General features: G+C 40.7%; 10 protein-coding genes across 18 annotated transcripts; 3 read left to right on the top strand and 7 right to left on the bottom strand.

Moving 5' to 3' along the window:
* Positions 1 to 178,645: 178,645 nt before the first annotated feature.
* frk (fyn-related Src family tyrosine kinase) lies at positions 178,646 to 278,326 on the bottom strand. The gene is made up of 8 exons (XM_060850697.1): positions 277,389 to 278,326; positions 216,686 to 216,807; positions 203,616 to 203,779; positions 200,036 to 200,204; positions 189,889 to 190,047; positions 183,772 to 183,953; positions 180,417 to 180,582; positions 178,646 to 180,011 (listed from the first exon to the last, which is right to left on the bottom strand). Exons 1-8 carry the CDS (start codon positions 277,736 to 277,738, stop codon positions 179,797 to 179,799), a joined length of 1,527 nt encoding a protein of 508 aa, XP_060706680.1. The 5' UTR covers positions 277,739 to 278,326; the 3' UTR covers positions 178,646 to 179,796.
* Positions 278,327 to 303,404: 25,078 nt separating this feature from the next.
* Positions 303,405 to 337,206, bottom strand: LOC132835342 (collagen alpha-1(X) chain-like). The gene is made up of 3 exons (XM_060854791.1): positions 337,188 to 337,206; positions 304,838 to 305,215; positions 303,405 to 304,744 (listed from the first exon to the last, which is right to left on the bottom strand). The coding sequence occupies exons 1-3, from the start codon at positions 337,204 to 337,206 to the stop codon at positions 303,405 to 303,407; spliced, it is 1,737 nt and encodes a 578-aa protein (XP_060710774.1).
* A 12,291-nt stretch (positions 337,207 to 349,497) lies between these two features.
* Positions 349,498 to 896,658, top strand: nt5dc1 (5'-nucleotidase domain containing 1). The gene is made up of 12 exons (XM_060850687.1): positions 349,498 to 349,639; positions 354,379 to 354,470; positions 385,027 to 385,098; positions 389,994 to 390,103; positions 390,444 to 390,523; positions 406,656 to 406,737; positions 745,087 to 745,261; positions 781,348 to 781,445; positions 832,036 to 832,154; positions 846,677 to 846,841; positions 864,345 to 864,513; positions 895,597 to 896,658. The coding sequence occupies exons 1-12, from the start codon at positions 349,523 to 349,525 to the stop codon at positions 895,716 to 895,718; spliced, it is 1,401 nt and encodes a 466-aa protein (XP_060706670.1). The 5' UTR covers positions 349,498 to 349,522; the 3' UTR covers positions 895,719 to 896,658.
* LOC132830129 (uncharacterized) lies at positions 414,424 to 477,221 on the bottom strand. The gene is made up of 12 exons (XM_060847635.1): positions 477,145 to 477,221; positions 473,891 to 474,009; positions 468,851 to 468,922; positions 461,498 to 461,560; positions 461,216 to 461,287; positions 453,529 to 453,606; positions 452,597 to 452,674; positions 452,078 to 452,170; positions 448,356 to 450,179; positions 447,797 to 447,928; positions 421,461 to 421,499; positions 414,424 to 416,198 (listed from the first exon to the last, which is right to left on the bottom strand). The coding sequence occupies exons 1-12, from the start codon at positions 477,219 to 477,221 to the stop codon at positions 414,424 to 414,426; spliced, it is 4,422 nt and encodes a 1,473-aa protein (XP_060703618.1).
* Positions 495,992 to 506,004, bottom strand: LOC132832589 (collagen alpha-1(X) chain-like). The gene is made up of 4 exons (XM_060850679.1): positions 505,934 to 506,004; positions 505,498 to 505,624; positions 498,613 to 498,684; positions 495,992 to 498,327 (listed from the first exon to the last, which is right to left on the bottom strand). The coding sequence occupies exons 2-4, from the start codon at positions 505,607 to 505,609 to the stop codon at positions 496,496 to 496,498; spliced, it is 2,016 nt and encodes a 671-aa protein (XP_060706662.1). The 5' UTR covers positions 505,610 to 505,624; positions 505,934 to 506,004; the 3' UTR covers positions 495,992 to 496,495.
* On the bottom strand, positions 523,540 to 582,181 carry LOC132830121 (uncharacterized). The gene is made up of 6 exons (XM_060847621.1): positions 582,082 to 582,181; positions 575,472 to 575,543; positions 569,097 to 570,925; positions 535,836 to 535,959; positions 532,645 to 532,704; positions 523,540 to 525,452 (listed from the first exon to the last, which is right to left on the bottom strand). Exons 1-6 carry the CDS (start codon positions 582,179 to 582,181, stop codon positions 523,540 to 523,542), a joined length of 4,098 nt encoding a protein of 1,365 aa, XP_060703604.1.
* A 15,249-nt stretch (positions 896,659 to 911,907) lies between the features above and the next one.
* On the bottom strand, positions 911,908 to 1,108,613 carry LOC132832539 (trafficking protein particle complex subunit 3-like). Of its 7 annotated transcripts, none has more exons than XM_060850660.1 (7): positions 1,108,314 to 1,108,613; positions 1,076,640 to 1,076,737; positions 1,067,416 to 1,067,515; positions 1,061,114 to 1,061,296; positions 1,050,465 to 1,050,518; positions 1,027,035 to 1,027,162; positions 911,908 to 911,921 (listed from the first exon to the last, which is right to left on the bottom strand). In XM_060850660.1, exons 1-6 carry the CDS (start codon positions 1,108,353 to 1,108,355, stop codon positions 1,027,106 to 1,027,108), a joined length of 534 nt encoding a protein of 177 aa, XP_060706643.1. In that variant the 5' UTR covers positions 1,108,356 to 1,108,613; the 3' UTR covers positions 911,908 to 911,921; positions 1,027,035 to 1,027,105. The 7 variants fall into 7 exon arrangements, with proteins under 7 accessions (XP_060706643.1, XP_060706627.1, XP_060706635.1 ...); XM_060850644.1 differs by lacking the exon at positions 911,908 to 911,921 and adding an exon at positions 943,705 to 943,734; XM_060850652.1 differs by lacking the exon at positions 911,908 to 911,921 and adding an exon at positions 980,235 to 980,325.
* Positions 938,162 to 1,024,303, top strand: dse (dermatan sulfate epimerase). Of its 3 annotated transcripts, none has more exons than XM_060850590.1 (6): positions 938,162 to 938,325; positions 976,670 to 977,137; positions 996,150 to 996,403; positions 1,015,018 to 1,015,257; positions 1,017,058 to 1,017,265; positions 1,021,856 to 1,024,303. In XM_060850590.1, the coding sequence occupies exons 2-6, from the start codon at positions 976,722 to 976,724 to the stop codon at positions 1,023,606 to 1,023,608; spliced, it is 2,871 nt and encodes a 956-aa protein (XP_060706573.1). In that variant the 5' UTR covers positions 938,162 to 938,325; positions 976,670 to 976,721; the 3' UTR covers positions 1,023,609 to 1,024,303. The 3 variants fall into 3 exon arrangements, with proteins under 3 accessions (XP_060706573.1, XP_060706582.1, XP_060706590.1); XM_060850599.1 differs by lacking the exon at positions 938,162 to 938,325 and adding an exon at positions 974,465 to 974,606; XM_060850607.1 differs by lacking the exon at positions 938,162 to 938,325 and having other exon boundaries at positions 977,047 to 977,133.
* On the top strand, positions 1,039,024 to 1,045,013 carry LOC132832529 (calcium homeostasis modulator protein 6-like). Its single transcript, XM_060850616.1, has 2 exons — positions 1,039,024 to 1,039,857; positions 1,041,953 to 1,045,013. Exons 1-2 carry the CDS (start codon positions 1,039,318 to 1,039,320, stop codon positions 1,042,376 to 1,042,378), a joined length of 966 nt encoding a protein of 321 aa, XP_060706599.1. The 5' UTR covers positions 1,039,024 to 1,039,317; the 3' UTR covers positions 1,042,379 to 1,045,013.
* Positions 1,108,614 to 1,130,016: 21,403 nt separating the features above from the next.
* Positions 1,130,017 to 1,135,187, bottom strand: LOC132805809 (calcium homeostasis modulator protein 4-like). Its single transcript, XM_060821094.1, has 2 exons — positions 1,134,567 to 1,135,187; positions 1,130,017 to 1,133,029 (listed from the first exon to the last, which is right to left on the bottom strand). Exons 1-2 carry the CDS (start codon positions 1,135,113 to 1,135,115, stop codon positions 1,132,634 to 1,132,636), a joined length of 945 nt encoding a protein of 314 aa, XP_060677077.1. The 5' UTR covers positions 1,135,116 to 1,135,187; the 3' UTR covers positions 1,130,017 to 1,132,633.
* Between the last annotated feature and the right edge of the window lie 18,246 nt (positions 1,135,188 to 1,153,433).

The raw sequence follows: 1,153,433 nt of genomic DNA, 5'->3' as shown, positions 1-1,153,433 counted from the left end.
CAAGTGATAGTTACTCCCAAAAATATTCTGGTCAATTTCAGATCAATCTCACAAACACTATTAACAATCTAAATAACAATTGTCTGTTTAGCTGGGTAAATCATTATGGACCACTTCCAAATTAATGATTTAATTCTTTTTTGTTATTTTTCTTTTCCTGTTCTGAAGCAATAGTCGTCTGGTATTCTGTCAAGACAACTCTTCTTCAAGTTTAAGACCAGACAACAGAAAAGGATATCAATAACGTGACATTCACATTTTAGCTTCTACCTGACTTTCAGACAAAAGTGTGCTTTCCATCCGGAAAAGCTGGATAGCAGAGATCAGAGCACCCTGGTCGATTTCTCTGTCTCCTAATCAGTCTAATCATAGTGACTCTGCAATGTGCAAAGTCAGAGACCTGCTAACTCCAATTCAGGGAGGAATTTTATTTTTGTTCATTCATGGAATGTGGGTGACTCTGACTGGGCCAAATTTATTACACATACCTATTTGCCTTTGAGAAAGTGGCGGTGAGCTCCTTCATGAAACATTGCAGTATCTTTGATGCAAACAAATTCAAAATGCTGTTATGAAGGGAATTCCAGGATATTAACCCAGCAACAATGAAGAAATTGAGATAAACTTCTAAGTCAGGACGGTGAGTGGCTTGGAGAGTAACCTGTAGGTGGTGTTGTTCCCTTGTATCTGCTGTCTATGTCCTTCTGGATGGTAATTGTCACGTTTGGATTGTGGTGTGTAAAGGTGAATTTCTGCAGTGCAAATTGTAGATCGAACATTTTGCTGCTATGATGCACCACTGGTGGAGGATGTGGATGTTTGTGGATGTGATGCCAACTAAACAAAATACTTTGCTATCGATAGAGTGAATGTTGTGGGAGCTGCATATGTTCTGGCAAGTGGGGTGTATTCCATTACATTCCCAACTTGTGCCTTGTAGATGATGGACAGGTTTTGGAGAGTCAGGTGGTGAGTTACTCAATGCAGGATTCAAAGCCTCTGACTTCCTAAAGTACCTATAGTATTGACATGATTAAATCAGTTTCTGGTGTCAATGGTAACACGCAAGATGTTGATAGTAGGATTTCAGTAATGGTAAGGCCATTGAATGTCAAGGAGTGATAGTTCAATTCTCTCTTGTTGGAGATGGCAGTTGTCTGGCACAGGTGTGGCACAAATGTTATTTGCCACTTTGCTGACAAAACCTGGATATTGTCAAGGTCTTGCTGCATTTGGATATGGGCTGCTTTGGTCTGAGGAGTAATGGGAGGTTCATTCCCCAGAGAACATCTCCACTTCTGATTTGAAAATGGGTGAAAGGTCATTGATGAAGCAGTTGAGGATGGCTGTTCCAAGGACACTAACCAGAGGAACTCCTGTAGAAACCTCCTGGGGCTAAGATGATTGACTGCCAGTAACCATGACCATTTTCCTTTTTGCTAGGTATGACTCCAACAGGTGGAGAGACTGCCCCAGTACCTAATGACTTTAATTTTGCTAATGTTCCTTAATGCTCCACTTGATCAAATATGGCCTTGAAGTCAAGGCAATGTCATTTTAGCTTCACCATTGGAATACAGCTGTTTTGTCCATGTTTGATATTAGGCTGAATTGAACTCAGAGGGTGAGTGGCTTTGGCAGAGAATAAACTGAGCGTCAGTGAGCAGGTTATTGCTGAACAAGTGCTGTTTGATAGCACTGTTAATGTTGCCAGCTATCAGTTTACTGATGATGAAGACAGTAACTGGTCAGGTTGAATTTGTTCTGGATTCTATGTACAGGTGATATGGAATGCGCAAGTTATTGTACATTGAAATTGCTGAGGATGGCAGAATCTCTGTTGGGTTATGTAAGTTAAATTTATTATCAACAGTTAAACTTTTTTTGCATCAGAACAGTCCGATCAGGATATGACAGCATGGAAATTGCTGAGGCAAATTGCTGATATAAAATGCTGTACCAAAGATCCAATTTCAGTTAGACAATTCAGCTGTGCTGACCAATAGTTTATGAGCACAGGGTATATGCTATGAGCTTGAACTGTATAAAAGAATCTACTTAGAAATATTTTGCATGCCTTTTTGTAATGAAGATCTGAATCTGTAACAAAGTTGTGTTGCCATCAAGGTTGCCTGAATTCACTACTGGACACAGACTCTCAATAAGAAATCATGAGATCTTACAATTTGGCATAGTTGGCGGGATCTCTGAGGGATAAAAGGACTAAGTCCCAGACAACAGATCTACTCCAGCCCCTGAGGCAAGGACTCCTCCTTCTCGGTCGATTGTCTAGATTCAGTCTCTCCTCTACATAATCTCTGAGTGGTGGATGGCACAAAGCCCCATTTTTACAAAGAGCTCTCTTATCAGCAGAAATTACAATTAAGGACCAGCCTGGCTGAAAAGACCTAGGTCTCGAGACCCATAAAGGGCCAATTCAATGACGAACAATAAGACCAAACAGTTGCCCACTACTACTTAAGGTGGGCTGGCCTTACCTGATATATCAGAAGTTAAAATTCTCCAAAACCTAAAAGACTGCATAGAGCAACAATCTGACTTTCCAAAGGTCTTTACCAAGATCAGGCAGACGTATGGCACCTCCACAGGACAGTGGTCCCTGGACAACATGAAAAGTGTCTGGGAGAAAAACGACCCATACGAAGGAGAAAGAATGAGTCAGGTGGTCCTTGGGCCTCATGGGACAAGTCTGATAGTGAGACAAAATCTGGATGCATTGCCAGTATGAGCGAGATTTGCCTATTACTAAGAGTCAACATTGAAGCAGTTTTGTGGAGAATTAAAAAGAATGAAACTTCAGGTAGGAAAATTGAAAGTTAAAAATGAAAAGTTAGACTCGGAGATTAAGGAGTACCAAAAACGACCATGTAAAGATCTGGTAACACAACGAATAGACAAGGGGAAATGAACCAGATCTTAGCAAGTGTACCCTTGATTAAGTCAATTAGCAAGTGAACAGCAGAAAGCACAGAGACACAAAGCACTTTTAGAAATAGATTTGGGATCCTCTGGTGAATCTAGTGAAGAAGGTGTCCCCACACTCGCCCCATTAAAAACAAGACAAACTAAAGTTAAATCTGAAGAAAGGAAGAATAGTGATGGGTTGGTCACAGTCACACACAGATGTGTCAAGAACTTTATTAACAGAAATCAACGGATCCTGAGAAACTTCCTAAATGGTCAAAAGAACTACTGCTCCTTAAAAAAGGAAGGTTGAAAATGTGGGAACAGTCAGAATGTTTACAAGGCATCTACAATCTCCATCCATTGGACAGAGTCCAGACTCTGACTCTGACTGTGATTGTACCTATGGAGAGGGGGATGGCATTGAAAAGGAGGGTACAAGAGGCACTCAGAGACAATGAACAATAGATAGAGGCCGGATGGGAAATGATCAAACATTGTTTACAGGAATTCAATCCTGTAAAGACAGACTGGGGCAAGATCACAGCCTGTCAACAGAAAGGAGCAGAAGTAGTATTGGGATACGATGAGTGTTTTAAAACTGTTTAGTTCGAACACTTGGGAATAGGTAATGAGAGACCCAAGGAAATGGATATGAGTACTGTTGGTTTCCTAAGAGCTGCTTTTGCAGTGGGCCTGAAACCATATTTATCCAAGATGCTGAAAATAACCCTATCGGACTGGGGAGACTGAGAAATCACTGATGCAGATCTGGTAGACCAGTGCAACCAATTGGACAGGGACATGGGAGCTGAAGTTTGGACCATGCAGTCAATCAGAAGGAAATCCAGAGAACCAGACAGACAATTATCAGGAAGTGTCTTGCAGTCCTGGGAACTGCAGAAAAGAACAACATTGGGCCGAGGCGTTCAGGGCAAAACAAGAGGCCAAGGACAGGGACGTCTGGAGGGCAACCCCAGAGAACTGGCTCCTCCTCAGAAGAGACCCCTTTGGAGAGATTTAAACAGCTATCCCCTGCACAACAAGAAGAGTTGATTAATTTGACAAAATACTAGTGAGCCAGCCCTTGCCCTCTCCGACCCTCTCCTTGCACTAATACAACAATGAGGAGATGAAATATTTATATATACCCATGAGGACGGGCAATCTAGATATAGACTGCCTCCTGGACACAGGGCCAGAATTGACCTGTCTGCCTCTATGTTATGGAAATTCTTTACCTTTGGATGGTAAGGTAGGAACAACTCATGGGACTGGGGTGAAGACCTGACCATCAAAAGAACACATCCAGTATCCATAGAACTTGATCCACACGAATTAATTGCATCAGTCTGCATGGGCCTGGTGGAACAAGCTCTGTTCTGATCCAGGTAAATTCTTCACTGCATTTTGAAGACGGCCGGGTGACATTGTCCTTCAGATGCTTGAGGAAAGAGGAATTGAAAGGACACCCAATCTGGGCTAAAAGCAAGATCAGTTGCAGCCTACTCCAGATGGAACCCACATGGTTTACTGGTGTGGCCTGCCCCACCCCCGTGCACCAAACAATACCCCATTAGCCCAGGATCACAGAAATCTTGCCCATCATCTGATACTAGAAGAACAAGGTGTACTGGTGAAAACACACAGCTCCTCCAACAGCCTCTTATGGCCAGTGAGTAAACCTGACCGTGACCTGGCATTTGACGGTCAACTTTAGAAAGGCCAACTGTGGGATTGTATTCAAAAAGGATCAAGATTGGTGAGTGGTAAAAATAACCTCTTATTGAACATCCACAGTGCCATAGTTCAAGGCGTCAATGGAATCCAAAGTACAATTTTACGGTCGCCTCTTTTATTCACAGTTTTTACATGCATTAAATTTTTAGCACTATGATGTCACATAGTTGTATCTATCATACATCTGTCCTGGGGAAACAGGAGATAGTTTAAGCACTTACCAAGTGCTGGTTGTTACTCCTGATGGGATTAGCATGTCTGTCTGGTCTGAACTTGCATAATTAAGATGTGTTAGTTCTTTTGTCATTAAAGTTAGTGATGTTCGAGAAAATACTAAACCTACATGATCTAAGTAAGTGAGAAATTATAATGTACTAAATAAAAGTATAGAGGATTTTAAACTGATCTCCCATAGCTAGGTTGTGAGATATCATTTGCTATTGGCAGTTTTGACAATTATTACACATTCATTCATGCAATTTCACAGAAGTGCTGTTTTGATAGTAAGTTTCTTAAAGGGGGTAGCAACCCTTTTTAATATGAATTTAAAAAGTACATACAAGTGAAAGAAACTTTGATGTTCTGCAACATTTTGGGTGCCAAGAGACAGTTAGTCTTTCTATAGCTTCATGTGAGTTATAGAGACACACAGAGGGGGTAAGCATTGTTCTGAGTAGGTGACAGTATTGACTCTTATTCAGGGGTAGACTTTGATATATAAACAGCTCTAAACACCTGCTTGCAGCATAGGGCCAGTAAGAATTGAAAGGTAAGGGAACAGTAATAGACTGGAAGGGATGTTTATTTTATAGTGTAAGAGGAAAATATACCACAAAAATGCATTTTTTTGAATGAGCGAATGGAAACGCAGTATAGTAAACATACTGTGCTTGTGCATGAGTTAGTAAAGAGTTTTGAATGAATGGAATTGATGTATGGTAACCGTAGAACACTGGTCTGTGAGTTGGTAAAGAGAATCATAATACAATAACTCACACCAACCGATGTATTAATCAGAAAGCTCCTTTAGTCACAGATCCTGCCACCATTTTTAATGCCCTCACACTGGAACATAAATACTTCCGGTGATAGATACAGCCACCAAATCTTTGTCGGCACCCTTGACACCTGAAGGCCAATAATGGTTTGCCTTCACCTTCCAGCAACAACAACACACCCGGACTCAACTGCCACAAGGCTTCCACAGCAGCCTACAGTATTTCACATGACCTTGCAAAACCACTTGCAAGAATTACCTGCCAAATCTTTTATGATCATTCATCATGTGGTGATATTCTAGCAGCCTTCTATACAGAGGAGCAAGACAAACAGGTTCTATGAATCCTGCTGTACCACCTGCACTCCAGAGGACATGAAGCCAACAATAACAAGACTCAAGTGTTGCAGGAAGAGGTTGTGTACCTGTGGCAAAAAATTCCAAAGGGAAAAACAGAACTTAACCAGGATAGAACCACAGCCATTCAGACATCCAAAGAGCCCACTAACGTCCAGGAGCTGAGCTCCTTTTTTGGGGTTGTGGAATTTTAACAGCCACTGGATCGACTCCTACACATGACTAACATGGCCATGGAATGGCATCTTAAGGTAAAATCAAGAGCATCAAAGGAGGTTATCACTCTCACGGAAGAGGAAGAAGAGGCTTTTAGAAATCTGGAAAAAGTATTTTGCTTGGCTCCAACTTTGGGAATTCTCGACATGGAGAGGCCTTTTACCGTTTTTATTAATGAAAATGTTGGATAGCAGGCTGCCATACTGGTGCAAGAACATAGAGATCGTCAGAGACCCATTGGCTACTATTGGCAAGGTTGGATTCAGTAGCCCTGGGACGGGGGAGCTGCTTGAGGGCCATGAAAGCCACATATTGAGCTGTGATGGCCTAGTCCTCAACCCAAAACTGTCAAGTGTCCCCACACTGCACATGCCTTGCCATCGTTGAATAGCGTATTGCAAGTAATAGCAGCCCAGTGGACCTATTAGACATCAGTCTTAGAGGGCCCTGGTCTCCACCTTGTCAGGACTAGCCTGGTGAACCCCCTAACTACGCTCCTAGTGTCCAGAGAACAAGGGGCGAGGATACGGATATGAAAAAGAATTTGACTGCATGGAAATTTTAAGACAAATAGATGAAGTAGCTCCAGCAGCAGACGAACACCTGCAGAACCCAGACCTTGTTCTCCTTACAGACAGGTCCTCTTTAATTGAAAAGGGAACCAGGAAAGTAGGATGGGCAGTCACAGGTTTACATCAAGACATGGCAAAAGTTAGTCTACCCGCCAGAATATCAGCCCAACAGGCCAAGCTGTATGGTCTATCCAAAATATGTAAGATAGCAGGGGGACGAATAGCTAGCATTTACACAGATCCCAGCTATGTGTTCAGATTCACCCGTGACTTCAGTCCACTATGGCAGAGGAGGGGATTCCCTACCACTGCTGGTTCCCCTATCTGTAATGGGAACAACGACCTACTAGAAGCTTTACAATTACCCCAAGAAGTCTCCATCCTGAAATGTAAAACCTATATGAAAGAAAATACTACGGAAGCACAAGGAAATGCCTTAGCTGATCAGGCACTGATGTGCACACTTAGGACCCTGACACAAGACCTAACAGCAATGCAAAGCCAATGCTTCTGAGAGGGAAAATGAACAAGGATTGAGGCAGGAATTCAGCTATGCAAAGATGGCATTTGGAGGCCAAGAGATACTGACAAATCAGTTGCTCCACCGGCACTGAAGCCCTTTTTGGTACAACAGATCCAATCATGAGGGTATTTGGCTCCACAACAAAAAAGGCTGGTGGGATAGGGGTTTTAAAAAACATGCAGACTGGCCAAAAGAATAACCCCAGACCCATCATAACAATGCCTCAACTGAGGTCTCTCCCTCCCATGGGACCATTCCAGAACTTACAGGTAGACTATACATCTCTCCCACCATGTCAAGGATATACGGATGTTCTGATTGTTGTCGATAAATTCTCCAGATGGGTAGAGGCTGTTCCAACTCAATGGGGCACAGCTAAGGTTTTCCATAAGGTGGGGAGTATCAACCAGTATAGACCAGTATAATTCACGAATGTTGTCTGCCAGGGGGGTTATATATTGCTGAATATCAAATGGATTTCCACTACTCCCATCACCTACAATTATCAGGGCACAGTGGAATGAACAAACCAAATTCTGAAACAACAGCTTGCCAAATTACATCAGGAGGGAATACTGGGGCCCAGGCACTATCGGTGGTCCTATGCAGTATCAGGGCGTACTTTTCTGGCAGACCTTTTCTGCACTGCACCTACTATGTCTCAGCCAACATTGGCTTGTGAGCTTTGTGATTCACTCACCAGAGAATCAAAGGGGAGATTGGTAGGGAATACGTAAGCTATTGTACATTAAAGTTGTTGAAAGCTGCAGAATCTCTGTTGGGTTCAGGAAATTAAAGTTAGTTAAACTTTTTGAATGCCAGAACAGTCCAATCAGGACTCGATAGCAAGTAAATTGCTGGAGCAAATTGCTGATATAAAATGCTGCACCATAGTTGGGCAACTTGGTTCAGTTGGGCAATAATATACAAGGAGAATGTGCGTTCTGAGCTTGAGCTGTATAAAAGAAGCTAGTTCGAAACTGTTTGCACGCCTTTTTGAAATGAAGATCTGAAGCTGTAAGAAGTTGTGTTGCAATAAGTGTTGCCTGAATGTATCACCAAACTCAGACTCTCACTCAGAATCATGAGATCTTACAACAGGGTACTCCTGGACAATAGGGCGTCGAGTGGTGCAATGGTAGTGTCCCTACCTCTGAGCCATGAGAGCCATGTTCAAGCCCCACATGGTCTAAAAGTGGGTAATAATATCCCTGAACTAGTTGATGAGAAAAATATCGGTAATACATGACAATTTCTGAATATTGCCACCATAACTGTTTGATAAAAGATAACAAATAGGGATCTTGTGGCACAGTGTAGTGTCCCCATCTCTAACCCAGAAAACATGGGTTCAAGTCCCACTTGCTTCTGAGGTGTGCCATACCACATCTAAACAAATGATTAAAAATATATTTACCAGTACAATTTCCCACATTGTCAGGTAAATGCCTATGCTGTAGCTGTACTGGAACAATTTGGCTAAGGGCACAGCAAGTTCTGGGGTACACGTCCTCAGTATTATTGCTGTAATGTTGTCAGGGCACATTGCTTTTTCAATATCCAGTGTCTTCAGCCATTTCTTGATATCACTTGGAGTGAATTGAATTGGCTGAGGTCTGCTATCTGTGATAACTAGGTATTTCTGGATGATGTCAAGCTGGATCATCCATTTGGCATTCTGGCTGAAGATTGTTGCAAATGCTTCAGCCTTATGTTTGCAGTGCTGTGCTGGGCTCCCCCTATTATTGAGAATGGTGGAAATCCAAATAGTCTACATCTGGCTTTGTCAAACCATACTTTTATATTCTCAAATTTGTCAGACATGATTTCCCTTTTACCAAGCCATGTTGTCTCTGTTTGAGTGTGCTCAGCTTTTAGAAATGTCCTGCTATGTGCTGATTTCTGTGTTTTTCCACCCCAGTCCGTCTTGAACAGGGCATCACATTAACTACCTGGAAATCACTCATATACTTGTTGGCAGACGGCAGGTCTTTGCCATGGAAATGCCAACATTTCATAGACCTATCAACAACTTGCTGCTGGTCTATTTCTCCCTTCGTACACACCTTCTGGCTCCAGCACATCTGTAGTAACCTCCCCCATTGCTTCAAAACACAGCAATGTAAACAGCCCTAACAATGACTGAGAGGCAACTTGGTTTTAAAAATTTGCAACCATCCCTTCTGCAACCTTGACTTATACACCAGTCTTTGTTCATGTTTCAGCCCATGATCAAAAATACAGTAAAATGAAATAATACATCTTTTCAATATAATGCAAAATATTGGTTATATAATCTGCTATTTCCCTGTTACCCATTATTACTTGCGAAGTTGCATCCTCCAACAGTCCCACTCTTACTTCAGCTATTCACTTTCTTTTTATATAAAGCAGAAACTCTTGCTGTTTGGTTTATATTTCTTACCAGTTTGCTCTCTTAATCAATTGTTTTGCCTCTTGATTAACTTTTTACTGCCAATTCTTACAAAAAACTTCCCAATCCTTTCACCATTAGTGTTTGTCATTTTGTATGCCTTTATTTTGATTGCCTTCATACCTCCCACTGACTCCTTCTCTTTGACCAGAATAATTGTTTACTGAAAGTTATGAAAGATCTGCATAAATGTTTGCTATTATTCATATACAGGCCTTCACTATAGTCTATTTCCCGAGTGTGAATTAGACAGATCCTTTTTGTAACTTCGTAATTCTGTAATTTAAATGAAGGGCATTATTTTGAGACGCATTGTTCGACTTCAGCCTGAGTTTGCAAGCCTATAATGTTGTGATTGTTAACCCCTTGTAGATCGTCTAATAATTCTACCACATCACTAGGTCCAAAAGAACTAGTTCCCAGGTATGTTTTTCAACTTACTACTCGATGAAATAATCCCCGATGTTCTCTACAAATCTGTCTTTTTTGCCTATTTATTTTATCCAATCAATACGCTGATTAAAATGAACCAAGACATGGCAGTGACCTTCCTACAGCCCTCCATTATTATCCATTTTTTTACTTTGTCTTTGGGGCTTATGGGCAGCTCCCACCCCTGACTTTATTGCCTTGCTATTGCTTAGTTCCATCCAAACTGATTCCACAAAATGGTCTTTTGCACTTTTATTGATTCAGCACTGCATTGATATCATCCTTTGTTAACAAAACTATCCACTACCTTTTGTTTTTTGCCTCAACTTCCAGAATGTTGAATACCCTTGACCAGATAGTTCCCACTCCTGGTCACTTTGCAACTTACAAGCTTTAACTTTTTATTACTAACTCTGGTTCTAATGACTTCTGAACCTTTCTGTGTATATTCACTAACCCTTCCTCTCACACTTCGATTTTCATTCACCTCTTCATCACACTGCACCTGCTCTCTTGTTTCTTCTTAACTTTTTAAATTTCTGCTCGAATGAACCTTTCCGTTCACCATCACATGCATACATGTACACACGCGCATTTAAGCACACATGCTAATTAGGTTAAAACCCTATCTACAGCTCTAGTAATATGATTTGCCAGACACGGTCCCAGCATAGCTCAAAAGAGGTCCATTCAATAAAATATGTTTCCCTTTCCCCTGTATTGATACCAATACCCCATGAATTCAAAACTGTTCCTCTAATCTTTGAGTCATGTATATCTCTCTCCAAGTTTCTTCACCCTATACCAATCAATGCTGTTGTTCCCCTTTTCAATTTAGCTGCAAGTTGTTCATAATGATTCAGCAGAATCTAATTCCTAGTCCTACCTATATCAGTGGTATCTATGTTGACCACGACAAACTACATTTCAGCCCAAATAAGATGTCCTCAACATTGGCACCAGATAGGCAACAGACCCTTTGGGATTCTCTGTCTTTGTCGCAGAGAACATTATCTATTCTCCTAATTTTACTATCCCCTATTACTGCTACATTTCCTATTTCGCCCTCCACTTGAATGGATCATGTGTCTGTGGTCACTTCGCCCATCCTCACAGCAGTCTGTGCCCTCAAGCACATTGGGAGTACCAACCTTAAACTTATTGGACAAGGGCAATGGCTGAAGCTCCTCTAAAAATAAAGTCTAGATGCTCACACCTGCTTCACTCATAGTCACTCGCTCCTTTCCCTGACCACATACCAAATTTGATGTAATTAATCTAAGAATTAGGATCCCTACAGTGTAGAAACAGGCCCATCAAGTCCACACTGACCCTCTGAAGAGTATCCCACCCAGACCCATTCCTCTACATTTCCCCGAACTATTGCACCTAAGATACACATCCCTGAAAACGATGGGCAATTTAGCATGGCCAATTCATCTAAGCTGCACATCTTTGGATTGTAGAAGGAAACTCACACTGACACAGGGACAACATGTAAACTCCACACAGACAGCCACCCGAGGCTGGAATGGAACCCAGGTCCCTGGCGCTATGAGGTAGCGGTGCTAACCACTGAGCCACCATGTCATCTGAGGGCTGTGATTGTTTTACGAAGCACAGTGCCCCGGTAACTCTGCCCCTTTTTGATATGTCTCTGTCTCTATAACTCAGAGTTCAGTTCATTAATCCTAAGCCAAAGTTACTTGAGCAGCTAATATTTGCTTCAGATGTGGTCACTGTGGATCACAGTAGTGTCAACCACACCCATATACTACAGCTGCAACACATTGCCTGTCCATCTCCATTCTACTTAAGTAATTAATTTTGATTATAAGTTTTTTAAAAGTATGTTTTTGTTAACTAAGCTCTTCAGTTGTAAAAATGTCTCCTGATTTAAACCAGTATTAAAAGAGGGGATATCCTCCAGACACCTGCATATTTCCCTTTGACATTGTACTTCAAATCTGACAAGTCAAAATTGATTGAAGCGATCTCTGATCCCAGCTTTCTCTATTCTTCTTTATGAAGCTGCTTGTTCCCATTCTCTCCTGCTCTTTGTAAAGCTGCTGTCCCAACTCCCCTCTGCTCTTTGTAAAGCTGCTTTCCCAACTCTTCTCTGATCTTTGTAAAGCTGTTGTATTTTCCTGCAGGTTCATATGCTGCTGTTCCCATTGTCATCCTTTCTTTATGATGCTGCTGTCTCTGTGCTCTCCACTCTTGTTGAAACTGCGGTACCCACACCCACTCATGTTATTTCAGATGTTGCTGTTCTCAGTCTCTCCCAGCTCCTAATGAAGCCACTGTCCCCACACTCTCACAGATACTTTCAGAAGTCCCTGTGCAGAACTTCATCTCATAAAACTACATTGTTGTCCAAAGTCAGAGGGAACCTTCTATTTTCTAGTATTGCTGTAGTTTCAAAATAATAACCAATTTCCTAGGCAGGGGATAAGACAGCTCTTCTTTATCAAACAAACCTAGAGGTAGAGATGACATTAACAGAGGTTTTGACAAGGTGTAGTCAGGGTGCAGTGGAAAGAAAAGACTGAACTTGTCAGTGTAATGTCTGTTGTATTTTTCAGGTGTTTTTCATGGTGTCAAGACATGCCGCAGCACATCACTAGCAAAGAGATGTGTACAGTGTAAGCACAGTTGTAACGGGCTGCTAAACAGCAAAAAAATAAGTTACCAAATAATTAGCTTTTTGGCAATGTTTGTCAAGGCAAAAATGTTGACACCATCGCTGGAAATAAATGTCCTGCTCTTCTTCAAATGGTGTCTTTGACCTTTTGTATCCAATTGAGATGGAAAGTAATCATGTGTGTAAATTAACTTTAGCAAGGCTTATTCAACATTACACTGAGGTAATATCCTGGGCTTTTTGCTTAAATCTCTGAAAGGGGACCGGAACTCAAAGCCTTTAACTGAGAGGCAAGCAGTGCTACCACTGAAATACAGATGACACTTGAAATTAAAATAAAGAACAATACAGCACAGGAACAGGCCCTTTGATCCACCAAGCCTGTGTAAATTCCTAATCCTTATATATACCCACCATGTATTGTCTATATGTGGTATTTACTCATCTGTTCACCCCTTGTTCATGTGTCAATCAAAATACACTGTAAACATTGTTAACCAGCTTCCACCACCTCCACTGGCAGTGTGCTTCAGGCACCCACCCAGCCTCTGTGTGATCCTTACACATCTCCCCTAAATTTTCTCCCTCTCACCTTGAACCTGTGCCCACTTGCAACTGACCTTTCTACCCTGAGAAAAAGCCTCTGACCATCCAACCTATCCCTGACTGTCATAGGAATCAGGGTCCCTATCAGGTCACCCCTCAGTCTCTGTCTTTCCAAATAAAATAATCCTACCTCTCTTCAAAATTAAAACCCTCCAGACCAGGCAACATCCTGGTAAGCTTTCTTTACACCCTCTCCGAAGCACCCATGTCCTTCTGGTAGTGTGGTTATCAGAACTGCATGCAATATTCCTATCTAAAGTTTTATACACCTGTAACATAACTTGCCAACTTTTATATTCGATGTCCCGGCTGAAGAGGCAAACGTTCTGTATGCTTCTTGCCCACCTTATCCAACTGTGTTGAGTTGAAGAGTGTGGTGCTGGAAAAGCACGGCAAGTCAGGCAGCATCCAAGGAGCAGAAAATCGACGTTCTGTGCGTAAGCCCTTCATCTGGAATGGGGGGGGGAGTGGGGCGAGAGCATGCAGGGTGGGATGAGGGGGGGAAGGGGGCTGAGAGATAAATAGGTGGGAGTGGGGGCAGGAGAAGGTAGATGGGAAGGCAATAGATAGATGAAAGTGGAGGGTGATAGGTCAGGGGGAGGGTGTAGCAGATAGGTGGGAAGGAAGATGGACAGGTAGGCCAGTTCAAGAGAGCAGTGCTGAGTTGGGGGATTGGATCTGGGATAAGGTGGGGGGAGGGGAGATGAGGACACTGGTGAAATTGATGTTGATGCCATGTGGTTAGAGGGTCCTGAGGTGGAAAATGAAGTGTTCTTCCTCCAGATGTCAAGTGGCTTGGACGTGGCAGTGGAGGAGGCCCAGGACCTGTATGCCCTTGGCAGAGTGGGAGGGGGAGTTGAAGTGGTCGGCCACAGGGTTGTGGGGTCATTTGGTGCGTGTGTCCCAGAGATATTCTCTGAAACGTTCCACAAGTTGGCATCCTGTCTCCCCAATGTAGAGGAGACTGAATCAAGAGCAATGGACACAGTAGACTAGATGTTTGGAAGTGCAGGAAAATCTCTGCCAGATGTGAAAAAATCCTTTGGGGCCTTGAATTGAGGTGAGGGGGAAGGTGTGGGCGCAGATTTTACACAACTTACAGTGGCAAGAGAAGTTGCTGGGAGAGGCAGGTGGTTTGGTGGGGTGTGTGGACCAAATGAGGGAGTTGTGGAGGGAATGGTCTCTGCAGAATGCTGATGGGGTGAGGAGGGAAATATACCTTTGGTGGTGGGGTCTGACTATAGGTTGTGGAAATGGCGGAGGATAATGTGCTGTATCCTGAGGTTAGTGAGGTGGAAGGTGAGGACCAGGGGACTCTATCCTTGTTGCGGTGGAGTGATGGGGTTCAAGGGAGGAGGTGGTGGAAGTGGAGAAGATGTGGTGGAGGGCATTGCTGACCAAGTGGGAGGACAAATTGTGGTTCTTGAAGTCGGAGGCCGTCTCAGATGTCCTGGAATGGAATTACTCCTCCTCAGAACAGATTAGCAGAGGTGAAGGAATTGGGTGTAAGGGATAGTGTTTTTACAAGAGTGGCAGTAGGAGGAGGTGGAGTACTGGTAGCTGTGGGAGTCAGTGGGTTTAAAGTAGATGTCAATGTTGTGTCAGTTGCAGGAGATGGAGACAGAGAGAACCAGGAAGGGGAAGAAAGTGTTGAGAGTGTCCAGGTGAACTTGAGGTCAGGGTGGAAGGTGTTTGTGAATTTGATGAACTGTTCAACCACCTCATGGGAGCATGAAGTGGATACAAATTATATTCAACTATGTTGCCACATTCAGAGATCTGTGGACCTGTACACCCAGACCCACCTGTATGTCCATGCACCTCAGGTTTCTGCCATTTATTGTATAATTCTCACCTGAATTTTATGTTCCAAAATGCGTCAACTCACATTTGTCTGAATTAAACTCCACCTGCCATTGCTCTGCCCAAATCTGCAATCCATATATATCCCACTGTATCTTTATTGAAACTTTCATAATTTGGCTGATCTCATTTCCCAATACCATGCACATGGAGAATCCTGAAATGTAAAAGAACCACAGAACTTGATGACTTCTGTTGTTTAAAGGGAAAAAAGATAGTCCAAGTAATTGCATACCAGTCAGCTTGACCATAAAGATAAGCCAGGGAACTATAAACCGGTGAGCCTAACCTCAGTGGTGGGCAAGTTGTTGGAGGGAATCGTGAGGGACAGGATGTACATGTATTTGGAAAGGCAAGGACTGATTCGGGATAGTCAACATGGCTTTGTGCATGGGAAATCATGTCTCATAAACTTGACTGAGTTTTTGAAGAAGTAATAAAGAGGATTGATGAGGGCAGCAGTAGATGTGATCTATATGGACTTCAGTAAGGCGTTTGACAAGGTTCCCCATGGGAGACTGATTAGCCAGGTTAGATCTCATGGAATACAGGGAGAACTAGTCATTTGGATACAGAACTGGCTCAAAGGTAGATGACAGACATTGGTGGTGGAGGGCTGTTTTTCAGACTGGAGGCCTGTGACCAGTGGAGTGCCACAAGGATCGGTGCTGGGCCCTCTACTTTTTGTTATTTACATAAATGATTTGGATGCAAGCATAAGAGGTACAGTAAGTAAGTTTGCAGATGACACCAAAATTGGAAGTGTAGTGGACAGCGAAGAGGGTTACCTCAGATTACAACAGGATCTGGACCAGATGGGCCAATGGGCTGAGAAGTGGCAGATGAAATTTAATTCAGATAAATGCGAGGTGCTGCATTTTGGGAAAGAACATCTTAGCAGGACTTATACACTTAATGGGAAGGTCCTAGGGAGTGTTGCTGAACAAAGAGACCTTGGAGTGCAGGTTCATAGCTCCTTGAAAGTGGAGTGGCAGGTAGATAGGATAATGAAGAAGGTATTTGGTATGCTTTCCTTTATTGGTCAGAGTACTGAGTACATGAGTTGGGAGGTCATGTTGCAGCTGTACAGGACATTGGTTAGGCCACTGTTGGAATATTGCATGCAATTCTGGTCTCCTTCCTATCGGAAAGATGTTGTGAAATTTGAAAGGGTTCAGAAAAGATTTACAAGGATGTTGCCCAGGGTTGGAGGATTTGAGCTACAGGGAGATACTGAACAGGCTGGGGCTGTTTTCGCTGGAGCATTGGAGGCTGAGGGGTGACCTTATAGAGGTTTACAAAATTATGACGGGCATGGATAGGATAAATAGACAAACTCTTTTCAGGGGAGTCCAGAACTAGAGGGCATAGGTTTAGGGTGAGAGGGAAAAGATATAAAAGAGACCTTGGGGCAACTTTTTCACACAGAGGGTGGTACGTGTATGAAATGAGCTGCCAGAGGAAGTGGTGGAGGCTGGTACAATTGCAAGATTTAAGAGGCATTTGGATGGGTATATGAATAGGAAAGGTTTGGAGGAATATGGGCCAGGTGCTGGCAGGTGGGACTAGATTGGGATGGGATATCTGGTCGGCATGGACAGGTTGGACCGAAGGGTCTGTTTCCATGCTGTACAACTCTATGACTCTATGACTCTATAAGACCATAAGAAATAGAAACAGGAGTAAGCCATTCTACCCTCGAGCCTGCCAATAAATAGCATCATGGCTGATCCAACTTTCCTCACATCCACTATCCTGCATTTTCCCCATTACCCTGATTCCCTTATAGATGAAGAATCTGTCTATCTCAGGCTCAAATATACACCAGGTCTCTGCTCCCATAACTCAGTTTAACAAGGAGCTCCAAAGACTCACAACCCTCTGAGATCTTGTGAGTGGAAATATTATGGGGACAAATTCTGAGAGAGCATATTGATTGTGTGGACAAAAGAAGGGTCTGAAATAGAACAGAAATGCTGAAATCACTCAACAGGTCAGACAGCAGCTATGCAGAGAAATAGAGTTAGCATTTCAGGACATGATGACCTTTCAATTTTAGATATTTAAATGTGGATTCTTGGTGATCCAAAATGGAGGATGGGAAAACATTGTGGCTGTGAGATCTGCTCCTTATTTGAGGTATTTTTGGTGTAGGAGCAGATTTCCTTGAATTCTGGGAGCAGTAATTATTGTTTTATGAGCTATTGCATTGTTTTGGAACTTTGGGGAAGAATGATCAAAACAACGGCTCTTTAAAAAGGAGGAAGAGAGACAAAGACAGAGACCACAGTCAGTGTCTGAGGGAGAAAAAGAACCCTATACTGCTGTCTGACACTGCAGTGAATCTGCACAGCTACTGCCTTCGCTGTTTGAGTTTAAGTATTTCTGGACATCAGAGTGTGCCTAAGAAAAATTAACAAACAGCAAAATTCACAGCTGACTTGGAGGAATCTATGTGGGAGAGCTCACACGACAGGATCAGCTAGGTGCAAGGTTTTTAAGTGTAACCTTGCTGTCTTTCTTTTTAACAAGTGAGTAGATTGAGTTCATTTTGCTTATATGCTTTATTGAGATCTGTCTCTTGATTAAAATTAAAAAACATAAAACATTGGTACCAAGTTAGCCTGGAGTAGTGTTTTTTTTTAGTGGAGTAAGATTGTGCTATTTTTCTGGGCTCTGTAAGTTGTTCAAGTGCAAAGATAGCCTTTGGCGGAGTGATGTGCTCTTCCTGTCCAATGTGGGAGATTAGGGAGAATTTTAAGATGTCCAAAAATGCATAAAGTAGGATAAATCCCCAGGACCGGATCAGGTGTACCCTCGAATTCTGTGGGAAGCTAGGGAAGTGATTGCTGAGCCTCTTGCTGAGATAATGGTATCATCGATAGTCACAGTTGAGGTGCTGGAAGAATAGAGGTTGGGTAATGTTGTGCTACTATTTAAGAAAGGTAGTAAGGAAAAGCCAAGGAACTATAGACCAATGAGCCTAAAATCAGTGGTGGGCAAGTTGTTGGAGGGAATCCTAAGGGACAGGATTTACATGTATTTGGAAAGGTAAGGACTGATTAGGGATAGTCAACATGGCTTTATGTGAGGGAAATCATGTCTCACAAACTTGATTGAGTTTTTAAAGAAGTAATGAAGAGGATTGATTAGGGCAGAGTGGTGGTCATGATCTATATGGACTTCAGTGAGATGTTTGACAAAGATCCTCATGGTAAACTGATTCTCAAGGTTAGATCACATGGTGTACAGGGTGAATTAGCCATTTGGATACATAAGTGGCTCAAAGTTGGAAGACAGAGGATGATAGTGGAGAGTTGCTTTCCAGAATGGAGGCCTGTAGCCAGTGGTGTGCCACAAGGATCTGTGCTGGGTCCACGACTTTTCATCATTTATATAAATGATTTGAATGTGAATGTAGGAGGTATAGTTAGTAAGTTTGCAGATGACACAAAAATTGGAGGTGTAGTGGACAGCGAAAAAGATTACCTCAGAGTACAATGTGATCTTGATCAGATGGATCAATGGGCTGAGGATTGGCAGAAGGAATTTAAATTTGGATAAATATGAGATGCTGCATTTTGGAAAGGCAAATCAGGGCAGGACTTATACACTTAATGGTAAGGTCCTGCAGAGTGTTGCTGAACAAAAAGACCTTGGAGTCCAGGTTCATTGTACCTTGAAAGTAGTGTAGCAGTTGGATAGGATAGTGAAGAAGGTGTTTGGTATGCTTTCCTTTATTGGTCAGAGCATTGAGTATAGGAGTTGGGAGGTCATGTTGCGACTGTACAGGATGTTGCTTAGGCCACTTTTGGAATTCAGTCCCTCCTACTGGAAGGGTGCTGTGAAACTTGAAAGGGTTCAGAAAAAGTTTATAGGATGTTGCCAGGGATGGAGGGTTTGAGCTATAGGTAGAGGCTGAATAGGCTGGGGCTGTTTTCCCTGGAGCGTTGGAAGCTGAGGGGTCACCTTTTAGAGGTTTATAAAATCATAAGGGACATGGATAGGGTAAATATACAAGTCATTTCCCAGGGTGGGGGAGTCCAGAACTAGAGGGCATAAGGTAGGGTGAAAGGGGAAAGATTTAAAAGGGACCTAAGGGGCGATTTTTTCACACAGAGGGTGGTCAAGCACAGGTCAATACTGCAGTGAAATATTTTCACTTATGATTAGATTTGATTAGATTAGATTCCCTACAGTGTGGAAACAAGCCCTTCGGCCCAACAAGTCCACACCGACCCTCCGAAGAGTAACACACCCGGTCCCATTTCCCTCTCACTAATGCACCTAACACAACAGGCAATTTAGCATGGCCAATCCACCTGACCTGCACATCTTTGGACTGTGGGGGGAAACTGGAGTACCCAGAGGAAACCCACGCAGACACGGGGAGAATGTGGAAACTCCACACAGACAGTCGCCCGAGGCCAGAATCGAACCTGGGAGCCTAGTGCTGTAAGCCAAAGAAAAATAAATAAACTGAGTTTTCTCAGCAAATCAACTGCTCAGTATTAGTGAATCAATTCAAATCAATAACCATTGATGATAAGAATATTTTCCATCATTAAGAGCCACAGTTATTTCCAATGAGCTTCTGTATTCCACATATTCAGAGAGCCAGCCATCAGAGCATTACAGATTAGAGCAATGTCTAAGGATCACATGGAATTCCTGACACAACTGACTCCGAGGCACTTGCTGGAGAAATTAAAAAATTTGAAGGGCAATGTATCTGGGGGCCCTCTGAAAAAGTTCTGTCAAGTCAGAGAGTTTGGAGGGTGCTGACTCATTTAGTTAACCAGGAAATGTTAGAGAACTTAAAAGTATTTCTAACTCCAGTGTAGCTGTTCAACTGAACCCTCAATTCACCAGTGAAGTCTAACTACACTCCTATGACCCCTGACACTCCCACATTCCAATCTGACACCTTCCCTGACCCAACTCCTCAGGGTGAACCATCGCCAAACCAAGCTGACCTCGACAAATTCCCAATAATGCAACCCAACTCAGTCCACTCCTGGCAGACCTGGCACGTCCCAACCCAAAACCTCCCCAACCCAATACAACAGCCCACCTGACAATGCTGTCTCCCTTTGCAGGGACGGATACTTGCCACACTCAAAGGCCTATGCCTGTAGGTCTTCACCAGGCACTCATCCACTTAGCTGGTACCCTACCTAACTGGAGCCCTCCTCATTAGTTTCTTGACATTCTATCCACTCATCCAGCTGGCATTGTACCCACCTCACTGATCAGACAGTGTGCTACCCTCAGTACTTGGCATCCTACCCATTCACTGTGATTCCACCATTCCTTTTCCATGCAACTCCATCCTATCCCCTCACTGATATTACAAGCTAACTTTTCTCTGGGCCCAAACATCTTCAGCTTCTTCATCAATGATCTTTCCTCTATCATAGGGTCAGATCTAGGAATGTTCATTGACGTCTGCACAATGTTCAGCATTATTCACAAGCAAACCATGTTCTCTGAAGCCTGCTCGCAGAGTGCTTCAGAGAACATCTCTGGGACCCCCACACGAACCAACCCCATCACTTTGTGACCAAACACTTCAACTCCCCCTCCCAGTCCGCCAAGAGCATGCAGGTCCTGGGCCTCCTCCGTTGCCACACCCTAACCACCTGGAGGAAAAACACATCACCTTTTACCTTGGGACTCTCCAACCCCACGGCATCAATATGGACTTCACCAGTTTCCTCTTTTCCCCACCCTCCACCTTATCCCAGCTCCAATTTTCCAACTTGGCACCACCCTCAGGACCTGTCCAACCTGTCTATCTTCCTTACCACTTATTTGCTCCACCCTCCTCTCAGACCTATCACCTTTACCCCCACTTCCATCTACTTATTGCATTCTCAGCTACCTTCTCTCCAGTCCTACCCCCCTCCCATTTATCCCTCCACCCCATCAGCTCACAAGCCTCATTCCTGATGAAAGGCTCTTGCCCAAAACGTTGATTCTCCTGCTCCTCGGATGCTGCCTGACTTGCTGTACTTTTCCAGCACCATTCTCTCGACTCTGATCTCCAGCATCTGCAGTGCTCACTTGCTCCACTGAAGCAAACCATGTCTGGGTGAGCAAGACCTTAACAATATCAGTACCACACAACTGCCTGGCCAGCTCCAACAAGTGATCCTGATTAACGCTCCTTGACATTCAATGGCATTACCATGGCAGAGTTCCTCACAGTCAATATCCTGAGGGTCATCATTGACCAGGAACTGAACACAATTAGTCACCTGTGTACTGTGGCTAAGAAAACTCAGAGGCTGGAAATCCTGAGTCTTAAAAGCCTGTCCATTATTTACAAGACACAAGTCAGGAGTTTGATGAATATTCCCCAAGTGCCTGTATAAGTTGCAACAACACTCAACATCTTTGACACCCTGCAGTACAATTAACTGGGTTAATTGGCACCCCATTCACAAATATTCAGTCCCTCCACCACCGATGCTCAGTAGCAGCAATGTGTGCTGTTTACAAGATACACTGTAGAACTTCACCAATGCTCCCCAGACAGCACTTCCCAAACCAATGACCACTACTATCTAGAAGGATAAAGACCACCAGGTGTATGGAAACACTTATACCTGTATGTTTGTTTCCAAGCTATTCACCATCCTTCTAGTACAGTGGCTTAGTGGCCAGCACTACTGCCTCACAGCTCCAAGGACCTGGGTTTGATTCCACCTTCAAGCAACTGTGTGGGGTTTGCACATTCTCCTATGACTTCATGGCTTTCTTTCAGGTGCTCCAGTTTCCTCCCACAGTCCAATGACGTGTGGATTAGGTGGATTAGCCATTCTAAATTGCCCATAGTGTCCAGGGATGTACAAGTTAGGCGGATGATCAATAAGTTGGTGTGGACTTGATGGGCTGAGTGGCCTGCTCGCACATTATAGGGTTTCTATTATTCATGAAAATGATTGCTGTTCCTTCAGTGTCACTAGCTCAAACTCCTCCCGAACAGTAAGTGAAAGTACCTACACCAAATCGACTTCAGTAATTCAAGAAAGAGCTAACCACCACCTTCTTAAGAGCAAACATGAATGGCAATAAATGCTGACCCAGCCAGTGATGTTCACATTCTCTGAGCAAATTTTAAAAAGGTAATCATGCACTTTGTGTGAGCAAGCATGCCTACTTCTCACAATCTCAAATCATGCCTCACTGTTTCTTTCCAGAAACTGATCCAAAGGGATACATTACAAATCGAAAAGCATAACTTCCCAATCCAAGGTTAGCACACTGAGAACAGACCTGTTCTTGCCGTTCCCATCTCCGCATCTACATCCAGGGACTCTTTATTCCAGTTTCATTGGAGACAGCTGATCATTGAAATGTGGGTATCCCACATGTTGAACTATGGCCTTCTCCAATCCCACCCCGACAAAAAAAGAAAAATGCTGATTTCAGGGGCTGGACTTGAGATTCCTGACTTCTCCTGGTATTTTTGACACAACAAAGATGTTTTCTGTCAAGGCTGAAGTCCGGACTTTTGTCTCAACTTTGGAAAATCTCTGTCATAGAATCATAGAATGGGCAAATACTAATCATAATGATTCAGAAGATTGAAAGACCTGGGAAAAAAAGGTGAGAAAATGGGCTAAGAAATTAAAAGAGTCAATAAATGTGCAAATAAAGCAGATTTTAATGTAAATTAGGAAGCATTGCTAGACTTCACCAAATGTTTCCTCTATCAGTTGCATTTGGCAAAGTTTCTCCATTCCACTGTTGACCTTCCCGCACTCTTCTCCAACACGGACATGCCAGAATCATATCAGAGGTCCTTCCTGTTGGAAAGAAAATAGCCTCCCTTCTGGTGATTCAATGCAAGTAAAATATTGTTGGTTCAAGATTTGGAGCTGCCGGTGTTGGACTGGGGTGTGCAAAATTAAAAATCGCACAACACCAGGTTATAGTCCAACAGGTTTAATTGGAAGCACTAGCTTTCGGAGCGCCACTCAATCACCTGATGAAGGAGCGTCGCTCCGAAAGCTAGTGTGCTTCCAATTAAACCTGTTGGGCTATAACCTGGTGTTGTGTGATTTTTAACTTCATAGTTGGTTCAAGCAAGAGACGCCTTTGGTTTGTTTGGATAGAGTCAAACTCCACTGTTTGGTTCCTCGATATGCTACTGTACTGAACCGAACTGCATTTGTGACTATTTTTATTTATATATATATATATATATAAAGATATATTTTGAAATTTTAAAAATAAAGAGTACTATTGCAAAGTAAGTCCAGAGAAAGATGAAATGGTTTTTGTTGTGGTTCATCCCAACTAGCTCTGTGAGTCTGTGCTGTATGGTTTGTTTCCCGGAACGTATGCCAAGACAAACATCAACTGCGTCTGGAGGACCGTCAACTCAGTGAAAGACGTTCTTTGATCTGCCAAGAATTTGTTGACCTCAACCTAGTGTTAGAGACTGGCACATTCTAAGGTCCAGGACTATATGTTGAGGGATGCCCCAAAGCTTGGGGCATCTGGCACCAAGGTGAAGTGGGAAAAGACCACTGCCTGAATCGTCCTGCTAACGTTAAATTAGGGTCCATTCAGTTATCAGACCATCCTGGTGCCTCAAATCTACATAAAAATAGTCTTGTTCCAGTCAGATATACCTTTGATTTGTTTGTTGGATAGAGTCAAACTCCAATATTTACTTGTTTTCTTCATATGCTATTGTACAGAACTGAACTGCATTTGTGACTATGGATACACACACACACGCAAACACACACACACACACACACACACACACACACACACACACACACACACACACACACACACACACACACCCACACACACACACCCACACACACATAGATTTTTCTTAGGATTGAAGTATATTTTTGAAAGAAGGAAAAAAGGAAAGAAAATGTCAGATGTAGCCAAGGTTTGCACTCATGTTCAGACCAGCAAACTTGGCAAACATTTACCACTCTTTTCAAATATTTACATTGAACCTGGTTAGAAATCAACATAGAAATGGGAGAGGAAATTAAAATGACAAATTTCAGAAAAGTCAGTGTTGCAGAAAGAATGGAGGTGGTCAACAAAATAATCATACAATCACCATTATTAGGGGGCTACTAATTCAGTGTACCAGATAAGAACAACTGTATGTGATTTGTTGCCTCAAAATGAATGAATGTATATAGCCATGGAACCTTTCCTTAGATACTTTGGCCTTTCTGGGGTACAATTTCACAGTCTGAATTAACATCCTTGATTTACCTCAAGCAAGGATAGTTTAAGCATTTTTTTTTCAAGCATTTCATTACATGCGGATTACGATGGGCCATGTACACTCACACTCTGGGTCATTTGGCCTGTGCCACTGTGCTTCCCATGATACCCTTTCTTGGTAATAATTTTCAATCAAGTGATCAACACAACAATCCCAACTGCAAGTGAGAAAAAAACTGCCCACTTGTCCTAGTCCCAACCGCCATCAGCTACTTCAACAATGGTCTTCCTTAGATCATAAAGACAGGACTGAGATGTTTGCTGATGATTGTACAATGATCAGTACCATTTTCAACTCCTCAGATATTGAAGCAGTCCATGTCCAAATACTCCAAGATCTGGATTATATCCAGGTTTAGGCTGACAAGTGACAAGAAACTTGCTATGGAGGGATTGTCTTATAAGCAAAGGTTAAACAGTTTGGAACTTTACTCACAGGGGTTTAGATGAGTGAGAAGTGATCTCATTGAAACATATAGGGTTCTTAAGGGACCTATCAGGATAAATGGGAGAGTCTAGGACCAGAAGACATAGTCTCAAAATGAAAGAGTATCAGGTTAAGACTGAGATGAGGAGGAATTTCTCCTCTCAGATGGTTGTGAGCCTTTGCAACTCCTTAGCAGTGTCCTTGTGTGTATTTAAGGCTGAGGTAGATAGATTCGTGACCAGTAGGGAAAATTAATGGTTACAGGGAAATGGCAGGCAAGTGGACATGAGGAATATCAAATCAGCCATGATCCTATTGAATGGCGGAGCAGGCTTGTTGCAGCCTACTCTTGTTCCTATTTCTGATTTCTGCCACCACAATTACCAGGCAATGAATATTCTTAATAAGAGAATCTAAACATTTCTTCTTCACATTCTTTAGCAATACAACCACTGATTTCTCAAATATTAACATGCTGGGAGATTCCATTGACCAGAAACTGAACAGGACAGCCATATAAATGCTGAGGCTACTCAGGAAGGTCAGAGACAAGAAATCTTGTGGCAAATAAGTCACCTCCTGGCTCCCAAATCCTGTTTACCACCTACAAGGCACAAGACCCCACTTGGCTGAATGAGTGCAGCTCCAACAATATTCAAGATGCTGTCACGATCCAGGACCCCTTGATTGGCAACACAATCTCAAATGTTCAGGCCCACTACCACCGATATTCAGTTGCAGCAGTGTGTACCATCTACAAGATGCACGTAGAAATTCACAAGCCTCCTTAGACAGCACATTTCAAACCCATGACCATTAACCTCTAGAAATGCAGAAGACATGGGAATATCATTACCTACAAATTCCGCTCCAGGGCACTCAGTTCCTTAATAAAAGTATGTCACCATTTATTCAGTGTTGTTGGGTCAAAATTCTGGAACTCTCCCCTCCTAATGACACTATCAGTGTATCTAAACTAAATGGACAGTAGTGGTTGGATAAGGCAGCTCACAACCACCATCTTGGGGGCAGCTAGAGATGGATAATAAATGCTGGCCCAGCTGACAACATCCACATGTCATGTATGAATTAATAAAAAAAAGGTCAATCCTAGCAATGGCAATATTCAGTTAGTACCCAAATACAAGAAATAAAGAAATCAAAAAATGGAGAAAGCAAGAAAACAAAGTAATAAAAACAGATGAAGACAATAACAAGAACAGCAAAACAAACAAAGGCAAAGCATTATCCCTTTCATAACTCTGGCAATATTGCCTTCCTATCTGATCTGCAGTAGTGAACTCAGGGAAACATTGGTTTACCTAGGGCCACAGGTGAATGGGGAACAGAATGGCAAATTGCCTGGAGCCACATTATAATTACAACAGATAAGGCATTTAAACATATTTTACGTTTGACAGAAAATAAGGATTCATTTCAGAAACAAGAGAATTAAAAATGAAGTAAAGGCCATTGTTTGATGGCAAAATCTTGTAATCGCTATTTTGGTTTGTAATGCAATGATTTTGTCAAGTTTTTAAATAGAATATGTAACAGATTACCAAAATTATATGACTGAGTAATAATTACACATTTACATTATCATTATTAGAAACAATAAAAAGCTCAAAATGATATATTGGGGACAGACATATTAAATGAAGGGAACATAAATTGTTTCAGTATCAGTTAATTGCAACATCAGAGTCACCTTACTAGAATTCTGCACCAAGCTCGTAGTATAGCCAATTACTTCTGAATAAATTAGCAAATACAACTGCCAGATCTATGCAAATGATTTGTCAGCATTCAGCTTTTTAACACTGAATTTGTTAGCAGCTTGCAGTGCAAGTTATTTTCAACACATGGTGAATCTCATCAAGCAGTAGCCACTTACTTTTGAACTGACATTTGTTTACAATATTCTTGCAATCTGCTGCATTAAATGACCTAAAGATTTCCAGATATGCAAACAAAAACTTGGGAACTGAACAATTCTGAATTAAGGTGAAGAGCCTTACTGTCATGGCTCCTCCTTGAACTGAAAACTAGAGCTTGAACTGTGTTATGAGCGCAGCTACTTTGTGATCTGACAGCAATGGAAAGCATGCTTTTGTCGAACAGGACTGACTCTGCCAGGAAAAAGAAGATGAAGTTTCCTTTCAGCGTGCAGTTATCCTGTGAACAGCCTGGCGGACACACTGCAGCAATCAGCTCTCTGATCTCAGTTTACTTTTGCTGTTTATGGTTGATTTAGATCAAGAAAGTGCCTGAAGTCTTTAAGCACATAGGCCCACCATTATTGTTAAGACCAGACTCTATTATCTTTCTTTTCTTCTGCCAAGCACTGTCACTTTAAATTATTGCGGCAAACATCAAATAAAAAATAAATTCGTTGTCAGAAAATGGCTTTCCCCTATTATTTGAGAAATACTGCCTGATGATTCATCTTAACCTGAATTGCATAATCAGAAGCTCTCTTCTGAGGATTGGAAATTGTCAAAGCCCATTTGATCAAGATTATTCACTTATTTTATAGCAGGTCCGATCTATTTAACAACTTGGTACAGGATACAGATGGTTAACACAGGTGCTTAGCATGAAGTGCTTTTTTTAAGCACAACTGCTGCAATATGTGACATATTAATACTGAAATACAATTACTGCCCTTCAAAGCTATACTCTCGTGCTTTTGCCTGAGGAAAGAGGCAGCACGTTAATGTATTACTTGCCAGTTGAATCCAAATAACTGGAATTAGAGATTACTAAAGATAAATAGCCAGTATCGTGTTAATCTTAAAACACAGGTTGTACTATGTGTCATTGAAAATTCCTTGCACATTGATGGAGTTTACAAATTAGATATCTGCTCAAATGGAAGAAATAACCCATGACACTGGCGAGAAAAATTAAATTACAGTCACTAATAGCAGGTCAGGAGAACCTGAGCAGAGCTAATGAAAGTGACCACAAGATAAGCAGACCAAGCTTTGCTGCAATAACTGCCTTCAAGTAACTGTGGCAGACATTCATCTATTCGACAATCAACTCACAAGCGAGACACAAACATGTTTACGGCACAATATAATGAGCAAAGCAGGACTGAATCTATCAGCTCTGGCAGGAAGCTACCCTGATTCCCTGGTGAAAGCCATTAGAAAGATCCAAGACTGTATTGCTGTGTTTCAGCAGAATCATTCCATCATTCAGAGTCCATACTTCTCTATTGCGCTTTGAATGCCTTTTTGAACCCTTTAGTGACCTTTGCCTTCAGAGTGTTTGCATTTTGCAGGTTAGGAGAATAATCTATTGCTTGGCAAACAGAAGCAAGTGACAGCATCTGAAGGGTAAAGCCATCTTCGATGCATTTTTATAAAATATTTCTGTTTGTAGTTGATGCTGGTAACTGTGAAAACTGTCACTTGTCCAGTGATTTGATGCTGACATTCTTGTCAAAACTGCCAATTACTTCAATATTTTGAAGTTCTACACTCACCAGTTTTTTGATCTATTACAACATGTGAAGTACAAATATTCAAGCAGCGATGAGATGTTTAAGACAAAGTATTTTTCACATGGAACCATTTTGAAAGAATAAAAATAAATCAATGAAATTACCTATATGGATTTGGTTTGGTTATCAAGAGCGTGTGAGTTGCACATATTTTATACACAGCAACTGCTGTTAATATTTGTACAATTGTTTTTTTTTGCTGTTTGCAGTCATGGGGACAGACTGGCATAAAATCAATTGATTCATACTCTGCAGCAGATTAACCAGGCAATAGATTTGGTAGTGTGACAGTTTGATTTGATATGTTAACTTTCTATTACATCACTAACATTACCAGTGCTATATTCATTAATGATGTGAGGTTAGTCTATTGACAGCTTAAAGAAAACTCTAAATATAAAGAGGGCTTTGTGTCCCAAAAGTACCTCAAGGATGATTTTTATAAGATATAGATACTTAAGCACCTTCAACACATTTTCTTCTCATAATTTGCAAATTACAGCGGGCAAGAAGTTACCGCCAGCTACCCTCTCGAGGCTTCAAAGAGTTACCTGCTCATCTTCATTTGCATACCACCCCCTTATGCAGACATGGGGTTAATTTCTACATACACAATGATAATATACATGATCCGTCTGTTACCTCTCTGAACACATCAGTTAATTATGCATTGTCCAACTGTTATCAGATATGCATTCTTCGCGCAACCATGATTCCTTTTAGTTACACATATGGCGCTCGAGGAATCTCAAATTTTAAATTCTCATGCTCAAGTTTATGTCACTTAATGAGTGTGCCTCTCTCTGCCTCTGAGACCGCCTCCAATCCTATAATATCCTTTCCCTAACCATATTTCCTCTGGCTCTTTGTGTTATAGTCGCTCCTCGCAAATATACCATAAACTATTCCATCTCCCTCAAAAGCCCTTAAGAGCCTGCTTAGAATCCAAGGCTGAATTTTAAGTGGGGAAAAAAGTGCAGTTTGTTCAGGTGGGTGGATAAAGTGTCAAAAATTGATTTCCCAACCTCACCTTCAACCTATCCATTCCCATCTTTAAATGGAGCTGCAGGTTGGTACACTCTCCCCTTCAATGAATTAAAATTACACATAAGTATTTTTTAACTTTATCAAAAGTTGGAGCCAACAAAAATTAAACATGAATTCACAGGCTAATGATGTTTTAAATGAAAGGATAGATTTCACTTTAAATTGTTGAAATGAAAACTATATATCTTCCACAGAATTACAGAATCACGTAAGTATTATTTCCTGTCTGACAAATATTGCGCGGTGTTCATTCATCCATTGTCATAGCATCTGCTTGATCTCGCCATTACAAGTGGGGACATCACCCACCATTTAGGCGGCAGGTACTCACGTGACTCAGCCAACATTGTCTATCTCATTCGCTGCAGGCAAGGACACCCTGAGGCATGGTACATTGATGAAACCTAGATTGCTGTTAAGTCTTTCATCTTTTAGAATGGATTGCAGGTTTTAGTTCATTAATATGTAAATCCCAGAACTCTTTTAAGTTGCATTCTTGAGTTAACTTAAGGTTTTATAAAAAAAGGTGAGAAGGATTTGGGGTAATCCAAGATGGAGGAAGGGAAACATTTCTGGCTGTAACAGCTGCTCCTTTTTGGAGGTATTTTAGGTGTTGGAGGTGATTTCCTCAAATTCCAGGAGCAGCAATTACTGCTTTATATGCTGTTGAATTGTTTTGGAACTTCGGAGAAAAAGAAAGTTAAAACAACTACACTTTCAAAAGGGAGAAGAACAGACAAAAAAAGTACATGGTGAAGTCAGCGCAGGAGAAAGAGAGAGAGAAAGAAACCCCCATTGCTACCTGACAGAGTTAGCAGTTACTGCCTTTGCCGTTGAATTCATGTATCACTGGACATCGGAGTGCATCTGGGAAAATTTCAAAAAAGTGAAATTCACAACTGATCTTGGAGGAATCTCTTTGGGAGTGGTCACAGCACAGAATCAGATAAGTGGATTTTAAGTGTGGCCTTATATTAAGTCTGCAGTAGTGAGTAGAGTGGGGGTTCTTTCTTGATTATACGTTTTATTGGGCTATGTCTCTTGATTAAACTTAAAATATAAGCCATAAGTATCCATTTAACCTGGAACAATATTTTGTAGAGGAATAAGACAGTGCTGTCTTCTGGGTGTGTAGATTGAAAGAAGCAAAAATGGCCCTTAGAAGAGTGATATGCTCTTCTTGTCGGATGTGGGAGTTTAGGGAAAGTTTACGGGTTACTGTGGATTATATCTGCCATAAATGTCATTGGTTGCGAATCCTATCAGATCGAATGGATTGGTTGGAGAGGTAGTTAGAGGCAATGAGGAATTACAAGAACAAGGGGATGTGATGGATGGCAGTTATAGGAAGGGAGAAAGTCTCAGATACAGTCACATCAATGGATTAACTCCAGGAAAGATAAGACAGGTAGACAGGTAGTGTAGGGGTCTTCTGTGGCTATCCCCATTTCAAACAGCTATGCTGTTTTAGAAAATGTAGGGGGTGATAGATTCTCAGAGGTATGTAGCGCAAACAGCCAAGTTTCTTGAATTGAGATTGGCTCTAATACAATGATGTGTATGTCAAGTTCCAAGCAATCGATTGTGTTAGGGGACTCTCTAGTCCGAGGTACAGACAGACATTTCTGTGGCCAGCAGCGAAAAATCAGAATGGTCTGTTGCTTCCCTGGGTGCCAGGATCAAAGATGCCTCAGACAGGGTGCAGAATGTTCTCAAGGGGGAGAGGGGTCAGTAGGAGGTCATTGTACACATTGGAACCAACAGCATAGGAGGGAAAAGATTGAGATTCTGAAGGGAAATTACAGAAGTTAGGCAGGACTTTAAAAAAGGAGGTCCTCGAGAGTAATAATATCTGGATTACTCTCAGTGCTATGAGCTAGTGAGGGCAGGAATAGAAGGGTAGAGCAGTTGAATGCATGGCTGAGGAGCTGGTGTATGAGAGAAGGATTTTCATTTTTGGATCATTGGAATCTCTTTTGGGGTAGAAGTGACCTGTACAAGAAGGACGGTTTTACCTAAATTGGAAGTGGACTAATATGCTGGCAGGGAGATTTGCCAGAGCTGCTCGGGAGGATTTAAACTAGTAAGGTTGGGGGGGGAGGGTGGGACCCAGGGAGGGTGGGACCCAGGGAGATAGTGAGGAAAGATTTCAATCTGAGAGTGGTACAGTTGAGAACAAAGGCAAGTCAAACAGTCAGGGCAGGCAGGGACAAAGCAGAGAACAAGGTAGGACTGAGAAATTATATTGCATTTATCTCAAAGCAAGAGGCCTAACAGAGAAGGTAGATTAACTCAGGGCATGGCTAGGAACATGAGAGTGAAATATGAACAGATTAGATTCCCTACAGTGTGGGAACAGGCTCTTCGGCCCAACAAGTCCACACCTAACCTTAAAAGAGTAATCCACCCAGACCCATTACCCTCTGACTAATGCACCTAACACTATGGGCAATTTAGCATAGCCAATTCACCTGACCTGCACATCTTTGGATTGTGGGAGGAAACCGGAGCAAGCAGAGGAAACCCACGCAGACACAGGGAGAATGTGCAAACTCCACACAGTCAGTAGCCCAAGGTTGGAATCAAACCTGAGATCCTGATGCTGTGAGGCAGCAGTGCTAACCACTGAGCCATTGTGCCATTTATGATAGCAATTACAGAAATATAGCTCAGGGATGGACAGGACTGGCAGCTTAATGTTCCAGGATACAAATGCTACAGGAAGGACAGAAAGGGAGGCAAGAGAGGAGGGGGAGTAGCGTTTTTGGTAAGGGATAGCATTAAAGCTGTACTGAGGGAGGATATTCCTGGAAATACATCCAGGGAAGTTATTTGAGTGGAACAGAAAAATAAAAAAGGGATCATCACCTTATTGGGATTTTATTATACGCCCCCTAATAATCAGAGGGAAATTGAGAAAAAAATTTGTAAGGAGATATCAGCTACCTGTAAGAATAATAGGGTGGTTATGGTAGGGGATTTTAATTTTCCAAAAAAGACTGGGACTACCATCGTGTTAAGGGTGTAGATGGAGAGGAATTTGTTAAGTGCGTATAAGAATATTTTCTGACTCAGTATGTGGATGTACCTACTAGAGAAGGTGAAAAACTTGACCTACCCTTGGGAAATAAGGCAGGGCAGGTGACTGAGGTGTCAGTGCGGGAGCTTTTGAGGCCGCGACCATAATTCTATTAGATTTAAAATAATGATGGAAAAGGGTAGACCAGATCTAAAAGTTGAAATTCTAAATTGGAGGAAGACCAATTTTTACGGTATTAGGCAAGAACTTTCAAAAGCTAATTGGGGGCAGATGTTCACAGGTAAAGGGACAGCTGGAAAATGGGAAGCCTTCAGAAATGAGATAACAAGAGTCCAGAGAAAGTATATTCCTGTCAGGGTGAAAGGGAAGGCTGGTAGGCAGAGGGAATGCTGGATGACTAAAGAAATTGAGGGCTTGGTTAAGAAAAAGAAGGAAGCATACGTCAGGTATAGACAGGATAGATCAAGTGAATCCTTAGAAGAGTATAAAGAAAGTAGGAGTACACTTAGGAGGGAAATCAGGAGGGCAAAAATGGGATATGAGATAGTTTGGCAAATAGAGTTAAGGAGAATCCAAAGTGTTTTTTACAAATATATTAAGGACAAAAGGGTAACTAAAGAGAGAATAAGGCCCCTCAAAGATCAGCAAGTTGTCCTTTGTGTGGAGCTGCAGGAGCTGGGGCAATACTAAATGAGTATTTTATATCAGTATTTACTGTGGAAAAGGACATGGAAGATATAGACTATAGGGAAATAGATGGTGACATCCTGAAAAATGTCCATATTATAGAGGGGGAAGTACTGGATGTCTTGAAATGCATAAAGGTGGATAAATTCCCAGGACCTGATCAGGTGAACCTAGAAATTTGTGGGAAGCTAGGGAAGTGATTGCTGGCCCTCTTAACTGAGATATTTGTATCATTAATAGTCACAGGTGGGGTGCAGGAAGACTGGAGGTTGGTTAACATGGTGCAACTGTTTAAGAAAGGTGGTAAGGACAAGCCAGGGAACTATAGACAAGTGCACCTGATGTCGGTGGTGGGCAAGTTGTTGGAGGGAGTCCTGAGGGACAGGATGTATGTGTATTAGGAAAGGCAAGGACTGATTAGGGATAGTCAATATGGCTTTATGTGCGCGAAATCATGTCTCACAAACTTGATTGAGTTTATTGAAGAAGTAACAAAGAGGATTGATGAGGGCAGAGCAGTAGATGTGATCGATATGGACTTCAGTCAGGTTTTCGACAAGGTTCCCCTGGGACAGTGGTGAGCAAGGTTAGATCTCATGGAATACAGGGAGAACTCGCCATTTGGATACTGAACCTGCTCAAAGGTAGAAGACAGAGGGCGGTGGTGGAGGGTTGTTTTTCAAACTGGAGGCCTGTGACCAGTGGAGTGCCACAAGGATCGATCTTGGATCCATCACTTTTCATCATTTATGTAAATGCCTTAGATGTGAGTATAAGAGGTATAGTTAGTAAGTTTGCAGATGACACCAAAATTGGAGGTGAGAAAATCTGAGAAATAGCAGATGAAGTTTAATTCAGATAAATGTGAGGGGCTGCATTTTGGGAAAGAAAATCTTAGCAGGACTTATACACTTAATGGTAAGGTCCTAGGAAGCGTTGCTGAACAAAGAGGCCTTGGAGTCCAGGTTCATAGCTTCTTGAAAGTGGAGTTGCAGGAAGATAGGATAGTGAAGAAGGCGTTTGGTATGCTTTCCTTTATTGGTCAGAGTATTGAGTACAGGAGTTGGGAGGTCATGTTGCTGCTGTACAGGACATTAGTTAGGTCACTGTTGGAATATTGCATGCAATTCTGGTCTCCTTCCTATCAGAAAGATGTTGTGAAACTTGAAAGGGTTCAGAAAAGATCTACAAGGATGTTGCCAGGGTTGGAGGAATTGAGCTATAGGGAGAGGTTGAATAGGATAGGGCTGTTTTCCCTGGAGCGCGGAGGCTGAGGGGTGACCTTATAAAGATTTATAAAGTCATGAGAAGCATGGATAGGATGAATAGACAAAGTTTTTCCCTGGTGTGGAAGAGTCCAGACTAGAGGGCATAGGTTTAGGGTGAGAGGGGAAAGATATAAAAGAGACCTAAGAGCCAACTTTTTCACAAAGAGGGTGGTACATGTATGGAATGAGGTGCCAGAGGAAGTGGAGGAGGCTAGTACAATTTCACCATTTAAAACGCATCTGGATGGGTATATGAATAGGAAGGATTTGGAGGGATATGAGCCAGGTGCTGGCTGGTGGGACTAGATTGGGTTGAGATATCTGGTCAGCATGGACAGTTGGGCCGAAGGGTCTGTTTCCATGCTTACATCTCTGTGATTCTATCTCTCTATCTCAGGTCAGACAATGCATTAAAGGCATGAGTGTGTGAGTATGTAAGAGTGTGTCCGAACGTGTGCATGTGTGTATGTGGATGTGTGTAGTGCAGTGGGGTCACATGTAGTGTGACATTATTCCAAGGTCCTTCGACAGCGGATGAATGGAACTGCACAGCAATCACCAGACTGGAATGTTCCCTCTTAATCAGAGAACACTTCAGCGATCAGGGACATTCAGCCTCAGATCTTCGGGTGACCATCCTCCAAGGCGGACTTTGGATTACACAACAATGCAAAGTGGCTGAGCAGAGGCTGATAGACAAATTCGGTACCCATGTGGATGGCCTCATCTGGGACCTTGGGTTCATGTCATACTACAGGTGACCCCACTGCACTACATTCACACACACACACACACACAATCATTTGTCTGTCACTCTGTTTTGTATCTATATCTGTGCACTGATCACTTTCACACTTAGAGCTCACACTTTGTAGTTTTGCTTTATCTACCAGCCATAGTCCTTTTCTTTAACTTTTTTCCTACTGGTACTGAATCCAGGTCAAGAGTTGACAGGTCGCATGGAACAGTTTTTTGATATTCAAGAAGGTTACAATGGATCTATTTCTGATTATAAATTCTGAAAATGACTTTTGATAAATGTTTTAAAATTATTACAGGTTCCACAAAGCTTCTTAAAGAGATAACTTGCTTTTTACCATCCTATTTCTGAGATCAACCATTATTACAATATGATAATTAATTGGCAAATTTTATTGTCATTCCACTTTTGACAATGTAAAAGGCACTGGCTTTACTTTCTGAAAACCTGACAGCTTCTTAAAGATGGATTCATAAGACAAATGACTTCACACCTATCATGATGTAGTTTCCTGCTTGAAGAGTCTCCATGATCTGGATTGTTCTTATTGACCTTTCACATGAGGCCTAAATCTTCAACAACTCAAGACCTACTACCAGGCCCACCTCACACAAGGTGTCTTTGACTGTTTCACTGTCCAGGTGGGAACCACCTACTTGGAATTGTTAGACCCTTACTATATCCCTTCCCTAACCTGAAACTCACCAACCTGACATAAATCCAGACAATGCCTGCTTCTGATTAAAAATCTCCTCGAACTGTTACAACATTCAGCTGCCAACCTCCCCCACCCCCCCTCCCCACCCCCACCCAGTTCCCTTAAACATAGAAATAGGAGCTGAAATAGGCCATTCACACTTTTAAGTCTGCCCCACCATTCAATATGATCATAGCTGATCACCAATCCCAGTGCTCTGCTCTCACTTTCTCCCCATACCTTTTGACCTATTTAGCCCCAAAACTATATTAAAATTCTTCTTGAGCCATTCAATATTTGACCTCATCTCCTTTCTTTGGCAGGGAATCCCACAGGCTCCCCCTTCTTTAGCTGAAGAAATTTCTCCTTATCACAGTCCTAAATGGCCTACCCAGAACCCTTAGTGTGTGACCCCTGGTCCGAGATTTGCCAGCTAATAAAATATCCTTCCTGATAAGTTTCTATGAGATTGAATACCTTGCCAGTGCATCCTTTGAGGATTCACACTCTGTCTCCACTGAGCTGTTGCTGTCAAATAAATATTCAGACTGTGATTCTTTCTTTCCTAAGGTCTCCTGAGTGCTGCTAGAACCTGCATTTAAAGAAAAAAACAGGGAAATAGCTGGTAAAATTGAAGAAAACATTATGCAGAATAAAGTGTGAGTATTTGTTCTCATCTGAGAGGAGCAGAACTCAGTGTTGGTCATTGGGTTGGTGCACTATTGTTGACTCCATATTACTCATGGTTCTCATCAACCTGTATCGATATACAAACTGTTTCATTTTGAACAAAAACAGCATCCAACCAGAGTAAAAAGGAAAAGAAACAGCTTGAATACAAGCTGTCACCACCCAGAAGTCCACAGCAGCAAATAGACTGCAGTTGTGAGAATGACTATCTTCACTTGAACCATCGTGGGCAGGTAAAATATAATGCCATCCAATACTGATGATGCTATCTGGCTGAACAACTCAGTGCAAAAATGGTTAGATTTTTAATTAATAATAAGCAAAAGAATTTTAGTTTGAAAAAGGAAAAGCATAAAAAAATTATTAAAGGCGGTCCTGAAACTGATTTCTTTTATTCATTTGTGAGACATGGGTGTTATTGGCTGGCCAGCATTTATTGTCTGTCCCTTGAGAAGGTGCTGATGAGCTGGGTTCTTGAACCATTGAAATCCATGTGCTGTAGGTAAACCCACAATGCTCTCAGGGAATATATTCCAGGATTCTGACAGGGAAGGAGCAGCAATATATTTCCAGGTCAGGATGGTGAATAGCTTGGAGGGGAACTTGCAGGTGCTGATTTTCCTATATATCTGCTGCCCTTATCCTTCTAGATGGAAGTGGTCATTGGCTTGGAAGATGTCTCAGAATCTTTGGCTAATGTTTGCAGTTAATTTTGTTGTTAGTATACACTGCTGCTCCTGAGGGGAGGGAGTGGATGCGCGCAGATGTGGTGTCAGTCAGGTGGCGCAGAAGCAGCAAGGGTAAGTACAGGTCTTCATTTTTCATATGTCTCTCAATGCTACCTGGTATCTATCCTTTCCAAACTTTCTGTCATGTTGGATGGTATCACGTTTCTTGGGTATTGCTGGAGTTATACTCATCCAGGAAAGTAGGGAGTTTTCCATTACATTCCTGATTTATATATAATTAGTGGACAGGTTTCAGGAAGCCAGGAAGTGAGTTATTTTCAACAGGATCTCTCACCTTTGACCTAGTTATGCAACCTCATGATTTATATGATGAACCCAGTTCAGTTTCTGGTCAATTGAACCCTCTGTTATGATAGTGGGAGATTCAGTGATTCATTGAATATGGTGGTGGTTAGTTTGCCTCTTACTGGCATTTGTATGATGTGAACGTTACTTGCCACTTCTCAGCCCAAGTCTAAATATTGTTCAGATCTTGTTATATTTGAACATGGACTGTTTCAGTTTCTGAAGAGTCACAAATAGTGCTAAACATTATGCAATCAACAGCGAACATCCCTACTTCTGACTTACAATGACAGAAAGGTCATTGAAGTAGTGCTGAAGATGGTTGATCCAAGAACACTACCCTAATGAACTCCTGCAGAGATGACAGAGAAGACTGGCCCCCAACAATCACAGTGATCTTCCAATGACCATGTTTGACTCCAACCCCAGTGGACAGTTTGCACCGATACTCATTGATTACAATTTTTTAAGGCTGCTTGATGTCCACTTGGTTGAATGCAGCCTTGATGACAAGGGACGTCACTCTCACCACACCCCTGGAATTCAGCTCTTTTGTCCATTTTTGAACCAAGGCTGGAATGAGGTCAGAGCTGAGTGGTCTTGGCAGAACCCAAACTGAGCGTCACTGAGCATGTTGTTGCTGAGCAGGTGCTGCTTGATAGCACAGTTGATGATATTTTCCTTCACTGATGTTCAAGAATAGATTGATGAGGAGGTAATTAGTTGGGTTGGATTGTCCTGCTTTTTTGTGTACATTACATACCTGGGCAATTTTCGTTTTTGTTGGGTAGATGCAGTATTGTAGCTGTACTGGAACAACTTAGCTAAGGCAATGGAAAGTTCTGGAGTGCAAGTCTTCTGTACTGTTGCTGGAATGTTGTCACTCCCCATAATCTTTGCAGTATGCATACACTTCAAATGTTTCTTGATATCATGTAGAGTGAATTGAATGGCTAAAGATTGGTATCTGTGTTGCTGAAAATCACTGGAGGAAGCCGAGATGAATCATTCACTTAACACTTCTGGCTGAAGATTACTGTGAGTACTTCAGCCTTTTCTTTCGCACTGATGTGTTGGGCTTTTCCATTATTGAGGATGGTTATATTTGTGCAGCCTCCTCCTTCAGTAAGTTGTTTACTTCTCCACTATGAGTAAAAAATGAGGTCTGCAGAAGCTGGAGATCAGAGCTGCAAATGTGTTGCTGGTCAAAGCACAGCAGGTTAGGCAGCATCTCAGGAATAGAGAATTCGACGTTTCGAGCATAAGCCCTTCATCAGGAATAAGAGAGAGAGCCAAGCAGGCTAAGATAAAAGGTAGGGAGGAGGGACTAGGGGGAGGGGCGATGGAGGTGGGATAGGTGGAAGGAGGTCAAGGTGAGGGTGATAGGCCGGAGTGGGGTGGGGGCGGAGAGGTCAGGAAGAGGATTGCAGGTTAGGAGGGCGGTGCTGAGTTGAGGGAACCGACTGAGACAAGGTGGGGGGAGGGGAAATGAGGAAACTGGAGAAATCTGAATTCATACCTTGTGGTTGGAGGGTTCCCAGGCAGAAGATGAGGCGCTCCTCCTCCAGCCGTCGTGTTGTTGTGTTCTGCCGGTGGAGGAGTCCAAGGACCTGCATGTCCTCGGTGGAGTGGGAGGGAGAGTTAAAGTGTTGAGCCACGGGTGATTGGGTTGGTTGGTTCGGGCGGCCCGGAGGTGTTCTCTGAAGCGTTCCGCAAGTAAGCGGCCTGTCTCACCAATATAGAGGAGGCCACATCGGGTGCAGCGGATGCAATAGATGATGTGTGTGGAGGTACAGGTGAACTTGTGGCGGATATGGAAGGATCCCTTGGGGCCTTGGAGGGAAGTGAGTGTGGAGGTGTGGGCGCAAGTTTTACATTTCCTGCGGTTGCAGGGGAAGGTGCCGGGGGTGGAGGTTGGGTTGGTGGGGGGTGTGGATCTGACGAGGGAGTCACGAAGGGAGTGGTCCTTGCGGAACGCTGATAGGGGAGGGGAGGGAAATATATCCTTGGTGGTGGGGTCCGTTTGGAGGTGGCGGAAATGGCGGCGGATGATACGTTGTATGCGGAGGTTGGTGGGGTGGTAGGTGAGAACCAGTGGGGTTCTGTCTTGGTGGCGGTTGGAGGAGCGGGGCTCAAGGGCGGAGGAGCGGGAAGTGGAGGAGATGCGGTGGAGGGCATCGTCGATCACGTCTGGGGGGAATCTGCGGTCCTTGAAGAAGGAGGCCATCTGGGCGGTGCGGTGTTGGAATTGGTCCTCCTGGGAGCAGATGCGGCGGAGACGAAGGAATTGGGAATATGGGATGGCGTTTTTGCAGGGGGCAGGGTGGGAGGAGGTGTAGTCCAGGTAGCTGTAGGAGTCAGTCGGTTTATAATAGATGTCTGTGTTGAGTCGGTCGCCCGAGATAGAAATGGAAAGGTCTAGGAAGGGGAGGGAGGAGTCTGAGACAGTCCAGGTGAATTTCAGGTCGGGATGGAAGGTGTTAGTAAAGTTGGTGAACTGTTCAACCTCCTCGTGGGAGCACGAGGCAGCGCCGATACAGTCATCGATGTAGCGGAGGAAAAGGTGGGGGGTGGTGCCAGTGTAGTTGCGGAAGATGGACTGTTCCACATATCCTACGAAGAGGCAGGCTATGCTGGGGCCCATGCGGGTGCCCATGGCAACTCCTTTAGTTTGGAGGAAGTGGGAGGATTGAAAAGAGAAGTTATTCAGGGTGAGGACCAGTTCAGTCAGTCGAAGGAGGGTGTCAGTGGAAGGGTACTGGTTGGTGCGGCGGGAAAGGAAGAAGCGGAGGGCTTTGAGTCCTTCGTGATGGGGGATGGAGGTGTACAGGGACTGGATGTCCATAGTGAAAATAAGGCGTTGGGGACCGGGGAAGCGAAAATCCTGGAGGAGGTGGAGGGCATGGGTGGTGTCCCGAACGTAGGTGGGGAGTCCTTGGACTAAAGGGGACAGGACCGTGTCGAGGTATTAGGAGATGAGTTTGGTGGGGCAGGAGCAGGCTGAGACAATGGGTCGGCCGGGGCAGGCAGGTTTGTGGATTTTGGGCAGGAGGTAGAAATGGGCGGTGCGGGATTGTGGGACTATGAGGTTGGAGGCGGTGGATGGGAGATCCCCTGAGGTGATGAGGTCCTGGATGGTCTGGGAGATGATGGTTTGGTGGTGGGAGGTGGGATCGTGGTCAAGGGGGCGATAAGAGGAGGCGTCCGCGAGCTGGCGTTTGGCTTCAGCGGTATACAGGTCTGCGCGAGCCAAACGCCAGCTCGCGGACGCCTCCTCTTATCGCCCCCTTGACCACGACCCCACCTCCCACCACCAAACCATCATCTCCCAGACCATCCAGGACCTCATCACCTCAGGGGATCTCCCATCCACCGCCTCCAACCTCATAGTCCCACAATCCCGCACCGCCCGTTTCTACCTCCTGCCCAAAATCCACAAACCTGCCTGCCCCAGCCGACCCATTGTCTCAGCCTGCTCCTGCCCCACCGAACTCATCTCCCAATACCTCGACACGGTCCTGTCCCCTTTAGTCCAAGGACTCCCCACCTACGTTCGGGACACCACCCATGCCCTCCACCTCCTCCAGGATTTTCGCTTCCCCGGTCCCCAACGCCTTATTTTCACTATGGACATCCAGTCCCTGTACACCTCCATCCCCCATCACGAAGGACTCAAAGCCCTCCGCTTCTTCCTTTCCCGCCGCACCAACCAGTACCCTTCCACTGACACCCTCCTTCGACTGACTGAACTGGTCCTCACCCTGAATAACTTCTCTTTTCAATCCTCCCACTTCCTCCAAACTAAAGGAGTTGCCATGGGCACCCGCATGGGCCCCAGCATAGCCTGCCTCTTCGTAGGATATGTGGAACAGTCCATCTTCCGCAACTACACTGGCACCACCCCCCACCTTTTCCTCCGCTACATCGATGACTGTATCGGCGCTGCCTCGTGCTCCCACGAGGAGGTTGAACAGTTCACCAACTTTACTAACACCTTCCATCCCGACCTGAAATTCACCTGGACTGTCTCAGACTCCTCCCTCCCCTTCCTAGACCTTTCCATTTCTATCTCGGGCGACCGACTCAACACAGACATCTATTATAAACCGACTGACTCCTACAGCTACCTGGACTACACCTCCTCCCACCCTGCCCCCTGCAAAAACGCCATCCCATATTCCCAATTCCTTCGTCTCCGCCGCATCTGCTCCCAGGAGGACCAATTCCAACACCGCACCGCCCAGATGGCCTCCTTCTTCAAGGACCGCAGATTCCCCCCAGACGTGATCGACGATGCCCTCCACCGCATCTCCTCCACTTCCCGCTCCTCCGCCCTTGAGCCCCGCTCCTCCAACCGCCACCAAGACAGAACCCCACTGGTTCTCACCTACCACCCCACCAACCTCCGCATACAACGTATCATCCGCCGCCATTTCCGCCACCTCCAAACGGACCCCACCACCAAGGATATATTTCCCTCCCCTCCCCTATCAGCGTTCCGCAAGGACCACTCCCTTCGTGACTCCCTCGTCAGATCCACACCCCCCACCAACCCAACCTCCACCCCCGGCACCTTCCCCTGCAACCGCAGGAAATGTAAAACTTGCGCCCACACCTCCACACTCACTTCCCTCCAAGGCCCCAAGGGATCCTTCCATATCCGCCACAAGTTCACCTGTACCTCCACACACATCATCTATTGCATCCGCTGCACCCGATGTGGCCTCCTCTATATTGGTGAGACAGGCCGCTTACTTGCGGAACGCTTCAGAGAACACCTCCGGGCCGCCCGAACCAACCAACCCAATCACCCCGTGGCTCAACACTTTAACTCTCCCTCCCACTCCACCGAGGACATGCAGGTCCTTGGACTCCTCCACCGGCAGAACACAACACGACGGCTGGAGGAGAAGCGCCTCATCTTCCGCCTGGGAACCCTCCAACCACAAGGTATGAATTCAGATTTCTCCAGTTTCCTCATTTCCCCTCCCTCCACCTTGTCTCAGTCGGTTCCCTCAACTCAGCACCGCCCTCCTAACCTGCAATCCTCTTCCTGACCTCTCCGCCCCCACCCCACTCCGGCCTATCACCCTCACCTTGACCTCCTTCCACCTATCCCACCTCCATCGCCCCTCCCCCTAGTCCCTCCTCCCTACCTTTTATCTTAGCCTGCTTGGCTCTCTCTCTTATTCCTGATGAAGGGCTTATGCTCGAAACATCGAATTCTCTATTCCTGAGATGCTGCCTAACCTGCTGTGCTTTGACCAGCAACACATTTGCAGCTACTTCTCCACTATCTTTCATGACTAGTTGCTGCAAGATTTCAGAGCTTAGGTCTGATCTGTTAGTTGTGGGATCACTTAGCTCTGTCTATCACTTGCTGCTTATGCTGTTCGGCACACAAGCACTTCTGTTTGGTAGCTTGTGGACATCTCATTTGTAGATATGCCTGGCACTGTTCCTGAATGTCTGCCTGCACTATCCATTGAATTGAATTGATTAAATTATCATACAACAGCAAGGCACAGAAGGCTGTCTGGTGCAGAACAATAAAATAATAGAATTGTGGTAGTAATAGGGGACTCTATAACTAAAGTTATTGAGAGCATCCTCTGCAGTCAAGAATGATAATCCAGAAGGGTCATTTTCAAGTAAGGGCTTTTGCAGAGTGGCTGGAGAGGAATCTGCAATGGGATGGTGCAAATACAGTTGTCATGATTCATGTTGAAAACGCATCACAGAGTAAAGAACAGGGAGGACATCTTGCTGAAGAGTATCAGGAATTCAAGGAAAATAATCTCTGAATTATTGTCCAAGCTATATGCAAATTGCCATAGGAGCACTGACCAGGAGAATTGGCACATGCCTAAAAAGTTGATATGAGACACAGAGTTCCGTTTTATGAGAGGTTATCACTAGCTCTGGAACAAGATGCTGTACAATGGGATGCACTCTTCCTAAATGGGAACAGGACCTATAACCTAGCAGAAATGGTATGTAGGGATGTCAAAAAGACATTGATCTAGTAACAGGCAAGGAGATATTGATATGATAAACAGCCTAAATTCAATAAAACAGGGCAGAAAGGCATAGGAAAGATTCAAGTAAGGAAGAATATTGATGGCAAAAGATTAAATTGAGTTCCAGGACAAGAGTCTAAAGAAAATGGTGAAATTTAAAATGAGAGAAAAGTTCATGATAAATGTCTGCAATAATGCACAACAAAACAGGGGAGTGCGATGCAATTCAGGCATTGATAGGAACCAGACTTGGTAGTGATCATTGGGGCATAGCTACAGAAAAAAAAGGAAATTAAACATTGCAAGGTATAACATTTTTACTAGAGATAGAGAGTGAAAAAGAGGAGGCAGAGTTGCTGTACTTTTAAGAGAGAAAGCAAATAGCGGTAATGTACTAGATGTCATTAAGCTCTCGTTTCAAAGGACCTTTGATAACATGCCTCAGTATAAACAAATGAATATGATCAGAGAATGTACGGTGAAGGGTGAAGTGGGAGAATGGGTTTCTGGCTGACCTCAAGATAGAAAGCAGAGACTGGGAAGGTTTTGATTCACTGTGGCAGAAACTAGGAAGTTGTGGTTCCACAAAGGATCAGTGTTCAGACCACAACTGCCTGTAATTTTAATAATGCAAACTGTGGAATCAAAAATACAATTACTAAATTAGTGATGACGCCAAGTTGAGGGGATATCAATACTGAGGAGGAAATTGCAGAAAATTAAAGGAAGACTTTAATAAACTGCAGAACGCAAATAATTGCCAAGTGGAGTTTGACACAGATATATGTAGGATTGTGCATTTTTGTCAAATGAATGGAGATGTCAGTTGTTACTTGGAAGGTGCAAGTATAACTGGAGGATAGGAACAAAGGGAGCCTCAGAATACAAATATATTCATCACTAAACATTGTGTCGTAGGTTAGCAAGACCATGAAAAAGCAACTAAACACTAGCCTTTACTTATAGAGCAATAGAATTGAAAAATAGAGAAGTTAGGCCAAGCCTAAATTGAACCATAGAACATTGGATGAAGTTCTGATTAACTTATTATTAAAAGAGTCATGGGAAAAAGTACAGAAAGATTTATAAGGATCATTCCAGAGAAGAATGATTATACTTATAAGGAAAGGATTGTAAAGTTGAGTCTCTTTCTGTCTTAAATAGAAAGCAGAGCAAGTGGTCTTATAAACGTCTTCAACCTTATGAAATAGTTCAATAAGGTGGATACAGACAAAATGATTCCTCATGTGGGAAAGAACATAACTAGGGGTCATAAATATAAGATAATCACTCAAAGAATGGTGAATGTCTAACTCAGTGCCACACATTGTAATTGGATTGGCTAGTATGTAAGGGAATGCTAATGAAGTATTTGATGGAGAAGGGAATAGAGAGAGGATTATGATGATAGATTTAGATAAGAAAAAATGGGAGGAAGTGCAAGTGGAGCATAAACATTGACATGGATAGCTATGTTGAATGACTTTGCATTTCTGGGTGCTATCTCCTGTGCAATCCTAAATAATTCACTGCACGACAATATATATTACAAATGTCTTCTTCTTTGCATGGCCACAACACCCCTGCTGTGGACAAGTTACTGTTTTGCTCCTTTCCTTTGGGCATGCAACTTTAACAATTTATAGATGAAATGTTTAACTTTTTTTTAGTCAATTATCAAGTTTTCTCCTCTCCTTCTTGAAACTGAGAAGTTTCAATGATCACTGCAAGCTTAAACCTTACGTTAATTTCTGGGCACTTGAATGTACTTGTTCAGACATCTAGGCACTTGAATATGCTAATAAAGACTGAACAATCTGTTATAGAACCATTCTGGAAATTCCTTTTCCCAGAATGGAGTAGCTCCTCTCAAGACTATCTGACTTACAGACAGCCTGATCAATGGTCTTTAAAGAAGCTTGAGCCTATCCATTAAAAAGTTACAGTTTGTTTACAAGCATGTCGTTTAAAGTGGAGCCAGGAAAAGCAAGAATGCTTCTTCCTATTCAAGCACGATTACAAACTGTTGTCAGACCCTTACTGTTCTTCTCACACCCACCCAGGATCTGGGTTGCATTGCTGGCTTGCTCCCTTATTTGGGACATGAGGTAAACAGTTCACTCGTCTTGTGAAATAATAGTTAGGAGCTGAGATCTAATAACAAGGCTTAACTGTTCCTTTGAAGAGATTGTTTGCTTGAAAGGTATCCAAGTGGCAGCCTGGCACAAATTTATTTCTACTCCAAAGAATCTAATTTTGAGGTCCTCTGTTTTGCATGACAGTATGTTGTACTGCGCTTTGCAGTTACCTGCTGTACCAGCAGGGGAGATTGTTGGTACTTTATAATGATTTAGTACTGGGGAATAAAAATATATTTTACAAGTCTATAATATACATAATAAGTCATGAAAACTACAATGTATGTGTTTTGCTTCCACCTGTAGTTTTACTATTTCATTATACTGATAGTTTGAGATTCATAGCCGTGCACCGAGCTTTTGAAATAATTGTTTTTTTTAGAAATAATCCCGAGGATAAATACTTCGAGATTCTGTAGCTAATTGGGTGATTGCGCACGAGAAATGCCATTAAAATGAACTATGTGTCATTAAGCCGAGTGATTGCTCATGCTTCACCCAATGTGATATTATTCCTGCAACCTTAAGTGTTTTTGCCACTCAATGTCAGTCTGTCCTCCTTCTAAGAGGTCTATTGTGTCACCATGCTTTGGCAAAAATTACATATGACATATCGTTCACAAATTTTCTTAGTTTGTATTGTGCTCCTGTTTAATCGAGGAATATAATAATGTATCGGAGCGTGTGTAATGTTAAATTGTTCATCAAGCTGGATTCGGTACCACCAAACATTCTTAATAGCTGGCATAATATTCTGCTCTTCTGGATTTGTAAAATTGTCTTGCTACTTGTTGCAAAAACTCTCAGAAGCTTTGACAGGCTTCTGTTTATCAGATGCAAATAGTGACAAGTAAAGGCACTGAAATACTTGGTAGATTTTAAAACATCTGTCATCAGCAACTGATAAGTCTTTTGCTCCACTTGATTCCACTTCTTTCTATATTTTTGATTGTACTTCTCTTTCTAAACAGCAGGTCTACACTCCAAAATAGATTTGAATAAAGAAGGCAGCAGCATGGGAGCCACTCCTGAGCGCACAGCCTATATTGCCATCAAATGACAATAATGCAAGGCAAGGAATAGTCAAAGAAGGGACTACTGTCATAATTGGAGTCTCCGTTGTCAAGCACACTAACACAATGCTATGCAGAGTTGCATCTTTGTCCCATGTGATTTGTGCTAGAAGCCAAAATTAATTATCTTAGTAATAGAATAGATGAGCTCATGAACGGTGTGCATCATGGAACTAATAGGCTGTGCATCCCATTTTACAGGTGGCTTGCTCCTGCTGTTGCACTAAGAAAGGTGGGGAGTCGGTGCGTTTAAGTATTTCCAATCAACTTGTTCTCAAATGTTATGACACACCTCTGGCACAGGTGGGATTTGGAACCCAGGCCTCCTGACTCAGAGGTAGGGATGCTACCACTGACCACAAAAGTTGAGAGAGGGCTTCTGTGCTTCGTTGGGCACCGCTCCCTCGTATTCTGCTGGAACTAGGATACCACCAGACATCTAAAATGGCCCCTATTATCTCCATGAGTCTGGAGGCTAATAGTAAAATCCCAATTGCTTCAACACACTGCAATATGGCAGATTATGCATATCTACCAAAAGCAGGGTCATAATTCCATCAGGGCTCTGAGAAAGTGGCCTGATGGTAGATTTGAGATGAGGAACTGGCATGCAGGCCAACAATATTTGTTCAGGACTTTAGTGGAAAATCAAACTAGATCTGATCCTACTCCATATATTCATCGGTCTCGCATCAATTGCCATTTGTGACTTCATCCATCCATTGTGCGAAGGTTTCTGAAAGAGCTGAGGCTCTCATTTTTGGATTATATCTTCTAGTGGTAGATTTTGCTAACTAGCAGAAACAGGTCCACTCTACCTACATTATCTATTTCCTTTAATAGCTTGAAAACATTGTTAATAATCACCCCACATATTTCTATGTTTCATGGAATACAAACTTCATTGGTTTAATCCCTCCTCTTAGCATAATACTTGATATCATTCCAGTAAATCTACGATGTAATTCCTCCAATGTTAAGGTGTGGTTCCTAGGCACCTCAGAATGGAGAGGGTTAAGAAGAGATTTGATGGAAATAATAATTCTCTAAATTAATTCCTGGAATAAGAGGTTGTCGTGGAAGGAGAGATTGAGTTAAAAGGGAATATAGGGTCAGATTTTCATTCTTGTGGCAGGGTGCAGAAGTTGGGAACTTTCCCAGTTTTGTTTGGCAGACTCATGAAATCTGAAGACACAACTTCATTTTTTGAGGGGTGAATGGCAGCTGGGGCTGGACCAGCTGACCCTAGAAAATGTTTGATTGTGGCCAGAAAGCTATAGACAGGTAGAGGCTGTCTGATTTAAAAGTCCTAATTCAGTTGGGCTTAATCGCAATTGAAATACTAAACAGAAAAGCCTTACAGCACTCATCCACCAACCCCCTCATACCCTGGATTTTTCCCAAACCTGATCCATGCCTCCTGTATATTTCTACTCCCTCTCGTTTCCTCATGCCCATCCTCTGATGATCCCATGACTTCTCATAACTCCCAAAACAAGATATACACTTACTCCCAAAGTCCATGACACATTATGCCCTCCATGCCAAGGCATGCCCAAATTACCCCTGAAACTTTACTAATAGCCGACAACCATTAGATTGCTGAAACAGCTTAGCCCCTGCTTTATTGACAGCGCTGGCTGTCTGATGTCTGTACAATTCCATAATTTTTTTACAGAAGGTGGTTTCAGAAGATGGTTTTACAAGGTGCCTTGTGGTTTTGGATACTGAATTGTTAAAGGTTTGGATCATTGACTCTTTTATTGTCATGTTTGTAAAAGGATTTTTTTAATACATTGGAATAATATGAGTAAATCATTTTCTAAAGCTTGTTTATACACACCTATCAGTCTCTATAAGTTTATTTCTTCTACACAGTGGATCCTGGGTGAATGGGCATGAAAGCAGTCAACCCTACCAATGGTAGAATGAGGGCCCACAGAAATGAGAGGGCTTATATAGATCTTAGCACAGAGGGCATCAGGAGGACATTTTGAACTTCCCTTTAAAAAGGTTGCTCAGTGAATGATGGTTCATGACATTTCTGAGGATATGCAAGAGTAGGGAGGTTATACTGGAGCTATACAGAACATAAGTAAAACGGCATCTGGAGCACTGCGTACAGTCCTGGTCACCATACTTACAGAATGATGTAAGAAGATAATGTGTTGGAAGAAGTTCATAGAATGTTTATGGAACTAATACCTGTATTGAGCAGATTGCCTTATGAGGACTAGGCAAATAAGGCCTGTATCCACTGTAGTTTAGAAGAGCCTAAGGTCTTGAGGGAACTTAACTAGTTGGCTGTTGGATGTTGAAGGATATTTCTTCTTGAAAGAAAATCCAAAGCTAGGAGTCAGAGTTCAAAAACAAGAGGTGGGTCATTTAAAACAGAGATGAGGAAACATTTTTTTCTCTCAGACACTTCTGAGTCTTTGGAATTTCCTTCCTCAAATGGCCAGTGGATGCAAAATCTTTAAATATTTTGAAAGTAAAGATAGATATGTGGGGAATGAGAGATTATTCAGGATATGCTAGGATATATCAGCCATGATCTTATTGAATGGCGGAGCAAGCTCAAATTCCTGAGTGGCCTATTCTTGTTCCCTGTTGAGATGTTTCTATGCTGAAAGGTTTTTCCCTTTGCTGAAGAGACCAGAACTCGGGGATGAGGACATAATCTCAGGGTAAGGTGACTCAAATAAGGAGAACTCTTTTCACTCAGAAGGTTGTGAGCCTTTGGCATTCATTACCTCAGAGATGGATGACCAATCAATGAATATACTCAAAGTAAAGATCAATAGATTTTTGAACTTTCTGGGAAAGCAGTGGAGTAATGGTAATGTCACTACAACAGCATTCCAGAATTGGAGATCAATATTAATGGGTGGCATAGTAGCTCAGTCGTTCACATTGCAGCCTTACAGCGCTGCAGTCCTGTCTTTGATTCCAGCCTTGGCAACTCTCTATATGGAGTTTACACATTCTCCCTGTGTCAGTGTGGGTTTCCTCTCAGTGCTCCAGTTTCCTCCCACAGTCCAAAGATGAGCAGGTTAGGTGGATTGACCATGCTGAATAGTCCATAGTGTGTAGGCTAGGTGGATTAGCCATGGGGAGTGCAGAGTTACAAGGATAGGTAGGGTCTGGTTGATATATACTTCAGAGTGTCCATATGGACTTAATGGGCTGAATGGTCTGATTCCACACTAGGGATTCTATGTTTCTGTGCATCATGACAGATACTGAACTTAATATTCAATAAAAATCTGGATTGAAAACAAATGAGTCTAATGGTGACCATTGTCAATTACCATAAAACGTCCCTGCAGAAGAAAATTAGCAACTTAAGAAATGAGCAAGGGAGGGGGCAACTCTATCTAAAAGCCAACAAGCACAATGAGCTGAGTGGCCCCCTTGTGTATAATATAAATTTAAACTTCTAATATTAATCCTCGTGTTTAAATTAATGTCATAGGAGTTTTTAGAGAAAGGTGCTTGAAAACTATAACAGAAAAGGTTTGGGACGTGGAGTGCACACCTTTAAAATAATTCAGTCTCCTTTACAGCTAATAGAAAGAGAGTTAGGTGAGTTCTTTTACAGGGGTAAACCTGACAATATTTGCGGTGCATGGACATTCCAGTTTACCTGGAAATAGACTTAAATCTTCTCTCTCCTGCTTGAAATAAATGCTTAATATTTGCATTAGAATTACAAGGATTGCACCTCAACAATCTGAATGAATTAAAATAGTCCTTGAAGAATGGTAGAAAAAAATCCACTCATTACTTTTCCACTGTTGAGACTTCTTCCAGATAACGATAGAACTCTATCTGTGTGTCTAATAGTTAAATATGGATTCGTTATATTTACTGATGTAGAATTATGGAAACCTATCAGACTTAAAAAGGTATGACACGTTCATATGTATCAAAAGAATGTTTCCAAATAACAATTCTCCCAATTTATAGACAACATAACCTTTGTGTAGTTTTTTAATTTCATGTTGTTAAAACAAAAAGTGTATGTATAATAATGCAGGTTTAATGACAAATATATAAATCGTATGTAATTCATACCTAAAGGTTTATTTTTAAATCGGTTGTTTCATGTTTGTATAACAGAATGAAAAGGAATTGTGCTCAGTCAACACAAATGGTAATATTTAAGCCATTGACAAAACATTGGTTGAATAATAACTAAATGTATTAATTACTGGTTTCTTAATGGATGATAGTTTTCTCCTTCAAATAATTGGAGGTGATATAATTCTGCAGCAGAATGAGTGACCTTCTTATAATAGTCGAAGAACAGTCTTTATGAGCAATATTTTAAAGTTATTGGATGTACTCATTGTCCTGGGGAAAGCCACATTGATTTATAATCCTCAGTACGTTGGCTAATGTGTCAATTTAAGAATGCAGCACGCATTGTAGAGTCTGACTGAGAAAAAAACAGACTGTAAATAGTGCAAAACATTTTTTCAGCAGCTAAAGAAACTCCAGTTTGCCAATCCATACACCAAAATAATGATTATATTGTTTTCATGAATGCATGCATTTAAATTTTCAGTTGAAAATTGATAAGCATTTGCTTGACTAATTAACATAAGTAATTCCTTAATTCTTTGGTTGTTATTCATAACTAAACATATACTTCAATGTACCCAATATAATATTACCTCAATCTACTTAACATTAATGGCACTGTTACATTCAATAATCTACTAATTGTTAAGCTTATAAAGCCTTGTAAATGTGGAGTACTGAAATTAAATAAGAGAATTGTCATTTCATTTTTTGTTCACTTACTTTAATTGTTATTCATGGGATCATTAAAGCTTCATGTTTCTCTTTATGAGTTCTGTATAGAATATGCACATCCAAAAATAAAATTAATTTCGTACTTGAGTTTTTTAACCAAATTAACCTACATAAAGGCTTTGCTTCTTTTCTTCCCAACCTGTTTAAGTAATTCAATATGTTGCACAATGTTTAAAAACTTTCCGTAATTTTAGTTGCATTCTCAACATCTACAACAATGTTATTTAGCAGCTAAGCCATCCGAGGTACAAGTCTAGCAAATTTGGATTAATATAAATGAGTAACTATCAAAGGGGACACCATACATAACAAGCTACTTGAAGCCTGCCAAACCACATCAGTAAACTAGCCTGCAAAATTAACAGGATGACAGCTACTATATATAAAGCCAAATTTGTGTAATTTGAATTCATATTGTGCAGAAAAGGCTCTTCTACCCATCAAGACTGCACTGACATAACTACCACTAAAAGTGTTCTAATCCCAATTTCCTGCACTTGTCCCATGTGCTTGAATGCTATGATATTTGAAGTGCTCATCCAAATAATTTTTAAAGGTTGTAAGGTTTCCAGCCTAACCTGCCTTCCCAGGAAGTGCATTCCAAAATGTTTTCCCAAATCCCTTTTTAATCTTTTGCCTCTCACTATGCTCTCTCATGATTGACCCCTCAGCCAAGGGAAACAGCTGCTCTCTGTTCACCCTGTCCATACCCCTCATTATATTGTACACTCAGTCACGTCACCCCCTTTATCTTCTCCATCCAAAGAAAACAATCTAAGCCTATCTAGTCTCGCCTTTTGTCTCAATTGCCCCATTCCACACAACATCCTGGTAAACCTTCTCTGCACCCCCTCTAGTGCTATCATATCCTTCCTGTAGTAAGTTGACTAGAACTGCACACAGTACTCTAGTTGTGGCTGATCAACTCTCTTTACAACTCCAACATTACCTCCTTGCTCTTATACTCTACGCCATGACTGATGAAACTACGTCAACTCTCCTATTCATGTACTCTGTCAACTTCAGAGATCTGTGAATAAATACCTCGAGATCCCTCTGTTCCTCTGAGCCTCCCAGTGTTCTGCCATTCATTAAATACTCCCTCAACTTGTTTCTTCTTCCAAAGTAGATCACCTCACGTTATCAGGGCTAAATACCATCTGGTCTGTCCTTCCTGTAACCTACAACCATTTTCTTCAGTTTTAACCATTCTACTAATCTTGGTGTCATCTGCAAATTTGCTTAGCATTCCCCCAACTTTTCGTCTATATCATTCATATATGTAACAATAAGGGTCCCAATACTGATCCTTTTGTGGGCGGCACGGTGGCACAGTGGTTAGCACTGCTGCCTCACAGCGCCTGTAGACCCGGGTTCAATTCCCGACTCAGGCGACTGACTGTGTGGAGTTTGCACGTTCTCCCCGTGTCTGCGTGGGTTTCCTCCGGGTGCTCCGATTTCCTCCCACAGTCACAAAGATGTGCGGGTCAGGTGAATTGGCCAAGCTAAATTGCCCGTAGTGTTAGGTAAGGGGTAAATGTAGGGGTATGGGTGGGTTGCGCTTCGGCGGGTCGGTGTGGACTTGTTGGGCCGAAGGGCCTGTTTCCACACTGTAAGTCTAATCTAGTATTAGACACTATCTTCCAGTCACTCAAACAGCCTTCGTCCACTACCCTTTGTGTCCCGTTACTAAGCTAGTTTCTGACCTATCTCACCAAGTTTCCCACAATTCCATGTGCTATGTAAGAGTGAAATTATGCCAAACTATGTGTAATTATTTTAGTAATCTCTGCACCCTTATCCATATTTATTATGTATTGTTGTCTATGTTTTGGACACTTTGACTAATTTATGTAATAAAAATGCTTTACCACAATATCTAATTTAGTAAGTGAGGTGTATATTTTGCCAGAAAATCAACAAATGTCCTCACAGAACTACTGTAGAGTTCTGCCTGTTATTGTGAGTAAAAGGCATTTAATTCTAAAGGTGTGAAGTCATGGTCACCACTTCCACCATTGTCATTGTCATTGGCAATGGCAATCATGCATTAATGAGTATGATTGTACACTTAGGAAATCTGTGTCACTGATCATGGGATCTATAGATCCCTGTGTAGCTAATGATTCTGATCCTTGAGCCGTAACTCCCAATTGGCAGGTATTTCCAGGATGTGGAATTGGTTCTTGATCTTGAAACTACTGGCATTCCTTTCTCTGGTCCCTTTACTTCCTCTTACTGATGGGCATTCTCAAAGAATTGTGTACCTTTGTACAGAGCTTCCTCCAAGTTGTTTTTTTTCTGAATGACAGTCTCCCATTCTGTGACATGTGTTTTTCCTTCAGAGAAGCCTTCAGGAAGTCTTTGAAATGCTTCCTGTCTTCTTGCTGTGCAAGCTGAGTGAAGAAGAAGCTGGTAGTCAGAAGTCAGGCATCGTTCCTGATGAAGGGCTTATGCCTGAAATGTCGACTCTTCTAATTTTTGGAAGCTGCCTGACCTGCTGTGCCACACCTTTTGACTCTGATTCTAAGCACATGGCCAGCCTAGGTGAATTGGTTTCAGGATGATCACAATCTCAATACTGGTGCTGTTAGCTGCTTCAAGGTTACTGATGTTAGTAGGCCTGTCCTCCAAGCTGATGCAGAGAATTAATCTCAAACAGCATTGATGGTACTTTTGAAGTGGCATCTATATGTAGTTTAAGGCACCTCTCCATGTGAATTGTTCCACGTTTATGAAGATTTCTCCATTGATCTCAATGAACAGTTGTACTGGAAATTGACCTAGGACTGATTGATAAAGGATTTGAGTTTTCTTGAGGTTAAGGCTGAGTGTAATTCTTCGGTCCTCTTCAAAGGCATTAAGCAAGTCTTGAGCATTCTCTCCCAAGAAAGTAGAGATGATATTGATATCCACATACAAAATTACCTCAAGCAAGATCAATGTCATTTCCTTCTTGGATTTCAACCAGTTGAGTTTGAAAAGTTTTCTGTCCACCCTACAGATAACGTCCACACCATGTTCTTGACGAGATAAAGAACAATGATAATAAAGATGGAGAAAAGGATGGCGGTGATGATACACCCTTGCTTGACTTCTGTCTGTTGCAGTATTTCTGTTTATTATTGACAGTGATGGCACTTTAATTCTAAACGTGAAGAGCTGTCTTTGTGAGAGAAAGTGAGGACTGCAGGTGCTGGAGACCAGAGTCAAAACATATGGCGCTGGAAAAGCACAGCCAAGGAGCAGGAGAGTCAATGTTTGAAATGATCGAAACAGCGACTCTCCTGTTCCTCAGATGCTGATTGGCTGTGCTCTTCCAGTGCCACACTTTTTGACTGTGTTTGTGAGAGAGAAAGGGAGAGTGAGTAAAACTGATAGAGAGAGAGAGAGAGGGGGGGGGCAAGAAATGATGCAAGAAAGGATATTGAGATCTCAACAGATTTGAAAGAGATATGAGGATACTGCAGGTAAAGAAAGGGTGAAGTGAAATCAGATGAGAGACCAAGAAACAACATATATGACAGGCATTGGGATCAAAACTGGAATAAGAGCGAGAACTTGAGGCAGAAAAAGAGGGAAAAGGAGAAAATATTCTGTTTTTTTGACTGTTGCATCAACTTGCAGAAAACATTAATTGAGTTTTGAACCATGTAATGATTTTTGGTTTGAACCGTCTTTACCTGTAAAACCTTTATCTGATTTTTCTATTATTCACTTGTGGGATACGGGCATTGCAGACTGGGCCAGTATTTATTGGCTATCCCCAGCTGCCCTTGAGAAGATGGTGATGAACTGACTTTTTTACCTGTTGCAATCCATGTGGTATAGTTAGATGGTATTAGGGAAGGAATTCCAGAATATTGACACAGCACTGAAGGAACAGAGATATATTTCCAAGTCAGGACAATGAGTAGCTTGGAGGGGAACTTGCAGGTGATGGTGGTATTCCTATGTGTCTGCTGTTCTTGTCCTTCCAGATGCAAATGGTATTCGTTTGGAAGGTTTTGTCTAAGGATCTTTGGAGAATTTCTGCAGCAACTTGGAGATTGTACACATTGCTGTGGAGGGAGTGGATGCGGTGGAGGGAGTGGATGTGATGGAGGGAGTGGATGTGGTGCTAATCAAATGGGCTGCTTTGTCCTGGAAGGTGTCAAGTTTCTTGAGTGTTGTCGAAACTGCACTCATCCAGGCAAGTGGTAAGTATTCCATGACACTCCTAACTTGTGCCTTGTAGATGGTGGACACCTAAGAGTGACTAATATCTATCGGTCTGTCTGGTTCCAGTAGCACCGATGTACAGAATTTTGACTTTGTGACACACCCCTTGAATGGAGCTTATTCCACTTTTTCCTCCCAGACACTTGATGTTACATGACTACTAACATCAGTATTGCATCATCTTCTACATTACTCTGTCCCTAACATATGCTCTCAGATTATACTACAATCTGCACTTCCGAATTGTTGGAAGTGTCATGGACGCAATTTATGTGCCTCTTTTAGAATCGATAATCAATAATTTTGTAAGAGGCAATTGGAATACTCACTTTGCAAGTGAGAAAACAATCAAATATTTCCTTTTTCTGAGTTTTAAATGGTTTTGTTATCATCACAAATCTGCCCCAGATTTTAAAACATGTTATCTTATTCATTATGTCCCATGTGTTGTCTTCCACAAACAAAGATTAAATATAGCCTAAGGTAGATAGAAATATTACAGCTTATAATAACTCAGTCTGTTTTGTTAACAGGCCTTTATTTTCTCAGGATTCTTCTAGTCAATGTTCCAGGCGGTTTGTTCTCAGGTGAATTTTAAGTTTTGTCCAGGTTAGGAGAAATGCTTCTTCCTCTAGGATCTTTTCAACTATCACTGCTCATTATCCAGGCTGCTTAGATGACTTGCAGTTCTTTCAATGCCTTTCAATTACTTCAAAAGCAGACAACAAAGATACCTGTCATATCATGTGAATTTCACAAGATCAAAGTATTTTCACCTAAAAAGGATGATGCATCTGTTGACTGCATTTATCCTGTGTCGTGAGTGTGGTGCTGGAAAAGCACAGCCGGTCAGGCAACATCCAAGGAGCAGGAGAATCAATGTTTCGGGCAAGCGCCCTTCATCATGAATGAGGCTTGTGGCCGAGGGAGTAGAGAGATAAATGAGGGTGGTGTATACCAGGTGACAAGGTAGCTGAGAGTGCGATAGGTAGATGGAGGTGTGGTAAAGGTAATAGGTAGGAGAGGAGGGTGGAGTGGTTAGGTGGGACGGAAGATGGACAGGTCGGACAAGTCATGAGGGTGGTGCCAAATTGAAAGGTTGGAACTGAGATAAGGTGGGGAGGGGACATGACGAAACTGGTGAAGTCCACATTGATGTGTGGTTGGAAGGTCCCAAGGCGTAAGATGAGGTGTGTTTCCTCCTGGCGTCTGGTGGTTTGGGTGTGGCAACGTAGGAGGCCCAGGACCTGCATGCCCTTGGTGGAGTGGAAGAGGGTGTTAAAAGTGCTTGGCCATGGGGCAGTGGGGTTGATTTGTGCAGGTGTCCCAGAGTTGTTCTCTGAGGCACTCAGCAAGTAGATATCCTGCCTCCCCAATGTAGAGGAGACCATATTGGGAGCAACAGATACAGTAAATGACACGTGGAAGTGCAGGTAAAATTCTAATGGATGTGGAAGGCTCCTCTGGGGCCTTGGTGGAGGTCATGTCATTTCCTGTGTCCATCAGAGTTTTCACACTTCCGCACATGACATTTACTGTATCTGTTGCTCCCAATGCGGTCTCCTCTACACTGGGGAGAGGACACCTACTTGCAGAGCACTTCAGAGACCATTTTGAGGACACCTATCCCAAACAACCCCATCGCCCTGTGGCCGAACACTTCGTCTGCTCCCACTCTGCCAAGGACATTCAGGTCCTGGGCATCCTACATCACCACTCTCTTTCCACCTGACGCCAGGAGGAGGAACGCCTCATTTTCCACCTTGGGACTCTGCAAGCACATGGCATCAATGTGGACTTCACTAGTTTCCTCATTTCCCCTCCCCCAATATTATCCCAGTTCCATCCTTCCAACTCGGCACTGCCTTCATGACCTGTCCATCTTCCTTCCCACTTATCTGCTCCAGCCTCCTCTTTGACCTATCATTATATCCACCTATCACACTTTCAGCTACCTTCCCCCAAATGCCCTCCCTCCATTTATTTCTTTACACCCTCCGCTCACAAGCCTTATTCCTAATGAAGGGCTCTTGTCTGAAATGTCGATTCTCCTGCTCCTCAGATGCTGCCTGACTTGCTGTGCTTTTCCATCACCACATCTCGACTCTGATCTCCAGCTTCTGCAATCCTCACTTTCTCCATTTATCCTGTGATGACACCTTGATTGTTTAAGATAGCCAGTGTGTCTGTTTCTAAATGGCTCATTCAAATTGAAACTTGCCTTTGGAATTAGCTTCAGGAAAGGCATCAGCATACTACTCGTCTAAAATCTATCTTTTATTATCCTCTCAAGACAGGAGAGTGGTTTCAATCCATAACAGAAGTCAGATAAGCCTCAGATGATTATCTTTTGTGGCTTCTGCTCAGTTTTTAAAAAATTATAACATAGAATCATACAGTACAGAAACTGCTCTTCAACACATCAAGTCTGTACTGACAAAAGTATACTACTACCTGCACTCATCCCACTTTACTGCATTAAACATTTGTACAAAGAGCAAACAAAATTTACAGCCCAGGAACAGGCCCTTTGACCCTCCAAGCCTGAGCCGATCCAAATGTACTGTCTAAACCTGTCGGTCAATTGCTAAGCATTTGTATCCCTCTGCTCCCCACATACTCATGCATCTGTCCAGATGCATCTTAAATTAATCTACTGTGCCTGCCTCTACCACCTCTGCTGGCAATGCGTTCCAAATGCCCACCACCCTCTGTGTGAAGTACTTGTCGCACATATCCCCCTTGAACTTTCCACCTCTCACCTTGAAATAATGGCCTGTCGTTATTGAATCCTTCACCCAGGGAAAAAGCGTGTCTCTATCCACCCTGTCTATACCCTTCGTGATTTTGTAAACCTCAATCAGGTCCCCCCCTCAATCTCCTTTTTTCCTAGTGAAAATAAACCTAACCTACCCAACCTCTTCATAACTAGCACCTTCCATACCAGGCAACATCCTCATAAACCTTCTCTGCACCGTCTCCAAAGCGTCCACATCCTTTTAGTAATGTGGCGAACAGAATTGTACACAGTATTTCAAATGCGGCCGAACCACTGGCTTGTACAATTTTAACATGACTTGCCAGCTCTTATGCTCAATACACCGTCCAATGAAGGCAAGCATACTATATGCCTTCTTGATTACTCTATCCACCTGTGCAGGTTACAATGGACCTGCACTCTCAGATCTCTCTGCCCATCAACTTTTCCTAAGGCTTTTTCATTCATTGTATAATTCGCTCTAGAATTAGACTTGCCGAAATGCATCACCTCACATTTGTCTGGATTGAAAGCCATCTGCCACTTTTCCGCTCAACTCTCCAGTCTATCTATATCCTCCTGTATTCTCCTTATGCTCTCTGCTACTCCAACAACCTTTGTGTCACCTGAAAACTTGCTGATGATACCAGCAGTGCCCTCTTCTAGATCATTTATGTATATTATAAACAGCAGTGGCCCCAATACTGACTCCTGTGGAACACCACTGGTCACCTTTCTCCGTTTCGAGAAATTCCCTTCAACTACCACTCTCTGTCTCCTGTTGCTCAACCAGTTCTTTGTCCACCTCGCTAGAACACCCTGCACACCATGTGACTTCATTTTCTTTAAATGTTATGATACTTTAAGTGCTCATCCAATTAATTATAAAGTCAGAGAGTCCTAGACTCCCACAGCACAGAAACAGACCCATTAGTGCAATTCACCCATTCTGACCAAGTTTCCAAACTAAACTAGTCCCATTTGCCTGCATTTGCCCCACATCCCTTTAAACTTTCCTATTCATGCAGCAGTCCAAATGTCTTTTAAATGTTATAACTGTACCTGCATCTACCTCTGGCAGTTCATTCTACACAATGAACCACCCTCTTTTTGGAATGTTTGCCCATCAGATCCTTTTTAAACCTTTCTCCTCATGCCCTAAAAATATGTCCTGTAGTTTTTAAACTTTTTTAAACTTTGCCCAATGTCCCCCCTCAACCACCAGTGTTTTCTGGAACCCCACCATCCTCTGGGTGAATTTTTGTTTTCCTGGAATCCCCTCTAAATATCCTTCTTTTCACTTTAAAATTATGCCTCGCTGTTTTTAATCCTTCAGATCAATAAGGGAAACAGCAAATTTCTACTCATCCTGGCTATGTCCCTCATAATCTTATGTCCCCATATCAGGCCCCCACTCAACCTTCTCTGCTCCAAAGGAAATAAATCGAGCCTATCCAATCTTTCTTTAAGGTTGAAGTGTTCCATTCCAGGCAACACCTTGGTAAATCTCCTTTGCATCTCCTCCACTGCATTCATGTCCTTCCCATAGCATAGCCAGAACTGCAGTGTACTCCAGCTATGGTCTAACCAAAGTTCTCCAACAAGATGTCCCTGTTATTAGAATCGATCCCAAGACTGATAAAGGCAAATATTCCAAATGCTTCCTTCACTACCCTATGAACTTGTCCTGCTACCTTCAGGTATCTGTTCCTCTGAGTTTTCTAGTGTCTTGCCATTCATTGAACACTCCTTTGTCTTGTTTCCTCTTACAAAGTACATCACATCAGTTCAGCAATTCAATTTACTACTGGCCTGCCCAGCTGACCAATCTGTTTATATCTTCCTGTAACCTAACACCTTGCACCTCACTGTCAAACACCTTCCTCCTCACTGTCACTGTCACCTTCCTCATTACATATTGGTTGAAAGTTCAGAATACACTGGAATCTGGCAATAGAGAAGCTTTACACTATGAGATAAAACTTAATGTCAGCCAAATGTTGCACACTTCTGACACACACAAGAAGCTGAGGCAAGAGATGCATCTGGAATTGGGCTTTCTACCTCGATTTAATAATCTAGTCAGGAAGAGAAATAGAGTTCATGTGTTGAGTCAAATATGAATCTCCTTCAGAAAATGGCATCTGAGAAAGAGCAAAGTGAGTTAACAAGCTATCAAGCTAACAACCCAGAGATGCACGCTATCCTGATGCATGAGACTGGTGTCTGACCTGGCACACATGTTTACATGGAAGTTTTCTTGCATTGTCAGTGAGTGCAATATTGACTGCACAGACATGACAAGAAGAATGGCCTCCTTCTCTGCCGTAACCCATTCTGCACTTCTCTTGTCTGAACTTGTTTACCATCTGATTGATTAGATAATGGGAGAATAATGGGAATAATGGGAATAATGAAAAATGTGATTTTTGACATTGAGAGAAAAGAATTAGATTTTCTCTTCTAAGGTATCAACAGGTAGATGAGAATTTCGCTGGTGAGTTGTCAGAACCCTACATGTGCACTTTAACATCTTTTATACTCAATGGCATATGCAAGTTAATATTTTCCCAGGTCCTAGTGAGAAAGCAAACAGTGCTAATGCCCATTTTAAAAGATGGAGTGGTCATGTGGTAGCTGTTGCTCACCAACATATTTTCTGGGCATCTGTATTCACCTGCATCTCCCAACATCTAAAGACACAATGCAGAACAACTGCCATCAGCAAAGTTGGAACCAGCAAAGCACCAGCCTCACCATATCATGATGGCATATATCTGATTAACTTATAACAGTTTGCCGTTTCAGTACTCATTTTACCAAGAGTCTCTGACAAATCTGCCTGCTGTTCTTCTGTCGATGACTTTGCAGAAAGTTATTAATAACCAGAACAATGGGCTCCTCTCCAGCCTGGGGCTGAGCAAGGGCCTGGTTTTGGGCAGTCTGGATTGTCAGCTATCTAGAACATTCCATCTTCTGCCAAACGTAGAGCTGTAGTAATGATGTACACCATCACTATGTATATATACATCAGCGTGCGTTCCAACTGAACTAACATAACCACCAAGGTGAAAGTACCCAAACTGCTAGAGGGTACAGGATGCAAGAACAGAAATTGGAGATATAGCAGTTAACATTGCTGGTCCAGTGACACTCCTTCAGAATGGTTTTGTTTTATTTTAGTGCAAGAGGCAACCTTGTCTGAAGGACCTGTGGCTTCTTCCTCAAATAAGAAGGAGGACTGATATCCTAAGGGGATGCCTGCAGAAGGTGGGAGGGAAGGAGTTGCAGAATGGGGTATACATTTAGTGTGAGTTAAGAAGATGTACACTGTGGTGGGAAATGAAAAGCAGTGCAGTAGAGCAATGTATTTGGTTGCAAGGACATGGAGGTCTCAGCATCACCACATAAGCTGGCATGAGCTCAAGGCTTCTCTCCTCATTTGGGGTGAGGATATGAATTATGATGGCTCTGTTCCCCCTTTTGACCCTTTTAGCCAGGTTATGAGACAGTTTCTTCTGCATTGAGACAAAAGGGAGAGATTGAATAAGAGGGAAGTAGCTAGCCCAGCTGTTCGTGTTGGTGCAGGAAAGGTGTCCTGAGTGAGAGTAGGAAACTCAAGAGTGCATGAAGTAGTAATATTGTTGGGGGGGAAGGCTTAGCTGAGAACCACAGAGAGAATGCTGCATGAATGTTACATGAGTTACAGAGAGTGTGAAGTAGCACAGAGAAGATAGCAACACTTACCCTTCCAGAGCACATAGTATCATTAACCTTCTTGTAGCACTGCAGGTTATTCCTCCACAATGTGAGCACTACACTCATCAGAGTTGCTATCTCCAACCAGACTGACTGGGTTTGGTGCCATAGTCTCCTCTGGCAGTCCCAAAGACAAATGGATGCCTCTCACCTCATCATAGAATCCACCAGGACCTCCAAGCCTTTGCTGATGAAGCAAGATGCCATTTTGCTTCTCTCAGCTATGTCTTTTCCAATTGTATACAACACAGTAAGGGTATTTCCTGACTTGCAGCATTTGGAATGATATGCCCAGCTGGGGTTTGAATATGACAGCCGCAGCTTGACTACTAGAAGGCTCTTGAAACTACTTCACCGCTGCTGACCACAAGATTGCACAATAGCAGTGTTGTGGAGGCTGGATGCATGTTTTTGAGAGATCTTGACAAGATAAATATGGAAAGATTATTTCCCCATTGTGGGAGAGTCTAGGATGAGAGGACCTAATCACAGAATAGAGGGTCACACATTTAAGACAGCGAAGAAAATGATTTGTTTTTTCCCTCAGAGGGTCATGGCTCTATGAAGTGCTTTACCACAGAGAACTGTAAATATTGGGCTGTTAAGTATATTCAAGGTTGAGATAGACATTATTAATCAGTAAGGGAATCGTGGGCTATGGGGAAAGAGCAAGAAAGTGGAGTTAAGCATTATCAGAACAAGTGTGATTTCATTGAAGAGCAGAGCAGATTCAATGAGTGTATGGCCTAATTCTACTGCCCTATCTTATGGAATGTAGATATAATGAAACGAGCAGTGCAGAATAATATGAGAAAAGTTGTCAGGGCACACAGAGGTGGGCGGCACGGTGGCACAGTGGTTAGCACTGCTGCCTCACAGCGCCTGTAGACCCGGGTTCAATTCCCGACTCAGGCGACTGACTGTGTGGAGTTTGCACGTTCTCCCCGTGTCTGCGTGGGTTTCCTCCGGGTGCTCCGGTTTCCTCCCACAGTCACAAAGATGTGCGGGTCAGGTGAATTGGCCAAGCTAAATTGCCCGTAGTGTTAGGTAAGGGGTAAATGTATGGGTGGGTTGCGCTTCGGCGGGTCGGTGTGGACTTGTTGGGCCGAAGGGCCTGTTTCCACACTGTAAGTCTAATCTAATCAGGTAAGGCCTCCATGAAACTCTCCAAAATTGTCACTCAGCAGAAACACAGGAAATGTCAGGCCTAAGATTGTTTATACATTTCCAGAGGAGATCAAGAAGAAATCTTTCTATGAAGGGTATAGTACAGAAGCAAATTGCTCAACCAAACATTTAAACCCTTGTCCTTACGTAAACATTAACTGGAGCTTTGCAATAAAAAAAATTAAACTAGTGCTATTACAATATATATTAATAATAAATGTAACTACTTCATGTCTGCAAATTAAGTGGATATAAACAGCGATAATTGGAATTCTTAGCTTGATGTCAATGCCTTCATTGTATGGGCACTACACAATTATAAGGTAAAAATTACTTAAATGAACAGGTTATGATCTAGCTCTGGAATATACAAACAAATTAATTCAAATATAATGTATTGCAATGTGTCTTTTCTTAATCAATAAGTCACAAATTTATATAAATGATGCAGATTGGATGATCAAATCTTCTATATTCCTTAAAATCCTCTATTAGTTTCTTTGTTCGGGGAATTTACTAACATCTGTCAGAGTGAGCCAATTGGATAACACCAGTTTTTGATTTCTTTAAAACTGTCCTACATAAATAACGAAATAATAATCAGGAGGCTCAAATGTATGACTCTAATGAAGGATTTTAAGGAATATTTTAAGCAAAGAAGCTATCAGTGGGCTGCTGGGCAGGTAACTTTGCTGTTTTAAGAATTTGCCTTAAGCATCTGGGCCCTCCATTTTTGTTTAGCAGCAGGAAGAGCAGGAGGCTGCTGGGAAGGTAAATCAATCCTTTAAGAACTACCTCATGAATAGGTGGAGTGCACACTGAGCAGGAGCTGAAACAGAACTGCTGAGTAAGTGAAGTCATATATTTGGGTGATTCTGTTACCTGAAACACTACTTAGGTAGTGTCTTCCACCCATCCTCCTCCTTGAACCAAAAAAAAGGTTCTGTGCACCAGATTGGGAAGGTAACTAATTTTGTTTTTATTCTTTATTTTTCAATAACCTCTTTGGAAATTTAGAACAGTGGGCATGAAGGTTAGAACAGTTGAATGTTCCTCCTGCAGAATGTGGGAGGAAAGGGTCACCGCTAATGTCCCTGCTGACTTCATCTGCGGGAAGTGCACCCAACCCCAGCTCCTCAAAACCTGTATTACGGAACTAGAGCTGTGGCTGGATGAACTTCAGGTCATTTGGGAGGTGGAGGGGTTATTGAGAGGTGTTACAGGGAGGTATTCACACCTCAGGTACAAGAAGAAGGTAGATGGGTTAACGTCAGGGGCCGGAAAGGGAACCGACAGGCAGTGCAGGGATCCCCTATGGCCATTCCCCTCAATAACAAATATAATATTTTGAATACTGTTGGGGGGTGATGACTTACCAGGGGTAAGCCACGAGGTTAGGGTCTCTGGCACAGCGTCTGTCCCTCTTGCTCAGAAGGGAATTAGGGGTGGGGTGAGGAATAGAGCATTAGTCATTGGGGACTCATTAGTTAGGGGGAGAGATAGGAGGTTCTGTGGGAACAAGACACTCGCGATTGGTGTGTTTCCTCCCAGGTTCCAAGGGTTGCAATGTCTCAGATCGTGTTTTTAGGGATCCTTAAGGGGGAGCAGCCCCAAGTTGTGGTCCACATAGGCACCAATGACAGAGGGAGGAAGAGAGAGATGGGGATTTAAGGCAGGAATTCATGGAGCTAGGGTGGAAATTTAGTATTAAAACAAACAGAGTCATTATCTCTGGTTTGTTACCTGTGCCTCGTGCTAGCGAAGAAGGGCTTATGCCCGAAACGTCGAATCTCCTGTTCCTTGGATGCTGCCTGACCTACTGCGCTTTTCCAGCAACACATTTTCAGCTCTGATCTCCAGCATCTGCAGACCTCACTTTCTCCTCGTGCTAGCAAGGCAAGGAATAGGGAGAGAGAGGAGTTGAACACATGGCTACAGGGATGGGGCAGGAGGGAGGGTTTCGGATATGTGGATAATTGGGGTTCATGTTGGGGTAGGTGGGACCTCTATAAACAGGATGATCTAAACCTGAACCAGAGGGGTACCAGTATCCTGGGGGGGGGGCAGGGGGAAGGGAGGTTGGGGGGGCAGGTTTGGGTGAAGAAGGGTTTAAACTAATTCAGCAGAGGGATGGAAACCTGAATTGTAGTTCGAGGATACAGGAGGTTGAGAGTAGTGAGGTCAGAAGTATGGTTTCAGGGTTGCAAGAGTGTACCAGCAAGTAGGAACGTGGTTTGAAGTGTGTCTACTTCAACACCAAGAGCATCTGGAATAAGATGGGTGCACTTGGAGCAAGGGTTGGTACCTGGGACTTTGATGTTGTGGCCATTTTGGAGACATGGATAGAGCAGGGACAATAATGGTTGTTGCAGATTTCAGGATTTAGATATTTGAGTAAGAACAGAGATGTTAAAGGAAGTGGAGGCATGGAGGTGTTAGTCAAGGACAGAATACAGTGGCAGACACATGAGGACTCATCTCCTGAGGTACTATGGGCTGAGGTTTGAAACAGGAAAGGAGAGGTTACTCTGTTGGAGTTTTCTATTGGCCTCTGAATAGATCCAGGGATGTAGAAGAAAGGGTTGCAAAAATGATTCTGGATAGGAACAAGAGTAACAGGGTAGTTGTTATGGGGACTTTAGTAATTTCAATCAATATTTGAAAAGTTATAATCAGGTACTTTAGGTGTGTCAGTTTTTGTACGACGTGTACAGTATGTAGACAGGTCAACAAGGAGCAAGGCTACACTGGATTTGCTACTGGGTAATGAAGTGATAGATCTGGAGGTAAATGAGCATTTTGGTGATAGTGACCACAATTCATTTATGTTTACTTCAGAGATGGAAAGGGATAGGTATATACCACAGGGCAAGAGTTATAGCTGGGGGAAAGGCAATTATAATGCAATTAGGCAAGATTTAGGATGCATAGGATGGGGCAGGAAACTGCAGGGGATGGGCACAATTAAAATGTGGAGCTTATTCAAGGAACAACTATTGCGTGTCCTTGATAAGTATGTAGCCATCAGACAAGGAGGAAGTGGTCGAGTATGGGAGCCTAAAGTAGTTGAATTTCTTGTCATGAGGGAGAAGGCGGCTTATTTTGGACACTTGAGAGTTACAGATTAGCCAGGAAAGACCTAAAGAGAGAGCTAAGAAGAGCCAGGAGAGGACATGAGAAGTAATTGGCAGCTAGGATCAAGGAAAACCCTAAAGCTTTCTATAGTATCTCAGGAATAAAAGAATGACTAGATTAAGATTAGGGCCAATTAAATATAGTAGTGGGAAGCTGTGCGTGGAGTCCGAGGAGATAGGGGAAGTGCCAAATGAATATTTTTCATCATTATTCACTCAGGAAAAAGACAACATTGTCAAGGAGAATACTAAGATACAGGCTACTAGACTAAATGGGATTGAGGTTTACAAGGAGAAGGTGCTAGCAATTCTGAAAAATGTGAAAATAGATAAGCCCCTGCGTTGGATAGGATTTATCCTAGGATACTTTGCAAAAACAGGGGGAAGATTGCAGAGCCATTGGTTTTGATCTTTATGTTGTCATTGTCTACAGGAATAGTGCCAGGGGACCAGAGAGGGGGTGGAGACAACCCTGGTAATTATAGACCAATGAACCTTACTTCAGTTGTGGGTAAAGTGCTGGAAAAGGTTATTAGAGATATGATTTATAATCATCTAGAAAGGAATAAGTTGATTAGGGAGAGTCAACATGGTTTGTGAAGGGTAGGTCATGCCTCACAAAACCTATTGAGTTCTTTGAGAAAGTGACAAAACAGGTGGTTAACGGTAAAACAGTTGATGTGGTGTATATGGATTTCAGTAAGGCGTTTGTTAAGGTTCTCCATAGTGGGCTATTGCACACAATGCGGAGGCATGGGATTGAGGGTGATTTAGCAGTTTGGATCTGAAATTGGCTCACTGAAAGAACACAGTGATGGTTGATGGGAAATATTCATCCTGGAGTTTTGTTACTAGTGATATACCACAAGGATCTGCTTTCGGGCCACTGCTGTTTTTCATTTCTATAAATGGCCTAGATGGGGGTGTAGAAGGATGGGTTAGTAAATTTGCAGATTACACAAAGGTCAGTGAAATTGTGGATAGTGCCAAAGGATATTGCAGAGGGACATTGATGAGCTGCAGATCTGGGCTGAAGGATGGAAAATGGAGTTTAATGTAAAAAAATGTGAGGTGATTCACTTTGGAAAGAGCAATAGGAAAAAAAAGAGTACTGGGCTAATGATAAGATTCTTGGTAGTGTAGATGAGCAGAGAGATCTCTGTGTCCATGTACATAGATCCCTGAAAGTTGCCACCCAGGTTGATCAGGTTGTTTAGAAGGCATACAGTATGTTACCTTTCATTGCTAGAGGAATTGAGTTTCAAACACATGAGGTCATGTTGCAGTTGTACAAAACTCTGGTGTGGCCGCACTTGGTGTATTGCGTACAGTTCTGGTCACCACATTATAGGAAGGATGTGGAAGCTTTGGAAAGGTTTCAGAGGAGATTTGCTAGGATGTTGCTTGGTAAAGATAAGGAAAGATTGAGGGACTTGAGGCTGCTTTCCTTTGAGAGAAGAAGAATGAGAGGTGACGTATTTGAGACATACAAGATAATCAGACCGTTAGATAGGATGGGCAGTGAGAGCCTTTTTCCTCAGATTGCAATGGCTAGCATGAGGGGACATAGCTTTAAATTGAAGGGTGATAGATATCGGACAGATGTCAGAGATAGTTTCTTTACTCAAAGAGTGGCAGGGGCATGAAATGTACTGCCTGCAACAGTAGTAGAATCACCGACTTTAAGGGCCTTGAAATGGCCATTGGATAAACAGATGGAAGAAAATGGAATAGTGTAGGATTGATAAACTTCACATTGGTTCCAAAGCCTGGTGCAACATTGAGGGCCAAAGGCCCTGTACTGCACTATAATGTTCTATGTTCTATTACCATATTTGCAAATAATATCACAATGGAAGTGGCACAACAAGACAGATTCTTATTGGGGTCTTTACATGATGGTATGACAATTAAAAACTAAGTCATTGATGGAGATCCTTGGGCTACAACTGAATAGATAAGAGTGAACTCATACTGGTCACACCCGGAATACAGGAAGATGGCTTTGTTTTTTGGAGGTCAGTGTCTCAGCTCCAGGACATCTCTGCAGGAGTTCCTCAGGGTACTGTCCTCAACTTAACCATCTTCAGCTACTTTATCAACGATCTTCCCTCCATCACAAGGTCAAAAGGGGGAATGTTCACTGGTAATTGCACAATATTCAGCACCATTCACGACTCCTCACATACTGAAGCAATCCATGCCTAAAGCAACAAAACCTAGACAATGTGCAGAAACAAAAACAGAAGATGAGAGATAAACTCAGCAGGTCATGCAGCATCTGCAAAGAGAAAAATAAAGTTAACGTTTTGAGTCCAATGACCCTTCATCAGAACTGAAAATGACTGGGAAAGGGTGGTATTTATGCTGATGACAGATTGGGGGATGTGAATCACGTATGTGGAGACGGAGTTGAGAGAGAGTTTGAAAGAAAATGACTAGGCAAACAAAGAGATTGCTGATGATAAGCCAGAAGAGATAAGTGCTGGGTGTTGTGCGAGCACAAACTGTAAATGGTTGAAAATGTTCAGAGTATTCGAGAAGATTTGTAACTCAGTGTGGAAAAAATTGTTGACTTGCTCTCTGAGCAGGTATACCTCCGATGAAGCTCTGATATTCTGTCCCGCTTACTTTTTATGGATTTATAAGTGACGAGTGGGACAGAACACCAATGATGTTATCTAGAATGGTGATGAAACGTTAAATGTCGACTCCCCTGCTCCCCGGATGCCGCCTGACCAGCTATGCTTTTCTAGTGCCACACTCTTTGAACAAACTTACCAGCTCAGTGAGCAAATCAATACCCTCAGCTGAAAACATATTGGCTGAGCTGAGTGCAACTCATCCAAAACAGGACCTAGAGCTGGAGGGGTAGGTGACTAACATGGAGGAGGGTGTTCAGGTTCTGAAATTGTCAAGCTCAAGGTTAAGTCCTGAAGACTGTAAGGTACTTAGATGGACAATTGTTTCTCCTATCCAGGGTTAAGCGAACAAATGGCAAGTAACATTTGCACCATATAAAAGCCAGGAAATGACAAGCATCAAAAAGAGACAATCAAACCATTATCCTTTAATATACGATGACATTACCATCACTGAAACTCCACTATCAACATCCTGGGGATTACCATGAACCAAAAACTCAACTGGACCAGCCATATAAATATGCAAGTGCAGGTTGGAGACTAGGAATCAGATACAAAAGCAAATAACCCCCGACTCCCCAAACCTATCCAAAATTTACAAGGAACAAGTCAACAGTGTGATGGCATGCTTCCCACTTACCTGGCAGAGTGCAGCTCTAACACTCCAACAAGTTTGGCACCATCCAGGACAAAGGTTTATTGGCACCACATCCACTCTATCCACACTGATGCTCAGAAATAAGCACTATCTACAGAATGCACTGCAAAATTCACCAAGGCTTCTTAGACAGCACTTTCCCATTACCACTACCAGATGGAAGGACAAGGGCAGCAGACACATTACAACACCACTATCTGCAAGTTTCCCTTCAAGCCACTCACCATCCTGACTTGGAAATATATCGCTATTCCTTCACTGTCACTGGGTCAAACACCTGGAACTTCCTCCCAAAGGCTTTGTGGGTTTACTTGCAACACAGTTCAAGGGGCAACTCACCACCAGCTTCTCAAGGATACATAGGGACAGGTAATAAACGCTAGCTCAGCCAGAGAAGCCCACATTCTAATTTTTTTTTAGATAACATTAGACAAGTACATCAGGTTCCACAGAAGAAACAACAACAACAAAGTTCGCTGAAAAAGCTCAGTGAGTCTAACAGCATCTGTGTAGAGAAATCAAAGTTAACATTTTGCATTCGGTGATCCTTCCTCAGAACAGAAGAAAGGTCTTAGATACAGCAACTATCTTCACACATATCTGATACAACTGCTTTAACTGGAAGCACTAGCTTTCGAAGCACTGCTCCTTCATCAGGCGGTTGTGAGCAGTGCTCCGAAAGCTAGTGCTTCCAATTAAAGCGGTTGGACTATAACCTGGTGCTGTTTATGATTTTTAACTTTGTACATCCCAGTCCAACACCAGCATCTCCAAATCATGACAACTGCTCTCAGTCGTGTTTAGGGAAAAACAACTTCTGAAGGCTATTGTTGTTGTGAAAAACATCAACTTCATTGCAACTGGACAAAAAGCTAATGGCATGGGTGCTTCAAGATACATAAATATATAACTCTAAGTTCCTTGTGGTTTATAGGCAGGCATGCCAGAAATATACAAATTCTCATCCATGTGTTAACAAAGTTCATGGATGGCTTTTTGAGAGAATCTCGGTCAGACACAAAATAACAGATAAAACGGAAGTTAAAAAAAAATAGGTAGGAGAAAAGTTGCCTTCAGGTTTATATGGAACTTTTAGTTTTCATATTTGTCAGCTGATAACAGCTGCCATTTTAAAGTGCTAGCTAAGAATGATTCAAAAAGGCACATGGCCTAAAAAAAAGAGATATCCAATCTTAAAATCATCTGAAAGAAATTACTTTTCCATGCGGAGAAAGAGTGAGGGAGGGAAAGAGAGCAACATCTCAAAACAGCCATTGGCCTTCTATAACATAACCGTGCAGCTAAAAGTGCCATACCTGCAGAACTAGGAGCTAGGAATCTTCTCTCCCTTTCCAAAGATGTTCTGCAATGCAAACTCTGTCTGTATCAGGAAACATCAACTAATCAATTTCAGAAGCCATCACATCTGATGGATCAGACTTCAAATATTTACCACTTCAATTCAGTCAAAAGAAATCAAAGTAATAAGTCCAACAGCTGAAAATGTGTTGCTGGAAAAACGCAGCAGGTCAGGCAGAATCCAAGGAACAGGAAATTTGGAATAAGCCTGAATAAGGGCTTATGCCCGAAATGTCAAATTTCCTGTTCCTTGGATGCTGCCTGACCTGCTGCGCTTTTCCAGCAACACATTTTCAGCTCTGATCTCCAGCATCTGCAGACCTCACTTTCTCCTAATAGGTCCAAAAGTATACTATAGAAACTTAATGCAACTTTCTCTATACAGGTGTTATTGGAAGTGTTTTAAACTTTATATCTATAATTTCTTATTAATTAAATTATCTCTATCTCAAAGGCACCTTATAAGTAACAATTTATGAAAACTAAACATTAACCTGGTTTAATCCAAGTACATGAATGTTCATCTTCTTTAACTTGAATTATTACAATTGAAAAACAAGCACTTTTAATTCAGTTCATTGACCATGCTGGGAAGGTCTCTCACTACCCAGCATTCTGTGCCCATGGGAGGATGTGGCAGTGGCTACGGGCTGGCCACTGAAAACCAACCACTGTTCTCACTTGCTTTGATAAGTCAGCAATTCTTGACAAGTGGAACCTGTTTCCTAGGGACCTCAATTGCAGATAAGGCCCAACAGTGCCCATTTAAGTGCCTGAAATACATTTGATTCTGTTGGGCCTCCCTCAGGGAACCGATGGTTCCTTGCCAATTCTCTGATTGATGGGAAAGACATTAATTGACCCATTAACTGGTAATCTGAGTGTTAATTGCTGTTTTTCTCTTCATTGATGCTGCTAGGTCTGCTGGCCAATTGCAGCTTTTTCTGCTTTTATTTTAGCTTTTGGATGAAGTAATATTATTCAGTTTTCTATGGGTTAAATTGTTTCAGAACTCTGCAAGTGAAAAATGACTGCTGTCCAAAGCACTTGATGAGGTATAGCCATTAAACTATGAAATGGGCTTGTACTTTCAACAGTTTATCTGAAGGAGAAAGTGGCATTTTGCTTTACAACAAATTCTTCTTTATATTGCACAACTTCTTCATAAATTATTTGTGCAAATCAATTTCAAGGTTTCTGTATTATCAAATAATGATTGCTGAGGAACTTAAACATCCATGGTGGTTTATGCATATCCAGAAAGAATGAGAAGGTGGTAACCTCATCACAAATTAAAGATAGAATAATTAACAATAGAAATATAGCTGAGGGAAGACCTTTTAGGGGTCTGAGTCATGTCAGTGATGGCCAGATGTGTGGCAGAATTGGGCCATGCGTCCAGTGAGGCCCATCTTGTCATTGGAAGCGACTTGCTCCATCTCTTGTGCTTCTCGCAAGAGTGTGTTGAGTTATCGTTTGATGGGGATTAATTCTTGCTAACTATCTGACTCACCTTTTTTAATATTCAGCCTCCATCTTCCCAAAGTTGCCAAAAACATTTAACCCAGGAACACAGAGCAGATTCAGCTCATCGCTTCCTCTAACAACCTTCGTTTGGGAAACCAGACACTGACATCTCAGGGCACACTCCATGGGCACCAGCCACTTACACCCGACATTGTGACAGACATTGACTTCCAATATGTATCAGCCCTTAAGAATCCTCATGGCATATCTCTGATTCAATTATTTCAGTACTTCAATGCTGCACCAACAACCTGTCATTGTACTGCTGCTCTAATGAGGGATACACACCCAGCTCATGGATTGGATCAGGCTCTTTGCACTCACTCTGAGCCTACCTGGATGTTCATTGTATTCCTGTCTTGCCTTTTTGCGCTTTAGTCCCTCAGTCAGAGTTACCAGGCTCATATTACTGCTGCTTAGCTGTGCTGTATAGTGCAAACTGAAAGGCAAAGGTTTGTCATAATTTGCCACAGGCTTCAGTCAAGTCTAGGGGAGTGCTTTCGGTCAGTGGGTCTCGGCACAGCAGTAAAGTGTAGACTCCAATACCAGAGTAAGCCCAAGTTGGTATGGTTAGAGTCCAGATTCTCTCCTCATAAGGGATGAGGAGCCGAATGACTTGTAGCCCACAGCAAGTCTTGATTCCTTTCGCGATACTGTGGGGTCCTTTCCTCATGGATTGAGGAAATTACATACAATGGAGGTGGGTGGTACAGCTATTACTTTGGGTGCAAGTGGGGAAGGGGTTAGTAGTACTGGGGGTTGAAGCAGGTGAAGGTGTGTGGCTAAGATGCAGCAGAAAATAGAGAGAGTGGCAAAGAAAGAGGTAGGTATAGCTGCAGAAAGAGAAAGACTGTGAGGTATTGGAGAGAAGATGGTGGCACTTACCCTGGTGGAGTGGAGAAGGTATTGAATTTCTCCCTACAGTGCTGAGTATTTGTCCTGGTACTGCTTTAACCTGGACCAAGACCAGGCTGTGACCTCTGCTGCTGACCAAAGGGAAGGAGGAAGTCCCACTTTGATACCACCTCATTCAACGGAACCTCCACTGCCCTGCCAGGAAAGCCGGTCAGCAACTCCCCCCAGTCTGTCATGTTCGGGGTGAATGTCAGTGGTCAAGCAGGGCAGCTCTGGATGAACAGGGTTAGTCTGAGTGCTGAATGGACTTTTACAGATAGTGCAAATGGAAGGCATACAGCAGCTATGCAGTGACTGGTGAGTTGTTCTCGTAATAGCGCATAATAAGGTGGAACGGAAATCAAATGTGAGGTGTGCCATTGAGGAATGGAAAGTAATTACTGAGGTGAGTTCAGTAAAATATTGCGAGATAAATCGTTAGCCCTTGCAGTGACAAACCCTCCAGAAGGCTCGGCACACCACAATCCGAGCCAAAAGAATATGAGATTTACCCCTTAGATGTTTTATGCATAGTACATTTTTATTAAGATTGGATTAGTGTCTCCATTTCAAATAATAATTTAGTATTGTTTGCTTCTGCTGTTTTTTAGGAATGTAAACATAAACTTGAAGTTGTTTGAAAGAAAAGAGTAGTGGCCATTTCTCTGATATGGGAGGGTCAGAACTGATAGTGAAGATTAAAGTAACCTGCTTGACAAAGGGCATGAGATATTTCAGAAGACAGTGACACATAACACAGGGTACTGCTGCTGGCAGTGATGTAGGGCCTGTCAATTTGCAAGGTTATATCTGCAGGCCAATACACTTGTTGATGTGTAAGCTGGAAAAGGAGAGAGACAGAGAGAGAGAGAGAGAGAGAGAGAGAGAGAGAGAGAGAAAGAGCGAGGATTGTTAAAACTAGCTTAAGGTTAAGGTAAAAGTGATACCAGGAAGTACAGTGCTCCAGGCCAAAACAAATGACTCTGATTTCACAAAAGCAAAATTCTGCAAATGTAGAAAATCCGATATAAAGAAAAGGAACTCCACAGTTCTGCTAGCATCTATGCACAGAGAAACCAAGTTAACATTCTCAAATCAAAGATTCCAAAGACTGGGATTTTATGCTGGGCTGGGAAACTGACCGCTGGCATAAATGGTGAGGTCACCTCCACTTGGTTGCCCTATCCAATAGTCATTTATGGGGCTTTAGGCTATTACTTGACTCACGGTGAGATACCCACTGAGATCTTGGGAACAGAGACCCTGAAAGTCTCACCCATGTAAGGAGCCAGCTGGGATCAAATGATCCCAGCAGCAGCACCAAAAGCCTAGAAAGGAGCTACGGCCACCCTCACTCAATGTGAAATGGTAGTGAAATGGGTCAGCAACTACAGCTTAGGAATGGCATCCTGTGTTCCAAATTACATATGCACTCCCACCAAAAATGTGGTTATTCAGCATCCAGCTGCATAGGTTGACATAGCATTATGACTGGGTCTTTAAATTCTGCCAATGGAAAGATCCAGAAAAAAAAAAGGATGAGAAATTGGTTCATATAATGATGAACTGATGAAAGGCTTATGCCCAAAACGTCGACTTTCCTGCTCCTCAGATGCTGCCTGACCTGCTGTGTTTTTCCAGTGCCACATTTTTCAATTCTGATCTCCAGCATCCGCAGTCCTCACAACAGCAGCTGTAATTATATCATGGGTAACATCTTTGAAACACAGCACACAGATAAGTGATGGTATTGGTGATCAAATGCAGCACAGACACTGGAGGCTTAGACAGGCATGTTTAATCAAATTACATAACAAGAACTGCCATTTGAGGCAATGTGCTGGAAAGACACCATTACAGGAGGGATGGTAAAATCCCAACTTCTAAAGTAAAAAGCAGGGACACTTTTCTTTTGCTGCATACAGTGGGATATAGCATACTGACTGTGTAAAGTATAGCTGGAATTTTCCGTGCCCCTGGAAAGATTTCCCAATTATTTTTATGGCTGTCTGACACTAAGCCATTTACAGGGTGTGTTTCCCAGGGCAAGTTGCACATTAATTGACAACTCAGTCCAAAGATGCAGGCAGACCGTTAGGCAATTTATCCATTTTCCAAAGTTATTGGTATTTTTCTGACCACCCCTCCCCTTCCTCAGTGCAGAAGGAAGAAAATGGGAGACAACATACCAGACAGCGAATGATGCTTCCTCTCACTGGGCCAGTGAATGAGCTATAAATATCAACTGCCTCAGCCAAAAGAAAGACCCCTAGGAGGAAGCTCCTTTTTTCTCCAAACAGGTGGTGGATTTAAAACGTTTTAAATTTTCAGCAGGCTTTTGACAGTGTCCTGAAGTAGGGATAGAGCTTGACCATCTGCCTCAGCAATGTCTAATCATTGTGAAGCCAGTACAAGAGGTCATTTCACTGGGTCTCCCACACTGGGAGCCTTCCCCAATGGGGTGATTGCTGAGTCAGCTGATTAGGAGGCCACCATATACAAGCCAGCATTAATGGGTGTCTTGACAATAAATGCAGGCTTGGGAGCAACATATTTTTTCAACATTACTTTCATAATATCTGAAAGAAAGGTCAGCATGAGGTGTGCCAAAAACCTGAACACCATCCACAAGGCACAGTAATCACACTTATGCAATAAGGATTTATTCACTATTGGAGTATAAATTTGCTTTATGACAAAAATGGAGTTGAGAGATCAAGTGACATTTTCTTTCCTCGCAATAGCCATGGAATTACACAATTCCCAAACTAACCATCAGGCTTGGACAAGTCATTAAAATGTAAATGAACTTTCAAGGCAAATGATTGAGATGTAATTAAAATGCAACAAACCTGTCCTGTGGTTAATAGCTGTCCTTCTTCAAATAACTAAATTAGCTGCATTTCACAATACTGCTTGCAGACCTTTCAAATTCACAATTTAAATGCGGAGAACGAGTGTGAAACATCTATCACAATGGTATGTGAATGAGTGAAATTCAGATCCCATTGTTTTACTGTGCTGAGTTGTCAGAAATCATTTGTGAAGGCAATGGACAAAAATCACCCTGGTCACATGACAGGAGCTAGGTTTCAGACGTTTAATGAGATACATTTTCAGAACAATAAATGAGCTAGATCCAGCCCAGCAAAGGGACAGGACTCTCCTGAAGCAGGCAGAAATTCCCAGTTGGTCTTTTCCTCTATCTCTGAGGAACTGAACCAAGGTTTCACCACAGGGATTCCACCACACCTCATAAGGAGTGGAATAATGGAAAACCACTCCTGCAAAGTAATACATCACAGTGTAGACACAGGCTATTTGGCCCAACATGTCCATACTGACCCTCTGAGGAGTATCCCACACAGACCCTTCCCCTAACCTACACATAGGCAGTCCTCCTAATCTGCACATCTTTGGAGGAAACCCACGCAGACACCGGGAGAATATGCAAACTCCACACAGATAGTTGCCCAAGGCTGGAATTGAACTCAGTCCCTGGCACTGTGAGTTAGTAATGCTAACCACTAAGCTACTGTGGCAGTGTAGTCATCTTCCTAAACCATAAGGTTCTATTCTTTAATATACCTAAAAGGAATTACAGGCCTTCAACATCTCAAGTCTTCACCTCAAGGAAAGTAACAGAGAACTTTCAAATTGTTAAGACCCAAAAATGCGTACGTCCTTGTGTAATCACACTCTGTTTATGTACATATACTTAAATGAAGACACGTATGCACTTAGGAGTTAAATAATCAAACTTTGACTTCTTATTTTGTCATTAAGCTTTCATGTTTACAAAGTTTGTTATGTTCAAGTTTGAAGGATTGTACATAATTGGATTTCTTTTTCTTTTTCAGAAACCAGAGAGAACATTGGAACATTTCTTCCAACAAGACATTTCTAAGGAGTCAGTCACATGTCTTGTGATAGCTGCTTGTTCACTGGAGTCAGATTTCAGTTTCTGTTTTGGGTGTTGTTTGATATAGTTGGAGAGATGTTTCCTGAAAGAATGAAGCTTCAAGCTGAGCTCTCCTCTTTCAGAAAAGAAACATTATTGTCTGTCCAGTGTGCTACTTGGAGCCCAAGTCCATGTGCTTTTGCATGAGTTGTTTGATATTTCCTCAATGACTGTATCTGCAGAGGCCCCCAGAGACAACCAATAAACACAGTGGACATCTTCCTTTATTTGCCAAAACATCAGACCGGCCGCCATCCGAGCATCTCAAACTTTATCACTTCTGTTTGCAATAAGTAAGATTTATCAGCGCAGTATATTTTTCCCCCATAACGAATCTCTGCAAAGAAATCCGTTTTTTTCCCCCATTACTTCTTCAAGAGTGAGTGTATATGGATGTTTGTGATGTATTTTGGGTTATTTAAAGGCATAAATGTCTGTTTTCACATTACATACTGAGCATATTAACTAGTTTTACATCTTCATTGAATAAAAGTCAATAATAAATCAATAATTTTGATTATTAAAGGAAATTGGTTTTTGGACCATTTTATTCTAAGGCTAATATCGAAAAAGTATGCCATTGGCCACAACAGGAACCAACAAAAACAATTACATTTATGTAGTGACACATGGATGACAGTGCACTCCTCCCTTCTTGGTTGCAACATGTATTTTAAAGATTAGATTCCCTACACTGTGGAAACAGGCCCTTCAGCCCAAACCAACCCTACAAAGAGTAACCCACCCAGACTCATTTGCCCCCTGACTAATGCACCTAACACTATGGGCAATTTAGCATGGCCAATTCACCTGACCTGCACAGCTTTTGGACTGTGGGAGGAAACCGGAGCACCCAAAGGAAACCACGCAGATATGGGGAGAACATGCAAACTCTACACAGACAGTCGCCCAAGGCTGGAATCAAACCGAGGTCCCTGGTACTGTGAGGCAGCACTGCTAACCACTGAGCCACCATGCCACCCCAAAGCTTATGAGAAAAGTTGTTACTGATTTATTCTTGACAGCTTCAGAAGTTAAAACATATCTTTTTCATAATAGATCTGTCTTTCCGCCAATCAACAAGTGGATAAAGGGGGATCCACCTTTATCATTTCTTCCCTGTCAGTGCACAAGTTAAGAGTGCAATGGAATATTCTTCACTTGTCTGGAATGGTTCAGCTCCAACAAGATTCAAGAAGCTTAACACCATCAGGACAAAGTAGCCCAACTGATCATCAATCCAAACACCATATTAAACATTTAGTCCCACCATCATTGTCACACAGTGGCAGCAGTGTGTACAACCTTCAGCAATTCACCAAGACTCCTTCACCTGCAGCATTCATCCACAAATTCCACCATTGAAAACAAAGGCAGCAAGCACATGGGATCACCAGTCCTGGGCTGGGATAATTCCTGGGATCATTCTCATGAACCTCCTCTGGACCCGCTCCAGGGCTAATACATCCTTCCTAACGTATGGGATCCAAAATTTCTCACAATACTCTAAATCTAGTCTGACCAGAGCCTTATTAAGCCTCAGAAGTACATCTTGCTTTTATATTGTGGTCCTCTCGAGATGAATGACAACATTGTATTTGCCTTCCTAATTACTGACTCAAACTGCAAGGTTACCTTAGGAGAAACCTGGTCTAAGACTCCCAAGTCCCTTTACACATCAAATTTCTGAAGTCCTTCCTCATTTAGAAAATAGTCCATGCCTCTATTTTTCCTACCAAAGTGTATGACCTCACACTTTCCCATGTTGTATCTCATCTGTCACTGCTTTGCCCACTCTCCTAACCTGTCTAAATCTTTCTGCAGCCACCCCTCCTCCTCAATACTATCTGCCCCTCCACCTATCTTTGTAACATCTGCAAACTTAGTCAAAAATGCTCTCAGTTCCTTCATCCAGATCATTATTGTAAAAAGTAAAAGATTGTGGTCTCAACACTGACCTTTGCGGTCAGTCACCAGCTTCTATCCTGAGAAGGACCCCTTTACGCCTACTCTGTGTCTTCAGCCAGACAGCCAGGCTTCTATCCATGCCAGCACCTTGCTGAAAAGTGTGGCAATAGAAAAGCACAGCAGGTTAGGCAGCATATGAGGAGCAGGAGAGTCAGTGGGTTTGAAGTAAATGTCCATGTTGAATTGCTCGCTGGAGATGGAGATGGAGAGATACAGGAAGGGGAGGGAGGTATCTGAGATGGTCCAGTTGAACCTGAGGTCAGGGTGGAAGGTGTTAGTGAAGTTGATGAACTGTTCAACCTCCACGTGGGGGCATGAGGTGGTGCTGATACAGTCATCAATGTAATGGAGGAAGAGGTGGTTGATGGTGCTGGAGTAACTGCGGAAGATGGACTGTTCCACATATCTGATTAAGAGATAGGCATAGCTGGGGCCCATGCTGGTGCCCATGGCTACGTCTTTGGTCTGAAGGAAGTGGGAGGATTTGAAGGAGACGTTGTTGAGGGTGAGAACCAGTTCTGCCATGCAAATGAGCGTGTCAGTGGAAGGGTACTGTTTGGGTCGGCCGGAGAGGAAGAAACAGAGGGCTTGGAGGCATTCATTAATGCGGATGATGTACAGGGACTGGATGTCCATGGTGAAGATGAGGCATTGGGGGTTGGGGGATGGAAGTCATGGAGGAGGTGGAGGGCGTGGGTGACATCCCGAACATATGTGGGGAGTTCCTGGATCAAGGGGACAGGACCGTGTCAAGATATGAAGACATACGTTCGGTGAGGCAGGAGCAGGCAGAACCTGTGCCCACACCTACACCCACAACTCCTCTCTCACCTCTGTCCAAGGCCCAAAAGGAGTCTTCCACATCTAGCAGAGATTGTCCTGCACCTCCACACACTTCATCTACTGTGTCAGTTGCTCTCAATGTGGTCTTCTCTACATTGGGGAGACAGGACACAAACTTACAGAATGTTTCAGAGAACATCTCTGAAATGCACCCACCAAACAATCCCACTGCCCTGGGGCTGACCACTTCAACTCCCCCTCCCACTCTGCAAAGGACATGCAAGTCCTGGGCCTTCTCCACCACCGAATCCAAGCCACTCAACATCTAGAGGAAGAATGCCCCCATCTTCCACCTTGGGCCCTTCCAACCACATGGCATCAATGTCAACCTCACCATCTTCCTCATCTCTCCTTCTTCCACCTTATCCCAGATCCAACCCTCCAACTCAGCATCGTCCTCTTAAACTTCCTACCTGTCCATACTCCTTCCCACCTATCTGCTCCACCCTCCCCTCCAATCTATCACCAACCCACCCCCCCCCAACTACCTATTGCCTTCCCAGCTACCTCACCTCCACCCCCACCCTCCTATTTATCTCCCAGCCCCCTTCAACACCCTCCCCATCCCCACATTCCTGATGAAGGGCTTATGCCCAAAATGTCAATTCTCCTACTCCTCGGATGCTGCCTGACCTTCTGTGTTTTTCCAGCACCACACTTTTCAACTCTGATCTCCAGCACCTGCAGTACCTTGCCTCTAACGCAATTGGCCCTTACCTTACTCAGCTGTGTGGCACCTTATCAAAGGCCTTCTGGAAGTCCAGATCAATAACATTTATTGGCTCTCCTTGGTTTAAGCTGCTCGTTACCTCTTTAAAGAATAACGAGCATGTTAGACTGAGGTGAGCCAATGGATGCTATCTATCTGAAACTCCAGAAGGCCTTTGATAAGGTGCCACATAAGAGGCTGCTGAGCAAGGTAAGGGCCCATGGTGTTAGAGGCAAGCTACCAGTGTCACAAAGCTGGTCCCTTTTTGTCTAAAAGTTGTTCCTTTTCTCAAGCATACCGTGTCCTTGGCTTTTTCAGAGGGGTCATAATCAGCTCCCGGCTCTGAGGTGACTAGTTTGGTACAGAGATGAAAAGGATTTTGAGAGGTCTTTTGTTTATTTGTAAACCGATGAGACTTCAGGCCAAAGTGGTCATGTTTTAGAAGTGACCTGTATAATGAAAGGGGAGTGGTCAGCTCTCTAGCTGAGCAGTTCAGTCCAGAACTAGTCAGGAGTTCAACTGTGAGCTGTGTGGAAACAGGCTGTGAAACTCTCTTTCTCATTCTGCTCTTCTAACTTCAAACTGTAAGCATTTGTTCCATTTGTATTGTTTAAGGGGGTTTACTTATTGGGACTGTTGTGTATATTTGGAACAGCATAATTAAGTATAGTTTGGATAGACTGAGTTCTGTGGGATTCTTTATTCTGTTCCTTGTGTTTTGTTGTGTAATTTTGTGAATTATTTTCTGTTTGAAAACCTGGTAGTCAACCTAGCTAACTTACTCTGTGTAATTTTCACTGTACACTTACCAAAACCAATTGCAATGTTATGATCTGGGTTACCTGCTTAAGAATGTTTTGAGTGGTCTGGCCTGGTCCATAACACTAGCACGGATAGAAGCTTGGCTGTCTGCCTGAAGACAGAGTGGGGATAAAAGGGGCCTTCACAGGATGGAACCCAGTGACTAGTGGTGTTCCCCAGAGTCAGTGCTGGAGCGACAACTTTTCACGCTGGATCAGTGGCTAGATCTGCTGTCTCACAGCACCAGAGACTTGGGTTAAATTCTGCCCATGGGTGACTGCATGTGTGGGTTTCCACCCACAGTCCAAAGATGTGCAGTTATGTGGATTAGTCATGGTTAATGCAGGGGTATGGGGATAGAGTGGGAGGGCTGGTGTGGACTTAATGGGCTGAATGGCTTCTTTCCACACTGTAAGGATTCTATGATTCTATTAAAATGTTCTGGTAAAGAGGAACAGATTTCAAACATTAACTCTACTTCTCTCTCCTCAAAAGTTGTCTGTCAAAGAAAAGGTTTGGGCTTGTCCATGCTAATCCTACTACCTAATTAATGATCATTTGTGTTGTGACACACAAAGTTAATTTTTCCCAATGCAGAGTTTCATTCCTACAGATTTTAATTTGTATTTGAGATTTAAGAAAAATTTGAATATTTATTTTTATTAACATTTTTTTCGTCTTAGTCCAACTTTCCTGTTCCTCTTTATACATCGTGTACTACTTCTGATTTTTCTTGAATTAAGCATTTTAGATCACACCTGCCTGCACAGACTATGTGCTGTCCATGAACCACTGGAAGATGTACAATCTCTTGCTCTTTTGAATGATCCAGATCACTGAGGAATTGGGGTTGATCCAGGATTTATGGGGGCAACTCAGGCGCTAGCTACAGAGCAAACAAAATACCTTAATTTAAGTCTCAGGGAAAGCCTGCCAAAACATGATCCAAGCAAGCAATTGACAGGTCATCAGCAGGCCTTCCATGTGATCAAGCACTTAGTAGGAAGAACTCTCACCTGAAAAAAATAATTGCTGGCCATTCCAAGGTTTCAAGCCATTTCTGACTTAGTGTCATAGCATGGAAACAAACCCTTCGGTCCAGGCCGACCAGATATCCCAACACATCTAGTCCCATCTACCAGCACCCGGCCCATATCCCTCCAAACCCTTCCTATTCATATCCCCATCCAAATGCCTCTTAAATCTTGCAATTGTACCAGCCCCTACCACATCCTCTGGCAGCTCATTCCATACACGTACCACCCTCTGTGTGAAAGAGTTGCCCTGTAGGTCTCTTTTATATCTTTCCCCCCTCACCCTAAACCTATACCCTCTAGTTCTAGACTCCCTGACCCCAGGGAAAAGACTTTGCCTATTTATCCTATCAATGCCCCTCATAATTTAGTAAACATCTATAAGGCCACCCCTCAGCCTCTGACGCTCCAGGGGAAACAGCCCCAGCCTGTTCAGCCTCTCCCTGTATCTCAGATCCTCCAACCCTGGCAACATCCTTGTAAATCCTTTCTGAACCCTTTCAAGTTTCACAACATCGTTCTGATAGGAAGGAGACCAGAATTGCATGCAATATTCCAACAGTGGCCTAACCAATGTCATGTATAGCTACAACATGACCTCCCAACACCTGTACTCCATACTCTGACCAATAAGAGAAAGCATACCAAAAGCCGCCTTCACTATCCTATCTATCTGCGACTCCACTTTCAAGGAGCTATGAGCCTGCACTCCAAGGTCTCTTTGTTCAGCAACACTCCCTAGGACCTTACCATTTAATGTATAAGTCCTGCTAAGATTTGTTTTCCCAAAATGCAGCACTTCGCATTGATCTGAATTTAACTCCATCTGCCACTTCTCAGCCCATTGGCCCATCTGGTCCAGATCCTGTTGTAATCTGAGGTAACCCTCTTTGCTGTCCACTACACCTCCAATTTTGGTATCATCTGCAAACTTACTAACTGTACCTCTAATGCTCGCATCCAAATCATTTATGTAAATGACAAAATGTAGAGGGCCCAGAACCGATCCTTGTTGCACTCCACTGGTCACAGGCCTCCAGTCTGAAAAACAACCCTCCACCACCACCCTCTGTCTTCTACTTTTGAACCAGTTCTGTATCCAAAAGGCTAGTTCTCCCTGTATTCCATGAGATCTAACCTTGCTAATCAGTCTCCCATGGGGAACCTTGTCAAACGCCTTACTGCAGTCCATATAGATCACATCTGCTGCTCTGCCCTCATCATTCCTCTTTGTTACATCATCAAAAAACTCCATCAAGTTTGTGAGACATGATTTCCCACGCACAAAGCCATGTTGATGATCTCGAATCAGTCCTTGCCTTTCCAAATACATATACATCCTGTCCCTCAGGATTCCCTCCAACAACATGCCCACCACCGAGGTCAGGTTCACTGGTCTATAGTTCCCTGGCTTGTCTTTACCACCCTTCTTAAACAGTGGCACCACGTTAGCCAACCTCCAGTCTTCCGGCACCTCACCTATGATTATCGATGATACAAATATCTCAGCAAGAGGCCCAGCAATCACTTCTCGAGCTTCCCACAGAGTTCTTGGGTATACCTGATCAGGTCCTGGGGATTTATCCACCTTTAACCGTTTCAAGACATCCAGCAATTCCTCCTCTGTAATCTGGACATTTTGCAAGATGTCACCATCTATTTCCCATGGTCTACATCTTCCTTATCCTTTTCCACAGTGAATATTGATGCAAAATATTCATTTAGTATCTCCCCCATTTTCTGCGGATCCACACAATGGCCGCCTTGCTGATCTTTGAGGGGCCCTATTCTCTCCCTAGTTACCCTTTTGTCCTTAATATATTTGTATAAACCCTTTGGGTTTTCCTTAATTCTATTTGCCAAAGCTATCTCATGTCCCCGTTTTGCCCTCCTGATTTCCCTCTTAAGTATACTCCTACTTCCTTTATACTCTTCTAAGGATTCACTCGATCTACCCTGTCTATACCTGACATATGCTTCCTTCTTTTTCTTAACCAAACCCTCACTTTCTTTAGTCATCCAGCATTTCCTATAGTTACCGGCCTTCCCTTTCACCCTGACAGGAATATACTTTCTCTGGATTCTTGTTATCTCATTTCTGAGGGCTTCCCATTTTCCAGCTGTCCCTGTACCTGCGAGCATCTGCCTCCAATCAGCTTTTGAAAGTTCTCGCCTAATACCGTTAAAATTGGCCTTTTTCCAGTTTAGAACTTCAACTTTTAGATCTGGTCTATCCTTTTCCATCACTGTTTTAAAACGAATAGAATTATGGTCACAAGCCCCAAAGTGCTCCCCCACTGACACCTCAGTCACCTGCCTTGTCTTATTTCCCAAGAGGAGGTCAAGTTTTGCACCTTCTCTAGTAGGTCCAGCCACGTACTGAATCAGAAAATTGTCTTGTACACACTTAACAAATTCCTCTCCATCTAAACCTTTTACACTATGGCAGTCCCAGTCCATGTTTGGAAAGTTAAAATCCCCTACCACAACCACCTATTATTCTTACAGATAGCTGAGATCTCCTTACAAGTTTGTTTCTCAATTTCCCTCTGATTATTGGGGGGGTCTATAATACAATCCCAATAAGGTGATCATCCCTTTCTTATTTCTCAGTTCGACCCAAATAACTTCCCTGGATGTATTTCTGGGAATATCCTCCCTTAGCACAGCTGCAATGTTATCCCTTATCAAAAATGCCACTCCCCATCCTCTTTTGCCTCCCTTTCTCTCCTTCCTGTAGCATTTGTATCCTGGAACATAAGCTGCCAGTCCTACCCATCCCTGTGCCATGTTTCTGTAATTGCTATGATATCCCAGTCCGATGTTCCTAACCATGCCCTGAGATCATCTGCCTTCCCTGTTAGGCCACTTGCATTGAAATAAATGCAGTTTAATTTATTTGTTCTACCTTGGCCCTGCCTGCCCTGACTGTTTGACTCACTTCTATTCTCAGCTGTACCTGTCTCAGATCGATCTCTTGCCTCACTATCTCCTTGGTCCCATCCCCCACCTTACTAGTTTAAATCCTCTTGAGCAGCTCTAGCAAATTTCCCTGCCAGTATATTAGTGCCCTTCCAATTTAGGTGCAATACATTCTTCTTGTACAGGTCACTTCTACCCCAAAAGAGATTCCAATGATCCAAAAATGTGAATCCTTCTCCCATATACCAGCTCCTCAGCCATGCATTCATCTGCTCTATCCTCCTATTCCTGCCCTCACTAGCTCGTAGAACTGGGAGTAATCCAGATATTACTACCTTGAGGACCTCCTTTTTAAATTTCTACCTAACTCTCCCAAATCTCCCTTCAGAGTCTCAACCTTTTCCCTTTCAATGTCATTGGTTCCAATGTGGGCAATAACCTTTTGCTGGCCCCTCTCCCCTGTGAGTAAAAAATGAGGTCTGCAGATGCTGGAGATCACAGCTGCAAATGTGTTGCTGGTCAAAGCACAGCAGGTTAGGCAGCATCTCAGGAATAGAGAATTCGACGTTTCGAGCATAAGCCCTTCATCAGGAATAAGAGAGAGAGCCAAGCAGGCTAAGATAAAAGGTAGGGGGAGGGGCGATGGAGGTGGGATAGGTGGAAGGAGGTCAAGGTGAGGGTGATAGGCCGGAGTGGGGTGGGGGCGGAGAGGTCAGGAAGAAGATTGCAGGTTAGGAGGGCGGTGCTGAGTTGAGGGAACCGACTGAGACAAGGTGGGGGGAGGGGAAATGAGGAAACTGGAGAAATCTGAATTCATACCTTGTGGTTGGAGGGTTCCCAGGCGGAAGATGAGGCGCTCCTCCTCCAGCCGTCGTGTTGTTGTGTTCTGCCGGTGGAGGAGTCCAAGGACCTGCATGTCCTCGGTGGAGTGGGAGGGAGAGTTAAAGTGTTGAGCCACGGGGTGATTGGGTTGGTTGGTTTGGGCGGCCCGGAGGTGTTCTCTGAAGCGTTCCGCAAGTAAGCGGCCTGTCTCACCAATATAGAGGAGGCCACGTCGGGTGCAGCGGATGCAATAGATGATGTGTGTGGAGGTACAGGTGAACTTGTGGCGGATATGGAAGGATCCCTTGGGGCCTTGGAGGGAAGTGAGTGTGGAGGTGTGGGCGCAAGTTTTACATTTCCTGCGGTTGCAGGGGAAGGTGCCGGGGGTGGAGGTTGGGTTGGTGGGGGGTGTGGATCTGACGAGGGAGTCACGAAGGGAGTGGTCCTTGTGGAACGCTGATAGGGGAGGGGAGGGAAGAGAACATTCTGCACCCTCTCTGAGATATCCTTGATCCTGGCACCAGGGAAACAACACACCATTCTGCTTTTTCTCTGCTGGCCACAGAAACGTCTGTCTGTACCTCGGACTACAGAATCCCCTAACACAACTGATCTCTTGGAAGCCGACGTACTCCTCGTTGCATGAGAGCCAGTCTCAATACCAGAAACTTGGCTGTTTGTGTTATGTTCCCCTGAGAATCCATCACCCCCTACATTTTCCAAAACAGCATACCTGTTTGAAATGGGTACATCCACAAAAGACTCCTGCTCTAGCTGCCTACCTCTCTTACCTTTCCTGAAGTTAACCCATCTATGTGACTGTATCTGAGACATTCCCCCCTTTCTATAACTGACATCCATCACATACTGTAGCTGCTGCAAATTCCTCATTGCTTCTATTTGTCTCTCCAACCAATCCACTCGATCTGATAAGATTTGCATCCAACAGCACTTATGGCAACTGCCTTTGCTGTTTGACTTCTCCAGTTACAGTATGCCATCCACTGCACACGTATGGCCATCAAGTTTCACACAAACCAGACAGTGACCATCACCAACAGGAAAGGCTTCCACTCTATCAGTGTACGATTAGCCTGTGACCATTAAAGGAACATCTATCATGTGTGAACATGTTACCAATAAAACAGCCATGGCACAAGATCAATAGTCTTATATGCTCGGGCTGTTAGGACCCCTGCGCTTTTTCAGGTACAGAGTCTCTGGACAAGGACTGCTGTTTGAAGACAGAGCCATTTAGACTTGTGCAGAGCCCTCACACTGCAGTGTAAGAGATGGACAATACCTGACACAGACCCATCCAACTGACTGTTGTGCAAGCCATTTGCTCCTGGGAATGATAGACGGTGCTGGTTGTATTAAACATGTGTAAACCAATACATACTCCAAGAGGGAGAAGAGAAAATGAAGAGTGAAGGGGGAAGAGGAAAGAGAGGGGAGGGATGGGAGAGGGGAGAGGGAAGAGGTGGATAAGGAAGGAGGGGTAGTTGTGAAGAGGAGAAGGAGGCTATGAAGAGTGGAGGGATCTGTAAGAAGAGAAGGGGAACTGTAAAGAGAGTAGTGGAGAAAAGGAACTGGGCAGCTGTGAAGAAGAATGATAGTGATGAGGAGGAGAGCAGGAAGAATATCCCATTTGCCCCTTCTGCCCTCCTCTATCAATGCCTACATGGGTAAATGGTAGACAATGTTTCATCTTTTGTGAAAATCTAGAACCAGGGATCATTGTTTAAAATATTAGGATCCCCTGTTAAAAGTAGAGGTGGGCAAAAACCTTTTTACTTCGAAGGTCATGAGTCTTTAAAATTCTCTCTCACTAAAAATAGAGTCTTTGTTGTTAAGGAGGAGGTAGATAGGTTCTTATTCAGCAAGAGATAAAGAGTTATCAGGCGAGGGAGAACTGTGGTGTGTCCACATGTAGCCGGGCATAATGTTCTTGAACGACTGAGCAGGCTTAAGGGACTGAATGCAGAACTCCAGCTTCTGCCTTGGTTCCTGCACTTGTTTCCGAGGTAGAAACAGGCTGCTAATTGACTCTGGAATAACATTGGAATGCATCCCCTTGCTGCCTGAGGCTGAAGGGTTCGAGCGTGCTCTGGGGTTATCCAGCTGGCTCACCTTCCCTGTTAGGCCCCTTGCATTGAAATAAATGCAGTTTAATTTATTAATCCTACCTTGTCCCTGCCTGCCCTGGGGGACAAAAATTAAATTGTCCATAAATCCTCACTCAGGGTTTCTTGAGTAGCAGACAACAGCTGTTTCTCCTCTCTCACACTGCTCTGCCTTTCTTCCCTCTTACCATGCCACTGCAGCAAGGAGCTCATGGAGAGGGTGATGGCACAAAACTCTGTGCATCGCTGACAAACACAAACTCATCTGCTCAATCTGACCCTCCATGAAAGTTGCCAGCCTCTCAATGTAAGAAACCATGTGCTTATGCACCAAGAAAATGGCAGCATTCATGGTCAAGATAGACTCATCCATTCTCTTGCATAGGTGTGCACAGATCTACCAGATCTTCCCCTTCTACTCATGACTAGGATCCAGCAGCTGCCATATTGTTGACAACTCCAAAGGTCCTTTGTCAACCAGCATGGTCCTTGTATCCCACTGTCCTCCAATTTCTCTGGCCTCATCTCTCTTATTAACTCAAGGCTGAGTCAGACTTTTGTCTAACAAATGAGCTTAGAATGATGGGGGTGCAGTAGAATTAAAACTGCAGTAGAATTAAAACCGCAAACAAATCAGCCATGAAAGGAATGAGCAAAGGCCCTGCAGTGCTTCATTGCAGTAAGTTTACTCTCTCTCAAAATACTGACCAGGGAGAAATCTGGGACCAGACAATGATCAAATTAGTAAAAACCAGATTATTCAGTATGAGACCACATGAATAGTCACTCTAGTCTCTCCAGTTGTGTATGACTCATGATTATCGAGACCAGCACGATAGAACACAAACCTTTTGGAGTTGAGAGCTTATTGTTTCTACTTCCTTACCATGACTCGTGTGCAACTCCATCAGTCCTGTGGTGGACACATATACATTGCACCTTACGCTCCCACATTCATTCATTCACTTTATGTCTCACATCCATTTAGCTAACCTGTGGTCTGAAACATTCTAAGCTTTCTCCTCTGCCAGTGTTAGATATGTTAAAGTACAAAGCTTTGGGAGATCTCTACTTGTCTTATCTGACACTTCATTGTTGTGAATTCATTTCTCTCACAAGCAGAACCCTGAACCCGTTTAGTTTCCCCACAGATAGCAGCACAATTCTTATTGATGGTAACTGTCCTTTGGTTCATGCTTCCTCCAGATTTTGGTTCTTTAGGTATGTGATGGGGGTCAGTGACAGATGGCTGTTTCTCACTGATATGCAGCCAGGTATCTAACAAAAATGATCATAGAATAATGAGAATATATTGACTTGATGATGCGTAAGATAACAGAGCACTGACATCTGCAGTCAAATGCTATCTGTACTAGAGACCTGTACCATAGAGATCAGTAGTATATATAAATGCAAACTAATGAAATAGGAGCAGAAATTGGCTAATCAGCCATTTGAGTTTGCTTTGCCATAATGTCATGACTGTTCTGATAATTCCACTATTCTTCCTACCTCCTGATAGTTTTTCAACACCTTGTTTATCAAGAATCTATATAGAAACTGAAAGAGCTAAAGGTGCTGTAAATCAGAAACAAAAACAAAAATTGATGAAAAAGCTCAACAGGTCTGGAGCATCTGTGAAGAGAAATCAAATTTATCATTTTGGGTGGAAACATTAACTTTGATTTCTCTTGACAGACGCTCCAGACCTGCTGAGCTTTCCAGCAACTTGTGTTTTTGTTTAAGACTATATAGCTTTGCCTTAACAATATTCAAACCATGGAATCTTCAAGCATGACAATGTGGGCATTGGTGAGACAGTTAGGAGATTTGAGAAACTCCTCACTGCCAATGTCAAGAACAAAAAATAACAAGAACCAAATGTTGACTGGCAGATGAAATTCTCACCAGTGAGTAGTCAGAGGGCACCAACATCTTTATTATTACATCATCTTACCACATTGATATGCACTTTCCCATTAGATAGAAATTAAACAAACAGTTACTGAAATGAAAGCCCTAATGGTAACTTGGTAAGCCCCCTGACTTGATGGTAATGGTACAGTGGGCAATATGCCAAGCCATGAAGTTGTATAATGTGTTGGAATTTAGCAGCTGCTTATAGATGCACAGCAGCTCATCAATGACAATCTTGTTAAGGCTGTTCGAAGTCTGTCCCATTTAGCACAGTGATAGTACCACACAACATGATGGTGAGTGTTCTCAATGTGAAGACAACACTTCATCCCCTCATGGACAGTGTGGTTGTCACTCTTACCAGTCTTGTCATGGACAGATGTCTCTGTGGCAGTCAGCTTGATGAGGATGAGGTCAAGTATGTTTTGATGTCCTGACCACCTGGCCGAGACCCAGTTGAGTAGTTATGTCCTATAAGACTCAACCAGTTCAGTCTGTAGGCGTGCTGCCACGCACTCTTTGTGGTGGACATTGAAGTGCCCCCACCCAGTGGACATTCTGCACCCTTGCCACCTTCGGTGCTTCCTCCAAATGGTGTTTCACATGGAGAACCACTGATTCATCATCTAAGGGGTGAGCAGTACATGGTAATCAGCAGGGTGTTTCCTTCTCCGTTTGATAGGTTACCTTGAGACTTCATGTTGTCGGAGTCAATGTTGAACACTCCCAGGGAAACTCTGTCCTGACTGTATGTCACTGTGCCACCACCTCTTCTGGGTTTACATGCCTGTGAAACAGGACGTACTCAAGGCTATGATGGCATTGCACTGTTCATACAACTTTTATAATAATTCTGAGCACCTTTGTTATGTTAGATTTTAAGCCTGTGAGCTAACTCTAAGCTAATAGTGTGTAAATAAGAGTTTGCTGGATATCCCAGAGAGTCAGACAACAACCAATCTTAGGTGGTCAGAAACCAAGATGTAGTGCAGAGAAAAGAGAGTACAGTCCAAGCGAGTCTCTCAAAGCTGCAGGATAGAACCTTGAATTCCTATCATGGTAACCACAAGGTCTGGTCATCTAAGAGTTGTTTCAATAAAGACAGATCAAATAACTGCCACTGTCTACCTGACCCACTTGCCATTGACTGAGTGGTCAATCCCTTGTCACCTTGTCTATCATCTCACATTTCCATTTGCAAATCCCAAAGAAATTAAATATGAAGGACTCATACTGGTAAAGGTAATTGGTTTGTTTTCAGCCATGTTCACCACAAATACTGACCTCCTGTGCAAACTCCATCCAGTTTCTTCAATCTGGTCTCTTCATCTGTAACTGAGGTAGAGTGCTTCCTGCCTTCCCGAGAAAGCCTGGAAGAGAGTTTGTAGGAAGGCATGTTAGACTGTGGAGTCAACCATGGTCCTTACCTCTGCTGTGGCAGCAACAGACTTCCTGTCAGCACCTTGGGTGTTGAGTATTGGTGGTCAGGTTGTGAGACCTTCTATGAGGTGACAGTAATGCTTAGCCAAGTGATTCAAACATAGTCAGAACCTCACATAAAGTTGGAAACGATGTAAAAATGACACTGGTACCTGATTTTAAGTCAGGTTTCACTGCCACCAGCACCTCTTTGCTCATGTTTACTTTAGACTGAGGTCCATTCCTCAGGATGGCTTATTACTGACTTCACTACGGCAACGTTTGGCTGGCCTCACCATTATCAAACAGAAGCAGTACGAGCACCAGGACCCGCAGTCTCTCAATCAATTTTAGCTCACTAAGATTGAGCATTTCTACATTAGAAACTCTGAAGCACCAATTAGAATGCCCATGCCTGATGGGAATGAATTGGAGATGATTAACAGCTCTGCAGCCACATATACAGCCAACTTTACACTATTTAATAAGCATGTTCAGACCAGCCATCAACAGTGTCGCACCAAGCAGGCAAGGACTTCATTGAAATTCAAAAGGTGCCTTAACTCTAGGCAAAAGAATAATGTGTTGAAGATCATTCTTTTAAATAGACATTTAGTTTCCCTGCATAATGGATTTAAGGGACATTTTATTGAAATGGCATATCCTCTAGAATTATTATAAAAGCAGTCTGTAGGAACTTAGCAGGAAACAACAATTAACTTGCATGGGACTTCAAATTGCTCCTGCCAGCTCAAAAATGGTTTTAATGCTCTAAGTTTGAATTGACTGCTTTCTCAATGACAGGTAATCACTCTGTATTAGGTTGCATTAGTCCGTCAACATCAAACCTACTCTGTGCAGGCATATATGACAGTGGAGTAGGATGGAGCTGAAGCTTGTGGGAATTCTGACTGTACAATTCATTCACTCAGTTCTGTTTTGTGAATAGATGGTCACCCCAAATTCTAACAACATTTGAAAGCATCATAGAGGTGGAGTGTTATACAAGATGCTAGGTTCTGAAAGGGTTAATGGTGGACAGCACATTAACTCCTCCCAACTTGATGATGTCATGCTGACTTAGGTGGGAATACAATGATGAATCTCAAAACAGATGGACCTTTTCCCGTTCAGTTTCCTTTCAAAATCATTGATTGTTTCCTTTTCCACCATTCTTGTCAGCAGTGAGTTCCGCTTGCAATGCAACCTAATGCAGAGTGATTACCTGTCATTGAGAAAGCAGTCAATTCAAAGTTATAGCATTAAAACCATTTTTGAGCTGGCAGGAGCAATTTGAAGTCCCATGCAAGTTAACTGCTGCTTTCCTATTCATCTCTTGCCCAAAACCACAACATGTCCTACAGTCCTTAGCAATCTGAATGGCTTTGTCTTTTTCTACCCTATCTAAACCTATCATAGTCTTGTACCTGAATCTAGTTCTCCCTTCCTTTCTGTAAAGGAGAGTATTCCAGCTTCTCCAACTCAAACTTCATAGCTAAGATGCCTCATCATTAAAACCTTTCCAGTCAACCTTCCCCTGATCCTCAAAAGAATTTAAATATTTGTGTTTGAAAAATAGATCAAGATTGAAATGATGGAATGTAGGAATGTGAGAATTCCCACAGGCTGGGTCTGCACAAGGAGCAGGCTCACGTTTGTATTTTTTTGGGGGGAATGAAGTAGAGTTTCAAACTGTTATCAATAGTTACCAATCAAACTGTCCAGTCAATAATAATCATAGCCCAATAAAAATGCTCTGACCTTAACTGAGCCAATGGACCTCTTGGAAGAAACCGAATGATTCACTCTGTGATTAGTTAAAGTTCATAAGTCTTTGAACTTTGTCAGACTCCAGTAGATCAGAGATGAACTTGAAGCTCATAAATCGGAACCTGCCTAAATTTGCCCTTGTGACCTTGGGGCATGGATGGAAGAAGCATCCATTTTCCCTTCGATTGGCAAATACCTCTTTGGAGAAAGTGTGTAGTCGTAGATGAACAACTGGCATGCTCTGTGCATTAGTCCTTCAGAATTTCAGAGCCAAGGTCAGTACTCATTTCCATTAGCTATTCCTATGCAGTCCAACAATGTACACTTCATGCTGGCAGATCAAGTCAATTAATATGTATTTGTGTTTTGCCTTCTGTCAAACAAAGTGGTGTTTAATTGGGTAATGATAACAGAATGTAGACTCGTTGATGTTGTTCTGTGGATTAGAGGCTCCAATAGCTGACGAGGCAATCTCTTAATTGCTCTCCATTGCAAGTATTCGCAGTGCTTGGCACAGATCAATGCATCAAGTTCTTCCTGTGAATTTCAAAGACTCTAGGATTGATTTCGCAATGATGCACTTGGGCAGTGATTCCTAATCAAAAATATAGATACAGCCAATGGGGTTAGGTTCTATTCCCGAGTCTCTCCTCTGAGCCCATGAGAACATTTATAAAAACCGAAAGAGCAGAGGATGATGTAAATCAGAAACAAAAACAAAAGTTGCTGGAAAAGCCCAGCAGGTCTGGCAGCATCTGGGAAGAGAAATCAAAGTTAATGTTTCGGGTTCTGAGGAAGGGTTTTTGGAGCTGAAACATTAACTTTGATTTCTCTTCACAGATGCTGCCAGAATGTTTAAAAACACCCTGTATCTGTTCTGTGCATGTGTTCTGGTCCATCAACCTCTTAAAAGTGAAATTTATTGCTAAATTCCAATTTGATGATCATTGTAGCTTTCAACCCATATACTGATACCAGAGACCGATTTTTTTTTTGAAGAGCTCCACTACTTAAAGGTGGTTCGCCTTCGAACCAATTGCCTTGCTCTATTGCTGTGTATTGGTGAACAAATTTTGCTCCTTTTTTCCTCTCCCACCACGTTACTGCTTGTGTTTGAGTTTGCTTTATTTCAGTCTTGAGTTTGTTCCAGAATTCTTGCAGCAGCACTCCAGCTGTTACCAGTTTCACCTTTGCATTGTCAACCACGGCTGTTCCATTGAGCTATTCTAAATTGGAGGAGGGCTTCCCGCAGAGGAAGAAGAAACAGATACACTGGTGCAACATCTGCTTGAACATCCATATATCAGTGGTCCAATCATGTCACAAAAACCAGGCATAACTACAATACCAAGCAACCATGTAGTTAAACAGGAAAGCTAGAAGTGAACAGCAATAAACTGGTGCCTGATTTTTCAAGCAACATTCCATATTTCTCCTCCCTGTTGTCACTAATAGCACACATGTATAATGAACCTTAGGCCCTTTTCAGGAGTGTCACTTGGACATCAATATGCTAAATAGGACATTTTTAGAAAAAGCCTTAGAGATGATCTGGGAAGAAGTGGACTGGTTACAGCTACTTGAACGGAAACTGGGTAGGAGGAACTCAAAGTGAGTTTTTTTGGGCACAGTGCAGACATATCTGCTATACAAAAAGGGTGGCACTGCCAAACCAAAGGTGTCTGGTTTTCCAGACCTTACAGGGGAAGAAAAAGCAGAATAATAGACCTTCTGAAAATCTCAAAAAAGCAATAGATTTAGATTTTTTTTTAAAATTCCCTACAGCGTGGAAACAGGCCCTTCAGCCCAACACTGACCCTCCAAAGAGTAACCCACTTCCCTCTGACTAACGCACCTAACATTATGGACAATTTAGCATGGCCAATTCACCTGACCTGCACATCTTTGGATTGTGGGAGGGAACCAGAGCACCTAGAGGAAACCCATGTAGATACAGGGAGAACATGCAAACTCCACACAGACAGTCACCCGAGGCTGTAATCAAACCCAGGTCCCTGGTGCTGTGAGGCAGCAGTACTAACCACTGAGCCACCATGCCGCCCGTGTTATGCAATAACACTCAATTCCAATTCTCTGGTATCTAGTGAGAGTTGAAAAATAATTCTACATATTTCCTCCTTGTCTTTCCATAAAATATTCCCTCCTAAGGCTTTCCATAGGATACAGTTACACTAGCCTTGGTGATTTACCCACTTTCATGAAAGTCAGCTCTGCAACCGTTTCCCTTCTCATTATAATTATTTTATCTTACATTTCACACACCTCCTCTTTAACTGGAATATCTGCATCATTCCTTTCCTTTGTGAAAACAGAGACAAAATACTCATTAATAACTCTAAGCACACCTCCTGCACCCATGCGCAACCTACCATGTGCATCTTTGAGAAGCCCAGCTCCTTCCTTAGGTCTCTCCTTGCTCATATTGTACTGATATATACTTTATGTTTCCCTTAATTTTGGCAGACAAAACCCTTTCCATATTCTCTTTTTGCTTTCCTAATTTTCTTTTTCACTTCACCACCATACTTTCTATATTTCTGTAAAATTCCTGAAGGGACGGCACTGTGGCTCAGTGGTTAGCACTGCTGCCTCACAGCATAAGGGTCCCAGATTCGATTCCAGCTTTGGGTGACTGTCTGTTTCATGATGGAAACAATGAGCTCCATATCTACACAGAACCTTATCATGTTTTAGATTAGATTACTTACAGTGTGGAAACAGGCCCTTCGGCCCAACAAGACCACGCCAAAGCGCAATCTACCTTTACCCCTTCACCTAACACTACGGGCAATTTAGCATAGCCAATTCACCTAAGCTGCACATTTTTGGACTGTGGGAGGAAACCGGAACGCCCAGAGGCGGGGAGAATGTGCAAACTCCACACTCAGTCGCCTGAGTCGGGAATTGAACCCAGATCTCTGGCGCTGTGAGGCAGCAGTGCTAACCACTGTGCCACCGTGCTGTCCTTATGGCACATTGGAACTGGACTCCTTCATGCTGTTGTAAGCAACCTTTGTGACAGGTCTACCAATGCCTCAATCATCTCTCTGTGCATGCTCGTTATCCTTTTGCTGTACAACTCTGAATGAAGTCCTTCTCAAAACCTGCTGGAAAACGGACCTGCAAGCATGTCCTTGAGGATTTGTTACACATGTAATTCCTTCCCCTGGCTTTGATGTAACCTAATTTTACCTGGGTTTTTTTTCTGTAATAATCCCTGGTTAATCCCTCTGAAGCCCAAACAGTGTCAATATCTGAACTGTTGGCAGTGAAAGTCAAATCGAAAGATCTGCTCTTCTTCTTGATTTTGTGAGACTTCACTGGCTGATCAGCCAGTACATGGATATCTGCAAGTAGAAAAGCAAAGGTAAATGTTCGGGTCCATGATGTTGGTAATAGGGGTAAACAAATGCTACACGATCATACCATTTCAAACAAGGACTTTGTATCAGGTTGCCGGATGAAGGTGATGTGATTCTGCAACGTTGTGTCGGAATGTACCATCATCCTGAATGGTTTAGATGATACTGGCCACAAGTACCTCATTCACCGCCATGATAATTACTCTGTGCATTGGTTAAGAAGACAGAGGTCTTTGCTGCTCCTCCCTGTTGAATGTGAACCTATCACGCAAGAGAGAGGAGTGGAAACTGCAAACCGTGAATCTAAGGCAGGCTACATTGATCAGTGTATGAGGTTGTGTTGGAGCAAATGAATGTTAGACATGAGTCTGATAGTTGGAAGTTGCTGATGGACGAATAATGAAGCATTGCTCATTGAAATGTGTGGTGGGTCAAAGATGGTATTTGGAATGCATTCACTGACCTTCACTATTCATGCGAGATCATTAAACTTCTTATGGCACTGGACATAGTCCTCAGGACCAGATTCTTTGTATTGACCTGCATAGTTGCCAGTTCCCGTTCCCTTTCCCTTTGCAGTACATCTACTGCAGGCATATGCCTTTTTCCTCCTGCATCCTGGCCTAATATCCCCAGCATGGCATCAGAGAACCTAGAAAGTCTGTCTCTGCCCTGTTACACGATTGGTATTCTTCATTCCTTGTGAGAAATCATTCTTTATTTTTGGCTTTTTATTCATTCATGGCTTGTGGTGTGTCACTGGCTGGACCAGCATTTATGGCCCATCCTTAATTGCCCAGAGGGCAGTTAAGATTGAACCACATTGCTTTGGGTCTGGAGTCACACGTAGGCCAGATCAGGTGAAGATGGTAGTTTCCTTCCCTAAAGATGGGTTTTTCCAACAGTTGACAATGGTTTCTTGGTCAACATTAAACTCTTGATACCAGATTTTTGTTGAATTCAAATTCTACTATGTGCCATGGCAGGAATCAAACCTGGGTCACTAGAACAATACTGAGGTCTTTGGGTTAAAGTCCAGTAATAATAGCACTAGGCCATTGCTTCCAAAAAAAAACAGTTCCCAATGTGTGCTGCTGCCAGAATATATACTCAGTTTAAGAAATGTGTTCATGAATCAGAAACATCAGACTTACATCCCATTTTTGCTTGAAATGAATCAAAATTTAAACACTATTTCTAATCATTCCTACTGCACATTGCTAGACTAACTTTTGAAAGGGTAAAGTGCTAACAAGCCATGAATTTGAAATTTCATCCATTCCATTGGATAAGTATAAGTCTGACAGAGTATTCATCTGCCCTAGCTATAGGCTGGAGACTTCATTCTAAACTCCAGGGATAAGATCAGTTGCACAACAGTAGTGACCCGTCTATGTCTGCAAAACAAACCAGTGTAGGATTCCTCAATCCAACCTGATTTACCCTTGTACACCACGTGGCCCTTGGCAATACGCCTGAACTCTCTTCAAGGCTCACTGAACTAAAGGAAATTGTGTTTTTCAATTGAACCTTTGGCTTCCACTGGCACCATTTTGACAAGAGAAGATAATCAATCAACTCCAGGATTAATTATCTTATTCTAAGGTATCAAGGGATTGGAGAAAGTTCAAAAGGACACCTTGGCATGAATTCACCTGAAACCTTACAGGAATACAAAAGGAGGGAATTCCCTGCAAATCCCAGAAACCTGTTCTAAAATATCCCCAAGATAAACATTTATGGACTGAACACCTTTGCCAATCTCCGAAATGAAATTGAAGTCTTTTATCTATGTTAACGCATTCCCAGGAGATCTAGGTTTTCTCTTGTATTCCTTCTTCCCCGTGAAGAGGATGCAAAGTCACACTCTCTCCCAACAAAGTAATTTTGGGGAATGCATTTCTTTCTCACAAAGCAAATCCGGCACAAACCTGTCATATTGCAGAATTGCATTTTAATTATGAGTTGCCGATCTATTTTAAAGTGTACATTTTCTAGATTAAGATAATGCTAGCTTGAACTCTGCCATTAACACATTTTAGGATATTAATTTTAGGATTCTTAAAGATAGCCTCAGGTTGGTAATTATATACCAAATTAATTTGGTTCAGTAAGTACACTTTATTGAAAACTAATACATTTTAAATAGACTTTATAAATCAGTAAATCATTTTCGCTCTTTTGCAAGTGACCTTTACCAGCACAAGGATGTATGATGTAGGCCTTTACAAATGTTGGAAGCTTACAGTCTCTAATCACAGTACACTATTAATTCTAAATGTTACCAACAGTCCACAATGAGCTATGGGAAACTCTATTCACCACAGTAAAGACCCTAGTTACACTCAAAATTAGGATGATATAAAAATTGCGAATAATTCTGCTCAACAAAATTAAGAGCTGAGAATGTACTTATGCATTGGGTTACACTATCGATCTTTTCCATCTAGTAATGAAATACTCATATATTGTACACTCAGCAGCCAGAAAGAGATTGATTATAGCAGAGGGCTATACAATTAGAATGCATAATTGTATATTTCAGAACAGACGAAAATGAAAAAATAGAACAGGGTAGGCCTTTCATACCTATCCTCTGGTTCAATATTATCATGGCTGAATTTTTACATTGACATTGTTGATCCCCATATCCTTTTACTCTCTTAACGCCCAAAGATTTACTGAGCTCAGACAATATCCTCAACAAGAAATACCCATAGCCTTATAGGACAGAACATTGTAAAAATTTGAAAATTTCAAGCTATAGATATTTTTCTTTGTCTCAGTCCTAAATAATTGAAACTTATTATGAGATATTGCCCCGAGTTCTAGACTTCAGACCCAGAAGAAACAATATATAACATTTATCCTGTCAAATCTTCAGGGAGCTTTATGCGTTTCAATATTTCTCATTCTTCTAAACATCAGAGAGTATAGGTCCATCCTTTATCGAGTCAAGGTCTCATTCATGGAATCAATCAAATTAACTTTTGTTGCACTCTATCTAAGGGAATGATCTCTTTCTTAGGAAACAACACTACATTCCAGTACTGGTCTCATCATGGTCCGATATAATATGTTTTCTTAATATCATATTTCAATCTCGTGCAATAATGTTAATGTACCATTTGCCTTTCTAATTGCTATATCTGCAAGATAAATATCAATGACCACGATGATCATCCAAGTGGAGTTTTTTTTAATGCAATCCCAGCCAATAGTCATGCTGGTCAAATCAGACACAAGAAGGAAACCTGACCTAATGTTAAGGACCAAGGGAGTGTTGCTGAAAAAAGAGACCTTGGAGTGCAGGTTCATAGCTCCTTGAAAGTGGAGTCGCAAGTAGATAGGATAGTGAAGACGACATTTGGTATGTTTTCTTTTATTGGTCAGAGTATTGAGTACAAGAGTTGGGAGGTCATGTTGCGGCTGTACAGGACATTGGTCAGGCCACTGTTGAAATATTGCATGCAATTCTGGTCTCCTTCCTATCGGAAAGATGTTGTGAAACTTGAAAGGGTTCAGAAAAGATTGACAAGAATGTTGCCAGGGTTGGAGGATTTGAGCAATAGGGAGAGGCTGAACAGGCTGGGGCTGGTTTCCCTGGATTGTCGGAGGCTGAAGGATGACCTTTATAGAAGTTTTTAAAATCATGAAGGGCTTGGGGTCAGGGAGTCCAGAACTCGAGGGCATAGGTTTAAGGTAAGAGGGAAAAGATGTGGGCCAGGGAGGTGCTGGCAGGTGGGATTAGATTGGGTTGGGATATCTGGTCAGCATGGACAGGTTGGACCGAAGAGTCTGTTTCCATGCTGTACATCTCTATGACTCGATAATTTTAAATTTTGAAATTGTTTACCATGGAGGTTAGTCACTGCAACACATTCACATGAAGTGACTGGCATTTTTAACAATAGAATATTTGTTTGTTATATGACTAGCTAGCAGTGTCAGAGTGTACTGGAAAATTGAAAATATGTGACATTTGGCTGTGAAATGGAGTTGGTTGCTGTTTTGAAAACAATTCAAATTTAACCAATCAATTTAAATTATGCCCCAGGATATTAAAACCTATCGCACTTGAATTTATTATTTTACCAATATCAAACTAATAAGACAATCCAATGTTGGAGTATAAAAAAGGCAGGCACTTTGAAAGTCAGGCAAAGGAACTGCCATTTGAAACACTCTCTATCAAAGGTACCTTTTCATATGAAACATGTGCACAGTATAAAGAAAGAAGACAACCCAGGGAATTCTTCAGCCAGAAGAAGAAAGACACTGGAGACAACAGACACTGTATGGTTTTGAAATTAAATTGATGTAATTTTAGTAAATGTTTTAGTGGGACAGTATATTGTTATAGAATTCGAGACAGATAACAAGCAGTTAAGAGAAGGGGGATATAGAGTTGTAAATAGTTGTTTAATGGTTACTTTTAGAGTTAAAGAATAAATTGAAACGATATTCTGTAAATATTGGATTTTGGGAGTTCTCTGTCACTCATATTTTAATAAATTATAGCCAAGGTAAGCTTTTCTGAGTGTTTGGTTTCATTAGCAGAAGGATACACTGCCATGTCGTAACAGTTAAACAAAAGAAAAACAAGGTGATATGAACAGTTAGGAAGATCTTCACACAGACACCAAATAAAATTTCTTCCTGTTGCCCAACACTATTCCTTTTCCAAGGACTCCATTCCAGTGAAATTTCATTCCACTCTAACTCATTAAGTGTTGACTTTATTTATTTATCCAGTTTCATTTCTTTGAACTGCAATATCAATTCTGTGATTCCTTTCCAACTCCTCTGGAATGAACATTTTGGGAGCCTGCTTTGTGGAACACATACAATTCAGTCCACAAGTTATGACACTGAGTTCCCAATCACCTGTCATTTAATTCCTCTGCTTGTTGCTGTTCTTGGTTTCAGCAGCATTCCACTGAAGATCAACATAACTTTGAGAAACAGCTCTTTGTCTTTTGATTAGGCAACATAGAGCCTTTCACGCAGAACAATTAATTCAATAATTCATACAATTCTGATGTTAACTACTACCTCACTTATTACCATTTCTTTGCTCGTTTTAGTTTTTACTATCTTTATTCTTTCATTTTATTTTCAATATTTGTGCATTATTCGATCATTCACACCTGAACTAGGCATATCTGTTGTTTATTTGCATGGCTCATTACCATTCTGTTTGATCATCAACTCTTTTGACTTGAAACATTAACCCTAATTCTCTCTGATAGTTGCTGATCGACCTGCAGGTTATCTCTGGCATTTTCTGTTTTTAATTTCAGATTTTCTATATCCTTCAAAGAAAAACAATTACATACAGATGCTGAAAATTCAAAATAAAAACAAAGTGCTGGAGAAACCTAGCATCACTATGGTAGCATCTGTGGAGAAAATGAAAAAAAAGTCAATGTGTTGAGTCCGATCTGATTCCTCTCCATTTTGAATTAGTTCTCCTGCGTGCTGGAGGATACAACACTGACAACACAAATGGAAGTTCTTCAGCAACTCTTTTCTTGACAGGTGGAAGTTGTCCAGGCTTCACAGCGATGCATCTATGTGCTGAGGATACAAGACTTTTAGCTAAGTGTCTTGTTTATTCATTTTCCATGCTCATTCTGAGTCAGCCAGAGTGGGTGATTAACTTTCCAAAAGGTATGCTGAGGTCTTCATCAACAGAAATGTTACTTGGCATTATAGAACCAATGTTTGCTGACTATTTCCAGTTGTACATTGTTATATCTGGTCATAGACACGATGCCCTTTCCCATGACTAGAGATTACATGACACTGACAGTGAGGGGTGAACACTGTAAAGGCACGATGAATCCAAAAGAGTTACTCTTCAGTCTGGGCCACAAGGGCAGCATCATCAACTTAGAGATGTTGTCTAACTAGCACAGGTTGCCTTAGCTTTCGGTCTCCATGACTGAGAAGTTTTTTTTTGACATTCTATTCGCTGTAGACAGAGCTTTTAAAAAGAATTCACCCTGCAGCTGTTACATTCAAAAGAAAGGATAAATCATCTATACACATCCATAAACTGACTGGTCACCAATCTCAGCAGGGTTGCCGAGTTTAGCCACATTGTCACATTCAGGCACTATAAACTCTTTTATTTCATCAAATTTTGAATGGTTTAATCTTTTCTCATACTTTGTAATCTGTTAGCATATGTCAACTCCGAATGTGTTTGTGTGTAAGTTCGAACACGAACATTAATTATGAAAAATATTTTCCTTTGTTTTATTCTTTCTTGAGATGTGTGGGCATTGCTGGCTAAGTTTCCATTTATTGCCCTTTGTAAATTGTTCTTGAGAAGGTTTTGGTAGGCTGCCTTTGTGTCCCAGTGCTGTCCATAGCATGTAGGATCACCAGCTAAACAGAAGGGAAATCCAGGATTTCGACTCAGAGACAATGAAGAAAAGGTCCAATCACAATGGTGTAAGATTTGGAGAGGAAATAGCAAGTGGTAGTGTTCCTGTATGTCTGACGCTCTTGCCCTTCTAGGTGGTAGACATCATGGTTTGAATGGTGCTGTCAGAGGACCCTTGATGAGCTTCTGTAATGCACATTGTAGATGATACACAATGCTCCCACTGTTTATTGGTGGTGAAAGGAATGAATGTTGAGGGTGGTGCATGGGGTGCCAATCATTTGAGCTGCTTTGACTTCAATTATGTCAAACATTTGAGCATTGGTGAAGTTGCACTCATCCAAGCAAGTGAAGAATATTCCATAGCACACCTGACATATGCCTGTTAGATGTTGGATGGAATTGAGGGAATCAGGAGGTGAGTTACTTGCTGCTGCTTCTGGTCTGCTCTTATAGCTATACCATTTAAATGCTGATCCAGTTCAGTATATGGTCAATGCAAGTCCTAGTGTGTTGATACTAGATGAATCAGGAATAGTAATGCCATTGAATATCTGGGAACAATGGTTACATTGTCTCCATTACCTAGCATTATTGTGGAGTGAATCATATCTGCCCAAACATGGATATGGACACAGACTGCTCCATCATCTCAGGAGTCACAACTGAAACTGAACCTTGTGCAATCATTGGTGAATATCCCCACTTCTGACCTTATGACGGAGGGAAGGTCATCAATAAAGTGTCTGAAGATGGTTGGCTTTTTGGATACTACTCTGAGGAACTCTTAGAGTTGGTCCTGAGCTTAAACGATTCGGCTTCAATAACCACATCCATCTTCCATTCTGCCAGTTACGACTACAACCAGCAGAGAGTTTTCCCCCAATTCTATTGACTCAAGTTTTTTTATGGTTCCTTGATACCACACTCTGTCAAATGTTGCCTTGATGTCACTCTCACCACACCTCAGCAAAGCTGCTTTTTTCAACTTGTTTGGAACGACACTGTAATGAGATTGAGAGCAGGGTGGCCATAGCAGAACCAAAAGTGAGTGTCAGTGAGCACACAATTCCTGAGCAAGGGCTACCTGATCATACTGACATTATCCCTTTCCATCACATTAGTGATGATCCAGAGAATGCTAATGGTATGATAATTGGTTGTATTCTGCTTTTTTTGGACAGGACATATTTGAGCAGTTTTCCACATTAAAGGTATATAAAACAACGTGCTGGACTAGAACAGCTTGGCTTGGTGCATGGCTAGTTCTGGAACCTAAATTTTCAAGATTATTGCTGAAACATTGTCAGGGCTCATAGAGTCTGCAGCATCCAGTGTCTTTGGCTGTTTCTTGATTTCGCATGAAATGCCCTAATTGGCTGAAAACAGGCATCTGTGATGCTGGGAACCTCCAGAGGAGATAAAGGCAGATCATCCATTCATAATTTCTGACTGTGGATGGATGAAAATACTTCATAAGTGTCTTTTGTACAAATGATAGACACATCATTTTAAAAACAGAGATATTTATGAAGCCTTCTCTTTGTGATTTATTGTTGAATTCACCACCACCATTCATGGCTGGATATAGCTCAAGAAAGCCTATTTCAAAACCCATGAAAATCTGCTTCAGTGTGTCCTTAGCTCTTATAGCACTTAATCAGTCAAAATGCTTACTGAATTGGCAAGTATATCTTGAAATTTAAAGTCTCTTGTAGGCAAACAAGTAATGGATAAAGAGGGGAGCAAGCCAACCCCTTCATCAGGTTATAAGAATACAACATAATTTATATTCATTAACCCATTCTGGAGATAATTTGCTCTTATATTTTAAGTCTTAAATATTTTGATGTGAATTGCCTTCAAAAGTACTAGATTAAAATATTTCACCAACTACTTGCATAATAATATAGCTTAAGCTTACAATTGCCATTAGCTTGAATATATTTCCAGTCAGTGCTACTGGAGTGAAAAGTGCAGAAATAAACTGTAGGATTTCTCTGCAACTTGTGAAAAGGGAAGAAAATGCTTTCAGAGGAGCAACCTGCTGAGCGCAGAATTGGTCTGGTGGCAAAAGGTGCCTGGAAAATATTGTTCATTGTGTAATGAACATAGTGTCAATGATTCCATCTCCCGTGCAATAATGTTCAGAGGTTAGGTATACAATGAATAATTAACAAGCAGGAATGTTTAAAGCAAATTGCATTTAATTCAAAACAATCATGGAGAGTCATTCTTGTTTCCTTTCTATACATAAGTCTACTTTTGAAATTATGCCTTTCCCTTGACAGTTATTTCATGTGCTATGAAAAAAGGCCCTAATATAATTGTAGAAGCAAAACAGTAACAAAGCTATAGTATTGTGATTTGTGTGATCCTAGCAGATTTTAGTGTTCATTTATGTTATAAATAAAATCTGTGATCCTAAATGGCCTGTGCATGTGCTGGTTTGCTGCATGATGCAATGTTCTGTATAATAATTCAAGTGTCAGTTTATCGTTCCAAAGAAACAGGGAGAAAGTACAATACAAATTTTGCAGAAATTTTATTAAGGGATTTCCTAACAGAAGGAAGCTGCCTTTGGGCTCAGCAATCCATATCTGGAGGTTCTGTGTGTATGTGGAAGGTAAGAAGAGTTGATTATCACCCATAAGTAGAAGAGCTCCACATTTTAACCAACATTCTGTGAAAATTGTTTCCTGCATTAAATAACATAGCTTACTTTTTAAGATTACAACTTCTATTCTGAATTCTATCACCAAAGTATGTGTTCCATCGAAAACTATAATCATTTTTCACTTCAGTTAAATCATTTATGAACCTTGTAAACTCAAGAACATGCAGGCCAAGTTTATGCAACCTATTCTCATAAATGAGTCATTTCAATCCTGCTATAATTAAATATATGTACTCCAATTCCAGAACATCTTTTCTAAGATGAATTACCCCTATCCGAGGATATTACTCCATACAGAGACTGACCAATGCTCTGAACCATTTTTTCATTTGACATTCTAACTCCCTTGAGCCAAAAGCCAACTCTTTAATAGCCTATATGATCTATGGTATACTTTGTCCTAGCTTTTAGTGGTTTCTATGCATAAATCTCTTTGTTCTTCCAGAGCTTGTGTTTTCTCACCATTAAAGAATATTCCAAACAATTCCTGTTAGTCCTTCTCTACTGCAACATGCAAGATTTCATGTATCATTTACTTCCTTTTTGTAGCTAACTTCCCATTCCTAACATTACAACTTACCATACATTCGAAATTAATTTCATTTTCAATTGCTTGCTGTTTTTTATCCATATCATTAATACATAAAATGTAAAGTTACCGCCCCAGTACTGAATACTGGACAGCCAATTATCATGCAGTGTGAAGTTAAAAATGTTCCCTTGATGTGTACTTTTTTATCTCCCAACAATTACCAATCGGAACCATAAACCTTTCCCAACCACCAGAACTAACGACACTAAGTGCAGAGCAAATACTGATCAAGAGATTGTTACCATTATTAAAAAGATGCAGACCAGCCCGACTTAGTGGGCACAAAGTACAATGTAACGTCCTTCACCAGGTCTATATGCGTGTAACTACAAATCAGATTTACTCATTGTGAACCTTCTATTACTGGTTGAATTAGAGGAGCAATGGGGATGATAAAGCCAGGATAGGGTTGGGTTAAGTGATGAGCCGCAGAAGGTTCAAAGGTCACACTTGGAAAACAATGGTATTGATCAAAGTGATTTCCTAACTTGCAATTTATCTTCCTGTGAAGAAATTATTTTGTGAGCATCTAGTGTGGTGTATTAAAGGGTAGGAAGACTTGCATGCTGTCTAACAGCAGCATTTAAAACAAAATGGTTGGGGGCTGTTCTCCTTTCACCCCTATAATTTCATTAAAAATGTGACAGAAATTCTGTTTTCAAACGTTGATGGTGATTCTGTTGCACATCAGCTAAATTACGCTGACAGAACAGGGGCAGCTTCTAGGAATTTCCCAGGCGTTGTGCTGATACACTCCATAAACAGTAATAGTTGATCTCAGTTGTTTGTAAGTGCTTAAACTTTTCACAAAATGAAAAATTTAACATGGTGTGAAATGTTCTAGTCAATATCACATGACTGAATGATGACACTAATTTAGTTGATGGAATTGATCAAAAGCAAATTGAATGGCAGGTGGCAGACTGATCATTTTAACAGGAGGCAAAATATTCTCTTTATTCTAATAGAGCTCAATCACCGAGGTGTTTTGTGATGCAATGGTAGTACCACTACCTTTGAGCTAGGAGGCCTGGTCTCAAGTCGCACTTGCTCCATAGGTATGTCATAACTTCTAAACAGTTTGATTTGCAAATACCCACAGCTAAGTCATTATTAATTGTAGCACTAAACTATTTGCTGAATGGATTAATTAAAATTAATTATACTATATCCTGCTCAGTATAGGAGAATTAAATGAGACATGAAATAATGGGCCAGTCTTGATTGCCCATCATTCTGTGCCTTAGTTAGTCCTCTTTGGAAAAACATAATCATATTGAGTGAAGCTTGAGGCAGGTCTTGCAATTCTTAAATAGTTGCCGCATGACCATCATCAAAAACTTTAGTTCTTTTAAAATACAATATTGTTGCTGGGAAGATCAGATCTTCATAGCGTTTCAATTGTACCCACCATCTGTTGCTACTCTACCCATTGAGTGCCATACACACCCTGGGACTTCTGTGGTCCGTGAGACAAGCATTTCTTTCAAGGAGAGGAAAGGTTTAAGCCATTGTTGCTAAGATTGTTGATTATCTGGAGATTTCTCCCCATGCTCTCCCACCTCATAGTCCCTTAACCTCACACAAGCCATGTCAACCTCTTTTCAGGATGAACATCCTTAAAGACTCATTTCATGTTCCTATCCATTTAAATTGATTTCTTCTTATTTCTAACCAATTTATTCTCTTTTAGTCTAATCTATTTCATATGCATCCATGTTTCTTCCAACTCTCTGTCAACATCGCAATCTCCATTTCGTGGCTCTAAACAACTCGTTATCAGCAGGGGTGTCTAATTTATTCAAATCTTCATTTCTCAGCTTGCTGTCATACTAAATAATTCAACAGTCCTGTCCACTCTGTGAAGTTCTCCTTAGAAACATCTGGGGACTCATGCCAAAATCTGGAGAGCTGTGTAACAGACTAGTCAAGTGACAATCTGACATTGTCATAATCATGGAGGAGAAAGTGCAGATGCTGGAGATTAGAGTTGAGAGTGTGGTATTGGAAAAGCACAGCAGTTCAAGCAGCATCCGAGGAGCAGGAGAATTGATGTTTCAGGCATAAGCCATTCATCAGCTCTTCATAGTTATAATTATGAAATCATACTTTACAGTCAATGTCTCAGACACAACCATCTCCATCCCTGGATATGTCCTATTCTAACGGTAGAACATATCCAACAGAGGTCGCAGCACAATGATATACAGTCGGGAGGAATTTGCCCTGGGAGTCCTCAGCATTGACTCCAGATGCCATGAAGTTTCATGGCTTCAGATTAAACATGAGCAAAGAAAACTCCTGCTAATTACCACATACTGTCCTCCATCTACTGATGAAACTCCTTAATGTTGAACTACATTTGGAGGAAGCACTGAGAGTGGCAAGGGCTCAAAATGCACTCTGGATGGGGGCTTTCAATGCCTACCACTGAGAGTTGCAGTACTATTGATCGAGCTGATCATGCCCTAAAGGAATTAGCTGCTCGACTGGGTCTGCAGGTGGTTAGAGAACCAACAAGAGGTGTTAACTGGATTGGACTTCAAACAGATCAAACCACCCAGGACCAGGCAACCAGAGATGCTGTGGACCATCAACAGCAGTGAATGATATTTCAGTACAATCTGCAATCTCATGGCCTAGCATATTTCTCATTCAACCATTACCATCAAGCCAGAGATCAATGCTGGTTCAGTGAACAGTGCAGGAGAGCATGTCAGGAACAGCACCAGGCATACCTAAAGATGAGGTGTCAATCTGATTAAGCTAACATGCACACCAGACAGCATATACAGTAAGTGATAGACTAAGCTAAGCAATCCCACAAGCAATGGATCAGATCTAAGCTCTGCAATCCTGCCACATCCAGTCATGAATGTGCTGTGGTGAACAATGAAACAACTAACTGGAGGAAGAAACTCCACAAGTATCCCCACCCTTAATGAGGGAAGAGCCCAATACAACAGTGCAAAAGAAAAGAAAAGTAGAGTGTTGAGGGAAGGGAGCCAGTGGGAACCCAAATAGGGATTGGTCACCCCTGTCTTCAGCATATGTACTTCCTTTACCTAGTTACTGTTAATTCTGACTTGAAACATTGACTCTGCTTTCTCTCCACAGATGCTGCCGGACCTACAGAGTTTCTCCAGCAATTTCTGCTTCTGTTTTGACCAGTCCATCTTTTGGCGCTCCTTCTGATCATTTGATTTAGCACCTACATTTTGATTACTCCTCTGTGGAACACATTGAGACAATTTCCTCTGTCAAGTGCATTATGTAAATGTAATAGATCTGTCCTGATCCAAGGTATTTTTTCAGCAGCAGCCAAACTAAATTGTTTATATCTTGACATGAAGTTGCCTGGATCTGGCCTCTGGCTAATGAATCCTGACTTCCCTACAAACAAACCCCGTTGTAAATCTGGTACTGTTTGTATTCATTCTTGGGCTGTGAGCGATACTGGCAAGGTCAAATTTATTGCTTATCCCTGGTTATCTTGAGAAGGTTATTTGTTTAGCCATTTTACTTGTACTTCTTCTAATGTGGAAAAATGCCCCAGGAAGACATTCACAAAAACAGAGGCAAACTAGTCTTTAAGCTGACGTTGAATTACAAATGAGTGATGAAAATTCCATTACACACTGAGTAAAAATATGGATGCGTACTTGATCTGTTTCATCTCAAGACTCGGATTGCATTGAAATGTGAGTCATATATTTCACAAGCAACAGGCTGAAACAGAACAGTTACAGGAGACTGAATTTCACTAGAAAACACAACAATAGAGTCAATTTTGTTCTTCCAATTATGTCACAGCTAAGTATCAGTTACTGCAAAGGATTTGTACAAATAATAGTTAGTTACATACTGTAGTGTTAACCCATCCCTCCCCTGTTGATTTAACCTTGAGTATTTTACTGTAGGTGTGATGGATGGGGTAGATAGGTTCCCTTTAGTTTTACATTCAACTGTTTTGAAATCCAGTTGTCCTTCTTTGCAATTTATTGCTCACTTTACAAAGAAAAAGAACGTGTGGAAAATTTGCTTCTTTGTACCCAGATGTCTGCACCCACTTTGTGGTGATAATGCTCTCAAATTCTGTTTGTCTTTAAACACAGCTTCTTCTTATTAACCCTTTATGGAAGACAACCACTGTGAATTCAAGCAAATATAAGGTTAAAAATGCAGTACTAATGCTAGTATTCTCTTCAAATAGTACAGGTTTCCTTTCATTTAGTTAATGACATGTAGAGGAGATGAGAGATAGGAGGAATGTTACAGACAATTCATGGGAAATACTGCCTAACCTTGGAAAACCTCATGAGATCTCTTTCATGCACTCTGAAGCATTTCCTAAGCTGGCTGCTATTACACTGTCTATATCAACAATTCCACTTCATATTTTTTTCATTCATATATGAGTCATGGGGGTCACTGCTAAGGCCAGTGTTTATTGCCCATTGCAAATGGATATGATGAGTATGATTGTCCGCTGGGAAATAATTGGTGGGAAACTAGATAAAACAATCTTCATAATTGTAGTATTATTTTACTTTGGTTGATGAGAGATATCATAACATATCTCCAGGGCTCCTTGAGACTCTTCACAACTTTTCTTTGGATAGTCATTCCCAATAGTGCTTTTGGTTTCTTCAGTTTTTAGCTGGTTAGAACTTTGAGAAGCCAAGAACACAATTGGATATCATTAATCCGAAGAAACTTATTGAAGAGTTTCAAAGTGTGTTGAAATGCCTTCACATTGACTCAAATTCCATGTAGTCTTTAAGAGTATGTAATTGTGATGGTAGCACTCTTGAGGTATAATGGTAGTGTCCATGCTACCAGCCAGCAATTTCATGCTCAAGGCCTCCTAGCCCTGCAGGTGAGCCATATTATGTCTAAACAGGTTGATTCAAATACTTGGTGGGCTCTTATGGCATAGTGCTGATGTCCCTATCTCTTGGTCAGAAGAGCACGTGCTCTAGTGGTCTGTCATAACAGCTTGATTAAAAATGTCTATAATTATGATGACAGGACTCTTGGGACACAATGGTCATATCCTTATCTCTAAATCAGAAGGTTTGGGTTCAGGTCTCACTTATTCAGGAGATGTGTCATAATATCCATAAACAGCTATATTAAAATTAGACTACAATTATGAAGGTCATTTTATCTATTTTCCTATTAATTATTTCCTAAATGGGCAATCATACTTATGAGCAAGTGATTGTCACTGCCTCTGGTAATGAACCTGTTCAACCAAGTGGCCAATGTGAGCTGGTCTGTGGGATTTAACCCATTGTAAACTTAAACTAATGTTGTACATAATCTCACAATGGTTAATAGATACCTACCTCTAAGTAAAATAACAATGATATTTTAACTTCTTCACAGACAATGTCGCCCCAAAAGGTGCCACAAGAACAGAAGAGGAGATAAGGAAACTGGTGGATTCAACATTGATCCTGTGTGGTTGGAGGGTCCCATGGCGGAAGATGAGGCGTTCTTCCTCCAGGCATCAGGTGGCTAGAATTTAGCGATGGAGAATGCCCAGGACTTGCATATGCTTGGCGGAATGGGAGGCAGAGTGTTCAGCCATGGGGCGGTGGGGTTGTTCAGTGCATGCACCCCAGAGATGTTCTGTGAAACATTCCAAAAGTTGGCGTCGTGTCTCCCTAATGTAGAGGAGACCACATCAAGAGCAATGGACATAATAGATGATATGTGTGTAAGTGCAGGAAAATTGCTGTCGGATGTGGTAGGGTCCTTTGGGGCCTTGGATGGAGATGAGGGAGAAGGCATGGGCACAGGTTTTGCACCTCTTGCAGTGACAAGGTAAGGTGCCAGGAGTTGGGGATGAGTTGCTAGGAACCATTCTCTCTGCGACTCCCTTGTTAGGTCCATGTCTCCCAGCAACCTACCTTCCACTGCCGGTACCTTCCCTTGCCAGCACAAGAGGTGTAAAACCTGCACCCACACGTCCCCACTTACCTCAGACCAAGGCCCCAAAGTATCCTTCCACATACAGTAGAGATTTTCTTGCACATCCAAACACCTCATCTCCTGTGTCCATCACTCTCAATGTGGTCTCCTCTACATTTGGGAAACAAGACATCAAATTATGGAACACATGCACTGCCCTGTGGTCGAACACTTCAACACCCCCTCCCATTCCGCAAGTCCTCTGCCTCCTCCACTGCAAAATTCTTGCCACCCGGTGCCGAGAGGAAGAACACCTTGGGACCCTCCAACCACACGGAATCAATGTCGATTTCACCAGTTTCCTCATCTCTCTTTCCCCCACATTATCCTAGATCACACCTTCCAACTCAGGACCACCCTGTTGAACTGTCCTACATGTCTGTCTTCCTTCCGACCTATCCGCTCTCCAACCTATCACCATCACCGCCCACCTGCATCTAGTTATCGTATTCCCAGCAACCATACCCCCCCAGCCCCACCCTCCTCCCATTTATCTCTCAGTCCCCTTGGGCACCTACCCCCCTCACATTCCTAATGCAGAGTTTATGCTTGAAACATCAACTCTCCTGTTCCTCAGATGCTGCCGGACTGGTTGTGCTTTTCCAGCACCACACTTTTTGACAAGTGTTTCGTGGTGCTCAGTTTGTCTGAAATGATGAGCCTAGAGAGTCATCATAAAAGGAGCAGTGCTATGGAATGTGTGAACATTTTTCAGAATTTCTCGAGGCTGTTGACTCTCAAAGACGCATGATGGAAAAGTCCATCTAAGACATAATGGCACCATATCTCTAGTGAATACATAATGGAAGAGGCTAAGAAAATGGCAACCGTCCTAAAGAGTTAGATGCAGTATACCCTATAGATGAAGGAGGTGCATGCCAATATCCACAGTCTAGTCTCATTGTGATGAGTCATCAATGGGCAAGTTGACCCTGAGAATTTTGGACCCATTGTCAGATATTGAACCACTCCATTACACAGAGGTGTGCAGATTGAACTGGTTAAGAGATAACTGCTTGCAGCATATTAGCCTCTAATATCTTCTTGTCCCCTTTGATGATGACACAAGCACTTCATGAAGTCTGATAAAGAAACAACTGCTGCAGACCCATAAGAACATCAGAAATAGGAGCAGGAGAAAAACCTGCTCCACTATTCAATGTCTTCATAATGGATCTTGAACGTCATTCTGCTTTCTTTGACTACACTTCATTTTTCATAATTCCCTAAAAAAATACAATCTCTGCATTTTATTCATAGAACATGGAAAAGTACAGCACAGAACAATGGTGTGCCGAGGATTAATCCTAATCTGAAATAAAATAACCTAAGCTACGCACCCCTCAATTCACTGCTGTCCATGTGCCTGTCCAACAGTCGCTTACATGTCCCTAATAAACCTGCTTACATCACCACAGTTGGCAACGCATTCCATGCATTCACAACTCTCTGCATAAAGAACCTATCTCTGACATCTCCTCTATACCTTTCGCCTAAGATCTTAAAATTATGACCCCTCGTGCTAGTCAATCTTGCCCTGGGGAAAAGTCTCTGGCTATTGATTGTATCCATGCCTCTCATTACCTTGTATACTTCGATCAGGTCACCTCTCTTCCTCCTTCTCTCCAAAGAGAAAAGTCCAAACTTAGTCAATCTCTCATCATAAGACAAGCCCTCCAGTCCAGGCAGCACCCTGGTAAACTTTCTTCGCACCCTCTCCAAAGCCTCCATATCTTTCCTGCAATACGGCAACCAGAACTGGACACAATATTCCAAGTGTGGTCTCACCAGGGACTTGTATAGCTGCAGCAAAACCTCGTGGCTTTTAAACTCAATCCCCCTGTTAATAAAAGCCAAAACACCATATGCTTTCTTAACAACCCAATCCACTTGAGTGGCAACTTTGAGGGATCTATGCATTTGAACACCAAGATCCTGCTATTCCTCCATACTGCCAAGAATCCTGTCTTTAATCCTATATTCATCATTCAAGTTTGACCTTCCAAAATGCATCACTTCATATTTATCCAGGTTGAACTCCATCTGCCATTTCTCAGCCCAGCTCTGCATCCTATCTATGTCACGCAGCAGACTGTAACAGCCCTCAATATTATCAACGACACCTCCAATCTTTGTGTCATCGGCAAATTTACTAATCTATCCCTCAACCTCCTCGTCCAAGTCATTTATAAAACCTACAATAAGCAAAGGCCCAAGGACAGAGCTATGTGGGACACTATTCACTACTGACCTCCAGGCAAAATACTTTCCATCTACAACCACTCTCTGCCTTCTGTCAACCAACCAATTCTGAATCCAAACAGGCAAATCTCCCTGTGTCCCATACTTCCTGACTTTACGAATGAGCCTACCATGGGGGAACCTTATTAAATGCCTTGCTGAAGTCCATATACACCACATCCATTGCTCAAACTTTGTCGATGTGTCTCATCACCTCCTAAGAGTAATCAATGCTAACACCTCCATAAATCTCTGGGGTAGGGAATCGCAAAAAATTCACAAGCTTTGGAATGAATTTTCTTTTTGTTTCATCAGCTCAGTGATCACCATCTTATCCTGAAATTGTGCCTTTTCTTCTCAATTCCCCACCAGGGGAAATAACAGGAATAATTTTCTGGGCGTGCAAGGAGTTTTTAAAAGGATAGCTGGTGGAACTAAATTAGGTATGAGGAAGACATTCAATTGTTTTCAATTGAAATTTAAAGATTTTCTATCAAGTCATCAGATCTTTTAGGCAGTTCAGTTTTCTGTATCAGGAAATTATTTTACATTTATCTTCCTGTACTTGCAGTGAGTGCAAACGTCTTCAGTTACTTGGCTCCTTCATCAACAAGGCATTTTTTTTGTACAAGTGAAGCTTCTTCTGCAAGGCTGAAGAGACGGTAACTGATAAGAGGCTTGACAATGGGCTTGCTTCAGCCATTGTGTTTGCCCTGTTTGCGTTGATGTTTGGCTTTGTGAGGTGTGGCCGGTCTCTGTGAGCCAAGTTTATGTGCGTTGACAAAGGTACAGCAGAGACACTTACAGCCCCATAAAACTCAATTAGTTTATTAATTATTTAAATGAATAACACATGCTTTAAACTACGAGTGATATTTCAGTCACTGTGTTTCACTGTCTTGGGTTCTGTAACAAACGCCAAACATTCTAACCCAAGAGAGTTGGCAGCTGGCCAGGCTTCACCACACCTCCTGGTGTGGAATTCCGCTGGGTCATTCAGGTCAGCTGGGAGCTCGGATTGGAGGAAATCAGCAACTGCCTCAGCCAAATAAGGACAAAAGTCAGGATTGGTCACGTTCATGGAGAATTCAGAATAAGGTATACACTTAGCACGTAAAGCAGCCGAGAAAACCCCTACCCCTAGAACTCCAGACAACGACACAGCAAGAGGTACCTCATGTCAGGAGGTGTGGTGAAAACTTCAAGACGCGTTCCAGACTGGTCAGCTGCCAACTCTCTTGGGTTATAATGTTCAGGCTTTGTTACAGAACCCAAGACAGTGAAAGACAGTGATTGAGATATCTCTAGTAGTTTAAAGCACGTTATTTATTTAAATAATTAATAAATTAATTGAGTTTTATAGGGCTGTAAGTGTCTCTGCTGTACCTTTGTCAATGCATATACTCTTGACTCTCAGAGACTGGCAACAGAGACTGAAATGCAAATGCAAGCAGCAGATATGTGCATTCTCCCAATTGAGATAAAAGGTGTGTTAGTTATTGAGTGCTGCAGCACCTTTACATGTGAGCGCAGGCAGGTGTGTGTGCAGTAATGGCACCGTGATACCAGTGGTGTTACGCTGGTAACTGTAATGAAGTGACAGGCACTGATCACATGAGCCATTAGTTGAAGATGCATATCATCAAACTTCCACATTAACATAAGAACAAGGAGCAAAAGTAAGCAATTCATCCCCTCAAGCCTGCTCTGCCATTTAATATGATCATTGCTGATCTCATCTCAGTCTCAACTCTACTTTCATGCACGCGCTCCACAACACTTTAACCAATTAGCAATTAAATATCGATCTCACATTCAACTTTTTTCAAGGGTCTGTTTCCATGCTGTACATCTCTGTGACTCTACGACACTGCACAGAATCCTGTGCAATGTTAATCCCATAATGCTAATTCACACTTATTGGGACATGAAATATTGAGTAGACAGTGGTACACATCCTGGCAAAACACAGATGATTCATTGTCATGCAGCACAGAAGCCCAATTCTGTTGAACATCTGTAGGAGCTGATCTCGTCTATCAGCTGTCTCCAGGCTGCCAGCATCAGTCAGGATAATCCCTTCGGGTAAAATCTTACCTTCTCTACTGACCAGCCTTCAAAGAGAATCCCCAGGAAAACATCATTAAAAGATGGTGCTATTTTCCACTTAGGCTGTATCATCTCCAGGAGAGGATGTGGCGAAAGAGCAGAAGTTGAGTGATGTTCCTTGGTTAAGAGAGAGAATCCGATCCACCCTCCTCTCTGACGTATCATCTTCACCCCCACCCCCATCCACCTATTGCACTCTCAACTACCTTCCCCACAGCCCCACAACCTCCCATTTATCTCTCTACCCCTAGACTCCCAGCCTCATTCCTGACGAAGGGCTTTTGCCTGAAACATCGATTTTCCTGCTGCCTGAACCTGCTGTGCTTTTCCAGCGCCATTCTAATCTTGACTGTGATGCTGCTTGGAGGATTGGTGTGAACTTGATGGGCTGAATGGCCTGCTTTCACATTAGGGATTCTATGATTTCTATGACTCTGAACTCCAGTATTTACAGTCCTCACTTTCGCCAAAGAGAGAGAGAAAATGGACATCCAGATTCCTTTTTAGTATGATGTCCAGATATGTTGGTGCCAGAAGGCTTCAGATCTTCCTGTCCATAAAATTTGGTGTCTTACCCATAATTAAATATGTAGTGAGCTGAGAAGGTGGGGATCTCCCAAGAAAACCTGATCCATCCCTGCCCATGTCTGCAATTATTCTCAAACAATATAAAATTCTACCCAATGTCTGTTTCTATCCTATCAAGACCTTTCATAATTTCCCCTCCCATGTGATCAACAATGCCCTCCAGCCCACCTGCTCCCACCCACCCTCATGTAAAAAAGTGATCCATTACTCCCAATTCCCCCACCTCCACCTTATCTGCTCCCAGGAGGAGCAATTCCACTCCAGGACATCCAAGATCGCATCCCACTTCTAGGACAGCAGTTTCCCCTTCCACATGATCAACAGTACCCTTTGGCCCTGCTTCTTAATAGGATACATTGTATAGTCCATCTTCCACAGTTATAATGGCACCATCACCCACCTTTTCTTCTGTTACATTGATGACTGAATTGGCATCACCTCATACTCCCACAAGGAGGTTGAACAGTTCATCAACTTCACTAACACCTTCCACCCTGACCTTAAGTTCACCTGGACCATTTTGGACACCTCCCTCCCCTTCCTGGACCTCTCCATCTCCATCTCTGGTGACAGACTCAACACACACATCTATTTCAAAACTAAAGACTCTCACAGTTACCTGGGCTACACCTACTCCTCCACCACTCCCCTTGTAAAAATGCTATCCCTTACTCACAATTCCTCCACCTCCACCGCATCTGCTCCCAGGTGGAGGAATTCCACTCCAGGATATCCCAGATTGTCTCCTATTTCCAGGACAACAATTTCCACTCCCACATGATCAACGATGCCCTCCAGCACATCTCCTCCACTTCTCGCATCTCCACCCTTGAACTCCACCCCTCCAACCATAACAAAGATAGAATCCCCCCCCCCCCCCCCCAGTGCTCACCTTCCATCCCACTAATTTCAGGATACAGAGCTTATTCTTTGCCACCTACAGTCAGAACCCACCACCACAGATATATTTCCTTCCCCACCCCTATCTGCATTCAGCAGAGATCATTCCGTCTGTGACTTCCTCATTAGTTCCATGCCCCCCACCAACTCATCCTCCACTTTCAGCATTTTCCCTTGCCACTGCAAGAGGTGTAAAAGCTACACCCACACCTCCCCCCCTCACATCTGTCCAAGGCCCCAAAAGATCTTTTCACATTCGGCAGATATTTTCCTGCACATCCACCCACCTCATCTAGTGTGTCCATTGCTCTCAATGTGGTCTCCTCTAAATCAGGGATACAGGACACCAATTTGCAGGACATATGCACCTGACTCCAGCTCATCACAGACCGCATTAGGGAATTGGAGCTGGATGAACTTTGGATCATTTGGGAGGTTGAGCGGATGATAGAGAAGAATTATAGGGAGGTAGTCACCCTTAAGGTACAGGATTATGGTATCTGGGTGACCGTCAGGAGAAGGAAAGGGAATAGGCAGACAGTGCAGGGACCCCCCTGTGGCTGTTCCCCTCAATAATATGTATCCTGTTTTGGATACTGTTGGGGGGCTGGTCCTACCAGGGGAAAGCCACAATGGCCAGGTTTCTGGCACTGAGCCTGGCTCTGTGGCTCAGAAGGGAAGGGGGGAGAATAGGAGGGTGATTGTGATAGGAGATTCAATGGTGAGAGAAACAGACAGGAGATTCTGTGGTCACGAGCGAGACTCCAGGATAGTATGTTGCCTCCTGAGTGCCAGGGTCATGGATGTCTTGTACCAAGTCTACAGGATTCTGAAGGGGGAGGGAGAGCAGCTAGAAGGCGTGGTAGACATCGTGGACATAGGTAGGGAAAGGGATGATAACCTGAAAAGAGAATGTTGGGAGTTAGGTTGGAAGCTAGAAGGCAGGATGAGTAGTGTAGTAATCTCAGGCTTGCTGATGGTACCATGTGCTAGTGAGATTAGGAATAGAGAGAGTGCAGATGAACACATCTGCAGAGCTGGTGCAAGAGGGAAGGGTTCGGATGTGTGGATCAGTGGATCAGAACTTCCCCTTCTGGGGAAGTTGAGACCTGTACAAGAAGGATGGGTTGCACCTGAACTGGAGGGCACCAATACCCTGGGCGGGAGTTTTGCTAGAGCTCTTCAGGAGAGTTTAAACTAGATTGGCAGAGGGGTGGGAACTGGAACTACAGATCAGATAATGAAATAGGTAGTGAATAGCCAGATACAGTGTGCAGAGAGTCTGTGAGGAGGGATAGGCGCTTGATAGGGCAAAATTGCAGTCAATGTGATGTGTTGATGTGTGTCTATTTTAATGCAAGAAGTATCAAGAATAAGGGTGATGAACTCAGAGCATGGATCAGTACTTGGAGCTATGATGCTGCGGCCATTATGGAGACTTGGATATCACAGGGGCAGAAACGGTTGTTGAATGTTCCGAGGTTGCGATGTTTCAAAAGGAATGGGGAGAGGGAGGTAAAAGAGGTGGGGGAGTGGCATTGCTCATCAGGGATAGTATCACAGCTGTAGAAAGGGAGATTATCGAGGAAGGTTTGTCTGCAGAGTCAGTATGGGTCGAAGTTAGAAACAGAAAAGGGCAGTACAGTGGCTCAATGGTTAGTATTGCTATATCACAGCACCAGGGGCCCAGGTTCAATTCCAGCCCTGGGCGACTGTCTATGTGAGTTTGCACGGTCTCCCCATGTCTGCATGGGTTTTCTCCAGTGCTCCGGTCTCCTCCTGGATGTTAGGTGAATTGGCCATGCTAAATTGCCCATAGTGTTTCTGGGATGTGTGGGTTAGGTGCATTCGTCAGAGGTAAATATAGAGTAATATGGTGGGGGAATGGGTCTGGGTGTGATACTATTCGAAGGGTCGGTGTGGACTTGTTGGGCCGAAGGGCCTGTTTCCACACTGTAGGGATTCTATGAGCAATCACTTGAGAGGGAGTTTTCCAGAGATCCCTCAATAGCAATAGAGACTTGGAGGAGCAGATTGGAAGGCAGATTTTGGAAAGATGCAGAAGTAACAGGGTTGTTGTCATGAGTGACTTTAACTTCCCTAATATTGATTGGAACCTCCTTAGTTCAAATAGTTTGGATGGAACAGTTTTTGTGAAGTGTGTCCAGGAAGGATTCCTGACTCAATATATAGATAGGCTGACTATAGGGCAGGCCTTATTGGATTTGGTGCTTGGCAATGAACATTCCAGGTGTCAGATCTCTGGGAGAGTATTTTCATGATAGTGATCACAACTCCCCGATCTTTACTATACTCATGGAGAGGGATAGGAGCAGACGGTATGGGAAGGTATTTACTTGGGGAAGGGGGAATTATAATGCAATTAGACAGGAACTGGGGGGCCTAAATTGGGAACAGATGTTCTCAGGGATATACATGACAGAAATGCGGAAATTGTTTAGGAAGCACTTGCTGATAGTGCTGAACAGGGTAAGGAGGTAAAGGAGGGATGGCAGGTTGAAAGAACCTTGGGTGTCAAGGGATGTGGAACATCTAGTCAAGAGGAAGAAAGAAGCTTACTTAAGGTAGAGGAGGCAAGGATCAGACAAAGCTTTCGAGGGTAACAAGGTAGCTAGGAAGGAACTGAAGAATGGACTTGGGAGAATTAGAAAGGGGTATGGAAAAGCTTTAGTGGGTTGGATTAAGGAAAACCCTTAGCCATTCTACACTTATGTGAGGAATAACAGGGTGGCCAGACTGAGGGTTGGGCCGAACAGGGATTGTGGAGAGAATTTGCACCTGGAGTCAGAGGAGGTAAGGGAGGTCCTTAAGGAATACTTTAATTCAGTATTCACTACTGAGAGGGACCTTGACGTTTCTGAGGACAGTGTCAAACAGACTGATATGCTCGAACAGGTTGATGTTGAGAAGGAGGATGTGCTGAAAATTTTGAAAAACAAAAGGATAGATATACCACCTGGGCCAGATGGGATATACCCAAGGTTACTATAGGAAGTGAGGGAAGAGATTGCTGCATCTTTGTTAGTGACCTTTACGTCCTCACTATCCACTGGAGTAGTGCCAGATGATTGGAGAATGGCAAATGTTATTCCCTTATTCAAGAAAGGGAATAGGGATAATCCTGGGAATTACTGACCAGTCAGTCTCATGTCTGTGGTGGGTAAAGTACTGGAGAGGATTCTGAGAGACAGGATTTATGATTACTTGGAAAACTATAGTTTGATTTGAGATAGTCAGCATGGCTTTGTGAGGGGGAGGACATGCCTCACAAATCTTATTGCATTCTTTGAGGATGCAATAAAACATATTGAAGAAGGCAGAGCAGTAGATGTGGAGTGCATGGATTTTAGCAAGGTGTTTGATAATGTTCCCCATGGTAGGCTCATCCAGAAAGCAAGGAGGCATGAGATACAGGGACATTTGGCTGTCTGGATGCAGAATTGGCTGACCCATAGAAGACAGAGGATGGAGGTAGGCAAAAAGTATGCAGCCTGGAGCTTGACGACCAATGGTGTTCCACAGAAATCAGCTCTGGGACCTGTGCTCATTGTAATTTTTATAAATGACTCAGATGAGGAAGTGGAAGTGTAGGTTAGTAAGTTTGCCAATGGCACAACGGTTGGTGGAGTTGTGGATAGAATGGAGGGCTGTTGTGGGTTGCAATGGGACATTGACAGAATGCAGAGCTGGGCTGATAAGTGGTAGATGGAATTCAACTTGGAAAAGTGTGTTCTGTAAGCAGAATATAGGGTTAAAGGCAGGATTCTTGACAGTGTGGAGGAACAGAGGAATCTTGGTGTCCATGTCTATAGCTCCTTCAAAGTTGCTACTCAAGTTGATGTGGTTGCCTAGGCTCCACTTCTGTCTATTAATGGCCCAACCATCACATGATTGTATTTGGCCAGTGATTGCCATCCTGCACAATAATACCATGTGTTTCTGGATCTACCTGCAGGAACTGCATTGTAATGATTAATTCCAGCTCTTGAACTTTAGAGGCTAGTACAATTACAACATTTAAAAGGAACCTGGATGTGTATATGAATAGGAAGGGTTTAGAAGGAAACGAGCCAAATGCTACAAGTGGGACTAGATTAATTTAGACTATCTGGTCGGCATGGATGAGTTGGACCAAAGGGTGTGTTTCCACTCCATACATCTCTTTAACATTATCTGTCAATCTAACCCTGCTACTAAACTTCTCTCTCCCATCAATGTGAATTTGATAAATAATATTTGCTGGTTTCAAAGAAAATTATATTGAGCTGCCTTCTGTAATTGTCATTTCAGATTTGAAAAATTGATTGTTATAATTCAGAAAAATGTAGTTTATCATATTTGAGATTGCGACTTGATGTTAAATTACTTGACCTTACTAGATTCAGCTAGACTGCTCACTCAGTGGGTGTTTCTGTAATTGAATGCTTCTAGTTTTCTTTTAGTTATTGCAATTTTGCTCTGGTACTAAGCTAAAGATGCACTTTAATCAAAAACGTCTATCATGGAAACTGGAAATTATGACCTATGCTTATTATTGAAGCTGGATTAACACAGATGGCCTTAGTCATTAATGAATTTATCAGGGCTTATAATCAATACACATATATGGTTGCTGCAAATGTGTCTTTCTCAAGTGAAGGTTTATACCGTTGAATACTGTATCAGCTGAAGCTAAGAGATGTGAAACCTTGTTCTGGATCTCCCCCAAACCAGAGGAAGCATCATCTTTGCATCCAGCTTGTCTTAGCCTGCCAGAATTGTATTTGTTTTAGTAAGATTGGCTCTCATTCTTGCCATGCATTTGTTCACTCACTCATCTAAATTGTACTGAAGTATCTTTACATTCTCCTCACCATTTACACACATACCTTGTTTTGTGTCACCAGCAAACTTGGCAATATTATATCTGATTCCATATATTATAAACAACTGGTTCCCAAGCACTGATCCTGTAGCACTCAACTTGTCACAATCTTCCACTTTGAAAACCAACCAATCTAATTCTACTCTGTTTCCTGTCTGCTACCTAATGCACAAACCATGCCACCATCAATCCTATATATTTTTAATTTGGACATTAAACTCTTATCAAAATCTTTCTGAAAATCCAAATCCAAATCCAAATATCCATAGCCATGGTTTCCTCTCATCTACACAACTAGTGATGCCCTCAAAAATTCCAGTAGATATGACAAACATGATTTCCCTTCTAGAAATCCATTTTGGCTTTGTAATATGCTGTTGGTATTTTCTAGGTATCCTGATATCATGTCCTTCAATATTAGGCTCCAAAATTTTCTACTACTGTATCATAATTCCTGATTATGTCACTATTTTCTTTTTTAAACTGTGAGGTTAAATTTGCCACTCTCCAATACAACACAGGAACAAGCCCTTCAGACCACCAAACCTGCGCTGATTTCTAATCCTTATTTAGACACATATTGCCCACACATGCTTTCTATCCCTCTCTTCGCCTCCCGTTCATCTATCTATCGAGATGCGCCTTACACATTGCTAACATGCCTGCTCCAACCACCTCCCCGGTATTGTGTTCCAGGCACCCACCACCCTCTGTGTGAAAACCTTTCCTCACACTTTTCCCCTAAACCTTCCACTCTTACCTTGAGCCTGCGCCCTCTTGTGATTGCCCTTTCCACCCATGGCAAAAACCTTTGACACTCCACCCTGTCTATGCCTCTCATACTTTTGTAGACCTCTATCAGCTTCCATCTTTCCAGTGAAAACAATCTGAGTTTATCCAAATTCTCCTCATAACTAAAACCTCCAGAGTAGGCAACATCCTGGTAAACCTTCCCTGCACCCTCTCCAAAGCATCCAATTGACTGGAAATGTGCAGAACCTCCAGAATTTTAAAATATTAGAACCAGTGCAACCAATATTTCCATGGCCACCTCCTTTCATACCCTGGGATGTAAATTATCAGGACCTTGGGATTTCTCCACTTTCAATCTCATTTAATTCTCCAGCATATTTGTTATTTACTTAATACTATTCCCCTTCAATGTCTTTTTCCCAATAGACCCCCATCTCCCTATATTTATGGGAAAAGATTTGTGTCTTCTTCTGTGTTAAACTAAGGAAATTGTTTAATTACTGTTCCAGTTCCTTGTTCTCCATTATCAATTCTCCTGTTTCAAACTGTAATAGCCCTAATTTGTCTTCAGTAAAACTATTCTTTTACATACTCTCACTTCACTATTACATCCTTATGAGTTTATTCTCATACTCTATTTTTCTTTATCAATCCTTTGCCCACCTTTATTGAATCTGAAATTGTTCACTATTCGCAGGTCTTCCGTTTTTCCACCAAATTTATATGTCCCCTCTTTGGATCTAATGCAACCTTAATTTTCATTGTAAACCACGGTTGGGCCACTTTTCCTGTTATGTTCTTTCACCTGAAAGGATTATATAAACACCATAATGCATGTATTCATTTCTTAAATTTTAATTATCATCTATCCTCTGTCATGTCTTTTAATGATCTATCAGTCTAACAATCAATCCTAGCCAAGTCACACCTCATGCTTTCATAGTTTCCTCTGTTTACATTTAGTTTCATTCACGTAAAGTTATTTCTGTAGTTAACAGTGTAAATTAATATGCAGCTTAATAGGGCAAGGAAGAATCATCGTGCTCCTCCCACTTCTAGAATTCAGTTCTGTGCATAAGTCCTCAAGATGAACCTTCTTGCCCCATTGTCAATTTAGGCCTTAACATGGTCAATTAATGATCTGCTCTTGTTTTGTAATTCAAGCAGAAAGCATACCTGATGTGCTCTCTGACTAAGGTAGTCAGTGGATTTCTCTGACTTAGTCTGAAAATACCATCCTGCATCTCTTTCAATAATTTCATAAATTTAGCATCTTCATCATCATCGGCGGTCCCTTGCAGATGAAGATGACTCTCTTCCACTCTTAGGGTGAGTCTGTAGGTGGCAGCCACAGGCTTTGTTACACTTGATGTAAAAGGTGGTCACTGGAAGAGGTGGGTGGAGGGTTGGGGAGAAAGTGTGTTCCTTATGCTGTTTTCGCCTGGCTTCCACCTTTTTTCCCGAACAGCAATTCTCGAGATGCTCGATATCTTCCCAAATGTTTCTCCTGCACTTTGGTCAGTCTTGGGCCAGTGATTCCTAGGTGTCTGTTGGAATGCTGCACTTCACCAGTGAGGCCTTGTGGGTATCACTGAAGCGCTTCGTCTGTCCAGCAGGGGCTTGTCTGCCATTTCAGAGCTGAGAGTAGAGTACCTGCTTGGGGAGTCTCATGTCAGTTATGTGGATGATGTGTCCAGCCCATTGTAGCCAATCAAGGATGCTCAGTGCCTCGATGCTGGGGATGTTGGCCTGTTCAAGGACACTGGTGTTAGTGCACCTTTCTTCCCAGCAGATTCGCAGGCTCTTGCACAAACAGCGTTGGTAGTACTGCTCTATCACCTTGAGGTCACTGCTGTATACAGTCCATTTCTCACAGCAAAATAGGAGGGCAGGAACCACCTCAGCTCTGCAAATCATGAGTTTGATATAGCTCTGATGTTGTTGTTCTCAAGCACCCTTTTGTTCAGGTGGCTGAAAACTGTGCTAGCACACTGGAGGTGCTATTGTACCTCTTCATGAATCGCTGCTTTGGCTGACAGGACATTCCCGAGGTATGGACAGTTGGCAACATTCTCTAAGGCCTCCCTGGATGTTTGCTCCATAATGCAAAGCCAACAATCATTGCAAGATTCACTGATGTGATATAGTTTGTCAAGGAACTTGCTGCCACATTTTCTGAGATCTGTCTGATTTGACCCATATGGGGTTCATTGGATTGCAGGTACGGGATTGTCAATGCACTTGGCCATTGTACTACTTTTCCATAGACTATAATCTTCTGGCAGGAAATCAGCATTAAAATCACCTTATTTCAAATGATTTTTAATTTATCTCCGAGAAGCTGTAGGTGCTTTGTCTATCACAAAGACAGCAATGTTTGTTGACATGTAAGGAAGAACATTTTAGTGTTTTTACAAAAAAACGTAGTAAGTGATGTACTTAAATGATGGAGGCTATGAAGTGAGCTACTCTGAGAGTCCGAAAAAGAGATTGAAATGCACTGGACTGTCAAATAAGAAAATAGCTAAAAGTCAATTTAAAAGCAAGAGCTAAAATGTTTAAGATTTGCTTTATTTATTCATTTCTCGACTTGGAAGAACTGGATTATAACATGAAGTCAATGATTTGATTCTAAATATTACTAAATGTTCAATGAAGCAAGATTTCAATTAAAAATTACAAGCATGTCATGTAATTGAAAGTCAAATTTTATATGCTTTTCCATGTTTCTAAGGCTCCTGGGTCAGGCTTTGCTAATTAAACCATTGCTGACGTCACATGGTCAATTATGTTTTGTCTGAATGATCTGTTGAAGATGACTTTCCGATATCTATTCATGATGCAGGTTATTTTACTCAATACATGGAAAACTTGAAGTAAGTAAGCAAGTTACTAGGTCATTCCAAATTTATTGCCTATGGAGATGATGTTAGCTTGAAGGACATTGATGACAAAGTGACCTTAAAGGAATTCTTTGAATGTACATTATTTTTAAAGTCTGATATTTATCTTTTTTGGATTTGATTCCTGAGATCACAAAGGATGCAAGTTATATTAAAAAATGAGTGAATGACATTATTCCCGTGGAATCAGCAGACTGTGGATGTTCCCATTTCAATTGATTTGGAGTCAGAATTGCAAACCGGTCTGATCACAAAAGGACTGCCTGATGTAGGCTTGCCATCTGTCTGCTCCCACGGCAAATGGCATGCTCAGAACAGCTGCACAAACAGCCCTAAGTGTTTGGAATGTGTGATGCAGATGTAAAGCATTTCACTGATGGACTTACCCCAGGCAGGGCAGATGTTCCTCATCACAATATTTGTTACCTTTTTATTAATGGATGTGATTAATTGCTCTTACATCATCAAGTATTTGAGAAACAGAATGCAAAGCAGCTATGATCACAGTTTGTATGTTGCTACTGGAATCATAGCAAGTATTTGGAGCAATAATTATTTTCCAGGTGAACTTAGAAGTTGAAGACTTAACCACAATAAGGGCAATTGAATAATTTTAGTCACACTTTTTTTAAAGAAAGTTGAAGGAAATAATATGCCTTCAAGGATAAAACATACCGGATGCTCTGGCAAAAGTACTGATCAAGAAATTCAGATTTTTCAGGAATTATTGCCGAACACTTTAGTTCCAGAATATATCAAGTCATAGGTTTTCCACGTGAACAGAAGAGCTGTAAGTAACAGAAGCAGATATTAGAATTTTGGGTCTGGGGAGGCAGGGAAAGGTCACTGAGGGCCATTCACAGCCCATTTAATTTCCCATCCAATGTGACAAATAGAATATTATGAGCAACAGAAACAGCATATTGACCCCTGACCCAAAATTGGTAATAGTAGGTGCCAATATTATGGAGACACTATGCCAAGCACACTAAATTGTCAAATTTTCCCAGGAAACTTCCAAATGATTTAACATACAGCAGCCTTACCATTACAGGAAAGTGATTACACAGACCAGACAAAATCATTAGTGATGTTTATAAGCAGTTATCAATTTGCAACTCTACACATTAAAAGAGTTGTACAAATTCTACATATTCATAACTTTTTCGGTTTGACAGAAGACAATCGACAGACTTTGCCATGGGACGTTGAAGGTAGGGATGCTTGTAAAATCCAGAACATAGCCATACAGCCACCTACCCACGTAGTGCCAAATCTTTGTGAAAATTTACTGTGGTGGGGGACAAGCTAGGTTGGCAGCCTGTATGCTCTTGGGTCTTTTCAGACTGTTAAGAGGCAATTTATGAGCCACTTAATTGCCCCATCCTACCTCAGGAGACCCATGTGTTGTGGAACCTGTCGCTGTGTGGGCTGATGTCAGCATGTAGGGTGGGGAGAATCTTCTCTGCAGGGCCCAGTCCTGATTTATGTAGCCACCCCGAACTCCCCACAACAAAGAGAGATCACACCACACTTCCACCCAGCCCCAGCATCTCCCCCCACTCCATACTGAACTTTCCCATTGCTGGCTTCTGCAATCAATCACTCCATAGCCCTCACCAGGGGCTGGCAGCTTGACTGGAGTGGCAAAGCTCATTTCTTTCCATCATCCAGGGGCAAATTCCATTAGTCAGGTCCTATAGTTCCCAGCAGTGTCCAATACTATCAAGCTGGCACTGTTGGTACCACAGGCTGCCAGGCTTTTGATTGATCAACAGCTCTATGAGGTGGGACTTCCTGTCCCAGAGTTCCTGTCATGGCCAATTGGATGTTAAGTGAAAGTGAAGTAGCGGTTTGTTCCATAGGCACTCTGTAGGCCAGCTTTTTAGCTACCAGGGAACCAGAACACCCTGCAAGATCCAATCTAATGTATTTTCCCCTTTGGCTGTGGACAAATCATTATCAGTGACACAGGATGTTACAGTAGAGTTTTAAGTAATAAGGAAGGTACAAAAGATCAAAGAATAACTTTTCTATCTTATACTCTGTAAAAGTGGTATAGTCAGCTGCAGACTCTTTCAGGACACCCCCAACTGCAAATATACAAGCGAAAGGATTGTAAGATTCCCCCATCACCTCAGTTTGTATTAATCAATAATAGTGTTTGCAGTTTGTCTCTGTAGCGCTGTTATTTTATCAGATATCCAAATTGACTCAATGCCAAGTGAAGATGCACTAGCACAATGTATTCTAAAATTCCACAAGATTGATAGAACTCAAATCAATTATTAAGAGCAAGGTTATTCAATGCAGTGACAAGGAGAGAGAAAATTCTAATATTTTGATGTATGATTTTCCATTGAAAACAGAAAAAGGCAACAATGTAGAAACACCTTTTATTGTAAGAGAGTGTATTTCCACAAGTTGTTTCTCCCAATGCTGTACTGTAATTGTCAGAAAAGACACAGAATCTTCAGAAGAAAAGCTCCAAGCCAGGGTCTCTGCGACACTTACACTGGGGTACAGCAGTCGGGGTAAGTTGCCATATACCCACCAAAACCTGAGATCCTTTCATTACTCAAAATAGTCTTTCAACTCACTTTGTCTGCCACTAAGGCTTCTGTTTATCTTCAACAGATTTAATTTGGAGGAGCATGCACGATACACAGTGAGGAAATTCTCCATGGGAAACTAATCTTATATATATACTGTTGATTTGAAGAAAAAACAGAATATAACCAGACTCAAAAAGGGCCAAAATGACAATTGATTTTGTGACAATTGAGGGCATGTTTCACTGAGCATGGGTGGCTGATCTTGGCTTCAGACATCAACAAGTTAGAAAAGGATGTCTCTCGGTGAACATCAGCAAGTGGTTTACCACAGAAATAATGTCACACAGAGAATTTTGGCATTGGTTTTACATTCAAATGCTCTACCATGCTGTTTAATCCAGTGAGAAACATGACAGCATAACTATTTCAGGACCAGGGAAAGCACCTGCATGACCAAGTTGATGAAATCTCTTCACAATCCTATTAACTCCAAGGAGCAGAGGTACAGGTGAAATCAGGAACCATTCCGATTTATGTAGAACACATATTAAGAATGCTCTAGCAGCCTTTGACAGTATAGATGTCAAGAAACATGTCCAAAATAGAGTGTCATACACCATTGTGACATTCTATGTCAATACTTAGTCCATTCTAATATTTTACTAAAGTATTTACAAGTTCTTATAATTTCAGAAAAGCTTTTAAAGTCAACCTTGGTGCTTAGTGATAAACCTTTGTTTTTCTTTATTAATTTTACAGTTGATAGTATTCTCCCCCGGGTCAGATAAATGTGGGATTGAATTTCATACCACCACTTCAGAATCATGTATGAATGTGAATTCAATACAATGTTGGCTGAGTGCTTTATTATTGGTAATACTTGATGGGGTTGATTAATTACATTTTAGAATCACTGGAATTGTATAAGCAATTGGCTTAACAAAATGTGGAATAGCATATTACACACATCAAAGAAAAGGATTAATGTATGGAATGAAAAGTACAGAATGATCTAACCGTAACCTGACCAGGGGACTACACGCTGGTCAAATATGAGCTAATGCCTGCCCTAGACTTTACAATAATATCTGTTTCAATCTTAGAGAGAGAGAAGAAAATGGGATCAGCAAATATATTTCAGATGGAGAAGGCAGCTCTCAATAAAGTCAAAATAGGGAAGGTGACTAGAGAAAGGATCACCGAAACGGAGACTATTTAAGGATTACGGATGAGACTGCATACAGGCAGTCATTTCTCAAGCACAGCTAACATTCAGCATAGCTAAAGTTTGCATAGCATATTATGTGTATGCGTCATGGTCTCTATTTGCACTCACAAAAATGGCTCAGATTTTGTGGTGAATGGGGAAGCGAAGGTGCTTATTGCTGACCATGAAGTAAGTCTCACACATGAACCTAATGATCTCCCTGTGCAGTGGTAATACAATTGGTCACAGTGTCCTTTACTGGTCAGTCCAAATATGAAGCAACCAATCACATTAAAGGAATTTTGAAAACACAAAACCAAAATGCAAAAACGAAATCACTTCTAATTTTTTAAAAAATCTGCTAATTTATTACTCAACAGCATTACACAATAATAAAATTGTATTTTCAGGGCCAATCATTCAAATTTTCTTTACATTTTATTAATTACATCACAGTTAAAACCACAGTTACATCAGACTGATGACACTATAACATTTAAAGGAATTTCAAACAGTAACATAGGGATGGAAAAGTTGACATTATCAGATATTTTAGTGATTGCTGAGTATGGGATGGGAGGACTAATCTCGATCATCAGTAAAGTATTGGGAGGAGTTATCGACAGAGTCGTCAAGTGACACTAGCAATGAGATAACCTGCTCGCTGACATTCAATTTGGATTCCATGATGGCTATTCATTCCTGACCTCATTGCAGCCTTTCTTCAAACATGAAGATGAGAGCTGAACTCTAGACGTGAGGTGAGAATGATGGCGCATTTAGCTGACTGTAGCATCAAGGAGTCAATGAGAATCAAGGAGAAAAACTCTACAGGTTGGAGTCAGACTTAGCACAAAGGAAAATGATTTTTGACAATCAGTTATCTCAGGGGCATGACTTCACTACAGGAGTTCCTCAAGTATTGACCTAAGCCCAACCATGTTTAGCTGCTGGACCTTTTCTTTATCTTAATGTTAGACATGAGGATGTTCTCTGGAAATTATACAATTTTCAGCATCATTCGTGACTTCTCAGATGCTGAAGAAATCTTCGTCCAAATACACCATCAAAATTGAGCTGACAAGTGTCCAATAACCCTAACCCTAACCCTAACCCTAGCCAGACAAAGACCAACTCTGATGAGAAATAGTCTAGCCATCCCCGTACGAATGTCACTGGCATTACCATTACTGGATCCTCCATTATCAGCATTCTGCTGGTTACCATTGACCAGAAGCTGAATGTAAACAGTCACATAAATATTATACCTGTAATAACATGTCAAAGGCTAGAAATTCTACAGCAAGTATCTCCCCACCTGACTCCACAAAGCCTGTTCACCATTTACAAGACAGCAGTCAAGACTATGATAGAATACTCTCTAATTGCCTGTTGGTGTGTGACTCCAACGAAAATAAATTTGCTCTATGCCATCCAAGTCAAAGCAACTGGATTCATTGACTTTCCATCTAACACCATCAACATTCACTTCCTTTACCATTAATGCAGAGTGGCAGAAGTGTGTACCATCTACAAGATGGTCTGTAATAACGCACAAAAGGTTCCTTCAAAGCCTCTATCAAACCCACAACGTCGATCAGTGAGAACAATAAGAACAGCAGATGCATGGGAATAACAAGATCAGAATGCTGTGTAACTTGCAAGTCACATACTATTTTGACTTGGAATTATATCAAAATTCCTTCACTGAGCATTATATATTGGTTTAGCCAGGGGCACCTGCATTACATGAATGATTTCAAAGCATACCATTCAAAGCGGCTCAGTGGTTACCACTGCTGCCTCACAGCACCAGGGTTCTGATTTGATTCCAGCTCAGGCAACTGTCTGTGGAGATCGCACATTTTCCCCGTGTCTGCATGGGTTTCCTCCGGGTGCCCCAGTTTCCTCCCACAATCCAAAAGGTTAGGTGAAATAGCAATGCTAAATTGCCCATAGCGTTCAGGGATGTGTAAGTTAGATGCATTAGTCAGGGGTAAATATAGGGTAGGGGAATGGGTCTGGTTGGGTTACTCCTCAGAGAGTCGGTATGGACTCGTTGGGCCGAAGGGCCTGTTTCCACACTGTAGGAATTCTAATTTTACTTTTTAGGCTTGTGTTTCCTGAGACATAATCAACTTGTGTTTAGAAGAGCAGAAGAGTCGACATTTCGGGCAAGAGCCCTTCATCAAGAATGAGGCTTGTGAGCCAAGGGGCTGGAGTGATAAATGGGAGAGGGGTGGGGCTGGGGGAAATGTAGCTGAGAGTGCAATAGCTAGACCAATGGTATAGGTCAGAGGGGTGGATGGAATGGATAGGTGGGAAGGAAGATGGACAGATAGGACAGGTCAGGAAGACGGTGTCGATTGGAAGGTTAGAACTGGGATAGGGTGATAGGAGGTAAAATGAAGAAACTGGTGAAATCCACATTTATGCCATGTGGTTGGAGGGTCCTAAAGTGGAAGATGAAGTGTTTTTCTTCCAGGTGTCAGGTGGTGAGGTGTGGCAACGGAGGAGACCCAGGACCTGCATGTCCTTGGTGGAGTGGGAGGGGGAGGTGAAGTGTTCAGCCACGGGGCATTGGGGTTGGTTGATGTGGGTGTCCCGGAGATGTTCTCTGCATCGTTCTGCAAGTAGGCATCCTGCCTCCCCAATGTAAAGGAGACCACATCGGGCGCAACAGATAGAGTATGGAAGTGTGTGGAAGTGCAGGTAAAGCTCCTTTTGGGTCTTGGACAGAGGTGAGGGGGGAGATGAACACTATCCCTTATTCTCAATTTCTCCCCCGCCACTGCAGCTGCTCCCAGGAGGACCAGTTTCACCACAGAACATCCTAGATTGCCTCCCACGTGGTCGATGATGCCCTCCAGCACATCTCATCCACTTCCCGCACCTCCGCCCTCAAACCTCACTCCTCCAACCACAACAAGGACAGACCCCCCCTTACCTTCCACCCCACCAAAATCCTTATACGTTGCATCATCCTCTGCCATTTCCGATACCTATAAATGGACCCCCTTTTGCTTTTGTATGCCAAACTGAGACAAGCCACCTCAGTGGGCTCTACAAAGGGGAAACCAATAGGAATTTTGTCAGATAGGTAGAGGTGAAAGTCTCATTGCTGTTCTCATTAATACAGCAATGCTGGCATTTGAATATGTCTCTACCTCTTGGTAGCAACATTGGGTGTTAAGTATCCTCTGGTAGATTTTAACCAATGGTTAATTCTCCCAAAATCTTCCTCTTTTACCTAAAGTTATGTTAGTCATGGCATTACCATTTGTGAATTCATACGACATTGAAAATGGCTGCTGCATTTGTATTTTTCTCAGGCAGTAGATAATGCCAGCAAGCTGAATTTATTGGCTATTGCTGATTGATTGAACAGATGGCCAGAGGGAGAGCCTCTTCAAACCTTTGCAGTTTTAGTTTTCTTTCATGCACTTACAACTGCATTATACTGGAACTCCATGTCTGTTGCCTGCAAGGTAACCTGAAGTATATCTACAAAATGTGGCATGAAACCATTGTCAATCTTCATTTAGCTTTTCCCCAACTTTGTCATGTCATGAATGATACGCCTCAACAGGAAGACATGAGAGCTGCAGTCAGACTCACTTTGGCCTACTTACCCAATGATGAAATGATGATGAAAACAGTTTTACCATTGTGCTAAAGATTTCTCAAAACTGGTGTAATACTTGTTAATAAGTATCTTTCAAATCACAAATTTAAAACAGTATCCTCACCATCCTCTCAATATAAAATGTGAAAAGCAGGTTTTTATTATTTCAGTAGTTGTGACAAAAAGAGAAAATGAAAATAGTTGGAGAATTTGAAAGCTGAACACAGTTTGATAAATGACATTGACAGCAGAAGGTCATTACAAGTCATAAGTCTGTTGGTATTTCTGATAATTAACTTTTAGTAACTGAGCAACAAAAAGTAATTGTCAGTGTCAGAAAACATAAAATAAGCTTCATCTAGGAAGAGAAGAAATTTAGAAAGAATTTCAACATTTCAAGGTAGGGCAATTGGATGCCTTTGAGACCTTGCATTTTCTAGTTGGAAAAGGTTAAAAGGGGTCTCAGAATACGATAATAACTTGAAGAAGATATTATTAGGTTCAGCATTTCAGGAATTGAAAGCTGTAATAAATGTTGTCCTTGAATGCAGGAGGTCATAATGTTGTAAATGTGCTGATATTGACGACAGCCAGCTTTAAGCATTTGCTGACAGTATTAACACAAGTTAATTGCCTTAATTAGAAAACCAAACTGTTACAATTGTGCAATGACAGCTGGAGTCACAGGCAAAGACATAAAAAGTTAATTCTCCAGTTTATCTGGAGATAGAACTACATTCATTAGGACTGACAGGCAATTGCCAACTTATTTTATCCATCTACATCCTTCCAGCAGGCTGTGATTTTGAGGCAATTCAGTTAGAATCTATCCAGTCCTACCATCCTTCTTTAAACACGCAGTTCAACCTCCAATGACACCTTTGTGGACTGACCACAATTCTATTCTGAGGCTATCGTGGCTCTCCTTCCAGGCAGCAAATAGTGGAAGAGGCCCCAAAAATCTAATGTTCAATTTAGTTTTGTTTCTCTGTGGGCTGAGTAGAGCAGGCTGCTCCTACATTCCAAATAAAAAAATCTTGGGTCAACTTTTCTTCACCCCTCTCCGGCTCTTAATAATCTCCGACTTGTCCAACGTCACTCTATCTATCACATACATGATTACTGGTGACAATTCCTTTATGTCCCTGGTTGTGTTCTTCTGCTGATTCATCCTTCACTTCTACCCTCCAGCCAGCTGGTGCTTCACCATGGCAGGATGGGTGGCTGCAAGTAGCAACAGGAACAGAACTCACAGTGAGCTTCCCATATACATCTTACTGATACCATTGTGTCAATTCACCTGCGATTATGGATGATTTAAGTCAAGGTGCTGTTGCCAATTCGCATAATTCACTCATGGTGCTGCATTCATCCTCCTAACCTGTCAACCTCTTTCCCCATCTGGACTTGGCTTTGAGAAAATTCACTAAAGCTCTAATGGGAGCCTTTCCATGTACTTACCTACTCTTTGTTTCTGTGCAAAATCACTCATTCGACTCATATTGCCTACCACTAGAGCTAGTTTTCAAATGCATTCATATATAAAAATCAAGGCATTTACATTTCTCATTATAAATATCCACCAAATTTCAAATGGGACAGGACTCCAAGACACTCACCTCACTTCTCTTAAATTGTTTATTCTCCGCTCACAGGCTAAGGTATAAAAACAGCACCATAAAAGATAAACCAGAATATGACCATCAGTACTAAAAGCTCAGAGTCCCTGAGAAGAGGAGATATTAGATTCAGTAGATAATTGGATACCAAAGCTTGTAGGAAAGGGGGGACGTTGGAGGTTAACTGACTGACGAAGGTTGCTACAGGCTAGGCAAGATTCATTATATGCTATTTCGATTCATTATGCTTTCTGAAATCACTGCAATGCTCTTAGACTTTACTGCCATTTCTTAAAGTCAAATATCAGTGTGACAGAAAACTGAGTTCTCCTATCCTATCAACACAATCTGATTATTGTCCAGAGGTGTTTACAGCAGCAACTACAATCAACTCAGCTCCATGTCATCATATGACATTGATAAGCATAAACAGATGTTACAATTGCAAAGAAGTAATTAGACAAATAGAAATATTGCACTGAATTTGACCCTTATAGCAAGGTGACTCATGCAGCACGATTGAGAAGGAGGAACTGAGGGCGAGTTGATGATTCCATTTTGTGGGGAAATGGGAGAAATTACTATGTCAAGTAAAGATCCTAGAAACCCAGAGCTCAGTGACACAGTCTTCAGAAAAACAACAGATGATTCCAGGTCTCCAATCCAATATGTTTCCACAGTTAATGATTAAATGATAAGTAAGTGGAAGGAGTCAAATGCCTACTTCTATAACACATTGCAGCTGCTTTTTGATATCCAACAGAATGCACTTGTGTCTGTCACAGCTGAGGGCACTACAGTTACATCAGGATGTCAAGAAAAACTCCAAATGACATTGATAACTCCCAGAGTGACAGTTACCAATGATTCAATGTAAGGAATGAATGTAGATGTCTTTCTGGGATCGCTGGTTTCCTTAAGAAGCCTGCAATGTTTTCACATGTGACAGCCATCTGTTGTGCTTTCTCTGCTCTGACACTTGACTCCTAGCTATCTCTACTTTTTAAACCCTCAAGGTTTGCTACATAGGACTATTGTTGGTCTATGGACTGTGCAAAGTAGCTATCTATCTAAACACTCAATCCAAGAGCCTCCAGTTTAACTTTACCCATGTGTTCATGCTCCTCCTCATCTTCAGAGAATCAGAAAAGGGGTTGATATTGTGAAATCCAGATTTAGAGGACAACATCGCGCATTGTATAACAGCCTGGGCACAGTGATCTTTAAGATTGAATTTTATGGTCTGCTCTTTTCTCAAAATGGAGAAGAATCAACAGCAAAATATAAACACGGAATTAAGACAGTGTGTTGTAGTTCAGCTTACAAAGGGTTGGAAGGCAGAGCAAAAGTAAGGGGAAAATGGAAGCGTGCCATTTGGAGAGAAGCAGATAAGAGTAGGAGAAGAGATTGAGAAGCAGCAATGACAAGGGAACTGTGAAGAAGGGAGGGAAAGGAGAGTGAAAAGGTGGAGGATGTCAGAAGAGGAACGGTAAATACACAAGATGATTCACTGACAATGAGAGGCAGAGACAAAGAAAATCAAGAGGAGGAATTGTGCAGAATGAATAAAGTACAAGGGAAGAGACAGTAGGGTAAGGAAAATCTAGGGGGAGGAGGGATGCTAAATGTTGGTTAGCCATATATTTTCTCTGATCCCCATGGCTATCCAGTTAATCAAATTGCCAAAACGATATGGAAAGGAAATTCAGAGGGTGAATTGATTAGGAATTCTTTCCATATATCTGTATTTGAGGGTGGAGGGAGGGGATGCAAAGTAGTAGGAAGGTTCAGTCAAAAATCACTGCTCAGTCTGGGTAATCCATTGGGTGTTGAGGGTCAATGCCATATGGGGGGGAGGGTATATGCTCTGTAAGCTCAACGGAAGTTGGGGGGGAGGGTGTGAAGGGGATCCACCGAGGGCTGTGTTCCATTCCCACTGTTTGTGGTCAATATGTGATTATGTGCTCTATCCTAGAATTTCTGCTAAAGGCTGGGATGGGTTGGGTGGGTGGGTGGCAGTGGTGGTTGCTTCATGTCAAAGTCTGATCTCAGAATGTCTGGGGATCAATGAGAGTTAAAAGGGAAAACAATTTTGGTTTGGGTGAGTTGGGGAATGAGTGCAGGAGAGGTGATTAGAGCTCAAGACCTTAATATTTTGTTTCAGTTAGTGGATAGAAAGTTAAAAGTTCATTCAAAATCGGACCTTAGAATTTTTCTCATCTTTGGGATGGACCCTTAATATCCACATCTCATGAATAAATTATAAAACATGGGCCAACATTGCAAAGAGTTGTTGGAGCACCATCTAGTGATAGAAGGTGGGAAACATCCAGAGATATCACAAATAACAACAAGCTATACTTAAACAGCACCTTAACAGAATTGAAAATTTTGTGTGAACATTATAATAGAAACTATGCCTCTGAGTCACACCAGAGATATTAGATCACACAGCCAAAAGCATGGCCACAAAAGTAGGTATTAAGGAGTTTCTTAAAAATAAAAGTAATGCGTTTAGGGCCAAAGCAACTGAAGAAGCAGCCATTAATAATGGAACACTTTAAAATCGAGGGATTGTTTTACATGAAGCCAATGTAGGTGAACAAACTCATGGATGATAGGGAAATAGACTTGCTGTGAGTTAAGCCATGGACAAAATAGTCTTTTTTCAGATTACTTGCGGTGTGGAAACTGGCCCTTCGGCCCAACAGGTCTACACCAACCTGCCGAACAGCAGCCCACCCAGACCCATTCCCCTACACCTAACACTACGGACAATTTAGCATGGCCAATTCACCTAACCTGCACATTTTTTTGGACTGTGGGAGGAAACCGGAGCGCCCAGAGGAAACCCGCCCAGAGGCGGGGAGAATGTGCAAACTCCACACAGACAGTGGCCTGAGGCAGGAATTGAACCCGGGTCTCTGGCGTTGTGAAGCAGCAGTGCTAACCACTGTGCCACCATGCTCCCGTTTCAGATAGCCTTGAAGGGTAATGTGGAGGAGACATAGATCTGTGGGGGACATTAGGAATAACCATGTGAGAGCAGGAAGAATAATCATCAAAAATTATTCGCTGACTAGTATTTAGAGTCAAACTATATGGAAGGATGGTGTGGTTAACTATGTAAAAGACTGTAGATATCTCAAGATGGACTAGGAAGAAAGACTTACTTGTTTCACATTCACATACGGTAGAGTAATGACTTTATTAAGAGCTACTCCAACACTGTGCCAGGGCGGCAATCTGATCAAAGGGATTCAACAAGAAGCTCTGGAAAGATGGAATCAAATTTGGAAGCAACAAAATGCAGTCATGTTTCCTTCATTCTAACTTGATTTTCTCTTAAACATTTATTTCATCCAAGTTGTCGGGTCACATGTGGATTCCACAGTGGATGGGAACTGGCTGAGGAAACTATTGGAAGCATAAACATTGGTACAAGTTTGAGATTAGAGTAGTTAAAATAAGAATTAGGATTCCTACTTTGACAATTCTGGTGAGATTATTAAATCATTGAGGTTATTACGGTCAGATAATCTGGGTGAACCTCCTCAAACCTGGCCTCCTCATCCATCAACTTAAATGGCATTTTTCCCAAGGTGAGAACAGGATCCCTCATTCAATCTACTGCCTGGACCAGTGTCTCTAAAGTAGTGCCTGAGAACCCAGGGGATAAATCTACAGTTGTGTCAATCATATCCAGCTTCCTAAGAACTTTCCCTTGTCAGCAATCACAATGTGTTTAAAGAGACTTGGCTGCTTTTAAGGGACATCAGAGATGTCCGAGTTCCCACCTTCCCAAAAAGATAGCACCAGACACACATTCCTGACTATAAGACCAGAAACCCATAAAATCCTTACAGGACTAGACAGGATGAACATGGGAAATATGTTCCCGATAATTGGGGAGACCTGAACCAGGGTTCACCATTTACTGGGGTGGCACAGTGGCTCAGTGGTTAGCACTGCTGCCTCACAGCACCAGAGTTCCAGGTTCGATTCCAGCCTTGGGGGACTGTCTGTGTGGAGTTTGCACATTCTCCCCATGTGTCGGAGTGGATTTCCTCTGGGTGCTTCGGTTTCCTCCCACAGTCCAAAGATGTGCAAGTCAGGTGAATTGGCAATGCTAAATTGCCCATAGTGTTAGGTGCATTAGTCAGAGGGAAATGGGTCTGGGTGGGTTACTGTTTGGGCCGAAGGGCCTGTTTCCACACTGTAAGTAATTTAATCTAATCGAATCTAAGTACACACGGCAGGCAATTAGGACTGAGATGTGGAGCAATTTCTCCACCCAGAGAGTGACGAGCCTTTGGAATTCTCTGCCCTAGAAAGTGGTGGATGTGAAAAGTTCAAGAAGGCATTAGTTATAGTTCTTAAGGCTGAAAGGATCCAAGAATATGGCAAGAAAGCAGGAACAGGATGCTGAGTTGAATGATCAGCCATTATCATATTGAATGATAGAGCAGGATCGCAAATAGTGTAAATAGTTATGAACATGCAATAATCCATAGACTGAAGTTTTCCAGCTCTGAATGACATGAGAATTGATGAGTCAGTTGGGAAAACATGGTGAGAGCAACAAAAACCTGCCTGAGTATCTGTCTCGACTGTCTACTGCTTTGATATGTTCATGGCTACCTGGGCTAGGCCAAGTACAGAGTAATAATGAGCTCCTCTTCCCCTAGACCTATTTCCAAACTGATATTTGTGCCATCATCTAGGCCCTCAATGTTGAAAACAAATGTCTGATTCTGCAACCAAATTGTGAATGGTGAGATGAGAATGTCACGAGTGGGCACTAAGGACTGTTTGTATTCATTAGCCTGATTGAACATGCTCGTAGTAACTGACCATGCCTCATTGATATACTTTTTTTATTCTCCCACACTTGTGCTTCACTAAAATGATGACAATTTCCAACATGAATGTCAGCGCGGGGACCTGGAAATTTGAGCTTGCCGCTTGCTCCTCCAGTCTCCATCATATCTCAGGACACACACGGCAAAATCCAACACCCCAGCTGTCACTCCCTGCTCTGGCCTGGGCACAGAGATTGGTATTGTACAAGTCTCCACACCCGCACAGTTTGGAGCACATTGGCATCTTTCACAACAATGCCACTACCAGCATTCCTTGCAGGAATAGGCCATCTTACACAAAAACCTACCCATTGTCAATTGACATTAAATAGCATTACCATTGCAGGTTCTTGATAAAGAACTGAACTGGACTCGCCACATAAATATAGTGACTACATGACCAGGTGAGAGGTTAGGAATCCTGCAGTGAGTAACTTACCTCCTGATTCTTCAAACCATATCCACCATCAATAAAGTGGACGTCAGGAGTGTGATGGAATATTTTCCACTCCAATGAATGAGTGCAACTCCTACAACATTCCAGAAGTTTGACATCATCCAGGACAAAACGGCCCATTTGATTGGTATCACATCCACAAACACCCAATCCCTCCACTACCAAAGCTCAGTACTAACTATCTGCAGCATCTACAAGTTGCAATACAGAAATTCATAAATACTCCTCAAAAGCACCTTCCAATCCCTTGACCAGATCATCTAGAAGAAAATAGGGAGCAGACCTAGGAACATCACCACCTATGAGTTCATCTCCAAGCTTCCCACTATCCTGTCTTGGAAATATATCACCCTTTCCTTCAGCGTTGATGGGATGGGCAATAAACACTGGCACAGCCAGTGATGCCCACATCTTGGAATGAATATTGAAATACAGACTTCCATCTCAAGGATTGGACGAGGGTGCATCTCAGGGCTCATCATTTGCTCTATTAGGACTCACTCACTTTGAAACTGTTTGGATGCTCATAGCATCTCTATATTACCTTGTCTTTTCATTTTGCTACCTCACTTGGAATCGAAAGCCTCAAAGTACTTCTGTCTTGCCTTGTCTTTATGCACAGACACAAAGTCAACAGCTTACCATGACTGAGACATTAGAGTCATACTTCAGTCCAACTCGTCCATGCCAACCAGATATCCTAACCTAAACTAGTCCCATTACAACAGGATCTGGACCAGATGGGCCAATGGGCTGAGAAGTGGCAGATGGAGTTTAATTCAGATAAATGCGAGGTGCTGTACTTTGGGAAAGCAAATCTTAGCAGGACTTATACACTTAATGGTAAGGTCCTAGGGAGTGTTGCTGAACAAAGAGACCTTGGAGTGCAGGTTCATAGCTCCTTGAAAGTGGAGTCACAGGTAGATAGGATAGTGAAGAAGGTGTTTGGTATGCTTTCCTTTATTGGTCAGAGTATTGAGTACAGGAGTTGGGGAGGTCATGTTGCGGCTGTACAGGACATTGGTTAGGCCACTGTTGGAATATTGCATGCAATTCTGGTCTCCTTCCGATCAGAAAGATGTTGTGAAACTTGAAAAGGTGCAGAAAAGATTTACAAGAATGTTGCCAGGGTTGGAGGATCTGAGCTACAGGGAGAGGCTAAATAGACTGGGGCTGTTTTCCCTGGAACGTCGGAGGCTGAGGGGGTACTTTATAGATGTTTATGGGCGGCACGGTGGCACAGTGGTTAGCACTGCTGCCTCACAGCGCCTGAGACCCGGGTTCAATTCCCGACTCAGGCGACTGACTGTGTGGAGTTTGCACGTTCTCCCCATGTCTGCATGGGTTTCCTCCGGGTGCTCCGGTTTCCTCCCACAGTCCAAAGATGTGCGGGTCAGGTGAATTGGCCATGCTAAATTGCCCGTAGTGTTAGGTAAGGGGTAAATGTAGGGGTATGGGTGGATTTCGCTTCGGCGGGTCGGTGTGGACTTGTTGGGCCGAAGGGCCTGTTTCCACACTGTAAGTCTAATCTAATAAGTCTAATCTAATCTAATCTAATGTTTACAAAATTATGAGGGGCATGGATAGGATAAATAGACAAAGTCTTTTCCCTGGGATCGGGGAATCCAGAACTAGAGGGCATAGGTTTAGGGTGAGAGAGCAAAGATATAAAAGAGATCTAAGGGGCAACTTTTCATACAGAGGGTGGTACGTGTATGGAATGAGCTGCCAGAGGATGTGGTGGAGGCTGGTACAATTGCAAGATTTAAGAGGCATTTGGATGGGTATATGAATAGGAAGGGTTTGGAGGAATATGGGCCAGGTGCTGGCAGGTGGGACTAGATTGGATTGGGATATCTGGTCGGCATGGACGGGATGGACCGAAGGGTCTGTTTCCATGATGTACATCTCTATGACTCTATAACTATATTTGCCAGCACTTGGAACACATCCTTCTCAACCCTTCCTGTTCATATACTCACCCAGATACCTTTTACATGCTGTAATTGTATGTGGCTGCGTTTGAGCGATATCAGGGATGTCCAATTTCCTGTCTTCCCAAGAAGATAGCACCAGGTGCTCATGCATAGTTCTAATAAAACCAGAAACCAGTAATCAGTCAAAGGAGTGTACATGCTGCTTTGAGGTGTGATGCTACATCAATGTTACTTCTGCACAGCGAATCAGCCACTTGGAGCAATCTGAAGAGCCGTATCGTTACAGTGCAGGAAGTGGACCGTGTTAGTCTTGCATGACTGGTGCATTCATTCTGGGAAGTTGTATTAAGTCACTTGGGGACATGCACAATCAGTAAGAGATCTTGTCAGTTATTATTTGGAATTATCTATCTCAGTCAGACCATGGTAGTCATGGGGCCATCTGATTGAAATTCAAGGGATTATCAGGAACCACTGTATGAAAGTTGGGAAAATCAATTCTGGGAATTGAAGGTAGCATATGGGGATGTAAAGGGAGACAACATTCCCCACTCAGGCGACAGACTGTGTGGAGTTTGCACACTCTCCCCGTGTCTGCGTGGGTTTCCTCTGGGTACTCTGGTTTCCTGCCACAGTCCAAAGATGTGCAGGTCAGGTGAATTAGCCATGCTAAATTGCCCATAGTGTTAGGTAAGGGGTAAATGTAGGAGTATGGGTGGGTTGTGCTTCGGCGGGTCAATGTGGTCTTGTTGGGCCGAAGGGCCTGTTACCACACTGTAAATAATCTAATCTAATCTAATTTGTGACCAGAGAAAGTTTAACATATAATGAATGGGAGATTATAGTCAATGGGAAGCATTGACTACTATGAAAGGGAGTCATCAATGGTTTATGTGTTTTCCTGTATGAAAGAGTATGCTAAACTGTCATTTGTGAGATATCTGAAATAATACATAAGAATAATAATACATAAGAATAATAATACAAAAGAATAATACATAATACACAATTATGGCATTTTTCAACCTTGAAACACAACAATTCAAATATAAAATTCATGGCCATTATTCAAGATGATAAACTTGACAATGAACTAATGATTTTATTCTTGCTTACAGAAATGCTTATATTTTGACTTAAGAAGCAATTCTACAGTAACAAGAAAGAGAAGATAGTCAAATTAGGGGTTTTGCCAAGGTTTTTAGATTTCAGAATAAAAAATTGCTCTTCAAAAATGTACTATTAAAATTGCTTGACTGATCTCAGTTCAGAGAGGGAGTGCATCAACATATGAATTTACCAGAAAGGGCAGCATAATTAAGTCTGTCAGCTTTCAGGAAGTCCTTGGCTCAGGTGGCTTAATAAAAAAAAAATTCTGTCCTATTTTGAACCTTTGCTCTAACCACTTATAATGAGCTATTAGATAAAGGGTTCTTTCCAGAATCAGTGTCTTGTTATTAATTTAGCATAAGTTGCCAATATATTCTTCCCATACAGAAAGCAAGGATTAATTTTGCTTATTGTTATGTATTACAATGAAGTATAGATAAAAAAAATTGACTTGACGTTTAAAAATAGTGAAAGCATATTTTGAGAGAAAAGCTTGAATAGATTTTACTAAAAATTGTTGTGTGACAATTTATTAGTGTGCCAACAGAATGCAATGAATTCATCAACCTTGCAGATGTTTTCTCCTTGGAGACTGAAAAATCATTCAACAGGGCTGAATGAATATGTTTGCTTTTTATTTTTATGGAGAATGTATTTCAATCTTTGTACAACTCAGGAACTTACACTGCCCATTTGATGGGCAGAATCTTCCCAAGCCTTGAGTGAAGTATGTGTGTGATGTCCAGTGAGGCTTCACAGTCACATTTTGCAAGACTTCCAGAGATCACCGTGAAATGCTCAGGAGTGAACATTGAGAATTAATGGGAATTATCTTTCATTATTAACCTTTATTAATACCACCACATTTTGCCTCATCAATATGCAGGTTGCTATTCTACCATGTGCCAGACGGAATCCAGGTGCCAAGAATTCCTGACATGTAAGCCAGAGTGGGTGCCTTGAAACTCTTGCAATTCCAGATCATCATCTTGAAGATCAAGGTTATGGGAACACTTCATGGCCAGAAATCACCTACATAAATCATCAATGAACATTGCCATCTGACATATGCAAGCCTCTCTACACCACCATAATATATCTCTGATCTACTTGCTGTACACTTCTGTACTGTTAAGCCACACTTTACAGCCCACTGGCAACTTTCATCGATAAATAAGGATACCATATATGCAGGACTCGGCACCCAACTCATGGATTGGACCAGTCTGCATCTCAGGGCTGCTCACTTACTCTCATAGTGCTCATTCACTTAACCCCACCTGGATGACAATAGCATTCCTGCCTTGTCTTTGCCTTTGTGTTGAAAAAATTCCCTGGACTCGAGCTTTGAGCATTGACAAACTTTATTACATGATATGGGAAGCACACCATTCCTTAGTATGGTCAGGTGACCTCCAAAGCACTCCAGATTCACCCCGGATTTATATAGTCTGAGCTGACAGATGCTCAATCAGAAACAGAACCACAAGCTGGTCAGTAGATGGCCTACATGAACATACACCAGGCAGAGGTCTACTTTCCCAAGACAATACATAATGAGCTATTGTTCTCAGACCTAGAGTCAATGCACACTCCAGATACAACATTCGCCCATTGATAACTTTTGGCTGTGTTGTGCTTTCTACAGATAAGCAGTTCATGAGTTATGTGATAAAAGCAGAATTTATGTGGTTGTTACAGCATGTTCTAACAGGCTAGGGTCACCCAGGGTAAGGGACCAAGCCAGGCAAGAGCAACACCATGACTGAAAAACAGCTTCCACACTTTGCCTTTTGTTTTCTTGCCTGTCAGCCAGAGCTTAAAGACTCACAGGATTGTTGCATTGTCTTGCCACTTAACACAGGTACAAAGCCAGATTGCTTGCAACATTTGCTAGCAATCATCACTAAAGGCGATGCTGTATGGCCCATTATTGCATCAGTCTCAAACGCGATCCATATGACAGCAGGTTATGTGGCAAACACATCGAACATAGAACAGTACAGGACAGTACTAGCCCTTCGGCCCTCAATGTTGGGCCAGCCTTCTATCATACTCTAAGATCAGATTAACATTTGTACCCTTCATTGTACTAACTTCCATGTGCCTATCCAAGAGCCACTTAAATGTCCCTAATGTATCTGACTCTACTACCACTGCTGGCAGTGTATTCCATGCACATGTCATTCTCTGAGTAAAGAACCTACCTTCCTCCAATTACCTTAAAATTATGTCCCCTTGTGATAAACATTTCCACCATGGGAAAAAGTCCCTGCTGACCCACTTGTGCATCAAAAATATGAGGAGTAGAACTTACTTAAAGTTCATAAGGCATACATCAGTCCAGAGCCTTGGGCAGAGTCAGGTGTCCATTCGGGGCAGTTATATCAGGGAGCCTGTACCTGTATATTCTGGGCAGTGGGCCATGCTCACCTGTGGGTCCAGTGTAGAAGCATAGTCAGGGAGCTGTATAGCTATGTCAGGGATCAGATCAATCATCATTCAGAGCAGTTCAGCTCAGTCAGTGGACTACAGACATTCCTGGAGATGCATCCACTAAAATCAAAGGGGGTTCTGTGAGTAGAACATGAATCAGATGAGTTTGGAATGATTGCCTGAGAAAAATCGCTGGGTCTGTGGAGAGAAACCCTCCATGAAACGTGACAATAATGACATTTAGACAAAAATCGTTAAGATTTAGTCCATTAGTGTTTTTTTGTCTAGACAGTTGCTCAATATAACTTCTGCAATCACCTACTGTCACCCATAGCCTTTAGTGATTGTCCTAACACTATGAAAATCTGTAGAAGGAGATCAGATTGCCTTGCTTATTCCCATACATTTACTATGTTGTCAATATCCCATTAAAATTAATTGCAGCCAATCATCAAGCTCAGAATTCAATTACAATCGTGGCTTCATGAATAATTTGAAGCTGAGTTCTACACTTTCGAACTTGTAGTATTCCCCTCTCTCTCCCAAACAGTCACTTTGCCCCTTTACCATCCCCCAGCTGAAGAATGATATCTGCCATGACCATTTATTGCATTACATTTTTCTAGCCAGACTTTTAATATTGAAATCAATTGAGCTTGATAGAGAGCAATTAACTGAGACATAAAACCTATTTCATAGCACAAAACTTATTCAAATTATAGTTTTTACATAGGGAACATTTGAGCAGCAGTAAAATGGCCAAATGAAATTTGGGTCATGTAATATATGACTGCAATAAGAGCAGGAGATGGGTTTACAGTTACAGCTCTGGCAATCAAATCACAGACTTCGATTTTTAAAAAAAATTTGTATTAAAAAGTACCTTTATCAACTTACAATTTGTTGATTTATTGTAAATACTATATTCATATCCAAAAAAAAATCTCATGGAATCATAATCAATGAAACGGGTGTCCAAGTTTTGCTAAAGTTATGACTTAGTCAAATGTGCTTAGTGAGCTCAAACCATTAGTTGAGAGTGTGCTGAACACAGTCTTAATCAATTACTGTTCAAGCCGATCGTTCATTATAATAAGTCCCCATTTATAAGCGATACATTTATAAGTTATTAATTGTCCATAACAACCATTCATGACATAATCTAAAAAAAACAGACCTTGCATTGCGTACTTTGCATTTTTCAATCCTTTCATAGGAAAGGACAATGACTGATAAAACCAACATTTGTGGCCCATCCTTAAGACGATTGTGGTGAGCTGCTTTCTTGAATCAACACAGTCTGTCTGGTGTGGTCTACACAGGATCTCATGCAGATGGCCTTCTAGCCCTTTTTTAACGAAAGGAGGGAACTCTGCATTTCTGAGAGGCAATTCCAATTAGGGTTTCTTTGGAAGTGCAAAGCCAGACTTCCAGTCTGACAGTGTTTTCATTGTGCAGATCTGTCAGGGGCAAGCAAACCACATCCCTTTACACAACAGTTACTGCACTATTCTGGAATTTAAATCTTAAGGCAGCCTGCTGTTAAATGTTAAATACAAATAGTAAGGGTGATGTTAAGATGCTGGGAGAGTAGGGTGCCAGATGGGTAGAGGGAATGGTGCCAGGTAAGTGGAATGATAAGTCTATAGGATTGCAGGATGTCAGTAAACTGGCATTCCAGCTTGGGATGGATCCAGATGGGTCATGGACTGGGTGCCATTGGTATAGGGTTGGGTGTTAGGTAAACCAAGTAGGTATGGGTCAGGTGTGTAAGGTGCCAACTGTGGTGTAGGGTGCTGGGGTGTGATGCCTAATCGGTAAAGGTATGGGGTGCCTGGTAGGAGACTGGGTGCCAGGAAGCAAGGGAAATGTGTGTGAAATAAGCAGAGTGCTGAGGTGTAAGGTAACAAAGGAGCCATGTAAGTGGTAGGTCACGATAGGTGGAAGAAATTAGATCCAACATGAGCTGGTTCCAGTCTGATGACAGATGGTCAGTTTGGGTCAGGCCAGGAGGAAGGAGTGAACAGCCAAGGTGCAGGCTCAGGTTGTGTCCAGTGTGAGGGGATGGAAATATTGGTGGGGTCCAGCAGCGAGCATGGGTGAGGGGTGGGGGCAGGTTCTGGGAGAGTGCAGGCTGTCAGATTAGGGTCTGGGGGATATAAGGACTCTGGGGAAAGTATAGTTGAATTTGTGTGGAACATCCAGTGAATTGTTACTCAGTTGAAAGACTGTGCAGTTGATCCTGAGGGTTCCAGGCACTGGGGAATTGCTGAGCAGAAAACTTCAATTTTCTAGATAATTCCTTCATATACTGCCACAATGGGGATTCCACTGTTTCGCCATGAGTAAATCCTATGCATGCTGAAATTGTGACTGTCTCTCACCATTGCAAAATCCAGGCCAGAATTCCAAGTCAGGATGGCTTGTAACATGCAGAAGAAATTGGAAGTGGTGGTATTTCAGTGCATCTGCAGTTCATGTCCATCAAAGCAGTGAGACTCTCAGCTCACATGCGTTCCCAAGTACAATTGCCACAGCTGTGCATTCAGTTAACCTGATCCCAAAATCTGAAATTCCGTCCCTACATCTCTCTACCTTGTTTCTCTTAATAGGGAATAAAGTTCCTCCTTCTTACACTCAAAAAAAAATTTATAACTTAGCTCCTTCCTTCTAATTTAGTTAAATATATTTTAATTGAAATGTGATCAGGTTTAAGGTTATCAATCAAATGGACATTTTTGTCCTGTTATGTATTCATCCTTTGGAGCCACATCCAAATGTATTCATCCATTCCTGCCTTGTAGCTGAAAATGTGTTGATGGAAAAGCGCAGCAGGTCAGGCAGCATCCAAGGAACAGGAAATTCAACGTTTTGGGCATAAGCCCTTCATCAGGAATCTTCCCAGCATCTGCAGACCTCACTTTCTCCTCGAACATTCCTGCCTTGTGCTTTGTAGACAGGCTTTGGTGAGTCAGGAGGTGAGTTATGCAACACAGAATTGCCAACCTTTGACCTGCTTTTGTAGCCAATGTATTTATATGGTTGGTACAGTTCAATTTCTGGTCAACAATGACTTCCCAGGATGTTAGTAGTGGGCTATTTACTGATAATAATGTGATTAGACATCAAGAGATAGTGGTTTGATTCTCTCTTGTTGGAGATGCTAATTACCTGACACTTGTGTGGCATGAATGTTACTTGCCACATACCAGCCCAAGCCTGTCTGTTGTCCAGATCTTGCTGCATTTGAACATGGACTGTGTCAGTAACAGAGGAGTCACAAATACTGGTGAACCCTGTGCAATCATCAGCAAACATTCCTACTTCTCATTTTTTGATACAGGGGAATTATTTATGAAGTAGCTGAAGTTATTTGGACCTAGGACAGCACCCTGAGGAACTCCTGCTAAATGTCCCATGACTGTACCATATATTATTGTCTTAATGACCTAAACTAAGAAATAAAGACATAATTTCAAAGTTTACCAGTAATTCCAAATGTGAAAATGTGATAAACAATGCAGAGAATAGTAATTGCTTTTGGTCGATATGGACATGGCAGACACAATTCAATGAAATGTATCATTTGTAAGAAAGATGGCAAGAAGGAATATAATTTAAATGGTCCAAATAAATGCATGCAGGAGCTATGGCACTCATGAATGTGCATATACAAACCTGTAAAGGTGCTAGGACAATTTAAAACGATGTTTAAAAAAATACACATGGTATTTTTGGCTTTATAACTGATGATGTAGGACTGGGTTTTATGGAGTCAATAAAATGTGGATCTGGAAAAAGCGCAGCAGGTCAGAGTCAACGTTTTGGGCAGGATCCTTCCTGGGTTTTATGGAGACATTGTGGATCTCAATGTCTGGCTGGAAAATCTGTGCAGCTTTCTCCAACAGGACCCATCAGTACTGTTTGCTGTTCAATAGATGCCTGATAACCCTTTCTTGAAATCAAGAACTCCCCCACCCTAGTGTTACAACACAGCGGCAAACCCTTCTGAAAGTTAAACTAAACACCAGAAAAGCTCACCTCGCCTCATAATTTGTTAAAGTATGAGCAACAAAGAACTCCCAAATTCTATGTCTTAAAGAAAAAATATCAATTTATTCTTAACTCTAAAATGAGCATTAAACAACAACTATTTACAACTCGAAGCCTGCTTTCCAGTTTGTTATCTACCTCTAACTCCATAACAATATACTGATCCAGTAAAAGCCAGCATTAAATTTACTTCAATTAAATTTCAAAACCACACACAACAGTTGTCGTCATAGTGACTGTCTTCCTCTGGCTGTAGATCTCATTGGGTCATCTTCAGTATTTTTCTGCAAAGATGTTTCATATGAAAAAGGCACCTTTCATAGAGAGTGTTTTGCTGGCTGTTACTCAGTTGATGGCAGTTGGTCTCTCTGGCTAACTCTCAAAATGCCTGCTTCTTTATACCCCATATATTGGATCATCTCATTGGTTCAATGTAGGCAAAACTGTATATTCAAAAACGATTGGGTTTTAGTATCCTGGCCCCAGCTATGCCTGCCTCTTCGTAGGCCCCAGCTATGCCTGCCTCTTCGTAGGCCCCAGCTATGCCTGCCTCTTCGTAGGGCCCCAGCTATGCCTGCCTCTTCGTAGGGCCCCAGCTATGCCTGCCTCTTCGTAAGGCTCCAGCTATGCCTGCCTCTTTGTAGGCCCCAGCTATGCCTGCCTCTTCATTGGGCCCCAGCTATGCCTGCCTCTTCATTGGGCCCCAGCTATGCCTGCCTCTTCATTGGGCCCCAGCTATGCCTGCCTATTCGTAGGCCCAGCTATGCCTACCTCTTCATAGGGCCCTAGCTATTCCTGCCTCTTGTAAGGCCCCAGCTATGCCTGCCTCTTTGTAAGGCCCCAACTATGCCTGCCTCTTTGTAAGGACCCAGCTATGCCTGCCTCTTTGTTGGGCCCCAGCTATGCCTGCCTCTTCGTAGGGCCCTAGCTATGCCTGCCTCTTCGTAGTTCCAAACCAAAGGAGTAGCCATGGGCACCCGCATGGGCCCCAGCTAGGCCTGCCTCTTTGTAGGATATGTGGAACAGTCCATCTTCCGCAGCTACACTGGCACCACCCCCCCCCCCCCCCGCCACCCCCTTTTCCTCCACTACATTGACGACGGTATCGATGCTGCTTCGTGCTCCCACGAGGAGGTTGAACAGTTCATCCACTTTACCAACACCTTCCATCCCGACCTCAAATTTACCTGGACCATCTCAGACTCCTCCCTCCCCTTCCTAGACCTCTCCATTTCTATCTCGGGCGACCGAATCAACACTGACATTTACTATATAAACCGACCGACTCCCACAGCTACCTAGACTACACCTCCTCCCACCCTGCCCCCTGTAAAAATGCCATCCCATATTCCCAATTCCTTCGTCTCCACCGCATCTGCTCCCAGGAGGACCAGTTCCAATACCGAACAACCCAGATGGCCTCCTTCTTCAAAGACCGTGAGTTCCCCCCCAGACATGATCGACGATGCTCTACACTGCATCTCCTCCACTTCCCGCTCCTCCGCCCTTGAGCCCCGCCCCTCCAATTGCCACCAGGACAGAACCCCACTGGTCCTCACCTACCACCCACCAACTTCCATGTACATCACATTATCCGTCGTCATTTCTGCCACCTCCAAACGGACCCCACCACCAGGGATATATTTCCCTCCCCTCCCCTATCAGCGTTCCGAAAAGACCACTCCCTCCGTAACTCCCTTGTTAGGTCCACACCCCCCACCAACCCTACCTCCACTCCCGGCACCTTCCCCTGCAAACGCAAGAAATGCAAAACTTGTGCCCACACCTCCCCCCTTACTTCCCTCCAAGGCCCCAAGGGATCCTTCCATATCCGCCACAAGTTCCCCCGCACCTCCACACACATCATTTACTGCATCCGCTGCACCCGATGGTGCCTCCTCTATATTGGGGAGACAGGCCGCCTACTTGCGGAATGTTTCAGAGAACACCTCTGGGACACGCGGACCAACCAACCCAACCACCCCGTGGCTCAACACTTCGACTCCCGCTCCCACTCCACCAAGGACATGCAGGTCCTTGGACTCCTCCATCGCCAGACCATAGCAACACGACTGCTGGAGGAAGAACGCCTCATTTTCCACCTAGGAACCCTCCAACCACAAGGGATGAACTCAGATTTCTCCAGTTTCCTCATTTCCCCTCCCCCCATCTTGTCTCAGTCCCAACCCTCGAATTCAACACCACCTTCCTAACCTGCAATCTTCTTCCTGACCTCTCTGTCCCCACCCCCACTCCGGCCTATCACCCTCACCTTAACCTCCTTCCACCTATCACATTTCCAACGCCCCTCCCCAAGTCCCTCCTCCTTACCTTTTATCTTAGCCTTCTTGGCACACTTTCCTCATTCCTGAAGAAGGGCTCATGCACGAAACGTCGATTCTCCTGCTCCTTAGATGCTGCCTGACCTGCTGCACCTTTCCAGCAACACATTTTCAGCATAATTTAAACTGACTGGTTAAATTCAAATGTTGTCAACATTCCAACCAATACTCAGGTATTTGTGTCACAGCCCAATGTTACATATTTTCAAGTTTCCAGTACACTCAGTGACTGCTGGTCAGTCACATGACAAGTACCTGCAACCTCTCAGTGCGAAATAGCTTTCACTCTCTCTTAAAGGTACACAAGGATGAATGTCCTGCCTTCTGAGAGCAGCCATGTATTTAGTATCTACAACGCACTGCAGAAATTCTCCAAGGCTTCTTAGACAGTACCTTCCAAGTACAGAATCATCACCATCTAGAATGAAAGAGGCAGCACATACAAGGAAATGCCATCAACTCCAAGTTCCCTTCCAAGCCATTTGTCATCCTGACTTGGAAATATATCACCATTCCTTCAGCAATGCTGGGTCCAAATCCTGGATGTCCCTCCCTAACAGCATTGTGGACATGAACTGCAGTGATTCAAGAAGGTAGCTCACCACCACTTTCTTAAGGGCAACTGAGGATGGGTAACAAATGCTGGCCTATTTCACTTGAGGGCTCACTTCAATAAGTGAATTAATACAAAGACAGCTATTGCTTCCAGTCATTGAAGAGCTGGTTACCACATAGATTTTGGTAAAAGAAGCAAAGGAAAATAAGAAGATATTGCTGTACACAAAGGGTTGTTGTGTGCATGCCTGAAACAGATTCAATCATAACATTGAGAAGAGCATTGATTAACTACCTGATTGGGAGAAACTTGCAGGGAAACAGGTGAATGGTGGGAGCCTGGGTGGGTGGGGAGCAGTGTTTACTGGAGTTAAGTAGATATGTCTATGAAGGAACCAATAAAAACATAGTTGGCTATATTGGCTTTTTCTGAGCTGTAGTCTAAGACTACATGTATTTCTTTACACATCTCCATGTCAAAATACATTGTAGGTGGTGCAACCTATTTTCGAGAACTTAACTGCCCCACTTCCAAAAGCTCCTATTGAATTAGAAGCAGCAAAAATATGCAAGGCTGGAGAAAATAATTTTGTAGCAGGAATAAATTTAGATTAGATTAGATTACTTGCAGTATAGAAACAGGCCCTTCGGCCCAACAAATCCACACCAACCCTACGAAGAGCAACCCACATAGACCCACTCCCATACATTTACCCCTTCACCTAACACTACAGGCAATTTAGCATGACCAATTCACCTAACCTGCACATCTTTGGACTGTGGAAGGAAACCGGAGCACCTGGAGGAAACCCATGCAGACACGGGGAGAATGTGCAAACTCCACATAGATAGTTGCCCGTTATGGAATTGAACCTGGGTCTCTGGCGCTGTGAGGCAGCAGTGCTAACCACTGATTACTATCATATTCTGATATTGTTAAGTCCAAGCCCAGTTGTAATGAACACAAATGTGAAAATGTTAAAGTTGCTTTGAGAACAAGTGCTGACAGTTTGAAGATATTCAAGTCGAAGTGTAAAGTTTGCACACAATTTTCGTGATCAATTTCGTGATCATTATTTTATATGTAACTTTCAAAAGAATTAAAGAACAGGTAATCAGTGAAGCAGGAACTTATGTGCACACATATAGAACTTACAGGATAAGGAATGATTTACTTGCAATTGTGGAACTAAAGTCTGAAAGCCTTTAAAGATGTCTCAACTCATTAAAGACACTTCCAGGGTTGAAGTAATAGGGACTTAAAAAGGGGCAGATGAAAATGTCAGGAAACAACACTCAAGGTGGAAACATGTGTCAGCAACCTGAATGTATTTGGCAGCAACTGAAATAAGGATGATATTGTGTATAAGGGAGGCTGCCTTCCTCTCCACTGACTCCACTATTCACATTTTCAAACAGGTTGAGTGAGGGGCTGGACATTTGGTAGGGAGGGAGTTATATGCCTCTTTGCTGTAACCCTGCCCAACTACATGTGTTGGACAGATACACCAGCTAAGTGGCCAGGTGTCTGCCGGTCATTTTAGTCTGAAAGCAGAATTAATTACATAATAATTATTTAAGGTTGAAACTTCTTGTATGGGAGAAAGTCTCCCAACTTAGAAAGCTGCCTTCCAATTATATTATAGTATGTACACCCAGCCAAGCTAGATTTGAGTGATGACTACTGCTAGATTAAAACTGGTGCCTGAAGAAGCCAGACCCAAGGCAATCACAAGCACTATTAAGATGATTTGGGGTGTTGTAAAAGCTAGTCATTACCTGAAATGGTTAAATTATGTCACATGATAAGCTTCATACATCAGATATAAAGGACTATTGCTGCAAGGAATTAGCCATTTGTTAGCTGATGCTAAGTTCTATGTAGCTACTCCATCTCACCTGCAACCAGCGGTTTCACAAGAGACTGTTATGTAAACCAGATGATGCAATAAGTTATTCTATAGTATGTAGTAAACTTGCTCTGTTTATCAAGATTGAGCCTATCGTCCACTAATGCAACATGGGTATCCTTCCTGACTTGGTATCAGTAACTTAGACTATTACCTTTGGATGTACCAAAGGCATCTCAGACGCTCCAATGGACATAATCACATATATACCATTGGGGCTAAATGCTGCTGGTTTGCCCACTTAGCATTGGCTTCCCCTGCTACGCATAAGAAAGCAGTGGAGGCAGTATTAGGCTAAAATTAAAGGGGTCCAAGGCCCAAGCGAAGGCAAGAAATCTCCCCATTCATTGTAAAATGAGAGACAAATTGAAGGTGGAGAGGAAGGCAGTGTATTTTAGAGCCCACTTTGTTGAGTTATTGCTTTGAGAGCTGAGTATGCCAATAACCCAAGTGCCAGGACTGTACCATGTGAACAGTGCTATGATACTTCAAGGGAACAGCATGCTAGAGGAAATTTATGTAAATACATTGCTTTGAAATTGTAAGTTAACAGCTGACTATTTTTTTGTTCAACAAACCCGCCTAACATTTTCCAGTAAACAGCACAGATGTCACTCACCAATCCAGTATGAGACTTAATGAAAACAGCACAAGGAAATGATGCACCCTACTTCAATGAGAGTGCTGTAAAATCCTAGCCCCAAGTTTCAGGACATGGCTGATCTTATCAGTCACCTGGCAGTAAATAACTCTGTCAGCTGACTCAGAGCCTGAGGAAGCAGTTTCCCCTCAGATGCTGCCAAGTAAAGATGACAAGGCCTGAAAATATGAATGCTGCCATGTTGTAAGGTGTGGCTAATTGCAACTAATTGTCAGGTATGCATTTTATTTCAGAGATGATTCTTACTGTGATTGAGGAAGGTAGGAGTGAACATCATAGTTAATCATACAATCACTATTCTAATAATGTAATGAGGTTTACTATCCAAGCTTCCCATCTCCAGCAGCACTATTTGTCTCCTTAAGGTGAGATATTCCTGAGTAATTGACAACTGAGCTACATTAATCTCTCAATAAATCTGAGTTGATTGTCATTTCTTGTAAGCTGCTTTCTACTTTCAAAAACTTGGCATGCAACAAGTTTTTCAGGGAAAGCTATTAGCCTCTTGCACATTCACACCACCTAAATGCCTGGCAATTTCCATCTGCAATAAGAAACTATGTAAACACTGCCACTTGACATTAACTGGTGTTACCATCACTGAATCCTTCACTATCAACATCCTGAGGGTTATCATTGACCAGAAAGTGAACTGGAGCTGTCGCCGCATAAGCAGGTCAGTGGCTAGGATTCCTACAACAACTAATTTATTTCTTGACTCACCAAAGTCTATCTATCATCTTCAAGGCATAAACCAGGAGTGTGATGAAATCACCCCCCCCCCCCCCCCCCCCACCCCGCTCCTCCATTTGCCTTGCAGCAAAGCAAGTCAAAATAAAAATAACTTGTATCACAATGGATACAATATCATGAACAAAGCACCAATGTAAATATTAAAAAACCTGCAGCTTCCTTTTGTTTTATTTATTAATTAAATGTGAGATCCCCCTTGAGTGGTGGCATGCTACCACCTTGAACCACTGCAGTCCATTTCTCGATGTAGGTAAACCCACAGTGCTGTTAGGGTGGCAGGTCTAGAATTTTCACCAAGTAATACTGAAGGAATGGGAATATGTTTCCAATTCAGAGTGGTGAGTGATTTGGAGGTGCACTTCCAAGTGGTAATATTTCCATGCAATAGCTGCCCTTCTCCTTCCAGGTGGTCTTGTGTTTGGAAGGTGCTTCAGTGAATATCTGCAGTGCGCATTGTAGATAGAATGCGTTCCTCTGCGTTGCTGGTGGAGAGTGGAATAAGCAGAGGAATTTCGATTATCCGAAAGACATGGGGCAGGAAATATTTTATTCAGTTAACCAAATTCCAGATATTCAAATGCTGGATAACATAGTTTAGCTAAGCATCAGGAACTTGCAATGTTGCCGGATAATCCAATATTTGGATAATCAAATGACAGATAATTGAGGTTACTCTGTATATGGATGTGATGCCAATCAAGCAGGCTGCTTTGTCCTAGATGGTATCATACTTCTTGAGTGTTGTTAGAGCTGCACTCATCCAGGCAAATGGAGGAGGGGGGGGGGGGGTGGGATTTCATCACACTCCTGGTTTATGCCTTGAAGATGATAGATAGACTTTGGTGAGTCAAGAAATAAATTAGTTGTTGTAGGAATCCTAGCCACTGACCTGCTTATGCGGCGACAGCTCCAGTTCACTTTCTGGTCAATGATAACCCTCAGGATGTTGATAGTGAAGGATTCAGTGATAGTAACACCAGTTAATGTCAAGTGGCAGTGTTTACATAGTTTCTTATTGCAGATGGAAATTGCCAGGCATTTAGGTGGTGTGAATGTTACATGACACTTGTCAGCTCAAGCCTAGCTATTGTCTAGATCTTGCTGTGTTTGGATGTGGACTGCTTCAGTATCTGAGAAATTGTGAATGGTGCTGAACCTTGTGTAGTCATCAGCAAACATCCCCAGTTCTCACTGAATGATCAAGAAAAAGTAATTGATGAAGCAGCTGAAGATGGTTCGGCCTGGGATACTGTTGTGTGGATCACCTGCAGTGATGACCCAGATCTGATGGCTGACAATAATGTACACGGCCACCTTCCTTTGTGTTAGGTATGGCTCCAATTCAGCAGAGGGTTTATCCCCAGTTGCTGCTGAGCCTAGTTCTATAGGGGCACCTCGATACTTCACTCAGTCAAACACAGACATTCTCATTTCCCTCCTGAATTTCAGCTAGCTTGTCTATGTTTGAATGAAAGTTGTATTGAGATTTGGAGCTGAGTGGCCTCTGATGAACCCCAATGAAGTGAACAGGTTATGACTAAACAAGTGCTACTTGATAGTGTTGTGAATCAAGGGTAGCCTGATGAGATAATAATTGACCAAGTTGTTGTCCTGCTTTTTGTATACAAGACACAGCCTGGTGATTTTCAATATTGTCAGGTAAATGCTAGTGTTGTAATTGTACTGGAACAGTTTGGCTAGGGGTGCAACACAGACTAAAATAGCATTACCGAAACATTTGTGGGCTCAAGAGGTTTACAATATTGAATCCCTTCAGTCATTTGTTGGTATCAGTGAAGACTGGCTCCACGTGGCTGGTGACCTCTCGGTAGAGTGGCAGAGATTGATTATCCACTTGGCACTTCTGGTTAAAAATTGTTACTAATGCTTCAGACCTACCTTTTGCACTGATGAGCTGGACACCTCCATTGTTGAGGATAGGGATATTTGTGAAGTCTCCTACTCCAGTGTCCACTAGCATTCATGACTGAACTGCCAGAGGAAACGATGGAGGCTGGTGCAATTACAACATTTAAAAGGCATCTAGATGGATTTCTGAATAGGAAGAGTTTAGCGAAATATGGGCCAAATGCTGGCAAATGGGACTAGATGAATGTAGGATAATCTGGTTGGCACGGACAAGTTGGACCAAAGAGTCTGTTTCTATGCTATACAGATCTATGGCTCTGTATGACTGGATATGACAAGACCACAAATCTCAACATCTCATTTTAAAGTATGCTTGATGTTGCTTTGGCATGCCCTCCTGTAATCTACATTGAACCAGGATTGATCCACTGGCATCATCATAATGCAAGAGTGGGGAATATAATAGGCTATTGGTTGCAGATTTTGTTTGAGTTTGATTCTTCTGCTGATGACCCATAGCATCTCATGGATGGCTAGTCTTGAGTTATCAGATCTGTTTGAAGTATATCCCATTTAGCACGGTGGATGTATTATGCAGCATAAAGATAAAGATGGGACTTTATTTTGTCAAAGACTGGATGGTGGTTACACTTAGCAATCCTGTTGTGACAGATGCAGAAGGTGGATTAGTGAGAATAAGGTCAAGTACATTTTTCCCTCTTCTTGCTTCCCTCACCATTCATCTCCGACCCAGTCTAACAGCTATGACCTTTAGAAATTAGCCAGCTTGACCTGTATAAAAGCTGCTAAGCCACTCTTGTTGATGGACATTAAAGCTCCCCCCATCCCACCAAACAGTGAGTATATTCTACCTGTCATATCTGCTGCTGTGGAATTTGAATCTCTATCTCCTGAGTATTACCTGGCTCTCTGAATAGCTAGTACAGTGAAAACATCATTACACCTCCGCCTCCCCAGTGTTGAATATTTCATGCTAGCTGGTCCAAATTAAAATTGCAATGGTTTTGCATTCTAGTAACACTGAAACTAAGGATGGCTAAAATTACTCAAGTATTTCAACTGTGGTTCACTAAGGAATATAAAATTTAGCCTGATTCCGTGTTTACTTTAACAGTATTACTTTTACTATCTTTGCTATTCTGTGCAATGCCTTAGCATACGGAAGCTGTATTTGTGGAAACTGCCGTCTTTTAGAAAGAACAAGAAAAATTAGCAAAATATAAAGTGACCATATTTAAGAAAGACAGGCAAAGAAACTGAAGGAGAAGCACTTAAGCTTGTTTAGTAGATATCTCCACCCTGTAACTGGGCCTTTATCAATTAATAAGCATTTTGTTTGATCTAACATTCAATTAAATCTGAAGCTGAGGCATTAAAATATCACTTGATAATGTATATTTCTGCTATATTTGATCTGTATGTTTGGCCAAAACTCTAACACTGCAGCAAGTGAAAAGAGGAAGCCATTGACTGATACATTATTTGGGCTAATTAGGGGTCAAATTGTTTCTTGTTGTTGAAAATCAATAATAAGAAGGTATACAAGCAATACTGGAGAAGATTTAGTCCAACATCATTGTGCATTTTTAAACTCAACTGTGGAAATACTCCTTGGGGTTGTGATATAATAACTGCATAGCCAATCCCAATAGAACCAGAACTGCAGGTCGCTTTATTCATATAATAACTTGAGATATGATAGTTTTATGTTACCCTTTTTCATAGCTTGCTAATTAAATGTGTAAAGAACATTGTAATCTTGTCACTTTCTAAACACTGGAGATTTCTGGTTATTGTGATCTGTAGCACCACCTAATGGTACTCGCTGATACAGCAGTATTGCCCTTAGAAGTACACTGAATGAATGTCTCCTTCACTTCCCAGCATACAGACCCAAATTGGAAAATGAGTATCCAAAATTAAGTCAATCATACTGTCCTTTTTACACCTGTTCTCTGGATTTGAAACAATTACGACTAAGAGTGAAAATCTTGGCACATGAATTGTAACAAACATTAAAATTAATTTGTTTAGATTAGATTCCCTACAGTGTGGAAACAGGCCTTCGGTCCAACAGGTCCACACCGACCCTCAAAAGAGTAACCCACCCAGACCATTTCCCTCTGACTAATGCACCTAACACTACGGGCAATTTAGCATGGCCAATTCACCTAACCTGCACATCGTTGGACTGTGGAAGGAAACCGGAGCACCCAGAGGAAACCCACGCAGACACAGGGGGAATGTGCAAACTCCACACAGACAGTCACCCAAGGCTGGAATCGAACCTGGGACCCTGTGAGGTGCTGTGAGGCAGCAGTGCGGACCACTGAGTCACCGTGCCACCCTTGATCCAATCTCAAATCAGATATTAATATATTTGAATTTGCATTGCAAAGCTTTCTTTACCTGACACTAAATTGATACCCTCATTTAGAAATGCAACTGCAGTGCAGGTATTTCATATACCAACTTAACACTTTCAAATAACTCAAGAGTTTCATTCCTTTGGGCAGTTGAGGCAAGATGTTGCAGCATAAAAGAATAGGGCTTATTTTCCATTCAAATTATGCTCTGCCTACTGGATCACTGGATTTGGTAAGGTTGACTTTTCATTTTTGTGATCAATGTTTGAAGCTTCAGGGTTCAGGACTGCATGTTGAGAAAATCCACCTAACTGCTGCTCCTCCGTTACCATCATTATCTTCTCAAGTATCTTTTCATTACAATTCACCTAGCCATATGTCAGCAAGTGTATTCTCTGAAATGTGTAGCTGTGGTGGAGACTGCAAATGTTGATGAGGTGGGCTTAGCAGGATGTGAGTTCCTGTCTTTTCTTGATGCCAGGACTCCCAGATTGTTCTTTCAGGTCTGCAGTCTTAGAAAGAGAACATCTTTTAGAATGCTAGCTGTTAGAGACACTGTCAAGTAGAGGTTTCCTTCTGATATACAACACACATAAGATTGTGTGAGGGCTTGGCATGGAATTGATACAAGTTAGCAGACAATGTTGCATAGTTTATATTGCTGACACGTCTTACTGCTAGATGTCCTAAAGTGCATGTATCCACAGTTTCATACAGGAGACATTGTCACATTTTACAAACTAGAATTCACTGCCAACCTTTGAAGAGAATACCCTGGAATGCCAAATCTGAAGCCACGACATACACTTTCATTTCACCAGTCACAAAACAGAGGAGTCAATACGGTGGGATAATTATCAACTCCCAGAATAAAGTCAAAACACTGCAGATGCTGGAAATCTGAAACAAACACAGAGAATCCAGGAGAAGCTCAGCAAATCTAGGAGTAACTGTGGAGAGAGAAACAGAATTAACTATCATGTCCAATATGATTCTTTATCAATTCTGAAGAAGTGTCATGTCTGACTGGAAGTATTCACTCTGTTTTTCTGTCTAGATGCTGCCAGACTTACTAATTACAACATTTTTCAGGTATTTATCAACTTCCAGAAGCCCAGTTCTTTATTAAGAAATGAGCAAATGCTGTTAAATATTAAAGGAATGGGTGTCACTTCTGTCATATGGAGCATGATACCATTTTCTTGTTGCACTTGTTGAAGTGGTGTGTAAATGGACAGATTGTGTTCCCATCCGTCCCATTCAGAAAGCTGCTTACAGATGCTGTTCTTTGCAATTTATATAAATTAATGCTGTTTAGGAGTCTAAAAGGAGCACTTTTTTCATACAAAAAATGGTAGAAATCTTGAACCTGGATTCTAAATTGAGTTTTTCAGCACTAAGTTTGATGTACTTTTGTTTGCTAAGAGTGAAAAGAGAGGTGGATCTAAGTTACATGGAAATGAGGTATAGGTTTGCCAATTGAATGACAGATCAAGATCAAAGGGTTGAATTATTTACCTCTGTGACTATTTTGTCCTATAAACCATGAGAACATAAGAAATAGGAATAGGAGTAGGCCATTTAATCCTCCTGACACCTGTTACACCATAAGATCATGGCTGATCCAGTATTCCTCACATCCCTCTTTCTGTCTTTTCCCCATAATCCTTGTTTTCCCTACTGATCAAGAAACACTCCACCACAGCTTTAACTTTACGCAAAGACTCTGCTCCCACAGCTCTCTGTAGCAAGTTCCAAAGACTCACAACACTCTGAGAGAAGACATTCCTCCATATCTCATTCTTAAATTAGATTGGATTAGATTAGATTAGATTACTTACAGTGTGGATAAAGGTCCGTCGGTACCACCCCTAAGAAAAAGAACTGGAAGTGACATCACCACGGTAAATGACATCACCACAGAAAATGATGTCACCAACCTAAGGAAACCTGAACTCATAAATAAAAAGCGGGCCATACCACCAGTGCTTCAGTGGAGGCTTGCTGATGATGTTACCTAGTATGGTGACGAAACGTTTGAAAATGAACCTTCCAACTCAGCGAGCAAACTTACATCCAGAACCTCAACCTTAGCCAGAAATCTTCTCAAAACTCGCTATTGTCCCTTTATTCTGAGACTAGTCCTAGACTCTCCCATAAGGAGAAGCACGCTCTCAGCATTTACTCTGTCAAGCCTCTTAAGAACCTTACATATTTCAGTGAGATCACCCCTCATTCTTCTCAACTCCAGTGAGTGGAGTCCCAACCTATTTACTCTTTTCTCATAAGACAATTCTGCAGACTGAAGATCACCCTTGTGAACATTCTCTGAACTACACCAATGAAATTATATATTTCCTTAAAATTAAATAAGGGGACCAAAACTGCACACAGTACTCCAGATGTCATTTCATCAGCACTTTGTAAAGTTCCGCTAAGACTTCCCTGCTCTTATACTCTAATGCTCTTGAAATAAGGGCCAATATTCCTTCCTGATTATGTGCTGCACCATTGTGCTAGGCCTCATCTGTTTAAATTTCTCAGCCATTTTAATAGCTTCAATTTCACATGATTTTCTAGACCCTGCCCACTTTAGCAAACTTCAATTTAAAGGCATGAATTAGGATAACATTTTCAATGGACAAAGTATCCTGAAAGCACCACTCACAACTGTTCCCAAGATCTTCGAAACCGCTGTTTCTGACTTCAAAGCATCTCAAGTGTTTTGCAATCAATTAAGTACTGCTAAAGTGTAGTCTCAGCTGTAATGCTCAGATAACAACTCGTCTGAAGCACAGCACATTATCGTCTAATCGGCATAGATTGAGTCATGCCTCCAACCTTCTGACTCAGAGACAAGGAACAAACTAATCCAAACAAACACAATTGTATTAATGATTGACTGATATAAAATACAGGGTGAGATTAGAATGCTGTACCAGGATCAAACTCTTTCATGGCGTGACAGGGAGGAGGAATCATGATATGTGCTGTGGCATTTACAGATTCCAGCTGATCAGTAAACTCCTGCTAGTAGTAGGATGAAGGTTGTATTAAAGCAGACAGTCAGTTACAAGCTTTGGTTAAATAGAGAATGATGAACAGCCAGAAGTGATTGTTTGGCAGCAGTCTCACTGGTAGAGTTTAGATGACGACACAAACGCCACAGCCAGCCTTCAGTGGGTCATGCCCATCATCAAAAGCCACAGATGAGATTACAGCCTTGAAGTTCTTCAAGTGTATCTATTATTTTTTAAATTACATACTTTGGAACTCACAGCTTCATTTCTACACCCAAATCTTCACAGCAGAGACTGACATCAGCAGCTAATGATTCCAAATTCCATGTAGCAAAAAAAATGATTATGATTGTAATCATTGTAAGGGTCTCAAGAAGTGATGATTCATGGTTGATTACTGTGCAAAATGTGCTCTGTGAGTATTATACAGTAATTTAATAAAATGTATTTCAGGCCATTGAAATTGTTAAATATTTGGTTATCAATGTACATGCCAAATCCCAGGAAGCACATTTTCAGATAGAAATCTGTCAGGTAAAAGCAATTTAAGAGATTTTATACAGTCAGTATCAAATCTAACAAAGCATTTTAAAGTTATTCATCTGAAAAATGCTTGTGTTTGAATGGCAGTCTTAGTTTGCTTAAATTGATCTCCTGCATGACTGAAGTCACAATATTAACTTTGATTTATGAAATAGTACATTCAAATGTGATACCTTTCAGGTGACTTTAAGATTGAATCCTGAGTAATTAAAAGCAATGCAGATTATACTTTCAAATTTAATTTCAATGACATTTACTATTTATAGAGTGAAATGGTATAATTCAACTGCATGAGGGAAGCTGATGACCTAGTGGTATTATCATTAATCTATTAATCCAGAGACCAGGTAATGTCCTGGATTTGAATCCCAACATAGCAGATCCTTGAATTTCAATTCAAAACAAATTTGCAATTAAGAGTCTGATGATAACCATGATACCATTGCAATAAAGCCCATCAGGTTCATTAACGTTCTTTGGGGAAGGAAAGTGCCGTCCTGATCTGGTCTGGACCTACATGTGATACAAGACTCACAGCAATATGGTTGACTCTTAATTGCCCTCAGGGTAATTAGAGATGGGTATTAAATGCTGAACTAGCAATAATGCTTACATCCTGTTAATGAATAAAAACATTAATGGCTAATTATTTTACACCACCTCGAAGAAGGTTTTGGATTCTTCAAATAGACAATGTAAAGTGGAATCAGTTCCTGGTTTGATAAACATCTTGCACTGCCTGCCATGTATATTGTTTCTTAAAACCAGCAGCAATTGAAAATGTTTCTGGTATTGACATGGTTGAGATAGGATGGTACATTGAACCATTTCCAGTAAATGTTTAAGTTGTCTTGGATATGTCTATTGATTTGCCATCATGCTGCATAAAGACATATTGAAGTGAGTCATTCACTCATGTGTTTCACATTAGAGGTGCTGCCCTTCACATCATCTGCCAAGTAGTTCCATTATGGACAGAGTCAAATTTTCAGCGAACTTGCTAAAACAATATTTTTTTAAAATGAGGAGACATTTTCAGCAAAGGAGAAACAGGTCCTATATTGTTCGAAAATAAACACGTTTATTGTTGGCTGACAACTTTGCAGCTTAGACACAATAGTGCTTTCAAGACTGGAGAGCAAAAAAAATGAATAAAATAATTCTAAAATACGTAAATAAGTGTGTTAATGAAGGGGTAAATTGGATACATGTTACAATACAGTTAAAGATGAGTAGTAATAATCAATCATGTTCGCTATTTCCATGGAAATACTTGTTAGCAATCTCAGTAGAGTTGGTGGTCCCGCTCCTCCCATGACTGAAACATCAGGTATGAGTCTTTCAAACTTGGATAGGTGATCCAAGCCATTTTTTTTTGTCATCATATAGCTCAGGAAATGATTTCTATCATCATTCAGGAGGAATTCCTGTCTCTGAAAGCTTATAGCCAAAGGGACCTAGGAGGTGTATGTTTTCAAGAAGGAGTACGAAAGTTCTTCGAGCCAAAGGAGGAAAGGATATGGGGAGAGAGCAGGAAAAGCTTTGTGTTGGAGGATCAGCCCTGATCATCTTGAACGGCAGAGTAGACTCGAAGGGCCAAATGGCTTTTTGGAGCTTCTGTTTTCTGTGTTTCTATGTTAGCCAAGACATTGAATATAAGAAGAAGGAGGCTTTGATGGAGCTGTATATCATTTCATTTAGGCAAAAGCTGTGTGTTGTGCTGTTCATTGCACTATAGAAAGGATGTGATTACACGAGAGAGGGTGCAGAAGAAATTCACCAGGATGTTGCTTGGGCTTAGGTGATTCAGCTATGAAGAGAGTCTAGTTAGACTGGGGTTATTTTTCTCAGAACATGAAGGGTATCGCAGGAAAAGGCTGAGGGGGATATCTGATTGAGATGTGCTAAGTTCTGAGGGACCAAGACAGGTTAGAAGGAGAAACCTTTCACTTAGTGGAGGCATCAAAAGCCATGGGCAGGGATTTAAGATAAATAGGAAGTGGTTTATAGGGGATTTGAGGGATTTTTTTCTCAGAGAATTATGGGTCACTGGTACTTACTACCTAGAAGAGTGATTGAGTTGCAATCCCTGTAGGTGGTTAAGATCTATTTAGATGAATATTTGAAACAACACAACAAACAAGGCTATAAGCCAAATGTTGGATTAAAACAGGTTAACGTTTGATGATCTGCATGGAAATGATGGGGCAAAGGCCATTCCAAATGTTGTAATAGCTCTATGACTCTATAACTCTGACTTGTAGACATTTTTATTGTCATGGTGATTTCTTTTAAAACAACTCGAGCAAGTTAACTTTCAGAATTTTTGCATACATAAAATGAGTTTACAACCCAGTAAGCACAACAATTGTGCATCAAAGGTTTCTGTTAGAAAGTCCTGGAACTTTTTTAAGCTTAAGGGAAATACCCATAGCCTTAAGGGAAACTTTTCCTTTTGTTTTTCAATTTGCGACAGTACTACAGGAGTTCCTGGAAGAAAATGGATCTATAAAACAATGCTCCTAAAAAGGGAGATGATAGTAAAAATATATTGCCTTAGCATAAGGAGTTTAATAATAGTTTCAGATCAGAAATGTTTTAATAAAACCTCTGAAGAGCTTATTTGAAGCTGAGAACTTTTGGATTCAGTATATGAAGGCTTCAGGAAGAGACCATCAGATTTTCTAGACTGGGAGTTAAACCTATTGAGATGTTGGAGATAGGAATTCTTTTCTGCTGTGAGTGGTATACATGGGTGGTTTTGTTGTTTTGAGGATCTGAAAAGGAGTGTTATTGGATTAATGGGATTATGTTTCACCTTTTGTCTTAAAATCTCTAAACTTGGTTCTGAATGAATATTCTATTTTATCTTCATTTCTTTCATGAAATAAATTGTTTTTAGTTTGTTAAAAACAAGCCTACAACATTCTGTGAGCACTCACCTCATTAAAAATAAAACAAATAAACTGTGATCTATCAAGCCAGGTTTCAGCCTGGGAACTGAATTGACCCATAACAACACCAACTGGGATCATAATAATAATAAGCATTTGCATCCATTTTAAGCATAATAGGTCTTTTTTTTGTCCAGAGCAGATTGCAAGTAGAATATTCCTCTCTAAGTCCTTTCTGCTAGCTTTAGCTGGAATGTATACACAATGCAGGGGATTCTGAAACTTCTTGAAATATAATCATCCGGTCTGTCTCAGATATTTTGTGAATTAAGCAGATTTGTCCATTTTTAGGAAACTAAATGTAAACTCAGAAATATAGAACACAGTTTCCTTGGAACTCTCAGCCCAGTTGTGGTCCAATATTTCCTACAACGAGACAAAGGGAGGATTTGCAATGGAGGGAAGAGCAGTTAGTGGCAATGTATGAGCAGGAGATGTGGTGAGATCTCCCAGTGAGGAATAGGAAGCAGAGAGGGTTGGAAGGATGAGTAGTTTTGAGGATGAGTTGGGTGAGAGCTGTTGAATGTACATGATGCATGTTCTGGTGACAATTGTAGACCAGGTGCCTTGATGAGATTTGGAGAGGGGAGCAAAGTTTCCTTTCCACTGGGTTAAGTCTTCAATGTTAAGGCGCGCTGAGGGAGAGGGGGTCAGTCCTGACCTGTAGTGTCTGAAGCCTGTGCATTTGGGCTTTAAGTATGACACCAGAGGTGTGAAAGCTGGAAGGTCCTAGCCGTGATGAGCACTTGTGCTTCTCCTGCTTCATGTTGCAACCTAGATATCGATGCATAATTAACGAGGCAAAGACTGAACCATTACATTTGCACCACAGCAAATCAGGCACCATGGAATCCTACTCAACAGAGAAAATGGGAAACTTCCACCCACAGTATGATACACTCCTTCAAAACTACGGCTGAAGAGACTAGAAGATCACAATATTAACAATGACATTCTATAGCCCAGCAGCTCAGTGAGAGTTACTGTTCTTAATAAGAAGGTTGATGGTTTCAGAAAGCTTTACTGAAAAGAACTGGACTAATGCAGCAATATTGAGAGAACTGATTTCTTCAATTTTTCACTTTAGGTTTGCCTTCAACGCTTTTCAAATGTTGCTAATATTATATGTTTCTCGTGACTACGACACTTCCCACAACAATCCCTTGCCTTATTTTTTCCATCAGACTCTGTTCATAATATTGTTGTGAACAGTGCTTGCCTACTCTTGCTCACTATGAGGAATGTCCCAGGAGACTTGCTGGTTTCTTAACCTGTATCAAAATTCTGCAGGTGGAGCAATTGTTCAAATCTGGAATGAATAGGACATTTTTAGCATGTTGTGGATAGACCACCATACCACAGTCCTTGGGAAGGCTGCAGTCAGACTGTTTACTCTTCTATTTCTTTAATCATGGGAATGGCCATTGATTCAGTGACTGAATGGGGTAAATTCTATTTTTATCACAATATTGATATATTGAGAATTGAATTCCATAATCATAACAAGACAATGCACTTTCTCTGCAAGCAAATAGATAGATTTTAATCACGAAAATTAAATGCAATCCAATGAGTTTTTAATCTGTAGAGTCACATATCACGTATGGGTATAGGCTGAGATTGTCTTAATGTTTGAAGAGCTCCTACCTAAAGCCACAGAGAATCCAACGAATCTTTAAACCCTTTTGTCAGTCCCAAGGCTCAGAGCAGTATTTCTGCTCCTCTCCCTTGTTAAATAGAGTTCAACAAGGAAAACTGCTACCACATATGCCACTGCACATAGTACAATTGTAATGTGCTATCTTTAAACAAAGTGGGTGCCACACAATTCTTGTGCACTACTGGCTTTATCTTAAAGGCAGTTTAAGACTTACGATCAAATAAATTCTTATTTCTAAAGACGTAAAAATGCTTTTCTTAGTTCAGATTTAGTCCTAATCATTCTTGACCTTTGTAATTTGCATGTATTAATATGTTGTCATGATTTTTAGGAACATTTACTCAATTATAGGTGTCTTGGGACATGCTACGAAATGGACAAAAAGAATGGTTCAGCACCTGGAGTACTGCCTGCAGTTCTGGTCTACTTACTTGAGGAAGGCAAGCTGGCTTTGGAGGTGGTGCAGAGGAGGTTCATCAGGTTCATTCAGAGATGAGAGGATTACCCTATGAAGAGAGAATGAGCTGCCTGGGACTCTATTCGCTAGAATTTAGGTAAGAGGGAATCTTATAGAAACATATAAAATTATGAAAAGGATGGATAAGATTGAAAGCAGGCAAGTTGTTTCTGCTGATGGGTGAGACTAGGACCAGGGGGAGTAGATTTAGGACATAGACGAAGATTTTTCCAGAGAATAGCAAATCTATAAAATTCTCTGCCCAAGGAAGCAATACAGGCAGCTTCATTAAATATATTCAAGGATGGGTTTTTGCATAGTAGGGGGATTAAGTGTAATGGGGATAATGCAGGTAGGAGGAGCTGAGGCAAGGGATGGATGAGCCATGATCTTAATGAATAGCAGTGCTGCTCAATGGGCCAAATGGCCTACTCCTGCTTCTATTACAATGAAACTAAGAAAGGAACGTAACAAGACCGAAGACCTAAATAAAAGGAAAATACCATAGATGCTGGCGATTTCAAATAAGAGTAGAATGCTCTGGAGGAATTCAGCATATTTTGACAGCATTGGTGGAGTTGACTGATGACTCCATCGTACAATCCTGTGATTGAGGCTGAGTATAGATACAATGTATCTCATCCTTCAACCTGGGCTACAGATGATAAGCCTCCTCAAAATGGAGTTACGATGCTTAGGTTGATTTGGAGGGGCTGTGCGATACACTCAGAATGTGTTGTGAAACAATCGTATGCTGTGTTACGTACAACTGAAGCAGACAAAGAGGGCATGTGATGGACACTGAACAGCTGGGAGAGCAGCAGCCTTCTGTGGAGGAACATGAGGTCATTGGGCAGAACGAACATCACCTTAACCATAATAGAATGGTGCAGTATCAAGTGTAAAAAGCCAGATAGGGCTGAACTGACACCCACTTCCAATTTCTGAAAAGTTGGATAAAGTCATCATTCACTGTCTGTAAATCTGTTGTTACTCTGATTAGATTGGATTACTTACAGTGTTGAAACAGGCCCTTTGGCCCAACAAGTCCACACCGACCCTCCGAAGACTAACCCACCCAGACCATTCCCCTACATTGATGGGCGATTTAGCATGACCAATTCACCTAACTTGCACATTTTTGGATGGTGGGAGGAAACCGGACAAAACCCATGCAGACACGGGGAGAATGTGCAAACGCCACACAGACGGTTGCCTGAGGCGGGAATTGAACCCGGGTCTCTGGCACTGTGAGGAAGCAGTGCTAACCACTGTGCCACAGTACTTGAAAGGAAATCAAGCCCCATTTATTCCCAGCAATAAACACTGCTTTTTTTGTTTTGTTATTTCTTCATATTCCTTCCCATTGATTGTCACCTTACTGCAGTGGAAGGGCTGGAGTGTTCCGTCAATCTTGAGAGCAATGTCATTAGGTGTTCTCAGCTCTTTACAAGGTTATCCATAATGGTACAGCTGGAAGGGAGAAACCAACAAAGCACAATCCAAAACAAGTCCTCAATGATGATCCAAGCAAACGTTATATCTGCCATATCAATGGCTGCCATGACAGATGAAGGCTGCAGCAGTGGGGAGATCCTCAGTCATTGAGGTTCCTTGTTACTGGGAGTGGATCTATTTCCTGTCAAGTACTCTATATCTGTTGATGTGCAACTGCATTTCCATGACATAAGACGTCCCATGCAAGCTGCCTACCTGGAACTTTTTGAAAAACTTCCTTCACTTTTCCAGTTCATAATAAAAGTTCATTTTTGCATTTTTTGAAGTCTTTCCAATATGTAAAGCTCCTATATTAAAGAATAATAAGATGCAATGCTGCAATGCACAGTAGGAAAAGGGTATCGCTCCTTCAGACAGTTCGAACAGGAGATGGCACTCAGGAAGGGTAGGCTTTGTGGCTTTATTTTTGTGGCTTCAGTTACCATGACAATCAATCATCATGTGATGATGGAAGGAGGTACAATAATCAAAAATATTAGATTCTATTTCCAATGAAGTGTCTCCCAGGCCGACTCTGTGCTCTCAGAAACTTTTGTTAGTATTTTACATGTACTTTGAAGGGCCATTCATGGTTGACAGCCATTGACCTGGTCTACAGCTGGGTTTTAAGGTGCTAACTGGTGCAGACAAATTCGGTGAGCAGCATAGAATTGCATGAGATAACTCAGAAAGAGACCCTCCATGAAATATCCTGAAATTGACACAACCAATTTTGGTTAAAATCAGACTATGAGACCATGAGATACAGAAGAGGCCAAGCAGCTCATTGAATCTACTCCACCATTCGATCATGTGTCTATTAATCCCATTCTCCTGCCTACTTCCTGTTATCCTTGATCCCTTTAGAAATCAAAAACCCATCTATCTCTATCTTAAATGCACTTAATGACTTGGCCTGTAGCAATGCGTTCCATAGATTAACCACCCTCTGGCTGAAGAAATTCTTCATCTCGTTTCTAAAGGAGTCAACCTTCACTCTGAGGCCGTGCCCTGGGTCCTAGTCTCTCCTATTAGTGGAAACATCTTCCCCACATCCACTCTATGCAGGCTTATCAGTATTCTATAAGTTCTCATGAGATTGCCCCTCATCTTTCGAAACTCCATTGTCCTGAACCCCCCACTCCCCATGTTACAAGCCCTTTATCCCCGGCATCATTCTTGTAAACCTCCTCTGAACCACCTCCAAGGCCAGCACGTCTTCCCTTAAGTACAGGACCAAAACCACTCTCAATATTCCAAATGTGGTCTGAACGGAGCCTTATGCAGCCCCACCATCTTGTATTCTAGCCACTTGAAGTGAAATGAAAGTTCAGCCATGTTGTTTTATTTGTGAGGAAAGAAAGACATGAATTACTGAATGAAATGTGTTGGAGTGTGCTGACACAAAGGTTAAAACTTGTTCAAATTCTTGCTATAAAGCGAGATGTGTTGTTAAGGCTTTTCATCTTGCGTTCATCAGCACAAATACAGGAATGTTGAAGGAACACAATATTTTACACTCCAAGGGAAAGAGATACTGATTTGCAAGCTTGTGCAATACACTGTAAGCAGTGATCCTTAACAATGATCTTTTAAAATCCTTTTCTTAAAAAGACACTTTTTATTAATATCGACAAGAAAGAAATTCTACATTGTTTTCCATTTTGTGATATTCATTTCCAGCATACGTGATAATCTACACAGATTTTTTTAAAAAAATAAGCAATCTTCAGCAGCCCTCATTCAAGTACAAAGTTTGTTGGCAAATTGTATGCAGAAATATAAACCAAAAATTATATAAAAACATAGACTTCAATGTAATTTTTACACAAGAAAAGAAGTATTATATAACAGGTTTCTTCAACACAGTGGCCTGAATTTTAAGAAGGAGGTCCCTCAGGTTATTTCTATCAGGGTAAGCTGTTATACAATTGGGATAGTCACAAAGACTAGTTTTCCTGAATATCCTGTGGAATTTAATGGTAGCATTGCTTTAGCTTGTTTTTTTTTCTCTCAGTCTGCCATCCACTGGCCACTTGATCCAAGCATGGAAATGGATTGGAAAAGTGTGAATGACAGGGGGAAGGCCTAGGCCCTTGCAGGGTCAGAAAGTTTTCCAGTGTTTCTCACTAACAGGAGTAGAAGATTTCAACAATCATGAGGGTTTATGGTTGACGGGTAGTTGGTCATCAGGATGAGGAGCAAATGAACAATTGCTGTATCAGGAGGGCAAATGGATAGGCTGGGACAAGCAATCTAACTACTTGCAGATCATAGCCAATGGTGTGAGAAAATTACTGAATAGATTCAGCCCTTCTTGCATTTAAGTTGTTTTGTTTTGTTGTCCAGAAAACCCTAACATCTGTACTTATAAATTGAATACCTGTTAAAATGAAGGCATTAGCCTCATTATCATATTTAAGTGTCAAACATGTTTCCCAAGAGGACCTTGATCACTAAAACCAGATGCACACGTGTGTGTGTGTGTGCGCGCGCCCATGTTTGGTTCCTGTTCCAAATTTTTAACATTTAGATCTCCAAACCAATCTCAACACACCCATTTTTGGGAACCAAAATCCTGACCAGTTGATCCACAGAACAAGTGAAGACAAAAATAATTTGTTATATAGTTGGGCAATGTAAGTAAATCATTAAACTTCAAAATAATTGAACTACAATGTCAGTGTTAATCAAAACAGTCTACATGTATTAAGGATTATTTTTAAAAATGTAGAAATGAAGACTTTATAACTATAATGCCCATATGTTTGTTAGATTTCTTTTTTAAATGGTTGACATTAACACATTTAAATTGCATAGCTCTGAGAAAGGAATTTTAGATAAAGATATTTATCTTGCATACACAGCAGCCATACAGGATAATCTTAGAGCTCTAATTAATTTCAGAACAGATCCTTATAATTTTACATGATTAAATTTTACCATAAGTACCATGTGGTACAAATCATGTACAAAATTACTGTTTGAAAATAAAATCCTATGTGTAATAAAATAATTTTATATTCATAGCACAAATAGCCAATTTACTAATTTTCTTTTTTTTCCCACTAAAGCATTACTGATAATTTTCATACAAAATTCCTGATAATATATCATGAGAAAATAGACTAATGCATAATTCAAGGAACTTTGGGCACATGAGAGTACAGTCTTGTTCAGCTAATTAGAGGCAGGGTAAGTGAAGAATAAGACTGAAGGTCAAGGCCATCAATCATCAAGCAGATCCTTCGTTTGGCAAAACAGTACATGTGGAATCCATTACTGTTATCTTACGGGAAGGAGACTTATTTTTCAGTTAATACTGCAACAACTAAAAATAAACAAAGAATCGTTTACACAGTTCTGTCACATCTACAGATCAATATAAAATTATACCACATTATAACATTACTTTAATTTCAAATTTAAGGGTACTTTAAATTAGATTGAAGTCTTCAAATTCCATCAGTATATTGCTTGTGTGGATGATTTCACTTTGTTATTAGTTACACAAACATTGAAAAATGAAGCTGCCAACAGCCAGAAAATATTTGAAGATACAAATTAAGCAAAAGATAAAATTGATGATGTGGTAAATTTAACTTATAGTTACAAAACTTGTGCATTTAAAATCTTTTTTTTGGCATCAGATAACCAAGCAATTTATATTCAACAAAGGCACTTTGCAAACATTAATCCAAATTTTGCTGGAGTGGGCATCTTAAGGTGTAACCCATTAGTTAAACTTAGAACAGCATATTTAGGCTTTCAACATATTTGCTCACAATTTTGTTGTGACAGCTGATAACATGCTGAATGAGTTGGGTAAAGAAAAACTTGTGAATAAAATGTATTTGGATTTCCAAATGGCATTTATTTAAATGCCACATGAAAGGCGACTCTACAAGATAAGAGCTCATGGTTTTGGCACAATGTATCAGAGAGAGTTTAGTGACAAGCTAACAGAAAATAAGAAGGTAAATAGATCATTTTCAGATTGGCAAATTGTAACTAGTGCTGTTAAGTGATAGGGACTCAACCATGTATGGAGTCATCGAGATATACAGCATGCAAACAGAGCCTTCGGTCCAGCACATCCATGCCGACCAAGGAAGTGTATTGCACCTAAATTTGCTGACAATAACACAGATAGATGGGAAAGGAAATTGTATGGATGACACCAAAGGGATGGACTTAGGTTAAGTCATTGTTGGCAGATTTGACATAATTTGGGAAAAAAAAGGTGAAGTTATCCACAATAGCAGGAAGAAAATGAAAACAAAATACTATTTAAAGGAGGGAAAGTATAGAATGATGTTATAGAGATTTCAGTGACCTCCTACAGGAAACCTATGAAGACACAGAAGAGTGCTTAGAAAGGCAAAAGGTTAGTTGACTTTTATTAAAAGAGAAATGGAGTATAACAGGAGGGGAACCTTGTTGTAACTTTACAAGGCACTTGTGAGACTACACATAATTTGCTGCATACTATTTTGGTCTCCTGACTTCAAGTTAGATAGCAATATCAAAAGCTATTCAGAACAGGTTTACAATGTTGTTTACAGGAATAATGAGATTGTCTTATGAAGAAAGTTGAACAAGTTATGCCACTACCAATTGGATTTTGGAGGAATAAGCATCTTACTGAACAGTGTTAGTCTTTGAGGGGACTTTAAAATATGTTAATTGAATGTTTTCCTTTAAGGAGAATCTGGACTTGGAGACACTGTTTCAGGAGTAGCCCATTTAAGATTGAGATGAGGAAGCATGCTAATGCAGAGGAACTTCGATTATCCAAATGTCGGATTATCTGAAGAAGATTTCAAGGACCTACAAAAATGTTACGTTAAAGAAGTAAGTGTAGTCGGATTACCTGTACTGAAGGAGATGTGAAAACTCTGCAAAAACAAAGAAATACAAGCGGCTCAAGCATCAGCAAATGAACTTTTTTAGGTAACAGTTAGTTACGCAGCCCTGTGCAAAAGTAAGTGTTTTACAGTATTCCTGTCACTTTACTGGGTCATTCATGAAACAAATGGCAGAGAAACAGATGTGTGAGATGGTGGTGGTCTTTCTATCATGGGACTGAGTTTCCGGAAACTGACAAATGTTGTTGTAATCGTAGAAGCTGTTCGGGACCTTGTTTAATGCTATCTTCGCTACCTTCACCACTCCTTGCCAAATGCTAACTATGGCACTGCTGCATTTTTTTAAAGTTTTCTTGTGTTATTCTTGCTTTATTTTGTTCATCATGTAAAAGCTCCGTCCTCTTGCGCTCGATACATTAAAATTATAGATTTAGACAAATTCTCCGGTAAAGCACAATGTTGGATCAGCATGATTTCCCTTATTTAAGGTAAAATCGATTATCCAAATAATCAATTATGTGAACAAAATAATGCCCGCCCATCTCGATTGGATAATTAAGGTTCCTCTATTGAAATTCTCTACTCCAGAGAGATGTATAGGCCGAGTCATTGACAATATTCAAGAAGAAGATTGACAGATACTTGAGCCATGGTGGAAGTAAAGGGCTATGGGAATTTGACAGAAAGTGGAGCTCAGGCCATGATCAGACCAGCTGAATGGTTGAGACATCGGAATAAGCTCTATAGTCTACTCCTGCTCCAATTTCTTATGTCATCATAAATAAAGGGAAGAATGAGAAGGACAGAAAAGTAGAGTGGACAAAGTCAATGTCAAATCAAAGTTATGAAGATCAGGAAAGGGAGGGAAAGCAACATTAATCTTTAAAACACAGACAAAAGAAAGAAAACATGCGACAATTAAATTGAATTTAAAAAAAATCTCCAGCAACAATTTGCAATTTAAATAAGTCAGACTCCATGCTTATTTAATCATCTTCTTCCTGGAAAGAGAATTGTTGGCAATCGTTACCCAATTAATATCATGATAATTGTTATTTAACCTCTTAATTACTGGAGTTAACCTGGTGTTAAAAATGTGGGTTGGCAAATAATGCACAATTCCATGCATTTCATGCAGAGGTTAAAGACGGATGAACTTTCACAAAACCAATGATGCAGTGCAGATAAATTGTCCAGCAACTTATGGTGAGTCCGAATTCACAGTGTCTCTTTTTCACTTTGCATTTCTCTATTATTTTTGTGCATCATTCACCAGTTTTTCTGCAATAGTTCCTTCTTATAATTCAGTAAGAATTTTAACTCTAAATTTGCTGCAAGGTTGGCAATACTGCTTTTTGGTTTTAAATACTTAAATCAGTCTCCAAACATCAAAGTCTTGTGGAAGCGATATCCCCAGTGACTTTGGAAAAGGTAGACAATTAAAATGAATCAATTGCGTGGTCCCTTTCACCTGTTGTATGTCAGATGAAGATTTACCAAACATTTCTGAAGTTAGTCATGAATCCTAAGCCAAAATTTACGAATTGTAATCAGCATGGATTGGAATATCTTTTAATGCACCAAATTCAGTACAAGAGTGTAAAAATGGGAATAATTCAAAATTCAAGTAATTTTCTTTGTCACAATTTACAAAACATATGATTAGTTGCAGTTCGATTTTCAAATATAATTAGGTTATATACATTTCAATATTCTGCAGTTGTACAAAATAAATTTACTCTGTATCTGAACATAAATTTATATACAAGTTGTGAAAGTACCATTAAGACTGTATGTAATGTAGTGTTGAGAGACTGAATTTTGTATAATAATGTAGATTGCTGAGTATATTCAACAATGCTTTGCCCTGAAGGCATACTATAGTCCTTTAATTGTAGATTCTGTGTTCATTGAAAGAGATTCATTCTTTGACCAAATTTCAAAACATATGTTGATTAGAGAGAAATTGGTACAGAAAGGGTGATGTTATGTTTTGTGACAGCCATTTATCTAATTAGAATATTTACAGAAATAATGTGAGAACTTCTATGAGTACTAGGGGGACAGGAAAATCAAAAACTGCCAACTACTACTTGAATACAACTTGGCATAAATGGTGAAACATGTAATACATTATTTGTATAGTGAAATATCACACAAGTATGCATTGTGTTTCCATGCTTCTATATAATCTGAAGTTAACAGAGATAAACTTTAACTTCCTCAGGGATTCAAAAGAGGCAATAGTGGATTGACCACCTGTTATGTATCACACTCCGCTTTCCTCTATATTCCTCTCATTTAGACACGGTAGGCAGAACAGAATTCTGCAGGCAGATTTCATCTCCAGCAATAACTCAACTGGCATCTAATATCTTAAGTTCTCCTTGTGTCTGTCTTCAAAAGGTACTGCCTCACAGCACCTTGGCCAAGTGTCACTTGCTGCTTGCCTTTCCACTTGATTATTGTCTATTCTTGCTCTCATGTTTTGGGGGGCGCTGAATGTTTCTGAATAGCAATGACCTCCTTATTTCTTTAATCCACTGCCAATGGTGCCACATCAGCCATCTCTGATGCATATATTTCATATAGAATAACATATAGAGCAATTGCATAGAATTTGATTTGGCCTTGACACTTGTTTGTGAACTCCTGACTGTACAGCCAAGATAAATTATATTCATATATGTATAGAATGTGTACGCAATAGCCCCGAATTGATTTATAACTGAATGGCTATGCATATGATTGAACCACTTTCACAAATTATAAACATCAAGATGAGAATGTTAAATCAGTTTTGATCAGAACAGATAAAATGTTAAACTTTGTTTTGTACATTAGCTAACAAAAACATTAGCATCTGTATAGGCTGAAAGATCAGTTTCAAAGAAGTCCTCCAGTTTCCACTGCAATGTTTCAAATGTTGGTCTTTCAAAATCTCTGTCTTTCCAGCAATCTAACATGATTTCATACAATGCAGGGGGGCATTCTGAAGGGCATGGCATTCTGTACCCTCTCCCCAGTTCCTGAATAACTTGGTAATTTGACATTCCTAAAGAAAAGAAAAGAAATATTTACCACTTTTAGCAAAAATAAAGTTTAAAATACTATTGTTCCTCAAATTTCAAAAAAGTTACATTTTAAATATTTTACAATCAAGATACAAATAAAATCACTCTCAGAAAAACTCCATAATAACTCAGTCTGTTAGATCAATAAATTCCCAGTCAAACCAGTTCCCAAATGTGTATGCCTCTTATGTTCAGTCTGTTCTCAGCAATATTTTATAGTTTTTATGAAATTCATCATTTGTTTGAATTATAATGATGCACATCTAAATAAGTTATACTTCAGCCTGTAACTTTGACTTTTATTGTCCTTCTTTTCCACAGAGATTAAATAAAAATGCAGTATCAGTATCAGTGATCATAAATGTGCCCAGATGTGATAAACTAACCTGGATAAGGCATCTTTCCAAGAGTGATTATTTCAAACAACAGTATTCCAAAGGACCAAACATCAGATTTGATGCTGAACTTATTGGTATGGATAGCTTCTGGTGCAGTCCACTTTACAGGAAATCTTGCTCCTTCTCTCGCTTCATAAACATTTTCATCTTCTTTCTAATGGAATTAAAGGAGATAAAATTAAAAATTGTTTAAATGATGTAGTTAAAATTACTTCAGTAAAATTGCATACAGTTAAATGGAAACCACTTAAGACAAACAGAACCTCAAATAGAAACATATGATTAAAAACACACAGTATATAAACACTGAACAAGTGGTAACTTTCCAAGTTTTACTTTTGAATGGGTCTCTTTAATTTCCATATTTTGCAAAAGGTAAACCAACAATTGTTTTTCAATCTTGTGAAGGAATGCTTGATAAGATTTACATTCCACGAACTGACGGATGCCTGTTCAAAACTTAAATTACATCACTTACACCAGCCTCAGACTGACAGAGAAGCAAATCAGCCATTAAAACAACTTCTGGATATCACTGCTGTCACAGGTTTAAGCCCAACAAGCATCTCTCAGAGATATTAGCTCTGAAAGAAAGATAATTTCTTTCATTTGCTTTAACTTCACTGTTAGTACAGGGAAATGTACAAGGTGACCATCTTGTTTAAGTAGGAATAAATTTTTTTTTGAAATCTAAGCTATTAATTACATTTGTTTGAATAGTAGTGAAAACAGACGATCAATATCCAACTTCCATCATTTGATTTTAATTGACTAAAAGTGATTTTAAAAAGGATACTACTGACTTTAAATGGTGACCGTGGTTATTAGACAAGCCCAGGGAATTCATGCAGAATGTACAAGGCAAACTGCATCAGAATTATCACTTAAATAAAGAGGCACAAGCTCAATAAGATGTCAGGGAATTTGCATCTCTTATTTTACTCTCACCCACATGGTAGCTGCATATATTGGGAAATAAAAGATTACCTGCAGCGGGTTCAGTCTGAAAAAGACAATAAAGCTATACTTAGAATATACAAATGAACCATTATTCAGTCAATGGCCTTTGTGCAACAAAAGAAAGAATGCAACGTGGATTGATAACAGCAAGGATAGTGAAACTCTTCTCTTCCTCTCTGTCTCACTCTCTCAACTTCCACCTCAATATCAGGTATCAACACTGGCATAATGCAAACTGGAAAAGCCCCTGTTCACTGAGAATTCAAAGTTATCTGAAAGCTTCACAACTTTGAAGGACAGACGACAACAGCAAAACAGTTGTGACTCACGTTTCAATCTTGTAACCCAAGAACTCAAAAAACTTCAAACTACATCTGCCTGTATCTTTCTATCTGTTTCAACAGCCTTCTTTACCCATCGTTTGACTGTTTTGGCTTGTGACCTGTGTATTAGATGTCACATCTTATATTTTCTCAGGGTTGCTAGGTAATAAAACTCCTCTTTTATTTCACTTAAGAAAAACTCAGAAATTGGGTCCCCATCATTTCTGATCTAGTTAACATTATTTTTATTTGGTTTCAATTAAATGAAGTGCTGAGGAATCTCAGCACATCTAGCAACATATCTGGAGGGAGAAACAGAGTTAACATTTTGAGCCATTATGACTCTTCTTCTGAACTGAAAATAGGTGGAAACATTACTGGTTTTATGGCATTGAAAAGGATAAGGAGGAAGTACAGAATTGCAGGTGAGGGAAAGGTTAAGGAAGATTCAAGGTGCCACAGAACAAAAGCCAAAGGAACTGGGTAACATCTATGAAGATAACCCGGAATAGATCCACAATAAGTACTAATAACAGAACAAAATGAACTCTGCCTGAAAGCAAAATTATGAACAGTAAGATATAGACATAGGAAAGGAGGGGAAGAAAAAGGAGGAAAATTTTAAAATGGCAGACAGAGTTCATGCTCTGATGTTGTTGAGCCAATCTTGAGTCCTAAAGGCTATAAAGTGCTTAAGTAAAAAATAATGTGCTGTTCCTCCAGCTTGCATTGGGTTTCTCTGGAGCCCTTTAGCATGTACAGGTCATAAATGTGCGCATGAAAGTACCATGTTAATTTAGTATGTCAAACTACCTGAGATCTCTCCACCATTACTATGCCCTTTGTTCCATGACATCTTGGATCTCCGATCTCTTTTAACCTTTCCCGGAGCAGCACTTTTGTTCCACTTGCCCCCTCCTTTCCTTTAACACTGCACAAAACCCATGACTTTTCCAGCTTTCTTCAGTTTTGAAGACCAGACTCAAAAGTTTTACTCTGTTTCTCTCTCCATGGTTGCAGCCAGAGCTGCTGGGTTTTTCAACACTTTATAAACAAGAACTGTGGATGTTGGCGATCTGAAACACAGATAACCAGAAACTGCTGAAGAAACTCAGCAGGTCTGGTAGCATCAGAGTTCTTCAGCACTGGTTTGTTTTCAGATCTCCAACATGTGCAGTATTTTGCTTATATTTACTTAAGTGTGGTAGCTACTTGCTTAAAACATGAATTTAATATGTATTGTTGGACTGAAGGAGAGGAGATTAAAAATAGTGGAAGGCTTTTCACTTCCTAGACTGATAAGGAAGCGAATCTTTCCAAACCTGATTGTAACAATTTATACTTTTAGGCCAGAGAGACATTACAAAACTGACTCTGGACAATGCTTTAATCTGCTTCAAGCCATTAGTAAACGGCATCACATGTGGGAAAGGAAAGGTAATTAGTCATAGCTTTCAAAGGATCATACACACCTCTCACAGAAGAGAGAGAAACAATTGTTTCTCTATCGTGTGAGTGGCAGCATTCCATTTGCCTGAGTAAGGTGAGAAGATAGGCTTCCATGAATGATCACAGCCTGTACGGGAATTGAATGTGCTCCTTTGACATATCACACTTGGGCAACCAGCCAATGCAGCTAATCAACTCTACTTGGTCAAGTGAACATGCCAAAACAAAGTTTAGGAACTCAGTAATTGCCAGTAAATAAGGATACCAAAATAAATGTCGCATTTACTATTCAGAAGCAAAAGCAGCCAACTAACTAATGTCAAAACTAAATCAAAGCAAAATATTGTAATGATTTTGATTTTAACACAACTTTTAACACAACATTTTATCACTTCACATTTTGCCAAAATGTATATATATAGGTCATGGATATATTGTTATTTCATATTCTTCTAACTAAACTGATCTTTCATCTTGATCACAGCTTTCCTGGTGATAAACATCCCACTATTTTTTATTCAGGAAGCACTTTGGTAACTAAAATTTACAACAGGCTATGTCTCTTCTTTAAGGTAAAATTATACAAATGGAAAACAAATCATTAGTCATACCATAAAAACTCGAGCAAGTCCAAAATCAGCGACTTTACAGATGTTATTTTCTCCAACCAGCACATTCCTTGCAGCTAAATCCCGATGGATATAATTCTGAGCTTCCAGATACGCCATGCCTGAAGCCACCTGTGCTGACATTTCTAGCAGATCATTTATGGTCAAAGTCATCCCCTGGTTTTCTGTTGAAATGAATATGTGTTGCATACGTTAAATTTCAGAAGCTATTTCCATTATCCTAGAGCTTGTAAGCTCTCAAAATAGAACTAATGGACATTAAGCTGAAGCCTAACTGAAGCAGAAATGGCAGCAGTAAACTTCAGTACAAGATTTACTTAACATGAATATCAACCCACAGGCTTTGCTCGAATTCAGAATATTTATTTTGCTAAACCAAAAATGAAAGAAGAGATTTACATTTGGTGTCCAGAATTCTTTACATGTGATAACACATTGAAGTTGTGGTATCCATTTTATGGCACACACATCCCAATCACTTTACAATTTCCAGACTTTTGCACTGTTTTGTTGAGCACCTGGTCATAATAGTTGAAAGCTAATTTAGCATCAGTCATAACTGATGAATAAAATACATTTTTATCATCAATGCCACGTAAATTATCACAGAACAATACAGATGAGCTCGGGACATTTAGCATAACCACATTCTTAATATGTCAGTGTCAGACTGATCAGTTACTGACTAAGTTACTTGGAGACATTTTGGCACCAGCCTATTCAAAACAAATCTCTCCAACTGGGATGGCATCATCATTGCATCTTCTCCCAGCATAACCTGCAGCACAGCAGGGAAACTCTCAGTTCTCTCACATAGGAATAAGGAAGATCATGAGTAATTTGTTTTTGAAATGCAAAATTCTGATGATTATCCATCCCATCACTTAAATTAACCAACTCAGATGCCAAATGCATTTTACTGTTTCAATCCATATGGGTATTTTTTTTCTAAATTGAAGATTTAGTTTATTGGAAAAACAAAGGCGTGCACAACAACAAATTAATTTTACAAATGCATGATGTCAACAAACATTTAAGAATTCATCTTGAAAACTGCACAATGTATGATTACAACATGGATGAAATGGAATACGTAATATCACATTTCCAAAATATAACTGTGTATTTTTTTTTTAAGTCTTTCCCGAAGTTATCAGAAATAAATGCCATTGATTGACCTAAGCGTGACACTTTTGGGGGCATAGTTTGCATTTTGAGTTTCATGGTAATCTAAATATTTTGTCACAACTACATTTAATATTCTCTGTAATGATGAAATTTAGGCACAAGACTGTTTTAAAATGAAGTACGAATATGCAAGTTTTTACAGAGCCCAGGCCTCAGAGTAAACCTTTCCATCCTGACAAATCAGCAGTTGTTGGAGTTATCTTGTGTTTTAGTCAATACTGTGACCAGTAAATTGAGATATTGGTATGTGGCTATCTGTGCATAGAGGGTCCCTAAAGCTACTTGCCCCTTCTCATGGAGGAAGAGACATCAAACCTTTATGTATAATACCATTTATTTACATCTATATATAGTAGCTTGTCAAATATAGCTTTCAAGTGTAATGTTCTTTAGTCATTCTTAGCATATGGTTATCACTATCTGGCTAGTATTTATTGACCATCCTTAATTTCCCTGGTGAAGGTGATGGTGAACTGCCTTCTAGAACTATGCCAGTCCTTGGAATACAGGGAAACCTACAATTAGTAAGGAAGGGAGCTGCATGACTTTGATCCAGTGACAGTGAAAGAATAGTTATTTCCTTTAACATCAGATGGTACTTGGCTAGGGAGAGTAGTTGCAAGTGATAGTATTCCCACAAATCTGCTACCTTTGTCATTCTGGGAAATCAAGGCCATCGGTTCATAAGGAGCTTTTGAGGGAGTCGACGTGAATTTCTGCAGTGCTTCTTAGGGCCAGTTCACACTGCTCTCTTTGTGTGTTGGTGGCAAAGGGAGAGAAAGTTGAAGGAGGTGGATAGGGCTGCTTAGTGCTGCATAGTGACATAGTGACTTCTTGAGTGTGGTTGGAGCTGCACTCATCCAGACAAGTGAAGAGTATTCCATTACATTCCACATTTCTACCTTGTAGATGATGAACAGGCATTAGGAGACTGAACATAAGACATTAGCCTCAAAATTCTCAGCATATGACCTGTTCTTGGTGCCACAGTATTTACATGACTAGTGCATTTAAGCTTCTGGTAATTATAAACTGATAACATTCTGATTCTTCAAACATTATGTTTCACCAACAGTTTATCTTCAATGAATAAGCTTTGAGATGATTTATCTATGCATCTGAAGATTTATGCCTCCTGGAAGTATGGTTTCTGTTCTGACTCTGACAAACTTCAACCAAGGCAACCTGCTAATACTGAAATAGCTGTTCCTGTGGCCAGTTGAAATATTGTTCCAAATTTCAAAATTAGGTTCCTTTTTCAGGACCTTCTCTTTGCATGCTGTTAGCTTATGATATTTTTGAAAGTGTCTTAAGTGGTAACATTGATCATGTTTGGCTTCACACACTTGGCTTCACTGTTTGGATCCACCTCTTGTACAACCTAATATAGTCGATGAGTCAATGAGATCACTTTTCTTTCTTCAAAGTTTTAATGCATAGAGTCCTAACCTGTTTAACTTTTGCTCACAAGACAATGTCTCCAAACTGAGGATCACCCAAGTGAACCTTATCTGAACTGCCTCCAATGAAATAATTTACTTTCTTTCATAAGGGGACCAAGACCATTCACAGTACTGCAAATGTGATCTCACCTTGTAATTACAGTAAGACTACCCCACTCTTTTACGCTAACCCCTTAAAATAAGGGCCAACATAAGCTCTGCAGTCCTGCCACATCTTTGTTATGAATGCTGGTGGACAATTAAACTGCTCACCAGAAGAGGTATCTCCACAAATCTTTCCTTCCTCAATGATGAAGGTGCTCAGCACATTAGTGCAAAGAGTAAAGCTGAAGCATTCGCAACAATCTTCAACCAGAAGTGCTGAGTGGATGTTACATCTTGGCCTCATTCAGATGTTCCCCAAATCACAGATTTCAGCCAATTCAGTTCACTCCTCGTGATATCAATAAAGGCTGAAGATATTGAATACTGCAAAATGTTATTGGCCCTGATAATATTCTGGCAATACTATTGAAGGCGTGTGCTGCACCCCCAGTTAATCTGTTCCAGTACAGCTCGAATACTGGCATCTGCCCGATAATATGGAAAGATGCTAGATATGTGCTGTATACAAAATGTAGAAGAAAGCTGTCCTAGCTTGTCCCCTCAATCTACTCTCAATTATCAGTAAAGTGATGGAAGAGGTTGTCAACAGTACAATCAGGCAGCATTTGCTTCACAACAACTTGCTCACTGATACTCAGTTTGGGATCCGCCAGGACTGCTGTGCTCCTGACAGCACTACAGCCTTGGTTCAGCAATGAACAAAAGAACTGAATTACAGAGACTGACTGACTGCCCTTGACATCAAGGTTACATTTGACTTGAGTGTGGCATCAAGGAGACCTAGCAAAACTGGAGTCGATAGGAATAGAGAAATCTCTCCACTGGTTGAAGAGATACCTGTCACAAAGGAAGATATTGCTGGTTACTGGAGGAGGTCAGCATCATCAAAGCTCTCTCCTCCACTGTAAGGTCAGAATGGGGATGACTGCAGAATCTTCAAGACCATTTGTGACTGCTCAGATAATGAAGTAGTCTATGCCAAACACAGCAAGGACTGGACAACATCCAGACTTGGGATCACAGGTGTCAAGTAACATTTGCGATACACAAATGCCAGAAATAAACATTTCCAACAAGCACAACTTGATATTCAATTACCTTAGCATCACTGATTCCCCTACTATCAACATCCTGGGCTTACCAGAAACTGAACTGAATGAACCAGGTAAATACTGTAGTTAAAGGGCAGGTTAAAGGCTCAAAACCCATCACCTAATTCTCCAAAGCCTATCCAGGAGTTGGTGGATTATGCTCCATTGGGTGAGTACAGATTCAATAACAGTTAAAAAGTTTACTTCCATTAGACAAAGTGGCACTCATTTATAAACATTCACTCTCTCTGTCTCCAACTCAATGGACAATAGCAGCAGTGTTCACCATCTACAAAATGCACTGCAGAAATTTGCTAAAGCTCCTTAGTCAATTCCTTCCAAACCCACCACCACTAGAAGGATGAGGGCAGCAGATACATGGGAATACCATGACGCACAAGTTCCCCTTCATGCTAGCCACCATCCTGTCTTGGAAATATATCATTGTTCCTTCACTGCTGCTGAGTCAAAAACCTGGACCTAACAACATTGTGGGTTCACCTGCACCAAATGGTCTGCAGCAGTTCTAGAAAGGAACTTGACATGACCTTCTCAACACAATAGGAAAAGGCACTAAATGCTTGCTCAGCAGCAAACCCCACATCACCTGAATGAATAAAAAAGGTCCAACATACTGGTCTCTCATATTCAGTAATCTAAAGATAACCCAAAATACTGATTCATATGCACATCTATGCAACATGCCCTGTTCATTTGTCACATTTGTGATTCTCTAACCTATAATGGTTCCTGGCTGAGCAATGCAGGATTCTAAATGTCTCATCCCTGTTTTCAATTCTCTCTATCATGCCTCCCTACGTTTGTAATTGCCTTCAGTCCTCCAAGTTGTCTGCACTCATTTAATTCATTTTGGCCTCTTGAAGATCCCGATTTTAATTCCCCTTTCAATAATGGCCATGCTTTAAGTTGCCAAGTTTGTAAGTTCTTGAATTCCCTCCCTCAACCTCTAAGCCCCTCTATCTCATTATTTTTCTTTATGAGAATAAAGAAAAGGTATCTATATTTGCTTAGGCCTCCACCCTAATACTGCTTTACGTGACTCAGGATCTAACTTGCTTTATATTGTACCTATAAAGCACTTTGGGATATTTTATTATGTTAAAAGTAGTCTTTAATGTTAAGTGTGTGTTTTTCATAGATCTGTGGTGGTTACAGAGGTAGAGAGATTTAAGGCACTAACTGAGTTAAACCTGGAATCTTCAACATTGGCAATACTAATCGTATATTCATTGTATACAGATGTTAGGCATTAACTATGATGGCTAGGTTATCTACCACGTAATCGGTGGACAGCAGCCATTTTGTTTTTGAAACCACTCAACAGTCATCAAGCAATTTGTACTGTGATTTACAGAAACACACACTACTCTAAAATGATATTGCAGTGTGACAGTTCCAGACATCAGTGCTTCCTGAATTGAGTACTAAGTCATCATACAATTTCACTCAGGAAGCAGTAACTTCAAGCACCTAATAACATTAAAAGAAATTGAGAGGAAGAAAACCTGCAATGCTTCAGACATGAATGTAGAAGTCAGATAATTTGTGCATTATGATTATTCAAAATCCTGGTCAATTCCGGACATTACAGTATAGTTGATAGGAGTTAAAACTAAATACTAATTCACATAATTTGCTACTCTTTTTTGGTAACTTTCAGTGTTATACACATGTTTTTAAGAAACTTTCCGAGAATATGCTGTCAATTGATGAGTAGGTACCGAATATTAAATATGTAGGCTGCTTTCATTATAATCATCTTATATCATTACCTATTGATGTTGTCTCAACAATTCAGAGACATCTACAAAGAGAAATAAATTGTAGTTTCCCTGACTATAGGTTTTGCCTTAATGGAAATATTTACATTATATTCATTTTAAAAGCATCAGGAAAGAGGTTTTCAATATCATTTCAACTGACTGCAAAAAAGTTTAAAGTTATTCTTGTCACCAAATAAAGTGATAACACCTCGGGATGTATTAGTGACAATGGAAACAAATTATACAACCTCATTTCTCTTTCAGAACAGCCACCAGGATAGGCTCTCTCTCAGATAAATATCAAGGGAACAGGTGGAAAGTGCTCATTTCCTACAGTTTATTCCCTTTTGGAACTAATTGCACAGTCTCACCCTCTTGATAAATTATTGCTGTATATTGTTGCATTTTATTATAATTCTCTTGGTATGAGCTAAAGCAGAGCTGATTGTGGAAAGTCATTATACTTACTGTGTAAGTAGTCAAGCAAGCTCCCATTTTTCATTAATTCAGTAATAATGTAAATTGGTTCTTCTACAGTGCAGACAGCATACAGCTGGATTAACTTTGGATGTCTCAGCTTCTTCATTATTTGTGCCTCCCTCAGGAAGTCTTCTTTAGCCATCGTACCTAAAGGTGGACATAGAAACCAAATTTAAACATGTATCCTTTCCAATGACATCCATAATAAAAGCTAATGGAGTGGTTATAATTCATCCATTTAATGGGCTATCAGCATTAAATTTATGCAGCCCATGGGTGTCGGTTTAGTTTGGTGCTAGCAAAAGCTTGTGCATTCAAGTCTCATTCCAGAACTCAGCCCCTGAATCCAGACTGGAACTATGTACAGTCCTGAAATAGTGCTCATGCTGCATCAGTGTACAGGGCATAGGCATGCTCGCTCAATACAATGCTTGGTCTCACGAGATAGAGGAAAATGAATTTCTGGTCTAACTAGAATGGTCTCTTGTAGTTAAAATGATACTGTTTATTGAATATTAGCAACTAGTCACAGATTACTTCATTGGTCAGACACTGTTACAGAAATCTGTTACAGAGTAGGTCCAGATGTTAGATCTCGCTTTTGAAATGCTAAGTTGTTCTACCCACAAATTAATAACATCAGCATAATGGGTGGTGCTTCAGGCACTGCCCCTCAGTACTAACCCTTTCAGATGAATATTCAATGGTATACAATTAGATAATTCAGAAGGGTCAGCTGTGGATCAGAAAATATCGAGGCAAACCTATAAAAAAAATTATGGGCTTACACAGTCTATGTTGGCTCCCTGAAAGAATACTTTACCCAGATCCACTCCCAGCCCGCCAATATTTCTTTATTTTACATGCTTATCCAATTCACTTTTGAAGGCTTGATTGCTTCTGGCTTACTCACAGGAAGCCCATTTACAGCTTTAAAAATTCTTTTCTCATAGTGTCATTAGCTCTTCTGTCAATCATTTCAAAGCTGGTCATCAGGTTCTCAAATCATTTGCCAATTGGAACAGCTTCTGTCTATCTACTCCATCTCATTGTCATAGAGTCATACAGAATGGAAACAGTCCTTTCGTCCAACCAGTCCATGCTGGGTATAATCTCAAAACAAACTAGACTGACCTGCCTGCACTTGGCCCACGTTCCTCCAAGTATTTCTAGTCATATATTTATCTAAAAGTCATTTCAATGTTGCAACTGTACCTGCATCCATCACTTCCTCTGGAAGTTCATCCCACACACCAACCACTCTCTGCGCCAAAAAAAATGCCCCCATGCCTTTTTTAAAATCTTTTAAACCTTAAAAATACACCAAGTTTTGAAATCCCTTACCTTAGGGAAAAAAAACGTGTCATTCACCTTAACTATAGCCCTCATCATTTTGTAAATATCTACAAAGTCACCCCTCAAACTCCTCTGCTCCAGTGAAAAAAGTCCCAGCCTATCCAGCCTCATTTTAAAACCTTCCATTGCCAACAACACCTTGTAAATCTTTCTGAACCCTCTTCAGCTGAATAATATCCTTCCTATAATCCTTCCTAAAGCTTCAACTTTTCCAATCTATCCACATAACCAAATTATCTCATTCATCTCTTCTACACCTTTTTCACAATAAAATAAGGCCAGGTGTAAGTTAGCAGGGTGCCTGGTTTCCCAAACAGCTCATGTACAATAAAGCAGTCAATAGTAAATTCACTTCATTCAGTCACTTTTCTTTCTCATCAACAGGGGAACAAACAACTTATTTCATCAATTAGTTTGCATGGTGTTCCACTCCCTTTCTTTCTGGCTATTTCTAACTGTGAAAGCAGGCTTCCTGGAAGTATGCTACCAAGGCCTCAGGTCTATAGATTGCAGTCTTTCGTGGATTTTTTAAAAATTAATTCTGAATCTAAAGAATAAGAGATTGGTTCATCAAATGCATTCGGTGAAGAGATTTCCCTGTTTAACAGGCTACATTTTCCTACTAGAATGCATTCTGATCAGAAACCTAATGCTTGTGCTCAGAATGAATTGATTTGTCCCAAGGGAGTGAAATGTGAATATCTATCGGTCATCTAGGATAATGCAATCATAATGTGATCCATGGTCTTGCTGGTCATTGTGGCTTGGGATGAATCAAGAAGATATAGAGGTGTCACATTCCTACAGTGGGGTGACCAAAATGGATGTGCAAAGCATCAACTATAATCTAACAAAAACAAAGATGATTTGCTATTCATTCTGTTATGATCTCAGCTGTTGTTATTATTGGACAAGTCAGACCTCAGATTGAAATCTGTCTTGACATATCAGATTTTGTTTTGTCTTGGTTTTTACAAAGTGGTCACTCATTGAAACACACATACGCAATGTTGCAGATTTTGCTTTAACAAGAAAACAGAAGCTTATCAACAAGAGAAATTACAATAAAACAAAATAAGCTGAACTATCTTCTTAAAACACAAGTTCAAAGACTTTTAAACAGAGTAAATGTATAATCTAATTAATCTCAAAGCACTTATTTATAAATCAAAAAGAGAAAGAAAACAGCGTTTGTATAATATCCAAAACAAATCCCTGGTAAAGTACTCAAATACACAGCTTGCATTGTACTCTAAACACCACTCATACAGTGTCCATGTGTCTAACATCGTGATATGTTTAACCGTGACTTTAACTCCTAGACTGGAGATGTTTCCTCAACTGTTATATACAGACTCAGGTTATGTAACCTCTTCAGGATTTTAACCCAATATTTTTGGTTTGGGATCATCATTGATTCATTCTGGAAAGTAATCTCATTTCACTATATACTTCCCTTCTTGACAGCACTGGTCTACACAGTCAACTTCATTCACATTATAAGAGGGCCATGATAGCTCTGGAGAGGGTGCAGAGGAGATTTACCAAGATATTGCCTGGGCTGGAATTGGACAAACAGGTGTTGTTTTCCTTAGAGCAGAGGAGACTGAGAGGAGACATGACTGAGATGTATAAAATGATGAGATACATAGATAGGATAAACAGGAAGAAATTTTTCACCTTGATCGAGGGATCAATTATCATGGGGCAGAGATTTAAGATAAGGGACTGAACACAGAGGAGTGTGTCTGGGAAAACGAACAAGCAGTGAAATTCACAACTAACCTTGGAGGAACCTGGTTGGGAGAGGTCATAGCACAGAAACAGATAAATGAATTTTTTAAGTGTTTCCTTACAGTAAATCTGCTGTTGTGAACAGAGTGGATTCTTTCTCGATTATATGTTATACTGAGATATGTCTCTTGATTAAACTTAGAAATATAAGCCATAAATATTAGATTAGATTCCCTACAGTGTGGAAACAGGCCCTTCAGTCCAACAAGTCCACACCGACCCTCCGAAGAATAACCCACCCAGACCGATTCCCCTACATTTACCTGTGACTAATGCATCTAACACTAGAGGCAATTTAACATGGCCAATTCACCTAACCTGCACATCTTTGGATTGTGGGAGGAAGTCAGAGGACCCTGAGAAAACCCACACAGACATGGGGAGAATGTGCAAACTCCACACAGTCGCCTGAGGCGGGAACTGAACCCGGGTCTCTGGCGCTGTGAGGCAGCAGTGCTAACCACTGTGCCACCGTGCCACCTAGTGACACTATTTGCCATGAGCTTCAGAAATTGCTGCTCCTCTCTCTCTCTCTCTCTCTCTCTCTCTCTCTGAATGAAGATTGAGTTTCACCCTGGACCGCAACTTCCTTCCTCTGTGCAAACAACTGAAGACATGCAGAACGAAATCTGAAAGCACATGATACCCCAACTTCTGACAGAGCCATTTGATTCATTGTGACATGAAAATCAGCAGCCATTCAAATCGAGAAGAAATGTTTGCTTTTGTTTGTTTGAGGGATTTTAGACACTGGTGTGGCAGGAAGAATACTGAGACATCCGAGTGAGGGAGATTCAGTGCGTTATCTGTGAGAGGTGCTTCAAACTGTTTACTCAGCTTGGGTGAATCAAACTGACACCACTCACGGTGGGGAGAAATTACATACCCGTTCTGTTTGTAATTTCAAACTCAGAGCAACACAAGGAAAGCTGCCCCAATGGGGAAACCATGGAAATGTGGGGACAGTGGGAAATGATTCCCTTCCACATCGGTGCTGGAAACCCAGAGACGCATTCAGACAAGGGAGAGGCCGTTCGTTTGCTCTGTGTGCAGGCAGACATTCAGTCAGATAGGCCATCTGCAGAAGCACCAGCGGGAGAAAAGCTGTTCACCTGCCCCATGGGCGGGAAGGGACTTGTTCAGTCGTCTGCACTGCTGATCCACAAGAGTGTCCACACCGGGGAGAGGCCATCCACATGCTCAGTGTGCGGGAAGGGGTTCGCTTATTCATCTACACTGCCAATCCACAAATGGGTCTACACGGGGGAGAGGCCATTCACCTCTGTCAATGCGGGAAGGGGTTCATGGACTCTTCTGGCTTGCTGATCCACCAGCGGGTCCACACTGGGGAGGGGTCTTTCACCTGCTCAGTGTGTGGGAAGGGATTCAGTCATGTGGGCAATCTACAGACGCACCAATGAGTCCACGCAGGAGAGAAGCCATAAGCGTTGGAGGCTGAGGGGTGACCTTATAGAGGTTTACAAAATCATGAGGGGCTTGGATAGGATAAATAGACAAAGTCTGTTCCCTGGGGTCGGGGAGTCCAGACCTAGAGGGCATAGATTTAGGGTGAGAGGGGAAAGATATAAAAGAGACCTAAGGGGCAACGTTTTCACGCAGAAGGTGGTACGTGTATGGAATGAGCTGCCAGAGGAAGTGGTGGAGGCTGGTACAATTGCAACATTTAAGAGGCATTTGGATGGGTATATGAATAGGAAGGGTTTGGAGGGATATGGGCCGGGTGCTGGCAGGTGAGACTTGATTGGGTTGGGATATCTGGTTGGCATGGACAGGTTGGACCGAAGGGTCTGTTTCCATGCTGTACATCTCTATGACTATGTCTCGATGACATGCCCCATTTAAAGTGTTAATTTAACCTGGAGCAGTGCTTTGTAGAGAAATAAGACAGTGCTATTTTCTGGGTCTGTAGACTGAAAGAAGCAAAATTGGCCTTTTTAAGAGTGATATGCTGTTCTTGTCAGATATGGGAGTTAGGGAGAGTTTATGGGTTACTGAGGATTATATCTAAAATAAATGCCTTTGTTGCGAATCCTATCAGATCCATTGGATCGGTTGCAGAGACAGTTAGAGGCAATGAGGAATGTACAAGAGCAAGAGAATGTGATGCATGGCAGTTACAGGAAGGGGGAAAGTTGCAGATAGAGTCACATAGACGGGTTAACTCCAGAACAGGCAAGAGAAGTAGGAGGTAGTGCAGGAGTCTTCTGTAGCTATCCCATTTCAAACAGGTTTGCTGTTTTGGAAGGTGTAGAGGATGATGGATTCACAGGGGAACATAGCAGGAACAGCCAAGTTTCTGGTATCAAGACTGGCTCTAATGCAATGAGGGGTATGTCGGGTTCCAAGCGATTGATTGTGTTGGGGGACTCTCCAGCCCAAGTTACAGAAAACATTTCTGTGGCCAGCAGAAAAAAATCAGAATGGTGTTGCTTCCCTGGTGCCCGGATCAAACATGTCTCAGAGAGGGCGCAGAATGTTTTCAAGGGGGGGAGAGGGGCCTGCAGGAGGTCATTGTGTACGTTGGAAACAATGACATAGGAAGGGAAAAGGTTGAGGTTCTGAAGGGGACATACTGAAGGAAGAGATTGATCTGAGACTGTTACAGTTGAGAACAGAAGCAAGTCCATCAGTCAGGGCAGACAGGGACAAAGCAGAGAACAAGGTAGGACTGATAAATTAAACTGCATTTATTTCAATGCAAGGGCCCTAACAGGGAAGGCAGATTAACTCAGAGCATGGTTAGGAACATGGAACTGGGCATTAGAGTCCATCATAGCATTACAGAAATATAGCTCAGGGATGGATAGGACTGGCAGCTTAATGTTCCAGGATACAAATGCTACAGGAAGGACAAAAAGGGAGGCAAGAAAGGAGGGAGAGTGGCATTTTTGATAAGGGATAGCATTACAGCTGTGCTGAGGGAGGATATTCCTGGAAATACATCCTGGGAATTTATTTGGGTGGAACTCAGAAATAAAAAAAGGGTGATCACCTTAGTGGGACTGTATTATAGAACCCCTAATATTCAGAAGGCAATTGAGGTACAAACTTGTAAGGAGATCTCAGTTATCTGTAAGAATAATAGGGTGGTTATGGTAGGGGATTTTAACTTTCCAAACATAGACTGGGACTGCCATAGTGTTAAGGGTTTAGATGGAGAGGAATTTGTTAAGTGTGTACAAGACAATTTTCTGATTCAGTATATGGATGTACCTACTAGAGAAGGTGCAAAACTTGACCTCCTCTTGGGAAATAAGGCAGGGTAGGTGACTGAGGTGTCAGTGGGGGAGCACTTTGGGGCCAGCGATGCTTTAAAACTATTAGTCTTAAAACAGTGATGGAAAAGGATAGACCAGATCTACAAGGTGGAGAAAGGACAGTTTTGACGGTATGAGGCAAGACTTTCAAAAGCTGATTGGGGGCAGATATTTGCAGGTAAAGGGACGGCTTGAAAATGGGAAGCCTTCAGAAATGAGTTAACGAGAATCAAGAGACAGTATATTCCTGTTAGGGTGAAAGGAAAGGCTGGTAGGTATAGGGAATGATGGATGACTAAAGAAATTGATGGTTTGGTTAAGAAAAAGAAGGAAGCATAAGATCAGCAAGGCCGTCTTTGTGTGGAGCCTCAGGAGATGGGCAAGATACAAAACGAGAATTTTGCATCAGTATTTACTGTGGAAAAGGACATAGAAGATATAGAATGGAGGGAAATAGATGGTGACATCTTGAAAAATGTCCATATTACAGAGGAGGAAGTGCTGGATGTCTTGAAAAGCATTACAGTGGATAAATCCCCAGGACCTGATCAGGTGCACCCTAGAACTCTGTGGGAAGCTAGAGAAGTGATTGTTGGGCCTCTTGCTGAGACAGTTGTATCATTGATAGTCTGGAAGGCTGGAGGTTGGCTAACGTGATGCCACTGTTTAAGAAAGGTGGTAAGGAAAAGTCAGGGAACTACAGACCAGTGAGCTTGATGTCGGTGGTTGACAAGTTGTTGGAGGGAATCCTGAGGGAGAGGATGTATATGTATTTAGAAAGGCAAGGACAGATCAGGGATAGTCAACATGGCTTTGTGTGTGGGAAATTATGTCTCACAAAGTTGCCCGAGTTTTTTAAAGAAGTAACAAAGAGGATTGATGAGGGCAGATCAGTACACGTGATCTAGTAATGTGTTCAACAAGGTTTCCCATGGGAGACTGGTTATCAAGGTTAGATCACATGGAATACAGGAAGAACTAGCCATTTGGATACAGAACTGGCTGAAAGGTAGAAGACAGAGGATATTGGTGGAGGGTTGTTTTTCAGACTGGAGGCCTGGACCAGTGGAGTGCCACAAGGATCGGTGCTGGGTCCACTACTTTTCATCATTTATACACATGGTAGAATGTTGAAGAAAATGCAGAGGCATGGAATTGAGGGTGGTTTAGCAGGCAGGCACAGGTGGTGAATTAGTAAGTTTGCAGATGACACTAAAGTTGCTGGAGTAGTGGACAGTCTGGAAAGATGTTACAGGTTGCAGGGGGACTTGGATAAACTACAGAATTGGGCTAAGAGGTGGCAAATGGAGTTTAATGCAACTAAATGTGAGGTAATGCACTTTGGGAAGAATAACAGGAAGACAGAGTACTGGGTCAATGGAAAGATTCTTGGTAGTGTGGATGTGCAGAGGGATCTTGGGATAGAAAGTTGCTACCCAGGTTGATAGTGCTGTTAAGAAGGCATTTGGTGTGTTAGCTTTCATTCGTAGAGGAATTGAGTTCCGGAGCCGCAATATCATGCTGCAACTATACAAAACGCTGGGGCTGCCAGACTTGGAATATTATGTACAGTTCTGGTCGCCATATTTTGGGAAGGATGTGGAAGCATTGAAAAGTGTGCAGAAGAGATTTACCAGGATGATGCCTGGTCTGGAGGGAAGGTCTTATGAGGAAAGACGGAGAGGCATGGGTCTGTTCTCATTGAAAAGAAGAAGGCTAAGAGGGAATTTGATCGAGACATACAAGATGATCAGAGGATTAGATAGGGTGGACAGTGAAAGTCAGTTTCCTAATATGATGACATCAGCGTGTACAAGGGGGCATAACTACAAATTGAGGGGCGATAGATTTAAGACAGATGTCAGAGGCAGGTTCTTTATTCAGAGAGTGGTACGGGCAAGGAATGCCCTGCTTGCCAATGAAGTCAACTCAGCCACATTAGGGAGATTTAAACAATCCTTGGAATAAGCTCTTGGATGATGATGGGTTAGTGTAGGGGGATGAGCTGAGAATAGTTCACAGGTCAGCGCAACATCGAGGGCTGAAGGGTCTGTTCTGTGCTGTATTGCTCTATGTTCTATGTTCTACATATAAATGATTTGGATGTGAGCATAAGAGGTATAGTTAATAAGTTGGCAGATGACAACAAAATTGGAGGTGTCGTGGACAGTGAAGGAGGTTACCTCGGATTACAATGGGACCTTGATCAAATGGGCCAATCGGCTGAGAAGTGGCAGATGGAGTTTAATTCAGATTAATGTGAGGTGTTGTATTTTGAGAAAGCAAATCTTAGCAGGACTTATACAATTAATGGTAATGTCCTCGGAGTGTTGATGAACAAAGAGACCTTGGAGTGCAGATTCATAGCTCCTTGAAAGTAGAGTCACAGGTAGATAGGATAGTGAAGGCGGCATTTGGTATGCTTTCATTTATTGGTCAGTGTTGAGTACAGGAGTTGGGAGATCATGTTGTGGCTGTACAGGGCATTGGTTAGGCCACTATTGGAATATTCCATGCAATTCTGGTCTCCTTCCTATCGGAAAAATGTTGTGAAACTTGAAAGCGTTCAGAAAAGATTTACAAGGATGTTGCCAGGGTTGGAGGATTTGAGCTTTTGGGAGAAGCTGAACAGGCTGGGGCTGTTTTCGTGTTTGGAATGAGCTGCCAGAGGAAGTGGTGGAGGCTGGTACAATTGCAACATTTAAAAGGCATTTGGATGGGTATATGCATAGGAAGGGTTTGGAGGGATATGGGCCGGGTGCTGGCAGGTGGGACTAGATTGGAAAAAAATCTTCACTTATATAAATACATTACTTAGGTTTCCCAATGCAACCTACTGCATATGACTTTTTAAAGATTTCTGGTTGTGGCAGCTTTCTGCTAAGTGGAAATAAACATGGCCTTCACAGCCAGGGAGCCATTCGTTATCAAACAAAATGGCATTGGGGTCTTACCAATGTCAGGATAATCAGATTCAGATTGTAGCAATCAGAATGGGTCACCCATATTAAACTTAGCTCGAGGATGACAATGGACAAGCTTCAGGCAGACATACTGCAAAAAGTACTATTTTTCAATTTTAACCTCACTAATACTCCATTCCTGTAGAAAACAAGGAGACAGATCAAAATTGGGGTTCTTGCTTCTAATCACAAAATGAAGAAATGGGTTTGCTTTCTAAAATAACTTGTGTCGTTGAGTTTTAAGGAGAGAATCTCTTCACCTGTGCATCAAGATTGTTCTGCTTCATTATTGAGTTTAAAATTTGACCAGTTAAGATGTATTTCCTTTTCTGCTCCTGCTTTCAGATGCATTATTTTTCACTGTTCTGAACTAAACTACATAAGTCATCCATCTGCCCATCTTGCCTAACCATCCATTGAAATTTTAGAATCTACAGAATTTTTCATACCCTCCCAATTTATTACCTCACTTTATATATTTACAAGATCTTAAAAGTTTATTAAACCTTTGATTTCTAAGCTTCAAACATTTTATCAGTTAAATTCCAAATGTCTTTTAAAATTCAATCTTCACCAGAAGTCTTCTATTTCTGTTTCCATATCTTTATGTATTCACATTTTTAATCTCTTCTTTACTATTTTCTTATTTATTCTTAATTAGCCCACCTGTTAATTTCAGATAATGAGTAACAATTTTCTGTTTTTTTATTGAAACACTTCCACAAGCCAGGTAAATTATCGTACCTGTTTTCAATGTTTTTATTGCAACTTGAGTTCTGTCATTCCAAACTCCTTGCCATACTTCTCCAAATGTTCCAGCACCTAATTTCTTTATCAGTTTCAGAGAGTCACGTGCAATTTCCCAATGATCCACAGTGTTGTAGGATAATCCAACAGTGACTGGTGTTTCTACCTAATGATTTAAAACAAAGAGCAAATCGTGTCACATGTTTCAATATTGCATACAGAGCCAATAAATAAATATCCACAAGATACAGATACATTTAATTGAAGATTAATATCAAATCTAAGAGAAACATTCATCTTAACTGTGTCATGAAGAATGTAAAAACATCCATCTTCAAACACAACAGTTTACAGTACAGAAGGAAAGGAGACTTGGTTGCTTAGCAAGTTGATTTTGATAGGCTAAGAAATTGCTAGACAGAAAACAAAAGGGAACTGTGTGTTCTCCATACCTACTTGCAATTCAAAATAAGTGGATGATTTGAGCATATTTATTTTGTTTGCAAAGCATTAATTCTTCAAGCAAGAATAAAACAGCCACATTATGAGCCTGATTAGTTATCTTAAACATAGCACAATCAGAATTGTAGATCACATTCTGTCCAATCACAGAAATTAGGTTTGGGGTTTTACAAATGCAGACTGATTTACTATAGTCATAGAATTATACAACACGGAAATAGACTTTGCGGTCCAACTCATCCATGTTGACCAACTATCCTGAATAAATTTAGTCCCATTGCCAGCATTTGACTCATATCCCTCTAAAACCTTCTTATATATGTATCTATCCAGATGCCTTTTAAATGTTATTATTGTACCAGCCTCCACCACTTCCTTGTGTATGGAGTGGTGCAGCCCATTCCATATGTACACCACCTTCTTCGTTAAAAAAAAAGTTGCCCCTTAGGTCCATTTTAAACCTTTCCCCTCTCACCTTAAAACTATGCCTTCTGGTTTTAGACTACCTCAGGGAAAAGACCTTGTCTATTTAGCTTATTCATACCCCTCATGGTTGTCTAAACTTCCATAAGGTCACCCCTCAGCCTCCAACACTCTACGGAAAATAGCCCCAGCTTATTCAGCTTCTCCCTATAACTCAAACCCTCCAACTCCGGCAATATTCTTAGATATTTCTGAAACCTTTCAAGTTTAAAAACATTTTCCACAGTAGGGAGACCAGAGTTGAATGCAGTATTCCAAAAATGGTCTCACCAATGTCCTGTATAGCCGCAACATGACATCCTAACTCCTGTATTCAATGCTCTGACCAGTAAAGACAAGCGTACCAAACACCTTCTTCACTATCCTGTCTACCTGGGACTCCACTTTCAAGGAACTATGAACCTACACCCCAAGATCTCTTCATTCAGCAACACAACCAGGACCTGACCAGTAGCATGTAAGCCCTACCTTGATTTGCTTTTCCAAAATGCAACACCTCACATTTATCTAAATTAAACTCCATCTGAGACTCCTCAGCCCATTGGCCCATCTGGTCAATGTCCCATTGTACTCTTGGATAACTAAGTTTGGTGTTATCTTCAAACTTACTAACCATTCATCCTCTCTTCACATCTAAATCATGTACATATATGACAAAAAGCAATGGACACAGCAGTGATCATTGTGGCACTCCACTGATCATGAACTTCCATCCAAAAAACAATTAATCACCACCACCCTTTGTCTCCTACCTTCAAGCCAATTTTGTATCCAAATAGTTAGTTCTCCCTGGATCCCATCTGATCCAGCCTTGCTAACCAGACTGCCATGCACAACCTTATTGAACAGTTTGAAGTCGTCCATACAGGCAACTTCTACTGCTCTGCCTTCATCAATCTTCATTGTCACTTCTTCAAAAAGCTCAATCAAATTAGTGAGACATGTTGACTATCCCTAATCAATCATTGTCTTTACAAATACATGTAAGTCTGATTCCTCAGAATCCCCTCCAACAACTTACCACCCCTAATGTTAAGGTCATCAGTCTATATTTCCCTGGCTTTTCCTACCACCTTTCTTCAATAATGGCACCACATTAGCCAACCTCCAGTCTTTTGGCATCTCACCTGTGGCTATCCATACAAATATCTTGAAAGGGACTCAATAATCTCTTCCCTAGCTTCCCACAAAAGTTTGAGGTACAACTGATCAGGTTCTTGGGACTTATTTACCTTTCTGCATTTTAAGCCATCCTTCACTTCCTCCTCTGTAATATGGACACTTTTCAAGATATCATTACTAATTTCCCCAAATTCTCTAGCTTCCATATGATTCTCCACTGTAAATACTGATGCAAAACATTTGTTTAGTATCTCACCTACATCCTGTGGTTCTACACATCGATCACCTTAATGATCTTTAAGGTGCCTTATTCTGTCTGTAGTTATACATTTTCCTCATGTTCACTTTTTGCTTTCATGATTTCCGTCTTAAGTATACTCCTACTGCCTTGATACTACTCTTGGGATTCGCTGATCCCAGCTGTCTATACCTGACACATGCCTCTTTCTTTTTATCTCTAATAGAGCCTTAATTTGTTCCTACATCTACCAGTCTCGCCCTTTGCACAAACTGGAACACACTGACTCTAAATTCTCATTATTTCATTTATAAAGGCCTCTTACTTTTCAGCTGTCCCTTTACCTGCGAGTAGCCTCTCCCAATCAACTTTTGTAAATTTGTGCCTAATACCATCAAAATTGGCCTTGCTCCAACTTTAACTTTTAGATCGGGTCAATACTTTTCTATCACAATATTAAAGCTAATACAATTGTGAAGACTAGCCCCACAGTGCTCCTTCACTGACCCTTCAGATACTTGCCCGGCCTTATTTTCCAAGAGAAGGTCACGTTTTGCTCTTTCTCCAGTAGGTACAAAATAAGACAATTTCCTTGCACACACTTAAATTCCTTTCCACATAAGCCCTTAACACTGGCTGTCCCAGTCTATTTCTGGAAACATAAAATGCTGCTGCCATTACAATCCTATTATTCTTGCAGGTATCTGTGATCTCCTTACATATTTATTGGAGGGGGGTTGTGCTCTAGTACAATCCCAAAAAGGTGATCGTTCTTTTCCTACTTCTCAGTTCCATCATATAACTTCACTGGACATCATTTCAAACTTGTCATTACGGTTTTTGTCCTGCAAAGCCAACAAATAGAATACACTCTTTGAGAGAATACTTTGTTTATTAGCAATTTTTGAAAAGTTATGTAGCTCAGGCTGATGGTAAGTAGGTAAGTTAGCTCACTGAGCTGGAAGATTTGTTTTCCGATGTTTCATCACCATACTAGGTAACATCATCAGTAAGAGTCTGTGGCGAAGAGCTGCTGGTATGTCCTGCCTCGTTATTTATAGGGGTTGGTTTCTTAAGATGAGTGATGCCATTTCCACTTCTTTTTTCTTTCAATAGTCTTTACGATACAGAACTGCTGCATTAATTATTGTTTGCAAAAAATAATCTCTTAGTCTTATTTTCTCTGGTTAAACATCTTATTGAGAAACAGACAAGTAAAGGACTCAATAAAGTAAAATAAAGTGTTTTGATAAAATTAAACATTTGCTTCACCTTCCGGCACGGAGTTCTAAGTTGTGTGCACAAGCCATCTTGCTTTCGCAAATAGTGGTTCACAAGCTCTGTCAACGTTTGGAAAGTTGCTCTTTTCGTGATAAAAAATCCTCCTTCATCCAAGCGCCTGATTTTATAATGTTTCACAGTGTCTTCGTCACGAACTGTAAATATGAAACAAATACAGCATTCAAATTTTTTCAAAGCATTAACAATATTAACAGTTAGTGATTGCTTGACAAACAGCCAAGTGTAAGAACTAGCATGAAACCTAAGCCAGAATTCAATTGTTTTTGGTCAGCTTGACTGAATAAAGCCTGACTCAAAGTACGTAACCGTAATGAATCACATGGATCAGTTAAAACAACAACAAGCCAACCAACACAGAAGTTAAATTTAAAAGTTGCAAGAGAGAAGATGATGGATGTGCTTGTGAGACAAATATGTGCTAACAGTTGAACACCCACACTACCCTCACTAAACAAATCCATTTAGGACTTTGTGCTTGACTTTAAATAGAGTAAAACTGGTTCAACAGCATTCTTAAGCTTATAAAATAAGCAGAGCTAATTCAAGGTGAATTTCTATTTGCATTATCGGACACTGAATGCGTGTTTTATGTTCTTTTTGCCTAATGAATGGTTTGTCCCTCACTTGAATGTAATAGCTGAGATGCAACCACACCCACATTAATTCTTAGCATATGTTCTGTATTGATAGTGCAAATTCAGCCAACACTCATACAATTTAAAGGAACTTGCACCTCCTGTAAGGGGTGATGTATTTTTGCTTGTTAGTTATAAATGAGGCACAATGCAAAGATTCAAAGATATTCATACAGTTCTTACAGAGAAGGACCTCCTACCATCCTCACTTCCCAATACCTGGGTTCTTCTTTCTTTCTCTATCTGATGATGCTCTCCCAATATGCACATCTTCGAAATATTATTCATCAGCAAGTGAAGAGCAACTGTGACCCACTTTCTTGCAAACATGAGCTCAAAAATCAGCAGAAATGCACAAGAGTCAGTTAAAGGAAACTACACGGGATGAATTACGGATCACATGTTAGCTGCTGCAAGGGCAGCAGGGAAAGTTGGCCCATGATCAATTCTCCAACAGATGCCACAAACACTTCCAGTTCATCGGCCATGCACCAGCAATTTTCTGCACCATGGCAGATAATGTGAAGGGGTTTGCCTTCAATTGATGTCAGGTCTTTACACGATACAGTCAGTGTGGAAGCACGTCCTCATTTCTACATACAAGACATTGCAATATAGAGATTACGATGATAACTCTACAATTTTTAGTGGAAAGTGAAACTCATGCTATTCAGGTTCTGGATTCTCGTACCTCATACAACTCAATATACTTGAGGGAGCTCATGGAAAAAGACTTGTACATCATCAAGTCATTCTTATGTACAACTTTCACACAAAACAGTGAGGATGTTGAGGTGCCGCCCTCTGTTAGTGCAGTAGCACTACTGGTTAGATACATTCTGTCCAATCTTTGGCTTACTTCACCCAGCAGTCCCTCAACCAAAACTCGGTCCTAGTACTGGAATCGACAATGCGGACTACCCTAACAGAAACCAAGATGCTAAAGTCTATAGCTAGACCACCTCATAAGAAAATTTGCAAAGGCTATGTAACCACGGCTACCTCATTTATATTTTTTGGAGATACAGGCAGGCTTCCAATTCTCACACATTGGATAGCATCTCATGGAGAACAGAGTAGATCAAAGAGCACTTAAGTCAGCTACTAAAGACCTGAAGAAGGGTTACACCCAAAACGTTGACTTGAACACTTCCTGATGCTACCCGGCTTGCTGTATTCTTCCAGTCTCCTGCCTGTCTCTTTTGGATTCCAGCATCTGCAGTTTGTTTGTCTCTAACCCTTAACATGGTTGTGTCCTCTGGTATTAGTACATCTTTGTTACAACTGGAAAGAAAACTGTTTGGCATAGCTATTTTTGAATGGGGTTTATTTAGATAAAATGCATTGGCATAGCTTAAGGAATAAAGTATGACTCCAATCAACAGAGAGTTTGCCCCTGATATCCATTTTTGCTAGGGTTCCTTGGTGCCAAACTCAGTCAAATGTGGCCTTGAACTCATAAGCAGTCTTTCTCACCTCACCTTTGGAGTTCAGCTTTTTGATGATACTTGAATCCAGGGTGTACAACTTGATAAAACCCAAACTGAGCATCGGTGATCAGGTTATTGCTCTTCAAGAGCTGTTTGATAGCACTGCTGATGGCCACTTTCGGTCGAGAGTAGATTAATGGGAGTGGTAATAGGCCACGTCAGATTTTACTGCTTTTAAGACATAACTGGGCGATTTTTCACATTGTTATGTAAATCCCAATAATGTAGCTGTACTGGAACAGCTTGGCTAGACATGTGGCAAGTTCCAAAGCACAAGTATTCTATTCCTGTCTCTCAATTCACATTACTAAGGCAGGTTATTTCATTTACTTTATGCTAGTTAAGTTTGTGACCTCTTGCTGTTTTCAAGTTCACTGCAACATTCATTAATGTTGCCACAGTGACTATATTTCAAAAGGCTTCTGACAGCTCAAGTATATATAACATATTTTGAGATCTTGAAAAGGAACTAAATAATGCAAATTACTTAGCTACATTGTAGCTGTAAATTTTGTGATTTCTTTCTGTTCTGTCTTGTAGCAAGAATACCGACAAAAGATGAAGATTCTGTGCAATGTTCACCAGATGTCAATCCTGAGTTTAACATCTTTTGATAAAACTATCTGCTCTGTTTTATCAGATACATCAGGCAATACTTTGAAAGAATATAAAGGGGCTCAGACTTTTAAGGTTGGTTGTCTATGTTTATAGAGGAGCTGTAGCAAATAAAACCATGGCCAATTGACTATTGTTCTTGTAGTGTGAGATGTTGAACAGAAACAAATAATTCAGACATAAAAAAGTAAGCATTGTTTCATAAGTATGATTAGTATTCAAGTGGCCAAAAAATACTGTGTCCTATACAATGGAAATACATTTCTCCATCATTCATTTCAATTCTCCAAGCTATCATTGTGAGTATTGTTACTTCATCATCTTGTTGTTATCCATTTTCTGACTTACTTTCTCCACATAGTAAAAACATTATATATTACCATATTACTTGTACATTTGAAAAGAATCACAAGATCATCAACAATGTACTAAAATGTGTGGATAATTCATGTCTAATGCATTTGGGAATTGTATACAAGGCAGACAAATATGCACATGGAAAGACATATTTATGGCATTGCCTTTCATGCTACACATAAATGACTCAAGCTTGGTTAATAGGCATATCATTTTCAAGTTTATAGATGATATCAAACTCGGTAGCACTGCAAATAGTGAGTTCAATAGCAGCAGACTTCAGGAGGACATAAACAGAATAAGGATGTGAAATGCACAATGCATAGTAAGTACAATTTAATGCAAATAAGTGTGGTGATGTATATTTGGAGAAACAATCTTGAGAACCAGCATCATGGAGCTAGTTCATGTTGGTGGAATGAAAGGTGATAAATGAATGCAAATTATTTATCAAGATGCCAAACAGATTGTGGTTGCTTTCTATCATGTGTCAAGCATCCACATGAAGGGATAGAGCTTCAATGCAAAGCTCACTACAAAGCTATAATCCTAGTAAGAACTTTCTGCTCTGTTTTATTGGAATCAATAGTGAAATGTCCCAGTGACAAGGATGCATATTCACAAATCCTTGTAAGCGACAGGAATTTTCTGTATAATTCTACTTACCATTTTAGGGATATGTTAATTCCTTGGTGAGACCTTTGGAGCAGAAGTACTAAAATAATGGCAGGGATGAGGAAGTTCATGTCTGTACAGAGACTGAAGAATCTGTGTTTATTCTCCTCAGTCCGATTTATGTTAAGAGAACATCAAATAGAGGAAGAAGAATCCAAAAGAATCAAGGCTTTCCATAAAGGAAGCAAAGGGATTTTTTTTTCTTCTGGTAAATGTGATGGTAACAACAAGGTTACTAATGTAAATTAAAAGGCCTCAGGACTAGAAGATACATGAAGAGGAATTTCTTCACTCAGATTGGTTACAATTTGAACATGTTATCTGAAAGAGAGGTGGAGTCCGACCACGTTGGAAATTTGAAAAACACCGTTTTACAGGATTATGACTAAAAGCTATTTGCATGGCGAAATTGGTCTGCATTTTCAAAAAGCTAGCATAGGTGGGTCAGGCTGAATGTTCCCTTCTATGCTACGACATTTTTCCTTTGCCAATGTTAATGACTCTACTTATAATTTAAACTTCATAAAAATATCCAAATAAGTAAAACGAATGCATGCACATGCTGAAATTTTGAAGAATGCTGAAAACTAGTTTTGAAAGAGAGGGTTAAACACTCACTTTGCTAGGACCATAAAATAATGCACAGCTTTGATATCACACACAAATACAACATTCCATACTAAGTTGTGCAGTCAGTCTCACTAAACATATGCAATGCAATGGAATTTCAGATTCACGTGACTAACAATGAATTTCAGACATTCCATGCAAGCATGAACTATGAGGAAAACATTTGTAGGCAAAGTGGATGGGAGAAAGGAGATCTTGTGGCACAGTAGGTAGGATTTCTACCTCTCAGCCAGAAGCTTTGGGTTTGAGTCCCAATCCTGAAGTTGATGGCCAAGTAATAATGTAGCCAAACAGATTGAATATCAATCTGCAATTCCTTCCAACAAATACCAAACAGTAAGAGTAGGAGAGATTCCTGGTCAATCATGCAATGGAAAGAAAATTAGAGGCTCTTCTATCACTATTCGTGGCTCCTGATTACAATAGTCAATGTCACCACAGCAATTCTGACTCACTGAGGGAGTTGGTTGGTTCATTCAGCTGAATAACTATCATGGATCAGATTAGTGTAAACAGCACAGGGTTTGATACCGGTTCCAGCTGGGAAGACTTCAGATCCTGCTTGCTTGCCTTATCCATGGAAAAGCTGTATGTTGGATCTGCCTTTGGACAGTGAACAGAAGATAAAAATAAAATAATAACAGAAAAGCAGAATGAAAATATCACAGGGTATTTATGACCCAGGATCAAGTAGTCATTATGCCTTTTTAAAATCTGTGCCTAATATCATGTAGCAACTAAACTCAGTCAGTGGGCTACCAAATACAAAGAAATCAAATTCTCTTCTTCATTCATTTGGACAAATAACATGTCAACAAAAATTCAACAGAAATGATAACCCCAAAGAAATAGGTACACAGCAACCACCAGTGTCACTGACTCTAAATCTTGCTTCAGTGACCAGTATGAGCTAGTTGAAAAACATAGATGTCCACCTAACCAGCTGCACAGAAATCCATCCAGTTGTGGGCCTTCTGATCAGATGATCTCATCATGAAATCCTGCTCTGGCCTTCCAAGTATGTTGAATCATTTCAGCACATCAATCAGCAAGCATTAAAAAAAAACAAGACAGCAGAAAGAAGTAGGCACCAGACAGTGTAGAATAAACCCATAAACAAAAGTTCTGATCAAAGCTCTGCTGTCCTGTCAAACCCATTCATGAATGGTAGTGGCAAGAGATGTTATGACATCAATGGACGAGTCAAGACCTGCAAGTATTATCAAAGTGTAAATATTTTACTTAATCACCAAAATGGTCAATATATTTCTGTTTGTTACTTATCTAGAACAAAAGACAGTTTCTCTAGGTTTCTTCAATAAACTCAAAAAATAACAATTCGCTTATTGTTAAGTAACCTCGCAAAAAATCATTTAAGCTCGGAATTAAACTGCATTTCCTTCATCACAAACAAGTACATCATTACACAATAGATAAGACAATCCAACTGTGCAGTGATTAGATGAGCTTTTTTTTAAATGGCAAATGGGAAAATACCTTGGTGGGGCCAAGAGTGCAAAGTCTAAGAATTAAAGATAAAGAAAACGTTTGATGGTCTAGTCAACATTTTCTCTTCAAGACTGCAATGCTGGCAATTATATAAATCGATGGGAAAATAAGATTTTAGTTTGGACAACAGTCAGTTAGAAATCTTGATGTTTGATTTCATAGGTAATTACAATATACAAACAAGGAACAAAAGTGGGCTACCCAGCCCTTCAAATCTGCTCTACAATTCAGTAAGGTCAAGGCTGATCTGATTTTAGCCTCAACTGTACATTCCTGTCGACCCAGAATAACCTTGCATCCCTTTGATAATCAAGAATCTATCTACTTCTGCCATAAAAATACTTCATGATTCTGCACCCATTGCCATTTCAGGAAGGGTATTCCAAAGACTCAATCCTCCAAGAAAAGAAAATTCTCAACTATCTTAAATAGGAAACACTTATTTTTAAACTCTGACCCGGAATTCTAGACTGTCCCACAGGAATAAACATCTCTGCCATATCACCCAGTCAAGTCCCATCAGAATTTATAAGTTTAAGTCATTTCTGACACTTCTAAACTCCAGAGGATATAGATCCAGCGTGACGAGCCTTTTATCATACACAACCCACTCAATATATTTTAATCTAATAAACCTTCTCTGAACCACTTCTAACATAGTAAACATTTTCATTAAGTACAGCGACCAGTAGAGTAAACAGTATTACACAAGTTGTCTCACCAATTATCTGCATAATTGAAATACTGCATTCAATTCTTCTCACAATAAAACATAACATTCTATTACTGCTGCACCAACATACTAACCTTCTGTGATTAATGCACGAGGACACCTGTATCTCTCTCTGCATCCTCTCACCATTTCAATAATATGCTTCATTTTTTATTCTTTGAACCAAAATGGACAATGTCACAATTTCCCACATTGTACTGAATTTTACAGAGCTTTGCACACCTCTCATTAACCATCTATGCTCCTCATGCTCTTTTCTTCCTGTCTTTGTGTCATCAATATTTCGTCCAAGAGAGCTCTATATGCTGAGTGGAAAGTGATTGTGGAAACCCTGTATACCTACACACAAAACTAGACTGAACTATTTAGAACCATCATCAGCCAAAAATGCGAGGTGAGCGATCAACCTCAGCTTCCTTGGGGTGGAGGGGAATGAAGAAAAATGAAAGAGCAATAGGGACAAGGGAGTCTCATGACATTGGTAGGGAAATTATTGGAGAAAATTCTGAAGGACAGAATGAGTGTTCATTTGAAATAGCGCGAGTTAATTAGGGATATTCAGCATTGCTTTGTCAAAAGGAGTTCATACCAAACAAATAAGCTAATTTTTTCAAAAATGTGATCATGCATGTGGATGAGGGAAATTCTGTTGATTTAGTTTAAATGAATTTTAGCAAAATATTTGACAAGATATCACATTGGAGACAGATTAAGAAGGTTAAAGCACATGGAATTCAGCATCTGTGGAGGGAGAAATGTGTATGTTTCACATCCAAAAATGACGCTTATTCATTACGTGTCATAAGTTGATTTACAAAAGCTCCACAACATAAAGATGCACGGAATGAGCCGTCCTCTTTATGATAACTAAACACATTCCTGCGACCTCTTGCAACAATATTGTGGCATTCCAAACAGAAAGGAGAGTGGGTAGGTATTCTGTATACAGAAGGCTGAGTTTTAATTTCTGATTTGGCTAACAAATGCCTTAAAAGCAATTAGGATACTATCATTATTTCGGTATCGTTGTCCCCAGACCTCAGGTTTCCTGTAAAACTAACTGCAATATATTCCAACAATATATTCTCAGGTCTCAATTTTTTTTTTCCCTAACAGTCAAAGAGAGATACAACTTAAAGGTAGGCTCTTCAACCCACCCTGTCTGTGCCACAAAACAGATTCTGAACTAGATTAATCCCATTTACCTAAATTTGGACCATAACCTACTATGCCCTGGCATTTTAGGTGCTCATTCAGAGGTTTTTTTTTTAAAAATGTGGTGGGTGTACCTGCCGTTACCACCCTTTCAGGCAGAAGGTTCCATATTTCTACCACACTCTGGGTGATACAAGTTTTTTCAGATCCCCTCTAAACCATTTTTCTAAACCTTAACCTTATGGCACATCCGCCATGGGGCAAAGATTCTCATATGATCCACCCTATCTTTGCCTGTTATAATCTTGTACATCTTAATCAAATCCCCCTTCAGTCCTCTCTGCTCCAAGGAAAACAAACCCAGCCTATCCAGTCTCTCCACATAACTGAGACTTTCCATCCCAGGTAACAACCCGATGAATCTCTTCTCTCCTTAATTCTACAAGGAGAACATAAATTCCCACTGCTGGAATATTTGAATAAACTATCCCATTTCGTATAACTGAAGGAACAGAACTCAGAATATCAAACTCATTTAGCATACCACTTTGGTTGCAGTGTGCAGAAACTAGAAATGAAAATAAGACTTCAATACTTGGAGGCAAGCAGGGACATGCATGGGGTGGGCGGGGGTTGGGGAGGCTGTTAGTAAGGAGTGTTATCCCCAGATCCCTCTGATGTAGTCCAGGATGGGAAGGTCTAAGATCAGTCTCTCCAACAAGATGTCAACTGGGGCCTTCACACGACCAGTTGACACCACATCTTGTCAACACATCCTTGGGAACCAGAAGTAGGCATGGGGCATGTCACACTGGCCCATCTCCAGAATTACCAAGGGCATTCTAGATTGCAGGCTTGGGGCTGGTGGGAAGGTGTCATGTTTTGCCTGGTGGAGGTAGTCAATCCCTTTCATAGGCTACATGCCTCATTCACCATTTTCCTTGGTTTGCAAAGTAAAATCCTGATGTAAGCCAGTGTCGTACTGTCTGTAGCTATTGCTTCTGATGGTGTTGTGGCAACACCATCAGAACATCCTGGAGCAAGTTACCATCACTTGAGCTTGGAAGTCTGGCAAGGGCAGACATGTAACTGAATGTGGATTTAATCCCATCAAACCTCCTAAAACTAGCCACACTAGGTTTGCCACCAGTTTTCAGCCAGTAGACAGGGTACTCCCCACATATCCTAAACAACGCACAAGCACAGACAATCATTAAAGTCTACGCAAGGCCTCCACTAAGAAATAAACCTGTGTAATTTGACCAATTTTAAAACGATCTGTCAGTGCATACTAGAGGACACATACAAATGAGCAACTGTCAAGCAAAATGAAAGAAATCCTTATCTCCAAGATGAAGAGACAGAGAGACAAAGAAAATCCTGTAGAAATGAAGAGGGCAAGTCTAAAGTCAGGAGGAAGTTTAATGCTGTCGAGATAAACGTAAATGTAGATAATTATGTATTCCAAAGGGCATCTGTTTCAGTGATCGCAAAAGTACAGGGATCAGAAACTACCTAACAGTGACTAGCAAGAGGGGAAGCATGAGGATCTGGACCTGGATCATTTTCAGGAGATGTTATCAGTTCCTTTGGCGTCATAGCTTTGTTTTAGAAGATTAAATAGATTCAAGCAAATATTTTGTGTCCCCCGTGGAAAATGCTGGTTGAATAAAGTGAATATTATTTCCTCATTCTAAGCTAACTTCTTCTGCATTACCACATCACATGTTTATGCAGAAATCTGTTTATACGCTTGTTCTTTACTCCACTGTAATACCAACCTTTGAACTTTATCAGGTATAATTAAAAGAAGAGCAGTGTTAAAAATGAATAAAGTCAGAGTAAACTTAAAGCACATCAAGTTGTTGTGTGATGATCGTGGAGTTAAATATCTTGTTGTGGGCCTACAGTGGGTCTGCCTAAATTATTCAGCACGCTTTCTATGAAAGGTGAAAATTCAGCACACTGGCTATTGGTGGCTCTACAAGGGCTCAAATACAGACAGATTCACAAATATAAATATAAAAATAAATGTAGAAAAGGTTGAACAACTTGAAATTAAGAAGCTGATTTTTGTTCCTGAGTCCAGAAACTATGATGGCATAATGGTCCTTTCGCTGGGCCTATAAGCCAGAGAGCCAGGTAATGCTCTGGGAACCCAAGTTTAACTTGTCAAATGGTGGAATGATAATTCAAACTATAATATGGAATTGTAAGTCTAATGATGGTCAAGTAACCATTGTCAACTGTCCTCAAAATCCATCTGGTTCACTACTGTCCTTCAGGGAAGGAAATCAGCTATCTTTACCTGGTCTGGCCTACATGTTACTCCATAGCCACAGCTTTGTGGTTAAATCTCAATTGCTTTCTGAAATGTCCAATCACTTGTATCAAATGATTTAAAAAGCCTTCGAAAACAATGAAACCTGATGAGTAAGCTTGCACTAACCTAGACACAACAAACATCAATGCTGAACACAATGCTGTCAAACATGCAATGTCCGCAGTACTAATACTTTGGGGTCTAGTGCCAAAATAGATAGAAGTCTCTCTCAGACTAATCAAGCAATAGTCTGACATAGTCATACTCACACAATTGTACCTCACAGACCATGTACCAGACAATGCCATCATCATACTCAAGTATGTCCTGCCCCTCTGCTGAGGTGGTGGCACTGTAATATACAGATCACTTGGAGTCCCCTGAGAGTTATCAACATGAACTTTAGATCCCGTGGCATCAGGTTAAACATGGACACAGAAACCACCTGCAGGTAACCACATATCCCATAAACCTCAGCTGATGAATCAGTACACTTCTGCATTGAATACCATTTGAAGGAAGCACTGAGGCATAAAAGTATAGTATGCATTCTGGGTGGAGTGGACTTCACCAGCAGCTCCCCTAGTGACTGAGCTGGTCAAATCCTAAAGGTCGTTGCTGCCGGACTAGATCTGTGGCAGGTAGTGAGAGAACCAACAAGAGTGAAAAATACACTTGACCTCATACTTGCCTGCCAGAAGTGTATCAATCCATAACACTATCAGCTTGAGTAAACGCCATCATATAGTTCATATGCAAAAGAATCTTTTACATTGAGGATACTTTGCATTGTGTTGTGTGATCCTATCACTGTGCAAAATAGGATAGATTTGATACAGATCTAGTAACTCATAACTTGGCAACCCCCCCCCCCCCCCTCCATTAGGTGACAGGAATCAACCCTTGTTCAATGGAGACTACAAGAGTCCATGGCAGGAGCAGAACTACACATATCTAAAAATGAGCTGTCAACCTGGTGAAGCAACCAAACAGGACTATTTGTGCACCAAAAAGCATAAGCAGCAAGAGATAAACAGGACAAAATGATTTCATAACCAATGATCAGATCTGAGCTCCACAGCCCTGCCACATCTAGTCACATATTATGATGGACAATTCTACAACTCACTGGAAGTGGAAGTTCCACAATTACCTCCATCCTCAGTTATGGGAAAAGCCCAGTATATCAGTGCAAAAGAAAACACTGAAGCATTTAGTACAACCTTCAATCAGAACTGTGAATGAATGATCCATCTTGGCCTCATCTGGTGGTTCCTAGCATTAAAGATGACAATCTTCAACCAATTTGATTCATGACATAACATCATGAAACAACTGAAGGCATAGAACACTGCAAAGGCTATGGGCCCTGACAACATTCCAGCAATCATACTGAAGACTTGTTCTCCAGACTTGCTGTGTCCTCAGCCAAGTTGTTCCAATATAGGTACAACACTGACAAGTCCCTGAACATGTGGAAAATTTCCCAGATACATCCTGTATATAAATAAAAAGGACAAATCCAACCTGGCCCAATTACCACCCATCCTACTACACTCAATCATTAGTAAAGCAATGAAAGAAGGTGAAAGTAACAACCCTTGACATTAAGGCTGCATTTGATCAAAATGACATCAAGGAATCCAAGCAAAGTTAATCAGTGAGAAAGCTCTCTACAGGCACTCCTTAGGGTAATGCTCTCAGCTCAATAATCTTCAGCCATTTGAGTCAGAAGTGAAGATGCTTGCCAATGATTGATCAATGTTCAGCACAATTCGCAACTCCTCAGAAACTGAAGGAGTCCATGTCAAAACCCATCAACTCCTGCAGAATGTCAAGGCTTTGGGCTGACAAGTGGCAAGTAGGGTTCACAATACTCAATTTCCAGACAATTACCATCTCTAACAGGAGAGACAAAATCTAACTATCACCCCTTGACATTTTATTGTATTATCATCACTGAAATCCCCCACTATCAGCATCCTTGGGGTTACCATTGACCAGACATTGAACTGGTCTAGTCACGTAAATATCATTGCTTCAACAACAGGCCAGAGGCTAGGAATCTTACAGTGAGTAGCTCATCTCCTGACTCCCCAAAGCCCATCCAGCATCTAGAAGCCACAGGCCAGGAGGGTGATGAAATACTCCTAACTTGTCTGGATGAGCTCAGCTCCAACAACACTCAAGAAGCTTGACACTATCCAGGAGTAAGCAGCTCACTTGATTGGTGCCAGATCCACAAGCATCCATTCCCTCTTCCACCAATACACAAGAATGATATCATTACCCAATTAATGCTTCCAGAAGATAAGATGCACCTGCGGAGCACAAGCAGCAACCATGACACAATGAGACTGGCCACTGGATTGTAGAACAGCACCATGGTCTGCCAGCAGCTTAACTAAACACAAAAGTACCAACTGAAACATAAAGTGCCTGATCCAGTGCAAGACCATCATTGATCCAAAAACTGAAAATAAAATCTCATTTCTGCCTATACTGAACTCCATAGCCACTCATAAAATTCAGATTCAGCGATTTATAAATTGAGAATCCTATGCTTGCCCTCTGCAATCCATAAGTAAGTTCCTCTAGGAGCTTAGTCTGTCATTAATTGGAGGTGAACTGGCTCCTGGCTTAGCCCATTCACCTCTCCTTTCCACACCTTCCATATACCAGCCTCTATTTGAAAACTCCAGCATATTCAAGAGGCATCAGGAGTCTGGTGTTATGTTCAAAGGATGGCCACTCCTGCTCTCATACTCTTTGGAGTTAGAAAGTCCTGACCTAATTGTCAGAAGACAAGACAGAAAATTCACGAAGACTCTGTTCAAGCTAGAGATACAGGTCAGCATTAAAGTTCTTAGCATCATGGTTTGACAGCAGGAGATTTTATAAATAATGCAGGAATATACCTGAGAGCGAATAGTCGCCCAACTTGCTTTCACTTTCTCGGAGTATAAAGGAGCCGTTTCCATTTCCAGCCATTAACAATTGTTTCTCCGCATCTACACGTTTGATCGCTCCAAAGAAATAGCTGTAATAAAAGAGAAAAACATTTTTAATTTGAGGTGTAGTCTGAAAAAGATATGGAGAAAGGTTAAGTAAGAACAATTTGCTGAAACACTGAAAATTTAGAAACAAGAAGTTGAAGCTTTCAGATATTTTAAATTTTCATTGGACCAAAGTTCTACACACACTGCGGCTGAGAGTCGGTGGTAGAGAAAGTATATGTTTGTGGATATGGTACTTAATGGTAACTCTCATGATGTTGATATTGCGGGATTCAGCAATGCTCATGCCATTGAATGTCAAAGAGCAATAGTTGAATGTTACCTTCTTGGAGAAAGTCATTACTTGACACTGACGCAGCACGAATGTTACTTGCAGCTTAGACCCAAACATGGATATTGTCCAGGTCTTGCTGCATTTCGACATAGACTGCTTCAGTTTGAGGAGTCATGAATTGTGCTGAACATTGTACAATCACCAACAAACATTTACTCTTCTGATTTATGACAGAGGGAAAATCATTGATGAAGCAGCTGAAGATTGTTGAATCTAAGACACTACCTTGGTGAACTCCTCCATAGACATCCTGAAGCTGAGGTGACTGATTTCAAAAACCACAATCATCTTTCTTAGTGCTACGTATGACTCTAACTAGTGGAGAGATTTGCCCAGATTCCCACTGAATACAGGTCTTTGATGCACCTCACTTCTTGAATTCAGTTATTTTGTCCACCATTGAAACAAGACTGTAATGAGGTCAAGAGCTGAGTAGACTTTGTGGAAACCAAACCAAGCATCAGTAAGCAGGGTATTACTAACCAAGTGCTTTTGATGGTAAATACAGGCCAGTTAATTTAATACATATCATTCAAAAAAGAATTTAATATTAGATCTTTTAGAAAAAATAGTTAACTAAGCAGAGTCAACAAAGCTCCATGAAGGGGATATCATGGCTGACAAATTCATTGGAGTTCTTTGAGGGGGTAACAAACAGAATAGATAAAGGGGAACTAGTAGATGTAATACATTTGGATTTCCAAAACCCATTCTGTTGTCATAAACCTCATTTGGTTCACTAATATAGTTTGGGGAAAATAATCTACTTTCCTTACCCAGTCTAGCCTACACACAACACCAAACCCATAGCAATATAGTTGACTCTTAACTGCTCTTTGAAATGGTCTCGCGAGCCACTCATGTCAAAGATAAATAGGAATTGACAAATGCTCGCCTTGCCAATGATAACTACATCATATTAAAAAATTTGACTACTTCCACAAAGCAAGAAGTTAAGGTACTGGAGAAATAAGCAAATGTCAAGTATACAGGATAGTGCAGCTTATCTCATTAAAAGAGGCAACGTTTTGAAACAGATTATTGCATTTCGATGTCACTACAATGAGAACGGGAAAAATGCTCCTGCACAGACTCAATAGAACTAAAGCAGTTGTAATTGCAATCCTTCACCAGTGTTGGCAGTTTACTGCTATTTTCTTCACATTATAGAAAGACTCAACATTCACAACTAAATTTTACAGGTCCTTTGCAAAATTGAAAAAGTTTTCAAACCATCTTATAAGAATTGCTGCTCAATTGATCATATGGACATGACAGCAACAACATTCCCTGTCTGTGAAAACTCAATTAAGGCTACATGCTTTTGAACTGATGCACTGATCAATACAAAACAGATGCACTAAGTAATGGATTGGAAGGAAAGTGTTGATGCTTTTCATTGTTTTCTCTGTTACAATATTGACAGCTTATACAGCAGTTAACCAGCTAATGCAGCCCTGAAGAAGCTCATACAACACACAGAATATGGAATTCCATAACTATCGACCACTGTATTTGCATAAAGATCTTCACATGAAGTTAAACACCAGTATTGAAACATTATCTAAAAAACGTAGTTCAAACTTCATGAGAATAATTGCTTACAATTCTGCTTAGTTGCTATTTTTCCCACCATAACAATTTTACTCAGTTAGAGTGACTAGTGGAGAACTTTACAAATTAAAACACAAATGGATACCACCATATAAAAGAAGGGACTTTGTTTTTTCTTGTCAGGAACAGATCAATGCACAGGCCTATGAGGTAAGTACAGAGGGGCAGCTTGGCCTTTGGTGAATTACAGCATAATGCATAACCACTAAATTAAAATATTATCATATTAACATAATACTGTATTAATACAATTCCAAAATCCTTCATAGGAGCATTATAAAATGAGACTATATTAGCTTCTTTAAACCCCATAAGTCTGACAATGCTTCTCATCATCTAATATCGCTAACTAGCTGAGCAAAGTTTGTTTGGCAACTTTCCTATTTTAAGTGAAACTTCTTGTTTTAGAATGTCATAAAATGCAATCGAAATGCAAGTTAAAATCCTTTATTCTTCATGAGTCTAAGTTTCTCTTAAACACATCTGTGCTGCTCCTTCCCTTGCTCCTTGTGGTATTGAATTCCACATTCTAATTATTCTCTCGGTATCTTTCTTTCCTGAATTTCCCTTGGATTCTTCAGCGGCACGTATATATACGGCTGCTAATTCTTGTCCGCTGCAAGTGGAAGCAACTCTTCAAGAACCTTAAATCTTTACATAATGTGACAGATCTGCCAGATCACTCATAACAGTTCTGATGAAGAGTTAGCGGAATCAAAACATTAACTCTGCTTTCTCCCTACAGATGCTGCCAGACCTGCTGAGTTCCACCAGCAATTTCTGTTTTCTTTCAGATTTTCAACATCTGCAATTCTTTTTTTTAATGTTAATTTGCCAGTCCACACAACAGCCTTCTCTTTTTCTTGAAAAAAAGAGATTCAACCTCTCCGTGTCTCCTGATAGGTAAGCCCACAGTCCCACTCAAATGCCTCTCTCCTTTGTATAAAGTAGGAACTAGACTGTTCAAAGTCCTCAAGTGTTCTCTAATCAAGGTTCAATGCAAGTTTAAAATGAATTCCCTGCTTATTCTATTCCTCTGGAAATGTATTTCTTATGCAATGTTTGCTTTCTTAATGCCTTAATAGCTCATATCACTCGTAATGAATTCTATATTTTGTTATAATCTCAGTTAGTGGTAATACAGGATTAGTCAGATTCCTGAGTGAATGGAGTTAGATGGACCAAATATTTAAACTTCCTTGTTCAGTTAGGATAAGTTTCTTTCCAGAAAATTTCTGCATTCACTCGATGCTATTTCCTCAGTCCATGCGTCTGTCCGAAACCATTAATACAGCTCACTTTCTTGTCCATGGGTTCCTTCAGCGTCACTTCCACAGCCTTCTGTTTCTCAAGCTCTTCTCTTACTAACATTTAAATCACTCCGGATTTGTTTTTTTCTACCCTGACTGCTCTGGGAACTGCAAAATAGCATGAGTTAATCCCTGCCTTTTCTCTCAGAGAAACCTGCAGCCTACCATGACAAGAAACCTGCTGATTCATTGCTCATCCAGAGGATTCTGTCTGTCTAAAGAACAAGTTTCAGTCTCTGCCCTCCTGAGTCATAGATACCTTGTTGCTATTCAACAGCCCATTTTCTTTTCTTCTATTCTTGTTGCTAAGCAGAGAACTAATCACGGCAAGGGTTTTGTACAGGTTCATTTAGATGTATGTGAACAAAATGTCATGCAGCCAGCACAACACACAGACATTAAAAGTGAATAAAAAATTCACTTCTTAATCCCCATGATATTCAAGTCAAACTTAAAAGTTATATGCAGTCTGTTGACTTTAGAATCCAAATTTTATAATCATAATATAGGAAGCCCCCAGGTTACAAACGAGTTCCATTTTTTCTGCTGTTTGTAAGCCAGAACATATATGGGCTGATTAGTCTGCCCGTTCATTAGGACGAAGCATTGAACATAACTTGGACTTTTAAAAATAATTTTTAAAAATGAGAAGCCACAGGTCAGTGCGTAGGTACGGGACATTTGTAACCCTGGGACTTTCTGTATCATGAACTTTCATCACAATCTGCAGGCTGACCCATCACTCTGCTCCTCTCCCAGAGTTTGACACTTAGTCCTGAAGCTTCCCTTCTGCCTGAAGCATACCATGACATGGCAAAACCATTGTAAAGATATGACTGCTCCATTAACAGAGCTCTCTTATTGTGGTGGATAGCAGCTAACGATTGTTGAGCAACAAGAAAAGAATGTCAGAGATGCGAGGAATTACGTTTTCATTGTTACCAGCTGTTCTGATAGCAAATTGTTTGTGCGGGCTTGGACAATACTTAGAGACATAGAGATGTACAGCACGGAAACAAAACTTTCTGTTCAAACCTGTCCATGCCGAGCAGATAACCTAACCTAGTCCCATTTGCCAGCATTTGGCCCATATCCCTCCAAACCCTGCCTGTTCATATACCCATTCAGATACCTTTTAAGTGCTGCAATTGTACCAGCCTCCACCACTTCGTCAGGCAGCTCATTCCATACCACTCTCTGTGTGAAAATGTTGCCCCTCACATCCCTTTTATATCTTGCCACTCTTATCCTAAACCTATGCCCTCCAGTTCTGGACACCCCCACCTCAGGGAAAGACCTTCCTATCCAAGCCTCTCATAATTTTATAAACCTTTATAAGGTCATCTCTCAGCCTCGGACACTCCAGGGAGAACAGCCCTAGCCTAATCAGTCTCCCCCGTAGCTCAAATCCTCCAACCCTGGCATCACCCACGTAAATCTTTTCTGAACTTTTGACAACTTCCTCCCTGTAGGAAGGAGACCAGAATTGCACACAATTCCAAAAGTGGCCTAAGCAATGTCCTGTACAGCCACAACATGACTGCCCAACCCCTATATTCAATGCCCTGACCAATAAAGGAAAGCATACCAAATGCCTTCTTCACTATCCTATCGACCTGTGACTCTATTTTCAGGAACCATGAACCTGCACTCCTGGTCTCTTTGTTCAGAAGCGCTCCCCAGACTTTAACATTAAGTGTATAAGTACTGCACTGATTTGCCTTTCCAACCTTCAGCACCTTGCATTTACCTAAATTAAACTCCATCTGCCACTCCTCAGCCCATTGGCCCATCTGGTCCAGATCCTGTTGTAATCTGAGGTAACCCTCTTTGCTGTCCACTACACCTCCAATTTTGGTGTCACCTGTAAACTTACTAACTATATTTTCTGCGTTCATACCCAAATCATTCATATAAATTACGAAAAGTAGTGGAACAAGCACTGATCCTTGTGGCAGTCCATTGGTCACTGGCCTCCAGTCTGAAAAGCAATCCTCCACCACCACCCTCTGTCTTCTACCTTTGAGCCAGTTCTTTTTCCAAATGACTAATTCTCCCTGTATTCCATGAGATCTAACCTTGCTAACCAGTCTCCCATGGGGAACCTTGTCAAACATCTTACTGGAATCCATATAGACCACGTCTACTGCTCTGCCCTCATCAATCCTCTTTGTTACTTCTTCAAAAAACTCAATCAAGCTTGTGAGACATGATTTCCCACGCACAAAGCCATGCTGTCTATCCCTAATCAGTCCTTGCCTTTCCAAATACATGTACATCCTGTCCCTTAGGATTCTCTCCAACAACTTGCCCACCACTGACTATCTCACATACATTTTAAAATGTGAGCTTTATTCTATTTATCTTTCCTATCATTGCCTGAATCTATAATAATGCTTAATTCAATACCACCAACAATCACTGGAACTTTCCATGGTTGCTCCCACTGACCGAAAACATGTAACCATGTTTGCTATTCATCTCATTTTCTGCTTCTTCAACTCATCTCACATTTAGTGACTTGCACCTTTCTTTATGTAGTTTGCCAGATTTCCCTCTTTTCCACTTTATTTCTGTACTTCTTAGCAAAATGATCTTTGCCCTTATCTTCTAGAGATATCTTTCCCTTAGCGGACATCTCTTTTGAAGTGCTGCAAGTTGCTATATTTGAGACATGTGCTGTTTATATTTATCTATCCCCTAGATTCCATTGGACTGCTCGGTTGACCTCCACCTTTACAGTGTTGATGCTAGAGATGCAACAAAGTTTCTTGATGTAAAATTGCCTTTTCGCTTCCCACATAGCTGATATTTTCAGAGTATCGTTCAATGTTAAGTCACCCCATTACCAGCAACTTACAATTGTAATGTTGGACCATTCAATTGATTATCTGGTTGTTCAGATTCTTTGCAATTTAATTGCATCCATCCAATCAATGCATGCCTCAAATGACTCTCAGTTTGAGCTACTGTTTCCTCCTCTTTACAGTTTCATTTGCTGTCACTACATAAAGGCCCTTTACTGCTTTCATTGCATATTTTTCATCCATCTTTCGTTCTGTGTCAGGCAATTTCTTGAAGGTCTCCCTCAACAAAGTTGAATAATGTGAAGGATTATCACTATGCTTTCTGGGCTACTGTTGGCCCCACGTGAAGATAACCTGCAGCTATTAACATGCATTTCAAACTTCTCCAGCCACACTTCCTATTTCATGCTGGCTTCACCTGTTGAACAAATGGTGTAATTTCCGAGTCTGCAGATATATCTGCACCAATAAATGATTTAATATCTTTATATTTGCCCTCTTTGCCAATCTTATATCTCTGGTTCAAGCAACAATAGTCATTGCCACTGATTCATCTTTAATTGAGATTTAACAAACTTTAATGGAGGTTTCTTCCTGCTGCTACATGTACCACCATGCAGCCGCTGAATAGGTGATTCCTTATGATATATAGAGCATTCCTTTCAGTTCCTCCTAGCAATTGGAATGAGAGAAGTGACAGCGAGGACCAGAGGCCTGACGGGAAAGTACATTTAAAATAGATAAAAGCTTACCTCGTGTATAGGCAGAGTGCAAACTGTGCAGGAGCGGACAAAGCACTGCTGGGTAAGTGAGGATTTGGCCGGTTGCTGTACCCGAAACACTACTCGGGTAGTGTCTCCCACCCGTCCTCCTCCTCTAACCAAACAAAAAGGTTCTCTGCACCGGATTGGTTAAATGACTAGTTTCTTTCTCTTTTTTGAGTTTTTTTTGGAATCTTGTTGGGAATTTAGAATGGTGGGAATGGAGGTTAGAGCAGCTGAATGTTCCTCCTGCAGAATGTGGGAGGTAAGGGTCACCACTCGTGTACCTGCTGACTGCATCTGCAGGAAGTGCAGCTTCAACTCAGCTCATCGAAAACTGCATTAGCGAACTGGAGCTGGAGCTGGATGAGCTTTGGATCATGCGGGGGACGGAGGGGGTTATTGAGAGGAATTACACGTCGTATACAAGAGGAAGGTAGATGGGTATCGTCAAGGAAAAAAAAGGGAACTGGCAGGTAGTGCAGGGATCCCCTGTAGCCGTTCCCCTCAACAACATGTATACCGTTTTGGATACTGGTTTGGTGGGGGGGGGGGGTCTTACCAGGGGTAAGCAACAGGGCACAGGCCTCTGGCACAGAATCTGTCCCTGTTGTTCAGAGGGGAAGGGGGAAGAGGAGCACAGCATTAGTCATTGGTGACTCTACAGTTAGGGGGACAGATAGGAGGTCCTGTGTTGCCTCCCAGGTGCAAGGGTTCATGATGTCTCAAATCATTTTACGGGATCCTTGAGGGGTAGGGGGACCAGCCCCAAATTGTGGTCCGCATAGGCACTGATCACAAAGGTAGGAAGGGAGACATGGGGATTTAAGGCAGAAATTCAGGGAGCCAGGGTGGAAACTTAGAGCTAGAACAAAAAGAGTTGTTATCTCTGATTTGTTGCCATGCCATGTGCTAGTGAGGCGAGAAATAGGGAGAGAGAGGAGTTGATGGTGCAGAGGGAGTGTTTTGGATTCCTGGATAATTGGGGCTTTTGTGGGATAGGTGGGACTTCTACAAACAGGGTGGTCTTCACCTGAACCAGAAGGGTACCAATATCCTGGGGATGAGGGGGGTGGAATTTGATAATGCTCTTTGGGTAGGTTTAAACTAATGCAGCAGGGGGATAGGAACCTAAACTGTAGTTTGAGTATACAGGAGTTTGAGAGTAGTGAGGCCAGAAATATGGTTTCAAGGTCGCAAGAAGGCACCAGCAGGCAAGAAGATAGTTTGAAGTGTGTCTGCTTCAATGCCAGTAGCATCCGGAATAAGGTGGATGAACTTGCAGCATGAGTTGGTACCTGGGATTTTGATGTTGTGGCCATTTCGGAGACATGGGTAGAGCAGGGGCAGGAATTGTTGTTGCACCTTCTGGGGTTTAGATGTTTCAGTAAGAACAGGGAAGGTGGTAAAGAGGGGAAAGATGTGGCACTATTAGTCAAGGACAATATTACGGCTGCAGAAAGGATGTTTGAGGACTTATCTACTGAGGTAGTATGAGCTGAGGTTAGAAACAGGAAAGGAGAGGTTACTCTGTTGGAGAGTTATCTATAGACCTCTGAATAGTTACAGAAATGTAGAAGATAAGATAGTAAAGATGATCCTCAACAGGAGCGAGAGTGACAGGGTAGTTGTTATGAGGGTCTTTAACTTTCCAAATATTGACTCGGAATACTATAGTTCAAGTACTTTAGATGAGTCAGTTTCTGTCCAATTTGTGTAGGAGGATTTCTTGGCATAGTATGTAGACAGGCTACCAAGGGGCGAGGCCACAGTAGATTTGGTACTGGGTAATGAACCAGGCCAGGTGTTAGATTTGGTCATCACAATTTGGTTATGTTTACTTTACTGATGGAAAGGGATAGATATAAACCACAGGGCAAGCGTTATAGCTGGGGGAAAGACCATTACGATGCAATTAGGCTTGGTTTACGATGCATAGGATGGGGAAGGAAACTGCAGGGGCTGGGCAGAATTGAAATGTGGAGCTTATTCAAGGAACAGCTACTGCAGATCCTTGATAAGTATGTACAGGCCAGGCAGGGAAGAAGTTGTCGAGCGAGGGAGCCATGGTTTACTAAGAAAGTTGAATCTCTTGTCAAGAGGAAGAATAAGACTTTTGTTAGGATGAGATATGGTGGCTCAGTTAGGGTGCTTGAGAGTTACAAGTCAGCCAGAAAGGACCTAAAGAGAGAGCTAAGAAGAGCCAGGATGGGACATGAGAAGTCGTTGGCGAATAGGATCAAGGAAAACCCTAAAGCTTTCTATTGGTGATTAGGAATAAAAGAATGACCTGAGTAAGATTAGGGCTGTTCAAGGATAGTAATGGGAAGTTGTGTGTGGAGTTAGGGAGACAGGGGAAATGCTGAATGAATACTTTTCGTCGGTATTCACACTTGAAAAAGACAACGTTGTCGGGGAGAATACTGAGATACAGACTACTAGACTAGATGGAATTGAAGTTCACAAGGAGGAGGTGCTAGCAATTCTGAAAAGTGTAAAAAATAGATGGGTCTCTTGGACTGGATGGGATTTATCCTAGGGTTCTCTGGGAAGACAGGGAGGGTATTTCTGAACCTTTGGCTTTGATCTTTATGTCATCAGTGTCTACAGGAATAGTGTCAAAAGACTGGAGGATAGAAAATGTTAATCTTCTATTCAAGAAGAGGAGTAGAGACATCTCTGGTAATTATAGACCATTGAGCCTTACTTCGGTTGTGGGTAAAATGTTGGAAAGAGTTATAAGAGATAGGATTTATAATCATCTGGAAAGGAACAAGTTGATTAGGGATAATCAACATGGTTTTGTGAAGGGTAAGTTGTGCCTCACAAACCTTAATGAGTTTTTTGAGAAGGTAACCAAACAATTAGATAAGGGTAAAACAGTTGATGTAGCGTATAAGGATTTCAGTAAGGTGCCTGATAAGGTTCCCCACAGTAGGCTATCGCACAAAATATGGAGGCATGGAATTGAGGGTGATTTAGCAGTTTGGATCAGAAATTGGCTAGCTGAAAGAAGACAGAGGGTGATGGTTGATGGGAAATATTCATCCTGGAGTTCAGTTAAGAGCGGTGTACTGCAAGGGTCTCTTTTAGGTCCACTACTGTGTGTCATTTTTATAAATGACCTGGACGAGGGCATAGAAGGATGGGTTAGTAAATTTGCTGATGACATCAAGGTCGGTAGAGTTGTGGATAGTACTGAGGGATGTTGTAGGTTTCAGAGAGACATAGATAAGCTGCAGAGGTGGGCTGAGAGGTGGCAAATGGATTTTAATGCCGAAAAGTGTGAGGTGATTCACTTTGGAAGGAGTAAGAGGAATGTAGAGTACTAGGCTAATGGTAAGATTTTTGGTAGTGTAGATGAGCAGAGAGACTTCGGTGTCCACTTACATAGATCCTTGAAAGTTGCCACCCAAGTTGATAAGGTTGTTAAGAAGGTATAGGGTGTGTTAGCATTTATTGGTACAAGGAGAAAAATAGCCACCAGGATACATGACCATCATCTAGCTACAAAAAGACATGACCCACTATTACTAGTATCCTTACATACAGATAAGGAAGGGCACTACTTTGACTGGGACAACACATCTGACCTTGGACATGCCAAACAGAGACACGCATAAGAATTCCTGGAAGCATGGCATTCCAACCAGAACTCTATCAACAAACACATCAATTTGGATCCTATCTATCACTCACTGAGAAAAAGAACAGGAAATGACATCACCAACACAGGAAATAGCATCACGACAGGGAATGACATCACCAGCCCAAGGGAACTTCAACACATAAATAGAAAGCTGGCCATAACATCAGTATTTTACCAGAAACTCACTGATGATGTTACTTAGCATGGTGATGAAATGTCTGAAAATGAACCGTCCAGCTCAGCAAGCAAACTTACATCCAGAACCTCAACCTGAGCTACAAATCTTCTCCAAACCCACTATCAGAGGAATATTACATGACAAAAATCCTTCACGTGTCAAGTAGCGTCACAGTAATAAAGACATAGCTGCAAATCTACAAAATGTAGAAGCTGAGGCAAAGCTGACATCAAGCAATTTGTAAATCCAAGTCAAAGATGCTGATGGTAGATACAGGAGAAACCATTGATTCCAGAAAGGATAATAACAGTCTCTATTCGTGCTGCAGTAATTCAAGTTCCTGAAGTAACAAGGAGACCACGTCTTGAGACCAGACCTCCAAATCAATGTAATACACAGCAACTTCGATTATCAAACAAAAAGGTACAGCCACTTAACTTGGTTAAATGCCTTCTGCAGCAGTGAGCCGTGCAAATGGAATCCATGAATGGAAGGTTGGCTCCCAAGGTGGCCTGGACTGCACACACCGCCCTCTGGAGCAAGTCTTTCTGCAGTCCCTTTCTGATTTTAATTCAAAATAAAGAAAACTAAAAAGATGTGGCATTGTTACAGGAGAGGAAGTCATTTTAAAATAAATATTTTTCTGTGTTTAATGAGCAATATAGCAATGCTTTGGAATTTATAATTATTTAAACATTCAATTCCAAGGTCGGTTAAATTCAGTGCATCCAAACCCATTATAGTTTAAGTCTTCTCTTCAGCCTTTGCTTGCTTTCTTCCTTCCTCTGAAGAGCAACAATGCCTTGTGCACCATTTTGTTCAGAACATATTCACAATACATTAGCCTTCACATCTAGGCACATGCTTTGTGTCAAGATATACTGCATCATGACTTTGGATTACACAGTATTAAACATTATTCCAAACTGACTTCCACCTTTGCATTTTGTCAGTAGGTCTCATGGTTACAGAGCAACCTCAATTATCCAAATGTTGGATTGTCTGAACAAGATCTCAAGGTCCCGATGCATGGGTAAACTGTCTTACTCCGAACATTCAATTGTCCAAACAAAATATTCCCGCCTGTGTCACACTAGGTCTCAATGTGCAGGGCTCCTCAAACTGCTATGATTTGACTGAAGGATGCTGCCATCTGCAGAATTTTCAGGGATGGTACCAATTGCAAAAGAAAGACAAAACAGGAGCTTTTGACATTGGTATGCATTCTCACAAAATATTCAACTAGCGACAGTGTTCCAGGTCATGAAACATCCATGCCATCTAAAACTGAATAAGAGTAAAATTCTGGTAATATTGCAAGTGCTGCAAAACGTGAAATAAAGAAAGAAAGGAAAATGCTGAAAATCAGACATGAGGGTCATTATTACAAACAGAAAAGGAGATCAGATACTTTTCTGCTTTGGATGAAGAAACAGAACCCAATTGATCCTTTAATTGGTAATTAAATGTAGAAGACAAGATCCAGTGCTATTTCCTACTTCAAAATGGATTTTCCTCCCAGTGTGGAGACTGCTGCCAATGATTGACACTTTCCCTATCCATTTCCCACAGGCCAGACAACAAATTGTCGGCTTCAATAGGAAGAAAAGTGACATGGTGTGTACAACATTCAGCTAATGACCATGAACATCTTGCACTCTGATATGCATGTTTAAAGAACCATCACATTAGCTCAAGAGGGTGCATTTGGCCCCTGCTCCAAAGACAAAACATGTTAAAATTGAATGCAGATGCGGTATTGACTAATAGCCACCTGGTCAGTTTACTTTCCTAAATGTCATTCTTCTACCTACCTTGTTTCTTGAAGCTAGACACTCAAGTGTGATTTTTACTTTCTTCTTGGCACAAGCTGCACTCGTCTGACCGTAGAATAACATGCAGAATAATTCTATTCTGGGAACAGAGGTGAGGTCATACCTTATCCAAAATGATTCATCATCCAACTATCATGAGTTGAAAACATACTGTAGTCATGTAATAGTATTTTCAAAATAATATTAAAATGTTACACACACTCTATAGAAAACTAAAGGCATATGGAGAAACAAGAGAAATGAAGTAAGGGGAAAAGGATCATGGGATTTTGAAGCAGACAAAGGCCATGCAGTCCTTCAAATCTACCCCACCATTCAATAAGATTATGACTGATCTTGGTGACCTCTAAGTTCCAATTTATATGTCTGAACCACATAACTCTCAACTTCCTTGTCCATCAATATTTTATCTAACTCAGTTTTGAACAGATTTAAAGACTCATCCTTCACTACTTTCTGGATAATAACATAGTAACAACCAAATGTGGATGCATTGTAAATCCCTGCTAAAGAACAGTGTGATTCATTTGGTAAACCAATACTTGCTGAAGCATTATCTGCTCAGTAAATCGTGGTACTAATCAAAGTTGATAAATTTCATGATAAGGTTTCAGGTACTAGAGCAAAGACCTTTAAAATGTTAAAGATTAAGAGCAAGGTGTAGCTGGAACCTTTTCACCAGCTATAGAATAACAAAGTAAAATAGCTACATTCAAATCATCCTTCCAGCTTAACACAAATTGCAAGCTTGTTTCAGAAATAAGCAAAAATAAAGAAAATGCCTAAACTGATAAATATGGCAGCATTAAAAGTTTCAGTCACCATTTGCCATTTGTGACTACATTACTAAATGTTTCATACAGGTTGAGAAACACTAAGATAATGGCAAATTTGCATGTGTGCGTGCACGTGTGCTCACTATACCCCCCATTTAAAATAAAGTTCCCTTTGCTTTGACTTCTATAAGTATAAGACAGAAATTGATCACACTAATTTTACCAAGCTCCTTACTGACTCTAATATGATCAGGACCGTGAAAATGAAATTGCCAACTGGCTTCAGAGACTAATGGGAATTGTGCTGCCCATCCCCCACCAAACAGATTGAAGTTACAAACATTCCACAAATATTGGCATCTGAATAATGCAGGAGGAGAAAGTGAGGCCTGCAGATGCTGGAGATCAGAGCTGAAAATGTGTTGCTGGAAAAGCGCAGCAGGTCAGGCAGCATCCAAGGAACAGGAGATTCGACGTTTCGGGCATAATTCCTGAAGAAGGGCTTATGCCCGAAACGTTGAATCTCCTGTTCATCTGAATAATGCACACAGCATCAAAGTCTTTCAGTAGTCTGCAATCCCAAATCAAGAGAAACTGGCTAAAACAGCTGGATGAATTGGAGAAGGAAATGTAGGCACTGTTCACAATGCTGCAGTTAGTTGTATCACTGAGAAGACTGCTAAAAGACTAACAGATCCTACAAAGAGGACTCAGTGAGGAGGCAAGGACAGTTGGATTTCTCAGTGCTGTCAGAACTCAGGCAGGTGTTCTAGAAATTAGTAGGCAGTTAAGTATTGGAATTAGGACTCAGAAGAAACCATGGGGAGCTGAGAAATTGGGAAGGTTATTGACTGTGTTGGGGAAAAGGAATGAGGAGCTCAGAAAAAGCCTGTAAGCATTAATAATGCTTCAGCGCAGCTGGGAGTACGGGGGAAAAACTCCAGGAGTAGGCCTAACTCTATAAAGCAAACTGTCACTAAAAAGATAATGTGCCTGTGAATGAGCATTGATGTTAAAGTTTTAGAGCGTAAAGCTAAAGTTTAGGGAGTGTGAGCCTGGGAAAGGAAAGTGAATAAGAAGAACAGTCCCAGTTGTTGAGGAAGTCCATGATGGAACAGGTCAGGCAAAAGTAAAACATTGTGATCCTTGAGGAAGTTTAATGAGATTTGATGAACCACTTTGTCATTAATGCCTGTGGGAAATTGCTGAGGAATCTGTGAGACCTGACTAGAATACGTTCGCTCTTTGAAGTATGTTGTGTGTTATTTGATCATAGTTCATTACCCAAAATTAACACACATGAATTCTAGACATTAGGAAATAATTTGCTCATGTTTTGCAGATTGTATTACTGTTCAAATAGTTGAAAATTTATTGTTGCTTGTGAAAATTGTGAAATCTTGTGGTTTTGTTCTCTTAGTACCTCCTCTGGATCATTCACTTTACCAACTTTAAAAATAAAGATGACTGATCCTTTGCCAACTTCTAAGATAAATTGGTTAGTCTTGTCCAGGGTCAGAACAGATTAAGACTGAAATTAATTCAAGATCTCAAAGTAACAGAATCTCTGGGCAAGAGTGATCATAACATGATAAAATTTGAGAATATGTAATGAGGGTTTATAAGCACTGTCTTAAGCAAATCAAATTACAATGAAAGCTTAAATTATAGACTGATATAGGAGTGCTGGTCAGATGGACAGAACAGAAAATTGTGAGGTGATGTATTTTGGGAGGTGTACACAATAAATAGTAAACCCACAGAAATACAAAGAATCAGAGGCAACTCGGTATCAATAAGAACACATCCTGAGGGCAATGGACAGATGGATAAGGCAGTTAAGAGCATGTGGGATACTTACCTATTAATTGATACACTGAATACTAGAGCAGGGAAGCTATAAGAGCTGTATGAGATATTAACTAGGTCACAGCTGGAGTACTGTGTGCAGCTCTGGTTGTTTAGACTGCATTGGACAGATACAGAGGACATTCAACAGAACATTCCCTGGCTGCAGCGATTCAGCTATAAAGAAAGATCTGATAGGCTGGAGTTGTTTTCCTGTGAACACAGAAAGCTGAGGAGGATGCTTGACGGAAGTGTGCACAATTATGAGGGGCATGGTTAGGGTAGGTAAGGGGACACTTTGCCTCTTAGAAGAAGGGTCAATATCCAGGGGTCATATATAAAAAGGTAAAGGGCAGGAAGTTTACAATACTTTAAGGAAGAATTTTTTCATTCAGCATGTGATGGGTATCTGGAACCCACTGCCTGAAAACAAGGTAGAGGCAGAAGCTATCACATTTAAGAAGTATTTAGATGGTCATTTGAAGCACCATAGCATACAAGGCTACAGTAAAGTGCTGGAACATGAAACTAGAGTAGACAGGCATTTGATGTCTGGGACAGGCAAAATGGGCTGAAGGAGTTCTTTCTGTGTTGAAAGACTCTATGATTCTATTTTTGCTTGGATGGAAAGTTGATGGATAAGTACTGGAGTCAGGCCTTCTGACCTGGAAACAGTGCAGAATTGGCACATGGACTGCAACGTTTCAAGACAAGCTGTTTAAAAGATCCACATCTGTATTCTGGGATTTTATCCCAGTTACAGTGAAATTAATAAAGCCTCTAGCCTTCACCACAATCCACCACCATCTCTACGATAATTTAGGTGTTTGTCTCTTTAATTATTATGTCACATGTTTCCCAGTAGAGAGATACACATGTTAAGTCTGCACCTCTACAAATAACCAAAACGATTTATACTTCAGATATGCTCATATTATCCAATGTCTTATTCCTAAATATTGTGAGGTAATAATGTAACATTCAGAGCCCCTTCTTGATAAGTAATAGTTAGGTTGCTGGGGCTGCTTTCCCTGGAGCATCGAAGGCTGAGGGGTGATTTATAGAGGTTTATAAATCATGATGGTCATAGAGAGGGTAAATAGATAAGGTCTTTTCCGCAGGGTGGGATAGTCCAGAACTAGAGGGCATAGATTTCAGGTGAGAGGGAAAGATTTAAAAGGAACCTAAGGAGCAACTTTTTCACGTAGAGGGTGGTACGCATATGGAATGAGCTGCCAGAGGAAGTGGTGGAGGCTGGTACAATTATAACATTTAAAAGGCATCTGGATGGGTATATGAATAGAAAGGGTTTGGAGGGATATGGGCTGAGTGCTGGTAAATGGGACTAGATTAATTTAGGATATCTGGTCAGCATGGACGAGTTGGACCAAAAGGTCTATGACTATGACTCTAAGTGCCCTCGTTAACCTATCCAAAGAAAAGTGTTTGTGGAGTAAAACCAGCAAGAGAAAAAATAAATATGGATATATTTAAGACAAAGCTAAGGAAATGCATGCAAGAGAAAAGCATTGAAAGTGATAGGATCAAATGTATTCTTCGGTGTGGTGAGGCTTGTTTGGAACAATAATGTAAGTATAGACGTTTGATATCAACTTACCTGCAGTAATCCTCTGTTAACAGCTTTATATAAAAAGCATAAGCGAATGACTACATTTGACATAATCAAATCTCACCTTGAAGTAATTACCAAGAGAATTCTTCTGGAGAAAAGGAAAATTAATGAAATGGAGCACACAATCCATTTTAATTTGCCCACTTCATATCTTTGTGTCAACATTACTCTTGTAACTAGCTTGGGGTCTGCCCAAGTGAATGAATTTCCAGTCAAAGGGGGCAGGCTTGGCTGGTTGACTGCCATTCTCCACTTTGATCGTTATTTTCTAAATCCAATAATCCACCTCAGTGTGATACGCATTCAGAGAAATGATCTCTTCTGCTTAAACAAAGAGAATTGCTGTCATCCCAATTCAATGGATCCAGAATGGGAAGTTTGGTATTCATTATCTCCATATATGCCAGCATTGAAAACTGTACAAACTAACTTTTTTCTAGTTTTAATACACAACTCTCAAGCAAGAAGCTTTAAAAACAACCATGTTGATATTATATGATTTGAAATATAACGCTTAGGCATACCGCATTTTCAAATTTAAAAATGAATCAAGTAATATTGAAGAGAAACAATGAAAATATTTACCTTGCAAAGCCTGTTGGCTTCTCTACACATGTATATCATTTGAATCATGCATGGGTACTCAATAGATTATGCCTCGACACGCACCCAGCCTCTAGAGAGTAAACCAGAGGGGACTTGGGCACTGAAGCTTATGAATTCCTGAGCTTGGCATCTGAAGCAAATCTAGATTTGCGTCCTTGCTTAAAAAGAAAGGGTCAAAAACAATCCACAAGAATCAGCAGAAGCTACCTGTCTCCAAGCTTGATGCTGTAGACATGGGAATTGAGCTGTGACATGTACCAGGCAACAAGAGTCAGGGAAGGCAAGGTCACTTCAGGCTCTAGGACCATGTTGCCATGGACGATGATCTTGGTCTGAAGCCACTTTGCATTTCCCAGAGCTAGATGTGGAGCCTGCCAAAAAGCACAGCTCTCCAAACCTATTATATGACTTGCTTAGCCTTGAGGGAGGCAGCTGCTGAACCAGCACGATCTCCAACTGGTACATTTACGCGACACAGAATAGCAGCAACATGCTCATAAGTATAAATGGCGTGTTGAATTGCTTGTTAGGTCAATTCTAAAGAGCTCTTACATTTCTGTTACCTATTGAACATAAAAGCCTCAAATCCAAACTGTTGCATTCTCAAATAAATGGGTTCTCTCTTTCTGATGAAGGGATGGGGGAAGATGATGACTCAAATGTTTAAGCAATGTCTTCTCAAACTTAATGTAACTCCAGTATACAATCCAGATGGATTGTGTTGGAATCTGGTGTTGGAAATTCAGAGCCATCCAATCTCCAAGAGGTGGATACAGTAAGGCTAGGGTGCAGCCAATCTGGATGTCCCACTTGGTGCTTGATCAAAGAATATAGTACAAGGAAGAAACAGTGACTTCCTTGTGGAACCTTCTGATCCTATGAAGACCCCCCACTAATTGTGAATTATCTGATTTGTATGTCCAGCTTTCCACAGAGGGGGCAGCACAGCTCTCTAACCAACTCTTCAGCTAGCAGTCCCTGCTCCCCTCAAACCAAAAAATTGCTCAACTTAAAGGTTTACATCTTTATTCAATGTTAGACAGCTGCCAAAGGTCCTAATGTTCAGCGATGAATGGACTTTTAAGAATGTTCAACAATACCTTAAAGAGCAAAAAGCACATTCTCACCTCAATGTGCACCACACTAATCTAGGTTGCATTAAAAGCAGAAATGAGGAACTATGATGGTAATCTATTCAAATGTATCAATTACAGTCAGGGCTATCTAACTGCATTCATAGTAGCTCATAAATAATATTGAGTCATGCATCTGAGTGATCCACACTGATAACAATGACTTCCTTATTCTCTAATTCAAACTAGTTAAACTTTTTTAAATTAATTCATTGGATGTCAGTTTCATTGGCTGGGCCAGCATCTCCTGACCATCTTAACAGTTCTTGAGAGGGTGGTGATAAATTGTCACCATTTGGTGTCGGTACAAGCACAATACTGTGTAAGGGAGAGTTTTAGGGTACTGATCCAGAGACACTGAAGAAATGGTGTATGTTTTCAAATCAGGATGATGAGTGCATACAAAGATTACCTAAAGGTGATGGTGTTCATAAGTATCGGCTATCCTTGTCCTTCTAAATGGTAGTAATTGAGGGTTGGAAGGCACTGCCTCAGGAGCTTTGATGTATTTCTGCAGTTCATCTTGTAGATGATGCACACTGCTGCTATTGTGCATCAGTAGTGAAGGGAGTGAATATTTGTGAAAGTTGTGCCAGTCAAGCAGACTGTTTTATCCTGGATGGTGACAAACTTCTTGATTATCATTTGAGGTGTACTCATCCAGGTAATTGGAGTGCATGTCATCACACTCCTGACTGCTACTTTCAAATTCCAGCCTAATGCAATCGGAACTGCAGATGGCGTGTGTGCACGGGCGTTTGCTAAACTGACCATCCCAGCCATGGAGGTCACAACGTCATAACAACTAAATGTAGGCATTCAGCTAAACCCTTATCCTATGCCCTTCAAACTTATTGGCAATGGAATTAGGTCCCACCCACCAAATTTAAAACCTACCCAATGCAGGGATACTATGTCAATACTGAAGAAACCAGCCCAATGTCACAAAATCTTCCTTAGTCTGGCAAGCATTTCTCTAAATATTTGTTCTTAGAGTAAACAAAAGATGATAGAAAGTCTCAGTGAATGTAGATGGAACAGTCTAAATCTGAGATACAAAAAGATGCCTGAATTACTACATGGCACTTAGATTCCTTCAAGTTTTGTTGTTTATTGTATTCAAGTATGCCCATTAGAAATTGAAGAACTGGAGATTCACTAAAACTTTAATTTTGTTGCAAAGTTCTTTTCAAAATGAGTATACTGTAGGATGGTAGTGGAGAACCAAACTAATAGAAATTAATGGTTAATACTGAAAATTGCTTTATTTATTGATTAACCACTAGTTGAGTTTCTCAAAACTGAATGGTGACTTATAACAGCTATTTCCAGGATTATTAGCCCCACAGATTTCAAAGCCATGAAAATGGAGTAAACTATAGAGAAGTAACAAACCGTAGGTAACCACCAAGGCTGAGTATGAATGACCTCATGTCCTGAACCATTCACAAAACATCCAGACAACCTGTGTATTCAACTGGATGTAGACCAAACCATCACTTGGAATCACATTGGATAATGGATACTGACTAAGAAGGGAATTCCTTCAGCCATAGACCAATCATGTCCAAACCATGGAAGTGGAATCAACTCATGACCATTTGGAGTCACTGGTTGGTTGATATGAGATCACATGATGAGCCAACCAAGCCTCTTAGAAATTTTAAGAAATTCTTTTTCTCCAAGACAGAAAACAAAAGAAGAGACACAAAATAGGAATGACCCTGAGTGGGCATTCCTGTCCCTACTCTCTCTCTCTCTCTCTCTCTACCTCTGTCTTCATCCGACCTGCAGGTTTGAGTGTTGCCTGTTGCTCAACTAAGTACATGCCATGTACAGCATCTACAGGCAACTCCTGAAAACCAAATAAACATCATACATCATACACAACATTTTTAAATCATCCTGAAGTAGAGTTCTGAAACCATCCAAGGCATCAAGCTATCAAATGTGTGTACACAAATGACCTTGTTTAAGACTCCAATTTTAACCCATCATTCTCCTATATAATTTACCTACCCATGCATACGAGTGTATGGATGTCAGAGTATATTTTATTATTTTCTTTAGATTGTGTGTTAAGCAAAACAAGTTCCTTCCTTCTTTTCAGTTTCTTTTACATTTAAACAGTTAACCACACAATATTTCTCAAGTGAACCCTTCTGAACAAAACTGGTGTAGCTCAACAAAGGGAGGTCAAAAGGGTAGCCATTCAACCATTTCTCAACTATTCAAAGTATGACAGAGAAATTCAACTCAAATACAACATAACCACGTTCTATAAAGTGGCAGAAGGAACTGCCCTTGATTTTGACAAACCACAAAACTGAGTTAAATACTTGGAATTAACTTGCTCGAAGACTATGCTTCCAATATTGCTCGATATTGTCCATTCATCAGCTTTATTTGTAAACCTAACAGTCTCATTCACAAAACTGACTGTATGTTAGCTACAAAATATGAAATAGAATATGGCAAATACAATAGACTGTGTGACAACACTACTATCACCATTGCTTACAGCACAATTGAGAACAAAGAATTTAAAGTTAGCATCCATTTAAAGTATTAAATAGAAATTATTACATACAGCCCTGTTCGCTCAAACTTCGCTATGTGGAACTTTGACTTGCGCAGTTTTCTTTACATTAGAAAATATATGTCAATATATTTCAAATAACTGCAATGACTTGCATTCTGGTGTGATTTACAATTGACAAGCTGAAGTTTTAAGATGGTGTATCAAAGCGAATTTGCATTAAATACTTTCTCATTTTGTGCTAGGTAATTAATAACAAAATGTAGTCACTAAGTTTCAACAAAAGATTACATTTAAGTTTTGGAAAAAGCGTAGAAGGCCTGAAGGGACATTAAAATTCACTCCCTGAAAGATCTGAATCCGACAAGCCCTCCATCAATCCAATGATATCCAACATATTTGTTATGCCTTCAAGAAAAGAATTCTGAAACGAGTTCCCTACTTCAAAGTTTGTGAGAAGATTTGTAGCTCGGGTGTTCGTTGTTGTGGTTCTGTTCGCCGAGCTGGGAGTTTTTCTTGCAAATGTTTCATCCCCTTTCTATGTGACATAAAAGCCGGAGGAATCAGCACAGAAGCGCTTCACAGGAGGCTCCCAAGCACTGAAGATGTCACATAGAAAGGGGATGAAACATTTGCAAGAAAAACTCCCAGCTCGGCGAACAGAACCACAACGAGTTCCCTACTTGCTTACATTTACCTTGTGTTTTTCAATCTAACAACAGCATCAAAATTTATTTCATCAGTTAGCAGAAAGGTAATACACTCAAAACAGAAAGGGTAGATGGGAGATTTCACTGAAGGCTTTCAGAAAAAGATAGCTTTTCCAAAGATTTTTGAAATAAAGAACAAGTGAGGAAAAGAAAGAATTATTTAGTTAAAAAAAGTAGAGAATAGTAGCTCAGGTCTCTTGCATCAATCAAAGGATAAAGGGAGACAGAGTCAACAAGAAATTGTTTGGGTGAGGATATAGGATGAAAGAGATCTCAAAGATAAATGGGACAGAGATAGGAAATGAGGAATCAACAGGAGAAGTTTTGAAAACAGAAAATTGCGATTAGACATGAGTTAGGAAGCATGGATTGGGAGCAATTGTTCCATGGTAAAGGCACTATAGACATGTGGAGACTGTTTAAGGAACAGTTGTTGCAAGTGATGAATAAATATGTCCCTCTGAGACAGGCAAGAAGTGGTAAGATAAAGGAACCTTGGATGACGAGAGTGGTGGAGCTTCTCATCAAAAGGAAAAAGGTAGCTTACATAAGGTGGAGGAAGCTAGGGTCAAGCTCAGCTCGAGAGGATTACAGGCAGGCGAGGAAGGAGCTCAAAAATGATCTGAGGAGACCAAGGAGGAGGCACGAGAAAGGCTTGGCAGAACAGATTAGGGAGAACACAAAGGCATTTTACACTTATGTGAGGAATAAGAGAATGGTCAAAGAAAGAGTAGGGCCGATCAGGGATAGCATAGGGAATTTGTGTGTGGAGTCTGAGGAGGTAGGGGAAGCCCTAAATGAGTTTTTTGTTTCTGTCTTTACGAAAGAAATAAACTTTGTAGTGAATGAAACCTTTGAAGAGCAGGTGTGCATGCTGGAATGGATACAGATAGAGGAAGCTGATGTGCTGAAAATTTTGTCAAACACTAAGATTGACAAGTCACCAGGCCCGGACCAGATTTGTCCTCGGCTGCTTTGGGAAACGAGAAATGCAATTGTTTCGCCACTTGCGAAGATCTTTGCATCCTCGCTCTCCACTGGAGTCGTACCTGAGAACTGGAGAGAGGCAAATGTAATTCCTCTCTTCAAGAAAGGAAATAGGGAAATTCCCGGCAATTACAGACCAGTAAGTCTCACATCTGTCGTCTGTAAGGTGTTAGAAAGGATTCTGAGGGATAGGATTTATGACCATCTAGAAGAGCATGGCTTGATTAAATGCAGTCAACATGGCTTTGTGACGGGCAGGTCATGTCTCACAAATCTTATCGAGTTCTTTGAGGATGTGACTAGAAAAGTTGATGAGGGTCGAGCTGTGGATGTGGTGCATATGTACTTCAGCAAGGCATTTGATAAGGTTCCCCATGGTAGGCTCATTCAGAAGGTCAGGAGGAATGGGGTACAAGGGAACTTAGCTGTCTGGATACAGAATTGGCTGGCCAACAGAAGACAGCGAGTGGTAGTAGAAGGAAAATATTCTGCCTGGAAGTCTGTGGTGAGTGGTGTTCCACTGGGGGCTCTGTCCTTGGGCCTCTACTATTTGTAATTTTTATTAATGACTTGGATGATGGGATTGAAGGATGGGTCAGCAAGTTAGCAGACAACACAAAGGTTGGAGGTGTCGTTGACAGTATAGAGGGCTGTTGTAGGCTGCAGCAGGACATTGACAGGATGCAGAGATGGGCTGAGAGGTGGCAGATGGAGTTCAACCTGGATAAATGCGAGGTGATGCAATTCGGAAGGTTGAATTTGAAAGCTGAGTACAGGATTAAGGATAGGATTCTTGACAGTGTGGAGGAACAGAGGGATCTTGGGGTGCAGGTACACAGATCCCTTAAAATGACCACACAAGTGGACAGGGTTGTTAAGAAAGCTTATGATGTTTTGGCTTTCATTAACAGGGGGATTGAGTTTAAGAGTCGTGAGATCTTGTTGCGGCTCTATAAAACTTTGGTTAGACCGCAATTGGAATACTGTGTCCAGTTCTGGTCACCCTATTATAGGAAAGATGTGGATGCTTTGGAGAGGGTTCAGAGGAGGTTTACCAGGATGCTGCCTGGACTGGAGTGCTTATCTTATGAGGAAAGGTTGACTGAGCTCGGACTTTTTTCATTGGAGAAAAGGAGGAGGAGAGGGGACCTAATTGAGGTATACAAGATACTGAGAGGCATAGACAGAGTCGATAGCCAGAGACTATTTCCCAGGGCAGAAATGACTAATACGAGGGGTCATAGTTTTAAGCTGGTTGGAGGAAAGTAAAGAGGGGATGTCAGAGGTGGGTTCTTGCCACAGAGAGTTGAGAGAGCATGGAATGCATTGCCAGCAGCAGTTGTGGAAGCAAGGTCATTGGGGACATTTAAGAGACGACTGGACATGCATATGGTCGCAGATATTTGAGGGTGCATACATGAGGATCAGTGGTCGGCACAACATTGTGGGCTGAAGGGCCTGTTCTGTGCTGTACTGTTCTATGTTCTATGTTCTAAAATTAATATTACAGGTTTTGTAACACCATCATTTCTCCTTTGCCCTTCTTATGCAACAACATTTCAGAAGACTGGCAGCTATGAAACAACTTCACTGAATACTCTGTAAGCTAATATTATCTGGAGAGGAACCATAAGCTGCAGACAAATAACAGCAGGAATTTGAATTCTTTGATATATTCGCCACATTCACTGGAGACCATTATTACTTCTTATTTTAAAAAAAAGAGGAATTTAATCATCTATGATGATTATCAAAATTAAAACTGAATAAGGCCCTTTGAACGCTTCAACTCTCAGTTAATTAACTGTATCAAATCCTTTCTAAAAAGTTCTGGTGAGCAAAGGGACAGTATTGCAGTATGAGCACTGTGCATGCTAATCTCAATGCAAACTCAACAATGAGATTAAGTGCTGAAATGTTATAACTGATTGTGAAAAGCTTATTACAATGTAAATGTTTAATGGAACACAGATAAAAATGGCTGTTCCCATTTAAAGTATGTTAATAAAACTTTCACGACTGCATATAACATGGGACAATTGATTCATTCTCTGTAAAAATGGTCATTTGCACAAATGATTGACAATAAAAAATTGTTAGCATACTTAGTTCTTGTAAGTCATTTAAAATATTTTAATTCAAATTGCTCTTTAAAATATTAACCAAAAAGATCTCAGAATGTTTTGTGGGATTTGTGCTCCACCAGCTGGTTAACAAAATGTGATGGTGCTGGATGGAATAACCAAAAGTGTAGAGGAGGCCATTAGACTGTCATGTGACTGGAAAAACTTGTGGGGTTGGATTTTACAAGCCCTCCTACTGAATAGCTTTTCAGTTGGGGGTGCTGACATGCCAGATATGACAGGCAGCTAGGGCAACCATCTCCACCTTAGTCCCAATAAATTGGCAGCCTGCCTACCATTTTTTGAAAATTATTTAACAGTTAATTGATCGTATTAACAAGCTAACTGACTGAATAATGTACTGACCATACCATTGTACATTTGGCATTGGTGGAAATGTTTCGTGTTTTTTTTAGATAACTGTGGAAAAGATGGGATAAAGAAGGCAGTTGCATCTGTTAGGGCTGCCCTGAATCAGGGCACACAAACCCATGCCCCTACCAAGTTGTTACCCCCCATTCCCCCATACTTCCCAGCTTGCCTTCAAAAATTGCCCTCTTGCTTCCATCCTGGGTTCCACATTCAGCTGAAGCTCAGGACTTATCTGGACCTGGAAGCCATTCTAGGGCCTGCTCAGCAGGGCCCACTACTCAACTGAAGCACTTCTAGGATTTCTACAGCTTTGGTCAATCGGTTTGGCAGCACCTACTGAGTGCAGGACTTTCTCCCACTGAGGACAGAATATCCAACTTTCATCCCCCCCTCAATGCCACCCACAGACTGTTATTTCAGTGAGGAGCCTTGTTCAATGTTGTCATGCTTCCTGCCAACCGACCACATTATTAAATCCTGGGTGGGTGGGTGAAAGAAGAGATTTGTTGACTTTTGAAAGTGCTGAATTGTTTTTGAAGCCATACCAGCACTCAGCAATTTCAGGCCATAAATCAAAGAGCAAACACAAAGAGGAGAGCATGAAATCTCTGACCAAAAGGTCCAAATATAATTCACATTGAATTTTGGGACAAGATTTTCAAATAGCAGAAGCAAGTGGCAAGAAATGTCTCAATACACCTATGTAGAAGAAGATGACACAGATAATGAGTAACAACATCACAGCCCTTCCCTCATGCAGAGCAAAATTTAAGGACATCAAGATTGGAAAAGTAAATGCAATAGTTGAATGTGCTGTGATGGGAGATTTTTGTGCATCTCAGGTAGCAGTTTGATATCTATTCTGAAACGTTTTCACCAATTTAATGATGCCATCTTGTGCAGTAAATAATCTGCCATTTCCTACACAGGGAACATGGCAAGTCCAAAGATATAGCAGTCTGGAATACTTACATGCCCATTGAAACCCCACCATTTTGCTCAGAATTATATAAGGAGTGATAAGATTTCTCAACTTAATGTAAAGTTCATCAGTCTGTAACTGACAAGATTAAGTATTCTTCCATTTTTGAGAGAAAGAGTGTGCATAACTTCTAAAACATTGCAGAAAGTGGGGAAAAAGTCCTTGTTTAGGGAACAGAAGAAGGGAACAAACCAGACATCCACGTATAGACTGCACGGACCAGATACAAGGGGTCAAAAATCAGAATTTGTTTGTTCTCATTTGATGAGAGAGAGAGAGAGTGTGAGATGTGCTTGGGAGGATCTAATAGGATGGAACAAAATGTGCAGCAGAAACCTCATTCTTCTGGAAGTAGGAAAGTGCTGCAGAGAGATAGAGGCAATTCCAAAATCTTCATCATTGCCAGCGTAAACTGGCCCACTCTGTCAAATGCACTCACCAGGTTGAGTCAGGGTAAGAAGATAATCAGTTGATTAAGATCAACCAGGAGAAAATGAGGACTGCAGATGCTGGAGACTAGAGTTGAAAAGTGTGGTGCTGGAAAAGCACAGCAGGCCAGGCAGGAGAATCGATGTTTCGGGCATAAGCCCTTCTTTAGGAAGAATTCCTGAAGAAGGGCTTATACCCAAAACATCGATTCTCCTGCTCCTCAAATGCTGCCTGGCCTGCTGCACTTTTCCAGCACCACAATTTTCAACTAAGAAGATAATCAGACAATTAGTCGCACACTGCCCTAACATGAAAAGAAATTTGTTTATAGTTAGCATACAACTCTGATCACCACACTATCAGATGGATGTGGATACTTTGACAAGAGTACAGAAAACATTTACCTGGTATGAGGAGTTAAGCTGTGAAGAAAGTTTGGATACGTTGAGTTTGTTTTTACTGGACTGCAGGAGGTTGAAGGGGCGACCTGATAATATTTTATAAGATTGTGAATGGCATAGATAGAATAGAAAGTTTGAGGATTTTTTTCTCCAGGGTGGAGGGAACAATTAATAGGGGTTACAGGTTCAAGGTGCTGGTGGGTGAAGTTTCAAAGAGATGTACAAAGCAGGTTTTCCACACAAAGTATGGTGAATGCCTGAGGAGGTGATGGAAGCAGACACAAACATGTTAGAAGCACCTGGACGAATACATAAATAGGAAGAGAAATGAGGAATACAAATCCTATAAGTGAAGACAGTACTGAAGGGCAAAATGTGTCAGCACAGACTTGGAGGGCCGAAGGATCTGTTCCTGTGTTGCATTGTTCTTTATAGTATTGGGTTTATATGAAAGCACTGCAAAACTATTCTATAATGTGCAACATATCATAACAAAAGCAACTAAAGTGATCCACTCTGGTACTTTCAAAGAGATCATTTGGCCAACATACATTAAAAGGTGAATGACATCTGCACAATTCCGCCAAATGTAAGCCCTCCTGACATGTAACTCCATGATGTACTCAGGAACGGCCTTTGAGGTATATGCCCTGGTGACTGGGTAACTGCAGATGGGTCTGGATCTCTGTGACTTGAACAAAATTGCTCTCTCAACGTATTTACTATTACTCCTCCTTTTTCTTCTCAAACAAATGAACAACAAAGAAACAAATTAAACCATAACATAAAAAGTGGCACAAAAACAGCCATTTCTTTTCTAATCCCAAAACCAACACCAACTCTGCCAGGTGCACACCTAACACACTAATTTCAGGCTCATTGATTCATATTACACACACTAACGGTTGTTACTTAGGAGTTTGACTTGTTTATGGGATGCGGGCTAGAACAGCATTTATTACCCATCCTAATTGTGCTGGAGGAGATGGTAGTGAATTACTTTTTGAATCCCTGCAGTCATTGGATGGTGTAGGTGCACCCACAATGCTGCTAAATATGGAATTCCAGGATGTTGACCCAGCAACACTGAAGAATTGTTGCTGCCTTTCCAAATCAGGATGGTGTGTAGCTCAAAGGGGAATGTGCACATTATGGTGTTTCCACATCTCTGCTGCCACTGTCCTTCTCAGTGGTAGGGGTTTTGTGTTAAGATATTTGCTATTTCTGCTGCCTGTTTGCTACTGTTCTATCTTTTGTTACAAATTGCTCTCATCTCTTAATAGCCCACATTTTGTTTCATTTTTTTTATAAATTCCTTCATCCCACTTCCCTCTCTTTTTGACATATTTTCTTGGTCTTTTGCTTCTTTTCAAAGAAGGTGATTGGAGGCATGACAAGGAAAAGTGTGATCAGTAGCTGCTGTATTTAAGGTGCGAGGTTGAGAGAAACTGTGGCTTTCAACTCCTCTTTCTTTCCTTCTCTCACCAACCGCCACATGCATTTGCCATTTTATTCCCATCATACACTAATTGATTTCCAATTATATATCTGCCCTCTTATATTCTAAACTTTTTATTACCTTATTTTTCTAATTTATTCCTTTGGCCTATAATGCTAGACTATCTATTTCCTTACATCTCTTTTTTTTGGTACATAAGAATTCAATCTTAAGTATCTGCATCTAAGTACTTTTTTTACTGAAGATGGTACTGTAATGAAGCGACTCTAAACGTTTCACTGTATTCATTTGAGTACGTGACAATAAAGCTAATTCAGTTCAATTACTATTCATTCTTTCCCATTATTAATGCATCATTTTCTCTGATCTCATTGCTCAAATCATATGTCCTATCCTCCCTTACCTATGCTGTGACCCCCCCCCCATTTAACCTTATGTTCACTCTCTCCTTTATCCCCTCTCTGTTAGAACCCCCTATAGAAATAGATAGCCTACTGAGCAGAGTAATTCTTAAGTAAATTAACTGGAGTGTCAAAGCATAAATGGAATCATAACACACCATGATATACCCCATTCGACCCCATCCCTGGCAATGTTCACCACCTCTCCTTTGTCTCCCTCTCATGACAATAATCGCCAACCCAAATCTCAACAATGCCATCCCACTTCCCTGCGCCCACCCCTTCAGTCCCACCCCTTATTGTGGCTTAAAACTGAACACTAATTAAAAGTTTGATTAGAATCCTGCAACCCCAAAGCCATTTCTTCTACCCATCTTATAATTCTTGAGAATTTGTAAAACTACCATCCCTTGATATTTTAGTCATGTCTAGAAGACTAACGAGGCAACAAGTACAAGGATATGCTGTATATGACTCCGAAAGAGTTAAACCTGAGGCGTGCTATAAACATGATCCAATATTATGATGTCACATGGTTTTATTTGGGCAGACCAGCTTATGACCTTAGAGATGTAAGACCTGACATCCAAGTCTTCCTCATAAAGTTATAGCAGTGAAACCTATAACTAGTGATTGACTTTCGCTGATTTTTTCATTACTTTTATTTTTTATCAATTTTGGTTTGGACCAGTGACCCTTGAACTCTGAGCTGAGAATGATCTCTGGACTGTGCTGAGAAAAAAACAAGCTATTGTTTATTTGTGCAGTCAAGTTAGAAGTTAATTGCAGGTTGGTTCTTGATCAAAAGGTTCTACAGACACTTCAACACTTGGTTATTAACACTAGTAATCCCTGGGAACTGTTTCCAGCAAGACTGGGAGAGACCTTATGGTCAAGCAGATGGCAGGTCATTGAATGGGAACTGAGATCTTGTGGGAAGGTAGTCAGTCTGACAGTCAGAGCCCACAGTTAAACTGGATTTTGGACAGTGTGTTTTTGGACAGTGTCTCCTGGGAAATGTGTTTGGCTGTTGATGCTACAGCATGAAGATTTGAAAGCTCCCTACCGAACCTCCCATTATCAGCTACTGGAAATTCAGAGAACAGAAACCAAGTTATAAGTATTGCTGACTTGCTTAAGTCAGTACAAAAGGTGACCCTAAATCTGTATCTTCAGAAAAGCAACCAAGAAACAATCATCTATGCCTGTGGAACAATGCATTGTGAAAACCACTTAAGTCTGACCAGTTTTATTATTTTATTTATTATTTCTTCAACAGTGTTTATTGTCTGCCTGTCTTTTGTGTGAATGGGGCAGAAAAGAAAAGTTCATTGAGATAAAATCATAGCCATTAATTAGATAACTATTGTTTAAGTTGGCTCTGCTAAAGTTACTGTATTGTTAATAAATTGCAAAGGTTTTTGTTTAAGCTGAAACACCAGCATTGAGAATTGATTATTCTTAGGGTCTGGGATTAGTCATTCAAAAAAGTCTGGTTAAGAATGATTGGGATCAACTTCTAGGTTTTGGAAGGTTTTAATTTTACTGTGTTACAAATGCAGAGGTAGGAAGGCTGATAATAATTTGGCTGGCAGTCTTTTTATCTTAATAGAACATAGAACATAGAAAAATACAGCGCAGTACAGGCCCTTCGGCCCTCAATGTTGCGCCGACCGAATCCTACCTAACCTACACTAGCCCAATAACTTCCAAATGCCTATCCAATGCCCGCTTAAATGACCATAAAGAGGGAGAGTTCACCACTGCTACTGGCAGGGCATTCCATGAACTCACAACCCGCTGTGTAAAGAATCTACCCCTAACATCTGTCCTTTACCTTCCACCCCTTAATTTAAAGCTGTGTCCCCTTGTAACAGCTGACTCCATTAGCGGTAAAAGGTTCTCAGTGTCTACCCTATCTAAACCCCTAATCATCTTGTACACCTCTATCAAATCTCCCCTAAACCTTCTTTTCTCCAATGAGAACAGCCCCAAGTGCCTCAGTCTTTCCTCATACGATTTTCCTACCATACCAGGCAACATCCTGGTAAACCTCCTCTGTACTCGTTCCAATGCCTCCACATCCTTCCTATAGTATGGTGACCAAAACTGCACACAATACTCCAGATGAGGCCGCACCAGAGTCTTCTACAACTGCAACATGACCTCAGGACTCCGGAACTCAATTCCTCTGCCAATAAAGCCCAGTACACCATATGCCTTCCTCACAGCACTATTTACCTGGGTGGCAACTTTCAGAGATCTGTGTACATGGACACCAAGATCCCTCTGCTCATCCACACTACCAAGTAGCCTACCATTAGCCCAGTAATCCATCTTCTCGTTACTCCTACCAAAGTGAATGACTTCACACTTAGCTACATTGAATTCCATTTGCCACCTTTCTGCCCAGCTTTGCAACTTGTCTATATCCCGCTGTAACCTGCCACATCCTTCCTCACTATCCACAACTCCACCGACTTTTGTGTCATCCGCAAACTTACTCACCCAGCTTTCAAGCCCCTCCTCTAGATCATTTATAAAGATAACAAAAAGCAATGGTCCCAAAACAGATCCTTGTGGTACACCGCTAGTAACTGTACTCCAAGATGAACCTATACCATCAACTACTACCCTCTGTCTCCTTCCAGCCAGCCAATTCCTAATCCAAACCTCTAATGCACCCTCAATGCCATACCTCCGTAGTTTTTGCATTAGCCTACCATGGGGTACCTTATCGAACGCCTTACTAAAATCCATATACACAACATCTACTGCTTTACCCTCGTCCACCTCCTTAGTCACCTGCTCAAAGAACTCAATAAGGTTTGTGAGGCACGACCTGCCCTTCACAAAACCATGCTGACTATCCTTGATCACGTTATTCCGATCCAGATGTTCATAAATCTTATCCCTTAATACTAGTTATAAGCATGAAGTAAACTGTTCAGTACAAACCAGCTTCTTCTAACTAGACCAATAAGTGGATTCCTCAACCACACTAGACATAGCAGACCCTGTAGCATCCCTGAGCTTTAAGAGGACGATGACAGCAAGCCTAACATATAGTAAAATGCAGGCTTAATTTAGCTGTACATTCAACAGGAGACTCCATGTTAATTTCCTTTTGACTTAAATTGAAACTCCAAGATGGCCAAATTTGGATATTTGTCTGTCTAACATAACTGATGAGCTGATTCCCAAAAAACTGAAGAATTTAAGTAGTTGTTTCATACGGTTACTGCTGATTTTGGGCCTTAGGTTTCCTGAGCATGAAGTAAGCAGCATAAGATTGTGTAATGATAATGTGTATCATTAGGTTCATAGAATCCCAACAGTGTAGAAACAGACACTTCAGCCCAACAAGTCCACACCGACTCTCCAAAGAGTAATGCACTCAGACCCATCTCCCCCCGTCTAATGCACCTACACATCTTTAAATTGTGGAGGAAACCAGAGCACCCAGAGGAAACCGACACAGACATGGGGAGAATGTGCAAACTCCACACAATCATCTGAAGCTGGTATTGAATCAGGGTCCCTGGCACTGTGAGGTAGCAGTGCTAACCACTGAGCCATCATTGCAATGCATACACAACAGCTCTGGAAAGGAAAGTATCATTAAGATACTGATTAGCAATCTAGCTACAACACACAGTATACATTGTAATGTTATTGATACAGTTAACTGCAAGCATGACTCTCAATATTTTCTTAAAGTCAACAAAGGATTCTGGGTAATCCAAGATGGAGGACAGGAAATATTTCTGGCTATAACAGCTGCTTTTTTGAGGTATTTTAGCTGCTGGAGCTGATTTCCTGGAATTTTAGGTACAGTAATTACTGTTGCATTGTTTTGGAACTGTGGGAAAAAGAGTCAAAACAACAGCAGTTTTAAAAGGGAGAAGCACAGACAAAGGAAGCACATGGTGAGGTCAGTGCAGGAGAGAGAGAAAGGAAGAAACTGACACCACAGTGTACTTGCCTTTATTCCTGATGAAGGGCTTTTGCCCAAAATGTCTATATCGCTGCACTTTGGATGCTGCCTGAACTTCTGTGCTTTTCCAGCATCACTAATCCAGAATCTGGTTTCCAGCATCTGCAGTCATTATTTTTACCACAGTGTACCTGCACAGTTACTGCCTTTGCTGTTTGAATTCATGTATCACTGGACATCAGAATTCGTCTGGGAATATTAACAAACAGTGAAATTCACAACTGATCTTGGAGGAACTGTTTGGGCGAAGTTCACAACACAGAAGCAGATACGTGAATTGTTTTAAGTGTGATCTATAGAAAGTCTGCAGGAGTGAGTAGAGTGGGTTCTTTTTTGATTATATGTTTTTTGAGCTATGTCTCTTGATTAAAATTAAAATATAAGCCACAACTATTAATTTAACCTGGAGCAGTGTTTTGGAGAGGAATAAGACAGGGTTATTTTCTGGGTCTGTAGACTGTGAAGGAGCAAAAATAGCCTTCAGTACAGTGATTTGCACTTCTTGTTAGATGTGGGTGTTTAAAGAGAATTTAAGGATTACTGAGGATTATATCAGCAATAAATGCTGTTGGTTACAAATCTTATTGGATCGAATGGAGAGACAGTTAGAAACAATGAGGAATTTGCAATAACAACAGTATGTGATGGATGGCAGTTATAGGAAGGGGGGGGGGGGGGGGGGAAGTCTCAGATGCAGTCACCTGGATGGGTTCACTCCTTGAAAGGTAAGAGAGGTGGGCAGCTAGTGCAGGAGCCTTCTGTAGCTATCCCCATTTCAAACAAGTATACTGTTTTGGAAAATGTAGTTGGTGATGGATCCTCAGGGGAATGTAGCACAATCAGCCACGTTTCTGGTATGGAGACTGGCTCGAATGCAATGAAGAGTACGTCAGGTTCCAAGCGATCGATTGTGTTAGGGGACTCTCTACTCCAAGGTATAGACAGACGTTTCTGTGACCAGCAGCGAAAAAGCAGAATGGTGTGTTGCTTGTCTGGGGCCAGGATCAAGGGTGTCTCAGAAAGGGTGCAAAATGTTCTCACCAGGGAGAGGGGCCAGCAAGAGGTCATTGTCCACATTGGAACCAACGACATAGGAAGGGAAAAGGTTGAGATTCTGAAGGGAGATGACAGAGAGTTAGGTAAGAATTTAAAAGGAGGTTCTCGAGAGTAGTAATATCTGGATTACTCCCAGTGCTACGAGCTACTGAGGGCAGGAATAGGAGGGTAGAGCAGATTAATGCGTGGCTGAGGAGCTGGCTTATGGGAGAAGGATTCACATTTTTGGACCATTGGAATCTTTTTGGAGGTTGAAGTGACTTGTACAAGAAGGACGGTTTGCACCGAAATTGGAAGGGGAATAATATACTGGCAGGGAAATTTGCTAGAACTGCTTGGGAGGATTTAAACTAGTAAGGTGGGGTGGGACCCACGGAGATGGTGAGGAAAGACATTAATCTGAGACTGGTACAGTTGAGAACAGAAGCGAGTCAAACAGTCAGGGCAGACAGGGACAAGGTAGGATTAATAAATTAAACTGCATTTATTTCAATGTAAGGGGCCTAACAGGGAAGGCAGATGAACTTAGGGCATGGTTAGGAACATGGGACCGGGATATCATAGCAATTACAGAAACATGGCACAGGGATGAGCAGGACTGGCAGCTTAATGTTCCAGGATACAAATGCTATAGGAAGGATAGAAAGGGAGGCAAGAGAGGAGGGGGAGTGGCGTTTTTGAAAAGGGATAGCATTACAGCTGTGCTGAGGGAGGATATTCCCGGAAATACATCTAGGGAAGTTATTGGGTGGAACTGAGAAATAAGAAAGGGATGATCACCTTATTAGGATTGTATTACAGACCCCCGAATAGTCAGAAGGCAATGGAGAAACAAACTTGTAAGGAGATCTTCATTATCTGTAAGAATAATAGGGTGGATATGGTAGGGAATTTTAACTTTCCAAACATAGACTGGGATTGCAATAGTGTTAAGGTTTAGATTCAGAGGAATTTGTTAAGTGTGTACAAGAACATTCTCTGATTCAGTATGTGGATGAACCTACTAGAGAATGTGCAAAACTTGACCTACTCTTGGGAAATAAGGCAGGACAGGTGACTGAGGTGTCAGTGGGGGAGCACTTTGGGGCCAGTGACCATAATTCTATTAGATTTAAAATAGCCATGGAAAAGGATAGACCAGATCTAAAAGTTGAAGTTCTAAATTGGAAAAAGGCCAAATTTGACGGTATTAGGCAAGAACTTTCAAAAGCTGATTGGGGGCTGATGTTCACTGGTAAAGGTTGGATGGAAAATGGGAAGCCTTCAGAAATGAGATAACGAGAGTCCAGAGAAAGTATATTCCTGTCAGGGTGAAAGGAAAGGCTGGTAGGTATAGGGAATGCTGGATAACTAACGAAATTGAGGATTTGGTTAAGAAAAAGAAGGAAGCATATGTCAGGTATAGACAGGGTAGATCGAGTGAATCCTTAGAAGAGTAGAAAGGCAGTAGGAGTATACTTAAGAGGGAAATCAGGAGGGTAAAAAGGAGACATGAGGTAGCTTTGGCAAATAGAATTAAGGAGAATCCAAAGGGTTTTTACAAATACATTAAGGACAAAAGGGTAACTAGAGAGAGAATAGGGCCCCTCAAAGATCAGCAAGGCGGCCTTTGTGTGGAGCTGCAGAAAATGGGAGTGACACTAAACAAGTATTTTGCATCAGTGTTTACTGTGGAAAAGGATATGGAAGATATCGAAAGTCAGGAAATAGATGGTGACACCTTGCAAAACATCCATATTACAGAGGAGGAATTGCTGGATGTCTTGAAACGCATAAAGGTGGATAAATCCCCAGGACCTGATCAGGTGTACCCTCGAACTCTGTGGGAAGCTACAGAAGTGATTGTTGGGCCTCTTGCTGAGATATTTGTATCATCGATAGTCACACGGGAGGTGCCGGAAGACTGGAGGTTGGCTAACATGGTGCCACTCTTTAAGAAGTGTAGTAAGGACTAGGCAGGGAACTATAGACCGGTGAGCCTGACCTCGGTGGTGGGCAAGTTGTTGGAGGGAATCCTGATGGACAGGATATGCATGTATTTGGAAAAGCAAGGACTAATTAGGGATAGTCAACATGGCCTTGTGCATGGGAAATCATGTCTCACAAACTTGATTGAGTTTTTTTGAAGAAGTAACAAAGAGGATTGATGAGGGCAGAGCAGTAGTTGTGATTTATATGGACTTCAGTAAGGCGTTCGACTAGGTTTCCCATGGGAGACTGGTCAGCAAGGTTAGATCTCATGGAATAAAGGGAGAACTAGACATTAGGTTACAGAACTAGCTCAAAGGTAGAAGACAGGGTGGTGGTGGAGGATTGTTTTTCAGACTGGAGGCCTGTAACCAGTGGAGTGCCACAAGGATCAGTGCTGGGTCCTCTACTTTATGTCAGTTACATAAATGATTTGGATGTGAGCATAAGAGATACAGTTAGTAAGTTTAGTTAGTAGTGGACAGCGAAGGTGGTTACCCCAAATTAGAACAGGCTATTGATCAGATGGACTTATGTGCTGAGAAGTGGCAGATGGAGTTTAATTCAGATAACTGTGAGGCGCTGAATTTTGGGAAAGTAAATCTTAGCAGGACTTATACACTTAATGGTAAAGTCCTAGGAAGTGTTGCTGAACAAAGAGACCTTGGAGTGCAGGTTCATAGCTTCTTGAAAGTGGAATCACAGGTAGATCGGATAGTGAAGGCGGCGTTTGGTATGCTTTCCTTTATTGGTCAGAGTACTGAGTACAGGAGTTGGGAAGTCATGTTGTGGCTGCACAGGACATTGGTTAGGCCACTGTTGGAATATTGCTTGCAATTCTGGTCTTAGATTAGATTAGATTAGACTTACAGTGTGGAAACAGGCCCTTCGGCCCAACAAGTCCACACCGACCTGCCGAAGCGAAACCCACCCATACCCCTACATTTACCCCTTACCTAACACTACGGGCAATTTAGCATGGCCAATTCACCTGACCCGCACATCTTTGGACTGTGGGAGGAAACCGGAGCACCCGGAGGAAACCCACGCAGACACGGGGAGAACGTGCAAACTCCACACAGTCGGTCGCCTGAGTCGGGAATTGAACCCGGGTCTCAGGCGCTATGAGGCAGCAGTGCTAACCACTGTGCCACCGTGCTGCCCACTAATTCCTATCGGAATTCCCATCTTCTTCCTATCGGAAAGATGTTGTGAAACTTGAAAGGGTTCAGAAACGATAGACAAGGATGGTGCCAGAGTTGGAGGATTTGAGCTATAGGGAGAGGCTAAACAGGCTGGGGTTGTTTTCCCTGGAGCGTCAGAGAGACTGAGGGGTGATCTTATTGAGGGGACATGGATAGGATAAATAGACAAAGTCTTTTTCCTCAGGTAAGGGAGTCCTGAACGAGAAGGCAGAGGTTTAGGGTGAGAGGGGAAATATATAAGAGAGACCTAAGGGGCAACTTTTTCATACAGAGGGTGGTACGTGTATGGAATGAGCTGCCAGAGGAAGTGGTGGAGGCTGGTACAATTGCAACATTTAAGAGACATTTGGATGGGTATATGAACAGGAAGGGTTTAGAGGGATATGGGCTGGGTGCTGGCAGGTGGGACTAGATTGGGTCGGGATGTCTGGTTGGCGTGGACAGGTTGAACCGAAGGGTCTGTTTCCTTGCTGTACATCTCTATGACTATAATTTAATCTTTCTTGTATAATTTATTCCATATTTGTTACAATGAATTTCCCAGTCACCATCAGCTTGCAGACACATGCTGTAACAATGAATGGGTTTGGTTTATAATATCTATTGTTTGGATAAACATGTTCCTAATTGTTTCACAGGTTTATTGTCTGTACATGTCTGAGTACCAAACTTGGTCCTGTTCAAGATTTGCCATTGTGATGTATGCCAGGTGGTATAAGATGTTGCCCAACTGGCTAACCCAACCCACAAAGCATTGAATTTAGTTGACCATGCAGAGCAATGGAAAATGCTTGATGGACCCTATTTTTTGGGGATCCACCTTGACTCCAGATACAATGGAAACATGGCCCAAAATTTGATAGCAGGCTTGGAGAACACATTCTTGCACTTGAATTTGAGACCTGCAGCCTATAAACATTGGGGAACTGACTATATCCTTGTAATATGCTAGCCATGATGTGAAGCCGTAAACAGGAAAATTATCCTTGTGGCATATGAATCCATTGAGACACTCTTTGACACTAGCCTCAATGCATTATAAGGTTTCAATACTTAGTTCAAAGTGCAGATAATTAAAGCAGAATATAAAAACCACTACTTCCATCTATTTTTGTCGAGAACAAGCTTCCCCACAGCCCTCATGAATTTATGATGCAAATAATTGTTGCAAATAGTTGTTAAATGTTCATCAGTTTGCACTTTATGGTCTTCAGTCCTCATTTGTCAAAAGCATCCGGAACCCAGTCATGGTAATGTATACACTGAGTCAGAGTAACTAACCTTCCTGGGCTACATGACTGTGAAGGTGAGTCAAATTATAATGTAATTTGGGATACAGCCTTAAGTACTCTTGTGTCTAAATCCACATCTGCATCCACAATCTGAAGCTGGATACCTAATAAAATACTTCAAATCTTCTCATTATTAACTCAAAGCTATCTTTAAAGCTAATAAAATTGACTTTTTAATAAGCTGCAGCCAAGCAGAACACCAATTTTCATTAATGAAAAATACACAGCAGGGGAATAAAAAAAAACATCTAAGCATGGTTTGTCCTGGCATAGTGGGAGATGGAGGAAACTGCTGATGACTTTAAATGCTGTCGTGGTGTTTTTAACTTACTGAATTAGAAAAAATATACAGTTGACTACTGTACTTTTGGGAACTCTGCATCACTGCGACTAAAGCATAGCAAGGCACCCTGACTAAGGTGTCATCCAGCCAATAAATGCTGCTGTAATTTACAATGTGACATTGCTGTAAAAGAAGTTACTGGAGATAATGACAGTCATGCAGGAATTTTGCTGATGTCTTTGAGGCTGTCCCCATGATCTATTTAGCATGGGAACAGCCATATGTAGAAGACATTATGAAGCACTTTTGGACCGGTAACTACTTCACATGAGCAGAGAAAGTAACTACAACAGATGCAGTTTGGATCCTATCTATGTCACAACAGCTGAATCAGGAAATCTTTATAAGCATGAATTCTGCTTTGGAACTATCATAAACATGAGTCCACTGTTGGTCATGTTAAGATTATTAGAATCATACAGAGGCTACATGAGAAGACCATTTGGCCTAACATGTTTGTGATGACTCTAAGAGCTGTGCAGCAGTCCCACCTTCTTGTCCTTTAATTGAAGGCCAGCAAATACTTTTCTCTTCATATTATCATCCAATTTCTCTTTGAAAGCCATGACTAAACGTGCTTCCATCAGAATCACAGTGGGACTACGTCAGACTCAAGTCACTTGGAGCTTAAAAAGATTTTACCCTACGCCAATCACATTGGTTCTTTATACTTCTGCCAACAGGAACTATGTCTGGCATTATACTCTATCCAGACCCTTTAGATATTTAAGCACTTGTTCAGTCTCCTCACAGCTGTCTCCTTTGATTAATGTGGATATTGCTAATGAAGTGTAAGGGGATATCACAATTAACAACAGTGGGGGAAGAAGATTAAATGAATGATTCGAAGGAGCTGGTAGGGGGTAGAAAACATCCCCCAACACAATCAGCACATCCAATAGCTCAAAACAATGATTGATAAATAAGCCAGATATTCTAATTAAACTTTTCTCTGAACTGAACAGAAAAGTCATGCAGTGTCATGTAAATATACCATATAAATTTATAATCTTTAATTCAATTTATCTGTTTAGAAATTGAGATATTTGTTAATTGAGCCAGGAAACTGTTTAAAATAGCTGCCGAAGATCAGCAAGTTTGCCAAGTTCCATCAAGATTTATAAAATTAACATCAAAAATAGCATTGGTAAGGTACTGATTCACATTAAGAAAATTGCAAACAAAATCAAAATGGAGTGTAAGTGCACAGGACCAGTGTGATTATGTCCATAAATCACTGAAGATGGCCAGATAGAGCAATTGATTAAGCATTTTTTTTTCTTATTCGTTCATTCAATACAAGGGTCAATAGCTGGTCCAGCATTTACAGATGGATGGTGTGCAGTATATGGCATCTATAACTTCGTAAATAGGGTACATAATCCAAAAATAAGGAAGGTATATTGAACATATATGAAATACTGATTCGACTCAACTAGAGTACTATTCAGTTCACTATTTTTCAAATAGTGGGGAAAATGTAGAAAACCATTATACAAAATAATCGTACAATAACAAAATTGAGGTACGTAGATAGCTTCAAGAAATTGGGAATGTTTTCCTGAGAGAAAAGATGGAAAGGAAATTTGATAGAAGTATTCAGAGTCATGACAGGTCTGCATAAGGTAGCGAGGAAGAAACTGTTCCTGTTGGTGCATTGATTGAGAACCAGAGGGTACAGCTTAAGAATTTTAGAATGAATGTATTGGTGAACTGAGGAAAAACAATGAGTAATTAGAATCTGGAATGCACTGTTGGAATGGCAGGTTTAATTGAGGCAATCAAGGAATTGGATTATTGTCTGAAAAGGAAAAAAAATCCACAAAGCTACAAGGAAATCACTGACTTCCTCCTTCAAAGGGTCAATACAAACACAATGGGCCAATTGGCCAACTCTAAGTTATTACTATCTGAAGATTCCAGCTATATGTAGCAGTCCTTTGGTTTGGTAGTGATGGTCATAAGTTATTTTGTGAAAATGTTACAGTTAAAATAGTCAAGAAGATGATCCCTGCATTGTCCCGGATGGTAGGAAAACTTCCAATCAGTACATTGCTTTAAAGGTTTACACTCACAATTTCTCTGTGATTTAAGCTTATCTGCAACTCTGGTTTTTGAGAAATGAGGATGCAATTTGCAATGAAATCGTATAATGCTACAATTCAAAATTCTAAAATCTGCAGTCTTTTTTTTCATTTTTATTTGGAGTGAAAATAGATTGGCCAATGCAAGGTCATGAACACATGGGATAATCCAAACTTCTGTGTTATCCCTCACTATCCTGGGAGTACAAACACAATGAATAAAATCTTTACACTATTCTTAATGAAATATTCTCCTACCAAATAAAAAACTGACACATGGGGAAAATAAATCATGGAGTAATTTAAGGTTGATTCAACCTTGCATTTGACAGAAATGCCATATCATGGAGCAACCAACAAAATCAATCCAGACCAGGTGCTGAAATGCACTTTGTTAAAATAAACACAGAAGATGTATTTCTGCTCTTCACTTGATCATCTTCACAGTTGATGTAATAACATTCACTAAAATGCACAATTCACACAAGATGGAGTTTCATTAAGTATACTGCCAAGCAACTGAAGTGAATGATGCTGCCAAGATAGATTTAAACAAGAAAACAATTTCCTTGATAGGTTAGTGTAAAGTATTTGAAGGTTCAATTATTTTTAGATTTACAAATATTAAATTATCTAAATTGAGCTTGCAATAATATAACAAAAATAATAGAAACTAGTTTATAGATTGTAATATGATTTGCCATGTAGAAATTTAGTGTGAACTGAACTGCAACATTAAGATTGAAGTGCATTTTACTCATTTCCACTGGGATGTGAATTAACTGATGCGAAGATATTGCTGTAGTATATGAACATAATACAAACTACTGTACTTTGAAATCTAAATCACATTGCTACTCTGTTGGGTTTCTGGCATAGTTTAGGTGGGAGACAACCCAGAATAACCATTCCCAACCTCATGCTCCACCTCGTAAAAGGGGCAGACAGCTGTGAAATGTTCCCATCAGTTGCGGGACACAGTCGCATTTTCACCCAATATGGCACTAACAGAATCACATTGCAAAAACCCTGTGCCCCATTGAGTTTATGCTGCTAAAAAATACACTACCGTTTACACTAGTCCCATTTTCCCATGCTAGACCAATACCCTTGAATGCTAGGATTCTTCAAATGCTCATCCAAGTGCTGTTTAAATGTTGTGGAGGTTACCTGCATTAACTACGTTCTCAGGCAGTAAATTCCAGACATCCATAACCCTCTTGGCAAAACATCTTTCCTCAAATCCCCTCCTAAACCTTCTGTCTTTCACTTTAAAAGTGTGTCCCCTTGTTCTTGATCCACTGACGAAAAGGGACAGCTGCTTTCTATTCATCCTATTCATACGTCTCAGAACCATACACATCTCAATTTGGTCCACTTATGCCCAGTAGGTCCACATAGCTGAACTGCCCTCCCATTAAACCCACAAACTGCAGCTGATTGGCATTGGTGTACATAACCAAAATTGCATCCTGAAGAATTTCAGAACCTGTGTTTCAGGTTCCTGAGTGATCAGCTTTAAATGATATGTTCATCCTTTATAAATCCTCTCCTCCCAGGACGATATCATCCTCCACGCTACACTCTCAGTCAAATACATTAGTGAGTGCCAATTTTGGAAATTCACGTAAGAATTGTGTTCTGTTGTTTTCAGAAATTACAAGTCTGGCTTCCTACGTGATACATAATTTCTCAGACATTCATCCTTATGCATTTAAAAAAATTACTTTTTATACATTTGATTCCAAGATATGGGTGGTGCTGGCCAAAGGTTAATGCCCAACCCTTGAGAAGGTTGTGGTGAGCTGCCATCTTGAACAGCTTCAGTCCTTGGGACTTAGGGCTTACGCACCGTGCTGTTAGGAAGGAAGTTTCTGGATTTTGATCCAGTTGACAGTAAAGTACTGGTGACATATTTCCAACTCAAGATGGTGAGTGACTTGGAGGAGAACTTGCAGCTGGTGGTGTCCTTGTCCTTCTAGGCGTAGAGTTAGCAAGTTTAGAAGGCACTGTCAGAGAAACCATTGTGAGTTTCTGCTGTAGATCTTGAATCGATGGTACATATTATTCTACTGTGCATCTGGGTGAATGTTGAAGCTGGTGAATGGGATACAAATCAAGCAGGTTGTTTTGGCCAACATCATTTCTGCTTGGCAAGCTATTTTAAAATTAACCTGTGACAAGTCTTCAAATTACTGCAAATAGACTAATCAATTATGTCCCACAACATGCTGTCTCAAAATTCTCCAAATTGGCAGTAAATGACAACTTTTTCAAAAACTCTACCATTTCCTCACTCAGCAACAGATACCTTGTTCTGAAATGACAGCTTACTACAATCTAAAAAGGGTTGTGATTATAGCACTGCTCAAGTTCAATTGAAATGTAAAAGGATCATGTCTTTTGATTTTGCTATCCTGAGCAAATACTTAGGTGTCTCATACGCTTATGAGCCCACTCTCATGAAAATGATCATCGTTCCCTATTTCGCACTGGCTTATTTGCACGGGATCAGCAAGTCAGCTGAGATATCAGCAGCAGAAAACATCTCCCACCACTACAAGTATGCATCAAAAGACTCTTGATCAAAGCAATATTTTCCTGGTTGTCCAATGGATCCACAGCCATCTTTAAATATCAGATTACCTAAAGTAACACACTACTTTCTAGAGCACATTTTTAAGCCTATTTCTCTCAGTGTTGAGACCTCTTTTTTGTTTTTTTTTCTCATTTTGTTTTAGAACTATGAGTTGCATTTGAGAACTGAACTTAATAAGTTCCTGAATTGGTTATATGGAAGTCAAAATCACTCATATGAACACTATCACATGTTCTGAAGACAACAGCTTATCTGTAACATGACTTCTTGAAACTCTGACAAAAAGGCATCCCCAAGTCTATTCAAAATGGCAGTGGTCACATGACTATGGCAAGTTAGTCGGCACATTAGTAGATTGCATTTCCAATCCTTTTTGAACAAATCTGCAAAGTTTGCATGCATTATGTATATTTTTGGTTCCCAAGCAATCCCCATACAGAAATGTGCTCACGTTAGCAGTTCATTATTCTCATCAGTTACTGTTTATGCATTGTACACAAAGTTTTTAAGTCATGCCCATCTGTTAATGGTACATATGCACATTACCACTAGTTGATGTTCCTGCCACAGTCAGTGTCATTTCCATTACATTTGTCGTTGCAGTGTCTGTTGTTATGCCATTTGCATTTATGTTGTGTTGCGGATCTGTGGGTCTAACTGCTAATCTGTGGATTGTGCAGGTGATGAGTTCACAACCTCCTGTTCAACTTTACTCAAGTCCCAAGTTGCCACTGGCTCTTGTAGAGATCTCTAAATGATTGTACACCAGCTGGGTCTCCAATGCTCAACTCTGCCAATAACTTGGCATACCTTTAAAATGTTTGAGTAAAAAGTGAGGTCTGCAGATGCTGGAGATCAGAGCTGAAGATGTGTTGCTGATTAAAGCACAGCAGGTTAGGCAGCATCCAAGGAACGGGAAATTCGACGTTTCGGGCCAGAGCCCTTCATCAGGGCTGATGAAGGGCTCTGGCCCGAAACGTCGAATTTCCTGTTCCTTGGATGCTGCCTAACCTGCTGTGCTTTAACCATACCTTTAAAATGGCATTTCACAATCTGCCATTTCACCTTGATTTTGACACTCATGGTTGTTACAACTGTGGTTGCAATCCCTTTTTCACTATGGGAAGAGGGGTAAGGGTGAAATTCTTCATTCAACAGAGAGCTATTGTCGTTCCTACAACGTTGGGATTGCTATACCAGCTGAAGTGAGTTTTCAGGCATTCAACAATCACAACAGTAGACGTTGAAGTCAGCTGGCCCACTCCGACTAGTTACAGTAGTGCCTATGGTGACAAGATCATCAGCTTCATTCATGGGGTCTGTCTGGGATGTTCATGTGCCTTCAGCAGCTCTCTAGCTGGCTTAGCTTGTGAGCCATTACAAACACTGCACGAGCTGATGTTGCCCTTGACTTTGTTGGTCAGATTTGGCAAATTAGGCAATCTTTTGCTATCTTCAAATGTAATTCAGTTTCTTGTTGTCTTGCACAGATGTGTTTTAGTATCTCTCCTCTCAATTCTTATTGGATAACTAATCTGTTTCCTTTGAACAATATGTCATCTTGGGCTATCAATTCATTTCTGTATGTCCAATATAGCCTCATAATAATGGGTGTGTCCTTAATGTTTTCTGTCCATGATCTCATCACTACTCATTGTAATGCTTGGAGAGTTTTACCTTGATGGCCATTTGCATGAACAGACTGATGGTTCTGTTTCACTGTTCACAAACTAAACTAGTCCCATTTGCCTGAACCTGGTCCATATCTCTCCAAGCCTTTCCTATTCATGAACTTATCTAAATGTCTTTTAAATGTTGCAACTGTATCTGCATCCGCCACTTCCTCTGGAGCTCATTCCACATATGAATCACTCTCTTTGTAAAAACATTGCCCCTCGTGTCCTTTATAAAAAAACTTTCTCTCTTCACCTTAAAAATATTACCCCATAGTTCTGAACTCCTCCACCCTAGTAAAAGATCCTTACTATTCACCTTATGTATGCACATTTTATAAACCTCCTGTCTTAAGCTATATCATCTTTTAGTTATTAAATTCACAGTATTCTGCAAGCTGTGTTAATTAATCAATAAATTGATGAATATACTCTCCTTAGGCCACAATATTGAATGCATATTATCCATAAATTACCTTAACTGTATATATACAGCCAATGTAGTTCTGTTTCTGGTTCACTGTAAACCCCAGGGTGTTGATAACAGGTAGTCAGCATCAATAATGCCAGGGGACAATTGTTAGATTCTCTTTGGGTGAAGATGATCAAAATCTGGCACTTGTGTGGCATGAATGTTACTTGTCACATGTCAGTCCAAGGCTGGAAATTGTCCAGGTCTTTCTGTGTTGGACAATGACTGCTTCAGTATCTGAAGAAGACAGGAACAGTGCTATACCTTGTGCCATCATCAGCAAAGATTCCCACTTCTGACCTTATGATAGGAAAGGGCATTGATGAAGCAGATGGTTAGGCTGAGGACACCACCCTGAGGAACTCTTGCAGAGATGTCTTGGATCTGAGATGATTGACATCCCACAACCACAATCATTTTTCTATCTGCCAGATATGACTCCAACCAGTCCTCCCTATTCCCCCCATTCCCCCACCCCCACCCCACCCCATCCCCCAATTCCAATTGACTCCTGATATGCTAGGGTTCCTTCATTCCACATTAGTTCAAATACAACTTTGATGTCAAGGGATGTCAAATTCACCTCATCTGGAGTTCAGCTCTTTTGTCCATGTTTATGCCAAGGAAATAATGTTTTCAGGAGCTAAATGGTCCTATCAGAACCCAAACAGTGCAGCAGGTTTTTCCTAAGCAAGAGCTACTTATCAGACTGCTGATGACACCATTCATCATTTATTGATGATCAAGAGTAGACTGATGGGGCAGTGATTGGCCAAGTTGAATTGGTGTTGCTTTTCATGGACAGATCAAACTCAAACAATGTTTTACATCGCTGCAAGATACCAATATTATAGCTATATAAGAACAGCCTAGATAGGATTCCAACTATTTCTTGACATCATATGTGGTGAATTAAATTGGCTGAAGATTGGTATTTTTGAAGTAAGGGACCTCTAGAGCTCCTTTACACATCATCAACACTCAATCTTAGTTCCACTTCTCGCAACATGCCCTTCAGAAAACCTGGTCAATATTGCAACTTCCTTGAAACTGGCTGCAAAACAGTAGCACATAGTTACTTCCACATGGTAACAATCACATGATTATGATAAATCAAGACTGCATTGGGATAGTTGTATTTCTCTCCCAAACATGGCTATAAGTATCAAAGGGCAGGATTCATCCAGTTTTGTCTATATACACAGTAACAGCCAAAAAGGAGTGCTATTGGAATAATGACCATTTTTGTTTTGTTGCATTGGTTAAGGACAGGTGTTTGTTAGGACAGTTCTTCAAAATAGTGAAATGGTCTTATACATCACGAGAAGGCGCAGATGAGGCTTCTGTTTCAGGTCTCATTTGAAAGGCACCACCTCTAACTGTACAATATTGCACCTCAGTAGCAACTAGTAATGTAGGAGAAACTGTCTGGAATTCAACTTCCACCTAGTGACAAGAGAGATACAAACAGAGCCATGACTGTCACTTATACCAATTTAAATGCCACAACTTTACAACTTAGCAACTGAGTTACAGAGCAAGCTTATATTTTCAGGTAGGATCACAGTTTATAGTAACACAAATTCCATTTTCTTTAGTCAGGGGTTTCAACACTCCACGTACTTTTAATCTTCTCAAACTAATTATATTTTGGTCACTGCAGGTGATAATAGTACTGAAAATGTGTGCTCCAGAACTTGCCACATCCCTAGGCAAGCTGTTCCAGTGCAGCTACAAGACTGGCATGTACCTACCAATGTGGAAAATTGCCCAGATATGATCTTTGGCAAGTAATACTTACGCCACACAAGTGCTAGGTAATGACAATCTCTAACAAGAGAGAATGTAATCGTCATCCCTTGGCATTTAATTGCATTAGTGCTGCTGAAACACCCACCCCACTATCAATATCATATGGCTTACCATTGGCCAGAATGAACTAAATTAGCCATATAAATACTGTGTCTATAAGTACAGTTTATAGACTAGGATCCTGCAGTGCAGAACTCACCTCTTGACTCCAAAGGTCTGCCCACCATCTACAAGGCACAAGTCAGGACTGTGATGGAATACCCTCCAGTTGTCTTGAAGAGTACAGCTCCAACAACATTCAATAAGCTTGACACCACCAACAAAAAAAAACATGTGGCTCACTTGATTGGTACCACATCCACAAATATTCACTCCCTCCAGCACCAACATTCAATCTCAGAGGCATGTATCATATACAAGATCTATTGCCAAATTTCACCAAGGCTCCTTGGTCAGTGCCTCCCAAATGTGTGATCACTACTATCTAAAAAGACAAGGAGAGTAGATACATGGGAACACCATAATCTGCAAGTTCCCTTCCAAGTCACTCATCATCCTGACTGGGAAATATGGTCATTCTTCAGTGTCACAGGGTCAAAGAATGGAACTCCCTCCCATCCATGTAGGTCTACTTACATTGACAGGAGTTTAGCAGTTCAAGAAGGCAGCTCATAACCATCTTCTCAAGAGCAACTAGGGATAGTCAATAAACGTTGGCCCAGCAATGGCACCACAACCCACAAATGAATATAAATAAAGGCTATAATCATGGATCTCAGTGGCACTAATACTGTTTGAGTTTCAACTTATATCGAGTAAGGAGAGAGCCACTCCACATGTGCTCATTTTCTATCAGTGTTCCTGATTATTTTTCAGTAATCTTTGGCTTGTTTCATTTCTGTTCACTGTTTTAATCCCCTACTGAGATTAGCTAACAGATTGATTATCCATCCCACATTCAATAAGCTGACTTGTGAAAACAGCTCCATCTATGAACTGGTAAATGCACTCAGTGGGGGACATAATTACAATTTAGTAACTTCTGATACAAGTTTTACAGTTCAAGATCAAACACTGGTGCCAGTTACTAGTCTAATGAGCTGTGGAAACTCTTATATTTACGCACATACAATACTCTTTACGGGCTCAAGAGATTGAATTTGGCACATTGCTTTTCACATTTCCAACTACTGTACAGTAGAAAGATTGATTTGGACAACTGGCTCTGACTTATTGGACAAAACTTCCAGTAGGAAGTGAAAGGCTGGATCTTTTACTTTCTGTCTTTATTCCAGTGGAAGTGTTACAGTTTCATATTTTGCTTCTTTAAATATTTTTAATCTCTTCCTTAGGAAGTAACCCCTTGAGGCATGCTACAAAAGGAACCAGCACTCAACATTAGCAGTGCAACAGAAAAGTGAGAAACAAAAAAAAATGATGAGTACAAATTCATTAAAAGTACTGTTGCAGTAGTTCTAAATAAGATTCTGGATCTTACAATATAGAATACAATACCCACTGGCTTAAAAGCAACAATTATCAATAGGAACTATTCTGAACATAAAATTGGTTCTTTGCTGTTTTAATTTAAGTTGAATGAAACTTTCTCTGCAATTTATTGCAGATTGCCTTACAAGAATGCTCTAAGCTATTGCCAAATGTACAGAAGAAGCTTCTTAATGGGAACACCCAGTGTTAAGCAACATGTTCTCTTTACTTAAACATAGCTTTCAGCAAACACAGGCCGAATGATTGTTTGCTTTTACAGCCTGCTAATCAAACAGTCTGCACTCTGTTCTCCATAACAGACAAGTTGTGGTCTTCTATTAATTTAACATTACACTACATGGATTGGCAATTCAGAATAAGAAACTTGGGGAAAACACTGTTACATATTTTTAATAAAAGTTTCACCGAACACAAACAGGATGTTTAACTGTGGAAACAAATGTATTACACAGTATATAGTAAATGTGCAGGAACATGCTAAGACAAAAGGATGTAGCTATCACAAATAAATAAAAGATTGATGTGAAGTCAATTAAAATTCTACCATTGTCAAATATATTGAGAATTATAGCTATTATCCATTCTCATTTATAAAATTCCAATCACAGTACATTCGTGCTACGGACAGCTTCATTTCATCATGGTGAAAACATGCCTTTTTCAGAGTTACACATCAATTATAATAAGCAAAGTGACAATGTTTCAAACTTGAGTTAGACATGATGTTTGAAAAACATGGTGGATAATTCTAAATGTGTCAACGTTTTCGTTGAGTTTGCAAAACTGTTTTGCTGAAATATTGCTGAATCCTGAATTGAAACTAATGCCAAATGCATGAAAGTGAAAAGATGATTAAGATGTCAAAATTGTGACAAGATGTATGGTACTTATCATATATTTTATAGGACATGATCAAGATTTGCTAAACTTGGAACTAAAAGGACATGATTAGAATCTGAAGTGGTTGCTTATGTTTTCAGTGTTCCAAACCATTTAAAACTCCTCAAATGCTAAAATAAAAGTTTGGGTTTGCATGCAATAATAATTCAGTTTGGATTAAAAATTATCAAGTAATATTTGTACCACAGATGCGTCATGCAAATCTTATCTCTGACAAGACAGAATCAAACTTGTGATGTTTAACCTCATTGCCTTACTGAAACTCCCACTATCAACATTCCAAAGGTCAACATTGACCAGAAATTTAACTGGCAGGAAGGAGACATCCAAAATGGCTGGGAATTCTGTGGTGAATAATGTACCTCCCAAATTTCCAAAGCCTGTCCACAAGGCATAAGTCAGGAGTGTGACTGAATAGTCTTCACTTGCCCAGGTGAGTGAAGTTCCAATACTCGAGTAGCTCAATAATATTGAAAACAAAGCTGCCTCCTCTACCAATGTTTATCCACCAACTTCAACATCAAGTTCCTCCATTATTGTCACAGAGTGGCAGTAGCACGTAATATCTATAGGATGGACTACAACGACTCATCGAGGCTCTACCACTAAAAAGAAAAGAGCAAGAGATACATACAAATGCCAACACCTGAAAGTTCCCCACCAAACTACACACCATCCTTACCTAGAATTGTGCCACCGTTTCTTCACAGTTGCCAAGTCAGCATCCTAGAGTTCCCTCATAAGTATGTAGGTCTCATGCAACACAGAGGTTACTGCTCACCACCCACATTCTCAAATACAATTAGTGACTGACAATATATATTGTCATTGCTAATAAAATTATATATGAATCAAAACAAAACCTGTTCACTCCACACATCCACCTCACCGTTATTCACACTAGCTTTTCTACCTGAGCTTTCACAATTTATTAGTCCTTACGACTCCCTGACTACACTTTTTGATAGAATAAACCCAATGATGTAGTTTGTTACTTTCCGAGTGTCACTGCCCCATGAAGCAGAGCCATTGTTCCCATCCCACAGCTTTCACCACATGTTTATCTCACAATCTGCTTATCACACCAATTTACTTCAGTAATTATTGTCAGATTACAACTCATGTGGTTCTGTACTTTAGTTTAGTTTCTAGTTCTCTCCAAACAGGACCAAGTCTTCCTTGGGTTCTGAACTCCAATACAGGTCAACATCCTTTGAAACAATTTCAGATGTCCTACATCCTGTCTCCTGGTATACAACATACCAAATCCCTACAAATAACCCATTTTCATTTCCCCTCTCTATATTCCTCATTTTTCTTTTCAAAAACTTCCTGCTCCAATGTGAAGGTCCATACCTGGTTGTCATTCCAACAATCTTTATTCTCATTCTTATATGTGGCAAACAACATGTAGCTGTCAAATTGCATCAGTTCCTATTGGGTTCAACTTACTCTCTATGCTATTGGTCAAACCAAGCCTATTTTGAATCCACACCTCTCCAAGATGTGACTGTGTTCCAGAATATCCACAAATACTCCTTTACGTATTGAAGTATCTTAAATTCAGTTTAATAATTCTAAACTAGGCACGTCTCATGCAAATGTGTTCGTTTTGGACAGACTTGAGACTAAACGTTTCTACAAACTTCACAGGGCCTGTTCTCACAGATCTTAAACTGGATACTTTATACCTACAATTTAAGTTTTGTCATGAATATGTGCCATATCGAAAATGAATCTGTAATTTCACCTGCTGCTTATATATATGTTAAACCATTTAAAAAAATAAAACTTTTTTGAGGACCATGTTCCTCTTTATCTCTGTCTTAAATGGATTAATCCTTAATCTGAGATTTTGCCTGAGGTCCTAGACGCTTTGCCCAAATATTCTGACAAGTCCCCTAAGAACAGGGGAATCATCTGTTTTTCAATCATTTTCTCATTCTTCTAAGCTCCAGTGAGTACACGCCTAACCAACGCAACCTCACCTTCATCCACAAAATCAACAAGTGAACCTTCTCTGGACTACCTGCAATGCCAGTGTATTTCTCTTTAAATAAGGGGACCAAAGCTGTTCACAGTGTTCCAGATGTGGTCTAACTAGTGACTTATATAGATTCAGCAAGACCTCCCTACGTTTATACTCCATTCCCATTGAAATAAAAGTCAACAGTCTATCTACCTTCCCTATTGTTATCTTCTTGTGATTTGTGCATGAGGACCCCCAAAACCCTCAGTTTTCTGCGGTCTTTCCCAATTTAAATAGTATTCAGCTTTTCTATTCTTCCGTAAAAAGTGTATCACATGGGTTTCCTTTGGATGCTCCGGTTTCCTCCCACAATCCAAAGATGTGCAGGTCAGGTGAATTGGCCATGCTAAATTGTCCATACTGTTAGGTGCATTAGTTAGAGAGGGGTGGGGTTACTCTTCGGAGAGTCGGCGTGGACTTGTTGGGCCACACTGTAGGGAATCTAATCAATCCTCACATTTTCCCATGTTATATTCCACTGCCACGTTTTTCCCCCTCTCACTCAACTGGTCTATATCACTGCAGGCTTTTTATGTCAACTTCACTACTTGCCCTTCCAGCCATTTTTGACTCATCTGTAAACTTGTCTACAGTGCATTCACATTAATAAAAATATTAATAAATAATTGTAGCACCAACATTGATCCCTATGGTACTTCACTAGTTACAGGTTCTCATCCCGAAAATGCCCCTTTTTCCCAACTCTTTCTTCTCTCAGTCAGCAAATCCTCTATTCCATGCTAATATATTACCTCTTAACACATGGGCTCTTATTTTATTAAGTAACTGTATGTGTAGAACTTTATTGAATGTCTTTTTGAAGCAGATATTTATATATATTAGTTTGAATTCTTTATCCAGTGCAAGCAGTGAGGAAGACAGTCAAAAATGTCAGAAAGTCAGGAAGGGCGTTAACAAGTTAGTGGATAGGTGACATGCCACATTCAATGTGGAGAAGTGAGGGGCAACTTGTTTGGTACAAGGAACTTGAAGAGATAGGGGTTCTTGTGGTGCAGTGATACAATCCCTACGTGCGCACAAAGAGGCCCAGGATCAAGACCCAACTGCTCCAGAGGTGTGCAATAACATCTGCAAATAGGTTGATTTGAAAATGAAGGGCATTATTCCAAAGGGTATGCATGAGTAGAGAGCAGAACTGGGTTATTTTGTGCATAAATCATTAAAGGCGGCAGGACTCTAGAGCAAGTAGTTAACAAAACATACAGTATGCTTCGTTAATAAGGACATAGAATACAAGAGCAGGAAAGTTATGGTAAACTTCTATAAAAATATCATTCGACCTCCGTTTGAGCACTGTGTAGAGTTCTGAGCAATCGACTTCAGGAATGATGTGAACACACTGGACAGAGTACAAAAGTGGTTTATACAAGTGGTTCCATGAATAAGACATGTCATTTATGAGGAAAGATTAGAAAGGTTAGCATAGTTTCCTTGGAGAGGAGAAAGTCAAGGAGAATTCTGATTACAGTTTTCAAAATCATAAGGGTTCTGGAGAGGGTAGGTGGGGAAACTGTTCTGGCTTATCAGAGGATTGAGCACCAGAGGCAGGTTTAAAGTCTCTTTCAAAAGAAGCAAAAACAGGGTGAGAAAAAAAATTCCCACATAGTGAGGGGTTCGGACCTTGAAGGCATTGCCTTAGCGTGTGATAGAGGCCAGTTCAATTGTTGCATCCAAGACAGCATTAGAGAGTTATTTAAATGGAAACAGAATTACAGGGAAAGTGCAGAAGATTAACCCCAAGATGCGCTGCTCAGAGTTAGTGCAATTATGAAGGGCCAATGGCCTCCTTCTACATCATAACAATTTTGCGATTCTGTGAGGTCAGCCACAGTGGCCCCCAGACCAGGCTGAGCCATGCACATGAAACGTGTGAGATACACAAAGACAGCCTGAGTCAAAACTAACACTTTATTAAAAGGCACTGAAGTTCAGTTAGATGTGAAGAAACTCCTGCTATTGATTTACAGCCTCCTGGAAGTTTCACGTAAGGGGATAAAAGTAAATGACAAATTATCCAGTTTTGAAAACAGAAATGCCATATATACAAATACACAAGTGGGTTATATTTCAGAAAAACAGCTTTTATGCTGAAAGAGAGAAGGTACATGGATTTCGGTCAGCAGGTGCTGAAAGACTCGCTCTTTATTTTTGGTCTTAACAGCTCAAAAGCCAACTTCTGTGAAAAGAAATCAGAAAATCATTCATTCACTGAGAACTCTGTGGTCTCAGGTTCAACTATAACAACTTAAAGACTCCCAAGAACTTTTTAAATAACATATTGTTCACCTCTTTATCATTCTGGACTCTCTACCCTTTTAAACCATTTTACCTATGTTTGATGTCACATTTTATGATTTGTTTTCTCTCTGGGTTAGTAAGCAATAAAATTCCTCTCTATTTCACTCAAGAAAACCTTGTAATTGATGCCTTAATTTTGACCAGTACTAAATTTTAATTGCAAGGTGATGTAGCTGCATATCAAAAAGTATTAAAAGCTTTTGTTCCAAGTGATTGGGAGAGTTGAGCCAATTCAACCCTATTCCTTGGTCATAATGACATAGAGGAGCAAGTGGTCAGCAAGATGTCCAACTTCAGCTATAAGTTATCTAATAGAAGGAAAAATAATGAATCAAAAACATTACACAATAATAAGCCATTATGATACAGATAAAATAACTGGTGCTGGTACATTGTTGATTGATAGTGCGATCATAAAGTGATTTGTCTCACCAGAATATAAATTTGTACACAGAAAATCTCAGAGAGAAACACATAACTGGTATTTTGTTGTCAGTTAGTGCTGCTATAATTGGCAACATCTTCACTGGCTTATACTACATCACGCTTCTAAACAAACAGCATTTGATCCATAATCAAATGTTAACCAAACTGGAAATGAGTTTTTAAATGTAGAAAGGTACTGACTTACTGGGGGAAAAGGTAGAGATGCAACCTTATAGAGCACACAAGTGCATGAAAAATGGTGCAAAATGACTGAATAAGACCAAAGCCAAAATGTTAATTTTCCAACAGCAGGTTGAGATACAGCAATAGAGTCAGCAGAGTGAGATGTATTTGGTCTCAACTGCCCTGTGGCAGACTACACGCGTAATACGTTTGCTTGCCATTAATGCTCATTAAAATGTTTGTAAACACATCTTCCCTTCAAGATAAAATCAGCAGTTCACAAGACTTTCATGGCACATTAATTTAAAATTGGAATGCAACAGTCAGCTTAATGCAGTGTATCTGAAGTCACTTCCCCCTGTTGAAGTCTGTGGCTCAAGGGAGGGTAGCAGCAGCATGACAACTTTGGCTTTGTGACCAGTACATTGTGGAGTCAGGGATATAAATGACTGGAAAAGGAGTCCTAAAGGAGGACAGAGGATGCTGTGCAATGGAGTAGCTTAGAAGTGTGCAGGAGTGGATGATGTAAGGGGCTTTGCATCCTAGGTGTGGTAAGAATAGTCACCAAGGTAAGAAAATGAGGGACACAAGAGCTGGTGTTAATATTGTCCTCATGTGGTCCTGACTGTTCGAGTTGATCTACAGAGTCTCAATTATCCCAATTGAGAGTGATCTCGGACAATGTTCTTTAGATACATAGATGGGAGAGCCAGCTGAACCTGCATGGTTAGCCATGTCTCACAGAGTGGCGAGTACAACACCAGACAATATGAACATTCAATAAAGAGTGAACATAAAACATTATACTCTCTCTTCAATAATAAAGGACTCCCACTAACACTCCTATAACCAACAATAAGGCATGCCAGAGCATTTAGCTCTCCGGCTAAGTTACTTCTATAATTAATGACGATGCAGACCTGAATAAAATAAAACTGATGTAATGGAAAGTAATTTTGAAATCTAAATGTGAAAAATCAGCTGTGCATTCTTTGTGCCCTCATGAGTTTTATTTTAATGACAATGGAATTGCTGCATTATTAGTGGTACACATATCAGCACTGATAAGCTTTGCCAATTATGCAATCACACGTATATCCTGTGCATGCTGCTAGCACCAATTTTATTGGTTGTGTGGGAACCAGCAAAAAGCAAGAGCGCAGAAGTGCAGTCAACATTACATTCCACCATCAGGAATGGAACACCACCATGAAAATTCCATTCACTGTCACCTACACAGTAATAATATTTAAATATTTCTACTTTGAATTGTTATTTGTCTCTATTTCACATTTTTTACATTAAATGGTCCCAAGTTTCCAAAGTATAGAATATCACAAATATACATAATCCTCTTTCTGAGCTCAACAGTCTCAAATAATAATATTGGGCAGTGAAACCACCAAAGGTAGGAGAAAAACAGTTAATGAATGGTCATTATTACTCTGAAAAAAGGTTCAAAACATTATATTTAAAAGGTGCACACTTCACTTGCAGCCTAATACAACTAAAAGTCTTGATGCTGAAAATTTTAAAAGAAATAGTGGGGTTCTATTTCCATCAGATTTTATAAAAGCTGGTGTACTGGAGCGTGAAAAAGATTTTAAAAGCTCTGAAGAAAGAACAATTAGTTTTAATTCAACTGTCACTAAACCATAGACGTTTGTAACAATATGGGGTGAAACTAGCAGAACACAAGTTGATGCAGGCCAGTCAGGGTGGATTTCTCAAAGCTATGATGTGCTTAATTGATCTTATACAATTATTTTGAGAAAGAGCTGATGGTACAATGTGTTGAATTTGATCTATGATTATTTTCATACGCATTTCAAGAGGTCAATGAGGATTATAATAACGACATGTTTTGACAGATGGTTAGAGAGCAAAAAACAAAAATAGTGTTCCACCAGAGTCTACACTGGGTGTGCTGCCTTATCGTTTATATAGTGAAATGTGAAATCCATATAAATAGAGCAAGCTTGACACAAGGTTATTAAAGGGAGCCGCATATGTTGGTAATAAGGACATAAAATGTTCATTAATCTTGATTTTTTGGACAGAGGCACAGAACACTAAAGGAAGAAGTTAATGCTGATTTTATACAAGGATAGCCATTGTTGGGCACTTCAATATAAGAAGGATACAAATGCTATTAAACAGATACACTGTGCAATCACTAAACTGTTAACAAGAATGAGAGATTTCAGTCATGAAGTGAGAATGAGAGTTCAAGACGTCTTTTTGTGAAAACCTTGAAGGCCAAATGAGAAAATGGCTTCCTCTGCCCAAAGCTGTTTTTGAAGTAAAGTTGTGATTTTGTTTTAAAGATAGCTGCTTAAGAACGATCAAAAAATAAGACAACCAACAGAAGTGTAGAATTAGATGGTATGTGTATGTAGAAAGCACAAGTGTCGAATGTTTTGTTCATGTGCTGCAGTGACCAATGATTCACTATTTTCAGATAAATTGGGATATTTTGAAAGTGACCTGATCACGTTTATCTGAAGATGTGTTATGGGTAATCATGGACAAAACATGTTTACAGTTAAGGTGAAAATTCACACATTTTCTTCCTATTAATTGCCATTGCTTCCCCAACAATTAGCATCAGCAGTGAGTGATCAGCACCACATAACATTACAAAGAGGTCATGTGGCACAATGGACATCCCTAGTCTGAGACACAAGCTCAGGTTTCCTTGGGTCTTGGTGGCCGTGGAGGTTGAGCTCATAACAAGGTCAGAAAGTTGAATACAATTTTTTAAATACTTCCAACACATGCCATTGGTGGATGGTAAGAACAAGAGAATCCCAAAACCCTGAGACCTAGGTCCGAGACTGAAATCAGCAAAGATGGGCAATTGCAGCTCCTTCACTATAAGCCTACACACTGCAGCACCCCCTAAGCTTGCAATTCTCAGCACCCTACTGTACTCCTCGTAAGCCCATGACTGTATAGTCAAATTCCGAATGACCACCATCTACAAGTTTGCTAATGACATCACAATGGTAGAACGGATATCAAACAATGATGAGTCTGAATACAGAAAGGAGATAGAGGGCTTGACGTCATGGTGTAATGATAACACCCTCTCTCTCACTGTCAGCAAAACAAAAGAAATGATAATTGACTTCAGGAAGAACGAGGAGAACATTCCCATCCACATCCAAGGAACAGAGACTGACAGGACTGAGATCATTGAGACAATAACCAGCAATCTGTCCTGGACTTCCCATGTAGATGCAACAGTCAAGAAGACACAGCAATGCCTCTTCTTCCTCAGGCAGCTTAGGCACGTTCAGCATAAGGACCTTCACCAACTTTTACAGATGCACCATAGAAAGCAAATTGTCCAGGTGAATAGTAGCCTGGTATGGCAACTACTGTGCCCAGGACCATAAGAAACAACAGAAGATTGTGTGCACAGCTCAGGTCATCACGGAAGCCAAGAGAAAGTGCAAACTGCAGATACTGGAGATCAGAGTCAAAAAGTGTGACGCTGGAAAAGCACAAACAAAAACAGTCAGGCAGCATCCGAAGAGCAGAACACGTCAACATTTTGAGCATAAGCCGATGAAGGATTTATGGTCAAAACGTCGACTCTCTTGACCCTCAGATGCTGCCATCACAGAAGCTACCTTTCCATCCATGGACTCTATTTGCACTTCTTGCTGCCACAGAAAGGCTGCCATCCCTCCCACCCTGGCTCGCTCGTTCACACACACACACACACACACACACACACCACTCTCTAACTTCAATTAATGCTGATCTTATTAATGTTAATCATGCTTCGTGCATCTCCTGTGTAGTATAACCTATCTGCTTCACTATGATCTGTATGTCCTTGCTCCTGCCTGTACTACTCACAAACAAAGCTTTTCACTGTACTTAGGTACATATGACTGCAACAAATCAAATCAAATCAACATCAGTACAGCTATGCTGCCAAAAGAAAATTGGAATTTCTACCACCACTGTCTTCAGCTCCAGACTGCAACACACGTTATAACAGCAGCACTGACCCCAAGTGAAATGTAACTTGCACAGAAGTTCACACTGGGTACTTTTAAAGGTGAAAACAAATGAATCTATACTTCCTATTGCATTTCTTACGGTATATTAGCTTCAGTAAAATAATTGAAATTATGTTACCATTCCTATCAGCAGGGATTGAATTTTGGCGATGCATTCCAAATTGCTACATACTGTCATGGAAATACTTATCAATTGCTCATGAGTCATCAGTTTAAGTAGTGCTTGAAAACAGGTGAACCTCTGTAAACCAAAGCCTTTACCTTCATTAAGGTATATCATATATAAACAGCAATTAAGATGACAAAATGGGACATCAAAATAACCTCATAATAACCACATCTCTCTTTTACCATCACAAAGCAGACATATATCTATATAAACGCAAGTGGAGAGAATAGGAAAAAAACTTTTCCTTTCAAGGTTTTTAGATCATTTAAAATCAGGGATGAACTAGAACTCATTATTTTTTACAATCTATTTGCATAATGCAACAAACAAAAACAGGCAAATTCTAGGCTGTAATTGACTTAAGAACATTGTATGATATATATGGCAACATAAAAGACTTAACCAAATTCTAGATAGCTAACAACTTTATGATTTTATAAATATTTATACTGTGTGAATTAGCTGACAAAATGTGTGGTGCTGGAAAAGCACAGCCAGTCAGGTAGCATTCGAGGAGCAGGACTGTTGACATTTCAAGCTTATGCTGAAAACATTGACTCTCCTGCTACTCAGATGCTGCCTGACTGGCTGGGCTTTTCAAGCACCACACTCTTTGACTCTGGTCTCCAACATCTGCAGTCCTCACGTTCTCCCTGTGTGAATTAGCTCTCAAGTGACAGCCAGAAATGTTTTCCCACACAGTTTTCCAACAGGCAGGTTAATAGTTTAAAATGTATCCTCCCACTTGTTTTTGTTCATTGCTCAAGCTTGCTGTTTTCATTTGCGCACCTTTATAATTATTTTTCCAGTTTCACAACCATTCTCCGGAACCCTTCATAACTTCCTTTTTTATTTTGTGGAGTGTTGAAAGTCAAAGAACCTAACAACAGATCTCTTGATATTGGCGGCATTATCTCCTAATCAAGCAGGCCTGTTAACCCATAGGAGTATGGTAACACTGGTCTTAATACAGCAAAGAAGATGTGCATAAATATTAATGAAATTATGTATTGTTTGATAAGCCTGAGTTCCAGTCACTCCAATAGACTGCAGCATGTTTCTCAATCTACTACTATTTTGTTCATATGAAGCACAATACAATTTAGCACTGAACCATGCAAATACATTTCCTGGAAAGATCAGAACATATGTACCCTGCAACAGTAGTTAAACAGATAATATACCTGTTACGTGTAAGTGACCAAACTGATTTATGACTGTCAACCAACATTTTTGTTTCAAAACTACAATTTCTTCAAATGTAAATCTAAAAGGGACAACACAAAGTAAATTGGATCAGATCAAGTTATCCAAAGGCACTCCTGCAACAATTTCACGAAAGAATTCACAGATGTAAAGAGGAAAGGGGACGATTTCAGCAGTTATTTATTCCAGCACGGGAACTCCGGACAACCTAAGACAACTGTAATAGTTATTTATCAGCATTCAGGGACTTGGCAAGGTCCTGCTCGCTCTCCAGCCATTGCCCACGTCAGCTTGAAGATTCCCAATCATCCGTTTGGCAAGGATCTGCTCATTCCATCCAGCTGCAGAGACCAATAGGTGCGATGTCCTGGTCCGTGCAACTCGGTGCCTATGCTGACGTATCTTTGCCTTAAGTGAATGTAAATATTGTCTACTTACGGTTGCGCCTCTATACTGCAGTCCAGAGCAACGTAATTGCTGGGAATGTAGCCTTGTCTGTTGTCGTCTCGCCACAGTGACCGAGCCAGCCACCAATTGTCCAGTGACTGGTCGGTAACTTCCAGCATTTCTCCCGCTTCGAAGCTCAGGTCCTCGGGTGTGCGAGCCGAGTAGTCGTACAAAGCGACATAGATCTTGCGCTGCAGCACCGGCTCTGGCGGGGGCGGCCGAGGCAGGGTGGGGTCCCTGAGAGACAGCGACCTGTCCGGATCTTTGAGCTTGGCAGGTTTGAAGACACAGGGGCAGATACACCTGAGACATGCACAGTGAGTCCGTATGAAATTCCCCATGTTTGTCCGTCTCCACTCTGCTGTGGATCCGCTCTACTCCGTCTCCGAAAGGGAAGACATTCCTAAAATAAATCAATGAACGAACTCCCTGAACGACTTGGAACAAGACAGGAATTGAATGGAGACCGACTTTTACATATTGTCTTTGCTGCCTCACAGCGCAACCCTTTCTCGACTTGGAGCTTGAACCAGGAAGTATTTGTTTCGGTAAAAAGTGCCAATGATCTGCACTGAAACTTTGCTACAATATCGACACACCTAACACGTATCAGGCAGCTCCGGCCCCGGTGACCATGAACTTTGTTTATTTCCTGGTCCGGTATTTCCCCAGAAAGCGCAGGTTAGCGAGGAAAATATCATTTACAGCGTTAGTCCGGTTAAACCATTCACATTCTGATTTGGGCGTTTCTTTGTCGCACGTTTCCGCTGAGATTGGAGCTGATTGTGGAAAATTCAGGGACCAGGTTTGCAAGGACAGAACATCTGTTTACACACGGGATGTGGTCTGTCCATTCCCTAGTCTCAAAGTAAAACAGGAGAAAAGGAAAACGACTGAGCAAGGTGTCAGTTGCCCGTTTAATACAGCCAGAAAGAAAGAGTTTAGACAAAACATTTCCAAACAAGCAATGAAAGCTTCAAACACCTGCTGCACATCAGGGTAGCTTTTCCCTTTGCGTACATTGAAATAGTTCGGACTCCCAACAGATTGTGATCTGACGAAATATGTTTGTTTGAAAGGATTCAGGGATTTTGGTAAATCCAAACAGATTCTTTAGCCCAAATTCGTAACCTGCGTTCTTGCGTAGGAAAGCTGATTGGCCGAAATTGCAGCAGAACGTGGTACGACTCAAATCCTGAATTCTGACAGTGGTTAAACTCCAGAAATTAGCCCCTCCAAAAGGTATCCTCCTCCTGATAAGATCAATCATACACTCCCTACAGTGTGCGGGCAGGCCATTCGACATACCGACCCTCGGAAGTGCATCCTCCCCAGGGACACACCCCATCCCTGCATTTCCCATGGCTAATCCACCTCGCCTCCACATCCCTGGGTACTATGGGCAATTTTAGCATGACCAATCCAGTCAGTCTGTACATCTTTAGACTGTGAGAGGCACTGACATACAAACTTCACAGGAGTCTGGAATCAAACCCAGGTCCCTGATGTGGCTAACCACTGAGCAGCCTAAACGTGATACTTAAAACGGAACTCTTTATCTTAGCTTTTGGCACTTACCCAACATCTCTTTTAGTGACTCCCTGTCAAATTTTGTCCCTATGACGCGTCTTTGTTTTTTTTATATATGTTGCAGGTTATGTCCAAAGATTCAAACTGTCGTTTTTTGTGAAGTCTATTGCATAGACAATTCCTATCCAATCAATCTGACTAGCATGTGTGAGAATGTATCAGAAAAATAATCGTACAATCCCTACAGTGCAGAAAAATACCATTTGGCCCATTGATTCTGCACCAACTCTGAAATGCATCTCTCCCTAACCCCATATTTACCATGACTAACCCACCAGCCTACAAATCCATCAACTCTACGGGCCAATTCAGCATGGCCAATCCACCTAGCCTGCACATCTCTGGACTGTGAGGTGAAACTAGAGCACCTGGCAGAAACCCACACAGTCGCCCATGGGTGGGGTTATACCCAGGTCCCTCACACCATGATGTAGCAGTGCTGACCACTGTGCTCCCCCTCACTTCAATGTGTTTTTTGAACAAGGCTTATTTTTCAGGAAGTAGACACGTGGCAAGTCCAGAATTTATTGACATTATTGCCCATGAGAAATTGGTGGGCAGTTATTCATAACAAATCAGAACTTCCTGGATGATTTTCTTAAACTGGTGGGAGAAACCTGGGACAGTTTTAAAGTCTTAAACCTATTTTGTTTACCTTGATGATAGTTGCAGCTGATCACCTGGACTCACTTGCAGATGATTTTGCCCTGAAATGAGGAATTGTCTCTGTTTGTGGGCAAACAAGGTCGTCTTTTAAACGTTGAATAAAAAATGTTTAGAAAGTCCTTTTTTTAAAAAAATAATGGCAAGATTGGAAGCAATCTGATTGGTGTGTATTAAGATTTTGCTGAATGAAGAATAGACAAAGATAACCTTCACAGATTGAAAAAATAATGCAATCAGACCCTTCAGACCTGTCAAGATTAAGTTGAAGTATAAGAAGAAAATAATAATGTTAGAACTGTGTAATCTAATGTATTAGCATAAGTAAAATGGACAAATAGTTTTGTTAGGCATGTCATCTCCATATTCATTCATGAAATGCATAAGCTTCTTGTTGAATGATCATTTGCAAACAAGAATGTGTGGAATTTTTTATTGTTGCATTTATTTTACTTCCATGCTCATCGCTAAAATAATGCATAAAACCAATGAAAACATTGAAATTGAGTATCATAGTCGCACCAACAGCACTGTAGTCAGTTCTATCAAACAGAAAAAAACCACTCCAGACACCAGACACAAGGAAACTCACCCAATTGCATGCAATTCCCACAGCTTCATTATAAAGCAAAAGCAACATTTAACTGTATATTAGATAGTGCAAGTTAATAATCTCAACCACCGTTTTCAAAGTCAAAGTATGCCCTGCAGTTGTTGAGTAAAGATGTGAAAGTTATATTCTGATGTCTTATAGCTAACTGGTTCATGCAAAAATTTGAAACTTTGTTTACAAAATTCTACTCAGTTCTAAATCAAATGGTAGTATCTTTGTGTACTGTCATGTAATGCCATGGGCTAGTAAAGCAGAGAACTGGACCAATAATCCAGTGAACCTGGGCAAAATTTCTCCAGGCCATTGGGAGATGGATTGAAAAAATGAGTAGGGCAGGAAAGTCTGAATGTCAATGTGATCTCACTGTCCGCTTTCAGCATGCCAGTATTGAATGCAAGTGGAGATGGTTCTTGGAAATGCAGGGGTAAGTATTGACAATTTTGGAGGTTTGTTAATGTAATTTGGCTTATTCTTTGGACCTTGAATCCTGGAATTCCCAGCAGTGGAGCTGTTCAATACCTACCAAAGTCTCAGGGATATCTCAATAGTAGAAAGAGATCCTTTAATGAAAATTAGAAACTGCAATAAATTAAACTATTTACACTGAAGGCTTCCAGTCATGGCTACTGCTGTTCAAAGCATTTGCACTACCAGAGCCTGCTTTCACTATTTGACAAGCATTTGGGATGGACAGTAGAATCCTGCTGGAAGAAGGCAAAACCCCTAACACAGAGTCTACAAGCAGAGGATTAGCTCTCTTGACATGTCTTGTGCATAGGAGGCTCAGCTTATGCCGGATAACTGACATCAGCAAAGTCAAAGACAAGACCTGCTTCCCAATGGAGCAGGTAAGCACATTTTGCAAATGGCAGACACAATGCCTGCAACTGGATACCACTGTGCACACTCCCTCTGTCTCTGCTTCTCACCAGCTAGTGTTTCTATATATTTATTTATTCAAAGGATGTGGGCATCACTGGCTAGGTTGGCATGTATTTTCTGTATTTAATTAGCCTTGACAAGTTACTGGACGGTTGCCTTCTTTTACCGCTGCAGGTATAGGGGCACCCACTGTGCTGTTAGGAAAGGAGTTTCCAGGATTTTATTCCCACAGTATTGAAGGGACAGCAACATAGTTCCATGTCAGGATGACATGGCATGTGGTGAAATTGTAGGTGGTGTTCCGATGTATCTGCTGCCCTTGTCCTTCTAGGTGGTGAAAGTCATATGCCCTTGTCCTGTGAATGAATAAAAAGAAAAACCATTTTCCTGCCCTATCCCAGAATCCACTGATGATTTTGCTTTGTAGCAATCTATCAGTATTGAACTTACTCAGTGACTAAGTCTCCACAGCCCTCTGAAGTGGAGAATTAAAAGCACATAGGTCACAAGTTTAGAAAGGGATGTCTAAGGAGCCTTGGAGAGTTGTTGCAATGCATGTAGATGGCGCACACAGCTGTCATTGGGTATCAGACTATAGTTTTGTGCAAGAAGAGAAAACCAAGACATGTGAAAATTGATAATGCCTTTGGTGCAGAGGTGTGGCAGGCACCACTTGTGAAGGGTGACAATAAGGCATGAGTGTAAAATGAAAATAGGGTGATAGGGAATGATGTTTATTCAATTGGTATGTGGCGTGCCTGAGAGAGACAGAGGAATGAGTAGAGCTGCAAGTTGTGTTGCCCTAGAGTGTGATGTGCAGGAGGATGCATTGATTCATAACATGAACTTGGCACATCAGCCTTCCTGAGATTCTATATTAATTTAGTACGCTCTCTCCAAGTTGAAGGGATCAACCATTTGCTTTTAACTTCATCACCTGCTTGTCTGCATTCCTGTTTGGTTAAAGAGATGTTTCTTCCTTACATCCTTTGGAGAACTCCCGTCACTGCAGCTTCTCAGAATCTGCAGCATCTCTAAGTTAAGATTCAGGGTGGTGGGGTGGAGGGAATGGCATGATAGGGATGCAAAATGCAAATATTGGTGAACATCCCTTATGCGTGCATGATTTCTTTAATAGAAATTCTTCTTCCAACAGAATAATTTGCTATAATTCAACTGAGAAAGATGCAATGATTATTCTGCCCCAATGTTCCATGGACTGCTATGCAAGGCTAAAGGACTTTATGGCAGGTTTTGTCAGTAGCAGAAAAAAAAACTCTATTATAGTACACAGCTTCAACTAAAAAAATTACAAATTTAGTACGACATAACTTAAACTATATTCCAAAAACCCCAAATCACCTTCACATTCACAATTAAGACAGAAAAGCGACAAGCACCTTAACATTGATACAATGGGTAGAACAAGACTATGATAGGATTAGCAACATTGTGAAAATCAAAGTCTGTATTTCAAGATTATGCTAACTTGTCTCTCATTTCTACCAACATGCTGCTGTATGTAGGGAGATATCATTCTTTGATTCAATAGTTGATTGGGTGAACCTAGACCTTGTTCAAATGCTTTCTTGGTTTTCTGTCTATTTCGGGATAGAGGGAGAGAGAGAGAATGAAAAATGGATGCTTTCAGTTTGCAGATTCTCAATATCTTCTCCTTACTGCCCTGGCACTTAAAGCTTCTAACACTCTGCAGCTCAACCAATCACAGAGGGCTGTCATCAGGCAGAATTTCCTTAACTCAAAAGGCTTTCAGTGCCACTCAGTGTCAAATTCTCCCCCTCATTGCTTCAAAAAGCAACATTGTACTGCAGAGTTTAAAAATGTGCAACATTCAATTTTCAAGTTGCAAAACTCTCCTGATATCTCAGTAATGTAGCAGTTCAATTTCCATTTCAGTTTAGAACCTCACACACGCAAAAAAATGTGGTCTCTCACAGGATACATCATCCTGCCTGTCCAGAGGTCAGGAAACGGTTGGTTTGCTCTGGCAAATAACAGTTACCAGATATGATAATGCCAGCGAAGGGTACCTTCTGGAAGGCAGGTGGATAGATTTTGCCTCATGAGTTCAAGTCCCGCCATGACAATCTGAAAAATGGAAATCAATTTTTTTTTAAAAATATGGAAATCAAAAGCTGAGTTTGGTGGAAATAATTAAGAAGTTGTCACATTGCCAGAAGTCCCATTGATGCACTTAAGTCCTTTAGGAAATAAAACCTATTTTTCCTCAGTCTGCGCTATGTGTGATTCCCTTCCAGACCAACATGAGTGCCCTTAATTATCTTCCAAAGTAGCTGAGCAAAATCACTCAGTTGTATCAAACCTCTCCAGGAATATTTCAATAAGAAGGGCCAACCAAACCTTCAAAGTAACAGATGGTGAATCTTGCCAGAGAGGCCCACATCACTAAATTAATATACAAAATACTGGTTATAAATGCATCTTTCCACCAACCTTCCTCCTTGAAAAGATGATGGACCCAATCTAAGGAATCTGCTCTGATCATTGTCTTCATATAGCAGACTTTTCCTGATGGCTGAGCTGGCCAAAGCTTGAGAGGCAATTTCTGTCACAAGTTCTGGTGTTGTTATTTGTTGCCAAGATACTACAGGTAGATGTCATGGTGATGCATACCAGCCCATAGGAGTTGTCACTATTTTCTTTGTCACCAACTAGTGAGTCCCAGGTGTCTAGAGACCCATGTCTAGAGATTTCATAACACACTTGCAACCATCCCAGAAACAGAGCTTTGGGCTTCCGACTGGTGATCTCACTCATGCTTCCTCACTATTCTCATAGAATCCCTACAGCATGGAAGGAAGCCATTCATCCCATTGAGTCCACACTGACCCTCCAAAGACCATGCCGCCCCAGACCCAACCCCCTACCCCAGTAACCCCACATTACCCACTGTTAACCCCACTGACTTGCATATCCCTGGACACTATGGGTAATTTAGCATAGCCAATCCACCCAGCCTGCACGTCTTTGGACTATGGGAGAAAACTGGAATACCTGAAGGAAACTCATGCAGACATTGGGCAAGCATGCAAACTCCACTCAGACAGTCACCTGAGGGTGGAATTGAACTCAGGTCCTAAGTGCTGTAAGGCAGTAGTGCTAACCACTGTGCCATCATGCCACCCCTAAATAAGCTAATAACGTACAATAAATTTTTCAATACACAGCCATCTTTCATCCTGCAAATGTGCATAAGCCAGTAAAGCTGCCTCTGTTTGATGAATGTTACCATATGTGGAGCTCTAACTTTGAAAGGACTGCTGCATTCGTGACTTTGCCCTACCAGCATATACTAATGATTTCCAGCAGACAGTGAGGATACAATGTGTTGAACTTCTTTACTTGATATTCTCCTCCATACAGGCATGAACTGAAAGCTTCATCGTTTCAAAGCCTACCATGCATCATCATGCCTTGCACAAGTAATGATGCCAATACCAGCACTTTGTACTGTCACTATGATGATTGATACCCTCTGTATGTGTATTCAGGAAGTACCAGTGCTGGTCTTAATGAAACTTGATAGTTGCTGACTGAATCATGAAGCAATACAGTATTTGGTCAAGGCAGAATCTGAAACAAGAACTGGTTTGAGGTGAACGTACATACATAAGGAATATAGATCAGCTATGGTCTTACTGAATGGCATAGCAGGATCAAGAATTACCCCTCCTGCTCAATTCTGTAAGTCAAAACATACACAAACAAACATTTATACAGACAAATACACACACACGTGCACACAAACACATATTGCTATAAGTTAATGTGTTATTTACTTTTCTGTTAATCACCTTAAATTATGTAACCAGGCTTTTATTTCTTTCCTATTAATGAATGTAAACTAGTTGTGGTGATGTTCTATGTGGGGAGTTTCTCTCATAGTTACCATTGAGCTTGCCTGTCTCAGTTGAATATTATGGAAAATTAAGTTGTAGATCTATTATACATTGTAAGCATACAGGCTTCCTTTTGTTTAGGATAAATAAATTAAGATTATTCTTGGGTATTAATCTTGTTGCGCTTCAGAAGTCTGAAGAAACAACAAGAAATCATGAAACTTCTGGGAAGTGTAATAAAGTAAACTTTACAAGGAACAAGCCCTGGAATCATAGTTACTATCCAAAATTAGAGAGTTTTGAGAAGATTTGTAGCTCAGGTTGAGGTTCTGGATGTAAGTTCGCTCACTGAGCTGGAAGGTTTGTTTTCAGACGTTTGCTCACTATACTAGGTAACATCATCACTGAGCCTCCAGTGAAGAGTTGATGGTATGTCCTGCTTTCCATTTATGTGATTTGGATTTCCTTGGAGTTAGTGATGTCATTTCCAGTTCTTTTTCTCAGTGGGTGGTAGATTGGGTCCAAATCGATGTATTTGTTGATAGAGTTCCGGTCGAAGTGCCATTCTTTTAGGAATTCTCATGTGTCTCTCTGTTTGGTTTGTCCTAGGATGGATATGTTGTCTCAGTAAAAGTGGTGTTCTTCCTCATCTATATGTAAGGATACGAGTGAGAGTGGATCATGTCTTTTTGTGATAAGTTAATGTGTCCTGGTGGCTAGTTTTCTGCCTGTTTGTCCAAAGCAATGTTATTACAGTCCTTGCAAAGTATTTTGTAAATGACGTTCCTTTTTCTTGTTGCAAAGGAACTACACCAATGACTAAAACTCTTAAAAGAAGAGTCACACCACCCCATCCACTCCTCCCAAGAGATCCTGAACACAATCAAAGCCACCAAGATAGAAGAAGACAAAATAATAGTCTCCTTTGACGTAACAGCCCTGTTCACATCCATCAACATTAACCCGGCCAAAGAAACACTGACTACACTCTTAGAAAAACCAAAGAAACGTACAACAAACACCATCAACCACATCAGCAAGGACAACATCATCAAGCTAGTGGAACTATGCCTTAACACCCACTTCACCTTCAACAATAAAACCTACAGACAAACTAACAGAACACCCATGGGACCTCCGATATCAGGGTTCTTAGCATAGGCAGTATGCAGAGACTCAAACAAACAACTCTACCAACTATCCAACCCAAACTTTGGGTCGGCGACATGGATGACACCTTTGTAATTACTAAACAGAACAAATTAGATGAAACCTTCAAGACCATCAACAATATTGTTACTGGCATAAAATTCACTAAAGAGGAGGAAAACAACAACAAACTGCCATTCCTAGATGTCTCAGTAGAGCAAACAGCCAAGGGGGAACTTCAAACCAGTGTCTACAGAAAGACAACACATAAGGACGAAATACTGAACTACAGAAGCAATCATCCCAACACCCACAAAAGAAGTTGCACTAGAACATTATTTCAACAAACCATCACACACTGCAGCACAGAGGAATTACGAAGAGCAGAAGAAAATCACTATACCCCGTTTTCAAAAAGAATGGGTAACCAATGAATACAGTCAGCTGATATTTCAGCAATAAACCCAAACAATCAGATAAAACCCACCCAGAAATCGTAGCTACTCTCCCCTACATCAAAAACATCTTGGAAATGACTGCCAGACTATTCAGATTCCTTGACATCATGGTAGCCTACAAACACACCAACACACTAAAACAACACACTAATGAACTTAAAAGACCCTATCCAGACAACAAGCAAAATGCAACTAATTTACAAAATACCTTGCAAGGACTGTAATAAACACTGCATTGGACAAACAGACAGAAAGCTGGCCACTAGGATGCATGAACATCAATCAGGCACAAAAAGACATGACCCACTATCACTAGCATCCTTACATACAGATGAGGAAGGACACCACTTTGACTGGGACAACACATCCATCCTAGGCTAAGCCAAATAGAGACACGCACGAGAATTCTAAGAAGCATGGCTTTCCAATTGGAACTCTATTAGCAAACACATTGATTTTGATCCCATCTACCACCCTCTGAGGAAAAGGACCAGAAATGACATCACCAAATCAAGAAAACTCAAAACACTTAAATAGAAAGCAGGCCATAACACCAGCTCTTCACTGGAGGCTCATTGATGATGTTGCCCAGTTTGGTGACTAAATGTCTCAAAACGAACTTACCAGCTCAGCAAGCAAACTTACATCCACTATCCAGAATGATGAGTCCAGGATATTCTGATGAATGTGTGGGGAATTTTAATCCAGTTCACATATGTATAAAGTTTTTAAAATATTTGAAAATATAATTTGGATATTTGAAATAATTGTGATTAAACTTAAGTTATAGTGCCATAGAGTTGTACAACACAGAAACAGACCCATTGGCCCAACACATCTATGCTGACCAGGCATCCTAAATTAATCTATTCCCATTTGCCAGCATTTGGTCCATATGCTTCTACCCATTGAGATGTCCTTTAAATGTTGTAATTGTACCCTCCTTCACCACCTCCTCTGGCAGCTCATTCCATACACGTACCACCCTCTGCATGAAAACATTGCCCCTCCGGTCCCTTTTAAATCTATCCCATCTCACGTTAAAACTATGCCCTCTAATTATACACTCTCTGTCCCAGGGAAAAGACCTTGGCTATTCATCCTGTCCATGCCCCTCATGATTTTATAAACCTCTATGAGGTCCTCTCTCAGCCATCAAAAATAGTTGGATTAATCTTATGTTAAAAATCTTGCAAAGATTACAGATTTAAGGATTTTGATCCTGATACTGTTAAATTTGAGTCCTGAAAATTGGAAGTGAAAACAAATTATCTGAGTTTGATACAATGATTCAAGTTGCGAAAATTAAGAGGATTTGTTAAAATTTGTCAAACAATCGAAGACACAATTTTGAAAGTATTTGAATTAATCTAAAATTCTGTGGACCTTTTCTAAAACTCAATAAAGCTGTGAAAGCTACAGTTTATTTAATGAAATGTTCAACAGAAGAAGTTTGCTAAAAAAAATTTGAAATAGAGTCTTGGTCATTTTAATTAGGGACTTTTTTTTAAAATGACGCAAGGTGGTCAACCACAGAGAAAAGAAATTACGAATTGCAGATACTGGAAATCAGAAATCAAAACAGAAAATGCTGGGAAAGCTCAACAGGTCTGGCAGCATCAGTGGAGAGGAAGCAGAGTTAATGTCTTGGGTCCAGTGAAAACTGAAGATGTTCTGAAGAAGGGGCACTGAACCCAAAAACATCAACTTTGTTTTCTCTCCACAGAAGCTGTCAGACCTGCTGAGATTTCCCAGCAATTTCTATCAACGAGAGAATGTTTTGTTCTTCCCCTCGGGGAAACAAACAAAGAGTAAGCAACTCTTCCAGCAAGCAGCTTAAGATTTTTTGTCAACTGATTAATTCATTCTTGCCTGAAGCGAAATAAGCCTTTTATCCTTTTCGTTCGCAGGTGTAACAAGATTTTTGGCAACTTCAAGAATTTATAAGGAATCAGAATTAATTAACTAAACTACGCAATTTGGGTTTAAAGAAATTTCATGAAAGCAATAAAAGGCACAGACGCACAGTTTTGATGGTTTCAGTGAATATGGTAATTTTAAAGGTGAAGTTCATTTGAAGAGAAATATATTGGACGTGAACCAAATCTGTCAGCACAACAATTATTATTTGAATAACTGACATTTATTTTTGAGAAAATGAAAAATAAGAACAAATAAAAATTGTGCTGACGCCTGGAACAAGGTGGCAAAGTGTTCCTTGCCACTAATTACTCCACGGCTGAATTTTTTCCAGGACATGCTGCATATAGATTTGGATTGCTTTTGTGCTGGAGGAATTGTGAATGGTGCTGATAAGTTATCAGTGAACTTTCCACTGCTGTCATTATGATGGAGGGAAGGTCATTAATGAAACAGCTAAAGATGGTTGGGCCTAGAATTAGTAATCCTTCCAAGGTGTGTGGCTGGGCAGTCACTTGAAAATTCTGCTCAAGCCAATTGATGCGCCTGCACCATTCCCAGCATTGACATCTGGAGGTCTGCGCATCAGAAAAAATAATTAGAGGAAATATTGCCTTGAATAGAAGTCTGAGAAACTCTAAGCCTATTTTAATTTAGATTACTTACAGTGTGGAAACAGGCCCTTCGGCCCAACAACTCCATACCGACCCGCCGAAGCGCAGCCCACCCTACCCCTACATTTACCCCTTACCGAACACTACGGGCAATTTAGCATGGCCAATTCAGCTGACCTGCACATCTTTGAACTGTGGGAGGAAACCGGAGCACCCGGAGGAAACCCACGCAGACACGGGGAGAACGTGCAAACTCCACACAGTCAGTCGCCTGAGTCGGGAATTGAACCCGGGTCTCAGGCGCTGTGAGGCAGCAGTACTAGCCACCAAAGTTACACTTTAATCAACAATGACTTATTTTCTTGGATATGTTTCTCGTGGATGATACTTAGACATTAAAACCAGAAGTTAAGACTTCTCATTATACCCTGCTGCTACTTTGACGTTTTTGCGAACCCTATTTAACAGGATACAAAAAGCATCCATTTTAAATCATTACCTCCCCAAGGTGTTCAATATATTTAAAGAACTGGAAAATTATCTGAAGAGGAAACATTTAGAGAGCTGCTGGGAATGGCAAGGAACTAGGGTCGGATGAGTTGCTCTTGCTGAGAATTGGCAGAGACACACAGACAAGATGGTCAGCTCCTGCACCAAAACTGTTCCATCATTCTATATGACTTAGGATGTCAAACGTTGTCTTGTATCCTAATTCAAATCCTCCTCCACTCTTCCTCCATGTAACTTGGCTCTCACTTATTTTCCTGCTTTCTACAAAGACATCTCATTCAGAACAGCTCCCTCCTGTACTGTAGTGATGTAGTTGAAAACTAATAAAGTAAGCCTAGGCACACAAAGCAAAGACGTGCTAAAACAAACACATAAATGACTCATTACTGCAGGTAGGATAGAGCAGTTTACTCAATTGCACTGAAATCATGTCAGAAGATCTGTTGATGGATTGGGTACCTGCGATAGATTCTGACATGCGTGATTCGTCAGCAGCCAGTGACATTGTGCTTATGTGCTGACTGTCCAAATTTCTGCTCCAAGTCACAACTAGCTGACATACTCCTCTCTCTCTCTCTATCTCTCTCTCCCATTAAAACCATGTAATCTCCTCTGAAAACTATCGTTCAACTCCTTAGTTCTTCCTACAAGTTCCGTTGTAACCTTTCCTTCTCAAAGCTTCCTTGAGAGTGCTGTCACTTTTATGTTAGTCACATTTCAGCTTCATGTTAAGTGTCTTCATCAATTTTCTCATCTAATTTCCTTTAATGTGACTTTTATCAAGCCCACAGTACTAAAGTCAACTGACCTGAACCTAGAAGTATTAATCTCTGTAACTCTGATGATCATTCTTGTTCTCCTCATCCTTCTGGACATATTTACTGCCTTCAGCAGAGTTTCCGTTGTTCTGCACTCTGAAATGGAATCTGAAACTACACTTTACATTGGATTCCCTTATCTAAATTATTGAAATATATTGTGAATAGCTGGAGAGTAAGCATTGATCCCTGTGGTGACTACTTGTAACCATTATTCACTGTGAAATGGAGTCATTTATTTCTACACACTGTTGCCTGTCTACTAAGCCATTTTCTATCTATGCCAGTATATTACCACCAGGGTCTGTTATACTCAGCTCTCATGTGGCACTCTGGCAAACGTTTTCTGAAAATTAAAATACACCTTAGCCACAGGTTCTCCCTTATTATTCTACTTGTCATGTTCTCAGAAGACTCCAATAGGTGTAGTCAAAACAATTTCTCCATGATAAATCCATTTTGATTTTGTGTAGTCCCATTATTATTTTCGAAGTGTCCTGTTACCACATCCTTTATGATAGACTTCAGCATTTTCCTAACTGCTGAAATTGGGCTAATATTTCTGATATTCCCAGTTTTCTATCTTCCCCTGTTTTCAAATAGTATGGTTACATTTGTCACCCCCCATTGCCAGGACTGTCCCAGAGTCTACTGGATATTAGAAGACAATAACTAACAGATCCCTAATTCCACAATCACATCTTTTAATACTGAGATGTACAGAGGAACCTCAATTAGCTGAATGAGATAGGTGGGCAGGGTTTCATTTGGATAATTGATTATTCTGATAACTGATTCAATGTCTCTTCTCTGGGACTTGGAGTTTTCTAAAGTTCCCTTTTTCCTTGCTCTGCCTGTTTTGCTCCCTCTCTCTGTCTTAGGGTTTGTTTCTGAGCAGACACACACTTGTGTGCAAGGGACCTGTGGCATTGCTGAAGCCTCTCGCTGCCCCTGCTTCATTTCAATGGGATTCACAGAGTGAGCACTTGCTATGTCACCTCCCTGTTCAGAAGACTAGGCAGCAGCACACCACGCTACCCACCCGCACCGCCCCCCCCTGCACATGCCCTCTGGCATATCCCTCCACCCCCGCATGCTCCCTCCTGCATCACCACCTCTGGGCGCCCCCCTCCCGGTGGCAAGCCTCCCCATCCTGCCCCAGAATGGAGACGCAGCCGGACTGGACACCAACAACAAGATTGCTGCTGCCTTTGGAGGGGTGTCTCAAAATAGCTCACACACACAAAAAAAACGTGACCAGTGTTGGTAACACCTCTTTGATGTAATGTTTCTATCCCTGTCTTGAGGTCTTCTTCAGACAATCCAAAATTTGGATAATTGACATTCGGATAATCGTGGTTCCTCTGTATAGATTTTCAGGCCCAGGAAAATTATCAGTTTTTAGTCTCTTTAACTTCTCCAGACAATTTTCTTTAATTAATATTAATTTCCTTCAATCCTTCCTTTCCAAGTGAGCATTGCTTCCCTAGTATTTCTGGAAAGTATTTCTGCCTTCTTCTGTGAATATATGTGTCCAAGTAATGCCTGTCTTTTTGTGGGGTAGTGGAACATTTCCTCTTCCAGTGCTTCTCACCAGACTTTCTCTGGTATATTATTGATATCATCAATGCTGCTTTTTGTTCTTATACAGAAATTGAAACCTCCAACAATTTTGCTGTCAATTTCCATCTTTCCCTCACCTTCACCTGCTCCAACTCTGACTCTTCCCTTCCGTTCCTTGACCGTTCCTCAAGATAGGCTGTCCACCAATATTCATTACAAACTCCCACATTTACAATGACTGCATCTCCTCACACCCTCTGTCCAATAAGAAATTCCATTTTCCCAGATTATATGGCTCAATCGCATCCATACTGGAAGTGGGCCTATGATATGTCCTCGCTTTCCCTCAGCCAAGGATTCTATCTCATGTAGTGTCCAGGACAATGTCTGATCTATTTCCCTGCACTTCTACATAAAAGCCAAAATTTCCAGCTGTCTTCAGTTCTGAAGCAGTGTCATTGGAATCAAAGTATTAACTCTATTTTTCTCTCCACATGCTGAGTTTCTCCAGTAGGTTATTTGTGTGTTTGACATCCCCAGTAGTTTCCTTCTATTTGATTGTTTAAGACACTGTGACTTCTCTTACAAACATATCCACCTTGAAAACATTTTGCTCTTCCCTCTGACAGGATTTAAATTTAGATCTTGCAGAAGGGAAAATTATGCCTTCCAAATTTATTAGGATTCTTTGAGGGAGTGACAAGCAAGATGGATAAAGGAGAAGTGGATCGAATAAATTTGGATTTCCAGAAGGCATTTGATAAAGTACCACATGTTAGTCTACTTTGTGAAATAATATTGAATTGAATTAGCATTATTGTTACATGTACTGTGAGATAGAGGTACAAATATGTGAACAGATTATGGAACGATGCTAGAGGTCATGTTCTGATCAAATAATGGAACAGGCTCAAGTGGCTTAATTAGCTGACTTTTATAGGAGTGGTTAAATTCAGCACTGTTCACCAACAGTCTCAAAAAATATTTTGGTGGAAAGTACATTCACTTTGGTGAGTGGTGATGGGGTCTTATGTGCCTGGAAATGCAACTATTCTCTCAATCCCCCTTCCCATCACCACCATCACCAGCGACTGCGCATTCTGCTTTGTAGGAATTGGAAGTTGATGCACATTGTTAACACTATCAAAACCCAATATTTGTCCAGGTAAAAAAGTTGAAGATGTCAGCTTCCCTCTATGTTATCATAAAGGGTCTACTTCACCATGAGGCTGAGCTCTGTTGATGGGACAGGATGGGAGAGAAATCAAATTGTCAAAACAGCATTTTCTCAAGACAAAGCACCATATTTAGCTCTACTTCACTCTAGTGCAGCAAATCTTTAGCATTTGAGACGTGAAATATTTTCCACGGCAGAAAATTTCCTATTTTGGGTAGCTGTGTATTCCAGCGGGTGAAGCAATCACATTCGCATGTTAGACATTTGCAGCTGACAGAGTGTGAGGGAGTCAGCAGCAACAGTTTGCATATATCCTGTTCCTTTAATTCAGAAAAAAAAACTTATCAGGGTCCAGACAAAAAAAAAAGTTTATGAAGTATCAGAGAGAGAATTGCAGAGATTAAAGCCTGGGTGGCTGAAGGCACAGTTACCATTGTTGAGGCCAAGGGAATAGGGTATAAAGTATTTATGTTTTGAGTTTGTATTTATCTTTCCTGTTGTAGGTGAAATGCTGTATTGCGAAGGGCAAAGTGAGAATATTACAGAGTTCTTGGAGATAAGCTGGCAAAATTCACAGAGATAGTCAATAGCAAGGCTATGAATGAATTAGATTAGATTAGATTAGGTTCCCTACAGTGTGGAAACACGCCCTTCAGCCCAACAAGTCCATACCAACCCTGTGAAGAGTAACTCACCCCCACCCCCCCCCCCCCCCCCCCGACTAATGCACCTAACACTATGGACAATTTAGCTAGACAATTCACCTGACTTGCACATCTTTGGAATGAACATGAGGAAAAAAACGTTAAAATTGAAGCATGTGGGTCTCCTAAGTCAATGATTGCAGGGGTGATTGCTAAGTGGGACTGGATACAGGGCTTGGATACTGGTAGCAGTAATTTGGATGAGCTAAAGTTTTTAGAAGAACCTTTAAGAGAATACTGGAACCACAAAGGCAGCATTGAGGGATTCTTCAGCAAGTGAGTAAAATGGCAGAGGCAACACATGTTGCAAGATGGAATTATGATGGAAAATACATGGAGTTGGAAGCTCAGAACAGGATCATATTGGATGCCAGTGCTGCAAACAAGGGGTTTGGGGATTAAATGGATACCAAAGGTACAGATGGTTTGGCAGGAAATGGATACATTGATTTCCCAGGAGGGGGATTTCATGGCTTATCCAGAACAAATATTGCACAAAAGCCGAGGCAATGGTTGGGTAGAGACAGGCAAAGCTGACTATCATTGACAATTATGTGGACTCTGGTCCTATGAAAATAACGAGTCATTCACTTAAACTAATTGGAATCATTTTATGGTAACCATTGATTGTTAAGTGAGGATTCTGGTTTGTAAGGTAAGTGCAGAGGCAATGATTGTCAGATACTGAAAGATGAAAAAGTTCACTGAAGTAGGGAATAAAGCTTGCCTCAGAGGCCAGAGTCTGCAACTACAAAAATAACTAATGACAATGTTTCCCTGTTTTGTTTCACTTTTCACTGTAGAGAAACAAATACCATTTAAGTGCCCATCACTTCAGTTCTACATGTGGTGTAGGGGAAAAGTGATCGACAAAATGTGACATCTTTTCGCTTTTCCAACACCAAAAACAAAGAAATATTTTGCATTTGAAATGGGAATACTAGAAAATTTTAACAGGATATGGAGCAAATGCAGTTAGCGTGTACTTAGAAAACAGTTGAGGAATGATTAAATTAAATTAAGTAAAGAGTTACTCAATATTGTTTAGGATATTAAAGACATTGTTGAAATCCTGAAAAGACTATTCAATGGACTCCATACCTATCTTAAACACTCCCAAATACTTCAACCCCAGAACCCCAAGACCTTGTCCAACACCCATCTTTCTGCACTCATGATCCTCTGATCCAATGCTCAAGACCTGAACCTCACACCACTTTCCCCCCCCAAAACCCACTCCCCAATATGTGAAACCTTCTTCACTTGCTCCGGACCAGAATCCCGCCCCCCTCCACATTCCCCTGCTCCTTTTCCTGCATTGGACCCAATTCTGGTTCTTCACCACCACCCACCCCATGCTTCAGACCCAATTTACCTTTGACAGGTCCCCCCTTCCCCCGCTTCAGATCTTCCTGCGTCTAAACACACACACAGCCAAAGACTCCATCCATCTCCTGGGACACAGAGCTACAGTATCACTGTCACCACATCTGGCACCCTGGAGCCCAACTGATCCCACTATCCCTCTACTCCCACTACCACATTCTACCCCAGGACCCAATACCCACCCTACTACAATCTTATCAGACCCATAGCTCCACCCATTCAAATGCAGTATCGTTTACCTGACCCCCTTGCTGCTTTACTCCTGGCATCGTACCCACCTGATTAGCAATGCCTCCCAACTTGGCATTCACCCATCTGGTATTCATCCCTCACATCCCCACCTCCTTACCCATTTCACCTTCTATGCATTTGGCATACACTTGGCACTCTTTTTCACCTAGGTAAAAACAATGACTGCAGATGCTGGAAACCAGATTCTGGATCAGTGGTGCTGGAAGAGCACAGCAGTTCAGGCAGCATCCAACGAGCAGCGAAATCAACGTTTCGGGAAAAAGCCCTTCATCAGGACATCCTACCCCTACCAACTTGCCATCCTACCCACCTTAACATAATTGTTATCACTCTACCCCCAACCCATCTGACAATCTACTTACCAAGTACCCTACATCCCCGACCCACCTGGTCCCCGACCCTCACAACTCCCTCACCTTACACTTACCTTATGTACTTACTTTGTGCCAACAACTGACAACGTGGTTGCCTGTGGTTCTGGACTGTTCCATTTCAGAAGATGGCAGCTGACTGCTGCGAAAACAGGAGGGTGGTCTGCCATCTCCCAACAGCCGGCGTGACAAAAAAACTGTCCAAATGAAAGTACAACTCTACAATTCTCAAAGAGCCCTGACAGAATATTCTCTCAGAAACTTGGAGCTCCCTTCCTTTTTTTGAGATTGCCACTCCTGAGAAAATGCTATCCTCCATTTCTGACAAATCAGCTATCAATTAATATTCATTGTAAGTGCACTGAGTCCCACAACTATCACATCGAAACATCCTCCCATCCCTCCCATCTCCCCAGTTCCTATATCCTGGTCAAATCTATTCTGATGACATTAACTTTCACTGCATTGCTTCTCAGATATATCCTTTTTATCCTTAACCAAGGATTTTACTCCCCATTGTGGTTGACACGGACCTAAACTATGTCTGCTATATTTTTGCTTTCACACTCTCGCCTCCTCCCCAAGCACCATAAGATAGTTCCTCCATCATCACACCATCTCTGTGTTCAACAAATCATTGTCCATTAAGTTTAGTATGATGCCACACCAAACACATTTTCCCCTCCCCTTTCAGTATTCCGAAAAGGCCATTCGCTCAGTCATTGCCTTGTCCATTTCTGAGTCAGTGTTAACACCCTATTCCTTTCCCATGTCAAGTACAAGACGCCTGTCCCTTTACTTTTCTCTCCTCATTATCCAAAGCTTGAAACACTCTTCCAGACCCATGGCAATTTACATGCACTTTTTCCAAACTAGTTTATTGATTTTGTTGTTCATAATATGGTTTCCTCAACATTGGGAGACTAAACACTGATTGATTGACCACTCTACTCAACACCAGTGGCCTGTATTTAACTCTCCAGCTTGCTGTCATGCTGACATTTCTGTCTATACCCCTATTGTACCCTTCCACTGAGTTTCAACAATTTCAGAAATTCTGTCACATATTTTGTTTCCTTTTTCTCACTAGTTTCAGTTTCGTTTCATTTTCAGTTAACTATATAGCTACTGTTGTTTTGTCTTCTTGTATGTTGTTTTCCTTATTCCCTTATTCCTGAAGAACTAACCATTCAGTTTTTCCCATCTTCCACCCTATCACAGACCATCTGTTTGAGATTACCCCGTCCCCGACCGAACCCATTACATTTCGAACATCTCCAGTTTGTTGAAAGTCCACATGTGAAATTTTAATTCTGTTTTTCTCTCTCTACATAGATGCTGTCAGAACCTATTGAGTTTCTCCACCATTTTCATAATTTTATTTCTGCCTGGCTTCATTAGCTTGAGATCCATACGGATTTAATTTAATTCGTAATGCTTTCATAAGATGAGGCATTAACTGCAACAAGATATAAATGTTTGGACTGAGAAATGGGCATTTGGATGGAAGAAAAAAAACTGGGGATGCTTAATATCAGAGTCACGGGAGTCAAAACATTAACTCTGTTTCCTCTGCACAGATACAGAATTTCTCTGGCTATTTGTGTTTTTGCTTGTCTCAATAACATTCAGATGCGGAATTGCTCATGTGGAGGTAGTGTTAGAATTTACCTATAAAATTAATACAGTTGGCATTATAGTCTCCATTTTATTTTCTCTCAACAATTCAATCTAAATGCATGATTGGGTTACAGCCCCATCTGGTGGAATGCACAGGGAAGCTCCTTCATTTCAAATTTGTATGCTAAATTATAAAAAGCAGAAGTTACTAATTTCTGCTACTAACACTTACTGTGAACACATACTCTGGATCTATCTCCCATCTCTACAGCCTGTTTTCTGCAACACCTGTGATCTCTAATCTTGCTCACCCTCTTAACCTTCCACTGATCTTCTTTTCTGTTTGACTTGCTTCTCCCCAACATTTTTGACCGTATAAAACCCCTAACATTTCTACCTTTCTTCATTTCCTAGGAAGATTTATATTGAATTTGAAAATTTAACTTTGTTTCTTCCTCCACATCCAGAGCTGCTGAGTCTTCATGCACTTGTTTACATTACACTTTTCCAGCATCTGCAGTGTTGTGTTTTTTTTAAGGTAGGTTTGGACTGAGATAAAATAGAATGAACCAAGCTATTTAATAAAATGTGAAAGATTGCAATGCACAGTACAGCATATAATATCCCATCCATCCCAAAAGAGAGAATTCCATCTTCTGTCACAACTCTGGATTTGGCTTCACTATTTGTTTTCATGCCTGGTCTTGAGAGTTTGACTATGTCAAACTATTTCGCAAAGTATTTACTTGCATTTTCTCAACTTTGAAAAATCCCCATTGATGTCTACCCAAACAATCTGATCTGAAATTTTCAACCGAAACCTTTACATTGAAATAATCTATTTCTTAATCATTTCAGAACTAAATCCTTTCTCCAGGCGAAATATTTTCGCACATCTAATTTCAAGAAGAACTTCGGTGAAATGAGAAAAGCATTTTTCCAAGTTGTCTGGATTTCCCCAAGCAAAAAAAAATCAATTTTTCTCATTCTTACTCAGTTTGGATGGAAGATGGTAAGATATCAACTTTGTATTCTTGTAAGTGACTTGCAGGCTGTGACTGAAATGTAGAATGGACACCCTCACCACCTTCATCCTTCATGTTTATCTGCTGTCCCTGTGTCCTCAATGGTCTTTCAGCCTCTCCTATTACTATTCATTCCCTTTGCATAACTGGTAATGTTTTCCATTTACCTCCTGAGTCCATGGCTTTGTGAATTACCAGGCCTTTAATGGTCAAACTGCCTCCCCGTGTTGAGATCAGAATGATTGTCATTTGCGAACCACCACCCTGGTCCACAAATCCACATCCTTCCCATAGGATATGAGATCTCACTTTTCTATCTTTTATTAACTCATAGCCATACACAGACAAAGGCTATCGGTCCATTGTACTTACACCCATTAATGAAGATCTGATGACAGAAGTCCCATTTACCAATTTTTGGCATGTAACCCAGGAGATTATAGCAAGATGAGTGAATATCTAAATACTGCCCCAATGTTATGAGAGTTTCTGACTTAACTGTGAACCTCCTCAGCCCATGGCTTGCTGAATTAAGTTACGTTTGTGACAAGCATATTTCAGGCAATGACAATCTCCAAGAAGTGACAACCTAACAAATGCACCTTTACATTCAATGGAAGTGGTGGAGTCTGGTACAATTACAACACTTAAGAGGCATCTGGATGGGTATAGGAAGGGTTTAGAGGAAAATGGCCCATTGGTGAATGTGACTAGATTAGGTTAGGATATCTGGTCGGTATGGACATGTTGGACCGAAGGGTCTGTTTCTGTTCTGTACATCTCTATGACTCTATGATTACCATCACTGAATCCCCAACCATCAACATCCTGGAGATAGGTTGGTGAGTCTTGGGGACTCACCATATAAATATTGTGGCTAACAGAGCAAGTCAGAGGCTGGGGATCCTTCAGTTAGTAACTCACCTCGTGTCTGCAATCTGCAAGGCACAAGTCAGGAGTGTGATGGAATGCTCCCCACTTGTCTGATGAGTGTAACTATAGCACCAGACAAGTAGCTTGACACCATTCAGGAAAAAGCAGCCCACTGGATTGGCACCACATCCACAAACACCCACTCCCTCTATAACCAATGCTCAGTAGCAGCAATATGTACTACCCACAAGATGCACTGCAGAAATTCACCAAAAATCATGGAACAATACCTTCCAAACCCACTATTATTTCATAGACTCAGAGGATAGAATCCCTAGGGTGCAGAGGGGGCCATTTGGCCCATTGACTCTACACTGCCCCTCCAATCAGCATCACACCCAGACTCAGACCCCTACCATATCCCCATAACCTCACATTTACCATGGCTGATCCACTCAGCCTGCACATTTTTGAAAATTACAGGACAACGTAGCATGGCCAATCCAACTAAACTGCACATCTTTGGATTGTGGGAGAAAACCCGAGGACTTAGAGGAAACCCACACAGACCCAATTGAATATGCAAACTCCGTGCAGGCAGTTACCCATGGCTGGAACCAAGCCTGGACACCCTGGTGCTATCAGGTGGCAGGGCTAGCCATAGAGCCACCATGCCATCCCAATCTGGAAGAATTAGGGTGGCAGATACATAGAAACGCCACCACGAGTAAGTTTCCTTCCAAACCACTCACCATCTTGACTTGGAAATATGTCGCCACTTTTTCAGTGTCTCAGGATCAAATTCCTGGAATTCCCTCCCTAACAGCAATGTGGAAATGTCAACAGCACATGAACTGCAGTGGTTCAAGAAAGCAGTTCACAGCGACCTTCTCAAGGACAACTACAGATGATTAATAAACTTTTCCTGACCAGTATCTCCCACATTCGTGAGTGAATTTAAAAACCAACCTTTCAATTGTGAGTTCCAGGTTCCCTCTGCCCTCTGGTGAAAAACAATTCACCTCGACTCTCACATTAGCCCTCTATTTCTTACCTTAAAACTAAGTTCAGGGACCCTTCTATTAATAGAAAAACTGCTGTTGTATCCAGCTATTTATGCCTCTTACAATCTTATACACGTCTTTCAGATCTCACCTCGATCTTCACTGCTGCAAAGAAGATAACTCCAGCCTCTCTAGGTTTTCCTCATAGCTCAGACCCTCCAGCCTAGTTCACATCCTGGTAAATCTCTGCTGCACCCTCTCTTGTGTAATCATATCTTTCCCATAATGTAGTGAACAAAATAAGTGAACTGCCTACAATACTCCAATTGTGGCCTAAACATTTTCTTTTCCAGTTCCAGCATACCTTCCTTGACCCTGTATTTTATGTCTTGGCTAATAAAAATATGTATCTCATATACCTTCTTAACCACCCTATCTACTTTCTTTCCCATATGTGTTTATGTGCACACCAAGGCCCCTCTGATCCTCAGTAAATTCTATGATCTGTAGGCATGATATTACCTACCTGGTCTTGCTAAGATGCATCCTGTAATCCAGGGCAGGTATTGCTAAGTGTTTTGTAAATTCTGCAGTGTATAGAGTAAGCTCAAGACTGTTGCTTTCAGAGAATGAACAATATAAAGTTGGACAATTTTTATCATCCAAAATAACGGGGCCGAAAGGGGAAGGATACGTACCCTCTCACCCCCTCCACTTTAAATAAGATCAGCTGTAAGTCAGGAATGTGTGGCCAGTATAAGCACGCAGAATTGATCTTGTTACATCTGGAAAAAGTACCATGAGGGGATGCATGGTGCAAAATGCATGAAGAATGGACCCATTCCACCAACTTGCCAAAATGATTAATATGGTCTGAAGAGTAAGAAAATATTTATCATGACAGTGACACATAATTCAGAGAAAAGCTGGTTTTAAAACAATCAAAGTGTTTCTGATGAGGGGGTAAAAATTAAAGTTCAAGGAATTTTTATTACCATTAAAGGCAATGGTGGGAGAAGGGGGAGCTGCTTAATAAGATGTAACCACAAGGTGGATACAGGTGAAAGGAGAACTGGGGATTCTTTTGAGAAAAAAATAATCTGTTGCTGTAATTGTATGTGTCATAAGCACCAAGGTAGAGTATAAGTCAGCAAAGGATGGCAGGAAAATTGCATTGCAGAACCAAAAGGGAAGGATGTAAAGGAAAGGGAAAGCAAAAAAGTAGAAGATAGCAAGGAAGGAATAAGCCAGAGGAAAGAGACACCCATCATTCGAGATGGGGGAATCGTCACAACCTAGTGTTAGGGAAATGAATCCTGGCATCTGATGTTTGCCCCTTTGGTCACCTACCTTCTGTATCCAAACCAGAGACATCGATAATATGAGGGCACTTCTTGATCCCTATATCCATACATAAGACCCTAAAGTTTGATAACAATAGTTCCAAAAGTTATAATGTGTTATCTGTGATATGCAGTCAAGAAAGTAGGGAACCAAAGTTTAGAAATAAATAGATTAATTTAAAAATTAGTTGTGCAAAGTCAAAAAGGATATTTCTTTCTCAAACTGGGTACAGCCAGAAATTGTGATCCCTTTAGAACTGAATATTTTGAGTGTTTTCTATGTAGAATGAGAGCTCATCTAATTGATGTTATTAGAAATAGGATATTATTCAGCACAGCCTGAAGAGAGGACTCTCTGCCAATAAACAGAACCTGGCTGTGAAATCCATTTTTAATTTGACATTTGAAATGCTTAAAGAGATGTTTTGGTGTTATTTCTCCCTCATACACCTGCCATGACACTTTGCTGCTATTTTCAAAGAGAAGGGCTTTGTGATCCCAGTCACTATTTTGTTCTTGCCCTCCAATTTGCCAATTCTAGGAAATTCAAGATAATTGATTGTTTCCCACGCTGTATAAGTTTCTGACCCCCATTTGTGTGGGGTCCAGAAGGCTACTGGAAGCTCCCATTTTGATGTAAAAAATAACAAGGTAGAATTGAATTGATATAGCCAGAGGTTCGCAGCAAATCTGACTTTGGGAACTATTAAATGATACTTGTGTTGTAATGTTAATTTTCAAAAGAGAAGGGAAGTTGAAAGAAAATCTTCAGATTTTGCTTTGAGTGTAATGTTATTGAGACATTCAGTGGAATTTGTGGGAAAAAAAGAAACCTCTCATAATAGAGCTATAGACATTAAAAACCTGTTCAATATCTGTAATAACAGAGAATGTTATGAATGCAATAAAATGCAAATATATTTCCTTGCATTAGTAGGAGTTCAGGTGTGGAATTTAACTTTTACAGGAATCTTACAACATCCTCTCAGAGTTGACAGTGGTTTTGCTTTTGACAGCTTTCTGATGAGTATCTTAATGCATAAGATTAGATTACTTACAGTGTGGAAACAGGCCCTTCGGCCCAACAAGTCCACACCAACCCACCCATACTCCTACATTTACCCCTTACCTAACACTACGGGCAATTTAGCATGGCCAATTCACCTGACCCACACATCTTTGGACTGTGGGAGGAAACCGGAGCACCCGGAGGAAACCCACACAGACACGGGGAGAACGTGCAAACTCCACACAGTCAGTCACCTGAGTCGGGAATTGAACCCGGTCTCAGGCGCTGTGAGACAGCAGTGCTAACCACTGTGCCACCATGCCGCCCACAAATAGCAAGTAAATGAGTACAGACTGCAGACAGACATTGTTCAAAATCAATGCATTTACTAGTTAGCTCCAGTGAGAAGGCATAAGATAATTAGATATACAAGCTGCTTGTTAAATGGTACTTTAATGATTTATTGATAATGTCTATTCCTGCTTACTTTTAAAGTAAATTTTATTCCATGATCAAAAATCTGTTGTTACTTTTCAAAATGATTTACAGTGAAATATATTTTATCATCAGCTGAGGTTCTCCCTATGACAATGAATTTGTTTGGTGAACCAGAAATCCTGAGAAGGATGATTGCATTTTATCAGAGGAATATAATCCATTAAACTGTTCGAAGGGCAACTGTAAGTATATTTTATCTATTTCCTGTAGCTGTAACACAGCACTGCCTGAGGCTTGATCAATCTTCTTTTCATTGTAGTCATCAAATGTGTATAGAATCGGTTCACCATTTTTATACAATGCAACCTGAACACTTTTGCCTTTGACATGGAGGTGATAGGAGAAATAGTAGATGCCTGGTACCTGACATGTAAAAACTCCTGTTTTTGGATCGTAGACATTGGCTTGATTGTACAGTATTTGGTCAAAAACTATTGGCATTCCTGTTGTAGGATATGGTGTAGAGAGAATGGCTTTAAAACCTTGATCAGGATTTGGCATTGATTGGATTACAGTTTCTCCTGCTGGGCCTGGGGGTCCAAGTGAACCTGGTGGGCCTGGTGGACCAGGGATGCCTGGAGGTCCCCGCAGCTCTGCATCACTGGACGTTTCCATATCTTCTCTCAAAAGGGTCCCAGAGGTGAAAGGGCGGGAACGGCCTGGTGGACCTCGTCTTCCTGGATCTCCTCTCATGCCTTTCTGTCCTGGAGGACCACGAGTCCCATTTGGACCTTGTTCACCTATATTGCCAGCAGGTCCCCTTTCTCCATAATTACCTTGAATCCCCAGTGGCCCTTGGAGACCAGGAATGCCTTGTACACCCATTTCACCAGTTCTACCTGCGGGTCCTCTATCTCCTTGTGGGCCAGGTGGCCCTTCATTTCCTTGTAATCCTGGGATACCTTCTTCTCCTAGAATTCCTGACTTTCCTGGAGCACCTGTTAGTCCTTCATCACCTTGTAATCCAGGAATTCCTGGCTGGCCTATGTAGCCAGGTTCGCCTGGTGGTCCTGGATTCCCGTCTTCACCTGGAGTACCAGGCAGACCTGCTGGTCCAATTGACCCAGATAACCCTGTGGATCCTGCAATACCAGTTTCTCCATCTATTCCTCGAACTCCCTTCTCGCCAGCAAGGCCATCCATACCTCTGGGGCCAGGTTCACCTTTAAGGCCTGGTAAACCTGGTTTTCCAATAGCTGGGTTTCCAGGAATACCTGGCACACCTTCTGGACCCGGAGACCCAATGCTCCCAGGAAGCCCCACAAGCCCTGGTTTGCCGTCTGCTCCTGGCATTGCAATTGATATACCAGGTGGCCCCTCTGCACCTCTTTCACCAGACAGGCCAGTAACTCCAGGTCTACCATGTTCTCCATTTTCACCTTTCTCTCCTGAAATACCATGAATACCGGGAATTCCTGGTAGACCTGCAATTACTTCTCCAAGGGTTCCTGGCTCACCTTGTGGCCCTGGATAACCTTTTGGACCTGTAAGGCCAAGGGGGCCAAATTCAACGTCACCTTTTTCTCCACACTGACCTGGATCTCCTGGTTCTCCAATGATTCCTCGTTCACCATGTGGTCCTGGAGATCCTGGAAGGCCCTGTGGACCTGCCTCACCATCCATGGCTATTGTTCTACTTCCAGGAGGACCAATAGGTCCGGGGGATCCATGGGGTCCTGCTTCTCCTTGAGGTCCTATATCACCGGTTGACCCGCAAATTCCTCTTTCACCCGTTATTCCTGGTGTTCCTGGTATTCCTGGTTGTCCTGCATAAGATAGTCCTGCTATTCCTGGTTGTCCGGGTGGTCCACACATGCCCGGAGGGCCTATTTTTGTAGCACCTTTTGCACCAGGTGGACCTCTTGGTCCTGGTAAACCTGGTGGACCTCTGATACCTGTAAAAAAGAAATAGGCATCAGTTACAGTTTAGCACCATAAAAAAGTGTTCCATGTTTTGTCACTTTATTTTCTTGAACCTTCTTAATTAAGCTTTCACAGTGGTAAATGCATTGGGAATTCAAGACGAATGGTTAGAATGTGGAACTTGCTCCTTTGGGGAGATTTTGAAGATATTTACATTCTTTCATAAAATAGGGGCATCACTAGCAAGGATACTTTTCAGGTCTATGCTAACATAGTGGTTAACCAACATAATTTGAAGGTCTGAGTTGAGTGTGTGGTGCTAGAAAATCACAGCTGATCAGGCAACATCCTGATGAAGGGCTCTTGCCTGAAAGGTCAATTCTCCTGCTCCTCGGATGCTGCCTGACCTGCTGTGCTTTTCCAGAACCACACTCTTGACTCTGATCTCCAGCATCTGCAGTCCTCACTTTCTCCTAAGTTGGAGGTCAGACAGCATCCAAGGATCTCCTCTAAATGCTGACTCAGGGAACGCTTCGTGGAGCATCTGTGTTCTGCAGCACAAATCAACCCGACCTTCCAGTTGTCATCCATTTTAATTACCCCTCCCACTCCCCTGGCAACATGTCCATCCTTGGTCTCCTCCACTGTCAGAGTGAGGCCAAATGGAAACTGATGAAACAACACCTGACGTTTCACTTAGGGAGCTTACAACCCAACGGCCTCAATATTGACTTCAGCAGCTTCAAACTCCCTCTACTCCTAGCCTTATGCCATGCCCAGATCCTCCTAGCCCCTCCTTACTTCCCTGACCTGTCCGAATCTGTCCATCTTCCCACTCACCTATCTGCTCCACCCTTCGCACTGACCGATCACGATAGCCCCCTACTTGCTTCCACCTATCTTCATCCGTCCTATCCTTCCCCCAGCCCCATCCTCTTTCCTCTATTTAATTCTGGCCTCCCCTCCCCTCCCTCCACAGTTCTGACAAATGGCTTTGGCACAAAATGTTGACTGTCCTGCTCCTTGGATGCTGTCTGACCTGCTGTGTTTTTTTCAGCTTCCCCTGTATTAACTCTTGCTTCCAGCATCTGCACTCCTTACTGTCTCCAAATAGAATTTGGACGTCCTTACTAATACTCCAAATTTCAAATCCCATCATGTCAGCTGGGGAATTTAAGATAATTATTTAAATTCAATAGAAAGAACTAGCTTGGAAATGGTAAATAGGCAATGACTCGATTTCTATCTGAAAGGAAATCTGCCTTCCTTATCTGGTCTGATCAAAAGGTGAATCTAATCTTCAGCAGTGCAGTTGAACTTTAATAATTTGTAGTTGTTTCAAAACTCAGGACTACAGCGACTTTAACAGTATTTCACTGGGGGCAAATTGAGGGCTATTTCCAGTGCTTGCAACCCATGAGTGAATAAGGTGAAAAAAGGTTGGTTAAACATCTAAGAGAGAAAGAAATCGAAGATTCTGCTGACTGGGCTGATGGATGAAGTGAAGAGTGAGGAGGATTATGTAAAGAAGAAGGAATTGTCATAAAGAAATTGGTCTGAATGGCCTGATCCTTTACCATAAACTTTACTTCACTCCAAGGTTAGCCATCTAGTCAAGCATTTTACATTTATACAGTGAATATATGGCAATATAATGGCCTATTGGACAACCTCCAAAACCTACTAACGTTTGAGGTATAAATATCCAAAATGGATTTGGGAAAGAGACATCATTTTGGATGGTTGACAGGGTACATTTGATAAGACAAGGATCAGAATTTTATGGTGAGCAAAATCACACTAGTACGCACCATGGAAGAGATGCACTGCAGAAATACACCAAACCTGAGTAGACACCAAGACTGTTACTATCAAGCAGCATAAGGACACGATCACATGCAAGTTCCCCTTGAAGCTACTCACCATCTTGACTTGGAAATATATTTCCTTTTCTTCAGTGTTGCTAGATTCTATTTCTAGGCTTTTGACAATGCCTCACATGGTGAGATTGCTAAAGAAGGTGAAAATCCATGGAAACCACAGTAATAGGGCAAATTAGATCCAACTGCTTGGTGGCAGGAAGCAGAAGGTGATTTTCAAAGATTATTTAAGCCTGTGTACGATGACTTATCACTGATTAAATGTTATATTCCTCGCTATTTGTAGTGAACATTAATGACTTAGACATGAATGTAGGAGGTTTGATCAGTAAATTCCTAAAAGACAAATAAATTTCCTCACTAAATAAAATAATAAGCCATAACCTACAGGACAACATAGAAAGACTAGTCAGGTGGACAGAACTTTGGAATTTAATCCTGAAAAGTGTGAGGAGATGCATTTTGTGAGGGCCAGCAAGGCAAGGGAATGTACAATGAATGGTAGGATCCCTGGAGTTACAAAAGATCAGTGGAACCTTTGTGCGCATGTCCAAAAGTCCTTAAAGCCAGCAGAACAGATAGATAGGGTGGTTAAGAAGGCATAAAAGATACTTTCCTTTGTTAGTTCAGGCATTGAATATAAGATCAAAGAGGTTATAATGGAACTGTGGAAGATGTTAATTTGGACACAACTTGAGTAATATGTGCAGTTCTGGTCACTGTAACAAGAGGGATTTAAATACATTGGAGAAGTGATTCACCAGGATATTGCCTGTGCTGGTGCATTTCAGCTATGAGAGGGACCAAATAGATTGGGGTTATTTGTCTTAGAGCAGAGAAGCTTAGGGGGACTTATTAAGATAGACAAAATTATAAAGGGCATTGACAGGGTACATAGTAAAACTTTTCCTTTTGAAGCAAATATTAATGAATGTTACAAACATTTGTCTAAGTAACAGTTAAAGCATTAACTGGAATTATTGAAGAAACAGTTGAACTTGATGGCTGATCTAAGAAATAGCTCACTTCTCAACTTGCCTTGTGAATGTAGAAAACAATTCTCACGTGAACTCTCTCCTCCACAACACAGCAAGTAGAAACCAGATTACAAATAGATTGAATTGCACAAACCTGGAATATTTAGTTTTACTTCCATATGTATGAATGCAAGACAAAATCCATTGGAAAAAAAGTAATAGGGGTTGGGAAAACAGGACATGTGGGGTAGGGGGCATTGGGGACCATGGTCATACTAGACAAGATTCCTTAATCTATTTTGTTTGTTCTTTCAGGGCTTTTAAATGGCTTGGAACTAAAAGAGCTGAAAATGTGTTGCTGATTAAAGCACAGCAGGTTAGGCAGCATCCAAGGAACAGGAAATTCGACGTTTCGGGCCAGAGCCCATCATCAGGAATGAGGAGAATGTGCCAGGCAGGCTAAGATAAAAGGTAGGGAGGAGGGACTTGGGGGAGGGACGATGGAGATGTGATAGGTGGAAGGAGGTCAAGGTGAGGGTGAGAGGTTGGAGTGGGGTGGGGGCGGAGAGGTCAGAAAGAAGATTGCAGGTTAGGAGGGCGGTGCTGAGTTGAGGGAACCGACTGAGACAAGGTGGGGGGAAGGGAAATGAGGAAACTGGAGAAATCGGAGTTCATTCCTTCTGGTTGGAGGGTTCCCAGGCGGAAGATGAGGCGCTCCTCCTCCAGCCGTCGTGTTGTTAGAATGGACAGCCCGTAGACCCGCTGAAAACTGCTAACAACATGACGGCTGGAGGAGGAGCGCCTCATCTTCCGCCTGGGAACCCTCCAACCAGAAGGAATGAACTCCGATTTCTCCAGTTTCCTCATTTCCCTTCCCCCCACCTTGTCTCAGTCGGTTCCCTCAACTCAGCACCGCCCTCCTAACCTGCAATCTTCTTTCTGACCTCTCCGCCCCCACCCCACTCCAACCTATCACCCTCACCTTGACCTCCTTCCACCTATCACATCTCCATCGTCCCTCCCCCAAGTCCCTCCTCCCTACCTTTTATCTTCGCCTGCCTGGCACATTCTCCTCATTCCTGATGATGGGCTCTGGCCCGAAACGTCGAATTTCCTGTTCCTTGGATGCTGCCTAACCTGCTGTGCTTTAATCAGCAACACATTTTCAGCTCTGATCTCCAGCATCTGCAGACCTCACTTTTTACTTGGAACTAAAAGATCAAGGGAGACATTTTAAAATCAAACACCCAATAAGTAAGGCGTCAGTAATTCATTACAAATAAAAAATAAGAACATAAAAATCTAACTAGATCCGTAAAAGAACAAAAGAAAGGGCTAAACTAGAAAAAGGTAGAAAGATGTTCAAGTAAACAGGGGAACATCAGAACAAAAAGAAATATCAGCTTTGTACCAGCAGATGGTGCTGTTATGTTTTATGACAGAAGCATACAAATTGAAATGGGGGTGGGCAATTTGACTCTTCAAGCCTGGTCTAACTTCAGCTTCACATTCCCACTCCAATCCTGTAATCTTTTGCCCCCTTTCTTTCCAAGAATCTATCTAACCCTTGCTTAAGAATCTTCAAATATTATGATTCTACTGCTTTTGAGAGAGTTTCAAAAACATTATCATTTTTAAAAGAAAAGGACAATTCAACTCATTCCGAAATGGGCAACCTGTGATTTTTAAACAGTAGTCCCGAGTCCAAGGTTCTCCCATAACAGGAAACATCTTCACCTCATCCGCATTGTCAAGACTTCTCAGGATCCTAGCTGTTTCAATGAAGTCACCACTTGCTATTCTAAACTCCAGCAGTTACAAGACTAGCCTGTTCAACCTTTCTCAGAACACAACCCACCTATTCCATGTATTAGTCAATAACTGAACTGTTTCGAGCCCATTTATATCGTCCCACAAATATGGAGATACGTTTCCTACACAGTACTCCAGTTATGTTCTCTACAGTGCCCTGTATGACTGAAATATTACCTCATTACTTTTGTATTCAGTTCTACTTCCAATAAATGTCAACATTACATGAGCTTTCATAATTAATATCTGAAGTTGCATGATTTTTTCGTGATGCACTTTCATGATTTATGCAGTAGGACATTCAGTTTCTTCAGCCTCACAGAGCTTTGCAATCTCTGGGGCAGTATGGTGGCTCAGTTAGCACTGTTACCTCAAAGCACCAGAGACCGAGGTTTAGCTCCGACCTTGGGCAACTATCTGAATGGAGTTTGCACATTCTCCCTGTATCTGCATGGGTTTGCTCTGGTTTTCTCTCACAATCCAAAAGATGTGCAGATCAGGTGAATTGCCCATAGTGTTTGGTGCATTAGTCAGGGATAAATGTAGGGAACTGGGGCTGGGTGGGTTACTCTGTGGAGGGGCAGTGTAGACTTGTGGAGCCAAAGGACCTGTTTCTGTATTGTAGGGAATCTAATCTCTCACCGTTTAATTGTTAATGCTTCATTGTTAATGCTTCCTGCCAAAATGGATAATTTCCCTATATTATACTGCATTTCCCTTGTTTTTCCCACTTATCTAACCTAACTATATCCCTTTGTAGCCACTTGATGTCCTTTTGACAACTTGCTTTCTACCTGTCTTTGTGGATCATCGTATTTAGCAACCATACCTTCATTCATAATATATACATAAATTGTAAAATGCTGAGGTCCCAGCACTGATGCTGTACCACATCAGTTGTTACATCTTGCCATCCAGAAAAAGATGCATATCTGCCTTCTCTCTTGTTGTTGGAGGGAATCCTGAAGGACAGGAGTACATGCATTTGGAAAGACAAGGACTGATTTGGGATAGTCAACATGGCTTTGTGCGTGGGAAAAGATGTCTCACAAACTTGATTGAGTTTTTTGAAGAAGTAACAAAGAGGATTGATGAGGGCAGAGTGGTGGATGTGACCTATATGGACTTCAGTAAGGCATTCGACAAGGTTCCCCATGGGAGACTGGTCAGCAAGGTTGGATCTCATGGAATAAAGGGAGAACTAGCCATTTGGATACAGAACTGGCTCGAAGGTGGAAGACAGAGGGTGGTGGTGGATGGTTGTGACCAGTGGACTGCCACAAGGATTGGTGCTGGGTCCTCTACATTTTGTCATTTACATAAATGATTTAGATGTGAGCATAGCAGGTACAGTTAGTAAGTTTGTAGATGACACCAAAATTGGAGTTGCAGTGGACAGCAAAGAAGGTTACCTCAGATTACAACAGGATCTCGACCAGATGGGCCAATGGACTGAGAAGTGGCAAATGGAGTTTAATTCAGATAAATGCAAGGTGCTACAAATCTTAGCAGGACTTATACACTTAATGGTAAGGTCCTAAGGAGTGTTGCTGAACAAAGAAACCTTGGAGAGCAGGGTTCCTTGAAAGTGGAGTCACAGGTAGATAGGATAGTGAAGAAGGCATTTGGTATGCTTTCTTTTATTGGTCAGAGTATTGAGTATTTGGAAGGTCATGTCGCGGCTGTACAGCACATTGGTTAGGCCACGATTGGAATATTGCGTGCAATTCTGATCTCCTATCGGAAAGTTGTTGTGAAACTTGAAAGGGTTCAGAAAAGATTGACAAGGATGTTGCCAGGGTTGGAGGAGTTGAGCTATAGGGAGAGGCTGAACAGGCTGGGGCTGTTTTCCCTGGAGCGTCGGAGGTTGAGGGGTGACCTTATAGAGGTTTACTATATCATGAGGGCTTTGATAGGATAAATAGACAAAGTCTTTTCCCTGGGGTGGGGGAGTCCAGAACCAGAGGGTGGAGGTTTAGGGTGAGAGGGGAAAGATACAAAAGAGACCTAAGGGGCAATTCTTTCACACGGACAATGGTATGTGTATGGAATGAGCTGCCCGGGGATGTGGTGGAGGCTGGCACAATTGCAACATTTGAAAGGCATTTGGATGGGTATATGAATAGGAAGGGTTTGGAGGGATATGGGCCGGGTGCGGGCAGGTGGGACTAGATTGGGTTGGGATATCTGGTTGGCATGGACAGGTTGGACCGAAGGGTCTGTTTCCATGCTGTACATCTCTATGACTCTACGATTCTATAATCACAGAATTGTTATTGCTCAGAAAGAAGCCATTCAGCCCATTGTGCTTCCACTGGCTTATTCCATGAGCATCACCACTGAGTGCCAGTATCCTGCTTTGTTCCCCATAGCCTTGTACATTATTTTTATCCAAATAATCATCCATTTCCCTTTTGAATGCCTCAGTTGAACATGTTGACTCTACCTGGTTGCTTTCAATTTTTCTAAATGTCCTACGATAATGCGTTTTAATAATAACTTCTAACAAGATAGATGTTAATGTATCTGGTCTGTCATTTTCTGCTTTCTGTCTCCCTTTTTTTTGTATAAAGGAGTTACATTTGTCATCTTCCGATCTAGTGGAACATTCCCCAAATTGTTTTGGACCCTGGAGATTTAGAATTGATGACCTCAGTTGACTGTTGAGCTTTGCATGTTGCAATCTAAATACCAAACCTCAAAGAAATTGAAATTGAAATTATTTTTGCTGATTTCTACAAATTCCTGTCACCCTGCTAAGAATTCGTTCAGTGGTATAGGTTCTATCTATATGCAACCCTAGTATGTTTGTCTGTCCAATAAGGAAATGTCCCTAATCATGGAATCATAGAATCCCTGCAGTGTGGAAACAGGATGGGGTCTATAGTAAATCAACAAAGCTCAATAAATACAGGAAAATAGAACAAAGTTCTGCTCATTCCCTTTTGGGAGCCATTTAACTTTCCACTTTCACTCTATTCATTAACCATGTATAGCCCTGTATACGAACAAGAAAATGTTTTTGACATATGCTAATCAAATTATGGCTGTCCATGCCAGCAGTAAGGGTAATCCCTTCTTTAATAAACTGTATTGCAGGTTTAAATCTTCAATGTGGCTCAGAGAACTGCCGTTACCCATGTGCTATTGCCAAAGGTTAAAATGCCTCCTGTTTTGGTCCTTATCCTGACCCCACTCTTCCACTTAGACTTGTTATGAAGTTGAAGGTATGTACTATACCTTTAAGAGAGAGTAAATGTGTTTTGCACTGAGATCTTACAAGCACCTGCCATTTGACTAACTAGCAGTCCCAGAGTGTTCTGCAAAATTGAAAATATGTAACATTTATGAAATAGATACCTGAGTTGGTTGCTGTTTTGACAACAATTCAAATTTAACCAATCAAGTTAAATTATGCCCCAGGATAGTAAAACCCGATTGAGATTGAACTTATTGTTTTATCAACATCTAACCAATGAGGCGATCCGATGTTAGGGATATTAAAAAAAGGCAGGCAGTTTGAAAGTCAAACAGAGTAACTGGCATCTGAAACACTCACTATCAAATGTCCCTTTTCATATGAAACGTCTTCACAGTAAAAGAAAGAAGATGACCCAGGGAGATCTTCAGCTGAAAGAAGAAAGACACTGGAGATGACAGTCACTGTATGGTTTTGAAATTAAGTTGATGAAATTTTGATAAGTGTTTTATTGCAACAGCATATTGTTATAGAGTTGGAGGCAGATAATAAGCAGTTAAGAGAAAGGGAGGCTTAGAGTTGTGGATAGTTGTTGTTTAATGTTCACTTTTAGAGTTAAATAATAAATTGATGTTACTTTCTCTAAATAGTGGAACTTGGGAGTTCTCTGTAACTCATTTTAATAGGTTAGGAGGTGAGGGGAGCTTTTCTTGGTGTTTGGTTAAATTAACAGAAGAGTTCATCGCTGTGTCATAATACACCACTGAATAAAATAGCAGTAAATCCCCACTAACATAATCACAGTCTGATCAACTGGCTTTAAGAAGGAAGCTATTGGCTTATGTTGGGTATCTCTGCTGAGGTTAAAATTGGAACCTATGGGAAGGCAGCAGGACCTCGAAAGGCAAGTCAAATGGGTGATTTTTATTTTACTGTTTCTCTGCCTGATTTCTGCCAGGTAGCTGGGGTTAAATTCGCCTTTTAAATATTACAATAAAATGTTAGAATTTATACGCAAAGCAAAATTATTCTTCTTCTATTTTGAATCACAAAGAGCAATGCAAGTTTCAGTATTGACTACAAAATATTTTCCAAATTTAAATTGTAAACCATGATTTACACAACAGACGGTTCTACAACAGTCATAGAGTCATAGAATCATACAGCATGGAAACAGACCCTTCAGTCCAAATCATCCATGTCCACCAAGTTTTCTAAATAAAACTTGTCCCATATGCCTGCATTTGGTCTATATCCCTCTAAATGTTCCCTATTCATGTATCTAACTAAATGTCTTTTAAATGTTGTAACTGTACCTGCACCCACCACTTCCTGTGGCAGATCATTCCACGTGTGAACCACCCTCTGTGTGAAAAAGTTGCCCCCGGTCCCTTTTAAGTCTTGGTTGAATAGAATATTTTGTTCTATGTTTGTATCAGGACTTGTTACAAGATATAATTCCCACATATTAACCAATCAACCTTGAGTCTGTAGCATCAGGAAGATTTAAGACCATTTCCTCGCTGGTTCTATCAATCTCTTGTCGGCAGCTATCAAATTGCTTTGCTAGAAATCTCCCTTACAGTAACCATGAGAAGAGATAAATATTTGAAGCAGAAAATTGTTAAAAGAAAAGGATTAAAAACATAAAATTTTGTGTTTTTTTATTTTCTCAGCTTTTTCTGTCAATTTTGCGAAGCAATCAATTTCTTTTTCTGAAGCCACTGAGCCACTAATATGATTTTACAACTGCTTCTTATATCTCACCTAAGTGAACATTTAGCAGTTTTGAAACAAAAACAGGAATTGCTGGGAGAGCTCAGCAGGTCTGGCAGCATCTGTGCAGAGAAATCAGTGTTCATGTTTTGGGTCAAGTGACTCTCCCTCAGAATGGATACTGGTTTCTCTCCACAGATGCCTCTGGACCTGTTGAGCTTTTCCAGCAATTTCTGTTTTTGTTTCTGATTTACAGCAGCCGCAATTCTTTTTCGTTCAGCAATTTTGAGAGTTCTTAAAGTTCCAGCTTGTTATTTGAATCATTACAGCTGCTCCTGATCCTATTTGCTCCTACACTCATAAACAAGCAGAATTACCTGGGCCTAGTTGCTGTTTAGAATACTGTAATTAGTCCAGTTTCTTTCTCTCTCCAACTCAGCATTAAAGCTAACTATTAGATTGTTTTTCCTATACTAGCTAATTAAGAGAACCATACTTAGCACAGGATAGGAAGTAAATGTAGGGTATTGCTTTTCTTCAAGAATTTCCAGTTTACTTTAGAGCCACAGAGTCATAGAGATGTGTAGCACAGAAACAAACCCTTTGGTCCAACTCATCCATGTCGATCAGATATCCCAACCTAATCTAGTCCCACTTGCCCATATCTCTCTAAACCCTTCCTGTTCATATACCCATCCGGATGCCTTTTAAATGTTGCAATTGTACCAGCCTCCACCACATCCTCTGGCAGCTCATTCCATACACGTACCACCCCTCTGCGTGAAAATAATCGCTCCTTAGGTCACTTTTATATATTTCGCCTCTCACCCTAAACCTATGCCCTCTAGTTCTGGACTCCCCCACCCCAGGGAAAAGACTTTGTCTATTTATCCTATCAATGCCCCTCATGATTTTATAAACCTCTATAAAGGTCACCCCTCAGCCTCCAACACTCCAGGGAAAACGGTCTCATCCTATTCAATCTCTATCTATAGCTCAAATCCTCCAACCCTGGCAGCATCCTTGTAAATTTTTTCTGAACTTTTTCAAGTTTCACAACATCCTTCCATTGGAAAGAGACCAGAATTGCCCACAATATTCCAAACGTGGCCTAATTAATGTCCTGTGCAGCCACAACATGACCACCCAAAAGTCATTTTCAAAGGCAAACAATATCCTACTGATATCCTAATATCAAAAGCATTACACCAAGATATAATATCCATGTTACACCAAGGATCCTGGATATTAAATTCACAAGAAGGCTGAATCAATGTACTAGCCAGGGATGAATCAGGATATTCAATTACTCATGAATGCATGTGGAGCAAGCCAAACAAAACAATCCCAGCATCTTTAGTACCACATCATGTTCCATCCATTCTTTCGTTAGAAGTTGGAAAGATTATATCCTTGTGATGGACCACTTCTCCAAATTACCCATTGTTCAACATCCTAGAAACACAATAACCATAACTGTTGCTGACAAGATGACCAGGATTTTCAGTATGTTTTCATATTGGAATGGACAGTAGTTGACAATAGTTCTTTGGTAAACTATTTGAATAGTGACCCATATCACATCATACCAAACTAACCACATTGAAAAGGTTTAGCAGAACATATAGTATACAATATCAAATCAACAACAATCAAGCATTGTGCAACAATCTTTTTTGCATTATGTTGTTGCATTTTTTTTGTAACACCAACGGAGAAGAGAATGCCATTCCCGGCACAGCATATGTTCTCAAAGCAAGTGTGAATAACTTCTCCAGTGGCAATTGTCAAACCAGTTGAGATTCAGGACAAATTTCTTCAAAGGCAGGGGGAAATGAAAGTAATACATTGTAAGTGAGCAGTTAGAGAACTATCAAAACTGCACACTGGGCAGAGAAGTACAAATACATACCTTGAATACCAGCAATGGTTTCTAAAATATGCAACCACTCTAAATTATGCAAAGTCATCATTGATAATGGAGCTTCATTGCAAAGGAAAAAAAGGCCAGTTCAGATTAATATTTGACACATCAATCATGGACAAACAAAAATGAGGAAGAAAGTGTTGACAATGACAGTAAAATAATGTTGAATGACAACAACCAGCAGCAAGATAGTCAAGTTGTCAAACAAGTGCAACAAAGAATACTACCAGGCTGGTAAATGATCACCAGGTCAGGATGAATTGTCAAACCTCCAAAATATTCTACTAAAGTTTGAGTTGCAATTCTGTTCTTAACCTGCTTGTACATTTTGTTAAAATAACAATATGTGATGGTATACAATCATATATATTTGGGAGAAAGTGAGGACTGCAAATGTTGGAGATCAGAGTCAAGAGTGTAATGCTGGAAAAGAATTTCTGATGAAGGGCTTATGCCCAAAACGTTGATTCTCCTGCTCCTCAGGTGCTGCCTGACCTGCTGTGCTTTTCCAGCACCACACTCTTGAATCATGCATGTCTGTTTGAAACGTGTTTTATTTCTCATAAAGAGGGAACAGGAGCATCGTGGTAATGCCGCGAGACTAACTAGTTACTAACTTTGGAATTATTTTGATTTGAGCATTCTACACATATAGACGTGAGGTCAAGTAGCCAGAAAATAAAAGCAATTTTAACAAAGTGACAGATCTCAGTGGAGATCAAGATTGCTTCATGAACTGGAACTCTGAAATGAATGAGTAATCTGAGAACAGACCTCCATTTGTTTGCATTATCTAGCATAATGACTTAATCTCGCATCTTGAATGTACATAATGAAGATTTTCAAGGTTTTTATTTCAGTCAGGATATAATTTCCAAATTTTATGTTAAGGTCTATTTTACGCTCATGTCTGTCAAAGTGTACTTGCATTTAACTAGTATTACGATTACTAGCGTTTAGTTGCATACAGTATTCTTCATATAATTCATTAAGACTGTTGAGAGAATTCTGAACCCCATTGACTGCACCACACAACCTAGATTTCATGACTGTCACACAATCCACCGAGTTCCATTATTTGAAGGCAGAAAGGGATTGGTCCTAGCCATGTGCTCTGAAGCAATGTGCAACGTAAAAGGTTACTGGGAAACACTTTGTCACTTTCTATCAATCAGCATTACAATTATGTACTGTTTCCCATCATCCAACCATTTACCAACCCACATCACAAAGTTACCGACAATTTTGGGCACTTTTATTTCACAATAAGTGTGCAAAAATGCACATAAAATTCATAACATTTCCCTTGGTATCTATGTGTGCTGATGATTATCAGTAACCTGAAACTTCCTGTCACTTACTTAGATTGGAATGCTAGAACATAAAACATCAAACTGTACAGCACAGGAACAAGTCCTTTGGCCCACAATGTTGTGCCAAACATGACGCCAACTTAAACTAATCCCTTCCTCTTGCCCTTGGCACATATCCCTCCATTCCTTGCATATTCATATGTTTATCTAAAAGTCCCTTAAACGCCCCAATTGTATCTGCCCTCATTACCACCTGTGGCAGCATGTTCCAGACTCCTACCACCCTCTGTGTAAAAAACATAACCCTCACATCTCCTTCTCATTTTCTCCCTCTCACCTTAAATGCATGCCATCTAGTTTTAGACATTTAAACTCTGGGAAAAAGATTCTGACCGTCAACATTATCTAAGCATCTCATAATTTTATAGACTTCTATCAAGTCTCCACTCTGTCTCTGCTGCTCCAGAGAAAAATAGTTTTTCTAGCCACTCCTAATAGCTCATACTTTCTAATCCAGGCAGCATCTGGCACCTTGTCTGCACCCTCTCCAAAGCTTCCACATCCTTCCTGTAATGTGGTGACTAGAATTGAATGCAATACTCGTAAGTGTGACCTAATCAATGTCTTATTAGATGCAACATGACACCCTGACTCTTGTACTCAATTATCTGACCAATACATGCAAGCATGCCATTAGCCTTCTTGACCACCCTAGCTACTTGTGTGGCCACTTCCGTGGAGCTATGGGTTTGAACCTCAAAACCCCTTTGTACATCAACGCTGTTTAGGATCCTGCCATTATCTGTATACTTTTCCTTAACATTTGATCTCCCAAGATGCAGCATTTCACAATTACCTGGATTAAACTCCATCTACTATTTCTCCGCTGATATCTGCAACTGATCTATATCCCATTGTATCCTTTGACAACCTACTACGTTATCCACAACTCCACCAATCTTTGCATCATCTGCAAACTTAGTAATCCACCCATCTACATTTTCATTCAAGTCATTTGTATCAGCAGAGTTCCAGGTATAGATCCCCCACTAGTCACGGACCTCAAGCCTGAAAAAGACCCTTCCACCACTACCTGCTGCCTGCTAAAGGCAAGCCAGTTCTGAATCCATATGGCCAAGTCGCTGTGGATCTAATGTATCTTAATCTTCTGGATGAGCCTACCATGATGGACCTTTCCCAAAAGCCTTACTAAAAATCCAAGTGGACAACATGCACTACTCTACTCTTACTGAACACCCTCATCACCTCCTCAAATAATTCAATCAAATTAGTAAGACATACCCTGCCCTGCACAAAGCATAGCTAACTGTCCCTAATTAGGCCATGCTTTTCCAAATGTGAGTAACTCCTACCCCTAAGAATTTGCTTCAGTAGCCTCCCAAACACCAATGTGAGACTTACCAGTCTCTAGTTTCCTGGATTATTCCTGTTTCTCTTCTTGAACAGAGGAACAACATTATCTACTCGCCAATCCTCTGGGACTCTCCAGTGGCTAATCAAGATACAAAGATGCAGGTCAAGACCTCAACAATTTTCTCTCTTTCCTTTTCAAGAATCTGATGTAGACTCACCTTAATGCTCTCAGAATCACTGAATCAAAGAATCCCGACAGTGTGGAAACAGGCTATTCGGCCCTACAAGTCCACATAGATCCTCCAAAGAGTAACCCACCCAGATCCATTCCCCTACGACTCTACATTTATCCCTAACTAATGCACCTAATCTACACATCCCTGAACACTATGGGCAACTTTAGCATGGCCAATTCACCCAACCCTCTTCAAGAGACGCAACTTTTTCCTTGATGTCAAAGCGCCATAGCATATTAGCATGCTCCACACAAATCTCATTATCCTCAACATCCTTCTCCTGGGTGAATATCGATGCTAAGTACTCATTTCGGATCTCATCCACATCCCCTGCCTCCAAGTACAAGTTCCCTCCTTTATCCTTGAGTGGTCCTACCTTCTCCCTTGTTATCCTTTTGTTTAAATGTTGTGTAGAGAATGCCTTAGGATTCTCTTTAACCTTACTTCTCAAGATCATTTCATGGCCCTGCCTAAGTTCTTTCCTGTTTTCTTCATGTTCCTCACAGGCCCTGTCTAATTTTAGCTCCCTAAACCTTACATGTGCTTCTTTTCTCCTTTTAGCTAAATTCATAACCTCCCTCATTATCCAAGGGTCCTTTACCTTGCCTTCCTTGCCCTTCAACCTGACTTGAATATACCAGTCCTGAATTCTCATCAGCAGGTCTTCAAACAGTTCCCAAATGTCTATTGTTAATTTGCCTGATATCAGCTCCTCCCAATTAATATTCTGTAGCTCCTGCATAATGCTGACATAATTTGCCCTCCCTCATATTAATGCCTTCCCACAAGGTCCTGAATTATCCTTATTCTAAGCTATCTTAAAACTTAAGGAGTTGCAATCACTGTTTCCAAAATGCTGTCCCACTGAAAGTTCAGTCACCTGGCCAGGATCATTAGCCAGTCCAAGGTTCAGTATGGCCCTTCCTCTAATTGGACTATCCACATACTGTTCAAGAAACCCTCTTGGATGCACTTAAAATATTCTACTCCATCTGAGCCTCTTGCTCTAAGGGACTCCCAGTCAATATTGGGCAAGTTTTAGATTAGGTTAGATTCCCTACAGTGTGGAAACAGGCCTTTCGGCCCAACCAGTCCACACCGACCCTCCGAAGAGTAACCCGCCCAGATCCATTTCCCTCTGACTAATGCACCTAACACTGTGGACAATTTAGCATGGCCAATTCACCTGACCTGCACATCTTTGGACTGAGGGAGGAAACCGGAGCACCCGGAGGAAACCCACACAGACACAGGAAGAATGTCCAAACTCCACGCAGACAGTCACCCAAGGCTGGAATCGAACCTGGGACTCTGGTGCTGTGAGGTTGCAGTGTTAACCACTGAGCCACCATGCCGCCCCTAAGTTAAAGTCCCCACTATTTACAACTCTGTTTTTGTTGCATCTTTCTATAATCTGCTTGCACATTTGTTCCTCAATATCTTGGTGGCTACTGGGGGCTGTTAGTATAATCCTAACAAAGTGATTGCACCCATCTTATTTTTGAGCTCTACCCATATTGCCCCAGTGGATGAGCCTTCTGATATGTCCTTTCTGAGTGCTGATGCAACTACTCCACCTCTTCTACTTTCCTCTCTATCTGATCTAAAACCCTGAAACGTTGAGCAGTCAGTCTTGTCCCCATCTCAACCAAGTCTCTGTAACAGCCACAACAGCATAGCCCCATGTACTGATCCAGGCTGTAAGCTCATCTGCCTTACTGGTGATACTCGTTACATTGAAATATACACACACCAGCCCATTAGTAACATCTTGTTTGTTTACCTGTCTCTGCCAGTCCTTCCTTTCTGATTTACTGGTCCTAATATGTACCTTTCCCTCAATCTGTCCACTTGCTGATCTACTGCTCTGGTTCTCAGGCCCCTGCCACTTTAGTTTTGCCACACTTAAATTTCTATCAACAGAATTGTAATATATTTATAGGCCACATTTACACTGTAGCTGTCTTTACAACACCAGTCAATCACAAAATCAATTCTATCCTGCTAAATCTATTTAGTACCATTGGCTGAATGCCAATTTGTGTATTGACACTGGAAACAGAATAGCTATACTTCCAAAATTTTTCAAAGATGGAAAATAACAATATGGCTCAAGGGAGCCCCTAAGGAGCTCCAAAACAAAAGTTAACACCCACAGAAGAGTCATATTCCATGTGATGTCATAGCTAAGGAAAGGAAGACACCTCTCCCAAATCATCCACCCCACCCACATTCTCACACACACACAAACACGCAAGGATAATTGTGTACCTCTGCTCCTGGAAATGGATTAGTGTCTGGTTTGTGAACCATATTGTTAGTTTTATTTTACTGCAAAGCAGCAATGTTGGAGGCACCAAAATTGGAGGTGTAGGGGACAGTGAAGAAGATTACCTCAGATTACAACAGTATCTTGACCAGTTGGTCAATGAGCCGAGAAGTGGCAAATGGAGTTTAATTCAGATAAATACGAGGTGCTGCATTTTGGGAAAGCAAATCTCAGCAGGACTTATACACTTAATGGTAAGGTCCTCGGGAGTGTTGCTGAACAAAGAGACCTTGGAGTGCAGGTTCATAGCTCCTTGAAAGTGGAGCTGCAGGTAGATAGGATAATGAAGAAGGGGTTTGGTATGCTTTCTTTTGTTGGTCAGAGTATTGAGTCCAGGAGTTGGGAGGTCATGTTGCAGCTGTACAGGACATTTGTTAGGCCACTGTTGGAACATTGTGTGAAATTCTGGTCTCCTTCCTATGGGAAGGATGTTGTGAAACTTGAAAGGGTTCAGAAAAGATTTACAAGTATATTGCCAGGGTTGGGGGATTTGAGCTATACGGAGAGGCTGAACAGACTGGGGCTGTTTTCCTTGGAGCGTCAGAGGCTGAGGGGTGACCTTATAGAGGTTTGCAAAATTATGAGGAGCATGGATAGGATATATAGACAAAGTCTTTTCTCTGGGGTTGGGGAGTCCAGAACTAAAGGGCGTAGGTTTAGGGTGAGAGGGAAAGATATAAAAGAGATCTAAGGGGCAACGTTTTCATGCAGAAGGTGGTACGTGTATGGAATGAGCTGCCAGAGGAAGTGGTGGAGGCTGGTACAATTGCAACATTTAAAAGGCATTTGGATAGGTATATGAATAGGAAGGGTTTGGAGGGATGTGGGCCAGGTGCTGGCAGGTGGGACTAGATTGGGTTGGGATATCTGGTCGGCATGGACAGGTTGGAGTGAAGGGTCTGTTTCCATGTTGTACATATCTATGACTCTATGACTGTATGACTTTATGCCTATTTCATGGGAAGAGTTGGCAAGCAGATGGAATAGAATAGAGAGACAAAGTGACATTATGTAAAGATAAACCCCAATAAAACTTTCTTATCTCGGCTCCAGAGCAAGGGTTGAGATAGATGGAGAAGACAAACATGATACAAATAAAAACATAAGGAAGCAAAGTGCTGATAGACAGCTTATAGAGATAAGGGGCATTTCACTGTATCGCTGCAGCACAAGGCAATTCTGAGCCTAGGAGTGACAAATATTTGAAAACCGGTGATGGCGAGCGGCAGGATGTGAAGAGAACAGAGATGGTCGTTGGATTTCAAGCACATGTTTTACAGGATTGCTCTCCAGTGGAATCTCTAGTGTCTGTACTGACTGAAAATAATTTCAATTATACCTAAAAGGCAATTGTTTAAATATCCCAGAGTGCAGAACATTTTCCTTAAGATTTGTGAAGCATATTCTAGAGGGATGTGATCTTTTTAACTTTTGGTATGTAATTCTTAAGTACTTTAAGTTCGTTATTTTCTTTCCTGTTATACCTTCCCTTTCAGCACCTTCAGAGTTTGTTATGATCTGAATTTTATCTTAGACTGTCTCATTTACCCTCTAACCTCTAAATATTGCTCTTTCTTTGTCAGAATTTTACAGTCTCGGTCTCTTGTGTAATTGTAATGTGCCTGTATCATAAACTTTAAAGTTGGATTATTATTGCAAGGCCAAGTGTTGCCTATTATTCATGGAATCCCATCTTTTCATAATAACTATACTCCTTCCGCTAAACAGGTAGCAGAAATTGAGACTGACATTGTAGAATGCTATTTTTGATTATCAGTTTGTACTTAATTAACAGTAATTGTCCTTCAATGACGTATTCTCATTGCTGTTCAATTTACCTTCTCACTTTCAAGGATTCAATTTATGTAAAAAAAATTACTTGTTCCCAGAATAAATACACCTCAGAAAAGTAATCTTTATTTTGATTTTTGCAGCATTATTTATATATAATTGGCAGTACTTTCAATTTGGAGAGTTATCACGAACATACAGTTGGATGATATTATGAACAGGTTACAAGAGCTGTCCTTGCCAGTGACACCCACATACCATGAACATAGAACATAAGAACTTGGAGCAGGAGTAGGCCATCCGGCCTTTCGAGCCTGCTCCGCCATTCAATAAGATCATGGCGGATCTTTTCGTGCACTCAGATCCACTTTCACGGTATCCCTTAATTCCTTTATTGTTCAAAAAAATCTGCCTTAGCTTTAAAAGTGTCAACTACTTCACTGGGCAAGAAATTCTATAGATTAACAAGCCTCTGGGTGAAGACGTTCCTTCTCAATTCAGTCCTAAATCTGCTCCCTCTTGAGGCAATGCCCTCTTGTCCTAGCTTCACCTGCTAATGGAAACATGCTCTCTACTTCAATCTTATCTATTCCCTTTATAATTTTATATGTTTCTATAAGATCTTCCCTCATTCTTCTGAATTCCAATGAATATAATCCATCTACTCCGTCTCTTCTCGTAAGCCAAACCCCTCAACTCCAAAATCAATCTAGTGAACCTCCTCTTCACCCCCCCACCTCATTTCTCAAGTAAGGAGACCAAAACTGCACACACTACTCCAGGTATGGCCTCACCAACACCCTATACAGCTGCAACATAACCTCCCTGCTTTTAAACTCAATCCCTTTAGCAATGAAGGACAAAATTCCATTTGTCTTCCTAATTGCTTGCTGTACCTGCAGACCAACCTACTGTGATTCATGCACAAGGGACACCCAGGTCCCTCGGCATGGCAGCATGCTGTAACTTGTTTTTTTACCCTTCAAGTGACAATCCTTTTTACTGTTACTCCTCCCAAAATGGATGACTTCACATATATTAACATTGTATTCCATCTGCCAGACCTTTGACCACTCACTCAACATATCAATGTTCTTCTGCAAAGTTTCACAGTTCACTGCACACTTTGCTCTGCAACTCATCTTAGTGTTATCTACAAACTTAGACACCCTACACGTGGTCCCCAACTCCAAATCATCTATATAAATTGTAAATAATTGCGGTTCCCAACTCTGATCCCCGAGGCACATGACTAGTAACTGATTGCCAGCTTGAGTGGCATTCATTTACCCCCACTCTTTGCTTCCTGTTAGTTAACCAATCCTCTATCCATGCTAATACTCTACCCCTAATGCCATGCATTCTTATCTTATGCAGCAGCCTCTAGTGCAGTATCTGTTGGAAGGCCCTTTGGAAATCTAGGTACACAACACTCACTGGGTCCCCGTTTTCCACCTTGGTTGTAATGTCTTCAGAGAATTCCAAAAGATTTGTGAAGCATGACCTGTCCTTCATGAACTCATGCTGTGTCTGCCCAACGGGACAATTTCTATTGAGATGACCTATTATTTCTTCCTTGATAATAGAGCCAAGCATCTTCCCCACTATAGAGGTTAAACTAACCAGTCTATAATTCCCCACCTTTTGTCTACCTCCCTTTATAAACAATGGTGTCACATTTGTGTTTTCCAATCTGCCCAAGAGTCCAGCAAATTTTGGAAAATTACCACAAGCGCACTAACTATTTCTCCCGCCATCTCTTTTAGTAACCTAGGATGCATTCCATCAGTGCCAGGAGACTTAGCTATCCTTAGTTCCATTAGCTTGCCCAACACTAGCTCTTCTGTAATAATAAATGTTCCAGATCCTCACTTACCTTTGTCTCCTTGTGAATTACTGGCATGTTATTAGTGTCCTCCACTGTGAGGACTGATACAAAATACCTGTACAATGCCTCAGCCATTTCATTATATCTCATAACTAAATGCCTCTTCTCATCCTCTAAAGGATCAATATTTACTTTAGCCGCTCCTTTTCATTTTATATGCTATCTGTCTTTGTATTCTATGCTAGTTTTTTTCTCATGTTCTATCTTACTTTTCTTTATAGCTCTTTTTATGACTTTCTGTTGACCTTTAAAGTTTTCCCAATCTTCTAGTTTCATGCTGTTTTTGGCCACTTTGTATGCCTTCTCTATCAATTTGATAACTTCCTTTATTTTGTTAGTCACCCTTGGTTCATTACCCCTTTTCTTATAGTCCTTCCTTTTCACTGGAATATACTTTTGCTGAACACTTTGAAAAATTGCATTGAAAGTCCTCCAATGCTCATCAACTGTCTCACCATAAAATCTTTGTTTCCAGTCTACAATCTTTATTTCCAGTCTACTGAATAAAAATATTTTTAAAAAAGTAAAAATATATTAATTTGAAACTATAGCATACCGCAATAATATGTTCCAGCGATGATGTTCACAGAAAGCAGCAGTAAAAGGGGGCTGATTTCTCCTCGGACCATGTTTACAAGATCACCTCCTTAAAGAATCAATGGACATGGTTACAATGCACTTAAGAATACTTTCAGTACAAATAAGAACCGGTCAAATACTCCAATTTTTACAGAAGGTTAATGTTGAATGAATATAAAATGATCCCTGGTACAGCCATACCTGTGCCAGAATGAAACAAACTACTTCACACTGCAGACAGAGAACGATACTGCTCGTGCAGCAGAAATATTGTGGCTCTTGGAGTGGCAGGTTAATGTATTTAAGTGCAGTGTATTCAGCAAGTAATTTTCAAAGTAAATCACAAAGCATCTTCATCATGTAATTATGAATGTGATGAATGTGCTGCTTTATGGACAAGTCAGGTCAAGTGAGTACACATTGTGCAAACTCCCGAAGCTGTCTTCATTATAAACATGTCTGGTTGCACCCTGTCGCAGGCAATCTCATGTGTTAAAGTATTGCTCAAGAACATAAAAACTAGGAGCAGCAGTAGGCATTTTAGCCCTCAGGTCTGCTCCATGGTTTAATATGATCATGGCTGATCTCATTTTGGCATCAGCTCTGCTTTCCTGTCTTTCCTCCATAGCCCTTCAACCCATAACAAATTAAAATTCTGTCTATCTCCTCTTTAATTCTATTCAGTGTCCGAGCATCCACCACAATCGAGGGTTGTGACTTCCATAGATTCACAAATGTTTGAGAGAAGCCGTTTCTCCTTATCTCTGTTTTAAACATGCAACCCCTTATCCTAAAACTATTGGCAGCCAGGTTAAGTGTCTGTTTCAGATGGGAGCCCACATTCTGAGGAGTTGAGGAACATTTGATCTTTACTTGGTGTAGTAGAAGAATCGGGTGTTACTATCATCAAATGAGAGGTAAAGAAGCAATTTCACTAAAGGGAGTAGCTGGAATGTATATTTTCCAGATCAGATTTGCGGAAGAATTCTTAATGAATGTATCCACTAGTTGGTAGCTCCCTTTGCTCTGATCTTCCAGAAGCCATTTCATTTACATACGGTTCCTCGCTGTTAGAGGTTGGTCACCATCATTCCAGTTACTCAGAAGTCCTGAATTAGAACTAAAATTAGCTTTATTGTCACGTACTTTTGATTGCATGCAGTGAAAAGTTTGCAATGTTGTCACTTATGGTGGCATCTTAGGTACAAAATACCTAGGTACAGCTGCTTAAGTATTTGGTATAAAATTTTAAGAATAATAAATAAAAGTCCAGCATATGAATAAAAAGGAAAAATAAAACAACAATTGAATTACAATCCTTTTCACTCAAGTTTGTGCCAGCATTTCGCTTCCAGACTGCACCAAGCCACGTCTCTTAGACCATAGTAGGCTTCAAAACTCGAGGCCTTACTTCCAGTCCCCATGGAAACCTCCAGTTTGGGACTCGACTCCCAGCAATGGCCTCTCGTTTGCGACCTGCCTCTCCTGTGCTGGCAGGACTCATCTCTGGGTCTCGTGTCCCCGCACCGGCCTCCTGTATGGGGCTCACCTCCTCTGCCGCACTCTGGTCCCAGACTCACCTCCGGACTCATCTCCCACACCAGCCTGATCTGGGACTTACCTCCAGGACTCACTTGTGACAGCCTGTGGTCCAATAGTCACTTCTTCTATTCTGCTCTAAATAAGTTTAAAGTTAGAAGTTTGAAAAGCAGAAAAGAAAAAGAATAGGTGGAGCAGAGGTGCTCTGGTTGGAGTGTCCTAGTCTGTCACCATCATGGACTGGAATGAGTCCTGCCCTGTTTAAGCTCAGTGGTTACCTGCCAGATGTTGTTATGTCAATAGTCATGAAGGGTTGCGAGTGAATTTGTGTCAGTTTTTTTTTCGATCATCTTGCTCCACATGTTCTCAATTGTAATTTGCCAATTGTCAATCAAGATCAATGTTTACATAATCTTGGCAGAGTCTGCAACCATGTTAGTGAAAACGAACAACTTTTTTTGATGATTAATCCTATGTACAAGACAGATTTCAGCAGAATATCTCTCGAAGTTTCCACAGTCAGGTTCCATTTCCATATGATGTGACACCATCTGATAGAATTGATGGTGCAGTCAAACAGTTAGCATATAGCTGTTAATCCCATAAAAAGAATCTTCCGAGTCTTTCACTCTATCTCGGAAGCTATTCACATTATAATCCCATTTCTGCACCCTCTCACTCTCCTAAGTATTTTGCCAAAGTCATCACTCCGCGTGTAGTTTTGACTCATTCTGAGAAAGAAAGAGAGATATGCATTCCATTAATCTCTTTGTGGGAAGCAAACACATTGGCAGGCTGGGATATGAGATTCTCACAGCAATTGGTACCTGAGCTATCACACTTGTGACAACGAAAATAAAATCAGTGAAAACTGATCAAAAAAGACTGATTCAAAGAACAAACCAAAAAATATAACAAAACTAAAACAAAATTCTAATTTTCTTCTTCTTTGCTTTTCCTTCTTACTGCACTCTGGGGAAAGATTAAAGTTTCAGCTGAAAAAGAAGTATTTTCAGTTCAGTATAAAGGAACTGAGATGCTGAACCTCATTTGATTGCTGAGAAAATCTGGAGGCAATGCAGCTGCAGAAAATAATCAGGAAAACTAATGTTCTAATTATCAAGAGAGGAATTGAAACTAAAATAGGGAGGCTGTGCTTCAGTTGTATAAGGTACTGGTGAGACTACAACTGGAGTACTGTGTACAGCATCAGTCAGCTTATTGAAGAAATGATGTAAATGACGCCATTCAGAAAGTTTACAAGATTAATACCTGGAATGAGTGCGTTTTTTTACTGAGGAAGTGCTGAACAGCAAGACTTATATCTGTTTGATTTCTATAAGTAAAAGTCAACTTGATTGAAACATGTAAGATCCTGAGGGGTCTTCACATATTAGATGTGGGGAGGATGTTTTCTCTTAAGGGAGAATTGAAAACTAAATGAAACTGTTAAAAAAATCAGGAGTAACCTATTCAAAACAGGGATAAGGTAAAATAGGAAGTGAAAGCAGAATCCTTGAGCACTTAGCAGAGGTAGATAGATGCTTGCTGCCAAAGCAGGTGAAAAATTATAGGGTTGGATGCAGGATTCAGTTACAATCAGTTCAGCCATGATCTGACTCCCTCTCATTGTTCATATGACTGTGCGTTTGTACCTGACATATAACATAAGTCCTGTCCATCGGGATAGAGAGGACTGTTCCTGAGAGGGTTTATCTAATATCCTATGTGTGGACTAGTAACTAACCACTTCTCTGTTACCAATCAGTATGGGGTGTTACAATAACAGTAGTGTGTATGTATTCTTTAGTTAAGCCTGATCATCTCCACAGGACTGTCAGATACCTCTGAACATTTACTGTTTACCATGATTGACCTTATCTTCTATCAGAGACTTTGTGTAGGCATCCTTCCCCACATGCAATCAATGACTTAAACTAATACCATGAGAAAAGCTCAGGGAGTGGCGAATTTACCCAAAATGCCCCAGTTGGTTCCAGTTAACACGACCACAACACCAAACATACAGAACAGATTTTGTTTTATTAGTTATTCAGGGGATGTGTATTCATTGACTTAGTCAAGATGTATTGCTCATCCTCGATGTCGTGAAGAAGATATGGAAAGTTGCCACCTTGAAATGTTGCAGTCTATTTGGAGTTGGTACAAAATGCAGTCAAGGAAGGAATTCCAGATTTTTGATCCAGTAATGCTGAAGAAATTGCAATTAATTCAAAGTCAGATAGTGAGTGGCTTGAAAGGGAAATTACAAATGGTGGTGTTTTCATGTACCTGCTACCTTTGTCCTTTTATAAGCTTGTGGTTGGAAGGAGCCTTGGTGAATTTTTGCAGTGCATCTTGTAGATGGTATACACTTTTGATTGTAAATATTGATGGTGCACAGAGTGAATGTTTGAAGTTGTGGGGTCAAGCAAGCTGGCTATTTTTTCCTGGAGCCTACGGTGCAATAAACAGAGACTTTTTAAAACCTTTTTCAACAGGAGGGTGATTCCCTCTCAAGAGACAATAAAAACGTTACAGTTATTTACAGTTGAATTAAAGATCTTAGGAAGATTCAGAAAATCTGCTTCTACCAAATCATTTGCATCAGTTTTCTCCCACTCTTACCTGAAACAAGTATCTAATGTCTAGAATATCCGTTTGTGGCTAGTCATGTTCACCATTGGTGGGTTTAGATTCCTGATGAAGGGCTTTTGACCGAAACATCGATTTTCCTGTTCCTCGGATGCTGCCTGACCTACAGTGCTTTTCCAGCACCATTCTAATCTAAACCCTCAATGTTCATTATTGGTGCTTTTTCTTCCACTTATTTCTGTTTTAAATAGGAGATCCCTTATTTTGACACAGTGATTTTTAGTTCTGGATTATTCTATAGGAGGAAATATCAATGCTGAATGCACCGTCAAGACTGTTCAATAAATCTTGATTTTCAACATTTGTAATTTCGTGAGCACTAACAGACTTTACTGCTCAATTGCTCCTAATTGGTCTCTCTCCTGGAACTGGATGATGTTCTGCAGTACTGGTTGGCAAGACCTGCGACAGGGGAGTTCGTCAGGCCCCATTAACTGAGGTCTGGCATTCTTGGGGCCCCACTCTTCTCTGATCAGAGGTCAAGGCCAGGACCAGCACGTCAGCCTGTAATTTCTGTCCCTGTTGGCCAGATCAAGCTTCTGCCAGTGGAATCCTTTATCAGCATGGACCACATCCTCTTTCTTCTTGCCCTTTCAGCTGATGAAATTCAAGTGCCTTTTCAATTCCCGGCTGTTTAATTGCCTGTAATCTACACTCATGTACCATTTATTGTTCAGTAACTTGCTACATTAACTGTTGTCACTTTTCATTTATCTTGCATGAGCTGATTGCTCTGTGGACTCCAAGACTTGCCACCTTGCTGAAGCTCTTTCCTGAGCTTTTCAATCTGGCCAATTGATCCCGGTGCTGTGTTCTATGCATACCTTACCTGCCTGTTGGTGATGTGTTCTTCTAAAGTGTCGCCATTTTTATTTCTTACTGCGTTTCTTACTTTCAATGAGGTATCTTGAGTCTGACTGCTGCCAGCCTGCAGTCAGTCAGGTAAGTGAACATTAGCAGGCTTTATTAAATGTAACACATCATAGAATAAAAGATACAATAAAGATACAGTTAACACTTTACTCCACAGATGCAAGTACATATTGTGATTGAGACTGGGAAAAACTTGGAACGGAATGAAAAATCACACTACATTCAACTTGGAGTGTGTTGCTGGAGTTTGGGAATATTCCTTAGGAATGTTGAATCAGAATGCTGGGTTTGGTGTTCAGACTAATATTTGCCAAGGAACTGGGCAAACCCTTGAAATCTTTGCCTGAACTTTACAATGATGATCTGTCTGAAGTTTATTGCCAAGTCTGTATTTAGGAGTGAATGCTGCCTAAATTTGGTTACAAAACTCTTCCATCAGACAATTTGGACTGTATTCACCTTTACCTGACTAACACCCAATTAAAAGACTCACTTGTGGCTGAGTGAATGAATTCATTTTTTCTTGTGTAATCATTAAGAGAGTCAGACAGTCTTTAGTTGACAATTGTTTATTAATATTAAAATTGTGATTAATAAAAAAGAAACACTGAGTGTACAACTAGTCATTAGACAGTATGAAGTAACAAAATGAGTATCAAGTTATAAATAATTTAGTAGGTTTCACAGTAATTCACCATCTGCACCATGACGATTTTGAGATTCTGTGATTGACCAGATCATCTCTTTTCATGTTAGTCATCTCAAACAGCCTTGTTAGTCACATAATTAGTCCTCAGGATACCGTTGACTACAGAACCCAGCATGGTAAGGTGGTAAATCACTCCCTAACATCTTAGACCTTCGGTACAAGAAATGTTTTCTGGTATCAAAGAAAGTGTTACATAGAAACAAATTGACAAGTGTAGGCTATTCAAGCCTGTCTAGTCATTCAATTATATCATGGCAAATTTGCACTTGATTTCCAATTGCCTTTGATCCTCTTTCCCTGGTTTTTGTTTTAACCTATTTTTCATTACCAAGATGTTATTATACACCTCTGGAGCAGATGGGACTTGAACCCAGGCCTCCCTGGTCCAGGGCAGGGACACCACCTTGCACCACAAGACTGATTTCCATCTTGAAAACTTCAGTTAATCCAGTTTCCATTTTTTTTAGGAAATAGAGTTTCAGATTTCTACTGATTATTGTAGGAAATAAAATCCTAATTACTGTCTTGGAAAGCTGATTTCTAATTCCATGATTGTATCCTTTTTTACTGAACTCTCTCATCATAGGTAATTGCTTCTGTACATCTACTTTACTAAAAGAAACCCTATATTTATTTAAATTTGGGAATTAGATCATTCTTCAAACATCCAAACTCAAGCTAAGTTTACACAACACCTACCACATTGACACTTAAAGGTTTGGTACCATTCTAGTTATTCTGTACAGTGACCTTTCCAAGGTCAATACCTTTCTCCTTCGATTTAGTCCCCAAGCTAACTACAAAACAGTACTTCACACAGGGTATCACCAAAGCTCTGGACAGAAGAAGCTTAATTCCTCTCCTTTGTGCTCCTTCCCCTTGATAAGAAAGCAAATGTTCTATTAGTTTTCACCTGTGCTCTAGCCTTTGTTATTTGGATATTTGGGACACACTAATCTTTTTGATCCTACCTACATCGTTCCCAGTTTGACAGTTACACTCCTAGTCAACTAGCTCTGGCCCCTGGGCACATACCTTACATACATTCTATTTAGCTACTGATTCCATTTTGAGGAGAGCCTCAAGCTAAATTTCAGAGTAATGTGCTTACAGTGTGCAGCCTAGAGACACAATTTATTTTCTTCAGAATATTTCACCAGAGTATAGTGCACAGTTTTGCTCCCCTTATTTAAAAAAGGAGGGTGTTTATTAGATTGATGCCTGGAATGAGCAGTTTGTCTTCTGAGGACAGCATGGGTAAACAGGGCTTGTTTCCACAGAGTAAATATAATTCTGAACGGTCTTGCCAAGGAAGATGTGGAAATGATGCTTCCTCTTCTGGATGAATCCAGAAGTAAGTTCCACAGTTTTAAAATTAAGGGTAATCTTTTCAGGACTGTGATGAAGAGTTTTTTTTTCCCTTAGAGAGAGTTGGGTACCTTTGGAATTCTTTGTCTATTAAAATAGTGGAAACCGTTTATTGAATATTTTTATGGCAGAGTGAGATAGATTCTTGGTAGGCAGAAGAATCAAAGATTATTAGAGATTTAGATGGCAGTAAGGAATTCAAACCACAAACACATCATCCACAATTTTATTGAATGTTGGAGCCGGCTTGCAAGGCCAAATCATTTACTAATATAGACAGCAAGGTAAACAGCTCTTAAAAGTTCATAGGATTTTGAGAATGAAAAGACCTGAGTCCAATTGTTTAGATGTTGTCCTGTTTCTTTAGCAGTGGTGACATTTAAGGTTTTGAGCGCTCAGGAAGCTGTGAGTTTTTTTCAGTCTCCGGCTTCCAGTATGTTTGCAATTATCAACATACATCGTTTCCTCTCCCTGTTTTTCCCAAAATATTACTGTAGATTTACACTTCCTTTGTTGATTTGGTGTCTGTGTCTTTACTTCATTTCCAGGCAGGTTATTGTAGGCAACCTTTCCCTCAATCATGTGAATCTGAGTAAAACAAGGGATTTAAATTCAGTCCCTCTTAATTAAAATGCTAATTGCAATGCAGCTGGTTTTGTATGTGACATGTTGGTTGCCTGGGCAACTACGTGATGACAGCAGCTACTCTAGGTCAGCAGTGACCTTTTTACTTTCATTTTTATCCCATGAAAATCTCAGGTATTCAAGTCAAATGACGGAAATGGAAAACTGACACCTGTAGTCCATTTCATTGACTGGTTCCTGGACAAGGATTCCCAATTCATTTGATTCTGGCCAGGATATCCCCGGATGGTTACACTTGCAGGTGAGGAGAAAGAAACTGGTTCCACTTCTTTATTCAACCCCCTCCTACTGTCAGCTAGGAGTTGGTTAGCTCAGCTGGCTGAACAGGTGGTTTGCAATGCAGTGTGGTACCAAGAGAGTGGGTTTACTTCCACATCGGCTGAGGTTACCATGAAGGATTCTCCTTCTCAACTTCTCTCCTCGCCTGAGATGTGGTGACCCTCTGTTTAAACCATCTAATGAGAGAGCTGACTTATGGTCTGGTAAGACTATGGCGCCTTTATCTTCTACCCTCAGATGATGGAACAGAACGTATACCCACGATTAGAAATGAGGAGTGAGGACTCCCAAATAGCTCAAAGAAAAGATCCGCAAATCAATCCTTGGCTTGTAAATGAGGAGTAGATGCTGAAATATTCTAGCCATTAAATTGCATGGTTTGATATCACTGACCCCAGCAGCTGAGCAATAGGTCTGGATCTTCTACAAGTTGGCCAAAGAGTGTTGATTTAATCCTTTCTGATAGTGATTTTGTTGACTTGTGACCTACTTCAAGCAATCAGTAAAAGAGAGAGACTATTTATTTTGTCTGTAAGCACAGTTGTGTCGAGTGGATGTTCCTTATCTATGACCTTCCTGATAAAGGGCTTATGTCCGAAACATTGATACTCCTGCTCCTCGGATGCTGCCTGACCTGCTGTGCTTTTCCAGTACCCCACACTCAACTTGGTAGCACCCACCACACCTTACAGTTAGAACACTACACTTAACACAGATAGACTCTGGGTTGATGCCAGCTTTTCAACCTCTTCTTTTGGTTAATCCTAGGAGGGAAAAACATGAACATGCCTTAAATCCAGAACTACTTCTTTTTATATCAAACCTTGCTCACAGCTGGTATATAACTTAGAGGAGATAGTTTCTGTTTGGGTGGTTATTGGCCTTATTTACCTTTCAACCGCTGGAAATTACAGTTCTGTTTTTGCAATGCATCTCTTTCTTTTAAGTGTCCCTGTCAGATATTTCTATCCACCCATCAATTGCAACGTTTCACAGCCTTTCTCAGGACACATCATAATCTACACCGGAGTGTTCCAGACAGTCTCTGAATGACATTCTCAGATTTTATATTCCTAGTGATCTTTGTCCTTCGTTCCAATATTTTAACCAAAAACTTCTAAGTCACTTGAGTTCAAAATGTTTGTAACTAACAGCAATAATCTATTGTTGTGATGATTGTAACTTCATTAGAACTGAATAAAAAAGAAGTCATTTATTATCACTTGTATCTTTTACGAAAAAAGTGAAAAGTATTTAAGTCACCATACACAGTGCCTATGTTAATAACAAAAGGTAATAAGAAAAAAACAAAAATAATTAAGACAAAGTCCATCTCAGTTCAGTTCATGGCTCCTGGGTTTGGGTTGCTGGAATTTCAGGTTGCAAGGCTCCACTGAAGTTGCCCCAGGGAACAATCTCATCGCCAAAGCCAGCCAACAATGACACCAACCTGACTAATGAAATCCTGGGCTGTACAATCACAGGACGAGGCCACAAGGAACTGCCATTGCCATCCCACATGCCCGACACATTCCTCCTCTAACTCGCTGATGCCGCAGCCAATACTGGGTCCCTGTGCTCGCCTCCTTGATGCTGCTGCCAGAGTCCCAACCCAGGCTTACCAGCCGCTGCAATGCTTTGGACTCTGATGAAGCCACCTTCCTACCGCCTTCCGTCAAAACATTTATTGGCCATCACTAATTGTCCTTGAGTATGTGGTAGTGAGCTGCCTTCTTAAATTGCTGCAGTCCACCTGTTATGGCTTGACTTACAATGTTATTTGTGAGGGAATTTCAGGTTTTTGACTCAGTGAAAGTGAAGGAACAGCAATATACTTCCAAGTCAGGATGGGATCTTGAAGGTGCTGGTGCTCCCATGCATTTGCTGCCCTTGTCCTTCTATATGGAAGCAGTCATGGTTTTAGAAGGTGCTCTCTGAGGATCTTTCATGAATTTCTGCAGCACATCTTTGTGACAGCACACACTGCTGCTACTGAATGTCGGTGGTGGAGCTTGTAGGTGTAGCGTCAATCAAGCGGGCTGCTTAGTCCTGGATGGTGTCAAGCTTCTTGGGTATTCTTTGAGCTGCATTCATCCAGGCAAGTGGGGAATATCCCATCACACTCCTGACTTGTGCCTTGTAGGTGGTGGACAGGCTTTGTGGAGTCAGAAGGTGAGTTCCTTGTAATATTCGTAGCCTCCAACCTGCTCTTAAGAGTGGCACTGTGGCTCAGTGGTTAGCACTGCTGCCTCACAGTACCAGGGACCCGGGTTCAATTCCAGCCTTGGGTGACTGTGTGTTGCGTTTGCACATTCTCCCATTTCTGCGTGGATTTCCTCCCACAGTCCAAAAACCTGCAGGGTAGGTGAATTGGCCATACTAAGTTGCCCATAATGTTAGGTGCATTAGTCAGAGGGAAATGGGTCTGGGTGGGTTACTCTTCAGAGATTGGTGTGAACTTGTTGGGCCAAAGGGCCTGTTCCCACACTGTAGGGAATTTAATCTAATCTTGTAGCCACTGTATTTATGTGGTGAGTCCAGTTGAATTTCTGGTCAATGGATGTTGATGGTAGGGTATTTGGCGATGGTAACATAATTGAATGTCAAGGAGCGGTGGTTAGGTTATCTCTTATTGGTGATGGTCATTTCCTGGCATTTGTGTGGCATGAATGTTATTTGCCACTTGTCAGCACAGGCCTACATATTGTCCAGATCTTGTTGTATTTGAACATGGACTGTTTCAGTGTCTGAGGAGTTGTGGATAGTACTGAACATTGTGCAATCATTGGCGAATATCCCCACTTCTGACCTTACGATGGAAGGAAGATCATTGATGAAGCAACTAAAGATGGTTGGACCTAGGACAGTACCCCGAGGAACTCCTGCAGAGGTGTCCCGTGGCTGGGATGACTTACCTTCAACAACCAAGACCATCTTCCTACGTGCCAGGAATGACTCTAATCAGCAGAGAGTTTGCCGCATGATACCCCTTGTTTTCAGTTTTGCAAGGCATCCTTGATGCCACACTCAGTCAAATGCAGCGTTGATGTCAAAGGCTGTCACTCTCACCTCAACTTTACTAGGATGTTGCCTGGTGTAGAGGGAAGGTCTTACGAGGAAAGGCTGAGGGACTTGAGGCTGTTTTCGTTAGACAGGAGAAGGTTGAGAGATGACTTAATTGAGACCTATAAGATAATCAGAGGGTTAGATAGGTTGGACAGTGAGAGCCTTTTTCCTCAGATGGCAATGGCTAGCACGAGGGAACATAGCTTTAAATTGAGCGATGATAGATATAAGATAGATGTCAAAGGTAGTTTCTTTACTCAGAGCAGTAGAGGCGTGGAACACACTGCCTGCAACAGTAGTAGACTTGCCATCTTTAAGGGCATTTAAATAGTCATTGGATAGGCATATGGATGAGAATGGAATGGTGTGGGTTAGATGGGCCTCAGATTAGTTCCACAGGTCGGTGCAACATCAAAGGCCACAGGGCCTGTACTGTGCTGCAATATTCCATGTTCTAACTCTGGAATTCAGCTCTTTTGTCCATGTTTGAACCAAGCCTGTAATGAGGTCAGGAACTTAATGGCCCTAGTGAACCCAAACTGGGTGTTATTGAGCATGTAATTGCGAAGTAGGTGCTGCTTGACAGCATTGTTGATGACACTTTCCATCAACTATTGATGATTGACGGTAGACTGATGGGACAGTAATTGACTGGGTTGGATTTGTCCTGCTTTTTATGTGCAGGGTTCACCTGGGAAATTTTCTACATTGTCAGGTAGATGCCAGTGTTTTAACGACTGGAACAGCGTGGCTGGGGGAGGGGCAAGCTCTGGAGCACAAGCCTTCAACACAATGTTGGCAGGGCCCATAGCTTTTCAGTATCTAGTGCCTGCAACACTGGGGGAGGGATCTGAAAACCTCAGACTTGGGAATGGCACATGGACAACTACAGAGACCCTGATGATTTGAAGAATTGTCAGGAGCTTTATGTAAAACATAAATATGAGCAAGTACCAGTGGACTGAATGGCCTGCTTCTCTGTTTTAAATTTGATGTAATACAAATGGTCCAGGGATCCAGGAGGTAGTGCTGGAGGAGGCAATGTTGAGGCAGCTGCCCCAATGCCTAGGTATAATGACGCCTTTCCAAGATGACCAGTCCTAGCTCCCACTTCCACAAATCATTATTCCAGGTTTTGAGACCTCATCCCTAATATATCAAGGCCCACCCCAAACTGCTAAGGCTCCTTTCCCCAGTACCATGTGCCTTCCCTCAGGTTGCCAGGCTCTCTGTAGTTGTCCATGTGCCATCCCTAGGTGCTGCGTTGCTCAGATCCCATGGTGACTGCCAAGTGTCCAGACAATGCTCTGAGGTGATCAGACCACTCTATAAGTTGTTTAGGCCCCTTCCTCAGATATACAGGCCCTGCTCTGAGGTAGCTCCCTCACTCTTATGCCAGAGAGAAGACCCGAAGATATCCAGACTGCTGCTCAATAGGTCCAGGCCCCTGGCCAAACTATCCACTCAGGGTCTTGACTTTGTCCCAATGTAGACCTGTACTCCAGGTCATCAGGCTCTTCCCAATATCTGGCCTCTCCCCCATTTGAACAAACTCCTCATTAGTGTCATTTCCAAGTTACCAACATTCCCATGTTAAGGATCAAAGCCAGCTCCTAAGGCCTGTCCCTAAGAGGCCCAGTTCCTGCCTTTGTGGAAGGAACAATGTGCAGACCTCTGCTTAAGATATTCAGACCCCAACCCTAGTTGCTCAGGCCACTCCATCAGGTGTTCAGGTTCCATCCCAAGTGGCAACACCCCTCCCCAGGTTTTCATTCCCCTCCCAAACAGGACTGACCTCTTATTCATGCCTTGGCCCTTCCATTAGTATTGTAGCCGTACTTCAAGATGGGAAGGTCCCAACCTCAGGGAACTAGGAATTATCCCATGTACCAAAGGCACATGCCCAGTCAACAAGGGCACATCCCAATGTGACCCCCTTTGCCAAATGTCCAGATCCCACTTCTGGGTGTCAAGGCCACACACACTATGTGCATCAAAGTCATGTCCTAGTTGTGCAGATCAAGTGATACTCAAGGTGATAGGTCCTTGCAGAAAATGTTGAGGCTCTGGCCCCAGGGGAGAAGATCACTCCATCAAGTATCAAGATCTCACACCCAAAGTTTGTGGACCCACCCTAGATGTCAATCCCCACTCTTCCATGTGTCTATGGTCTTCACCTGGTGCCCATGACCATTACTGAGGAACTCAGGTACTTTCTCCAGGTCATATAGTCATAGAGATGTACAGCATGGAAACAGACCCTTCGGTCCAACCAGTCCATGCCGACTAGATATCCCAACCCAATCTAGTCCCACCTGCCAGCACCCCGGCCCATATCCCTCCAAATCCTTCCTATTCATATACCCATCCAAATGCCTCTTAAATGTTGCAATTGTACCAGCCTCCACCACTTCCTCTGGCAGCTCATTCCATACACGTACCACCCTCTGTGTGAAAAAGTTGCCCTTTAGGTCTCTTTTATATCTTTCCCCTCTCACCCTAAACCTAAGCCCTCTAGTTCTGGACTCCCTGGCCCCAGGGAAAAGACTTTGTCTATTTATTATATCCATGCTCCTCATAATTTGCGATAGGAAGGAGACCAGAATTGCACACAATATTCCAACAGTGGCCTAACCAACATCCTGTATAGCCGCAACATGATGTCCCAACTCCTGTACTCAATTCTCTGACCAATAAAAGAAAACATACCAAACGCCTTCTTCACTATCCGATCTACCTGCGACTCCACTGTCAAGGAGCTATGAACCTGCACTCCAAGGTCTCTTTGTTCAGCAACACTCTCTAGGACCTGACCATTTGCCTGCGACATTTAGCTAGGTGCCAAGACCTCTTTAATGAGGTGACCAGGCCTTCAACCTTGTAACCAAACCAATATTTTTATTGCAAAAATATTCTTCATTCGCAAAAATGTGTCTTTATGTACATCCAAACAGTTCCGTTCAGTCTTTGTAGAGGAAAAAACAACCAAACATATTGGAATTTGACATTCCTCAGAGCTTCCCTGCAGTTGTAAACAAAGGCAATTTCAAAACAATCAAGATTCTGTTTACATTCATTTTGGGGCAACAATATGTCTGACAACTGAACAGACCCTCTTTATACTTTAGCAGAAAGATCTTAGACTGTGGTTTTTCCCCACTGTGCCTTGGTGGCAGCTGCCCCAAGCTTTACTGCGTCCCTCAGCATATAGTCCTGGACCTTGGCATGTGCCAATCTGCAACACTTAGTCAAGCTTAACTCTTTGCACTGGAACTGAAAATGTGTTGCTGGAAAAGCGCACCAGGCCAGGCAGCATCCAAGGAGTAGGAGAATCGACGTTTCGGGTATGAGCCCTTCTTCAGGAATGAGGAGAGTGTGCCAAGCAGGCTAAGATAAAAGACAGGGAGGAGGGACTTGGGGGAGGGGTATTGGAAATGCGATAGGTGAAAGGAGGTTAAGGTGAGGGTGATAGGCTGGAGTGGGGGTGGGGGCGGAGAGGTCAGAAAGAAGGTTGCAGGTTAGGAAGGTGGTGCTGAGTTCGAGGGTTGGGACTGAGACAAAGTGGGGGGAGGGGAAATGAGGAAACTGGAGAAATCTGAGTTCATCCCTTGTGGTTGGAGGGTTCCTAGACGGAAGATGAGGCGCTCTTCCTCCAGCCATCATGTTGCTATGGTCTGGCAATGGAGGAGTCCAAGGACCTGCATGTCCTTGGTGAAGTGGGAGGGGGAGTTGAAGTGTTGAGCCACGGGGTGGTTGGGTTGGTTGGTCCGGGTGTCCCAGAGGTGTTCTCTGAAACGTACCGCAAGTAGGCGGCCTGTCTCCCCAATATAGAGGAGGCCACATCGGGTGCAGCGGATGCAGTAAATGATGTGTGTGGAGGTGCAGGTGAATTTGTGGCAGATATGGAAGGATCTCTTGGGGCCTTGGAGGGAAGTAAAGGGTCTTTACACTGGCAGACCAACAAGTTTCAGGCAGACCAAAGCACAGCTTCTTTTACTGGGTTAATGATCTTCAAGTCAATATTTGTCTTCATGTGAATATCAGGGAACATCCTGTAAAGCACAGAGTTCTGTAGCATGGAACTGTTGGGGTGAACCTTGACAAAACCTACTGCATCTCTCTCTGAACCTTTCTTGGAAAAGCACATTCCAGAAGGAGAAGTGTGACAGTCTCTTCTCCCTGCAGCTACTTTAAGGACAGTGTGCAGTGGTACAGAAAATCCGTATACTTGAAGGATCTCACAAGTGGTGCCCTTCTCACCACTAGCTAAGCAACGTCTTAGAACAAAGAACAAATAAAATTACAGCATAGGAGCAGGCCTTTTGGCCCTCCAAGCCTGCGCAGATCCAGATCTTCTATCTAAACTATTTTCTAAGGATCTATATTCTTTGTTCAAGAAGGGGAGTAGGGATAACCATTGTAACTATAGGCTGGTGAGTCTCACTTCTGTTGTGGGCAAAGTCTTACAGAGAATTGTAAGGGATAGGATTTATGAACATCTGGATAGGAATAATGTGATCAAGGATAGTCAGCATGGTTTTGTGAAGGGCAGGTCGTGCCTCACAAACCTTATTGAATTCTTTGAGAAGGTGACTAAGGAGGTGGACGAGGGTAAAGCGGTAGATATGATGTCTATGGATTTTAGTAAGGCCAGTTCCCCATGGTAGGCTACTGCAAAAAATATGAAGGTATGGCATTGAGGGTGAGTTGGAGGTTTGGATTAGGAATTGGCTGGCTGGAAGAAGACAGAGGGTAGTAATTGATGGTAAAGGTTCATCTTGGAGTGCAGTTACTAGCGGTGTTCTGCAAGGATCTGTTTTGGGACCATTGCTGTTTGTCATTTTTATAAATGACCTGGAGGAGGGGCTAGAAGGTTGGGTGAGCAAGTTTGCGGATGATATGAAAGTCGGTGGAGTTGTTAACAGTGAGGAAGGATGTGGCAGGTTACAGCGGGATATAGATAAGCTGCAGAGCTGGGCAGAAAGGTGGCAAATGGAGTTCAATGTAGGTAAGTGTGAAGTGATTCACTTTGGTAAGAGTAACAAGAAGATGGGGTACTGGGCTAATGGTCGGATACTTGGTAGTGTGGATGAGCAGAGGGATCTTGGTGTCCATGTACACAGATCTTTGAAAGTTGCCACCCAGGTAAATAGTGCTGTGAAGAAGGCATATGGCGTACTGGCTTTTATTGGTAGAGGAATTGAGTTCCGGAGTCCTGAGGTCATGTTGCAGTTGTATAAGACTCTGGTGCGGCCGCATCTGGAGTATTGTGTGCAGTTTTGGTCGCCATCCTATAGGAAGGATGTGGAGGCACTGGAACAGGTGCAGAGGAGGTTTACCAGGATGTTGCCTGGTATGGTAGGAAGATCGTATGAGGAAAGGCTGAGGCACTTGGGGCTGTTTTCATTGGAGAAAAGAAGGTTTAGGGGTGACTTGATAGAGGTGTACAAGATGATTAGGGGTTTAGATAGGGTTGACCGTGAGAACCTTTTTCCACGTATGGAGTCAGCTATTACGAGGGGGCATAGCTTTAAATTAAGGGCAGGTAGGTATAGGACAGATGTTAGGGGTAGATTCTTTACTCAGCGAGTCGTGAGTTCATGAAATGCCCTGCCAGTAGCAGTGGTGGACTCTCCCTTTTTATGGGCATTTAAACGGGCATTGGATAGACATATGGAGGATAGTGGGCTAGTGTGGGTTAGGTGGGCTTGGATCGGCGCAACATCGAGGGCCAAAGGGCCTGCACTGCGCTGTATTTTTCTATGTTCTATATCCCTCTGCTCCCTGTCCATTCATATATCTATCTAGATACATCTTAAATTACGCTATTGTGTCCGTCTCTACCACCTTCACTGGCAACGCATTCCAGGCACCCACCATTCCCTGTGTAAAGAACTTTCCACAAATATCTCCCTTAAACTTTTCCCCTCTCACCTGGAACTCGTGACCCCTAGTAATTGACTCTCCCACTCTGGGAGAAAGTTTCTTGCTATCCACCCTGACTATATCTCTCATGATTTTGTAGCCCTCAATCAGGTCCTCCCTAAACCTCCATCTCTCTAATGAAAATAATCCTAATCTACTCAACCTTTCTTCATAGCTAGTGCCCTCCATACCAGTCAACATCCTGGTGAACTTCCTCTGCACCCTCTCCAAAACATCCACATCCTTCTGGTAATGGGGTGACCAGAACTGTACGCAGTATTCTAAATGTGGCCGAATCAACGTCCTAAACAACTGTAACATGACCTGCCAACTCTTGTACTCAATACCTCTTCCGATGAAGGAAAACATGCTGTATGCCTTTTTGACCACTCTATCGACCTGCGTTGACACCTTCAGGGAACAATGGACCTAAACACCAGGATCTCTCTGTAAATAATTCCCCCCAGGGCTTTTCCATTTACCGTATAGTTCACAGAATTGGATCTTCCAAAAAACATTCACCTCACATTTGCCCGGATTGAACTCCATCTGCCATTTCTCTGCTCAACTCTCCAATCTATCTATATTCTGCTGCATTCACTGACAGTCCCCTTTACTATCTGCTACTCCACCAAGCTTAGTATCATTTGTAAACTTGGTAATCAGATGTCCAAACCTTCCTCCAGATCATTTACGTATATCACAAACAACAGTGATCCCAACAGGGATCCTTGTGGAACACCACTGGTCAAAGTGCTCCATTTTGAAAAACACCTTTTACTACTCTCTGTCTCCTGCTAACATCTATCCATCTAGCTAGTATACCCTGGACCCAAAGCGACAACACTTTCTCCAGCAGCCGAGTAAGGGGAACCTTATTAAATGCCTTACTGAAATCCATGTATGTAACATCTACAACCCTTTCCTCATCAATCAACTTTGTAATTTCCTTGAAGAATTCTATTAATTTGGTAAGACATGACCTTCTGTACACAAAACCATGTTGCCTATGACTGATAATTCCATGTCGTTCCAAATGTAAACAGATCCTGTCCCTCGGTATTTTCTTCAGCAGCTTCCCTACCACTGATGTCAGGCTCACTGGTCTATAATTACCTGGGTATCCCTGCTACCCTTCTTGAACAAGGGGACATTAGAAATTCTTCAGTCCTCCAGCACCTCGCGCATGTTCAAGGATGCTGCAAAGATATCTGCTAAGGCCCCAGCTATTTCCTCTCTCACTTCCCTCAGTAACCTGGGATAGATCCCATCCAGACCTGGGGACTTGTCTACCTTAATGCTTTTTAGAATACCCAACATTTCCTCCCTCCTTTTGCCGACTTGACCTACAGTAATCAAATATCTCTTCTTAACCTCAAAACCTGTCATGTCCTTCTCCTCAGTGAATACTGATGCAAAGCACTCCCATTTTCTCTGACTCCACGCATAAATTTCCTTCTTTGTCCTTGAGTGGGCCAACCCTTTCTTCAATTACCCTCTTGCTCCTTATATATGAATAAAAGGCTTTGGGATTTTTTTGACTGTTTGCTTAAGATATTTCATGGCCCTTTTTAGCCCTCTTAATTCCTTATTTCAGATTGGTCTTACTTTCCCGATGTTCTTCCAAAGCTTTGTCTGTTTTCAGTCACCTGAACCTTATATATACTTCCTTTTTCATCTCACCTGTCATTTATGGTTCCCTCATCTTGCCATTTCTATCACTCATTTTCACAGGGACATGCCTGTCCTGCACTCTAATCAATCTCTCTTTAAAGGCCTCGCACATATCAAATGTGGATTTACTTTCAAGCAGCTGCTTCCAATCCACATTCTCCAGCTCCTGCCAAATTTTGCTTGGTCGTTGTTGGAAAGTTTTGGTGATAAGCATTCTGCCGAATCATTTTGACAGACTGCTCAGGGAACTACCCAACACGATCCATCCTCTCCTCCTCCTGCAGGGTCTCAAGGATGCAAATGCTAACCTCTTACTCATGGTCAAAAGTATGTTCCTTTTCAAATTTTTCCATGAGGAACAGGTGATACGGACAGACCAACTATTTTGAACGTTCCATGGCAATGAGAACAAGATTATTCTTCATAACACTGGGGACACGTAGAACCTCAGTACCCAGTAACATTCGGTGTTTGTATACCAAAGGTCACCACACAGTTTGATGCAGCTGCACAGAAAGGTGACCATCAGGATGAGGGCCACAGTTCTGAGGAAGGGTTGCTGGACCTGAAATGTTAACTCTGCATTCTCTCCACAGATTCTGCTGGATCTGCTAAGCTTTTCCAGCAATTTTTGTTTAGGATAACAATGGTGTTGGTACATTTTCCCGCCATTATCCAGAACTTTATACATGGTGTCCCTGCAGACATGGTCCATCTGACACCTCCAGAATGAAGTGCAAGATGATTTGGGTGACTGCAATGGCGCTGGGGAATTGGGCCAGACCTGCACCACATGCAACCACATACAGAATATTTCACATCTGATCATTAGGTTTTTACCCACAATGGAGAGGGAGCTGTGCTCTCAAAAGCCCAGTTTCTGCCTCACCTTGGCGATACACTCCTCTCAAGGTTTTCCACATGTCCTGACTCACTGAATCATATTCCCAACAGCTAGTCTGTCCTGTCAGTGAAGGAGATAAAGGATTGGTTGGCCTAGTTCCCAAAGAACATGGCCTCGCTCTTGCCTCGATTTGTCTTGGCTCCTGAGGCCAGTTCGAACTGGTCGCAGGTTCTCATGGATTTGTGCATTGACAGTGGATCTGATCAGAACATGGCGATCTCAGAACAGGGAGGTTTTGATCTGCAGGCCTCCTCTGCCTAGAATAGTCACCCCTCTCCACCTCCATTGACTCTGGGTTCTCATGTCGAGGCTCAGTTGGTTTATCACTCTCTGGAGCGTCTTCCTTCCTTTTTCTGTAAGTCTTATCTTCCTTCTGATTGTCCCTTTTCCCAGCTGTTTTATTGGAGGATGGTACATTACTGTCCTTTTGGAGCCCACTGCTTATTTGCCACTTCCAGCCATTTGTGCACGTGTGGCTTCCCTCTGTCTTGGGAAGGCCTTGTATAGGTGGCCTGCTTCCCCACACAGGCCGCAGTTCTTTGACTCTTTGCAGTCCTTAGTCGCCCTTACTATTTGCAGTTTCTGCAGAGGGACACTTTGTGGTTTGCAACCATGTGTCCTTATCTCCTGCAGGATCGGCACACTTTAGCCTGTCCCATGTATGTCAGGTAGCCTCAGCACCCTCTCATCACGAAGTTGGATTGTGGGTGGAGGATGTTCTCACTGGTTCCCACTCCCACCTTCAGAGTCACCCTGACCTGACACCTGTTGATCCAGATTCCAAAGAGATCTGCTATATTAGCGCTGCCTCCAAGCTGTATGCACCTTTCGAGAAAGGCCAGAATATCTGCTGCTGGCACATGGGGATTGTGGATATGGATTGCAACAATCTAGCTCTATGCACTGGGAAGATGAACAGTAGCACTGCAGACAGGACAGAAAGGGGTTCTTTCCATCCTTTTTCTTCAAATACATTCAGGAGACATTCACATTGCTTCACACTCAGGCAGATCACATCAAATTATCACTGGTTGGGAAATTCTGCAGACATTAAATATCTGCTGCTTGGAGGCTGCAGCAATCCAGCAGGGTCCACTTCCCAAAGAAGGCATGATCGACCAGCATTCCTTCCCCACCTTCTTCACAGTCTCTCACTTCGGCCTCAAAGCACTAGGGACCTAGATTCAATTCCAGCCTCAGGTGACTGTCTGTGTGGAGTTTGCATATTCTCCCCTTATCTGCATGGGATTCCTCCCGGTGCTCCGGTCTCCACCAATCCAAAGAGGTGCAGGATAGGTGAATTGGCCATGGTAGATTGCCCATAGTGTTCAGGAATGTGTAGGTTAGGTGCGTCAGTCTGGGGTAAATATAAACTAATAGGGTGTCGGAATGGTCTGGGTGGGTAACTCTTCAGATGGTTGGTGTAGTCTTGTTGGACCGAAGGGCCTGTTTCCACACTGTAGGGATGCTATGATCCTGGCGATGAGGCATTCTGCCAAATGGCTTTGACAGTCTGCTCAACCATTTGGCAGAATACCTCATCGCCAGAACTTTCCAACAAGCACCAGGACATGGCTTGGCTGGTGGTGAGAAGGGCTCTGCCTGTGAGATCCTTTATGCATGCCCGGACTCTCAACCGCACCGCACGCTGCCCTTGCAGCGACTGCCGGGGGGGGGGAACGAGACTGTCACACACTTCCTTCTGGAATGTGCTTATGCAGAAGAAGTCTGGAGAGGAATGCAGTGGTTTTGTTGAGGTTCGTCCTGAGCAGCGCCGTGATGCGGGACTCCATTCTCTACGGCCTGTTCCCCGGGCCGCACAGCGAGATGAACATCAACTGTGTCTGGAAGATCATCACCTCGGTGAAGGACGCTCTCTGGACAGTCCGAAACCTGTTGATCTTCCAGCTGAAGGAGTTGACCTCGACTGAGTGTTGCAGACAGGCACATTCCAAGGTCCAGGACTACGTGTTGAGGGATGCGCTGAAGCTTGGGGCAGCTGCCGCCAAGGCGCGGTGGGGAAAGACCACTGTGTAACATCTGCCTGCCTAAAGAAGAACAGGGGGCCCATGCAGTCATTTGGGATCTGCTGACGCCTCAGCTAAAAATGTAATCGTACAGACCTGTAAATAGGAATGATTACTCTGTTTTGATATGCAAAGAAATGGAATGTTTACATATGTATGACATGTCCATTTGTATAACTCATCAAAGTATTTTATAAATAAAGTATATTTTTGAAATAAAAAAAAGGGATGCTATGAGCCTGTGTTCCAGACACCTTGGCCTGGGGCTCAGGTATTTACTATGCCATTGCTCTTGTTGGCTGGACACTGAATCGGTGTTAGGTCAAAGCCAGCAAGTATTCATCAATAGTAATTTATCTCAACCAAAAACCTTCCAAAGTCCAGCTACAACCCAGCAATCTCAAAATCTTCTGATGACTAGCAGCTTACACTTTAACTTAGCCAAAATAGCAAGTAACCAGAAAACTAAGCCAAAAACCACTTGACCTGGGCCCTACCCTCAAGTGCTAAGGTCCTATTCTAGCTGTTCCGATGCAGGTCTCACACTTTAGCCCAAGATATCCAAAACCCCCCAAATTCTAGGTGTCTTCTGGACCTGACTTCTCCAATAGGGCTCAGGCCCCTATGCTTGTCTCCAGCTCTGCCACCAGCCTTCTAGATCCTTCCCCTGGAATGAAGCTCCACTACCTGATACCTGCAACCTGCTATGACCCCAGCCTCTTAGCCCCACTCCTGCCCACGTGTACCAAGGCTCCACCCTTAGTCCTGGCCCCATTCTTTTGGCCTCCTACCCAACACGTGTGGTCCCAGGCCCCACCCCTGTGTTTCAGGTCCTGCCCCATGACTCCAGGCTCCACCCCTCTGTTCCCAGGCCCCACCCCTGTGTCTGCAAGCCACACCCCCGACTCCCAAGGGCTCACTCCCGAGTCCCTAGACTACCACCGTGCCCCAGGCTCTGCCCCCATGTTTATGGCGCCACCCTAAAATCCTATGCCACGACTGCACGCCATGCCAATGAGCCCACCCATGAGGAACAGGGGTCAACCCTGTGCATTAGGCCACGCCCCTGTGTCCCCAGGCCACACCCCCGAGTCCCCACGCTCCACCCCTGTGACTCCACACCCCACCCACTGTGTATTAGGCCCCACCCCGTGTCCTCAGACCCCACCCCTGTGCCCAGAGGCCCCAACACCCATGTCTTTAGGCCCCAACCCCGTGTCCCCAGGCTCCGACCCCCCAGGCCCCACCTCGAGCAGCCAGGCCCCGCCCCGTGTCCCCAAATTCCCGCCCCTGTGTCCCCAGGCCCCGCCCTGTGCCATCAGACCCCGCCCCTTGACCCCAGGCCCCGCCCCATGCCCAAAGGACCCACCCCGTGTCCCCAAATTCCCGCCCCTGTGTCCCCAGGCCCCGCCCCGTGTTCCCAGGCCCGCCCCTTGCCATCAGGCTTCGCCCCTTGACCCCAGGCCCCGCCCCGTGCCCAGAGGCCCCACCTCTTGCCGCCAGGCCCCGTCCCCGTGTCCCCAGGCCCCGCCCCGTGCCGCCAGGCCCCACCCAATGCCCCGCCCCGTGCCCCCAGGCTCCACCCCGTGCCCCTAAGGCCCCGCCCCCATGTTGACGCGGTTCTGCGGCAGAGGCGGACGGTAGCAGTTGGCCGATGTCTTGTCCTTGTCCCGGCGCCATGGCTGAACACTTCTCGCTGTCTGACTGTGATGTTATCGGTTTCGACCTGGATCATACCCTGTGCCGGTACAACGTGAGCGACACCTTCGCGGTGAGTCTGGGGCAGAGCGAGGGCCCTCCCTCTCCCCCCCCCCCCCCCCCCCCCCCCCCAGCTCCCTCGCCCCCAGCCTCCGGGGAGCGACAGGTTGAAGCCCTGGGACCGCCTGGAGCCTGGAAGCAGCGGCAGCGGGCCCGAAGGCCGGCTCATCACCGAGCTCTGCCGCCAACGAGACATTGGGGACAAACCTGTGCCTTCCCCATTCACACACCGCACCCCCCGTCCCCCGTCCCATCTACTCTCTCAACTCCTACTGTCTCACCCCCCACCATGTTGCCTCCCCATTACACCCGACCCCCCCAATTCCCCCCCCCCAGTTTCCCCAACTCCCCATGCACATCACCCCCCATTTCTCCCCAATTCCCACACAAAATTTCCTGCAGCCCCCCATTCCCACCACCGCCCATGGCCCTGTCTGTCCCCTCCAGTTCCCCACCTCCTGTTCTCCCCACCACCCGTAGTCCATTTCCCGCTGTAGTCTGTTCTCCCCCCACCCCCATAGCCCCTTCTCCCCCCACCCCCATAGCCCCTTCTTCCCCCACCCCCATAGCCCGTTCTCCCCCCACCACACATTCTCCCCTCCCCGCAGACCCCTCTCCTCCCCCCCCCCCCGCAGACCCCTCTCCTCCTCCCCTCCCCGCAGACCCCTCTCCTCCCCCCCCGCACTCCGTACTCCTCCCCCCCCCGCGCAGTCTGTTCTCATCCCGTAGTGCGTTCCTCCATTGTAGTGAGTTACCCCGTAGTCAAACGCCTTATTAAAGTCCATGTATATGACATCAACAGCCCTTCTTTCATCTAACGCATTGGTTACTTGCTCAAAGAACTCTATTAAGTTGGTACTGCGTGATCTCCCCCGCACAAACTGTGTTGCCTATCACTGATGAGCACCTCACCTGTATTTAAGAATGCCACAAAGGTGTCTGTCAGGGCCCCAGCTATTTCCTCTCTCGTCTCCCTCAGCAACCTGGGATAGATCCCATCCAGTCCTGGGGATTTGTCCACCTTAATAACCAACACATCTTCCCTCCTTATACTAACGTGATTCAGAATAATCAAACTTCTATCTCTATTCTCAACATTCATCACGTTCCTCTCCTCAGTGAACACTGATGCAAAATAATCATTCAGAATCTCACCCATTCTTTCACGTTTGGCACACAGTCCTCCTTCATTATCTTTTATTGGACCAATCCTTTCTCTAGTTACCTGCTTGCTTCTTATATAAGAATAAAATGCTGTGGGATTTTCCTTAATTCTGCTCGCTAAATCTATTTAATGACCCCTTTTAACCTGCTTGATTCCTTGTTTAAGATATGTCTTACTCTTCCGATATTCCTTCAGGGCCCATTCTGTTCTTAGCTGCCTAGACCTTATGTACGGTTCTCTTTTCCTCTTGGCTAGTCCAATGATTTCTCCTGTCATCCACGGTTCACGAATCATGCCCTTCCTATCCATTGTCTTCAATGGGACATGCCTATCCTGCACTACCGTTAACCTATCTTTGAAAGTCTCCCACATCTCAAATGTAGACTTCCCTTCGAATAGCTCTGTCCAATCCACATTTTCCAGCTCCTGCCTAATTTTGATATAATTGGCCTTGGCCCAGTTTAGTACACTTCCCTTAGGACCACTCTCTTCTTTATCTACGAGTATTCTAAAACTTACGGAATTGTGGTCACTGTTCCCAAAGAAATCCCCCACCGCAACTTCTATCACCTGTCCTGGCTGATTCCTCAGTGCCAGGTCCAATATGGCCCCTTCCCTTGTCGGACTATTGACATACTGCTCTAGTAAACTCTCCTGGACGCTTCGTACAAATTCTGCTACATCCAAACCTCTGACGCTAAGTGTATCCCAGTCAATGCAACTCCACCCCCTCTTTTACTTCCCTTCCTGTCCTGTCTGAAGCGTCTATATCCTGGAACATTTAGTTGCCAGTCATCATGCCCTTCCTTCAACCAAGTCTCTGTGATGGCAATAATGTCATACTCCCAGGCACCAATCCAAGCCATAAGTTCATCTGCCTTAGACACTATACTCCTTGCATTAAAGTAGATTCATTTCAGGCCACCAGTTCTTTTGCACTCATCTGCTCTCTGCCTATTCTTCCCTTTATTAATGCTATCTTCATAATTCTTACAGTCTCCAGTCTCCACCTCGCTGCCTAATTGTTTCCTCTTCTGGTTCCCAGTCCCCTGCCACATTAGTTTAAAACCTCCTCAACAGCAGTAGCAAAAACAAGGGCATTGGTTCTGGTCTGGTTTAGATGTAGACCGTCCCTATTGTGGATATAGAGATGGAAGCTCACCTTGGACATACGGAAAGTTGTGAATGCAGTAGTAAATTAATAATTGACTTAGTGACAGATTTTTTGAAGTTGAATGCTTGTTATCTTTGGAATTGATTGAAGTTCCTTATATTGTTAACAAAAGCAACAAATAAGCCCTGCAATTCTGAAATTTCTGTGCAAATCAATTCGATTTTCGTTGTGTATTTTATAAACTTAAATGTCAGTTCACCATTCGTTGATTGTTATTCAAGTAGTATGATCTTTAGAATCTTTAATATGAAGTTGTATATTGTCTCGACTCTTCAAAAGTAGTGAAATCAAGGAAAATATTGTGGTTGACAATGTATGTGTTGGCTAGCAGAAGCTGGATATAGTTCTGAGGAGCTAAAGGGATCAAAGGCTATAGGGAGAAAGTGTAGAGGTGACTAAGTTGGATGATCAGCTTTGATTATATTGAATGTTGGAGGCTCAAAGGTTAAATGACCTACTCCTGCTCCTGTGTCCTATGTTTTTATGTTACAAATGTCACTGATAGTTTTCAGTGTATGGTACTGCAATAAAGTTGTTTGCTGTCCTGACTTTCCTGAGCGTAATGTACTTTTAATTAGGTGTTGATCAAAATATCATTTAAAATACACATATAGTATGAAGATGTTCACCATTGATACAGAGGATACTCTTGTTTAAATCTATCTGTCTTGCTTGCATCTATCATCATGTCATTGTTGGCCTGAGTTTGAGAGTTGAGTGCCCACTTGTTTAATCTGATGGCCCTCTTCTGCTACAGCAATACCCTGGCACTAATCTTAGAAAATTATCCATTCATGGAGAAGTTTGAACATTCAATATACCACCCTATACTTCAGTACTTTGAGTGAGGTTGCCATTCATTGTCAGTTCAATACATAGGAATACAGTAGGCCATTCAGCCTTTTGAGTGTGTTCTATCATTCAGTGAGATCATGATTTTTCTGTGGCCTACCTCCAGATACCCGCCTATGGCCTCATGCATTGTTAAAAGCTAATTCATTCCCTTGCAGGCTACTTTCATTCAAGCCCCTGATCGGGTAAATGTTATGGTGAAGATGAGCAGATTTATTTTCTGTGACGGGATCACAGAATCCCTCCAGTGTGGAAGCAGGCACTTGGCCATCAAGTCCACACCAACCTTCCAAAGACATGCTACCCAGACCCTACCTACCTACACTAACCCTGTAACCCTGCATTTCCCATGGCTAATCCGTCTATCCTGCACATCCCTGGAGACTATGGGCAATCCACCTAATTTGCACGTCTTTAGACTTTAGGAGGGAACCAGAGCAACAAGAAGACACCCACGCAGACAAGGGGAGAATGTGAAAACTCCACACCCTGGGTCCTTGGTGCTGTGAGGCAGTGGTGCTAACCACTAAGCTGTGGTGCCAGTCCACAGTTGTAAAAGAGAAACTGAAAAAGCTTTTAAAATGTAAAGATACCCAGGTTACATGCTTCTAATAGCTTTGCAGGTTAATGATAAGGAACAATTAATGTTTGACTGAAGAATTTTGACAGAATAATCAGTGGTTACCAAATTTGGGAACATGTGAAGCACTGAATGTGGTGATATTTTATCAGCATTGTACATAAGAGATGTATAGCATGGAAACAAACCCTTCAGTCCAACTCATCCATGCCGACCAGATCTCCTAAATTAATCTAATTCCATCTGTCAGCATTTGGCCTATATTCTTCTAAACACTTTTTATTCATGTACCCATCAAGATGCCCTTTAAATGTTGGAATCCTACCACCTCCCCAGCAGCTCATTTGATACAAGTTCGATCCTCTGTGTGGAAAAGTTGTCCCTTAGGTCCCCTTTAAATCTTTCCCCTATCACCTTAAACCTTTCCCTCTAGTTTTAAGCTCTCCTACCCTGGGGGATAAAAAGCCTTGGCTATTCATCTGTCCATGCTTCTCATGATTTTATAAACCTCTATAAGGTCACCCCTCACTTCTGATGCTCCCTATAGCTCAAGTCCTTTAACCCTGGCAACATCTTGTAAATCTCTTCAGAATCCTTTCAAGTTTCACAACATCTTTCCTATGGCAGGGACACCAGAATTGAATGCAGTATTCCAAAAGTAGCCTAACAAATGTTATTTCCAGCCACAGTGAGACCTCCCAACTCCTATACTCAATGCACTGACCAATAAAGGTTACGCAAAATTCCATGTGTTCTTAATTTACTGAGCTTTTCATATTAATTGTTGAAATCTGATGCACTGGCTACATAAAGCTTGTCAGTACTGTTGTTACAGATAGAAAATAACGTATTTTCATAGAAATTCAAATTAATACTTCCTTTGAAGAACCTCTTGCACTACTCTCCACCTACATTGTGGAGAAAACATATATTGCTTTTAGTTATTGTAAACCAATCTTGTGTTTTGTTTGAATTTTTCAGCTGATATATGATAGCTTCGCTCAATTCTTAGTTGAACAGAGAGGCTATGATCGAGAACTTATGACTTTGACTCCTGACTGTTGGGATTTTTGGTAAGTTCTTTATTTTTCATTTTTCTTGTTGCAAAAAAATGGCAGTTTTTGATCATTGGATTCGAAAAATAATCGGGGCCATTTCAACTTTTCACCCCTCTCCCTTCAGCTTGAAAATCTTTTCTGCCAAAAGTGAGAGCTCGTAACACACTGAGATCTGAGAGGCATCTGGAACTTTCCTGAACAAGAGTCTGATTATTTAACTAATGTAGTAGCATAAAGAGGAGAGTGAAGCGAGCATGAAACTTGAAGGAACAGAAAAAAAATAAAAGCAAGAGAAAAACATTGAGAGATAAAATAGCAAAACAAAACGTAAGAACAATATTAAAAGTTTTAAAATCCTCTCAACAGTTATCTGAAGTGGTTTGGTATAACTGAGTGACCATTTTAGAAAATTGGCCACACATTGTGTTGGGGTCTGAAGTCATATGTAGACCAGACTCAGTATGTCCTTCCCACATGAGCAGTACTGAATGAGGGAGGGAACTCCTGAGCTTTGGCCTCAGCATTAAAGTGCATTGTTGCTAGTGGTAAAGCAGTAGAAAGCAATAGATGTATAAAATAGCAGGATGGGAAAACACTGATATTTGGCTGGATTGAGGAGCTGGTAGACATTACAGGAATAGTGAAGAATTAGTCCATATAGAAGTTTGAAAACATGCATGAGAATTTTAAAGTTGAAGTATTGCCATGCTGTGAGCGAGTGCAGGTCAGGAAAAACAGAAGGATTGGAGTAATACTTGTTCTGAGTTAGGAAGGACATACTGGCACTGGAGCGTGTCCAGCGGAGATTCACACGGATGATCCCTAGAATGGTGGGCCTAACATGCGATGAATGGCTGAGGATCCTAGGATTGTATTCATTAGAGTTTAGAAGGTTGAGGGAAGATCTAATAGATACTTACAAGATAATGCATGGCTTAGAAAGGGTGGACTCTGGGATTTTGTTTCCATCAATTCTTGATCTCGTAAGGAACTAAGGGCTACGGGGAATGTGCAGTAAGTGGAGTTGACATGCTCATCAGCCATGATTAAATGGCGGAGTGGACTCGATGGGCCAAATGGCCTTGCTTCCACTTCTATGTCTTATGATCTTTGGGTGTTATGGTTCTATGTCTTAGGGAGAGCTTTTGCTGAACGCAAAGTTATGGAAACTGGAATATAAGAAGTGAAGTACAAGGCATGAATGACAGTAGAGATGGCACTGGAATTACAGAAAAGCCATGGTGTTTGCAGCATTGTTTGGAAATTAATTTTGGGATCCACAGTGACACTCTATTTATGCATGAGACATAGAAACATTGGCAATAGGTACAAGATTCAGCCATTGGACGTTTTGAGCATGCTTCACCATTCAATATAATCATAGCATTTGGTTCAACTCAATACCTTGTTCCTGCTTTAGGTTGTTGTGGTTTTATAGCAGAGAATTCTACAGGCTCAAAACTTTGGGGTGAATACATTTCTCCTCATTTCAATTAGACTGTGACCCTTGGTTCTACATTCCCCAGTCATCAGGAACATACTTCCTGCATTTACCTTTCTAGTCCTATTAGAAAGTTTCTGTAAAGTCTCTGCTTGTTCTCCTGCAGTGAATAAATTCCTAACTTATCTAGTCTCTCTTAATTTATTAGTCTTGCCATCCCAGAAGTCAGTCTCGTAAACCTTCATTGCATTCCCTCCATAATCAGATTAGGTTATGAGACCTAATGAGACCGTGGGCGGCACAGTGGCACAGTTGTTAGCACTGCTGCCTCACAGCGCCTGAGACCCGGGTTCAATTCCTGACTCAGGCGACAGACTGTGTGGAGTTTGCACGTTCTCCCCGTGTCTGCGTGGGTTTCCTCCGGGTGCTCTGGTTTCCTCCCACATTCCAAAGATGTACGGGTCAGGTGAATTGGCCATGCTAAATTGCCTGTAGTGTTAGGTAAGGGATAAAATGTAGGGGTATGGGTGGGCCGCGTTTCGGCGGGTTGGTGTGGACTTGTTGGGCCGAAGGGCCTGTTTCCACACTAAGTAATCTAATCTAAAAAACTGCACGCAATATACCAGGTTTGGTCTCCTATTCCTGTACTCCTACGTTCCTACTCCTGTACTCGAATCCTGTAACTATGAAAGACAACATACTGTTTGCGTTTTTCACTGCCTGCGTGCTTACTTGCAGCAACTGGCATTCAAGAACATCAAGGTCTCGTTGCGCGTCCCAGTTTCCCAATCTGTCACCATGCAGATAATCTGCCTTTCTATTTCTCCTATCAAAGTGGATAACTTCCTCTTCATCCACATTATACTTCTTCATCTGTCCACTCAACTTATCCAAATCTCACAAATGAAACAAAGAACTGTAGATGCTAGAACTCTGAAACAAAAACAGAAGTCATTAGATTAACTCAGCACGTCAGGCAGCGTCTGTGGCGAAAAAGCAGAGTTAATGTTTCAAGTCTGAAGAAGGATCGCTGGATACTTTGTTTCAGCTGTCTAAATCACTTTTACGCATCTCTATCTCTTAATTGCTCACCCTCCCACCCAGACTTGGAGATATTGTATTTAGTTCGTTCACCTAAATTACTAATAGGTATTGTGAATATCTAGGATCAAAACGTGGATCCCTGTAGTATTCAATGAGCCACTGGCTGTCACTCAGCAAGAGACCAGTTTATTCCTATTCTTTGTTTCCTCTCTGCTAACCAGTCAGTACACTACTCACAATCCTATGTACTTTAATTTTACACACTTAATCACATATGTGGGACTTTACTTAACCCCTTCTAAAGGTCCAAGTAAACCATATTCACTGAGTCCGCCTTATCAACTGTACTAATTACATCCTCAAAAGATTCCACGAGGTGTGTAAAGCATAATTTTTCTTTGGTAAACCCTTGCTGATTCCATTTGATCTTATTACTGATTTTATTGTTCTTTATCTCTGATTTCAATGTTCTTTGCTATTATGTTTTTTATAATTGTCATATTTTCCCCACTACTCATGTCAGGCTAACTGATCTATAGTTCTCTTTTTTCTCTCTACTGTATTTTCTTTGAATAGTGGGGTTATGTTAGCTACCCTCCAATCCATTGAAACTGTTCCAGGGTGTACAGAATCTTGAAATTCACCAATGCATCCACTATCTTTAGGACAAGCATTCTGCAAATTATTGGGCTCTGAGGATTTATTATGACACAGCGGTGAACTCCTCTGTTAATTAAACCAAACATCCAGAAAAGCACACCTCGCCTCGTAACCTGTTAAAATATGAGGGACCAAGAGGTCCCAAATCCCATTATTTAAAGCAAGTAACATCAATTTATTTTTTAACTGAAAAGTGAACATTAAATTCAAACTCGATTGGGTTTTAATATCCTGGGGCATAATTTAAACTGGTTAAATTCGAATTGTTATCAAGACAGCAACCAAACCTTAGGTATCCATTTCACAATCAAATATTACATATTTTGATTTTCCTGTACATTCTGGGACTGCCGTCTCGCCAGATACACAGGTGCTTGTATGCTCTCAGTTCAGAATAGCATGCACTCTCTCCTAAAGGTACAGTACACGCCTTCAGCTTCATAACACCTCCCCCTTAATGAAAAGATGGCTTTTTTGTTTTCTACTTCTTAATCCCATTCCGATGAAATGCATAAGCCATTAATCTAAATTATACTTTTCACATTATTTCTGCACACACGTAACATTGGAATCTGTCTAATTTTATCTAGATGTTCTTTAAAACCACGATAATGCAGCTGCTGTCACATTTTTACGACCTCCAACGTACAATTTGTAAATTTGGCGCCTGTAACTTAAGACTTCAATTAAATAGTCTCATATTTTCGTCTTTAAATCTTTCCAAAAACGTAAGAGAATTGTGGTCCATGTACGCAAACGTCTCTGACACATAAACATTAAAATGTTGTAAGGCCAGTACCAAACTCCATAATTCTTTTTTGATGGTAGTGTATTTTCTCTGGTGGGTGTTGAGTTTCTTTGAAAAGTAGCCAATTGGCAGTTCAATTTCATCACCAACTTCCTGCAACAGTACTCCAACTCGTATATCGCTAGCATCACTTGCAACTTTGAGGGTTTCAAAAAATGTGGGGTAGTTAAAACTGATGCAGTGATTAATACTGCTTTAAGTTCTCAAATGTCTCTTGTCATTGTTCTGTCCATTGAAATTTTGTGTTCTTCTTTCGTAAATCTGTTAGCAGTGCCGTCACACTGCTGAAGTTTGAGACAAACTTCCGATGGAATCCGCTTACTCCCAAAAATTGAAGCACCTCTTTCTTTGAGGATGGTCATGGAAATTCCTCGATGGCCTTCGTCTTCGCGTTCCTTGGGGTCAACCTTCCATGACCGATGTTATGTTCCAAGAACGTGACCGTTTCACAACCAAATGTTACGTTTTTTCAATTTTCCAGTACGCTCTGGGACTGCCATCTAGTCATATACCCAGGTGCTTGTAAGTTCTCAGTTCAGAACAGCATTCACTGTTAAAGGTACAGTACATGCCTTCAACTTCATAACAGATTTATCAACTTTAATCCCATCCATGTCATTCCGCTACAGCACTGATTTCTTTTAGTCCCTCTCTGTGTTCCCCAACATTTTTTGGACATGATTTGTGTCCTCTTTTACAAAGCCAGAATGAAAGTATATACTTAATTAGTCTAGCATCTCTTTGCTCCCCATAATAACCTCCTCTGGTCCTGACTGTAAGTGACTGACTGTTGCCTCACAAATCTGTTTCTCTTCATCCACCTAAAACTTTTGCAATCGATTTGTATGTTCCCTGCAAGCTTACTCCACATTCCCGCAACCCATCAATAACATTTCTTGAAGTTCCAGAGGAGTGGAAAACTGCCAGAATGATACCCCCCTAATTAAAAGAGAGAAGACAAAAACCAGGTAACTAACATGTCGTTAGCTTAATGGATGCCATTGGGAAAATGTTAAAACCTATTATGAAGAAAGTATTAATCAGGCATTTAGAAATAGATGATCAAATGGGTTCAGCTTCGTGAAGGGTAGAATGTGCTGACACATTCATTAGAATTTTTTGAGAAGGTAACAAGCAGAATAGGTAAAGAGAAGCAGTGGATCTAATATATTGAAATCTTTACGAGGCTTTTGATAGGGTACCACACATTTTTAAGATATCCATGTTGTGGGAGGTCATATATTAGCATGGATGGAGGATTGAATAACTAATAGAGTTATTAGTTACAAACACCCGATGAAGGAGAAACGCTCCGAAAGCTAGCGCTTCCAAATGAATCTGTTGGACTGTAACCTGGTGTTGTGTAATTTTTAAGTGTTAGGATAAGGGGGGCATTTTCAAACAGGCAACCTGTAACAAGTGATGTGCCACAGGGGTCAGTGCTGAGCCACAATTATTTGTAATATATTTTAATGACTTGGATAAGTAAGGTAAATTATTGTCACCAAATTTGTGGATGACATGAAAACAGTGACAGCAAATGCTGAAGATGAGACTCTGCAGAGGGATAGACACAATGGGCAAAAACATGGAAAATAGAATATAGAAATAGTGGGAAAAGGCTTTCCTAAAACTATGTACATTATTGAAGCAAAGGTATACTGGCATCAGAAACTGTTCAGAGAAGGTTCTCTAGGTTAATCCTATGTATGGAGGGACTGCCTTATGAGGAGAGGTTGTATTGGTTGGGTCTGGACATATTGAAGTTTAGAAGAATGCAAGGTAACCCTTACTGAATCGTACAAGACAAAGGGGTTGGCAGAATAGGTAGGGAAAGGTGGTTTCTGCTTGTGAGAGTGTTTAGGTCCAGAGGGCATAATCTCTGAATAAGGATTTGCCCATTTAAGACAAATGAGGACAAAGTTTTTCTTTGAGAGAGCTATAATGGCTGAATTGTTAAGTATATGCAAGGCTGAGATGAACAGATGTTTTTAATCAGTAAGGGAATTGAGGTTTGTGGGGAAGAACATGAAAGTGGAGTTGAGGTTTATCAGATCAACCATTATCTCATTGAATGGCAACTTATGATCCTGTGGTTTTACATCCTTCTTTGACAAAAATCCATCTACTTCTGCTGTGAAAAAAAATTCAAACATTGCCCTGCAGGTTTTGGTGTTAATCCTCATTTTAAATTATAAGATGCATATGAACTATAATTGTAGACTGTTAGTTTTGGAAGGCAGCCAATTTGAAATGTCTGGTACTCTTGGTTGATTACAGTGCCCATTGGACAAGTATGTTTTACAAGCTTCGCAAAAAGTTTTAAGTTTATCCTAATAAATTTAAAAGAACAGTACAGAATAAAATTAATGGCTTCAGTTGATTCACAGTTGAATAACTGATCACGACCTCTGGCTGACTGAGTGCATATCTCTTGTTCTTCTCTGCCAATTAATATTTTTCTTTCTACTTTCAGGCATACTGTGTATTTGCTAAGAGTTATAACTTATTATCCTTTGTTAATCACCTGAAGTATTGTCCAAGAGTATCCTAAACTCCTAAGTTGTTGTTGATGTCTGAACAGGTTGAGATTCTGAATGGAGATTACAGAGAGTTAGGCAGGAATTCAAAAAGGAGATCCTTGAGAGTAGTAATATCTGGATTACTCCCAGTGCAATGTGCTAGTGAGGGTAGGAATAGAAGGATAGAGCAGATGAGTGCATGGCTGAGGAGCTGGTGTATGGGAGAAGGATTCACATTTTTGGATCATTGGAATGTCTTTTGGGGTAGAAGTGACCTGTACAAGAAGGACGGATTGCACCTAAATGAGAACGGGACTAATATATTGGCAGAGAGATTTGCTAGAGCTGCTCACGAGGATTTAAGCTAATAAGGTGGGGGGGGGGGGGGGGGGGGGGGGGGTGTGGGAGATAGTGAGGAAAGAGATTAATCTGAGACTGGTACAGTTGAGAACAGAAGTGCGTCAAACAGTCAGGGCAGGCAGGAACAAGGTAGGACTAATAAATTAAACTGCATTTATTTCAATGCAAGGGGCCTAACAGGGAAGGCAGATGAACTCGGCACAGTTAGGAACATGGCAGTGGGATATCACAGCAATTACAGAAGCATGGCTCAGGGATGGACGGGACTGGCAGCTTAATGTTCCAGGATACAAAGGCTACTGGAAAGATAGAAAGTGAGGCAAGCGAGGAGGAGGAGTGGTGTTTTGATAAGGGATAGCATGACAACTGTACTGAGGGAGGATATTCCCTGAAATACATCGAGCGAAGTTATTTGGTTGGAACTGAGAAATAAGAAAGGAATGATCACCTTATTAGGATTGTATTACAGACCCCCGAATAGTCAGAGGAAAATTGAGAAACAAATTTGTAAGGAGATCTCAGCTATCTCTAAGAATAGTAGGGCGGTTAGGTTGGGGGATTTTAAATTTCCAAACATAGACTGAGACTGCCATCGTGTTAAAGGTTTAGATGGAGTGGAATTTGTTAAGTGTGTATAAGAAAATTTTCAGTATCAGTGTGTGGATGTAACTACTAGAGAAGGTGCAAAACTTGACCTACTCTTGGGAAGTAAGGCAGGGCAGGTGACTGGGGTGTCATTGGGGGAGCACTTTGGGGCCAGCGACCATAATTCTATTAGATTTAAAATAGTGATGGAAAAGGATAGACCAGATCTAAAAGTTGAAGTTCTAAATTGGAGAAAGGCCAATTTTTCACAGCATTAGGCAAGAACTTTGAAAAGCTGATTGGGGGCAGATGTTCGCAGGTACAGGGACTGCTGGAAAATGGGAAGCCTTCAGAAATGAGGTAATATGAGAATCTAGAGAAAGTATATTCCCATTAGGGTAAAAGGAAAGGCTAGTAGGTATAGGGAATGCTGGATGACTAAAGAAATTGAGCCTTTTGTTAAGAAAAAGAAGGAAGCATATGTCAGGTATAGACAAAATAGATTGAGTGAATCCTTAGAAGAGTATAAAGGAAGTAGGAGTATACTTAAGAGGGAAATCAGGAGGGCAAAAAGGGGACATGAGGTAGCTTTGGCAAATAGAATTAGGGAGAATCCAAAGGGCTTTTACAAATACATTAAGGACAAAAGGGTAACTAGAGTGAGAATCGGGCCCTCAAAGATTAGCAAGGCAGCCTTTGTGTGGAGCTGCAGAAAATGGGGGAAATATAAATGAGTATTTTGCATCAGTATTTACTGTGGAAAAGGACATGGAAGATGTAGAATGTAGGGAAATAGATGGTAACATCTTGCAAAATATCCACATTACAGAGAAGGAAGTGCTGGATGTCTTGAAACGGGTAAAGGTGAATAAATCCCCAGGACCTGATCAGGTGTACCCTAGGACTCTTTGGGAAGCTAGAGAAGTGATTGTTGGGCCTCTTGCTGAGATATTTGTATCATCGATAGTCACAGGTGAGGTGCCGGAAGACTGGAAGTAGGCTGATGTGCCACTGTTTAAGAAGGGTGGCAAGGACAAGCCAGGGAACTACAGACCAGTGAGCCTGACATTGGTGGTGGGCAAGTTGTTGGAGGAAATCCTGAGGGACAGGATGTACATGTATTTGAAAAGGCATGGACTGATAAGGATAGTTAACATGGCTTTGTGCGTGGGAAATCATGCCTCACAAACTTGATTGATTTTTTTGAAGAAGTAACGAAGAGGATTGATGAGGGCAGCGCGGTAGATGTGACCTATATGGACTTCAGTAAGGCGTTCAACAAGGTTCCCCATAGGAGACTGATTAGCAAGGTTAGATCTCATGGAATACAGGGAGAACTAGCCATTTGGATACAGAACTGGCTCAAAGGTAGAAGACAGAGGGTGGTGGTGGAGGGTTGTTTTCCAGATTGGAGGCCTGTGACCAGTGGAATGCCACAAGGATCTGTTCTGGGTTCACTGCTTTTTGTCATTTATATAAATGATTTGGATGTGAGTGTAAGAGGTATAGTTCATAAGTTTGCAGATGACACCAAAATTGGAAGTGTAGTGGACAGCGAAGAAGGTTACCTCAGATTACAACAGGAACTTGATCAGATGGGCCAATGGACTGAGAAATGGCAGATGGAGTTTAATTCAGATAAATGTGAGGTGCTGCATTTTGGGAAAGCAAATCTTAGCAGGACTCATACACTTGATGGTAAGGTCCTAAGGTACTGAACAAAGAGACCTCTGAGTACAGGTTCATAGCTTCTTGAAAGTGGAGTTGCAGGTAGACAGGATAGTGAAGAAGGCATTTGGTATGCTTTCCTTTATTGGTCAGAGTATTAAGTGCAGGAATTGGGAGGTCATGTTGCGGCAGTACAGGACATTGGTTAGACTACTGTTGGAATATTGGATGCAGTTCACGTCTCCTTCCTATCGGGGAGATGTTGTGAAACTTGAAAGGGTTCTGAAAACATTGACATGGATGTTGCCAGGGTTGGAGGATTTGAGCTACGGAGAGAGGTTGAACAGGCTGGGGCTGTTTTCCCTGGATCGTTGGAGGCTGCGGGGTGACCTTAGAGAGTTTTACAAAATTACGAGGGCATGGATAGGATAAATAGACAAAGTCTTTTCCCTTGGGTTGGGGAGTCCAGAACTAGAGGGCATAGATTTAGGGTGAGAGGGGAAAGATATAAAAAAGACCTAAGGATCAACTTTTTCAGGCAGAGGGTGGGACGTGTATGGAATGAGCTGCCAGAGGAAGTGGAGGAGGCTAGTACAATTGCAACATTTGAGTAAAATATATTACTTCAAAAGACTTAACATTTGTTAGCCAAAGTTTACATTAGCTTGTGTTACAGCTGAGGGTGGAAAATTGCCTGTTGGCATGCTGTGGGGCACATCTTAAAAATGCTTTTCCCAGTTACCAAGGTGGCCAATTAAATACCCTAACTGTATCAGGTTTTGAAGCAGCAAGATCTATTCACCAGGTTTCTTAATGAACACACAAATATAGCAAAGTATGGCATGCACTGGAAATCTGGAATAGAAACGAAGTGTTGAAAGGTCTGTGGAGACAGAAATAGTTAACATTTTGAGTCAATTTGTCGCTTCCTTGGAAAAGAGACTTATTGGATTCAAAACTCTCTTTCTCCACTGATGCTGCCGGCTGAGTTCTGTTTTTATTCTTAAATATAATTATTGTTTTATTATTAAAATACCACTTATACAATAAAGATGCAATACTGGATAAACAGTGGCTAAGCATTGTACAAGTATAAATGCTTATTCCTGTATGTTATAGCATGGAGTGAGAGAGCAGAATCAAATTTGTATTTGCAAAACAGTGAAATTAACCTGTTGAAGTCCCCTTTCCAATGGTTCCTGACCAGATCTTTGAATAATTAATCTCCAGATACTGTTTTTGTGCCTTAAACAGAGGGCGTAACTGTTTATTAAATAGAGAATAACTTTAGCAGAAGAACAATTAAGCAACAATGTAAACTGAGGGCTATGCTTTTAGACTGAACCATTTGTTTTCAGCCCCCATTCATGCAAGATAAACAAACATAGCTCGGGAGTCAGTAAAATAACAAAACTAGCCAGATTACTTGATGTCTTTAACGATACATTGTTTCATAGGCATAAATATAGACTCCTTGGTTGTTTTCCTGGAACATTGATCACGGTCACCTTCTTAGTTCACCCAGACATAGTCTATAATACTTCTCATTCCGCTTTTAACTATTTGGGCTTCCCAAAGTTGATGTAGTAGGTTAGACATGGAATTTTCAAATCTTAATCCTGTCTCAGCAGCAGCCAAGAACCATCTCTTCAGAAAACATATTTCAAATGAGCAACTTCAATTCTGGCTCTATCCTAATAAACTGATCAACTATTCCCGAGGTCTCAGTTACTATTCAATAATTGCTGTCTCCTTGAATATAGCATTTCTTCCAGATTTGGCAGAGTCACTTCCCAGGTCCTGTCCTTATTAACAACCAAATTCTGCTATCTGTTAAACACAGTGCTGTTCTGCGGGTCAGTGTGTTTTTTGGAACCTTGTTAATCAAGTATCAGCTTATAATTTGTCTCCAGGCCTAGCCTCTCAAATAAACAGAGCTTAGAGCTTTTGAAAAGATTTGTAGCTCGGGTTGTGGGAGAGATCATTGATTCGTTCACCGAGCTGACGTGTTTTTCTGCAGACATTTTGTGTCACCTTGCTAGGTGACATTGTCGGTGCACCTCCACTGAAACATTGGTGGTCTGTCTGGCTTGGCATTTGTGTCTCTGTTTTCTGGTACTTCCGGTTCTGCATCTGAGTGGTTTGCATATGGGGTCCAGTTCAACAGTAATATCCCCACTGGAATAAAGTTCACTAAAGAGCAGAACAACAGCAGACTCCCCTTCCTGGATGTATTAGTGGAGTGCATACCTATTGGTGAACTCCAGACCAGTGAGTACAGGAGAAACACCCATACAGATTAGATACTGAACTATAAGAGCAACCACCCCAGGTCCCACAAAAAAAAGCTGCATTAGGCCTCAATTTAAATGAGCAAGGACATTCTGCAGCAATCCAGAACTCCAGAGGCAGAACAGGAGCACTTATTCAAAGGATTTAAACAGAACCAGTACCCCAAGAGCACTAGGCTCTGGTACTTATGCAACAAACCTAAAGAAGAAAACACTACATGACCAGACCATACCGTGCATCAAGGACGTATCAGAAGTGACAACCCGATTATCTGTATTCAGACCCTCGGGAATCATAGTGGCCCACAAACCAGTAAACACCTTTCATCAGCAACTCACAAAAGTTAAAGATCTGATACACACGTCCAACAGGATGAACGTAATCTACAAGGTACCCTGCAGGGATTGTGAAAAACACGACATAGGACAAACAGAAAGACTGTGCAGCTTAGGAGAATTGGCCATTCTAAATTGTCCATAGTGTAAGGTGCATTAGTCAGAGGGAAATGGGTCTGGGTGGGTTACTCTTCGGAGGGTTGGTGTGGACTGGTTGAGCCGTAGGACCTGTTTCCACACTGTAGGGGATCTAATCTAATCTAATCTAAAAACTATTAAGTGTATGAACATCAGCTTGCCACTGCCAAACACAGCCAGTGCTCTCTCATTACAACCCACATAGACAGTGAGGGACACAAATTCAACTGGGACAAAGTAACCGTCCTAGCACTGGCAAAACAGAGACACGACAGAGAATTGCTTGAAGTCTGGTACTCCAACTGGAATTCAATCAATAAACATTGAACTGGACCCCATATACAAACCGCTCCGGTACGGAACTGGAAGTACCAGAAAACGGAGACATGCAAATACCAGGTGGGATAGACCACCAATGCTTTACCATAGGCGCACCGACAATATCGCCTCGCGAGCTGACGAAACATCTGCAGAAAAATACATCAACTTGTTCAACGCATCAACAACCAAAACTGAGATTGTTGAGTCTATATTTTTCCATTTACATGAACTGTGCCAAAGTCTACAAGTCATTTGGAATTCAAAATTCAAAGTTGATTGAAGAATGAAAATAATGAAAAATCAACGTGGGTTCTAACAAACACCTACAAACGCAAATTCTTTGACAAAAGAGAAAAAGATATTTTTCAGAGGGTGACTTTTATAAGAAAATCCTCTTTTGCCAATGGATAATTTTTGAAGGCAAAAAGATAAAGCAAAGATTGTTCTAGAGTCTGTTCTAATGTTCCCACGCTGGTGGTCAAGTCACTGATGCACAGTTGATTCAGAAGTTTTGCTTAAAAAATACGATCTTGTAACTCAACATCAGTGTTTTCTTTTCAGAAATGAGAAAGATTTGCTTTGCAGCCTTTCTTCTAACTCACTCCATTCTTAGCAGGCTTTCCACTGGCTGTAGCAGATAAACTAGGACCTCTCCAAGCCAATCGTTATTCAGAAATGGCCCCTGCAGCCACCGAGAGTAAAGTAATCTAATACTTATGGTCACTTGTTTTGGAGGAAGTTTTGTTTTAAAAAGACCCTGCCAAAATCATAGTGAATTTTCTCAGTGACTTTTTCTTAAGAAACCACTCCAGGTATTTCCTCAAGATTTGAAGTAACCCCATTTTCTACAAGCCTTCAAACCTTAACTCTTCTGAGCAGTGTTAAATATCAAGTGTGCTTGTAATGCTTCTCCCTTGCACAAATGAAGCTATTTTTAAATGAGTTTTATTGTAAAGTATAGACGAGTAAACATGAAAAAAAAACATGCTTTCGCACATTTTCATTCATTCTTTACACATGAGCTATGCAATTGCATCTGGAACCTTATATTGACAATTCAAACATCCTCACAATCTGAACATGTTTGAAAAGGTAAGGTTGCAATAGAAAACATTATCAAAATGTGGCATTTTGATTTTCTCTTTTTTTTTTCCCCACAAAGTTCAGAGAGTTGTTACCTACATATACCAACGTTTTTCTGTTGCCACGATGGATATATGCTATGAAATGTTTAAGAACCAGTCATTCTGGAGTTGTTTCTTCCGGCATTGAGTAGTCCCTTTGTTAATTTAGTTTTCTCGGAAAGTATTGCGTTAGCTTCTCTATACCTGATCGAAGTTTTTGAACAGATCTACACAACTCCAAAATCGCTAGTATTCATTGTTCCCTTGAAGGGCTAAATGAAACTGGTTCATTGATCAAAATATGCTGAGCACACTCCTGATCACAATGCCTTGGCTTTCTTTCGAGCAAATCTGATAATGGAGCAGTGAGTGAAATTCAGTGCTGTATAAACTTGCAATAAAAATGTGCGCAAAAATGTCATAATTTAATTCTTAGGGTGGAAGACTCCATTAATGCTTGTATGTCTGTTCTTGGCAGCCCTACTAAATGGCATATGTAAATTATTAACACTATTTAAAATTTATTTTAGCAAGGTTTATTACTCAATCAGGAGATTATAATTTTACAAATAAAGCTTCCAGCTGTTCCAAGTCGTCCTCCCAAGTGTCAGTCTATACTTGTGCATCAAGGTGGTGGTAGACAGTTGTTGTTCAGCCTGAAGACCCTGAGACCAGTGGTGTACTGCAAGGATTAGTGCTGGGTTGACTGTTCATCATTTATATAAACAATTTGGATGATGATACGGGAGGCAAGTTTAGTAATTTTGTTGAGAATACCAAAATTGGTAGTCCAGTGGACCGTGAAGAAGGCTATCTAAGAGTACAACGAGATTTTGATCAACTGGGTCAATGGGCGAGGAATGACAGATGGAGTTTAATTCAGATAAAAGTGAGATGTTGCATTTTGGTAAGACAAACCAGAACAGGACTTGCACGATGAATGATCATGCCCTGGGGAGTGTTGTTGAACAGTGAGACCTAGGGTGTGCAGCTACATAGTTTCTTGAAAGTGGTTTCACAGGTAGACAGGGTGGTGCAGGCATTTGACATGCTAACCTTCATTAGCCAGGACACTTAATATAGCTGTTGGGACATCATGTTATAGCTGTACAAGATGTTGGTGAGGCCACATTTCAAGTGTGTACAATTTTGGAGGTTGCCCTGCTGTGAGAAAGATATTATTAAACTAGAAAGGATGCAAACATACAAGGATGTTACTGACACTGGAAAGTTTGAGTTTTAAGGAGAGGCTGATAGGCTGGAATTGAATTGAATTGAATTTATTGCCGTGTTTAAAGTCTGGTTGAAGATTTGTAGCTCGGGTGTCCGTTGTTGTGGTTCTGTTCGCCGAGCTGGAAGTTTTTGCTGCAAACGTTTCGTTCCCTGGCTAGGGAACATCATCAGTGCTATTGGAGCCTCCTGTGAAGCGCTGCTTTGATGTTTCTTCCGGTATTTATAGTGGTTTGTTCTTGCCGCTTCCGGGTGTCAGTTTCAGCTGTAGTAGTTTGTATGTGGGGTCCAGGTCGATGTGTCTGTTAATGGAGTTTGTGGATGAATGCCATGCCTCTAGGAATTCCCTGGCTGTTCTCTGTCTGGCTTGTCCTATGATGGTAGTGTTTTCCCAGTCAAATTCATGTTCCTGGTTGTCTGAGTGTATGGCTACTAGGGATAGCTGGTTGTGTCGTTTTGTGGCTAGCTGATGTTCATGGATGCGGATTGTTAGCTGTCTTCCTGTTTGTCCTATATAGTGTTTTGTGCAGTCCTTGCATGGTATTTTGTAAACTACGTTAGTTTGGCTCATGCTGGGTATTGGGTCCTTTGTTCTAGTGAGTTGTTGTCTGAGCGTGGATGTTGGCTTGTGTGCTGTTATGAGTCCTAAGGGTCGCAGTAGTCTGGCTGTCAGTTCTGAGACGCTCCTGACGTATGGTAGGAGGCTTCACACGAGGCTCCAACAGCACTGATGATGTTCCCTAGCCAGGGAACGAAACGTTTGCAGCAAAAACTTCCAGCTCGGCGAGCAGAACCACAACGTGCTGGCTATTGGGTCCTTTGTTCTAGTGAGTTGTTGTCTGAGTGTGGAAGTTGGCTTGTGTGCTGTTATGAGTAACTTCCACACTCAGACAACAACTCACTAGAACAAAGGACCCAATAGCCAGCACGAGCCAAACCAACGTAGTTTACAAAATACCATGCAAGGACTGCACAAAACACTATATAGGACAAACAGGAAGACAGCTAACAATCCGCATCCATGAACAACAGACACATCGACCTGGACCCCACATACAAATCACTGCAGCTGAAACTGACACCCGGAAGCGGCAAGAACAAACCAATATAAATACCGGAAGAAACATCAAAGCAGCGCTTCACACGAGGCTCCAACAGCACTGATGATGTTCCCTAGCCAGGGAACGAAACGTTTGCAGCAAAAACTTATTGCCATGTGTACCGACGCACAGTGAAAAACTTTGTCTTGTGAGCAATACAGGCAGATCACATAGTTAAGTAGCATAGATCAGTAAATAATAGGTAAACAGTGACAAAAACAAAAACACAGGTATAGGTGAATATTAAGAGGTTGTGAGTCTTAACCCCTGGAGCATAAGAGGTTGAGGGGTGAACTTATAAATGTTTATCGAGGAGCACAAATAAGGTGAATTGTCAAAGTCTTCTCAGCAGGGTAGAGGAGTCCTCCTAAACTGGAGGGCATAGATTTAAGGTGAGAGTGGAAATATTTAAAAGGAACCTGAAGGGTATCTTGTTCACTCACAGGGTGGTGCATTTATGGAGTGAGCTGCCAGAGAAAGTGCTACATGTGAATACAATTATATCATTTAAAAATATATTTGCATAGGTACACAGATAGGAAATGTTTAGGAGGGTGTGGGCCAAATGCAGACAAATGGAACTGGTTAAGTTTAGGTGACCTGGTTGGCATGGACGAGTTGGGCCAAAGAGCCTCTTTCTGTGATGTATGACCCTGAAGCCACACGGTCAGGAAAGCTGGCTAACATGTGATTCATTAATCTCTGGAAAGTTACCAGAGTTTTTCAGCCTGATGGCAAGACTCAACATTGGAAAAGACCATATAGTGTCATGAAAGCTGATATCTCTTTAGTCCTAGGTGTCAAAGGATTTGTCAGTGTTGTCTTAACAAATCTATTTCAATTAGAAATCTATGCACTGCCAATCCTATCAATAGAATCTTCCAAACATAGTAATTGGTTAGGAATCTTCCTTTTCTATTTTGTTAATCTTTTAGCAGTTAATGGAACATCTGGTTGAACTCTCAGGCTAAAGTGCTAATTTGACTGGGGATCTTAAGCTGTTTTGGGTTGAATTAGGTGGTTTTCTAACATAGGATTTCACATGGACCCATGCATTAAGGATGCTCTATAGCCTTCTCTTTTGCACTAATGTGTTGGACTCTTCCCTCATTGAGGTTGGAGGTATTTCCGGTCTTCCAATTTTGGCATTGACCCCCAGTTGTTAGTAAGGAGGACTTCGCAGGGTTAACAGGACTTTTTCTGCCATTGTCCATTCCAGTGTCTAGGTCAATGCAGATGGTCCTTCCTCTTTCATTTCTTTCTCGAGACTTGGTCGCAGTTGATACGACTACTGTAAATGGGTTGTCAGGCCTGTTCAGAGGGCAGTTGAGAGTTAACCACATTGCTATAGTTCTGGAGTTGCATGGAGGCCAGACCAGAAAGGCATGAGTGAGGCAACTGATTCTTTTATTTGACAATTGACAGTGGTTTCATGGAGTTCAGTGCATTCTTAATTCCAAATATATTTTATTGAACTCCAATTTATTCATCTGTTCTAGTGGGACGTGAACCTGGGTCCCCAGAACGTTAGCTGAATTTCTGGATTAATAGTCTCATGATAATGCCACTTGGCCTTTACCTTCCCAATATACAAAAACAGAAGCCTGCTAAAACCAGTCATGCCTTTTCTTTCTGAATTGTGATTTGTTCAAGTATATTACAGTCCTCTTCGCTGACTTCTTTATCTATATTGTACTTCTCTATTGTGAATATAGAGGTAAACATTGAAAACCTCACCTATCACCTCCTGTGCCCAATGTTTGCAATTGTTGTGGGTAAATTACCACAGGCTACCTTAATTTGGCTCCTTATTGAGCAGTCTCACAAACAATCAAATAGTGAGACGATTATTTAAATCTTATTGAATGTAGCAACCAAATAAGACTCATTAAGCAAGTTAAGCCTCACCATCCAACTTCACTACTACCTGATGAATGGTGGAATTTAGCTATGATTCCAACTCTCAGAACCCATCTCCGGATGTGCCCAGGGTTCAATCCTTGTGCAGAGTTATTCTTCATAATTTTGCTGCTGAAGAATCATGGTGTTAAATCCTTATACAATTTTTTCTCTTTCAAATTTGTGATGTGACCTAGAATCAAATTCATGCAATACAGAAACAGACCCTTCAGTCCAACCAGTCCATGCCGAACATATTCTTAAACTAAACTAGTCCCGCCTGCCTGCTCCTGGCTCATATCCTTCCGAACCTTTCTGATTCATGCAGTTATCTAAATATCTTTTGAACATTGTAATTGTACTTTCACCTGCCACTCCCCTGGAAGCTAATTGCACACAGGAGCCACCCTCTAAAAAGGTCGTTTTATAACCCTCTTCTCTCATCTTAGACATATGCCCCCTAGTCTTGAAATCCACCATCCAAAGGAAAAATGGATCTACACCCCTCATGATTTTATAAACATCTATAAGGTCGCCTGTCAACCTCCTACCCTCTGGTGAAAAATGTCCTAGTTATCCAGCTGTTCTATATAACTCAAACCTTCCATACCCAGTAACTCTCTGATAAATGTCTTCTGAACTCTCTGCAGTTTCATAATGACCTTTCTAAAACTGGGTAACCAGAACTGGACACAGTATTCCAGACATATTGATGATCCTTTCGATTCTTTCTTCCCCAACTTAGTTTACACTTTTGGTATCCTCAAATCTGCAGCTTCACTTCTTATCAAAAGTAGCTCACTTGGTCCTTCTAATATTTGACATGTTTTGTTTGAAGGCATAACGTTTCCTGCAATTAACCGTTTTACCTCAGAGCATTCCTTCTGCAGGCAGTCTTAATTGTCTATTTGAGGCATGGAATTATCAAGCAGTATTACCTCTTCTCTCCCAGGAAACAAATTGTCATTGTTGTTTCAACTTCTTTTTCCCAGGGATGGTTAATTAGCATTTTGCTTGAAATTTCTTTATCACAGTTTCTCCTTATCTGTTTCATCTCGATAAACAGTTTATTCCAGAAAGAGTTTTTGCTCATCCTTTAAATCTATGAAGTCATTATAGTTCTGAAGTTTACAGTATCATACTTAGGTGCTTATTGGACCAATTCTTTTCCTGGTTATCCACTTGCCCCTAATCTACTTTAAATATGCTTTTGGATTTTCCTTTATTTTACCCTCTTCCCCTGTTTTCATGCCTCTCTCTGTTTTCCTAATTTCTTTCTCAACAAGTTCTATCTGCCACTTGGGCATTTGGTGTTCTGAACCCTTAGTATTTACCACAGTTTTCCCTTTCCTTCACCTTGCATGCCTCGCTACTCAGGGTTTTCTGGAATTTTTGGCTCCAGTCTTTATCCATACACTTTCGCTATTTCCTTTCTGAATGTTTTCCACTGCTTTGTGGATTTTCTTGCAAGTATTTGCTCTTTGTAGTCCACTTTGACCAGATCCTGACTTATACTAAAATCTGCTTTCCCCTAAACCCTTTATTTCTGGTCCATCTTTTTTGTTTTTGTAATTACTCTAAATCACACTGTTACAGTCACTTACCAAAATGCTTGCTCAGCTTTGTTCAGTGAAACTGAACATTTTCTGCATGCTGTCTCTCCTTGTTATATTTTAATAATTCCATGCTCTTGAAGAATTTGAGACTTTGTCTATCCGGGTTAATACTGGGTAACTTTAAATCCCCTACTGTTTTCTACTATATATGCTATTATTTTTACACATCTCTGAAGTTTGCCTCCATGTCTGTCCTTCTGTGCATTAATAGTGCACACTAAACGATGTGATTGCTCCATTTTGTTTTTAAGTTCTAACCATATGGCCAAAATGAGGGCATCGTTTTAAGTTATCGACGCTGCTTATTGCAGGAGTTGACTCCTTGACCAATATTGTGACATCTCTTTTACATGCATTCCTGCCTCTCCTGCAAGTTGTATATGCAAAATATTGAGCTATTAGTCCTACTGTTTCTTCACCCGTGCCTTTATGATAATGATGATGTATCCCTTGCGTTAATCAGCTCCTAAACTCCTCTGTCTTACTCGCAAGACTTTTTGAATTATAGTAAATGCTATCTGATTATGCTGAGTTCCCTTTTATCTTCTTTATATATGGTCTGTTTTCAAGATCGACTGGGCTGCTTTTGTACATTTGCTTGTGCATTACCTACTGCAGTGCCTGCAAACCTTTAGTTTAGCTCCTCCACCAACAGCACCAGCACGCCTCACTGTTCCTTGGAAAGAATGTTAAGGTACAGCCAGAAATGGACTTAGTAATTCAGGATTTGAAAACCAATCCTCCTGCACCAAGTGTTCAGCCACATATTTACCTGCTCTAACTCCCCAGTCCTATACTCACTTGGAGGTGACATTGAGAATAATGACATACTCTGAGATCATGCCTTTCAATTTGCTGTCTAGCTTCCTAAACTCCTGTTACAAGACCATGTCCCCTTTCTAACTATGCTATTGGAACCATGACCACTAGTTGTTTGCCCTACTCCTTCAGAATTGCCTGCAGCCATTCAGTGATACACTTTATCCTAGTCTCTGAATTAACTCAACATTTGGCCACAAAACGCTATTATTGATGTTTCTAGCACGTCCCCACAAGCTGAGCACTCTGATTGTTCTCCTTGGAGGAACCATCACTCTCCATTTATCAGCCAAGAAAATCTATTCTGGAATAAAACGTGCTCTGGAGATTTCCTGACTGCCTTGCTCCTTCCAACTGCTGATCACCTATTCTTTCCTTGATTGCACTTCTTTAACTTGCAGGTTAATTGTCTAAAAACTTGTTTATATACGTAACTGTGTCTTACAAATGCATTCGAGTGCCTTCAGCCAACTCTCAAGCTCCAAAACATGGCATTCAGGTTGATAGATTGATGGCGCTTCCTGCAGCTGTGGTGATGCAAATTGCTAGATGCATCCAAGGTTTCCCGTATTCTGCAAGTCATATAACACGTAGGACTGAGCTCCTCTGCCATATCTTCAGTTTAAAAAAAAACCCTAAATTTCTGCCAAGTAAAAAATTCACTACATTTTCTATCAAAATAAAGAAGCTAGAACTTTAACTTTTTGTTAATGCACATTTAAAGTGGATAACACAGTTCATCCACGGCCTACCGATCAGTTCACTGCTTTGTACTGCTGTCACTTTTACCAGCCGCCTTCAATTTCAGCAAAGGTCTTGTTGGCGGTGAGCTGCTGCTGCTGCAACTGAGCTCAGTCTAGGCCTGGCCTGGCCCCTCAGATGGAGTAGAGCAGAGCAAACCTGTAGTGAATTGAGTTCCATTGCCTCTATTCACCACAGGTTTGTTCTACTCTACTCCGCTGCCACTTCAACTAGCTCCTCTTTCAGTCAGAGTAGACTTTAGACCAGAAAATGTTATCATTTATGTCTGCTTCACTGTGATGGTAACTTCCTCCACAATCCTTGCCTGCTTCACATCGATGCTAAATGCTGCATGTCAACTTATCGCTATGTTGTACATTCTGCTATGTCCAGACAGAATCCTTTAAATTCAGTCAATAATCTTGTTAACTCTATTCCTTCTCTCCTTTAAACACAAAAGTATGGTGTTAAACCTCTGAAACTGTTCCGTCTGAGCTAACTGAATAGTAGGTGATTCAATTTAGGACTTGTCTCATCCTCCTTCTGCATCATCCACACTATCCTTGGATCTTCCACTTCTCATGCTACTGATACATTTGTAATTAGCCTCCTTCCAACAGTGATAATGCTTCAACGTATGGTGAGAGAACTAATTCTTTTCCCGGTGACTTGAGGTGTTCACCAGACAGTATCCTTGAACAATCCCTTTTGACAACCCTATATGGATCACCGAATCATGCTTTCATTGGTTCATCCAGTAAAGGTAGTGGTATGACTATCTCATCCATTGGTTGAAATGTTTGGGACTGGGCGTGCTTGTTGGTTCATTGTTTTATGATTATTTATAGGGCATAATCTTTTGAGCTACTTCCCAGGCTCCTGCTAGCTTTTTCAGAGTACAGTAACTTCATCTAACCTGGATGACTCATCTTTCAGTCCTAAAAACATTCCTTTGATTAGTTTCACAGGTTCCCTTATCTCATTGTCATAAATTAATTCAAAAGGACCTATATAAATACTCATTCGGTGAATCATGTGTGCAAACAAAAGAAACATCATTATTTTGAAGTGATGCCTTTCTAAAGCTTTTTGAATTTGTGGATAGTATGCTGAAAATTTGAGCTTTATTATGTCCAAATAACTGATAACTTCCTGAAAAGTTTGAAACTTGAAATTAGAATCTTGATCAGTTTGGTCCTTCATCACTAATTCATATCGTGAGAAGAACTGGATTTGTTTTTCCAACACTACTGCTGATTGCCTTTCAGGGTAAATGTGGATAGTGTTCAGAAAAAATAAATTAATTAATGGGTATAATCTTATAGCCATTGAGGAGATATGATAATGAGGTCCAAGCTGGGAACTAAAGATTGGAAGGCTTGTTTTCACACGTTTCATCACCATTCTAGGTAACATCATTAGTGAGCCTCTGGTGAAGCTCAGTACGTAAACTTACGTCCATAGGTATAGTCCAGCGAGAAGAAGGATTTAAGGATGGGGATAAACCAACCATGGTTAAGGAAGGAATACTAATAAGGATAGTACCAAATTGTGGGAAACTGAGGTTAAACTAGCAAGTGATATGAAATAAGGACCGCAAGAGTTTCTTGAAATGCACATAAAAGAAGATAGACCAAAATGCATGTAGATCTCAGGGAAATAATAATGGGAATAACAGGAAATGGCAGAAGAATTGAATAAATAATTTGCATCAGTCTTTACAGCAGAACTCACTAGTAGCATTACAAAACTGCCAAATAATCAAGGGGCAAAAGGGTGAAGAAATAATATTATAATACAATATAACATCACTAGAGAGAAAGTACTAGGGAAGCTAATGGGGCTAAAGCCCAATAAGTTCCCTTAGCCCAATGGATTGCATCTTGGGAAATGACTTCGTAAAGGATATGAAGTCGCTGCAGAAAAGGTTTGCAGGATTGATTCTGGATTTGGAGGGATTTTCCGATGAGGAGAACTTGAATAGTTTGGGCCTGTACGCATTGAAATTTAGAAGAAAGAGCAGAGACCTTGTTCAAATGCATTAGATTCTGAGAGGACATGACAAGCTGGATTCTGAGAATTGTCTCTGTCCAGGACCAGAGCATATAATATCAGAGAATCAGATCATCCATGACCTAATTGAATGGGGAACAGACTCAAAAGGACTGATTGGCCCACCTCTTCTGCATCTTGTCATCTTATGGCATCTGGGAATTGAATATTCGTAGCTGAGATAGCAAGGATGTACTGTTGTCATGCTTTTGTTTTTGGGAAAGGTCTCACACAATGCACCAGAATCCCAATAATAGGTTCCTAAAACAAAACTGGTGTGGGAATTCAGGTTGCTGCTTTGATTGCATGTTTCAGTTTTCCCACAATGTGAAGATCTAGACAATAAAAGTGTTAACTTAGCTGTCCTGTGCCCTGCCACAGAAATTTCTTTGGCTATTCTTAATATTGTTGTTGATATTTGGTTTGGACTTGACTATGTAAGTAGGTATTTTTCCTTGGAATAAGACTTCTAATAACTCCTCTTCCTTTTCCTGCATTCATTGCAGTGTTTATCCTTGGCCTCACAGCTGCACTTGGAACTGGAACTTGTTCTGTTGCATTTTTGGTCCTTTTCTCACTGACCTTGTGTATTGTGGCAAAAGGAGTTGGAACTGAACAATAGAGAAGTCTTACTGCAGTTACCCAGATTTGCTGTTGAGATCTCATCTGGAGTATCTTGAGCAGTTTTGGACTCCTTGTTTAAGGAAATATGTCATTTCATTAGAGGCAGTGCAGAGAGGATTCACTGGGATGATCCCTGAAGTTGATGGGTTGTCTTATTAGCAAAGGTTAAATAGATTGGGACTCTGTTCACTGGAGTTGAGAAGAATGGGAGGTGATCTAATTGAAACAAAGGATTCTTAAGGGGCTTGATAGGGAGAGATGAGTTCCAAAGGGCATAGTCTCAGAATAAAGAGAGACCATTTTAAGACTGTTGAAAAATTTGTTCTGTCAGTGTGTGTGTGCGTGTGTGTGAGTGAGAGAGTGTATAGTGCAGTGGGTTCATCTGTAGTGTGACATGAACCCAAGGTCCTGATTGAAGCCATCCCCTCCCCTCCTTGCACCTTCCCCTGCCACTGCAGGAATTGCAAAATCTGTGCCCACATTTACCCCCACACCTCTGTCCAAAGCCGCAAAGGAGCCTTTCACATCCATCAATGTCATTTACTATATCTGTTGCACCCGATGCGGTCTCCTCTACATTGGGGAGACTGGACGTCGACTTGTAGAGCGTAACATCCATGCCAATCAACTCCACCGCACCGTGGTTGAACATTTCAACTCCCCCTCCCACTCTGCCGAGGACATGCAGGTCCTGGGCCGCCTCCATCACCACTCCCTTACCACCTGACGCCTGGAAGAAGATTGCCTCATCTTCTGCCTCGGAACCCTTCAACCCCTTCAATATGGACTTCACCAGTTTCCTCAGTCCCACCCCCCCCAGTACCCCAGTTCCACCCTTCCAGCTCAGCGCCGTCCTCATGACCTGTCCTACCTGCCAATCTTCCTTCCCACCTATCCGTTCCATCCTCCTCTCCAACCTATCACCTTTACCCTTACCGCCACCTTCATCCGCCTATTGCACTCTCAGCTACCTTCTCCCCAGCCCCACCCTGCTCCCGTTTATCTCTCCCACCCCAAGGTTCCCAGCCCCATTCCTGATGAAGGGCTTTTGCCCGGAACGTTGATTTTCCTGCACCTCAGATGCTGTCTGACCTGCTGTAGTCCAGCACTACTCTAAACTCCAGTCCCCACTTTTGTTTACTTGTTATACGCTGCCTGTAACCTGAATGTCTTTATTAATGACGTTTCTTTTAAGGTGAAAGGAAAGCACTGTTGTGACTTGCTGATTGACAGCCAATTAAGTAAATTTCTGATAGAAGTTACATATGTGGCCTCAAAAAGGTCAAACTAAAGCTAGTAAATTAACATAATATAGTTTTTTTGTAGCAAATATTAATGGAATTTATTTTGTGTAATGATGTAGGGGTTCCTGTAATTACTTAGTAAAAGTGGTACTTTTGGTGTTACAAATATTATACTTCACTACAGATGAAAGACCTTAAACTTCTCTGTGCTTCTCAACTCCAGCCTGAAACTGAGTCATACTTGTATCTGCATCATTCCTTGCAAAAAGAAAAGGATGAACTTGAGCTGAGTTCATAGTTTAACAGTCACTGAGAAGGTGTGTACCAGCTTCCAGATTTACAACCTTCTTGATTTTGCAGACAAAGGTTAAGTTTAATATGAGACTATACCTATGTCTGATTAAAGTGTAGCTGATATCTTTACGACAAGCAATAAGGAACCAATCGTAAAGTTTTCTTGAGTGAATAAAAGAGCAGTTATGTTACTCTTGCTAATCCTGAGGAAAATATTAATGACACAGTACAAAGCAAATAGCCTACATGAAGTCATTCGTGCTTTCACAGCAGACACCGATACAAAGTTAAAAGGGATTAACGTCCAATAAAAAAAGAATGTAACAATGTTATATACAGATACAAACAGATCAGAATTCTTTGGGTGGACTTGAGCGATAGATTTTAACCTGAGGTCACGGTTCATTGGTTGATTTCTAGGAGGTTGTCAGTAGCTTTTGAGTTCTTGGTTTTCTGATGCTTCAAAAAGAGAGATCAGAAATACTTTGAATCAAATAACAGAGGAGAACTTTTGATGCTTTCCATTAGGCCTCAGTGACATTTAATTCTTAAGGAAAATCTTAATTTCACTTGAGACTGTGCCTTTAGTCTGATTCAATTTGTATGTTTTGGACCCTTTTTAAATATCACTTCAGTTCAATCTGTTGTAAATTAAATTAATAGTGCATATTTAATGTCACCGTTGTGGTAAGTAATTGATCATTATAATCATAGAAACATCACGTTAAATACAGCTCCATAACAGTCCTGTATTGGTTATAATAATGTAATGTTCCTAATTTAGTGTGAGCAACACAACAAGGAATCAGTGTTTGACATTGAGCAGCTTGTAAGTCAAAGTCTTGATCTTTTTTACTTGTGGTTTCAAAAAGATGTTTACAAGGAAGAATGAAAAGTAAGTTAGGTCATGAAATGTTTTGTCCTAAATATGAAGCAGCAAATAAGAAATTGTTGAATCATTTAGACACATCAGAAAAAGTAAAATAGAAGAAAAACTTGCAAAGAAGTACGTTCCACACCTGCCAACTTGTGAGAAGAAGTGATTGTAATAGTTGAATTACTGCAAAATCCTGCTGAAAATCTGAAACTAAAAAATAAAGGAAATGTTGGAGAACTCAGGAGGTCTGGCAGCATTTGTAGAGAAAAAAAAAGTTGTTAACTTTTTGAGTCCAAAGGCATTTATTCAAGCCAGGTTCATATCAGACTCAATGTCAAGAGTAGTTACAAATCAATGAAGCATTAACTGTAAAACAATAAAGTAGAAAACAAATCTATCAAAATAAAAAAAAGTTTCACCTGATTAACTTAGGCAAAAGGCAATTTTGTATACTCTTGTTTTGTAATGATTGTAGTGGAAAAGTTTTTTCTTAATAGACTAAGTTATAGGGTAAAACTTGAGTCACCCGTCAAGGAGTTTGAGACTCTCACTCAAAATGCAGTTTGTAGATATCATTCTGTATACTCAGCCTGACTTGTCTTCTATTTGCAGATGGGATGGTGAAAGCATTAGATGGCCAATCAACCGTCGGGCCGATTGAGGGTTGATAGGGTTCTTAGTAGGCATTAGGTGTATTGGCTTTCATTAGCAGGGGGATAGAGTTTGAGCTGCAAGGTTAGTCTGCAGTTTTATAGAGCTCTGGTCAGACCACATTTGGAATATGTCTTCAGTTCTGGTCGCCTCATTGTAGGAAAGATGTGGATGCTTTCGAGAGGGTGTAGAGATGATTTACCAGGATGCTGCCTGGACTGGAGGGCATGCCTTATGAAGAAAGGTTGAGGGTTTTCTCTTTGGAGCATGACGGGGAGGGGTGACATAATAGAAATGTACAAGGTGTTGAGAGGCATAGATGAAGTGGATAGCCAGAGACTTTTTCCCATGGCAGGAATGTCTATCATGTCTATCATAATTTTAAGAATATTGGAGTAAGGTTTAGGGGAAATGTCAAAGGTAGCCATTTAGTTGCCACTTAAGTTCCTTATCTCACCCCAGCTACAGTTTTGCTTGTGACATGGGAATGCTCACGCCAGGTAGGTAGCCACCAATTTTCATTGGGTGAGCTAGGGTTAGACAACAGTGTTTACACTTCAGGGCATGTAACCCCTGTCCGCCTGACCTTTGAAATCCAAGTGGCCATTCCTCCTCTCTGGGGCCAAACAGCGAGTCCCACTGACACACTGAACTTGTCTTCTGTCCAGTCTTCATGACCTTCTGTTCAATTTCTTCCTATAGTCACATGAATAACCACTGTTTGAAACTGCTATTGTGAGAATATGCAGTTATGATCAAAGTGACTGACGGCTTTCTTGATCAACTGTTTCCTTAGGTGGAGTGAAAATCTCATCCATAGCCAATTGACACGTCAGTAAATGTTAAGTTATGACAGTATTGGTAGGGAGGCATTCCCTACTGACTCATCAGGTATCAGGAGTTCCAGCCCTGAAAAATCCTGCTGAAATGTGTTTGAAATGAAGGAGAATGAGATTTTCATTGCCAAGGATATCTCTTATTCTGTTCACTATGCTCATAGAGGCATAGGAACATATTTATATTTAATTTGGGGAGGAGGAATTACAATGCTTTCTAAATCAGGGAATTGCACGACAGAAGTGTGGAGGTTGTTTAGGAAGCACTTGCTGATAGTGCTGGACAAGTTTGGCCCACTGAGGCAAGGAAAGGATGATAGGTTGAAAGAGCCTTAGGTGTCAAGGAATGTGGAACATCTAGTCAAGACGAAGAAAGAAGCTTATCTTAGGTTGAGGCGGCAAAGATCAGACAGGCTTTAGATGGTTACAAGGTAACCAGGAATGAACTGAAGAATGGACTGAGGAGAGCTAGAAGGGGGGCATGAAAAAGCTTTCGCAGGTAGAATTAAGGAAAACCCTGAGGCATTCTACACCAATGTGAGGAACAAGATAATGGCCAGACTCTACCTGAGTAGAGTTGAACATGGATAGTGGAGGGAACTTGCGCCTGGACAAAATAGAGGCATTTCTGAATGAATATATTTCTTCAGTATTCACTACTCACGGGGATCTTGACATTCGTGGGCGGCACGGTGGCACAGTGGTTAGCACTGCTGCCTCACAGCGTCTGAGACCCGGGTTCAGTTCCCGACTCAGGCGACTGACTGTGTGGAGTTTGCACGTTCTCCCCGTGTCAGCGTGGGTTTCCTCCGGGTGCTCCGGTTTCCTCCCACAGTCCAAAGATGTGCGGGTCAGGTGAATTGGCCATGCTAAATTGCCCGTAGTGTTAGGTAAGGGGTAAATGTAGGGGTATGGGTGGGTTTCGCTTCGGCGGGTCGGTGTGGACTTGTTGGGCCGAAGGGCCTGTTTCCACACTGTAAGTCTAATCTAATCTAATTTGTGGGGACAGTGTGAAACGGGCTGACATGTTTGAACAGGATAAGGCTCGGTAGGAGGATGTACTGAAAATTTTGAAAACCATAAGGATAGATAAATCCCCATGGCCACACGGGATATATTCTAGGTTGCCATACAAAGCAAAGGAAAAGATTGCTGAGCCTTTGGCAATAATCTTTGCATTCTCACTGTCCACCAGAATAGTGCCAGATGAATGGAGCGTGGCAAATGTTATTCCCTTGTTTAAAAATGGAAATAGGGATAATCCTGGGATACAGACCAGTTAGTCTTATGTCTGTGATGAGCAAAGAATTGGAGAGTATTCTGAGAGACAGGATTTATGATTACTTGGAAAACAGGGAAATCCGGCTGTCTGGATATGGAATTAATTGGCCCATAGCAGACAGAAGGTGGTGATAAATGGAAAGAATTCAACCTAGAGCATATTGACCAGTGGTGTTCCACAGGGATCGGCTCTGCTCTCTGTGATTTATAGAGATGACTTGGATGAGGAAGTGGGAGGGTGGGTTAGTAAGTTTACCGATGACATGAAGTTTGGTGGACTTGTGGATAGTGTGGAACGCAGTTGTAGGTTGCAAAGGGACATTGACAGGATGCAGAACTGGGCTGAGAAGTGCCAGAGGGCGTTCAACCTGGAAACGTGTGAAGTCATTCACTTTGGAAGGTCGAATTTGAATGCAGAATATAAGGTTAAAGGCAGGATTCTTGGCAGTGTGGAGAAACAGAGGGACCTTGAGAGCCATGTTTATTGATCCTTCAAAGTTGCCACTCAAGTTGATAGGGTTCTTAGTAGGCATTAGGTGTATTGGCTTTCATTAGCAGGGGGATAGAGTTTGAGCCGCAAGGTTAGTCTGCAGTTTTATAGAGTTCTGGTCAGACCACATTTGGAATATGTCTTCAGTTCTGGTCACCTCATTATAGGAAAGATGTGGATGCTTTCGAGAGGGTGTAGAGATGATTTACCAGGATGCTGCCTGGACTGGAGGGCATGCCCTATGAAGAAAGGTTGAGGGTTTTCTTATTGGAGCATGACGGGGAGGGGTGACATAATAGAAATGTACAAGGTGTTGAGAGGCATAGATGAAGTGGATGGCCAGAGACTTTTTCCCATGGCAGGAATGTCTATCATGTCTATCATAATTTTAAGAATATTGGAGTAAGGTTTAGGGGAAATGTCAAAGGTAGGTGCTTTATATAGAGTGTGGTTGGTACATGGGATGCAATACCAGTGGTGGTAGTAGAGTCAGGTATGTTAGGGATATTTAAGCTGCCCTTGGATAGACACATGGAAGATAGTAAAATGAAGGGTATGTAGGTTAGTCTGATTTTAGAGTAGGATAAAAGGACGGCACAACATCAAGGGCTGAAGGGCCTGTACTGATCTATGTTCTAAGTTCATAGTTTGGGACATTTAAAACCCTGCCAATACTTTTCCAGGTAGTGAAACAGAGTTAACATTTTTCTAGACAACTGAGGTTGCTGTTCAGTTGAGTATGATGGCCTACCCCTAAAGCTGCTGCACCTCAGTGTGAAGTACTCTCAAAGACTACTGTGGTGTGTGTGTGGGTGTGTATATGTGTGTGTGTACATTCTCAGCTTGGGGTTTGATGGACATCAAGTGCACACACAGATGGGTACAGAGTCTGACAGTTCTCCGTTGATCTTTATTGCACCTTTTCATTGCTCAGTTGCTGACCATGCTGCCAAAATGCCACAGCAGTGGGAAGCAATTGGACTCCCAAAGCATTCTATCACTTTTTCAGCCTGCCTTCCGTTGTCTAAAAACTTAAATGAATGCAGTTCATACCATGATTGCTGGCCAACAAAAAAGAGGGGCCAAGTGCTCAATGAAATTCTTCGGATATCAAGCACTCATGACTGAACAGATGGCAGACTTAATAGATCTTGATGGCGACCCATTGGTTCAGTGGTTAGCACTGCTGCCTCTCAGTGCCAGGGACCCAGGTTTGATTCCACCTTCGGGTGATTGTCAGTGCGGAGTTTGCACGTTCTGCATGGGTCTCTTCCCACAGCCCAAAGATGTGCAGATTAGATGGATTGGACATGCTAAATTGCCCATTGTGTCCAGGGATGATGTAGGCTAGGTGGATTAGCTATGGGAAATACAGGCTTACAGGGATAGGGTAGGGATGCTGTTCGGAAGATTGGTGTGAACTTGATGGGCTGAATGGCTTGCTCAACAGTGTAGCGTTGCTATGAACATCTGAATTTCTCTCTTAACTGTCACTCCAAATGTCTTTTTGTTTTGGCAGTTTCAAAGGCTTGCTTTTGGACTTGGAAGATGGAAACTTACTGAAACTGGGAGAAGATGGGACAGTTCTGAGGTGAGTATTTAAGTTTTTAGATTTGTAATATTATCTCGTCCTCGAAATAGTGAGAGAAGAGCACATCTTCACGGAAATCACAGATGTGCAAAGCTATTGGGTCGTTATTGTGGGGAGATAAGTTTCCGAAATATTGGTAAAGCTAATGTTGGAGTTAAGTGAAAGAAGGGAGAGCAGGATTCCTTGTATAGCACGTTACTTTATTATGTATCAGTGGTTCAGACTGAGTGCATTTGGATCATTTGGCTAACAAAGGTAATAGTGCCATAAAGTTTAGATTAGTAATGGAGAAGATCAATGGATAGTTTAATGTAGAACATTGAAATTAGGAAAGGGCTAACCTCAGTGAGCAGCAGAGATAATATTGGTGCCTAATTTCCCTTTTATGGCCCAGGAATTTGTTTATGCAATGTTAGTATATTAGAACAGTAGAAATTAGTTCGTAATAGTTGTTGTATCGATTTATTCTGTTGAGTTTCCAAAGGCTTTAGATTGTTCTAAATTCCTCCTTCTATGGTTGTATTTTAACTCCAGTATTTAAATTGTTTCACTTAACGTCAAGTAGTTTGACCAGTCACATTGCATCTGGAACAGGCAATTTGCCTTTAAAAATAAGAAAGTTTTAGGGTCTTGGCTACTTCCTTAAAATATTGAGGGGATCTGGTCTGGTCCGTCACAGGGTGTACCTACAGCGCATGGACTGCAGCAGTTCAAGAAGGCAGTTCACCTCCACCTTCTCAAGGACAACTAGCAACAGGCAATAAATGCTGGTCCAACCAACCAAGCCTGCAATTTAATTAATGAATTGAGAATTAAAGAATAGCTTCATGGTTATCATTACTGACACCATCATCAATAGCTTTAAACATCCATTTGGTAGTCCTTTTGTTGTTACCTGACCTGACTGTGACCTCAGAGCCACAGCTATGTGATTGTCTTTGACATGACTTCTTAAAAATGATAGAGCAAGCTATTTGATGAGGGGAGATGTGATTGATGTGTGCCAACTTATAATAGCTCTAGATAAGGTAGATTAAGAAAGCTGTTTTCCATGAGCATTGGAGGCTGAGGGGTGACCTTATAGAGGTTTATAAAATCATGAGGGGCATGGATAGGGTAAACAGTTTCGGACTTGTCCCTGGGGTGGAGGAGGCCCGAACTAGAGGGCATAGGTTTAGGGTGACAGGGGAAAGATACAAAAGAGACCTAAGAGGCAACTTTTCACTTAGAGGGTGCTACATGTATGGAATGAGTTGCCAGAGAAAGGGGTGAAGGCTGATACAATTGCAACATTTAAAAGGCATCTGGATAGGTATATGAATAGGAAGGGTTTGGAGGGATATGGACCGGGTGCTGGCAGGTGGGACTAGATTGGGTTGGGATATCTGATTGACATGGACGAGTTGGACTGAAGGGTCTGTTTCCATGCTGTACGTCACTATGTCTAAAAGCTATTTCCAGTAGCTGGTGGTACAAGACCTAAGGGAACACAGATTGAATGTTTAAGGCCAGGGATTCAAGGAGAAGCAAAAGAAGGAATGTGTTGCGCAGTGAGTAGTAATGATCTGGACCCTGAGGGCTCATCCTGGTGATAGAAGTAGATCTAAATGCATGGTGACCCTCCTCAGCGTGTACATCCGAGGTCTGAGAGAGTTCTGTACAGTTTGAAGGTGGATGACATAGTTGCCTCAGAAGTAACCTAAGTGGTGACTTTGAAAGAGGCTGCTTGTGTTTTCTGTTCCAGCTGGGTGCCTCCTGTCACCAAACTGCATCCTTGAGGAAAGGGCAATTGGAATGTGAGCAACATTGCTCCAACCAACCCTCCCCCACCCCATAGCCATGCATTTGGTCGTCTCATTTCCGTTCTAAATTGACCCACTCTAAATTTAAGGCTGTGCCCATGGATCCTAGTCTCCCCGCTTAACAGAAACAACCTCCCAGCGTCCATCCTTTCTAAGCCATGCATTATCTTGTAAGTTTCTATTAGATCTCCCCTCAACCTTCTAAACTCTAATGAATGCAATCCCAGGATCCTCAACCGTTCATCATATGTTAGGCCTACCATTTCAAGGATCATCGTGTGAATCTCTGCTGGACATGCTCTAGTGCCAGTATGTCTTTCCTGAGGTATGGGGCCAAAATTGGACACAGTATTCTAAATGGGGCCAAACTAGAGCTTTATAAAGTCTCAGAAGCATATCGCTGCTTTTATAATCCAACCCTCTTGAAATAAATAGCAACATTACATTTTCTTTCTTAATCATGGACTCAACCAACAAGGCAACCCCACCCCCTCTGCCCACCTCCCTGTCTTTTCAATAAGTTGCAAATCCTTGGATGTTTAACTGCCGGTCCTGAATCCCCTGCAACCACGCCTCTGTGATGCCTACCATATCATAATCATTCACGATGATTTGTGCCATTAATTTATCTACTCTGTTATGAATGCTATGAGCATTCGACTTCTAACATCTCTCATAATATGTCCTAAGTTATCCTTCCTTTTTGTTTCATTTCTAGTCAGCCTTGAACTTTTAAACCCTGCACACATGCTAACCTGCTGCTTATCTTTCCCTTTCCCTTTCCCCGACTCACAAGTTTAAAGTCCTGGTGACCACCTTATTTATCCTTTTAGCTAGAATACTGGTTGCAGATTTCCCCCCCCCAGTTCAAAAGCTGATGCTAATATCCCATGAAATAGAAACTCTCTTTCCCGCACCAACCTCTTAGCCATGTGTTTACTCCCCTAGTTTTCTTATCCCTATGACAATTAGCACGTGGCTCGGACAGTAATCCAGAGATTATGATCCTCGAGCACCTGTTCTCCAATTTCCTTCCTAGTGCTTGATAATCCCCAAACAGGTCCACCTTCCTAATCTTGCTGTTGTTCGTGCCAACGTGGACTGCAACAACTGGATCTTCTCCCTCCTGCTCCAATATCCTTTCAAGCTGGTCAGAGATGTCCTATGCCCTGGCATTGGGCGGGCAACACACAATGCAAGACTCCTGATCCAGCTCGCAACGGGTACTATCCCTCCCCCTAATTATAGAATCCCCTATAACAACTACTTGTCTTTTTGCTCCCCCCTCTTGAATGGCCTTCTGCATTATGGTGCCCTGGTCAGCTGGCTCATCCTGTCCACAGCCCTTTCCCTTATCCATCCAGGGGGGAGCAAAAATCTCATTCCTGTTGGACAAGGTCAAGGGCTGAGGCTCTTCCACTCCTCAACTCAGAATCCATCTACCTTCCTGATTTACAGTAACACCCGGTTGTCCCTGGTCTCTAACTGAATTTGAATTACATAATCTACCAGATGTGCCAACCTCCTGAAACAAAGCGCCCAGGTAACTCTCCCCTCCCGGATGTGCCACAGTGTTTGAAGCTCAGATTCCAGGTCACCAATTCTGATCCGGAGTTCTTCCAGCAACCAACACTTGTTGCAGGTATGGTCACTGCCATTCATAATGGGATCAGCCAGCTCCCACATCATACACCTACAGCACATCACCTGTCCAGCCATCTCTGCTTATTGAATTAATTTATACACATTTAGAGTTAAATAATTTCTAGTACTTCTCTATAGTTTTATTCAATGAACCAAATAACACTCAACTTCTAATCAATCACACAATACACAAGAAATATCAATTGAAACAGCTTACCTTAGCAACACGTGAGAGTCCTTTTTTGTTTAGAGGAGGAGGGCGGGGGGGAGACTCCGCACGTGTAGCGTCTCTGGATTAAACCGCTGCACAAATATATACCCAGCAGCCCTCTGCTCCTCATGGCATCTCCCTCTGCTGCTCCTTTAAAAACAGTTCTCACGCTCTCCCTTCCTGGCAGCCCTCTTCTCTCTGCCCTCTCTCGTCGCCATTCTGTAAAAATAGAAGCCTAACCCCTGTGGCAAGCCCCTTTTTAAGTGGGAAAACTTACCCTTCCTGGCAGCCTTTGCTTCTCTCTGCCCTCTCTCCTCGCTGCTCTGTAAAAATGGAGGCCCGACTCCTGTGGGAAGTCCCTTTTTAAGTGGGCAAACCTGCCCTTCCCTCAATGCGCAATAACAGCAGGTTCATTGAAGACATTCACCAAGGCTTCTTTGACAGCATCTTCAAAACATTTACCACTGCCTTCTTGGAATACGAGGGCAGCAGATACATGGGATCTCCACCACTGTAAGATCAGTTCCACTGGTCAAATTTGTGGAACTCCTCTCTAACAGCATTGCGGTTCTACCTACAGCAAATGAACTGTACCGGTTCCTGAAGGTAACTTGTCATTTCCTCAATGGCCACTAGAGATGAGCAATACCCATCTCCCATGAATGTATACTAAAGAAAAGTGATGGATTGAGCACATATCCTATTTTACTTGTTCCCATGTGGAAACCTGTCAGCTGCATGTAAAATGCAGTTCGTTGTTTCGGTTTGACTTGCAAATTATGATGTGAATGCTGGCAAATTTTATTTGCTTAATTGAGAATTCCTTTGGTCTTAACTGAATATATTGGTAGTTTTCGAAGTTGATAATTTATTTTTGTGATGAAATGACAAGTTAGAGCTGAAATATGTACATGATATGAGCAGGTACATTTTCAAATGGTGTTAAATTAGAAATCAGGCTTACTGTGAATGTTTGTTTAGTACTAATGAATACAAATAAATAATTTCTTCAGGCCATTTCTGCCACAACTAAATTTTCGTGAAGTGGAAAATGTTAGCATGTTTATTCTATTTAACATCAATAATGTATTGAACTTGACAAATACATGATATGCAACCTGTCTTTTTGGTGTATTGATTTTAATACAAAAATACTCTATAAAGACACGCTCATAGAATTTGTAATAAACTGTGTCAGTGTAATTTAATGAATCACCAACATTTGATATTTCAATTAGGGCTAGTCATGGCACTAGACTTTTGACAGGAGAAGAAATATTGGAAACCTATGGAAAGAAGAGAAAGTGGAAACACTTCAAAACTATCAACGGGACATTTGCACGTTCAGGTATGGATGAAGACAATGGATGAAAACATGAATGTGTCTGACTAAATTGCATTTTAGGATTATTAATGTGTGCATGTCCTTTCAATGCTGAAGTGCTATTTTTACATTAATTATTAATTGGACGAAAACACACTTTGTTAGAGCATACAATTCTGAAATGGTGTTCAGAATGTTGAATTTATTCATCGAATTGTAAAATTTAATTAGAAATAGCACTGTACCATTGTTGTGGAAAATATGAATCTAATTAAGCAAATTCTAACACTAACAATTACCTTTTGTTGTATGAATATAATGCATAGTTTTCCACATTTTAACTGTTTTCTTTCTCCTTTGTCAGGCAAATATCATTTCTATGATAATTATTTTGACCTGCCAGGAGCTTTGCTGTGTGCCCGGGTGGTGGATATTTTAGATCAGGTAAATCAAATATGCTTTCTCACATGGAAAAATCCCTAGGCTGGTGGGATTTCATACGAGAACAGATTGGGGCAAGTGGAATTGTATTCTCTCGAGTTTTGATGAATGATAGGTGATCTCATTGGATTTATAAGATTCTTGTTGGACATGAAAGGGTGGACAGAGGTCTTTCCCCTGTTTGGGAACTCCAGAACCAGGGGACATAATCTTCAGCATAAGATCATTGAAGCTTGAGATTAGGAAGAATTTCTTCATTCAGGGTGGTCAATTGTTGAAATTCTCAATCCCAGAGATCTATGAAAGCTCAATCATTAACCATATTCAAGTTGTCAGCAATGGGTTTCTATAGATTAGGTCCCGTTTCCTTACTGTCATTAATGTGGAAAATGGCATTGAGATGATCAGTCATGATTTGGATTGCCATGATGTGGAGGTGCCGGTATTGGACTGGGATGAACAAAATTAAAAATCACAACGCCAGGTTATAGTCCAACAGGTTTATTTGCAAGTACAAGCTTTCAGAGCTGTGCTTCTTCCTCTGGTAGCTGTGGAGCAGGATCATAAGACACAGAATTTACAGCAAAAGATTATAGTGTCATGCAACTGATAAGATATATTAAACAAACATAGATTGCTATTAAGTCTTTTGTCTTTTAAAATGGATTGCAGGTTTTGGTTCACTCTTATATAAATCCCAGAACTTAATTCCAGTCACACTCTCGAGATAACTTAACGTTTATATATAAAAAACGTGACATCTCTGCTCAGGCACTGCTTTAAAGGTGTGAGGTTAGAGTCTGTTTGTATCCTAAGCTTGAGCCAGACCGGTCCTATTTCCAAAGTAGGATTTTATATAAGGTTATAAAAGGCTTGCATAGATGCCTAGAGATTGTGTGCTTTTTGAACAAAATAAAATGTATCTTCAATTACAATTCTGCAAATACACATTCACTTCATAGTCTTATAGGTGTGTGTGTGTACGTTAGAGAGAGAGAGAGAGGGGCAGAGAGTGTGCGCTCTTGTGAATGTGTGTTTGCTTGAGTGTGTGCGTAAGTGTGACGGAGTATAAGTCTGTGAGAGGGTGTCTGCGCGGGTAAGAGTGTGGAGTGTGGGGTTTGGCGGTTGTTCAAAGGCAAGAAGTGGAGGCATAGGTTAGATATTGGCAAGGTGCTCATCCTCATCGGTAATGTGTTGCAGGCTGCGAAGAACATGGCATAGTTTCTCCACTCCCTGGAAATACTGGACAAGGAAGGGTATCCTATCGGTCGCAATCCGTGTCTGTCTCCTGAGGAGATGATTATGGTTCCTTGCTGAGGCATGTCCAAACTGGCATTCGATGAGTTGGGCATTGTACCTTGTTCTTATGAGGGTGTCCTTCAGTACCTTCAGGTGTCCATCACATTCCTCCTCATCTGAATCGATCCTATGTGTGTGTAGGGCTTGTTCATAGGGGATGCCTGCTTTACTATGTTTAGGATGGAAGCTAGACAAGTGCAGCATTATGAGGTTATCTGTGGGCTAGCGGTAGAGTGAGGTACTGAGGTGCCCATCCTTGATGGAGATGCATCTTCCAAGAATGAGACAGATACCAAAGAGTAGTCCGTGGTAAGTCTGATGGTGTGATGAAACTTGTTCATATCACTGTGTAGTCATTTCAGTGACATCTCAATTTTAGTTGATGTGGACCCATCTGGAGGGCCACTGCCGTGAGCTTGACATTTATGCTGAAATTGTCAGGAAATGTGTAAATGCCACATTCATCAGGTGCACCCAGAAGGTGACCCAAAACGTCACCTGGTCACAGTGCAATGCCATCCATGTCCTCAGCAAACCAGCAGATAAAGGAGGAGCCATCATTATTCAGGATAGAATGGACTGCTGCAAGGAAGTGTACTGACAACTGAACAACCAGGAAACTACCGACTCATCTGACAAAAGAACACACCCGTGAACTAACCAGGTTGACGACTTTTGATCCAGTCCTACAAAGTTCCTTACGCACTCATCTCACATACCTCTTGCGTAGATGACTTCTACTGCCTTCTGCAAATACACAAAGCCAACACACATGGACGTCCTATTGCGTTAGGCAATGGGACCCTGTGTGAGAACCTCTCTGGCTATGTCAAAGGCATTGTACATGGGACCCCCAGCTTCTGTTGCAACACTACAGATTTCTTAAAGAAACTCATCACTCGCGGACCAGTCAAACTGGGAACATTTCTCGTCACAATGGGCATTTCGGCACTCTACACCAGCACACCCCACGATGATGGCAACAGCTTCAGTACTCAATATCAACAACTGCCAATCTCTGAGCACCATCCTACAACTCATCCGCTTCATCCTCAACCACAACGTTTTCACCTTTGACAACCAGTTCTTCATCCAGACACACGGAACAGCAATGAGGTCCAAATTTGCACCCCAATCTGCCAACTTTTTCATGCACAAGTTTGAACAAGACTTGTTTACTGTGCAGGACCTCCAACCAACACTTATACACCAGATATATTGACAACATTTTCATCCTGTGGACCCATGGCGTTGAGTCACTGAAATGACTACATGACTACCCTAAATATATTAAAACTTTTATCCCCTACTGACAAGCACTTTGCATACACAGGATTTGTTCAGATGATGAGGAACGTGACGGACACCTGAAGGTGCTGAAGGACACCCTCAAATGAACAGCTTACAATGCCCAACTTATCTATCTCTAGTTCAGATGTGCCACAGTGAGAAACCGTAATTGTTTCCACAGGGGACAGACACGGGATGCAACAAATAGGGTAGCCTTCGTTGTCCAATACTTTCAGGGAGTAGAGAAATATGCCAGGTTCTTCGCAGCCTGCAACACATGATCAATGAAGATGTGCACCTCACCAAGACCTTCCCTACACCTCCACTTCTCACCTTTAAACAGCCACCAAACCTTAAACAGATCATTGTTCCCAGCTTTCATGCAACCACGGCAAGACGTGTCAGAGTTTGGACACGGATACCACCATGACTCGTGGAGTCACCACACACCATGTATGCAGCAGGTACTCATGACTCGGCCATTGTTGTATGTCTCATACGCTGCAGCCAAGAATGCCCCAAGGTATGGTATATTGGCGAGACCAAGCAAATGCTACGACAATGGATAAATGCACACTGCGCAACAATTGCCAGACAGGGATGTTCCCTCCGCGTTGGGGAACACTTAGCGGTTGGGGGCATTTGGCCTCAGACATTCGGGTAACCATCGTCCAAGGCAGACTTCAGGATATGCAGCACTGCAGAGTGGCCAAGCAGAGGCTGACAGCCAAGATCAGTACCCATGGGAATGGCTGCAACCGGGACCTTGGGTTCATGTGACCCCACTACACTATATGCTCTCTCTTGTGCGCGCGTGCACGCACATTCCTACATAGTCTTACACTCACGCAGACCCTCTCTCATATAAATGCTCTCTCTCAGACACACATGTACACCCCCCCCACACACTCACCCACGCGCACACCAACCCTCTCACAGGCTTATACTCAGTCACGCTCACATGTAAGCACTCACTGTCACATGCACTCGCGTGCACACTCGCATACACACACGCACGCTCTCTCATGCACACATTCTCTCTTCCCCCCCCCCCCCCCCCCCCACAAGCATGCATGTACACACATGTCAATGGGGTTAATTTGCATTTGCAGAGTTGTAATTGCAGGTACACTCTTTTTTTTTGTTCAAAAAGTACACCATCTCCAGGCAGTCAATGCAAGCAGTCAATCCGTATCACATTTCATAATTTCTGACTTTGGGAATAGCACCAGTCTGGCTCAAGATTGGGTTACAGACAGACTCTAACCTCACACCTTTAATGCAGAGCTGAGATGTTACTTGTTTTAAAAATAAAACCTTAAGTTATCTTGAGAATGTGACTGGACAGAATCTGGGATTTACATATTAATGAACAGAAACCTGCAACCTAATCTAAAAGATGAAAGACTTAACAGCAATCTATGGTTGTTCTATATATTGTTTCAGTTGTATGACACTGAGATCTTTTGCTATAAATTCTGTGTCTTATGATCCTGCTCCACAGCTACCTGATGTAGGTGCAGTACCCAAAAGCTAGTACTTCTAAACAAACCTGTTGGACTATAACCTGGTGCTGTGTGATTTTTAACTATGATTTGGATTGGCAAGGCAGACTCAATAGGCTGAGTGGTCTGCTATTTGTGTTTCTGATAGCTTATTTATCACATTGTAATTTTGCTTGCTAAGTAGAATTACTTGCTCCAGCTTGAATCCTCCATTATCCCTGTATGCAATTTTCTTTCAGAAATAGAAACAAGTTTTATTTTGTAATAGATAGAGCTTTATTTGCTGTATAGGTTAGTTCTGTTGTGTTACCGCACTATTTCAATCAGCTGCAAAAGTAATGCTCAGTGGAAAAACTTTGGAGAATTTTTTTTCTCATCAGGAACACTCACTAACGAGTATGATTATTCATCTAAGAAATTTTATGTCACCGTTCATGTGACACGGTGAGTCTTTGCATGGCTGATGAACCTTGATCCACACATCTGAGCCACATTTAACAGGTGTTTGCACGATGTGGTGAAATTAGACCATGGCCTTGAAATTGCTGGCATTCTGTTCTCCAGTTACTTTTCTGTGCTTCCTCTTGCTGACCGATGTTCTTAAAGCTTTATGTTGCTCCGTACAGCAGCTTCCTCCTTATTAGTTTCCTCTGATCGAAGATCTTCCACACAGACATCAGAGGTGCATTTTCTTGAGGGAAACCTTCAGGGAATGCTTGAAATACTTCGCTTGTCCTCCTCTCATTTGAGTGCTTTCCTTTAAAAAGATGAAGATGATTTTTTGTGGCACTCGGAATCCGGGCATCCTAAGCATGTGGCCGGCCAAGTGGACTTCATTTTGGATGATCATGGCCTTCATGCTGGTGCTATTAGCTGCTTCAGAGTTGCTAATGTTAGAGCACCTGACCTCTCAGCTAATGCAGGAAATCCATCTCGAGCAGTGTTAAGGTAACACACATATCCAGTCCAAGTTTCAGAGTCATCTGGAAAAATCAGAAAGATGACTGCCTTATACAGAAGGATCTTGGTGTAAGCACCATGTCACCATTGTTGAAGCCCATCTTTGGGTGTTTGAAGTGGTGCTCGCAGATTCGATTAAATAAGTGATAGCTTCTCAAACAGGGGTAATGTTCCACTTTTGGGAGGAGTCTCCATTATTTTATTGGACAGATGGACTGGAATTTGATCTGGGTCAGTGAGATTAGGGTTTTGAATCTTTTTGAGGTTGAGGCTGAGACCAATTCTTGGTATGCTTCCATAACGAGATTAAGCGAGGCTTGAAGATCATCTACCAGCAGCATAGCATGACATTGTTATCCACATATTGAAGTTCCACAAAGTAGGAAATTGTCAGTTTCCTTCACCATAACAGCAATTGCATTGCAGTTTAGGAGTTCAAAACTTTGAAGAGGTTGATATTTTCTCTGTCTCAAAAAGAGTTCCATTCTTTCTCTGCACCAGTTTGAGGCCAGGACTGTTGGATCTGTATATTGCCTTGATGGCACCAAAAACTCTGGGTGTCATGCTTGTCAGCAAACAATTATCAGTCCTTAGCTTCATTAGTTAAGAGTAATGTTAAGAGTAAAATGCTTTCAATTTTTTTTTCATCAACATTGGGGCAAATTAAAATTTGAAATGTAAGCAGGAGTAGAAAGCAACAAGATGAGCATCAGAAACAAAACTAATTGCTAGAAACATTGAGTAGGTCATGTCTGAAATATTCTGTAAGTGCTGAATCGTTCCAGCATTTTGTATTTATTTTCGATTTTGGAGTCAGGGCAGTCAGTGTTCTGTGCCACTGATTACTGTGACCAAAAAACTAATGCTGATCAAGTCATTTTTAAGAACAATGTGAAAATGATATAATTGAAGTGTGCTTAAGCCTAAAGTCTGAATGAATATTTTGAGTACAAGAACAGGTCAGAAGCTGGGAATTCTGCAGTAAGTAACTCACCACCTGACTCTCTCCAAAGTCTGCCAACGAAAAGGCACATGTTAGGAATGTGATGGGATACTCTCCACTTGCCTGGATGAGTGCAACTCTGATCACATGCAACAAGATTGTCACCATCCAGGACAAACCTTCTTGTTGGGAACCCATTGATGACCTTCAACATTTACAACTTCCATCACTGACACAAAATGGCAATAATATGATCCATTGGCAGGTTTTGCTGCAATAGCCCATAAGTGTTCTTTCCACAACCCCAGACCTTCAGAATCTACCACCTGGAAGGTCAGAGGCAGCAGAAATATGTGAATACAGCCTCCTACAAGTTCCCCAAGCAACGCACCACTTTGATTTGGAAATATTGCCTTCACTTTACAGTTGCTAGGTCAAATTCCTGGAGCTCCATTATGGGTGTACTTACAGTAATATGAAATGCTGCTTTTCAAAAAGACCACTCAAGATCACATTCTGAAAAGCAATTTGGGATGAGCAATAAATGCTGGTCTCTTCAGCAACAACCACATCCCATTAATAATCAAAAGAAAGAAGTTTTCTACGCTTTCACAGCTTAATTTGTCTGAAAGTTAGAAACACCAGGCTATAGTCCAACAAGTCTATTTGGAAGCACTAGCTTTCGGAGTACTGCTCCTTTATCAGGTGATTGTGGAGAGTAAGATTGTAAGACACAGAATTTATTGCAAAAGTTTCCAGTGTGATGTAACTGAAATTATATATTGAAAAATACCTAATTGTTTGTTAAGTCTCTCATCTTTTAGAATGACCATGTTGGTATCAGTTCTTTCATATGTAAATTGCAAAACTTTTTTAAAAGTTACATGCTCAAGTGCACTTTAACAATTGGTGTCATGTTGGTCCAGATAAGGTATTGAAGGTGTTAGCTCCCTGAGAGGCTGTCTGTGTCACAATGATCAGATTGATTCTAATCTAAAAAATGGATTTTCAGAATCTTACATGGATTCTTGCAGTTTTTGAGCAAAATAAAGTATAATTCTACAAGTACAAATTCACCCCACAAACTTATATGTGTGCGTGTTTGTGTGGGAGTAGTTATGAGTGTCGGTGAGAGGGTGTGCATACGTGTGTGAATTTAAAGGGGTTTAAGTCTGTGAGAGGGTGTGCGTGGGTTTGCCACCGCACCTCTGCAAACTCCTCAATCGTATTGTCCACCAACTCTGCAGCAGGCATCACAACCTTGAACCTAAGATGGAGACCATACTCTCAGCCTGCACTCAGGATACAGCGGTACCGTTACAGGACATTGCCAAATAGGCAAGGTGACAAAACTACACCACATACATGCACACCAAGAACAAGAAACTGGAGAAACTTGCCATCACCGCCAGCAGTAGCCAAACCCACCCTGGCACCACAGTGGATAATATTATCACCGCAGGGAAGTCAGTCGTCAACTTATTGGACCACACCCTTCAACCAGAAGAGATTGAGGTCCTGACCAGGGGTCTCAATTTCTGCCCCACCACCAAAATGGACCCCATGGTTCTTGCAGGTAAAGGACAGTGAGGAATTCATCAGACAAATGAGAGTCAGGGAATTCTCTCAAGATTCCAGCAGTGATCCCAATGAGCCCAACAAACGTGAACAGTCATCACAGGGATCTGTAGAAGAGTGACCAAAGAAGGAGTCAACTTAGACCCTACCGGAGGGCTGCTGACCTGAGCTTGACATGTATGCTCAAACCATCAGGAAAAATATAAATGCCAGATTCATCAGTCGTACCGACAAGGTAGAGCAGAACATCACCTGATCACAACGTAACCCCATCCACGCTCTCAAAACCAATCACAACATTGTCATCAAACCAGCAGATAAAGAAGGAGCCATCATCATTTAGAATAGAACAGATTACTGCAAGGAAGTGTACCAACAACTGAGCAACCAGGAACACTACAGGCAACTACCGGCCGATCCGACCAAACAGCTCTCCTGTGAATTAAACCCATTGGATCCAGTCCTGCAGAGTTCCCTACGTGCACTAATCCCATGTACTTCTCGCGTAGGCAACTTCAACTGCCTTCCAAAGATTCACAAAGCCAATACACCAGGATGTCCCATCATGTCAGGCATTGGGACCCTGTGTGAGAATGTCTCTCGCTATGTCGAAGGCATCTTGAAACCCATTTTACAGGGGAACTCAGCTTCTGTTGCGACACTACAGATTTCTTACAGAAGCTCAGCACCCACAGACCAGTCGAACCGGGAACATTCCTCGTCACAATGGACGTTTCAGCACTCTACACCAGCATCCCCCTTAATGGTGGCATTGCTGCAACAGCCTCAGTACTCAACACTAATAACTGCCAATTTCCTACAACTCATCCACTTTATTCTCGATCACAACGTCTTCACCTTTGGCAGCCAGTTCTTCATCCAGACACATGGAACAGCCATGGAGACCAAATTTGCACCCCAATATGCCAACATCTTCATGCACAGGTTCGAACAAGACGACTTCTCTACAGAAGACCTACAGTCAACACTATACACCAGGTACACTGACGACATTTTCTTACTCTGGAAGTGGAGTCACTGAAAAAACTACACAGTGATATCAACAAGTTTCATTCCACCATTAAACTCCCCATGGACTACTCTCTACTATCTGTCTCATTCTTGGACACATCAAGAATGGGCACCTCAGCATCACACTCTACCGCAAACCTCACAATGCTACACTTCTCCAGCTTCCGCCCAAAATATATTAAAACAGCCATCCCCAATAGACAAGTCCTGCGCATACCCAGGATCTGTTCAGATGAGGAGGAACGTTGTAGACACTTGGAAGTACTCAGAGATACCCTCATAAGAACGGGGTACGATGCGCAACGCATCGACCTCCAGTTCCGACGTGCCACAGCGAGGAACTGTAATGACCTGAGACAAACGTGAGTTGCAACCGACAGGGTACCATTCACTGTCCAGTACTTCCCAGTAGCCGAAAAACTGCGCCATGTTCTTCGCAGGCTGCAACACGTTATCAATGAGGAAGAGCACCTCACCAAGACTTGCCCCACATCTCCACTTCTCGCCTTTAAACAGCAGCCAAACCTCAAACAGATCATTGTTCTTGGCAAACTGCCCGGCTTTCAGGACAATACCATACAATCTTGTCATGTAGATGCTGCAAGACGTGTCAGAGAGTCAGCACGGATACGACCATTCTGCATGGGGGCACCTCCCACCATGTACATGGCAGGTACTTTTGTGACTCAGCCAATGTTGTCTATCTCATACGCTGCAAGCAAGGATGCCCTGAGGCATGGTACATTGGCGAGACTAAATAGGGGCTACGGCAACAGATGAATGGACACTGCAGAACAATCAACAGACAGGAGTGTTCCCTCCCATTCGTAGAACACTTCATTGGTCCAGGACGTTCGACCTTGGACCTTCGGGTGACCGTCCTACAAGATGGTCTTCAGGACAGGCAACAATGCAAGTGGCCGAGCAGAGGCTGATAGCCAAGTTTGGTACCCATGAGATGACCTCAACCGGGACCTTGCGTTCATGTCACACTACAGGTGACCACTATTGCACCAGACAGACGGACACAACACACGCGCGCGCACCACACACACCTCTGTCATGCACTCACACATACACTCCCACACACACCCTCTCAGACGTAAACCCCTTTAAACTCTCACACATACTCACACCCTATCACTGACACTCATAAACTCCCCTAAACCCCCGACACACACACACATGCACAATTTTGTGAGGGAATTTGTACTTACAGAATTACATTTAATTTTGCTGAAAAACTTACATGAGTCCATGTAAGATTCTGAAACTCCATTTTTTTATATCTGAATCAGTCTGATCATTGTCATCAGACAGCCTCATAGGGAGCTAACACCTTCAATACCTTATCTAGACCAACATGACACCAATTGTTAAAGTGCACTTGAGAATGTAACTTTTAAAAATGTTTTGTGATTTACATATGAAAGAAGTGATACGAACATGGTCATTCTAAAAGATGAGAGACGTAACAAGCAATTCGGGTCTTTTTCAAGATATAATTTCAATTGCATCTCACTGGGAACTTTTGCTATAAATTCTGTCTTACAATCTTATTCTCCACAATCACCTGATGAAGGAGCAGCACTCTGAAAGCTAGCGCTTCCAAATAAACCTATTGGAGTGGTGGAGACTGGTACAATTGCAACATTTAAGAGGCATTTGGATGGGTATATGAATAGGAAGGGTTTGGAGGAATATAGGCTGGGTGATGGTCGGTGGGGCTAGATTGGGTTGGTATATCTGGTCGGCACGGACAGGTTGGACGAAGGAATTGTTTCCATGCTGTACATCTCTATGACTAGAATCTGGTGTTGTGTGATTTCTAACTTTGTACACCCAAGTCCAAAACCAGCATAATTTGTGTAAGATCATGATTTCTCTGGTCATTTGCCGGTAATGGACTGGGATGGACAAAGTTAAAAATCTTACAACACCAGGTGATAGTCTAACAGGTTTGTTTGGAATCACTAGCTTTGGAGTGTTGCTCCTTTATCAGATAGTTGTGCATAACCACCTGATGAAGAAACAGCTTTAAAAGTTAGTGATTCCAGATAAACTTGTTGGACCATAACCTGGTGTTGTGTAATTTTTAATTTTGATTTGGTTGAGTTGAAATCTAGAATGCTACAGATTGTGTTTTAAACTTAGTTTGCAAATTAGGATCATCATATAAAGAAATTTACAGTAGTGTAACTCCATATTTATGATTTCTATTAATAGGTTACTGTGAATTGTTTTCTTGGAAACGAATACTGAAGAAAACATAAACGAGGATGTGGTTAGGTACATTGTAACCACATTGTGGTGATGAGAATTCCTGTCTTGGGTTTAGTTCTATAAAAAAAAACTCATAGGACTTGTTGATGCTGTTAAATTGAATCAACCCAAATGAATGGCTTATTTTTCTTTCCCAAAAACGCCATCCATTTCTCATCTTGATCGTCTTAGAGTTGAACGATCTTATCAAACTCAGTCTTGAATATGATGGAAAACACCTATAACTGTCCCACATACAAAATTCTAATTGTTCACCTGTTGAGTGAAGAAATGTCTTGCTAGGTCAAAAATTGCCATCCCCTTATCCTGTACCTTGCTAGGTTGAGATTCTTCAGGGGCAAGTAACCTCTCTGCACTCCTGAAAATGCTGATATTTTACTTAAGGCCATTTATTCTTCTAAACTGCAGAGTATAGGTTCGTTCTGCACAGTCTGTTTTAACAAATAATCCTCTCATCTTGGGAATCAATCCAGTGTTTCTTTGTTGTAGCCTTCTTGAAGAAAGTCTATGCTTTCTTAGGTTCAATGACAAAACCTGTGCAAGGTACTCAAGGGATGGACTCAGCAGAGCCCTGAGCAGTTGCTGCATGGATTTGCTACTCTTCCACTCCGTTCCCCCTTGCATTAAAGTGCAATGTACTATTTGTGTTCTTAAATATTCTGTACTTGAATAAGAACTTTGTATCTTGCATAAGAGCAACTAAATTTCTCTGAATGCCGATACTTAATAGTTCCCCACCCTTTTTAAGAAAGTAACAGACTGAATAAACTGTCAATTTCTCACATTACGAGAATGGAGAAGATGGAAGAATAACTTGTCTACATGTCACTACAAACTCTATCTTCCTTGTAACTTATTTATCCATTTATTTTTGTTGTTGGTAAACTGGAATATCTCCATTCCTTAATCTAAGAAATTAATGTAGATTATCAATCACTGTAGTCCACACACTGGTCCTTGCAGTACAAATACAACAAAATGCTCTCAAATATTTGTTGTATGCTATTTGTCTTTTGGTAAACCATGTTAACCGCCTTAGCAAATAATGATTACCTAAGCGATCAGCTATTATATCTTCAGTAATAGATCCCAACATTTTCCTGATGTTTAATGACAGAGTGATTGACCTGTATTCCTGCTTAGAATTTGTTTCCTTTCTTGAAGTGTCATTTGCATTTGCTACCTACTGGAATCTTTTAAAAATGGTGGGAATTTTGGATGAACATACCAATGCTTCCACTATCAGCTACCTCATTAGAACCTTATGATGCAGGCTGTCAAGTCCAGGGAAATATTAGAATTTCAGTCCTGTTAATTTATCAGTTACTGTTTCTTTAGTAATATTAATAACTTCAAATAGCATTAGATCATGGCTTTCTTGTAATTTCTCTTATTTTATTGGACCTTGGACTAGGAAGGCACAGTCAAAGTTTTTTAACATTCTTAGCCATTTCTTTATTTTTTATTGTCAGTCTTGCCTCTTTCTAAGAGATCCATGTTTACTTCATCTCTCTTCTTTTTCGTGTACTTAATTTTTAGATCCTTGAGGTTTGAAGGATAGTTTGGAACTGTTGGATAGCTAGGTGTGATGTTGATTCAGGTCTAGTCGTGTATTTGGGAAGGGGACAAAGAGAATGCAAACTACAAGTTGCTTCCTCTCACTCCCACATTCTGTACTGCAGCACTAAGCTGTGTAAGCTGATGCAACTGTTAGTTATTTAAAATAAGTATTCTTGTGCTGTTGTTGACTATTTGTGATTGCTATTATCAACTTAAATGCAGGTAGTTTTTCTGTAATGCAATGGTTGCATTCTTATGCCAACCCTGCATTATAGAAAAAAATTGCACTGTAGAAATAGCGCTTATGTGTTGCTGATGTAATTGCATTAAAAGTTCATACACAGTCGCTTTACAGTGAATTTGCAATAATGAAACATGTGCTATTGCAGGGCAACCTATAGCTAGAGCTGACTTTTAATCATGAAAACTTTTACTACTGTTCTGGCAACAATGTTACATTTTGAAACCTTTGCCTTCATGACTTTGTTTTAATTTGTTATGTTGTCACTTTCGGAAGAAATTAATTTGAAGAGGCTAACTGCTAGCAATGTTGTATTTTCCTTTTTATTTATTTAGAGCGTAGGGCAGTATGATACTACAATAGAAATGGAACAGCCCTAAAACATTCCTTTGCATTTTATTCTAGGTTAAGGCAATGCCTTGCTCTGTGGTATTAATGCAATAGCCACATTTTTGGCAAATATATTTCAGCATGGCTAAATGTGAGGTTGCTGGAAAAGCACAGCAGGTCAAATGTGAGGTAGCATATTTTATAAGAAAAACAGAGATTGCATATTACATGGAAAGTACTATTTTAGATGTGGTAAATCTGCAAACATGCAAAATAACCTGAGGGTATAATAGCATAAATCACTAAAGTAGCAATACAGATTTGTAACTCTATTAACAACTAAGCAAAGTAGGCATTACAACTTGTTTTAGAGTGGTGAAATCTAAAAACGTTAAGTTCTAATCTTGGTTAAATCAAACCCTGATTACTGTCTACAGTTCTGGTTTATAGAATGAGAAAAAGAGTTAGAGGAAGTGGAGATTATCCAGAAATGTGATGGGTGCGTGCCGACCAAGAGGACACAGCTTAAAAATACGGGTAGACCATTTAGGACAGAGATGAGAAGAAACTTCTTCACCCAGAGAGTGGTGGCTGTGTGGAATGCTCTGCCCCAGAGGGCAGTGGAGGCCCAATATCTGGATTCATTTAAGAAAGAGTTGGATAGAGCTCTTAAGGATAGTGGAATCAAGGCAGGAGATAAGGCAGGAACAGAATACTGATTAAGGATGATCAGCCATGATCATATTGAATGGAGGTGCAGGCTTGAAGGGCAGAATGGCCTATTCCTGCACCTATTGTCTATATACTGATGATGAAAAAAAGATTCTCCTTGTTTTTGAAAAGAGAAGGCTCTGAGTCATTGCATTGAAGTCTTTAAAGTTATGAAGAGAGTGAAGATTTTCACTTATGAGGATAAGCAATGCCAGACATCATTAATTGTCAACAAGAAATCAACTTGCAAATTCCAGTGAAACCCCTTTTACCCAGGTAATGGAGAAAAATAAAATTGGCTACCACAGAGTGGTATAGGTGTATTTAAGTGATGGCTGAAAATGTGTTGCTGGTTAAAGCACAGCAGGTTAGGCAGCATCCAAGGAATAGGAAATTCGACATTTCGGCGGCCAAGTAATTATTTAATGAAAGAAATAGTAGACTTCTGAGTAAGAACAGGATGAAACTTAAATGGAGCTTAATTGCTGGCATAACTGGTTGGCTTGTATAAGCTGTTCCTGTACAGTGTATCCTTTATAATATTTCTCACCATTACGATCAAATGTTTTTAATTCTGTATATCGTTTTGGGAGATTTACTGAATAAGCGTCCAGGTGCAGAAAGCAACATTCCTTTTTTTTTATATTGTGCATGATCTTTAAACCTGTTTTTCTCTTGACATAAGATAATTTAAAGAAATGACTTGTTTCTTGCTTGCAAGAAAACTTTTGAGTAGTTAGGTTGCTAAGATTGCCAGCCAACAGGGTGATTTTCTGCTTATGGGATGTTTTAATTTTTTTTCTCTTACGCTATTGCTTCAGCACGTGTTTGTCACTGTCTAGCACAGAGATGGTTCTGGCCAATGTGCAAACGTTTACAGCTTAAAACAGCCGTCATCATTTAGCTTGAAAGTAACTCTGGATCAGAGGAGTGACTTGTTCCATATTTTATGACCCAAAAGCCAAATCTTGCTCTGGAAGCTGCATTCTATTTCGCCGTGTGCCTCAGGAGAATTAAATAATTTCTAAGTTTTTATCCGATCTTTATCTGATTGAATGTTGGGGTTTAGTTAGCTGGCTGGTTGGTTTGCAATGCAGCATGATGCCAACGGTATGGATTCAATTCTTGTACTGGCTGAGGTTACCATGAAGGAATCTCCTCCTCAATCTCTCCCCTCATTTGAGGTGTCGTGATCCTCGGGTTAAACCACCATCTCTCTCTCTCTCTGTCTCTGTCTCGCTCTGTCTTGCTGTGTCTCACTCTGTCTCGCTCTCTCTAAGACGACTGTTTATTCTGATTTAACTGCTTCCCATGTTTGTTTGTTGCAACAACTAGTTATCTTTCATAAATTAAATACCAAATGTCGGCTTGTGAAATTGAGAACAGTGTATTCTCATCTTTTGATCCTGGTACAAGTTGCAATTTCAGAAAGTGCTTTCTGGACTTCGACTATGTCAGTAATAGTGTAACAAATACTTCAAATAACTTTAAATTTATAATTCGACTGACAATGCCAATGTTGAATTTTCCTCAAGGGGAGTGAGGAGGGCAATGTAGGTAAGGGGACTTTTCAAGAAAACTGCCTTTTGGCCAGAAACTATAAAATAGAGGCAAGCACAAAAGGAAGCAAGGTTCAACACTGTTGTTTTTTACATTCTTCAAGCTGGAGCACCAATTCTGTAGTGCCATGAACCTATATATTCGATATATCCAGAACTAAAAGTTGATGACCTGGCAAAAAGCATTTGTTTTTTCTTGTATTGTGCGCAGAATGCTAATGCTAGCAATCCTTAACTTTTCATGTACCTTGTGCTGAATTTGGCAATAAGGTTGATGGGAACTATCTGGTAAGTCTTTCTCGGGTTGCTCTCTTCTCATTGAAACTATCAGAAATAGACCGGCACAGCAGTTTGCTGCACAATTCAGAAACATGGCCAACAACCTTTGAGACAGTGTCATTATCAGCAGTTTCCCCAAACTGGATTTCATTCCCTTGAAAATATTACTCGAGTAAAAGTTAAGCCATTACTTTGTGCCCAAAAACATGGTCCCAAAAACTCGAATTTTGTACGTTTATGCACGGCCTATTAAATAGGTGAGTCTAAGTTTTGTAGACGTGACGTAAAGAAGTTTGCATGATACAGCAGATTTATTAAACTTAACAGATACATAAAGTCAAGTATTTAATGCATTTAATTGCTGAGTATGACAATTTTTAGCTTCTGGAACAAAAAAAACCTAATTATGTTTCAGTACTGTAATTCTTTTGTCTTCCAGATAATTTATCATATGTAAATATAACCTGCACAATTACATTGATTCTAGCTGCACTTTAAAACAAAATTCTTAAAAAGCAGTTGAACTGATGTGATTTGGGGTGTTTAAACCATTGCTTTCTCACAGAATAGAACTGTGAAGAAATATGAATTCTGGAAGGATGTGATTGCTTCTATAGAATACAATTACAAAGCATCTGCCTTCAAAGGTAAGTCATTATTTTGTGATTCTTAATACAAAGTTTTTTAGAAATTTGTAGGACTCATTATTTTAGATTGCCACATCTTGTTAAGTATTATGGAACTCATGACCCACTGTAAAATTGTCATCTAGTAATTGTAGGTAACATGAAGCTTCATTGTTATGTCTGTTTTGGATTTTCTTCTTTTTAATCTGTATATTAGAATGTTCTTTCAGTTGTGATAATGAACATGCTGTTATGGTATGGATATATCGTTTTATAAGTTATCAAAAAAGTACTAAGAAGTTTCTACTTCTAGATGTTATTTAAGCATGTAACTATGGTTGTTCAAAGGAAGCTGGTTGAAGTCTGCTTTTCCACTCCATTACCAGTATGCAGCTGCTCTGCCAGAGAATCTGTAATTGTGGTCAAATGATTACTGGCAATGTGAAGTTTTGAGGAACTTGATGTGCAATAAATTTATGCTTGTTCTGCATTATATTCAAATTTTCTCCATTTTATTCACATCTGTCTATCATCCACTGTATCTGAATACATCTTGGCTCAGAATTACTTCACTCCTGAACTAAATCACTGGGCATATGCTTCAAAATAGGTGTAAAAAGAAACCTGACTCAATCATCAAACTGTAAACAGTCATTTTTTTGGTGCTAGGTGAAACTTTTAATGCCATTTTTACTTGATATTGCCTCTGTGAGCAGCATGATGCGTTGTTTCTTTGAATGCATTTTTGTGGCATTAATGTCTGTAACGATGAAAATGAGACTCTTCCATGCTTGCATGTTTTTCAACATTTTCATGATATTGTTTGCATTTTAATGTTTATGAAAGATAATCAGTCTTGAGTTGTTAATTTTCATGCTTTAAGGAATATATGGTATGGGATCAGTGCTTGTTTGTATTTATTTTTGGAAGTTGACAGGAAATAGCTATATACGTAGCTATCTATGCAATGGGTGTAACTGTCCCATTACATGCCTTGAAGAAATTCCAACTCGAACTGTTCATATTTGTAATGTAAACACATAGAATTAGTTTTACTTTATTACCTCACTTTTCAATGTAGGTGAGTGCATTATGATAGTACATTCATAATCACTGATCAGCCGTAACAACTTGCCCTGATACTAACCTTTGTTTTAACTGCTCAGACTGGAATGACCAAACATTTTTCAACTGAATTTCTCTTGAATACTTATCAAGTTATGACCAATAAGATTTTTTTCTGCTTTGCCATATATAGAATAAAGTAAAGAATTAGTAAATTAGATCTTTGTTTTCACCCCTCAATCACTAATCCAGTCATATTTTTAATGACAGTGATTGGCTTAATGACAAAGGAAAATTCTAGCAGAGTGAAGTAACTTATTCTCTCTTTTAAATATAACATAAACATGATAATAAAAGATGTTTTAATGATTAAATTACCCTCCTAGTTGTCAACCACATTGCATCTCTCTCTTTTATGTTAAGAAGTTTTCATATACTTGATCAGATCAATTGAAACAATACAAATGCTTTTTGTTGGAAATGCCCCGCAGTAGATATTTTCAGTTGTACTCCATACTAAAGACCCTTTCTATTAATTGTCTCAGTAATCTAAGCTTGGCTGTGTGCATATAATTTCTGGTAATGTAATGTAATGTTGGGTAGGGTCAATCAGGGCATTTGCATTACCATAATTTGCTAACTGAAATTGATGTCAGTGTCATAATTTTCTTCTCTTCTGTAATGTGATCGAGCAAGTTAAACTATAAATAATATACAGTTAATTTGTTAAATGTAATCCTTGGACAAGTGTTTAAACACTGAAGAGGTCAATGTTGCACTTGTTACTGGACAGCAAATTATTTGGTGTGTTTCTCTGAAAATACAAATGTTAAGATGTCTCAGCACTCTGACAATATTAATATAAGGCTAAGTCAGCATTAGTAGTACAAGGTTCTATGCAGTTTAGTTTGTCTTCATGGTCTCTACCAAAATTTAGGTCAGCTCAATCAACCTAAAACAATTATAAATTGCTGCACCTTCCTTAGAAGTTGAAGGTGACAAATAGGAAGTAGGGAAGATAATCCACAGGGATTATCAAATCAAACTGCTGATTTTCTAAATGTCTAGCACATGGTTGCAAGCATCTATACTACACAGTGATTACTTTCACTGGGATATGCAATCTATCTCATATCATTTCTATCTGCTTTGCAATCACATGATGTCTGCTCAAAAAAAGTGGCATATTAGTGAACCGATTCTTTCATGGTAGATATCACTTGGCGATGGGTATGCAATTTAGCTAGATTGGTTACTTGAATAAATAAATGTCTTCAAATAAACATCAACATTTAAAGTAGATTTTGAATTCAAAAAGTTGTAGTGTCAGCATCAGCAAGTTTTTTCAGTAAACTCTGTCATGCATCTCGAAATAAATTATTCTTACTTGGCATTTTCTCTAATTGTAATAGAATAGCATTTTGATCATATGGATTTTTCTGTCATACCTTCAATTTGGGGCCATTTTCACCGTCATAAAAGCTGAATATTTTGTATTCTAATGTATGTTCTTTGTTCAGAGAATCATTCTGTCGAGGTTCTCTAAGCAAAAAGGTGTAAGAAAATATGGCATGAGAGAAGTTAATTTTTCATTTGAATCAACTGTACTGTAGTTCTTATTGGTTCCTGTTGTGTGCATATTCCTGTTTGCTATCAAGCTCATTTGCATAACTTATTGTAGGTCATGTGGCAATCATGCCTGGTAATTTCTTCACTGTTATGAACAGTGCTAAAAATTTGTTTTATTGCTCAGTGAAGTTGAAAGAACGCAATCTTTCATCACTTTAAGATTGTGTGATCATTGTAGCAGTCTTGTTAGTGTCAAATATTTGCTTAAAGTTTTCAGACTTATTTCAAGAGTGGATTTTATGAGACATGCATCAAATTATTAAAGACAGGGGGATGGGTGAGAGCTGGCAGGGAACCTGTGCAAATTTTAAACAATTTGGAGCGGTAGTCAAATGGACAAAATGCATGAGTACTGAATAATATGATGTCTTTTGATAGTGGAGATTGGAGTCACCTTTGAACATGTGTGTTGACTAAGAGGACATAAGAAAAATTGAACCAAAGGTAATATAGTCATGAAAAATAGAAGGAAATGGGTAGTAGTTTTAAGTCCATCCATAATGGTCATAGGCAGGTGAATGAACACTTGCCCTGGGTTCAACATGAAACTGAAATTATCTACAATCTAATTTGCAACAGAGGAGGTTTTGGCAGAAGTGAAAAGCAATGATTTTGCTTTTGCCAGTATTCAACTGGAGGAAATTTTGATTCATTTCTTAAAATATGAGGGCACAAATGTGGCCATGTCAATTAGGAAAATGGACAATTTGATGTGTGTCATTTATGCTTATTGAAAATATCAAGAGATGGTGTCACTGAACAGCAACCTGCAAATGATAGAGAAAGAATTTTTGGGGAACTCTAGAAATATTTGTGTTTGGCAAGAGGTGGAATCATTCCTGAAGGTGAGCAAGCAGTATGAAACTAGATAAGAAGGACGTATGCCTAGTTCCCTGGATATGTCCTTGAGCTAGAATACAGAATGTCTGGTGAATGTGATGAATGTCGTCAATATGATGTACCATGGAAATATCTAGAAGTAAGATGTAACATCAGTATCATTTAAATTAAGAGTGGGCTAAGTTTGTGTAGATGATGAAGCCCTAGTAAGTTGTGTAGCTGGATGGTTGGCTGATCAGTCACACATTTTAGGTATTTAGATCTAACTTTAAGTTGATCTTGCTTAGTCAATAGCTTCACTTTGACCCTACCTTTGCCCATCAGGCTTGGTTTTCACATAATCACAGCTCTCAGTTGTTTTATTTATGTGTAAGTGTAAACTGAATTCTGACACTTGTCATGGAAAATATTTTTATTTCAAAAACAGTCGCAGTAATTTAAATCTAAATAAAATTCATGTGATTAACCTGACATTTTAACTATGCCATTGGAAATATTAGGAATGCTAGATTTGTTTTGGCTAGATCACAGTAGGGAAAATCAAAGACTTATGATCTATTCTACAACCTAGGTCCTAGTAAGTTGGACTGAATCATATTATTACAAAAGATTTGAATGTCTTGAAGAAAATCTCATGGTACCATCCAGGAACCTTTATATGGAATTAATAGCTCAGTAATGGTTTAACCCTTTTAAGGTGACTGGTATCTCTGTGATATTTTAAAATAAAGTGGTTGTCTGGCCCTTTTAATGGATGACTTGCTGGGTCCTGGCATTAGACAATTTGAAGCGGCTGTCCATATTTTGCAATTTACGACCGAGCACGATAAAATAATCTGACTGGATGAAGACTTTTGTGAAGACTTTCTTAATTCCTGGCAGTTACTGAGAGAGATTTATCCACTCCTCCTCTTCTTTCACCACCTCCCTCCCTCCCCTCTTCCCTGAAGGTTTTGAAAAATAATCTTCAGGGCGACAAATCTTCAGATCTTAAATCTTCAGATTTAAACCAAAGGTATGTCTGTCTACAGTACCAGCATCAAAATTAGAATTATCATGTGTAGTAATTGGTAATTTCAGAATAGTGATGCATTCTGACAGAAGTCTTCCATGGAGTTGGACTTTTCTGTTGGCATCTTTGGCCTTCCAGCTACATAATGCAATTATATGATGCAGAATATACTACAAGTGTAATGCAGCTATCGTTTATAAATTGCAAATGCACGATTTTAACTATTCAATTGAAACAGTATGCTTTGTTCTTTTGATTAGCAAGAGATCATTTGTATGAAAGAATTAAAAATCTCGATTTAAAGAATGAAGGTTTTTTTGTGGTAGCTCATGAAGATGATACATTTGCAACATATTTTGTACTGTTGCAATTCCTAGTTTGGTAAGTGAGAGAAATGACTAATATTCATCACCAGTTTTGCTTGAGAAAATATGTATTTTGAAACTGTTGACAGTAGCACAACTTACCTTGTTTCATCTCATCAGCTGAAACCTCACTGATGCCTTTACAAACATTATATGTGATATTTCCAAAGCACACCTGACACATGTCCCATCTTCTACTCTGCATTAATTTCAGGTCATCCAAGCATCTGCTGTCTGTGCTATAACTTGTAAGAAGGTCTATTCCCTCTGTGCTTGGAGGTCTACATTGGCTCGCCGTCAAGCAGTGTTTTATTTTTGAAATTTTAACTCATTTTCAAATCCTGTCATAGCTTTTTACCTCCCTTTAAATCCATTCATCCCAAACCCTCTGAAAATCTGCAGTTCTCATAATAAAACTTATTCTTTTCTTTTAAGCACCTCCAATTTCATTCACTCCCTGATTGGTGGCCATGCCTTGATTGATCTGGATTGATCTAATCTCTCTGCCTGCGTATGTCACTTTCCTTCTTTAAGATACTTTGTTAAACCCACCTCTTTGACCAAGCTTTATTCAATTTTCTCATCTAATATCTTCTTCTTTGGCTTGCAACCAATTTTTTTTTCATATAATGCTCCTGTAAAGCAGTTTGGGAAAGATGTTAACAAAGCTGTTGTAAGGAAAGGGTGTTGGTAACACTGTTAAATGCCAAAAAGTGAAATTTGGTGAGGTCATGTTATCATTATGCAATAATTGGATAAAGAATATCAGCTATAGTTTTCTGACAGTGATTTATCCTAAAGTAAGATTTGCTGTCACAGAAATGTATTTCTATGGTCTGGTAAGTCTATGAATTTATCTTTAATCTTTTTAAATTTGTATTGCAATTTAAAATTATTTTTCAGTATTTAACTTTAGTTATGTGTAATGATCATGTGAGTGAGATGTTAAGAACATTGTTATAAGAATGGCCATATCGTTCAACTCAAAACGCAGGCATGATTTCATGGTTTCATTGTTGCTTTTATGCAACCAGACGAACATGGGCTTTGTGTTCGAAGAAACACTTTTTATGGCGAAACTAAACCAGAAGACCATTTTGAAGTAAAACCACTTTCATTTGAAGCCAGTCTTTTCTATGCCTTTTTCACTTTGTGGCTTATAGTGCATTAAGGAGAAATCATTAGAACCCCTACAATGTGGAAACGGATCCTTCGGCCCAACAAGTCCACACGGACCCTCCAAAGAGTAACCCACTCAGACCCATTCTTCTACTCTATATTTACTCCTGACTAATGCACCTAACTTAGTTATTCCTGAACACTATAGGCAATTTTGCATGGCCAGTTCACCTAACTTGCACATCTTTGGATTGTGGTGCACATCTTTGGATTGTGGGAGGAAGCCAGATCACCTGGAGGAAACCCATACAGACGTGGAGAATGTGCAAACTCCACATAGTCAAGGCTGGGAATTGAACCCAGGTCCCTGGCACTGTGAGGCAGCAGTGCTAACCACTGAGCCACCATGCCACCCGTGGAAAGAGTCTCATTCAAAGAATGTAAGAAGCTTAAGTACATATTATTTTAGAATTAAGTTCTGCATTTTGTGTTGTGTAATTTTGTAAGGCAAGCCTAGGCTTTGCGATTTAATGCAGTGATAAAGTTTGATTTTTATAAATTTTCTTTGTAAAATGCAGGGCAGTGCTGAATTTTCTAAGCGATTTATTTTCTTTTAGTTAAATAACAAATGGCTCCTTCAAATAAAATTGAGAGGCTTTGGAACCCTCCAGAACACCTCTGTGTATCAAATAAACATGATATGATATTAATCACTAGGATGTGATACTACAGATCATATTAAATCTGTGCCACCTAATTTTCAGTAAAGCCACTTCGAACTCAGAGATACCACTGACCATGTAGAGGAGAAGTAACTAGTAAAACTTAATAAGCTGGTAAAAGCAATGTCAGATGCTGGAGATCTGGAACTAAAAACAAAGTTCTTGGTAGTCCAAACTGACTCCTCTTTCTAACCCCAAGGAGTATGTTTCTGTTTTTACTTTAGTTAATAAGCTGGTATTGTTGAGTGAACAGATTGATCCACTGCCTATTGTATGTATCAGTTTTGTGCACTGTGTCTGATAAAGTTAATAAAGATTTGGAGATGCTGTGTCGGATTGGGATGTGCAAAGTTAAAAATCTCACAACACCAGGTTATAGTCCTGCAGGTTTATTTGGGAGCAATGCTCCTTCAGCAGGTGATTGTGGAGTATAAGATTGTAAGACACCTTACAATTTTATACTCTACAACCACCTGATGAAGGGGCAGCTCTCCAAAAGCTAATAGTTCCAAATAATCCTGTTGGACTATAACCTGGTGTTGTGTGCTTTTAAACTTAATAAGTTCTGTGAAACTTGTAAAAACATACTTGCATCTGGAATTGTTTCATAACTAGACACGATCGCAGACCTTTAGATTGGCTTTCTCAACTCACTGTATAATTATAATTAATTTAATTCGAAGAATTAAAATTAAATTCAACAAGCTTCACTATGATAGCCAGAGAATTTTGTTTTTAGTAATTTTATTGTCATGGATAATGGCAGCAGAATAAACATCGTTCTTAAAAACACAATTATATGCAAAAATTCTCATTATTTTGACCGTTTTTAGGTTTGTTGTTTTATTTCGAAATGTCTCTAATCAAGTTCTTTTGTCTTTCAATCACATGGAAGCTACTAAAAAATTTAGTTCCATCATCCATTTTGAATTGCACTTTCTTCAGTTGATATGCATCATGATGGAACAATTAGATATCCTGAGAAGGAAGAACTTTTCTTTTCAGATGAATACAAACCATTGAATTCTTCTGAGGATAACTGAATGTAAACTTTGTCTTTCTTACGTAAGCTTATTATAGCACTTCCTGAGGCCTGATCGATATAATCCTTTTTATAGTCATCGAATGTATACATTACAGCTTCATCATTTTTGTATAATCCAACCCAAACACTTGCTCCCTTAACATGTACATGATAAAAAAATTGATAGATGCCAGGTATTTTGCATGTAAAAATCCCAGTAGATGGATCATAATTATCATTTGAATTAATTAATATTTTGTCAAATACCACTGGTTGGTCTGTCGATGAAAACGAATGAGACAGGATGGCTGTAAATGCTGGTATCTTATGTTTTTCTGATTGTGTAGCCACTTTTCCAGGTGGTCCTGGTGGACCAGGACGTCCTGGAGGACCTGGAGGTCCTTCCTGTCCAGGTGAACCAGGTATATTACCTGATAATTTTCCATAATAATTACCTGGGTTACCTGGAGGACCAGGAGGACCAGGCTCTCCTCTTTCTCCTGGATTTCCAGGAGATCCTTGATCTCCAGTTGGACCTCTTGGACCTTGTGGTCCAGCAGACCCTCTCATTCCTTCTTTTCCAGGGTACCCAGGTGCCCCTGGTGAACCTGGGCTACCTGATTTACCAGGTGCTCCAGGTAGTCCTGGGTCACCTTTTTGACCAGGAAGTCCTTGTGGACCCTCTGAGCCTGGTCTACCTGGAAGTCCTGGAGATCCTGACTTTCCTGGTGCACCACCTGGCCCTGGTTGTCCTTTTGATCCTTGAAACCCTTGTGGTCCTGGTGGCCCTGGATTACCTTTTGACCCTGGTGCACCATTTTGCCCTGGATTCCCTTTTGGACCGTCCTGACCTGGTGGGCCATACGGTCCTCGTGGTCCTTGTGGTCCAGGTTGACCTGGCTGTCCCTTTTTCCCAGTTTCTCCAGGATAACCATTTGAGCCTGCAGGGCCACGCTCTCCTCTTGGTCCTGGATTTCCAGCTTTACCAATGCCTGGCATTCCTGGTTCTCCTGGTGAACCTTTTGGACCTACTGAGCCTTTTGGTCCAGGAGATCCAGGTGACCCTGGTTCTCCTCTAGGTCCAGGAGATCCATTTCTTGATTGTCCAGGTGGACCTGGTGGCCCTTTCTGGCCTTGTGCTCCTGACTTTCCTTGTGAACCTGGGGCACCCCTCTCCCCATTGGAACCTGGTTTACCAGGAGGACCAGGAGGCCCTGTTTTTCCTATTCCTTTTGGTCCAGATGGACCTGATGGCCCTCTTGGTCCTGGTTCACCTTTGTCACCTTTTTCTCCAGGAGCTCCAGATCCCTTTTCTCCCTTTGGGCCTGGTTGACCAGGACTTCCTGACTTGCCTTTGGATCCAGGTGCTCCTGGTGATCCTGGACGACCTGGTGCCCCTTGGGAACCTGGTTTACCAGGAATTGATAATCCAGGTGGGCCAGGAGGTCCTCTTGGTCCTGAACTGCCATTTTCTCCCGGTTTCCCAGGAGCTCCTTTGTCACCTTTCTCTCCGGGAGATCCCTTTGCACCAGGCTTTCCTGATGCTCCTGGAGCACCTGGTTTCCCAGCAGATGACTGTCCTGGTGGTCCTCGTGGCCCAGTACTACCAGGAGCCCCTCTCAGTCCGACTCCTCGTTCTCCTGGTGGGCCTTGTGGGCCTGGTGGACCTGGATAACCTCGTGGCCCGCGTGGCCCTCTTGATACTCCTTATGATAAAAATAAAAATAAATATGGTTTAGAATTTGCTATCTTCATGCTAATTCATTTTAGTTGGCTACTTTCATTTTAACTGGTCATGTGGACACCATGGTTTGTGAAATCTACTATCAAATGCCAGGCACTCTTTTCATGCATAAACTCAGACTTTTAATGAAACAAAAAGCACCTATTCTGCTTAAAAAGTATTCCTTAACTACAAACCCATTGCAGACCTAACATGATACAGATTCTTGTTTTCAGAGTGATTTAAATGTAAATTGCATTTACCTTGCACATAGTCACCTTGTGAGGAGCAAGCAGAATTTTATATGTTTCTATTTAACATAAAGGAATTATTCAGCATAACCTCTTTGCTCTTTACTGTATGTCCCTATTAATAAAGGTCAAGATACTATATGTTTTCTTGACTGTTTTCTATTCTTAACTACCACGGAAATTTCTAATATTTCTTGGGATCTAACTTTATATTATTTCAAAGAATGAATTGAATCCACCCAACATTTTTCAAATAGCAGATTTATTGTTTTTGTGTTTTCTATAAATCTGTTCAGGTTGTGCATTTTATATCACAACCAAAATATATATAGATCACTAATGTTAAATTACTCCCAAGTTTATATAGTGGTGTAAAATATTGGTCTTCAAATTTAATTTTTTTTTCCCCAGATTATTAGCACTTTTTTTAATGTTAGTCACAGTATATTACAAGTTGTTGATGGGTGGGCATTGCAAATTCATCCTATCATGAGCAGTAGTCAGGGTTTTGTGGGTTGATCATTTATCTACCTGTCCAGGCCTCCATAGCGGCTGACATTTCAAGTATTCACTTATCTTCCAGACCTGTCCTCATGTCCATGTCAGAATCAGTGCCACTCCCTGTTTTCTTTTAAAAAGCATATTATCTGCTTTGGTCTGGAATATAATTGCTCCACCTGCAACCTGCTTTTATAGAACATAGAAAAATACAGCGCAGTACAGGCTCTTCGGCCCTCGATGTTGCGCCGACCAAATCCTACCTAACCTACACTAGCCCAATAACTTCCATATGCCTATCCAATGCCTGCTTAAATGACCATAAAGAGGGAGAGTTCACCACTGCTACTGGCAGGGCATTCCATGAACTCACAACCCGCTGCGTAAAGAATCTACCCCTAACATCTGTCCTATACCTACCACCCCTTAATTTAAAGCTGTGTCCCCTAGTAACAGCTGACTCCATTAGCGGTAAAAGGTTCTCAGTGTCTACCCTATCTAAACCCCTAATCATCTTGTACACCTCTATCAAATCTCCCCTAAACCTTCTTTTCTCCAATGAGAACAGGCCCAAGTGCCTCAGCCTTTCCTCATACGATCTTCCTACCATGCTAGGCAACATCCTGGTAAACCTCCTCTGCACTCGTTCCAATGCCTCCACATCCTTCCTATAGTATGGCGACCAAAACTGCACACAATACTCCAGATGAGGCCGCACCAGAGTCTTATACAACTGCAACATGACCTCAGGACTCCGGAACTCAATTCTTCTACCAATAAAACCCAGTACACCATATGCCTTCCTCACAGCACTATTTACCTGGGTGGCATGGATATTTCTTCTACAAATATCCATGTTCACCTTTCCCCTCATCTCCATAACTGAATCTTTCAGAGAAAGATTTTCTTCCATTTACAGCACTGACATGGTTGTAACAAAAGTCATGTAAGGCTGTGGAAGCATTTTCAGGGAGCTATACTTCTTGAAGGAAAATGGATCATGAGGGTATGGGGAGAAAACCCGAACAGGGTACGAAATTGGATAGTCAACCGTGATCATACTGAGTGGTGGACCAGAATCAAAGGACTGAATAGTTTCTCTTCTATTTTCTGTGGTAAATTGTCTCTCATGTCACATTTGTGCATACATTGACGTTGCTCCTCTAAAGCCTATCCTTCATTATGGAAAATCACAGAAGTGTCATGGCATGGAATGAGGCCATTCAGCCCCATTGTGTCAAGACTGGCTCTCCAAATGAGCACCTCGGCATAGTGTTATTCTCTGCAGATTCCCCATATCCTTACGCATTGCTTACATTTATGTAATCATCTTACGTTCGCTTAAATGTCTCAATTGAACCTTCCTCCACACACTTTCAGGCATTGCTTTCCAAATCTGAGCCACTTGTCTGGAAAAGATTATTTTTACCTCACATTTGTTGCTTTTATAAATCACTTTAAGCTATTCTTGGTCCTTTCAGGAGTGGGATTTTTTTTTCCCTTCTCTATTCAGCACCCTCTTGATTTTAAAAACTTTTATTAAATTTCCTCTTAACTACCTTTTCTCCAAGGAGAACAGCCCCAGCCCCTCCATGCAATCCTTATAACTGAGGTTTCACATCCCTGGAACAATTCTTGTAAATCCTCTTCTGCATTTCCATCAGTGTACTCACAGCCTTCCTATGGTGTGGTATCCAGAACTGTATGCAATACTTCACCTCAGGTCTAGCAAGTGTCTTATGCAAATGCAGCATAACCTCTTGGCTCTCTTCCTCTATGTCCCTATTAGTAAAGTTCCAGATATTGAGTGCTTTATTAATTGTGCTGTCTCTGTTATGCCGCCTTCATTGAGTACATTTATAACCATCCTTCTGCTCTTTATAACCATCCTGAACCCTTTTTAGAATTGTACCTCTTACTTAATTGTCTGTACCTGTTCTTTCTGCTGTTACATGTTGCCTCGTAATTCTCTGCATTTAATCTTCATCTGTCACCAATGTGCGCATTCCACCAATTTTTGTAGTTCTATGCTGCCTTTCTCAGTTTATAATGCTTTCAAATTTCTTATCAACTGCAGACCTTGAAATTGTTCCCGGCACACACAACTTGATCCTTAATTTATCAGGAAAATTAAGGTTCTGATATTGACTGATGAGGAACCAAATACGAACTTTCCCTAACCAAAAATATCCATCGACCATTACTTTTTTTCTATTATGCAGTAAATGTTGCCATTGCCGTTTATATACCATGAATTGTAACTGTTTTTGCAAGTTTGTTCTGTGACAATCTAGCAAATGCTATTGAAAGTCCATGTACATCATAGCAGCATTGCCTTCATCAGCCCTTTCTGTTACCTCGTCAGAAATGAACATAATGCCCTCATTAGGGAACCATGTTGGCTCTTCCTATTCAATGTAGTTTCTTCAAATTCTATGCTGAATAATTGTTCCTAATTGTATTTCCACTACTGAAGTTAAATAGACAATCTATAATATTTGGATGCATCCTCGCAAGCATTTTTGAATAAGAATTTCATGTTTGCAATTCTCCAGTCTTTTGGCACCTCCGAGTCTAGGGAGGACTGAAAGCCTATGGCCCAAACTGCTCTGATTTCCACACTCGCTTCCTTCAATATCCTTGAATGCATCTCATCTGATCTTGGTTCCTTATCAACTTTAAGTAGCAATTGTCTATCAAACACTGATTCCTTATCAGTGTTGAATCCTTCTCGTTGCAGAATTTCTTCCTCTGTCACCATGGCCTGGGTAACAGCTACCTCCTTGCTAAAGATAGATGCAAAGTATTAATTGAATACCTAAACGTTTCTCTGCCAAGCTCCTCCTCATTTTACTCTGCTACTGTCTACAGAAGATTTTGAGATTCACCTTTACATTGGCTGCCGATGTCTTATAATTTGTCTTTGCTTCTCTTATTTGCTTTTCACATTCTTCAACCTGGCTAATTATAGTCACAGTACATCCAGCTTGATTTTTATTTTTTGTTCCTGCAGTGTTGCAATTAGTCTCCCAAAGATCTATTACCATTTTCTCTCCCTTTCTAACCTGTAACTTGTCCCTTAGGTTTCATCGTGAAAATAAAGAAAAATTTCTAAGCAATTAACACCCCTCCCACCCTAAACCAGCCCCATGCTACACCTCAACACCACCATCATCTCATGCCCACTTGGACTATCCCCTCCTGCAGGCACATGCACACAGACGTAATACCTATTGTGATAAAATAGCTTGATGCCGATAGACTCCATAACTTACTGCTTAACATCAGAAAGCTCTACATTCTGTATACAAAATACATGGGCTGCAGCAATTGAACTCAAATAGAATAAGTTTGCTTTATGAATGATTTTGAACTGTCAGAACTTACTCCATTTGTAGCTAATATTGTGTTTTTGTTTTGGAATTAAGTATCACAGTCTTATCTGAGAGAATGATATCTGCTACAATATATTAACAGGCTGTAGCTTGCACAGAAGCATTTGTGTCTACATGCAGTTGTGGTATTTGTCCCTTGCTGTTCTCAGTCATTAATCTTGGTGCTGAAATTAAAGCTTAGCAAAAACTTGCTTTTATTTTTCCTGTTGCTCTGCATAGTTTTATTTCAATTTCTGCTGGAAAATAATTTACTGGTCAATATTCTTCATTGAGGCTCATTCTTTAATTTTGCTACTCTGTCAGACATGTTGGATAATTTATCTCATGTCTTCATTTTATTTTTGTTTTTCTAATTTATTTAATTTTTTAAGATTTTCAAGTTTGTTTTAATTCATTTCGTTTTCTTCTTACACTTTGTGCAGTTAGTTAAAAATAATACCTTTTACATCTTTATTTCTGTGTTTTATCTGATTTAATTTCATTATTCATCGTCAAGTATTTCCATTTGCCAATTAGAGCATAAACAAATTCTCTCAATTCTGGACAAAATTGAAGGCTGCTTTTTCTTCTGGTAGAGAAAAATGAAGTTCATAACTCGAGTTATAGAGTGTATAGAAGTACTTGAACTATTTTTACAAGGGTGTGTCACATTCAATAGATAGGGTAATTCCAGCAGAATTCAATGATCACTAACTGCATCTGATATGTATTCAAATCCATCCTTTGATGTTTGACAGTAATTATTCATGTAAGCGAATCAAATGTCCTTTTTCTTTCTGGCTTCAAATTTTTGCTGCTGTTTACCTATTATTTATTTAGCTATGCTACTTAACTCTGTGATCTGCCTGTATTGCTCGCAAGACAAAGCTTTTCACTGTGCCATTCAATTCAGTTTGATTCAATTATTATTAGTTAAGTTGGTTAAGTACACTACAATATGCTGGAGTAATCTGCCATGAATTAATTGAGTTTTTTATTTAGTTGAAACTTTTATGTATTTTTCCATCTCTTCAGTATTCGTAACAAATGAATGAGATTTGTTTTACCTGCAGCAGCATCTTTATTGTTTGTCTGAGGATCCAAGAGTATTTTTCAACTTACCTTCAGAACTGTAGGAATCATCTTCGTCTGAACTACTCCCTGTTTTCGAAAATCATTAACAATATTCAATGAATCTTAAAATATTAATGATTTTAATTTGACATTTAATAAGTTAAAAAAACTTTTGCAACAACATTCATCTGCATCAGATATTCCTTTAAAGAGTACAATTAAAACAGAAAACCAAAGTCACCTACTCTAATTAGTTGCAATACTAGTCTGCACATTAGGTGCACACAGAGCTTTAAGTAATGGCATTATAAGCACTATCAGACTCTGGAAAATAGCATAAAAAGCCAAGTGAATAGATTAGATGTATGTTTAAACAAAATCTCTTTAAATTTTTAGTCAACATTAAATCTTGGCATATTAGATGCAAGTTTTCAAGTAAGTTGCGATCAAAACAACAAATTGCATTTTTTAAAATCAGAGCTTCCCAAAGGGGAATGGGATGGGATGAGATCAGGCCCTAATAGGGTTGCAAGTGAAATTTTGGGGGTGAAGCACTGAGGCAGCAATAGCTGACTCCTCTTTGCCCTGCTGTCATAGATCGTTACCATCCCACCCCCACTTCCCCTGGTCCCCATTGATACTGCTTTATAAAGCTGCTTTATCATGTAAAATGTCGCAAGGTATTTGAAGGCTAAACAGTTGTTTTGTTTATTACTAAGTGCTAAAATGTACAGGAACTAAAATGCCAGCATAGGCCATTCTTATAATGATTTAATTAAATTTTAATCGGTTACACATTTGTTTTGTTTGGAAACCAAATAAGGTGATGCCTTTGGGGGTGAAGGTTTTTGTACACTTTCCTCTTTTGAGATCAGGTGCCTCTTTTAAAGATTATGGTCAGCTGTGGGATTGGCTGGTCAGAGTAAAGTTCCTTTATAAATTTCTTTTTGTCAGTTCTGAAGAACAGTCGGATTCAGCTTAAACGTTATCTCAGTTTCTCTCTCCCACTCCTAACCCAATGATATGTCTGACCTCCAGTTTTTTTTACACAACAACCAAACAAAAACTACTATTTCAAATAATTATATTTTTTCACACCTATTAACATTTGAGTTAAAGTGCCATATTGACCCAAGACTTTTTTAACTAATTGAAAATTAGGTTTGGTTCTTATTCTGTGGCCTAGCTTGGAATCAGTCATAACCTTGTCACCTTTTGCAAATTGTAGCCCACCCTTTTATACCATTTTATTACAGCTAGTTTAAATAGTTTTTTGATTGAAGACAGGAAAACTGACATTACTGAGAAGTCTGAGTTTCTATTCCAAACTGCATTGTTTAATTGTACTACATTTTTATAGGTTTCATTATCACCTCAAAATTTGAAACTTTGTTTTGTGCACCACTTAACATTATAGAAACAAATCCTTTCTAAAAATCCCTGCTTTTTGAATCTCAATACTCATATTTTTCACCCTTGAGGTTGGTAGTCAAATATCTTTCATGATGAATGCTATTTTACATTTTTCAGAAAATATTAAATACTATTCTACATTTGTGATAAATTGCTTCATTTTACATTTACAATAAATACAGCTGTAATACATACGGTATGAATAGTAACTGTAGGCAGTCATTTTTAGGCATTCACCATTCTCTTCCATACAAAGCAAGGGATATTTTCTTATTAATGTGCAACTGAGTAAATCAGCAATACTTAGATTTGAATGTTAAGGAGTTGCATGCATTCAGTGTGCTTTGCTTTTATCTGTACACGTATGTTAGTAGATTGCTTGTGGCATCACTCTTAGAATTAGATTGTGATTACGATTGCGTAGCACTAAGTCTAATAGAAAATACACGCGCTATCTGGTCAATTTTAACTTTAATATTATTATTCATCTAATTTCATAATCAGATAATTTGTCAAATAAATTGTACAAAATATCGTAGCATGTTCAAATAGAAAATGTGTGTAAATGTAACAGTATCTTGTATCTTGCTACTTGTTCAATGTATTAAAACACCTGAAGTGGGAAAACATTTAATGGAGACTTTCACTCGTATTCATAAAAAACTAATACATTTTAATGTTGGAGGTGTGAGATGTGAATTTTTGGATTATTTATGAAACCTAAAACTTGCTTTGCTGAAAAGATATTGCAATCAAAATGCATTATGTCCAGGATTGTGCTGAATAAATGACTTGCATGAGTCTTTACCAGCTGTATCAATTAATTAATCCTGGATTTTAATGGATGTATATTTGGAAAGTGGCCAGTCTAGAGCAGCATGAGAGAAAGATAAGAAGAGGTTTAACCCACACATGTAGATGCAGCATGCATTGAGAATATTGTTAGAAAACTTGAAAAGTGGATGATAAAGTCAGGAAGTGGCAACAGAATTAAATAACGCAACCACAATGTTAGCACCCTAAATCTCTCAGCACCAAGTCTAAGCTTTGTACCCTGAGGTTATGTTCCACCTAATTCACCCATTTGTCTGCTCAAAGTGTTTCCAACTTCCCTACTTTAAGACCTTGGTCTCCCGTTCTCCCTGCATACATTTGCTTTGTGAAAATTACCATATATTGTTAAAGTTCAGTGGGCTCTGTCCATAATTTTCCCACTTAAGAATGGCTGGGAATTAAAAAATAGATATCTACTATCAAACCAAAATGAGTAAAGTGAAGACAGGTTCATTAACCAATGATGTGTGTTTGTATAATGTGTGCACATTTGTATGTGTGTCTGAAAACTGAATCTTTTCTGAAATGTTAATGTGTATGCATTTATACTGTATAATGTAGATATGGAATGCACTGTTATATTTCAATATTTTGCAGACAAATATGCATATATTGTATCACACAACTAAATTTTTGTATGTATAAATGATGCTTGCACAAAATAGTGCATGCACATGTCTGTATGGTAAAAGTCGAAGATATAAGAAAGTGAGAAAAAGTTTAATAAATGGTTGACAGAGCAGCAAGGAAGCAGATGAGAAGTTTTCACAATGAATTGAAGAGGTCAAAGAAACTTGTATAGCAAGGAACACTTTTTGCACTTTTTTGTCTGCACATTTCACCTAAACATTTTAAAGAAGTGCACAGTATATAATAAATGTACACATATGTTTAACTCATTTAAATAAGTTACAGATAAAGCCAGCAACCACATTATAAAATATCGGCATGTCTCATTTTGCAGCATTATCTTACACAGACCAGTAAAGGCTGAGTATATTAAGTTAAACTTACGACCATGACCGCGATGCTGATATGCAGCATTGTATCCCATTCCATGGATCACATTCAGTATAAGCAGTACCAGAAAAATAGTGATTTGATTTGAAACCATGGTTGTTGATCAGATCTGTAAGGAGTGAATAAAGCCATGACAAGCTTCAAATGAAAAAGTAATTTAGCTTAACTGTATTTAGTACTATTTCAAGAACTGAACAGTTGAGTGGAATTATTGAAGTTACTGTGAAATTTAAATATGGATACACAATTTAAGAAAATATTTTTGTACTGCTTTATGTATGACCTTAGTGATAGCTATAAGGTCTTCGATAAGGAATTTAATGTTACTCAGACTAAATTTTGCTTAATACCTTAATGCTGCATGTGTGCTGTTTTGTCAATCTTACCTGTTCACATCCCATGACAGAAATATGAAGTGTACAGGGCACACTGATTTTTTCATTGTTGTATACTGTACAATAAACTGTTATGGTAGTTTACTACAAGCATACACAAAAAGTTAATCTCTGCCTTTTCCCAAGTCAACATTACTGTAAAGTTGAAGATAAAACATACCAGTATATTGAATTCAGAGCCTTGCTTCAGTTCAGAACCCCTCACTGGTTATTCGCTGAAGTTATGCAGAGTTTGATGAAGTACTGTCTTCTAAACTGGTTGTGCGTCATATTTATATCTGTAAAGTTTTAGCTTGGTGTAACTAAAATTTGTAACTCCTCCCTTTCAAAACAAAAGTTTTAATTATACATTTCATATATACATTACATAAAATGCGTCAAAACGTTACGTCAAATTAGTGGGTTGTTTGTGGTGAAAGCTTCCTTGCCATCTTTGGGATTGGTAGCTATCTTGGATGTCTTCAATTCAAATGTGAAACAGATAATTAAAAGAAAAAATGGGAAGCTTTTTTAAAAAATTAATGAAGTCATTCATGTTGACCAACTTGGAGTCCATATTTTTTCATGACTGTTATGAAGTAACAGTTCAGTGTTTAAAAACAGAAAGAATTGCGGATGCTATAAATGAGAAACAAAAGCAGATATTGTTGGAAAAGCTCAACTGGTCTGGTAGCATCTATGAAAAAAATCAGTGTTAATGTTCTGCGTCACCAGACTCAAAGGTTTAAAACACTGATTTTTCAGTACAGTGTTTTTGATAGGTTTTACCAAGACATCATTTTGCTGTTTATCAACTTTTTGAAGTGTCTGCACTTCACTTGGTTGAGCAAGATATTGCTAAAGAAGAGAGTATGTAACCAGCACATTTGCAGACTGTAGTTAACGTCACGTGTTATACATTTTGAGTGAACAAAGTTAATTTACTGAGCCCGTTTTATTGTGTTGCTACTAATTGAGATTTTCTTTTCCTGAAAGATACGTTTGAAAATTCAACACCATATAGTAACAAAACAATACATTGCAGAGGGCAAAAGTTATGAATTTGGGCAAATGGGAACTTGGACACAGATGGAAGTAGTTACTGCTTGTCTTTATTGTCTAGTAGTTTGTGTTAGAGATAAATATATAATTTATCCTACTTGCACCTTAAACTAGTTCAGATATTTATTTTGAAAACTTTAACCTGAATTCATTAAATAGACTGATTAAATAAATGAAACAGTGGCTATTTTCAAATAACATTGTTGCTGGCCTGCTGAAACTGCTTTCGTTTCGAAAGTTTTTGGAGATCTTTGCAATCTCAGGCAAACATCCATGTACACATCTGCTGTTTGTTATCATGAGGAACTTTAGATATGTTTAGATAGATTTCAAAGTGCCGATATTACATGGTATCAAGGAGCATGATGTTTACTTGGACATTTAAATCCAGGAGGCTGTGATACCCCTTTTTGTTTGGGAGGTGGTAAATGTCTGGCTCGTGACTAACAGCAGGCAGATGTGGCAGTGAGCAAGGCAGTTAAAGGGCTACCATACATTCATGGCCATGGTTAGGAAAATTCTATGTTTAAGGTGTTCAATTCCATTGAAACAGATAAAATTGTAAAGCAAAGGGTAATCTTGATACCAATTGGACAAGCAGGAAGTAGGTTCGCTCTGTAAACCAGTATTGAGTCAGGTGTTGATGTGAGTAGTTTATAGTGCACGAACAGTCGTTGTGCTGTTAGGCAGTGCATTAATAGAAAGAGCTTATAGCAAAGCCAACACACTGATTTGCTTTAATTTTTATATGTATAGCCTCTACTTGTTACAAATATGCATATACAAAGCTTATTAACGCCAGGGCAGAACCAGTCAGACAGGACTTAAACCCCAAATGTGTGTTTGTATTTATTTCATATTCATGATGAACTCAAGTGCTGATGTACATTTACCCAAGTTACACTGTCTTATCTGAATGCATTGTACCTGTATGTGATGATATAAAAACTTAAACAGCACTTGACCCATCAAACATTAAGTATACAGAATACTTATAGACACCTGGCAAGTGTTTAAATTAGTGACTGACCAGGTCTCACATCCCTTGTGCAACAAAAGGTTCTTCAGACCTATTCACAGTTGATAGATGCGATGAGGGCGTGGCTTCTGCCAATGATTGTTTGACCACCACTGTTGCATAGCAGCTCTCAAAATCTGACTCCAAAGGCCTACCAATGACCCAGATATCCAGGTCTATCATATAAGATTTTGTTTGTAACTCTTGGCCATTGGTTTGACCACCGTGGACCTGTAAATGGCTTTACATTAAAACACAATAGATTAGAAATACTTTGGTGTGTTAGCATTTGTGGACCAAAAGCTCAAGTTGCCTTTTGGGTCTGTGACCTTCACACATAACATAGTCAAGCTGCAAAGCTGTATATTTTCATTTAATCTTGTTTATTTCAGTTGCAAAAGTAGCATAGAAGTTATTTATTGAATCATGCCATAATTCACGAGATTGAAAAGAAGCAAAGACTTTGGATTAAGTAGTCATAACAATTTGTTCACAAGCCTTGTGAACAATTTTAAACTTAGTAACTGAGAGTGGACAAGCTGCATAAACTGAAACATATGCAAGTTAATTTCAAAAACCAGAGGTAAGATGTTTCTTATCGAAGTAAACATTGAGGACATTTTGAAATAATATTGGGAAGGAAGGGCCTGATTAATCATCAACAGAAGGTGTGTGTGAAGGCTCAAGACGTGAATGGTAGGTGAATGTTATCAAAGGTAGAATCTTTATGTGGCAAAAGAGCTTGTCAATAACCAATCCAAGTTATCTTTTATGAAATTAAGAGACCTTGGGAGACCTCAGTGCAGCAAGTGATGGAGGAAAACTCCGAAGGCTGAATCCATGCTGACATTTTTGGATATTTGGAGAGGTCATAATATATCGAACATAAAGCAGGAGGAAGTAGGAAAACAGAAGGGCTGTTAGTTATAATCGACTAGGAGAAAATGGGGACTGTAGATACTGGAGATTAGAGTTGAAGAGTGTGGTGCTGGAAAAGCACAGCCATTCAGACAGCATCAGAGGAGCAGGAGAGTTGATGTTTCGGACATAAGCCTGTTGGTGCATACTCCACCTAATCTAGACCGATACCTGTTGCTATTGTAGTTGTATGGTTTTGCTTATAACTAAAGTGTAATGCCCCATTTTAATTTATGATTACACTTTATGTGCCCATCTTATTATTTCCAGTTGATCCTGATCTAAAGATTATAACATTTCCGGAACCATTCTTGGTAAGACAACTATGTCCGTTTTTTCTGCTTTGTAGCCTGGTCACTTAGATCCAGTTCTTCTCTGAGAGTGACCATTGACTGCTGCATGATCTAAATGTCCATTTCACATGGCTGCTTGTTTCTATACTGTAAATTTTCATTTTCTACATCTACAATATTGTTTGCTGGTTGCTATTGGCTGTTATCCTTCCAACTGTATTTTTACCTGTCTTCAACTTTTTAAGTATTGTCGTCTCATCAAGTGTTGTTTGTGTGTACACAGAATTGCGTGCTCCCTCTCATATTTTCACACTCCCCTTCATTCTTCAGAAATCAGTCCACCAACCTATCACTTGCTTTAGCTTTCAGCTCCAATTTATGTTAAGCAAATTTTTACGTTGCCTGTGAGGTTACTAACTCGGCTGTTTACAAATTGACTTCTGCATTCATTCCTAAGCCCTGTGCACTGAATGCTTGGGACAGTTGAATACATGCTGTCCCTCAGCAGAGTATTTTGTCTGCATGGCATATCGCAATAACTTCATCCGTTGTTTTTTTTCCTAGGTTTATTTTATTAGGCTGAATCGTATCATGTGTTTTTGTCTCTTCTGGGTCCCCAACCTTTAGCTGATACTTATTACTCTTGGGAGTAGTAGGTTGTGGTAATGTCGCTGGAGTATTAATCCAGAGGCCTGGACAGTTGCTGTGGGGACATGGGTTTAATTCTCCTCATAGTTTAGATTAGATAAATCATGTCTGGAATTAAACATTAATCAATAACGGTAACTCTGAAGCCATCAGTAATTATTAAAATCCATCAAGTGGGCGGCACGGTGACACAGTGGTTAGCACTGCTGCCTCACAGCGCTAGAGACCCGGGTTCAATTCCCGCCTCAGGCGACTGACTGTGTGGAATTTGCCCTTGTTTCTCCCCTTGTCTGCGTGGGTTTCCTCCAGGTGCTCCGGTTTCCTCCCACAGTCCAAAAATGTGTAGGTTAGGTGAATTGGCCATGCTAAATTGCCCATCGTGTTAGGTGAAGGGGTAAATGTAGGGGAATGGGTCTGGGTGGTTTGCGCTTCAGCAGGTCGGTGTGGACTTGTTGGGCCCAAGGGCCTGTTTCCACACTGTGACTAATCTAATCTAACTAATGTGCAAAAGGGAAGGAAATTTGCCATTCACACCTGGTAAAGCCTACATGTGATTCCAGACCTACAGCATTGTGCTTGTCATTTAAACACACACTTCATTGACATTTGCTTTACTTACTCATTGACAGTTAGGTAAAGTCAAGAAATGCTGCCTGTTTTATTTTTCTGTTTTCCTTGTGATCTATGTGCCATGCATTTTCATGACTTCTCAAACTGATGTACAAATCACATGAAAGAATAAAGGAAAAGAAAAAAATCAGTTCCAAGCGTTAGCTTACTAAGAACACAAATAAACCATGAGACAGAATTCAAACTTTAATTGTTTACTTGGATGTCTTTCAACTACAAGTTAAACTATCCACAGCTAATTTACGTTACCTATATATTATTCTCTCAAAACGTAAAATCTTTTCCGTAGAACAGATATGCAGTGTTTGGTCAAAGTCACTTTGATTGCAGCCGCCTTAGTGATTAATTTTGTTACTCTTCCTTTAAGTTGCAGTCAGGTCACTCGAGCACTTCAGGCTTAAAAACTGTTTATGGGAGTGAAGGAGAGGATTGGCAAATTATTGCTTGATCACCTTTGATATTTGGTAGTTTCTGGAATGTTATTTAAACACCTTGCAACACTGCTAATCTCCCACGTGTAGGCTTTAGTTTGCAACTCTTGACCATCAGTTTAGCTTGATCATGCTAACCTTCTTGGTTTGTAAATAAGCACATATGCTGACCATTTGTTCTGCAATACAATCCATTATCCAACAGTATTGTAGAGCATGGTGAATAAATTTCTTATTGAGCAGCAGATTTTATTTCAGTCTTAATAATCAAAGTGGTTAAGTAGTTTGTATTTGAGATGGATCTTGAGAACAATCCGTTACGATAGCAGAGGATATTTTGACAATGTTCTATATAATGGCATAGGGTTGAATTGTAATTTTACAACAAGATATCTTTTGGGAAATAGTGATTATAGTATGACTGAAGTATTAGACTGAAATGAAATTGACTACACAGGTATGAGAGTGAGTTGGCTAAGGTAGAATGGAAAATTACACTGAAAAACCATGGTGGTGGATAATAATGTTTAAATACAGTATTTCATAGTTCTCAATGAATCTACATTATATAAGAAAAGAGATTCACCTGTGGCTAACTACAGAGTTAAAAAAATAGTATGTCAATGAAATAGGAAGCTTAAAATATTTCCAGGAGGAGTGGTGAGTTTAAGGACTAGGAAGTTTTAGGTAGCACCAAAAGATGACCAAAAAGCTGAAGGTCAAAAACAGAACATGAGAGTAAACTGGCCAAATATAAAGTTTCAGAATTTCGGATTTCAAATGTGCAGTAAGTGTGAAGGTAGCAAAGTTAATCTTTAGTCCCTTAGACAAAGACTGGTGAAAGTAAAATGAGAAATAAGTAAAAAGATGGAGATGCTAAACAAAAGCTTGTGTTTGTTTTCAAAGTAGAAGACATCAATAATATCTCAGTGGTGAACCAATTGCCTAATGAGAGTGAACAACTTACAGTTCTCTGTGTTGGTAAAGAAGTAGTAATGGAGAAAATACTGGGAATGAAAGTTGACAAATTTCTTAGACTTTTCTGTCTACACCTGTAGAGTTCTAAAAGAGATGGTTGTAAAAGTAGATGATGTACTGATCTTCATCTTCCAAAACTTCCTTGGTTATGAAAAGCCTCAGTGAATTGGAATATGGCATCATATGGAAATGAGGAACTGCAGACCATTTGTCTTTTATCAGTTATTGGGAGCATGTTGAATTAAGGAAGGGGTGATAATGTGTTTTTCGTCTTTTGTTTATCCACAGGATGTAACCTCACTAGCTGCGTCATCATTTATTATCCATCCTAAACTGTCCTTGAGGAGGTGGTGGTGAGCTGCTTTCTTGAACTGCAGCAGTTCATATAGTATTGCTGCTATCGCAATGCTGTTAACAAGTCTGTTCCAGGATTCTGGCCCTGTAACAGTGAAAAAATGGTGTTGTAGTTCCAATTCAGGGTGGTGTGTGGTTTGGAGAGGATTGTGCATGTCAGAGTAGTCCCGTGGATATGCTACCCTTTGCCTTTAAGGTAGTAGAAATTGTGGGTTTAGAAACTGCTGCCAGAGGAGCATTGGTGAGTTGTTGGAGTGTGTCTTATAGATGCTGTGCACTGCCATGGCTGTGTTGATGCTGGATCAAGTTCCAATCAAATGAGCTGCTTTGACCTGAGTAGTTTCAAGCTGCTTTACTGTTGTTGAAGTTGCACTAATGCAGCCAAATGGGGAGTATTCCAATCTACCCCTGCATAGTACCTTGCAGTTGGACAAATTTTGGGGAGTTGGGGAGTCAGAAAGTGACTTACTTGCAGCTGAATTATTAGCCTCTGAACATTGTGCAATCATCAGTGGATTTTCACACTTTTGACCTTATATTGATGAGAAGTTGCAGATGATTGGACCAAGGACGCTATTCTGAGAAACAACTGCAGAGATACCCTGGGACCAATACCTCCTGTGTTCCTATCCAAACCATGTGTATAAATGATGAAAAGCAGTTGGCCCAGCACCGATCCTTGTGGCACTCCACTGGTTCAGACTGAAAGGCAACCCTCCACACCACTCTCTGCCTTATACGTTTTGAGCCAGTTCTGTATCCAAATGGCTAGTTCTCCCTGTAGTCCATGTGCTCTAACCTTGGTAACCAGTCTATCATGAGGAACATGTCGAATGCCTTACTGAAATCCATATAGATAACGTCCACCGCTCTGCCCTCATCAATCCTCTTTGTTACTACTTCAAAAAATAAAACTGTGCTGACGATCCCTAATCAGTCCTTGCATTTCTAAATACATGTAAATCCTCTCCCTCAGGATTCCTTTCAACAACCACCGATGTCAGGCTCACCAGTCTTTAGTTCCTTGGCTTCTCTCTCTCCCCCCCCCCCCCCCCCCCCACCTAAATAGTGGCACCATGTTAGCCAACCTCCAGTCTTCGGGCACCTCATCCGTGACTCCTGATGTTGCAAATACCTCAGCATGGGGTCCAGCATCGCTTCCCACAGAGCTCTAGGGTATACCTGATCAGGTCCTGGGGATTTTTCCACCTTTATGCGTTTTAAGCTATTCAGCACCACCTTGTCTGTAATATGGACATCTTTAAAGATGTCACATTTATTTCTCCACATTCTATATCCTCCTTGTCCTTTTCTACAGTAAACACTGATGCAAAATACTTGTTTCGGATCTCCCCTATCTCCAACACTCCACACACAGTCTGCCTTGCTGATCTTTGAGGGGTCCTGTTCTCTCCCTAGTTACCCATTTGTCCTTAATGTATTTATAAAATCTCTTTGGATTCACCTTAACCCTATTTGCTAAAGCTATCTCATGTCCCCTTTTTGCCCTCCTGATTTCCCCCTTAACTATACTTCTCCTGCCATTATACTCTTTTGAGGATTCACTTGATCTCTGCTGTCTAAACCTGAAATATGCTTCCTTGTTTTCCTTGATGAAAACCTACATTTCTCTAGTTAACCAGTGCAGATCATTGAGTCTAGGAGTTGGGACGTCATGTTGTGGCTGTACAGGACTTTGATTAGGTCACTTTTGGAATATTGTGTGCAATTCTGGACTCCATCCTATCGGGAGGATGTTGTGAAACTTGAAAGATTTCAGAAAAGATTTACAAGGATATTGCCAGGGTTGGAGGGTTTGAGCTATAGGAAGAGGCTGAATATGTTGGGGTTATTTCCCTGGAGTGTGAAGCTGAGGGATGACCTTAGCGGTTGATAAAATTATGAGGGGCTTGAATAGAATAAATAGAAAAGGTCTGTTCCCTTGGGTGGGGGAGTCCAGAATTAGAGGGCATAGGTTTAGGGTGAAAGGGGAAAGATTTAAAAGGCACCTAAGGGGCAACTTTTTCACACACAGGGTGATTTGTCTATGGAATGAGCTGCTGGAGGAATTGGTGGATTAAGATACTTTCAAGGTGTAACTACCAGAATGGATATTGGGGAGACATTGAATGTTGTACATTTAGATTTTCAACATTATTTTACATGGCCATATGAAAGATTGTTGCACAAGTTATGGTATTGTGGTGTTAATAATTTATTAGCATGTATAGAGATTGTTTAAGGACCAGAAAAGTGGGTAGGAATACCTTTTTTTATGGTTAGAAATGGAATGCCCTTAGGGGTAACACAAGGACAATTAATTTTAAAATATTACGTCAGTATTAAAATGCAAGTATAAAGATGATAACTAGGTGTGAAAATAAACCGTGAAGAGAATGTAGAGGGTGCTTTAGGCAAGTTATGTTTACAGACAAAAAAAGTGGCAGATGGAATACAATGTGGAAAATTGAAAGGTTCATATCTTGAGAAGAATTGAAAAACCCTTCACATGATGAGCAACTATTAAATGTTGATATTCACATGGATTATGTGTGTTTGTACTAAGAAAACTCGGTCAGCATTTTCTTTATTCTTGTATGGAGTATGGGCATTGCTAGGAAGGCTAGTGTTTGTTGCCCGTCCATAGTTGCCCTTGAGCTGATTGGTTTGATTGGCATTTCAGAAGGCAGTTAAGAGTCAGTCACATTGCTGTCGCTCATGAATTATGTGTAGGCAGGCCAGATTAGGATGACAGATTTCCATTCCGAAAGAACATTCGTGAATCAGATTCTTTTTATGAAAGGTAGCCGTGGTACGTGGTTATCATTCGATGAGTATTTTTTGTTATTTCCAGATTTTATCGAACTCAAATTCTATCACAAGCAGTGATGGGATTTGAACACCAGCATGAAACTGGAGGACAATTACAGTAGCATCACTATCTCTCACTGCCTCTCCTACATGCCAAAATAATCTTTACATTGTAAGTAAATATGATCGTTTCATTTGTCGAAGGATTTTGTGAGACTGCTACCAGAGTGCTGCGCAGATTTGGTGTCAGAACCTCTGGAAGGATATAAAGTACATGTTTACGAGAGTTTGCAACTAAGATACACTTAGATTACTTACTAAGGTTGAGATAGTTTTTCTGACCGAAGAATTTGAGTGGAATCATCCTATAGTCTCTGTAGGTTAGAACAATTGTGAAATAATCTAATTGAAGCATTTACTGTTCTGCAATAGCTCGATTGGGCAGGTATGAGATTATGACCTTAATGGACAAGTCTAGAACAAGGATGCATAGCTTTTGGATAAGGGAATGAAGATGAGTAGTTTTCTCACTCAAAAGTTAGAAATCTTTGAAGTTTCCCTAGCCTAGAGTGCTTTGAATGTATGGATGATAAGTACAGGTCAGACTGAAACAGATAGATTTTTTTAAATCAAAAAAAATTGGGAGAGGACAGGATAGGAAAGTAAATTTGAGGCTATCAATTGGCCATGATCTTATTGAATGACACAATTATCTTGAGGGTTCATATGACCCACACTATCTTCTGTTCCTTATTTTCTTATAACAATAAAACACTACCACATAATGCATTTAATACTTGTTGTTTTGGTTAGTGTTGCGCAGTTTGGGGTCTGCGGCATAGAAAAGGATTCTTTGGCTGATTAAGCCTGCAGTGACTGGAAACAGTTACCTAACTATTCTAATACTACTTTCCTTTATGCAGATATTTGCTTCTTGGAGATGTAAATTGCTATTTCTAAGTTATCACGTGCCAAAGCATCAAAGACGTGCTTTTGGGGAACACTTTTTCAAAAAAATGTCTGTGTATGCCAACAAATCTCTTGCAGCATGCTTGTAGTGATTTGGGAGAAATACTAACTTGGAGCATTTAAAATATGACTAGGAATTGTGTGCCAAATGCAAGATTTTTAACATGACAGGATGTGTAATGAGATTATATATAATCTGCATAAATCAAAATGACTATAGTTGGATTGTATTCATGTACCAGAGTAATGAGATGTTATGGCTGTATTGTGCCAGCTTCCGTTTCCCTTGTTTTTCAGTTCTTGGCTTTTGTTTCTTGTAATGCTGCTATTTGTGTTGGATAATAACCCTTTACAATGCATAAAGACATTTTGTTTCATAATTCTTAAGTTTTTTAAATTGCTTAATTGCGCTGGAAGTTTTTTCTGAGTTATGCCAAGGAGAGGGTTGATAATAATGTGTTTTGAAAGTACTCAGTAAGGTACAAAGGAAGAGCTGTGGTATTTACGTGACTATTATATGCCAATTCTGCTTTAGGTATGCAACTGGTGGTAAATTATGCTGCTGCTAAAGTTAAGGTATGAACTGCTTGAGATATCATCATTTCTGTTCCCAAATTGGGGAGAATTAAGCGTATTGTGTGTATTTTAAAGCCAATTATCATACATCATGGAATATAAATTGACCGTGTATAAGCTGAACCCATTTTTCGAGCACCAAAATTCATGTTTAGGCTTATGTTCAGCATGCAAGTCTGAGAATCCCTTTTCTGCTAAGCAACCCTATATTTTCAGTGGGGGTTGATCTTAGTTTTCACTTCAGAAATGCATGTTTAGCTCACATTTATAAGTGACGTGCAGTGTTGTCAGAAAGATGCACGAGTTTCCAAGAGAAGCCTGCGCTGGGCCGACCATGTATATTGAGTGACAAATAACAATCACCTCTCTTGGGGGAAAAAAAACTCTAAGGTAGTTGCAAGCTCGAAGTCGTGAGATTAGTTAACTTCCTAATGAAAAGCTTTTGCCTGAAACATCAATTCTCCTACTTCTCAGATGCTCCCTGACCTGCTCTACTTTTCCAGCACCCCACACTCAATTCTGATCTCCAGCATCTGCAATCCTCACTTTCTCTCAGATTTGTAAACTTGTCAGGCAGGGAGGGAATTCTGTATTGGTGAAAAACTGCTGCAAGTGGGAAGGAATCTGTCATGAAGAGGATGTCTAAGCCAAATGCACCATGGTACTAGTGACCTGCCATTGGTCAGGTCTGAAGAAGCATTCATCAGAATGTCTATTTGAAAATTGTCAGAATTAACTGCATAGAAATGTGCTTAAATAGACCAAATCAAACCCAGAGTCCAGTGACGGTTTCAGAGCAATTTGCAGTTTGTATTGTAAAAATATTTTGATTGAAGACTTAAGATCACCCAAAAGTTAACAAAAGATTTGCCAGATTTGCTAGTTCTAGCTACTTGTTAACAGACAGTGCAAAGACACAAGTCTCCATTATGTCACATCGGCGACATAGATAAAATGGCATGGCTTCCGTTATGCCCAACAATGAACTGTGCAATGGAAACATGTGATGGCAATTTGTTTGAAAAGCATAGGACATGATAAGGTGGGGTTCACAGTGGTACACTCCTGCATGGTTGAAAGAACAAATGCCCATCATAATTTTCCAACACAAAGCAATGTCAAAAATCATGTTTCATGACAATTTTGTCCTTGTCTGTGATAATGATTCTATGAGAATGGAATGAAGTCATGGGTTGACAATTTGTGTAACAGACATCTTTAAAGCCCACATAAATAGTTTCTTATCAATGTGGAATGTGCACATATGCTGTTTGACCAATGAGATCAAGAGCTGCTTGTGAAGAAAAACCACTTACATCATAGTTATGCCAGAGGGTTTACTTTTGGATGTGTCCCGCAGTAAGCTATTCAAGGATTATGTTCATGCTGAAGGAGATAGATGGACAGATGATGTTCTAAATTAATCTTTACAGAGTGAAAATATTCACTTTGCTGCCTTGATGTTTTGTTCTGTCATCAAATTGTTGCATGCTCTTAATGCACAGACTGTTGCCAAACTCTTCAAAAAATTTAAAACCTCATAGTTAGTGGATAGAGAGTGAGATCTGTTCTAGTCTAGCGAGATCCTAATCATACCATGAATTTGATGAACCCTTTATTTTGGATGCCAAAGATGTTAAATTTTAAGCTCTAAGTATTTTGATCATGGTTAAAGATATCCTTGTAGAATAAATTTCGTGCACTGAAGTATGTGGCATTAATTTAATTTGAATTACTGGTTTTATTTTTATTAGCATATTTCAAAATGGTGATGACCTACGTCAAGACCAGCAACCATATAAGCCGACTCCCACTTTTGGAAGAATCTTTCAAGGTTTCAAAAGGTTGTCTCATATCCCATGATTTATAATATTTTAATGTTAACAAAAGCACACCTAACCTGTTGTCTCTTAGCTAACTAACATTAAACACAACAAGGTAGTCAGCAGCCTACACAATTGCATTAAGTATGAACTTGTGAAAATCTTAGGTAACTGATCACTTGGCTCATTTAGGTGTCAGTTTTTGCTTGGTGGTAGCACTCTTGTATTTGAGTCAGATGACTTGAGATTCAAGATCCACTCCAGGGAGTTGATTGTCCAATGCAATACTGAGGATATATACCCTCTAAGGCTGGAATTGATCATATTTTTCAAGATCAGTTTTTGTATTCATTTTTTGTAATTTCTTATTTGTACATGTCTAGCCATGTTGTTCAGTTTTTACTTGCATGTTAGAGTCAGAGATGTACAGCACAGAGACAGACCGTTTGGTACAATCCGTCCATGCCAATCAGATATCCCAATCCAATCCAGTCCCACCTGCCAGCACCTGGCCCATATCCCTCCAAACCCTTCCTATTCATATACCCATCCAGATGCCTTTTAAATGTTATAATCATACTAGCCTGCACCACTTCCTCTGGCGGCTCATTTTATACATGTACCACCTTCTGCATTAAACAGTTGCCCCTTAGGTCCCTTTTATAACTTTCCCCTCTCACCCTAAACCTATGCCCTTTAGTTCTGGACTCCCCGACCCCAGGGAAAAAACTTTTTCTATTTATCCTATCCATGCCTCTCAAGATGTTGTAAACCTCTATAAGGGTCACCCCTCAGCCTCCAACTCCCAAATTGTTTTATGTTGTTATACTTTGAGTTTGTCAACAGTGTGATATTATAAAGAGTGTACAAAAACTCAAGTAAAAATGTGCATGGCAGCATAGTCAATTGACAGGATATTTGGTACAATTCATAGCTGTGAGTCAGCATCACTAGTTACTTTTATTATTTTGGAACTGAAGTGGTCAGTCTTGTAGTCAGATTTGAGCAATATGATATGCATAGGGAAAGAAACAAATTGATTTCTTATTTGCAGTTTTGTTCTCTATGCCTAAGGAAAGGATATGCTTGTCTTAGAGAGTGCAATGAAAGCTCATTAAATTGATTCCTGGGGTGAGCGAATTGCTCTGAGAGAAGATTGACTGGAACACTATCAAGTTTTGAAGAATGAGAGATGATCTCTTTGAAATTTCTGCAAATGCTTCACAGGTAAATGTTGTAAGATTGTTTCCCAGTTTGATTCAACCCTTGCCATTCCGTTTTGCTTATTGACTCTTGTACAGTGTGAGCCACTAGTGAGTGAGATTTGTATATATTGTTGAAAAATTTAACAGCAAAGCCGTTTTTATCCCAAAGTAATGTTTACTGTTGTGTAGTCTTTCAAAACATTACATTTTCAAAAAGTTCAATGGGAGCAGAAGATACCAAGTAATGTGAAAGATATTAAAGAAGGTACACTTGAAGAAGTAAGTATTGAGAAAACTTTTGAAAGCGAGAGAAACAGTGGTAAAGAAAGTGGTTAGGGCAGTGAATTTCAGAGCATTGTTTTTGCTGAAAGCTGTGTAACATGGTAGGAGAGACACATTTACTAGGTAGGAAGCATGTAGTATGCTGTTATGGTTCTGTTCGCTGAGCTGGGAATTTGTGTTGCAGATGTTTCGTCCCCTGTCTAGATGACATCCTCAGAGCGTGGGAGCCTCCTGTGAAGCACTTCTGTGATGTTTCCATGGGCATTTATAGTGGTTTGTCTCTGCCGCTTCTGGTTGTCAGTTCCAGCTGTCCATTGCAACGGTCGGTATATTGGGTCCAGGTCGATGTGCTTATTGATTGAATCTGTGGATGAGTGCTATGTCTCTAGGAATTCCCTGGCTGTTCTCTGTTGGAACAGCTGGAACTGACAATCAGAAGCAACACAAATTCCCAGCTCAGCGAACAGAACCACAATAACGAGCACCTGAGCTATAAATCTTCTCACAAACTTTGAATGTAGGTTGCTTTCTGGGTTCTAGACAATGGAGGATTTAAAGATATGAATGAACTGTTTTGTTTGTAGCAAGAACATGCAGGTGGGTTATTGGAGACCTGTGTGAAGATCATAGGAGAAATAATTCCTGAGGTATCCAAACAGTTATGGTGCCATTTGGTCTCCCTGCCTCCAACCAGCAGACACGGGTTCAAGTCTCACCTGTTTCAGCGAAGTGTCATTGGTATTTTGAACAAGTTGATAAGAAGATCTGAAAAAAAAACCAACGTCTGCCTCACTGAGGTTGAGGTAAGACCAGAAAGGGGCAGTGTTTCAGCTGTGGAAGTAGATTTTGGTGGTGCAATCTGAGAATTAAATATCACAAACTAGGATACTAATTTCTAAGATTATCTTTGCCATCCAGCACAGCTCCGAAATTTAACCAAGGAGAACATTGTGATTTTTTTTGGGGAGGTGGTTGACCAGATTTGAAATTTTTTGAGCAAATATGAAGCTTTTCTGGAAAATTGTATTCTGAAAATGTATTTGCATCTCTTTTGAATTTGTATTCACAACAATTAATGCTTTCTGATTCAGTTATTTCATAATGTTGTTTTGTATGTTCCAAATTCCCATCCTTCCTCCCCTCAAATTCTAAACCTTGACCTTGCTTCAAAATAAAGAAAAATGAATTAAACAGTGTATTTTTTTGTGTGTGTGTCTGGGAGAAAAAGAGCAGATAAAATCCTTTGAGCACATTGCATCATGTTATTTCAATGCTTATTAATTGACCAATTTCAATTTAATGGAATTCAGATCCAAAATTATTTAATTTAAATTTAGAGTTTTTAACACATAGTAATCAACAAGTAGTATACAATTATATTGTGTACTCCTTTCATGCCAGAATTATCCATGAAGACATCATTATGTGAAGGTCAATCCAAAAGCAAAAAACAAGTTCACAGCCACTAGTACAGCAGCTAAACCACGATCATGAACCTACAGTATCAATCAGAGAGAATTGAATCAGTCAAGGCAATTCAGGAAAGTTCAAAGTAAAAACAACTAGTAGATACAGCTAACTGCTATTAAACTCTGATGTAGGGCTTATGCCTGAAACATTGATTCTCCTGCTCCTCGGATGCTGCCTGACCCACTGTGCTTTTCTAGCACTACACTCTCAACTCTGATTTCCAGTATCTGCAGTCCTCACTTTGTCCGTTCTGTAAAATATGTTTTACACTCATGACCTTTGAAAGAGCAACTCAATAATTGAGATATGCATTGAAATTTTCATCATCATCGTGGACATTTCCATCATTAATTTCTCGGCATCCACTCAGGATATGGAATAAAATTAAGGTTTGCTCATGTACACTCTCAAACAAAGGTGCTAGGCTTGGAATATTATTTAACACAAACTCAGGAGCATAAAAGATAACTTTGGTGAAATGTGACAAGCAAAACTGAAAAAAGGGAGAATTGTAAAGCAGCCCAGTCTGATAATATCAAATATCTCAGTGCAAGAACCTATGTAGAGGTATATGTGACGATGCAAGGTTTTACTTACAATCTTGTCGGGATTGCTAGATCTGAATGAATACTGCAGTTAGGACACATCAATTATATTGTTTGTGGGCTTGGACTAAACTTGGTGTAACATAGCTGTTCCACTACTGTTGCTGGTTCCAGCTACAATATTTTCCATATTTATGTTTGTTGAGCTTCCAAGAAGAGCATCTTACAGTTATGTATCATATGTAAGATGATAAAGTGTCAGAATATGTTGTATAAAGAACATCAACAAAGAAATGTTTTCAGTAAGCTGCATGATGAAGAAAGTTAATAGTTAATAAAGGTAACCAAAAGCTTAGTTTTTAAAACGTGAGGGTGGGAATCATAAAGCTCAAGGCTTAGCTTGTTGGAGCAGTGAAAAGTGGTATGAGTTAGTTTTTTTTTAAAAAATTGGGTCATCTTTGAGTCAGGAGCTGAAGATCTGTGGAGACCTATCCTCGAAGGATCAGGACATTTTAAAGACAAGGAGAGAAACAATCTAATCCAACCATGATTGCCAACAGGGACTTAAGTAAGAAGGAAAGATACTGGCTTTGGTCCTTCAGTAGTGATTGAGGAAGAGTCCTGGAGAAATATTAAAGAACCCAATAACAGCGTTTTTCCTAAAGAGAATAAATGAAATTCTTGTGAAATAATTAGTTCCAACATTTAGGATATTTTTGCATATCATCTTGACTTTTCAGGAAGATTGTAATCATGGAGAACGGAATTGCCATTGAAAAATAGTCTGAGTCTTTGTGCATTTCTGACATTAGAATATTTTCAATGTTTGACTTCTGATTACATCGAGGCATCTAGGACAAGAGTTCTTAAAGACAATGAGGCATACTTCTTGAAATGTTTGCTTTAACTCCAAGATCCTCACATAATAATTGGCCGGTAGGTGTTTGAGGTGGCCATGTCGTGTTGTGTCCAGTGACCAGCAAGAGTTTGTTCCAGAAAAATGTGATTTGTGGAAGGAATTGCCTGCTGCTGCCTAATTTGCAGAACTGTAAAATTGATCTTGCCTGGTGCAGGGTGATTTTTGTTCTTTCCAAATTTTCCAGGAGTGCCCCAGAAATTCCAAGGTTCTACTAAAAGTGGAAATTCAACAAACTTGAGAAAATAATTATTCTTCAGGGACAAATGTCAGAAAAATCTGCAATTCTTTAGATTGGATGGAGAAAAGAGTGACAAAACTGATCAGATTGATTTTAGTGTGATGATTGCTTCCAATTTGAGAGGAAAGTTATAAGAAGCCTACAAGGCATTTGAAAAGTACGCAAATTCTTTAGTGATATCGATCAGACAAAGCTACTTTAAAGAATATTCAATTAATGCAAAAAGACAAAAAAAAACAAAAATCTAGAATAAATATCAGGAAATATAGCAATCTATCAAGTAAAGTTAAAACATTTGTATCGTCCTAAGTATACCATGGTATTAAAGGAGTTAGCTGACTGGCTGCCTTGAAAAAAACTCTACTTTTCCTCATCTCCCACCATAATCAAACTCACATCATATTCGTTGCACAATGTCTATTCCATAAAGAAACAACATTTGCCCCATGGTTGGGAGCTTTTCAGATAATACCAGGAAATTCTGAACCAAGTGTAGTTCATACCATGCTTATCAGCTGGAAAAATTTAGAGTATTGGGAAACACTTATTTAAGGGTGAGGAATGATGTGACCCAGTAACTAATATTTTGATATTAGGCACAGACAAAATCTTAAGTTATTAGGCATATATAGAATTATGGAAGGTGGATTAAGCGGTACATGTAGGTCTAGTGTCAGAAAGTGAATCCTTATACTGTAGCTGTGCATGAACGAGAGATTTCCTTGTATAGTGGCAGGAGCTTACCATCTAAGCGACTTATGTTAATTCTAGAAAGTACTTTTTAGAAAGAAAAGAGCTACAAACCCCTGCAGCAGCAATGAAATAAATATTGCTCTTTTTCATATGCAAGTTATAGATGTACCTAATAAGACCACAAATCAGTTGCATGTATACATGTACAAAACCAGTAAAACCAACAATAATAATAAGCAACTCTGGAAAAAGAAAGTGAAAATTTATATAAATGGAACAAGAACTCAGTCAAGATTTGTGAAGAGAAAAGTTAGGGCACTCCCAAACTGTGGGGGGGACTTCTCTTTTCTGTTTGTGAATACTGGCTGAGAAGCTGTGAATTTATAATACCTTCTGTTTTTATATCACATTCAGAATATTCAAAAGAAAATCAAATTGCTAAAGGAGAGATTGATTAGAAAAGGATGATACGGCAACATCATGAGACAGTAGGGATGTAATGGAAAGAACAACCTGATTTTTCCAGAATGATGACGCGGAGGCAACCAATAGACCTGATAATATAATCCATTTTTCAGCAAAAAAACAGCCTATAAGATGAGAAAGATGACATGAAAAACTCAGTCAATAACTGTTAAATATTATGAAAAACCAGTAATAAAAGCAATTACATTCTATATCCGTATGAGATATTCATGATATGCATTCTTTCTTCTTAAACTTAATGTCAAAGGTATTCCTGCCTGGCACAGAAAACTGAATTCCTCTGTTCATGGAGGGCTAATCCCAACCTTATATAACCTTTCTTTGCCTGGCTTATGTCTGGATCCATTTCCAGCCATACAGTTGACTCGTAGTGCATTTGGACTTTCAGGAATTGGCTATGAATGTTGATTAGTGAATGTCACTTGTACCAAAGGAACAAAAAATAATTTTCAAACTAGGTGTCTGTGGTAGGGGAAGACGAGGCTTTGTGTTGGAAAGCTCTTCAGTTTTTGACGCTTTAATCATTTATACCAGGAAACTTGATGCTCTCTTCACCAGTATATTGTGCTTATGATCGATTAAATTTGAAGGACTGCTTCAAATCGGTTGACAGTTCATGCATTTGAGAAGAACAAGGTGTTAGTTGTAAATTGGTATTGTGGTGAGAAAAGTACATCAAATACCAGTGCATGTTTTTATTGCAATGTATTTTACTATTAAATATCTGAAATATCTGGTTGAGATAACTATATATGAAGATCTTATTCATAGTATGTAGGATTCCTCAAATCTTACGTTTGAATCAAATTTTTCTGTTCTGCTTTGAAAAAGGTGCACTTAATATCAAGCTCAGTGTTTATCAACAGCATTCTGTGCCAGATCATTATATTTTGGAGGGCTGTACGCCTAAAACATATTGTCAGAATGTTGGAACAATTATATCTGTAGGAATTTAAAGTCTACCTATTTGATGTAAGAATAAATTACTGCAGATGCTGGAATCTGATTGGAAATTTAAAAAAATGCTTAAGATCACAGCAGGTCAGGCAGCATCCATGGAGAGAAAGCAAGCTAATGTTTCAATTCTGAAAGACTCTTCAGAGCTGAAGTGATGTGAAGGGGGCTGCATTTATGCAATAGTGGGGCAGAGGGAATGGATCGGAGTGCTTGGGGAGAAAGGATGTTGATAATTCAGATTAAGTAATTGGAATTTGAGTATGTAACCTATTTCCTTTTGTGCAATGTTTAAAAACAAACTGGGTATTGGAATTCTTCTGGTTATTCATCTGCATAATACATGTCATGAATGTATAGAATGTAAGGCAGATATGGTTTGTTGCAATGTATTTTTCTGTTTTCATTTTCAGTATATATTTTCTAAATAAAAGGTTATTGATTTGTGTAAATTTTGCATCGAAATTTCAAGTTCGAAACAGATGAATTGGCCAAGCTAAATTGCCCATGGTGTTCAGGGGTGTGTAAGTTAGGTGCAGTAGTCAGGGGAAATGTAGAATTATTATAAGATAAAGGAATGGGTCTGGGTGGGATACTCTTCGGAAGGCCAGTGTGGACTTGTTGGGCCAAATGACCTGCTTCTCCACTCTAGGAATTCTATGAAATAGCTGTTTAGCCCAATCAGTTAATTTTTGTGTTTATTGTCCGCATGGGCTGTAAACTAATCCCATGTTCCAATTTTGCTTCTATAACATGATGGTTTTCTTCTTTCTCAAAAATTGATCTGATTGAACCTTAAATGTTCCCATTGTCACTGTTTCAGTCATTCTGAAATGACTGAAATTTTACTATCGTAGATTTGTGTCTTGAAAAACTATACAAGCAAGATGATCTTTGATTTGTAATGAAATTGCATTAATATGACTGTTGGTTTGGCTGACGAGGTGAATTGATGGAAAAGTTAAATGATTCAAATGGAAAATATGACCTGAGGAGTTTATTGATAGCCGCAATTGTGTCTGACCGCAAAAGGTCTGACCTCTGGGTCAAACCTACAGTTTGTCAGATGGTGTTCCACTCATTTTTATTGTGCTATTAAATTGTCCCACTGAACATTTTCTTCTCAGATTATTCAAATGTAGCTTAAATTTGCTTGTGGGCTTTTGAAGTCAGTGAATTCCTAGGAGCTTGATTATCTAACCTTCCAAGTCTTCACATTGGAAAAAGGCAGTGAATTTCACAGGTTGGTTGCAGACTCTCATATTGAGGTTGCAAATTAACTTCTTAACTACACCATTTTTGCCAAAGTTTGTATTTCAATTTTCTCAGAAATTGTCATTGGGAAAATGTTTGTTACCATCTTTTTATTCAACGGGGCATGTTTTGTTTCAAGTTCGCACAAAGGCCTAATGGTTTCCACAGGGGCAAAAGATTTATTTTAAGTCAGTCATTTAACAATGCCTAATAATCTACTTTATTTCAATCAAAAAAGAGTTGTTTGACTCCATCAGTAATCATATGTTTGCAAAGGGAAATGTGAGTATCGTTTATCAATTGTGCAACAGCATAATGTAGTCTGCTTTTTTCCTTCTGAAATCATCAGCTTGACTTCACAACTTAGAGATAATGTATCTCAGACTGAACCAAAGGTGTAGGGCCTTATAATCCAGCAGCACAGGTGCACAATCCTTTATCCAAAATGCTCAGGACCAGGTGGTTTTCGGAATTCAGAATTTTTCGACTTTCAGAGTAAGTGGCAGTTTGATGGTGAAATTTTAAAAAATCTTTCCGAAGAACAGACTTACTGTGAGTAAAGCGGGCCCTGAAACAAAATTGAAGCCTGCCACGCTACCCCCCCCCAAAAAAAACACACACACACACACACACACACACACACACACACACACACACCTCGCATCTGAGTGACACGTGTTGAGTGGATGTGGACTTGAGTTAATTTTGCATGCCAAACAACCTTGTTAATGAGAAAAACCTTCACAAAAAACCTTCGGACTTCGGAGCATTTCGGATTTTGGGATTTCGGACGAAGGGTTGTCTACCTCTACTTTTATACTGCAGTTTTGTAGTATATAATATTATGTGAAGGTTGAACAAAAGATGAAAAATATGATATATAATGCAGTACTGTATTCTCTTTATGACTGACTCTATGTTGCTGTTATAACATTTTAAATTATGTGGCTTTCAGTCTAGTTATTTGAAATTCTGTTATTTGTTCTGTGTGAAGATCCTTTTTAAATAAGGATAGTGCAGACAGACAGAAGGGAATTTCATGTGACCACACAAGCACAGATTCTCTTATAAGATAGATGCACACGTGATTCTCCCTTACTGGGATACTGAATAATTTTATGCTTGTATATGATAATTGATAAATAGGTTGCATTTGTTGCAAGTTTGCACATTAAAGGTAAAATAAGGACTCCACATAGCAATTTATGAAAATGTTTGAGCCTGTGTGTACTCAAAATAGGTGATGCAGATTTAAGTAACTGCAACTTTGAATTACATGAAGACCATTAATGTGATGAGCAGATTAATGAGAGGAATAGATTAATGAGAGGTATTGTGTTCTCCTTGATCGGTATCTTTCTCAAGATGTGGTTGACTAAGTTTACAAAGTCAACAAGCTATCATTTGGTGAAAACATATTCCAGCAGTTCAAATGCAGAATTGCTGGAGAAGTTCAGCAGGGACTGACAGCATCTGTGGAGGAAATGCAGAGTTAACAGTTCAAATCCAGTGATGATTCTTCAGAACTTTCTGAAGAAGGGTCACTTGATCCAAAATTCAATTCTGCTTTCTCTATAAGTCAGTTAGACCTGCTGAGTTTCTCCATCAGTTTGTTTATTTTTCAGATTTCCAGCATCTGCAGTTCTCAATATATTGTTCTTGTTATATTCCAGCAGTTCAAGACTGTGTAATTGGTATAACATCCAACATGTTCATTCTGGTCTAAAATCAAACATAAACATGCTCAGTTTTATAAAATTAATGCAGGTCATATAGATGCTTGCACAAATAAGACTAACTTTATGATATAAACAAAATTATATGATATAATCATTTACTTATGCACTTTACTATTAATTAAATGGCTTGAAATTTCCAGTATAATCATTAAGAAAAATCAATGTTTTCATTTGATGTTTATTTTGGTTTTGAAGAAAAGGTATATTATAAACAGAACAATGGAATTATTGTATTAATTATTGCTCATGAAATAATGGTGCAACTAAAATATGGAAATCAAACAACATATTCTGAGCCTTTACATTCTAAAACCTCAATTGTTAAATTTAAATAAGAGATATTGAAAACTGGTTTTAGTTGGAAGACCATGAGTACAATTTAAGATTACAGTTGAGGCTGAAGTTACATTGTAACTAGCATTTGCTCAAAATAGTTTTGCATCATACAAGCTCGAAAGTTGTAATGTGAATCTGAGGTTTGTCCTAATTTTGGAGTGAAGTTAGTGAGACTTTTGATTTCCACTATAACTTCAAAATCGCTTTTCACTGATGCTGCAATTGCAATGTAAATGTCATTTCCTGCAGTGAGAAGCATAATTTTCACATTAACATACATTGTGTACAGGAATGCTAACAAAGTGAGTATCCTGAGGCAAAAAGATTATGTGGGAGAATGTTATAAAATGATCCATGATATCATTAGATACTCTTTTTAAAAAAAAATTGCAATGACCAGTTGGCAAGAATACACATAAAAACTGACTTTTTGGGAAGCATATCAGAGGCTATCTGTTCGTTCTGCACAAACACTGAGATTAAATAATCTTGCCTTCAGCAATTATGATTTTTTGATCAACATAGTAATGCTACTTTTCTGTGATTTGTTGCACTGACACTTGTTGGATATTTATGCCATTTTTCATAAATTTCCTTACAATCTCAACTGACTTGGTCAGATTTAAGCTCACAACTCCATCTTTTTAAACTGACATACATCATGATGGTGTTATTAACAATCCAGAAAATGATGAATACATATATTCAGAAGAATACACACCATTAGACTTTTCTGCAGGTAATTGTACATATACTTTGTCATTTTCATCCAAATGTAAGATAGCTGTTCCTGAAGCATGGTCAACATATTGTGGTGTATACTCATCATACGTGTACATTACAGGTTCTTCATTTTTATATAATGCCACCCAAACATTTGTTTCCTTAACATGTACATGATAAAAAAATTGGTAGATACCAGGTATTTCACATGTGAAAATTCCCTTTGATGGATCGTAATTGTTATTTGAATTGGTCAGTATCTTGTCAAACACTATTGGTTGCCCTTTGGGAGGAAATGGCTGAGAGAGAATGGCTGTAAATGCTGGAACAGGACTCACCACGCCACCTGAATCAATGTAACCATTATAACCTGCATATTTTCCTTTTGGTATAATAATTTCTCCTGGTGGGCCTGCTGGACCAGGGGCTCCTGGAATGCCTGGTGGACCAATTGCTCCTTTTGGTCCAGGTGGACCACTTGGCCCCTTTATGACTTTTGCTTGAAATTTACTTGGAGGACCCGGTGGTCCTGGAACTCCTGGATCTCCCTTCACTCCTGGGTGTCCTGGAGAACCTGGAGACCCAGTTAGACCTACTGAACCAGGTAATCCAGGATGTCCTTTCTCGCCAGGTTTACCTGGAGGCCCATGTGGTCCTTGAGGACCTTGAGGACCTGGGTTTCCTGGTTTACCACGTGGCCCAACAGGTCCTTTATCACCTTTTTCTCCAGGTGGACCTTGTGCTCCTTTTTTACCCTCCTCACCTGGCTTTCCTGGAGGCCCAGATTTTCCTTGCTCCCCTTTTGACCCTTGCTCACCCTTTGGGCCAGAAGGCCCTTCTGGACCCTTTAGTCCTGGATGGCCTTTCTCTCCTGGTGCACCAACATTACCTGGTGGACCTTTTGGGCCTTTTGGACCTGGTGACCCTGGTGGTCCTACAGGGCCACGAGGTCCAGGTTCTCCAGCTGATCCTTTCTCTCCTTTACTTCCAGGCTTTCCAGTCAATCCAGGAGAACCTGGGTGTCCTTTGAGTCCTGGAAGACCTGGCTTTCCAACACCTGGCAACCCAGGTGAACCTGGCAAACCTTGCAGACCAGGGTGACCCTTCATTCCCGGAACTCCTCGTGGTCCCTGTATTCCAGGCCTCCCAGTTCCATCTTTACCAGGTGGTCCTGGTGGACCATCTTGGCCTGGTTTACCATGATGTCCAGGAGGCCCTTGTGATCCCTTTTCACCTTTGTCTCCTGGTTCACCTTTGTGACCTGGGGGTCCTTTGTGTCCTTTACCTTCTGGACCAGGTGGTCCTTGCGGACCACGTGGTCCCGGAGCACCTTTATCACCAGGACGTCCTGGAATTCCAACCCCTTTATCTCCTTTTGGTCCGGGTAGACCAGAGTATCCAGGGTCCCCTTTTCTTCCAGGAAATCCAAGTGTTCCTGGAGGACCTGGTGGTCCTTTAGCCCCTGGTTTCCCAATAACAGATAACCCAGCTGGTCCGGGAGGTCCGCTAGGTCCTGGAGGTCCTCTTGGTCCTTGCATCCCCTGAGATCCCTTATCCCCTTTTCGGCCAGGAGATCCTGGCACACCTGGCTTTCCTGGTTCTCCTGGGCCACCTGGTTTTCCAATAGCTGATAGTCCTTGTGGTCCGGGTGGTCCAGGCTTACCAGGATGACCTGGCAGCCCAAACCCTGGCTTTCCTGGGTATCCTGGTGGACCAATTGGTCCTGGTAATCCAGGTGGACCCGGTGGGCCTGGCTCTCCATAATGTTCTTCTGTTAAAAATAAATAAATGTCATTCAGGTTATTGTATTAGAATGCACTTTGTATTCACCATATGTTGTATTCCACCAAGAATTGAATTCTATTGTACCTTTGTACTTGTCTATCTGTGCTATGCAAAGTGGCTTTCTTCTCCTGAGGTAATGTAATGAGGAAAAAAAAAGATTTTCTGTTCCCTTTTTGATATTTAAGGCTGGTGAAATAGTATTTCACATTTAATCATTATAAAGCACAGGGGTATCTGATGACATGATCATGTTAGGATATAAGTAGGTAAAAAACAATGACTGCAGATGCTGGAAACCAGATTCTGGATTAGTGGTGCTGGAAGAGCACAGCAGATCAGGCAGCATCCGAGGAGCAGTAAAATCGACGTTTCGGGCAAAAGCCCTTCATCAGGAATGCAAAGGTATTCCTGATGAAGGACTTTTGTCCGAAACGTCAATTTTACTGCTCCTCGGATGCTGCCTGATCTGCTGTGCTCTTCCAGCACCACTAATCCAGAATTAGGATATAAGTATCCTGACTATATTAAGACATATCTAATTTTGGGAAGGAAAGGATTGAAGACATCTGTCAGTAATTCTGGTGGACGTTAATGGCTCGGGTGGGGAGTGTTTTTTCTGTTTTCACAGTATCGGGGTGCATCTGAGGTGTTTAACTCTCATAAGAGTCAGGAAATGTGGCCAGTCAACTGCTTGGAAGTTGGGGGAACAGGAATTGTGGGTGAGTAGGAGAGGTGAGGTGCCTACATCCCTAGAAAGGAAAACAATGTTCTTCTAGCCTCTTTTGTAAGGGAACAAGTATATATGTTTATGTATATGTGTTTTTTTTTCCATGGATAGCCTAAGTCTTGATGTATGTGTGGAACCCAAGTGGTGGTGTTGGGGGGGGGGGGGGGGGGGGGTCGCGTCATATGACATCGAGCATACCTCTGCTGTTGAAACAGCTGGCCTTTCCACATCTGGGATGAGGGAATCTTAGGGCTTTATTAAGTTATTCTTCAATTGCCTTGTTCAGTTCTGGCGAAAACTGACTTTTACACTCAACCGGAATGAGGCTGTGGTACACTGTATTTCAGTTCTGACACATTTGTGACTTTTCTAGCTGAGCTATGCCAGAATTGAGTTGGGTCTTTTAGCCCCCTTATGATTATTGTGGAGTAGGATTTTATGGGAAAAGAATAGTGGTAAAATCTATTTAATAAGTTAGCTCAGTATTTTAAATTCAGTAAAAATTCCACTATTCAAAGGGATTCAAGTGAAATGAAACTCCTTATTTTAAATCAGTAGACTAATAAGTAAGGTCTCAATCTCAGATCATGCCATTCTGACCACTTTATGACTGATTTGTCTACTCTCTTCCAGCCCTGATTCCATCTGTCTGCCCTTGAAATACTTTTCTTCCCAGACCACTACACCTAGCTGTTTATTGTAATGTTATTGTAAACATTTACACCTATACTCTACAAATAAATTGTTTGACAAAATGTATTTATCTTTTTGTTTAATTTCTTTGCAATCTTTTAATGCTGCTTTGTAATTTTAATTAGACTGTTAGTTTTAACAGTTTGCATTTATTTTAAATTATTAATTGTACTCCTACTTCGATAACTCTGATCTTCTGCAAGTGTTTGCAAGAAGGTGTGGTTCCTGAAAGATTGAACATCTTACTCAAAACACAACTGAAATATAAAGTGGTCAAACATAGATGCTTTTGTCAAAGTGACCAGCAGAGTTCTGATAAGTTTCCAAAATGAAATGAGTGGTCAGACCTGTATTCAAAGTTAATATGTATAGTAAGGGCATTAAAAATAACTTTTCATGTTCATGTAGTCTTGGTAGTGTTTTCAAATTCTGCTGTTCTGCATTTGTAATTTCATATGACTTACCTGAAGAAGAGGAGGAGGAGGAAGAAGAGGAAGAAAAATCAGAGTTATTGTTCTCCACAATGTCTTCTAAATCATGGCCATTATTTTCATCACCTGTTTTAGTAAAAATAAGACACAGCTGTTTTTGCCACGCCACAGTTTGTTATTTACATTGTAAGTATTGCTTTTCATTACCTTTTTTCTGTCTGCATCACAATTTTTATAGAAGGCGGTTATGAGCACAATTTTAAAATCTCAGCCTTTGAATGTTTTTAAGAAGGAATTAGACATTGTTGTCAGGGTTAAAGGGATCAAATGATATGGGGATAAAACAGAATTAGAATGCTGAACTGGATAATCAATTGTGATCATACTGAATGGCGATGTAGGCTTGAAGGACCATAGGTTCTACTCATGTTTTCTCTCATCACCTTAGGTTAGACAATAACAGAAATGGTATGGTAATTAATTATGATCCGCACATTTGTTTCATGCAACATAAGGATAAATTTGCCTCATGCATAAAAATATATGGCTAACTTGTAGAATTGGCATCACTATTCTGTTGATTTTCTTCAGAAGATGATCTCCTTGAATACTGTCCCTTGATCTGTTGGCCTATTTTGAAAATACAATAATACTTTTTAGTTTGATCAATTATTAATACGCATGATAAAAGCAATGATTTTAATTGAAAATAAAATTTACATCGGCAGCTTCTTATCCTATCATAGATTTTACATATAGGGATTCTAAACATATATTTTCACTGTTGTCCATCCATTCTAATAGATTTTAAACTAAAAATTGAATTATTTTCAATAAACATTCCTAAAGTGCAACTCTTCCAAAAATTTGCAGTGAGAGAATTTAAACTCAACACTTCGTTAAACAATATACAGTCTTTAACTTCGCTTTCATTCATTCACCGTTGTTGAACTTGTAATTTGTATGAGCCAGTAAAGAACAACTTTATTCTACAGCAATAAAAGGATTTTTTGCTCACTGCCAGAATTGGAGTGACCATTCTGTTGATTTTCTTCAGAAGATGATCTTCTTGAATATTGGCCCTTCTCCTGTTGGCCTATTTTGAAAATACAATAATACTTTTTAGTTTGATCATTTATTAATACGCATGATAAAAGCAATGATTTTAATTGAAGATAAAATTTACATCGGCAGCTTCTTATCCTATCATAGATTTTACATATAGGGATTTTAAACATATATTTTCACTGTTGTCCATCCATTTTAATAGATTTTAAACTAGAAATTGAATTATTTTCAATAAACATTCCTAAAGTGCAACTCTTCCAAAAATTTGCAATGAGAGAATTTAAACTCAACACTTCGTTAAACAATGTACAGTCTTTAACTTAGCTTTCATTCATTCACTGTTGTTGAACTTGTAATTTGTATGAGCCAGTAAAGAACAACTTTATTCTACAGCAATAAAAGGATTTTTTGCTCACTGCCAGAATTGGAGTGACCATTCTCTTGATTTTCTTCAGAAGATGATCTTCTTGAATATTGGCCCTTCTCCTGTTGACCTGTGAGAAATACACAAAGAACTTAATGTATTGACTTTTTAGTTTTAGTATTTTTAATGCAGACTACTTAATATCAGATTCTTAAATTAAAACATAAATTATCTTTTATCCCCAATTTTATCATGAGTTTTATGATGGAAATTTCAAATATATTTGTAACTGTTGTCTATCTAGTCTAATGAATAGATTAATTCAGACATTGAATTATTTTTCGTAACCCTGGAATGCTAGTCTCCCAACCTGGTGACCAACTCTGATTTTTTCCAGGCTGAGTGGTGTGAGATTGCTTTAATCTCTATAGTGGCAGCAATGGTAGACATTGCTAGAGAAATACAGCAGATCTGGCAGCATCTGTGGAGAGAAAACTGAATTAACAGTAAGTCTGCTTTCACTCCACAGATGCTGCCAGACTTGCTGAGTTTGTTTTTGTTTCCAATTTCCAGCATCTGCAGGTCTTTATTATGATAACGAGGCTAGTTGTTCATATGCCTATTCAGTATTATTACTAATTTCCATAGCAAATACTCATTTACAACTGAGTGGCTGGCCTGCTTGTCCACTTTATTGAAAATTAAAAGCCAGCCATGTAGTGTAATAACTGGATGTACCTGTATGCCAAACTGAAAAAGGATGGTAGTGTCCAGTTTCCAAATCAATAATGACCCATTTCGGTTTTCACAATCTGGATTAACTGAATCTACTTTCACAGCTTGCCATGAGGAGGTCTGAACTCTCAGTATTTAGATTAACGATGCATGGCCCTTGATTCCACATTGCTTATACACAAATTTACCACTTTTACAGAGAAAATGTCTTTGTCCCATTGTTAAATTTGAAGTGTGCCTGTATTAGGAAAGAACAAATAAAATGTCTTGATATTTAATACCTGAATTGGATTGTCCATTCTGTTTATTTTCTTCAGAGGACCTTTGTGAATAATGTCCTTTTGTTTCATGACCTGTTTTTGGAAAGACAACATTAACCTCGATGAATCTTTTTTAAATACACTTTGGCTTAAAGTATATTGCAATCAACACATAAAGCTTGACATATATGCTTTCATAGTAGAAAGTTTTAAAAATTGTTATAAACTGTAAACCCCAACAGCACCTTTAATAGTCAGGTGTATTACATGGAGACAACAAAAGCTTGGGTCTTTATGAATAATATGTTTAAATTATTGAATAGCTTTTAGTTTCTGTGGTTGGAAACAGGTTGGTGTTTCCTGTTAATCAAAGTGATTTACTGATTGTTTTCCTCATTTAGCCTTATTTCCTGCTGACCAAAAACAAAGTATAATTTCTGTTTTGGTTATTTCAGTGATTCATAGGCTATATTTGTCTCTCAGATCTCATCCAGCAATGTCCTTTCCTATTGGTGGCATCGAGTAACCAAACTCTTTTTTGCTCACTCACTTTGCAGTTTTCCCTTTATTTAGAGCTTCAGCATTTTACAAAATCATGGCTGGTTTACATGTGGTTGCAATTCCAGTTTCATGTATGTACCCCATAACCTTGACTTCCCTCTCTATCAAAAATCTATCTAACTCCGCTTAGAATAAATTCAGTAACCAAGCCACTACTGCTTTTTAGGGAGGAGTATTCCATGGGCTAACAACCTTCTTAGAGAAAAAGTTCCTTACTTGTCTCTTGCCAGAGAGGATTTTGGAAAAAGCTGCTTGCTCAATGTAACATAAAGGTAGATTGGAAGTGTTCAAGGGAATTAACTGTTCTTAAACTGTGTCCCCTGATTCTAGTCCCTCTTCAAAGAGGGAATATCCTCTATATCTGCCCTATGAGCTCTCCTCAGGATTGTAAATGATTCAATATATTCACCTCTTGTTCTAAACTCCAAGTGAGTTTAACCCCAGTCTGTTCAAATGTTCTTCGGAAAAGTCCTTCATCTCAAATAAGTTGAATGAACTTTTTCAGAACCATTATGAAAACAATTATATCCTTTTCACAGAAGGAAACCAGAAATGTATGCAATACTCCGGACATGATCTGAAGGCCCTGTACAACTTCCCTATTCCTATATTTAGTTTTCCTTCCAATAGGCGCTGATATTCTAATTTCCTTCTGAATAGTTGCTGTATACCAGGGTACTAATTTTTTGTGATCAGTGTTCTGGAAGTCCCTTTATACTACCAAGTTCAGCCATCTCTCCATTTGAACAGTATTAAGCTTTTCTATTTTTCTTGCCAAAGTGAACAAATTTGTATTTTCAAGCATTATGCCACATTCCGTCTTGACTTCACTGCGATGGGTTTATTGTACAGAAAATTATGCTAGTTAACTACAATCTCTCATATTGCTTAATAGGCTGAACGCAAAACTCTGAAATGATCAACTTATACGTGAATTCTAAGTAAGTGATTGTTCACAAATAGCCATGTATTTAATCTGGGTACTTAAGTACTTTTTTAAGCATGTGCTGACTCTATTCTGTGCTTGTATTATGACAGTTTAGGTGGATAGACATTGCAACAAAAAATAAACACATTTTTTCCTTGGCAGTGTAGAGCATTTCACATTGGATTTTTTTTTTTGCTTGTGTGTTTACACATATCTATTTTTCTGGTCTTTTAAAAGTAACAGGAAATATATCTGAATTTTTAATGTGTGCTGTAGGCTCCACAACTGGAGTTGAAATAAAATGGAATATCACCCCAACACTTCTCTCTTCTTCCTCCACCCCCCCCCCCCCCCCCCACCACCACCACCACCACCCCACCAAAAGCATTGTGTCAAGTGAGCTTGTAATGTTAATGCTTTTGACATCTATATTGAAGCTCTTTTCTGCTGAGGACTGCTGGAAAGAAGCTCAAGTGCAGCATCTGCATGCATAAAAAAGCTGGTGCAACATGGATTTTGAAATATGTTACTTTGAAACTTGGACTATTATGACAAGCATTTCTCAGTAGATATTGGAATGAATTATGAAATTGCTGAGGATACCAAGCTTTCTTCAGTGTTTGAAAAAAAGCTAAAAATGAAATTTGATATCGCATATCAGTCTTTGAAATAAAAACAATTAAGTGCAACTAAATTACGAGTAAATAAGCTGCAATGAATCTTGCTGAATTAGTAAGTCCCATCTGAAACAGAAAAATAACTATTATAGTTTATCCAGGAGGCAAAGCGAGGACAACATTGTACATGGTTCCTATTGCTAGATGCTGACATCTACTGGAAATTGTTGTGCATTACAAGCATAATGATGAGGCTGGAGTTGATGCCTTTTATATGGACATTATATTAAAGTTTTCTGAGAAACAAGAATTCAAGTTTTCCCAATTTCGTGGACTTCTTTGTATCAAGTTGATAAATATGACTGGAACAAATTGTGATTTTTTTTCTCTCACTGTATAGGACTTTTAAATCAACATGGCTGCAGTTTTCCTCTAATTTATCTAAGTGATAACACACAAAGTATACTTCAGTGGGTGTGAGGCCCATTCAGACGTCCTGAGGCTCTGAAAACAATGTCAAGTCAATACAGGTTATTTATTGGGTGCCACAGTTAATTGAAGGAAGATGTCACAAATCTGGACAAGGAAAGAAAGTATTGCTGGCCATCATTACATGATGCCAGAGAGGATTTTGGAAAAGGCTGCTTGCTCGATGTAAGGGTGAAGGTAGATTGGAAGTGTTCAAGCACAAAATGTTTTGATATAAGAACATGAAGAAGGGAGATGTTAAAGGATATTGAGGAAAATATAGTTGGTCATGAGGCATCACTCTGAGAAAAACAGTAAAGATGATAATTTATGGGGAATAAACTGTTGAGTAGAGAAGACTTCCCTTCTCTTCACTTCATATGAAGTTTGATTAATGTCAGATGTATCTCAACAATTTATTTCCTATTAGCCATTCCTTTTGTTGATAGGTTTAAATTTAAGTAAGTTATTTAGTTTATAGGATTAGCTTTGTTTAGTTTCACCATATATACAAAATAGGTTTAAAACATTTTGACCAACGTTGGTAATGTTTAAACATTTAATCCTGATGTCTTAGAGTAAGTAAAACATGTATCAGGAACTAGCAATTAAAATGAAATTGAAAAATACTTTCTGAAATTGCAGGGAAATCCAAGTCATGAAAATAGGGATGTTGCAAACAATTAGTCTATGCATGATTGCTTGTATAAATGAGGATCATAGAAGCAAAGAACATTTTGTTTATGTGCCTATGCACAATTATTCATATTTACATATTGGTCCAAGGCAAAGTTAACTGTTCGTTAAATGACTGGTTAAAGAGAATAGTAAACATTATGGTGTAAGGTTATCTGTATTGTGGCTTGAGTTTTGCTAACCAGTGGAAGCATCTGGGTGGCATGGTTATTTCTCCCCTTTTTTTAAAGTTATTCAACTAAACGTTTTATTATTTTTGCATGTAGAATTATAGAATCATACAAAGCCCTAGCTGGTTCTCTGCAATAAAGTGTACCCAGCCTCACCTGTCTGGCGTTTTTCCACATCCCTGCAATTTCTTTCCCTTCAGGTGCTAAACAACATTCTTTTGAAATACATAATTGAATCTAGTTTGCCAACCCTTGAGGTAGTGCATTCCAATTTCAATTTTAAGGATTGATTTCCTCATGCCACTTCGGTTTGTCTTGCTAAATATCTTAAATCTGTCTTTTGTATCTTGACTGTGCCACAAGTGAGCATTAAGATGACAGTATATCCATAGTTTCTCAGCTCAAATGTGGCATTATGTGCAAGTTGTTTATTGAGTGACCATGGATCTGTTGTTTTCTATCAGCCCTTTTCTTTGATTTTCTACTTCCAGAAATCCAGGAGCTACCATCTGCCGAGCAGTAAGAGAAAGAGCAATGCCACAACACTGATCTGACGCTTGTAGCCATTTGTTCAGATGTCAGCATTGAATACATTTTAGGGGCTAGTGTAGAGTTAGGATCAACACCAGTTGGGTCATTGAGCCTGTGTGAGCTGCTGCCATGCTGGGAGAAAGGATAGATTGTGAGCTGGCTCTATTAAGAGGATCTCAATGAAGTGATGTGCAGGAGAAAAATTAATGAGGATACATACCAAGCTAGTGGATGCATTGATTAACATTCCAGAGAGCCTCCTGTCACCAACAAGGAGTATGGATGAATCGAGCTCCAGCCTGCAGATTGGCTTGGCTGTAACTGGTGTATTGAGGAACTCCAGTCAGATAGATTAATGTAGCTGGGGCTTCTAGACATAAATGTTGCCCGTTGGTGAAGGATTGATTACCAGAGGACACTGATTTAAGGGACATGATAACAGAAGCAATATGAGCAGAAAAAAACATTTTGCTGGCAATTCATTGGGCTCTGAAATTATATGAACCAGATTCAAATGTGACTTTAAAATGAATTAGATCATTACCTGAAGAGGAAATATTTGGAGGTCAAGGCAGGGAAGTGGTACTAGGTTGCTGCTGTTGTAAAGGTGATGGTTTTGAATGGTCACCAGTGCTATAACCAATCTATGATTCTCACCATGGCCTCTACAGAACCAAAGGCACTGCATTGTAGTTCTCACGCTCCCTACCCATTGCAATTTGTATGAACAGACCACAAAATTGTCTACCTTCCTTGTGAAGATATAGCAACGTCTCCTGCCCTATCCAATAACTCAGCATCCACATCTCCAAAATACTGAGCTGTACTTCATGATAATCTGTACTGAAATTGTTATTTAAATTAGCTTTTATACTTGGTCTCTGGACTTTTAAACAGTACTTGTGTTGTACTTTTTTCAGTAGAATTGATTTTTTGCTGAGTCACAAGCAAGTTTGTTGAGCGGACATGCATGGTCTGGGTTTCTGTTAGGTGAACTGATGGCTTCTGGGTTCCAACCCGCTGGCTCAAATGATGCGATAGAGCTGATTTCCTTGAGCTCTGTCTTCAACCTCTCCCCTTGTTGCTGACACTGAGCACACGGCTACTTCTGATTCTGTGCTCTCTCAATTTTATTGATTTGTTTGCATTTTATTATTCCCCAATCCACCAGGCTCTTAATACCCCTGAAAACAATCAGACTGTCAGACTTTGATCTACCCTTCATTAATTTTTGTCCAAGAATTTAGTTGCTGCATCTCTGATAGTTTCCAGTAACTTTTTGACATTGCATGTTAAGTTGGTCATGTGTAATTATCTGGATTGTTTCCCCATCTCTTGTGTAATTTTTCAATCCTATTATTGGCATCAGTTGAAGACATGATTTCTGTATCTAGAAAGCTTTGGTACGTTGAGTAATACATGCGACATTCGCCATGATGTGTAGGTGACCTTCAAGCTCATCTGCTCCAAATAATCCAATCAGTTGCAAACCTTTTAATTTATTCAAATACGCTGGAGATGTTGCTGGCTAAGCAATAATTTATTGCCCAGAGGGCAGTTAAGAGTCAACCGCATTGCTGGGGGTCTGAAGTCATGCGTAAGCCAGGCCAGATCGGTTCTTAGGAAAATTGGCAATGGTTTTGGGTCATTAGTAGAGTCTTAATTTCAGGTTGTTTTTCTATTGAATTCAAATTTCACGTTCTGCCATTATGGGATTTGAGCACAGGTCCCCAGAATATTATCTGGGCCTCTAGATTAAAAGTACAGCAATAATAGGCCATTGCCTCTCTGATAAAGAAGACCTGAAGTGGTCAGGAAGTGCAATGCTAGCCAGTTTTTTTTCTGAACAATTATTGCTTATACCAGCCTAAATCTAAATGTATACATAGACTTCTTTGAGTCAGATATTATTTGGGGAATAAAGGCAAAGACCCAGGTTTGGACCTGAATTTTGGCCCTGCAAATCAAGTGTTAAAATATTTATCTGTCATTATCACTTGCTGATGAAATGCAGGAGAAGGAAAGGAAGTTAATTAACTCTAGCTTTTCGGCTGCTCATTATCAGGCACATTTGGTAACATTTCACTGCAAAGAAATCCACCTGAAGGCCATAAGGAAAAGGAGCAAGAGTAGGCCATTTGGTCCTTCAAACCTGCTCCACTGTTCAATAGGATCATGGCTGATGCGACAGTCATCTTGTCCACTTCCCTGCTCTTTCCTGTAACCCTTGATTCCTCTATTGATCAAGAGTCTATCTCAGATCTAAATATATACAAGGACTCTGCCCCCACAGTTCTCTGTGGCAAGAAATGCTGGGATGAGATAAGGATCAATTTTTTTTAGCCAGAAAGAGGTGAATCTGTCGAACCCATTGCCACAGAAGGAGGAAAGTAACTGAGTGTTTTTAAGACAAACAAAAATAAGTTCTTGATTAGTAAGGGGATCAAGGGTTATCGGGAGAAAGCAGGAGAATGGGATTGAACAAGATTGGCCATAATCGAATGATGGAGCAGACTTAGTGAATTGAATGGACTGCTCCTGCTTCTGTATATTATGGATCTTTAACAATAAAGATGTGACTTAATTATCATTGCTTCTACTGTGCTCCTGTCATTTATGGCAAGAGTGTGACAATATGTTGTGGATTTCTCAAGCTAGATCTTTTAATTTCCTGTCAAACATTGATCATTGGAGTTATTATCAGTGAGTGTAAAAGTGCTTATTTCTTGGATAAATAAACCTGCCATTGAATTTAAGTTTAAATCTTGCATACTTGCAGAATTAGAGTCACCATTTTGCCCGTTGTCATCAATCCTCCAATAATACTTCCCTTTCACTTGATAACCTGTTTTGGGAAATAATAAACATAACTGTAGCTCTAAGGTTTTGTGTTTTATACAAGCACATTAAGCTTTTGATCTCATGATTTTAAGCCATCTTTACAGATTGTGACTTAAATTTCTAAACTTAAGTTACTTAAAATATTGTTATTTGTACAGCTCACGTAACTATAATTAATGTGGATATTGAATTAAACTTATTGAAAAGAACATACTTGCTGAATTAGAGTCACCATTGTTTTCATTGCTTCGTCCATTATTCCCTTTCACTTCATTGCCTGTTTTAGAGAAAGAAAAAGATTGCATATGTTTGAATATTTACTTTTTTTTGTAATATTATAAATTAAAGAAATGCTTTAGAGGGAGTAGTTCTGTCAACTTAAATCTTCATCGGGTCACTTTTTAGAAAACATTTTGAGCACAGTTATACAATAGGAATGCAAGACCACCTAACTTGCAGTATTGCATCAGAGATTAGATTTAATTGGATAAGAAATTATGATCTCAATTCGCATAACCTGTCAATTTGAACATAGTTTAAATTAAGCTAAGAGTGTTGTAGAAATTGAAGTAATTGTAGAAATGTTATTGGGAAAAGAATTAGATGAAAAAAAATCTGGTTTTACTTTCTTCTGAGAGTACAACACATGGCCCTGTGAGACTGCACCTGGAGTTTTGTGTGCAGTTTTGGTCTCCAAATTTGAGGAAGGACATTCTGGCTGTTGAGGGAGTGCAGCGTAGGTTCACGAGGTCAATTCCTGGAATGGCGGGGCTATCATGTGATGAAAAATTGGAGCAACTGGGCTTGTGTACACTTGAGTTCAGATGGATGAGAGGGGATCTGATTGAGACGTATAAGATTATTAAAGGATTGGACACTCTGGAGGCAGGAAGCATGTTTCTGCTGATGGGTGAGTCCAGAACCAGAGGACACAGTTTAAAAATAAGGGAAAGGCCATTTAGAACAGAGTTGAGGAGAAACTTCTTCACCCAGAGAGTGGTGGATATATGGAATGCTCTGCCTCAGAAGGCAGTGGAAGCCATGTCTTTGGATACTTTCAAGAAGAGATGGATAGAGCTCTTAAAGACATTAGTTGGGCAACAGGAGGTGTAATGTGCGTGGATCTGGTCATCGCATCACTGGAAGGATGTGATTGCACTAGAAAGGGTGCAGAAGATAGATAATTAAATAAATAAAGAAATAAGTAATAAAAGTGGGCCATACCACCAGTTCTTCAGCTGGAGGCTCACTAATGTTACCTGGTATGGTGATGAAACGTTGAAACCAAACCTTCCAGCTCACCAGCAAACCTACTTTCAGAACCTTAACCTGAGCTGCAAATCGTCTCAAAACTCACTAGGGTGCAGAAGAGAATATTCACTGTTGTCTGTGTTGATGCACTTCAGAGATTAGATAGGCTGAGGGTATTTTCCTGAGAGCAGAGAAGGCTGACTGAGGACCTGTTTGTAGTGTACAGATAGGATATCCAGGGTCTAGATAGGAAGAACCTTTTCCCCTTAGTGGAGGGTTTCACTAACTAAAGGGCATAGATATAAGGGAAGAGATAGAAAGTTTAGTTGGGATTTAAGGAAAAATATCACCCAGAATGTGCTGAGGATGGATGAATTTATTTGTGATAATTAAGTTAATGGCATAGCCAAAGAATTAGTCTGTTTGAAGAGATGGATGTAATGAAATAAAACTGGTTCAGAAGATCATTATAATGTGCTAAAAAAAGTCTGGATGTAGACCTTCAATACTGGAAACAACCTAAGGAAGTTTCATCTGAGAAAATCAACTCTGCTAGACTTCTCAAATGAACCCGAACATGTGTCAGTGCTCCTCTTTGTTTACAATCAATTGAACCTATTCCAAATATTTAGGGAAATGAAAATCCTCTTTTATCCTTGTCCTTTTGGCTCCAACCAAAAGCGATTGGACGTATTTTCAGTTGAGTTGAACTGGAGCTCGTTGGAAGAACAGAAGAGAGTTGTTTGAGATTATTGAGCAGTTTGTAGACTTAAACGAGGATCCAGAAAACAACTCTCTGTGGCACGGAAGCAAGGGCAATTGACAAAGATTGGTGCAGTACTTTGTGTCAAAGTTCTAGGCAAGTTAAACTTCTGAAAAAGTGAAGGTGTCAAAGGGCGATCAGTAAGGAATCAAGGGTTATGGGGAAAAGGCAGGAAAATGGAATTGAGAGTTATCAGATCAGCCATGATCTCATTGACTGGTGGAGCAGAATCGATGAGCTGAATGGCCCATGCTTCTACTACTTGTGGTAAATTGATCTTGAAGTTGATAAAAGTTTTTGTATGATGTTTTTACAGTCAGCAACAATGTGTATTTGGAAGAAGGTAGCTTTTGCATTGGACCTCAAATAAGGCTTAAAGGCTCCATTGAAAGTTGTTTGGCAACTTAGGTGACATATCAAGTTAAATCAAAATAAGCAGCAAAACATATGGAATGATTATAGGTGTGAGTGCTGAGGGCCGAATAAGATAGTTTCAGTTGTGAAAATGTCTTTACTCCACAATGTTTTGTTTTACAAGCAGTCAGCAACAACTCAAGCCAATCGTGGTGTCGCAGAGCAAAGTTACGTCTCACCAAGACAGCTGACATGTTCGTATCATACAATTGTAGTGCTCTTTAACCACCGGTTATACGATAGTGATTCATTTATTTTACACTTTCCCCAACATCCCAAATTAGGTTGAGTTTTGTTATAGCATCCTGTTGGGAAACCCGAAGTAACGTGCTCAACTTGAGTGACACGTACTGCGAAGCACTTTGGTATACTTTATGTTAAAAATTCATCATCAGTATTAGCTGCTGCTGTCATTTATTGGCAAGACTCATACATCGAGTAAAACAATTTCAGTTAGAAATGTGCAGCTGGCAGAGCTTCCCCAACTAATGCGAAAAAAGTCAATGCTTTTGTAGGTGGAAGGAAATTGGCAAAGAAAAAAAATAATGTCATGTACCTTTAGTAAGAATGAAAGGTTGATTTGTCAAAATAAGATGAAAACAACATTTATGAAGTAGAGTAACTGGATCCAGTTTCAACAAATTAAATTAACAATGCTGGTTTCTTTTTACATAACTGCACTACCTAAACTGTCAGAAAAGATGTGCTTTCTTTACAAATGTTCAGTTCCTGATGTGTTTATAAGTCTTGCAATATTTAATTTTAAAATATGCAATTTAGAGTGCAAATGAATTGTTTGTGCTTTTTAATGTTGATTTTTAAGGTATGCTGAGAGAAGAAACTGTATGTATTTAGGCTGTCTAAAAATGGAATGCTTTTCATACTCAAAGTTACTGTGCAAACAGAACACAAGTTGGGAGGTGATAGTTGTTCTCTATCTGAAAGCCAATATAAATAATATCTGTGGTGTCAATACATGCAACCACTGTCTTTCACTCCTTTTTGGAAATTGTTGGGAGTTTAACACATCACACTACAGCAGCATAAATAGACAATAGGTGCAGGTTTAGGCCATTTGGCCCTTCAAGCCAATACCAGTATTCATTATGATCATGGCTGAACATCCACTATCAGTATCCTGTTCTATCTTATCCCCATAACCCTTGATTCCACTATCTTTAAGAGCTCTATCCATCTCTTCTTGAAAGTATCCAGAGACATGGCTTCCACTACCTTCTGGGGCAGAGCATTCCATATATCCACCACTCTGAGTGAAGAAGTTTCTCCTCAACTCTGTTCTAAATGGCCTACCCCTTATTTTTAAACTGTGTCCTCTGGTTTTGGACTCACCCATCAGTGGAAACACGCCTCCTACCTCCAGTGTCCAATCCGTTAATAATCTTATACATCTCAATCAGATCCCCGCTCATCCTTCTAAAGTCAAATGTACACAAGCCCAGCCGCTCCAATCTTTCAACATATGATAGTCCCGCCATTCCAGGAATTGCCCTCGTGAACCTACACTGCACTCCCTCAATAGCCAGAATGTCCTTCCTCAAATTTGGAGACCAAAACTGCTCACAAAACTCCAGGTGCAGTCTCACCAGGGCCCTGTACAGCTGCAGAAGGACCTCTTTGCTCCTATACTCAATTCCTCTTGTTATACAGGCCAGCATGCTATTAGCTTTCTTCCCTGCCTGCTGTACCTCCATGCTTGCTTTCATTGACTGATGTACAAGAGCACCTAGATCTCGTACTTCCCTTTTTGATCTAAATGGAGCCAAGTTAGATAATCTGCCTTCCTGTTCTTGGCACCAAAGTGAATAACCACACTAAACTGCATCTGTTATGCATCCGTCCACTCACCTAGCCTGTCCAAGTTACCTTGTATTCTCATTATATTCTCGTCACATTTCACACTGCCACCCAGTTTTGTGTCATCAGCAAATTTACTAATATCACTTTTAATGCCTTCATCTATATCATTGATGTATATTGTAAATAGTTGCATTCCTAGCACCGAACCTGGTGATACCCCACTGGTCACTGCCTGCCATTCCGAAACGGACCCTTTTATTACTGCTCTTTGCTTCCTGTCAGCCAGCCACTTTTCAATCCAAGTCAGTATTTTGCCCCCAGTACATTATGCCCTAATTTTGCTCACTAATCTGCTATGTGGGACTTTATCAAAGGCTTTCAGAAAGTCCAGGTACAGTACATCCACTGCCTCTCCCTTGTCCATCCTCATAATTACATCCTCAAAAAAGTGTGAGGATCTCCTCAACCTCTCCCCTTGGCTGAGGTGCGGTGACCCTCACATTAAACCACCCTGAGTTGTCTCTAATGAGAGAGAAGTGTCTAATGTTCTGGTAGGATTGTGGTGAACATGAGGAACTGTTGGAAGATCAACTGTTGAAATATAAAGTTTTTAGGAAGGTGATAGGTGTTGCATGAAATAAAGATCTAAAGGTATATTTCCAGAATGTGTGGTAAAGTCGACTGCAGCCTGTGTTACCTGTAGTAAATTAGACAAAGGACAAACATGCCAGACCATGAAGTTTAGCAGTGTGGAGGATGTTTTGGAAACTCAGTGAAGAGAGCCTATAGAAAAGTGAGCAGGAATTTACGCAACATGGATGTAAGTGGTTAAGCACGATATGAGTTGGTTGGATCTTTGGAGGCAAGTTTTTAAAAAAAGACCATAAATTGTAGGAGCAGAAGTAGACTATTCATTCCATTAACCGTGTGTTGTTTTTCAGTGAGATCATGGCTGATCTGAATGCTCAACTCCATTTTTCTGCATTTTCCCTATAACCCCATGATTAATCTAATGAATCTTGTCTGGACTGCCTCTAATGTGATTGTATCTTTCCTTAGATAAGGGGAACTCTTGACAGTATTCCAGGTACGATCCAACCTGTCCCTTGTTTTAGCAAGGCTTTCTATTTGTGTAATTCATTCCCTTTGAAATAAAGACCAAGATTCGGCCTGCATGATCAATAATCTGCTCAACTTGTATTCTAACTTTTTGTGAATTATACACAAAAATTCCTTTTTGCTGTAATTTTCTGCGGTCTTTACCATTTTAAATAATTTTCAGCTCCCCTGCTCTTCCCATAATGTTGATCAGCACTAATCCTTGTTGCATTCTTCTAGTTACAGGTTGCTGCCCTGTAAATGTCCCCTCATCCAAACACTGTCTACTATTAATTAGCCTACCCTCTAATGTCCTTGAAAAGTTGGGTCTAAGAGTGTCCAAGACATAAATGTGTTTTTCATGGTAGTGAGCACACCACAGAAAAATGATTTTCGCAATTTTTAAAATTACTCCCAGAATGTGGGTGTCTCTGGCTAAGTTAGTACTTATTGCTAATCCCTAATTGCCCAGAAAGGCATTTAAGAATCAACCACATTGCTGAGAGTCTGGAGTCACATGTAGGCTAAACTAGTTAAGAATGGTAATTTCCTTCCCTAAAGGACATTAGTGAGCCAATTGGGCTTTGTCCAACAATCAACAATAGCTTTGTTATCGTTGGACCCTAACTGAATTCGAATTCCATCATCTGCCATGGCAGGATTTGAACTCCGGTCCCCAGAATATTAGGTGAGTTTCTAGATTAATTGCCTAGCATTAAAATTACTAGGACATTGCCTCCCCATAATATGGAGAAGGCCTGAGGATCAAGGAGCACTGCACATTGTTAGTTTCAGTCAGGGGGAGGAGCAGGAAAGGGAAAGGAATCTGCAGTCGAAGCTTTAAGCTTTGAGCAAGAATCAAACAAGATGGATTCAGTCTTTCAGATATGAATCTTCAAGTTCTTACTTGTCCATGGCATAATGTGCAATAAAACTATTGGCAGTACATAAAAGTTCTGGTAATATCGATTGGGACATCATTTTCAAGGTAAAGTCATTTTACTTGCAATTTTTTTTTCTGGCTCCCTGAAAACGGATTCATAAAACAATAACATTTTGAAACCATATCTGCAATGCTATATGCAACAGCAATCTATAAGTAATCCCACTGCCTCTCGGCCTTTAGCTGCTTTCAATATTTATTTAATTTTCCTTTAAAAGAAGCAACGTCTCTGCCTCATCTACATTTTTAGAAGAAAACCAAGATTAAACAACGTTGTGCTTCTCTCAGTGTCTACTAATTTACATGGAATTATATACTCTGGAAGTTTTCCCTTAATTAGGCCAGACTAACTAGTGTAGCAGACATAAAATGGATTCAGTGGCCAGACTGTATGGAAGTTAAAAGGTAAATATAAATTAAACTCTGAAAGTGTATGCATTGAAAACAGAGTCATGATTACAAGAACATAACCCATTAAGACCTTGGTGGGTGCAGGGTGTGCACAAGCCTACCCTATCTTGTACAAGATGCCTATTTTGCACAGATCTGAAAACTTTAACTGAATGACTGAAGTGGATATTTACATGCACTTTGTTATTGATTTTGAGGCCATCAAGTGTATCGTTAGAATTATGATTGACATCCCAAAAGATTGAATTCTTCCAGTACATTTTGAGGAGCAAACAAATTACAGTAACTACTCCTGTCCCATTGTATAGTTAAGGAGAATTGAAAAAAAACCTAGAAATCTGCTTTTCTGTTTGGCAAATACTCAGGAGCATATACCTTTATTTTGCGATCTGTTCATCTTGCTGAGGATTGCTTGGGCTCCTCATTATGAACTTAAGTGATGAGCATAAAAGGCATTTTTACAAAAAGGCATATTTTGACAAATAGACAAACCCAAGAACAGAGATAAATACTGACAATTAGGCCTTTCTAATTGGTCCTTTTTTTTATTTTGATTAGATATGAAAATGATTTTCTGCTTGTATGAACAACAGATATTTGCTTTATGTTTTATCAGGATCTTTGAATCTTAATTTTAAATATGAAAATCTGAATTGGAACGAAGATAGATCTTATAGAGATGAAATATTAGAATTATTACAGGACGTGAAACACGATGTGCACAGTTCATAAATTCTTCACTGTCTAAAATATGAGCAATCAATCACAATGAGATGCGAGTGACATTTTGAATAAATTTGCGTTGTTCACTTAAGTCTGTCTGTTTTAAAGAGCAATACAAAATATTGTCAAAATACTGAGTAGCTTACTTGCAGATTTTGAATTGCTGTTGTGCTCGCTGTCTTCATTGCTCACTGAATGAGGAAAGTTTACTTCGTTACCTATTTTAGGAAGAACAAGATGAATTAATGTCTAAATCTGTATTTTGTTCCTTGTAGAAGTACAGTAATAATCATTAAAAGTGTTGGAAGGAATGCCAACATTCTTTGAGTTTCAATGTTTTCAGCGTAACATTGTGGTAAAACAGATTATGTAAATACGATTATTTGATTCAGTTAAGATACGACAAAAACTGGGTTATAGAGTCATACAGCATAGGAATAATTCTTAATTGAATTTTACAGAAACTTCAGAATCGAGGGTGAAGCACTTAGCAATGTGAATGTGGCTTGTAGCTTGTTGAACAAACATAATAGAAATTTCAGAGCATTTCAGTTACTGTAAACTTAAACTGTAATTTGCATCTCCTGTTCCAAGTGATACAGAACAGACAACAGCTTTATTCTTCCATGATAAGCACCACTGAAAGGAGTTTGAAGGGTAACAGGGCCTCGAATATACTTTGGGTGGGATACTTCAGTGTTCATCATCAAGATTGGCTCAAACACCACTCTGGACAGAGCTGGCTGAACTCTGAAGAGTGTCAGACTGGGCCTTCAGCACTTGCAGCTTGAGATTACAGCTGGCGATGTCCAGATGATGTGCAAAGGAAATGCTACCTTTGCCAATTTTTCAACATTTTCTCTCTGGCTGATTGTCATTGAAATGTGAAAGGTCAGCTTGTCACCTTTGTCAGATTATTACTGCATAAATTACATTGGTTGTGTTGTGTTATGCCTTACAATGATTCTGTGAGGGGAATCTTGAAGACTTGCTCATGACATCATTATTATAGCATTTGATCTGAAGTGTTAAATATCTCATAATGCATCTTATCTTGGATCACATGATGCATGGTGGTACTGAAATCATGCTGCTGCATTCGAACTAATAATTTATGGTAACCCAAACATTCTTCTTGTGAATTTAAAGTTTGAACATAATTATCTGAAATAAATGTCTGTTTGATATTTCTATATCACAATATTCACACTGGTTCATATATTCCATTAGATAATATAAGCATTGGCACAGAAGATAAAAATAACATGTTGAAAATAAACTCGTACCAGGTTGGACTACAAGTGTCACCTTTCATTAACCCCTCCTCCCTCATGTGCTTTGTTCACATGAGAGGTTGTAGTAAAAGTAAGTGATTCAATTTGTCTACCATCTGCAGAGTTACTGAAATGAACCACATAAGTATGCTGTCAATTCTTTGAACAACTTAAATTGCAAAAGTAAGAAAAAACACTTCTGTATCATGAGATTTATGTAAACTTCAAAGATTTTTGGGCAAATTCTTATACATAAGGTTAAAATTCTGCAGGAGATGGGATTCTCGTGATCCTCTATTGTAATTTAAAATATTAATAGAAATCTCAAAAGTGGTGTTAATGCTAATGGCTCTGGGGCAGCAGCTGATAATCAACAGTACAAATTAATGACATCGAAGTATGAACATCGTCTACATGTCTGCACTTGTAATTCTCGTGATCTTGTACCTGTGTAACTATTTGATATGGGTTTCTAATAGTAACTTACATTAATTTTAATTATAATTCAATTTCTGTATAACAAAACAGAAAGTTACATATGGGCTGTCCATTCATCTGCAAATTTTGCCAAATTATGTTGCAATTTCTAGTTCATCTATTTTTTCTATGCCCTAGTATTGTTTTGTAGGGCATTTGAAAAATAACATGATTTCATTTCCAACTGAGAAAATGCAAATGATGTTAGTAGGTTCTTTTCTCCCTCTCCCAGCATTCCCGAGACTACTATAGATTTTAACTATTGCACCATAAAAAGTTGAAGAGATGAACTAATAATAATAGAGTCATAGAGATGTACAGCATGGAAACAGACCCTTCGGTCTAACCTGTCCACACCAACCAGATATCCCAACCCAATTTAGTCCCAACTGCCAGCACCCAGCCCATATCCCTCCAAACCCTTCCTATTTGTATACCCATCGAAATGCCTCTTAAATGTTGCAATTGTACCAGCCTCCACCACATCTTCAGGCAGCTCATTCCATACACGTACCACCCTCTGCGTGAAAAAGTGGCCCCTTAGATCCCTTTTATATCTTTGCCCTCTCACCCTAAATCTATGCCCTCTAGTTCTGGACTCCCCGACCCCAGGGAAAAGACTATGTCTATTTATCCTACTGTGAGGTCTTTGGTGCGTCTAGAGGCTCATAAACATTAAGACAACCATTCTATCTCCTTACCAATAAAATTGAGTGATAGTAGAAAAAATGGATTGAATGATAGGACGAGAGAGTGAATTTGTATCGAATGAGATATCAATTAAGAAAGGGAAAGAAAAGTAATGAATTAGCAGAAAGAGACAGAAAGGAAGGGGACGTTTTGTTTTTAAGTTCGCATGAACCATTTATGATCTAATGAGCATAGTGAGCCCATACAGTTTCTGTTGTTTCCTTTCTAGGCCTCCAAGATTGAAAAACATGTCAGGAATTTGGGCTGTGTATTAGCAACCTTAAATAATTGTATCAGTTCCTTGACACTCATAGTATGGTTCACAGTGAAGCCACTAGCAACTCAGGTGTAGACTAACCTCTTGACAAATTGCTGGCAATACCTAGGTAGGGTTAGTTTATTCAATGTATTGTATGTCCCAGGTTGCTTCACATGAGCATTTAGGGCACCAAGCCTTGCAAGGAGACATTATCATGACCAGATGCTTGGTTAAAGAAGCATGTTTAAAGGAGAATTTTAAGGGAGGAAGATGAGGTAGGAAGTAAAGCATTGTAGGTAGCACTTTACTAATTTAGTGGCCAGGAATTTGAAGGTGCAACCACAAATGATTGAGCGATTAAAGTTTTGGATGGTCAAGATGCCAGAATTGGATGAATGCAAGTAAATTGGAGTGATGTGTAGCTGGAGAAGTTTACAAAGATCAATAAAACTGAAAAGCAAGGATAAGAAGTTTAAAATCAAGACTGTTTGGAAAGGGAAATTGCATGGTTGGGTGAGCATGTCTAGTAATGGTGAATGCCATGAAGTCCGACTTATTTTTCCAGCAAAGACTGGACTAATCGAACAAGCAAAATATTTTAATTGATTTAAAATAAAAATCTATATCCAGTATTCTGGATCCACAGAAGTGAGGTGTAATTTCTATTTGTAAACATTATTTTAGTTTGGAGTTGAATTTGGCTGAAAATGGTTAGCAATTATGGTAAATCCTAAAATCATCATCATCATAAGAAACTGCTGTGAATCTCTAGATCATCTAGAGATCAATTGTAGATCATCAGTGAAGACAGATGTGCACCCTTTAAACCTAAAGCATCATTACTGTAGAATTGAGTATATACTCATTTCTGTTTGCCTTAGAAATACATTTTTGCTGTTTATGGAACTGGCTAGTTTGCCAACATTATATTGGATAATAGCTGGATAGTAAATGTTGCGTTTGGTGATCAAGTATCCTTTCCTGCTTTCACATGCAAGTGTAATGCTTTCATATTGCACCAGCAAAATTAGATTATTTTATAATTGGAAAATTCAGAAACTCCCAGAAATCAATGCCTTGTATTTTATTGTAATACAAGATATTGTAATATCTTTGAGTTGATGAGTGCTACTTTTTGTTCCACTTCAAACATTAAAAAATATCGAAAAGGTCTTCGCTTGACCAGTAGAACACTTTTTTTTAAAAAAGTAAGGCCCATAAGACTGAATGTGAATTGGTGAAAACTTGTGATTTGACATATTTAATTAAGTTGAACCAATTTAAATTGATTTTGGATTTTCACCTTTCATGTAAGTTAAAAGTTGTTTTGTTAACGTTAAGTGCGGAAAACATTAGAATGAAGCTTCAGTTTGCAATTGAAAGTAATGTCGTTATACATGGCTAGACAGTGTTGATTAAAATCTTTCAACTTGAATTTGTACCAGTGAACTATTTGTAAGTTGAATAGTGAGTTAGTTGAGAAATAGAAGAAACTATGCATTATCCAGTGATAGACACAAACATTGCTCTAGATTTACAGGTTGGTGCCCTTTCTTCTGCTTGTATAATTTATTATTTTGCTACTCCTTAGCAGATTTCCTCTTGAGTGGGAAGTGAGCTTGTGATATTACTTTTTGCTGTAATTGCTTAGATAGTTGTTTTCTTAAAGAAAACATTTTTCCTTTGAAGAATATTTTCAAATTTCGGTAGCAGTTGATCAAATTGTGGTAAGCTGTGCATTCCAACCACATCCCATTCAGGCATATGTGAAAGTTACCAAAACAGCAACAAAGCAACATCATTTTGTTGAAATGTTCTTAAAAAAAACTTTTTATGAAGAAATATTGATAATTAGATTGTGTCACATATCTTGCTTTATATATTGAACGCCAGATCTAAATCTGTATCTTCGGTTCAAAGTGCTATTTTGTAGTCATGCAATGCTTTATATTACACATACTCCTTCACCTGTTGGACTTGGATTCAGATCCAGCCTATTCTAAAGTATTGGACTTTGTTTTTGGCTTTTGGAGGCCAATGTGAAAGAGTCAAAGTACTTTTGAGGCATTAAGTTGTCAATCTTGGTCCAGTGATTTATGTGGTCAGTGCAAAATGGTTTTAGTGAGCAGTCCTTGGACGGTGATCAACGATTTCCCACACAAGGAATCTTTCCAGGGATCTTTTAAAGTACTTTCACTATAATGAATGTTGGAGAACTTGATAAATAATGGTTCTTATGCTTTGCACTAGATCTAATTCAGAATGAAGTTTTTAATTCTGTTTTTCACCCTTCATGCTGGAGGAATTGTCTCTTTGAATGAAAACATTTTCAAAACTTGAGTATAAAGTTCAATCACACTTCATTTGGGCGCATGATCACGTAGGACTAAAGTGAATTGTCACCATTATCTGATGGTGGGATTATCTCATGTTGAATAAACTGCAGCCATTTTGAATAAATATTTCAGAACAAAGTATGAACTTACCTCTGTAACTTTTTATATTATAGGCTGGATAGACATATCTGATAAAGTCTGTTCCATAAACCAGGTTCAAAGACAGCAATAGTAGAAGTGCACCAATTCCCTTAGAAACCATGTTGCAACTAAAAATGTAAAAATAACAATTGTATAAGTACCAATGGAAAACAGGATTCAAGGGCTCTGATTTTGATGCAAATCAGGTATCACTTAAAATGTAGCAGCATTGGAGACTATTTTTCATCAGATTTTCATGAACAAACATTGTTATGATGGTGATAGTTTTCTGTTTCAAGGTAGCAGTGATATTTTCACTGAACATCTTTAGCAAGAGGAGAGCATTCCTGATAGTCTCCTTTAAATCTTTGAATGTAAAACTTGCACAAATGGTTAATTCCAAAGTGTGGTGCTCTTAAATTTTAAATGATATTCATGACTGCAGCTGAAAGGTGTCATGTGAGATTAGTTTTAAAACTCGTCGAGATTTTCACATTACATCTGGCTAAGTAACAGTATCAAGCTTGCAAAAGAGGTTTGCAATTCCCGATTCTGACAAGCGTGATCACTTCTAAAGCTACAAAACAGAATACTATTGCTAGCAGAATCAGTGAAAATATACTCAGATATCCTCATTCTTTCATATGCTAACACAATTTTAAATGTAACATACCAGTTTATCTGGTCTTCAGGACTTTGCTTCTGTAAAGGTTCCCAAACAGATTCTCCTCTGAATTGGTGTAGAGTATGGCAGTGGTATATTGTACTTCGTTTCCAGTGATGAATGCAGCTGTATTTATATAGAGGAGATTCTATAGATATCTGAAAGTTCTCTGGCTCCTCCTTTTTAAAATGAAAGCGTTAATTATGCAGTCTGAACTTTTTAAAACATCAAAATGTTATGTCAGGTTAGGGAGTTTCTTGTGGTCAAATTTGCCTAGCCTCCTTTGGGAGTGCCCATTGGCCAAAATGTTTCTAATTCCAGTGTAGAAATTCTGATAAGACTTTTCAAAACTAAACTTAATACTTAGGAAACCTTCATTCATTCAAATCCAAACAGTGTATTAAGTTAAAACAAATGTATTTTTGCTAACTGAATTGATGTGTTTTGAATAATTATGCTGAAACTCCTCTCAGTTGTGCAATAAAGCAGATTAAGAAATACATGTCTTTTTAGCATAATGATCTGAACAGTGTCAGTTGTGCACCATCTTAATAGTTCATTTATTACATGAAATTGCAAGGGGTATTAAAATATTTAACACCTTTAGCTGATCGATTGTACACCTAAATGTAAAATGGCAATGGTTAGTCTGCATTGCTGAAGGGACAATCTGGTGTGAAAGGCTGGGAGTTAAAGATGGTTCCATTACATTGTAGATACACATCTCTGAGATTTCTGAGAATGCTTTCAACCTCTGGGAAAATGTTTCATTCAATACTATGCCTAAATTAATTAGCATAGATAATTTGATTTGGAGTTCAAATTGAAAGATGTTTCCAAATTCTAAATGATTGCAAAGTATCTTTTAAATACCGAAGTGGAATTTGTTTTCATACACTAGTCATTTTTTGAATTGTTTGACAGTCTGTCTTGACATGCATTTTGAAATCAATGATACAAATACATTGTTGAAGGAATCCTTGGGAGAATGTTTATTAATTAAAACTTGATCAGAACTTCATGTGTTACATAACGGGTTTTAGGAATCTAGGTGTGACACTAGTAAAGATAATGTGATAATCTCAGAGGATTACAAGGCTGCCCTTCCATTAGAGCGAGAGAGAGAGACACCCTAAGGGTCACCATGCTGCAGTCCAAAAGTGAGGTTAAAAAGACAAGAACTTTTCAGTAGCCTCAGCTGGTGTAGGAATTGAACCCCTGCTACTGACATCAGTGTGTATCGCAACCCAGTCATCGAGCCAACTTATTCCCCCCCTGCCCTCCCCCCACCCCTGCACTCCCCCCGCCCCTGCACTTTACTGAAGGCCAGAATTTGGGATATCTTTGCAACCTGTACGTTCAAGAATTGGTGTGTCAGCCCAACATCAAGAGTGTGAATTTGTAAAACACTCTTCATGACAAACATTCTTACAAGAAACATTTTTTTTTCTATTTGTCCTAAAAGTTGCATTATAAAATGAATTCCACATAAAACACTTCAACCAGATACATTCTATGCATTGAGTTACTATATACAACCTGTTGCAGTATTTTTTTCCTCCCTAACAAATTAAAGGCAAGTGTATTAAAATGTTTAAATCCAAATGACAGATGAACTGCTTCCATTGCAAATAAAATATAGTCTTTATAAAGATTACACAGTGAATCTTTCTTGGAGCTTAATTTCTGAAGTCTGATGTTCTAGCCTGTGATCCAAACTTGTACATTATTGCAACAACAAAGGCAGTTTAATGTGTTCTTAAAAGTGCTTACCTGAATTATCATTTGAATCACTTTCTCATGAGCATTTTTTAAAACTTTGACGTGACTGCATAAAGGACAGAGATTAATATTTGTTTCTATTAATACTGTTTAGTTATTTTTGTCAGTTTAATGATATCAGAAATCTATGATCCTCTATTTTTCCAACTCCCTACAATTATAGTGATACAGACTTGTGATTGCAATGTTCAGAAATTAAATGATTTTTATTTGAACTCTTGGAATACTAGATGGACAATACTCAGTGGTGCACCAATTTTAAAATAAAACTGAAAATTACATAAGGTAATTGTCTTTGACTGGCATGACACCATTAACTGACCTAACAATGACTGTTGGACGATTACTGCAAGACCTCATGGAATTTACCATTTTAAAGCTAGGCTGTCAGTACGTAATACCTAACTGAATTTTTCAATCAATGGTAATTCACTTCAGATTTATTCACTGTAGTTGAACATACTGTCGTATCTCCCCCATACTTATCTTCGCCAATTGAGTTACAGTTTGTCTGTTTCCAAGATTTGATGTGGTCTTTGCATCAAAACAAACTATAAAGCAGGTTACCAACCTGATTTTAATACAGTGAGATCACGTTAAGCACCCAGTATGCACAACACCATCACCAACCTAAGTCTCCACTGCAGTATACTGGACTTCGATTTCAATCTTACTGATGTTAGTTGAGAATCAACTTTCTGGGCACCATATAATACAGCTTTTATTGTCCCATGCCTTTCAATTTGTAGAATATTTGAAGATCATTTAGAAAAGAATGCAAGTAATTTTGAAATGCTTATATCTTTCACTTACTTACTGGAATGCTTGAAATGTAGTAGCAAGAAATTCATTCCCAGCTCTCCTGAATGGTTTGCATTGCTGGATACTCGGCATGATTTGAGTACGTGAACCATGCCATGAGTCACTAAAGTCTGAAAAGTTGATATCATATTAATTTATGACCTCCCCCCACCACACACACACGCACGCGCATATACACACACACACACCAATTTAAAAATGTTTGTAAATGTTGCATTTTTACAGATTAATATTTTCATACAAATTTTTTTAAAAGGGCATTGTGACACATGGTTGAATACTGAAGAGAGAGCTTTGATAACCTTCTAAACATCATATATAATCAGCAGTTTGTTTATTTGCATGGAGAGGTATTAAGGCTAGCATATAGTGTGTGGAATACACTGTTCTCTTCTGGTTGTGTACAGCATATAAAAACAAAAAGGGCATCATGGGCAGACAGGACAAATACAAATTGCATAATTAGTCGGGTATTGAAGAAGGATACAGTGCAGGCAGGCTTTGGTGAAGTCATGAGATTATGAAGAACGGTCAAGCATTCTTTTTTAATAAGATCAACCAATAAGGGGAGGCAGAGTATGTTTGTTATTCTGCCCTATGGCTCAAAGCTAAGCTTTGCTGATTCAAATAAATGAACTTGCGCACATTTGCTTCTCTGTCTGTTCACATATTTGAACATGAAACAGAGAAAGCTAGCACACAGGTGCAGCAGGTAATCAGGAAGGTTAACGGAATGTTGGTCCTTATTTCAAGAGGGTTGCAGTGTAAAGTCAGGAAGTCTTACTGCATCTAAACAAGGTGCTGGTGAGACCACATCTAGAGAACTATGAGTCCTTTTAGTCCACTATTTAAGGAGAGATAAGATTTCATTGGAGTCAGTTCAGAGTGGTTTTACTAGGATGATTCCTGGTATGAAGGAATTGTGTTATGAGCAAAGGCTAGACAGATTGGGACTCTACTCATCGTAGTTTAGAAGAATGAGAGGTGGTCTCGTTGAAACATAGAGGATTCTTAAGGGGCTTGACAGGGTAAATGCTGATGGGTAGATGTTTCCCCTCACTAGAGTGGAGGGTCAGAGGCATAGTCTCAGAAAAAAGGAGCATTAGTTTCTTCTCTGAGAGTAGAGTGTCTTTGGAGTTCTTTGCCACAGAGAGGGATGAGGTGGGTGAAGGGCGGGGTAAAGAGTCCTTGTATATACTTAAGATTGATCAGTGGAGGAATCAAGGGTGACAGGCAAAAAGCTGGAAAGTGGATGCGAAGAATGTTGGATCAGCCATGATCCTGTTGAATGGCAGAACAGGCTCGAGGGGCTGAATGGTCTACTCTTGTTTCCATTTCTTATAGTCCTGTGTTGTAAAATAAAACAACTTAACAAGTTGTCTGATTTTTTTGTCATACAATTTTTTTCAATTTGCCTTCCAGGAAGTTAAAGTGCACAGTGAAAGGCACTCATGACTGCATCAGATCATAAAGGGGTGTAACAATATTATTCCTTCCCTAGGCGATGCTATCAAATTCAGATATTGGGCAGCACAGGAACAATTCTAAATGTAAGACCCCCAATGAATGAAAGTACCAAACTCACTTCATCTGAAAGCATAGCAAAGGTATTACACAAAGTCAGATTTCTACCGTTGCTGTACTTTGTACTCTCAAGATTTTGGGCAGTTGGGTAAGCTGTAAGGGAAATATATTTCTCCTACTTGTAGATGACCATCCTTTCCACAGTGTTTGTGCAGAATGCTGAATGTGTTCTAATTTTACAATGATTTTCACCTGCCTATTCGATTCTTCCTGAATTATGTAAAAATGTGTCCACTTCAGTTTCGTATTCAGAATGTATTCTCCGCAAAGGCATTTAAATTTTAAGTTTCCTTTTAGTAAGCGTTGTCAGGAAAACAGGTGATCACAAGTGAGGGCCAGGAGTTCAGTTTGTTTTCAGATCTGTTAATTAATTGAAATTGCCCTCTAATCTCTTCCTAAACCCATGTTTGATATTCTCAGTAAAGTGCATGGTGGATGGATTTTTGTTGGCAAATTAAAATGGAGAAAAAGTATATTAGAGGGTGGAGGATAAATTACAGATGAACCAGTTCTATTTGACACAAAATATAGTATTTACAAAGATTATATGTTGTGCTTCATTTGGAATCTCAGTTTGAGTACTCATGACCCACTATTGTGAATGTTAATACAAAAAGAAATTCACTTTTTCACTATTTCACAAATGTATGTTTTATAGTTGGAATAATTATAGCACTGTTGAGGATAACAGTGAAACTTTCATTAACTGCACTGAAATTAACCACACTCTCAATTATCTGCATAATTAAATAGAAAACAGTTTTAGTTCTGTTGCACAATCAAATTGCATAATTTCAGTTCCAAATCCCTCCATGTGTGTTGTGTTCCGACAGATGTCTCATGCTTTATAATGGCTAATGCCTGTATGGTTCTGATATTTAGGGTCAGAAAGCAGTGGGATTTGTGAATTTGGATGCCATTTGTAATTTTTAGGCAATAAGGTTTGGGCCTTTTTAAAATAATCAACATTTTTTTTAACCTGCTCTGTTAGTTCATATTTTCTGCTAGCTTACAGGAGCAGGGGTTTGGGTTCAAAGGTAATAATTTCAAACTCTACACTTTAGCGTAAATATTTGCCACCTGCAGTGCATATCAAATTCTCGTACCCTGGTATTTTTGATATGTATGTCACCTGTAAAACCAAAGTGCAGAGTCAGAAAATTCATGACACAAAGCTTTAGTAGATCAGAAATTCGTATGTGAATTTGGAATGAAAATTTGCAAGACCGAATTAATCATCTTGTCTCTCAACGTTTTGTGCTAGATAACACGCTCTTAATGTTTAAGGGGGAGAAATACAACTTCAACAAAAATTACTGTCACAGGCATAGAATTGTCAATTGTCACTAAACAGTGGCGCGCTAACCTTTGGGTCAGAATGTTGTGATTTCAAGTTTTATTATTGAAGAAACTAAGTGTCAGAGTTACAGTTTAATAGCGATTCCTCATAAAATAGCTCTAATTAAGTGACTCAGTGCCATTACATTGCAAATGGTAGATGAAGCTAGTGTGGTAAGTCCTGTAGTTACAGAAACATGTTATTGTGGAAAAATCTCAAACAGTTCATCCCAAAATTTAACTATTTTTGGAACTTCAAAATTGTGTGGACCTTTTGGTGAGAAGCTGAGATAATGTGTTACACCTTTGATACCCTATTTCTTAAAAATATATTTTCATAAAATTGTTAAAAGCATATAACTGTTTAAATTACACAGTACATAAGGTGAAAAGTACAGATTATTTTAATACACAGTGTGAGAAAAGTCACCACACTTGACAATACAGGTGTTGGTGCTTGCAATTCATGTTAAATATTTTTAGGTGCTGACTGCCTGAGGGCTTGTATTATGACATGGGATAAACCCTCCTGATTAATTTAAAACCAGCAACACAGAAAAGATTGCAGTAATCTGTAAAAATTCAAGTGACCAAGAACTAATTAAAGTAAAAATTAGCAACTTTATTTCTTAAAGTATAACAGAATAATTAACTAACAACTTTACAATTCCTTCCTCTGACATATCTTTTACCTTCCCTTCGATAATATTAGTCCGATTCAGCTCCCAATTAATATTTACAGAAAATTCAAATGTTAAAACCATCCAGCGGTCTTCGTCGTTAGATTGGCTGTCCAGGTCAGCGTTGAGGTTTTTCTCTGTGCAAACTCCTTCTCGAGACAGGTACCTCTCAGAGAATTCTGACTAGCAACCTACATCTGTTTGTCTGGTGGCAGTTCTTCTCGAACTGTTCAATTTTCCCTGGTCTTAGACACCAAAGCATTGGATTGTGTCATTGGCTTTTAAGATTGTTAATATAATCAATTCAAACTTGATTGGAAATTGATATTTTTCGGTGTATAACTTGAACCAATTGGCCTAATTCGAATCTGTTTCGTCCTTTCCAGGCGACCAGCTACCTCAGTAGCTGGAGCACATGTTAAGTTGTATCGTACTGAGAACACTTGGTGCTGTCACTGCTAGCTTTTAATCTCTTAAAAGTATAGTACACCCACATCTTTATAACAGTTGTTACTTCAGTGCTACGGTATACTACGGTCGGTGGGCCTGTGATATCCCAAGCTATAAGAAGACTTTGACATCATTTTTGCTTTCAATACTCTTGAAAATAGCACACCTGTCATTTGCATTAAATGTTTTTGGTTGTAAGTGCTCAAAGGTGTTAAATTGAAGCACTCAAAGGTGTCAATTGACTTCAAATGCAACCAGCAATACATATATTAAGAAAAACATTTCAAAAATAAAGCAAATTTAATAGTAAAGATCTGAATTCACGTTTTTTAAAAATTTGGTGTAAATAACCAAACAATCATCATTGCTACCAAAATACTTAAATTTAGTTATTAAACCCTTCATACACATAGACCAAACCCTCTAGTTTAAAGCAAACCTGAAAATGATTGTGATATTGAAATATAGATCTAGCATTACAGACTTTGCATTACATTTACGTTATGAAAATGAGAATGATGAAAAGATGGTAACTGTTAAGCCAATGATAATCATAAAATCAATGAAAACCATGAAAATGACACTAACCATTAGATACAATGGAAACCGGAGACCCAACAGTTCGTAATTAGCAACTTGCTTCCCATTACTTGACCGCATTCATGCCAGATTCTGAGCGACAGTCTTGTGTTTATGCAGTAGGTGTTAATAGTGTGGTTGATATTAAATGATAAGCTTCCTGCATAGAGAAATTGATTTTGGAATTCTTGCTGCCTGGAACCTGGACATTGGACTGGTAAGAGCAGGTCTGTTCTGAGTGCACAATTTGGATAGCCAGAATATCATTTTAGAGAGCTGTGATATCTCTGGCTACGTCACAGGATACCTTTCAGGACTCCTTTGTGGGGGAGGTGTCAGGTACCCTTTAGATGGTTAACTGGAGGGTAGATTTGTGAAAGTGGTGCATAAGCTCCTTGGAACTGTGATGCCTACATCCTATGAATAATCTTTGAAAAAAAGTTAAGAATGCCAGTGATGCTGAGGGAACAGTGATATATTTCCAAGCGTCAGGATTGAGAGTGACTTGGAAGGAAAAGTGCATTTGTGGTGCTCCTGTGTATCTTGCTCTTCTGGGTAGTTGTCGATTGAAAGATACTGTGTAAGGAGATGTGATAAATTAGTGCACTGCATCTTGTAGTTCATACACGCTGCTGCTTCTGAGTAGCAGTAGTGGAGGAAGGAGATTCTTGTGGATGTGGTCCCCATTAAGCTAGCTGCTTTTTGAGTGTTGTTTGAGTTGCACTCATCCAGGCAAGTGTGGAGAATTCCACCTCATACTCGATTTGTGACTTGGAGATGGTGGATAGACTTTGGACTATCAGGAGTTGAGTTACTTGCTATAAGATTCCTAGCCGCTGACCTGCTCTTGAGGCCACTATATTTGTATGACAAGTCTAGTTCAGTTTCTGGTCAGTTGTTAACTTCTAAGATGTTAACAATGCTTCAGTTCTCTCTTGTTGGAGGCGGTCACTCTGTGGTACAAAAGATACTTGTCAGTCCAAATCTGTGGGCTATCAGTGTCTTGCTGCATTTAGAAGTGGATTGCTTCAGTATCTGCGGAATTGCAAATGATGCTGACTATTGTACAGTTGTCACCCTTATGATGGAAGGAACGTCATTTACAAAGCAGTTCAAGATGGTTGGGCCTTGGAAGCTATTTTTGAGGAGCTTCTTTAGTTTCGTTTACAAGTTAAATTAGTCAGTGTACCATAATTGTTGTACATCAACTGCAATTAAACAGATATAAATGTAATCCCTCACTTGTTTAATCATATCAGAATTATTAAACTGAAGCCTAATGAAACTAATACTTTGCTAAGCATTGACTTCCCGAAAGGGAAGTTGGGGTAAGTGCTGGAGGATCATTTGGATCTGTTCCCAGGACACCTTAGGTGACAAAGTCCCCTTTGGTAGTCTTGGGGATTGTGAAAAGTGTTTAAACTCATTGGAACTTCTAAAGTTCTCAACAAAAAACTGCATAAGAAGTGGTAGGCATTTGAGAGTGTTTAGAAAAGTTTAGAAACTTTTAGGATTTATGTTGCAGAACTGATTTTCTAAATTATAACTTTTGCAAAGGGATACCTATTGGTGAATGGCTCTAGCATAAGGTAATGACTAATTAAGTGAAATGATTCTTTTTGTAACAGATCTGTCGGAGCATCTGGGCAGGGCCTGGGCCATCTCCATCGCTACACCCTTACCACCCGATGCCTGGAGGAAGAATGCCTCCTCTTCCGCCTAGGGACCCTCCAACCCCATGGCATCAATGTGGACTTCACCAGTTTCCTCATTTGCCCTCCCCCCACCTTACCCCAGTTCCGACCTTCCAACTCAGCACCGTCCTCATGACCCATCCCATCTGTCCATCTTCCTTCCCGCTATCCGCTCCACCCTCCCCTCTGACCTATCATCTTTACTCCCACCTCCATCCACCTATTGCACTCTTAGCTCCTTCCCCCCCACCCCCAAGCCCCACCCCTCTTCCATTTATCCCTCCACCCCTGAGGTTCCTAGCCTCACTCCTGATGAAGGACCTTTGCCTAAAACGTCAATTTTCTTGTTCCTCGGATGCTGCCTGATGTGCATCACAGTCTTGGCTAGGACTCTTATTTGCTCTAGTTCAGAAGAATGGGCGAGGACCTCATAGAAACCTGTAAGGTTTTAACAGGATTAGACAGGGTATATGCTGAAAGGATGTTCCTGATCGTGGGGGAGCCCAGAACCAAGGTCACAGTCTAAGGATGCAGGGTAAACATTTAGGAGTGAGTTGAGGAGAAATTTCTTCACCCAGAGAATGGTGAGCCTGGAATTATCTACCTAAAGAAAGCAGCTGAGGCCAAAATATTATTTGATTCAAGAAGAGATTGGAGATAACACTTGGGTCCAAAACAATCAAAGACTATTGGAGAAAAGTGGGAACAGGCAGTTGAATTGGAAAGTCAGTCATCATCATAATGAATAAATCGTCTTCTTCAGACCTTTGGATTTTCTTCATAAGTTAAAGCCATCATTGTCTAGGTTATGATACATGAAACTGTAGTAAAAATGTTTTCCCCTATGCTGTAACTGTTTATCACAACTGAAGATGCCATATTACTTAATAGTTTGTAGTACAGACTCAGCATATGTTACCTTCGAGTAAATTCACCAGTTTTTCAACAGCCTCTCCCTGCCCCACTAGGAAGTATCTTCCATTGTGCTTTTAAAATTCACTTCCTTCAATCCTGAGTATTTGAGTGACTTCCAGCAGATGGACATCCTCTGATGACTCGATCATTAAACAGAGAAGTGATGCTCACAAGCATTGTGCTTGTTGATGTACATACAGGAGCACTCCCTTTCCCATCTTGGCACAACTGTGCTCACTCTGTGTGTCATTGCCCAGTATCCCCTCACGCACCTTCCCCCCCGCCCCCCCCCCCCCACCACCCCCCTCCCAATCTGTCAAATTAACTGAGCCCAAAAAAGGCCATTTGTATTTACTTTGTGTAAGAATTTGAAGGCTGACCATTTGTATTTACCATCCCCCATTCCAGGACAGTCTGCCTCACTTTTAATTAAGAGATAATTTAAAATATAGCCATTTTGTAAACACCATGATTTTCTAAATTTGCAAGAATTTGCTCCTCATTAGGGATTTTCCAATTTGTTCATGTTCATTTAAGTGTTGATGTAATTCTGTGGCAGCTATTTGGACATGTAAGTTTTGTTTAGATTTCATGAATAATAACACAGTGGATTATCCTCAGAAATCCTACTGCATTTGTGCTTGTTCTGACCATCATTCAGTCACAGAACTCTTGCCTCTTGAAAACCTTATTGTCCCAACCTCACCTCCCACAGATGTCCTATCTAAACTAGTTGGTTGCATTGCATTGTCCTTTCAGATTGCTGTTTGGGCTTGCTTTTTTCCCATTTATGGCCAGTATTTATTGGCCTGCCCAAATTGCCCTTGTGAAGAAGGTAGTATTGAGCTGCCTTTCTGAACTTCTAAGCCCATGTGCTGTTTTTAGATCCACAATGCTGTTAGGGTGGGAGTTCCAGAATACCCAGTAAGGCTGAAGAAACCCTTGTGAATAGCTTGGAGTGGAACTGAGGGGTGGTGGAGGTGTATTTGTGTCTCTGGTGCCATCGTACTTGTGGAACGAAGCGGTTTTGGGTTTGGAATGTGCAGCAAAAGGAATATTGGTGACTTTCTGCAGTGCATCTTGTTGATGTTACGCTGTGGTGCTACTGACTGTCAATGAATTTTTTTCTGATGTGCCAATCAAGCTTTATCTTGGGTGACATCAAGCTTCCAGAGTGTTGATGAAGATGCACATATCCAGACGAGAGGTGTGTATTCCATCACACTCCTGGCTTGTGTGTTATACTTGGACAGGCTTTAGGGAGTCAGGAGGTGAGTTACTCACTGCAGGACTCATCGACTCTGACCCTATCTTGTAGCCACTGTATTTATGTAGTTTGTCCAATTCAGTTTCTGGTCGAAGGCAACCCCAAGAATGTTGCTCGTAGGGAAATTCAGTCATGATAATCCTGTTGAATCTCTAGAGATAACGATTAGGTTCTCTCTTGTCAGTGGTGGTCATTGCCTGGCATTTGTGTGACGCAAATGATGCTTGTCACTTGTCAGTCTAAACCTGGATGCTTTTCAGGTCCTCCTGTATTTGGACGTGGACTGTTTTTGTATCAAGAACCATGAGTGGTGTTGAATATTGTGCAATCATCAGCAAACATGCCCATTTCTGACCTTATGAATGGCGGGAAGGTCACAATCATACAGTCACAGTCAAACAGTACAGAAATGGACTCTTCGGTCCAGCCAGACCATGTCAACCAGCCCAGACTAAACTAGTCCCATCTTTCTGCTCCTAGCCCGTATCCCTGCAAACCTTTGTTATTCATGTACTAGTCCAAATGTCTTTTAAATGTTGTAATCGTACACGCATCCACCACTTCCTCAGGAAGTTCATTCCACATATGAACAACCCTCTGTGTAAAACATTTGCCCCTCATGTCTTTTATAAATCTCTCTCTTCTCACCTGAAAAATGTGTCCCCTAGTCTTGAAATTCACCATCCTCGGGAAAAGACAACAATCATCTATGAAACAGCTGAAGATAGCTGAGCTGAGGATTTTACGCTGATGAACCCTTGCAGAGGTCATCTGGAATTGAGATGGCTTATCTTCAACAAACTATGTGCTGGGTATGACTCCCACCTGCATGGTGTTTTCCTTCCCGATTCTCATTGCCTCAAGTTTGGCTAGGTCTCCTTGATACCACACTTGGTCAAATGCAACTTTGATATAAAGTTCATTCACAGTGCAGTACTGAACATGGTCAGAAGCCCAAAATACATGTTCGATGCTTGGACGTTTTTAACAAGTGATTCCAAAATGTGTTTTTACAAGAGCTGATGCAGCCATAGATGCCTATGGATTAAGTGACTGGTTTGAGAAATACCTACACCTATCAATGTGAAGGAAACTTCAAACAAGAGCCCTTTAAAAAGGTGTGCGAGGCAAGTCAAAACAGCCTAAACCGATCTTGAGACTACAAAGATAATGATGCCCTTTTCTTGATTGCATGCCCTTCAGAAAATGCAGAATGTTGTGTTAAAAGCCAGTTTCAGATTGACTGACATGACAACTCAACTGAATACACTTATACATAGCAGCCTGGGATTGAGCGATAGTGTGCTGTGGTAGTCATGGTCAAAGAACTATTCCCTAGTTATCCCTGTGTTGAAGGGAAGTATCTTTCCTAACTCCTATTGCTGCAAATTTGTTAAAAAGAAATAACATGACAGTAAAGGACTCTCTCATTTTCCCTGAATTCTAGAATTTGGGCATCATTAAAAAGCATCAAAAAGATAGAATCTCAACCAATCTGCAAAGCTAAGGATGGTGAAGTCAGCTGTTTTTATCAAGTCATGCCAATGTTACCAGTAACCTTCAGTGCAATGGCCACAGCATTTAATTATTTGTTTCACATGAACAATTCAGAGACTTATCCAATATCTATCTTGTTAAACATTCTTTCTTTGTGACTTGTCACTTATTTCTAACCTATGTGTCTTTGAATTGCATAAGTTTATTTTTTCTCTCATGCAGTAATTAATGAATTATTGAAACTTGAAGGAAACCTGGATAAATTGACTCAGTTAAATCATACGTTCAGTTGGATCCAGGGGAAAGGTATCCATAATAGAAATGATTCTTTTTATTGAGTATAGGAGTTGGGAGGTCAAGTTGCGGTTGTGTAGACATTGGTTTGGCCACTTTTGGAATATTGCATGCAATTCTGATCTCCCTGCTATAGGAAGGATGTTATGAAACTTGAAAGGGTTCAGAAAATATTTGCACCCTGCTATAGGAAGGATGTTATGAAACTTGAAAGGGTTCAGAAAATATTTGCAAGGAAGTTGCCAGTGTTGGAGGGTTTGATCAATAGGGAGAGGCTGAAAAGGCTGGGGCTGTTTTCTCTGGAGCGTCAGAGGCTGAGGGGTGACCTTCTGGAGGTTTATAAATTCATGAGGGGCATTGATAGAATGAATAGGCAAGGTATTTTCCCCAGGATGTGGAGTCCAAGATTAGAGGTTGTAGGTACGATGGGAAAGATTTTAAAGGGACCTAAGGGGCAACCTTTTTGCACACAGGATTGTGCATGGAATGAACTGCCAGAGGAAGTGATGGAGGCTGGTATAATTCAATGTTTCAAAAGGCATTGGAGGTAGGTGAGAACTTTGGTGACAGTGATCACAATTTGTTTATGTTGATTTTAACAATGGAAAGGTATAAGTATATGCCACAGGGCAAGAGTTATAGCTCGGGGAAAGGCAATTATGCTGCACTTAGGCAAGATTAGGATGTATAGGATGTGAAAGGAAACTGCAGGGGATGGGCACAATAGAAGTGTGGAGGTTATTCAAAGATCAGCTACTGCAGATCCTTGATAAGCATGCACCGGTCAGACAGGGAGAAATTTGTTGAGTGCAGGAGCTGTGGTTTACAAAGGAAGTTGAATCTCTGGTCAAGAGGAAGAAGAAAACTTGTGTTAGGATAAAAAATGATGGCTCAGTTAGGGCACTTGAGAGGTACAAGTTAGCCAGAAAGATCGAAAGAGCTAAGAAGAGCCAGGAGTGGACATGGAAAGTCGTTGGTGGATAGGATCAAAGAAAACCTGAGGCTTTCTACGTGCATATCGGGAATAAAAGAATGACTAGAGTAAGAGTAGTGCCAATCAAGCATGGGGGGAAAGTAGTGTGTGGAGTCAGAGGAAATAGAGGAAGAGCTAAATGAAAACTTTGTCTTTTTCTACTGTGAATACTGACGCAATGTGGTCGGGGAGAAACTGAGATCTAGGCTACTAGACTAGATAAGTTTGAGAGTCAAGATTAGAGTGGTGCCGGAAAAGCACAGCAAGTCAGGCAGCATCCGACCTGATGAAGGGCTCCTGCCTGAAATGTCAATTTTCCTGCTCCTTGGATGCTGCCTGACCTGTGCTTTTCCAGCACCACTCTAATCTTAACTCTGACCTCCAGCATCTGCTGTCCTCACTCTCACCCAGATGGGATTGAGGTTCAGAAGGAGAGGTGTTAGCAATTCTGTAAAGTGTAAAAATAGTAAGTTCCCCTGGGCCGGATGGGATTTATTCTAGGGTTCTCTGGGAAGCCACGGAGTAGATTGCCAAGACTTTGGCTTTGATCTTTATGTTGTCATTTTCTACAGGAATAGTGCCAGAAGACTGGAGGATAATAAATGTTGTTCCCTTGTTCAAGAAGGAGAGTAGAGACAACCCTGGAAATTATAGACCTGTGAGCCTTAATTCGGTTGTGGGTATAGTGTTAGAAAGGGTTAGGAGAGATAAGATTTATCATCATCGAGGGTGGAAGAAGTTGATTAGGGATAGTCAGTATGGTTTTGTGAAGGGTAGGGCATGCCTCACAAACCTTAGAGTTCTTTGAGAAGGTGACCAAATAGAAGGTGGATGGGGGTAAAACGGTTGATGTGGTGTATATGGATTTCAGTAAGGCATTTGATAAGGTTCCCCGTGGTAGACTATTACACAAAGAATGGAGGCATGGGATCGAAGGTGATTTAGTGATTTGGATCAGCAATTTGCTAGCTGAAAGAAGACAAAGGGTGGTGTATGATGGAAAATATACATCCTGGAGTTCAGTTACTTGTGGGCTACCACAAGGATTTGTTTTGGATCCACTGTTGTTTGTCATTTTTATGAATGACCTGGATGAAGACATAGAAGGGTGGGTTGGTAAATGTGCAGATGACACCAAGACGGATTGGCCTGAAGAATACAGTTGATGTTTGTTCTCTTTTCTATCTTTCCCCATGTTTCCCCTTTTTTTTCTTATACCTTTCTTTCTCCATAACAATTTTCTTTTTGGAAAGGAGGGAAAAGACCTTGGAATAAGTTGTTCCAAATTTTTTTTAAAAACTGGGTTTTCTGATGGGAAATTTTGTGGATGTTCTTCATTGTCTCTCTCCCTTGATTTTTGTTTGTTCTGTTTCTCTTTTAGTCACAAGTAGGGGTGACATGAAACCAGGGATGGGTGGAGTGTGCATCCTGACTTTGTCTTTTTTCTGTTAATTTAAGGATCATCTCCTTGTTTTTTTTTCTGGCCTATGGCTGGGCACAGTCTGTGTTTGAAGCAGCTGTGAAGGAGGGGATAGGTAGGGTGAGTACCCCCAATGTCTTCCATTCAAGGTTTTAAATTTGGTTTTCTTTGTAGTTTTTTGGTAGTAATAGTTCACAGTTATGATAGAGTTGTTTTTGTATATATAGTTCTTTGACTCTGAGTCTTTATTTACTTATGCTCAGTGCTTTATAAGCAGGGTTCTCCCTCTGAGGGATTCAAGGGTCTCTGAAAGTGGATATGGCTAAGTATCTTATTAAATGGTGCACCTGGAACATTAAGGGAAGTCATTCGCCTGTTAAAAGGAAAAAGTGCTTTCTAGCCTTAAGAGGAAAAGGGTTGATATCGCTTTGTTGTAGGAAACCCATCTTGATGATGGGGAACACCTGAAATTACAACAGTGGGGTTATGACCGGGTATTCTTTTCATCCTTTACTTCTGAAAGTAGGGGAGTGGCAGTACTTATCCAGAAAAATCTTCCATTCACATTATTAGAGCAGGTGAAAGATGAGAAGGAATGGTTTGTGAAAATTAAAGCCCTGATACATGGGGAGGAATATGGCATTTTAAATGTCTACTGTCCTCCGGCACATTCCCTCAAAACTTTGATTAGTGTTTTCTCGAAGTTGAGTGCTTTTGGAACACAGCACATTATTATCGGGGGGGGGGGGGATTTTAATTGTCTTTTGGATCCGACAGTGGTCAGGATGCCTTGTGGGCCCCCAACTATTTCTTCACAGGCCAAGCAGGGAGCTGACTTATGCGAGAAGTTGGGGCTGGTGGATATTTGGAGATGTCCTCACCCTACTGGCAGGGACTTCACCTTTTTTTCAAACCCACATAAATGTCGCACGAGGATTGACCTCTTTCTGGCTCCCTCGGCCCTTCTGGATTTGATTGAGTTGTAAAATTAGGAATATAGCTATCTCTGATCACGCGGCAGTATATTTGGAGGTTAAGGCCAAGAATGAAGGGCTAGGTTTGCGGCACTGGCATTTGGACTCTTTTCTCCATAAGGATTCCAAATTTGTGGAATACTTTTTGAAGGAGTTTCAGGAATTCTTGACTATCAACTCAGGCACGGCTAATAGTCCGTCTCTGCTATGGGAGATTGCTAAGGCCTTTGCTACGGGATTAGCTATTTCCTATTCAGCTCGCTGGTAACGACAGAAGAACAAACAACAGCGTCTACTTGAGATGTGGTTGAAAGCCGATGAGGCAGCACATTTTGTGTGGCCTTCGGTGACTAAGTTGTAGTGGTCACGTCCCTCCGGGCTGCCTTGAATTCAATACTGACACAAAATGCAAAGAAAGAACTTGCTTTTGCTAGACAAAGGCTGTTCGAATATGGGGATAGGCCAGGGAAGTATTTAGCGTAGCTGACTAGGAAAAAGCGTGCTCCCCAATCCATTACTGCAATCAGAGACAGTGTTGGGTCCTTACATACGATGCTAAAAAGATTAGTGAGGCTTTTCAGAGCTTTTACTCTGAATTGTATCAGTCTGAAGGTTGCAAGGACAGGAGGGCTAGACCTTTTATAAGAACTTGGACCCCCCAGGGGTAACCTTGGAACAGGCCTCTCTCCTTAATGTCCCCTTGTCAGTTCAGGAAATACCGGGAAGCAGCTAGGCAACTTCAGAGTGGGAAAGTGCCTGGCCCTGATGATCTCCCGGGTGGGTTTTATAAGGAGTTTATAGGGATTCTGTCAGGGTCGATGTTGGAGATGTACAATCATTCCTATATGCATGAACGCCTACCACCATCTTTGGGAGAAGTTAATATTTCATTAATTCTTAAGAAGGGGAAGGTTCCTGAGGATTGTGCCTCATACATGCCCATCTCTCTATTAAATTCAGATTTTGAGATTCTGTCTAAGATCCTAGCGCTGAGATTGGAAAGAGTGTTGCCCCATATTATTAAAGAGGACCAGACAGGCCTTATATGGGCCGTAGGTCCTCTGATAATATTAGAAGGTTGCCAACATGGTCCAAGTTTGTCAGCAACAATCGATTCAGGGGTTGGTGATTTCCTTAGATACACAGGAAAGCGTTTGACCGGGTGGTATCCTTTTTATGTCTTAGACAGTTCAGGTTGGGTGGTGTCTTTGCTAAGTGGGTGGAGGTTTTATATCACCTCCCTCTGGCCGCGGTCATCTTCAAAGGGGTGAAGTCTGGGAGTTTTACAATTGGTAGAGGTAGTTGGCAAGGCTGCCCCCTCTCACCGTTGTTGTTTACATTGGTGATAAAGCTGCTGGCAGAGGCTATTCGTCAGAACGTCCACATAACTGCTCCAGAAGTGGGATCGAGGGCACATAGGATTACATTGTATGTGGATGATGTCCTTCTGTTTTTATCTAACCTGATGACCTCCGTACCCCATTTGATACAATGTATCAATTCATTTGGGGCAATTTCAGGATATAAAATTAACTTTGCAAAATTGGAGGCTATGCCTTTGGGGAACCTTAAGAATGTTCCAGAAGTTGAAGGTGGCTCTAAGTTCCCTTTTAAGTGGTCACGGTCAGGGTTCCGGTACCAAGGCATTTTTATTACCCCCAAGTTTGAACTGTTGTTTCGGACTAACTTTGCTCATTTGCTCGACAATATTAGGCAAGATCTCCATAAATGGGAGGCTCTTACAATTTCATGGCTGGGCCGAATATCTCTCATGTAGATGAATGTTCTTCCTCATTTGCTTTATCCCATGCGTATGCTCCCTATAATGTTTTCCAGGTCAACGCTGCGGAAGCTTATGGGGTGGTTTGGTTCCTTTGTCTGGCTTCGTGGGTGGCCCCTCATCAAACTTACTTAGTTGCAGTTGCCTCAGTGAGGGGGAGGATTTGATTTCTCAGACATCAGGAGGTATCAGTTGAGTTCCCTGCTGTCCTTTGTCTGTGACTGGGCAGGTAACAATCCAAACTCAATATGGTTGGATATTGAGACCTCCATCGAGGCAAAGTGCCCTCTTCTTATCCATGAACAATAGGTTAATGTGAGGACAGTTATGGACCACTGCCGGAACCCCATTGTCATTAGTTCAGTCAATGCATGATGTGCGATGCGTCAGAATAAGGGTTGTTTTTCCAAGACTTCACCATCTACACCTATAGTTGGCATGCCAGGGTTTCGACCAGGGATGATGGACTCTGGGTTCAAACTATAGGCGGGAGGAGTTTCTAGTTTGGGAGACTTGTTTGAGGAGGAGGTTATGATGTCTTTTGAGCAACTGAATCGCAAATACGGGTTGCTCTGAAGAGATCTTTTCCATTTTTTTCAGGTTAGGGATTTCATCCAGAAGAAGACTACACTTCTCACTAAGCTCTAAAAGCCCGATACAGAGAGGCTGTTGCTTCGTTCCACAAGCACCCTTTCGGTTAGTGCCCTCTATCACCTACTGGCTGGCAGGGCCTGGCAGGATATTAACTGGAGATCTCTTCTGAAACATGGGAGAACATATTGGAGAATACTCGAAAGATCTCAGTCTGTAACAGGACATGCGCTAGCAGTTAAAAGTTCTGCTCAGGGCTTATCTAGCACCAGATCATCTGACGAAGTTTAAACAAGGGGCATCTTCAGTGTGCCCCAAACGTAAAATAAGTGTAGGTACTCTTACCCGTTGCTTCTGGACATGCCACAGGCCCCGTGTTTATTGGAGCGCTGTGGTGGGAGAGATAGGGAGGGTATTGAGCACTGAAGTTAAAGTAGACCTGATTTCTCCTCTCTTAGGTCTACCGAATTTACCATCTTTCGACAGACATGGGGAGAAACTATTTAATATTCTTGCATACTGTACACGGAAGAATATTCTGATGAATTGGGGGTCTGAGAACCCACTGGGCTTGCTGGGATGGCAGAAATTAATTATAGAGCACATTCCCTTAGACGTTTTTACAAACATGGTGCACCACACAACAGACCATTTTTATAAGACATTGCAGCCCTACTTGAGTTATTTGGATATAGATTTGTCAGTTATCTTAACTAGGGCATTTGTTTAACCAGGATGGTTAGATATGTCAAGCCCTGGGCCCTGGAGAGAGTCTCCTGAGTTAATACGGGTGTATACATGTAATGCTCTCGTTCATTTGTTGGGAGCTTTGTGCCGAGCATAGCAGTTCTGTATTTTGTGGGTTTTGTTTGCTTTTTTTTGGTGTTGCTTTGCGCATAGTGTTAGGGTTTGTTTTGTATTATAGGGTACAGTGGTTGTATTCTAACTTGTGTTTTTTTTCTTTTTATTATACTGATATTCGTTATTGATTGTGTTTTTCAATAATTTTATACGTTTGTAAAGTTAAAAAAAATTGCTAATAAATATATTCACAAAAAAAACCTTCAGTTCTGTGTTGAGAAATGGATGCACTTGCAGACATATCATCTTTGGAATTGGTTGCAAAACTGAAACCTTGCCTGCTCCCATTGTTTCGGAGGTGTAACTTGAACGCATATCCTCGGATTTAGAATAACACGTTTGAGAGATTCGTTATTACCTTTAGTTCCCGCCACAAATCCTGTGCCCAGCCATTGACTCAATCTGGCTGTCTCTTGTGACTGGACTTTGATCTTCTGATCACATACCTTCTCTCACATCATTATTACATAAATGTGTTCAATATCTATCTCAGCTCAGATTCCAGAAACCCTAATCTATGAGTTATTTAGGTTTAGATTTGACAATGTCAGCTGTGTTCTGTTCAGCCTTGCACCGTTCACGTGCCTGAAACTTGAGATCATCCAATACTCTGCTTCTCTCATCTGACCCTTTGCAAATTTTGTTTCCCGTGGTTCATAATCTATATTGGCTTCCAAATGTAAACTTTAAAATTTTTATCCTCTTTTCAAATTTTCAGTCTTCACCTTTCCCTATCTGTTGCCTCCAGTCCAACAAACCCTTACTCTCCAGTTTCAGATGTTTCTGGATCTCTGTATTGCTGCATCGTTGGCAGCTAAATCTTTGTTGGTCCAGGCTTTAAACTCTGGAGTTCCCTTCCATACCTCTCTACCTCACTGCTTGGAACTCCTCTGTAAAGTTCCTCCAACGATCCACTTTTATTTTTGGTCAGGATTTGCAGACCCACACTAATACCCCACTTATGCAAGCTGGTGTCAACTGTGCCTAATAACTTTTCTGTAAGGCATCTTCCAAAATGTGTTCTTTGTTTTCAGAGTCCTATCTAAATGTAAGCTGTTGCTTTAATATGAGCACATTAAGAGGCCCAGCTATATTGACAATGCCAGTTTCATTCGTTCCTGCAACAAAGTTGGAGGCAGAGTGTGTTTGTTAGTTATGGTAGTTTTCACTGAAATCCCATTTATCTGTACACAAAGCTGGAGCCGGGTCACAGATTTACCTTTTGATTTCTGCTTTGGTTAAAAGTATTAGTGAGGTTGGAGCAGAGCAATCACTCTTAATAAATTATAGGCAGTCATTTCTGGAATAAAGAAAAATGAATTGATGTGGGTCTATTTGAAGGTCAAAAACCTTGTAATTTTGATGTTATAAATTAAATAGTAAATAATATTTAATGTGAAGCAATATTCTTTTCATGTATTTTACGTCCAATCAATCAGAACTAGTATTGTGAGGTCCCAAGATCCAGTGCAGATATTAAATAGTGTTATTGATCACCCCTTCACCCCATCCCCAAAAAGGTCCTGTCGGCACTGAATTAGATACTTGGCAATAGAGCTATCTTCCTGATCAACGTTAATGTGAGGTCACCTTATGAATTTAACCACGGACACTAGATTTGTAAGAACACTCAGTGTAGACTGAAATTTGTAACAATCACCATTTATTTAACTGCACAGTAACAAAAATACATTTGTGATACTGCATTATTTGAGAAACCCACTATGTCACAGATCAATTTCATATAGAAGTATTTTGTGATTTACGATAATATCATTTGTGTGACTGTAGACATGTTTTTTTGGAGAATACATACATTATCAATGTCACTTAGATTGATTTAGCATTAATAAGGTGCTTTTTACAAATGAAAAGCAAAGTAATGTAATTTACTATTAAAATACAGAGAACAATGGGATTCAACTGATCTTGACACAAGGGATGTTATTAAACTTTGATGAAGTTGAATTTTAAAAAATGCAATTGAACATAACTAAATTTAATTAAATCAGATTAAGATTAGTTGCCAGTACTGAGCACCTGTGAAACTGTAAATGTCAAGTACAAATATATTTTTTTGCACCAATATTTTCTACACAAAGAGGGACAGCCAAATTTTAATTTGATAGTATAACAACAGAGTTTCTTTAAAAATAGAATATCAGGGTAACTTTAAGAAACATCTCATGAGAGGACTAATTACATCTCTGTTGCTTGGGCATATGTCATAAACCCGAAGGACCTTGTTTTGAGTAAATAACATTTTGCAGATGATGACAATACAGCAGTTGACTGGGCAGAACTGTATGTTTCTTAATGTAACAATAACTACCCTTCTATTCAACAGTTGTCCTTTCTTTTAGCTTGCTCCATTAACTAAATTTTGTTAACGTCACTTGGAATAGAACATGGATCATGTAGTCAAGTCCATGTTTCAAGCTGGTGCATATCATGAATGGACAATTAGAAACCCTGAGAATACTGAATACATGAGGTCAGAAGAATATAAGCCATTAGACTCTTCTGTAGGTAACTGTACATAGATTTGGTCATTCTCATGTAGGTATAATGTAACACTACCTGAGACCTGATCAACGTAACCTTCTGTATAGTCATCATATGAGTACATCACAGCCTCATCATTTTTGTATAATCCGACCCAAACATTTGCTCCCTTAACTTGTATTTGATAATTAAATTGATAGATGCCAGATATTTCACATGTGAAAATACCGGTTGATGGATCGTAGTTATTATTTGAATTGGTCAGTATTTTGTCAAATGCTATTGCTTGTCCAGCTGGGTAATACGAATGGGAAAGAATGGCTGTAAAAGCTGGGTATGGACTGAGTAACCCAGCTGAGGGTTCACCTGATTTGATGTAGCCACTATAATCATATTTGCCTGGGGACATGATCATTTCTGCTGGTGGGCCTGGTGGTCCAGGAAGGCCTGGTTGGCCTGGAGGTCCAGGTGGACCTTTCAGCCCTGGTGCACCTGGTGAGCCACTTGCCATTTTCCCATAGAAATTTCCAGGAGGACCTGGTGGACCTGGAGGGCCTGGATCTCCCTTTTCCCCTGAAAACCCTTGAGAACCTGGAGAGCCAGGTGGACCTCTTGGACCAGGTGATCCTGTACTTCCTCTTGATCCGGCCTCACCAGGATAACCTGGTGGTCCTTGAGGACCTGGAGGCCCAGGACTTCCTGATTTACCTGGTCCGCCAGGACCTCCCATGCTACCTTTTGCACCAACTGGTCCTTGTGAACCTGGTCTACCTGGTAGTCCTGGAGCTCCTGATTTACCTGGGGCACCACCAGGGCCTGTTTCACCCTTTGGCCCTGGGTAACCACGGGCGCCAGCAGGGCCTGATTCCCCCTTCTCTCCTGGTGCACCGGTAGCTCCTGGTGGGCCCCTGGCACCTTGTGGTCCGGGCGAACCTACTGGCCCAACAGCTCCACGCTGTCCAGGTGCCCCAGTTGGTCCTGCCTCTCCTTTCTCTCCTGGATAACCAACAGGACCCACAGAACCAGGCTCTCCTTTGAGTCCGGGTATACCGGGTTTTCCGAAACCTGGCAGTCCAGGTGCACCTGGTAAACCTTGTGGCCCAGGATTACCTTTGTTTCCGGGAGCTCCGGGCAACCCGGCTTCACCTGGCGCTCCTGGTTTTCCACGTCCTGGAAGACCAGGATTTCCAGGTGGTCCTTTTGGGCCTGGGGCACCTGCATATCCTGGTGCACCTGGAGGGCCCATTGCACCTTTCTCACCTGGTTGACCCGGACGGCCAGGTGCTCCAGCACTTCCTAATCCGACTGGTCCAGGTGATCCTGGAGGCCCTTGTGGTCCTGTTGCCCCTCTGCCACCGGGACGCCCAGGAAGTCCAACTCCCTTTTCCCCTTTTGCTCCAGGAAGACCCATATGCCCTGGCATTCCTTTTTCTCCAGGTCTACCTGGTGCCCCTGGAGCACCTGGTAGTCCTTGTGGACCTGGTTTACCAACAGCAGCCAGCCCTGCTGGCCCGGGATATCCTGGTGCTCCTGGATTGCCTTTAGATCCGGGCATCCCTTGTGATCCTCTATCGCCTTTTGGTCCTGGAGCTCCTCTTTCACCTGACTTTCCTGGTGCACCTGGCATTCCTGGTTTTCCCATTCCTGGCAATCCTGGAGCTCCTGGCATTCCAGGCTTGCCTGGGGCACCTGGCATTCCAACGCCTGTTTTCCCAGGAGGTCCTGGTGGGCCCCGTGGTCCAGGAGGACCTTGCAGGCCCCGTTCTGCTCCTACATCTACAGTTCAAAAATGAAACATAGTTTAGATTCAGCCTTTTTGAATTGTTTCATTTATTAAAATTTGATGGTATTTGTTGAAGATTTTGAAAATAATCTTACTTTAGAAATTATCATGAAAATTAGGCAATTGCAATGTTATGCAGCAGTGGTAAATTTGAAAACTCCAGCTCAATGATACCATCTCATTAAAAACTTTGAATTTAACTTTCACATTTGTCTTGTTGCTGAAGAGGCTTCAGATGCTCTACCTGTTAATATGTACAAAGTTTGCATGTTGCTCACCTCTGCTTTCATCATTGTCTTCATATCCCTCATCTTCAGAGTTCTGAGAATCATATGCTTTTACATTGTAATCTGTTTTTTCAGAAAGAAAATGATGAATAAATGCAGCAATTTGAAAAGCTTGACTTTTTTTTTAAACAAAGGACCCTGCACGTATCTGGAATCCTTCACACCCTAGGATATCACAAAGTGTTTCACAGTGGACTGAATTACCTTTAAAGAAAATAAGCTATCGTTACTTTGTAGGGGCACGTAGTAACTAATTAGTGTAATGCTAATCAGTGAATCTGTTCTTCTTTGAGTATTAATGTTAGCCATGACAATAGAAAAACTCTGTGCTTATCTTCAAAAGCTGCGATACAATTGTTCATACCTGCCTGATAGGTGTACAGGAGGTTAGTTTGATGTCTCATGAAAGCAGTCCCTCAGTATTATAGTGAAATGTTCGCTTAGGTTTGTATTCAATTTCTATACAGAATTGGATTGACAGTCACCGGGTGAAATATATCCAGCAAAATAATATGTGCAAGCTCAACTCTGTTTTTGTTTGTGAAATAAGTGTTGCATAAACTATAATCAAGTAAGAAAATAAAACCCCCAAAAAGGCTAACAAGACTATTATGATAATTCAGTAGTCGTATGCTATGATTCAGATGACATGATATATGACAAGGAACAGGTGCAGGCCACTGGATTCATTGAGCATACTCTGAAGTTTACAGAGATCATGCCTGATCTGACTGTGGCCTTAACTCCATTTTCCTTCTAGTCTCTCCAATCACTTAACATTGCTGTTAACAAAATTAATCTGTCTAATTCAGCACTGAATAAGGTCTCACACATTGCAAAGATCACATGCTTGATTTATTGTCTGTACAGAATTAGCTAACATTAGTCTGTGTAATGTTGAGTGCGCAAGTTAACTGTTCCTCAGTTAAAAAGAAAAGTAGCCCATGGTTCCTAATTCCAATTGCTCAACTCTGGGGGGAAAAAAAGGTAAAAAAGAACGATGCAGCAAAGATAGCATAATCTCGGCATAAAATTAGAATGTAACATAATATTGTAATTCTTCACATTGTGGACAGAGCATTATGCAGGAGTGATTCTGGTAGCTCATGTTGACCTGTGCCTCTGATGTCATTCATTAATGTATCAGTTATGTAGAAGGTTTATTCTGGAAGCATATTCATTAATTGTTACTTTGGCATTCTTACCAGATGGTAATTTTAAATAATCTTCTAACTTCTAATCTTCACCTCCCTAAGTCTCTAACATAATGACCATAAATGCAAGATAGAAAGAACTCTGATTCACTTGGATCTTTCGAGACCCTCAGTGCCTGAAAATGCTTCAAAACCAATGGTTAGTTTTGAAGTACAATTGCTGCTACTTTGGAAATATGGCAATCAGTTTGCACAAGAGTAAATGACCAATTAAACTGTTTTTGATGGAGCTATTTTGGTTGAGGAATAAATATTGACCTGGACAGCAGAAAGGCTTCCAATGCAAGCATTCAAATAGTGGCTACTAAAAAAATGTAACTCCCACCTGGGAGAGCAGACCCGACCTGAAACCCAATAACTCTGACAGTTCAGAGTGCCCTCAGTGCTTAATTTTCAACTGATTTAGTGACCAGGATTTTGTGGTTTGCGGGCAAGTGGACTTCTCCTGAATGTTCTCCTTGACAGAAACACAAAGGAAAAATAAACCTGTGGGTTCTGCTTTGTTGGATAACTTAAAGGGGGACAGATCACTTTAAGTCTCTTTAATGTTTTCAGACATGTTGGCTTATGTTCAATAAAAACTTCCTATTTAAGTACAAAAGGAATTTATCCAAAATACATTATAAACGGAAGAAGTTGATAGGCTGAAATTTGCTGTAAGTACAGCAGTTGGTTATCAAGTTCTATAGTTGTTTTCAATATATTTGTGTGAAAGTCATTCCAAGGTTTTGGCTGTCACTTAGTTATCAGTATTGTCAGAGTGTAAATAGAGTCATACAGCACAGAAACTGAGCCTTCAGTCCAACTCATCTATGCTGAACAAGAAAATAGACTCTCCATCTGATATTTTAGTCACATTTCCTATTTTCAGCACCTTTTCTGTGGCTGTAACACTATGTTCTATTACCCTGATGTACTTATGTAAGGTATGATTTGTCTGGTTAGCACTCATACAGGACTTCTCAGAGTATCTTGGTGTATGTGACAATAATAAATCAACTTTACCAATTTATATAAATGACTTGGGTAAAGGAACTGAAGATACATAGCAAGAGGATATAGGAGGCTATGAAAGGGTTAAGTTAGGTTAAGTGAGTGGACAAAGATCTTTAACATAATGTGTGACATTGGAAATGTGCAATTGTCTGTTTTGGTAACGATTTTTTTAAAATCAAGATTAAATGATAAGAGATTGCAAAGCTTAAGAGGCAGTGATTTGGGTGTCCTCATTTATGAATTGCAAATGTTTAGTATGCAGGTACAGCAAAAAAATTTTACTGCAAGGGGAATTGATTGCAAACGTAAGCTGGTTTTACTTGAACTTTACAGGGCATTGGTGCGACCATATCGGAGTACTGTGTACAGTATTGGTCTCCTTATCTCAGGAAATATACTAGTGTATGGAAGCAGTTCAGGGAAGGTTCCCAAGACTTAATAGGTAAAAACAATGACTGCAGATGCTGGAAACCAGATTCTGGAATAGAGTGGTGCTGGAAAAGCACAGCAGTTCAGGCAGCATCCGAGGAGCAGTAAAATCGACGTTTCAGATATTCCTGATGAAGGGCTTTTGCCCGAAATGTCGATTTTACTGCTCCTTGGATGCTGCCTGAACAGCTGTGCTTTTCTAGCACCACTCTACTCCAGAATCCCAAGACTTAATATCTGGAATGGACCATGTGTCTTATGAGAAAAGGTTGAACAGGCTCGTGTTTGCTGGAGTTGAGAAGAGTAAGAAGCAACTCGATTGAAATGTACAAGTTCATAGAATGGATGTGCAGAGGATGTAATGAGAAAATGTCCTGTCGTCCATTTAAGATAGAATGAGGAGAAATATTTTCACTCAATGCCTGTAAGTTTTTGGAATGCTCTTACTGAAAAGGCAGTAAATGCAAAATCTTTGAATATTTTAAGGCAGAGGTGAAATGACTCTTGATATACAAGGGGGTAACAAAGATTATTGGGGGGGTAGGTAGGAATGTGGAGTAATTCAGTCAGCCATTATGGACAGGCTTGAGGGACTGAGTGGCCGCTTCCTAATTCATATGTTTCCGTTTAAGGTATAAATCTAAGTTTTTGGTAAAGTAAGTGGTTCATCATCACCTAACTCAGCACAAGGCCTGAACCATTTTCACTTTTGGTCTTTATCAGAACACAGTTGGCAAGTCACTTGTCAGTGTGAGCTGAGGGCTCACAGAACTAGGGCATAGGAAATTCAGTGGCTGTATGTATTAATGAACCAGTGTTGCACTAAAGGGTGATGGTAGGCAGGCTCCATACTGCTTTTGGTGGGCAGGTTGGAAGAAACTAAAAGACCCCAAGGGTCCATGTTGGCATCCTTGCTTTCCTTTAGATTGCGAAATCAAGACCTATATTTGTCTACATGAATATTGCTATCACTGTCATCAACATGGAATTAATGGGCAGAATTTCATGCCCTTCTGGTGGAAAGTTTGAGGGGGGAGGTGTTTATGATGAGGTGTGAATAGATCACTGTGTTCAATTAAATTAGAATGGGAGAGCTTGTAGATGATGCAATTGAGGTTCTTCAGTTGACAATTACTGCCTACGTAATGGCTTTAACTCACCACCACTGGTATTGTACCTGTGATGTGCTTCTGGTTGGGAGCATTACTGGCAGCAACTATCACTTTCACTAATACTCACATACAACGCAGAACCCTTGGTCTCTGGTTAGCCTAATTTCTGGGAAAGCTCTGATGTCCAGTCAAGTAACTGACAGGCTCTTAATTCTGGTGGGGATTCCCCATTCAAGGAAACTCAGGATTTCACAAATTCTTCAGCTGGCAGGCAGGACTCCTGTTGCCAGAATTAAATTCTGACCACAGTCTGTAATTAACTGTGAATAGAACTATAAGTGACCCGAGGAAGACATAGGTTAGGAAATTGGATAGAGAACTGTCAAAGAAGTGTAGAGTGATCTATTTTGAGAAGAACAAGTATATACTGAAGACGGAGAAACTTGAAATATAAAATATTCTTAGGGCATTTGATAGTGGGATGAAAGAGGATATTTACCTCATAGCATAGATGAGAACTGGGGATGCAGCTTAAAAGTAAGGAGTCTCCCATTTAAAATGGTCATAAAGATTTTTATTCTTAGAGCATTTATTTTAACTGTTCATTTTTACAATAATACTTACAAGGGAATGTAGAAGAAGCAAGAAGCTATATGACCCATAACATTTGTGTTATTCCTTTGCATTTAGCAGAGCCACGTAAATATTGATAGGCAACATTTAACTGCACTTGCTTGTATTAAATTATTTTAATCTGGACTAACTTCTGTGAACAGTTTGTTTATTTACACGGGGGTTAATTCCATTTAAGTCTCAAAATTTAGTTTTAAATTCTAGAAATTCAGTTTTATCCTAGTTGCTCTCTAACAATATTAAGTTTAAATTAATCCCTTGAGTATCAGAATACAAACTATGGTTAAAAAAACATGAAAAAACTGCGGGTGCTGTAAATCAGGAACAAAAACCGATTGCTGGAAAAGCTCAGCAGGTCTGGCAGCATCTAAGGAGACAAAACAGATTTAACATTTTGGGCCAAGAGACCCACCCTGAGAACTATGGTACCTTGATTCAAGCGTTCTTTAAAATAGAATAAACGGAGAGGTCATAGCATGCAAACCCATTACAAAGAGAATAAACATATTCAAAAATGTCTTTAGTGATGCCAGAGTAGCTTAAAAACAGTTTACATTGATATCCTTTGTAAGAATATGCTGTGACCAGTTCTCACAAAGCAAGCTATAATAAACAGCAGTGAGAAAAATGGTCAGATGGCCTGTTTTAGTGGTGCTGGTTGACTGATAAATATTGGATAAAGTACAAAGAGACCTTATTGCTCTTCAAATACTGCAAATAAATTATCCATTAATTTCAGAAGGCAGACAGGTGAATGCCATATCTAAAAGTAAGCACTTTTAACCACTCACTAATTGTTCAGCAGTGAAATAAAGCACATTTAAATAATGCACTCAAACTCTAGAGTGAGGCTTCTGACTTATATATGGCAGTAGACATTTTGGTCACATGACTTGTATTGGTGGAAATTCATTTCACATAAAATATAGCTGCATTTGAAGTTATTTAGATATATTAATTGGCCATTGAGGATAAATACATTGTAAACTTAACGCTGTGTGCTTACCCCACAAAAGGAAACTTCACTGAATGTCCACAATTCTTTGCCCTCATTTTAATACTTGCAACTTTATCAGGGCATAAATGAAAACAGGCAACTTCCATGATAGGACTTGACAGAGATTTCTCGAAGGGTTAAAAGCGATCATCCCCAGAAGTGTACTTTCCTTGAAAGGTTTTATTCCTTCAAGTGAATATCTTTATTAGTACTTCCTTTGTGATAGTTCTGCCCTCTACATGTTGCCAAGTCAACAACAGATGCAGGGTTATGCCAACTACCTTTGCAATAAGAAGCATGCTGAGTTTCAAGCTCTAGATGATTGTTTGGAGTAAAAAAAACCATTGTTGATAACTGTGCAGTATTGATAAATGTGATAACTGCAAACCAAGCTTTTAATTAACCTGTACTAGTTGTATAGCCATTTTGATGGGTAAATGTGCATTATTCGTGCTCTTGGAATGTCTACAAGATGGATAGGATTATTTTTTGCACATTTTGTAGACATTTTCCAATTCCTGTATTAACATCTTGTGTACTGCATGTTAACCACTAATTTTCATACAGCTTTTATTATTTTCTTTAAAGGTTTTACCAAAAAAAAGCTTTCAGTATTTTCTTTAAGTGTTCAATGAGCTCAGGTGGTTGGTTTGTGGTGAGGTTCTGTTCCCACACAAAAGGAGGCGGAGGTTACTGTGAAGATCCCTATTTCTCAACCTTGTCCCTCGCCTAAGGCATGGTAACCCTCAGATTAAACCACTGCCAGTCTTGTCCCTTTATTGAGAGATCAGTCTACAGTTCTACATGGCATTTTCAATTTTTTTGTCCTTTAACTGCCTTGACAAGAATTGATCAGTTCCTGTGTATATTTTTAAATAGATACAAACGTAATCTGAAAATTTTCCAAATTAATTAAATGCTTAACTTTCAAAGATGTATTCAAAATTATATTAGATTCAAACGTTTCTCAATACTTCATAATTACTTTTCATGCATTTATAATTTAATACATCTGCTTCACAATATGGTAGTAATATTTTTCTTATGTTCTTTAAGTGCACGCCACATTGAATTTTAATATATTGTAATCAAGATTTAGGCATTGTGCAGGACTGCTTTTAGTGCTACCAGTCAGTACTGTAAAGTTGGCAGCACATTCCCCAACTGCTACTCTGCATTGTTTTAGTTCTTGATGCCTCTATCTGTCATAGGGTGCAAAAAAAACCTGCAGGAAAAATAAACGACCCTCCCTCTACCCTCTGAAACATTAACCAACAACCACATGCACTAGTGTGCACAAGTAAACACGTGCATGCAGACTAAATTTCTTTCTTTCCACATTTGGCAGAGAAACAGCATAATAATTTCAAGGACAAAAATTAAATCTCCTTGTGGGTTGTGGGAGATAACCATTTTCAAAGAGAACCGTTTAAGCTTTCTCAAATTTCATATTTTAGTATCAAGTGCAGAAACAAAGTGAAATCTTTAAATTTACCTCCGTGGCTTTTTACATTTTTCCTTATGTAGGCATATCTATTAAATCCTGTTCCGTGGACCAGAGTGACAGATAGTAATAGCAGAACAGCACAGATTTGTTTGGAATCCATGTTTGATGTTCAAATCTATAAAAGGATCAATAGGAATTATTAGAATATCTTCGTACCAATGTTTCTGTTGAAATTTATAGAGTTATTTGTGAATATTATCAAATTGAGATTATTGTAAAGTTTATATTATTTTTGCACTTTCTGGTAACATTTGAATGTAACAAATCATTTTATAAAGTTTGCAAATGACAGCTAAAACAGTTGACAAAATTTGCTAGAAAATAGTTAAAATACAGTAGATCACACACAGTATGAAAAGAATGAATCCTTATGAATCTTGGAAGCATGTTAAGAAATTGATAATAAATAGAAGCTCAAACCTACCAGCATAATTTGCCTCCACAGTCAATGTAGTACCCAAATGGATTATCCTCTGAATTTGTGGAGTGTCAACTGGAGCAATGATTCCAAAACGATGCATGTTGCTCTATTTATATAGTAGACAGTTCTTGACATATCGCTAAATTTGACAACTCCTCCCTTTTAAAAGTGCAAGTGCTAATTATGGAATATATTTTTTTTAACGTGGAAAAGTTAAATCAGGTTAGTGGATTTCTTGTGGTTTGAGCTGTTTTGCCTTCTTTGGCATAGGTCTCCACCTCATGCAGACAGTTGCAAAACCAAATGTTGAACAGAGCTTCCAAAGCAAATTCTGATTGATTTTTTAAAATCAATGTTTTTCTTCAATGCTACTGTAAACTAAAGTTTCAAAAATATATTTAACTCAAATCACAGATGATGTCATCAAGATATTAAGATTTTCAAACAACACTTTATTTCTTCTGATTTTCTATGTAGGATCTAAAGATTGTTTATTTCCTATCAGTTTAAACATTTATAATGATTTTCAGATAGATTGCTTTATATTGTGAAAATAATTTCAATATAAATAACTGTGAGGTGATGTGTCTGGGTGTGAAGAATTTGGAAATTGTATATTCCATGTTCCTTCAGAAGTGAAGTCAAAATGAGGGCGAGGAGCTATGGGATCAAGAGGTACAGATTCTACAAAGGGTACTTGAAGTAGTTGTGTACTTTAAAAAGACAATAAATAATGCAAATAAGTATCTCTGGTTCATTTCTGGACGGATAGAATTGAAATGCAAGAAAAATGATCTATAACAAATAAAATTATTATCTCTCACAGTTATTAGACAGTTCTGGCCTCATTTATTAAAGAATTATGAAGGCACTGTTGAAGCTGGCAAAAAGATTTATGAGGGTGGTATCAGAACTGAGAAAGTTACCTATCAAAAGGAATTGAAGAGGTTGATCTCTCTTGTTAGAGATTTTTAAGTTTAAGTAATAGGTCAATGCAAAAAATGTTTCAACTTAAAGGAGAGACAAGGAGGAAGAGCCAAAAATATAAGACAACCACCAAGCAATACAACAGGAAATTGGGGGAAACTTCTTTATACAAAGTGGTTAGAATGTGGGACACTCTACCACAGTGTATATTTGAGGCAAATAAGATAGATGCATTTAGTAGAAGCTAGATAAATCCGATTGAGGAGAAAGGAACAGAAAGATATTTGAAAGGGGTTATATGAAGATAGTTGATGGATTTGATGGAAAAAAGTGGATTGATATATAATCACTAAATGTAATTCATGAAACATGCAGGCTGCAAGTATTCCTTATGCTGTATTCTTGGAGGAATTCAATAATGAATTATGAAGCACCCACTTATTGCTTTCTGAAACTACTTTCGTCACAAATTTTGATCAATTATAAACAACGAAAATGTTCCCTTTCCCCAATTAGCTAATACCCATACTTATCTGTTTTGATTAAATGGGCAAAATTTTATAATGCAAGTAGCACCTGAAAAGCCTGAACTCTGAGTTTCAGTAAAACTGTTTGACAACATGATACATCTATAACACTTTATCTACACCTAGACTTGTGCATACCAACAAGCATCAGGCTTTTCTGGATGCAAACCAGAGGGGTAACTCAAATTAATTTTCTCCTTGTCCTCAACTAAGCAGATACCCTTTGCATCATTGATACTCTTACAAATTTAACAGATTTTTGCTAGCAAAGTTTGGTAGGGACTTTTATGGTCCCTTTTTCATATCAATACTGAATAAACTTGTTGGATAATTGGTTTGTACTATAGCTTTACAGCTACGAGAAGCCTTGTGAAAACAGAATTAGTAGTCTTGAAAATCTGTAACTTTTTCACGGAGGGTGGTGCATTTATGGAATGGATTGCCAGAGGAAGTGGTTGGAGGCAGGTACAATTCCAGTATGTAAAAGGCATCTGGATGGGTACATGAATAGGAAAAGTTTAGAAGGATGATGGGCCAAATGTTGGCAAATGGGACGAGATTGGGATGTTTGGTTGTATCTACGAGTTGGCCCGAAGAGGTCTGTTTCTGTGCTGTATGAAACAAAAATTGAAATGTTTTTTCTGATCAGAAATGCAAAGCATTATTTTTGAATTTTTGGCTTGCTTTTTCAGTATAAATATGACATTATTGCAGTTAATAAATTAATGAAAAATAACTCTGAAGGTTCTTTAAACCTTAAATGTGAGCATGTTTTTTACATTTGATGTTTCTTTAGGTTGGTTTTGTAAGAAAGTTACCCACTGCATTAATACTGCAATTATAATTTTTTTCATTTTGTGCAACTTTCATGTTTTCCAATGTGGAAATAAACTTGAAAGAAGTATGAACATGATATATTGGACTGTGCAATTCTGGTTTGGCTGAATGAGTATGAAATGTTTTTGAAGCATGAAATTTGGAGTACGTAAACTTTAATATAGCTAGTAATATCCACACAGACACTGACCAGAAAATTAATTCCTGGATCTTTCTTGCTTGTCATTTATGATATATTTTAATCTTGAAAAAGTGTTTTTTCTTTTTTCTTTCATGGGATGAGGGCATTGCTGACAAGGCCAGCTTTTATTGCCCATCCTTAATTACGCTTGAACTGAGTGTCTCCTAGGACCGCTTCAGAGGGCAGTCCAGAGTCAACCATGTTGCTATAGATCTGGAGTCATCTGAAGGCCAGACTCGGGAAGGATAGTAGATTTCCTTCCAGAGAAGACATTTTAGCTCTTATTGGTATACGGCTGTAATATAATCATTTGTGACAGGATAATATTGCTACTCTTTGTATTGTACTATCATGTTGCATCATCTTTCATTCACTTATTTCAATTCTGACACAAGTGCAGTTATAGTTGAATGTACGTCCTTTGATGTACAGCACTTTGAGATGTATGGTTGTTAAGAAAATCATTACATAAATGCAGGTAATTCCTTCTCTTGCTTTTTATAGGTTGACTAACATTGTACATTTTTGAAAACACCATGTTTCTATTTCAGTACAGGAAGAAGGGTGAAATTGTTTTTGTTGGAAGTACTTCAAGTAGCAACACTAAATCTTAAGAGGGAGGTGTAAGAGAATAACGAGACAAATTGATTGGATTTTCAGTGTTGACTTATGTGATGTGAGCTGCATTTTAGGGAATTAGTGAAGTATTTATCGAAACACAAATGTGATTTAATTTGATGCTAAAATGGTGCCTAAGGGTAATTTTGAGTTGGTAAATATAAAAAAAACTGAATAAAAACAAAGCTAATGTACTTATTCATCAAATAAACATGATGCAGTGTTTGCAAAATTATACTATGCATCTCATTCAGAATGTAATTTCCTCACTCAGTCACAGTTTGCAGATGTAATTTAGTTCAAAACTCGCAAGTTCTTATGGTGTATATCAATATTATTTAATTAAATGTGTAATTGATGGTATCATTCTAGTTCATGTTTTAAATAAAGAAATGTTTGTATTTTTTCTATTAATATTTTGTGGTTGTTTTTATGGTCACTTGATTTCATGACATCTTATGTTCAGAATATTTCAACACCCTACAATTATTGTGTTCCAGACTTTGTGACTGAATATTCCAAGAATGGACATTGCTGTATTTAACTCCTGTAATGTAAGAAGGATAACACTTGGTGGTGCCCTTGTTTAAAATAATTGCTACTTAAAAAATTTTACAGCTAAAACTTCGAGAATGCTTCTAAGAGCATTGTTACTCAGTAGACAGTCTTAAATTAATTCAGCTTTTTAAACTAAAATTGAAGCAGTATTGATTCTGATGTTGAACATTGCAATGTATTTTCTCTCTGATCCAATTCTGTCTCACAGTTGTTGGTGTCTCTCCACTGGATTCACCAATTTAATTCAAGGACTTGGTCCTCAGGAATGGAAACTAGATTCATTAATAGGAGCAGAGTATTTAGCTCCATGAGCCTCTTTCATCACGATCTATTTTGTACCTTTATTCCATGTATTTGCCAATGATCCATTTCCTTCATAATCTGGCCTAAACGGGAAAAAATACATATTTATTAGTCTTCAAAATTTCAATGAATGCAGCATTATTTTGTGGAGGGAATTACAGAACCTCAGGTTAAGATGCACTAGGCATTCAGCCCTGCATGAGTATACCAGCTCTCTCAGCATTTTAGCAGGATCAATTTCCTAGGTGAAAACAAGGACTGCAGATGCTGGAAACCAGAGTCTAGATTAGTGCTTTTGCCCGAAACGTCGTTTTTCCTGCTCCACGGATGCTGCCTGACCTGCTGTGCTTTTCCAGCACCACTCTAATCTAGTACAAATTTCCTGCCTTTACTCTGTAACCTTGTGTTGCTTGTATTTGAAAAATCATCTAATGCCCTCTCACATGCCTCCGTCGAACTTGCCTGCATCGCACTTCCAGAATATGCATTTCCTGCTATATGAAACAACTTTTCTCCCTTGCATTTTGCTTCTTTTGCTAAACCATGTCCTCTGGTTCTTGATCTTTTCATGAGTGGGAAGTTTCTCCCTATCCACTCTGTCCAGACTCCTCACAATTTTCAAAACTTATGTCACATCTCCTCTTAGCCTCCTCAATTCCATGGAAGTAGTTTCAACTGCTCTACCATTTCCTCCTAACTGAATTGCCACGTTTAGATTATATTAGATTACTTACAGTGTGGAAACAGGCCCTTCGGCCCAACAAGTCCACACCGACCCGCCAAAGCGCAACCCACCCATACCCCTACATTTACCCCTTACCTAACACTACGGGCAATTTAGAATGGCCAATTCACCTGATCTGCACATCTTTGGACCGTGGGAGGAAACCAGAGCACCCGGAGGAAACCCACGCAGACACGGGGAGAACGTGCAAACTCCACACAGTCAATCGCCTGAGGCGGGAAATGAACCCGGGTCTCTGGCGCTGTGAGGCAGCAGTGCTAACCACTGTGCCATTGTTGGAACCATCCTTGTAAACAGATGTCCATAATCCTCTTCAGAATCTGCTGCTTTTGTCATGGAGGGAAAGTGGATCTTAAATTTAACTTGCTGGCATTGCTCAATAATTGCCTCAATTTATAATGAGGACACCTTTGGTGAGAAAATTCAGCTTCCTCGAGCACATATCTTTGGTGCTGTTGGTAGCTGCTTTGGTCCAAAATGGCATCCCTGAGAAACATCACATCTCTCCTTGTGTCCATGTTAGATGTAGCTTTTGTAAGAGTATTTGCATGGTCACTACTAACATGCATCAGAGGTATGTAGATTATAAAGTTGTGACACCAGTCAGCATGTGACGCTGTTTTGACATCAGCAGTTGTTTTTTCCACCTGAACATTCTAATCAAAGCGCTCTCTTTGACCATACCCAGCTGAGCATACATTCAACAGCAGGGACGATCTCCTGTTAGCCCTATTTAAACTCATCAAAATCTACTTTAAGGTTAATTGCAAATTGGTACTTGTTATACAGTTTGTGGAAGCTTTTTGGTGGTTTGCATTGCTGACTGGACATCCCTGGATGAATTAAGTCGTACTCACCAGAGAATATTTTAAAACTTGTTTCATCTTGCAGATGAAACGTTATGAAGTACAGCCATCTTCACCATGTGTATGTTGGTCAGCTGAGGAAGAGGAAGAAGAGGAAAAGGCACTGAACCCATCCAGTATCTTTGGCTGACGAAGGGCATATGTCTGAAACGTCGGCTCTCCTGCTTCTCGGATGCTGCCTGACCGGGTGTGCTTTTCCAGCATCACATTCTTTGGCTCTTCGGCTGACTGGCACATCTGATTATGGTGCTGATGAATGCAACTCTATTTCCCTATTACCTGTCAGTCTGACGCTTATCCACTTTCTATTACTGGCTATTTCACTGCTGAAATAAATGCTACATCTCAATATATGTTAGAAATGAAATTTTATTACAGAATCCAAGCAGTATTCGGTTATAGTCCAACAGGTCTGTTCAGAAGCACCAGCTTTTGGAGCATTGCTCCTTCATCAGGTCGTTGTGGAGTATAAGATCATAAGACACAGAATTTACGGCAGAAGTTTACAGTGTGATGTAACTGAAATTATATATTGAAAAAGACCTGAATTGTTAACAAACAATTCTACCTGGCACCTTTTAAATAGATGACAACTCTCCTCTTTTCCAAGACCTACACTGTTGTCTTCAATACAGCATCGTAAGTTCTTGGAGCCACAATTCTGTCATCTTGTGCTTTCTATGTTTTTCTAGTTTCCCCTTTATTGTGACCAGTTTCAGCACCTGCTCCAGCTAAGATTGATTTCTTCTTTAAATGCTACAGGCCAATTTAAAAAAAACGCTAGCTTTAATTGGTGCTAACTGTTCAGAATTTATATGCGGCCTGTATCAAAGCAGCAATGCTGGTTTAATTGTGCCCAGTGATTCCCGTATTTGTTCTCAGCTCTGAGCAGATTTTTCAACGTTTTGTCTGTTTTGGAGATTTGGGACGAGACTGTTTTAGTATCTCTGTAGTAACTTTTAATGATGATTCTAGTTTGTATGTTATGGCAAGTTTATCATCCTATATGCTTGTTAAATGAATGGTGATAATAGTAACAACTGAAGATGAGGAATCCTCAATTTGACTTTTTTTGGATTAACATACATGAATTGTACAGCGGTGTATATTCACATTAATTTTTTTGACTGAATTAATAATTGGACATGAATCAACCCCTATATGTAGTTGCACACGTCTTTACAAAAAACAAGAAAAATTACTAAGGGAAAAAAAATATAAGAAACATTTACAGAGTGTGCTGGATGTGATTTTGTAACAGAATTGTTAGCTATAAGATGGAATTTGCATGTATCCAAGCCTGGTGTTTCTGTTTGGAGATGTTTCCAGTGAGAGATCAACAGAAACTGAAGAAAAACAGAAAAAGCAGATTGATGCTATTTTTGTTTGGGAGTTGTGAGCAGAATTAGTGTTGATCTCCATCATCATTATGGTGGAAGATTAGGGAAGCCCTATGTAAATTCAGGATAGTTGGTCCCACATCCCATCCCAGTTGAATCATTTTGGTTATGTGGACAGTCATGGTTACTAACTTGCTTAGGTCAAGGTCGCGCAGATTCATCTGTTTTTGCTGGTGTTTATTAAGAGACACATGTCAGCAAGGAAACCGGGTGAATTTCCTATTTTATTCATGTTGTTCCACGGTGAACAAGTAGATGGCATCTTCGTTTAACATCCCACCAAAAACCAATACTATGTCAGTACTGTTCTGCAGTGTAGCTTAAACCCATAACCTCTGAGTCAAAGGAGACAATGTGATCACTGATTCTGTTGTTTTCTAGTGCAAATAACTGCCTTTTGAAACCAGTGGAAATAGGTTTGACATTTTAACTTATTTAGAATGTTAGCTATTTGGCATGAAAACTATTACAGCTGAAGTGCCCTGGCAACTTGTACATAAAAATGTTTTTCTTAAGTGTGCTTGCTATATTTTTAACTTTTTATGTTGCCAAATATTTTTAAACCAAATTGTTTAAATTGGTGGTTAGAACATAGGAAAGTTAGGAACATGAACAGCATGTTTGGCCGAAAATGTGCCCCCCTTTAGTTAATCTTGGCCCCATCACCTTGTGTTCCATCCTTTCTTTTATCTTCTCTTTCTGCAGAACCTATTCAGCTGCCTATTTCACCCAGTTTATTATGAGGATTATTTTTTGCCAAGTTGCATGTTGCAAAAAGCCCTGTAACCTTTCTTTGAAATATTTGTACCTGAATTTGCTATTTTCTCCACTTCAGTGACAGAGAATGGAATCTTAGCCTCTAATCAATGTGGGCAATGCCATGTCAGTTGGTGAAGAACAGTGAGAACAAAAAAAAAGAGATAGCAAGGAAAGAATACCCAATTTTCAAACCAAGATTTTAACAGTGAGGTGCAGGTCTTGCCAGTAAGCAGCAGTAAGCCTATTCATCTGTATTAAAACGTTTTTATTTTATTAGGCAGTGGAAAGAAACAAGATACTGCCAATTTCCTGTAATGGAAATCTATGCCGTTACCTGGCAACTCCAGTTTTCCAATCCCTTGGCGCCTCCATCTTGCCCAGCATTCCCCATGATCTTAGGATGGGCATCATGATCAACGCATGCCTACATCCTCCCCCAAGGAGGGTAGCATTGGACATGCAGCAGCCCCACCACATCATCATGGCACATCTCCAGCTCTCATTTATTATAGTTCATCATTTCTGTCCTGCATAATGGAGCATATCAACATCTTCCATTGTAAGGGTGCTGCCAGGACATGTGCACAGAACAGGCAACCCTTTACTGCATTGGAGCCCGACACACACAAGGGCTTTCAGCTTGATTTGATAGCACTTTCTCACTTTGCACTTCCTTGGATGATGTTAGCATTGCTGCCTTGCCTGTCTTTGTTTTATTGCACATTTTTGCATCATTCAAACATTTAGCCCCCAGTATCTGTGTCTTGCCTTACCTCTTAGTGGAGGCACAATGTCAGAAAATATATAATGTTTTCCAGCATTCACCAGACAAGGGGCTTTATGGCACCATGCTACATCAACATTACATCCACAGTATGTGCCAGCAGCTTATGCAGCAAACGCACTTATTGCTTCTATCAAATGGCAATGTCTCCAAGTCTAAGGAAAGTCATTCTTAGTGAAGTCAACAGTGACTGACATGAGTCTGGAGCATTGTCTGAAATGAGCCCAGTGGTTTGGGGGCAATCAAGGTCAGGGATTCAGTAGTGTTACAGTCTTGGGGTTTGGCCTGGTCAGTCCAGAGATTATCAGTAATTCAATCTGGGTATTGCATAGAGATCAGTCAGAAGTTTGGTCAGTCATCACTTGGGGCTGTTGTTGCAAGTTAATCAATGGAGTTGGCCTTGACCAGTCCTAGAGTCCAAAGATATGCAGGTTAGGTGAATTGGCCGTGCTAAATTGTCTGTTGTGTTAGGTGCATAGTCAGGGGTAAGTGTAGGGGAATGGGTCTGGGTGGGTTGCTCTTCGGAGTGTCGGTGTGGATTTGTTGGGCCGAAGGGCCTGTTTCCACACTGTAGGGAATCTAATCTTTAAAAAAAAGTGATCTGTTCACTGAAAGTGGTCTTATCACAGGACGCTGATGTTGAGGGTAAGTTAGGGAAGTTAGTTGTTGGGCTTAGAGGCAGCATGCTGAGAAGCAAATTGAACAATAATTCTGAAGCGGGCAACTCCTTTCTGTATCAGAGTAGAAGGGTTACTGCGGGAAGGGATATAAACAGGCACCACCACCCTGGTTTAAACAGAGGGACTGTGTTTAAAAAGATCGTTGACATGGCTGGGTTGCAGGACAAGAGCTCAGAGACTAATGTGGGGCGATAAAGACTTAAGTGAAAAAATTGCGTGGAAACATGGGGAAGCTCAGAACTAATGGAATAAAGATAAAGTGCAAGGAAGCAGTACATATCTTGCATTCTATCCCTATCCCAATGACCAATACACAGTGGAAGCAAAAGAAAGTCTGCTGGCACTCCTGGAATGGTGGAATATGTTATTGTCTACCTCATGAAATGAGCTATGTTTATGTGCAATGTGAAGTGCTTCAAGGCACTATTTTATTAGTCAGACACAGTTGAAGGTCCCCTTATGACTTAGACTTTGGGCCTCTGTATTTCCCTATCATCCTTGATGCCATGTCTCCGAAATTTGTGAGGCATATTGCCATGCACCTTGGGAAAGCCAGCTATGTTGGCAAAACCTACTACCTGGACTGCGGCACTAACTATGGCACAAGCAAATGAGATAAGGCAATCTGATCTGGCGTAGGTTGAGTCAGTAACAACCTTGATACTTGTGTGGGATTGAGAATCCTTGGAAGCAGTCAGTTGCATGAAATTTAGAGCAACTGCACCTTAGCCACAAGGCAAGGATGGCCACTCACCCGTTCGGTTTGCAAGTCCTCCTCCAACAGTTAACATCATTCTGTGAACCTTGACTTGGATGTCCTCCATGTGTAGCAGCCTTGCACGTCTGGAGAAAGTTACATCAAGGACAATTGACTCTGGGAATCTTGTAGCTCCTCCACATCCTGAGGGGACTCTCTGCTATGACTTCTTTAGCCTGTTCAGCAGCCACTGGAGGTTGCTCGTAGTCCTGGGCTTGCTGACATATTTGTTTTGCCTCAACTCATCTGTGCATGTCACAGTGACACTAACCCACTGGTCATGGTTCCGCTGAGCCTGTATGAAGACTGTCAGAAACAGAACAGGTCTGTCATGAACTGCACATTCAGTATTCACATCATCTTTGAAATGATGGCTTAGCATAGTCCACGCCATAAGGCACTTGGAGGACTACACAAAGGGGAGAGGGGTGCATTGGATATTCTGATGTACGGTCACACAAATCTGGTTAGGAGTGTTTAAGTGCTGTCTGATTCCTGAAATCTGGTGCCCCCCTCCCACTCCCCACTGGCCAGTAGCATCCAAAAAGCCTGCATTGTATATGAGAACATGTAGGAGTCAGTGCGGTCTGCAGATGCTGGAGATAAGAGTTGAGAGTGTGTTGCTGGAAAAGCACAGCAGGTCAGGCAGCATCCAAGGGGCAGGAAAATCGATGTTTCAGGCTGGAGCCCTTCATCAGGAATGAGGATGGGAGCCTCAGGGGTGGAAAGATAAATGCGAGGGGGCTGGGCTGGGGAGAAGGTAGCTGAGTATGCAATAGGTGGATGGAGGTGGGAGTAAAGGTGATGGATCGGAGAGGAGAGTGGAGCGAATAGTTGGAAGATTGACAGGTGGGACAGGTCATGAGGGCAGTACTGACCTTCCAGGAGATGATTGAATAATAATATTATTGTTAGAATATTAATCCAGAAACTTAGTTCATGTTCTGGAGACACTGGTTCGAATCCCCCTTGGCAGACGGTGAAATTTGAATTCACTAAATACCGGGAATTAAAATCAAATGATGACCATGGAACCACTGTCAAATACTGATGTCCTTTTAGGGGAGGAAATCTGCCATCCTGACCTGGTCTGGCCTGTCTGTGACTCCAGGGAGCTACAGCAATGTGGTTGAGTGTGAACTGCCCTCTGAAATGGCCTAATGAGCTCTAAGTTTCAATATCATGGACTGCAGCGGTCAAGGAAGCAGCTCACTACCACATTTTTAAGTGCAACTTGGGACAGAGAGTATATGCTGACCCAGTCAGAAACACACTGCAAAGGCCAGTGATGTGGTCAGTCTTACTTGTGACCACGGTTGGGCACTGACTGTGTTTCATATGCAGGGTACTATGTTTAATCGGTCTTCAGTGTGTACTGTGAGAGTATGAATGCCCCTTAAAGGGTCTTATTTCACTCTCACATGCACCCCACATGATAAATCACTTAACTCCACTCATTCCACAAGTGGATGCAGCCATTTTCCATTTCCATTGAGTATTTGAGATTCAGATGAGGATGAAAAGCAGTAAAGTTTGCATTTGACAGTGTGCTGTTCAGGGTCAGCCTGGTTATCTAGCCTGCTTTCAACAAAACCCCCAAGTTGGTTTGTTCCTTGGCTGTCCCTATCGAAATATTAGGTCTGACATTAATGTGGCGTGGTCTAGTACAGCATCATGTCCACCACTTTGATCAACTATCATAGGATGCCTAGCTTTGTGTTAGAATTGTAGCTTTGCATCAACAGACTGTGAGCTTTCAGGCTTTGGCTGAGGGTGTCAAATGCAAAAAGGAAATGTAAAGCCAAGCTGCTATGAGCACCCAAGTAGCTGTGAAGTGAGTGAGCACTGAGAAAGCAAGTGCAAATCCTTCAGGTGCAACCAGCAGCAATGTACAAGATGGTTGCCTGTCTCTGTGCAAAACTTCCTGGCAGCCTAATGGCAGTGAAAGTAGATGCTGTTCCAAAGTACAGCATTGAAATGGATAACTGTATTCCAAGTGGTTTGGAGGTGTACCACAAGGATGTGGTGAGGTTGGTGCATATCTGATGCCAACCTCTGTGGGTGGAGGGTGCAGGCAGTTGCTGCACAGGGAGGGTGCCCAGAAGTGTTGGGAACTGTGTCCAAGGTGAAGGCAGAGAGGAGCAAGTGGTGAGCTGGAGCCACTAGTTTTCAGCCCAGACCTCCATATTGACAATTGTCGCCATCCTGTTTCTCTCTGCCACAAAAGAGAGGACAGGAAAATATGTATACATGAAACAAGCTTAGGTAGTAAACAGATATAAATGCATGCTAACAGGACTCTTGATATTTCTGAGTGAGAATCACATCTGGCTGTTCAAACCCTTGGTTGCAAAGAGCTTTTTTTTCCCTTATGATATCAAGACTTTCCTAAATGTTCCCGGCTCGTTTGAATAACCATATGCGCAAGAGGTGTTTGCTGTTGGAACAATGTAAGCTGTGGACTTTGGAGCTTGAGCAGTAGCTGGGGGCACCATGCATTCATCAGGCTGAGAGTTTCATGGACAGTGTGGTTCAGCATGTGGTCGCCATGTTGTTTCAGGAAGTGCAGGCAGAGAGGGAATGGGAAGCTGTCAGATGGAAGATGACAATTGGTGCATCCCCCAGCTGCATTATGTTTCAGTGTTAGTGAACAGTGAGAATGATGGTTCGACTGTGGAGAACAGACACAGGCGAGGCAATAACACTATGGGTGATTCAGCTGCTGGCGGAAAAAATGTGGAGGATCGGTGGTGATTGTGGACTTGTGAATGAATGGAGTAGACAGGGGCTTTTGGGGCCAATGGAATGATTCTGAGATGGTATGTTACCTCCCAGGTGGCAGGGTCAAGGATATCACAGAATCCAGGACAATTTTAATGGGCAGGGTGATCAGCCAGAGGTCATGCACCATATTGGGACCAGTACACAGGAAGAAAGAGAAATGAGGTCCTGCAGCAGATTTCAGGGAGTCAGGTTAGAAATTGAGAAGCAGGCCTTCAAAGGTTGTAATCTGTGGATTATTCCAATGTGGCTGGAAAAAGAAATCACAAAAACATGCTATTGGGTGGATACCAAAGAGCTTCAGTCAGGTAACAACGGAGGGTTAAATATCAAATTTCAGAAGTATATGAGAACAATAAAGCAGTATTAATGATTTTACTTAGCAAATTATTATCTGGGGTAGTTATTTTGTGCAAGGTAGGGAGGGAGCATAATTTTTTTAATTGCATCCAGATAACCTTTTCAACTAGCACATAGCCCAACAAGGGAGGGACTATACCGGACCTAATATTCAGAACTGAGCCTTGGTTAATATTTTGGGAATTCTGATTCAAAGCTTATGCAGCATTTCTGATAAAAAGCTTTTGCTCGAAACAGGACTGTCCTGCTCCTCGGATGCTTCCTGACTGGCTTTTCCAGCACTACACTTTTTAAACTCTGTCTAGCATCTGCAGTCCTCACTTTCTCCGAATATGGGAATGTAGGTTTGAATCCAATGATGATGGGATTGTAAAATTTGGCATAAAAAAATCAATGGTGACTGCTGTTAATTGTTGTAAAAACCCATCAGGTTGACTAATGCCCTTTAGGGAAGGAAATGTACCGTCCTTACCTTGATCTGTGGTTGCTTCTTAACTGCATTCTAGGCATTTAGGAATGGGCAATAAATACTGGCCTAGTAATTGACAGTGAAGTCCGATGAACAAATTTTAAAAAGTATTAACTTTTATCTTTTTCTTTGAGAGGTATCACTGTCTGAACAACTGGTCAGATTTGGCTGAGAGAAATATGGTAATAGATTGAGGTCAATCAATGTTTCACATGGAATATAGCACACCAGTTATAGAGAAAACAAATCAAATGACTGACCAATCGTAAGTTACAGTCTAGGTTGGATAAGATGTCTGTATGAACAACCTTTTCTCTTTTGCTACTCCTCCTCTTGGTCACCCATGACTTCTCGATTTCTCTCAACACTTAAGAATGTTGGACCAGAGATTTCCAATAGAGTACTATTCCCGCTGTATGCTGCATTAAGGTCTACTAACATTTTTTTTCTTTATTCTCTTATCTGGGTAAATATTGAGAAGGTCACCTTCTATGATGATGTACTTTATTCAAAATATACTATAAAATTTATGTTCTTTGTCTAAACCTTGGGTTCAGTAGCCCAACTTGAATGATATTTACTTGTTATTAGCTTCTTCTGCCTTCACACATGCCTTCTGGCTTTGATCAATCAGCTTTACCTCATCTTTTCTTTATCCCATCTCAAGCTTCCTCATGATCTTTGTTAGCATCGTAGCAACATTCAAACTCATCGTCAAACAGAGCATACTGATACAGCTTGTACAGCATTAAACGATATTCCAAGGAGCATTGCAAGCACACACATAGAAATGCAGGCACTAACCATAGAGCATGTTCGGATAGGACAAAAATTTGGTTAAAACATTACTTTTATTCTGGCATTTAAAAGAGCAGAGCAGCAAGGATGCACAGGTGTTTAGAGAGGGAGTTCCAGAGCTTAGAGACCAAGCTACAATCAACAGTGACAGCTAGACTCAACAAGAGCTGCAAAGATCATGGAATCAGTGGAAAGGAACATAGCTTTTTGGGCAAAGTAGGGACTTCCAGAAGTTTGATGATTGCACCCATTCCGCTATCGTGTATTATTATTTTGAGGCTGGTTTTTACGTCCTGTTAAAACTAGCTATTCATTGTGTCATTTAATTTAGCTCTCTTACTTATTATCAAATCATTGAACTTTGGTGTTGTTCACTAAAATAACTTCCAATTGCATGAATTAATGACCTCATGAACTTCAATCAGCATCTTAATTAAGCAAAGTTAAATAAAAATCCTAGTGTAGCTTGGTTATACTGTGGTCAGTTGGTTTAAGTACCTGCCCAGTTGCTTCCCCACCAAGCTGAACCTGTCAATGGGCCCATTTTCAGGCTTGGACAGGTGTCACCATCTAAGAATAATGATCTTTTATGATTTTTATTTTGAAAGAAATAAAATTTTGAAGTGTTTCCAGAAAATTAATACTTAAAACATTACTGTTTTCTTTTACCAATTACCGATTTTATAAACGCACACAAATGTATATAGTTTATGTGTGTTTTCTAATTTTTAGTATGTGATGTTGCAATAAATGTTAATAAATATTACTTTGCATGATATATACATTCCCCAAGAGTGATCAGATCTATTCAATTCAGCCCAGTCAAAAAGTTGTATTATTAGAAAATCACAGAAGAGTTACTGCACAGAAAGAGGCCAGTTTGATCCATTTTGCCTGCACCAGCTGGTTGAATGTCATAACTCAGTGCTAAAACTCCTGCTTTTTCTCCATACTCTTATACATTATTTTTATGCAAATAGTTATCCATTGGCCTCTTGAATGCCTCAATTGAACCTGTCTCCTCCACGCATCCAGGCGGTGCATTCCAGACCCTAATTGTTCGCTGTTTGGAAAGGTTTTTCCTCACTTCACCTTTACTGCTTTTGCAGATCAGTTTAGACTTGAGCTCACTTGCCCTTCTTTCTCGAAGCAGAAACTCCCTATCTACTTTTATCCAGCATGCTCATGATATTAAAAATTTTTAAATTATATTAATGGTGTATCATCAGTTTGCTCATTCATATGTATCATATTAGTGGTGTTTTGTTTATTTCAGGGCAAGACATTTTAATTTGAATAGTTTGTTTGAAGAGAGAAACAGAAGATGTGTGTTATAGTGTGTACTTACTTTAGCAGAAAGATGTGTGTCACGCATCTTTTATTGGATAGGGTATGATTCTCCTTCTATGTGGCAATGTTGTCCAAGAGGCGACTTGCTGGCTTGAAAACCTGGGTATCTCTGCTTCAAGGAGTTTTGTGGATTGTAATGTTCAAATCCACAGTTGGACTTGAATCGTTCCGCGCTGTTGAAGACAATTACTTTTAAAATTGGCAAGGCCAAAGATTTTTAATTCCAATATGAAGACACAAGAACATGGTAATATTGTAATATAGGAAGAAAGCATTGATTTTCTTAAATGAGAGAATGTATTTTTTTCCTCCTTTATCTGTCTTGGAGGACATAAAATCATGCTGGTATCCTAAATGTTGGCCCAATTGACCATTTTCCATGAGCTCAAACACTGAATGTTGGCAGTCTGGTTTGTCCCAGAGGCATTATTGCTGAATACAGTTCAGTTCACATTTGATGTCTGTTAGCCAAGTCCAGTATAGTTCCACTTTGTGAGCCTACTTCTGTCAAACATGACCCCTGAAATTCCACTATGCTGTCATTGCAGTTGTGTGGATTAACAGGTTGAACCTCTGTAGATTTTTCAGGTGTGGAAGCTTAATTATAACTGAAACATGTTGAGTTTATCACAGAGAACAGTTTTGTTTATGAGGTTACCATTTGCCAGTTTTATTGTAAAAGAAAATTTGGAAGTTTGTTTCAGATAAATAAATCTGTTTAATTCCAGTTCCACAAAATTATTTGACAGCTCATATTAACAGTTCATGTAGTAGGAGTACAGTTAACATTTTACTGTGTAAAAGTTGCACTTTTTGAAACTATTGATACAATCTTTCTATTCCAAATTTTCTTTCTCCATCTGAAGATGATGATTTATCCAAGATTTAGTCTCGTGGTTGCCAGGAGTCCTCTGATACATCAATCAGTTGATCATTCTTCATCTCTGTGCAGCTTGAGTGTATTACTTTGGCTGTTTTACTAGGTTGACATGGTAACTAAGCACATGGTCTAGGAGTGTTCACTAAACTGCTTTAGATTAGGAGACCTGCTGCACTAAATTCCACTAAACACCAGCACTGCCACCCATCTCATTGCAATGCTCTCCAGTTGCCCTCAATTCTATCCCAGAGGTCAGTAATGATGTTTTCATTGCAAACTGGCTAATGATGATTGCAGAAAGCATAGATCAAATCTTGGACGTTTCAGATCTGTATGATTCAACAACATACAACATAAAGAACATTTCTATAAATTGAAAAATGTTAATCATTAGAAAAAAATATATACATTTACTTTTGAATAAATACACTTAAATACTTTCACTCTGAACATGTGTTATAAACTACATAAGTAAAAATCTATGAATAATAAAGTGGCATATACCAGCGGTAATATTCTGAAATCTAGAAACAAAGGAAAAGAGAATTTTGAAGCATTGGTTTGAAATTTGGAAGACTACAGTCTCTAAAATAGGTGGAAAGCAGTGAGCATGGTTAAAGAATGATCCCATATTTTCAAAATGTACTTCTTGCTTTGACATTTTCGACAACGATGTTGACATAGAAAAGAACATAACTGTGTAACATGAATTGAACAGCATTTTTGCTCATGAACAGATAACCCGTTTCTTCATGAGCTTAAAAGTTATAAAAGTGCAGTATTTATTTCTGATACAGTATGTGTCATCACACCAGTATAGTACTGTATATGCCATATTTATAAGATAAAGATAGATGACTCAAGGACATATGTTAAATGTAGGAAGATAAACATTGGTGGAACAGCTATACTTGTGTGAATTTTAGATCCAAATAATTTCTTAATGAAGGTACATTGTTTATCAATTAAGAAATACCTTCAGCAAACTTAGTTTGATTCATTGAAATAAAGCCCTGCAACCTGTGTAAATCATGAGGGGCTAATTAAAAACCCTGAGAAGGATGACTGTTTCTCATCAGATGAATATAAACCGTTAGCTTCCTCTGAAGGTAATAATATGTAGACTTGGTCATTTTCACGTAGGTGTACTATAGCACTTCCTGAGGCTTGATCCACATATCCTTGAGTGTAATCATCATATGTTTGCAGTATGGATTTTCCGTTTTTATATAATGAAACCCAAACGCTCGCCCCCTTGATTTGTACATGGTAACTAAAGTGATAAAGCCCTGGTACTTCACATGTAAAAACACCAGATGATGGATCATAATTATTATTTGAATTGGTCTCTATAATGTCAAATACTATTGGTTGCCCAACTGGTGGATATGCCCTAGAAAGAATGGCTGTAAAAGCTGGAACAGGGCTCAGTAATCCAGGTGGTGGCTGTCCTGATTTCTCTGGTTGTACATAGATTTCACCAGGTAAACCTGGTGGACCAGGAAGGCCTGGTGGACCAGGAGGACCTGCTGCCCCTATTGGTCCTGGTGCCCCTGCTGGCCCCTTCGTTATTTCTCTGCTAATGAGACCCGGAGGACCTGGTAATCCTGGTTTTCCTGGAGCACCATTTAGTCCAGGAGGCCCTTGCGATCCAGGCAACCCAGGCAAACCTTTATGGCCAGGTATTCCGGCTGGCCCTCGCAACCCGATTGCACCTGGAAAACCTAATGGGCCTTGAGGACCAGGAGGACCAGGATTTCCAGGTTTCCCATGTGGGCCAGTGAGACCAGTGTCACCTTTTTGACCAGCTGGCCCAACTGATCCTGGTAGCCCTGGTGAACCTGATTTCCCAGGAGACCCTGACATTCCTGGAACGCCAGTTGCCCCTCTATCACCCTTTGCTCCAGGATACCCTTGTGCACCCGTATGTCCTTGTGCACCTTTATCTCCTGGAGCGCCAGGAATTCCTTGTAAACCTCTTGGGCCCTGTGCTCCTGGTAGACCGGCTGGTCCCACTAAACCAGGGTCTCCTGGCTTGCCCGTTTGTCCCATCTCACCTTTTTTTCCAGGATACCCAGGATAACCTACGGGGCCAGGTTCTCCTTTCAGCCCTGGCACACCTGGTTTTCCAATGCCTGGCAGTCCTGGTGCCCCAGGCAAACCTTGGACACCAGGGTGACCCTTCAAACCAGGTGGCCCTTGCATTCCTGGTACACCAGTAGCTCCGGGCTTTCCTATTCCAATTGGTCCAGGTGGTCCTGGTAGTCCTTTGTGACCCGGTGCTCCAGTGAAACCTGTTGGGCCAGGTGCTCCCATTTCACCTTTTTTACCTGGGTCACCAGGAAGACCAGGCACACCTGCTGTAGTTAATCCTGCTGGTCCTGGAGTTCCCGGTGCCCCTGGTGGCCCAGGCAGCCCTCTTTCACCTGAAGTCCCTGGAATTCCAATTCCTTTATCCCCCTTTTGACCAGGGATGCCTGGATAACCTGGATGTCCCTTTGCTCCAGGTAATCCTGGTACTCCTGGAGATCCTACTGCCCCTTGTGGGCCAGGTTTACCAATAACAGACAATCCGGCTGGTCCAGGATTTCCTGGAGGGCCTGGACTACCCCTTTGCCCTTGAATCCCTTGAATTCCTTTATCTCCTTTTTGTCCAGGATACCCTATTCTCCCTTCAGGTCCTGGTGCTCCTGGAAGGCCTGGAATTCCCTTTAAAGTTAGTCCTTGTGGTCCTGGTTGTCCTGGACTTCCAGGGGGTCCCATCATCCCAACACCTGGTTTTCCTGGATAGCCAGCTTGCCCTGGGGCTCCAGGGGGTCCTGGAGGTCCCGGTGGTCCAGGCATTCCTGGATCTCCTCTCACTGTGAAAGTAGAAATGTATATCTTAGATTCCAGAAGTACTGGCATGTTTAAGACAAGATGATTTTGATGGGCACATTGCACTGAAGTAAGAATAATCAATGAGCAACAATAATTATGAGAAATTTATATGTGTCAGATGGTCTTGGCCATTGTTGTAAATTAAAAATACTTCCATTCTACTAGCTTGATGAAAAAAAAAGTGGTAGAATCGCCATTTTTAAAAGGGTGTAAATGTAGCGACTTAAGTTATGTTGCAGTGGATTTTTCAACACCTTTTTCTCAAAATCAACTGAGCATAATTATTATGTAATGATTATATCGTGCCCAGATCACAAAAATATTAATAGGTACTTCAGATAAGTAGTCTAAAGCAAAACATAACCTGAACCACATAAAGAGATCTTGACGCAGAGAGGCAAAAGCTTAGTTGAACTTGTGGTTTTAAAGAAGGAAAGTGCGATGGAGGCACAGTGGTTTATGCTGAGAATTCCATACTTTGGATTGACACAGATGAAAGGACAGCTACCAGTCCTGGAGTAAATGAGATTTAGAGAAGTACAGATGTCTGAAAATACAGGACTGATGGAGATTAAGAACATAGGAAGGCCAGTGAAAACAAGGATGAAAATGTTAAATATTCATTGTTGTTTACCCACTCCACAAGGCAGGAGGCAGGTGAGCGATGTTGGCAAGCTGGGGATGGAGGTTTAGGGGTGGCGGTAGCGGATGGGAGCACAGATAATGTAGGCCAGTGAGCAAAGGTCTGATGTTAATGGTGGTGATGAACAGCATATGGTGACAGTTAGGAGATTGAAGGGCTCGAATGTTATTTTTTTTCTCCCCAACATTACATCTGTGTGGGGATACTAGAAGTAAGGCAGTAGATCAGAACGGAACAAGGCAAAACCAGCCCAAAGTGTTGAGGAAATACACTTGCACCTATATTAGGCACAAATGAAGTTTCCACATTTGAGATTGTTGTAAAAATTATTGCTCCAGAAACCAATTCTGAAATCAGATCAGATCATTGAGAGTTTCTGCTAATTGTGGTTACATATGGACCTTCAAAGACGCTGGTAAATTAAGCACTATTTTATCACTAAGACCGAACTGGCACATTTTGAATTATTTTCAACAGAGTCATAGAGATGTACAAGGCATTTTGATATCAATGCTTTTTTGTGACAAAGCTATTTTCAGCTAAATTAAAAATTGTACCCTCTTATACACTTAATTCTGTCAAGACTTTTTAATGCAAACTGAAACAGAAGTCCATTCTGAAATGTTTAGCTGGTTATTACAAGATATTTTAAAATATAATTATATGCAAATTAGTGTAACAGGAAACTTAAATCAACTGCATGTCTCAAAACTAATTATAGTTAGTTTGTAAGTATGTGAGTTTGAGCCTGTCTTGTGTTTGTGGCCAACGTGGACAGCTTTGGCTGAGTACATACAATATGCTTAATCATTTTAGGCTCTGTTTGAAGATTATCATGAAATATGTTAATTTCAAAAATGTACTTACTAATGTTTATATCATGAAATGACTAAATAATATATAATACTCTTAAATTGACAAATCTACATTTGAGTTATGAAAACTATTTGTAAAAGAACAATTTTTTTTGCATTTGTGTTTTTATGGGTTGGTGACTATAGAATGATTTGGTCATTTATAAATTGTGGTAGTTCTTGCACTAGTTATATAATGCATGCTGTTATTTTTGTACAACATTTTTGATGTTAATTGTTTCTGTTGGATATGCAATCCTAATGTTATCAGTTTCATGCAAATCAAATATATTGGCCATACATACTGGTGGAAACAAATTCAATGTTGACAGTATTGTTATGTCCAATTTTGTTAAAGGATTTGGGTAGTATTGTATCGATTCTACCATTGGGAGAGCATAGAATTATAATTATAATAACTTACTGTTTAAGATTAATGGTGTGATTTTCTATAAATTATTTCAATAAATCCATTTTTGCTCATCTTTATTCTCTACTCAAATATAGTTTCTATTAAAAATTAAACTTGATGAGATACTAATCAATGTGAACCCAATACCCTTCTGATCCACTCTTCACATATCTGCATGTTTTTCTGAGATCAACAAAATTTTATTACAGAAGTAAGCATCCAACGATTTAGCATTTGCAGCCTGAAGCTTTGTGGTTTGGAAGGCAACACTATTGTTTAGAAATACATCTACTGGTAAATAGAACACCCTGTTTCTTCAGTTAGTCCTCAGGAAATTTGGTGGGTAAAGCGAGATTCTGGAGGACTCTATTTGTGATAGTTTGTTAGGTCCCAAAGACACGCTGCCCATTGAGGGTAACAGGAGCTGCCAGTCAATGTGAATGTCATAACTACATACCATATTCCTGGAGGCAATGTGGAAACAAAGTTGGGAACTTTTTACAAGGTCAGCCAAAGGAAATGCTTCCAATTTGTTAATTTCATGTATGCAAAGCATCCATAACCATTGCAATTGTATCCTTTTGACATTGTTTTGAAACTGCACTGTGGATGTACATTAAGGGCAAACTTAGTGTCAGCAGTTTTTTTTAAAGTTTTCTTTCACTTGCACTTTTGAATACATTCCAGCCAAAGCAATCCTCCTATCAAAGGTATGACATGACAAGCTATGCTATGACATGACTTGTTCTGGAATAACTGGATAATATCAATGAGACGACATTAAAGCTCATACATACTGTGTCCATTGCTCACTCCCAGGATGAGGTTCCAGACAAATAAATGATATTTAATTTTTGTTTCCACTATTGCATCGCACCCTTTTCGTGTGGTCATGTAGGTGCTGGAGAAACTTTGAGGGTGCAGAAAGTAAGCTATCCTTATAGTCACTTTGTTGGTACACTTGGTTCAATTATGTTACTGGCAACTCCAGAGTTATAATTAATCTTGACATCCTTCCACCTTTGAGAAATGATGGACATGTGGCAAACAATAAATTTAAAAGTGGTGTGTCTTCATTTGGTGCACCTTCGTTGATGGCTGAAGAAACTAATCATTGAGAGACAGACTGGAAAAGACATTGGTAAGGGATGTTCTGGATTCCTGTTTTCAGCATTGGTATTCTGTTGCTAAGCTGCTGCAGCCATTGTTGGTGGTGATAGTTCACTCCAGTCTGCAAAAGGTTGACATGATTTTTTTGCTCTTACTGAATTTTGGGTGTGATATTCAATATTTACAGACTTCATGTCATGCTTGCAGGTGTCCTTGAAGTAGGGCCTTGGTTGCTTTACTGGTAATCTGGCCCCAGCTGCCTCACTACACACAAAGTCCTTGGGTCTGTAATTGTCTTATGTCTTTGGGATGTTTCAAACCCCCTGAAGCTGCCTCTGTTTCATTACTGCCAACACACTCTGGAGTTGTGCCTTAATTCATTCATGATTTTGTTCCACCAGATACTAACCGTGATACACTGTAGACAGAGAAGGTGGAAATTATTGGGCTTCTTGTCTTGGCAACTGTAAGTCACTCATGCCAAACAGTTAGGTGCTGAGAATGCAGGACTTTATAAATCTATAACTTGATCCTCAATGTCAAGTTAAAGTTTACTCCATGTGCATCTTGCAAGTTAGCCAAAGCTATTGTTTCACGATGTATATGTTGAGGGCTACATCAAGGAGCAGATTGTATGTCACTATGACTGAAGGTCCCAGAATTTCATAACCACTTACAATGGGATGTTCTTTATTGTGCATAGGCACTCAATATCCTGTCCCCAGACATGGCTTTTCGAGCACTTATTGTGAGAGAGCACAAGTTCTGCCCATGGGAGAGAGAATTTCATGACTCTTTGTAGATTTTGAGAAGTTGAGATGATGGTTCAATTCAAAGTCATGGAAATATTGTAAAGTTTATTTTTATCATGTGAGACAGTCAATGCCAGGCACTGAAATTACTTGAAAGCAATAAATGTTGGATAAATTCAACAGCTCATGAAAGATCACAGACATGAAGCATTAACCTCTGATTCTCCAACCACTTCTACTGAGTATGATCAGCATTTTATGGTTTTACTTCAGATTTCCAAAAGCTATAGCATTTTGCTTTTGATGTGAATGTTACCTGCTGTAGTCAGTCCTGAGGATGGATGGTAACCTATTGCTGCTTTTTGAGCTGCTTCCGGACTAGAGGAGATGTGATGGAACTGATTTCTGTGGAAATGTCAGCAAACAGCTGAACGCTTGCCCATGGCTGACATAAGATCATTCAAGTAGCTGTAGTTGGTTGAGTTAATGATGTTACCTTAACAGACTCCTGCAGTAAAGTCCCAAAACTGTGCTTCTGATAACACTAGCATATTTCTTCTGGTTGTAAGAGATTCCAGTCAATGGATGATTTTCTTTTCATGAATCGCCATTTGCATCAGTCTTCTTTGGGAACTTAATGTCTTACGTTGCCAACCGCTTTATGTTTGGGACCACATATTCATATGGCTCCTCTGACATTGCTTTTGTTTCCATATCTGGATCAAGGCTCTGGTGATATCTAGTGCCAAGCAGTTCTGGCAGAACCTGAACGGAGTGTCAGTAAGCAAATTACTGGTGAGTCAGCTAGCCATAAGTACACAGCTCAGCAGGATGTTTATTCAATGCTGCAGCACACCACAGAGTGTATGGATTCACCAATACCAGAAGATCGAAGGACAGTCTGAGATTCTCCCACAAATGTTTAAACATTCCTCACCCCCCACCTTGAATTCAGAGGTGACAAATATTGAGAAACATTTCAGTAAATTTAGAGCTGAGGTAAGGTGCAAGAGAAGGTGATGTTCGAGGTGGAAGTGAGTGGTCAGGATGATGGATTATGATGTGGAGTTCGAAACATAGCTCTAGGTCAAACAGGATGCCAAGGTTATTAAACTGTCTGGTTCCGCCTGAGAGTCTGGCCAGCGTGCTATGGAATTTGTAGCAACAGAGACGAGTTTTATAGCAGTGGCTGAACATAGGATGTCTTCAGTAGTCCCAGTGTTCAATTAATGGATATTTCGACCTTTCCACAATTTGATCTCAAATAAATGGTCTTTACAGCTTAAACGTAATGATGTGGTTCAGACAAGTGGTGGGCAGATTATTAAATATGTTGTCCGCATTCACATGGAAGCTGATGACGTCCATTCCTGTGGATACTGCTCTGAAGTTGCATATATATGCATGTAAGTGGGTGGGAATGGAGCCAGTGTGTGGCATCCTTGGGGAATCTTAGGTCAAGTATGGCAGCAAAAGAGATGCTTCTGAAAAAGAGCTTGTTGTATCTGAAACAGATGGAAATGCAATAGCACAAGTGCAATCCTATAGCATTAGAAACAGATGGTAGGCAATAGAGGAAGATAGAACATTTGATTATCTCAACAATCATGTTTTCCTTGAAGGAAACAAGGCTGAGAACAAATCAGATTGAAGTATTCAAAGTTGTGAGAGGTCTGCACAGAGTGATTGAAAGGAAATGCTGCTAATCATGAAATGATCAAAATCAAGAGAGAACAGATTTAAAGTAACTAGTGAGAAAAGCTAAAGTAAGATGAGGAAAATACATTTTGTGCAGAGTATGGTAAGGGCCTGGAAACATATCCATAGAGTGGAGTGGAGGCAATTAAATTGGATGGATATTTGTTTATGGAATGATGCGCAGGTACAGCGGGAGAAGCTAGAAGAATGGCTCTAAGTTAGCTGTTCATTCAGGGGCCGGCATGTTCAATCATGAACTAAAGGGCCGCCATCTCTGCCTGAATAATTCTGTATTCAGTGAAGAGCTGAGGAGGACAGTGTAGAATGACACACCACAGTCACGAAGAATGCCACTGTGATTTTAGTTAGGGCAGACTTCATTTTCAGCTGGTATCCTGAGATGTTCTGAAGGAGTCACAATTTGCAGTTCCAGAGGATACTTCCTTTTAACCCAAGAACCATGTTGGCATTAATCTTTGCAGTGGTACCTTCGAATGCCTTAAAATAAAAAGAATTTGGCAGCCATCTGTGATATGAAAACTGCCTTTCTTCAGACTCCAGTAAATAGGTTGAACATTAAGGGTGGCATTGCTTTCTGATCCACGTTGCTAATAGAGAAAATAAGATCTTGTGGGTTTAATTCATAACTATTATCCTTCGGTCTTTGGGCATCTTGCTCTTTCACAAATTGCAAGGCTCTCTGCTAATGGATGGTTGCCTGCAGGTAAGGTGACATTGGCACTTGAATAAACAGGGTACGAGCCATACACTTTAAAAATTTGTGTGCTATGGATTATCTCTGACGGTTGATTTTGCTGGTGGGTCCTTTGAAGGGTTTGGAGACGTGCTTGTGGAGAAATGTGGCTAAAGTCCTTGTTGCAACATTTGACATAACTCAGTGTCAGCTTTCTGTAATATTGATGGCTTGTGTGAACATTGCTTGCAGCAGTTTTAGTTGGATGCACCACAGATTGTAAATATACACAATTGGGTGCAGACCAGCTTTGGTCCAGCTCAACCTTCCTTGACTCCTTTGCTGATCATTTCTCTTTTTCTTCAAAAAATACAGATATCACAGGTTTCCCAAATACTGTGGTATGATGGCAATTGTTTAGAAAACGTTGTTTACATAACTGACACAAAATGTAAATGACAGGTGGAAAAAACTGTTTAAATAAATAATAAATTTATTTAAGTTGCGGGTTGAACTTCTTGCATCTTTCTTTGCATTGTTTTTACGCAAGTATTTAGTCCTTGGTAATCCCGGATGTTTCTTGAAAGTGGGTGGGTAGACAAACTGGAGCAAAATGAGAAGTGCACATTGGTCCAAACATCAGTCAGAATGGTAATTAAAAATTGCTCCTCAGCCGGAGTGCAAATTAAAAAGTGCAGTAACAGCTTAAAACCATTTACAACATCTTAAGTACTATTATTTCAATCAAGTTTTCAATCCATAAATCCTTAAGTTTTGAGGATGCCTAAATGATGACATAAGGTACATCACAGATATTGAAGTATAGCAAGCATCCCATCGATTTCCTACTGGAATTGTATGTGATGAGCCTATTTGGGTAGAAATCTGTTGTTAAGGAGATCCATTTCTTTTTTCATATCAATTAGTTCTGAATTATGCCTTGAAGTTGGTGATAGCAAAAACTTGGAGTGAGCAGGCATTTCTTCCATTTATCTTGTAATATAGGACAAACACTTAGTCAACTTGCAATGTAACCTATCTGATATCAAAAAAAGCTGATGTTAAATGTATAAATACTTGTCATTTCTTACCTGTGATGCCCTTTGGACTTTCCTCAAGATTCTGATAATGAAGACCTTTCAATTCATAACCTAATTTATTAAAACAGGTTCTGAGTTACAAGAAAAATAACATGACCAAACTAAATTAAATTGCTATGAATATGCAACTAAATTGTAAGTTTTCCGTAGATCAATGCATTTGTGCATATTCCAGATTAGTTAATATTAACAATATTAAAAACTGTCCTCAACCGAGAGTGTGTAGTTAAATCATGACTTTTATTTGTTGACACTTAAAGTGTTGACATTATTTTGGAATCACAGTACTTTTTCCTTTAAGTTTCTTTGAGCTATAATACTTAACATACTCTAGTGAACACACCAGAGAATCTAGAATCTCACAAATAATTGCCTGTGCAATTCTTGGGCTGGTTCCTGGAAGTATACCTGTGTGAGTTTTAATAGAGGGTAAACATCTGAAAAGATGGGTTGAAGAAAAGGGCCCATCCCAGGCTGTGAGATACAGGCAATATTTTGATGTTGGGTCATTTTCTCTCTCTCTTTTTAAAATTAAAATCATGATTGGATCTTTTTTCCCTTTGTTCTTTCATGAGATATTGCCGTCATTGGTCAGGCCAACTATTGCTGCCCATCTATATTTGACTTCGAACTGAGCAATGTAAACTGTGGCCACATTGCTGTGGTTCTGGAATCATATGTAAGCCAGACCAGATAACGATGGCACAGTACCTTCCCTAAAAGACATGAGTAAATCAGGTGAGTTGTTGATGACAGTGGATGAAAGTTTCACAGTCATTCCCACTGAGACTCTTGTTGATATATCAAGTTCTTTTCATCATACTGCTGTAGTGAGATTTGAACCTATGTCCCAAGAATACTTGCCCAGGTTTCTGAATTATTGGCCCCTTGACATTGATGATGTGCCACTGTCTCTCCATTTCAATGCCCACAGTGTAGAAGCATTAATTGAATTTTTGTTTTGTATTTCTGTATGTCCAAGTACGCGTGTCATTAATTTTCCTTTTTTAGCTGGCAAACTTATCTATCCATCTGCTGCTGTCCTGTGATCAACAAGTTTGCCAAAGACCTACTTGTTGCCTGGTTTATCTACTCCATGGGGAAACCTTCTGAACCACCATTGAGAAATGATGGGAATGACATCAGCATAGGATGCTCCACCTGGAACTCCTCTGCTCTGCTTGTTCTTTGCCTTTGTTTTTTTCCTCTTTTTCACAGTCCTGGAGTGGCGCATGGGGAAGTAGTCCTGGAATGGACTGGAGGCTTGGAGCAGTTTGGGACAGTTGTTGGACTGGGGCCTGGTGTGGACAGTTGGACCACGTACTAAACTGCTGCTACTTGAAATTCTTAACCAGGCTGTAATGCCAATCCTTATGTTGTATTATAACTGTGTTATTTAAACTTATTTTTTGGACATTTTTCCTTTTATTTCTCTTTTGTATTCAAGATTGTATCTAAGTGCTTGTGCCTAAGATGGTGCCATTAGAGGCAGCCATAGTTAAAAGCTTTTCACTGTACTTCTGTACTTTGATGTTGGAGAACATGAGACAATGAAGGATATTCTATTCTATTTTATTCTATTCTATTCTAAATCATTCTGTAAGATTTCAATTATATCATTGTGGTCTGAAGGAAATGCAATAACAAAAAATACAGTTTCTTAAACTTTTTGAAGAATTACTTTTTGTATAATCATGTTTGGTTATTTTCCTAGTTTCAACGAAATATAATCAATCTTTTGTTAAGGGGAAGGCATGGATAAGGTCAATCTCTCCAAGGAAGAAATGTCAAGTTCTGCACTCTTACAGGCAACAAGTCCAGTGCTAGCTCTGAAGAGAATATAAATGCCAAAAAGTTCTGTACATGATGGAACACCTATCACTCACAGAAGATCCAGAGACTGCTCAGGTTAGATTTAAGGGGAGGCCTCTCCCAGTGCTGCTGAGAGAGACAGAGACGAGGACTTTGTGTGAAACATTGGACAAGTAGCTGTACAAGATATTTGAATACCATGGAATTCTAACACTGCAGCGATGTTTAAATGTCTTGTGTGAATTGTACTTATTTGAAATTGTCTGAAGAAATGTTATTGAGAACATTGGATTTTTGAACTGAATGCTAAGATTCATTGATACCAGAAGAAATTCTGGGCTAAGTTGGCAAGGAAAGGTTAGCGTAATAAGACAGGTTAAGAGAAAAACAGAACATGGATGATTACATCCATCAATACTCTTGTCCACCCACACTAGTATAACCACCTCCAGGAATACTACTGTGGGTCTTGCACAGCAGGTATCTAAATTATGACAAATGCAGTTTGGTGAGGCTGAGATGTCTACCATATATCTCAACACTTGACAATGAAGAGTTTGGTGTTTCGAATAATAAAATTCTTTGAAGAAGTTTGTCACCTTCTGCATTCTACTCTCCTGTGGATCAGGGGATGTGATGAACTCTACCATTATGGGAGTGCAAATGGTGAGATGGGGCATAGGAACTGCTGACCTCACTGAGGTTGTCAGCCTATCTGCACATTCGTCCTCAACATTTATAAGCAGCTGATTTGCAGCCAGCCTCTCTCGGGCTTCACATCTCAGTATTCACAAGCATGGGAATGCTATAGGTCTCACATGAGGAGCAGCAACCTTTCTTCACCTCTGGTCAGGCCACTGAGGGGAAACTAGTTGGAAAATTAAGAAAAGTCCTTTCAATAAGCATTTTGAGTTGATCACATGGCTGAGAAATAAGTAGAACACATTTATTACATTTGATGTTAAATTATTCAGCTTTATCTTGGGATTATACCACAATACAAGTAATATATCGTCTGTAATGTACTTTGAGATCTCCTGAGTTTAAGAAATGGTCTATATGAATTTCTCTTTTAGAAAGCAAGGAATGCTTTTTGAGAGAACGGGAAATGTAAAGTTGACCGAATGAACATTGCCCTTGTGCACACCCAGAGGGTTGGTTTATTTCAGCATGGAGAGAACTAATTATTACTAATTTGAGATATCTATAAGATAAAAGGTATAAGATAAATATTACTTAGACTAAAAGTAAACCAACAACTTCAGCTGGCACTTTACTACAGATCACGATTGTATAACTTTGTTCATCATGTAATTACTGCAAAGCAGAGCAATCTCAAATAATTGTTTCCAAATGCAATGAAAACTTACCCTGACTTTTTGTATTATATGGTGATTGGTTGTATCCCTTGTACCCTAGTCCATTCACCAGAGAAATAGACATGAACACCAGAAATGCACCGGTTTCCACTAAAGTCATGCTTGTAGGTAGAATCTATAAGAATTTTAATAGATATTTGTTTAGATTTTTTTAACAGAATAATGCAGACCATCTTGACAAAATTGCACATAAGATATTGAAAATGGTTCCTTCTGTCAAACAACCTGTCTGGCAGTGAAGTTGAAAAAAATTGACAAAGTTTGAGTAGGCCCCATTTAACTTGTAGCACTGGACATGCCATGCTTAGTGCCCATGTTTCAGACCAACATCATTAACAAACCAAGACAGAGAGCTGCATAAGGAGAATAATACAAGTTTAATTAGCCAATGCAGACAAAACTAGTTCTAATCTAGCAGCATCCCTTCTTGCCCTTTTGCATGTTAACTTGGTTAAAAATTGAAGTACAACGTACCAACATATCTTGCCTCCTGGACTGTATTTCAGTTTAACATCCCCAATAGATTATCCCCTTGAAATCATGGAAGTTCTGATGTAGTAATGCTTTCAAAAAGATAGATGCTGGTATTTATATATGGGAGACTCCTACTAGACAGCTGTACATTTCAAAACTCCTCCCTTTAAATGGAAGTAATAGCTATGCTGATTTCTTTTAACTTTTCAGAATGTAGTAGATTGTGGTTTTGTTGTGGTTAGTTGTCTCCTTGCAGATTGGTGTTCAACATGACCATGCAGACAGTTTTCAAAACCAAATGTGCGATAATACTTCTAAAACAAATTCCCATCATATTTAGAAGAATTCCTAAGAACATTTTCATTTTGATCAAGTTCAAACCTCTGAAGGATTATAAAGGAACAAATAAATATTTTGGTTTAATACCAATGTCATCAGCATTCTGAGATTTTTTTTATTAGTCTTTTGCTTATCCACATATGTTTTTAAATGCTGAGCAACTTCAGTATATTCATACTCTGATCGAACACTTCAAACTAAATAATCTTCATTCAGATTTGCAATGACATTTTTTTATAAACTGAGAACAACTGAACTTAAATAAATGAATGATTGAAGCAAGTAATAGTAATGGCATAATGTATAGAAAGGTTAGACAGTGTCCCTTAAAGGAAAAGAAAATAATACTCCTCTTGACAAAATTAACTAATCAAAAATGTCCTCATTTGAACCTTTCATAGATGGTCAAGCATTTGCAGAGGTACAGAATGAAGATGAATAGAACATAAATAATGCATCTAATTTAATCTATTTTGGGTTGGCAAAGTTGTATTATTTTGATTGGATGTGATCCATGTTAGTCAGCAGCATAATGAGGTGATGTCTTGTGCACAGCTTTACCTCACAAGAGATTTGGCTGACAGACAGATAACTGATTGTGTACACCCTACAACATAGATGCAAATTCTGTTAAGGTAATTCAAGAAATAGTTGTGGATGCAGCGCTGAGTTGACTTCATCTAGTTTTTAGAGTTGTCACTTATATTTGGAGAAGGTGAGGACTGCAGATGGTGGACATCAGAGTCGAAAAGTGTGGTGCTGGAAAAGGACAGCTGGTCAGGCAGCATCCGAGGAGGAGGAGAGTCGACATTTCGAGCATCAGCCCGTCATCAGGAATGAGTGAATTATATTGTTGTGTTCAGCTTTAAACATGCCCATTTTGTCTGTTGTCTATTATAACAAATATAATTAATTGAGACTAATGCTAGAAAGCAGTTTGTTCCTGCAATTATATTTTAATATTCTTAGAATCATAGAACACCTACAGTATGGAAACAGGCCCTTCGGCTCAATAAGTCCACACCAATCCTCCGAAGAGTAATCCACCCAGACCCATTTCCCTACCCTATTATCCTGTATTTACCCCTGACAGTTACCTTGAACACTATGGGCAATTTAGCATGCTAATCCACCTAACCTGCACATCTTTGGATTGTGGGAGGAAACCGGAACACCCTGAGAGTATGCAAACTCCACACAGACAGTCGTCTAAGGCTGGAATCGAACCCGGGTCTAAGGCGCTGTGAGGCAGCAGTGCTACCACTGGACCATTGTGCTACCCTATTAGAAACAAAAACAGGAATTGATGGAAAAGCTCAGCATCTGGGAAGAGAAATCAGAGTTAACATTTTGGCTCCAGTGACATATTAACTCTGATTTTTCTTAACTGATGCTACCAGACCTGCTGAGTTTTTCCAACAACTTCTGTTTTTGTTTCTGATTTATAGCATCCACAGTTCTTTCAGATTTTCTTTAGTATGTTTTAATATTTTTGTTTCATCCCTAAATACTAATGGTCTCTAATGGCAAAACCATGATAAATGCAAATTGACTACAGTTGATATTATAATTGAAATGTATATATTGTGTCTCACTTAGAGTTTCACAGCTTTCATGAACTCCAACTTTGTCTTCATGTAAAGCAGACCATCATAGTTGTGGTTAATGCATATTCCTTTGCATTCTGTCAGGAAAAATATCTTGTAACATTAAATTACAGAGGAAGATCTCATGAGCCAAGATTACTTTATTGCATTTTTAATTAGTCTATTAAGGGGGCCTAGGACATTACTAAAGTTGTAAAGATAGAGCTAAAACCAGATTAACTATTGAGTTGCAGTACTAATATTGGACAATTAAAGTGTGAAGATTTCTGGAGGTAGGAAAACTAAATGAAGAATTGTTAAGTCCTGAGAAAAACAGAGATCGGCTGAGAAATGTTATGAAAGATCTTAATTTCAATGTAGTGATTATATAAAATTAAGATTTAGAAGGATGAAGAGCAGTAAGAATAACGTTTTGAAGTTTGAGGAAATGACAAATTGACCATATTGGTTTCATGATTTTTAATGAAGTAAATTTGAATTCCATCACAATAGTGAGAGTTGCATATTCTCAAGTACTCTCAACTCCGATGTTCTGTCAATTAAGAAATAACGCTGAAAAGACTTCCTCAATTTATAACATACAGGGCTAGGTTTATTTCAAAGATAAAAGGTGATCGGAGCATAGCTTCATGTGATTTGAAAATATTATCAATAAAACTTTCACAGAATTGTTCTAGTTTTTGGTTAGACAGTCTGGTGCAGCGATATCCAATAGTAAACCTTACCCCTCTGTGATCTTAATCCCTAAGACTTGGTGTCATATGTCAGCTGTATCTTGTTTGGTGGCAGAATGTGTTCCTTTCCTACTCCAGAGATTTAAGCACAAGAACTGAAACTAATGCAATATTGCAGAGTTGGGTATGTAGTCCTTTAGATGTGTCACTAAACCAAGGCCTCAACTGCTCTGTCAGGTTCCGGAGATGCTGGTGTTGCACTAGGGTGTACAAAGTTAAAAATCACAAAATTCCAGGTTATAGTCCAATAGATTGATTTGGAAGCACTATCTTTTGGAGCGCTGCTCCTCCACAACCACCTGATGAAGGAGCAGCGCTCCGAAAGCTAGTGGTACCAAATCAACCTGTTGGACTGTAACCTGGTGTTGAGTGATTTTTAACTTAGCTCTATGATGAGATATATCACTTGGAACTATTTTGAAAAAAATCATAGGGGAGATATCTGCAGTAAATTGGCCAATGTTTATATATCAATAAACATGGACCAAAGTAGTTTATCTCATCATTATCACATTGTGGTTTGTGGAAGCATGCTATGTAACGTTGACTCCCGGTGTACCTAGATTATAACAGTGACAACATTTTCAGAAGTGTTTCATTGGCTGTAAAATACCTTGGTGTGTTTTGCGGTCTTGCATAGTGCTACATAAATGCAAGTCTTCTTCTTTTCGCCAGCGTGATGAAAATATCTTCTCTTTAATGATGCAGAAGTTCAAAGTAAATGGGTTTTGGTTGCTTTCAGCTAGATTTATGTGCATGTGTAGATTTCAAATTACTGATAATTTGGTCCTGAATTAGCAGTATCGCTCAGAGACACCACAAATATGTCTAGTGTAGCAAATGAAATTGCCACATAGATACAGTGGGTGGTGCAGTTTTGAAGGGGTAATGGAAGTTGTTTCACCATGGAGAAAAGTTTCCTTTACATTAACCTTTATCTGCTTGCATTAATCATTTGGACAGTGACTCTTAGTTTCCAACTTCATTTCTGTCAAGCCAGTCTATCCCATGCATTGAGGTGCCATATTAGTCATCATGATGTCCCTTTATTAGGGAAGTTTTAATGCTCGCTGTTTTGGTATTTCCCATCGCTGCTCATAGACACGAGTGGAACAAAATCTACTGTGACCGAGAGTTTGAAATTAGTGATTGCAAAGCCAGATATGAAGAAGGTGAGGTGCATAATAGCTTAAGAAGAGTGTGGAAATGAGTGTACGAGGTTGGGTGAGCAGTAAGTTCACTCATCATAGTGAGATGCTATGGTCACGAAGTCTATGCCTTCCATAACTTATAAATCTCTAATACCATTAACATTGTACACAGCATTCTACCTGTTTTACAGTTGGGGTCTTGTTACTTCATAGAAGCAGAAAAAAATAGCAGCAGGAGTTAGCCATTCAGCCGTTCGAGCCTGCTCTGACTTTCATTATAATCAGTACCCTCGGTACCCTGTTTCCACTTCTCTCCACGCCCATTAATCAGTTTAGCAAGTTCAATTCCCGCCTCAGGTGACTGACTGTGTGGAGTTTGCACACTTGCACATTCTCCCAGTGTCTGCGTGGGTTTCCTCCGGGTGCTCTGGTTTCCTCCCACAGTTCAAAAATGTGCAGCTTAGGTGAATTGACCATGCTAAATTGCCTGTAATGTTAGGTGAAGGGGAAAATATAGGGGAATGGGACTGGGTGGGTTGCGCTTCGGTAGGTCAGTGTGGGCCAAAGGGCCTGTTTCCACACTGTAAGTAAGTAATCTGATCTTTAGCTATAGGAAAACTTAACCAAATCATTACAGCAACTTAACAACGCAACTATTCCAATTCTTGTAACATCCGATAAACACACCCCTTGGAGAAAGGTAAATTTGAACAATATTTTTTACTGGCAGGAGAGATTTCAGAGAGAAAAGTCAGCCAGGGATTATCTGCTGAAGCATGGATCTTTTTTGCACTGCAGCAGCTTCTGTGACTGCTACAACTAAACCAAACTGGAATAATACCTGAACTGGGAGAACTGGCCACTCCCCTGCCAAAGTTAAATTATGGTCTTTCCAGACATTTCAGTACCTCTGGCATTATGACCTCTTGTGAAAAAAAACGAAGAACAAACTATGCTTGTTAAAGTGACAGCATCATCATATCTACCCTTATTCCCATCTGCTTTAATTTTACATGCTAATCTTTTATGGGGATTTTATCAAAAGCCTTTTGAAAGTCCAAGTTAACTCCATCCACTGACTTCACGTATCAGTTTTACTAGTGAGATCTTCAATGGTCTCAGTCAACTTTCAAGCATGATTTACCTTTTGTAAGTCCATGATGACTCTGTCTGATTCTGTCACAGCTTTAAGTGCTCTGTTATTGAATCTTGTGTAATGGACTGTAGCTTTCTCCTCATTATTAATGTCAGGTTAACTTTATAATTCCTGTTTTTTTGTCTACCTTTTTTAAATAGCGGAGTAACATTAGCTACCCTCATATCCATAGAAGTTGTTCCAGAGACTCTGAATGTCGGTTTGCTCGCTGAGCTGGGAGGTCCGTATTCAGATGTTTCATCACCATACCAGGTAAAATCTTCAGTGAGCCTCCAAATGAAGCACTGGTGGTGTTGCCTGCTTTCTATTTATATGTTTGAGTTTCTTAGGGTTGGTGATGTTATTTCCTGTGTGACATCATTTCCTATGGTGCTGTCATTTCATGTTGTTTTTCTCAGGGGGTGGTAAATGGTATCCAAGTCAAAGTGTTTGTTGATAGAGTTCTGGTTGGAATGCCATACTTCTTGGAATTCTCGTGCATGTCTCTGTTTGGCTTGTCCTTGGATTGATGTTGTCCCAGTTGAAGTGGTGTCCTTCCTCATCCTTATGTAAGGATACTAGTGAGAGCGGGTCATGTCTTTTTGTGGCTTGTTGATGTTCCTGTATCGTGTTGGCTAGTTTTCCGCCTGCTTGTCCAATGTAGTGTTTGTTATGTTTCTCGCAAGCTATGTTGTAAATGACATTAGTTTTGCTTGTTGTCTGTATAGGGTTTTCAAGTTCAACAGCTGCTGTTTTAGTGTGTTGGTGGGTTGTGGGCTACCATGATGCCAAGAGGTCTGAGTAGTCTGGCAGTCATTTCAGAGATATCTTTGATGTAGGGAAGAGTGGCTACGATTTCTGGGCATATTTTGTCTGCTTGTTTGGGTTTGTTGCTCAGAAATCAGCGGACTGTGTTCATTGGGTACCCGTTCTTTTCGAACACACTGTATAGGTGATTTTCCTCTGCTCTGTGCTGCGATGTGTCATGGCTCATTGAAATAATGTTCTAATGCAGATTTGTTTGTGGATGTTGGGATGATTGCTTCTGTAGTTCAGTAATTGGTCCTTATGTGTTGTTTTCCTGTAGACACTGGTTTGAAGTTCCCCATTGCCTGTTTGCTCTACTACAACATCTAGGAATGGCAATTTGTTGTTTTCCTCCTCTTTAGTGAATTTTATGCCAGTAAGTGTATTATTGATGGTCTGGAAGGCTTCCTTTAATTTGTTTTGTTTAATGATAACAAAGGTGACATCCACATAGTGAACCCAAAGTTTGGGTTGGATGGTTGGCAGAGCTGTTTGTTTGAGTCTCTACATTACTGCCTCTTCTCAGAACCCTGATATCGGAGGTCCCATTGGTATTCTATTAGTTTGTCTGTAGGTTTTGTTGTTGAAGGTGAAGTAGGTGGTAAGGCATAGTTCCACTAGCTTGATGATATCCTTGCTGATGAGGTTGGTGGTGTTTGGTGTATGTGTCTTTGGTTCTTTTAATAATGTAGTCAGTGTTTCCTTGGCCAGGTTGATGTTGATGAATGTGAACAGGGCTGTTACATCAAAGGAGACCATTATTTCATCCTCTTCTATCTTGGTGTCTATGATCATGGGTAGAGTGGGTGGAGTGGCATGAGTCTCCTACTAAGTGTTTTAGTCTTTGGTGTAGCTCCTTGGCCAATCTGTAAGTTGGTGTTCCTGTAGGTCTGAGGGGTCTCCTGGTTTGTGAAGTTTGGGTAATCCGTAGAAGCGTGGTGTGTTGGATCCATCTAGTTTCAATTTTTGGAAGTTTGGCTTATTTATGTCTCCAGATTTCTGAAGTTTTTGAGGAGGGCCATGATTCGGTTCTCTAGGTGTGGAGTTGTGTCTATTGCCACTTGTTGGTAAGTGTAGATATCCTAGGACAAGCCAAACAGAGACATGCACAAGGTTTCCTAGAAGCATGGCATTCCGACCGGACCTCTATCAACAAACACATTGACTTGGATCCTATTTACCACCCTCTGAGAAAAAGAGCAGGAAATTACATCACCAGCCTGAGGAAACTCAAACATATAAATAAAAAGCAGGCAACACCACCAGTGCTTCATTCAGAGGCTCACTGAAGATTTTACCCAGTATGGTGACAAAACATCTGAAAATGAATCTTCCCTAGCTCAGCGAGCAAACCTACATCCAGAACCTCAATCTGAGCTACAAATCTTCTCAAAACTTGCTGTTCCTGAGTCTACGAGTAAAAAGTGAGGTCTGCAGATGCTGGAGATCAGAGCTGAAAATGTGTTTTGATTAGACTTACAGTGTGGAAACAGGCCCTTCGGCCCAACAAGTCCACACCGACCCGCCGAAGCGCAACCCACCCATACCCCTACATTTACCCCTTACTAACACTACGGGCAATTTAGCATGGCCAATTCACCTGACCCGCACATCTTTGGACTGTGGGAGGAAACCGGAGCACCCGGAGGAAACCCACGCAGACACGGGGAGAACGTGCAAACTCCACACAGTCAGTCGCCTGAGTCGGGAATTGAACCCGGGTCTACAAGCGCTGTGAGGCAGCAGTGCTAACCACTGTGCCACCGTGCCGCCCACAAAACTGTGGGGAATTTAGCATGTCCAATTCACCTGGCCTGCACATCTTTGGATTGTGGGAGGAAACCCACGCAGACACGGGGAGAATGTGCAAACTCCACACAGACTGGCAGGAATCAAACCCAGGACTCTGGTGCTGTGAGGCAGCAGTGCTAACCACTGAGCCGCAGTGCCACCCATAACCACTGAGCCGCAGTGCCACCCATAAACCACCTGTTGCTGGTTAAAGCGCAACAGGTCAGCCAGCATCCAAGGAACAGGAAATTTGACGTTTCGGGCAAAAGCCCTTCATCAGAGTCTATACAACTTTGAAAGATCACTAATACCTTCACCATAATTTGAGGCACTTCCTTAAGTATTTTGGGATGACGATTATCGGTCCCTGTGGATTGATGGGTTTTAATGCCAACAAATTCTACAGTACAATTTCCCTCCTAATACTGATGCCCTTCAGTAGCTCTGTCTCACTAGGCTCTGTATTAGCCAGGATTTTATTGCTTTGGAGGCATTTCAGTAAACAAGTTGGGCCTATACGAATAGGTGTTGAGAGGAATGAGAAAATACCTTAGAGTAACACCCTACTGAAACAAATGAGATCCTCAATGACTTAACTGAATGTAAATAACTTTATTGTCACATGTATTCACATGGGTACATTAAAATGTTTACAAATTGTCACTATTGGTACCGTCTTAGGTACATCGGTACAGATTCTTGAGTACGACTTCTTACGAAGGAAAAATTTAAAAAGGTGCAACATTATAAAAATACCAAAGTTCAAAAGCACAGGAAAGAAGCTGAGGTGTTGTAACCCCCCCCATTGGAGAGTGTAGAAATGGAGCGTACTTTAAAAAAAAAATCAGAAACCACCCCCTTAAGGTGGAAAGGAAAAGCTATTCTTCTCTGAGGGTCCTTGATCTTGACATTACTTGACCAGACAGTAATGGAGTCTGGCTAATTGGTTTTTCATGTAGAAAGGAATAAAAGTTTTGGCATCAGGCAGAATTATGGAATTCAGGCCACAGTCAATCCACCATGATCTTATTGGGTGACAGAGAAGGGTGGCGAGGTGAATGGCTAGCTGCTCTTCCTTTTGCTTTTGAGATGTTCTGAAGTCCCTAAGGCATTTTACGAAAGATACAATCAAACAGAGTATGATATTGAGTGAAATGAATCAATATTATCACAAGCTTGGTTGGCAGGGAATATGGTAAGAAATACTGCAAAACATGGGAGACCGAAAGAGAAATTTACAAAGGGACTTCCAGACTTTGGACTGCTGAGGCAGTTGAAGGCAAGGCCTCCAAAGCTTGATCTGGATCAGGCAGATGATACCACACAATCTCTCAATCAGTGTGAATGGCAGGCAGTTGGACACTGACTTTAAGAGTAAAGTACAAATATTAATTGAAAGAAGAGCATGAAAGTGTTGAAGTGATGCTTTAATTGTAAAGAGCTTTGGTCGGACACCATCTGGAGTAATATGATTAGTTTTGGGTATTTGGGCCTCAAAAAGCACAGCGTAATGATGCTGCTTAAAGGGCTACATTACAGATGAAGGTCTCTGAAATCAGCCTTGTATACCTGAAAGTGGCAACATAGGGATAAGATGGGCATGAAAGCATATACTTGCCTTCAGAGGTCAGGCATTGAATATCAAAGTTAGCAGGATATGTTATAGCTGTGATATGTTGGGAATATTGCATGTAGTTCTGGTTGCCGCATGAACAGAAGCATGTGGATGCTTTGGAGACGGTGCAGAGAAAGTTTACCATGCTGTCCCCTGGTCTACAGGGTTTTAATTATATGGGGAGGTTCACTAAACTCGGATTGTTTGGGATCAAGGGGATGTTCAGAGGCTTTTTCCCAGGGTGGAAAGGTCAACTGCAAGGGGGCACAGGTTCAAGGTGAGAGAGGGGAAGTTTCTCACACAGAGGGCAGTGGGTGTCTGGAACGCATTGCCAGTGAGGTGGTGGAAGCAGGCACATTAGCAACATTTAAGGCTTATCTTGATAGACGTCTGAATGGGAAGTGAACAGAGAGATAGAAACCACACATGGGTAATACGTAGCAGGTCTAAATAAAGATTAGGAATTGGCACAGGTTTGTTGGGCCGAAGGGCCTGTTCCTGTGGTTATTGTGTTATTTTTATACTGTTGTATTGTATTTCCTTGGGTTTTAAGCATTGTGAGATGTTCTAATGTTGTGGTGAATTGTACTGATTAAGGCGATCCTTCAGTCATGGGTAGCCACTGTTTACATTTACGCCTCTGCAACAAAGAGGGCAGTTTAACAAAGTGATCTACTTACCAGAAAAACCCATATTATTCATTAAATGGAAAATGGTATAATGTGCTGCATAAAGCATATGGGTTGACCCAACATATTAGACCTTGATGTTCAAGGGAGCAAACATGATATGGGCTATGTTGTGAAGATGATGTCATAGAAGTTTAAGGCATAACCACACAGACTCCACATAGCTAACAACAGAGAGGACAATAACCATTGTCAGTGGTTCACTTAATGCTCCACAAAAATGTTGGTGCCTGATTTTGGAGGGATTCTTTGAGGCTTCAAAAGTTGCATTGTCAATATCTGCAGTATCCATTTGAACAGCTCACTGGTAGACAGATACAAAGTGGGCAGCAGGGTAAAGAATAGCTAGCTATGGTGGCTAAGAAATAGAGACAGGAGAAGTCCATTCAGCCCCTTGAGCCTCCTCCACCATTCAATATGGTCATGGCTGAATTCTTCCTGCATTTTACACATAACCTTTGATTCCCCTATCAATCAAAAATCTATCCATCTCAATCCTAAAGTTAATTCAAAAAAACAGATAAGCATTGAAAATAGGAGCAGGAGTAGGCCATTCAGCCCATGATGCATGCTTCAACATTCAAAATAGTCATCGGTAATTCTCTAACTCAATGCCACACTCGCACTTTCTCCCCATCTCCCTTGACACCTTTAGCATCTGCAATTATATCTATTTTTTAAGTATATTCAATGACTTGCCCTCTACAGTTTTTTTTAAAGAAAACTCCATATGTTCACTACCATGTGATTGAAGACATTTTACATATTTTCGGTAAAAATTGTTGTCCCAAGACTGTGACTCTTTGTGGACCTCCCCAGCCAACGAAATCATCATTTCTGCATCCAGTCTTTATTGGCTGATCAGACATTTATACGTTTCAGTGAGAGCCCCAGTGAATACAAGACCAATTGACCCAGTCTCTCCTTGTACAACCTAGTATTATTGCTGTATTCCTTCTGTAGAGACTACAGCTTTTCTTAGGTGAGGACATTGAAATGTGGTTTTGAGGTAGAAGATCAGTCACAATAGTGACAAATGGTGGAATGGACTTGATGGGCCAGATGACCTTGTCTTGCTCCTATGTTTCTGTTTCTTGAACTGCACACATAATCCTCCAGGTGTGCTCCTACCCGACCCTTTACAGCTTCAGAAAGACATCCCTGTTCCAATACTCAAACCCCCTTGCAATTAAGGACATTATCCCATTTGCTTGTTTGCATTGACTGGTCAATAGGGAAAGTAAAGTCCTTTGAAATGTGAATATTTCATTAGGGAAGAAAGGATCATTTGGCAAATTTTATTGGGATGCCAAAATTATGGTTAATCTGTTTATTACAATTATAAGTGGTACTTAAATAGTGCCTATTAAAATCAAGTATAGGTTCAAGCGAAGAATGATGACTCAAAGTTCACTAAAGAAAATGATTTATGAGATTTTAAGAATAAGTAAGGTGAAGATGCAAGAATGTGTTAACGTACTGCTGAAGACCTCCATGAATAAGATGAGGAAGGATACTGCAGGGGATGGGCACAATTGAAATGTGAAGCTTATTCAAAGAACAGCTACTGTGTGTCCTTGATAAGTATGTACTGTACCTGTTGGGCAGGAAGGAAGTAGTCAAGCGAGGGAGCCGTGGTTTGCTAAAGAAGTTGACTCTCTTGTCAAGAGGAAAAAGAAGGCCTATGTTAGAATGAGACGTGAAGGCTCAGTTAGGGCGCTTGAGAGTTACAAGTTAGCCGGGAAAGACCTAAAGAGCCAGGAGGGGACATGAGTAGTCATTGTCAGATAGGATCAAGGGAAACCCTGAAGCTTTCTATAGGTCTGTCAGGAATAAAAGAATGACAAGAGCAAGACTGGGCCAATCAAGGACAGTAGTGGGGTAGTTGTGTGTGGATAGGGGAAGCGCTAAATGAATATTTTTCATCACTTGAAAAAAGAAATGTTGTCGAGGCAAATACTGAGATACAGGCTAGACTGGATTGAGGTTCACAAGGAGGAGGTTTTAGCAATTCTGGACTGTGTGAAAACAGATAAGTCCTCTGTGCAGGATGGGATTTAACCTAGGATTCTCTGGGAAGTCAGGGAGGAGATTGCAGAGCCTTTGACTTTGATTTTTATGTTGTCATTGGCTATAGGAATAGTGCCAGGGGACCGGAGGGTAGCAAATGTTGTCCCCTTGTTCAAGAAGGGAAGTAGAGGCAACCCTGGTAATTATAGACCAGTGAGCATAACTTTAGTTGTAGGTAAAGTGTTGGAAAGAATGATAAAACCTAGGATTTATAATGATCTAGAGAGGAATAAGTTGATTAGGGATAGTCAACACAAATTAAGGAAACCTTTGAGAAGGTGACCAAATAGGTGAATGAGGATAAAGTGGTTGATGTGATGCATATGGACTTCAGTAAAGCTTTTGATAAGGTTCCCCATGGTAAGCTATTGCACAACGTATAGAGGCATGGGATTGAGGGTGATTTAGTGGTTTTGACCAGAAATTGGCCATATGAAAGAAGACGGAAGGCGGTTGATGGGAAATGGTCATCCTGAAGTTCAGTTGCTTGTAATGTACCGCAAGAATCTGTTTTGTGTCCATTGTTGTTGGTCATTTTTATAAATGGCCTGGATTATTGCATAGAAGGATGGGTTGGTAAATTTGTAGATGACACTAAGTTCCGTGGAGTTATGGATAGTGTCAAAGGATGTTGCAGGTTACAGAGGGACATTGATAAGCTACAGAGCTGGACTGAGAGCTGGAAAATGGAGTTTAATGTAGAAAAGTGTGAGGTGATTCACTTTGGAAAGAGCAACAGGAATAAAGAGTACTGGGCTAATGGTAAGATTATTGATAGTGTAGATGAGCAGAGAGATCTCGGTATAGTATACACATAGGTCTCTGAAAGCTGCCACCCAGGTTGATAGGGTTGTTAAGAAGGCATTTGGTCTGTTAGCTTTTATTGGTAGAGGGATTGAGTTTCATTCGGCGTGGCAAGGTGACTCAGTGGTTAGCAATGCTGCCTCATAGCGCCAGGGATCTGGGTTCAATTCTAGCCTCTGGCAACTGTCTGTGTAAAGTTTGCACAGTGTTTGTGTGGGTTTCCTTCGAGTGCTCCAGTTTCCCCCCACAATCCAGAGATGTGCAGTTTAGGTGAATTGGTCATGCTAAATTGCCCATAGTGTTCAGGGATGTGTAGGTTAGGTGCTTTAGTCAGGAGTAAATGTAGGACAACTGGGGATGGGAATGGGTCTGGGTGGGTTACTCTTCGAAGTGTCACTGTGGACTTGTTGGGCCGAAGGGCCTGTTTCCACACTGTAAAGATTCTATGAGGTCATGATGCAGCTGTACAAAACTCTGGTGCGACCGCACTTGGAGTATTGCATATAGTTCTGGTGTTGCAAAGGGTTCAGAGGAGATTTACTAGGGTGTTGTCTGGTATGGAGGGAAGGTCTTATGAGGAAAGACTGAGGGACTTGAGGCTGTTTTGTTATAGAGACGGTTGAGAGGTGAATTAATTGAGACATATCAGATAACCAGAGGGTTAGATTGGGTGGACACTGAGAACCTTTTTTCCTTGGATGGAGAGAGCAAGCACGAGGGGACATGGCTTTAAATTGAGGGGTGATAGGTATAAGACAGATATCAGAAATAGTTTCTTTACTCAGTAGTAGGGGCGTGGAATGCCCTGCCTACAACAGTAGTAGACTCGCCAATTTTAAGGGCATTTAAATGGAGATTGGATAAACATATGGATGAAAATGGAATGGTGTAGGTTAGATTGGCTTCAGACTGGTTTCACAGGTCAGCACAACATTGATGGCCGAGGGGCCTTACTGTGCTGCAATGTTCTATGTTCTAATGAGAGGTGAACAGAGGAGGGTTGCAATGCACAGACGTGGACTCTGGAACAAAAACATTTGTAGGGGTGGGGTCAAGAATTCACTATAGGTTCGTGAAGTCAGATAATCTGAATGTACAGGACTTAATTTATGATAGGTTTCTAAAATGATGCTCAGGAGTTCAATGCCAGAAACAAATTCAGGTTAAAGATCTCTTGTGAATCATTCGGGAATTCCATTTTCAATTTACTTGATGCATTTATTGTTTCCCCCTATGGGCTCAGTATGAACGTGGCCTGATTAAGATCTTTGGGTAGAGATCATTTGCATGTTCTGTTTTATTAAGGCAGTTGAATTTCTTACAATGGAAAGTAATGGATATGCTTTGTTGTAGAAGGCAAGATGAAGATAGATGTTTATGAGCAAAAATAAGCAAAAGGTATTCTTTGGGTGTGATTATCAAATGCCCACTGAAAGTATTCAAGCAATATAATGTTGTTTTCCAAACTATATCACTGGAAGAATTCAAAGCCATACGTGTAACAGACAAAAACATTCTAAATATTTATTTAAAAATAGTTAAACTAAATAGAATTAATTTGTACAATTTTGTCTACTTTACCGTGGAAACGCAAATCTATCATGCATTGAAAAAAACTTTTATGAAGAGTGACAAAACGGTTCTGATATTCAAAACTATGAACTGTGTGGCTAGGATAACGAAACTGAACTTGAACTAATGGAAGAAAATTTGGAAGCATCAGTCTTCGCCAGTTCAGAAACACAGAAAAGGAAGCATACGATTTCTTTTTTTATGTGAATTGAATATATTATTATAATGCATGTAAATATAAACTTGATAACTCAAAATCAAGAACACAGGTTTCAAGGAATCTTTCCCAGATTTCAATATCATTAAAAAAGTGCACAATAAGTAAGAGTATTCAGCTAATCAAACAGATTCTTTGAATTATCAGTGTATTGTTTCATCATTTGCAGGCTTCAAGTTCTTAGCAAAGGGTTTACAAAGCCTATCTCAACTTTATAATAAAAGATGGAGAACAGTTTTAATTTCATGCAAATAACTTTTAAAATGTTCTCATTGGCAATCTGTGACCTCAACATTGAAAAACCATCTGACAGCGATAATTTTCTCTATCCGGACAGAAAGCTTAAGAAGAGGAGAAAAGCCATTCAGTCTAAGTGACCACTCCTTCTAATTGATTCATAAATGATCTAGCTCCTTTTATTTTGTTTCATGATGCTTGTAGCCACCAAAGGATATTAGGCCTTTCAAGTGGAACACTTTCTTTTTGCAACTGGTCAAATATTGTATAATTAGATGCAGTATGAGGCTACTTCTGCTTTCTATTTTTTTATTAGCAGATTATCTCGAACTTCATCAGTATGATGATCTTTCCATTTTCCACACTAGGCTAGCTGCGGCTTTTCTGGGTGATATGACCAAATATTTTGGAATGATAGATAGTTTAGTTTTTGGATCTGGATTAAAGTGGTTTAACCTTATTTCACAACGAGCTGTAAGAGTGAGCAGACAAAGTAAAACCTTGCATGCCATCAGTCTGGCCAGTGTTTAACCTACACCTCAAAAAATGCCTCAATGTTAAGCAAGCTGACAGAGACAAAACATAAATAAAATATGCTGCTTACTACAATTAGAATGTTAGAGAAAAATTGAAATGGTAGAAGTAGTAACTGCTTATGATTTCTTCCACTCATAATGACAGTTTTTACAATTATAGCAGTCTTACAAGCTCCCCATTTTAAATTGGCCGTTTTTCAACAAGAATGTTTTCCAGTCACTCAATATGCAACTTGTTTGTGACCACAGGCAAAGCGAGTCATGCTGGCCTGTGTATGGTTTTCTGGCATGTAGTCATGGTGTTTTCATAGTGCATCCATCCTCAATACGCTCACTATTCCACTAAACCATTGGGTAACAAGCTAACTGTTACAGTTTATCCAACATAATTTTGATAGATGGGATGATCTCTCCCTCAGCAACTCTCTGGAGTACTCACTTCATGAGCTGAATACTCTGCATCATTTTTTATACTTATTCTTTTCTTAAAAACGTCTACAATGTTGATCCTTTGTTATTAATTCTCTGGCCAGAGGAAATTGAGTTTTCTTAATCAGAGTGGGCGTTTTTCTGTTGTTGAAATCATCTATTAAACTTTTTTGCGTATTCTTTGCTTCAGTAAAAATATTACTGGGGTTGAATTTTATAGATTCTGCTGACATGTTTGATGGGCTTGTAAAATGCACTTTGAGGTCTATATGTTGCCTTTGAATGCAGTGCAGATCTGTCTTCCATTTCACATTTCAACTTCAACTCTTAGATCTGGTCTATCCTTTCCCATCTCTATTTTAAAACTAATAGAATTATGTTCGCTGGCCCCAAAGTTCTCCCCCACTGACACCTCAGTCACCTACCCTGCCTTATTTCTCAAGAGTAGGTTAAGTTTTGCACCTTCTTTGTCTTTTAAGTTAATAAATATTAATAAAAATGCTAGACCTATGTGCTCTAAATGAATTAAAATTGTACCTATACTTAATAAACAAATAAAGGGTATTAAACTGATTACTGCAGCTGGGTTATGAGATTTATTTACAACTTACTGATATGAGTTTCTTTCTTTCATGCAAGTTCATGGAAACACTTCAAGGGATAATAGTCCAGTTAAAAGGTGTTTAACTGGTATTTGCTACATAGAACAGTTGATCTTCCATAGTTACACCGGCACCACTCCCCACCTCTTCCTCCGCTACATTGATGACTGCATTGGTGCCACCTCGTGCTCCCGCGAGGAGGTTGAGCAATTCATCAACTTCACCAACACATTCCACCCTGACCTTAAATTTACCTGGACCATCTCTGACACCTCCCTCCCCTTCCTGGACCTCTCCATCTCCATCAATGACGACCGATTTGACACTGACATTTTTTACAAACCCACCGACTCCCACAGCTACCTGAATTACACCTTTTCCCACCCTACCTCTTGCAAAAATGCCATCCCGTATTCCCAATTCCTCCGCCTCCGCCATATTTGCTCCCAGGAGGACCAGTTCCACCATAGAACACACCAGATGGCCTTCTTCTTTAGAGACCACAATTTCCCTTCCTACGTGGTTAAAGATGCCCTCCAATGCATCTCGTCCACATCCCGCATCTCCGCCTCAGACCACACCCCTCCAACCGTAACAAGGACAGAATGCCCCTGGTGCTCACCTTCCACCCTACCAACCTTCGCATAAACCAAATCATCCGCCAACATTTCTGCCACCTCAAAAAAGACCCCACCACCAGGGATATATTTCCCTCCACACCCCTTTCCGCCTTCCGCAAAGACCGTTCCCTCCATGAGTACCTGGTCAAGTCCACGCCCCTACAACTCACCCTCCCATCCTGGCACTTTCCTCTGCCACTGCAGGAATTATAAAACCTGTGCCGACACCTCCTCCCTCACCTCTATCCAAGGCCCTAAGGGAGCCTTCCACATCCATCAAAGTTTTACCTGCATATCCACTAATATCGTTTATTGTATCCGTTGCTCCCGATGTGGTCTCCTCTACATTGGGGAGACTAGGCGCCTCCTAACAGTGCGCTTTAGGGAACATCTCCGGGACACCCTCACCAATCAACCACACCGCCCTGTGGCTCAACATTTCAACTCCCCCTCCCACTCTGCCGAGGACATGGAGGTCCTGGGCCTCCTTCACCGCCGCTCCCTCACCACCAGATGCCTGGAGGAAGAACACCTCATCTTCCGCCTTGGAATACTTCAACCCCAGGGCATCAATGTGGACTTCAACAGTTTCCTCATTTCCCCTTCCCCCACCTCACCCCAGTTCCAAACTTCCAGCTCAGCACTGTCCCCATGACTTGTCCGGACTTGTCCTACCTGCCTATCTTCTTTTCCACCTATCCACTCCCCCTCTCCTCCCTGACCTATCACCTTCATCCCCTCCCCCACTCACCCATTGTACTCTATGCTATTTTCTTCCCACCCCCACCCTCCTCTAGCTTATCTCTCCAAGCTTCAGACTCACTGCATTTATTTCTGATGAAGGGCTTTTACCCAAAACGTTGATTTCGCTGCACTTTGGATGCTGCCTGAACTGCTGTGCTCTTCCAGCACCACTAATCCAGAATCTGGTTTCTAGCATCTGCAGTCATTGTTTTTACCAGGTATTTAATCTATTCAGGTCCAGGGAGATGGTTGGTAGGGGCTGATTAATTTTATAATGTTTCATGGAGACTTGATGGGGATAGTATTGTTCTGTATGCTGCACTTATTCAATGGTAAACACTGCTTGTAACAAGGGCTGATAAGGTGTGCAAATACAGTAATGGGTTTGAAAGGGTTGTTTTTTTAATTATGGATACTACAGAACTGTGGATTTATGAATGAATGAATGAAACCGTGTTATAATAAATGACGGATTAGTAAAGGGTTATGAATGATTGAACAGGAACCTGGTATTAATGAATATAGCGAGCTGGTGAGTGAGTTAACAAAGATAGGAGAAAGTGAGGACTGCAGATTCTGGAAATCAGGATCAAAAAGTGTGGCGCTGGAAAAGGCAGCATCCGAGGAGCAGGAGAGTCAATGATTTGAGCACAAGCTTTTCATCAGGAATGTGGGAGGGGGGTGGCAGAGAGATAAACAGGAGGGGGTTGGGGCTGGGGGGAATGTGATAGGTAGATGATGGTGGCAGGTAATGGTGATTGGTTGGAGCGGGAGGGGGGTGGGTGGACTGGTGAGGTGGGAAGGAAGGTGGTCCTTCCCATCTATCTGCTCCACCCTCCTCTCCAACCAATTGCCATCACCCCCCCCCCCCACCTCCCCACCCTCATCTACCTTCCTACCTTTTCCCTAGCCTCATCCCTGTCCCACTTACCCCTCAGCCCCCTTGGGCATCAATCCCTGCCCCCACATTCCTGATGATGTTAGTAAAGATAGCCTATAATGCAATATCTTATAACACAGTATTTCCCACGAGCCGATGGTATCAGAAGTCTCTCATCATATCTTTGGTCTTCATTTAATTTCCTGACAATGAGTAGATTTTTTGGATTCAGTATGAAGAATAAAAATGCAAAGTATAATAGAGAAACTGATTAAGTGTTGAGAAAATAATAGCAGAAATTTATTTTAACTGTGTTGCTTATAATTTTCTAAACTTACAAGATCTGGAAACTGTCCCTTTAAGTTGAACAGTTGCTGTGATTTCTATTTTTTAAAACATTCTTTAACTCCATTTGTTGAAACAGATTCTCATTGCCATTGTTTTGAGCTGAATGAGACTTCAGAACTCAAAAGTGTTTTACTCAATTTTGTGTTGAATTTCTAAACTCTAATCCTTTAAATGGTAAAGCTTGTCTTCTTCCATCCAGAATATTTCCCAACCCAAATATCCTCCTGGAAGCTTTCGTCACTCTCTGATTTGACTATTTCAATGCCCTTCTCTACATTTGACCTTATTGGCAACTCGGTAGACTACATTTATCCCAAAACTATTTCCTCCTTATTCATCAGTACCTCCTACAGCCCCTCCATCATAAGTTCATTGATTGCTGCATAATCCTTCGTCCATCTCTCCCCCCACTCAGCCCAATCAGTTGCCTTTGTCCACACACTGTTTTATCCTCATCAAACCACTTTCCACTCACCTGCTTCCCGTTAAGATTCTGTTTCAAACTCACCTCTTTTGACAATCCGACTTCATTGTCTTTGTCTAGTTATCTTCCATGGTTCCTGATGACTTCCAATGTATCCAAGTATCAAGTAATTTTAGTTCATCTTGTTGACTTTTACGGCTTTTTTGTTCAAGTGTGTTTATTTGTATTGCTCATATTATGGGATTGGCATTTATTTAACAGTTGAGATGGCTATATTGCAATTATAGAACCTATATCATACCCGCCCCAAATATATCAGAGTGATACAAAATGTCCTCAGCAGGTGAACAGGAATATATCTCTGAAACAGATTGGTTAAGACAGAATCATTTAGGGTTTTTAATAAGTCATTGACCTCCCTACTTTGGCCTCTTAAAGCCAGATTGTGTTTAATGCGCATAGTTGTGTTCCCCAGACCTGTTAGATGTTCATTATAGTTCAGATGTTGCACTGAGTCATAAGGGTGAGTTCAAGTCTCTATCTTTATTTCCTGTATTTATTACATACTGTTTGTAACTCCTGGAGAAAGTGCGTGACTGTAGCCATGCTGTTTTAGCTGTAATAGTTCAGGCATAGTATCAGTGATGTCAGTTGGAAAGACAGGAATAAGGTGCGAATGGAGAGAGGCCGCATCCTGCAAGGTAAGGGAAACAAGAAGCTCAAGACAGGAAGACTTAAAGATTCACTTTGTGGAATTCATTGCAGCATCCTAATTTTTCCTAGCGCTCCCAAAGTCTTCAGTAAAATAACATAATTAACTATTTTCATCCTTTTGCTTTGATGATTTTTGGCACGAGATTTCCTTGGGGACACCTGCACTTGTCGTTGAGTGGCAAAAGCAGCTTTTGAATCTCATTAAGACCTATGCCTGTCTCTACCAAGGATTTTATTCCTTAATTGAATCATTGTTAAAATGGTGAAGGCATATATACTGTGTGGAGTAACACCATTGATATTTTAAGCGTACCACAAACCATCTTCTCTTTCAACACAGCAGGTTAAAGCAATCTCTATAATCTGTGCACTAACATGTTCCCATTTTATTGGGATTCCTGCTGTTTGCTTTATTAAGTTGCTTTATTACTTTAGCAATTCAAATACAAGTATTCTAATGGTAATGATATTGTGTTTTTTTTCAATGCTGATGATACATAATACATTCTTATATAGTTGGTTCAAACAAAGGCAAGACTTATAAAATTATAATTAGAGCCTTGGGTAGTATTATCGAACAGAGACACCTCGGAGTTCAGGTACATAATTCTGAAGTTTGCATAACATACAGGGTAATTAAGAAGGCTTTTAGCACACTTTCCTTCATTGCTCAGACCTTTGAGTACAGGAGTTGGGATGTTAAGTGAAGCTGTGCAGGACATTGGTGAGCCCTGGGGTAGTTCTGTTCTGGTCACCCTGTTGCAGGAAAGATATCATTAAGCTGAAGAGGGTTCAGAAGAGATTTATAGGGATATAAGATCAGGAAAGGAGGGTTTGCATTATAAGGAGGCTGGATTGGCTGGGCTGTTTTTTAACTTGAGCGTAGAACTTGGAGAGGTGACCTTACAGAGATTTACAAAAGCTTGTTGGGCATAGGTAAGATGAATGACAGGTGTCTTTTTTCACGACGTTGGGACATTTTTTGAGCTGAGAGTAGAAGGATTGATAAAAAAAAATGTAGGGGCTCAGTTGGTCATGTGTGGAATAAACTTCCAGAGGAAGTGGTGGATGGAGGACAGTTACAGCATTTAAAAGACATTTAAATAAATGCATGAATAAGAAATGTTTGAAGGGAAATGTGCGAAGCGCAGGCAGGAAGGACTAGTTTAATTTGGGATTATGGTCGGCACAGACTGGTTGGACCGAAGGATCTATTTCCATGCTGTATGCCTGAACCCCCTCAAAGGATTCTGGGTAATCCAAGATGGAGGACAGGAAACATTTCTGGCTGTAACAACTACTCCGCGATTTCCTTGAATTCCAGGAGCAGCAATTACTGTTTCATGTGCTGTTGCATTGTTTTGGAGCTTTGGAAAAAAAAGTCAAAACAACAGCAGTTGTAAAAGGGAGAATAACAGACAAAGGAAGCACATGGTGAGGTCATTGCAGGAGAGAGAGAGAACCTGCACAGTTACTGCCTTTGCTGTTTGAATTCATATGTTGGATATTGGAGTGCATCTGGGAAAATGAACAAACCGTGCAGTTCACATCTGATCTTGTAGAAACTGTTTGGATGAAGTTCACAGCACAGAATCCTATAAATTACTCGTTTTAAGTGTGTCCAATAGAAAGGCTGCAGTAGTGAGGAGAGTGGATTCTTTTTTGATTATATGTTTTTGGAGATATGTCTTTTGATTAAGCTTAAAATATAAGCCATAACTATTAATTTAATCTAGGGCAGTGTTTTTAGATTAGATTAGATTAGATTATTTACAGTGTGGAAACGAGCCCTTCGGCCCAACAAGTCCACACCGACCCATTCCCCTCATTTATCCCTTCACCTAACACTACGGGCAATTTAGCATGGCCAATTGACCCATCCTGCACATCTTTTTGACTGTGGGAGGAAACCAGAGCACCCGGAGGAAACCCACGCAGACACTGGGAGAATGTGCAAACTCCACACAGTCACCTGAGGCAGGAATTGAACCCGGCTTTCTGGCGCTCTGAAGCAGCAGTGCTAACCACTGTGCCACCTTGCCGCCCAGGAATAAGATGGTGTTATTTTCTGGGAGTGTAGATTGTGTAGGAGTAAAAATGGTCTTTAATAGAGTGATGTGTAATTCTTGTCAGATGTGGGGGTTTAAAGAGAGTTTCAGGGTTACTGTGGATTATATCTGCCATAAATACTGTTGGCTGCAAATCTTATTGGATCGGTTGGAGAGACCGTTAGAAGCAATGAGGAATTTGCAACAGCAACAGTATGTGATGTATGGCAGTTATAGGAAGGGGGGAAGTCTCAGAGTCACATCGATGGTTTATCTCCAGGCAAGATAAGAGATGTAGGCAGCTAGTGCAGAACTCTTTTGTAGATATACCCATTTCAAACAGGTAAGGGCTATTTTGGAAGATATAGGGGGTGATGGATTCTCAGTGGAACGTAGCACGATCAGCCAAGTTTCTGGTATTGAGAATGGCTCTAATGTAACAAGGGGTACGTCAGGGTCCAAGAGATCAATTGTGTTAGGGGATTCTGTAGTCCGACGTACAGACAGACATTTCTGTGGCCAGCAGCGAAAAAGCAGAATGGTGTGTTGCTTTCCTGGTGCCAGGATCAACGATGTCTCAGAGATTGCAGAATGTTCTCATGGGAGAGAGGGGCCAGCAAGAGGTCCTTGTCCACATTGGAACCAACAACATTGGAAGGGAAAAGATTGCGATTCTGAAGGGAGATTGCAGAGTTAGGCAAAAATTTAAAAAGGAGGTCCTCAAGAGTAGTAATATCTGGATTACTCCCGGTGCTATGAGCTAGTGAGGGCAGAAATTGGAGGATAGAGCAGATGAATGCATGGCTGAGGAGATGGTGTATGGGGGAAGGATTCACATTTCTGGATCAGTGGAATCTCTTTTGGGGGTAGAAGTGACCTGTATAAGAAGGACGGATTGCACCAAAATTGGATGGGGGCTAATATACTGACAGGGAAATTTGTAAGAACTGCTTGGGAGGATTTAAACGAGTAAGGTTGAGGGGGGGGGAGCGGTGGGACTCAGGGAGATGGTGAGGAAAGAGATCGATCTGAGACTGGTACAGTTGAGAACAGAAGCGAGTCAAACAGTCAGGATAAGCAGGGACAAGTTAGGACTAATAAATTAAACTGCATTTTTATTTCAATGCAAGGGGCCTGACAGGAAAGGAAGATGAATTCAGGGCATGGTTAGGAACATGGGACTGGGATGTCATAGCAGCTACAAAAACATGGCTCAGGGATGGGCAGGACTGGCAGCTTAATGTTCCAGGATACAAATGCTACAGGAAGGATAGAAAGGGAGGCAAGAGAGGAGGGGGAGTGGCATTTTTGATAAGAGATAGCATTACAGCTGTGCTGAGGGAAGATATTCCCAGAATAAATCCAGGGAAGTTATTTGGGTGGAACTGAGAAATAAGAAAGGGATGTTCACCTTATTGGGATTGTAGTATAGACCCCCTAATTGTCAGAGGGAAATTGAAAAGCAAACTTGTAAGGAGATCTCAGCTATCTGTAAGAATAATAGGGTGGTTATGGTAGGGGATTTTAACTTTCCAAACATAGACTGGGATTCCATAGTGTTAAGGATTTAAATGGAGAGGAATTTGTTAAGTGTGTACAAGACAATTTTCTGATTCAGTATGTGGATATACCTACTAGAGAAGATGCAAAACTTGACCTACTCTTGGGAAATAAGGCAGGGCAGGTGACTGAGGTATCAGTGGGGGAGCACTTTAAGGCCAGCGACCATAATTCTATTAGATTTAAAATAATGATGGAAAAGGATAGACCAGATCCAAAAGTTGAACTTCTAAATTAGAGAACGGACAATTTTGATGGTATTAGGCAAGAACTTTTGAAAATTGATTGGGGACAGATGTTCGCAGGTAAAGGCATGGCTGGAAAATGGGAAGGCTTCAGAAAGGGAGAACCAGCCATATGGATACAGAACTGGCTCAAAGGTAGAAGACAGAGGATGATGGTGGAGGGTTGTTTTTCAGACTGGAGGCCTGTACCCAGTGAAGTACCACAAGGATTGGTGCTGGGTCCTCTACTTTTTGTCATTTACATAAATGATTTGGATGCGAGCATAAGAGGTACAGTTAGTAAGTTTGCACATGACACCAAAATTGGAGGTGTAGTGGACAGCGAAGAGGGTTACCTCAGATTGCAAGAGGATCTTGACCAGATGGGCCAATGGGCTGAGAAGTGGCAGATGGAGTTTAATTCAGATAAATGCGAGGTGCTGCATTTTGAGAAAGCAAATCTTCGCAGGACATATACACTTAATGGTGAGGTCCTAGGGAGTGTTGCCGAACAAAGAGACCTTGGAGTGCAGGTTCATAGCTCCTTGAAAGTGGAGTCACAGGTGGATAGGATAGTGAAGAAGGCATTTGGTCTGCTTTCTTTTATTGGTCAGAGTATTGAGTACAGGAGTTGGGAGGTAAAGTTGCGGCTGTACAGGTCATTGGTTAGGCCACTGTTGGAATATTGCGTGCAATTCTGGTCTCCCTCCGAGCAGAAAGATGTTGTGAAACCTGAAGAGTTCAGAAAAGATTTACAAGGATGTTGCCAGGGTTGGAGGATTTGAGCTACAGGGAGAGACTGAACAAGCTGGGGCTGTTTTCCCTGGAGCGTTGGAGGCTGAGAGGTGACTTTATTGAGGTTTACAAAATTATGAGGGCATGGATAGGGTAATAGGCAGAGTCTTTTCCCTGTGGTCAGGGAGTCCAGATCTAGAGGGCATAGGTTTAGGGTGAGAGGGGAAAAATATAAAACTGACCTACGGGGCAACTTTTTCACGCAGAGCGTGGTACGTGTATGGAATGAGCTGCCCGAGGAAATGGTGGAGGCTGGTACAATTGCAACATTTAAGAGGCATTTGGATGAGTGTATGAATAGGAAGGGTTTGGAGGGATATGGGCCGGGTGCTGGCAGGTGGGACTAGATTGGGTTGGGATATCTGGTCGGCATGGACAGAAGGGTTTGTTTCAATGCTGTACATCTCTATGACTCGATAGGAGAGAAATGTCTCGGCAAGTTACGGATTTGCAGTCTGTTCAAGTAGATTAGATTAGATTTCCTACAGTATGGAAACAGGCTCTTTGGCCCAACAAGTCCACACCGACCCTCCGAAGAGTCACCCACTCAGACCCATTCCCGACATTTACCCCTGAATAACCGCCCCTAACACTATGGGCGACACTACAGAGCACCCGGAGGAAACCCATGCAGACACAGGGTGAACGTGCAGACTCCAGACAGACAGTAGCCCGAGGTTAGAATCGAACCCAGCTCCCTGGAGCTGAGAGGCAACAGTGCTAACCACTGAGCCACTGTACCTGGGATAGACACCCAGACGTTCCAGAAGTCCTCAGTAATGGGAAAGTACCATCTGAAACCTGGTGGAAGATTACTGTTCCAGTATAGCCTATGGTCTTTCAAGAAAATACAATGAATTTCGGGAGACTAACTTAAAAGTATCACATGAGGATTTAATTTTGTTAAACTTTTATGGTAACAAACTAATATCATCTACAGTTAAGTATTATGTGTAAGACAATATTGCATTAAACTGCAGAAATTGCATCTTCATTAGCATTTTAGCACATTTGGTGACCACATACCAGACTTATATTTGACATAATGTTCTCCTCAAGATTGCAGTCTTTTCATGAAGCAGTTGAAAATTACTCCAGTTTGTAACTAGCTTGTCGCCCGTTTTGCTATGTTGTAATTCCAATGACTGTCGACAGCCCATTCCCTCGGTCTTCTGAGAAATCCTGGACAATCCTGAGGAAGGCTCACTCCAGTGATTTTGTCCCTCTGATCATGACAGAACAAATCCTCCAGCATTGCTTAATTTCCATGAGTTCTGTCTTTTCAGTCAGAAAATAACTTCCTACCTGCAGTCTGTCTGGAAGTTAGCAGGGGAAAAAAAAACAGAACTTTTCTCACTGCTGTCTGCAGCAGCTTCCTTCCAGTCCCTCTGCCTGAGACTCTCTCCCTCCTTCTCTCCCTGTATCCAGAGTTTTGTTTTCAGCAGACTGATGGAAATCTGTCGATCTACACAGGGGAAGAACAGGTGCCTCTCTTTCTGTTCGGGTATGAAATTTGGATCTCACTAAATCAGAGTCTGGGATTCCTGTCTTCATGTTGACCAACACATGGCCTAATTGTGGTTGAATCCAGTGTAATGTAACACCATTCCTCTTTTCAAGGAGATCCTATTTTATCTTTAAACAGACAGCTTAGAGCATAAACCTCTTAAAACACCTCTAATTTCTAGCAAGATGTTGTGAAGAAGTCCTGCACTGCCTCAGGAGATATGTTTCCTGGCAGAGGTAAGGGAAAGATCAATCATGCCTCAATTAAAGGACATCTCCTAGGAATGCCTAAAAGAAGTAATGAAGGGCATTTGAATTGACAGAGGTCCTTGATATGAACCTAACTGAATTATTAATATAACCCCATGAAACATAGTAGGAAAGTTGTATTCTATTAGACATTGAGAGCTAAGTGGGCAATATGTATCCTTGCTATTATTTGTTAGCAAACCGAGAGCATTGTATACAAATTGTATAGAATTAATTAAACTAACTAAACTGTCCTAGAAATATTTAAGCTTGTTATTTTAAATAATAATGTTTTTACTTCATTATATTAATTGCATTACCCTTGTAATGTGAGAAGGGTAGCAGATGGTGGCGCCCTGGATTATTTTAATGAAACTTTTGACTAAAATGTTTGCATTTCTAATGCATGTATTATAGTAAACTGATGTGTATGTTCCAGATAATTTAGTTTTATTGTTTATCTTTGATCATCATTAGATTTAGGATTTGTATTTATTGGACTATTCCTTTTCATGGATGAGAAGTCTTGACAACCAACTGAAAATTGAGTCTCACAATCAGTTAAACATAATTGAATTTGTTGTAATCAATTCCATGTTGCTAAATAAACTTAATATTGGAATTTGCTGCTGTTTGTTGATATTATAAATTCTCTTGCTGAATTCACTTTGATGATATCACAATGTACTATATTCTTGCTTCTACAAGTTTTATGTATTCCTGCAATAGTAAAATTCTTTTGAAAACATCTAAATATGTTTGCTCATTTTACATGATCATCTAATCAGCATGAAATGACACTGCAAGTCAGATAATTTTATATATCAGTAATTTATTAAAAGCGTCTCCTCATCCCAACTAGTTTATTTTCCTGTATATAGTCGTCAGCATTTCAAGTGGGCAGCTTGATATTAATACAATTAGCTGGCTGTGACTAAAGTTAAAAAGAAACAAACAAAGTATGTAGTCTTATATTTTGGCAACTGCATGTATTACTTTTTAAAAGTTACATTCAGAAACCTATGAGCTATGAATAGCTGATTGAACCTGTTTGAAATCTGACTGACTGTAATCAGCAAAGTCTTATCAAGTATTCAGTAATAGCAAGTTTTGAGAAGATCTGTAGCTCATGTTGAGGTTCTGGATGTTGGTTTGCTGGCTGAGCTGGAAGCTTCATTTCCAGACGTTTCGTCACCATACTAGGTAACATGTTCAGTGGGCCTCCAGGCGAAGCACTGCTGATGATTCCTGCTTTCTATTTATCTGTTTGGGTTGGCGATTTGGTCATTTCCTGTGATAGATGGGGTCTCACTCAGTGTGTTAGAACTCTTGGAACTCTATCAACAAACACATCAAGTTAGACCCCATCTACCACCCCCTGAGAAAAAGGAAATGACATCACCAACCCAAAGAAACCCAATCATATAAATAGAAAGCAGTAGCTCCCTTGTAATTGATCCTTATGGTAACTAAGTCAGCTATCAATTGTTAAGCGCAGTGATTTAACTAGTGCGGATGGAATCCATAACATTTATGTATAATAAAAGATTAATTTTTGAAATTTGAACTAACCATTTTTAGGTGCACAAGTAGCATTTCTTTCCTGTATTTACAGAAAGGATTTCTGTGGTGGTGCAAATTACTTCAGTGATCACATGGGTTAAGAAGATTATTACTAAAGCAATCACATGGGTTAAGAAGATTATTAATAAAGAAAACCCAGAGCAAGGTTTGTTTCAAGAGGGACAGATTTGAAAAGCAGGAAGGTTGTGATGAACTTTGTGTTGAATCTTGGTTAGGTCACAGTTGGAAAACTGTAGATATGTCTGGTCGCCAAATTATAAGGTCAGAAACATTGAAGAATGTGGTAAGAAGGTACACAAGAGAGATATAGAAGTGAATGGTTAGCTATCAGAAAAAAACTGAACGAACCAGAGTTTTTTTTTTCTCTCCAGAAAAGGCTAGTAGTGGCCTTGTAAGATCTAACAAAGTTTGAAAAGCAAAACAGGTGCAGGACATATCAGATTGTTAGAAAAGCAAAACTAGACATGATAACTATAACTTGGTAATTTATAAATCTCATAGGATACTCCACTGAAACTTATTTGTCCAAATCCTGGTAAGAATAGGTGACAATGTACCACAATGAATATTTAAAGCAAGTAGCATTGATGTATTTAAAGAGAAACTAGATAAGTACTTGGAGGATATGCTGACTGGAGTGGATCAGGAAGGATGGTGAGAGACTTATGGAGTAGAAGTGCAGATATTGCCCAGTAAGCTTAATGGTCTCTAGCTGTGCTTTAAACTCCTAAAATTCTTTTATAAACATTTCAAATACCTGGCTTCATTCTATAGAAGTGGGCATAACTCATCTTAAAGGTAAAATTGCGCTCTTTATTTCTTGAAGTACCTGCTTGTTCTCTTAGAGTCCTAGAGCTGCACAGCATGGAAATAGCCCTTTCAGTCCAATGTGTCCATGCTGACCAGATATCTTAAATTAATCATAGATTCCCTACAGTGTAGAAACAGGCTACTTGACCCAATAAGTCCACACTGACCCTCCAAAGAGTATCCCCTCCAGACCCATTCCCCTACTCCTATCACTCTACATTTCCCCTGACTAATGCACTTCGCCTACACATCCCAGAACACTATGGGCAATTTAGCATGGCCAATTCACTTAATCTGCGCATCTTTGGACTGTGGGAGGAAACCCACGCAGACACAGGCAGAGTGTACAAGTTCCACACAGAGAGCTGCCTGAGGCTGGAATCAAACCTGGGTGCCTTGTGCTGGGAGGCAGCGGTGCTAACCATTGTGCCACCCCATTTGCCAACAATTGACCCATATCTCTTTAAACCCTTCCTATTCATATACACATCTAAATGTTTTAATTGTAGCAGCCTCCACCACTTCCTCTGCAGCTCATCCCATACACGCAGCACTCACTGTGTGACAAAGTTGCTCATTAGGTCCTTTTTAAATCTTTCCCCTGTCACCTTAAAACTATGCCCTCTAGGCTTGGACCCCCCTACCCTGTGGGAAAGACCTTGGCTATTCACCCTATCCATGGCCCTCATGATATACACTTTTATAAGGTCACCACTTAACCTCTGACCCTCTAGGGAAAACAGCCCCAACCTATTCAGCCTCTCCCTATAACTCAAACCCTCCAACCTTGACTGTTGGTTCATTTATTCCTTTTCATTATCAAAGATTATCTTGGATAATGGAAACTCACATATGAGTGATTAAAATCTAAGAGTTGAAGAAGAACTAGAAACAGAAAGCATTTAGCAATCGGAAAAGAACTTTCCATAACACAGAATGTCAGCAATTATAGATAAGCCTGTTGCTTTCTCTTCTGGTAAGATACCTGACCTCTTCACAGTCAGTGAAAAATGAAGAGTGCATCATGCAAAGAAATGTAGATACCAAGTAATACACCATCATTCTGTGTATATGCAGTATTCCTAGTTGAATCTTTTGAGAATGCTTCCTTGAAAAATGTTGGTTCTGAGACTGCTTTTCCTGAATGAACCACTGTTACATTTAGATAAAGACTGAGAAAGACTTAAGACTGTTGTCTTCAGCCCCCTACCGTGAATGCTATCCCCTTAGCATCTCGCATTGAAATGGTGTGAGTGCAACATAGCTGTTAAACTTGACTCCGAATTGAACTTCCAAACAGGATCATGTCCTCTTGCATGTAAAAGCTGACTTTTTTCAGTGAATTGTCTTGCCAGTGAATGTGATCGACAACCCACTCATCCAAAACCAATGTACCACAGAAGTGACCAGTTGAGGATCTCCTGCCCTCCACTGGCATTTAGTTAATGGTGGAGATGGGTGGGACAGTCTGTTTTTTGGAGAACCAGCTGCCTAGGCCGTGAGTGTCTTCTGGCAGATTGTGGGAGTGAGGGCAGGGAAGAGTGCACCTTCCTCTTTGGGTACTTTTTGTTTCACAAAGTGATTTCCTGATGTCAAAGGCTACCCCCATGGCAAGCAAATTGCCTTATCAATTGCTCTGTGATGTAATTCCTGACCCTAACATGTGGAGATACTGTCAGAGCTATAAGTTCATAAAATTGCCTTTTGCACTGGGGGTGATAATATTTGTTTTATTTTCCTAAGTTTTGAATCTGTTTTTATTTACTTCCTTCTGCTGTCATGGCTTTTGTGTGCATCATTTCATTGTCAGCTGAGCAAACAAACATTTAGGGCCAATTAGTACTGTACTCATCTTACACTGCTGTATGTGCAAGATGTTTGTACTTTATTAGGCTCTTGAATCGTGTTTCAGAGGTGGAGCCATTTTAATATTTGACTCAGTTCATTCTCGTTTGTGGAAATGCCCAACAGCTACCTGCCCTACATTCCTACCTTTGTTTGTGGGCTGTGGGTGTTACTGGCTCAGCCAGCATTTATTGCCCATCTTTAATTGCTCCGAGGGAAGTCAAGAGTCAGTCACATTGCTGTGGCACTGGAGTCACATGTAGACCAAAGCAGGTAAGGATGGTAGATTGTCTTCCCGAAAGGACATTGGTCACATGGCCACCATTTGACCAGCTTTTTTTCAAACTAAATGTTTTAAGTTGTAATCAGAAACCTTGGCAGGTTACCAGGCAACACAAGGTTTCCTAAGATTGATTATCTTAGTTCTTCACCTTTTTTGAAGTCTTTGGCAAGTTCTGACTGAAAGCCAAACACAGTTTTAGCAGGATCAAAAAAAGTGTGGTGCTGGAAAAGCACAGCCGATCAGGCAGCATCCTTGGAGCAGGAATGTCGACATTTCGAGCATAAGCTCTTCACGTTCCTGATGAAGGGCTTATGCTCGAAACGTCGATTCTCCTGCACCTTGGATGCTGTCTAACCAGCTATGCTTTTTTAGCACCACGTTCTTTGGCTCTGATCTCCAGCATCTGCAGTCCTCACTTTCTCCGAGTAGTTTTAGCAGGCATGAGCCCCACTGGGTCCAGAATGTTCAACTGGGCACTGCACTTGCTTGGCTGTAAAGTGCTTTGGGATGTCCTAAAATTACAAAATGAAGTTCTTTCTTGAGGATGCCTCCAGAACTCTATTAATCTACTTAAAACCTTATGCTCAAATAGGCTCAAACTTCTCTCAATCAAAAGGCGAAATGCAGGGAAAATGGGATGAAAAGTCAGCTTCACTCCTGCACCAGTGAAGTGTCAATATGCATCTTCTAATAAACCTTACGAATTTGTGGCTCAGTGTTATTAGCTATTTTCCATAATTTATATTGAATAGAAGTAAGTAACACAGTAGCATCATAAACAATTTTATTAGTGTTTTTATATATAAAATACAAAATTTGAAATAATGAACAGCTTTGTGGCTATAAGTGCAATCCATTGCAACTTCACTTCTCAAGGTGTTCTGACAGGAGAACTTTGTGTTTATACATTACCTTTATAATTTGCTATTCAAATGTGCAACATTGATTTCTATTGCTCCAGTCAATGCAGTAGCATCAATGTTAACAAAAGCACCTTCTTGCCATTTAATTGTAACATAATTAAACAATAGATTTAGAATTTATCACTTTTGTAGCATAACCATCAAATAGATTGTTTTTGAATAGTTCTGTGCAGCTAGAAGAAATCGTTTTTATAATTTCGAATTACTTTGTGCCATTTCAATATACAACACAATGCGAGAAAATAAATTTGTCATTTGCATATTCCAGAAAATTGTCATTTAGTCATTTGGCGTGAGACTTTGTATTTCCTGGCTGCTGCAAACAGTGTCTCCACATTATATTTCTTTGCAAACAATTTTAGGTTTCATTTGAAGGGGCTCTGATGTTTCCCACTGCAATGAATTTAAGTTCTTCAATTAGTGATGTGGTAAGCTAATATTTGATATAGAATTTTAAAACCTTGAAGCAATAAGTTCTAACCACATCATTTGGAATAGGAAGAATTCTCAGTTCCTTTTCTCTAAGTTGAGGTGGGGATTACTGGCATTGAATCCACTTTAAAACTGTAGTACTTAAGTGACAATTACAGTGTACTTCTTATGAACTACTGTTTCACCCAAAACCTATGCCATAAAAGTAAGAGGCAGTAATGGGGCAATTTGATAAACTTTAAGCTGGAGCAAACAGTGAGCAGGGCTTGCACTATGTCTGACTTGATGACTCCAGTGAGAAAGCCACACTTCTTTCATTGTTAGGCCTTGCTGAAATACTTGGTGTGAGCTGCCAGCACTTAGCAGGAGAGTTGTCAGCTCATCGCTTTGGTGGGTTTGGAGAGGATGTGTTGGGGGTTGATTTTGGATGGAATGTGATTGATGTACATCAAAATGTCTGACTAATTAAAAACCCAGAGAATGAAGAATGCATATAATCAGAGGAATATAAACCATTGGATTCCTCTGAAGGTAATTGAACAGAGACCTCGTCATGTTCATATAATTGTATTATAGCACTTCCTGAAGCTTGGTCAACATAACCTTCTGTATAATCATCATATGTGTACATCACAGGTTCATTATTTTTGAACAGTCCAATCCAAACATTTCCTCCTTTTACTTGTATATGGTAAGAAAATTGATAGATGCCTGGTATTTGACAAGTAAATATGCCAGTCGTGGGATCATAATTGTTGTTTTGATTAGCCACTATTTTGTTGAAAGCTATTGGCTGTCTTACAGATGGAAATGACTCTAAAAGAATAGCTGTGAAAGCTGGATATGATCTCATGACATCCGGTGTTACGTAACCATTATAGCCTCCGTATTTCCCAGGATTCACAATTTCTCCTGGCCGTCCTGGTGGACCAGGGAGTCCAGGTGGGCCTGGAGGGCCGGGTGCTCCTGGTGGGCCTGGTGGCCCATACAGATTCTTTTCATTAAGACTAGAAGAAAGACCTGGTGGTCCAGGAGGACCTGGAGGTCCTGGGTCTCCTTTCTCTCCAGGGAATCCGGGTGGACCTGGAAATCCGGGTAGACCTTTTGGACCTGGGGGTCCGGCAGGTCCATTTAATCCAACTTCACCTCGGAAACCTGGTGGCCCTGGACGACCTGGAAGGCCACTGTCCCCAGGCTTCCCAGTTGGCCCGACAGGTCCGATGGCGCCTTTTTGACCAGGTGGGCCCATTGGGCCGACTGCGCCCGGTAAACCAGGTTCTCCTGGAATTCCTGATTTTCCTGGGGCACCCCCAGGGCCTATTGCACCCTTTGGTCCTGGGTACCCTTGCGCTCCAGGTGGACCTGGCATGCCCTTTTGACCTAGTGCACCTGGAAGACCAGGTGCACCTCTCAAACCTTGTGGCCCAGGTGGGCCGATTGATCCAGAAATTCCTGAGCTTCCTGGGCTGCCAGGGTCACCTTTCTCCCCTTTCTCTCCACGATATCCAGCTAGACCTGGGGCACCAGGTTCCCCTTTAAGTCCCTGTGGGCCTGGCCTTCCAAAACCAGGAAGTCCAGCAGCTCCAGGCTGACCAGGTGAACCAGGGGGCCCCTTGGGTCCAGGAGGACCTGGCAACCCTGGTGTGCCATCCGCTCCAGGCTTTCCGATTCCTGATGGCCCAGGTACTCCTGGGGGGCCTCTCTGACCTGGGATTCCTGAATCTCCAGGTGGACCTGCTGTGCCTTTTTCGCCCTTTGCTCCTGGTAAACCAGCAGGACCAGGGACTCCTGGTTTCCCATATCCTGGTTCGCCACGCATTCCTTGTGGTCCTTGTTGCCCTGGAGGACCTCTTGCCCCTGGCTGTCCTGGAATTCCAACTCCTTTTTCTCCTTTTGCACCAAGGGGACCAGGATATCCTCGTTCCCCTTTCGCTCCGGGTGCTCCTGCCGGCCCTGTGGACCCAGCTGGCCCTGGTGGGCCTGGTTTACCAGGATATGAAATTCCAGCTGACCCAGGATACCCTCTAGGTCCTGGCTGTCCTTTTGGCCCTTGCATTCCATGAGGTCCCATGCTACCTTTGGGGCCGGGAGCTCCTCTTTCTCCTGACTTTCCTGGTGCTCCCGGAACACCAGGTTTTCCAATTCCTGGCATCCCCTGGGATCCTGGTCGTCCTGGAAGACCAGGTTGCCCTGGCTGTCCAACTCCTGACTTTCCTGGATATCCTGGTGGGCCTGGAGGGCCACGTGGCCCGGGAGGACCCTGTGGTCCACGGTGCCATCTCACTGTTAACATCAATAAAGAAAGAAGAGATCTCATTTAAATTATAATATGTGGTTAAGTGTTTGAAAGTTCCCTCATTGGAACTGCAAAACTGACATCACAGATATCCTCCTGTTAGTTCATACCTTTTGAAAAATCGTTACTTTGAACAATGCTTTTTGTTTGCAGAGATCTTTAAAAAAATTGAGAAATTGAGCTATACCAGTAAGTGAGTGGTCAGATGTTAGAAACACTTTTGTCAACGAATATTGGGGAAGATGTGGGATTGAATTTGAAAAACTCAATTGCAGTTGTTGGCAAAATGGGATTTCTTCAGAATTGACTTAAGTTTGTGTCTTAAAGTTCACATGAGATGCTTTTTGCAGCTATGCAATTAAGCAAAATTAATTATATAGTAGTGTTTGTTCAAACTACTGAAGTAAACCAAATTTGTGTATTTGTTTTATTTTGCCAATAATGAATGCATCTGTGCTTTTCTTTTGTGGTTGCCAAGATTGCATCAGCCCACAAATTAAATAAATTTATACACCAAGAGAAAAGCCAATATTTTCATTCTCTTTTATGTTCTCGAAGACCATGTTTTATTACCATATATATTGTTTGTAGTTTTATATTGCAAATATTTTGTTTAATGTGCTTTGGTAAATAGTTCCTTCAAGTTACATTGAGTGTACAGTCCAGTTGGTTTAAACCAATCTTTAAGCTCATTGCAAGCCTCCTCCCAACTCTCTTTATCTACCACCTCAATATTATATACTAGTTCTTTATTTATCATGCATTTTCCTCATTTTTCCTTGAATATGCTCTGGTATCTGCCTCAAAGGTCAGAGGGTTTGAAGCATGAGGAGAGGCTGAATAGGCTGGGGCTATTTTCTCTGGAGCATCGGAGGCAGAGAGGTGACCTTATGGGCCAAATAGTGGCAAATGGGGACTAGATTAATTTAGGATGTCTGGTTGGCATGGACAAGTTGGACTAAAGAGTCTGTTTCCATGGTATACGTCTCTCTGACTATATAACCACTCCTTGTGGTCACATATTTCACATTCTTACCACTTTTGGGTAAGAGGTATTTTTCTAGAATTCCTTGTTTCATTTATTAGTTACTGTCTTATATTTATAAGCTCCAACTTTGAACTCTTGCCCATATATGAAAGCTTGGATATTTAGACTACTTTTCCAAAATATTTCATTATTTTCGAGCTAGTATCCCTGTCTCTGAACCCAAAGTTCCATATTCAAGTGCAACTACAGAGCTAGTTGATCTTGAAGATGCATCTTTTTGACAAGAGACAGAAGGTTGATAGTAATTCTTCTAATACATTCCCAATACTTCCCAAAGGAGGAAAAATATGAAGGTACAAATGAAAGTCAAAAGTTCCCTTAAAGAGCTCTATCTGATCATCACTCAGTCTTCTTTTTGCTAGAGACAAGAACCCAGACCTTTAGATTAGATTAGATTATTTACAGTGTGGAAACAGGCCCTTCGGCCCAACAAGTCCACACCGACCCGCCGAAGCGCAACCCACCCATACCCCTACATATACCCCTTACCTAACACTACGGGCAATTTAGCATGGCCAATTCACCTGACCCGCACATCTTTGGACTGTGGGAGGAAACCGGAGCACCCGGAGGAAACCCACGCAGACACGGGGAGAACGTGCAAACTCCACACAGACAGTCGCCTGAGGCGGGAATTGAACCCAGGTCCCTGGCGCTGTGAGGCAGCAGTGCTAACCACTGTGCCACCATTCTTAATAAATATATACCCTAGGTTTTGCTATCAATGTCGCATATATTTTTCCCACTTTCTCCTGTATCTCAATATCTACTTTGTAATAAGGAAATCAAATCTGCATCATACCCAATGTGATCTAACTGTGGCATAAACGAGGTTTAACACAACTTATATGTTTTTCAGTTCTGTTGATATGGAAAATAAGCAAAATATTTTTTTTCTCGTTTTTTTAAACCACATCATGACTTTTAGTGATCTGCGTGTCTGTAACCCTTGTCTTTGTACCTTGTTTAGATTTTACCCATGGGAGGTGTGATCTCCTTATACTTCTGAGAACAATGCCATTGGTTAAAGGGGGACACTTAATTTTAACACTGTGGTATGGAATATTTTGAAAATGGTAACATTGAAGGGTGTGATGAAGTATGAAGCACGAATAGGATAATGTAAGATATGTCAAGACTAGGATAGAGGAATCTGAGAATGTTGTAGCATAAAAGGAGAGGTAGCTGGATCTAAATAATTAAATTGATTTGCCAATATGTTTCATGTATTTTTATCACAGGATTGATGGGTATCATCACACATTAGTTGTCGTCATCAATTGTTGTGTAGTTATTTTATTGTATTTTCATTTGCATACTCCTTATCTTTACAGAATCAAATTACTGCAGATGCTGGATTCTGTTCTGAAAGCAAAAAATGCAGAAGGTCACAGCTGATCAATCAGCATCCAGAGTGAGAAAGCAAGTCTACATGGCTCTTCATTCTGATGAAAACTTGTCTAGACTTGTAACGATAGCTTGCTTTCTCTCGATGGATGCCCCCTTATATCTTTGCTTTGATTTGCTGCTTTGAATTGTCAATAAAGAATTTACAAAAATGTTGTGTTGCTACGTGATATGTGTTGCTGGTCAAAGCACAGCAGGTTAGGCAGCATCTCAGGAATAGAGAATTCGACGTTTCGAGCATAAGCCCTTCATTCCTGATGAAGGGCTTATGCTCGAAACGTCGAATTCTCTATTCCTGAGATGCTGCCTAACCTGCTGTGCTTTGACCAGCAACACATTTGCAGCTGTGATCTCCAGCATCTGCAGACCTCATTTTTTACTCTTTGCTACGTGATATGCAAAATATTATTGGGTACTTACCTATGGTGATTGAATAAATCAAATTTTGTTAATTAATGCAGGCGTTTTAGTGATACCATTAAGTTTGTACCCTGTAGATGAACACATTGATATGGAAACTGAATCTATATTTATTTTTATTAACTGATGTGGTTAATTCTTTCCTTTTCAGAAGCAATGATACAGAGAGTAATTGTTGAAAAAGATTGCAGATTGTAATGACTGGTTTTGGGGCCACTAGGATTGACGCTATTGAGAGGGTGGTTGTGATCATTGGCAGCAGGAGTCATAGCATTTAAGAATATGGTCGTCCAACATGGTTGTTATGGGAATGCTATTTTGAGGTATCAAAATCTGATAGTTGCATGAGGTGGCTTTCAAAGTACGGTTGTACCAAAGGGCTACAAACAGTTCAGAATGCAAAAGTATTGGAGAGTGATCTTGCAGGCTTTGGAAAGGGTTAAAATGAGTTAAGATTTCACTGATTACAAAAGATTGAGGTTTTCATGATAATTAAATGTGAGGATCAATAGAAATTATGTCCTTTTGTTAGGAGTTCATGGGAGGGTGAAGCATGCTCCAAAATGAGAGGCCATATCTTAAAATTATGACTCATGTCTTCAGGGTTGATGATAGAAATTGGAAATCTGGAATTCTAGCCCAATAACCCCAGAGAAAAGTCTCACACTCCTCCAAGAGGAAAGCCATTGAGGTTATGCCAATGGACAGCTCAGCACCTGAAATTGATAGATTAAGGATACAGAATCAAGGAATTAACAAATTGTTTGCACATGATTGGCCTACTCCTGTTCCTATGGAGTAGCAGGAAGGATAGCAAGTTACTGTTTGCAAAAGTTCCATTTGAGGCTGGTCATGGTGAGGAAGATTTTGTTTACATACTTAGCAAATCTAGATATGTTTACTCGACTTTCCTCCTGCTTCCTTCTTGCATTTTCTTAATTCTCTGACATGACTGGACTTCTTTGCAATCAAGAATTGATATAATTTTAATGTTTGTCAGGCCTGACAACTTTTTAGCAGGAGATGTATAGGTCTTAGAATGGGTCAGGTTGTGGTGGGAAGAGATTTCATAACAATAGTTGTTGAACAGTTGTGAATCTAATGCTAGTTGAACTCTGATGGATATCCTCCTGCACAAATGTCACATTCCCAACTGTTTTTGGGATTCTGTTTCAAATTGTTCAAATGCTTTCAGCACTTTTCAAATCATCACTGGCTGGGCAACTGTTGGAGCTGGGACCTGTCATGTGTCATGGATATGATTTCAGAGTAGTTGGAGTATATTTAGTAAAAGGAGAGATGAAAAAGACAGTTACAGGCCAATGGAGTTAAGGATATATTTCCAGCAGGAAAAATTAGCCAAGGTAAAGGAAGAAGAGCTGGCTCTTTGGAAGTCTTAAAGTGGTTTATGGTACCATAAGCATAACCAAGCAACACACATTCTGAAAAACAGGTATGGATAACTCATTGAGAGTTAAGTAAATAGCTCAGTTTAATTATGACAGGCATAATAAAAGTAGAAAATCATGATGGAAAGTTCTTGCCTCTTAAAAAAACATGTGTAGATATACCAGATTTGTTGGCCCCCTACAGTTTATCTCTGATAGTGTAAATTAATGGTTTCTAAAATTCTCTTTGTAAAACGATCCATTTCTCACCTGTTGGAGAAGAGTGAACAGACACTCGATTTTCTTCTGAACTGTCCGAATCTCCATCACTGTGTCGATAACCTGTTTTGGAAAAGTCAAGGAACACTGTGGACCTTTTTGAATCTTTCATTTGTTACTTTGGGTTCATGTACAAGCAGAAAAATAAAATCTGAGAATGGTGGTTGCCACAGAGTTTTTTTGGAGGGGGATTCTGTGCAATAGCTGTCAGATGCGGTTGTTTTCAATCACATTATAAACAAATAGTGCAGTAACGTATGAAAGTAAGTGCTAAATTACCTTGGTTGTACACACAATACATGTAACTTTAAGAGCTCATAATGTGTAAAGTGTAATTAAAAGTTAGGTGTTTGTTCAAGCTTAATTTTAAGTTTTGTTGAAGGATAAAAAGGGAAACAGTTGAAACACAGAATTTGGGAAATAAAATGACAGCTAATATGCTTTTATACAATGTTCACATCTAGGCTTCTCAATGCTGACTGTAGTGTTTACTTTCTTCCTCAAGGTTCCTCCTAAGAAATTTCTTTGAAAACCTTCTCTCATAGAAAATGTTATTATAAGCATATCATTCTTTCAAAAATTAGGTAATGCGTGGAAGGTTTCATTATAATCATTCCTTTGTTATTAAAAACATTTTGATCAAGCTGTACATGAATAAAAAGTAAACAGAAAATTCAAAAAACACCCACCCGTGTTTTTGATGGCTATTCTCAAAACAGGAGACTTGAACCTTTGAGCACGATTATTAAGAAGTACCCAAAATGGGCTGTCATATAGCAACTGGTTTTTGGTATATATGCACTCAGAATCGTTTTAAACAAATTTATACTCATTTGCAAAAGACAGAAACCCAATTTATTTCATAAAACAAGGCAGTGGTTGAACATTCTGTTTTCAAATGTTTTTGGCACCGGCCCTGTAGAAATATTTGTCAGTTGTCTGAAATCCTTTGGTGCTAATGAAGTGATGGTCTAAACATATTTGGAGGCTTTTAAATGTTTTCACCATAACTAAATTCATGCTTTATGTTGAATTTGGTGTAGAAAGTCAAATGTCTTGATTATGGCATTACTACCTTAAGTTAATATTGCACTCGGCTGTCTGCTGAGACTGTGTTCTAACCCACACCCTTCTGACTCAGGCAAGATTACTGTTTGTTAAACCTTACCAGCACAGTATTGCAATGTCTTAAATAATAATGATGATGCAAACAATGATTTCCTATTTCTGTTTGTACATTCTTTGCGCCATTATGTTTGTCAGCAGGATGAGTGAAATGAATGGAATATATTGACCAGTGTTAAAGTGGTTATATCTTCCAGACAGAACGTTCTAACTGTGTTCTACTTCTGAATTTAATTATTTTTGTTCCTGCTGGTACATAAAGCCAATAGAATATTCTTAACTACAGTTTTGCAGCCACACACGAGTTGCACTCGAAAGGAACGTTAAGTGCAGTGTTACATTTTATATTAACAACAAATATTTGCCATAAATCAAAAATAGTTTTAAAGTAGATTTTAAATATTTTGCATTATATTTCAGTGTGTTTATTTTTCTTTATTTGTGCCCATTAATTTAACTTGCAGACATTTGAATATAAAAGCAACTAGGGGCCTGGGTGAAAGCATACAATTTATTATCCAAGTAGGAACTAAGGTTGATGAAAACTTACGAGGTAGTGATTAGTAATGTCATCCAGTTAGAAGATGAAATTTAAATTAGGAAGGTCCTTAAAAGTATGGGTTACTTAAGCTATGACACCATAGTTATGTTTCTTATTTCAAATGCACTATATCTGTTTATTTTGTATAAAATTACAATCAACGGAATTTTCCATTTGTCTCTTCCTGCTTCTTCTGTGGAAGTTTGGTACATATTGGTTTGTAAATTTCTGATTTGTTCAGCTCTAATTTATTGCTGGTTATGACTTTTAAAGCTTTTGAATCCATGAAGTATAAAGTGACATGAACCTTTGGGTTGTGAGCAACTTTGTGTGAAATATTACTATTTAAACCTTCACAATAACCATTATTAGTGTTTAGTGACTATTTAGTGTTGGTGCATTAATATGGAATTTTCTACTACACTTGATATTTTTCTTGCATTGCTTTCTGTTTCTCATTCAGTTTCCTTTGTTGCTTGAAGTGAAAATCTAGATCAGTTGTTTTTTTCACTATCTCCTAGTAAGTGCACAAATGTCTCAGGCAATCTTTTTCCCCTTTTAGGTATCCTACTACTTTTCTGCACTTTATCTGTAATGGCATGAGAGGCATCACAGACTTGCTGTGTAAGAATGCAAGTGAAATTGTTTACTGCTACAGGTTACTGCTGTACTGAACTGGATGCTGCTCTTTACTGTAAATATTACACAGCACAATCAGTTATATAAATAGAGGATACCCAAACAGTAATTATTTTTTTAAAAATTTAGTTGGATTCCTGCATCTGTGATAATCGGAACTGCATACAGTAATCCATCTATAGTTTGCCCTGCTAACTGAAATATATTCTATTATTAAGGATGTTGCAGTGGGGCACTTGGGAAATTTGAAAGCAATAAGTCAGAATCAACAAGTTTTTTTTATGAAGGGAGGTAGTATTTTGTTAATTTTTTGCATTCTTTAAGGAATTAATAAACAGTGTGGAGAAAGTAGAACCTGTTGGTGCTCAACACTTATATTTCTGGAAGGCACTTGACAAGGTGCCAAATCAAAAGTTGATATGCAAAATAAGAGCTTGTGGCATTAGAGGCAACATCTTAGCATGGGTAGAGGACTGATTAGCTAACAGCAAACAGCATTGACATAAAGGTGTAATTTTCGGGTTGGCAAGATATGACGAGCAGAGTACCAGTTAGCTCAATACATATCAATGATTTTGATTAAGGGACTAAGTGTATGGCTGCTCAGTTTGCTAACGACATGACGATAGCAAGATAAGTTGTGAAGAGGACATGATGCAGTAAAAGGAAATAGATAGTATTCGTGAGTAAGGGAGAAAACTGGCGAATAAAGTCTGCATTCAAATGTTAACTTATCCCAATTTGACAGCAAGAAAAGTAGAAACATTATTTAAATGGAGAAAACTTGAAGAATTCAGAAAAACAGATGGATCTGGATGACTTGGTATCTGAACCACTATTTCGGTTCAGCAAATGATTAGTGAGTCATTTATTGCAAGGAGATAGAAAGTAAAAGTTGTGATGTGTTTTTTTTTGCTGTATAGTTTGTTGGAATGGCCACATCAGAAATACTGTGGAAATTTTTAATCTCCTTAATTTTTTTTAAAAGAAAAGGGCTGTAAATCCATTAGAAGTAGTTCAAAGAAAGTTCACTCATCAGGTGTTTGGGACAAGGGAGTTAGCTTGAAAGGCTGGATTGACTGAGTCTGTATTCATGGAGTTTGGAAGAATAAGAGGTGATCTTATCAAAACATACAATGTTCTTAGGGGACTTGACGGAGTGGGTGTGAAGGGATATTTTCCTTATGGGAGAAACGAGACCTAAAGAATGCAATTTGAAAATAAGAGGTCACTCATTTAGGACAGAGATTAGAAAATTCATTTCTTTGAAGATTGAAAGTCTTTGGAATCCTCTGGGGAAGAGAATGATGGAGGCAGAGTCATTGAATATTTTTAAGGAAGAGCTGATTGATTCTTGACTAACAATGGAGTGAACAGGTATTGGGGCAGGCAGGAGAGTGGAAGTGAGGTCACAATCAGATGAGCCATGATTTTATTGAATGGAGCTCGTGTGATGGAGCCAATAACCCATTTACTGCTCCTGATTGATATATTTGTATGTTCATAAAAGTAATAATATGTCATTGTCAACAGCACAGTTCACAACCTCTCACTGTGTATCTTGCTTATATTGTGTGTGCAAAAATTAATTTTGAAACAATTTTAGGTGCATAATTTAATTCTAAGTAGAAATTAACTGCCGAAAGGTTTCAGTTTCAGTGGCAGTGAAATATTCTCATCCTTTGGCATCAGTTCTCTGCAAACAGCTGTTGCTCATTACTAGAATTTTGCCCCTAGTGATCTAGTTTATCTAATAAGAGAAAAGAATGTACATTATCTTTAGTGTATTATCTTTAGTGTTCTCTACAATTAAAAAATATTTCTCCTCACTGAAACCTACAGTGGTTTGTATCTTCAGCTGAATCTTGATGGCATTAAAATAATTTGTAGTTTAACGTTGAACAATATTTCTGATCCTATTTCCTTAAAATATTCGGCTTAATTTGTGCAAAAGGTGGATTGAGCTTTCAATATTTTATTGTCACACATAAAGGTAGACAAGCTCCGCATTATTTTCTCTTCCCAAATTTTTTTGATGTTTTGGTAATTCTTCATAAATTTTGGATAACTCACTGCAGGCAAATCTGAAAACTCCTGACCACTGTGCAGCAGAACCATGATCTCATTAGAGAATTTCAATGATTTAGTGGTCATTAATAGAATATCAGATCATTCGACTTGTTTTTTCTAAATGGATAAATAATTGTATTCCAAATGTCACAGTAAAATGGGAATTCTGTGCTGCAGTTGTACAGAATCATTTGAGGATTAAAATAATTATTTTAGTTTTGAATTTCAAGGATGTGCAGCTTAGATTACAGCATAATATTGTTACATCTAGATTTCAATTCTTAAACTTATTTACAATCATAGGTCACATGAGACAACAATTTTGATCCAACAGTTGCTCAGTGCTTTGCTTACATTGTTTAAAGAGTTATTAAGCTCTTGCTATATTCAATTGTATCCCTTGAACAAATGTAGCTATTAATTAATGTGTTGTAAATACATTTTGAGGTGTTTTCGCAATCTATTTTGATTAAAATTCAATTTTTAAACTGCCTACTTTGCTGTGCACATTATGTTAAAACTTGGTCACTTAGGCAGTAGAACGAGTTTTCCATGGACCATATATCACAACAGCTACTTGCAATCATACTAAATGTTTAACACAATTGAAACAAAGCTTTACAGAAGAGTTAACAAATAAATTTTGACACCAGCCTCAACAGGGAGATCAAGAAAAAAGAATGAACGTGTCAATCAAAAATGTTGATTTTAAAGGCAGTCAAAAAAGAGGTAGAGACGAAGAAAGTCAAGAAAGTAAGGCAAATCCAGAGCACAAGACCAGGGTAGTTGAAGACATGTGCACTGATGAAATGATGAAACTGGTAATGCTCAAGAGACAAGGCTTAAATGAATAGAAATTTGTTTGAGGTTTATAGAACTAGCTGAAGAGATAGAGTGGGGGGAAGCCATGGAGTGATTTGTGAAAAAAAACGGTGAGATTTTAAAATTGAAGTATTGTGCACTGGGTTGCCAGTTAGCTCAGTTGGCTAAATGGCTCGCATATGATTCAGATGATAAGGTTTTGATCCCATTCTGACTGAGGTAGTTTGAGGCTGTATCTTTGCATCTCTCCAAAGTAAAATCTCAGCATAAACCATAATTTGGCAACTCTCAAATATTGAAGACCTTACACAGTTTAACCTTCTCAAATCTGAGCTCTTTTCATAACTATTTTGAATTTTTTTAAAAATCCAAAAACTTTAGAGTATTTATTTTACCTCCCATTTCCACTATAACACTAGTCAGATGATCCCCACTGATAGCCACATACCCTTTTTCTTCCTTTCCATTTCTGGCACTAGCAGTATGGAAGTCACTTTTGCAGGCTTTTACAAATGATTATCACTGTACTTAAAGTTAACAGTGATATAAAAATTTTTTTTTAATGGTTATAATTAATTTGAATCATGTCCTTTTCAGCTTGTGATCCAGCAGACATATCTTGAGCAAAAATGAACAGCATTAAACATATGCTTTTTTCATCACCCATAACTACCATAACATTCACTGGTGGGGACTGTTTTAGAGAAATAACTGGAGATAATCTATGGTTTCTAACATTTAAGTAAGCCGTGATGGTGATAATGCATGTGGAATAAATAATATTCTGAGACTTGGATGAGGAGTGCACATTGATTTATAATGCTTAAGTTGTATTATCCTTAAAATTGTTTTTCTCATAAGAATCCTAATTCCTAATCATAATACCGCATAGTATGAAGTTGTGATAGCCAAATATTTAATTTTGCCGACACTCAGCGATGATTTCAGTTAGCTAACACTAATTATTGATGAAGTCAATGCACCAACATGTTGTGCCAGTTAATGGTTGGCTACAAGTTTGTACAGGAGTGTCTTAGTCTCACCTTGGTTGTCTAAGGAGTTTGTGAAGGATTCCCCTTTGGGAGGGACAGAAAGTTGAAGTGTACATCAACCTGTGCACAATTTTGCATTCCAAAGTGTCTAGAAAAATTAAATGATAGCAGCATAGATTGCCTGCTTTAAGAGAGTGTTTATCATGTGAGTATCTTATGTGGAAAATATTGGATAAACAAGGTGCTGTGGGAGGATTGTGAATATTAAAATTGCTTGTCTGAGATTTAGTTCAGACTAAAATGAAACCAGCAACAAATGTTTGAAGTCCGTAGCGAGCTGCCCCCATCTTTTCTGTCAACTTGTATCACCACATTTGTTGAAACTCACAGGGATCACCCCATGGACACTTACCAGCTGGATGCCGTGCCTGATGATGTCTATAATATCCAAGTCCGTTGGCCAAGGTAACAGACAATAGCAACAGAAGCGCCGCAGTTTCTCTTACAGCCATGTTTTAACTTCAACTCTGTAAAATTGTGACAGAATTTGTTCTGAACAAAGATAGAAATGTCATCTATTATAATTATATAATATTTGGTGGCACGGTAGCTCAGGGGTTAGCACTGCTGCCTCAAAGCACCAGGGATCTGGGTTTGGTTCCAGTCATGTCTGTGTGAAATTTGCACATTCTCCCTCTGTCTGCGTGAGTTTCTTCCGGGTGTTCCGGTTTCCTCCCACAGTCCAAAGATGTGCAGGTTAGGTGAATTGACCAAGCTAAATTGCCCATAGTGTTCGGGGATGTGTAGGTTCGATGCAGTAATCATGGGAAATCTTTTGGTAATAGGGTAGAGGATTGGGTCTGCATGGGATTCTTTTTGGAGGGTCGCTGTGGACTTGTTGGGCCAAATGGCCTGTTTCCACACAGTTGGGATTCTATGATTCTATGATCTACTGTGCCACTGTGATTCAAAGGTTAAAAGTAAAGGCAAAATGTAGACTGTCAGCAACAATAATAAAAAAAATACATTATTAATCTTAAAATCTGGAAGAATAAGCTCATTTAGTTTTTAAATCTGATTTAATTCTTCACACTGTAAAAATAATAAAAGCAGATCAATATTGCTGCAATAGTAAGGATGCTATGATATACAGTTTGTAAAGTACTTCACAAGCAAAATGACAACTAATGTTTGCCGCCTTATTAATCTTAATTCAAATTGAAATTCAAACATACCAACATATTTTATGTCCAGAATCTTCGTTCACTGTATTCTCCCAATAATTTATCCTCTGAAATAGTGGGGTACCTGATGAAGAAGTGTTTTCAAAAACAATACATGTTGCTATTTATATATGAGAAAGCTTACTCATTCTACAGTGAAGTTGATAGCTCCTCCTTTCAAATGCAAGTACCAATTATGCTGTTTCATTTGTCACATTGACAAGTTGTATCAGGTCAGTGGTTTCTTCTGGTTTGAGTTGCCTTTCCTTCTTTGGCTTTGCTCTGCAGTTGCAGGCATTTTCAAATTCAAATGTTGAACAGATTTCTGAATTGGGTTTCAAAGATGATTTGTTTGTGGAATTAGAAATCTGACATAAGCAACAGTGAGCAGTATTCTATATCCATGTTACTTGACTTCATTTTATATAATTGTGGTTCCAAAATCTATAAGCTACATCTACTTCTACACCCGATAATCATATTGGGTGTCAGTTTTCTCAGACTGTAAAATTTGTAAAGTTTGCAGCAGTGACCGTAATTTACAAAGTGGTCTAAAAGAACATGGCGAAGAAACTTTAATGAAATGCTGTGGATGTGTTTGTACTTTTCTTTTTGTTTAAGTGTGTCATAAAGTGTAGGACAATACTGGATGATTTGTGTAAACATTAACATACATATAACATAAAGTTTGCAAAGATTCGCAGATAATTTCCTTCAGTAACATTAAAAATAATGTATGACTGGTGTTAGTAATCCTTATATAACAATGAAATAACACAATTTGGTTACAGTTAGAATAATAAATTTGTTCAGGTAAAAAATAAGTTGAATTTTGCTCTAGGTTTTAATATTGTTACCATTGTTGTCTCATCTATATTGTGGACAAAGTTAAAAATCACACAACACCAGGTTATAGTCCTCAGATCCAACAACCTCAGGACCTTGTCTTGCTTGATTGCTCATGTTGCTGAATTTTTGGATATCTTGAAACTACTAAAGCCTAATATAATAAAGATCCTCAAACAAATTTAGGTTAATCTGAAAGTGGATGATTCTGTCCAATTTTCCTCTAGGCCAGGACCCTACTTTGTATGAAGTGTCAAAATGTAGGTGAAGGAACAGTCCTAAGTGCCTAACTGCTCACTCCAGGCACTTCTGCAGATGTCGTAGGAACTGTGAGGTTGTGATTATGTGTTTCCCTTTGCCCCAGCAGCATGCACTCACCCAAATGTGCCTGGTTAGAAAAACCAAAGGGAAAGCCTGAGGAAAAATTCCCTTGCAAGACAGGGAGCGTGATTCTGCTCCACAGTAGAAATAAAAAGTGAAAGCTCGCTTTTTTGATGAGAGACCTCATCTGAACACGAGAAATGAAGGAAGAAATCTGGAAATAAACTGAGCAGAAGGATAATCAATAATACAGACATTGATCTGAAAACTCGACCAGCACTCCATTTCGAACGTGTCTGATTTATGGAAAATTTCATTTTTAGGCACCCAGCTTTGAGGAACTGTACTTTTACATCAGGTTCTGCAATTTGAACAGAAGAAAGCCACAAGGAAAATTGAACTACTTGACAATTAAAATTTATGATAAACAATAATGTTAAAAGTTACTGCTGACAGAGATAGTTGGTATGTCGATGTCAAAATTCTGGTTCAACCTGAGATAGTGACCAAAAGTATCAGGAAAAGAAGCAAAGAAACAAGATCAAACAATGGAGTATGTTCTGTTATTTAATCTGATGGTAACTTGGACCTTAAGGGACTTCTAATTTAATCTTAAATATCTTCGTTTTAATTTTAAGATTATATATCCATGTTCTGGTTGAACCCACCAGAAGAAGTCGTTATTCTATTTTAGTTAATCATTCTATCATTGTTATCATCATCACCTGCAGTCCTCTAAATATGGGACAATACAAAGCAAGTTTATAAAATCTGTACTGATGGAACCCTTGAAGTCATGTTATAATCCTGGTGAATGTTTGCAATCCTCATTCAAGGCTGGTATACCTGTTCTGAGAGGAAATAATAGAACCTGAATACAACTTTGCACTGGGATTTGTCTAAGGCTGTATATAATTGAAACATGCATTCTGAAATGAGGGTCAGCATTGCATCAATATTTTTGCACTTGTACACTTGATTTCAGTCTTCCCACAATCCCAAATCCTTCTGATCCTCCCCAGCCCTCAATATTACAACTTGAAATGAAAAATATTTCCTTTTGTTTTCCATGGAACAGAAATAGATGACTGTGTTCTTCCCCGCATTGCATACCATCTGTCAGTATTTTCCTAACCTCACTGGCAATGGACCAGACTGTTTGCAAACTCATTATTACATCTGACCTCTGAGATGAGCTTCTGCCCACATATTTGCACCATCACTACAAATGCCTGTATCCTACCCCTGCCCTGACTAACATCACCAGGCACTGCCTCATCTCAACTAATCTCTTGCCAAAACTTTTGTTGAAGCCTTTGCTACCTCCAGGCTTAACTATTCCAATGCACTCATGACTGGACTCCCACATTCTGGCTTCTGTAAACTTAAGGTCAACCGAGACATCTGCTAACTACATCCTGTTATTGCTGATCTTTCATTTCCAAGAGATGGTGGACACTCAGTAAACAGTCTATTCAGGATCTTTCATCTGGTGAGATAGCTGGAGCGATATGAAAGTGGAAGTCAAAACCTTTATTTTAAGGATGTTTACAATTGTGATGCAAAGGCTCTTGAAATTGATTGTCACACCTGAATCAGTAGCTGGTGCAAGGGAAATGGCAGCACCTTCTGTTGGCTGTCATGGAACAACACAGTGAGTCGTGGCTACCTCAGTTTGGCAATAGGTGCCATCACCAATAACAGAAACCACAATGACATACAACAGCTTCACGTATGGTGTTTGTCACAGAGCCAGCCTATTACAACCACACTGCCTTTTTTATTGCATTTGTTCTCTTCATTGAGGCTTGTCAACATGATGTAGATTGCTTTAATTTCTCTGCTTCTCTCACCCACTCTAGTCTGTCTTCCTCTGAATTTGGTACACTCCACTCTCTCAGGTCAGTCATGGGTGGAGTGGTGGTTATCTGGCATGCCAGCCTCTACCTGTGTCTCACTCTTGGTCGTGACACTATCACTGAATGTCAAACTGTAATTTGGATGGTCACTGAACTCATCCCCTCTGGAAATCTCCCTTCATATCGTCGCACTTCAAAGTCCTCCCACTATGCACAGCCAGCTTCTACCTCCTCACAAAAATCCAAACACCAGACTGTCCTGGTTAACCCATCTTGTCAGTCTGTTCCTGCCCATCTGACTTCATTTATCCTTTTTTCCTGATTTTATACTTTTCCCCTTTGTTCAGATGCTTCCCAACTTCATTTGTGATAGTTCTGAAACTTCCGGCACTTTCTCAATTTCCAGCTTTCTGGCCCCGGCTGCCTTCTGTTCATGGATGATGCTGCCTTTTCCACCAGGCTGCCTGTTTCTTCAACTGAAAACTCCCCACCATGATTGACAAAGCCCTTGACCATAACTGAGCCATCTCTCTCACTTCTTCCCTCACTCATTCTTACCTTTTCCAGAGCACGATAGGGCTTCCCTTGCCTTCTCCTCCAGCACGGTGCTACTATTAAAGATACCTTCCCCCTTCCCTCCACCACATTCCGCAGGGATCATTCCTTCCATGGAATTCTAGTCCTCTCTTCCCTCACTCCTAACTCTTCCACATTCCCCCATGGCAGCTTCCCATGCAATCGCAGAAGGTATAACATTCACCTCCTCCCTCCTCATCATCCAACCCCCCAAACACAGCTTCCACATGAAGCAGCATTTCACTTGGTCTTCTAACAACCTATTTTTATTCGTTGCTCACAGTGCAATCTCCTTTATATTGGCAAGATCAAATGTAGACTGGGTGACCACTTTGTGGAACATCTCTGCTATGTCTGTGGTAATGATCCTGACCTTCCAGTAACTTGCCATTAAATAAGCTACCTTGTGCTACCATTAACATTGCCATCCTTTCCCTGCTTTATTGTTCTTATGCAGTCCATCTTCTCGATCTTGTAAACTGCTACCAGTGTTTGTCAGTGGTGTTGAAGTTGGTAGCTGAGTTGTTGGTCAAAGAGGATGCTTTGGCCAGAATGGTGATGAACTTAATGAGAGTTGTTGGAGTTGCACTCATCTAAGCAAGTGAAGAGTATTCAGTCATGTTCCTGACCCATGCCTTGTGTATGGTGGACGGGCTTTGGAAAGTCAGGAGGTGAGATAGTCACCCAATATCCTAACCTCTGACCAGCTCTTGTAGCCACAGTATTAATACAGCTTCTTCAATTCAGTTTCTGGGCAGTAGTAACCTTGGGATGTCAATAGTAGGAGATTCAATCATGATTATGCCATCAAGGGTGTCGTTTAGAGTCTCTCTTGTTGGACATGTTGCACGTATGTGGCTCGGATATTGCTTGGCACTTTTCAGTCCAAGCCTGAATATTATCCAGGTCTTGTTGCATATGGACATAGATTGTTTGAATGTCTGAGGAGTCATGAATGATGTTGACATTGAGCAATTAATCAGCAACTATCCTTACTTCAGACATTAGATGGAGGGAATGTTTTTGATTAAATAGCTGAGGGTGGTTATGTCTTGGACACTCTCCTGAGAAACTCCTGCATTGATGTCTGAGGACAGAGGTGATTAACCTCCAATAGCCATAATTATCTTCCTTTCTGCTACGTATGATCCTCAACCAGTGTAGGGCTTTCACCCAGTTCCCAATGGATGTAGTATTTTTTCTTTGCAAATTTTGAGAAGATTTGTAGCCTCTGGATGAAGCACTGGTGTCATGGCCCGCTTTTTATTTATGTGTTTAGGTTTTCTTGTATTGGTGACATCCACAGGAAATTATGCCATCTCAGGAAATGATGTCACCACCCAGGGAAACCTAAACACATAAATACAAAGCGGGCCATACCACTTATTCTCAAAGCTCACTGATGATGTTACCTAGTATGGTGATGAAAAGTCTGAAAGCGAACCCTTTCAGCTCAGCGAGCCAAGCCTACATCCAGTAGTTTTTTTTCTAGTGCCGCACTTGGTCAAATGCAATCTGTTGTCATGGACATTTGCTTTAAACTCACTTCTGGAATTTAGTACTTTTGTCCAAGTTTGGACTAAGGCAGTAGTGAGATCAGGACTGAGTATCAGTTTTGGAACTCAAATTGAGCTTCAGCAAGAAGCTTATTCTTTTGTAAGTGGGAGGAGACCCCATGAGTTTTGAAGAGGTGTGTAGAGGCAGTCTGCCATTGCTTTGGGAAGGAGGAAAGGGCTGTAAGAATGATGTCAAGGAAAAATGCACTTCAAGCAATGTTGGGATTTGGGTTGAGGTGGAGGCTACTTGGGTGCGGGAGGATGAAGCTACAAATGAGACGATACAATATTAGACCTGTGAAGAAATAAATATTTAGCTAACTGGAAGCCTGAAAATCTTGAAATCACATGGTTATGAATTCAAGATTACATAAGTGCTGAAGTAACTATGGACAACGGATGTATTAGTGCAATTCTAGTGAACTCTAAACTTATTAAGTTATTTCTGAGGCTGGGATTTGCAATGTAGTAATCATTGCAGTTATTGCTTGGTTGAAATTGTTCAATCTTTGAGGCTGTGCAATAGAAGCATATTTACTGTGGCCTCGAAGAAGTTGTGTTTAGGATCATGGTTTTCATGTGTGGAGAAGTATGTGCTAGTTATTTTGAACAAAACTTGTTAGCCAATGTCATATACGAGTATGTGTGGTTTCTAGGAAATTAATGCTTTCCTTCTGTGTTGTGGCTTTAAGATTTATGAAGGATCAATGTTTTTTGGGGATAATGATTTTACTAATTCTTCTTGTGTGTTTATCCAAATGCCCCATGTGTCAGTGCAAATATGGAAGGTACTGTTACTTTATTACTGTACCTAATAAATTAATTAGTGTATATGAACAATTAGACTCTGAAAATCAAAAAGGAACCCTCGAGAAAATCTCAAGTTGAGTGCTTGAAAAAAATTCTTGACCATACTCAAATGTAATCATTCAGCTATCAATGACCAGGCTTTCGTCTTCCAATGCCTTAAGGTGTGGAATTCTCTACTGAACCCTCCCCACCTTCAATTTCATCCTTTAAGGTGCTCCCTAAAACCTCTAACCAACCATTTAGTCACTCACCCTATTAAAAGACATAAGAATCAAAGTAAGCCATTCAGCCCAAAGAATTTGCTCTGCCAAAAATGAAATCACAACTGATTTGATAATACTCAACTACTTTTGGTTTATTTCCCATAACCCTTAGTTCCTGTACTGATTAAAATGTATCTCAGTGATATAGTTAATGACACAACCCTCAGCAGCAAAAGGTTCCACTCTCTGAGAGAAAAATTACCTCATCTACGTTGAAACTACTTGGCCACTTACTCTGAGATTCTGCCCTCTGATCCTAAACTCTACAACAAGGGAAGACAACCTTTCTTCATCTACCCTTTCAACTTCTCTAAGCATCTTACATGTTTGGATAGGGTTGCCTCATTCTTATAAACTCAAATGAGTGCAGGCCGTATCTACTCAAGCCCTCCTCATAAGACAGGCCCTTCAAACTCAGGATCAACCAGTGAATTTTCTCTGCATTGACTCCAGTGCCAATATATCTTTCCTAAGATGGGAAGAGACAACCAATTCACGGTATTCAGCTACAGTCTTGTATAGTTGTCCCTTGTGTTTCTCTTTATATGGCACATTGTCAAATGTAGCTTTAACATGCAGGATGACTTTTAAGTTGTGGGGCTCTGCACAAAATACAGTCCATAGTGTGGAAATGTCCAAGTGTACAGATAGCAAAGACATGGATGAGGATTTCAGCAGCAAAGTAAAAGATTTACTGAGGATAATTCTATGTACAATATAGTCAACAGTGATTGAGCAGATCAACAGCTGCAGAAGATTGATTAATAACTGATCTAAGTCATAAGTTTGCACATTTGAAAATGCAATTATAAATTATATGGCAAGAAACACATGTGAGAATGCGGTGTTGGAATGGAATCAGGACTTGTGGGTGGTGAGGGATGATCATGGAATATTTTAATATGGTTCATCCTTACAGCATGAAGATACAAATGTTCAGTTCTTGTTCTTTGGGAATGGGTGGATATAATATCAAAGAACCTAAGCTAGAATGTTCCGACAGTGCAGGGGCGAACAGTGGATATTTTGATAAAACCCAGGGAATAAATTTCCAGGTTTGGTGTAGGAGTGACAGTGAGAGGAAACATTTGGAATAAATATTTTAGAAGATAGTCTGGCACCTTGTAACCAGTGGGATAAAAGATGTGTAAGAAAGTGAAACGTACCTTAGGAATAGATAGAGAGAGAAAGAGAGAGAGAGAGAGACACCAAGGTATATTTGATGATATGGAACTGGTTGTTGCCATGCTGTCTCAAATGGGACCACTGATGCGAAGTTTAGTCAGATAGTCAGGTATGAATAAGTCAATTCTTGAAAGCAGCATTTTAGACACCTGGAAACTGGGTGGGAACAGATCTTGGTCTAGACTGAAAGGTATACTCAGACATGTGTAATGATATTCTGATAGTTTGTAAAAATATTTGTCAAGTTAATCAAATTAATTTATAGTAGAAACATCCTTAATAAACTTTTTTTTAAATTCTGAGTTTCGGGAAGACTGCAGTTTTTTTAATAAGTCACTGAGACTATGTGGCTTAATCGTTTTGAGCCTCTGCCATTCTTCACATCATCCTCCCACACTGGTGTTAAGGAGAGAATTCCAGGACACTGCCAACTTTGAATTTAATCCTGAATAATGGTAGAAATATTTATCTGTGACATACAGGATAAATAAGTAACATCCAAAAACAGAGCCAAAGACACAATGATGAAGTTTTTTTTAAATATATGAGAAGAAGCATAATGTGACAGGAGGAAACTGGTACCTGAAATAAACCTTAAGATGTTTTCTTATAAAAGAAAAAAAAAGGAGTGGATTTTGGGGTAGCCTGAAGTAGTATCTTGTAACCAATGGGATTTCCTTGGGGATCTTGTAGGGTTGGCTTGCAGTGGAGAACTGGAAGATCTGGCAGCCGTTGTGTTGGAACGGGGTAAGCGCCAATATGGAACAGAGTCCAAGTCTTGCTCACTGGGAAATTCTTAAGACCATACATTTGAGTGCATTCTGCCCAGGATTTACCCACTATTAAAAATAATGGTCAGAAAATCATGAACAGTGCATATCTCATATTCCAGCATGCACTGCCAGCATACACGTCTCTTTACTGAAAGGCAACTGGGAAACTCTAGGGATGGAAAGCTTGTTCTTTCGTGGATGGGGTTGAAGGTTGATCAGAATATTGACTATCTCAATTGGGTTTTCTTAATTTTTGTCTCAAAGAAACTGATTAATGCAGTCAGTGCACTTGGCTCAGGGCCATGTTCATTACTAAAGTGGTTGCCACTCAGTAAAGAGACGAGTATGTTGGCAGTGCATGTTGGAAAATGAGATGTGCACTGTTCATGATTTTCTGACCATTATTTTTAATAATGGGTAGATCCTAGACAGAACACACTCAAATTTTGATCTGTGTTCTCTTAGTCTTCCAACACAGTATGAGTTTGTAATACGATGCTATATATCCTGTACATTGCCATGCCTGAAGTTAATTCCAACATCCAGCAGATTGTTATGCTTATTACATTTCGGTATCTTGAACCATGTCCTTGAATCTGGAAAAGCTGATGTTGCTGGAATTTTCTTTCCTGAAATAGCAGCTAAGGTACATTCTCTTTTGTTGTGTGGGTCTCCTCGGTACATTATCCCTGTGCATCATCTTCCTTAATCGGTTAATAGAAATGATTTGTCAAGTAAAGTTAGACTTTGGCTACATAAAGTGGAGATTAATAGTGAAAATGTTAAGGTGAATGGTGTGGCAATGATTGAGAATGTAAAACAAATTAACTGCCAAAATGTAAACAGAGGATAGAATGAGCTAACATAGCACAGTGAGTTGTCTTTTGAACTTTACTGCAAACTTGAAAAGGTAGTCAAACATCCGTTTGTTGTGCTGCTTGGTAGTGGTTTCTAAAACTGCTGGTTCATAGCATCTGGTATTCTGTTTCCAAGTGTGAAGGTAAATGGTCGCAACATAGTGGGGAGTAATTCTAAGGCACGTTTTCATATAATTGTACTTGGATTAATGTTTTGCCTCACCAGGTAGCTGGAAATCAAACTACAATATTTCTAGAGTTGTTACAAATGTTAAAAATTTTAAAAAGTACACAGAATTGTCTTTTTAGACCCACATTGACTAAGCACTGGTCCAGTTTCTATACTTCGCAAAAATTATGAGTTATGATGGAACGAAATTGTTAATGGTGCAAATGGTGGTTATTTGGCCCATTCTGCTCCCACTGGTTCTGTTATCCAGTGCCAATCTCTTGCCTTTACCCCATACCCACTACACCATTTATATCCAAATAACCATTCAAATGCCCTCTTAAATGGCTCAATTGAACCCACATCTACCACATTCTTTGAGCAGTGAATATCTTACCTTACTGTGTGAAAGCCTTTTCTCACATAGCCCATGCTTCATTCGCACATCTATTTAAATTTATGCCCCTTCGTTATTTTTTCTTCAGCTTCTCCCTATCTACTCTATCCAGCCTGCTTATGATTTTGAAAACCTTGATCAGATCTCTGCTCATTATTCTCTCCGAAGAGAACAGTCTTAACTACTACAATTTATGTTCCTAGCTAAAGTTTCTCATTTATGGAAACATTCTTGTAAATTGCTTGTGCTTTATCTCCAACATATTCACAACTTACCAATAAGGTAGTACACACAACTGTATATGTGCTTGAGGTGCTGTCTAATAAGTGTCTAATGTAATTTCAATGTCTGTTTTCTGCACTTGTACTCTATAAATAAATAAATTCTAGCTACAAATAAACAATATTTACTGGCAAGATAACACTAATTATTAAAACTTGAGTCGCCTTATAAATCTCCCGTTAAATACATGCACACATACTTCTCCAGATATCTTCACTTGCATGCAGAAGGAAGAGATTGGCTATTTCATGCTTATGAAGTCTCTGGCTTACTGGTTTAGAGCAATAACTTACAGCCACTGCTGAGAGAAAAATAAACCAGCGTTTTCAGCATTAAGTTTTGTTTTGTTGCTGCAGGGAAAAGAGACGGCTCCTGACCTTGCAGAAGTCTGATTGCTTTTAACTATTTTGTTGTGCCAAGATGTTAATCTACCTAGGAGCCAATCACATAATTGATGGTTGTCATCAATAGCTGATCACTAGGCCATAGACCAATCAACAACTTGTTTTTCAAGCAGCCTTTTCTAGGTTTTTCAAGCAGCCTTTTCCCATTCCTGTCCACAATCAAGAAAGATAGAAAAATAGAAAAGACAACCGCCTTTACTTATTTTATTTCCAAATGTCTCATAATGATCACTTTGAACATGAATACCACATTATAACTGTATTTTGTCACATTAGTTGACATTCACTTCATCAGATGTAACTGATTAATTATTTTTAGTTCCTTTGAAATTCCCCTAATACATTGTACAATATTTGCTGGGTGAAGGAAGGGGTTAGTTAACCAGTCTCCACATGATTTACTTAGGTGATAAGTTCTGACTCAGCTTGCTTGTAAAAATTTATAATGTTGGCACTTGGAGCCAAGATCTGAAATTTGTCAAATTATCATGCTGTCATTTAGCATTGTCTATAATTCCATACTCTCTATAACCTTGCGAACACTACATATTAGGATCAAGTATTACATTTATGAGGTGACTTTTGGTCTGTGTATAAGTGTTGTAGAGATTGAATTGGTGTCATGCTTTATATATAATGTTTGCTGCAGATATTCTGATCAACATTGTTCTCTCAATCAGTGTGAACAGAAAAACAGGTTTGATGGTCAGTAAACTTAGTACCATTTGCTGCATGTTCCTGCAAGCAAAATACACAAACACAAGTCATAGAATTTCAAATTAATTTACATGTGAACATTTAAAGACTGCTTTGAGACCCAAAATAAGGAGATGCAGTATAAGTACAAACCTTTTTGTCCGTGCAATCACACGTGAGGCTTCCAGATTGCTGCTGATTTGTTGATATTCTGAAATATTACGATTAAAATATTTGAACACAGATTTTTGTAGCAACATTTGGAAAAGAGGTTACTCTCGTTGATGACACTTCACATAAATTCCGATACATGTGGTTCTGGATCTCCAAAGTTATGATCTCTCAACAGTTCTGTTATATTGACTGAGGTAGTTACTTTTTTTTTAACCTTTTTATACCTCTGCTCAACTTTGCAAGTTATGTAATCATTACCAGAAGTCATCCAAGCTACTAGAGCTTCTGCTAATCTTATGACAATATGTACATATCCAAAATTATACATTATTTGAATGCCTCTGCTCCTTTTTAAATATTTGTAGACACTATTGACATACTGGATATTCCAAATTTATTCTTTTTAAATCCTCGATGCATTAAGGTATTAGAATTCTCATACTTAATTGCTGAAAATGTAGTGCTGCAGTAAGGCTGCAATTCCAATTATCAAGTTAAATGTCATTTACTTTTCCTCATTTTATTCACTGGACATTCACAGATTCGGACTGAAGTGAAAATTCAATTTGAATTCTTTTTGGTCAGAATTTACTATTGCTTGCATGTGAGTAACATATATGGCCAGAAAAATATGCCTGAGTCAGATATATATTGAGTGTGAGTAATGAATTAGATTTACATGGTCATTCTGTGCACAAGACCTAAAACTAGTTTAAGTAAGAGCAAATTACTGCAGATGCTGGAATGTCTACTGGGGAAAAAACAAATGCTGGAAATCACAGTGGGTCAGACAGCATCCATGGGAGAGAAAGCAAGCTAATGTGTTGAGTCTAGATGATTCTTCATTCCAGCTCTGATGAAGAGTCCATGGATATACTGTCTGATCCACTGTGATTTCTACCATTTGTTTTATTCCGTACTTTAAGATCTATTGCAACAGGTGAATTGTGATAAATACTAGTTTGACTTATCTCTACTAGTAAGGCCTAGCAATAGTTTCAAGGTTTATTAAGTTAGTAACAAGTAAAACAAGTTTAAAATAAGTAAACCAAGTTTGAATAAAGTTAACTTAAGTGAATTAAAGTTACAGGTTGACAGGGCAGCTTAATCACGTGAAGGCCTTATGCCCAAAACATCAACTCTCGTGCTCCTCAGATACTGTCTGACCTGCTGTGCTTTTCCAGCACCACGCTTTTTGACTGTGACTTTCCAGCATTTGCAGTCCTCCCTTTCTCAACATAGAATGCATGTCCTGTAGGATGTGGCAAGTGTCAGAGACTCCCAGTGATCAAGATGACTAGATATACAGGAAGTTTCAATACTGCAGAAACTTGAACTATGGATTTTGGAGCACAAGCAGTGGGCATGGATAACATGTCAAGAGCATCAGTCACACCACAAGAGAGTGAAGACAGAAAAGGGATATCAGTGTGTGTGTGTGGGCAAGAGGACCAGCCAGTTGCGCACGAGTACCCAGAACACAACATAAGAGCTCGGAGCAGGACTATAGATTAGAGTGGTGTTGGAAAAGCATAGCAGGTCAGGCAGCATCCAAGGAGCAGGAAAATCAACGTTTCGGGCAAAAGCCCTTAAATCAGGAGTGACTCATTCTTGATGAAGAGCTTTTGCCCGAAACATCGATTTCCCTGCTCTTCGGATGATTAGATTAGATTAGATTAGATTACTTACAGTGTAGAAACAGGCCCTTCGGCCCAACAAGTCCACACCGACCCGCCGAAGCGCAACCCACCCATACCCCTACATATACCCCTTACCTAACACTACGGGCAATTTAGCACAGCCAATTCACCTGACCCGCACATCTTTGGACTGTGGGAGGAAACCGGAGCACCCAGAGGAAACCCATGCAGACACAGGGAGAACGTGCAAACTCCACACAGTCAGTCGCCTGAGTCGGGAATTGAACCCAGGTCCCTGGCGCTGTGAGGCAGCAGTGCTAACCACTGTGCCACCGTGCCGCCCTGACCTGCTGTGCTTTCCCAGCGCCACTCTATTCCAGACCCTGATCTCCAGTATCTGCAATCCTCACTTTTGTCTAGGAGCAGGAGTAGGCCACCTGACTCTATAGCCCCTGCCATTCAATCAGATCATGGCTGATCTTTTCATGGCCTCAGCTCCACTTAGGCGCCCTCTCAGTATAACCCTTAATTCCTTTACTGTTCAAAAAGTTATCTATCTTAGTTTTAAAAGCATTCAATGAGGAAACCTCAACTACTTCATTGGGCATGGAATTCTACAGATTTGCAACCCTCTCGGTGAAGAAGTTCCTTCTCAATTCGGTCCTGAATCTGCTCCCCCTAATTTTGAGACTATGTCCTCTCGTCCTAGTTTCACTGCCAGTGGAAACTTCCTCTCTACTTCTATCTTATCTATTCCCTTCATAATTTTATATATTTCTGTAAGACCTTCCCCACTCTGTATCCTAAATTCCAATGACTACAATCCCAGTCTACTCAGTTTTTCGTCATAAGCTAACCCCCTCAACTCCAGAATCAACCCAGTGAACCTCCTCTGTACTCTCTCTTGTGCCGGTACGTCCTTTTTCAAGTAAGGAGACCAAAATTGCCCACAGTACTCCCGGTGTGGTCTCACCAGCATTCTATGCAGCTGCAACATAACCTCCCTGCTTTTAAACTCAATCCCTTTAGCAGGGAAGGGCAGCATTCCATTTGCCTTCCTAATTACCTATTGTACCTGCAAACCAACCTTCTGTGATTTACATACAAATAGACCCAGATATCCAATTTTTAAAAATTGTTTTGGATATTGATGACGGTGTTGGTTCCTTGGAGGACTGCATTTGGATCTAGGTTTGTGGCACCACTTGTGGTTCAGCTGTACAGGCAGGGTGGAAGAAGAGAAGTGACAGACAGATATTTCCATGCTTTAGATGTCACTCCAGGATGATACCTTTATTCCCTTGTGACAGAACCAAAAATTTCTTGAAAAAAACTGCAGGACATTCTTCTGGTGGAGGATGAACAGTCAGATGTCATAGTCCATGTAAGTACAAGTGTCTTAACTGGGAAGGGGGAATATGATTATCAAAACAGATTTCATAGCTAGGAAAGATATTTTTAAAAAGGCCTCTAAATCAGTAATCTTAGGAATACTTCCAGTCCATGTCCTAGTGCATAGAACTAAGGGAATTGAGTGATTGAACATGTGGCTGAGGATTGGAATGAGAGGAAGGACATCAAATTTCTGAGACATTGGGACTGGTTCTGGGATAAATGGGAATTGTACAAGATAGATGAACTGTATCTTCACAGGACCAGGATCCTCAGAGGGAAATTCATTATTTGATACCACAAGGATTTGAACTAGATTTCAGGAGAATGAAAACATGAAAGAGAGCTCAGATTTAAGAAGCAAAACTGGTAAAGGGAAGTGGAATGCAAAAATAGAAAACAGATGAGGCACACGTGAGCATCAAATAGGATCAGAATGGAGAATGATACTAAAAAGCAAAATGAATAGCATTCTGTCTGAATGCATGTAATATTCACAAAAAAAAATCAAGATTTGTGTGCCTAAGTTGAAGTATTGCCATTCCATGATTTAGCATCAGGTTGACTAAGATTGGGAACTGAATACTTATAGAAATTTGGCATTTTTGAGCACTGGGGAGAAAAGAAAATGAGGTTGCCTCACACTCTTAGAAAGGAACACCATCATCACATTAGGAAGAGTGGTTTTGAGCTCCAAGTATCAAGATGACGAATGAGTTTGCATGAGGGTATGAAACAGCAAAGGGAAGAAAACATCATTGAGAATTGTTTATCGACCACCAAACTACTAGTACTGATGATTAACATGTTATAAATCTGACATTTAGAGTTGCATGTACTGTAAGTAATACAGCATCACCTGATGAAGGAACAGCGCTCCGAAAGCTAATGCTTCCACATAAACCTGTTGGACTATAACTTGATGTTGTGATTTTTAAATTTCCGTGCAGTTGCGGTCAACCAAATCAGTGCTATTACTGCGGATAATGAATTTTTGGAGTGTGTACAATATGGATTTCTGATGTAGTATGTTGAGATAACTAAGGATTGGGCTATTATGGACCTGTGAGATGAGAAAGGGCTCATGAATAATCTTGGTGTAAAGGAACTTTTGGGAAATAGTGTCTAGGATAAGATTGAATTTCACATCAGGTTTGAAGGCAACATAGTTCATTCTGAATCAAGAGTCTTAAGACTGAAGAAAGGAAATTATGAAGATATGAGTGGTGAATTGGCTAGGGTGGATTGTGAAAATATACCAAAACAGTGGGTGGTAGAAATGCAATAGCTAGTACTTAAAGAAGTACAATCTTTGAGACTAGGACGTGTGGACACAGCCTTAGAATTAGAGGGGTCAATTCAGAACAGAAATGCGGAGACATTTTCTCAGCCAGAGGGTGGTGGGCCTGTGGAATTCATTGCCACGGAGTGCAGTGGAGGCCGGGACGCTAAATGTCTTCAAGGCCGAGATTGATAGATTCTTGTTGTCTCGAGGAATTAAGGGCTATGGGGAGAACGCTGGTAAGTGGAGTTGAAATGCCCATCAGCCATGATTGAATGGCGGAGTGGACTCGATGGGCCGAATGGCCTTACTTCCACTCCTATGTCTTATGGTCTTATGGTCTTAATCTGACTCAAAATAGGTATACATTTCTCTAAGGTGCATTGACCCAAAGGGAAGGTAAATCAACAAGATAAATCAAAGATTATATTCAATCAAATATAAAAATTGGGATTATAGTAGGCTGTCCATCCATCAAATCCTGAATTCTTTATCTTAACTGCATACTCCTGCTGTCTTCAATAAGCTCTATACCCTGAATTTCCAGAAATCTATGTCATACTTTGTTACATATATTCAGTGACTTCACCTCCACAACCTTCTGTAGTAGAGATTCTGGTTCACCATTCTCTAAGCAAATCTCTCCTCATAATAGGCCAGATGGCCTACAGTGTATCGGAAATTGTGACACCTTATTCTGAGCTTCCTCCACCATCTTAACCAGTTGAAATTCCTATGTCCAGTCTATTTTTTTTAAATTAAATTCCCTCTTATTCTTCCAAAGTGTAGTGAATACAGATGCAGTCAATGCAAGATTTCCTGTTGTGACAAACATGACGTTGCAGAAATCAGTCTGGTGAACCTTCACTGCATTCACTTTCTTAGCAATGTAGCTTTTCTTAGGTCAGAGGATCAAAACTGCTCTCAATATACTAGGTGTATTTTGAAATGGATTATTAGGATGCCAGAAAAAGTGATGAGCCGAGGGATTGCGAGCCATGTGATGCATTACAAACTGTTTTAAGAAAGAGAAAAGAGATATGAATACAAACTAGTGAAGAACAGAAGGGCAGAATGAAAAATGCTGTTTTATGCATCCAAAAATAGGAAGATTAGCTCGGCAAACGTGGGCCAAGTAGAGTCAGGGTCAGGGAAATGGGAAGTGTAATAGGAAACCAGTGAAATAATGAGAAAACAATCTTTGGGTGACCCCAAGTACTCAGCTTACCACCAATTTCTCCAGGGCAGTTAGTGTTGGGCAATAAACATTGAGCTAGCCAATGACGCCCTGTCTATACATGAAAAAAAATCATTAGATTAGATTACTTACAGTGTGGAAACAGGCCCTTCGGCCTGTTGATGGAAGATATAGAAACCATCTCAGAAATACTAGGTGACCAAAGATGTTGTGAAACTGAGCTGCTAAAAGAAACTAGCATCAGTAAAGAACAATATTTGAAATGTTAACTGGTTTGAAATTTGATAAATCCTCTGAATCAGATGAGCATGATCCTAAAGTGTTGAAGGGAGTGGCTAGTGGAGGCATTTGTGATTTTCTTTCATAATCCTATAGATTCTGGAGCAGTTACTGTGGATTGGAAAGTAGCAAATGTCACCATACTTTTAAGAGGAAAGAAAATGGAGAACTACAAAACTGTTAGTTTGATGCCAGTAATCAAGAAATGTTAGAATTTATTGCAAATAAGATATTTGGACATTTAGGAAAGAGTGGTAATAATCAAAATCAACATGGATTTATGAAAGGGAAATTGTGTTGAACAAGTATGACTTCTTTGAGGCTATTTCTTGTAGCATTGGTAAAGGAGTATCAGTGGATGCGGTGTTTTTAGATATTGGAAAAGCTTTTGTTAAAGTCCCACAGAGGAGGTTAAGTAAATAAAATTAGAGTACACGGGTTTGGCAAAACAATGTCAGGTTGGATCGAGGATTGGTTAACAGACAGTAAGCTGACAGTAGGAATAAATGGGTCATTCTGAGAATGGCAAGCTGTTACTGGTGGGGTGCCACAAGAACCAATGCTAAGTCCATAGCTGCTGGCATTCTATAGGAATGATTTCATTTTGGAGAACATTTATATTATTTCCAAATTGGAGGCTCCTACAACAGTGGTGTCCCTTCCTTTGAGCTAGGAGGCCTGGGTTCAAGTCCCACCTGATTCTGAGGTGTGTTGTAACACAATTGAATAGGTTAATTAACAACATCTATTATTAACACTAAACTGGGAATGCAAGTGGTGAAGTGATTGCAAAGGAGGCTTTAAGAGAATATGTACAAGCTAAATAAATGGGCTGGAAGATGAAAAATAATGTGAATAAGAATGACATTATTCACTTAGGTAGAGGAAAAAAAAATGTAGGACATTTCTTAAATGAGGATTCTGGGTAATCCAAGATAGAGGACGGGAAAATTTCTGGCTGTAACAGCTGCTCCTTTTTTGAGGTATTTTAGGCGCTGGAGGTGATTTCCTCGAATTCCAGGAGCAGCAATTACTGTTTTATATGCTGTTGCATTGTTTTGGAACTTTGGGGAAAAAAAAGTCAAAACAACAGCAGTTTTAAAAGGGAGAAGAACAGACAAAGGAAGCACATGGCAGGAGAGAGAGAGAGAGAGAGAACCTGCACAGTTACAGCCTTTGCTGTTTTGAATTCATGTATCATTAGATATCGGAGTGCGTCTGGGAAAATTAACAAACAGTGAAATTCACAACTAATCGTGGAGCAACCTGTTTGGGCGAAGTTCACAGCACAGAATCAGATAAGTTAATCGTTGTTTTTAGTGTGTCCAATAGAAAGGCTGCAGTAGTGAGTAGAGTGGGTTCTTTCTTGATATATGTTTTTGGAGATATGTTTCTTAATTAAACTTAAAATATAACTCATAACTGTTAGTTTAACCGAGGGCAATGTTTTGTAGAGGAATAAAACAGTGTTATTTTCTGAGTCTGTAGATTGTGAGGGAGCAAAAATAGCCTTTAGTACAGTGATATGTACTTCTTGTCAGATGTGGGAGTTTAAAGAGAGTTTAAGGGTTACTGCGGATTATATCTGCCATAAATGCCGTTGACTGCAAATCTTATCAGATCAAATGGATCGGTTGGAGAGACAGTTAGAAGCAATGAGGAATTTGCAACAGCAACAGCATGTGATGGATGGCATTTATAGGAAGGGGGGGAAAAGTCTCAGATACGGTCACATAGATGGGTTAACTCCAGGAAGGGTAAGAGAGGTAGGCAGCTAGTGCAGGAGTCTTTTGTGGATATACCCATTTCAAACAAGTATACTGTTTTGGAAAATGTAAGGGATAATGGATTCTCAGGGGAACGTAGCACAAACAGCCAGGTTTCTGGTATTGAGACTGGCTCTAATGCAACGAGGGGTACGTCGGGGTCCAAGAGATCAATTGTGTTAGGGAATTCTCTAGTCTGAGGTACAGACAGACATTTCTGTGACCAGCAGCAAAAAAGCAGAATGGTGTGTTGTTTCCCTGGTGCCAGGATCAAAGATGTCTCAGGGAGGGTGCAGAATGTTCTCACAGGGGAGAGGGGCCAGCAAGAGGTCATTGTCCACATTGGAACCAACAACATTGGAAGGGAAAAGATTGAGATTCTGAAGGGAGATTACAGAGAGTTAGGCAAAAATTTAAAAAGGAGGTCCTCGAGAGTACTAATATCTGGATAACTCCCGGTGCTTCGAGCTAGTGAAGGCAGGAATAGGAGGATAGAGCAGATGAAAGCATGGCTGAGGAGCTGGTGTATGGAAGAAAGATTCATATTTTTGGATCATTAGAATCTCTTTTGGGGTAAAAGCGACCTGTACAAGAATGATGGATTGCACCTAAATTGGAAGGGGACTAAAATACTGGCAGGGAAACTTGCAAGAGCTGCTCAGGAGGATTTAAACCAGTAAGGTGGCGGTTGGGGGTGGGGGTTGGTGGGGGAAGGGGGTGGTGGGTGTGGACCCAGGGAGATAGTGAGGAAAGAGATCAATGTAAGACTGGTACAGTTGAGAACAGAAGCGAGTCAAACAGTCCAGGCAGACATGGACAAGATGGGCCTAATAAATAAAACTGCATTTTTATTTCAATGCAAGGGACCTAACAGGGAAGGCAGATTAACTCAGGGCATGGTTAGGAACATGGGACTGGGATATCATAGCAATTACAGAGACATGGCTCAGGGATGGGCAGGACTGGCAGCTTAATGTTCCAGAATACAAATGCTCTCGGAAGGATAGAAAGGGAGGCAGGAAAGGAGGGGGAGTGGCGTTTTTGACAAAGGATAACATTACAGCTGTGCTGAGGGAGGATATTCCCAGAAATACATCCAGGGAAGTTATTTGGGTGGAACTGAGAAATAAGAAATGGATGATCACCTTATTGGGATTGTATTATAGACCCCCTAATAGTCATAGGGAAATTGAGAAACAAACTTGTAAGGAGATCTCTACTATCTGTAAGAATAATAGGGTGGTTATGGTAGGGGATTTTAACTTTCTAAGCATAGACTGGGACTGCCATAGTGTTAAAGATTTAGATGGAGAAGAATTTGTTAAGTGCGTAGAAGACAATTTTCTGATTCAATATGTGGATGTAGCTACAAGAGAAGGTGCAAAACTTGACTTTTGGGAAATAAGGCAGGGCAGGTGACTGAGGTGTCAGTGGGGGAGCACTTTAGGGCCAGCAACCATAATTCTATTAGATTTAAAATAGTGATGGAAAAGAATAGACCAGATCTAAAAGTTGAAGTTCTAAATTGGAGAAAGGCCAATTTTGATGGTATTAGGCAAGAGCTTTCAAAAGCTGATTGGGGGCAGATGTTCGCAGGTAAAGGGATGGTTGGAAAATGGGAGGCCTTCAGAAATGAGATAGCAAGAATCCAGAGAAAGTATATTCCTGTCAGGGTGAAAGGAAAGGCTGGTAGGTATAGGGAATGCTGGATGACTAAAGAAATTGAGGGTTTGATTAAGAAAAAGAAGGAAGCATATGTAAGATATAGACAGGATCGAGTGAATCATTAGAAGAGTATAAAGGAAGTAGGAGTATACTTAAGCGGGAAATTGGGAGGATAAAAAGGGGACATAAGATAGCTTTAGCAAATAGAACTAAGGAGAATCCAACGAGTTTTTACAAAAGCATTAAGGACAAAAGGGTAACTATGGAGAGAATAGGGCCCCTCAAAGATCAGCAAGGCGGCTTTGTGAGCCGCAGAAAATGAGGGAGATACTATTTTGCATCAGTATTTACTGTGGAAAAGTATATGGAAGATATAGACTGTAGGGAAATAGATGGTGACATCTTGCAAAATGTCCATATTACAGAGGAGGAATTGCTGGATGTTTTGGAACGGGTAAAGGTGGATAAATCCCCGGGACCTGATCAGGTGTACCCGAGAAATCTGTGGGAAGCTAGAGAAGTGATTGCTGGGCCTCTTGCTGAGATATTTGTATCATCAATAGTCACAGGTAAAGTGCCAGAAGACTGGAGGTTGGCAAACGTGGTGCCACTGTTTAAGAAGGGTGGTAAGGACAAGCCAGGGAACTATAGACCAGTGAGCCTGACCTCGGTGGTGGACAAGTTGTGGGAGGGAATCCTGAGGGACAGGATGTACATGTATTTGGAAAGGCAAGGACTGATTAGGGATAGTCAACATGGCTTTGTGCGTGGGAAATCATGTCTCACAAACTTGATTGAGTTTTTTGAAGAAGTAACAAAGAGGATTGATGAAGGCAGAGTGGTAGATGTGATCTATATGGACTAGGTTCAACAAGCGTTTGACAAGGTTCCCCATGGGAGACTTATTAGCAAGGTTAGATCTCACGGAATACAGGATATCTAGCCATTTGGATGCAGAACTGGCTCCAAAGTAGAAGACAGAGGGTGGTGGTTGTTGAGACAGATCTTCTGTCCCCGTGTTCGTTTGGAGGAGAGAGACACCGGGTCTGATTAAAAGTATAAACAGGTTTAATGAGAGAGAATCGTACACAGTACAGTGAGGTGTCTAGCTCACTGGAGAAGGCGCGTTCTGACTATTTTTTTAATTTGTCTATCCTTTTGTTCTCTCGCATTCCAGAGTTACATCCTTATTTGGTAAAATGCAGAATTTTAGTATGTCATTGGTTCTCACCTGATAACATTCTATTACCTCAGTTTGAGCTACGTGCATTTAGACACGGCTCCAATTTCCTGTTATCTCTCAGCCTCCCTGGGGCCTCTTCAGGCTATGCCATCAGCTTTTCAGTCTGTTCTTAGTGTAACATAATGGCTTACTGTTGTCTAGTGAAGCTAACAAGTTCCAGACTTGCTAATACTACCTTACGTGAGCACTACCTAACAATAAAGTTTCTTACACTACCTAATCTTAATAATGGATCCCAACATGGTGGAGGGTTGTTTTTCAGATTGGAGGCCTGTGACCAGTGGAGTGCCACAAGGATTGATGCTGGGTCCTCTACTTTTTGTAATTTACATAAATGATTTGGATGCGAGCATAAGAGGTACAGTTAGTAAGTTTGCAGATGACACCAAAATTAGTGGTGTAGTGGACAACGAAAAGGGTTACCTCAGATTACAACAGGATCTTGTCCATTGGGCTGAGAAGTGGCAGATGGAGTTTAATTCAGATAAATGCGAGGTGCTGCATTTTGGGAAAGCAAATCTTAGCAGGACTTATACACTTAATGGTAAGGTCCTAGGGGGTGTTGCTGAACAAAGAGATCTTGGTGTGCAGGTTCATAGCTCCTTGAAAGTGGAGTCGCAGATAGATAGGATAATGAAGAAGGCATTTGGTATGCTCTCCTTCAGTGATCAGGATAGGGTAAATAGTCAAAGTCTTTTCCCTGGGGTTGGTGAGTCCAGAACTAGAGGGCATAGGTTTAGGGTGAGAGGGGAAAGATATAAAGGAGACCTAAGGGACAACTTTTTCACACACAGGGTGGTACGGGTATGGAATGAGCTGCCAGAGGAAGTGATGGAGGCTGGTACAATTGCACCATTTAAGAGGCATTTGGATGGGTATATGAATAGGATGGTTTGGAGGGAGATGGGCCGGGTGCTGGAATGTGGGACTAGATTGGATTGGGATATCTGGTCGGCGTGGACAGGTTTTCATGCTGTACTCCTCTATGACTCTATGACATTTTGAGCAGCATTAGTGTTCAAAAGCACGTTGGTGTCTTTGGTCACGAGAAACTAGAAGTTAGCTTGTAGGTTCAGCAGACAATTAAGAAGGCAAGTAATATGTCGATCTTCATTACAAAAGGATGAGAGTACAGAAGTTAAGATGTTGCTGTTGTACAAAGTGTTGGTGTATTGTGTGCAGTATTAATCTCTTTATATATGAGTGATATGTTTGCCATAGCAAGAGTGCATTGGAGATTGTCCAGATTAATCCTGGATTGATAAGATTAATTTATAAACAGAGAATAAGGAGCCTGGATTTATTTTGCCTCGAGCTTTGAAGAAGGGGTAACATAACTGGAACTTATAAAGTTTATGACTAAAGGACCAGTGTTTCTATCATTGCTTTTTGATATTTTGGGATTAAAATTATGCATTTCCCCAGATGAACTACTAGAAAACTGTGAAAAGACAAAGTTGAGTTTGTAAAATCTGTAGTTATCACGGTCTTCTTTTCCCACAAGGAAGATGGATTTTACTTTTGTTAAGTATTCTCTTCCTAGATATTAACCACAAGATGTTAAGGATGCAGATTTACTAAACTCTTACCAATTGAATATTGTGGCTGTAAATATTTCCATCCATTGACCTGTCCAAATTTCCCTCCATGCAAGATGTACATAATAAAACCAATTGGTGAACATGTAATAATTGGAAAAGAAACTACAAGTGTTTCCAAATATCAAATGTAATAACATAAATCTGTTAGTGTATAAAATATCTTGGTATTTTGGTCATTTTCTGAACCTGCTGGCAGGGTTTGGGTGCCAAAGACAATTTGCAAAATAATGTAAAGACCTGATGACATGGCCTTGCAGAATATTAGTCACTAGTGCCAGCCATAGTGTGAAATCTGTTGTTATGTGAGCAATCATTTTCTTCCACAGATGTTTAAGATACTGGCCAATTAATTTAGTAAGAGCAGCAAATTGCATTTTCATAGTACTTTTAACATAATAAGAGTATTTTAAATAAAGGAAAAACATTAAACTGTAGCTCGAGGAAAAAGTGTTGGTTCAAAGCAGTAGATCTTCTCTTTGACGAACACACTACATCCACCTGAATTTGGATTATTCAAAGCTTCATAGCTCAAATAATCTGATGATTCCTGGTCCTGGACTGAAGCAGCACCTTCAAGTTGAGCTTGAATCTACGATGTAGTGATTCAGGCAAGAGCGTTTCAACTAACCTGCACTGACATGTAGGTGCTTTCATCTGTCATTAATTTTTATAAAGTCTTCCTAAATCATAAGTAACATTTTATTTTCCACTCTGTTTTATTGTTCTAACGGGGTTATGGACCCATTTAACATGGAAAGAACTGGTCAACTTTCTCATGAAGCGAAAATTTAAAACATGCAAACTATCATCCTTGTTGACATTGTGTCACAAACAAGTAAGGACTATACGATACAAATACAGAATTGGAACAATCATGTGAGAGAATAGAGGAACAATGTTTCAAATTGATATGCAGTGTTTGCCATTGCTTAGTTGATAGCGCACTCACCTCTAAATCAATAATTGTATGTTCAACTCAAACTTCATCACAAAAATTTAGGCTGGTGTTCCACTGTGGGTTAAGAAGGGTGCTGTACTGTAGGAGTGGCCTTCTTTCAGGTAAGACGATGGACCTCGAAGATCCCATGCATTGTTTTGGAAAAGAGCAAGGCAGCTAACCCCACTGCCTTGATCAATTATTATTCCTCAACCAGTCTCACAAAAGGAATAGCATCTTGCTGAAACATTTTGCTTTTGAAAAGTCAGTGCAGGAAGGTGGTTGTTGAGCTTGTCTGGTATGCTACGTTGCCATGAACACATGATGGCCTAAACTTGTCAGGCTCATTTTTTAGGGGAGAAAGTGAGGTCTGCAGATGCTGGAGTATCAGAGCTGAAAATGTGTTGCTGGAAAAGCGCAGCAGGTCAGGCAGCATCCAAGGAACAGGAAATTTGACGTTTCGGGCATAAGCCCTTCATCAGGAACCATTTTTTAGTTTCATTCACTCTTACAAATGGTTTGGCAGCAGAAACTCTTTGCATGAAATGGGCTGCAGTGTGATCACAAAACTTCACTTTGATTAAAAGCTGTTTTCTTACTTTTTAGTTTTAGTTGAAGTCATTTTCCTTAATTTTAGAAGCAATTTGTTTAAATATGAAACTAGTGAGTAATGAGAGGAACACTGGATCATCAAAATCAACATTATGTGTAACATTATAGTAGAAATAGGATAGCTAACTTTTAATAGTCTGACTTTTTTTCCCTTCTGTCTGATCATATCACTTCTGACAGAATCCAGACTGTCGCCTCAAAAAAGCATCTCAGTACAAGTTATCCTAAGGGCAACATTTGTGATAATTTTCAAAAACTTGTGATATCTGTGGTTCTGTGTCAATGATATTATATAATTACCTGTAATAGAGTTTATATTTTGTATTTTTTTAATCGATAACTGAAGGGAACCAACAAAATGTAAGCAGAAGCAAACTCGTCCACCTGTCAAGCCTGCTCCAAATTCAGTTAGATCATGAATAAATTGCTTGTGTTTTGAATTCCATGTCTCTATCTAATATATTGAGCTGTTAATTGCCCCGCCAAATAAAATCCATCTACCTCAGTTTTTAAAATATTTTATTTCCCTCACCCCCGCCATCTTCTCAGGCAGACTTTCAAAGTCATACAAACCCATCCTTCCCAATCTCCGTCCTGAAACTGTGACCCCAACATTAAGTAGACCGCCCCCTAATTCTGGGCTGACAGACAAAATGTGCTTTCTACATGCATCCTGTCAAGATCATTCAAGATTTTACACACTTCAATGCTGCCAGCTAAACCAAGCTGTTGTGGAAGCAACCCCAGCCTGACCAATCTATCCTGTTCGGACAACATACTACTTATTCTAGGTGTTTCCCCAGTAAACCTCCTATGAATCGCCTCAAATGCATTTTCATGGTGAGACCAAAACGACAGCAGGATGGAGGATAGACTCTTCTCTGCTTCATGGTTCAAGTTTCTCAAAATCTCAGTATCTACAACTAAGTTACCCCATATAATCTTATGTTTTTTTTAATATGTCCTTAGTCTATTTCCTTTAAAAAGAGAAGGAAAATAAACAGTTGTTCTGTCACTTTGTCATTGAGTGATGGTCTCTTGCATGTTGTGAGGGTTGTTGGAGTCATTTAAATTTTGGGAGGCAAATTTTGGATGGCACGGTCGCTCAGTGGTTAGCACTGCTGCCTCACAGCACTCGGGACCCGGGTTCGATTCCAGCCTCGGGCAACTGTCAGTGTGTAGTTTTCACATTCTCCCCGTGTCTGTGTGGATTTCCTCTGGGTGCTCTGGTTTCCTCCCACAATCCACGGATTTGCAGGTTAGGTGAATTGGCCATGCTAAATTGCCCATAATATTGAGGGATGTGTGTGTTAGGTGCATTAGTCAGGGGTAAATGTAGAGTAATGGGGAATGGGTTTGTGTGGGATACTCTTCAGAGCGTCGGTGTGGACTTTGGTTGTGGTTTTGATGATTCTATGAACTTAACATTGTACCTTTTCCTCTTCAGAAGAGTATAGTCCTATATAGTGGAACACTATTTCCAAAGGTTGAAACATCACTGCCATAACTAGCATGCATCATGAAAGCATTTGCTACATGACTAAAATGGGAACACTTATGGCAGTTATAAAGTGCCAAGAATTTTAAGGAGTTCTGCGCATTTAATAACAGTCGGATCGTGGCAAATCTATTGAGACCCTATTATATCAAATTTTGATTGGGAAGCATTCAGATTTCCAAGAGTAAGCATTTTATTACTTTGAAAATATTATGAAAATGCTAGATGATGTAATTTTCAATACTGATCCATCACTCACCGACTTTCCACTGGTTTTCTTTTTAGAAAATGCGATAAATCACAGAATTGTTATGGCCCAGAAGGAGACCATTCAGTCAAATGTGCTTCTTCAAACAAGCATCATTACTGAATGTCAATCTTCTGCTTTTCTCCCCCGTATCCTTGTACACTACTTCGATCTAAATAATCATCCAATGCCCTTTGAATGCCTCAATTGAAACTGCCTCCACACTCCCAAGCAGTGCATTCCATTACCATGACTACATGCTGAGTGAGTTTTTCCTCTCATCATTCTTCCTTTGTACGAGTTGAAATCTATGACCCCTTGAACGTTTTATGAGTGGGAACAACTTTTTCATATCTGCTGTTTCCAGCCTGCTTATGAGTTTGAAAGCCTTTAATCAGATATCTTCTCAGTCTTCTTCTCTACAAGGAGAACCATCCTGACTTCTTTAATCTCCCCTCATAACTGAAGTTTCTCATTGCCAGAATGATTCTTGTAAGTTGTTTCTGCACTTTGTCCAATGCATTTCACATCTTTTCTGTCCATAACTGTATTTACAATACTCCAACTGAGGTCTACCAAGTGACTTACACAAGTTCAACACCACCTCACTGTTCCTGCACTATACGCCCCTATTAATAAAACCAACTATACTTTATGCTTTGTTAATTGATCCCTCCACTTGTCCTGCCACTATCAATTACCTGTGCACATAACTGTGCTACATTTACATAGTTTATCTGAATGCTTCTGTATTTATTCAAACCATGAAGCTGAAACTTAAAATTTAAATTTTTTACATCCATGTATTTTTAAACAAAATTTCACAAATAATTGCTGTTGAAATTAGGTTTCTTCTTGATTTATCCTGTTATTAGAATGATTAAATAAAATAAATGTACTCAGCCTTTTATATAGAACAAAGAAAAGGCACTAATTTCCACATGAATATATCAGCTTCATGATTATTGTGAGAAGATGCTAATTCTGTTCTCATAAACTGAATGATTATTGCTAACAGCAGGCTATTTTTTTCCAACTGCACAAGATTTGCTCTTTAGCATTTTTCGCAGCAGTTACACTAACAACACTACCTTCAGTGAACTGATCATCGATTTTAAAACTTTTATTTAAACAAAGCATAGAAAGTACTGTTGAAAAGAACTGGCTGAGACTGATTACAACACTATGAATAGCTGGTAGATTTTGACCTTGTTACTATGGTTTTGCTTTAAAATCCACCTCTCTAACAGTATTTTTACATTGAACATTCTAATGTATCACCTATTAACAAAATGTGTATTATTTGCTGAGGAAAAGAAATTTCTTCTTGGTTTACGTAGTACAATACTAAATACTTTATATAAAAATCCTTGATGTCCAAAGGCCCAGTTTATATGTGTTGAATCAATGCTCTGTTAGTTTACAACAAGTTTTTTTCTTGCTTTCCATTCCAATTTTAGCTTTCTTTTTTTTGAATGCTGAACATATGTTCAATATGTACGAGTGGTCAGAAGTGAAAAGTAAGCATTCATAAACCACACAAGGTCTTTGGCCCTTAGTGCTTTCCTGTGGTTTAACTCAAAGGCCTTTTGTTGCTCTGAAAGTGTTGACCCAAGCAGTGAATAATTTTAGCTTATTGTTAAGAATCTCCAGAATAAATACTGTTCAAATTTATGCCATACTCAGCACAGATTTTTGAATGATATGCTGTGTTATTTTTATTAGTCCGGATTATGTTGAAACCTTTTGCGAACTATTATCGTTACACAAATAATATAACTAGAAAAATAGAAATTGCTGGAAAAGCTCAGCAGGTCTGGCAACATCTGCGCAGACAAATCAGAGTTCACCGTTTTGCGTCAAGTGATCCATCCTCAGAACACTTTCAAACCACAAATGCTGCCAGACCTGCTGAGCTTCTCCAGAAATTTCTATTTTTGTTTTTGATTTATAGTATCCTCAGTTCTTTTGGTTTTCATATAACAAGGTTTTTGTTTATTGATTTTTCTTTGGTTCGTGGGATGTGGGTGTCGCTGGCTAGATCAGTATGTATTGCTATGCGCGGTCACTCATTTAAATGTGCAGCCAAATTTCAAGGTGGCCATGTAGTTAGGAACAATTGTCAAGGACATTGTTCCTAACAAAATGAAAATTGAGGAATGTAGCTCCAAACTCCAAAAGTTCATGTTGAAGTCACTTGACATTGCACTGTTTGCAGTGCAGCTACAATGTGTTGTGAAATTGTGATTAAGCTTTGCCCCAGAACCAACTAGACCTTGGTTTTGTCTGTAATGATGCTAGATCAAAACAGATACCACTTCGGGCTCTTTTGTAACATGGAAGAACAACAACCATTGTGCCATACATGGGTAGAGCTCATTTTTCTGGCAGAGTGTAGGATACAACTAGGTGCAGCTGGCATTACGTGTGCTGTCTTGCATTTGAATGAAGTTAAAAATGCCTAGAGAGCTGGAAAAGCGCAGCAGGTCAGGCAGCATCCAAAGAGCAGGAGAATTGATGTTTCGGGCATGAGCCCTTCTTCAGGAATGAGGACTGAAAATGTGTTGCTGGAATGCCTACAGCAAGGCACAGGTTGAAAGCAAACAAAGATGCTTGTTCCCCAGCTATGACTTTATAGAGCCATGCCATAAATAGGCTGGACTCACTCTTTCAGTCAGGTCTAATAGTTTTGCAGCAATGCATGGAATCTGCTGATCTGGAGTAAAAGTTTTGAAGTAAATGTCATCTTTGTTGAGGATAGTTTGAATTTTCCCCCATGGTTATGCGGTAGTCTGTTAATTACATGTGAATGTTGCAGTGTGAGAGATTCTTGAGGTGGGAATCAGCAAGAAATTGATACAGCAACCATTATCTCTCAGAGTGGAAATCTGGGCCCTACATTTAATGGGTACCCGGACAGACATTCATTGTTTCTAAACCAAGTGCACCTTGTATTGTAGCCACATCTTGTAGTCCTTGCAGCCCTGTTGTCTTGCTATTTCAGAGAAGAGGCCCTGTATTTCAATGATAGCTTGCTGCCGGTTCTCCTCCAGCCTAGCAGGGAAAGACAGGGCGCTAGGTTCTCGGACAGCAACAGAAGATCCCTCCCATCTGATCAAAGTGACTTGAATGGAGGGTTAGCATCAGTGTTACTGAGAGAAAATCCTTGTTGCAGTGCAGGAGGAGGATGCACCATTTGCTGCATGTCACAAGAATAATTGTCACTCGGTCTCACTCTGCAAGATTGTGTGTGGAACATTGACCAATTTGGGCATGGGAGGATTACAGATCCTTTGACATAACATCCAGTTCTTCTGTTTGTCTGCAGGAGAAATGAACTCTGTCTATTCAAAGGAGATGCAACTGGGACAAACATAAAAATTGGTGGAGAAACTCAGCAGGTCTGGCAGCATCTGTGGAGAGGGAAACATGGTTTACATTGCAAGTTCTGGACTCCCCCACCCCTGGGAAAAGGCTTTGCCTATTTACCCTATCCATGCCCCTCATGATTTTATAAACCTCTATAAAATCACCCCTCAGCCTCTGATGATCAACGAAAACAGCCCCAGCCTATTCAACCTCTCCCTTTAGCTCAAACTCTCAAACCCTGGCAACCCCTTTTAGATTTTTTCTGATCCCTTTCAAGTTTCACAATATCCTTCCAATAGGAGGCTGTACATATTTGAGTGACGGTTGGTGGTATTTCGCCCTGTTATGAGTACTGCCCCTGGCTCTGGCACACAAACTCCTATAAGGGTTTGGTCCAGAAAAGTACTCAGTGGCTGCTTGTACTCAAACCTGCACTCCATTGCACTGGGTATAGCGCAGTGCAGTAATGGCTGGGTAAGGGCACTATGACCTCTCTCTCCAAATGCTCTCCTTTACAAAGAGGAGAAAGTGAGGACTGCAGATGCTGGAGAGTCAGAGTCGAAAAGTGTGTGCTGGAAAAGCACTGCAGGTCAGGCAGCATCTGAGGAGCAGGAGAGTCAATGTTTCGGGCATGAACCCTGAGTCAAGAATGTAGTTGGGGGAGAGGGCTGAGGGATATATGTGTGGGTGGGGCTGGGAAGGCGATAGGCAGATACAGGTGGAGAGTGAATGTGATAGGTCAGTTCGGAGGGTGGAGCAAATAGGAATGGAGGAAGATGAACAGGTAGGGCAGTTCAAGAGAATGGTGCCAAGTTGGAGGATTGGATCTGGGATAAGGGTGGGGGAAGGGAGATTTAGAAGCTAATTAAGTCGATGTTGATACTGTGTGAGTGAAGGGTCCCAAGTCGGAAGTTGAGGCATTCTTCCTGCAGTTGTCAGATTGCTTGGATTTGACGGTTGAGGAAGCCCAGGACTTGCATGTCCTTGGGGGAATGGGAGGGGAATTGAAGTGATCAGCCACAGGGCGCTGGGGTTGTTTCGTGTGTGTGATCCAGAGATGTTCTCTAAAATGCTCCGCGAGTTGGTGTCCTGTCCCCTGATGTAGAGGAGACAACATCGAGAGCAACATCTACTTTGTGACACTTCACAAGGAGTCAAGCCAGTGCCATGGAGCTCCATAAAGAAGAGGAGTATCAGCCAGACATTCCAGGGAACTTGAAGAGTGCCCTGCCTCTCCTCCACTTCAGTACCAATGACCTTAGGCTCCAGCTGTCCCAGTGTTGGAATCTGATCCCAGGCCAGAGCACTCAGGCCTCAGACTACCAGAGGATGGCCAGCAAAGGACATCTCAAGCAATGGGTTGTCGTGGGCAGCGGGCCATCACAGGTAGCAGGCAGTGGGCTGTCAGGGGTAGCATGCAATGGGCAGTCGCGAGCAGCAGGCAGTGGGCCGTCATGGGCAGCAGGCAGTGGGCCGTCACGGGCAGCAGGCAGTGGGCCGTCACGGGCGCAGGCAGTGGGCCGTCACGGGCGCAGGCAGTGGGCCGTCACGGGCAGCAGGCAGTGGGCCGTCACAAACAACAGGCAGTGGGCAGTCACGGGTAGCAGGAAGTGGGCCATCGTGGGCAGTGGACCATCACAGACAGCAGGCAGTGGGCTGTCACAGGCAGTGGGCCGTCACGGGCAGTGGGCAGTGGGCCATCGTGGGCAGTGGGCCGTCACAGACAGCAGGCAGTGGGCCGTCACAGGCAGCGGGCAGTGGACCATCACAGACAGCAGGCAATGGGTCGTCGAGAGCAGCAGGAAGTGGGTCGTCACGGGCAGTGGGCCGTCACTGGCAGGGGCTGTCACTGGCGGCGGGCAGTGGACCGTCACAGGCAGCAGGCAGTGGGCTGTCACGGGCAGCAGGCAGTGGGCAGTCGTGAGCAGTAGGCAGTGGGCCGTCACAGACAGCAGGCAGAGTGCCATCACGAGCAGCAGGCATCGGGCAATGGGCCGTCATGGGCAGCAGGAAGCCTTCACCTCGGCTGTGACTGCACCCAAACAAGGGAACAGAAAAAGTAATATTCCAGTTTATAAAGGGACAAGTTGGCACACATGCCTCATAACTCTGTTTGCAATATATCTGTAAGCATATGTTTAATTCACTTTAATTATGTCTGTTGTATTTTCAGTAGGCTGCAGTTGCTGCAGCCATTGCATGTATTTAAGGATGTAATATTTTGTTCTTGATTAGCCTCAGATTATGTGGGTTTAAAGATACATTGCTTTTTGTGTCACACCATCAGGAGCATTTCTGAGGAGACTGACATATAAGATACAACTGTCCACATTATTCGTAAAGGTGCAGCCTTGAAGTGCATCATCCAGCTGTCATTCCTCTGTGGCTGCTGTCTGAGTAGTGTCTGCAGTCGAGTCACTGCTTGTTTTGCTGGTATCTGCAACGCATTGCCTCTGTTGGAGAATGCGTCAGTGAAATGTAATTGTATCTTGCCATATTGAGATTACACATGAATTCCAGTGGTGCATGCATATGGGTTTGCTAGTGCCAAGGACCTGCAGCGTTGTTCCTTCTGGGTGTCAGAGGTCAAGGGAAAATGCAGTACTTTGCAGGTTGTGATGTGTTCCTGCTGGCACTGACACCACAGTGTTTTCTGTGCAGCATGTTCTGTACAAGTGAAACCTTTTTCATTTCAAGTTGGTCTATACGAAGGATGGCAAAACAAGCAATATTAATGTGAAAACATTCGGCATTCTGATGTCCTGTCCGGTTTAGTATCGTCCCTATGTTCCCCCTTCCCAAGCACTCACCTTGTTGCCAACTCCGCCTGTCCTTCAGTCAGCACGAGGTATCCTTTTGTGCATGCTCTCCTCCTCCTATCCAGGCATCAATGTTTTTACGTTTGGAATGTGACCATAGAGAGAGGAACACACCTGAGCGTGGCTTTCATCCATTTCCTTCATGGTTAATAAGGTGTTGCAGTCAACATCTCACTTTTCACTGCACTTCCTCCTGCTTTCACAGTTTGCATTTACACAGTGAATGTACTGAAGCTAACAAAATGGTGTCACTTTCCAAATGTGCTGCACTGTTTATACCCTTCTCTGTCACCCCCTGATATCTGTCAACTTTGACCCACTCAGTATAGCCATTCTTCTTCCCTCAACCTTCAAGCCCTCCAATTACCATTGATCCTATGATGCTCATTCTCAATATTCCTTCTCTCCCATAAGCCTATACTCCTTATTGTGCCCATTTTTCCTTCTATCGCAAAGAGCCTGGACATAGGTCTCCTCTGTCATTTGAGAGAGAGGGGTTACTGGTTGTGATTTAACTGGAGGGCCACCAAGCCTCAGGTGAGGGAAGACGTTGAGAAGGAGAATACTTCATGGTAACCTCAACTGGCAGACAGTACTGACTCTGTTCTTTAAGGGTATCTATCTCCAACCATCATCCCCTCAAGACTACCCGTTTAAAAGATATCAACACTCAAAATGCAGATCCTTCCTTCCTTCCCACGTTTATGTATCATGCCTTCCCTCCCCACCTGCTCTCTCCCTTGACCCCCCCTCGCCACCCAACGTATGTCCTTCAGATTGTCTCTACCACATCTCAAGCAGCCCTCTACACGAGGAGGATAAACAGCGGCTTCTCATTTCAGCTCCAGCTGGTTGACCACACTGACCTGCACACCACCGATAAGTAGCCATAAATCGGAAGCCACACATTGCTCAATCATGGACAACTTAATTGGGACAGAAGAATTAATTCTAGCATGATTGTCTTTCAATGAGCATGTATGACATGCAAATGCATACAAAAATACCTTCCTAAGCTTATCATCTGCAAACTTTCATGAATTTAATGAGTTTCATCCTTTCTTCAGGAAGTTGATGTAAGGCTTCCTGCTCAATTAAACTGGCTTTCCTGCCTTACCTCCCAATTTGGGGAATAGCGGGAGATTCCCACCTATAACATGCCAGTGAAGCAACAAATTAATAATGACTCCCCCTGGGCATTGACGGAATAATAATGATATAAATGTAACAGTGCTGGCCCAGTTAAAATCAACAATAGAATTAGTTTCTTAAAAACGTTATGTCCTCTGGTTACTTCAAAAAAATTGAGGGCAAATAAATTACGTAGACATGTCTTGGTCAATAGTCTGGATCAGGCAGATGTAGACATCATCATTTGTTCATTTGTAAATTATGGAAACCACACCCTCAGGGAGACCAAACTGTACAGGCCCAGAAAAGTCTGTCTGTAAACCTCAATCTGCTCTGGGTTTTGAAATGTTTCAGAATGCAAAGAAATTGTGATGACATATAGTCCATAAATTACAGAATGCCTTCTTTGCAACCAGAAAATCATGTAGGATTCAATTTTTCAATCTTGAGAACAAAACACAACATTGGGTTTACAGCCCCATTACATATATCATAATAAGAATATAATGGGTGAGCACAATAGAGGGAAATAAAGCATTTTGAGTAAATTCAGTGACTTGTAATTAGCAAATTTCACATAGTATTGCAGCTATTCTTTTGTGTCACATAAATCCCCAAAGCCGTTAAAACTACAGAAATAACTCTACATTATTTATCATTTATGTCCTAATGATAAGATGGATGTTGATCCTATAGTCAAAGAATCATTATGGCAAGGAAGGAGATTATTCAACCATGTTAGCTCTCTCTCGAGCAGCCCAGTCAGTATTATTCCCCTACTCCATTTTGGAGCCCCACATGTTTCCTCTTGTTTCCCTTGAGGGTCCATACAATATCTCCTTAAAGGTCATCAGTCATCTCTCCTTCCACCATACTCTTAGGCAATGAGTTTCAGGTGATTACCACACCCTGCAGAAGAAGATTCCACCTTGCATCATTGCCTGTGTCAATCCCTATCTCACACCCCTAACACATTCTTCTGTTTCTCTTGCCTCAAATCTTAAATCTGTGTTGTTGAGTTCCTGTACCACTAACAAATGGCAATAGCTTTTCCTTATGTTTGCTAAACCAGGTCTTAATCTTTTACATTTGTTACGTTTCTTCTCAATCTCATTCATTTAAAGAAGATCAACTCTAGCTTCTCCAGCCTGACCTTTTAAATAAATTTTCTGATCCCTGAAATTATTCTGGTAGATGTTTTACATCCCCCTTAAAGTGTGGTGACTGAAACTGGACATTATTCTCCAGCTGTTTTTGTGTGATTTGTTTTTAGGATGTGAGCATTATTCACTATAACAGCCTTTATTTCCCAAATTGCCTTGGAGGTGGTGATGGTGAGCTGCCTTCTTGAACTGCTGCCTGAGGATGGTGGGGCTGTCGTTGATGAAGATGATTGGGCCTAGGACAGTCCCTGGCCACTTTGTATAAAGATATCTTGTGACTAAGTTTCCCCTTCTTTGTGGAAGATGTATCTCTAACCAATCTAGAGTTTTCTTCCTGATTCTCATAGACTTCAGTTTTGCCAACTCGATAGCAGTCTTGAATAGTCCTATCAGTTTGCTGATTAGCGAGAATCGATTGATGGGACAGTAAATGGTTAGATTGGAATGGACTTGCTTTTTATGGACTGACATTCCTGGATTATTTTATATATTGACAGATATTTCCCAGTTTTATGGTTGAACTGGAACTGCACTTGGCTATGTGCGGAGCTCGGTCTGGCGGGCAAGATTTCCCTGTAATTGCCAGAATATTTCAGGGTTTATAACTTTTGCATTATCCACTTCCTTCAGCTGTTTCTTGAGATCACAAGAACAGTAGCTCTGTTCTTGAAACCATAAGGTGGCGTATGTTTTGTTAGCTGCTTTCACAATATGTTCTGCAGCCTTCAGCAATCTTCAAGTTCCTGTTTAGATCAATGCTTTGAAATTTATATTGCCTTATACCAAAATCCATCACCTTGCACTATCAAATTCCTCTGTAGTTCTGCTAGCCAGTCGATGTCCTGTTGCAATTAATTAATCTTTACAGTTGGCCACTTCTTTTATCGCAATAGCACCAACAAATGTGGAAATTTTATTCTGCACTCAAATAGCAGTCATTTTTATATAACTCATTAATAAATGCATTTTATCATGACTAAAGTAACTGGCAGCTTCATATCTAAAATAAATAAGTCTGCTAAAGAAATTTTCAGAAAAAGATTGGACTCAAAGATTGCATCATTACTTTAAAGTAGATGATGTACATCCCCTAGTGAAAGCTGTCTAGTTTGTAATTATTAATCTCATAAATTGTAAAATAGTGGTCAATAGAGTTGGTTTATTATCTGAAGTTTTAAAATAGTTACTTTGATAGAAAAGTTTATTATGTGCAACTTCCAGACCAGGAATATTTAGTTAGAAATCTACAGGTTATTAAAAGCTGAGAAAATCTAAGCTTTCAGTTTTGGGAGCTTTTATGTAAAAAGACTTTGTTATTTGCAAGAAAGAACCAGAACTCAGCTTTAAATGTATGAGAGGGTAGAGTTCCACCTGAACTGAATTAGTACCATTATATAAAACAATGAATTGACATAACTGAGTTGAATTGAATTAGCTTTATTGTCACATGTAAAAAATTTATAGTTGTTGTATTACAACTCCATCTTAGATACAAAGGTACCTAGGTACAGATACTTAAGATCAAATTCTTTGGAAACAAAAAAAAGTAGATAAGTTAAGAAATAAATTGTCCAGCATTATCAGTCATAGAGATAAATTCGAAAAATAAAGAAGCAAAATGTTCAGAATGTCAGTCTTTTCAAACCCCAGTCCATGCCGGCATCCAGCCTCCACCATCTCACTGCCTCCTGCACCAGACCCACCAATGTAGGATTTGCCTCACTTTAGGCATCCTCTCTTCGAGGCTGGGCTCACTTTGCTGACGCCGCTGAACCCGTACATACCCCAAAACAAAGTGTGTCCTGCTTCAGCTGCCAGTGCCACCTTGCTGCCCCACCGCCATTTTGAAGAGACCCCTGCTGCCAGCACAGCCTCCTTGATTGCAAGGGGAGCTTTGTTGCCACTATCCCTGGCCCCGAATGTGGGGTGAATGCACTTGGGAGTGAACGCACTTGCTACTGTTGTCATTGGCCTCCTATCACTTGGAGAATGTCATTGCTGCCAGTGAGCCACGTCCGCCACTCCTCATGCAGCCCACAGTTGCTGCGGCAGCAGTGCTGCTGACCAACCCATCACAGAAAAGAAACAAAAAGACCAAACGAAAGGAAAATAAAGCAAAGAACAGAAGCAAAAGTAAAACAAAGAAGGAAAGAAGATGGAGTGGATGAGCCCTGGGTAAAAGCCTGCATGCAGCCCCATTACACCCATGCTATCTTTCACTGAATGTAACTGTGGATGTGCATGCATTTAAACTGGGATTCCTGGAAGAACCCAATGAAGTGACTTACTCACCCGAAACGTTGCCTTCTCCACCTCCTGATGCTGCCTGGCTGGCTGTGTTCCTCCAGCCTCCTGCTTGTCTACCTTGGATTCCAGCATCTGCAGCTTTTGTTTGTTTCTAATAAATACCACATAGCAGAATTATCCATATTCCAAGAAGAAATTAAACAGAAAGGTTGTTTCAAAAATGATCATGGAGTTGGTGAGACTTAGATGCAGTTTGGTTAAGGTACAGGTTAAGTAGATTTTAACAAGTAGTGAAGAGGTTGCATCAAAGGTTGTGACATTTTGAATAAATGGATGAACTAGATCATGTTGCTGAATAAAATAAAGAGACGTATAATAGTAATGGTAGAAAGGGGGATGAATTGGTTAAACTAGATGAAACCTGGAAAATAAGTACAAATAGGTAGCAAAAGCAAAATATCAAAGATGGGAGTAAGAAGAAAGATTTGATCAAGGTAAAGGAAAATAACAGCCGTTTGAAGCAGATAACGGATAGAAAGATAATCAATAAAGCAGGGGGTCACTTGGAGACACAGAATTCCAACTTTTCTTTGGGAGCATTGTCATTTTCTAATATGTTTTCTGCATTTATTTTAAGCTTAAGGGTGAAATAGGGCTCTTGTAGAGCTGGAGTAGGCGAGAGAAGGATCCACTACTGGAAATTAATGACTTAGCACCACTATTGTTTTAAGTGGGAAAATCAGCTGGCTCAGAAGGTTGTGTTTACCTTAGGAGAGGGGGCGAAAACCAGTAACCCTATTTTTACATCTTACGAAATGGGAATTCTGCCAGGAAACATGACTCATGTGACCCAAAAAAGGAAATAATCATTATCCAGGAAGTTGGAGACCAGTTTGCTTTATTATTTTTTAACTGGGTAAACTTTGAGCATGCATAACATGAGACCAAGTGTGAATAATTACAAAAGTATATGTTAATCAAGAGCAGTTAGCAATGATCTGTGAAGGGCGGACAAATTTATTTGGACCTTTTAAGGCAAATAGAATAGGCTAATGCAATAACTTTTGTGTGCATGAATTTTCTCAGAAACTAATTAGTGTGAAATGCTTGATTTTTTTTAAATGAAAGCACAGAGGGCGGCACGGTGGCCCAGTGGTTAGCACTACTGCCTCACAGCGCCTGTAGACCCGGGTTCAATTCCCGACTCAGGCGACTGACTGTGTGGAGTTTGCACGTTCTCCCCGTGTCTGCGTGGGTTTCCTCCGGGTGCTCCGGTTTCCTCCCACAGTCACAAAGATGTGCAGGCCAGGTGAATTGGCCAAGCTAAATTGCCCGTAGTGTTAGGTAAGGGGTAAATATAGGGGTATGGGTGGGTTGCGCTTCGGCGGGTCGGTGTGGACTTGTTGGGCCGAAGGGCCTGTTTCCACACTGTAAGTCTAATCTAATCTAATCTAAAAAAAAGAAGTAGGGTCAGCAAGTTTTTTCACTTAATGAAATGTAAGTGAAATAGTAGCTCAGACGCATCTGCTGGGGCCTGGTTGTTTTGCTTTAATGTGAATTGAACAAGGCATTGGCACAAAATAGCTACAGAGGAACCTCGATTATCTGAACGACACGAGCAGGGAGTAATTTATTCAGTCAATCAAATGCAGGGTAACGTAGTTAGCCAAGCATTGGGACTTTGCGATCTTGTTTGGATAATCTGAAAATCGGTTAATGGAATGCCTGATAATCGAGGTTTCTCTGTATAGGGGAATTTTCAGATAAAACAATTCTGTAGCCTCAACCATTTACAATTTGTACGCACACCTTGGATGAAAGAACAGAAGATATGATTGCAGAAGTTACTGATGACTCAAAAATATGTAAGAAAGTATGTTGTGAAGACGATGCAACTAAGCTATAAAGGGATACGGAGGGGTTCAGTGAGAATGCAAAAATCTGACCAGTGGAGTATAATTTGGGGGAAAAAAAAGAGAACATAGGTCCATCTTGGCAGGAAGAGTGAAAAGCCTCTGGGCAACCTACTGCATGGATCCCAAGCTTATGAAGCAGGTACAGCTATTAACCAGAAAAAATAATGAAATGTTTTTGTTTATTGCAGGAGGAAGTGAATATATAAGTAGAAAGTGAATATATAAGTTATGCTTCAATTGTAGTGGGCACTGGTGAAACCATATGTGGTCTCCTTATTTAATAAAGGATGTATGTCTGTTGGAAACAGCTCAGAGAAGGTTTTATTCAACTAACACATAAGCATGTTCTTGTATGAGGAAAAGTTGGACGGGCTTAGCTTGTTCATGCTAGACTTTAGAAGATTAAGACTAGTTTGAAACACAAGTTCCTGACGGGATGTGAAAAGGATGTTTCTTCTTGTGGGAGAATCTAGATCTGATGATCATGTTTTTTCTTTCAAAAAAAATTCTATAACATATGAGGCTTTTTCTTTTCTTGAAGGGATGAGTCTTTGAAAATTGCTCCTCCTTAAAAAAAATTGTTGAAATCTGTTCCTTTAAACATTTAAGACAGACGTGGATAGATTTGGCAGCAAGGAGGTTGTCGGGGTAGACAGGAATATGGATTTGTTATTACAATCCAATCAGCCATGATTTAGTTAATGGCGGGACAGGTTTGTGGGGCCATAATGCCTACTGCTTATTCTTGTTATGAAGGTCCTATGTATGTTCACATTTAAGACTATTGAAGAACCCTGAAACAGCAAACCAACAAGTACAATACTTATCTTTTATTACACTCTCCCCAGACACCGTTAACTTTGAAAGTAAATTTGAATTTGTAGTTAATCACTAAAAGGAGGATAACTAGAATTCAAATTATGTTTACACACACAAAAATACTGTTGACTAAGTGATGCCACTGTCAAAACTTAAACTTTGCTGTTAAAAGTTTATTTTAAAGTTAAAGTTCAATACAAACATACAAAGACCAAGAATAAGCCACTCAATCCTTCAAGACTACTCCATGATTCACTGAAATCATGGCTGAGCTGATTTTAACCTAAACTCTACATTCCTGCATATCTTTTCAGTAATCAAGAATTTATCAACCTCTACCTTTAAAAAGTTCAAAGATTCTGCATCCATTGCCTTTTGAGAAAGGAAATTTCAAAGACTCTCATCCCTTTGAGAGAAAAAATAGTTTCCCTATCTCTATCTTAAATATTCAACTCCTTATTCTCAAATTATGATTCCCTAATTCTAAATTCTCTCTAAACAGTACGCAACCTTTCAAAATCCACCCAGTCAGTTCCCCTTAGGATGTTGTATGTTTCCGTTAGGTCGCCTCTGACTCTTTTAAACTCCAGAGCATACAGCCATCTTTTTTTAGCTTTTCAAGATAGGGCAATCCACTCATTCCAGACATTAGTCTAATAAACCTCTTCTGAACTGCTGCCAGTGCATTAACATCCTTCTGCAAGTACGGTGACCAGTATTGTCTACAGTATTCTAGCAGGTCAGGCAGCATCCAAGAAGCAGGAGAATTGACGTTTCGGGCATGAGCTCTTCTTCAGGAATTCCTGAAGAAGGGCTCGTGCCCGAAACGTCAATTCTCCTGCTCCTTAGATGCTGCCTGACCTGCTGCGCTTTTCCAGTAACACATTTTCAGCTCTGATCTCCAGCATCTACAGTCCTCACTTTCTCCTACAGTATTCTAGACATAGTGTCACTAATGCATAATAATGTATAGCTGGTATTTGCACCTAAGAGGGCACCATAAGAGGCAGATGTTGTAAAAGTTTTTCACTGTACTCTACAATGGAATACACGTGACAAAACAAGATATTCTATTCTAGTCTATTTTTGAAATAAAATATAACATTACATTAGATTTCCTGATTACTCACTGTGTACTAACCTTCCTCAAATCATGCACTAGGGCACCCAGATCTCTGCATCCCCAGGCTCTGCAACCTTCTTACCATTTAGATAATTCACCTGTTCTTTTTATTCTTTCTCCAAAAATGGGCAACTTTACATTTTCCATTGTACTCCATTTGCCAGATTTTGTTCACTGATTTAACCTATTTATATCCCTTTGTAGGTTCCTCATATCCTCTTCACTTTCCAACTGACCAATGTGTCAGAAAATTCAGCTAACCCCTTTAATCTGTTTATTGATATCATTTATGTAATGCCAGTTGAGACCCTAGCACTAACTCCGATGCACACCACACATGACATTCTACCAGCCTGAAGAAGACCTATTTAATCGTATTCTGTGCTTCCTGTAAGCTTGCCAATCTTCTATCCGTGCTGCTATGTTATTCCTACATTATGAGTTTTTACTTTCACATGTCATTCGCACACTTAACTTTTGATGCAGTTGAAAAGCATACTTCATAATATGTTGTACTGTCCTTCAAGTTGATATTTAGTTCTCCCAGAAGCAATGCACATGGTTATGTCTGCTTTTTTGCCCTTTGAGCCCAGTACCTTCTAAGCTCGGAATTGTTCCTCATGCTAAAAATATTACAGGAGATTCCTACTCTAGCGCAAGCTTATTAAATCATGAATTGGGTTCTTTTCAAACTGATCAATCTTCCATGCATATTCAGACACAGTGAACCACAGATACTCAGTGGTCTGAGCAATGAAGGCAAGCCTGCTAAACGCCACCTTAACTACCCTGTCTACCTGTGATGCAACTTTCAAAGAACTATATGCCTGAGCCACTAGATCTCTCTGCTTGACAACACTTCCTAGGACCCTATCATTAATTGTATAAGTCCTGCTCTTTCTCGTCTTGCCAAAAATGTATTTATTGCATTAATCCAAATTAAACTCTATCTACCATTCCTCAGCCCATTGGTCCAATTGATCAAGATCCTTTGTAATCTTAGATAACCTTCTTCACTGTCGACTAGCCATTTTTGGTGTCATCTGCAAAATTACGAACCATGCTTCTTAAATTCTCATCCAAATTGTTTATATAAATGACAAACAACAGTGGACTCACATGAAACTTCAGACTCTATGATGTGGTTACCTTCTGAAACATCTGAGAAAATCATTCTGTTATATCAAATTGCTACAAAGTCAAAGTGAAACTGGATGGATCACCTTGCATTGGTGGCACGGTGGCTCAGTGGTTAGCATTGTTGCCTCACAGCGCCAGGGACCAAGGTTTGATTCCAGCCTCGGGTGACTGTGTGGAGTTTGCACATTCTCCCTGTGTCTGGGTGGGTTTCCTCTGGGTGCTCCGGTTTCCTCCCACAATGTAAAGATGTGCAGGTCAGGTGAATTGGCCATGCTAAACTGCCCATAGTATTAGGTGCATTAGTCAGTGTGAAATGGGTCTGGTTGGGTTACTCTTCGGAGGGTTGGTGTGGATTTGTTGGGCTGAATGGCCTGTTTCCACACTGTAGGGGATCTAATCTAACTCTTGAGGCAGCAAGGTGGCTCAGTGGTTAAAACTGCTGCCTCACAGCACAAGGGTCCCAGGTTCAATTCCCACCTCGGTCTTCTGTCTGTGTGGAGTTTGCACATTCTCCCCGTGTCTGCATGGGTTTCCTCCGGGTGCTCTGGTTTCCTCCCACTGTCCTAAGATGTGCAGGTTAGGTGAATTGGCCATGCTAAATTGCCCATAGTGTTAGATGTATTAGTCAAGGGTGAATGTAGGGGAATGGGTCTGGATGGGTTGCTCTTCGGAAGGTCGGTGTGGACTTGTTGGGCCGAACGGTCTGTTTCCACACTATAGGGAATTTAATTGGCCTTGGCATAAGAAACAACAGCAGCAAACTCAGCTGTCTGTACTTCGCTGGGGGCAACTGCCAAAATCAGGAGAGGTGTGCCATGTACTCAAACCTTACCATGTCCCAGGCACCATCACCACCATCCCTGGTCTATGGCCCATGACCTACCCCAGGGCCAGGAGTGATGCAGCAACAATAGAGCCTCAGCTGCGTGGCTGTTGGCATACACAGCCACTCCAAGGTTCAGTGTGCAATGATTGGCACTGGCATGCTGATAGTGGCAGTAACTTCTTGTTCTGGAAGTTGCTGCCATGCACAGAGGCCAATGAATCCAGAAATAAAATTAGAGGGAATGTAGCCTAGCAGAGGTTCTGATGTATTGGTATGCAGTCAAGAGGGAGTTGCCCTGGGAGTCCCTAACATGGTGTCTAGATCCTGTGAGGCCTCATTGGCATCAGGTCAAACTTGGGCAAGGATTCCCGAAGATGGGCTTATGCCCGAAACGTCGATTCTCCTGCTCCTTTGATGCTGCCTGACCTGTTGCACTTTTCCAGCAACACATTTTTCAGCAAGGAAACCTCCTGCTAATTTGTATGTAATCTGCTCTCTCTCCATCCCTACTCCAGATGAATCAGTACTCCTCCACATAGAGCACTCATGAACAGTGGCAAGAGTACAGAATATATTGTGCTGGATGGGGAACTTCAGTGTCCATTGCCAGGAGTGTCTCAGCAGCTGCTGACGATGACACTGCCTAAGCTGGTTGAGTCCTAACAAACATATTTACTGTCTGGGTCTAATGCTGATGGTTTGAGAACCAATACAAGGGGCAAGCAGACTGGAGCTCATCTTTACCAAGCTGCTTGCCAGAGCTATATCTATCTATTGGACATGCTAAATTGCTCGTAGTGTTAGGTGCATTAGTCGGGCAAATGTAAGGGAATGGGTCTGGGTGGATTGCTCTTTGGAGGGTCGGTGTGGACTTGTTGGGCCGAAGGGCCTGTTTCCACACTGTAGGAAATCTAATCTAATCATATAACAGCGTCAGTAGGTGTGACCATCGCACACTTTTTGTGAGGTTGATGTCTTGATTTCAGACATCCTTCATCGTGCTGTGTGGCTGCACCAACTGGGATAGATTTTGAACAGACCTAGCAACTCAAGAATGGACATCAATAAGACTCTGTGGGCCATCAGCAGAAGCAAATTTGGATTCCGAAAATAATCTACAATCATTGAATCCCTCACTGTCAGCATTCTGGGTGTTACCATTGACCAGGACTTGAACTCGCCATACAAATATAGTGGCTGTAAGAGCAGGTCGCGGGCTTGGAATCTTGCAGTGAGTAACTCACACCTTGTGTCTCCACAGACTGTCCATCACTTATTAGACCCAAGTCAAGAAAGTGATCAAGTACTTTTAACTTGCTTGGATGAATGCAGCTCCAGCAATATTCAAGACATTTGACACCACCCAGTAGCGAGATTGATTGCTACCACATTCACTCCACCCGGCACTAATGTTCAGTAGAGACAGTAAAGATGATTTACAAAGTTCACTTTGAAATTTATCAAGGCTCATTAGACGGCATCTTTTAAACCCGTAACCACTACCCTCCTAGCCAACTATCGTGATTTGGAACTGTACTGTTCCTTCAGTTTCACTGTCTCCGAGTCAAAATCTTGGAATTCCCTCCAAGCAATATTGAAGTGAACCTGCACCAAATGGACTGCAGTGGTTCAGTCACCTCACCACCACCTTCTCAATGGCAACCAGAGATGGACAGTAAATGCTGGCTAAGCCTGTGACGCACATGCCCCCTAAATGAAAGAAAATTGTCATGGCCTGTACTTAGTAACATCACAAAAAAATTATAATGACAAGTTAATCTGTTAGTGGAAGTTTGTTGTGCAAATTTAGCAGTGAATATATTTTAAAAGCAGGTCACTGACTGTAAAGCATTTCAGAAAGCCAGAGATTCATGAAACACACAATGCAAGTTTTTTTGGACATTTGCAAAATCAGGCCTATTTCTCTTTCTTAGTTGTGATAGGGGCATTGCCAGCAAGCCCTGCATTTATTCCCCATCCCAAATTTCTCAGAAAGCAGTTCAGAATGATCTACACTGCTGAGCATAGGGAATCTCATGTAAGTCAGACCAGGTCACAATGGCAAATTTCTTTGCTTTAGTGAAGCAGATGAGATTTGACAATGTACATGACCACTACTAAAGTAGCTTGTTTTAAAAATTCCAGTTTAATAATGAATGCAAAATTTTCACCATCTACATGGCAGGAGTTGAATCCATGTTGCTAGAACTTTAATCTGGGGTTATGGATTAACGATACAATGCCACAATCCTAGTGTTGTCCTAAATTATATTCTGTCACTCTGCTGATGAAAGCCATTGTGATGCATCGATAAACTGACTACATTGATACCTTACCTTGCACAAAATTCACAATAGCTTCACCCTTTTCAGTTGCATTCTTTGTCTTCAGCTTATCAACTCCAGAATTTCTGCCTGAAATTTTTTCATTGCATCAAACTATCATATTCTTGTAATCCTCTCCAGCCCTATTTGCTAGAATGTTTCTTGCTGCATTTGATATTCGAGGATTGTATCTTCCTTTTCAAAAGAGATATAATTTGATGGTGAGTTCCGAATATTTACATTACACAGAACAAGATAACCATCACCTATCGAATTGAAAACCAAAATCCAATAGACTTCTTGAGAGGAGATTTTCCTGATCAGATGATTGGCAATAAATAAGTTGAATTTGTGCCAAACTTTTGCTCAAATCAGTATCTGAGCAGGAAGAGGAAACTGAGCCTGCTGGATTTCCTGATCATGATTGACAGCCTGTGGAATTCCATAGATGTTAGTGTTGGGACCACAACTATTCACATTATGCATGAACAATGAGGATTGAGGATATTGTTGCCTCGTTTGCATATGACGTAAAGATAGTTGAAGGGGTAGATGGTTTTGAAGAAGCAGGGAGGCTGTAGAAGGATTTGGAAAGGATAGGAGAGTGGCAAAGAAGCGACAGTTGGAGTACACTTTTAAGCAAAGTGTAAGGTTATGCATTTGGCAGGAAGAATAGAGGGCAAAGGCTTCCAAAATCTGAAGTGCAAAGGGATTTGGGAGTCCTTGGTCAGGATTCCTTGGAGGTAAACACGCAGGTTCAGTTGGTGCTTAGGAAGGCAAATGCAATGTTGGCATTCAGTTCAAGAGGGCTAGAAAGAGCAGCGATGTACTTCTGAGGCTGTATAAGGCTCTGGTCAGATCACATTTGGAATATTATGAGCAGTTTTGGGGCCCATATCTTAGGAAAGATGTCCTGGCTTTGGAGCAGATACAAAGGAGATTTATCAGAATGATCCCAGGGAAGAAGGGCTTGTCGTATGAGGAATGGTTTAGGACCCTGGGTCTGTAGTTGGAGTGATTGGAGGGTAGGTGGGGGGGGACTGCTTGAACTTTCAGAATATTTAGAGGCCAGGCTGAAGGGATAACCCTTGAGAACTGAGATGAGGGGAATTTCTTCAGCCAGAGGATGATGACTGTGTGGAACTCATTGCCACACAGGGCTGTGGAGAACAAGTCGTTGAGTGTACTTAAGACAAAGACAGATAGGTTCTTGATTCGTAAGGGGATCACAGGTTACGGGGAAAAGGCAGAAGGTTGGGGTTGAAAAATATCTCCATCATGATCGAATGGCGGAGCAGAGTCAATGGGCTGAATGACCTAATTCTTATTCCAACCATTTTTATTGAAGAATGCTGAATAAAAGCCTGTTGAAAGACCTTGTGACTCTTGGTGTGAATTTCCTCAAGTCTTGTCGCTTAGCATATCACCAGAATATTTTCAAAACCTAAATACTGTGAAGACCAATTTATCCTCAGCTATCTCAACTCAAGGTATTTCCTATCCTGAACTGGTCTGTGAACAAAGACCACATTTGAAGATTAGGCAAGGAATCAGAAAACCAAGCAATTTTGAGAGAAACATCTGTTTTTTGCCTTTGCCATGTGTTAAATGACTGAAGAAATACACATATGATTAAATTCTCCAATGCTGCCTTTGGTATAATTAAAAACCTCTGGCTCTCAGATTAAAATCTGTCTCTTTTGGTTACCGTTGACCATTAAGCCATCTGGAGTTTTAATTTCTATTCTAAACTGGGGGAAAAAAACACAAAATTTGCTTAAATAATTCCCAAAAAAAAGAAAACCATCAGCACAGCTGTTTAATTATACTAACGCCCATTTCCCATTTACTTGCAAATATCCCTAGGGGAATGTTTTCCAGACATGCTGGGTTATTCTGTGGGATTATCTGTATTTAACACAATACCATGCGAAAAAAAAAGAACAGCCACTTAAAGCTGGTTTTGGCACAGTGTGACTGCTTCTCTGTTTTAGGGCTAGTCAGGTCTACAAGCTGTTAGCCATGGAGTTGGAGAGTGATACTTGAACCATCTCACTCCAAAAGTCTTTTTTTTTAAGATACCAAGACTGGCACCTTCACATGCAAGCACTTGGAATTTAACTGGTTTTTGCTTGTAAAAAAAAATTATTTGAAAGACAATGTGGTTTCCACTTGTCATTTAATTGCAGAAGGTTTATATAATTATTCATTGACGGTAGTTTCTATTTGTTACAGGGTGATAGAATGTCCATCATATGAGAAATCTTCATTAACAAAAGTAAAGCATACAAAAGAAATTACTAGTTTTCTTGGTTCTCTGTGCTAAAAGGCAATAGTAAAACTAGCTATTCCATAAGTAGCAAATGGAAAATGTCAACAAATAAGCAACAAGGATACCTGCTGCAATAACACAAAGTATTGTGTCCATGTTTCTGTAAGATTTTGAGGTTCACTTTATGTTTTAATGGTAAGATCTAATTGACCTCCAATTAAAGCAGTTAATCTTGGTAGAAAACAATTTTTAAACATTTACCCATCCTGGTAATTACAAAGTCATTCTATGTACAAGTATTTTTTTTCCAAACATTGTACAGAACTGAATGAAGTTTATCATATTAAGTACAAAAGAAATTAAACTCCAAATAAAAACAGCAGATTCAGTCATTTACAATGCAATGCCGGTTTTTGGTTTTGGACTGACTAGACACATGCCTGCTCTTCTATTCTCTTGATTGATGTTCTTCTTCTGTCTTTGGTTGTCAGTTACTTGGGTAAGGTTCATACCTTATTAACATATTGAAAAGCGTGAACACTGAGGTAAGAAAGTATTTATGAAGTTCCCTGCCAAAGTGGAGCTAATCTACAGGACAAGTGGAGAACTATTTAACCTTTGCCTTCGGGCCAGAGCCAAGACCACCCCAACTTCTGTCATCAAACTGCAGTACACAGACGACTTCTGTATGTGCACACAGTCAGAGACCGTGGTACAAACCATCATCAATACGTTCACCAGGGCCTCTGAGAGAATAGGCCTCAGACTAAATATCCAAACAAACAAAGGTTCACTACCAGCCTGTTCCTGTGACCATCAAAATCCATAGCAAACCCCGAGACAGTGGGGAGCATTTCCTATTCCTCAGGAGCCTCCTCTTAGAGCGAACAGACATTGACCAATATTGACTTCAGTGCAGCCTTTGGTTGCCAAAGGAATAGAGTGTATAATGTGCTCAAACCCAGCACCAGGTTCATCATCTGTGGTCCCCATTCTTCTATATGCATCAGAAACATGAACCATGTACAACAGACATCTCAAACCTCTAGAGAATTCTCATCAGTGCAAAATCCTACAAATCCACTGGCGAGACAGGCATGCCAACATGAGTATCCTCTCCCAGTCTAATGCTCACACACAACCAGCGGTAGTGTATAGTCCACCTTGCCCAAAAGACTCCATAAGCAAGTGGTCTACTCCGATCCTGCAATGGTTCAGAGGGCAATGAGGACACTCTGAAAGCCTCCCTAAACAGATGCAATATTTACACAGACATGTGGGAATCACTTGCCCTAACATGCACAAACTGAAGGAGAAGCATCTGTTAAGGCACGAGCCACTTAGAGTGCCTCTGAGTGGGGCACATGGGTGCCAAGCATAAGCTGCAGAAAGGCCATGCAGAGTCTTGTGTGTTTCACACCTCTCTCTCCCATTAAACATCACTAATCCTACCGATGGCAGAGTCTGAGACTCCAGGATTGGATGATTCAGCCACCTCAGAACCCATCCCCCTAGAGTGGACCCTAAAGGACTGTTAAAGAAGAAGCCGCAACGTAACACTGCAAGATATAACAAAACATAAAGCTGAAAATCACCACACAAAACTAAAAAGTAGACCTATTAAATACTTTAATTTACAAAACCAAACCTTAAACACCGGTGTGATGTTTCAGTAAAAACATTTCACTCATCACCACTTTCTCAAGGGCAATTAGGGATGGAAAATAAATGCCTGTACATAAAAAAAATGCCCACAAACCATAAATAATCATGGAGACTTCTGCAGTCCTTCTGTAGCAAGTATGTCCTCTCTTAGGGAGACTAAAACTGCACACAGTATTCCAGGTGTGGTCTCTCCAAGGCCCTTTAAACTGGAGAAAGTCATCCCTACCTCTGAACATAAATTGTCTCACAATAAATACAGATACACCATTTGCCTTCCTAATTGTGTGTTGCACCTGTCTGACTATCATTGACTGATGGAGAAAGTGAGGTCTGCAGATGCTGGAGATCAGAGCTGAAAATGTGTTGCTGAAAAAGCGCAGTAGGTCAGGCAGCATCCAGGGAACAGGAGATTCGGCGTTTCGGGCTGAAACGATTGGACACTCCGGCAGCAGGAAACATGTTTCCGCTGCTGGGTGAGTGCCGAACCAGAGGACACAACTTAAAAATACGGGGTAGACCTTTAGGACAGAGATGAGGAGAAACTTCACCCAGAGAGTGGTGGTTGTGTGGAATGCTCTGCCCCAGAGGGCAGTGGAGGCCCAGTCTCTGGATTCATTTAAGAAAGAGTTGGATAGAGCTGGATTTAGTCAAGTTGCACTGCATCTACCATGTATATGCCCTGTTTACTTGTCTAAATCATCTTCAGGCCTACTTCCATCAACCTCCACTCATGATGTCACCCAGTTTTGTATTGTAAACAAACTTCAAAATGTTGCATTTGATTCCCTCATCCAGGTCATTTATATAAATTGTGAATAGCTGGAACCTAAGCACTAATCCTTACAATGCACCTGCGTTGGTAAAAGACTCATTTTTTCCCCGCTCTATTTCCTGTCTGTCAACCAATTTTCAATCCATTCCAGAATGTTATCCTTTATTCTATGTGCTTTAACTTGGACTGCTAACTCTCATGAGGGACCTTATCAAAAGCCTTCTGAAAAACCAAAAGCACTACGTCCACTGGTGTCAATACATGTGAAGCTGGAAAAGCACAGCAGATCAGACAACATCTGAGGAGCAGGAAAGTCAGTTTTTGGGCTGAAACCCTTTGTAGCCTGTTTCCAGCTTCACATGTATTAACTCTGGTTTCCAGCATCCACTAGTTCTCTCTTATCTATCCCACTAGTTACATCCTCAAAAACCTGCAGTAGATTTATTAAGCATGAGTTGCCTTTCATAATCCCTTGCTGGCTTTATCCAAGCCTGTTGATGCGGGGTGTATTTCTCTTATCATGTCTTTTCCCCATTACTGGTGTTACAATAACTCATCTGTAATTCTCTTTTTTTTCTCTCTCCCTACCTTTTTAAATGGTGTGGTTACATTTGGCGTCCTACAATCTGTAGAGAACTGCACCAGAACTATAGAATTTAGGAAGGGTGGGGGATGATCATAAAGCCGCATGATTCCAGTAAATTTGTCTACAACCTTAAGTAAAATTATAGCCTCTTCAAACTGGAATTTCAATTTTTCTTTATAAATGTTTGTAAATAAATATTGCTTGAACCAAAACCTTTGCCCACGTGACAATTGATGATGAGTGCTTTCAGGTTCCAAACATAGACCACAGCTTAGTATGTTGATGGCTGAATCTAAATAGAATCTAAATGGTTAATAATTACATGTTTGGTATTGAGCATGGTATTTGACTCTGGGGCAATATCCAACTGTTTATGATGCAGCAATGCAGGAAAAACAAACCTAAAAATATCTACTGTTCCTACTAAATATTTGTGTACAAATGAAAGAAATCCAGAGCTGCTGAGATGAAAGCCAACTTGTTATTGAAACAAGCAGTCATATATCTAGCAGAAAATATTAAGAAAAGGAAGCAAAGCAGCATTTCTTTCTATTGACTTGTTTTAATTTTTATTTTTAATTATTTCTTGCAAGTCTCTTTTTTTCAACCTTCATAAATTGTATAAGGGAAATAGAGCAACTCTCAGTACTGATAGACCAATCAGCTTAAATGTCATGGTGGAAAGCCTTATGTATTTCTTTGCACAGAAGTTATAATAAAAATAAACTAAAGACTGAAACTATAATGAATCACAATGTATTCCAAGGTTGGAGAAAAGGGGCTACGGGTGGTCATGCTTTACAAAACCTTTGTACCAGGTATAGAGGAGATAGATTGGAATAATTCATTTGACGTAGATTTTGTAAAGACCTTTAATAAGCTACTACACAACTGACTCTCAACTAAGCAAAAGGAATTGTAGAATAGATAGCAACCTGGTTCTAAAATCAAGAACAGAGATTACAGGCAGCATGGTTGCTCAGTGATCAGCACTGCTGTCTCACAGCCCCAGGGACCCGGGTTCGATTCCAGACTCAGGCGACTGTCTGTGTGGAGTTTGCACATTAGTGGGTGGTACGGTGGCACAATGGTTAGCACTGCTGCCTCACAGCGCCTGAGACCCGGGTTCAATTCCCGACTCAGGCGACTGACTGTGTGGAGTTTGCATGTTTTCCCCGTGTCTGTGTGGGTTTCCTCCGGGTGCTCCGGTTTCCTCCCACAGTCAAAAGATGTGCGGGTCAGGTGAATTGGTCATGCTAAATAATCCATAGTGTTCAGGAATTTGTAGGTTAGATACATTAGTCAGAGGTAGGGGAACGGGTGTGGGTGGGATTTGTTCAAATGCCTGACTGCCACTTAGAATGAATGGAAAGAATAACAACAGTATGTGCTTGTTGGGCCAAATGGTCTGTTTCCACACTGTAGGTATTCAATGATTGGGATTAAAAGTAGCTGCCCCAATTGGCAAAGTAAATAGGAAGAGGTGTTCCACAGGAATGTGTGCTGACACCAATGTAGTTCAACATTTACAATGGAGATAGGTTCAAGGGTTGGAGGTTCAATCATAAAATTTGTTAATGAAGCAAATTTGGGAGCTGTGGATAAGATGGAGCAGGAACCAAATACAGGAAGGAATTCATAAAATTCAGGATGATTGGGCACGTAATCTGCAAGCGAATTTTAATATAGATGTGTTTGGTTAGAAAAGAGAAAGGGGCCATGTACTACTCGTAAAATAATGATATAAGTACATTGGGAGCAGGAGTAAGCCACTCAATCCCTCAAACCTGCTCCAACACCCATTAAGATTATGGCCAATCTGATTGTAACTTCAAATCCAAATTCCTGTCTATCCTTGAAAATATTTTGCATCTTTGCTGAATAACTAATTTTGCCTTTAAAATCTTCAAACACTCTGTACTCTTCAAAAAACAGTGAAATCTGAGCAAACGAATATACAAATTAATTCAAACAGCAATGTAGTGTTTTTAGGGCCAACAAAGGCATGAAAAATGAATTAATTTCTTGACAGGTAGAATTCAAAAGTGGAGGGGAAAGCCAGATAATTTTGAAAGAATGTTTTATTAGATGAAGTAGTTTGGAAGAATGGTCCTGTGGAGCAAAAGCAGAGGCATTGGCCTGATGTGATGAATGGTCTGTTTCCGTATCATGCAATATTTATTGATGGTGAAATTACTGTAGAATGCCTGACTGTCACTTAGATTGAATGGAAAGAATAACAACAGTATATGCAAAATATAATGTCAACATATTTAAAAAGTTAGAAATGAGAAAATTATACGTAAATCTCAATGTTGGACAACCAGGGAACCTCATTGTGATCTGAATCTCAATCTGTGCAGTAACACTGTCTTTTCCGTTGCCATGATCCTATGTTTAATCTTAGATTACTTCATCAATAGATATCTTTCAAAAACTCGAGCTTAGAAACTGCAAGTCTAGTGCTTGCTTCTTGTGGGGCACTGGGAGGTTAAAGTGAGCCTCCCATCTGCTCCCCCAGGCGGTGGTAGAGATTCCCATGGCATTATTCTGAAGAAAAGCATGGGCCGTCTCCCCACTATTTCTCAGTCAACATTTCAACAGACCCACCCCCACCCCCCCAAAAGAAAAGATAAACATGCCTAGTTCTTGCTGTTTGTGAGATCTTTCTTATCATATTTGGCAATAAAAAATAGACAGGACAATACCATTCTGACCCTTCAAGCCTGCTCCACCATTGAATAAGACCATGGCTGATCTGATCTTTTCTCCTATCCCCTACCTCATTGATAACATCATATTTGTTTCAATGAGATCACATCTCATTCTTACAAACTTCAATGAGCATAAGCCAAAACCTTCATCCCAGGAAGCTTGCAACTAAACTGCCTCTGAACCCATGTCCAGTGCAATGATAGCCTTCCTAAAATGAAACCAAAAATGTACCCACTGTTTCCAATGTGACCTCACCAATGCCCCCTCCAATAGAATTTTGCTGCTTGGATTAGGAACTCACTGGGCAAGGTTTGCTGCCTCCTTAAAATTTTTAGTTTGCAGATTTAGGTTGGAAACCATATTTTAGTATGAAGTCCAAGTGAACACTGCTGTTTCCTTTCCATCTCATAGCCATTGGCACAGAACATCCTTTGTCCCTGCTGGAACACACTAAATACCCTACAAAACTGATGACAGCATCAACCCTCCAATGGAACATCTTTGGCTAATTGTACACATCGCTATCCAGAACTTGGTTGCTAACACAAGCGATGAATTGCTGGGTTTCAGTCTTCCCTGGAAAATCTTGGCAACCCACAAGGTTGATGGATGAGTCACCGAAGACATGTCTACTTTCTCTGTCAGTGGATCGTGAGGAATGGCTCAAATTGTTCAGTGGCATGACCATAACTAATATTGAACTTTGCTCTGAAGTAATCAATCCTGATGGTATCACAATCATTTACGCAGTGTGACCTGGAGCAGTTCAATAGATTGTTAACCTCAAGTTTAAAAGAACAGAAGATATAGAAGCAGAAGTAGTCCATTCAGCCCATCAAATCTGCTTTGCCATTCAATGAGATCAGGGCTGATTTGATCATTCTCAACTACACATTCCTTTTCCCCATAACACTTGATTTCCATAGTAATTAAAATCTATATTTCAGTCTTGTATATATTTCATGACCCTTCATGCTCACTGCAGCAAAGGATTCCATGGATTCGTTATCTCAGACGGTAAAATAAACCTCATCCCTTTTAAAAAGGGTGCCTACTTAGCCTGAGATTATACCCTCTGGTCCTAGACTCTCCCATAAGTAGAAATAACCTTCCTGCATCAACTCTGTCAAGTGCCAAAGAAACTTGTGTGTTTGAGTAAGGGCTCTTTTCATTTTTATGAACTCCGAAGAACTCTGGCTCAACCTGTCCTTATATGACAGTCCTCTCAAATCCAGGATAAACCTAGTGAACTTTTTTCTGGAGGGCCTCCAATACCAGTGTTTCTTTCCTTCAATAAAGGGTCTAAAACTGTTCCATATGTGGTCTGATTATTACCTTTAGCAACACTTCTGAAGTTCTGAAGAAGAGTCCCAGACCCACAACAGTAACTCTGTTTCTCTTTCCACAGATACTGTCAGACCTGCATTTCTCCAGTAATTTCAGTTTTTGTTAGCAACACGTCTGTACATTTTGACCCATCCATTACTCAAAAGAAAACAAATAACTGAAGAATGTGAATTTATACACCGTATGACGGAAGTACTTCACATCGAGTCATACAGCATAGAAACAGACCCTTTGGTCCAACCAGTCCGTGTCGAACATAATCTCAAACTGAACCAGTCCCCACCTGCCTGCTCCTGACCTGTATACCTCCAAACCTTTCCTAGCAGTTATACTTATCCAAATGTCTTGTAAATATTGTAATTGGACCCGCATACAACACTTCCTCAGGAAGTTCATACTATATGAGAATCACACCCCGTGAAAAGAAAATGGCCTAGTCTTTTTTTAAATCTCTCTCCTCTCACCGTAAAAATGTGCCCCCCCCCCCCAAAGTCTTGAAATCCCTCATTCTGGGGAAAAGAAAACTACTATTAACCCTACGTCTGCCCCTCATTGTTTTGTAAACTTCTGTAAGGTCGCCTCTCAACCTCCTATGCTCCAGTGAAAAGAGTATCACCCTATCGAGGCCTTCGTTATACACACCTGGCAACATCCTGGTAAATCCCTTCTGAACCCTCTCCAGCTTAATAATATCCTTCCCATAACTGGGTGACCAGAAATGGACATAGTATTTCCAGAAGAGGCCTCGCCAGTGTCCTGTACTACCTCAACATGACTTGCCAACTCTTATATTACAGATCCCTCTAAAATAAATTTCCTGCTGTGATGTAGAAAAACTTAGCAAACATTAAGCATGGAACTGGGCATGGCAAAGAGTATTGAGGGAAAGAACTAATTGATCTTTTTTAGTGGCATCAGTTGACAGAGGAATGTCGAGCAGTAAAGCAGAAGATTTTACTGTTTTTCTAAATAATATTTTGGATTCTTAATGTCAACTTGAACTCTAAGCTGAGTAAATCAGGGAAATCGGCCAACCATTTTATTTAAAGAACAACACTATCATCACTTCAACGCTCCCTCAAATGAGACATAACTTGTCACTGGACATTATATATATGAACTTGTAATTAATTATTGTCAGGGTGAGAGTTTTATCAACAATGATAATATTGGGGTTAGAATTTTTAAGTGTGCCACAGCTCAACATTATTAATTGCCATAGTTGAAAGTTAAACTCACCCTTTATATTTATATAAAGTTTGATGAGGTACAATCACATTGAAAGTTGTAATCTTAAGGACAGCACTTGTACTCATGAACATAGATCATAATTTAACATTGCATCAATATTTGTCCATAGCGTAATGCTGGAAAAGCACAGCAGGTCAGGCATCATCCGAGGAAGACCAGAATCAACGTTTTGGGCATAAACCCTTCATCAGGAATTCCAGCAAGGGATTATACCTGAAACATTGATTCTCCTGCTCCTCGGCTGCTGGCTGACCAGCTGTGCTTTTCCAACACTACACCCTCGACTCTGATCTCTACCATCTGCAGTCCTCAATTTCTCCTCCATTGCATTAATAGCTGTCAAGTTATATTCAGGTTGTAAAGCTTCAAATGTAAAACATTGCAGCAATATATTCATGTTCATTTTAAAACATAATGTATGTAAAGATTACACAAAATGGTATATTTTTCAAGTTTACAAAAAGATTGTAGAAATTTAAAAGCTACTTCAGAAGGATTTTTGGAGTTATGTGCAATTATTTGCAGCTGCTCCTATCATGATTCAGCCTTCATTTAAGAATATATTCATAATTTAGATCGATAGACGGCAATCAGAATTTCAAAAATATATTTGTTAGAATTCTTTTGCAGTGAGTGGAAATCATTCCTCAATATTATTTGATTTGTAAAATCATGAAACTAAACAGAGAAAAGTTAGTTTTATGTATAATGTCTTTCAAATCCTGGAGAGTTTAGAATAGAAGATGAGAAACTAGGTCAGTATTTCCTTCAAAAGGAAGTATATCTCTTATGGTAAAGCTCAGCACTGCAGTGAAGTATCAGCTGAGATTATGTCCTCAACAATCATGTTAGAATCTATAACCACCTGACTCAGAGAGTCATAAAGTGTGGAGCTTATTGTTTCGACAATAAGCTCTTCATCAGGAATGTGGGAGGGCTCAAGGGGGCTGAAAAATAAATGAGAGGGGAGTGGGGTTGGGGGTAAGATAGCTGAGAATGCAATAGGTGATGAAAGTGGGGGTGACGGTGATAGGTTGGAGCAGACATCCAGTTGAGATTTTCCTGCACCTCCACACACACCATCTACTCTGTCTGTTGCTCTCGATGTGGTCTTCTCTAAATTGGGGAGGCAAGATGCCAACTTGTGGAACGTTTCACAGAACATCTCTGGGGGACACGCACGAAACAATCTCACCACCCTGGGGCCGACCAATTCAACTCCCCCTCGCACTCTGCCAAGGACATGCAAGTCCTCAGCTGCTTCCACCGCCAAATTCTAGCTCCTGATGACTGGATGAAGAAGGCTGCAACCACACGGGATCAATGTTGATTTCACCAGTTTCCTCATCTCCCCTCCCCCCACATTATCCCAGATCCAACCCTCCAACTCAGCACTGCCCTCTTGAACTGTCCTACCTGTCCATCTTCCTTCCCACCTATCCTCTCCACCCCCCTCTCCGACCTATCACCATCACCCCCCTAACTTCATCTATCGCATTCTCAGCTACCTTCCCTCCAGCCCCACACCTCACCCATTTATCTCTCAGCCCCCTTGCCCCCCCCGCCACACACACATACTCTCCTGATGAAGAGCTTTTGCTCGTAACATCGACTCTCTTGCTCCTCAGATGCTGCCTGACTAGCTGTGCTTTTCCAGCACCACACTTTAACTCTGATCTCTATCTGTAGTCCTCACTTTCTCCTCGGATGAGAGTGTTAGCAATTGAACCAGGTTGCCAGCTAAATAGTTCTTCTAATTGAGGAAAAATTCTGGCAATTTCTCAAATTATATTCTCTCAACTTTACTACAATGATATTACAGCTAGAAGCTAAAAGGAAGTTCTGTATTGTTTTTGGTTTGTATATTCAAACACTTTCCCTTGGAGAGTAGGGTGGAGTATTGGAAGAACTTGCATGCTTGTTCACAATCTTCTTTGACCATCTAGTCCTCAAGTCTTCTGCCTTAAGGGCAAGAGTGCTATCAGCTGAGTCACAAGTCTTCCAGCAAAGAGGTTTCTTTATAGTAACTACATCATCTTCACAAGATGTATATCATTTGCAGTAGACAGTTATCAGCAAGCTGTTGATCATAGTATAATCGCAGAATAAATCAGAATTTATGTTTCTAGTGCAATATTAGCAATGTTTCAAAGCACCACATCACTGAGCTTTCAGAGGCATGAGATATGGCACAATGTTAATGACTGGCATCAAGAAGTTTAAGGAAGATGTTGCATCTTCAGCTAGTTTTGTAAAGTGATAGGAACGTTATAAATACCTATGCCATCAGTGACATGCAAATATTGTCATAGAGTCATACACCACAGACACAGACCCTTCGGTCCAAGTTGTCCATGCTGATCAAGTTTCCCAAATGGAACTAGTTTTACTTGCCTATCATTAAGGGACGTAATGTTTTTATCCTGTCTGTTATATTGTTTCAGTAAATTTATTGACAGTACTGCAGCAATGGGGTACTGTTGTCTCATTTAGACTACAGCAATACAAAGGCACGAACTAGGAGCTGTTCTCCACATCCCAGCCTGCCTGTGATCATTACCACAGGAGATCTGTTAGCTTATATAAATTTAACTTTAGCCAATGGTTTTAATACTATATTTAACTTACCCTCAGACAACTTTCTGGCAAGTGACAGATCTATCATATAATGTTCCATTCTGTGTTAGATTTGTGGGCTAACCTGAAATTTGTTTTTCTCTTCCGTTTTTTGTCTGTCAACAGATGTCAGACTCAAAATGTTTAAATTAGTTGCAGTATACATGTAATTTGATGGTGCTATCATGAGCAGGCTGAAGGGTAATCACAATCATCCAGTTGTATTGTCATGTTTGTTTTCTATATCAAAATAAAGTCACTAACTGATACCTAGCTTCTTAGAATTTTTTTTGTATGAGGCAAGAATTCAAAAGTATGAAAGAAACAAATGTTTCAAAGCACCTAGACATGCCAGTTACAGAGTGAGAATGTCAGCAAACCTGCTTAAGTTCTGTGGTTACAATATGTTCAATAATTCATAGAAGAAGATCTGTATCATTGTCTCAATTGACATGATAAGAACTTGATGTTAATTGTAAATAAGCTTCAAGATATGGTTAAAATATACTTTTGTAAGTTTTTCGTTTCACAAAATAAAATACATTACTTTTATCCAGGGATTATATGTACTCTGTATGACAATGAACAAACTTTCTGCAGACATTTTTATTCTATTGAAAAAACCTCAAAGATTTTAAAATTAAAATGGATGAACTTAAACACGTTACTGAATCTACAGTTCAAAGCAAACTTAATTCCACAGGAAAATGAGGCTACTGTACATGTGAGAGATATGTTTAGTTTTAATTAGGACATGCTGAAACCTACTAAATTATAGTCTGGTTCAAATTGCATGCTTTATAGTCTGTGTCTGAGAAAGAGTTTTGCAACTAATATGAAATCAGGGAGCAGAAAATAAGCTCTGCTAACAACACTCCCTGGATATATATATAAAGGTCTAGACAGTTTCTCCCTTCAACTCAAACTTCATTTCCCCTTGTTGGCACCACCTAATGGCCAGTGTAAATAGAATATCATAAATATACTATTTAATGTGGTACGATTTTATTATAGCTAAACTTCCATAAAAAGATTGTTTAGATGAGACAGTTTTCATCTGCTGTCAGAACCCCTCCAGTCTATTAGTAATATTTAATATTTGAATGATATTTTGTGAGATGGCTGTGATCAACTTGAAGGTATCCGAGTCAATATTATTTTATGTACTTTGGTCTTGACTGTTTTTGGGCAGGTGTCTACAACATTGCTCAAGTCAAGAGCTAAAATCTCTTTCTCGAAGCATCACATGACAAGCTTTACTGAATTCAACCTGCTATCTGGTTGAAGAGGAGTTAGCTTTTATCTTATGGGCTTTATATCTATGTAGAATACATGTATTAGCCATCATTAGAAGCATTTAGTTCCTGTTTACAAAAGGAAATGTTATCTTGATATTTGCAACATGTGATTTTTTTTTAATGGATCTGTTCAACCTGATCTTGAAGATAACCTAATTTATGATCTTTTATTGCTACCTTTCTGCTAACCTGCATACAGTTTTCTGTAAAACTGTTTTTCCATCTATAACAGTCTAAGAATGTCATGTCTTGCCTAATAGGAAGATGTGGTTGGACAGTAGTGAGCAAGGAAGATTAATTCTCAGCTTAAGAGGAAGTAGAGGTGGGTAACAAATGCTGGCCTTATGAACTTATGGGTTCTTTAAATGGCAATGGGAGGAGAAAATGCCCCAATGAAAATGAACTGGCAATTCAGACCAACAATCTGAGGACCTGAATTCAACACCCACCCTGACAAATGGTGAGGTTAGAGGTCAATAAAAATCTGAAATTAAACGTTAGTTCAATGATGACATAACCACTGTCAATTTATGTAAAAGAAACAATCTGGTTCACTAATGCCCTTTAGAGAAAGAAATCTACTGTCCTTGCCTAGTCTGGCCTACATGTGGCTGCAGATCCAGAGCAGTATGGTTCACTCTTAAGGTTCAAGGACACATATTTGTCAATTGTAGATTCCTGCTTAGATTCAAAGTGATCTTCATGGGAGTTTGAAGATTTGAGGAGGATGCTTCATAATATCAATACGTTCTTTTATTTCATTCATACTAGTTAACATTATGGCTAACACTTAATGACTGGAGATGTGACAGCCAAAATAATACTTTTCAACTTGGATCAACTTCTTGGATATTTGACATGAGACTAGTGCAGATGGAGGGAATGTTTAGTCATACTCACAGAGGAGTAACACAAATGTCCCAATGTGTGTGAGTGTAGACGAGCAAAAAGAGAAAGATTTTGGAGGGGTGATAAAACACAAAAGTGAAAGTCGCGATTGAGAAGTTCCGGGTATAGAGTTCCAAAAAAATGAGATCTAAATGGCTGACTGTTTTATCTACCAAACTTTGACAATGAGACAAAATTGGCGGAACAGAGAGCTCTGGAGGTTGTCGGATTTGCAGAGCATGATGTTTCAAAGTCAGACAAACGAGGCAAGAATTTAAAATATAAGCTGTTCAGGAGCCCACCATCTTTGTAAGTTCATGAGCACAAGAAAGACGGTTGAATGAATACAGGCAGGGTGTTGCGTGTGAGCATGTATAGAGTGATCAGCTATCCAGTAAAACATTAAATTATTTAAGTCAGTCTGCTGGTGATGGATTTCAGCAGCAGAGACCAGAGGCAGCAAATATTAAGGAGATAGGATTTGGCACAGTTTACAGAGGAGCCTCGATTATCCGAATGAGATGGGTGGGCTGTATTTTGTTCGGATAATTGATTATTCGGTTAATTGATTCAATGCCTCTCCTCTAGTGCTGGGAGTTTTCTGAAGTTTCCTTTTTCCTCGTTCAGCCTGCCTTGCTCCCTCTCTCTGTCTCAGAGTTTGTTTCTGAGCAGACACCACTTGTGTGTAAGGGATGTGCAGCATTGCTGAAGCACCCCACTCCCCCACACCACCCCCGATCAGTTCAATGAGATTGACAGCGAGCGCTTACTACATCCGCTCCCCGTTCAGGAGACTCGATAGCAGCAGCCCATGCATGAGCTATCCAATCCTGCCCCCGGTCCAGCCTGGCTGCCCCACCCTGCCCATGACTGGGCTCACATCGTTGTCCAGGACTGTTCTCGGCAGTGTTTCAGTAAGCCAAATTCACTTTTAATTATTGTAAACAAAAGACGCGATCACTGTTGGAAACACCTCTTTGATGTAATGTTTCTATCAGGACATTGCGATCTTCTTCAGATCATCCAAAATTCAGATAATTGGTATTCGGATAATCGAGGTTCCTCTGTATACAGATACAATGGATTCGCATTTATGGAGTACCGCAATCCTACACTACAGACTAAAAGATCGGTGGGGAGTCTGCCCACAATCCAAAGGCTGCCCCATAGCAATTTCAGACTAGGGGCTGGATGGTGCACAGCAAGAGATAGTAAAGTCAGCTGTGACAACAATTCAGTCAAAGAAAAGGAGGAGAGAAAGTAATACCAATTCATGACGGACCATGTCATTTCTGACTGTGATCAAGGCTTATTCAGCTAGTTTGATTTTGATACTGTCCAGAATTGGGTAGTTTGCTTTTGTGCTTGGAGTCTGCAGATGGAGAGATTGGCTTTTTGGGAGATTACAATTTGTACCCATTGAACCTTATCTTAGGAGGACCTAGTGACTTGGGACTAGTATACACAAGAAACATTTAAGCAATCTATATTTAGTGGAGATTAAAAGTGGCTTATCGACATCCTGGTACTTTTGAGCAGAAATTGAACTTTATTAGCCATCTACAGGCTTAGATTAGGTTAGAGGCTCAGAATTGTGCAGTAGCTCTCCTCCTGACTCCCCAAAGCCTTTCTACAGAGGCTCAGATCAGGAGTTTGAGAGAATACTTTCCACTTGCTTGGATGAATACAGCTCCTGCAATACTCAAGAAGCTTGACACCATCCATGGCAAGCGGTCACTTGATTGACACAGCATGCACAGACATCCACTCTATCTGCCACTGATGTTCAATAGCAGCAGTGTGTGTCATCGACAAAACACACTGTAGAAATTCACACGTTTTTTAGACAGCATCTATCAAACCATTTCAAGAAGGCAACTCACTATCATCTTCTCAAGAGCAACTAGGGATGGGCAATAAATGTTAGCCCAACAAATGATACCCATATCCCAGAAGTGAATTATTTTTAAAATTCTGCAGCTCAGCGAGCACAATCAAACTGTGGGCTGTCTCCAACATCATGTCAGAGACTGGTTTACTTGATCCACTAGTTCTTTGATAAAATGATTTTAAAAATGGATTCTATGCTTAAAACATAAAAGTGTCAATGTCAAACTTCATGCATTTATTGATCATATATCTTTTAGAGTTGACAAATTGCTACTCTTACAAACCCAAGTCTTCAACAGTGTAATTGTTTAATTATTGGTGTATTAATAGAGATACAGTACTGTTTCTAATTATGTTCGTATTGTTCAGGTATTATAGTTTCTATCAGAAATGTCCCCATGTGCTTTATTTTTCATGTAGCTATTCATATTGCATAACATTACAAATTTACCAATCTGCTGATTTCAGCTTTAATTAAAAGACTGAATAATGAGCTGCTCTATAATCTAAGTATTCTATGAACTTCCTTTTAATTTCTCTTCTCTGAAAATCATTGCAGACGAGACTAGGTCTCTTCCATTTATTCCATAGGGCTAAATCATAACCTAACTCATAATCTTATTTTCAAATTTGGTTGACATTGCACACAGGGGGAATGATATTGTGCAGAAATTAAAACATGTAGAATACTGAGGGATAAGTAAGCCATGTCCCAACAAGCTTGAGTCTTCAGTTTTAACCAGTGAACTGGTAGAAGTTTATTTTAGGGCCATGTACTAATAGTTGGCAATGATACTGAATGCCCATCATAATTGGGAAACTCACATCATTGTTTCTTACCTCCAAAGGAAGAAAGACTGTTCAAGGCTGTAAGGAAGATAAGTATTTCAAGTGAAGACGTACGGTAAACAGGACCCCCATTAGTTTGACAAGCTCTATCCCAGATCTTGTTTAGTTTGTCGGACTGGTATTTGTTTTCTTATTTAAGCTTTTATCTAGTATTGAGTTTTGTTGTCCTGTTGGTTTGGTAGTATTTCAGAGTAGCAGCCAAGCCAGCAGCTGTGGAGTATGGGTGCTGCCCAATTATCTTATCCTTTTCACCTTTAATTAGTTGTATTCAGTCTTTGGGGGGAGCATGCACTTGTGTAAGAATTAAAGGTACTGGTAATGAGTGCTTCAAATATCTCATTATCACGGATGTCTATTTATTACTGCAAACCGTGCAGAGAAAAGCATAGCACAATACCACAAGTGACATGGTATCAAGTGGCAAGTGGAAATTCCACAAGAAAAAGACTTATCATAATTTGAAGTCATTTACTTCAGTTTATTAACACTAATTTTCCAATTTACTTTACTATCTGTGTTTCTGAAATGAAACTTGATTTGCACAAAAAGTGGCTTTTATTTTTCTGGAAATTGATTGTAGCAGCAATTTAATCAATTCAGATTGTCTTTGTGGCCTTTTCCACTTCTGCTGTGCATTTCAATAACCAAGAAATAAATTTTGCTGCAGGATTTTGAAGATATGAGGTTGTCCGCAGGTTTAGAATCTCGAGCCAGATTGAAAACCAAAGTTGATGTTAACTGTTATAACAACAATCACATCATTTTTGTTAAGTAAGGGTAGGGAAATGTGTTGAACTGTGTCAGCAATGTTGCTATAGGTAGCAGCAAAAACAGAAAATATAATTGATGTTGCTCCTTTTAACAACTGGCACTGGAAAAGGGCAATTGGAATCAAGAAGCCTTTATTATTTTCACTATGTATTTTGAAAATGACCAACTGTGGTTCTTTGTGGCAACCTTATATCCATATAACTACAATTCCAGGAAAAGCGAAAAACCTGGGAATGACCACATTGTCTCAAGTGCAATGATGAACATGTAACCAGTACAGGAGTCATCCCATCTTTGTCCAGCCACATCAACAACATGGGAAAGCCCATATTCCTGGGTTGTTGTAAAATGGGTGGAAAATCCAGTGCATTTCTGACTCTTTTGGTCTCACCTTTCTTTATGGGGAAAGAATATTTCATATGACCAAAATGTAGTTTTGCAAAGAGTATGAAAGTTCTTTAACATGTTCTTTAATATGATCACTACCTCATAATATTGTTTTTTTTACCAAAAACAGAAGTCTTTAGGGAAGATTTTCTCTTTCCAGGTAGGTTGGGTGTGCAAGAACTATGAATTTCAGGAATTCTGGAAGATTTAAGCATGGTCATGAATGAACTTTCCCAGTTTCCAATCAATTAGTATTTACCGCGTTCAAATCATTCACTGACTCTCAACATAGACTGAGAAACATCTCATATAAGTATCTTCTCTTTTACTTCTCCCATATGTATGAGATGAATTTCAACACATAGCTTTTTGACAGCCTGGACTCCACATGATCAGATCCCTCTGCTAACACTTTTAGAACCTGTTCAATTTCAACACAAGTGGCGTCCTTCGGAGGTTTTGTTTTAATGTTCATAGTTGAAGACTGTACAAAGAATGAGTATTGTGGATAGTTTATAGTTTTACAATCTGTCACACTTAGTTTGAAAACAATTGTCATACTTGCCATAGATTTCCTTTTCGCCATATGTTACATTATTTTCAGGCCAAGAAAGTGTGCAGGGATCTTGCAATAGGTCTCTCAGCCTCTGTCGTATACTACTAGCTACCAGAGAAGTGTGTGCAAGAGAGATGAGTTGACTTAACCTCAGTTTTGCTCTTTCTCCATTGGGAAATGCTTGGCCTTATTTGTAACTTGCTGATTTTCCAGCTGAAATATTGTATGCTGTTGGAAGGACCACATTTTATCAAATTGTGTACAAGAGAATGAATTTGGAAATATCTTTGTTCATTTTATTGTGTGTTTTTACTGAAAGAAATGAAGCACATTTCCAGCAGGCAAGAGAGTATAAACTGTGCATTCATGTTTTTATCATTTTTTAGTTAGAATTAATTGATTCTGATAATTGTGAATACAAGATTAAAAGGTTGTTAGTTTGTAGGATGCATTGTGTTAAGCTGGAGGAATTTAAGGGCAAAGTATGCTATTCATGAGTGCTATCCAAATATCAATATAAAGACGACAAAAATTATAAGGCATTGGCTCTTCTGTACAACTATTGGTTTATTGACAGCATAAAATACTGGATATATTTCCCATTTTTATTGTGAAGATACTCATCTTTTCATACTATTACTATAATTGAATGTCTATCAGCAGTTTTCTTTCTTTGTTGTCTTTGACCTTTTAATTTTGCCAGTGTAAATATTTATTTTCATCGTTAGATAACTGAATGTTTAGCTTTTTATATTTCTTGGTTACAAAAACCACTCAAAATTAAGTGGTTAGATTTGTGGGGGTGGCTAAAAATGATGAACTATTTTAGGTGCAAAAATTAAAGGGCACTCCAATAATCATGGAAAGTTCAAAAACCAAAACCATATTGTGTCCATCTGTTTGTTTATAACTGGCAATTTAAGTACTTTTCACGGCAAATTTTAACTTACTGTTCCACACTCAGAAACCTTTTCCTTTGAAAAATGCTTCTGTTGAACAGATTTACACATTTTTGCACAAGTCTTAAGGAAGAATTGTAATGAAGATCAGGGTGAATCTCCACCGCTTGTTACCGCTCCTTTACACTAATAAGTTATCATGTTTCCTGCTTCACATTTCAAGGGTACTTTATTCGCAACAAAACACTAGGGTAGCTGACTTTGTGAAAGGCAGTACAGAAATTGAAATTGGCTCTTTTTAAACTATCTTTTTCCTAATTCTGCAATGCATTATAATACTTTGCTTGTGACGATAAAGCTACTTGTCCAGGCTGCATTGGACTCTAGATCACACAGATAATCAATCCTTTGATAAGTGAAAATTATCTTTACAGGCACTGAAGAGTACACAAAACGACAGCAGAAGACAAAAAATAAAAATGTTGAAGTAAAACAAGTTATGCTTTTTACTGTTGCAATCTGACACTTGCTAATAATTGTGTTTAAAGATAATGCCATTGGCAGATTGACATAGGATAAAGTAAATTCCACAAGTTTGACAGATTGGTGTGTGAGGATTGGGTTTCAGTTCACTGACACCACTACTTGGGTAGAATGGAGATATTACAGTTGGTTGGGGTTCAATTGAACTGTGCTGAGACCAGTGCCCTGGTGAATCTAATAACTAGGACTACAGAGAGGCCTTTAAACTAATTAATGGGAAGAAGGTTTGGTCAAAAGAAATTGTAGGCTTGGAAATCAAAAGGCAACATTGCAAGGCAATTATTTTGACAATCATACCAAGAAGGGCACATGAAGTGACGGAGTATGTGAGCACAAAAGTATGGGAACAAATAGGAACAATGAGGGAATCAACAATGTTAAGACAAGATTAAAGGTTTTTTACTTGAATATGTACAATACTTGGAATAAACTAAACAAATTAATGGCGCAAAAAGCGGTTAATGTTTCTGGTCTTTTCCCTATTATGGAGATCAAAGCTGGGAACTGAACATGCAGAGATATGTGACCTTTTGAAACGGAAGGGTGGCCAGATGGCTTTGTTAGTATGAAATGCAATTAGCACATTAACAAGAAATTATCTTTGATCAGATGATATAGAATGCATATGAGTGAAGATATTAAATAACAAGGGGGAAAGGCAGTGCATTAATCATTGGTGACTTTAATCTTTAGTCAGGGAAATCAAATTGGCAGAGGTAGTTGTGAGGAAGAATTCACAGTGTGTGTTTGGGATAGTTCCTAGAACAATACGTTGTGGATCCAACCAAGGATTAGGCTATTTGGATCTGGTAATGTGTAATGAGCCAGGTTTAATAAATTATCTCAAAGCAAATTATCTCCTCAGGAATATTGACCATAACATGATAAAATTTAGCATTCAGTTTGAGAGTGAGAAACTTGAGTCAAAAGCAACTGGACTAAACATAAATGGGGGAAAATGACATGGGAATGAGAGTAAAGTTGGCTAGAGTAGACTCCGAGGAGTTAAGCAAAAAAGATGTTTGAACAACAGCCAACATTTAAAATGTGGTTCATATCTCACAGAATATATATAATATATATGAGGATTAAGAATTTGAGGAAGCAACTGCACCAAGGTAGTTAACCAGGGAAGTTAAGGACAGTAACGGCATCAAAGAAAAAAAACATACAGTGTTGCAAAGATTGGTGGTAAATCAAAGGATTGGAAAAGTTGTTCTTTGAAAAACTAACAAAAGATGACCAGAAAAAATGGGGAAAAAAGAAACTATGATGGCAACCTAGCAAGTAATATAAAAACAGCCAGAGCTTCTTCAGATAAATAACTAGGAAGGGATTGGCAACAGTGGGCATTGCTTAAGAGAGAAATCAGGAGGGCTAAAAGGGGACATGAGGTAGCTTTGGCAAATAGAACTAACGAGAATCCAAAGGGATTTTACAAATACATTAGGGACAAAAGGGTAACTAGTAAGAGAATAGGGCCACTCAAAGATCAGCAAGGTGGCCTTTGTGTGGAGCCGCAGAAAATGGGGGAGATACTAAACGAGTATTTTGCATCAGTATTTACTGTGGAAAAGAATATGGAAGATGTAGAAAGTAGAGAAATAGATGGTGACACATTGCAAAGTGTCCATATTACAGAGGAGGAAGTGCTGGATGTCTTGAAACACATAACAGTGGATAAATCCCCAGGACCTGATCAGGTGTACCCTAGAACTCTGTGGGAAGCTAGAGATGTGATAGCTGGGTCTCTTGCTGAGATATTTGTATCATCGATAGTCACAGGTGAGATGCTGGAAGACTGGAAGTTGGCTAACATGGTGCCACTGTTCAAAAAGGGTGGTAAAGTCAAGCCAGGGAACTATAGATCAGTGAGCCCAATGTTGGTGGTGGGCATGTTTTTGGAGGGAATCCTGAGGGACAGGGTGTACATGTATTTGGAAAGGCAAGGATTAATTAGGGATAGTCAACATGGCTTTGTGCATGGGAAATCATGTCTCACAAACTTGATTGAGTTTTTTGAAGAAATTGCAAAGAGAATTGATGAGGGCAGAGCGGTAGATGTAATCTATATGGAGTTCAGTAAGGCGTTCGACAAGGTTTCCCATGGAACACTGATTAGCAAGGTTAGATTTCACGGGATACAGGGAAAATTAGCCATTTGGATACAGAACTGGCTCAAAGTTAGAAGACAGAGGGTGGAGGGTTGTTTTCAGACTGGAGGCCTGTGACCAGTGGAGTACCACAAGGATTAGTGCTGGGTCCACTACTTTTTTTCATTTACATAAATGATTTGGATGTGAGCATAAGAGGTACAGTTAGTAAGTTTGCAGATTACACCAAATTTGGAGGTGTAGTGGACAGCGAAGAGGGTTACCTCAGATTACAAGAGGATCTTGACCAGATGGGCCAATGGGCTGAGAAGTGGAAGATGGAGTTTAATTCAGTTAAATGTGAGGTGCTGCATTTTGGGAAAGCAAATCTCAGCAGGACTTATACACTTAACGGTAAGGTCCTAGGGAGTGTTGTTGAACAAAGAGATCTTGGAGTGCAGGTTCATAGCTCCTTGAAAGTGGAGTCGCAGGTAGATAGGATAGTGAAGAAGGCATTTGGTATGCTTTCCTTTTTGGTCAGAGTACTGGGTTCAGGAGTTGGGATGTCATGTTGCAGCTGTACAGGACATTGGTTAGGCCACTGTTGGAATATTATGTGCAGTTCTGGTGTCCTTCCTATTGGAAAGATGTTGTGAAACTTGAAAGCGTTCAGAAAAGATTTACAAGGATATTTCCAGGGTTGGAGGATTTGACCTATAGAGAGAGGCTGAACAGGCCGTGTCTTTTTTCCCTGGAGCGTCAGAGGCTGAGGGGTGACCTTATCGAGGTTTACAAAATTATGAGGGGCATGGGTAGGGTAAATAGACAAAGTCTTTTCCCTGGGGTCAGGGAGTCCAGAACTAGAGGGCATAGGTTTAGGGTGAGAGGGGAAAGGTATAAAAGAGACATAAGGGGCAACTTTTTCACACAGAGGGTGGTTCGTGTCTGGAATGAGCTGCCAGGGGAAGTGGTGGAGGCTGGTACAATTGCAACATTTAAGAGGCATTTGGATGGGTATATGAATAGGAAGGGTTTGGAGGGATATGGTCTGAGTGCTGGCAGGTGGGACTAGATTGGGTTGGGATATCTGGCGGGATGGACGGGTTGGACCGAAGGGTCTGTTTCCATGCTGTACATCTCTATGACACTAAGTTGGCAAGCTGTGTTGGAAGTGTTGGGTGCTGCTATTGCTATCATATGCCATGCAAAGAGACAAAACTAAAATTGGCTTTGAAGGATGTGAACCTACAAGGCACTAAGATATGCTAATTCCTAATTAGGAACTTGCTTATTCAGAGCTAACCATTTGCAGAATGGCATACCTGACTTGATGCTACATTAAAGTTGTTATTCCATGAAGCACTATGAACCATTATTGCTTATTTCCTGTGTATAACGTCAAGGAATGACTGATAAAGAAGAGATCCAGTGTCAATGGCCCAACTCTTAAGCTAATTAACAATAACTAATTTGGTTCGGATGTCATCAGGGAGTGGTAGAGCTGACTATTTATCACATGGCAACAAAAGCTATTTCTCAGAATCCCTCAGTAGACATGCACTACACCCACACACAACCACTTTTTATTCTGCAACAACATATTCTGCCACAGGGTGTTACAACCAAAAAATCATCAAGCCAATAATCAATTCAATGTCTTTTTTTAACCTTTCTCTGCCAGCACCAGGTTATTTTGAAAACAATAAATTACTGGTATGTTTCAAAACTACATAGGTTTGATCAGTAACAATCAACAAACTCAAAATTGGAATTACTTCTGAGTGTTGGATTGTGGCATTCATTCAGCAAATTCATATTTTATGAGCAGATTTATGGGTCTTACCAAGCATTCAGATAAATTTAGTCTGCCAAGACCAAACTGAGGATTTGTGAAGCTTAAAACTAATTGTGAAAAACAGTGGTTTTGCAAGATTTTTCAAGTCCATCGGAAAATGTTCCAACCCCACCCATTCCTTAGGCCATCAGTAACCAAGTGTGCAACCACAATACCGTAAGAGAGGCAGAAATTCCGAGAATTGGGTTTGTATCTCACCCCAGTGCTAATGTGCTGAAGCAGATTGATAATGGTGGGGTGAGGTACAATTCTGACTTGCTTTTACTCCTTTGGTCTCTTTAGACTGGCCGGTTAACATAACCAAGATGTAGATTCCATTGGAAAATCATGGCTCTAAATCCATAGCTCACCTCTCTGTGTATATTGTTTTAGAACCTAAATATCCTTCTCATCAGTGTCCTCCACCCAATATGTTCTCATTAATGCAAAACAATAAGCTAATATTTAAGGTGGAGCAATTTCCAAGGCTACATGGAGAAAAAAGGGAATACATTTCTTACAGCATGCCTAGAGACATGATAGATCAAATGGCTACCCTTCATGTTCCATTATTCAATGATTCTATAATTATATCAAATTCTTTCTTTGGGGCTTTTTTCCTCTGTGTGCTAAGTAAGTTCAGTTATTCTATTGTTTCTTTCAGTTAATTATTACAGAAAAGATAATTACTTTTCTGAAGAACGGTCACTGGACCGGCAGTGTTAAATCTGATTTCTGTCCACAGATGCTGCCAGACCTGCTAAGTTTCCCCAGCAATTTGTTTTTGTTCCCAATTCAAAGCCTATGGGCAGATTCTTAGAGATGTCAGAGCAAATTGGTTGCTGAGAGATTTATGGCAGATTCAGACTGAGAAGTTTAGCAAGTTCCAAATCAATGTCAGGAGCAATTCATTGCATATTTTATGTTTTTGCCGAGCAACAAGATGAGTTTCTCACTGGTCAGCGGCAGAATGCCAATTAGGGAGCATTATAGCTTGTTTCAATATCTTGTTAAAAGCCTAACTCACCTCATTAAGATTCAGCATCCTTTCTTGCTAAATACACTGTATCAGCTGCACATGGAGAAATCTTGACATAGAAGTCAGGGCACCTCACCACTGGCTGCAAACTGCAATTTTAAGGCGCAATGCACAGACATCAGCCACATGCAGCTTTTCTCTACGGACATTTGCCGAACCTCCATGATCAGCATGAGACTAGTCTGATCCACTTGGAGCCTGCTCACATTTACATTGCAGGGCAGGCTGAGGGTACAAAGGCTGCAGTAAGGACACTTCACAGAAACAGGCACCCAGCTCATAGCCTCGCGTAGCATTTCAGGGCTACTTGCTTGATCCCTTAGTGCTTGCTCACTGAGTGCCTACCTGCGTATTCGCAGAGTTCCTGCCTCTCCTTCTATGCTATACCATGCGAGTTAACAAGATGGATTCGCATGCAGGCCTGAGTGGATTATCTTGATGGAACATCAAGCATCAATTTAACACCTACAGCATGTGCCAGCAGACTCTGCAGCATTCACCTTGTATGTTTATTCAACCAAGTGGCCATGTTGAAAATTGGATGGAGTCCAGTCCTCAGACCTGTTAAGGGGGTTTGATGTCATTAAAGGGTTGCTAGTATTGTCAGTGAGGAGCACAGTCTGCACACAGTCCAGAGGTTTGGCCATGGTCAATCATCCCTTGGGACACTGACCACCAAGAGATCTATCCAACTGTTGTCTGGAGAGTGAGTATTAGAACGGCAGTAGCAGTCAGGGAGCTGCAAAGACAGCAGTCACAAGTCTGGTCACTCTTACCTTGAGTGTACGCATCAAAGTCAGGCAAAGGTCTGGAGCAAATGCAGCCCTGGATGTACATCCAACATGGTTAAGCAAGGTGAAAGGGACCTGGAGGGGCAGTGTGGGAATTGCCCCCAAAAGAAATGGTGGAGTCCAGGCTAGGGGGAAGTAGGCAATTGTGGGGTGGGAACAAGGATTAGAATGGGGAAAGGCAAGGTGTACGGGAAAGTAAAAGCCAAGCAAAATCAAAGGGCATGGTAGGCTAGAGGATAGGGTACTATTGGCGGTGCACATCTCTAATGGAGCAAGGTGGACATCATTAAGTTGGTGCTTGAATTCGGGGGCAGAGAGGACATTTGGGGCTGGGATTCAGTATGGTGGATCTCTGTTGGGGGGACGATGGGTAGTGGCAGTAATAGATGTAAATGTGTAGTATGAAATACAAGAAGAATCTGAGGGTGGAGGTTACCGACTGATCAACCACAGCCTGAGATTTTCAGTGTCCATTGGGAGCTGTGTTCCTTGCCATCACTTAACATTCTGTCGGTGGAAAATGTAATTGGAAGATCTTTGAATAGTGCCCAGATGGGTGAAGGTGGTGTCTCTTTGACTGGCAATAGCATGAGTTTCATGTAGGCTGGACTGCCAAGCCACCTGCCAAGGTCAGTTTGCCAGCACTTGGTTCGCATATTCAGTGTCAGCTACAGTCTGTATTCATTTCCTTTGTGATTCGTTTTATTGGCTGTCAATGGAACCTCATATTTGGATTTATCTGAATACTTGTATGTGGCAATGACAAAATTAATGTGACCACTGGGCAGCAGCGGACAATGCTTGATTTTCAAAGCCTATTATTAGGGTGCATCACAGCCTCTCAAAAGTGTCTCAAATGCAGGACATGCTGGTCTTTTGGCAGATATTCACTGAGTAGCATATTGTTCTGGGAACAATGCATGATAAGATAGAACCAGATGTGGCAGAAGCCATTAGGGCAGGGCAGGAAGATACTGAGATGCGTTTGGAGAGATGGCAAGGAATCTTGCTGGGCCTCACTGCTGTAATCCCTCCAGAAATCTTGACACAACTCACACTTTGCCAAAAAAAATTATTATTGTGTCTTTAATTCAACAAAACATTTCAAATTTCTTCACATTTGGGATCAGACCTAAAGAATGGGTCATGCGTTGAGGAGGTGGAGGAAGCTGTTGGAGAGGGAGTGTAGAATTTAATGTTCCCAAAGATCTGTTCTGTGGCCATATAATTGTGTGGGAAGATGCTGAATAGACAACCAACCGGTTCAGAGGCCCACAGCCTCCTGCCTCTGGTGTTTAACCAATAGTGGGTGAAGGGGGTCTCACCATATGGTGCACCCAACAAGTAAAGACTTCTACACAACCATCCTCCTAGCAAAACATGTAGCATACAGTTGAGTGTTGGAGTTTTTTTCTGCTTCGAAAGCTTATGCCCAACAGAGAGATCCAAACATGGTAAATGCTCAGGCTTGAAGATTCTGACCTGCTCTTTAAATTAACCTTCATTTGTCCACCACTGCCTTTCTGATCCTACCTCACTGGCACCCCCGTTGACTAGTCCTGGCCATTATCCATCATTACCCACTCTGTTGGTGACCTACAGCCAGGGCTTGCTGCAGTGTCTACTGCTAAGCTGCTAACTCTCCGAGGCTGTTGATCCTTCTGAAGATACCAAAAACCTTGATGCCAACCAAATAGATGCCTAATTGGCATTACTATAGGCAAGGGAAGGCTCAGAATGGTTGCAGTGATGTTGCCACATTTGTGTGGCTGGCCCTGTGACCATTAAAATCCTCCCAAAATTTTAAGAAGACATTGTAAATCATATCAACATTTCTGAGTTGGGACAAGTTTCTCAGTTCCTGAGGACTGTGGGATTGGTTGGAGAATGGAAGTACCTCGAGTGCAGTGGAGATAAGAAGGCAGAGAGCATCAACAAAAACATCATACCACTAAGCTGACCATGAAGGGGTTGAGAAGGAGGGAGATTTTGAGACCAATATGCTAATTTTACAGCAAAATTACATAACTAACAACTAACTACTGAATCATGACTGTGATAACAATAACACAGCTCAACGGAACAAAGTAATACCCCTTGACCATCGAGAGCATAAATTTATGCATATTCATGTGTTCGTAGTTCTTCCTCTCTGGATACCAGATTCATTAAACAGAATCGTCATAGCTATACAAATGCTCTTATTAGTATGGCAGACAAATCTGTACACAAGTAGTCCAAAAAGGGCCGCCATGTCTTATAAAAACTGTCAGTTTTATGCTGCACCATACTTGTAAGAAAGTCCAAAAGATGTGTTCCATGACATGCTTATACCAGCCTGACAGCCTTGGGGGGGTTTTCAGATGCCAACCCATCAGAATGTTCTTTCTTGCACAATAGTGAGGATACTCAAAAGCTTTTTTTTTGGTGCCTGTCTATTGGAAGTAGATTAACAAAACCAAGAAGAGGAGATATCGGATCCATCTCCACCTCTGACCCCAAGACCCTCTCTCTTTCGCCTACCACAGCGCTCCAGTATGCCAGCAGCCTGTGGCCGGACCAGAAACAATGAGTCCGCATACTCAGGCTCCTTTTGCATTTAGAACACATTGGAGATATTCCCGCTCAGTCTGGAACCAAGTGGACCCTGTGGAGAATTTTCAATTGGGCAAATCAAGATCCTCCTTGCATTTTCCCAGATATCCTCCCATACTTCAGAAGAAATCTCAGCACCCGGCTCTCTCTCCCATACCTTGTGGAGCCGTTCGGACTCATCAGCGGGACCCTCTCCCAATAGGTGATAGACATTACTGAAGGAAAGTGTGTTCTCAGCACTCGGCACCCTCTTCTCCATGTCAGATCTATAAGAATCAGTTAGAAGTGTGGTCTCTTTTTGTATGAAATTCCTAATTTGAAAAAAGTGGAAGAGGTCCCAACTGGGCAATTTGTATTTCTGAACCAACTGGTCAAAAGACATCAGTATATCCCCCTCAAATAAGTCACCCAGGCAAGACACACCCCTAGCTGTCCATAGTTTAAACACCGAGTCTAACTTTTACCTCCAATAAAAGGATTTGAGAATCAGCTATGTTGAAGGATTGTACATTTTACAGCAGAGAAATTTGCAGTTTTTCAAATAAAAGCTACAAGCATTAAAAGTCTGTATTAGGATGTTACAGATCACACCAAGAGTTAATTATTTCATTAAGTATTTTCATTAAACCCACTCCAAAAGGGGGTGGAGGGCAGAGAAACAGCCAATTTTCTTAAAGTGAATCAGTGACTGAGAGAGGAGTCAGAGGTGCTTATGTCCCATTGTCTGGGCAACAGAGAGAAACAGGGGAAATTAATCAGTCATCCAGCTTGGTCTCGAGTGTGTGCCTGACGTTGTGAGGGGAAACAAAGTCATATTAACCTCTTTTAGTCAGCACAGGGAGGCTGATTTATGAGTTGAACAATGGAATCATGTGGCTAATTTTATAGTTTTTGAGGGTTTGACAGTATGTTGAATCGAGGTAGCATTTTATTACATGTTGCTTTGTACATTTACTTGCTGTCTGCAAAATAAGAGTTTAGCTATTCATCTTTAGTCATGTCTCATTTGGTGTTCCAGTTTTCCTTTAAAACATTGGAAAGTTCATAGAAAATGTCACAAAAACACAGGCCATTAAATTAGATAAAGCTCAAAAACATGTGCGGCATGTGTGGGTAATGCAAGCCCAACAAGGTTGTTTCCATTGTAGAAAATGGAAAGTTTAGAAAAAGGAGTCAGCTGTTTAGCTTCTCCATTTTCTGCACTTTGGTAGATATTTTAAAATCTTGTTCAATATTCCTATGTTTTCCCCATATCCCTTGATGTAATTTGCAAATACATATCGAGCAATCTCTTACTTAAAGACTGAACTTCCACAACTCTTGGTTAGAGAACCCCAAAGATTCATCACCTTTTGAGGAAAGAGATTTGTCCTCATCTCAGTCCTAAGTCACCTCTTGTTCTTCTCAATTCCGGAGAATACAGGCCTGGTCTCCTCAATTTCTTTGTAGAACAGTCATATTATTCTAGGGCCTAGTCTGATGAACGTCTGCTCCACTCCCACAATGACAAGTGTATCCCTCCTTGGGTCAAGGGAACAGAACTGCACATAATACTCCAGATGCATTTCCAGTATGTCAGGAGTAAGACTTGTTTTACTCCTTTTGTATTCAAATTGTTTTGCGACAAAAGCTAATATAAAGTTTGCCTTCTAATTTATTTACTTTTCAGCATGGCAGCTTTGAGCTAAGGCGTTTAGATAATTTTGGACCTCAACACTTTCCAATCTCTTACTATTTAAGGAATAATCTGCACCTTAATTTTTCCTGTCCAAGTGGAGAACCACATACGTATCCACATTATATTCAATCCATCTTGTTCTTGCCTGCCCTCTCAGGCTCTTCAAATACCCTGGAAGCCCCTTTGTATCCTCCTCACAACTTAGGTTATCAATTAAGGGATTTGTATCAGCTGCAGACTTGGAAATATTGGAATTGATCCCTCCATCCAAATCATTAATAAATTGTGAGCAGCTGGGATCAAAGCACTAATCCTTATGGCATCCCACTGGTCACATCCTGCCAACTTGATATTGAATCATTTATTCCTACACTTCGCTTTCTGCATATTAACCAATTTTCAATCATATTTGTTTATTAAGCTCTCGAGCAAGGCTTCGTCAAAAGCCTTCTGTTATTCCAGTGATGAATTCTTTATTACCTTATTGACTATGATATAATCTATTAGGTTTATTAAGATAATTTCCACTTAAGTCAAGGTTGATTCTGTCCAGTCAAACATTTTTTAAATTTACAATAATCACATCCTTTATAATAGATTATAATATTTTCCTGAATATGGGCATCAGGCGAACAGCTCTGTGATTCCTTGTTTTCTGTCTCCTTTCTTTCTTGAACAATAAGGTTACCTTTGTAATTTTCCAACTTGAAGGAACCTTTGCAGAATTGGTGGAATTTTGAAAGATGATCACCAATGCATCCACTATATCTGCAGCCATCTCTTTCAACCGTCTGGGGTGAGGACCACCCGGTCTCAGGGACTTGTTAACTTTAATTTCTCCAGTTCTACTTAGTTTACTAATGCTAATATCTTTCAGTTCCACACTCTCACTAGGTTCTTGGATCTTATTTCTAGGTAATTTTTAAATGTCTCCTTTAATGAATACAGACACGAAATGCATACTTAGCTTCTCTGTTCTCTATTTTAACCTTGCCCATGTCCACCTGACAAGAAACCATATTTTCTTTGCCAATATTTTCCTTTCTTCTTATGTATAGAAGCTCTTAAAATCCATTTTAATGGTTCTTATTATTTTACATTCATATACTACTCAGTCTTTCATCATCAGTTTATTTATCCTCCTTTACCAATTCTAAATTTTCCAAAACTTTAGGTTTAAACCTTTTTTTTGGTAACTTTATAAATCGATTCCTTTGACCTAATAAAATGTCTCTTACCTTGGTGTTTTTATTTTTCCTGTTGGTATTTTTGCCTTATTGGAATGTACATGTCTTAAAAGCCAAGCATTAATTTTGTAAATACTAGATATTGCCTATGTGTCAATAATCCTTTGAATGTATTTTTCCAACGATGCAACCATCTCTCTCTCCATGCCCTTTAATTGCTCTTATATAGATTTAAGGCTGCAGTTTCAGATTGGTCAATACCTTTTTACACGTTAATGAAAATGTTTATCATATACTCCCTCAGTATCTCTTACAACAAGGTAATTAATTAGCCTTTTCTCATTTTATAATGCAAGATCTAAAATAATCTGGGCATGGTTGTTTCTTTAATATATTGCTCCAGAAATCCACCTTAGACAAATTCCAGGAATTCTTCCTCCATAGCATTGATGCTCTTTCGGTTTATCTAATTTATTTGTGGGTTGAAGTCATTCAGAATTACTGCTTTTCCTTTGCTACATACACATCAAACTTCCCGGATTTATACCATGTTTTACATTACTGTTACCATTTGGTTGCTTTTCAATCACTCCTTCAATGCTTACTTGCCACTTTTTGTTCTCTAGCTTCACCCAGATTCTACATCCTATTATTTTAGTTAGAGATCCTCCCTGACTGATATTCTGATTCTGTCCTTTATTACCATTACGACTTCACCTCTTTTTGCTCTTTGTCTATTATTTCTAAATATTCAATATTCTTTGATATTGAGTTCCCAGTTTTGGTTAGGATGCAGCCACATCTCCAAAATGGCAATAAAGTCATAACTTTGGCTCTGGGCACCTTCAATCCATCTATTTTGTTACAAATGCTACAAGCATCCAGAATGTTTTTAATAGTGTCTTTTTAAAAATTAATCTGTAGTTTAACCCTGGTTGATTCTAGGATTTGTTTCTGCTTCTTTCCTCTTCCTTTTGCAGCTCTTCTACTTCCTATAGTCATTATATCTGATTACCCTTGTTGAGTTCATTTAACAAATCTTTTTGTGATGATTCTAGTACTGGTACTACATAAGTGTAACACTCCTCCTTTCCCAGAATGGGTTCTCATGTCCCAGAAAACTAAAGCCTTCCCTCTTGTGCAGTTTTTTGTACTAGAGGCAACAATGTCTATCCTACCTGTTCATTTCATTGATTCCTGTATCCACTCAGAACAAAGCACACTGCTTAGGAACTGAAATGTCTGAGCAAAGTCCTGACAGGCTACTACAAATTACAGCCAGCCCATATCACTTGATGCCTCTGTATTCTGACCAAAGCAGCCATTGTAATATATTTTAGGAGTATGTTTGTCCTGTAAAGACACAAAATGGGATAACATGGCAGACTTAATCCTGGTCCCAGCATGCTTCACTCACTTTCCAACAATCTCTCCCATTAACAACCCAAATTTAACATTCATTTCCTTTACTCTATCCTTTCATTTGTGTAAGCCTCACACCAATGTCTCATAAGTATCCAAATACTATCAGCTAATTAATTGTGACAACACCATCTTGTACTACACTCTTGATATACTTCCCCCTCTGACAAGACAAGATGATGCACTCCACAAGTAAGCAGCAGTAGCTAACCTGCAGGTGACTACATCATGGTATGTTCATGCTGAAATGAAGGAGGCATACTCACCAAAATTGCAGCAACTTTGACTGAGGCCATGGCCAATGATGGAATGAAACAGTGAAATGGAATGAAAACCTGCAGTCATTGTCAAACAGCCTGGTAGAGCCCGCACCAACCTCAGAACATGGAATAAACCCTTCACTGCACTGAATAGGTAGGCAGTTTCATTTGAGAATGTGTTAAGGACAGTAGATGGGATAACTTGTCCCCTTTCTCCTCACCTCTTGGTTATCCAAAATAAGATGTGTTTTAGAAGGTGTGTTTTTTTTAATCTGTTCATGGGATATGGGTGTTGCTGGCTAGGAGACAATTTATTGCCTATTCCTATTCGCCCTAGAGAAAATGGTGATGACCTGCCTTGTTGAACTGCTGCAGACTTTGGAGTGTCGAGACATCCACAGTAAGGAAGGGAATTCCAGGATTTTAATACAGTGACAATGAGAGAAAAGTTCTGCCAATTTTGGCATCAGCGCTTAGATTTTGGTCAGGAGAGCTTTGCCATTTCAGCAGGCTGTGTTTGCTGTTGTCATTTCTGGTTTTTGAGTCAATACTAGGTGTTCCATCCAGTTTGGTTTCTTGGTTTAGACATTGTTGTTTAGTACAATTTTACAACATTTTGTAGGGCAGGAAGAGTAACTGCCATTGTTTTGGGCCTGGAGTCATATGTAAACCAGAACAGGTAAGGATGGCAGACTGCCTGCCCTAAAGAACATTGGTGAACCAAATGGGTTTGTTTATGACAATCATCAATAATCACATGGTCAGCATGAGATGAGCTTTTTATTCCATATTTGTTTCCAATTTAAATTTCACCATGTGCCATGCCCCACATAACACTTAGCCAGGAGTTACATATTACCACTCCAGTATCATTAGCACTGTGCCACTGCTTCGTCAGTAAAAGCATCAAGTAAGCTTTTGGGTAAGTTTAAATCAGAAGAAAAAGCAGTGTTTATTCTTGTAATATCCGAAAATGTAAATGCAACCAAATACACTCACTTCCTTTCCCCCGCAAACACGTAAAGATGGATTCTAGAGATAAACCAAGCTTTTAGATCATTAGTAGAAATAAAAGTAAATGACCTATTCAAATTTCAGTCCATCAAAATTAATTGCAATTGGAAATTTCTGAATTTCCAGAAAAGCTGTGTCTCAGTTTCTACGGAGGTGAGCCTCCGCAGGTGAAGGCCAGTTAGGTCTTCGGTCTCTCGCTGCATGCATTTGTTGGTTGTTCAGGTAGGGTTGTATTCTTCTTGCTGGAGGGATGGTTCAGTTTGGTTTCTGACCTGACTTGTTTATGCTTGGATTTGCTTTCTGAAGTCAGTTTATTTTTGCTGTGTACACAAATGATTCAAAGCTGAAAGCCTTTGCTATACATTGGTTGATGAATGGTGGCTGTTCATCTGCTTGTGATAAACTGGTTTCTTGTCAAATATTAAATGACAAGCTCATTGCAGCTGGTGGATTATTGATTTTGAGATTCTGTAAATACTCAGTCAATAGGAGGGATAAAATTCGCAAAGGCTTTCACATTTTAAGGAATTTGAGGACTTTTGTTCGGACGTATTAATTTGTTATCCATTTACATGCTGTTTGGCAGCCAACTTTGATGCTCATTTAAGTCTCTAAAATGTCTACATTGGATGGAATCCATATCTTGCAAGTTATGGACATGATATCATTACTGGGAAGTGAAAGATGCAAATACAATACAACGACTGATTATTGGTAGCTCTGTTCACTACAACACAAGTCAGTGCCACACAATGTTTGAGTATTGCAATGGGAAGAAGAATCTCCACTTATTTGGTGGAATTATAGCTATTGAATAAAGAAATGTTCATGTTCAAATTGAGCATGCGAAGCTAGTACACCATGATGAGTGATTCACTGTTCTTATTAGGCTGTTGATGAGCATAAGCCACCAACTGAGTTAATTTTGAGGAGGTAGGGGCTTGAGAGGAGGGGTTACTTGGGCTGTGACCTAATTGCCTATTCCAATTGCTCTTGATAACGTAGTGAGTTAAAATTGGCTCGCATTGAAAAACAAGTTGGTTCATGAAGCCCTGGATCAGGAAGTGCAATGAATATTGCAAATATCTTTGGATTTTTGGTGTTGACGTTACTCCAATTTGTTTTCCACCAGTTGTTTTATCCTTACTGAGCAAAAGCAGAGAGCGAGAGAGAGATGCAATCTTCCAGTTCTGTTATAAATTCATACCTTCTGCTCTGCCAAAACAGTTACTTGAACTACAGCTCATTCATTGACCCCAGACGTGAGAATAATTGTTTCCAAGCAGAACAATTCCAGGCAAGTCTTTCACCTCCAGTTCGTTAAAGTTATCATACTGGTCAAAATTAGAAATAGGGATGTGAGCTTCGTCAAATCTAACTAGCTTCATTCCCTTTGGTGTTAAATTTCATTCAGTCAATTTTGTTCATTCCACATAGGTTGACCCAGTCTACAGGAATCCAAGTGATCAGTCAACCATTTTTAAAGCTTGTGTATTTCCTTTTTAAAACCAATCTACATGTCCCAGTTACTAAAACCAGGAAGCTGAAAATTGACCATCCTATTTCATCAGTATCTTGGCAAGTGCCTTGAAATATTTTACTGTGGTAAAGATGTCATTTACTGAATTTTCATATCATCTATTCTCCGCCACACATCCATTCTTGGGTAAAGAGGCCAAAATTTAGTGTAGTATTCCAGGTATAGCTTCACCAATGCCCAACATCGTTGCACCAATTACTGTACTGAATGCCCTTTGCAAGAAAGATTAATATACAATTTGAGTTCATTATTGCTTACAATTCCTGTATATTAACTTTCTGTGATTCATATACAAGGACCCTGTAATCCTTGAGTACCTGAACCAACATACATTAATGTTCTGAAAATGTGTTGCTGGAAAAGCGCAGCAGGTCAGGCAGCATCCAAGGAACAGGAGATTCGACGTTTCGGGCATAAGCCCTTCTTCAGGGCTTAAGTCTGAAGAAGGGCATATGCCCGAAACGTCGAATCTCCTGTTCCTAGGATGCTGCTTGACCTGCTGCGCTTTTCCAGCAACACATTTTCAGCTCTGATCTCCAGCATCTGCAGACCTCACTTTCTCCCCTACATTAATGTTCTACCTTCTGTAAATGTTGTGCCTTTTAATTCTTGCTACAATTAGGTAATTTCACATTTCCCTACCTTATACTCAATCTGACATTTGTCTACTCGCTAACCTACCTCTATTGCTTTCCAACCTCTTTGTGTTTCTCATAATATATTGTCCAGATAACTTTGTTGTCAGCAAACGCCTGTACATTATGCTCAATCTCCTGATCTGAATCATTGATAAAGATTGTTAATAGCTGAGGTCTAAGAGCTGTTGCTTATATTACCTCACTAGTGACAGGTTCTTAATCAATAAATTACTTTTTTTTCATTGTTACTCTGTCTCCTGGACATAAAGCAATCTTGAACCAAGGCAGGTATGCAACTCGCTTATCCCACATGCCCAGTGTTATCTCGCAACTTTTTGTGTGGCTTTCAGTATGACTTTTGAAAAATCCATTTGTGCCACATATGGGAATAAACATGGTAGATGTCGATAAGATGTTGTCCCTGGCTGAGGAGTCTAAACCTGAGAATCACAATTTATAAAATAGGGAGGATGCCATTTAAGTCTGAAATGAGGAGAAATTATTTTACTTGGGATGTGACCCGTTAGGATTCTCTGCAGCAAAGGGCTGTTGAGTACATAGAGTACATTTAAGGTAGACTTTGATAGATTTCTGGCTACCAAATGGCATACAGGGATATTGGGGGTGGGGTTAAACGTATTGAAGTGTTTGATTAGCCATGATCATATTGAATGGCAGGGCAGACTCGACAAGGCGAACAACTTACTCCTCTTTCTATGTTCCGATTATTGTTCCCGCTATCTAACTTGTTTGTAACAATCTCCAAAGCTGCAATGGATTTGTCAAGGTTTTGCCTTTCAAAAACCTGCATTGGTTCTAATTTTCCAAGAGTCATGTTACCATCAACTTAATAAAATATTGTATCATTTTTCCTACAGGAGTTTTCTTTCCAAAGCTTTCAGTATAAGGGAAATTGTAAATTCTCTGGCAATGTTTGCTTTAAGAACTATAAAGGATTTTGTCACTTTTGTCCTGAAATCTGATAAAACAGTTTTTACATATTTCTTGAGGTGAGACAGCAGTTTCTTTTTCCCATCTTAAAAGTAGTGGGTTACATTTTCCTTTGTGTTTCTGGTTTTAATTGGAACGTTGCATTTAAAACATTTTTGTACTCAACCACAAATTACAGTTTTTATTTGTTTATAGTGAAATTCTGTTAACCTTCCCATCAAATGATTTTACAATATGTTCCTCCCAGAATATTTGGTGAGCGCAATCTCGGCACACATAGCTGTCAAGAAAGCTTGTAATGAAAAACAAACATTCAGCAAACTATCACCTGCACATGTCTTGTGTCAGCTAAGGGCAGTATAGTGTATTGGTGTGATCCACCAACGGTCGAAGAAAGAAAAGATAGAACTTTGGAGACATCCAGAGTTGAATATCTTGCTGAGACTCACACGTAAAAAACAGCTGATTTAGTCAGTGTGTAAAGCATGTTTCAAGCTCTGCATAATACCTGCACTTCCAAGAGAGAAAGCCAGGAATATGGAGTAATCTTTGATTAAAACAATTAGAATATAATTACTTTCTCGGTTAACTACCCGTCGCCCTGCATTCACTGTCTTGCATTTCATGCTGGTTAAGTGTCAATTTTAAAATTCCCATCTTTGGTTTAAACCCCTCCTGGGCCTCACATCTTCCTGTCTCTGTAATCTCCTTCAGTTTAAGAATTATTTGTGCTCCTTTAATTCTGGCATCTTCCTGGAATTGCCATTCTTTCAGATGTTAACACCTTAATCTCTGGAATTCTCTCTGGACTTTCTGTCTATCTCACATAAGACAGTTTTTTTTTAAACCTACTGTTCCAAATTTTTGTCATCAGCCCTATTAATGTCACATATAGCTTGGTGATGAATTTTCCTGCCTTGAGATATCAAATAAGCTGCATAAACACATATTTGTTCACGATTGGGGATGATCAAGGTGCTTGCATTAGTACTTGCGTTATAAACATAGACTCCATCTTCAAGTGTATTTCTGAATTAGTGAATTTTGTGAAGATTTGTAGCTCAGGTTGAGGTTCTGGATGTAGGTTTGCTCGCTGAGCTGGAACGTTCATTTCCAGATGTTTCGTAACCCTACGAGATAACATCTTCAATGGGCCTCAGGCAAAACGCTGCCTATAGTTCCTGCTTTCTTTTTACATGTCTGGGTTTCTTTGGGTTGGTGATGTCATTTCCTGTGTTGAAGCCAAACCAAGACATGCACGAGAATTCCTAGAAGCATGGCATTCCAACCAGAACTCTATCAACAAACACATCAAGTTAGACCCCAACTACCCCCCTCCCCCGAGAAAAAGAACAGGAAGTGACTTCACCATAGGAAATGACATTACCACAGGAAATGACATCATAAACCCAAACACACAAATAGAAAGCAGGAACTATCAGCAGTGCTTTGCCAGAGGCCCACTGAAGATGTTACCTAGCATGGTGATGAAACATCTGGAAATGAACCTTCCAGCTCAGCGAGCAGACCGACATCCATATTTCTGAATTACATTATAGCGACAAAATGTTGGGTGCGCTGAAAGAACTTTGTAAATTTTGTGGAGAAAGGCATACTGGAAATGTTCGGTGGATCAGGCACCAGCTATGGTGACAGAAACAAAGTCAGCATTTCAGGTTCAATACCTTTCTTCAGAATTTGTCTTATTTCTGAGTGCCATTGAGTTTCTTCTGATTAAATGTGGCATGCTCAACAGGGGATCAGTGACGTATGTGAGCAGGGCAAATGATAACCTGGCTGTTCCTCCAATCTGATTGTTTGAATCCTCATAAGATAAGCAGATTTTTTTTAAAAAGCATGATTAAGATTTACGTCATGTATGGAGAGCAAAATACAAAAATAAAACAGACATGGAATTGCGAGATTTTGTAAAGTAAATGTATGTTAAATCTTCAAAATTAATTAAATTCTAATGAATGTAGCATCACCATTGATAACTTAAATTTATCAGGGCCAGAGAGGATTTTACTTGTACCTCAGGCTGATCACACCATTCACAATTTTTTCGTCTGAATGTACCAAACCTAATTTTTTCTGTTGCATTTTAGGGGTAATTAATATAAGTAACTTAAGGACTAAAAGGCTATAAGCTAAAGAATGAAATTCAGATTTGAGTCTATTGGCAAGGTTCAGTGATAATACAACTATGGAACAGCTGGATAAGTTGGACTTGTACTTGCCACTTAAGGTTAATCTCCCTATTATTCTCAGCACAAAATCAGGACCATTCCTTATGAACATTTTATCATTTTTGTTGGGGTTGGTCAGTGCTGCTGGCTGGATAGCTGGTTTGCAATGCAGAATGACGCCAATGACACTGGTTCAATTCCTGTACTGGCTAAAGTCACCAAAGAGTCATAGAGTCACAGAGATGTACAGCACGGAAACAGACCCTTCGGTCCAACCTCTCCATGCCGACCAGATATCCCAGCCGAATCTCGTCCCACCTGCCAGCATCCAGCCCATATCCCATCTCAACCCTCACCCCTTATCTGTGGTGTGGTGACCCTCAGGTTAAATTCACCAGAAGTCCCTCCCGCTATGGAGTGAGCAGCTGTATGGTCCTCTGGGACTGTGGCAACTTAACCATGTAACACTTCGTGCGTGAAAATTTTCCGAAATTAAACCATCCCCTCATTCCTTTGTCCATCCATCACACTGAATAGAAAAAGAGTCTTTTAGCTTGTCATTTGTGTCAATTTGCTAGATTATGCATTTAATTAAAGTCATAGATATTAAAAAAAAATGTGTTAAAGTTTTCTTCTTTATCCAAATTGTTTCCTTAACCCAGTTGAATATAGTGGCTAATTTAAGCTGTCACTACATTGAAATGTATTGAAGAGAGATCTGAGGCATACCATGTTATCATTTAGTACAATTGCAATTAATATAATTGATGCAGTTCTTTACTTTTAGTTTCAGGATTGGACTTTGGGTGTAGAAAGATGAACATTTATAGATATACTTTTATTTGTAATTTTAAAATGTTTGAAATATTCACACCTGGTTATATTTCGGTATGAGTGGTTGTACTGGAGGAATGGCTCTGATGAGCTAGCTGATGCATTTTATTGTTCACCCACTGTAAAACAATTCTTTCTATTTCAAATAAAGTTTAGAGGGTTCACTAGTGGGCGGAAGATATCTGCTCATTAATGACCATGTGGTTAAGACAAAAACATGCCTGTTTCTCCTATTCATAAGTTTTCCTAAGATTTTATGATAAAATTATAATAAACCATGGATTTCAAGACTTCCCTATCATTTTAACAGAATAATGACTTTTTACAATCAAAAGTTCTAAGTATCACAGGCCTAGGCTAAAATGTGTGTTCATCATGGTTGGACATCTATAATCTGATGTTTGTTTTTTTTTAAAACCCAAGCTCTAACCATGAAAGTCCAAGGGAGGAGATGATTTTTTTCTCTGAAGGGAGGCCACTTTTTGGTTTTGGCCAGCTGACATAAATCAAAAATAAATATCAGATGTTGATGCTTTTGCTTCTGTTGCATTGAAACAATCCCAATCCATAATAATTAGAACAAGAACTTTATTCAGAGGTGCTGCTGTCCATTACCTGCATTTGTCTTGTATTGTTTTTAAGATGGTGAACTTTGTTAGATCTAAAAGCAATAGAATTCAAATGTCCAATTACAATTTTGTCGTCTTTCTGCTCCCAAAGCAAAGTTGTGCTGTGCAAGTGATTATTGGTACACAGATAAGCCTGACTATAAGAACTTTACCAGTGAAACAAATATTTCATTGTGAAGTTACCAACATAGAACAAAGTTCACAATATATAACTTTGAAATCCTGCTGTAAGAAATATATTTTGAATCATTGACCGTTCAGTTATTTTTGAGTATTGTCACAGTACAGTTTCAAAACATGAAAAATGAATCTATTTTCCTTAATACACACACAAAGTACTGTTTATGGTCAATGCTTATACAGGTCTAGCACTGACTTCTGAAAGGTCATTTGCAGCATTTGAAATTGAGGATCCTCAATGGGAGAAGGTTTTGGCTGGCAAAATTCTCCCAATAGCACAAAAGAGTCTGACATTTGATCTGCCATTTGGAAGAAAAGTGGAGATAGTGGGAAATTAATTATACAGTTAGAGTACCTTTGAGATCATTCACATTAAGAAAACACTAGCTGATTTGGCACAATTTCATATGGTGCCACAAAACAGATTTGACGGCCAACCTAGGGCCCATTGGATAAAAGAGATTATTGTAAATGGTTACCAAATTAGTTGAGGGGTAAGGAACAAAGAGTAATGACAAATAGATATCTTTTCTGGCTGGAATATCATTTGTAGTAGTGTTCCCCAGGGGGTGAGTTTTGCTACGCCTTATATTTGGGAGTTGAATATGATACCAGTCTGAGCTGGGTCCACAGGGGATTGATATCTTTGGAGGATTCGGTGCAAGATGTGACTGCTGAGTAACTTTGCAAACTGGTGCAATGGTTGCTTTGTTGAAATGCATTTGTGATTTTTATTTCTGTATTCCAAATCCAGTAAAGATGAAGTAATGTTGTTGTACTTTACAAATATAGATTTCCCTTTCTTCGGCTTTTGCTTTTTTAACTTGTGTTACTAATGAAGGAATGTTCTGCATGTTTACAGCTTCTGTTACAAAGCTTCCGTAAAACAGAAAGCTTGTGTTGACAGCTTTTTGGAATATGTAGTAGCTTGATTCTTTTGAACAGCATTTGCTAGTTTTCTTAATTGATATGTGTGTTTCTGACCCTCGTCAGAGTGACTTAAATCATTCAACTTAACATTTTGCTGATCTTGGGTTTTTATAACCTCGCAATAAACTTTTATTTTGTCAATCGCAAACTTGTTTAAATATTCCTAACTGGAATGTGGATTTCATTGCACCATGTAGAGCATGAGTAATAGAGTGGAGGTGGCTTTTCTGGTGGTCTGAGAGCAATCAGAGTTTCATCTGAGTCAGAATAAGGGTATACTTAGTGGAAACAATTGTCAGGCAAAGGATTGTAGAAGACGTCAGAAAATACAGTTGTAAACCATGTGTGACCCTCTGTAATTGGTAGCAAAGGTGAACATGGAGTCTTGCAATTTTGTTTGAAACCAGAAAAATAAGTAACAATAGTTGTAATATTGCTCACTGTAGGACTCTTTATTTTAGAAATTGCTCTTTTATTTTAAGCAAGATCCGAGTTGCGAAGGAATAATGGTCCCAGATTTTACAGTCAGCAGTGAATGAAAGGTGCTGAATGGTTTCTCTGCTGACAGCTACCCACAAAGCCCTCCTGGGCTTAAACAAAGACTTCCCTAAATCCAACATCTCATCCACTGTGGTACTTTTGAAGGATATGTGACAAGTGTGAGCAGACGTCGAAACAACGTGGCTATTCAACAATCAGATTGAAGGATTTCTTATTGAGAATCTAAATAAAGAAGTGTAAAACAAGAAAATAAAAATGCATTTAATAGTGTTTGGAAATCTTAAGTAATATTTGGAGAAAACGAAATGGCTTTTAGAGAATGAGAGACAAAAGAGACAAAATACTAATTTTATTTTTGTTTTTAATTTCCAAATAAATTCACTTCTGTAGGATTGAGATTCTGCACTTCTAAAATTTCAGAATCTGGGAAATTGTTCAATTTGTAAATTGTGATGTAGATGCCAAAGATTGTTGTCAGCTTTCCTTTGTGATGATGGTGAATAATCTCACCATCATTCTATAAACAATATTCAGGCTGATATCTGGCAATGGGTGCAAAGAATTTCAGTAAACCTCACTCAGAGCGCTGGGATTGCAGTTTTATAGATAGTGCTTCCATGTGAGAGGATTGATGAGGGCAAAGCTGTTGCTGTGAACTACATGGACTGTTAACAAGCAGTCAGTGCAGTGCCACACTTGTGAAAAACAATAAGTCAAGCATAGAATAAAAGGGTCATGCATAATGTGATTACAAAATTTGCTGAGTAATACAAAACTGAGCATAATGATTGAAAGGTGAAGGAGGGTTTGTGTGATTTCCCAAGAGTTGGTATTGGGACTCTTGTTATGCCTGAAATGTATAAATGACCTTTGCACAGGAAATCTAGATCAACCTCATATCTGGTCGGCATGGACGAGTTGGACCGAAGGGTCTGTTTCCATGACTCTATGACTATGACCCCATAAATCATGAATGAATGGCAAACAGTGAGGAGGACAGTATAATACTTCACAGCAACATTGATAAGTTGATACAGTGAGAAATAGGTGACAGATGAAGTTCAGTGCCCAGAAGTTCAAAGTGAAACTCTTTGGTACAAAGACTGTGCAAAGAGAATAAAATAAAGTGTGTTATTCTACAGGAGAAACCTGAATGTATTCATGAATAGATCATTAAAGGTGGCATGGCAGTTCATAAAGTTTCATTATTAGAGACATAGAGTATGAGCAGTAAGGTTGCGATGAACTGAAATGTCCAAAAATGTGCAGGTTAGACGGATTAGCCATACTAAATTGCCCAACTAAATTCCGGAGTTGAGATGTTTGGCTTCGAGAGATTGTGTAGACTGGGATTATACTCATTAGAGTTTAGCAGAATGAGGGTGGATCTTAGAGAAACACACAAAATTATGATAAAATAGAAGGAGGTTATTTTCACTGGCAGATGAAACTAGAACTAGGGAATACAGGGGAGCAGATTTAAAATTGAGTTGAGGATGAACTTCTTCACCGAAAGGGTTGTGAATTTGTGAATTTCCCTGCCCAGTGAACAGTTGAGGCTACACCATTGAATGTGATAAGACAAAGATAGAGGTTTGAACAGTAAATAAATTAAGGGTAATTGTGAGTGGGCAGATGAGTAAAGCTGAGTGCATGAAAAGACCAGCCATGATGTTATTGAATGGTGGAGCCGGCTCAACAGGCTCCTATATCTTAAGTTCTTATTGTGTCCAGGGGATGCGCAGGCTAGGGAAGTGCAGGGTTAAAGAGGTAGGGGGTGGGTGTGGGTGGGATGCTCTTCAAAGGGTTGGCATGGACTCAATGGAGCAATGGTATACTTCCACACTATAGGGATTCTATGATTCTGCAGAATATGGCTTAGATCTCAGTTGGAGTATTATGTAAGCTGTGGATGCTACACTTTAGGAAGGATGCAAATGCACTAGAGAGTGCAGCAGGGATTTACAAGAATGGTTCCAGAGATGAGACATTTAAATCCCAACTTCTCCAATCTTTCTTCATAACTGTTCTCCTTAGACAGCAGAAAGTTGAGAGGAGATTTAACAGAAGTGTTCATGATCATAAGAATTCTGGACAGAGTAGATAAACAGAAAATGTTGCTCTCATAAAAAGAGCAAGAGGGCAGTTTTAGAATGTTTTGGAAAGTCGCAAATATGATGTAAGAAAAAAACTTGATTGCACAGAAGTGATCCACATTTAGAATGCACAAGTGTGGTGGTGGCACTCAACTGAGGCTTTCGAGAGGCATTAGATGTTACTTTAAATAGAAACAATGTGATGGATTTGGGGGGAAAGCAGGAGTTTGGCACCAACTCTGAATTCTGAAGAACTGTGCAGAGCAGGCTGATTGGCCTACTGCACCATAATGTGATGTGCAGGGTCCTCTTACTGGATCTGTTCACGTCCAGGCTGGTAGCTATACTGATCCAGACTCACCCATGCATCTCCACCTATCTCTTAAAAACCAGCAGTTGGCCAGCTAACTTACACCGTCTAGACTGGTCCTGGAAAACAGGGCCTTGGGTGGGGTATCATTATGAAACATCCAAAAAATATCCATTATTGTCTGTGGGGAGGGATAAATGCTATTCACAGATGTAATTTAGTTCTGAATTTTCCACTTTTCATTTAAATATTCTGATTATCTCTCTTTTTCCTGTATGACCTTAGGAAAAGCTATCCCAGTGCAGTGTTACGTGCAATGGAAACAGTGATCAGGATTATGAGCATGAGGGTTAGCATGGCCAAATTCCTGTTACATATTCATGCTATGTGAACCTTCAGCTATACATAGACAGTATAATGTTCATGAATCAATTTCTTCTCCAGACCGCAAATACTGGATTTTGGTTGCTTCGTGTAAGCCACAACCTGGACATCTGACATCAACTTTGGACTTCTTAATATTACCTCTTGCCTGTCCTCCGTTTGAGATCAGTACTTCTCTCATTAATCTCTTCCATTCCTACGTAAATTGTATGCATTCATCTGCTACTCTGGATTCAGCCTTTGTTTATTTTTTCCATCACCTGTCCTCTGTCTTCCTTCTTGTCATTCTTTCCAGGCATGCATGTCATGTTTCATTTTGCCTCTCATTCTGCTGTCTCAGACTTGTAAAAGCTCAAGAAGATTAAAACAAACTTTAGTATTCCTTCTTTGTTGGATTCACTAAAGCACTCATTGCTTTTTACGTGTACCTCAAACCTGTTCTGTCTCTGATCTACATACCCAATGAGCATTGTCTTGGGTTTTGTCAGTCAATCAACTAGCAATTCAGCTTTCAACCAGATTTTCCTTATATTTGCAAACAATGTCATTTCCATCTGACTTTACAGTGAATAAGCTTTATTGTCACATGCATTCAAATGAGTACAGTGAAAAGTAAGTCACCACTTACACCACTATCTTACGCACAAAACTACCTAGGTACAATTCTTAGTTTCAGAATAGACATTACAGCTATGCCTTGACTGTGATGTAACTGAAATAGTGCCTTTTTACTATCTATTCTGTTGCCATTTTCAATTGTGTCTCTCGTTCTGTATCATTCACCCCGGTGCTCTCTTGGTTACTTCAGCAAATTCCAGCTTTTTCTCGCTGCTTCACTGCAGCCGTGAGGTTAAAAGCTCATGATTGTGGGATGTGATCCTCAATATGGAAAGGAAACTTGGGAATATATCACTGCCTCTCTGATAAGGCTCCCAGATGTTGGCAGACCAGATTTTCATGTTGAATGTTATGGAAGATATTCACTGTCACAAGTATTATATTCTTCTGTCAGTTTCAAAAACAATCCTTAGAGGAGATATGTGTGATGATGAAGGTTGAGTAAGCTTGGGGAGACTAACATTATGACTTGCCTATGACTAACAAAAAAACATCACCTTGGTCATTGACATAGGACATGTTTGTACTTCACTGCCATTGTAAAGCTGTTGATAATTATGATATTTTACTGTATCATTTAAGACATGTAATTTTTTGTAGATGTCTTTTCTCTTATTTTCTGTAGGCCAGACAAGACATCACCTCAGTGAATATGCTTCTCATCCTTGGCAGTAGTTAAGATGTTGATCTGAATAGAGCAACATGAAAGGCTCAAATTCCAACTGGAGTTTGGCAGTGAGGCCTTTAACTAAGTCCTGAGGCATTATGTGATGTCAGTCATAGCGCTGCACTGAAAAGAATTTTGTGGTGTTCTAGTTTCATGTAAATTGATTATTCTGTTGCATTTTTCTCACAGGTATGTTGCTCGGATATATACTTAATGCATTATTCCATTTTGGTTCTGTGCACAACTAACATATGTCCTTCCTACAGAAATCGAAACATTATTGAAATCTTTGAACCACTAATGTTGATCATTTATTTGAAGAGAAAATATTCATTTCTGGCTCCTTTCTTATCCCTTGTATTGCTCAGTTGGTGGCATCCTCTATAAACAGGACAAATTGAACCCAGCCAATTACCACTGCACCAGTCAACTCTCGATCATCAATAAAGTGCTGGAAAGTGTCATTAAGCAGAACTTGTTTAGCAGTAATGTACTCACTGACACTAAGCTTGGCTCCTGAACTCATTACAGTCTTGATTGAAACATTGATAAAGAGCTGACTTCCAGAGATGAGGTGAGAGTAATTGCCTGTGCCGTCAAGGTCATTTTTGATCAGGTGTGGCATCTCGCAAAACTGGAGTCGATGGGAATCAGGGGACAATCCTCTGGTTGAAATCATTCCAAGTACATTTAAAGGTGGAGGTCAGTCATGTCAGTTCCAGGGTATCTCTGTCAGAGTTCCTCACGGTAATGTCCTTGAACCAATCAGCTTCAGCTGCTTCATCAATAACCTATCTTCCAAAATAAGGTCCAAAGTGGAGATGTTCACTGATGATTGTACAATGCTGAACAGTATTCAGTACTCCCCAGATACTGTGGCAACCCCTGCCCAAATAGGAAAAGATCTGGACAATATCCAGGCTTGGGCTGACAAACGGCAAGCAATATTCCACTGTACAGTTGCCAGGAAATGGCCTTCTCAAACAAGAATCTAACCATCACCCCTTTTCTTTCACTGGCATTACCATAACTGAATTAGCAACATCCTAGGGTTATGTTTACCAGGAACTGAAATGGGTTAGCCATATAAATAATGAGGCTGGAAGAACTGGTCAGAAGCTAGGAATCCTGCAGTGAGTAATTCACTTCCTGACTCCCTGAAGCATTCCACTGTCTACAAGGGACAAATCAGGAGAGAGATGGAATATTTCCCACTTGCCTGGATGAGTACAGCTCCAATAACATTAAGAAGCTTAAGAGCACTGAAGACAAATCAGCCTGCTTAATTTACACCATATTCGCAAACATTTAATCTGTCCATTACCGACACGCAGTAGCAGAAGTGTATACCGTTGGCAAGAAACATTACAGATATATACCCAGGCTTATTTGACAGCACCTTTAAAAACAATGACTACTTCCATCTAGAAGGACAAGGGCAGCAGATACATGGGAACACCACCACGTGCACATTCCAAGTTATATGTTCATTCAGAATTAGAAATACATAGCCATTCATTCAGTGTCATTGGCTTAAAATCCTTGAACTCCCTCCCCTACAGCATTGTGTATCTACCAACACCAATCGGGTTAGGGATTGCAGTGATTCAAGAAAGCAGCTCACAACCACCTTCTCAAAGGCAACTGGGGACAGGTAATAAATGCTGGCCATCTAGTATGTGCAGTATGTGACATGAATGATCCAAAAATATAGTGAAAACAATGTCTGTTGGTTCCTTGCACTTGATTTTAGGGATGAGAGTGAATGGGGCAGGGAATGATGTTTCACTTTGCACTAGAGGAAAGAAGCCAAGGGTTACCTTTGTATTCAGGCTGACTCTGGGCATTTTGAAAATCAACAGAAGTTCATTATTGTACTCTAATCAGGTCTGTGCTCAAAAAGCTAAGATGCTTGTCTCTCATATCTATTCAAATCTGCATCCTTGCATCAAGAAGGCATTAGGACCAGTTCAGAGCAAGACAGCCCCATCAAATCCCCCGCTGGGGAAGTGATCACAGACCAAGGCCAGCAGATGGAGAAGTGGGTTGAACACTCCAGAGAGTACACCATGTCCACTTTATCATTTGATACCATCATGCACTCAGCCACCATGGACAAGCTGAACACATAGCCATCAGTAGAAGAGTTCAGCAAGACCATTGACAACCTGGCCTCAGGTAGGGCCCTGAATAGCGACGGGATTCTTGCAAATGCTGCAAGACTAGCTTATTGCTCCCATTGCATGAAGTCCTCTGTCATTGTTGGAAAGAAGGAGCTGTACTGCAGGCTATGAGGGATGCCAAGATCATTGCCCTCTTCAAGACCAAGGGCAAGAGAAGCGACTGCAACAGCTACAGAGGCATCTCTTTCCTCATATATGCCTTTGCTCGGGTCATCTTGACTTGCCTGCAAAAACTGGCAGAGCGTGTATACCCAGAGTCACAGTGCAGCTTCTGAGCTCAAAGGTCAACAGTAAACATAATCTTCTCCCTTCACCAACTGCAGGAGAAGTGCAGAGAACAGAAAATGCCCCTGTAAGTCGCCTTCATCAACCTCACCAAGGCATTCGACCTGGTCAGCAGAAACGGCCTTTACAAGGTTCTCCTGAAGATCTGCTGCCCACCAAGACTGCTTAACATGATGGAATCCTTCCACAGTAACATGAAGGGGACAGTGCAGTTCAACGCCAGCTCTTCTGAGCCCTTCGACATCCGCAGCAAAGTCAAACAAGGCTACTTCCTCACTCCTACACTCTTCAGGATTTTCTTTGCTGTGCTCCTGAAACATACCACAACAGAGAGGATTTACCTACGCACTACATCAGATGGCAGGCTCTTCAACCTGGCCCCCCTCAGAGCGAAGACAGAAGTGCCTGCAGCATTCATCAGGGACATGCTGTTTGCCGATGATGCTACATTTGCAACGCACATCCAGCGGGAACTCCAGTTACTGATAGATCGCCTCTCTCACTCTCTCTCAGGATTTCGGGCTGACTATCAGTCTGAAGAAGACGAGCGACCTGGCACAGGACACAGAGACATCATCGGTCATCACCATCGACAACCATAAACTCAGTGTCATCCATCAGTTTACGTACCTCGGCTCTACCATCACTGACAACCTCTCCTTGGACACAGAGATCGACAAGAGGATTGAGAAAGCAGCCTCAACTCTTGCTCGCCTCATGACTCAAGTATGGACAAAGCTGAAGACAAAAATGTCAGTCTACAATGCCTACATCATTAGCACACTGCTTTATGGCAGTGAAACATGGATTACATATCCCAGACAGGAGAGAAGACCGAACACCTTCCACTTGAGGAGTATCCATCGTAAACTGGGCATATCCTGACAAGACAGAGTGTCCAACGCAGCGGTCCTATCTCGTGCTGACCTTCCCAGCTTGAACACTCTGCTCAGGCAGCGGAGAATGCGCTGGCTGGGCCATGTCCACTGCATGGAGGATGGCCATATCCCAAAGGATATCCTCTGAGGAGAGCGTGCATCCAGGAAGAGACCCACTAGCCGACTCCATCTGCACTACTACATCTGCATGAGAGACATGAAGGTGCTTGATATCGTTGCAGAGTCCTGGGAAAGGCTTGCAGCTGATCCCACGAGATGGAGCAGCACCCTGAACCAATACCTCAAAACAGGGGAAAAGAAGCTGATGAGCGCGATAGCAGACAAGCGGGCACCAAGGAAGGAGTGCAGCAGCTCGAGCAAATCAATGACCCCATCTAGAAATAACCACTGCAACTGGGACTGTCACTCCAGCATTGGTATCTACAGTCAAAAGCAACATTTCTTCTGGGAAGCAGAACGCTAGGATAACAAGGATGCAACCCATGAACAGCCATGACCAAAAGAGGCCTCTCACATCCCTGGATCTAAAAGAGTGGTGATGGGAATATTAGTGGAAGAACACAGGGAATATCGAAAGATTGTACGTAAAAGCTCCAATTGAACACGTCAGATGATAATGTGGCACAGCAGTGCTGAGCTGAGTAAATTCTTCATGTGTTGATGATTTAACTGAAGCCCAAAAGCCTGTTCAGGCTGATATTGGGGATCCCAGAATCCTTTTTTAAGGATAACAGGCAGTTTCTCTGCAGTGCCATTCTCAAGAAACGCTGTCAAAAAGGGGAAGCAAACATCCTTGCTGTTCACAAGAACTTGATATGTGTTTAGAAGTGATTATTTCAAAAGCAAGTTGTCTGAGATATTTCACAGAAGAGCTGAGTTGTTTTATGGATGCAAATGTGTCTGACTTTTGCTATTTACTGATTCAGCAAAGGAACTCCTGAGGTGCTTTCATCAATGCCCTGAAGATATGGGAGTTACAAGTTGCTTTTCACACACCATGTTATTACCCTCATTTTCATTTGCACCACAAATTACTTAAAAATGCTACAATCAATATACTGTGCATGTCTTGAAATGTTTCATGCTGCACATTGCTTTGTTACTTTTCATCAATGGTATTAAGAAGTACTAACTTCCAAATTGGCTGTTGTGACAATTATAAAAAATACAAAGAAAAGGAAAGTGATGACAGGGTAAAATGTGCAAGAAATTTGGATATATGGTTTAGCTACTTACAGCAAGTTAGTTGTTAAAGATTAAATAGCACGCAATGGGCTCCACTGATCATGAAGGTGGACCTTCACAACAGAGTAAATCTGCTTCGGTTATTCCTGAACACTTCAATGGATTGAAAGTCCGTTGGTAATCTACCTCATCAGTGACAGTGTTCCTGGGCACTGCAGGACAAGGTCCTGCTTCCAAGAACTGAAAGCAGGGTGAACAGCTCACTATTACCAGCAGACCCATTGGGAATAGTGGCCACTACTCATGCTGCAAAGAAATATCATGTCTTTCTAATGCAGTCTTTCTGCATTACATGGGACAAAATTATTTTTAATTATTTTGGACCAATCAATTGCAACGCTAATGTTGTTCTCATTGTACTATGTTATAATTTCCTTAATTGTAGTATGAATTCAGTGAGGTGAAAATTTCTGATGAAGGGCTTTTGCCTCCAATGTCGATTTTCCTGCTCCTCGGATGCTGCCTGACCTGCTGTGCTTTTCCAGCACCACTCTAATCTTGTATCAATTCAGTTGTCCAGTTTGATTAATGAGTGCCACAGGACAGATCTTTACCAACTGCTAACACGCAGTAGAAACTCCTGTGAATTTTCTATTGATTTACCACCCCTAAGGAACATTATGGGAAGTATGTACCTGATTTCCCATTGTGTACTCTTGATAGTGTACCAGATTCTGTATCAGAAGCACACATAAGTAAAATTTCCCCATTTTACAAGTAAGTTATTTAAGAGAAACATCATCTCCATGCCCACGCTATCCAAACTTCTTGGTATTCTGAGAGTTTCAGTGAGATCCCCCTTATCTTTCAAGATGCTCTGGAGCATAGACTCAGAGTCCTCAACCAGCTAGCTGGAACAGATTGGGAAAGGAGCTTAGTAGTAAAGACAGTTGAGGAAGAATAGCAGATGTTTAAAGAAGGGCTACATGGTGGCTCAGTGGTTAGCACTGCTGCCTCACAGCACCAGGGACTCGGGTTCGATTCCCGCCTTTGGTGACTGTCTGTGTGGAGTTTGCGCATTCTCCCCATGTTTGCATGGGTTTCCTCCAGGTGCTCTGGTTTCTTCCCACAATCCAAAAATATGCAGATTAGGTGACTTGACCATGTTAAATTGCCCATAGTGTTCAGGATTGTGTACTTTAGGTGCATTTCTCAGTGGTTACATGTAGGGGACTAGGTGGGTTACTTTTCGGAAGATCGGTGTGGACCAGTCGGGCCGAAGGGCCTGTTTCCACACTGTAGGGATTCTAAACAAAAAACTTCTCATTAAACAAGCCCTTCATCTCCATGATCATTCTTGTAAATCTCCTCTGCACAGCCTCTAACGTCAGCACTTACTTCTTTAGATACGAACCTCAGAAATGCTCTCAGTGTTCCATATGTGGTCTGACCAGAACTTTGTATAGCCTTAGCAGTACAACTCTGTTCTTGTATTCTAGCCCTCTTCAAATGAATGCTAACACTGCATTTGCCTTTCTAACTACCAATTAAACCTGCATGTTATCCTTCAGAGAATCCTGAAGTATGGTAGAAGAACGGTTATTGATGAAGCAGTTGAAGATGTTTGGGCCAAGGACATAATCTTGAGGAACTCTAATGATGTCCTGTGACTGAGATGGAATTCGTAATGTATTTTACTTATTCAGCCTTCATAGACAAGTAGGAATTTAGTGTTGATCTGTAAGACAAATATCTCATAAGAAAGTTGTTTCCATTTCTCTACCATAAATAAGGCCCATAGTGATCCATTCTTTATCATCTCCGTCCTTTGACAGCTGTATCTCCTAATTTCTTGATGTTCAGCTTGCTTTATTCTGAAACTGAAAGTCTACCTCAGTTGTCTTCATGTATGAAAGTCTTCATTCAGTTTACTATCTTGTTAATTGCACGACATTTATCATGGGATAATATGTTTTAGATTTAAATGAGTGATTGTATCCGTCCCACATTCACAACGTTTTAGCTTCTTGAAGAAAATCCACTCTTGGTGCAGTAACATGTTTTAAATTATTAATTATTAGACATGCACATGCTTGCCCTGCACCAATGTCTGATACCCTAAATTATTTTAAGTGTATACATTACCTGTGCTGACAAATTATTTACTCATTTTGCTGATTCAGGTCCCAACTGTACTCAGAAACTAAAGGAAAAAATAGTTATTCATGCAAATTGCCATCACAGACCGCAAGAGTATGTGTATGGTGAATCAGTCAGCAATTAGCTAATGACTTAAACAATGAATCATTTGGGAATTTTAGTGACAGAGGGCGCTCAACTGCTCCACAGTGTTTGGAATGATAGGACTGGCACCTCATATTCATAATTTGTTAAGTTCCTGTTATTAGCATTTGGAGAGACACTGAATGGTAGTCATGTACCTTGTGTGACAAATGGAGCATTCCCTAGTATTGCACAAGTTATTTGGTTGTAGGAGTGAGTCACTTAAAGAAAGTTGGGAATGTGGAACTGAGCAACATATTTCTTTTTATTCCTCTCTTTTAAACACATTGACGTATTCTTCGAACAACGACAATTTTTTTTATTTTCAAGTATTTTCTCAACATTCTCTATCTTGTGTCCTCACTCTGGATGCAAAATCAAAGATAGATCAGTAACAACTAAATGGAACAGTACGTTAGTCTAATAAATGTAGCTCCTAAAAGGTCTGTGGCTTTGAAACCGCAGAAAGGCCATTAATCAAATTCAAAAACAAATGTCGCTAACAAGGTGGAATGAATTAAGAGGGAATGTAATGAGGGATAAATTGTGGAAAGTCGGAAAGACAAGAAAAATTGAAATGTTCCCTAAAGTGAATTGGCAAGAGTCAATTGCTGGCAAAATAAAACTTCATTTTCAGTAGCAGTTTTACAACTTTGACCTTTCTCAGGCATTGCTTCTTATGCCAGCCTGAGCATACAGCTGTCCATTTCCTAAGGTGCCTTATGTGAACTCACAATAAGGTATTGAAAACCTAGGTTGTAATCGTCTTGGGAGTTACCATTGATCAGAAACTGAACTGGGCTAGCCATATAAATATTGTGGCCACAAGAGCAGGCCAGGGGCTAGGAATTCTGCAGTGTGTAATTCACCTCCAGTTTCTCCAATGTTTGTCCATCTACAAGTCAGAAGTGAGAAGCTATGCTCTGTTTGCCTGGATGAGCGCAGCTCCATCTCTGCTCAAGAAGCTTCACACCATCCAAAATGAAGCAGCCTGCATGTTTGCACCACTTCCATCATTCAGTGTTAGCAGTGTGTACCATCTACAAGGTACACTGAAGTAACACACAAAGTTCCTTTGATAGCACCTTTCAAGCATGAGACTTCCAACACCTAGAAAGGTAGCAGGTCAATGGGAACACTGCCTACAAGTTTCCGTCCAGGCTATGCACCATCCTTACTTGGAAATATATCACTGTTTCTTCACTATCACTGGGTCAAAATCTGGGAACTCCCTCTCTAATGATATTGAGAGTGTCCCAGTATCCCAAGGATAGCAGTGGGTCAAAAGGCCAGCTCACCACCTCCTCTTTTGGGCCAGTTAGGGTAGGCAATAATTGACAACGTAACAAGTGCTGCTCATACCCAAAGGATGAATTAATTTAAAAATTAATATGACCTATCAGTTTTTATTCACTGTATAAGATCTGTTGGATTTCACAATTGCATGTGGTAGTTTGGCACTACAGCGACACTTCTGGTTAGTCAGAAAACTGCAACAGAATAATTATACCTTTTGTTTACCATCAGTTGCAGTAATGAAGTTTGGACTGTAGCAAGCTACATGCCATTGGTTTCAGTAATGTAGTGGCACGAAAGCTCACCTTTTCAGATGTGGGTTTTTATTTGTTATGATATCATTGCCGATAACATCTCACAGTGGTGTCATACCAAAGCAATCGTTTGATCTAAATTTGTATCTTAAACAACAAAGGATACCTTGTTATGACTAATAGACTCTCAATGTTCCACAGGACTTTCCAATAGTCAACTAATAGCAACTTAAAATGCAGTGGAGTCTCGTTGCCGGCCAACAAAGATTCAGTTTAGTTCTAATGAAACTAAGCTGGTACTTAGATGATGGAGCATTGTTTGGCCAAGAGCATATGGTAAATACAATTAATTGCAGTCATTCAAGACATAAGTGGCAAATTGTTTCAGACTTTTGACATTTGGGGTGTGCTATATTATTTTAGTAAATGTCTTTAGTGACTTACTCCATGGCTCTAATTTTTATTCCATCTAAGCAAGTGGGATTTGAGTGGATAATAATATCATCCTTTACCTTGTGAAATGGCTCTGCTTGTATTCACTGTATTCTTCATTGTTTTCACAAATGTGTTAGTCAACTTTTTGCACTTTTTAATCAGTGTAAGCATTTGTGTGAATTGTTTACAATCCATTTCTAATTTGGGAACTGCTTCTGACAATCTTATTTTCATAGAGAACAAGCCCTTAACCATTTTATATAACTAAAGAAGAATTATTAGGTAGGACTTTGGAGTATAAACAACCTTTAAGCAGAACCTATTTTTCTAAACACCTTGATTAGAGTTGTTATGACATCTGCGGATTTAAACCCAGGCTTCTGGTCCGAGGATTGGGACTGTACCTCTGCACCACAAGAGGCCTGAGAGCATTTAGGCTGAATACGAACAAATATAGAGCAGGAATAGGCATTCAGCCCCTGATTGCTGCTGCATCTTTCAATAAGATCATGACTGATCTGATTGTGGCCCCAAATCCCCATTCCTGTATACCCCATTAACTTTTCAATCACTTGCTTAACATGAATCTTTTTATCTTTTGCCTTAAAGTATTTAAGCAGTCTGCTTCTAACACTTTTCAAGAAGAGAGTCCCAAAGGTTCATGATCATCAGATTTTTAAACAGAGACCCTAGTTCTAGATTCTCCCACGAGAGAAAACATTTTCTCCACATCTACCCTGTCAAAGCCCCTCAGGATTTTATGTATTTCAGTTAAGTCATTTCTTACTTTTATAAACTCTGGCTGATACAAACCTAGCCTGTCCAACTGTAAGCCAAAACACTCATTTCAGCTATTAATTTGGTAAATCTTCTCCAATGGTGCTTACGGTTAATTATGTGGAAACCGGACATCAATTTCCAAAGTTTGAATGTGTGCCGTTAAATGTATAAAGATGCCCAAGATGGCCAACATCTCCAAACGCTGTGTGCTAAAGGTATCTCATTGTCTGACTCCCCATTCAAACACATTAAATGGGGTTACTTAACTCAAAAATACAGACTAAATTTGCCAGTAAAAGTTCAGTTGACCATTACAGTATCCTTTTAAGGATATGATGATTCTTAATTATTCCCAAAACTGCCTCACTGGCACAAAAAGTTACATTTTTACACCGTGGATCTTCATTCCTTCAGGTTTAAATGCTTTTTTAGATTTTCTTTTCACTTTTCTATTTTCTAATTGTTTTAGTTCTATTATTCTCACCCTCTTTTAATTTTGTTACCTCTACCCAACTTAGAATCGTAGAATGCTTACAAATGAGAAGAAAGCCGTTTGACTCGTTAGGTCTGTCCTGGAACTCTACAAAAGCAGCTCATCACCTTCCATTCCCTACCCTCTCCTCATAGTTCTCCAAACTATTTCTCTTTTCAGATAATTGACCAATTTGGTTTTAAAGTCACAAAGCACCTCACTGTCAGGAAAATTAGACTTTGAATGTTCTAACTGGAACGTCTTCGTTGTGACGAGGTGATGCTCACAAACAATCCTCCAATGTTGTTAATTAAGTAGATTCAGGTACTTGACATGTTTCACAAGTCTGACATGCCCTTCAGAGGCTGCTGTGTGATTTGACTTTCTAATGTAAGTACATTCCAGTACAACTACGTACAAATGAAACTGTCCAATTTAATTTTGGATCTTAAACAAAAGAAACATCTTAAGAGCAATAAAGGCCATGCCATTTTGACCAATATTGCACAACCAATCCAATATGAGTGCAACAAATCTCTTATTCACTAAGAAGGTTACTTGTTTTAGTCGCAGTAGAGATATATCCTAACAGCCTGCCAATGTATTTAACTCAGCTACATGAGGAAGGTTTAAACGATCCTTGGATAAGCACATGGATGATGATGGGACAGTGAAGGGTGATAGGCTTAGATTAGTTCACAGGTTGATGCAACATCGAGGGCTGAAGGGCCTGTTCTACATTGTATTGTTCTGTGTTCTATCTCTTGACCATATTTATACTGTGCTGAGCCAGATTTTTTTCTATATGTCTGTTGCCGTTTCTGGAAGACCTGACGATAATTTCAACATTGTCCTATTTATTCAACATTTTTAATTTATTTTTATTTCTGGAACAGTTGCTCAGAGTAACTGTTATTTTAAATGTCTTTACCAATGCTTATCTTTAATTTGTGAAACTCCTCGACCAGTTTGAATCTGACACAGTGTTGTTCATGTTGTTCAATCCTTGTTTAAAGGCTTGGAGATATGACAAGGTGTTCTCATTGTAACAGGTTTGAAATGACAAGATATTAAATTCAGTCAATGTGAAGGAAAATAAGACTAAAGGGATAAATTTCCACAGCACCTTCAGGGTGCAGGCACCTTAGCTTCTGAAATGTCTGAAGGTGATGCCCTGGGCATGGTAATGCTTGAACAAGTCATAGAAACAAAATTTGCAATAGAACACTGTGGAATAGTTCCAGATGCGGTCTCACCAATGCTCCATGGTGGATTCAACCTCAGTTTAGAGGTGAGGAGGTTCAGGCCTCCTTAGTGAATTCTGAGCACAGCAAACTTTAATGAAATGTCGAAATGCCAGTCTCAAGCAAAAGCTACTGAAGTTCCAAATCCTGTCACCTGCAAATTCATTATTTTTAGAATACTACGTACAATTCTGGTCACCCTTCTACAGGAAGGATACTGTTAAACTTGACAGAAAAGATTTACAAGGATATTGCCAAGGAATAGAGGATTTTAGTTATTGACAGAGCCTGAATAGGCTGGGGCCTTTTTCTCTGGAGTGTTGGAAACTGAGGGGTGACCTTACAGAGGTTGATAAAGTTGTAAGGGGCTTGGATAGGATAAATAACTGTGGTCTTTTTCCTGTGGTGGCAGAATCCAAAACTAGAGGGTGTAGGTTTAAGGTGAGAGAGGAAAGATTTAAAAAAAGCTGAGGGGTAACTTATTCACGCAGAGGATGGTGCATGTGTAAATGAGTTGCCAGAGCAAGTGGTGAAGGTGAGTACAATTACAGCATTTAAAAGGCATCTGGATGGGTTTATGAAAAAGAGGGTGTTGGAGAGATACGGGCCTAATGGTGGCAAAAAGGATGAGGTCAGATTGGGACCTTTTGGCACAGATGAGTTGGATCAAAGGGTCTGATCCTATCCTGTATAACTCTATTTCATTACGCATACGACGGATCAATATTGAATAACTGGGTTACAAAACATTTTTATTCAAAGAATACTTGGTATTTCATCCTTAATGAACATTTTTCAGACAGGCCCAATATGTGATACTTTAAAAATGTTATCAATAATTTGGGAAGTTTGCAGTGTGTTGAGTGGCTTATTAATTACAGTAAAGGTGCTGTGGGGCTTGTGTTGAACTCTCATCAGTATTGGTTGGATTTTCAGCTTTCAGCATTGGTTTAATATTGTGATTTGTCGTTTAGTTTTGGGTATGACACAGACTTTGTATTTGTTAATTAAATGATAAAATGTCTTTACTTTTAGGTGTGGTGCTGAGCATGATTAGACTGGGCATGCCCATATTCAAAATCTGCAATTTGCAATAGGAATTGTTGCATTAGTAAGTTGTTTGAAATTATTGCAATAACTTTTTTTTTGTTTTATTGCTTACAAATTACAGGAGATTATCCAGTTAGTTCAGAGTTTTAAAAAAAATCTTGTACAAATATTTATTTTTCATTAATAACAATATATTCTGAAGCTATCTTACAGTAAGGGTCAAGGTGAAAGGACACTGTGTTAAATGTATTTAGTGTTTCAATCTGGATTGTTGCTCTAACCACAGCTTATAGTCATCCTTTTATAATACCATGCAGACACTGAGGCATATGCCCTAAGTATTCATTATTGAGTCTAGTTTGCAGGGTTTTTTTGCAATCTAGTTAATTAAGTGTCTGATTTTTTTTGTCATGCTTACTGTCAACCGTACTGTAATCCATTATTTTACTCCACCCTTTTATAAAAATGGATACAGACTCTTGTTTTTTTTTGGGTTGGGTGGTGACAGATGCTTCTTCATTATGTGTTGCTGTTTCTATGGAGTACATAAGACAACAGATTGTGTGTTTTTGTTTTGACCTTAAAGCAAGTAATTCTCCTTCCCGTGGTCTGTTTTTTCTCTTATTCCTGGAATACTTCTTACATTTTTTATTAATTATCTGACTAGACCAGCATCCATCTCCACTTGCCTTTGAGAAGGTATTGAGCAGCATTCTTGAATCATTGAAGTCTATACGACCATACAAATTACAAGCAGAAGTAGGCCCTCTGACCCCTCAAGTTTCCTCCATCATTTCAATAATATTGTGAGTGATCTGTTTGTGTTTTGAATTCCACCTTTTTATCTACCCCAATAACCTTGGATTGTTGTTAGGCAATCCACTTCAGCTTTAAAAATATTTATTGACCCCCATCTCCACTGCCTTCTGTAGTGGAAGTTCCAAAATCTCTCAACCTGCTGAGGGACTGGGGAAAATAAAGACCTTATCTGTGTCCTAAAAGGGCAGCATCTATATTTTAAATAGTGTCCTCTAGATCTGGAATCATCCTTTTCATGTCCTCCTTGCCAAGACTGTTCAGGATCTTATATACGAAACAAAGTCACCCCTCATTGTTCTGAACTTTAGTGGAAACAAGCCAAGTCTGTGCAATTTTTCCTCCTAAGACAACCCATTTATTCCAGGCATCAATCTAATAAACCTCTAAACTGCCTCCCAACATATTAACGTCCTTCCTAAAAAAGGGAGACTAAACCTGCACACACTATTTGAGATGTGGCTCTGTACAACTGAAACATAATAAACTTACTTGTATGTTTATTTCCTCTCCTAATAAGAATAGTATTCTTAAGTATTTGCAGTACCTGCATACTAACCTTTTATCTGAAAATGTGGAAGGGCGCAGCATTCAGGAAGAAGGGCTCGTGCCCGAAGCGTCAATTCTCCTGCTCCTTGGATACTGCCTGACCTGCTGCGCTTTTCCAGCAACACATTTTTAGCTCTGATCTCCAGCATCTGCAGTCCTCACTTTCTCCTACTAACCTTTTATGACTCATGCTGTATCACAGCTAGATTGACCTGCAACTCAGAAGTTTGCAGACATACTTTGTTTACCTAGTGGTCTTCTTTTAATGCTTGATTCTTGTTAATGTGAACATCTTCACATTCAAGGTTTGTGTGAAGATTTGTAGCTCGGGTGCTCGTTGTTGTGGTTCCAGCTCGGCGAACAGAACCACAACATCTTCACATTTCTCCTTATTATACACCATCTGCTAGATGATTGTCCATCCATTCAATCACTGACTTCCATTTGCAACCTTGCTATGCCGTCTTTGCGTCATTGCATATTTCGTTATCATATCTTCACTCCCTCATCTAGAGGTTTTCTAATCAACCTGTTCAGAGATGTTATTACAAAACCCTCAAACAGATGTGACCTGAGTCTGGACCTGCTGGCTGAAAGGGCCACTACCACTACATCATGAGAGCTACCTTTACTCCCCTCAACTGATTCATTGATAAAATTGTAAAAATCTGAAAGCCCTGCACTACCAATGAGAAAAAAAAGCATAATCTGTTTCTTGCCAGCCAGCCAATTGTCTTCCTTGCTAGTATTTGACCCTTTATACCATGAGCTTCTATATGTATTACTCCTTCAAACAGCTACAATAAATTGGTCAAGCATGATTTCCCTTTGACACAACCATACTGACTCTTCCCAATTACCATGAGCTAGTCTAAGTATCTACCATAACCTTAATGATCCAACATCATTTGCATGAGAAAAGTCAAGCTAACTGGCCTATATTTTCTGGTTTTGTAACTCTCTCCCTTCTCGAATAGTTAGATTTGTTACCTTCTAATCTGATGGAGAAATCCTGAATCTAATGGATTTTTCTAACTTAACACCAGTGTATGTACTGACTCTACCAAGAATGAAGTCCAAGGACTTGTCAACCTATGGCTTCATTAACCTTTGCTTCCCTCTAAGTTTCATCAATTTCCCCATTGTATTTCATCTCCTGATTTACAGCTCTAACTGGATTTTTTTTGTATCTCCAATAGTAATGATGAAAACTAAATATTTGTTGATTTTATCTTCTATTTCCTTACTATCTACTGTTAACTCCCTATTCTAACACTATTTTAAATACTGAAACTCTTATTGTCACTTTAACAGTTCTTGCTAGCTTCCTTTGATGATCTAATTTCTTACTGCAAATTCATCATCCAGTCATTCTCTGTCATTCTTTATACTCTGAACAATCATCTTTGTGCAACTCTATTATATTTCCTTAACTTTAATGCTTTCCTTAATTGCAGTTAACCGTGGATGGTGTGTCCTCCCTTTAGAATTTTTGTTTTGAATCAGAATATTAATCTGAATACCCTGAAATATCACTTTTTAATTATCTGCTACTGCTTCACTATTGATTTATTCTCTGGCCTAGTGTCTCAGTTCACTTCAGCTAGTTCAGCTTTCATCCCTAAATCATTACCTTATATGGATTTAAAGTATTAGTACTGAAACTAGTCTTCTCCATCAAAATCAGTGTAAAACTCAACTGTATTGTGGTCACTGCCACCTTATTCTGAGGTCATTAATCAATCCTATCACATTATACAATGCTACACTGTGTATGCTGTCTGGTTTAGAGAACTTGCTGTTCTAAGAATCTAAATCTCATGTATTCTGTGAATTCCTCATCAAGGCTACCATTGCTATTTTTTTTCTTCAGTTTACAATCCAGATTAAAATTGTTCATCATTATTGTTGCTTCTTCATCACCAACAGACAATATTTCTTTGTGTATATATTGAGCTGTTGTTTTCAGTGTAATTTTTCCTCTTGTACTTTTAAATCTCACCATTTTATCTCCTGCTTTTGATATTTTCCCTCCAGTTTCTCATTTCCCTGTTTTCTCTTGATCATAACTCAAGAATGACATAAGCCTCAATTTACCCCCTCAGGAGTAAACAAGCTGTGCCCTGCCCAATATTTCTCTTTCGATCAACATCACAACAATAAAATCTGGTTGTTATCACTTTGGTGTTTGTGAGGAGCTGCTGTGCACATTATGTTGTGTTATACAAATGCAAGTCTTTTGTTCTTTATATTCAGTGAGTGTTGACAGACCTAAGTTTATAGCAGAATCTATGGAAGATGGTCAGGAGTTCATTGAATTTTCTCTTCAACCTGTACTAATGTAGCACTTCTAATATCACTTCAAAAGAGATTAACACAGACTGGGCACTTAAGTGTAATACCATTCCGATCTAGTTGGCAGTACTTCAAACTGGGCAGTAGACCATGTCAGTCTAACGGCTTTATCTTGTGTTATTTGATTACACAGCTGTACTTTCTGGCCTAAGGGCTATATTTTCAGCATTTGAACTTTGAACTTTGGTAATTAAGAACCACAAGCAGTATAAGATTAGTATAGAATGTGTTTGAAAGAGCTGATGTAAAGAGTATGGGATTTCCTTTCAGGAAAAGGTCCCTGGAATCAATATTACCTGAACATTTAACATAGCTCAAGTATTTCTACCCAAAATGTATCAATTGCCTTGAGCCCACTTCTTCTGTGTACTTCAGTAATATTGTATGATATTATTTACTACTAGTCTGTTCTGTTTACAATGACTTACTGCTAATTTCCCGAATATTCTTGCAATCCTAATCATTTAACAATTTAAAGCATTAAGAGTCATAAGCACAGAAACACACTTTCGGCCCAATTTATCCATGCTGACCAGGCTTCCCAAACTGAACCAGTCGAATTGGCCTGTGTTTAGCCCATATCACTCGAAACATTTCCTATTCATGTACCTGTCCAAATGTCTTTTAAATATTGTAATTGCACTATCCTCTTCTACTTCTTCTAGCAGTTCCTTCCACATACACATCACCCTCTGTGTAAAAAGGTTGTCCCTCAGATCTTTTTTTAAATTGTTCCCCTCTCACCTGAAATTTATGCCCTCTAGTATTGGACTGCCCAGCCCAGGAAAAAGACCTTAGCTATTCCCCTTATCTTCACCCTTCATAGACCTCTATAAGGTTACCCATCAGTCTCCTACACTCCAAGGAAAAATGCCCCAGCTTACAGAATTTAACTGTAACCAAAAAGAGTGACATGTTGCCAAAACTTTTCATCTTGCACTCATGAACTTGCCAACCAATTTGGCCCCTTTCCTCCTGTGGTATAAATTGTAATCATTTGAAATTTGCCATCCTTGCTACAATGACTACAAGCGAAAAAAACATTGGCAATGTGTCCCACTTTTCAACAATTTTCAAATTGTATTTTGTAGCTTGTATATTGGAAGTCATAATTGCATAGCCACAGCATAGTGTAGAATATTTCACTTCCCAATGGTGCTGGATATAAATATTTATGCTATTTTGCATAAATTTGGAAGAATGAAAATTATTTTGATCATATTAAAACTACTTTAAAATGTAGTTTGTTTTCTCAAACTAAAGTAAAATCTGGTGGTAAAGGCAGTTGAAAGTCATTTTAGCAAAGATCTACCAAATAACTTCATTTATATTCTGTTGGAATATTTTGTATTATAGCTTGGTTGTGGATCAATGTTTTGGAAGCATATTTACTTTTGAAGGACTATCTGTAAATCATATATTCACAATTTTAATTATTCGATTATTAGTCAAAGAGACTATAAGATCCTAAGATATAGGAACAGAATTAGGCTATTTGGCCCATTTTGTCCATCCTATAATTCCATCATGGCTGATTCTCAACATCATTCTCTTGACTTCTCCCTGTAACCCTTGACTCTCTCCCGGCATGGTGGCACAGTGGTTAGCACTGCTGCCTCACAGCGCCAGACACCCAGGTTCAATTCCCGCCTCAGGCGACTGACTGTGTGGAGTTTGCACATTCTCCCCGTGTCTGCATGGGTTTCCTCCAGGTGCTCCGGTTTCCTCCCACAGTCCAAAAATGTGCAGGTTAGGTGAATTGGCCATGCTAAATTGCCCTTATTTTAGGTGAAGGGGTAAATGTAGTGGAATGGGTCTGGGTGGGTTGCACTTCAGCAGGTCAGAGTGGACTTGTTGGGCCAAAGGGCCTGTTTCCACACTGTAAGTAATCTAATCTAACCTAAACAAGAACCAATCTGGCTCTGCCTTAAATACACTGAGTAACTTGGTCTCCACAGCCCTCTGCAGCAACAAGTTCTACAGGCTAACTGTCGTATGGCTGAACAAATTCCTCTTCATCTCAGTTCTAAAGGGTTGACCCTTCCCTCTCAGGCTGGGTTGTCAGATCCTAGTCTCTCCTTCTAGTGGAAACATCTTTTCCATATTCACTGTATCCTGGCTTCTCATTATTCTGTAAGTTTCAATGAGATTACCCATCATCCTTCTAAACTCCATTGAGTGCAGATCCACTGTCCTCAACTGCTCCTCAAATGTGACCAGCTTTCATACCTGGAATCATTCTTGTAAACCTCCTCTGGGCCCCCTCCAGTGCCAGCACATCTATCCTTAGATACAAGGAACAAAACTGCCCTCAATACTAAGTGTGGTCTGACCAGAGTCTTATACAGCTTCAGCAATACATCTCTGCTCTTGAATTGTAGCCCTCTTGAAATTAGTGCTAATATAGCATTTGATTTCCTAACTGCAAACTGATCCTGCATGTTAACCTTCAGGGAATCCTGAAATAGGACTCCGATGACGCTTTGCACTTCAGATTTCTGAAGCTTTTGCCCATTTAGAAAACAGTCCATTCCTGTATTTTTCCTCCCAAAGTGCAAAATCTCACACCTTCCCAAGTTGTATTTTATCTGCCACTTATTTGCTCAACTCACCCAGCATGTCCAAGTTCTTCTGCAGCCTCCTCACTTCCTCAACACTACCTGTCCTTGTGTCATCTCCAAGCTATCATTGTCATCTCCAAACTTAGCAGCAATGCTGTCAATTCCTTCGTCTAGATCATAGTGACATTGAGAGTACTTGTGGTCCCAATACTGACCCCTGCAGAACTCCAATAGTTACTGGCTGCCATCCTGAAAAAGACCCTTTTATCCCTATTCTCTGCCTTCTACCAGTCAGTCAGTCATCAATCCGTGCCAGTACCTTGCCCCAAATATCATAGGCTCTTATCTTGTTGAGCAAGTCCTGTGCTGCACCTTGTCAAATCCAAATAGATCACATTTGCCTGTTGTCCTTTGTCTAACTTCATTGTTACCTCTTCAATGAATTCTAACAGACTTATCAGACATACCCCCGCACCCCCCACCCCCACCGCTCCGCCATGTCAAAGTCGTGTTGACTCTGCCCTATTTTATCAGGCACTTTTCATACTCTGCAATCTCATCCTTAATAATGGATTCTAAAATCTTCCCAATGAACAAACCTATATTTCCCTGCCCTGTGCCTCCCTTCCTTCTAAAGCAAGGGTGCTACATTAGCCATTTTCCAGTCCTCCAGAACCCTCCCTAAATCCACTGATTTCTGACAGATCTTCACCAATGCTTCTGCAATCTCCTCAGCTCTTTCCCTGAGAAGAGTGCAGCTTAGTCCATCTGATCTGGGTGATTTATTCACCTTCAGATCTTTCATCTTCTTCAGCACCTCCTCCTTAGTGATGGCCACCATACTCACTTCTGGCTCTGAATCTCTTAAAGTTCTAGTTTGCTACAGGTTTCTTTCACTGTGAAAACTGATGCAAAGTACTTATTCACTTCTTCCGCTATTTCATTGTTCCCCATTACTAAGTTTCCAGCCTCATTTTACAGAAATCCAATGTCCTCTCTTGTCTCTCTCTTACATTTTATTTATCTAAAAGATATCTATGTATCTTGCAATCGTATTTTATATTATTAACTGTCTTACTGTCATGTTACATTTTCTCCCCCTTATTGCTTTTGTGGTTTTCCCATGTTGGTTTTTAAACACTTCCCAATCCTCTAGCTTCCCACTTATCTTCACCACATTGTATCTGTTTTTTGTTTTGCCTTTATGTTGTCTCTGACCTCCCTCATCAGCTATGTTTGCCTCATTCTCCCCTTAGTATGTTTCTTCTTCCTCGGGATGAATTTCTGCTGTGCCTCCCAAAATACCACCAGAAACTCCTTCCATTGCTGCTCCACCACCTTCCTTGCTAGATTCCCTTTCCAGTCAGCTCTAGCTAGCTCCTCCCTTGTTTCTTTGGAGTTAGTATCACTCAGTTGTAATGCCAGTACATCTTAATCCAGCTTCTTCTACTCAAACTGCAGGGTGTGCTCTATTATATTCTAGTCACTGCCCCCCCCCTAGAGATTTCTTCATCTTCAGCTCCCCAATCAAGCTGGCCTCATTGCACATCACTTAATCCAGAATTACTTGTTCCCAGTGGGCTATACCGCTGGCTGCTGCAAAATGAAACTTCATAGAATTTCCATGAATTCCATGAATCAGTTGCCAATCTGGTTTTTCCAATCCACCTGCAAATTGAAGTCCTTCATCTTCATCGTAATAGTGCCTTTCTTACATGCCTTTTCTATCTCCCAATTTATTTTCTTCTCCACATCCTAACCACTGCTTGGAGGTCTGTAGGCAACTCTCATCAAGGGCTATTCTCCTTTGCAGTTCATAAACTCTACCCACACAGATTTCACACTTTGAGTCTATATCTCTTCTTGCTATCGATTTATTTTCATTTCGTACTAACTAGGCAACCCTGCCCCATCTGCCCATCGATAGGGCATATATCCTTGGACATTTGATTCCCAGCCCTGATCCCCTTGTAGCCGTGTCTCTGTAAAACACACAACATTGTACCTGCCAATTTCAATCTGCTTTAAAAGCTCAGTTACCTCGTTTCATATGCTGTACTTTATTGACCAGCTTTAAATGGAATTGATAGATGTGAATGATATGAAGTGCAGCCTAGTTTCATTATTTTGAAGCATTGCAATGACCAAGCACCATTCTCATATGAGGAATTTTCATGCTTCATTTCCAAAGTAAGCCTGAAGGCAGACCCTGGTGATTATTCACCAATTGACAGCCATGTACACAGAATTTCAGTATGGGTAAGAGGCAAGCCACCAATCTAACTCAGCCAGATGGAGATCAAATCCATTGTTGCCAAGCTCTCACCATCTAGCCAACTCAGTTAACTATCCTCCATAGGCTCAGTAAGGCAAGGTATTAAAAAAAAATGCTTCTGTGGAATTTTCAATTTTTGATTGTGTTCCTGTAAATATAATTTACTTTTGTCATGCAATTTACAATGCCAAGGTGAATTTGCTGAGTTCGGTGCGGGATTTGTCACTGGGCTAGACTCATCCTTTTCTGTGTTATGTTTGTTATTTTCTTTATATCATGATAATAAAACACAATATGATCAGTACATCTTTAGTTCTACATGCAGTCAAGGTCCATAATTTGGCAAGCAAAATTTGATGTTTGTTCTGGTTGCTGTTGGTTGCAATAGCAGCAGAGACCAAGAGAATGTATAATATAGATGAGGATGATGGTTTCCAGAGGAATGTGGTATGGATGGAGCAACATCATCTTTTTCTTTTATCTTGGCTTTGTTTACTGATGTAAGCCATCTGTTCAGGGTTGACTTACAGTTCTGCTCTTTGATAATCGGTGTTCCATGTAGTTGTGAAGATAAATGCAGTCTTTAATTTCTAACTTAAAAACACTTTCCAGGCAACATCTTTGATGGTAAAGTTAGGTTTTATGTTGACAGATTGGAAGTGACCTAAAGAGCCCAAGATCACTGTGTCAGTCTTTCTGTTGTGCATAGGAATATTAATGTATTGATGTATTCAACAAACAATTCATGTTTTCATGTTACAACATTTGTTTAGTTGCACCAGTCTGTTTGTGAAGTAAGGTATCTCAATGGAAAGGTAGAAAATCAAAAAAGTCGACCAAACATATTCCAAGTGCTTTTGGAGATCTGGCAACATCTTGGAGAAAAAAAGCAAAGTTAAAGTTTCAGGTCCAGTGACACTTCTTCAGAACTAAGTGTAGCTAGGAAAGTATATCACAACTTTTCCCTAGCTACAATCTGTTCTGAAGATGGATCACTGGACCTGGCGCGTTAACTCTGCTTTCTCTCACTGCCAGACCTGTTCATTTTTGCCAGTAATTTCTGATTTTGTTAACACTTCTTCAATGGTAGTCATCTGCTATGAAACAAACAAAAATTAAATTGGAATGACTGACCAAAAGCTTCAAAACAAAGTGTCCTCTAAAAGCTGCTGGGCTTATAATCAGGGCTGTGGCTCACGTATGATCCGTGAACAGCCAGCAGAAACAAATTGCATTAGTGTACCGTCTTTCAAGACCTCAGGATGTTCCAAAGACACTATCGGAGAAAGTGAGGACTGCAGATGCTGGAGTTCCAGAGTTGAAAAATGTGGTGGTGGAAAAACACAGTAGGCCAGGCAGCATCCGATGTTTCGGGCATAAGCCCTTCTTCAGAAATGAGGCTGGTATGCCAAGCGGGCTGAGATAAAAGGTAGGGGGGAGGGAATTTGGGGTAGGGATGCTGGGAATATGATAGGTGGAAGGAGGTGAGGGTGATAGGCCGCAGAAGGGGTGGGGGCGGAGAGGTAGGGAAGAAGATTGGAGGTCAAGAGAACGGTGCTGAATCCGAGGGTCGGGACTGAGATAAGATGGGGGGAGGGGAAATGAGGAAGCTGGCGAAATCTACATTCATCCCTTGTGGTTGGAGGGTTCCTAGGCGGAAGATGAGGCGCTCTTCCTCCAGGCGTCGTGTGACCAGGGTCCGGCGATGGAGGAGGCCAAGGACCTGCATGTCATTGGCAGCGTAGGAGGGGGAGCTAAAGTGTTCAGCCATGGGGCGGTTGGGTTGGTTGGTGTGGGTGTCCCAGAGGTGTTCCCTGAAATGTTCCGCAAGTAGGCGGCCTGTCTCCCCAGTGTAGAGGAGACCACATCGGGTGCAGCAGATACAGTAAATGATGTGTGTGGAGGTGCAGGTGAATTTGTGGCGGATATGGAAGGATCCCTTGGGGCCTTGGAGAGAAGTAAGGGAGGAGGTGTGGGCGCAAGTTTTGCACTTTTTGCGGTTGCAGGGGAAGGTGCCAGGAGTGGAGGTTGGGTTGGTGGGGGGTGTGGACCTGACAAGGGAGTCGCGGAGGGAGTGGTCTTTGTGGAACGCTGATAGGGGTGGAGAGGGAAATACATCCCTGGTGGTGAGGTCTGTCCGGAGGTGGCGGAAATGACGGAGGATGATACGATGTACCGGAGGTTGGTAGGGTGCAAGGTGCGGACCAGCGATTGGAGGGGTGGGTTTCAAGGGCGGAGGTGCGGGAAGTGGAGGAGATGCGGTTGGAGAGTGTCGTCGACCATGTTGGAGGGGAAATTGCGGTCTTTGAAGGAGGCGGCCATTTGAGTTGTTCGGTAGTGGAATTGGTCCTCCTGGGTGCAGATGCGGCGGAGGCAGAGGAATTGGGAATATGGGATGGCGTTTTTACAGGGGGCAGGGTGGGAGGAGGTGTAATCTAGGTAACTGTGGGAGTCGGTCGGTTTGTAGTAAATGTCTGTGTTGAGTCAGTCGCCCGAGATAGAAAGGGAGAGGTCTAGGAAAGGGAGGGAGGAGTCTGAGACGGTCCAGGTAAATTTGAGGTCGGGGTGAAAAGTTTACTAACGCCTTCTTTATTCTTTATATTTTCACTTAATTTGTTTTCATTGTGAAAAATTTGTAGAAAGGGCAGAATAACAGAATGCTACTTCTTATGCTTGAAGCAATGAACCCGAGACAGCAGAACTCCGTGGTTTGGTTTGGGTGTGCACTGGACCGTTTCGGTCCAATTGCTGTGCCCACCAATATTATCATCATCTTGGTCACCATGTGTAGAAAACGTTTGGCTCAGACTTAATTATACTGCTCAGACTACAATTATTGAGACCCTTGCATAGACACCCACAATGCTGAGTAAATATAGTTCACATTTAACATAACTTTGGTTGTCTCATGTCATGACTAACGTTTGTGTAGAGTCTAAAGTCAACATTATGGCAAAATAAATTGGTGTGTTAGTTCTCTTCGATTTTCTTTTTCCTGATTGCCATTTGTGAAAAAATTGAAGTTTGTAGCTGTAAAGGTCCAGAGCTCAGAGACATACCCTTCAGGCCAACACATCTGTGCCAGTCAAAAACAGGCATCCTAACAATGTTAATCGCGTTTTCTGCTACTTGGCAAATGCTCCTTGTACGCCTAGGTATTGCAAGTGCATATCTCAATGCTTTTTTCAAATGTTGCATAGGTTTTTGCCTCTACCACCCTCACAGGCTGCGAGTTCCAAATTTCCAACAGGCTCTATGTGACAAGGTTTCCTTTCACTCCTGACTTGTGCCTTTTAGAGACTTTGGTAAAACAGAAAGTTAGTTCATCTCCACAAAATTGCTAGTCTCTTATCTGTTCTTGTTGAGGCATGATTCATATGGTTAGTCCAGTTTCTGATCTGCGATAGCCTCTAGAATGTGGATAGTGTGGGATTAGGCAATGGTATTGCTATTGAAGCTCAAAAGGAGTGGTTAGATTTTCTCTTGTTGAAGATGGTCATTGTTAGGCAGTGGTGTGGCATGAATGTTAGCTCGTTACTAATCATCACAACCCTGGTTATTGTTCAGGTCTTGTTACATATAGGCACAGGCTGCTTTACTATCTGATAAGTTGCAAATGGGACTAAATACTGTGTAATTATCAACAAACATCCACAATTCTGACTTTATGATAGAGGAAAGATAAAGGATCTAAAGGTGGTTTTGCCTAGGAAAATACATTGAGAAAATCCTACAGAGGTGGCTTGGAGCTGAGTTGATTAAGTTCCAATAACCATAAGTGTCTTCCTTCATGCCAGGTCGAACTCGAACCAATATAGAATGTTCCCTTTGACTTCCATTTTACAAGGGCTGTTTGATACTGTACATGATCAAATGCAGCTTTGTTGTCAATGGGAGTAAATCACATTTTGCATCTCATTTCAACCAAAGCTGTAACAAGGTCAGGAACCAAGTGGCACTGGCAGAACCCAGCTGAGTGTTAGTGAGCAGATTTTTTTTTCAGAAGTGCAACCACAACTTTAATTGTGGACTCTATACAGGTAATACATTTACATTATTGAAAGAGGCAAAGGTCCCTTGAAGACCATGACAGACCCATGCATCGTCACTATATTCCTATCATTTCAAACACCCTAGAGACTTCTGATGTCTGCTTTCTATCCATCCTGAAATCTCTGAAGAAAGATTGAGTAGAATAAGCCTATATTTTCTGGATTTTTTTTTAAAATGAGAGATTATCTCATTGAAACTTCGAGAATTCTTAGCATCTGCCTTGCCAAACAGCCTGAGATGTTGCGTACCTTGGCTGGAAAGTCTAAAACTATCTATTCTCAGGTGTAGGGAATAGTCAGTTTATACCGAGTTGAGAGGAAATTTCTTCAATCAAAGTGCTGTGTTAACAGAATTCATAGATTTTGGGCACTAATGCAATCAAAGCATATGGGGATCAGACAATAAACTAAAGTTGTTATTGAAGTTCAGCCATGATTTGATTGAATGGTTAAACAGATTCAGTCGGCTGAAAGGAATGCTTCTTGCATTTCTTACCAATATAGAAGCATGGGAAAGCTTTTAATTGTGTATTGAATCTCGATTGTATGACTGGGTATAATTTGGATGGGAGATAGTGAGAGCTGTCCCATGTATGAAGGTAAACATGGGCAATCTTTTCATGGAAGAAGTCAATATGCTACATTTTGTGACTTGATTTTTATCTGCTATGTGACACTGTTGCTCAGATCCTTAAAGCGTGCCATCTCCCCTCGTACATGTTTCCAAGTAATTTAAACACAGTAAGTCTGACCTATTTGTCTCTTGCTAGATGTGGCAGGCTACAGTCCTGTTGGGTGTGTGGCTTCTTGCTCCCATGTCACGAGGCAGCAGTTGAGTGGAGATTAGCTTGTCAGGCTGGGGGAAACACTCCTTCTCCTAACAATTGGTGCTGTAAAGGCTCTTTTCAGCTCCTTTTCCATTCTGTGTTTTCTGAGGCCATGCTTTTTCTTTGTGTTTAAAAAAAAATGAGTAAAGGTGGAGAGTGGATTAAGGCTTTCTTAAAAGATTCCACTAATCAACCCGGAGAAAGTGAGGACTGCAGATACTGGAGAGTCAAACGCGAAAAGGGTGGCACTGGAAAAGCACAGCAGGCCAGGCAGCATCCAAGGAGTAGAAGAGTTGACATTTCAGGCAGAAGCCCTTGCTAATGTGAGAAAAGTCAACTCTTCTGCTTCTTGGATGCTGCCTGACCTGCTGTGCTTTTCCAGCTCTACCCTATTCAACACTAAACAACCCACCCATTTTATTTCAGAAGAAGGCCATTCGGTTCATTGTGAATGCACCGACTCTCCTGAGGGCCTGTTCCCATAACCCTGCAGATTGTTTTTATTCAAATAATCGTTTAATGCCCTCTAAAATACCACAATAGAATCTGCCCCAATCACATTTCCAGAGAGTGCAATCCATCTCAAAACACTTGTTGTGCAAAGACGTTTCTTTCTCTTGCATCATGTTTGCTTTCTTTACAAGTCACTTTAAATCTGTGACCACTCATTCTCAATCCTTTTACAAATGGATATTTTTTCCCTATCCAAACTCCTCATGATGTTGCAACCCCAACCTCGTAACTGAAGTCTCAGCCCTAAAACCAATCTTGCATTCTCTCCAATGAGATCATTTCTATTATATGTTGCTCAGAACTGTACACAATACCCCAGCTGAGGTCTAACAGCTATTTGATGCAAGTTCAACATAATCTCCCTGCTTTTGCATGCTTTGCCCCTATTAATGAAGGAGAAAGTGAGGTCTGCAGATGCTGGGGATCAGAGCTGAAAATGTGTTGCTGGAAAAGTGCAGCAGGTCAGGCAGCATCCAAGGAACAGGAGATTCGACGTTTCCAGCAAAAGAATTTTCAACTCTGATCTCCAGCATCTGCAGACCTCACTTTCTCCTCGAAGATTTTAACTTACTGCGAATGCTCTTGCAAGGAGGCCTTCCTTGAAGAGAAGCTCTCTTCCTCCCTATTAATGAAGCTTAGGATATTATATGCTTCATTAACTGCTCTCTCCACCTGCCTGCCAATCAGTCTATGCACATGTATATCTATGTCCCTCTGTTCTTGCACCCCCTCATGAATTATTAAATTGTCCATGTTCTGTCTACCAAAATGAATCACCTCACACTTCTTAGTATTGAATTTCACCCGACATTTATCTGTTAACTCTTTCAACTTGCCTATGACGTTTTTGATTTCCACACTGACCACCTCAGCGTTTATCATTTTTTATCATTTACAAACTTGTAAATTATTCACTGCACATTTTGATTTATTTCCTTAATATATTAATATTTATCAGAATTAGCAAATGTCCTAATACTGATCGCTGGGGAACTCTACTACAAACCTTCCCTCAGCTCAAATAATATCCATCAACCAGAGATGCATTTCCTATCATTCAGCCGATCTTATGTCCACATTGGTACTGTCTCTTTTACTCCATGAATTCTAACTTTGTTGACAAATCTCTTAAATTTGTTTTATTTTTATATATTTCTCCGCCCCAATCAAATTACAACCACTCCCATCTCCATCCCAGCAGTTATTTGGGGTTGAAATTCTCCCCTTGTCCTTCAGAAAGGCTGACAAATATTTCAAAACTTTTTCTGCCTTTCTAAATCAGGCAGACCCAAATTTCAAATCTGCAGTCTGAATTCTAATTTAGCTACACATTCATTTCAAGAGTACACTGCAATTACATCTTGTATCATGTCAGGTCCTCTAATCTATTTCACGTGGTATCATGTTCATGATGTTATAAACTGGGGCATCTCTGACCTGACATGCATGGCAGCTCAGGATTCTAGCACAGTGCTGTCCTCCCTACTTTTGCAAGTGCACAACCATTAAATGTCGTGACAAAGTTCAGTTTCAAGGAGATGTCAGCCTTTCTAAATTGTTTGCTTGATTCGTATTAAAATGATAGTAGTGATTCACACTAGATTGGTGTTTTACATGAGCTGCATTGAATGATACTTTCAGGATAAGAATGAACTTCTGTATTTTGTACTCAACAGATATCAGAAGATTTTAACTCTTAACATATTTTGTTTTTAATTATTGTAGTGATCTAAGAAGTTTATTCATAGCACAAAGTATACTTATATGTGTTGATAAGCACATCTTTTATCACTTAACAGTATAATGTTACTCATATTCATCTCTTTACATAAATCCATATTCTGTCTTCCATTCTGATCATTATCATTGCTGGCTAATTGTTTTTCTTCTTCTTGTTTGTTATGCCATCTGGGTCATATCTTGTGTGTCTTTGCATTGCCATGTTGGATTGCAGTTTGCAGATTCTCTGAGTGATGCAGTTTGTCTTTGAATTGGTGGCTTCTGCTTATGAATGTTGTTGATTGGCTTGTGATAAAAGTCCATCTTGATGTTGAGCATTACCAGTGAACTTAAATGGATGTAGCTTCTGCCTTCATTCAGGCATTTTTCAAAGCTACTAGGAAAGCAGTCCACATCTTGTTTGCATTAGACTATATTTCTAACTTTATGATGTGGAGTGCTGAATAATATATTCCACACTTGTGACTGCTTACACTTGCCATTGATGTAAAACACACAGACAGCTGCAAAACAATGACTCAAAAAGCACCTTTTGCATTCTTTGGATGAATCAAAGCATTTTGCAGCCAATTAAACACCATTGCCAAGTAGATAAAAGAAGCACCCAATTCACACATAGTTGGAAGACAAGTAATGCTGGATTGGCCTAGCACCTCTCCAAATCCTGCAACAGTTCAATTGTTCGTCAAATACATCATACTTTTGCTACCACAGTTTGACATGGCCTTTAATTTTGTGTAAAATGTAACATGCAAACTTCTTTCAGATGTCAGAAACACATTCAAACAAAAAACTTAACCCCTGGATTTTTGCCAAGTATAAAGGATGTAAAAATTCTTTAAAAGTGGTGGACAGGTCTGAATCCTAGTTCTCAGCCCCATTCCTGGGATTTCTGTTATTTCATCCTGGTTTTTTTTAAGGGTGCAAACTGGTTTGCCCACACCTCACATTCCTGACTCCCACTGTGGAGGTGAGCATGTCCTGTTCCTCTGCAGTTTTCATGGAGTCGAGCCAGCTTTCTTAAGAATCGTGAATGGTACCTGAAGGAGATGAGGCTGAGAGCTTTGGCATATGTTATTGTGTTGGAAAACCAGAGATCCGGCTCTGCCTCTGATTTCAACTGACAATTTCACAAAGTTTGTTTACAAAAGATTGAGAGGTCCAAGTGCTTGCAGTTAATGCTATTGATACTTTAAAGAGCCTTATGATTGACATTTTTATCCTTTGGTTGTAATAGAGTATTTTAAAAAACTTATTGTGAAATAGTGAATGGATGTTTAAAACAAAACTTATTTTTCAACATATTCTATTGTCAGTGTAGAGTTCGTTGCTTCTACAATGTGTGAAAGAGCATAAATGTGCCATAGCCTAACATGAAAGGTCTTGGGAGGCTGCATGTCGTGCATGACAATGCATGAATGGGAGTGTGAGAGTTTGAGGACTAGCGGACCTTTTTTCATTTATTTTATTTGAGAATCCTTCAACACCAGGATTGGCCTTGTGAACAACCTGCCTGAGCATGAGGCAGCTCCTATGGCTGTCACTGAGCCCTTTACCAGATCAGCCGCCCATTTGGACCTTTCACTTGCATCAGACATTGAAAACTATGTCTTTCCTATCACCACCTTCTGAGGGAGAGTGGGCTGAACCATGAATACCTCAAGAATAAAAATCCAGCTTGTGAAGTGGGACTTTTTTTATTTTTGATTCAAGGTCATGAATTACTACTGAGTTGGCTATTTCCTTCAGTTGGTCCGGATTATTGGAATATACGTTAACATTTGGGTAGAATTCCACATGGTGTACTCTGAAAAAGCAGGAACTCAACTTCAGAAACATAGCCGAAGCAGAATATGCAGTGATTAAACCAAATGTTTCCTAATTTACCATGAATATGATATATTTTCCAAGTGTTTAGTGCAGAAATAAATAATAAATTATTTTGTAAAGTCAAAGAAAAGTCACAGGTGGTCTCTAGTGTGATGAGAGTTATATATATTTGAAGTCCAGGTCCCAGTTGGCTCTGTCAGTTTAAATATGGCTTTGTTTGAGCCACTTCCTTTGTTCAATCCAAGCAATTTCTGGAAGTTCCCTCATTCCTCAGTCTGACTCCTGATTAGCATCTTTTAGGGCCCAACTTTTATGGATCCCTAACATTTTAAGATCCATTTCTCATGGCATGGGTGTCCATTATGAATTTCTCAAACCCAGTGAATCTCACTAAAATAAGCAAAAAGCCAAGTTTTATGAAACTATCCATATTCTATTAAAGGATTAAATGACCAAATTGTAAGATGAATGCAGTTTTCAAAAGACTGTATATTTGTCGTGGATAACATTGTTGTCGAAACATTGGTGTCCTGTAAACATTCTCACTGTAAAACCTGGTCCTTTTCACTTTATACTGGAGAAGCCCCTACTTGGCTTGACTCTTACTGAAAGAGCCAGTCAATTCAAGATATTTTTGAAAAGACAGATAGACAAGAAAGGCAGGCAAAGTGATAAAATGACCTGACAGTAATTTTTGTAGGCAAGGCCTGGGAGCATTAGACACCAAAAACAAAAGAGGCTATGGGAAGTTACAAGAGAGATGTACACTTGCAGCATGTTCCAACCCACTTGCACTGGTAACAGTTACCCTGTAAATGCCACAGACAGCTTGAAACCATTCACCTTTAAGAAAAAGCAATAACTTGACATGATCAAGAGAACAATGAAAAATTACTACAACCATGGAGAGTGAGCTCATTCCAGTAAAGCATTCCTTTTTTTAATGATTTCAGATTTTTACGCTATTCTCACATGGGTGACGACCTGTCTGCATAATCCTGGGAATGTGTTGCATTCGTCCCATTCTTTTGCATTGTAATTCATATAAAATACACATCATAAGTACTTAACTGGCTCATTAAGTGTTTTGACAGATGAAAGCCACCACGTACTTTCTTGAACCACGTACTTTCACGTACATAAGGCATTCCATAATGCCTTATGGAATGGGAACATGTTGAAAAAAATCAACTAATCGAGACATAACTTGAAAATGGAACAGAAAGCACACAACAGCCATTCGATAAATCATAATTTGGCTGATTACAGTTACTTTACGTGGAAACAAATTCATAAGTCAGCTAAAGTAGTCATTACAGTCCCAAAGAGTATCTTCAACAGGGTACTTCCAGGAACCGTGCAGCTTCAGGGAATCAGAAGGGGAAAAAAAATACACAATTCATTCCAATCCTTCCAAGAGGAGGTTTAGCTTCACTTAGTTGACAGCACCATGGAATAATGGGAGTGTGGGTTGTACTAAATGCTTCAAGAGCACAGCATATTTTGTGAGCATTGCTTGTTCAAATCATAAACACACCTATACTTTGGAACAATAGAGTTATGGCCATATTTCCTCAGAGTGAATTCCTGACCTCTGATTTTAGGAAGAGATGCCTGATGAAACCAGGATATTTTCTCATGGAAATACAGTATTCAAAGGAGACCAAAACTGGACAAAGTACTCCAGGTTGAGAGTGTGTGCTGGAAAAGCACAGCCAGTCAGACAGCATCTGAGGAGCGGGAGTATCGACATTTCGAGCATAAGCCCTTCATCAGCCATTCTTGATGAATGGCTTATGCCCAAATCATCAATTGCCCTGCTCCTCGGATGCAGCCTGACCTGCTGTGCTTTTTCAGCACCACACACCTGACTCTGATCTCCAGTATTTGCAGTCCTCATTTTCTCCTAAAGTAGATTAGATTAGATTAGATTAGATTACTTACAGTGTGGAAACAGGCCCTTCTGCCCAACGAGTCCACACCAACCCACCGAAGCGCAACCCACCCATTCTCCTACATTTACCCCTTTACCTAACACTACGGGCAATTTAACATGGCCAATCCACCTAACCTGCACATCTTTGGACTGTGGGAGGAAACCGGAGCACCCGGAGGAAACCCACTTCAGGTGCAGTCTTATGAGGATGTATGCAATTACAACGAGACCTCTTTACTCCATTACTCAAATTCGTTTGCAGTGAAGGCCAGTTTATCATTTGCTTTCCTAATAGTTTGCTGCATTTAATGTGATAGCTTTTAGTGACTCACAAACAAGGACAAATTCCTTACATTCATCTAAACACATCCAGATTTTTGGACAAAAATGCGATTTCTTTTATACACATAAAATTATTATTTATTTGAGCCACTTGAATCTAAACTTCACCAAGAGGAGGTTTAGCTTCACTTAGTTGACAGCACCATTGCTTCTGAGCAGAAGATTGTGTGTTCAAGTTCGATGCTGACCCGAAGCACATCATCACAGTTAATCCTTCAGTATTGAGAAAAGAGCTGATTTTTTTTTATCATGGATGGTTTTCTGATCATTTGTTCATTAGTTTGGCCACCTTATTTTGTCTCAATTGACTCTTATGTTAGTCTGTGTGAGTGTTGATGGTGCCTCAAACTGCCAATAAAATGGGTTTGTACAGTCTGAGCATATAGGGTGCTAAATAAATGCATTTGTTCTTTCATTTGGTTCTATGCTGTTCTTCTTCAAAAAAAACTCTGAAAGCAATATTTTGAAAACCCCTGTGGCACCACCTTTCATTTGCAGATTATAACAGTGTAAATGAAGCTAAAAGCCAATGAGGGATTTTCCAAAATAGCAGGAAACCACAGAACTTAGAGGACATATAGTATCATAACAAGAATAATTCATTCCTTCCTTAATGATAAACATTTGATTCATTTTAGCGTTTATACAGTTGCCAGGGACAAGCAATGCCTCAGGCTTGGGGCTTGTCACTTAAGTATACTGTTTCAGTGTGATAACTGGTTTGCAAATAAAAGACTGTATTCACTGAATCTTACAGAAGAATCCTCTGCATCTATTGTTCTGGTTAAAATCCAACAGCATGTTATTCGCGTTGTCTTTCATCATAACGTCAGCAAACCCTTGCATAACATTGTTTTACTTTAAAATCATTAATAAAGTCATGTCAAAATATTCATTTCAGGTTGCAAGTTTCACTTGAAAGTCATTGATTGTAGATGTCCTTGTTCTACATAGAACATAGAAAAATACAGCGCAGTACAGGCCCTTTGGCCCTCGATGTTGCGCTGATCCAAGCCCACCTAACCCACACTAGCCCACTATCCTCCATATGTCTATCCAATGCCCGTTTAAATGCCCATAAGGAGGGAGAGTCCACCACTGCTACTGGCAGGGCATTCCATGAACTCACGACTCGCTGAGTAAAGAATCTACCCCTAACATCTGTCCTATACCTACCACCCCTTAATTTAAAGCTATGCCCCCTCATAATAGCTGACTCCATATGTGGAAAAAGGTTCTCATGGTCAACCCTATCTAAACCCCTAATCATCTTGTACACCTCTATCAAGTCATCCCTAAACCTTCTTTTCTCCAATGAAAACAGCCCCAAGTGCCTCAACCTTTCCTCATACGATCTTCCTACCATACCAGGCAACATCCTGGTAAACCTCCTCTGCACCCATTCCAGTGCCTCCACATCCTTCCTATAGTATGGCAACCAAAACTGCACACAATACTCCAGATGCGGCCGCACCAGAGTCTTATACAACTGCAACATGACCTCAGGACTCCGGAACTCAATTCCTCTACCAATAAAGCCCAGTACGCCATATGCCTTCTTCACAGCACTATTTACCTGGGTGGCAACTTTCGGAGATCTGTGTACAGGGATACCAAGATCACTCTGCTCATCCACACTACCAAGTATCCGACCATTAGCCCAGTACCCCATCTTCTTGTTACTCTTACCAAAGTGAATCTCTTCACACTTAGCTACATTGAATCCATTTGCCACCTTTCTGCCCACCTCTGCAGCTTATCTATCTCCCGCTGTAACCTGCCACATCCTTCCTCACTGTTAACAACTCCACCGACTTTCGTATCATCCGCAAACTTGCTCACCCAACCTTCTAGCCCCTCCTCCAGGTCAGTTATAAAAATGATAAACAGCAATGATCCCAAAACAGATCCTTGCGGAACACCGCTCGTAACTGCACTCCAAGATGAACCTTTACCATCAACTACTACCCTCTGTCTTCTTCCAGCCAGCCAATTCCTAATCCAAACCTCCAATGCACCCTCAAGGTCATACCTCCGTATTTTCTGCAGTAGCCTACCATGGGGAACCTTATCAAACACCTTACTAAAATTCATATACACCACATCTACCGCTTTACCCTCGTCCACCTCGTTAGTCACCTTCTCAAAGAACTCAATAAGGTTTGTGAGGCACGACCTGCCCTTCACAAAACCATGCTGACTATCCTTGCTCACATTATTCCTATCCAGATGTTCATAACTCCTATCCCTTACAATTCTCTCTAAGACTTTGCCCACAACAGAAGTGAGACTCACCGGCCTATAGTTACTAGGGTTATCCCTACTCCCCTTCTTGAACAAGGGAACCACATTTGCTATCCCCCAGTCTTCTGGCATTATTCCTGTAGACAACGAGGACATAAAAATCCAGGCCAATGGCTCTCCAATCTCCTCCCTTGCTTCCCAGAGAATCCTAGGATAAGTGCCATCAGGCCCAGGGGACTTGTCTATTTTCACTCTTTCCAGAATTTTCAACACCTCTTCCCTACATATCTCAAAGCCATCCATTCTAATTAATTGTGACTCAATATTCACATCGGCAACAATGTCCTGTTCCTGAGTGAATACTAACGAAAAGTATTCATTCAATGTCTCCCCAATCTCTTCAGCCTCCACACGCAACTTCCCACTACTATCCTTGACTGGACCTATTCCTACCCTAGTCATTCTTTTATTCCTGATATACCTATAGGAAGCCTTTGGGTTTTCCCTAATCCTACCAACTAAGGACTTTTCATGTCCCCTCCTTGCTGCTCTTAGCTCTCTCTTTAGACCCTTCCTGGCTACCTTATAACTCTCAATTGCCCCAATTGAACCTTCACGCCTCATCTTTACATAGGCCGCCCTCTTCCCTTTAACAAGGGATTCCAATTCCTTATTAAACCACGGCTCCCTCAAACGACTCTTTCCTCCCTGCCTGACAGGTACATACTTATCAAGGACACTCAATAGTTGCTCCTTGAACAAGCTCCACCAATCGATTGCGCCTTTCCCTTGAAGCCTACTTTTCCAAGCAAAAGGCCTGCTTACACACACGATGTTTTCCTCAGTGTTTCCACTCCAGGCGGCAGGTGAACTTTTTCCCTTCATGAAACCAGTTCCTGTTCCCACCTCATATCTTTACTTTTAAAGTTTCCAGTGTCTGTTGTGACCATCAGGGACTATAGCCATTGCTGCCAGTCTGATTCCTGGATTTGTGTCTGCTCTGGTTTCTGGATAGTTCTTCCTGTTCCTTTCCTCTCCTCCTGTTCTTCTCCGCTTTTCACCCTCTGCTCTTATCTTTAAAAATTTCCATTGCACGCTACCATCACTGCTGCTTATAGATGATGTGCCTTTACTAGTTGCTGTCTGCTGTTTGAGCTCGAACTGAACTCTATCTAGTGGCAGATGTTATTTACCTGCACTGACAAACTTCTGCCACTAGATGGAGGCTGGTCAACATAAAACTATAGTAGGTGAGTTCAATATTTTAAACATTCATTTTCATAATTTGAATTTTTAAATTTTAAATTTTATTTAATGGATGTATATTTTATAGAAATGTGCAGCATTTTAATTTACATGTTTGATTTTTTTTGCTGTGACAAGTCCTAAAGCACCTAACTGCACAGTGTTTAGGTGTGTAAATAACAAATTATTTTGTTTTGCTTGCTATTTCAGCTAGGAATGTACCATACTGCTCATGTACTGTACAGTATTTCAATTTGTACATTGATCTGGGGTAAAAAGGATCAAAGGAACCTAAAACCAGTTTTGACATTGATTTCATTGTTTCACTCAAAGTTGTGGTTTTGAGAACACATCTGCAGATTTAAGTAAGGGTTCTTGATATTGTAAATTAATCTATCGAATCATGGAATTCCTACAGTGTGAAAACATGTCCTTGGGCCCAACAAGTCCACTCTGACCCTCTGAAGGGTAACCCACCCAAACCCATTCCCCTACCCTATTATCCTATATTTACCCCTGACTAATGCACCTAACCTACACATCCCTGAACACAATAGACAATTTAGCATGGCCAATTCACCTCATCTGCACATCTTTGGATTGTGGGATTAAACCGGAGCACCCGGAGTAAACCCACACAGACACGGGGAGAATTTGCAAACTCCACACAGACAGTCGCCTGAGGCTGGAATCGAACCTGGGACCCTGGTGCTTGAGGCAGCAGTACTAACCAAACTTGTTAGAGTCATCATACGTGTCATTTAAATAATTAGAGATTTCAAACAAATTTTAACTATTTGAATACAGCACACAGTAATGGAGCATTCCTTCTGGAAAGTTATTTTGTATCATCAGCTGAGGGCCATGCAGGTGGAATCGGCAACAGTGACCTTCCAGACTTTCTGATCATAAGTAGTAGTGGATGACTTCTTTATTGAAGTTCTGGTTCAGCCAGACTTGAAAGTTGTCAAATCTGACTGTTCTTCTGTTAATCCTTCCATTGGTGATTAGATACTTCTGTACAGATAACATCTCCCAGAAATGCAGATCATCTTTCTCTGGTTGGGATTTGCAGTCAATTTCTACACTTCCTTGTTAGCTCTTTTCTCCATCCAAATTAGCCTTAAGATCTTTCACAAAAAAACACATTTTGAAGCAATTAATTTTATACTTTTCCCAATGCTCCAAACTTTACATACGTGATTCATTATTGACCAGATGGTAAATTTACATTGTGTGTTTCTGCATGATATACTAAAAGGAATTGTTGGTGTGATATTTCTGACTGAATTCTGTATTATTTACCAGTGTTTGTTGACTAGCTGACTGAGTTTTGATATGAAGTTATTATGGCTTACCAGCTGTTTTCACGAGGGATTCAGGAGTTCTGTGCTTTATTGGGGACTGCCAGAGGTTGAATTTCAAATGCTTTGTAAAATTGAATTGGCACTATCACCACTACTAATTAATATATATGCATTTAATGCACAGCTGCAGAAAAAAATTATGAGCTCTCTAGTTATTTCTAAAGTTTTCAGCTGCTACATGATGATAATCCAGCACTAATATTGAAGAACTGAACATGAAAATGTTTGGGTTTTATTTTTCTCCATTCTGCCTCTCTTTCATATTTATCAGTTTATTTTTGCTTTAAAACTTTTATAAGATAACTTTTTCATAAGTGTATGGAACCAAGTGTCAGAGGAAGTAGTAGATTCCACTCCTATGTCTTATGGTCTTATGCAGGTATAGTTACAACATTTAAAAGACATTCAGATAGGTATGTGAATAGGAAAGATTTATGTGCCAATTGCAGGCAAATGGAACTAGTTTAGATTGGGAACCTGGGGGCAGTGAACAAGTTGAACCAAAGAATCTGTTTCCATGCTGTATATAATTAATTTACAGGACTAGTTTTTCAATCAGGTTGGAAACCAGACAAGAAGGCTAGTTTCTGGATGCACCATTGACACCTGCCAGTTAAAAGCTAGGATGCGGGCTTGCTAACCATTCCGGGTGAATGGTGGGTTCCTGACATTGAAAGGCCTATTCAAGCCGTTCTAGAACTTAGATACTGGTGACGAAGGGATGCATAGAATAATGCTGTTGGTAACTTTAGAGAGATGGCAAAATATTATCCACCAAAGCAAAACAATTATATACTGGGGAAATAGAACAGATTGGCATACCAATGAGTGATAGATAAGCAGTGAAATAAGTGCATTCAAATGAAAGAAATTTAAGTCAAAGGCAATAAAGCTTCTTGTCCAGCTGGATCATATGATTAGATTAGATTAGATTCCCTACAGTGTGGAAACAGGCCCTTCGGCGCAACAAGTCCATACCGACCTTCCAAAGAGTGACCCACCCAGACCCATTTCCCTTTGACTAATGCACCTAACACTATGGGCAATTTAGCATGGCCAATTCACCTGACCTGCACATCTTTGAACTGTGGGAGGAAACCGGAGCATCTGCAGACATGGGGAGAATGTGCAAACTCCACACAGACAGTTGCCCAAGGTGGGAATTGAACCCGGGTCCCTGCCGCTGTGACGTAGCAATGCTAACCACAGAGCCACCGTATCGTCCTAAATATCTTACTATAATTTTATTTTAAATATGTTAGGGGTAGGAGAACTGTTGCTATTCATATTCCTAATACAAAGATATGTGCATATAGACAAATGAATCAGGAGGAGGAGGCCGTTCAGCCCCTTGTACTCTTCTGCCATTTAACAAGATCACGGCTGGAACCTCAAATCCACATTCCTGTCTATCCCTGACAAGCTTTCATAATCTTGCTTAATAAGAATCTACCCACCTCTGCCCTTTGGACTATTCAAGGATTCTATTACCACCACCTGTTCTGGAAGAGACTTCCAAATATTCATGACCTTCTAAGAGAAAAAAAAGCTTCATTTCTGTTTAAAACTGCCATCCCCAGAGTTTTAAACAGAGACTCCTAGTACTAGATTCTCCCATAAGTGGAATTATCCTTTCCAAATCTACCCTGTCAATACCCCTCAGGATTTTCTGTGTTTCCGTCAAGTTGCCTTTTAATCTTTTAAACTTCAGCAGATGGAAGCAAAACATGTCCAATCATGTTTTCATAACCTGCTCATTCCAGGTATTAGTCCAGTAAATCTTCTCTGAACTGTCTCCAACACATTTACGTTCATCCTTAAAGAAGGTGACCAATACTGTACAAAGTACTTCAAATGAGGACTCACCAGTACCTTGTATACTAAAGCATAACCTCATTCCTTTTGTATTCGGTTCCCATTGTAATAAACATATAACGTTCTATTACTTGTTCTAATTATTTGCTATAGCTCCAAGCTAATATTTTGTGATTCATGCACACAGATCTCTATTCATTTCAGAACTCTCGCTATGTAATAACATGGTTTGCACTGCTGTCGCACAGCGCCAGGGTCCTGGGTCCCTGAGGTGACTGTCTGTGTGGAGTTTGCACGTTCTCCCCTTGTCAACGTGGGTTTCTTCTGGATATTCTGGTTTCCTCCCACAATCCTAAGATATGCAGGTTAGGTGAATTGGTCGTGCTAAATTGCCCATAGTGTTCAGGAATGTGTAGGTTAGGGGCATTAGTCAGGGCTAAATATAGAGTAATAGGGTAGGGGTGGGATACTCTTCGGAGGTCATTGTTGACATGTTGGGCTGAATGGTCTGCTTCCATGTGGTAGAGGTTTGAAGAGGATTTGATGAATATGCTGCCAAAATGGACAATTTTGCATTTTCCCACCTTATAGTCCTTTTGCTACATCTTTATTGCACTCACTTAACATGTCAGTATATTTTTGTATCCTCTCTGTATCCTCTTTGCAACTTACTTTCCTACCTATCTTTGTGTTGTCTGCACATTTGGCTACCATATCTTCCAGCCCTCCATCTAAATCCTTTATATATGTTGTAAACTGGCAGATCCCTGCAATGATCCCTGCAGCACATTTCTTAGATCATGCTAATCTGAAAAAGACACAGTTACACCTATTTGATATGCTGGGATCGGGGTCGGTATGCTGGGGTCGGGGTCAGTGTGCTGGGATCAGGATTACAGTGCTGGGGTCGGGCTCACCCTGATGGGATCGGGGTCACCGTGCTGGGGTCAGGGGTCAATGTGCTGGGATCCGGATTACTGTGCTGGGGTCGAGGTCACCCTTATGGGATCAGGGTCACCGTGCTGGGATCGGGGTCGCCGTGCTGAGGTCAGGGTTGGTGTGCAGGGATCAGGATCAGTTGTGCTGAGATCAGGATCAGTTGTGCTAGGGTCAGAGTCAGTGTGCTGGATTCGACATCACCGTAAAAGGATCCTGGTCCTCATGCTGTAGTCAGGTTCGCTGTGCTGGGATTGAGGTCACCGTGCTGTGGTCAGGTCAGTGTGCTGGATTTGGCGTCACTGCACAGGGATCAGGATCACCGTGCTGGGGTCAGGTCACCGTGCTGGGGTCAGGGATCGGTGTGTTGGGGTTGGGGTCAGTTGTGCTGGGATTGGGGTTGCCGTGCTAGGGTCAGGGTCAGTGTGCTGGATTTGGCGTCACTGCTCAGGGATCAGGATCACCGTGCTGGGGTCAGGGTCAGTGTGCTGGATTTGGCGTCACTGCTCAGGGATCAGGATCACCGTGCTGGGGTCAGGGTCAGTGTGCTGGATTCGGCATCACCTTACAAGAATCGGGGTCACCATGCTGGGGTTGGTGTTGCCCTGCTGGGTTGAGGTCAGTTTGTTGGGATCAGTGTCAGTGTGTTTAGATTAGGCTGTCCCCGTGCTGGGGTCAGGGTCAGTGTGCTGGGATAGAGGTTACCTTGCTCGTGTGGTCAGTGTGCTGGGCTCAGGGACACTATGCTTGGATCGAGGTGGAGTTGCTTTTCTCATGAGGGGTCCAGGGCACTGCTGCTGTGCTGGGACCAAGGCTGAAAGTACTGTATTACCAAAGGATGTGAAGGTAGTGGAGAAGGTGCAGGGAAGCTGTATAAGGATGATACCAGAAATATGTTGGTATTGGGTAATGACTAACAGATGAGTTACTTCTCTTTTAAATAAGCTGCTGCAAATGTGTTGCTGGAAAGGCGCAGCAGGTCAGGCAGCATCCAAGGAGCAGGAAAATCGATGTTTCGGGTATGAACCCTTCTTCAGGAATGGGTCCTGAAGAAGGACTCATGCCCGAAACGTCGATTCTCCTGTTCCTTGGAAGCTGCCTGATCTGCTGCGCCTTTCCAGCAACACATTTGCAGCTCTGATCTCCAGCATCTGCAGTCCTCACTTTCTCTTTTAAATAAGGCCAACTTAGGAGTGGCCTGATGAAGATGTTTAAATTTTCTCAAGTTTTTGATGGCATGGTTACAAAGAGAATGTTTCCTCTGGGATGGAAGAGCATGTGAGATCGTCAGCAAGAAATCCAATAGACACTTCAGAATAACATATTAACCCAAAAAGTGGATAGAATGTTAAACTTGTTTTTATAGGGAGTGCTTGAAGGAAATAACATAGATACATTCAAAATGGAGGGAAATAGAGAAGTACAATGACTGGAGATGCTGGAAACCAGATTCTGGATCAGTGGTGCTGGAAGAGCACAGCAGTTCAGGCAGCATCCAAGGAACAGCGAAATCGACATTTCGGGCAAAAGCCCTTCATCAGGAATAAAGGCAGTGAACCTGAAGCGTGGAGAGATAAGCTAGAGGAGGGTGGGGGTGGGGAGAAAGTAGCATAGAGTACAATGGGTGAGTGGGGGAGGGGATGAAGGTGATAGGTCAGGGAGGAGAGGGTGGAGTGGATAGGTGGAAAAGGAGCTAGGTAGATCGGACAAGTCATGGGGACAATGCTGAGCTGGAATTTTGGAACTAGGGTGAGGTGGGGGAAGGGGAAATGAGGAAACTGTTGAAATCCACATTGATGCCCTAGGGTTGAAGTGTTCCAAGGCGGAAGATGAGGTGTTCTTCCTCCAGGCGTCTGGTGGTGAGAGAGCGGTAGTGAAGGAGGCTGAGGACCTCCATGTCCTCAGCAGAGTGGGAGGGGGAGTTGAAATGTTGGGCCACGGAGCGGTGTGGTTGATTGGTGCGGGTGTCCCGGAGATGTTCCCTAAAGCGCTCTGCTAGGAAGCACCCAGTCTCCCCAATGTAGAGGAGACCACATCGGGAGCAACGGATACAATAAATGATATTAGTGGATGTGCAGATAAAACTTTGATGGATGTGGAAGGCTCCTTCAGGGCCTTGAATAGAGGTGAGGGAGGAGGTGTAGGTGCAGGTTTTACAGTTCCTGTGGTGGCAGGGGAAGGTGCCAGGATGGGAGGGTGGGTTGCAGGGGGGCGTAGACCTGACCAGGTAGTCATGGAGGGAACGGTCTTTGTGGACGGTGGAAAGGGGTGGGGAGGGAAATATATCCCTGGTGGTGGGGTCTTTTTGGAGGTGGCGGAAATGTCAGCAGATGATAATGACATCCGACTTGACACTGACATTTTTTACAAACCCACCGGCTCCCACAGCTACCTGGATTACACCTCTTCCCACCCTATCTCTTGCAAAAATGCCATCCCGTATTCCCAATTCCTCCGCCTCTGCTGTATCTGCTCCCAGGAGGACCAGTTCCACCATAGAACACACCAGATGGCCTCCTTCTTTAGAGACCGCAATTTCCCTTCCCACATGGTTAAAGATGCCCTCCAATGCATCTCGTCCACATCCCACACCTCCGCTCTCAGACTCCACCCCTCCAACCGTAACAAGGACAGAACGTCCCTGGTGCTCACCTTCCACCCTACCAACCTTCGCATAAACCAAATCATCTACCGACATTTGCACCACCTCCAAAAACATCCCATCACCAGGGATATATTTCCCTCCCCACCCCTTTCCACCTTCCGCAAAGACCATTCTCTCCGTGACCACCTGGTCAGGTCTACGCCCCCCTACGACCCACCCTCCCATCCTGGCACTTTCCCCTGCCACCTCAGGAACTGTAAAACCTGTGCCGACACCTCCCTCACCTCTATCCAAGGCCCTAAAAGACCCTTCCACATCCATCAAAGTTTTACCTGCGCATCCACTAATATCATGTATTGTATCCGTTGCTCCCAATGCAGTCTCCTCTACATTGGGGAGACTGGGCGCCTCCTAGCAGAGCGCTTTAGGGAACATCTCCGGGACACCTGCACCAATCAACCACACCGTCCCGTGGCCCAACATTTCAACTACCCCTACCACTCTGCCAAAGACTTGGAGGTCCTGGGCCTCCTTCACCGCTTCTCCCTCACCACCAGACGCCTGGAGGAAGAACGCCTCATCTTCCACCTCAGAACACTTCAACCCCAGGGCATCAATGTGGACTTCAACAGTTTCCTCATTTCCCCTTCCCCCACCTCACCCTAGTTCCAAACTTCCAGCTCAGACTGTCCCCATGACTTGTCCGGACTTGTCCTACCTGCCTAGCTCCTTTTCCACCTATCCACTCCACCCTCTCCTCCCTGACCTATCACCTTCATCCCCTCTCCCACTCACCCATTGTACTCTATGCTACTTTCTCCCCACCCCCACCCTCCTCTAGCTTATCTCTCCACGCTTCAGGCTCACTGCCTTTATTCCTGATGAAGGCCTTTTGCCCGAAACGTCGATTTTACTGATCCTCGGATGCTGCCTGAACTGCTGTGCTCTTCCAACACCACTGATCCAGAATTACAATGGCAGACTTACCTGAGTAAAGTGGGGAGAAGGTTCAATTGGGCATTAACATCCACATGGAATAGATTCTGAAACAAAAGGTAGAAATTGCGGAGAAACTCAGCTGGTCTGGCAGCATGTGTTGGAAGAAAGCAAAATCGATATTTCAAGTCTGGTACCTCTTCACCAACTCCATTCTGATGAAGAGTTACCAGAGTTGAAATGTTAACTCTGCGTTCTTCCCACAGGTCTGCTGGGTTCCTGTTTGTGTTTCCGATCTCCAGCAGCTGCAGTCCTTTGATTTATTTCAGATTAATTCTGTGCTATATAATCACATGAAATTGACTGCGTAGTGTTATTAAAATTACATAACATTCACCTACATTGGCGGGAGAGTGACAGACTGAATGTGTATTCAATCTGATTGGCTAAGACAATACAATTGCCAGTCCTGGGACTGCTGTAGAGATTACTTTGCACCTTGGTTGATTGGATGGATGTAACTCACCTTACACAAGACTGTCTCTGTGCAAGTGCAAGAATAATAGCTGACTGGCACTGGTCATTTGCTTTTGCATGTAAAATCCAGTCCATGAAGTCTACAAAAATTGGAGGTAGCATTTGCTAATGAATGAGAGAGGTGATAAGTTAGCTAATCAATTTGCAGTCAGACTCAGTTTCTGAGATTGCTATAAACTGGTGAGATTTAATTTGCCTCTTTAACTATTTAACAAGTTGAAACTATCAACAGTCAAAGTTCTGGATCGAATAAGATAATTTTTCCACCACATATACAATCTCTTGTATCACGTCAGGTATAGTTAAACTGACTGTCCTGTAGACAGGTAAGACAATGTTCTTTGGCAATGTTCTAGGAACTTTGATGGTGAATTATCATCTGTAGAACTATTATCCATTCCTGCTTGATTTTTTTTGAGTTCAAGACAAGTGTGTGCGTTTAAGTAATGTCTTGCCAATTACATCTCTCTCCAAGATAAATATTCCTTCTGACTTTTTTTAATGTTTAAGGTATTAAATCAGATTAGTTTTTTTTATTTTCTCACAGTTTAATCTCACTCCTGATGCTATTCCAAGTAATTCTTAGAGCATTTTGTTTTTCTTTTATTGCTATTATGAGTCATCGAGAGTCATACAGCACAGGAACAGACCCCTTCAGTACAACCAGTCCACACCGACCATGTTTCCAAACTAAACCATTTGCCTGCACTTGACCTGTGTTCTTTCAATCCTTTCATATTCATGAACTGATCTAAATGAACCTGTAACATCTCTAATCTGGCTTAGATAGACTTGTAAATTGGAACCTGAACTTTAACAGCCACATTGATAGTGTTTGTGAGGGAAACATTGTCTAACCTTGGTCACTTTCTTTGAGGGTGCTCTTGCAGACCCCTGTGAAATTATATACACTCTAAAATACAGTTACAGAAACCTTGACCAGTTGCTGCTGAGAGTTCAAACATACATTTCATGATCGCATGATGTGCACCATCTGAAAATCTGCCATGAAGAATCTTTAGACAATCATTAAATACCATCTGAAGGCAGACCCAGACAGGTCTGAGATGAGGAAAATGAGTACGTGATGCCTCTTCCTCTAATTTAAATTGCTGTTTGGCTAGATATGCCACTCCCCTTCTCGTTGTTTGTTATACTTTTGGTAAGCTCCCTCCATATTATTTGTCTTCTGCTAGCCATTTGTTAAAATGAGGAGCAGGAGGAGTGAACGTTAAAATTTTGAGCTCCCTCCATGCTGCCTATTTCCCAAAATTGGGGTTCATTAGGACATTCAGATCAAACATGAACAAACCATTAACCTCACTTCAACCTGAGATAATTTCCTGCAAAGTCTGCGATGTGCTAGTCTGCATTTAGAATTGTAGGACATTTTTTTAATCTGGCGCAGATGTCTTGGATGGACAAAACAGTATGAGCTCCTGGATTGAACTTCTGATTTGTCAAACAGTCCTGTTGGGGATTGAAATGTGCAACAAATCCAGGGCAAAGCATTTGCTTCCCTGTTTGTTTTAAATTAAAGTCATTAATAAGTAGAGGTGAATCTTGAGGTTTTCATTTGAATATCTATTAAACCAGAATACAAATTCAAATATGCAGGTCCAATAAATATAGAACGTTGCTTTAAGAGATTAATAAAGTATATGTTGAGTGTATCATTGGAAGTGAAGCAGGTAGTTTTAGTTTTATTTTGTGCTTTCCAGTCCCATCCCATCTTTTCTGTGCAAAACACTATGGAAGTTATTAATTAGTATAGGCACTTTACTTCAAAGAAATTATAACCACAGTTTTAAGCGCCCAAGTCAATAATTTATCTGTTGAAATTAAAAATAGCAAATTCAATTTATGATACATGAAGGTCAGCATGAGTGCTTCTCCAGGCTACTTGCTACTTCTAATCTGTACAGGCCCTGCATGGCGCCCACATTTCTCTGCTTACAGTATTACTTCATTGAGGAGGGGGAAACATGTGATCCAAATGCAAACCAGGAGCCAGTCACTCCCAAAATGAACTCACTGAAGGAACTTCCTGGGGGCTGTTGAGTAGATGCTGCTTGATTCATTTTTTTCTGTTGAGTAGGGGCCTATTATTAAATTGTGACATTAGTGGAGGTGTGAGGATGGGAGGTTTATACTTCTGTACAGAGAAATTTTCACTTTATCTGTAAAAGCAAATACAGATAAAAACATAAAATTGATAGAAAGATGCATTCAGAGTTTTACACATATGGGCAAAATCTACATATCTGTAAAGTATCAAATTTGCTAGTCTTAAATTAACCTATTTCTAGACAACACCATGTCTGTTGAGCTATGGTCCAGTTTCCAGAGAGGTAGAAGTGATTCAAATTTAAACTTTCTTTTTGGTTCATGAAAGATGAAAGTTGTATATTCCTCTAACTTGCCATTAGACAGAAAGTTTAACTATGCCCGTTGTTTTACACAGCACAAGAGCACCATCTGCTGTGTTGTTGCTACGCCATGTGAAAAGCAAGAATGGGAATTGCAACAGGTCATTCTCACTTATTAATCATAGTTAAAAATCACACAACACCAGGTTATAGTCCAACAAGTTTAATTGGAAGCACACTAGCTTTCGGAGCGACGCTCCTTCATCAGGTGATTGTGGAGGACTCGATCGTAACACAGAATTTATAGCAAAAATTTGCAGTGTGATGTAACTGAAATTATACACTGAAAAATTGATTGTCTGTTAAGCCTTTCATCTGTTAGAATACAGTGATAGTTTCACTTCTTTCATGTGCAAATCACAAAACCTTTTTTTAAAAGTTGCATTCTCGGGTTAGCTGTTAACAATGGTGATAGCTCGACAATATGTTGAAGGTGTTAGCCCCCTGTGTTCTCTGTCTATGACCTGATATTTAGATTGATTCTAATCTAAAAAGTGAGGTAACAGAGTTTTACATAAATTTATGCAGTTTTTGAGCTCAGAATTCTTCATGAATGTATGCAGTTTTTGAGCAAAGTGCAATGTAATTCTGCAAATACAAATTCACCACACAAAATATATGTGTGCATGTGGGTCTTTGTCTGTCTGTGTGTGTTTGTCTGGGGTGGGGGTTGTGTGTGTGTGTGTGTGTGTGTGTGTGTGTGTGTGTGTGTGTGTGTGTGTGTGTGTGTGTGTGTGTGTGTGTGTGTGTGGTGAGTGCAGAGAGTGCAGACTGTCTTAGGTCTGTGAAGGGGTGGGAGTGTGTGTGCCCATAAGGGTGTGTGTGGATGTCTGTGTGTACCTGTGTCCGTGTGTGTGTGTAGGAATATCTGTGTGTGTGCAGTGCAATGGTGATCACCTGTAATGTGACTTGAACCTAAGGTCCCGGTTGAGGCCCTCCCTATGGGTACCAAACTTTGCTATCAGCCTCTGCTTGGCCACTTTCCTCTGCTGCCTGTCCCGAAGTTCACCTTGGAGGATGGTCACCCGAAAGTCCGAGGCTGAATGTCCTGGACCACTGAAGTGTTCTCCAACTGGGAGGGAACACTCCTGTCTGTTGATTGCTGTGCAGTGCCCATTCATCCGTTGTCGTAGCCTTTGCTCGGTTTCCCCAATGTACCATGCCTCCGGGCATCCTTGCCTGCAACGTATAAGATAGACAATGTAGGCTGAGTCACATGAGTACCTGCCATGTACAAGGTGGGAGGTGTTCCCACACATAATAGTGGTATCTATGTCCACAATCTGACACGTCTTGCAGCATCCACCGTGACAGGGTTGTATGGAGTTATCCTGAGAGCTGGGCAGTTTGCTACGAACAATGATCTGTTTGAGGTTTGGCGGTTGTTTAAAGGCAAGTAGTGGAGGTGTGGGGAAGGTCTTGGTGAGGTGCTCATCCTCATTGATAATGTGTTGCAGGTCACGAAGAACATGGCGTAATTTTTCAGCCCCTGGTCACCTGATGAAGGAGCGTTGCTCCGAAAGCTAGTGTGCTTCCAATTAAACCTGTTGGACTATAACCTGGTGTTGTGTGATTTTTAACTTTGTCCACCCCAGTCCAACACTGGTATCTCCAAATCATTTCTTAATCATGGTTGTGCTGCCATCTTGTGGTAACTGCTGAACTGCCAGTATTTCTGTGAAAGACAGATGACAACTGCTGTGTATGTGTCATGGTTCCCTTCACAGGGACTCTCCTGCAGCTGTAGCTATTATTTAATTTTGACAAATTGAAAATTACTGAGAAGGAATATTGAGGATTCCTCTCTCCCTCTTGCTTGCATCGGCAACGACACCTCTCTAAATGATCCAGGGTCTCTAATTGGCCTTGAAGTGTTAGGTGACCCGCATTAATTGTGCAGTAATCCCAACCTCTTTCATGAGTTGACCATTCCTACAAAAATTGTGTTAAATGTGTATTCCCAAAATGGTGCAGGTTCAGGACTCAGATTTATTTCCATTGTGACTATCCCAATTCTTAGCACCATGTGTCTATGCTTTAGTCACCATAGAGACATGAGATATATTTCTTGGAAGGTTCTCAGAACAATATTTACTCCCTGTATTCAACAAAAGATTAATTTCTTTACAATGATTCATGTATTTAGCTCTGCTTTGAGTTATAGAGTCATACAGCATGGAAGCAGTCCAACCAGTCCATTCCTCACATAATCCCAAACCAAATTAGTCTCACCTGCCTGCACTTGGATCATATCACTCCAAACATTTCTTATTTATGTGCTCATGAATGTACTAAATGTCCTTTAAACGTTGTAACTATACCCGCATCCACGGCTTCCCCTGGAAGTTTAATCCACACACAAACCACTCTCTGTATAAAAATTATGCCCCTCCTGTCTTTTAAATCTTTCTCCTCTCATCTTAAAATATGTCTCCCTGTCTTGAAATCCCCAACTCTAAGGAATACACTCTGCTATTCACCTAATAGACATTATACAGTTTATAAAATCATTCGGTGCATAGATAAAGTGAAGTAGTTGTGCGAGATGTGTCTCAGTTGTTCTTGTAATTTATAATTTTACAATGAATTGTTCACTACCCTGTCTGAAAACTGTTCCCTTCACATTATAAATGCAGTTGATCATGTCATGAGTCAATCAACTTCAGCATGAATGGGCTTTGCTCCCAGAGCACTGTGTAACTCATAAATGTTTAGAACTGTTCAGCTTGTTCACCAAACTCTTTGCTGTCCTGTTAAATCTTTTTCAACATTTAACGCTTGCTTTCATTGATGTCAAAACCTTACCATTATGCCAAGGCAGCATGAGATTCAGCTACAAGTACCAATCAAATACCTTTAAAAAACACCATAGCTGTTAACACTCATTGAATATGTAAAGAAGTACAGTATTATACCTCATTAAAACAGCATGTTTCATAAATGCACAGTAGAGTTCTGCTTCAGTAAAAGCTGTTCTCTTTACACAGGAGTGTTGTGTGAATAATGCTGTATAACAGAATGGTTATTAATAAAGAAGCAATATACTTCAGTGGAGCAGAACTGGGATACATAGGGAGCTTGTACTTTTGTAAGCAGGACATTATAAATGAAGCAGCAAAATAAGGTATTGTGAATGCAGTAGTAAACTAATGCATTATATAAGCAAGAATATAGTGATGCAGTTAACGTGTGCTGTAGGATTTGAGAACAGTATTTCAATTATGAGATAAAGTAGGAAGCAAAATATCTAATGTGGTCAGTGTGAGTTATAGCCAATTAGACAACATAAATGACCTGCCAATCGCATGGATCAAGGCAGGAAAGGATGCCCACGACCTGACAGGCATAAGGTTCTTTTCACTTTACAAGAGGATGTGTAACACCAAATTGGTCTACAGTAAATGTGTAGTTAGTTCTGGGCCAGTTGTACTCAGGAAATTGTGGTCTACATGAAGACTAACAAGTGACCCCCGACGGTAACCGCTGTTGCCACCGCTGAAAGGTAAATTTTAAAAAATATATTTACCCAAATATGGAGGTGGAAGGTAGAGAGAACTTCACCCAGCTCCACTGAAGGATTAAAGATAATTGTGAGCCTCCAATCAACATCTTCCATTCCTCCCACCTCCAGCTTTCCTACCCTGATACACCTCAACAAATTGGTGAAGTGCAGGTACAGGAATAACAAAGTTGAGGAAGGTAATGAATTCTAAATATACAGGAGTCTTATACTTCACTTTTTAAAAAAAAGGAGCTGCTGTAAAATTGGACTCCACTGTACCAGGAGCTTCAATGCTACTGGTGCCAGCTGTTTAGTATCAAATGGTATTTGTACCATTCCCACTGAATGTCTGTGTGGTCTGTGCTGAATGCCATCTTGGCCAGGCCATTAATGTAGGTGTTACAGGCATGTGCTGGCAGGATGCAGGTTAGATAAGTTATGATGTCCATCACAAATTTGATACTGCACTGCTATTTTGGACTTTGCCACTCAGGTTAGAGATATTTTCTAACTAACCTGTTCAACCAGTGTTATCACCTGCCTTTGGAGCAGATGAGACTTAAACTCAGCTCCCAGTTCCCACAGATACTACCACTGCACCACAAGAGCCCCTTTTGCCATTGGGATGAACAGCTTTTCTGGGCTGCACACAGCTGAACTTGCATTCGATAACACAGGAACCAGTGTCATTTTAAGGGATCATCAACTGATCACTTTCACTGGATTCTTACTTCTTGATTTTGTGTTAATTCTGGGTTTTTAAGGAGTTGTTTACAGTTGGTGTGGTAATGGTGCTGCATGTGGAGATAATCTTGAGGTGTGACCAGCAGGATTCCATGCACAAAATCTGCTCTGAGCCATGAACAGGGGTGCCAAAGTAGCAGAGCATCCCTTGGGCTATCACCTGTGAGGGTGAAGATACAGCAGTTAAGAAGGCAAACGGCTCACTTCTCTCACAAGCCTCACTGTTATGAGAACATCATCAAACAGACCAGTGAAGTGTAGCAGATTGATTTTACTGCTTGGATCTCTGAAGGAGACTCCATGACCCAGCAGAATGGATGCTTCCCCAAATCTCAGCGATCTGCCGCATCCTCCCCAACATTGTCTTCACCAGGATTACAACCAAGGATGTGGTAAGAACTCCAAATCAAAACAGCTGGTGCATCTTCCTTCCAGATGAGCTATCTGTGATCCCACTTTCAACTTTACTTCCTGTCAATACATCATTGATCATTAGTGCCAGAACCAACCATCCCACAGTTACAGACCATCACAGCATCCATTCCATACAAAGTTAAAAATCACATAACAACAGGTTAGAGTCCAACAGGTTTATTTGGAAGCACTAGCTTCTCCTTCATCAGGTGTTGCTCTTTCATCAGGTGATTATGACAAAGGAGCAGTGCTCCAAAAGCTAGTGCTTCCAAATAAACCTTTTAGACCATAACTTGGCGTTGTGTGATTTTTAACTTTGTCCACCCCAGTCCAACACCAGCATCTCCAAATTATCCATTCCATACCAACTTTATCCAACAAATTATTAATATTCCATATAATACTGAACCAATCATCCACTCCCTTTGTTTCTGACTTTACATTGCTACCCCAGCGGCTGCAATATGACTGTATCTTGCATAGGAAATCACAGATGGCTTTGGAAGATGCCATCAAGTAATCTGTCTTCAGGTTACACCATTTAGACAGGCGAGGAGGGGGGAGGGAGGCTACCAATCTGGACTTTTTACATTCTTCCTTGTGGAATGTGAACATCAGTGGCTACCACAGCATTTGTTGCCCACCTCTATTTGCATTTTGTGATTTATTAACTTGTCAGATTATGTCACCACATTGAACCACATGTTGGCCATACCAGGTAAGAGAGAAGATTTCCTAATCTAAAATTACTAAACCAGATGGATTGTTACGACAATCAATGACAGTTTCATGGTCACTATTACTGAGACTAGCCTTCAATTCTATATTTTATTAATTGAATTTGAATTCCATCAGCCATGGTGGGATTTGAACTTATTTTCCATGAGCATTAGCCAGGGTCTCCGATCGCTAGTCAGAGACATAGCTACTACATCATCATCTCCCATTGGTGGAATGGTAGAACCACTGTCACTCCCTTGAAGTTGCACATTAGCAATCCTAGTAATCACTGAGTGAACATTGCTAGACTGTACTGTGTGACTCTGCATCTGAATGGTAGCCACAATCTGAGCTAGCATGGCAATAGTTTGGGATTTCCTTCCCTTGTTCTGAGCTTCCATTACAACACTAAAACAGTGGGTAACTTCTGTTTGTACTGTAATGCAACCTGAAATATTAGCTGTCTGAAATCAAGTCACTGCACCTTTTTGAGGGCAGCTAGATAAACGCATGGCCAATCCCATGGATACATTTTAAAAAAGCATTAGTCCTCAGGTGATTTTATGAATATTACCTTGACTTGTGCTCCAAGCTCTACACGAAGACCCTGTGCCAAGTTGTGGCTGAACTCTTTCTTCACCAAACACAGCAAGTTTTCTGGCAGACCGACTAACGCACCAAGCATTTTTGAACAGCCACTCAACAAGGCACACCAATGCACCAAGATCCTCATTGGAGTTCCCTGCAGCAGAAACCATGGGTTCAGTGAGTTGGCACCCTTACTACATTCTCCTATGCTGTGGTTATAGCTCACTCTTGCCTGGTAGCTCATGATGTGCAAATTCCATCACTTAATTAGCCTTTGAAGTTTACATTGTGCCAATATCTGTGATAGTGGTTCAAACTGTGAAATTGAGTGGCAGTGTTTCTTCTCCATCAGTCTCTTGCTCTTTGAATTCATTCTTGTTGCACTATTGCCTTACCAGCTGACAGCTCTTTGGCATCTGAATGCATTAAACCAAAAGGATTGGGATGGCAGGGAGAGCAAGAGCTGGCTGGTTGTACTATCTACAGTTTGTAAATCAGAAGTGATTGTGGAATGAAGGGGCACTTGGAATGAGAGAAGGTGGATAGATGGAACAGGTAAAAACAGACTGTCATTTTCAAAACTTTCAACTCTGCCACTGGTCATGTCCTCAATTTTGGCTGCACCATTCAGGATTTCTTGTAAGCTTTCAATACTAGATAATGGACTGTCCCAATTATTTTCAGTAATAAAATGTTAATCAGTTTTGGAGAACAAAACACAGGCACAGACATCTAAAATTAAAATGATTAAGGTCATTTAAATTTATGGCAATACTTTTATAATTTGAATTATTAACTGGGATAGTTTTGGTTTGCAGTTTTCTTCACTTCAAGCAGAGAGGTCATTTTATTTACATGTTGTGGAATTTTCTCCATTTGATTCTCAGCAAGCAGTTCCAAGGACAAATGAACAGAAGTTGTTTTAACTGAAGAATCCATATAGATGCATAATTCAACCACAATATAACAGAAGATCTGTTTTGAAATGTGATAGAATTGCTGGACCTTATCCTTCAACGTAAGATCATCTTGAGGTGCTAAGACTGTGGATGCAGCCAAACATTTTTATTCAGTATTTCCTGAGGATCCCATGGTAGAAAATGCATCTGTTTTAATATTTGTAAACATCTTAAAGGCATTCTTTTTGTAGTGATCTGTGTTTTTACAGCAGTTCATTACAATGGTCTTCCATCTGATATAATGTTGCACAACTAAAGGGGCACACTGATGAGAGGTAAAGTACCAATAGGAAGAAGCCAACATTAGTTTAACTATTCTCATCCGTTGAAAATCAAGAATCCTTACAGAATAGTGACAGTAATGACTATTAAACAAAAGGACTTATATATTTTGACACTGTACTTGTAGTTGACGTGATAGAAAAACAAGTTGGTGCTTCCAGCTAGATTACTAGTGATGCAAGTGAGTAACCTTGCAGGTTAGTAATTAATATTCTGTAACAAAGTACAAGATGCAGGTTTGAGCTTGTAGTTCCCCCAAGGTGAATTTGTCATCTCTGTAAAACTGATACCATGTGAAAAAGTTATTTCCCAAGGAATTGCATTGTTTTCTACATAGAATCACAGCCAAAAAACAGGCCATGCTTTTCACAAGTCTGTGTCAGTGTTTATGTTAGATAATGGTCTCCTCCCCTCCGGTTCTTGACACATTATTGGCAATCCTTTGATTCTTTTCTCCACCCCCCCCCCCCCCCCCCCCCCCCGTCTTCATCTTAAATGAACTGGCACCATTTGCCTCAACTTCTGTATGTGGTAGCAAGTTCCACAGTCTAACCACATACTCGGTAAAGAAGATTCTTCTAAAATTCATTACCCTTTATTCCTGACCATCTCTTATGAATGGTCAGTTGGTTTTGTACACCCCACAGGGGAGAAACATCTTCCCCAAGTCAACTATATTAATCCTTTTTATCATTTTAAACTCCTGTATTAGGCCTCAACCTTCATTTTTCTGAAGATTGGCTTGAAGTTCACAAACATTTTGCGTTTCTTCAATCTGCTGGTGAGAAGTGAATGACATGGGGTTTTTATGTGAGCTGGAAAAGTCTGAGAACTTGGGGGAAGCAAAGCAATATTCTTCTTTGTAGCCAATTTGTAAAAAGAAATATTTTACGAGCCTGTCTCTTCTCCAGCGGCCAGACATTTTGACCAAATAAAAGAAAATATTTATTTGTATGGTTTTGACTTTTGAATGCAATCATTAGCTGCACACCAGTGAAAATTAATGTATTTTAAACTTTTGGCATTAATTCTTTGAGGGCTGCAGTAATATATACGAGTTTGTATTTTTTATTCAGAAGGGGATCAACAGTTGGACTGAGTTGTCAGGAAGTGTGGCTGAGGCTAAGACACTGAACTCACTTAAACAACTAAATGTTGGAATTGGAAGAAATGTTTTGAGTGGATGGAGGTTCCGTCCCCAACACGCCCCCCCGGAAATGAAGCTCAGGCCAGGACCTAGCATATCCTGGCCTTGGCCTGATTTCTGGCTCTTGTGTCACATTCCTGGTGGAGTGGAAAGACTTGCAGGAATCGGGGGCTGCTTTTTCCTATAAACTGTGAACTGTTTATCCGGCCCTTGGTGGTTTCTCTACATATGTATATCTGGCATTGAAATATGCTCACAGTTTAATCATCTGTGTATTTGTCACTGCATTCTGATGATGTAGACTGTGAAATGCCCATGAAATATTTGGTAAGAAAAGTCTAATCATGCAAACGCTTCTCTCCTCCTGCCTTAGCAACTGTTCTCTGCCAGTTCTGTTTATTTGTATTTAATTGATTCAAATGAGCCCACATTTGAAGAGATAAGCAACATACAGTACCCTGCCAATCGAAAGTTGCATTGCCAGTAGTGTCGTACAGTTAATACTTAAACAGAAGTTTTGTCTGAACATTCAGGTGAACGCAAGCGACTCTATGATATGATTTGAACATCAACAGGAAACTTTCTCCATGTCGATGTCAATATTCTTCCTTCAACTGAAACCAAATTAAGTTGGTTTTTGTTTGTAAGTTCTTGCTATGTTCTTCACTTACTTACAAAGCAAGAACGCCTGTGCTTCAAAAGTAAATGTACCTGCTGTGAGAGAGCTTGGAAGCCACTATGCTAGTCCTGAATCCCTGGTTGCGATTCCCTGTTTGAACCCCTGTGCTCAGATTTCTACCAGCATTACATTCTTCAACTGAAGACTCCAGTAAAATTCTGGGTGACTGTAACAATGGTATAGTTACGTTCCTGATCCTTTCAACTGCCCCATCTTCTCCCATCATATCTCTTCTGTTGTCCACTTTGATGAGTTTGTCAGTGCTGGATTCCAGCATTACGTAGTCAGAGGATATAGCCAGATCAAATTTTACCAAAACCTTCTCATCCAGCCGAGAGATGTCAAATACCCATTCGAAGGTCTTTCGATTTTGTGAGCATTATCAGCAGAGTTAGGATCATCATCTACCTGCAAGCTGCTGATACACAATTCAGTGTTCTGCCATCGCAGTGGATTTCATTGATACCTATGTGCTGTCAGAACACTTGTTCAGCAAACCATTTCAGATGAGCCACAATTTTTTCCAGTTAAATATATAGAGACCCTTGCCTTTGACCTCTCTATAAAACCACCATACGCAAGAATTTCATTTCCACTTTTGCTCAATGTCCCAGCTTGAACTAAACTGTTTACAACAGCTGAGTTGCTGCCTCCCATCAGACATCTCCTCCTCTTTTCACTAGAATGTTGTGCTCTGTCTCTACTGGGTCCATTTTCTCCTCCCATCCTGGACATTTCATCAGCTTCCATTTTCCCAAAGTTCCACTGCATTCATCACTCCATCACCTGCTTCACTGTTCAACATTGGCACATTGTGGGGTGAATATCTCAACATTAACATTTTAATCCTTGTAGTTAAGTCCAGACTTTCCCAGGCTGCTGCATATGAGCCTAAACAGTTGGTGTTTGATTGAGTGCAGGGTGCACTGCCCACTGTGATGAAGTCGTCAGGCTTTGAGGAATGAAAACTAGGAGCTGATATGGAACAGACCTGAGGCTAGTGTGTTCCTAACAGTCTAAGTAGTAAACTGTAACTAGTTATAGTAATATAATCAATATATTAATAAATTCATAGTATATATGCCAGCAATGTCCACAGCCCACAAATTAACTTTTCTTTAAAATTAGTGTATCAATATAGTAATGTATGATACATATATATGTGTATGTGTATGTGTGTGAATAGCATGATTCCTTTGGTTATACCGGAAAAGTGACTATTCCTATCCATTCTATACCACTCCAGTTTTCAATGAACTCCCCACACCCAATACATAACACAGGCCTACCCACATCTGTTTAAACTTCTCCAATATTAAAACTTCTCAACTGGCATCTCTGTTCCTTTGGTTCCTTATGTATTCCCCTTCCTTTACACGATTGGTAGGCATGCCTTGTGCAGCTAAGGCTCAATACTTTGGAATTCCCTCCCTTAACCCTTTTTCCTCTCCATTTCCCTTATTTAAAGACCAGCTCTAAAACTCATCACTTTCATTAAATTGTTTGCCCAACATCTCTTTTTATTAGGTGTCATTTTTGTTTTAATAATACTTTGGTAATGCAGCCTGGGATATTTTTTCTGCAGTGATGATACCATATAAATGTAAGTAGTTATTTTTTTCCAGTGAGTTTATGACTTTTTTCCATTATTTTCCAGCCAACAGGCTGAAAGATACATATCTCATTTATCAACATTATATTTCCAACATTTTGTACAATTTGCTCAGTGCTGCCCTGAAGATTCAACTTCCTGAGATGGGGTTAGGATATGGGTGCTGCCAATTGAGGCAAGCTGACACTTGATGACAGAAAACAAATGGATTTTAAAGCAACAGAAGTGTTAAAGAGATTAAGCACACGCTGATCAACCAAATGTGGCTTCTAAATCAAAGTTAGTCCAGCAAAGCAGGAATGCCAGTACAAATATGATCAGGAAAATGTCTCCTGTCAATTTTGTTTTGTCAGGCTTTAACTTCCTTCATACTCCAAACACTTAATCAAACATATGGTAAGCATTTGGTGTTGAGAGCAAGAAAAGAAGTTGCTTGTCCCTTTGACTATATGACTGCTCTATAAAACTTGAATAAACTTAAAACGGTGTTTTTGCAAGCTATTTGTGAAACTTACTTTCAGCATTTGTACACTAGATGTCATTTGATATCTGTTAGTCCAGTGTGGGAAAGACAAAAACCTAAACTTTCATGCAGTGTTGTTTCTGGTTTTGGCATGCTGTGAGGGAATTTGCTATCCACTGTCAAATATATGTTTTAATTTTTTCAATGTATTTCTTTTTAAATTGCTTTGGACTCAGTAGAGCAGTTTTGATCTTTCATCCCAATGTGTGTTTGGAGCTCCCTCTGCAATAAGTTGCCTGGTCTTTATGTGACCTAACAGGTGCCATTTAAAGGGGCCAATGTACGCTATAATCAACAAGGTACATGTTTGATATATGTATTTCTTTAAATGTGTAATGTGGGGGTGGGGGGAGGGCAAGAGTGCTTCACCTGAGCCATATTAAAATCAAATGAACCATTATGGTCCATAATACCCTCATCACTGCTGCCACCCTGTCAGAGTTTGACATCTGTGTGCTCTGATATTAGCCTCTGCTCCCTGTACCTCTTTCGCTCCTCCATCTGCTACCTGAAGACTTCTGCTGGCATTATATAAAACTATCTTCGAACCTTCTTTCCTGGCAGCTGCATGTCTGTGTTTATTAGGTGCATACAGTTCACTGGCTTTATGTTGATGAGGACTAATATCCTGGATGCCCTGGGCCTGTCCATTCCGGTATTTGGATTATTTATCAGCAACATTGCATAGTAACATCTGGGGGGCCACGAAAAGGTCAGCTCAGCATCTGTGAAGAGAAATCAAAGTTAATGGTTAGGGTCCAGTGACCCTTCCTCAGAACCCGAAGCTTTAACTTTGATTTCTCTTCATAGACGCTGCCAGACTTGCTGAACTTTTCCAGCAACTTCTGTTTTTTGTTTATCATTTACAGCATCTGCAGTTCTTTTGGTTTTTAATTAGTATAAAGCCAATTGTCCTCCTAGGCGAGAGCAGTACCATTCTGACCAAACTTCCTTCTTCCTGCATTGTCATCTTGCAACTCAGTAGCTTCTTCCTGGAACAATATATTTAAATATTCTGGGAAAAACACAACGAGTGTGCTAACATCTCCTAATTTGGTATTGCAAATGCAGATGCGACCTGTCAAAATACCATCTCTTGGGACAGAATAAACCCATCTCCTTATTCTCTGAACAAAAACTAACTGTCAGAATTTCATTTATATGATTGCTTGTATCTCTAAGTAGCGCAATAAAGTACAGCAAACCTTTCATTAACTGACACCTCTGGGACCAGGAGTGTGCCAGTTGATCAAATATTCCAGATAACCAAGAGGTATGCATAACCACAGAAAACCCTAACCAAACAAATCTTCAAGACATCAGCATCCCTCAAAAAAAATCTGTCTAAAAACATCAAACACCTCCTAAAATCAGTGTAAAAACACACAGTAAGTGATAGAAACATAATGTAGGGGGTATACACATCACTGTTATACTTTATATACAGCATTAGCACTCAGGCATCGCAGTAGATTGTGATGTTTGAGCTACATAATTTTTGTCAGTTTATCAATAGTGCCAATTGCAAAGGTGCAGGTTAAAGTTTACTGTAATGCTCTCCCACTGAATGACATCAGCACCATGGCAACCATTTGGATGATGAGCTACACTGAATGAGAAGTGTTCGGAAACCATGTTCAAACTGTTTTGTTTCTTCATCATTTCTTTGTCGTGCATTAGGAATACTTTTAACCAGCCTGTCAGCTGTCAGGAATCTTGAATGTTCACAATCACGTGGCAAACCAGTCATCAGCAAGGTTCGGCCCGGCAAATGAGGTTTTCACTTGTTAGAAATACAGGAACCTTCAGCTCCATTCCAATGCTGGATCTCTGATCTCCCAGTCTTTCAGCATGCTGGAAAGCACCGCTGACTTGGACACAAACACTGCATAAAATTGTATACCATAAATCGTAGCCTGTATGAAACCAGCTCTGCTGTACCTGTTAGCAAAAGCATTTTTGCGGGTTAATGGTATTGGCACCAGTGTAGTGTGGCTGACTTGAAGAAAAATATTTAATTCAGGACCACCATAGAGGCTGTCTCATTTGGAATGCCACAGCTCAGCTTGGGCTGGCACCACCAAATGCTTATATACTTTAGAAATAATCCTTACAAATTGTCTCAAATTAACAGCAATCCAGAGTGTAATAAATGAGAGGGATACATGTTACTGCTAAGTTTCATCATGAGGAGAAAACAGAAAGTTCGTTGAAATTGATGTTGATATTTCTGTGTTATCGATGGTAATTGAATAAAAGTAAGGAAAGTCAAATCAGCGTTTTGTTATTTCAGGCTATGAATCTGATCGAAAACTCACTCTATGTTTTTCTCAAAAAAAACGCTACAATCTGGGAGCTTTTCCTTCAGTTGAAGTGAAGTCATCGTAATTATCTGATTCCCCAGTGGCTCAGTAGGATGAATGCTTCTGCAGTCCTGTATTGAATAGTTTACAACTCAGCTCATGCAGCAGATGGCTACAACTGGCGTCCCACTGCACGACAGCTGAGAGGAGAAAAATCAGTCAGAGGGCAATATGGTGTGGGGAATAGTTCTATTCAGTGCATGATCGTATTTTCTTCAGGATGCTCCCTCCATGCTTGGCTGCACTGCAAGCCAGAATGTACTGAGCAGTGCAACAATCAGGCCATGCACAACCAAGATTCCCTTGAAGGTGTGTACATATGCAACTGTACGCGAACCTGAGCACACCATACAGATGAGGTGAAGGAAGAAGCACAGAGGGAGGATTGTATCTGAGCTGTTGATTTTTTTTTTAAATCTTAGTTATAGAAATTCCTTTATTTTCTATGAAGCTGCAATTTTGGCAGGTTGCACATCCACACAGATGCATTGATTTATTTATAACATAAAGATGCAGCATGGATTATAAAGCTGAGGAGGCCATCGCGACACATACTCAGATACACTTCTTTGAAATTTCAATTAAAGATGGAAAGAGAGCAACTATATTGAATAAACATTTATTTTCCAATGCAAGTGGAAGATCTGCGGGTGTGGGGAATGGTGGTGATTGAAAGAGGGAAGAGTTTTCAACTGGACAGCAATTAGACCAAACAATGTAAGGATAGCATCTGTGCCTTGGTTCCTCAAGAGGTCATAATCATTTTTTCAGTCAGATCTTACTAGTGTATTTTGAGCAGACTGTCAAATTAGACCAGGAACTTCATTCCTGACAAAGGACTTTTGCCCAAAACGTTGATTTTCCTGCTGTTCGGATGCTGCCTGACCTGCTGTGCTTTTCCAGCACCACTCTAATCTAGGCTGTGATTTCTAGCATCTGCAGTCCTCACTTTTGCTCAGGATCCTCAGGCAGTTTACCATACATGATAGGGGGTGAAGAGTAAAAGAAAATCATTAGCTGCTGCTTCCACAGAGTCAGAAAAGAGAAAATTAACATATCAAACGTTTTGATGATAAGTCCCAACTCGGTGTTAACTCTTTTGTTTATTGATGCGTATAGAATCATAGAGCACCGAATCAAGCCCTTCGGTCTGACCAGTCCATGCCGAACATAATCTCAACTAACGAATATACTCCTTATTATTCTATCAGATTTCCAGCATCTGCAATGCAATACTCTTATGTTTTCAATTGTTTGGACCTTTGGAAAGACCCTGTCACAATTATATTCAAAAATAACTGAATTCTCTTCAATCTGTGATTGCGAGTGTCTCCTATCTTCCTGTTTTTCCTTGGGGATTATTTTGTTTAAACTGTACATACGGCTCTCTAATGAGTTGTGACAATGGGCATATGCTTGTTTTGGCATCATTGTGTTAATGCTGTGCGAAGAGGGCTTGCACCTGGGGCTGAATCTTATCAGAAAATGGCTCAGTGTCATTTGTGTCACACATCATGGAGGATTCCTCAATGCGAGCCCAAGCAACTTCTCTCAATCTGTCTTCCCAAGCACATCCCATTACCTATACATCCCTATATCACTCTGCTCATCATATCCTCCTACCCTCTGCAAGCTGTGATTACTGGCCAAGGTCAGGACCTCCCAGGATTCCTAGCAATGGTGCCATTTTTAACACCCAACTGTGCATCTCGTCAAGTCTGAGGCTGTCCTGCGTAGTTCATTTTATTTGGCCCAGACATATCAGATAGCGGAATATTGGCGTCTCAATTTGCTGACAGGGACCTGGAGGGCAGTTCTGCAAGGGAGATACATACAGTTGCTGCTTGTCGAAATGACCTAAGATGTCCTAACTGTTGGAGGGCCAGAAGAGCAAGTGGCAAGCTACAGTCATTAGATAACTGCTCTGACTTTCATTTCAATTATCACCATCTCGTTTCACTGCAGCAGATGGAGAAAGAAAAACTGCATATTAGTGAGGCAAATTATGGAACAATGAGGGGGTTAATGCATGCTAATATGTACATAAAAGTCCACTCACTACTCATGAGCAAAAATCTCATGTGACCATTCAACACTTCTTTAGAAAACAGGATATTTTGATCTCAACAGTGGGAAGCTTCTCACTATCCATCGTCTGTGATTTCTCAGCTTTCTCGCCAATGCCCACGTCACTCCGTGGCTGGGAAGATTCTGACTTTGATCACTGACTTCAAGCATCATAGAGAGGGAGAAAAACCATAAAACTTTCTCGTGATCTCCGAACTACACTGGATAGTTCCCTGAATTACTTTATTGAGGACAGAAGCTATGGCGATATCCTTTATACACAAACCTGTAACAAACAAGGACATTTTCAAAGTTATTTTTGCTCAACATCATCAAACAGCAATAAAAATGTTACAATTGCAATTAAAACCTGTGTGTGGGACTGGCTGATTTGAACACTTAATTAGTTAGAGGTTTTCTTATCACGTTCTGTTTGTCGACACAGTTTTATATTTACCTGGATACACATACAATCATGCAATTTTGTGCAATTATTTGCCTCATTCACTGGCAGCTTTGTAGTTTAGATTCATACCACTGTGGGGAGCTATAATAACACACAGTTGAACCTTGTTTCTATAAAATTGCAATGCAGGAGTCCAGTTATTAGATTCAGTATCTGCTGCACATATGCAGCACAACTGGAGAGTGACGAGAATATAATTTAGAAAAAGTACACAATCACAGTTGTTAAGAGGATTCTCCTGGGACTAATTGCCACAGATTAGATATTGGCAATAATTTAGTATGTTTCTCTTGCTCTGAGAAAAAGCCTCTATGGCATGATAGTATGTAGTTGTTATAGGTGAGGTTTCTGAAATTATTGTTTAGCTTTTGGACTGATGAAGAATTACCACAATACAATGGCAAATGCCAAAACCTCTAATGTGTTAAAAGGCATGTGTGAATATAATTTATTCCCATCAGAAGTTGAAAGCACTGCCTCCTTGTGATTTGTTTGTTTAGCTGTGCTTCCTGCGTGCCTTTTACAGAGCATTCTTCATGTTGAAGGGAGCCAGGTCCACATGGAGAAAGTACATTGAAGATAAGAAGATAATAGACATGAAAGGCATAAATTGTAAAAAGACGCAAGCGAAACTGGAGCTCATTTCTTTAGTGCAAATAACTTGGAGCGGAGATCTAATCCAGGAGCTCAAAATTCAGAGGTGTATGATTTTACAAACTGAATTGAGAAAATATTTCCTCTGGCCAGTGTTAGTAATATTTTATTAAAAATATACACTTAAAATAATCCTCAAAAGAACGACGTGAGAGGTTAGCATGTTTCTTTCATACAAAGAATTGGCTGGGCATTTATTCTCTGTCCTGTCAGAAGCAGAATCCAAATGGCTTTTAAATGGGAAATGGACAAGTGATTGAGAATACATATTTAAAAGATAATGAGGAACAGCAGTACAATGAAACCAAGTAAATAAAATACATAGCTCTCCTAGTTTAACACAGCTAGGAAGAATCAAATGGCTTCCATCAATCATCTAACATTCTGTGATTCTAAGAATTCCAAAACATAGATTGGTCCATGATTTATCTCCATTTGAACACTAACCATCCAGATAAAAAAAATGACATTTCAAAAAGTAACACACAGCATCTTTCTTTTATGATCAACAACATATCTTGGAACAAAACTGAAATGAACTTCCATTAACAAAACATTTCTGCTTCACACCAAACACCATTAAGGATTTTGAGTAACAATGCCAATTTAATGTTGTTCTAAAGCAAATTATAGCAGCTTTGTGATGACAAAGGATTAGGAAAAGACTGCCCCAAACTTGTTTCACTTCTCACCATGTCGATGGCAAAGTGCACAAGGTTTCATCACTCAGATTGGATTCAAATGCCATTCAATCAGTAATTTAGTGTCACGAACCCCAACAATTAGATGGAACTGGCTTGCCTACATGATGATGTTAACTGCAATTCAAGGTTTATCATGGGACAGTAATGTTTCTGGCTTTGTTCAGATTCATGTCTGCCAGTAACAAAATGAGGTCATGTTGATTTTAACCATCAGGCCTTTTTGTTATAAAATTCTGCTCGTTGATCCTGGAGCAGCAGGCAATGTTTTTTTGTAGTTGCCAGTCTCTGCTAATCCTGGTATTTCCTGGTCCTCCTGCAACACTTAATGAAGTGAGAGGGTGCCCTGCTTCCAGAGGTCTTGCAGCCAGACCAATGAAAGTGAACCCTAAGCATTCTTAACGAGGCCAAGAGAGAAGGTATAGACCAGTCAGCCTCTCACATCTGTGCCCATGAGATTGTGTCCAATACGTACCTCAACTTCAGTATCTGCTTTTCCTCCATATCAGCCAGTACAGTTAGAAAAGTGGAACAATCACAGTCTAGTGAATTGTTGTTCTGGGTTTCTGCTCCCATTGAAATAGTTTCTCTGAAACTAACCTCACAAGTTAAGCACTGCAGTTATCTGGTGGGTCATCACTCCAGTGCCTATTGATGACACACACGGAGGAAAGATGGACAACAAATGCCAGCCTTACCAGTTACACCTGTATCCCAAGGATGACTGAGAAAAATTATGCCTTTAGTTGATGCGAATATTGTCCTTAAAAAATACCAGACTTGTTCAGTTAGTGTCTGCTGCTGTTTTATCAGGTACAGTTTACCTTTAGCCCAATATATTCCTCATATTAACATTTTAGCCATTTTCCCATTCTCTTTGCCATGTATTTTGTATGTGTTTCATGCATTAAAAGTAATAGACGGTGGAAATAATGTAGGTAGAGTATATATGATGGTACGTTATAAATATTTTGATTTCAATACTATATTCCAGATGTTTTGCTTCAAGTTAACTTTTAGTTGTTTTTATTTGTGTGAATTGTGCTTTTAATGAAGAAATTTCACTGACGTACTCTGCTTCACCACCTAAAATAAGCAAAAATGATAAGAACGTGTCCAACCTCTCCTCATGGGAACCCCCACCATTCTAGCTATTAGTCTAGTAAACTTGCTCTGAACTGCTTCCAACAAATTTACATCCTTCCTTAAATAAGGAAACCAATAGAGTCATAGAGATGTACAGCACGGATACAGACCCTTCGGTCCAACTTATTCATGCTGACTAGATTTTCTAAATTAATCTACTCCCGTTTGCCAGCAATTTGCCCATATCTCTGTGAAGCCTTCCTTTTCATATACCCATCCAGATGTCTTTTAGATGTTGTAATTGTGCCAGCCTCCACCAGTTCCTCTGGCAACATTTCTCCAGATTTATTCTCATTCATGCCCTGTGTGCCTGCAGCATAACTCTATGACTTTGGTATTCAGTTTTCCCTACAGAATGGATCTTTCAAAGTTTACAGAGCTTCTCTGCATGAGTTAAAGATAATTCAAGAAAATATTTCATATTTATTAAACAATGATTTAACCATTTTCTTAATCATCTCTCAGGCCTATATTTTGCTGTCTGTAGGTTGAAGCCAAAGCATTTGATTTAGCCACAATTGATGTAGCTGGAGGTGCACACTTTCAGTTAATCCACATTTAAGATAATTATTGTAGCCATCGTGAGATGCTGTCAACACTTTGTGATCATGAGCTGTAAGGAAAAGAGTGCCAATAAAAAGCAGTCTGGGATCTTCCAAGTGACATCAGTACTTAAAAGATACCAGTCTTGCAAAACTGTGCAGTTCAGAGCTTCAGTGCTAAGTTAGAAGACCTTATAGTGACCTGTGGTCACCATGCAATGATTGGGTTCAGCATCAATCGACTCAGAAACTGAAGTTGACAAGGTTTCAGACTTAGACTTTTAACAGCAATCTCGCGCATCTTGCTGTAAAATGCTTATCAGTTTCAGTGTATACAGTTGGAGAAAGTGAGGTCTGCAGATGCTGGAGATCAGAGCTGAAAATGTGTTGCTGGAAAAGCGCAGCAGGGGAGAACATGCAAACTCCACACAGTCAGTCGCCTGAGGCGGGAATTGAACCCAGGTTTCTGGCGCTGTGAGGCAGCAGTGCTAACCACTGTGCCACCGTGCCGCCCTGCGCTTTTCTGTGCTGCGCTTTTCCAGTGTATACAGAAGGCTGTTTTGGTGGCACATGCCACCCTTCCAATGGTGACACAAGACCTTCAGAAACGTAGGGAGGAATAGAAAATTTTTTTAATTGCTTGCTGCGGTCTTGCTACTTTTCTTTACACCTCAGAGCATTATGTACTCAGGCCCAAAAAGATGACCTATCAACCCCATAACCCCATTTGGTCAAAATGTTGTTTGGTCTGAGAAAATCAGTGAGCAGGTATCAGGAGAGAGCACCTTTGGGAAAGTCGTGTGTTTTGTTCTTTCAGAGATGATGTAAATGGGAAAGGAAAATGTATATATCCTAATACTTCAGTTTTACTGTCTGACTAGTTTAAACATTTTCATGGAACTCATTATCAGAACCATATTAAATAATTGGAGAATGTTTAGTTTGAAGACTGGCCAGCTGAGCTCACTTATACAAACGTTCCAGAAGAAATGAAAAAGCCACTGTCTGTGACACGTGAGGAGTCTAAATCATAACCAAGTGTAGTTGATTATCTCCAGAATTCCAAATAGCATTCCCAGCCAAAGGATAGAACATCTATTTTCAGTTTTCATCATTATTATGAGTGATAGAGGTCTAGAGCACAGAGGCCCTTCAGCCCATCATGTCTGCACCAGTCAAAATCAACCACCTAACCGTTCTGATCTCATTTTCCAATACCTGGCCTGTAGCCTTATATACTTGAGATCGTAAGTGTACATCCAAGTACTTCTTAAATAGAGTCATAAAGCATAGAAGCAGACCCTTTGGTCCAACCAGTCCATGCCAACCATAATTCCAAACTAAACTGTCTCCACCTGCAGGAATGTTATGTATATGTTGTATCTGTACCCTCATCCAGCACTTCCTCTGAAAGTTAATTGCATACACAAACCATTGCGTAAAAAAAATTGCCCCTCTCGTCTTTTTTAGGTCTTTCTCCTCTCACCTTAAAAATATGTTCCCTAGTCTTGAAATACCCCACCCTAGGGAAAAGACATTTAGAATGTCTTTTCTATTATAGTAAACTCTTATCTATACTCCCCAGTATTTTATAAACCTCTGTGAGGTCACCTCTCAACCTCCTATGCTCCAGTGAAAATGTCCCAGCCTCCGCTTATAACTCAAAACCTCCATTACCCACAATATCATAGTAAACCTTTTCTGAACCCTCTCCAGCTTATTAATATCCTTCCTATAACAGGGAGACTAGCACTGGACACAGTACTCCAGAAGAGACCTCACCAACATCCTGTACAACCTCAACATAATGTCCTAATTCCTATACTCAAAGTTTTGAGAAATGAAGGCAAGCGTGCTAAATGCCTTCTTAACCACCCTCACATTTCTCCAAATTAAACTCCAATTGCCACTTCTCAGCTAATTGACCTAATTAATGACTCATAGGGTTGTACAGTGGGGAAACAGACCCTTCAGTCCAACTTGTCCATGCCGACCAGATATCTTAAATTAATCTCGTCCCATTTGCCAGCATTAGGCTCATATTCCTCTGAACCCTTCCCATTTATGTACCCATCCAGATGTTTTTAAATATAATTTTACCAGCCTCCACCACTCCACTGACAACTCATTCCATACATGCACCACTCTCTGTATGAAAAGGTTGCCCCTTCAATCCCTTGTAAATCTTTCCCTTCTTACCTTAAACCTATGCCGCCTAGTCATGGATTCCGTACGCTTGGAAAAAGGACATTGGCTTTTCACCCTATCCGACGTTCTTGTAATTTATAAATCTCTATAAAGCCACCCCTTAGCCCATGAGGACTCCTGCCTCTTACCACTCTTGTCGGCAGTGAGTTTTAGATTTCCACACCCTCCAGGTAAAAAGTTATTTCCTCACAACCCTTTCAAGCATCCTGCCCCTTAGCTTAAATCTTTGACCCTTGGTCATTGATCCATCCATCAGGTGAAGCATTTCTTCTTGTCTATGTGCCTTATTATTGCTATACATGTCAATCATATCCCCTCTCAGTCTTCTCTACTCCAAGGAAAAGAGTCAGTCCAATCTCTCTTCATACACCGCCCACCAATCCTTCTAATACTTCATTGATGGGTAAAAAGCACCAACATTAACTAGTTGGGCCAAATAGCCTGTTTCAGGTTTTCTATATCTGCATACTTTGAATTAGCAAGTTTTTCACTTTTGTCCATACGCTAAATGTTTCAAAGTTGTAGTTCATAGTCACAGAGCCTTAGTTTTAAGATTGCCTTGAACACACTGTTGAAAATTAGTGAAAGGATTAAATTTTGCCTTTTGCATTCCTGCATAAAGTTGTTATTGGTGTGCCGTAGCTAAGAGAGAATCTTGATCCGGAATTTACAACACCAAACCAGCTCATTTCATCCAGGTCGTTCATGCAGGCATCTAAGATCCACATAATCCTTATTCCAGTCCACTTCATGAAAACCTGTCAGTCTTACATTTTGATCTCTGGTGTAGAAGCTAAGTAACTTTCGAAAATTCTGCAAGAGGAGAGAGATAAATAGTCCCTTTAAGCACTGCCGAAATGGGAGAGAGTTAGTACGAAAGCCACCTGAGATTCTTCTGTTTTACATAGCGGGATAAGAGAACTGGAAATCCAGCCAAGGTAGCATAGACTCTGTACTGCCTCAAAGGAACTGGGGTGTGAATGAACAGAGAACAGGAATATACCATTGCAGATGTTGGTGCCACAACATCTGTAATCACTGCCAATTATTTTCCATATAGTTGTTGCTAGGTTAACAAAACATAAGCAGCCTTAGAACTAATTTTTTTTTCCCCACGTAGCAATCTTTCTTCACAAAACCACTTCTTGTGGAAGATTATCTTCACTCCAAAGATGTATCAACCTCATGAACACTTTTGCACAGGAATATTCAGCTGCATACACTGGTAGATAATGAATGAATAATGCCTGCATCTTAACTTTACAAAGAGACTTCACAATATTCTGTAAAAAGAGTCATCATCCAATATTAAATATGTAAGCTTTTGGCAGAATGCCCATATTTATTATGTTACAAAATTAAATAGTATATCAAAGACACAATAACATTAAAAATAGGCTGTCAGATGTAGCAATTAGATTAATTGCTGATTAATATGCTTTGAAATTCATTGCAAGACATGGTATCAAACATTGTCAGACATTTGTCTGTTTCTTTTTTTATCAATACAGAAGACTCTGGAATATATTTTCCATCAGTGAAAAAAGATCCAGGGAAATACCTACTGCGTTGTTCTGAATCAGTGAAAGATTGGCTGAGGAAACTGAAGAATGCTGGGAAAGTGCTGCTGTTAATTACCAGCTCCCATAGTGACTACTGCCGACTGCTCTGTGAACACATTCTCGGGTGAGTGCAAAAGCACAACAAGTATGTTAAACAAAGATAACATTAAATAAAGGTTAGGAGGAAACAGATGATGGCTACTAATTAATAAATTGATGTCCAGAAATGTGAAGGGTAAAGGCTGGGACTGGACAGGGAACTGATAAAACCAAAAATCACAAACAAAAATAGAAGCTGCTGGTAAAACTCAGCAGAGTCAACATATTTGGGTCCGGTGACCCCTTGAGAACTGATTGTAGCGATGTATATATCCTGAAGACAGAGGTGGGAGGAGGGCAGGAACAGACAAAAGGTAGACATGGAGCCCAGAGAGAAAGAACAACAGTTGGGCAGACAAAGCAATGGGTAAAGATCAGTCTGGATGGTGTACCTGGGGCCTTGGATAGTGTGGAGGGAGGAATTAAACAGGCAGGTATTACACAGTCTGTGATTGCAAGAGAAGGTGGTGTGAGGAAGTGTTGGGAAGTGGACCAGGATGTCCTGCAGAGAGCGTACCTTGTGTAATGCTGACAAGGGAGGAGAGGGGAATATGAATCTAGTGGTGCCATCCTGCTGAAGGTGGCAGAATTGATGGCTTATGATCCTTTGAATGTGTATATTGGTGGAGTGGCAAGTTAGGACTAGGGGTCCCTATCACTGTTGTGGGAAGAAAGAGAGGAAGTGAGGGTTGATGTTTGGGAGGTGGTATGATCATGACTGAGGACCTTGTTAATCATGGTGGTTGCGAATCCTTGTGGAAAAAAGTGGAAATTTCAGAGGCCCCACTGTAGAAGTTGACATCATTGGAACCGATGTGACAGAGACGAAGGAGCTGGGAGAATAGGATATAGTCTTTACAGGAAGCAGAGTATGAGGACACATAGTCAAGGTAACTGTGCAATTTGGTGGATTTGTAGTGGATATAGGTGGCCAACCTAGACAAAGACTATTAGACTGGTATAGTCATTAATGGTCTGTCCATTATCAGTCAAAGGCACAATCTTATAGAGGTCTTTGTAATGTGGGATATGGTGAGATATGTGGCAAAACAAGGAGGCACAACCTAGCTTGATAATAGCAACAAATCTCATCATTTTTAATGCTTTTCAGAATAGGCATGGACAAGCAGCAAGGCAAGTTTTTTCATTAGAGAGTGGCAAGTTGCCAATGGATAGTTGTTATAGCTTGTTAAATGGCTTGTCAAAAGTACAATTCACCTCATTAATATTCAGCCTGCCATCTTACCAAAGTTGCCAAACAAGCTAGATGTCAGGAAAACTTGACAAGGAATCCAGCGCGAGCACCTGGCAGATTTAGCTCACTGCTCATTTGAAGTGACCTCCATGTTGGAAACTAAGCACTGACGTCTCAGGGCACACTCAGTGAGCGTTGTTCACATGCACTCCATATCTATGGACATTGGCATCTGACATGTGCCAGTTGCTATAGATCCACATTCCACTTTTCTGATTCATTGAGAGGACACATCTGCACTTCAATGCTGCATCTTGGGCTGTACCAAAAAATATCGTTGCAGTGCTGCTACAAAGACAGTGCATGCTCAGGGCCATGCACCCAGCTCATGGACTGGACCAGGCTGTAGTTCTGGGCTCTTCACTCATTGTCATGGTACTCACTCACTCTGAGCCTCCTAGATGCTCAATGCAACTCTATCTTGTGTTATCATGAAGAGGTTTCCTGAGGTTTCCTGAAACGTCGATTCTCCTGCTCCTTGGATGCTGCCTGACCTGCTGCGCTTTTCCAGCAACACATTTTCAACTCTGATCTCCAGCAACTGCAGTCCTCACTTTCTCCTTGTATTATCATGCCCTGTCATTGTGCATTTTGCACCCTTCAGTAAGAGATATTACTGTTGCTGTGCCATTGTCTGCAGACACGATAGAAGGCAGTTTATCATAGTTGTCAGCAGATCTTAATTAAGTCAAATGGGATAGCCTTCCCTAAGTCATGGGTCACCTCCGATATCAATCCAGGGGCTTGAAAGCAATCAGTTGGTCACTTGGAACAATCAGAGTCAGTCCATAAATAGAGGGCGTAGGTCTAAGGTGTGATGGGAAAGATTAAAAGAGACTTAAGCGGCAACTTTTCCACGCAGAAGGTGGTGCATGTATGGAATGAGCTGTCAGATGAAATAGTGGAGACTGGTGTAATATCAACATTGAAAAGGCATTTAGATGCATATATGAATAGAAAAGGTTTAGAAGGATATGGGCCAAATGCTGGCAAATGGGACTAAATTAATCTAGCATATCTGGTTGGCATGGATAAGTTGGACTGAAGGGTCTGTTTCCATGCTGTACATCTCTTTGACTCTTTTTATAAGGGGTGACAAGCAAGTGATGGACAGCAGACCCATGCGTTTTGACAATTTCTGCTCTGTTAACCATTAGGGTTGACTATTTAAACAATAAGGCAGGTTTCATAACATAAAGTTCACTCGGCCTTGTCATGAAAAACGCTCTCAAAAGAAAAAGCAAGATTCTGCCTTATGGTCTTAGTTTCTATAAAATCTGTTATTTAGAATCTGTTATATTTGTGTGTAATATTGAAAGTGCTCTTAATTTTATATCCAAACAGAATCTAATTTTGTTTTAAATAAAGGTGACATCTGTATATCTATGGAAGCTTGCTAGATTGTGTCTCCTCATCACTGTGAGACAGTTTCAGATTGTATGTAGAAGATAATTTTTGAGTTTCAGCGATTATATGGGAAATGTTAATTTGAGAATGGCCTGAACTTTGCTCAGGAACTCTATAGTGCTGGGGAAACAAACCTCCGATTTTCTAATAAAGAACATTCAGCTGATTTAAAACTTTTCTATACGTACTCAACTTATCCATCCTCCTAATTATTTGTCAGCATTTGTGTCAGGCAAGTCATGTTGTTGCACAATTTATAACCTGCATGAAACTTTCAGTCCAAGTTCAACTTGTTATTGACATTAAATTTGATTTCTTCACACATCTGCAGAATTTCCGTACCATTAAAATATGTCTAGAATTGGGACACTTGATTGTTGACCCATTCTGAATATCCACCACTGTTTCCCAACCTCTTATTATTGCCAACAGTGGAATTTTCACTGTAAGCATTTGACTTCTCAATCCTTCCAAATTTTCTTTTAAAAACAACATGATAATTGGCAGGGTGATCTTAGGAACCACAAATGATATAAATCTTGCCATAAAAAAGACTCTGAACTTCTGTAAACTATGCTTTAGCCTTGATGATGTCAATGACAGTATCCCTGTTCGCAAAAATATGCTGTAACCTTCATCCTTCTCACATGACATTCATTAGCAGTGATTAGTGAAAACAGTCAACCAACTCTATGGTCAAAAATATTTGTACATTACTGGTGCTTTCTGTTATTCTGTCACACTTTTTGATCTGATTCCAAGTGTCATTTTTTCAAGGAAATACATTTGATGTAAAATTTCAAAAATAATGCTTTTAAACAGTAGCATGGCTTCCATCTGGATCTCATCCTTGAAACTGTCTCTCAAATCTTTGGAACTAGATGACACAACATGTTAAAATATTCTTTCAAAGCTGGATCCAGGTTTGAATGCAGCACATTAGGTGAAAAAAAAACTGAAGTCAAAATATTTTATGAAATGTGACGCTTCAGCCAGTAGCAGTTTACAGCATTAATTTGGGCATTAATTGCTATTCAAATAAAGTTGGAAACACCCATGTCACTCCATTGCCCAAAGCAATGCTGTGAGAGCAGTGTTAAGAAAGCTCCGGGTGCTCCGGTTTCCACCCATAATCCAAAGATGTGCAGGCCCGTAGAGTTAGAGGTAAATATAGGGTAGTGGAATGGATCTGGGTGGGTTACTCTTTGGAGTGTCAGTATGGACTCGTTCAGGCCGAAGGGCCTGTTTCTATACCGTAGGGAATCTAATCTAAAAAAAATACACTACAGAGAAAAGGTGCCTAACCTGCCATCTGTCTGCAGCATCTGTTACTGAAACCTGTTCAATAGTCCCATTTTTTTATCATGACAGTCAGTTTTCTTGGATTTTCAGTTAAAGTAGTGTTTCTTGTCCAAGTCATGTTTTTATTGTATCATGCTTGCATTTTAGCTAATCCCATATTTCGATCTACCATTTAATCTCTGCTGTTCGTGTGTTTTGTTTGTTGACATTTTATGTTCCACCATTACGAGCTGCATGATAGTATAGGGATATCCATTGTTCCATTGACTTTAACTTTTAGTTTTTACCAGAATGTCTTTAGTCTTGCATACTCTGTTTAACCTTTCAAAATAAACTGAAGCAACTCTAATACTTCTTTTGACGTCTTCTTCACTACTCAAATTCTCCGACTCTAACCTAACAGTGTATGCAAACATTTTCACCTGTTCAACTGTGTAGATTCAAACTGTATTGTGTACATTTTCCAGATTCTTTCCAAATAATATAACTTTTGTTTTTGTTTCACGGAATGCAAAGCCCTTTTCTGTACTGCCATCTGTTTTATTGAATCTCTATCTCTTGTTCCTCCAGCCTCACATTCTGTTAGTGTGAAGAATTTATTTGTCACTCAGTTTGAGACCATCAGGTCAGCTGTGTGCTACGTCCCTCCTCTCTACTAGCCCACTTGGTTAAGCTCCCTCTTACGATCCCCATTGCCCAAGAAATAAGCTCACATCTTTGTCTACTTTCTTTGCTATCTCTTTTCAGGCCTATTCCAAGTTCATCTTTTCCATGAGACTCACCTTCTCTCCCTTAACCCTAACCCCACTAAGTTGATGACTACCCTCTAATCCCCATGTTAGACAGTGTTTCTTGTATCTCTCTCTCTCTCTATCTCTCTCTCTCTCTCTCTCTCTCTCCTGCTCTGGTGGAGCAGACTTGAAGGACTCCTGGTTTCAAAGATCCATCTTTGACAACTCCTATTTTTCCTCTTGGCAACATCGTCCAAAAGCACAGTATTAGTTTCAACATGTATACTGATGACACCCCACTGTACCATGCCATGACCTTTCCAATGACTCCACCATTATCAGACTGCTTATCTGATATCCAGTGCTGGATGAGCATAAGTCTCCTCCACTTAATACTATGAAGACTAAGCTGTTATTTTTGGTTCATTCTCCAAACTCCATTCTCTACTCTCCCTGGCAACAACCTGAGATTAAGCCAGTCTGTTTGCAACCCTGATGAACTTCCAAACTCCTATTTGAACTTTCACTAAAACCACCTGCTTCTACCTCACCACCTGACTACACACAGTTTTGTTCTTCCGCCACTCAAACTTTTGTTCCTGTCTTTCTTTCTTCTAAGCCTGACGATTCTAATGCTCTCCTGCCTGATTTCCCAATTTCTACCTGCAGTGACTTCTGCTGCTCACGTCAAAGCTCACAGCAAGTTCCATTCTGAGATCATTAATGTTCTTGCTAACCTGCAATGGCTTTCATTAAAAAAAGCCCCAATTTTCATCAACTTGTTCAAATTACTTTAAAGCTTCAGCACTCCCCATCTTTGTAATCCTCGTCAGCTCTGCAATTCTTTAACATGCCTGCTTTTATCAAATTTTGGCCTCCTAAGTATTGCTAAAATTAAATTGCTCAACAATTCATAGCTCTGTCTTCAGTTGCCGAGACCTCAAGCTCTGTAATAGTTTCCTACACCTCACACTCTGCACCTCATAATACTCCTTTAAGACAGCCATTTAAAGCTAAAAATGCCAATGTTAGCTTTCATTTTGAGAGTACAAGAATACAAGAGTAGGGATGTCCTTCTGAGGCTGTATAAGGCTCTGGTCAGACCATACTTGGAATATTGTGAGCAGATTTGGGTCCAATATCTACGGAAGGATGTACCGGCTTTGAAAGGGGATCCAGATGAGGTTCACTCGAATGAATGATCCCAGGAAAGAAAGGTTTGTCATTTGACGAATGGTTGAGGACTCTGGGTCTGTGCCCGATGGAGTTTAGAAGGATGATGGGGAGTCTCATTGAAAATTACAGAATACTGAGAAGTCTGGATAGAGTAGATGTGAAGAAGATACTTGCACCAGTAGGTAAGTCTCGGACCTGAAGGCACAGCCTCAGACTGAAGGGACAGTCCTTTGGAACTGAGGTAAAGAGGCATCTCTTCATCAGAGGGTGAAACTCATTGCCATAGAAGGCTGTGGAAGCCACGTCATTCAAGATAGTGATAGATAGGGTTTTTGATCAGTAAGGGAATCAATGGTCATGGGGAGAAGACAGGAGAATGGGATTGAGAAATGTAGCAGCCGTCATTGAATCGTGGAGCAGATTTGAGCGGCCACATAGCCTAATTCAGCTCCCATATCTTATGGTATTTTTGACCAAACTTTTCGACATCTCGTTATTTGATTTTCAATCATATATTGTTTTATTATTCCTCTTGAGAGGTGTTTTGCAATGTTTTATTATACTAAAGGCACTGTATAAGTAAATCTTATCTGTAATCCAGTTGGTCTGTGCTGCACGTGCACAGTTAATCAGTTTGTGCAAATCTGTTTTTGATGTTGATATAACGTCACTTTAATTCACAAATCAGTTATGTAAAAAGTCTTGCTACATAATGAGAGACCTCCAATCTATTCTTTTCGTGCAGAATTAATTGTGGCTTTGTTACTTGATGATCTGGATTATTCCATCAGTGTCCTATCAACTCATCACTTAAGAACTTGTTATAAATGATTCCTAAATTTGCTGGGAATACACTGACAGAACTCCATATATGCTGTATTCCTCCTCACCATATGCTGTCAAACACTTGCTTAATATCTATAAAGTTGTAATGATGAGTATTCTATAAGTTTCTCCGAAATCGCTGTCATCACCAGTTTATCTGCTACTTCATCCTGATCTAAAAGTAGCTTGTTGTTCATGCTTGACCTTAGATTCATAGAGTCATAGAGATGTACAGCACGGAAACAGATCCTTTGGTCCAACTCGTCCATGCCGACCAGATATCCCAACCCAATCTAGTCCCACCTGCCAGCACCTGGCCCATATCCTTCCAAACCCTTCCTATTCATCTGCCCATCCAAATGCCTTTTAAATGTTGCAATTGTACGAGCATCCACCACTTCCTCTGGCAGCTCATTCTATACATGTATCACCCTCTGAGTGAAAAAGTTGCCTCTTAGGTCTGTTTTATATCTTTCCCCTCTCACCCTAAACCTATGCCCTCTAGTTCTAGACTCCCGACCCCAGGGAAAAGACTTTGTCTATTTATCCTATTCAAGCCCCTCATGATTTTATAAACCTCTATAAGGTCACTCCTCAGCCTCTGACGCCCAGCCTATTCAACCTCTCCCTATAGCTCAAATATTCCAACCCTGTCAACATCCATGTAAATCTTTTCTGAACCCTTTCAAATTTCATAACATCTTTCTGTTGGGAGACCAGAATTGCAAGCAATATTCCAACAGTGGCCTCACCAATGTCCTGTACAGCCACAACATGACTTCCCAACTCCTGTACTCAATACTCTGACCAATAAAGGAAAGCATACCAAATGCCACCTTCACTATCCTATCTACCTGCGACTTCACTTTCAAGGAGCTATGAACCTGCACTCCAAGGTCTCTTTGTTCAGCAACACTCCATAGGACCTTACCATTAAGTGAATAACCCTGCTAAGATTTGTTTTCCCAAAATGCAGCACCTCACATTTATCTAAATTAAACTCACAGTGGCTTGGTGATTAGCACTGCTGCCTCACAGCACCAGCGTCCCAGGTTCGATTCCAGCACCAGCGTCCCAGGTTCGATTCCAGCCTCAGGTGACTGTCTGTGTGGAGTTTGCACGTTCTCCCCATGTCTGCATGGGTTTTCTCCGGGTATTTCGGTTTCCTCCTACAGTCCAAAGATGTGCAGGTCAGGTGAATTGGCCATGCTAAATTGTCCATAGTGTTGGGTGCATTAATCAGAGGGAAATGGTTCTGGGTGTGTTGCTCTTTGGAGGGTCGGTGTGGACTGGTTGGGCCGAAGGGCCTATTTCCACACGGCAGGGAATCTAATCTAATCAAAAAAAACTCCATCTGCCACTTCTCAACCCATTGGCCCATCTGATCAAGATCCTGTTGTATTCTGAAGTAACCTTCTTTGCTGTCCACTACACCTCCAGTTTTGGTGTCATCAGCAAACTTACTAGCTATACCTCTTATGCTCACATCCAAATCATCTATATAAATGGCAAAAAGTAGTGGACCCAGCACCGATTCTTGTGGCACTCCACTGGTCACAGGCGTCCAGTCTGAAAAACAGTTCTGTTGAGTTTTTCAATTTGCCTTGCTATATCTTTGCAAATATTTTTCTGCATATATTCAGTGTGCTAAATCCTGTATAATTTATTCATTCACTCTTGACCACTTAAAAAAATCTTGTATTTTTAGATACCTTCTGTGCTTCACAGCTTTTGTATAACATCTTTGCATAATTTTTCCAAAATGTTCCTCACTATTTGTGACAACGGTATAGTTATGATTTTACCTTACTAATTGCAGTCAAAAGTACAGTGGAAGGTAATATAGGCTTTTAACATATGCTCTGTCCTTTATGGAATTGGTGGTGCATTAAAGAGGAAGCGAGATAAGGACATGAGGGAGAGAGGAATGCAGGGATACCGTGAAAAGATGAATAGAATGAAAGATGCTTATTTGGAGGATAAAAACTAAATGACCTATTTCTGTCCTGTAACTCTAATGCAATTTTATGTGGTTTCCCTGAAAGTCAGACTGCTCCACATCATCAGATCAACGTGTGTCTACTAAAGCCAGCTCACTGGTTTACAGATTCATTAATACCCATAAACTTAGCAGTACACCAACCTATCGAATCAGTACATTACTAACCAGATATTTGCATGAGAGTCAAGTTTGTTTCACAGTAAATCTTTGATTTATGACCTTGTACATGGATGGTGAGACTATGAACACTTCATTTATTTGCTCTAACTAAAGTCAATTAGACAGAATTTTCCAAGATTTTTTCCGATCAAAGGTTTTTGAATATCATAACTGGCAATTAGCCAATGTTAAAGGTAAAAATAGATATGCAAAGAATACTGATGAGCAGATGTTCATACATGATCTGAAGTCCAACTCCTATTCGTATCCTACCATGTACATTTTAGGTTCATATGTAAGAGATTGGATAGGTAATTGAAAAAGATATGTTTGAAGGCATATAGGGCAGCCACATGAGATGACTATCCATGAAAAACATAAACACCAGTAAGGATATTGCCAGGGTTAGAGGGTTTGACTATAGAGAGAGGCTGAACAGGCTGGGGAAAGTTAAAAATCACACAACAATGCCCCAGCATGTAGCGCGCGCGCCTACATGCTGGGGCAATTTACTCTGGAGCATCAGAGGCTAAGGGGTGACATTATAGAAGTTTCTAAACTCATGATGGACATGGATAGGGTGAATAGTCAAGATTTTTCCCCAGGGTGAGGGAATCCAAAACTAGTAGGCATAAGTTTAAGGTGAGATGGGAAAGATATGAAAGGGACCGAAAGGGCATTTTTTTCATGCAGTGGGTGTTGCGTGTATGGAATGAACTGCCAAAGAAGGTGGTGGAGACTGGTACAATTACAGCATTTAAAAGACATCTGGATGGATCCATGGGAAGGGGGGCAACTGAGACGAGGATATCTGACCAGCATGGATGAGTCGGACCGAAAAGTCTGTTTTCATGCTGTATATCTCTGTTGCTGTATAGTATGGACTGGTTTGGCCAAATGGCAATTTCTATGATTCAGCTTTGCCATTCCAACCACTGGAATATGTAGCATTTGGGCTACTCCTCAGGCTGACAATAGAAGTAAAACACTTGTCTGCGTCAGTCTGTCGGACTAGTTGGAGGGAAGGATTAAGTGGGATTAGTTAGTTACTCTGGAATATAGTGGAGTCCATTGGCAAACTGAGACCTAACCTTTGCAGTTATTTCCACACAGATTGAACCAAGATCTCTGTTCATTAATATCAATTGAAAAAAGTAAAACATTTATCAAAGAACAAGAGTACTTATGGAGAGTGAGTCTGTTTCAATGAAGTAGAGACCTGGGACCTACACCAATGAAGTTGAGATGAATTTCAGATCAGCACAAGTCTACCATTACAGAAAGTACTTGCCCAATGCTCTGATCATGTAGTTCCCACAGGCTAAACCTTGCTTGTGTGCATTGAAGGCTGATATTATATGAACACTATAGATTAGTCAAACTGAAGCAGGGCATGTTTCTTTCCTTGGGCCAATTAGATTATTAGAAGAAAATTCAAGATGAACATATCAATCAAATGGCCAGTAAAATACAAAGCTGCGGCACCAGTAATTTCCACTAGCTCCCCTTCAGTGGGAGATGACAGAAATAGAATAAGTGGCTGCTTTACCATTTCTCTGGGGTTTCCCCACTTTATCACCAATTGTAGATTGGCAAACTCCGGCAGAAAGTTTTCCCGGTATGTCTACCCCTCGTCTGAAGATATTTCATCATCCTTCCATTGAAGTTATACAGTAATTCTAGCTTTATTCTGAAATATTGTCTCGAAAAGGTCCTGTTCCTTTAATGAGAGAAGGCAGTCAGAGTATCATGAGCTAAGATCATGCATTCAGTGCAATTGAACGCATTGTGCTCTGTGTTTCTGAAAAAAACAAATACATTTGTGAAACACTTCTTGTGGCAATGCTGCCTCTAAGTACACCAACAATGTTATGGTATTTTTCATCCTCGAGTTACATGCCTCTTAAATCCATCAATCATATATGTGATGTTTTTTGTCAGTTTCTGGTTCTCCTATGAAGTAGGGCACCTCTCCAGGGGAGGAAGTCATATTGTGTTCTGATGAATAATGCATGGAACAGAAATGACTGCAGAGTCATGTTAATGATGGAAAGAGCAGATGTACCTGCAGTTCTGGTTAGCACGGTCCAACAGTAAAATTGAATGTATGGAATCCCTCGTCAAGAAGCTCTGATTCAACAGCTTTTTTCTGAACAAAATCAAAAGTATGGCAGGATACAACACTAAGCCTATTTTTGATAATTTGATTACTTTTGCAGAAAGATTATTTTTGCTTATAATGTAAATTATGTGCACAGATTTATCCAATGTGTTCCACACAACTGTGAGGCCCCCACTCGTTATGGGAGTAGTAAAAGACAGATTATAAACCCAGACCGGTTAAGAGAGGTAACACTTGGTCAATTCCTTCAGGGATTCTACTCGCTGATTAAAGTTGATCCATGAGTTCGCATTGGCCCTGGTTAACATTGTGCAAAATCTACTTCTAGAAGAAATGATATGTGTCCCAGTAGAAAGAGGACCATCACTCGCCAGTTTAAGACTGAGATGACTTTCTTCTTTCAGGGGGTTGACAGCCTTTGAAACACCTTACCACTGAGAGCTTTGGGGTAGAGTCCTTGAGTATGTTTAAGGCTGAGATGAATTCTTGATTATTTGGGGAAATCACGAGTTATGGGGAAAGGGCAGGAAAGTAGGTGTGAGGAGGGTCACATTAGCCAGGATCCTATTGAATGTTGAACAGGCTGAAGGGAGCAACCAGCCTACTTCTGTTCCTATTCCTTATGGTCTTACTAAGGGTTATGGAATGTGGCAATTCATTGTTCACTGCATAAGCTAGCAGCACATTGCACAGGTCTGTTATTCACTGGGGAAAAGGTCACCCCGATATTCAACGGTAATGCTGCCCTGAGGTAAACTGCAAGTGTGACCCTAATCTTTCCCAACCTATTCACTTGAAATGTTTGATCCCCATAATCCAGTACCTTTATTGTAATTATAAAAACTCATTCAAATGTACCTCAAGTCTGCACCTTTCTGAGGTGTAGAGAACTCAACCTTGGCATTCTCCATTCGTGGATGAGATCAACTCTCATAACCTGTAGAAGAAGATTGAGAGTAATTAAAATCCAAGCACAAGCTGATAGAAATATTTGGGAAAGTCTGGCAAAGTGATAAGCATTTTAAAAAAGTCATGGAATGTGGCCACTGTTAAAAAGTTCAACATTTGATGTCTATTCCAACTGTTTTAGGGAAGGTGGTAATAACCTACCTTCTTGAACCACTGCAGTCAATGTGATTTGGGTATTGGGAAGTCATTGTTTAATTAAGTTGTAGCTTTAGTCAGTTTTAATTTAATAATTTTGACTTTATTAGACAAGAAAGAAATTAATTTATATTTTGTACAATTTTAGTCACTCTTGCATCAAGTGGCTGACTCTGTTTACAATCCAACTTCACTTGAAACAGTTTGTTTCATATGAAACAATGGTAAATTCCAGCCTTTCAAGGCTGAATGAGCAAGTTCACAGGATTAAAGACTTAAGAAGTGCCCAGTGTTGTCATTATCAAAGGAAGATCAGGCTTATTTTGTGAAGTGGGAAAAAGGTAAAATAACAGTCTACATTAAGCTAGTTTTAATCTATAATGGTTTAGAAAAAGAAAAGTAATCATGTTTTGGAATAGACTTAAATTCTGTAACGGTGTGTGATTAGAATTGTGACCACTTAATCCTTTATGATTTCTGTTACTTAAAGTTGTAAATTGAATGAATGCATAAGCATACTTCACTACCGTGTATTTTACACTGACTTTACACACTTTTATCTTATACATGGTCAGTACAGTTTTAGCATATACGCAGGTTTACCATGTGTTAAAAATAAAAGGGACTATTCTAAACATCAACAGCAAGTAGTAAAAGCACACTCCCAAACAAATGGCCTCTAGAAATTAATAATACTGATAAGATATTTGACAAAATGAAGAACTCTCATCAATTAAGCAACTCTAAGGTGTTGAGCTCGAGTATGACAGCATTGATGCTCCTATCCTGAGTTCATGAGGAAAGATGATTTTGGAAAATATCCTATTATGTTTGAGAGAAATCATAAAATAACATTGATACAGGGAATAATCTTGTGAATAATTGATGTCTTAGGAAAGCCATGAGGAGGCTGAGAAGTGATGTCATTATTACTTTTAAAGGAACGAGTCAGGAATTCATCAGTCAGCCCCTAGCCAATTCAAGATTGATCATGAACTGTTCATGCACAAACAAGCCAATTAGCATGCAGGATGTCTTTAACCGTGCCCAGAGAGTAGTGGCGAGTATGGCTGGTTCTTAGTGATAGGGTGTGAAGAGGATAGAAGGGTGATGTCAGTCAAAACAATAATATGAAGCATTACAGTCAGTATTCCATTATGAATCAACTGAACCCGTTGCCTTATTGCAAATCAATTATTTTGTATTGGCTCTGATAAATCTAAATTCTGTGAAACAATCTATAAATCTTGAAGTGGGTCTTGATTATTCAGGAGTAGTAAATCTTTATGTTCTGATGAAGAGCCGTCTAGACTTGAAATATTAGCTTCCTCTCTCTCCATGGATGCTGCCTGACCCGCTGTGATTTCTAGCATTTTTTATTTTTAGTACAGATACCAGCAACTGCAGTAAGTTGCTCCTATATCTTTATATTGTCTTTCTCAACTTAATCTATAATTGTAATTGACTGGGTCTTACAATTAAAGTTAATGTGAACCCCAAACTCTGACACAGGTGTATCCAACTGCTGGTGGGAAAAAATTTCCTGGATTTTGACCCACTGACAGTGAAGGACTGGCATGGTGTGTTGTTTGGAGAGCAACTGACACAGGGTGGAATTCTTATTTGTCAACTGCCCTTATCCTTCTAGATTTTAGAGGTGACTGGTTTAGGAGGTGATGTTAAAGGAGGCTTGGTGATTAGCTTCAGGGCATCTTGGAAATATTACAGACTGCTGTGAAGGGTGTGAATACTTGTGCAGTGGATGAGGTATCAATAAAGTTGACTGTTTTGACCTGAATGGTTTTGAGCTTTTGAGTGTTGTTGGCACTGCACTCATAAGGCAAGTGGGACAGTCACACTCCTTACTTGTGTCTTACAAGTGGCAGACAGGCTTTGGAGAGACAGAAGAGGTAGGTGAGAGGGTGATTGAGAATGAGTAACAAAGAAATCCATGAACTCCTCGTGCTTACCATTGAATGTCATGAAGGATGTAAGGAAGGTACTTAAGGTACTTTTGTTGATGATGAAAATAAGCTCAGTGGGATGATTCCAGAATACTCTGGTTTAAAAAAAAATCCAAAGAGCTTGATGTACTGTTGCCAGAACTGTTGATGATGGCTAAGCCAGTTGTGTGCTCAGTAGGCCATTTCTATGCCATTTGAATTGGAGACAGCTAAAATATGCCATAAAAAGTGGACTGACTAGAATGGAAAACAGCAAATATATTTCTGAGAGAAAGGAAGAGAAGATGAAAGGGGGAGAACAACAGAGCAAACCAACCGCAGAAGATATGTGGAAAATTGGAGATTAGAGGATTGGCAGTTAGAAATTTAATGATCTAATGAGGAGTGTTTGCAAGGTGTGTGATTTACATATTAACAAAATTAAATTTAGATCTTAGATTTTGAACTAGTAGCATATAGAAATTGCTGGAGGAACTCAGCAGGTCGGGCAGCATTTATGGAGAGAAACTAAAGTCAGTGTTTGGAGTCTAGTCTTCAGAACCATTCTGAAGAAGGGTCGCTAGACTCCAAATGTTGACTCTGCTTTCTCTCCATAGGTGCTGCCTGACTTGCTGAGTTTTTCCAACAACTTCTGTTTATGTTCCAGATCTTCAGTATCTACAGTAAGGTAGATATTGGTCTGTCTATATGAGGAATTTTACAGACTATTTTTGGAGCCACGACTTTGTTTTCAAGCAGTATGAAAGAGCAAGATCCTATGGTAATAACAGGGATTTGTTTGCATTGAAAGAGTTTAACAAATGGACAGAGTGAACATTGAAGAGCATTAGCTTGCTTTCTGTTCAGAAGTGTCAGGAATTTTCTGTTTACTTCAGAGAAATACCCATAACTTGAAAAGCCTTTGATGGCCAGTTGCAGAAGTCCAGGTTAACGTTACATGTTTGAAAGAGTTTCTCTCCAGAAAATAAGTTAATATAACACTATTAGAAAATAGGTTAACTTTGTGTAAAGATTGTATTTTGAATGTTCCAGAGCACAAATGTTGGTTAGAATTCTGTAGGGAATATTCAAAGTTGAGAACATCTTAAGTTGTGAAATAATTATAGAAGATGATACTAAATTCTCAAGACTCAGAATTAAAAGAAATAGTTTTGTTTTGGTGTGATAGAGAAGCAACTCTTTCTATGTTTGATTATTGTCAGAAGATGCTGCTAGGATAGATGAGATTCTATGTTTACTGTATGTTTCAAAATCCTTCAAACTTGTATTAAATGGTTGATTGTATTTTATCTTTTTCTTGTATAATAAACTTCTGTTTTGTTGTTGAAACCAAATCAGAAAGTACTGGTTGCTTTAAATTCCCGTGTTCAGAAAGCTGTCCGTTCTCCAGCATGCAGAAACTGTCATTAGTACAGCACCACCCCACTACATACACACATGCACGTGGGTACATGTTAGTCAGTAGTACTCAATTCCCTTGGTTCAGTAGTCAAAATGAGTTGGTATCTACATCTCCACATTACTGGGATCAGTAGCCTTTGAACCTGCCATCAGTTCAAGTGCTTAGGTCATTCACATAAACACAGCCATATAATGAAAATAAAACTTTTCGAACAGAAGAAATGCTGTTATTTGGCACAGTTTTTTAGTTGGATAATTGCACATTAATTATTTGGACAGCTGTGATTTGGTCATTTTCTAATGCAAGCTGTTGCTACATCCTATTTATGATGTATGTTCTGATGTGAATTTAACCAATTTTTGATTTTCATTAATGCTCACTATTTGCTAATTGAGTTGTTTTCTCTCTATTTGTTCAGTTGTGGATTCTTACTATCCTATGAATCAAATGTTTGAGTCATTTAGTTGTGCATGTGACAAGAAATTGTGCACAGGGAAAACTAAGTGCCTAAAGTGTAATGAGCAAAATGTAATCTGAAAATGCCATCGAGACAGTCTAGTTGGGTAACTCCATGCCGAGGACTTGTACGCTCTAACAGTGACTTCAGGCTTGAGTATCTGATACTTGTTTTGATTTCGTAAAACCTGCTGGTGTCCCAAGTAGCATTCCTAGTTGTTCTCTGAAAAAAAAATCCTCTTTAAAAAAGCGAAGAGATTTTTTCAATTGAGGCTGTGTAATAATGTATGGAATCTAAATCTGCTGAAACTGATCCCTGACTTTCAAATGCTAAAAGAACTGTCTTCACACAGAGCTGTATTCAGACAACGGAAAGTGTTGAAAAGAACTGTTTTGGTTCAGTAAGGCCTCTTGGTTCTATGTACTCGTTGTAGGCGTATGCTGCACATTTTTCCCATCACAGATTATCAGCGTAGGTCTTTTCAAACTATTGAACGTCTGTAATTGCAGTAATTAGTCTGTTCTTAGCCAGATTTTAAGTCATCTACTTTACATTCCTTAAAGATCAAGTTAATTTCACATCTTATTGCGGATCATGTGCACAGGTTTAGCAAGTGGAGGAAGCCGAAGTCTCCAAGTGGAGTATTTAGACACTGATTATGTATCTTGTATTTAAAATTGGTGAACAGTGCACATCCATATTCATTGCACTTTGGTCTGAACTGTTTAAAATTTCGAGAATGGTAACAATCATAACCGAAGTACAAATAAGGTTCACAGTGAAACCATAAAACTTGCATTTGCAGTTACAAAATAATTCTATTTACCGGACTTGCTGAAGATAATTTTACTTTTCCTGCTGTAGGCCTTCAAAAGTCATGGCTTCCCCCATCCTACGATAACATTGAGAAATTACCTCTATGCTGTTGGCAATCCTTTACCAATTGACTAGTAAAACCCCAGCCTATGTCTTTCAGATGATGATGGCAAGGGGTAGCGTGGGGTAACTGAATAGAGGATGGGATAAAAGGGCAGAGTCAGGAAGAGTAGCCATTGTTGTAATTGTTGTCATTAGAATTAGATAGGTAGAAGTGGGAAGTGCCACTGAGCTAGACAACAAAGGAGGGGTGTCACAAAAGTAGGGGAATGTGACTGATTTTTTTGTCAAAGGTTGAAAGATAATCAATTGTTTGGGGTTTATTGTTGAGTCTGATTCTGCCATTCATGCACACATTCATCTGATGCCGTTGAAAGACAATTTGAAACAAAAGTTGGGAAACTATTCTTCCCTGCCTCACTCAATTATGAAATGATAGTGTCCTACAGCATGGAGACAGGCCCTTTGGCCCAAACTGATCCAGGCCAACCAAAATGTCCATCGCACTAACCCCCTTTCCCTGCAGTTGGGACATATCCTTCAAAATCTTTCCTATCCATGTATTTGTCTAATTGCCTTTTAAATGTTGTTAATGTAGCCGCCTCAACCACTTCTGCTGGCAACTCATTCCATATGCGTACCACCATCTGTGGAAAAAAGTTGCTCCCCTCTAACCTTTAACTGATGCCCTCTAGTCCTCGATTCCCCAACCCTGGGGAAAAAGACTCAGTGCATTCACCCTATCTGTGCCTCCCATGATTTTATACACTTACATAAGATCCCCCTCAGTATCTGATGCTCTAAAGTTAAATGTCCTAACTTGTCCAATCTCTCCCTTTGGCTTAGAACTTTGAGTCCTGGCTGGATCCTCATAAATTTCTTGTGCACTCTTTCTAGTTTAATAACATCCTTCTTATAGCAAGGTGACCAAAACTGAACACAATACTCCAAGTGCAGCCTCACCAAGATCTTGTACAACTGCAGCATAACTTCCCAAATTCAGTACTCAGTGCCCTGACCGAAGAAGGCCAGTGTGCCAAAAGCCTTCTTCACTGCCCTGTCTACTTGTGACTTCATTTTCAAAGAACCGTGCACTTGAACTTCAAGGTCCCTCTGTTCCACTGCACTCTGTAAGGCCCTGCCATTCACCATGAAACTCCTACCTTGATTTGACTTTCTAATCTATAAAACCTCGCGCTTATCTATGTTAAATTCCATTTGCCATTTATCGGCCCCATTCCCCAGCTGATCAAGGCCCTGTGCAATTTCTGATAACTTTCCTCACTGTTAAGGATTCCGTCTATTATAGTGTCATTTGCAAACTTAGTAATCATGACTTGTACATTCTCGTCGAAATCGTTAATACAGATAACAAACAGCAACCAGCACCAACCCCTAAGGCACTCCACTCATCACAGGCCTCCAATCTGACAAGCATCCTTCCACTATTACCCTCTGCTTCCTACCCTCAAGCCAGTTGTGTATCCAATTTGCCAGCTCCCCCTAGATTCCGTGTGATCTAACCATCCAGAGCAGCCCACCATTTGGAACCTTATCAAAGGCCATACTGAGATCCATATAGGCTATGTCTACCACCCTGCCCTCATCAACTTTCCTGGTCACACTAACAAATTTGTGAGGCATGATTTCCCATGAACAACTCCACGCTGACTATTCCTATTCAAACCCTGTCTTTCCAAATTCATGTATATCTTGTCTCAGAATCTTCTCAAATAACTTACCTACCATAGATGTTAGGCTTAATGGTCTACAATTCCCAGGTTTTACTTTGCAACCCTTCTTGAATAAGGGCACAACATTCGCTACCCTCTTTGAAAGTGATGCAGGTACATAGGGTAGTGAAGAAGGCGTTTGGTATGCTTTCCTTTATTGGTCAGAGTGTTGAGTATCAGAGTTGGGAGGTCATGTTGCGGCTGTACAGGACATTGGTTAGGCTGCTTTTTGAATGTTATGTGCAATTCTGGTCTCCTTCCATTTGGAAGGATATTGTGAAACTTGAAAGGGTTCAGAAAACATTTACAAGGAAGTTGCCAGGGTTGGAGGATGGGAGCTATAGGGAATAGCTGAATAGGCTCGGGCTGTTTTCCCTGGAGTGTCGGAGGCTGAGGGGTGACCTAATAGAGGTTTATAAAATCATGAGAGCCCTGGATAGGGTAAAGAGACAAAATCTTTTCCCTGAGGTGGAGTAGTCCAGAACGAGAGAGCATAGGTTCAGGGTGAGCAGGGAAAGATACAAAAAGAACCTGAGGGGCAATGTTTTCACACAGAGGGTGGTACGTATATGGAATGAGTTGCCAGAGGAAATGGTGGAAGCTGATACAATTGCAACATTTAAAAGGCATCTGGTGGGTATATGAATAGGAAGGGCTTAGGAAAATATGGGCCAAGTGCTGGTAAATGGGACGAGATTAGGTTAGAATATCTGGTTGAATGAAGGATCAGTTTCTGTGCTGTATATTTCTATGACTGCCTGCAGATTGTCTGTTTTTTGAGCAAAGTAGAATGAATCTGCAAATACAATTTTGCAAATGCAAATTCACCCCATAGACTTTTGCGTATGTGTGTGTGTTGTGTGTGTGCATATGAGGGTGAGTGAGAGTGTGTCAATCCATGTGACATTTTCTCAGTTGTGTGATTTTTAACTTTGTCCACCCCAGTCCAAAACTGGCACCTCCTCATCTATGGATAATGCCTGACCCCCTGTGATTTCCAGCATTTTTTGTTTTCGGAATAAAGCTACCATCTGTGGGATTAAGACCGAAGGCCTCTGAGCCATATTCCCCTGAAATGTAACGATACTGAGTATGACCCACTCCCTTCTGTGGAACAAATCTCTTTTTCAAATTTTCATTGATCCTGCCTCAATATTTACGATGCTATCTACCTGAACTGTTTAAAGAAAAGACATTTGTTGCAGGAACAATTTTAATAAAAGTTTTGCACTGTCAAGCAAAGTATAAAACAGATTAAAAATGAAAGAAATGTTTTCAGTTGCACTAATTCACGCAGAGATTAGGGGGCAAAGTGTCAGAGTTGCAGTGACAGCTTTGAGGTTGTTCTTTTCAAAGGCAGACATGTTTATTTGTCAATCTGTGATGGATAACCAGTTGCCAGTTTTAATCTCCAATGATTAATTCATCATCAGTAATGTAAGGTGTTATCAAATTTACAGGAATAAAATGCAATATAATGAAAACATTAAGAATACTTGTTGTGACTTAATAACCTTGTATCTCAGAACTTCTGCTCATGTTTTATCAGTCAAATTCTGGAAATCTATTGATTAAGTATAAAGTAATCAAATACATAGAGTCATCGAGATGTACAGCATGGAAACAGACCCTTCGGTCCAGCTCGTCCATGCCGACCAGATATCCCAACCCAATCTAGTCCCATCTGCCAGCACCCGGCCCATATCCCTCCAAACCCTTCCTATTCAAATACCCATCCAAATCCTTTTAAATGTTTCAATTGTACCAGCCTCCACCACATCCTCTGGGAGCTCATTCCATGCACGTACTACCCTGTGAGAGAAAAAGTTGCCCCTTGGGTCTCTGTTATGTCATTTCCCTCACACCCTAAACCTATGCCCTCTAGTTCTGGACTCCCTGACCGCAGGGAAAAGACTTTGTCTATTTATCCTATTCAAGCCCCTCATGATTTTATAAACCTCTATAAGGTCACCCCTCAGCCTCCGATGCTCCAGGGAAAACAGCCCTAGCCTATTCAATTCTCCCTATAGCTCAAATACTCCAAACCTGGCAACATCTTTGTAAATCTTTTCTGAACTCTTTCAAGTTTCACAACAATTGGGCGGCACGGTGGCACAGTGGTTAGCACTGCTGCCTCACAGCGCCTGGAGACCTGGGTTCAATTCCCGACTCAGGCGACTGACTGTGTGGAGTTTGCACGTTCTCCCCGTGTCTGCGTGGGTTTCCTCCGGGTGCTCCGGTTTCCTCCCACAGTCCAAAGATGTGCGGGTCAGGTGAATTGGCCATGCTAAATTGCCCGTAGTGGTAAGGGGTAAGGGATAATGTAGGGGTATGGGTGGGTTGCGCTTCGGCGGGTCGGTGTGGACTTGTTGGGCCGAAGGGCCTGTTTCCACACTGTAAGTAATCTAATCTAATCTTTCCAGTAGGAAGGAGACCAGAATTGCACGCAATATTCCAACAGTGGCATAACTAATGTCCTGTACAGCAGCAACATGACCTCCCAACTCCTGTACTCAATACTCTGACCAATAAAGAAAAGCATACTAAATGCCTTCTTTACTATCTTATTTTCCTGCGACTCTACTTTGAAGGAGCTATGAACCTGCATTCCAAGGTATCTTTGTTCAGCAACACTCCCTAGGATCTTACCATTAAGTCTATAAGTCCAGCTAAGATTTGCTTTTCCAAATTTATCGAAATTAAACTCCACCTGCCACTTCTCAGCCCATTGGCCCATCTGATCAAGATCCCGTTGTAATCTGAGGGAACCTTCCTTGCTGTCCACTACACCTCCAAATTTTGGTGCCATCTGCAAACTTACTAACTATACCTCTTTTGCTCCCATCTAACTCGTTTACATAAATGATGAAAATTAGTGGACCCAGCACCGATCCTTGTGGCACTCCACTGGTCACAGACCTCCAGTCTGAAAAACAACCCTCCACCACCATCCTCTGTCTTCCACCTTTGAGCCAGTTCTGTATCCAAATGGCGAGTTCTCCCTATATTCCATGAGATCTAACCTTGCTAACCAATCTCCCATGGGGAACCTTGTCAAATGCCTGACTGAAGTCCATATAGATCACATCTACCGCACTGCTTTCATCAATCCTCTTTGTTACGTCTTCAAATAACTCAATCAAGTTTGTGAGACATGATTTCCCATGCACAACACCATGTTGACTATTCCTAATCAGTACTTGCCTTTCCAAATACATATACATCCTGTCCCTCAGGATTCTCTCCAACAGCTTGCCCACCACCGACGTCAGTCTCACTGGTCTATAGTTCCCTGGCTTGTCCTTACCACCCTTCTTAAACAGTGGCAACATGTTAGCCAACCTCCAGTTTTTCAGCACTTCACCTGTGACTAGGGATGATACAAATATTGCTGCCAGAGGCCTCCCAATCATTCCCCTAGCTTCCCACAGAGTTCTAGGATACACCTGATCAGGTCCAGGGGATTTATCCACGTTTATGCATTTCAAGACATCCAGCACTTCCTCCTCTGTAATATGGACATTTTTCAAGGTGTCACCATCTATTTCCCTACAGTCTCTATCTTTCATGTCCTTTTCCACAGTAAATACTAATGCAAAATACTCGTTTAGTATCTGCCCATCTCCTGCGGCTCCACACAAAGGCCACCTTGCTGATCTTTGAGGGGCTGTATTCTCTCCCGAGTTGCCTTTTTGTCCTTAATGTATTTGGAAAAACCCTTTGGATTCTCCTTAATTCTATTTGCCAAAGCTACCTCATGTCCCCTTTTTGCCCTCCTGATTTCTCTCTTAAGTCTGCTCCTACTGATTTTATAGCCTTCTAAGGATTCGCTCGGTCTATCCTGACATTTGCTTCCTTCTTTTTCTTAGCCAAACCCTCAATTTCTTCAGTCATCCAGCATTCCCTATACCTACCAGCCTTTCCTTTCACCCTGACAGGAATATACTTTCTCTGGACTCTCGTTGTCTCATTTCTGAAGGCTTCCCATTTTCCAGCCATCCTTTTACCTGTGAACATTTGTGCCCAATCAGCTTTTGAAAGTTCTTGCCTAATATCGTCAAAATTGACCTTTCTCCAATTTAGAACTTCAACTTCAACTGGTCGATCCTTTTCCATCACTATTTTAAATCTGATAGAATTATGGTCACTGGCCCCAACGTGCTCCCCCACTGAACACCTCTGTCACCTTCTAGATAGTTACAGCTCATTAAAATTCTAGTTTTGACTTAGCAACTTTTTTTTAATTTAGTGATTTTAGACGAGCACATTAACAAAAGTACTGTTGTTCAAGTTTTTCTGACAGTACTTTATTTGATACAATATTGCAAATTGAGTAAGTTATAGGCTGGAAAGGAAATCATTCAGACTTTAGCAATGTTGCGTGCTTGGCTCAAATTGTATTTGACTGTAATTTCACAGTGAGATATTCTAAATTCAGGAATCCCAATCACTCTGAGGGATATTAAACTCAAGTCTTCTGTTTGAAATGGCTGCATTCATGATACGAGGTCATCTGAAGTCAGAGAGAAATAGCAGTCAGCATTGGTTAACTTAGAAAGTGAAAGAAATGCCATGCACAACTATATGTGAAACCTTAGCTTTCTTCTTCGAGTTACAAAATTTTTATCATTTTCTTTTCTCTGGGTGTTTACTCAAAACAGTAATTTATATTGTCTTTGTTCACATTTCTGAATTAGGATCACCAAATCATTAATAATATTTGGCCTCAATGCTGTTGTGAATGATTTAGACTTAACAAGTGGGCGGCACGGTGGCACAGTTGTGGGCGGCACGGTGGCACAGTGGTTAGCACTGCTGCCTCACAGCGCTGGAGACCCGGGTTCAATTCCTGACTCAGGCGACTGACTGTGTGGAGTTTGCACGTTCTCCCCGTGTCAGCGTGGGTTTCCTCCGGGTGCTCCAGTTTCCTCCCACAGTCCAAAGATGTGCGGGTCAGGTGAATTGACCATGCTAAATTGCCCATAGTGTTAGGTAAGGGGTAAATGTAGGGGTATGGGTGGGTTTTGCTTCAGCGGGTCGGTGTGGACTTGTTGGGCCGAAGGGCCTGTTTCCACACTGTAAATCTAATCTAATCTAATCTAATTGTTCTCCCATCCATTTAGAGAAAAATGGTGCCGATGTGGGTGTGCTGGCATTCCCAAATGGGTATTCTTGGTGAAGAAGGAAATGAGTTAGTGCTTCTGATGTGGATAGTCTGCTGGAGCATCGTGATTATAGAATCATCTCTTTCCTTTTTCAGTTGTGCAATCTTCTCCCGATGCTGCAATATCCTCCGACTGCTCAGTCTGGCATAGTCACGATCGGCATTTTTTATGACATGAATGTTAGCAACCACAGATCAGCCTAAGCTTGGATGTTAGCCAGGTCATTCTGTATGATGATCTGGGCTGCCTCATAACTGAAGAGGCAGTGATTGGATGTAAACACCAGAATTAGAAGTAAATAACTCAATTCCTGGCATTATTACAAAGAGAAAATTGTTACTGTTATGAAGCATATAAGATATTGACTCAAATCTTCCAGTGGAAAGGTGGTCTTTGCTGCAGTGTAGTCTGAAATTGTCTGTCGGGACGGTGCAGAAGTCTCAGTGAAGTTATCTCTGTGAAAGTAGTGCAGGAAGCTCAAACTAATGGACAGTTAACCGACACGCGAACACACACACTCAGAACTTTGGAGCTTCCATCTTCTTTAACGTAAGCTGGGCGTAGTTTGAGGGATTAAACTTGTTTTAACTGTGGCTGACAATGCAACTGACGCACCCAATCTTGATTACCGCCCAGATACAACCCAGCCTTAACTTACAACCAGTTCCTCCAATTACCAGACCCACCTACTCTCTTCCCACCCACACAGCGAACTTCAAGCCATGAGACTTCATGGGGACCTGAGTCAGTGTTGAAGAATGCCAGACTCTATGCCGCTGTTCCACCACCTCTTCTGGGTCTGTCCTGCCGGTTGGACAGACCGGTTGATTCCGTGAGTATGACGATGTCAGGCTGTTGCTTGACTAGTCTGTGAGACAACTCTCCCAATTTTGGCACTAGCTCCCAGATGTTAGTGAGGAGGACTTTGCAGGGCAGAGCTGAGTCTGCCATTGTCTTTTCCGGAGCCTAGGTTGACGCCAGGTGATTCATCCAGTTCCATTTCTGTGAGACTTTGGTGCAGTTCGTACCATTGAATGGCTGCTAGGCCATTTCAGAGGTCAGTTGAAAGTCAACCACATTTCTGTAGGTCTGGAGTCACATATAGGCCAGACGAGGTAAGGATGGCACATTTCCTTCCCTGGAAGACAATCATGAACCAGATGGGTTTTTCTGACAATCAACAATTGCTTCATGGTCATCATTAGTCCCTTAATTCCATTTTTTAAAATTGAATTCAAATTCCATCATCTACTATGGCGGGATTTGAACTTGTGTCCCCAGAATATTATCTTGGTCTCTGGATTGATAGCCTCGCGATAATACCACTAGGCCAAGGCTTTCCCATAGAATTATAGAATAGAATTCCTACATTGCAGCAGCAGACCATTTGGCCCATCAAGTCTAAACCAACCCTAAAGGGCATCCCACCAGCACCACCCCACACCGTATCCATAATCCCATATTTGACTTGGCTAGTCCACCTAAACAGAACATCCCTGAACGCTACAGATTGTTTAGCTTAGCCAATCCACCTAAACTGCATGTCAGTGGGAGGAAACTGGAGCACATGATGGAGACCCATGCAGACACAGGGAGAACATGCAAACTCCAAACAGACAGTCACCCAAATCTGGATTTGAATCTGACTCCCTGGCAATGTGAGGCAGCAATGGTAACCCATGACACACTGTGCTGCCCACGAGATTGGCAGGAGATCAACTTATCTACCATACAAGAATGCCCACAAGAGTCCTCTGAAGATAATCAGCCAATATTTGGGAAATCCTCACGGCTGATTGGAGTCACTGGAAACAAGCAGCTGGAAACAACATGGAGAAAGTTGTGGACAAGGAAAACAACAGATGGTGGAAGAGAGAGCCACACAAAAGCCACACCAGTTAATCCCAGGCCAACAGGCCTCATCTGTGCCAATTGCAAATTGGCCTCTTCAGCCATAACAGACTGTCTTGAAGTAGAATATACTCAGGCAGAGTCCATCATCTCCTGGTAGGGCCAGATATCCATACAATGGGACTTGGATAGCATCTACCTTAGACTGCTTTGTTACAGGTAGCATTGATGCCACCAAGCACCAAATAACGATTATGTTGGACCACAGAAAATTCATTTATTTCCTCTTGTCCTTCAGTGGAACTGCTGTTACCAAGTTTCGTGCCAGCAATATTATGTTTAGTCCACAAGGGTTCTCCATCCTTGAATGTTCAAGTTAGGAATGAATTTGAATGCTCAATATTCAGGGTAGATGAAGTCCTAACAAGACTTAAAATGCTCAAAACTATCCAAATGAACTTAGGGGATGAAAATGTTGATGCTTTAGAAAGGAAACCATTACTTAATGTTCTTATCCTTTGATAAGCTGTCTAGTCAAAGCAGCAACATTTTATCCAGCGTTGTTTTATTTAGTGTGAAGTAAAATGAGTGTTTTATATGTTTTAATATCCTTCATGTTAGAGCTTGGATTTTGAACTCATAGCTTGTAAGATATGAGGTGTAAGATAATGATTAACATATAAGGTTTTCAGAAGGAATGGTTTATTTAAATGAAAAATGGGATATATAATTCTGGGAATCTTGGAGGCTATTGGGAATTTGTTTCCATTAAGACAGCTTTGAACCTTTCAAACAAAGTAAACAATGGGGCTTCAGTTCGAAGGATATTGAATTATAAGGTTTTTTGGCTTATGGAAAATACCAAAAGCCTAGAAGTATCTTTCGGCTTAGAAGTTGCAGATGTCATGGTTGAAGCTGGATGTGCAAAACAGTTTTCTTTCCTGAAGAAGTGAGTATGGTTAAAACTGTTGAGCCTCACTGCACTAGTGTGCTGGAAGTGAAACCCTATTATTCCCAGAACTGTCACAAAAGTTAATGATTTTCTAATAGTTCACTAAAATTTCCCAGTGTACCTGTCTTTTAGATGCAGGTTGACAGAAAACATGGGCGATATTTCTATACTTAACAAAAATGACTGTCTATTACAAAAAAAAGGATCCTAGCTACAGATAAACAATTATGAGCAGTCAACCTTGAGCCCTACAACTCCCCTCTATATACATGCACATGCAGACAGACACAAAAATGCAGACAGACACAGGGAAAAATGGAGAAGGCAGTTTATTGATCCATGTTCACAGAATTAACTGAAATAATCCTTTTGGCTTGTCAGGACCTACTGCTTGTTGAATTTCCATCTCCAGGTACTTTCACTTGCCTACAGGAAGCATAATGTATTGGTTAAGAGCCACAGCGAACAGCAAATTGATCAGAAAACAGACTGGCTTTCTTCAGACATGAGCTGCTTACTGTGGACAGAAGGGCAGCCCCTCCTGTTTTAGAGAATGGGTGGCCTCTGAACCAACATTCTTACAAATTGTTTACTTCACACAGTGCCAGGTATAAGGAGTTTGTAACCAATAATTGGTCACCATTCCACTGACCAATCAGCTACTTATTGTCAGCCAAATTTCCCTTTTAACACAGCCCCTAGTTCCAACTCCAGTAGTAACCTCTTCTAAAACTTGAATAAACAATGGTGTAAATAGCACTTCCAATAACTGTCATGTAACTAATTTTTAAGGTGCAGTATTCCTTTCCACAATCCTTTTTTTTTCAAAATACTCTATTTCAATCAAAAACTTTCAATCAAAAGTGAAAAAGGTGCTGTCTTTGTAAAACTGTTGAGATAGGTTACCACCTCGTTAGGAGTTTAGTTTGAAATTTCCAGACTGATATTTAGTTAAAACCCTAAAGGTGTTATTTGAGGCTGAGAAAATCTAAACTCAGTTTAATGAAGACTCAATGAGGCTATCAGTTTCACAATACTAGGAATTGCAGCACTAATTAGGTTAAATACTGTCATCGTCAGTAGTCACTCACTGATGATTTCGATTGTCCACTTAGGAACTTCCTTGTCACTGGTCATGGGTTCTATGTGTCCTTGCCCAATCCTAGAGCCACATCTCTGACCACCGATTTGGCACGTGTTTCTAGGAAGTTGAAGTGGTCCTTTGCCTCGAGATTGCAGATATGCCTTTCTCCAGCTCCTTTTTTTTCCATACTTCCTCTTGCTGACAGGTGTTCTCAAAGAAGTGTATCCCTGCATAAACGAGTTTCCTCCAAGTCAATTCTTTGGAATGAGAGTCTCCCATGCGTTGATATCTCTGTTGCATTTTTTGAGTGAAACCTTCATGGAATCTTTGAAACACTTCTTTTGTCTTCCTTTCATTTGACTACCTTTCATTTGGCGGACTTTCTTGAGCTGGGTGCTGAACAATTGCTTTGGTTGTCAGAACTCGGGTATCCTAAGCACATGGAGAGTCCAGCAAAGTTAATTTTGGCTGGTTATGGCCATGATGATCCTGGTGCTGTTGTCTGCTTCAAGGACGCTGATGTTTGTATATCTGTCGTCCCAGCTGATGTGGAGAATCCTACTCAATTAGCATAGACAGTATTCTTCCAGGCTTTTGAGGTGGTCCAGGTTTCATGGCCATATGGAATAGTTGGAAGGATAACTGCCATATGCACAAGAATCTTGGCATTAGCATGGATGTCACCCCATCAAAGACACTCATTGTTAGGCGTCCAACAGTGATGCTTGCATAGCAGATACGATGTTGAGTCTCCACATCGATGTCAACTTTAGTTGCGAAGCAGCTTCTCAGGCAGGCAAAATATGCTATGTTTGGAAAGATATCTCCAATGATCTCCATAGAGGGATACATCAAAACTTGACCTGGAACTGGTGGGTAAAGGGCTTGAGTCTTCGTGAGCTCCAGGCTGAGACCAGTGTTCAGTATGCTTCCTCAAAGGTATTAAGTAAAACTTGAAGGTTGTTTTCTGAGAGCGAGGAGATGACATTGTTATCCATTTACTGAAGTTCCATAAGTGAGGTTAGTGTTGTTTTCTTCCTGAATGTCAACAGGTTGAGATTGAAAAGTTTTTGGTCTGTTTTGTAGACAATGTCCACACCAATAGGAAGTTTGTTCTTAATAAGATGAAGAATGTTGATGATGAAGATGGAGAAAAGGGTGGGTGATAACACTATAGATACTAAATGCTATAGACTTAGTGGTATCTAGGAAAGGGAATTCTCTCTGGGTTTTAGTGCTGTAAAGGAGTGTTATATGTAAATAGTTTGGTTTATGTAATTTTATCTTCATTTACTTTGTATAATAACCTTCTGTTTTATTGCAAAAATCAAATCTGAGGCATTGCTTGCTTTTGATTCTGTCGAAGGCCACTTTGTTAAAACCAAAGAAAAACAAAACATGATCAATCAAGCCAGATTTCAGTCTGAGATCTGACTTGTCCAATAATAACATCAACTGCAATCATAACATGCGATAGTTGTTAAATAATCACAAAATCCTTTCAGTAATACAACAATAATACATTAAGAATGTATTTTCGTAAACTTGTTTCTGCTGAAGCAAGTTTTCCATTAAAATGTTTTAATCTTTCCATGTGAGCTGTTTTGAGTATTGAATTTCTTTTTACAGCTGGTTCCTATCAAAAAACATTGATTTTTAAAAAAATGGTTATACATTGCAGATTAGTAAAAGAGTACAGTCATATCGAGAACTGAGTCAGCGAATGTGTTTTGTTCATGTACACTTTATTTTTACAAAAGTTCAGAATTTAGAGCAAAACACCAGACTAGGAGTAGGCACCTGACATGTAGAAGCCTGAACACACACGGAGAGAGTTTTGGATTTATGACAACTGGTACAGTTCTATAATTGAGCAAAAGTGGGAAGGAGTGTGTATTTTTCAGAATTGGCAGAGTTGTGCTGGGGTTTTGTAATACTAGGAAAGTGTTCTTGGCACCACTGTGGAGGCTCAATGTACTAAATATTCCCATAAGCGCTTGAACCAGTCAAGAAAAGTCAAACGTAGCGAGTCACTAGTAAAATTGTGAAAGGTAAAGTTGCTGTAGTCCTGTGGGCTATGTGACTGCTCTCTCATTAGAAAAAAATGACTGGTGGTGGTTGAACCTGAGGGTCACCACACCGCAGATGAGGGGAGAGATGGAGAAGAAGAGTCCTTCATGGTAACCTCAACTGGTGCAGGAAGTTGTGGTAAAGTTGTACCAGACATATGGAAGCTAAAATGAATACCTTTTACTCTACCAATATTGATCCGGAAGACATTAAGATTCAGCTATGTAATATTGGAGTAATTGCATTGAAGGTGTTGGCGTAGACTTGAGAGTTGTAGTTGTGTGTAAACCTGGCATACATTTCACTCTCTCCCACCCTCCTTGGATATGGAAAAAGTAGTAGCTTTATTGTCACATTTTCTCAAATGAGTACAGTGAAAATGGAGGGTGGTGCCACTATTTTAATAAATGGAGGAGGATAAACCTGGTAGCTACACACTGGTCAACCTAACATCTCAAAAAAAGCAAAATACTGTGGATGCTGAAAGTCTGAAACAGACACAGAAACTCAGCAGCTCTGACTGGAAACCAGATGCAGCCATATCTGCTGAGTTTCTCCCACATTTTCTTTTTTTTTTGTTGCAACTTAACCTGAAACTGTGAATGAAAATAATCAAGAGCAAAATTAATTGCCATTTGGAAAGAGCAGCAACTTTGAGGAGAGCCAGCAAACATTTGTTAAAGGCAAATGGTGTTTGACAAATTGGATTGGTCTCCATTATCAGGTGGTGGAGAGGGTTGAAAAAGTAGTGTAACTGAACTTCCGAAAGGTAAAATCCCTCAAAATAGACTTTCGAACAAAATTAAAGTCCATATGATTAGAGACATTGACAGCATGGAAATAAAATTGGCTAAGGAGCACAAAGCAGAGTAATGGTAAATGAGTGTTTTCCAGTTTGAAAGGATATGTACACTGATGTTTCCCAGTGTCACCTTTCAGTGTCACTTCTCTCCTTGTTATATATTAATAACTTTGACTTGAATATACAGCTCACAACTTCAACATTTGGTGATTCGAAACTCTAAAACTACGGGAACAATGGGATGGATTAATACAGCCTTAGGACGGATATGGGTAGATAAAATGGGCAGATGAACAGAAGATTAAATATAACACAGAAGTGTAAACTGATATGCGTCTTGCTGGACTGAATGAGGAGAGTCAATATAAGATAAATAAATAGAAAGGGTGCAGGAACTGAGAGGCCTGGGGGTGTGCAGACACAAATCTTTGAAAATAACAGGGCAAATTATGCTTTAAAAAAGGTTTGGGTACCTTGACATTGTTAATAGAAGAATGGAGTACAAATGCTCAGGAGTTATGTTAAGTCCTTAGCAACACTGATTTGGCCTTAACTAGAGTATTATGTTTAATACTGAGACCAAACTTTAAGAAAGGTGCAGAAGAGAATTATGTAACTAGGACCAGGGAGAAAGGCATGAGTTTTGTGGAGATGAGAGAAATTGGGACTGTTCTTGCAACAGATGTTGAAAGGCTGATTTGATGATGGGTTGAAAGTCACAAATGGTTTTGTTAAAGTAACCGTAGAAACTATTTCCAGGGGAAGTGGAGTAACCATTGAATGCAGAGTTAATCTCGACAGGAGCAATGCTAGTCTACATGCCTAATGACCACACAGGAAAGTAGATGGAGTTGAATGGATAGCTTGATAGAAGAGCCAATAGATGTGAAGAGCCACCTTCTTTATACGTGAGTTACCATTCTGTGTGTTCAATGCTGACCTTCCGTTTTTAAAAATTGTTATCAAAGTGTAATACATGATTCCTAAAAGAAGGTCAAGGACAAAGCAGTGAGTCACATCAAAGGTGACTGTTTAGGCATGAGTGGTGAAGTGTTCATAGATTAAGTGGTTGCATTGTGAGAAATAAAAGTATAGCCAAGACTTTGTCATAGAGCGAAACCAATAAAGAAGAATTGAATGACAATACCTAAAGCAGTAAAGAGGTAAACTTTAAAAAACGTGGTTTAACACAAGATGATAGGAATAATCCAGGCCGGAGCACACAATGTGGTGTGTTTTCAACAGAAGTGGTAGGGAAAGAGGTAGCAGAGTTCGTTGCTTGTATAATCATTCTTCTTGATCTATCATAACTGCACACATACATGTTGCAATTTTAACCAAGTATATTTCAATATATCTGCTGTAGAACAGTATGTCTTTATCATGATTTCAGTATCCATTCTATAGCCTGAATTTCTTTAAGATTCAATAGTTAGTCAAAGTATGTGGTCAGAGGAAACCAAGGCAAAAGTGATAGAAGATTGTTGCTTTTGAAGGAATGAGGAAGGTGCATAGTGTATGTCGATTTTTGTCGGCTCTTCAAAGAAGTTGTTACATCCAGATGATAGCTTCAGTGAGATGGGAGGGGAAGGCAGATTTTTGTTTTAATGTTCTCCAGATTTGAGTCATTGCTGTACCATCTTTGTTGTCCATTCTTGACCACTTTAAGAATAATGAATCTTCATCTTTGAATCACTCAACTCCTTGTGCTGCTGGTGATCCCAGTGTTGAAGTAGCAAGTTCAGAATCTGTATTCAGCAGTGTTTGTTGGAGAAAATTAAAATATCATGTTTTAAATAGATTTCATGACAAAAACTTACAGTAAGTTTTCAAACTATATACTTGGGCTGACAGTTTTTTTTAAATAGTGACTTGTTACAATGATACTTCAACAATAAAAAAAAATTTCAATTAATTGTCAAATGCAGAGTAAAGTTGGAAGTATTAACTACTCTTGTTTTAATCAGTTCTTTATCCACACAATACCTTCAAGCACTGTATAATCCTTTTAAATATGTACAAATCAAGTTTGGGTAATGGCTCCAGATTGGTGGAGCAGTACTAATTCTCATGTTGTGAAAATATAGAAAATTGTCAAAAATTATTAAAATAAAAATTATAACTGACCCTTTCCAGCAATGGTCAACTTTTCTCCATGGCAGTGTCAGCTATATTTAAATACCAGACATAAATTAGTAAATGTCTGATTTCAGTTTTTCCAGTAAGGGCCATCTCTCTCAATTTTACTCAGGGAATGCAGCTGTCCCTCACACATGAGCTTCATAGAATCATAAAATCCCTACAGTATGGAAGCAAGCCAGTTGGCCCATCGAGTCCACACTGAAGAGAAACCCACCCAAACACTCCCCACTACCCTACACCTCTACCGTTGCACTTCCTGTGGGGAATCCACTTGGCCTGCACATCCCTGGACACTATGGCCCACTTAGCATTGCCAGTCCAACCTAACCTACACATCTTTGGACTGTGGGAGAAAATCAGAAACCTGGAGGAAACCCACACAGGCATGGGATGAATGTGCAAACTCCACACAAAGAGTTGCCCGAGGATGGAATCGAACCAGGTGTCTGACACTGTGAGGCAGCAGTGCTTACCACTGAGCCATCTCTAAAGTGACACCTTTGTGGTTTTACTCCAGACTTTTCTCATGACTTCAGTATCACAGACCAATTTCAGTTCTGAAACATTCATTTTTCAGCATTTCAGAGATTGATCTTATTTGAACATGAGAACATAATCAATAGGAGCAGAGGGAGGCTATACAGTGCCCAAGCCTACTCTGCTATTCTATATGATCATGGCCGATCCTTGCCTGGTCCCCATATCTGTATCCCCGCAAGCCTCATTCCTGACGGAGGGCTTTGCCCGAAACTTCAATTCTCCTGCTCCTAGAATGCTGCCTGACCTGCTATGCTTTCCCAGCAACACACTTGAGGAACTCTAATCTCCAGCATCTGCAGTCCTCATTTTCTCCGAGTTGATTTTAACCTTACTGTGAATCCTCTTCCAAGGATGCCTACCTTGAAGAAGATCTCCTCCTCTCTCTACAAAGATCTCAGTGGGTCCCTCTCTCACTGTACCCCCAAGGTCCTCTCCTTTGCCCTGAAGCTCTTCAGCCACATCCTCAAGCAGACTCGCTACCACAGCCACACCTCCTTCCTCAGAAATTTACTTGCACCTCTACCAATGTCATCTACTGCATCCGTTGCACCCAATGTAGTCTCCTCTACATTGGGGAGACAGGCGCCTTCTTGCTGCCTGGCCTGCTGTGCTTTCCCAGCAACACACTCTCGATTTTGTTCCCCAGATCCCTCGATTTCGGAAATCTGCAGACAGACTGAAGCTGAGGGGATGGTTACTAGTGAGGCTGACTGATTTGTGGACCAGGGTCCAATTATCAATGACAAAGGTCCTCAGCCTTTCACAACAAGATGCTTGATTATCAGGTGGCTGAACAGCTCAGGCTATGAGCAAGACAAAGAGATAGTAACAATTCTACTGCAGCCAAAATGCGCGCTTTCAGGTCTCTTCAGTGAAGCTTTAGATCAGAAGAGAAGCTAACTGGTCGACATCAACCAAGAAAACCCTCTGCCTCGTCTCTTCAAACCTGAGGAGGACCAGCGTATTTTGCCTTTAACTGATTGTGACTTTGAACTGAATAAGCCAGAGACCTTTTCACAAATGAACCAGCCACCAATCGGAAGCATTTGGAAAAAAGAAATGTTGAATAGAAACTCTATATCAGCAAGAATGAACCCAATAGAGCTTCCATGCAAAGACGACAGGATTATTTTCCCAGTTTTTCTTTTACCCACGTGACTTATTCCTCTGTGTGCAAGGGTTATTAAGAGTTTTAATTTGTAGTATTTACTTATTTTAATTTCATAGTTAACCTGCAGGTAGAATATAATGACCAGTAAAATATATATATAGTGATTTCTGTTAAGTACAGTACAGAGACCTGGTCTGTGCTTTCTATCACCCTGAATCTGAAAACCAGAAACAGAAATTGCTGGAGAAACTCAGATTTCTGGTCCCAAAGCATTAACCTTGCTTTCTCTCAATAGATGCTGCTAGGACAGCTGAGTTCTCCAGTAACTTAAGTTCTTTGATGTACTTTAGATCTGAAAAATCAGATAGTTTGGGGGTCTTGTGTATTTCTTGAAAAAAAACTAATTTTTGCGGAGACTCTGAGAATAAAGGGGTCAGGTATGGTGCAATCTAAATGAAGGTCGAGGCCTTTCGAATTATTACAGTTTCTATTATTACAAGCTGCTGGTCTCTTCTTAGTTGATTTTTTGTTCAATGACGTAACTGCATTCAGGGTGGTTAGAAACTGCATCCAGCAGTGTTTTCTGATCCTTATTTTTTTCAATTTCTTCTCACATTACTTCTACTCCCTAATCTTCTGTGCCTGAATCCTTCCTAACCACTGAACTTATGGAGTTGTTCAAATAAATACTCCATTATGCCAAACTTATTAGCGTGTGGTGGCTTGCATCTAAAATGCCTCGTGATCTTTCAGACAACAGTGGAACAAACATTCTACCGGATTGTCGATTACATTAAATGAAAAACAGATGTTTCAAAGTGAAAATGGTTTAGCCAAGAGTGTGATGCACTAAATCAAGTAGTCTCAAGCAGAAATACCTATTAACAGTCCCTTCTGATAAATGTCAATGCAAGGTGGATCTAGCCTAAAGCTTCTCAATTAACCTTGCCTATTGATTTACTGCTTATTTACCATTGGATGTCTCCATGGCCTTGAGGCAGGCTCTTTAGTTCAAACGAGGCATTCAGATATACACTTGCAAAATTAACTGGAGTATAGGAAATATAAATGTACCTTGTAACAAACTCCATGCTCCAACTTACACATATATTCAGTAAAATTACAAAGGATATTTAAACTTTATCCATAGGTATATTGCCAAAATAACTTTTACTCTGGCATCATTTCCATCAATCCTGAGTGCACAATGTAAAAGGAAACACTCTAATGACATGAAATATTATCTTTGTATCATTGTTTAATTTTTGAATTGCAATAATATTACATTTATTTTACTATAGTCAAAAATTAATTTGAGACTCCGAATCAAGCTGATATAGTCTGAACATTGACTTGATGACATGTACACTCATGATGACGTTTCAAAAACACTATTTCAAAGTATAATTGAAATATTTTTCTGAACATGCAAGTGATGGATACGAAATTCTGTAACTTGCTCAACTGTGTTCACTGCAGTCCGCAGGATTACCTTTGTGTAGTAAAAAAGGACACAAAGGCACACTTGACATTAGCTGTGTCTGAAACTTCATAGGCCTAATTTGTGGGGAATACTGTGATTGAGCTTTTTATCACTGAACAAGCAAGCTGCAGATACCTAATAGCTGTTCCAAGCAGCTCACTGGACGGATGTCTGATAAGAGATATCTAATCATTTTTAATGTGGCATCAGCACATTTAATTCATGGATTGTGTGAATTATCAGTACATTAATTTCCAAAAGGTCCACCAACATGTTACACAGAAGGAACCTGAATTGCTATCAACACAAACCTGATTCCAGTTAGGTAAAGAATTATAACTAACTAAATCTGCTTGAAATGTTTGCTGATGATTAATTCTTTTGTTCCTTTTCCAGAGAAGACTTTGAGGAAATATTTGATATCATAATCACAAACGCTTTGAAGCCAGGTTTCTTTACTCAAATGCCACAACAAAGACCCTTTCGAACTCTTGGTAAGTTCCGTAATCCTCTGAAATTAATGAAATGTTTTAAATAAATCCATGTTAAGGAAATGACTTGATTGAGTTGCTGCTAATTCAAACATAACGTGGAAGGCGGTGAGGTTGAGGACTACTGTTGATCATGTTTGTGAACCTTGTCAGGTTTCCCTGCCTCTTTCAATGCAATCTTGATACCAAAAAGTCTACTTGGGGGCTTTATCGAAGGTTTATTGGCTATGTTAATCGAGCTGCATATGTCAGCCACATGTAAGCTAAACCCTGTGACCAGTACAGCTGATGAATGTAAGCTGCTTTCCAACGTGTCTGTGAAATGGAATGCCACAAATACCAGTAAAGCTGAACAACGGGCTCTGAAATCAACAGCTGCAGTCTATCAGACTTGGGGGCGAGCAGTTCCAGTGTATTATGGAGGAATTTTTTTAAAATTTGCTTTTATTCTGATAAGTTAATGACTGTCCATTCATTTACATAAAATATTACTTGGTCATTATGTATCTTAGATGAAGGACATTACACATGGAAAGTCGAATGTTAGACAATATTTCTTTGTAGTGTTTTGCAATTTCTTTTTCTTTTGATTTGCTTTGTTCCCACAAAGCCTAAAATCCTGCCATTTCTATGTAGGAGGGGAAGCTATTTTTAGTTCGATCAGGAGATAGCTTATGAAATACGAAGAAACCTTAACATGCCCCTACTGTTGCTGCTGACTTTTCCCTAGTGCAACCTAAACTCTTTCATATTGTGACTCCATTTCAAGGCAACCCTTTCGTGAGAAGTTGGAGAGTGAGGGCTTGTCAGAGCAGGAGCATAGATGTTGCAACTTGGTTCGAGTTCCCAAATAACCATTACTGCTTTGGCTCTTGCAACCTTTAGCTCTCTAAATCACTCGAGGTCCCTACCCCATTTTTGGAAACTTCTGCTTTACTCATCACTGTAGGCTTCCTTCCATAATGGGATATTTGGTCATTTTGACATTGTTCTTTTTACCAAGGCTGCATTCTGATTTTATAGAAATTGCTGGTTCATCAACGTCTCAGTAAGATTAGAACATTAGGTCAGGTAGCAGGTATTTTACATGCTTTATCTCAAAGGTACCCTCTATACTGTGCAGTAACTTGACCTTATTGTTCAGGGTGATTCTCAGAAGGACTAGATCTCTGATAATCATGCAGATTCTTTCCGAACCTCCTTTGTAATACTTCACCATTCAGACAGTTTGACATTAAAATGTGAGATTTCTTTTCCCTCAGTGCTCCTTGTGGTATCTTTGTCCTGAACTTATTGGAACTCTGTTCCTTTCTTGGCATACAGTACATAGCAAGATAATTCCCAGCTTTGATTTTATTTTTCAGTTTTGTCCTATGTAAAGACAGATTTTACATGACTTCTCATCGACAGAATATTTGGGTCAGGGATAAGATGCACGTGTTCAGGCTGAATCCACAGGAGCTCAAAACTGTCAAGGAAACCTCTTTGTTCTCAGGATCCCACCATTCAGTGAAATGTTTTCAATTCAAATTATGAGGCAAAACATGAACTTTCTCTTCAATTAACCTCAAAATCTTTTAATAATCAAGCAAATTATTTGCCTTGTATCAACATTTGTAAGTATCAATGTTCACACCAAATGACCAGCACGCTGTGGAAAGTAAGGGATGAAATTAAGAGACATCTTGCAGAAATATTTGTATCATCCATAATTACAGTTGAGGTGCCTGGTGACTGGAGGGTGGCTAATGTTGTACCTTTGTTTAAGAAACATTGTAAGGAGAAACCGGGGAACTATAGACCTGTGAATCTGAATTTGTTGGAGGTGATTGTAAAAGATAGGACTTATGGACATTTAAAGAGACAAAAATTGACTAGGGATAGTCAGCATGGTTTTGTGCAAGGAAAATCATGTATCAGAAACTTGATTGATTTTTTGAGGAAGTTATCAAAAAGATTGATGGCAGAGCAGTGGACGTTGTTTACTGTTGTTTAAAGCCTTTGACAAGATTCCACATGGTAGAGTAATTAGTAAAGTTAGGTCACATGGGATTCCGAGGGTGCTTGCCAATTGGATACATAATTGGTTTACTGGCAGAAGACAGAGTGTAACGGTGGAGGGTTGCTTTTGGGAGTGGAGGCTTGTGACCAGCAGTGTTCCAGAGGAATTGGTTCTGGGCCTTCTTTAGTTTGTCATTAATATGAGTGATTTGGATGAGAATATAGAAGGTATGGTTAATAAGTTTAAAGACGACACCAAAATAGGTGACATAGTAGAAGAAGGTTTTCTAAGATTGCAAATGGATCTTGATCAAATGGGACAATTGACTAAAAAAAAGGCAGGTGGACTTCAATCTGGATAAATGTGAGGAATTGCATTTTGGTGCAATGTTCAAGGGTAGAGCATATACAATTAATGATACGGCCTTGGGTAGTGTTGTAGAACCGAAGGACCGAGGGTTGCAGATACATAATCCTTTGAAGTTTGCGTCACATACAGACAGGGTGGTTAAAAAGGCATTTGACACGCTTGCCTTTATTGCTCAGTTCTTTGAGTATGGGAGTTGGGAAGTCATGTTGAGGTTGTACAGGATATTGGTGAAGCCTCTTCTCGAGTACTGCATCCAGTTTTGGTTGCCCAGTTATAGGAAGGATATTATCAAGCTGAAGAGGGTTCAGAAGAGATTTACCAATATGTTGCCAGGTATGAAACGTTTGAGTTATGATGAAAGGCTGGATAAGCTAGAACTTTTTTCACTGGAGTCTAAGAGGTTGAGAGGCGACGTGATTAAGGTTTATAAAATAATGAGAGGTATAGATAGAGTTAATGGTAGTTATCTTTTCCCTAGGGTGGGGAATTTCAAGGAGGGGGGGGCGGTGCACGTTTTAGAGGAGAGAGATTTTAAAAAGACCATACAGGCAAATTCTTTACACAGAGGGCAGTTTGCGAGTGGATTGAATTTCCTGAAGAAGTAGTGGATGTGGATACAATTACAATGTTTAAAAGACATTCGGATACATACATAAACAGGAAAGGTTTGGATGGATATGGGCCAGGAGCTGGCAGGTGGGGCTAGTTTAGTTTGGGATTATACTCGTCATGAACTGGTTGGGCCGAAGGGTCTGTTCCATGCTGTATGATTCTGTTGTATATAGCCTTCAATCCATAATTTAGATTCAAAGGTTCAGTCACAATTTTGGAGTTCTTGAATCTGATATTCTGTAACTTTAAATACCAGCTTTTTTGATGAGGGGACATCACATTTCTTATAGTCTGTACTGAATTTTTTACTTTCCTCCTATCTCCCTAAAGTCTGTTCACCATCTTGAAGGCACTGATTAGGAGTATAATGAAATACTCTTCTTTTGCCCAGATGAGTGTAGTTGATGAAGTTGAATATCTCACTTCATTGTCATCCCACCCACCATCTGCAACACTGACTCCTTTCAACACTGACACAAAGTAGCAGCAGTATGTCCCATCCACAAAATGCACTGTGGTAATTCACCAAGCCTCCACCTTCAGTATGTTCCAAACCCACGACCTCTACTACCAAGAAAGACAAGGTTAAAAATCACACAACAACAGATTATAGTTCAACAGGTTTGTTTGGAAGTACTAGCTTTTGGAGCACCGCTCCTTCATCAGGTAGCTTAACAGCCATCAAATATATTGTTTCGCAAGTGTAACACTGTGATTTTTTGCTATAAATTCTGTGTCTTATAATCCTGCTCCACAGCTACCTGACAAAGGAGCAATTCTCCAAAAGCTAGTATGTCCAAATAAACCTGTTGGACTATAACCTGGTGTTGTGTGATTTTTAACTTGATCCACTTCAGTTCAACACCAGCTCCTCCACATCAAGAAGGACAAGGCCATCAGGCATGGGACTATCTCCACTTGCAAAATTCCCTCCTTGTCAAACATCATCCTGACTTGGAAGTACATTGCCATTCCTTTTTTGTCACTGAGTTAGAATCCTGGGCTCCCTTCCTATCAGCACTGTATGTTTCACCAAGCTGCAAGGACAGCAACAGTTCAAGAAGGTAGTTCACTACCAGCTTCTCCAGGGTAATCAGGTGTTAACATTCAATATCGGCCTAGCCACCAATGACCACATCCCATGAGCATTTTTTTTTAATCTGCTATCTGCTAAAACTCTGCACAAATCAAAGGTAGAACCATACTCAGCATGTAGCTACTAAAATATCATTAATGTTGACATGGTCTTTTTTTTGTATCAATAATTAGTTATTTTTAACATGAAAAAAAATCTAAGCAGTTTTCAAAATAAGAATAGCCAATTCTCCTTTGCTTTGAAAAATAAGAAAGATATGACTTATTATCACCCCAAAAATACGCTATTTTTCTACTTTAGATTTTTTTTTAAGATAAATGGGTTCCAACATTTAAAACATGGACAACATCATGGCAGAGAAATATAATCTCACTGTGGATAAACTATAGAGGGTGAAAGCACTTTGAAATTTGGAAAAAGTGAGGAGTGCAGATGCTGGAGATCAGAGTAAGAGTGGGCTGCTGTCCAAAGCCCAGCAGGTCAGGCAGCATCCAAGGAGGAGCAGAATCGACGTTTCGGGCATAAGCTCTTCATCAGGAATGGGGCTTGTGGGCCAAGGGGGCCGAGAGATAAATGAGAGGGGGATAGGGCTGGGGGGAATGTAGCTGGGAATGCGATAGATAGATAGATGAAGGTGATAGGTCAGAGAAAAGGGTGGAGCAGATAGATGGAAAGGAAGATGGACAAGTAGGACAGGTCAAGAGGGTGGTGCCGAGTTGGAAGGTTGGATCTGGGATAAGGTGGGAGGAGGGGAAATGAGAAAACTGGTGAAATCCACATTGATCCCATGTGGGTGAAGGATCCCAAGGCAGAAGATGAGGTGTTCTTCCTCCAGGCAGTGAGTTGTAAAGGTTTGCCGATGGAGGAGGTCCTGCATGTCCTTGGGAGAGTGGGAGGAGGAATTAAAAGTATTCAGCTTCAGGGCGATGAGGTTGCTTCATGCATGTGTCCCAGAGATGTTCTCTGAATTGTTCTGCAAGTAGACGTCCTGTCTCCCCAATACAGAGGAGACCACAACAGGAGCAACTGATGCAGTAAATGACACGTGTGGAAGTGCAGGTAGATCTCTGATGGATGTGGAAGGCTCCTTTGGGGTCTTAGAGGTGAGAGGTGAGGACCAGTTCAGCCAAACGAATGAGTGTGTCAGTGGAGGGGTACTGGGTGGGCACTTTGGTTAAGGAAGAAACGGAGAGCTTGGAGGCCTTTGTCATAGAGGTGTATAGGGTCTGGATGTCCTAGTGAAGATGAGGCGTTGGGGGCTGGGGAAACAAAAGTCTTGAAGGAGGTGGAGGGCGTGGGTGGTGTCCCAAACGTAGATGGGGAGTTCCTAGACTGGGGGGAAAGGATGGTGTCAAGGAATGTGGAGATGGGTTTGGTGGGGCAGGAGGAGGCTGAGATGATAGGTCGGCCAGTACAGTCAGGTTTGTGAATTTTGGGAAAGGGGTAGAACCGGGTGGTGCAGGGTTCCCTGACTATGAGGTTGGAAGCTGTAGGTGGGAGATCTCCTGAGGTAAAGACGTTGTGTATACTCTGGGAGATGATGGTTTGGTGATGGGAGGTGAGGTCATGGTCACAGAGGCAGTAGCAGGAGGTGTCCGCGAGTTAACACCTGACTTCAACAGTGCAGAGTAATAAGTGAGGTCTGCAGACACTGGAGATCAGAGCTGAAAATGTGTTGCTGGTTAAAGCGCAGCAGGTCAGGCAGCATCCAAGGAGCAGGAAATTCGACGTTTCGGGCATAAGCCTCCTGATGAAGGGCTTATACCCAAAACGTTGAATTTCCTGCTCCTTGGATGCTGCCTGACCTGCTGCGCTTTAACCAGCAACACATTTTCAGCTTCAACAGTGTAGGGGTTAGTGAGCCAAACTATCACTGCGCCCCCACTTATCTACTGGCTTGATAGTGAGTATCGGGTTGGAGTGGAGGGATTGGAGGATTTTGCGTTGTGAGGCTGCGGGTTTGGAGTGGGCGAGTGAGGTGGACAGGTTGAGGTGGTCAATGTCCCAGCAACAGTTGGAAATGAAGAGGTCAAGGGCAGGTAACAGGCCAGCATGGTGTGTCCATGGAGTGTATTGGAGGCAGGAGAAGGGGTTCTCGAAAGGTGGTGGAGTCATGCTGGAAAAAGTAAGTCTGGAGTCTCATTCTGCCCCCCCCCCCCAGACCTTAAGTTCATCTGGAGTTTCTTGGACACCTCCCCTTCCCGGACCTCTCCATCTCCATTAACAGTGTCCAACTCAACAGGGACATCTTCTACAAACCCACCGACTCCCACAGCCACCTGGACTACACTCCTCTCACCCTGTCTCCTGTAAAAACGCTATCCCTGTTTCTCAAATCCTCCGCCTCCATCACATCTACTCCCAGGAAGACCAATTTCATCACAGAACACACGAGATAGTCTCCTTCTTTAAAGACCGCGATTTCCCCTCCCAAGTGGTCGATGATGCCCTCCACGCATGTCTCCACTTCTTGCACGTCAGCCCTCGAACCCCACCCCTCAAACCACAACAAGGACACAATCCCCACAGTCCTCACCTTCCACTCCACCAACCTCTGGATGCATCATCCTCCACCATTTCCGCCACGTACAAACAGACCCCACCACCAGTGATATATTTCCCTCCCCATCACTATCTGCATTCCATAAAGACCATTCCTTCCATGACTCTCTTGTCAGGTCCATACCTCCCATCAACCCACCCTCTCCTCCCAGCACCAGCACTGCAAGAATTACAAAACAAGCACCCACACCTCCCCACTCGCCTCTGTCCAAGGCCCCAAAAGAGTCTTCCACATCAATCAGAGATGTACCTGCACTTCCACACACGTCATTTACTGTATCCATTCTTCCCGATGCAGTCCATTCTAGATTGGGGAGACAGGGCGCCTACTTGCAGAATGCTTCAGAGAACATCTCGAGGACACACACACGAAGCAACCCTACCACCCTGTGGCCAAACACTTTAGCTCCCTCTCCCACTCCCCCAAGGACATGGAGGTCCTGGACCTCCTCAATCACCAAATCCTTATCACCCGCCATCAGGAGGAAGAATGCCTCATCTTCCACCTTGGGACCGCCAACCACATGTGATCAATGTGGATTTCACCAGTTTCCTCATTTCCCTTCCCCTGCCCCCCGAACCTTATCCCAGATCCTACCTTCCAACTAGGCACCGCACACTTGAACTGTTTTACCTGTCCATCTTCCTTCCCACCTGTCTGCTCTGCCGTGCTCTCTGACCTATCACCTTCACTTTCACCTTCATCTACCTATCGCATTCTCAGCCACCTTGCCCCCAGCCCTGCCCCCCCCCCCCTCCCAATTTATCTTTCAGCCCCCTTGGTCCACAAGCCTCATTCCTGATGAAGGGCCTATTTACGAAATGTCAATTCTCCTGCTCCTCAGATGCTGCCTTACCGACTGTGCTTCTCCAGCATTTTGAAGTTGATGAGAGATGGTTCAATCTGCAGTACGCAATCAAATTTAGTATTGACATTTGTGAGTACAGTACTCTCAATATGTTTTTAGTCAAATCTCTACTCGTTTAAATAGTTTGGAACAAATCTTTGATCCTGAAATGTTGCAAATAATAGTCTATAGTTGTTTCAAATTTTTTAGACTGATCCAAAATCCCAGTTTGAAATAATTAATGAATATTTCAAAAATCTGTGGTAACCAACTTGGCTTCTTGCTGAACCATTGTTCTTCTTGGATTGACAGCAATTTTCATAAAAAGCTTTCTGAGGTGTGTGGATGTTATAAGCAAGGACTGAACTTGTTGCCCATCCTAAATTGCTCTTGAGAAGATGGGTTGTTCTGCCTTCTTAAACCACTGTAGTTCATGTAGGCAAAGCAAAGACTTGCAGATGCTGGCAATCTGAAACAAAAGCAGAAATTGCGAGAGAGTCTGAACAGTTTGATGTAATGTAGGTCGACCCACAGCACTGTTAGTAATGGTGGTCCAGGAATTTGACCCTGAAGTTGTGACGCAATGGTGATGTATCTCTGATACAGGAAGTGTTTTCTACTACGAAGCTGGAAATATTAGATATGTCTTGATGCTGTCCTGTTTCGAAAGTATGAAGTGACAGTCATCGAGTATAGTCAAGACTGAGACTGATAGATTTCTACATTTGAGAAACATCTAGGGATACAGGCAAATTGTGTTAAAGTAGAAGATCAGCCATGATTTCATTGAATTAACGAACAGAATCAAAGGGCTGAATGGCCTACTGCTGTTCCTTTTTCTTATAAGGAGAACTAAAATTCCGACTTAAGTATACCAAGAAACCGAGGATATAAATTCAAAATGCACAATTCAAATTATTATATTAGATCATGGAGACATTGGCTTACTAATTCCTGAATCTGTCTATGGTTCTGATTTTAATAAGTGAATGGTTCTTTATAAAATCATCGAGTCATACAGCAAACTGTTCAGTCAAAACAATCCATGCTGAACATAATCCCAAACTAAACTAGTCCCACCTGCCTGCTTTTGGCCTATATCCCTCCAAATTCATGTATTTAATGTTACTTTTGTGTAAAAAAAAGTGCCATCTTATATAAAGGTTATTTGTTGCAAATTTTTTCATAGGAAAGGATGCTGGTTTTGAAAACAGTATTACTCAGTGAGTTTCTGTAAACAGCATGCAAAACTTGCCAATGAAAAACTAACTTTTATTCCAAATTAGCACATCCATGAAAGGCTGTCAAAGGAAATTGTTTTTAAAATGAAAATTGTTTAAATTAGTATATAGAATTTTTTTTCAGAAGCTGAAGTAACTACTCAATAATAACCTATGAGACTTTTCAGTGCGACAGTCCTGAGCTTGATGGGGCACTGTTGGTGTTGTGCATCGTGAAAATACCTATGCTGTTGTCAGAAAGATAAAGCTATTGATGCAAACTATTGGTCAAATGAGTGCATGTAGCTTTTGTGATCCATTTTGGTTTAACTTGATGCTTGCTTTTACAAGTTTTATTTTATGTCTAGTAGTGCAGTGAACTCTTTTAGTTCGATCTCTTGTGCAAGAGAGGTGATGGCCTTATGATATTGTCTCTGGACTAGTAATCCAGAGACCTGGTTCGAATCCAAATAAAAATCTGGAATTAAAAATTGAAGCATTGCCGATTGTCGTAAAAAAGCTATCTGGTTCATTGCTATCCTTTTCCCGCTGTCCTTACATGACACAAATGCCAAGCAATGACCATCTTGAACTGGAGAGAATTTGGTCATCACACCTTGAAATTCAATAGTATTGCCATCATTGAATCCACTATCAACTCTTGGAGATTAACCTTGATCAGAAACTCAACTGAACTAACTATATAAGAAGTGGCTACAGGAGCAGGCCAGATGCTAAGATGACAACACTTGAGAAGCTTGCCATCATCCTGGACAAAACAGCCTGTTTGATTAGTACCACATCCACAAACGTCCACTCCCTTCACCACTGGCATACAATAGTAGCAGCATATACTATCTACAAGATGTACTGTGGATATCCTCCAAAGCTCCTGAGAAAGCACCTTCCAAACCCATGACCATCACCATTTAGAAGGACAAGGGTAACAGATACATGAAAATGTCACCAGCTGCAAGTTCCCCTCTAAGTGGCACATCATCCTGACTTGGAACTGTATCACAATTTCTTCTTTGTTGCTGAGTCATAATCCGAGACCACCCTGTCTAATAAAATTATGGATCTACTTGCAGCATATGAACTGCAGCAGATCAAGAAGGCAACTCACTACCACCTTCTCGAGGCTAAATAGAGAATGGGTAATAACTGCTGGCCCAGTCAGCAATGTCCACATCCTGGCAATGAACAAAAAAGGTTCATCAGTTGGTCACATTTGAGCACCAGCAGTCAGAAGATGACAAAGGAAAAGATAGGACATGTATTTATAAATGTGTTACTTTCCTTTGGACTAAATAAAATCTAAATGTGGTGCCCATTTCCACAAGGACAAAGTGGTTCCTGGCACAATCCCGTAAATTCATAGTTCACTTACTACTGATAAAGTACATAAAATCAATAGCATCAATGACCCTTCACAGCATAAAAGGATTCTAAATTAAGTATAAGATTATGAAGGGCTTGGCCAGGCTGAATAGAAATCGGCTGTTCCCCTTAGCCAAAAGGTCAAGAACAAGTGAGCATGATTTTCAATTGAAATACAGGAGATTTAGAAGGGTTTTGAGAAAAAAAACTTTTTCACACAGAATGGTGTGGGTCCGGAATGCACTGCCTGTGAGGGAAGAGTCATAGAGATATAAAGCACAGAAACAGACACTTCAGTCCAACTCATCCATGGGGACCAGAGATCCCAACCTAAGGTAGTCCCATTTGCCAGCACTTGGCCTATATCCCTCTAAACCCTTCCTATTCATTTACCCATCCAGTTGCCTTTTAAATGTTGCAATTGTACCAGCCTCCTCCACTTCCTCAGGCAGCTCATTCCATACAAGCACAATCCTCCATGTGAAAAAGTTGCCCCATAAGTCGCTTTTATATCTTTCCCCTCTCACCCTAAACCTATGCCCTCTAGTTTTGGACTCACTCACCCCACTGACCACAGGCCTCCAATCTGAAAGACAACCCTCCACCAGGATCCTCTGTCTTCTACCTTTGAGCCAGTTCTGGATCCAAATGGCTAGTTCTCCCTGTATTCCATGAGATCTAACCTTGCTAACCAGACTCCCATGGGGAGCCTTGTCGAACGCCTTACTGAAGTCCATATAGATCACGTCCAATGCTCTGCCCTGATCAGTCCTCTTTGTTACTTTTTCAAAAAACTCAATCAAATTTGTGAGACATGATTTCCCACACACAAAGCCATATTGACTATCCCTAAACAATCCCTGCCTTTCAAAATATGTGTAAATCCTGTCCCTCAGGATTCCCTCCAACAACTTGCCCACCACCGAGGTCAGGCTCACCGGTCTATAGTTCCCTGGCTTGTCCTTACCACCCTTTTTAAATCATGGTACCAAGACAGCCAACTTTCAGTCTTTTGGCACATCACTTGTGACGATCAGTGATACAAATATCTCGGCAAGGGGCCTAGCAATCACTTCCCGAGCTTCCCACAGAGTTCTAGGGTACACCTGATCAGGTCCTGGGATTTATCCACCTTTATGTGTTTCAAGACATCCAGCACTTCCTCCTCTGATATGGACATTTTTCAAGATGTCACCATCTATTCCTCCACATTTTATATCGTTAGTGTCCTTCTCCACAGTAAACACTGATGCAAAATACTCCACCACCTCGTGTGGCTTTATACAAAGAATGTCTTGCTGATCTTTGAGGGGCCATATTCGCTCCCTAATTGCCCTTTTGTCCTTTATGTATTTTTAAAAACCTGTTGGATTCTCCTTAACCCTATTTGCAAAAGCTATCTCATGTCCCCTTTTCACCCTCCTGATTTCCATCTTAAATATACTCCTACTGCCTTTATACTCTTCTAAGGATTCACTTGATCTCTGCTGTCTATACCTGACATACACTTCCTTTTTCTTAACCAAACCCTCAATTTCTCTAGGTATTCAGCATTCCCTATACCTACCAGTCTTTCCTTTCATCCTAACAGGAATGTACTGTCTCTGGACTCTCGTAATCTTATTTCTGAAGGCTTCTCATTTTCCATCCATTCCTTTACCTGTGAACATCTGTCCCCAATCAGCTTTTGAAAGTTTTTTCCTAATACCATCAAAAATGGCCTTCCAGTTTAGAACTTCAACTGTTAGACCTGGTCTATCGTTTTCCATCACTATTTTAAAACTAATAGAATTATGGTTGCTGGCCCCAAAATGCTCCCCTACTGCCCTGCCTTATTTCCCAAGAGTAGGTCAGGACTTGCACCTTCTCTAGTAGGTACATCCACACACTGAATCAGAAAGATTTGTCCACTCTTAACAAATTCCTCTCCATCTAAACCATTAACACTATGGCAGTCCCTGTCTATGTTTGGAAAGTTAAAATCCCCGACCGTAACCACCCTATTACTCTTACAAATAACTGAAATCTCCTGACAAATTTGTTTTTCAATTTCCCTCTGACTATTGGGGGGGGCTATAATATAATCCACTTAAGATGGTCATCCCTTTCTTATTTGTCAGTTCCACCCAAATAACTTCCCTGGATGTATTTCCAGTAATGTCCTCCCTAAGCACAGCAGTAATGCTATCCCTTATCAAAAAAAACCACCCCCCTCCTCTCTTGCCTCCCTTCCTATAGCTTTTTAATCTTGGAACATTAAGCTGCCAGCCCTGTCCCTCCCTGAGCCATGTTTGTGTAATTGCTGTGACATCCCAGTCCCACGTTCCTAACCATTCCCTGAGATCATCTGCCTTCCCTATTAGACCCCTTGCATTGAAATAAATGCATTTTAATTTATCAGTCCTACATTGTTCTCTGCTTTAGTCCTGTCTGCCCTGACTGTTTGACTCGCTTCTTTTCTCAACTATACCAGTGTCAGATTGATCTCTTTCTTCAGTGTCTCCTTGCTCCCCCCCCCCCCCCCCCCCCCGCCCCTCAACAAATTTAAATCCTCCCGAGCAGCTCCAGCAAATCTTCTGCCAGTATATTAATCTCCTTCCAATCCATCCTTCTTGTACGGGTCACTTCTACCCCAGAAGAGATTCCAATGATCAAAAAATGTGATTCCTTCTCCCATACACCAGCTCCTTAGCCATTCATTCATCTGCTCTATCCTCCTATTCCTGCCCTCACTAGCTTGTAGCACCAGGAGTATTCCAGATGTTACTACCCTCAAAGACTTCCTTTTTAAATTGCTGCCTAACTTTCTATATTCTCCCTTCAGAATCTCATCCTTTTCCCTTCCTATGTTGTTGATACCAATGTGTATAATGACCTCCTGATGGTCCTTCTCCCCTTTGACAACATTCTGCACCCTCTCTGAGACATCCTTGATTCTGGCAACAGGAAGGCAACACACAATTCTGATTTTTTTACTGCTGGCCACAGAAATGTCTGTCTGTGCCTCTGACTAGAGAGTCCCCGAATACGATTGATCGCTTGGAACCCAATGTATCCCTCGTTACATTAGAGCCTGTCTTGATACCAGAAGCTTGGCTGTTCATGCTGCATTCCCCTGAAAGTCCATTGCCACGTGCATTTTCCAAAATAGCATTATTGTTTGAAATGGGGATAACCACATAAGATTCCTGTACTACCTGACTACCTCTCCTACCTTTCTTGGAGTTAACCCATCTACCTTAGTGCTGTATCTGCAGCTTTTCTCCTTTCCCACAACTGCCATCCATCACACCCCATAGCTTTTCTAAATTCCTCATTGCCTCTAACTGTCTCTCCAACCGATCCGTTTGATCTGACAGGATTACATTTATTGCAAATGTAATCTTCAGTAACCCATAAACTCTCTCAAAACTCCCACATCCGACAAGAAGAGCATATCACTCTACTAAAGGCCATTTTGCTCCTTCTAATCTGCAGACCCAGAAAATAGCACTGTCTTGTTGATCTACAAAACACTCCTCCAGGCTAACCTAATACTTATGGCTTATATTTTTCAAATTTAAATCAAGAGACAGATCCCAATAAAAAACATATAATCAAGAAAGAATCCACTCTATCACTATCGTAGATTTACCACAAGTCTATACCAAAACTATTCACTTACCTGTTGCTGTGCTGTGACCTCTCCTAAACATTTTACTGTTTGTTAAGCTTTCCTAGACACACTCTGATGTCCAGTGACACATGAATTCAGACAACAATGGCAGCAACTGCACGGATTCACTGCTGTGTCAGTTAGCAGTGTGGGTTTCTTTCTCTCTCTCTCCTTTGCAGACCACGTGCTCGCTCCCTTTGTCTGTCTTTCTCCCTTTTAAAAGTGTTGTTGTTTTAGCATTTTTTTTCTCTGAAGTTCCAAAACAATTGTAACAGCATATAAAACAATAATTGCTGCTCCTGGAATTTGAGGAAATCACCTCCAACAAATAAAATGCCTCAAAAAGCTGTTACAGCTACAAATTTTTTCCCGTCCTCCATGTTGGGAGGCGGGAAACCTCTCAATTTTTAAAAAATACTTGGATGAGCACCTTAAATATCATAACATTCAAGGTTCTGGGCATAGTGCGGGAAAGTGGAATGTGTGTAGGTAGAAGTATATTTTTGGCCATCCATACTCCAAGATTAAAGGGTCTCTTCTGTACTATAGGATTCCGCAAACTATTTGGATTGCAAATCCATATTTTTATATAATGCTAAAAGCATCTCCATTTCTACGTCCAGATGGAAATATGCGGAATGAAGCCAAAGATTTCTGTATTTACTCCAAATGTGTTCATTTAGTTACGGTAACAGGATTGGTTACAGTGAGGAACTCATTGACTTTGTTTACCTCCAGTTTCTACTATCTAGTTTGGCGTAAAGGTTTATATTTCCAGAATTATCTGTAAAATGTCAGTGGGAAATTTATTGCCTGTGTTCTAAGTCCATGAAACTGGTAAATCATAACCTTTTTGTAACTTAATATGAATATCAGCCTTACACAATTGATTTGCAAGAACACACCAGAGGTTAGCTTTTGCCTGACAAGTGCAGTTCCAGCATCATTCGAGAAACTCTACACCATCCAGGAAAAGGCAGTTTATTCACTTGTCATCTTGGTGAGTGATGCATCATTCTTTTAGGTTTAAATGTAAAGAACCTGACTGATCTTGTGTATTAAGGAAACCCACTTGGTAGCCTAAAGAGAGGGGGCTCCTGCATTAAGTACCATATAATTTATTGTATGATAGCAATCCGGTACAGGTTACATTGGCATGATTGACATTGATGGTAGCCCAACCATACGACATAGATTGTAGGCCTATCATCTTTGAGATCCAGCCATGTTCTCCCACAGAGGCCTGTAAGAAATATTTATATTGGGTAGTGTTTAATGCTGTCTTCAATATTGTCTTTCAAGACCCTAAAATGAGAGGTCACTGAACTGGTAATTCAGAGGTCCAGGTCCAGGTCTAGGGTAATGGGCTTTCCTTAATTGCTTTCCCTCTGAGCAAACTCCAATTCCTGTAAAGTCCAATAACATTTCGAGTAAATTACACTGGAAAGTTTAAGAAATTGGAAACTGACAGGAAATGGTTCATGAATGTTTTGCAGCATTTTTCTCACTTTGTGATTTCAGCATTTGCAAGAGGACAGTTCGGTGTCTGTTCAGTTAAGATTATTAGGTGCTACGTTTAGATACTCAGTGGACAGCAAGAACAGCGTGTATTACTCAGGATGCTTATAAAGGGGCTTCTCCAACAATTTGCTCCTTTACTTATGTTTTTCAAAACCAAGCTCAGACTGAGGGTTGCTTTTGCATAAATGTATTAGTATTCTCCCTATTACTCAAATTCGTGTCCTCTCGAAAACAGTCCAGTAATTTGTACTAACTTAGTTCCAGTGAAGAAACGTGGCTATGTCGAGATCTTGAAATGCATTCATAAGAGGCTTCCATGCAAAAAGAACAAATAATACAGGAGTCAAAGTTAACACCAAAAACCCTGTTGACATTTACAAGGCATTCATGTGCTAATGAAATACAGCAGCTTTAGCCATATTGCTTGCTCTAAAACTTTCAAAAGCTTTGTTGTCAGAATTTTGCTAAACATTTCCTTAAGCATTCAGAAAGCCATTGAAGGAAATACAGGAAATTATGAAAATAAGTACCTAACATGGAGGAGCGGTCTGACTGTGATTAAGGGACAATTTTTACTCCTAAATAAGCAAATTATTTAAAACTCCATAGAAAGAGCACTGCTGCACAACTGCAGAATTTGAAAGAAAGAAAAGAACAGGAAGTATTAATGTAAACATAACTGGTGGAGAATTTTCTATTATTCCTTTTAATGGAATGTAATGGAGGAGCTCAGATGTTAAAAAAAAAACTTGATATGCTTCGTGTGAAATTCAGAATGCAGACTAAATATTTAGCAAGCTTTACTCTGTTGTTAATACAATAATAATTTATCTATATGCATAGACAGGAAATACTCTTGTAATTTATAAGAATGAGCTGACCTTTAGGTTAGTTTTAGTTAAAGTATACTGACCGCAGATAGAGTTGGAATGCACCATCTGGTGACATTTCCTCACAATAACAATGTCAAAGTTTTTTGATGCTTTTGAGTTCTTAAGAACATAATGAATAAAAATACTTGAAGTTCCTTGAAACTGCAACATTTTAGAAGCAGTGCTTTTCACGAGATCATATAACCAAGTGAAAATAATTTGATTTTTAGCAAGCTGAACTGAACCATTGTTCTGGCGAACCATTGACTGCAGCAGACCCTCACAAACCAGAAGTGACATATTGCAAAACCTTACATCTTCATTTATGAGAGTTCTGTTAAATCCATATTACACAATATAGCAAGGCTGTCTTTATCTCCAAGTATTAGTGGTTTTTGAATTTTGGAACCTATGGTGTTGCTACAGTTGATTGGGTCTGGCTCCACATAATTGGCTAAATTGATGTTTATTTTTAGTTCACTAGGCAGTAATCACACTTTGTTAAATCAACCCAGGAATGCTTAGAGTAAGTTAACAGCAGTTAAAATACCTTTACGCTTATGCTGCATTCCTCTACATGACAATAAAATTGCTGAGCGTAACATCCTAAAGGCCTCAGTAAATTTGTGAACTGTTTTACTCGCTTCTTCTAATACTCTTCCTTGATTGAAGATACAGAACTCATGTACAGAAAGAACTGGCAGTCTAATAATTATGAAAATTTATGAGCATCAGATGAAAAAGTACACGTATAACACTTGATCTCAAGAACTCCACAGCACACTAATTGTTCACTGACTACCAGAAGCCATGATTAAAAATGAGTAACGCACATTATTAAAAAGAAAATCAGCAACACATCTGCAAACAGAGCAGTTAATTGTGCAACTAGCCAGTGAACCAACGTTCCATGCTTACAGAGAGAAAATTCTAGAAATACTGCAGCTTCGCTCCTTTTAGTCAAGTAATGTCTCTGCCGTCTATCCGGACACAGACATTCCCTTTTGGATTTTTTCCCCTTCCATGTCTATCCATCTGACCCTGTCAAAGTCCTCACTGCTTTTGGACAAGTGATATTTCTCATTATCTAGCTGCCTCTCTTGTAAGATCATTGACATGAAATAGCACTCTTACACTCTTTGATTTTGTCTGACCAGCTGAATATTTCCAGTCTCTTGTCTTATTTCAGTTTGTCAATATCCATGTTATATTGGTTTTACTTTAATGATGTGTTTGTCAATCTACTGATAATATTGATGTAAATCAATATTTATGTACTGTTCTAAAATGTGTTATCTTTTGTTAGGAGGACTTACTTGAAGTGATGTTATGCACTGCTTTTTGATGAAGCAGTAGCTAATGTTGTTTCTACATTCACTTCATGAGCACACTCACTCAATGACACTTTGAAATCAGGACAAAATTTAATCAAAATTTTTACAGCATCACACAATGTTTTCACACACTGCAAACGTGGCAGCATGGTAGCTCAATGGTTAGCACTGTTGCCTCACAGCGCCAGAGACCCAGGTTCAATTCCCACCTTGGGCGACTGTCTGTGTGAAGTTTACACATTCCCATGGGTTTCCTCCAGGTTCTCCAGTTTACTCCCACAATCCAAAGATGTGCAGGTTAGATGATTTGGTCATGCTAAATTGCCCATAGTGTTCAAGAATGTATAGGTTATGTGCATTAGTCTGGGGTAAATGTAGAAAAGTAGGAGAATGGATCTGGGTGAGCTACTGTACGGAAGGTTGGTATGGACTTCTTGGGCCAAAGGGCCTGTTTCCGCACTGTCGGGATTCTGAGTCAATGAGTTCTATGAGTCACGAGATTTCAAAGATAGGTCAACATTTTCCCCAGCCCTGTGTGTCACAACTGGGGGACTCCATTGTTTAATTAAGCAGATTGAGAATGATAAAGAAGATTGTGGATGTATGAAAGCAGTTTGTTTTTGAAAGAAGTTTACGTCAATAAAAACAAAAAATGGTTTGGGCAGAGGTCCCATTTTTCCCTAATTGCAACTGTTCCTGCACTCTATGGTTTCATCAACAAGTTGAATTGTTATAACTTTGGATTCCACCCTTCATTTTAATGCATTTATTGAAGAAGAAAACTCAGGTTCAGTGTTAGCTCAAAACCCCACATGGTCTGAGGAAGAAAGGACAGCTAGAATCTCTTTCTCTGTTGACCACGTCTCCTTTTAGCATGTAGAACTTTGGACTTCACTCTCCTCCTCGTGGCGTTAGCATGGATGCTTCTTCTCCCAAAGACAAGAGTGGCATATTCCCAACTGTCAGAAAGTATGTTCTCGACTCAAGTAAAAGCACAATACAGCGGAAACTGGAAATCTGAAATAAGAATAGAAAATACTGGAGAAGCATGACAGATCTGACAGCATCAGCGAAGAAATGTTTCAAATCCAAGACTATTCTCACTTTGAGTTTTTATTCTTAACAGAAATATTGGTCCATGCACAATAAGTCAATGTTCCTTCTAATTTTGCGTTCTTTCCTACAGAATTGGCTTTAATCTTCCCTGAAATTCATAACTGGAAGCAGAAACAGATATAGAGTCATTTCAGCTCTTGATTACGGCGCTGTTACTCCATCACATTGCATGTTTATGGTCAGCGACAGTACTATTGCACTTCCAGGAGAATAATGAGAATTTTAACAGGTCACTGTTTTGTCAAATAGATCATAGGCAAATAATACATTGAAGTGCTTCTGGGTATATACATAATTTCATCATGTGCATGTAAACAGATTAGATGGTTTTGTCAAAAATATTTTAAGTTGTTGCTGGAAGTTTTTCACTTTTAAATGGAAACTTGTCAAATTTCAATTGCAAAGCAGTGTAGGGGATATTTCAAAAAGATAAGATGGAATATTAGGTTCAGATCAACCGTCATTCAGTGGAATGATGGAGTGGATGCACTGGTATGAATGATCACCTCAGTAACAGAAATTAGCAACTGTGGTCTCACTGTGCCCTGTACCTGTTGCCATTGCATTGCTGTCTCTCCTTTTCTCCTTCTATCTCATTCTTTCTTTTCATAACCAAGTTTGCTCAGCTCTGTTATGGCATAGTTGTACCAAGCATCTCAACTTTAAAAACGGGAGTGGCCTGAATCATACAATTCTTTTGCTGAATTGCAGTTGCATCAAGTTTTTCAGTGGATGGCCTATTGAGATTTCTCCTCATCTTTTACCAAACCTGACTTATGAGTACCTATCCTGGCCCATGGCATCCGTCAGCCCCATCTCCCTGTTCACTGTTCACAGAACAATGTGCCACTCAACAGATATCAAACATTCTTTTTATCTGTGCAACATTTCAAAGACTGCTTTGTATCTAGATGAGCACTGATATTCTGAAGCCATCCTGCTCATTCAAGGACTTTTTCTGATGATGTCTGAGAAATGGAATGGCACCTTGTTTCTTCAACAGAGACCTGAAGGTCTGTCTGAGGGAATGATGCAAAGTGGAAGAGTTATCATCCTGGAAGACTATGAGAAGAGGCCATACCCCCAGACACTTGCAGCCTGGTCCAAGGTCAGTGCCATCTCCTTGGCCCAGACAAACAGCCAGCTGTGCTGTAAGAAGGTCAGTGCCACTGTCAGTCTGTCTCTGCTTCTGCACCCACCTCCCATTAAGACTGATGCTCTACCAGTTAGAAACTTCTTCAGTGGTGAACCTATGGAATTCATTGCCACAGAAGGCTGTGGAGGCCAAGTCACTGAGTATATTTAAGACTGAAATAGATTGATTCTTGATTATCAATGGTTACAGGGAGATAACGGGAGAATGGGGTTGAGAAACTTATCAGTCATGATGGAATGATAGGCTGAATAGTCCAATTTCTGCTCCTGTGTCTAATGGTCTTATGGTCTCACTGCTGCCTGAAACTCAGAATGTACCAAAGCACTTTGCATCCAGTAAAATATAGATAGAATTGAACAGCCAATTTGCACAAAGCTGGGTCTCTTAGCAAGTGTTGAAATGACCACAGTATATGCTTTGGGGATGTTATTGAAGGATAAATATTGACAGACCTTATAATCTTCAAAGTAGTGCCAAAGGATCATTTACTGAGAGAATATTTGGAGCGTCAGTTTAGCATTTTATCCAAAAGCAACATTCTTTTGATGTGCATATTTGAGATATCAGTGGTATAATAATTTAAGAAATTGACCTGTTTTTGCTATGTCGGTATTTCTACAAGTGATTAAATGGGCAGCTTTCCTGAAAGCTAGCATACATTCACAGCAAGTAACAGCAAGGTGAATGGAATGTTGGCCCTTATTTGGGTGTAAGACTAGAGAAATATGACTGAAACTTTACAAGGTGCTGCTGAGACCACATCTGAAATACTGTGAGCACTTTTGGTCTCCTTATTTAAGGAAAGATGTCATTTCATTGGAGGCAGTTTGGAGAAATTTCAATAGGATGATCCCCCGTTTGGAGAGATTACCTTATGAGCAAATGATAAATATGAGCAAACGGAATTTAAGAAGAATGAGAGGTAATCTCATTGAGATATAGACGATTCATAAGGGGCTTAACAAGGTAAATGCTGGAGAGGATGTTTCCCCTCGATAGAGCCTAGGACCAAAGGGCATAGTCTCGGAATTAGAGAGCCACAATTTAAGACTGATTTGAGGAGGAATTTCATGTCTCAGAGCATTGTGAGTCTTAGAAACTCCTTGCCACAGAGAGGTGTGAGGGCAGAATCCTTGTGTATATTTAAGGCTGTGAAAGATAGATTCTTGGTTAGCAGGGGAATTGAGGGTTATAAGGAAAGGGCAGGAGAATGGGCGTGAGGAATGTCAGATTACCCATGATTCTATTGAATGGCACAGGAGGTTTGAGGAGCCGAACAGCCTACTCCTGGTGCTATTTATTGTGGTCTCATAGGCATTGACTTATTGAAAATAGTTGTAATATATAGAAACTACTTAATTTTTGATAAATTTATTCAATATTACCACAGTTATGCTTTGGTAGCATGATTTGATTTGGGTGTTAAAATTTGCTTTTAATTATCTATGGAGCTCGAAGTTCTAAATTTTTGAAATGTGCCACGTAATTAGTTTAATGGCTTCTGCAGATTTCTTAAACAATTTTCATACCAACAATGTTGCTTGTACCACAGTGTTTTCTAAAAATATCATTCATTTTCTACAGTTACTTCCGTGTACTCCCAATGAGGTTATTGAAATGGTAAAAACACACAATGTATTTCAATCGTTTGCTCATTACTTCCATGAATGAGCATGAAATATATATTCTGCCACTAACGTGCCTGATTGTTTATAATACCACCTTAATGGTGATCAGAATATGAAAATATCTCCAGTTCTCCTCTGCACATTTCTCTTAAATTGACTGGAATGCCTTTGGTTTAAAGGTCCAAATTATTGTTGAAGTTTCAAGAATTACGATCATTACATTGATGGCCAAATTCTAACTTGGAAGCATTATCATTTTAAATTTTGTACTTTATTTATGTGTGAATCACAATCTTAAACCACACACAGATGCAGTTATATCCATTCCTCCGTAAGCTCCTAATTGGCAATTAACAGAAGTAGTACTGCAAATGAATGCCAGTGTCGTTTCTGTATTGTGTTCACATTATTCTTAAGATGTGGCACCTAGGCCTGTACATAATATTCCAACTGATTTCTAACCAATGTCTCATATGAGTTCATCATAACCTTTCTGCTTTTGTATTCCATGCTCCTAATAATGAAACCTCAATGTGTGCTTTATTAACTGCTCTCTCTATCTGACCTGCCATCTTCAGCGACTTAGACAAATATACATTCAGGTCTCTGTGTTCCTATATCAACAGTCTGCCCCCCTCGAGCCTTTCTATTACTACTGTGACTTCAAAAACTTCCAGCAAATTTGGCAAGATTTCCCCTTAAAAATTCTCTGCTATCTCTTCAGAATCAATCTACAATTTTCCATGTGATTACCAATTCTAGAAACAACTACCCTGTGTAATTGTTTCTAGAAGTTTCCTCACCACTGAAATTAAGTTCACTGATCTGTAATTGCTGGGCCAAACTTTACCTTTTTGAACAAGATGCAATCTTTGCCATTCTCCAAACCTCTAGCACTGACTGCAAACCCAGGGAAGATTGAAGGATAATTGACAGTGTCTTTTCAATTTCCACTCTCAATTCCTTCAATATTCCTGGATGCATCTCATCCTTGTCCTGGTGTCTTACCAACTTTAAGCTTCAATGCTTATCCAATGCCTCCTCGTCAATAATAAACCCTTTTAGAGACCGAGTTTCCTCATCTCTCACCATGGACTGGCAGCATCTGCCTCAGAGGGAAACAGATTGTTGAAAATTGTGGTCCCTTTAAAACTGATATTTCCTGTGCAGCGGGAGATCTCATATAATGGCTGCTAGTTCAGTAACTAGCCTACCTCTAATTTCTAGTAAATAAACATAAATGGAGGCTCACAAGACTCATTGGCGAAAAAGATTGAGACAGTTGTTTGACAGAGTTTGGGTATCAGCCCCAAAAGTAAAATATAGTAATTGGGGATCAATGGGAAGTACCTGAGAAGCATGTATCCTAAGCCCTCTCTAGGTAGAGAGGTCTTAGGATACATGCTTCTGAGGTAAAGATAGGAGTTGCCTAACATCAGCCCAAGATAAGAACAGGGACTGTTGCCATTAAAGACCATTAACCATCAGGGACAAATATGCCACCACCTCAAACCGTAAGGGTCTGCTACTCCATTCTGTGGAATGGCTTCAGCATTGGTAAAATATTCTCATTTGTGTCAGATTGCACATTTCTTTTCTTTGTCTAATAAGGCAATGCATCATATCTAAAATTGCTATTTCTTAACAAACTTTATGAATTATCTGTAAATTCCTCACAAATGTTCAACTACTTCTATTCAATAACTGATGTCAGGAGCCCTTCAATATTCAGATATTAAGCCAAGTCATCCTGCGCAATATAGAGTCATAGAGATGTACAACACGGAATTGTACTTATTTACTTCAATTTCATTTTCTATGTGAGCTCATCTGTTTTGTTCTGAAAGCTTTATCATTTAAATTACAGGCCCCTTAGTTTGGTCCTTTTATTTTTTGTGTAACATCTCACCATATCTGTTGATTTATTCGATATTTACTCTATCCTTTCATATTATATTTGTTTATCATTTTCTTTTATTCTTTCAAGGGATGAGGCTGACACTGGCTAGGCCAGTATGTATTGCCCATCCCAGAGGACAGATAAGAGTAGGTCTGGAGTCACATATAGGTCAGACCACATAAGGATAGCAGTTTCCTTCCCTGAAGGACAACAGTGAACCAGATAGCTTTTTTTCCTTACAATTGGCAATGGCTTCACTGGTCATTGGTAGGCTATGAATTCCAGGTTTTGCTGTTAGTTTGAATTCAAATTCCACCATTTGCCATGGTGAGATTCAAACCTGGGTCCTCAGAACATTACCTGGTTTGCTGGATTAGTAGGGTAGTGATAATACCACTAGGCCATCAGCTGCCCTTTAGGTAGGGCCTCACTTTCTTAGAAATTATATCATGACTTAGAAGAGGGAAGCAAAGGCATGCAGGTGACACCAAAATAGGTAGGAGTGTAAGTTGTAAAAAGGTTGCAGATTGATATAGACAGCTTAAGCATTAGGAAGAATCTGTCAGATGGAGTATCATGTGAGAAAATATGAAATTGTTTACTTTGGCAGAATAAAAGATCAGTGTTACTTTAATGAAGAATGACTGCAGAATACTGAGGTGCAGAGGGATGCTATAGTGAGTTACAAAATGTTCATTTGCAAGCAAAGCAGATTATCAAGAAAGTGAATGGGGTGCTTTCCTTTCTGATAAGATGAATTGACCATCAAAGTAAAAGTGTTGTGCTTCAATTGTCCAGTTATACAGTTTTGGTCACCTTGGAAGTAGTTCAGAGGGGATTTGCTCGAGTGATATTTGGAATGAGAGGGTTGTCTTATTTCCACTGGAGTTTAGAAAAGTGAAAAGTAACTTGATTGAAAGGTCTTTATAAAGTGCAGGTGGAAAGGATGTTTCTTCGTGAAGGTGAGCCCAGAGCTAGGGGGCAGTGTTTGAAAATTAGGGAGCATTGTTACACGACAGACATTAGGAGGGTTTTGATTCTTTCAAAGGGTTGTTGAACATTGGCATTCTCTTCCCCAGAAGATGAGAGGGGAAAAATGTAAATGGGACCTAAGGGGCAACTTTTTCATGCAGAGAGTTGAACAACTGCAGCATTTAAAAGGCATCTTTATATCAATGGGTATATCAATAGGAAGGGTTTCAAGGGATAGGAGCCAAGTGCTGGCAAATGGGACTAGACTAGGTTAGGATAACTGGTCAGCATAAACGAGTTGGACCTAAGGCTCTATTTCTGTGCTGTACATCTCTATGACTCTATGATGGAAGTGGATTAATTGACTATAGATAGATGCTTGTTAGATGAGAGCATTAGTGGGTTATCAGGAGTTATGGGACACTGGATTTTGAAACACAGATTAGCCATGACTTCATTGAATAGTGGAGCAGGCTTGAGGGACCAACTCATCCATTTCCATTCTTATTTTGTACATCTGTATGTAAGCCTACCAGGCTTGCCATGTCCATTTTGTCTTACTGATGTGAACTCTAGGATTGTTTTTCTGTGCTGAGTGGAATTTAACAACTTAACCAGACAGCTAAGGTAGCCCAGATACTCCCCATCAATTTTCAAGTGTGATATTCCTTCATGCATTTAGGTCCTGTGTAATTCTGGTAATCTGACTCCATACCAGAAACAACACCACTTTTACATCATATAAAGTAGAGTTTCAGAATCAAATGTCCCAGACGAATCACTGGACCAAGCTGTAGCTGTGCTAATGTTTACTAACTCAATCACCTTTTTGTCAAAGTGAGGTCCTGGAGATTTTACTACACTCAAGACACTATATTAATGCAAACACTTTCTGACCCTAACAATGTAATGATGATCTTGCATTCTTAGAATAGATCTTATGAATCCAATGTTTTCAGATAGTTAACGCTTCCAATCTTTCCTGTAAAAACAAAATGAGATTATTTGTTTTACAGTCGCAAAGGAGAGATTGTTTTCAACCAAGTTTGTATTTGTCGAGTTACAATCTGCAGTGTGATTTTGGTTTTTTTATAAAGCATATTTATGTAAAAAATATTTGAAGAAGAAGAAGAGACTGTTTATGTACAGAGTTTGTGGAGAGGCCTATACGTGGATGGCTCTGGAGAGAGTTTTGTTTTATCTCGAAATTGAAAGCTGAATATTGGATTATTTGAGGATGAATTGTTTATCGTTTATTCAGCTCAGTAACAGAGTCATACAGCATGGAAACAGACCCTTCAGTCCAATCCGTCCATGTTGAACATAATCCCAAACTAAACTAGTCCTTTCTGTCTGCTCCTGGCCTTTATCCGTCCAAACATTTTCTAATCATGTATCTACCCAAATGTCTTTTAATGTTGTAATCGTACCCACATCAAACACTTCCTCAGGAAGTACATTCCACATGTGAACAACCCTCTATGTAAAAGTTTGCCTCTCATGTCTTTTTTAAATCTCTCTTCTCTACCTTAAAAATGTGCCCCGTAGTCTTGAAATCCCCCATCCTAAGGAAAAGACAACTACCATTAACTCTAACTCTACCCCTTCATTATTTTATAAACTTCTTTCAGGTCGCCTCTCAACTTCCTACGCTCCAGTGAGAAATTCCCAGTCTATCCAGCCTTTCTTTATAATTCAAATCTTCCATACCCGACAACATCCTGGTAACTCTCATATGAACCCTCTCCAGCTTGATAATATCCTTCCTATAACTGGGCAACCAGGACTGGATACAGTATTCCAGAAGAGGCCTCACCAATGTCCTGCACAACCTCAACTTGACTTCCAAACTCCTTTATTCAAAGGACTGAGTTATGAAGGCAAGCACGCCAAAAATGTTTGATTTCTTTTTAATTTTTTTTTCTATTTTTTGCATGCTTAATATTAATTCTGGGGGTACAGTAAAGTAGTTTACTTTTATATGTAAGGTGCTATTGAGACCTTACTTTTAGGCTTCATGTCACTGAGGGCATGCAAGAGACACAAAGTGTGATGAGTAGTAGATTTAGAGAAGTGATTGCACAGCAGGACGAATCAGATAGATGGGTGACTGTCAGGAAACGTAAGAAAATAGTTTAGAAGTGTCCCGCCATTACTCCCCTCTCAAACAGATATTCTCTTTTGGTTACTGTTGGAAGAGAGAGAGTTTCTCAGAGGAAAGTAGAAGTGGTAGTCCGATCTTGGAATGAATCTTATGTTAACGAACTTTGTTAATACTTAAAAGAATTAAAAGATTAATTGTTGCCAGGGACTCTCCTGTTGGGGCACGGGCAGGAGATTCTGCTGCATTATGAGTGAATCTAGGATAGTATATTGCTTTCTGTGGCACCAGGGTTAAGGACTTCTCAACACTTGAAGCATATTGCCAAAGGGGAGAGTGAGAAGCCAGAAATTGTTGTATACATTGGTAGGAATGGCATAATTATGGAAATGATTAAGGCTTTGCAGAGTGAATGTAAGAGATTAGGTAGAAGGCTAGAAAACGGAACATCAAAAGTCGTAAATTCTGGTTTAATTCTGGTGCCAAGTTCTAATGGGGATGAAATAAAAGGGTCAGTGAGATAAATCTGAGATGATGAAGAGATGGTGCACTGTGCAAAGATTCACTTCCTTGGATCATTGGAATCTCTTCTGAGACAGCAAGGATAGGTTTCACCTGAACTTGAAAGGGACAATATTCTAGCAGGGAGATTTGCTAGTTCCATTTCAGGAGCCTGTAAACTTCTAGAGAGGTCAGGGGCATGCGGCCAGATGGAATAGGGGAGGTGTGTGGGGTTTCCCAGGTAACAGTGAAAAGAGTAAAAAGATGAGGAGGGTTCTGAATCAGAAAAGAGGAGACAGAGCAAATCAGACAATGAAGTAACTGAAGAATTAAACTGCATTTAATTCAATGCAAGAGGTCTTAAAGATAAGGCGGATGAATTCAGGGTATGTATGGGAACATGGGACTCGGTGTCATAACTGTTACAGAAGCTTGAGAGACACACAGGGCTGTCAGCTCAGTATTCCAGGTTTTAGATGTTATGGGAAAGATAGAAAGACATGCAAGAGTAGACAGGGTGTGGCATTTTTGATTCAGGAAACCATTACTACTGTAATTAGAGGAGATATTACTGAGGGATCATTTAATTAAAATTTATGGGTTAAAATTAGAAGTAAGAAAGGGATGATCACATTGATGGGATTGTACTATGGGCCTCCCAATAGTCACAGGGAAATTGAGAAGCAAATATGCAGAGAGATCTCAAATACAAATAAAAATAGTAAGGGTGTAATTGTAGGGAATTTTAATTTTCCAAGCATTGACTGGGACTGCCGAAGTGTTAAAAGTTTGGATGAAGAAGAATTTATTAAATGTGTTCAAGAAAATTTTCTTAGTCAATATGGAAATGTTCCTACTAGAAGAGGAGCAAAACTAGACCTTTTCTTGGGAAATAAGGCAGGGCAAGTGACTGAAGTAAAAGTGGGGGAACACTTTCAATGTAGCAATCATAATTCTATTAGTTTCAAAATGTCTATGGAAAAGGATAAGCCTTCCATAAAAGTTAAACTTTTATTTGAAGTCAGACAAATTTTAATGGTATGAGACAATTTTCAAAAGTTGATTGGAGTACACCGGTTCGCAGGTAAAAGGATGTTTGACAAGTAGGAGGTTTTCAAGAGTGTGATGGTGAGAGTTAAAAGGTGTTATGTTCCTATAAGAATGAAGGTAAGACTGATAAGATCATGGAACAATGGACGAATAAAGATATTGAGGTTCTAGTGAAGAATTCAAAAGAATCATATTAGATACAGACAATTGGCTTCAACTGAATCTCTTGAAGAGTATAAAAAGTGCAGAGGCATTCTTAAGAAGGAAATCAGGAAGACAAAGGGGGGATACAAAATAGCCCTAACAGATAAGGTTAAAGATGATGCAAAAAGATTCTACAAATACATTAAGATCAAGAGAGCAACTAGAGTGAGAGTAGGACCCCTTAAAGATCATTGAGGTCATCTTTGTGTTGAACCTCAGGAGATCGAAGAGATATTAAATGAATAGTTTGCATCAGTTTTTACTGTTGGGAAAGAAATGGTGGCTGAAGAACTCGGAAATAAATAGTGGTGTTTTGAAAACAGTTCCCATTACAGAAGAGGAAGTGCTTAGAAAGCATAAAGGTAGATAAATTTCTAGGACATGATCAAGTGTATCCCAAGATGTTGTAGGATTTTAGCGAGGAAGGTGCGGGGCACCTGGCAAAAATACTTGTATCATTTATAAACATGAGTGATCGAAGAAGCCTAATGCTGTATCATTGTTTTAAAAAGGTTGTAAGGAGAGGTCTAGAAACTATATACCTGTGAATCTGACATTGGTGGTGGGTACGTTTTTGGAGATGATTATGACAGAATTTACATGTATTTGGAGAAGCAAGGATTGATTGGGGACAGTCAGCTTGGTTTTGTCCGAGGAAAATTGTGTCTCTCAAACTTGATTAGTTACTTCATTTAAAAAAAAATTCAAGAAGGTTGATGAGGGCAAAGCAATAGATATTGTTTATTTGAATTTATAAAACCTTTGACAAGGTTTTGTATGGTAGACTATTAATAAAATTAAATCACTTGAGATTCAGGGTGAGCTTGCCAATTGGGTACAAGATTGGCTGTATGGCAAAAGACAGAGGATGGTGGTAGAAGTTTGTTTTTCAGACTAGAAACCAGCAGTGTTCCACAGGGATGGGTACTGGATCCACTTTTGTTTGTCATTTATACAAATGATTCGCATGAGAATGTAGGAGGCATCGCTCGTAAGTTTGCAGATAACACCAAAATTGCTGATATAGGGGACAATGCAGAATGTTATCTAAGATTACAAAGAAATTTTGATCAATTGGGCCTATTGGCTGAGGAGTGGCAGATGGAGTTTAATTTGGATAAACACGAGGTATTGCATTTTGGTAAAACAAACAAGGACAGAACTTATACAATTAACGGTAGGGCCCTGGGTAGTGTTGTAGAACAGAGAGACCTAGGGGTTTGGGTACATAATTCAAATAGACAGGGTGGTTAAAAAGATATTAAGCACACTTCCCTTCATTGCTCAGACCTTTGAGTATAGGAGTTGGGATGTCATGTTGAGGTTATACAGGATATTAGTGAAGCTCTTCTGGAATACAGTGTGCAGTTCTGATCACCCTGTTATTGGAAGGATATCATTATACTCAGAGGGTTCAGAAAAGATATACTAGGATGTTGCTGGGAATGGAGGTTTTCCGTTATAAAAATAGACTGGAAAGGCTGGGACTTTTCTCCCTGGAGCAGAAAATGTTGACGAGTGATCTTTTTGAAGTTTATAAAATCAGGACAGGCATAGATAAGGTGAATGACAAGAGTCTTTTCTCTAGGTTGGGGGAGTTCAAAAGTAGGGGGCATAGTTTTAAAGTAAGAGGAGAAAGATTTAAAAAGGATACGAGGGGCAACCTTTTTATACAGAGAGTGGTCCGTTTGTGGAATGAACTGCCAGAGAAAGTGATGGATTAGGTACAATTACAGCATTTAGAAGCCATCTGGATGGGTTTATGAATTAGAAGGTATGAGAGGGATATGGGCTAAGAACAAGTGGTGGGACTAGTTTAGTTTGGGGACATGGTTTGCATGGACTGATTGGACCAAAGGGTCTGTTTCCATGCTGTATGACTTTATAACAGACGTGACTAAACTCTGTTGATAATTGAATCTGAAGTGTCTCAAAGTATTCTGAAGACTTGATAAGGCATTGTGTCAGTGGTAACTTGTTGTTAGCTTCTAATCAATCCATTTTTACTGCATTACCAAGATTTCAAAATGTTCTATACAATGTATTTATTGGTATATAGGCATTAGGAACGTAAATGTGTAAAGTGATCCAAAATGTTCCCATTGAATTCTAGTTTGTAATTGCAACCAGTTTTATTGCAGAATGAATCTAGTAGGTGTCAATATAAAATGGCCTGTTATTTCCATGGGTTATTAAACATAAATATTTACTGAGTACATATTCAGTTAATTTGGCAATTGTATGAGGAAATATTCTTTTAAAAACAAAATTATAATAACTATGGATTGTGGTCAGTTAAGATGGATTACCACCTACAGATCTGCCTTCCATTATCACCAACAAAATGTTGGTTTAATTTATGACATTTGCCAGGCTTAACTATCAGGCGAGCTGGAAACTGAAAAGTAAAGAGGAATTTCAGGAATACTGGAATGGATTCAAATGAGGTGGGAGAAGTGAAATTTGCATAGCTCTTAATTATTTATAAACCAGAGGTTGGGTAAAAAACATTAATTAATCTTTAAAGGCAGAATTCACACCTAACTTGACAAAAAGAGTGTATTGATTTAGTGTCATATTTATCTTGTAAGCCAAGTTACATTTGTCTTGCAGTGTAAACTCCACATTGTAATTTAAAGCTGGTTCTGCTTTCACATTAAGTTGTTTGAAACACATGGTACACAGGTTTTAGAGTTATGGCAATAATGAATTCCAGTCTGATGAAATTGAATGTTTTTGTCAGGTACTGATGTGCGCTATTTATTATAAACCTTTTAAGTTTCTTTCTGGATATAAATCAGTAATGATTTGAGCTAAAATATCATATGTTTTTAATGAAAAGATGTCATGTCCTGCCACAATTTCCTTTGAACCTTTTCTTTGTGGTGTTCAAGATTAAATACAATGACTTAGGATTTTTGGTCAAGAATTTTACGTCATGACGTAGCTTTTCTTTCAGTCCAGATGTTTATATGTTACAAACCTGTGTATTATATTTCGAAAGAATTATTTGTGTGGAGCAACCAGGCGTGTGCTTTATTATCAACCTCACCATATGATATAAATGAGAAGAATTTTACTGGTTTTTATTAGGTTTAATCATAATGCCTTGTGCAAGATTGAGCAGAGAAACTATTTGTTCACCAATTTGGATTGTTCTTTCTGCATGCCGTCATGCACTTAGGACTTTTTTTTTGTTATAAAAAGAATTTTGAAATAAGAGATTTCCATGCTAATTCGCGTTGCATTTGCTTTAAGGTATTTGTGCCTCGACTTAATATTTAGATAAACCAATGAATTATTTTAATCTTATTTCAACTGATCTATGTTTTCAGTTCCTGATTTTAATTTCTTTTTGCTGTGTGTTTTGCTTATGCCCTCCCAACCCCTCTTCCTATTATATAACAATGGTGCATTTTCATATTGAATTTCCCTCAAAATAGCCTCACCTGTCAGGACTGAATATTGGAAAATTGCTTTTGCGTTATTTAAATTGCACAGAAACAAAATCACATTTCTATCTCCTTCCAATTCCAAAATAAGAGTCATATTTGACTCAACAAGTCAACTATTTTTTTCTTTCCACTGATACTTCTAGAGCTGACCCTGCATTTCTGTTTTCTTTAAGAGAGAGAACTATGGTTGACATTCTTGAATTCCTGTTTGAGACTCTGTGCTGTGAATGCACAGATAATTTGCCCAATGTTATCAATGAGCTGCAATAAAATTAAGACAGTTATGGCATGAAAACATGGTAAAGCCTATTTAACCTGCTGGGAATATGATTAAAAATGAATGACTGCAGACAAAACATGAGATAACTTTTATTATACAATTAAAGTCCTGTTTTCTTTTCTTTCAGTAGTTCAATGAAGAAAATCTTTGCATTTTTTAAAAATTTCTATAACTCTGTGGGAAATGTACATGTGCTTTTGTTGTGCTTGCTATATGGTTTATTATTGTGGTAAACACAATATTACTCAGTCCTTGAGGAAATTTATTGAAAATTGTAAACTGTTTCTGTAGCTTATCTGTAATTTTGTCTTCTGTCAGTTTAACTGCCTTATGCTTAATGTTGGAGCTCAGTTACAGGAGAAAATTAGAGACAAGTTTCCATTGTAAATAAATGACTCCGGGGATCCTATATAGCAAATAAAAACTTGCACAGTTTTTGTTGTGACCTCAAGACATATGCAGATTTGCTGCCACATTACCTATACCAAAATAGTCACTTCAGAAGTATTTCATAGTCTATGATGTTCATTGTGACATCCTGAAGTAGTTAATAAATGCTGCTTTCTCTAAAATTGCTGTACTGCTAATACAGAACTTTTGAGGTGTAATGGCTGTGTTAATGTTAATTGGCAGCCAATCTACAAAGAAGCAGCAAAAAGATAATATCCCTGTTATTTTTTTTGCTGAAAAAAGATATTATGTCGAAACTTTTTGTCTTGCACTCATCAGGACATTTTTTCAAGAATCACCAATGAAAATGGAAAGCAACATTTATATTGCATGAGAGGAAAGTACCAATTGGTTCTAATTGGGAAAGTGCTGCCATGGAGCATTTCCCAGTTGATTGATAGTTAACTGTTAAGATTTGTTTCGTGTTTAAATCAGGCAAGGTAACTGATTTGTCAAGAAATTACCTGAAGAAATGAACCAGAGATTGGCTTTCACCTATTTTGTTCAGTTGCTACAGATGCATTGTGTGTACTTGTTTTTTCTAAAGCAAACAGGGCTCTTTGTATTGATATATTGAATAAGCACAAGAATGCCACATTGTCTCCTCACAAACCCTATAAATCTTTTTTCTTTATATTGATAAAAGTCAGGTTCTGCACTACCAAATGACTGTTATCTGTTTTCATGATAATGCCAGGTTTTCTTCAGATAGTGCTCCTGTAATCTACCTTGTTCACCTGAATGGAAGATGGGATCTCGGCTCAACACCTTCTCCAAAAACCGCAACTAGTATAGTGCAGTACTCCTTCAGAATTCAAGCAAAGTATTAGTTTAGATTTTGTGATCATGTTTCTAGACTAAGGTTTGAATCCACACTTTAATGACTCAAAGATACGTCTACTACTTATTGATCCAAGATGAACTGCAAATACTGAAATACTGAATTTGACGCAATTAATTAACTTGGAATGCAGAACTGTTAGACTGTGGTTCAAAGTTAATGATATGTAATCAAATGTTGTTTTCCAATACTCTCAAAGCCTTTAATTTGTTAATAGATTATAATTACCCTAAGTAAAATAATTACCACAGATAATTGGCATTGCATTATTGACTAATGCAGTGCATCACACAATCATCTGAATTTTCTTGGCATATTGCACTCCCCATGAAAAGTCAGTACTACAGTAATGTTTCACAATCTCCCTACATAGCTTTGCCTTTGTGCCTTACTCCTCAGCCAGCGATGCCAGGCTCCAGTACTGCAGTGATGCCAAGCTGTTTAATGCTGACACTAAGATGGGAAGCTTGTCAGCGTTGTCTGCAGTCCTCAGTCAAGTAAAGAGGGCTAACCTATACTTGGGTATTGACACAGTAAATATAGGCAGCCTCTGGTACCAGTCTAGAACTTGGACATGGTCAGTGTCCATGATTGAATGGCAGGGTGGACTTCATGGGCCGATAGGCCTTACTTCCACTCCTATGTCTTATGGTCTTATAGTTAGCCATTCGGGCCAGTCAGTTTTATATCATCTTCACATAAGGGCTGAGGAACTAAATGTCAGGCAGCACACCACTCTTCTCGACTCTTTCTACCCTATTGTAGGCTGCTTTCCTCCTGGAATGAGAAAGGAACAGATATTAAGGGAGAGAAAAGTGAGATGCACAGGTATTCCTTGTGGTAAAGGTCAATGAGTGAGTGAGTGAGTAGTCAGTACAGAGAGCATGCAAGGTTAGTTGTATCAGATGGTAGGATGGGTGACAGCAAGTGAGGGGAAAGATTGCAAGTATTAGTGAGAGTGATGAAGCATGAACCTTGGTGGGAGATGGATACGGTAAATAAATGTGTGAAATATTGCAGAGACGATGGTAGCACTTACACGAGCAGGTCATTGACTTCTTCTTACATTGCTGTGATTTCTCCAGATGGCTGATTTTCTGACATGTCTAGGACAGGTGTCAAGAACCGTATAGGGAAGCTCTGGACCAAGGTTGTTCATCCAGGTGCACAACAACCTTTTAAAGATGACAAAAATGTTATTTTAAATTGAGGAAACTGAAAAAAGATCATTGCAGTTTGAAAGCATGTCACCAGAGCATATTATGAGTTGTAAAAATCATGTTGTCCTTTGAAGCAGTGAGAAGAATCTGGACAAATCGGTACTACTTGTTCAGGGCAATTCTGCCCAGCAATAGTCTTTAGATCAGCTTTTCAACTACCACCAATTGTTATGGATTGAGGAGTACTCATCAAAATACCAATCTCTTGATTGATCCTGGAATAAATAGCTACAGACAGCTATTCTCCCTGGACTTTTCTCTGTAAACTTCACTCTGAGAATCCCTATTAATAGAAAAGGGGAAGCCACCTTCAGAGACATTGAATTCTTAACTAGTGAATTATACATTGAGAATTGGTGAACCTGCAACATTGTGTCATCAACAAAGAGTCATAGGAATCAAAAGGAATTAAAAGAAAACAACTCATCAGTGTCTGTGGTCTGAACTGATGCTATCAAACTGCATTTCCCTGACTTTTTCTTTGTTCTTCCATGGTATTCATGCCTTGTCTCTCTCTATCTGTATGAATGGGAAGTTTTTAAAAGTGGTAAAGTTTAAATTATATACTTACTGGTGTATAATTCAACATGTCTACTTTTGCCATTGGTTAAGAACAGTTTGATAACAATAAATAGATATTTTCTTAATGAAAAAAATCTGGTGTGCATAATCTTTTAATTTGAATTATACAGTAAGGGAGAATTTGGCAATTCAGTGATTTCATCAATTTTTTACATTTATGATGACTCAGGGATTGGCGAAGTTTGATGGAACACTATCTCTAGTGTGTTGTGACAGTTGGTACCTTACTAATTTGAGGTCACATGGTAAATACGGTTTCTCGAGACTACAGTTTCACCAAGGGGTCATAGATGCATGAGAAGCATAGCTTGCATCTGTATTTTACTTATGGTTATGGATAGTCTGACTGTAAAATGCTGCAATCAAATTTGACATGTAAAGTTTGTGCAATGTCTTGAGGCCAACCAGTAACTCTGTTGGTTTTAAGCCAGATATTACTGTGTAGTATATTAAGTGAAGTGGAAGTTATCTTCATTTGCAAGAGAGGGATGTGCAGTTGAGCAATCTTTAAAAAGTTGGCATTTGTTAGGGGCAATCATCCAATTCTTGAATAAAGACTTCCTTGTCAGGAACCTATCAAAATTTGGATATGTTCCAATTGAAATGATTGGACATTTGTTTGCAGCACATTTTCTGCTGAACTAGGTTCTGTACAAGGTGTGAAGTTTTTTGTTACTCATTCAGATGTAGCTGTCACTAACGAGCTAATATTTACTACCTACCGCCAGCTGCTATTGAGGATGCTGCCTCTTGAGTCGCTGCAGTCCATGTGATGTTGATCGACCCATGGAGCTGTTACGGAGGGAGTTTTATGATTTCAACCCAGCATCGTTGAAAGAACAGTGCTTCAGTTCCAAGTCAGGGTGGTGTGTGACTTGGAAAGAAACATAGAGCTTTTGATGTTCCCATTCACCTACTGTCCTCTTTCTGGGTGGTAGGTGTTGCAGGTTTGGAGGATGCTCTCAAAGGAGCCCTGGCAAGTTGCTGCGATGTTTCTTGCAGACAACGTACACTACTTCCAGTTTGCACCAGTGTTGGAAGGCGTGATTGTTTATGTTGGAAGATGGCTTGCTGAACAACCAGTTGCTTTGTCCTGGACAGCGTCAAGCTTTTTGAATGTTGTTGGAGCTGCACTCATCCAGACAAATGGGGAATATTCCATCATACTCCTGACTTCTAACTTGTAAATGGTAGACAAGTTGGGCATGCAGAATGTGAGTTACTCGCATCAAAGTTCCCAGCCTCTGATCTGCTCTTCTAACCACAATATTTATATAAAAATTCAAGTTCAGTTTCTGTTTAGTGGAAGCTGTCCCCACAGGATGTTGGTGGGGGAAATTCAGTAATGGCATAGGCGTTAAATGCCAAGGAAGATAGTTCATTGCCTGGCACATGACACCAATGTTGCTTGCCACTTACCAGTGCAAGACAAAACGTCAGGTCTTTCATGATATGGGCACAGACTTTTTCAGTATCTTGGCTTTTCAATGTGAATGGACTGAACATTGCCGTTACTAGTGTCAATCCCTACTTCTAACGTTATGTTGGAAGGAAGTCTGTGACACTATTCTGAGGAACAAAGGAAAAAGGAGCAAGTCAGTCAGCCCTTTGAGCATGTCATTCAGTATATCAGAGCTGATCTTCTACCTCAACATCATTATCCTGTATTGCTCCTCTATACTTGCATATCTTTAATATCAGGATCTCTATTATCTATATGAACTTAATGAACAACTGAGTCTCCGCTGCCCTCTGGTGTAGAGAATTCCAAGGTTTTTCCACCCTCTAAGTAAAGCGATTCATCTATACCGCATTCCTAAATAACCTATATCTTACATTGAAACTGTGTCTTATGGTTCTGTATGTCCCACCCAGGGGAAACGGGACAACATCTGCAGTGCTGCAGTGAAGTCCTGCTGCTGAGGTGATTTGTCTCCAACAAACACAGCCAGCTTCCTTAGTGCTTGATAAGAATTTAACCAATGGAGCGTTTTCCCCTCGATTCTCACTGATTTGAATTTTTGCTCGGACTCCTTGATACCATTATCATTTAAATAATGTCTTGCTGTCAATGGCAGTAATAAGCCCCTGAGCTGATTGCCCTTAGCAGGACCCAAATCAAGCATCTCTGTACAGGTTGTGGTCAGCGAGTGCCACTTGATAGCATTGTCAATTTCTTCTACCACTTTACCGATTATTATGAAGGGGCAAATTGGACACTTTTGGGGCTTTTAATTTGTCCTGTTTTTGTTAGCATGACATAGGTGGGCAACTTTCTACATTGGCAGTTGTTCGTGTTGCAGCTGTACTGGAACAGCTTGACTAATGGTGCACTTCGACTTTCAGGTGTTCCTGTGTCAATACGTTTTTACATTAGTCCCTTTCATTGTACTTCACGTAACCATTGCACAAAAGAAAGTGTCATGTCATGTGATATAATGGTGTAAACATCCGGCCCCCTATGTCATGCTAACAAAAGCAGGACAAATTAAAAGCCCCAAAAGTGCCCAAGAGAATTCAATGTTCTCTTCACACTTTGATTAGCAATCTCTTCAGTCTTTGCAAGCAGTTACAAATTCTTAGGCATTATTTGTTTAATTTTACAGAGAAATAATCAACTTGGTTTCCTTACTTCTGCTGTGAAGCAATCTCAGATTGATGAGAAATTCAAAAGTGAAATAGCCAGATTGGAAATTTTATTGCCTTTCACTTTGACCTTCATGGAACATGTGTAAGCTCTAAACAATGAAGAGAACAAATGGGGTTAACATACCTAAGTGAAAATATTGGAGCAATGATTTGGAGTACATATGAAAATATAATCATCTGTAATACTTGAGTAACAGTAAGTCATGGCTTCCTATGTTGCTTCGCATTTGGAAGGTTTATCATTAATGTGGCAGCTTCATTCTCATTCCAGAAGTAAAAGAGAACAGCACCGAGCTTAGCTTTACATAAGCACACCTTCTGTCATTCATAGACTACCGTTGATGGCAGCCAGAAAAAAATGTTTAATCTGATCCCTTTCCCTCCTGACTGAAGAAAATCAAGTCCAATTTCACAAACGTAGGGCTCTGGTTGGAATGAAAATAATGAATCTTAATAAATGTTAAGAATCTTTAGTTAAAAATTCATTGGCAGCATGTACTTCAAATTATAGGGGTTTTTTTCTGTATGGTATATGAAATAGAATACACTTTTAAGGAGGATCCTTTAAAAGGAAAATGATTTGTAGCAGCACTCTGTGTGACGATGCTGTCACTTTACAAAATTATTTTGTCCTGGGTTTTTTTTGAAGAGAGGTTGTAAAGGCAGAGGTACTGAACTGGCTACTGACAACGTAAGTAAACAGCTTAGGAGGCCTTGGGAGATTTTTTTGCTGCCTGAATGGATATGGCCAGCTTTCTCAAAGCAGGCTTTCTAGATTTTGTTAGCTTTAGCAGCTGAAGCTGTTTGGGGTCTCAGAGCTAGAAGCTTCAACGAATGATTCTGTCTTGAATCTCTCAATGTTTTTTCCCTCCTGAATTGGAAACTGCCTGTAAGAACCTGTGTCTGAATTTGCTTTTTTGGCTAGGGATGTGGGAATGAGATATTACTATATTGCAACAATTAATTAGTAGTAGGTACTGTATCTATTATTCAGTTAAGTTTTCCAACAGTTGTTATTCTAAATTCCTCTTTCTTTTGTTTGTATTTTAACTATCATCTTTAAATACATTGTGTTTTGCTTAATATCAAATATTTTGACCAGTCAGATCATATCTGGACTACATACTTCACATCTACCTTTAAAATAAGAAAAAAAATAGGGTCTAGGCTAGCTTCTTAAAATATTTGAGGAGGTCTGGTCTGGTCTGATCTATAACACCTGAGATATAAATGTTAAGCTTTTTAACTTGGTATTGGAATTCAGTGGCACCAAGTTGATGTAGATTAATAGTCCTGAAAATGAAATGTGGAGGCCTCAATCTTTGCCAGGATGGAGGTGGCTATGTGGAGGTGGTTAAATTGTTGGAAGATGTAAGGAATTGCAAGTTTCTTACCGCTTAATTTTTGCAGCGATGGAATTGGTTTGGGGCCAAACTTCATACATACATGATTCCCAGGAGTAGCTGGCCATTCAAGTTATTCACTGTCTCCACAAAAATTAGATGTGGAGCTCCTGGAAAGAAGTACCCAGAGTGTGGAAATTAGATCAGGTAAGAGCTGGTCTGTACTCTGCCTTTCTTTTACTTAGCTAGAATACTCCTTTGGAGAAATGAGATATCCCTATGGATATAGTTCCACGACACCTTGGAGGTGGTTAGTGATCTTTTAGGATGGGGATCATATATCTTTAGGGGAAGGAGGTGCAGGTACCTTGTTTGACTGTTAACTGTGGAGTAGATTGTGTATAAATGGTGTATAACATCTTGGAAATTTGCAGCTTGTCAAGAAATATCCATCTGTCAAGAATTGCCAACAAGTTTTAAAATTTACTTTTGATGAGTGACAGTGCCTTCATCAAAAAAATGCAGCCTGCAACATAGGGATTAAATAATATAACTTTTTTTTTCATCTATGTGCATAGTGACTTCTAGATTTGATTTTATTCATTCATGAGATGTGGGTATGGCTGGCCAAAGCCAGTATTAATTGTCCATTTGTGATTATTCATTCTTGAGTTTGGAACTGCACTCATCAAAACCATACATAAAGGAGAGAAAAGGGTGCTGGGTAGAAGAATGCAAAATTGGCATGGGAAATGTGGGTGATAGGGGTTTGGTGGAGAGGGTTGCATGGGTAGGGTATGGGGATTCCTTGGGGCAAGAGGATGAGAGGGATGGGTGTTGGAAGAACATTGTGTATTTCTCACCTTTTGGCAAATAATTTGGAGATGCCAGTGTTGGACTGGGATGTACAAAGTTAGAAACCACAAAACACCAGGTTATAGTCCAACAGGTTTAATTGGAAGCACACTAGCTTTTGGAGCGTCGCTCCTTCATCAGGTGGTTGTCACAACCACCTGATGGAAGGAGCGTCACTCAAACCTAGTGCTTCCAATTAAACCTGATGGACTATAACCTGGTGTTTTGTGGTTTTTAACTTTGGCAAATACGACACCCATTTAAGGATCTGTTCCCACAACCTTTATTGAAGGAAAGGTTCACTTTGGTGAGAGGAAGACACTCTTAGGTTGTAAAAAGGCATTAAAAAATGAATAGACTCATTGGGACTTTGAAAGTTGTCTCGAAGCGATCTAAAAATAGTTAGAAACCTTGAGATTTTTAAGAGTGTCTGGTTATATAAACCTTTATATTACTGTGATGCATGATTGATTCCTTGAACTGTCATTTTCTCAGTGGGGTGTCTATTGATGGTCAGCCCAATCTGCTTATTGAATGGACATATTCATAAATTCAGGATGTGGAGATTTGCTGCAATATGTATGAGATGAGGTAAATTAAAAATCTACGCAGATTTCTGAATTTGTAGACTATTTTATATCTTTGATCAATAAGTTTGACAGTGATCACAGTGAATAGAAGTCAACAGAACGTTTGGTCAGAAGAATAAAGAGGCAACTTATTATCAAAATGGAGATACACTTAAGAGTGCTTCAGTGCAGAAGGATCTGGGTGTCCTTGTTTGTGAATTACAGAAAATTGACATGCAGGTACAACAGGCAATGAGGAAGGCAAATGGAATTTTGGCATTTATGGTAAAGGAAAAGAGTATAAGAGTAAGGAAGTATTGCTGCAGTTGTACAAGGCATTAGTGAGATTGCACCTGATGGTCCCATTATTTGATGAGGGATGTAGTTATTATTGGATACAGTTCAGAGGAAGTTGACCAGCTTGATTCGAAGGAGAGGAATTCCTGAGAAGAGAGATCGAGCAGTTTAGACCAATATTCTCTGCGGTTTAGAAGAATGAGAGATCTAATTGAAGTAGATAAGGTGCTAAAGGCATGGACAAAGTGAATGTAGAAAGGGTGTTATCTCATGTGGGGAATATTGAATGAGAGATCATTGTTTTAGGACAAGGGATAACAAATTTAAAATAAAGATGAGAAATTGTTTCTAGTGCACTGGTGGAATTCACTGACCTGGAGTGTGATGGATGCTGGGAGATTGAATAAATTTGAGGAAAAGATAGACAGACCCTTTAATTAGTAACAGGTTGAAGGGTAGCAGGCAGAAAAATGGAGTTGAGACCCAGTTGAGATCAACCATGATCGTATCGGTGGCAAAGAAGACTCAAGAAGCTGCATTGCCTATTGCTGCTCTTGGTTCTTACATTGATATAATTTGAAAGAAAAAAGAGCTTCCTGATTTACTACTTTCAATTTTTTTGAAAAAGTGACAAATCAGATCGTTTGTATTGAGATTACTTCTGCTTCTAAGTTACATCAATGAGTTGCATTCAAAAACTTGAGGCAACCTAATTAAATTGCTGGAGACAGTAAACTTGATTGAGTCCCTACAGCATGAAAGTAGTCCACTTGGCCCATCAAATCCACTTCGACCTTCTGAGAAGCCTCTCACCCAGACCCACCCCATCTCTGTAATGCTGTATCCCCCATGGCCAATCCACCTAACTTGCACATCTTTGGACTGTGGGAGAAAACCAGAGCACCAGGAGGAAACCCACGCAAATATGGGGAGAATATGCAAACTCCTCACAGGCTGTCACCTGAGGGTGGAATTGAAGCCAGGTCCCTGGTGCTTTGAGGCAGCAGTGCTAACCACTGAGCCACTGTGCTGCACAACTTAAAGTAGCAAAGGAATCAGATATTACAAGATGAGCTAAACCACATATATGAATGGACCAAATCAAAAATTTAACACACCATTGTACCCTTTTAAAACAAGAATGTATAATATTTTTTAATCACTTTACCATTAATCTGCCAGCCATTCCTCGAAGCTTGTTCCCCAGGAAAGATGATGGGAGGTTAGAGGTCCCTTCACCAAGAAAGTTTCTCCTCTTCTCTTCCTATTCATTTTGCATAGTCTTTCAGGGTGAGGAAGAATTATTTGTTTCTGTACATTTATCTGTTCCTCTGTGCCTCCCCCACCCCTCAGACACATCAAACATCATGTCTTACAGGTTAGAATCTGGGTCTGACAAGTATACATAATTAGCATTATCCATTTCAAAATTACAGATGGAAATAGTTAATTGGCTTCCAAGTCATTAGAGAAGTGGAAAGAAAACTGAACACAAAATCTGTGGACAAAGTAATCACACTCATTGGAATAGAATATCATAATTGTATTAGAATTCATTACATAATAATAGACTGGGGTAGGGAAAAGAGGGAGGTATTTCAGAGTATTTTCAGTGCTATTTTCTCACTCAATAATGTAAACATTGCTAAAACCTGATTATGGGCATTGTTAATTTGATTTTGGCCCTTATTTTAAGAGGATTGGGGTGTAAGAGTAAGGAAGTCTTACTGCACCTGTATACAGTGCTGGTGAGGCCATGTCTGCAAGCTGTTTTGGGAGAATCTAGGACCAGAGGACATCGTTTCAGAATAAACATGCCCCAATTTAAGACAGAGATAAGGGGGGATTTCTTTCTCCGAGCATTGTGAGTATTTGGAACTCCTTGCCACAGAGTGCTGTGGGTGCAGAGTCTTTGTGTATATTTATGGCTGAGATAGATTCTTGATCAGTAAGAAAATCAAGGGTTATGGGGAACGGACAGGAAATTGAATGAGTGTTGGATCAGCCATCATCTTACTGAATGCTAGAGAAACCTTTGAAGGGTGTGACCTATTCCTGTTCCTATTTCTTATGGTTTTATGATGCAGTGTAAGTTTCGATCAATAACGTAAAGGACCATCTCAAAAGAATGACCATAACGTAATTTGATCCAATGTAAAAATCGAGAAGAAAACATTGATGGTAAGGATTTTGGACTTGCAAAATGTTTTTCTTGTGGTGCTGTAACACGTTTGGTTTTAATATTGGTTCATACTTGCACACTGAGAAAAACTGAGTAGATGAAGCCCTCTCACTGGCCTCTTGCACTTGGCAGGAACACAGTCAAAGATAGGGCTGGAACAGTCTAGTCCTCTGTCGACAATCCCCACTGTCTTTGAGTGTAGCCCTGAGCTAGAAGTACAAAAGCAATGAATATCCCGTTAAGCAATGTACTAGCATTGTGTAAAGAAATTAAAACTAGCCATCGATATGTGGCTTGGATTTAATCTTGTGCTTTACTCAGCATTCTTGAACTTTGCACAATTCCTGTAGACTTTGAACGACATCAGAAAGTAGCGATAACGTTCCAGCAAATTGCATTGTTGATATTGTAGCACATGTATGCTGCATCTCAGCAACAGTGATGTTAAACAGCTGTTGTCATCTGCTTATTTTTAACCTCTCCCCTTTTGCCAGTATTTATGATGTGTTTGACCTTCAGCTGAACCTCAGTTTCAAAATAAAGAATGTAGACATTCATTCACGAGTGAATGTCATTTTTTCCATGCACTAACAGCCTTGCATAATTGGCTTCTTTTTTAATGTGTTCCACAGGTTGACTAAGAAACTAACGACTTGATGTACTGTTGTCCCACATTTTTTCATTCCAATACATTGATCCAATGCAAAACAAAGAGGATCACCGTGCTACTGTAAAATGCCTAAGTTAAGTCCCAGCTAGAACACTGGCCCAGATATTCTGATGGTCAGACAGTCGGGGAGACTGACATTGCACATTGGGATCCTGCACAATTCAAAATACAGCGGACTTAGTGGGAATTACAAAAAAAAAATTGAGGATTCTGATGAACAATTTCCCTGCGTCTGGAATGCTCTGAAAAATACTTTGACATGAGAGAATTCAGAGGGTTCCACTTCCATTAAGTTAATAGTTGCCCAGGAAAAGTTTAGTTCCAGATTGAGTGATGTGGTCATTAGGAAGGAAAGGGCCTCATGAGAGGCCTTCATTTGCTACATTCATATAAGCCTTCATTTGCTACACCTACCATCCCAATTCTCATAAATTTATCCTGTTGGGTGGGCCAGTAGCTCTTCCTAGGTGGGACATCCGTATGGTCTTAATTCCAGTAGAAAGCTCACTTCCCACTTCCAGCCACTCCCCTTACCCAATTGGATTGCAGGGAATATTGGGGCATTTTCAAGTTGACAGGCTGTGATGAGTGGATTGCCACAAGGATCTGACCTGGGACCTCAGCTATTTACAACTTAGTTTAACAACTTAGATGAACAGATTGAAAGTAATGGATCCAAGTTTGCTGATGGTGGCATGGTGGCACAGTGGTTAGCACTGCTGCCTCACAGCGCCAGAGACCCGGGTTCAATTCCCGACTCAGGCGACTGACTGTGTGGAGTTTGCACGTTCTCCCTGTGTCTGCGTGGGTTTCCTCCGGGTGCTCCAGTTTCCTCCCACAGTCCAAAGATGTGCAGGTCAGGTGAATTGGTCATGCTAAATTGCCCATAGTGTTAGGTAAAGGGGTAAATGTAGGGGTATGGGTGGGTTGCGCTTTGGCGGGTCGGTGTGGATTTGTTGGGCCAAAGGGCCTGTTTCCACACTATAAGTAATCAAATCTAATCTAATCTAAATGGGAATGTAAGTTGGGAGGAAGACTAAAAGGGATATAGATAATTTATATGATTGAGCAACAAGATAATAAATGGAATATAATGTGGGAGATGTTAGGTTTTCATTTTAAGAATGGAAAATCAGACTTTTTTTGTTTTAGAAGTATAAAACTTGCAAATGTCAATCTTCAGAGAAGCATGTCTATTCTTAGAAGGAGTATAGAAATGCATAGGAGTCACAAGCAACTAGGAAGGCAAATGCCATTGTTGGCCTTTATCACAATGCAATTGGAGAACCCAAAGCAGGAAGTCTTGCTGTGATTATACAGGGCTTTGGTGAGATCACACCAGGAGTAATATGTGCATTTTTTGGTCTACATATTTCAGGAGGCATGAACATTCATTGGAGTTCACTAGATTGGTTCCTGGTAAGAGAGCTGACCTACGATGAAAATCTGAGAAAACTGAGCATATGCTTTGTGGAGTTTAGAAACGTGAGAGATGATCTTATTGAAACTCTGAAAGGGAAACTATTGTTGTCTGACAAACTGACCTCAATCCTGTAGAAACTAAATGCAAGCAATCTGACACTGGACCATGACCCCATTGCCAAACATAAGTCACTTGGACAGAATGTTACTGTTGTGTAAGGTGGCCTGCCAGCAGAAAGCTTGTGAGAAATGTCTGCTGCCTCTTCATTGCTAGGCCTGCCAAATCACATACCAATTACGCAGTGGTGAGTACTCAGTGAACTTTCTACTGGAATTAAGACCATACGGATGTCCCACCTAGGAAGAGCTACTGGCCCACCCAACGGGATAAATTTGTGAGAATTGGGATTGTAGGTGGAGCAAATGAAGGCAGGTGGGTGCCTCTCATGAGGCCCTTTCCTTCCTAATGACCACGTCACTCAATCTGGAACTAAATGCCATTGATCAAGGGACCCTCACCCTAAGGTGACAAGCAGCTTCCACACCTTGACCTGTCATCCATGCCACAGTGCGACATCATACCTGCTACTGAGTTAATTACAGTCGTGGTAAGGTAAAGCGCTTGATGATTAATTCATCACGTCAGAGCTTTAATTGACAGTGTAACAGGAAAGTTGGACATACATCTGTGTACTAAGAAGGTAATTGTAGCAGGGACAGAAGAGCATTGGGGTTCATGTATAACACCATCATGTCTAATTAAATGTCCTTCGCATCTTCAAGCTCACCACCAGAAAGCTGTGTAGCTCCTCTTTACCTCCTTACCAAGATCCAGGGTCAAGACTGCCAGAGTTGACCCATTGTTTCACCCTATTACTGCCCAACTGAATGGATTTCTTCCTATTTCCACCTTTTTTTTTCCTTGCCTTGTTCATATCCATAACTTTTCTGACACTGTCTTTCTCTCCTTATCCTAACCATCTCCTCTTTGCCATAGATATCTAATCTGTCTATGACACACGTGTAAGTGTTCCTGATGTGAGTTTGCATCAAACAGAATGTTTTATCTGATGTGCCAATGCTAATGTCATCTCCCATAAGAAACCGAGTGTGGATATTATTGTTTTGAAACATCCAAAAGATATTTGATACAACTAGCTATTAAATACAAATATATTCCAGACTACTCAGACACTGTGGCATCATAGTAGCCCAGAAACCAACCAACACACTTCAACAGTGACAAATGAACCTAACGGATCCATTAGATACTACCAGCAAATCTAATGTCATTTGCAAGATACCATGCAAGAACTGCAAAACAAACACTACATCAGACAAACAAGCAGGAAACTTGCCACCAGGATACATAAACACCAACTAACCACCCCAAATGACATAACCACTGTCACTAGTTTCCATACATATAAACAAAGAAGGACACCACTTTGACTTGAACACGCAGATCCTAGGACAGGTGAAACAAAGGAATGCACGTGAATTTTTAAAGGCATGGCATTCTAACTAGAACTCCATCAATAAACATATCAACTTAGATCCCATCTATCTTCCCTTGAAAATAAAACCATAAATGACATCACCCACCTTAAGAATCAGAGACCTATGAATAAAGAGGCGGGACATACCACCAGCACTTCACTGGAGACTCTCACTGATGATGTTACCTAGTCATGGTGACGAAACAGCTGAAGATGCTTTCCAGCTCAATGACTTAACTTACATACAAATATATTCCATTCGTCAGACGCATAAGTGCCTGAGCTAAGATTAAGCTCTTATCCAGAGGAGTAGGCTTCCAATAGATCGTTATACATCATGTGATGTTGAGTAAGATGAAAAATGGGATTTTATATATACAGGTCACATGCTTTGAAGAGGTAATGACCTCATGAGCTGTATCTTCAAGATAAAGTGGCAGATTGACTGTGAGACAAAAGTCAACAATAACTAAAAGAAGCACTTCCTCTTCCGCTCCACATCCCATCCCCTTCAGAGAAACCTTTTCCATGCAGACACAGGAGGTGTCAACCTGGCCTCTTACTTCCTCTCTGCTCACCGTTCAAATGCCCAAACATTCCTTCCAGGTGAAGCAACAACTTGCTTATATGTGTTTCAATTTCACCCACTGTATTTCGCTGCTCACAATGTAGTCTGTTGTACACTGGTGAGACTAAATACAGATGGAGCGAATCCTTTATGGGACAACTCTGTTCTGCTCGCGAGCATGATCCCCAGTTTCAGGTGGCCTGTCTTTTTAATTCTCCAGCATGCCTCAGGCTGCCCTCAATCCCCTGCACTGTTCCTTTGAGGCTCAATGTAAGCTTCAGGAACAACCCCACATCTTAACCTAACATTCCACAATAATATAGGATTCATCATTTTGAGGTTAATCTCTTTTGTCCCTCTCTCTCTTTCCTTTTTATTAGTTTCATGTTTATTTTTTTCGGTTCCAGTCAAAAATACAGCTCCTTTTTGCACTTCTTTTGTTTCTTTCTTTCTTTTCCTATTCCAGCTCTATTCCCTTTGGTCCTACAGGAGTAATGCTTCTGCCAACTATTCCTATCTTTCATCTTATTACAGACTTTTGTCTTGTCCCCATCTTACCCATCCTTTGCACAAAACCTGTTACGTCAGCAACTCTATCCAGTTCTGATAAAAGGTCCACAGATCTGAAAGGTTAACTTTGTTTCACTCTCTGATAGATGCTGTATGGTCTGCTGATTTCTTTCAGCATCTTCTGGTTTTCAGCATCTGTGGTATTCTGCCTTTCAATTATGACTCAGGAGAGGCTTGACCAAGTTTGTTCTTCTGACTGACAAGTGTAAAACACAAGAATACAGTCTCAGATTAAGGGGCTAGTCATCTGAGACTAGGAGAATATCTTCACTCAGTCTTTTTAATTCTTTGTCTGGGAGGGTTGTGGGTGTGCCATTGTTGAGTATTAAGTTTGAGAGAGTCTTTTGTTTAAGGCTGTGGGGAAGAGTTGAGACCAATGATCAGCTATGATCATAACCAGTGGCAAAGTAAGTTTGAGGCCATGTGGTCTGGTCCTCCTCCAATTCTTACACTCGGAAATGAGAAGCATTTTGTTTTATACATCACTGTGCTCAGTTTTCTGCAAACAGTGATTTTAATAATTGACAATGAGGAATTCAAGCTATACTTTATTTGTCTTAACTGATTTTTTTTTTGTTAAGAAACAGTGAAATATATCTCCAATTACAGTGTGTTTTCAAGTTCTGTGTTGATAAAATAGTGGCAAGATAGTATGTTAAAGTTAAATATCTTTCATCTTTTGGAGTAATGAATGTTGTGTAACAGCTGAGATGCTCAAAGATATTTTGCTGTTTTGGTTGGTTTAGAAAAGATCTATGTTTATTTTATGAATATTGTAGGTTCAGAAATGTTGTGTATTTCTGTAGATAGGGCATTCATTTCTGCTACTCAGATGATAGAGTGTGAAGGGCTGTTAGTTTTACACAGGACTGTGACATAACTGGATGTGGATTCATACCAGGTTGTTGTGAAATATTTTATCATGAGCAATAAATTCAGGAAGTTTTAGTGTAACTCCTGAGAACGGGTTATTATCCAGAGCTTATTATGGTTCATTCACAAAATGGCCCTCATTCGTGCACAGACCAGGCCATAATGTTAATGATCGCAACAGGTCACCGACACATCTGTGCATGTATCCACTGACATAGAGTAAAAAATTAGGTCTGCAGATGCTGGAGATCAGAGCTGAAAATGTGTTGCTGGTTAAAGCACAGCAGGTTAGGCAGCATCCAAGGAATAAGAAATTCGATGTTTCGGGCATAAGCCCTTCATCAGGAATGATGAAGGGCTTATGCCCGAAACGTCGAATTTCCTATTCCTTGGATGCTGCCTAACCTGCTGTGCTTTAACCAGCAACACATTTTCAGCTCCACTGACATAGACACAAGCAGAGGTCTGGCATGATCAAAAATATTGCTGTCCTTCCCCAATGGCATTTCTTCAGCTGCTGCTCCTTCTCTGTGCTCACTCTGTGTCCAGCCCTGTCCATCTTCCATGCTGTGCTGTCTGGAGACAGGAGGTTGAGCCTGCCTGATACAATATCCCTGGAACTAGGCTTTAGTGAACCTTTGTAAAAGAGACCCACAGCCACCAATCTTGGTGCTCCATTACCCAGATTTAGAAATGTCCCCACCCCCGCGTCAGGGATCAGATACCCTCCATGCTCCCAGAAGCAGCTGTGGGCTCCTTACTGGTAGAGGCGGCCAGCTTTGGAAGGCTCTCCTCCTACTGAAAGCCAATAGGAAAGGCATGCTGAGCTGTTTGGAATGAAGGCCACTGTGACAGCTTCTGGTGTGTGCAGTTGCTTTCAGTGACAGGTATGTTGCATTAAGGAAGATGAATGCTGTAAATTTTATGATTGATTCTCCTTTGCCCAACCAAAAGGAAATATTTCTATTGGTCATGGACACAATTTGATTAGTTTCAACGGCATAAGACTGCAAGATATAGGAGTAGTACTACTCAGTCCCTTGAGTCTGCTCCGCCATTCAATGAGGTCATGCCTGATCTACTAACTCTCAACTCCACTTTCCTACTAGTTCTCATAATCCCTGATTCCCTTACTGATTAAAAATCTGCCTGCCTCAGATTTGAATGTACTTAATGACCCAGTTTTGACAGCCTTCTGCAGGAAAGGATTTCATAGATTTACCACTTTCTTAGAGAAGAAATTCCTCCTCATCTCATAAGAAAACTCCTTTACTTTTGGATAAAAATTAAGATTTAGGTAAGTGAAGGAAGCCGTAAGAACCCTATATGATAGACAAATTTACGGTACAGGTAGTTCTTCTATGGCACGATGGTTGCCTTCTTATACAACCCCACATTGTAGAAATATCACACTTTAGAAACAGCGCTTCAAGTGTTGGTAATGTAATCGCTTTACAGCCAGCACACACTTAAAAGTTCACACTTTAGAAACAGTCTCCCCAATTCGTCAATCACGTTATAGTGAATTTATGTTAACAAAACACATGTTATAGCAGAACGACCTGTACAGTGATCATATTCCATCAGACTTCACTGTGTATTGAATTGAAATTAGAACAATTAAATTTCAACTTCATTTGGAAAGATTGTTTGGGACATTCGATGGTGGGATAGGAAGAGCTGACAAAGCAAGTGTCGCATTTCCAGCATCATCTTGAAAACCTGACAAATTAAAGCAAAAAGTATTGAGGGTGACAGAAGAGAGAGCCAATGTGACACAGAAAATGGCCCCTTCAGAATTCTGAAAAAGGTAATAAGGGGAAACTGTGTTTGGTGCTGGCTACGGTCTGATCGTCAATGGGTTGCAGGTTGCTAAGTGTTACCAGGTCAAAAGCTTCAGAAAAGGTCGTCAATTTTACCCATTTATGTCATTTACTAAAAAGGGCAGAATGCTGCAGTTGTGGTAACACTATGGGAAGAGGTCAGAATCTGATTGTAATGTTCAGAAAGCTATTTGTCTACATTGCAAATTGTGTGTTCAGTGAAACAGTAAATGGGATGGAATATAAAAAACAAAAGTCACTCTATTTCAGTAATGTATATGTCTATTATTAAAATAAATCAGTAAAATATTAATATTTTTGATAAACTCTTCTAATTTATTCGCAGTTAACGATGAGGAAAGGGAGCCACTTCCCTCATTAGAACAACCTGGCTGGTACTCACAAGGTAACTGGAGCCATCTTAATGACCTACTGAAAAAGATAACTGGAAAATCAGACCCAAAGGTACGCTGAGTATATAACAACTGAATTAGACTAATAACAGTAAAATATTCACTGCAGCCACTTTTACTCCCAGATTTTCTTTAACCATTTCCAAGATATTACTCACAGGAGATAAAACTAAAAGATATTTAGAAAGAATGGAAGTTGGCTCTTCCTTATTGTAGATTTGCTCTAAAACTGTTAAAAACTGTGGAAAACCCTGGATATTATTGTAATATGATTTACAGTTCTGCTAATTCTCAATATCTGTCATCAAATGCATGAATTTATTTTAATTTTTGTTCTATCCTACTTATTCTGATATATTTGTGGTTACTTATAAATAATTTGGCGTTGTGTCTTCAAGCAGTTTTAAAAGAGATGTGCAAGTCAGTTTTAATTTCTATTGCTTGCTGACCTATTTAAAATGCCCAAACCTGCTAAATGCAGGCAAATTTGATGAGAGCAGCAATTGAAAGCATCAACTGTTATTAAATCATCAGAGGATTCCAACACTGGTTTGGGTACCTGATTCCATCTAAATCTAATCTGACACAGGCTACTTCTACAGATTGTTGGGTTGCTCCAATAACAATAAAGTAATCATTTGTTATTTGGGTGGTGGACAAGGTAATTATAGGGGAAAGGGACGAAAAGAGAAAGACTTGTACCCGTGGCTCATTGTCATGATTAATTAATTCATTCTTAGCTGTGCTATGCCTCAAGGTAATGACTGTTATCAGTACTCACACTGAATATTAGTCTTGGTTATAATCATCATTGATAAAGCAATATTTGTTTATCTCAAATTTAACTTGACCACTTTAGTGGGTGATGTTTTGGGACAATGCCTGGTCAGATTGAGTTTTGACATGTGTTAAATAAATGAGTATTATCAAAGGTTTTAATTGCTGTGTAAACTTCAATTTGTCGTAAACAAGGTTTGCAATCCAGCCAGAAGTTCCTATTGCAACTGTATGAATCAGACTGCATGATATAATGAGTGATTTTGTCCATTGGCATTGCAGCATCTATCCACAGTTAATAGTTTGTTCTTCAGTTAAAATTGCTTAGTCCTAGCTGTCCTGAAAAACATGGGTCTTCTCCTTAAACCACAAACATCCTTATAGTGATTGGGTGTTTTCCAGTGCTATTAGGAGGGAGTTTCAGGATTGGATATGACTTGAAGGGTATCTTTGAACTTGGCATTCCTACAGCATTGCTGCTTTTGGGAGAAGTCACAAGAATGGGGTGCTGTTGATATAATTTTGGTGAGTTGCTAAGATGAATACAACGGTTAGTGAACCTCAGGTGCACCTATGAAGAAGGTACGCTGATTCTGATGGAAGAAAGAGTTTTCAATTGAAAGGTGTTGAGGTTTGTGGCTTTGTCCATTTATGTGAGTGTTATTAATTCTGTCATATTTCGATTTAAGCTTGTAAATAGTGAGGAGACTTTGAAGGATCGGATGATGAGCTACTCATCTCAGAATATCTATCATATATTCTCATAGCTGTAGTATTAAACTGGTCTGGTTCAACTTACTGGTCAATAGTGATTTCTAAATAGTTAATGATGGAAGCCTGAACAGTGGTGCTGCTATTCAAGAGGGGAATTCTACCTCCCAAGTGGAGTTAAATTCAGCGTTGTCATTTCAGCTTGCTTTCTATCCATCAGCATATTGTCTCTAGAGATTTCATTGATATCCCATCTTATTCAGATCAGGAGAATTTGAATTCTTGCATGTCTACTCGGATAGGGCCATAATAGCATTTGGACATAAGAAGAGGCCTGATAAGGTTGATGTTTGTTATACCTGTGGTGCTCAGCAAAAACAGAATGCAGCTCTGGGTACTATGTGAGTGATGTGGATCTCTGCCACCCCGACTTCTCCTCTTTCAGCAATCATAGCCTTTTCTAATCCTATGGTTTACCTTCTCCCCAGCTAACAAGCTGCAGTGAATGCCTGTTTGACACAAGCTGCTATCCTAAGACCTGTGCATCTGAGTCTGTGTGTAACAACAGTTTCTGCTATGGCATTCACAGGTTGTCATGAGCTGCTTCATTACTAGAAGAGCACTAGAGTGAGCACTGACATGATTGGCACACAGCCTTATTTCTGACCATATAATGTGGAAAAGCTCACCAGTAAAGCAGTTAAAGAATATTAGACTGAGGACACTCCCTGAGGAACTAATGCGCTAGTGTCTTGAACTGTGTCAACTGGCCTGTGACAATCATGATCATCTTCCTCTGCATAATGTCTGACTAGTCACTGGAGGGCTTTCCCAGTGATTCACTGAGCAGCTCAGTTTTCCTCAGGCTCTATTATGCTATACTAAGTTGAAGGCTAGTTTGATAATTAGGGCAGTTAAGTTCATCTCTTCACTGAAATACAACTTTTGTTTCATCACTTGACAAGTCTAGAATAATGCCTGGAACCAAGTTCTGGCTGAATCTAAACTAAGGGTAGAATGTCAGGAGACCTGGTAGAAGGCCAGGAGTAGAAGGGGATTTTAATTAGGTAGCATGATACCAGATGAGAGCTCCACTACCTCCTCGCCTTCTCAATTTATGACCACTTATGGGTTTCATCCCTCTAGAATTGCAATTATTGTAGCCCCAGGCAGGAGGACAAAGAGTCAGCCTAACCAACTGGTGAACCAATGAGATGAGATCAAAGTGCTGAGGAGGCCACCCTGAGAACCAACCTTTCCTTCTGACAGCCCCTTGCCATGATCTCCACTCAACGAGATGATAGCCCCAAAGACTTCTTGATTTGGAGATGCCGGTGTTGAACTGGAGTGTACAAAGTTTAAAAATCACACAGCACCAGGTTACAGCAGAGGCTGATAGCTAAGTTCTCTACCCATAGGGAGGGCTTCAACTGGGACCTTGGGCTCATTTCACACAAAAAATGACCACCATTGTACTATACACATACACAGACCTTGGGCTCATTTCACATAAAAAATGACCACCATTGTACTGTACACATACACAGGCACTCCTACACACACACGTACACACAGACACATGTATATACAGACACGCACACAGACTCACACAGACTCACACACGCTCCTACACTCACACATGCATCCTCTCACAGACTTAGACCACTTTCCACTCACGCACACACACATATAACTCTCTCTCACAGACACTCACAACCCCCTACCCCAGACACAAGCACATTCCTTCAGACACACACACTTTCACACATGTATGCATCCTCTCACAGACTTAGACACTTTACACTCGCATACACACATATATACACTTTCTCTCACAGTCACAACCCCCATCCCAGACACAGACACACACACACACACACACACACACACACACACGCATATACGTTTGTGGAGTGAATTTGAACTTGCAGAGTTACATTGTACTTTGCTGAAAAAACTGCATGAATCCATGTAAGACCCCGTTAACTCACTTTTCAGTGTATAATTTCAGTTACATCACACTGTAAACTTTTGCTATAAATTCTGTGTCTTACAATTGTGTCCTCCACAACCATCCGATGAAGGAGCCGCGCTCCTAAAGTTAGTGCTTCCAATTAAACCTGTCAAACTACAACCTGGTGTTGTGAGATTTTCATCCAAAGACTTCTAACATTTTCCATGGGTGACTCTCCTTCTGCGGGTCTAGGGTTATTATACCAGCAGCAGGAGTAGGCCTGTGCCATGGTACTCTCATGATCTGCAGCCTCTGGTTGACTGGCAGCTCTTGGCTGCTGGTCCTGGGTCCTAATTTTGGTGTAATGTCTGCCAGCAACCTGCCTGATTGTCAGACAATCTGGCTGACTTCCCCATCGTCATTAGTTACAGTTTCTCTCCTCCAAGCTGTCCCACTTTCAGACCAAATCCAACAACAGGAATATCTAATCATCAGTGAGAGGTTATTCATATGTGGTATTCCATGAAGCTGTTTATCCCTATTTGACACTTCAGTGATAATTGGAAAGATGTTGATAATAATTGACAGGAGAAACAGAAAACTCTGGAACTTAACTAAGAAAAAGGTCACAACTACAGCCAGAATGTATAGGGACTCTTTGAGTCCTTGTTCTAATTAATCTGGGCTAGATGCCTTCCTATACAACTGATATTATGTGACTGTACCTCATTTGCACTGTTTATAATGTGTACAAGAGCCAATTTCCTATATATGCCTTCACATCAGCTTCATTACCCAGAGCTACATAGAGCACTGCATACCTTCTCCCTCCCATATAATTTTAATTCAAAATGCCAAAAATCTCATCCTGGATTTCTATCCAATTATATAAAGTAGTTCATAATGGCCTTACAAAACACTAACAGAGCTCATATTATTTTTAATTTAACCCATACTGACTCTGTCTGAGTATATATTATTTAATAACTTGCCTTTCGACAGCTGCAATTAGGATCAGCAATACTCCTGGTAGCTTGACCAGAGAGAAAGTGACTAAGATCTACACATGCTGCACATCACCCCCGGCCTTGAGTTTAATTTTCAGTTCATTTAGAGCTGAACTTTCACCACATCCAAACAATTGCAACAATGATAGAAAGAATAAGACTAGGAGACAATCTTGTCTTAGCCCTGATCTCTCTAATTCTCAGCAATTTGGAAATTGGAATCAATATTGATCACCGCCTATGCCATCTGAGTAGCTTGTATGATGTTCCAAGTCTCAATCTTATCTTGGGCTCTTGTGAAAACAATCACATCCTTTCTATTAAATGGGGAGGAAATGGCCAAGTAGTAGATCTAACAACTCAAGACTGGGCATCTATGACATGCCCTGGGCCATCAACAGCAGCATAACTGTACTCCAACACAATCTGTAACTTCATGGCCCAGCATATCCCCCACTCAACCATTACCATCACACAAGAGGATGAATCCTGGTTCAATGGAGAATGCGAGAGGGCATGCCAAGAGCAGCACCAGGCTTACCTACAAATGAGGTGTCAACCTGGACTAAACAGGACTACTTGCATACCAAACAGCAGAAATAAGAGTTGATAGAGCTAAGCAATTCTACAACCATGGATCAGATCTAAACTCTGTAGTCCTGTCACATCCAATCGTGAATGGTGAACTGTCAACATATAAGTCTGCAGGTTAAAACTCTCACCCCTTATAAAGCTCCATCTACACACCCATGCAGATAGGCACAAAATGATCGAGGGAAAAATGAAAAAGTAGTTCACTGGGACTTGTCTGCAAAGGTCACTGAGAGAATTCTTTTCACTTGCGAGGACTTGCTGCTTCACTGTGTCTCTTGTCTTCGTGCTTTAACTTGCTTGCAGGGGGCACAGAGCAACCATAGAAGGTGTTCTGTTTAATTTGAAGACAGGACTTTGTCTCCACAAAGACTGGTGTGATCACTGCCACTAATCCTGTCAAGGACAGACCCACCTGCAGCAGTCAGGTGAGTGAGAATGAGGTCAAGTATGTATTCCCCAGTCCCGTCTTCACATTAACCAAATCCTCCATCTGTTGTCACTCTCAGCCTCCTGCAAGCAAGTTAAAGTAATTAGCCAGATCTCGCCCTCATAAATAAAACTGTCTCAACCTCAATGTAATAAATCATTAATGAAAACACCCCACTATCATGAATAAATCCTATTCATAATTGATGCTATCTGTTCCAAAAATATTTTTTTTCTGTGTTTTCCCCCAGGCTTTCTGTAAGTTTATCCTTTGTGGAGGCTTTTTCTTTCATATCCTGGCCTACACCCCTCAACCAACATCACTGAAGCATCTATCTTGATAATTGCAACATTTCTGTTTGTGAGTCTTGCCACACACAAATCGATTATTCTGTTAATCGCATTAGATTACTCACTTAATCTGTCTATGGTTCTGTTCTGTCTCTTTCTAATTTCCTCATAACTTGCAGTCCCACCTAGTTTTGAACTGATGTATTACTCTTTGTCTCTTTGTCTCAATCGTTAATATAAATTACAAATAGCTGAGGCCCAAGTACTGATTCTTGCAATACTGAACTAGCCATAGATGCCAGCTTGAAAATGTCTGATTTTCTTTGTTTCCTATCCATTAACCTATTTTCTAATACTCACCCTCTATTTCATGATCCCTTGATCATTACTGTTTCATGTGACAACTTGAATCATGCCTTTTGGAAATCCAAAATATCCAATGCCTACTTGTTCCCTTCTGTCTACCTTACTAGTTACATCCTCAAATACTTGAATCAATTTGGCAAAAGTATTTTTCTTCCTTTTAACTCTTTTGACATATTTTCATCATGTCACACTTTTTAAAGTGGTGTGTAAAGCCTGTCTTTATAAATGGTTCCAGTACTTTTCTGATGACAGCAGGGACCACGAGCTAAGAAAGCACTTGCAAAGTACCGATTCCCTAAATTTTAAAGAACATTTGCATTAAGTGTTTCTCATTCTATCTAGGGATTAAAAAGAATGTTTCCTGGGGCCAACCACATATTTATTTTATTCAACAACTTCCCCAATGATTTATCCAAGTGAGCTATTGGAACCATATGGGCCCGAAGATTCCAGATGCAACAGCCTGTATGGAATGATCCCAGTCAGTCAGCTGTATGTAGAGTTTGTGCCACACTTTCTGAGGCACAATAGTCACATACAGATTGCCACTCTGCTCTTCTGTTTTTATGTTAAGAAAGATCTCTGCGTTTCTGACAGGTGAAACCTATCAGAAATGTGGAGTCATGCTTTAAATGTTACAAGTCCTTCTCAATGCGGGATAGTCAAGGGAAGACCCTTGACTTCTACACCCTTTTTAACATATTTTACGACTTGGAGTTCCAGTATCGCGTACAGTCACTTCACCTAAGTTAAGCTGGAAGGTAGGATACTAGATGTGTAGGCAGTAGGGCGCTGATTTAAACGGTGCTTTTGGAGGGTTCCAGGGAAAGGAAAATTGCCCAGTGAAATCTTCAATTCCACGAGAACATCCCCCAGAGTCTGTTATATTAGCAATTCTGCAGGGTCCCAACCACCACTCCCATCTACGCCACATAAATTACTGACCATTGGAAAATCTGGGTCAATCAGATTCACTGGCAGCAACCTTCTGGAGCATGTCCCAAAAATTGCCTTCAGCATTTGTGGCTGATGTAGGCTGTATTTGTTGCAGGAGGAGAAAGTGAGGTCTGCAGATGCTGGAGTATCAGAGCTAAAAATGTGTTGCTGGAAAAGCGCAACAGGTCAGGCAGCATCCAAGGAACAGGAAATTCGACGTTTTGGCGTAAGCCCTTCATCAGGAATGAGGAGAGGGTGCCAGGCAGGCTAAGATAAAAGGTAGGGAGGAGGGACTTGGGGGAGGGGCGATGGAGATGTGATAGGTGGAAGGAGGTCAAGGTGAAGGTGATAGGCCGGAGTGGGGTGGGGGCGGAGAGGTCAGGAAGAAGATTGCAGGTTAAGAAGACGGTGCTGAGTTCGAGGAATTCAACTGAGACAAGGTGGGGGGAGGGGAAATGAGGAAACTGGAGAAATCTGAGTTCATCCCTTGTGGTTGGAGGGTTCCCAGGCGGAAGATGAGGCGCTCTTCCTCTAACCGTCGTGTTGTTATGGTCTGGCGATGGAGGAGTCAAAGGACCTGCATGTCCTTGGTGGAGTGGGAGGGGGAGTTAAAATGTTGAGCCACGGGGTGGTTGGGTTGATTGGTCTGGGTGTCCCAGAGGTGTTCTCTGAAACATTCCGCAAGTAGGCGGCCTGTCTCCCCGATATAGAGGAAGCCACATCGGGTGCAGCGGATGCAATAGATGATGTGTGTGGAGGTGCAGGTGAATTTGTGGCGGATATGGAAGGATCCCCTTGGGGCCTTGGAGAGAATTAAGGGAGTAGGTGTGGGTGCAAGTTTTGCATTTCTTGCGGTTGCAGGGGAAGGTGCCGGGAGTGGAGGTTGGGTTGGTGGGGGGTGTGGACCTGACGAAGGAGTCACGGAAGGAGTGGTCTTTTCGGAACGCTGATAGGGGAGGGAGGGAAATATATCCCTGGTGGTGGGGTCCGTTTGGAGGTGTATTTATTGCATCAGTATTGCCCTTTGGGGTAATAAAGTTTTGGTAACTTTGTATTTTATCCTGTTTATACTTAGCAAAGGTTTGAGACTCATGATATAAGCTTCAGTCACTGATGCCAAATCTGGGAATATTGTTGAGAAGGAATATTGTAACAGTCTTTTAGCTATTGGATGTAGTACAATTAAAAATTAGGAAGACATGGGGCTGATGACCTAGTGACTGAGTTCAGCACATTTACAGATAGGGTTCAGTGGATGAGTTTGGACCTCTGAAGTGGACTGGGACCTCGGAGGTGATGTGCTGGACCTCCATGAGAAGGTTGAAGCCTGTGCAGCACAGAGCATGTGGATTTACAGTCTGTTTGAAGATGTTGTTTCAAAGTACCGTAACCTAGAAATTTTGCGGTTTATTTTAATTCACCACAAAGGGCAAGGGGTGTGCAGAAATAAGATTAAATTTCAAACATCTTCTTCCATTTCCAGCTTTATTGGCATCAGGTAACGATAACTTAACTACTTGCGATGTAGGTCCTTTGTTTAAATATGTTGATGGGGGCATGTTGCTCAAATTTTAACAGACTTTCAGTTATCAGGACTTTGTGAACTGCAGCAGCTGGAAGGAGCTGAGAAGCTCCAGTATATCAGTAAATTGCTTTTATAGCATTTCTTGTGGTCTAAGAAGAAGAGGAACACTTCCACACACCACTCTCTATTCCTACGTAACTCTTCCTTGGCTCTTTAAGCTCCCTAACCTGTAGGCCAGCCTCCCAAACCCACTCACTGATTTACATTGCCTTACCATTCCACCCCCTCCCCCCAAGCCGATCAACCCCAAGTGTCCAAGGTACAATTACAGTTGGGATGCTGACTCATTTGATGAAAAAAAAATATGAAGAAAACCTGTGAGAAAATTAGAGCTGTTCCATTGCAATCCATTCAAGAATCTTTTAAGAAGTTTTTAGCGTTTTGTACTTGCGGTATTTATATTTGATCATTTTCATAATCTCAGGTTGTCCTGAAATGCTTCCCGGCATGGTTTACACTATTGTAATATTGTAAACCTAGCAGTCGATTTGCCCACAAATAATCGTGAGACACATGTTTGTGTTGGTGAAGGGCAAAATGATATTAAAAGAACTGTCCTGCACTTTCTTGAATAGTTCCATATTTTTCAGTCCAACTGAAAGACTTAGAAGATTTTAGTTTAATGTCTCATCCGAGATTGTGTGTTCAAATGTCTGGGGTGTTGCCAGAACCCACACCTACTGACTATGAAGTGGGAGTGTGTCATTGTACCAATAAAAGAAACATGTTTCAGTTAGTATACACTTAGTATAGTGCTTAGTTTTGTCATACTATGAATCAAAAGTATAAATTTCTTTAGATTAGATACAGTGTGGAAACAGGTCCTTCAGCCCAACAAGTCCACACCGACCCCCAACCCTCTCAGACCCCATTCTCCTACATTTACCCCTTCATCTAACACTACGGGCAATTTAGCTCAGCCAATGCACCTAACCTGCATGTATTTTATCAGGGTAAAGTGATTTTGTGTATCCATAGAATGTGATAACACCACTCGCAAGGAAGAATGTTTATTTTCATTATATCCTGTAACAAAAGCATTTCTTGAGTATTTCTGAGATAAAACAAGCAAAATTTTACATCTTGGGATCATCAGGACAATATGCAAGAATACCACTTTAACAGATAAACCAATATACTGCATGAGAGACAAGTGCTGACTGGTTGGCTTGTGGACTCTGATTGGTGGAGGCATTGCTGTGGAGAATGCACCAATTATTGATGATTGACAGTTAATAGCCAGGCTTTGTTTGCATTTTAAATCAAGCTTCTTGACTCTGATGTTTAGGGCATTACCCTGAGGGATGAACCAGCAAATAGCTAGCACTTATTTTATTGAGATGGAACAGGCACTGTGTTACACTGCAAGCCTGACTGATGGTCTGAAATATTACTTTGCACATTCAAGATGATCAAACAAAGTGTCCAACCATGTCCGATCAGCATATGCAAAACCTGCAACACAGTGCCCAACATTAGAAGTGGTTCTGCAATTGGACGGAATGGCCTGGATATTCCTGAGTGTGTGAGGAATTATGCTGACTACCAATGTAGGTTTGTTAGCTGTGCTTGGAGTGTGGCACACTACACCAGAACTGCAAAAAGAGGAAGAAGAACACCTTTACAACGTATTCGCCAAAAATGGATACCCGCATAATTTCATCAACAGATGCCTAAGGGAAAGACAATGGAACAAGGACATGCCACAACCCAAAGGACTAGCCACACTACCATACATCAAGAGCATTTCCAAACTGACAGCCAGACTACTGCGACCACTAGCACTCAAATCAACAGCCAGTCTCAGACAACAGCTCACCAGAACGAAGGACCCGATACCCAGCATGAGCAAAACCAAAGTAGTATACAAAATCCCATGCAAGGACTGCACAAAACACTACATAGGACAAACAGGAAGACAGCTAACGATCCACATCCATGAACACCAACTAGCCACGAAACGACATGACCAGCTATCCTTAGTAGCCACACACACAGATGACAAGCAACATGAATTCGACTGGGACAACACTACTATTATAGGACAAGCCAAACAAAGAACAGCCAGGGAATTCCTAGATGCATGGCATTCATCCACAGATTCAATCAATAAGCACATCGACCTGGACCCAATATACCGACCACTGCAGCAGACAGCTGGAACTGACAACCGGAAGCGGCAGATTCAAACCACTACAAATGCCGGAGGAAACATCACAGAAGCACTTCACAGGAGGCTCCCAAGCACTGAGGATGTCACCTAGACAGGGGATGAAACGTTTGCAATACAAATTCCCAGCTCGGCGAACAGAACCACAACAACGAGCATCCGAGCTACAAATCTTCTCACAAACATTGAACACTTGCTTATGCTGGAAACTACAAATATTAACACACAGGGTCTTGCTCTCTACAAACAGAAACAGCATATATTTGAATTTCTCCTTTGACAAAGCGTATCTTCTCTTCAGTAACACTCAAGATCTGCCCTGCCAAATGACAAAAACACTTCCTTAATATGTGCCCCAGTATCTCCTCCTTTGATTTTTTTTAAGTTTTAGTCGGGCTACGTTTCTAAGAAGCATTGTGGGACATTTTCTTAACATTTTCTTAATTTAAATATGCTACTTAAATACAAATTATTGTTGGTACAGAAATAACACTGGCCAGGTCCAGATGAAAACCAACTCATCCATTGGAAGCTGAGCCCACAGTTAAGTGCACAATAGGTGGGCTGAATTTTCTAATTGCAGGACACTTTTCACTGGGAAGTTAGAACCTTCCTTGGGAACAGCCAAAAGAACTATTGGGTTGGCAGCTCCATTGCTCCCAGCAGTGCCTAGAACACAGTACTGTCCATTATTGGAGATCTAGGAAAAGTCCTGAAAAGAGAACGGTAAGTCTTAAGGTTTTACAGTGTCAGAAGTCCCACAACACCAGGTTATTGACCTGCAGGTTTATTTGAAGTCACTTCACCTAACAAAGGAGCAGCACTTTGAAAGCTTGTGATTTCAAATAAACTGGGTGTCGTGTGACTTCTGACTTTGTCCACCCCTGTCCAACGCCAACACTTCCACATCATGGAAGAGGGATCCAACAGCCCACAGAGTGGGGAGAGAGTTTTAAGTGGGTGGGATGGGGGAGGTTATGTTAGCCAGGTAGCATGGTAGAAAGGCTGGGAGAGTGGGGGTGAATGCTTGTATCCCTAAATGAGTTGCCCCTCCCTTCCCATCTTTCATGGTGTAGGTGTTTAAAAACACACAGCCCATTCTTGCCTATAAGAAATACAATTGCCCATTTACTGTTTATTCATATACAGGGAAAGGTTGCCAGTTTTGACACCTGCAGGTGTTGGAGACATGCTCAGTAATTGGCAAGAAAGGTGGCAGGCTGGACAGTAATTTTACATTCACCCTCCACATGAAAACATACCCAGTGCAGGAATGTAATATCGTTGTTTTCAATAGGATGTGTTGTGTTTTGTTGCTACTAACTATTATAAGAAGCTCTTGTTTACTGGTGTGTCAAACCTCCTAGCAATATGTGCTGAAGGATTTGTCTGTTGTAGTGTGGATTCCAGGATTGTCACAGACTGCATTGCCACTTTGTACAATCTAGGTCCCTGGTTATTCTGTTATGTTTTTCCATTTATTTCCAATATACTGGCAAATATTAAAACCATTTTGAATAGCACATAAAATGCCAAGCAGCAGGTAAATGCTTTCCTGAAACACTGTCAGTGTCAAATTAAAATATCCTTTTACTGTACCAGAATCTAGGAAATGTTTAAAACTGACACCAATGCATCCACTACCTCATTCGTGACCTCTTTTAAGATGTTAAGATGAAATCCCATCAAGACCTGGAGAATTGTCAGCCCACAGCTTTCTCCGGTGCTTCTCTCGTGATTGTACTTTCACCACGTTCCTCTCTCCTTCCCATCTTCTGATTTACTGGAATGGTCTTTATATCCTTTATTGTGAAGACAAAAGCAAGTATTTATTCATTTCATCTGCTGTCTCATTATTATCTATTATCAACTCCCCATTCTCAACTATTGAGAGGAGACTAACTTTACTTGCTCTTTTTTCTCGATATCTGTAAAAACTCCTATCTGTATGAATGTTGCTAGCTAGCTTCCTCTCATAGGTTCTTTCCCCTGATTAACCTTTTATTCATTCAATTATGTTCTTTATGTTATGACCCATCATGTTTTCACCTTTATACTATCCAGCACTTTCAGTCATCTCTTGGTATCATGTGGAGTGAATCAATCTGCTTGAAGAGTAGCTTTTGGAAGAGGCCAAGGTGAATCATCCACTTGCCACTTCTGACTGAAGATAGAGGCATCTTGGTTTTTGTTTTGCACTGACTGATATGCTATTGTTGAGGATGGGGATTTTATGAAGCCTCCTCCTCCAGTGAGTTGTTTAATTGTCCACCACCATTCATGACTGATTGTGGCAGTACTTCCAAGTTTAGTTCTGATCCATTGGTAGTCCCCAGAACATTGGCCTGGGGCTCTGGGTTACTAGACCAATGATATTACGCATTATTTAGTGACATCGTGCCAAAGCCCATGTGCTCAGAACATATTTAAAGAGTTTTATTGCATGACTTCTGTCTAACTATGATCAGAATTTTAAAAATCAGTTGTGTATTTCAAATGAGAGATTGATCAGCTCATGTCTGTGCAGTTATCTTAGCCATAGCTTCATGGATTGAGTGATAGATGTTATGTCCAGTATCTAACAATAGAATCTTGGGTGTTTGGCTTTACTGCCTTATTAATGGGCCAAATAGTGGAAACCAAGATTTAGCACTCTGTGCAATAAGTATGAGGCTGGATGTCTTTGCATGCAACTGAGTCCATGCCCATATTAGTGAAAGAGCTTGACGGGTCCAGCTCAAATCGGCCAGTTAAGAGTGTCTTGGCAAATCATGAGTCTCAACAGTGAAGTCCCACCCTGCCAGAGATGACAGCCAATCAGAGGCCAGTCATTTCTGGGTCCAAGAGATCATCTCTAGAGGCCATACCTTCAGGGATCCAATTTTATGATGTCTGGCTTTCAGGTTACATGAGGTGCGAGTCAATGGAAGATGTGTGTTGTGAGGGGTCAGGGTCAAGGGCACATTATGTCTTTATGGCAGGTGAAATCCCTCTTCTGCCCTCCATCTTGCCTCTGATTGATCCCAGATTTTGGCAAATGAAGCCTGTGAGGTCATTGCTGAAAGCGAAAGGATTGTTATAACTCTTTCTGGTATTTGTATGGGTTTGTTTCAAATTGTCCTTACATTGTGTAACACTGCTTGTATTTTTTTAATTTTATAATAATTTTATAATAAACTTGTTTCTGTTAAAAGTCCATTGGCAGCTTCTTGTGAATATAATCACTATGACAAACAAATGACAAAAATGTGGTAACTGAGCAATTTAGTTGAGGAAGAGACACAGGAGAATGTTTTTGGGATTTAGTGATGACTGTCAGGATGGGGTTGGTTACTTAGATCTTCACATGATACAAAGAAATGTCAGCTATAGGATAATGGGATAATTGGAAACATGCTTTCATGGAACATTTAAACTTAACAGAATACAGCATCTAAAACTCTAAAAGAAAAGGAGGCTTGGTTTAACTTCCCCTGACTATCTTACTGTGTAAGGGAATGGTTGGATTGCCAGGACTGCACCATGTTTCTGAAGGAGCAAGAATCGGAAATGCCAGGGAGGAGTGTAGAGCACAATCCCTTGTGCAGAAAAAATCAAAGCATAGTGACAATCAGTGATTGCCTCTCCTTGGTTTGGGCTCAAATGTCTATCTGTTTTCTCCTCTGCTTTATATTTTTATTCAATGATTTAACCTCTGCCTTTGGTGTGGACTTTGATTCAAGAGAGCTTAGCATGACGTGTGCTGTTTAACCCACAGGTTGTTTACTTTGGTGACAGTATGCGCTCGGATATATTCCCTGCTCACAGCTACAATAATTGTGAAACAGTCCTCGTGCTGGAAGAACTAGAAGTTGAAGCCAGCCAACAAGTCACAACAGACAGAAAGGACTCAGAGCCATTAGAGAAGAAAGGAAAATATGAAGTAAGTGTTCACAATTAACTACAGATAATAATCAGTTTGAACAGGTATACTAAAAGGAGTTGTGAAACATACTTGAAAATAATAAACTGTACAGTGATTATTCTGTTGTCAATTCACTTGGAGGCTTTCCTGATATAACTTTTGCTGCTAATTACTTTCAACTCAATATGAGTATTCTGGTGGAAAGTTCTGTGCATGTTCAACACATCTAGCCCAAATCAACAATGATGGGGTTTAAAGGCATCCACACACAGGTCCAGGAATGTATTGCTGCCCTTTGGACACTTGTATTTTGCATGCAAGCACCATATGCGTATGTCTCGACTTTCTCAGGGTCTAGCCACGTATAACAGTCAACACCTCAATAATCGCCACTAATGCTATTGGAAGTTTTGGGCTGATTTTTCTGAGTTGTACAGACTGTCCTCTTATCAGTACTTCATTTGATATAAAGTGTTTTAAAACAACCAGTAGTTATCAAGAGCATTACAAAAATGAAGTTTTTAGTCTTTGCCTTCTTAGGCAAAGCTGCGATTGCACTGAAGAAGGTCAGGTGGTGAGCTGCCTTCTTGAACTGCCATGGAAGGGTAGGTGTCAGGAAGGTGGCTCCAAGATTTTTTCCCATTGACAGTGAAAGAACAGTGCTACAGTTCCAAGTCAGGTTGGAGTGTACAAAGTCAGAAGTCACACAACACTAGTTCGCTAGATCAGATCGTCATGGCTACACAAAAGCCCTAATTAAAATGGCAGACAAACCGGCATCTAGGAAATCCAAATAAGGCTGACATGTCTTAGAAAAATTTTCAGTTTTTTGATGCACCATATTTGTGAGGAAGTTTTTTTTTAGATTAGATTAGATTACTTACAGTGTGGAGACAAGCCCTTCGATCCAACAAGTCCACACCGACGCGCCGAAGCGCAACCCACCCATATCCCTACATTTACCCCTTACCTAACACTATGGACAATTTAACATGGCCAATCACCTGACCCGCACATCTTTGGACTGTGGGAGGAAACCGGAGCACCCGGAGGAAACCCACGCAGACACGGGGAGAACGTGCAAACTCCACACAGTCAGTCGCCTGAGTCGGGAATTGAACCCGGGTCTCAGGCACTGTGAGACAGCAATGCTAACCACTGTGCCACCGTTCTGCCCACAGTCCAGGGGGATATGTTCCATGCTTAGCTTATGCCAACCTGAGAGGCCTGAGGGATTTCAGGCACCCAACACATCAAAATGTTTTTCCTTGTACAGAAAGTAAGGATATTAAAAAGTTTTCTCCTATGAGTATCTAAAGAAGTTAAATTGGGCAGGCCTAGGAGAAGGGAGATTGGGCCCATCTTAACTTGAGTCCCCAAGACACTCCCTATTCCTCCTGCCACAGCACTCCAGTACTTATAAAGTACTTATGAGGCAGGACCACAGATAGTGAGTGAGAGTACCAGTACTCATTTTACACTTGGGGCACACTGAGGATATCCCACCTTAAATTTCAAGAGACGGTCTGGGGCCAGATGGACCCTATGAAGAATCTTTAACTGTGTGGCATGAGTCCTATTACAGATCGAAATCTTTCTCACATTTTCACAGATATCCTCCCATGTCTCAAAGGAGATCCCAACTCCTAACACACTCTCCTCGACCTCTCAGTAGCTCAATTTCACCCAAGAGATCACCCCCCCCCCCCCCCCAAACAAATGATAAGAGTATGAACTGAGAGAGTGCTCTTGGCATGAAGCACTGTATTCTCTATATCGGATCTGTCGTAATCGGTCAAGAGTGTAGTTCCTTTTTGAATAAAGTTCCTAATTTGGGAAAAACAAAAAAGTTCTCTGCTAGATAATCCATACTTGTGGCTGATTGGGTCAAAGGACATCAATGTTTTGCCCTCAAGTGAGTCACCCAAACAGAAACTCACTGAGCTGCCCAGAGTTTAAACCCGGGGTCCATTATCCCTGGTCAGAACCCCAGTATACTAACTATAGGGGTAAGAAGAGAAGTTTTAGATGTATTACCCTTACTGTGCCGCATTGCCCTCCTCACTTTGACAGTATTAATAATTATTGGATTACGACAGTACTCAGCAACTGTCCTCATTTTATCTAGAGCAACAGGCTAGTAAAGGGACATTTTGCCTGGGAGGCCTCAAAATCCAACCACATTGACGCTGGGCCCTTACAAGCCCAGTCGCTCACAAAAGATGAAAGGGAGCTTAATTGATCCGGGAGGTCCACTCTGGTATCTGGGAGGTCCACTCCCCCCAGCCCTTGTGGCAATTGCAATTTGGCAAGCTTAATAAGGGGCCACCTGTGGTGTGGAGCTAAACCAGCCATGAAGTCTCCTAAATGTTTGCCTGGGAAAAGTCAAGGGAAGCATTTGCATAGGGTGTAGCAAACAAGGAAGGACATTGATTTTCTTAAGGGCTTCTCGGCCTAACCAGGCTATTGGAAGAGCCTCCCATCTTTGAAGATCTTGCTTAATCTTGTCAAGCAAATGGACAAAATTAGCCTTTAATAACGGAGAAGCGATCATACCTAAATAAAGAAAATTCCCCCCGTGACCACTTAAAGGGAAACCGTGACTCACCCTCAACATCAGATATTCCCCCAAGATCCCCCAAAGGCATAATCTCCGACTTGGAAAAATTAATCTTATTAAAAGTTTGGGAGAAGATTTGTAGCTCGGGTGCGCGTTGTTGTGGTTCTGTTCTTAGAGCTGGGAATTTGTGTTGCAGACATTTCGTCCCCTGTCTAGGTGACATCCTCAGGGCTAGGGAGCCTCCTGTAAAGTGACAGAAGCACATGAACCTGCTACATTACCCTTAATCTTCACTACTAAATACACTGCTGCATGATCGGAAATGGTAATATTCCCAGTTGTGCGGGATATCACGGAATCCATAAAAGTATGCGGGCTAGGAAAGATCAATCCTAGTATGGTATTTGTGCGGATTAGAAAAAAGTATAAAATCCCTAACCGCAGAGCGGAAACACCTCCAAACATCCACCAGTCCCAATTCCACACATAAATCAACTAGTTGCTCAGGTTGCAGAGAAGGTTTTGGGGGACCTTTGGGCATTCTATCCACCATGGGATCCAGAAGACAGCTAAAATGTCCCCCTATAATAATATGCCATGACGCAATTGAAATCAATTTGGAGAATGCATCCATCAGAACTTTAAGGGGGTATACCAGGGGACAATAAACATTCAAAATACCATACTCTTCATAAATTGAGGCTTTGAGAATTACAAACAGTCCATACTGATCTTTAATACAATCTAGTAACTTAAATGGGAGATTCATCCAAACGAGTATGGCCACTCCCCTGCCCTTAGTATTTAAGGATGAAAAAAGCACCCAATCAAACTCACCCTGCTATAGCTGCAGATGTTCCTTATCATCAAGGTGAGTTTCCTACAACGGGGGGGGGGCAATATCGTCCCTCTTCTTTTTAAGACTCAAAAGCACCTTTTTCCTGTTGACCGGCGAGTGACTTCCTTTAATGTTCCAGTACACCATTTGAGACCACAATTAGCCATGACCCTATACAACAACATTTGAACTTCCGAAAGGAAGAAATTGACTTACAAATCGCTGAGTATAAATGAAAATCGACTCATGGAGCATAAAAATACACACACTAAAACTACTACATCTAGCAAACTAACAGAACTTTCAAAAACTACAAATACAAAAAACCAACAAACTAAACCAAATACAAAAGGCATTTAATGGGGGACTCTACACCCTACCCACAGGGTGTAATTACACATACCCCATACAACTCCATAACTCATTCCTGCTTGAGCCGCACCCCAAACTCAAGCAAAAGAAAGAAAATAAAAGGTAAAATCCACGAAGAAGTAAAGCATGAGTGCTCTACCCATCCCCAACTATACATTAACCCCAATTAACCTCGAGAAAAAAAATCCATCAACACTTTCTTTAAGAAAAGGAGAGATTTAAAAAGGAGAAAAGAAAAAAATGATCATCTATATCCTACACATCATCCAATCTATTACAAATGTCCAGAAAGTTTTTTACTTTTTCTAAAGTATCAAGTGAGCATACAGACCCATCATGAGAAAAACGAAGCACTGTCTAGTACCTTACAGAATACTGAATGCCAAGGTCTCTCAGTCTTCTTGTCGCCTCATCAAAGGACTTCCTTTTACGGGATCACAGCAGCAGAAAAGTCCTGGAAGAGCATTATCTTGGATCCTTTATAAATCAAAACCTATGGCTCCTTCTCCTGCACTCTGAAAGTTTCCATTACTCTCTGCTTGTCCCTGCAACATTGGAATCACACTAGGACTGGGCCGCTGGTCTGAGCCGCGCCTGCACACTGCAACCCGTGAACTCTGTCGACCATTACCGGCCCACCTCGGCCTCCGAACCAGGAAACCGCAGCAGCCAGTCTTCAAAAAAAAAACTTACTAGCTACTCTCCTTCCACTCCCTCCGGCAGCCCAACGACCTGGATATTCTTTCTCCCACCCCTGTTTTTGAGGTCGTCAACCTACTCTGTTAAGGCCCAGACCTGTTTCTCGAGGGCCTGGACTCACTGAGGACTCGATCACAATCGCCAATGCTGCAGTCTGCCATTCAACCTCCTCCATTCGCTTTCCGAGCTCATCCAGCTCCTGTTCGTGTTTGTGCAGCATGACCAAGATCGATTCCAGTCTGGTGTGACTTTCCTTGATCAAGATCATCTCTCCATGCTCGACGAACTCGACAGCCAAGGTCTGTTGGGTAAGTGACTCCAGCAGAGATGCAAAGGACGTTGAAGCTGTGGTCACAGTCGCGGGCGTGTCTGATGCTGCTGGGGAGTGTCCCATGTGTTGGGACTTACTCAAACCTTTCCTTTTTGTCAAATTCCCTTGCCTAAAAAAAACCGACTCCACAACTGTCTAATTATTGAATTTTTCAGAGATAGGTTAGGTGGGGAGGGTAAAAGCACCACTTCACCTGAGTTGTGGTGTAGAGCTCAGCAGTGCAGACCTTTCAGATTGTCGCCATCCTGGATCTCCAGATCCCCCCCGCCTCATACACTATTAACTGGCACCATTGAGCATTGGTTGTGAAGAGAGTAAATGTTTATGGTAGTGGATGGGGTTTCCATCAAACAAACTGGTGTTCTGGATGGTGCTGAGTCTGTTGAGTGCTGTTGGAGTTCCAGTCATAGAGGTAAATGGAGAGTATTTCATCACACTCCTAACTTCTGTCTTCTGGTTAGTGAACAGGCATTGGCAAGTCAGGAGGTGAGTTACTCACCACAGAATGCCCCACCTCTGACCTGCTCATGTTCAATATTGCCTTCAAGTCATAGGCAATTACTTTCATCTTAATTTTGCAATTGCCCATGTTTCGAACAAATGTGGAATGAGATCAGGAATAGAGTGGCACTGGTGGATCCCAAACTGTGCACCATGAGTAAGTTATTGTAGTCTAGGTGGCATTGCATAGCAGTATTAATTTTCCCTGCCATCACTTTGCTAATTATTCAGGCATTAATTGGCCAGTTGGAATTGTTCTGCTATTTTTGGACAGGACATACCTGTCCAATTTTTCACATTATCAGGTCGGTGCCAACATTACAGCTGTACTGAAATAAACTAGACGAGAGGTGTGGCTCATTCTCGATTACATGTCTTCTGTACTGTAGCCACAATGTTGTCAGAGCCCATAATCTTTGCCATATGCAGAGTCTTCAGTTATTTCTTGAGAGAACTTAGAACGAATTGAATTGGCTTGAGACTGGCATTGGTAATGCTGGGGACCTCTGGAGAAAGCTGTAATGAATCATCCCCTGAGCTTTTCTGGCTGAAGATAGTTGCAGTTGCTTTGGTCTTGTTTTGTGCACTGATGTTCTGGGCTCCCAAATCATTGAGGTTGGGGATATTTGTAGAGCCTACTCCTCCAGAGAGTAGCTTAATTAACCACCACCTCTCACAGCAAGATGTGGGAGGACTACAGAGCCTAGATTTGATTTATTAGTTGTGGCTTAGCTCTCTCTGCTTCATACTGTGTCTGTCATTTGGCTTGCATGTAATCCTATATTGTTGCTTCACTTCAATTTTAGGAATGCTTAGTGCTGCTCCTGGTATACCCTTCTACACTGTTCATTGAGCCATATTTGACTCCCCATTTGATTATAGTGGCAGAGGAAGGGATAAGCTGAGCATTACAGAACGTGGTTGAATGAAATTCTGTTGCTATTGCTGACATTCATGGATGCCGAGTTCATTATCTCTGGCCGAAATCTGCCACATTTATCATGATGGTGATGCCACACAACATAATGGAGGACATCATTAATGTAAAGATGGAATCCATCTTCCTAAATGTTTTGTAATGGCCACTTCTACTTGTATTGACATGGACAATGGGTCTGTGACAGGTAGAATGATGAGGATAAGGTCATGTGGGTTACTCCTCCTTGGTTCCCTCATCACCTGCCACAGAAGTCATCTAGTAGCAGTGCCCTTTAGGATTCTGCCAACTCAGTCAGTAATTGCAGTCAGTACTCTTGGTGATGGATATTCAGGTTGCCTAGCCAACATACATTCTGCGCCTTCAGTGCATCTTCTACTGATGTTGATAACAGGGGCAGAGCAATGGGAGGACCTGATGCTATGAGATATTGGGACCAGAGTCAATGCTATGGGCCCCAGGACAAACCTTCCTGACTGCTGTCAACTCTAATGAGTCTGCCTTGCCCATAGGACAGGTCACACTTATAGATTGAAATAATAGTGTCTAGGACATCAGCTAGAAGGTATGATTCTGTAAGTATGACCATGTCAAGTTGTTGCTTGCTCAAACTGTTCAACGGTCACCCAAATTTGGCACCCACACCCAGCTAGTCATGAGGAGGACTTTACAGGTCAACAGGACTGGCTTTGCTGTTGTTACTTCCAGTACCTAGGTCAATGTTGAGTTGTCTGTCCAACTTCATTCCTTTTTTTTAGACATTGTAGCAGTTTAATACAACTAAATGATTTGTCAGGCCATGACACAGGACATTGAAGAGTCAACACATTGCTGTGACATCACATTAGGCCAAACAAAGTACGGACAACAGATTTCCTTTCTTCAAGGACATCAGCAAACTAAATGGGTTTTTATGACAATTGGCATTGTTTTCCTGGTCACTATTAAACTGGTTTTCAATTCTGCATTTCTTAATTAAACTGTCATAATACAATTTGAATCTATGTCCTCACAGCATTAGCTTGAGTTGTTTTATATATTCTATGTAGGAATTTTGTCCTTCAGTAAAATAAATTGTCCTATACCGCTGAAGTTTTGATTAAGTTGGTTATGTCTTCATCTCTCAAATCTAAATTGGGGATGGTTGAGAGGATGAAACTTTCTCTCAGTTAGAGTGGAAGGTTTAAACTGCAGGACATTTGAGCACTGAATATTTCTTTCCAGTAGACACCTCCATTCATACTTTGCTCAATCCAGATTTTAATGACTTTTAATCACTGAGGAAGTACTGCATTATTGTAGTACCTCGATGCTATGTCCTGTCTTCCTAATCATGCAATTTGTGTGTATACTATTGGTCACTTGGTAACAGAGAAATGGGTTCTGGCCCAACACCTCTCCCTCAACTACTGTAGGCTGGCCATCAATATTTATGACATATTCACTGAATCCCACAGTTAACTGGACTATACATCCTCACACCATGCTTTGTGTAAAGGCTGCATTCCATTCTTCCAGTTTCTCTGTCGTATCTGTTCTAATGTTGCCAGCTTCTCCAAGGGGGTCTCCAAAATAACCACCTTCTTCCTCAACAAAGGATTCTCCATTACTGTCGTTGACAGGACCCTCAGTCATATCTGGCCCATCTCTCGTATTTCAGCCCTCACCTCTTCTGTTCCCTCCCAAAACAATGGTAGGGTTCCTTCGGTCCTCACTTACCACCCTCCAACATCCACATCCGAAAGGATCATAAGCTGCCATTTCGGCCATCTCCAGCAGGATGCCACAACCAGACACACATCCACTCCCCTCCCCACCCCATCTTTTCCCTTGTCAACATTCCACAGGGATCATTCCCTCTAGGATACCTTGGTCCACAACACCAACAGCCCCATGTCACCTTCCCCTGCAATCACAGACCATGTAACATCTGCCCATTTACTTCCACCTTCCTCAGTATCCAAGGCCCCAGATACATCTTCCAGGTGAAGCAGCGATTTACCTGTACTTCACTCAGTCTAAGCTTCTATATTTGCTGCTCACAATATGGTCTCATAGAGTCATAGAGATTACAGCATGGAAACAGACCCTTCGGTCCAACCTGTCCAAGCCAACCAGATATCCCAACCCAATATAGTCTCATCTGCCAGTACCCGGCCCATATCCCTCCAAACCCTTCCCATTCATATACCTATCCAAATGCCTCTTAAATGTTCCAATTGTACTAGCTTCCACCACATCCACTGGCAGCTCATTCCATACGTGTACCACTCTCTGTGTGAAAAAGTTGCCCCTTAGGTCCCTTTTATTTCTTTCCCCTCTCACCCTAAACCTATGCTCTCTAGTTCTGGACTCCCCGACCCCAGGGAAAAGACTTTGTCTGTTTATCCTATCCATGCCCCTCATAATTTTGTAAACTTCTATAAAGTCACCCCTCAACCATTGACAGTCCAGGGAAAACAGCCCCATCCTGTTCAGCCTCTCCCTATAGCTCAAATCCTCCAACCATGGCAAAATCCTTATAAATCTTTTCTGAACCCTTTCAAGTTTCACAACATCTTTCTGATAGGAAGGAGACCAGAATTGCATGCAATATTCCAACAGTGGCCGAACCAATGTTCCGTACAGCTGCAACATGACCTCCCAACTCCTGTACTCAATACTCTGACCAATAAAGGAAAGCATACTAAACGCCGCCTTCACTATCTTATCTACCTGCAACGCCACTTTCAAGGAGCTATGAATCTGCACTCCAAGGTCTCTTTGTTCAGCAACATTCACTAGGACCTTACCATTAAGTGTATAAGTCCTGCTAAGATTTGCTTTCCCAAAATGCAGCACTTTGTATTTATCTGAATTAAACTCCATCTGCCACTTCTCAGCTCATTGGTCCATCTGGTCCAGATCCTGTTGTAATCTGAGGTAACCCTCTTTGCTGTCCACTACACCTCCAATTTTGTGTCATCTGCAAACTTACTAACTATACCTCTTACGCTCACATCCAAATCATTTATGTAAATGACAAAAAGTAGAAGGCCCAGCCTCGATCCTTGTGGCACTCCACTGGTCACAAGCCTCCAGTCTGAAAAACAACCCTCCACCACCACCCTCTGTCTTCTACCTTTGAGCCAGTTCTGTATCCAAATGGCTAGTTCTCCCTGCATTCCATGAGATCTAACCTTGCTAATCAGTCTCCCACGGGGAACCTTGTCGAAAGCCTTACTGAAGCCCATGTAGATCACATCTGCCGCTCTGCCCTCATCAATCCTCTTTGTTACTTCTTCAAAAAACTCAATCAAGTTTGTGAGACATGATTTCCCATGCACAAAGCCATTTTGACTATCCCTAATCAGTCCTTGCCTTTCCAAATACATGTACATCCTGTCCCTCAGGATTCCCTCCAACAACTTGCCCACCACCAAGGTCAGGCTCACCGGTCTATAATTCCCTGGCTTGTCTTTACCACCTTTCTTAAACAGTCGCACCACATTTGCCAACCTCCAGTCTTCCGGCACCTCACCTGTGACTATCCATGATACAAATATCTTAGCAAGAGGCCCAGCAATCACTTCTCTAGCTTGCCACAGAGTTCTCGGGTATACCTGATCATGTCCTGGGGATTTATCCACCTTTAACCGTTTCAACACATCCAGTACTTCCTCCTCTGTAATCTGGACATTTTGCAAGATATCACCATCTATTTCCCTACAGTCTATATCTTCCATATCCTTTCCACAGTAAATACTGATGCAAAATATTCATTTAGTATCTCCCCCATTTTCTGTGCCCTTTACACTGGGGACACCAAACGCACGATGGATGACTGCTTTGCCGAACACCTACATTCTTTCACAAAAATGATATCAAGCTTCCAATTGCATGCGGCTACCACACACCACCCTGTTTCCTGGCAGAGCTCTCTGTCTCAGGTTTGCTGCAGTGCCCCAAGTGCACAAGCTAGAAGAGCAACATCTCATTTTCAGCTTGGGAATCTTGCAGCCTTCAGGATTCAGTATTGAGTTTGGTTATTTTAAGGCTTCAGCATCTTTCCCCATGTCCTTACCCCAATCCCCACACACCAAGCCTGATGAAGGAGCAGCGCTCCAAAAGCTAGTGCTTCCAAATAAACCTGTTGGACTATAACCTGGTGTTGTGCGATTTTTAACTTCAGCATATATATCAACCTTTTGCTAGCTACAATCGGTTCTGAAGAATGGTCACCAGACCTGAACTGTTAACTCTGATTTCTCATCACAGACTTGCTGAGTTCTGTTCAGCATTTTCTGTTTTGGTTTATGAATTCCAACATCTGCAATTCTTCACTTTTTTGTTTAATGTCACCACAGTTAGCGTAGTGACCAGTCATTTCACGGATGGTTTTGTGTATTATACTTGCCTCCATTAAAAACAACCAGTGTACTTCAGGAAGAAAATAATTGTAAAAATAACTTTGAGAAGTTCCTGAGGTGTATAAAATGGTGGCATGTTGGTGGATTTTTTTGCCTTTCATCTTAATTTTTATTTATGTTACAAACAACAAGTTCAAAACCCTTCAGCTGACAAAGGATTACAGTTTGTATTAATTTATTAATTCTTGATATCCAGCAGCTGGATAAGGTTGTAATGATTGCATTCGGTTCATTCAAAGTTATTTGTAATTGCGCAAGTACTTTTAATGCCCGCTAAATTAGCTGTTTACTGAGTTATTGGGTTATTTATTAACGACTGAAAAATGCAAGCACATGAGAAAGCATATTACAAAGAAAACGTTTTGGCCATTAGACATTCCATTCACAGAATTTGTAAAATATGCTGTTTCATGAATTTTATCCATATTAACATTAGAATGGTATTCTCTATCGTCCTACTTCCCTTTACCATGGATTTGTGGGACATGTAGAAAATTTAAGCAATCGCTACAAATTTAAAATTATTACGACTGTACAGCTTGTGCAACTGCTTTGTCTAAATTTAATTCTTTCAGTTTCTTCAGAGTCACTTCATTTTTTAAATCCCAGTAATTCAAAAAGAGAACTGGAGGTTTTGCAGCAGCTTTCAGTTCTGCAACATGACATAAGGAATTTTCTTCATATGTTCAAGCATTTCCTGATCCTGTATCCCTGCTTATCCACACAAGAATATTTGCAATGTTTTTGAGACAAGTCTCAGCTGATTGTACTGATTTTTCCAAATCTGTTTATATCTTACATTCATGTTCATCCAGCAGTAGAATGGTAGCTACTTTAGCAGCTGTACGAGACTTAACTTGAGAATCACAGTCTGCGTAATAGTATTCAACACTGCATTTTGCTATTTATAGAAATTGAGCTTTTGTTAGACTGAACAGAAGTGAAAAGGCAATTGTACATACAGAAGCAATATCCAAATCAGTGCTAAGAGCTATCTCACTACGCTAACTGTGGTGGACAAAGAGAGCAAACTGAATAATTGACATATTAGAACTGCGGTTAGAAATGTGCATTGACTTTATACCCAATTCTCTGAATTTCACCAAGTAAGAATTGTGGATTGTTGGAAACATTCAGCAGGTTTGGCTGCATCTGTGGAGACAAATCAGAATTAACGTTTTGGGTCGAGTGACCCTTCCTCAGAACTGATGGTAGCTCGGAAAATGTCAGTTTATATGCAGAAGATAGGGAGGGGAAAGGAGTCAATGATAGGTGGGGAATAGAGCCCAAAGAGAGAAAAGAACAGTGAGGCAGAAAAAGGAGTGGATAGTGATCCAACTAGGAGGGTGAATAGCTGTTATTGGGGGCTGTTAGTGGCTAACAGTGGGTTGTGTGCACTAGCAGACCATGTGATGACAAGGCCGGATGGTGGGGTTGGGGGTTAGAGCATGGGAGAGCACAAGCCCTAAAGCTGTTGAACTTACTATTGAATCTGGAAGGCTGCAGAGTCCCCAAGCAGAAAATGAGGTGCTGTTCTTCCAGCTTTCACTGAACTTTGCTGGAGCACGGCAGCAAGTCTGAGAGAGAGAGATGTTGGCCAGGGAACAGGGTGGTGTGTTGAAGTGGCAGGCAACCAGAAACTCGGTGTCTTTTTTGCAGACAGAACATAGATATTCGGCAAAGCGGTCACCTAAACTACACTCCTTTTTCCAAATGTAGAGGGGGTCATATTGTGAGCACCGAAAGCAGTCAGCTAGATTGTGTGAAGTGCAGATCAAACACTGCTTCACCTGGAAGGTGTGTTTGGACCCTCAGATACTGAGGAGGGAAGAAGTAAATAGGCAGGTTTTACACCTTCAGTAGTTGCAGGAGAAGGTGGTGTTGGGCTGTGGGGAGGTTTTGGGAGTGAAGGAAGAGTGGGACCAGGGTATCTCGGAGGGAATGGTCCCTACAGAAGGCTGGCATGGGATGGGAGTATGTTTCTGGTGGTGGCATCTCACTGGAGGTGACGGAGATGCTGGCTCATGATCCTCTGCACTTCACACAATCCAGTCTACTGCGTTCACTGCTCACAATGTGGTCTCCTCTACATTGTGGAAATAAAGCATTGATTGGGTCCCCATTTCACAGAACACCTATGTTCTGTTGGCAAAAAAGACTGTTAGCTTCTAATTGTCTGCCACTTCAACACACCACCCTGTTCCCTGCCCAACATCTCTGTCTCGGGCTTGCTGCAGTGCTCTAGCAAAACTCAGTGTAAGCTGGAGGACCAGCACCTCATTTTCCACTTGGGATCCCTGCAACTTTCTGGACTCAATATTGAGTTCAACAACTTTAGGTCTTGAGCTCTCCCATGTCCTTACCCCAAACCACACACGCCAGGCCTTGTTATCACATTGTCTGCTATTACACACAACCCATTGTTAGCTACTAACAGTCCCCATTTACAGCTATTCACTCTCCTAGCCAGATCGTTATTCACTACTTTGTCACAACTTCTTCTCTCCCTTTGGGTTCTACGCCCACTTATCATTTACTCCTTACCCCCTCCCACCACCCTATCTTCTGCATATAAACCGGCAATTTCCCAGCTACCATCAGTTCTGAGGAAGGGTCACTCAACCTGCAATGTTAACTCTGATGCTGCCAGACCTGCTGAGCTTTTCTAACAATTTCTATTTTCAGTCGACATCAATAATTATGCCTTACAAAATTAACAGTAAACGTCCATCTAGAGAAGTGTCCAGTTCTTCATATATCTGTGTTTTGCTTTCTTTTGACGTATATTTAATATAATTTTAGTTTCTTACCTCAAACACATTGGAAGATTGATGCAATGAGCAGGAAGTTTTTCATACGAGGATTTTCCACCCTACCACTCAAAGCATTCTCACCATTTGTAGCAGCCCAAGAACCATTCAATTGTCTGGACATGGGACTTCTAATCCACAGTGCAGCAAAACCTGGACGATAATTGGGTTGACAAGTGGCAAGTAATATTCGTGCTGCACAAGTGTCAGATACTAAGAATCTAAGCATCTTCCCTTGTCATTATCATTCAACATTATTACAGCTGAATCCCCACTGTCAACTTCCTAGGCATCACCAATAACCAGCAATTTTATTGGACCAGAAACATAAATAAACTGGCTACACGAGAGGTCGGAGGCTGGAAATTCTCCAGGAGGTAATGAAGTACCTCCACAGAGGCTGATATCCTGTCACCAACTTGCCCTTTATTTACATGTGCATAGTACTTGACACTGGTCCGACTTTCTTAGAGCCAGCTCTGAGTGAACAAAACCTCTGACACTCCTGTTTATATCTGTCAGCCAGGGCTCCCTGATCAGACCAGATTAACAGCCCCAATCAGGGAACTCATATTCTATCAGGTCCATATGGCTGACCTCATTAGAGTTACTTCAGGTAACACATATCCTGACTCTCCAAAGCCTATCTAATGTCTGCAAGACACAATTTAGGAGTGTGATTGAACACTCTCCATTTGCCTGGATGGGTACAGTTCTAACTCAAGGTGCCACCCAGGATAAAGCAACCTTCTTAACTGATGCGTAACCTGACATTTTAAGCATTCACCTCCACATCATCGACAAGGTTCTTTTGACAGCTCTTCTTAAATCTGTAACCCAGAAAGAAAGGGTAAGGAATGCATGGAAACGCCTCCAACTGCAAGTTCCCCTCAAAGAAGCGCATTAATTTTCTTGACTTTCTTTTCTATTACTGGGTCAAAATGTAGGTCTAACAGCAGTGTGAATGTTCCTACAAGGCACGTATGCAGTGGTTCAAGAAAATCGTTCACTACCATTGTCTCATGCACAATTAGGGATGGGCAATAAATGCTGACCCTTACCCATGATATTCACAGATCGTGAACAAGTAACAAAAATTGGTTTAACATAAGTGGTAAAATAATGTAAATTGGGAAAAAAATAGATCAAGGAATTCTGTTACTGCATTATGTGTTCTGTACACATCCCATAAATGGAGAAGTAATAGTAATAAAGGTTGGCAGGATGAGCAATCTTTTTTAATATTTAATATTCCTGTTTCAAAAAAATATCCCAGTAGCACAGTTTTTTAGCTGAAAGCATAATCAAACTCTGGTCCAGGGAAAAATGTCTTTTGTTTTGGATCTGATGGCAGCCGCAGGGTTAAAATAAACATTTTCAGCTGTTTATGTGGCAGTGCAGTAATGTTACCACCATCACCAATTGTCATTAAACTACTTCTGTGCATGTACATCATGGAACATTCTGCAGATCATCTTTGATGTTACTCATTAAATTCACAAAGAAAAATGATCATGCATAAAATAATGTCAAGTGTCAAGAATTGTAAGTATTTTGACTGATTATTTTCTTAAACCTTTCAGAGTTAACAAAGATGAGTTCTTTGAGTGGTGCATTTTATTTGAATGATTTATTTTATGGCTTTAGTTTCATTTCTCCCAATTTAGATGGAAACTTTTAAAGTCGCCATTATTTTCAACGGCATATTTTAAAAACCTTGAAATCTTTCCTGCCAAGTACTGCCACAAATAGAAAAACCTGAGATGCTGAGTTAACAATTTGGAATCTCTATATTCTGTAAAATATTACACTGAATTCCTATTCTCTACTAAAACATGAAAATTGAACTCTCCTCACTTTTATATTTTCATATACTTCATTAAATTAACTTTATACATCTTTGGACTGACTTTTTAACAAAAAGTAATTATAAATAATTATATTTAATTATTTTGCTTGTGTAATACTCAAAAATATTCAGAAATCATACAGATGATTTTGTTTCATTTCATGTATTAAGTGGTATGGAGTCATAAGCCACAAATAACCTTTGCTATTTCTCCATTAAAGAGAGAGAGTTGGTTATGTGTAGCTTAGGGGTGAGCATTTCACAGCCTAAGGAAGGAGACAGGTCTTCATGAACTGTCATGAGCTGCACAGGGATTCAACCCTTGCTGTTGTCTTTATTCTGCACCACAGTCACCTGGTCAACTGAACTGATGAGCAGGATATTAATCTAACGAATGCATCCAAAAATAGTCCAAGTCAAAGGTTATCAGTCGTCTATCTGTTTTACATCAAGCATGTATTTCCTATTTGCAACAGTTAAGTGTATCATAATTTTGTTATAGATAGTAATCATGACTGGGTGTAATACCCAGAACTCCTGTTAAACTGTAAACATTGTTTAATTTCCATATTTAGTATGAAAGAACTTTCAAGACTCTCCACATTCGATGATGTTACACTCTGTTTCTCTAGATGAATATGAGGTAGCTTTCAGGTACATTTTTATCTCGCTTCTTTCAGGTAAACTTTATTAAGCTTTATTATTTTTAAAATGTGAATTAGTCTAGCTTCAATCTCATAGTTCAGCATCCGATAAACTCTTTACCAAACCATACAACAGAGAGAGTCTTTGTTACAAATTCAAGTCAGCCATGGATACCATAAGAATCATATAAAAGATGCTGTTCGGCCCCTTGACTCTACCACTCGAGTGAGGAACAAAGTTTCCTGCATCTTCCCGCAGGGTCTCCATAGACTTGCCTACTGCTGCCACTTTCCTACACTAGGCTTGTAGCCTTGTATGTTATGGCACTTCAGATGTTGTATCAAGTACTTTTTAAGGGTTATGAGGTTACCTGCCTCAACTACTGTCTCAGGCAGTGCATTCCAGATTGCCACCACCCTTTGGATGAAAAACTGTCCTCAAATTATAACCTCTTGTTCATGACTCTTCAATAAATTGAAACAGCTTGCTCCTGTTTATGCCCCTAATAATCTTATGCATCTCAGTCAGGTCCTCACTCAACCTTATCTAATCCAAAGAAAACAACCCAAGCTTATCCAGCCCCTCTTCATAACTGAAATGCTCCATTCTAGGTAACATCCTGGCAAATCACCTCTGAACTGCCTCCAGTGTAACCGCATCCTTCCTATAGTGAGGTGACAGGAAATGCATACAGTACTCAATCTGTGACCTCACCAAAGTTTCATATAACTCCAACATAAACTGCTTGCTGTTATAATATATGCCCCAAAAATAGTTCTTAGGATCAATTGCACCTCAGTCCTGTTAGTTGCCTGAGCATCTTCATTTTATGGTTGTAGACTCATACTTCACTATGTCTGGTTGTATAATAGCACCAAGGCTGTAATAATCAAAGTACGCTTTCCAATTGTTTAAATACTCACATTATTGACATATCCATTTCTTCAGTCTCCACTCGATGCCAGCCCACTCAATTTTGCAACAAGTGAACGTACTAAGCAACAACGAGAATCTGATATACTCATTCAGTCAATACAACTTATCTTCATTTGCTCACGGGAAAATAATATGCATTCTGTACCTCTCCAAATCAGTGAGTTTATTTGCTTGACTTAAATAAAATAATATATAATTTTCTCATTATTGTTTCCTTCTTAGAACCTTTGTATGGGTCTTACTGCTTCACTGTTTTCTGATATTTCTCCACCTGCTTTCAAATAGAAAATGCAGGTCACTCAGAAGTACTGCCAGAATCCTAGGCCAATGGCTCCCCAACACAATGATCTAAGGTGCACATTGTATTACCAAGGCGACCTAATGTTTTGTTTATTATTTGTAGTCTTTTGGAAGCAACTTCAAAGTTAGTACGTTCGCACATTAATTACGCTTGGCTTGGGCCGTATTTTATTTAAACTGGGTGAAATGTTTGTCCTTTAAACCATCACATTAAAAGTAATTATTTTTCAAAATGATAACTGTGAGAGAAGAAAATGATTGCCAGATAGGACCATCATTCCTTATGATCTCTTGAGTCTTTCCTCCTTTCATACATCTATCTTTTTGTTTCCAGAGCAAGAGGCAGAAGATGTGGCCAGTCGTGTCGGAACAATGGGGCTCCTATTTTGTGGATGGTGTCACGGAACTGGAGGGTGAAGATGAAACTCAGGTGCACACATGGTGCACCAGCAATATTAACACATACAGTACCATTGCCATTCCCAGCCTGCAGGCTATAGCAGGTAAGAAAGAAAGTGCAGCAACGGGTCATTGCAAGATCCGTATAGGGGGAACGAGAAATACAAGGGAGAGAAAACACTGGCTGGGGGTGGTTTATGTGCACTCCAACCACATTTACTTCATTCGAACACAAGTTAAAGAAACATGTAATAATGTAATACATAGTCAGTTCAAGCTTCATTATAGAATGGCCAACCAAATTAGCAAAAATAATTTGGAGGATGAGTTCATGAAATTTATTCAAGTCAGTTTTCTAGCACAGTATATTCAGGAACAAACTACTTAAATCTAATGCTATATAATAAGACAAAGTCAAATAGTAATTTTATTTTTACAGAAACCTCTGGAAAAATATGATCTAGGTTGTTGTCCGTCTAAAACTGGGATCTTCAATTTAAATTACACGGGTATGAATGGACCGCACATAAGGATCAAAGGAGGGGGTTCACAATATTACAAAGTATAATAAACCTGAGGATTGAGCATCTTTCTCCCCCAGAACTTAACAACCAGTGAAGAAGAAATTGATGAAATAGGAGAGCATAGAATTTAGAAGTAATCCAGCAAGAAATACAAAAATGGATGGGAAGAGTTTCTGCAAGTATGTAAGGTAGAAAAAAATAATCCAAAAGTGATGGGTCCTCTAGAGATAAAAGGAAGAAATTTATTTTAAAAAGTGTGAATAAAAAAATAATGTAACCAATATTAAGACAAAGAAATTAATGGGGCTACAAACTGACAGATCCTCTGGACCTGATGACTGCATTTTTGAGTTTTAAAATAAGGGTCGTCGTAAATGATTACATGTTGGTTTTAATTTTTCAAAATTCCCTTGGCTTCAAAATCATTGTGGATTTGGAAAATAGTGATTTAATCCTCCAATTCAAGGAAAGACATGAGAAAGACAAGGAATTGTCACTCAGTTTGCCTGACTTCAGTAGTAGAGAAACATTGAATTTGGCCAATCAGAATTCACTTGCTAATCAAACAGCATCTGTTCCCTAATGCTGCACACATTGTTGTTCCCTTTGAAAATGCTTTTGCAATTTACACTTTTGTGGCAATGTGTATATGGAATGTCAATCTTTTGTCAACAGGACCTAGTTTACGTGGGCAAATTTACTTGGTGGAAGGGATTCCCAGCTCATCAGGTCAGGAGGAGGGAGCGCAGAGGTGAATGCAGAACTTGGAAGTGGAATGCAAAGTGAAAAGGGGGCCAGTGATTGACAGAAATAGCCCCAAATGGGGCCAGAACCCAAAAATGAATTCCAGTCTCCTGGTCCTGATCCAGACTTCATTAAGGCTGTTAAAAAGGAACTATATATACTTGAAAACAAAATTCCTAAAGCTAGTGGAAATTTAAAAAGGAATGCAACTAAGTATGTAAATCCTTTTAAAGATTGCTGAGGCCGAATAGTGTGATTATGTAATTATGTAATTTTCCATGATCCTATGGTATCCAAGCAACAATCAACATGACATCATAGTTTCATTACCAGTTTGCATTAAATTAGTTGATCTTAGCCAGGGTAGCATTTCTGACGTGACAATTCACTTCAGTGTTTTCCTGGTAAGAAACAGGGAAAGATCAACAGTGCTAAAGTCCATCTATCTATTGAATTCAAAATAGTGGACACATTGCAGCTAGTGCATTGTGTAGCCCTATCTGAGCTGCTTAATGAATGTGAGGCAGAAGAAAACAGTCAGTCAGTTGAGGAGAAATGTACCCCACTTATGACGAAGACTCTTGTTTATCGAGTTAGACGCAGCTAAATATATATCAGAAATTGCTGAAGGAACTCAGCAGTCTGGTAACAACTGAACTTCGAAAGGCTCACTGAACTCAAAACATTAACTGTGCTTTCTCTGCAGATGCTGCCAGATCTGCTGACTTTCTCTTGCAGTTTCTGTTCTTGTTTCAGATTCTGCTGCTTTCTGTTTTATTTAAAAATAGTTCAGCTTTGACTGGAAGCTCTGAATGAGTTTGTATCTTATCCCTTTAATTCTTTTGAAGATAAATTATTGATCAGTAGCGGTAAATGGAGCAAGTGTACTGTATCCACAATATTAAAGCTATCCCCTGAAATGCTGATGTTATGGTAAACAGGTAGGACCCATGGGAGCACAGACTTTAGTTCAAAATTATCTCAATTCATCCGGTGGTTGCAGATTGAGCAATACCTGGCCAACAAAGCAAAGATATATTTCTCAGACATGAAAGGTGACTAAGCTATATGATCACCATTTGTTGCACATTCAAAAACAAGCATTGTCATTTATAATTCCAGTTTTAAATAAAAAAGTTTTAGATTTTTCCAAGATCATGACTACTGTACATTGACAGGACAGCCTCACCATTTATTGATTAAGTTTTGTAAAATATTAGATCGCATGTTGCAGGCCGGTACCAATTATTTTACTGCAACTGTGGTGCAGCATTTTTCTGTGAACACTTTGCACCTTTAAGACATCGGAAATGCTTCAGTTAAATGAAAAGTTTGTACTATTTTCTTGTTCTGTCATGTCTGTTCAAATGTTTTTACTGCACTTCTTAGGCACCTCCTGCATCTGTTAGGCCAAGAGGCATGTAACACTGATTTCTATCTTGCAATCTGTCAAGACTTCTAAAGATAACACATTGCTTGTTATAAGTAATCTGCACAAGAATCTGGTGACTGATCTTTCAGACTGCTCAAAGAGACATTGGCCTGAAACCTTAGCATGCCCAGTGTGGGCATTGAAAGGCACAGGTGATAGAACATTACAGCGCAGTCCAGGCCCTTCAGCCCTTGAAGTTGCGCCGCTCTGTGGAACCAATCTGAAGCCCACCAAACTTTCACTATTCCATTCTTGTCCATATGCCAACCCAATGACCATTTAAATGCCCTTAAAGTTGGCGAGTCTACTACTGTTGCAGGCAGTGCATTCCACACCCCTACTGCTCTCTGAGTAAAGAAACTACCTCTGACATCTAACCTATATCTATCATCCCTCAATTTAAAGCTATACCCCCTTGTGCTAGCCATCGCCATCCGAGGAAAAAGGCTCTCACTGTCCAACCTATCTAAGCCTCTGATTATCTTATTTGTCTCAATTGAGTCACCTTTCAATGTTTTTCTTTCTAATAAAAACGCCTCAAGTCCCTCAGCTTTTCCTCGTAAGACCTTCCCTATCTACCAGGCAACATTCTAGTAAATCTCCTCTGAACCCTTTCCACATCCATCCTATAATGCACTGACCAGAACTGTACACAACACTCCAAATAGGGCCATACCACAGTTTTGTACAGCTGCAGCATGATCTCATGGTTCCAAAACCCAATCACCCGACTGATAAAAGCTAACACACCATATGCCTTCTTGACAACCCTATCAACCTGGTGGCAACTTTCAAGGATCTATGTACCTGGCACTGAGATCTCTCTACTCATCTACCAAGAATCTAACCATTAGCCCAGTACTTTTCATTCCTGTTACACCTTCGGAAGTGAATCATCTCACACTTTTCTGCATTAAACTCCATTTGCCACGTCTCATTCCAGCTCTGCAGCTTATTTGTCATCTCTCTGTAACCGTGGGGCAGCCCGGTGGCTTAGTGGTTAGCACTGCTGCCTCACAGCACCAGGGTCCCAGGTTCGATTCCAGCCTCAGGTGAAATCTGACAGCCTCAGGTGACTATCTGATTCAGCCTCGGGTGACTGTCTGTGTGGAGTTTGCACATTCTCCCCATGTCTGCATGGTTTTCCTCCAGATGCTCCAGTTTCCTCCCACAATCCAAAAAAAAATGTGCAGATTGGGTGAATTGGCCATACTAAATTATCCATAGTGTTAGGTACATAAGTCAGAGGGGAATGGGTCTGGGTGGGTTGCTCTTCGGAGGGTCGGTGTGGACTGGTTGGGCCGAAGGGCCTGTTTCTACACTGTAGGGAATCTAATTATCTAATCTACAACATCCTTCGTCACTATCCACAACTCTACCAATCTTAGTGTCATCCGTATATTTATTGATCAATCCTTCTCTGACCTAATCCAGGTCACTTATAAAAATGACAAACAACAGTGGAGCCAACACAGTTCCTTGTAGTTCCCCACTAGTAACTGAACTCCAGGATGAACATTTCCCATCAACCACCACCCTGTGTCTTCTTTCAGTTAACCAATTTCTAATCCAAACCACCAAATCACCTTTATAGAGTCATAGATATGTAAAGCATGGAAACAGACCCTTCGGTCCAACCCATCCATGCCGACCAGAAATCCCAACCCAATTTAGTCCCACCTGCCAGCACCCAGACCATATCTCTCCAAACCCTTTCTATTCATGTACCCATGCAAATGCCTTTTAAATGTTGCAATTGTACCAGCCTCCATCACATCCTCTGGCAGCTCATTCATCCCATGCCTCCAAATTTTGTGCAACAGCCTACAGTGAGGAACCTCAACCAACGCCTTACTGAAATCCATATACACCACATCAACTGTCTTGCCCTCATTCACCAGTTTGGTCACCTTCTCAAAGAACACAATAAGGTTTGTGAGGCATGACCTACTTATTCCTTTCTAGATGATTGTAAGTCCTGTCTCTTATAAGCCTTTCCAACACTTTTCCCACAACTGAAGCAAGGCTCACTGGTCTATAATTACTAGGGTTGTCTCTACTCCCCTTCTTGAACAAGGGAACAATATTTGCTATCCTCAAGTCTTCTGGCACGATTCCTGTAGACAATGATGACATAAAGATCAAAGCCAAAGCCTCAGCAATCCCCTCTCAGAGAATCTTAGGATAAATCCTTTCTGACCCAGAATACTTACTTGTTTTTATACGTTCCAGAATTGTGAACACCTCCTCATTATGCACCTCAGTAGACAATAGACAATAGGTGCAGGAGTAGGCCATTCTGCCCTTCGAGCCTGCACCACCATTCAATATGATCATGGCTGATCATCCTTAATTAGTATCCTGTTCCTGCCTTATCTCCATAACCCTTGATTTCACTATCCTTGAGAGCTCTATCCAACTCTTTCTTAAATGAATCCAGAGACTGGGCCTCCACTGCCCTCTGGGGCAGAGCATTCCACACAGCCAACACTCTCTGGGTGAAAAGGTTTCTCCTCATCTCTGTCCTAAATCGTCTACCCCGTATTTTTAAGCTGTGTCCTTTGGTTCGGCACTCACCCATCAGCGGAAACATGCTTCTTGCCTCCAGAGTGTCCAATCCTTTAATAATCTTATATGTCTCAATCAGATTCCCTCTCAGTCTTCTAAACTCAAGGGTATATAAGCCCAGTTGCTCCAGTCTTTCAGCATAAGGTAGTCCTGCCATTCCAGGAATTGACCTCGTGAACATACGCTGCACTCCCTCAATAGCCAGAATGTCTTTCCTCAAATTTGGAGACCAGAACTGCACACAGTACTCCAGGTGTGGTCTCACCAGGGCCCTGTACAGCTGCAGAAGAACCTCTTTGTTTCTATACTCTTGTTATGAAGGCCAACATGCTATTAGCCTTCTTCACTACCTGCTGTACCTGCATGCTTACCTTCATTGACTGGTGTACAAGAATACCCAGATCTCTTTGTACTGCCCCTTTACCTAAATTGATTCCATTTAGGTAGTAATCTGCCTTCCTGTTCTTGCCACCAAAGTGGATAACTATACATTTATCCACATTAAACTGCATCTGCCATGCATCTGACCACTCACCTAATCTGTCCAGGTCACCCTGTAATCTCCTAACATCCTCCTCACATTTCACCCTGCCACCCAGCTTAGTATCACCAGCAAATTTGCTAATGTTATTACTAATACTACCTTCTATATCATTAACATATATTGTAAAAAGCTGCGATCCCAGCACTGATCCCTGCGGTACCCCACTGGTCACTGCCTGCCATTCCGAAATGGAGCCGTTTATCACTCCTCTTTGTTTCCTATCAGCCAACCAACTTTCAATCCAAGTTAGTACTTTGCCCCCAATACCATGCGCCCTAATTTTGCTCACTAACCTCCTATGTGGAACTTTATCAAAAGCTTTCTGGAAGTCCAGGTACATGACATCTCCCTCATCCATCTCCAGAGTTACATCCTCAAAAAATTCCAGAAGATTAGTCAAGCATGATTTCCCCTTCATAAACCCATGCTTTCTCTGACCTATCCTATTACTACTATCCAGATGTGTCGTAATTTCATCCTTTATAATAGACTCCAGAATCTTTCCCACCACTGAGGTCAGACTAACTGGTCTATAATTTCCTGCTTTCTCTCTCCAATTTCTTAAAAAGTGGTACAACATTAGCCACCCTCCAATCCACAGGAACTGATCCGGAATCTATCGAACTCTGGAAAATAATCACCAACGCATCCATGATTTCTCGAACCACCTCCTTCAGTACCCTGGGATGTAGACCATCAGGCCCCGAGAACTTATCAACCTTCAGACCTAACAGTCTCTCCAACACCAATTTCTGGCAAATATAAATTTGCTTACATTCAGGTCCTTCAGCCACTGTTACCTCAGGGAGATTGCTTGTGTCTTCCCCAGAGAACACCGATCTGAAGAACCAATTCAATTCTTCTGCCATTTCTTTGTTCCCTGTAATATATTCCCCTGTTTCTGTCTTCAAGGGCCCAATTTTAGTCTTAACCATTTTTTTACCTTTCACATACCTAAAAAAGCTTTTACTATCCTCCTTTATATTTTTGGCCAGTTTACCTTCATATCTCATTTTTTCTCTGCATATTTCCTTCTTAGTGACCCTCTGTTGTTCATTAAAAGCTTCCCAGTCCTCCGTTTTCCCACTTATCTTTGCTATGTTATACTTTTTCTCTTTTAACTTTATATGTTTCTTAACTACCCTTGTCAGCCATGGCCACCCATGCCTCCTCCTGGGATCTTTCTTCCTTTTTGGAATGAACTGATCCTGCATCTTCTGCATTATACCAGAAATATCTGCCATTGTTCCTGCACTGTCATCCCTGCTATGATATTGCACCATTGAACTTTGGCCAGCTCCTCCCTCATAGCTCCATAGTTCCCTTTATTCAACAGAAATATTGTCATTTCCGATTGTACCCTCTCCCTCTCAAATTGCAGATTGAAGCTTATTGTATTATGGTCACTACTTCCCAATGGCTCCTTCACTTCAAGGTCCCTGATCAATTCTGGTCCGTTGCACAATACCAGATCCAGAATTGCCTTCTCCCTGGTAGGCTCCAGCACCAGCTGTTCTAAGAATCCATCTCGGAGGCACTCCACAAAGTTTCTTTCTTGAGGTCCAATGCCATCCTGATTCTCCCAGTCTACCTGCATGTTGAATTCCCCATAACAATTGTAGTAACATCTTTGCAACAGGCCAATTTCAGCTCCTGATTCAACTTACATCCGACATCCAGACTACAGTTTGGGGGCCTATAGATAACTGCCAAGAGGGTCTTTTTCCCGTTAGAATTTCTCAGCTCTATCCACACTGACTCTACATCCCCTGATTCTAGGTCCCTCCCGCGCAAGGGACTGAATGTCATCCCTTACCAACATGGCCACCCCACCCCCTCTGCCCGTCAGTCTGTCCTTACGATAGCACATGTAGCCTTGAATATTCATTTCCCAGGCCCTGTCCACTTGAAGCAACGTCTCAGTTATCCCCACAATATCATATCTGCCAATTTCCAAAAGAGCCTCAAGCTCATCCATCTTATTTCTAAGGCTTCGTGCATTCATATATAGTATTTTTAATTTGTTACTGCCCTCACCCTTCCCATCAACTCCGATTTCACTCAACCTTACAGCATGATCCCTTTTTGAGTTTTTTGCTTCATTGATACAGTTGTCTTCCTTGACTTCCCTTGTTCTAACTTTCCCTTCAATTTCCTTCTTAACCATCCAGTTTGTCCCCTCCCCCCTGCTACTTAGTTTAAACGTAGCTGTCTTGCAGTAGCAAACCTGCTGCCAGAATGCTGGTCCCTAACTTATTAAGGTGCAAACCGTCTCTCTTGTATAATTTATGTTTACCACAAACATACCCCAGTGATCCAAGAACTTAAATCCTTGCTTCCTGCACCAGTTCCCCAGCCACACGTTCAAGTCCATTATCTCCCTGTTTCTGGCCTCACCAGCCCGAGGAACTGGAAGCAAACTGGAGATAACCACCCTGGATGTCCTGCTTTTCAGCCTTCTTCCTAGTTCTCCGAAGTCCCGCTGTAGCATGTTCCTCCTCTTCTTCCCGACATCATTTGTGCTGACATGTGCCACCACCTCTGGCTCTTCACTTTCGTCCTTGAGGATTTCCTGCACTCTGTCTGTGATGTCTTTAACCCTGGCACCAGGAAGGCAACACGCCATCCTTAAGTCCCGCCTGCTGCCACAAAAACCCTGGTCAGTTCCTCTCACTATGGAATCCCCTATTACCACGGCTCTGTGCGATGTCCTACTCTTCCGCTCTGCCTCCACGCCAACTTTTGATTGACAGACCTGGCCGCCTCGCGGACTGGCAGTGTCATCCGTCTCTACTGTTTCCAAAAGATTCAACTTGTTCCTGACAGGTACTTCTCCCGGGGTCTCTTGCATCTGTCTCCTCTCTGCCTTCCTCATCGTTTGCTCTCTTCTGCTTTTTTCTGGTATGGTCTGTGTAATAACCTCACTGAAGGTCTTGTCCAGAAAGATCTCGTTCTCTTGGATGAGCCTAAGGTCCTCGAGTTCTTTCATCAGTGCTGCAATATGCTCTGTCAGTAGCTGAACGTGCACACACTTTCCACACTTATACAAGCCAGACGCACCAGAGTCGTTGATCTCCCACATCATGCACGTAGCACAGTCATGTCTTCACCCTCTTCAACTGTGGCGTAATCACTTCACTCAACCTACTTGTCAAAGACTCCTGAGCTAAAGCCTCACTCTTCAATCCACAGGAACTTCCTTGGACCCTCTTTTTGGAGAAAGTCTGTGGACTTTTAATTTAGGTTAGAGGAGTAGGGTGGGAGGGAGGTCCTACTTTGTAGGACCTGGGGTCTAAAACACACCCGCTCAAATAACAATGACTTACCTTCCCGACCGGCTTTGTGCTCCGACTTCACTTCCACCCAGCTCCCATCGCTCTCTGCTGCAAAAAAAGAAAAAAAACGAAAGCCAATCCCATCTAGTCTAGTATCCTGTATCTCAGTATTCTCCTCAACCACATTGTCCTTTTCTAGTGTGAATACTGATGCAAAGTATTCATTCAGCACTTCCCCTATCTCCTCTGACTCCATGCACAACTTCCCACTACTTTGCTTGATTAGTTCTAATCTTACTCTCATCATTCTTTTATTCCTGATATACCAATAGAAAGCCTTTGGTTTTCTTTGATCCTATCCGCCAATGACTTCTCATGTCCCCTCCTAGCTTTTCTTAGCTCTCTCTTTGGATCTTTCCTGGCTAACTTGTAACTCTCAAGTGCCCTAACTGAGCCATCACATCTCATCCTAACATAAGCCACCTTCTTCCTCTTGACAAGAGATTCAACTTCCTTAGTAAACCACAGCTCCTGCGCTCAATAACCTCCTCCCTGCCTGACCGGTACATACTTATCAAGGACACACAGTATTTGGTCCTTGAATAAGCTCCACATTTCAATTGTGCCCATCCCCTGCAGCTTTCTTCCCCATCCTATGCATTCTAAATCTTGCCTAATCGCATCATAAATGCCTTTCCCCCAACTGTAACTCTTGTCCTGCGCTATATACCTGTCCCTTTCCATCACTGAAGTAAACATAGCCGAGTTGTGGTCACTATCACCAAAGTGCTCACCTACCTCCAAATCTAACACCTGGCCAGATTCATTGCCCAGTATCAAATCTAATGTAGCCTTGCCCCAGCACCTGCACCTGAATAGTGAGCCACATTTCTTGGACTTCCAGTCTCATTCACGCAGCATTTGGGAGCCTGCAAATACGCTAGGTTGCAGGAGAACCACAATTGAAAACCCTCAGGTATGTGTGGAATGAAGGGTGAGAACGTTGTGCAAAAGATGCTGAAAGCGTTACAGCAATGGAGATCTTGGCAATGGATAGCAGCAACTGGCAGGAGTCAGGGCAGAAGCAACGATGGCAATGTCATATTCAGATATGTATTACACATGTATCTCAGCTCACCTGAGTAAAGCCAGCACTAGAACCCAGATATGCATTTGGGTCTCAAAGCGATAATAGGTTCATTATAAAGGGCCTAATGTCTGTTTCAGAGACATTATGTGCCAATTTTGTTTGTTAACCGTTACCAATATGGCAGGTTGTGCTCTTCCACCTCATAGTGAGTATGTTCCCTGCTCATTATATTAGGGGTCCAAGAGGTTCATTATTGGCCAAAAATTGTGGCCCAATGTCTACGCCACCATCTGTATTCAAAAGGATTTGTTAATCTTTCTTTCAAAGAGTGTGCTGGTAGCAGGTTGAGGATTTCAAACAGTTCATCAACTTCACCAACACCTTCCACCGTGCCCTCAAATTCACCTTCACCATCTCTGACACTTCCCTCCCATTCCAGAACCTCTCCATCTCCATCTCCAGTAACCATCTTAGTACTGTATTCCATTTCAAATCCACCAACTCCCACAGCTATCCCAACTACAACTCCTCTCGTCCACCCTCCTGCAAAAATGTGATTTCATACTCCCAACTTAGCCACCTCTGCCACGTCTGTTCCCAGAATAAGGGATTCCAATCCTGGACATCCCAGATGTCCTACTTCAAGGACCGAAATTTCCTCTCACCTATGATCAATAATGCCCTCAACCACATCTCCCATTTCTCTCACCTCTGCCCTCAAATCCCCTTCCCCCAAAAACAATAAGGATAGACACCCCTTGACCTCACATACTACTTCACCAATCTCCAAATTAAATGCACCATCCTCCAACATTTTTACCTTCTGCAATCAGACTTCACTAAAGATACTTCCTTCCCCACCCCTACACGCTTTCAGTCGGGACTTTCCCTGCAACTGCAGCAAGTGCAGCACCTTCCCCTACACTTCCCCTCTAACCTCCATCCAAGGCCCTAAACAATCATTCCAGAAATTCACCTGCACTACTTCTAACCTGGTTATGGCATCCATTGCTCCCGATGTAGTCTCCTACATTGGAGAGACCCAAGCGCAGCCTTGGAGACCGGTTTGCGGAGCATCTGCACTCTACGTGCTCCAATCAACATCATCTTCCAGCTGCCAGCCAATTCAAATCCCCTTCCCACTCTCTTGGTGAAATATCCATCCTGGGCCTCCTCCTTTGTTGAAATGAGACTACATGTAAACTGGAGAAACAACTCTTCATATTCTGTCCCAGGAGCTTATAGCCCAATGGCCTCAACATTGAGTTCACCAGCTTCAAAATCTCCCACACCCAGCCTTATCCTATGTTAAGCCCTCCTTCTCTTCCCCATCTCCTTGACCTGACATACCTGTTCATCTTCCTTCTCACATACCCAATCCATGTTTCCCACTGAACGATCACAATAATCCCCTACGTGCGTCCACCTATCATCATTCCACTTACCTTTCCCGCAGCCCCACTCCCCTCCCTCTATTTATTTCTAAACCCACTTCCCCTCCCCATTCCTGATGATGGATCCTGACCCGAAACATCAATTTTCCTGCACCTCCGATGCTATCTGAACTGCTTCATTTTTCCAGTTACACATTTTATCGACTCTTTAATTACAATCCAATTGCATACCAATCCATTAAAAATTAACATCTAAATCACTGAAGATGCTTCTTTTCTCATGTGTCATTCAACTTTCCTTCCCCTCCTCCATTCATTCATGGTGTTCTCCACATGTTTGCACATCTTTGCCTTTAAAAACAGCCCTATGAGCATCTTCTGTGTATTTGTAATTTTGTACATGGATGGATCATGGTATATATGGGCAAAATTTGCTGCTGGTAAAAACAATTGACTAAGGCAACTATTCACATGAGGAGGTCAAACCTGACCTGAACATGCTTGGAAACTGTATCTCCCTGTGGGCCCTGAAACTGTTAAGACTTCAATCAACCATAGTAAAGCGTGTATTTGTCATATTTTCTTCACAAAACAGCTTTCATCAATGAAAGTTTAATTACAGCTATTACTAAAGGGTGTCTTTAATTCTGACAAGCTTTTGGCCATCTGGCTTTATATCCACCTGGCTTATGTGGTTTTGTCAACTTGATAAGCTAATGAGGAGAGGTTGAACAGGCTGGAGCTGTTTTCCCTGGAGTGTCGGAGGCTGAGGGGTGACCTTAGAGAAGTTTATAAAATCATGAAGGGCATGGATAGGGTAAATAGCCAAGGTCTTTTCCCTGGGATGGTGGAGTCCAGAACTAGGTGGCATAGGTTTACGGTGAGAGGGAAAAGATATAAAAGGGACCTGAGGGGAAATGTTTTTACGCAGAGAGTAGTGCACATATGGGATGAGCTGTCAGAGGAAGTGTTGGAGGCCAGTGCAGTTGCAAAATTTAAAAGGCATCTGGATGTGTATATGAATAGGAAGGGTTTGGAGGGATATGAGCTGGGCGCTGGCAAGTGGGACTAGATTAGGTTGGGATATCTGGTCGGTATGGATGAGTTGGACCGAACGGTCTGTCTCCATGCTGTACATCTCTATGACTCTATGAATGATTTGATAAGAACTTTGGATATTGGGTAATGTTCAAACAAAAGAATGAAAAGAGGAGTTAAGAACAGTTGTAATGAACTGCAAAACAGTTCATTATTTCCACTAGCACTGTAATAGTTTAGTAGTATAGTTGCCATTGCATTCTTTCCAATGCAAAGTAAATTGCAATGCTTATTTTTCCCTGTATATTTAAATATTTTACATCAAATACAGTGAACGAAAGATGATCAATAGTACAATCTGGCTTTCACTGAGTGAGTCCTGTAAGTCACTGGGAAATGGCCAATGGAGTTTTCCTGAAGAGATGCTTGTGTCAAACAAGTACATAAATTGATTGAGACTGCCAAAGCTGTCAAGGAACTGTCCAAAGGAAAATGTATGGAGTTAAAAAGAACAGCCATAAAAAAAAATTTAAATAAATTACTTGAGTGCCTGGTTCACTTAAGTTATTATAAGATTTCTGCTGCATGGTTGCTTTCCCAAATATTATTTCACGATGAGCTGTCTGCTGATCGGCAGCCCCAACTGCTTATTAAATGAAAACATTTCTTTCCATAATGGATTAGTTGAAGGGATTTCGATAAATTGATTTTTTATTTGTTATCAATGAGAGTATTTCTTTCCCAGTGGATATTGTGAGTTGGTTTCAAGAGAGAGGAGCAAAAACTGGTGTTATGGGGTTTATGAGGTGGCATAAAAGGTCTATAAAATGCGATGGGGCTGATTGGCGGCATAGGATACTGCAGAGGATTTGAAAAACTACTTGGAATGGATTGATAGGTAATGGGGTGTGACCCAGGGACCACAAGGATAATGGAGAATGGGTAAATAGGCAAAGCATGGTTCTAAGGGTATGAGGAGCTCTATTGGATACGTAGATTGGTATAGAATGGCTTGAATGGGATAGGAAGTGAGGGTGAGTGAGCATGAAGAATATCGTACATTTTCAACTTTGTTTGAAAACTTTGATCATAGTGTTGCAGCCCCAGTTCCGCTTTGGGAATATACCTATATCATGGCATTAATGAAGGAGCTCCAAACTTTTTGGGAGCCTGAATAACGTCTCCCAAACTCTCTGTCCATATGAGACAAGATTTGCTTTGATATTTAATCAGCCCAATGTTAAAGCTTAATTATTGGCTTTGCAGTGACCCAGATCTGCAACCTCTGATTAATATCTCTTTGAGGCCCTTTCCCTGAATTTCTGTCGTCAGGCCTGTGGCCACTTGCTGTGGCAGTGATACTCAGTTTGAGCTGTAAGTAATTTTTTTGACTTTTCATTTTTCCAGCCTTGATTACTGTACCATTTTAACTTTTCCCTGGGATGATGAGGAATTATATTCAGGCGTTTTGTGAAATAAAACTGTGGATAAGAAAGTTTACCTCTTCTTTGGTGTATTTAGTATTGCACTCTTCATAATTTTCTGAATAGAAAGTGTTTTAGTCTCATAATAGTTACAGATTTAACACAGTCTGTATTGACCCTACAGCAGTTAAGTCAGCTATACTTAGCACAGTTTAGTTTAAATAATAGATGTAACACAATAAACATAACTTGATCGATATTTTATTTGAATGTTGAAGCATGCTTTGTATCATTCATTTTAGCTATCTAAGCCCTCCTTTTATATGTTATAGTGTACAAATGTCCTGTATTAAGTGGTGCAGGCTAGGAATGGTCTGAAAGTATGAGGTTTCCAAAATGAGCTCATAGTCCCCTGGAGCATGAGTGGGATAGTGGGTAACTGAATCCAGATTTCAGTGGTATTTTAAAAATTCAGTCCTGTCTATGATACTGTATGACATTTACAAGGTGAAATCAATTTGACAAATTATGAGATGAATGGAGGAGATAAACCCAATAATTTCTGCAATTTTTGATATTATAAATTCTTGACCACCTTGCTACATTCAGTGCCTGCAGCCATGAAGAAACCACTATGCACATTAAACTGTAATAAAAACTAATGTATGCAGTTATAGAAGACGTTTAGTATGCATATAATACTATCGTCAATTCTAAGCAAATAATCAACCTGTTTCCCATATGTTATTCACTAATGAAAAACAGACCATGTAACAGTAACAGTTTCTTGGATATTTAATGGTAACATGATCTATTCATAATGTAGCACATTATATTTCATCTTAACTTGGTGCTTTTTCAAAGATCATTGGAGTAAAATAAGTGGTGCAGTTGGTTACCACTTGCAATCCCTGCAAAGGTGCTCTGGGCCAAAAGATCTCCACCTTTGTGTGCGCATGTTCTTTGAATCTGGGCAGTGGATGAAATACAAGATGCACAGCTTTCAGGAAATATGGAGCAACAGGAAGTTGGAGAATTGTCTCATAAAAAGCCTCAGGATGAAATTTTTCAATTAGTCGTATGTGTACCAGCTGAAAAGCTACTTCAAAATAATAACAACTTGACTTCAAAAGTGCTACAAAGCATAATTTGGTACTGAAGCACATAAGAGATCTTAAAACACACCAACAAAAGCTTAGTCACGGCAGCAAGTTTTAAGGTTGGATTTGAGAGACTTCAGGAAAAATATGAGGCGAAAGGACAAAAGGTCCCTTAGATCTGATGAGTTGCATCCTAGGATATTAAAGAAAATAGCTTCAGGGGTGATGGATGCATGGTTAGTAATCATCTGAGAATCCTTAGATTCTAGAAAAGTCCAAGAGGTTTGGAAACTGACAATGTAGCACCCTATTCAAAAAGGGGAGGAAACAAAAGGCTGACAGACATGTTTTGGTTAAGTGCCATTTTATCAGGTTTTTTTAGAGGGTTTTCTTTCACGACGAGGCCTAGTACTTTTTCATCATACCAAATTCACTTCAGTAACTACCCCTCCCACTCCTATGGTGTCCCTCTTGTCTCCTTGTATCCCAAACTTTAGCACTTTTTAGTTTCATCAATATTAGCCATGCCTCCACTGGCAGCATTCTCAACTCTTCACATGCCATTCCTGGAAGAAATCACCGTTGTTGGGATTTCCCAAAACTGACTAGCATTCCGAGCTCTGACACCTCCGTTTTAAAAGGCTGTTGTGCACCTCACAGGCACTGTCGGTCCAGATGTGTCCTACACAGTTCCTCACATTTGCCCCACACATGGCATACAAGGGAAATTTGTTGCCCTGCTTTATGGGCAGGGATGTAGATACTGTGGTGGATGGGATGGTGCAGTGGCGGGATGTCTTCTGCTGCCCGTGGAGCACTAACTTCACGCTCTGGGATGTTGGTGCCTACTTTGGAGCAAGTGGCAAGCTGAGGTTGGCAGAAGCCTACTCTGACTGACAGATCAAGAATTCTCAACATCTGGCTTATTCAGAGTGTTTGGTAACACAGGAAGCTGAATATTAATTATGTAAGATTTGATTTTAATAAGGCGTTTAATAAGATATAATTTCCCTTAACTTGCTGTTGCTTCATGAGAGACTTGCCATGTTGCTTCACGATGAATAATAGATGTAGCGTGTTGCTCCCGGTATCGAGATAGGCCTCACTGAACTTCTCATCCAATTCGATCACAAGTCTCACCACATTCCATGTCACTCACATGCCTACAAGATTACACCCTAGGTAATTATATGCTAATTAGGTTAACATCTGTCATTGGGAAAATATTTGAGCATATAATAAAGGATATAATAGCAGAGCATTTAAAAATGCATAATATAATAAGAGTCAGCACGGCTTCAGGGAAGGAAAATCATGCCTGACAAATTTATTTGAATTCTTTGAAGAGGTAATAAACAGGAATATTAGATGCAATACATTTGGATTTTCTAAAGGCATTTTATAAGGCATTGCACATAAGGCTACTTGATAAGTAAAGACGTTTGATTATATAATGTATTTTTAAATGCTTTGCTATTATATCCCATCCTGCCAGTTAAAAACTTACATCAGAAGGTCTCAATGAATAGTTCAAGCAAAGCTTTAGAAGCAGTATTTTGCCTGACTCTCCTTAGGGACATTTTGGAGGATACTTCATGTAATACATTCTACTAAGTTTTAAAAGGTCTGGTGTGGGAGACTTGTTCATCGACTAAAGTCTATCAGTATCGAGGGCCAAGCAAGAACATGGATTAAACATGGCTAAAAAGGAAGCAGAGAGTAGTCGCAGGCAAGTTTTAAATGGAATTGAGTTTGGATTTTCTGTTTCCAAAATGCATAAATAACTTCAGTTTGCAGGAGAAGCTTTAATATTACTTTAAAATTAGGCTTAATAGTGACAATTACAAGGAATTGTGTATTTTGAAATTAAAATGGGGAGGTGTGTGAATTTCATTTGGAGTAAAAGAAAGAAAACAAACAAAATGCTTAGTGGTTTCCAAGTAATGAATTTAAAGCCCCAGGAGCTGCTTGTGTGGTCAGGCCACATCTTAGATCTGTATACAATTTGGTGCAAAAGCAAAATACCACAGATACTGGCAATCTGAAATGAAAACTGCTGGAAATACACAGTAGGGTTGTCAACGTCCATAGAGAGTGCAAAGGGGTTAATATTTCAGTTCACAGAATTATTTCCAGAACTGGAAAATAAGATCATCAGAGCAGAAATTAGGCCATTCAACACATTGAGTCTGCTCCACCATTCAATCATGGCTGATAGATTTTCAACCCCATTTTCCCACTTCCTCCCTATAACCTTTGGTCCCCTTGGCAATCAAGAACCTATCTATCTCGGTCTTAAATATATTCAGTGACCTGGCCTCCACAGCCCTCTGTGGCAATGAATTCCACAGATTCACTACGCTCTGGCTAAAGAAGGTTCTCCTTATCTTTATTCTAAAGGGTCTTCCCTTTACTCTAAGGCTGTGCCCTTGGGTCCTCGTCTCATCTTACATGTTGTAATAGTTTTTTAGACAAAAGCTGAGCCAAGGAAAAGCAAGTGAAAAGAAAAACAAAATGTAAAAGTATCTCCCTGAGGAGTAAGTGACAGGGCAGGAATGTGGGGCCCCTCTGATTTCCCCTACAGCTCAAAACAATTTTCCTGGAACACGGGTAACTCAGCCTGCTGGTGAGATTCTCAGCAATAAGGCAGAGCTCGTCACGACCGTTATGGCAAATGAGGAGATGCTGCAGTATATGGGAATTTCAGAAAATTGCAAGGGAAGAAGTGAAACTTGAAGCAGGCATGCAGCTTTAGGGCTCGCTCTGTAATTTTTCTCAGTGTTTGCCAAAGGCTACAGAGTAGAAAAAAGTTCAGGTTCCAAATTAAAAGCCTTCTTCAGCCAAATTTATATTGTAATCTGATGTTTCCAAGCTTGTAAAGAGACAATTTTAATTATTTTTGACATGAAATATTTTTAGAAGTACAAAATTATGCAAATTGTGTTTGTTATGTGTATGCAATTTCCCATTTTGAAGCAGTCAGTGTGTAGCTCACTTCCTGTTCAAACAGTGTTATTTTAATACACCCAGTTAGAGCATCTGGTTTGGCTTCACACTTTAACTTAAACTGATTATCATTGTCATCAATCAGCATCAATCACTCTAGTTTCCCTATATAGTTTGTTTTCAGCTCTTTATGTACAGGATTGAATTAACTGTCTCTCATTTACAGCCCTTGAATATGGAGAAAACCTTTCATGGGTATTAAATATGATTACATTGAAAACTGCATAAATCTCTTTAAGAAAGCTTTATTGGAATGTGTGGTACATTTGGTATTTCATAATTTTACATTCCTGGAGTAATTTCAAGTTCAGTTCCAGGCCTGGCAATAGGTAATAAATTAGAATTGTTAATAGTAATGGAGGAAATTGAGCGTAACATTGGGTGATTGACAGTGATCATACCATTTGTTTATTTTTCATCACTTTAGCACTTTTTAGTTTCATCAGTATTAGCTATGCCTCCACTGGCAGCATTCTCAACTCTTCACATTAGGCTTCAAGGCTTCAAGTTAAGTCCCACTCCACTGCTTGAATGCAAAATTCCAGACTATCATTCCAGTGCAGTATTAAGGGAGTAATGCTTTGTCAGTTAGGAATGACATTTAGAAGGTAGAACACAATATCTTTCAATCTAAATCAAGTTTTGGATGTGAAACTGATTGTGAGAAATGTATAAACAGCTTTTGAATTGTTGATTTATATGAGCCATTTTTTTTCCACTCTTATTTATACTACCAGTGCTTATTTTGGTATGACGGGTTAACAAGCAGCACAGTCTGACAGGAGGCCTGGTATACATTTAAAGTGAGAAATATCACTGGAGGACAAACTGAGTTTTCAATCATGAGTTAGCATCATATTTCCTTCATATATCCATCATAGGTTGTGGCCGAGAGCTTTCTGTGCCTTGAATTGCTGATGGGGTTGCAATAAGTTACCAATTTACTTCAATTATTGATACACATTAATGTCCTGGACTTGGACACCCAGGGCAAAATTTAAGAGTTTCCAGATGATATCAATTGTAGAAATATAAGAAACATTGAGAAAAATAGAAGCGGATTTCAGGCAAACATCAACAAGTAAGGTAGAGAGATAAAGGTTAAAGCAGAGAAGTGTGCAGTCATGCATTTTGTAGGAAGAATGACAAGAGATAATGTAAATCAAGTGGTGCCATTTTATATGGGATGAAGGAGCAGGGGGACCTGAAACTTTACTTGCAGAAATCTTTGAAGGTCGAAGAACATGTTTATAAGGCTATTACAAAGCCTATGGGATCCTTTATAAATAAAAGTGTGACAAAGTTATGCTAAACCTTTAGAAATCATCAGTTATTCCTGCAGGAGTATTCTGTCCAATTCTAGGAAGAATACTGACAGCTTACAAAGCTTACTGGGGGATTTATGAGAATGGTATCAGAGATGAGGAACTTCAGTTATTAGGAATTATTGTAAAATCTGGAATTATTGTTCTTGAATGAAGGATGAGGAGACATTTGGAGAGATCAATGGCCAGAGGGAATGGATTTAACTGAAGGGGCAGAAGGTTTATAGGTAATGTGAGGAGAAACATTTTCACACACAGAGTGGAACCTGGAACTCATTGATCGTAAGGGTGGTAGAGGCAAAATCCCTCAACATTTAACAAGTATATAGATGTGAATTTGTGATGCCAAGGCATACAAAGTCATGGGCCAAGTGGAAAATGGGATTGAAGTAATTAGATGGTTGTTTTTGATCAGTACAGATGCAATGAGCTAAAGGGCATTTTTCTGTGCTGTATATTTCTATGACTATAATTTTGTAGAGGTGTTCAAAATGTTATATCATAGATTTAGAGATGATGCTTCCATTGCGAGAAGGGTTAGTGACCAGAACCATCTGGTTTAATGTCATTGACGAAAGCAGTGAGTGAAGGAGTCTTATTTTAAATAAAGGTAAAGGAAATTGTGTTTATAGTAAATATTCTCTCTTTGTCGTTCTCAACACAGTGTAAAATACCATCCATTTTCAATGCTCCTCCACTTCCACTGACCTGGTTAAGACTACATCACCTAATTATATGTTTAATCATAGCCAGGCTATCATTGCCATGGTTTCCTTTCCCACCCCTGCACCATAACATCAGGTGTCTCCCAATGTTCCATCCATGGATCCCTCTTATTTTGTGTCTACCTGCTGTCTTTGGTGACATAATCCCAAAACACAGCATTAGCTTTCACATGTATGAGATAAGATGAGATTCCCTACAGTATTGAAACAGACCCTTTGGCCCAAAAGGTCCACACCAACCCTCCGAACAGTAACCCATCCAGACTCAATCCCCTACCCTATACTGACCCCTGACTAATTGCCTAACACTATGGGCAATTTAGCATGGTCAATTCACCTGATATGCACATCTTTGGATTGTGGGAGGAAACCGGAGCACCCAGAGGAAACCCACGCAGACACAGGGAAAATGTGCAGACTCCACACAGACAGTTGCCCGAGTTGGGAATTGAACCCGAATCCCTGGCGCTTTGAGGCAACAGTGCGAACCACTGAGATACCATGCCACCCCTGAAGGTTTTTGTGCTGTATATTTTCAATGTCTATCGGACCTAGATCTATCTCAATACAACCTCTCTACTGTTGATACATCATTAGATGGCTTATCTGACATCATTATTGAATGACTAGAAATTTTATCCAATTAAATATTGGGAAAATCAAAGCCATTGTCTTCAGTCCCTGTTACAAATAGCAATCCTCTGCTATTGACTCTATCCCTCTCCATGGGAATTGTGTAAGTTTGAACTAGACTGCTGGTAACTATTTAATCGCAATATATTTAGTTGCGAATGGATAAATACTTCTTTCACTTGTTTCTATTTTCTCCTCCGTAATGGCACACAATTCTTGAATCATTGCATTGTCGAGGTGTAGGTTTACCAACAGTGCTGTTAAGAGAGGAATTGCAGGATTTTGACTGAGCGACAGTGAAGGAACAGCAATATGGTACCAAGCCAGGATAGTTAATGACTTAGAGGGGAATTTGAGTTGGGTGTTCTCTCAAATGTGTTGCCCTTCTAAGCAGCGCAGGTTTGGAAGGTGCTATTGAAGGAGCCGAGGTGAGCTATTGCACTAAGTCATGTACTGTAGCTGGTACGTACTGCTGCCACTGTGCATCGGAGGTGAAGGGAGTAAATGTTGAAGTATGGATGTGGGGCTAATCAAACGGACTGCTTTGTTCTGGATGATATCAAACTTCATGAGTGATGTTGGAGCTGCATCTATCCAGACAAGTGGCAAGCATTACATTGGGAATATTACATCAGACATCTGACCTATGCTTTGCAGATAGTAGACAGGCTTTGGGAAAGCAGGAGACAAGTAATATAATACCAAATTCCTAGCCTCTGACCAGCTCTCGTATTCACAGAAATTATATGACTTGTGCAGTTGAATTTCTGGTAAATGCAAACTCAGTGATGATGATAATGGAGGATTCAACAATGGCATTGAACAACAAGGAAGATACTCTGATTCTCTCTTATTAGAGATGGCCATTGTCTGGCATTTATGTATTACTCGCCACATCTGCCAAAACCTGGATGTTGTCTATGTCTTGCTGCAAGTGGACACAAACTCCTTCAGTATCTTATAAGTTGCAAGTTATGCTGAACGTTATGCAATCACTCATGGATATATCCATTTCTGACCTCATATTTGTATAGCTCTTTAAAGGAGTTGCCACAGGTATGCTCGGTGGAATGGTCTCCTTCTGTAATGTATGATTTTATTCTTGGAATGATGTCCAGCAGATTCAAGAAGCATTTTTTGGTGCTGGATGTGTAGCAGCACATTACGACAGGTCTCCATCTAGTTCTTCATAATGACAACTTTTTATAAAGGGAGGTGAGTTTTTGTTGCATCCTCACACTTGTTCTCAGATTTTAAGAAACCTTACATTTCTTTCCTCTTTCATCGCTTTTCTGTTCCTTTCATGTTTCCTCTCACTCCATTACCTTTCCTATCATATATATTTCTGAATTCACAAGTTTGCTGATTGCAGATGTAACACCCTGAGGATTTTCAGTCAATGTCTTTCATTAATCAGTGAGGGGAGTAAAATAACTAATGGAATAGTGTACTGGATACTGATGACCAGGAAAACTATAAGCCTGTTATTCTAACATAAGGTTTCAGTTGTCATTTTCAGAAACCCTGCCTCACAATTATTTTTCACCTTCTTGTAATCCTGACAGAAAGCAGCAAAAAATATCTAGGGTTGGATTTATTGGCCAAGTGGAGACAGAAAGTTAAAATCTTCAGCTTAAAAGTTATCCATCACTTATTGCTCAGTGTAATCCATTTTTAAATTAAATATAGATAGTGTACTTTGCCAGATCAGTCATTATGAATTCTGAATTGGGCAGGTCATGCAGTTACATTCTTTTCGAATTATTTGCAAATTTGCAGAAGGGCATCACAAAATTCGTCATGAATCGAAATTCTACAATCATCCATAAACTAGGACTAAGGATGCGAGAAGAGCCTTAAATTATGTGAAAGGTTGAGAGAAAGTGTCACTTGGAATATGACATATCTAATTCTTAGCAAAGTTGCATTCAAGTTTTCCCACATCTGTAGCAATCATTCTGCTGAAAATGGATCTGCAATCTCATATATCCTTTGCAATGAAAGAATTGTTTTTCTTGACTTGCTGAGACCTCTCTACGGATGCAATGAAATGTATTCAGTAATATAATCAATGACCTGTTTGGAGCAAAGATGTCCAATATTAAATGGCTGATTAACATTTTAAATTGTGGAGTTACTTATAACATTATTTCCTTGCTGGTGATCAGGGCAAGATAAAGAGGGTGAGGGTGCAGGAGGCTTTACAACTGGCAGCATTTGTTTATTGCCTGAAAAACAAGTGAAGAGCAGAAAGCATATCTGTTGGAAATTTGACTGTTTGATCAAAACTTTAACCACATCTTTTAAAATTGATTGACAACACTCCCATCCAAACTAAGTATATTAGGATCCAGTTTGAACTACTGGAGAAATGGGTAGTGATAAGATTTAATGTTTTTGGAGCCACACAGGGCCACACAGCAAAGATAAATATTTGCTTTCTTTAAACATTTTTCTTGTAGTATCACTTGGAGTCTTGATACTTTCACTGGCCCTGCTTATGTCATCTGGCCTACTGCTGTCCCATTTTGCTTTGCTTCCTCCTGATCTATTTCCTCCAAAACCAAACCCCACTGCTGTTCTTACCACAGTTTGCAGTTAATATTTAAAAGGGGCTGTATATAATTTTGATTTGTGGCATGGGTGCTGAATTTTCTCCACCAATATGTATCAGTTCATTTTGGTTTTGATTCAACTAAAACAAACTTGTCATTTTGCTACAAAAAAAATAAAATCTTTGATGTTCTTAGATGGCTAACTTGCTTATTAGTGAGTTTTTGTGTGAAACAGTGATATATAATGATTTTCAGTTACTCTCATCCAGGCATTATAAAACACTGGCCATTATCCATGAATAGGAAAATGACTAATGGAGAATATATTTGGATATTGGTTACAAGTGATAGCTCTGCCAATTCATTTTTGTGTGGTAAAAACGTTTTAAGAACAGCTGCACTTTAAGACCAAATTTATGTCCTATTTCCCCTATTTGTTTTCAAGACACAGAATAATAAATTGTTACAGTCACGTTATCTAAAGTATTCATTCCAGTAAGTTCTCATTCAAACTAAAACATCTATTGAAATAAACAACTCAGCATTGTACTCTATAGCTTTATTTGACCTGTACTATCATAACATTGAAAATAAAATCAGCACTGGTGGCAGTTGGTAAGAGAATATAAATCTTGTTGTAAAAATCTAAATTTATTTGTTTGTAGTTGGCAATTTACTTGAACCTCCAGTTTAGCTTAAAGATGTCAGCCTTAAGCAGAGTTTTAACAAGGTTACTAGTGAAGGAGCAGCTGGGCTTAATTAATCAAAAATCCAGCTAAAACCAGCTTCTCTGCAACTTGGTTAGCTAGGCCTTTTGTGTTAATAACGTATGGCTAATACGCTAGCCAATTTAGTATGATTATGCATTTGAATGCAGATTGCAATAAAGTGCTGGAAATTGGATGGTTTAGGGAAAGGTGCTCCTTTGTTTTTGTTTTTATTTCATTTTTCTAACACTTACAGCCTCCAAGAATTGGTTCTTACTCTGCCATAAGAGAAATAGCTAATTGTGTGATGAGTGGCTAGGAAGTGATTCACTTAGTAACTGATGGTAAGGCTAATAATATACAAAAAGAGAAGGAAATACAGAATAGAATAAATTAAGTAGCTACTTGGAACACATTGAGGATGGCAGCACAGGGAATATATCACAGCTGCAGTATGTGGGAGCTCCTGAATGCCAGTGTGATCCAGGGCAAATATATCTGCGGTAAGTGTTTAAAGTTCAAGCACCTTCAGCTCAAACTAAAGGTTGTTGAACTACAGACATTGTGACGTATAAGGAAGGAAACAAATTTCCTGGAATCTTTGTACCTGGAGGCGATCGTACCTCTGACGATATGGTGTCCTGATTTTGCCCATGTTCTCAGACAAGAGAGTTTGACAACTAGTAAGGCAGGTAAGAGGACCTAGTGTGCAGGAGCGTCGGCCTTTGCAATTGTCTAACAAGTTTGACAATTTTCAGCTTGTTTTGGTAAGACTGAGGGCTGTAGGGTGAACGAGCCAAGTGACCATTTGCACCAGGGTACAAGAAGCAAAAATGAATGTAGTGCTAACAAAGGGTCAGGAGGATTGAGTCATTGACTGCAGCAAAGACTATGGGTGCCGATGGCTGTGCTGTCTGCTTGATGCCAGGTTTGGCAAATCTGCTCAGAGCTGGAAAGGAATTTACAGTGTAAAGTGGAGAATACAGTCATTGTGATTCATGTGGATACTAATGATATTGACTGTTCAAAACAAGAGGTACTGCAGAGGCACTATGAAGAGCCCGGAACCAAAGTAAGAAGCATAATAATTGGCAGACAGCAAAGTCACGGTACAGAGATGAATAGGTGCCACAAAAGGTAGTCTGGGAGAAGTGGATTCCAGTTCATGGGCATTGCTTGGCACAATATGTGGAAAGCGAAATCTGTATCACTAGGACAGTCGCCAGCTGAACCATGCTGCGGCTGATGTTCTTGCAAGCTGCAAAGCTAGGGAAGTAGAGTATTTACAAGGAATTAAATTTTGGAAGACATTGTGGATCAAAGAGTAGAGAAAAAGCAAAAGATATTAAAATGCAAAATGAGAAATAGTTCTTTAGAAGAAGAGAAAGAGAATACAAATCAACAGTCATTAAATAAAACTGGAGGTTACAAAAAGAAGAAAAAACAAAAAGACTAAAGACTCTGTATCTGAATGCACACAATAATCAATAGAAAACCGATGAATTGATAGTATAAATAGAAATAAATTAGTGTGATTTAGACAACTTTGGGGACATGGCTGCAGAATGACTGCAATTGGTTTTTGAATATTGAAGGGTACAGGACATTGAAGAAGGACAGAAAGCTAAGAAAAGGTGTGAGAAAGTAGCTGTGTTGCTTATTGAAGGTATCTGCACAATGTAACATTATGATATAAGTTGAGGAAAAAAGGAGATGGAAGTGGTTTGGTAGAGATGTAAAATGATAAAAGCAAAAAGTCACTTGTGGAGGAGGTATACATGTCCCTCACATTAATCACATTAGGATGGAGAAGAAAGAAATAATGACAACTTATTCAAGAAACAAGTCAATAATAATCAGTATTTTAAATGATACAAGGGCTCAAAAGTTCAGGTGGTCAGAGGTAGCCTAGATAAAGTTCATAGAATGTTTTCAGCATTTTTAAACAGTATTTCTGGAGGTGAACAGAGAGCATTGGAGACTAAAAGAAATGCAGGAGAATCTCAACAGAATCTGTAACATCTGTGAAGAGAGAAACAGTGTTGAAGTCTGCTATGAGTTTTCTTCAGATCTAAACTTCGTTTGCTACACTTGGTATTTTGTAACAAGATAGGATTAATTAATGCCCCTAGGTAGCAGCAACTGTAATATGATTGAATTAAACATTGTAAAAGGGAGAGAGAAGTGAGTTCCAAACAATTTTATTGGCTTAAGTTAGGGCAATTATGAGGGCATGAAAGCAGAATTGGCTAAAGTGAACTGGCAAACCAGGGTAGAGGATGGTTCAATAGATGTGCAGTTGTAGACATTTATTTCAGAATACATAAAACAGATACATACCAAAAAGTCAGAAAAATTCCTAAGTTATTTAGAATGATTAAAGATATTATCAGACTCAAGGAAAACAGCATATAATTGTGCAAAAAGGTGGCCAGTCAGCAAATTGAGAGACTTTTTCATTTTTAAAATAAGGAAGAATGACTCAAATAAAAAGAGGAAAAAGCTAACCAGAACTATGTAAACTGTTAGGAAAGTTGTATAAATATGTAAAATAGTAAGAATTTAATCAAGTGTGCATTAGTGATATAGAAAGTAAGTCTGGAGCATTTAGAATAGAAAATAGAGAAAGCATATGAAATGAACAGGTATTTTTCATCACCATCATTCCCCATAGAGGATATTAGTTAGCTCCCAGAAGCAGCCATAAATCAGGACATGGGAGGGAGGAAGAAATGAATGAAAATCATCAGAGAATTTGTACTTTGTACAAATTGGAGCTGCAAACTGAAATGTGACGGTGTCCTGATGAACTACGGTCTTAAAAGGATTGGCTAATGAGATAATGTGCTACTTTTAATTTTCCAAAGCTCCCTGGATTTGGCAAAGGTCCCTTTAGAATGGGAGATAACAATTATAGCTCCTCAATTCAGAAAGGGAGAGACAGAAAGCAGGAAAGCCAGTTAGGTTCTTAACTGTCATAGGAAACAAAAAGCTGTTGTCAAGGAAGTTATAACAGGGCGTTTAAATAAGATTTATTCAGACAGAGTCAACATAAGACTATCAGTCATAAGATAAGAGCAAAATTAGGCCACTCAGCCTATCAAGTCATGGCTGATACATTCTCAAACCCATTGTCCTGCCTTCTCCCCGAACTCACATGGTTTTGTAAATGGGAAATCATGTTCAACCAATTTATGGATTTCTTTGAGGACGGCACATGTGTTGTGGATAAAAGGTGTGTTGTACTTAGATTTTCAGAAGATGTTGATAAAATGCCACATTGATGGCTATTGGAGAAAATAAAAACTCATCCTGTAGGGAGTAGTGTATTGGCATGAACAGAAACTTAGCTGACTTGAATGAAGCAGAGAATAGGCATAAATGGGTCTTTTTCAGGTGGTGGGATGTACAAGTTGTGTGCCACAGGCGCTGGGTTCTTGACTGTTCACAATTTAAAAAATGACTTGGATGAAGGGGCAAAAGATCTGTTTGGCAAAATTGCCAGTGACACAAAGATAAATAGGAAAATAAATTCTGAAGAGAACATAAGGCTGCAAGCGAATATGGGTTCAATGAGCAGGCAAAGTTACAGCAAATAGGATATTGGAACACATAAAATTTTTATTTTGTATGAGAGAATATAGAAAAAGCATTTAAATGATGTGAACTTGCAGAGCCCTGAGCTGTCGAGAGACTTGGGTGTCACAGTACATGAATCACAAAAGAGCAAGTACAGCAAGTCAATAGAATAATATTATTGTGAGGGGAACTGAATATAAAAATAGGGAGGTTAAACTTCAGGCTGTGTACAGTATTGATCACTCCAAGAGGAAAAACTAGTAATACTCTAATACTAGTCATACTGTAGGTCCATTTTGAAGTATACAAGATGAATTGGACCATTATGTCTCATTGACCAGTTTTATTAGTTTTTACATCTTGGCGCCGTATTTAAGGAAGAATAGAAATGTGTTGAAAGCAGTTCAGACAATATTTACCAGACTTATCCCAGGAGTGAGTGGACCATCTTATGAGAAAGATAAAAACAAATTGCTGCGGATGCTGGAATCTGAAACCAAAAGAGAAAATGCTGGAAAATCTCAGCAGGTCCCCTTCTCTCAGCTCCTTCGCCTCCGCTGCATTTGTTCCAATGAGGTCACTTTCCAAAGTGGTGCTCCTAATATGTGCTCCTTCTTCTCCAACCGTGGCTTTCCACCTACAGTTGTTCACAGGGCTCTCGACAGCATGCGGTCCACCTCCCGTGCCACGATCCTCACCCCCTCCCTCCCCTCCCAGAACAAGGATAGGGTCTCCTTGTTCTCACCTTTCACCCCACCAGCCATCACATGCAAAGAATAATCCTCAGCCATTTTTGCCAACTCCAATACGACGCCACTACTAAACACATCTTCCCTTCCCTCCCCCTGTCTGCATTCCACAGAGATTGTTCCCTCCAGGACAACCTAGTCCACTCCTCCATCACACCTAACACCTCTCCCATCACACACGGCACCTTCCCATGCAATCGCAGAAGGTGCAACACCTGCCCCTTTACCTCTTCCATGCTCACCATCCAAGGCCCCAAACACTCATTTAAGATTAAGTAGTGTTTCACTTGTACCTCTTTCAATTTGGTCTATTGCATCCGTTGCTCCCAATGTGATCTGCCCTTTGCTGAGCGCCTTCGGTCTGTACGCAATCAGGTCCCGGACCTTCCCGTGGCTTGCCACTTCAACACACAATCCTGCTCCCTTGCCCACATGTCTGTCCTTGGCCTGCTGCAATGGTCCAGTGAAGCTCAGCACAAACTGGAGGAACAGCATTTCATCTTCCGATTAGGCACGTTACAGCCTGCTGGTCTCAACACTGAATTCAATACCTTCAGATGATTATCCCATCTCGACTCCCCGTTTTCATTCTGCTCCATAATTTTATTTCATTTATTTTATTTATTTTTTTAATATATATTTTTCACTGTTCTGTACCTCGTATTTCTTGATTGTCTCTCTTTCTCTCTCTCCCCACTCTCTCATCACCTTTTTCCTCTCCTCTTCCCCCTTTGCTACCCTTCTCCCTGTTTTCCGTTTTGCCTCTGCTTCACCCATCCCCTCCATCCCCCACATATTTGTCACATAGCACTGGCTTCAGCCTTGGTCATTCACAGCTCCTAATCTCTCAATGCACTGTCATTATCACCTCTTTATTGCTACCTTTGCTCCTGGAGCCATGACTCACCTTCTCTCAGCCTAGTATAAATACCTCCCTATTTCTCCCTTTTTTTAGCTTTGATAAAGGGTCAGTTAGACTCAAAACGTCAGCTCTTTTCTCTCCTTACAGATGCTGCCAGACCTGCTGAGATTTTCCAGCATTTTCTCTTTTGGTATCTTATGAGAAAGGATTGGACAGGTCAAGATTGTATCTAATGGAGTTCGGAGAGTTAAAGGTGACTTGATGAACCAATAAGATCCTGAAAGGCCTTGAAAGCATGGATCTGGAAAAGATGTTTGCACTTCTGAGAGAATCTACAAGTAGATGTCACTGTTTAAAAATCAGGGTTACCCATTTAAAACAGCGATGGGATAAAATCTTGACTCGTAAACAGTCATGAGTCTTCGAACTCTCTTCCAGAAAAGGCAGTGGAAACAGAATCTTTGGTTATCTTAAAGCAGAGTTGGAGAGATGCTTGGTAATCAAAACGGGTGAAAGTTATCAGTGGTAGGCAGGAATATGAAGTTGAGTTATTATCAGAGGATCTTGCTAATTGAGCTGAATGACTGCCTTGAATGACTGAATAGCCTACTGCTGCTGCTTGTTCACATGTTTAGAATAACAGTCTTAGCACTCTCAGCAATGCATGTTCATTTGGTGAAAGGGCCATTGTGCCTTTGCTTCTCCACCTCTTATAAGAGCAGCACGGTGGCTTCGTGATTAGGCCTGCAGCCTCACAGTGCCAGGACCCAGGTTCGATTCCAGCCTCAGGCGACTGGCTGTGTGGAGTTTGCACATTCTCCCCGCGTCTGCATGGGTTTCCTCCGGGTGCTCCGGTTTCCTCCCACAATCCAAAGATGTGCAGGTCAGGTGGATGGCCATGCTAAATTGTCCACAGTGTTAGGTGCATTAGTCAGAGGGAAATGGGCTGGGTGGGTTGCTCTTCGGAGGGTCGGTGTGGACTGGTTGAGCCGAAGGGCCTGTTTCCACACAGTAAGGAATCTAACCACACAGAAGCAACAATTGCTTTGTTTGCTTTATCACATGCCAGCTTTCTATAATTCACCATAACATTTCCTAACAATTAGAAGTGAGGTAACAGATGTCGGTGATTTGGTTAGTGGTTACACAAACAAGGTGTCAACTTAAGATGACTTCATTTAACAATTAAAAGATACATAGTTATTTGTAGGTTCTAGTAAGATTTGAAAGGCCATTTATGGTTTTTGTGGGTATTTTATCCAATTTGCTTACAAAGAACACTTTTTATATTTTCTCATGTGATGTGGGTGTCACTGGCGAGGTTGCATTTGTTGCCTATTGCTTTTTGTCCCTGAACCAAGCAGCTTGTTCAGAGGCAGTTGAGAGTCAAATACATTGTTCTACGTAGGCCAAACAATGCCATTATATTTCTTTCTCTAAAGGACATCAGTGAACCAGATTTTCTTGTTACAGCAGTCAACAATAGTCGCTGTTAAGCTAGCCTTTTTCTTAATAATCCTAGATTTTACTGAATTTGAACTAAACTATCTTGACCGTGGGCGATTCAAACCCGTATCCCTGGAGCTTTTGGATTCATAGTCCACATTACCACTCTGCCACTGCCTTACCATCATGAAGTAGGTTTATTCCATGTCATCTCTGCAAGTTCATGTATATCATTGAATCCAGCTTACGGAATTATGTCTTGGTAAAGTGACAGCCCCATCATGGTCTTGCAGCTACATTTGATTTCAGCAATATGGGAGCTTTCGTTGGAACTTTGTTATTTTTCAGTTTATGATGTGTTGTACTGTTCTTCTCACATAACTTCTATGTTTACAAAAACTGATTTTATGAAAGTAACTTGTCAAATTAGCCCCAGGTACTACTACTTTTTGTTTTTATTTTTGCAGACTTGTCACTTGACCACAAGTTCCCCAGGTTTTGTCCAGATAAACCGAGTTTCATAGGTTATTATCCGAGGCCTCCTGCAGCCCTTGTTCCAAGACCCAGTGAACCAATAACACAAGAATAAGCATGCAAAAGCTGTTACCTCAGCCTGTGAAGAAAAGCAAGATCCTCTGCAAAGCAACACATGTTTTGTCTCTAGTGTGGCTACTGTGCGTTACCTCCGTAAGAGAAGTTTCTGTACTGTTTAAGTGCATTTAGAATCAGCTATGCTGATGGTTTTATTTTTGAAAAAGCTGTTATAACTTCATTTTTAAGAAAAATCCTCTTTCAGTGTTATTGGTTGTAAGGGTAGCATTAATCGGTCTAAATATAGTCCAGGCCCGTTGATTGTGAAAATGGTGTAAGTAAAGTCATTCCATTTAATACAGGAGCTACTGTATTAATGAAGACTGTTTGATGATCCATTATTTTTTGTTTTAAAGGGGAAAAACGTCAGAAGAACTGTGCATCATTTTGATCACAATAAAGTCACACCCAAATAGTGCAATGATGTGTTTTATTTGATCATGTATGTTTATCAAGATTTTTTAAAATGTTTACCATGTGCTTTTTCATGAAGTGAACAAGCAAAGTTCTACAGACTACTTGTATTTATATACATTGCAACCAAACTGATGTCTTAGAAATGATGACCAATGGTTCAACTAAGCTGTATCAACTGTATTGCTATGTGGTTGGTGACTGGGTTGTCTACTTAGAAACCTGCTACACTGTTGTAATATCAGTACAAAATAAGCATTTCACTTTAAATACTGTTATAATGCTGAGGATGAGAAAATTATTTTGCTGAGTGCTAATTGTGGAATTTTCCAACATGATTGCTGGGAAAGGTTTGTAACCTGTAATGTCATGGCATCTTCAAGCTTCCAGGCATGGGAGGGGGGAACAGTAGTGTGAAAAGGGAACAAAGTCAACACAAAACAATTGTCTTGTGCAAAGTAAAAAAAAAGTTTGCAAATGTTAATTTTAGACATTAATAAAAGTATTTTTCAATATTTAGTGAATAGATCTGACAAAACAGTTGATTAAATTGAAATTATAGTATTTGTAGAAACATGTTGCCCTCTACGGTTGTTGGATGCATATCTTGTTTTCTGCTTCAGTTCTGAGTAACTGCATATTGTCTGGACATGTTCAACAACAAATTAGATCCTACTCTAATTTCAATGTACTTTGTTAAAGTGATGTGGGCTGTGTATCAATCAATAATATGTAAACATCAGCTTCATATTTGATTTTGTACATTAAAATTAAAAAGCTCCAAAAAAATGTGTTCCATAACGCAATATCTCGGAGGGAATCTTTTCACCTTAATGTGCAGCTTTACAGTTTCAGTAACCAAATCTATATTGTTTCAATTCAGACCCCATCAACAAAGTCAAGCAAGAAAATGCACTCAGCTATAGGCTTAAGAGACCACTTTTGGCAATCTCCTTTAGAAATTTTGGTCCAACTCGTCCATGCCAACCAGATATCCTAACCTAATTTAGTCCCATCTGCCAGCACTTGGCCCTTATCCATTTACACCCTTCCTATTCACATCTCCATCCAGATCCCTTTTAAATGCTGTAATTCTACCAGCCTCCACCACTTCCTCTGGCAGCTCATTCCATACACACACTACCCTCCTTGTGAAAACATTGCCCCTTAGGTCCCTTTTATATCTTTCCCCTCTCGCCCTAAACCTATGTCCGCTAGTTCTGGACTCCCCCACCCCAGGGAAAAGACTTTGTCTATTTACCATATCCATGCCTCTCATAAGTTTATAAATCTCTATAAAAGGTCACCCCCTCAGCCTCCGATGCTCCAGAGAAAACAGCCCCAGCCTGTTCAGCCTTTCCCTGTATCTCAAATCCTCCAACCCTAGCAACATCCCTTGTAAATCTTTTCTGAACCCTTTCAGGTTTCACAACATCCTTCTGATAGGAGGGAGACCACAATTGCACACAATATTCCAAAAGTGGCCTAACCAATGTCCTATTCAGCCACAACATGACCTTCCAACTCCTCTACTCAATGTTCTGACCAATGAAGTAAAGCATACCAAATGTCTTCTTCACTATCCTATCTACCTGCAAGTCTGCTTTCAAGTAACGATGAACCTGCATTCCAAGGTCTCTTTGTTCAGCAACACTCCTAGGACCTGACCATTAAGTGAATAAGTCCTGTTCTGATTTGCCTTTCCAAAATGCAGCACCTTGCATTTATCAAAATTAAACTCTATCTGCCACTCCTGAGCCCATTGGCCCATCTGATCAAGATCCCATTGTACTCTGAGGTAACCTCCTTCACTGTCCACTACACATCCAATTTTGGTGTAATCTGCAAACTTATTAACCATACCTCCTATGTTTACATCAAAATCATTTATATAAATGATGAAAAGCAATAGACCCAGTACTGATCCTTGTGGCACACCATTAGTCACAGGCCTCCAGTCTGAAAAGCAGCCATCCACCACTACCACCCTCTGTCTTCTACCTTCAAGCCAGTTCTGTCTCAAAATGGCTACTTCTCCCTATATTCCATGAGATCTAACTTTGCTAATCAATCTACCATGAGGAATGTTGTTGAACATCTTGCTGAAGTCCACATAGATCATGCCCACCACTCTGACCTCATCAATCCTCTTCATTTCTTCAAAAAACACAAGTTCATGAGATATGATGTCCGATGCACAAAACTATTTTGACTATCCATTGTCAGTCCTTGCCTTTCCAAATGCATGTAAATGCTGTCCAACAACTTGCCTACCAATGATGTCAGGCTCACCAGTCTATAGTTTCCTGGCATTTCCTTACCACCTTTCTTAAATAGTGGTACTATGATAGCCAACCTCCAGTCTTCCAGCTGTGACTATCATTGAGACCAGTAATCACTTCCCTAGAATCCCAAAGAGTTTTTAGGTACATCTGATCAGGTCCTGGGGATTAATCCACTTTTATGCATTTTAATCACCCAGCACCATCTCCTCTGTAATATGGACATTTTCCCAGATATCACAATCTATTACCTAACATTCAGTATCTTCCATGTCCTTCTCCACTGTAAACACTGATGCAAAATACTCTTTTAGTATCTCCCCCATCTCCTGCGTCTCCACCCAAAGGCCACCTTGCTGAACTTTGAGGGGTCCTAATCTCTCCCTAGTCACCCTTTTGTCCTTAATATATTTATAAAATCCCTTTGGATTCTACTTAACCCTACTTGCCAAAGCTATCTCATGTCCCCTTTTTGCTCTCCTGTTTTCCATCTTAAGTGCATTCCTACTGCCTTTATACTAAGAATTCATTCGATCTCTGCTGTCTATATCTGACATATGTTTCTTTCTTTTAACCAAACTCTCAATTTCTTTAGTCATTCAGCATTCCCTACACCTACCAACCTTTCCTTTCACCCTAACAGGGACATACTGTCTCTGGACTTTCGTTATATCATTTTTGAAAGCTTCCTATTTTTTAGCTGTCCCCTTTTCTGCAAACATCCCCCCACCACCCCCCAAATCAACTACTTGAAAGTTCTTACCTAACATCTTCAAAATTGGCTTTTCTCCAATTTAGAACTTTAACTTTTAGATCTGGTCTATCCTTTTCCATCACTATTTTAAAACGAATAGAATTATGGTTGCTGGCCCCAAAGTGCTCCCCCGCTGACAACTCAGTCACCTGCCCTGCCTTATTTCCCAAGAGTAGGTTAGGTTTTGCACCTTCTCTAGTAGGTACATCCACATACTGAATCAGAAAATTTTCTTGTACACACTTAACAAATTCCTCTCCTTCTAAACCCTTAACACTATGGCAATTCCAGTCTATGTTTGGAAAGTTACAATCCCCTGCCATAACCACCCTATTATTTGTACAGATAACTGAGATTTCCTTACAAATGTGTTTCTCAGTTTCCCGCTGACTAATGGTGGGTCTAAAGTACAAACCCAATATGGTGATCATCCCTTTCCTATTTCTCAATTCCATCCAAATAACTTCTCTGGAAGTATTCCCAGGAATATCCTCTCTAAGTATATCTGTAATGCTATCCCTTATTAAAAATGCCACTACCCCTCCTCTCTTGCCCCCTTTTCTGTCCTTCCTATAGCATTTATATCCTGAAACATTAAGCTGCCAGTCCTATCCATCCCTGAGTTTATCTGCCTTCCCTGTTTGGCCTTTTGCATTGAAATAAATTCAGTTCAATTTATCAGTCCTACCTTGTTCTGTGCTTTGTTCCTGCCTGCCCTGTTTGACATGTTCCTTTTTCCAATTGTACCAGTCTCTTTCCTCATTATTTCCCTGGGTCCCATTCCCCCACCTTACTAGTTTAAATCCTCCCAAGCAACACTCGCAAATCTCGCTGCCAGCATATTAGTCCCCTTGCAATTCAGGTGCAATTCTAGAAGAGATTCCAATAATCTAAAAATGTGAATCTTTGTCCCCTGCACCAACTCCTCAGCTACATATTCATCTGCTCTATCCTCCTCTTCCTACCCTCACAAGTTCATAGCACCAGGAATAATCCAATTATTACTACCCTCAAGAACCTTTTTAAATTCCTGCCTAACTTTCTATTTTGTCCCTTCAGAATCCCAATTTTTCCCTTCCTATGTCATTAGTTCCAATGTGTACAACAACCTTTTGCTGGTCCCTCTCCACTTTGAGAACATTTTGCACTCTCTCAGAGATATCCTTGAGCCTGGCATCAGGGAGGCAACACACCATTCTGATTTTTCAGTGTTGGCCACAGAAATATTTGTGCAGCTGACTACAGTCCCCTAACACAATCTATTGATTGGAATCCAACATACCCCTGATTGCGCCACATTCCCCTAAGACTCCATCACTCCTACATTTTCCAAAACAGCATAATTGCTTGAGATGGGGATTGTTACAGGAGACTCCTGCGCTACTTGCCTACTTATCCTGGAGTTAATCCATTTATCTGATTGTATTGGTGGCTTTTCTCTCTTCCTATAACTGCCATCCATGATATCCCCTACCTCCTGTAAATTCCTTATTGCCTCTAACTGTCACTCCAACCAATCCGTGCAATCTGATGGGATTCACAACCAAACACGCCTTCTCCAGACATAATAATCAATAACATGGAAACTGTCCCAAAACTCCCACATCCAACAGGAAGAACATATCAGTCCACTAAAGGAAGTTTATCATTGCTCTTTCACAGTCTACAGACCCAGTAAATAACACTGTCTTAATGGTCTAAAAGAATGCTCCAGACTAACAATAGTTATGGTTTATATTTTTTAAATTTAACCAAGAGGCAATAAAACATAATCAAGAAAGAACCCTCTCTACTCACAATTGTAGATTTACAGCAAGGCTACACTTAGAAAAAAAACTATGCTCTTATCTGTTCCTGTGCTGTGAGCCCTCCAACACAGGTTCCTTCAAGTTTAGCTGTAAATTTCATTGTTGTTGATTTTCCTAGATGCACTCCAATGTCCAGAGATAATTGAACTCAAACAATAAAGGCAGTAACTGTGCAGATTCACTGCTGTGTCAGTCAGCAGTGGAGGTTTTTTTCTCTGACTATGGGGTTGCTGCCTTTGTCTGTCTTTCTCCTTTTTTAAAGTGCCATTGTTTTGACCTTTTTTCCCCCAAAGTTCCAAAATAATGCAACAGCATATAAAACAGTAATTGCTGCTTCTGGAATTCGAGGAAATCACCTCCAACACCCAAAATACCTCAAAAAAGGAGTAGCTCTTACAACCACAACTTTTCCCATCCTCCATCTTGGATTACCCAGAATCCAGCTGCCAAACGTATGGTCAAAGTCTTATACAGAACATCGCAATGGAAGAAAGAAAGATAAACAAGTTTAAGGAGACAATGTCCGTGCTTAAGACCGAGACAACTGAAGGTTTGGCCATTGCTGTTTGAACAATTGAAATCAGGATACTGAGGGGGCCTGAATTAAATAAGTACACAGATCTCAGGACTATGGGGCTGTCAGAAATTGTGGTCTAATGAGATTGCTGTAAATCACGATGATATGATTGATGACATAGGAGTGTGTGAAGAGAGAATTTTTAGATACTACAACAGAGAGAAGCAGTTGATAACCTATTATGTACAAATGAAAATAAAGGAGTGTTGGAAAACAACAAGAACCTTCAAAACAGTGTTTGTACAGACATCTACAGCACAGGATAATCCAGACTAACATCTCAATGTATAAATATCAGTAAAACATGGGAGCTGCTGGGAAAGAAACCTCCAGAGCCAGGATTTGAAGATAAAATAGAGTCCAAGGGGCAGACATCAAAGGCAGGGGGAGACCTTGAAAAATTTCAAAGGTGCAGCTGAGAAAAAAAAGCTTCTGAGGACAGGAAAAAGCAGAGAAAAGAAAAGCTTTTCTGAAGCCACCTTGAAAGACATGGATTTCAGAGCAGGAAGATTACAAAAAGAGGGTGAAAGAATCTCACCTTACTTCAAAGACTTAGTGACAAAAGATCAGTACTCTGGAAATGAAAAAAGAATTGAACACTTTGACACCGAGATGGTCTACAGAAAATCTGCAGTAGTGAATAGAGTAGGTTCTTTCTTGATTATGTGTTTTTGGAGATATGTCTCTGGATTAAACTTAAAATATAAATCATAACTATTAATTTAACCTGGGGCAGTGTTTGGAGAGGAATAAGACGGTGTTATTTTCTGGGTCTGTAGATTGTGAAGGAGCAAAAATGGCCTTAAATAGAGTGATATGTACTTCTTGTCAGATGTGGGAGTTTAAAGAGAGTTTAAGGGTTACTGAGGATTTATCTACCATAAATGTTGCTGGCTATGAATCTTATCAGATCGAATGGATCAGTTGGAGAGACCGTTAGGAACGATGAGGAATTTGCAACAGCAACAGTATGTGATGGATGTCAGTATATAGGAAGGGGGGAAAGTCTCAGATACAGCCATATAGATGGATTAACTCCAGGAAAGGTAAGAGAGGTAGGCAGCTAGAGCAGGAGTCTTTTGTGGATATACCCATTTCAAACAGGTATGCTGTTTTGGAAAATGTAGGGTGTGATGGATTCTCAGGGGAACATGGCACGAACAGCCAAGTTTCTGGTATGGAGACTGGCTCTAATGCAACGAGGGGTATGTCAGGTTCCAAGAGATCAATTATGTTAGGGGACTCTCTAGTTCGAGGTACAGACAGACGTTTCTGTGACCAGCAGCGAAAAAGTAGAATGGTGTGTTGCTTCCCTGGTGCCAGGATCAAGGATGTCTCAGAGAGGGTGCAGAATGTTCTCACGGGGGAGAGGGGCCAGCAAGAGATCATTGTCCACATTGGAACCAACGACATTGGAAGGGAAAAGATTGAGATTCTGAAGGGGGATTACAGAGAGTTAGGTAGAAATTTAAAAAGGAGGTCCTCAAGGGTAGAAATGTCTGGATTACTCTCAGTACTATGAGCTAGTGAGGGCAGGAATAGGAGGATAGAGCAGATGAATGCATGGCTGAGGAGCTGGTGTATGGGGGAAGGATTCACATTTTTGGATCGTTGAAATCTCTTTTGGGGTAGAAGTGACCTGTAGAAGAAGGATGGATTGCACCTAAATTGGAAGGGGACTAATATACTAGTGGGGAGATTTGCTAGAACTGCTTGGGAGGATTTAAACTAGTAAGGTGGGGTGGTGGGACCCAGGGAGATAGTGAGGAAAGAGATCAATCTGAGACTGGTACAGTTGAGAACAGAAGTGAGTCAAACAGTCAGGGCAGGCAGGGACAAGGTAGGACTAATAAGTTAAACTGCATTTATTTCAATGCAAGACGCCTAACAGGAAAGGCAGATGAACTCAGGGCATGGCTAGGAACATGGGACTGGGATATCAAAGCAATTACAGAAACATGGCTCAGGGATGGGCAGGACTGGCAGCTTAATGTTCCAGGATACAAATGCTCCAGAAAGGATAGAAAAGGAGGCAAGAGAGGGGGGGGAGCATTTTTGATAAGGAATAGCATTATATCTGTGCTGAGGGAGGATATTCCTAGAAATACGTCCAGAGAAGTTATTTGGGTGGAACTGAGAAATAAGAAAGGGACGATAACCTTATTGGGATTGTATTATAGATCCCCTAATAGTCAGAGGGAAATTGAGAAACAAACATGTAAGGAGATCTCAGCTATCTGTAAGAATAATAGGGTAGTTATGGTAGGGGATTTTAACTTTTCAAACGTCGACTGGGACTGCCTTAGTGTTAAAGGTTTAGATGGAGAGGAATTTGTTAAGTGTGTACAAGACAATTCTCTGATTCAGTACATGGATGTAGCTACAAGAGAAGGTGCAAAACTTGACTTTTGGGAAATAAGGCAGGGCAGGTGACTGAGGTGTCAATGGGGGAGCACTTTAGGGCCAGCGACCATAATTCTATTAGATTTAAAATAATGATGGTAAAGGATAGACCAGATTTAAAATTTGAAGTTCTAAATTGGAGAAAGGCCAATTTTGATGGTATTAGGCAAGAACTTTCGAAAGCTGATTGGGGGCAGATGTTTGCAGATAAAAGGACGGCTGGAAAATGGGAAGCCTTCAGAAATGAGATAACGAGAATCCAGAGAAAGTATATTCCTGTTCGGGTGAAAGGGAAGGTTGGTAGGTATAGGGAATGCTGGATGAGTAAAGAAATTGAGGGTTTGATTAAGAAAAAGAAGGAAGCATATGTCAGGTACAGACAGGATAGATCGAGTGAATCCTTAGAAGAGTATAAAGGAAGTAGGAGTATACTTAAGAGGGAAATCAGGAGGGCAAAAAGGGTACATGACATAGCTTTGACAAACAGAATTAGGGAAAATCCAAAGGGTTGTTACAAATACATTAAGGACAAAAGGGTAACTAGGGAGAGAATAGGGCCCCTCAAAGATCAGCAAGTAGGCCTTTGTGTGGAGCCACAGAAAATGGGGGAGATACTAAATGTGTATTTTGCATCAGTATTTACTGTGGAAAAGGATATGGAAGATATAGAAAGTAGGGAAATAGATGGTGACATCTTGCAAAATGTCCAGATTACAGAGGAGGAAGTGCTGGATGTCTTGAAATGCATAAAACTGGATAAATCCTCAGGATCTGATCAGGTGTACCCTAGAACTCTGTGGGAATCTAGAGGTGATTGCTGGGCCTCTTGCTGAGATATTTGTATCATCGATAGTCACAGGTGAGGTGCCGGAAGACTGCAGGTTGGCTAACATGGTGACACTGTTTAAGAAGGGTGGTAAGGACAAGCCAGGGAACTAAAGACCAGTGACCCTGCCCTCGGTGGTGGGCAAGTGTTTGGAGGGAATCTTGAGGGACAGGATGTATATGTATTTGGAAAGGCAAGGACTGATTAGGGATAGTCAACATGGCTTTGTGAGTGGGAAATCATGTCTCACAAACTTGATTGAGTTTTTTGAGGAAGTAACAAAGAGGATTGATGAGGGCAGAGTGGTAGATGTGATCTATATGGACTTCAGTAAGGCATTCAACAAGGTTTCCCATGGGACACTGATTAGCAAGGTTAGATCTCATGGAATACAGGGAGAACTAGCCATTTGGATACAGAACTGGCTCAAAGGTAGAAGACAGAGGGTGGTGGTGGAGAGTTGTTTTTCCGACTGGAGGCCTGTGACCAGTGGAATGCCACAAGGATCGGTGCTGGGTCCTCTACTTTTTGTCATTTACGTAAATGATTTGGATGCGAGCATAATAGGTACAGTTAGTAAGTTTGCAGATGACACAAAATTGGAGGTGTAGTGGATAGCAAAGAGGGTTACCTCAGATTACAACAGGATCTGGACCAGATGGGCTAATGGGCTGAGAAGTGGCAGATGGAGTTTAATTCAGATAAATGTGAGGTGCTGCATTTTGGGAAAGCAAATCTTAGCAGGACTTATACACTTGATGGTAATGTCCTCGCGAGTGTGGCTAAACAAAGAGACTTTGGAGTGCAGGTTCATAGCTCCTTGAAAATGGAGTCGTAGGTAGATAGGATAGTGAAGAAGGTATTTGGTATGCTCTCCTTTATTGGTCAGAGTATTGAGTACAGGAATTGGGAGGTCATGTTGCAGCTGTACAGGACATTGGTTAGGCCACTGTTGGAATATTGTGTGCAATTCTGGTCTCCTTCCTATCAGAAAGGTGTTATGAAACTTGAAAGGGTTCAGAAAAGATTTACTAGAATGTTGCCAAGGTTGGAGGATTTGAGCTATAGGGAGAGGCTGAACAGGCTGGGTCTGTTTTCCCTGGTGCATCGGAGGCTGAGGGGTGACCTTATAGAGGTTTACAAAATTATGAGGGGCATGGATCAGGTAAATAGGCAAAGTCTTTTCCCTGGGTTTGGGGAGTCCAAAACTAGAGGGCATAGGTTTAGGGTGAGAGGGGAAAGATATAAAAGAGACCTACGGGGCAACGTTTTCACACAGAGCGTGTTACGTGTATGGAATGAGCTGCCAGAGGAAGTGGTGGAGGCTGGTACAATTGCAACATTTAAGAGGCAGTTTGATGGGTATATGAATAGGAAGGGTTTGGAGGGATATGGGCTGGGTGCTGGCAGGTGGGACTAGATTGGGTTGGGATATTTGGACGGGTTGGACCAAAGGGTCTGTTTCCGTGCTGTACATCTCGATGACTATATGACTCTAAGATTGAAAAATCAAAGTACTCATCCAGGTCAGTCAGTGCTGCAATCCCAATGATCATTTATTGGGATCACAGTACTGATAGAGACTTTACTGATACCCCGACTGTTTGATAATGCAGATAGCCCGCAATGAATGCAGGAGGGAGATCTGGAAGTGACTCTTTCAGCACTATTTAGGTTTCCATAGCTTTAGATTTACAAGTGAAGGAACAGCACCATCAAGTCTCTACTAGAGCTGCAACCTCACTGAATGATCATGCCTGATTGACCTGGATGAGTACTTCAATTTTTCAATCTTATTGTCAAAGCGTTCTAATTTTATCTTTTTCCTCACTAGAGTACTGCCCTTTTCTGACTAGTATTTGAAGTATTCTAAGATTCTTTCACCCTCCTATTGTGGTATATGCTGCACACACATTTGCTGATGTTATGGCAATACAAAGCATGGAAGAAAAACTACAGAACATAATGCATTTATTAAAGCATTCTACATGGAATTTAGCCCCAAAAGAAATTCACTTATAGAACAGGGGAGATGCATTGGAGGAGATGTTGGTGTAATTGTTTCATTGCTTTGAAGACCCAGGCTAGTGCTCTGGGAGAAATGAGTTCAAATCCCACCATGGCAGACTTTGAATTCAGTTAATAAGTATTTGATTAAAAGCTAGTCTAAAAGTGACCATTAAACTATTACAATAGATGTAACATTCCATCTGTTCAGTGATGTCCTTTAGAGAAGGAAAATCTGCCATCCTCGCCTCCATGTGCCTCCAGATCCACAAAAATATTGTTCATTCTAAAATGCACAAGCAAGCCACTCAGTGGTATATAACCATTATAAAGTTTGTTAAAAGTAATGAAACCAGACAGAGCACACAGAAAATGACAATGATACACACTGACTCTATAATGTTCTTCTTACTAACATCTGGGAATTGTGCCAAACATTAGCAGAGCTGTCCCACAGATTGGTGAAGCAACAGCTTGACATAGTCAACCTCAGAATCACACCTTACAGTGTCCCAGGCACACCACCGCTGCCATCCCTGCGTATGGTTTGTCCCATCAATGTGACTATATCAGTAGGAGGGATTACCCACCCAGATCTTGTGAAGACAAGGTCCCACTTTTACACTGAGGATAGTTTCCATAGTGATGTGTGACACAACCATTGAGCTGAATGGGATAGATTTCAAACTGATCCAGCAACTCAAAATTTGGCGGGGGGTGGGGGGTGGGGAGGTGATGGTGGGCATTCACCTTGCTGAGCTATGAAATTTCCAAAGCTATTCAAACCTTCAGGGAGATTTAAGCAGAGTATTGCATTACTATGCAAAAAGATATCAACTATCTGTGTACATTCCCAAGCAAGTTCTCATCCTTTGATACAAAAAGTAAATTCTCACTTAGTCAGCTTGATAGAAGGCAGGGTTACATCATCAGTAACAGAACTGACACAACAGTGATCATGGCTAATAACTGTTCCTAATCTGAATGGAGAGCTAAAAGTCTGAGTAGATTTAATTCACTTGAACAACGAGGGAAATCCATCCTAGTTCATCTGTTGATGATAGTTCAGCAAAATTGGCAGACAGCAATATTTTCACAAATTTGAATTAGCTCTGCCATATACTCTGACACCAAGAGTCATGATGCTGACTATATTTATTACACCATACAGGTGGTATTGCTTCAACTATCTATTATTTGGAACTTGGCTGCACCAAAGATTTTTTAAAGGGCATCAGGGAACCCTTTGAATGATGTCCCAGTGCATGGCAAAATGTTTGAAGAACCCAGCCTGAGAGTCAGGACATGTTAAAAGCATTTCAGAACACAGGTCTTAAGCTAAATGAGAACTGCCAGTTCTTTAGAATGATGTTTATCTTTATGGAACATATTGTCCAAGAACAAGGCACCATGGCAGATCCAAGAGAGATAAAAACCTTCACTGAACTTCCAGCACTGAAGTGCACAGATGATGCACAGCACGGTGGGAAAGTTCATCCCCAACTTTGGAAGTCTTAATCAATCCATAAAAGAGCTTTTGTAAAACAAAGACCAGATTGTGGCCACCAAAAGGATTAAATAGACATTACTTCCTATTTATCATGCTATAATCCAGGCTATTCACTGTAGTATCCACAGATACCGTGCATCATTCTCAAAATTAGGACCAGTCCTTATTCATCTGTAAAACTAATCTATTTTAGATCACAAGCTTTAACATAGATGGAGCAGAGGTTTACAGCCATACAGAAGGCAACATTTGCAGTTACTGTACATGGACATGTGAAAAGTTCACAGACTGTTACATAGACCTGAAGGTTCAGAGGAGACATGCCACAAGCTTATGACAACATTACTGGAGGCATGGAGACAATGTATGCCAGATAACCTCAAATCCTTAGAGAAATATGACCAGTGATACCTCTGCAAAATTCTGTAGATCCATTGGCACAATATATCCTCAGTGGCAGTGTCCCCTCTCAAGCTGACATCCCCATTGCTGGTTACAGTCAATCAGCCATGGTGGCTGGGCTCACCATCTGCATTCCTGATATTGAGATTGTAACAAGGTCAGCCAAGTGAGCCTCATAGATTATGAGTTCCCTGACTGGAGCTGTTAACATGGTCCAATCAGGGAGCCCTGGCTGACAGATAAGGACAGGGGTCACTGTTTGTTACAGGCCACTCGGGTGTTTTCCTATCTTGAGTGCTGGACCAGTGTGAGTGTGTGCAAGGGACTCTCCTCCTCGCAGGTGTCAGAAGGGAAGGGGACTATCCCTGGACTAGCTTCCCCCAAAAAGAAAGAGGGAAAAAAAAGGACAGGGGTGTCTGTCTTCCGCCAGGATCAACTGGGTCAAATGATCCAGACTACCGGTCGGTCCATGGCGGGTGGACTCTCTGCCAGAGGAGTTATGGGGGTCCAGGTGGAGTACCACCCATCTCCTCTACCTGGGGGTCAACCTCAGCCCGGCTGAGGAATCCTGGCTGGCCACTGGCAGGAGCCTGAGGCCAAAGTCTTGGCTCGCCTAGGCCGCTGGACAGGACTGCTCCGAGTGCTATCTTACAGGAGCCGAGTGCTGGTCATAAACCAGCTGGTGGCCGCCATGCTGTGGTACCGGCTGGTCACTTTGGTCCCTCCTCCTGGCTTTGTCGCAGACATCCAGAGAGTGTTGGTCGACTTCTTCTGGGACAAAAAGATGCACTGGGTCGCTGCGCAGGTTCTGAGTCTCCCTATTGAGGAGGGCGGTCAGTCGCTGGTGTGCGTCCACACCCAGGTCGCGACGTTCCGCCTTCAGAGCTTGCAGCGATACCTTTACGTCGAGCCTCCTCCTAGGTGGTGTGCCCTGGTGACGTATTTTTTTCCGCCAGGTGTGTAACCTCAACTACGAAACGCAGCTCCTGTTCATCGACCATGACGGTTTGAAGGTCGGCCTCAAGGTGCTGCCTGTCTTTTACCAGGACCTGATCACTGTCCGGGACATGGTCGAATCGCGCCACGCCTACCCTCCGGCAGGAGTAGTGGCTGTCGTCAGGGAGCCGTTGCTCAGGAACCCGCACCTCCGTGCTCGCGGGTTCGAGTGGCTGTTGGAGGGGAGGGCCGTGGCGGCAAGGATGACCAGGGTCGGGGACATGCTGGGTGCTGGAGGCCTGGCCTGGATGCTGCCACAGTACATGGCAAGCAGGGCAGCGGTAGACGTCCGGTACATGGCCACCGCCATCTGACGCCTTAAAACGGCGGTGCTTGGACCCGACGTGCACCAGTTGGAGGATGCTCAGGTATGCGGTGGGATCCCGTCCGCGCTCACCCCAGCCCGGACGGAATTTCACATTGGCCCCAGGGTCCCGTACTTCCCGCGGGAGCCTGTGCCCCACAACCTGAGCCGCCTCCGGAATTTTTATTTTGTTCCCTTTCAGGAGGTAAAAAGGCGGGCCCTGTATAGACTGCTGATGCACACCGTCCACCTCTTCTCCCTCATCCACCGTCCGGACACGCCTTGGCGTGCCCATTTGCCACCGGGCGGTGGGGAGCCCCAGTGGAGGGCCCTCTACGCAGGAGTCCTCCTCCTTTTTCTCGGGGATCTGGGATGGAGGGTGCTGCATGCAGCAGTCCCCTGCAACCGCAGATTGCGGTGGTTCACAGACTCCCAGCCCAACTGCCTGTTCTGTGGTGCTGTGGAGTCCGTGGACTATGTGTATATTGGGTGTGGACATTTGCACTCCCTTTTTGATTTTCTCAAAAACCTCCTTCTCTGCTTTTGGTTGCACTTCAGTCCCACGCTCCTGATCTTCGGGCACCCGGTACGGAGGAGGGAGGGCAGGTCTGAAGACCTCCTCGTGGGTCTGCTCCTGGGCCTGGCCAAACTGGCCATAAACAGGTCCAGGCAGCGGGCCGTGGAGGGGGTCGTGAGGGCTGACTGCCTGCCCCTCTTCCGCGGTTACGTTAGAGCTCGGGTGTCCCTGGAGAAGGAGCACGCGGTCTCCACCAACACCCTGGAGTTGTTCAGGGAGAGGTGGCCACTGCAGGGAGTGGAGTGCATTATTTCCCCCTCCAACTCTATTTTGATTTAACCCCTGCCCCCACCCCTCACTGTTTGATCACACAGCATTGCCCTTTGATGTGAAGGGCACTGCTTATCACTGGCCACTTGGGTGTTTTCTTTCTTCCTGGTTGTGGAAATTGAATAAAGATTTGTACACCTTGTGTCTTACACTGTGTCTCACACCTGCACACACACACAACATGGGTGCTGGGGAAAAATAAGTACTTCCACAATGTGGCGATAGTGTTAGGAAAAAGAAAAAAGAAGAAAAAAAACAGAGAAAAAAAAGAACAGGGATGTCCGAGGATCTGTTCACTTTGACAGCCAGCTCTGAGGGAGCTGGATCAGTGTCAAGGACTCTCCACTTGTAAATAAAGGGTGATGGTGATGGGATACAGTCTCCGCGGAGTCATTTCACCTGATAGAAGACTTCGGAAACAAGCTCTCCGAGCAAATGGTTACTGGGAGGGCATAGGAAACACATCAAAAACACATTCAAAGCCTGTCTGAGAAAATGAAATATCATGGAAATCTTGTGTCTAAGAGCACTCAAACTGCAGAAGAAGCATCTAGGAAGGTACCATCCATCTCCAATATCTTTGACAGGTCCAGGTGAGGACCAAGCCAAAATAGTAGCAGACGCACACGGTAACCCACGCATCCCACCTCATTCCCTACCTGTGGCAGCATGTGCAGATCCAGCACTGGACTGTTTAGTCACCTCGGGACCACAACACCCGACTGAAAGAAAGTCATCCTTGGTGCCATGGTTCTGCCCAGGAAGTGTTAACTTGTTTGGTTTCTAAGTGTACTAAAGCATAACATCTATGCTTTTCTCAAAAACATTACTTTGAACTGCCAATATCAACATATACACTGCGAAGAAAACTTGAAACTAAAATTAGAATAGATTTGTGGAAAGTTTTAGCTGGAATGCAGGATTTTCCTCTGCTGATCACCAATAGATATCACATAAATACACTCACCAACATTTGTAAAAGCTTTCTTCTACTTCCTATAATGTTTCTGTTCACAGTATTTTGTTACTCAGCTGTTCCAATCAGAAAGGGAATCCAGCTGTCAGTCCACTCTAAAGGTGTGAAAGAGAAACGAGGCATTTTAAAACAAAAAAAAATTCACAGAGAACCTCATCCTCATTTAAGTCAATCACTAAATTATTTTACTGCCAACCAGCCATTTGAAAATGCCCTGCAGTCATAAGTTGAAAAGTGACCATAATTGAATGATGGGGTTGATCGCTTTTACCTCGTCAAAGTTGAAAGTCTTTTAAATTTAGCCTGTGGCTGCATTAGCTGTCTTGTGCCAGATAACAAGAGGGCCACTGTCTGGTTTTCATCAGAAATCTGTTATTGTTTAATAATGTCTATTTTTGTATAAGCAGGTAATTGTCCGCCCAAACAGTAATAAAGTTCCTGGCGTTTGATGCTGGTATTCTTCATTAGTTGGAAGTGGGGAATCATCAGCTTTTGAGGAACTGCTATTTTATTTGCTTGTGAAAAGATGGGAAAAACCTATTTTCGAAAATGCAAATCAAAACAATCTTAGTTATGTGGTTTTCAAAGATTATTCACAAACCCTCTGCATGGTTAGGAAGCTTCAATAAATTGCTGTCATAATCACAGAGAATTGGATACTATGCACCAATTCACAGGTATAGTGAGGCTGTGCAAGAAGGAAAATGCTAGTAATTAAGATCCACCACTCCACCAGTTGCAGTAACATTATAAATGTTTTGATGACATAGAAACATAGAAGACAGGAGCAGGAGTAGGTAATTCAACTCCTCCAACCTGCTCCATGTTTCAGTATGGTCACAGCTGATCATCGAGCTCAATACTCTAATCCCACCCTCCCTCTATATTACATTAGCCACATTGCGACATTACCTTCTTCTCGAAAACACATAATGCTTTAGCCTCAACCACTTTCTGTGGTAGTGAATTCTACAGGCTCACCATTCTCTGGATGAAGAAATTTCTCCTTATCTTAGTCCTAAAAGATTTACCTCTTATCTTTAAAATATGACCCCTGATTCTGGGATATTTCATTGTTCCTGCATCTAACCCATCTCATCCTGTTAGAATTTTACAGTTCTCTAGGGGAGCTGCTCTCATTCTTTCATACTCCAGTGAATACAATCCGAACTGACTCAATTTCTCCTTATACATCAGTTCTGTCAACCCAGGAGTCAACTTGGTAAACCTCCGCTGCTCTCCCTCTATAATAAGAACATTCTTCCTCAGTTAAGAAGGTCAAAACTGCATTCAATATTCCAGGTGTGGCCTCACCAAAGACCAGTATAATTGCAGCAAGACATCCTTGTTCATGTACTCAAATCCTCTTGCTATGAAAGCCAACATACCATTTGCCTTCTTTATTGCCTGCTGTCCCTATGCAATTACCTTCAGCAACTGGTCCATGAGGGCCTCCAGGTGTCATTGAACATTCCCCTCCCTCAAATTACGGCCATTCAAATAATAATCTACCTTGCTGTTTTTGTTATCAAAATGGATATCCTCAGTCTAGAAAGTGTCCAAATAGTTCTACAGCTTCAAATTTTTCACACAGTTCAAAAACATAAATATGTATTTATAACAACTGTGAATAAATAAAAACAAATTTCTAAATTTGATTTTGAGATGCTTTGAGTTTTTCACATCCAATCCAGAACTACCCAATGTGGTTTTCATGTAATAAAATGATAATTCACAAAGATAATTACTAATATTAAAGAAGGCAAAAGTGAACATGCTATGCAAATAATATGAATCAATTTATGAACTGCATTCTTTTCCTTTTGGTAGGTTTGCGATGGAATGGTTCTAAAACCTACTGATGTGAAATTGCCACTGACCAGGAAAAAAGCAGGAAAGTGGAGTTGTGAGTTATCAGCTCAGTCATATCTTCTGATTGAATGGATCTGTTGCAACTTCCTCTCAGAATCTATACACACAAGCTTTCTTGGAATTCAGTAAAAAAAACTCTTTCACTGTTTTACCACAGCTGGACATTGGGAAAAATACAGCTCTAATGCAGATTTTCAGCAATTTTCTTTCACATGATGTGAGCATCGCTGAGTGGGCCAGCATTTATTTTCCATCCCTACTTGCATTTGAGACAGTGATGATGAGCCAACTGTTTGAACAATTGCAGTCCATTGTGTAGCTACATCAGCAGTGCTGCAAGCAAGGGAATTCCAGGATTCTTACCCAGTAACAGTGAAGTACCAATGATACGGTTTCAATGCAGCACCAGGCGATGAGCTGAGAAGGTGTTGTTTAAGGAGCCTTGAAGAATTGCAGCAGTGCATTTAGGATATGGAAGAGAAAGGCAATGGCAACTTCATAAAGAGTGGGGAAGAGGGGAGGGTCGGCAGCTTCTCAAACAGCATTAGAGAGTGCAGGGACAGCAGCTTTGTAAAGTGAAGAACGGATCTGTGTGAGAAGGGTAGTAACAGTGGGAGAGAAAAACCAACAGCAGAGAGCTCCTTCAACCTGTTCCTAACTCCAAGAGCCAAAGTGTGGTGTCACAGGAATAAAGAGCATGTCTTCTTTGTGTCTCTTCATTAGTCAAGTCATTTCAGTCATTACAGCTTAAGATTTCAGTTAAAAAATTCACTTTATAAATATTTAATACCAAGATAATTAATGGAATGTGATCGACAATCAAAGGTATTGTCTGGAAAGATGAGTATAGAGATAGGAGAGCTTGGCTAATAAAGGACTGTGTCAGTGCAGCGCTGATTTGTGTTAGAGATAAAACAGATCATGATGTGCAATCAGTTTACTTAGAAGTAAGGACTAGGAATAGGAAAGAAATCACTAGTGGGAGTTCTCTGTATGCTCCGTAAAGTTGCTTCACTGTAGGACAAACTAAATCAGAAAAGAATGGAGGTGTGGAAGAAGAGCATTACAATTGTCATGGGTAATTTTATTCTGCATGTTGACTGCAGAATACAGATGAAGAATAACATACAAGACAAATTTGAAGAGTGCATCAGGATGTCTGAAGAGATTCCATTCTTAATGATCCACCAGGGGATAATTTGTCAAATTACAAATTCAGAGGGAGAGCAACTTGGGTTAAAAATTATTTCATAATGCTTGGCAAAAAGTTATTCCAACCACAAACAAAGAGTTGATGAGACGGATGAATCATCAGTGGTTAACAACTGCAGTCAAGCAGGCAGTGGTGATGAAGCAATGCAATCAAAACTGAAGGCACGCAAAGTGGTAAGAACAAGAGGAAAACAGAATGTTGGAATTTTTTTAGGAACCTGCAGAAGATAATTAAGAAGTCAATAAAGGTAGAAAAATTACGAGAGAAAAATATAATATTTTATATATATTATGAACTAAATATAAAAACAAAAAGCATATTCTACAGTTATATAAATAATAAAGAAAATAGCTAAAGTGTGGGAGCCTTGGAGGATTCAATTGGGGAATTAATAACAGGAAACGGGAAAATGATTGGTAATTCAAAACAGTATTCTGCATTTAGTTCCATAGTGGAGGGCACTATAAGCATCCCAAAGATGGCAGGTAGCAAAGTGCTAATAGGAGGAAAGATCTTAGAGCAGTCTCGACCATGAACGACAACGTATTTGACAAACTAATGGGACAAGTCATCGAGATCTGAGTGGTGCTAGAAAAGCGCAGCAGGTCAGGCAGCATCCGAGCAGCAGGAAAAATCGGCGTTTCGAGCGAAATGTCGATTTTTCCTGCTCCCCGGATGCTGCCTGACCTGCTGTGCTTTTCTAGCACCACTCTAATCTTGACTCTAATCTCTAGAATCTGCAGTACCCACTTCTGCTAACTCATTGAGATCTAGTGACCTGCACCCAAGCATTTTAAAGGATGTGCCTGCGTAGATAGTGGAGACATTGGTTAAATATTTCAGACCTCACAGGATTCCATAAGGGTTCTAGCAGATTGGAAAACCACCAGTGCAACTCTCCTGTTCAAGAAAAGTGGGCAAGAGAAAGGAGGAACACCAGTTAGCTCAACATCTATTTTTTGGAAAATGCTCATACCCATTATTAAGGGAGAAATAACAGGACGTTTAGAAAAGCTTAATGCAAACAAAAACAGACAACATTGAGTTGTGAAAGGGAAGTCATGCCTGACTAATTTGGTGGAGTCCTTTTAAGATGTATCAAACAAAGATGATAAAGGGAAATTGGCAGATGTGTCGCCTTTAGATTTCCAAAGGGCATTCATTATGATGCCACATTAAAAGAAAATTGTATTAGCATTGAATGCAGAATGGTTCACACATAGAAGACAGAGAGTTAGGATTAATAGGTGTTTTTCACGCTAGAAAGACATAGCTAGTGGAGTGCCATAGGACCAGTCAATTAAAGATCAATCATTTATTGTCAATAGTAATGACTTGGAAGATGGGGTAATGTGTAATGTATCCATATTTGCTGGTGATATAATATAGATTGGAAAGCACATTGTGATTAGGACACCAGGAATTTGCAATGGGATATGAGTGAGTTATCAAAAATTTGCAGATGGAGCTTAATGTTGAAAAGTGTGAGGTCATGTACTTTGGTATAAAGAATTAGAAGACTGACTATTACTTACAAAAAAACATCCGGCATAAAGGGATCTAGGTGTTCTTGTGCATGAAACATAAAATGATAGAATGCAGGTGCATTAGGTAACAGTGAAGGCAAATGCAATTTTGGCCTTCATTGCTCAGAGCTGAGATTTAAAAATAGAGAAGTTTTGTAACAACAGTTCAGAGTGCTGATGAGGCCACACCTGGAGTACTGTGTACAATTTTGATCCCTATAAATGAAAAAAGGACAAACTGGCATTGGAAACTGTTCAAAAGACATGCTGCGATGAAGGGGTTGCAATATAAATGTGAGTAAACAAGTTAAGTCTTTTTTCATTAGAGTTAAGAAGAATGAGGTTTAATATTATAAGATCCTGGGGTAGGGGTGGGGGCTACATTTCCAAGTCAGGATGGTGAGGGGCTTGGAGGGGAAGTTGCAGGTGGCGGTGTTCCCAAATATCTGTTCCCCATTCCTTCCAAATGGTAGTGGTGAAAGAATATAGTACATGCTTTTGATGGGATTAAACTTTAGTTTTCTTTTTGCTTACCATTTGAATTGTTCAGGTCATTAGTTGAATGATTACATTTCTTTTTGTAAGGTTCATCTGTATTTAACAGCACTTAAAGTCAATCAAAATACTAATGTGAAATATAATTATTTTAACTGAATGTAACCAAGGGTGATAAAGGCAACATGACAGAAATTATCCTCTGTCCTTAAATAATGATAACTGCAATTAGTTTAATCTGAATTCATCTGGAATAGTTAAGAATCAATTTGACAGGAAAATGTTGCAACATGATATTAAAAATGCCAAAACATTTTTCTGATGTAAGAGGATTGAAGACATTTATGATATAGCATTACTCTAGATAGGTTTTGCAGCTGATAATTTGTCAAATCTGTGTCTATTCTGACTGATATTTGAATCTGGTGTAATTTAATAGAAAGCAACCTAAAGACAATTGATTTTGTGGGTACTGTTATTCTAATCCTGCTGATTACAGCTTTAGTTTGGGAGATCATTAAGATTAGTTGTTCCTTTCATATTTACTGTTCTCTTAAGTGGTCCTCAGGATCAAGCATACCTTGCTTCCACTCCAGTTTGGTGGGTACTGAGATGGTTCATAAGTCTAATTTGCAGACTGCAGATTCTGTGCCATGTGAGGCAAACGGTGCTTGAACAGTTGTTAGATTTTTGTTCAAAGATTTTTGTATTCCAGGCACAATAACATTTTTTGAGAGATTTTCTCAAAGGCCTGTTTTGACTTTCTAGAGACTACTTGTAGTTTACAGAAACTCCTTTCATTCTAACCAACTTAGACGAAGCCGTCACATATTAACAATATTTTCTTTTTCATATTGGTTCATGCAGTATTTGGACTCACACAAAGCAGAATTAGAATAAAACATTAATAGCCTCAATAATTGATGAACCTTTCATTAAAACATAAAGCCACAACGCAATAAGCATTAAGTTGTCTCAACAGCACAGTACCTAGCACTTCCAAATCATGGAGTATAACCTGATGTTGTGTGATTTTTAACTAAGTTGACAGCAAGCAATTGTTTCTTCAAAATACCTGACACATAATTACATAGCCTTAACATAGAGATTCACATGATTTTTTCAATGAACTCAAAGTTGGAACTAGGTCTGAGATAGTAAAGGATCTCTTGAAAGTGCTGGACCCAGCTTGCCTCTTACCCCTATCTATCATTAACACCCTACTGTTCTTGCCCATAATTAGGTGAAATGTTGTCACTTCTAATTCCAATCACTTCCCATATAATATTCTGCAGCATCCTCCAGTTACTCTGGTTTCCTACTTCTCATGATTCCCTCCTTTTTAACTCTATCCAGCCTTACTTATCTTGCCTGAAACTCTTATTCACATTTTTTCTTCAGTCTTCTGCACTTCTCACCACTCCACACACAACAAAAGCTCAGCTTAAGTGTCAGTTGGATGAAAGCCAGTAAACTATTACATCATTACACTGCTGCCTCACAGCGCCTGTAGACCCGGGTTCAATTCCCGACTCAGGCGACTGACTGTGTGGAGTTTGCACGTTCTCCCCGTGTCTGCGTGGGTTTCCTCCGGGTGCTCCGGTTTCCTCCCACAGTCCAAAGATGTGCGGGTCAGGTGAATTGGCCAAGCTAAATTGCCGGTAGTGTTAGGTAAGGGGTAAATGTAGGGGTATGGGTGGGTTGCGCTTCGGCGGGTCGGTGTGGACTTGTTGGGCCGAAGGGCCTGTTTCCATACTGTAAGTCTAATCATTACTACCAGATTCCACACCAGGCACGCTAAAGTCACTGTTGCATAAATATCTCCACCATAGACAAATGCAGAGGAGGCGTAAAAATAATTTTACCATCAATATAGGACATGCTAAGTGAGGCACCCAATTATGATATTAAGTTAATGATCTGCAATCTTGATGGCAAATGGCAAAGATTGAACAATACACTTGGTCCCATTGGTCAATGACTATGGATAACAGAGAAAAACAAACCTCTGCTTGCCTTGTACAACACCAGTGGGCTCAACATTGTGAATACCTTATTTCAAATACAAGGACATGCACAAAATTATATGAAGGTCTTGAGATAGTAACAGCCTGAATAAGATTGGCTATACATACATCAGTGGTAGATGAAGGATATCCCTACAAGATGTCCAGATTTGTCTACATGTCAATATGAGATTGGACCATCATCTTAACTTCACAGAATCACAGACGTGCTACAATGCAGAAGAATGCCGTTTGGCCCAACATGTCTGAAATGGCCTTCCAAGTGAGAATTGTGACTTACTGCCCTGTTCCGGCGCCTTTGCCCCATGCCACTGAGCATTGTTTCTATTTAAATAATTTTCCAATGCTCTAATGAATGCACCAGTTGAACAGAATTCAGCAAGATTCACCTGAAACTGAAAAAGGCAACAACCACCAAGTCACAATGACCATTTGCAAAAGAGAAGTACAAGGACACAACAGGCAGTCCCCAACTGGTCCTCTTCAACCAATAATTCAAAGTAGTAATGAAGTCAGGCACCATTGAGGAACAGTCAGACACTGTTACAAGAGGAATTAAGGAGAGTGTCGAAAACATGAAAGTTAATTGCTGAAAGAAAGCTGACTAACAGCAAGAGGGTCTAGGAAAACAACACAGAAGACAATGATGCAGAGTCCCTTTAAAATAGATCTTATTGGATTTACAAGGAGCAGGCATGTTTTACCATAAGCTAAATCTGATTGTCCTACTCTGAAATCCCTTAACTCGCAAAACAGGCTTTGTTAGGGGTAAAGAACCTGGAAATGGAGGTGCCTTTGAAGTAACCCTGATTGGTTGCTGCAGTACATCCTATTAATTCAATTTATTGCAGCCACGCTGAACAAATGAAGTTGATATTAATCATGGTAATAAAATACCAAATGCTCTGCCCTGAATGATATCAAAGTTCTTATGTTTTCTTCTGTAGCTGTACCCAGGAGGTGAGGGTGACAGTCTAGTTCTTTCTGTTCAGGATATAAAGATAGCAAGAAGATTTATTTTGCCTGCCAGTTACAGCACAAGACATTCACTAGAAACAACAACCAGAGAAAATGTTATCAGGCCAAAAACTGAGGGAAAGAAGTCGGACTTTAAATTCTGTACTCCCTTCTTGAACTTCTGGAAAATATTGTTATATAAAGTTGTTCATATGAAAACTAGTTTTTGGCTTAAATTGAGGGTGCGCAGATGATTTCTGGGATATAACTGCTGCTTCTAATAGATCAAAAGCAAACAGAGTGGATAAAAAGCAAAATCTTACACACACCAGAAATCTGAAACAAAAACAATTAAGAAATACTCAGCAAGTCAGCCAGCAACCATTGAGGGAGAAGTGCAAGTTAACATTTTGGTTGCGGATCTTTCTTCAGAATTCAGGCAACATCTCTGCATGGTCCTTTTGATTTCTGTCTTGGTTAAGAATGTGCACTTTGGCAATGGAGCTTGAAGGCTCTTCAATGATTCAAGTCATGATTGTATGTGGGTAGAGAGGAACTTGTAGGTTGTGGTGTCCCTTTTTTAAAAAAGTATCTTTAGTAGGCAGTGGGTACTTATTGTTAATCTTTAATTGTCTTTCTTGAACTGCTAAAGCCCATGTTGGGCATATAAACTCACAATGCTGTTAGAAAGGAAGTTCTTGACTTTGACACAGAGAGTGGAGGAACTTAAATATAGTTCTAGGTATGTGGCATGGAGGAAAACTTGCAAGTCATGATGTTCTATGCACCTGCCTTTGTCCTTCAGGGTGTATGAGGTCACAGATTTAGACGCAGCTATCGGAGGGGCCTGGGTCAATTGCAGCAGTGTACCTAGCACACGCTGCTGCCACTGTGCATTCATGGTGCAGAGGGACTGAATATTGAAAATGTGGATCAAGTACCAATCAAATGGATTTCTTCATCTTGAATGGTGGTGAAGCTCGAGTGTTTTGGAGCTGCATTCATTCAGACAAGTAGAGAATACAATCACCCTCCTGACGTGTCATTGTTGTAGGGTGGACAGACTTTGGGAAATCAGGAGGGGATTTACACACTGCAGATTCCCAGCATCTGATCTGCTCCTATAACTACAGTATTTATCTGGTTGGTCCAGCCCAAGTTGTTGATACTGGTGCATCCACTGATGATAATGCCATTGAACATCAAGCAGTAATGATATGGTTCTCTCTTATTGGAAATGGCCCATCTCTGGCACTTCCCTGCCATGAATGTTGCTTATCACATATCAGACGCTTGTTGCTGTCTATGTCTTGCTGCATATGGACATGGGTGGCTTCAGAATCTGAGGAGTCACAAATGGTACTGTAAATTATGACTGAAGTCAGAAAGTCAAAGGTCAGAAAGGTCATGAATGAAGCAGCTAAAGACTGCTGGAAACTATATTGTGGAGATCATACAGAGAAACGCTGAGGCTTCCTTCCTTTAACTAAGATGTGATTCCAACCTGTGGAAAGTCTCCCTGATTCACATCGACTACTGTTTGCTATATTTTGGGACATTCAATGTCAACATCAGGAGAAAGACAGCATAAATTTTAAAACGGGAAGTCATGCCATTGATTACTTTTTTTGTGTGTAGGTGACTAAAGTAATAAACAGTAGTAGGGGGATGTATCTGAATGGTATTTATCTGTACCTCCAGAAGGCATTGGATAAAGTTCTTCAATAAGAGGCTGTCAGCAGAATATGTAACCCATGGAACTGAAGGTAAATTATGAGCAAATTAGCTGAGCCACAAGACACAGAAAGTAGAGATAATGGTAAGGATAATAAAATGGGTTAAATCCGACTCTGTGATACAATAATGGAGCACAGTATTCATCATCACAGGACAGACAGGTTCTCTAATGGAGGAATTTGACTAGTAGTGTCACAAAACGTTCAACTACTCACTTTGCCTGATTTCAGAGGAGAGCAAATTCATGCAGATCTGAATGAGACTACCACTCCACCTCATTTTCTTAAATAAAAAATGGGAGATCCATGTTTATGAGAGGAAATCCTGCTCAGGACCCCCTCAGAGATGAGAAGCAGTATTTCCCATATGAGAGTTCCTTCATTGGGCAAAACTCTCAGATGAAGGCACACCACACTCCCCTTTTCACAGCAGTCAGTGCCGTATTCTGACACTTCAAGGTTAGACAGCCACTTAGCCAACTGCTGTCAAACTGTAAGTAGGGAAGTTGGATGTTTGTTTGCTGAGAAAGTGGTGAAACAAATGTGTTAGGTGCCAGGTAAGCAGAGTGGGCAGATGAGTAATGTGCTATGTTGGTAGGGTGCCAGATGGATAGGAGATTAGTTACCTGGTTGGTAGGACACCAAGTGGGAAAGTGGAGACTGGCCAGTGAGTAGGGTGCCAGGGTGCAGAGTGACAAGGGTGCCAGGTGAGTGATGCAGTGTTTAGATTAGGTCAGGATGGAGTGCAGAAAACGAGTCAGCCGAGGTGGGGAGAAGAGGGTGGGTGTCGGATGTGGTATGTGTGTCAGGCCCACTGCAATAGCAGGGGTTGGGATTTGAACTTTGGGGGCTTGGTCTGCAGCAGCAGTGTGTGTGTCGGTGTGGGGGGTTGGGGGGGAGCAGAATATGGGTATGGGTCAGGCAGGGGTTGGGTGGTGGGGGAGTGGATTGAGGGCTGGATTTGGGGTAGAACTAGGTTCAGGCAATCTAAGTGAGATTACCTAGGGATTGGGTCAGGCACTGGTCAAATTCAGTTGCAAAGGGCAGCAGTTGTTTTGTCAGTTCCCAGGGTGAGGTGTATTAGAGTCCGTGTGGTGGGTCAGGTTCAATGGTGGGAGGAGAGGGTTCCATATTCAGGATGATGAACCCTTAGTGGGTGGTGTCCAGGCTGGATGTGAGGGGTGTGAGTGGTCTGAGGGTGGTGTAGTTTATAGTGTGTGTACTACGTATGGGGACGGTTTAATACTGTAATTACTTAGAACCTAGACGGTGTAGCCAATTGCCAACGATTCTGAGTAACTATTTTATTTGACAGAAACTTCCAAAAACTCTGATTTAATTGAAGACTTTCAGAGGGTTCCGGGGTAGAGGAATTATTCAGCGGAACTTTAAATTTCCCAGGAAATTCCCTCGGCATCTGTTATGATGGGGACTCCCCAGCATCCTAAAGCATACCTTTCACCTCTGCCAGAATGACGTTTGTTTGGTCATTGGAAAATTCAGGCCAGTGTTTTTATTAGCACCTTACATGATGGAAGAAAATGCCATATATCCAAATTTGCTGATGATGCAGAGATAATATTGTACATAGTGTAGATAGAAACATAAAGATGTAAATATTAAGAGATTAAAGGAATGTGCAAAACTGAGACAAATGGATTTAAATATAAACAACCATTAGGCCATCCACTTTAGTTCTACATAATGAAAAGCTGGAAACCATGAAGATCCAAAGAGACTTGAGTGCCTGGGTACAGAGATGACTAAAAATGTAATGAACAAATGTAGAAAAGCTTCAAAAGATTATAGGCAAGTGGGACTAGTTTAGTTTAGGAACATGGTCAGTGAGGACTAGTTGGACTGAAGGGTCTGTTTCCATGCTGTATTGCTCTATGAAAAATGGAATACTGTTCTTTATATCTACAAAACAAGTATGTCAGTGGGCCCTTGTGGCACAGTGGTAGTATCCCTACTTCTTAGCCAGTAGACCCAGGTTCAAGCTCTACCTGCTCCAGACATCTATAACAATATGCCTGAACAAGAAAATACCAACAAACAAATGGAAGGAAAACCCTAGCTGTGTGCAGCCCCTTTTCAAACACATCCACAGTATAATTACACTGGGAACCACATCTTAGGGAAGATATTTTAGCTATGAAGGGAAATTACACAAACTGAGTTAACACTCCCTTGAATTTAAAAGAATGAGTGATGACTTGATGGAAATGTTCAAGATATTAAGGGAAGCAATCTGTCAGACAGACACTATGTTCATCCAGTAATGAAGAAAGGTCACTGGAACCAAAATGTTGACTCTACTTTCTCTTCACAGATGTTGCCAGACATGCTGAGTTTCTCAAGCAATTTCTAAATTCTATCCATTTATTGGGAGGCTACAATTGGTGGGAGAGAAGTGGGCAAGGTTGGGAGGGGGAGCACCGTGTGTAATTAATGGCAAACTTTTCAGAAGTGATGTTAGGCAACATTTCCACATGCAAGGAGTGGTAGTTGAAGCACTCTTCTGAAAATGGCAATTAATGCCATTTAGTTTAAAGTGAAACTTCATAGAATTCTTCATTCCTGAAGAAGGGCTCCTTGGATGCTGCCTGGCCTGCTGTGCTTTTCCAGCAACACATTTTCAGCTCGAGAATTTTGGTAACCAGAGCAGACAGGGAGGTGGGTGCAATGATTTCATCGAACAAACTTTAGGGCTAAAGGTTGATTCCTGACACCACATGAAGGATACCATGGCTGGTCTCCCCTTAAATCATTCTCGCACTGTTCTGTAGTCCACCAACATGAGAACTAATGAAAGAAAAGCTTAAAGATAGAGAAAAAGGCCAGGATATGTATTGATGACACAATGCTTTCCAGATGTACAATGGGGATATTGGAATCCAACATAGGTTGGATGCAGGTTCTATCACAGAAGTGTATGACACAGCATATATTGGTAAAGGTTTCAGTATCTATAACTAGGGCCAGCACCTGCAAAAGGCTTTAGACCCTTTGAATATTCAACTGATATTGAATGCTTGTCTGCAGTTTACTTCCTTCAAGTAGTATCAGACATTGACATGCATTTATGTAGCCTTGTCATAATCAGTAAAGGCATGTCATATTCATAACTTTCAAAACATGTATTCAGTGTGAAATCTTTTATTTTTAAAATGCATGAAAATGATACTGAAAAAAGGGTCTTCTGACTTGGATCGTGAATTCAAAACTGGCAGGATTCTCTCAATACCCCAAAGCATTGTTGTTCTTCCGGGTTGTGACTAACCAATAAAATCTCCAACACGACATTTAGAGAACCGACATGATAGGGAAGCCATGTTGGCCTCCTTTTTTAATCTTTAAATTCTGGTTAAAAATAGAGACAGAAACAGCAGCACCAGAAAGCATAGAAACAACTATACTTTATGAACTGGAGACTCTAACACCATCAGGCGAAAGTGGGTACAGCAGAGATTAGAGTCAAGATTAGAATGGGGCTGGAAAAGCACAGCAGGTCAGGCAGCATCCGAGGAGCAGGAAAATCAACGCTTCAGGCAAGGGCCCTTCATCAAGAATTCAGGCCTGATATGTCGATTTCCGTGCTCCTTGGATGCACCTGACCTGCCATGCTTTTCCAGAACCACTCTAATCTTGACAAACACCATAAGGCCTCCAAGTTTATTCATTTTTGAGGTGAAAGTGAGGACTGCAGATGCTGGAGATCAGAGTCAAGATTAGAGTGGTGCTGAAAAAGCACAGCAGATCAGGCAGCATTTGAGCAACAGGAAAATCAATGTTTTGGGCAAAAGTCCTTCATCAGGAATGAGGATGATGAAAGGCTTTTGCCCGAAACATCGATTTTCCTGCTCCTCGGATGCTGCCTGACCTGCTGTGCTTTTCCAGCACTACTCTAATCTTGACTCTTATTCATTTTTGAGTCTATCAACATAAAAAACCAACTTCCTGGGAATGAGATTACACAACTTTGTGTTCTGCAGAAAGGCCACCTCTCCAAAAGTATTTTGCAACAACTTTGTTATTTGACATCAGCTATTACATTCATCTGAACTACCCTTTAAGGCGAAAATATCTTCTTTAATCCTCCATTATATGGTTTCCAAATCAAGCCAATTATGTGAACCACAAGCTATCCCTCTATATCATAAATTGCAACACAGTGGGGTTATTTTTTAAGAATACATTCCTTGAGCATGTTTGTGAGTGAGTAATAACAATGTTTTTTTTCTCCAGGTAAGCATGTGAATAAATCTTCGAGGAGAAAGTGAGGACTGCAGATGTTGGAGATCAGAGCTGAAAATGTGTTGCTGGAACCGCCACCTCCAAACGGACCCCAACACCAGAGATATATTTCCGTCCCCGCCCCTGTCAGCGTTCCAAAAAGACCACTCCCTCTGTGACTCCCTCGTCACCCCTCACCAACCCAACCTCCACTCCCGGCACCTTCCCCTGCAACCGCAAGAAATGCAAAACTTGCGCCCACACCTCCCCCCTTACTTCCCTCCAAGGCCCCAAGGGATCCTTCCATATCCGCCACAAATTCCCCTGCACCTCCACACACATCATTTACTGCATCCGCTGCACCCAATGTGGCCTCCTCTATATTGGGGAGACAGGCCGCCTACTTGCGGAATGTTTCAGAGAACACCTCTGGGATACCTGGACCAACCAACCCAATAAGTGCTGGCTCAACACTTCAACTCCCCCTCCCACTCCACCAAGGACATGCAGGTCTTTGGACTCCTCCATCGCCAGACCATAGCAACACGACGGCTGGAGGAAGAGCGCCTCATCTTCCGCCAAGGAACCCTCCAAACACAAGGGATGAACTCAGATTTCTCCAGTTTCCTCATTTCCCCTCCCCCCACCTTGTCTCAGTCAAATCCCTCGAACTCAGCACCGCCTTCCTAACCTGAAATCTTCTTCCTGACCTCTCCGCCCCCCACTCCCATTCCAGCCTATCACCCTCACCTTGACCTCCTTCCACCTATTGCATTTCCAACGCCCCTCCCCCAAGTCCCTCCTCCTTACCTTTTATCTTAGCCTGCTTGGCACACTTTCCTCATTCCTGAAGAAGGGCTCATGCCTGAAACGTCGATTTCCTGTTCTTTGGATGCTGCCTGATCTGCTGCGCTTTTCCAGCAACACATTTTCAGCAAGCATGTGAATAAACAATTCTTTTCATTGAAATCCATGGAAAGCGTGCTGATGGTTATTCAAACCAACACACTTAGGGGTGAAGGAGAACACACATCTTCCTTAACAAAAATATACTGATCATGAACAATAGAGAAGAGGGGTTTCAATAACTTTGTCCTGCCGTTTCTATAACAAACCTTATCAGGAGTTCATAAAGAAAATGTCACAGATTGCCTACAAAAAAAGGATGCATTTTTTTAAAAAACTACCTGAATTTGGGTCTGGATAGAGCAGGAGTTCCACTGCAGATCCGGAATAAATTGTTGACTCTGACTGAGCCCTCTCCTGATCACCTGAATCATGATGTTACCTTTCCCTTTGTTCTTCTCTTCTGATCAATTTCCTGCCTGATAGCTTCTCCCTTCTTCTCAAAGTTAATTAAGGGATGCTGCTAAACTCATTCCCATGGCTCTAGCAAGCTGACTCACAAGTAATATCTGGTGTGCTTTGCTTCCTGCACAGAGGCCAGTATCGCATCACCAAGTCACTCATTAGTTGCTTGTGCACAATACACTGGCTGTGGCCAGCCAGCTCAGTCAGTCACCTGAACTGAGGAGTTTCTAATCTCATGATTATACAATTTTTATTCATAGTTATACAAAATACAGGACAACAGTAACTGTACACAACAGAAACAGAGACACGACCATAAGGTGCTGATCTCCTGATTATATTTTTTCTTCTTCTTTCTTCCCAAACAAAAAAGTGACAAGTTTCTTCCCTAAACAAGAAGGGAAAAAGGCAAAGAAACTCTTCTCCTCAGGAGTACACTGACAGTAGCACCAGCCAGCACCGAGTTAGTGCACTAAACTGAGGAGACTCTAAATCTCCTGATTATATATTTTTTATTCATAGTTATACAAAATACAGTACAGCAGTAACAATACACAAGAGAAACAGAGACACAACCATGAGGTGCCAATCTCCTGATTATATATATTTTTTTTTTAACCAAATTGCAAAAACAGTTTACAACAAACAGTTACATTTACAGCTGCATACAAGAGACAGCAATTTTACAAGGGAGAGGAGCAAAGCTAGGCCCCAAACCCTACCGTTCAAACAGTTTACAGGGACCCGAGGATAAACCTCAAATCCCAGTTTATCTCCTGATTATATTGGTCAACCAGGGTTTTCCTGATTGAACCAGATTAACAACCCCAATCAATAACCTCATAGTCAACGAGGTCAGCCTGGTTCCAATCACTACACTTTCGGACACACCTCTCGCAATCTCAGTGCATCGTGCATTTCAGCCTTGAAAACAAGAGAACTCAAATGTCCATCTGAGAAAGTGCTTCCAGAATACTGTCACAAAATACATCTGCAACCTAGAATGTACATTTTTTTTTGCCTTTTTATTTAGACTTTGGTTCCTAAATATCTAACTATGTTTACAATGCAGATATGAAATTGAACTTTTCTCCCTCAAAGAAAGATTATCCACTTAAGAGATGGTGTAAATTGTGGGACGTTTGGGGCTAAGACAGTAAAAAAGCACCCTTGTAATGCAAAACTGAAACTGAATTAATCCCCTGTTAAGGGATTCTGTGATCCAAAACCTGAAGTTGACAACTCCAACTGAAGAAATCACAGCTGGATAGGAGAGATTTTGTATGTCTTTATCTTTCCACTGATCATATCAATTGTTTCAAATTAGTCCATAGCCTTATTTTTGCCCTTTGCGTAATATCTTCTCTTGTATAATGCTGAATTGCTTGTGCTCTTCCAATTTTGGCATCTGGTATATTCACTATTTTAATTATTCCACCATTACAGCAATTGCGGTTTTCAGTAGCTCAATCATAGATCTAGAAGTCCCTTCCTAAAGCTCTCTAGTTCTCTAAATCTCTCTCTCTTTAAGCTGTTTCTTAAAACATAACTCTTTACCTAAATTTTGATCATTTACCTGAATATTATCTGAAGCAGCTCCGTGTCATTCTGTTTCACGATCTTCTTGTGATGAAATGTGTTTCCTGAAGAAGGGCTTATGCCCGAAACGTCGAATCTCCTGCTCCTTGGATGCTGCCTGACCTGCTGTGCTTTTCTAGCAACACATTTTTAGCTCTGATTTCCAGCATCTGCAGACCTCACTTTCTCCTTGAAATGTGTTACTACATTAAAGACATTGTATAAAATGTAATTTGTTATTGTAACACCAAATGTCATGTATACCCTTGATATACATGGTTGTATGTGACTATGCTACTGTTACGAGTGTAGTGCTGGAAAAACACAGCTGGTCAGGCAGCATCTGAGGAGCAGGAGAATCGATGTTTAGAGTATAAGCCCTTCTCAGTCCCATGTGTGGGTCATTGAGGTGATAGCCTCGCTCATTGATAGAATCTAAGATCAAACAACACTATGATTCAGTATGCTATGAATTAGGTGATCTTGGTGTAGTTGGCAAGTAATAGAGCTTACCGATGATAAGTGTTTGTATCCATGCACTTTTAGCTGCCTAAACTCCAGTGTACTATAGGTAGAAGTTTTTCTTTGATTCATTCAAGGGATGTAGGCATCATTAGCTTTTGTCAACTGGATTTATTAACGAAAAATCCATTCACTGATAAAGAGGGTTGTTGATCTATGTGAAACTTGCACGTATATTAGATGGCATAAGAAAACTGAACTTTACTATTAATGATTATTTAGTCATTTATTTCGAGCAATCTTACCTGCGATAATAAATTTTGTAGAATTCCAGACTCGCAAGTGATGCAAAAATAAACACATCGTTAGTGCCACATGGCACAAAAATATCATATACATTTCATCACGTACTTGATGTTGTGTCTGCATCTTATCTTTAAGGAGATGAAGTGTCTTGTTAAAATGTCAGTGAATGATGTACAACCATTTTTGCAAGTTTTTTGTTTTGTGTTCAATGTCCAGATCTTCTCTTTCTTGTCGGCGTTCACATACTTTGCAAAAACAAGCCTAAGGAAAGTATATGAATCTCACTTTGTTCTTAAACGTAGGTGTGTCTGACATTTCATTTTCTGAATGACAAATGTAATATTCATACTACAGTGAATATTTGGCTAGTTCAAAAGCATGCTCCTACTTGTTTACAAAACTGCCTGTGGGTAACATGCAGGTGGGTTGGTGTATGTCTGTCACGAACATAATCGCAAATTACAATGGCATTTAAATTCCATGGTCCATTTATGTCTGCCAGACCCTGCAGCACTGACCCCACTGAGGTATGTGAGTCAAGAGAGAACACCTAACTAGCCTGGGGCCGTCATATACCAAACCCACTGCAATCAAATCTTGGGTACTGACCCTCAATATTGCTGGGAAATTAAGCCAATGCTTTCAGGAGTTGAGAGAATATGTTCAGAAAATCTTTAATATCCCTCTGCAACCTATAATAATCTATAAATGTTCTAATAATAATACATTTGTGGTTTATTTGTCAGAAAGCATTTTTCTGATTTATTGGAGGTTAATTTAGTGGCAGAACCAGGGCATACAGGGGCACTTGGTGCATGCAAATGACTGGCATATGACTGCAAATACTTTGTGGCGGTGCTCTGAACAGTAAAGTAATATAAAAGGGAAAGGTAAGGGATGTTAAAGTTAAAGGGATGGTGATGGTAATAGGAAGAGAATTGGGTGAATGGCATGGAAAGGGGGTTTTAGTGTGTAACGGCAGTAACTTGAGAGGGAAGGGTGGAATGTCATAGAACGGGCATGTCATGCGAGAGAGGTGATTGGATGGAAGGGATGGCATGGGAAGGGTGGCATGACAAGAATGGGATGGTATGGAAAGAGGGCATGGGAAGGATGAAACGGAATGGGAAGTTGCGATGGCATGAGAGAAATGGAATGAATGCAACGGCACGAAAATAGAATAGGTTGAGTAGGAGAAGGAAAGTTAGGGTGGTATAATGAGAATAACAGCAGTCAGTTAAGGCATAGAAGTAGTGATATAGAAAAGATGGAATGAATGAGAGGAATTTCATGGACCAGGTGGAATGGCATAGGATGGAGATGGGTCCTTGGAAGGAATGGAATGTCCTGGGAGGTGGAGATGAGATGATTCAATTGTTTTGAACATATCAATTTTATTATGAATATTTTTATAAATCTCTACCAGATGACTTACTAAAGGTATTTGAGGATCTGAATTTCAATGTGATTCCCATTGTGCCCAGTATGCCTCTTGTGATTCAGTGTCTCAGCTTTAAAGTTACCATGCCTCCTTGTGAGGGCAAGGGAACAGGAACTCTCTATAAATGTTTCCCCATTCCTTGTGGCAGTTGTCCTTATTACAGCTATGCAATAACTACAACTTGTTACTTATACTGTGCCTTTGACAGAATAAAACATCCCAATATACTTCACAGGGGTGTTAAGCAAACTTTGACACTGGGAAGGAGGTAGTTTTTAAAGAACGTTATTAAAGCAGAGAGGTTTAAAGAAGGAAGTCCAGGCTTTGGGTGGAGTCAGGTGAAAGCACAACCACCAATGGTGAAGCGATTAAATTTGAATATGGTAAGAGGCCAGAAATTCTGCACTTTACAAATTCCCATGTAAAAGGCAATTTACCAATTTCTGTCAGATAGGAATTATTACAGGAGTAGCAGTATGCCATTAGCTTATCAATCATTCAATGTGTTCATACCAGATCTGTATTTTAACTCCATCCATTGTGCGTCTCTACAACTGGCGAGCAAATCTCATGTATATGATTTAACATTAGTAACAAAATTAGCAACTTTATGTGGGAAAATCCTTACACTTCTATTTAGAGAGTAAGAAGTGCTCTCTAAATTCTTTCCTGAATAACCAAAGTCTGGTTATTTATAATCATGATGCTTCAGCCCAGAGACTACCACCCACAGCAATATCTCCCCCTTCAATTCTGTTCAAATTCCTAAACTCTTCAACCAAATCACCCTTTAAACTTCTATATTACAGGGAATAAAGACTAATCTGTGTCAGCTATTTTCATAATCTAATATTTGGAGCTGTGCAGTCAGAGACTAATATATCCTTTCTAAGGTGTGATGTGTAATATTACATACATTAATCCAGATGTGGTCCAACCAGGATATTCCACAACTAGAAGAAAACTTTCTTTCCTTTATATTTTACCCCTCCAGTTATAATGGTGAACATAAATTAACTTTTTTAAAAAAATGTATTTGTACATGACTATTCCATTCCGGTAACCTGTGTTCACGGAGTCTTAAGTCTCAATTGTTCCAACCATGTCAAGATGTAAAAACAACATAATCTGGTGGGACACCAACCACTTCTTTGTAACTTGAAAATGTGCTAATAATTGCTACCCTTTGACTTCTACCATTTAACCAGGTCAACAATTTGTCTTCAATTTCATGAGCTTTAATTTTGGCTAATGGTTTCTTGTGAAGACCCTTATCAAATATCTGAAACTTCACATCGAATTCATGCACAAACATCTTTCTGTATACCACCTTAGTTATTCTGTCAAAATCTGTTAAATTCAGGAAATGTCAGAAATACTTTATAAATCCAATCAGCTCAAGTTTTGCTTCAGTGTTCCATCACTATAGTTTTCATCCTACAAAAGTGGTTAGACCAACATATGTTTTTTTTCTTTCCTTTCTCACCTTGCTTAAGCGCATTTTATTCCTTGGCAGTAATCCTGGCCTTCTATTATGCTCATGCTGTAACTGTGATAGGTGTAAACCAGATAGGACAAAGAATTTCAGCTCAACTTATCAGAATGCCTTCTACCCACATCAAATTTAAATGCAAGTTCCATTCCTATGCCATCTCTCTATGCCAACATTCTGTGATTCCCTTTCCCCAACCAGATTTTGAAAGTATTTGCCCCCATCCTCAAAAATGTGGTTTTTTTTTAATTTCTCTATGTATGGATCGCAATCAGTTCTATTTTCCCATATGCACAATCTTCACATTTCGACTTTATTTGCACATGCCATTCTCTGTGGTCTAACTTCTTAAAGTTCAACACCAATAGACTCAATCTTATTCAATTATTGTGCACCTTTCTCTTCCTTGTGGCTTCTTCCATAATATATTGGCAAGTTGTTTTACAGCTGGATGTCCATTCTGCTTCAGAATATTCCCATTTATCTGGGCTGTTGACTGGCTACCAAGACGTACTGGCTTGTCTGCTGGGGCCCAGACTACATCCCTCATGGCACATTATTGCTATTTAAACAAAGGTCTGCCACATGCTCATCCTCCAGTACATAGATTTTAAAAATTACCATTCTTACTTACATTCCTCTCCATGACTGCATATCCACTTGCCTTACAGCGATTGTAAAACCCAGTTTTTTTACACACAAGCTACCATTTTTCAAACCATACCTTGAACTTTGGAATTCTCAGCAGGATAATAGGTTGGTGAAAGATACAGATTGCAGGTGGGAAGTGAGCGGTTACAATGCAAGGTAGCTGGTGTAGTATGATAGCAGCTGACTCGGAGGACCAAGTAGCAGATGATTGCAAGGGTAAAGTAGTAGGAGAAAATGGAGGGATTAGGATGTCAAATCAGGCAGCAGGTGGGTGAGAGGTAAGGGTGCCAGGTGGGTAGGGGTACAGGTACTGGATAGATGGGTAGCTGTCTAAACTTCTAGATATGTGATGGATCGAACTGGGAGTTGGGCAGCGGGAGTCAGGTCTGTGGACTGTCACTTTGTCAGGTCTGGGGCTGGGGCTTGGATTTTCAGCTCTGGGGAGCTGCAGGTGCGGATGTTGCAATGGGTCCGTGTAGGGTTTGATCTATGGAAGATCATTGATAAGGATGGGGGTCATTTTTATAGTTAGCCAAGAGTTAGAGCAGTTCCTTCAAGTTTTCCTGGCTGCTAAGTCAAGTAACTGAGTCAGAACCATGTGAATGGTCCTGCTCGAACTCGGAGTTGGTGGCTTTTTCAGAGGAGTCCATGCCACTGGTACAATGAACAGCTCTGGGCCGCTGATCCACCAGCCTTAACAAACCAAAACATGAATACAGACATAGCTCCCGAAGAAGGTTGTTTGACCTGCAATGTTAATTCATTCCCCTTCCCCAGGTGCTGCCTGACCGGCTTGAGGTTTTTACTGGCAGATTTCCAACATCTATGGTGCTTTAATTTCGTAAAGAGACCGCACTCGCCTCTTATTTGGGATAGCACGAGAGTGACTGCGATGTTCCTCTGTCAGACTTTTGAAATCAAGTCCCCGCTTTGTGCGTTTTTCTCTCCCGATTTTTACGTCCTGAGCTTGCCATTTGAAAGTTCGGTGATTTGATAAGATTTTCTTTCCGTCCGTATGTACCTTAGCACCCCACAAAAAAACAAACTCGACCTCAGCCTTATTAAAGCCGCTAGTCCTCCTGCCCTTTAGCAGCTCCCCGTTCCCCTCTAACCCCTCGCTGTCCCTCAAACCTCGCCCAGTGTAGTCACACCTTCTCCTCCAGTCCCTGTTGCACTCGACCAACGCCCAAGTTGCTCCGATGTTTATTTTGATCTGTTCCCAAATGATGGGGGGGGGGGGGGGATGTGCAATTAAGCAAATGTGAGTCGGCTTTACACTCTGGAAAGCGGTGACACAGTCACTCGCTCTTGTTCTGTGTAACTGGGCACCGTGTCTTTGACCATTTCTCCAGACTGGCTGTGCACTGTCATTCATTGCGATCACTCGCAACCTCTCAGCGGTTTGTGAGGAGTGGGGCAGTATCCCACCAGCTCCTCACTCACTCATTCACTCTCCCTCACCCATCTTACATATTCCCGCCACCCTCACGACACTCTTCTCTCAGCCTCTCCTCTCCATCACACTTCCTACCCTCCCCACTTATCCCTCCCTTTCCCACCACCTCTCCCTAGCCTGAACCCTTCCTTCACGCCCTCTCCCCCTCCTCCACCCCTTTCCCTTCTACCCCTCTCTGCCTCACTCTCCAACTTCACCTCCATCCACTCCATTCCCCTACTTCCTGCGCCCATCCCCCTCCCCTCCCTTGCCACCCATCTCGTTTTTCTCTTCACACCCTCCCCTAGCCTTCTCTCCGAACCCTAGCACCCTTTCTCTCACTTACTTCCCTTTCCCACCTCCTCCTTTCCAATACACCCACCTCCTCCCTCCTCCCGCATTCCCATCCCAACTCCCTCCTACCACCACCTCCTCTCTCCTCCACAGTCCCCTCTTTCTCTCCCAGTCCCTCCCATCTTTCCCTCCCATCCCCTCTCCCTCAATCCCCCTCCTCTCCCACAACATCCCCAGACCCCTTCACCCCTTTCTTTCCTTCCTCCTTTTCCCTTACACCTTTCCTCTCCTTTCTCTCCCCATCCCTTCTCCCCATCCCATCCCCTCCACATCCCCACTCTCCATCCACACTCCCCTATCCACTTCTCCCTACCCACTCCCCCCTCCATCCCCTCTCTCCCTTCATTCCCTCACCCCTCCCCTTTATTCTTGCACCCCTCCCTCTCCATTCCCTCTCACCCCTCCCTCTCCGTACCACCTCCCCTCTCCTTCCATCCCCTCTTCCTCCTCCCTCCACCCCTTTCCCTCCCCACTCCATCCCCTCTCTCCTCCCTCCATCCCCTCCCTCCATCCCCTCTCCCCTCACCATCCCTTCTCCCTCTTCCCTCCATCCCTTTCTTTCTTCCCCTCCCCCTCCATCCCCTCTCTCACTTCTCTCCCTTCTCCCTCCCCGTCTCCTCTGTCCCCTCTCTCCATCCCCTCTCCCCAATCACCCTCTCTCCATCTCCGCATCGCCTCTCCCCCTCCCCTCATCCTCTCTCTTCATGCCCTCTCCCTCTCACCCCTCCCCTCCCCTCAGCCCCTCTCAACCTTCATCTACTCTCATCCTACCCCCTCCTCTCAGTCCCTCTTCCCTCCCCCTCCCATCAGCTCCTCTCCCTCCTCAACTCCTTTCCCCCTTCCCTGTCCCCCTCTCCACCCATCCTCACTCTCCCTTGTCCTCTTCTTTCCCCTATCCTCCCTCCTCGCTTCCCCATCAGCTCTCCCCGTCCCCTCTCACCCCAAGCCCCTCATCCCTATCTCCTCTCCCCAACCCCATCTCCCCAACCCCATCTCCCCAACCCCATCTCCTCCATCCCTTCTCCCCCAACCCCCTCCCTTCATCCCCTCTCCATCCACCTCGCTTCGTACCCTCTCCCCCTCACTCCCCTTCTTCCTCTCTCTTCTCCCTTTCACATCCTTTAGCACCAGCCCCAACCCCCTCCCTTCATCCCCACTCCATTCCCCCTCATCCCCACTCTCCCCTCATTCCTTCTCCCTTCCCCTTCACCCCCTCTTGCACCACCCCCCTGCACCACCCCCACCTCCTCTCTCTCCCCACAACCCCTTTCACCCTCATCCCTTCCCACCCCAACCCCTCTCCCCATTCCCCAATCCACCTCTTCCCTGACCCCCTCTCCCCATCTCCTCTCCCTCTGCCCCCTCTCCCTCTGTCCCCTTTCCACCGTACCCCTCTCCCCAGCCCCCCCTCCCCATCCCCCTCTCTCTGACCCCTCTCCCCCATCCCCCTCTCCCCATTTCCTAATCCACCTCTCCCTGTTCCCCTCTCCTTCTGTCCCTCTTTCTCTCTGTCCCCCTCTCCCCGCCCCCCTTTCCCCCATTCCCCAATCCATCTCTCCCCGACCCTCTCTCCCCATCTCTTCTCCATCTGTCCCCACTCCCTCTGTCCCCCTCTCCCTCTTGTCCCCTCTCCCTCTGTCCCGCTCTCCCCCATCCCCCTCCACCCTGTCCCGTTCTCCCCATCACTCTCCCTCTGTCCCCTTCTCCCCTGTCCCCTTCCCCCACCATCCCCCTCTCCCTATCCCCCTCTCCCCATCCCTTCTCCCCCACTCCCCATCCATCTCTCTCCCATCCTCCTCCCCAATCTGCTCTCCCCCACCGACCCCAATCCCCTATCTCTCTCTCCCCGTCCCACTCTCCCCATCTCCTCTCCCTCCGCCCCCTCCCCTGTCCCCCTCCCTTTGTCCCCCCTCCCTCTGTCCCCCTCTCCTTTGTCCCCACCCCCTCAACCCCCTCTCATCCATCCCCCTTCCCTCTGTATCCTCAACACCCTTGTCCCTCTCTCACTCCATCCCCGACCCATCTCCCCGACCCCTCTCCTCCATCCCCAGTCTCTCCCAACCCCCTCATTCCCCTCCCTCCGTCCCCGACCTTCTTGTCTCCCTCACACCCCATCCCCCCATCCCCTCTCTCCCATCCTCTCTCCCTCCATTCCACCCTCCCCCATTCCCGCTCTCCCCAACTCCATTTCACCCACTCCTCTCCCTCCCCCCTGTCTCCATCTCTCTCTCTCTCCCCATTACCCTCCCCGATCCCCCTCCCCATCTCCCCCTCTCTCCTCTCCCCCAACCCATTTGCTCCCTCACCTTCCTCCCTGACACCCTCCCTCTACCCCACCCTGTCCCTTCTCCCCCTCACTCTCCCATCACCCTCCTCGATCCCCCCTCCACGATACCCTCTCCCCATTCCCCCTCCCACCACCCCATTTCCCCCTCCTCCCTCTCCCTGTCCCCCTCCCCTCTGTCTCCCCTTTCCCTCTCCCCAGATCTCCCTCTCTCTGCATTCCCCCCTCCCCTATCACCTACCCCCATTCCTCCTCTCCCCCATCCCCCCTCTCCTCCATTCCCACTCTCTTCCCGGATCCCCTTCTCCACCTGCATTCCCGCTCTTCCCGTCTCCCCCTCCCCATTCTCCCGCACCCCACTCCCTCCTCCCCTCCCTCTCTCCCGATCCCCTCTCTCTCCCACAATCTCCACCTCTCTCCCCCAATCCCCCCTGTCTGCCCCAATCCCCCCTGTCTGTCCCAATTCCCCCAATCCCCCCTCCCCATTCCCCCTGTCTCTCCCCCATTCCCCCTGTCTCTCCCCCCCCATTCCCCCTGTCTCCCCCCCCCATTCCCCCTGTCTCCCCCCCCCCCATTCCCCCTGTCTCCCCCCCCCATTTCCCCTGTCTCTCCCCCCCCCATTTCCCCTGTCTCTCCCCCCATTCCCCCTGTCTCCCCCCCCCATTCCCCCTGTCTCCCCCCCCCATTCCCCCTGTCTCCCCCCCCCCCATTCCCCCTGTCTCCCCCCCCCATTCCCCCTGTCTCCCCCCCCCATTCCCCCTGTCTCCCCCCCCCCCATTCCCCCTGTCTCCCCCCCCCCCATTCCCCCTGTCTCCCCCCCCATTCCCCCTGTCTCCCCCCCCCCCCCCATTCCCCCTGTCTCTCCACCCATTCCTCCCCCAGGTTCCCTCTGGCGGGCTGTAATCTGTCACTCGCTGACGTCGCTGTTGTTCCTCCTCCCCTCTCAGTATTTGAGTGAGGGCTCCGCCGGGTTTCTGCTTTCACCGTCCGCTGGTCCTGCACCGTCTCTGGGGGGTAGCAGCGACCAGTGCTCCGTGCCCCCCAGTCCCCAAAGCTGGGAGACCCACCAACACCGGATATCAGCTTGTATCCATCGGGATCCAGGGCGGAAAATAAAAAAAAGGTAACGGGGATTTCAGAGAGAGAGAGAGAGGGGGGAGTGGGAAGAACAAGCAGTTGAGAATTTCTTGCATGTTCCTTATGATAGTTCCCCCTCCTCCTCCTCCTCAGATAGTTGCATTTCCAGTTGGAGACTGAATGTAAGGAGCCGAGGGGTATGTTTGGGGAATGTGGTGTCCCGGGAATGTTTGAGAGGAACCTCCGGCTGTCAGACCCTGCTTCCCCGGGTCACTCTGTGTGTTGTTACTGGCTGAAGTGGCGGCGCACAAAGGGTTAAATGGGGGTATGGGGTTGGGGTGGAGGGGAGGGGGGTGTTAAAGGGAATCTGCTCATTAAGGCTTTGCTTTTTGTTTCCGAAACAAGTCGAGTTACCGGTGGGGGGCAAGGAGTTCTCTCTCTCTCTCTCTCTCTTTCTGTCTGTGTCTCTCTCTTCCCCCGGGATTGTGTGTGTGTGTGTGTGTGTTACTGTCCCATCCCTCCTCACGGTGAGTTTGGAGACGCTTAGCCCCGGCTGTACTTTGATTTCCATTTCAGAGGAGCCCAGGCGGCGCTGAGCCGCTGTCCGGGATTGACTGCTCCTTCCCGGGCTCTGACTTTGAAAAACTGGCGCTGAGATTTTCCCCGGTCTGCGGGCGGATTTCTGCTCTCCCCCCCCCCCCCCCCCTCCATTCGCGGGAGTGGAAGTCAGCCCCGGCAGGAATGGCCATTGAGAGTGTGCAGAGGGGAAAAACGGGCACGGTTTTTCTACCACGCGTGCTGCCAGGGACAGGGCGCATGAAATGGGAATCTGCTGTCCTTTCGTGGTAACTTCAAGCCGCAAACAAATGAAACCTCATCTGTTACTCGTGTGGATGGAATTGGTATAAACTGTCAAAAGTGCTGTGTTAGGTTTTGAAGAATTATATTCCTTAACTGTTTAATCACTTTAATATTAATTCCTGCCGAGAAGTTTGACAATTATTGCAAAAATGTTGGTGATTTATGTGCCAGTAATACCTTTATTTCTATTTAATAATAAACATTTACGTTGCAGAAAGTGGCCATTTGGCCCATTGGCTTTATGCCGGCACTCTACTAGCATTTGTAGTGTAAAGAAAGACACGTCACAATAATCTGGCAAACAATAGCGAGCCAGTACATGCCGCTGTCCACTGATCTTCAAACCAGCCATCTTCAGTGATTCAACATCGGAGAGACCCTTTGCAGTTGCTAATACACTCCCAGCTTCACATTCTTCCCCAATCACTTCAGAAATCCGGGCTCAATTTGCAAAGTCGAGAGTGTGATGCTGGAAAAGCACAGCAGAGCAGGCAGTATCTGAGATTTACAGAGCCAACTGCTCGAACCCCTCAAATCAACAGGCCAGAAATGCTTCTATTTCCATGTCGTTTATCCTTTTATAAAAGTTGAATATCCTGGAATATTTAAAGTTCAGCATAATCACTCTGCCAGGTCACCTCCATAATAACCTTTCAATCAAACCCATTTATTTAGTTCTGAAGAAAAGTAATTTTCAACAAGAAACATAACTCTATTTCTCTCTCCACAGGTGTTATTAGAACCGTTGAGACATCCAGCAAATACTTTCTAAGTCCCATTTATTTCTGCCTGTGTTATTTCTCTAAAAAATGATTTGTGCAGTATGCAGGTCTTCAGCAAGGCTTACATTTGTTCGCAATCTATAATTGTCCTGAAGAAGGGCATGGAGATCTACATTTTTAACTGCTTCAATCAATGTGGTGGAAGTGCATTCACAGTACAGTTAAGAAGAGATATAGTGATTTAATTCCAAGTCAGGGTGGTGTGTAGCTTGGAGAAGAATTGCTTGGTGGGTGGTGTTCCCATAGGTCTGCCGTGGTTGTCTTTCAAAGTGGTAGCAGTCATAGTTCCAGCATGAGCCTTGATGAGTTGCTGCAATACATCTCATAGATGATATACGCAGCTGCCATTGTGTACTGGTAGTACAGGGAAGTGAATGCTAAAGTGACGGAGTTTGATCTAGCTGGCTGCTTTATACTGGGCGGTGATGAGCTTTTGAGTGTTGCTGGAGTTGCACTTGTTCAGACAAACATTCTATTACAATCTTGACTTGTTTCTTCTCAATGTTGGACAGGTTTGAGAGGTGACAGGTCACTACAAGCATCTGATCTATTTTACAGCCGCATGGCACTTCCAGTTAATATGTTTTGATAGACAGTAAGTCCCTGCACCTTGTGGGTGAAGGATTCAGTAATGGGAATGACAAAATTATTATGGGGAGATTATTAGATTCTCCCTTGTTGGAGATGTTTATTATTTGTCATATGCATGGCATGAATGGCACTTGCTATTTAGTGACCAAAGCCTAATTTTTAAAAATTCCTTCACAGGACGTGGGTGCCTCTGGTTGGGGCAGTCTTTATTTCATGTCCCTGGCTGTTGTTGAGAGGATTGTAGTAAGCTGTTGTCTTAAACTGCTGCAGTCAGTGGTTACACCCAGTAAATGATTCCAAACCAGTTTGCTTCCTGATTCTCATTGATTTCAGTTTGCTCTGGCTCCTTGATACCGCACTTGGTCAAATGTCTTCTTCATGGAAAGGCTGGCAGCTGTAAGGAAAGCTGGATGATGAAAGAAATTGAGCTTTTGGTTAAGAAGAAGAAAGCATATGTCAAGCATAGACAGCAGAGATCAAGTGAATCCTGAGATAGCTTTGACAAATAGGATTAAGGAGAATCCAAAGGGATTTTATAAATATATTAAGGATAAGGGGGTAACTAGGGAGAGAATAGGGCCCCTCAAAGATCAGCAAGGCAGCCTTTGTGTGGAGCCACAGAAGATTGAGGAGATAGTAAACGAGTATTTTGCATCAATGTTTACTATGGAAAAGGAGGTGGAAGATATAGACTGTGTGGAAAATAGATGGTGACATTTGGAAAAAATGTTCATATTACAGAGGAGGAAGTGCTTTATGTCTTGAAATGCATGAAAATGGATAAATCCCCAGGACCTGATCAGGTCTACTCTAGAACTCTGTGGGGAGCTAAAGAAATGACTGCTGGGCCTCATACTGAGATATTTGTATCATCGATAGTCACAGGTAAGGTAGCAGAAGACTGGAGGTTGGCTAACGTGGTGCCACTATTGAAGAAAGGTGATCAGGACAAGCCAGGGAACTATAGAACAGTGAGCCTGATATCAGTAGTGGGCGGCTTGTTGGAGGCAATCGGGACGGAATTTATATGTATTTGGAAAGGCAAGGACTGATTAGGGATAGTCACCATGGCTTTGTGCCATGTGAGTCATGGGAAATCATGTCTCATGAACTTGACTGAGTTTTTTGAAGAAGTTTTTTGAAAAAAATAATAAATAGGATTGATGAGGGCAGAGCGATTGACGTGATCTATATGGACTTCAGTAAGGCATTCAACGAGGTTCCTCATGGGAGACTGGTTAGCAAGGTTAGATCTCACGAAAAACACGAAGAACTAGCCATTTGGATATAGAACTAGCTCGAAGGTAGAAGACAGGTGTTGGTGGTGGAGGGTTGCTTTTCAAACTGGAGGCCTGTAGCCACAAGGATTGGTGCTGGGTTGACTGCTTGTCATCATTTTGTATAAATGACTTGCGTGTGAACCTAGGAGGTATAGTTAGTAAGTCTGCAGATGACACCAAAATTGGAGGTGTAGTGGACAGTGAGGAAGGTTATCTCAGAGTAGAACAGGATATTGATCAAATGGGCCAATTGGCTGAGGAGTGGCAGATGGAGTATAATTTAGATAAATATAAGATGCTGCATTTTGGAAAGGCAGATCAGAACAGTACACTAAATGGTAAGGTCCTGGGGAGTGTTGCTGAATGGAGACCTTGGAGTGCAGGTTCATAGCTCCTTGAAAATGGAGTCACAGGTAGATATGATAGTGAAGAAGTCATTTGGCATGCTTTCCTTTATTAGTCAGAGCATTGAGTAGATGAGTTGGATGGTCATGTTGCAGCTGTACAGGACTTTGGTTCGGCCAATTTTGGAATATTGCATGCAATTCTGGTCTTCTTCAGATCGGAAGGATGTTGTGAAACCTGAAAGGGTTCAGGAAAGATTTGAGATACAGGGAGAGGCTGATTAGGCTGGTGTTGTTTTCCCTGGAGTGTGGGAGGCTGAGGGGTGACCATATAAAGGTTTATAAAATCAGGAGAGGCATGGATAGGATAAATAGACAAAGTCTTTTCCCTGGGGTGGGGGAGTCCAGAACTAGAGGGCATAGGTTTAGGGTGAGAGGGGAAAGATATAAAAGGGACGTAAGGGGCAATGTTTTCACACAGAGGCTGGTACGTGTATGGAATGAGTTGCCAGAGGATGTGGTGGATGCTGATACAATTAAGCATTTAAAAGGCATTTGGATGGGTATATGAATAGGAAAGTTTTAGAGAAATATGGACCAAGTGCTGGCAATTGGGTTAAGAATATCTGGTTGGCATGGATGAGTTGGACCAAAGGATCTGTTTGACATCTCTGACTCTGTATTAAGGGTGTCACTCTCTCACCTCACCTGAGGAATTCAATTGTTTTGTCAATGTTTGAACCAATGCTGTGATGAATTCAAGAGCTGAGTGGCCATTACAAAATCCAAACTGGGTGTCAGTCAGTAGGTCATTGCTGAGCAGAAACTAATTTGGCAGGACTGTTGATGACAACTTCTGTTACTTTACCAATGATGGAGAGTAGACTCTTGGGGTGGTAATTGGCTGGATTGGATTTGTCCTGCTCTTTTGGGTACAGGGCATACCTGGGCAATTTTCTGTATTGTTGGGTTGATGCCAATGTTGTAACGGTACTGGAACAGCTTGGCTAGGATTATGGCAAAGTTTGGAGCACAAGTCTGCAGTATTGTTGCTGGAATATTGTCAGGGCCCATGCAGCCTTTGCAATCTCCAATTTCATGATATCACATGGAATGTATCCAATTAGCTGAGACCAAAATGGTCTTGCTGCAAATGAGCACATTTTGCTGCAGTAGCTGCAGAGTAGCAAATCAGCACTGCAATTGCTAAGGTACCTATTAGAGATGGCTCAGGGAATCCCTGATGGACACAACCTGTAAGCCTCTCTTGGTTCGTCCCAGGGATCATACCCTGTGGTAGTCTGGAATAATACGCTCTTACAGACAGTTTAGTTTAAATTATTACCTCTATTTACCAATGGCGTCAGTGTTACACTATAACATAGATACCTTCAATTCTGGATTAGTGGTGCTGGAAGAGCACAGCAGTTCAGGCAGCATCCAAAGTGCAGCGAAATCGACGTTTCAGGCAAAAGCCCTTCATCAGGAATAACTTCAAGTCAGGCTTGAGCCATGAGCAGAATAGCGGTATCATCTCTTATCCCTAAGAGCACTCTCAGGCTACTCCCCTTATTGCTGCAAACAAGCTGTCTTCACACTGAAATTAGTATTAAAATTACAAAAATGCCATATGTCCTTAATCAGATAAACAGCAATAAAATAGTAAAAGTTTGCAGAGGAAGAGAAACTCATTGACAGGTCTGAGTACACTTGACTAATTAAGTCTCATGTACATCAAAGTGGGAAACCTTGATCCAGCCCGGCCCAAATGACCGGTTGCTTTGGCTAGACAACCTTCCCTTTTAACAGTATATTACAACAAGGGACTAGTTTAAACCATGTGGGGCAGGTCATGAGGTAATCTTGCTCCGCTAACATGCCCAGTATCATTGTCCTACAAAATGGCTTTTTCTTTTAAAATCATCTTAGATTCCCAGAATGCAAATTAAATTCATAACATGCCCAGATCTCAAGCTCCAGGGAACAACACACAAACGTTCAATCCATGACTAGCCAGTGTACACTCAAATCAGACCACAAAGAGTTAAACTTTCCCCCAGCTTCCATCCTCTGTCTCTCTGTTGAACCCTTCAGTCAGTGAATGTAACTTACAGAAAGTTCTCTGTCTCTCACTCACACATGAATATCTTCCAATGTCCTTACTATGTCACTTTGTGTTCTCCTAGCCTGTAAGGGTAAAGAAGCATCCACGTTCTAGAACAGTCAAGGTAAGGGAGCTGAGCTTCATACATTCAAATCTGCTCTGTGTGGTATACATGAAAACGTATCAGGATTGTTCTATTACATGCATATTCCACTCACCTTTTATTAAATTAAAGTTCTTTTCCTAACGAGAATGAGTTTTGTTAAGAGTTCTTGATATAAGCCAGCAATTTAGTTATCTGACATCCCACTGAAATATGCACACCTCCAACGTGAGAAGGAAGTACTATCTCACATTCCACAAGTGAACAAATGTAACACCTTATTTACACCGATCCATTGACACTAAGAACAGATGTCCCCAATTCTTTTGAACAAATAGTTTCCCCACCCCCCTCCCGTATCTCCTTAGCAGGTGTAAGGCTATCAACTTTCTCACAATTGCAAGTGAACATCCACACTTCTGATGTTATTGTTGGAGGAAAGACTTTTGATGAAGCAGCTCAAGATTTAGATCCAGGACTTTACCTGAAGGAACTTCTGCAGAGATATCCTGAGGCTAGTACAGTTGGTTTCCAACAAATGCAGCCATCTTCCTTTGTGTTTGGAATGACGCCATCCCGTGGAAAGTGTTCATAAGCTCAAATTTGACTTGGGCTCCCTGCTGTTAAATGGAAGTCACTCTCACCTCACCTAATCTATTATGCTTTGAATGCTTTGCATGTTTAGTTTTTTTCCCCAAAGTCACTATTCTCTAATGCCTTATTACCTTTGTTAAACTATGTTTCTTTCTGCCCTATTTGGCTTGGTTTATCCAGATTACTACTCTGCTTTATAGTCTTGGCATCTTAATATATTAAAATAGACATTTTTCCTGAATTTACTTATCGGCCCCATCGTGCTGGACAACTTTGTAGCCCTTTCTACTTCCATAGTTATTCCATTTGTCAATACTCAAGTCCCGGTCTAGTTTAAGGGGAGGCCATCCTAAAGGACCCTCTTCCCCTTTCTTCAGTAATGGTAACAATGCTACTTGAATTAGAGTTTTAAAAAAAAAATCTTTGTAGTGTTATTCTGCTTATGTTAGGTAAATAGTGTATTAAGTTAGAGGCAGTGGAGGTATTGATAGAATTGGCAGTCTCATAAAGCAGAGAGTCATCGATGTGCATATAGAATATGTAGATGTGGAATAAGTGCAAGATGACCTAAAGGGTAGATCCTTGTGAGATACCAGAGGTAATGCTGCAGCAATGTGAAGATCACCCAGAACTGTTGATGTTCTGACCATGACTGGAAAGGTCGGAATGGGGACCGAGGAACAGCGATCATTTTAATTAAATGTCGGAAGAAAAGCATTTTGAAAGTCTTTGGCTGTCATTTGTGTTTTTGGATAAAGGTGGTTTCATTATTTCAACAGGGACAGTAGCCTGACTGAAAAATTACACATTGAGCTGTGTGAAAAATTGGACATGAGTCTGTCAACAGTAGACAACATTCCAGAAATTATGATGAATGGGAATAGGGTGACCTCAGGAATGTACCCTTCCAGTTACCAATCAAACCAGTTTAAACCGGTCTGGTTTAAAGTAATGTGATGCTTCAGTTTACTAGAGAATGAATGTGTAGTATTAACAATATGTCAAACCTAAGAAAAGTACATAATGGCAAATTACTTTTTGAATCCTATGAGTTATCTTTTGAATGATGTCTTTACTTGACATTTGACACGAGAAGGCTTTGAAAATGTAAAGTTAAAAGTCATGCATTATTTGATGCATTATAGAATATGTCTATCAAAACTGATTTTTGTCTAATTTTTGGAAGTTTTCTCACTTCTAAAATATCACTGGAAACTCTGTTTTAAGTTAAATGGACAACATATAGAATAGAAAATTGGAATGTAGCACGTATTGGACAGAAAATGAACCAGATTTTTGAGATTTAGTTTCTACTACCATAAGCCATAAGATCAGGTTTTGATTTAGTGTTCCCTTTGTGAGCTAAAAATATTTTAATAAGCAATGAACTCCTTGAAACACTATCATTTCCAAAGATCTGCGGGCAATTTGGAAATTAATTATTTATCCTCAAATTTCAGATTCGGGCAAGTTTTTACTCAATTTAACAAACAAAATAATCAAACATTTTGTCGAGATGAGTTACAAGAAGACCAAAGGTAGAGTTGCTGTAGTGTCATGTAGTGTAGCTGCTTCAATATGTGCACCCATGTTTGTGTGCCAGAGATTACTGGGACTTTCAGAAATGTAAATTAGATGCTGCTGAATGTAACATCTGAGAATAATAAATTCTTCCTTCAACTTAGTGGTTTCTGAAACAATTTATATTGGAGTTAATTTGAACTTGACATTATTGGAGCCGTACCTAATTTTCCGAAAACAAAACAAGATAATAGTGAACTTAGAAAAAAGAAGTGCCAAAATATATATTAGCTAGTGAAGATTAGATTAGATTACTTACAGTGTGGAAACAGGCCCTTTGGCCCAACAAGTCCACACCGACCCGCCGAAGTGCAACCCACCCATACCCCTACATTTACCCCTTTACCTAACACTACGGGCAATTTAGCATGGTCAATTCACCTGACCCGCACATCTTTGGACTGTGGGAGGAAACCGGAGCACCCGGAGGAAACCCACGCAGACACAGGGAGAATGTGCAAACTCCACACAGTCAGTCGCCTGAGTCGGGAATTGAACCCGGGTCTCTGGTGCTGTGAGGCAGCAGTGCTAACCACTGTGCCACCGTGCCGCCCAAAAAAATCTTTCAAGGATACATTTTAAATTTAGGTAAGGTTCCTCTCATGAACACACCCCAAAAAGGGGCAGAACACTTTTGAGAGAGAGAGAAAAGGAAGAAAACTAACTTTTCAAAGTACAAGGTCATGTACAACTAATTGAGAATAATAGTTAGAGGTCTCCAGCACAGAAAAAGGCCCTTTGGTTCATTATGCCTTAGCTGGTCAAAAGCAACCACCTAACTATTACAATCTCATTGACACTTCTAGAGAGATTAATTAAGTGACAATTATACTTTTCTTTATCATCAGTTCCTGTCACCACTCGGATCTCATTATCTATAGGCATATGATTTCCAACTATGTGCTCTGCTTTCAGCAGAGGCAGGAGCCCATGCTACAAAAGGATTTATTGCTTTCTCTCCCTTCCTGTATTATGACAATACCCCCTCAAGAAATGCTTTTCCTTGACCCCTGCTATATTATCTATCGAGCTCATCCACAGCTTCCATTCATTCTTTAAGGTTCTTGAAAATTCACTGCTTTGCAAATCTGTGCCCAAAACTCCGACTTGAATCTCCTTAATTAGGTTTCCTTCCTTAACCAAAATTACAAAAAAGCGTTTTTGGTAATTGAAATCACAGTACATTATCATTTCTGATCCTCCATCACCCTTTGTCCTAAATAGGCAACAACAGAATATCCTTCAGCACCTCTTGTTTGTTGCCCAGTTCAGTGAAACTGTCTGCACTTGGTTCCATTTTTTACTCTGGCTATGATTAAATAGCTTTCTCACATAATAGCATCCCCTCTCGATTCCACGTCACCAGATAAAGAATCCACCAAAGAGCCTTACTTGGCTGCAGCCTCTTCCTTGTCCACATGCTACCAATTGACATAATCTCAAAACCTGGACTGTTTTCTGTGTGAATGCTGCTGATATCATCTGTCTCCTCTCCAGTTCCCTGCTCTATTATTGGAGGCCTTATCCAGCATCTCATCTAATTTCCTGCCCATTGAGAAGATTGCTTATTGCTGTAGTAGTGGGTCAAAGCTTGTGCAGGATGGGGAAGTTCAAATGATCACAAGCCTTTAACTTGAATAGAAATTAACATGAGATATGATGCAATGCAAAGACGAGCTGTATAATAATATCAACTATGCTGGAAAAATATTATTGTAGGTTTTGAGTTGGTAGCATAAGTCTTTCAAGACCACTATCTTGTTTTGGGTTGCTTAGACTTTCTCTCTTTTACAAACAAGGTGCTTTATTCATATCCTTAGCATTTGCTACAAATAACAGTGATAACCTGTCTGCAATAATCTTTAAGGATAGAACATGCACCGTGCCTCTGTCATTATAGTAATTGTAGCTTTTAGGTAACGTAGCCTAGAAAGTAATCTGAAAAGGTCCAATATCATAGTTAGTGTGTGTTATATAGCTGCAATACCAATCTTTTTGTGGGCTAACTTTTAAAGTTATTTAAAACTGAAATGCTTTGTAATAATATTAGTGCGTGAGTTTACACAATCTTTACATTATCGTTCTGTAACACAAGGCATTCGCTGACTCCTGTCCACCAGGCATATGATAAAAGTCTTCATGCTTATGCTGCAAGTTATTATTCACTTGCTTTCTGCATTTCTTTATACTCAATATGTAGTGACATGAACAGGATGTATGGTTTAAAAAAAAGTACAAATGCCACCAGCCTTTACCACAGTAAAATTATGAATCGTTTGTAGTGGAGAAGTAACATATAAAATTACTCCATGGCTCCCCACCCACAAGGTCCACAACACCTCCACAACATGACAAGCCGTTTTCAGTTCTGCAGTAGAGATGGTGTGATCAGTTCGTTCATTTGGCTACGTGGCTAGCATGTGGTTCACAATAACTCGAACAATGTGGGTGTGATTCCTGCTCTGGCTGAGGCAGACTTGGTACCTGCATTCTTGCCCTGCCCCCGAAAAAAGTATGGACAAATCAACACTGGCTTTAAAAAAAAACTTCCAAGGAAAACCGGTCTGAATACAGCAAGAACAGATGAGCTAAGCACCAGTCTTTGGGCAGAGCACATCTGGATAAATAAGTGAGAGTAAAAATAGCAGAAGCACTTACATATATTTAATAATATGTATTCAGATTAATCTGTAGTGCCATTGGACTGATGAGTCAGAGTCATTGAGATGTGCAGCACAAAAAGAAACCCTTTAGTTCAACTCATGCCAAGCAGATATCCCAATCTACAACCCACTTGCCAGCACCCAGCCCATTTTCCTTCCTATTCGTATACCCGTTCAGATGCCCTTTAAATGTTGCAATTTACTAGCCTCCACCACCTCGTTTGGCAGCTCATTTCATACACACATCCTCTGCATGAAAAAGTTGCTCCTTAAGTCTCTTTTATATATTTCCCCTCTCACCCTAAACCTATGCCCTCTAGTTCTGGATTCCCCCACCCCAGGGAACAGACTTTGTCGATTTATCCTATCCATGCCCCTCGTGATTTTGTAAACCTCTTTTAAGGTCACTCCTCAGCCTCCTACGCTCCAGGGAAAACAGCCCCAACCTATTCAACCTCTCCCTATTGCTCAAATCCTCCAACCCTGGCAACATCCTTCTGATATGAAGGAGACCAGCATTGTATGCAATATTCCAACAGTAGCCTAACCAATGTTCTATATAACCACAACATGGCCTCCGAACGCTTGTACTCAATGCTCTGACCAATAAAGGTAAGCAAACACCTTCTTCACTATCATATCTACCTGTGACTCTACTTCCAAGGAGCTATGAACCTGCACTCCAAGAAAACTAACATTTTCAATATATTTATAAAGGAAAATACTGTGTATTCAGAAAACCATAGCCAGCTTAACATTGCTGGGAGGAAAATAATGCAATCTTTATTAAATGGGTACAAGCTGAAACAGTAACTAGAAATCAAATACATGATAACGAATGCCAAAAGTTAAACAAATGCTTGACCAACCACGTTGAATTCTTTGAAGATATAATGGAGAAAGTTTACCAATGTAATGTATAAGATGTAAAAGTCTAGATTTAAGTTGCATTTTTAAAGTAATAATGTGAATAAGGTCAAACCATTGTGTTAAAACTTTATAAGCTATTGTCATGATTTGGCATGAAACAGATTTTTGGCTCACACTGTTATGTTGACTTACCTTTTTACCAAAAGATTGGTCAGATGGGATTTTTTACAGTTGAAGCTCATGAAATAAAAGGGAAGGTGGCAGCATGGGGTGAAAGTTCATAGAATAATAGGAAACAATAGTGGGGAATAATTCCTGTATTGACTGGAGGATGATCTAAAGTGATATTCACAAGATTGGTATCATGATTTTTTAAAAATCTGTATTCGTGATCTAGACTTCATGTATTAGCAGGTACCATTTCATAATTTGCAGATGATACAAACCTGGAAGCACTATGAATTGTGAGGATGATAGTGATTGACTACGTAAGAACTTCAGTGGTTACACTGAGCAGACACCTAACAGATGGAATTTACTGGAAATGAGTTTGAAGTAACACATTTGATAGAAAGAACAAGGAGAGACAATATAACATAAAGGATATGATTCAACAGAAGGTGCAGAAGCAGGGACCTGGATATATACGTACACAAGGTGGCAGAGGTTTGAGAAAACTGATAAAAGAATCTTGGATTTTACAAACAGTCAGAGAATTATGGGCAGAAGGCAGGAGATTGGGGTTCAGAAACATATCAGCCATGACTGAATAGCATAGAAGACTCAATGGGTCAAATAGCCTCATTCTGTGCCTATATCTTATGGGTTTATGGAGTCCAAAAGTAAGATGTAATTGTAATTCTTTACAAACACCTTTTTTTAATATTAGATTAGATTCCCTACAGAGTGGAAACAGGCCCTTTGGCCCAACCAGTCCACACCGACCCTCCGAAGACTAACCCACTAAGACCCATTTCCCTCTGACTATTGCACTTAACGCTGTGGGCAATTTAGCATGGCCAATTCACATAACCTGCACATCTTTGGACTGTGGGAGGAAACCGGAGCACCTGGAGGAAACCCACGCAGACACAGGCAGAATGTGCAAACTCCACACAGACAGTCACCTGAGGCTGGAATTGAGCCTGGGGCCCTGGTGCTGTGAGGCAGCAGTGCTAACCGCTGAGCCACTGTATTGGCCCTATCTGGACTATTACACCTGATTCTGGACACCACACGTCAGGAAGCATTGGAGAAGTTGCAGTAAAGTTGTTGAGAATAGTGCTGAGAATGAAACTTTCATGTTATAAGATGAATTTTCACAGTTCCTCATGGTGTGGGACCATCAGAATGATTTGATGCCATTATCCTCTAACCTGTTAAGAAACTAACTATAGGATCTGCTTTGTCAAATGTGATTAAAGGAAGACCAATTACTATTCTAGCCAGAAAAGGCTCTTGATTGAAATAAGATTGTAGTTTATTTTAGGAAAGCAACAAGTTAGATTAGGAGCAGGAGTAAGTCATTCAGCCTATAGAGTCTACCTCACCATCCAAATCCTCTGAAAATCATGGTTAGCATTTCCCAAAGCTTGCTACATCTATATGCTAGCCTTCAGATCCTTATTGACAAGGGACCTATGTCCCTTTGCACTTCTATATTTTCAAACCTCTTACCATTAAAGAAATACTCTACACACCTCATTCTCCTACCAAAGTGGATAACCTCACATTTTTCCACATTATAGACCATTGTCTGCCATGTTCATGCCCTTTTACTAAACCTGTCCAAGTCATCGTGAATCTGCTTTACTTCTTCCTCACAGCGCACATTGAGTTAGTCATACAGCCCAGAAACAGACCCTTTGTTCTAATTCGTGTGCACTGACCAGATATCCCAATCGGACCTAGTCCCATTTGACAGCATTTGGCCTATTTCTCTCTGAACCCTTCCTATTCATGTACCCAGCTAGATGTTGTGGTTCTGTTCGCCGAGCTGGGAATTTGTGTTGCAGACGTTTCGTCCCCTGTCTAGGTGACATCCTCAGTGCTTGGGAGCCTCCTGTGAAGCGACAGAAGCGCTTCACAGGAGGCTCCCAAGTACTGGGGATGTCACCTAGACAGGGAATGAAACGTCTGCAACACAAATTCCCAGCTCGGCGAACAGAACCACAACAACGAGCACCCGAGCTACAAAATCTTCTCCCAAACTTTGAACCCATCTAGATCCCTTTTTAAATGTTGTACTTGTACCGGTCTCCACACGTCCTCTGGCAGCTTGTTCCATACACTCCCACTACCTTTTGAAAACATTACCCCTTGGGTCCTTTTTTTAAATCTTTCCTCTCGCACCTTAAACTTATGCCATCTAGTTTTATACTCCCTTGCCTTAAAAAAAAGACCCTGGCTATTCACCCTTTTCATGCCTTTTGTTATAAATCTTTGTAAGGCTACCCCTCGGGTGTAGGGATTGCTGGATGACTAAAGAAATTGAGGGTCTGGTCAAGAAAAAGGAGGAGGCAGCTGCCTGGTATAGACAGTGACTCTCTAGAGGAGCATGGGGACAGTAGGAATATACTTCAGAGGGAAATAAGGAGGGCAAAGAGGGTACATGAGATACAAGGCTAAGTGATAATGTGTATCATTTGCAAGTTTGGAATAAATACAAATGCTCCCCACCCCCAAATGGTTGGTATAAGACCATAAGATGTATGAACAGTCAATTGAATGGTCCCTTGAAACCATTGTACCATTCAATGGGGTCATAGTGGATCCTGATGTCCACTTGCTTTCCCCTCCCCAGTAATCCTTAAGTTCCCAACTGATGAAGAATCTATTTATCACAGCTTTACAGAATACATAATGACTCTGATTGGTGTCCATTTATTCTGAGACTATGCTCTCTGGTACTAGACTGTCCCATGAGGAGAAACATCTTCTCAACATTTACCCTGTCAAGCCCTTTAAGAATCCTCCATGTTTCAATGAGATCACCATTCATTTTTGTAAACTCCGGTGAGTAAGTTCCAATCAGTTTAGCCTTTGCTGCAAAGATAATCTCTCCATACCAGGGATAATCCTTGTGAAACTCCTCTGAACAGCCTCCACTGAAATAAAATCTTTATTCCATTGAAATCGGGACATCATTCCATTAGCCTTTCAGCTTACCTGCTGCACGTGTGTGCTAGCTCTGTGTTTCATGCAGAAGTACCTCCAAGTCCGTTGTGTTGTAGCTTTTTGCGGTTTCTCTCTATTTGAATAATATTATGTTCTTTTGTTCTCCCTTCTAAAACGAACAATTTTGCATTTTCCCACATGATACTACATTTGCCAATGTTTTTCCTACTCATTTAACCTATCAATATCTCTCTGTAAATTGTTTGTATCCCTCTCTCGATCTGCCTTTCCACCTAATTTTAGTGTCATCTGCACACGTGGCAACGGTCCATTCACTTCTTTCTTCCAAGTCATTAATATACATTATAAACAGTTGTTTCCAGCACTTTTCAAATAGGGTGTAACATTGTCAGTTTTCCAATCCTCTGGAACTTCTCAGGAACCCAAGGACTTTTGAAAAATTACAACTAATTCATCCATTTTCTCTGTGGCTTTTTCTTTTACGATCCTAAGATGCAAGCCATTAGGGCCACGTGCAGTTGTCTACCTTTTAGCGACATTAGTTTGTCTAATACTACTTCTTTCGTGATGGTAACAATATTTCATTCTTTCCCCTTTTTTTAGCATTAATAGATTGTTCGAAGTATCTTCCATTATAAAAATTGATGCAAAACATCTGCTATTTCCAAAACTGTGTCCCCAGATTCATTTTTGAAGGGTACTTTATCCACTTTGATCCCTCTCTTCCTTTTTAGATTCTTAAATGAACTCTTATTGTCAGTTGTTATATTCCTTGTTAGTTTGCTTTTGTAGTTTATTTACTATGTCTTTATTGTTTAAGTCCTATTTTGCTGGATTTTGAATTTATCCCAGCCTTTGTGGTGATCACTGACTTTGTTCAACTTAGTATTCTTCTTAATTTCCTTGGTAAGTATTGGTTGGTTTATCCCTCTAAGTATTCTTCCTCCTTAATCCAATGTATTTTTGCTGAGAATCGCGAAATATACCTCCTGAAATGTCTGCCACTGTTTGCTTATTGTCATTCCCTCTAATCTTTCTGCCCAGTTTACTTGAACTAACTCTATCTTCATTTCATTGTAATTCCCTCTATTTAATTTAAACAGTTGTTTCTGACCCACATTCCTCACTTGTGAACTGAATATTAAATCCTATCATGTCATAATCACTACTTCCTTGGGAATCCTTTGGTCTGCCATCATTTGTTAAACCTGCCTCATTATCTTGGATCTGATAAATGGTAGCCTGCTCCCTGATTGGTTCTATGACCTAATGCTCTCAGAAGCAGTCCTTAATGACTCAATGAATTGTTGTCATAGCTCCCCTTGCCACTTTGATTAACCCAACCAAATTACGCTCTTTTGGAGCAGGTGGGACCTGAACACAGCCTCCTATTTCAGAGGCAGGGCAGTACCACTGAACCACTCGGGTCCTTAGTTCCTCAGTGCGGTGTTGTAAACCCAACCATCTTCAGCTGCTACTATCAATGATCGCTCCTGTAACATACAGTCAGAAGTGTGGATGCTCAACTCTATTCATAACAGCAGAGAGACTGAAGCACTCTGTTTTCATCCAAAGAAAGACTTGAACAACATCCAGACATGGACTGTTAATTGGCAAGTGTTCAGCCACGGGGCTTGGATTGGTGGGTGCGGGTGTCCCAGAGGTGTTCCCTGAAATGATCCGTAAGAAGGCATCCTGTCTCCCTGATGTAGAGGAGACCACACCAGGTGCAACGAATGCAGTATATGACATTGGCAGAAGTACAGGTAAATCTCTGATGCATGTGGAAGGATCCCTTGGGGCCTTGGATGGAGGTGAGAGGAAAGGTGTGGGAGTAGGTTTTGCACATCATGCTGTGGCAGGGAAAGGTGCCAGGAGTGGGGTGTGGGCTGATGGGGGGGCGTGTACCTGACTAGGAAGTCGTGGAGGGAATGGTCTCTCTGGGACACTGATAGGGGTAGGGAGGGAAATGTATCATTTATGGTGGGGTCCATTTGGAGGTGGCAGAGAATGATATAATGCATGACGGAGGTTGGTGGGGTGGAAGGTAAGGGCCAGAGGGGTTCTGTCCTTGTTGCATTGGGAAAGATGGGGTTCAAGGGCTGTGGTGTTTGAAGTGGAGGAGATGTGCTGGAGGGCATCGTCAACCATGTGGGAAGGGAAGTTGTGATCATGGAAGAAGGAGGTCATCTGGGACTTTGAGGTGGAATGGGTCATCCTGACAACAGATGCAGCAGAGACAGAGGAATTGTGAATAAGAGATGGCATTTTTACAGGAGGTTGGGGGTGGGGGGTGGAGAAGGTGTAGTCTAGGTAGCTGTGGGAATTGGGTGGGCTTGTAGTAGATGTCTGTGGTTAGTCAGTCACCGGCACAGTGATGGAGAGGTCCAGGAATGGGAAGGAGGTGTCCGAGATGGTCCAGGCGAATTTGAGGTCGGGGTGGAAGGTGTTGGAAAAGTTGAACTGTTCAACGTCCTCATGGGAGCACGAGGTGGCACCGATTATAGTCATCACTGTTGTGGAGGAACAGGTGGGGTGTGGTGCCGATGTGACTGCGGAAGATGGACTGTTCCACATACCCGACAAACAGGCTGGCATAGCTGGGTCCCATGCAGGTGCCCATGGCTACCCCTTTGATTAGGAGGAAGTGGGATGATTGGAAGGAGAAGTTGTTGAGGGTGAGGACCAGTTCAGCCAGGTGGATGAGGCTGTCGGTGGAAAGGTACTGGTTGGGACAGTGTGAGAGAAAGAAACTTTAGATTGAACCTGTTCTGAAGAAGAGTCATTTTGGATTCAAAATGCTAAATATATTTTTCTCTCCATAGATGCTGAGCGACCTGGTGAATTACAAAAGTGTATTTACTTGGCTGGCCTCTAATTTAGTATCTGGTTTGGAAGTAATTCTGTATTGTGAGAATTATCTTCTCTTCCAAGATGTTTGATTCTAGTTACCATGTGACCCATCTCTGAAGTTAAATCTTATTGACAATATTATTTCTACTGTTATGTCTTCGTAACGTGAATATCTGTTTATCCTTTCAAGTCTTTTAATTGAGTAGCAATGCTGCTACTGTATACAGCTGCACTGAAAGCTTCTTATGCTTGTGCAATCAAATGAAAGGTTCCTGTTTTTTGTATCTAAAGTGGACGATTTCCTCCTCTTTCATAGTTTCCCCAAAGGAATCTCACGAATAAGTGAATCCCTCTGATTGTGGCTTAATAAACATTTCCCCTTTCCTTAAGGGCTTTACAGAATGAATCCTGGTCTTTACTGCTATGGAATACAAATCCTGTTCCTTCAACAGATTGCCATCGCCTATGGCTCTACTCATAATCCTCATTGCCTCAATATTTTTCCTGGATGACGCCGATCATCTGCAGTTTGAATAAATGTTTCCTGGATCTACTACAGTTCAACTAGTTGATCTCCTACCATTTCTGCAACCATAATATTCTCCCAATTACTGCCTTTGTTTGATTAGGCTTGTAATTTGTTTTGTTGTCACTTTTATTCTGGCCTTGCCACTTTCCTAAGTCTACCATCTTAACTGCATGTGGCATCCTTAATTTCTCTTCCTTTAGCTGTGCCTCTTGATAGTGCTAGCAATGCTATGATGCTGGATCTAAGCAGCAAGCACTTTGTTTGTTTTTAGCATTCCCAACCTGTAACCTATACTTTTCAAGAAATTCTCTTTCCCACTGTGAATTTCAAATTTGCTAATGAACATTCTAATGTCGGTTTGCTGTTTGGCTCAATCTTGGGATTGTTCCCACAGATATTTGTCACTTGATGCAATCCCTAACAGCTATAATTGGTTCTCCATTTTCATGGGCTTTCTAGCTCTCCCTCTCCACTTATGTCTTATATCTGGTCACATGTGTTTTTATCATTAACTGTAGGTGCTGCCTTGTAGAATCTTGCCATGAGAATTTCTTTTGTAGGTGGTCAAATGTTCAGCTGTTTTGGTTACTGACTGTGTTTGTTTGCTCAAGCAACCTCCTTCTAGCTGAGCCTGAAGAAACATTAGATCTCCACAGGTGCCAGTATTATGAATGCTGCAGCCAACTGGAGGCTGCACTATTTACATGATGTTGACAGATGACTCCTCACCGGTACTCATCATGGTACATTTTCTGTCACTATCCTCTTTGATCAGCAAAGTCCATTTTGTTGTGTATGGTTTGGTGAGAACAGTTTAATAACTGCATAAATAAGATCTGGTTTACTGTCTGAGAAACTAAATACATATTACATTGGTAAATGTTTTGATAAAGGATAGACCAATAATTTTGTTTGACTTTAATCTTCATGCTGATTGAGTTCAACAAGTTGGAGAAGGTAACCATGTCAATGGATTCATAGAGTGCATTAAGGATAGTTTCCTAAAGCAATATGTCATGGAACCAAGAGAAAGTGAGGACTGCTGATATTGGAGATCGGAGCCAGAAAATGTGGTGTTGGAAAAGTGCAGCAGATCAGGCAACATCTGAGGAGCAGGAGAGTCAACGTTTTGAACATAAGCTCTTTATCAGGAATGAGTGGTGCATTTCCTGATGAAGAGCTTATGCTCGAAACGTCGACTCTCCTGCTCCTCAGATGATGCCTGACCTGCTGTGCATTTCCACCATCTCTTGGAGCCAACCAGATTATCTTTTGGTCTGGTAAATAGGAAACAAGGCAGTTTAATAAATTAGCTCAGATTAAAAAATCCCCTAGCAAGTAATGATTATGATATGACAGAATTCAATGTTCAGTTTGAGAGCGAGAAACTTTGGTTGGAAACAGTTGTGTTTAACTTAAAGGGAATTACAGTGAAATGAGGATACAGTTAGCTAAAGTGGTCTGGATGAATGGATTAGCAGGAATGACAATAAGCAAGCAATGGCAGACATTTAAGGTGATAATTAATGAACTTTCAGCAAAAAATATGTCCCAGTAAGGAGGAAAGATTCTTCGAGAGGGATAAACCAACCATGGCTAACCACGGAAGTTAAGGAGAGTATTAAGTAAGCTTCAAAAGGCTTCAAACAGTCAGGAAGGAAAGAGTGTATCTGGAGTGAGACACAGCCCAAGTAGACATATAGTTCAGGGAATTTGGAAGCAGTGCAGAGGGGAAAGGGATGTTTTTTTTTGCTTTTGTTGGTTCAGTTTTTAAGGCTTTTTCCATCAGGATAGATTGAAGGCCAGAATTGAGGGCTCAATACAAAATCATGAAATGCTTATGGCAAACTATAGGTTCATTGATTGGTAATAGTTACTAATTTGACTAGCTAAATTACTTTTAAATTGAAGGTAAAAAAGGGAAAAAAATTTAAATGTTACAAATTCAAAGACCAGATGGAAATTTTTAAATATCAGATTGTGAACTAAGTAAACAAAATAGAGATGCAGGGTCAGGCAATGTGTTGTACCTACATGATGTGGGAGCTGGTGGATCCCATTGTGATTCATAGTGACCACATCTGTAGTAAGTGTTGGTTGCTTGAGGAACTCCTGCTCAGAGTTGATGAACTGGAGTCTAAGCTTCAAACATTGTGACCCATCAGGGAGATGGAGAGTTACTTGGACGCTGTGTTTCAGAAGGCAGTCACACTCCTTAGATTAACCACCTTTAGTTTGGTCAGTAGTCAGGGACAGGAGGGTGTGACTGAGTGAGGCACATAGAGGGATCCAGGAGGTGGTGCTGAAGGAGAATCAGCCCTTGAGCTTGTCTACTAGGTTTGAGATTCTTGCCTTCTGTGTGGACGAGAGTGGGGGGTTATAGGGAGGATGAGCAAACTGACCATTGTACAGGGAGCCATTTAGAAAGGGGGAGAAAAGAGCGATGTGGTTGTAATCAGGGATATAGAGTTAGGAGAATAGACACTGTTCTCTGTGGCCAGGATAGGGAGTTCCAAAGGCTGAGGTGTCTGTCTGGGACCTGGATTCAGGAAGTCCCATCTGGACTGTAGAGGAACTTGAATTGAGAAGGGCAAGATCCAGTTTTCACGGTCTATGTAGGTACTGACAATATAGGAAGAAGAAGGTTCTACTGAGTGAATATGAGCAGCCAGGGGCTAAATCAAAAAAAAGGAACAAAAAAGATGATGTCTGGATTGCTACCTGAGATGTGAGCTAATTGGCACAGGCTCAACAAGATGAAAAAGATTGATATGGGAAAAACATATTTAATTTCATGGTTCATTGGTACCAGGACCAGGAAAGGAAAGAGCAATTCCAATGGGATGGGCTCCACCTAAGTCATGCTGGGCCTACAGTCCTGGCAAATTGCATAATGGGGCTGTGGATAGGACTTTAAATAAATAGTGTGTTATGAGGTGTTCAATTGCATGGAAAATTAGGAAAAAAGGGAGGAGAGTTCGGCAGAGGTTATTAAAGTTTCCAAAACCAATAATATGACACAGCATATGGAAATGGTCAGGAATCTAGCTTCAGGCAAAGCAGATGAGTGCACAATTATGAGAAAGAAGGCTGTCAACACAAGACTGAAAGTGTAATACTTAAATGCACAAGGGGAATGAGTTTGTAGTGCAGATTGAAATTGGCAGGTACTATGAGACTATCAGAGACATGAATGCAAGAGGATCAGGGCTGGCAACTAAACATCCAACAGTACATATCCTATCGAAGGGACAGGCAGGTGGACAGACTGGGTGGAGTTGCCTTGTTAGTAAGAACTGAATTTAAGTTGATACCGAGAAATGATATGGAGGTGAAGGTGTAGAATCTGTGTGGGTAGAATCGAGAAACCGTAAAGGTAGAAAGACCTGATGAAAGTTCTGCACAGGCCTCCTAGTTGTCAACATGTGATGAAGAAAATAAATCAGGAGATAGTACTTTATTTAAATGCTTTTTCTATTACAATAATCATGGAGGACGTCAATATGCATGTGGACTGGGAAAGTCCGGTTGATAGCAGATCTCAAGAAAAAGAATTTGTGGCATATCTATGGGATGGTCCTTTTGGAGCAGCCTGTGGTAGAGTCCACTAGGGACCAGGCAATTCTGGATTTAATGATGTGTCATGAGACAAATTTGATTAGGGATTTGAAGGTGAAGGAAGCCCTTTGGGGCAGTGACTATAATATTGTAAAATTTACCCTGCAGTCTGAGAGGGAGAAGCTGGAATCGATGTAACAGTGATGACAAAGACATGAGGGAGGAGCTGGTCAGAGGTGATTTGAACAGGAAGCCTAACAGGGAAGCAGCAATGGCAGGAGTTTCTAGGGGTAATTCGGGAGGCACAGCAGAAATACAATCCATGGAGAATGAGGCAACCACAATGACAAGGGAAGTCAGGGACAGCACAAAAGCAAAAGAAAAAGCATACAATGTGGTGAAGATTAATGGGAAACCAGAGAATTGGGAAGCCTTTTAAAAATCAGCAAAGGATAACTAATAAAAGCAATAAGAGGGGGAAAAAGATGAAATATGAAGGTAAGCTAGCTGGTAATATATACATAGATATCTTGAAATCTTTTTTATTTTGGATATCAAAAGTAAGAGAGAGGCACAAGTAGACATTGAACCACTGGAAAATGAGGCTGGAAAAGTAATAATGGGGAACAAAGAAATGGCAGAGGAATTGACTAGTGCTTTTCATCAGTTTTCACAGTGGAAGACCCCAGTAGTGTACCAAAATTTCAAGAAATTCAGAGGTGAGGGATAGAGTAGTGGCCATTACTCAGGTGAAAATGCTGGGGAAGCTGAAAGGTCTGAAGGTAGATAAATTGCCTGGACCAGATGGATTACACCCCAGAGTTCTGAAGCAGGTAGCTCAGAAAATTTTGGAGGCATTGGTGGTGATCTTTCCGTAATCACTGGAGTTGGGGAGAGTTCCAGAGGACAAGAAAATGGCTAATGGAACACCCTGGTTTAAAAAGGGAAGGGAGCAAAGACAAGGAGACAGATAGGCTAGTTTGTCTGATCTCAGTCTTGGGAAGATTTTGGAGTCCATTTTTTAAGGGTGTGATTGCAGAGTACGTAGATGTGGATGGTACAATAAGGCTGAGCCAGCACAGCTTCATTGAGGGGAGGTTATGTCTGGCAAATGTTAGAATTCTGTGAGAAGGTAATGAACAAGTTAGATAAAGGAGAGCCAGCAGACGTGATCTAGTAGGATTTCCATAAGGCCTTTGACAAGGTGTTACACGGGGAGCCATGAAATAAGATAGAGGTTTGGCTGACTGGCAGTAGACAGAGAGTGGGGTCTTTTTCAAGATGGCAACCGGTGACTTCTGTTCCTCAGGGGTCTGTGTTGTGACAATTAGTATTCACATTATACATTAACAATCTGGACAAAGGTACTGAGGGCCTTGATGCTAAGTTTGCAGATGACACAAAGATAGGTGAAAAGGCAGGTAGTGTTGAAGTGGAGAGGCTGCAGAAGGACGTGGACAGACCAGGAGAGGGGGTAAAGTTGTGGTAGAGGAAAACAATATGGGAAGGTGTGAGGTTATGTACTTTAGTAGGAAGAATAGAGCCATAGACTTCTATAAACTGGGTAAGGCTTCAAAAATCTCAGAGTTATTTGAGAGTTCTTATTCAGGATTCTCTTACAGTTAACATACAGGAAATCAAATGAAATTTTAGAATTAATTTCAAGAAGGCTAGAATACAAGAGCAGAAATGTACCGCTAAGGCAGTATAAGGCTCTGATCAGACCACATTTGGAATATTGTGAGAAGTTTTAGGCCCGTACCTAAGGAAGGATGTGCTGGCATTGAACAGGGTTCGCAAGAGTGGACATACAGATGATGTTTCCACTATTAGGAGAGAGTAGGAGCCAAGGGCATATCCTCACAGAATGAAGGGCTGACCCTTTAGAACTGAAATGCGGAGGAATTTCTTCAGCCAGAGGGTGGTGAATCTGTGGAACTCATTGCTGCAGAAGTCTGTGAAAGCCAAGGCATTGAGTGTATTTAAGACAGATAGATACGTTTTTGGTTGGTAAGGGGATCAAAGTTTGCAGGGAAAAGGTAAGAGAAAGGTATTGAGAAACCTATCAGCCATGATCAAATGGCAGAGCAGACTTGATGGGCTGAATGGCCTAATTTTAATCCTGTGTCTTATGGTCTGATGGACTTAAATTGGCCCCTTCTAGCTTTTTTCTATCAATGTAAGTGATTGTCCCAAAGAGGGGGATAAAGTCACAAGCGAGCAAAGGACTCAAAAACAATTATAAAGTACAAAGGCAAATTAGTGAGGAATATAAAAACTGACTATAAGAGCTTCTTTTAAATATCTGGAAAGGAAGAGAAAAGTCAAAGTGGACATAGTCCCCTTAGAAAATGAATCTCAGGAGATGGTTTTGGAGATCAAGGAAATGGCAAAGGAGTTAAACATGTATTTTATATCCAGTTTGATATTAGAAGATACTTTAAACATTTTATTAATACTAAAGAATATGTGGGAGGAATTAAATATCATCACCATCACTTTAGCCGTATTAGACAAACTAATGGGCTAAAAGCAGACAAGTCCACTGGCCCTGATGGCTTGCCTTTTAGGATCATAAAAAAACTAGTCTCTCCTACTAGTGGAATTGGTTGTAATTTTCCAAAAGTGCTTGGATATTTGAGAAGTACCAGATGATTGGAAAAGTGGCGATGTGACACTCTATTCAAAAACCGAGGGAGGCAAACAGGAGTAACTGTATTCCAATTAGCCTAATATCTATTGTTGGAAATCAGTTATTAAGGAAGGAATAATGTATTTGAAAAATCATCAGCTAGTCAAGCAGAGTCAGATTGGCCTCCATGAAATGAAAGTCGTATCTGACTAATTCATCAGAGTTTTTTTGAGGACAATACGAAAATAGTTGCAAGAGAGATACAAACATTACAAAGAGATATTGATAGGTTAAGTTAGAGAGCATAAAATTTTCATACAGGAAAATGTTAAGTTGTTTATTTTGGAAGGGAGAATTCAAGAATTGTGTTCTATTTAAATGGAGAGAAATTGCAGAAAGCTGCAACAGAAGGGATTTGGGGGCACTTGTGCATGAAACACAGAAAGCTAGCACACTGGTGCAGCAGGTAATCAGGAAGGTTAATGGAATGTTGGCCCTTATTTCAAGAGGAGGAGGAGAGTAGGGAAGTCTTGCTGCAAATGTTCAAGGTGCTGACAAGACCACATCTGGAGTACTGTAAGCAGTTATGGTCCCCTTATTTAAGGAAAGATGTTGTTTTGGTGTCAACAGTTCAGAGAAGGTTCGCAAGATGATCTGTTATGAAGGGATTGTATTGTAAGCAAAGGTTAAACAGGCCAGGACTGTACACTCTGGAGTTTTGAAAAATTAGTGATCTCATTGAACCCTACAGGTAAGTGCTGAGAGGATGTTACCCTCACAGGAGAGTCCAAGACCAGAGACCACAGTCTCAGGATAAAGAGATGCCAATTTAAGACTGAAATGTGGAGGACTTTCTTCTAAGGGTTGAGAGTCTTTGGAACTCCTTGCTGCAGAAAACTGGGGAGTGGGGTGGCAGAGCCCTTGCATGTATTAAAGGCTGAGATAGAAAGCTGCTTGATTAGTCAGGGAATCAAGGACAGGAAAGTGAACATAAGGAATATTGGACCTGCCATGATCCTATTGAATAGCAGAGAATGTCTGAGGGACTGGTCCTATTTCTTCTGGTCTTTATAATTGCCAACGTTACAGAGACTGAGGAACATTTTGATGTTAGGTTTTACTCCTTCAAAATCCAAAGCCATTCCCCCCTGCCAAATGCATACAACATCCTCATATTAATGATTCACACACATCTTCATACTAAACCTTTCAGACCCTTACACCATTGTACAATACTTTGATATGAAGGTTGAGTGACAAAACTATAGCTGTATGCTTTTTTTCAGAAGTAAGGATTGAGAGGAGATTTGAAAATGTCCTGACTTTCAAAGGACAATTAGATAATTATTTAAAAAAAGATTTGCAGGACCACTTCAGAAAAAGCAGGAGAGTAAGACAAGCTAAGTATATCTTACAGAGAGTTGGGTTGGACATGATAGGCCAAATAGCCACCTTCTGCTGCAATCCTTCAATGATTCATGGTGAAATTTGCTATATTTTTTTATTGACCACATTTTTTAATTTTTACTTTTCATTTAATTACAATTTATTATTCTATCTGATGACTACATGAATACCAGGGAGTTGACACCGATCCAAATTAACTCATTATTATTGCAAGGATTTTCGTTTTTCCTTCAAAGCACTGCATCAAATAAACCCACAATATATGTGGACTTAGGTTATTAGGGAATAATTGTTTGCTCATAGTTATACCATTCAGTGTGGGATGTAAAAAAAATTAAAGAAAAAAACATATAAATGCAGTGGGGGCAATTATTTAAAATGTTTTCACTAATTCACTCGTCCAATGCAGTTTAGTAGCTCAGCATCATTTTCTCATTTTATTGCCTTAGTTTGAATGGAAAACCAACTATGTGTTTGCTGTACTAGTACTAGACTGTGTACAACAAGATAAATGATTGGACAAAGTTGATGGAGAAGGAATATATACTTGAGTCATCTAAGAACCCTAGACAGCAGTTTTGATGTTCCATGTTGGGCGTTGGTGTTATGTTTAATTGGGGTTGTCCTCTAAAAGATTTTTTTTTAGTCAGACACAATCTGCTATTCATTCAAATGCTTTCATTTACAGAGAATCGCACGACTGATAACCATGCAGTTGCTGCAAGTAATGATCAGGATCTTGAACAATACTGACCAACTTTCTCCTCCTCTAAGAAGTGCTTAGTGCAATTGTACAAACCCTATTGCAGCTTCAGCTGAGATCAGGTTGCAACATAAACTGGATGTAAAGCCTAGTTGTTGTGGGTCACTTAATTCCAGGATGAATTCTCAAACACTGGGGGAGTACTTGCTTTTTTTTTGGAAGAAATGGTTTGCCTGCCTGATTTCACTTTCCTGCCATTTGTATGTTTATACACATTGAATACATTTCATTCTCATTCTCATGTTTTTGAACTGAGAATTAACAAATGGGGAAGCAATTAAAATGCTTTTTTCCAGAGCAATTTTATTATGTCTGGTGAAGGGATAGTCACACTCTCTCAATGATATTTATGCCACAGATAAACACTTTAATATGTAACAGATGCAGCCACATCACCACGGAAAAAATGGCCCGTATAGATATATGAGCACGAAAATAAGGAGATCGAGAGGTATGACCATTAATTTCATTTCTTTTAGAAAACATCTTAACAATTTAATTGCTTCCATATTTTACAGGGCACTATCTCTGCTGTATGTTGAAAAGCACAGGAAGAAATTCAACTTACATAACTGTGTCAATAATATTGTTCCAGATGAAGTACCCTGTAACTGTGAAGGCTTACAGAAACATTTCATTACCACATTTTAAGATAACGAAAGCGTTACCATGTTATGCAAAGGGGTCTGAATTTTGTGTTAACCACCACAATTTGCAATGGGCTTAGCTGTTTTAGAAACCTGTCTAGGATAACTACAAACTACTCTAATCAAAATGATGACTGTATACAACAAATGCAGAGTAAGCCTACAAATTCCGTGTTGAACCTTTTTCAAATTCCTATTTTATTTTCTAGAAATCAGCACCGCGCAATCTGATTTCTTTGTATCAGTGTATTTCTTTGACTCCAATGTATCAAAATAATCAGTTATTTTAAAGAGATATTTACCATAAAATTGTTGGCAGAGTGATAGAATTGTTGGACGAGTAATTCCAGTGTAGGGTGTGGTGCTGGAAAAGCACAGCAGGTCACATAGCATCCAATGAGCTGGAGATTTGACTTTTCAGGATTCCTGATGAAAGGCTTTTGCCCAAAATGTTGACTCTCCTGCTCCTCAGACGCTGGCTGACCTGCTGTGCTTTTACAGCGCTACACTCTCAACTCTAGTCTCCAGCATCTGCAGTCCTCATTTTTTTTCTAGTAATTCCAGAGGCCGAGACTATACCTCCTGGGGATGTGGGCCGCAGTGTGACCATCACTGATTGTTGTAAAACATCATCTAGTTCACCGGTGGCCTTTAGGAAATTAAATCTACTGTTTTTACCTTATCTGGCTGAAAAGCCGCTTGCTAGTGTGGATGACTCTCCCCTGTTCTCTATAAATGTCTAGCAGGCCACTCAATTCAAAACCAATAGGGATTTACAACAAATTCTGGCCTTGCCCGTAATGCCCCACATATGGTCTCACAATTAAAATTGTGTGTGTTAGATCTGACCAGAGTCTTGCAATTTGATGGAACTCCGGTTGATTTTCTCCAATAATTTGTTATGTTAAATATCATAATCAATTTGGCATCAGACACCATGAGGTCCTCACACTCCCATTCTTTTAGCTCCTGTGTCTCTGCCTGTTTGCTATACCATTAGGATGTAATTGTAGAAAGCATCTTCCTAATTCAATGATCCTTCCTGAAGTTGATATCATCATCACCCCTTTTTCTTGCTTTGTTTGTACAATCTTGACTGCCTTTGTCTTCTGCAGTTTATTGCAAAATAAACTTTAAATATACAGTAGAACCCCCAATGTCTGAGCGAGATGGGCAGGGAGTATTTTGTTCAGGTAATTGATCATTCGGATAATCGATCTGATCATGACGAGCAGTAATTTGAGTGCCCGTTAACTGAACATTTCTTGGTTATCCGGCAATGCATGCCATAAAGCTGTTTAACTGATAACTGATTTATCGTAAACAAGTGGTAATTTGAGTGCCAGTTATCAAACATTTCCCAGTTATCTGGCAATGCATGCCATAATGCTGTCTAACCACTAACTAAATGCTGAGTTACCTTAAGATCTTGTTTGGACCTTGACCTTAAGATGACTGATGCTCGGATAATTGAGGTTGTACTGTATTTCTAATTTTTGGCTATTCTATTCTCCAGTTCCAGTGCTTTAAGGTTGTTTCTTTTTGGATTTCTTTACATTTTGCTGTGCAGTTCTGAGAGATTTTGATTAGTATCATTCACTTGCGTTCTTATCAATAGCTAATTCTCCTTCTTAACAAATCCTCACTTCAACCTTTGATGTATTATCTCTTCTATCTCTTCTGTCTATTGGTTCTATAACAGATTGATTGCATAAGCTGTCCTCTCTGAAATGGGCCAAATCCTTAGCCTGGATCTTTAGAATTATTTAAATTGCTGCAACAGAATTCAGATGCTAGTAAGTTTTCAGGAATGTCCTAGAATTCCTTCCTCTCCAGGCCTATTTCAATGATGTGAACCACATAGAAACGTGGAAAATAGGAGCAAATTCAGCCGTTTTGAGCTGGATCTGCCATTCCTGGTTGATCATGCACATGAGTCTTCTATTGAGGAAGAATTCCCGATTAACAATCCTTGAGATCCTAACTGTCTTTTTTATTTTGGAAATAAATGAACAGTTTCAAGTGTAACTGTTTACAACCTTAAAAATCTCACTACCAGGTTATAGTCCAACATGTTTATTTGGAAGCACTAGCTTTCCGAGTGCTGCTCCTTCATCGGGTGGTTGTGAAGCAGGACCATGTGTCTTATGATCCTGTCCCACAGCGACCTGATGAAGGAGCAGTGCTCCAAAACCTATTGCTCCCAAATAACCTATTGGACTATAACCTGGCATTATGAACTTTAACTTTGTCCATTCTAGTCCAGCACCAGCTCTTCTTCCTCATGTTTACAACCTGACATTCTGAGTATTTTTATGGGATTTTGGAGATTCATAATATATCCACTGTTAGTCTACAGTCTTCTGCCATTGTCTACAAGTGTAAACACCTTGCATCATCATCATCAGTTAAACACTCTGTGTCTCCTGTAACCTTCAACAACCCCCTTCAGCCAAAACTGTTGTCAGTCTTCAAAACAGACCATATGACACTTCCATTTTACCATAATTTAAACAGAGTCCCAAATAAATAGATATGAGGTTCTTAACATTGTTAGTGGGCTAAGTTGCATAGCTCATATAAACCAGCACAGGGATTGTGTCCACTATTATCTGCTTATGAGTTTGCGTTGCTTGTGAGCCAGTTTTGTTCTGTATGCTGTTCATTGGCTGCATGTATTCAACATAGCTACTGCTCAGCACCGTGTAGCAGCTTGCACTACTTAAAGCAGAGGTACACTGTAGCTGTATCAGGCACTTACAGTTCTGCAGGGCATAACTATGACTTGAGAAACAATGAAGAATGGCTCAGTATGGGGAAAGGCAGTCCAGGCCACATTTCTTCAGTTACTCCTCATAACTAAACCTGCGGCATTATCTGCATAGCTCTTCCTTATCTCTAGTATTTAGAAGTGAATGTAGTAGCTAGTACTGGATCTAATTGTGACTTCCCCTGAAGTTGTTTTGGTCATCGGGGCATTTCAGTATTCTAACGGCTTTGGTCATTGTTTCTCTGCAATTATTAATCATGTTATGTGATAAATCCACTAAACTCCTGCATCTTTTCAATCCTGCCCTTTATTATCTCTCTATAGCTTCACCACTTCCCTATTCCTAAAACACTTCTATCATGCCTCTTTAGGATCTCCATTTTCTTCTGTCCCATCATTGCCATTCATATTTTTAGTTACTGAAGCCTTACGTTTTAAAATTCCTTCCAAAAAACTTGCACTTTGTCCTCTAGATCACTTCTTAAAACCCACTTCTTTAAACAAATTTTTGTTCATCATTCCTAATATTACCTTATTTTGCTAAGCACCCATATTTCTATGAAGATCTCGGGCTGGTTTTCTATGATGAAGGCACTATATAGTTGTGAATTTGTATTATTTTTGCACATTTAAAAGTGCCATTTTCCTAGTGTTTCCAAGCTTCACACTTGGAGTGAAATCTTGTAAGGTATGCATTTTGAGGTTTTTTTGCCAACTACATAAATTGCCATAAATGTGAAAACGTACCATCAAATGATTGTCCATTTGTTATAGACCTTTTTCCATATAAGGGTATATTTTGAAAAGTTGCATTTCCAACCCAAAAGTTTGGTGTCAAAACAGCACATTGGGAATTTAAGTTTAGAGGTTGGTGAGCTTGATACAGAATTCTCCATCTCTTAAATTTAATGGACAGAAATTCTGCAGGGTTCACTCAACTCCCCACCTGAATCCCTGACGAGTATTTAAAATAGACATGTACAGTGATTGCAAGTTCATAAAATTACCTAATATTATATATTTATAGAGCAAAATATCAAGATACGAGTGAATTGAAAAAATGTCTGGTTACATTTGACATAAATCATATACAAAAGTTAGCACAGATGGCAAATGTATTCATTACTTGTGACGGCAAACCACTGTTGGAGAGGTCTTTGGAATATTGCCATTCTATTGCAAAATGATTGTCTATTATGACCGATTTTGGCATTGGAGTAATGGAAACGTAGTTAAGGACAAACTACATAGTACCAGATGGTTCAAGCATCAACTGTGTTGGGGAATTGGATATCATATTTAGTGGGACATAAGAAGATACTAATTCAGTCACCCAGATTCAATGTGTTAATCATGTGCCAGTAGAAGTGAGGTAGCAGATTATTTGGCAGCAATGACATTAGCTATCTTATTCACATGGATTGACATGTTGCTGCGTGATTTAATAAGAAGAACATCAGTATTTGTGTGTGAAATACCTTTGTAGCCTATTTAACAAATTCATTCATTCAGTGTATCTCTCGGGCTGACATTCCAGTGTGGTATTGAACAAATGCTTCAGTTGTTGTCCTTCAGATGAGAAATAGGGCAAAAAATACTATGGCAGATGAGTGAATGTCACCTGCCATTCAATAGACTTGCCCAAGTGAATTTAATTTCCCAAGCTTTTATGGTCTCAAGTTGCCCTAAATTAGAGATGGACATGAGTCAGCATCCTTTATTGGGTATCTAGCACCAGCCTGAACTAGACAAGCAACTGTGCATTGCCATAACCAGGAAGTATCGGTGAGAACAATGAATTTAATGTCAAATCATCTGTAGATTAAGAAAAGAAAAAAAATGAAAGAATAATCACTTAAAATTCATCGAAACAAATTAATTTTTCTACACAATGGTTATTTTTCAGTCATTAGAAGTTATATTATTGTTAAGAGATACTTGGACTGAAGTGGGCAAGCCTTCTCTTTCTGTGAGTCTAATTTGTATCTGCTGTGCAAAAACATGAACCTCACACTACTTAATACAATTCAATAGTGGCTTAGATTGCAAGGCATGTCTTTTAAGCTAATGGGTGAACATTGCATCGGGACAGCAACTTCCTAATTTCACATTCAACCGAAAATCTACTCTTGTTTCTGTGTTATTTACAGGACAACCTTATTTATTTCAGATCAAAGCAGATATGTCGTTCAAAATCATTATTATAAGGACAGAATGTACATTCCAGCACTGCATATTATAAACACGAATGTGTACCTAAATGTTGTTAAGAGAACAAAAGGCTAACTTAACATGCTAATGACAATCAATTGAAATATGTATGTTTTTCTGATAAGCAGAATGAGACCAAAACAGCAGGTGCCGAAATTCTGAAGTACAACCAGAAAATGTCAGCAATTTTATATTCAACAGGGTACACCTCTGACTCTGAAATCATGCAGTATCTTTGGACAGAGGAACATATGGTTAATATGTTGGCTTTTGACCTTTGGTTGTGTATATATGTATTGCAATGACAAATTACTGACCTAAAACATTAACGGTACCATCTTGACAGATGCTGCCTATTTTGCTGAGTGTTACCAGAATTTTTATCATAGAGGACTGCAGAATTGTTGCTTTACAGAAATTATAGTTTCATCAAATGGGTTTGGGCAAATTGGTGAGTTTTACAGGAAGTAGTCAAACTATTCCATTGAGTCCTAGTCGTCATCTGGGCAATTTGTGTTACATTTTGTGGCACTGTATTTGTGTGACTTGGTTTTGTTTTGTTTTGTTTTAAACTGTATAAACATCTAACAGGATGGAATTCTGAAAAAATAACAGGAGACATATAGTCCTGACCAATGATTCCACAAAACATTTAGATGCCCCGTTGCAAGTAACAGTCACACATCAGAAATGCCAGCAAATGCCATCTCCAATCTGAAACAATATAAATATCTTTTCCTTGACCTTCAATGGCATTCCCATCTCTGAATCCATCAAAATCAATATGCTGTGGGTTACCGTCAACCGGAAACTGTACTAGGCGAGACTTATAAATATAGCAGCTACAAGAGCAGGTCAGAGGCTAGGAATACTGCACCAAATAACTCAACTCCTTACTATGCAAAGCCTGTCCAAAAGGCATAAGTCACAAGTAAAAAAAATGTGGAGAATACTCACCACTTATCTGGATACTACTTACCCTGTTCTGTTAACACTGAAGAATCTGGACATAATCAGGTCAAAGGAGCCCACTTGACTGGCATTGCAAGCTCAAACATTTATCCACTTCACTGAAACTCAGTGTTTAATGACTTCAAGTTGCACTGCAGAAAATTTGCCAAGGACCATAAGGCCACACCTCCCAAACACACACCCACTTACTTTTTGAAGGACAAACGCAGCAGGGACTTGGGAATCACCTGCAAGTTCTCCCTGAAATCACACACCATCCTGACTTGTCAATCTACTGCCATTCCTTCACTCTCACTGGGTCAAAATCCTGGAATTCCTTCTCTAACAGCATTGTGGGTGTACCTACACCGAATGGAATGCAGTGGTTCAAAAAGGGAGCTCACCTTCTCAAGGACAACGAATGGCAGATAATAAATGCTGGCCCACTCAGTGACCTCCACACCCCACGAATGAGTATGTTTTAAAAAATGAAGATGGAAGATTGCCTATCTACCATTCTTCAATGCACTCATTCATTTTACCCTAGATTTCTAATATTTTCAGGGACCTGGTATGCTGAATACGCTCATACTGAATCTTGCGTTTAGATTACTAATGTCATCAGAACTCGTCAATGTATCCATGGGAAACAATGCACTTTTATCATACGTGTTATTTGACAATTTTAATTTGACTCATGAACAAAATGAGCTGTAGTTTGCTCCACTTTTCATAGGCATTGAGAGAGTCATGGCTCTGAGGCATCATGTAAAAATGATATTGTGCTCAGTTCTATTGCTTTATATGGATATACTCTGACCAGATCCACTGGGGATGTGAGTGTTGATCTTCAATATAAAATTGCTCCGTGCAGCTGGGAATGCAAGTTCATGGAAGGCAGAAGGACAATAATAATTTGTACAACTGGGTGTATTCCATGCTGATAGCACTCTATAAAATAAGGGATTAACTTATTCAAATTTAATTATTTTGTAATTAAGAATGCAAAAATATTAATTTGTTTATGGTCTTCAATGTGAAAAGCAGAATATTATTTAGCTGGTGATATACTGTGAAATTTGGTAGACAAAAGGATCAGGAAGTTCTTATGCTGTCTCTTGATGGAAGTAAACAGGCAGATGTAAAAGCAATTACGAAGGGAAATGCAATGTTGGCCTTCATTGCAAAAGGATTTGAGTTCAGAGTTAGGAATTACTGCAGTTATGCAGGACCTTGGTGAGATCACCTCTGAATTATTGTGTGCAAGTTTGCTCTCCCTATCTAGGAGAAGATATACATGCCACAGAAGATGTGCAGCAGAAGTTCACTGTACTGATGCAGCAAATGACAGGTTTTTTTGATTATTCATTTGTGGAATGTGGGCATCATAGCATTTATTGCCCATCCCTAGTTGTCCTTGAAAAGTGCTGGTGGGCTGCCTTCATGAATCACTGCCGTCTATATGCTGTAAGTTGACCCACAATACCATTAGTGAGAGAATTTCCGCATTTTGTTCACAAACTGTGAAGGAACAGCGATATATTTCCAAGTCAGAATGCTGAGTGATTTGGAGGGGACCTTGAAGCTGATGGTATTCCCAGGTGATGGTATTCTGCTGTCTTTGTTCTTTTCGATGGAAGTTGTAATGGTTTTGAAAGGTGCAGTCTCAGGATCGTTGGTGAATTTCTGCAGTGCATCTTGTAGATGGTACACACTGTCACTACTGAGTGTCAGTGGTGGAGGGAGTGGATGTTTATGGATATGATACCAGTCAAGTAGGCTGCTTTGTCATGGATGGTGTCAAGATTCTTGCTGGAGCTGTACCCATCCAGGCAAGTGTGGAATATTCTAATCACACTCCTATCTTGTGGCTCATAGATGATAGACAGGCTTTGAGGAGTCATAAAGTAAGTTACTACAGAGGATCCCTAGCCTCTGACCTGATAATGTAGCCACTCTGTGGATTTTCTGGTCAACTGTAATTCCCAAGGATGTTGATAGTGGGGAATTCAGTGATAGTAACACCATTGTCAAGTGACGGTGGTTAGTTTGCCTCTTATTGGAGATAGTTATTGCCTAGTATTGATGAAAGTTACTTGCCACTTGTTGGCCTAAACCTGGCTATTATCCAGGTTTTGTTACATTTGAACATGAACTGCTTAAGTATCTGAAGAGTCTCGAACGATGCTGAACATTGTTAGTGAACATCCCTACTTCTGACCTTATGATGAAGAAAGGATCAGCTGAACATAGTTGGGCTAGGATGCTACTCTGAGGAACTCTTATGAGGAGAGATTAGTTTGACTGATCCTACGTTTTACTAGCGTTTAGAAGAATGAGAGGCTATCTGATTGGGACATTTAAAATTCTAACAGAGGCAAATAGACTAGATAAAGGGAGGATGTTTCTCCTGGTTTAGAATCAGAGGTCACTGTTTCAGGATGTGAAGTGGGCCATTTAAACTGAGATAAGGAAATAGTACTTCACTCAGTGGTCAACCTGTGGAATTCAAATCCACAGAAGCTTGTCGAGATTGGATAACTGATTATATTCAAGAAAAAGATTAATACATTTTTAGATACTAAAGACATCACGAAGTATGGAGGGAAACCTAGAATATGGTATTGAGATAGAAGGTCAGTTAAGATCATAATGAATGGCTGAGTACCACTCAAAGGCTGACTGATCTATCCCTGCTCTGAGTTTTGAGTTTTCTATTAACCATTAAAGTTCTTATCAAAACTAATGGTGAGCAATACTGGATGAGAGATCTGAACAAATGAATTAGGAACAGAACAAACAATTCAAAAAGTTACAATGCAGGTACAGTACATAACCACAAAGCTAATAGATGTTATCCTTTATATTGAAAGGAATTGAACATAAAGGTAAAGATGTTATTCTGTAGTTATACAGGACATCTCAAGCCTACTCAGCCATTTAGTACAATCATGAGTGGAGATGTCAACGTTTTGGGTCTATCCTTTCTTCAGGACTGGGGTGGGCGTACGGGGAGCTGCAACCAGAAAGGATGCAAAATCTGCCAGCACATCACCCCGTTTGCCTCCATCCAGGGCCCCAAACAGTCCTTCCAGGTGAGACAGAGGTTCATCTGCCTCTCCTCCAACTTAATTTACTGTACCCGGTGCTCCAAATGTGGTCTTCTCTACATCTGGGAGACCAAATGTAAACTAAGGGAATGTTACACCGAGCATCTCCGACAGGCCTGCAAGGGCCAACCAGACCTCCCTGTCACCGCCATTTTAGTTCTCCTTCCCACTCCCTTTCCAACATGACCATCCTTGGCGTCCTCCATTGCAACAATGAACAACACCTCACCTTCTGCCTAGGCAAGCTACAGCACAGAGGACTCAACATTGAGTTCTCCAACTTCAAATAATCACCCTTCCCATTCCTTGACTCCCTTCCCAGCCCCAGCCCCTCCTTCTGCTCCTCCCAACCACCAACCAGATTCATTCCTCCCAATGACCAACCAGGTCATACCCTCTACTGTCTTCACTTATCCCCACCTCACCACACTGCCCTCTCCCACCCCCTTTATCTGCAGCTCCCCATGCATCCACCCCCAGCCCTGAATAAGGGTTACACCTGAAACATTGACTTCTCCATCTCCTGAAGCTGCCTGGCTTGCTGTGTTCTTCCAGCCTCCTACCTGTCTATTCTGGATTCCAGCATCTGCAGATTTTTTTTATCTCTAATTCGATAATGGCTAATCTGTTCGTGTTTCAAATTCCACATTCCTATCTATATCCAGTAACCATTGATTCCCCTTGCTAACAAGAACATATTCAGCTCTTTCCTACAATTATTCAATGACCCACCTCCACCGCCTTCTAAAGCAGAGAGTTCTAAATCGCACAACCATCTGCAAGAGACATTCATTCCCCGTCTCTGTCTTGAAAGGGTGACCTAATTCTAAAACAGTGCCCTTTAGTTCTGGACTGACCCACAAGGAGAAACATCCTTTTCACGTAAATTTTGTCAAGACTATTCAGGATCTTACATACTTCAATCAAGCTACCCCTCATTTTAAACTCCAGTGGAAACAGGCCCAGTGTATCTAATCTATCCTCACAGGACAACCTACTCCATTCCAGGTGTTAGTCTAGTATACCTTGTAAATTACCTCAAATGCATTCACATACTTTATTACAAAAGAAAACAAAAACTGCATGTAGTATTTGAGATGTAGTCTCACCAATGCTTTGCATAACTGCAGCATGATGTCTTTTTACTTTCGATTCCTTTCATATAAAGGATAACAAATATTGGCTATCTTAATTATGCACTGTATCTTCAAACCTTACTGCCAAAGAAAGAAACTTCACATTTCCTGTATTACACACAATCTGCCAAATATTTCCCAATCACTCTATCTATCTATCTATCTATCTATCTATCTATATCTATCTGTAACTTCCTTACGTATTTGTCACAACATACTTTCCTACCTGTCTGTGTCATCTGTGAATGTAGCTACCATGCTCTTGCTCACCTTATCTAAGCAATTGTAAAACGCTGAGGCATTTGCACAGACCATGTGGGACTATGCTAACCACATCCTGACAATCAGACAAAAACCCAATTATGCATGTTCTGTGTTTTCTGCCAGTCAGTCAATTTTCCATCCATGCAAATATGTTACCTCTTACACTGTGAACATTTGTTTTTTGTGATGACCTTTTGACATGTCACCTTATCAAATTCCTTCTGGAAATCCAAGTGCAGGACGTTCTGCTAGAACGCTTGTTTTGTCAATATGAAAGGGCTGTAATCTGATTGATGAATAAGGGACACCGTTTCTAAAGTGTGAACTTTTAAAACATGTTGGCTATAATGCGAGTGCATCGCCAACACTTTAAGCGCTATTTTTATTGCACGATTTTTATATAGCGCGGGATCACATAAAAATGCAACTATTGCATTATAGAAGAACTACCGATGTCGAGTGTCTATAGATTTCCCTTTTATGCACCGCATATGTTACTCTTTTTGTAGAATATAATCGTTCACCTGACTTCCCTTTTGACATTTTGGGTGACATTGGGACTGTGCTTAATCCTGCCCTCTGCTGACCTCTACACAGAGGGGCTTCTTGTGGCAATTATATTTTGTGACAAGTATTTTTCTTTTGCAGAGTTATTGAAGATGATTTGGTTGGACGTTGGTTTTGGTGATCTGGTGCCACAATGAAGACATACACACATGGAATACCAGTCATATTTTTCATAAATCTGTTCTGCTCCCTATTAGCATACACTGTAAATGAAAAATCTGGTGGTAGCATCCACTTTATGAATGGAAATTATAACGGTCATCCCATGCTGTACTTCAGTAAAAGTGATGTGGAGGATCTGCGACTCAAGGCGAGAAGTACTCACCGGAATATTGCGAACAGGATTTGGGATGCAGGGCAAATCATGCTATCCAGTCCAGGGGAGTACCTGCCTCCCTGGGATCCGAAACATTTTAGTGCTCACTGGAATGAAATCTACGGCAACAATCTGGGAGTACTGGCTATGTTCTGTGTACTGTTTCCTGAAAGAACAGATGCCATGGAGTTTGCAATGGACTACATGGAGAGGATGGCATCTCAGCCTAGTTGGTAGATTTTTGTCTTGTTTCTCTAAAGCATGCCTTTCTGCCTTTTGGGAGATTTTTTACTGTTCTGTTTTTGTTTGTGCATGTAGACAAACAACGCAGCTTTAGTACCATTTAATCTGCTGGTACAATGCACTCTTAATTATATTCCCTGCGTAGCATATATGTAAGGACAAAAAAAAAGTCAGTATTGTCAAAATGTGGCAGTAGTTTTGAGTTAACATCTGCTTATTCTTTATTCACATATTTAATGTTTCCTTTAATTCTGAATTTCCACAGGTCATTCATTAATTGGGTAGAAAGGAAGATGGTTGTAGGGTTTCAGATTTCAGGTATTAAAAATGAATTTACAAATTGCCACTGTGAGCACCTGGGAGAAAAATCATAGGGGCATTAGAGGTTTTTTTTTATTTGCTTTTGTCTCTTATGTAAATTAGTCAAAAATGTTTGAAGAGGAAATTGGCTGACTGTTGTGAAAAATCAACCAGTTGGGTAATGAAATGTTTGGTTCTCTTACAATTAATATGGGATGCTGGAGTTTCAACTAATGTGTTTAATGGTTGCCACAAACTAAAATGAAAGCAGATAAGCAGACGATGGGCTCTATGACTATGGCACCACTAATTAAATACATTTCTCTATAAATTCATAATGATATTGCAAATAGAATCATTTGCATTTACAAGTTGCCCAATATACATTGCCAGCTAAGAAAACTGTTATTCATTCATAAGACTGTGTTAATTCTAGTTTGTATCACTTTCATCAGTCACTGTACAAGCATTTTTGTCAAACATCTCCAAAGTATTCAGGACTTTTAATGACAAGCAGGAAAGTTGTTATTATCAGTTTGTCCAATATTTTGACACCACCTTCTATGAGCAGTGTCATTCCTATAGAGGGGGCTTGATCAGATCAAAATGCTCATCTTTCAGGTTCATTGTCTCTTGTTGGTTTAGTGGCTTCCAGACTTGGTTGAGTTGTTAGTGCTAGATTTCTTTTTCAGGTAATAGATGCTTTGTGTTCTGCAGTACCAATACATTCTTAGCAACGAGCTTGCATAGATATGTGGACTTCGGTAAGGTGTTCGACAAGGTTCCCCATGGGAGACTGGTTAGTGAGGTTAGATCTTATGGAATGCAGGGAGAACTAGGCAGTCGGATACAGAACTGGCTCGAAGGTGAAAGACAGGATGGTGGTGGAGGGTTTTTCAGACTGGAAACCTGTGACCAGTGGAGTGCCACAAGGATCGGTGCTGGGTCCACTAATTTTTATCATTTATATAAATGATTTGAATGTGAGTACAGGAGGTATAGTTGGTACATTTACAGAGGACACACAAAATCTGGAGGTTAGTGGACAGCAAAGAAGGTTACCTCTGATTACAACTGGACTGTGATCAGATGGGCCAATGGGCTGAGAAGTGGCAGATGGAGTTTAATTTAGAGAAATGCAAGGTGCTGCATTTTGGAAAAGCAAATCTTAGCATGACTTATACATTTAATGGTACGTCCTAGGGAGTGTTGCTGAACAGAGACCTTGGAGGCAGATTCATAGCTCTTTGAAAGTAGAGTCACAGGTAGATAGGATAGTGAAGAAAGCATGTGGTATGCTTTCCTTTATTGATCAAAGCATTGAATACAGGAGTTGGGAGGTCATATTGCAGCTGTACAGGACATTGGTTAGGCTACTTTTGGAATATTGCATGCAATTCTGGTCTCCTTCCTATTGGAAGGATGTTGTGAAACTTGAAAGGGTTCAGAAAAGATCTACAAGGATGTTGCCAGGGTTGGAGGATTTGAGTTATAACAGAGAGGTTGAACAGGCTGGGGCTGTTTTCCCTAGTGTCAGAGGCGGAGGGGTGACCTTATGATGTACATAAAATTATGAGGGACGTGGATAGGGTAAATAGACAAGGTATTTTCCCTGAGATGGGGAAAGTCTAGAACCAGAGGACATAGGTTTAGGGTGAGATGGGTGCTGGCAGGTGGGACTAGATTGAGTTGGGATATCTGGTCAGCATGGACAAGTTGGACTGAAGGGTCAATTATTGATAGTCACAACTTCAGCATTTCCACAGACAAAATAACTGTTTTCTGCATTTCCGAAGATCCACTTGAAGAAAGGAAAATTTAAGACAGTTCAGTTGTTGGTGTTTCTTTTAATGATTTTTAAGATTATTGATGTTTGACTTTTCTCCAAGTTATATTATGTTTGAAAAATGACAAAATTAATAGACAGTTTATATCTCTAAAATACAGAAGCATCTCGGTCAGAAAGGATTTTTTCAAAATAAGTTGTAAACATTTGTGATATTTTATGGGAACAGAATCATATATTCAATCTAAATGTGTGATTGATGACTTGGAATGTAAGATGTTGAAATAACTCTGAAATACTACCTCAAGTTTAATTCATGGCATTAGCACAAAAGGGGATAGAGTAAGGTTGTTAAATGGTAAATTTTAGAAAGTTATGTTGGAATAGACGTCAGCTATGTTAAAGGAGACAAAATCATTGTTATTTAAGAAGTAGTTAGATGCTATAATGGTGGAGTTTTCAACCTGTTTTCAAATGAGATGCAGTGGACCACACAATTCTCCCCATTTTTAATCTATTTTGAGTGTATCTATTGCCTCAGTATGATAGTGTCACTTTAGAATAGTTGACCCACACCATTGTATTTTAATCGGTATTAAATTAATTTTAAAATAGGAATTACAAGCCTTCACACATTTCAATTCTGGATCTGTACAGTTGTTAGAATATCAACTTTTGTTGAATCACTTCTGCTTTTAAGATGAGACCAGTTTGTATATTTGAAGGAACACAGAGTCTTTGCAATGGGCACTTTTGTTACTACTTTAATTACTTACTTTTAGTGTAACTGAGTTGTAAATGACAGGTGTAGAAAATGTGTCAGGTGCTGAACATAAAGCCTTATTCTCTCTAGATATAAGGGATTGTAAATGACAAAAAAAATCATATTCTTCTACACAGAAGCAAGTATAACATGAGCACTCATGTTAAGCAGCCAAGAATCTTGTATTCGAACCACAGTGTTCCCTGTACAATCTGTACAGATGATTCAGCATTGTGTTTTTGCATGCTTGGTGGTGGCACTTGAATGACAGAGTCCGAGGCATTGGGTAACCAGGTGTGTCATTGCATCGTTTTTTCCTCAGTTTTTGTCTGGAAAGCAAAAGAGCTAATCAGTGGGTCATTTCCTTCCTTGGTAGGAAGAGAAGAATCTTACCAAGAGAATTTCATAGATTCTGGGAGAGTTTTACAAGTCCTTCCATCCTTTTGAGAGACATTTTTCTTCTCATTCCAACAAGTGATAAGTTTTTAGTCTGTAGTTAATTTAGTGTCTTAATCTAGACTATGGTTAATCTTAAGAGCACAATGCAATCGTGTCCTAAATGTTCATAGATAGGAACCAAATGTATTAAATTCAATCAAGCAAAATATTTATGAATGAAGCTTACCTCACAGGTGTATCCATATGTTTTATTTCTTGTTCTAGTTCCTACTCTGAGCTGCAAGTATAGTTTCAGATACTCTTAATAACTCAAACTAATGAAAGTTGTTACTGAGTGACTGGAGCATACAGGTTAGAAAGCAGCCAGACTGGATCAGTACTGGAGAAACTCAACAGGCCTAGCAGCATCTGTGGAGAGAAAAACAGTTAGCGTTTCAAATCCAGTGGCCCTTCATCAGAGTTGCATGGAGCTGGGAAATGGTGGTATTTCAAAAGAAATAAAAGATTCCAATTCTATCTGATGTCTCCTTTTAATTTTCAGAGCAGCAGATAATGGAAATAAATACAGCCATTCTGACTCACTCACCACTTCAAAATTGTGGGCTGCTTTTTTTTAATTCTTTCTGCTTTTTATTTACAGCTCTACTGACAGTGATTGATATTGAGGGGGATGGGGGGAAGGTGTCAGTCAAATAAATGGAGACAATGCCAAAGAGAGAAAGGTGAAGTAGACAAGGGGGGTTGCTGATAAGAGAGAGATTACTGCTGAATGATGCTAATGGGGAGTGTGACTAACTAACTGAAAATGGGTTGTCTGTGCTGGGAGAAATCCATACAGAATATGAGGGTGGGCAACAAACTAGAGGAGGGTGTTCATGTTCTAAAATTGTTAAACTCAATGTTGAGTCCTGAAGGCTGTAAGGGACTTTAACAGAAGATGAGATGTTGTTCATCCAGCTTGCATTGAGCTTTTCTGGAGTACTGCGATAGCCCTGAGGCAGAGATATTAGAGAATCCCTACAGTGTGGAACCAGGCCATTTTGGCCCAACAAGTCCACACCAAGCCTCTGAAATAACACACCCTGATCAAGGTACCATGGTACTCTATATTTCCCCTTACTAATGCACCTAACATACACATCCCTGAACACCTATGGGCAATTTAGCATGGCCAGTTCACTTAACCTGCACATCTTTTGACTGTGGGAGGAAACCGGAGCTCCTGGAGGAAAGCCACACAGCCAGTTACCCGAGGCTGGAATTGAGTCTGGGTACCTGGCACTGTGAGGCAGCAGTGCTAACCACTGAGCTACCGTGCCATATATTAGCATGGGAACATGGTGGTGTGTTAAATGGGAGACAACTGGGAATTGGTGATCTGTGATTTTCCCCGAGGTCCTATTCTGTATGGGGTGTTTCCAGCACAGCCAACCCATTTTTCAACTATTCACACTCCTCATTAACATCCATTCAGCACTTATCTCTCTCTCCAACTTATCATCAGCAATTCCTTTGCCTGCTTCTCTCTTTTCCTCTCTCTCTCTCTCTCTGTGTTTGGATGGGGACCTTGCTCAAATACAATCAACTCACTACTGCTTTGCCCTACCCTTCCCCATATTTATTAACATAAAAGCACCATTTCCCAAATGTTTTAAATTCTGACAAAGGATCACTGGACTTGGAACATTAACTCTGTTTCTATCTCCACAGATGCTGCCAGGACTGCAGAGTTTCTCTCTTTGTTTTTATTTCTGATCTCCAGCATTAATAGTTATTTTATTTTGTTTCAGGTTTGACAAGATAATTGTTTTGGCTTATCTCAATATTTCCTTTTGAGATGGGGCTAGCTGGGGAATGCCAAGGTGCCTGATCCTGATAGTGACCCAGAAAGCCTGTTGGAAATATACATGACTGAAATTTGAGCATTATTATCATATTCATAGCAACAATAATTTACGTAATATCTTCCATGGAATAAATTTCACTGAGATGCATCATGGGAATGTTAAAGAGAAAATTAAACACTGAGCCATATAAGGCAATGCTAGGGCAAACAGCTAAAAGTTTTGTAAAACAAGTCGGTTTTAAGAGGGGATGTAAAGGAAAAGAAGAGAGTTAGAGAGTCTCAGAACTTTACGGAGGGAAATTTGGAGCTTAGCATTTGCAGGCACAGAAACCACTGGTTGAACAAATAAAGTCAAACCTGTTCAAGCAGCCAAAATTATCAAAGTGCAGATAACTGTGTTGTTAAGGCTGAAAAGATTAGAAAGATAGGTGACTTTGAGGCCATGATTGGATTTTAAAATAGAAAGCAATAAAATTGTAAAATAAATGCATTGCTTCAGCAGGAGTCGGTGCAGTTCAGAAAGCACAATCCCGATTAGTGAATGTAACTTATTGCGCATAAGGACAAGGCAGCAGAGTTTTAGAATTCCTCAATGTTATGAAATGAAGTATGCAGGAATAGTTTATTCTGGAACTAACTCGGATAGGAATGAGGATTCCAGCAGCAGATGAGCTAAGGTGGAGTCAGTGTGGTGATGTTAAATGAGTAGGAATTGGTGGTCTTAGTGATTGGAATCACATCTCTGGTTCAGCTATGACACTGTGGTTGCATTCTAGTTTATTCTTAGACAGTTGCCAGGAAAGGGGATAGAGTCAATGAACCAGTGTTTGGAGTTGAGACTGAAGTCAGTGACTGCAGTCTTCTTGATATTTAGCTTGAAGAAATTTCTGCTCATCCAGTATTGGATGTCCAGTAAGCTTTCTGATAATTTAGTATTAATGGAAGAGTCGAGGCATTGTTAGTGAGATGGAGCTGGATATCATTATTGCATTGGTGTAAAATAGTTCTTTGTTTTTGATGTTGCTGAGAGACAGTATGTATATGACAAATAGGAGGGAGCTAAGGATTGCTTCTTAATGTGACACCAGAGGTTGTTTGTGCGTGAACAGGGACAACGCCAATGAAATTGATACTTTGGCTGTGATTACCTAGATGATAGAACCAGTCAAGTGCAGTCCCATTCAGCTGGACAACAGTGAAGAAGCATTCGCCAAAGGTGTGATCGCCATGTCAAATTCTGTAGTCAGGTAAAGAAGGGCAAGAAACAATAGTTTCCCAATATCACAGTGTGACTATATTGCATTGTTGACAGCTATTATTGTTAAGGTTTACATATGAAGGGGGGGTGGGGGGCAGAGTGCAAGACTGTATAACAGTGACCCAGTGCTGTGTTAAAAGCAGGATTTTAATGAGCATGTGGTAGAGGGGAAGAGGAATTGGAATTAAAGCAATGTTTGGTAAATGATCTATTTACATTTTTTAATATTTAATTTAGAGGATTTGGGCTTCATTGGCAGGGCCAGTATTTGTTGCCCAACCAGTAGGTGGTGATGATCTACTATAGTCCATTTAATGTGGTATACTCAGTGCTATTAGGGAGGGAATTTCTGGATTTTGGCTCAGTGCCAGTGCCTTGAAGATGGTGGGCAGATTTTGGGGAGTCAGGTGATGAGGTAATCCCTGCAAAATTCTTTTAGCCACAGTATTTATAGGGCTAGTCCAGTTCAATTCCTCCTCAATGATTAACCCCAGGATGTTGATAGTGGGGTTTCAGTGATAGTAAAGCAATGGTTGTCAAATGTTGAGGGTTAGATTCTCTCTTGTTGGAGATGGTCATTGCCTGACACACTTGTGTGGTATGAATGTTACTTGCCACTTGGCAGCCCAAGCCTGGATATTGTCCAGTTTTTTTTGCATATGGACATGAGCTGCTTCAGTATTCTAGGACCTGTGAAAGGTGCTGAACATTATCCATGTATATCTGATTTTCTAACCTTATGATGGAGCTGAAGTAGGTTAGTCTTAAGACACTAGATTTAGATTTAGATTTAGATTTTTTTTTAGGTTACTTAGTGTGGAAACAGGCCCTTCGGCCCAACAGGTCCACACCGGCCCTTGGAAGAGCAACCCACCCAGACCCATTCCCCTACATTTACCCCCTTCTGCTAACACTACGGCAACTCAGCATGGCTAATTCACCTAACCTGCACATCTTTGGACTGTGGGAGGAAACCGGAGAACCAGGAGAAACCCCATGCAGACACTGGTAGAATGTACAAACTACTCTGAGGAATTCTCAGAGATTTTAAAAGAGCTGGAATAACTGGCTTCCAATAACCACAATGCTTTTTAAAATGGGCAGTGGTTTCACATCAAAAACAAAGTTTGCAGCACTGTTCTTCTTTATTGTTGTACTGTGAAGTTAGAAATAACAAAAATTACACTGAAGGGCACCTTTTAGGTAACATACTTTACTTATGATGTCTTCTGATGTAAGTAATGCACAGCTCTTTACATGCATCTCTGGCTCTCTTCCAAAATAAGTACAATTTCTTTTGGGAAGCCTTTTAATATGGATTTGAACTTTTTTTTTAATAGTGCGCGCAAAGAGCTAATTATGTCAGAAAAAAAATAAATTGTGGGTTACAACAAATGTTGTTTTCCTGATACTCTGTGGAAACGATTACTCCATGATCAATTTGATCTTACTGTAAGACAAAGCAGACAGTAAGGCTTTCTTCATTTGATTCACAATCTGGTATATTGCACTGGAAAAGCAGATTAAATTCCTTTTTAGATTTGTCTGAAATAATTCTTGGTGTTTATCTTTAGTAAAATCAATGAACCTCTCTGTGTCTACGTCCACTCTGTAACATTACACCCGTGCAAATCAGCAGAGATTGTTCATTGTGAAGGTAGTAGTGCCTACAATTCCACAACCTCTGTATAAGGCTCACATAACATGTTGCCTTGTCAATGCCAAGATGAAGGACATCACTAGGCTGGTGAACATTTGGAGCTGAAAATGTGTTGCTGGAAAAGCGCAGCAGGTCAGGCAGCATCCAAGGAACAGGAAATTCAACGTTTCGGGCATAAGCCCTTCTTCAGGAAAAGGCTTATGCCCGAAACATCAAATTTCCTGTTCCTTGGATGCTGCCTGACCTGCTGCGCTTCTCCAGCAACACATTTTCAGCTCTGATCTCCAGCATCTGCAGACCTCATTTTTTCCCTGGTGAACATTTGGAGACAATAAAAGGGGACCAATCACGAATTGGGGTCCATGTCCAAATGATTACCATTGAAAGTATTCAAGGCCAGCAGTCAGACTGGCAGGATCTGCTGAGGAAATTAAAAAGCTAGACTTACTCCCAGTGCCAAACACAAATACATTAAAAAAAGTTCGCTAAAATCATACAGGACGGAGGGTTTCAGATCTGTGGCATTGGGACCAAATTTGGCAGGTGGAAGCTATTGAGAGTTCATGGGTTGAATCTCATCAATACTGGGATCAGTGTGCATGTTAAAGCTTACCTAATATAGCGGTGAGAGTTAAAATTAATTTGAGAGAGGGGAGGGGAGCTGGGTGAAAAATTAGAGAGGAACTACAAAGTGCACCAGCAATCAAGAAAGGCAGATGGTTTCAGAATATGAGGAAACAGATAGGGAGGAAATGCAAAGCTGCTTTTATGTGTTTGCTGTATGTATGTGTGTGGTAAGCTAAGTCAGCACGAGTCGCACAAGTGCCACATGGGCTCTGCTATACTGACAATAATAGAAGCATGGGAAGGATTCAGAACTTAACATTGTACCTATAAGATTCAGGAGTGAGGAGAAGGGTTTTAAAAAACATAGTTGGTGACATTGGCCAAGAAAATGATTAAAGCATTGGATACAAATTATGTAGTTGAAGGGGCAAGATATTAACTATTTGGTGAGAATTAAGTAACAATAGAGGGGTATTGAGCTCCCGGTGCATTCTATTGATATACTATTAATCATGAGGCAAATTGCAAATTACCAGGCGCATTCTATTAAGAATTGAGAACTGTAGAGTAATGACGGTGGAGATTGTCAATTATCCTGATATAAGTTAGGAGAGTAACAGGAATAAAAGGTAGTAACAATTGCTAATTATTGTTTCTGGGCTAAATCACCAACTAGTGGATAACCTATTCTTTATCTTTCATGCAAAAGACTGTAGTATGTTTGACAATTCACTTATTATTGACAAATATGAAATCTGAAAGACCTGAATCAACCTAGCAATTGGAACTGAACAATGTGTGGACCTGATGAGGAATTGTGATGATGGCTTTGTCAAAGCTTCCAGGGTTCATTCTACCTTTTGCTTCAGTCTCTCTTTAAGCAAAAATTTTGTTTTGTTGTTCTGTTCCAAATGCAACCCTTGCCTCATATTTTACATCTGCCCATGTTTCAAATAGTTTGCCCAATGGAAATGAGAACCCTCAGTCATATACGTTTTCACAGCAGAATTTTGCTTAACATTTATGTTTCTCTCTACCCGAAACTATCCTCTGATGTAAACTATTCCTTGTATGGACTCATGGCACTCCTACCTGTGATAAAAGCCTGTGTTTCTCTGAAGAAGCTTTTCCTAACAGCAATTTTGAGATGAGCTTTTGTGATGTAATTTTTAGAGATATGTTCCATATTATATTTTTTTCTCAACTAAAACAAGCATTATGAAAAACTTATTGACATTCTTGTTGTGGAGAGAGAATAGGAAAGTAGAATTAATTATATAGGTTTGACAGAGGGCTCGCACAGTCATAATGGGCTGAGTGGTTCCTCATAAGCAGAATCATTTTCTGGTATTTACAGATTATTTCAGTTTATTTAGACTTTTTAAATTCTTCTGAAATAGTCAGCTCAGCTATTTTTATCTACTTTGAGTCTGCAGCTTATGCTTTCTTGGGTTAATTGGCATAAATTTTCTCCAGTAAGTGTTCTTAACCTTGTAGAGTTGACATATGCTATTTATTTATTTTTATATAAAGGCAAAAATCGTTAGATGTAACAATACATACCTCTTGGCGTATGAACTGAATATTATCTTTCACACATGCCCTTATGCATGCTTACTAAATCTTTCAGTAATTGGACTATTTAAATGTCAGTGAGATTTTGATTTATCCGTCTGGGTGAACATAAAGAGCAGCAGTTATAATCAGGCACACTTAGTTAATCAGTGTAAAACATGCCTCTGTCACTCTTTCAGACAGAAAATTTCAGACCCATCATCTCTGGGTGAAAAAAATGACAACCTGATTATGAATTGTCTGCTAACTGAAATGGATGTTCCTATCCATTCTAGCTATGCTCCTCATAATTTTGTATATCTCAAATACATTTCCATTTGGCCATCTATGCTCCAAAGCAATCAATGCGACCTATCTAGGCTTACATTGCTACAATTCTCCATTCCTGATAATGTTATTGCAAATCTCCTTTGCACTCTTAGTGTAGTCACATCAGTTTAATAACACAACAACCAAAACTGAAGGCCATTTTCTACTTCATGGTCTACAAACTCCTCTCTACTCTTCTACACTCTACTCAGCTAATAAGTGAAAGTAGGCAATTTAATTTTCTGACCATCTCACCTACCTCTTCTACCATCAGGGATCTGTGAACTTGGACTTTTGTAACTTGTTTTCATATAATAGTGTAACGCTTGGAACTTGGTTTCCTGTAATAATGCAACATTGATAACGGTATTCAGCCCTATATTAGTGAATTGTATTATTTGACTTAACCGAAATAACTTGAAACTACTCTGACTGTCATTGTCTGTATCCAACCATGTCTGATTTGCCCTTTTGTTAACAGTTGGAGGGGAGAATCTATGTGAGGGAATCCCAGTCAAGTACCAAGATCAGGCACTCCCCCAGCATAAGGTGTTTTGACATCATTGATTGCCAAACAATTTCAGTCTTGAAATCTGTACTGCTAATCATGCTTACTCAAAAAGAAGTTACTCCTCCTTGTAAGGGTTAACAATACCAGGAAAGCATCTCTAATACCAATAGTCCTTACTACTACCAGCAAAGGTTATAAATATTACACAGTTGACTACATGATGACATATTTGGGACTTGACTATTAAAAAGGGCACAGGACATTTTGGGAAGGTTAAGAAGCTAAGAAGAGGTGGTGTAGCTTTGTTAGTTAATTATGCTATTAGCATTAAAGGGAAAGGAGACCCAAGTACAGGTAACCAGGATGTGGAAATGGTTTGGATAGAGATGGGAAATGATGGAGACCTGAAGTCACTTGTGGGAATGGTGCACAGGGCCCCTAATAGTAACAAGAATGTTGGGTGAAACAGTCAGGCAGAAATAATAGAAGCTTATCAGAAAGACACAGCAATATTGGTGGGAAATTTTAAACTGCATATAGACTGGAAAAATCAGGTAGGCAAAGCTAGCTTAGGTGAGGACTTCATAGGATATTTTCAAGATTGTTTCTTAGAACAGCATGTTTTGGAGCCAACCAGGGAGTAGGCTATACAAAACATGATCATATGCAACAAGTTAATATTAAGTAACTTGAAAATTAAACTCCTTACACTGATTACTCCTTTCATCAGAACCTGCAGATTTACACATTCAGCTTCAGACAAGATTACTTTAAAATAACAAGTCATGTGTTCAAAAACTGTTTTTATTCTCTTGGAGGATTATGAATCTTTCAAACCCTTCTTGAAAAGGTGATGGAAGCAGAACCTTTGAATATTTTTCAGCCAGAGATGAAGAGATTCTTGATAAGCAGGCAGCAGAAAGTTTTTATCAAGGCTATGATGAAATGTGGATTTGAGGTTACAATCAGATCAGCCACAGCTTTATTGAATGATGGAGCAATTCCTTGTTTATAGATTCTAAATACCACCTTATGCAAAAAGATACTCCCTATTCCTAAGCAATAAGATTCACCTACCAACTTAATGTGCTAACTAACAATAGTATTTGCCAATTAATAATCAATTTGGTATGGTTTATGTTTCTTAATTTTATAATAAGTAAACAGTCCTACTCCCAATAACTTTGACAACAGTTACTGAGCCTTAATAAAACTCATAGCATCTTACAATTCTGACAAATTTAAAGACTTTGACTAAAACAGCTACAACTGATGTTCAACGGAAATCCCCTGTAGGTAAAAAAAAATCGCAGTACATATTTAAATTTGAATGTCTGTCCATTTTATAGTGGAATGTGTAATTCTGCAGAAATGAGGGATACCAGATGCTGTGCAGGTTGAAAAGATGATGAAGCTGAGTAAACGGAAAATAAACTCTGATTCTTGGAAGCCAAACTGCCCTTCACCAGCCAATAGTTAGAATAATTGATAAGTTGATTAAAGTTGTTTTCAGGAGCAGTGAGAACATTGAGTGGTTGATGGTTTGTGTGCAATCTCTGTACAAAGGAGCGTGCAGTCAATCATATGTGAAATGATAAGGAACTACTGGAAGGAAATGAAAAGGAACTACTGGCACTGGAGGGTGTGCAGACAAAGTTCACTGGTTGATTCAGAAATTGAGAGAGTTGGAATATAAGGAGAGATTGAGTAGACTGGGACACTATTCATTGGAATTTAGAAGAATAAGGGGGCATTTTAGAAACATATTATGAAGGGAATAGATAGGATAGAAGCAGGGAGGTTGTTTCCACTGAAAAGTGAAACTAGAACTAGTGGGCATAACATCAAAATAATTGGAAATGTCAATTTAGGACTGAGTTGAGGAGCAACTTCTTCACCCAAAGGGTTGTGAATCTGTGGAATTCCCTGCCCAATGAAGCAATTGAGACTACTTCATTGAATATTTTTAAGGCACACATAGATTTTTGAAATGTAAGGGAGTTCAAGGGTTATGGTGAGTGGACAGGTAAGTGGAGCTGAGCCCATGAAAAGGTCAGCCTTGTTCATATTAAATGGGGGAACAGCTCAGTGGGCCAGATGGCCTACTCCTGCTCCCATTTCTTATGTTCTTATGAACCTGGAAGCCTGTGGATCATATTAAGAATTTCTTAAAAATGTGATCTGAAAGAACAAAGAAATGTGCATGAATTCTGGGCAAGCGACATGACAGTGAATTTTTTTATTTGACACTGTTCTTGATTAAAATCAAGTAGAATTAATACCGCAGTGATAATGAAACAATCTTGTAATTATGTGATAGACATAATTCAATCTGCAAGAGAGACTAATATTGCCTCTGAATTCACAGATTATAGCTTCATGCTTCACTTCAAACATTTGAGCACATAACCTGAAGAAGGGCTTATGCCCAAAATGTCAATTCTCCTGCTCCTTGGATGCTGCCTGACCTGCGCTTTTCCAGCAACACATTTTTCAGCTCTGATGTCCAGCATCTGCAGTCCTCACTTTCTCCTAGCACATAACCTAGCCTGGCACTTCAAGACACAACTGTGTAAATGCTGCACTTTGAAACGATGGTCCTTTGGTTGAGGCATTAAACTATAAAGTTCTGTCTACTGTCTCATGGTATTCCTGTGATCTGTTCATCTTCTGATGATGATGCTTGTGAGACCTTGCTGTATGCACACTTAGCTGCTGTGTTTCCTACATTACAACAAGGGCCAGATTTCAACGTAATTCATTTGATGTGAAGAACTTTTGTAGTGTCTTGAGGTTATGAAAGGTGTTTTTTTAAAAAAAAATGTACAAATCAGCTCTACTTTTGCAATTAGTTTGACAACTGACTTTCTTTAGCTAATATTTTCTAATTAACTATAGGGAAATAAAGTACACAGGCATTGAGTGGGTAGCACCATTCAAGGTTTGCTGTATATGTCATTTGAAAAAGCATACAGCTCTTTTTACCTGCTTTCATAAAATTATAGGAGGCAAAGGGGAATGTAAAATACAAACAAAGAAAAAAAAACACTGGAAATATTCAGCAGTTCAGGCAACATCTGTGGAGAGCAATGGAGTTATTGTTTTAGGTCAATGATCATTCATAAAGAAATGTTATGCTTAAATTATGTGTAATGGGCCAGTGAGAGCTGTTCGTGAATAATACCTCCTGCATTATTGATGAGGATTTCTCTCACACATACCACGAATGGTGTGGCAGCTCCCTTTCCAAAGCAGGAAACTTGCTGCAGAGAAAGAAAAATGCCTTCCACTTGAGATAACGTGGAAGCATTAAATAATGTAATATGGGTAGATAAGTGTATGCACTGAATTTTTGCTTTGCACAGAGACACATAAGAAATAGACACTTCATTAGTGTATGATTATACAGTGGATGGAAAAGAAGGAGGGTATGATTATTTGCTCAGATTCTGGTAAATATAGGATTTATGAGACAGTTCGGAAGGAAGTTTTATAACTTAACACTTCTGAAAAGACAGAGCTGGATGTTGAGGTTAGAACAGTCAATGCCAATTATATAAAACAGCATGGTGGCTCAGTGGCTAGCACGGTTACCTCACAGAACCAGGGAGCTGGGTTCAACTCCAACCTCGGGCAACTGTCTGTGTAGAGTTCTTTTGTTTGATTAGGTTTGTTTCCCAACAGTGTGGAAACAGGTCCTTCAGCCAACCAGAGTATTGAGTACAGGAGTTGGGAGGTCATGTTGCAGCTGTACAGCACATTGGTTCGGCCACTGTTGGAATATTGCGTGCAATTCTGGTCTCCTTCCTATCAGAAAGATTCTTTCAGAAAGTTTCTTTTCTGAAACTTGAAAGGGTTCAGAAAAGATTGACAAGGATGTTGTCACGATTGGAGGATTTGAGCTATAGAGAGAGGCTGAACAGATTGGGGCTGTTTTCCCTGGAGTGTTGGAGGCTGAGGGATGACCTCATAGAGTTTACAAAATTGAGGGATATGGATAGGATAAATAGACAAAGTCTTTTCCCTGGGATCAGGGAGTCCAGAACTAGAGGGCATAGGTTTAGGGTGAGAGGGGAAAGATATAAAAGAGACCTAAAGGGCAGCTTTTTCACGCAGAGGGTGGTACATGTATGGAATGAGCTGCCAGAGGATGTGGTGGAGGCTGGTACAATTGCAACATTCAAGAGGCTTTTGGATGGGTATATGAATAGGAAGAGTTTGGAGGGATATGGGCCGGGTACTGGCAAGTGGGACTAGATTGGGTTGGGATATCTGGTCGGCATGGACAGGTTGGACCGAAGGGTCTGTTTCCATGCTGTACATCTCTATGACCGTCCGACAAGTAACCCACCCAGACCCATTTCCCTCTGACTAATTTACCTAATACTATGGACAATTTAGCATCGCCAATTCACCTGACCTGCACATCTTTGGACTGTGGGAGGAAACCAGAGCACCCGGAGGAAAGACCCTGGTGCTGTGAGGCAGCAGTGGTAACCACTGAGCCACCATGTCACCCCTTTTGCACATTCTCCTCACATCTGCATGGGTTTCCTCCCACAACCCAAAGATGTGGCAGATAGGTGAATTGGCTGTGCTAAAATGGGCAAAATATTCAGGACTGTGATAGATTAGGTGTATTAGCCGGGGTAAATGTAGAGGAATGGGTTACTATTCAGAGGGTCAGTGTGGACTTATTAGGCCGAATGGCCTGTTTCCACAGTATATTTTAAAAAAGGCTGTCCTATATAACGACATGCTGGAAAAGCACAGCAGGCCAGGCAGCATCCGAGGAGCAGGAGAATCGATGTTTCGAGCAGAAGAAGGGCTCCTCGGATGCTGCCTGGCCTGCTGTGTTTTTCCAGCACCACACTTTTCAACTTCAGATCTACTACCCAACCTGAATGGCCAATGGTTGTTGTGGAAACCCAGCTGCAGCAGAGTTCAGCAGTGCTTACTGCTGGATCTGCACACAGTCATATGACAGGGGTTCATGAATCCCAGATTCTGCTTAAGTCCTTGATTTTAGGGGAAGCATGAGCAAAAGGGGTGGGGTAGGGAAGGCAAGTGGGGATGTACAAAGAGGGTATTATTTTGGGGAGTGCATTTTCCCTCCTTCCCCTTTTCTCACTTCAGATAGTGAAGCAGACTTCACAAACACACACAGCTGTCACGCCAACTGCATTATGGCACAGGCAACTTAATATTCAGATCAGTCTGCTTGTTAATTGTCAATTGATCTCGTTAAAGCTTATTTTAAAGGAGCAGATGGGCTTCCAATTTTGACACCCATCCAACTATATCATCCCAAATGTAAAATCCAGGCCACAGTTCTTTTTTTGGCTTTTGTGAATTTTCCCTGCTATATGTTTTGTAGTTTTGTTGCAGACGTACTTCAGAATATTGAACTGCAGTCCTATCAACCCTTGTCCTCTGGGAGGTTTGATTTGAGCACTTTCTGTGTGTGATATTGTGTGGCAGTGACCTGGTAACTAGCTATATTTCTAATTGTTGTAGAATTCAGTATTCTAATACAATTCACATTAAAGCATGTGAAATTTACTTTATTTTGTGCTTTATGTCAATAACACAATGAGTACATTGAGGTACCAGTCTGAGGCATGCCAGGCAGTAGGTGCCAGTACCTACATGATTGCTGAGACTTCTTGCTCTTTATGACGAGATAGGCTTTTCCTTATGTATGGAATTATTTACATCTGCGTCCATTGAATATGTTATATCGCACTCAAATCTGGTACGTGTCACCTTTTCTCTTCAAATGCTTATTCCACACGAGTGTCTTCTTCCTTACTGACCTCAAAGTCATGATTAAACGAATCTCATTATATCACAAAATTGCTCTTCACCACAAATGCAAAGCAGTCTCATTGTATTTGCAGCTCATTTTGTGTTACTGGCATTGAATAATCTGACACACATGCTACGTAGTTTGTGTAAATTTTGTGTCAAAACTGATTTATGGTTTGAATTGGCTGACAGCAACACAGTGACAATAGCAAAGTTTGTAGTAGCATGCACAGTAGAATTTCTTCATTATTCAAGAAACCAAAAAAAATGTCCCTTTTCAGCATCTAGATGTCACCCAAGACACCAGTGTGGAGATGCTGCCGTGCACAGGGTGACTATCTGTCTGTCTGTGTGGAGTTTGCACATTCTCCCCATGTTGGTGTGGGTTTCCTCCAGGTGTGCCAGTTTCCTCCCACAGTCCAAAGATGTGCAAATCAGGTGAATTGGCCATGCTAAATTGCCCATAGTGTTAGGTGCATTAGTCAGAGGGAAATGGGTCTGGGTGCATTACTCTTCGGAGGGTTAGTGTGGACTTGTTGGGCCAAAGGGCCTGTTTCCATACTGTATCGAATCTAATCTAATGAGGGACGCTTGTGTACTGTCCTGTGGACAATGTTTGCTTACCCAAACCCTGTGAAATAGTGAGAACTGCAGATACTGGAGAAGTCAGAGATGATAAAGTGTGGCACTGGAAAAAGCATAATAGACAAACAGGAGGCTGGAAGAACACAGCAAGTCAGGCAGCATCAGAAGGTGGAGCAGTCAATGTTTTGGGTGTAACCCTTCTTCAGGACAGCAGGTCAGGCAGCATCTGAGGAGCAAGAGAGTCGATGCTTTGGGCATAACCCTTCACCTAGACCGGGAAGGCGGAAGAAATAAATGGGGGAATGTGGTGGAAAGGTAGGTGGGATGGCGATAGGTAGGAGGTGATTGCGATAGGTCGGTGGGAAGTGTGGAGTGGATAGGTGGGAAGGAAGACAGTCAGGTCAAGGGGGTTGTTGAGTCAGAGGGTTGGATGTGGGATAGGGTGGGGGGGAAAGGGGGATTTGGAAACTAGTGAATTCTCAACCCCCTTCCCCCTCCCCAGTCCCGAGGAAAGGTTTTGCCTGAAACATCGACACTCTTGCTCCTCAGATGCTGCCTGATCTACTGTGCTTTATCCAGCACCACACTTGACCTCCCCAAACTTGTCAATCAACGTATGATTGGAATATATGTGCTCAATTATCCCTGAATTACTGCAAAGGTAATGTTTGTACTTTTTTTTAAATATGTGCTAGAAAGTAAGATATTCTGGCATGTGATTGATACTGTAGAGCTTGAGCGACAGAATATTCTTTACAGTAATTCAGCGATATTTAAGACACAGATAAAGCAACATCATTTTGCATTATTTCATATATGTAGTTCTCCACTGGATTAGTTTAGGAGTCATTATGGCTGAGTGGTTTAGCGCTGCTGCCTCAAAGCACCAGGAACCCCAGATTCCGTTCCAGCATCAGGTGATTGCCTGTGTTGAGTTTGCACATTGTCCTGGTATCTGTGTGGGTTTCTTCTGGCTGCTCCAGTATCTTCCCACATCCAAAGATGTGCAGGTTAGGTGGAATAGCCATGCTGAAATTCCCTATAGTATCCAGGAATGTACAGGCCAGATGGATTTGCCTGATGAAGGGCTTTTGCCCAAAACGTCGAATTTCCTGCTCCTCGGATGCTGCCTGACCTGCTGTGCTTTTCCAGCACCACTCTAATCTAGCCATGGGAAATGCAGGGTTGCAGGGAGAGGGTAGGAGGAAGTAGGTTTTGGTGGGATGCTCTTCAGAGGGTTGGTGTGGACTCAGTGGGCTGAATGGTCTGCTTCTACACTGTAGGAATTCTGTGATTATAGTTTTTGATTTCTTTTCTCCTTTTCAATTTTGAACCCTGGTTTATCTCATGAAACAATGACACAGGTTACAGAGGATTATTTTAAGCAGTGGATGAGACCTACCTGGAAGTTTTGGGAGAGCCTGTTGTGAATTATTTTTGCATTTATCTTGGTTACTTGCAATTACGCTGAATTGACATGTTGCAGACAAAACATTCCAAAGCTTATTTCTGATTGAGCTGTTAAGAAGAATAACCAACAATGCCAATTTTCTACATTAAAGTAGACAAGCACCTTTTAAAGTGCTCACCATTTGCATGCTGCAAAGCATTAATGATGGCTTTTTCTCTCCAAAGGCTGGTAAAAGATGCGCCATGGGATGAAGTTCCACTAGCTCACTCCCTGGTGGGTTTTGCCACTGCATATGACTTCTTGTATGACAACCTGAACAAAACTCAACAGGAGAGGTACTTGGAGGTAATTACTGAAGCATCTTACCACATGTATGAAACATCTTTCATTCGCGGATGGGGATTTCAATATCTGCACAACCATCAACCTACCAACTGTGTGGCCTTGTTGACAGGAAGTCTCATTCTCATGAACCAAGGTATGTAACAGTCATAATTAGGTTTGGTTCCAAATCAGTCATTAATGTTCTTATGAAATAAGTAGAAATTAAACCATGAATAATGTGAAAAAGATACAAAAGAGCTAGTAGGCTTAATTCTGTTTTTCAGCCATTTTGTCCATAGCCCTGTAGATTATGTTGTTTCAAGGGAATATCCACAAGAACATAAGAAATAGGAGCTGGAATAGACCATTGGGCCCATTGAGCCTATTCCATCATTCAGTATGATCATGGCTCAGCTTTGGATTCAATCCATTTGTCTTCCACTCTCTTAGATTTTGGTTTCTCAGGGAATCAATCTCTGCCATCTGGCAAATTCTTGCCTATTCAGTCAACCTACCTAACTACATGGCCTTTTGCAGACTTTTAGGCCCTGATTGTCTGATGAGAAGTAATCACTGTCAATTTCCATGCTGCTCCTACACTTTTGCAGTAGGAGGAACTCCACGTTTCTTGTTGGTGCTTCTGATCCCGACTCCTTCAGAAATGGCCGTGTGGAGCAGGATAATCAGGGGAAGTTAAACCAAGTCCCCTTTTTGTACGGCAGTAAATGCCATTTTATGTCAAGCTTAAATGTTCCAAGGTTGCATGACCACAATTATCATTATCCCAAACCTGGCATTTCTTTGCTTAGTGTGAATATCCACCTAACCTCTTGCCCGCTCCCCCAAAATTATTCATCTCTCCCCTCACTCCAACCCTCATGCTAACAGTGATCACCCATCCGTCACCAACTGCTTCCCCCCCCCCCGCCCCCCCATCATCCCATGAATATACTCACCATCCTCATTTACCTCTTCTCCAATGCTGCCTCACCCTCAATAACACCAACCCTTTGGACATCAGTTGGACAGCAGCTATGTTCTCCATCACAGAGCTGATGACTGGGATGTGAGAGGTTGGGTGCTTGCTTGTGACTGGATGAGGAATGGCAAAGTGCCATTAAACCAGGGGTATACTTCTGACAGTTGTGTAAAAGGATGTGGTGAGAGACTGAGTTGTTTGTTTGTTTTTTGGGGCGGATGCTGATACTCTGCCCGACCCCTCCCTCCTTCTCTGTCTGACCCCTCCCCCCTCCTCTGTCTGCCTTCCCCCCTCCTTCTCTGTCCTTCCTCATATCCCCAATTGCGGTGAAAACCTGATTGCTGTTTAATGTCTGTCTGTGGGGGTGATATTGGTAAGAGTTATAAGTGAGATTGCAACTTCTCAAGTGGATAAGTGGGGTGATTTAACAATTTAATGTGCACTGACAGTATCTCAAAGAAAATTCTAACTGGGAAGACACTGATTTTTGTTTTCCATCCCTATTAATGTATTTCAATTCCCTGAGTTGGCAAAATGTAAAGCTTGCAAATCTTCAAGTCTCCGGCAAGGTTTCATATAACAATAATTGTTTACACGTGTGTGTAAAATGAAAATGTTTCAAATGAGTTTCCAGGAAGTTTTTCCCAGCATTAACTTACTGCTTAAGAAATTAAGAGCTAAAGGAATGGAAGCAGGAGTTAGCGGAGAGTCTGCTCATCCATTTAATTAGGTAAAAACAATGGCTGCAGATGCTGGAAACCAGATTCTGGATTACTGGTGCTGGAAAAGCACAGCAGTTCAGGCAGCATCTGAGGAGCAGTAAAATTGACGTTTTGGGCAAAAGCCCTTCATCATATTCCTGATGAGGGCTTTTGCTCGGAACGTCGATTTTACTGCTCCTCGGATGCTGCCTGAACTGCTGTGCTTTTCCAGCACCAGTAATCCAGAATCATCCATTTAATTAGGTTAAGGTTGAACAAATGTTCTCAAAGGGGAGAGGGACCAGCAGGAGGTTATTGTACACATTGGTACCAACAACATAGGAAAGGAAAAGGATGAGATTCTGAAGGAAGAATATAACAAGTTAGGAAGGAACTTAAAAAGGAGGTCCTTGAGAGTAATAATATCTGGATTACTCCCGATGCTATGAGGTAGGAAAAGGAGGATAGAGCAGATGAATGCATGGCTGAAGAGCTGATGTATGGGAGAAGGATTTCAGGTGAATTGGAAGGGGACTAATATTCTGGCAGGGAGATTTGCTTTGGTTCCCAGGAGGATTTAAACTAGTGAGGAGGGGTGGGCTGAGGGGAAGGACCCAGGGAGATACAGAGGAAAGAGATCAATCTGAGACTGGTACAGTTAGGAAATGGAGCAAGTCAAACAGTCAGAGCAGACAGGAACAAACCAGAGAACATGGTAGAACTGGTAAAATAAAATAAACTGCATTCATTTCAATGCAAGGGGCCTAACGGGGAAGGCAGATAAACTCAGGGCATGGGACTGGGATATCATAGCATTTACAGAAACGTGACTCGGGGATGAGCAGGACTGGCAGTTTAATTGTTACAGAATACAAATGCTACAGGAAGGATAGAAAGGGAGGCAAGAGAGGAGGGGGAGTGGTGTTTTTGATAAGGGATAGCATTACAGCTGTACTGAGGGAGGATATTCCCAGAAATACATCCAGAGAAGTTATTTGGGTGGAACTGAGAAGTAAGAAAGGGATAATCACCTTCCCTATATTAGATTCCCTACAGTGTGGAAACAGCCCAACAAGTCCACACCGACTCTCCACAGAACAACCCACTCAGACCCATTTCCCTCTGACTAATGCACCTAACACTATGGGCAATTTAACTTGGCCAATTCACCTAACCTGCATATCTTTGGATTGTGGGAGGAAACCGGAGGAAACCCACACAGACACTGGGAGAATGTGCAAACTCCACACAGACAGGCATCCGAGACTGGAATCGAACCTGGGTCCCTGGCGCTGTGAGGCAGCGATGCTAAGCACTGAGCCACCGTATTGGGATTGTATTATAGACCCCCTAATAGTCAGAGGGAAATTGAAAAACAAATTTGTGAGAAGAATTTAGTAATCTATAAGAATAATAGAGTGGTTATGGTTGGGGATTTTAAATTAGGAGAAAGTGAGGGCTGCAGATACCGGAGATCAGAACTGAAAAATGTGTTGCTGGAAAAGCGCAGCAGGTCAGGCAGCATCCAAGGAGCCAGAAAATCGATGTTTCGGGCATAAGCCCTTCTTCAGGAATGAGGAGGATGTGCCAAGCAGGCTAAGATAGAAGGTCTTAGCCTGCTTAGTACACCCTCCTCATTCCCGAAGAAGGGCTTATGCCCAAAATGTCGATTTTCCTGCTCCTTGGATGCTGCCTGACCTGCTGCGCTTTTCCAGCAACACATTTTTCAGCTCAGGGGATTTTAAATTTTCAAACATAGACTGGGACTGCCATAGTGTTAAGGGTTTAGATGGAGAGGAATTTGTTAAAAAGGATATGAAAATTTTCTGATTCAGTGTGTGGATGTACCTACTAGAGAAGGTACGAAACATAACCTACTCTTGGGAAATAAGGCAGGGCAGGTCACTGAGGTGTTAGTAGAGGAGCACTTTAGGGCCAGCGATCATAATTGTATTAGCTTTAAAATAGTGAAGGAAAAGGACAGACCAGATCGTGGGTGGCACGGTGGCACAGTGGTTAGCACTGCTGCCTCACAGCGCCAGAGACCTGGGTTCAATTCCCACCTCAGGCGACTGACTGTGTGGAGTTTGCACGTTCTCCCCGTGTCTGCGTGGGTTTCCTCCAGGTGCTCTGGTTTCCTCCCACAGTCCAAAGATGTGCAGGTCAGGTGAATGGGCCATGCTAAATTGCCCATAGTGTTCTGTAAAAGGGGTAAATGTAGGGGTATGGGTGGGTTGCGCTCCTGCGGGTCGGTGTGGACTTGTTGGGCCGAAGGGCCTGTTTCCACACTGTAAGTAATCTAATCTAATCTAATCTAACAGGTCAAGTTCTAAAGTGAAGAAAAGCTAATTTTGACGGTATTAGGCAAGAACTTTCAAAAGTTGATTGATTAGGTGCAGATGTTCAAAGGTAAAGGGACAGTTGGAAAATAGGAAGCCTTCAGAAATGAAATAATGAGAGTCCAGAGACTGTATATTCCTGTTAGGGTGAAAGAAAAGCCTGGTAGGTATAGGCAATACTGGATGACTAAAGAAATTGAGGGTTTGGTTAAGAAAAAGAAGGAAGCATATGTCAGGTATAGACAGGAGAGATCTAGTGAATCCTGAGAGTATAACGGCAGTAGGAGTACACTTAAGAGGAAAATCAGGAGGGCAAAAAGGTGATAACATTGGCAACTAGGATTAAGGAGAATCCAAAGGGTTTTTATAAGGACAAAAGGGTAACTAGGAAGGGAATAAGGCCCCTCAAATATCAGCAAAGTGGCCTTTGTGTGGGGGAGATACTTAGCAAGTATTTTGCATCAGTGTTTACTGTGGAGAAGGACATGGAAGATATAGAATCTATGGAAAATAGATGGTGACATCTTGAAAAATGTCTATATTACAAAGGAGGAAGTGCTGGATGTCTTCAAACACATGAAGGTAGATAAATCCCTCAGACCTGATCAGGTGTACCCTAGAACTCTATGGGAAGCTATGGAAGTGATTGCTGGGATATTTGTATAATTGATAGTCACAGGTGAGGTGCCAGAGTCTGGAAGTTGGCTAATGTGGTACCACTATTTAAGAAAGGTGGTTTAGACAAACCAGGGAACTAAAGACTAGTGAACCTGATGTCAGTGGTGGGCAAGTTATTGGAGGGAATCCTAAGGGACAGGATGTACATGTATTTGGAAAAGCAAGGACTGATTAGGGATAGTCAACATGGCTTTGTGCGGGGGAAATCATGTTTCACAAATTTAATTGAGTTTTATGAAAAAGTAACAAAGAAGAAGATTGAGGGCAGAGCAGCGGATGTGATCTATCTGGACTTCAGTAAGGCGTTCGACAAGGTTCCCCATGGGAGACTGGTTAGCAAGGTTCAATCTCATGGAATACAGGGAGAGCTAGCCATTTGGATACAGAACTGTCTCAAAGGTAGAAGACAGAGGGCGGTGGTGGAAGGTTGTTTTTCAGACTGGAGGCTTGAGACCAGTGGAGTGCCACAAGGATTGGTGCTGGGTCCACTACTTTTCATCATTTATATAAACGATTTGGATGTGGACATAGGAGGTATAGTTAGTAAGTCTGCAGATGACACCAAAATTGGAGGTGGACTGGACAGTGAAGAAGGTTAGCACAGATTACAATGGGATCTTGATCAGATTAGATTCCCTACAGTACAGAAACAGGCCATTCGGCCCAACCAGTCCACACTGACCCTCCGAAGAGTAACCCACCCTGACTCATTTCCCTCTGACTAATGCACCCAGCACTATGGGCAATTTAGCATGGCCAATTCACTTGACCTGCACATCTTTGGATTGTGGGAGGAAACCGGAGCACCCGGAGAAAACCCATGCAGACACTGGGAGGATGTGCAAACTCCACACAGACAGTTGCTGGAATCGAACCTGGAACCCTGGTGCTGTGAGGCAGCAGTGCTAACCACTGAGCCACCATGCTGCCCAAATGGGCTGAGGATGGGTCAATGGGCTGAGGATTTTAATTTGGAGAACTGCAAGGTGCTGCATTTTGGGAAAACAAATCTAAGCAGGGCTTATGCACTTAATGATCAGGTCCTAGGGAGTGTTGTTGAACAAAGAGACCTTGGAGTGCAGGTTCATTGCTCCTTGAGATTGGAGTCGCAGGTAGATAGGACAGTGAAGAAGGTATTTGATATGCTTTCCTTTATTGGTTAGATCACTGAGTGTGCGAATTGGGAGGCCATGTTGTGGCTGTACAGGTCGTTGGTTATGCCACTTTTGGAATATTGCGTTCAATTCTGGTCTCCTTCCTATCGGAAAGATGTTGTGAAACTTGAAAGGGTTCAGAAAAGATTTACAAGGATGTTGCCAGGGTTGGAGGATTTGAGCTAAAGGGAGAGGCTGAATAGGCTGGGGCTGTTTTTCCTAGAGTGTTGAAGGCTAAGGGGTGACCTCACAGAGATTTATAAAATCATAAGGGGCATGGATAGGATAAATAGACGAGGTCCTTTCCCTGAGGTGGGGAAGTCCAGATCTAGAGGACATAGGTTTAGGGTGAGAGGGGAAAGACATAAAAGGGACCTAAGGGGGCAATTTCACACAGAGGGTGGTATGTGTATGAAATGAGCTGCCAGAGGAAGTGGTGGCGGCTGACAACTGCAACATTTAAAGGCACCTGGGTGGGTATATGAATAGGAAAGGTTTAGAGGGATGTGGGCCAACTGCTGGGAAATGGGACTAGATTAGGTTGGGATATCTGGTCAGTATGGACGAGTTGGACTGAAGCGTCTGTTTCTGTGCTGTTTATCTCTATGACTGTGTGACTCAACCACACTTTCCTGTCCTCTTTCTCAGCATTTCTTGATTCCATTAGTTTCCAAAAACATAGCAAACTCCGTCTTGAATATACTCATTGACTGACATCCAGAGTCTCCTGAGATTGAGAATTCCAAAGATTCTAATCCCCTGAATGAAAACATTTCTCCAACCCCAGTCCTAAATGGGCAGTTCTTTAACCTGAGACTGTGACCCCTTGCCCTCGACGCTCGAGCCAATGATAAATCGATATGTTTGTTGAAAACAGCAGAACTTCCCAGAAAATGTTTTTACAGAGGTTAAAATAAATGAATTGAATATTATATACTCAGACTTGGTGTTAATTGCTTGGGCCACTGGTGGGAGATCACAAATATTCAAGTCATTTTAGGAGGATCACTTTGCTTAAATACCACCGACTAAACATTCACTGCTCCTGCCTGGAAATATTGTAACTCCACATGTCCCAGAGGCTGTTCATTAAGGCCATCTGAAAGAAGCTGGGGTGGTCCCAAGGGATTCAAAAGCTCATACCAAAGGAGGCAGAGATTTTCACAATGGGGCCATGATATTCCCCCCTCCTGACTGTCCATTACTGAAATCCTTATCCATACCTTTATTCCGTCGTTGGTTTTCTTAGTGCATTCCTAACCAGCCCTCTTGCTTTGCATTGTAGTAAACTCAATCATTCATTATTCTGTAACTCATACCTAAACTCACGTCCAAACCTATTCTCCTTTGTGCTCATGATCTACACTGGCTCCCAGGTCTACAAATCCCTCTCTGGCTTCACTATGCTCTGAACCCAATTTTAATATTGCGATTAAGTTTTGATTGAATTTAAAACCTTGCCCCTTATCTCTGTAACCAATTGCAGCTCTAAAATCCTCTTTGTGCTTCTGTGGTTTCTTATGCCTGCCACCCCAGCCCCCGCCTTTATTTGCCTTGACCCAAAGTTTTGTAAATCTCTTCCAAAACATTTATGCATTACTATAGTATGTACTCCATTAAATCTTTCCTGGAAGCTTACTTGGACAAAGCCTTTGGTGACAAGTTCAGAATTTTCTTTAAGTGAATAGGTGTCATGATTTAGCTAACAATCTCCCTGCAGAATTCTCTGGGATCTTTGTATTACCCTAATGTGAGGTAGAGGCAATAAATAAATGCAAGTTGTTGCTGAGACCTGAAGGAGTAGGACCCATAAGAAAGTTACAGCATTTTATTTTTTAAAAACCTAACTCCTCTGGCCTTTTTTTTCAATCCTGATCCATGACCCTGTAAGGTTAGCTTGCCCGGATACTGAATGTTGCTTCCAGATCAGGCCCAAGTTCAAACTCCTTTCAAATTCACATAACATTCTCAGGATTCTATACGCAAATGTGTTAGCGGAGATTGCCGGTTTTTCGTGGGTGTCCTTGCTGCATGCTCAGTCGAAATCTCAATTCATCAATTTCAATAAATACCAGGGCAGGTGAGTATACACCTCTGCACATCCATTGGGGAGAATTCCCCACTGCACTCTCAGATTTAAGAAAACTTATGGAATCATTGGTATCATATAACATAAAGCAACTTTTTACAACTGTTGGTTCAAATTCTGATCTCTTTTCAGATCAAAGCATTGTGGAATTTCTGAATGCAATAAATATTTATTGCTTGTACTCTTGTTTTTTTTTGAAAAAAGCATTTTCAAGATTGCATGTGGTAGAAATGGAGAAAAGTAGCTATTGTTTGAGTTCTCACTTTCTATAACAGATGGCTTTTCTCTATCTTGAAAAAAATGACTGATTGGAAGTCGACTTCTCCTCTATGCCTCCCCCTTGCAATTCCTCTCTCCTTGAGCCTTATTGGCGGTGTTAGTTGGGCAAATGGAACAGGAATTTAGAGTGGGATTCATTGCCACTCTATTTCATGTCCACAAAATCAACCTATTGCAAGCAGGAATGTGTGCAAGAAGCGCTGGCTCCACCTTCTGGTGTATGGAGGAAAGTGACTGGATTAAACAAAGACTTTACAAAGCCTGACATTCCTTCCATGATCTAAATTGTACGACCTGGCTGAAAGGAAACACTGGAAGGTCATTGCCCCCTGCTGCAGCCAGACCTGGATTTCCTTCCCCAAACCCAAGTCACCTCTGCCTTTTTGACGATACTTATAATCTCTGTGAATATAATGATGCATTGATTTCAAGTTTATTCAAGAGATTGACTGACCTGAGGTGATTTATTGTATATTGTCACGGGTGACATCCTGATTGTCTATCAAGGCTGCTCTTGTTTAATTCAAGAGAACCTGCATTAGCAGTTGGATGAGCCCGAAGATCAGTCCTTGAATCTTTATTGCAGTTGGCAACCATGGGAAAAGCTGCTGCGCTGAACAAAGGCCGTTCCCTCAACCTTTGCTCTTGCCTGTATCTTCCTAAACCTTTTCTCGTCTTACAGTTTCACTCAGCCCTCCGTTGTACCCCTATTTGAGTTAGTCACACTGTAGGACAATATTGGTCATCCAGCAGCTAAGCAGATTGCTGATAATCAATTCACTTTTAATTTCAGAAAGGACTGACATCACAGTGTTTAATCCTGTGTAGTTTAAACATCCAGAATGCAAATGTCCTCAAAACTCCAAAAGCACTGTCTGCCAAATCAAGATCTATGGCCAGCGACTGAACAAGTTGACCAATTCCTTTACCTTGGGAGCCTCATTTCAGCAAGGACATTGACAATATCGCTTTCAGTGTGCCAGCACGCTCTCCATTTTGTCTGAGGATAAAAGTATTTGACAAAGACCTCAAACCCAGCACCAAGCTCACTGTCTACAGAGTAGTAAGTGTTATCCATGCTCACAAAGGCTTTGGAGACGTAGACAATATAGTGCAGTCACCACAAATCTCAGGAGAAATATCATCAGAGATGTCGCCACGAAATCCTACAAATCCAATTGCAGATAGTTGCTCCAGTTTTGATGTCCTCTCTGAGGCCAATATCCCCGACGGCAGGGGTTGGGGGGATTGAGGTCAGTCTATGTTGGGCGGATCAGGTCGTCCAAGCTCCTGACACAAGAACCCCCAAAGAAGCTCTTTAGTGAGGCAAGTGGTTTCCATAAGAGTAGAGGAAACACCTTGAATCCTGAAAAAGAAATAAACATCTCCACCAATTCATGGGAATCTTATGCCCAAGATTACCCAAAGCGATGAAGAAACATTTGTGAAGGTGCCCTCACCATCTGAGCGTCTCTGATAGGTCCAGCTGGAAGCCAAATGCACACGGCAGAACAGGTGTATTGACTTGGCATTGGATTCTTTAGCTCCAGACCCACAACTCCTGAGTGGAAATCAGTCCTCCCTGCTTCTGAGGAACTGCCTCAGAAATAAGACAATTCCTGTGTAATCTGACAACATTCTCTGGGGTTATTTGATAACAAGGGCACAGGTTACAACCAAAGATAAACTGAGCCATCAACCTTGTGGGACAGGGGTCTCTACTTCTGGAGAGAATGGAGCTCCAGGTAAGGGATCCAGAAATTCAGCTTTCTGAGTGAAATCAACACCAGGGACTATTTCACACCTTTTCACTGGGCTTCCCTCTTGATTGACAGGCTTCCACAATCGGGGAACGGAGAGGAAGGAAGGAAAGATCATGGGAAATGGGGGTGCAGAGGAATGAGCAAAGAGAAGATTATGGTGGAATCACCCCTTCGTCAGGGGTGGATGAAGTCAGGGAGGGTGAGATCTGAGGCCAGGGGTGAGACTAAGTCAGAGAATGGTGTTTGAGGAGTGCTGGTTGAGCCTGGGAGGGAGACTGAAAAACTTATTGAGGCACATGAGACAGCCCTGCTCCTGGGAGTCCAAAGCAATGAGTTATTCCACCTGTGTTGTAGATCCAGCCCCTTAACACCTCTTTGTGCTTGCTGGGGTTCAGGATCCTCAAGAAACGCAGCTGAAGTGAGTTGAAACAAACTTTAAAACCTGTCTTAAATGTTTTTACTGTCCAATTAACCCACCTCCTGAGAGTTCACATCCATTAAATCTGTGATCTGATTTGAGGTTTTGTTTTTTTTACTTCTGCATTGATCAATTGGATCTTGGGGTTAAAGCAAAGCTTTAGATGTGCTGCTTGTCTCTGCTGCCTTCTAGAGACAACTAAGGGGCTTCATGTGTGCTGCTGCTATTGTATGTGTCAACAGTATCCTGTCTGCAAATCTCTCCATACCACTGACACTGAGCTTTTGTTTGGGCTGGCCACTAAATAACAAAAGGACCATATTGTTTTTTCCAAAACCTGGATGCCCTATCAGTTCAGTGGAACCTTATTACTATCCTTAGGCGGTAGTATTTTAGAGGAAGTAAAATCATGGAGAAGTTCTTTAATGACTTACAGAGCCACTCCATACCCATGAAAGAGTGCCATCTAGTGTCAGTTTGATATCATCTCAGCCATAGAGTTAGTTTTAGTGGATTTGCATGATTGCATTATTACAGAGGTCTTTGTTAATTTTAAAATGGGAGCAGAATTTATGTCACTGTTAGGTGTTGGTTGTTTGCTGAGGAAGGCTTTGGCACTGTCCATGGGTGAATTGTTGCCATTTAATATGTTGTCCGTATTTATTGTCTCAGCTCGTGCTCAGTGTTTCTCATTTTTAAGAACTGCACCACAACTTTGGGATTACAGCACAAAGATTTTGGGAGGAGATACAACAAGAAGTCAAGTGAAAAGAAACCATGAGCAGATAGAAGGTGTACAACAATCGTGAAACTGTTCTTATCCTAAATAGTTTTGTTTTTGATCCTTTCATGGGCGTCAAAACACAAACAGCCCTGTCGAACCTGCAAAGTCCTCCTCACTAACATCTGGGAGCTAGTGCCAAAATTGGGAGAGCTGTCTCACAGATCAGTCAAACAACAGCCTGACATTGTCTGTGAGTAATGACTCCATGAGTATGACAATGTTCCAGACACCACCATCACTATCCCTGGATATGTCCTGTCCCACTGGCAGGACGGACCCAGCAGAGGTGGTGGCACAGTGGCATACAGTCAGGAAGGAGTTGCCCTTGGAGTTCTTGACGCGACTCCAGACCCCATGAAGTCTCATGGCTTCAGATTAAACATGGGCAAGTAGAATTCTCACTGGTTACCACATACCGTCCTCCTTCGGCTGCTGAATCAGTACTCCTCCATGTTGAACAACACTTGGAGAAGCACTCAAGGTGGCAAAAGCACAAAATGTACTTCGGGTGCTCATATTGGTCGGGTCAGAAAGTAAATAACTGTTAAACTGGGTCTGCGACAGGTGGTGAAGGAACCAACAAGAGAAAAAACATACTTACCCTCATCCTTACTAATCTGCCAGCTGCAGAAGCATCTGTCCATGACAGTATAGGTAAATGCACTATCCGTGTGGAGAGGAAATATCGCCTTCACATTGAGAATAACCTCCATCGTGTTGCGTGGCACTATCACCATGCTAAATGGGACAGGCTTTGAAACGACTTAGCAACTCAAGAATGGGCATCCATGATGCACGATGGACCATCAACAGCAGTAGAACTGTACTCCAGCACAATCTGCAACCTCATGGCCTGGTATATCCCACATCCAACCATTATCATCAAGCCAGGGGATCAACCATGGTTCAACAGAAAGTACAGGAGGACATGTCATGAGCAGCATCAGGCATACATAAAAATGAGGTGAAGCTACCAAACAGGACTATTTGCATGCCAAACAGCAAGTGATAGACAGACAGAGAGTAAGTGATCCCACAACTAATGAATCAGATCTAAGATCTGCAGGCCTTCCACATCCAGTTGTGAGTGATGGTAGACAATTAAACACCTCAGTGGAGGAGGAGGCTCCACAAATATCCCTATCCTCAAAGTTGGAGGAGCCCAGCACATCAGTGCAAAAGAAAAGGCTGATACATTCGCAACAATCTTCAGTCAGAAGTGCTGAGAGGATGATCCATCTTGGGCTCCTCCAGTGGTCCCCAGCACCACAGACACCAGTCTCCAAACAATTCAGATCACTCCACGTGATATCAAGAAACGGCTGGAGGCACTGGATACTGCAGAGGCAATGAGCCCTGATAACATTTTGACAGTAATACTGAAGATGTGTGCTCCGGAACTTGCCGCTCACCTAGTCAAGTTCTTCCAGAACAGTTACAACACTGGCACCTACTTGACATTGTGGAAAATTGCCCAGGTATGTCCTGTACACAAAAAGAAGGACAAATCCAATCCAGCCAATTATCATCCAATCAGTCAACTCTACATAATCGGTAAAGTGATGGAAGGGGTCATCAACTGTGCTATCAAACAGCACCTGCTCAGCAACAACCTGCTCAGTGACGCCCAGTTTGGGTTTCGCCAGGGTCAGCTCCTGACCTCATTACAGCCTTGGTTCAAACATAGACAAAAGAGCTCAATTCCAGATGTGAGGTGGGTGTGACAGCCCTTGACATCAAGGCTGCATTTGACCGAGTATGGCATCAAGGAGCCCTGGCAAAACTGGAATCATTGGGTATCAGGGGCAAACACTCCGCTGGTTAGAATTATACTAAGCGCAAAGGAAGATGATTGTGGTTGTGGAGGGTCAGTCATCTGTGCTCCAGGATATCTCTGCAGGAGTCCCTCAGGGTGGTGTCCTAGGCCCAACAATCTTCAGCTGCTTCATCAATGACCTTCCCTCTGTCATAAGGTCAGATGTGGGAATGTTCACTGAAGTTTGCACAGTGTTCAGCACCATTCGTTACTCCTCAGATATTGAAGTCGTCCATGCTGAAATGCAACAAGATCTGGACAATATCCAGGCTTGGGCCAACAAGTGGTAAATAACATCCATGCCACACAAATGCCAGACAATGACCATTACCAATGACACTCTAATCACCGTCCCTTGACATTGTGGTATTGCCATCCCCCACTGTCAACATCCTGGGGGTTATCATTGACCAGACACTCAACTGTACTCATCACATAAACAAAGTGGCTACAAGAGCAGGTCAGAGACTAGGGATACTGTGGCGAGTAACTCACCTCCTGATACCTCAAAGTCTATCCACCATCTACAAGGCACAAGTCAGGAGTGTGAGGGATGGGTGCAGCTCCAACAACACTCAAGGAGCTTGACACCATCCAGGACAAAGCAACCTTTTTGATTGGCACCACATCTGCGAACATTCAATCCCTCCTCCAATGGAGTTCAATGGTGTGTACTATCTACAAGATGCTCTACAGAAATTCACCAAAGATCCTTAGATAGCACCTTCCAAACCCATGACAATTTCCATCTAGAAGGACAAGAGCAGCAGGTAACACCATCTGCAAGTTCCCCTATAGGCCACTCACCACCCTGGCTTGGAAATATACTGCCGTTTCTTCACAGTCATTGGGTCAAAACCCTGTAATTCCCTCCCTACCGGCATTGTGGGTCAACCCACAGCAAATGGACTGCAGCGATTCAAGAAGGCAACTGGCCACCACCTTCTCAAGGGCAATTAGGGATGGGTTATCAATGCTGGCCAGCCAATAATACCCAAGTCCCACAAATGAATTTTTTTTAAAAATCACTGTTTTCTGTCTCTAAATGCACCTGGAAAAAGGTGGCATGCTGAGTCAATTTGACAGCAATTAAGAGTCAAACACATTGCTCTGGATCTGGAGTCATGAAGGAAGGCAATGAAGCAGATCTCCTCCCTTAAAGGACATTAGTGAACCAGATGTATTTTTTAGGGCTGGCTGGTGGAATGCAGAGGGAGGTGGTGATGACAATTCCTTTATGGTTACCATTATTTAAACCAGGTTTTACTTACTTTTTTCTTTGGAATTTATTTTAAATTCAAGTTCAATGGCATTACCATAATGCCATCTCCCCAGTTTTTTTAATGCTGTTTCCACAGGGAATCATGAAGTACTATTTTATCCATGTCTTGGTCATTGTTTTGTACTGTCAAGTCTCTCTCGTTAAAAATATAAAATATAGAAAATAGAATGATTTAAATTGGTGTGGATCTTCAGGATAACATTTCAAGTTTTCTGTTACTCTTCATACAGAAAAGTACCTTCTGATTCAGGGAGATATTTATTCCTTTGCTTGACTCTTTTGCTAAAAAGAATGCATGAAGTCTAGGACGAGTGTGATGTAGACTAATAATCAAATTTTCAGGAGAGAAATTAGGAAACTCTTCTAAAGAATTTTCATGGGTGCCAATTAGTGCTCGATCTATTGGGGGAATAAAAACTATTTTTCTTATCCAAAAGCATTAAAGAATGTTGGGGCACCAGGATATACAGAGTTCCATCACTGAGATGCGAAGGAAGCTGTTCAGTCAGAGGATGGTGAATGTTTGGACTTCTCTGACCCGTAGGACTGGGGAAGGTCAGATGTTTAATAGGTTCAAGACAGAGATTCAGAGATTTCTAGTTACTGATGATATCAAGAGGTATAAGAATAATGTGGAGTATGTCATTGAGGTAGATGATCAGCCATGATTTAGAATGTTTGAGCTGGCTCGAGAGGCAGATTAGAACTACTCCTGCTCCTATCAGGCATGATCTCACTCAATGGCAGAACAGGTTTGAAAATTTAAACGGTATAAACCTGTTTCTGGGGGATCATTCAATGTCTGGAATCAATTGGTAAAGATTGCACAATACCTGCTCCATCAACTGGCACCTTGAAATTGCATTGCTGTCATTTAGCTTCTGACTAGTGGGGCCCTACCTGAATTAGCGTGATGTCTCAGTAGTCCATGAAAAATGAATAAAAATGCAGGATAAGGAGCAGCAACATTGCATTAAGCCTTTTACTTCTGTAAGATGGTTCATTATTTTTATGCAACTACTTGGTCATTCCTACCAGTTGGAAGGCCTGATATTCAGAGCCATGGAGTTAAATGTAGTAATGGACCATAGATAATCAGTAAGGTTCAGCAAAAAGCTGAGTTAAAGAAGGTGGTCATAACACACTTCTGGAGCAGATGGGACTTGAACCCAGGTCTCCTAGACTAGAGGTTGGGGTTCTACTCCTGTACCACAAGAGCATTTGGGATTGGTATCTGTAATAACAAAAAAATTAAATGGAACCAATTAAATGAATCTACTCAAAAATAGTAGCCTGACAATTCTTAATCTGGCCTCCAATCAGGCATTTGTACACTAATTTTCAAAAGATTGAAAGTGGAGAAACCCATAAAAATACGTAAATACTGGTTCAGATCACCAAAGGGGTGCTTTTGTTAAACTTGGATAACACTCTTGTTAAGTAAATTTAAACTTCAGATACTAACTTATGTACTTTGGGGAGTGGGCGAGACGGATACCTGAAACAAAATCTGTGCCAAAGGGTTTATTGTTAGAGGTGGGTGTGCAAAAATGAGATAGATAATAAAGTCAACAGTTCCAGTTCAATTTTGACAGTGATATTTTCATTTCATATATCATACCACAGAGTTTGCCCAACATTTTGGGAAGCAATCATTGATCAAATGTTCTTTTAAAAACTTACTCTAAAATTATCTTAGTCTAAAAATGACAAAGGCCCTTTGGTCAAGATTAGACTAGTAGCACTTGGCGTTACCAGTAGTTAGTTTTTACTGTAACTAATTCGTGCCTATGTGACTTCATTTCAAAGAGTGAATTCGTTCTCTGAAGAAGGTTAAGTTGTTTCAACATGGAAAGCAAATCTTTATAGAGCTTTGAGCATTACTTTGCCTTTTCTCAACTCCACAATGTCATCCCACTCTGCTTACATCATCTGCTACTGACAGCTTCCTAACCTTGTTACCTGTAGACTTGATGTTTCAAGACAATCATAGTTCATTTCCACAATTTACCCCACATAACTAGAGATCATCCAAAGCACTTCTGCTTTGTAACTTGCACAACAACCTGCTCACCCATCATCTATTTGTGTGTTAAATAATGCCAAAAAATTGTGGTCCAGATTTGGTTTTCATTTCCAACTCCATACCTCCTACACTTTAAGGCTTTTACACACTGGCACATATGCCTTTGCCCAGAGTTTTAGGGATTGAGATCCTTTTGATTTCCAATACTCTTGGCAGTTTAGGCTTTTAGTACGACTGCAGGTTGGAAGCCTAGTGGGTGACTTCCCCATTGCCCTCATCACACTCGCCATGGCATTATGGGAATAAGTCAGGGCATGGTGGAAAGGAGGTGGCTGGTCACCTGGCCTATACTTTGTGTGCCTCCCACTGCAAACACACTCGGTGGTGTGCTGCAAAATGCAGTACATTGAGTGTCCAGGATGGAAACGAGCCACTTACACCAGCTGGCCTATGGTCAATGATCCCAATATCGATTCCTGTGGAACAGGCATCCCCTGCTTTTTGAACATTTGCTTTATGCCATTTCGCTTTTACGAAAGACCTACGTTTTTATCCATTTTCATGAATCTGAAGAGGATTTTCACTCTTACGAATAATGGCGAAATATTTCCCATATAAATCATGCATCTTCACTTTACGTCAGTTTCGGCTAATGATTTGATTAGATTACTTACAGTGTGGAAACAGGCCCTTCAGCCCAACAAGTCCACACCGACCCGCCGAAGCGCAACCCATACCCCTACATTTATCCCTTATTTTAACACTACGGGCAATTTAGCATGGCCAATTCACCTGACCTGCATATCTTTGGACTGTGGGAGGAAACCGGAGTACCTGGAGGAAACCCACGCACACATGGGGAGAATGTGCAAACTCCACACAGTAAGTCGCCTGAGTCGGGAATTGAACCCGGGTCTCTGGCGCTGTGAGGCAGCAGTGCTAACCACTGTGCCACCGTGCCGCCCAAATGAAAGCTTTCCTGGGAATGTTCTGTTTTCAGATAGTGGGGGATACCTGTATCTGTCTTTAACCACTATGTTCTGTTCACTGTTTTGTAGCCAGCTTGCATGAAATTCTGCTGTCTGTTTCCTGGCTCCCAATTTTAATTCATTCAATGGTACCATATCAAAGATCTTTTCTGGATATAAAATTTAATTTTGTTACATCTACTATCACATGATTCTTGTCTAATCTTTGTTTCTTCCTTAAATAATTCAATGGTGTTGATCAAGCAAGACCTTCCTGATGTGTGCGCTGCCATCTGTATCTTCTAAGTGCATATATTATTCAGGGCTTTGTGTATGGTCTAATGTGTGTGAGGGTAGTGGCCTTCTGCTCTAAGGAGAGCGATCTTGTCAAGTAAATAAGATGTCACTTATGCATCTCTGTCACTATTTACAGGCTATAAGTTATCCTAATTTACGAATGTCCAGCTTGAGAGCACTTGTATTTACGAACGTGAACCCTTACAGGAGTGTAATTTTAAATATCTGACATATGAAGATTTCCAATGCTTGCAGACAGCTTCTTTATATTGTCCTGCATGTGTTCTGACTTGCATACAACGCGACTTGCAAATGGACTTGGGAAAGGAACAAGGGTCAGCTTGAATAAGAACAGGCTGTATGTTATGATGAAAATTGTTGGGAGGAGGTAACCTTAGACTTGTCTCCCAAGAAACCCTACTTTGCTCTCCCACAAAAGCGGTGGAGGCTAACTAGTGACATTATAGAGCTTTTTAAAATCATGAGGGACATGGAAACGGTAAAGAGATAAGGTTTTTTCCCTGGGGTGGGGTGAGTCCAGAACTAGAGGTCTTAGGTTTAGGGTGAGAGTGGAAAAACGTAAAGACCTAAGGGGGAATGTTTTCACGTAGACGGTGGTGCGTGTATGGAATGACTGCCAGAGGAAGCTAGTACAATTGCAGCATTTAAAAGGCATCTGGATGAGTATATGAATTGGAAGGATTTAGAGGGATAGGGGCTGAGTGCTGGCAAATGGGACTAGATTAGTTTAGGATATCTGGTCAGCATGGACAAATTGACCTGAAGGGTCTGTTTCAGTGCTGTAGATTTCTTTGGCTCTATAAAAGTCTTGTGGCATCGTCACATTGGCTACTGCTTACTGCACTCAATCAAGAATTAATACTTTCAGATTCAAATGCAACACTTTCCCTTTGAAATCCCTTATGACTGGATCATATTCACCTTCTGATATAATTTATTCTACCAATAAAATTTTCGTTATTTTTCCCAACATTGACATTAACCACTGTTTTAAAAGTAAAATCAAGCACTTTCCTCTGGTACAATTTTTAAAATGAATTTTTATCAAACAAGAATCTGACACTTGTTTTTGAAGGTACCATTTTATTGAAGGGTTGCTATTTCTGAATTTGTAGTTTCAGTATGATATTGATTTCCCTTAAATGCTTTATTTCTTTCTTATTGTGAATCCTAGGTTATCTCCAAGAAGCTTACTTATGGACGAAACAAGCCATTACTGTTCTGGAGAAGTTAATGGTTTTACTGAAGGATATAAAAGATGGATCCTTGAACGAAGGTGTGGCTTATGGCAGTTACACCACCAGATCCTTATTCCAGTACATGTTTCTGGTACAAAAGCACTTCAATATCAGCCACTTTGACCACCCCTGGATCAAGCAGCATTTTGCTTTCTACTATAGGACTGTGCTTCCAGGTAAAATATCGACATTGAATAAAATTATCTCAACTGTAATTCACATACAAGTAGCTTTATCTTGGATACAAGTGGCAAGGCATAAAAAGGGAAGATTCTATCCAAATGCATTGTGCTGTGAGGTATTTAGGTCTTTATTTAGTACTAATAATTCCTGTAATTGTAAACACACAATCTCCGCTACTGAGAGGGTATTCCACAGGACATGGGATGAAACAGATCCTGGAGGCTGGGTGTACAGTTATACTGGGATAGAAACTGCTGCTATCAGTATTAGAGACAGAACTGATTGTCCAGGATTAGATTGGATTAGATTCCTTACAGTGTGGAAACAGGCCCTTCAGCCCAACAAGTCCACACCAACTCTCCGAAGAGCAACCCACCCAGACCCATTCCCCTACATTTACCTCTGACTAATTTAGAATGGCCAGTTCATTGGACCTGCTCATCTTTGGGCTGTGGGAGGAAACAGGAGCACCCAGAGGAAACCCACACAGACACAGGGAGACTGTGCAAACACCACACAGACAGTTGCCCAAGACTGGAATTGGAGCCGGGTCTCTGGTGCTGTGAGGCAGCAGTGCTAACCACTGAGCCACCGTGCCACCCCAAAACTATTCAAATAAATTTTACTTTGTTTTAATTAAACCATTGCTTCTTTCAAAAGAGCATTCTATCTAAAGGAAGTGAAGTTGTTGAATTTAAGGGGTGATAAATACTGCAGAAGATTGTTTGTTTGTTTGTTTGTGTCTGTCTGTATCTGTTGTAGGGGTTTAAAAGAGGATTATGATGCCTACTAGTAGAGTTACATGTTGTGTGTGCAAAGTGGTTTGCCTGTAGTTAATAATAAATAATAGATCTTTTACAGAAACCTGCTCAGTTTCTTTTCTGTTAACCGAGTCCATCAGACAGGTAAATTGGGATATAAAGTGCTTTCTTTAATATTTTTCTGGAACATTGTTTTTGATCAAGCCCTGCCTGCCTGTACCAACCTGACAATGCACCACTCCCTCAGTATTTCAAAGTTTAGTTTATATGTACAGTAGATCCCCATCATCATGTGTGCATCCCTGGAGGCAGGTCTTAGCTTCGTGGTCTGCTGATGCCTCATTCTAAGCCATTTTCTGAAAGTTATTAACAGTAGATATTGGAGTTAAATACAAGATCACTCTCCTGATAGGAATCACAACAACCAGGAGCACATATTGATAATTGGCATATCACACTAGTTTTATTCCCCTATAAAGGGTATTACATTGTGGACTGTTCCTTTCATGGTTATTCAATATGTTACGAGTTGGTATGTCTGCCTGGAAAGAATCTGATTTCATGTGATTGATTTGATCAATCGATGTTCATGACATTCTGTTTATTTTTCACCTTAAGAAGATACATTCACAATAGCAATTTGATAACAATCTAAGCAACTTAGTTATTTGACATTCAGGACTTGATATAAAACAGCATAAAGGTTTAAATATTAACACAGTAATATCATCCTAGTGTAAATAGCACAACATAGGATAGATGCAACTTTAATCAACTATCAAGACATTTGGACAAGTACTTACATATCAGTAAACTGGACAAAAGGCTGAATAATCCTGAAATATCCAAACTGTCATCAAATGAATGAGGTTTTCACTTGAGGCTTGAGTGACATTGGTGTGCTCAGTCGAGTTATAACTTTCATTTTGCTGCTCCAGCTTTTTCAGTGACAATTTGGAGAGCAATGTTCAGTTTACTTTTTCTTGGCTGTGTGGTTTCTCTTTGAATTTTGACTTGGATAATATTTTCTAGGTTTTCAAAGGACTGTCGCCATTGCTGATTCAAATTACAACTGGTTCTATGGTCCTGAGAGTCAACTGGTGTTTCTGGATGCCTACGTAATGCGCAATGGCAGCGGTAACTGGTTAGCAGAGCAGATCAGAAAGTATCGAATACAGGAGGGACCAGGCACACCAGCCAAAGGACAGAGATGGTGCACACTCCATACTGAATTTCTGTGGTAAGCTGGTAGTCAATTGAGTGAATGGAATTATCTGGAGTACAATGCAAAAGAAAGGCTAGTGAGTGATTATTAAATTGCATGTATAAATTTGAGCACTCTCTAGCAAATACTCGGACAGCCCCATGACAGCATGGCAAGCAACACTCACTATAAAATGATAGTGCTCTCACCATACCCTTCACCACATGACTGGTACAGATTGTGCTTTATGGAATGGTGCCTCCAACAGTAGAAAGTGCAGAGCTTTAACCTCCAGAGCCCACTTCTTTTGGGAATCAAGCCCTGTATTTCTGAGCACTTATTCCCTGACCTCCAAAGGTTACATGTTTCTTCATCGGAGATGTAGTTTGCACCTGCCTTCAGCATGATGAATGGCACAGCAAAAATAACTTGTGGCATGGCAGCTAACTTGATATTTGAGACACCAAGTCCAGTGTTGTACTTTCACATTTGCCCATCATTTTATCTACATCTTTGCATGAGGGGCTTTGGTGAAGATGTATGAAGCCCACTCCCTCTCTTGGACATTATGTGGAATCCCAGAGCCAAGTCTACCAGTGGACCCTGCACTGGAATCAAAACTGCCAGGAGAGAAGTCCCACCTAGAGAGATTAGCCAGCAGCAGCATCATGGCTTCTAACACAAGGACATTCAGCAGATAATGAGAGCATGTATAATAGGAAATATGTTGGTCAGGGATGACTTTAATCTTCATGCTGATTGGGATAATCAAGTTGGTAGAGCTGTCCACAGGAAAATGCATGCTTCTTAGCACAATAAGTTGCTGATCCAACTAGGGATCAACCTATTTTGTATTTGGTGATGTGTAATGTGGCAGATTGAATGTCAGAGTGAAAGACCTCCTAGGAAACAGTGACCATAACATGTTAGAATTTGGCGTTCAGTTTGAGAGAAGGAACTTCAGTTGGAAACAACTGTGCGAAGCTTAAACAAGGGTAATTACAAAGGACTGAGGACAGAGAGTGGATTGGGGAAGGAGCTTAACATGAAAGACTGTTTGGGAACTGTGTTAGACATTTGAGGAAATAGTCATGCCTCTCAGAAAAAAGTATATTCCAAAGAGAAAGAAGCACTAAAGGAAGCAGATAAGTCAACCGTGGTTAACGAAACAGTAATTTGAAAGAAAAAAAAACATACAATGTTGCAAAGATTAATGGTAAGCCAAAGGATTGGGAAAGTTTTAACCACCAAAAAAAACTGAAAAATAATAAAGAGGGAGAAGATAAACTTTGAAGGTAAACTTGTGAATAATATCAAGACAGATAGCAAGAGCTTCTCCAATTAAATAAAAAGGAAGAGGGAGGCCAAAGTAAATGTAGGCTGTGGGAACAATAATGGGGAATCGGGAAATAACAGAGGAGTTGAATAAATAGTTTGCATTTGTTTTCACAATAGTGTGACAAAAATACTAAATACTAATAGATTCTCAAAAATATGAAAAAAATCAAGGGACAAAAGGAGGCGACGAAATAAATCAAATTACTAGAGAAGTGGTGCTAGGGAAAGTAATAGAGCAAAAGACAAATAGCACCTTTGAAACTGACTTGATGCATTCTAGAACATTAAAGGAAGTAATTATAGATAGTGGATGCACTGGTAGTAATTTTCCAAGAATTATTAGCTTCTGGAAAATCTCAGAGGATTGGAAAACTGCCAATGTAGCACCTCTTTTCAAGAAAGAAGGCCAGTTAGATTTACATATGTTTATTTTATGTTATAACATATATTTCTAAATGTTCTGTTTTATAATATATAATCAAGCAGAGTGAGCGTGAATTCATGAAGGGGAAGTTGTGTTTGACAAATGTATTGGAAGTCTTTGAGGAACTCAAGTAGCAGGATAGATAAATGGGAAGCAGTGGGTGTAATATAATTGGATTTTCAGGAGACATTTGATAAGGTAGCATTAGTTAGGCATAAGGTGAGCTCATGTTTGTTGGAAGTAGAATATTATCATGGATAGAGAATTGGTTAATAGAAAACAGTTGGTATAAGAGGGGCATTTTCAGGATGGCAACCTGCAGCTGGTGAGTGTCACAGCAATCAGTACTGAGGCCTACAATTGTTTATAATAAATTTTAATGACTTGGATGAGGAAAGTGAACTTAATACAGTCATGTTTGCAGATGACGCAAAAATAAATGGGAAGGTAAGTAGTGAGGATGAAAGAGAGTTTGCAGAAGGATATAGATAGATTGTGTGAGTGGGCAAAACAACTTGGCAGATGGAATGTGATGTGGGAAAATTAGAGTTTATGCACTTTGGCAGGAAGAATAAAGGAGTTGCGTAATAGTTAAATGGAGAACGATTGCAGAAAATTACACCAGGGATTTGGAAGCTCTAGTGCATAAATCAGAAAAGGTTACTAGTTGAGTTCAGTTACTAGGGAAAGTAAATGGAATGCTATCCTTCATTCCAAAAGGAATGAAAAATTAAAGGTGGGAACACTGTGCTAAAACTATACAAGCACTAGTCAGACCACAACTGGAATACTGTGAAGAGTTTTGGGCCCCTTATGAGAGTAGAAATATCCTAGCATTGAAGGCAGTCCAGAGAAGTTTCACTAGTCTGCTAGCAGGTATGAAGGGACTGCATCTTCAGCAGAAATTGAGAAGGCTGAGCCTGTACTCGTTGGAGTTCACAAGAATGAGAGGCTTTGTTTTTGAAATATTTCAGATTCTTTGGGATTTGACAGGATAGTTGCAGAAATTTTGTTTCCTCTTATGGGAGAATCTAGGACCAAAGGGTATAATCTTAGAAGAAGTCACCCAATTAAGACAAATGAGGAGAAATCTCTTCTGAGTGGGTAATGTATCTGTGGAATTCTTTACACAGAAGGCTATGCAAGTGAATAAGGTTAAGTTTACTCAAGGCTGAGATAGACAGATTTTTATTAGTAAGGAAATCAATGGTTATATAAAGAGGCAGGACAGTGGAGTTGAGAATTATCATATCAGCTGTGATCCCAATCAATGACGGAGCAGACTTGATGGGCTGAATGGCCTACTTCCACACCTACATCATATGGTCTTACCCTTCCCACCCCTCACCAGCTAGAGGTCTCGAACATATAGGATCCAGGACATGGGAGAGGCTTACTGGAGTGAAGGATGCAGGGAGCAGTGAGATCGATCTCAGTGCGGTGTGCACCCCCCCCCCACCCCCAGTACTTATTCCTTCGATCAAGTATTTGGTCCAGAACTGGCCACTGATGACTCAATGAACAATGAGTCAGGAAGGTCAACTGTGCACCTTTTTGCCAGAACTTCATTTTTCTTGAGGCAGGAACCTGGGTTTGTTCAGGTACAGCAGCATCCCCCATAATTACAAGGCCTCCTTACTCAAATCTTGTGACCAACAAAAGGAGAACATTTTGTCCCTTCCTTCTTATGCTGCAATACACGGCATCCTTATTTTAGTCACATTTATACCATCTTAAAATAACTTATTGCGTCATAACAATGATCATCATTGTCATCATACATGTTCTACTCAATGGCAAATCCTTCAATCAGAGCCTGTCTATATCTTGCTACTCTGTTCCATTCTTCTTCATTTCCCAAAACATCTTCAAGTCATCCAATACTCGTATTTACTTCCTTCCTTTTTAATCTTTTGTTTTCCCTAATTGTTCCCTCATAATATCTCCTACAAGCACATTTTCTTATAAAAGTGTGCCCAAGCCAGTTTCTCTGCATGGATTCTTGGTGTATTATAATCCCTATCATGTCACTGATTGACTGACAATATCATGCCACCTTTACAGGATGGTTGGTCTATCTATACCCCATGGACTGCAGCAGATGAAGGTAGTTTAAGGACAGTTAGGAATGGAAACCAACAGATGTCACACTCCTTGAACAAATATAAAGAAAACATGAGGTTTCATATATAGTTCTTGTTATTTAGTTTAAAGTAATCTTTGTTCTCAACAATGCTTGTCATTAGTAATATCAAAATCCAGGACATCTGTACTTTTAAACTGATTTTGTGAGATGATGAATTCAAATTTCCAGCCGTTTAATTTTCAACGATAACTTACATTTATTGCACACTTTCAGTGTAGTCAAGTGGTGGAGGCTGGTACAATTTCAGCATTTAAAAGGCATCTGGATGAATAGGAAAGGTTTAGAGGGATATGGACCAAATGCTGCCACATGGAACTAGATTAATTTCAGATACCTGGTTGGCATGGACGAGCTGGACTGAAGAGTCCATTTCCATGCTACACATCTCTATGACTCTTAAGTGTTGTTCTTAAGTGCAAGTTGAGGCACATTTTTGGACACAGTAGAGAGTTTTACTCAGCATCTAGCTGGGTTATACACTTTTGTATTCACTTGACAGGCATCACTGGCTGGCTACCATTTATTGCCTGTCACTAGTTGCCCTCGCGAATTCTATTGGCTTTCAGAAGTGTGAAAGAACTCAATTGGTGTAAAGGAAACAGAAACATTCTGTTGGCAAAATATTATCAAAATTTATATTTGAAGAAGTAGATAATAATCATTTCTAACATCACATTACTGTTAAAGTAGTTTCAGTCTTTTTTCTATTTGTTACCAGGTATGATGGCTCCTTGACTCCAGTGCCACCTCTGGATTATGGGATACCAACATTACATTATTTTGAAGACTGGGGTGTTGTAACTTATGGGGGGGCTTTACCAGCAGGAGTTAACCAACCTTTCCTGTCCTTCAAGTCGGGTAAACTTGGAGGACGTGCAATCTATGACATAGTTCATCAGAAGAAATATTCACAGTGGATTAATGGATGGAAGAATTTTAATGCTGGCCATGAACATCCTGACCAGAATTCTTTCACGTTCGCACCTAACGGGGTACCTTTCATCACCGAGGCTTTGTACGGCCCAAAATACACCTTTCTCAACAATGCTTTAATGTTCTCTCCAGCCACAGCAGGCGCTTGTTTCACCCCTTGGGAAGGGCAGGTGACAGAAGCATGCAATTCCAAGTGGTTGAAATATAAGCAAGGGATCTCTGGGGAGTGTCGTGGCCAGGTGACAGCAGCTTTGGAGCAGAATGGTGTGGTCTTTATCAGCGGAGAGGCAGTGGGAGCTTACAGTCCGAGCCTGAAACTGAAGAGTTTCCAAAGGAACCTTTTCCTTCTGCAACCCCAGCTTTTACTCCTGGTAGATCAAATCCACTTGGCAGAAGATAGCCCGCTTGAAAAAATGAGTGCATTTTTCCATAACACAGCTGTGGCTTTTGAGGAAATATCTGAAGACGGAGTGAATGGAGCATTTATTAGACAAGAAGATGGCCAGTACACAATGTTCTGGATGGACGATAAAGGCAATAGTGAAAAGGCTGGACTGGCATTCAAGACTTATCCTCGTGAATATCCATATAATGGAACGTACTATGTGAATGTTACAACTACCCTGAGGTACCCAGTCACTAGAGCAGCCTATATTTTCTTTGGACCTTCTGTGAAGATTCAAAGCTTTAGCATTCGAGGAGATTCAAATCGGGTAGATATCTATCTAGCAACAAATGAGAAAACCTATACAGTTTATCTCTTAACAGGGGAAACTGCTGTGAAACCACTGTTTGCTATGGTACTAGCTGACCATCAAAAGATTGTGTTTGATAGAACTTCTGCAATCAGGGATACTTCAGTGCAGGAGGTGAAAGATTATGTGAATATTGTTGAGGAAAATCTTCAGCATACAAAACCAGTGTTTCAGCAACTTGAAAAGCAGACCTTGGCTCGAGTTCTGAACACTGATAACTTCCGGAAGACAGCCGAACGTCTTCTAAAACTATCAGACCAAAAGAAGACAGAGGAAGCTGTTGAAAAGTTATTTTCTGTCTCGCTTGGACAAGCCAAGGCCAAAAAAATGAGAAAAGGAAAAGGTGGTGGTGATAAGTTTCCCAATAACCTTCCCGATATTTTTGCACAAATTGAAATAAATGAGAAAAGAGAGCGGAAGAAATTGCTGCAGCGAATGCAAGAAGAAACTTCCAATGAAAGAAGTGAGGACATGGGGGAAACTGTTGACTTAACAGACTTTTCTGATATGAAACCAGAACGAGGTTCAAACAAACATGTAAAAAGTGGTTCTGTGAAACCAGGAGCCACTGTTCGAAGCACTGCACAATCCTTATCAGCTTCCTACACAAGAGTCTTCTTAATTTTAAACATTGCAACCTTCTTTTTCCTCTTAGCATTACAGTTAATTCGGTTTCAGAAAGCTCCAAGCTTGCACACCCAAAGATTTCTCTATGCTGTGCTCCTATTAGATAGCTTTGTCCTGCTTTGCTTGTACTCCTCTTGTTCTCAAGCACAGTGCTAGACCAAGGAAGCCAACTTGTGAAAGACTGAATAAATATGCAGTAAGGTTACACACCTGAGTGCTTAATGCAAATACAAGGTTTGCAAATACATTTTAACTGATTTTTATGAGAGATATTTAATAAGAAAGCCAAAGATTTGATGAATCATTCTCAAAATTGCAGATTAATGGAATGACCTTTTAACTCTTATAATCTGCCATCCTAATCATTCATCATATGTTTCGCAGGACAGCTGTGTGACAATGCTTCATTGCACAGCTTCTTTTGTTATTAGTATTTCATCTCCTTGTTGAATAAAACAGCATTTTGTTTCTTTTGTTATTCATATTGCACTTGCCTTCATTCCCATTCCAAGGGTATTGCAATGAATCTGAAGTCTTGATATCCTGTAAATCTTCATTATCCACAAGGAGGCTTCCCTTCATTAGGTTGGATCAACTGAACAAAAACGTGCAATTATTTGAACAAGCCCATTGCTTTTAAATATTTTGGTTTGATGCTCTTATCTGTAAATGGTGGACCAGTAGCTTCTTTTTACTTTTGAATGTTTGGTGTTGTAGTGTGTGGATTCCTGTGATTGCTGGTGACATTTCAGTGAACAGCAATAATTATGCATATGATGTGTCTATTAACTTCAGCTGGTTTGTTCAGTTTGTTATTCTTTTCATGATCAATCATTAAAGCACAAATGTTATTAAGCGTTTCTTAAGCAATTATTTTAAAAATCCAAGAAATGTTTCTTTGAGCTATGATCCATTGTTTTTAATGAGTAGAATATGGTCAATTATGCATCGGGTATTAAAATCTGCTCAGTTGGATTGCAGTGAGAAAATTATCTTGTATTTCCTTCCTATAATCATGCTTCTTTGCATTTCTCTGCATTGCCAACTATCCCTTATTCAGTGACTCTTGCAATCTTCCACGATCCTCCTGTCAGTTTGTGATGCCCCTTAAAATGTTTTAATCAGGAAACATCAAAACCCTTACTTATTGTGAAAGCCATCTAAATAAATGGATGTGAAAGAGGTGAACTGCGAAGATTCATGAAGAACACAAATATAAACTGCTTCAACCACCCCCACACTCCAAACAAAAACTCCCTTCCAGCTATCCACAAAATATCCATGGATTTGTAATCATATTTGTGCTCATCGTTAAACCTTCCTCAATACAGTGTGTTCATTACCATGGGAAGTCTTATGAAACCCGATTAAATACTTCAAAATTCCATATGTGCCATATCCATTTTGAGACTGAAGCAATTCACTTAAAATGGTTGCACATAATCTGCCTTTTGCTTTCAGCTTTCCAAGTTATTCACCATAATTTCAAAATTACTAATCTAATTTCCAGTCTATCGCATCAGTGAGTAAACTCACCTGTCTGGTACACCGACAAATGGAAGCAAATGCTGTTATCATTTCCATGCTTTTGCGTCCATTTGTGGAAAAACATAATAAGCATATCTGAATTTCTGATATGCACATCCAATAGGTAAGACTCCCCACCATCAGCATGTATTTATAAACAATCCTTAGAGTTTTACCTGCAACTAAATTACATTCAAAGCGTAACTTTCTTATTGGACATATTTTTGAACCGTGTATTTGTGTACTCCATGGATATCTACCCACAGGTCTGTGTACTTGTGAGGTCAGCCCCAGATTCCATCTCTTGTCCTCATTGACTCTTCTGATCTGATACCGTGGTCTGTTGAGGTACTTAGGAGAATTACTTAAGATCTGTATCCGCATTTCATCATGTCTATCAGGACTCTGTCCTACGTTGTGCAGATAACAAGGTGTACTGGATGTTCAACTTCATTTCTCTGTCTTCTATCTCCTTCAACTTTTCTACTTGCTATTACTGCCTGAATTCTCACATATCCCCGATTGTCCTGTAAACCTCTCCTGTCACCCTGGACAAGGTCTGAGGGACCTACTGAAAACTTTACGACTAGCTCTGTAATTGCGAATTTCTGGGCAGAATCGCATGGAAATAATATATTTTGGAACAGACAAATGCAATATCCCTCTGAGCTGAGTGTACCCTGAATGTTGCATTTTCCAAGACGTTTTGTTTCTGCAGGGCAAATAAACCTGGTGACACAAAGAAGTATCCATCACAAGGGTTATGAAATACATGTAGTTTTAGAGTTTGACCTGGAAACAACAACTTGGCATAAAACCAGTAAGCTTGTGTATTAACCCGCTTCCTGACCAGATTTTCCATGTCATATTTTATCTAGAGCCAAACCCAGTACAGGGTTATTCATTGTTAAAATTGTAGTACTCTAATTACAGAATTGACATTCTCAGAACTACTATACATTTTGACCACAGATTTCCTTTAACTGCCCTAAGGCAGACTACGATGTTGAGTGCTTCATTATTAAAAATCCTGTTTTTTTTTTAAAACCTCTTTCAAACCTTATCCTCTATTTCATTCCCACTATTCTGTAGCCTGTAATTTTCTCTTCATCCACAGTAACAGATTTTTATATATGTTTTAACTCAAACCAGACAGATTAAGCGGAGAACTGAGCTACACTATGACATTGTGCAGTGCACGTGCCCTCTTGTGAGGTGAATTATAGCAGACTCCATACTGGTGAGAGAATTGAGCATGTATAGTGAATGATAACCAGTAAAATATAGAACAGGCAGACCATGAGACCAATCCACATGAATGTCACTGCAGTGCTCGTGACAACATTTTAGAGTTTAAAGGTTCTACTGACGCCAAGTCTTAACCTCACATTTCTAAACCTATTATCAGCAACAGGAAGGAGCCACCAACAACACTATTTAAAGGGGTCATTGACTATTCACAGTTCAGTTGCAGATTGAATTCTTCTGCATGTTGCTATAAGTCTACAAACATTTGGGAAGAGTTCTTGTCATGAGCTGTTTGCCCAGTCCTTAGTTGCAAGACAATCAGGGAGGATAAAGGAAGGAGGAAGCAACCTAGAGTTGAGCTGTCTGTGAAGAACTCACTTGTGGAAGATATTATTGATCAAACTCAACTCCATATTCCTATTGAGGAGAAAGTGAGGACTGCAGATGCTGGAGACTAGAGTTGAAAAATGTGGTGCTGGAAAAACACAGCAGACCAGGCAGCATCCGAGGAGCAGGAGAATCGATGTTTCGGGCATAAGCCCTTCTTCACACATTACTCTCTCTGTCATGGATCATAAATAATTGTTTTATACAATAAATGAAAGGTGAAGCCACCACATTGGAGAGAAATGGAAGGTGGTGATGTAACCTGAGTGTTATCAAGTCCCAGGCAAGGGGAGGGTTTGAGGAGGAGAGACCTTCATGGTAACCTTTGCTAGTGTACGAACTGAACCTGCACTGGTGGTATTACTCTTTATCCAAACAGCTTTCCAGCTAACTTAGCTAACCAACACAAGCAGATCTTACCTCTAATTTATCTTCAATGACATGTGCAGCATCTATGCTGGTGATTGAAATCAGGTGATGGTGCTGGATCTTCAGTCTGACCACCTTCTTGGTGTTCCTTCAAGGATGAAATAACAACTCTCAGATATCTGAAAGGGAAAAAAAAGACAAAATGGGATGTTTGTGGTTCAAAATGGTGAGGGGGACGGTGATGGGTTTGTGGGAAGTTAGATGGCACACTTACACCATCTGTAACATGTAAATCAGAAGGGCGAGTGGGATGAGAGAAGGAGATTATGCTATGACTGGAGTGCATGAAGAGAAATCCAAAGGAAAACTATATCTCTTTAATTTCTGTTTTTAAATCTTAAAAATGGACAGCATCTGCAGTCCTCACTTTCTCCTCAATAGGAATATGGAATTGAGTTTGATCAATAATATCTTCCACAAGTGAGTTCTTCACAGACAGCTCAACTCTAGGTTGCTTCCTCCTTCCTTTATCCTCCCTGACTGTCCAGTCCTTAGTTGCAAGACAAACAGCTCATGACAAGAACTCTTCCCAAATGTTTGTACACTTATAGCAACATGCAGAAGAAGTCATTTATTGCTGGTCTCTTAAAATAGATGCTCACATGATTGTAATTCCAGAAACAGACATTCCAGCTAAAGCTGACCAACAGGATGTGGAGACAAATAGTCTTCTTCCATCCAATTCTGGACAAAGGAAAGCATCAAGATGTATTACAGAAAAATAGATGTTAATGCTTTTGCTGCACCTCATGACCTCACAATGGAAACTCTTATAGGGGAAGTAAAGCAATGATGTTAGCTTAACGACCCTCCAATTGCCCACTGAGATGGACCCTCAACACCTGAAATAGCTGCGTTTATTTTTTCTCTTCTTCACAAAAAAACAATAAAGAAAACCAAAAAGAACAAGTGCCTTCCATGGAAAAGGGGGGAAAGAAAAAGAAACTCTCCTCCTCAAAACACAGAAACTAGCAACAGTATCATCAAGAACACCCTGCCTGTGGCCCAGCCAGCACAGAGTCAGTGCCCCCAACTGAGGAGATGCTAACTCCTGGTTAATTTTTGTTTTTAGCAGAGGAGAAAGTTTTCTTGTTATATATTTTTTCCTTTTTCATTTTCCCCCACACTACTGTCTAACAGTGATAATGCTTACATTTTCCCCAGCACCTACGATGTGTGCGTATGTGCTGGTATGAGACACAGTGAAAGACAACAGGTGCATAAATCTTTACAGAAGAACATCAATTATCCGAATACCAATTATCTGAAAATCGGATTATCCAAAGGAGATCTCGAGATCCCGATGGAACGTTATATCAAAGACGTGTTTCCAACAATGATTGCGTCTTTTGTTTAGTGATTATATAGGTACCATCTCAAATTGACTGACCTCCCGTCCTCGCTCTCTCTCTCTCTCTCTCTCTCTGTCTCTCTCTCTCTCCCCACACTTTCCCTGGATTTCTACAGAGGGGTGTACCCTAAACCCCTACTTCTCTAGATAATCTCTTGAACATTGTCCTGTACAGGGCAAATGTGGAACCTGTCAAAAAGTTGTGTGTGTGGCTGTGTGTGCACGCGCTGTTTGCGGACTTATCACACAAAGGCAGCTGCTGCAGCAGTCTTGTTGGTGTACAGCCTGGCTGTCCCAGAGAGGAGGCAGGGGTGGATAGGGGCCAACATAGGGGGTGGGGAGGGTGGTGTTGCGGGGGTCGTGGGACGGGGTTGTTGGGGTAGGGTGCAGGGGGGTGGTGTTTGGCGGGGTTGGAGATTAGAGGGCAGTGTTGGACAGGGTTGGAGGGTGGGGTTGGATGGGGTCATGGGGTGGGGTTGGGCACAGAGAGCGGGGTTGGGAGGCGGTGTCGGGTTTTGGAGGTGGAGGTTGGGGGGTGGGTTCAGAGGCGGGGGTGGGGTTGAGAGGAGGAGGTGGGGGTGGGGTTGAACGGTGTTGGTGGGCAAGGGGCAGTGGCTAGCGGGGGGCAGTGTTGGGGGGACAGGGTCTTGCATGCTGTGTGCTGCTGCAGTCTCCTGAACGGGGAGCATACTTTAAAAACTCCGGGCCCCACAGGAAAGGCATTTAATCGATTAACCAAATAATCGAGTATCCGAACAAAATACTGCCTTCCCATTTTATTCGGATAATCGAGGTTCCCCTGTATTCATTTCCCACCACCAGGAAGAAAGGAAACACCTGAGTGGCCAATGACAAGCAGTGCCCTTCTCATCAGAGGGCAATGTTGTGTGATCAAACAGTGAAGGGGAGGGCAAGGACTAAATCAGTATAGAGTTGGAGGTGAATAACTGTCTTTATCACATGACTGAAATCTTGTTGAATTGGTTAAATATACATTTCTTGGACATTTCGGGCAAAGCAGCCTGCCTCCCACTATTTGCAAGTTGCTGGTTTGAAAGAAGCCTTCAGTTTGCCTGTGGGAAGGATAAGCTACTGAACTCAGCTCTCTGAGGAAACTACTATTGCATACTAACCTCTGAGAAGTTGTAACTCACCCTGATTTTTGAAAAATACTCCTGGATCTACCAAAGCTTGAAATATATAACCTATCCCCTCTCTAATTCTTTCTACCTGAATTTCCAGAATGTTTGTGAGTGAATGGAGTAGTGAAACAATGCCCCCATCTTTTGAATGTTTATTAACAAACCATATCTTTGATATCATCCTTAAAGCATTTTGCATCTGTAAGCAGATTATTCTGTGCAAGCATTGCTTGTTAACCCTATTGATGATCCCTTCCATCGCTTTGCTGTTGATAGAGAGTAGAGAGATGGAGAGGACAATCTTTGGCCAGATTGGATTTATCCTGCTTTTTGTGCACAGGTCATTTCTGGTCAATTTTCCACAACAAAGTGCCAGTATTGTAGCTGTAGTGGAACAACTAGAGATGTGGCTACTTCCAGAGTGCTGTTGTCATAGTTGGCTGAATAACAAGCTTTTCGATAAAGATTCTAATAAAAATTGCAAACTTACTTCTCTATGTCTCTCAGAGCTGTTAATCCAGTATCTGCAGCCTTCACCTGTCAAGAAAGCTATTACTGAACCTCTTCTCAAGTTTCCAGTTAATGTAGCTGGTCAGAATCTCATGATATCATTGGAATCAGACTTAATATTTAAATAAAATCCTGTCAGTTTGGGGCCTCTGTCCAAGCAGTGCTACTTGCCTGCCTAGCTTTATGTTATCACCAGGTTTGGAAACCATAACTTTGGTCCTATCATCCAAATCATTTATAGGTTTCAGCATTGATCCTTGAGGCACACAACTCATTACATCTTACCAATCAGAAAATTGCCCATCTATGCCTAGTCTACTCTGTTTCCTATTAGTTAGCTAATATAAAGAACATATCTTTTCTGTATGTTTATTTGCAGACTGAAATGGAAAATAAGTGTTAAAACCAAAGAATACTGAAAGATTACTGCATGTTTATTAAAAACACATTACCTGACAATCATTGTCAGCACTGTTTTTACAATTGCAGGTTCAGGCAGTAGTGGGATAAGACACAGATAAGCTGGAGCTAATGATATGCACAAATGGAGCTTCAGCTGGCAACAAGCAGCTGATTGGTCTGTGGACTAGTGAACAGTTATTGATGATGAAGGCCTTCTGTCTGCCAACAACTATATGATTGGTTTTCAGGTAGCTGAGCAGCTTAGGGCTGTAAACAAAGTACAGAGTAATTAACAGAGCCACTATTTGCCTGGGAGCTGTTTTTGTTCTTTGCAGTTTAAAAAATAATTTAAGCTGAAAAATAAACAGTTTATTTTATGTTCAGTAGTTGTTGTAAGCTTTAACTTTTATTAAGTCAGGGACCTTCTATACCTACAACCAATGTGTATCCTGAAAACCAGTGAAAGCATCCGGAGAAGGAAGATTGAGAACCAATATTCTGAACAACAAACAAAATCATCTCAGCAGCCCTGTGAACATTAACAAGTGAACTATCTTCACAGTCACTGCCTCTGTTCATAAAACCAATAGTTTTCTTCCTGCCTATCTTTGAGTGTAAAGGAGAGTATATAAGGGGGTTTGCATTTTAACTAGTAGTTATATGTTTTGAAAGGGTTAAAAGTGGACAAATCCTCAGGACCTGATCAGGTGTACCCAAGAACTCTGGGGGAAGCTATGGAAGTGATTGCTGGGCCTATTGCTGAGATAGTTGTATCATCGATAGTCGCAGGTGAGGTGCCAGAAGACTGTAGGTTGGCAAACGTGGTGACACTGTTTAAGAAGGGTGGTAAAGACAAGCCAAGGAACTATAGAGCGGTGAGCCTGACCTCAGTGGTAGGCAAGTTTTTTTTTTAGATTAGACTTACAGTGTGGAACAAGTTGTTGGAGGGAATCCTGAGGGACAGGATGTACATGTATTTGGAAAAACAAGGACTGATTCAGGATAGTCAACATGGCTTTGTGCATGGGAAATAATGTCTCACAAACTTGATTGAGTTTTTTGAAGAAGTAATAAAGAAGATTGAGGGTAGAACAGTAGATGTGATCTATATGGACTTCAGTAAGGCGTTCGACAAGGCTCCCCATGGGAGACTGGTTAGCAAGGTTAGATCTCATGGAATACAGAGAGAACTAGCCACTTGGATACAAAACTGGTTCAAAGGTAGAAGACAGAGAGTGGTGGTGGAGGGTTGTTTTTCAGACTGGAGGCCTGTGACCAGTGGAGTGCCACAAGGATTGGTGCTGGGCCCTCTACTTTTTGTCATTTACGTAAATGATTTGGATGCAAGCATAAGAGGTACAGTTAGTAAGTTTGCAGATCACACCAAAATTGGAGGTGTAGTGGACAGCAAAGAGGGTTACCTCAGATTACAACAGGATCTGGACCAGATGGCCTAATGGGCTGAGAAGTGGCAGATGGCGTTTAATTCAAATAAATGCGAGGTGCTGCATTTTGGGAAAGCAAATCTTAGCAGGACTTATACATTTAATGGTAAGGTCCTAAGGAGTGTTGCTGAACAAAGAGACCTTGGAGTGCAGGTTTATAGCTCTGTAAAAGTGGAGTCGCAGGTAGATAAGATAGTGAAGAAGGCATTTGATATGCTTTTGTTTATTGGTCAGAGTATTGAGTACAAGAGTTTGGAGGTCATGTTGCAGCTGCACAGGACTTGGTTCAGCCACTGTTGGAATATTGCGTGCAATTCTGGACTCCTTCCTATCCGAAAGATGTTGTGAAACTTGAAAGGGTTGAGAAAAGATTTACAAGGATGTTGCCAGGGTTGGAGGATCTGAGCTACAGGGAGAGGCTGAACAGGCTGGGGCTGTTCCCTGGAGCATCGGAGGCTGAGGGGTGACCTTATAGAGGTTTACAAAATTATGACGGGCATGGATAGGATAAATAGACAATGGCTTTTCCCTGGGGTCAGGGAGTCCAGAATTAGAGGGCATAGGTTTAGGGTGAGAGGTGAAAGATATCGAAGAGACCTAAGGGGCAACGTTTTCATGCAGAGGGTGGCACGTGTATGGAATGAGCTGCCAGAGGATGTAGTGGAGGCTGGTACAATTGCAACATCTAAGAGGATGGGTGTATGAATAGGAAGTGTTTGGAGGGATATGGGCCAGGTGCGGGCAGATGGGACTAGATTGGGTTGGGATATCTGATTGGCATGGACGGGTTGGACTGAAGGATCTGTTTCCGTGCTGTACATCTCTATGACTCTATATGCCAAATGTTCATAATTATTTATCTTTAATTCAAGTCCATTTATTTGTAATGAATACTCGTTCTTGTTAAGTGCAGTAACTTGATCTATGCTTTCTGAAAACCCTGGGTCTAAGATGAGGTAAATTGAGGAATTCTGTATGCTTTTTAAAAATTTTGAACTTTTGTGACAACTTCAGGAATACCAGGGCTTGATTTCCAGCGCACTACCCTAAGGAGACATAACACTAATCGTATATTCATGCCAATATGTTACTATGTACTATATACACCATGATGCATTTTTTTGTGCAACAACATTTGATGTGGCAGCTTATCAAATGCCTTTGGAAAATCTAGGTATGGAATATCCACTGGTTTCCTTTATCCACTTCATATGTTACCTCTTTGAAGAACTTCAATGGATCCACTGAACATGATTTTCCTTTCACAATGCCTTGCTGACTCTGTCTGACTGCTTTGATCTTTTCAAAGTGAGCTACCATAACGTTTTTCATAATAGCTTCTAATATCCTCCCTGCAATGGATGTTCAGCTAACTAGATTGTAATTTCGTGCTTTCTGTCTGTCCTCTTGACTGAAGGAGTTACATTAAAAAATTTTTAATTTAGTGGAACTTCCACCTAATCTGGGGGATCTTAGAAAATAAAAACCAACAGATCAACTTTCTCATTAGCTATTTATCTTAAGACTAAAGGATAAAATCCATCAGGAACTGGACACTTGTCACCTACCATTCTAATCATTTGCACAGTAATCACTTCTCAAGCATTAAAACATAAGAACTAGGAGCAGGAGTAGGCAATTCAGCCCCTCTAACATGCTCCATCGATTGCTCCTCCATTTATTCAGTGTCACAGCATCCATCACACTCTGCAGTCCTGAATTCCACAGAGTCATGATATTTTGAGAGAAGTAATTTCTCCTCATTTCTGTCTTAAACTTGCTAGCCCTCATCCTAAATCTGTGACCTTTTGGTCTAGACAAGAGGAAACATGCACTTTATGTCTACTTTGCCAAACCCCTTTATCATCTTATATATCGCAGTTAGATATCTCACATTCTACTAAATTCCAGAGAGTATAGGCCTAAATTGTCCAATCTCTCTTCATTGGATAAATTGTCATTTCTGGAATCAATGCAATGAACCTCTATTCCGGCAATTGTAATTTAACTATTTACTAAATCGTCCATTTACTAAATTGCATCTATCTCAGGTGATATATATCTTCAATATTGAATATTTCCCAGATCAAAAATGAAATCATTGTAAAAATGAAATCACACAGCAGTGTTAAAGTGGCTAATCAATTTTTGTCCGATAAATAGTTTGGCCACCCATGCAGTGTGATGGTCAATCTTCATTATGATGCTAAGGATAACAAATGGAAGCTATTGCATTTTTCAGTAAATGTTGTGGTTCTGTTCGCCGAGCTGGAAGTTTTTGTTGCAAACGTTTCGTCCCCTGGCTAGGCGACATCATCAGTGCTCTGGAGCCTCCTGCGAAGCGCTTCTTTGATGTTTAGATTAGATTAGATTACTTACAGTGTGGAAACAGGCCCTTCGGCCCAACAAGTCCACACCGACCCTCCGAAGCGCAACCCACCCATACCCCTACATTTTACCTATTACCTAACACTATGGGCAATTTAGCATGGCCAATTCACCTAACCCGCACATCTTTGGACTGTGGGAGGAAACCGGAGCACCCGGAGGAAACCCACACAGACACAGGGAGAATGTGCAAACTCCACACAGACAGTTGCCTGAGGTGGGAATTGAACCCAGGTCTCTGGTGCTGTGAGGCAGCAGTGCTAACCACTGTGCCACCGTGCCGCCGACCGTTTCTTCCGGTATTTATAGTGGTCTGTCCTTGCCCCTTCCGGGTGTCGGTTTCAGCTGTCCGCTGTAGTGGTTGGTATATTGGGTCCAGGTCGATGTGTTTGTTGATGGAGTTTGTGGATGAATGCCATGCCTCTAGGAATTCCCTGGCTGTTCTCTGTCTGGCTTGCCCTATGATAGTAGTGTTTTCCCAGTCGAATTCATGTTGCTTGTTGTCTGAGTGTGTGGCTACTAGGGATAGCTGGTCGTGTCGTTTCGTGGCTAGTTGATGTTCATGTATGCGGATTGTTAGCTGTCTTCCTGTTTGTCCTATATAGTGTTTTGTGCAGTCCTTGCATGGTATTTTGTAAACTACATTAGTTTTGCTCATGTTGGGTATCGGGTCCTTTGTTCTAGTAAGTTGTTGTCTGAGCGTGGCTGTTGGTTTGTGTGCCGTTATGAGTCCTAAGGGTCGCAGTAGTCTGGCTGTCAGTTCTGAAACGCTCCTGATATATGGTAGTGTGGCTAGTCCTTTTGGTTGTGGCATGTCCTCGTTCCGTGATCTATCTCTTAGGCATCTGTTGATAAAGTTGCGCGGGTATCCGTTTTTGGCGAATACCTTGTTTACGTGTTCCTCTTACTCTTTTCGCAGTTCTGGTGTACTGCAGTGTGTTGTGGCTCTTTTGAATAGTGTCCTGATGCAGCTTCGTTTGTCTGTGTTGGGGTGGTTACTTTCATAGTTTAGGACTTGGTCTGTGTGTGTTGTTTTCCTGTGTACCCTTGTGGTGAATTCTCCGTTCGGTGTTCTCTGTACTATCACATCTAGGAATGGGAGTTGGCTATCCTTTTCTTCTTCTCTCGTGAATTGGATTCCTGTGAGTGTAGCGTTGATGATCCGGTGTGTTTTTTCTATTTCCGTGTTTTTGATGATTACAAACGTGTCATCGACATATCTGACCCAGAGTTTGGGTTGAATTTGTGGTAGGGCTGTTTGTTCTAACCTTTGCATAACTGCCTCTGCTATGAGTCCCGAGATTGGTGATCCCATGGGTGTTCCGTTGATTTGTTCGTATATCTGATTGTTGAATGTAAAGTGTGTAGTGAGGCACAAGTCCAGTAGTTTAAGTATGCCGTCTTGGTTGATAGGTTCCGCCTCCTGTTTTCTGTTCTGTATGTCCAGTAGGTTGGCTATTGTTTCTCTGGCTAGGGTTTTGTCAATCGAAGTGAACAGTGCTGTCACGTCGAATGAGATCATGGTTTCTTCTTTGTCTATGTGTGTATTCCTGATGACGTCCAAGAATTCCTGTGTTGATTGTATGGCGTGTTTGGATCCGCTGACCAGGTGTTTCAGTTTCTGTTGAATTTCTTTGGCCAGTTTGTATGCTGGTGTCCCTGGTAGTGATACTATGGGTCTGAGTGGGATGTCTGGTTTGTGTACTTTGGGTAGTCCATAGAATCTGGGGGTGTTGTTGCTTTCCGGTTTCATTCTTTGTAGGTCAGCTTTGGTTATCTGTCCGTTTTTTTGTAGATTCCTTAGTGTGTTATTTATTCTATTGGTGAGTTGTGGTGTGGGGTCAGAATCCTTCATTTGGTAGGTGTGGGTATCTGCGAGTAGTTGTTGTGCTTTTTTGATGTAATCTGATTTATCTAGGATGACCGTCATTCTGCCTTTATCTGCTGGTAGTATGATTATGTTCTTATCGTTTCTTAGTGCTTTCAGTGCTTCCCTCTCCTTGGTGTTGAGGTCATGTGTTTGTCTTTTTCTTATCATCATAGGTATGACCGTTTGTCTCACTGTTTGTTGTGTCTCTTCTGTCAGTCCATTGTTCCTGAGTGTGCATTCTAGTGCTGCTAGGAAGTCTGCTGTCTTGGCATCCCTGTGGTTGTAGTTGAGTCCCTTGGCCAGTATAGTTCTTTCCATGTCTGTGAGCTGTCTGTGGGAGAGGTTTTTAACCCAGGTTTGTGTTGTAGTGTCCTCTTTTTTGTGTGTTAGTTTGGCCATTTTTTCTTTTAGTGCCGTTTTTTTGCGGTGTGTTGTCCTGTTCTGTCCTATAGTGACAGCCTGTTCTATGGTCCGGGTCCATTCATGATTAGTGGTTTTTGAAATTAACGACTTTAGGACAGAACAGGACAACACACCGCAAAAAAAACGGCACTAAAAGAAAAAATGGCCAAACTAACACACAAAAAAGAGGACACTACAACACACACCTGGGTTAAAAACCTCTCCCACAGACAGCTCACAGACATGGAAAGAACTATACTGGCCAAGGGACTCAACTACAACCACAGGGATGCCAAGACAGCAGACTTCCTAGCAGCACTAGAATGCATACTCAGGAACAATGGACTGACAGAAGAGACACAACAAACAGTGAGACAAACGGTCGTACCTATGATGATAAGAAAAAGACAAACGCATAACCTCAACACCAAGGAGAGGAAAGCACTGAAAGCACTAAGAAACGATAAGAACATAATCATACTACCAGCAGATAAAGGCAGAATGACGGTCATCCTAGATAAATCAGATTACATCAAAAAAGCACAACAACTACTCGCAGATACCCACACCTACCAAATGAAGGATTCTGACCCCACACCACAACTCACCAATAGAATAAATAACACACTAAAGAATCTACAAAAAAACGGGCAGATAACCAAAGCTGACCTACAAAGAATGAAACCGGAAAGCAACAACACCCCCAGATTCTATGGACTACCCAAAGTACACAAACCAGACATCCCACTCAGACCCATAGTATCACTACCAGGGACACCAGCATACAAACTGGCCAAAGAAATTCAACAGAAACTGAAACACCTGGTCAGCGGATCCAAACACTCCATACAATCAACACAGGAATTCTTGGACGTCATCAGGAATACACACATAGACAAAGAAGAAACTATGATCTCATTCGACGTGACGGCACTGTTCACTTCGATTGACAAAACCCTAGCCAGAGAAACAATAGCCAACCTATTGGACATACAGAACAGAAAACAGGAGGCGGAACCTATCAACAAAGACGGCATACTTAAACTACTGGACTTGTGCCTCACTACACACTTTACATTCAACAATCAGATATACAAACAAATCAACGGAACACCCATGGGATCACCAATCTCGGGACTCATAGCAGAGGCAGTTATGCAAAGGTTAGAACAAACAGCCCTACCACAAATTCAACCCAAACTCTGGGTCAGATATGTCGATGACACGTTTGTAATCATCAAAAACACGGAAATAGAAAAAACATACCAGATCATCAACGCCACACTCACAGGAATCCAATTCACGAGAGAAGAAGAAAAGGATAGCCAACTCCCATTCCTAGACGTGATAGTACAGAGAACACCGAACGGAGAATTCACCACAAGGGTACACAGGAAAACAACACACACAGACCAAGTCCTAAACTATGAAAGTAACCACCCCAACACAGACAAACGAAGCTGCATCAGGACACTATTCAAAAGAGCCACAACACACTGCAGTACACCAGAACTGCGAAAAGAGGAAGAGGAACACGTATACAAGGTATTCGCCAAAAACGGATACCCGCGCAACTTTATCAACAGATGCCTAAGAGATAGACCACGGAACGAGGACATGCCACAACCAAAAGGACTAGCCACACTACCATACATCAGGAGCGTTTCAGAACTGACAGCCAGACTACTGCGACCCTTAGGACTCATAACGGCACACAAACCAACAGCCACGCTCAGACAACAACTTACTAGAACAAAGGACCCGATACCCAACATGAGCAAAACTAATGTAGTTTACAAAATACCATGCAAGGACTGCACAAAACACTATATAGGACAAACAGGAAGACAGCTAACAATCCGCATACATGAACATCAACTAGCCACGAAACGACACGACCAGCTATCCCTAGTAGCCACACACTCAGACAACAAGCAACATGAATTCGACTGGGAAAACACTACTATCATAGGGCAAGCCAGACAGAGAACAGCCAGGGAATTCCTAGAGGCATGGCATTCATCCACAAACTCCATCAACAAACACATCGACCTGGACCCAATATACCAACCACTACAGCGGACAGCTGAAACCGACACCCGGAAGGGGCAAGGACAGACCACTATAAATACCGGAAGAAACATCAAAGAAGCGCTTCGCAGGAGGCTCCAGAGCACTGATGATGTCGCCTAGCCAGGGGATGAAACGTTTGCAACAAAAAGATAGCTTTGAGGCTATCTTTTAAATACATTTACTGAAAGGTTTGTGCGAAGATTTATAGCTCGGCTAATAGAACCACAACAACGAGCACCCGAGCTATAAATCTTCGCACAAACCTTTCAGTAAATGTATTTAAAAGATAGCCTCAAAGCTATGTAAGGGAAAGCTTATGTAAGCTATTATTGTAAGGGTTCTATGAATAAACTGATTACATTCTAAACAGCTCGGGAATGCGATTAGATATTTTGGGAGATTCCCAGAGTGTGTCGGGAACATGAGCAGTTTCTAAGCCCAGACCCACAGTGTCTTCTGGCACTTGCACAGGATGAAGTCTGGAGTCAATTATCAAAGGACTGTTTGGCAGGCATATCACACGCTGCAGTACTTTCCTTTTTAATTAGATTTGGTTTCATTTCTCAGCCCCTTTCCCATAAATGGTCACCACCAGTGAACACTTGATATAAATTATTTATGAGGTGCTCTGAAAACGTCTGAAAGGAAGTTGCATCAACTGTCATTTAGTGCTAGTACGCGTACTGTAGAGATGGAGAAATATAGGACAGTGTTGAATTTAGTTCTGAAACAGCATGCTACTCTAGGATATAGCTTTCTGGCCTTAGCAACAGCTGGGGGAGAACAGCTATTCTCTGTTGTTGTGTTCAGTTGTCCCTGTAATTCTTGGAACTTTGCCTACAGTATGGTTTTTCTTCTCGTCCCAGCCCTGGTATTATTTTTACTGGGATACTTCGTAAGTAGCAGAACCTGGAAGCTATGTACTGGCTGTTGCATCAACCAAGTAAAGCATTGCTCTCAAACAATCATCTGCCGTGGTATAAAGATTTTTCTGCAAATCACAGTGGGTGCTTTAGTAGCTCCCATAACATGGATTTCTGTTGCATTGCTGAATGGCAATTTCTATGAATGTGGTATGTGTGGCTACCACAGTCAATACCTGTTACAAACACTTTGCAACAACAAATCCAGTGACTGTCAATCCAGTCTTTTTAAACTGCCTTGTGGTCATTCAACATTGCCTCTGCCAATGCAGGAAGATATTCGTCTCACCCTACATGCACAGTCTCAGGTAAGATAGACTTTGGATGTCATATGTTGTGGTAGCTTTACTTTCTTCTGTCGACCGATACAACATTGTATAAAAACTTTTGTGTTTAGCCAAAGGGAATTGTGCATTTATTACATTTACTATTACTCTCAATATGACAGCAAATTGAATGAGGGTGTCAAGTGATTAGATTGTCAAGTATGAGATAGGGCCATGAATGAGAAGACAACATGCCTCAACCCGTCCTAGATTGGGGGTGGGGCCAGGGGATGTTGGATTCCCTTAAGATTTGGTTTGTCTAAAATCCCATTCCAGTATAAGAGATAGTATAGCATATTCTGTACTTCTGTCTGAGATGAATATTGATCCGGAGTAGCAGAATCTTTTGAAAGGAAGCAGGCATCAACATTTCAGGTCCAGTGACCCTTCTTCAACTTGACTTCACTTCTGATTTCCAACATTTGTAGTTCTTTGGCTTGAAGATGTTTATCGTTTAAATCAATTGAAGGCTGCTTGATCTTTTTTTTAAAACATTCTCCACACCTTCCAATATAAATTCACAGGATAGTCACTACTATAGATATAGCTTTGGACTTCACTGTGTTTTTGTTTCACTTCTTTATACCTACGAAATTATCCTTTGGGAGAAACTCAAAAATTAAAGTGACCACCAACCCAGTGCATGCTTCATTTCAATACTTAATTACTTTTGTTCAGGCAAAAGCTTCAATACATTTCCAGGAATGCTTTCAGTAATGATTAAAAACCACATAGTAAATGAAGTACATTAGCCCCATGAGCATTAAGTCAACAAAGAAAAAGGGATATCAGTTTCCTATCCAAATACTTTTATCTAAATTATTCATAAAATCAGAAAAGGCTAGGAATCTTCAGCTGTTTGAGACCTTTAGTAGTTTAAGCTTAAATTTTATTAACAAAAATGGAAATTGCTGGAAAAACTCAGCAGGACTGGCAGGATCTGTGGAGAGAAAGCAGAGTTAACATTTCAGGTCCAGTCACCCTTCTTCATAACTGAAGTTCATCCAGCTTTACCAGCAATTTCAGATTTTGTTCTGATTTCCAGCATCCACAGTGTTTTTTGGGTTTTTTGATTAAACTTTATTAATATTGATAACTGTGATAACTGCGTATTACATTAAGATGGTCAAGATTACATGTCTATTGTGGAGACAAACAAACAGATAAAATTATGGTTTGCAACATCCATTTGGAATTTGTATATAGTGGCAGCAGTCTTGGTATGAAATGATGAAATGGTCAGGTCAGAATGAGAAGCCTTTTTCTTTGTTGTGCTCAGAGGCACTGCTAACAATGCAACTCTTCCACTGACACTAATCTTAAAAAGCCTGTCATTGTCAATGTGCTGTCACTTGTTCTCAGTTTCTAGACTTTGTTGTGTTCAAAACCGGAAAGAAATTTGTTGTGCTGGCTGATCCTGAATTCCTGCCATTCTTCCTCTCTGTTCAATTCCTCTTAACTTGCATTTGTAAGAACTGGCAGAATCTTGTCCTTCTGAAATATTGGAACATTTTTATCAGGCAGAATTTGCAAGTACTACCAGATGTGAACACATTTGATTAATCCTGCGTTGAATGGCAATTGTTCCACAAGTACCAATTTCAGGTTTTTTTAAAAAAAAGTTCTCACATAAGGAAATTTGTAGCATTTCAGTTTCCTCGTAGAATGGCACAATTTGTGCAAGGGTACTAATTAGATAGTTAAAATAAGGCTGACATTATAATATCTTTTTTAATAACTAACATAGAAATTAGTTTCAAGTTGTCTGCAGTTAGATTTCTTACCTAGGTATTATGATGCTTATCCATAGGAAGAAATCAATGGTTCTTTGTCAACAGGGTTAGATGGAAGGGTTCAATAGGAGCTTTACGATCCTCTAGACTCAATTCTCCTCATTACACCCCACTCAAGATTCTCTTAATGCTTTCATACTTTATATTTATCAATTGGTTTTACTTCAAACAGCAGTTTCAAATGTCGAATTTGGTGGAGATAAACTTTATACACTGGAACAGTTGTTGATTTAATACATTGGTACAATGAGAATATGAAGCATATTTTATCTTCTTGCACACAGGTCCTTGGATGGAGCCTGATAGCAGCTATCGTGGTTTTCACTCTGGCTTCTACTTGCATTTTACGTTGTTATTCTCCTGTCAGCTTTCTGCAATTGCAGTTTTGGAAAATGTACAAAGTAAAGGAGAATGAGTTGTTTGAACAGAAGTCAGCGGAGCATGCTAAAGAATTGGCAGAGAGGAATCTGATGAGTTTCTTCAATTCCGAAGGACCACAAGACATAAGAACCCCAAACAGAGCAGCATGGGAAGAGATTTCCCTTCTATACTCGTTCAGCAGAACGGAAGAATACTATAGCACAATACACAAATATGCGGAAAGGAAGGCCGACAATACCCGCACATCCACCTCCACTATTCACATGGATGTGCCTGCTGTACTGGACTTTGTTGATGGTAATAAAAATTCTGTTGACAGCCATGTTTGAAAATTTGGCAAGGGTAACTGCAATATTTCTAAGACTTCCACATAGCCTGAAATATGTGGTGTTTTTACACTTGTGTATCAAAGTTATGTTACAATATTTACATTTGATTCCTCTGTCTGGACATGTAACAACACATAAGGTTCTATGTGCAATTTTTTGTTACTTTTTATATATTTTATACACTTGCATACTTTTTTTATTGAAAATGTAAGTAATGCATTGTATTAAGGACCAGTTTTGTCATTTGACCTATACTGGCTACGAGGTCTACCAGAGACGAGCGAGTCATAGCTGTCTTCATGGTAATGGACTCAAGAGAATTTTAGAGGGTTTATCTCTTCATGAAGGAAAACATATTGGAAGCACATTTTTATATAGGTACATCTCTTAATCCTCATCTAACCACTAGTTCTTGGTAATCCAAGTTTGAATGTTAAATAGCATTACTAATGCTTGAAAAGCAGTAGCTGATACAGTTTACAGAAGCTCTGCTTTCGCTGCCAGTGTGTTTTGGAAGGAATATTTCAGGATAACTTAGGATAGATTTGTCACACTCCTCGCAGGAAGCTAGGTTCAAGAGAATGAAAGTCAGAGCTAGGGCTGTTCAGAACCCTGACATCATCCAATTTGCACTTCTTATTCTTAAATTATTAGTTTCTTCTGTTTGAATTTATTGCTCTGAAGATTTGGAATAGGATAATTTTACTACTTATGCCCTATTGTCGATATATCCTAAATCAAAACAATTTACCAGGGATATCTAGATTTATCATGTTTCTAGAACTCCCAAGTTTATTCTGTATGCAATCCACAGACTAAAAAGTTGTAAGCCTTTAATGTAATAGGAGCATTGCCAAATAATGATAATACAGATCATATTCCTTACTTACACAATTACATAATATGATATATAACATTGACATATCAGTGTAGGTCTGCACCGAGTAACTTGCCTCCTGACTCCTCAAAGCTCTACTTATTAGGTGCAAGTCAGGAGTTGGATGTAATACTCACCACTTGCCTGGATGAATGAAGCTTCAACAACACCCAAGAAGCTTTTCATCAAAGCAGACCACTTAATTCTCACCACATCTAGAAGGATACATTCCCTCAACTACCCAGTAGAAGCTGTGTGTACGAACACCAAAGTTCCTTAAGTAGCACTTTACAAACCCATGACCAATTCCAAATAGACGGACAAAGGCAGCAGATATAATGGGAACACCACCACCTGCAAGCTTCCCTCCACTCCACTCACCATCCTTACTAGGAAATGTATTGCCATTTCTTGTTGTTGGGTTAAGATCCTGGATTTCACTTCCTAATGTCATTAAGGGCCTACCTACAGCACATGGACTGCAAGAGTTTCAAGAAGGCAACTCATTACCACCTTCCAAAGGGTAACTGGGGACGGGCAACAAATGCTGACCAGACAGCAACATTCACATCCTACAATTTAATTTTGAAATCTTCTTTAGGGGCCATGGGTTCACATCAGTTGCAGGTATAATTTCTCCTGGGTAAGAGCTGATTGAAGTCAATGGAAATGAAAACCAAAGAGAATGTAAAATGGGAAGCTGATGCATTATTGTCTGACACAAATTACTAAGCAAGTGGATTCATTTTGAAACCACAGAACCACCAACATAATTTAACTTGAATGTTCAAGAAGGATAGACCCAGAAGATAAAATTTGGCTGGGACCTTTCAATGCACAAACATTTCTAGCACCTTTTGTCTCCTTTAACAACTTTTATGTTGAAATAAAGCTTTATAATGGTATAATTTTAATAAGAGAAAATGTCATTGATATTTTTATTGATACAAGTGTAAAGATATTATTGTATATTTTCAAGGATAAATAAAACTTTAAAAATTCTACTATAGTGAGGAACATCAGTAACCAAGAATAAAACAAAAGACTTATTTAAATAGATATCTATATATTTATAATGCAAAATAGATTTAAGATATACTGGTAAAGAGATGTCAGTGGCTGGGAATATCCTCAGATCTACTCCCAGTCTGCTGCTAAAATTTGTACAAGTGTTTATACATGACTTCTTCCCTATCCCTTCTGATGAACTTGTGACAACATAATGGGGTGCCTCTTAGGGGGTTCCTGACAATTGTCAACTCAAACTTAAAGTTTCAATATTCTTACATTTAATATATTCTTATTTTTCTTGACATATCATAAACTCATACCCTATTATCCTATCAGATAACAAGGTATCACAGTAGTAGAGTAGCCAAGTTTAAGGGTATTTAAATGGTCATTGGATAGACATATGGATGAAAATGCAATAGCATAGGTTAGATGGGCTTCAGGTTGGTTTCACAGGTCGGCACAACATCGAGGGCCGAAGGGCCTGTATTGTGTTGTAATGTTCTATGGTAAAAGTGACAAAAAAGTAAAGAATATCAACATTTGTCTAGGAGTATAACTATTTAATTTATTAATGCATGACATCTATGAATGAAGAAGGTAAATCCAGCACATTATTTAATGGATGAAATTTTATTAGTTGGTATATGCTATAGAATATATGTTCCAGCTCTCATCTGCATTTAATTGACAACCAGTTTAACTGCTATATGTTCATTTATGAAATCACAAGAATTATGCTAAAAGAGAAAACATGTTTCAGTTAATTTGGAATAAAGCATAAGCTATTTTTAAAAGAATATTTACTGCAAATATGCATTTTTTTTAATGTTTTAAGCTGAATAAAAATGATTAAAGAATTTTGATACATGATTTTTCATTTTATATTTCTGAGACATTATTTTTGGTGCATCGCCCATTGCCCTCCAACATGTGACATTGTGAAACAGTCAGACATAAACAGCTCCAAATGAAAGGTCACTTATCTAATGAAGATGGAGATGGAGATGCTGGGGCCTTGGTCATTGCCCGATCCAGGCATTGGCCAGTCAGTGGTGGGCACACTAGATGGTGGACATTGCTCCAGCTGAGTTTCTGATTAAGTAGAGACCAGAGTTTTTTTTATTACTGACCTCTGCCGGTACTATACCTAACTCAGCTGGGCTTGCAATGGATCCTACACAGGTGTGAGTGATGATGGCAAAGAAAATGTAGGGTGTGAGTGATGTGGACATGGGCGTGTCAGCAGCAATGGTAAGGAGTGGTTCTTAACAAGACTCCCTGCATAATGATGCCAGGTTCTCTAATCGGGCATGGATAAAATCAACATGCCTCCAGATCACAAACAACCCAACAGAGTTTTCTTTTCAAGCTTCCAGCAGTGCGGGACCCCATGTTCATAACCATGTTAAATGCAATGGTGACATAATGAGGTCTTTAAATGGGTTTAATTGCCCTTTTCATGAAGTCAATTGTCATCAAGGGAAGTGGCTGGTCACTAATAGTCCTTCCTAGAATGAACATAATTGGGATTGAGGTGGAATGGGTTAATTCCAACTGATTAAGTACCTATCATCAAATTCACTAGGGTATTAAATTCCATGCCAAGTTTCTGAGACTGAACTAATTATCTCAAGCTACTCAGGTACCAGGGAATGTCATTAAAAAATGGGAAATCTTCCTCACTATAAAATGGAAAATATTGGAAACATTAAGCAATTTAATCAACATCAAAAAAGTCACATTTTAGATTAATTCAACTCTGAAGAAGAATCCTACTTAGAATGCTATCTCATCTTGCTCTTCACTAACAATGCTGAGAAGTCTTTCCTGCTTTTATTTCAGATTTTCAGCATTTGTAGTTTATTTTCTTTCTAGAGCTTTCTTGAAACCCCTGAGTAATCAGGGTAAGTATACCACCAGGCCTCAATAAGCTGAAAACAACAAACGCTGGGGATCAAAGCAGTTAAGAGAGCATCCATGGAGAGCGAATAAGTTAATGTTTTAAGTCAAGATGACCTTTCATCAGAGCTGAAGGGAAGTGTGGAGGGGACAGCCCTTTCTTTCTTTCTCTCTATGGATGCTGTCTGACATCCTGAAATCTCCAACATTTGTTGTTTTCAGTACAGATTCCAGCATCTGTAGTCATTTGCACTGACCTCAATAAACTCTTTGTTTAAAACATTGTCATCTTTGGAGCTTAAGTGCATAAAAAGAATCATCTTAATTGGTCAGAATGACCTAATGAGATAATAACGTAAATGTGCTGCCAACATTCACTGAGTCATCACAAGAGACAACATGCTATTTGTTTTAAATAGCTATGCTTTGCTGATTCTAAGGACATAAAGAGAAGTGTGCTCTAAGTAATTAAAACTAAAGACTGATTAATAATTCAATTACTCTCCTCCCTGTAGGCTGACACCATGGCCAGTGTGTTAGTTAAAAAGTGGGCCCTAACAATGCAATGTGATGGAAAGGTCACATAGACTTAACATTTACATGAAGTGCACCAACCTGAGAAAAAGCTGAAGAAACATTCAGCACCAATACACCAGCCTATGTCTGCATTTTCAAGTGGTGGTGGTTAATGCCTTTGTGGGAGCTCTTGTCCTACAGTGCTACTATCGCTATCTCTGAACAAGGAGGCTTAAGATTAGTCTTACCTGCTCCAGTGGCGTGCAATAACATCTCTGAAAATATCTTCAATGACTAGTTGTTTTACACAATTGGTAGTAAGTGGTTATGTTCAGCTAAAAGATAATGTGCACATGGCCTAATTAGCAGAGCTTAGGAGATTGTTCTAAGTTCCCAACAGTCAGTAGGTTATTTGAATATGAAGTCAGAAGGTACAATAGTGATTCTCTTAAAACTACCACAAAGCTGCAAACGCCGTTTGTGGGAAATCTTAAACCAAATTAATAAAATATATTGAAGGACCTCTCAAATGAAGAAAGTACCAAGAAGATTTCATTTTTTGTAACTTTAACTTGAATCAGCAAGAATGTAAATTAAATATGATATACATACAACTGATCTTAAACTAAAGAGATACATTTTGCTTTATGTAGTCAACACAGGAATTACATGTCATATAAAACCACAATTAACCACACTTCTCCTCTCACAAGCATGACATCATGGACAATCTCATTGTGTTTACAATAAAATTATTTGGTCGGAAAGTTGCATTCACCAGTAAGTGTATTCCAACTAAACCCCTTCAATACAGTGAGCATCATCATGATACATATCCACTAACCCTCTCTCCTGTGGAAAAAAAGCAAAGAACTATGATGCTGGAATTCTGAAACAAAATAGAAATTGCCGGAGAAACTCAGCAGGTCTGGCAGCATGTGAGGAAAGAAAGCTGTGTTCTCGTTTCAGGTCCAGTGACCCTTCTTCAGAACTGAACACAATTAAACTCAGCAATTTCTGTTTTTGTCTCTCTAATTTGAAAGTTTTTAGTCATGATGCTATAGCTTTTCAAAGTTCCTTTTCAACCAATCAACTACCAGCATCCTGGTCACAATCATTGTTTCTTATACACTCTCTCAGCTCCTTTGTGTCTCTAAACACTTTTTAAGGACTCAGTCTCTTTCAGCACACTTGTCCATTGCTTCCTTGGGAGATTATGTTTCCTTCTTACTGCAAAACACAAGACTGACCTTTCCATAGAGCTTGGCGAAAGCGAGGACTGCGGATGATGGAGATTAGAGTCAAGAGCGTGATGCTGTAAAAGCACAGCAGTTCAGGCAGCATCTGAGGAGCAGGAGAATCGATGTTTCAGGCAAAAGCACTTCACCAGCCCTTCCATAAGAACTTGGTTGGCTTCTCTTCACACAAGATTTGGAGTTCCTCTCTCAGACTCTGCACACTTTCTCAGTGCATCTGGACGCTGAATGGCTTCATCCTTCAGTTCTCCTGTTCAAAGTTGTCTTTTGTGTGAACATATGGTTTGTGTCTTGACTGAATCATTATTGCTTATCATTAAAGAAAATTACAATCAATCCTTTTACAACTGATGCAAATTCTTAAAGGTCCCTTCCGAACATTCTTAAAAAGGATTACGGATTACACAAATATTTTAAAGACATTGTGTATTTTCCTCATGGTACTATTTCCAGATAAAAGGTTTACCACAGGTTTAAAAGTGTTGCATTGACTTTGGGAAACCCCAGTCATGGAAGTTGCAATTCTACAAATTAATACATGTTTCCTGTCTCTCTTTCAGATTATCAACTTCCTTCTTCTCTCTTTCTCTCTTTCCCTCTTTCTCCCAATCTCCCTTTCTTCCTCTTCTCTCTCTTTCTCCCTCTATTCCTTGCTTCCTAATCTCTTCCAGAATTCTTTGAACCATTGACATCCCATTTTCCTTCATGCCTCCCAATGGTTGTCTGACCCAATGCAACTGCCTCCACATATCTAGATCTTTCAATTGCAGCAAGACAATGTGCCATAATATTTTCAGTTTCCTTAGATTCCATTTGCTGACATGGAACATAAACATGTATGGCTCTCATCTACCTGACTTGCTCTCTTTGACTCTAGGTTTTAGAACCCAACTTGGAGGAGCCACAGTTTCCTCTTGCTAAGCCCTAGGTCAACCAATTCCTTTACATTTTTCTCTTTCCTATCTAAAAGTCAAGTCCATATTTTGGCTCACAAGCTTGTGTCCTCACTGAACTATCTTGGCTCTGATGTTCTCAAAACCTGAAGCTTAAAATTGTTTCCCTTGTATTAAAAATCCTTCAGTTATCTCTAACACTATAACCTCCCTCAACCCACAAATCCACACTAAACTCTTTTGCTCTTTTAATTCCACTCTCAAATTGTCCCAATATTAGCAGTTGTGCCACACTTTAGAATTTTTCCTAAATCCATCAAGATCTCCATTTTACTCTTTTCCCTTAAGACCATATTAAAATTTCATTACCCACACTTTTGATAACCTTTCCTAACAGCTTGGCACCATTTTAAAAAAAAATGGGTTTTAATTTTGTACATTGGGAATACCAGTCGCTGCATGGCATTAAAATATATCCATGAAAGAACAGTTTTGAATACATTTCTACTTATGTGGTTTCTGCTTTAACACAATTTAGTACCACTTTGAGGAGGCATATAAGAGGCAGAGGTGAGTAATAAAAAGCTGCTGGTCCAAAAGGAAATTAATATTATCCTTTTCCTCTACACCAAGAGTGAATGACTTCCTGATCAGAAGATCTTAAATCCTAACTGCTGTTTATATTGAAATTAGTCCCTGTTGGTTAAAGCATTTCTGGTAAACACTCCAGTAAATGTGTGAGGAGACAATGTTCTATCTCAGTGGGAAGAAAACTGGAGATCAGTCCTGCCTCACAAAAATCCAGGCTAATTCACACACCCTCTCCACTGGAAATGAAGGGCCCTCAGTAAATTTAATCATATTGCAAACCTTTTAGATTCAGCATTAATTTCTCCATAAGTTATTCAGAAGTAATAGTGAAAGTAGACATTTTTTTTATAATAAAGGTGAGCACTTCATAATTCAAAGGGAGTGTGGAAATGTTGCTTATTCTTCATCAATAATACAGTCTGTTGTCTGTGCATTATAGGATATACTTTGTGCATATTAATGACATGTGTATTATAATACAGTAGTTCACACATTTGTGGTGACATTAACACAATTACTATGAACTCTTTTAACACAGTTTCCCTTCACAACCATCTGATGGATATCTAAAGCTATATATAAAGACGCAGTAAAGCTATATATCAACAAACATGATTTTTGAGCATCTTACACAGTGCTCAACTCTTGATCACTGGTATGTTTGAACTCATAGTATTTATATTCTAATTTTAAATTGTTGTGTATGCATTTACTCATGACCTTTCTCACTATTACTACATCATTAAACCATAAATAAAATAAAGACAAACCAGAAGATAATAATCAGAGACTTCTTTCAATGATATTGTTGTATACTGTATAATTGTTGTCCACTTGAAATTGCTAAAGATGGTGCTTTGAAGAGTAAATGGTAAAACATGCTTTTAAATGTATAATGGCATTTTCTAGACGAATCTAACATTTTGACATAGCAGTGGGTACATGAACTTTTTTTAAGTGTCACCACAGTATCTTTGCTCTTTCTCAACTGTTCGAACAACCTTGTGTCTTCTCATTAGCTTCATTCTTATTTCAGTTACCTTGTCATCTTTCACCAAGTCCTGAAGTAGTTGAATATCCACCTGCAAACGAACCTGGGAATACAGATTGTTGCTCTGTCAATTACTTAGAACATAGATCTGGTTTGGACCTTCAGCACAGGAGTTAATCTCCGAAGGGTTTCTCCTGCTTTGCTACTGGATCATTGCAGGTTCGTTCACCTTTATAAATTGCTTTTCAGATGAAATTATGGTGGCAAAGCAGGAGAAACTCGAAGGAAGTTCACCATTTTGCAAATGGTTTGAGAGCACCACATACAGTAAAGAGTACAATGTCAGCATATTGCTAATGCATTGGAGTAGTCAACATGTGGCCCAGTCAGTGAAATAGATATTTTTCAGTACACTTCACTTGGGAAAAGAATTCTTCCTGTACACTGTGGGTAATGGGAACTGACATCAATGTGAGATGTTTAATGATAGATCTGGAATTTGTTGAATTATCAACATTCTTACCAAATGTGTTTGGAGGATTAAAAATTAAAACAAATGAGAGATTACACAGGACTGGAAATTGGAGTGGCAATTTCAAAGTCAAAGTCGATCTTCTCAAGGGTAACTAAGGATGGGCAATAAATGCTGGCTCAGTCAGTGACCCCCATGTCCCACAAGCAAAATAAACAAAACATCATGTACACCCAGAGAAATAAAGGTCAGAATTTTCCAAGCCATCCCGGAGCCTTTGAGGATGGGGACGTGTGATTGGACATGGGGGAATATTTCAGATGCCTGATTCCAGGTTAAGCTGAAAATGTGTTGCTGGTTAAAGCACAGCAGGTTAGGCAGCATCCAAGGAACAGGAAATTCGACGTTTCGGGCCAGAGCCCTTCATCAGGAATGAGGAGAATGTGCCAGGTAGGCTAAGATAAAAGGTAGGGAGGAGGAACTTGGGGGAGGGGCGATGGGGATGTGATAGGTGGAAGGAGGTCAAGGTGAGGGTGATAGGTTGGAGTGGGGTGGGGGCGGAGAGGTCAGGAAGAAGATTGCAGGTTAGGAGGGTGGTGCTGAGTTGAGGGAACAGACTGAGACAAGGTGGGGGGAGGGGAAATGAGGAAACTGGAGAAATCTGAGTTCATTCCTTGTGGTTGGAGGGTTCCCAGGCAGAAGATGAGGCGCTCCTCCTCCAGCCGTCGTGTTGTTATGTTCTGCCGATGGAGGAGTCCAAGGACCTGCATGTCCTCGGTGGAGTGGGAGGGAGAGTTAAAGTGTTGAGCCACGGGGTGGTTGGGTTGGTTGGTCCGGGCGTCCCAGAGGTGTTCTCTGAAGCGTTCCGCAAGTAGGCGGCCCGTCTCCCCAATGTAGAGGAGGCCACATCGGGTGCAGCGGATGCAATAGATGATGTGTGTGGAGGTGCAGGTGAACTTGTGGCGGATATGGAAGGATCCCTTGGGGCCTTGGAGGGAAGTGAGGGAGGAGGTGTGGGCGCAAGTTTTACATTTCCTGTGGTTGCAGGGGAAGGTGCCGGAGTGGAGGTTGGGTTGGTGGGGGGTGTGGACCTGACGAGGGAGTCACGAAGGGAGTGGTCTTTGCGGAACGCTGATAAGGGAGGGGAGGGAAATATATCCCTGATGGTGGGGTCCGTTTGGAGGTGGCGGAAATGACGGCGGATGATACACTGTACGCGGAGGTTGGTGGGGTGGTAGGTGAGAACCAGTGGGGTTCTGTCTTGGTGGCGGTTGGAGGAGCGGGGCTCAAGGGCGGAGGAGCGGGAAGTGGAGGAGATGCGGTGGAGGGCATCGTCGATCACGTCTGGGGGGAATCTGCGGTTCTTGAAGAAGGAGGCCATCTGGGCTGTACGGTATTGGAACTGGTCCTCCTGGGAGCAGATGCGGTGGAGACGAAGGAATTGGGATTATGGGATGGAGTTTTTACAGGGGGCAGGGTGGGAGGAAGTGTAGTCCAGGTAGCTGTGGGAGTCAGTCGGTTTATAGTAGATGTCTGTGTTGAGTCGGTCGCCCGAGATAGAAATGGAAAGGTCTAGGAAGGGGAGGGAGGAGTCTGAGACAGTCCAGGTGAATTTGAGGTTGGGATGGAAGGTGTTGGTAAAGTTGATGAACTGTTCAACCTCCTCATGGGAGCACGAGGCAGCACCGATACAGTCATCGACGTAACGGAGGAAAAGGTGGGGGGTGGTGCCAGTGTAGTTGCGGAAGATGGACTGTTCCACATATCCTACGAAGAGACAGGCATAGCTGGGGCCCATGCGGGTGCCCATGGCAACTCCTTTAGTTTGGAGGAAGTGGGAGGATTGAAAAGAGAAGTTATTCAGGGTGAGGACCAGTTCAGTCAGTCGAAGGAGGGTGTCAGTGGAAGGGTACTGGTTGGTGCGGCGGGAAAGGAAGAAGCGGAGGGCTTTGAGTCCTTTGTGATGGGGGATGGAGGTGTACAGGGACTGGATGTCCATCGTGAAGATAAGGCGTTGGGGACTGGGGAAGCGAAAATCATGGAGGTCCTCTGATTCCAGGTTAAATTTGGTATTCACTTTTCAGAACCTTTCAAATAGGACATCTATCCCAAACCTGATGGTCAGGAACATCTTCTGTTTTATCAGCATTCTGTGAGTGTTCAGTAACACCCAGCCTGTTGGAATTATATTCATGGATGGAGCTTGTTGGGCAAAAATAGGAAGCAACTTTGTTCACAGACTCAACTATTTTATGAGGAATATGCCTGATGGGGTAACTCCTTTCAAGTTCTGGTGAGTGAAAACTTCTTCAGTAACTTTGCTCTTTCATGACCATGCTTTCTCTTTGTATGAATGCTAAAGGAATAATGCCTGACTATGTACACCAGCTCAAGAGAAGTCTCAGTCATATGCAGTCTTCTTTACATTTCTTAAGCACAAGGCCTTTGTGTGGAGCCACAGAAATTGGGGTGATACCTAAATGAATATTTTTTATTAGTACTTACTGTGGAAAAGGATATGGAAGATATAGATTGTAGGGAAATAGATGGTGACATCTTGCAAAATGTCCAGATTACAGAGGAGGAAGTGCTTTAACCTGAAACGGTTAAAGGTGGATAAATCCCTAGGACCTGATCAGGTGTACCCGAGAACTCTGTGGGAAGCTAGAGAAGTGATTGCTGGGCCTCTTGCTGAGATATTTGTGTCATCAATAGTCACAGGTGAGGTGCCGGAAGACTGGAGGTTGGCAAATATGGTGCCACTGTTTAAGAAGGGCGGTGAAGACAAGCCAAGGAACTATAGAGCGGTGAGCCTGACCTCGGTGGTGGGCAAGTTGTTGGAGGGAATCCTGAGGGACAGGATGTATATGTATTTGGAAAGGCAAAGATTGATTCGGGATAGTCAATGTGGCTTTATGTGAGGGAAATCATTACTCACAAACTTGAATGAATTTTTTGAAGAGGTAACAAAGAAGACTAATAAGGGCAGAGCAGTAGATGTGATCTATATGGACTTCAGTAAGGTGTTCGACAATGTTCCCCATGGGAGACTGATTAGCAAGGTTAGATCTCATGGAATGAAGGGAGAATGAGCCATTTGGATACAGAACTGGCTCAAAGGTAGAAGACAGAGGGTGGTGGTAGAGGGTTGTTTTTCAGACTAAAGGCCTGTGACCAATGGAGTGCCACAAGGATCGGTGCTGGGTCCTCTACTTTTTGTAATTTACATAAATGATTTGGATGCAAGCATAAGAGGTCCAGTTAGTAAGTTTGCAGATCACACCAAAATTGGAGGTGTAGTGGACAGCGAAGAGTTACCTCAGATTACAACAGGATCTGGACCAGATGGGCCAATGGGCTGAGAAGTGGCATATGGAGTTTAATTCAGATAAATGCGAGGTGCTGCATTTTGGAAAAGCAAATCTTAGCAGGATTTATACACTTAATGGTAAGGCCCTAGGGAGTGTTGCTGAACAAAGAGACCTAGGAGTGCAGGTTCGTAGCTCCTTGAAATTGGAGTCGCAGGTAGATAAGATAGTGAAGAAGGTGTTTGGTATGCTTTCCTATATTGGTCGGCGTATTGAGTACAGGAGTAAGGAGGTCATGTTGTGGCTGTACAGGACATTGGTTAGGCCACTGTTGGAATATTGCGTGCAATTCTGGTCTCCTTCCTATCGGAAAGATGTTGTGAAACTTGAAAGGGTTCAGAAAAGATTTACAAGGATGTTGCCAGGGTTGTAGGATTTGAGCTATAGGTTGAGGCTATACAGGCTGGGGCTGTTTTCCCTGGAGTTTCGGAGGCTGAGGGCTGACCTTAAGAGGTTTACAAAATTATGAGGGGCATGGATAGGATAAATAAACAAAGTCTTTTCCTTGGGGTCAGGAGTTCAGAACTAGAGGGCATAGGTTTCGGGTGAGAGGGGAAAGATATAAAAGAGACCTAAGGGGCAACCTTTTCACGCAGAGGGTGGTACGTGTATGAAATGAGCTACCAGAGCAAGTGTTGGAGGCTGGTACAATTGCAACATTTAAGAGGCATTTGACTGGGTATATGAATAGGAAGGGTTTTGAGAGGTATGGGCCTGGTGCTGGCAAGTGGGACTAGATTGGGTTGGGATATCTGGTCGGCGTGGACAGGTTGGACCGAAGGGTCTGTTTCCATGCTGTACATCTCTATGACTCTATGACTATAATGCAAGAAATGAAATCTGAATAGTCAAAAGGTCTGCCCTAACTGATGCCAGCAAAACAGACTGACTGAGGCAAATGGGGCTTTACTCTAAAAGGGGCTCACCTCAGAAGAAGGTGGTTAGGTAGGAAACAAAGGTAAAGAATGGAACTTAAATGGTATTTGTTGTTATGGCGCTTGTAGGACCCTGACCTTTAGTGAGAGGAAACTGATGCTGACAGAGAGACACAGTGATAGGGGAACAGTGAACAGGAAAGCTATTAGCTCCGTATTTAGAAGGAAAAGCCAATGGAATAATTGGATATGCTCTATATGGAGTAAAAAATATGGCGTAAAACAGAGCTGGTGAATTGAACACACACTTGTAAAAGGCTAAGACTGGGCATGTGAATCTATGTGGAAGTGGGATTGAGCAATATTAAGAATATCAAGCGACATAGTGAAAGGGCCAATTATCAAAGGGAGGTTGAAGATTAGGACAGAGGGGATGTCAAAGGAGAGAAGAAGGCCATGTACAATGATGAGGAGAATTTCCATCTATGAGAGGATTGTGCACCTTTGGAACTCTCTGCCTCAGAAGGCAGTGAAAGTTTTACATCAGGGTAACTGGCAATGTAGAATTTGGAACATAAGAACTAGCAACAGGAATAGCCAATTCAGCCCCTCGAGTCTGCTCCATCATTTCACATGATCATGACTGATCTCATCTCACCCTCAACCCCATTTTCCTGCCTGCCGTCCATAACCCTTTGACCCATTACTGATTAAAAATGTGTCTATCTTCTCCTTAAATTTACTCAAGGTCTTGGTATTCACCACACTCTGGAATAGTGAATTAAACTCATGACTTTTTGAGAGAAGTAATTTCTCCTCATCTCTGTTTTGAATCTGCTGACCCATTGTCCTAAAACTATGATCTCTTTTTCTAGATCTCCCCAAAGCAGGGAATGTCCCCTCTACATTTACTTTGTCAATCCCTTTTAACACGTACATAAGTACCTCAAATAGATTTACTCTCATTCTCCTAAACTCTAGAGAGTACAGGCCTAAACTACTTAAGCTTTCTTCCTGAGACAAATCCCTCATCTCTGGAGTCAATCCAATGAACCTCCTCTGAACTGACTCCAATACAATTGTATCCCTCCTCAATACAGGACCTAGGTGTACACAATTCACCAGGCACTGTTTTAGTAATGCCTTGTACAGTTACAGAACATACTTCCTCACTTTTATAGCCTATTCCTTTAGCAATAAACATCAAAATTCCATTTATCCTCCTTAGTACCTGCTGTACCTGCAAACTAGCTTTCTGTGATTCATGTATAAGGACTCCAAGATCCCACACTGAAGTTTCTCACCTGTTAGATAATAAGTTGTCTTTCAATTCCTCTGACCAAAATAGCTAATCTCACATTTATCCAGATCATGAGTTCCCTGTGTGATGTTTGCCAACTTATCCCAGCAGCTATACCAGCACTGCTGAGGTTAAGGGAAAGGAAGAGGCAAAGAAGGGGGAATGCATGTTGCTAGCAAGATCAGATACATATGGTTTAGAGTACAGGAGTGCAGATGATCAAAAAGTTCCCAAAGAGGTGAACCAGAGTCTTCGAGCACTGTCGAGTAGTGTACCAAAAGAAAGTCTATCAAAAGATAGGTGAAAGGCAGTGCTGGCGATATCTTCACATGCCTAGGGAGACCATCACCTGCGTTTGCCACTTATTGCAGGCAACTGTAAAACAAGGTGGATTAGGAGACAGTGTTATGCCTCTGGCACTGAAGATCACAGTGACATTGAACTTTCTAGAGACTGGCTCCTTACAAACCTCAACTGGGACATGTGTGGCATCCTCCACCTGTCAGCCCATAACTGGGTTTAGTTCTCTGATATCCTTTTCAGTACCTCAGAATTGTTAAGCTGCAGAAAGAGGCCCTTTGGGCATCAGCTAGTTGATCATGTTGGCTTTGTGCCAATCCTGTGTTTTTCTTTTGTCTGTAACCCTGCCCATTGTTCCTATTTAATAATCACCTTAAGTCCTCATGAATGCCTCAATTGATGTTACTTCCCCAACATTTCCAGTCAGTGTGTTCAGGACCTTAACGTCTCGCTGTGGGAAAAAAAATTGTTTTTTCCAACCTTGTGTTTACTTCTTTCCTTTAAATCTTTAACACTTTAAATATATGTCCTCTGGTTCACAATCCTTTTTTAAGGATTGGAACAATGTCTCCTTATTTACTGTATCCAACCCCCTCCAAGTTTTGAAAATTTCTATGAGATCTGCTCCTAACCTTATCCTTACCAAGGGAAACAATTCTGCATTCTCGAATCTATCTTGAATTGAATTTTTTCATCTTTGGGACTGTTCTTGTAAACCACTTCCACATTCTCTCTAATGTGATCACATCTTGCAAAAATGTGGGTCCCAAAACTGTACATAATAGATTAGATTACTTCCAGTGTGGAAACAGGCCCTTTGGCCCAACAAGTCCACACCGACCCACCGAAGCGCAACCCACCCATACCCCTACATTTACCTCTTACCTAACACTACGGGCAGTTTAGCCAATTCACCTGACGCACACATCTTTGGACTGAGGGAGGAAACCAGAGCACCCGGAGGAAACCCACGCAGACACGGGGAGAACGTGCAAAACTCCACACAGTCAGTCGCCTGAGGTGGGAATTGAACCCAGGTCTCTGGCGCTGTGAGGCAGCAGTGCTAACCACTGTGCCACCGTGCTGCCCAATAATCCAGCCATGATCCAATTCATGTTCTATATAACTTCAGCAGATCCTCACTCTTCTTCTTGTATTTTATGCTGATATCGATGAATTCCAGGAAACATTTCCTTTGGCCGAGTGGCTATTTTGGATCCTTCTAAGATATATTGGATGAACACATGACTGAAGATATATTGCACAGGCAGGGATTTCTGATTCTGGGTCATTGGGACCAGTACAAAGAGATGACAGACTGATTAAGTACTTTAGTTCGATTTTCACAAATACAAAATAACATTCCAAAAGTATGAGGGGCAGAGCCTAACAGAAAGAATTGAAAGAAATTAATATTAATAGGGAAGTACTGTTGGGGAAACTAATTGGATTGAAGGCAGATAAATCCCAGGGGCCTGATAACCCCCCCCCCCCACCCCCCACTCCCTCCCCAGGGTACTTAAGGAAAAAGTAAATTCTCTAGTGGTCAAACTTCCAAAATTCTGTGCTTTTGGAACAGTTCCTATGGATTGGAAGGCAGCAAATGTAGCTCCACTATTTAAGAAGGGATGCATAGAGAAAACAGAATTACAGACCAGTTAGCTTGAAATAACCAGTGGGAAAAATGCTGAAGTCCATTATAAAAGGTGTAACAACCGAGCACTTGGAAGATAGTGACAAGACAGAATCAGCATGAATTTATGAAGGGGAGGTCATGCTTGACACATCTGCTGGAGATTTTTTTGAGCATGTAACCAGCAGAGTGGGTATGGGGGAGGCACTGTTGTTGTTACATGGATTTTCAGAAGATTTTTGACTAGGTCCCACATAAAAGATTAGCATGCAAAGCTCAAGTGCTTGGGATTGGAGATGGCGCACTGAAATGGATTAAGAACTAGTTGGCAGGCAGGAAACAAAGAGTGGGAATAAACAGGTCTTTTTCTGAGTGGCAGGCAGTAACTGGTAGGAATCGGTGCTTGAACTTCAGGTATTCTTAATATATGTTATTGAATTAGATATAGTAATTATGCACCACACCTCCAGATGTGCAGACAACACAAAGCTGGGTGGGAGGGTATGCTGTGAGGAGGATGAAAAGAATCTTTAGTGATTTGAACAAGTTGAGTGAGTGGGCAAACACAAGGCAGATGCAGTATAATGGAGATAAATGTGAGGTTATCCACTTACAAAAACAGACAGTCATTATTTGAATGGAGGTAGATTGGGAAATGGGAAGATGCAATGAGGCATGGGTGCCTTTGTACACTAGTCACTGAAAGTAAGCACACAGGTGCAGCAGGCAGTAAAGAAAACATAAGATAAGTACATAACATTCTCTTCATTGCAAGAGGATTTGAGCACAAGAGAAGGGATGTCTCGCTGCAATTGTATAGGACATTGGTCACACCTAGAATGATATGTGCAGTTTTAGTTTTCTCATGTGATGAAGAATGTTCTGGCTTGAAGGGGAGTGCAAGGAAGGTTCACCTGATTTTTGGAATGTCAGGTTCAAATATGTGGAGAGACTAGATTGGTTAGGAGTTTAGAAAATGAGGGGGGATCTTATAGAATCCTATAAAATTTTAACAGGATTAAACACAATAGATGCAAGAAGGATGTTCTCAATGACTGGTTAGCCCAGAACCAGGGGTCACAGTCTAAGGATAAGGGGTAATTCTTTTAGAGCTGAAATGAGAAGAAATGTTTTCACCCAGAGAGGGGGAGCCTGCGGAATGTCTTCCCCCAGAGAGGGGGAGCCTGTGGAATGTCTTCACCCAGAGAAAGGGGGAGCCTGTGGAATTCCTTCACCAAAAGAAGGTGAGCCTGTGGAATTCCTTCACCCAGAGAGGGTGAGTCTGTGGAATGTCTTCACCCAGAGGGAGGGGGAGCCTGTGGAATGTTTTCCCCAGAGAGAGAGGGAGCCTATGTAATTTCTTCACCAAGAGAGGGGGAGCCTGTGAAATTCCTTCACCCGGGGCGGGGGAAGAGCCTATGGAATGTCTTCACCCAGAGAGAGGGGGAGCCTGTGGAATGTCCTCACCCAGAGAGGGGGAGCCTGTGGAATTTTCTCCCATGAACACAGGTGAGATAAAAAAAATTGAATGTTTTCAAGAAAAAGTTAGGTATGGTTCTTAGGGCTAAAGAGATCGAAAACGATGAGAAGAAAGTAATAACAGTTGGATAATCAGCCATGATCAGCTTGAATAGTGGAACAGGCTTGAAGGTTTGATTGGCTGGCTCTATCCATAATTTCTGTATGCAACAGGACTGATATTTTATTCCTGCATGCTGCCCTGCCAAACCTTGAAATTTACTAGTAATTTAGTTTAACTTTATTTGCCTTAATTGTCTTTAGCTTTCCTTTTACACTATTTACTATATACAGGTAAGAGAGATGAGTAGAAAATGTAATTCATGACCCTTACCACAAATCAGCTCCCTCTCCTGTGCATATACATTCGTACGTTTCCTGTTGTGGTTTGGAAATTTTTAGCTGTTCAAAATTTAATCGAGTTGAAGCACTATCTCTAATTGCAGCTGCACTTGCTCTTCCCTACCTTTTTAAAGAATTTGGGCCCCACCATTTGTTTCTTTCATTTTTATATTGTTTGGTTTTGGTTGCACAGCAGGGTAGGCAGTCAGCTCTCTGTTAATGTTGCTCCACTTCAGGCTTCTCCAGTTGTGGAAAAAAAAATCTCACTTAAGCCATTAATTACAAGAACTCTTGTACTTATTAAGCACTTTCACATTAAGAGTCATTTTTGTAGCTTCTCCATTTACATTTTCTCCCCTAAAAAACCATAGATGGGAAATTCCTGGGTCTGCACTCAGTAGCTTTGATCAACTGGGCACAATGAATATTGAAGTGTTGCTTGAGTCAGTGAATATTTGCAGGCAACTTGATCATAGGGTGTTTTATAGCTGTGCCTGATCACCTCTCACTCCATATTCATACACATGGATTTTCCAGCAGATGTTACTCACTAACACAAAGCATTAATGGGAATTTTTGTTGGTTTTCCCCTCTCTAATCCAGTGACAATAATGTTATCTGACTCAGCACAGAAGTATTCAAGCTTAAAATCTTACATCGAACAATTCACTAATAGAACTTTACTATCGAAAAAACTATTTAATCTACTGCATCTGAGTTGATTTTTGTAAAAGCAGTTTTGAATAACCACTTCTACTCTTAATCTCTTCTACACTTTTTCTCCTTCACATATTGATCCAATTTTCCCTTTGAGTGCCTCAAACACATTCTACGTAAAAGTACACATGCTGTAACAACATCTATTTTCGTGACTGGCTTGGTGTTTTTACCATTTTTAGTGCTCCTTTCAAGATGCCACAGATCATGTTGGAGTACAGTAAACAGGAATGCTTCTCAGGTATTTCCACATAGCCAGAGAGTGGATTCTTCTCTAGAAACAGCGAACAATCATCTCCAGCTTGGCTCCAGAAGGTCACCCGAGGGGTCACTCCAAGGTACATCTTGAAAGCAACCTGAGAACCATAAAACATAGTAACTGTTATATTGCCTTGTACCACATTGACCTGGCATGATCATAAATGTCGTTATAGTAAACATTCCACAATGGCACATTTGGTTACAAGCTTGGTCTTCTCTTTTGCCTGTTTTTCTAAACCTTTCACCTTCCTCTTCTGTATAATGGTTCCACTAATCCAAAAGAACTATAGTCCCTTTAAGGTGCATACATGTTCTACTATTAGACAATCTTAAAGGGACCACACATTGCAAAGAGAAATGAGGTGGACAAAGACCCTGTTATAACAAAAATTTTACAACATAAGTGGATAGTAAATCTCATCAACTTAAATACATTTTTTAACAGAAAGTGTTAGTGGCGAAAAATAAAAACAACCTCCTTATCATGTGTAAATTCTGACATGTGGGGATGAAATGTCTCTGACGTGCAGCCCCAGCAGAAACATGGTGATGGTGTCTGCTCATAATTATTGACACCAACCCATTTGCGGTATGTTATCCTGGACATGGACTCAATGGACCTTGTAGTCTATGTGACAACACTCTGGATGTGCCTAATGATGCCTTGAAAGCCCTGATTTATGGAATTCTTGAGGGAATTCATGGAAATAGTCATGTCTGCAGGTTTAGAAGAAATATCACCTTTAGAACCATTTTTGATGTCTCATTGCTACAAAAGTCAACACACAAAGACCTTGGAGCATAATACCTTTATGAAATAAGGTTCAATGTCAGACTGGACAATGTGAAAAAATAACACAACACCGGGTTATCATCCAACAGGTTTATTTGAAAGTACAAGTTTTCAGAGTGCAGTACCTTCGCCAGGTAGCTAATGGAGACCTGCTGTTGTGTGATTTTTAACTTTGTCCATCTCAGTCCAACACTGGCACATCCACACCAGGGACACTGGAAAAAGACACTGAAGAATGAAGTACAATAGAGCTAGACTCAAAAGAAAGGCTAAATACAATTTTTTAAAATGATTTTGTCCAAATTAACAGGGCAGACACGGTTACTGGATATTGATGAAGGTAAGACATCTTCAAATATAAGTTGCAGTGGCAAATAAAATAAATATTTTCCATGAGGCAAGTAATAGAATGATTCAAGACATGCAATTTCCTTTACAAATTGAAAGATTACAACTAAACTGACATTGAATAGGAATGCAGGATCACAGCTAATGTTAATACTGGATAAGTGAGCTCCCAGACTGAAAGTTGATTTGATTTTTAAACATTTAATATGGTGATCTTTCACAAGCATAAACATACAATGTTACAGATTTGGCTTTAACAATAAAATAGAAGTTTATTGCACATAAGAAATTAAGATAAAAGAGAACAAACCAAGCTATTTATGTATTACACAATTTATCAGACCTTGAAGTATACAGCAGAACAATATCACCAACGATATCAGTTTACTATAATCAAAGCCTCTACAGGGAGCAAATTCCTTTCTCTGTTTCATATATAGAGAGAGTTTGATACCATTTTCTTTCATTACTTACACAACTTTGCTTAATCTTTCTTATCTTTGAGAATTGCTTTATGATTCAGTAAAAACCTTTGGTAAGTCATGTCAATAGTTTTCTGGAAGGTAGAATATCATGCTATATAACTTTCTCAGCATCTCTGCATTCTCCAATCTTATTACTTTTGAATTTTCAATTTCTGATTCATCCTCCAAATATCCTGAAATTTTTATTTCACTCACTATTTAGAACCATAGCATCCCTACAGTTTAAAAAGAGGCCATTCAGCCCATCAAGTCTAAAGTGACCCTCTGAAGAGCATCTCACCCACTCCCAATACTCCCACTGTAACCTTTTATTTTACTCTGGCTAATCCACATTCCTGGACACAGTGGGACAATTTACCTCACCAATCCACCTAACCTGCACACATTTGCTCAGTGGGAGGAAATTGAAACATCCAACATTTTGTGCAAAATCCAAAGAGACAGTCACCCACAGCTGCAATCCAACCTGGGTCCCTGGTGCTGTAAGGCAGCAGTGCTAGCCGCTGTGCCCACTGCTCTGCCCTACTACTTTCACTATCATAAATACACTTTTTTCTGGTCTGTCCTCTCTATTAAAATATTCCCATTAATATGTTAACATGATACGCATGCTGATTATTTCTCCAGTCTGGAGTATATACATGACAATTTTTTGATTTACAACTTACATCACATATGGTAAATTTAAGGTTAACAAGACTGAAGATAACTATCAACATTATATAAAATGTAGTGGGGTGATTAGAATGAAAGTTTTAAAAGGTACATGAAAAGGGTCCAACATAAAAAGAACAGGTGAGTGTTTGACAGAATGATAAACTTGATATAGCACAGATGGCTGCCATTCAACCTATCATGATGTATTGGCTCTCTGAAGGAACAGTTCATACAGTGTCTTTCATCTGCCTTCTCCCATTGCCTTGCACTTTCTTGCATTTCAGATAATAATCCAATTCTCTCCTGAATGGTTCGGCTGAACCTGTCTCCAGCACTCTCTGATCAGAGCTTTCTAGATCTTAATCACTTGCGGTATGTGAAGGTTTCTCCTTAGGTCTCCAATACCCCCTTTGTTAATAAATCTGTACCCTCTTGTTCTGCCGATTTGTCCACTAGCAGGAACAATGTTTTAATTAATATTTAGGAAGTAAGAATTTAAAAAGATGGTGGAATATACTGTGATAAACAAGAGAGCCTAATTGCAGAGGGTGTAGCTATGTAGAGATATTAAATAAATGCTTATTTTTATTGTTTCACTGTCAATGGAATTCATTAAGATGTTCTGAAATATATACACATGTACTGTTGCTCTTAATTTTCTTGCTGGAAAATGTACATTTACAGTAGCAACTGTGGGAAGATTGGATTGGGTTATAATGGCCCTAGCTTGTTGCAAATTAAAAAAAAGTTTTGTGAAATGGTGTTCCAGTATTAATCAGTATCTTCAAAACAGGAAATAAAATGCAACATCGGAAAAGAATCAGAGAAATTATAAAAAAGAATGGGGTCATGGTGCCTCACAGCGCCAGGGATCCCAACTCAATTCCAGCCTCAGGCAACTGTCTGTGTGGAGTTTGCCCATTCTCCCTGTGTCTGCATTGACTTCCTCCAGGTGCTCTGGTTTCCTCCCTCAGTCCAAAGATGTGTAGGTTAAGTGGATAAGCCATGGAAAATGCAGGGTCATAGGGATAGGATAGGATGCTGTTTGGAGGGCCGGTGTGGATCTGATGGGCTGAATGGCCTGCTCCTGCACTGTAGCGATTCTATGATTCTCAAACCAATATAGCGCTGAAAGTCTGGTGAGTCATATTCCCAGGATTATGCCTAGCTATTTCCTTCCAGGAGAGAGTACAAAGGAATTTGTGGAGTTACATTGATAATGATTAGTGGTAGTTGGCTCTTGTGCTATCGTATGTCTATTTTTGACACTTGCCCATCCAATGCGGCTAGTTAACTCTGGTCCTAATCCACCATACTTGGAAAAAGAGGTTCCCAGGCTGCTCTAACTCCACTGGTTATATTTATTAGGAGCCACATTTTATCTCATTCAGCATGGAACTCTTCGATTCTGTTCGATATCCCGACTAAGCCAAGTTAGTAGGAACTCCCCAACCTAGTAAGTCTTTCCCTGAAATCACCGGGCACTGGTTCCACCTTTGCAATGGTCATATGGAAAATCTTGAGAGTGACAGAGTTCTGGCAAAAACTTCCGAAGGAAATTAGGAGCCAAAAGGTTCAAGACCCTAACTCCATCAATAAGATCTTAAGTTAGCATTTGTTATGGACAAGACCAAATCCCCCCAAAATATAATAAGAAGATAGCCTACACCATAACTTTTTCTTATTTTAAATTTAAGTGTAAGGCATTGTGTTCTACATACAATTCAATTGGTCAAACTATGAGGCTTGAAACAAAATATACTTTATTCATACACTATAATTAAAATACAGTCAAAATGAAAATAAAACAAAAGAATTAGCTTAACTGCAACTCTATTGACATGCTTGACACAATATTATATATTAACTACTACTAACTAACTGTTCCAATATAGTAACATCGCATAAACACACCCTTGGCAAAGGCAAATTCAGAAAAATAGATTGTCTCGCATTCAATTCCAGCAGCAGGAAGAGAACCCCAGCTTTTAGCCATAACAGAGAGAGGAATAAGAGCTTCCACATCCAGCTCCAAGACCTCAGCAATTGCTACTGAAGGCTAAAACTAAAATCTAGATCTAGACCCCACCCATTCAGGGTGCTTCTGTTGTTCCAACTTTAAATAAAAATCCAAGAACTTTAATGGCTGTGGAGCAGACTACTTGTCACCTCATCTTAGCCTTTTTTTCATTAAAAAACCATGACAAGCTACACTTCTTAAAGCCATAGTATCATCACACATTATTTATTTAACTTATCAGCAAACAGTGGGATCAGTGATTTCTGCAGTTGTAATTTTTCACTTCGCATATTATGTAATAGTCAAAGTACAGGAACTGCATGTTGAAAATGAATGCAAATGTACTTTATTGACAAAATTAATTCTTGACTGATTGCACAATTAAATTGAATGCTTTCAACCTCCATTAATATTTGAACTGATCGATGCTCACTTCATTGGAATCATAACATCTGCAATGTTTACGTAAATCAATGAAAGCTCAGTCTCTTTTTCTTTCAAAATAACTGTTTCAATATTAATAAAGAGGTGGGAAGGCAATGGTCAGGCTATTTTGTGTATAGAAAATCCAGGAGAATGAGTTTCTCTCAGGTTCTGCTGAATATAGCAATTAGATCTGATTATCCTTTCTTGCCTTTATTTCCCTGTTGATGCCAGCTAGCATGACAGTCTGTCCCACTGTTACGCAAGTAGGCAGTAGGGCACGAGGAGGCAAGGGAGAGGCAGGTTGAAAAAAGCCGGAGAGATGAGGAAGGGTGAGGAGAGGTTGGATACTGAGGGGAGGAGATTGGAATATTGGTAGGCCAGCAAGGAGGTGAAATGTTCATTGGGGTGTGAGATCAGATGGAAGTCAGGATAGAAGTGAGGCAGAAGCATTAGTCAGAGTGGGGCATTTAGAAATTGGCTGCTAATTATCCAAGAGGGGAGGTTGGAGGTGGTATGGAGAGATTGATTAGATTAGATTAGACTTACAGTGTGGAAACAGGCCCTTCGGCCCAACAAGTCCACACCGACCCGCCGAAGCGCAACCCACCCATACCCCTACATTTACCCCTTACCTAACACTACGGGCAATTTAGCACGGCCAATTCACCTGACCTGCACATCTTTGGACTGTGGGAGGAAACCGGAGCACCCAGAGGAAACCCACACAGACACGGGGAGAACGTGCAAACTCCACAAAGTCAGTCGCCTGAGTAGGGAATTGAACCCGGGTCTCAGGCACTGTGAGGCAGCAGTGCTAACCACTGTGCCACCGTGCCGCCCACATTGGATGTGATGACAAACAGTTTGAGCAAAATTATTTGAGATGGGTCAAGGCACAAAGGAAGGAATGGGAGATGATCAGAAGGATAAGGGGAATATCGGAGGCTGTAATTAAAGAATGCAGAGGAGGAAGGAATTGGAAAGATTGGGTGCGTGGCGTCAGGATGGAAAGTGATTGGAAAAGAACAGGAGGAGGACTTCCTTTGGCTGGATTAGAGATTTATTGAGAAGGAATAGAGGAATAGTGTAGGGGGAGGGTGGAAATACAACCATTGGGATAAATGTTGATTAACTTGGTGGACCAGGAGCACTTATTCCTGCTCTTCCAACTCCACAATATTGATGGTACACCACTTACCACTTCCACGTAGCAGTCTTTACCTCCCCTTAGCTGCTGGGTTTCCCAAAGCTCAGGAAACTCGGTTGACGGTTATTAAATTACAATGGAGATACAACTCTAAATGGTGTACCCTCAAGCTGGGATGTGTTATTAGCATTCCTGACATCCTATGATGATAATCCTTTGATTACCTCCAATGTGAGCCTATTTAAAGCTGCTTGGGTTTGAGATTTTTAAAGCTTTAACATAGATTGATCCATTTTTGAGGGTTAAAGCTTACCTTCAATATGCTCAATATGTCTTACCTTCGCAATTACATCGGCTGTTTCATAAAAATTACGACATTGTGCAATATTTGATCGAGCCAGAAAATCTTCTACCAGCTTCATGCCAATGTTACGCCCCCTTTACAGAAAGCAAACAAAGTTAAAATAAGTTTACTCCTAAATTCAAAAGGCAAGAAGAGATATTGCTTTATTAACAGTTAGCAGGAGGAACTCATTATCAGTTGAACCATATAGCTTAAACAATCTCTGAGGGAAATTAGATAAGTAGTTGAGAAAACAAGAAATAGAAATATATGCTTAAAGTTCAAGATGGGAAAGATATAATGGGAGGAGACCAGTGTGAGATATGCACATCTGTTTGGACAAGCTAAGATAATAGCCTTTTTCATTGCAATACATTTCATATTATCGTAAATAAATCAATAAAATTACAATAAATATTAAGAAGCTACAATTTGTCATGGTTTTATTAACAATTAATTAATTTGTGATGACCTCCCTGATGATTTGACATCCCAAATTCCCTTCTAACAATACTTTCTACTGCATTTACTTCAGGTAAAGGAATTTTCTTGGATGAATTGATGATTAGTTGCCATAACCTTAGCAAAAGTATTTTTCTTAATTTGTTTATGAGGTGTGGGTATCACTGGATAGGCTAATTTTTGTTGTTTGTCCTTAGTTGCCCTGGAGATGGTGAACTATCGTCCTGGACTTCTGCAATCCATGTGTATAGGTACACTCCAAGAGTATGTGTGTTTCCAGGATTTTTACCCAGCGACACTGAAGAATGGCAATATATCTCCAAGCCATGATGATGCACGGCTTAGAGGAGAGCTCATATATAGTGGTGTCCCCATGTATCTGCTGCCCTTATCCTTCTGGTTGTATTTAAATATTGGAGGATTCAGGTGATGCTCAGCAAAGATCATGGACCAAACAACCCAACTAGAAGATTTTTGGAAGAAATTCTGGATGGATTCTCTTTCAACTGTCTCTGCTGCTTCAACCCTTCCCTCTTACCCATCAAACCAATTCTGTTCTTTTTACCACCAGAGGTTTTAAGCTCAAAGCCAAAAGTTTCAATCTCTCCATCAGAACTGAGAAAAAAGGTCTAGTCAAGGTCATAAATGTCATTCTCTATAACTGTGGCCTGTTATCAATTGTCTTCCTCACAACTTCCTTTTGACTTTTGATATGGTCAGTTTGCCTCTTCTCCTCTGTATAGTTCTGGAAGAACACTCCACTCTTACCTTTGCATTCATATTCAGCGTGAGTCCAACAATGGCTTCAGAGCCCACTGTTATTCATCTGCAGTACTCTATGACAGCAACATCCACATGCATCAATACCAACCTCCCTCACTTATCCCAACTTTGCCAATAATACCTATAGTTAAAGATTACTTCTCCTATGTACAGCCTTCAATGAAACACACTTCTCTTCATTGGGAAGACCATTTATTGCTCATCCATCACCAGTGAATTTGATGGCTAAATTGACTCTTGGTTCTCCAGTACCTCTATAAAATTCTTATTTATGTATTTAAATCAATCATATTTGGATTGTTTCGTACTTGTAAATGCTCTTGTCCTACAACAGCACTCCCAATATAGTGACCATGCCTTAGGCTCTGGTTTTTGTTCTACCCTCCCTCTGTTGGTGACCATGCCTTCAACCACCAAAGTTTCATTCTCGGAATGTCTTTCCCTAAATAGGTTTGGTAGCTCAGTGGTTAGCACTGCTACCTCACAGCACCAGGATCCCAGGTTTGATTCCAGCCTCTGGCGACTGTCTGTGTGGAGTTTGCACATTCTCCCTGTGTCTGTATGGGTTTCCTTTGGGTGCTCCGGTTTCCTCCCACAGTCCAACAATGTGCGGGTCCCGTGAATTAACCATGTTAAATTGCCTATAGTGTTAGGTGCATTAGTCAGAGGTAAATGGGTTTGAGTGGGTTATTCTTCAGAGGGTCAGTGTGGACTTGTTGAACCAAAGCGTCTGTTTCCACGCTGTAGGGAATCTAATAAAATTCTCTCCCTTTAAAATAATATCTAGATCATTTCTAATTAACCTGTTCAGAGATGTTCTGGCACACCTCTGTAGAAGGTAGGACTTGAACCCAGGCTTTCTAACTCAGAGATGAAATGAAATTTATGCTGATACTCCTCTGTCTGTTATTGTTTTGAAGATAGAAACTATTGCAGGTATTGCATTAATGCTGCTATTACAACAGGGATATAAAAACACTATGTTGGTACCAAAAACAATTTTTAACCTTACAATTACAATTGTAGGTCAGGGAGTTGCCAACAAATTTATAGCCTAATTTTTCAAATGTTAATGTCTAATTAAGGGCCTGAGCTATGCATCCACATCACTATCTTTTTCATAGAATTCCTACAGTGCGGATACAGGCCATTCAGTCCAAAATGTTCACACCAACTGTCCAAAGAGCATCCTTCCAGACCCATTCCCCCAATATTTCCCATGGCTAATCCACTTAACTTCCATATCCCTAAATACTGGGGGGCAATTTACCATGGCCAATCCACATCACTGGACTGTGGGAGGAAACCAACATAGACACAGGGAGAGCACAGAAATCCCACACAGTCACCCATGGTTGGAATTGAGCTCAGGTCACCAGTGCTGTGAGGCAGCAGTGATAACCACTGAGCCATCATGCTGTCCATCTTAAATGGCTGTTCTTGGAGAAATCTAAAATCCTGTATTCAGTATACTAGATTTCAGCTGTATTCAAACTTCACTCAGTGACTGCAACAAAGCAATCCCCTTAGTGCACCTCAGCTTTCCTCTTCTTAGGAGCCCTGCCAACTTTCCACTTTTGCATGTCTACACATGACGTGCTTTCAGTTTTATCTTTTGCCAGTTGGTTACTTACATACTGTAATTTACTAGTTCCTGCCAACTCCAGAAAATAACATTAATGGCAAGCAGGTGGGTTCAATGTTGTTTGGGTCTGGGCTGTTATCTCTCATTGAGAGGAAAAGATCAGCTTCTAATATTTCCTGTCAATTGCAACACACAGATGTTATATGACTAATGTACGGGAAATTCCTTTTATTACCCAGTAAAATGATATAAACATAAGTTCAATTAGGGGTCTTACTCTCACTGATGATTTACTGCAAATGAAATAGCAACAAGGGAAAGGTTAAAACATCCAAAGCTGAGCAATTACTGTTGGTGAAATATTTCCTGAAGTCTCAAAAGATATGCTTTATTTTAATTAGAGCTAAAGAAAATTGACATAACAGGAATGAAGGTTGCACAGTTCAGTTTTATCCTGCCACTATGTTTAAGCATGATGGCTATTATTTCATACAAAATGACTTTGGTCTGTACTTGCACCCTTATGGAATGGCTGGAATTCTAAAAATTAATTCATGCAATGTGGGCATTATTGGTTAAGCCAGCATTTATTACACATCCTTATTTGTCCTTGAGAAGGTGATGATGAGCAGCCTTCTTGAATTACTACAGACCATTTGCTGAAGGTGGACATATAATGCCATTAAGGAGGGACTTCTAGGATTCTGACACAGTAAGACTGGAGGAATGGTGATATATTTCCAAGTCAGGACAGTGGTTGACTTGGTGGGGTCTTGCAGGTGATAGTGCTCCAACATATCTGCTGCACTTGGCCTTCTAGGTGCACATGGTTGTAGATTTGGAAGGATTTCTGCATGCATCCTGGGTAGATGGTATACACCTGTGTTACAGAATATCTATGGAGCAGGAAGTAGATGATTAGAGAAGTGATACCAATCAACTAGGTTGCTTTGAATTGGATGTTGTCAAATGTTGTTGAAGCTGCACTAATCCCGGCAAGTATGGTGCATTCCATCACACTACTGACTTGTACTTTGTAGATAGTGGAAAGATCTGGGGAGTCAGGAAGTCACTGCCTTATTGCTGGCCACTGGCCTATCTTGTAGCCACTATGCTCATGTGGTAGTCCAGTTGAACTTCTGGTCAATGGTAACACCCAGGATTTAATAGTGTGGGATTCAATGAGGAAAACACCATTGAATGTTAAAGGACAAGAATTAGATTCTCTCCTGCTGAAGACAACCATTGCCTGATGTATGTGTGGCGAAAATATTACTTGCCATTTTTCAGCATAACTGAAAATGTGTTGCTGGAAAAGCGCAGCAGGTCAGGCAGCATCCAAAGAGCAGGAGAATCGATGTTTCGGGCATGAGCCCTTCTTCTGGAAGAAGGGCTCATGCTCGAAACATCGATTCTCCTGCTCTTTGGATGCTGCCTGACATGCTGCGCTTTTCCAGCAACACATTTTCAGCTCTGATCTGCAGTATTTGCAGTCCTCACTTTCTCCTCGAAGATTTTTCAGCATAACCCTGGATAATGTCCAGGTCTTGCTGCATTTGGATGTGAAGTGCTTCAGAATCTGAGTAGTTATGAATGGTGCTGAACAATGTGGAGTAATCAGTGAACATTCCCACTTCTGACCTTATAAGAGAAACATAAACAGAGAAACAGAAAGAATAGAAGCAGGAGTAGGCCATTCAGCCTTTCAAACCTCTGCCATTTAATATTATCTTGGCCTAATGTTCTCACTTTCTGTCAATATCCTTTGAACCCTTTGGCCTTTCTGTCTATACCCTTTGAACCCTTTGTTCATGAAAACAATGGGTGTTCAGCCTCAACTGCTTTTTGTGACATAAAATTCCATAGGTTTGCCACCCTTTGAGTGAAGACGCTTCTCTTATTCTCAGTCCTAAATGGCCTACCTTGTATCCTTAATCGTGAACCATAATTCTGGTCCCTGGTCCTTGCTGCATTTGACCTGTTAGAACTTCATATGTTCCTATGAGATCACCACTCATTCTGTTCATACATCAGTCCTGCCATCCCAGGAATCAGCTTGGCAAATCTTTATTGCACTCCTTCCATAGACAGAACATCCTTCCTCAAATAAGGAGATGAAAAAGCACACCATATTCCAGGATTGGTCTCACCAAGGCCTTGTACAATTACAGCAAGACATCCTTTCTCTTGTACTCGAATCCTCTCACTAGGAAGATCAACATAGTATTTAGCTTCAACAACACTTGACAACATCCAATTCAAAGCAACCTGCTTGATTGGTATCACTTCTCTAAACATCTACTTCCTGCATCATAGATATTCAGTAACACAGGTGTGGACCATCTACCCAGGATGCATGCAGAAATCCTTCGACAGTGCTTTCCAAACCTACGACCATGAAGAAAGTGAGGACTGCAGATGCTGGAGATCAGAGCTGAAAATGTGTTGCTGGAAAAGCGCAGCAGGTCAGGCAGCATCCGAGGAGCAGGAGAGAGGGAGGAAGAGAGCTTCTTCAAGAAAGGCATCCTTGTAAGAAAATTCACAGTAGGTTAAAACCTTCTAGAAGAAAGTGAGGATGCCTTCCTTGAAGAAGCTCTCTTCCTCCCTCATCTGCAGTCCTCACTTTCTTCCAGAAGATTTTAACCTACTGCGAATCCTCTTACAAGGATGCCTTCCTTGAAGAAGCTCTCTTCCAAACCTACGACCATGTCCATCTCGAAGGCCAAGGGCAGCAGATACGTTGGAGCACTACCACCTGCAAGACCCCACCAAGTTAAACATTGGCCTGACTTGGAAATATATCACCATTCCTTCACTTCCTATCAGCTTTCTTTCAGCTATGGGGATACAATGGCACTCAGGTCTTGTTACACCACCCTCTTCCCGAATCTACCATTACTCAAGTAATAATCGGCCTTCCTGTTTTTGCCACCAAAGTGTATAATCTCACATTTAGATACATTAAACTTAATCTGTTATGGATTCACCCACTTTCTCAACTTGCAAAAATCACAGGAAATCATCTCAACATCTTCCTTTCAGTTCACCCTCCCAGACAGCTTTAGGTCATATGCAAACTTAAAAATATTTAGTTCTCTCATTAGACCGTTAATTTGTTACAGGGCAACTCCCATACCTGCGGTATCATTTTCTGCGGTTTCAATTACCCACAGTTTCCCGTGGCCCAAACATATAAAAGGGAACTTTACAGAACCAGGAATCAGGAGGCTTCCCATTTAAATGAATGGGTACGCTCTTCCCTGCAGTTTCAGCCTTCTACGGTAGGTCCTGGGACATGTCCCCCGTGGGTACGGGAGGACTACTATATAAAGATATATCAATAATAGCTGGGGTCCAAGTCCTGTTTCCTCTAACACTCCCTTAGTCATTGCCAACCAAGAGGAAAAAAGCTTTATTTATTCCTACTCTTTGTTTCCTATCTGCCAGCCAATTCTGTATCTATGTCAGTATTCTAGCCCAAACCCATGCACTTTTATTTTATGTGCCAATCTCTTATGTAGGGCCTTACTGAAAGCTTTCTGAAAGTCTAGGTAAACCGCATTCACTGGTTCCTCATTATCAATTCTAATTGTCACATTCTTGAAAATTTCTAGTCAATTTGCCAAGCTTATTTTCCCTTTCATAAATCCATGTTGACTTTATTCCACAACTGTTTTCCAGGTGCCTAGTCATTAAATCTTTTAAGATGGCCTCTAGCATTTTTCCTCCTATCGATGTCAGACTACCTTTTCTATAATTCTTCATTTTCTCTCCCTCCTTTTTCAATACTGGGCTTACATTAGCTTCCAATCTGTAGCAACTCTTCCAGAATCCATACAATCTTGAAAGATGACGACCAATGCATTGATTATTTCTAATACACTTCCTTTAGAAGGATATATATTTTCAGCTGGGGATTTATCAGCTTTTATTCAGCGGATGGTGGTAGAGGGTTGCTTTTCAGACTGGAGGCCTATGACCAGTGGAGTGCCACAAGAATTGGTGCTGGATCCACTACTTTTCATCATTTATATAAATTATTTGGATGTGAGTGTATGAGGTATACTTAGTAAGTTTGCAGATGACACCACAATTGGAGGTGTAGTGGATAGCAAAGAAGTTTACCTCAGATTACAACTGGATTTTGATCAGATGGGCCAATAGGCTGAGGAATGGCAGGTGGAGTTTAATTTAGACAAATATGAGGTGCTGCATTTTGGGAAAGCAAATCTTAGCAGGACTTATACACTTAATGATAAGGTCCTAGGGAATGTTGCTGAACAAAGAGACCTTGGAGTGCAGGTTCATAGTTCCTTGAAAGTAGAGTCACAAGTAGATAGGATCGTGAAGAAGACATTTGGTATGCTTTCCTTTATTGGTCATGGCATTGAGTACAGGAGTTGGGTGGACATGTTGCAGTTGTACAGGACATTGATTAGGCCACTTTCAGAATACTCTGGTCTCCTTCCTACTGGAACGATGTTGTGAAACTTGAAAGGGTCAAAAAAGATTTACAAGGATGTTACCAGGGTTGAAGAATTTGAACAATAAGGAGAGGATGAGTAGGCTGGGGCTGTTTTTCCTAGAGTGTTGAAGACTGAGGGGTGACCTTATAGAGGTTATAAAATCATGAGGGGCATGGATAGGATAAATAGACAAAGTCCTTTCCCTGGGTTGGGGGGAGTCCAGAACTAGAAGGTATAGGTTTAGGGTGAGAGGGGAAAGATATAAAAGAGATCTAAGGGGCAACATTTTCACACAGAGGGTGGTAAGTGTATGGACAGAGCTGCCAGAGGAAAAGGTGGAGGTTTTCACATTTTTTGTGCCAGATAGGAATGAACAATTGTTGCAATCTCCATATGCATCTCAATGTTTGTTATTGGCTATTCACTATCATCTATTTAAGCAACATTTCTGAATTTATCATAGACAGTTTGTGTGTCAAACCATCATAGTTTCTCTTATTTAGATTCAGGACCCTGCTCTTGGAATCAACTACATCACTCTCCATCTTTACAAAGAATTCTACCATATCATTCTCACTCTACACTAAGAGATCTTGCATAGCTAGATTGTGAATTATTCATTTCTGATTGCACAATACCCAATCTATGATGGCCTGTTCTCTAGTTGGTTCCTCAATGTATTGATCCAGAAAAGATAATTACTGCAATATAAGAGTTTTAAAAAATCTTAAATCAGCAAGTTTTAATTGAAGAGTTCAGCTTCCATGAGAATTTGTAAAAACTTCATTAATGCCTTTTGTAGGTTAGTGGAAAGTGTTGGCAACCTGGCATTGCCTGTCACCAGTAGCATAATGGCAGAGCAGCACAAAGTTATGTTGCCCATGGCATACTGCTGACATGGCTGACACTCCCTCACACATGCAACAGCATTCCCTCACCCTAGTCATCTTCCAGATACTAGGAAATGCAGTTAACCCGTTCTTACCTATATAGCATGTGAACACTCTCTGTCCCCACTGCCCACTGTAGACCTGCATGTCATTGCCCAATCGAGAGACAAGCAATCAAAAATTCCAATGATGGGTTTTTATTTACAGTCAACAACCATGAGCACAAATAAAACAACAGACATTCCAAAAAGAAATCTCAGTGCAACTTAGACATAGAGTCAAGGAGACATACAGCACAGAAACAGACCCCTTTGGTCCAACTCTGACCAGATATCCCAACCTAATCTAATTTTGCTTGCCAGCATTTGGTCCATATCCCTCTAAACCCTTCCTATTCATATACCCATTCAGATACCTTTTAAATGTTGTAATTGTATCAGCCTTCACCAATTTCTCTGGCAGCTCATTCCATACATGCACCACCCCCTGCATGTTATCCCTCAGGTCCCTTTAAAATCTTTCCCTCTCACCCTAACCTACGCCCTCTAGTTCTGGACTCCTGAACCCCAGAAAAAAGACATTGTCTATTTATCTTATCCATGCCCCTCATGATTGTATAAACCTCTACAAGGTTACTCCTCAGCATTTGACTCTTCAGGGAAAACAGCCCCAGACTATTCAGCTCAAACCCTGGCAACATCCTTGTAAATCTTTTGAATGTAAGATTCAGCTTATGGTTCTACACCAGGGTGAATGATTCTTATGAAATACATTCCGTTTCTTAAAAATATCTCTCCGTGGGTAAATCCTCCAACCTGCAGAAAAACAAGATTAATTCTATAAAACTTTGTGTATCCACTGTCTCGACTGGTGTTTTATTTGACGCACATACAGATATGTAAACAATGGAATTCTAACTGCATGCTTCTTAAATGCAAAATGGGACATTTTTGCTCTTATTTTAGCCTGGGTATTTTACTGATCATCCTTGTTTCTTTGATAATGGCTGACCCGTGCTATAATTATCACTCACATTTTGTCCAGCTGTTTGTTGATATCCTCATCCTTTTCATAGTCTTCACACAACTGTGCTACCAGAGTTCCATATGTGAGAATAAAGAGTTCAGTACTCTGCAGGTTAATGACAACACATTAGGAAAGTAATTGGACAAGTAAACAAAATGTTTATACATCATCTTTAGATGCAATTATTATCACACTACATACCAAATTGTTCTATACATAATAAAGAGAATGTTTCTTTGCCCATTGGTTAAAGACATGGTTTGGAAAGGTTTTGCACTTTCGGCATCCAGTGTCAGAATTGATTATGGATTAGAGTGATGTTTGAAAAGCACAGCACTTCAGGCAGCATCCAAGGAACTTGGAAATTGACGTTTCGAGCAAAAGCCCTTCTTCTGGAAAGAGGCAGAGTACCTGAAGGGTGGAGAGATTAATGAGAGGAGGGTGGGGGTGGGGAGAAAGTAGCACAGAGTACAATTGGTGAATGGGGGTGGGATGAAAGTGATAAGTCAGAGAGGAGGGTGGAGTGGATAGGTTGAAAGGAAGATAGGCAGGTAAGTCAAGTCATGGGGACAGTGCTAAGCTGGTGGAAGGGGAAATGAGAAAACTGGTGAAATCCACATTGATGCCCTGGGTTGAAGTGTTCTGAGGTGGAAGATGAGGCATTCTTCCTCCAGGCATTGGGTGCTGAGGGAGCGGTGGTGAAGGACGCCCAGGACTCCATGTCTTCAGTTGAGTGGGAGGGGGAGTTGAAATGTCGGGCCACGGGGCGGTGTGGTTGATTGGTGCAGGTGTCCCAGAGATGTTCCCTAAAGTGCTCTGCTAGGAGGCGTCCAGTCTCCCCAATGTAGAGGAGACTGCATCGGGAGCAACGGATACAATAAATGATGTTGGTGGATGTGCAGGTAAAACTTTGATGAATGTGGAAAATTCCTTTTGGGCCTTGGATGGAGGTGAGGGAGGAGGTGTGGGTGCAGGTATTGCAATTCCTGTGGTGGCAGGGGAAGGTCCCAGGATGGGAGGATGGGTTGGAGGGGGGCGTGGACCTGACCAGGTATCCACGGAAGGAACGGTCTTGGCAGAAGGTGGAAAGGGGTGGGGAGGGAAATACATCCCTGGTGGTGGGGTCCGTTTGGAGATGGCGGAAATGTCGTCGGTTGATTTGGTTTATGTGAAGGTTGGTGGGGTGGAAGGTGAGCACCAACTCCCACAGCTACCTGGATTACACCTCTTCCCACCCTACATCATGCAAAAATGCCATTCCGTATTCCCAATTCCTCCGCCTCTGCCGTATCTGCTCCCAGGAGGACCAGTTCCACCACAGAACACACCAGATGGCCTCCTTTAGAGAATGCAATTTCCCTTCCCACGTGGTTAAAGATGCCCTCCAACGTATCTCGTCCACATTCCCTGCCTCCGCCGTCAGACCCTGCCCCTCCAACCGTAACAAGGACAGAACCCCCGGTGCTCACTTTCCACCCTACCAACCTTTGCATAAACCAAATCATCTGACGACATTTCCGCCACCTGCAAACAGACCCCACCACCAGGAATGTATTTCCCTTCCCACCCCTTTCCGCCTTCCACAAAGACCATTCCCTCCGTGACTACCTGGTCAGGTTCAAGCACCCAACAACCCACCCTCCCATCCTGGCACCTTCCCCTGCCACTGCAGGAATTGCAAAACCTGCGCCCACACCTCCTCCCTCACCTCCATCCAAGGCCCCAAAGGAGTCTTCCACAAAGGGCGGCATGGTAGCACAGTGGTTAGCACTGCTGCCTCACAGCGCTAGAGACCCGGGTTCAATTCCCGCCTCAAGCGACTGACTGTGTGGAGTTTGCACATTCTCCCTGTGTCTGTGTGGGTTTCCTCCAGGTGCTCCGGTTTCCTCCCACAGTCCAAAAAGGTGCAGGTTTGATGAATTGGCCATGCTAAATTGCCCGTAGTGTCGGGGAATGGGTCTGGGTGGGTGCGCTTCAGCGGGTTGGTGTGTACTTGTTGGGCCGAAGGGCCTGTTTCCACACTGTAAGTAATCTATCCATCAAAGTTTTACCTGCACATTCACTAATATCATTTATTGTATCCGTTGCTCCTGATGCAGTCTCCTCTACATTGGGGAGACTGGACGCCTCCTAGCAGAGCACTTTAAGAACATCTCCGGGACATCCGCACCAATCAACCACACCACCCTGTAGCCCAACATTTCAACTCCCCCTCCCACTCTGCTGAGGACATGGAGGTCCTGGGCCTCCTTCACTGCCGCTCCTTCACCACCCAACGCCTGGAGGAAGAATACCTCATCTTCCACCTCGGAACACTTCAACCCCAGTGCATCAATGTGGACTTCACCAGTTTTCTCATTTCCCCTCCCCCCACCTCACCCCAGTTCCAAACTTCCAGCTCAGCACTGTCCCCATGACTTGACCTACCTGCCTATCTTCCTTTCCACCTATCCACTCCACCCTCCTCTCTGGCTTATCACCTTCATCCCACCCCCATTTACCCGTTGCACTCTGTCCATGAATGTCTCGTGCTCTCAATGTAAGCAGACTATGGTTCCAGCCTGGTCTCCAGCTATTCCAACAAACATTTACTAAAGACAGCAGGACTGTACCAGAATTGCTGTGGATTTTGTGCCAACATGCTTTATGGGAAATGATGAGAATATTGAACAATGACTCAGCAGGCTGCTCTGCTGCATATCCGTCTATACCAATTAATTTTGAAACTGTTTGGTCAGACTGATGCAAAGTAAAACAGTGTAAATTATAACAAAAGCAAAAATTTTGGTCAGTGACACTCATTTTTTTTGTTTTTGGCAATGTTTGTCAATCACTATGACCTCATCAGTGTGAGACATATAGGGATTGTCTATATTTGGAAACAGTAACCATTGCTGACAAAACGTGATTCCACAGGAGTTAGATTACATGTTTTACTTTGCAAATTTGATAAAGTTGCCTAACCTATTGGATAATCCTGAATGAATTGCTACTTTTACCAATTTATTAAGCTATTTGTTCAGCCTTACCAAGGCTTCTTCAAGACTGCTGTTATCGACTTCATAGCACTTTCATTCAGACGGGCAATAGAGACAACATTCACACCACACCCTGAAGTCTATGCTGGAAGTTCTAACTTATTATGAAGTTTGAGCATCAGTTGTTTATTATTAGTAAGCTACAAAAGCTATATAATTATACTGGAAATCATTGCACCAGTCAATTTACTGGCTGGGAACAGAGCAGGTTTCCTGGCAACTCTTCCACAGAGCTGAGCTGGAAATTGTACCTTAAGATATTGTGTGATGCAGTTAGGCCTGCAGAGAGCAGCAGATATATTATAGAAGTGCCTTAAATAAACTAGTTTAAAAAATACATGGCATGAGCTGTTTTTTCAGGTAGATTTGAAGGAATTTGGCTTGGCTGCTCCATTTGGCTTGGCTGCAGAAGATGCTCAATGTATATTGTGCATATTTGTACCACGACATTCCCCTATGAAATCCTACGTACATCAGAGGACCAAACTTAAAACTAGGCTTCACCCTGAAATAGCAGACTCCTTGACTTCTCTTGTGAAGACCCCAAAGAAAATGGCAGCACCAACTTAAATACTAAGAGTGGGCTATTAAGTGCTGGATTACCATTGTCACTCATTAACTAATTTTACCGTATCCAGGCTATGAAAAGTTATCCTCAGAGCTATTATCAGATCCAGAAACTGGGATAAAATATTGAGTGAGAGAAAAGAATGAGCTTATGTACTGTAAAGGATTGTGTACAAGTGCACACTTGAATTTTGTTATAAAAACAACTCACTGCAAAATAAAACAAATGCTTGCCATTAACCAACCGATTTAAGTGAACCTATTGCAGATTTCACACATACCATGTGATGTGCTGAACCTGTAGGTGATGTCGATGGCAAATGCCAATTTTAAAGGACAGGAACATAACAGAACAGCTTCTTAATAAGGAACAGTTGAAGTGATATCCACGTTAAAACATTTTCTGTGACATCAACATGTATTAAGTGCTAGAAAAGCTAAAAGGTCTTAAAATTGATAAATCTCCTGGCCCCGATGGGATACATCCTAGAGTTCTGAACGAGGTGGCTGAGGAAATAACGGAGGCATTGGTTGAGATCTTTCAAAAGTCACTGGAGTCAGGGAAAGTCCCGGATGATTGGAAGATCGCTGTTGTATCGCCCTTGTTGAAGAAAGGATCAAGACAAAAGATGGAAAATTACAGGCCAATTAGCCTAACCCAGGTTGTTGGTAAATTCTAGAATCCATCATTAAGGATGAGGTTTCTAAATTCTTGGAAGAGCAGAGTCTGATTAGAATAAGTCAACATGGATTTAGTAAGGGGAGGTCGTGTCTGACAAACCTGTTGGAATTCTTTGAAGAGGTGACAAGTAGGTTAGACCAGGAAAACACATTGGATGTCGTCTATCTAGACTTCCAAATGGCCTTTGACAAGGTGCTACACGGGAGGCTGCTGAGCAAGGTGAAGGTCCATGATGTTTGAAGTGAGCTACTGGTATGGATTGAGGATTGGCTGTCTGACAGAAGGCAGAGAGTTGGGATAAACGGTTCTTTTTCGAAATGACAGCCAGTAACAAGTGGTGTCCCACAGGGTTCAGCGTTGGGGCCGCAGCTGTTCACATTATATACTAATGATATGGATGAAGAGACTGGGGGCAGTCGAGCGAAGTTTGTCGATGATACAAAGTTAGGTGGACAGGCAGGTAGTACTGAGGAAATGGGGAGGCTGCAGAAGGATCTAGACAGTTTAGGAGAGTGGTCCAGGAAATGGCTGATGGAATTCAACGTTAGCAAATGCGAGGTCTTGCACTTGGGAAAAAAGAATAAAAACATAGACTACTTTCTAAACGGTGAGAAAATTCGTAAAGCCAAAGTACAAAGGGATCTGGGAGTGCTAGTCGAGGATTCTCTAAAGGTAAACATGCAGGTTGAGTCCGTGATTAAGAAAGCGAATGCAATGTTGTCATTTATCTCAAGAGGCTTGGAATATAAAAGCACCGTTGTTCTACTGAGACTTTATAAAGCTCTGGTTAGGCCCCATTTGGAGTACTGTGCCCAGTTTTGGTCCCCACACCTCAGGAAGGACATACTGGCACTGGAGCATGTCCAGCGGAGATTCATATAGATGATCCCTGGAATGGTGGGTCTAACATACGAGGAACAGCTGAGGATCCTGGGATTGTATTCATTGGAGTTTAGAAGATTAAGGGGAGATTTAATAGAAACATACAAGATAATACATGGCTTGGAAAGGGTGGACACTAGGAAATTGTTTCCGTTAGGCGAGGAGACTAGGACCCGTGGACACAGCCTTAGAATTAGAGGGGGTCAATTCAGAACAGAAGTGCAGAGACATTTCTTCAGCCAGAGAGTGGTGGTCCTGTGGAATTCATTGCCGCAGAGTGCAGTGGAGGCCGGGACGCTAAATGTCTTCAAGGCAGAGATTGATAAATTCTTGATGTCACAAGGAATTAAGGGCTACGGGGAGAATGCTGGTAAGTGGAGTTGAAATGCCCATCAGCCATGATTAAATGGCGGAGTGGACTCGATGGGCCGAATGGCCTTACTTCCACTCCTATGTCTTATGGTCTTATGGTCTTAAGTACTGAGCCTAAAGGAAGTTGGTACAAGTTATGATAATCTATTTATTCAACAGCAATGTTTGAGAAATACAAACTACTTCAGTTTATTCATTTGAAGATGAATCAATAGTACAAATGGTTTAGATTTGTACTATTGATTCATCTTCAATAGTACAAATGGTTTAGATTTGTTACATGTGAATAAATGTGCAAACCAATCATTGAGGGGAGGTCTGCATAATGATTTAGCCATACTACAGGCAGTCATTATCCAAACATAGATGTGAGTTGTGCATTGGGACCCTGGAGAATCACCACTGTAGCAGACTCTGAGGGAATTGCTTGGGAATCTACTGGGCAATTCTCTTATGCATGGAATCCTCTAAAAGTAACCTTTTAAATCAGAGAATTCAGAAGGTTCCATTGAAGTTATGTAAATACAGTACAACCTCGATTATCCAAACATCAACTATCCGCATTTCGGATTATCCAAACAAGATCTCAAGGTCCCGTGAAAATGGCATTAGGCAACTTTGCATTCAGTTATCAGTTAAACATCACCAGATAACCGAGACCTGTTCGATAACCAGCACTCAATTACTGCTTGTTTACAATCAGATCAGTTATCCAAACAATCAGTTATCCAAACAAAATAGTCCTCACTTGTCTCATTCAGATAATCGAGGTTGTGCTGTAGTTATTCAGAGGTGAGACAACTAAACATCTAACGTAACTTCTGAGTAATTATTAAACTGACCTCCCAACTTAATTCACACACCAACCTAACGACAACTCCCCCAAGACTCCCTACAGCCCCCAACCCTGACCAATACACCATGTATTCCCAGGACCCAATACCCTACTCACCCCCTAGGACCCAAACATCTGCACACACCTCCCCCAACTCTCTCCTTTCATTGGCACTGGCCCAAGCTCCCTTTCCCGGTGCCAAACATAAACCCCTTCCTGTGCCCAGGACCTCCCACCCTCTCTCCAATGCCCACCAGTCCATAGACACCCCTTCTCCTCACTTACCCACTAGTATCTACCCCACTTTTTGTCCTGACAATATCACCTAGGAAGGGACATGTCCTAGCCACAATGAACCTGATATTTCCCACCGAGCCAACCTATCCTAAACACTGCATCACGCACCCGGCCTCTTTGCCATCTGGCTCACTACACCTTACCCCTACCACTTAGCATTCTACCTACCTAGCATCCTTTCTATCTGAAATCCTACCCCCATGACACTCTACCCCTTATTACTTAGCACTCTATACACTTTGCCATCTACACTCCTGGTTCCTTATCTACCTGGTATCCTACCCCTGACTAATCTGGCACCCTATCCACCTGCCACTCTGGCACTCTAACCTCACATTTACTTGTGTACTTAAAATGTAAAATGGCTGTCCTGTTGGCCCTTTAAATCATAGAATTTGATCACAGACTACTGTGAGGAAGGAGCTGTGGTCTGCCTTTCCCAGAATGGTCTCCACTTCAAGGCGCCTTTCAGAATGAAAGTACAGCACTGATGGGGCCCTGATTGGAATCTTCTTAACATTACGAAGGTGAAATGAGGTGACAATCTGCATGTGATTTACACACCTTGGAAAATCCGGTCTGTAGCTTTTGAATGGAAACTTGACAGGTATTTATGGAGAGAAAATTGGTTTTACAATTTGTCTGAACACTGATTGCTCCCTCTTTCCCGAATCCATGTGGGAAAACTTTCAAATGGCTGAATGACAAGAAAAGTGAAGAAAGAACAAACAGAAATGCTGCATTTGCTTCTGGGAATAAACAGAAGTTTGCCTTTTGAACAAATAGAAATTTACAATCAATGGATGGTAACATTAGTCAGTTCACAACAATTGGAACCAGGTTTCAATAGAATCCAATGCTGAATTGATGTACCATGCTGAAGAGTCCTCCTGCTCAATGTTCTCATATTCATCCTCAGAAGACTGTTGATGTCTTCCCAACTCTTCAGTGTCCATCATATTTCTTCTTTGCCTGGAGCAGGGCCCAATGTGCAGGGATCATTGTGCACACTCTGTCTGGAGTATACTGCACAGCACCACAACCTAACCCTTGGCACCTCCTCTCAGAACAATCCATGCATTTGACTCATCTTCAGGAGGCTTATTGTTTGTTGCACATTGGCCCTGTTGGAATAACGAGCTGCATTGTATTAATGCCCACTATCAGCCAGAGGCTTGCATAACACATTCATCAGCCCAAGTTGTAGATGGTAGTCTTTGTTTCCCAGTAGCCATCCTTCTAATTAATCCAACAGTTGAAATGAAACATGAATCTGAGACTTATTGAGGATTGTATTATTAAACTGGGGAGGGTTCAGAAAGATTTACCAGGATATTGCCAGAAATGGAAGGTCTGAGGTATAAAAATAGTCTAGTGCTTTTTTCACTGGAGTGTAGGAGGTTGAGAGGTGGGCTTACAGAGATTTATAAAATCATGAAGGGCATAGATAAGCGATGGTCTTTTCCCTAAGGTTGGGGAGTTTAAAGCTAGGGGGCATATTTTTAAGGTGAGAGGAGGAAGATTTAAAAAGGACATGAGGGGCAGCTCTTTTATACAAAAAGTGGCTCTTATGTGCCAGAGGAAGTGTTGGATTTGGGTATAATCACAACATTTAGAAGAAATTTGGACAGGTATATTTGGGGCCGCACGGCTCAGTGGTTAGTACTGCTGCCTCACAGCACCAGGGACGGGGGTTAAATTCCAGCCTCGGATGACTGTCTGTGTGGAGTTTGCACATTCTCCCTGTATCTGCGTGGGTTTCCTCTTGGAGCTCTAATTTCCTCTCACAATCCAAAGATGTGCAGGTTAGGTGAATTGACCATGCTAAATTGCCCGTAGTGTTCAGGGATGTTTAGTTTAGGGGTAAATGTAGAGCAATGGGTTTGGGTGGGATACTCTTTGGAGGGCCAGTGTGAACTTGTAGGGCCAAAGGTTCTGTTTTCATGCTATAGGGCTTCAATGAAATGAATAGGAAAGGTTTTTGGTGTAAGGGATAAACACAGGTAGATGGAACTAGCTTAGTTTGGGAACATGATTGGCGTAATCTAGTTAGACTGCAGGGTCTTCTTCGACATTGTATGACTCCATGACTCTATGATATAATCAGCATAGAAACTTCCAGTGTAATTGGTACGTACCTCTAAGATGTGGTACCAATTATCACAGACTTGTACATTATGAAATGGAACCATTTTCTATTGATGAAGTTAGCCACATTATGATATGGTTCTCTCAATGTGTATAATCTATTGTGCCCAGAACCTGGAGAAAACCAGCTGTTTCAGTAAAGTATTCAACACAGGCTGCAGCACTGGCCATCATCTCAGAAAAACGAGATGAAGAGTTATGATCTGGCACAAATTGTATCAGCAACAGCCTTGATACATTTGTGGGCCCAGGTTGTGAGATCCCACGCAGGTCCCTGTGGATCTTTGGAAGCAGACATTTGCAGAAGGATTTAGCACAGCTGTCATCTTGGCATCCATTGAAATAAGATGGCCACCTACACCTTCAAGTCACAGATCCTGCTGCAGCAGTTGATGTAGTTCTGTGATGGTGTTCCAAGATATCCTCAGAGTGTGGCAGCAATGCGCCTCATTTGTCTGGAGAAAATGTCATCGAGGATAGACACTGAGCCTCCCATACCCCATCTACATCCTATGGGAACATTCAGTTGTGGCTTCTTAATGTGGAAGCTGTTCAGCAGCTTCTTGCTCAAATGATCCTTATGGGGAATTTCAGAAACAGAACAGGTGCTTAGGAATATAAGCAGTCAATATCTGCATCGTACATATATGGCATTTGCTATAGTCCTTCATACCGTGGGGCATAGAGAACTCTGACCAGGAGGACCATAGAATACAAGGAAATGGACCTTTAACAGAGTGCACCTTATCAACAGCCCACTCTGCAGCATCAGTAAAGGAGGATACTGTAACTGTGGTAGGGTTACTTGCCGCCATACTCTTCTCCATCCATTACATCACCCAAGGAAGGCATTTTGTCAAATACTCACAGTCCTAGGTGACAGGAAAGCAGGTCCACAGCCTCGTGTAGATAATCATCCTTGTCAAAAGTGGCCCACAGGTGACACTTTAAAAGTTTCCTGTGATCACTTCGGCTTCATAGAAATGAATAGGATCAATATATAATGGCCAATAATGTGGAGATTGCTTGTGGCCAGAATTTGTGCTTGACATAGATTGTCACTGTATGCGTTTTACATGCAGAAATCTATGATGTCTTACTATCTTTATTATTATCTTGAATCTTCACTGCGTAAGTGCCTGATGAATGCAATTGCTCTTTGAAAGACTATGTATTACTCACAAGCAGAACCTGCATCTTTAGACAGAAAAGATACACTCTGCCCACTCTCATTGTGATTGAAGCCAGTCTGGTCTTCTTTTGCATATTTGTGATCTGCATAAGGATGGAACGCAATATAAGTTGCACTTAGCAGACTCAGTTGCAGGCTCAGCCTGGTCATTCAGTTGAAGACCCGAAACCTTCATTGTTCCTTTCTTTATAACATTTCCTGACAAACTCATCAGTACTGAGCTTCCCCACATTCCCACTAACCCTTTCGTTCAAGTCTCCCAGTCACAGGCCTGCAGTTTAGTTGCAGCAATGACCCTAATGCATTATAATCCTGTTGACATCAGTGTGCAGTTCACTGTCAATGACCTTCCAGTATTCTATGGGTCTTTCATTTCACTATTTCCCACTTTTAAACCTTGAGTTCCCAGCCCAACACATTTATTTTCTTCTCTATACTACCCAGCATGCAGCTTCCAATCCCCAGAATTGACTTCCCCAACTTGTTCACCACAACATAGGCCCCTGACAACTCCTTTGAACTTTCAGTGAACAAACCCCTGGACCGATCATTACTGATTTGGAAAGACAGTCCAACTAACCTCTAAGTAAAAAGTGAGGTCTGCAGATGCTGGAGATCACAGCTGAAAACGTGTTGCTGGTTAAAGCACAGCAGGTTAGGCAGCATCCAAGGAACAGGAAATTCGACGTTTCGGGCCAGAGCCCTTCATCAGGAAATCTGATGAAATCATTTCCTGATGAAGGGCTCTGGCCCGAAACGTCGAATTTCCTGTTCCTTGGATGCTGCCTAATCTGCTGTGCTTTAACCAGCAACACATTTTCAGCCAACTAACCTCTGACCAAGCTCAGTTTCTGCACAGCTCCCTGACTGATTTACCATCAATTCTCTGACTTGTTGCCCTGGAATTGTGGGACTAACAATGGCCCACTACCTGAAGGCCTTGACCTTGGACAATTCAAGCAGCCAGTTAACCGTGTCCTGCTCCCAGACTAAGTTTGGACAATGGCCCTAGCTAACTATGACTGGCTCCCCTGATATTTTTTAATTCATTCACAGGATGAGGGTGTTGCTGGATAGGCCAGCATTTAATTGCCTGTCTCTAATTGCCCAGGGCAATTAAGATCAACAATGTGACTCTAGATCCCATGTAGGCCAGACCAAGTAAGAATGGCAGTTTCTATCCCTAAAGGATATTGGTGAACCAAATGGGCTTTTCTGACAATCGACAATAGATTCATGGTCATCATTAGACTTGTAATTCCAGCATTGCTTTTATTGAGTTTAAATTCCACCATCTGCTGAGATTGTATTCAAACCCAGGTGCTGAGAATATTACCTGGCTCACTGCATTAACAGTCCAATGATAATACCACTAGGCCATTGCCTCCCCTTAAGATTGATGACTACCCTTCATGACTGGACTGAGGACTACATTGCTTAGACTTTGAGACATGGCCATTTGGTTGAGTACATACAGTACATTTGCTGCATAAGCCTTTGGCACGTGCTATAGGTGTGGCATTGATCTAGCACCGTACACCAACATGTCTGCCTTCTGGACTGATCATTGCTGGTAAATGCAACAAACTGCCTGGCTTTGTATTTGTGCTAAAAGCTGAGGCAAGTCAGAGGCTCTTTGAAGGTGTAATTTGAATGAGGCAGCAATGCACAAAAATGCAAGGAGAGTTCTGTGAGATTTGAACTGAGTTCAAAGTGAGTGAATGCAAAAACAGAGAAAGCTAAGAACTCTAAGATGCACTCTGCTCCAATCCATGAGTTGGGTACCTATCCTTGTCACAAAGTGGTCTGGCAGTAGCATTGCAATGAAAGCCGTCACTGTCCTCCAAAGTGAAGCATTGCAGCAATGAGTTGTCGTATAAGTGAATCAGAGATGTACCATGAGGATATGGTGGGGCCGGTACATGGCCAGTGCAAACCTCTGTGGATAAAGGATACAGCCCAGAGGAGCAAGTGGCAATCTGGACCTGCTGTAACTTTCATGCTGGGAATTGTCACCATCAAGTTTCTCTGCCTGGGAAAATAACAAGCTGCAAATAAAGGAGGCAATGATGAGACATTAATGCAGGTAAATTAGTCTCTCAGCACTCACGAGTGAGATTATAATCTTGCCATTAAATCCTTAGGGGAAAAATTGGTAATTTTCTCTCAATGTCAAGAGTCTTCTTTTTCCAAAGTTGCAATATTTTCCCAATTGACTTTCCATTGTTGACATCGGTCAAGTACTGGAAAGATTTTACATATTATATTGATGACACAGTTGGCTGAAGGTTGGGAAAAGCAATTGATGAGCTACAGCTGCCAAATATCTGCTCTGACCATACAGACCAGAAATTGTATTGCTTGGTTTCTCAGAGAGGGAGAAGGCAATTGGATGTGGCATAAAACATTTAAAATGCTTTTTATGTTCAGTTATGGAATGTTGGCATCACTGGTTAAGCTGCCACCTGCCATCCTTCCCTAAGTGCCCAGATGTTAAGAGCAACCCACATTTCCTTGAGTCTGGAGTCACACCTTGGTCAGACTGCGTAAGGATGGCAGACTTCGTTCTCTAAATCAGAATCAGATTGGCTTTTACAAAAATCAAAACCGATTATATCATCATCATTGGGCCAGCTCTCTATTCCAGACATTTACGGAATTCAAGTTTTGGGTTCATGTCCCCAGGACATTAGCCTGGGGTTCTGGATTGCTAGTCAAGTGGCATTAGCAATACACACCATCTCCCTCATATGTGACCTGGTACCAAGTCTTTTTTAAACAATCCTGGTGAAGCTACTTGAGAATTTGTACTGCATTAATAATCAGAAGAGAAAAATCAAGCAAGTTGTGTTTTTAGTAACATAAAAGTGCAAGGAATTAAAGGTGGTTTTCACTCAATTGGGAGATTCTGAAAGCAACTTTTAAAACTTGAATGAAAATTTTGAAAACACATTCTTGACATTGAAATTCTAGATTTTTCATTTTCATTTTGTTTTCCCAACTTTATCACCTCTCCCCCCCGCCCCACCAATATTTTTTTGATTTCTTACCACATCTAATATGTGTACACTGATTTATTGTTTTATAGTTTAATTGGGGTTGGTTGCATTGCACCCAGACGTGGTGCAGACATTAAAATACTTGTGACGTGTGAGGACAGATTGAAGTTATTGAACAGAAGTCCATGGAAGGAAAAGGAAGCTCATTTTCTGTGATCAGTGGTCATCTTCGTATTGTACATATTTCTCAGCACTGTAACCAACTTGGTCATGAAAGTAGTACAAAGGACTTACAACTTCTCTTTTTGCATCACTCATTAGAGACATAGTGTCCTGGAGATATACAGGCCTTTGGTCCAACTCATCCATGCTGACCAGTTAACCTAAATGAACCTAGTCCCATTTGTCAGATCCAGAAACACATATCCCTCTAAATCCTTCCTATTCATATACTCATCCAGGTGCCTTCACATTCTTTCAGCCAAAGGGTGTTTTTGAGGGAACTAGCATTAGTCCCACCTATGCCCACATTTTTGTGATATGTGTGCAACATTCTTTGTCCTGTCCTATTCAAGTCTTCTCCCACAAATGTGTTTATGGATTTGGGATTATTTCCTGCATGTTGCCCCAACTTCCCACATGCCTCTTTATCTTCTCACCCCAAAGGGATTGTTTCATCTGTGACCCCAACTCACTCCTCAAGCACACCGACATGTCCTTCCCCATCCACTGCCCCTGCCCATGTAAATGCAAGAGACACGTACCCTTTTATGTGCTCCCCTGTCTTTCATCCAAGACTTCAAAGACTCCTTTGAAAAGAAACAGTGATTTACTTGTACTTCTCTTCAATTACTATAATGATTCACTTCTCTCAATGTTGTCTCTTCTGCATTGAGTAACATTGATATTTAGATCACAAGTCTAGCACTGAGCTTCTGAACACTAGTCAATTTATTCCTTGACTGAACTAATCTTACTTTTTTTTATGTTTGACCTCCTCCATTGTCTGAAATTAATTTGATGGAAGCTCTAGGACCAGCCAAATATTTCTATTATCTTCTTATAGAATTATGGAGACAACATTGAGTTCAACAATTTCAGATCATAATTAACACTCCCATTTTCCATACAGCAGCTAAAGTTAATAATTCTAATATTTTCTACTTACACTTTTCTGGAACGATTATTATTTTCTTTCCTTGTCCTGTTACCATTCTCTTTTTCTCTGCACCACCATCACTTTGTCATTTAATCTCTCTCACCTTCCACTGTATTATACAAATTAGGAACAGGAGTAGGTCACTCATACTTTATATGTTTTCTTTCCCTCCTGACAGTACCTGCCTCTGTAATTATTTAAAGCTGTTATATATCTAACTGCATACATTTCCAAAGAAAGATCATGAAATGTAAATTCTGCTTATCCCTCCACAGATGCTGCCAGATCTGCTGCATATTTCCAGCATGTTTTATTTATATTTCAGGTTTCCAATATTTTGTTTTTAACGAAAGACAATTAAATTGAGAAATGGTAAGTATGCATATCATGCCAAATAAATACAAGAGCAATTCTACAATCCATTAGCTCTTGGAATTGCATCTCAGGAAATAGTATAAATAACTCATGATTTACCAACTCCCTTATGTGTACCAGAGATATGTACATTGGAAGAAAACGTAAAATTGTGACTTTTCCAAGTGTCTCTTTCATTTCTCTGGAAGTTATTGTCTCCTTTAATAGCAGTGGATAAGGTTACGGTGAGCATTGGTTATCTCTTTGACACTTTGTTTTAGTGTTTATTTCTAAAGTTTCCAAATGTCTAACTAAAGACACTGTTGATAAGACCAACTGAACAATAGCGTATTCAGTAGCATGGTAGTAATGTCATTTCTATTTTCAGCAGCGCATTTCTGTTTTTAGCAGCAGGAAGAGTGGAAGCTTGGACCGGGGCCTGCTGGGAAAGGTGAGTCACTAATTTAAATCTTTACATCTGACATCAGAGTGCAGAGCTTTCTGGGAAAGGAGGGACTTTTTTTCCCTTCAGCTATATAAGTGAGTGTTTTCTAAACCCGAGACCCTCGCCTTGCAGGGCTTCCCTTCCATCCAGGGACACATCAGGTTAGCTTCTTTTCCTGTTTACTTTCTGATAAGGAGACTAGCAGGGATGGCAGTGCATGGAGAGGAATTTTCCTCCTGCGTGATGTTTGAGGTGAGGGATACCATTAGTGTCCCATCCAAGTACATCTACAGAAAGTGCACCCAACTTTTGCTCCTCCAAGACTGCATTCGGGAGCTGGAGAGGGAGCTGGATGAAATTCGGATCATTTGGGAGGCAGCATCTATGACAGATAAGAGTTACAGGGAAGTAGTTACTCCTAGGCACAAAAAAAATTGTGTAACTGTTAGAAGAGAGTAAAAACAGTCAGTGCAGGGATCCCCTGTGGTTGTTCCCCTGAAAAACAAGTATACCATTTTGGATACTGTTGTGGGGGATGACTTACCAGTGGCATGCATTGGGGTGCAGGTCTCTGGCACAAAGTCTGTCCCTGTTGCACAGAAGGGAAGTGGGGGAAAGGAGGAGAGTGTTAGTTACTGGGGACTCAGTAGTTAGAGGGTCAGATAGATTTGTTGGGAATGAAAGAGACTCACGGTGGTTTGTTGCCTCCCAGGTGCCAGAGTCTATGATGTTTCGGATCGTATCTTTGGGGTCCTGTAGGGTGAGAGTGACCAGCCCCATGTTGTGGTCCACATAGGTACCAACGGCATAGGTAGAAAGAGGGATAGGGATGTAAGGTAGGATTTCAGGGAGCTCGGGTGGAAGCTGAGAGCTAGAACAAAGAGAGTTGTTATCTCTGGTTTGTTACCTGTGCCATGTGATAGTGAGGTGAGGAACAGGGAAAGATATCAGGGGTACATGGGGCAGCAGAGATTGTGCAGGAGGGAGGATTTCAGGTACTTGGATAATTGGGGCTCATTCTGGGGAAGGTGGGACCTCTACGAACAGGATGGTCTTCACTTGAACAAGAGGGGTACTAATATCCTGGGTGGGAAATTTGCTAGTGCTATTCGGGGGGTTTAAACTAGCTCAGCAGGGGGATGGGAACCTGTGGTGTAGTTCCAGTGCACAGGAGGATGTAAGTAGAGAGGGCATGGATAGAATTTCATGGTCACATGAGTGTGCTGGCAGAGAGCAAGCCGGTTTGAAGTGTGTCCCCTTCAACACCAGGAGTATCCGAAATAAGGTAGGTGAGCTTGCAGCTTGGATAAGTACCTGGGGCTTCGATGTTGTGGCCATTTCAGAGACATGGATAGAGCAGGATCAGGAATGGATGTTGCAGGTTCCAGGGTTGAGATCTTTCATTAAGATCAGGCAAGGTGGTAAAAGGAGGGAGTTGTGGCTTTGTTAATCAAGGACAGTATAACGGTGGATGAAAGAACTTTTGAAGAGGACTTGTCTACTGAGCTAGTATGGGCTGAGGTTAGAAACAAGAGAGGGGAGGTCACACCGCTGAGAGATTTTTTTTATAAATATATTTATTAGCAAATTTTTTTTAACTTGAAAAACATATAAAATGATTGAAAAATACAATCAATAACAAATATCAATATAATAAAAATAAAGAAACACAAATTCCAATACAACTGTCTCCGAACTATTAACCTACTCTATAATACAAAACAAACCCTAACATTGTGCAAAGCAACATCAAAAAAAGAAAGAAAAGCAAAAAAAACCCCACAAAATACAGAACAGCTATGTTCGGTGCAAGACCTCAAACAAAGGAACGGGAGTATTGTATATATACTCGTATTAACTCGGGAGACTCTCTCCAGGGCCCAAGGCTTGACAAATCTAACCATCCTGGTTAAACAAATGCTCCAGTTAAGATAACTGACAAATCTATATCCATATTACTCAAGTAGGGCAGCCATGTCTTATAAAAATGGTCTGTTGTGTGGTGCACCATGTTTGTAAAAAAGTCCAAGGGAATGTGCTCTATAATTGATTTCTGTCATCCCAGCAAGCCCAATGGGTTCTCAGACACCCAATTCATCAGAATATTCTTCAGTACACAGTATGCAAGAACATTAAATAGTTTCTTCCCATGCCCATCTAAAGATGGTAAATTTGGTAGACCTAAGAGGAGAGATATTGGGTCTATTTTGACTTCAGTCCTCAATACCCTCCCTATCTCTCCTGTCACAGCACTCCAATAAACACGGAGCCTGTAGCATGTCCAGTAGCAATGGGTAAGAGTTCCCACACTTATTTTACATTTGGGGCACACTGAAGATGCCCCTTTGTTAAACTTTGCCAGGTATGGTGCCAGATGAGCCCTGAGCAGAACTTTTAACTGTGCAGCGCATGTCCTGTTACAGACTGAGATCTTTCAAGTATTCTCCCATATGTTCTCCCATGTTTCAGAAGAGGTCTCCACTCCTAGCACTTGCTCCCAGACTCCCATAACCGGTTAATATCCTGCCAGGTCCTGCCACTCAGCAGGTGACAGAGGGTACTAACCAAAAGGGTGCTTGAGGAACATAGCAACAAACTCTCTGTATCGGGCTTTTAGGGCTTAGTGAGAAGTGTAGTCTTCTTCTGGATGAAATCCCTAACCTGAAAAAAACGGAAAAGATTTCTGCTGGGTAATCCATATTTGCAGTTCGGTTGCTCAAAAGACATTATGACCTCCCCCTCAAACAAATCTCCCAAACTAGAAACTCCTCTCACTGCCCATGGTTTGAACCCTGAGTCCATCATCCCTGGTCGGAACCCTGGTATGCCAACTATAGGAGTAAATGGCAAAGTCTTGGATAAACAACCCTCATTCTGATGCATTGCCCTCCATGCCTTGACTGTACTAATGACAATGGGGTTCCAGCAGTGATCCATAACTGTCCTCATCTTATCCATGAACAACAGTTGTTATCCATGAACAACAGTTTAATAAGAGGGCACTTTGCCTGGGAGACTTCCATATTGAGTTTGGATCGTGACCTGCCCAGTCACAGACAAAGGACAGCAGGGAACTCATTTGATACCTCCTGATGTCTGGGAAATCAATTCTTCCCCCTCCTTGAGGCAACTGCAATTTAGTAAGTTTGATGAGGGGCCGCCTATGAAGCCAGATAAAGAAACCAAACCACCCCATAAGCTTCCGCAGCGTTGACTTGGGAAACATTATAGGGAGCATAAGCATGGGATAAAGCAAATGAGGAATAACATTCATCTTAATGAGAGATATTCGGCCCAGCCATGAAATTGGAAGATCTCTGGAGATCTCGCCTAATATTGTTGAGCAAGTGAGCAAAGTTAGTCCAAAATAACAGATCAAACTTGGGGGTAATAAAAATGCCTTGGTACCGGAACCCTGACCGTGACCAGTTAAAAGGGAACTTGGAGCCACCTTCAACTTCTGGCACATCCTTCAGGTTCCCCAAAGGCATAGCCTCCAATTTTGCAAAGTTAATCTTATATCCTGAAATAGCCCCAAATGAAGTGATACATTGTATCAAATGGGGTACGGAGGTCATCAGGTTAGATAAAAACAGAAGGACATCATCCATGTACAATATAACCTTGTGTGCCCTCGATCCCACTTCCGGAGTGGTTCTGATGAATGGCCTCTGCAGCGGCTTTATCACCAACATAAACAACAACGGTGAGAGGGGGCAGCCTTGCTGACTACCCCGACCAATTGTAAAATTCCCAAACTTCACCCTGTTGGTGATGGCCGCGGCCAGAGGGTGGCGATATAAAACCTCCACCCACTCAGCAAAGACTCCACCCAACCCAAACTGTTCGAAGACATAAAAAAGATAAAGGCATTCTACCTGGTCAAATGCTTTCCCTGAATCTAAGGAAATCACCAACCCCTGAATCGATCATTGCTGACAAACTTGGACCATGTTCAGCAACCTTCTAATATTATTAGAGGACCTACGACCCCTTATAAAGCCTGTCTGGTCCTCTTTAATAATATGGGGCCAACACCCTTTCCAACTTCAGCGCCAGGATCTTAGACAGAATCTTGAAATCTGAATTTGTTAGAGAAATGGGCCTGTATGAGGCACAATCCTCAGGAACCTTCCTTTTCTTAAGAATTAAGGAAATATTAGCTTCTCTCAAAGATGATGGTAGGCATTCACGCATATAAGAGTGATTGTACATCTCCAATATCGGCCCTGACAGAATCCCTATAAACTCCTCATAAAACTCACCCAGGAGATCATCAGGGCCAGGCACTTTCCCACTCTGAAGTTGCCTAGCTGCCTCCTGCATTTTCTGAACTGTCAAGGGGGCATAAAGGAGAGTGGCCTGTTCCAAGGTTACCCCTGGGAGGTCCAGGTTATAGAGTCAAAGAGATGTGCAGCATGGAAGCAGACCCTTCTGTCCAACCTGTCCATGCCGACCAGATATCCCAACCCAATCTAGTCCCACCTGCCAGCACCCTATATCCTTCCAAACCCTTCCTATTCATATACCCATCCAAATGCCTCTTAAGTGTTACAACTGTACCAGCCTCCACCACTTCCTCTGTTCCACCCTCTGCGTAAAAATGTTGCCCCTTAGGTCTCCTTTATATCTTTTGCCTCTCACCCTAAACCTATACCCTCTAGTTCAGGACTCCCTGACCCCAGGGAAAAGGCTTTGTCTATTTATCCTATTTATGCTCTTCATAATTTTGTAAGCCTCTATATGGCCACCCCTCAGCTTCCGACGCTCCAGAGAAAACAGCCCCAGCCTGTTCAGCCTCTTCCTATAGCTCAAATCCTCCAACCCTGGCAACATTCTTGTAAATTTTTTCTGAACTCTTTCAAGTTTCACAACATCTTTCTGATTTGAAGGAGACCAGAATTGCATGCAATATTCCAACAGTGGCCTAACCAATGTCCTGTACACCCACAACATGACCTCCCAATTCCTGTACTCAATACTCCGACCAATAAAGGAAAGCATACCAAATGCCTTCTTCACTATCCTATCTATCTGCGACTCCACTATCAAGGAGCTATGAATCTGCACTCCAAGGTCTCTTTGTTCGGCAACACTCCCTAGTACCTTACCATTAAGTGTATAAGTCCTGCTAAGATTTGCTTTCCCAAAATGCAGCACCTCGCTTTTATCTGAATTAAACTCCATCTGCCACTTCTCAGCCCATTGGCCCATCTGGTCCAGACCCTGTTGTAATCTGAGGTAACCCTCTTCGCTGTCCACTACACCTCCAATTTTGGTGTCATCTGTAAACTTACTAACTGTACCTCTTATGCTCACATCCAAATCATTTATGTAAATAACAAAAAGTAGAGGGCCCAGCACCGATCCTTGTGGCATTCCACTGGTCACAGGCCTCCAGTCTAAAAAACAACCCTCCATCACCACCCTCTGTCTTCTACCTTTGAGACAGTTCTGTATGCAAATGGCTTGTTTTCTCTGTATTCCATGAGATCTAACCTTGCTAATCAAACGCCTTACTGAAGTCCAGATAGATCACATCTACTGCTGTGCCCTCATCAATCTTCTTTATTATTTCTTCAAAAAACTCAATCAAGTTTGTGAGACATGATTTCCCACACACAAAGCCATGTTAACTATCCCGAATCAGTCCTTGTCTTTCTAAATACACGTACATCCTGTCCCTCAGGATTCCCTCCAACAACTTGCCCACCACCAAAGTCATGCTCACCAGTCTATAGTTTCCTAGCTTGTTTTTATTGCACTTCTTAAGCAGTGACATCATATTTGCCAACCTCCAGTCTTCCGGCACTTCACCTGTGACTACAGATGATACAAATATCTCAGCAAGAGGGCCAGCAATCACTTCTCTAGCTTCCCTCAGAGTTCTCGGGTACACCTGATCTGGTCTTGGGGATTTATCCACCTTTAACCATTTCAAGACATCCAGCACTTCCTCCTCTGTAATCTGGACATTTTGTAAGATGTCACCATCTATTTCCCTACAGTCTATATCTTCCATATCCTTTTCCACAGTAAATACTGTGGAAAATACAGCAAAATATTCATTTAGTATCTCCCCCATTATCTGTGGCTTCACACAAAGGCCACCTTGCTGATCTTTGAGGGGCCCTATTCTCTCCCTAGTTACCTTTTTGTCCTTAATATATTTGTAAAACCCCTTTGGATTCTCCTTAATTCTATTTGCCTAAGCTATCGCATGTCCCCTTTTTGCCCTCCTGATTTCCTTCTTAAGTATACGCCAACTTCCTTTATACTCTTCTAAGGATTCACTCGATCTATCCTGTCCATACCTGGCATATGCTTCCTTCTTTTTCTTAACCAAACCCTCAATTTCTTTCATCATCCAGCATTTCCTATACCTACCAGCCTTCCCCTCACCCTGTAGAGTAAAAGGTGAGGTCTGCAGATGCTGGAGATCAGAGCTGAAAATGTGTTGCTGGTTAAAGCGCAGCAGGTCAGGCAGCATCCAAGGAACAGGAGATTCGACGTTTCGGGCATAAGCCCTTCATCAGGAATCCCCTTCACCCTGACAGGAATAAACTTTCTCTGGCTTCTTGTTATCTCATTTCCAAAACAATGCATCAGCATATACAAAATAATTGCTGCTCCTGGAATTCAACGAATTCATCTCCAGCACCTAAAATACCTCAAAAAAAGGAGCAGCTCTTGCAGCCAGAAATTTTTCTCATCCTCCATCTTGGATTTCTTAAAAAAGGTCTCCATTTTAGCGCTCCTGTCTTCGCAACCTTCAGACCAATACAATTTAGAGTAAAAGCTCTGAAAAGCCTCGTTAATCTTTTTAGCATCATATGTAAGAACCCCAGCGCTGTCTCTGATTGCAGTAGTGGATCAGGGAGCATGCTTTTTCCAAGTCAGTTACACTATATACTTCCCTGACCTATCCCCATATTCAAACAGTCTTTGTCTAGCAAAAGCAAGTTCTTTCTTTGTGTTTTGTGTCAGAATTGAATTCAAGGCAGCCCGGAGGGCCGTGATCCACTGTACCTGGGTCACCGAAGGCCGCACAAAATGTGCTGCCTCCACGGCTTTCAACTGTACCTCAAGTAGACGCTGCTGTTCCTCCTTCTGTCGTTACCAGCTAGCTGAATAGGAAATAACTAATCCCCTAGCAAAGGCCTGAGCAGTCTTTCATAGCATAGACAGACTATTAGCCGTGCCTGAGTTGATAGTCAAGAATTCCTCAAATTCCTTCAAAATGTATTCCACAAATTTGGAATCCTTAAGGAGAAAGGGGTCCAAATGCCAGTGCCGCAAACCTAGCCCTTCACTCTTGGCCTTAACCTCCAAATACACTGCCGTGAGATTAGAGATAGCTATATTCCCAATTGTATAACTCATAATTGAATCCAGAAACACTGAAGGAGCCAGAAGGAGATTAATCCTCATGTGACATTTATGTGGGTTTGAAAAAAAAGGTGAAGTCCCTGCCAATAAGGTGAAGATATCTCCAAATATCCACCAGCCCCAATTCCACGCATAAGTCAGCCCCCTGCTTGGCCTGTGAAGAAATAGTTGGGGGCCCACAAGGCATCCTGTCCACTGTCGGATCCAAAAGACAATTAAAATCCCCCGCCCCATCATAATGTGCCGTGTTCCAAAAGCACTCAACTTAGAGAAAGCGCTAATCACAAATTTGAGGGGATATGCCGGAGGACAGTAGACGTTTAAAATGCCGTATTCCTCTCCATGTATCAGGGCTTTAAGTATCACAAACCGTCCCTTCTCATCTTTTGCCTGCTCTAATAATGTGAATGGAAGTTTTTTTTTCTGGATAAGTACCACCACTCCCCTACTTTTAGTAGTAAATGATGGAAAGAATAGCCGGTCATAACCCCCCTATTGTAATGTCAGATGTTCCCCATCATTAAGATGGGTTTCTTGCAACAAAGCAATATCAACCCTTTTCCTCTTAAGGCTAGAAAGCACTTCTTTCCTTTTAACAAGCGAATGACTTCCCTTAATGTTCCAGGTGCACCATTTATTAAGACACTTTGCCATATCCCTTTTCAGACACCTTGAACCCCTCGGGAGGGACAACCCTGCTTACAAAGTGCTGAGCATAAGTAAATAAAGACTCACAGAATCAAAATCTATATATACAAGAACTACTTTATCATAACTATAAACAACTATTACGACCAAAAAACTAAAAAGAAAACCAATTTTAAAACCTTGAATGGAAGACTCTTCCCCCTGCCCATTGGGGGCACTCACCCTATCCATCCCCTCCTTCATAGCTCCTTCAAACCCGGACTGTGTCCCAGCCTTAGGCCAGATAAAAAAAGATGATCCTTAAATCAAAAGATAAAGTCCCAGGATGAGCATTCCACCCATCCCTGGCTTCATCTCACCCCTACTTGTGACTAAAAGAGCAACAGAACCAACAAAAAACAAGGGGGAGAGACAACAATGAACATTCACAAAATTTCCCATCAGAAAATTATTATTAAATTATTATTTAAAAAAATAGGAACAACTTATTCCAAGGTCTTTTTCCCCCTTTCCAAAAAGGAAATTATTAGGGAGAAAACAAGGAATTTAAAAAAGGAAGAGAAAACATGGGGAAAGATAGAAAAGAGAACAAACATTAACCATATTCTTCAGGCCAATCCATCTATTTTAAAGTGTCCACAAAGTTTTTAGCTTTATCCGCTGAGTCAAATGTATAAACTGAGTCCTCCTGGCTGAAATGGAGCACTGTGGGTACCTCATAGAGTACTGAACGCCAGGTTCCTCAGCCTCTTTTTAACTTCATTGAAGGACTTCCTCTTTCGAATTAGAGCTGCAGAGAAATCCTGGAAAAACATGATTTGTGACCCCTTGTACAGCAGTGCCTGCGGATCTTTTCCCAGGGATCTGGAAACTTCTATGACTTTTTGCTTGTCCTTATATGCGTGGAAGTGCACTAGGACCGAGCGGGGGTTCTGCACTGGCTCTGACCTATGCACTGGAACCCAATAAGCCCTTTCAATCTGCAGCCTTCTGGACTCGATGTGAAGGGCCAAAAACTTTGGCAGCCAGCTTTCAAAGAAGCTGATTGTCCACTCACCTTCCTCACCTTCAGGGAGCCCGACAATTCAGAGATTTATCCGCCGACCTCGATTTTCGAGGTCGTCGATATGGTCTCACAAGGCCCACACCTCTCGCTCCAGCACCTGGATCCGACTGGATGAGGACTCCATCGCAGCTTCCGAGGCCTTAGTTCGACCCTCCACCTCCTCCAGCCTCTCCCCGAGGCCCTGGATCTCCTGCTAATGCTTCTGCAGCATGGATGCAATAAGTTGGACCTGGGCACAAATCTCCCCACGGATCTCCTCAATCGCAACCGCAGCTTTCAAAGTAAGTCTCTCCATCACCGCAGCCAATTCCTGTGAGTCTGTCAGGTCCCCGGGGGTTCAGGAGAGGCTGATGCTGCTGCTGCTGCTGCTGCTGCTGTCTCTGGTGTGGTAGGTGCTGCAGGGAAGTGTCCTCCCTGCTGCTGTTTGCTAGCTCCTTTTTCCTTTGGCATACTTCCCACTCCCAAATATTAACAAATATGTGTTTTGTAAGGTTTTAAAATAATAATTCTACCACATAAGTTAGCCAGGGTTGGCAAAAAACACCAACATGCCTTGGCTGTTAGGCAGAGCTGTCCACAGCAGTTCTACAGAATCGCCGCCATCTTGCCGAGTCTCGAGGGTTTTTTATAGGCCTCCGCAAAGTTCCAGGGATATGGAGGAAAATATTGGCAAAATGATTCTGGGTAGGAGTGAAAGGAACAAGGTGGTCATTACTGGGGCCTTTAACTTCCCCAGCATTGACTGGAAATGCTGTAACTCTTGTACATTGGATGGATCAGTTTTTGTCCAAGGTGTGCAGGAGGGTTTCCTGACACAGTATGTTGGCATGAGGGGAAACCACACTGGATCTGGTACTTGGAAATGAACCAGGCCAGGTGTCTTATTTAGTGAGAAGTGAGCACTTTGGAGAGAGTGATCATAATTCAGTTATGTTTAGTTCAGCGATGGAAAGGATAGGTAAGTGCTACAGGACAAGAGTTATCGATGGGACAAGGGCAATTGTAATGCGATTAGGCAAGACTTAAGGTATAGAATGGGGTAGCAAAATGCAGGGGATGGGGAAAATTGAAATGTGGAGTTAGATTAGATTAGATTAGATTACTTACAGTGTGGAAACAGGCCCTTCGGCCCAACAAGTCCATACCGACCCGCCGAAGCGCAACCCACCCATACCCCTACATTTACCCCTTACCTAACACTACGGGCAATTTAGCATGGCCAAGTCACCTGACCCGCACACCTTTGGACTGTGGGAGGAAACCGGAGCACCCGGAGGAAACCCACGCAGACATGGGGATAACGTGCAAACTCCACACAGTCGCCTGAGTCGGGAATTGAACCCGGGTCTCAGGCGCTGTGAGACAGCAGTGCTAACCACTGTGCCACGGTGCCGCCCACTTTAAAAAAAAAGTTGGTTGAAGGAACAGATATTGCGTGTCCTTGATAGGTATGTCCCTGTCAGGCAGGGAGGAAGTGATAAGGTAAGGGAACCGTGGTTTACTAAAGCAATTGTATCTCTTGTTAAGCAGAAGAGGGAAGCTTATGTGACGTTGAGACGAAATGGTTCAGATGAGGAGACGGAGATTAAATAGGAAAGATCTAAAAAGAGAGTTAAGAAGAGCAAGGAGGGGACATGAGCAGTCTTTAGCAGGTAGAATAAAGGAGAACCCTAAAGCTTTCTATAGATATGTGAGGAATAAAAGGATGATTAGGGTAGGAATAGGGCCTGTTAAAAGCAGAAGTGAGAAGTTATGTGTGGAACCTGTGGAGATCGGAGAGTTGTTAAACGAATATTTCTCAAGTGTTTTCACTCAGGAGAAAGAGAATATTGCGGAGGAGAAGACTAGAAAGGATTGAGGTTAGAAAGGAGGAGGTGTTATAAATTCCAGAAGGTGTGAAAGTAGATAAGTCCCCTGGGCTGGATGGGATTTATCCGAGGATTCTCTGGGAAGTGAGGGGGGACATAGCAGAACCTTTTGCCTTGATCTTTTGAGTCATCATTGTCTACTGGTTTAGCACCAGAGGACTGGAGGATTGCAAATATTGTGCCCTTATTTAAGAAGAGCAGTAGAGATGACCCAGCTAATTATAGACCAGTGAGCTTTACGTCTGTTGTAGGAAAAGTGTTGGAAAGGATTATAAGAGATAGGATTTATAACCATCTAGCAAGCAAGAATTTGATTGGAGATAGCCAACATGGTTTCGTCAAGGACAAGTCATGTCTCACAAACCTCATTGAGTTTTTTGAAAAGATGACCAAGCATGTTGAAGATATGGCAGTTGACATGATGTACATGGACTTCAGTAGAGCCTTTGATATGGTTCCACATTGTAGTCTTTTGGAGAAAATGCAGAGGCATGGGATTGAGGGTGATTTAGCAGTTTGGATTAGAAACTTGGCTTTCTGTAAGAAGGCAGCAATTGGTGGTTGATGGAAAATATTCAGCTTGGAGTCTAGTTACTAGTGGTGTGCCACAAGGATCTGTTTTGGGACCATTACCATTTATCATTTTAATAAATGACTTGAACACAAACATAGGTAGATGGGTTAGTAAGTTTGCAGATGACACTAAAGTCGGTGGAATGGTGGACAGTGTGGAAGAACGTTGCAGGTTGCAGGAGCACTAGGATAAACTGCAGAATTGGGCTGAGAGATGGCAAATGGAGTTCAATACAGATAAATATGAGGTGATTCACTTTGGGAAGAATAACACAAATGCAGAATACTGGGTCAATGGAAAGATTCTTGGTAGTGTGGATGTGCAGAGGGATCTTGGTGTCCATGTGCATAGATCCCTGAAAGTGGCCACCAAGGTTGATAGTGCTATTAAGAAAGCACACAGAGTGTTAGGTTTTATTGGTAGAGGGATTGAGTTCTGGAGCTGTGATGTCATGCTACAACTGTACAAAACATTATTGCGGTCTCACTTGGAATATTGTGTACAGTTTTGGTTGCCCCATTACAGGGAGAATGTGGACGCATTGGAAAATTTGCAGAGGAGATTTAACAGGATGCTGCTGGTCTGGAGGAAAGGTCTTATGAGGAAAGGCTGAGGGACTTGGGACTGTTCTCATTGAAAAGGGAAGGCTAAGAGGGGATTTAATAGAGACATACAGATGATCAAAGGATTAGATAGGGCAGACAGTGAAAGTCTTTTTCCTAGGATGATGATGTTGGCTTGTACAAGGGAGTATAGCTGCAAATTGAGGGGTGATAGATTTAAGACAGATATCAGAGGCAGGTTCTTTACTCAGAGAGTGGTAAGGGCGTGGACTGCTTTGCCTGCCAATGTAGTTAACTAAGCCACATTAGGGGCATTTAAACTGTCCTTGAATAAGCGTATGGATGATGATGGAATAGTGTAGGGGGATGGGCTTAGATTAGTTCACAGGTCAGTGCAACATCGAGGGATGAAGGGCCTGTTTCTTCACTGCATTGTTTTATGTCACCAGATAAATATTTCAGAGAACCACTCTCATGTTCTCAGGTCATGGGTTCAAATCTCACTATGGCAAATGGGGAAATGTGAATCCACTAAAATCTAGAATTAAAAGCTCATCTGATGATGACTGTGTATCCTCTGTTGATAGTTGCAAAATCCTAACCTGAACCACTAATGTTCATTAGGGAAGGAAATCTGGCATTCTTACCTGGTCTAACTCATAGCAAAGTAGCTGACTCTTATGAACTGTTCTCTGAAATGACTGAGTAATCTGATCAGTTTGTGAGCAATTATGGATGGGAAACAAATCCTGACTTTGGCAGTGACTCCATAGCCTCTGCCTGAATTTTAAAATATGTCAAGACCTCTCAGGCACTTGTGCTTCAATCAAGTCAGCTTCCTACTGTCCTAACTCAGCAGACAAAAAACGTAGCACGTCTAACCTTTCACCATAAGACCACACATCCATCTGTGGTAATAGTCTATTAAATATTCTTTGAAATCCTTTCAGCAGGTTAACATCCTTCCATAAATAAAGAGGCCAACACTGTACATAGTGTACCAGATATAGTCTCATCAATGTGCTATATAACAGTCTTCATTACTTTTCTATTCAATTCTCCCCAAAATAAACAATAACATTCTTTTCTTTCTATTAATTAATCACCGTACCTGCACACTGATCTCTATGATTCATATACTACAACTTGTAGATTTTTCTGCAACTCTGGGTCCAGCAATTTCTCAACATTAAGATAGTTTACTTTATTTTTGTTCTTCCTGCCAAAATGGACAATCTCACATTTTCCAACTTAATGCTCCATTTGGCAGATCTTTGCCTACTCATTTAACCTTTTGTAGCCTCCTTATGTCCATTAGTTCTTCAGAACATTCTTTCCTTCCTATATTTGAGTCATCATAAAAGTTGGCAACGATACCAGCTAAGTCATTTATTTCATTTGTACATAGTTGAGATCTCAGCACTGATCCTTTAAACATCACTCATTACATCTTGCCAACTCGTAAAAGGACCATTATACCTACTTCATGCTGCTTGTTAGCCAGCCAATCTACTACCCATGTAAACGCCCCAAATTTTGGATTTTTGAATTCTGTAATAATCTTTCATGTGACACTTTCAATTAAACCTGATTCTTCTGTAAGTGAGTCAGTTCGGCCTTTTCTGTTAAAAACATCTGAACAAAATTAGTTTAACTTATGATTGAATGCTATCAGTTAGTGCATGAGAAATCTTCTTTTTGTAATAATCTAATGTTGTTTGTAATTTAAATTGCATGTAACTAAAATCTACAATTTAAATTCTGATGTTTACAGCCTTAAGCAGAGTTTTACTTAGGTCTCTACTGGAAGAGCAGTTGGGCTTAGTTAATCAATTTAGCTGCCCAAAATAGTTCATCTGGAAACTGACCTTTTATTAGGTAAATTAAGAACTGGCCAAGTTGGTGTGGTTTAGCACTTGAGTGTGACTCACATTGGACTGCTGGAGTTTGATGATTAAAAGATTTAGAAGAAGTACTTTGGTGCTTTTGTTTTATCTTCTGCAGCTTCCATGTGTTAATTCCTACTTTGATATGGGAGAAGCAGCTCATGAATAATCCAAAGATTATAACTTTTAAGGTTCTGTTCATTAATTTGGTGCCTAACCTTTCATACAACTGTGCAGAATCTCTTCTTTGTCCTGCCTATGTCATTGGTGACTGAATGGACCATGAAATCAGGACTCTCTACTCCCGTTCTAAGCTTCTCTCTAGCCCACAGTGGATGTTCTAAAGCCTGGTACTGTACTAAGCAGGGAGCGCAGACCTCAGGACCCACACTCTTTTCTGCAGATATTAGTGCCAATCCCTCTGATAACACTGTTCCCTAATATCACTATATTCATTCTTTTCTTCCCAAATTGAATGGCTTCCTCCACAGCTTTGACATGGCCAGTTAGCACATCCATCCCACGGCTCTTATCTAAACATGCTAAAAGAACAATTGAAAAGGCTGATAATCCTACATTCCAGCAGTCACAGTAACCATCTCCTTTCACTGAGCACTGACCAGATCTGTAGATCTATTATAAAGATGTATGATTGAATTCTGGTACAAAGAGTCAAGATAACTATCCTCCTCCTTGATGCATTGCAGTGTCTCTAATTCATAAATTCTGAGCCTTAGCTGTTTGAACTTTAAGCACTTACAGTACATATATTTATACTGGATCAACATAGCATCCAGGAGATCCCTGGATACATCGCCTGCCCTGTCATCCTCAATGTGGTTGTATTAATTGCTGCCTTCTTTGATTAAATTATATTCACTGATATGTTAATGGATTTTTGGTGCTATTGACTGTCTCTGGGGGACACCTTGCACCATCTCTTCTTGATGACACTGATTCTTAGCTTCTTCTTTTTGCCCACATTCTCCTATCTCATTTTGATTACTTTGAGTTTTTCTTGGTGCCCCTGTTTTCCTATGACAGATGCTAAACTAACTGCCTGTACTTTCCTGCTTTCTGTCTCTCACCGTCTTTGACTGAAAAAGTTATGTCCACTATTTTCCAATTTCATGGAATTTTCCCAGATATATGGAGTTTATGAACTGCATCACTGATCTCACGTGCAGTTCTTTTAAAACCCTGGGGTGCCTATCAAAATCCAGGGTTCTGTCAGTCAACAGCTCTAGCAATTTACTCAGCATCACTTCTCTAGTCATTGTTAATTTTTGAGTTCTTCCTTACTTTCTTTTCCTGAGTTATTGCTATTTCTGCACTGTTACTTGTACCTTCTAAAAAGAAGACCTTCCCAAAATACCTCTTCAATTCATCTGCCATCTCCCTATTCTGTTATTAATTCTCCAAACTTCTTTAAAAAATTAATTATGCCAATGTATATGTAAACTGTAGCAAACATATTTGCTACAATAAATCATGATTCATTGCTGAATGTAAAACTATATTTTCTATTTGCACCAGACAGTTGCTAATATCCTCACTGATTGTATCTAGTATATAGCGCTAGTCACCTTCCAGGCTATAATAAAACACTTCTTGAAACAGAACTTTTGGTCATCTCTATTTATAATGTGACCAAACAAAATAACACTCTTGCAGTGACTATTGATTCTTAATCAGCCTTCATTGTTAATCTGCATTTGCCTAGCAGGTCAGAAACAATTTGCAAAGGAAGTTCTCACTTTTATTTCAGGTAAAGCAGCATGATAGTCTTTATATCGATCCAGCACTAATTTAGGGTTCTATGAAAACAAAGTGGCACAGTAGCACAGTGGTTAGCACTGCTGCCTCACAGTACCAGGGATCTGGGTTTGATTCTAGTCTTGGGTGACTGTCTCTGTGGCGTTTGTACATTCTCCACCTGACTACATGGGTTTCCTCCAGGTGTTCTGGTTTCCTCTCACAATCCAAAGATGTAAGGGTTAGTTTGATTGGTTACCTAAATTGCCTCTTGTGTCTAGGTGTATGCAGGCTAGGTGAGTGAGCCACGGGAAATGCAGGGTTATAGGGATTTAGGTGGGATGGTCTTCAGAGTGTCGGTGTAGACTCAATGGGCCAAATGGCCTGCTTCCACATTGTAGGGATTCTCTGATGAAGGGAACTAAAAGCAAATTATTAATATCAACAAGTATATTGTTCCTTATTTGATTTTCAACTTACATTAGCATCTCTACGTCTGGCTCAATAGAACCCCATTTAGTCACTAGTACTTACTGACTAGCTAATGGAATCGTGACAAAAGAATTTACTTTCTTAGCTCCAGAACAAAATAAATCTCCTCTCATCATTCCTCTTGTTATTTACAGTTTTTTGTTTAAATTGCAAACAAGTTGTAGAAAAGTAAATGTCACACAAAGCATGCTCAAAAAATCCAAGCATTGCACTTCGATGATTGATGCCAACATCGATATTATTTCCTTTTCAACATTCTCCATTTTAGTCAAAATATCTAATTTATATTCAGTTTTATGGTGATATAACCTTTTTTCAAGTATCTATATTACCTTCAACTTATTGTAAATAAATAAATATTTCTACGCTGCTTCCCAGGATGTGACTGAAGCAACTCCAATCTAAGCAGTTGGAACTAAACAGTTATGATAGTAGAAAATATTGCATTCCATAATGCAGAAAATTCTTACTATTTTTTGCTTTTCTGGTCTTCTACTTGATTGTTGAGACATAATTCACTGAAAATTTTCACATTGTATTCATTCCCCAGCTGTCGATTTAAAGTATCTTTTCTGGTTCTCTCCTCCTGTGGTCTGTTATAAAAGGCTGCTCCTTCAGATCTGTTTTCTTATTTAGAGGCACCAATGCACTGAAGAATAAAAAATGAGGTCTGCAGATGCTGGAGATCACAGCTGCAAATGTGTTGCTGGTCAAAGCACAGCAGGTTAGGCAGCATCTCAGGAATAGAGAATTCGACGTTTCGAGCATGAGCCCTTCATCAGGAATAAGAGAGAGAGAGCCAAGCAGGCTGAGATAAAAGGTAGGGAGGAGGGACTAGGGGGAGGGGCGATGGAGGTGACCTCCTTCCACCTATCCCACCTCCATCGCCCCTCCCCCTAGTCCCTCCTCCCTACCTTTTATCTCAGCCTGCTTGGCTCTCTCTCTCTTATTCCTGATGAAGGGCTCATGCTCGAAACGTCGAATTCTCTATTCCTGAGATGCCACGAATGCACTGAAGAAAACAAGCCAGGCTGGTACCAGAAGCAATGCCAGTGAAAATCATTGAAAGCCAACTAAATATCACCCCCTATAGGTTAAAAGGACCTATTATCTGTACATTGTTTTGAAAGGGATGGTGTCAAGAAGAATGAAAGCATGTCAATGAAGAATTCAAAAATGAAGAAAATTTCAAAATCAGATAGTCATTGACTAAATGTCTTGAATATCTATGCATAAAAGATATTTCCCACGTGGGATCTGATAAATTTCAAGATGACCAACCTCACTATGCTATCAATAGTATTTTACTAAATATAATTGGTGTGAGAACCTTCACAATTCATTTTGGAAAAATGCTAAGAGTTGAACCAGTAATTATTAGCAGCTGCACAAAGAGACCATTAATCTATCAACAATTTACAATACTTGATGACACTTCCAACTTCATGCATGGCAGATGCATAATCATGTGAACAAATATGAGGATATCCACTTTGGTAGCAAGAATAGGAAGACAGATTATTATCTGAATGGTGATAGACTGGAAAAGATAGAGGTGCAATGACACTAGGGTCTCCTTGTACACCAGATGCTGAAATTAAGCATGTAGGCGCAGCAGGTTGTGAAAAATGCAGAGCGTATTTTTATTCTCACAGCAAGAGGACTTGAGTACAGGAGCAGGGATATCTTGCTACAATTATAAAGGGCTTGGGTGAGAGCACTCCTGGAGAATTGTTCTGGCTATGGAGGGAGTACAACATATATTTGCACTCCATCCTGGGATGGCAGGACTGATGTATGAAGAGACACTGGATCAGTTAGGACTATGTTTACTAGAGTTTAGATGAATGAAGGGTTTCTCATAGAAGCATATAAAATTCTAATAGGACTGGACAGAGTAAACTTGGGATTGATGTTCTCAATGGAGTCCAGAACTAAGGGTAATAGTTTAAAGATATGGGGTAGGCCATTTAGGACTGAGATGAGGACAAACTGTTTCATCCAGACAGTGGCGAGCTTGTGAAACTTGTTGCCACAGCTGAGGCCAAAACATTGAATATTTTCAAGAAGGAGCTGATAACATTTCTTAGGGTGAAAAGGATATGAGCAGGAAGAGGATATTAGTTGGTTGATCAACCATGATGATACAGAATAATGGAGCAGGTTCGAGGGGCTGAATGGTCTACTCCTGCACCTAATTTTCTATGTTTTATGTTTCCTGACAGCCTGTCTCTTGCAAGGATTCAACATCAGAGATAAATACTGTATTCCATTTTGATTACCAACTCCTCTGACCTTCTGGAACCAGAATTCAATGCTAGCCACCAATTGCCACATGCAGAACCTTGGAGCAGCTGCATACATACATAGCCATTTGGCTTAGTGGGAATGGTGCTCCACTTTCTCCAATCTTCTCTCTGTCTTATTGGCTTGCTGTAAGCAGAACTATTTCCTGCTATTTAAACCTACCATTAACAGCTATTTTACATCTCTATCACTTCTTTACCACATTTAGCTCTCCTTTTCTTTCTTGCTCTGGGCAACTTCCCCATCTGTTTCACTTGCCCTTCCTTTGCCTTTCTCAACACCATAAAAAACATCATTTTCCAGCCCCTTCATTTTCAAAGCGCTGTTGAACTCAAAATGTGAAATTGGATTCTCTCTCCACAGATGCTTCCAGACATTGAATCATAGAGGCATGCAGCACAGAAATGAACCCTTTGGTCCAACTCATCCATGCCGAACAGATATCCTAAATCAATCGAGTTCCATTTGCCAGTATGTGGCTCATATGCCTCTAAACCCTTCCCGTTCATGTACCCATCCAGATATCTTTCAAATGTAGTAATTGTACCTGCCTTCACTACTTCCTCTGGTACTTCATTTCATACAATCACCACCCTCTGCATGAAAACATTGCCTCTGAAGTCCCTTTCAACTCATTCCCCTCTCACCTTATGTCCTTTAGGTTTGAACTTCCCTACCCTGGGGAAAAGACCTTGGCTATTCACCCTATCCATGCCCCATCATGATTTTATAAAACATGCTGAGTTCCTGCAGCTCTTTCTGTTGTTATTTTAGATTTCTGGCATCTTCAAAAGTTTGGTTTTATACTATTTCAAAATGACTATTTGTTATATCAGGTTCCCTTCCAAAAGAGAACTCTTGATTGAAAACCGATCACCTTAATTTCATAGTGCATGAAGCTGTGTTTCAAATGCTGCAAAGAATGTTTATCTGTGAGTGGTTGAACTATTTGCTAAGAACTTGTATTTACATAAAATATATGAAAATACTTTATAACTAGTGGATTACATTTTGAAAAGTGGCAAAAGGGAAGGGGTTGGGGGTGCTAATTTAAAGGGCCTTGCCTTGAGTAATGAAATGGAAGCATCCTGAAAACTCTGGTTCACACCTACAACACTTTAGGTCCAGTTTTGAGAAAGATAGTGAGGACATTTACCTGTTTTAATGAGGAGGTTAATTTTTAATTTTATGCTCAAAATGGATGGTGTCCAAACAGAACATTCTTGCCATTTGTCCGAAAATGTAATTGTGAGGGCCAAGAATTCTTGAGTGCATATTCAAATAAAGGTCCGAAAGAAACTGCTGGAAGCTGCTTAGAAAATGGCTCCTGTCCTGTCCATGTGGTTTACTGTCCCCACCCTCCAATCATGAGATCTGATGATCAACTTACTCTACAATTCTCCTGCTCCAGGCTACCCAACCCTTATTATCCACTGGAAATTGACACTTGACTTCATGTCAGCATGCAAATGAACTTTTCACCTGAAAATATCTTAGGCCGCATAGCCGTAATGATGAACAAGTTTGGAAGCATTCTGCATGGAACTGCCTGCTGTGTGCCTAGAATTAACTGTACTGCATTGAAACACTAAGACAGATTATTGCAGTTTCGGAAAGCAGTTCATGTCTAAAGCACAGGTGAACAGTTCCATGCCAAGGATGCATTATACACAGTTTGTGTCGAATGACGATTGTCCAGAACCTATGGAGAAGCTAATTCATATCATCTTCTTGTGAGATTCCCTACAATCAATGTTACTCTCAAGTACTTATGGGATATTCCACACAAAACCCATCCCATCTGTACACAACAGGCCAAATAGATAACTATTAACTGATTGGTCACTTTTGATGAAGGATATGAAATTAGGGTTAGTGAACTATTGCAGCAACTTGTTATCACTCTGATCTCCCTATAAATTGGAAAGTTTAATCTTCCTTGGGACTCCTATTGGAAAATTACATTTGGGCAGCAAATCTTGCAATGCACAGCAAGTATAGACATGTTAAAATTTATTATAAGTTGCTCTGGTGCACCAAACCATTTCATCTCATTTGATCACCCCAAAGTACTTTCCTTTCACTCTTGTATTAATAGGAAATCCCTATTGAAACAATACAGACCACTTTAAGGTTTACCTATCTACAGACATTCGGGACTATAAATGTTATTTTATTTAATTTCACTTTAATGATTACTAAATGCAGAATAAATACCATAAGCATTTGTTTATTCTGAGATTTCTTACTTGAAATGCAGCAGGACTGCAAAAATATCAAAGGTAACCTTGAAGGTCCATTATTCAGTGCAATAATGTATTAAATATTGAGACCAGTACAGGGAGCCCTTACAGAAAAACAGAGGCTGTCCAGTGAGTCCATTTCTTTTTATGGTTAATGGATAGATCTTGAGGAAATTGATTGCCTGAGAGATCTTTACTAAATGTATTTGTTCCATCATCTTTTTGTCTTCATTCCAAGAAAATACCAAGAGGAAAAAGGACTACATTCTAAATGCAAGCTTTCAGATGTTCTCTGAAAGCTCCAGGAATGTTATTTGCTGGAGTTAGCTGTAGTGATAGATTGGAGGACAGGGGGTTGGGGGTTGGGGGCTTGGGCTGCAGATAAATTGAAAGATAATTTCTCACTGAATGCCTTTTTATGTTCCGAAGGCTTGAAAAGTATTACCAAGATTTATAATTTCAATGTAATGCCATTTTCAGTCACATGTATTACAGGTGGCTACAGAGCCGGACGCTCTATATGGAAATCATCCACTCTGCCTATGCTTTTTCTTATCTTCCTTCTTCTTTGTCTCCCTTCTGTGGTTTTCTTCCCCTCTTCTGTCTTCTCACACACCCAGCCCCAGCCTCTGAGGATGGGTCAGCAATCAGTGGCCGAGAGTAGAGTTGCCAACGACCAGCCGTGCAGTGCAAAGAGGGGGCAGTAGTTAGACCACTCCTGTGGGTGTGGAGCACCATAGGAGAGAGCCTGTGAAGTTTCTCTCTTTAAATCAGCCTCTTGTTTGTCTATACTATGGTTATACTGCGTCTGGATATGATGGCACCTCTGTTACATCTATAAAATGTATAGCCGTGATGTAATTTCTATATTGTATATAGCAGTAATGTAACTTCCGTTATGACTATACTGCGCATAGCCCGTGATGTAACTTCTGTAACGTCTATATTGTGTATAGCCATGATGTAACATCTGTAAATTCTATCCTGTGCATAGCTGTGATGTACGTTCTGGAACTTCTATACTGTGCATAGCCATGATGTAACTTCTATACGGTGAATAGCCGTGATGTAACTTCTGTAACTTCTGTACAGCGTATAGCCGTGATGTAACATCTGTAACTTCTATACTGTGTATAGCCGTGATGTGACTTCTGTAACTTCTATACTGCGCATAGCTGTGATGTAACTTCAGTAACCTTTATACTATGTACAGTTGTGATGTAACTTCTGTAACCTCTACACTGTGTAAAGCCGTGATGTAACTTCCGTAACTGCTATACTGTGTATAGCTGTGATGTAACTTCAGTAACGTCTATATTACACATTGCCATGATGTAACTTATGTAACTTCTCTAGTGCGTATAGCCGTAATGTAACTTCTGTAACTTCTATACTATGTATAGATGTGATATAACTTCTCTATCTATAGCCGTGATGTAACTTCTGTAACTTCTGCATTGTGTATAGCCATGATGTAACTTCTGTTATTCCTGCACTGCGCATAGCCGTGATGTAACTTCTGTAACTTTTATACTGCGTATAGCCGTTATGTAACTCCTGCAACTTCTATACTGCGCACAGCAGTGATGTAAATTCTGTAAGTTCTGTACAGCACATAACCATGATGTAACTTCTGCAACTTCTAAACTGTGTATAGCCGTGATGTAACTTCTGTAACTTCTGTACAGCATATAGCCATGATGTAACTTCTGTAACTCCTATATTGTGTATAGCCGTGATGTGACTTCTGTAACTCCTATATTGTGTATAGCCGTAATGTGACTTCTGTAACTTCTATACAGTGTACAGCTGTGATGTAACTTGTAGTACTTCTATACTGTGTATACCCGTGATATAACATCTGTAACTGCTATACTGTGTAGAGCCGTGATGTAACTCCTGTAAATGCGATACTGTGTATAGCTGTGATGTAATTTCTGTAACGTGTATACTGCAAATAGCTGAGATGTAACTTCAGTAACTGCTATCCTGCGTATAGCTGTGATGTCACTTCTGTAACTTCTATACTGCGTATAGCCGTTATGTAACTCCTGAAACTTCTATACTGCGCACAGCAGTGATGTAAATTCTGTAAGTTCTGTACAGCGCATAACCATGATGTAACTTCTGCAACTTCTATATTGTGTAGAGCCATGATGTAACTTCTGAAACTTCTATATTGTGTATAGTCGTGATGTGACTTCTGTAACTTCTACACCATGTATAGCTGTGGATGCAACTTCGATACTGCGCATAACCATGATGTAACTTCTGTAACTGCTATTCTGTGTATAGCTGTGATATAACACCTGTAAATGCTATACTGTGTATAGCTGTGATGTAACGTCTGTAATTTCTATACTGTGTATAGCCGTGATGTAACGTCTGTAACTGCTATACTGTGTACAGCTGTGATGTAACTCCTGTAAACGCTATACTGTGTATAGCTGTGATGTAACTTCTGTAACGTGTACACTGCAAATAGCCGAGATGTAATTTCTGTAACTTCTGTACTGTGTTTGGCCGTGATGTAACTTCTATACTGTGATGTAAATGCTATGCTGTGTATAGCCGTGATGTAACGTCTGTAACTGCTATTCTATGTATAGCTGTGATGTAACTCCTATAAACGCTACACTGTGTATAGCTGTGATGTAACTTCTGTAACTTCTACACTGTGTATTGCTGTGGATGCAACTTCGATACTGCGCATAGCCGTAGTGTAACGTCTGTCACTGCTATGCTGTGTATAGCTGTTATATCACTCCTGTAAATGCTATACTGTGTATAGCTGTGATGTAACTTCTACACTGTGTAGAGCTGTGGATGCATCTTTGATACTGCGCATAGCCATGATGTAACTTCTGTAACTTCTATACTGTGTATAGCCGTGATGTAACTTCTGTAATTTCTGTACTGTGTATGCCCGTGATGTAACGTCTGTAACTTCTATACTGTGTATAGCTGTGATGTAACTCCTGTAAATGCTATACTGTGTATAGGTGTGATTTAACTTCTGTAACTTCTATACTGTGTATACCCGTGATGTAACTTCTGTAACTTCTATACTGTGTATAGCGGTGATGTAACTTCTGTAACCTCTCTACTGCGCATAGCTGTGATGTAACTTCAGTAACCTTTATACTATGTACAGTTGTGATGTAACTTCTGTAACCTCTACACTGTGTAAAGCCGTGATGTAACTTCCGTAACTGCTATACTGTGTATAGCTGTGATGTAACTTCTGTAACGTCTATATTGCACATTGCCGTGATGTAACTTATGTAACTTCTCTAGTGCGTATAGCCGTAATGTAACTTCTGTAACTTCTATACTATGTATAGACGTGACATAACTTCTGGAACTTCTATTTATAGCCGTGATGTAACTTCTGTAACTTCTGCATTGTGTATAGCCATGATGTAACTTCTGTTATTCCTGCACTGCGCATAGCCGTGATGTAACTTCTGTAACTTTTATACTGCATATAGCCGTTATGTAACTCCTGTAACTTCCATACTGCGCACAGCAGTGATGTAAATTCTGTAAGTTCTGTACAGCACATAACCATGATGTGACTTCTGTAACTTCTATACAGTGTACAGCCGTGATGTAACTTGTAGTACTTCTATACTGTGTATGTAACATCTGTAACTGCTATATTGTGTATAGCCGTGATGTAACTTCTGTAACTGCTATACCGTGTAGCGCCGTGATGTATCTCCTGTAAATGCGATACTGTGTATAGCTGTGATGTAACTTCTGTAACGTGTATACTGCAAATAGCTGAGATGTAACTTCAGTAACTGCTATCCTGCGTATAGCTGTGATGTCACTTCTGTAACTTCTATACTGCATATAGCCGTTATGTAACTTCTGTAACTTCTATACTGCGCACAGCAGTGATGTAAATTCTGTAAGTTCTGTACAGCGCATAACCATGATGTAACTTCTGCAACTTCTATATTGTGTAGAGCCGTGATGTAACTTCTGAAACTTCTTTATTGTGTATAGTCGTGATGTGACTTCTGTAACTTCTACACCGTGTATAGCTGTGGATGCAACTTCGATACTGCGCATAGCCGTGATGTAACCTCTGTAACTGCTATTCTGTATATAGCTGTGATATAACACCTGTAAATGCTATACTGTGTATAGCTGTGACGTAACGTCTGTAATTTCTATACTGTGTATAGCCGTGCTGTAACGTCTGTAACTGCTATACTGTGTACAGCTGTGATGTAACTCCTGTAAACGCTATACTGTGTATAGCTGTGATGTACCTTCTGTAACTTCTATATAGTGTGTATAGCTGTGAAGTAACTCCTGTAAATGCTATACTGTGTATAGCTGTGAGGTAACTTCTGTAACGTGTGCACTGCAAATAGCTGAGATGTAATTTCTGTAACTTCTATACTGTGTTTGGCCGTGATGTAACTTCTATACTGTGATGTAAATGCTATGCTGTGTATAGCCGTGCTGTAACGTCTGTAACTGCTATACTGTGTACAGCTGTGATGTAACTCCTGTAAACGCTATACTGTGTATAGCTGTGATGTACCTTCTGTAACTTCTATATAGTGTGTATAGCTGTGAAGTAACTCCTGTAAATGCTATACTGTGTATAGCTGTGAGGTAACTTCTGTAACGTGTGCACTGCAAATAGCTGAGATGTAATTTCTGTAACTTCTATACTGTGTTTGGCCGTGATGTAACTTCTATACTGTGATGTAAATGCTATGCTGTGTATAGCCGTGATGTAACGTCTGTAACTGCTATACTATGTATAGCTGTGATGTAACTCCTATAAACGCTATACTGTGTATAGCTGTGATGTCACTTCTGTAACTTCTACTCTGTGTATAGCTGTGGATGCAACTTCAATACTGCGCATAGCCATAGTGTAACGTCTGTCACTGCTATACTGTGTATAGCTGTTATATCACTCCTGTAAATGCTATACTGTGTATAGCTGTGATGTAACTTCTACACTGTGTAGAGCTGTGGATGCATCTTCGATACTGCGTATAGCCGTGATGTAACTTCTGTAATTTCTATACTGTGTATGCCCGTGATGTAACGTCTGTAACTGCTATACTGTGTACAGCTGTGATGTAACTCCTGTAAACGCTATACTGTGTATAGCTGTGATGTACCTTCTGTAACTTCTATATAGTGTGTATAGCTGTGAAGTAACTCCTGTAAATGCTGTACTGTGTATAGCTGTGAGGTAACTTCTGTAACGTGTGCACTGCAAATAGCTGAGATGTAATTTCTGTAACTTCTATACTGTGTTTGGCCGTGATGTAACTTCTATACTGTGATGTAAATGCTATGCTGTGTATAGCCGTGATGTAACGTCTGTAACTGCTATACTATGTATAGCTGTGATGTAACTCCTATAAACACTATACTGTGTATAGCTGTGATGTAACTTCTGTAACTTCTACTCTGTGTATAGCTGTGGATGCAACTTCAATACTGCGCATAGCCATAGTGTAACGTCTGTCACTGCTATACTGTGTATAGCTGTTATATCACTCCTGTAAATGCTATACTGTGTATAGCTGTGATGTAACTTCTACACTGTGTAGAGCTGTGGATGCATCTTCGATACTGCGTATAGCCGTGATGTAACTTCTGTAATTTCTATACTGTGTATGCCCGTGATGTAACGTCTGTAACTGCTATACTGTGTATAGCTGTGATGTAACTCCTGTAAACGCTATACTGTGTATAGGTGTGATTTAACTTCTGTAACTTCTATACTGTGTATACCCGCGATGTAACTTCTGTAACTGCTATACTGTGTATAGCCGTGATGTAACTTCTGTAAATGCTATACTCTGTACAGCTGTGATGTAACTTCTTTAACTTCTATACTGTGTATAGCTGTGATATAACTCCTGTAAATGCGATACTGTGTATAGCTGTGATGTAACTTCTGTAATGTGTATACTCCAAATAGCCGCGATGTAACTTCAGTAACTGCTATCCTGTGTATAGCTGTGATGTAACTTCTGTAACATGTATACTGCAAATAGCCATGATGTAAGTTCAGGAACTGCTATCCTGTGTATAGCTGTGATATAACTTCTGTAACTGCTATACTGTGCATAGATGTTTTGTAACCTCTGTAAACTCTATACTGTGTATAGCTGTGAAGTAACCTCTGTAACTGCTATACTGTATAGCTGTGATGTAACTTCTGTAACTTCTATACAGTATATATCCGTGATGTAACTTCTGTAACTGCTATACTGTGTAGAGCCGTGATGTAACTCCTGCAAATGTGATACTGTGTATAGCTGTGATGTAACTTGTGTAACTGCTATACTGTGTAGAGCCGTGATGTAACTCCTGCAAATGTGATACTGTGTATAGCTGTGATGTAACTTCTGTAACTGCTATACTGTGTAGAGCCGTGATGTAACTCCTGCAAATGTGATACTGTGTATAGCTGTGATGTAACTTCCATCATGTGTGTACTGCAAATAGCCGTGATGTACATTCAGTAACTGCTATCCTGTGTATAGCTGTGATGTAACTTTGGTAACTGCTATACTGTGCACAGCCATTATGTAAGTTCTGTAACTGTTATACTGGGCACAGCCGTGATGTAGCTTCTGTACTGTGTATAGCTGTAATGTAAATTGTGTAACTTCTATACTGTGTATAGCCGTGAGGTAACTTCTGTAAATTTTATACTTTGTATAGCCATGATGTAATTTTTATTAGCCTTGTACTGCGCATAGCAGTGATGTAATGTCTGTAACTTCTTTACTGCGCATACCTGTGAAGTAGCCTCTGTAACTTCTGTACTGTGAATAGCAGTGATGTAAATTCTGTAACCTTCATACTGCGCATAGCCATGATGTAACTCCTTTAACTTCTACACTGTATATAGTTGTGATGTAACTTGTATAACTTCTCTACTGCGCAAAACTGTGATGTAATTTCCGTAACTTCTATACTGTGCATAACCGTGATGTAACTTCTGTAACTTTTATATTGTGTATAACCATGATGTAACTTCTGTAACTTCTATACTGTGTACTGCCACAAATTAATTTCTATAACTTCTATACTGCACATAGCCGTGATGTAACTCCTGTAAATGCTATACCTGTGTACAGCTGTAATGTACCTTCTGTAATATGTGTACTGCAAATAATTGTGATGTATCTTCTGTAACTGCTGTCCTGTGTATAGCTGTGATGTAACTTCAGTAACTGCTATACTGTGTATAGCTGTGAAGTAAGTTCTGTAACTGCTATACTGCGCACAGCTGTGATGTAACTTCTGTAACTTCTGTAAGTTCTATACTTTGTATAACTGGGATGTAACTTCTTGAACTTCTATACTTCGCATAGCCGTAATGTAACTTCTGTAAATGCTATACTTTGTATAGCTGTTATGCAACTTCCGTAACTGCTATACTGTATAGCTATGATGTAACCTCTGTAACTGCGCATAGCCGTGATGTAACTTATGTAACTTCTATGCTGCGTATAGCCATGATATAACATCTGTAACTTCTATGCTGTGAATGGCATTATATAACTTCTGTAACTTCTGTACTCTGTATAGCCATGACATAACTTCTGTAACTTCTATACTGTGCATACCAGTGATGTAACTTCTGTAACTTCTATACTGTGTACAGCTGTGATGTAACTTCTGTCACTCCTATATTGTGCATATCCCTGAGGTAACGTCTGTAAATTCTATACCATGTATACCCATGATATAACATCTGTAACTACTGTACTGCGTATAGTCATGATATAACTTCTGTATAGCCATGATGTAACTTTTGTAACTTCTATACTGCGTATAGCCGTGATGTAACTCCAGTAACTTGTATACTGTGAATAGCCGTTATGTAAATTCTGTAACTTCTAGACTGCGCATAGCAGTGATGTAAATTCTGTAACTTCTATACTGTGTATAGCTGTGATGTAACTTCTATAACTTCGATACTGTGTTTAGCTGTGATGCAACTTCTGCAACGTCTATACTGTGTATAGCCGTGATGTAACTTCTTTGACATCTGTACTGTGTATTGCCATGATGTAACTTCTGTAACTTCTACACTGTGTATAGCCGTGATGTAACTTCTGTAACTGCTATACTGTGTACAGCTGTGATGTAACTTCTGTAACGTCTATACTGTGCATAGCCATGCTGTAACCTCTGTAACTTCTATGCTGCGTAAAGCCATGATGTAACTTCTGTAACTTCTCTAGTGCATATTGCCATGGTGTAACTCCTGTAACTTCTATACTGTGTATAGCCATGATGAAACTTCTGGAACTTCTATACTGTGTACAGCTATAATGTAACTTCTGTAACTTCTGTACTGTGTATAGCCGTTATGTAACTTCTGTAACGTCTATACTGCACATCGCAGTGATATAAATTCTGTAATGTCTGTACTGCACATAGCCATGATGTAACTTCTGTAACTTCTGTACTGCACATAGCCGTGATGTAACATCTTTAACTTCTATCCTGTGTATAGCCTTGATGCAACTTCTGGAACTTCTATATTGTGTATAGCCGTGATCTGACTTCTGTAACTTGTATACTGTGCTTAGCTGTGACGTAACTTCTGTAAATTTTATATTGTGCATTGCCGTGATTTAACTTCTGTAAATTCTATTCTGCACATAGCAGTGATGTGGCATCTGTAACTTCTCTACTGCGCATAGCCATGATGTAACTTGTGTACTGCACATAGCAGTGATGTAACTTCTGTAATGTCTATTCTATGTATAGCTGTGATGTAACTTCTACACTGTGTATAGCCGTGATGTAATTTCTGAAATGTCTATACTGCGCATTGCTGTGATGTAACCGATGTAACTTCTATGCTGCATATAGCCATGATATAATTTCTGTAACTTCTATACTGCGTATAGCCATTGTGTAACTTCTGAAACTTATGTACTGCACATGGCAGTGATGTAAATTCGGTAACCTCTATACTATGTATAACCGTGATGCAACTCCTATAACTTTTATACTGTGCATAGCTGTGATGTAACTTCTGTAACTTCTCTAGTGCGTATCGCTGTGATGTAACTTCCATAACTTCTATGTTGTCTATAGCAGTGATGTAAATTCCGTAACATCTATGCAGTGTATGGCCGTTATGTAACATCTGTAACTTCTATATTGTGTAAAGCCATGATGTAACTTCTGTAACTTCTATACTGTGTATAGCCATGATATAACTTCTCTTAGTCCTGTACTGCACATAGCCGTGATGTAACTTCTGTAACATCTATACTGTGCATAGCAGTGACGTAACTTCTGAAACTTCTATATTGTGCATAGCCGTGATCTGACTTCTGTAACTTGTGTACTGTGCTTAGCTGTGCCGTAACTTCTGTAACTTTTATATTGTGCATTGCCGTGATTTAACTTCTGTAACTTCTATTCTGTGCATAGCCGTGATGTGACTTCTGTAACCTCTATACTGCGCATAGCCATAATTTAACTTCTGTAACTTCTCTACGGCACATAGCCATGATGTAACTTGTGTACTGCACATAGCAGTGATGTAACTTCTGTACCTTGTATAATATTTACAGCTGTGATGTAACTTCTGTAAATTCAATACTGCGCATAGCCATGATGTAATTTGTGTACTGCACATAGCAATGATGTAACTTCTGTAAACTCTATACTGTGTATAGCTGTGATGTAACTTCTGTAACTTTTATACTGCGCATAACTGTAATCTAACTTCTGTAACTTCTATATTGTGTATAGCCATAAATTAACTTCTGTAACTTCCATACTGCACATAGCCGTGATGTCATTTCTGTCACTTCTATATTGTATATAGCCATGATTTACCTTCATTAACTTTCATAATGTGTACAGCTGTGATATAACTTGAGTAACTTCTATACTGCACATATCTGTGATGTAACTTCTGTAACTTCTGTACTGCACATAACCGTGATGTGACTTCAGGACTGCACATAGCCGTGATGTAACTTCTGTAACTTCTAAACTGCGCATAGCCGTGATGTAACTTCTGTAATTTCTATACTGTGAATATCCATGATGTAACCTCTGTAAATTCAATACTGCACATAGCAATGATGTAACTTCTGTAACCTCTATACTGCGCATAGCTGTGATTAACTTCTGTAACTTTTATATTGTGTACAGCCATAATTTAACTTCTGTAACTTCCATACTGCACATAGCCGTGATGTAATTTCTGTAACTTCTATATTGTGTATAGCCATGATTTAACTTCTGTAACTTCTATACTGTGTATACCTGTGATGTAACTTCTGTAACTTCTATACTCTGTATAGCCATGATGTAACTTCTGTAACTTCAACACTGTGTATAGCTGTGATGTAACTTCTGTAACTTCTGTACTGCACTTAGCTGTGGTTTAACTTCTGTAACTTTTATAGAGCGCACAGCAATGATTTAACTTCTGTAACTTCTATACTAGGAATAGCCGTGATGTTACTTTTTTAACTTCTATACTGCGCATAGCAGTGATTTAACTTCTGTAACTTCTATAATGTGTATTGCCGTGATGTAACTTCGTTAAATTCTATACTGCACATAGCCATGATGTAAGTTGTGTAACTTCTCTACTATGCATAGCCATGATAGAACTTCTGTAACTTCTATACTGTGTATAGCGGTGATGTAACTTATGTAACTGCTATACTGCACATAGCAGTGATGTAACTTCTGTAAGTTCTGAACTGCACTTAGATATGATGTAAATTCTGTAACTTCTATACTGTTCAGAGCCATGATGTAACTTCTATAAATTCTATATTGTGCATAGCCGTGATGTAACTTCTGTAACTTCTATATATTGCATAGCTGTGATGTAACTTCTGTAACTTCTGTACTGCGCATAGCCGTGATTTATCTTCTGTACCTTGTATAATATGTCTAGCTGTGATGTAGCTTCTGTAAATTCTATACTGTGCATAGCCATGATGTAACCTCTGTAACTTCTCTACTGCATATAGCCATGATATAACTTGTGCACTTCACATAGCAATGATGTAACTTCTGTAAACTCTATACTGTGTATAGCTGTGATGTAACTTCTGTAACTTCTATACTGCGCATAACCGTGATCTAACTTCTATAACTTCTTTATTGTGTATAGCTGTAATTTAACTTCCGTAGCTTCTACACTGCGCATAGCCATGATGTAACTTCTGTAACTTTTATACTTTGAATAGCAGTTATGTAACTTCTGTAACTTCTATACTCTGTATAGCTGTGATGTAATTTCTGTAACTTTTATACTTTGAATAGCAGTGATGTAACTTCTGTAAGTTCTGTATTGCGCATAGCCATGATGTAATTTCTATAACTTTAACACTGTGTGTAGCTGTGATGTAACTTCTGAAACTTCTTTACTGCACTTAGCTGTGGTGTAACTTCTAACTGCGCATAGCCATGATGTAAGTTGTGTAGCTTCTCTACTATGCATAGCCATGATATAACTTCTGTAACTTCTATACTGTGTATAGCCGTGATGTAACTTCTGTGACTTCTATACTGTGTATAGTGGTGATGTAACTTCTGTAACTGCTATACTGCGCATAGCAGTGATGTAACTTCTGTAAGTTCTGAACTGCACTTAGATATGATGTAAATTCTGTAACTTCTATACTGTGCAGAGCCATGATGTAACTTCTATAAATTCTATATTGTGCATAGCCGTGATGTAACTTCTGTGACTTCTATATTTTGCATAGCCGTGATGTAACTTCTGTAACTTCTGTACTGCGCTAAGATGTGTTTAACTTCTGTAACTTTTATAGTGCGCACAGCTGTGATTTAACTTCTGTAAATTCTATACTAGGCAGTGCTGTGATGCTACTTTTTTTACTTCTATACTGCACATAGGAGTGATTTAACTTCTGTACCTTGTATAATATGTATAGCTGTAATGAAGATTCTGTAAATTCTATACTGCGCATAACCATGATGTAACCTCTGTAATTTCTCTACTGCGTATAGCTATGATGTAATTTATATACAGAAGATATAACTTGTATACTGCACAGAGCAATGATGTAACTTCTGTAAACTCTATACTGTGTATAGCTGTGGTGTAACTTCTATATTGTGCATAGCCATAATTTAACTTCCGTAACTTCTACACTGCGCATAACCGTGATGTAATTTCTGTAACTACTATATTGTGTATAGCTGTGATTTAACTTCTGTAACTTCCATACTGTGTACAGCCGTGATGTAACTTGAGTAACTTCTGTACTGCACATATCTGTGATGTAACTTCTGTAACTTACATACTGCACATATCCGTGATATAACTTCTGGACTGCGCATAGCCGTGATGTAACATCTGTAACTTCTATACTGTGTATAGCTGTGATGTAACTTCTGTAACTTCTAAACTGCGCATAGCCGCGATGTAAATTCTGTAACTTCTATACTGTCAATATCCATGATGTAACGTCTGTAAATTCAATACTGCACATAGCCATGATGTAATTTCTGTAACTTCTATATTGTGCATAGCTGTGATGTAACTTCTGTAACTTCTATACTGCGCATAGCCGCGATGTAACTTCTATACTGTGTATAGCCGTGATGTAACTTCTGTAAATTCTATACTGTGTATAGCTGTGATGTATCTTCTGTAACTTCTGTGTTGCATATAGCCGCGATGGAACTTCTGTAACTTCTATATTGTGTATAGACCTGATGTAACTCCTGTAACTTGTACACTGTGCATAGCCGTGATGTAACTTCTGTTCCTTCTGTACTGTATATAGCTGTGATGTAACTTCTGTAACTTCTGTACTGCGCATACCTCTGATGTAACTTCTGTTGCTTCTATATTGCACATAGCCATGATGGAACTTCTGTGACTTCTATACTGCGCATAGCAGTGATGTAACTTCTGTAATTTCTATACTGTGTATAGCCGTGACATAACTTCTGTAATTTCTATACTGTGTATGCCCGTGATGTAACTTCTGTAACTTCTGTGTTGCATATAGCCATGATGTAACTTCTGTAACCTCTGTACTGTGCATAGTCGTGATTTAACTTCTGTAACTTCTCACATGTGTATAGCCGTGATGTAACTTCTGTAAATTCTATACTGAGTAGGCCATGATTTGACTTCTATAACATCTGTACTGTGTATAGCCGTGATGTAACTTCTGTAAATTCTATACTGAGTAGGCCATGATTTGACTTCTATAACATCTGTACTGTGTATAGCCGTGATGTAACTTCTTTAACTTCTATATTGTGCATAGCTGTGATGTAACTTCTGCAACTTCTAAACTGTGTATAGCCGTGATGTAACTTCTGTCACTTCTATACTGCGCATAGCCGTGATGTAACTTCTGTAACTTCTATACTGTATATAGCTGTGAAGTAACCTCTGTAACTGCTATACTGTGTATAGCTGTGTTGTATCTTCTCTAACTTCTGTACTGAGCATGGCCGTGATGTAACGTCTGTAACTTCTATTCTGCATATAGCCGTGATGTAACTTCTGTAACTTCTTTACTGTGTATAGCTGTGATGTATCGTCTGTAACTTCTGTGTTGCATATAGCCGCGATGTAACTTCTGTAACTTCTATTCTGCACATAGCTGTGATGTAACTTCTGTAACTCCTATACTGCGCATAGCCGTGATGTAACTTCTGTAACTTCTATATTGTGTATAGCCATGATGTAACTTCTGTAACTTCTGTACTACACATAGCTGTGATGTACCTTCTGTAACTTCATTTCTTCACATAGCCGTGATGTAACTTCTGTAACTTCTATACTGCGTATAGCCGTGATGTAACTTCTGTAACTTCTATACTGTGTATCACAGTGATGTAACGTCTGTAACTTCTAAACTGTGCATGGCCGTGATGTAACGTCTGTACCTTCTGTACCGTGTATAGCCCTGATGTAACTTCTGTAATTTCTATATTGTACAAAGCTGTGATGTAACTTCTGTAACTTCTATACTGTGTATAGTCCTCAAGACTTTTCAATCAACATGCTCATGCCAATCAAAGTCACAAAGAGGAATCTTAACAAAGGGATTTTAAAATTAAATGAATGAACCTTGCTGTAGCAATAAACACATAAAAGTTACTGAGTAAACTGAATATAATCCTCAAAATCTATTTAATCAAAATTTCACAATGATCTGATATGATTTTATTGAGCATTCACAGTTAGTTTAGGATGTTATATATGTTCCAAAAGTTCATAGGTTTTTTATGTGTTCCTGGACTCATTTGTGATTTTCATTCCTGTTACCTCTCATTTCATTTATCTGTGTCAAACATGTTCAAGACAAAGCTATAACTCAAATGGGAGCATTGTCTCCCCTCTACATTAGAATGATGAGTTAAAATTTTACTCCAGGATATGAGCACAAAAATCAGGCATGATACTTCAGTGCAATATTGAGAGGGAAGAATATATAATTAGATGTACTGAATATAATTGAAATGTTGAATCAAAGCACCTTCTGTCCTCTAAGGTAGATGCAGAATGTTCCATGTTGAGTTTTCGAAGATGACTTGCCTGCAGCATATGGCTACTTTTTAACCCTCAAAAAACAACAGATTTTCTGGAAATTCTCAGAATTGTTTGTAGGAGGTTGTTGTGTATAAATTGTCAACTGGATTTCCAACGTTGCCATGGAGACCGTAACTCAAAATTGACCTGGTGTGTGTAAGGCACTTTGAGGCATCTAGTGGTTTTGAATGGTGCTACATAAATGCAATGCTCTTGTTCTATTCCAAAGCCTTTGAGTCAAAAGTTTGTGTATTCAAGTCACACTTCAGAATTTTTAAGTTTTAACCCAAGGCAACAATTTGATGCAGTACCATAGGAGTTCAGCTTGTGCAGAGATGCTGTTTTTCATGTGAATCCTTTAACTGATATTGTCTGCCCTTTCACATGGATTGAAATGATCCAATTACATTACTTAGAAGAAAAGCATGGGAGTTCTCCCTGCTGAAGTGTGAGCCAGTACTTATCCTTCAACCAACACTTTACTGGTTGAAGGATAAGTCATTGTCCCACCCATGGTTGTAGACTGGTTATTCTTACAGAGTCAGTCTAAGGCAGACAGCTCTCAAGTATGAGATTCCTGATCCCATTCGCGTGCTGGCCATTTTCACTACCATGGGATAATGGTGCAGGGAGCAAGCCCACAACTTGACTCCTGACCTGGCTGGCTCCGATGAGAGAGTCGGTGTCTTCCTGCTTCCGTGCACCACCTCCTGAGGGAACTTTTGTCGATTTGGATTTTTTCCATGACTCATAATTCACGGCACCTCAGAAAAGTTTTAAAGATATCAATGGGTAGGCTTCATAACTTATTTCACTTGTAAGAATAAGCAAAAACAAAATTTATAAAATTATTGTTACTAAACAAAAACAGAAATTGCTGGGGCAACTGGGTCCAGTCCTGAAGAAAGGTCACTGGAACTGAAACATTAACTCTGCTTTCTCTCTCTGCAGATGCTGCTGAGCTTTTCCAGCAATATCTGATTCTATCATTCTGAGCTCATTCAATCAGCATAACAAGGACACAGTATAAAGTGATTAAAATGGAGTTGTTTTTTTCTGTGCTCTCTGTCGTTGTAGTAATGTTTGTTTGGCCATGATTAAGAGATGGAAAGTGTTTGAAGCTTCTGTTAAGATACTTTTCTTTAATGATTGACACTTGTGTACGGTTGTACAAATAACATATGCTTTCAAAGAATATTTCTGAATGAGAACCTAACTCTGTTTGCTACAACTAGGAAGAAGTCCCATAAAACAGGGTGAGCCTTCTTACCAACCTTCATCAACATGTGCCCATCATGTGATTGCCCTGGATTTGTTTCTAACATCATCCGACATGACACTCCATCCTGTACCAACCTCCATGGAGCTAAAATTTCATGACTTAGGTTCCTTTAAACTAAAGTGGGTTTTGACCGTCAGCCAAAGTGAACAGTTTCTCCCTATATACTGATTATTTATCTCATGATTTTGAAAGCTCAGTCAAATCTCCTTCAATTTTCTCAAATGAGTACAGCCTCAACTTCTCCAACCTAGCAACATAATTAAAGTTTCTTCTCACTGTGACTGTAATTGTCAATCTTTTCTGCATTCCTTTAAATTCTTTCATATTCTCCTTGAAATGTGGTTCCTATGATGCAGAACTCTATTTGAAGCCAAGTCATAGTTTCATCATAGCTTACTTACTTTTGTACATTATATCATTATTTATAAACTCAGGATAGTATATGCCTCAACATTAACTTTCTCAACCTTTGAATGTAGAAGCTATGATTTGTGTCCCCAGTCCATTTGCTCCGACATCCCCTTTAGAAATGTACATTTGTTTCATATTGTTACCTTGTCTCATTCTTCTCAGCAAAATGAATCACTAACACTAACACTAACTAATCATTAACAAACCTGTTTGCCTCCATGTGAAGTCTATCATTGTGCTCTCCTTGCAGTTCACAATACTTGCAAGTTTTGTATCATTTAAAAACTTTGAAATTGTACCCTGCACAGTTAAGACAAAGTTATTTAAAGACATGAAGAGAAACAATTGACCAAACACTGACCTGTGACAAAGCACACTTTATCACAGGGAAAGGAGATTCACCCATTGGCTTGTTATTTCAGCATCATCACTTTGCACAAATCTCCTGCTTTTTCTCCATATATTAACACATTATTTTTATCCAACTAATCATCCACCTCTTGAATGCCACAATTGAACATACCTTCATCACATTTCCAGGCAGTGCATGGGAAAGAGAGTATTTGTTGCCCATTTCTAAACTGAGATACTTGATGGGCCATTTCAAGGGGCATTGAGGAGGCAACAACAATTTCTGTGGATCCAGAGTCACATGTAGGCCAGACCAGATAAGGAAGCCGGATTTCCTTCCCTAATGCATATTCACAAACCAAGTGATTTTCACAACAACCAACCGGGGCTATTTGATCATTATTAGACAAATTTTGTTTTTAGAATTTCAGAATTATTGAATTCAAACTTCACCATCTGCCATGGTGGGATTCAAACCCATGACCCCAGAACCACCATGCTTTCTCAAAAAATGATTATGTGGACATCAATTGTCAATAATTTGTAGGACTGAGACTGGAGGGAAGAAACAGACTTAATCTTCTCAAAAGATTCAACAGCAAAGAATTGAGCCAAATTAGGAGTTTGAGAGTTTTGATTTGCAACTGTAGATATTTGCAATAGATCAGCATTTAGTTTTTAATATAAAATTGCATTGATTCACTTGTGAACTGATAACTGTGTTAAACTGGATAGGCGTGGAAATTATTATTTTTTGATGCTGCTTAGATTATTGTTGTGAACCTAGCTGATGGTACAAGTCAGATACCCAGATGAAATTTGGGTTGATAGGTCATCTTTAAAAAAGCAATTAGTTAATATGGTCATCAGTCAGAGCACATGAGACTGCAGAATTTCTTTAACAGGACAAAACCTTTTATTGCACACAAAGAATTAAAAAACACAATATGAAACATAATTAGAAAGATCTTAAAACTTACAGCAAAACAAAGTTTCAACCGGCTTCCTGACACTATTACATAAATACTCAAATCCATTAAAAATTTGACATTGAAAGGTAATTTCAAATTCTATGAACTGATTCACTTTTTTTTGTTTGTCAACTGTGGGCTCTGCTTACATGAATACTCACAAAACCAATGGCTTCGACTTTCTCAACTTTTAATTAATTGCAGATTTATAACCAAATACTCCTGGTTCAAAAAGTGTTCAATTTAAAAGCTGAGGTAACTTTGTCCTTGAATGCTTTGAAAATCTCCCTTTCTAAAATAGAACTGACTTCTGATCCCAATCCAGTTTATGAATTGCCCTAAAATGTTCAGTTACTAGGTTTTTTAAACTCAAATCAATCCTTGATTATTCCCAACTGAAAACAAAGTAGTAGGTTGAATAAACATTGAAGACTGTCATAAATACCCAGTGCAAATATTTTATTCCATTTACAGTCCGTGCTCACGGACACATACTGGATTAGGGAACTATTCTGGAAGGACAGTCCTACAGAGAAACTCCCTTCACAAAAGTAACTATTTTGAAATTCAAACTCTTAAACTAATATATACCCTACATATATCACACACTTTTCATAAAAACTACAAAGATGCTAAAAGGTTTGGCAAACAGCATATACATATTTCTAGACAAATGTGAGCTAATTGCCTTATGGGTAAAGACAAAACTCCCAGTTTTGTTTGCATTCATGAAATCCAAGGCAGGCAGTTCCTGCTAGATGCTACCAAGAAGGAGAATAACAACTGAATTTGGATTTTGGAGGAACACTCCTTATTCTACTTTGAAGTAACTGGTCACCATGTTCCCCCTCATTCTTCCCTTCACAATTACTGCCGTTCTGGATTCCAACTTTGGTTCTGCCCTAATTTCTCTCCACTGAAGTCAATCTGCACAGCCCAAGTCCTTGATCTCAACTTCCAATCTGCAACCTGGAAACCTATGTTTTTGTCTCAATTTGATCATCTTTCTGAATATCTCCTTTTGTGACCTAGAGTCAAATTAAACTTGAAACACTCCTGTTAAGCTACTTGAGCCTTTTAGTACATTAAAGATACTATTTAAAGGCAAATTGCTACTCTCTCTCTCTCTCTCTCTGTTTAGGTACAACCACAAAGAGGGTATTGATAAACCTGGTCTTCTACTAGATTATTTTATGAGTATTTTTCAAGTATTGTGCTTGTCTGATGTTTCCTGTTTCAGTAAATGAGCAGGCCTGCTATCATTGGGAAAATTATAAGTTGATATTAAACCTGGTTAATCAATCTACTTTATGAATGAAATATGTGGCTATCAAGTCCAGAAACAGGACTTATATCTAAGTTTTTGTGCTGGGGTAAGGACGCTGACAATGCACTACAAAAACTCCTAAGTTAATACTCTAAGTGAATTATGAAAGGTAACCCTGAAATGGGACTATCCAATAAGTAACATTTGCTTACATTCTCAGGGGCTTCATTCAGCATTCCAGTCATTTCTTCATACATGTCACACGTAAGCATTCAGTTTGAGAAAACTAGCCAGTGTAACTGAGCTATACCTGGTGAGTCTGAAGTTCAAATGCTCCATCTGAAGTTCAAATGCCCTGAAGAAGGGCTTATGCCCGAAACGTCGATTCTCCTGCTCCTTTGATGCTGTCTGACTTGCTGCGCTTTTCCAGCAACACATTTTTAAGTTCTAATGCCTTAGCCTTTTCTGAGCTAAGGCAATGATTGCTATGCTATAAGCCACCCTGAGCAAAGAAAAATGAAAATGGGCCAAGATTTCCACTCAGTAATGATAGCTGAAAAAATGTCTGTGAATGTCAGGGCAATTTGTTCTCAACTGGAGTAGTTGATATCAAATGTCTACCCTCAAACACTAAAATTGATCACTGAAATAGTCATCAGTGTCTATATAATTGAACCTCAGGTGGACTAATTTGCACTTCTCAGGAGCCTCCCCCTAATGTAGCCATACATAAATCACAAAATTTATCATTGTCTCAAATGCATCATGCTTAGCCTTCAGCAAACTGAGGGAAAGAGAGTTTAAAGCTCTGAGACTAAGATCATGGTTTATTTGGCTACAATGATCCCCACACTCTTGCACCCTTTAGAGGTTTGAACATCCTGCAGCTGGCACATCAAAATCACTGGAGATGTTCTACCACTGTTGGCTTTGCAAGATTTTCCAAATCTCATAGCAAGAAAGATGGTCAACAGTAGCATCCACTGCAAAGTAAACTTGCTCAGTACTGAGGTGATAATTACACAAAACTGACTCTGTTGGTTGGAACTTGCAGCTTGTGTTCATGATGCCAAGCTCCCAAAGCAATTGCTCTACTTGATGTTCTGTCATATGTTGAGTTATGAGAGACTCTTGCTTTTGATTGATTGAGAAAACAGAGATCATCTTAGAAGAAACACATCAAAGGATTTTACTGCAAGTGTGTAGAGCTGAAGTCAAGATGTCAGGAGTTCACAAGTATCTTAACAACTCAAATTCTGAGAGGTTAAAGCAAAACCTGTTAAGCATGTGGCAGAATCTGCAAACTTTAATCGGGTCAGAATGGATATATTTCTGGGGTGACTACAATGATTGTGTTCACAAGGAAAGTCAATTAATAATTTATGCTTCAGACACCACATCATCTACTGGAATATAGTCACCACCTGCAGTTGTTTCATCAGCCCATGTATGCAGGAGACTGTATTGACAGGGGTCATGCTCCAATTTAGTGAACATATTAATGCCAGAGATCATTCTCCAGTCCCTTCTGGTAGGCAAGCGGATTTTCTTCACTTCACTTTGCTGTGCAATAAACCCAAAGAACTTCTTGATGTGATTCGAAGCATAGAGTTGAGAATGTTTTTTAGCCGTCTCCTGAAAGAGTGAACTTTCATTTTCTAGGTACTGTGCCCAGTAGTTTAGGTGCACAAAACTGAGTGGAGAACAATATCTTGGAATGCAAAAAGTCAGAAAAGCAATGATAGTCACAGAAGCAATTAAAATCCATCCAGCCACCTACGATTAGAAATGAAAAAATTGTGATAAATACACAAATTATATGAAAATCTTTGCAGTCAATTCCATGAACATGATTTTTATCTAACTTAATTATTGCACAACTGATATACAGTAATCAGATCCAGTTGAAATTAGGTGATACATTAAATGACATTAATTTGAGTGTCCCTTGGACACTCAGGCTAATTTTGAATTTGTGCTACAGTATGTAACAAGTGATAGCAAGTTGGTAGCCAGTTTTAGAACTTCCTTGATTTTTATTCCAATTCAAATTAATGCCCTTAATCTTTTAATTACAAATAATCGGTGATGTCAATCATTTCATTTCATTTAATCCCATACTCACTATAACCTGTCTCTCTCTGAATTGCCCGTAGTCTGTTCACTTTGGTCTAACCCTGAATATTTTATTGACAAGGATGCTGCTGTTGGACTCTTAGCATACTCCACCTAGGAGAGGTTAAGTATTAACTCTCTCACTTATTTTTATCTTGCTCTGGACCATAACTATCAAGGCATTGTTTCCAGGACTATCACTGACATAATCTCCATAGGAGATCTACCCTCCACAACCTCCACCTTGTAGTCACCAAACAGTCTGTTTCTACCTCCTTCGAAGTATCCAAACACAATTCTGTCCTGGTTGACACATTGCATCAGCCTGTTCCTGCTGCACTGAACTCAAGACTGAAAGAAATGAGTTTTTTTTTCTCCTATCCAGTCTCCATCCACACACAGTCTCCCTCTGTTCTCTTCCAACACACTTTCCAAAATGTCCAATTTCCTGGCTCTAGCATATCTGCCTTACTATAGAAACCCAATTCCTCCGCACATACATTCCTCCTCCTCCTTCTGCAGAACAGCCTGAGTGACCTTCACTGTCTGTTTGAACAAAGGTCCAACAGTCCAGGTCACCACCAGGCTCCTGGATCAGTGTGAATTTGTTTTCTCAATTTCTCCCTCAATTTGTCTCACTAATGCCAAATGAAAGGTATTCTTCTGGTAAGGGTATTCGTGTCCTAGTTATGTGGGGTATGTGAAATATTCCCAAAAGCGGGAAAACACCTAACGTTCTCGGTTGACTTTATATTAATATTCTAATAATACACCAACTTCCACCACGACCTGGGCAGTATTCCCTCTCACCCGAGGAAGTGTAGCCTACTGCCGTCCACAGCCCACTCTATCGCTGACCCAATTCTGCGCGAATCCTTCTCTTCCGTCCCCTCCCTTGCCCTCACGTTGCCCGCCTTCAGTCTCCTCGTCAAAGGATCATCCCTGGGTTCAGAAAAATAGGTTGGAATTCATTAAAGTAAAAAAAATGCTTCCTCATTTGTATGAAAGGCTCGTTATCATTACATAATCAGACTAGATTTGCTAAATGCGACAAATGCAACTTTGATGTCTGGTAAACAAATATAAATTTAAATTATTTTAGAGACACGAAAACACACAGCTCCTTTCATTGCTAGAATTAACATTTCAGTGGTTCACTCGCGTCAAAAACACAAATCACTGGTACAGCCGCACATACCTGGGACTGATACAGAAGAATCCGATTGCCTTCATTTCTTATTTCGCTGATATTTCGTATCTCCTTAATGCTCACTTTCAGACAGGGAAATCGAGCGAGAATATCCCTCCGCTCACGGAGGGTGATGTTTTGGAACACATTCCAGCTGCTCACTGACAAAAACTCACTCATGCCGCACTGATAATACAAGCCATTTAACAGTGTGACTGCCACCCAAGTCACTGGAGCGATGACAGCTGTTCCCGTTACACTGAACATGACATAGCAGATTAGTTTGAAATTATTAAGCTTCATGTTGGCTCCACCTCTAAAACTCATGATTAATTTCCAGGTCAGATCATTAAAAGCATATCCAAGAATCAACAGGACCAGTGCGGGGACTCCAATAAAAGCCAGGGCATAGTATAGATTCAATCTTGCCTTGCATGGACAATTGAAGGTGAAGAACGAAAATGCTTGTTGACTAAAAATTGTTGTCAGTGCGATTACTGCATGCAGAGTCAACCTCTCCTTGCCTTTCCAAAATGTCAGGAGATTACTAATCGACATTTTAAAAACTTTGGCTTTCCTCTCCTTTTTTAGATTAGATTCCCTACAGCTGCTACACGAGTAGGTGAGATTTGCTTTGTCTTGTCTTCAGGAATGAGATGGGAAACGCAACGAGTTCAGTTTCTTTGCAAGGCGCGGTGTCACTTCCTTGGTGGAAATATCTCATTTCCTTCTCATGACTATTACAAGATATTTTGCAATTAGTAGAGAACAGGGAATATGTTAGTTCGTCTTCATCCTTTTTGAGAGTTATTTGAGTTTCTAGCCACTGACTGCTTTGCTGGTGAAATGACTTTCCAACTTCTAATTCAAATTCAAGTGTGATTCTAGACAACTAAGAGAATCCACTGGAGAATGAAGCTCAGTTTAGAATCATTACAAGCTCATTTTGAGATGTCTCATTTGTCATTCAGAATTAAAGACTACTTAGTGAACAGCGAATTTGCATCAGGAGCAACTTCATTTATTTAACTCTGTATTGATGATAGCAAATTCAAAACCTGTGGGACAGCTGTCCATTTTTCCTGCTTACTGAAAGATTAGCAAAAGGCATTTGGGGCTGTGAATCCATATGGGATGATATTCTTGCCTTATAAAAGCATGTTGAAAGTCTCAAATTAATGCAGCGTCCACAGACTTTGGAAGAAAACAGTGGTAGATTGTTCACTACATACTGCACCAAAAAGTGTTTCTGTTTTCTCTCTTTTTGTTTCTCCAAAGACTAATTTTCAGATTGTGATGTGCTGTTCTCTACACCCAGCGCAGAATAAGTACTCTTATTGTGCCAATCCTAACGAGTCCTTTTTTTCATTTGAAAGACCTTACTTCCATTTATTAAGCTGACACTCTCCATTCCTGTAGTTCAATGCTGTGGGCATGTATAAATTCAATTCAGGAAATTCATATGGTCATTTCTAATTGTGAACATGAATCAAGGGATTGCTTTTAAATGTATGTCTTATCCAATGAAAGCAATCCCATTGATTTGACCATATAAGGTCTCAGTGAATTCCGAGTAATAAATTATTTCTATAACGCATTAGGTGAGCCAGAAGCATGAGTTAACTAATTAATACGTTGCTATGGTAATAGAGCCAGCAAATTCATTTGATAACTACTAGTCCTGTATGGAGTTTTGATGTAGGGTGTCAAGAGCAAATTTATGTTTTGAGTGATACATAATTCTTTTGTTGTGTAGCTATAGTCTCACAAGACCACTGGGCTGCTCTCTCATGAGAGTGAGCATACCTCAGGCAAGGGGAGAAGTTGAGAAGGAGAGTCCTTCATGGTAATCTCAGCCAGTGATGGGAATTGCAGTCGGCATCACATTACATTGCAAACCAACCATCCAGATGCAATTAGGTGACACATTGCTCAAAACATGTAGATGTTATTCAGGTCCTGTTTGAAAATTGCATAATCAATCATATTTTTACATAGAACTTAGATGTTATTTTATTATTTATAATCAAAGAGTAAAACTGATGACCATTTGGGAAGCAAAGAAGTAGAACTTACTGAAGTTTGCTTACAGGTGCTTTATGCATCAGGTGTTAATCTGGCATGTGCTAAAAATCGTTCCTGTGGTGCAGTGATAGTGTCCCTACCTCTCAGCCATGAGGGTTTAAATCTGATCTGGAGATCTGTATTCACTTTGCTTAATGGGATCATTTAAAAAAGATTTGAAAAATCTACAAGAGGAATCCAGTATGGGTTTTTACGTGCTCTATTGTCAATGGTTGAAATAAGAAGTAATAATTTGTTAGGTCATATTTCTTGTATGTATAAGAACATTTTCTGATTCAGTATGTGGGTGCACTTATTTGAGAAGGAGCAAAACTTGACCTTTTCTTGAGAAATAAGCCAGGGCAAGTGACTGAAGTGTCAGTGGGGGAGCACTTTGGAGCTAGTGATCATAATTCTATTAATCTTAAGATTGTTGCGGAAAGGGATAGACCTGATCTAAAAGTTAAAGTTCTAACTTGGAGTAAAGCCAATTTTTACATTATTAGGCAGTAACTTTCAAAAGTTGATTGGGAGATGCTGTTTACAGGTAAAGGAATGGTTGGAAAGTGGGATGCCTTCAAAAGTAAATAACAAGATTCCAGAGGCAGTATGTTCCTGTTAGTGTGAAGGACAAGGCTGGTAATTGTAGGGAATGCTGGATGACTAGAGAAATTGAGGCTCTGGTCAAGAAAAAGAAGGAGGCATATGGCAATTATAGACAGGTAGGACTGAGTAAATCTCTCAAGTTGTATAAAGGCAGTAGGTGTATAAAGGCAGTAGGAGGGAAATTAAGAGGACAGAAAGGGGACATGAGAAAGTTTTGGCAAATAAGGTTAAGGAGAATCCAAAGAGATTCTACATATACATCAAGGGCAAAAGATTAACTAGGGAGAGAAAAGGGCCTCTTAATGATCAGCAAGGCTGCCTATGTGTGGAACTGTAGTTGCTGGGTGAGATATTAAACAAATATTTTACATCTGTGTTTATGGTGGAGAAGGATATGGCAGCTGAAGAACTTAGAGAAATAAATAGTGATATCTTGAAAAGTGTTTGTTTAACCAAGGAGGTGGTGCTGGATGTCTTAAAATGCATAAAGGTGGATAAATCCCCAAGACCTGATCAGATGTAGCCTGGAACTTTGTGGGAAGCTAGGGAAGAGATTGCTGGACCTCCTGCTGAGATATTTGTCTCATTGATAGCCACGGGTGAGGTGCTGGAAGTCTGGAGGTTGGCTAATGTAGTGCCAACATAAGGAAGGTGGTAAGGAAAAGCCAGTGAATTGTAGGGCAATGAGCCTGTCATTAGAGGTGGGTACTTTGTTGGAGGGGATTTTGAGGGACAGGATTTTCATGTATTCAGAAAAGCTAGGACTGATTAGGCATAGTCAACATGACTTTGTGCATGGGAAATCATGTCTCACTAACTTCAGAGCAATGGACGTTGTCTATATGGTTTTCAGCAGGGCATTCAGAAAGGTTCCATACAGTAGACTGGTTATCAAGGTTAGATCACATGGAATCCAGGAAGAGCTAGCCATTTGAATACAAAATTGGCTTGAAGGTAGGAGACAGAGGGTGGTAGTGGCGTGTTGCCTCTCAGACCAGTGGCCTGTGATCAGTGGTGTGCCACAAGGATTGATGCTGGCTCCACCACTTCTTGTCATTTATGTTCATGATTTGGATGTGAATGTAGGAGGTATGGCAAATGACACCAAAATAGGTGGTGTAGTGGACAGTGAAGAAGGTTACCTCAGAGTACATTAGGACCTCAATCAGATAGGCCGAGGAGTGACCGATGGAGATTAATGTAGTTAAATGTGAGGTTTTGCACTCTGGAAAGGACAGGTCAGGACTTATACACCTAATGGTAGGGTCCATGAGAGTGTTGCTGAACAAAGAGACCTTGGGTTCCTTGAAGGTGGAGGTGCAGGTAGATAGGGTAGTGAAGAAGGTGTTTGGTACGCTTGCCTTTATTGGTCAGTGCATTGAGTGTAGAAGTTGGAATGTCATGTTGAGTTTATTAAATATTGGTTAGGCCACTTCTAGAAAACTAGTTTCCCTGCTATAGGAAAGATGTTGTTAAACTTGAAAAAGAGTTCAGAAAAATATTACAAGGATGTTGCTGGGATTTAAGGGTTTGAGTATGGGGAGAGGCTGAAGAGGCTTGGGCTATTTTCCCTGGAGCGTCCCTATTAGGGATAACCTTATCGAGGTTTATAAAACCATGAGAGGCATGGATAGGGTAAATAGCCAAGGTATTTTTCCAAGGGTAGGGGAATTCAAAACTATGGTGAGCAGGGAAAGATTTAAAAGGGACCTAAGGGGCAACTTTTATTACACAGAGGGTGGTGCATATATGGAATGAGCTGCCAGAGGAAGTGGGGGAAGCTGATATAAGTACAACATTTAAAAGGCATCTGGATGGGTATATGAATTGGAAAGGTTTAGAGGGATATGGGCAAAATGATGGCAAATTAGACTACAATAATTTGCCATATCTGGTCAGCATGGACGAGTTGGACCAAAGTGTCTGTTTCCACACTGGACATCTCTCTGACTCGATATTTCCTGCTAATTAAATCTTTTCACTTTGCTAAGTGTTTGACAATCTTGCTGTCAATTTATTTGTCACTCCTAAATTTTGTTACTCAAAACCATGCCAGAGAATTTCAGTAGCAGAGGACTAAGGTATTATTTTAAACATTTTTTTCAATTTCATGCTGAGCTGTCCCTTGATCACTAATCATCTAATTAACAAATTTCAAAGTTCGCACACCACCGCTGAGAAACTTACACGCAAGTATAAAATTCTATTGCAATGTTTAACATTGGTCGTATCCAATTCTATACAATATATAACAATTATAACATTAAAAAAATCTACATCTTTTTTACACATTGATGGAATCCATATACTGCATTACAAGCATAATTTATGATATTCTAATATTTTTATGTCTATCTTTCTGAATCCTGTACAGTTATCTGAAAACAATGTATATATCCCTATTTATTGTTGCCATAATTTTTGTAATGTTTGACAATGACACAATATCTCTTACACCAACTTATCCCTTCAGTCCTTATCTTGTTTGGTTTCCTGTGTGCAAAGTCACAGGAAATTGATTGGGACATACATATCTGAAAGCGTTAGTGGTTGGAATTTTAACGAACAATCTTATTTTATTTCAAACTGCGCATTGTTGTTGTGGGTTGAGAAATGATGATTGCAGAATCTTCTCCATTATTTCTGCCTGGCCTACCTAACTAAACAAGCAGGAGGATTGAAGAACACAGCAGGCCAGGCAGTTCAGGAGGTGGAGAAGTTGACATTTCAGGTGTAACTCTTCTTCATACCGCCCTAGCTCCTGATATAGTATTTTTATCTCATACCGCAAACAGCCCTGATCCACAGTTTATCTGGTTCTGGTTCTCGACAGCTTTGTTTTGTTTTCAATAAGAATATAACATGATTACAGTTTTAGTCTTATGGTGCCTTATATTTTAAATAGCGAGTCCATATACCTGGAGGTCTTGAGACTTCCTGTGCATAACCAGAAATCTCTTGAATGACTCCTGTCTGTACGTTTAAATGAGTTGAAGGCTTTTACTTTCAGGCAGTGACCAGACCCTTACTGATGCTGATTGAAATCTATCATTTTCAATTTCTCTCCAATCTTTCTACCAATCACTTTAAACCTATGTCCTTTAGTTACTGACGTTCTGTTAAGGGAAATAAGTTCTTTCTAATAACATATTTAAAACAGAAGTCATACATTCCCACTTTGGCCCAGTTACAAACAATTTTTATTCCTTATTTTCTCAGAAGTGATAAATTGTAGGTGACTTTATTATTTTGCATTTTAAAATTATCCCAAATTCAATGTTTTGGTTGATAGGGTTTATCAGTGTTCAATTTATTCAACAAAATATACTTCACTTTTTGATTCCAGGGAACCATCTGGACCACTTATATGTTAGCCTTTCCTGAATAAAAAAAAACACCTCTATTTCCCTTTTGGTAACAAATTACTTCATCAAAACCAATTTCAGAGTCCAATTTGGATGTTTTACTTGAAGCTTTTATAAAAGAGACAGAAATGTGGGCAGCACGGTGGCACAGCGGTTAGCACTGCTGTCTCACAGCGCCTGAGACCTGGGTTCAATTCCCTACACTCAGGCGACTGTGTGGAGTTTGCACGTTCTCCCCGTATCTGCGTGGGTTTCCTCTGGGTGCTCCGGTTTCCTCCCACAGTCCAAAGATGTGCGGGTCAGGTGAATTGGCCATGCTAAATTGCCCGTAATGTTAGGTAAGGGGTAAATGTAGGGGTGTGGGTGGGTTGCGCTTCAGCGGGTCGGTGTGGACTTGTTGGGCCGAAGGGCCTGTTTCCACACTGTAAGTAATCTAATCTAATCTAAAAAAAATGCTTGTAATTAGCTTATCAGTAACTTTCATATCTCCCACTCTCAAGTGCTTTGTGAAGACAAAAGTCCTGGATGGTTACAGCATTTACTAGTTTAATATTTGTCAATGCAGAAACATAAAATGTGATCATGTCTGAAGCACAAAGTTACATTGAACAGTATAAGAGTTGTGCGATGAATTTAAAAAGAGCTGTACTCAACAGAAATGATTAATTTTTCTCACGGCATGAAGCAAAATATTATCAAATGTATACAATAGCATCACTTTATATAATATTTTAAAAATGAACTTTTCAAATCAGAAAAAAAAGAACTAAACTCCATTTTATACAGTTTAAATTTAAATTTGTTTTTATGTTGTTTTGTTATTATTTCTTTAACTTTGTGGTATCCTTAAATGGACTGAAAATGACAAAATCCTTAGTATTATTATCATTTCAAGGGAAAAGCATTCTCATTAGAGAAGGCAACACATTAGATTAAGTTACACTTATTTGCAAGTCATTATTATTTCTACAAAGGTTTTATCACCCAATATTATTATTTTTACAACAAGGAATATACAACCAGAGTCAAGTCAAATATCTCAAATTCCAATTCACACTGTTGATCATTTAAAATTGTGAACTGGCTTCAGCTTTGTCAGCCTTACTATCTGAACGTGAAAAAATGCTGACGGATGAAATAAAGGAAAATCCAAAGGTATATTATGTGTTTTAGCAGCAATCAATAACCAGGAACAAAAAAGATCCATTAGTGACCAATGTGGAAAATTGTGTGTGGAGCCAAAAGATTTAAGTGAGAGTTTAAATGAGTACTTTACATTTGTATTCATTATAGTGAAGGACATTATAGGTATAAAAATCAGGGAGGAGGACGGTGATATACTTGAAGATGTTATAATTTAGAGGGTGGTGTTGTAAGCAGTTTTAGTGGCCTTAAGATTTGCTAAGTCTTCTGGACAAGATGAAGTATTTCTAAGGCTGCTGTGTTAGGCAAAGGGGTACATTACAAGGGCCCTAACATTAATCTTCAGGAGATAGGAGGTACCACATGAATGGAGGATGACTAATGTAAAGGGTGGTAGGGATAAACCGTGGAAGTATAGGCTAGTGAGTCTAACATAAGCAGGAGAGAAAGAATTGGAAAAATGTTCTGAGGGACAGAATTAATCTCCAATTGGAGATCATGGCAAGGACGTAACAAAGATAGTTATGCATTTATCACGGGGGATATCATGTCTGAAGTTTGATGGAGTATTTTCAGGTGGTGACCAGATGTGTAAAAGAGGGTAGTGCATTTGACATAGTCACGTGGGAGTCTGGTAAAGAGGGTAAGAGCCAATGGGATTCAGGACAATTTGACAAGTTGGATCCAAAATTGGCTTAGAGACAGGAAGCAGAGGGTGATGGTTGATAGTGTTTTTTTTTGTGATTGGAAGCCTTCGTCCAACAGTACTGAGTCTCTTGTTGTTTGTATTGTATACTAATGATCTAAACAGAAATATAGTTATTTTGCAGATGATAGAAAACTGGCAGTGTGATAAATAATGAGGAGGAAAATGTTGGACCACAAGATGACATAGACAGGCTGGATCACATAATCAGAACAGTGATCAGAATAGAATTTAAACCTAAAAGAGTGGGTTGGTGCATTTGAGAGGACTAACAATGCAAGAGAGTAAACATTGATCAATTGGACATGTGGATGTATAGAGAATCAGAGGCATGTCCATATATCCATGAAGGAAACAGGATAGGTGGATCAGGTGGTGAAGAAGGCATACATTACTAATCAAGAAGGTGAAGATGGAGTATAGAATATTAATATAAACCACAGCTTGAATACTATGTGCAGTTCAGGTCACTACATGAAAGGATGTTAATGATCTGGAGAGGGAGTGCAGAGGAGATTCACCAGGATATTTCTTGGGCTGGAGCATTTCAGCTATGAAGAGATTCTAGATTGCCTGTGATGGTTTTCCTTAGAGCAGAAAAGGCAGTGTAGGGAACCTGATTGAGAGGTACAAGATTCTGAGGTGCATAGGTAGGTGTTAATAGGAAAAACACTTCTCTTGTTGGGAGAGGGATCAATGAGTGGGAGCATAAATTTAAAGTACAGGGCAGAAGGTTTAGAGACAATTCAAGTAAAATAGTTTTCCACTGCCCGAGGATTGGTGGGTATTGAGAACTCACTGCCTAGGAACCTTCACAACATTTAAGGAGCATTTCAGATATCACTTGAAATACCACAACAAACAAGGCTAGTGCATTGTGGTTGGTGGTGGTTTGGTCTGGCAGGGTCAGATCGGGCTGGGTTTGGGATTGGCGTGTGTTATGGTTGATAGTGTTTTGGTCTGGCTGGGTCAGATTGGGCTAGGGTCGGGGAAGTGGGGGAGATGTCAGTAGTGATAGGACCAGCACGGACAGGTTGTGCTACTGTGGCCATCAAAGTGACTCCAGGATGGTGTTGCCTCCCTGGTGCTAGGGTCTGGGATGTCACTGAATGGCTGCAGGGCATTCTGAAGGAGGAGGATGATAATGCAGAGGTTGTGGGACATGTCAGCATTAATTACATTGGTAGAAAGAGGATGCGGTCTTGCATCAAGAATTCAAGGAGCTAGGCAGTAGATTAAAAAGCAGGACCTTTTGCGTCATAAAGTCTGGATTACTCCCAGTGCCACATACTAGCAAGAACAGAAATAAGAGAATTGGCTTAACAGTTGGTACAAGAGGGAGTATTTTAGATTCCAGTATCACTGGGATCATTTCTGGGGAAGACAGGACCTATACATCTGAACCAGAGCGGGACTAATGTTCTTTTGGGATGGTTTGATTGTGCTGTTGGGAAGAGTTTAAACGAATTTCAGAGGGGTGCAATATGTAGAGGGTCCAACCAGGGATGGAGCTATTCTGGACCTAATTCTGGGGAATGGAACCAGGCAGGTGGTTGAGGTGGCTGCGTGGGAGCATTTTAGTGATAGCGATCACAACATGATGTGATAGGAAAGTGTAACAAGCCCAGGAAACCATGGATGACCAGAGATACTCAGGATGTGATGAGAAAGCAAAGGGAGGCTTTTAGCAGGTGTAAGGGGAAGAAATCAGCAGCGGCAATAGCGGAGCACAGTAAATGCAGTGTGAAGCTTAAAGAAAGCCAATAGGAAAGCAAAGAGGGGAAATAAGAAAGCATTGGCTGGTCAATAGGGAAAATCCCAAGATATTTTATAAGCAGATCAATGGAAATTGGATAACAAGGGAAAGAGTAGGTGCCATTAAGGACAAAGGGGACAATCCATGCATGGAGCCAGAGGACATTGGTAGAGTGTTGAACAATGCATCCACCTTCACCCAAGAGAATGAGGATGAAGGGAGGGGAGAGACTACAAGGTGATTAACCATAATTAACATTGGGAAGGTCAAGGTACTGGAAGTATTGACAGGCTTAAAAGTGGACAAATATCCAGGACTGGATGAACTATATCCCAGGGTACTGGGGGAGGCAAGGGAGGCGATTACAGAGGCACTGACCCAAATGTCTAATTCCTCTCTGACCACAGGGGAGGTGCCACAGTACTGAAGAAAGCTAATCTGGTTCTAATATTTAATAAACATTGTAGAGATAAGCCAAAAAGTGCAGACCAGTGAGAGGGAAATTAGACTAGATTCCCTACAGTGTGGAAACAGGCCCTTCAGCCCAACAAGTCCACACCGACCCTCCGAAGACCAACCCACCCAGACCCATTCCCCTACATTTACCCCTGACTAATCCACCTAACACTACGGGCAATTTAGCATGGCCAATTCACCTAACCTGCACATCTTTGGACTGTGGGAGGTAACCAGAGTACCCGGAGGAAACCCGCGCAGACGCGGGGAGAATGTGTAAACTCCACGCAGACAGTTGCCCGAGGCAGGAATTGAACCCAGGTCTTTGGCGCTGTGAGGCAGCAATGTTAACCACTGAGTCACCATGCCACCCTTTTAGCTCATCTCTCTACTCCTCCACTTTTATTTTGGTTAAAGGAAGAGAGAAACTCTACAACAAGGTAGTGCGCCTTATACCTTTTCTTTATTTCAGCCTTAACCAATTCTTGACATCAGGCCCACAACAACTTGCTCTTCAGTAATGGAGAAAATTCTGAAGGAGGGCATCTATCACCAATTGGAGAGGCAAGGCTTGATCAGGGTGAGTCAGCATGGCTTCATCAGAGGGTGGTCATGTCTAACAAATTTGATTTTTTTGAGTAAGTGACCAGTGCGTGTAAATGAGCCAAGTGTAGTTGATGATTATATGGATTTTAGCAAAGCCTTTGACAAGGTCCCACACAGGAGACTGATTAAGAAGAAAAATGAACATGGGATATGGGGAAATTTGATAAAGTGGTTTCAAGATTGGCTCAGTTGTAGGAGACAGGATTTGATGACAGAAGGCTGATTAGATTAGATTAGACTTACAGTGTGGAAACAGGCCCTTCGGCCCAACAAGTCCACACCGACCCGCCGAAGCGCAACCCACCCATACCCCCACATTTACCCCTTACCTAACACTATGGGCAATTTAGCTTGGCCAATTCACCTGACCCGCACATCTTTGTGACTGTGGGAGGAAACCGGAGCGCCCGGAGGAAACCCACACAGTCAGTCGCCTGAGTCGGGAATTGAACCCGGGTCTACAGGCGCTGTGAGGCAGCAGTGCTAACCACTGTGCCACCATGCCGCCCGCTGCTTTAGTGACTGGAAGCCAGTGTTCAGTAGTATATACAGGGATTTGTGCTGGGTCCCCTGTTATTCATCATTTATATAAATGACATAGATAACTGTGTGAAGGTTGGATTAATAAGTTTGCAGATGTCACAAAGATTGGTTGGTTGCTTAAAAGTGAGATTGAATGTCTTAGGCTACAAAAAGATATAAACGGGATGGTCAAATGGGCAGATAAATTTAACTCTGAAAATTGTGAGGTGATACACTTTGGAAGGAGTACTTTCTCAAGAAAGTATTCAATAAATTCAATAAATTTGATTAGGAGTAGTCAGCATGGCTTTGTGAGTGGGAGATCATGCCTCATAAATTTGTTAGACTTCTTTAATGAAGTAAACAGGAAGGTTGATAAGGGCAGGGTGATAGACAGTGTCTATATGGATTTTAGTATGGCCTTTTATAAGGTTCCATGTGGTAGCTGCTCTGAAAGGTTGCATGGAATCCAGAGCAAACTGACAAATTGGATACAAAATTGACTTGATGGTAGGAAGCAGAGAGTAATAATGGAAGGATGCTCGTTGGACTGGAGGCCTTTGACTTATGGGGTGCCTTAAGGGTTGATGCTAGGCCCATTACTGTTTATCATCTATATTCAATGATTTGAATGAGCATGTACAAGGCATGATTAGTAAGTTTGCAGATGACACTTAAATAGGCGGTATCATGAACAGCGATGAAGGTAATCAGAAATTGCAGCAGGACCTTGATCAAATAGAGAAGTGGGCTGAGAAATGACAAATGGACTTTAATATAGATACGTATGAGATCTTGCATTTTGGAAAGTCAAATCAAGGTAGGAGTTTCATAGTGAATGGTAGGACCTTAAGGAGTGTAGTGGAACAGAGGGATAGGACATAGAACATTACAGCGCAGTACAGTCCCTTCGGCCCTTGATGTCGACCTGTGAAACCAATCTGAAGCCCATCTAGCCTATACTATTCCATTATCATCCATATGACTATCCAATGATCATATAAATGCCCCACGGCTGCATGTAGTGCATTCCTTGCCCCTACCACTCTCTGAGTAAAGAAACTACCTCTGACATCTGTCCAAATCTATCACCCCTCAAATTAAAGCTATGCTCCCTCGTGATAGCCATCACCATCCAAGGAAAAAGGTTCTCACTGTCCAACCTATCTAACCCTTTGATCATTTTATACATCTCAATTAAATCACCTCTCAACCTTCTTCTCTCCAGCAAAAATAAACTCAAGTACCCATCCTTCTACGCCCTCATCCAGTTCGTTTATAAAAATGACTAACAGCAGTAGACCCAAAACAGATCCTTACAGTACACCACTAGTAACTGAACTCCGGGATGAATATTTCCCATCAACCCTCTGTCTTCTTTCAGCTAGCCAATTTCTGAACCAAACCGCTAAATTGCCTTCAACCCCATGCCTCCATATTTTGTACAATAGCCTACTGTGGGGAACCTTATCAGGCACCTTACTGAAATCTATATACACCACATCAACCGCTTTACCCTCATTCATCCGTTTGGTCACCTTCTCAAAGAACTCAGTAAGATTTGTGAGGCATGACCTACCCTTTACAAAACTGTGTTGACAATACCTAATCAACTTGCTCCTTTCTAGATTATTATAAATCCTATCTCTTAAAACCCTTTCCAACACTTTACCTACAACTGAAGTAAGGCTCACTGGTCGACAATTACCAGGGTTGTTTCCACTCCCCTCTCTTGATCCAGGGAACAATATTTGCTATCATCCAGTCTTCTGGCACTATTCCTGTAGACATTAAAGGCATAAAGATCAAAGCTAAAGGCTCAGCAATCTCCTCCTTGGCTTCCCAGAGAATCCTAAGATAAATCTCATCTGGCCCAAGGGGACTTATCTATTTTTACACTTTCCAGAATTGCTAGCATCTCCTCCTTGTGAACCTTAATCCCGTCTAGTCGAATAGCCTGTATCTCAGTATTCCCCTTGACAACATTGTCTTTTTCTAGTGTGAATACTGGTGAAAGGTATTCATTTAGTGCTTCCCCTATCTCCTCTGACTCAATGCACAACTTTCCACTACTATCATTGATTGGTCCTAATTTTACTCTAGTCATTCCTTTATTCCTGATGAAGGGTTTTTGCCCAAAACGTTGATTTTCCTGCTCCTTGGATGCTGCCTGACCTGCTTTTCCAGTACCATTCTAATCTAGACTCTGATCTCCAGCATTGCGGTCCTCACTTTCACCTATTCCTTTATTCTTGACATACCTAAAGAAAGTCTTAGGGTTTTCCTTGATCATGTCTCCTCCTGGCTCTCCTTAGCTCTTTCTTTAGGTCTTTCCTGCTAACTTGTAGCTCTTAAGCACCCTAAGTGAGCCTTCACATCTCATCCTAACATAAGCCTTCTTCCTCTTGACAAGAGATTCAACTTCCAGGATCCGCAGTAGCTGTTCCTTGAGTAAGCTCCACATTTCAATTGTACCCCTGGGCCTCCTTCACTTCCGCTCCCTCACCACCAGACGCCTGGAGGAAGAACGCCTCATCTTCCGCCTCGGAACACTTCAACACCCGGGCATCAATGTAGACTTCAACAGCTTCCTCATTTCCCCTTCCCCCACCTCATCCTAGTTCCAAACTTCCAGCTCAGCACTGTCCCCGTGACTCGTCCGGACTTGTCCTACCTGTCTAGCTCCTTTTCCACCTATCCACTCCACCCTTTCCTCCCTGACCTATCACCTTCATCTCCTCCCCCACTCACCCATTGTACTCTATGCTACTCTCTCCCCACCCCCACACTCCTCTAGCTTATCTCTCCACCCTTCTGGCTCACTGCCTTTATTCCTGATGAAGGGCTTTTGCCCGAAACATCGATTTCGCTGCTTGTTGGATGCTGCCTGAACTGCTATGCTCTTCCAGCACCATTAATCCAGCATCTGGTTTCCAGCATCTGGTTTCCAGCATCTACAGTCATTGTTTTTACCTACCTGCAATTTCTTTCCCCATCCTATGCATCCTAAATCTTGCCTAATCACATCGTAATTGCCTTTCCCCAGTTATAACTCTTGCCCTGCCGTATATACCTAGCCCTTTCCATCGGAAAAGTAAACATAACCGAATTGTGGTCACTATCACCAAAGTGCTCACCTACCTTCAAATCTAACATCTGGCCAGGTTCATTACCCAGTACCAAATCTAACGTGCCCTCACCCCTTGGTGGCATGTCTCCATACTGTGTTAGCAAACCCTCCTGCATACATTGGACAAAAACTGACCCATCTAAAGTACTTGAACTATAGTATTCCTAGTCACTATTTGGAAAGTTAAAGTCCCCCCTAACAACTACCCTTTCATTCTCGCTCCTATTGAGAATTGTCTTTGCTATCCTTTCCTCTTCGTATCTGCAACTATTGGGAGGCCTATAGAAAACCCGTAAAGGGAGAACCTCTCCTTTCTTGTTTCTAACCTCAGTCCATACTACCTCAGTAGACGAGTCCTCAAACATCCTTTCTGCAACTGTAATACTGTCCATGACTAATGATGCCACACTCCTCTCTTTTACTGTTTTCTCTGTTCTTACTGAAACATTTAAATCCTGGAACCTGCAGCAACTATTCCTGACCCTGCTCTATTCATGTCTCTGAAATGGCCACAACATCAAAGTCCCAGGCACCAACCCATGCTGCACGTTCACTCACCTTATTCCGGATGCTCCTGGCATTGAAGTAGACATACTTCAACCAACTTCTTGCTTGCCGGTGCCCTCCTGAAACCTTAGTTTGGACCTCACTACTCTCAACCTTCTATATACTCAAACTGCAGTTTGGGTTCCCATCCCACTGCTAAATTAGTTTAAACCCACCAGAAAAACATTAGCAAATCTGCTCTCCAGGATACTGGTACCCTTCTGGTTCAGGTGAAGACCATTCCCATTTGTAGAGGTCCCATCTACCCCAGAAAGAGGCCCTGTTATCCAGGAATCCAAAACCCTCCATCCTGCACTATCCCTGTAGCCATGTGTTCAATTCTCTCTCTCCCTATTCCTCGCCTCGCTAGCACATGGCATGGGCAACAAACCAGAGATAACAGCTCTACTTGTCCTAGCTCTAAGCTTCCACCGTAGCTCCCTAAATTTCTGCCTTAAATCCCCATCTCTCTCTTCCTACCAATGTCACTGGTGCCGATGTGGACCATGAGCTGGGGCTGCTCCCCCTCCCCCTCAAGGATCCCTAAAACATGATCAGAGACATCATGAACCCTGGCACCTGGGGGGCAGCACACCAACCGTGAGTCTCTCTCATTCCCACAGAACCTTCTATCTGTTCCCCTAATTATGGAGCCCCTAATTACTAATGCTCTGCTCCTCTTCCCCCCTTCCCCTCTGAGCAACAGGGACAGATTCTGTGCCAGAGACCTGTACCCCATTGCTTACCTCTGGTAAGTCATCCCCCCCAACAGTATCCAAAACTGTATACTTGTTGTTGAGGGAAATGGCTACAGGGGATCGCTGTACTGCCTGCGGTTCTCTTTCTGTCCCCTGACGGTAACCCATCTACCGTCTTCTTGTACCCGAAGTGTGACTACCTCCCTGTAACACCTTTCAATAACCCCTCCACCTCCTGAATGATCTGAAGTTCATCCAGCTCCAGCTTAAGTTCCCTCATGCAGTTTCCAAGGAGCTGGAGTTGGGTGCACTTCCCACAGATGTAGTCAGCAGGGACACTAGTGGTGACTCTTACCTCCCACATTCTACAGGAAGAACATTTAACTACCTTAACCTCCACTCCCATTATTCTAAATTACCAACAAGACGACTGAAAAATAAAGAAATAAAATCTAGTCCACTTACCAATCTGACACACAAAAACATTTTTATTTGGTTAGAGGAGGAGGATGGGCAGGGGACACTATCCGAGTAGTGTTTTGGGTAAAGCAACAACCCAAATAAAAAGCCTTACTTACCCAGCAGTCCCATGTCTGCTCCAATCAGCATGCGCTCCGCCTTTACACAATGTAGGTTTTATGCTTTAAATTCACCTTCTAGTTGGGCATCTGGTCCTCACTGTTGTTCCTCCCACTTCAACTGCCATTGATAAAATCTTGGAGTTCAGGTTCACAGTTCCCTGAAAGTGGAGCCATAGGTCAACAGGGCAGTGAAGAAGGTTTTTGGCACACTGGCCTTCATCAGTTAGGGCACTAAGTATAGAAGTTGGAAAGTTATGTTGCAGTTATACAGGACATCGGTGAGACCAGACTTGTAGTATTGTGTTCAGTTTTGGTCATCTTGTTACAGGAAGGGTGTTATTAAACTAGAAAGAGTACAGAAGAAATTTACAAGGCTGTTGCCTGGACTCAATGGTTTGAGTCATTGGGGTCATTGGCGACAAAGTTGGAAAATCATGTGAGAATGGCCAGCGAGGAACCTCTTGTCATCAGAAGCAACATGTCTTTTTTTAGGACCAAGTATTCAATGGCAAGCTGAGATTTTCACAAGTGAGCAGTGAGAGGCCTAATTTGATGCATCCACTGCTACAGCTGCCAGTGGTGGTGAGTGAGAGAATTCAATGGGAGGAGCATCATAAAGATATGGTGCGTCCATAATGAGGCAAATTTGTGACAATAGTGCGAGAAACCTTGTTAAGGCTCATAAGAGAAACCCTCTTCGAAACTTGCTAAAAAAAACTCTTAACAAATCTCTGGTACCTTTACTGTGTTAAGTGCACAGAAGTGTCATATTGGACTTCAAACTCTGAGCTGAATTTTAACTTGTTTTGGCTAAGTCTGAATTACATCAGGATTTTTGGAAAGGCACAGCGAGATCTCTCACCATATCTTAACAAACTCCCCTCATTAACTACCTACCCCTCCCCCACTGCACCTGCCATGTTTGATTCTGGCCCCATCCTACTGTGTGCCATTCCCAGAACAAATCACCATGGATTTGTGGATATTTGCTGGAAGACCAAAATCTCTTGTGTCCTCTTCAACTTTGGAAGGCGGCTGTGCACCTGGATAAATATTAGCAATCTGCCGTTTGCCCTCATTGGCAACACAAAGGCACAGCACCTATAATACCATGCTGCGCATGGCACAGAATGGCACAGATGACGTGCCCTCACACATGCAACAACATTCTCTCAGCCTAGTTGCAGTTTGACCGCCAGCCACGCACCTCAATAGTCTGTAACTACATCACGTCAGAACACCCTCTAAGTCAATGCTATCTGTCCCTAATGCCTACTGTAGACACATAGCTGTCATTGTTCAATAGGAGAACATTAACATACAGCCAAACAATTGGACAAATCCAAACATGAGGTTTTATTTTTAGGCAGCAACCACAAATAAAACCAATAAATGTTGAGGTAAGACTTGACAATGCAAAGTTGATTTTCGCATCAGGACCTCCTGACCTTTTTACAGTTCATGGTGAGCTGCTGCACCCAATTCTCATCTACTGCAATCAAATGACAAGGCAGCTTTATCTGGCACCTAATACAGATGAGTTCAGTCATAGACAAGGACAGTTTCCCTTGCTCCAGTGTTCATGTACCCCTCCTCAGATGACTGCTCCCACTCACCCACTTCCTCCGCATCCAGAAATTTGCATCATTCATTCCCTGATCCAATTATACAGAGCACAGCATGTCAGGATAATGCAGCACTTTCTGTCCAGACTGTACTGGAGGCTTCTCTACCAACCCAGACCTGTCCAAGCAGTGCAACCACACCTTCAGCAGCCTCTATTGTCTGCTCCATCACAGCCCTAGTCACGCCCTGGACAGCATTGTAACTGTGCTTTGCATCAGGCAGGTGGTTGCGTAATGGTGTCATCAGCTAAACTCACAGTAGGTAGCCTTTGGAGGTAACCCCAGTCCCATCCTTGACCCTATTCCTGCATTTCCCATGGCCAATCTATTAACCTGAACGCCTTTGGACTGTGGGAGGAAAGCAGAGCACACAGAGGAAACCCATGGACAACAGGGAGAATGTACAAACTCCACAAAGAGAGTCGCCCAAATGTGGAATTGAACTCAGGTCCCTGGGGCTGTGAGGCTAACCACTGAGCCACCTTGCCACACCTACTCCATACACGGAGACATGCTGCACCCTGATAATGAGGGAAGCGTTTCCGTCATCCATCTACATTCAGGCTCAGCCTGTGCAGCAATTTGGTGAAGGTAACGCGCCACTGAATGACCACCTAATGTCTTTGAGAAGGGAGTGTCTGCAATGATCTGCTATCCTTCAATCCTGGAGTCACATCAAACACTCAGCTTTTCACTACATTCAGTACAGACCATCATTACACTTAAATTATAGATGAATATACAATGTTGTGTGCCTCATACAGAACCGTTGGATATTGGACAAATAATGGTGCGCCTTTAGCCAGCATTGACCTTTCTTTAATGTCATTACCGGTAACTCCACCATCTTTGAGATATCAACGTTCAATTTGCAAGCACCAATCGCATATCACTAATCGCCTATGACAAGCAGCTGACCCCTAAGCACCTTCACTCTGTATGTATTGTAAATGGATGATGAAATGATTGCAAATTAAATCTAGCTGGGCTTTACAAACAGCTTCTCTGTGTATTTGATGCTACAATGTCACAATTGTAGATCCTGAAACAGAGAAAATAGAAATTGCTGGAG

Source organism: Hemiscyllium ocellatum, chromosome 3 (genome assembly GCF_020745735.1).
Source record: "Hemiscyllium ocellatum isolate sHemOce1 chromosome 3, sHemOce1.pat.X.cur, whole genome shotgun sequence".
NCBI lineage: Eukaryota > Metazoa > Chordata > Chondrichthyes > Orectolobiformes > Hemiscylliidae > Hemiscyllium > Hemiscyllium ocellatum.
The sequence above is the reverse complement of the archived record's forward strand: the minus strand, read 5'-3'. Positions and strand labels throughout refer to the sequence as shown.

Excerpts from the sequence above, each read along its gene's own strand:
- frk (XM_060850697.1), bottom strand. The coding sequence starts at position 277,738 with ATGGGGAATTTCATACGGACTCACTGTGCATGTCTCAGGTGTATCTGC. Across the intron at positions 216,808-277,388 it reads TGCAGTATAGAGGCGCAACC|CTATTTCTTTGGAGCGATCA; the intron begins GTAAGTAGACAA and ends CTTTTATTACAG. Across the intron at positions 203,780-216,685 it reads GGGCGACTATTCGCTCTCAG|TTCGTGACGAAGACACTGTG; the intron begins GTATATTCCTGC and ends TCATATTTACAG.
- LOC132835342 (XM_060854791.1), bottom strand. Across the intron at positions 304,745-304,837 it reads AGGTCAGTGTGGAGAAAAAG|GTCTACCAGGAATTCCCGGT; the intron begins GTGACGTTGAAT and ends AAGTAATTGCAG.
- nt5dc1 (XM_060850687.1), top strand. The coding sequence starts at position 349,523 with ATGTCTTGTCCTTGTCCCGGCGCCATGGCTGAACACTTCTCGCTGTCT. Across the intron at positions 349,640-354,378 it reads ACGTGAGCGACACCTTCGCG|CTGATATATGATAGCTTCGC; the intron begins GTGAGTCTGGGG and ends TGAATTTTTCAG. Across the intron at positions 406,738-745,086 it reads CAAAGCATCTGCCTTCAAAG|AAGACTCTGGAATATATTTT; the intron begins GTAAGTCATTAT and ends TTATCAATACAG.
- LOC132830129 (XM_060847635.1), bottom strand. The coding sequence starts at position 477,221 with ATGCCGAGTATCCAGCAATGCAAACCATTCAGGAGAGCTGGGAATGAA. Across the intron at positions 447,929-448,355 it reads ATTTTCTGGATTGTTAATAA|GAAATGACATTTACATTGCA; the intron begins CACCATCATGAT and ends TTCTCACTGCAG. Across the intron at positions 416,199-421,460 it reads TGATTCCTACAGTTCTGAAG|GAGTATCAAGAGGGCCACGC; the intron begins GTAAGTTGAAAA and ends TTTTATCATAAG.
- LOC132832589 (XM_060850679.1), bottom strand. The coding sequence starts at position 505,609 with ATGGATTCCAAACAAATCTGTGCTGTTCTGCTATTACTATCTGTCACT. Across the intron at positions 498,685-505,497 it reads AAATGTAAAAAGCCACGGAG|ATTACAATGTAAAAGCATAT; the intron begins GTAAATTTAAAG and ends CTGAAAAAACAG. Across the intron at positions 498,328-498,612 it reads AGACAATGATGAAAGCAGAG|ATGTAGGAGCAGAACGGGGC; the intron begins GTGAGCAACATG and ends TTTGAACTGTAG.
- LOC132830121 (XM_060847621.1), bottom strand. The coding sequence starts at position 582,181 with ATGGCTGTAAGAGAAACTGCGGCGCTTCTGTTGCTATTGTCTGTTACC. Across the intron at positions 535,960-569,096 it reads GGTTTTTAATTAGTCAGACA|ATTCTACCTACAAGCATGAC; the intron begins TTTTGATGTACA and ends AAATTCTTATAG. Across the intron at positions 532,705-535,835 it reads ATATAATACAAAAAGTCAGG|GTTATGAATTGAAAGGTCTT; the intron begins GTAAGTTTTCAT and ends TTAATAAATTAG.
- dse (XM_060850590.1), top strand. The coding sequence starts at position 976,722 with ATGAAGACATACACACATGGAATACCAGTCATATTTTTCATAAATCTG. Across the intron at positions 996,404-1,015,017 it reads TCTCATTCTCATGAACCAAG|GTTATCTCCAAGAAGCTTAC; the intron begins GTATGTAACAGT and ends TGTGAATCCTAG. Across the intron at positions 1,015,258-1,017,057 it reads CTATAGGACTGTGCTTCCAG|GTTTTCAAAGGACTGTCGCC; the intron begins GTAAAATATCGA and ends AATATTTTCTAG.
- LOC132832529 (XM_060850616.1), top strand. The coding sequence starts at position 1,039,318 with ATGGAGAAATATAGGACAGTGTTGAATTTAGTTCTGAAACAGCATGCT. Across the intron at positions 1,039,858-1,041,952 it reads CCCTACATGCACAGTCTCAG|GTCCTTGGATGGAGCCTGAT; the intron begins GTAAGATAGACT and ends TCTTGCACACAG.
- LOC132832539 (XM_060850629.1), bottom strand. The coding sequence starts at position 1,108,355 with ATGTCTCAACAATCAAGTAGAAGACCAGAAAAGCAAAAAATA. Across the intron at positions 1,076,738-1,108,313 it reads GACCAGAAAAGCAAAAAATA|AGTACTGAACTCTTTATTCT; the intron begins GTAAGAATTTTC and ends ATTAACCTGCAG. Across the intron at positions 1,067,516-1,076,639 it reads AACAAACAGCTGGACAAAAT|GGGGCGTAACATTGGCATGA; the intron begins GTGAGTGATAAT and ends CTTTCTGTAAAG.
- LOC132805809 (XM_060821094.1), bottom strand. The coding sequence starts at position 1,135,115 with ATGTCGATTAGTAATCTCCTGACATTTTGGAAAGGCAAGGAGAGGTTG. Across the intron at positions 1,133,030-1,134,566 it reads TTCTTCTGTATCAGTCCCAG|GTGGCTGGATGGATTTTAAT; the intron begins GTATGTGCGGCT and ends TTCTAATCGTAG.